At 43.2% G+C, this 1,127,279-nt stretch overlaps 5 protein-coding genes, 1 long non-coding RNA gene, 1 other non-coding gene and 1 pseudogene across 21 annotated transcripts; 2 read left to right on the top strand and 6 right to left on the bottom strand.

Moving 5' to 3' along the window:
* Window positions 1–58,490: 58,490 nt before the first annotated feature.
* LOC122697685 lies at window positions 58,491–78,790 on the bottom strand. Its single transcript, XR_006342149.1, has 3 exons — window positions 78,644–78,790; window positions 65,481–65,524; window positions 58,491–58,589 (listed from the first exon to the last, which is right to left on the bottom strand). It is a non-coding gene; the product is annotated as an uncharacterized LOC122697685 (long non-coding RNA).
* Window positions 78,791–94,318: 15,528 nt separating this feature from the next.
* Window positions 94,319–101,081, top strand: EDN1 (endothelin 1). Its single transcript, XM_043908538.1, has 5 exons — window positions 94,319–94,991; window positions 96,553–96,721; window positions 98,089–98,247; window positions 98,404–98,517; window positions 100,426–101,081. The coding sequence occupies exons 1-5, from the start codon at window positions 94,928–94,930 to the stop codon at window positions 100,526–100,528; spliced, it is 609 nt and encodes a 202-aa protein (XP_043764473.1). The 5' UTR covers window positions 94,319–94,927; the 3' UTR covers window positions 100,529–101,081.
* A 186,480-nt stretch (window positions 101,082–287,561) lies between these two features.
* Window positions 287,562–289,666, bottom strand: LOC122697594 (cdc42 effector protein 1-like). Its single transcript, XM_043908537.1, has one exon. The coding sequence runs from the start codon at window positions 289,259–289,261 to the stop codon at window positions 288,176–288,178; it is 1,086 nt and encodes a 361-aa protein (XP_043764472.1). The 5' UTR covers window positions 289,262–289,666; the 3' UTR covers window positions 287,562–288,175.
* A 151,834-nt stretch (window positions 289,667–441,500) lies between these two features.
* Window positions 441,501–930,277, top strand: PHACTR1 (phosphatase and actin regulator 1). 12 transcript variants are annotated; one of them, XM_043908525.1, is made up of 15 exons: window positions 441,503–442,076; window positions 443,815–443,969; window positions 467,927–468,073; window positions 743,917–744,081; window positions 842,175–842,255; window positions 864,233–864,400; window positions 866,502–866,708; window positions 878,596–878,917; window positions 893,236–893,486; window positions 895,610–895,766; window positions 919,562–919,617; window positions 924,184–924,245; window positions 928,369–928,509; window positions 929,310–929,386; window positions 930,202–930,277. In XM_043908525.1, exons 2-15 carry the CDS (start codon window positions 443,867–443,869, stop codon window positions 930,215–930,217), a joined length of 1,953 nt encoding a protein of 650 aa, XP_043764460.1. In that variant the 5' UTR covers window positions 441,503–442,076; window positions 443,815–443,866; the 3' UTR covers window positions 930,218–930,277. The 12 variants fall into 12 exon arrangements, with proteins under 12 accessions (XP_043764466.1, XP_043764460.1, XP_043764461.1 ...); XM_043908526.1 differs by lacking the exon at window positions 441,503–442,076 and adding an exon at window positions 442,630–442,718; XM_043908527.1 differs by lacking the exon at window positions 441,503–442,076 and adding an exon at window positions 442,832–442,910.
* Window positions 930,278–955,359: 25,082 nt separating this feature from the next.
* Window positions 955,360–979,219, bottom strand: LOC122697592 (TBC1 domain family member 7). 4 transcript variants are annotated; one of them, XM_043908520.1, is made up of 8 exons: window positions 978,705–979,219; window positions 977,024–977,181; window positions 975,692–975,772; window positions 971,229–971,416; window positions 967,411–967,548; window positions 960,077–960,222; window positions 958,383–958,512; window positions 955,360–957,365 (listed from the first exon to the last, which is right to left on the bottom strand). In XM_043908520.1, the coding sequence occupies exons 2-8, from the start codon at window positions 977,133–977,135 to the stop codon at window positions 957,279–957,281; spliced, it is 882 nt and encodes a 293-aa protein (XP_043764455.1). In that variant the 5' UTR covers window positions 977,136–977,181; window positions 978,705–979,219; the 3' UTR covers window positions 955,360–957,278. The 4 variants fall into 4 exon arrangements, with proteins under 4 accessions (XP_043764455.1, XP_043764454.1, XP_043764457.1 ...); XM_043908519.1 differs by having other exon boundaries at window positions 978,730–979,219; XM_043908522.1 differs by lacking the exon at window positions 978,705–979,219 and adding an exon at window positions 978,207–978,687.
* A 5,506-nt stretch (window positions 979,220–984,725) lies between these two features.
* Window positions 984,726–984,832, bottom strand: LOC122697937. Its single transcript, XR_006342258.1, has one exon. It is a non-coding gene; the product is annotated as a U6 spliceosomal RNA (small nuclear RNA).
* Window positions 984,833–999,592: 14,760 nt separating this feature from the next.
* GFOD1 (glucose-fructose oxidoreductase domain containing 1) lies at window positions 999,593–1,100,438 on the bottom strand. The gene is made up of 2 exons (XM_043908518.1): window positions 1,099,468–1,100,438; window positions 999,593–1,007,155 (listed from the first exon to the last, which is right to left on the bottom strand). Exons 1-2 carry the CDS (start codon window positions 1,099,718–1,099,720, stop codon window positions 1,006,236–1,006,238), a joined length of 1,173 nt encoding a protein of 390 aa, XP_043764453.1. The 5' UTR covers window positions 1,099,721–1,100,438; the 3' UTR covers window positions 999,593–1,006,235.
* Window positions 1,100,439–1,109,948: 9,510 nt separating this feature from the next.
* On the bottom strand, window positions 1,109,949–1,110,168 carry LOC122696766 (annotated as a pseudogene).
* Window positions 1,110,169–1,127,279: the final 17,111 nt, after the last annotated feature.

Genomic DNA, 1,127,279 nt, shown 5'->3' with positions numbered 1-1,127,279 from the left:
AGCATAGTCAATAAAGCAGAAGTAGATATTTTTCTGGAACTCTCTTGCTTTTTCGATGATCCAGTGGGTGTTGGCAATCTGATCTCTGGTTCCTCTGCCTTTTCTAAATCCAGCTTGAACATCCGGTGGTTCACGATTCATGTACTGCTGAAGCCTGGCTTGGAGAATTTTGAGCATTACTTTACTAGCGTGTGAGATGAGTGCAATTGTGCGGTAGTTTGAGCATTCTTTGGCATTGCCTTCTTTGGGATTGGAATGAAAACTGACCTTTTCCAGTCCTGTGGCCACTGCTGAGTTTTCCAAATTTGCTGGCATATTGAGTACACAAGTAAAGCTAGTGGAGGTGATGGAATTCCAGTCGAGCTCTTTCAAATCCTAAAAGACGATGTTGTGAAAGTGCTGCACTCAATTCCCACCTTTAACCAAATACTAAACGTTGTGGTATGCTTGGGTGTTCCCTTGAAAATTTCATAATGCCATAACATACCTTAGGCTTATTTTGTACTCTTGACTTTTTAAGATTCATTACATTGTTCACATACCTTTAATATTACTGACTATAATGCTTTCATGTAGCTTTCAAATATTTTGCTAGCATTTGAAATATGTAGCTAAATCAGAAACATTTTCAAAGTTTGTGTCATTATATTTTGAAATAGTCCCACAACTAAAATAGAGGGGAGTAATTTTGAACTGTTTCCTCCAAAGTCGTCTTGTCCTGAGAAGCAAGTCATTCTCAGGTTATCAATGACTTGCAAATAATGATTTGAATAAATTACTTACAAGTAATCCAGAGAGCTGGGAAACTATGTTTGTATGCTTCATGAAAGATCCAGGTTAGTAAAGAAATAGAATGCAAGGATATAACAAATTTCTTTAAATTATTAGCAAAACAGGTGAAAAACATAATACGAAGCAACTTTAGCATCTTGTATGAATCCACTGACACCATCAGAAGTGTCGGAAGTAGCAAAAGCATCAAAATTCATTTGCCTAGTTTTCAAAGACTGGTCCATCTGTTTTATGAATATCTGTTATGAGTTAACAGAAATCAGTTGCCTTAAAGTAGCTCCTTATTCTCCAAACTTTAGGCTACAAGAGTAATTATTTCAGAATGAGACGATCAACTGATAACATTTAATATAAAGATTTTGTTTCTCATTTTTTTCAAAATATAGTCATGATTTTCCTTTCACAGAAATGGTGTAAATAACACTTTTCTTATTAATCTCTGACCTGAATTTTAAATGGTGGGGATTAACAAGGATTAGGGGTTATTATTTTCATTGGAAGACTGTCGAGATGGGTAATATTTCTTTCATGATGCATGCTCAGGGCAAAATATGTACTCTTCTTAACTGCTCTGTTTTTTAATGTTACATTTTAGGATGAAGTTTGAGATCAACTAGAGATCAAGCAACACCAGAAAGGTGACTTTCGTTAGAGTAATTATGTTTCAAAACCATCTATTAATTCAAAACATGGAATATTAAATGTCCCTAAAGCAAGAATCTTTTCCCAAACCGACTCCCCATGACTTTGGAGAATTATGTATTAAATATTCAGTAAAGGTTACTATGTGTGTCTATATATACATACATGTATATCAGTTCAGTTCAGTCCAAATAAATGAGGATCAGCCTCCAAGGAGATTGGACTAACTGGAGAAGTGACATGAACAGGTGCTTTGGCACTTGTGTTGAAAAACTTTATCTTAAAATGTAGCCATTTATACAAAAAGTCTATTTGTACCATCTGCACTCCAGCTCCCCAAAGCATCATTTTGGAGATATTAGAAATACAGTATTCAGACCCAGGTAATAGATATCCATACTCTAAACGCTCATGAACAAGGCATCATGGGAGTATCCTTCCTCACTGGGATTTCTGGACTCCAATCTTGAACAAGATAGAGCCAAATGAGCATATTTCCAGACCACCAGGACCTGGAGGCAGAGCGACCCAGATGGTTCAATATCACAGCCAAGAAGTCACGTTGAGAGAGTCCCAGCAGTAGAAATATAAAGAATAATTGTAATAAATAATAATAATAAAGTTGTCTTTTAATTCAGTAAAGGAGAGTTTTTCCCTAATAGTTCGACTATTAAGGAAATCCTGTGTCTCCGTTAATCTTTGTGTAAAACCAGGATTTTTTGTGTAAAACAAAATTTTGTGTTTTGTGTAAAACAGCCAGGGCTCACAAACTAAAACTTATTTGCATAAAAATCAGGCAGAAATATTAGGAACATATTTATCTTGAAGAGAGACTGCAAAATTAAAAATTCTAGTATTATTCACGCCAGTATTTGAAGGTAGATCAGCCGAGGAGGAAATATGTAACTCCACTTTATTCTGAAGCAAGTTCTGAGAGAGCATGACTTCCAAGGGCTCGGATGCTGGGTACCAGACCTGCTCTGGCAAAGCAGAGAGGCACTTGAGAAGAGCCCAAGACTCTGATCAGTGATCCACCCAAATTCAAACATCAGGGAGAAGGACCAAGCTAATATTTCTCTCAAAGTCATAGACTGAGTTTGACTTATAGTGCAGTTTGGGTCTTTTCTAAGTTAAAAAGTCCACCTGAAATGTTATATTTTTCTTACATGCAAGTTTCCTCATTGCTTCACTTTTATTGTCTGAGAAGTTAGGCCTCTCTTATTCTGTAATGTCTGAGGGTTACATTAGAAATTAAGGATTTGTTACAGGACACTGAAGAATTTTTCTTTTGAGGCACTCAATTGCAGTAGAGGTGGAGACTGCATGTTGGGGAAATGATGGAAGAATGGAAGCTAAAGACCTAGGAAGTTCTAGATTTTATTTGCTCCCACACGCTCAGGTCATACACCTAATTCTGAAACAACATAAGTAATTCAGGTAATTACAATGAAACCTCAAAGGAAATGGAAAGATCTCCTGGTTTAACAGGATATGATAAATTAGTTTTCAAAAGCAGGTAAGTTTTTTTGAGGCTATACACAGTCATGCTCCACTGACACTTTAATGGTATTTTATGAGTAAGTCACAGGCTTCCCGTGTGGCTCAGATGGTAAAGAATCTGCCCACAAGGCAGGAGACCTGGATTTGATCCTTGGGTTGGGAAGATCCCCTGGAGAAGGGAACAGCTACCCACTCCAGTATTCTGGCCAGGAGAATTCCATGGACTGTATAGTCCATGGGGTGGCAAAGAGTCGGATATGGCTGAACGACTTTCACTTTCATGAGTAAGCCACATTATGTATAACACAGTATTTCTAATTTTAACAGTTCCAACAAATACCATATGATGTTATCTCCTTGTTATGTTCTAGAAAATGTCTCAGGGTTACAAAGCTACTTAAGTAGTGACGCTGTGATTTACAGCTAGGTCTGTTCTTTTCCACTATACCATGCTTCTTTCAGTAATGGTTTACAGTAACTGGGTAGAATTGTGTTCATTTCTAGGTGAAAGTCACCTTTAGTATTCATAAGTCATTTCATTTAAATTTCTTACAGAAATGAATATGTCCAGTGCCAGGTATATTTGAATAGATAATGTAGTTTATAAACTTTCTCTATACCCTTTTTCATAATTGATATAATAGGAGCTGGAAGAACACTTAGTGAGGAAATATTTAATTTAAATAGAGGGAGACAAAATGGCAATCTAAAATGAAAATTACAATCAAGCATAAGACATGTAAAGCTTCAAAGTGTATTAGGTTTCAGTTATTAATCATTATTGAGAACACTGTCTTGTTACATATTGCATGATGATAAAATTTAGTGAAAGGAGGAGGAGAGTCAAGTATGGATTCACATTGTTCGGGGTATAGACAAAGTCTGAGCACAACATAGCATAATATTATCAAGTTTCTGAATTTGATCTTTTCAGAAATATTTCCAGAAAGAAATAGAACAATTTTCCATTACTTCTGATAGAGAAGAAAATTACTTAAACATATTATTTCTCCTAGAAGAGGAAGCATCAAATTGTACTATTTTTTTCCAAGGTATAGATTCAAAAATAATGTAAAGAAAGCAAAGCTAGGAATTTAGAAGGAGATGAAAACATTTATAAACTCTTTTTTGCAAAAGCAGTAAGAGCGGAAAAGAAATAACTGATCTATTTATTTAGCAAATGATTCCATACCTCAGGATAAACCAATAGATGTAAATATAGAAAAGTTAACATTTTTTTCCTTCCAATTCTTAATTTTGGTGTCTGCAATACAGAAGTGAATAATTAGATACCTTTTATGTTGTTTGGCTATTGGTGGCTTTTATAAAGATAGAAAGACCAATAGACACTTGTTGGAAGTTGATTTTGAGACATTTTTCATTCATTGTTTTCAGTTAAGTGAAAGAAAATGTGTTTGGTTATTTACCTATGGGTTGCCAAATGTGATCTAAGGAAACCGTGTAGGTGAAAGACAAGAAGGCTTCACATTCCTGAAGGTCAGTCATGGAAAGAAAAGCCAGCTTTGGGATCAGTCAATTAGCCAGGCATGCCTAGTTTTCTTTGCTAATAACAAGGCTTATTTTTGCCCCGTAGGGTCAAATGTTAAGACTGGATTTGATTCAGCAGTTGTATCCATTGATTCATTTGAATTTTTAAATTTAGGAACAGCTTTATACCTCTTACAGTGAGACATTTTCTGTTACTTTGACACTCAGAATCCCTGAAAGTAGTTACCTAGAAGTAGATTAAGATTTCATGCAAAGAGTCTTCTTTTATAGCCAACCTTGTACAATTGCGATCATCATCGACTGAAAGATCCAGTCTTCACTAAGAGTATATGAAATATTCTGATAAAATAACTGGTATCACTTCATAGTCTGAAAGGGTTGCCAACCTTTTGAATTCATCATTTTGGTGACTGAATGTTAAAAACAAATCTTTGAGGAGAAAAATAAAATAATTTTTAAACTTACTTTTTAAAAGATAAATATCAGAGCCAAATAATTAATGAATTATTTTTTTCTTGTTAACGGCCTTGAAGTTAAATGCTTATTAGAATATATTCTTCTTTGTCTTGGGCTCTGTTGGAAATAGTTGTAAGATGTTCAGTACACGGTACATCAATCCTCTTTGATGCTTAAGCAGTCCTGAATACCTTCAGGTCAATGCTCAGAAGGTCCTTTAAACGGAGATAAAGATCAGAACTGACACAGGGACCCCAGGGGCCTATCCTGGAAAATGTTCTGTTTGTTTTGTTTTGTAGCTAAACAAATTCCTATGAACTCTTTGTTGTCATTTTTTTAAATCCTTCAGAAAAAAAAGAAAAAAAGAGGGATTTGGAAGACAAAACAGATTCAGGTGTCAAAACATTTAAAGTTTCTGCTATAGGTAGGCAGAGACATGGATTCTTTAGGTTTTCAGCTGAAATAGATTAAATATTTCATAACAGATTTTCATTATTGTCTCTCAGAGGCAAACCTGTGGTCTTCCCATGCTGTTGCTTTTTATGTTGTTATTTCACTGTCTCTGCAGCAGCTAAAATGCATGCTGAAAATATTTGTGAATGAGTTGAAGATAAATTATTTGTAAAACATGCACTTCTCATTAATTCAGTCCAGGGTTCAGGAACACTTAGATAAGTTGACTGAATTGTGATTAAGTTTTGGTTTAGTTTCTGTTCAAGGTGTATTTCAGTGGCCATAAGATTGTATCCCTACTGTTATTGTAAATCATTTCACAAATTTATGATCATGTAGGGTATGGACAAGAGGGAAGGGATTTGCAAAAAAAGAAAAAAAAAAACAGGTTCATATTCTATACATCACAACGATGTTATTAGCACAGACAGTACTGATGCTCCATAGATTATCCGTTAGTCAAATCAAGACATAAGCTTAATTTTCAGTTCTTATTTTTAAATATTAGATATGCAAACAAGTAGCATATTGCATATGGAAACAATCTTAAGAACAGATTGCCTAAATTGAAATTCCAGGTCATCGACTTACCAGCTAATTGTCAAATTATTTATTTTCCGTGCCTCAAGGTTCTCATCTGCCATCTAGGGCAAAAGCAAATAGCCACCTCACAGGGTTTGGGGCAAGGTTAAAGCAGATAACATGTAAAGCAGTTAATTCCTTATAACAATATCTGAATAAATGTTCTGAATTTTGGAGTTTTACAATGATTTTGAATGCTTTGCTTTAGGACAGACACTGACAGTCACCCGCCCTCACCACATGCAAGACCAGGGTAAGTTCTTTATCTGTGACTTTGTTAAAAACCAGTGACACCCTTTTTAAAATGTTGTGTTATGCTTAAAATGTTTTCTAACATTTTGCTTTGCTGGAAAACCAGACAAAGCTGAAGTATAATGAATAAACCCAGTAGGTGATTTCTAACAGCTTACATGAACTCTTCTGGCTAAAAAGTTAAAAAAGGTGAAATTATTCCTATTCATTTTCAAGGAGAAGAGGGGGCTGTCAGCTGGCCAAAAAGAAAGTGTGTGTGATATTTGCAGGTGATGGAGCGCAATCCCAAAGGGAAGGCACACGTTTCCCTGGGCTTCCCTGTGGTTGCCTTTCTTCTTGGTCGGGTCCAGCCGGAAGAGTGTCCAGTCGGGTCCAGTGTCTTGGTCGGGTCCAGCTGAGTGCTCAGTCGCTTCAGTTGTAACCAACTCTTTGAGACCCTGTGGACCACAGCCCACCAGGCTTCTCTGTTCATAGATGTAAAAAGCAAACTCAAGCTAACTTCTTCACTCTCCTCATTTAGTAAATGAGGAAAATAATGTCCAAAGAGGGGAAAATACATCCTTTAAGAAAAGTACAAACTGGATGTCAGCATGGGCTCTGGAGGCAATGCCTGAGATTATATTCTTCCTCCTTCATCTTCCAGCTTTCTAAACTTGAGAAGGTCATTGAATCTTCTTGTATCTCAGTATTCTAATCTGTAAAATGGGTATAGTAACACCAACCTCAAAAGTCAGTGTGGGGATTAGATGAGATCCCATGTAAGGTGTTTGGTAAAGACCCTACCTAGCCCTAACAAGCATTCCATCAAAGTTACCTCTTTTTATTATTACTATTACATCTATTTGTATTACTGGGGGGTGGTGGAATTAGAAAGAAACCAGAAGACAATGACTGACAATCGAACTTTCCTTCATGCTTTGATGTTTTTACTCTAAACCTCTGAAAAGTTAGCTACATAATAAGGAGAATCTTTATGCTTAGGGTTATTTGGCTTTGTTTCTAATTTGTATGTCTCCCAAGTCAGTATTCAAAGTTCTTGAGAGAATTAGATACATTAAAGTGATGTTTGTAACATTAAATATATAAAAGAATTTGATTATTTAGAGTCAATGTTTGAAAGAATTTAATGTGTTGGATTTTGTTATTTTAACTTGAAAAGCTCAAGGTAACATTTCCAAGTGTGATATAAAAAGGGAAGTTATAAATTTACCGGAAAAAATATAGGACACTATGTTTATGACATTGAGGTAGTAAAAGTCTTTTACGTAACAAAAACTGAAAAGCAAAAAATCATGACGTTTCATAAATTCAGGTTCATCAAAATGCAAAACTTTGGCTCTACACAAAAACATGAAAATGTTTAAAAGACAATTTTTGATTGGAAAAAGGAATTTACATTGTATAACAAAGAGAAGATTCTCATCCAAAACTATATTTGAAATATTTTAAAAATCAGTAAGAGATTCAAAAGATTCAGTAGAAAATGTTCAAAAGGTAAGAATAAGACATGCCAAGTAGAAAAAACACAAACGGCCAACAAATATACTAAAAAAGCATACACTGTCAATAGAAATGAGGAAAATGAAAATTAAAATGAGATTTTTTAAAAAATACTAGGGAAGGACAGTTTAGCAACTAAAAATGCAGCCTACATCCTAGCAACTCCAACTTCTCTGTATCAACCTGGAGAAACGCTTGCCAACGGGACATGAGCTACAAATTTGTGTGCTTTTTTTGTTTTGTTCTTGGTAATGTTGAAAAACTGTAAACAACCCAAAGTCCTTCAGTAAGGAAATGTCTAAATAAAATAATGTCCTTTCCTGGAATACTAAGCTTGAATACAAAGAAAAGCATAAGATAGATGGATAGCTCTCCAAGACATATCTTGAAATAAAAATAACTAGTTGCAGAAAAATTCATTAACAGATATGATTTATGTTAAAAATGCACACAGAGAGACATAAACAAGTGAAGTATAGATTTTTGAATGAAGAAGTCATATCTCTTTAAGTAAAAACACAGAAAAAGGCTGGAATGAGACCGGTTATAACTGAAGAGGAACTGAGAGCTTCAGGCGGGGCGGGGAGGATATTCAGGGAGTGGGTTTTATGGGGCCAGCGAAGAATACACATGTTTTCTACTATAGAAAACTAATATTGGGTTGGTGAAAAGGCTCGTTCATCTTTTCCCATTGGATGGCTCTAGCAGGGTTTTGTTGTCCGTAACTTCATTTGAAAGAATTTTGTTAGATTGTACTGTGACAGCTGTCATATCAGCATGCATTAAAAAATTTTATCAAAATTGATGAATTTTTGTGTAGCTCTTTTAATATTGAAGATGGAAGAAAAAAAATTTTCATCATATTGTACTTTATTATTTCAAGAGAGGTAAAGAAAGAAAAAAGCAACTTAAAGGCAAAAAAAGATTTGTGCGGTGCATAGAGAAGTTTGTCTGTGATTGATTGAATGTGTCAAAAGTGGTTTGTGAAATTTCATGCTGGAGATGTCTCAAAGAATGATGCTTCATAGTTGGGTAGACTAGTTGAAGTTGATGGCACTTAGATAGAGACATTAACTGACAACAATCAATTTTATATCATGCAGGAGATAGCCGACATACTCAAAATATTCAAATCAAGCATTGAAACTCATTTGCACCATCTTTGTTTTGTTAGTCCCTTTGATGTTTGGATTCCACATAAGTGAAAAAAACCTTCTTGACCATATTTCTGCATGCGATTCTCTACTGAAGCATAATGAAGACATTCCATTTTTAAAACAAATTGTGACAGGTGATGAAAAATGGATACTGTGCAATAATGTGGAATGGAACAGATTGTGGGGCAAGCAAAATGAGCCACCACCAAACTCACTAAAGGCTGGTCTTCATCCAAAGAAGGTGATGTGTGTATGGTGAGATTGGAAGGGAGTCCTCTATTATGAGCTCCTTCTGGAAAGTCAAATGATCAGTTCCAACAAGCACTGCTCCCAATTAGACCAACTGAACGTAGCACTTGACAAAAAGCATCTGGAATTAGTCAACAGAAAACACATAATTTTCCACAAGGCTAAGGCAAGACCTCATGTTTCTTCGATGACCAAGCAAAAACTGTTAAAGCTTTGCTGAGAAGTTTTTATTCATCTGCCATACTCACCAGACATTGAAAGTGAAAAGTTAAAGTGTTAGTCATTTAGTCATGTCCGACTCTGTGCGGCCCCATGGACTATAGCCTGCCAGGGCCTTCTGTCCATGGAATTCTCCAGGCAAGAGTACTGGAATGGGTAGCAATTCCCTTCCTCAGGGGATCTTTCCAACCCAGGGATCGAACCCGGGTCTCCTGCATTGCAGGCTGATTCTTTATCGTCTAAGCCACCACATTGTATCTTGAGATTTCCATTTAGTCTGGCCTTTACAAAATTCTCTTAATGGAAAAAGTTTCAGTTCCCTGGAAGATTGTAAAATCACCTGAAACTGTTCTTTGCTCAAAAAGATAAAAAGTTTGGATAAGATGAAATTATGAAGTTGCCTGAAAAATGGCAGAAGGTAGTGAAACAAAATGGTAAATATATAGTTTTAAAAATTTCTTAGTGAAAATGAAAAAATGTGTCTTTTATTTTTACTTTAAAACTGAAGGAAAATGTTGGCCAGTCCAGCACAATGGATTTTAGGCTTTACTCCTAACAGTAGTCACTTGTGCGTAATGCTTTAATGCTTTCAAAATGGAAAATGCATTCATGTAATAAAATGAAAATTAAGATAGAAAACAGGATGGGAGGCTAACCAGCTATGACATGAATTTTCTTTGAGAAGACTAGAAATTAGTTCCATGAAATTTAACATGTAGAAATTCAGTAAGCTTTACATCAACATCAATCTGCATTCAAAATATTGAACATTTGTGAAACAGTAAAAAAAAAACAATGATTGTTAAAATGTATGAACACTTACTGTGTGCCAGGTATTCCGTTATGCACTTTACATTATTGTTTATTTAATCCTTTAATTAGCACCATGAGGCCAACACTCCTCTCCAGTTAAGGAAACTGAGGCTTGGGATGGATAAATATTTGCTCAAGGCCCCAAAAAAGGTAAGCCTGTTCAACCATGTATTTATGTCACCTGTTTTTCACCCATATTTTCTTTCAGCTACCAGGCCATCATTGAGTAAGCTGAAAATATGCATATTAAATTTAAATAAATTCACTTGTTTTCTTGTATACTTTTGCAGTGATTTGCAAACTTGCATCTTCATCTACTGAGGAAAAAAAGAGTCCTTTATTCTTATAAATGATAATTATGAGCATTCAATATTTTAAGAGGGAAAAAATGTGTCTATTTACATTAGGTATTTAATAATCACCTACAGATTTGCTCTAATTGTCAGCTTCTCCCAAATGACTATTGTTTTCTAAATTTCTTAACAAGTAATTATAAACAGGTGTTTTGGTATGAAAAATGAGAGAGATATTCAGTATTTCCTATATTTCATCAACACCACATAGTTTTCATTAATCACAATCTCCATATTTTGATATGGTCTAGTGTTAGGCCACAGGAATTCCATGGCGGCTCAGATGGTAAAGAATCTGCCTACAATGCGGAAGACCTGGGTTCAATCCCTGGGTCAGGAAGATCCCCCTGGAGGAGGGCATGGCAACCCACTCCAGTGTTCTTGCCTGGAGAATCCCATGGACAGCGGAGCCTGGAAGGCTACAGACCATGGGGTCGCAGAGAGTCAGACACGCCTGAGAGACTCAGCACACAGCAAGGTTTGGCCACCCCGGGGTGTCTCCAGTCCATCCTGGAAGCCCCGGCAGATTTTTTTTCTTCTGGATTATTGCGTCTTCTCTGCAGGGTCAGAAATGTGCTTAAATTTATATTCAAATACATGAACATATCTTCGTTTCCATTGGTAGCAAAGGATTTTTTCTTTTTTTTTTTTGTAAATGCTATTTAATATTGAATAGGCTTGAAAGACTGTGTCAAGTAGAGGTGTGTGTTAGTCCCTTAGTCGTGTCTGGCTCTTTGTGACCCCATGGACTACAGCCCGCCAGACTCCTCTGTCCATGGGATTTCCCAGGCAGAAATACTGGAGTGGGTTGCCATTCCCTTCTCCAGGGAATCTTCCTGACCCAGGGATCTAACCCGGGTCTCTAGCATCTTCCGCATTGGTAGGTAAATTCTTAACCACTGACCCACCTGGAAAACCCAGAATGTTCATCACTCAGTCCTGTCCCACTCTTTGTGTCCTCATTGACTGTAACCTGCCAGGCTCTTCTGTCCATGGAATTTCCCAGACAAGATTACTGGAGTGCATAGCCATTTCCTTTTGCAGGAAATCAAGTACAAGTATAAACAACATATGATTTCCTTAGAATATATCAATGCATCGCTTTATAGCAATGAGGGCCTCTGAGTCGGACTCAAGGTCAGAACTGATACTCTGAGAGTGTGGACTACTTATAACTCTGTACGTATGTTTAGCTTGGCTTGCATACTTGATCCAAGCTGTTATTGCAGAGCACTGAGGTAATGCAAAGGAAAAGTATTTGGGGACTTCCAGTAGCTTCTTGAGCCAACAGAAATACACCCAGATGCCGAAGCCCTGACTCCCTCGCTAAAGTCAATACATGAAAATGTGAGCGCCTTCCGGAAGGCCAGTGTGCTAACCCAAGTGTGCAAAGGTGACAGCCTCCGTTTGTCAAGTGCAGATTTGATCCTTCTTGTATCATAAAACGGGCAAGCTAACATCTTGATGACTCACCTTAAAATCCTCCTTTCCCCCTCTTTTGATAATATAATAATGTATTTTGCAGTCCAGATAAAAAAAAGCTGCTTTTTAATTTGCATAAACAGACTGAGATTATGACAAGCCAAGATACAGAAACCTCACGTTTCTTCTCCCAACACTTGATTCTCTAGATATCTGCATCCAATAATTCTGCAGTTTATTCACAGTTCCTAAAATTGGGGGGATTAAACAGCCCCGACACTGGGACCAACGCTCAAGCACTTTCTGTGTTAACAATAGGGAGCAAAGTATCACTCTAGAGCAATTTAAGATGCTGATTAAAGTATGTAATTAGAAATTTTCTGTAGGAACCTGTCATGCAGAGAAGTCAGAGGGAAAACAATCCACAGATAATATAAGTACTTCTTGTTTTCCCGTTTTGTTCTTTATATTTCCCCTTTTATTTAAAGAAAAGGAAAAAATAAGACCAAAGAAAAGGTATATGGAGAAAATAATAGCCAAAGAAAAGGTATATGAAGAATCACACTAAGAAATTACTTCCTCATCCCAAGCTGCAGGGTGTGAAACAAAAATATCAGTTCTCAATGCATCAATCATGAAGCTGGCCGATTATGGCACCTCTAAGAGATCTATTGTTCTTCTTTCGACGAAGAGCAGAGGTTCTTTTTTGAAAAATAATTTTATTTATGTACTTATTTTTTGGCCGTGCCAGGTCTTCATTGCTGAGTGAGCTTTTTCTCTCATTGCGGAGACGGAGGGCTACTCTCTAGTTGCAGTGTGTGGGCTCCCCTTCGCAGTGGCTTCCCTTGTGGAGCGTGGGCTTCAGTAGCTGCAGCTCCCAGGCTTTAGAGCACAGGCTCAGTAGTTGTGGGACATCGGCTTAGTTGCTCCGCAGCATGTGGGATCTTCCTGGACTAGGGATCGAACCTGAGTCTCCTGCATTGGCTGGTGGACTCTCCACCAATGAGCCACCAGGACCTAGAGCAAAAGTTCTGAACATGTGTGAATTTAATATGAAACCAAGAATTTTCATCAGTATCAGTTCAGTCGATCAGTCCTGTCCAACTCTTTGGGACCCCGTGGACTGCAGCATGCCAGGCTTCCCTGTCCTTCACCAACTCCCAGGGCTTGCTCAAACTCATGTCCATTAAGTCGGTAATACCATCCAACCATCTCATCCTCTGTCATCCCCTTCTCCTCCTGCCTTCAGTTTTTCCCAGAATCATGGTCTTTTCCAATGAGTTAGTTCTTTGCATCAGGTGGCCAAAGTATTGGAGTTTCAGCCTCAGTGTCATTCCTTCCAATGAATATTCAGGACTGATTTCCTTTAGGATTAACTGGTGTGATCTCCTTGCAGTTGAAGGGACACTCAAGAGTCTTCTCCAACACCACAATTCAAAAGCATCAGTTCTTCAGCACTCAGCTTTCTTTATAGTCCAACTCTCATATCCATGTATGACTACTGGAAAAACCATAGCTTTGACTAGACAGACCCTTGTTGGCAAAGTAATGTCTCTGCTTTTTAATATGCTATCAAGGTTGGTCATAGCTTATCTTCCAAGGAGCAAGCCTACTTTAATTTCATGGCTGCAGTCACCATCTGCAGTGATTATGGAGCCCCAAAAAATAAAGCACCCTGCCCAGGGATTGAACCTGGGACCCCTGCATTGAGAGCACCGAATTTTAGCTACTGCACCACCAGGGAAGTCCCCATTTCCTCCTTCTTAAAGAAAATGCTTGCCATCACTGCCTCAAAAGAGTCTTGTGAGGAAGGGTCAATGAAGTGCTATATTAGAAGCACCTAATAAAATAAACAGTACAGGTAGATGATGTCATCACTGATATCAGAATTTACTTGTGATAACTAATGACAGTGGAGCACTGTCCTTACTGAAGGGATGAGGAGTCAGTTTAGATAGTTGCCCTCTCGAGTGACTCAGAAAAGCATGGACAGCTCAGTACAGAGGATGGCTAATTTTTTAAAGTTAGGAAGCAAGAGAAACACCAGAGATCAAACTGCAGTGCAATATTATCTATGGAGGAGACTGTGTTGCGGGATGTTTTAAAAGAGAAAATTTATGTATTTAAAAAGGTGATATACTTTCCACCAGAACCTGTAAGAGAATTTTTTTTTTTAATTTTAGGAAAGGAAAACAAAAGAAATGTTGGGTGCACACCAACTTTAGTTTGAATCATTTTGAGACGCAAGAATACTTGAGAGCTGATGAATTCATAAATGTGGAACAACAAAGCTGCCGTTGGTGCTTGTCTTAATGTCCTCTGCAGTATTAATCACAGACATGGTGTACTCAGCAGACCAGCTAAGAGAGAGAGAAGGAAAGGCACATTTAAATGGTATGACTCTGCCATGGGGCAGACTCTGGCTCCAGCCCCTCTCACATTTATTAAATACTCTGTGCAAAAGTCTTGGTTGCAAAGCTGCAGGATGGAGTTCTTAGAGATATGTGCTCTGCAATGATCTTTTTAGATGAGAAGGATACTAAGATAACTAAGTTTTAATCACTTAATTTAATCTTGTCTTTCTTGGGCTGGAATTCAGATTTCCTGATTCCTAATCTTTGTGCCAACTTTGATCATTTTTCACATTTACAAGGTATGATCTTTACTTATTGGACAGTGACTTCAGCTCATTCCTGGACCCTGTCTGACCACCGCCACTCAAAATTATATTACAGCACACACAGCTTATATATGGATATGAATATAATTGAACTGTAATCTTTATAATTTTGTTATATCCCTTGAAATTAGAAATATAAACACTCAGGGTAGAATCTATGCTCATATTTTTCCATGTGAAGTGAATAAGGTTTGAGATACAAATTGCTAGCAAAAACAAATTTTGAAGAATTTGAGATGACTAACTCAATATGGTTTTAGGAGATTCACATTATTGATGTGAATTCATTGATAGATAATCTTCTGGGGATGTGTGAGCGATCTCTCAGAATTTAGAAGGCGGCTGTTGGAATCCTGTCAGATACTTGCCCTTGAGAAGCAGTTATAGATTTAATGGAATTGCCTTTCTTTTTTGCCTGTGAGAGACTACAGGCAGAGTCTTCAGCAAAGACCATACTTTAGGATCTCTCAAAAACTTTGTATTGATAAGGCCCCTGATCCATTTGTGCGCCGATCTGGAATTTTCTAGAATGTTGGCTACATTGTTACACACAATCTCTGTGGTGGCCTGAATGGGAAGGAAATACAAAAGTACAGCTGATTCACTTTGCTGTGAAGCAGAAATGAATGCAACATTGTCAAGCGAATACAGGCCAATAAAAACTTTAAAAAAATCTTAGCTATACAAAGTGGTAGAGATATGCATCTTTGTAACAACATTTGATATAAATATAAAAGTTATCTTTTCTTTATCACCTCCTTCAATCACAGTGTCATCACAGCAAACACAGACTCAGAGGAACATCTCTTCACTCCACGGCTGCAGAGGTGCCCGTGAATCCACTTTGATTCGTATTCATAGCCCTCTGCTAGTGTGCTATCCACTAACAATGCCATTTTGGCAGACCGTGTTTACATTTTAATTTCATTATGACCAGAGTAATGAGGCTATTGATGTTCCCATTTTCTCTTTGAACGGCCTCTTCAATTTGAACTCTGGCCCTTTGGTGCATCAAACTATTATCACAGATGGAATATTTTAACATACATTTTCTGTTTCTATGAGGCAGTTAGAATAGGGGAAAAAAAGTCTCTTCATGCTCATTACACTCCGCCAATAAAAACCAAAACTTTCATAAATGATTATTTAATTGTTCCATATAGTAAATGATTCAGCTGAAAGCAGATATGTATTATTAGTTTATTGCACTGAACTAATTAAAAATTAAAAATCTAAGGACTTCCTTGGTCTCGTAAAGACTCTGAACTTTCACTAAGGGGCCGAGAGTTCAATCCCTGGTTGGGGAACTAAGATTCTGCATGCCATCGGGTGTGGCTATAATAAATAAATAAAAATCTTTCTAGAAAAAAAATATTATTTATTTAAAAATGAAAAGCAGGGGAGGTCTTCAAAATATATTTGTAAAATTTCAGTCTAAAGTTTAATGTATGTGGAGATAGAGATATATACAAAAATATTCTCTATGAATATGTACTTTTAAAGTATGGGATAAGCATAGACCTTTTAGTGTTTAAAAAGAAGGAAATTCTGCCTCTGGATATGACTAAGTAAGAGGTATTGGATTTAGCTACCTGAAGTAATCAACTATCATCCTGGACAGAATATATGAAATAATTGTTTCCGGACGTTGGGCAGTTTACACACGGGTCTGCTGTCCTTCTTGTCATCACTGATCAGTCACTAACTCACATCCAACCTTTTGTGACCCCACGGACTTCAGAATGCCAGGCTCTTCTGTGCTCCACTATCTCCCAGATCTTGCTGAAATTCATGTCCATCGAGTTGGTGATGCCATCCGATCATCTGATCCTCTGTCGTCCCCTTCTCCTCCTCCCTTCAGTCTTTCCCAGCATCAGGTCCTTTTCCAATGAGACAGCTCTTTACATCAGGTGGCCAAAGTATTGGAGCTTCAGCTTCAGCATCAGTCCTTCCGGTGAATGTTCAGTGTTGTTGATTTCCTTTAGGATTGACTGATTTGATCTCCTTGCGGTCCAGGAGACCCTCTCTGCTCTTCCTAGGAGAAGAAAAACACAGGATTGTACACATATCTTATATTCACCTTATCTTTCTGCCTGGTGCGCCTTCCAAACTGTAGTACACGGGAGTTAACCCAGGTTGAGAGCAGAGGTCTTCTGGTTGGAGGAAACAGATGCCAGAGTTGAGGGCTGCTGAGTCATCTGTTAATTCACGAAGAAGGATATCCAGAGAGGAAAGAGCTGCTCGGAAAAGTGGCTTTAGAAATCTGCATGGAGATTTCTGAGAAATTTATGAGATTTATGTCCCTTGCCAGGTACTAAGTTGGGCATGCTCAGAGCAATGTTCCCTGATTACCATCAGAGAAGAGCCACTGAAAAAGCTAAAAGTTGCAGTGGGTGGAATCCTGGAAAAGCGCAATTTTAGTAACTACTAAATGTATTAATAACTCTAGTAGCAAGTCTTAAAAACTCTCAGGAAGCATATCTCTCAACTAAGTTTTCTTATAACAGTAAACTTAGTAAGAGGCTTGTTGTCGTTTAGTCACTAAGTCGTGTCCGACTCTTCTGTGACCCCATGGACTGTAGTTCGCCAGGCTCCTTTGTCCATGGGATTTCCCGGGCAAAAATACTGGAGTGGGTTGCCATTCCCTTCTCTTCCCGACCCAGAGATTGAAACCAGCATCCCCTGTATTGGCAGGCAAATTCTTTACCACTGAGCCACCTGGGAAGCCCCAGATAAGAGGTAAGATATAGAGGAAACACACTTGTGAAGGGGGCCTGTTATTTTATCTACATCAATGTGTTGAAATATCTTCCATTGTAGCCCAATCCATAAAGGAAATAATAAAATTTGTAGGCAAGTTGACATTTAACACCGTTTGATTATTTTTGCCAAAGTCCACACACAGTGTAACTACAGAGCTGGAATGTAGTAGTACCAATGTCAATGATATGATGAGTCTCATATCTTAAACTGCTTTAACAAATTTAAAATGAAAAGATTTAATTTTCAATCTTAAATTTAAATTTTCAAACTTAAATTTCATGCAGCCATGAAATTAAAAGACGCTCCTTGGAAGAAAAGCTATGACCAGCCTAGACAGCATATTAAAAAGCAGAGACATTACTTTGCCAACAAAGTTCTGCCTAGTCAAAGCTATGTTTTTTCCAGTAGTCATGTATGGATGTGAGAGTTGGACCATAAAGAAAGCTGAGCACTGAAGAATTGATGCTTTTGAATTGTGGTGCTGGAGAAGACTCTTGAGAGTCCCTTGAACAGCAAAGAGATCAAACCAGTCAATCCTAAAGGAAGTCAGTCCTGAATATTCATTGGAAGCAATGATGCTGAAGCTGAAGCTCCAATACTTTGGCCACCTGATGTGAAGAACTGACTCATTGAAAAAGACCCTGATGCTAGGAAAGATTGAGGGTAAGAGGAGAAGGGGATGACAGAGGATGAGATGGTTGGATGGCATCACCAAGTTGATGGACATGGGTTTGAGCAAGCTCTGGGAGCTGGTGATGGACAGGGAAGCCCGAGGTGCTGCAGCCCATGGGGTTGCAAAGTGTCGGACACGACTGAGCGACTGAACTGAACTGATAAATAGTATCTTATTATAAAAACACAATAGAGATTATTTTGGCCCTTGCTTTTGTAAAATCATACAGTTTTAGACCAGGGAAATTTATGATGTCAATGTCATTTTCCTTGTTTTATAGATAAGAAAGCCTTAGAGAGGTGTGTTCCAGTCTCATAGCTCTTTAAGATCAGGATCCAGGTCCTTGGGCAACTGAAAACTGACTGAATATGCTCCTGCAACACTTGAACATCATACAAATGACTCTTAAAATGGACAAATCTATCTATTTAAATAAACTGCACCCTTTTCTCTTAAAACAGAACACAGTGCAGTAAAAAATATCATCTATATCCTATTACCCAAATAGAACCACTGGTTTTATTTGAGGATATTATTTTCTAGTATCTGTCCTTGAGTTGCAGAAAGATATTAATATCAATCATATTATATAATAATGTTAGATATTGCATATTAAAACACATATTTTAAAATATATATTAAAAGGCATATAAAATTTCATTTTGTGGTTTTTGCTTGACATTTTATACTTTCACTTTTATTGCTGACAGCTTCATAATCAGAGGCCGCCTAATGAATATAGTGTAATTTACTTATCCCATTTCCTATTTTGTAGACCGAGATTGTTTTCACATTTTGCTTTTATAAATAACTATGAAGTAAACATTCCATGTGAATACCATCATCAATTATCTCTGACAATTTCTACAGGACAAATTTCTGAAGGATGATTACAGGATCAAATAAAATGAATTTTTTTTTAAGTCATTGACTCACATTGTCAAATGGTTTTCCTTTAAAGGATGTGACAATATCACCAATCCCGTGTGAGAAACATTTCACTCAGTTTTATTCTCACTGGGTGTTGTCATTGAAAAATGAATTTCTCATTTAATAGGCAAATATCTTGCAATTGTTCTTTTATTTTTCATTTATTTGCTTGTTATTGAGATAAACATCTTCCCATTTGTTTACCTGATAACTTGTAAGGCTAGATTAACCTAATTTTTCTTTTTTTTAAAGATAAGCTATGGCACTGAAGATGAAAAGGAATGAAGGGCCGAGATGAGGAGAACAGAGGTAGGAATGAGAAGTGACCCCCTGCTAAGGTGAGGATGATCTCAGATGATGTTGTCAGGTACATCAATAGTCAGGTTATGAGAAGAAGTGGAAGCAATAGTCAGAAAACGAGCTCACAGTAAAAGAACCACTTTACATTGGCTCGGTTTTAGATCTTAAGGGGACTTTAATCCTTTGTTAAAGTTTTTACAAACTAAATGCATTAGTTTAAGGAAATTAATCTAGTATTAAAAGGAAATAATAAATAGCATACATAGTAGAACAGCATAAATAGCCTAACAGTCTGCATGATTGGTCTATAGCTGAGCAGGGCAATATGGCAGCCAGTGAAAGTCAAAGTTGCTCAGTCCTGTCTGACTCTTTGTGTCCCTTGGAATTCTCCAGGTCAGAATACTGGAGTGTGTAGCCTTTCCCTTCTCCAGGGGATCTTCCCAACCCAGGGATCAGATCCAGGTCTCCCACATTGCAGGCAGATTCTTTACTAGCTGAGCCACAGGGGAAGCCCATGGTAGCCAGTAGGGCATGTGGTTATTGAACATTTAAAACAAGGCTGGTCTGAACCAAAATATACTGTAAATATAACATATATTTTTATGGCTTTGTACCACCAAGAAGGAATGGAAAATATTGCAATAATTTTTTATGGATTATATGTTGAATGCTAATATTGGGAATATATTAGGTTTTTCTATATTTTAAATATATTATATCATAATATAAATATAATATATTCATAAAGCATGCTATTAACATTAATTTTACCTGTTTCATTTTGCTGTTTTGAATGTGACCTCCAGAAAATTTATAATTGCATATATAGCTAACATTGGCCAGTACCAGTCTAAAGAATCATTATGATCTTAGATTTTAGGACAACCATTATTAAATTGCAGTGCTTTGGCCAGAGATCTAATCGGATATATGATGAGAGAGACAGACAGACACATACAGAGAGAGAGAGACAGGCTGCATCATGTAATTAAATGCAGTAAAGACAGTGGCATTGCAGAAACCAATATGGCCAGCCAGGAGGGCTCTAAAGAGCTTAGGTATTTATTCATATATTCAGATTTTAAAGGACCTACCACAAGAGACAAATAGGAGCATAGTCACTATTGTCAGACTGTTACATAGAAAGAGCTAGAAGAAGGCAAAGGGCTAGCTTGCTCTGCCTAGGTAGGCTAGGAAAGTATGTCCACATGGGAGAGAGAGAAGATAGAATTATGCAGCTCCTACTTGGCTTCTGGACTTCCCTGGAGGCTCAGCAGTAAAGAATCTGCCTGTAATTCAGGAGACGCAGGAGACGTATGTTCAATTCCTGGGTCAGGAAGATCCCCTGGAGAAGGAAATGTCAACTGACTCCAGTATTCTTGCTTGGGAAATCCCATGGACAGAGAAGCCTGGCGGGCTATAGTTCACAGCGTTGCAAAGAGTCTAAGGTGACTGAGCAGGCATGCACTTGACTTCTAATTCTTTTTTATCAAATTGCTAAATTAATTGATGCCGTAGGTAACTGGTTTGTATACTATTCTTTTTAAGCAGTGAAACCCTTATCCCAAATCTGAATGTATATAGAAGTTCCTAGTGGAATCCCCTAGGATCTTCCCTCATAGCTCAGTGGGTAAAGAATCTGCCTGAAAGACAGGAGACCCAGATTCAATTCCTGGATCGGAAAGATCCCTAGAGAAGGAAATGACACCCCACTCCAGTATTCTTGCCTAGAGAATCCCATGGACAGAGGAACCTGGCGGGCTACAGTCCATGGGGTCGCAAGGGTTGGACACGACTTAGTGACTAAACCACCACCACGGCCGCCAGTGGAATTCCCTAGCTATTCTGGGTGACCCAGAGGTTCAGAGCACCATCTAAATAACCATGCATTCACTGTTGTAGAATGGTATACTTCACTGCCATTAAAAACAGGCAGTCAAACTTCAGCTGGGCATTTGATAAGGTCACTTATAATAGTCTTGCAAATAAAGCTGGATTGTGACATTCAGACCCATCAGTAGTGTGTGAAACCACAGATCCCAGGAGTGTGAATTAATAAGATGATGTGAAATGAAGAGGAAGTCTTGTGGAATAGAGCTCTCTTCCTGATCTTTTTTTTGTATGTTAAAAAATGTCAACGACTTCGAGGAAGTAATACCATTCCCATGTGGTCACATGATTCTATATTCATTCCTACACTTGAACTAGTATCCTATATCCTCCGATTTATACTTCTGCTTTTTCTACTTCTTTTTCCTCCAGTAGAACAAGTGACCTCAATGTATTATATTTAGGCATTTAATCCATGTATGTTTATGCCCACATTAAATGAGAACTTTCACTTTTTTGCCCTCAAGAAAGAATCAGCACAACTGTAATCTCCTCATTTCCATCATTACCACAAAAAGGACTCTCGGGGGTAAACGAGGTGCTCTCTGTGAGAACTCCTGCTCCCTGCAGCCCCCGGCCCCGCCCTCCGGGGTGAGCACTCATCCTCCCTGCAGCCCCCGCCCTGCCCTCCGGGGTGAGCACTCCTGCTCTCTGCAGCCCCCGCCCTGCCCTCCGGGGTGAGCACTCCTGCTCCCTGCAGCCCCCGGCCCAGCTCTTGGTATCTCAGCGCTTTGGAACATCTTTGTGTATGCTTAGTCGCTCCGTCACATTTGACTCTTTGCAACCCCTTGGACTATAGCCCACCAGGCTCCTCTGTCCATAGGATTCTCCAGGCAAGAATACCAGAACGGGTAGCCATTCCCTTCTCCAGGGTATCTTCCTGACCCAGGGATCGAACACAGGTCTCCTGCATTGCAGGCAGATTCTTTACGGTCTGAACTACCAGAGAAGCCCCATCTTTGCTTCTCTGTTATTCTTCCTGCTAATGGGAACTGACAGGAGACTGACCTTGGGGTTAGTTGCTTTCACATCAACACAACTTCCTGGTCCAAATCATCTTCCTGGTCCTTCATCTCCTCCTTCTCCTTCACCAATTCACTACCTGCTTCACAGCTCTGAATGGCTTTTTTCTGTTTCTGATGCATTGCCCTGGTGGAGATAGGGGATCAGGGGTGGAAACTGCTTCCCAGGTTCCTGGTGAAAGTCTCTTAGTGTTTTACTTAACTTCAAACTTCTCTGAGTGTCACAATCCACTTATTTCTTTTTTTTTTTTTTTTACAATCCACTTATTTCATTTATTAAGATTTATTTAGCTTAATGTTGTGCTGGTAATTGACAAGAAAAGCAATTATTTCATTTAAAGAAGATTTATTAAGCTCTTATTTTATGCCAGGAATAGAGCTAAGGACAAGGGATAAAAATATATACAGACACATCCCTTGTCCTCGAAAAATGCTGTTTGGAGAGATGGAGCTAGTGAGCAAACCAATTTCAATTCAGGGTCATAGATGCTAGATGCTAGTAGAAGCATATAGGTGATGCTGTGAGTGCTCAAAGAAAGACCTAAATCATCTAGATGTGAGAGTTACACAGGGTAAGTGTTTAGAATAAGTACCAGTGGGCTGTGTGTGTAAAAGGGACATGGGTATTCCAGGCAGAAGTGTCCGTGTGCATGAAGGCAAGAAGACGTGAGGAGGTGAAGCTTTGGGAACTGCTTTCTGTTTGGCAGAAACATGGGGTTGCGAAGAGTCAGAAATGACTGAGTAACTCGCACTTTCACTTTCTATTGTCTTGTTTAGTTTTATTAAAATGGACCCTCTGGAAGATGTTTTTTTAACACTGAGAGGAAAGGGCCAAAGGAGAAAGTTTGAAGATGCAAACTTACTGACAGTTCTAGGTATTGTCCATTTTTAATTCTACCCTCCTCTCATAATTGACTTAGGATATTTCTGGATCACTTCTCCCATTCCTGAATTTTCTGTTTCTTTCCAAACATTTTATGTCAGCAGAGTATGTTGCAGATAAATGCTGGTTGAATATAAGAGTTCGTGCCTATCTGGAATATGCAAATTCATTGAAATATCAAGTTTAAAAACACATTCCAAAGAAGGTGAGTGTATTCTACCACCACTTTTACCAAATATAGCAGATGCCGATCTATCTCCCACGATCCATCATCTACACTGTGAACCTTGAGTTAAATGTCAGACAAGTTATAGTTACTAGGAAAGTACCAGGAAATCAGAGCTCTCTCCTCCTTCAATTTTCTGAAAATGAAGTAATCACAGGTGCATCCCTTCTAATCTATAGTGAATGTAAGTACAGACCGTGCAGTTGTGAACTGTGATCCCCCAAAGACTTGAATTTCTAGATTCCAAAGCAGGGCATATGTGTTTGCACGTCAATTTTACATTGATGTCAGACATCTCTGATTGCAGCACATTTCTGCATTTTGCTGTCCAGCTCCCAAAAAATCTCGTCCAAGAAGATGTCTCCCCCTTGCCCTTGATTTTTGGGGAGGATGGTGTGACACATGAAGCGTTGTCACTGAAGGCCCCACTTTGGCAGCTGGAAATGACCTTATATAGTAGCATCGCTTCACACGCCCTGTGTTGGAAAGATCGGTTTGGAATGTGGTGACTTTGAAGGCTGACAAGCACATTCCAAGGGAGGAGGGATGCTGGGCCAGCTTGAGGAAGGAGGCTGCAGCACCATTACCCATCAAACACGGTCCTTGTTTCAGGCCAGTGAAGAGTAGCAAACGGCAGAGTTTTCACTCATCACGGACACTAGGACCCGGGCTGGGCTCATTGTTCTTTGAAACCTTTGGAATTACAGCCATCACGAATCCTGTGGAGTGAGAGAGCCTCTTCTAGCCTTTCAGTGTGGCCATTTATAGGAACGACACAGGCCCACAGAGTCACTAGGGAGCTATTGCTTCCTTTGCTGAGAATAACAGGAGGAGACAAAAAAGTCCTTCGGAAAATAATTTATCTGGACATCTGCAAGCCAATGAGCAAATGAACTGACATGGGGCTGAGTGATGTGTCCTGAGGACAGAAAACGCCTCTGAAGGTGACCTCTTGTCTAGAAGCTTCACTTACTCATCATTGGGCAAGTGATGTTCAGGGGTTCAGAGAAAATCCTTTCTCTTCATAAATGAGAACGAAGAATAGAGGTGCTGAGAGAGCTCGTTCAGCCAGAAAGTAGGGTGGCCTTGTCATTTTGTACCGTCAGGGACAAGGACACATCCCCGGCTGCTAGACCTCGGGTTTCTCACGGGCGCCCCTGGGTTCCGTCTTCGTCGCCACCTGCTTGCTGCACTGCTCTGCTCACGTGGGTGCTCAAACTTGCTCGCTTCCCTTCTTCCCCTTCTGCGGTCCTCGCCTCCCTCCCCGCCCTGTTCTGTCCTTTCCCCCCCTCCCCGCTCCTTTCCTTCTCTCCCCGGTGCTGTGACCAAGAGAAGTTTGCAGAGCCTCATGCTGGGTGGATTTCGGCAACAGTGTGTCTGATTCTCTTCAGCTTCATGGACTGTAACCCTCCAGATTTCTGTCCAGGGGATCCTCCAGGCAAGAATACTGGAATGGGTTGCCTTGCCCTTCTCCAAGGGCTCTTCCCAAGCCAAAGATCGAACATGCATCTCTTATGTCTCCTGCATTGACAGGCGTGTTCTTTACCACTAGCCCACAAGGAAAGCCCTTCAGCAATAGCCATCCTCCTAAATTTAAGCAACAAAAAAAGTCCCCTGGCCAAAGGAATTTGAGTCCACTTCTGTGCCACTTTGAATACATTTAGTTTCTGCACTTTAGACATGGCAATGATTGTTTATTCAGCATGATCAGCAGTAGATAAACACCAAAGATTGTCCTCATGAAGCTCTGAGGGTGGGAGAGAGAAGCAGTATACAAATGATCAGTCAGTCAACATATATCACATATCACATAATGAATGACAGAAAGAAAAACACAGTATAAGGTGCATAGAGAGTGGCCGGTGGAGACATGGTTGCCTTTGGAACAGACTGGAGCAAGTCTTGTGGAAGCCAAGGGGAAAAGTGGTGTAGGAACTTTGTGGACCGCCAAGTCGATTCTGCCTCTTCAATGCTGACCACACTGACTGTGCATGTCCAGTAAGGCTAAGTCAGTAAAAGGGAGAAGAGTCGCCTTTGGAATTTTCATTCGGTTCCTCTCTAAAAATTTCTATAAAATTGTAGAAAAAGGAATTCTCCAAGACTCGGAGGATTAAATTAGACCCTTGTGCTCATATTCCCAACGCTGCAAGTCCCTGGAGCTAATGTTGTCACACTGAAGGTTGTAACCCATTAGTGGGGCCAGAGGTCAGTTCAGGGGTTGTGTCCAGCACTTCTGTATGCTAACGGTTCTTCATTGAGGGATAATTTGCATGCATTCACATGCATAAAACTCAAGGCAAGGGCAAAGGCAAAGACAGTCAGAGAGAGGTTGGGTGTTGAGAATGGCAGTTCAGCCTGAGCAGAGAGGTTGAGGGGGTGATGGGAAATGAGGTCACAAGGCAGGCAGGAGTGAGCCCTCCTGAAGTCCTGGAGGTCTTCATGAGGACCTAGACTTTCCCTCTGACTCCAATGGAAAGCTAGGAAAAGTTTTTTTAGCAAAGGCAAGTAGGATGTGACCTCCTGCATCACACAGTAGCTAAGTCCTTAGGTCTGAGGCCAGGCCACCCATGTTGAATCACCCCTCTTGCTAGTTGTGTGACAGAGGGTGAGTTACTTTTGTGTGCCTTCTCTGTGACAACTTTTCTGACCCCCTAGGGTTGTTGTGAGGATTCTACAAATCAGTATTTGTCAAGTACCAATTAATTAAATATAATATTAAATAATAAATATATCAAATAATAATATAATTAAATCATTTAAAAGAACTCTTTAAAAGATTTTGCACGGCAGTTTTGACCTACTGCCTAGGTCAGTTAGGCCAGGGGTTTGCAAAAAGTCGGACTTGACTGAAGCAACACAGCATGTGCAGAAAACTAAAATGTTGCATTTCGTTGTTGTTGTTGTTTAGTTTCTTGTTAAGTCAAGTCCAACTCTTTTGTGACCCCAGTTACTGTAGCCCTCCATGCTCCTCTGTCCATGGAATTTTCCAGGCAAGAATACTGGAGTGGGTTGCCATTTCCTTCTCCAGGGCCTCTTTCCTACCCAGGGATCGAAACCATGTCTCCTGAGTCTCCTGCTCTGGCAGGCAGATTCTTTACCGCTGCACCGCCTGGGAAGCCCCTGCATCCAGCTTCACTGTTGTCCAAACCCTTAGTCCAACAGCTGACTGAGAAGCTGTAGCAAGTCATTGACAATTTAAGGCGACTGCACGTGGAAGCGCTCACCTAGGTCTCTGACCTGCACTCATTTCCTCCTGTAATTAACCCAGCAACACCACCTGTTAATAAACCTAGGGGGTTGCCAACACTGATCAAATAAAACCTGAGGAAATTGGATCCTGTGGAAAAATTGTCACATCAAAGTTTCAGAAGCATTAAAAAAGTCTCTTCTGATTCAGCTGACTTCTTATGTAAGACAAATCATCCTTGATGAGCAGACATTGCCAAGCACCTGGTTGGATCGCCCTGTGTGTCGCCTCATTTTGATTGCTGGTTGTGTGGTTTCATTTTAGCCTGAGGTCTTAATGCCCATTAACGATTTCCGCAGCGTGCACATTGAGACATAGTGCACCTGCTGAAGATGGATTTCACCACACCAAAGTGCTAGTCACTAGGTTGTGTCCGACTCTATACGACCCTATGGACTGCAGCCCGCCAGACTCCTTTGTCCATGGGATTCTCTAGGTGAGAATACTGGAGTGGGTTGCCACGCCCTCTTCCAGGGGATCTTTCTGACGAAGGGATCGAACCAGAGTCTCCTCCATTGCAGGCAGATTCTTTATTGCTGAGTCACCAGGGAAGACCCTGAAGCCATTACTTCCCCCCAATAATAATAATAATAACAAAGAATATAGTTTCTTTTGGCTTCTGAAGAAGCAATTGATTCCCTATAAGAAGGAAAGTCCATAATGATTAAATCAATGCTTCATTAATATTAATATTTCAATAGAAGAACAAGACAGTAGCAATTAATTTTTTCTAGTTCTTGATTTAATCATTCCATTAACTCAGATGAGTGCTTTGAATCACCTAATGTCTCCCAATCTCTTGAGCAATTTCCCAGAAAAAGATGATAATGATAATAATGACAACTAACATTTATATCATGCTTGCCAGGGGCCAGCTATTTGTCTAAGCACCTATACATATATATTCTCTCCCTTAATCCTCCTAAATCACTGTAAGAAGTAGGCACATCTATCTCCTTTCTTCAGATGATAAACTGAGGCACAGAGAGGTTAAGTAACTCACTCAAGGTCACATACGGCTAATAAGTCACATACAGCAAAATGCCAGAACTCAGGAGAGGAGATATTGTGAACCCATCGGCCTTCATTTTCTTTTATCATGTTTCATTATTCTTTTAAAATAGAGCATGAAAACATTTCGTTTATACAAAAAGGCTCAGCAACGTCATCAAGGTCTTGCCGGTGAACTTGCTAGCACATAAAGCAGAGCAGAGAGGGACAGGGCGCATCTTCCGTCAGGGCGGGGGGAGGAGGCATGCAGAAAAGAATCACTTACCGTGGAGCACGGGCTTCCCAGGAGGCTCAGTGGTTAAGAACCCACCTGCCAATGTAGGAGACGCAAGAGATGCAGGTTCAGTCCCCGGGAGGAGGAAGCGGCTAGCCACTCCAGGGTTCCTGCCTGGGAAACCCCTTGGATGGAGGAGCCTGGCAGGCTGCAGTCCACGGGGACATGAAGGAATCAGACATGACTTACTGACCAAACAACAAAACCAAAGAGTATGCATCTTATGTGATAGTCAAAGGGCGTTTTGAATTGTTTCATGAAAATGTTTATATTCCTGATTTCATAATTTGCCTCTAGGAATTACTCCTAGGGAAACTATAGGAGGAAATACTGTTTTCATTGCACTGTTATTCATAACCAAAAAATAAAGAAATAGCTTAAATTCTTGGAGTAATAGTTGAGCTAAATAAGCTGTGACATAGTCACGTGATGGAACAATCACAGTCTATGGATACTGTGCCTCCATCATCCCCTTATCCCCTTTGTACCTTCACCATCCTCATTTCTGTTGGAGAAAGTACATTTCTGTAATGCAACAATACATCAGGATTTGGATGTCAAAAACAAACTGTATATATATCATATTTATAAGCTTTATGTATATATGTAAATAAACATGTATTATATATGTACTATATGTATAATATTTAAAGTTCATAAATACTAGAAATATGTGTATATAATATGAAGAAACTGTGCATGTGTGCTCAGTCGCTCAGTCATGTCTGGAATTTTGCACCCCTGGACTATAGTCCACCAGACTCCTCTGTCTGCGGGATTTCCCAGGAAAGAAACTGAAGTGGGTTGCCATTTCCTACTCCAGGGATGAAGAAAATACAACACTCTTATTTTTACCACCCAGGTGAAGCTATAAAACATTACCAATAGCACTGAACCCCACGATGTGGCTCTCCCAAGTGTAACCATAGATGAACACTGTCAGAGTTTTGTGTCTTTATTCTTTTACTTATATTTCCCTCCACACACTATTGTTTAATTTTCCATTTTAAGTTTAAATATCCTGGCACATTGACTATCTTCTTTGATAAAAAGTCCTTTTATTTTCCCTTCTGTATTCGCCTCTCTTCCGATTTCTCTTTCGTGTTTCCTACCCGGGTTTCACCATCAGCCTGCAGAATCACAGAGGCAGGATGATGGTGGGGGTGAGGGGTAGGGGGGGCGGGGGCGGGCAGGAGAGGGGGGCATCGGGTTTGGGTTTCAGTTTTGAGCATTAAAGCTCCAAATCTCAGTGCAGCAGCCAGAAAGCAAGCCGGAGGGCTATCACTTACTTTGCAACATTAAAAACATAGCATGATAGTCTCATGAATGCATCTCTCATTTAGCTGAGGGTTTTGTAGAAATTCTCTCTGCTCATCAATCCCTCCGTCTCTCTACACCTTCCACTGGACGTTTTGCAAGCAAATCTCGGGTGTGGATAGAGTCTATTCTGCTTAACAATAAGCCCCTTTTGCAATTGGAGTCACAAAACCCGCAGTCAGACGTGGAGAAGGCTGTAAACCCTACTTTCCCAGATGGAGAGCAGCCCAAGCAGGGATTTGGTCAGGGCGTTGGGAATGCATTAGGCGAAGTCTGCGACGAGGACAAAAGAGGCGGATGGCTAGTTCCCACTCCATCTCAGTGGGCAAGAGTGTAGCCTTCCAGATTTGTCATTGCCTTGGGGTCTGGCAGGGTCATTAGCGTTATTTCCAGTAAGCAGGGGAAATGAACAGAAAGGAGCATCTCTATCTGGGGTGTGGCTGCCTGCCTTTCTCTTGTGCAAACAGCACCTGGAAAGTGTGACTTTGCTCCCCCACGGGGGAGGGAGAAATCAGGAACTGAGATGTCTGAAAGAATGGAAGTTCTGACATGATGAAAGAATGGGGCTAGAAGAGGAGGTTAAAATGCTGTTCCTGGATTGAGAAAGAGAAGATCCATTTTTCATAAGACCAGCTGCAAAACGTACAATCCTCTGGGTAGGATCCTCCCACCCTGGCGTCCTGGCAGACATAGGGGGGAGGACGTCCAGCACACAGAAGCGGCCAGTGGTCAGACAGCCGAGCGGTAGACTAAGGGGCGTCATCTGCACACCCCCAGGTAGACACAGAGAGCACGTCAGGCTGGCCTTGCCCCACCCTAAGGCTCCTGCCCAGAACAGTGTATTGCAAGTCCCACGTCACTGATTTGCATTACCTACCAATATGTTTATGGATACACTTATGCCACTGTTCTTTTTAAAAAAATATTTATTTATTTTTGGTTGTACTGGGTCTTCTTTGCTGCTTGAGGGCTTTCTCTGGTTGCAGTAAGTGGGGGCTACTCTCTAGTTGTGGGTCCAGGCTTCTTGTGGTGGAGCATGGGCTCTATCTAGGGCAAGTGGATTTGGGTAATTGTGGCTTGCAGGCTTAGTAGTTGTGGCACTCAGGCTTAGTTGCTCCGCGGCATGTGGAATCTTCCCGGACCAAGGATTGAACCCATGTCCCCTGCATTGGCAGGCAGATTTTTATCCACTGGGCCACCAGGGAAGTCCTGTGGATACATTTATGAACAAAGTTTCTAAGGAGCACAATTACACAAGAAATGCAAATGATTGATTTATACAAGTGTGGATTTATTTTAACCATCCCATTTCATGCCCTTCTCTAGCTAGGTGAGAAGGCACAGTGGTCCCACAGAAGGTGATGGCACAGTGGGAAAGCATCTGCCTGCAATGCAGGAGATGTGAGAGACACAGGTTTGATCTCTGGGTTGGGAAGATGACCCTGGGGAAGGAAATGGCAACCCACTCCAGTATTTTTGCCTGGAAAATCCTATGGACAGAGGAGCCTGGTGGGCTATAGCCATGGGGGTCAAAGAGTCAGACCCAGTTGAGCACACACACACACACACACACACACTCCTAGGTGAGTCTAGGCTACCACCATTTTTCTCTCGGTTGTCTCTGACCTTGAGATGCTCACCCGCTGTGGGTGACATGGGTGTGGGTGGAGAGTACTGTTGTAATAAAAATCCAGCTCTGGAACTCGCTCCAGCTCCCCATCAAAACCACTCCATCCTTCCCCTTTCTTGGCAGAGGCTTCCTCCCACCATAGAATCTGACAATGGCAGAGAGCCATTTTCCCCGTGTCTTTTGCAGCTCAGCAGATCAATGGCACCTGATTCTGGCCCAAAGGAACTTGAATGTTTCAGGAAGATATCTTTCTTTTCTTAGTTTCCAAACAGAGATTTCTGCTTGTCCTTTTTTTTTTTTCTTTTTTCTTTCCCTGGGGAAGACATATGATGCCTGGAACTGCAGCCACTGTCTTGTGACCATGTGGGAACAGCCCCAAGATTGTGAAGATGCTGACCCAAAGCCTGGACATTGCCGAACAGCTAAACCAATCTTGAAAATGCCTGTCTCTAGGCTTCTTGTTAGGTTAGAAAGATGAACCTGTCTGAGCCCCTTTTAGTCAGATATTTTATTTCTTGCAGCAGAGAGTATTGACAATAAATCACAACATATTAGCCCATGTAGTAATGAAATGTACAATCCCAACTCTCCTTTATAGACCCCTTGGAGGGCTTCCATTGCAGGTGGAGTGATGTCCAGAGTCCTTCCTGGACCCACCAGGTTCTGCACATCACCCCTCCACCTTTCCAAGGACTCTCAGACTCTGTTCTGTGTTCCCGCCTCACATTTTCCTTTCCTTTCTTGTTTTCTGTCCTGGCCAAATTTATGCCACAGGGCCTTTGCATGCACTGACCATGTCCTGTTCCTTCCTCTGCATACAGCTTTAAGCTTTAAGGCGGCTTCTTCATAACAGCTTTGCTTTATCACCCAATCTAAAGCAGATCTCGCATGCTATGGCTTGTGACACCTCCCTGCTCTGTCCTTGGTGACTGGCTGACTGAGGGGAGGGCCCCTCCATGGGTGTTCCAACTTTCTCCTGGAAGGCAAGGCCTGAGACTGAAACTGCCTTTCCCAGGCTCCTGGGAACTGGGTTCTAAATGTAGTTGAGATTCTGCCTATCAGATATACAGAGGTGGTTTTCCCATGCTGTTGCATGAGCAGAGAGAGGTGGGTGGAGGAGTTATCTGCTGGCAGGGGACCTGCAGAAGGAGATGTGACTCTCACCTTGACAAAGACAGCAGCTCCCCGAATGGACTCGTTTTGCAATGCAGTTTGGGGCACTGATATTGTCATTTTTGCTAGGGGTGGTTTCTTTGTTATTGTTGATTCATCCCTAAGTTGTGTCCCACTCTTTGCAACCCTGTGGACTGTAGCCTACCAGACTCCTCTGTCCATGGGATGTCTTTAGGCCTCTTTAAAATGTGAGCCAGCTATAACATTTTTTAAAATTTATTTTTAACTGGAGGATAATTGCTTTATAATATTGTGTTGGCTTCTGCCATACAGCACAGTGAATCAGCCGTAAGTCTCCTCACGGTGATTTTAATTCTGTATCTGTACGTGGTCTTGTTGCCTGGTACCTCCTGCTCACCTCTGTGCCCCGAATACTCAGCGCCAGGTGCGGCACATGTCTACGGTCAGAGTTCCTTGTTGAGTAGGTAAATAAGTGATTGAAACAGCAGACCTTGCACGGGACTTCCTTGGAGGCCCGGTGCAGGGGTTGGGGATGCGATCCCTGGTCAAGGAGCTAAAATCCCACATGCCTTGTGACCACAAACCAAAACATAAAACAGAAATAATAGTGCAACAAATTCAATAAAGACTGTAAAAATGATCCACATTAAAAAAAAAAATCTTAAACAAAAAACGCAGAAGTTGCCTATAAAGTTACAAGAAAATATAAAGTCCTGAAGTCACATGCTTGATATTTCAAATGCTAGTCATACTTAAAAAGCCAGGAAGCTAACCTTTTTTTTTTTTTCACTCTTTCCATACATCTCACCCTCCCCTCCCCTCTACCCATGTCTGTAAGTCTATTCCCTATGTCTGTGTCTCCATTGTTGCCCTGTAAATAGATTCTTCAGTACCATTTTTCTAGATTCTGTATCTATGCATTAGAGTATGGTATTTATCTTTCTCTTTCTGACTCACTTCACTCTGTATAATAGGTTCTAGGTTCATCCATCTCATTAAAACTGACTCAAATGCATTCCTTTTTATGGCTGAGTAATAGTCCATTGTGTAAATGTACCACAACTTCTTTATCCATTCATCTGTCGGTGGACATCTAAATTGCTTCCATGTTCAAGCTATTGTAAATAGTGCTGCAATGAACAATGGGATACATGTGTCTCTTTCAATTTTGGTTTCCTCAGGGTATATGCCTAGGAGTGGGATTGCTGGGTCATATGGTGGTTTTATTCCTATTTTTTTTTTTTAAGGAATCTCCATACCATCTTCCATAGTGGCTGTATCAATTTACATTCCCACCAACAGTGCAAGAGCGTTCCTTTTCCTGCACACCCTCTCCAGAATTTATTGTTTGTAGACTTTTTGATGAGGACTATTCTGACTGGTGTGTGGCAATATCTCATTGTAGTTTTGATTGGTATTTCTCTAATGCTGAGCAATGTTGAGCATCTTTTCATGTGTTTGTTAGCCATCTGTATGTCTTCTTTGGAGAAATGTCTGTTTAGGTCTTTTTCCCACTTTTTGATTGGGTTGTTTGTCTTTCTGGTATTGAGTTGTATGAGCCACTTGTGTATTTTGGAGATTAATCCTTTGTCAGTTGTTTCCCCTAGGTACCTATTTTACATATGGTAATGTATATGTTTCAATGCTGCTCACTCAGTTCGTCCTACCCTCTCTTTCCTCATTGTGCCCAAAGTCTGTTCTCTATGTCTGTGTCTCTATTCCTGCCCTACAAATAGGTTCGTCAGTACCATTTTTTTAGATTTCTTATATATATGTGTGTGTGTGTGTGTGTCAATATATAAAAACAAATATATATATATATATGCGTCAATATATGATATTTGTTTTTAGCATGCTATTGCAAACAACAAGTGCTGCATGCTCTTTAAGCATCAGTTTTGAAGAGTTTCATAAAGGACTAAAATTAGTGTTATAGTCACATTAATGAATCAGATACCTCTTTTGTCTTATTGGTGTAGGTACTTTATAAAGCATGATCTGTGTCTCATACATGTAAAAATGTATCTTCTAACAGCTACCCAATCTTCTTTAATTGTAGTAGGCTCTCTCTTCCAATGTGGATTTTTCCATCAACTACCAAAAGTAGCAAATGAGTGTATCTATTTTTCTCTTTGCCCTCCCTCCCTGTAGCTGAGCTTGTTCTCCCAGCTTCTCTCTATCTGGTATTTCAACTGAAAGTTCATACTCTGTGAAGTTGTCTATTGTTTGGAACTATTCCTGGGTGACTAACTCCCACAGTGAAAATTATTAGAGAGGAGGGAGTGGGAACCGAGGGGACAGAGGGAAAAGGGGGAGAACCACAGACCTCAGGAAAGTCCTCCAGAAAAGTCATCTCCCCAGGAGACAAGACAAAACAGAGGCTTGTGTTTCTTCACTGTGGCCAAAGGTCCCTACTCAAAGACTGGTGTTAGCTGGAAAACAACATATTTCTACTGAGTTTGCTTGTGTTTAATTCTGTTCTGTTTATTTACCTGTAAGTTACATTAATATATATTGATTTTACTGTTTCAATCTGATACAATTCACAGTACATTTCATCCTACATACAGTAGGCATATATGATGTAGAGATCATTTATACATATCAGTAACGACAGTTGGATTGTGAAGAAAGCAGAGCGATGAAAAATTGATGCTTTTGAACTGTGGTGTTGGAGAAGACTCTTGAGAGTCCCTTGGACTGCAAGGAGATCCAACCAGTCCATCCTAAAGGAGATCAGTCCTGGGTGTTCATTGGAAGGACTGATGCTGAAGTTGAAACTCCAATACTTTGGCCACCTCATGCGAAGAGTTGACTCATTGGAAAAACCCTGATGCTGGGAGGGATTGGGGGCAGGAGGAGGAGGGGACGACAGAGGATGATATAGTTGGATGGCATCACCAACTTGATGGGCATGAGTTTGAGTAAACTCCGGGAGTTGGTGATGGACAGGGAGGCCTGGCGTGCTGCAATTCATGGGGTCGCAAAGAGTTGGACACGACTGAGCGACTGAACTGAACTGAACTGAACGTATTTTCTCTTCTCTCTTTATCAGTTCCTTGATATCTATAACTGTCACTGATGTCCCAAATCTCAATTGACTCTGAAAGAAAGTGTTAGTTGTTCAGTTGTGTCCAACTCTATGTGGCTCCATGGACTGTAGCCCACCAGACTCCTTGGTCCATGGGATTTCCCAGGCAAGAATACTGGAATGGGTTGCCATTCCCTTCTCCAGGGGATCTTCCTGACCCAGGGATCAAACCCCAGTCTCCTCTATTGGCAGGCAGATTCTTTACCGTCTGAGCCACCAGGGAAGCCCCCTGCTGACTCTAGGAGTTTCCATCACACACAGATGATCACATCCTCATTTGATGCCACCAAGAGTTGAGATTCCCCAGTCCCAAGATGTTCTGATGCTCTTCCTTGTGACCCAGAGCCAAGGAACATGCATCCACTCTTGTCCTTCCATTGCACCCACGTTCTTGCACATGACTCCAGACAACACACTGACTCCACCCATCCCTAAGAGTCCGTGCTGTCCGCGGACCTGGGAATCCAGAGGGAGTTCCCCGCAGCCTGGCTGAGGGTGTGACACGCACAGGCTGAGTGCAGGAGGGAAGGGGAGACTCAGACACAAAGACGGGGACACGCAACGAATGCCGCAGGAACCCTGGCCCTGGAGCCCGGGGTGTTTGGGGACTAGGGGAGCAGGAAGGGAGGGGGCGGGGAAGGCTGATGGAGAGGCGCTAACCCAGCTATTCTCCAGCACTGGCAGCTCATGGCAGTCACATCTCTATTACCTAAGCAATGGCTAAACCAAGATTGCCTTCAGGCTCTGGGATTCTTTTCATGTCAAAGTGGTATTTTTTGTGGTATTCAAGTCATGCAAAAGAATATAGGCAACCCGAGTCAGTTTCGTCACAAAACTACAACCTAAACGCTTGCAGGCTTGAGGTTCACATGTCTGTGGGGGCACTTGTATTTCAGTTTCCACTAACGTTTCACAATTAACCTGAAACTCCTTTTACAGAGCACCCAGGCTTTCATGCTAGACATTGAAAGGAAGGCTAAAACTGCAGCTGCCAGGGAGAGGTAACACACTGGTATGAATGCGTTTCAGGCAAAACACAGCTGGTGACAGCTCTGTAGGTGCCAGGGGGCCGGCGGTGGGGTCAGGGAGACACTAAAGCAAATGCCCTGAGCTGAACTTCGCGGAACTTTTCAATGTCTGTGCCCCTTATGTCTATCTATGCAGGGACACGTGAAGATTGTGGACAGGTGTACTCCAAATCCTGTGTTGTCACAAATGAGCAACCGCAGAGCCTTCTAGAAGCAGTTTCCAGAGAGCTATATTGCTACTGGTATGCCAGGAGATCAAGCCAGTCAATCCTAAAGGGAATCAGCCCTGAATCTTCATTGGAAGGGCAGACGCTGAAGCTGAAGTTCCAATACTTTGGCCACCTGATGCGAAGAGTCAACTCATTGGAAAAGACCCTGATGCTGGGAAAGATTGAGGTCAGGAAGAGAAGGGGGTGGCAGAAGACAAGATGGTTGAGTGGCCTCATCGACTCAACGGATGTGAGTTTGAGCAAACTTAGGGAGATGGTGAAGAACAGGGAAGCCTGACGTGCTGCAGTCCATGGGGTCACAAGGAGTCAGACCCAATTTAGGGACTGAACAACAACCATGGCAGCATTTATAGTGTCTTAACTGCGTATAGTGTATTGTACTCAGGTCTGGGGCTACAGCTCTGAGAAAAAGTGAAATTTAAAGCTCACAGACCCTGTCGTCTCCTAAAGGGATGGACAAGAAATCAGGCAGTTACCACGCAATCTGAAAAGTGTGATTGCTATTCCAGTTTAATAGACACTTTCACAGCATGGTGGGGTCTCCTCAAAATTAAAACCAAATTCTTTGTATTTAACGCCTACCTCCCTGGATCTCCCGTCAGTCCAAGAGGCAGGACTCGAGTCCCTCCTGCGGACTCACTGCACTGGCCTGTTGCCAGCAGGCACTTAATAAATAATCGCTAAATATCTGAGCGAGGAAATGACTGGACGCCAGGCGAGAGGCAAGCGTGGAGAGTTAGGGACCGTTAACTTTATTCCTGGGGTCAGGGAGGCTTTGCGGAAGAAGTGGTATTTACGCTGAATCCTCCGGGGAAATGGTGTGGAGCCCGAGAAAGAAACAGCAGCTCCTTTAAAGTCTTGGAGGCAAGATTGCTCAGCGCATCTGGTGAAACCGCAGACTGTGCGCCTGGAGTTCAGAGCGGCTGCTCTGTCCACGGGCGGCTTCAGTGCAAAACAGAAAACGATCTCATCAAGGTGGGTAAGGCCGACCAATTAGAAAAAAGAGACTTTTCTTCCAGCATGATCGAGTCTCTCCACCGTGCACTGCGTCTCCCCCTTGTCCAGGGCCACCTGCCCAGCTGGTCCAGTGGCCTTGGGAGTGGGGAGGAGGATGACCAGAACTGAGCACCTCTATTTAATAAGCGGAAGCGGATTCACAAGCAGAATTTCTGACCCTGTGAGAATTGGAGCTTCATTCTGTGAGCAGTGATGACCTTTTGAAGAAATTGAACTTGGGAATGATGCTCCAACAGAGCTTTATTCAGCAGGCCCTTCTTGAGCTCCTGCTTAAGGAGGAGGCTCACGTTGATAGGGTACCTGTCCTGGTGGAGCCTACAGTTTAGTGGTGAGAAAATAGACTTTGGGGCCAGCAGGAGGGAGGAAGAGCCACTTAAACTCGAGAATGTTCTAACTGACCTGGCGAGGCAGACATGGGGATGTCCGTTTCACACATGAGAAAACAGAAGGAAGGGGGGGTTCAAATAACTTACTCAAGACCACGTGGTTTCAAACTCTTATCTATGTGATCATATATCCCACAGAGAAAAGGCAAAATGCTAATATGTCCTTATATAAAATTAAAATGTGAATATAAGAAAGACAAATCATTAATTGCACACACACCCACCCCACACACACTCACACACACATGTGAAATACAGCCCCACTTTCCAGAAAATGCAGCCTGGAAAATACTGGTCAGAGTATGGCCAGTGGCCTAGCTTTAAACCCTATACAGGCTTATTCATTCGAGTGAATTCTGTTCTGGGTAAAAACATTCCATAATCACAGACCTCACCTCTCAGCTTAGCAGGGCCCCTCGCAAGTGAATGCTATTCATAGGATCCCAGAGCTGTAAAAAGCCAGTCCGAGTGCCAGATTTGGAACTTTCTAATGCAGCTGAGCAGTTTTGTGAATATCAGTTTTCTCTTCTTCTCTGGAAGTTGTCTAGGGGAGGGACTCTGTGTTCCGAAGTTTCATGACCCTGATCCATAAAATGTTCCCCTGGGTTCCAGCTCCATCTTGTCTGTGAGTGTGGGTCCATCTCTCCCTTCTTTGGTCTTCTGTTGGAAGGGAGATTGGAAAGGATCTTAAGTGCATTTCTTCTGTGAACTCAGCGAACCCCAGTTCCTTTGAAAGTTTACCCTAGGATTCATTTTCTCTCTTTATAAAGTATTCATGTCTCTTCTCTGAATTGTTTTGTTTCCAATTTTCTTTCTGGGGAAAAAGAAAAAGTAGGCATATGCATTTTGGGAAACAGAAAAGCCAGCAATGGCAGTTACAACTGATTCTCCTTATTGGTGGTACTCTGTTCTATAGAGTTGCTGTTTGAACATAGAACTGGTGAAGACAGAACCATTGCTCCCAGGAGAAATAAAGGTTGGGTTCCTGTGAGGCTCTGGTCACATTTGCATCAATCAACCAATATCTAGCCTCATTTTATGTGTGTTTTGGGGGTTTTGCTGTTGCTTTCTTTTCTACTTTATTTTAATTTTTTACCTTTTTAATTTATATTGGAGTGTAGGTGATTAGCAATGTTGTACTAGTTTCAGTGTACAACAAAGTGATTCAGTTACACAGGTATCTCAGGTATCTACTCTTTTTCAAATTCTTTCCCCATTTAGGTTGTTATGTCATATTGAGCAGAGCCTGTGCTATGTAGTTGGTCTTTTGTCAGTTATCCATTTTCAGTGAAGCAGTGTGTACATGTCAAAGCTCTGTTTTTTCAAAGAAGGGTGATAGAAGGGATGAGAATCTTCTGATCCACCTCGCCTATTTTACAGTCTGTGTATTTTTGCTGAAATACACTTAATGTCATGTATCACATTGACTCATTAACATTGAATTCACAGCCAGCGATGCTAGAATTCACACCTGAATGTAGCTTATGGAACACACAGATTTTCTCCATAAGGCATTTCATGCAGCTTCTGAGCTTAGGACACTAACCGGCCCTTGGACACTATGTTTGGGGGCCATTTTATTATTATTATTATTTGGCTGTGGTGGGTCTTTGTTATTGCACATGAGCCTTCTCTACTTGTGGCAGCAGGAGCTACTCTCTAGTTGAGGTACATGGGCTTCTCATTGCTGTGGCTTCTCTTGTGGGCTCTTGCAAAGCCCAGGCTTTAGGCACAGGGGCTTCAGTCGTTGTAGCTCACAGGTTCAACAGTTGCAGCTCTTGGGTTCTAGAGCGAAGGCTCAGTAGTTGTGGAGCATGGGCTCAGTTGCTCTGCAGCATGTGGGATCTTCCTGGACCAGGGATCGAACCTGTGTCCCCTGCATTGCAGGTGGAGTTGGGGGCCATTTTAAACAATCACTCCAAAGAGCACAGAAATGCAAAGAATGTGGCCCCAAGGACACAGCAGAGAGGAGACTTTATTAGCATGAGAGCTGAAACAAGAAGCTGGGAACATGCCTGTTGGTAATTCATATGCTTCCTCATCCAGCACGTGTCCATAAATAATCGTGAAAGTGCTGTGAGTACTGATCTGGGGGCGACAAATACATTTCAGCAAGTAGGTGGGTTTGCCTGTGTCTGTCCCTATTAAGTGATGGGGGCCTTTTCCAGACGGTAGGGAAAAGGGTGTAAGGAGGGAACAGGGCATCTTTTGGAGACCCAAGAGACTGTTGAAAATAATTTATGAGAGATATGGTACCTGGACTTCTAGCTCCTAGCCTAAGGTGGAGAAACAGAATTCCTTGCACCTCCGGCAATCTGTCTGCAGACCTCCTAGTATGAAAAATAGCTTGCCTTAAAATGTGAGCATTGTCACCATGTACATATAATTATATTTTAATTAAAAAAATAGATTTATATCTCAACAGTAAGCCATGAGATGATACGGCCCAGAAGCTGCTTTGAACTCTCAGCCATCAGACCCTGGCCCCCCTGCTTGTCCTGAGTTCCTGAGGGAGGTGGGTGAGGGGAACACACTGACCCCGGGTGGGGTGCAAGGGCTTCTGGGAGCCACCTCCTCTGACTGGCACTTTCACTTCAAGGACCAGTGATGCATCAAAACTCCAATTTTGATAAACCAAAAGTGAAATCCATGTTTAACAGGACATGACAAAAATCACTGATTTAAAAAATCTAAAAACTAATGGAAATGTTATATAATGAAATCCACCCAAAACATGTACTGCTGCAATTCCCATACGCTTTTGTTGCTCCAGCTTGACTATTAAAAATGATTTTTTTTCTCCTACTAAAACTAGCCTATAATTTGATTTCTAAATTCTGCCAGGGTCGTGCTCTGAACAGAAGCAAAATGAGAATATTTCAGGGGCTTATTTGGCAACCATTGCAAAAGAAAACACATGGTTATCTGTGGAGTCATAGGTTAAAGCTATAAATTTATTTTATTAAACAGAAAGGGAATGGGTGAAATTTAAAGACACTGTAACCCTGACCCTGGTTTCTTGGACTAATATTCTCATCTGATTTATTCATTTAATTTTTGCTTAGAGACAGCACATACACACCGATGGTAACCCCTTCTTTTTGGTAAGTTTTTATCTCTCACAAAATTCTGATGTATTCAGTGATGAATTTGGACTGAAACAAGTTTTTCCAAAAAATTCATAGACTTAAAACCACAAAGAACACATTAGCATTTGAATTAAAGAAAGAAAGGTTAAAATCCTAACATTTTCTCCAAGAGAGAGCAGTTCTTCACCATTTTTATATAATCTTTCAGAATATAACATCAAATATATTTTTATTTTATTATGTATTTTTAAATATATACAATATATATTTAATATATTGTATATCTTAATATATGCAATGTGTATAATTTTTAGTAACACAATAGCAGTCTCCATTAATACTAGACTAGATCACTCTTCAAGATGTCTGTTCATACTTGTAGCAATTGAGTTCCTTTTTCTCCCCAAACAATAAAATGTCTAATACAAATAAATAAGGGTCGGATGAGTCTCAAATAACGTGACCAGAGTGCTCATAAAATTCGAAGAAGCTGAGTCAGATCTTTTCAAGAGGACAGACACAGCGCTCCTCCAAATTCAGCAAGTGGTGGAATTCAGCAATCTTGTCTTGTCGCTCCTCTGAGCCAAGCAACCTGGTACTGGCAAGCCCGTCCTTCACCTCCTGTTCCTTCCACCAAGGGCTATATCAGTCAAAGAAAAATGCATGACTTTCTTAAGTAAAAGGAAAGTGAGTCTATGAAAATGAAGTTGAGCCTAACTGATCCTGATTCTCTCACTCAGACCGTGAACAGGCCAAAGAAGCTGCCGTAAGATGGGACTTGGCGATGCAGCTTATTGACCATAGCTGTTGTGACTCACGGACAGGCGTGTTTTTCTTTTTTTCATTATCTTATAATGGAAGGTTGTTGGATGCAGCCTTAAAGCAGAATGAGAAAATCAACAGAATGTTCTTGGAATGACTGCTGGCAAACTTTCTTTTATTTGTCTCTGTTCTCATTAGGGGAACGAGAGGGCAGGTCGCTTTCAGAAGGATTAAAATGTCAAAGGTCTTGGTGAAGGGACGTCTACATAAGCCTTTAGAAAGCTGTTATCAGAGGATCAGCTATAATAGAAAACCATCCTCGGGCTAATTCTCGGCCTGGATCCAAAGAAAGCGTGTTACCTTTTTTTCCCTCCCCCACCCCCCCCCCACCGCCTTTTTCCTTTGCAGAGGCCATTTTCCACAAAAGCCTCTCACTTTGCCCCGATGTCTTAACCCATGTTTACAGGATCCAAGTTCTTTTCTCCCCAGCTCTCTCCCTTTCTCTCAGTATCCTCTGGTCTCCAAGCCTAGCCCTTCCTCACTCTGTCCGCTTCCTGCCTTTCTCTCACCTCTTGCTGTCTTTGTTGGGTGTTATCCGGGATTCCCCGTAAAGCCTCCCCAGCCTCCACAGCAACTCACACCTTGAGCAGATGCAGGGCCTCCTCCAAGGGAGAGAGGACGCTGACCTCAGGCCTGGCATAAAGACCATGTGGTCTGCCTGCCTGCTTCCCAGGTGGCTCAGGGGTAAAGGATCCACCTGCCAAGGCAGGAGATGAAAGAGACACAAGTTTGATCCCTGGGTTGGGAAGATCCCCTAGAGGAGGAAATGGCAACCCACTCCAGTATTCTTGCCTGGAGAATCCCATGGACAGAGGAGCCTGGTGAGCTACAGTCCCTGGGGTAGCAAAGAGTCCGACATGACTGAGCAACCGAGCATGCATACATGGTCTCCCTACCTTCTTGGTGCACCACTTTAAAGTTGAACAAAATCCGTGGAATTGCCTGAATTCATGCAGCCAGGCAGTGGCTGAGCCTAGACTAGGACTCAGAATTGCTAATTTTCTATGGCCTCTAATAATGACTGGACACTGGTTATAAAGTCCTTTAGCTGTCCTTTAGTCACCCAGCTGCTCTACTAATTGAAGATAGTTAACCCAGTGGGCAAAACTGCTGCTGTGTTGTCTGGTACCAAAGGAATGAGACTGGGGTGGCACATGTGTTGGCAAGCTGTGCCTTAGGAGGGTCGGATGTCTGCTTTGCACACAGAGCCCCATGATCTACACCCGTGGCCAGAGGCTGTGGTCACTACTCTACAAGGAGCAAGCGGACATCTCACCATCTCAGAGCAGACGTCACTAAGATGCCCTGTTCTCTTCCTCATCACTGCCCTGTGAACCATTGCTCACCAGGAGAGTGAGTAAGATAGAAACTGAGGAAGCCACACAGTGGGTGCATAGATTTGACAGGAATTTACATAACACTATAGAAAAAGAAACCCAGGAAAGGCATCAGCTTTGCTGGGGCTCCCTTCTTCTTCCTCCCAGTTGGGGCCAGAACACGGAGGACCTGGTGTTCCATGGAGCTTTGTGCTCCTCGGGCATCAGTCACAGAGGATGGGAGCCTCCCCAAGTGTTTGTATTTAGAGTAAGAGAGTTGACACTTGGAAATGATGCTGAGTGCACCTTGCTATTCACTTCTTGTGGTTGGAAAAATCCTCCTAATATCAAACATTAGAATAAAGCACCACCTTGTGGTCTGATGCATTTATTAAAGTGGCAAAATCTGAGAGCTGAGACTGGAAATGCTCCCCCAGCTGGCAGCAGAGAGGCCAAGGTCTGAAGGCTGACTCCAGGGTGGCTGATGGGAAGCGGGAGCCCAGAGTGTCTCGGATCAGGTAACAACAGCATCACCTTCCAGGGTGTGAGTTACATGTTTCTGACACTAAAATACGGTGTTATTTACATAGTGTAACCAATTTAATCCCTTCAAAACCACAGGGAAATGGGTCTTAATATTTGAACTTTGTAGGTTGAGGCTGAGGTCACTACGTGATCAAACTGCATTTAGTGCTGAGCTTGGGTTTGAGGTCAAGCCCTTGGACACAAAGTCTCTGCTCTTAAACACTGCTCTGCTCATCCCCAAACTAAGACCAAGGGCAAGGTCTACTTCAGGCTCTCTCTCCTAGGGGGCTGTGGCTCTGGGCTCTAAATCAAAGCAAAAACATCTGAAAAGTGAAAGTCATTCAGTTGGGCCCAACTCTTTGCAACCTCATGGACCATACAGACCATGGAATCCAGGCCAGAATACTGGAGTGGGTAGCCTTTCCCTTCTCCAGGGGATCTTGCCAACCCAGGGATCGAACCCAAGTCTCCCACATTGCAGGCGGATTCCTTACCAGTTGAGCCACGAGGGAAGCCCAAGAATACTGGAGTGAGTAGCCTATACCTTCTCCAGCAGATCTTCCTAACCCAGGAATTGAACCGTATTCTTTACCAGCTGAGCTACCAGGGCAGTCCCTAAAACAGCTGAAATCTTAGCTAAAATTCACTCAGGTGCCTGGAAGTAACCTATTCCCCAAGTTTCTTTGGTAAGGAAGTCCTGCACTCAGAGAGAATCCACTGGTGCCCACCCACTTTCTGAGATGTCCAGAGGGGAGGGATTCTGAGGATGGGGCAGAGAGCAACTGGGGCTTCCCTGCTGGCTCAGCTGGTAAAGAATCTGCCTGCAATGCAGGAGACCCCATTTCGATCCCTGGTTCGGGAAGATCCTCTAGAGACGGGAATGGCTACTCATTCTAGTATTTTTGTCTGGAGAAGGAGCCTGGTGGGCTACAGTCTATGGGGTCACAAAGAGTTGGACACAACTGAGCAGCTAACACCTTCACTTCATGTCAGAGAGCAACTAGCCAGCAACCAGACCCTAAATCATTTCATGAAGAAATAAAACCAGGAAGTGATATTTAACAAATAGGCGCTTGTACCATTAGAGTGCTTACTGTTAGAGTGCTTTCCTGAACCATGATATTTTAGCTTCTTTAAAAAGTAACTATTTTGTCATAGAGTTTGTTTTAAATGGAGGGTTGGAGTGTCTGTCTGACTGGTGTATAAGGTAAGCAGGTAGTAGTAAGAAGGATGAAATACTTTTAGAAAGGAGACCTGACCCTGTCTTGTTCCTGGGATGGTGTGAGTATCCTTGTGCAAGTCACTTCCGCCTCTCGGGACCTCAGTGACCTCATTTGTAGAACAGGGGGATGGACTTGATGAAAAGGTTGATGGTTCTAAGATAGAGCACAACGCAACTGTGGAAAATCTGAGGGAAGAACCTCAGCTTTCTCCATTTCCTTAGAAACTCCGTCCTGCCCTTGTTTCCTTCCTATTCGCAACTGAATCTGCTGCTAATTTTGGTCACACAGTGAGTCGTACAGAGATGTTTGATAACAGTCTCTAATGATGACGATTTGCGGGCATACATGTGTCTCTGTTTTTCCAGAGGAGGTAAATCCCCACAATTAATGACTTCCTAGTCCCTTTCCATCCACCAAAAAGAAATCCAAGCAGTGGTTTCAAAAGTTCTATAAAAAGAGGAAGCACTGACATAGATGGCTTTCCTTGGAAGGCTACTCTGTGACATCAAGGCAGGGCCTGTTGTTTCAAAGCCTCTCCCCTTCTCTTTTCCTTCCCGTGCTCACTCTGGAGGTCTCTTTGGTGAGCCCTTTTTTTAAAAAACGGATCATCTGTGCTAGAGTAGACCCCAGAACAGGGCTGTCCAATGAGCTGTCTGAAATGCTGAAAATGGAATTTGTGCTTTGCAACGTGATAGTCTGTCAACAACCACCAGTTGTAGGTGACTGCTGAGCATTTGAAACGAGGCTTGTAAGCCCATGGACTGATGTTTCTTTTTATTTAATTTTAGCTTATTTAAATCTTAATTTAAGTTGCCACATATGGCTGGTAGTTATCCTATTAATGAGTACAGAGCTATAGTATAATGCAGAACTTTGTTGCAAGACTTCATGGTTTTTCTAGGATGTCAAGGATACATTATAAGAGAGCTATCCTTAATCTTGGCTTTTTAAGCAGCTCTTTAAAAGATGATGATTTGGGGGGGTGGGTGGCGTATACGCTTTTCTGTTATTGGAAACAGGATTTTAAAAATATAATGGGGTATCAGTCTTTGCAAAATCTAGTCTATCTTTGAGATAGTTGGATGACATCACCAACTCAATGGACATGAGTTTGAGCAAGCTCCAGGAGATGGTGAAGGACAGCAAAGACTGGCATGCTACAGTCCATGGAATCGTAAAGAGTTGGACATGATTGAGCAACTGAACAATCATAATCTTTGAGATAACTGAGTTTTTTCTTAATTTTACACTAAATGATAGAAAATGAATCCTGGTTTCAGTCCATGGAAATAGAACTTATTCTTTAGTTTTAAGTAGAAAAAGAAGTATTTTCTCACTCTGTAGATTTTTTTTCCAGTCAATAATTAAACTTCCCCATTCAAAAATTAAATTTGAAAATAATCTTAGAATGTCTTTCAGCTAATGAATATTTTTTTTGTGTCAAACATTGAATGATAAAAATAGGTCCTAGGACTTTCCTGGTGGCACAGGGGATAAAAGTCCACCTGCCAATGCAGAGGACACAGGTTCGATCCCTGAGTCAGGAAGATTTCACATACCATGAAGCAACTAAGAGTGTGCACCACAACTACTGAAGGCTACACACTCTGAGGCCCTTGAGCCCCAACTAATGAGGCTCTGCGCCACAATTGCCGACAGCCACATGCTAGAGTCTGTGCTCCCCAGCAAGAGAAACCTCTGCGATGAGAAGCCTGCACACCGCTCCTAGAGAGTAACCCCTGCTCTCGGAAACCAGAGAAAGCCCATGTGCAGCAGCAAAGACCCAGCCCAGCCAAATAAGCAAATAAATAAGTAAACATAAGCAGTGTGTGCATGACCAAAAAAAGACTACAATGAAATAAAAAAAAAAAAAGATCCTGTCCTTCGAAGTGGGAATTATAGATAGGTGTATTTTTCCCTAAAATATTTGACTGTAGAATAAACAAAACAAACAAACAAAAAAAAACTGGTGAAATTCTCAATGCTTTATTATATAACTCCTATCCTAAATAAGCTCACTTTACATTCCAAGTATGTTTCTAATTAATTAGCCCAGGACTTCTCAACTGGAACAAGCATTGGGCAACATCATATCCATTCATCTCAAAATAAAGGCTTTATCCTCCACCAATACAAAGAGGCTGACAGATAGGTAGCAGTCCTGAGAAAGTGACTCCTGTATTAGAAGACAAGACTAAAAGCATCCTGTAACTAATTTTGATAAATGCACGGAAGCTCTTATGAGAAGGCACGTTGAGGTATTTGAAAATCCGCGGTGACAGCGAGCAAGCAAGAGATTCTGACTGTCACCTGCGTGAAGGAGCGGCACCCTCAGTGTCTTGGCTTATCCCTGCCATGACGATGTTTTTCAAGAGGGGACCAAATGGTGGCCTGCTGCTCTGGGCCGGTCCTCGCTTTATGATGACAACATGCAGACACCGTTACCCTAGGGGACCAGAGTTCTATTTGAAGGACGCTTCCTACACTTTTAACCTTGGTGCATAAAATCGTCCCCACTCCAGAAAGTGACTTAAGACCCCCAGATGACATTCCGTGAGATCAAGCAGCTGTCGTCTACTCAGATACAAATGAATCGAAATCAATTTCAGAACACTGAAATAAGCCAAGGTGCTGCAGAAAAACAAAGGCAGCCCATGCTTCTTCTTTTCTTATTCTCCCATTTATTTATTTAAAAGTTTTAAGACTTATCTATTTGTTTATTTTTGGCTGGGCTGGTCTTCACTGCTGCACATGGACTTTCTCTGGCCGTGGCCAGTGGGGGCGACCCTCTAGTGGTGGCGCTCTGGCTTCTCGTCACCGTGGTTTCTCTTTTTGTGCAGAGCACAGGCTCTAGGCTGTGAGCGCTTCAATAGTAGTGACATACAGGCTTAGTTGCCCCCTCTGGCATGTGGAATCTTCTCGGACCAGGGATCAAACCCATGTCCTTTGCATTGGCAGGTAGATTCTTAACCACTGGACCATGAGGAAGTCCTAAACTAACAATGTATTGGTAGTTTCAGTTAGACAGCAAAGGGGCTCAGCCGTAAATACATGCATCCATTTTTCCCCAAACCCCCTCCCATCTAGGCGGCCACCTAACCTTGAGCAGCGTTCCCTGTGCTGAACAGTAGGGCTTGTTGGTTATCCATTTTAAATATAGCAGTGTGCACATGTCAGCTTCCTGGCAATTTGTCTTTTTAGGGGACTTCGTGTTTGGGAGGATGTAGAAGTTTCACTGGGGTCTGAAGGCATCGTTGCACTATGATGAAACCAGCCCAGATCCTGGCGGGGTCACTTCCCAAGCCCTGAGTCATTGGTCCCCTAGAGGAAGCTGAGGCCCCTTCCAGCCAACGCCCTGTCCGCTCAAGTGCCAGCGGCGGAGGAGGGAATATTTCACACCTCGGACAAGAGCTGCCCACAACTTGGGAGACCGTCAGAGCCACGAGGAAGCTGGTGGACAGCATTTGTCAGAGGGTTACCAAAGAACATGCACAAAGAGCAACCCTTTGGGTTTGCTAAGAGCAACCCCCAGGGTTGGCTAATATAATCCTCAGGCGGCCGAGTGTCCTCGTAGGAGAGGGCACCTCCTCTGAGAACCTGGTTGACGCCCACCGTGGGTAAAGCAGGGACATGTAGCTTTCTTAGGAAGAGATGCTGAGACTCTTTTATTACAATCAGCCTTGATCCGAGGCAATGGCTAGTGTGAACACAGAAGTGATATCGAAGAGGAAAATGAAACATAGCGCCAGCAAGGGTTGCAACAAGGCATTACCTTCAGATCCGCCTGACTAAAGGTTTCCCAATTCCTCAGTGAAGATGAATTAGAACTTACAAGAGAACAATACTCTGTTTCATTTCTTGATTTACATATACAGTGCAGAGACCAGTTGTTTGAAGAAGTGTATGCCTCTGTTGGGCCTGCTGAGTCATCCTCAGTTGATCTTCTAGTAGTTGGTATAAAATTTCAACTTTAAGAAACTTCTTCAGGATCAGTTAGGCTGACTCACGGCAAGACCCACAGCAGCTGAAGAACCCCAGTCGACCATTGCTGTTAAATTCTGGGCACGGAATGGGGCGAGTTAAATAAGGCAGACCTTGTTCAGAATGACACCTCAGTGCTTGCTCTTTTCTTGCTGTGATACACATGACACTCTCCATAGTCATTGTTCATCCCCCTAAACTCATTTAAAAATATACATGGAACTGCTGATCATTCCTGAAAGTTCATGTTCCTCTTCTTCCTCCATTGTAAAATGTCTGAATGCTAGCAGCCATGACCACCTAGAAGAAAAACTGTCTTCCTGCCTTCCAATATCTATTTTCCCCATCATCCGCAAGAAAAGAATCAAGGGCTATAAAGTGTAGTGTGTATATCTTGGAAGTGTCACTAAAGGAGAGGCTGTAGCCTTGTTCTGCCTCCTTTTTTCCTGTATTTCCTGCAGCCTGGAATACAGATATGATGGCTGGTACTGAGTCCTGATGAGAGTACTGGAACATCATGGTAGAAAGTATTGGGGGCCCTGATTACGATGGTCTCATCATTCCAGTCCTGGATTAGCCACATTCACATAAGAGATTATACAAATATTCATCTCATTTAAGTCAATTTTATTCTAACTTTTCAATCACGCTCAGTTGAACCTGATCCCAGTTTCTCCAGGAAAACATTTTTACTCTGAAAAACTGTGGATATAAATATTGAGCAGACGTCTTAGAAAGTCACGCTGGGAGGAGAGATGGCTCAGAAATGGAAGGGGTGCAGGCTCGGTACTTACATAATAGAAATTATTTGCAAGAGTCATAGCTCTACATTTTTCCCTGATGAGACTGCCCAGTGCTCTACGGTTGGTGGAATATCAATATAATTGCTCATCTGTTTTCTTTCTTCAGAAATGAAATGCAGTTCAGAATGGAAACCAGGTCTTTCTTTTCTTAATCATTCCATAGGAGACAATCACATGAGTGACACCTCTTTGAAGACTCAATCCTTGTTTCTACTCTCTTACATTCTCAGCAAAGGTTTATCTTAAGCAATATTTGCAAATTGCTTCAACACATAGGCCTGCTGCAAATTTAAACTCAGTAAAGCAGAGAAGGCAGGGGTGTGGTGGTGGGAATCGTTCTTCGAACAGTCCATTGTATGCCGTGGGCTGCCCCCATCTTTAGTGCTTTCCCATAAAAGGCTTGAGAAAAGGAAGTTAAGCCGCAATCCCATTAGGTAATAGGCTGTGCATTAATATCATTTATCTGGAATGAGGAAGGGAAAGAGTCAGCTTTGAAAGATTTTCCTCAATAGCATATTTCCCTTTGCTATAAAGCTGTCTCTGAAGCATCAGGTGAGACACAGGAGGAAACCTGCAACCTTTCAACTTACACCAAGCACTTTCCCGAGGCGAGCAATCTTTTGGAATTTGGAAAATGTTTCTCAATAGACGGTGCAGTTTGACAGCCAGTGCTCAACAGGCTGATTTCTAACTCAGGGAGCAGAAGTGGACATGACAAACAGTGGTGAGGGGCTTTGACTTAGCCCAGAATCCCTCATACTCTTAAAATTTTTTGAGGTTCCCCCCAAAAAGCTTTTGTTTATGTAGGTTATATTTAAAATATTAGAACTACTACTGAAAATATTTAAAATACTGATTTTTGTTTAAATAGCAATGAAAAACTCAATAGATTAATAAGATAAAATAATTTTAGTAAAATCAAAACTGAAAGAAATGTAAGATATTTGTTTAAAATAACTGATAAACTGTGCAATTTTTAGCAAAAAATAACTGATTTTAATGAAATTAATTATGTTTTCTGAATGGATCTTTTGCCCAAGTGTGATTTTGCCATATAATGAACCGATAATTGGAAATTTTTGCTTCATTGTGTGAATATTTGAGCTTCCAAATATTAACTATACAATGTTTTTTAAAAATCACATTTGTTAATATCACTGAGCTCATTAGAAAAGTCTTTAAGCATCAGGAGGTTATCAGGCTCAAATTTTTATTTTTGGCAGAAATAATGTCTGTCATTTTCCTTGAAGTGGCAAGCTCTCTTTGTTTACTGTCAAGAAAAATTCTGTCAAAAAGATAGTTCAAATAACAATAGTTTGTTGTCAATTGTCTTGGTGGCGCTGTGGTAAAGAATCCACCTGCCAGTGAAGGACACCAAGAGACACAGGTTTGATCTCTGGGTGGGAAGATTCCCCTGGGGAAGGAAATGGCAGCCCACTCCAGTATTCTTGCCTGGGAAATCCCATGGACAGAGGATCCTGGCGGGTTACAGTCCAGGAAGTTGCAAAGAGTTGGACATTACTGAGCGATTGGACACACATGTCTTTCAGAGAAAAACGGTGTTCTATGAAAGAGTAGGCTATTTTAGCTTGCAACTCAAAACTGCATATGTGCTGGAGTATAGTTGTTGAAGTGCTTTATGCATGCTTCCTATTTTATCATGTAGAGTATTGAAAAAGACATCTGGTCAAGGGTCAAGGTTAACTAAGTTAATCATTTTCTTGCTTTATCGAGGACATGAGATAGTCTCCCCATCCCCCCCGCCAACCTTCCTTGTGAGTTCATTGTGACAAAAAAAAATTACAGTGACTACTGATGTAGGCTGGAGCCCTTGCCTCGATTGTTATTAACACTAAGGCAGCGGCTATTATACCTAATTTTGCTTTTGCACAATTAGTGCAAATGTCAACACAATGAAAAAGGCAAGTGACTTCTTAGTATTATTACGAAAATCATTTTCCTCTTCTGGACCAGAACAAGGATCCCAGAGAATCCCTGGGGGAATCAGATTACACTTTAGGAATGGCTATGGGAGGGGTTTCTAGTATTAAATTAAGACCCATTGGCATCACATGGATGAAATTTACAATAATAGGGTCTTTTAACTGTCTTTTCTGCACTGTCTTTCCCATCAGGAACAAATAAACCAGGAGAAAAATGTTACAAATATTTATGATGACTGCTATAATCTAAAACTGATCAATATACAAGAAATATCTTACCAATAATTATTAACGTAAAAAAGTCTCAGAATACCTTTTAAAAAATTTCTATCCCTGAACACACTTCAGAATTTTAGAGGTGACAGTAATGATAATACTATAATGATATAATAATAATAATGAATAAGGACAAAATCTCCTTTGACTATATTTTCAGTAGCTCTTTTCCTAAAGATTTATACTATCAAAAATTTTTATTTATGTACTTATTCTTAATTTTGGCTGTTTTGGGTCTTAGTTGCCTGGCAGCACGTGGGATATTAGATCCCCGACCAGGGATCGAATGCGTGTTCCCTGCAGTGGAAAGCAAATTCTTAATCATTGGACTACCAGGGAAGTCCCCTACATTGTTTTATTTTAACTTGAAAAAAACTCTGCAATGCAGTTGCGCAGGACTTCATATCCCCTTCATTTTGCAGTTCAAGAGTCTAAGAAAATGAGATTCACTCACAGTCACAAAGGAAAAGGGCGGTAGAACCAGAGTTTCCTTCTGTGTGTATGTGTTACGTCACTTCAGTCATGTCTGACTCTTGGCGGCTCTATGGACAGTAGCCCGCCAGGCTCCTCCATCCATGAGATTCTCCAAGCAAGAATATTGGAATAGGTTGCCATGCCCTTCTCCAGGGGATCTTCCTTGCCCAGGGATCAAACCCGCTTCTCTTACATTTCCTGCATCGTCAAGCGGGCTCTTTACCTCTAGTGCCACCTGGGACGCCCGGCCACCAGGGGTTCTTCCTGGTTAACATTTGAAAGCCTTTTCGTTTTTTACCACCCTGAACCACTTGGTCCATCCGGCCTCTGCAGGCATGTTTCACCTCAATAAAAAGAGATGATTCCAATAAACTCAGAGACTGCAGACATCCCTAAGGCAGAGTTTGCTGAATAACTCAAAACCTGCAGGGACAGAAAATCTCCCTTTAGATTTTCCAGTTTCTATTTCTGCTGATAGGCTGAAGTGTATAGAAGGGAAGAAAGTCTCTCAGCCTGGGTTGGATCACTGGCTAAATTTGGAATTCCAGATTAGAGAAACACCCTCAGATGACAGAGCCTTCCATCCCTGGTATCCTGGAGGGACTCATTCTGAAACTACGCATACGTGTTTCCTTCCTCTTTGGAACTGTAGGGGAAACTTAGCCAAGGCATCTGCTGCCCTTGGCCTCTTGTGAGTGATGGGGGATACTATTTGGAGATTTAGGCAGAAAGCGATGAAGGGGAAGAGGATATGGGTGGGGGCCAGTGAAGAGTGGGAGAGAATGAAATGTGAGCCAGTGGTGCAATAAGTAGAAGCAGTTTTAAAACCTCGCATTTGTATTTCCCAGCCTGGTACAGGTAACAGAATCTTCCCTACCTGTCACCAGCGAGCAATTGCCATAACAATGCTGTATTTATGTGACCCATATTTTATCTCCCAAAGGCAGAGGAAGATCCTCAAAGAAACACATAGACCTCCAGTGGTGTGTAGGGACAAAGGACTGCTTTCCCTCCTCTTCTGTGTCATAGGGTCATTTTCTCTTGAAAATATTCATTTCTTTCCCATATCATTTCCATCGTGCTCTACACTCTTTAAATCCTGGCCCTGGATCTAAAAGGAAGGCATGAGGGAAGTGTTTTTGAGTGGAGCCCGCTTGACCCAAGCCAGCTGAGAAGTCCTCTTCCTTCACCTCGTGTCTCAGGGGTCAGAGAGAGATCATAAGAATACACGTTGCTTGGATGCAATCACCTCTTACTGATGAAAAACAGCTTGCCTGGGTGGAAAGCCTTTTTCTCAGACAGTGATTTGCCTAGGAGTTGCAATGACATTGCTCTTTTGTGCCAAGAACATCAATCAGCCCAAAAGTCCCTCTCCCATGAAAGGTAGGTGAGATCCTGGGCGTGCCCACACACGCATTTGTAATCCTTGTGTTTGGTGCTAGTGTAAATGTCAAGGAGGAATACTGGGATCATTCTGCCATTATTTGGTTTTCCTATCTCCCCCACCCTCACCCCTTTTATATAATCTCTTGACTTCCTCCCCACCCATCTCGATTCTGTTGTTTCTCCCTTTACTATTCTCAGTTTAAAAGTGTGAGTTCTTTGTGATGAAAGGTGATATAAAATCTAGGAAGGATGGAGAAGCATCATACAGAAGAAATGAAAGGGCTCTGGACCATGTGCATTTAAAAAAAAACAAAACTTGTCAAAACTGGGGAACTTTTGTGTAGCCATTTTAATATTGAAGATGGAAGGAAAAAAAGCAACATTTTCAGCATATTAGGCTTTATTATTTCAAGAAAGGTAAAAAAGCAACTGGAAAAAAAAAACACGTGTGCACTGTATGAAGAAGGTGCTCTGACTGATCAAACATGTCAAAAATGCTTTGCAAGGTTTTGTAGTGGAGATTTCTCTTTGGACAATTCTCCACAGTTGGGCAGACCAGTTGAAGTCAGCAGAGATCAAATTGAGACACTGAGAACAATCAATGTTATACCATGTGAGAGACAGCCAACATGCTCCAAATATCCCAATCAAGTGTTGAAAAGCATTTGCACTAGTTTGGTTATGTTAATCACTTTGATGTTTGGGTTCCACATAAATTAAGCAAAAAAAAAAAAAAAACAAAAAAAACTTGCTTGACAGTATTTCTACCTGTGATTCTCTGCTCAAATGTAATGAAAACTTTCCATTTTTAAAACAAAATGTGATGGGTGATGAAAAGTGGATATTGCACAATGAAGAGGAATGAAACAGATCATGGGGCAAGCAAAATGAACAACCAACAACCACACCAAAGACTGGTCTTCATCTGAAGAAGGTGATGCTGTGTATATGGTGAGATTGAAAGGAAGTCCTCTACTATGAGCTCCTTCTGAAAAGCCAAATGATCAATTCCAACAAGTACTGCTCCCAGTTAGACCAAATGAGAGCAGCACTCAATGAAAAGCATCCAGAATTAGTCAACAAAAACCGCATAATATTCCATCAGGATAACGCAAGACCACATGCTTCTTTGATGAGCAGGCAAAAACTGTTAGGGCTTGGCCGGGAAGTTCTGATTCATCTGCTGTGTTCACCAGACGTTGCACCTTTGGATTTCCATTTATTTTGGTCTTTACAAAATCATTTTAATGGAAAAAAAATTCAATTCCCTGTATGACTGTAACAGGCATCTAGAACAATTCATTACTCAGAAAGATAAAAACTTGTGGGAAGGTGAAATTATGAAGTTGCCTGGAACGTGGCAAAAGGTGGTGGAACAAAACAGCAAAAATATTGTTCAATAAAGTTCTTGGTGAAAATGAAAAGTACCTTTTAGTTTTACTTAGAAACTGAAGGCCCTTTTTGGTCAACCCAATATTCTCTTAGGGAAGACACTCTTTACCATGAGTACAATGTTGGTAGAAATATGGACATTAAAGGCTGATCTAATGATGTTTCAGACGGAAATAAGGAACTTAGAAACTGGAGGAAAGGCAATCCTTGTTATAAAGTAGCAAAGAACTTGACTGATTTATGTTCTAGAGTTTTGTGTAAGATAGAAATCGTGAGTGATGAAACTGGATATTTAGCTAAGGAACTTTCTAAGCCAAGATGAAGACGTATCTTTCTCTTACTGCTTAGAGTTAAATGCAAGAGAAGAGAGGTGAGTTGAAGGAGTTGTTAACCAAAAAGGAACCAGAGCTTAAAAACTTGGAAAATTCTCAGCTCATTCATTTTGCAAAAAAATGAGGAAGGCATTCTGAAGAGAACACTAAAGGTGTTCTTGTTCATTTGATAAGATTAGTGAGGGTGTAAACCACAAATTTAATGAGCCGTTTCAGTAGAAACCCGGAATAAAGATGGGATTATACCATCAGAAACACAGCCAGCTGGGACTGCATGAAACAGAGGAAGCAAGAGTGACAGAAGACTGTCAGATGTCTGGGATTCTGCAGGACGGGGCAGGGGCTTCCCTGGAAGTCCAGTGGTTAAGACTTGGTTCTTCCAATGCCAGGGCGCGGGTTTGATCCCTGGCGAAGGAAGTAACATTCCACATACCACACGATGTGGCCAAAATATATATATACACACATAAATATTTATATACATATATATATGTATATATACAGGACCAGACAATAGGGCTATCCAGTTGTAAACATAAATTATCCTTCAAGAAAAGGGAAGAATGGTGCCAAAGATGACTCAGAGATCATCAGGATTAGCACCAGAGGCCCAGGGAGCATGCCCTGTTCCTTTTTGTCTTCAAAGGGTGGGGCCGTGTCTTGGTATGAGCAGGCCAGAGTCTCGGGGACAGGGCCACCCCCAAAGGCCATGGGGATGACACTGATGAGCCTACTGCCTCAGCAGGCCTGGAAGGATGAGCATGGAGCCAGAGAAGATTGCTCTTGACATCTACTGTCTAATGGAGTTTAGCCTTGTTAGCTTTTGGACTGGCTTGGGACCCAGCGCCCCTTTCTTCTTTCTGATGTTCTCCTTCTGAAGTGGGAACATCTATCCTATGCCTATCTCACCATTGTATTTGGGGGGCAAACAGTTTGGTTTCACAGGACAGAGGAGCCTGGTGGGCTACAGTCCATGGGGTCACAAAGAGTTGGACATGACTGAGCAAGGCGCGCGCACACACACACACACACGCACGCACACACACACACACACGCACGCACACACATACACACACACATGCACACGGTTCATAACTGGAGGAAATTTGTCTCAGGATGAATCACATCTCAAGTTTCACTCATAACTGATTTAGATAATATTTAGATGAGCCTTTGAACTTTCAACTTTAAAGTTGAGTCTGGCAGGAATTAAGACTTTGGGGCTGTTGGGATGGGGTGGGTGTATTTTGCCTATGAGAACGATGTAAGTGCTGGCAGGCCAGAGGGTGAAGTAGGCTGAACTGTATCTCCTCCAATATCAAGTTACTATGTTGAAGCCCTCATTCCCAGGGTGAGTGGATCTGGAGACAGAGAATATAAGGAGGGAATAAAGGCTAAATGAGCTCATAAGGATGGGATCTCAATCTGACGGGACTGGTGTCCTTATAAGCAGAGGAGGAAACACCAACTGTCTCTCTTTCCCAAACCCTTTCTTCCTGCAAATCCCCCTGTTTCTGGGCCACAGAGGGAAGGCCATGTGGGCACCACTCAAGAAGCTGTTGGCAAGTGAGGAAGGAGAGATCTCACAAGGAACCTAACTGGCTGACACCCTCATCTGGGAACGCCGGCCTGCAAATCTGTGAGAGAATAGGTGTCTGTGGTTTAAGCCGCCTAGTCTGTGGAATTTTGTCACGGCAGCCTGGGCTCAGACTCTCCTCCCCTCCTTTTGATCTCTCTGGCTCACTTCTTAGCCTGCAACCCACAGCTCAGTCTCCACCCCTCATGCAGAGCCACATCACAGCCCAGGCGTGACCTGAGTTATCTGTTTGAATATCCTCATGATCCAAGCAGAGTGGAAACGAGGAGAAGAGTTACAATTCACTGGATGACAGTAGTCGAGAGCAGTTCTGTTACCTGCCTGTCCAGAGATAATTTTAATTTTAGTATATGTCATTAAACTTCAGGAGAGTCACCGGGTGTAGCTTATTTCAGTTAGCCTGTGGAATTTTCTGAAAACCACATGTGTAAGGTTTACGGCTTTCTGTTGCACCAGGTTTTTTAAACCAAAGTTAGCTGCGACAAATCAACTTTATTCACACCATTGCTGTTACTATTTGAAGTCACAGCTAGGTGGTACAGCTAGCATACCTGCACAGGAAAGTGAAAAAGGCACATCTTTTATAACATGGTGATAGATGAATTTTTGGAGCTCAAGTTTAATTCTCTAACTTTAATATTTTTTTAAACAGTGGTGCTACAGTCTTCTTGTTGTTGTAGTTGTTTAGTCTCTAAGCCATGTCTGACTCTTTGCAACCTCATGGACGGTTGCTGGTCAGGCTCCTCTGTCCATGGAACTCTCCAGGCAAGAATACTGGAATGGGTTGCCATTTCCTTCTCCAGGAGATCTTCCTGACCCAGGGATCAAACCCAAGTCTCCTGCACTGCAGAAGGATTCTTTCCTGCTGAACCATCAGGGAAAACCACAGTCATTTTATTATTTAGCACAAATATTAAAAAGGTTAGACATGAATGAGTCAAAGTTAGCCTACGACCTCTTTATCAAACCTTAGTGTTCTTACATATCACCTGAAAGGTTAGTTAAAAGACAGATTCTGACCTGGCGGGTCTTGGATAGAGCCCCAGATCCTGCATTTCTGAGTTTCTATTTCTGCTGCTGCTGCCGATCTAGCAAAGGTTCCGTTTACTGTGTATTAGACTGAATGTTGAGGTGTATGTTCTTTTTTTTCCATGAATAAAATATCACGTGAGCTTGAGTTGGTCTTCTTTTTGGCAGCATATCACACGTCCCCTCTAAGAATGGTTCAAACCTTCTACTTGGAAGAGCTACATTATAGGGATTGTAAAGTGCTTTGCGCTTCAAATGCTTGACATGAACATGAGCTTAATACTGACTGATTGGTTAAGTTCCAGAAAGCAGATTTTCAGAGATATGTAATGAATGTCTCCCCAATGATATATAATGACACATTCCTATTAGGGGCTCTCGAATAATGTGCATTTAGAGACAAGACAGAGTTAATGGCGTGAGAGCCACTGAGAAAGCATGGCTAATCTGAGACCAGCAATACAGCTCTTTTGCAAATTGTCCTTCACCAGAGGTAAGAAATTGGTTTCGGAAACGGTCAGGAAGTTTGTTTCATAAATTTATGACTGGGTGCCTCCTGGAGTGAAGGAGAGGCATTGAAAAGTTTGGCAACAGCTGGTAAAGCCAGAGTCCTTATTTGCAAGATTTGGTAAGCACTTGGGTGTGCTATTGTTTATTTCACTGTGACTTACGACAAGCAAATTCCTATTGCTGATTACGACCATGGCTGATTATGGCCTTCTTGGGACCTTCCTCCATCAGACAGTAGGGACTGCCAGAACCAGGCTTGCCTGTGGGCGAAGCAAGGAAATTACCAGAGGTCAAGGGAAGGCTAAAATTCTTCCATGAAGCAATCTTCTGTACCTTTTCAGAATATGTGTGCCTGTACATACACATATACATGTATGCATGTGTAGAAGGTAAGAGGTTATAATTCATAAAGTAAAATTAAAATTCAAGAGCATTTTTGACATTAAAAAATGTGCTTTACCTTCCCACTCCTACTGAACAAGATTCCTCAGAAGTATACAAGATAAATCAACTTCACAGATGTTGAGTGTTGGAAATACTACTGTGCCACATTTGTTGTCAGCGGCTTAAGTTGGATAAAGGTAGTGCAGGTATTTTTGTATGTTTTGCTTGGTATTCTCTGCTTTTGTTTTCTTTTGTAAATTAGACTTGACCCTGGAATTTTGTCAATATGACTTTTAGTCTTACTGTGTAAATATAAATGATTGTGGCTGATTCTGATGGAATTCTATACTTACGACCGAAACTAACTTTGAGGCAGCCAAGGCAAGAATGAAAAAGGAAAACAGAAGATAGATATTTTCATTTCACACATAATTTGTGTCATTGACAACACTTTTGCTTCATCCAAATCATAAGAGATATACAGCATTCTTTTTGTGTATTGGTACAAAAGATACAGGTGTTTATGGCAGCTGCCAGCAGTGAATACAGCTAAAAGTTTTGCAGGTAGTTGACTTGGAGAAGTATTTTCAGGCTCAGCTCACTTCAACTCTTAGCTCAAATAATCCCAAATTTCTGGGTTTCTTGCCATTATCAATGAATAGAAACTTTCAGCATTGCTAAAAGTTGTCATGTTACATGGAAAACATTTTGGATAAGATTGAGTTTTGAAGAAGTTTCATGTTGTATTACATAGGGAATGCCTGTTCCTGCCTACATCTAAGCAAACTTTTCAACTGTTCATCAGGAACTCATTTAGTCTCCTCTATGTCCAGATTTCATTTTACCATAAAAATACTCTTTTTGACACATCATAAAAATGTTCTTTAAAAGATAACACCCCTTTAAAGGGTTTCTTTCAGAAGATTCCCTCTCTAAGATTTGGAATGAAAGGATGAGGTCAATTACTGCTGTGTTCTATAAGTCCAGTGGTCACTAAGCACGAATTTCCAGTGGCTCCTGGCATATCTGTACATACCAACAGGTTATCCATACCATCATTGCTTATAATATCGTTCAAATGCAGAATGAAATCCAGCAAGTATTTTCTGTTTAACTGGTGTAACATAGATCAAGCCATGTTTCCTGAGACTGAAAGGTTAGCATGAATCTGAGGGCAGATGTCTCTAAAATTACTGCAAATGCAAAATAAAGGGATGCTGGACTGATGAAAGGCACATGCCAGCAAAAAGCCATAGTTAGGGGAGACCTACCCTTGCTGCTATGCCTCTAAAGTTAATTAGAAGGATACTGATAAACTATACGTCACAATACTCACATGTAACTCAAAGGATATTAAAATGAAACAAAGCAAAAGATGTTTCTTTGTTGAGTCATCCTCAACAAAACCTAGTCAACTGACTATCAACAGTCTTTTCACCATTTGATAAAATGAATAGACCAGTGATAAATACCTTTAGTAGGAGCATTGCAGTCTTACATGATGAAAGCAATAAATGACATAGGCCTTTCTGCAGTCAATAAAACAAGTAAAATCAAGAATCACACTATATACGTGGATCACATTCCTTTGATGGATATCTCTCCAAACTCAAGGTGTTGCTGATGAAGTCATACTTGCAACTTCTGTCTTCTGAATTTCCAAAGAGATTATCATATTGTCTAAAATGCATGCACTCTTAGGTGACTGACAGAAATGCATTTTAAATTTACACGTGTTTAAGGATTTTCCTGATAGTTCCCGTGGTTCAGACTTTGCCTTCCATTGCAGGGGGTGCAGGTTCAATCCTTGTTTTGTGAGCTAAGATCTCTCATGCCTTGCTGCCCAAAGACCAAAACATAAAACAGAAGCAATATTGGAACATATTCAACAAAGAGTTTAAAAATTGTCCACATCAAAAAAGTCTTTAAAAATTCATTTGCATGTGTTTAATTGTGTATATATAAGTATGCAACTAAAATATCCTTTCGGCTTTCTGCATTTATGTTAGGCTAGATCAATACACCTGTTAGGTACTGGTTGACTTGGATTCAGTTTGCTTTGTTCTCCATCTCACTTGCTCCTAAGACCTGGTGGTAACATAAATGTTCCTGATATATTGTGTAAATATATGCTGATTCCAGTGGGATCCTATATCTACTACAGAAACCAACTTTGGGGCAGCCAAGGGAAGGATCAAAAAGGAAAACAGGAGAAAGATATTTTCATTTCACACATAATTTGTGCCATTGACAATACTTTTGTTTCACCCAAATCATAAAATAAATTAAAAATTAGGTTCCATTTCTGCCTCTTATCATGTCAACACTCTAAGGTAAAATGTTAAGCATTTTGAGCAAGACTCTAAAGTTTGTTAGCTAGTAAAGGTATTGAAAGAGGGGCTAATTTGATTTGAATTCCAATAGTGGTGAACTTTCCAGAACTTTCTGGTCTTGGTAATTCTACAAGAAGATAAGGTAGCATGCCTAACTTTTAAGTTGTATCAATGTCAGTTGAACTTGAGATTGATAGTCAGGAAGAGAAATGGTGGTGTGGTTTTAAGTTTACCCAAACATAATTTATGTCTTTATTCATGTACGTGTTTATCCAATATTCACCCCACCCCTACCAGAAGCCACACGCTCTGCCAGATATGCAAACACGAATGAACTTGTCCTCTAGGAACCAATAATTTTAAATTTAAGAGATAAAGAAAAATACCCAAATTGTATCCAAGAAGAAAAACAAAGAGGTCACATAAAAAGAAATGAAATCCAGCAAACTACTATATAAGGAAGGGATAAACAACAAGGTGCTATTGATACAGTATTGACTATTGACTGTAGTCAATATCCTGTAGTAAACCACAGTGGAAAAGAATATGAAAAAGAATATATATATAAAAGTAACTGAATCACTTTGCTGTACAGTAGAAGCTAACACAGGGCTTCCCAGGTGGCTCAGTGGTAAAGAATCAGTCTGCAATGCAGGAGACTCAGGAGACACGGGTTCCATCCCTGGGTCAGGAAGATCCCCTGGAGGAGGGCATGGCAACCCACTCCAGTATTCTCGCCTGGAGAATCCCATGGGCGGAGCAGCCTGGTGGGCTACCGTCCATGGGGTCACAGAGAGCTGGACACGACTGAAGTGACTGAGCATGCACGCAGAGGCTAACAGAACCTTGTAAATCAACTCTACTTCAGTAAAATAAATTTACAAAAAAGAAATTAAGTCCCAGTAACCTCAGAATATTTCTTCAAACCCCTAAATGCCGAAGACAATGGAGCAACTTACAGGATTGTGACCAAACTACACTCGGTATGTCGTCACTCTGGTGGGGATCAGAAAATATGCTCCCCCACTTTCTTTGAGAGGAAAAAAAATGCTTCAACTCATACCGTAGGCAACCAAGCACTGAATAACATTGGAACTTGAATTGTGTAAGGAGCAGATTAGCAAGGAATAGTGAAACTAGTGATTTAAGAGCTGAATGCAGCTGTCAGAAAAGAGAAAGAAAAGATACATAACAGAAAAATAATTATTTTTTCCACAAATAATTTGGCAGATCACTCAAATAATGTAGACGCTGTTCTACACAGATTAGAGCAGTAAATTAAACAGACAAAAATCAAATAAAAGTGTGAGCTCTTTCTTCTTAGAGTTTATATTCTAGCAGAAGAATGAGAAAATGAGCAAGATAAAATAAGTGAAAGGCATAATACAAAATAACACCATAGCAACAATTTAGGCACATTACCTGAGATTTTATTAACCCTAATTGGAATATAGATAGAAAAGGATAGATTGGTAGATAGAAAAAAGAAGTGAGCAAGAAGGATAAGTTCTGTATTTTTATGAGACAAGAAAAAATTTTGTTTACTTTCAGGTACTTACACACATGTGAACACACCAAAGGACAGAAAAATTATTTCTTAGATAAAATAGAGGTCAAAGTAAACAGCACTAAATGGGACAAAAGAACAATTTATATTAATAAATAATAATAAAAGTCAGAGTATCCCAAGGCAACCTTTTTCTTCATCTGACTTGGTTTTTGCTCTTGCATCCTTGACTCAGAGAAGGGCCCTACAGCCTCAAAGTCAAAGGCTAAAACCTGGGCATCATTCTTCCCTCTCCTCTCACCCCACACTCCCAATTCATCACTCTCCAAGTTCTGTTTTTCCACCTTCTAAACACATCTCAACCATCTGCTTCCTTCCACGCTCACCACTGCTTTGCTCACGGAGGGGACCACCATTTCTCATCTGACTTTCTACCTCAAGCAGTCTCCAAACTGGTTCCTTTGCCTCTTGTCTTGTTTCCATCAAGTCTGTTCTTCCTGGGGAGATCAAAGTCGTCTTCCAAAGTCATCTTTCTCAACAGGGACATCAAAGTAATCATTCAAAAGTTTTTAAAGTAAAACAATCATTTCAAAAAATGACGATGTCATGCTTAAACATAAAACCCCATTGACATTCCATTGCCCAGACTCCAGAACATCACCCTTTATGGTTTGCTTCTTGATCACCTCTCCAAGCTGTTGTCACTCACCCTCTAGCAGATCTGGGTGAGCTCCCATTCTGAGTGTTCCACTAGAACCTGGAACTTGCCCTGTCAGATCACCTTTCTCATTAGAATAGCCTGCTGGTTTATCTGCAAGCCAAACTAGATTATATTAATAAACCCCAAGAAGCGGTGGACCTTGCCCCGAGGCCAAAGCTCAGCCATGAAGGGTTTTTATTATTAAATAAGAAAAAAGGAAGTAAGAGGGACTTCCCTGATGGCCCAGTGGCTAAGACTTTGAGCTCTCAACGCCGGAGGCCCAGGTTCGATCTTTGTTTGGGGTAACTAGATCCCACATGCTGCAGCTAAAAGAATCCATGTGTCACAACTTAGAGCTGGCGCAGCCAAATACATAAATAAATGCTTAAAAAAAAGAAGACGAAGCAAGAATTTAATCTAAGAATCTTGCAAAGAGAATAATAAAATATGCAAAAGTAGATTAACAGAAGGACTCAGCCATGATTAAAAAAAAATCAGAAAGATGATATTTCTTTGGAAAGGAACATGCAGCACATAAAATGTACACATCTTTGTAAAACACAACCAAGGGGAAAGGCATACACACAACCGAAGTATTTGATATGAGAAAAGATAACAGATATCAAAAACATCTAAGATTTAGAACATCTTTTAAAATGACAAATTTCCTAGATAAACATGTTGACCAAAATAGTCTTAATAATTAAGAAATCTGATAACTCTAATACTATGGAAAAAATGTGAAAAGTTCTCAAAAAATCATGTTTATAAAATGGATATTAAGCTGGACAGCTTTACAGATTTTCACATTTTTCACAGTGCAGATCATTTCTGCACTTAAATTAAAAAACTATCACATTCATCTTATGATGATGAAATGACTGTGCTGAAAAGCTGAATAAATAACTCAAAATTCCTGAAGTGAATACCAACTTCATCTTTGAATACAACTACAGAAATCTTTAAAATGTTAAAAATTACAATCTAAATATAACAGCACCTTAGATGCCCACCCACTGCACCCAAGCCAAATTTATTCTGAATTCAAGAATGACTTAATGAGAGAAATAGGTTAGCATATTACATAAATGTATCTAATGAGGAAAAAAATAGTAAAGCTCAGAAAACCATTTCAAAATCATTCTGGACAAATATTCCCATAAAACAAAAGCACAAGCGTGAGTTATTCAAATTGCTAATGAATATTTGATAGCTAAACAGCAAAGATTTTTCTTATTAAAATCAGCATTAGTACTATGAGGCTGAGCATAGAAATGCTCTGAGCATCAGTTTTGCCTTATGATTGACCAAGATCTGCTGGTGTGTTTTTCTTTGATTTTGAATTTTGAAGCCTGATTAGATAAATACCTGCTTCAGCTGGATTTCTGGCATCCTGAGATCTGGCCCGACCAGAAAATTATTTGATTATGTAAATGATCGTCACATCTAGTCAGAGATGATTCACAGTTAACATTGGGCTAACTCCTATGAGATTCTCATTTGTATGACAAAATGAGCAAATGTCAACCTTTTTTACGGTTTAGTCTAACATAAGAATTGAGAGGAAATGTTTGTTAAATAACTTTAGGGAGGACATCATATCTGTGGAGATAAGCAGAAATTCATGAGTGAACCAGACATTGTTAGCAGGTGTGTGCTAAGGTGTGCTAAAATATCTGCCTATACTATAAAGTATACTACTTTATAGTAAATAAAGTATCTGCCTACTAATACTGGAGAGATAAGCGACACAAGTTCAGTCACTGGGTTGGGAAGATTCCCTGGAGGAGGAAATGGCAATCCACTTCAGTATTCTGGCCTCAAGAAGCCCACGGATAGAGGAGCCTGGTGGGCTAAAGTTCATGCGGTTGCAAAGAGTCAGACACGACTGACGTGACTTAGCACACACGTACATGTGCTAAGGAGGGGATCTGTGCCTAAATTTCTCTCACCCGGGTGCTTAGAAACTAGTGTTTTCCTGCACTCCCCTAAAAAGTTGGTGTGAATTGAAACTGCTTGTCATCGGAACTCAAAATAGGCACCCCTACGTCAAAGAGAGAGTAACAAGGCACGGAGTCCCTCTCCTGGGACACAGTCCCAGGGTGCATGCGGCTGTGACCAGGGAGAGCATCCACCCTCCCCAGGATGCCACAAGGGTGGAGAGGAAACTGCGGATTTTCTCCGCATGAGCTCCATCCTTCACCAAGTGATGCTGGCTGTGGTTTACCTGAGTCTGTGACATGATGATATCCATTCTGCACCAGTGGAGGTCTATAAAAACAATAGATAACAGCATAAGAACAATGGAATTAGACTACAAATTGCTAGTAGTCTTCATAGGATTGTTTGCATTGCTAGTACTCACCTCATGGAATAAAATCATCTTTAAGAACCGTATTGAATTTTTAGTTATTTAACTTTGCGTCAGCTGGGGATATTTCAGGAAAGTATGATGCTTGGGAATTTTTCATCTCTTGTGAGGATGAGTTAACAGCAGAATGTCAACATTACTGCCTTAAATTTCCACAGGGAGGTAACTCTCAAAACTTGTGGCCAACAATAATGTTGATGATTTAAAATGACACAGTGAAGACTAAGAGAGAAGAAGGTAAGAGAAAAATGAGGAGCTAAGCCTCAGTTGATGTTGCTAACATACCTTTAGAAAATGTATTCACAAGAATACTGTAAGAAGATAGTCCTTCATATCTCTGAGTTTTCAAAGGTAAAAATTTTACTCTAAAACTTGTCAAAATGTTTGCTGTGGACTGGTAATCCTTTTCAGGAATTGAAAACGAAGGATTATTCAGATTTGTACAATCTATGAATCCTAGATACAAAATCCACTCTTAGTATGTATATCACTAAGAAATATTTTCCTAAATTCCATTTACTGTCAGCAAAAGTTCACTGAATTTTTTAAATATGCTATTTCTATATCTTGTATCTCAGTCACTGAGACATGTAGAACCCACCGGAAGTCCTTTTAAATTTGACAACATGGTGGATTCCTAGCGAATTAGTTATGTTTCTCTTTTATGTGCTGAATAAGAGATTTGAGGACACAGATAACGAATCTGATGAATGGAAAATCAGTAAAGGTAATTATTATCCTTGATGGGCAAACACGATGAAGGCTATAATTGACTTCGAAATCATGGGCACACACTCTCTTATTCATACCCCTCAGCTGTGTTTGGAAAACTAATTCTACACAGTGTATTTTAACAGAATTACCTACCCAAGAAGAAAGACGACAAGACTCTTCCTATTCTTTAATCAAAGATGAACTTCATGGTGATAAGAGATTTTGGAATGGGCTTCCTATATTTTAAAAAAGTAGGAATGTAACTATTATGTATAAAAAGGCTGCTTGAACCAAGTAAAGTGTCAGTGCTGCAGGTTACAAATAACCAATAACCACACCCACCCGCCCAGTGGGATGTACTAGCCACCAAGTGCTTGTTTGGTGTTCTAATTCTGGGAAAGTAGTTTGTTCGTTGGAGCCTACTCAAGAAATAATCAAACTGGTAAAACTTGAGTGCAAACACTTCTTACATGATTCCTGTTATAAAAAACACTCCTATCACTACACTCCAGAAAAGACTGTAGCAATTTCTTTATAGGCAATAGAAGCTGAGATGCAGAGAGAAAAATCAGAGATTGATTATTCTGTTATCTTGAAAATTGATTACATTCCATTTTCCCATTTTTAGGTTCAAAGCTCTAGGACAAATTTTTGTCAGATGACTTACTTGAATGTAAAGCCTACTAGAAATATAGTAAAAGTGAAAGTGAAAATTTCAAGTATGATTCTGAAAGTATTTCAAAAGCTGTTACTCTAGCCGTGTACACAGCCTAAGTTGGTGCCATTGATTTAGTGAAACTAAGTCACCATCAATCAAATCTCCAAGGCTAGGAGTTAGAGAAAAGGAAACTGACTTTGCTACTGTCAGAGACGAAGGAAAGTTTGGTGGTGCCTATAAGCAGTGACTATTCTTGTATAACTAGCCAGAAAATTTCTCTCCTCTGCCAATTTTGCTGAAAGCGAGCATTTATTTATTATCATCAATGTGCAGTGTGATGCCCACAGGACTAATTTAATGTCTAGCAGGGCTGCGGAATTATCAGCCTTTAAATCATAGTGTCAAATTTTAAATTGACTACTAAAAATGTTAGTGATAAAATTATAATGATAATTTTAAATAAAATCTCAGATTAACTTTGTTTTCCTGCAATTTGTTTGATGTTGATGATATGGCTTGGGTAAATAGCAATTTTTAACATTTGGTTTTCTACAGTCGTCCAAATTGTGTATTCAGTATCCCTCTATTTAATATGGCTCAGTAAATACTAGCTAATGCCTTAGATCATTAAATAGAAATGAGATATGATTCCTGAAGTAGTGGAGGTAACATTATTTGTGTTATCGTTCGGTCGTGTGCGACCCTGCGACCCAGGCTCCTCTGTCTTGGGATTCTCCAGGCAAGAATACTGGAGTGGGAAGTCATTCCCTTCTCCAGCGGATCTTCCTGACAAGGATTGAACCTGGGTCTCCTGCATTGCAGGCAAGTTCTTTACCATCTAAGCCACTGGGAAAGCCCAGCATTATTAACAAATGGCATAAATAAAATGGCAGAAAACCTATGCACCAACTGAAATATTCTCAGAGTCATTGTGTGAGTTCACTGTTGTTGTTCAGTCACTAATTCATGTCTGACTCTTTGCAATCTCATGGTCTGCAGCAGGCCAGGTTTCGCTGTTCTTCACTATCTCTTGGAGTTTGTTCAAACTCAAGAGTTGGAGTTCATTAGCAACTCAAAAATTTTAGCAGCTTAGAGTTTTAAAATAAGATTTAAATAATTAGAAAGATAGTTTGCCAAGAGAACGCACTGGTCATAGAAAATACCCTCTTCCAACAACACAAGAGAAGACTCTACACATGGACATCACCAGATAGTCAACACTGAAATCAGATTGATTATATTCTTTGCAGCCGAAGACGGAGAAGCTCTATACAGTCAGCAAAAACAAGACCGGGAGCTGACTGTGGCTCAGATCACGAACTCCTTATTGCCAAATTCAGACCTAAATTGAAGAAAGTAGGGAAAAACACTAGACCATTCAGGTTTGACCTAAATCAAATCCCTTATGACTATACAGTGGAAGTGAGAAATAGATTTAAGGGACTAGATCTGATAGACAGAGTGCCTGATGAACTATGGACGGAGGTTCATGACATTGTACAGGAGACAGGGATCAAGACCATCCCCATGGAAAAGAAATGCAAAAAGGCAAAACGGTTGCCTGAGGAAGCCTTACAAATAGCTGTGAAAAGAAGAGAAGTGAAAAGCAAAGGAGAAAAGGAAAGATATTCCCATTTGAATGCAGAGTTCCAAAGAATAGCAAGGAGAGATAAGAAAGCCTTCCTCAGCAATCAATGCAAAGAAATAGAGGAAAACAACAGAATGGGAAAGACTAGAGATCTCTTCAAGAAACTTAGAGGTACCAAGGGAACATTTCATGCAAAGATGGGTTCGATAAAGGACAGAAATGGTATGGACCTAACAGAAGTAGAAGATATTAAGAAGAGGTGGCAAGAATACACAGAAGAGCTATACAAAAAAGCTCCTTACGACCCAGATAATCATGATGGTGTGATCACTCACCTAGAGCCAGACATCCTGAAATGTGAAGTCAAGTGGGCCTTAGAAAGCATCACTACGAACAAAGCTAGTGGAGGTGATAGAATTCTAGTTGAGCTATTTCAAATCCTGAAAGATGATGCTGTGAAAGTGCTGCACTCAATATGTCAGCAAATTTGAAAAACTCAACAGTGGCCACAGGATTGGAAAAGATCAGTTTTCATTCCAATCCCAAAGAAAGGTAATGCCAAAGAATGCTCAAACTACCACACAATTGCACTCATCTCACATGCTAGTAAAGTAATGCTCAAAATTCTCCAAGCCAGGCTTCAGCAATACATGAACCGTGAACTTCCAGATGTTCAAGCTGGTTTTAGAAAAGGCAGAGGAACCAGAGATCAAATTGTCAACATCCTCTGGATCATCAAAAAAGCAAGAGAGTTCCAGAAAAACATCTATTTCTGCTATATTGACTATGCCAAAGCCTTTGACTGTGTGGATCACAATAAACTGTGGAAAATTCTGAAGGAGATGGGAATACCAGACCACCTGACCTGCCTCTTGAGAAACCTGTATGCAGGTCAGGAAGCCACAGTTAGAACTGGACATGGACCAACAGACTGGTTCCATATAGGAAAAGGAGTACATCAAGGCTGTATATTGTCACCCTGCTTATTTAACTTATATGCAGAGTACATCATGAGAAACGCTGGGCTGGAAGAAGCAAAAGCTGGAATCAAGATTGCTGTGAGAAATAACAATAACCTCAGAAATGCAGATGACACCACTCTTATGGCAGAAAGTGAAGAGGAAATAAAAAGCCTCTTGATGAAAGTGAAAGAGGAGCGTGAAAAAGTTGGCTTAAAGCTCAACATTCAGAAAACTAAGATCACAGCATCTGGTCCCATCACTTCATGGGAAATAGATGGGGAGACAGTGGAAACAATGTCAGACTTTAATTTTTTGGGCTCCAAAATCACTACAGATGGTGATTGCAGCCATGAAATTAAAAGACACTTACTCCTTGGAAGGAAAGTTACGACCAACCTAGACAGCGTATTAAAAAGCAGAGACATTACTTTGCCAACAAAAGTCCGTCTAGTCAAGGCTATGGTTTTTCCAGTGGTCATGTATGGATATGAGAGTCGGACTGTGAAGAAGGCTGAGCACTAAAGAATTGATACTTTTGAACTGTGGTGTTGGAGAAGACTCTTGAGAGTCCCTTGGACTGCAAGGAGATCCAACCAGTCCATCCTAGAGGAAATCAGTCCTGGGTGTTCTTTGGAAGGACTGATGCTGAAGTTGAAACTCCAATACTTTGGCCACCTCATGTGAAGAGTTGACTCATTTGAAAAGACCCTGATGCTGGGAGGGATTGGGGGCAGGAGGAGAAGGGGATGACAGAGAATGAGATGGCTGGATGGCATCAACTTGATGGACATGAGTTTGAGTAAACTCCGGGAGTTGGTGATGGACAGGGAGGCCTGGCATGCTGCGGTTCATGGGGTCGCAAAGAGTCGGACACGACTGAGTGACTGAATTGAACTGAAATTTAACTACTGAGACCAACTAGCATTGTGAAGAGTAAATGTTTCTTTTTTAAAAAATGCATTTATTTTGCAACATCAGTCTTAATTGCATCATGCAGAATATTTCATGGAGGCTGCATGGATTCTCCAGTTGTGGCTCTCAGAGCCCACGCTCAGTTGCTCTGCTGGATGTGGGATCTTAGTTCCCTGACCAGGGATCGAACCCACATCCCTCACTTTGCAAGACAGATTCTTAACCACTGGACCACTAGGGTAGCCCTGAGTAAATGTTTCTTAATTAAATTTGTCGGCTTAAGAAAGTTCTGGTCACAATTCCAATGGAACTTATTTTGACATTTAAAATATCAAAAGACTAGCTAGACATTAAGTGGGTAAATTGGCTAAGAATTTTTTTAAAAAATTAAAGTGATGGGAAGAAATTGCTCTCACATATAAACTATATTACAAAGTAATATTAAGTAGGATAGTATGATTTTAATGGAAAAAAATAGATCTGAAACAAAATAAACTGTTGGAAATATATTTCAAATCTATGGAAAAGGGATGATATTTGTGGTAAATACCATAGAAAGATTAGCTGTTTGGGGAGAAATAATTAAGAGCCTCCTCTCTCTCATATACCATTGATTGAATCAGACCTTACAATAATGCCTGGCACATAGTAAGTTCCATAAGTATTTATCAAAAACAAAACAAAACAAAACAAAAAACAAAGAATAAGCTATCAAGAAAAGAACCAGAACAACAACTCATGGATGCTCCGTTGTGTCCAACTCTTTGTGACCCCATGGACTGTGGCCCCCCAGGCTACTCTGCCAGTGGAATTTTCCAGGCAAGAATACTGGATCGGGTTGCCCCAGGGGATCTTCCTAACCTAGAGATTGAACCCACATCTCTTGCATCTCCTGCATTGGCAGGTGGATTCTTTACTTCTACACCACCTAAGATAAAGAATCAAACACTTAGAAATAAGGAAAATATAAATTAAATTGGAAATTTCTATACAAAAATGTAAACATTAATATATTTGGTGACATGTTGTCCAACAGCAGAAACAAAATACAAAAGAAACAATAAGCTGGGTAAAACATTTCCTAGAAAATGTGTAAACAAATATATTAAAAGTTCTTAAAAATCAGTAAGAAAACCAGTAACATCTGTTGCTAAATAAGTACATGAGCAGACACATTACAAAAGAAATACGAAATTCTGACTTATAAAGATATTAATTCAAAGTAATAAAAAATTTAAAAATTGATAAAGATTTCCAATCATCTCAACATGTTAGAATACTTTTAAAACACATTTTATGAAAGTTAAAATGCTCCTGGTTAAAAAGGCCTCATAATTAAAATCAAGGGCTTCCCCAATGGTAAAGAATCTGCCTACAATGCAAGGAGACACAGGAGATGCAGCTTTGATCCCCGGGTCTGGAAGATCCCTTAGAGGAGGAAATGGCAAATGACTCCAGTATTCTTGCCTGAAAAATTCCATGGTGACAGGAGCCTGGTGGGCTACAGTCCAAAGGGTCGCAAAGAGGTGGACAGGACTGAACACACACAGCAAGGCAATTCAAATCAACATGCTGTTTGTTTTCCCAGCCCTCTTCCAAGTCCCACTCTTTGAAGGCAAGTACTTAACTCTTTATTTCTTCTCATATTTATGTTCATATCTCTGAGCAATAAGCTTAAATTGCTTTCCCTGTTTTTATTTTTATACCTCAGTTATTGATCTCTGCTGTGACAAATATAATTTCAGCCCTCTTACAATACGCTTTCTTCTCCTCTCCTACCCTTGCAATTATATCACTTTTAAAGTTAAATCATTACATCGTTATGACCATGTAAGTATCATTCCCTGCAAAACCAGGGAATGTTTTATGATTATATGTCTTTTACAGTCGTTTGCCCCCTGATCCCCTGGAATTTCTGATTGCTTTTATTTTTTTATAGCACTAATTGCCTTTATCACATAGCCAAGGATTTTTTTTTTTTTTTTTTTAACTCTTTGTCCTTTCAAAGCAGGCTAGCAAATCCTCACCTGGACTTAAACTACCCTCCTAGTATCCTAGGATTTTCTCCTCCAATCTGGGCTGGTTGCTCTGCAAAGATTTGTTTAAAAGATTGTGTAGAAAAAAAGGGTGTGGTGAGACACTCATATAGTGCTGGTGGAGGGTAAATGGTTACAACCACTCTTGAGAGCAAGTTGTCAATATGTGTCAAGAGCTATAAACAAAGACTTTGACCCCATGTTTTACTTCTAGAAATTTCTCCTAATGAAGCAACCAGAGACATCATACAGAGTTATGCTCTAGGATTCTACTCAGTGATATTTATATGAAATATTGGGGGTGATTTAATTGTCCATTTACTCATGAATTGTTACTAGATTGTGGAGTACTCAGTATTTCTTGAAATTTATTGGTAGAACAGTTTTTGAAATCTACTTTTGGGAAACACCTCAAAGAGAGAAGTGGCTATCTTCACGCATCGAAAACTGAGGATGTAATAAATGGAAACGTAAAAAGAAAACCACATGATTGTCAACCAGCTGGGCCATGTTTCACATATCATCTTCATAAGACCTAGATAGAGCAAGCAAAGTCTGCCCTCAAAACGATTTGGAAATCAAAAGACACAGCATACACGCCGCAAAGTTCCAAGTGTTGAATTACTACAGCTCAGCTACTCACAGGGATAACCCTCTGCGGCATGAGTGCCCCACGTGGGTCCCAGGGGCTTTTTTTATAATGTAATGATGGTGGTGAGGCGTCCAAGCAATGAGGAAGACAGCTGAGAATGAATGGGTATGAGGAGCTTGGTAGGTATGTGAAACTGACAAGGAAGGGGAGAGGTATTAACGGAGAAAGGCTGAAAGTTCACAAGGAGCTGCAAACAATGGCCCCAGATCTAAGGTTCTGGGGAAAGGGTGTGTGGGGAGTGAGGCACCTTGAGAATGACGAGGGAAATTATGTCATCAGGGGAAATCCAGAGGTTTCGGCTGGGATGAGGGAGAGGAGTGTGTATTTGAGGCAACATTTCCAAATTTCTGAAGGTTTCTTGGCTCTCAGAACAAGGCAGAGGGAGGATCAGAGAGGAGGATGTCCTACAGGTTCCTCCGCACGGAATGAAGGGCAGAGACACCAGAAATCTTTTCCTTAATGATCCTGAGGATGAGAAATTCTGGGAGTTGAGGGGGAAAGACACAGGGCTTCCACAGAACCAGGAGGGTGTAACTGACAGCCCCAGGATTACAAAGGAAATTTTGGAATGAACTGTGGAAATGCCTCCACAAACTTTTGTTTCAACTCGCTCAGGTCCACCTGTTTGCTTATCAGGATTTTAAGCATGACTTCATGCACAAATATTTGGGGGAAAGCCCTATGATTTAGTCATTTGAATGAATGCTTTGCAAGAAAATGAAGTGGTGAGGAGGATGGATTTAGAATTATGTGTTTGTTAAAGCAAAAAGCACAGTTGAGAGAGGGTTCAAGATGCACCCAGTAAAGATGGAAGATCCAACATTGGCTCAAGAGAGCTGGGACAGCTGGGTGCTGGCGTGGGAATGTTCCAGGGCAATGTGAAATCTGGGCTGAGTTCTGAGTCAGGGTGGAGCAAGGTATGGATCTGGCTTTCTGGCAGAAAGAATCTTACCCCACTGTTGAGGGAAACATCTGGCAGAAATGGCTATCATTTTGGACTAAACCGAGGGGGCAAGAGTTAAATAGTGAAGGAAGGTAAAACAGGGAACAAAAAGGATTCACCCTTTAGAAGTAGACACACAGAAGTTCCAACTATCCACCTGAGACAGTTTTGGTTCCCCACCCCCAAAGTGTTTATGTTTAACCTGGGCATAATTCAAAGTGGGTGGGGTTGAGGGAGGTGAGCATGTTTACAGATGTTTTCTTATTTCTCTTTGGGTAATTGTAAAGAGTCAGTGTGCACAAGTATCTTTAGAGTAACCATATTCCTGTGCAGGAGACAGTCCTACAACCTTAGAATCATTAGCACTTTTAATGTTTTGTTGGCCCACCTTTTGAGAAATGGTTCCTGTAGATATTAGTGAATGCACTTGAGTCTTCTGACAACCAAGATTCAGAGCAGCTCACACCCTCTTGGACCAGCTGTGACCTCATTCCAGAATCCCCAGCTACTGCACTTGACTTTCTGAATTGGACTTACCAAATAGACGTTTTGGTCAATCTACAGAACTGAGTTTGTCCAGCGTTCCAAAGAAATCATATTCTGCATCATTTATCTACAAACACATCTATCAAAATCAGTGGAAGCAATTTCCTTGTGGGATTAACACAAAAGAAATCTGTTACAAAGGATGTATATTTGCAAATTACTGAAGGAGAACAAAAATACACCCAAGTTCTGTTGGTTACCTCTGCCCTCACCAAGGCTGTGGGCATTCACCTCTTGGACATTGTCCAGCCCACCACTCTGGGTTTGTACACAGACTTCTGTCTTCCTAATACTGGACTTCCATCATCAGCATTCTCACGGAAAAAAAAATATCTTTCACCGCCATAAATCAACTTGACTGTTACTGATGCTTGGGCTGAAGTTACACAAACACCAGGAGATCTTGGAAGAGAGGGTTAAATGGATTACTCTTTATGCTTCTCACATTTCTCTGCTGTGTGTTCCTTTTCCGAACCATTTCTTAGTCTCAGCGTAATCATTTTCTCTATGCTTTCCAGGTCTTTGTTTAAAAAAAAATGTGTTTCTTTGAAATTGTCTTTGTAAACTGAACTTTGCATATGAAACTCTGTTGCCTTGATTTCTAAAGTGAGTGAAAGGAGATGGGATCGTGGCAGTTTAACTCTCCTTAATCTCAGGTGTGAGACTGAACTTTTTCTTTGCAACTCACTGAAACATTTGGTATTATTTTCTTTTAAGAGACAAAATGCCATTTAACAATAGTTCTTATATAACTATTTCACCGGTAACGTCCAAGAATTTCTATTGAGTAAAGAATAAACAGGTACTTGCCTGGTGGTCCAGTGGCTGAGACTCTGAGCTCCTAAAAAGCACGAGGCCCCCAGGTTCAATTCCTGGTCAGGGAGCTTGATCACATGAGGCAACTAAGACCATCACAGCCAAACAAAGAAACAAAAAAAAGATTAAAGAGCAATTTCTAAAGCAACATTGAGCTATATGCAAGCTCTGATAATGGTATGAATAGTCTCATTTTTCTGGTGTCTCAGTTTCTGCTCATCAAAGGTCCAATGAGTCTAGTGAGAAAACCCAGGTACCTGAAGCATGTGATTAGGAGCAGGCTATCATGATAAGGAGTGAGAGACCAACCTGAGCATTAATCCATCCCCCCAAGAGCTGTATAAACTTGAAAAAGCTTCTTAGCCTCCCTGAGTGTCAGTGTGTGTAGTGAGAGATGAGATGCGGACAAGTAGAAGCCAAGTAATGGTCCTGAAGGATAACTACTTTTCTAAAGATGAAGGAAGAGTATATAAGAGGAGATATAATTCGAGGGTCTTGTTTAAATTCAGTGAGCGGGTTGGAGGGAGGGTGGGTAAAGAGAGGATGTTCCAGATATCAGGCGTGGCAATGTCCTCAGATGCGGATGAGGAGAGTGGGGAGGGAAGACGACTTGGGAGTAGGAGGAGATGAAGACAGTAAGAGGTGACTAAGGCAGCCTTCTCTGCCCACGTGTTTCATAGTCTGAATAATGGCCTCTTTTTGGGGAGAATCTGATATCATAGGGCCCTTGATTTCCTAACTGGGAATTTCCTTTGTGAACCACACTCTCAACTTTGCTCCATCGCGATCTCGTTTGTCTGAAGAGACAAGTCTGGCACCCAGGGAACAAGGAGAGAAGACAGGGCTGTACCTCTTAGCCCTGTCACGAAGGTGATGGGGATGTCGAGTCAGTGATGAGCATGGGCTGGACTACTGCAGCAGCTCCAAAGAGGACAGAGCTTTGGAGGAAGCCTCCTGGATGCCGGCAGTGATGGGAGGTCTGCCTGGGCTGTAGGAAGCTTTGGACCAGACCTTGTCCAATGCCAGACAAGGTGCCTGAGCTGATGTGTAATAATTTCTGAATGTGTTATCTGAATGAAAGTAAGAATCTACATGTTAAAGGCTGAATTGTGTCCCCTCCAAATTCACATGCTGAAGCCCTACCTCTCCCCATTCGTCAGAATGGGATGGTATTTATTATGCTTTTTTCTCAACTCTAAACTTTTTATTTTATACTGAGGTATATAGCCGATTAACTATGTTGTGGTAGTTTCAGGTGAATAGCGAAGGATCTCAGCCACACACATCCATTTATCCATGCTCCCCTAAACCCTCCCCAATCCAGGCTGCCACATGACACTGAGTAGACTTCCATGGGCTATGCACTGGGTCCTTGTTGATTATCCATTTTGAATATAGCAGTGTGTATATGAACACACTTCCCAAACTCCCTAACTATCCCTTCCCCCTGGCAACCATAAGTTTGTTCTCTAAGTCTGTGAGTCTCTGTTTTGTAATTAACTTCATTTGTATCATTTCTTTTTAGATTCCACATAAAACGGGCGTTACACGGTATTACTTCTTCTCTGAGACTGAAGCTGTATTTAGAGATAAGGCTTTAAAGAGGTAACTAAAGTACGACAGGATTGTTAGGGTCCTAACCCACCTGATGCAAAGAGACGACTCATTGGAAGAGACCCTGATGCTGGGCGGGATTGAGGGCAGGAGGAGAAGAGGGCAGCAGAGGAGGAGATGGTTGGATGGCATCACTGACTCAATGGACGTGAGTTTGAGCAAACTCAGGGAGACCGCGGAGGACAGGGAAACCTGGCGTGCTGCAGCCCATGGGGTCGCAAAGAGTCGGACACGACTGAGTGGCTGAACAACAACAAAGTCTTAGCCCAGTGACGCATGTCCTGATAAGAGAGGGGACCAGGACGCACAGAGACATCAGGCCTGAGCCCGCAGAGTGATGGCCTGCAGGACGCGGTGAGAAGGCCGCCATCCACAGACCAAGGACAGCAGTCTCTCCTTCAACCACCCTGCAGACGTCTTGGCCTCGGGGTCTCGACTCCAGGACTGCCAGACCACCCATTCCCGTCTTTAACCCAGCCCTCTGCAGCACTTGGTTATGGCAGCCTTGGTAAAATAATACGCCACCCTCCTTATTGAATATCCCTCCAAGTGACTATTATGCCCTGGTTATATTTGCTGTCTGTCCCCATGGTAGCAACTAATTATGTTTAAACATTCTAAATGACTAAGCTAGGTGAGAGTTGAAGAAATGAAGAAATGAAGTTGAAGAAATAGGTCATAGGTGAATGGGGAACAGAAACAAAAGTCTATATGAAAAATGCAACTGAGATGGATATAAACCTGAGGGAACCCTTTCCACCCCTTCCCACCCCTTCCCAGTGACTCGGAAACTGGTCACTGCTTGACAGAAGATTTTCCTAGAAAACTGACTAGTAACAAAAGGGAAGCAGATATCAGACACATCATTTGAGCTCACATTTTCACCTTTGGGACAGGGGGAGATGAGGAGGAGGTGGTGGAATCTGGACCTCGGTTAGGGACGCAAGCAGACTAGAGTCAGGGACAATTCATCATGTGACCGCCTCCTGCCTTTTCATATTGATACGCGCAAAATAATTCAGAACAAATGTCAAGGGCAAAAAGGGAGCTAGTAATTGTTGAGCTGCGCTCTTAGGGGCCTGGGTACCAAAGATAGATTTGAAAGAAAAAGTGAAAGACAGGGAGCTTGCGGAGATGGCAGAAGAGGCAGAGGAGAGTTGTAGAGAATTAAGTCCTGGGCTGGTGTTGGTCCAGTTATTATCATAGGCCCCTGAATTGCTCTCGTTTATTTAATGGGGATCCTGGCATGAAAGACACCCACTGAGACGCTGGGAAACTGCTACGACCTCCTCGTCGGGCAAAAGGCAGGCAGTCCCATTGCTGCGGTAGCAGCTCCGCTGACCTGCAGGGCAAAGCCACAGAAAGTGGTGCTCCTGGGAAGCAATGAGACAGTCCAAAATGTTGATTTCATTTCAACCCAAATCCTAATTTGTTGTGTTTCTCCCCCAGTTGGAATTTAAGGATATGCGTTCAGGGCCTGTATGGTTCATGACTGTATTGCCAGCATCCAGAACACGGCCTGGTCCATAAGAGACGCTGTATAAATATTTCCAGGATATACTAAAGTCATCGGCTCACCTGCTCTTGGCCAGGCGCTGTGTGGGGGGCTTTGCAATCTTCGTCTCACTGACTTCCATCATAACTAAGGAGCTTTTCCCCGGGTCCTTGTGGAAACTGAGCCTCAGAGAGGCTAACTGTCGAAGAAAATAGCCCGTGTGTGTCAGATCTGGGATTCCACTCCGGCTTTCTCCCATCCAAGTACTAACCAGGCCCAACTCTGCTCAACTTCCGAGATCAGACGAGATCGGGCGTGTTCAGGGTGGGATGGCCATAGCCTCCACCCAGGCTTTATATTTTCACTCTCGTATTATCTCTTTACCTTGGGATTAGGGAATAATTCTGGTTCATTGGTGGGAGGACTGGGTTCTGACTACTCAAAACTTTTGGAAGTTGTTCTTCTGGTGCTGGTCTGTATATCCTTAAAGACCCATGATGTAAACTGTATAAGCTACTAGTCAATTTCCTTCCAGATGAAAATGTTTAGTGATATGCCAAGATGCCATGCAACCTTCAGAAACTTCCATCCTGGACTTCCCTGGTGGTACAGTGGATAAGAATCCACCTGCCAATGCAGGGGACCTGGGTTAGATCCTTGATCTGGGAAGATTCCGCATGCCTCAGAGAAACTAAGCCCATGCATTAGGACTACCAAGCCTGTGTGCTGCAACCCCTGAAGCTGGGAAGCCTAGAGCCTGTGTTCCTCAAGAGAAACCAATGCAGTGAGAAGCCCATGATTCACAACGAAGAGAAGCCCCTGCTCACCACAAGAGAAGTAAGTAAGTAAGCAAGTAAGTGTTGGTCGTTCAGGCGTGCCCAACTCTTTGTGACCCCACGGACTGCAGCCCACCAGGCTCCTCTGTCCATGAGATTCTCCAGGCGAGGATACTGGAGTGGGTTGCCATTTCCTTCTCCAGGGGATCTTCCCAACCCGGGGATCGAACCCAGGTCTCCTGCAAGGCAGGCAGATTCTTTACCGACTGAAATACAAGGGAAGCCCATAAGAGAAAAGCCGTAAGAGAAAGCCTGTGTGTAACAACGAAGACTCTGCACAACCAAAATAAATAAATAAATAAATAAATAAAACTTCTGTCCCAAGAGCCCCTGCAGTGGTATCCATGGAGGCCCCCCAAGGCCTCCTGCTTATACGTGGGCCACTGGGCTCCAGGGCCCCGCAGCTGACTGCCTGCTGCTGACATCCCGCTCCCCTCTCTGCACACAGCTTTCCTTAAGAGTCACAGGAGCAGACAGACAGTATAGTCCCAATGAGTCATCAGTGGCCCTGAAGCCACCTCTCACTCAGGAGGCAGGAGAGGGATGGGACAGAGTCTTGGCATGAATCCTTAAAGAGAGAGACTTGGCTTGCTTACACATATTTCTTTTGTTATAAAATCCTGATTAAAATAGACATCTTTCACTTGACACAGGAGATCTACAGTTAGTATTTTTCTCCTCTGCTGTAACCAAAATTCACTTTCCGCCCCACCTTTGGACTTGACCATGAATATGATAACTCATAAAAACAGAAAATTTCCCCCGGTTCCTTCACAGCAAGGTCCAGGGCAAACACCTTCAGGAAGGATAAACAAAGGCTATTTTGGGAAAGCTGTAGGAGGCACTTAAAAGGCAGAGGCCTCGCACCCAAGGTTCCCTTCTTAATTAGCTGGTTAGGGTATAAAGTGAGGACTTGGAGAGCGAGGGGCTTGGCTTGTGTGTTTGGGGGGTGTGTGCACGCGTGTGACCAAGCCTGTACATGCATACAAGAAGAATTCAAACACACAGAGTTTTGCTATTTACACAAAGATGTTGATAGTTTCACAACAATTTCTAGGAGGGAAATTTTTTCTCCAGCTGGCGTGCTCCAACAGGGGAAAGAGAAGGGAACCCTGTGACCGTTTGTGCAGACATTGTGTTAAGAAGTTTATGTGCATCATGAATTCACTTTGTGCTTAAAAATCTGTTTTTCCCAAGTACCTTCTAAAAGTGAGTTACTAAGCAAAGGCTGGGACACAAAGATGAATAAAGTACATTCCTTTACGCCAAGGAATTTACAGTCTAGAAGGTGAGGCAGGAGAACAACTGGTGATTATGATCGGGTGTAATAACTATTACGCAAGAACTCTGTACAGAGTTGTTATGCAGAAGCTCTTAGGAGGGGCACCTCTGCTTAATCTCAGCTGAAGGATGCCAAGCCTTCAACCAGGCAGTCAGAGCAAGCTGGATAAATACGTATGTGGGGGGGTGTGGGGGCGGTGGACTTTTCCAAGACTTCCCTAAGGAGGTGTCATTCACCGTAAGTTTTGAAACACTGGTGCAGAACTGTAGAGACAGCTTCATTGCAGGGAGAGGAGAGAAACACAAGGAAGCTGCTGGAAGCAAGAGAGGGCTTGACAAGTTCAAGGACGCGGCTCAAATATGTAAGGCTGGGAGGCAAGGCCATTTTAAAGACTTCCCATTTATCTTGATGGCTGTGGGAAAGCAACAAAGGCTTGAAATAGAAGAAAAATACAAGATTCATTTTGCATTTCATGAAAATAAATCTCAGCATGCTGAATAAAGGCAGGTGATGAGTTTTGTTTGAGTTTTGATTGTCTGGAATGATAAAGGATGAAGGACTGGGAACCTTGTGACACATGTTGGTTCCTATGATCCCCTGACTATGAGACTGGCTCTCAGCCTAATTTTCTCCCCATGACACTCTTTACTGGAACTTCTAGTAAGTTATAAAATAAGCTCGGTTCACTGTCTTGCAATGCGGTGAGCAGATTATGAAGAAAGTGAGACTGGACACAGGGGACGGGTCACGAGGGTGTTGAGCAAAGAAGGAGTGGCTGTGATTCCAGGAGACAGAATGGATGCAACTGGGGAGGAGTGGGTGGGAGAGACAGAGGCGTCAAAGATGACTTGTGCCTTGCTGGCTCAGGCCCCTAGGAGGATGGTGATAAAACAATAGCTAACATTTATTGAGCGTTAACTATGTGCCAGGTACCATTCTATGTGCTCAACAGATAGGAACTCAGTTCTTATAACAGCCCGGTGATGTAAGTACCACTCTTGTCAGAGGAGGAAATGGAAAATGAAAAGGATAAGTGGCTTGCCCAAGGTCATATAATTAGCAAGAAACAAATTTAGGAATGGTCGGTTTATAGAGGTCCTGAAGACAAAAAAAAAAAAAAAAGGATGGAATTGCCCAGAAATGATCGGTTGGTGAGAAAAGGAAAAAGCCAAGGGCAGGACCCCGGGGAAATTCCAATATTTCAGGAGATGTTGGAGGAAGAGATGCTTGTGAAAGAGATAGAGTTGGATCAGCCCAACAGGTTGAAGATCTCAGAAGACAATAGGGTGAGAGATGCCAAGGGCCCCCGGGTTGGGGTTGCCATCTGCCTTTTCCAGAGGCGGAAATGGAATCGGGGAGGAAGTGGAGCTGGGATTCACTGGAGTCCTAGACATCCTGTGCTTCCTGCAGCTCCACGGCCCCTTGGCCATTCAGGCAGCATCTGGAGGACTGACACGTGGTTCTTATTTTTGGACTCTTGGTTATCTGGAGTGATAAGGAAGGAGGGACTGGAAATTAGTTATGTGTTAAAATTCAGATTATCCCTTTATTATAATGTTGGCTGTTCATTTACTTTCCTCTGCGTGAAATTTTTTACTGGAACACTTAATGACTTTGAAAATGAACTGGTTTGCATTTTATCTCCAAAACTGGCTAGAAAGTATCTAGGAGGAGAAGCAGACCCCAATTTCTCCCCTACATACTCACTGTTGGTGTAGTTAGACTTGACAGCTCACAGCTCACAAAGCTTCTTGGCAATCCTTATTATTTGCAATAATTACCAAGGTAACCTCATGGAATATTTGCTCTGAATTAAAATTCAGCACAGCACATCAAATCTCTGCCTTCTCAGGTCACTGGGTAGCTGGTCAGTCCCTCTCCTTTTCCTGAACTCCGTAAGGTCCAGAAGGTGCTGTGGTCTTCTGGTCTTCCTCCTTGCAACAGCATTGCTGGGGCAACTCCTTGGGGTCCCCAAGGGTCTTTAATTCCTAGCCACTCTCCCTTCAGAGTCTAGTCACAGCCACGTAGACCTTTTATATATGTCACTCACACCACATATTTACTTTTCCTTCAAATTTTATATTAAAAAAAGTCTCTTGTAAAACCCAGTTTGATTACTTGTGTCCTTTATAAAACTAAACACTTGGCTTGCTTTTTGAAAGAATACTGTCTTTCCACCTGAATGTTTCTATTTCTATATTCCCCTTCTTTCTCTGCTTGTATAGCTTTTAGCCAAACATGTCAATTTTTATTTTATCTGTTTACTTGTTTGGCTTAAAGATCTAAAGAGACAGGAATTGTGTATGCGCTTTTTTTTTTTTTTTTTACTCACCAGTGCAAATTCTATTTGCAATTTAAGCTCAGTGCTTTTCAAAGTTAGGGAGTTTGGGATGGACATGTGCACCCTGCTATATTTAAAATGGATAACCAGCAAGTACTGACTGTGTAGCACAGAAAACTCTGCTCAATGTTATGTGCCAGCTTGGATGGGAGGGGAGTTTGGGGGAGAATGGATACATGTCTATGTATGACTGAGTCCCTTCACCGTTCACCTGAAACTGTCACAACATTGTTAATTGGCTATATCCCAATATAAAATAAAAAGTTTTTAAAAATTGCAACATATGGTACCAGAGGCAGAAAAGAGGTACATTCTAGAAACATGGTCCTGTGGTCCCTAGAAATGGACGTGGGAAGGGCAGATTTATTATCCACTCCTGAAGCTACCCAGAGCAGTGCAGTGTCATCGTGAGGGATGGGTCAGTTTGAGTTTAAAGCTAGAGGTCAGTTTAAGCTGAGAACTAGAAGATGAAGTGCCGGGATGGAGGGTGATGAGCTTGTAAACCAAGATATGAGCTAAAATGAGTGCTCTCACTCCTGGGAAGCTGGAAAGATGGGAGGAGGGTTCAGAGAGAGTGAAGTTGGGCTGGTTTAGGGTAAATTTTGGTAAGTCAGGGAGTCTGAGCCCCGATTCCCTCTTATCTTTCATTTTACATCCTCTTGCTCTCATTTCTCAGAAAGATGCCAGTAGGAAAATCTGAACTGAATAGGAAATATGACTGGTGAAATAAAGATGCTGAAGAAGCTTAAATGAAACTGCAAACTACTACTCCTTTCAACAGTGTAAGCAGGGAAATCTTGAACGAGGGCAGATACAAACCATTGGTTTCCAGAAAGTTGACTCCAAAACTTACAGTAAAATTAGGTGTTAACTTCCAAGATTGTTAAAAAGGAAACTGTTCAAGAAGAGTGAGAGGCTAAAAAATATGGCTTAATTAACTATGAGAAATCCAATCTGAAGCCACCCTGATAAAAAAGGAAAAAGACATTTGTATAATAAACCAGGAAGAAGTCTTATTGGAGTTGCTTGTAAAAAAATCTACATAAAAAATGGCAAGAGAGGAATATAACCAAGGACAAATGTAAAGATGGCTTTAGTCTGTCTGTGAAAAATATAATTCTGCAATAAAAGAAAAGAAAAGCTAGCTTCTGCAATGAGTTGAAACTTGCAAAAACACTCAAGCAGAGTAATAAAAGGGTCTGTTAAAACCTGGGTTCTCAGTGAAGATGAGTAGCACCGCTCTGCTTTTGTGACTTTTAATAATATAAAAAACCAATAGAGAACATTTCTTTATCATCTATAATAACTTGGTCTTATTAATAGCATATTTTCATTATTAATATTTTCATACTTTAGAACAGCTTACACATGCAACTATTTTAAACAGTATTTGATGTTTTTAACAGATTTTCATATACAAGAAAATTGAAACCTTGCATTCACTATCATTTCACGTAAGGCTTTTTGTGTTTTACTTATATATAATTGGTTTAGCATCTCTACAACCTGATGTAAAACTTCTATAACAAATTTCATCCTGTATAAAGAAACAATTACAGTCGGTTCAAGTGAAAGAGGTTTTATCCTCTGATCATTTTTTTTTTCTATTTTAGATATCTACAAACCGTGTTTTCTCCATTGCGCTCCGCATAGCTTGAATCCTAAATTTTCAGCAAGAACTGAGATTGCATGTGCTCAGTCTAGGAACCATGCCTTCATGATGATTGCCTCATCCTTCCTTCTTTTTCAAACATCCATGTACACAGTCTTCTGTGTTTCAGGATATTTTTTTTTCTTCTTGACTTTTCAAATTAAAATCTTTGCCATTACTTGTTCTGATATTAAGTGTTTTTCCCTTGTCAGCATCCAGGAACAGAGCTTACATAAAACTATACTTCTGTTTTTCTTTCCTTCTTTTTTACATTTAATCTTGATGATGTCTTGCTTTTTTTTTTTTTTTTTTTCCTATCTGGATCCTTGACTTCAGAAGAATTGACGTGGATCTGTGTATACCTAACTAATTAAACCTGTCCAATTGACATGCTTGTCTCAACTAAGCAGCCTCAGTCAAACGTTCATGTCAGCATCTTGAGATAAGTAGCAGGTGATATTTTCTCATTTTATATTGGGAAAAGGCAGACAGAGACTAAATACTTTGTCTGAGTGAGGGGTTGTTTAATTATTTGGTACTAGTTCCTGATAAGTTATATAAATTACATTTGGACCACGATATCATTGAGTTTCACTTTCTGAAGAATTGGGTGTTCTCATATTTTGGCATTCCAGCTAAATTTTAGATGACATCATTTTCCATCCTTAAATTCTCTTCTTTTCCAGTGTGTTCTTTATTCTTCCGCTCTTACTATAGAGGGTGGTGGTTATTCCAAAGGTGGCTGTTCTTTTCAGATTTAGGGTTTTTTGGAAGGGAAGGAAGTCTTTGAAAAATTACTAAGAATTTATTATTTATTTGTCCTTTCTAGATCATGTCACTAGGGTTTTGAACCCATATCACCTTATCTTTAAGTAAGAAGAATAAAGTAAGTATAGATTTGATGGAAAGAAACTAACAAGTATATTAAGATTAAACTGTCCTAGGTGTTTTCCCGTCCTCCTTTGAAAGTAGGGGGAAAAAAATCCATGTTTTAACTTAGATAAATAGATATTAACCAATCAAAGAGGAGCAGTGGTTGTTTGGCTAGAAATCTACACTATGGGAGCTATACTCTGTGGCCCCATTTTGTGGGATTCAAGTCACCATCAAGTGGCATAATCCTCCTTGGAAAGGGGAGAAGATGGGAGAGAATTGAGAAAAAGGAGGCGGCTCGTGCAGAGACCTGGTCATTAGTCCAAAAAGATAGTTTCTTCCAGATAATGTACAAAAATAGAATGGATGTTGGGGGAGAGCGAACAGCCAGAAAGAAACAATGCTGTAAAAGGCGTTATCTAGCAAATGTTAGCCCTCCCTGACTAGTCTTGAAACAACTTTGGAAGAAAGTCTTTAAACAAGCTACTTTGCAGTTCCCCAAATCTTTTCCACTTTGTAGCAAGACAACATGCTTTACATGGACTTTATCAGTTTCAAGATTCTCTAACTAATGCTCCCTGTTTCCCTCACATCCCAGGAAGGAGGGCTGAGAATGGGGCCAGAGGATTTATGCCTCCTCTTCTTCCTCCTCCCCTTCCTCCTTTTAAAGTGAGTCTTCACAAGGACCAGGAGAGCGGAATTGTGGTTGCCAATGCAGAGAGGGTCTGGAGGATGGATGGATTGAGAGTTTGGGATTAGCAGATGCAAACGGTTATATAGAGAACAGATAGACAACAAGGTCCTACACTACAGCACAGGGAACTATAGTCAACATCCTGTGGTTAAGCCATAGTGGAAAAGAATATGAAAGTTAATATGTATATCCATATGACTTCATCACCATGCTGTATAGCAGAAATTAGTACAATATTGGAAATAACTATACTTCAACAAATTAAATAAGCTATAAGGATATATTGTACAGCACAGGATATATAGCCAATATTTTATAATTTTAAATGAAGTGTAGTCTATAAAAATACGGAATCATTATGTTGTAGTGAAAGTGAAAGTATAAGTCACTCAGTCGTGTCCAACTCTTTGCGACCCCATGGACTGTAGCCCACCAGGCTCCTCCATCCATGGGATTCTCCAGGCAAGAATACTGGAGTGTAATTCCCTTCTCCAAGGGATCTTCCTGACACAGAGATCAAATCCTGGTCTCCTGCATTGCGGCAGTTTCTTCACAGTCTGAGCCACCAAGGAAGCCCACATACCATGTTGTTTGCCTGACGCTAATGTCATATTGCAAATCAACGACAAAAAATAGTCTTCGACACTGCTTTCCCTGGACTCTTACTATAGCCTGAAATTCAGCCAAAAGCAGACATCTCCTAAAAGCTTCCATTTTGTTCCATTTTTCTTTCCCCGATATTTCTCTACAATGAATCAACACAATAAGGTAGCAGCAAACACAATATCATCACCCCACATTCTCTGCTCATTTTTTTTTCCATTTATTTTTATTAGTTGGAGGCTAATTACTTTACAACATTGTAGTGGTTTTTGCCATACATTGACATGAATCAGCCATGGATTTGCATGCGTTCCCCATCCCGATCCCCCCTCCCACCTCCCTCCCCATCCCATCCCTCTGGGTCATTCCAGTGCACCAGCCCCGAGCACTTGTCTCATGCATCCAACCTGGACTGGTGATCTGTTTCACACTTGATAATATACATGTTTTGATGCTGTTCTCTCAGATCATCCCACCCTCACCTTCTCCCACAGAGTCCAAAAGTCTGTTCTATACATCTGTGTCTCTTTTTCTCTCTTACATATAGGGTTATTGTTACCATCTTTCTAAATTCCATATATATGTGTTAGTGTACTGTATTGGTGTTTATCTTTCTGGCTTACTTCATCTTTGCTCTTGTGAGTTGTATGTAGGGAAGAAATGTACTTCAAAGCCTTTTGACTTATTTCACTGTCCTTAGTAAAAACTGTCAGAGAAAGACAATAATCAATAAATATTAAATAATATGAACAAACTAAAGGAATTAAAGAACCTCTTGATGCAAGTGAAAGAGGAGAGTGAAAAAGCTGATGTAAAATTCAACATTCAGAAAACAAAGATCATGGCATCCAGTCCCATCACCTCATGGCAAATAGATGGGGAAACAATGGAAACAGTGAGAGACTTTATTTTCTTGGGCTCCAAAATCACTGCAGATGATGACTGCAGCCATGAAGTTAAAAGACACTTGCTCCTTGGAAGAAAAACTATGACCAACCTAGACAGCATATTAAAAAGCAGAGATATTAACTTTGCCAACCAAGGTCTGTCTAGTCTACAATAGTCATGTATGGATGTGAGAGATGGACTATAAAGAAAGCTGAGCACAGAAAAGTTGATGCTTTTGCACTGTGGTATTGGAGAAGACTCTTGAGAGTCCCTTGGACTGCAAGGAGATCAACCAGTCAATCCTAAAGGAAATCAGCCCTGAATATTCATTGGAAGGACTGATGCTGAAGCTGAAGCTCCAATACTTAGGCCACTTGATGCAGAGAATTGACTCATTTGAAAAGACCCTGATTCTGGGAAAGATTGAGGGCAGTAGGAGAAAGGGACGGCAGAGGATAAGATGGTTGGATGGCATCACCGACTCGATTGACATGAGTTTGAGCAAGCTCTGGGAGTTGGTAATGGACAGGGAAGCCTGGAGTGCTGCAGTCCATGGGGGTCGCAGAGAGTTGGACACGACTGAGTGACTGAGCTGAACTGAGCTGAACTGAATTGAATATGAACAAAAAGTATATGGATGTTTTTTAAACTTCACAGAAAAAAAAAATTTAAAGACATCAATTTCCAGGAAAATTATTCTTGTAACCAGTCCAAAAAGCTTTTTCTTTTTTTTTCCCATCAAAAGAACAAACTAAAGAACTAGAAATGCCAAATCAAACAATCCCTTAGCATTAGATATATTCTGGAACTTGTGAAATTGAATTAGCATTTTAAAATGAATCCAAATGCCCCTTTAAATAAGTAACCTTCTCTTTCCCAATTTTTTTTCCCTATGATGACAGTCAGCACACATGCAGTTCACTGCATACTCATATTTAAGAAAACATATTGTTGGAAGAGAAATTTTCTTCCATCAAAATCCTAGTTTAAAGAGGAAAACTTGAATTACATGTTGGTGGGCAGCTGATGAGAATAATAAAAATAATCCTTATATCAAATCTTTTCTCATGAAAGGAAGGGGATGAAAAGAAAATGCAGGCAGTCAGAGAACATTTCTAAAACTCTTGATGGCTCAGATGGTGAAGAATCTGCCTACAAAGCAGGAGACCCAGGATCCATCCCTGGAGTGGGAAGATTCCCTGGAGAAGGAAATGGCAACTCACTTCAGTATTCTTGCCTGGGAAATCTCATGGACAGAGGAGCCTGAAGGGCTATAGTCCATGGGTTCACAAAGAGTTGGACACGACTGAATGGCTAATAAACTAACACTATAGTGAAGACTTTGCCCTACTGTAAATGACTAAGTCCAAAAAAGGAGATTTGCAAAATGTGGGAATAATTTTAACTCATTCAATATTTTTCTAATACAAATAAAATCCAGACCTTCTAATGGTGACATAGTCCATACACTGAACTGTCAAAATCAGCTGATTCACTAAGAAGGAGTTCTTCATGGTTTCTGTGGCTTTTCTTTTTTGTGCCCCATATGCATCCTGAGGATGTCACAGTGTGAGCCCTTCAGACATTGAACATTATGCTGACGCGTCACTGAGATATTAGAATTACCTGCACACATCACCAGGACAATCTTGCTCTCTTATATCTTCATCAATCGTTCGATCCAATGAAACTGTAAATCCAATAACCAACCCATCTTGCTAACATTCTCTGCCCATTCTTAGACCCTTGGCCACAGCTCCTAATCCCTCTCATCTCTGAAGATCTTTTTGCTATTCTTTAAAACATCCATTTAGCCTCTTTCATTCCATGATTAGCTCTTGAATCATTCTAGGATCACCATATTCCTGCTTCCCTGATAGCTCAATTGGTAAAGAATCCACCTGCAGTGTAAAAGACCCTGGTGACTGAACTGAACTGAGCCTGGAACATACAAACTGCTTAGAATCACTTGTTGGCACCCACGTGGACTTAGTTATCATATGTGCACATGAAATTGAATATTAGAAGCTTCCTAATTTCTGATTTCTAATATGAAAATGAGTTTCAAATGAATCATTTTCTTGCTACTTTCTTAGGGTAGCTTTATAAATTTCAGCAGGATACCAAAGGATTTTTATTACACAGAAGTTGATAACAAGGATGGACCTTTGGCTTATTTTTTGCCGTTTTATATGAGGTGCAAAAGAAACTTTTTTCAAATAGAGACATGGTTGACACATAAGTTTGTGTAAGTTTAAGGGGTATGGTGTGTTGATTTGATACATTTATATGTTGCAAATTATTACCACCATAGTGTTAGCTAGCGCCTTCATTACATCACATAATTACCATTCTATTTTTGTGGTGAAAACATTTGAGATCTACTCTTAGAAACTTTCAGCCATAGAACACAATATTGTTGACTATAATCACCAGGTTACACACTACATCCTCAGATCTTACTCATTTTCTAAGTTTATATCCTTTGACCAACATGACTTCCATTTCCCTCATCCACCTCACCTCCATCTCCTGAAAACCACCATTTTACAAGAAACTTATTTTTCTTTTTTACATTGAGCAGAATCCCCTATGCTATATAGTAGGTCCTTGTTGATTAACCATTTTAAATATAGCAGTGTCTACATGTCACTCCCAAATTCCCTAACCATCCCTTTCCCCCATCCTTCCCACCTGGTAACCAGAAGTTCATTCTCTGGGTCTGTGATGCTGTTTCTGTTTTGTAGATATTACATTTCAAATACCTGTATTACAATATTATATTAGCTTCAGATGTACGGCATAGTGATTTGATACTCTTATGCATTACAAAATGATCACCATGATGAGTCCAATTACCATCTGTCAGCATACAAAGTCATTATCAAAGTTATTATTATCCATATTCCCTGTGCCATACATTAAATCCCCATGGTCTATTGATTCCACAAGTGGAAGTCTGTACCTCTCAATCTCCCTCACCTATTACACTCAGTCCTCTCCTCCCTCCCCTCTGGCAACCACCAGCTTGGTCTCTGTATCCATGAGTCTGTTTTGGTTTTGTTATTTTTGTTGTTGTTTTTAAGATTTCACATGTAAGTAAAATCATATGGCATTTTCTTTATCTGTCTGATTTATTTCAAGGAGCATAATACCCTCTCATACTAGCCATGTTTCCTTTTATGGCTGAGTAGTATTCCATTATATACACGTGGAATTGTATATGTGTATCTATACACCACACCTTTATGCATTCATCTACCGTATCAATGGGCTCTTACGTTCCATGTTTTCAGATGCATAGGATGAAGCTCTCCAGAGCACCATCCAACTTCCTGTGCTAAATACCATTAGATCTTGACAGAAGGAGAAGCTGTTTGTCCATGACTCCTGGAGGTTATAATATGTCACAGGGTAACGCCCGCAGTGCACAGTGCTATGCAAAGTAGGAACTTAAAACAGTCAACAATGCATGACTGAACTGGTGGCCTGGACAGCTTCGACGAGCCCACACAAAACCAGCTCCCTACTTCTCTTGCGCTCTCCCAGCGACCTAAGGGCCGTTTTTTGTTTTTTTTTTTTCTTTGCTGAGCTCAATGCACATTGTCTCACCCCAAATTTACTGGCTTGGCAAAGTTGCAAATTTTATTACGCAAAAGTTGAGAAAGAGCGAAGCTGAGGAGTGCTAAAAACAGTACCCTTTGCTACTGTGTAGCATCTGTATTTGGGGAGCAGGGTATTTTATTTATAGCTATCTATTAATACATTAGCAAAAGATACAGAAAGAAACACACACACAAAATAGCTTTATCAAATAGTTGCCAGTGTTCAAGTGTAACCTTAAAAGCAAGAACAGCAACAGAAAACTATTCTACTGGGGGAGAAAAGCCATCTTGTTGACCTCTTCTCTCCCTTCCCTTCCCTTTCCTCTCTGAGCTGGATTGTGGCTGCAAAGAGCTGGGTTCTGGAGGGCTGGGTGGGAGCCTGGGGCCTGGGGCAGGGAGGTGGGATCTTCCCTTTTATTACTTTGTCCAGTGACTTTACCCTTCTCCTCTCCTCCTCCCTCCCCGGCCAGCCTTCGGGGAGAAGCAGTGGCAGCATCCAGCTTGTAAAACTGGTTTGTTGGGGTGCTTCCTCCCTCCCGCTCTTGCTTCTTGGCAAAATGTTTTGTTGGGCAGCTGCCCTGCAGATAGCTGCCTTCTCTGCACTTGGAAGGGGCTCCCACTTCCTCCTCCAGTAGGCAAGACGGGAGGACAGACACAGCCATTGCCCCAAGATGCACAAAGAAAAATGGAAACACAGACACACACACAGACACACACACACACACATACGTCCATTCTTGTCTGTGTGCATCCCAGAAACTCCAGACTCAAAGAGATGGGGGCTGGATGGGTCTTGGAACCACGGGACCCTCCCGGATCTGAAACCCCGGGCATTGATTTGAACAGAAGGTCAGGGGTGCTGGGAGGGGGGCAGAAGCTGCTGCCTCCGTTTTGTATTTATAATTTAAATAATTCACTGGATGACACAGCTGAGGAGGGGACGGCAGGCTGTGGGAAGGTGTGTGGGCAGGTGCATTTTGCTTCACTTTTCCACCTGATCGCTGGGCGCTGCTGGCACCTGCAGGGGCAACCTCACCAAAGTGGGGGTGGTTAAGAGATGGGCTTCTTTGCCAGAGGGTATTCCAGGCTGGACCCAGAGAGACTGGGAGGGGCTGGGCAGTAGTTTCTGGGGAAAACAGGTAGGTACTAACTGTGGCCAGTGTTTTGTTAAATTTTGCAGGAGGTTAAAAAAAAAAAAAGAATGGGGGTGGGACACATTTCCTGCCGAGACACATTGCCCAGGGCACCTCTGCCTCCTTGGGGGAAGCTTGGATCCTGTGAGTGGGACTTGGGTCTTCTCTGCGCTTCTGGGTCCTGCTGGTGGGAGGAGGTTTGGAAGATGCTGGCCAGAGCTGGCTCCCTGCCAGGTGGCAGCCAGTCTGAGGGAAGCTGGGCCCTCCTTGGCCCCCAGGGCGGGGCAGAGGTCAGCATACAGGGCGGGAGGCAGAGGGCCCAGACAGGGACCCCTGGGTGGAGGCCTCTCCTGGGGGTGGGGGAGGGAGGGTTCCTGACTTTCCCCCATCTTCAGCTCTTCGATGGCTGGTTTAGGGGACAGACCTCCTTATGGATCTGATACTGCTCCTCACTGTCCCCCCAACTGTGACTCCAAGGGGATCCAGGGAGACCAGTGTGCCCAGGTCCACAGCTTAGGTGTGGGGACAAAATTCTGTCCTTGTGATTCTAGAGTAAAGAGGAAGCAGAGAAGGCGGAGGAGGTGGCTCTGTGGAATTCTCCCGAGTATTAGAAATGAATCCAAGTTCGAATCTCCCCAAGGGTGGGTGTGTGGAGGTGGATTTAGAGTGACACACGATGAGGAAATGGAAGAAGCATCTATTTGATGGTGTCCCCAGGAGTGAGACACAGACACATCTTTCTCTGGGGCAGGAAAGATGCTGTAAATTTATCCCAGGGGCCTAACTCAGCAGCACAGAGGACTTTGAGGAAGCCAGGAAATCCTGGGCACCTCAGCTGTCTCACTTGAAAAATGAGGCTAATTGAAAAGGCCAAGTGTCTTGTCTTCATGTTTTGCTTTGCACGGAACAGCAGGTTGTCTCCTCCTCGGATAACTGCCCTGTGGGAACCTCGGGGGCTATGTCATGGTTGCAGAGACAGGAAATCGCTTGGAAAACATAAACACATTATTATTAAATGTGAGGCATTATCTGATCCCTTATTCAATGAGGGCACTTCCTCCTTCCCAACACGACCCCCATGGCATGTCCACCTAACCCTGCACAAGGACACCCCTTGGACATACAAGCAAAAGCCAAAGGAAAACAATGATCCAGAAAAGATGTCCCGATGTAGGGAGTATGTAGACTATTCCGAGGGGCAGGCTGCTTTCTGGGTCAGGCGTCAGCCCTTCCCTTCCTAAGCTCCCTCCTCAGGTGGCTGCCTTTCCTTCTGTTACTAATTTGGAAGCCGAGGCTGTGCCTTTTTGTCCTAAAACATCCGCCCCCGTAGCTCTCCGTCTCCCCCTGGCGTTCCTCTCTGCCTATTTCTTAAGATTGGTGCCTCACCCCCTCCAAGGTGGAGGGGATCCGGGGAAGCGAAGAGGGTGGATACAAAAATAAAAAGTTCACGGGGGTTTCTAATCAGCAATCCTAAAAGGATTGGGTATGTGCCTAAAAGGGTTCTTTTTTTAAAAAAACTTCCTTTCCTTGCCAATCCTTCTCCGATCTTTCCCACTGTGGACGCAAAGAACTCGAGCCCAACAGACTCGAGGGGAGGGGGGTCAGAAGTCAGAGAAAAGTGTATGGATCTATCTGCCAAGATAAACTGACCCCGAGTCGGTGGGGAGGGGAATGGAGGGAGAGAGTCCCCCGGTCTGATCAGCACTAAGGAATCAGAGAGACATAAAAGGCAAGTGAAGCGAACAATAATAATAATAAAAAAAATTCCCCCCGCACACAACAATACAATCTATTTAAACTGGAGCTCATACTTTTCATACCAATGGTATGACTTTGCTGGAGTCCCTCTTCTGATTCTTGAACTCCGGGGCTGGCAGCTTGCAAAGGGGAAGCAGACGGCTGCGCGCCGCACGGGCAGGTTTACCAAAGGTCTCTCTCTAATGGGTATTTTCTTTTTCTTAGCCCTGCCCCTGAATTGTCAGACGGCGTCTGCCTCTGAAGTTAGCAGTGATTTCCTCTAGAGCCCGGCCTTATCTCCGGCTGCACGTTGCCTGGTGGTGACTAATGACACAATAACATTGTCTGGGGGCTGGAATAAAATCGGAGCTGTTTACCCCCACTCTATAGGGGTTCAATATAAAAAGCCGGCCGAGAGCTGTCCGGGTCAGAAGCGCTCCTGCCTCCGCACTGGGACCGGCGCCTCCAGGGTCCGCGCGCCGCCGCCGCCGCGTGCGTACTGGGACCGCTCGCTCTGCCTCTCTGCAGGGAAGAAACTTCTTTTTTTCTCCCCGTTAAACAGCAATCAGGACGAAGTACCATTTTGAGATCCGGAGAACCCGAAGCGCTTGGAAAGAACTGAAGCTGATTTTTTTTTTCCTACCCTTTTTTTTTTTTCCCCTTCGAGTTTAGTTTGCAGGGGGAAAGATTTTGAACCCCTCCTTTAATCGCCCCCCCTCCCAGAATGGATTATTTCCCCATGATTTTCGCTCTGCTGTTTGTGGTTTTCCAAGGAGCTCCAGAAGCAGGTAGGCACGGCGACTTGTAAAATCCTTGAATGCTCCGGTCTTTTTTTTCCACCTTAATGCTTTTCTTGCTTCTGTTTCTCCCACTGAGTTTTATGACTGCCGCTCAGAGATCAAGTGCAGGGGAGTTAGTACTCAGAGCTGCTGAAGTTTTCTGGGGGTGGGGGGGGGTGGAATTCTCCGTGGAAGACCATTGCTCCTCTAGCATTAAAGTGACATGATTATTATTGCCTAGTGTGTTTCTTGGTTTTGAAAAATATGACTTAAAGACAAGATGTAATTCAGCTAAATGTGTGTTTGCAATCTTTCTGTTCATACAGGTAAAAGGACATATAGGTATTTACATCTTATTCAAATACTGTTTTAATAGTGTGTTAATGTGTAGAACATTCATGCTTTTCAACTCGAAGCCAAGGAATTTTATTCAAGTCATTCAAGCAGTGTATGCACACTAAAATCACCTGCAGAACAGTCTGGGGGAAAAAACCCTCCAGGCAGTTTCAGGGCGAAGCAGATGTTTTCTTTAAACTTTGTCATTATTGACTTTGGGTTTCTTTTGGCAGGTTTTTGGCGCTCACAGCAGTGTGAGCTCCATTTCCAGTGTTCTTCACCTGTCCTGGGAGGGGAGCTAGAATAAATCTTGGCTACCGAGGGATTTAGATAGTGTGTGAGCATCTGCCCGTTTCTCTCTTTCTAGGGTCAGTGCACGTTTTTTGTCTTTTCGTGACCCCGATTGAAGAGAAAAGGATGTCAAGGGAATGAAAATCCTGGAATGTGTCTGATCATTTGAAATGTACAAAATTGGGCAGATAAGCTGCAGGGCTAACTTGTCAGTAAGAGGAGGCAAGGCTGCCGTGAGGAAGGGGGAGCTGGTAGATCCCACGCACGCCCTCCTGCTCCCGGGAATCAGAATCCAAAGCCCACAGAACCTTTATCTGGGTTCCGAGAGCGGCTGCTTGGTGCTCCCTTCAGTCCGGGTTTTGCCTATTCAGCTGACTTCTCTGTTTCCAGTCACCTCCCCGAAGCTTTGGATTTCCACCTAAGTTCTGAAGGTGCCACTCTTCTGAGCTACTCCCTGCCTTAACACAAGGTGGGAAGTGGTGGGTACTGAATGGAGGGAAGTGGCTCTGAGTCCAGGGAAAGACAGTATGACTTATTTAGTTGCAGGTTGTTTTGGTCATCAGCCCATTTTAAGCCACAGTAGGCTGCGCTCGGTTCCATGTAGAAGCCAACCTAAATGTCTCATACGCAGTGTTTCTAAGTATTTCCTTGAAGGCTGTGTCCTTCGTGGGGCTGGTAAGTCCTTTTCTAGGTAGCTGTTTCCCCTGCACTTGTTTAATCTCTCTGAAGGCAGATAAACCAGTGGCGACACAGGTGAAGTCATGTTGAGGAGGGGAAAAAAAAAAAAATCATCCTTTCTCCTCTGTGTTCCTTGCTGGAGGCTGGTAGCATGCTTCATCTGCTTTTACCTGCTCTGCTGGGTCTGGCATCCAAGCTGTGGCCCGTGTGCCTCCGGGCCTCGGAGCAGACACCTCCCTCTGACCCGCTGTGTCTCTCTCCGCAGCGGTCCTGGGCACCGAGCTCCGCGAGGGAGCAGAGAGCGGCGGGGAGAAGCCCGCTCCCGTCACGCCCTGGAGGCCCCGCCGGTCGAAGCGCTGCTCCTGCTCCTCCTTGATGGATAAGGAGTGTGTCTACTTCTGCCACCTGGACATCATCTGGGTCAACACTCCAGAGTGAGTCTCTAGAGGGCATCCTTACTCTAGGCTTTCTCCCCTCTGGCTCCACGGGAGACCGGAGCCCTGTTTCTCTGGTTACTGTCTGGCGTGGTCTCTGAAGGTAGCACTGTTGACCACAGGAAAGTGCCTCCGTGGGCAAAACGCCCCTCCAGAGGTGTCACGCATCTCGGGGGTTGGGGGGAACATCTTTGTATCAGGCCTAGGGGTGAATGTTCTCTCATTCCCTGGGTTTAAAGAAGCCACTGCTGAGGTCATCTGTGGGTTAGTCCAACCTGTGCTTCTCATGGGGGCGTAGAGACTTAAGAGGCAGAAGTGATGACAGAGACTTACAGGCTGTCTCCTCAGTTTACTTTTGGAAAAAACTAAGACCCAGATTGTTGAAGTCATTTGCAAGGTTGAGTTTGTGCGGAGTGAGACCTGGAACTTGAGTGTCCCGACTCCTTTGCCCTTGCCCTTTGGAAAAGCCTATTTCAAGACAGCAGGAGGAACGCCTTAATCAGATATCTCTTCTGCCTCCAGAGTGAAGAGAGCAGTTTCTCCCCTTACTCCCTGCAAAGTAATTCATTCACCAGAAAGAGCTGTAAACAAAAACGCACTGATTGTACCTGCAGAGTCCTGTTATAGCGAGGATGACCAAAATCCAAATACAATCAAGTCAAACCAAACAAAAACCACGGCAAGCCTAATATTTAGTAAGGTGATACTACCAAGGGGAGGACTTTACTCCTTGGGTGAGAATCATAATGAACACATTGGAAATTGCTGGAGAACCTTCTGGCAAAGAGTCCTTCTATAGCCACATGATAATCACCAAAATCACCGGAGGTGTGCAGATATGGTATGAACCGCTCTCCAGGCAGTGTGTCTCCTCCAGCCTCCCCGGGGGCCCCTTTTAGCATATCCGCGTATCACTTGAGTTGAAAATCGGTTTTCAAAATCTTGTGAGTCATGGTTTTGCACGGAAGTCCCCTGCCTCCCAAGGGCTGTTAACTAAGTAGAGAGAAAAGGAAGAAAATATGAAACAGATACCAAAGCAGAAATGTCATAGTTTGGGCCACAAAACAAGGCTGCCGTGTCAAGAAGGAACTGAACTGTGTCCAGAGTTGACATGGAATGTCATCGACTTAGAGAAAGTGATTTTCTCCCGGTTGGGTCCACACCCTCAGGGCCATTGATGGGCGCTGTTACCACCTTTGACTCTTTTAAGTTTCACTACCAAATGCTGTTCCCTCCACTGCCCTGAGCCACTTCCCTCCATTCATGCTCTCCTTCTGTCTTAATGGAAGGAGGTTGCCCCCAAAGAATGCAGCCTTTGGAGAGGATTAATTATGCTCATAGCTTTTGTTTCTCTCTTTCCATAATAGGCACATTGTTCCATATGGACTCGGAAGCCCTGCTAGGTCCAAGCGCTCCTTAAAGGACTTCTTTCCTACAAAGGCGACAGTCCACAGGAAGAGATGCCAGTGTGCTAGCCAGACAGACAAGAAATGCTGGAATTTTTGCCAAGCAGGAAAAGAACTCAGGTGAGTAGAAACACCTTTGTTTTTGATCAGCTTTTTGGCCCCCTGACCTTCTTCCTCTTGTGATGCTGTCTTCTTGTTTTGAAGAAAGCAGCAGAGACATTGAGAACAACCAGAGTTCCTGTTGCTGAAATGTCCTCTCTATCTGTATTTTGACAGGGACCAAGACTCCATGGAGAAAGCCTGGAACAACCAAAAGAGAGGAAAAGACCATTCTAAACTCGGAGAGAAGTGTCTTCATCAGCAGCTCGTGGCTGGAAGGAAAACGAGAAGGTAAGAGACTCTTAGGAACATCTGGTCCCCTCCACCTATAAAGAGCCTGCAGTCATTCTTACCTCTGGGAGAAAGGCTTAGAGACAATATAAAGGGAAGGGAGGAAGGGGAGAGCTTTGTGTTCTCTAGATTTAAAAGAGCCAAAGAATCCTTCTCAAAAGTTTTTTTGATGTAATGGAAACTAACAGAAAAATAGCAATAATTTCCAAGTCGGTTCAGAAACAGTGGCTTACATAATGCGGTCTGCTGCCCTTTAGCACACACACCACTCATCCAAACAAAATCTATCTAGGGACACCTCTGTCATTTGGTCACGTCGAGTTTTTGCATCTCTCGGTCAACATATTTACAGCTTTCCCTGAGAAATTAAGAATCATTTCAGGGAAAATTTATTTTTTTAAATCACGTATAATCAAATTCTTCAAAAACATAGCAGTTATTCAGATGGCCAAAGGGAAAATAAAGTCATTAAGTAGGGTTGGTGAGAGTTAGAACATGTTGTTTTTCAGGTTGATTTATTCACTTTTTTAATAGGGAAATGCATTCGGTGGAGACCCAATGTCATTCTCAACAGCTTTCTTATTTTTTAATCAGTCATGAGCAGGGATCTGGATTAGTAATACCACAGGGTTGCTCTGAGGGGGTCTATAGTGATAAACCTTCCACAACCTAAGCATCCTGAAATTCACAAGCTACGGGGGAAGAATCCTGCTTTCAGATCTGTCCTATAGCGTATGATTCCCTCTCATGGTCAGAGGCATTTTTTTCCTAGAAATCCAGTAGCAAGAAATTCTAGGATCCAAGTGTTCTGAGCACAGGCCAGGAGGTCATGAACGACTTCTGAGTTGTTTACTACTGTCTGAGGCCATGCTCAGCGCTTCCCACGTGACCTTGAACTCTCCATGTTTATGAAATCAGGCCACTAGCGCCCCTCCGAGCTTCCCTGGTAGCTCAGCTGGTAAAGAATCCGCCTGCAATTCAGGAGACCGGGTTTCGATTCCTGAGTCAGGAAGACCCCCTGGAGAAGGGATAGGCTTCCTACTCCAGTATTCTTGAGCTTCCCTGCTGGCACAGATGGTAAAGAATCCACCTGCAGTGTGGGAGATCTGGGTTCAGCCCCTGGGTTGGGAAGATCTCTTGGAGGAGGGCATGGCTACCCACTCCAATATTCTTGCCTGGAGAATCCCCATGGACAGAGGAGCCTGGAGGGCTGCAATCCATGGGGTCGCAGAGAGTCGGACACGACTGAGAACAGCACAGTGCTTCTCCAGATGGCAAGATTATGTAAACCACCCTTTCTGAACTAACTTGGAAGTTGTTATTTTTTTCTATTAGTTTCCATTACATCAACTATTGAATCAATGTTACTGTTCTTCCCACCCAAAGAGAATATTAAACCTGCAAAAACGATAATTTTTAATTGCCATAAAACGTTTGCTTTGGGTCCTGCCTGTAGGCCTGATCCTTTTGAATTCCTTTCCCTCTCAATGCCCACTTCAATTCTTTATGTGATTGAGAATTTGAAACCTTTGCTGAGTTTAAGTGTCTCCATACAATCCCACCAGAGTTGGAACAGTGCTTGGAATAGGGCTAAAAAAGAAAAGAAAGTCTCTCTAGTCCACCTTAAAATCGTGCTTTAAGATTTCTTTAATTCCCAGCCCCTGTAGATTTGACCGCATCACCCCCTCTCCTTGCTCACCGAACCCTGCCTCACCCTAGGCATCAGAGGCAGTTTGTTTTCATTTGAGGTTAGTAGAGAAGCACGCGGTCGTGGTTGAGGGTGAAAGTTGAGGATCCAGATTTAGATTTGTTTGTGCCAGATTCTAATTTTAGATGTTTCTTTTGCCCAAGAATAATTTTTTCTAAAAAAAAAAAAAAAAATTTATTTTCTCTTGTCTGGTTTAATAGGTTGGAGGCCATCCGCAACAGCATCAAAACATCTTTTCATGTTGCCAAGCTGAAAGCCCAGCTCTACAGAGATAAGACAGCGACCTACAACCGTGCTCACTGAGGGCGGGATTTGGGGGCCTGTCTGAAGCTCCTCGTCCACGGAGAGCCCTGGGCCTGACTCTGCGCTGCCCACGGGGCTGGGATCGAGGCAAACGCGTCCTGCCTGCTCAGACGGTTTCTTGTTCCAGACTGGCAGGGGACCAGCGCCCTGGACGCAAGCATTCCAGGAAAGGTTAAGGAGTGCCCCCAGCCAGTCTTCATTTGTCTGCATCTGAGCTGACTGTTTTCATCCGTCTCTCCTCCGTGGGGGTGACAATGGGGCCCGCAAAGAAGGCAAAGAGACCCAGTGACCTGCAGATTGGGATTCCTCCTCCGGCCAGAGGCGGAGAGGAGATTCCACTTGTGGGCGGAGTTCCCAAGAGGGTCCGAAGGGACTGTCTGTGTCTCTCTCAGGCGCCTGGCACATTTCAGGGAGAAACTCCAAAGCCCCGAGAAGATTTTTCTAAGGAATGCACAAATTGAAAACACTCGAAGGACAAACACTCGAGTTAAAAAAAAAAAAAAAAAGACTTGTTTTTCTAATTCGTAAAATGCAAAACTGAAAGAAACTGTTACTACTGAAAATCAGAATCTGAGTTTCATGCATAGGAGACTACCTCATCTGTATTGCACTCTGACAAAGCATTTCCCACCTTTAATTATTGCCTCCCCAAACTCTTCCCCCCCAGAAAAAAACCCCATCCTAAATCCTAGCCTCGTGGAAGTCTGTCTAATGCATCAATAGTAGATATAACGTTTTCATGGTCGTCCACTAGCTCTGTTCCCTAAGGAAAAATGAAAAGATCAATTGAATCAAGACTTTCCCTTACTTACCTTGATTTTTGGAAACACAATGGTATAGGGTTGTTGTGGAGAGATATTGAAGGGTAAACATTGGTGATGCTTTAAAGCAGTAAAATTATTTTCCTTTATTGGCTCATGGAAGAGGTTGGATTACATTTTGATGTACTTATATTTTTATAGATATTTATATTCAAACAGTTTATTCCTTATATTTACCATGTTAAATATACGTTTGGGCAGGCCATATTGGTCTATGTATTTTTTTAAATGTATTTCTGAATGAAATTGAAAAAATGCTTTGTTTTGCCTGTCAAGGTAATGACCTTAGAAAATAAATATTTTTTTTCCCCTACTGTACTGATTCCAAATCATTTCTGAAATTTCTGAGAGGTGAGCCACAGTGGTAAGATTCAAAAAATGGAATGATTAAAGATGGTTTCTTGGAAAGGTGACAATCAGGAGAAAAAAAGGATCTTCGCTAACGACAACGAGAATTTGATTTATATCTTAAAAGTTGCTTTTAGATTGCATTTGTGAAGCTGCTCAGTCGTGTCCGACTCTTTGCGACCCCATGGATTGTAGCCTACCAGGCTCCTCCGTCCATGGAATTTTCCAGGCAAGAGTACTGGGTTGCCATTGCGTTTAACTAAACACAAAACAAAAATTCAGCTTTCACACCTCTGTCTTTTCCTGCATAGCCACTCTCTGCTTCCTCGCACCTGCAGACTCTCCAGGGACTTCATCCATTAACTTGGCTTGTCCTGTTAGGATCCAACAGTTTAAGCTGATGGTGTGGTGAGAGGTGCTTTCTCCATGTTAATAAACTAAAGGAAGTGATGCCAAGGCCACCTCCCTGAAGGTACCTAATTACACGCATTCCACACCAGAGTCGCTTTGAGAAAACGGCCCGCTCAGAGCGAGTCAGGGCTCCCAGTGGCTTTTTTATTTGCTCAGATTAAGAAGTTTGTTTATTGAGGAACACCAAGTACTTCTGCTCTTTCCCGGTAGCCCAGCCCTGGACACACGCCCATGGAGGCAGAGATGCCAAATGCTGATTCCAGGCCGCTCCTGCTTCTCGCCCCCTCCCCTCTCTCCACTTTGCCTCGGCTGACCTGCCAGCCCAGTGGGGAGAACAGCTCTGCAGATGCTTGTCCATAGAAGCCCATGAGAGCTTGATCCGCTTCTGAGAATCTTCACCGCTTTTCTCTAACAGGGTCTGAAAGAATGCCCGTGTTGGTGTTTGCTGCCTTAGTCGCTCAGTCGTGTCCAACTCTTTTGCAACCCCATGGGCTGTAGCCTACCTGGCTCCTCTGTCCACGGGATTTCCCAGGCAAGAATAACTGAAGTGGGTTGCCATTTCCTCCTCCCGGGGATCTTTCTGACCCAGAGATCAAACCCGAGTCTCCTGTTTGGAAGGCAGATTCTTTACCACTGAGTCACCTGGGAAGCCTCAAAGAATGCCTGGTTTTTCCTCAAATAGCCGCTCCTGGGGGTTACCATTCTCCAACAGTGACACGTCTGAAGGATGTTCAGTGACAGTCTTCAGGTAGGCAGAGCCAGTGCCCTGGGCAGGGTTTCCAGCTTTCCAGGCATCAGTTTTCATCTTTCACTGTTTTCTTTTTAGGAGACAGTCCAGTGTCTTTGGGAATGGCTCAATGGTAAAGAATCTGCCTGCGATGCAGGAGACATGGGTCTGATCCCTGGGGTGGGAGCATACCCCAGAGAAGGAATGCTCTCCAGGGAACATACCCTGGAGAAAGACAGAAGATCCTAGTGGGCTACAGTCCATGAGGTCACCAGGAGCAGGACACAACTGCTCACGCACGCACGCACCATCGTCTTTGGGGGGATTGCTTATAGAGCTCACTGTATTTAGCACACTGTTTCTCCGTGTGCGGTTCTCAAGAGGATAGTGAAGTTTTGCCCACATTGACAAGGGCCTTGGCCTGAGTTTAGCCCCTGCTTAATCCTGAATAGCTTTTCCATTCCCTGGCATCGTGAATTTCCTCATCTATGAACTGAAGAGGAGGAACTCCTCTAACAGCCGGTAAGAGCAAGCCTGAGATCACGTGAAGAAGTGGAGGTGGTGGGCAATAGTGAGCATCCGAGCTCGGAGGATGGGGATCTAAGATATTTAAGAGGGAGCTGCCATGGGAAGAAGCGACTGAGCAAAAGCAAAACACAGGAAGCAGCAGAGATAAGATTTTCTTTTTCTTTCTTTCTTAAAAAAAATTATTATTCAGACTCTTAAATCCTCTTCCTCCATGCTTCCTGCCTCAGTAACCAGCAAGAAAAGTTTAAAAAAAAAAAAGCATGAAGCAGTGCTCTTAGGGCATGAGAGTCCATAGTAAAATAAACTGGAAGGTTCTTAGTAAGTCAATATTTTTGGAGTATGTAGAGGAAAAGTCAAATATTACTCAAGGGATGAAAACTCATGGCATGGCCGGTCATGATTTTTGCTGTTTTTCCAGTGAAAGCATGCATTCTAGAAGCTCACTTAAGATTTCTCTCTTCACGTTTATTTCTCTCTTCATGGTCAGGAGCAGGCGGAGCTTTGATTTCAGGGCTCTACGGACCAGAGGATCCCGGGTGGGGAGAAGTGGTCTTTGGTGAAGTGAGAGCTGCCTGCTAGCACACTTCACTCTCACTCCAGGGATGGACTTCTTGTGTGATGGAAACCATTGCCCTTTCTCCTGCCTGCATTTCCCTGGGATGCTCGGGGTGTTAGACTGACCAACTAGAGCTTTCACAACCACCAGTGTCATACTAAGCAGGAGTTCTCTCAGGAAAGGAAGAGCAATCTTTGGCTTTACCGGACAAAAAAGCCAAGGCTCAGAGAGGGAAGTGACTTTCCCGAGGTCACACGGCAAGCACCTCTGGAGCCTGAGACCTTGAGCATGGCTGTTTCACTCAGAGATGATTGGAGGTCCATGGAGGCAGAGGCTCAAGCAAACCTTATGAGAGGGTTCTAGGTGGTGAAGCAAAATCACTCTTCATCGAAGCTGTGCCTTCTAGCCTTCCTGGCGAGGGCTGCCAGACCCATTCTTCTTAGTACCCTCTCAGGAGCATCACTGTGCCCAGAAGCCCGCTCACGAACATTTCAGTTGTATGATACTTGTTCACTGCCTCATCTTCATGACTCCCATGCACAGAAGGCAGAAAATCACTGCAATTTACAATGTCTGCCTTCAAATCTGGTGCCATGAGGGCTTCACTGACAACTTCTAGAAGATCCAACACACAGGAAGAGAGTGCAATGGTGATGAATGTGATGGCAGAGGTGGTAGTGTTTCCTCAAGCCCTGGGGGATGATCAGAGAAAGATCTAGGGCTGGTGCCTTTGGATAGTGAGAAGAGAAGGGCCTCAGCTGTGGGGGTCACCAACTGAGGCAAGTGATGTATTCCCAGCCTGACAGGCAGCGTGCTCTGGGAGGCAGCCCTTCAGGACTCTGACATGCCAAGTCTTCTTTCTGCAGCTCATTTTCCTCTTTTATATTCTGAGTCATTCCAAGCCTCCACCCGAAACTGCTGTGGAAGTGTCCAGGGATGAAATTAACAATCATTGGCACAGCAAGGACACTGACCGATTGGAACAGGCCAGGACAGTCATGGGGTGGTTCTATGGCTCCACCAGGTTCCTGGTGGTCTCCAGTTAGGCCAGATGTTAAACCTCCAAGTGTGGAAAAGTCCAGAAGTCTGGGGAAGCCAAAGGGAGCCAGGATGGAATTTCTAGACTTCTTGCTCCATGGCTGTTTACTAGCTATTATGAAAGTAAATATCTCAGCCGTAGCCAAGAAGCTACCTAAATGGAAGCAACCTAAATGTCCATCAATAGATGAATGGATAAAGATCTTGTGGTATGTATGTACAATGGAATAATACCCAGCCATTAAAGAGAATGAAATAATGGGGTGTATAGCAATATGGATGGACCTGGAGATTGTCATATTAAGTGAAGTAAGTCAGACAAAGGCAAATATTATTTACTATCACTTAGACACGGAATCTGAAATAATGATACAAATGAACTTGTTTACCAAACAGGAACAGATCCACAGATGTAGAGAATGAACCAAGGGGGAAAGGTGGGGGGTGGGTGGAGAAGGATAGACTGGGAGTCTGGGATCAACATGTACACATGGCAATATTTAAAATGGATAACCAGGGGACTTTCCTAGTGATTAGAATTCAATGCTTCCAATACAAAGGGCACAGGTTTGGTCCCTGGTCGAGAACTTGCTACATCATCCCTCTGGGTCATCTTTTCACTCTCCATGCCTACCTCTCTCATATACTGATCTCCTCTGGCTGAAGAATTGATGTTTTTGAACTGTGGTGTTGGAGAAGACTCTTGAGAGTTCCTTGGACTGCAAGGAGATCCAACATGTCAATCCTAAAGGAAATCAGTCCTGAATATTCATTGGAAGGACTGATGCTGAAGCTGAAACTCCAATTCTTTGGACACCTGATGAAAAGAACTGACTCATTTGAAAAGATCCTGATGCTGGGAAAGATTGAAGGCCAGAGGAGAAGGGGACGACAGAGGATGAGGTGGTTTTATGGCATCACCTACTCAATGGACATGAGTTTGAGTAAACTCCGGGAGTTGGTGATGGATAGGGAGGCCTGGCGTGCTGCAGTCCATGGAGCCCAGAGTTGGACACGACTGAGCAACTGAACTGAACTGAACTGAAGGTATTCTTGGTCTCCTTGGAGGTTTTTAGCAGGACAATTTGATGGTGGCCTAAACTAAGGTTTGCCTCAGACCAGAACTTACTAGGGTCCTTGATCTACCAGAACTTCTAGCCCCTTATACTGGAAGCATGGAGTTCTAATCACTTCACCACTAGGGAAGTCCACTGGTTATCTATTTTAAATATAGCTACGTGTACATCTTCATCCCAGATTCCCAGTCTATCCTTTCCCCTCCTACCTTTCCCCCTTGGTTCATTCTCTATGTCTGTGGATCTGTTTCTGTTTGGTAAACAAGTTCATTTGTATCATTATTTCAGATTCCACATCTAAGTGATAGTATATGATATTTGTCTTTGTCTGATTTGACAAAAGATTGTCAAGAAGGAGTTGCTTGTAAGATTGGGTCTTGGCCTCTTAGATTAAATTTGGACCCAGAAAAGGTAGCCAGATAATTTCTCATTAAATCTGTGACACTTCAAATGGTGCTTGGTGATGCTCTTAGCAATGATCACAGCCTGTCATGGGCAAACTGGGAAGTATGATCACTCTAAAACAGGAGAAGCCTTGAAGGAGGTTAGAATTTCAGATCCACCTTGGTCTCTTAGAGACGACCTGGACCTTGGCCCTGTTTAAGTAGACTTGATGTCTGTATCTCTTTATCTTCAGACCAGGCAAGGACAGAGAACTTTCACCTTCTCTGGTGCCTCCAACCTTCAGCATAGCTTTTCAGGCATAGTATATCAATGAATTAATAAACGTACAAATGGGTGACAGGGTTCAGTAAGAGAAAGGCAAAGGTAATAATGAGACTTCAGAAGATTTATAACACCCACTTATAGGGATCTCTGGAGAGTATGTGTGGCTAAAATATTCTTTTATTCAGGCTCCACTTTAGTGACAATTGTCCCAGTTTGGGGTGAGTCTTTCTCTTTCTTTGTACTCCAGTTCACCCCAATATTACCACTATAATAACAATCTTCCCCCTGTGCTTCAGTCACAATTGCCATGGATGCACAGCTAGAAAGAACTTAAAAAATAATTTATATTTTCTCCCCATCTCAAAAAATCTCCCATTGCCACTCACTCTCTGCTTCATAGAGTACAAAATATTATCTACTGACAGTGAGTAAGAAGGGCCAGATAGAAAGACAGGTTTGAAAGCAGTATTATAATTTCTGAGTTCTTCATTCTTTATTATAAATATTTTCAAACATAGCCCACATGTGAGAGAAGAGTATAATAAAGCCATCATACACATCATACAGTTTAACAGTTGGCAAACATTTTCTTTTTTAAGAACTGTTTTTTTTTTTTTTTTGGTGGTGCTGGGTCTTTGTTGCTGTGCTCAGGCTTTCTCTAGCTGCAGTGAGCAGGGGCTAATCTTCCTGCAGTGTGTGGGCTTCTCTTTGTGGTGGGTTCTCTGGTTGCAGAGCACGGGCTCTAGGGCTTCAGTAGTTGAAGCATTGAGGTTCAGTAGTTGTGGCTTAGTTGCTCTGCAGCATGTGGTATCTTCCTGGATCAGGGATCAAACCCACATTCCCTCCATTAGCAGGCGAATTCTTAATGACTGGACCACCAGGAAAGTCCCAGTTGTCAAAATTTGACTGATACTGTTTCACCTCTACTAACACTCTGCCTTCCTGGATGACTTTGAAGCAACCCTAAGTATCACTGGAGAAGGCAATGGCACCCCACTCCAGTACTCTTGCCTGGAAAATCCCGTGGACGGAAGAGCCTGTTGGGCTGCAGTCCATGGGGTTGCTGAGTTGGACATGACTGAGTGATTTCATTTTCAGTTTTCATTTTCATGCATTGGAGAAAGAAATGGCAACCCACTCCAGTGTTCTTGCCTGGAGAATCCCAGGGATGGGGGAGCCTAGTAGGCTGCCGTCTATGGGGTTGCATAGAGTTAGACATGACTGAAGCGACTTAGCAGCAGCAGCAAGTATCATTTTTGTCTCATCTGTAGGTATTTCAACGAGGATATAGTGAGTTGAGGGTATAGATATGCTTTGTTCAACCAAGTCAAATGTGAAATAGCCAATTGGGTATGTGGGTCTGGAGCTTAGAGGGAATGAACAATACATGTTCCCAGACCTCAGGGGACCCACCAAGACAAAGGTGGCAAACGTGTAATAGCTAATATTTATGCAGCACGCCAAATACTCTCTTGAGAGGTGTGCAGGCATCAACTCATTTCCTTCTTACTATCACAGAGTGAAGTAGGCACTTTCATTTGCTCTACTTTATGGATGAGGAAACTCAGGGACAGATTAAGTAGTAAGCTGTCCAAGGTCAGGCAGTTAATTAAAAGGCAGAGCTTGGTATGACCCAGATAAACTAGTTCACCAAGCTTTGTGACTAAGGAGAATTCGGCAATAAAGGCTACACTGTGGGATGAACCAGTCCTAGATTGATGGAAAAGTGACAGTGAGGTACTCTTCCTAGGGGAGGAGACAGGAAGTGTGTAGGTTTCTGGGAAAAGACTAGGAGGATGGGCCTTGAGGCCTTACCTAAGTAAGAAAGCACTCAAGAGTTTTATAACTCAATCAAAAGTATGGAAGAGTCTCAATAAAATACTTCATCTATGGAGGACTTGATAAGAAGAGGGTAGCCTAATGTGCTCATATGGTTGATTCATCAGAAAGGTAAGTAAGCAGGTATTTATCTTATCAAGAGGTAATTTATCCTACTAAAATTCGGAAAGGATATTTAATTCAATGATACTAAAAATCTTCCAGCATCATGACCACATTAAGAGAATAAAAATTCTATCTTCCTAAGTGATGTTGATTCTTCTGCTAAATTATCCTGCTAAAATCCAGAAAGGATAAGTAATTCAGTGATATTGAAAATCTTTAAAGAACATAACAACAATAAATGGGACTGCAATATCTTAGTTTCAAGTGACATCAACTGGATTTGAAATTTGGGGATGTGCTTTTAAAAATAAAAATAGATCCACTTGAATACATTTCAAATATATTTGGAAAATGTAACTAGATTTGTGGCTAATAAGATGAAATGATTCCACTAGAAGTCTCTGTACTTAACCAAAAGTGGAATTTATTGTATAGCTCAAGTGTTCTGCTAATTTCGTACTGTTTGTCACATGGTCAAAAATGTCCTTTCACCGATTTGTGAATTCCCACTTAAAGTATGGGTAGGGATTGCTTAACTCCCTGTCAACTTAAGTGTCTTCTTTAGGCTGGAAGAATTTGTACGATACCACTGGCAATCACCTTGTAGAGTATGTTGCTTACTGATTTGTTTCCCCCCATAACCGGTTCAAACCGGTCAATCCTAAAGGAAATCAACCTTGAATATTCATTGGAAAAACTGTTGCTAAACCTGAAGCTCCAATACGTTGGCCACCAGATGCAAAGTGCCAATGCACTGGAAAAGATCCTGATGCTAGGAAAGATTGAAGGCAAAAGGAGAAGGGAATGGTGGAGGATGAGATGACTAGATAGCATCACTGACTCAATGGACATGAATTTGAGCAAAACTCTGAGAGAGACTGGAAGACAGAAGAGCCTTGTACGCCGCAGTCCATGGGGTCACAAAGAGTCGGACACAAATTAGTGATTAAACAACAACAACAATAACCGCTCCTTTTGCTCTGATCAAATGGCCATTGATGGTGCCCCTCAGTTTGGTGAAAGATAACATGCACAAGGAAGTTAAGGAGATAATTCTATGCAGGTTACTGCAATAAGGACACTGTTCATTGAGAGAGAATGTTTCAAGAAAAGGAAGGAGGCTTGCGATTTTATTGAAGCAGGTAAACAAGGAAGCTGTCCTTGAGTCTAATGGGAGTCATGAGAGAGATGGAGATGGTCTTCTCTGAATTGTAGAGAAGGGGTGGAGGGGAATATGAGAGATGCAGGGCCATTTGAGGTTAGCTATTTCTCAGAACCCTGGAGGGGGACTTCTTACGCTTTGGGAACACAGGCTCAGATCAAGTTCAACATTGTTCTCCTTTTGTTCAAGAAGAACAAGCATCATCAGTGAGTAACCAGACAATAATCCTAAACCTTCTGAGTGAAGTGAAGCAAGATCTCAGAAATAGTTTCTCAAGGTGACTTCATGCTGCTACTGTAAAATCAGCTGAACTGTACAAAAGTGATGACAAAGGCCTGTGGTTTTAGAGTCCTGAAGATCAGATTCCTTTAAAAAGAATGGACGCCAGACACACAAAAAGGGAAATATTAATATAACAAATTGTATTAATCAGCCCAGTGGATTCCAGGAGGTCAGTGGAGGAATATCTTCCAGGTATGCAGTACTGCTAAGTGAGTTTCTTGGAACTCTTGAACTGGGATGTTGGTGGTTTTGGTCCTGGCATTTATAGGGCATGCCTGGACCCTTGAATTCCACCAAGTTTGCTGAGTGGTCCAGACAGTGCCTTTTCCAGGGGGAAATCAGACCTGTGAATGGTCTTATATGATGGTCAGTCCTTCCAAGTTCACATCAGGTCATTGGGCTTTTAGTCACAGTGCTTCTGCAAGTTCTAGGGAAACATGCCGTAGGGACTTCGGGTAATGTGCTCTAAGTTCACAGTGACACTGCATTAGGGATCAGAGAGAAAAACTGAAAACATTAGTTTGAAGGCTTATAGTCAGACCTTGAAGGAAATTTGAAGGATCAAAAATCTGATAAGGGTTGACTATTTGGGACGGTAACAGGAGTCAGTTCAATTTACAGTCAGGAACCCAAAGTGATTTTTCCAGAGTTGGGGAGAAGGTCAACTAACTTTCCACCAGACAAGACAGAGTTTGTATCTGCATTAGTTATCCAGTTTGAAAAGAGATCTAAAATATCTCAAAAGCAATGAACAGAGCTAGAATCTGATATCCTGGAAGGTTGTGCTATATAACAAACTGTTTTCCATTAAAACAGAAAATTCCCCTCTACAGTCACCATACTTTTGATGAACGAGAAACTCAAAGAAAGATTATTCTTGAGGGCAAAATCAGCCTAGTCTCATTAAATTTAACATACATATTTAGATAGACATGGCAAGAATGGTAATGTATCAAGTAGGCCATTTTAAGTCGCTTTCTGGACTGTTTTATAGGAATTTCGGATTGGGCTTTTATAAAAGCCTTTTAAAGCTAGGGGGTCAAGTCAAGAACTTGCTACCAGGTTTTGCCTGGAGTAGCTATAAATTTGGGCAAATTCCTCTCTTCTTCAAGTCTCCCCAATATCCTAAGATTCCTGATCAACCATGAAGAGACCTTCTTACTCACCTATGAGGCTGGGAATCTGTAAGCCAGTGTTAGACCTATTTGCCCACGAGGGCCTTGTGAACAATGGTTTCATAAAGCCACCCTTCATTCTTTGAAAGTATCTGGTCATATCTGATTAAATGAGTCAAATAGGGCACTCCAGGTAAGACCTTGGTTGCATACTTTAAGATTTAAATTATGTCACAGTAACAAGAAAGAGACATTTGTGTTGAACCTATGCACGTACATTGTCATAGGAATAAAAATACTTAGCAAGATTTCTCTGAATTCTGGAAGAATCCAGCAGGGAAAATATATCATGTATAAATGTTTCATTTCAGTTTACAAAAGTCTACTCAATTACCATGAGTTATAGAAAGCTTAAGAGGAAAAAGAAAGGCCTTCCCTATATATATTTAAAAAATTGAGTTATCAGAATAACCAAACAAAAAACACAGTCTTTCTTCATCAGTTCATTCAGTGTTATGTAATTCAATCTTATTCTGTTCAGTCTGGAGTTAGCAGTGTCATAATCCAACTGTTGGTTAGTGTCATAATCCAACTGTTTCTCAACTAGAGTCTAGAAATCCTGATTCATTCCACTGGTATGATCTCCAAGTTGTTAAGCAACACCGTTGGAACTCTGGACCCAAAAGCACTTGACATAGCCCTTTTCATGAGTTCATGAGTTCAGTCGCTAAATCATATCCAACTCTTTGCGACCCCATTGACTGCAGCACACCAGGCTCCTCTGGCCTCCACGATCTTCCAGAGTTTGCTCAGACTCATGGTCTTGAAGTCAGTGATGCTATCTAACCACTTCATTCTCTGCCACTCACTTCTCCTTTTGCCTTCCGTCTTTCCCAGCATCAGGGTCTTTTCCAATGTATTGGCTCTTCACATCATGTGGCTAAAGTACTGGAGCTTCAGCATCAGTCCTTCCAATGAATATTCGGGACTGATTTCCTTTAGGATTGACTGGTTTGATCTCCTTGCAATCCAAGGGACTCTCAAGAGCCTTCTCCAGCATCACAATTTGAAAGCATCAGTTCTTCAGTGTTCAGCCTTCTTTATGGTCTAACTCTCACACCCATATAGGACTACTGGAAAAACCATATCTGACTTTATGGACCTTCGTTGGCAAAGTGGAATGACTATGGGATTACAGAGTTTAAAACAAACCAAAAAATTACCTGCATATGACAATAGATAAAATCTCTGTGGTTAACTTATTACTGATTAATTAAATATATATTTTTAAAAATTTTATATTGGAGTACAGTTGATTAACAATGTTGTGTTAGTTTTGGGTATTGAGCAAAGTGATTCAGTTATACATGTATATGTATCTGTTGTTTTTTTTTTCAAATTCTTTCCCCATGTAGATTATTACAGAGCAGAGATCCCTGTGCTATATGTAGGTTGTTGTTGCTTATCTATTTTAAATACAGCAATCTCATACATGTCAGTTCCAAACTCCCCATCTATCACCCCAGTCCTTCCCCGTGGTAACCATAAGTTCCTTCTCTAAGTCTGGGAGTCTGTTTCTGCTTTGTAAATGATTCCATATTTTAGATTCCGCATGTAAGTGATATCATATGATATTTGTCTTTCTCTGACTTACTTCACTTAGTATAAAGATCTCCAGGCTCATCCATGTTGTTGCAAATGGCATCATTTCATTCTTTTTAATGACTAATATTTTATTAATATACCATGTTATTACTTTTTTAAAAATAGTGAAATGTCTAATGATGGTTCATCATAAAAAAAATGCAACTGACAAAGAAATTTTGGTTGTTTAGTGGTATGCAAAACAAAGCAATAACATCAACTTATCCCTGTACTTTTTGTACATGGATATGTTACTAGTGGAGAAGGCAATGGCACCCCACTCCAGTACTCTTGCCTGGAAAATCCCATGGACGGAGGAGCCTGGTAGGCTGCAGTCCATCCGGTCACTACAAGTCAGACGTGACTGAGAGACTTTACTTTCACTTTTCACTTTCACACATTGGAGAAGGAAATGGCAACCCACTCCAGTGTTCTTGCCTGGAGAATCCCAGGGATGGGGGAGCCTGGTGGGCTGCCGTCTATGGGGTCGCACAGGGTTGGACAGACTGAAGTGACTTAGCATGTTACTAGAGCCAGGACAAGGCACTTGAGTCCAGCCCCTTGAAAGCACCCAGAGTCAGCAGTAACAGGCCGCCGCCATTCTGAACCCAAACAAAGCATGATGAGACGGTCTTTCTAGGGAACAAAGTTCTGTAATTATTTGCTAACCTTTACTTAGGAGTGTAAATAAACATTACTCTCTAGCTGTGGACAACCAAAGAAGCCACAAAATGGAAGATAATTCCCAATAAGTTCAAGTGATAAACTTTGTAACATGTGAACATAGAGAGTCTTACAACCTCATGAGGAAGAAAGCTGTGTCAATGCTAGAAGTGAAGACAGTTGCTCGCTTTGAGAGGTGGTCATGACTAGTAGGGGCTTCCCAGGTTGGCGCTAGTGGTAAAGAACCCAATGCCAATGCAGGAGATATAAGAGATGTGCGTTCGATCCCTGGGTTGGGAAAATCCGCTGGAGGAGGGCATGACAACCCACTCTAGTATATGTGCCTGGAGAATCCCATGGACAGAGGAGCCTGACGGCCTACGGTCCATAGGGTCACAAAGAGTTAGACACGACTGAAGCGACTTAGCATGTGTGCTAAGACTGCATGCTAAGAGTGGTAGAGAGCCTGAGGGGCTTGTGATATTCTATTTCTTGCTTTAGGTGTGGAAAACATGTTTGTGTTGACTTTGGGGGAATTCGAGCTGTCCATTATGACATATGCTCTTTTCTGTGTCTTATACTTCAAGAAAGCTTCTCTCTCCCCAAAAGAAGTTTTGTTTTGTTTTTTTTCTCCCCCTTACTTCAGTAAATAAGTGCCAAACAAATATACGCAGAAGGATAGTTTGAAGTGGTGCCAGAATTATAGCGTGCTGCAGGGGCATAGATGCTTTGGTTCTGTCTGGCCATCAGCTGTGCATTTCACATGATGCAACTCATTTCATTGGTCCATGACCTCACTCTCCTTTCTGGAGTAAAGGCCTCCTTAACATTCCCCCCACCCCAAATAAGGTCCCCATCTTGGCTGCCTACAAAAGGCGCCATGAGCACCATTGCTGTGTCTCAGGTTAACTTCCTTGTACATGTTGCCTGGGTTTGTCTGGTCTTGACACCATCCTGAAGATGGTAAAATGAGCCAGGTGATTTCATCTCTCGTGGCACACCTGGAGGACATTGCTTGGGAATGAGCCAGTTTACTGCTCACAGCCTGGGACATTTTTTTCCCACGAGCTAGCTCACGTCCCCCTGTCTCACAAAGAACTTCCTGCCTGGGAAAGGACATATCAGAGAATACAGAGCATTGTAACTAATGGGAAATACGCTTGACATGGGAGATGCTGTCCCCACTCCCTCCTCCCCCACCCACTCCACACTGATGTATCAACTCCGATTTCTTTTTTTTTTTTTTTTAATTTAATTTAATTTTTTTTATTCTTTGAATCAGCCATGGATTTACATGTATTCCCAATCCCGATCCCCCCTCCCACCTCCCTCTCCACCCGATTCCTCTGGGTCTTCCCAGTGCACCAGGCCGGAGCACTTGTCTCATGCATCCCACCTGGGCTGGTGATCTGTTTCACCATAGATAGTATACATGCTGTTCTTCTGAAATATCCCACCCTCACCTTCTCCCACAGAGTTCAAAAGTCTGTTCTGTATTTCTGTGTCTCTTTTTCTGTTTTGCATATAGGGTTATCGTTATCACCTTTCTAAATTCCATATATATGTGTTAGTATGCTGTAATGTTCTTTATCTTTCTGGCTTACTTCACTCTGTATAATGGGCTCCAGCTTCATCCATCTCATTAGGACTGGTTCAAATGAATTCTTTTTAATGGCTGAGTAATATTCCATGGTGTATATGTACCACAGCTTCCTTATCCATTCATCTGCTGATGGGCATCTAGGTTGCTTCCATGTCCTGGCTATTATAAACAGTGCTGCGATGAACATTGGGGTGCACGTGTCTCTTTCAGATCTGGTTTCCTCAGTGTGTATGCCCAGAAGTGGGATTGCTGGGTCATATGGCAGTTCTATTTCCAGTTTTTTAAGAAATCTCCACACTGTTTTCCATAGCGGCTGTACTAGTTTGCATTCCCACCAACAGTGTAAGAGGGTTCCCTGGCACAAAGACAGAAATATAGATCAATGGAACAGAATAGAAAGCCCAGAGATAAATCCACGAACCTATGGACACCTTATCTTTGACAAAGGAGGCAAGGATATACAATGGAAAAAAGACAACCTCTTTAACAAGTGGTGCTGGGAAAACTGGTCAACCACTTGTAAAAGAATGAAACTAGAACACTTTCTAACACCATACACAAAAATAAACTCAAAATGGATTAAAGATCTAAATGTAAGACCAGAAACTATAAAACTCCTAGAGGAGAACATAGGCAAAACACTCTCCGATATAAATCACAGCAAGATCCTCTATGACCCACCTCCCAGAATATTGGAAATAAAAGCAAAAATAAACAAATGGGACCTAATGAAACTTAAAAGCTTTTGCACTACAAAGGAAACTATAAGTAAGGTGAAAAGACAGCCCTCAGATTGGGAGAAAATAATAGCAAATGAAGAAACAGACAAAGGATTAATCTCAAAAATATACAAGCAACTCCTGAAGCTCAATTCCAGAAAAATAAATGACCCAATCAAAAAATGGGCCAAAGAACTAAACAGACATTTCTCCAAAGAAGACATACAGATGGCTAACAAACACATGAAAAGATGCTCAACATCACTCATAATTAGAGAAATGCAAATCAAAACCACAATGAGGTACCATTACATGCCAGTCAGAATGGCTGCTATCCAAAAGTCTACAAGCAATAAATGCTGGAGAGGGTGTGGAGAAAAGGGAACCCTCAACTCCGATTTCTTACTAATGCTTGGTTTTCACTCTAAGCTCTCTTTGTTGGTCACACCCATCAACATGCACATCCAGGAAAAGAAACAGCACCAGGGAAGACTGGCCTGTGCGAGTGCAATTCTTTGGTATCTATCACTGGCTGCCTTGAGCAGCTTGGAGAATGTGACTCCTAGAACTCACCGACAGAAGTAAGCTCCCTAAGAGCGTCTTTCTCTCCACCTGTGACGTGAAACCAGGGGTGAGGATGAGCATCCCTTGGCAGTATGTCTTTGGTCTCGACTTCAAGACCAAACCAAGCATTTGCTTTCTTTTGGTCAATTCCACTGGTCCTTCCACTCGGTCAATTCCACGACTATCTGACCCAGGGCCAGAGGAACTTTGTATCTCTACTATGCTAGACGCAATTGCACACACACACACACACACACTCCTTCTTTCCTCACCCTGTGTCCAATGGGACTTAGAGGAAAATTTATTTCTCTTATCATATTCTGGTTTCTCTTGTCATAAATTAGTAATGTTGCAAAGTCATATCCATCTCTTTTATGACCCCATGGAGTATAGCCTTCCAGGTTCCTCAATAGCTCTGGAGTCATACAATTTGTATTCTTTTGGGTCTGGCTAAATTTTGCTAAGCATAATGTTTTTATGAATTGTCCATGTTAGAAGTGTAATGAGTAGACATTTTTTTACCTTTCTCCCAATCTTAAAGGAAAAACATTCAAAGTTACTAGTTTGAACAGTAGCTTGTAATTAGATCAAGAAAGTTTTCTTCTATTTCTAGTTTCTGGTAGTTTTCTATCATGAGTGGGGGATTTATCTTGCCAAGTGCATTTTCTGCATCTATTGAGATATTTTTTTCTTTATTCTTCTGATTTAGAAAATTACATTGATTTTTAACTTTGCCTTGTGAAATAATCTATCTTGCATATCTGGATAAGACCTACTTGCTGTGGCTTTTACTTGTTAATTATGACTGTCTGCATGTTGTTAGATATTATATACTAATATTTCATCAAGGATTGAATATATTATTTATGTGTACATTATAATAGCTATAACTTTCAAGTTCCTTTTGAAAATACCAATATTTCTTGAGGTCTAGTTATACCGCCTTTCTTTTGACAATAATTTCTTTTTTGCTTTTTTGTTTTCTTGCTTTCTCTCAACTTTAGATTTAATGGCAAATGATGTGCTTTTTAAAAGAGCAAGCTGTTGTTCAGTTGCTAGGTCATGTCTGACTCTTGACGACCCCCTAGACTGATAGACTGCATCAGGCCAGGCTTCCCTGTCCTTCACTGTCTCCCGGAGTTTGCTCAAACTCATGTCCATTGAGTCAGTGATGCCATCCAACCATCTTCTCATCCTCTGTTGCCCGCTTCTCCTCCTGCCCTCAATCTTTCCTAGCATCAGGGTCTTTTCCAGTGAGTCAACACTTCACATCAGGTGGCCAAAGAAAGAGACCAAGACAAACTTATTTCCACTCAGGAAAGGGCATGTCTCATCTTCTGTCAAACTTCTAGCAGAGTGGTTTGGTCAGTAACGATTGCAGTTGGGGTAGATTAGGCTCTGAGTCGCTGGGGTTATGTCCATAAACCACACCCTTCCCAGCATGGCCTTTCTGCAGCCTCCTATTTCGTATGAACACCGGGGTCCCAGAAAGTGTCCCGCAGGCCCCTGTTCAGCCCGCAGACTTCAGGAGTCCCCGGTCCCTCCACAGCAGGAGGGCGTCTCTCTCGGCATTTGTCCCTTACTCCGGAGATGGGCGGCACTGGGTGTGGAGCCGGGTGAGTGGGCATCTCTGCGCGCTTCCGGCCCACCTGGAGGCTCTCACGGGCCTCCTGCACCGGTGCCTTCTCGGCTTCCCTGCCCCGACCCCACAGGCCGACAACGGTGCCCCTTCCCTGGCGTCTGGTCCAGGCTTGGTTCTAGGCTCCTCCCTCAGCCTTCCACGGGCCCCGTGGAGCTGAGCTTCCGGGAGGTTCCTCCCCTCACTCCGACCCTTCTGGCAGTGGGCTGTTCCTGCCTGATTCTCTGTGCAGGTTCTGGAATCTAGATGGATTCGACCGATTTCTTCACACTCCGGCTTTGCCCTCACAGAGGCACATGACCCTCTCTCGCCTTCCTCAGGATTCCAACCCTCTCCCAGCGGGGCTTGGCGCAAGGCCTGAAGGATGGGGCAGTGTTCTCGGTTATTCCACTCTCCCTTCAGGCTTAAGTAGTGGGCATGCCTCATGAGCTTCCATTCACCGTTGGCTTGAATCTTTGAAGACACCCTCGGGGCTTTTTATTCACCTGGGCTTGGAGACTCAGCTTTCTGACTCTTGAGACTGCTCTCTCTACCTTTTAGTCTGGAGGCCGGATTTCCCTACCAGGTTTTCCTTCTGGTTCTCTCCTCCGGTCTTTAAGAGTCTGCCTTGTGTCCTACACCCAAACGGGTGGTGACTGTGGGTAAGGGTACCATGAAAGGCTTTATCTCAGTTCTTATGTCCTAACTCCAGCCTTCAGCAGGCCACTGGGCTGTTCTCAGCAAGGCCCTGGGGTATCTCAGGGGTCCATCCTGTATGGCTCCTACCCTGCTTCCGGCTTCCAACCCAGAGCGCCTTACTGGGCTCGTATCAGCTCTCCTGCCCTGCCTCCAGCCCTTGGCAGCCTCTGCCTTGAACTAGTCAAGCCCCCGTGTATCTCATGTGAGTCCCTCAGGACACTGCCCTGCTCCCAGACTTCTGTGCACGGCCTCATGTGCCTGGGGAAGGCCTGGAGGAAAGAATGAGACGGTGAGACACTCTGTGTGACTAGGGCTCCTTGAGACTCCAGTCCACCACCCCAGCTAACCTCTGGGATCAGAAGTCTCTCGAAAGCTCAGCTGACTTCTCCGCACTCCCTCCTCAGTAGACTCCTCTTTAGGCCAGGGTTTCAGTCAAGGCCACGGGCTTCTCTGTCCTCAAATTCATCTTGTTTAGGTTTTCTTGCTCCATGGTTCTTTCATAGGTTTCTTACAACTACAATTACATAGATTCTCTGGATGTGATTTGCTGTAAAGGTAGAAGCAATAATCTTCTATATTTTCTATCCCAGCAGGAAGCAAATGTCTAAAAATAATATTTAAAAAGTATCTGGCAACTGAAATTCTATACGAACCATTAAAAAAATAAAGCAACTCCCTATTTCTTAATTTCTCTGAAGTGTTTCCCTATTCTGCCATCCAAACCACCTTCTGTTGCCCACCTCTTTGAAATCAGTGGTTCTCAGTTGGGGGTGGCTACCAAGAAAATCAAAAAGAAATGGTAGAGAAAGGAAAAATAGATGTATTATCTCCCTGATCCCAGGAAAACAGTGAGTGTATTTACACACAACACATCCCTGGCCACAGTGACTTGCCATAGTCAGGTTGGTCATAGATGTTGACAGAATGAATGCATGAATGAGTGAATGACTCAGGGGATAAGATTTAGAAGCCAACTGCCATCTGGTAGGTCCCCTCTATAAAGCCTTTCCCCAAGCATTCCAGTGTCTGCATTCCAGTACTTGTTAAAGGACTAAGGCATGTGAAATACATGTCCCAAGAGTTAATACAGTTATATCCTGAATTTTGAAGTTAACTAGGTCAAGTATCTCCTTACTTTGTTTGGGTGTTCTTGCAAAACCATTTCCACATTCATGACTGGCCACTGTGTTGGGCCCTGAGATAATATATTGGCAACTACATGGATGTTAGGGCTTCCTGGGTGGCTCAGTGGTAAAGAATCTGCCTGCTAATGCAAGAGACTCAGGTTTGATCCCTGGGTTGAGAAAATCCCTTGGAGGAGGACATGGCAACCCACTCCTGTATTCTTGCCTGGAGAATCCCCATGGACAGAGAAGCCTGGGGGGATACAGTCTCATGGGGTTGCAAAGAGTCAGACACGATTGAGCGACTGAGCATGCACACACTCGGATTTTGTTTTTAGGGGATCCTTCTCAGTATCTGCTCAACAGAAAAGCAAGTCAGTGAAGCCTTGTTCCTGATCTTGGCTATTCTGAAAGCATCGCCTCAAATGCTGTTTAAATCCTGAAAAGATAAACAACAGATTAGGCATAGTCTAGAGTAATAAATTTAACTCACTTGCTGAAACTCGGTGTTTTTAAAACCAATTACCAGAAGAAGTGTATATTTTCTAAAATCATTCTGGAGACAAGATGCAAGTCTTACCATCAATGTACCCAGACAGAGAAGTATTATGAGTTAGACTTACGTGGGTTGCTGGCTTTTATTTTTGTTATTTTTGCTCTAGTTATCTGATGTAAATATTTGAATGGATGATTTATTATAATGCTTGAGTCCTGAGGCTTTTTCACTGAGGCTTGAATAGTTAGTGGGGAAATGTTTTTCAAATATATTCCAATTCAAACAATTTAAGTAAATCACGTGTGTATGTGTGGGCATGTATATTTGTGTTCTGTGTGTTGTCATATAACTTTCTCACAGAAAGCTCTAGCAGTTTTTGCTTTCCTTTAAAAAGCTGCTCAGACTCATAAATAATGAGAATCTCATGAATGGATGAAATACAATTTATTCATCTTTTCGTGAAGCCTTTTCATTATTGTCCCCTAATTACCCATTTGATTTTTAAAGTAGATGTCCTGGGTGCCTTCTTAAAATTGCTGTAGTTTTAAGAGTTCTGGTGGAGGGGTGGGGATGTGCCATTGCCAGGTGGCCAGCATGGGTGAGTATTTGGAACACACACCTGGTCCCCTGAAACCCACCTTGACATAGGACCCCAGCTGGGTCCATTTGCTCACGGTCCCACTCAAAGTATTCACCCCCAGATATGTTGCATGAATGGGGTCCTCTTAAATGACCCTATAAGTCAAAGAGGGGAAGGACTTCCCAGGGGGCTCAGTGGCAAAGGATCCACTTGCCAATGCTGGAGACCTGGGCTCCATTCCTGGGTCAGGAAGAGCCCCTGGAGAAGGAAATGGCAAGCCACTCCAGTATCCTTGCTTGGAAAATCTCATGGACAGAGGAGCCTGGCAGGCTGCAGTCCATAGGGTCGCAAGAGTTAGACACACCTGAGCGACTAAACCATCAAACCACCACATAAGTCAGAGAGGGGAAAGGCCATCTCAAATAAAAAGGTCAGTCTATGGAAGAAGTGTAAAAAAGTGAAAGGTATTCAGTGCCTAACGACTCCTTTCTCCAGGGCTCAGGGGACAAGATGTGTCCCGGGTGTGATTCACCAGCGTAAAACTTGTTAACTCAGCCTAAGGAGGCCACAGACTGTGTTTGTTATCCTCATAGCGCTTTTTATTCAGCCAAACAGGGCTGCATGATTCTGACTTAGAAAGAGGGAATCTGTAATCTGAAACCCTGGATCTTGTTGATCTTCGTGCACCTACCTTGTCTGAGATCATGGGGCAAGCATGTGCTCTTTATTTCTCATGAGGTCTGGACTCAGGAAGGCCGATCTCGTCAGTGGAGGACAGGGTTCAGATCAGTGTTTCTCCTATTTCCCTCCATGTGGGTCTCTTTTCATGTTCACGCTGGGAAAGGAGACAGAGGTGTGCACCCTTCCAGCTCTGACTGTGTGATCGTCATGAAGATAAGATCAGTAGATACAGGCTGAAGCTGCTGGTGACTAATTGAGACTCCATCTCCTCCTCTGCTCCTTCAGCAAGGATGCAGTGAGGAAACAGAGACAGGGAGCCCCCCACGCCCCCCCACACACAGGCCTAGCAGGTTACCCCACTCTCTGCTCTGGCTGCGGCCCTGCCTTGCGTTTCCAGTTTGCAGTAAGCCCTCGGGGCAAGGCATTAAATTTGGTTTGTCTATCACTTTCCTGGGTGGTCGGCGCCCTGCCAGCTCCCAGTGGGAGATTCAGCTGAGGAGGGACATTGGCAACATCCCAAGGGTGTTAACAGGAGCTCACTCATTAAGCTTTTGTTTCAGCATCCAAGCATCTAATTAGGCTTTTTCTGTTGGAATTAGAAGTGTTTCTTTCTTTTTTTTTTTTTTTATTTGTAAAAGTGGTTTAAGAGAAAGGAACAGGAATGGGGTGATGATATGACAATCTTTAAACATATAGTAGCTTCTGAGACATGCCAGAGAGTCATAAAGACTCCCAGCAGGAAGAATTCCTAGGCAGTCACTGTTAAGACTAAGAAATATGGTGAGATCCTCTTCTCCAGCTATCTTCAAGAACATGATTAAGCATAATTTCTCTGTAATTAGCAAGATAAAGCCAGCCTGGAGGAAGCACACAGGACATTATTTATTCATTCACTCCAGAAAAGTTAATTCAGCACCTGCCAAGAGACAGACAGCATGCAAGGTTATTCTGAGGAATAATGTTAGTTGGAGCCAGCCTTTAACCCTCATATGGCTCATAATCTACTGACCATAGAATTCAATGATTTACTGAGGTTCCAAGGACTGCCCAGGTGGTTCAATAGTAAATAATCCACCTGCCAGTGCAGAAGACATGGGTTCAATTCCTGGATCAGGAAGATGCCCCGGAGAGGGAAATGGCAACCCACTCCAATATTCTTTCCTGGAAAATCCCAAGGACAGAGGAACTTGGTGGGCTACAGTTCATGGGGTTGGACACCTACTGAGCAACTAAACAATTGAGGTTGCTAGATGTTTTTTATTTAGTATAAAAATATCTAGTAATATCAACACACTAAATTTTAAAGCCTGCCATTCTACATAGATCAGGCTAGATGCTAGAGATCCTCTATGCTTCACAGTTTGCTTTTTTAAAGACTGGACTCATAGATGAGCTTGTGGGTTGGTCACAGCTCAGCTGATTGGTTTCTCATGCCAACCTTGTGGCTGCCTTCCATCCTCGGCTCTACACTCACTGAGCTGCTGATGCGGAGGTGGTGGAAGTGAACAGGTGGCAGCTGATCCACAGTAATTACGGGGCACCCTTCACACAAAGCGCTGAAACCAGGTGGAGAGAGGTCATGGGGACTTAGCGAATTAATTCATCCACATTCTGCTCAGTGAAATTAGACAAATTTCCAGGAAAGCGTCCATCCTGGTGTGGGGGTAAGAGAAACATGTCCCAGGTGCTGAATAGCAGAACATGAAGGCAGTAGGCCCCCATCCCTGTTTCCAGTGTCCATGGAACACTGATATTCCCCACCTCACCCCGGGAATGCTGCAGGCGTACGAATTGGCAAAGCAAGAGGAAGGCTCGGAAACCTCCGCACCTGATCCAGGAATGAAGGGAAGAAAAAAGAGAAGAAGAAAGGTGAAGATTTTATTAGTGTCTCAGACAAGAACAATTGACACTAAACTTTTGCACTCCACTTTGAAATCCCAGGTTATTAGTTCACATGCAGTGTACAAAACTCAGAAAAGCATCAACCCATAGGCTCCAGATCTATACAATGTGGTTCATAAAATGATAGCAAGATAAAGACTTCAGTCCATTCGTTTCTATTCCACTGCTGTTTGCTAAGTGATGGGCCTGTGCTCGAAATGATGGGCATGTGGAGCTAGACAGGATTGCCTATTCTTAGGAAGTTTAAGTCCTTTGAAGGATGTTGTCATGAACAAACAGATTCACTGAAAGACTAAAAGAAATATATGTGAAATATAGGTGTGGCAAGATGTAGAATATTTCAACTGGCTGAATTCTTTTTTAGAGAAAACATTTTGTTTGGATGAACTGTTTGGGGCAGGGAGTTAGATTGCAAACATACACTGACAATACCAATGGATGGCTTCTGCTTTGCCTTGAGGGGAGGGTAGATATTTTTAACTGGTGGGGTGCTTTATTTTTCAAACACTGTGGGGGTTTTATAATGTGAGAGCAGAATCTGGGGCAGAGATGGGTATCCTCACACAGTAAGGAGGAAGGAAATCGTAAGTCTATAGGGAGTGGGGGTTCTGGAGGGAGGAGAAGAGAGCTATCCAGAGAGGAACATAAATTCAGTTCAGTTCAATTCAGCCATTCAGTCGTGTCCAACTCTTTGCAACCCCATGGACCGCAGCACACCAGGCTTCCCTGTCCATCACCAACTCCCGGAGTTTACTCAAACTCATGTCCATTGAGTCAGTGATGCCATAAAATGATCTCATCCTCTGTCGGCCCCTTCTCCTCCCGCCTTCAATCTTTCCCAGCAGAACATAATAGTAGGAGAGTGTAATAGTCAATTGATGTTTTCAACATGGCTCCCTGTGGGGTTTGTGAGATAAATAGTCTTCCTCTGCCGGCCTCTCAAAGGAGTCCTCAGTAAAATAGACTCAGGATGATACGGCTTTTGTGTATATTTTTTAAGAATCTGAGAACCCGTGTGACGTTCTGTCTGCTTTGGTGGGAGGCTGGGGTGAGCGTGACAACTGGCATGGACTCCGTCACTGCCAATGGCAAACAACATCAACCATCTGGACAGAGGAAACCGCCTCCTGACCCATCTCCTCTTTTTCACCCTTGCTGTCTCATTTTTCCCCCCACCCTGTAGCCCAAATGATCTAAAACCTGAGTCAGATTGCATTCCGTTAAAAACTCTCCAATAGTATCCACTTCATTTAAAATGAAATCCCTTTTCTCAACCACCCCCATAAGGCCCTACTGGGTGGGTCCCTGGCTTCTTCTCTGAGCCCCGCTCCTGCCACTCCCCTGATTCTTACTCTGATCCATCTGACTTTCTTCTCCTTCTGGCTCGATCGCTTTGAAGCCCTTTTTCATGTCACCCACTTGCGTTCATTGTTTGTTCTCATGGATACTCTTCCTTCAGAAGTCCACCTAACTCATCTTCCCTTTCTTTCACCAAAAATGCCATCTTATTGCTGCCAATATCCCTTCCTTGCTGAGCTTTCCTCCACTCTCCCTCCCCACCCCTGACCTGGCTCCCTTTAATTTGCAGAGTTTATATGTTTGTTTCTTGTCTGCCACCCCCACATTGTTAGAATGTAAATTCACAGGAGCATAGGTTTTACTGGAGTTGTTATATCTCCAAATCCTACAGTAGTCCCTTGATATAAGGTAGATAACCAAAAAATAAATATTGAATGAATGGATGAATGAATGAGTGAATGAATGAGGTTGTACAGGGAGAGACCATAGAATGTGAAGAGAGATTTGAAACAGAGTGAAAACCTAGCCAGCCACTAAGGTTTCCCTTGAGAATTAAAAATTATTGTTTAGTTGTTAGGTCATGTCTTACTCTTTGCGACCCCATGGACTGCAGCCTGCCAGGCTCCTCTGTTCAAGAGATAACCCCTGCAAGAATACTGGGGTGGGTTGTCATTTCCTTCTCCAGGGGATCTTCCTGACCCAGGGATCGAGCCCGCGTCTCCTGTGTCTCTTTCATTGGTAGGCAGATTCTTTACCACTGAGACACCAGGGAATTGTTTTCAAATAACCTTATTCATTCTCTTCTTGGCTTGGAGCAGGTCACATCAGTGATGTGCTTTGTTTGATCTAATGAGCTTTCCTGAGGGAGGCAGGAGGGAGACAGTTGGTCTGGCCACCTCCTTGAGGTGGGATGCAAAGCTGGCCTCTGAACAAGAAATTCCAAGCCAAGGAACCCTGGGTAGGTGGGTGGGGTGAGGAAGAAGTTAGGCAAGTGTGCGCTGTTATCCATCATTCAGCCTGTCTATCCTTCCAAGGCTTGAGACCCAGGTCACTTCCTGTTTCAGATGACAAAGGTCCCTTTAGGCTGGGAGCATAAAGAATAACTGTGAAAATTCAGGGAACAAAGCAGAGAATGAAGAAGAGCTAGAGGAAAGAAAAATAGAAAGTCATGGAGCCAAGAACAGATTTGGAATAAGTACCATATAAACAACCAGCCAGGTGGGATGGGAATGAGGATGTAGAATTTGATCCCATTAGGGACTGCTTCTCTCCTGTCCCTCCTACCATGTGTCACCACCTAGGAGAAGAAACAACAGCAGTTGCTTGGGTTGTTTTCTTGATGGATCAAAGATACTTGGGTTAGAACTTAAATCTCAGAAAATAAGGCACTACAAATGCTATATATGATAATGCTAATCCAGTTGGCCCTTGAACAACACAGAAGTTAGGAACTGACCACTTATAAAGTCCAAAGTATAACTTTTGACTCCCCCAAAACTTAACTACAAACAGTCTACTTTTCTGCTGCTCAAAAGCCTTACCTATAACCTAAACAGTCAATTAACACGTATTTTGTATATTGGGAAAGACTGAGGGCAATTGGAGAAGGGGGCAATAGAGGATGAGATGGTTGGATGGCATCATCGAATTAGTGGACATGAATTTGAACAAACTTTGGGAGACGGTTAAGGACAGGGAAGTCTGGCATGCTGCAGTCCGTGGGGTGGCAAAAGGTCAGACACGGCTGAGCGACTGAACAACAAATGTATTATGTTCTGCATTCCCATGGTAAGAGTGAAAAGAAAATGTTATTAGGAAAATTACAAGGAAGAGGAAATACATTTAGTCAATGCTATAATTTTTCTGGGCTTCCCTGATAGCTCAGTTGGTAAGAATCTGCCTGCAGTGAAGGAGACCCAGGTTTGATCCCTGGGTCGGGAAGATCCCCTGGAGAAGTAAATGGCAAATCACTCCAGTATCCTTTCCTGGAAAATCCCATGGACAGAGGAGTCTGGTGGGTTGCAGTCCATGGTGTCTCAAAGAGTCCAGCGTGACTGAGTGACTAACAGACACACAGATGATTTTTCCAGTAGTCATGTATGGATGTGAGAGTTGGACCATTAAGAAGTCTGAATGCCAAAGAACAGATGCTTTCGAATTACGCTGCGGGAAAAGACTGCTGAGAGTCCCTTGAACTACAAGGAGATCAAATCAGTCAGTCCTAAAGGAAATCAACCCTGAACATTCTTTAGAAGGTGATGCCGAAGTTGAGGCTCCAGTACTTTGGCCACTGATGGTGACTTATTGGAAAATACCCTGATGCTGGGAAAGATTGAGGGCAGGAGGAGAAGGTGGTGACAGAGGATGAGATGGTTGGAGGGCATCACCGACTCAATGGACATGAATTTGAGTAAACTCTGGGAGAGAGTGGAGGACGGAGGAGCCTGGCATGCTGCAGCCCATGGAGTCACAAAGAGTTGGACCACAACTCAGCAACTGAACTACAACCTATTAATACATTAGTACTGCCTTAAACGGTACAAAAATTGTCATGTTATACAAATTCCTAACTCTAGACATTAAAAATGAAAATATGAATAAGAAATTTATATTTTATTACAGGTATGATGATTCCTACATTGATGATGAAGAGCGCCAATCTGACTGCTCTGTGATAGTTCTAGTCTAATAGATGGTGCCAGGTACAGTCTGGAAGTGTGTGCATATATTTTGATAAATTTTAAATTTTTTATAATAGATTTGTACATATTTTATGGTAGTAAATATGAAGTATGCTAGTATCTACATATATTTCATGCATTTATGACATGCCTAGTTTTTTCTTTATTTTTTTAATATTTCAAGTCCATACAATTTGTCTACAAGTTTTTTTTCAAATTGCTGCAAATTTCCAAAAAAGTTGTTCAATATATTTACTGAAAATAAAGTTGAAAATAAAATTAAAAAAATATTGAAAACAAAGTCACGTGTAAGTGGACTCCTGAAGTTCAAACCTGTGTTGTCCAAGGGTCAATTGTAATGTCCACTGATTGCTGAGTGCCTCCACCCACTAAGCTCAGTAGAAGACCATTTCCATATTTTATCCCCACGTTTCACAACAGCATTGTAAGATGGGGATTCCCTCCATTTTATATATGGAAAAAAATCAAGGCGGGAAGCACTAAATGAATCTAGAAGTTTTGTTTCTCGGAAAACTTTCTCCTTGCTATTTTCTTTCTCACAGACGAGAGGGAAGAATGTAGCCTTGAGTAGAGTTGATAGTTACTCTAAGAAGTACTGAATTGAAGGTAAGTAGAAAAGCTCCAAGAATTGGATTCTAATTGTCTTTGACAATGCAGCAGTGGGTGCCAGTGTGCTTCAGTAAACACCTGCAGATTGGAGTCCAGGGAATGAATGAAAATATCCAAGATTAATGAGAGCAGGCAGGGTAGCAGCAGGAGGGGCTCATCTGTTCACCCCACCCCTCCTTACCCAAACCCCTACGTTAGAGGGACAATACTGTGTCAATATGGTGTGAATTATTAAACACAAGCAGATTTATTTTTGGGGGGAAGGAGATTCTGGTGTTAAAACTGCAAAGGGGACTGCAAGAAGCTTTAAAGTAGTTGTTGGGTTAAAAAAAAAAAAAAGATGTTAGAGAACATGTCAAGGGAATCCTAAGGAAGCAAATATCACCACTTTTTCTTTTAAACTTTTGTCTGTAGTAATCATGTCTGGTTTGTAATCACAGACAATGGGTTGAAAGTTATTAATTTATTTTTTTAACTTACGCAGACGAGTTTAATTTAACTTGTTTGTTTATTTGTTTTTATTTTTTGGCCACAACGTAGGACATGTGGGATCTTAGTTCGCCAACCAGGGATCCAACCAGCGTCCCTTGCAGTAGAATTTTGGCATTTTAACCACTGGACCACCAAGGAAGTCCCTAAAACCCACTCTTGATTAGTTGTCATTAAGGTTCCCAGAAATGAGGGGACATATCAATGAAAAACAAAATGATATAAAAAGCTTCATTTTAATTTCCTCCAACCATTCTCCTTGAAAAGACTGCTAAAATTGGCTAAATCTGTAATTTTTATTTTACTTTCCTACTGTGTCTTTTCTCTCCCTTTCCAAATAGGAAAATGGACAGACAGAGGGAGCTCAGATTATTCCAAGGTTTTCTCATAAAGCGATCAAGATTTAGTTGCTCAAAGTTTGGGGGTTTAAAAGCAAAGGCTTCTTCACCAGTTGTGTGTGTGTGTCTGAAGGCTGCTAACCTATCAGGGGACCAACACGAGAAGCTTGCTAATTCGTCCATGAAAAGAGTCGTCAACTAAACAGCTCACCACCCAAGAGCTGCCCTAGGTTTCAGAGCAAAGAACCCAAAACAAACATCAGCAGGGGCCCATGGATTTGGGTCACAGAGATAAAAGGAAAAGACATATACAACGTGGCTGGATTACTTTATCTCCTCTCAGTCTGCAGCTCACGGCGTTGACACTCTGCGGCCAAGAAGCCAATGAAATTCCTGGTTGAGAGGAGTAAATCATTCACTGATACCCCACTTCTTTTAACTTTTTGAATCATTTATTCATCCATTTATTCACTCACAGTGAGCTGACTTCCTGTGTCCCTCTAAGAGTTGGGTCTGAAGAAAGTGAACTAGAGTACAATGCAGTTGCTATTGCTTTGAATATAAAAGAAATGCTTTGATGTAAGTGGCTGGGAAGTCCTTGGCAGGTGAGAATGTATAACCCAGGAACCCAAAACATCAGAGGCCTATGCTTTCACCTGCTTTAGCTCTATCACATGTAGTGGAAACGCCTATTTATTTCTCTGTTTCTCACTCAGCGGTCAGCTCCTTGAGATCTTGTAACCCAGCACCCAGCACAGTTCTTGGCAAACAGTAGGAGCTTAGCAAATATTTGTTGAGTCAACTGAATGAGATTGGGTAGATTCCCATGATGTCAGCCATGAGGTAACTCAGCTCGGCAGCTCCTCTAGAATATTCCAGAAGGCGGGTGCGTACCTTGGGGGCAGGGGCAGACGCTCATTCACCCCACTATCTGGCGCACAGTGTTTGCTTTGGGAATGAGTGGAGGTCTGTATTGCTCTAGGGGTGGATGCCAGATAAACTTTTGGGATAGTCCCACTGCATCCGCAGCTTGGAAGGTCCCCCAGTTCAGCACAGGAATGGCTGATGCCTGGCTGTTGCTGGACATCTTCCCAAGGAAAACAAATGGGGGCCCCTTCAATAGGCTGGGTTTTTAAGCTGCTGTTCTTGTTGTATAGTTGATACATCGTGTCCACCTCTTTTGTGACTCCATGGACTGTAGCTGGCTCCTCTGTCCATGGGATTTTGCAGTCAAGAATACTGGGGAAGCATGCCATTGCCTTCTCCAGGGGATCTGCCTGAACCAGGGATTGAACTCACATCTCCAGCATCGGCAGGAAGACTCTTTACCACTGAGAGCCCCCAGGGAAGCCACTTCTAAGCTGCTCAGTGAGTCAAGGAGGTGGCCAGTTGGGCAGAAGACCAAGTTTGAGGACAGAAATAATATAGCAGAAGGAATGGCTTTACCCACGGCACCTTAGTGCGAGTGTAAGAAAACTACCAGGAAACTCACGTCCTACTGTTGATAACCGCAGAGTAGGAAATGGACGAAACTAATGACAAGATGAAGAAATAAACAGTTTAATGGGAAAAGAGTGGTCCAAGGCTCCTAACTGGACCATGACTTTACCTTGCCTAAGATCATTTGTAAAAATAAATTCAACATGGATTTAAACATGAAAACAGAGTTAAACATGAAAACTAAAAGCATAAAAGGATTATAAGAAAATATAAGAGGAACACTTTGATCTCTTGAAAGGGGAACAATGCAGCAGAAAGGGGAACTATAGATATATATATATATATGACACGTGAGGCTTCCCAGGTGGCACTAGTGATAATCTGCCTGCCCATGCAGGAGACGTAAGAGACATGGGTTCAATCTCTGGTGGTTTGGGAAGATCCCCTGGAGAAGGAAATGGCAACCCACTCCAGTATTTTTGCTTGGAAAATTCCATGGATAAAGAAGCCTGGTGGACTACAGTCCATAGGGTCACAAACAGCTGGACACAGACTTCACATGTCTGCAACATGTGGGATCTTACAGTTCTCCAACAAGGAATCAAACCTGTGCCCCCGCTATTGGAAGCATGGAGTCTCAACCACTAGACTGTCGGGGAAGTCCCAAGGGAAACTATTTTTAAGCACAAAAGCCCAAGTAGAAAATAAACTACCAAAGTTTTATTTCCTTGTTCTAGCCTTCATTTTCATATTTTAAGCACTAACATATATGGCTCTTGAGTTAGAAACTATAAAAACATGTGTTTAATGATTAAAACAAATGAAACCTGCACTTGTCCCATAATATCTTACACCAAAAAAAAAAAAAAAATACAATCCCCTGCACCCCATTAGGTTAACCTTTTCTGTGCTTGCTATTAAATTTCCAACCTACATTCAAAAACATGTATAAACATATATGTGGATGACCACGGAAGACTGAGAAATTCCACAGCACAATTCATCTCTGGTCCTGGGGTTCATGAAGAAATGATTTATAGTCTGAGATACCCCCTTTCCTACTTCTACCAATGTCTGAGAACTTTTGTCTTGAAAGAAATTCCTCCTTTCCCTGGACCTAACGCCTCTCTTCCATTTTACACTTGTTTCTTCTTTCTCACTTAACATAACATCCTCAACTTCTCACAGTGTACTCCAGCTGCCCGTATCCACAGCCCCATGTCCAGTTTGGCACAAATCCACATAATAAGCTTCACCTACATTTGCTGTGCCTGGAGCATCTATTGTGCTTTATACTTCAGATTATTCTGTCTGCCTAGATTTTCATTCTTCCTCTTTTCTACCTAACAAACCCCACTTATTCTTAAAGAACCAATGCAAATGTGATTTCGTGCATTAGCAAGCCTTTCCTAATGCCTCTGTGCAAGGGCATCTCCCTTCCTCACAGTTCCCACAACAGTGGGCCTCACACCCACTGTCTTGCTCATTAACTTTGTGTGGGCTTTAAACCCTGACTCAATCACAGGTGCCTTGAGGGCAGCAACCATGCTTGTGTGTGTGTGTGTGTGTGTATGTGTGTGTGTGTTAGTCGGTCAGTCGTGTCCAATTCTTTGCGACCCCATGGACTGTAGTCTGCCAGGCTCCTCTATCCATGGAATTCTCCAGGCAAGATTACTGGAGTGGGTTGCCATTTCCTTTTCCAAGGGATCTTCCCAAACCAGGGATCAAACTTGGGTCTCTTGCATTTCAGGCAGATTCTTTTACCATCTGAGCCACCAGGGAAGCCCAGAAAGCACGCTTAGTTCTGTCCAATTCAGCTTTGTATCCCCAAAATCTGGCATGGTGCTTGAAATAGAGTAGATGCTTATTTTATGTTGAATGAATGCATGAATGAATGAATGACACTGTGAAAGGTTGCTACATTTCTCTGTTAAATAGTCTCTAATCCCTTGAGGCATAGTATCACTCCCTTCCTTAGCGACTTGGCCTGTGAGAGAAAGAATTCCCACTTAAGACACATTTGTTTTATGTCTCATTTTTCAACTTACATACTGGAACCTGAAGCACAGATCAGATCAATAGGTAACTTTTATGGAGGGTTGTCCTGGGTCAGACACTGTGCCAAGTACAAGTCATCTGTTATCTCAGATTCAATGTTCATAATATCCCTGTTATATAATATATATATATTTATTATTATTATTATTATAATTAGGAGGCCTAAGAGAAGTTCAGTCATTTGCCATGGCTCACAGACCTACCCTGGTGACTCAGATGGTAAAGAGTCTCCCTGCCAATGCAGGAGACCCAAGTTTGATCCCTGGGTCAGGAAGATCCCCCTGGAAAAGGGAATGGCTCCCCACTCCAGTATTCTTGCCTGGAGAATCCCATGGACAGAGGAGCCTGGAGGATAGTCTCAAAGAGTCGGACAAGACTGAGTAGCTAACACTTTTCAGTCTTCACTTTCACAGAACTAATAAATAGAGAAGGATGTAGTCAAGGCTCTATAGATTCCCAAGCCCTTGTTCTGTTCCCTAGAACCTGTTATCTCATGATGGTAGAAATTTGATAAGAACAAGGGGTTCACTTATCAAAGTGAACAGTGTGTGTGTGTTTTTATCAGAGTCCCTCCAGGCTTCTTAAAATACTGCACTCACAATGAAAACACTGGTCCTCTGGGCTTCCAGGGTTTCCTTTAGGTGGACTGATTAACTGAGCGTCTCGAGGCCTGGAGAGAGATCAGAGAAGAAACCGTGAGGCGATGCCAATCCCACCCCAGGTTTCCTGTCCGCAGAGGCGAAAGGCGATCTGTCTTCTTCTGCAGTGGACTGAGGGATTTTGCTTTTTCTCAGCAGTCCAGATTTCCCAGCTGTCCCAGTTTCAGAGGCCAATCTTTTAGTCTTCACTGCTTTCAAAAGTTCCTTACTTGTGTGTTTCTCCCCGTTTTGCTTCTTTGGGCTGGAATGAGGAAAGAGAACTTCCCACTCTTCCCGAAAGAGTCCTTCAGGGCAGAGCCTGGCTGAGGACTCACCTGATCTCACATCCCTGCTGACAAACAAGCAAACAAAGGCGGAGATTTTACTAGCGATCCGTAAGGCAAGAGCGAACAGAGAAGCAGCTGGAAGTCAAGAAATCACTGGAAACTGCTTCTGCACTCAGGCAGCCCTGCTGGCCTTAAACCTGGGGGGAGCTAGAAACAGTCCTTGAAGCTCTTACAAGCAACCACATTTCACCTGCTTAGCACAAGCCAACAGAGATGGTTCCAAACACAGCAGGGAAGAATGAAGGGCTTGTCTCTGGGCCTGGCCTTTATCACATACTCCTCACCCTGGCAGTGTTGTGGGGTCAGTTGTCAGCCGATAAGGGCTTTTCCTTGTCATTGTCCTAGAAGGAAAATTGACCTTTCGACAGGTGAACTGGGGAATCTTCCAGTATTAACTTAATGTTGAATGTTTATTTTCTCTTGTGTAGTTCTGGTTCACGTATTTTTCTCTTTCCGATTAGAATTGATGAGTTGGTGAGGCAGCCCCTAATGAGACCTCTTTCATTCTAGACACTGTTGTATGTAAACTCCGGCTACCCATGCCTGCTATACCAGCCACCTTCACCCAGGTAGCTCCTAGTTTGAGTCAGACAACACCTAGAGATTCATGGACCATTCAAGCTCAAATCAACGTTGCAGAATCACAACATTAATAATAATAATAGTAGCTAATAATAATAATAACAGCTAATAATAATGATAACAGCTAGCATTTATTGATGCTTTCTATGGGCCAAGACTTTTGCTGAATGTTTATATTTTATAATTTGGTTGAAATCTCAAATAGCTTTCAGCACCTCTACTTAATGCAGGAGTGGGCTGAGACTAATGGTGTTAAAAACGTTCCCAAGCCCGTTCTTGCCACCCATTTGAATCACAGAGTCATCCTTCCTCACCTAGTCCTGCTCTTGCAATATAACAGAAGCCTGGAGGCATTGGGTGACGGCCTGGAGCCCCCCAAAAGTTACTCATTGCATCACTTCCTTTGTCAGCTGACCAATTGAAGCCCAAAAGTCTTGGAGACTTAAAGCAGTAAAGGTGTATGTTCAGAATGATGGATCTTACAGTTGACAGAGGCTGAGAAACTTTCTGACTCCTTCAGGAATCAGAGCATTGAGGGAGTTCTTGCAGAATCGTTGATGTGTGGGCAACAGATTTGCAAAGCTGATGACGCCAGACACCCCAATATCTATTCACGGACACTGATATTCACTCAATCATAGAGACAAAAGTCAATAACCAGGGCATCCTAATTTTTCCTCTTACAGTTCTCCCCAACTCTGCCCTCAGCCCTAGTGTCCTAGAAACATTTTTTCCTTTGCTCTCTCAGTTCTGACTCCTTCACATAATAAAGGGAATTTGGTCTCTGTCCGCTTGCATCTGATTTTTGTGATGGAAAATAGGGAAGAGAGAGAGAGAGAAATTGATACAGGAGTTGAGAGAAACCCAAAGGAGGAAGAAAGGGAAGGAGGAGCCAAAAAAGCTAGGGTCAGAGGATGTCATGTTAATGACTTGCAAGTGGGGACTCAAAACGTAAGAGGTTCCTGCACAGCAGGTGTGGAGGGAGCTGGAGAGAAGCAGACAGGAGCTTTAAGAAGGATTTCTGAGGGTCGTGAATTAGACTCCCCTCCCTTAATGTGCCTCCAGGGACACAGTAACAATTGTAATTACTTTTACTTTTATTTTTTTTTGGTGGCCACACAAGGTTTCTCTGAGTAGGGTAGCAGGTCGGGAATAGGCTCTGTGGAGCCGTTTATCAGATGCGTTGCACAATCATTTTACAAGCATTTATTGAACACCTATTTTGTTCCAATGATGCAAAGATAAACAAGGTAAGAGCTTTCCTTTGTTTATAAGACTCTTATAAACAGGTGTCTACCTTCCTGCCAGGAATGATTGCTTGACCTTTGCCCTTACTGGCTGTTTGTCCTGTGGGTCTGCATCTGCACCCAGTTAGAAACAAAACAAAATACACTCAAGGTCTCTGACATGGGAGGGGTAGACCAGCAAGGCCTGAAGTGAATTGAAAGACAACTTAATTCAAAGCTTTTATTTTTACAAATAAGGAAACGGAAGCTCAGAGGAGGAGGTGGCTTGCACTGGGTCCTGGTGCAACAGGACCCCAACAGGCATTAGAAAAACCTCTCCATCTTCATCCTGTCACAGTGAGCCTCTTGGGCATTACGGGGCGGAGCTGGGGACCACTGAATCACCATCATCACATCCCACCAACTGGTGAGCCCGACCCCCCTGTGGGGCCGCTCAGTGGGCAGAATGGCCATCAGGTCAGAGGACAGATGAGGGTGGGGGTGACTTCATCCTCCCCAGTGAGTCCTCGGACTGTGGGTCTCCCAACGCCTGGGCCCTGCGCCGGGAGGGCAGGGACTTTTTCTTCCTCGCTTTCTCTTAGACACCAGGCACCCATCCTGTGAATCAGGCTGCCGTCCTGGAGGCTCTGTGGCGGGCGGCTGACCCTGGACACCCCACCGTGGGCCAGGGTGAATGACTGTGACCCCAGCCTTCCCGCCTCCTCTGCCAGAAACGCAGGCCATGCTGTGAGTCTCCCGTGTGACCTCAAATAAGTCACTCGTCTTCTCTGGCCCTCAGCTTCCCTGTCTCTCAGGAATTACCTCTGTCTGGCCATCACAGACCATATGTTTTCCAAAGTGTGGTCTGTGCCACCCTCAGCCCTGTTCCAGATCAGAACTGCTGGGAACACATTCAAAATATGTGTTCCTAGATCCCCTTTGGTGTACTGATGCTGGGCTGGGCCCAGGAATCTCAACTGTGGACCAGCCCCCTCAAGGTGATATTTTAATGCATTTTGCTCCCTCGGGCTGCTCTCAAGAAGAAAAATGTGTGTTCATTCACTCATTCATCCCACATTAATTATGCATCTGAGTGGCAGGCCCTGGGCTGCATGCCTCAGTTCAGTTCAGTTCAGTCGCTCAGTTGTGCCCGACTCTTTGCGACCCCATGGACTGCAGCACGCCAGGCCTCCCTGTCCATCACCAGCTCCAAGAGTTTACTCAAACTCATGTTCATTGAGTCGGTGATGCCATCCAACCCTCTCATCCTCTGTCGTCCCCTTCTCCTCCTGCCTTCAATCTTTCCCAGCATCAGGGTCTTTTCAAAAGAGTCAGTTCTTCACATCAGGTGGTCAAATGTATTGGAGTTTCAGCTTCAGCATCAGTCCTTCCAATGAATATTCAGGACTGATTTCCTTTAGGATGGACTGGTTGGCTCTCCTTGCAGTCCAAGGGACTCTCAAGAGTCTTCTCCAACACCACAGTTCAAAGTATCAATTCTTGGGCACTCAGCTTTCTTTATAGTCCAACTCTCACATCCACACATGACTACTGGAAAAACCATAGCTTTGACTGGACAGACCTTTGTTGGCAGCCATTGAAATGGATGAACCCCACAAGCAGGGTTGGGGATGGGCACCTGGGGCTGAGGAAGGGGCTGTTGGTGAAGTGGGAGGGGAAGGGGCTCTGGGAAGAGGTGATAGCATCCTCTTTGTGAAGGGGAGTGGTGAAAAGAGAGGCTCAGAAAAGAGCCAGACCATGAAATCTAAGGAGTATGAACTACATCTCGAAGCTACAAGTCCTGGTTTTTTGTTTTTTTTTTTTTAATGTATAGGAGGAACAAATGAGCTTTGCGTTTTATTTCCCTCCCATTTTAACCTAAGAAAGCACACAATCATTTCTACCAGCCTGGTCCCCGCCCCACAGTGAGAATGGTTGGATGCTCTGGAGTGTCACTTCCGTCTCTACTTCTCTTCCAGTAATGAGGAAACCTGGACGCAGGTTCTCCAAACTCCAGCTGAGCATCTGAGTCCCTATCGCCCGTAATTCTACCAGGCAGGGACTTTCAAACTTCTTGCCACTTCTAGTGACTTCTGTCCTGGCTTAGTCAGTAACCATTCCACCAGTTTAACCAGCTACAGTGGGACTGCTCTGGAGGCTCAGAGGTAAAGAATCTGCCTGCCAAGGCAGGAGGTGCTGGAGACGCAGATTCGATCCCTGGGTCAGAAAGATCCCTGGAGTAGAGAATGGCAGCCCACTCCAGTATCCTTGCCTGGACAGAAGAGCTGGTGGGCTACGGTTGATGGGGTCGCAAAGAGTCAGTCATGACTCAGCAACTGAGTGTGAGCACGAATGTCCAGTTGCATCTCATCCATCCTGGGGGGTTCTGTACAGTAGTTTCCACCACACCACAGAGGGCTGGAGTAAGAACATTTCCAAACATACAAAGCCACTACCCTTAAATGCATGCTGTGGACACCACTGGGATGTATTCAGTTATTCAGTCCTTTATTTGGAATCTGGTCACAGAGACATACTTTATCTTCCTGGTCTCCAAAATCACTGTGGATGGTGACTGCACCCATGAAATTAAAAGACGCTTGCTCCTTGGAAGGAAAGTGATGACAAACCTAGACAGAATTTTAGAAAGCAGAGACATCACTTTGCTGACAAAGGTCTATGTAGTCAAAGCTATATTTTTGCCAGTGGTCATGAACGGATGTTAGAGTTGGACCCATAAAGAAGGCTGAGAGCTAAAGAATTGATGCTTTCGAATTGTGGTGCTGGAGAAGACTCTTGAGACTCCATTTGACTGCAAAGAGATCAAACCAGTCGATCCTAAAGGAAATCAACCCTGAATATTCACTGGAAGGATTGATACTGAAGATGAAGCTGAACCTCCAACAGTTTGGCCACCTGATGCTAAGAGCTGACTCATCAGAAAAGCCCCTGATGCTGGGAAAGATTGAGGACAGGAGGAGAAGGGGGCTACAGAGAATGCCATGGCTGGTTAGCATCGCTGGCTTAATGGACATGAGTCTGAGCAAACTCCAGGAGATGGCGAAGGACAGGGAACCCTGGCGTGCTGCAGGCCACGAGGTTGCAAAGAGTTGAACACAACTTAGCGACTGAACAACAACCACTTCTGCAAACACAGCTGTGACAAGCCTGGCATTTTTCCATTTTCAGCCCAGGGCAGATAGAAGCAACAGGTAAAAGCAAGGGGACCCACTTCACAGCACACAGACAGGAAGGAGAGTTCAAAAGGCACAGCCATCTGTTGCCTCCACAGAGGACAGAGACATAAGGTCTCCTACCCAGCCTGAGCCCCGGGGGCACTTCTAGCCAGTGGAGCAAACATTTTCATTGAAACAACCATTTTCATAGTCATCGTGTAAAGACTACTCATGTTTGCCATGTTCTGTTTCATAAGGGAGGGCCAGGTACAGTAGACTTCAGAAAAAGATTCCGTGAAAATGCTTTCACCAAATGCTTAGAAAGGATTCCTTTACCCCTTTTTACACTAAGGGCTAGTGAAGATCACTGGGGCTAACTCAAGGGTCTTTCCTGACGCCTGCAAGACCAGGAAGACACTTCCTCCACCCTGTCCCCTCAGGACCACATTGGGAATGGTTGCATCTCCAGGTTACCTGCCTGGCAGCCCCGGTTTTTAAATCAAGAGACCAGTGAATCCCATACACGTTAGATCAGCAAGAGACTGCTCTGCCCACAGTCAGTAAAGCTTTGTGTAGGTGGGATATTGGTGGACGTGAGATTCTGGCCCCCTCAAGGCTGAGTGAAGCTGGGATTCTTGGTTGACAGCCCCTAAGCTTGAAAAGCATGGCTGGAGCAGGGCTATTAAAAAACAGAAATGCAGGGACTTCCCTCGTGGTCCAGTGGCTAACACTGCACTCCCAGTGCCGGGGGCCTGGGTTTGATCCCTGGTCAGAGAGCTAGATCCCACATTTTGCAACTAAGACCTGGCTCAGCCAAATAAATAAACAGATAGATATTATTTAAAAAAACAAACAAACAACAACAACATCAGAAACTCTCTAGGAGCTATTATTTAGTCCTTGGTTGATACTTCATGCTCCCCACAGACTCTCAAATTCTAGTTTCTTCACAAATCATTCTATACAATATGTAAAATGCTTTAAAGTTTTTTTTTTTTTATTGAAGTTTAGTTGGTTTACAACGTTGTGTTAGTTCGTGGTGTACAGCAAAGAGACTCAGCTATACATACACACACATATATGCTTTCTTTTTCATATCCTTTTCCATTCTGGCTTATTACCAGCATAGGATATTGAATATAGTTCCCTGTGCTATTCAGTAGGACCTTGTTGTTTATTTCTTTTATTTATAGTAGTTTGTATCTGCTAATCTCAAAGTCCTAATGTATTCCACCCCTTCCCCCTTTCTCCTTTACTATGTTTATGAATCTGCTTCTGTTTTGTAAATAAGTTCATTTGTATCACATACAAAATGTTTTTGAATATATTACCTCAGTAAAAAGGCTAAAAATCTCTGCCTTCTTCTTATTTGCATTCTGAAAAAAAAAAAAGCCCAGCCAGGGAAGGGCAAGACTGTGCTTCTGTTAATAGAAGACATGAAAGGGAACCCTCTACACTGCATAACTTGTGCTTTTCCTGAAGTCTCCTTCTGCTAAAAAATTAGCAAAATCCAAAGGGGAAAATAAAAATGTTATTTCTTTTCCTACGTTTACCAGCATTGTTTAAGTCCTTCAATGTTGCTTCTTGCAAATGATTGACTTGCTGAGGTCCAAATTCCGTTGTTGGCTCAAGTCTGGATTTCAGATTTGTTTTGTCCAGTGACACTCCCTGTTTCTTGAGCTTGCCTTTGAATTGAGTCATAGCAGCCCATACAGGAGAAGCACCAGGGCCAGGGGTCGAGAGCCACGCTCAGATCACTTGGCATCTTCAGGCTTTTCTTCCTTCACTCCGCTGACATGACTTCCTCACAGGGTGGCGTGAGGCTAGCGAGAGACCACATGTGAAAACTTTTTTTTTTTTTTAAGCAAGACCCTCTCCAGCACACAGAGCCTTTATTATCTGGGCTTGTAATGAATTGCAAGGAGGATTGTAATGAATCACAGGAGTAGAACCTGCCCTTCCTTTTCTGGAGGACCTAGAATTAAACCACCAACCCAGAAAACTCACAGAGGTTATCTGTGCATCTTTTGGATACCATATCGAGTTCCATGCTTCTTCTTACCACTTGCTGCAAAATTGGCTCCCTGGAGAAACAGGTACAACGATAGAGTCCTTGGATGTATTGCCTTAGACATTCAGCCCTGGGTGTTTGTCAGAAGCAGGTTTAAGGAGAGTGCCAGGAAAGTCCACCTATAGCTGTTTGACACCTGGAAAGCTTTCTAGGTGCACCTATTCTGATTTCGTTGTGATTGCAAAAGGACTGTGAGACACCCAGCTGTTTCCAGTTGGCGATTCCGTGGGCATTGTTGCAATCAGCCCCATTGTGTGGAAACATATGGTTGGTCACGGTTCTTGTCCGTGCAAAATTTCAGTTGCTAACATAATTCTGGCGGAAGAGAGACAACGAGACTGCATGAGTCCGAGATACGAGTTCCACTCTCCTGGCGTTCACCCCCTTGAGTCTCTGGATTTGGGTAGATCTTTCCTTTGTCCTTATTTGTCTTCCTTTCATCTCCTTTGCCAGGCCCCCAGTTGGCTGGTATTTCTGCTGCCTCTCTGTTGTTGACTGGAGCGGAGGATGTGTTTGGCTTTTCACTGCTTGTAACTAATTATTAACTCTGCCGGGTTGGTCATCGCTTTAGGTTAGCAGCGCTGCAGGAGGCTTTGAGATGCTGAGGCTTGATAAGGCCTTCCGAGGCTGCTCTCCTGGGCACTCCCAGGAACCTGAGATGCAGCGTGGCCCTACAGCGAGCCTGACCCATTTTCCTGCAGAGGAAATGTTCTGCTGATGGGCCTGGTAGGGGGGCAGGGAGAGCACCCTGATCTGACACCAGGAACCTCACACAGCCAAAATCCTTGTGGTGACAAGGTTGGGGTTTCACGTAGAGCAGGCCTGTTGGGCGAAAAGCAGCAGCCCGTCCACGTCTGCTGGGATGCCTCCTCCAGGCTGCCCGAGGACACCCTGCCACGTGTTGTACAGTCTGCTCACTGTGGAGAGTTGAGGGAAGGGCAGTTCTGAAGATGCATGCAGAGTCAGGCCGCGGGGACTGTGTACTGGAGTTCCGGTGGGGCAGACGCGACGTGGACCCTGGGAGACAAGGAGAGGGGTTCGGGAGTCAAAGGGGGGAGATGCAGACAAGAACCCCTGACCCCGCTTTGGCCTCTGCACATGGGCAACCCAGGGTGAGATATGTATATATGGGTTGTGTGGAGAATAGATTGGTCCAGAAATGCTTCTCCAGGGGAGAGGCAGAGAGAACTTGAACTAAGGTAACAACAGAGCACGTGGAGACAAGAGAACAGCTGTGGGCAATGCCAGGGAGGTCAGCCTGCTTGACGCTGGGGACTCCAAGCAAGGTCTTGGGACCCATGGCCTCAGCATCACTTGGGAGAGTGTGAGAAAGGTAAATTTGCCAAGCATCCCAGCTCTGCTGACTCAGACTGCATTTTGACATGACCCCGAAGTAATCCATGTGCTCCCTTTGAAATGTCCAAAGCACTGCTTTAAGGCTGCCTGCCTAGCAGGGTGCAATGCGAAATGACTATGTGATGACTTTGACCCTGTGTTCAGACATCACAATGGCTCAGTGGCTAATGGTGAGTGCTTCCTGATGACACGACATCTGTCCAAATGAGCTTGCTATAATGACATGGTCTGTTTTTAAGGTCCTGTCTGCAAGGCGGGAGACCCGGTTTCCATCCCTGGGTCAGGAAGATCCCCTGGAGAAGGGAATGGCTACCTACTTCAGTACTCTTGCCTGGAGAATTCCATGGACAGTCTACAGTCAGGCTATAGTCCATGGGACTGCAAAGAGTTGGACACAACTGCACAACTAACATTTGCTTCTTAATACCCTCTCCTTTTCTCTGTTGGTACAGATTTCTTCAAGAATCCAGAACCATTTTCCCTGACTTTGGGTGTCTACTGAACTGGTCCATTGTACCTTTTGTGCCTAGGCTAATTTTGTCTTTCTTTTTATCTCCTCCATGACACTTTCTTATCTGATCATTTATTCTCTCAGTTCAGTTCAGTCGCTCAGTTGTGTCTGATTCTTTGCGAACCCATGGACTGCAGTACACCAGGTCTCTTTGTCCATCACCAACTCCCAGAGTCCACCCAAACTCATGTCCATCAAGTCGGTGATACCATCCAACCATCTCATCCTCTGTCATCCTCTTCTCCTCCTGCCCCTAATCCCTCCCAGCATCAGGATCTTTTCCAATGAGTCAACTCTGCATGAGGTGGTCAAAGTATTGGAGTTTCAGCTTCAGCATCAGTCCTTCCAATGAACACCCAGGACTGATCTCCTTTAGGATGAACTGGTTGGATCTCCTTGCAGTCCAAGGGACTCTCAAGAATCTTCTCCAATTCAGCTGTGAAGCCATCTGGTCCTGGGCTTTTGTTTGCTGGAAGATTTTTGATGACAGTTTCGATTTCCTTGCTTGTGATGGGTCTGTTAAGATCTTCTATTTCTTCCTGGTTCAGTTTTGGAAAGTTATACTTTTCTAAGAATTTGTCCATTTCATCCAAGTTGTCCATCTTATTGGCATAGAGCTGCTGGTAGTAGTCTCTTATGATCCTTTGTATTTCAGTGTTGTCTGTTGTGATCTCTCCATTTTCATTTCTAATTTTGTTAATTTGGTTTTTCTCTCTTTGTTTCTTAATGAGTCTTGCTAATGGTTTGTCAATTTTGTTTATTTTTTCAAAAAACCAGCTTTTAGCTTTGTTGATTTTTGCTATGGTCTCTTTAGTTTCTTTTGCATTTATTTCTGCCCTGATTTTTAAGATTTCTTTCCTTCTGCTAACTCTGGGGTTCTTCATTTCTTCCTTCTCTAATTGCTTTAGGTGTAGAGTTAGGTTATTTATTTGGTTTTTTTCTTGTTTCTTGATGTAAGCCTGTAATGCTATGAACCTTCCCCTTAGCACTGCTTTTACAGTGTCCCATAGGTTTTGGGTTGTTGTGTTTTCATTTTCATTCATTTCTATACATATTTTGATTTCTTTTTTGATTTCCTCTATGATTTGTTGGTTATTCAGAAGCGTGTTATTTAGCCTCCATATGTTTGAAGTTTTAACAATTTTTTTCCTGTAATTGAGATCTAATCTTACTGCACTGTGGTCAGAAAAGATGACTGGAATGATTTCAATTTTTTTGAATTTTCCAAGACCAGATTTATGGCCCAGGATGTGATCTATTCTGGAGAATGTTCCGTGTGCACTTGAGAAAAAGGTGAAGTTGATTGTTTTGGGGTGAAATGTCCTATAGATATCAATTAGGTCTAGCTGGTCCATTGTGTCATTTAAGGTTTGTGTTTCCTTGTTAATTTTCTGTTTAGTTGATCTATCCATAGTTGTGAGTGGGGTATTAAAGTCTCCCACTATTATTGTGTTACTATTAATTTCCTCTTTCATACTTGTTAGCGTTTGCCGTACATATTGCGGTGCTCCTATGTTGGGTGCATATATATTTATAATTGTTATATCTTCTTCTTTGATTGATCCTTTGATCATTATGTAGTGTCCTTCTTTGTCTCTTTTCACATCCTTTATTTGAAAGTCTATTTTATCTGATATGAGTATTGCGACTCCTGCTTTCTTTTGGTCTCCGTTTGCATGAAATATTTTTTTCCAGCCCTTCACTTTTAGTCTGTATGTGTCTCTTGTTTTGAGGTGGGTCTCTTGTAGACAGCATATATAGGGGTCTTGTTTTTGTATCCATTCAGCCAATCTTTGTCTTTTGGTTGGGGCATTCAACCCATTTACATTTAGGGTAATTATTGATAGGTGTGGTCCCGTTGCCATTTACTTTGTTGTTTTGGGTTCACGTTTATACAACCTTTCTGCATTTCCTGTCTAGAGAAGATCCTTTAGCCCTCAGATTGGGAGAAAATAATAGCAAATGAAGAAACAGACAAAGGATTAATCTCAAAAATATACAAGCAACTCCTGCAGCTCAATTCCAGAAAAATAAATGACCCAATCGAAAAATGGGCCAAAGAACTAAACAGACATTTCTCCAAAGAAGACATACAGATGGCTAACAAACACATGAAAAGATGCTCAACATCACTCGTTATTAGAGAAATGCAAATCAAAACCACAATGAGGTACCATTACACGCCAGTCAGGATGGCTGCTATCCAAAAGTCTACAAGCAATAAATGCTGGAGAGGGTGTGGAGAAAAGGGAACCCTCTTACACTGTTGGTGGGAATGCAAACTAGTACAGCCGCTATGGAAAACAGTGTGGAGATTTCTTAAAAAACTGGAAATACAACTGCCATATGACCCAGCAATCCCACTTCTGGGCATACACACTGAGGAAACCAGATCTGAAAGAGACACGTGCACCCCAATGTTCATCGCAGCACTGTTTATAATAGCCAGGACATGGAAGCAACCTAGATGCCCATCAGCAGATGAATGGATAAGGAAGCTGTGGTACATATACACCATGGAATATTACTCAGCCATTAAAAAGAATTCATTTGAACCAGTCCTAATGAGATGGATGAAGCTGGAGCCCATTATACAGAGTGAAGTAAGCCAGAAAGATAAAGAACATTACAGCATACTAACACATATATATGGAATTTAGAAAGGTGATAACGATAACCCTATATGCAAAACAGAAAAAGAGACACAGAAATACAGAACAGACTTTTGAACTTTGTGGGAGAATGTGAGGGTGGGATATTTCAAAAGAACAGCATGTATATTATCTATGGTGAAACAGATCACCAGCCCAGGTGGGATGCATGAGACAAGTGCTCCGGCCTGGTGCACTGGGAAGACCCAGAGGAATCGGGTGGAGAGGGAGGTGGGAGGGGGGATCGGGATTGGGAATACATGTAAATCCATGGCTGATTCATATCAATGTATGACAAAACCCACTGGAAAAAAAAAAATAAAAAAAAAAAAAAAAAAAAAAGAATCTTCTCCAACACCACAGTTCAAAAGCATCAATTCTTCGGCGCTCAGCTTTCTTCACCGTCCAACTCTCGCATCCATACATAACCACTGGAAAAACCATAGCCTTGACTAGACGGACCTTCATTGGCAAAGTAATGTTTCTGCTTTTTAATATGCTATATAGGTTGGAAAGTTAGGGCTTGTTAATTTAAGTTAAAATGCTGGTGGCAAGTAATACTCAGATATTTTACTCCTTCCAAAAATATTTCCATATTAACAGAACCTTAATTTATAGTCATCAGAGATGAGACCATTTCAAGCATTGAGTTAATGAGGAAAACGTGGAAGCACAGGGGTCTTAAGATGCCCTAACTAGGCAACACCATCTCCTGTTGCTCTTTTACACATACCTTGTGGCCCTGAAATTCTTGATCTGTGGGACTCTGTTCATTCATACTTGGAATGCCATCCCCCGGCTTCGCTGCCGCTTCCGGGCTGAGGTAGCCGCCCTCACCTGTGTGGTCTCCTTGGGCCCTACCTCCGCCCCAGCCCACCAGCACCCTACACTCTCATTGTTGATTTACACGTCCCACCCACACTTGACTCTGTGTCTTTTCATCTTTACACCCTCACAGAATTAATAGAGTGCCTTGGTCATACCAGAGGCACGATAAATATTTGTTAAATGAGTCAATGAAAGAATGTGTGACTGTGGCTGGTCTGGGGTGTTGGATGGGTTCTGGGAGTCGAACAGTAGTGCGTTTAGCAGTTTGGGATCGGAACCCCTGAACGAATGCTCAGGTCAGGAGCTACTTTGTCTTCTGAACGGATTTTGAGTTTCTCCGAATTTCCCTAATGGGACATTCTGGCCAAGTGTAAGCTAAGAATGTTTAACGTTTAATGTCCCCACCTTAACTTTACAGGCAAGCATTGAACGTTACTGCACAGACTTATTTGCAAGAAACTTGAATAACACAGACTGTAAAGTGGGTTTGGTCACTTATTTTCGCTTTTATGGGTGTTTTATTCATAATCACAGAGGTATTTTTACTAGGCTTTTACTTTTTGAGCACTTAGCACCCAAGGAACAATAGACTTGCCCTTACCAGAAGTCCGCTCTGCCACTCTGTTCACTGAGGGATTCCTGGACGTAACTGATGCAATGTCTAACTCCCCTCAAATTCCATGACAATAAAGGAATGTCACAAATACCACAGTGAGAAAATACTTCTGTTGTAGCTTCAGCTTGGAGGACGCATTTCTCCCCACCTTACCTTCAATAATCTTCTTACAAAAGGAGGAAACAAAGACAGATCCTTGGAGACAAAGAGTAATGGCGTCTGGGTGCACATGAATGGACACATGGGTTTTCTTGTTGTCTTTGTCCTCAATGATCCCCTGTTGTTGCAAACAGAGACTATAACTTATCCTGATTGGCAAGTCAGCCTTTTGAATGATCTTTTAATTCTCCTCTACTAATGATCCTCTGAACATAGCCACTGATCCCTTCTCCTTGTCCTTCATCCTCCATAAAAACACCTCTGAAATTTAGTTCTCATTCTTTAAACTCTTAATCCACACACTAGCCATCTCTTTTCATTATTTCAGCTCTCTGTTTTCCCATAACTCTACCTAATGTTAACATTAGGTGTACACAGGGTTACACAAGGGTCTTTTCTAGTCATCATTGCATATGTATCATGTAAGAACATTGAGAGTATCAACACTGAAAATGGATCCGAACTTTCCAAGCCATGAAAACATTGCCTAGCTTACTAGAAATCACCAGCGAGCCACTCATATGCATCAAGGTCATGTTTCTTGCTCACCAGCAGGACTGTAGTGATCCCTTGTGCACCATTGTGGAGAAATGTCCTGAGTTCATGCTCTGATCATTAGAAGTTGATTGACTTGCACACGGTCAAGACCGATGTAATATGAAGATGGAAAGTGACCTGGAAATGGTGCTCGCTGAAAGGAAAGAGGCACAGAAGACCCACTTTGCCTCTTTCACAATGTTTCTTGGCTCTAATCCCAACTTCAATATAACTTAAAAGGCTTCACGGAATATTCTCTGGTGTCTGCTATAGTTTTGCCAATTCCTACAACAATGTTATTTCAGCTGTAACAGAATTTTTGACCAAACGGAATCTGAGATTGACTTGTACAAGGCAAAGTATGCCTGAAAATGATGAATATTTTTCCACATTTCTGTGTTGCATATCTTGAGTTAAAATGCTAGATTCTTAACTTATCATGAACTTGGGCTACCACTGCCATTTAGCAAATGCAGTTGGTCACAGTAGCTTGCAACAGAGACGTGGGTGTCTGGCTATGGTATAATCATGGCAAAGCAACAGTCCCTATTTCATTGCATGAACCATTTATTATGGAATAGCCAAAAAGGAAGAGGAAAGGAGGAAGAAAGGAGAACTGAAGGAAAGAAAGAGAAAGGAAGGAGGAAAGAAATGCTATGACCAAATTTAAAATGCATTAGTCCCACCTTAGTGACAAAGGATTTTTTAAAAAAACATTGTGCCAGAATAGACACAGATGAATTGGGAGTCCTTAATTTCGTTAAAAAAAAACAAAAGCAAAAAATGTAGGGGCAAGCAGCATTTAAAACCCTGTAAGGCAAAGAATATTATTCTGTGCTGTTTCGATTATATTCTTTCCTTTTTTTTTTTTTTTTGGTATGTATGTGTTTTGTTTTTTACTGTCTAGAAGATGACAGCTTATACAGTTCAGTGACATAAATTACCTGAACAGTTCCCTGGAGGAATTCCTGGCCAAAAAAAAGGTCACCTGGCTCCAACATTCCCTGCTTTGCTGCCACAAGAGCCCTGTGTGCCCTCCAGAGCCTGGAGGGTATTATTATTCTTGTTATTGTTGTTTTCACAGCCACAGTCGGTGCAAGAGGTAGAACATATGCTCCCACTGTCTAAGAAGGATCATGGTAGACTGTTACTCCTCTTCAGCACTGCTATTTTGCTTCTAGTATTTGACAACTAGAAATAGGGAAAAGAGACCATCAGTGATGTCTGGGCAATTATGAAATAACGGCTGTCCACGCAGGGCTGGATTTTGTAAGTTCTACCGTGTATCACTTCCCATCCTGAAGATTCTGTCCTGATTGTGTTTATCTTTGCTGTCGTATCTACAATAAGATGTAAACCTAGTTATAAATCGTCTGGCACCTTTTAAAGAGGCACAATCATCTCACTGTCTAGCTTTTGCTGCTATTAAGGGCTGATGCCCAGTTGTGGGAGGTTCTCAGGCAGGCTCTCGCTTATTGAGTCCAAATCAGGGATGTTCAAATGTTTGCAGACAAGGGCTCAGTCAGACCTGCAGACTGCAGATGCCCCCTTTACCTGATCGGAAAGGGGTGGCCCCACCAGTTTCTCCAGGTTTGTGCTAACTGTCTCTTTCATATTTCTCCTGGAGGGCCTAGGTATACATTGAAATGTGTCTAGAGGCTAAGAAATATGGGGAAACTCAACTTTAGGCAGGAGTGAGCCTCACTGATTCAAAATATCTCAGAGCAGAGAACGGGGCAGGCTTGCTCTCCTTTCTCCCTCTCTGAGGTCCACTCATTGCAAAGATGAGTTGGTGTTGTCCAAATGCGTCCATGTGGAATGAATGTGTGCGTGCTCAGTTGTGTCTGACTCTTGATGACCCCATGGACTGTGGCCCGCCAGGGTTCTCTGTCCATGGAGTTTCCCAGGCAAAAATACTGGAGTGGGTTGCCATTTCCTACTCCAGGGCATCTTTCCAACCCAGAGAACAAATCCACATCTCCTGCATCTCCTTCATTAGCACGCGGATTCTCTACCCCTGAGCCACCTGCTTTGGTCCAAAATACCAGACTGAAAATACGCTGAGTGTCAAAAAGAACAGCAAGTTAAAACCATCAGTTTTTCCTACAGGTGGTCACCGAGTCTCTGGTTTCCCATTTGTGTGATTAACACCAGTATCCACAGTAGGATTTTGAACTTGATCCCCATCACCTTCTAAAAAATGCTGTGGGTCAGCTCTAGTTCATAATGGTTACTACTAACCACCCCAAAGGTTCCGGTCTGAATGGTGGAAGCAGCTCCTCCTCACTTTACTTGCATTCAACCTTCTCTCCGCCCTCCAGTGAGGGCCAGAGCAAGCCTGGGAAAGGCTGTCTGCAGTGCGTCCTGACTATCACCTTATACCTCCATCAACTGGTTTCATTTTTACATCACCCCTTCCTCTCTAATTTCTTAACACAGTCTTTCTGTTTTCAATTCACATAATGTGCTTGTCCTGCAGTTCACAAGACAAGCTGGAGGTCTGCCCTTAAGGCTTGCTACAACTTTCCACTCACCTGGAATTCTCTACTTCTTCTTTACTCTCTCTGCGGCTCGCAAGATGCAAACTCCTCATGCAGGAAACCACTCTCGTAAATTAGGCCCCAAGTTTGACTACTTCTCGCTTTCTGTCCCTTGTAAGTTGTTAGTCTATTGAAATGTGAGCCTGAAGATCAGTGCAGTGGTTCTGGACTCTGGCTGAACTCTAGAACCACCTGGGGTATCGTAAAGAAGCACTGGTGCGTGGACCCCATCCTCAGAGATTCTGATACAGTCGGTCGGGGATGGGACCCCGTATCGTTATTTTTCAAAGTGCCTCAGGTGTTTTTTTAACGTGCAGCAAGAATTCATAATTCCCTAGCGAGTCCCATGTCCTCTTGATAGACTTAAGGAAGTGGAATTTCACAAAGTTGAAGTGAGTCGCCTAAAGCAGAGTTCTGGGAGCACTTCTCACTTCGCGGGGGCATCTGTGCCATGTCCGGGTACCTGGGAAGAACCGCTGGCCCAAGGTTACAACGCAGTGAGTGATCAGAGCCAGGAATCGAATCCAAGCGTCTTGATTCCTAACCTCTAGTTTGTTCCACTTCACCTCCCCCAAATGGAGACCTCGTTATTGGCAAGGGCTTTTGAAATCAAAATTGCAGCAATTGCTTTAATCTGAATTTGGGCTCATTAGAACAACCCCACTGACTGGAGACACTAGAAAGAATCTGGGAGAGTGGCATTTACTCTTGAAAATTTTTCTTGTTATGAGTCAATAAGCACGCCCTCCCAGGTCTTTTTCTTCGTCTCCCTCCGCGCCAGCCTGTCCCCACGCCCCCACTGATAAAATCTGTCGGTTGGGTTAATAGTTTTGACTTAAACTTTGTGGCATCACTGTGGGACACGTGCACATTACAATATTAAAAAAAATTTTTTTTAAATTGAGGTATAGTTGCTTTACAATGCAGTGTTAGTTTCTGCCGTATAGCAGAGTCAGCTATGGGTACGTGTATATCCTTTTAGATTTCCTTCCTGTTTAGGTCACCACAGCACATTGAGTTGAATTCCTTGTTCTACACTATAGGTCCTCATTGGTTATCTCTTTCATACATAGTAGTCTATATATGTCAATTCTAGTCTCCCAGACCATCCGCACATTAAAATGCAATAGTTCAAGAAATCGCAAAAGTGAAGAAAAAAATTAGAAAAGTACTAACTGAGAAACTGACATATATTGAAACATCTATTTGAGAAAGGACATTAATGATAATTCACACACAACCTAGTTTAAGACTTCCAGCAACATATGAACTGCCCAACTAAAGTAACTTTGAGACTATCTATAATGGCAACCTGGAATCTACATGAAGGTATTTAAGACTTTGAATATTGGGATGGGGAACACACGTAAATCCATGGCTGATTCATGTCAATGTATGGCAAAAACCACTACAATATTGTAAAGTAATTAGCCTCCAACTAATAAAGATAAATGGAAAAAAGAAGACTTTGAATAAAATGTCTGTTTTCAATAGCCCACAGAAAATCCATCAGGAAGATCACCATTTAGAAGCAAATGTAGGGGACTTGCTCAGACATCCACCATCCAGACGGAAAGTAGCCTGTTTCCCACTGCTTTTTACCATTTTTCTTTTGATGAAATCAAGGCAATTTCTGCATATGTGATGACTTGATTTTTCCCTTTATTTTATCACTTCCATCTGTGCAGTTGTGAAAGTTTTAGCAAGCCGATAAACTAACGTTGGGTCATGCTGATTCTTCAAGCTCTCATTTAGTTAAACTTTTTCATGTGCTTCCATGCGCTCTCTAATCCATATTATCTATATTACCTGCATTCTTTGCAATCATTGACCACTCTCTTTGTGAAACTCTCTTTTCTCTGATCTCTGGACCACCTCACTATTTTGGTTCTCATTCTTTCCTTGTTTATTCCTTTATTCTTTCTTTGTGTTTTTTTTTTTTTTTTGCTTCTCATCTCCTACATGTAGGTATCACACTTGATTTTAATTTTTTTTTTTTCCACACACTCCATCCTAGAATCTGGGGCTTCTCCGGTGGCACAGCAGTAAAGAATCCTCTTGCCAATGCAGGAGATGCAGAAGACCTGGGTTCGATTCCTGGGTTGGGAAGATCCCTTAGAGACGGAAATGGCAACCCGTGCCAGCATTCCTGCCGAGGAACTCCCATAAACAGAGGAGCCTGGCAGGCTGCGGTTCATGGTGTCCCGAAGAGTGGGACGTGACTTAGGGACTAAACAACAATAGCAGTCCTAGCTCATTCACTCATAATTACAACTGTCTTCTCTGAGTGGAATGGCTTTCAAGACTGCCTCTGGCCCTGGCAGCCCTTCTTGAGGCTAATCTCACTTTTCTAATCATCTTTTAAGTGATTCCTGTTGAACGGTCCTCCCATTTCCCAACAGAATTGGTAAACTCTTGCCTAACAAACTAGCTCCGTTTATTAAAATCCTTATGTTGGCAAATGACACTGGTTTTTGTCCCATCACCCAGGCTCAGAACCTTTGAGTCATCTTGCTCCTTATTCTTGCTTGACTTCTGTGACCAATTCATGGCCCGCTGAACATTCATTTTTGTGAAACCTCGCTCTTATGTTCCTTTTAATTCAGTCCCCATTGTGTGACCAAGTTCAGCCCCTTATTATATCCTGCCAGTGCTACTGTTATAGTCTCCTTGCTAAGCCTATTGTCAGCAGACTCTTATCTATTAGTACATTTTAGGCAACACAACTGAGTTATTCTTATACATGGTCGTTGGTGCAGCATTTCTTCAACTAGATTGTATACACAGTAAAACCTTTAACCAAAGGCACACATTTTAGATATTCAATAAATATTTGTTCAGCCATTTATTCATTCATCCAATCCAAAGTTGCCAGCTATTTGATAAGCTCTGCTAGGTTTGGAGTAGAGACTGAATAAAATACGGTCCGTGACCATAAAGGTGCTGTGGATTCCTTATTGAATGAATGAATATAAGGAGGGAAGTGAAATCAGTGGCGAGAGGGCTAATTATATTAGAACAATATTGGGAAAGTATGAGCTTTTGAATCAGGTCCATGTAAAAATCACTTCTTAGCAGCTCCGTGACTGCAGTCAAGGATTTGGACTAACACAAGCATTGGGTCTAGAATACTAATGCTATTAGAGGTCCTCTGAGAAGCAGAAGGCAAAAATAAGACTAGACATGGCAGAGATTTATTGGAGAAAGCACTTGTGAAGGATGAAAAAGAAGGTAGAAGAGTATGTGGGGAGAGCAGTAGTCTGACCCCTGGGAAGCAGAGAAGGAGGAAAGTCTGGTTCAGAAGAGTCTTCAATTCCTGAACTGTGGCAAGGAAGTTTTGGCCAAGCAGTTGGGTGTCTTTGAGCCAAAGTCACTTGTCGGAAGATCCCTGAATCTTGCAGAAATGACATCTGTGCTTCAACATTGGGTAAAAGCAGTTTGCCAGAAGCATGGATCCCAAACATGTGGTCATGAGTCCGGGGGGCAGCAACTGCGGTTGTCATTTCTGTTTTGCTCCCCTCGGCGGGACAGCTGAACAGCACATGGACCCAAAATGCAGTTGACTGAAAATAAAACTCTACTAACTCTTGCTTACATCAAGAGTTGAAAAATGTTTTCTGTAGAGGGGCAGATAGTAAATCTTTCAGGCTTTGTGAGCCATATAATTCTGCCATAGACATTATGTAAATATGTGTGACTATATTCCAATAAAATTTTATTTACACCAAACAGGCTGGAAACCAAACTTTGCCTGTGGGGCTTAGTTTTCTGGCACTTGGTTTACATGAATAAGATGATAGTTTCCTCATATGATGACAAGTTTAGAGATAAGAGGTTACAGGTGATGCTTGTGTTGCACAACATGACCTAACATTTTTCCATTTATTCTCAGCATTTTAAAAGCTAGCAGTGACTTTTCTGTTGTCTATCCGTTACATAAAGGAGACAGTTATTTCCCCCTAATCCTCTAGCATTAATGAACTAATTAGTCAATTAATCATATATTTATTGAGCAGCTATTTCAGGTCAGGCATTATTCTAGGTGATCCTATAGATAATAAAACAAATCTTTGTCCAAATGAAGCTGGCATTTTACTAGGGAGAGACAGACAGTAAACAAGAAAAATAAGTTAAATATATAGTACTTGATGATGGTAAATGCTATAGACAAAATAAAACCAGGAAGAGGGTAGCATGTTCTGGTTGGTGGTAGCAGGGAGCAGTTGCACTTTAAATGGAGTGAAGGACTTAGTGAAGACTCTGAGCTTTCCCCTTGCCCCTGCAAAGGGCACAGGTTCAATCCCCGGACAGAGAACTAAAGATCTCTCATGGTGGTGCACCAGCCCCCTCCCGAAAAAAACAACCTAAATAGAGTGAGTGAGAAAAGGAGCCACTGAGAAGGACATTTGAATAAAGACAAGAAGGTATTTAAAGAGTGAAACATGCAACTAGATTGTGGAAAAATCTTCCAGAGAAGGAATTTATTAAGTGCAAAGTTCTGATGCAAGATCAGTGTGGCTGGATCAGAGCCAAGGGGAAAGGGTGCAACATGAGATCAAGTAGGTAAGGGAGCCAGGTTAGCTGAGACTTCCGAGCTTCGCTGATGACTCTGACTTCTACTCTGAATGAGATGAGAAGCTGTGGAACCACTGTGAGCAGAGGAAGGATGTGGTCTGATTTACAGTGTAACAGACTCATTCTGGGTACTGTGTTGAGACAGCACTCAAGGAGGAGACAGGATGCAAACATGGACACAGTCAGTATCATCAAAGCTATGGTTTTTTCAGTAGTCATGTAAGGATGTGGGAGTTGGACCATAAAGAAGTCTGAGCACCAAAGAATCGATGCTTTTGAAGAGTGGTGCTGGAGAAGACTCTTGAGAGTCCCTTGGACAACAAGATCAAACCAGTTCATCCTAAAGAAAATCAACCCTGAATGTTCATTGGAACGACTCTTGCTAAAGCTGAAGTGCCAATACTTTGGCCACCTGATGTGAAGAGCCGACTCATTGGAAAAGACACTGAAGCTGGGAAAGACTGAACACGAAAGGAGAAAAGGGTGGCAGAGGATGAGCTGGGTAGGTAGCATCACTGACTCGCTGGACATGAATTTGAGCAAACTCTGAGAGACAGTGGAGAACGGAGGAGCCTGGCATGCTACAGTCCATGGGGTTGAAAAGAGGCGGACACAACTTAGCAACTAAACAACAAGGAGGTTTCTAAGCAACAAAAATCGGTGACTTGGAGCAGACAGCAGCAGTGAGGGCAAGGAGAAGCAATAGAGCTACTGAATCTGAAAGTGGATTGGATATGGATGGAGGGTGAAAGAAAGGGAGACAAGGATGACCACATGTGTAGGTGTGTGCACACGGGAAGGCAGAGTTGGCATTTACTTGGGTGGCAGATACGGCTAGGATGCTCCGGACAGATGGAACCTGTTAGGCCGAGGTTCTGACACAAGGATATTGAGCAGGAAGTTGTATACAAAAATCTGGATTTAGACTAGAAGTCTAGACTATCAGTATCAATTTGGTAATCTTCTGCATATGCTTACATATCATTAACTAGAACTTTGTCATACAGTCGGGCTATCCCTAGAGATAATAAGAGAGAAAACAAATGTTTACCTTTTCCATATTCCACGATGAAGGGCAGCAAGAGAGAAAACACTAATGTCTGTTGAGTCAGTCAACTGGCAATGTCTATATTTAATTTCTCTGTAATTCTTTATGTACAAATTGAGGGTAACAGAATCTACTTCATGTGATTATGATGAAAATTACATGAGGTAAGCCACAGAAAGTCCCTGGTTTACATAACATATTCTTTAAATATCTGAGTTCCTTCATTTCACTTTCAGTGGCCTGAGATCTCATGGTAAGTTGTTAACTCAGGCTAAAATACTTATCCTTAGACTTCCTCATTTAGCAAAATGATGACAGTGTTGTTTTTACAATCATTACTATGACAGAAAAGAAGTTTTCTTTTTTTTTTTCCTCTAAAGTCACATATTTTCCACAGCTGGATTGGTCAAGCTGAGTTATTCTCCTTTCTGTCATCTTTCTTCTTGTTTCTGGGGTTTTGTTTTCATTTTTACATTTCAGTTTCTGTACATAAAGATGATCAAAGTATTCACAAATTCTTGGAAATGATTAACCATCCCCAAACAGAGTAAGTCTCCCCCAACCCAAGGCTTCACTGGAGAGAGTTTAGGAAGGATGTTGCAAAGAACAAAGAAGTCCAAGGCCAGGAGCCTGTCTAGTTAAAGTGAAGGTGTGTGTTTGGGCCACTTAATGGAATAACATCAAAGAGAATGCAAGGGCCAACAGAGGAAAGATAACTCCAAAGAAGTTGTCATCCAGGACTGAGAACACTCCTTCCCACTCCCAATTTGGCAGAAAGCAATGTGGTAGCATTCCAGAGTCCTTTCTCACCTCATCAGTTGACTTTTTACTTAAAACTACATTCTTTCTCCAAGACCAAGGACAAGGCAAGACGTGTGTGAGAGTTCATACCTATAGAGGGTGGCCATGAAGTCTTGACTCTTAGATAATATTATTTTATCATTTATGGTAATGTGATGGCAATAAAGCTTTTGGAATATGTTTGTCTGTTTTTCCAGACTTTGTAGTCACCATCTGTATCTGTGTATGCATGTGCTTCCCAGGCACAGTGGTAAAGAACTACCTGCCAATGCAAGACTCTCAGCTGTGACCCTTGTGAAAGATCCCCTGGAGCAGGAGATGGCAACCCACTCCAGTATTCTTGTCTGAGAAATCCCATGGCCAGAGGAGCCTGGCAGACTACAGTCCATGGGGTTGCAAAAGAGTTGGACATTACTGAGTAACTAAACAACAAAGGACAAGGGTGTGTGTGTGCGCATGTGTGATAGTTTGCTTGGGCTGCTGTAACAAAAATGCACGTGAAAAAAAAAATACAAGTGATTAGGGGGCTTCCATTACAAATAGTTGTGAATAGAAGAGAAGCGAAAGGCAAAGGGGAAAAGGAAAGATACACCCATTTGAAAGCAGAGCTCCAAAGAATAGCAAGGTGACATAAGAAAGCCTTCCTCAGCGATCAGTGCAAAGAAATAGAAAAAAACAATAGAATGGGAAAGACTAGAGATCTCTTCAAGAAAATTAGAGATATCACGGGAACATTTCATGCAAAGATGGGCACAATAAAGGACAGAAATGGTATGGACCTAACAGAAGTAGAAGATATTAAGAAGTGACAAGAATACACAGAAGAACTATACAAAAAAGCTCCTTACGACCCAGATAATCATGATGGTGTGATCACTCACCTAGAGCCAGACATCCTGGAATGTGAAGTCAAGTGGGCCTTAGGAAGTATCACTATGAACAAAGCCAGTGGAGGTGATAGAATTCCAGTTGAGCTATTTTAAATCCTGAAAGATGATGTTGTGAAAGTGCTGCACTCAATATGCCAGCAAATTTGGAAAACTCAGCAGTGGCCACAGGACTGGAAAAGGTCAGTTTTCATTCCAATCCCAAAGAAAGGCAATGCCAAAGAATGCTCAAACTACTGTATAATTGTACTCATCTCACACGCTAGTAAAGTAATGCTCAAAAGTCTTCAAGCCAGGCTTCAGCAATACGTGAAGCGTGAACTTTTAGATGTTCAAGCTGGTTTTAGAAAAGGCAGAGGAACCAGAGATCAAATTGCCAACATCCACTGGATCATTGAAAAAGCTAGAGAGTTCCAGAAAAATATCTACTTCTTCTTTATTGACTATGTCAAAGCCTTTGACTGTCTGGATCATAACAAACTATGGAAAATTCTTAAAGAGATGGGAATACCAGACCAGTTGCCTCTTGAGAAATCTGTATGCAGGTCAGAAAGCAACAGTTAGAACTGGACATGGAACAACAGACTGGTTCCAAATCGGGAAAGGAGTACTTCAAGGCTGTATATTGTCACCCCGCTTCTTTAACTTATATGCAGAGTACATCATGAGAAACACTGGGCTGGATGAGTCACAAACGGCAAGCAAGATTGCCAGGAGAAATATCAATAACCTCAGATATGCAGATGACACCACCCTTATGGCAGAAAGCGAAGAACTAAAAAGCCTCTTGATGAAAGTGAAAGAGGGGAGTGAAAAAGTTGGCTTAAAACTCAGCATTCAGAAAACTAAGATCATGGCATCTGGTCCCATCACTTCATGGCAAATAGATGGGGAATCAGTGGAAACAGTGACAGACTTTATTTTGGGGGGCTCCAAAATCACTGCAGATAGAGACTATAGCCATGATATTAAAAGAAGCTTGCTCCTTGGAAGAAAAGTTATGACCAACTTCAGTTCAGTTCAGTTCAGTCGCTCAGTCATGTCCGACTCTTTGCGACCCTATGAATCGCAGCACGCCAGGCCTCCCTGTCCATCACAGACTCCTGGAGTTTACTCAAACTCATGCCCATCGAGTCAGTGATGCCATCCAGCCATCTCATCCTCTGTCGTCCCCTTCTCCTCCTGCCCCCAATCCCTCCAAGCATCAGGGTCTTTTCCAATGACCAACCTAGACAGCATATTAAAAAGCAGAGACATTACTTTGCCAACAAAGGTCTGTCTAGTTAAAGCTATGGTTTTCCCAGTAATCATGTATGGATGTGAGAGTTGGACTATAAAGAAAGCTGAGCACCAAAGAGTTGATGCTTTTGAACTGTGGTGTTGGAGAAGACTCTTGAAAGTCCCTTGGACTGCAAGGAGATCCAACCAGTCCATCCTAAAGGAAATCAGTCCTGAATATTCAAGGGAAGGACTGATGCTGAAGCTGAAACTCCAATACTTTGGCCACCTCATGTGAAGAGTTGACTCATTTGAAAAGACCCTGATGCTGGGAGGGATTGGGGGCAGGCGGAGAAAGGACTGACAGAGGATGAGATGTTTGGATGCCATCACCGACTCAATGGACATGAGTTTGAGTAAACCCTGGGACTTGGCGATGGACAGGGAGGCCTGGCATGCTGCAGTCCATGGGGTCGCAAAGAGTCGGACATGACTTAGCGACTGACCTGAACTGAGCTGATGACAAAAATGTACTTTTTTCCAATCCCGAAGGCTAACATTTAAGATCCAGTTGTCAGCATGACTGGTTTCTTCTGAAACCTCTCTCTCTGGCTTGCAGATGGTGGTCTTCCCCCTTTGTTCTCATATGGTGTTTCCTCTGTGCATCGTCTGTACCCTAGCTCCCACATCTTCTAAAAACACCAATCTTGTTGAGTTAGAGCCTAATTAGTCACATTCTAAGGTACTGAAGTTTAGGGCTTCAATATGAGTCTTGGAGTGACACAATTCAGCCCATAATAACACATCTGTTTGTGTGTATATACACATACATGGGCTTCCCTGGTGGCTCATATGGTAAAGAATCTGCCTGTGATGCAAGAGATAGGGTCTCGATCTCTGGGTCGGGAAGATCCCCTGGACAAGGGAATGGCTACCCTCTCTAGTATTCTTGCCTGGGAAATCCCAGGGACAGAGGAGCCTGGTGGGTGATAGTCCATGGTGTAGCAAAGAGTTAGGCATGACTTCACAACTGAGCATGCATGCAAACACACACACACAAGTATATATATGATTGTTGTTGTTTAGTTGCCAAGTCATGCCTGACTATTTGCAGCCCTATGGACTGTATCCCACCAGGCTTCTCTGTCCATGGGATTTTCCAGGCAAGAATATTGGAGTGGGTAGCCATTCCCTTCTCCAGGGTACCTTCCCAACCAAGGGATCAAACCTTCATTTCTTCCATTAGCAGGTGGATTCTTTACCACTGAGCTGCCAGGGAAGCCCCTGTATGGGATTAAATACATATAGAATAAATCTGTAAAATAAAATATACTCTTTTGTAATTATATTATTATATGTAATATATTCTATTTGTATGGTTATACTTATACACACGATTCTCAGATGCTGTTCAATTTGTGCTTGAAATTTCCTCCTGTCTGTAGAAATCCCAGTTCCCTGACTGCCTGAGGCTAGCTTCCCCATGTAAGTGTAGATCACCTGTTGCTCTGCTCTGCCAGAGGCTGGGTGTTGTCTGGATTAGTTAATCTTTGCGAAACGCTTTGAAGGGCAGGCTACCTTAACCTTCTAACCTCCCTGTGCCTGTGAAGTATGAGGGGAGGTGCTCAGCTCCTGGGGCAACTTCACCTCAGGAGCCTCTCAGAGGAATCTCAAAGCATAAAGGGCTCCTGGATGGGGGATGCAGGGAGCCAGAGGCTCTGTGCTTTTGTTTCCCTAGAGTTCCCTTCACAGCCAGCAGGAAAGGTGACCACAGCAGGGTAGACTTCTGTTTAGGCTGGGGAAGCAAGGGGCCAGCCAAAGACCAGGAAAAGCCCCATGCTTCTGGGTTAAAGATAAACTGAGAAGGTATTTTAAGAGCTAGCTGTTGGTCTAGTGGGAACAATAGATAAGTTAAAGGTCTGGGGATTTAGCCAATTTCATCGCAGAGTAATTTTTTTCTAAAGAAACTATAAATGACATAAAAATTGGCAACAACTGTTCACTTGAAAAGAGATTTTTCAAGAAGGCTTGACTTTTTCCCTTGATATATGGTCAAAATAGGCAGAAGGAGCTTATCTTTCACTATAGCTCTTACTTTTCTCATTGGAGGTGACTTCTCTGCTTGTCAGTTACAGGGTGGCCGATTAAATAAAGACTGCATGTAGGTACTCATTTGTCTAAGTGCATGCTGCTTAAAGCACCAAGCCTAGACCAGCAGATCCAACTCTCCTTTCAGTCTGTGAGAAAGCCAGAGCTTCAGGACCCACCCAGATCTGCCAAATTAGAATCTGTAATACTTTTTTAATGTTTTAACATTTATTTTGGCTGTGCTGGGTCTTTGTTGCTGCTCAAGGCTTTTCTCCGGTTGCAGTGCTCCGGCTTCTTAGTGCAGTGGCTTCTCTTGTTGTGGAGAACCGGCTCTAGGGTGAGTGGGCTTCAGTAGTTGTGGCACACAGGCTTAGTTGCCCAGCAGCCTGCAGGATCTTCCCAGACCAGGGATGGAACCCATGTCCCCCACATTTGCAGGCAGATTCTTAACCACTAGGAACACCCTAGAGTCTGTATTTTAATGAGATCTCCAGTTGATCTCTATTCATAATAAGATCTGAGAAGCAGTGGTCTAAGGCCCTGCCACCCCATTAGTGATTTTTCTGGAAGGTAGAGTCTATATACAAAAGTATGATACTCTATTAGAGATTGTTTTTGTGTAGTACATGTGTTAAGTAGCTGTTGAACAAATAGGTGTGTTTTGATGATTGATAGGTCTAAATTCTTCTTGTTCTTTAGTTTGAACATTTCCAGTTTATTATTTATCTAATTACACTAATTCTATGCTGTGCTATCATGCGTCAGTTACTTGACTCTCTGTGACTCAGTTTTGTCTTCTGTAAAATGGGATTTTAAGTAGTATTTTTCTCATAACACTCTTGTAAGCTTTAAAGAAAGCGAAAGAGTGAATGTGAAGGTCGCTCAGTCGTGTCTGACTCTTTGTGACCCCATGGACTATACAGTCCATGGAATTCTCCAGGCCAGAATACTGGAGTGGGTAGCCTTTCCCTTCTGCAGGGGATCTTCCCAACCCAGGGATGGAACCCAGATCTCCCACACTGTAGGCAGATTCTTTATCAGCTGAGCCACAAGGAAAGCCTGTAAGCTTTAAATGAGTTAATAAATGTGAAACACTCATATTAACACATTGCTCCTGGCATATTTTAAGAACTCAGTGAATGTTAGGGGATTTCCCTGGGGGTCTAGTAGTGAAGTCATTGCTTAGAGGAGCAGGGGATGCAGGTTTGATCTCTGGTTGGGGAGCTAAGATCTCACATGCCGCAGCCAAAAAACCAAAATGTAAAACAGAAGCAACATTGTAACAAATTCAATAGTCTTTAAAAATGGTTCACATCAAAAAAATCTTTAAAAAATGTTAGCTAAAAACACAACAGAGCAGGGCCTCCACAAATACTTTTGTTATTAAACTCTCTCCAGGTAAGATTTGCTATATTTTTCATGAATATATTATTTGGTTTGCATCTGTGTACCACCTTCTCTATTGATCTTTAGTTCTCTTGAAGGGAGAGTAAAAAACCTCTCCTGTCTTCTCATAATGTCATTTATCTAGCACAATGCTTAGCATACAATGAATTCTTTATTGTGGAGTTCTCTATGTTCATGTGCACAACCATTTTGATAGTTAAGCTTGATTTGACTTGCTTGATATGTTCCCAGTGCTGCAATGAATAAAATGGCTATAGTCATATGTTTGTCCATTCCCTCATTTGACAAAGTTTTGCACCTACTCTGTTCCAGATTCTGTCCTAGGTGCTGAAGATACAACAGGAACAACTTGTTTGAAAATCCTTTGAGGTTTTTATTCTAAAGAGAATAAACATTTATTCTAAAGAGAAGCAGAGAAATTCGGTGGTCATGTTGGGAGACTGGGGGATGGGGTGTCAATAGAAGGTTAAGAAGATGGAGGCTATTACAGAATGTTTGCACACTCATGGGCATCCAGACAAGGTGATAAGGAGGGGGGAAGGGTTGGCCTACTCCTTGAGATAACAACATGAGAAGATGGGATCTCATGCTTAAGTGCTGTGGTTGGTCTTTGTCGGCAGCAATGGCAGCTTATCCAGTGGCAGAAAGGAGAGGAAGTAGAACCTAGGGAGGGGCACAGATGCCAGCAGTCGGGCAGAGCGACGGTGGGAGGCCGGGAGTTCCTCTTCTGAGAGCTACTTTTGAAAAACCGAAACAAGAAGCAAAGTAGCTATTTACAATAGCTGGGACGTGAAAGTCACCTAAATGTCCATCACAAAGGAATAGATAAAGAAGATGTGGTACTTAGATATGATGGAATGTTACTCAGCCATAAAAAGGAACAAAACTGGGTCATTTGTCGAGATGCAGATGGACCTGGGGATTGTCGTATAGAGTGAAGGAAGTCAGAAAGAGAAAAAATATATATATTATTAATGCATACGTGTGGCATATAGAAAAATGGTATAGACAATCTTATTAAATAGATCCAGACATAGAGAAGAAACATGGACATCGAGGGGCGAAGGGTGGGCGGTGTGACAGGTTAGGAGGTTGAGATTGATATATATATAATTGAGAGTATGTATAAAATAGTTAACCAGTGAGAACCCACTGTATAGCGCAAGGAACTCTACTCAGAGCTCTGTGGTGACCTCAATGGGAAGAAAATTCGGAACAGAGGGGATATATGGCTACATACAGCTGGTTCACTTTGCTCTATAGTAGACACCAACACAACACTATAAAGTGACTATCTTCCAAGAAAAATTAACTTTAAGAAAGAAGGAAAGTAGGTATCAGCTTAGGGTGATGCATAAGGGAGAGAGAGAGAAGGTTCAGTGGGGAGAAGGTAGGAAAGAGTCAGCAAGCATAGTGGAGAGGAAACGGGGTGTGAGCGTGTAGAATGCCTGCCGGGCAGCAGTGAAATCCAACTGGGAGTTTGTGGTCAGGACTGCCATGTGGGACCAGGCAGCGTCCTAGAGTTTCTTTCTTTGTTTTTCTCTTTCTTATTTTTTTCTGGTCTCTTAGCGACCCAGGTGCAGGTGCAGGTGTGGACTGGGCCAAGAGCTGTGCCCGTGAGGTTGGACTTGTGGTTTGGTACTATGTGCACACAGCCACTGGAAAGACTAGATATGCCAGTTCATTAGGAAACTCACAGACCAAGTTCACTGGATCCGAATTATTCACATTACAGGAAATGATTTACTCTCAAAGAATATGCCGTTTCCTTGGTATTACTCTGTGCACATTAGATTTCTACATTCCTGTTTTCAAAGACGTTTATCTCTGAGGAAGTAACATATTCACATATTTCTTTGCCTATGTCATTTTTAACTCTGCTTAGACCCAGAGTTTAAGCATTTTCATGTTCCCGAAAGCATGGGGACCTTATCTAGTGCATACTGGTACAGTGGGCAGCCCCCACCTGGAAATGTGTTTATTCTGCTGACTCAGTAGTTTGTTGATAAGCCTGAAAGGGTTAAACCAACTATTTCCGGGGCTTGTGGTATCTCCTCTATGTCAGGATTTTGCTTATTTTATGTTCGGAATCGAAACCTTTTGTTTCCCCCATAAGGTTGAGCAAGTCCTTAGAGAGAGATGTGTGTCACCAAAATTTCCTTCTTGTCCCTTTCCTCCACGTTGTCAACTGACATTATTACCCAACTTGCCTGCCTGTCCTTTGCCTGGAAGGGCATTATTCAAAAGAGATCTTGAAAGCCTAGGACACCCACAGGGAGGAAATGAATTAAGTTCATTTGCTAGAAAACCTTTTGCAACCTCCTGTGGCAAGCTCAGGGGTTGCTGTGTGTGCTCCCAAGTCTCCCCGGTGTCTGGGCCACTCTCGGACAATGGAAAGCCGATTGTGTGTCCTGGTCACCAAATCGTCCTTGACGTGCGGGTTGCGCTGTGCTCTCCCACGTCACTAAATTGTCCTTGACATGGGTGGGGGTTGGTTCTGTTGTGCTCACCAACATACACACTGCTGGCTGTGTGCGTCTTACCTCCCACAGGTGCAGAAAGTACCCAGGGGCTTCCCCAGAGCTCTCTATCTTGTACATCTTTGGTTTGATCACAGTCTGTACCCTCTTCACACCTCCCCTCCCTCAAGTCTTTCCTGATAATGCCAGGGTAGGGACATTCTGTTCCGAGATCATTAACCAAGAATGTTACCAGACTGGCCTGAAGAGGTTTTTCTCTGGTGTGGGCACTCCCCCCATTTGTGCAGAGAATTGGAAAATCACGCTCAGTGCCACCCAGGACTGCATTTCCTCACCTGTGCTCCCCACTAGAGAGATGATCCCTTATTTCACCAAATAATGCCCCAGATGAATGGTTATGCAGCATTGGGAAGAGTTTGATGGCTCTGGGATACTTGTCCTTGAATTCATTCTTCCAACTGGTTTAGGGGTCTGGCTTCATGTATCTGGGGACAGTGGCTCTTCTAAAGCACAAAGTCAGAGGAGCGTAACATTTGTGCTCGCCTGCAACCCACTCCAGTGTTCTTGCCTGGAGAATCCCAGGGACGGGGGAGCCTGGTGGGCTGCCGTCTATGGGGTCACACAGAGTCAGACATGACTGAAGTGACTTAGCAGCAGCAGGCTCTGGAGGGAATCTCTGAGAAAACTACAGAATCAAGCATTGATTCACAAGTATTTATCAAGTACCTACAGTGGGCCAGGCACTGCACTAAGGCACATTTGATTGAGTCATTTGATTCTTAAATGTTGCTGCATTTCATAATCTTCTGGGGAACTTAAAAATAATCCTGAGGCTCATGTTACAGCTCATACCAAACTATTCTCTGGGGAAGAGAAACCCAGACATCATAATTTTCTGAAGTTCCCCAGCAGATTCCAGTGTGCTGTCAAGGTGGGAACCAGTGCTTTGACAACGCTCGTCAACTTTAATATGAAAACAAATACTCTGATTGTTAAAAATGCAGATTTTGGTTCAGTAGGTCTGAGGTTGGGGGCTAGGAGTTACATTTTCCCAAAGTTCCCAGGGAATGTCACTGTGCTTGTCTGCAGATCACACTTTGAGTGGCAAGCATTAGGGTTCCTTCAGGTTTTCGCTGACCACCTAACACAGAGTAAACTCTGCCCTATTTCTCTATAATTCTCCAGCACTATATTCTGCTTGCTTACCTCTTAGAATTATCACAGTTCATACTTACTTGTTTCCCTGTTTTCAGAAGGGCCCCTCCCAGTGGTGTAGTGGGGGTACTTCCCAGGTGCCTGCCATTGCAGCAGATGCAAGAGATGTGGGTTCAGTCCCTGGGTTGGGAAGATCCCCTGGAGGAGGACATGGCAACCCACTCCAGTATTCACGAGTGGGAAATCCCATGGACAGAGGAACCTGGCGGGCTACAGTCCCTAGGGCCGCAAAGATTTGGACACGACTGAAACAGCTTAGAACACATGCACGCCGAGTGGTGTAAGTGCCAAGAAACCAGGAACCATGCCTATCTGTTCTATATAAATTAACTCAGCTGGTAGCCCAGTGTTCAGCACAGAGAAGGGAGCTGATGGATGCTTGTTGAATGAATGACGGCAGGGCAGCCTGCCCACTTAGATCCCTTTTTCTATTTCCAGTGGCACAAGAAGCAGAAGTGAGAATTGCCCAGAGTTTTCCATGAGTGCATAGAGTGTATCTATGAGCATGTTTCACTTTGACTGAAGAAGCAGGGTCTCACTTAAGAAAGTCAGATCCTTTCTTAAAAACCGAGCTTGAGTGGAAACACTAGGAAAATCTACTGCATTGCCTAGATCACCTTATTCCGACAAAAGGTTGAATCATCAGTTTGCCAGTATTACCTCTGCAGGTCATTGCAGCTCTTAAGATAGCACCCAGGGTAAATAATCAACAGAGAAATGCCATAAATGTCTCAGAAATTGAGGTGACCTTGGAGCTAGTTCATTACTAACCTGATACCGTATCAGAGGCCTCAGCTCACTGAGGTCGGCAGCATGCTGTCTTTTGCCAAAGCCGAGACTTAGACGGCAAGCATTCCAAGAACCCTGTTGAAACCCTCGTTTTCAGTTTAATTCGTGGAAACACGAAAGGCGGATTGATTTCTCACGGGTGGTGCAGAGGTTAGAGGTAATACTAAAGCTGCGTGTACAGCAGATAAAGGACTCCAGCAGTCCAACTAAAGCCATTTGGTGGGATTAAGAGAAGAGATAGAAAAAGTATCCAGTCTCTCTCTCTCCTTTTCTTTTTCTTGATGGTCTAACACATATGTCTTTTTAATGTATTACTGACCCTTACAATAGAAACGATATGGCTAAAATGCTTATAACAGTAACCCAATCAGAGTAAAGTAATAACACTGTCTACAAAGAGCACAGTTTAACTTCTTCCAACTATTTTCTTAAAGCCCACCAGTTTCTGTTGAGAGCTTCCAAAAGAAATCAGTGGCATCACCATTTGGCATAAACTCTGCTCAAGCCCATGTTTTCAGCATTAGTAATATGTCCTATAATTTGAACCTGAGGCCCTGCAGAGTTACAGAGGGCTGGATAGAGCACTGATGAGTTAAGGCGTAAATATTCCAGTCTCATACCACAAAAATGGGGGGAAATGTGCCAGTTCTATAAGTTAGCTTTAACCAGAGGAATTAAAGACCCCATCACCTAAAAGTTTAGCAAATACTGCAAGGGTACATCCACGGGAGGAGAGGGCTATTATTTTCTCTGTTATCCTTGAGAAAAACCAAGGCAAAGGGGGAGTAGTTGGTTCCCTACAGTCACTGAGCAACCTTGGCTTGGGAAGGTGGGGTAGGGGAAAAGGACCAGAGCATCTCTGATTCCACCCAAGACTGCAGTCTACCCAGCAACGAGGTTTCCCTCTTCCTAGACTCACGGCAATGGACTTACGTATTATGTTTTCCTTAATTTTTCTAATGGGATGTGACAGAATCAGCCGTCTGTTTCAGGCATATATATTCTGACGGTAATGAACTGTTGCATTTGTCCTAAGTGCTTATTTAGTTTTTCATTTTGAAAAATTGGTGATCATCTTTGACCTTCTCCTTGGTGCCGAGAATGCCCATGGGCTATGTGCGCTGAGGAGGGTTAGTGACGCCACCTTTTCCACATTCCACATTTCAGAACAATAAACAGGGATGTGGCCAGAAGGTGTTGGGGGTGATTTAGAGACAGAATGCGGACCATCTATGAATTTGGTGACATTGCTTGAATCAGCAATGTTATTTAATTTGTATGTGTGGAAAAGGAAACTTTTGGTAAAGAGGACTGTCCATCTCTCACTCACATTTCCAAGGTCTGGAAGTCACAATGTCTAAGTCAGTTCAGTTCAGCTGCTCATGTCCAACTCTTTACAACCCCATGGACTGCAGCACACCAGGCTTCCCTGTCCATCACCAGCTCCTGGAACTTGCTTAAACTCATGTCCATCGAGTCAGTGATGCCATCCAGCCCTCTCATCCTCTGTCGTCCCCTTCTCCTCCTGCCTTCAATCTTTTCCAGCATCAGGATCTTTTCCAACGTGTCATTTCTTCGCATCAGGTGGCCAAAGTATTGGGGTTTCAGTTTCAGCATCAATCCTTCCAATGAATATTCAGGACTGATTTCTTTTAGGATGGACTGGTTGGATCTCCTTGTAGTCCAAGGGACTCTTAGGAGTCTCCTCCAACACCACAGTTCAAAAGCATCAATTTTTTAGCACTCAATTTTCTTTATAGTCCAACTCTCACATCCATACATGACTACTGGAAAAACCATAGCCTTGACTAGACAGACCTTTGTTGGCAAAGTAATGTCTCTGCTTTTTAATGTGCTGTCTAGGCTGGTCACAGCTTTTCCTCCAAGGAGCAAGCATCTTTTAATTTCATGGCTACAGTCACCACCTGCAATGATTTTGGAGCCCAAGAAAATAAAGTCTCTCATTGTTTTCATTGTTTCCCCATCTATTTGCCATGAGTGATGCCTGGAGCTGAGCAATTCTATGTGATTAGTGTCTAGGAATCTATACAGCAAAAATGTAAATGGACAAGAGTAGAAGTATGCCAAAGGAAGTTTCTTTATTTGTCCTTCAGCTGTTTGTTTCTGAATCCTAGGAGAAGGGGATGAAAATCATTCCCTGTGGGATCCAGGGTAATCTTTGTATAATCAATGCGTATGATCCAAGATAATCTTTGACGAACAAGAGTTTCATCAGAATACAATGATACAAATGAACTTATTTACAAAACGGACGTAGACTCACAGGCAGAGAAAACAAACACGTGGGTACCGAAGGGGAAAGGTGGTGGGCGTGAGGGGGATGAATTAGGAATTTGGGAGTAACTTATACACACTACTGTATATAAAGTAGATACCCAGCAAGGACCTACTGTATAGCACAGGAAACCGCACTCCATATTTTGTAATAATATGGCGAAAGAATCTGAAAAAGAATATATATGTATGATTGAATCACTTGGCCGTACACCTGAAACCAGCACGTTGTAAATCAACTCTACTTCAATTTTAAAAAAGGATGCCATGTCTCACATTGCTCTGAAACCTGAAGAAGCTGTCTTGAGAGACAGTAACGGTCCTAGCCTCTCAGTGCTGGATACTACATGGATGGTCTCACCTGACATGGGCTATTTAGAGAACAGAGCTAGGGGCCTTGCAAAGAATCGAGAGCTTGATCTTTGGGGAAAATGTTTCTTTCTTGGTTCTAATTTTAAAATAGATCTTCCTTAATTTGAGCCTCTGTCTATATTACTCTAACTTCTACACATTTTATCTTAGTTGTCATCTCTAAAACAATGTATATGATCAGTCCTTCTTCTGGCCATTTCATATCCTTTATGGTTCAATTTGTAAGTTTAAAAATGAAAGACTCTCTAATGAGATGGATGAAACTGGAGCCCATTATACAGAGTGAAGTAAGCCAGAAAGATAAAGAACATTACAGCATACTAACATATATATATGGAATTTAGAAAGATGGTAACAATAACCCTATATGCAAAACAGAAAAAGAGACACAGAAGTACAGAACAGACTGTTGAACTCTGTGGGAAAAGGCGAGGGTGGGATGTTTCGAAAGAACAGCATGTATATTATCTATGGTGAAACAGATCACCAGCCCAGGTGGGATGCATGAGACAAGTGCTCGGGCCTGGTGCACTGGGAAGACCCAGAGGAATCGGGTGGAGAGGGAGGTGGGAGGGGGGATCGGGATGGGGAACACATGTAACTCCATGGCTGATTCATGTCAATGTATGACAAAACCCACTGAAATGTTGTGAAGTAATTAGCCTCCAACTAATAAAGAAAAAAATAAAGATTAGTGAAAAAAAAAAAAGACTCTTTCTCCACAACAATCCTTTGGACACTTGAAAAAGACATTAAGACCTGTCTAACTTAATTTTTTTCTTCGCTTGAAATGTAAATGACTATTTTCTGTATGGTTCTACACTCCTTATTTGGTTGCCCTTCTTGCATTCTTTGATTTATCAGGCAATCAATTGTTCACACAAAACTCTATTTTCTGGGATATACAGAGTGCAGGACTCTTGTTTTCCTTGTACCTTCAATAAAGTAGGTTCATTGTGTATTAATTTCCTTTTTAGCAGCTTTGTTGCACAGTCCTCATCTGCCTTGAGCTGAGTCCACCTTCTGGCTAAGACTGGGGAGATGTCTGTCCAAAGATTCATGATAAGTATCTCCAAATACATATTAAAGTTGCCTTGAGGGAGGGTGGAACTCTACCTAAGAGTAGATGCTGTAGAGAGGCAGATAACTATGAAGAAATATAGAGAGGAACTAGAGCTTGAAAGAGAACCTGGATTGTCTTGTGGGGTAGCAAATGTCCCTTCACTGGAATTTATTCCAATGTTTAGAGGGACTGCCAACTCTTCATGAACTATAATATTTGATTCAATTCTTAGGGTGTGTAACTGTAGTGGCCTCTTTGTCTTTATCCTTCTCCACTTTATTTTTTCAGTTTTTTGGTTTGGTTTCCGACAAGCCCTTCTCTGCACTGCATGGCTCAATAGAGCAAACAGAACTCTGTGCCTGATGGAGCTGTGCATGCATGCTTGATTTTTGCAGAGATTGCACCATTTGCTCGGTTCCAGGCTTCAGATGCATTTAATCCTGCTATTCTTCTAATAGTTTTAGCTCTTACATTTAGGTCTTTGATCCATTTTGTGTTAATTTTTGTTTAGGATGTAAGGTGAGGGTCCAGCTTCATTCTTTTGCGTGCAGACATCCAGCTTTCCCAATACAGGTTATTGAAGAGACAGTCCTTTCTCCATTGAATGGTCTTGGAACCCTTGTCAAAAATCATTTGACCCTGTATTGCAACGTTGATTTCTAGGTTTTCGACTCAATTGCGTTGCTCTAAATGTTTGTCTTTATCCTACTAGCACACTGTTATTAGTACCACTCCAGGATTCTTGCCTGGAAAATCCCATGGACAGAGGAGCCTGGCAGACCACAGTCCACGGGGTCGCAAAACTCGGATAAGATTGAACTAGTACTTTCACTTGCAAATGTTTGTCTTTATATGGGAAGTATGAGATCCCCAACTTCGTTCTTTTTTCAAGATGGTTTTGGTTGGTTATTCAGGGGTTCCTTGAGAGTCCATATGAAGTTTAGGATGAATTTTTCTAAGTCTGCAAAAAAAAAAAAAAAAAAGGTCACAGGGAGTTTGATAGGAATTGCATTGAGTTTGTAGGTCACTTTGGGGAATACTGACATGGTAACAATGCTGTCTTCCAAGCCTTGAACACAGAATGTCATTGATTTATTTTTGTCTTTAATTTCTTTCAGCAATGTTTTGTAGTTTTCAGTGTACAAGTCCTTGCCTCCTTGATTAAGTTTATTCCTATTAATTTATTCTTTTTGATGCTATTGGATATGGAATTATTTACTAATCTTGCTATCGACATCTCATTTTACAGATGAGGATGCTGGGGAAGGGAGATGTTAAGGAAACTGCCCCATTCGTAGTAGTTGTAGCTTGATGCTACTCCCAGACTGTGGAGTCGGGATTTGAACTCCCAGCAGCATGACTCCAGAGTTGTTCTTGAATATCCCACTGCATTATCACTGCAGGAAGTGGACTGCAGGTCCCTCAAGAGCCTTCAGGATGGTTAAAAATTCTAGCTGATTCACAGTGGAAAATCAGGATTTCTATGGTTTCTGACCACTCCTCCCTGTCCTTCCTTCACCCTTCCAAACGACTTCTTTCCAACAGTTCATTATGAAAGGGAGACAAATTGTAAACAACAAACCTTCAGCTTTCAAACTTTAGAAGCCTGATGAAGATTTATAGCCTATTCTCTTTAGAGTGACCCTTTCCTTCCTTTCTTAACTGCAATGTGAATCACTCTTATCTACTTTTGTTTATTTTTTTATTAAAAAAAATTTTTTTTTACTTACTCCGATTTCCCAGAATAATTTCAATAAATGATTAGAAGCTGGTTAGGACAGGCAGCAATAAATTTTTTTAAATTGAACTTTGTAGTAGTGACTTTGGCATTTTCCTTATTATGGATAAGTCTGGATTGTACAAGGATCCCTTTGTATGACTAACCTCAATAAACCAATGGCCCAAACAGAGGCTTCATTTATATCTGGCAAGGTAGCACCAACCTACCTCAGGTGTCCAACAGGTATTAGGTTGATAATCTCTCACAGGATCCCAGGTATAAAAGGCTTGAAAATGCATGTGGAAATACCCCAATGTTTCACCTGATTTTTTAGGGCAGGTTACGAATAACTCAATGAGGAATCCCCAAATGAGAGTGCTAAAAGAAAAAAGCTTGCTCTGTAACACTCTTTATGCAATCAGATGAGGAAAGAATGGAGGGAAAAGGGAGTGGTTTTGCATTCCTTTCTCTCTCTCCATCTATTCAATTAACCACCAAATTGTACTCATTCTTATTCCTAAAAATCAATAAGTCCAAAAAAAAACACAAAAAACAAAAAAACAAAACAATAAGTCCTCTATATACAGATGAGTTCCATTCTGAGGGTGTTCGGAAGTCAAACTTGTTCACGGCTGTTCAGTCACTCAGTCGTGTCCCACTCTCAGCAACCCCATGGACGGCAGCACTCCAGGCTTCCCTGTCCTTCACTAGCTCCTGGAGCTTGCTCAAACTCATGTCCATTGGGTGGATGCTGCCAGCCAATCACTTCCTCCTCTATCACCCCCTTCTCCTGCCCTCAATCTTTCCCAGCATCAGGGTCTTTTCCAAAGAGTTGGCTCTTCTCATCAGGTGGCCACAGTATTGGAGCTTCAGCATCGATCTGTCTATAAATCCCAACAAAGTTCCCAACAAACACAATTGGCTATATTTGACTGTGCTGTAATAGGTTTATAATACTTTGCACACAAATAATACACAGAAAACAAACACAGTAATTAAGGAAGACATTTTAAATCTAACAGTACTGTATCTTGAAAAAGTACACTAGTACCAGCTACATCACAGCTGCTTTTTCCCTTGCTTCTGGACATTCTGGGCTTGAAATAATTACTTACTATATACAACACCATACAGCAAAGGCAGAAACACGTGTAGGGGATGCACACGCTTGACAGTGTACACGCATGAACTTACGTGACCGCTTGACAGTGTACACACATGAACTTATGTGACCGCACCTGAGAATGCACATTTGTATCTTTGACAGTTTGAAACTTGAAGGTTCATATGTAGGGGGCTTACTGTGTCCCACAGGTCCACTCTTGCTCTATCTCCGCGGCTACCATCTCCCTTCATGCTACCATTATCATTTGCCTAAATGACCACTGCAGGCCGCTGACCAGACCCCGTCTTCTAGTCTACCCCCTAGGTAGACTCCTGAAAAAAAAATCCCACCTGAAAAACTTGACTTTGAATCATATCACTTCTCTTTCCCACCCCTCCCTCCACCCTATTTCTTTTTTTCTATTCCTCTAGCTAGACTTTTATGGCATGGCATGGTGTATTCTCTCTGTAGCATTAGCCCTCCTTCTCTTGTATACCAGTCAAGGTCCACTCTGGGAAATGAAAAAACCACTGTAGTTTCAGACAGAAAGAAATTTAATATAGGGAATTGGTCACAGACATGATGGAAGAACTGAGGAAGCAAGCAGAGGAGGTGACACAGCTCAGAGGCTGCCAAGAAAAAGAAATAGTTACCACCCTTATGCCTGGAGGTAACCAAAGGGGAAGATGGTATTCTTTGATCTCAGAAACCAAGCAGATGCTAAAATATGAGCAGACACTGAGAGAGGAGACATCTTGTGAGACCTGAAGCTATGGAGGGGAGACAGCTCTTGCTTGGGAACTTACTGAAAGGAAAAGGAGGTGGGGCAAATACCAAGCTTTTTTCCCCCTTTCCTCGCCATCTGGGGACTGGAATGCAGAGGTAGGAATTTAAGAGATACCTGGAGTAACAGGCAAATTTGGCCTTAGAGTACAAAATGAAGCAGGGCAAAGGCTAACAGAGTTTTGCCAAGAGTACGCGCTGGTCATAGCAAACACCCTCTTCCAACAACACAAGAGAAGACTCTACACATGGACATCATCAGGTGGTCAATACCAAAATCAGATAGATTCTGTTCTTTGCAGCCAAAGATGGAGAAACTCTATACAGTCAGCAAAAACAAGACCAAGAGCTGACTGTGGCTCAGATCTTGAACTCCTTACTGCAAAATTCAGACTTGAAGAAAGTAGGGAAAACCACTAGACCATTCAGGACCTTAATCAAGTCCCTTACAATTACACAGTGGACATGACAAATAGACTCACGAGATTAGATCTGATACACAGAGTTCCTGAAGAACTATGGGTGGAGGTTCATGACATTGTCCAGGAGGCAGGGATCAAGACCATCCCCAAGAAAAACAAATGAAAAAAAGGCAAAATTGTTGTCTGAGGAGGCCTTACAAATAGGTGAGAAAAGAAGAGAAGCTGAAGGCAAAGGAGAAAAGGAAAGAAATACCCATTTGAATGCAGAGTTCCAAAGAATAACAAGGAGAGATAAGAAAGCCTTCCTCAGTGATCACTGCAAGGAAATGGAGGAAAATAATAGAATGGGAAAGACTAGAGATCTCTTCAAGAAAATTAGAGATATCACAGGGACATTTCATGCAAAGATGGGCAATAAAGGACAGAAATGGTATGGACCTAATGGAAGCAGAAGATATTAAGAAGAGGTAGCAAGAATAAACAGAAGAACTGTATAAAAAAGATCTTCATGACCTAGATAACCATGATGGTGTGATCACTCACCTAGAGCCAGACATCCTGGAATGCAATGTCAAGTGGGCCTTAGGAAGCATCACTACAAACAAAGCTAGTGGAAGTGATGGAATTCCAGTTGAGCTACTTCAAATCCTAAAAGATGATGCTACGAAAGTGCTGCATTCAATATGCCATAAAATTTGGAAAACTCAGCAGTGGCCATAGGACTGGAAAAGGTCAGTTTTCATTCTGATCCCAAAGAAAGGCAATGCCAAACAATGCTCTAACTACCACACAATTGCACTCATCTCACATGCTAATAAAGTAATGCTCAAAATTCTCCAGCCAGTCTTCAACAGTATGTAAACTGTGAACTTCCAGATGTTCAAGCTGGTTTTAGAAAAGGCAGAGGAACCAAAGATCAAATTGCTAACATCCGTTGGATCATCGAAAAAGCTAGAGAGTTCTGGAAAAACATCTACTTCTGTTTTATTGACTACGCCAAAGCCTTTGACTGTGTGGATCACAACAAATTGTGGAAAATTTTTCAAAAGATGGGAATACTAGACCACCTGACCTGCCTTTTGACAAATCTGTATGCAGGTCAGAAAGCAACAGTTAGAACTGGACATGGAACAACAGACTGGGAAATTCCAAGTCGGGAATGGAGTACATCAAGGCTATATATTGTCACCCTACTTATTTAACTTATGTGCAGAGTACATCATGAGAAATGCTGGGCTGGATAAAGCACAAGCTGGAATTAAGATTTGCTGGGAGAAATATCAATAACCTCAGATATGCAGATGACTCCACCCTTATGGCAGAAAGCAAAGAAGAACTAAAGAGCCTCTTGATGAAAGAGAAAGAAGAGAGTGAAAAAGTTGGCTTAAAACTCAACATTCAGAAAATTAAGATCATGGCATCTGGTCTCATCACTTCATGTCATATAGATGGGGAAACAGTGGAAATAGTGAGAGACTTTATTTTTGGTGGGGAGGGGGGCTCTAAAATCACTGCAGATGGTGACTGCAGCAATGAAATTAAAAGACGCTTGCTCCTTGGAAGAAAAGCTATGACCAACCTAGACAGCATATTAAAAAGCAGAAACATTACTTTATCGACAAAGGTCCATCTAGTCAAAGCTATGGTTTTTCCAGTAGTCATGTATGGATGTGAGAGTTGGACTATAAAGAAAGCTGAGTGCTGAAGAATTGACGCTTTTGAACTGTGGTATTGGAGAAGACTCTTGAGAGTCCCTTGGACTGCAAGGAGATCAAACTAGTCAATCCTAAAGGAAATCAGTCCTGAATATTCATTGGAAGGACTCATATTGAAGCTGAAAGTTTAATAATTTGGCCACCTGATGTGAAGAACTGACTCCTTGGAAAAGACCGTGATTCTGGGAAAGATTGAAGGTGGGAGGAAAAGGGGACGACAGAGGAAGAGATGGTTGGATGACATCACCAACTCGATGGACATGAGTTTAAGCAAGCTCTGGGAGTTGGCGATGGACAGGGAAGCCTGGCATGCTGCAGTCCATGGGGTTGCAAAGTGTCGGCCACAGCTGAGAGACTGAAGTGAACTGCCTTTGGCTTCCCACCTGGGTTCTTATTGCAGCCACAGGATAAGAGGTGTGGGAGATGTGACTCTGTCTGACACACAGCAAGGCGGAGGAGGGTAGAGAAGTAATCTGTATTTTCAACTAATACCCTCTTTTCAGGATTCAACTTAAATATTGTTTCTCTTGGAATACTCTTCCTGACATTCAGTTACGGCTCTCTCATTAAATGTATTACTTTTTATTATAGGTGCTCACTTAATTAGTGTTTTCTGAGCTAAATATAAGATCTCTAAGAACATCCCAGGTCCCAATAGCATAATGATATTCATAATAAATATCCGTGGAATGAGAAAATGATCTTAGTCATCCCTCCACGGAAGTTGTACCAGTTTATACTCCCCAAAACAATAAAAGTGCTTATTTCTGGACATTTTCACCAGCTTGTGTGTAAGTAAACTAATTGGTCCTTGTAAATAAGAAAGTTGAAAATGGTATGTCAGAGAAGTTTATATTTGCATTCCTTTTATTGTAAATGAAGATAAACATCTTTTCAGCCAACTCATTGGAAAAGACCCTGATGCTGGGAAAGATTGAAGGCAGGAGGAGAAGGTGGCAACAGAAGATGAGATGGTTGGATGGCATCACTGACTCAATGGATGTGAGTTTGAGCAAGCTCCAGGAGGTGGTGAGGGACAGGGAAGCCCAATGTGCTGCAGTCCATGGGGTCACAAAGAGTTGGACATGACCTAGTATCTAAACAACATATGTTTAAGAATCTGCAGTGACTGATTATTTGTATATTTTTGCCAGTTTTTTCATTTAGCTATTGATTTTTGTCATATTCATTTATAGGATTTTTTTTTTCCTAGTTCTGTGGCATGTGGGATTTTAGTTCCCTGACCAGGGATCAAACCCCTGGCCCCTGCATTGGAAGCATAGTCTTAACCACTGGACCATCAAGGAAGTCTATGTTAAGAGAATTAGATCTTTACTTCATGTAAGTTATGAACACTCTTTCTTTCCTTTTTTTTTTTTTTTTTTTTATTTTTTGGTTACACTGCAAAACATGTGGGATCTTAGTTCCCGGACCTGGGATCAAACCCACACACTCCCTGCATTGGACATGAGGAGCCTTAACTACTGGACCTCCAGGGAAGTCCCTGAATTTCTTGATTTAGTGTATTTTGAGACTTTGAGCTTATCATCATTTTACCAGGCAAAACTTTTCAAATTTTGTTGATATTTTCTTTTATGGCTTCTGATTCAATATGGATTTTGATGTGTACTTAGCCCTCTTTGGGCTTCCCTTGTGGCTTAGCTGGTAAAGAATCCGCCCGCAATGTGGGTGACCTGGGTTTGCTCCCTGGGTTGGGAAGATCCCCTGGAGAAGGGAATGGCTACCCACTCCAGTATTCTGGCCTAGAGAATTCCATGGACTGTGTAGTCCATGGGGTCACAAAGAGTCGGACATGACTTAGCAACTTGGGCTTGGCCCCCTTTACTCTAAGGAGTATGTATTTTAAATCTCTTGTTTTCTTTTCCTTTAGTATTTTCTTTCTATTTTTATGTTTAAATCTGTGATAAGCCTGGAATTAATTTTGATATAAGGTAAAAGGCATGGATGAAATGTTACTCTTTTTCCAAATTTCTCTAGTTGCTCCAATATCATTACTTAATAACATGTATTTTTTTCTCATGAATTTAAAATGCTAGTTTTATCACATACTACCAGTAGCTATCTCTGCATTTATATCTAGATTTTCTATTATATTCTATTGATTTGTCTACTGATGCAACAGTTCCATCATGATTTAATAACTACAATATTTTTTCAAGCATTGAAAGAAAACAATAACCAATTTAAATTCAGAAAAAAATTAACATGCAGAAAAAAACTTTCTTCAAAAATGAAGGTGAAATACATAAGTTTTCAGACAGAGTTGCATAATTAGTGAAAAACAGTCTGCACCAAAGGAAAAACTAAAGGACATTAAGCCCAATCCTTCAGACCTAAAAACAAAAAAGGATTCCAGATGGAAACATGAAAATGTTAGAGGAAATAAAGAATAGCAAATGCTGAGGGTACAAAATAACCTTCATCTGGGTGGGAGAAAATGGAGAGGAATTACTAGATTGATGCAATGTTTATATCTTGTTTTGGGTACATACAATTGTCAAAACTTATCAAACAGAATATTCAATATCTATACATATCACTCTATGAAATTATATCCCATTTTAAAAAGATATGAAAGCAAGAGAAGGAACACTTACACTCTTCAAGAGGTGGCATATCATTGGTTTTAAAACTGACCAGGACATTACAAGAAAAGATTATTACAGACCAATCACTCTCAGGAACATGTATGTAATGTTCCTTTAAAAATTTAGTGAAACAAACTCAGTGATATTGTAAAGGATAATATACCATAGCAAGTTGGATTTTCCACCATATTAACACTGAGAAAAATCAATGATTATCATAACACATACAAGAAAAAAGCATCTAACAAAAACTCTAAAAAACAGGAAATAAAAAAGAATTTCCTTAATCTGATAAAAAATGTCTACAGGAAAAAAAGCCTATAGCAGACCTTATACTGAATATTGGAATATTAAACCCTTTCCTCTTGAGATGAAGAATAAAGTGACAGTGTCTTTGTAATCACATGTGAAGTTGTTATATGGTGATTGAGATAAAATAGGCACTCAATAAATATTAGATATTTAGCAATTTTTACAACTCTCTAATTAGAGTCTTTCAGCTAACTCTGTACTGTATCCCTTTTAATTATTATTTTTACTTACTTATGACATTTTATCTATTTGATCTGTTTTTAGTTTTGGTTTTGTTTTTATCTTATTTACAAACTGTCATTACAGTTTTACCTCTGTTACTTAATTTTCTCCCTTTAATTTTTAAATTTACTTTGATCTTTGTTATATTAATGCTTCTATTGTTAGTTGTTACAACGAGAGCCATTCTAAGTGCCTCCAAGTAGCTTTTCTCTCCATAACTATTCACCAACATAAAGGAGAGATATTTTAATTTTCATAATGGGATCCTGTCAACGGTCATTCTTAAATTTTACCTACATGCTTAGTTTAATTTTCTAATGAAGTTTAAAAAAAGTATTGGTGAGTATGTGAAGGAAAATGGAAACTTGTACACTGCTGGTAGGAATTTAAATTGTTTGTAGCAATTATGGAAAACAATGGAGATTCCTCGGAAAGCTAAATATAGAACTATGATATGGTCCAGCAGTCCCTCTTCTGGATATATACCAAAAGGAAATGAAATTAGCATCTGAAAGAGACATCTCCACTCTCATGCCCTCCTGTGCATTGCAGCATTATTCACAATACCCGAGACTGGGAAATAATCTGTGTCCATTCACAGATAAATGGATAAAGAAACTGTGCTGCATTTACACCATGGAATATTATTCAGCCTTCAAAATGGGTATTCTGCCCTCTGCAACAACATGGATGAATCTGGAAGACGTTAGGCTAAATGAAATTAACCAGACACGGAAAGACAAAAGGCTGCATCATCTCATCTGCATGTGCAATCTAAAGAAACTTAATACTTAGAAGCAGAGAGTAGAATGGTAGTTAGCAGAAACTGGGAAGTAGGGGAGATGGAGGAATGTTGATCAGAGGGTAGAAGGTGGCACTTATGTAGGAGGAATAAGTCTAGAGATATCATGTGCAGCCTGGAGATTATAGTTGTTAATATTGCATTGAATGCCGAAAATTTACTGAGAGTAGATCTCAGGTGCTCTAATCACATACAAAAAAGATAACAATGTTAATTACCTTGACAGTTATTTCATTATGCATATGTGTATCAAATCATGTTGTACATCTTAAAAAACATGCAATTTTCATGAATAAAATAAACATTGTCATGTATGCAAAAAAGGCCACATAAGGCAAAACAAACCATTAATCAGTATCCTTACACTCCTCCCTAAGGAAGAGAAGGTTCTGAGGCATGCTCTTTCTCCCCTCAGTTGTTTAGTTATTCAGTCATGTCCAACTCTTTTCAACAGCATGGACTATGGCTTGCCAGGCTCCACTGTCCATGGGATTCTCCAGGCAAGAATACTGGAGTGGGTAGCCATTCCCCTCTCCAGGGGATCTTCCTGACCCAGGAACTGAACCTGCGTCTCCCACACTGCAGGCAGATTCTTTACCATCTGAGCCACCAGGGAAGCCTGATGTATGTCTTAGGTTCAGTGCATCTTAAATACAGAAGAAAAAAGTGTTGCCAACGTTATTTATGTTTCCATTGAGCGTTTCCTTGTACTTGCGACGACTTTATACCACTTTGTTGCCTTTGGAGCTTACTATTTCCTTTAGTGTTCACTCTTTTCTTTCCTTTGATGAACAAGAGTCAATCCTCCCTTATTCACTGTATCTACTTACAAAAGAAAATATCTTCATTTTTCACTTGCTCTTACATCATAGCTTAATGCAGTCTGAAAACCTAGGGTCGCTTTTTTTTAAGGTTCATTTACTTATTTATTTATTGGCTGTGGTGGGTCTTTGTTGCTGCACGCAGTTTTTCTCTGGTTTCGGTGAGTGGGAGGATTCTTTAATTGCAGTGTGTAGGCTTCTCATTGTGGTGGCCTCTCTTATTGCAGAGCACGGGCTCTAGGCTCATGGGCTCCAGTAGGTGCAGAGGGTGAGCTCAGTACTTGTGCACAGGCTTAGTTGCTCCACAGTACGTGGGATCGTCTATGCTGCTGCTGCTGCTGCTAAGTCGCTTCAGTTGTGTCCGACTCCGTGCGACCCCATAGACGGCAGCCCACCAGGCTCCCCCGTCCCTGGGATTCTCCAGGCAAGAACACCGGAGTGGGTTGCCATTTCCGTCTCCAATGCATGAAAGTGAAAAGTGACAGTGAAGTCGCTCAGTCGTGTCTGACTCTTAGCGACCCCATGGACTGCAGCCTACCAGGCTCTTCCATCCATGGGGTTTTCCAGGCAAGAGTACTGGAGTGGGGTGCCAGTGCCTTCTCCGGGGATCTTCCATGACCAGGGATCAAATAGGTGTCCCTTGCATTACAAGGCAGATTCTTAACCACTGGACCACCAGCGAAGCCCCAAGGTCACATTTTGTAATTTTTTTTCCCTTAAGTACATTGGAGATTTCCCCTCACTTCAGATCTTGTGGAGGAGGAAACGGCAACCCACTCCAGTACTCTCGCCTGGAGAATCCCATGGACAGAGGAGCCTGGTGGGCTGCAGTCCATGGGGTCGCACACAGTCAGACACAACTGAAGGGAGTGAATATGCCTGTGCCCTTTTCTGCCAACAAATCTCTATTTAAAAGGCAATTCCAGTTTATACTTGATCACGGGAGATGAAATGGTTATGAGGGTCTTTTAATGAACTGAGTATTACCTAATCCACTGCATGTTAGTATTCTACCTCCATTGTATGGAGATGGTATATGAAAAACTGGACCTGATGGTCAGACTTCTGGAGTTTCAAGTGTAACACTAATGTGATCCGACATGTTTTAAGAGGATCACCGTGGATCTGTGCTGAAAGCTAGGGTAGAAACAAAGAAGCCAGACACAGGGTGTGGCAGGAACCAGAAAAAGATCATGGTGATGTCTACCTGGGTTCCAGCAGGGGACGTGCTGAGACGTGCTGGAATTTAGGATGCATTCTGAAAATAGAGTCCACAGATTTATTAAGGGATTAGCCGTGAGGGAGGTGGAAAGGGTGAGAGAGAAAGCAAATTAAAAATGATTTCAAAGTTTTAGGTTGAGCGACTGGGGAGGTTGGGTTGCTATTTCCTGCCATGTGGAATTGAGCAGGAGGAGCAGCTCTGGGAGGGAATGAGGAGCGTAGGAAGCTTGAGCTGCACACTCAGCGTCTCAGTGAAGACCTCACGTAGAAGGCTGAGTATTGAAGTCTGGAGTTCACATGAGGATCTGGGTTGAAGAGCCATGGTTCTCTGTCATAACACCTGTGATAATCTGCCAGATTTGTGTGCATGTTTGTACCCTTAAGTAAACTGTAAGGTCTTTAAGGCTAGCAAAAGTTTGGAGATGATTTGTTGCCTAGGAAAGAGAATGTAGGACTCCACTTGGCTGACAAAATGCTGGGAAAGTCACTGATTTGCAAAGCAGGTTGTGAGCCTTCAGCATAGCCGGGCAGGCACCCTGATGCAGACCCTTGCCACATGGAGACGGTATTGTGGGGCTGAGACCAGTGGTTTCTGTCTTCACATGTTCAGTTGCCATTTTTTTTTCATGCAAATTCTGCAAAAGGACGCACACGCTTCTGCTCGCTGAGGGAGAGGTTCCAAAATGCAAAGCTGATGTCATCGTGCCTTCTATCCATGCCAGCCAGCTTCTTGCTCTTTCAGGGATTCCCTCCTCCTCCTCCACCAAAAGCTCCTGGGCATTTTGCCCACCAACATTTCCCCTGTGCCTTTAGGGAAGGACCGTGTGAAAGAGGTGGGTCAACACCATGGTCTCCATTCTTCTCTTGTCTTTCAGGACAAGTGTCCTTTCAGATCCAACATTTGGGGTGCTTTCTGTCTCTCTTAAACTCATGGTTATGCCAGACAGACATCAAAGGAGGCTGTTGGGGTTGGGGACAAGATACAGACACATAATGTCCATATAAGACATGGATACAGGCTGTTGAAGCAATGGGCCTTCCTCCTCTCTCTGAGGGGGTCTTCATGAATGTGTTAGAAAGACATAAAGAGTTCTCTCTGTGAAGTATAACCAGCCTTCCGCACATCTGGAAAGCTTCCCCAGCCTGTTTGAAGAAAGCAGCTGGAGGAAGACCAATGTACCCTGGCTCTGCCGCTCTCAGCATCACCGCACGTCGCAGAACCTTGCCTGGAGAAGTGCTGAGTTGGCCGCAGCAGCAGCTGTGGCTTCATTCCATCTGGCTGCTGGAGGTTTGTCCATGACCGGGGCATCCTTCTCTTCATGTGGCCCACCAGGCTGCATTGGACCAAGGATGGGATACCTGAATCATTCCGGGAGCCAGACCTCCAATGGTAATGTCCTTCTCTCTTCCCCTCCCCAGTTTCCTTGTGAAAAGTGAAAGTCACTCAGCCATGTCCGACTCTTTGCGACCCCATGGACTATACAGTCCATGGACTTCTCCAGGCCAGGATACTGGAGTTGGTAGCCTGTGCCTTCTCCTGGGGATCTTCCCAACCCAGGGATCGAACCCAGGTCTCCCACATTGCAGGCGGATTCTTTACCAGCTGAGCCACAAGGGAAGCCCTGCTTTCCTTGTGGGCATGTCCATATTCACCGGCCAAAATCCAGGTCTGAATTTTGTCATCTTCCTGGTCATCAGAGTCACTTTCCTGTCACACAGCAGTTGCTTGCTGGCTCCGTTTACCAATTTGTTCAGGTTAGGGTCGTTTCCCAGGTGTTTAGATAAAATAACCAACATAATTAGGAAATTCCTGTATTTTCACACAAAAAAGCCTTTTTTCAACCATGCCTTCTCCTGGGTGCTTGGTTGCTGAGGTCAGAATTTTAATGGTGTCCACTGTAAGTAGAGACAGTAATGTTGTAGGTGTTCTGTGCTAGAATCGGAAACAGCACAACGCTACTTTCGTCTTCATCCTCAGCACCAGCATTTCATGAAGCTCCAAGTGTGGTGACTCTTATTTTTATTTAAATTTGTATAGAATATAAAAATCCTAGGCATCTAAGTTTCAAACCATCTTAATCCTCTCTTTAACTCTTGTGGCACTGCCTACTTCTCACTTTGGTCAACATAATCCTTTTTCAGAAATGATAAACAAGAAGGGAGCCATTGTAAATTGTAGCAACACGTGAGGGGTTCATCTCATGTTTTCTGCAAGAAGCAGATGTTTATGATCTGTAGTATTGGACCAAGCACAATGACATGTTTAAGTCTTGTCTTGGTCTCTTTCTCTACCATTGGGCAAAATAATAATTCTCTACACGTCTAGTTCTCCAAAAAGCCTATTTTTAATTATTTTAAATGTACTCTGACTTTTATAAAAATCCTCTCTTGGTTTCTTTCAGGACTTGTCCATTTGTCTTAGGGGGGACCCTTGAGAATCACAAGCTTCTGATTTTTATCAGGTTTGAGAATTCACAAGAAAACCAGACAGTAAGAAGTATGGGCTCCTTGTACAATGGAAACTAATACATATTTTTAAGATTTCAATAAAACTCAGAATGTTTTTCCATTGATCCCCTTCAAATTTATTTTAACAAAGTGCATACAGCTTTGTATATTAATTAAAACCTATGCATACTGAGTTAGACTGGAGTCTTGAAAAACCAGCCAGCACCTCGTCTTTCTTTCACACACACACACTGCTCCATGAAAGGACAAGTCTTTGGGAAATTATTAACGCCATTTTCACTCTAAGTAGGGGCTCAGAAAATAAACATACTCAGAACAAAACACAAATGTAAATTGATGGTAATAACAGTTAAATGAAACATTGTAAAGCCAGCATCGTAAATTCTTCAAAGTTTAAAGAACCGTGGAAAACTGAACTCTAATGGAAACTATTAATAGCTCAGATTTCTGTCTTGAATTCATAAATTTTAGGGAATTCATCTACTTGCTGGTATTTCATCCATTCCCTGAAAGTTCACAGCTAATCCACTGAGTTATTATATTTTTTTAAAGATCCATCATTTAAATTTATTTTTTATTAATTAATTTATTTATGGCTGCCTGGGTCTTCATTGCTGCTTGCAGGATTTCTCTAGTTGCAGCAAGTGGGAGTTGCTCTCTAGTTGCAGGGCATGGGCTTCTCATTGTGGAGCACAGGTTCTAGGCGCATGGGCTTTGGTACTTGTGGCCCATGGGCAGCATGTGGAATCTTCCCGGACTGGGGATCAAACATGCATTGGCAGATGTCTCCTACATTGGCAGGCAGATTCTTAACCACTGGACCAGCAGGAAAGTCCCCTAATTTTTAACCTATCAGAGGGAATCTAAAATTGTCCTGTGGAGATTATAAAACCCTATTTTACCTTCCTCAGGGCTTAAGTTTACCTGGATTATTCCAGGTTATAAAACAATACTATTGAAGATACTCTCTGAAATATGCTTACCTCCCACCAACACACACACACACACACAGACACACACACAGACACACACACACACACACACGAAGGTTATGGACTTAAGAGCACATGTATGCACAGGCACCTGTGGGCACACTCAGCATGCAATAGTTCAGGGGCTGGCAGTGGGCGAATTCAGTTCTTCCCCAAACATATTTTGTGCTCTATGCCTCCTCCTTATACTAGAGCCTATTTGTGACTGCTTTAGTTGAAGTGTTGAAAAGAAGAAGAGCATTTTAGGAGTCTGCCCTAATGACGATTAAGATGGATGCTTAATGAGTACAGTTTCTTAGCTCACTCACTCTGCATCGTGAACTTTCCGCAGCTGTCCTTACTTGGCACTGTTTAAAGTCTGTTTTGCCATATTTGTACTGCTGCTGCTGCTGCTGCTAAGTTGCTTCAGCCCTGTCCTACTCTGTGTGACCCCATAGATGGCAGGCCACCAGGCTCCCCCCGTCCCTGGGATTCTCCAGGCAAGAACATTGGAGTGGGTTGCCATTTCCTTCTCCAACGTATGAACGTGAAAAGGGAAAGTAAAGTCACTCAGTCGTGTCTGACTCTTAGCGACCCCATGGACTGCAGCCTACCAGGTTCCTCGGTCCATGGGGTTTCCCAGGCAAGAGTACCGGAGTGGGGTGCCATTGCCTTCTCCATTATCTGGGCTGCCTCCTTTCAATTTACTGGTGTTCTGTATGCTCCATGATGGTTAATATCCTAGGTTTACTGAGGGTATTTTATCATTTATAGTTCCCAATTATTTTAAGAGTTGTATACCATTACAATTTCCATTCTACTGTTGAGAAAACTGAAGATTAGAGAGATCACCCTGGCCTCAATCTCAGGTCTGGTGAATAGTTTGAACTTGGGTCTGTTGGCCCCAAGATACATGCATGCTTCTAACCCCTATGCTAGACTGTCTCCAGAGTTCCAAAATCTAGGCTAGACTAAAGGTGGTATCTGCTTCCATCGTACATTTAAATTAAGAAGGAAAGAGAGAGAAGTTTACAGATTCATTAGCTTTCTCTATTAGTTCTTCAGAAAAACCAGAGTAATTTTTCTCACAGAAAACCCTTATTGAAGAAGTTTCCTAAGTCTGAGGCTGAACCTCAGGCTGATAAATAGCAGCCATAGAACAGAAATCTACAGATTAGTGCCCACTAGCAGGTCACCAGAAGCCCAGGTTCCTTAGAGAACTTTCCTCGGAGGGGTTTCCATGTGCGTTTACCTTTAAAGATGGCCGCCTTCCCCCCGCCCCTTCCTGTTGGTCTCTGGTCTTCAGCTTCTCCCAGGGCTCCCTCACTCCTGGTATTCTCTCTCAGCCACGCTGCCGTGACCCTCACTGCTTTTCTGTTCAGCTCACTGAACTGGACGGGTAACACCCTCATATTTTGTTCCTGGGACACCAAGCTGTTTTGAGTTCTTAGTTTCTCCTTGTTCTCTCAGCAGTCGTCACTGTAGTTCTCATTTTTTTTTTAATGGTCCCTTTCAGTTCTCTAGTCAAGTTCTTTCTCGCACAGAGCAGTCTGAAAGGTAACTGGAGTGTCTCGCCTCACACTGCCTTAACAGCACCCCCTCACGCCGCCCCGCCAACCTCAGTCACCGTGCCTCTCACCCCCTGGGAGCCAGGCCGGGATGGTAGGGACTGGCCTCCATTCTAGGCCAGCTCTGCTTCTGGGCTTCAGCCCTCAACCTCAGTTTGTATCAACCACTGCCATTAGAACGATGTTTTAAAAGAATTCAAACTTTATTAATACTATTTTAAGTGGGAGCTAAAAATTATTTGGTAGGGGCTTCCCTGGTGGCTCAGTGGTAGAGAACCCACCTGCCAATGCAGGAGATGCAGGTTGAATCCCTGGGTCAAGAGGACTACCCACCCCACCACCCCAGTGAAGGAAATGGCAACATAATCCAATATTCTTTCAAGGCCTACAGTCCATGGGGCCACAAAAGAGTCAGACAAGATTTAGTGACTAAACAACAACAAAAAACTATTTGGTACTATTAATAAATAGAGAACAAAACTTATAATAAAGTAGTACCAATAAGAAATAAAAATTACTTTAAGAACATATTTGATTTTAATTTTATTCCTTTAAAATTTATACTTTATAGTCATAATGATGTAGATATAAATGTATAATTTTAAAATAATGAACTGTGCCTATGTAGATGGATTTGTTTAGTACTTTTCGTATAGATAGGAATAAATAGGCCAAAATAGATGCTAGAAATGGGGTCTTTGAGATGAAGAAGAAATAGCAGGATGCTCTTACACAAAAGTTTATTAGGAACATTTAAAAATTGTTGTACAGTGAGTAAAAATGGATTTTTTTTTGTCTTCTCGCCCATGATTTTGTCTTTAGAATGTCTTCTAATTTCAGTGGCATCTCCATTTCATTTTTCCTCTTTAAATTGGAAACGCCAGCCAGGCCAACTTCGTCTCAACCTTGCAATGTCCTGAAATGAAGAGTCAGACATGACTGGGAGACTGAACAGCAACAAAGGCTAAGCACATTACACCTCTGTTCCACACTTTCCGCTGCCTTCCCAGTTCGACGCCCCCAATGGCCATTAAAGCCGTGCGGATTACATCCCACCACTCTCCCTTCCCGCCTCATCAACTACCGTGCTCACCTTCATGGACTCTGCTGCTCCCTCACTGGCCCCTTGCTCTTCACTCATGGCGGGCAGCTCCTCCCTCAGGCTTTCATCGCTGCAGGATTTTCACATCGTCAATGTGCCATGCCCTCCTCCAGGGGGTTATTTAACTATAGTACAATGTAACTATTATAGTTTTATAATATATGGAAAGGGAGGTTTGGTTCACTCAAGGGCTAGGACTTCTTGGAAGGGATCAATACTATTGTTTTGATGCATCATATTTGAGATGAGAACAAAGGATTTCACCAGAAATAATTTGGGCTTTCAGCAAATACAATATTTAACTTGGGAGACCTATGTATTTTTAAAATTCCAAGAAATATATTTAGAAGAATTCTCTTTCAATATATTTGTTTCTTAGAATATTTATTTTAAAAATGCTCAGATCCTCTCCAAGCCTTTTCTACTCAGAGTCCTTACAGAAGATAAGTTCATGGATGCAGACTGGAATTCAAAGGAATGATTTTATTGATTTTCTATTGCCCAAGTAAAGGAACTAGAAGGAAAATACCTGAAGCATCATCAGGACACTAGATTTTTGGAAAAAGTAAATTCTAGAGATGCCATGGGATAACCTAGGAAGCAATGTGACTGGGTGAACCCACTGAAGGAAAAAGACATGTTAGGGAAAGCAGTAGAGAAGAGATGCGGTGTTAGGGTAACATTGACTTCAGAAAGCCGTGAGCATTGGGAACAATTTCATTCCTATGGAATAATCTATCTTTTGGAAGGGGAGAGGACTGAGAGGATGATTTTATCAGAAGTAAAGACCACATGCAGAAATACAATCAGAGTTATTACCAGTCTTCACAGAAAATGTTCATTTTTAAGGGAGCTGACAGCACAGATATTCGCTTCTCTTAGGAATCAAGCTAATTCTGGCCTCAAGGTAATGGAGGAAATAAGAACCCATGGGGCCGATGGTGCCTCTAAGTTATTTCCTCTGCTCTGTTCTTACCACATTTTTTATCAGCGAGGAAGGCCTTCAGGACAGAGGTCGTGCCCCAGTTATCATCTCACAGGACATTCCTGAGGTCACACATTTCCAGGACACAACTGAGATACTGCAAACGGGAGCCAAGCAGTTGCTTTCCTTCTGCCTTAAAGAGGTTTCTGCCAAGCACCTCATCTTTCAGCAGCTCTTATAGAACAAGTATGTCAAGTTCTCAATGCCCTGCTGAGTAACAGGCCTCACTTATTTCTGACTTTTCCCAGGTAGAGACACTAGTTATAGGATACACAGTCTCTTTTGATAGTCTTGTTGGGTTGGCTGAAATTCATCTTTTATGATGTCATGCATGTATTAAATTTCAAAAATGGGATCTTGTCTCTATGATTCTTTTTTTTTCACTCTTCCAACTTCCTTTTTTTTCATTTATTTTTATTAGTTGGAGGCTAATTACTTTACAATATTGTAGTGGGTTTTGTCATACATTGACATGAATCAGCCATGGATTTACATGTACTCCCCATCCCGATCCCCCCTCCCACCTCCCTCTCTACCCGATCCTTCTGGGTTTTCCCAGTGCACCAGGTCCGAGCACTTGTCTCGTGCATCCAACCTGGGCTGGTGATCTGTTTCACCCTAGATAATATATATGTTTCGATGCTGATCTCTCAAAACATCCCACCCTCGCCTTCTCCCACAGAGTCCAAAAGTCTGTTCTGTACATCTGTGTCTCTTTTTCTGTTTTGCATATAGGGTTATCATTACCCTATTTCTAAATTCCATATATATGTGTTAGTATACTGTAATGGTCTTTATCTTTCTGGCTTACTTCACTCTGTATAATAGGCTCCAGTTTCATCCATCTCATTAGAACTGATTCAAATGAATTCTTTTTAATGGCTGAGTAATATTCCATGGTATATATGTTGTCTCTATGATTCTGATGCAAGATGCTTCTACATTCTTTTTTAATCATGAAATATGACTTCTTTTAATGGTCATCAATCAATAATCTTTGTTAGGTTTTTAACTTTGGTATATGGAAAGAGCTCTCTTGTTCATTTGAAGATCCTTGAAATAAAGGGCTATATCTAATGCATCTTTCTTTCCTTACAATGTGGTACTTGCCCATATTAGATGTTCAGTAAAAGCTTCTTAGATAGGTGAATAGCTCAACTGATAGATGAAAGATTGATTTAAAAATTCAGACCTAGTCTCTGTCCCTAAGAACCTTAATATGTAGGTGAGGAAACAATATACAATTTAGTTGAAGCCTTAACATGGGATAATAAATGCCCAGCAGGCGGGACATAGATGATAAGTTCTCATGAACTTCTGAATAGATTTCCTGGTGGAAGTTGGATTTGATCTATGTATTGACAAGTGAGTGGGATTTCAGTAACTGGAGAAGATGTTAGGATCTCCCTCGCTGGGTAGAGATAGGAGTAAAGACCCAGGTATGGAGGTATATCAGATATGTTCTGGGGATAGCAATTAGTTTGTGTGGTACACACAATGAAATCTGTTTAGCAGAGGAAGCAGGCCTAGAATGCCAAAGGAAGAGGTTTCAGTTTTATCCTGTAGACAACATTGAACCTACAGTAATAGAACTAATCCTGTCACCAGATACTTCCAGAATCCAGGGGTGATGTGAGAGACACAAGTTAAGGACAGACATAGAGAGAAGTGCGGTAAGAGTGACGCATGCTCCGATGAATGTGCGAATTCGGGTATAGTGATTGATTCTATGCTGGCTTAGCACGCAAGACAGCTGGCCCAGGCCCTGTCTTCAAGTCGGTGCCCAGAGAGAGCAAAAAAACAATAGGACAATGGCTTCAGGAGGAAGGGCCCCAGACACTCAGCCTCGGGAGCCATCTTCAGGCAATTCATCTCACTTCTAATTGTCCAGTGTTTTCCTATGAGACCAGAAATCCTGCCCGACATGCTGGCCCCTGGACAGCCTCCGGCAGCGCTAATTACCAGTGTTTTCCAAGGTCTCCAAATCTATCCTGAGTCATGTAGAAAAACCTCTAAATTATTTTCAAGGACTTTCAAAACTCACAGGAAAAAGTCATCGAATTCTTTAACACTACACATGTCTCTCCTTCGATCAAAACATATACAAAATAACCGAGATTTCTTTATACTTCAGTGACTGAAAGCCACATGCAGAAATTTTTGCTTCATTTTTACCCCTTTTTAGGGAGTAGCAAAAACCAATAGCAAATTTAGTTTTTGGCTGTGTAGAGAATTATCACAATGTTAAAATATATTTTTCAAATATGGTTTATAAAGGCCCATGCTTTTTCCTAAATCTACACCGATGGTTTTTCAACCTCCAAGTCAGAAGAGACTACTTAAGTTTGGCTGGGTTTGCAGAGGAAGCACCTTGCCCTTCCTAGAAATGTAGCTTGTTTTAAAAATGAACTTCAAGAAAACAAATCGATTCAGAATTTTAATGTGGGGGTGGGGAGCTTGGCTTCAGCTAAGAGAACTTGATATCTTCCCTGTGGAGTTTTTTGGTCTCACAGCTTCATGGAGTAAGAGGGAGTCGTGCATTTGGATAGCAGCCATTCTAGAAAAATCTAATCAGAATAGGATTTGGTGTTAATGACTTTGGTAGTTTAGAGAAATGGAAACTGAGGCTGAAGGAGGTGAGGCGGTTTTTGTATTTCTGGAGAGGTTTGGTACTCATAAGGATGCCTGAAGTTAGGGTCCTCATCCTCACCAGGTAGTTCGGGAGAAATAGCTCCCCTGAACATGCTAACCAGAGTCCCACACCCAGGCCCATACAGGCAACCCCTGTTTGGCCTTGACCTTGTCTAAGCATCAGAGTTATATCGGCATTATCTACCAGCAGGTGGTCCTACCTGACTTTCTTCTTAGCTTGTCAGCATTTCCCCTGCCTGAACCTCAGCTCCCTGTCCTCCGGATAACCTGTGACTGATCACCTTGGATCCCTGCCTTTCTTTCCTGCTCTGACCTCTCGAAAGTGCTGTAGGCCTTTGACTTTGACCACCTGAGTTCCCACACCTGGCTCCTGCTGGCATTAAGCCAGGAGGACATTCCCACCCAGGTGTCCCACTCTCCAGTCCCGACCTTGACTCTGAATTCCTTGCTTCACGGCCATTCTCAGACCCCACACTCCAGTAAGACCTCATTACGGAGGTCTGTGGAGTCACTTCCTTGGGAAGTTTTCATAAGAAAGGCTGAATAAACTTGCTTAGATAGTGCGCGTCTAGCCTTGGCCTCAGAGGCGTCCTTGTAATTCTATGACCCTCACCAACATTGTTGCTGCAAACCACAGGGGCCACGCTGGAAAGAAAGAATTTCTGTGGGTAACAAAAATTTCTGATGATCTCCCCTCAGGTTCAATTTCAGGTCTCCCTCACAGGAGATGTGTCATGTTTGTGTAAATGTAAGTCTTAGAAATACGAAAAGGAATGTAGAATTACAGCGATGTAGACTAAAGCAAGAACCACAAAAATGAAGGACTTCTATTTCTCCTCTAACCACTAAATGTTTCTAGTAAGCAATCTAAATTGGCAGCCCTTATCATTTATTTCACCTTTAGAGAGATTTCTGGAACTGTAAATTGTGCTCGCATGCTGAGTTGCCTCAGTTGTGCCCGACTCGTTGTGACCCTGTGGACCGTAGCCCACTAGGCTCCTCTCTGCCCATGGGATTCTCCCTGCAAGAATCCTGGAGTGGGTTACCATTTCCTCCTCCAGGGGACCCTCCCGACTCAGGAGTCGAACCTGAATCTCTTATGTCTCCTGCATGGCAGGCGGGTTCTTTACCACTGGCGCCACCTGGGAAGCCCTTGTTCAAGGGGTTGGAAACAAGTCAGGCTTTTTTGAATGAAGCCTCCCCTCACACATCTGTGTGCAGATCGTGGTGAAGACTTCTACAGACTGACCTTGGGGCCCAGAAAGGTGTAAGGTCAGAGCATGTCTTGGAAACAGAAAACAAGGTGAATTGATGACAGACATCGAAGAGTCTGGGAGAGACAAGCCCTGGTCAGACTGCTCCCTGTCAAGCCCTGTGGGACTTGCAGGACCCCCAGAGTTGAGGTGAGGCAGGTAATGGGATTAGGCTGAAGGAAGCCCCTTTTCCCCGGTGTGTTGGTTTAGCACACAGGCTGCCGTCTTTTCTGTTAGACATTTTCCATTGTGCCCAGAGAGGGGGAGGGGGGTATTGGTCCCACAAAGAAGGACCCCGAGGCTCAGCCCAGGAGCCACCTCCAGGCAATCCATCTTACTTCCTACTGTCCACTCTTTTCCCACGAGAGCTGACTTGCTACTCGACACCCTGGCCCCCGGACAGCCTACGCTGGGCATTTCCTGCAGCAGCACTGATTCCTGGTGTCTTTACAGGAATCCTGACCCAGAAATGCACCTCAATAGGTAAGAAGTTAAAAAAACACAAACAAACAGGGGAACCAAACGGAGAGATAAAACATTCTTGGGCTCTGAGGAACTCAGAAGCCTGAGGTTGGAGCCCAGTTCACACGTTGGTCAGCCAGTTCTGCTCAGGCTGATAAGTCATTTTGAGAAAAACAAATGAATTCATATCTGATAAACCAGCACATTGATAATACCGAATTCCTTTCGCCTTTCTAAGACGCTGTCTGGCAGGGGGATGGGCAAGTCCTTGCTCTGCCAGGGCTGAGGGAGGTGAGCTTTACTGTAGGTGCGCACAATGGACTATTTCTCGGTTTAGCCAGTCCTACCGGGATTGGACTGGGTAGCTCCCGCTTCCCCCCCAAATAATTTAGACGTGTCCCCATACCTGCTGTGAGAAGGGCAGCTGATAAAATCTGTTTTGAGAAGGTCCATTGTTCCAATCACAAATAAGAACAGCTGAGTGGATCCCAGGAGAGTTTTTATGATTTTTTTTGAAAATGTTTTTGAGGGGATAGTTCCTGGCTGTCCCACCTAAACGGTACTGCCCACACACACATACGTCGACACAAATGTGAAAGAGATTCTCCTCAGAGTCATTCTCAGATACCACACAACCCAGTGACTCCAGAGAAAAACAGGTTGAATACGTTAGAAACCCGGGCTGGATCTGAATTGCTAGCTTTCTAGATTTATAGGGTGACTCCTGAATTCTGCATTCAGACTTAGCATGCCTTATATTTGATAATTATTCTTTTTTTTTTAATCTTTACACACTCTATTTTCTTGTTTTATTGGGTTTTTTGCTTGCGATAGCTCCAAGCCATTTCTCCTGCCCTTCTGCACTTAACTTGTATTATTGCATCATTTCTTTATTGTCAGGTCAAATTACACTTTTATTCTATTCTTCTCGATGTTAAATGGCAGAGCAAAGATGCTTGAGTAATCTAGTGGCTATAAGCATGGCTTATATTAATACAAAGTGGAAAAGCAGCCCAGAAGAGCAATTTCTGATTCTTTCTGAGCAAGTTGAGGATCTTTTTATGCAAAAGATGATATTTAAGTTGGATTTTGAAGGACAAGTAGGAAATAAGCAGGTGACTATTTCCAAATATAGGACTTCCCTGATGGCTCAGAGGTAAAGAATCTGCCTGCCAAGAAGGAGATGAGAGTTCAATCCCTGGGTCAGGAAGATCCCCTGGAGTAGGAAATGGCAGCCCACTCCAGTATTCTTGCCTGGGAAATCCCACGGACAGAGAAGCCTGACGGGCTATAGTTCATGGTGTCCCAAGAGTCAGACACGACTCAGAGGCTAAGCCACCACCACCATTTCCAAATACATATGGCACAGTACTGGCCTGCTTAAATATTCATTCATTCATTCGCAGAAAAACCTGCTTGAGCACTGGGAATATGATTAATAAGATGGACCTGGTTGTGTTCATCGAACAAGGTGATGTAGTTGTTTAAGAACTATAGACAAGTAAAAAAATTATAATCTGACTGATGCGGAAGCTGAAGCTCCAATACTTTGACCACCTGATGCAAAGAACTGACTCATTGGAAAAGACCCTGATTCTGGGAAAGATTTAGGGCAGGAGGAGAAGGGGACGACAGAGGATGAGATAGTTGGATGGCATCACTGACTCGACGGACATGAGTTTGAGCAAGCTGCAGGAGCTGGCGATGGACAGGAAGGCCTGGCGTGCTTCAGTCCATGGGGTCGCAAAGAGTTGGACACGACTGAGCGACTGAACTGACTAAATCTGGCAAAAAGAAGAGGGACAGTGTACTTTAGCAGCACATTCCCTCAATGGTTCAGCGGATAAAGATAAATCCACCTGCAATGCAGGAGAAACAGGAGATGCAAGTTCAATCCCTACGTCAGGAAGATTCCCCGAGGAGGAAACTGCAACACCCTCCAGTATTCCTACCTGGAAAATCCCATGGGCAGAGGAGCCTGGCAGGCTACAGTCCACAGGGTCACAGAGAGTCAGACACGACTGAGCGGCTACGCACAGCACACAACTCAAGTAGAAAGATGAGGAAAATTAGGCCCCCACTTCCATTCTGCCTCCACTTTGGCCCTTCCTCAGCGAAGGGAAGAGTAAGTCTTCTCTTGTTATTTTTTCCACAGCAACAAAGCAAACTGTTTCTTGGAGTCCCTTAGGAGAATTATCAGATATATCAATAGTTTTGATCAAAAGATTCCACATTAAATCTAAATGCACCTTCCGGTTTTGCTCCCGTAAATCCAAATTAAGAGATCTTCCTTAGAGTATGGATTAGATGTTGTTTTCCATCAAGTACGGACCTCGGTGTGTAACTGTCTGTACTTCTCATTTGATGCTCCTGGGTCTCAGACAGTTCTGAGGTCCCAGAGAGCATCCTCCTCATCCACACTGGGATGTAGATGGTACCCCTTTCTCACCTGCAGCCACTGCACCTGAGTCTATGGGGCAGATGCCTCTGGGCCTCCCAGTTTCTCTTAGTTCCAAATAAGAAGTGTCAACTAAGTGACCAACAAGGCCCTTTTCAACCATCTTACATTCAGAATTTCCTTTTTTTTGTTCACTTGCTAGACGAGTCTTTGAGATCAATAGTGCTTTTGTATCATTAGAGGGCAGACTTCCCTTGGAGTAGAAAGTGAAGGAGAGTCTTGAGAAATTAAAATATTTGATATGATGCGTTGGTTCTTCTCTTGGAGGGTGAGCATCAGAGAAGGAGGGAATGGAGGGCAGAAGAGACAATGAAAGAATCAGTCACTCAGCCTAGAGCAAATGTTCACTATTAATTGACTGTTTAGTGTGTAGGGAGATGTGTCAAACTACAGGTCCCACTGGTAGGTCATGAATAAGTTTATTACATGACAAATAGCAGAAAAAAAATAAAACAAAATAGAAAACATTGTGTATTTTGTGTAATAAGAAGACATATCTATTCGTGAAATTTTGCTTTCTATATGTATGGGTAGGGATATGTACTGAATCACAATATGAAATTTATTCCTAGTTGTACATAGAGCTTGAACATTTTGAGAAATATTGACCTAAGGGATCAAATGTTACCTTAAGGGTTAAGTGTTTTTAATATTATACACTGACATGAAAATTATTTTCATACTTATTTAATGTGAAAATTTTATTTAATATAAAATAAATGTAATGTCTGACTGAAGCACAGTAAGACTCATGCAGATAAACCAGAATAATAAGTATTACAGAAGGATTAGGAAATAATCCGTTTCATTCATGGATGCCAATATCTTTTGCCTTGAAATTGGCAGCACTTTCCTCTCTTATAAATCCTTTTTCTTCTCTATTGAAATCCTTCGCAAACTGATTATTGACTTTGAAGTCAGACCTGCATCCGGATCCAAAATCCCCCATTCCCTACATGTAGGACTTTGGGAAAATTCTTCAGCATCCTTCTGCCCAGTTGCCTTGTCTTTAAAATTAGGGCAGTTGGGCTTTGCACATAGAGTTGTTTTCACCATATCAGCTAATGTTGGAAAGTAATTAGCCCAGGCTCTAGGACGTAGTGAGCTCGCAATAAATGATAGCTCTCATGGTTAAAGACAATTAAACAGTATTCCCTTCTTCTTAATTTGGGAAGCTGAAGTCCAGAATCAGCCAAGTGATGGGTGACAAGCCAGCCTCCAGCTCCACCTCTTGGCAGGTGGCATCTTTGTCCTTAGAACCTACGTATTTGGTGAGAATAATAAGTTAGCACAGATAGCAAAGAATAAAATTTGATCTCAACTCACATTCACCTCCTTCTGACTTCTACTCCAATCTGGCTAAGAGGCTGTACCATTTCTGGGCTGTTTTCCAGTTGAAAAACTGAAGAACGTGGTGTCTCTGAGTAGGGTGAGTAAGTTGGCTGCCCCCTTGGGACAGCTCACTGGCTTGAACGGGATTTCTCTTCCCACCTCTGCTTCAGGTCATTATCCTGTAGCATAAAGTGTGTGTACAAGCAGAAGCTTTCAGAGTGTCCCATAATAGAGGAATTCCATACAGGTCACACAGCTGTTTTTTAATAAGGCTCCAAAATCTGGTTATTTCTCAGTATCACCAATTGGAAGTGATAAAATTCATGTGATGCTCATGAAACATGAAACATCTTTTATCCCCCTGAAGGTCATCGTGTGCCCTCTCTTATGGTCAACAATCTTAGGGGACCCCAACTTGGAGCTTTCCCAGAGACCAAGTCCACAGTTCATAGTTTCCACGAGTTAGTGAAGAGATTGATGGTTTGTCTAAAACATATGACAGAATTTTGTACTTTTTGAGTTGTAAGACATTATAGAGATCATTTAGAACAAATCCTTCGTTTTGCAGGTAAAGGATATTAGACTATTTGCTCAGTTTTGTCACCTGTTTAATGCGTGGCTCAGAACCTGAACTCAGACATCCTGTCTCCAGGCCGGGTACATTTCCCACTGCCTTCTAGATTCCCAACAATGGGTCTGAAGCAAAGGCAGTCCTTCCATAGTTCAAGGTCATGGTACGACTATTTGGAGTCGCCTTCACAAAGCAGGCTGGCAAGTTCTCCCTCAGCCCAGCCATAGGACAAACTTTCCAAGGGAGCCCGGAAACTGGGCTTTCTGCCACTCGACATCCCTTATTTCTCTCTAAAGTACAGAAAAGGACTGATTCCTTTTCTGAAGGCATTTGACTACAGGTTTCAAAAGTTAGTGAATATTCATGACTTTTAACTCAGTGATCCCAGGTTGTAGAAATTAATCGTGAAGAAAAACTGGATAAGGGCGAAAAATTTAGCTGCAATGATGGCATGGCGTTGTTTTTATAACAACACGATCCTGGACCTGGGGTACTGTTTAAATAAATGGCAGTATATTTATATATATAAATATTTTTCTAAAATAAATATGCTTGTTTTAGAATGATTAAAATGGTGTTTTAGGAAGAAAGAGAAAAAAACGATAAACCTAGAAAATGTTCTTGATACACTGCTCAGGAAAACTATACAGAATGATTCTAAGTTTGTAATAAAAATCTACATTTATACCTATATTTGCTTAAAATGAAGACAGATTTAATATTCCAATATATCAAAGGTGGGTGGCAAAACGACTGAGCCATTGATGTGTATATATATATATTTTTTTTTTTTTTTTGACCACACCACAAAGCATGCAGGATCTTAGTTCCCCAACCAGGCATCAAACCCACACCCTCTGCAGGGGGTGCACAGTCTTAACCACTGGACTGCTGGGGAAGTCCTTGGGCTGCTGGTACTTTTGTCTTTGGATTTTACTCTACTTTTGAACAATTTGAAAAGGGACGTACATTGCTTTTGTCATGAGACAAAAGTACTATTTAAAGTCTGATTTCTTTCCTCACTGTGCTTCTGAAGTAGTCCCCAAAAGCTGAAGATATAGGATGGCACTCTAGACCTTACAAGGGGGGTGCAATGGTGAGAACAGAGAGCACCATAGTCTGAAGAGTTGTTACATGTAGCGCTTCCAGTCCTTTGGGTTTATTGTAAACTTCATCAAGCACAAGATTTTTTTTTTTAATGTTTTCTTCTAGACTACCTGAAGGCAATAAGTCTCAAACATTCTTAAAATGAAAGCCCAGTTAAACAGGGAAAATCTCCATGACTTACCCTCTCCACTTTCCACCGGTTGTAGCAATTTAGAGAGAAACAAAAGGAAGCACATGGCAGTATAAGAATTGCTGGCAGGATGTAAGAAGTACTTACTGCATGTGAACATCACATGGACTTACATGCATGACTGAAAGTTATAAAGCATGTCAAGTAAACCTAAACTAACCCAGTGTTATTACTTTTATCTTGTTAGTAAGTTGCCCGTGACTTCGAGCAAACGCACAGAAGGCCCATCACACCTGGAGGTGATGCCCTTCAAGTAGAGTTTGGGGCTTACATTTGCTCTCGCACATGGGTGTGGGAGTCATATTTGAACCAGAACACATATGTATCTTAGTTTAGTAACTAGGAAATTATAGCACAAAAATAAACCTCGTGCCAAAATGCATCACTCCACATTACAGGGTTAATCAAATAAATTACATCAAGCTAGGATAATAATATCGCTGGACCAAGAGTAATTTATCACTGAAGAGCAAGATTGATAGGCATTAGAAACTCCAACCAACCAAAACAAAAACGATGAGGCACTGTTGTGAAAGTCACCTTCTCAGAAAGGGCGGAATTTCAGCTAGCAGCATGCCTGCCTGTGTCACAGGGCCTGGGCAGTACTGCCATGAGGCTCTATTTTTTGTGTGAGTGTGGAGTGTGAGGTCAGCATTTTCAGTAAAATCCAGTCATAGGCTATTCTCGGATTATGATTGTGAAGTTTGTATAACTTTTGACCATTAACTTAGCAGATTGGCTCTATGCAAAATGGAAATCCATGGCCTTGTACTGCCGCCCGTTTGTAGCCTGCTTGTAAGAATTCAGGGAAGGCCTCATTTAGAATCGGGGCTTCCCTGGTGGCTCTGCGGTAAAGACTCCGTCTACAATCCAGAAGCCATAGGAGATGCAAATTCAACCCCTGGGTCAGAAATGGCAACCACTCCAATATTCTTGCCTGAGAAATCTCACGGAGAGAGAAACCTGACCCGTTACCATCCATCGGCTCGCAGAAGAGTCGGACATGACTTAGCGACTAAACAACAAAAAATAACATTTAGAATCAGCATTCTGTCTGAGGGCCACCCATGTCCCAGGTTAACCCTTTTGATCACTCTGGGTTTAGGGGATTCTTTTAAAAAAAAATGTTTTTTTTTTTAATGTAGACCATATTTTTTAAAGTCTTCATTCAATTTGTTACAATATTACTTCTGTTTTATGTTTTGGCTTTTTGGCCAAAAAAACATGGGATGTGGAATCTTGGTTCCCTGACCAGGGATCAAACTGGTACCACCTGCATTAGACGGCAAAGTCTTAACCATTGGACCACCAGGGAAATCTCTAGGGAAGCCTTAATATAAACTGAGGAAATGAATAAGAATCTGGTTAACTGGTTTACCCAGGGCCTCTGCCGGGACCAGAGGGTGGATCAAGAGCTTCTGGAATATCCAAAAATCTAGAAAGTTTTTCTCCTTTTTTCTTTTCTTCTTCTTCCTTTTTTTTTTCCCTCTTTCCTGTGTTTCTATCGCCCTTTTCCTGCTCAAGGAAGAGTAGTAACAGAAATAGAAGACAGGTTATGGAGACTATTCCATGCCAATGTTTTAATTTTGTTTTTTCTTCCTGGTGATTTTTCATTTTCTTGGTTTCTTAACAACCATCTCTCATCTCTGAGAAATTAATTTCCTTTTTCAGCTGCTCTGCATCTGTAAGCCAAAGAAGTAAAGGGGGAGTTTTCAAAACAAAGGGAAGATGTTGGAATCTTTCTAATAGCCTCTATCTTCAGGGAATTAGTGATTGTGAGAAAATTCCTAACTAAGCCCAAAAAGAAAAACCTAGGAATCCTAACCAGTAAACAGGCACAGTGATGCCTGGGCCTTCAGAATGTTTGAGAATTAGCTGTGATTTATGCGGTGGGGTGGAGGGTATTAATTCCAACATCTGAAAGAGCTTTGCATGACCCCCTCCCCTTAAAAATGGTTTGGCTTGTCAGATGTCATCTGGCCCTGACAGTTCAGATGGCTCCCTCCAGGGACAGAGGACAGTGGAATGGTAGGAGCGGTCTGGCAGCCTCAGGATCTTATAGGCGCTGAGACTGCAATAGGCTGAGGCTCTAGCTGTGTGGCTGGACCAGTAAGGCTAAATAGGGTACCAGACTTGAGGACGCCCCTGGTCACTCCTGCCTATGCAGGGGCCCCGCAATTTTTTAGGCCATCTGGTTAGCATGAGTCAGGCCTTGGCACCCTTGGACATCGGTGAGGTTTGTCTTCTGGCTCTTGCCTTCCGGCTGTCTTATCTACACCCTTCTGAGCTTCTTAAGTCTTCTTAAATCTTTGTATCCAAACTAGCTTTGGGCTTCTCAGATGGAGCTGGTGGTAAAGAACCCGCCCACCAAAGCAGGAGAGGCAAGAGATATGGGTTCAATCCCTGGGTTGGAGAGATCCCTGGAGGATGGCGTGGCTACCCACTCCAGTCTCCTTGCCGAGAGAATCCCACGGACAGAGGAGCCTTGCGGACTACAGTTCATGGGGTCGCAGAGTTGGACATGACTGAAGCAATTTAGCCCGGAAGCTTGCTTTAGAAAGTGTGCCGATCACTGCCTGACATTTGAGTCTAGACTGAGGCTGACCACTACCTTTCTGAATGGAATTGTCACTTTCATGCTTCCCTCAACTGATACAGAGAAGGTTGTGTCTCCTGGCAGAGAGAGTGCAGTACTTTGGGGACTTGGGCGGGGGGCGGGGGGCGGGTGAATTTTCCAGATTCTCTGAAATCACAGGGCTGCTCCTTCCTCGGATAAGACCCACTGCAGGGGCAATGGTTGAAAGGTGTGAATTCAAGCCGAAAACCATCTATGGCTACTGCCAACTGTCTGCCGGAGGACTTCCAACAAAGAATTCTGATTTTTTTATTCCCCAGGGAAGAAGTTAAGCCAATGCAGAAGTGCCTCTGCCATGTCTTATATTCTCCTGGCTATAAGAAAGTCCTTGGGCAAGTGCCCTAAAAAAGCCACACCTCAGTTTTCCTCATCTATAAAATGGGTGTAATAAAAATGGTACCATCTTTCAGGAGAGTTCCAGGTAAAAGTACTGTACAAAGACATTTAGAAGAGTGCTTGACACATGGAAATCACTCTTGAGCCCCCTCAACTGCTCCTCTCTGAGGCCTGAGGAGCAAAGGATTGGGGCTGAACTTTGGATACTGTCCATAGGTAAGGCTTCTGGTTTTGTCTGTTTATTTATAAATTGAAATGATTACAGTGAAGCACAATGAAGTAATAGCAGGCCATCTTTTCTCACTTCAGGCATTTAGGGACCCCAGGACAGGGGCTTACCTCTAGGAGACCTCCTAGGTCTTACGTGGGTGTCTTGGTTCAGAAGAGAAAGCGTGAACCCAATGCACTTCCTTCCTTCGGCTGCTCTTCTAACACAGTTATTTAACGTCTGGCTTAGTTCACCATGTGCCCTACCTATTAATTTGGGTTTGTGTCCCATGTCGACCAGTGACCCAAGCCAAGAACCAAATTCTCTCTTAGAACACAAAGTGTGTGTGTGTGTGTGTGTGTGTGTGTGTGTGTGCTCAGCTGTGTCTGACTTTTTGCAACCCCATGGACTATAGCCTGCCAGGCTCCTCTGTTCATAGGATTATCTCCACAAGAATACTGAAGTGGATTGCCGTGCCCTCCTCCAGGGGAGCTTCCTGACCCCAAGATTGAAACCATGTCTCTTGTGTCTCCTGCGAAGGCAGGCAGATTCTTTATCCTGAGTCACCAGCGAAGGAAACCCCCAGCATGCAATACTAAAAACAAAAAAAGAAAGAAAAAGAAAGAGAAAAGGAATGAAAAACCTTGAGGATATAATCAATCAGCTAATATAAAGTTAATCCGCAAAATCCTACAAAGGCAACATACATTTCAGTCACAGCTCCATTGGCTGAGGGGTGTCTTAGTCCAGATCACACGTTAATATTACAACTATGTGTTTATGCATCTGTCTTTCCTGCTAGACTCAGTTCCTGGTCATTTCTGGAGTGTGCTGTGTGGCCCCAAAGTCAACGTGGGAACTTCTAGGTATAGTTCATCCTCTTAGCCCATTACCTCACCTCTGGTCACTGGGACTAGTCAGGGATGAGATGATGGTTTAATTCTAGGAATGCACACAGCATTAGGAGAGGCAGGATCACATGGCATCCCAGAAAGAGGCCAGGAATGGTGGTGCCTTCTGGAGCTCAGGACAGCACGGGCCATCCATGGATGTGCACTTGATGTGGATCTCCACTTGATGTCTGACATTGAAGCTCCCATTTTCCTGTCTGTCTCTGTCTTACTCAGGGTGCTCTAACAGAATACCATAGACTGAGTGACTTTTAAGCAACAGGGTTTATTTCTCATAGTCCTAGAGGTTGGGAGGTCCAAGATCAAGGTGTTGGCAGATCCTGGTCTCAGAAGAGTCTGATTCCTGGCTGCTGACTGCCCACTCCTTGTTGCATCCTCACATAGTGGAAAGAATGCTAGCCAGCCCTGTGGCCTCTTCTTAGAAGGGTATTAGTCCCATTCATGGGGGCTCCATCCTCATGATCTAATTACCCCAAAGATCCTACCTCCAAATAGTAATACCATCACAATGGGATTAGGCTTTCGACACATTAATTTTGTTGTTCAGTCCCTGAGTCATGTCCAACTCTTTGCAATCCTGTGGACTGCAACACGCCAGGCTTCCCTGTCCTTCACTATTTCCCGGAGTTTGCTCAAACTCATATGCATTGAGTTGGTGACGTCATCCAACCATCTCAACCTCTGTCACCTTCTTCTCCTCCTGCCCTCAATCTTTCCCAGGATCAGGGTCTTTTCCAATGAACATTCATTTTGGGAGAGACACAAACATTTGATCTGTTGCAGTGTCTCTTTGAGACATCAACTTCCAGTGCTACCAACATCTTTCCACACCCCCTTCCTCCACTCACAGTAGCCAAGTAGGACAGGCGAGGGGCTGTGGAGGGAGAAGGGCTGTCGTGTCTACTCCTAACATCTTGGCGGCACCCCTGAGCATTGCGGGAGCCCTGGGACTCTCTTAGTTCTCACTTGCACCTGAAGAAGATGGAAGTAAATCAACAAACCACTTCCCGACAGGGCCCCAAAGGGACTGTGTCCCATGTGCTTGCTAAATAGCATTAGACGCAGAATTTGCAACACGGTTGTTTTGATTCTCACCCTTGTGACAAGCCATCAGTAGATGTGGCAACGCCTGGGATGTGGAAAGTCATGTTTCTAAAAGGAACCGGCCGATATTCCAAATTCTGTGGCTCTGTCCTACTCTAGCTGTGGCTGCACTCATCTTTCTCATCCACAGTAAATCTCTAAGCCGCCGCACACTGTCCTTGGTGAGAGAAGGACAGAAATGTACACCCCACAGGAAAGGAAACCTCCTAAGGCACAAACCCGAGCTGCCCAGAGTTACCTGGATGGAACACGGTGCTTTTGCTGTTTTATTTCATCTCAGTCCTTGTGATTCAGAGTCAGATGAGGAGAGAAGAAAGCAACAAGCCGTCCACGAGGAAGGAGACCCAAGAGAAAGGAGAGAAGTCATGATCGGGATGGTAAGCAGCTGATACACTACCATATATAAAATCGAGAACTAACAGGAAGTTACCGCATGCCGCAGGGAGCTCAGCCTGGTGCTCTGTGAGTGACCTAGAGGGCTGGGGTGCAGGGGTGGGAGGCAGGCGCAGGAGAGAGGGGATATGTGCACACACAGAGCGATTTCACTTTGTTGCACAGCAGAAATCGTAAAGCAAGAAAAAAAAATCATATACAATTAATGTTAAAAAATAAATGAACAAAAATGAGGGCTAAGATATGCAATACTGTTTTTCCTTGCATGAACTCATATGCATTTATACATTTTTTCAGCAAATGGTTGCGGGTCTGTGTGCCAGGCTTTCTTTTAAGTGCTTGGTACCCTTAAGATATATTAGGCCTTGAACTTCTCAAATGATGGTTTTGTAATTCATTGTCAGCTCTTAGCAGTTTGTCTCAGAGAAGGCAATGGCAACCCACTCCAGTACTCTTCCCTGGAAAATCCCAGGGACGGAGGAGCCTGGTAGGCTGCAGTCCATGGGCTCTCAAAGAGTCAGACACGACTGAGCGACTTCACCTTCACTTTTCACTTTCGTGCATTGGAGAAGGAAATGGCAACCCAACTCCAGTGTTCTTGCCTGGAGAATCCCAGGGGTGGGGGAGCCTGGTGGGCTGCCGTCTATGGGGTCACACAGTCGGACACGGCTGAAGCAACTTAGCAGCAGCAGAAGCAAGTTAAAAAAAAAAAATTACTGTATCTCCTGTTAGAACCTCTGTTCCCTTTGTCCTTAATCCTGTGTCCACAGGCATGGAGAACAGCCATCAGAACAGGAAATCATCCTTAAGTGCAGCACAACCTGGCTGCCTACCTGTCTCTCCTGCGAGAGAATCCCAGTGAGAATCCAGCATCTCAGCACTTGCCCCATGACACTGAAGTCGGCTCTTTCTGAGGGAAACACATTAGTCCACGCAGGCATGAGATCAACTTATTAATCTTTTTACTTCAGGGCCCAGCCCCTTAGCGTGCTTAAGGGATATTAGTTGAAAACAGCTGAAGAATTTCCTCTGATAAAACACAGTAAAAACAAATAATTTTGCTACTTGCCCAATTGATTAAAAAAAAAAATCCTTAAATTGGTAGCCAGGTGTGACTTGCTTTCTATTCCTGTGACCACTGAGAGTAAGTGACGATCTTGGTAACAATGCAGCAGGAAAGATTGACTTTCATGCAACGCCTATGTAGACAATACTGGCAATGAGGTACCGTACCGAAGGGCATGATTATTGTTGTGCCTGAGCCTGTCCTTCGCTTGGTAGGATGAGATTTGAAGCCGGCTGACCAGTCAGAATGACCTGAGAACCCCCAGGGTGTCACACGAGAAGCCTTGAGAGCATCGTGTTATAAACCGGTGGCGAGGGGATCCAGTCTCTGACAGCATTAGGACAACACGGGAAGAGGGGTCTTGAAGCATGAGCAGCACACAGATACCACAACCAAAACTCCTCCCAGTTTGAGAGATTTTCCTTTTTACCCTCCTCAGGCTCCGCTCTTCCTCCTTCAGCTTTCCTGACAAGCTGTCATAAAAATAGTTACGGTTGGAGCAAGATTCCTGTAAGCAAATTGTTAGCCAAGACAATAATACCAATGAAAAAAAGCCTTTCGGGCTGAATCATTGTCCTCAATGCAGCACATTTAAAATGGATCTTATTTCAAGTGATTTAAGACGCAGAGAGGAAGTAAGGTGGGTGCCCGCTAGATAGCATCTTTATCACTGATCCCGCCCACCCCGCCCAGTTTCATCCTGACCCTGGTACCTCCCCATCGCCTTCCTGCTGGGGACCCTCCCATTGTGCATTACTGTATTCTTCTTCTTTTTGTTATTTGGCAACCTCTGTTCTGCTCAGAAGGGCATGCAAAATGACTGCTTGTGGAACTGCTCTCCATTGTTACGGAGACAATAAAAGGATGTCTGATAAGCATCTTACGACAGATTTTTCTCCAGCTGAAGCATGTTGGCAGCACAATTTTCCAGATTTGCATTCTACCTGTGGCTCCACAGAGCTCCTCAAGACTCCTTGCCAAGAGTGAACATTGTCCGTTCATTTCTGGAGGCCACACGCACTTAGTGGCGATACTGTCTTAGAGCTGGCTAATTCTCACACGACTGACTGGTGGCCATAAATCTCTGGTTGCTCAGAAAGACTTTTGAACTATCTCAGTGTTTAAGGGAAATCTATTTGACTGAGAATCACGTGAACAAGTACAATGTTGTCTGTGATTCAAGAAAGGGTGGATTTAAATAAAGGTGTTAGAAATTCAAATTCTTTTCTGCTTTTTTAAGTGATTTTTTTGATGTGAATCTTTTGTTTTTTTAATTGAATTTGCTACAATATTGCTTCTGTTTTATGCTTTGGTTTCTTGGCCACGAGGCATGTGGCATTCTAGCTCCCAGACCAAGGATTGAACCTATACACACTTCATTAGAAGGTGAAGTCTTAAATCACCGGACCTCCAGGGAAGTCCATCAAATTCTTTTCTAAGTGAAAGTGATAGTTGTTCAGCTGTGTCCGACTCTTTGCGATCCCATGGACTATATAGTCCATGGAATTCTCCAGGCCAGAATACTGGAGTGGGTAGCCTTTCCCTTCTCCAGGGGATTGTCCCAACCCAGGATCGAACCCAGGTCTCCCGCATTGCAGGCAGATTCTTTACCAGCTGGGCCACAAGGGAAGCCTCATTCTTTTCTAAAAGTTTGGTTAAAAATGATACTTTGCTTTATGAAATCTTAGAAATGTTTCAGACTCTGGTGTCATAGCTTTTTTTCTTTCACTGGAGATTTTCAAGAGACTCAATGACCATTTTTAAAAACATTCTTGAGGGGTATGTTTATGTGGGTTGGAAACTACACTATATGGCTTTTAAATGCCAACTCTAAGATCAATTTTTCTATTACTTCTTTAAATAAAAGCAACTCCTATTTATTTAACATATAATTAAATTAAATTAATTTCAAGTTACATGTCCATCTGTAGGAATGCTTATTGGCTGAAGCAATACTCTTCTTTTGGACCCTCTACTCAACTGTACTAATTAAGTGTGTATAATGACTTCCCTGGAAGTCCAGTGTTAAGACTCCATCTTCCGATGCAGAAAGTGCAGGTTCGATCCCTGGTAAGGAAGTTAAGATCCCACATGCCTCATGGCCAAAAAGCCAAAACACGAAGCAGAAACAATGTTGTAATAAATTCAATAAAGACTTTAAAAAAGGTCCACATAAAAAAAAATCTTACCAAAAAACCCCATAACTTTATTTTATGTGCGTACAATGTATCAAGTACTATACTAAGCATTTTATTATAGCAGGAAACTAAAGGCATCTCCGATACTGTCAATGAATTGAAATATTATTGACGAAACAAGTCACAGGAAGACAGAAAATTAATTTTCAAATACCAAATTGCTGCCCAAAACTCTTTGCTGGAAATGCGGGGCTTAAGGTCTAGCAGAGAACACCCCAGGATGTGAGGTTGAAGAAAGCTTTCATTATGTAAGTGGGGTTTGAACTGTCCTATTGAAGAAATTTTTGACCTATGTGTTTTCACTGCTTCCATTTAATTATATATTTGTGGTTAATCAAAAATCAGCTTGGAATAGTAAGTCCTTTATTGTTTCCTATGTCTCTCAGAAGGTCACAAAAGTAGATAAAAACATAGAAGACAATCCAGAAGTAGATTTACAGAACAGCTAGACTTCAGAAAAATAAACTTGATGGGGAAAGGACAGACTTGTTTATGGACAACACATATCTCCAAGAATCATAGTAATGTTTCGACATCTTGGTGTAACTCACTCAATTTAAGCTTAAGTATTTTCAACCTAACAGTCACCAAATAAGAAGATACAGCTGGAGGCAAATGAATGCCTTAGAAACTCTAGGTCAGTATCATCAAAGGGATGATGATTGCGACATTTTGGAATTGTTGAGAATAGCCAGTGTGATTCCTTCTAATACCCTGTGAACAATAGAGCAGGCTTTAAGGGATTGGACTGCATTTCTGCATTTTGTAACATTTGGTAAACATAAAGTTCCTCCATTTTCTGTTCACCATATGTGGCGTATTTTCTATTAGCATAAAATTCCAGTGACTCTTAAATAATCCAGATTCAGTGACAGAATGTGACTGACATTCTGTTTAAATCAAATAGATGAGCAAAATTGTACTTAGTCTCTTATTTTGGAAGTAAAATAGCTTCTCTATGATACTTATATACATTTTTGGTACAAGATTTCTTTTTCTTGCAAACATTTTTAATAATAAAAAGTATTGTTTAGAGACCAAATATTATGAACTAGTTTCATGACAGAATAATAGTGTTTGCTTGGCATATTAATTATTTTAAACATTTTATTAGAATTGAAAAGATAAGCTTCCCATTTAATTTGTACTCTAGGTAGTTGAGTTTCAATCACTTTTTTTTTTTTTTTTGTCTTTACATTTTGAAGATGGCAAAAGGAAGGAAAATTAATGCACAAGAAGCATCCAGCTTCACCCACTTGGGGAAAATTTTTAAAGTTTACAATTATTTTGTGGAGCATGTACTCAGCCAGCGCTAAGTCATGTCAGTCATGTCCGACTCTGTGAGACCCCATAGATGGCAGCCCACCAGAGAATCCCTGGGATTCTCCAGGCAAGAATACTGGAGTGGGTTGCCGTTTCCTTCTCCAGCACATGAAAGTGAAAAGTGAAAGTGAAGTCACTCAGTCCTGTCTGACTCTTTTCAACGCCATGGACTGTAGCCTGTACCAGACTCCTCCGTCCATGGGGTTTCCCAGGCAAGAGTACGGGACTGGGTTGCCATTGCCTTCTCCCATGTACTCAGCCTAGTGCTAATTAAATTACTCTTTTCTCTATTAAGAAGTAAGTTTTTTCCAGACCCTCAAAGAGCTTTCCATCTTGCTAAGGAAAGAAGACTCCTACTTGTGACTTAATAAAGCAAATAAAGCTTAAGAAAGCAAAAGATGGAACTTGAGTGATTCGGAATCATAACCGACTGAGGGTAGGAGATACACAAATGGGCATCAGAACCATGGGGGAATGTTCGGGAGAAAGTACCAAAGATGTGATCTTTGAAGTGGATTCCATTCTGGAAAAGCTTGATGGCAACAAACATGGAAAGGGGGCCAATCTGTTCACAGCCAGTGAGAAACAGTCACTTAATCAAGTAAAGAAACAGAAAGCAACATTCAAAGGAAGCAAGCAAACAAAAAACCCTTCCTAACTGGAGTAAAGTGAAGAACAGCAGACACAAGCAGATCAATAGTGGATCAGCGGCTAAGATGAGGCCAGGTGATGGCTTTGACATTTAGACAGAAGAATCTATAGAGATAAGATGGATGCCTGACTCCCATACAATCCTGAAGAAAGCTGGAGAAGCCCCAGCTGGATGAGGCCTTTCACTCCTAGTGTAAGAGGATGTTTTCTTTCAATCCCATTAGAGAAGGAAGTAGGGAGAAAAAATTATCTCATTCTCAGTGGTGTTGTCTTATATTTAACCCAAAATTTCCTTAAACTTGTGGTGACTGCAGTGGATTGTTTGCTAACTTAATTCTAAAAGCTGTAAGGAGTAAGAGAAGCATTCAATCACTAGGAATCCGACAGCTTGCATTTTACTTTGTTTTTAAAAAAAGACCTGTACTTGGGGCTCAAATTTTTCATTCACATATACTTATTCCAGTCAGATAGGGCAGCTGTTCTGTGTAAAAAACAACAGACTCAGTAAGAGGACATTGAATCCCAGCTCCACCTCTTAATATAGATCTTCAAGAAGTTATTTTACTTACCTGTACCTCAGTCTTCTATACAAAATGAAGAAGAAGATGATGGTGGTGGTGGTAAAAATACCTATCTCATAGAATTAAATGTATATCTATAGTATAAAATGCATATTGTGTGTGTGTGTGAGTGTGTATATATATATATATATATATATACACACATATATATACATGAAAGAGAAAGTGAAGTCACTTGATCATGTCCGACTCTGGGACCCCTTGGACTGTAGCCTACCAGGCTCCTCCGCCCATAGGATTTTCCAGGCAAGAGTACTGGAGTGGGTTGCCATTGCCTTCTCCAGGGGATCTTTCTGACCCAGGGATCAAACCCGGGTCTCCCACTTTGCAGGCAGACGCTTTACCATCTGAGCCAACAGGGAAGCCCTGTGTGTATACATATATGTATAGTTTATTGAATGATCCTTTACACAGAAGTGATCAATAGGTATTAGCTGTGATTATTTTATTATAGCAAAAGTGTCCCTTATATTATACCATAATTAAATGTACTAGTGAGTGAAAGTCACTCAGTCATGTCCAATTCTTTGTGACCCCATGGAATACACGGCCATGGAATTCTCCAGGCCAGAATACTGGAGTGGGTAGCTGTTCCCTTCTCCAGGGGATCTTCCCAACCCAGGAATCAGACTGGGGTCTCCTGCATTGCAGGCAAGTTCTTAACCAGCTGAGCTACCAGGCAATCCCTTAATGTACTAACATTTTATTATATCTATAAAGAAAACTATAAGATATTAGATTAAAAAGTTTGAGAACCACATAGTCAAAAATAGGAAGCAATTATAGTTTTTCAAAAAGTTACCTGATGAAAAAAATTTCAGGAAGATTAGTTAGCGTTCTTCTCTTTTTAATTTATTCTCACTGTACACATTTTTACCTGTACAAGCTTACCTATCTCCACGGCTTAATTTATAGTAGGTCTTATGTGCTGACATCTGAAGTTTTATCTCCAAACCTGACCTATTCCTCTAGCTCCAAACCTGTCTATCCAGTGGCCTACTAGGATTTTATTATCCCTTCTGGGAACTCAGGATGAGATGGTTGGATAGCATCACCAACTCAAGGGACATGAACCTGGACAAACTCCGGGCAATAGTGAGGGACAAGGAGGCCCGGTGTGCTGCAGACCATGGGGTCACAAAGAGTCAGACACGACTTAGTGACAATAATGGCGACAGCTGGGAACTCAGGGGCAATGTTTCAAATTCAGCTACTCTCCAATCTGTCACGTTGGTAGAACTCTAATGCCCTGGTTCTTAGAAAGCAATCCCCTATCAGTAACACCAGCATCACCCAAGAACGTATTAGACCTGCAAATTCTTGGCTCTATCCCAGACCAATGAATCAGGAATTTGAGGTTGGGGGGAGAGAAGGATACCTATATGTGTTTTTAAAAGCCCTGCCCGTGAACCTGATGCATGTTAGAGCCTGAGAACTACTGGTCTAATATAAAGGCTTACACTTTGTTCAGTATCTGATCTGTGACTCTCTCCTCCTTCACAGAAAGGACTCAGGTTTTCAAGTAGAAAGAATTATTCTGGTGACTTAAGAAGGGAATGGATGGGAAGGTACAAGACTAACTCTAGAGACACCTACTTAGCAACTAATGAAATATTACCTGGGGCAGGACAGTGGGATGTTTTATAGCTAAAACAAGAGTGGACCAGTTTCTATTCTTTGAAATCCACTGCTATTAGCTCCCTCCTTTAACTAAGTACTGTTAATAAGCTTCAGTATTTTCAGTCAAATTTTTGAAAATTATAATCAAACAGTTGGCATTATAAGTCTTTTAAAAGGATGAGAAGTGGGTCTTACTGGCCAAAGTTAAAATAATTTACCTAGATTTTGTGAATCATGGTGTCCATTTGTGTCCATTAAGAAAAAACTCTTAACCTCTAAAGTTTGTCTAGGAGGGTAGATGGGAAGCTTATTGATATAATTAAGGAAACTGTACCCATAGAACTGTCCTAAATATATCTTAATGTATCTGGAAATAATTTTACATTAAAATCAGTGTGAAAATTAGATCATAAAGTGAAACTAGATTTTTAAAATATTTTTTTCATATTTGTAACTTACAGAACATTATCAAGGCAGTCTGAACACACCTGTTTTCTGACTATTGACCCCTAAAGATGCCATCGTTAGCAAGCCAACTTCCAAATGATTTTCTCTTTGAAACAGAGGGATGACTGGGAGGTTGGGATTAGCAGATGCAAGCTATTATATATAGAATGGAAAACAACATGGTTGGAACTATAGCAGGGAACTATAATCAATATCCTGTGATAAACCATAATTAAAAGGACTACAAAAAAGAATGTATTTATATACGCATAACTGAATCACTTTGCTGCACAGCAGAAATTAACATAATATTGTGAATCAATTGTTCTTCAATAACAATTAAACGTGAAATAAAATAAAAGATTTGAAAAATGAATTTAATATATCTAACATCTGTTTGATAAAAATTCCAAAAATGGAAAAAACAGAAAATGAAGGAAAGAAATAATCTAAGAGGGAAAAGTTGTAATATTATCAGTCTTCACATTAAGTGTATAAACAGGGAAAAAATGCAAAACCAAAATCAGAATAGTATAAATAATAAGACAATCATGGATGTATGCATTCTGCATTTTCAGAAATGCACAGACTTAGGAAGTTTATCTCCCAGGCACTACTGTTGTAATGAGAATAAAGTAGCAAAACGAGAGAAGAATATAAAAAAGAACATGGAGTTGAAGAGAGAAGGGAGCTAAGTCAGTACATGGTAGAGTTACTGGGGGGTAACCACACAGCAAAGAAAACACTAAGGCCAAGTCTGAACATGAGTAGCTGTTCTTCAGAGAAAACCATTTTCAAAATGAAAACATTATACATTTAACAGAGTGATGTAATAAAGAAATTGGGCCATCTCATTCATGTATCAATAATAAAGGTGGTTTACATTTCTTTTTCCAGTAAAAACAAAACAAAAGCTTGACAGAAAGTACAAGAAAAAGCTACATTTTAATAAACTAATTATAATCTAATTATGAAGCGAACAAACACTTGGCATGGTTTGGAAGAATTCACATATGGTGAAAGAAAGAGGTTTCATTTATTCTTGCTCTTGTGATATTTTCTATTTGAGTGACACAGCTTAAAGGCATAGGATGTATTTTATCTTCAGTCATACTAGTTGGTTTTATAGTAAACAATATTTTGCAATACATTGCAAAAGAATATTTTGTAATCAACAGTATTTTCCACTTCTCTGCTGAAATTCTCGATCTTGACTTTTAATCACTTGAACATAGTAAGCCTTACTATTTTAAAGTTTATGTCTCATAACTATTTCTGAACCCCTATGAGTCTATATCTATTGTATGCTGTTTATATTTTGTCTCCTCAACCTCTCCCTCCTTTTCCTCTTCCTTCTTTTCTTCTTCTTAAATCATTTTTTACATCTCCTCTCTTCCTAGTTCCTAAATATCTGTTGATTATTTTGGCACAATAGTATCTTGAGAAGATTCAGTAAGACTGTTTATCTAGAAGCCTCTACTGATATCTGAAGAAAGGAGCTTTTAAAACTTATTGGGTCTCAATGTGTTTTCTGAAACATTGCCCTCACTCTCATTCCGCCAGACAATCATTCTTGGCATTCTCAAAAGTATATGCAGGTCATTTTAACTTTGTATGTGATGGATAAACATCCACACCACAGTAGCCAAAAATAATACCCATTTTGTGCTGGCCTGATGGGTCGTTCAGATTAGGAACAAGTTCAAAGCGACTCTATTCTCTGGAAGGGGACTAGAGTAGGACTTGTGTATTTAAAAGCTTTCTTTTTAAATCAGATATTAATTTACAAAAGTGGCTTCATCTGTGTGAAAGCTTTTAGGCTTGCTAGGAGGTTGTGTAGTACAGAAAGGAAGTTTGCAACTTGACGGAGACACTAGCAATGAATGTCAGTCCCTCATGTTTTTAAATAGATAGCATCAGGGTAGGGATTTTCTTGGTTTAATTTGCAGTTAAAGTGGATGTGTGGTCCCACTTTCTCATCTAATCAAGTGAGGATTCAAAGATGGCAAAAATCCAAAGTGATATTAGCCTAGATATTAGCGATGTTAGCTTACAACTACTGATATCATGCTCTTACAAAAGGAATTGGATGCCTTTTAATAGCTGCGCTAACTACTGCCCATATTGGAAACAATTGAGGCCATCTCTGGACAGACACCTATTACCATGTCTCTTCGGTCAGCCAAGATCCATGAGCATATCCTGTGTTCTTTATCTTTCTTCTCGTGATGGGCTGAATTGTGCCCTGCCCTTGACACCCCTGAAGTCTTAACCCCTAGTTTCTCAGAATGTGACATTATTTGGAATTAGGATTGGTGCAGCTGTAATTAAGTGGAAGTCATATTGGAGTATGCTGCTGCTGCTGCTGCTAAGTCACTTCAGTCATGTCTGACTCTGTGTGACCCCATGGACTGCAGCCTACCAGGCTCCTCCGTCCATGGGATTTTCCAGGCAAGAGTCCTGGAGTGGGGTGCCATTGTCTTCTCCCCATATTGGAGTATAACATGCTCCTAATTCAATATGACTGGTATCGTTGAAAGAAGACAGCCATGTGAAGAAGGAAATATCTAGCCACCAGCCAAGGAAAGCCTGAGGCTAAGGAAGATGGAGGAGGCAAGGAAAGATCCTCCCCTCAGAGCATGACTCGGTTGACACATTAGTTGTAGACTTCAAGCCTCAAGAACTGAGAGAGGGACTTCCCCGGCAGTCAGTGGTTAAGATGTTGCCTTGCAAATGCAGAGGGTGTGTGTTTGATCACTGATCAGGGAGGTAGGATGCCACATGCCTCAAGGCCAAACAACCAAAACATAAAACAGAAACAATATTGTCACAAACTCAATAAAGACTGAAAATGATTGACATTAAAAAAAAAAAAAGTCTTAAAAAAACCCCAAGAACTGTGAGAGAAAAGATTTCCCAATATATGGTAGTTTTTAATGACATCCCCTAGGACATGAATACATGTCTCCTGATCCCCAAATGCAAATAAGCTGGAATATAAAATTTATATCTCCACAAAGTCACCTCAAATGGAGAGAAAAGTAAATTATTTATTCATGATCAGGGAGTATAATCCCAAGAAGCTCATCAGATGTCTGATGTTCTACTTAAGTCTAATGTTTCATCTTTAAACTTCAAGCAATTTTAAATCTACTTTCTAATCCATCTACTCTTTTCCCCAAGTAAACTTTAATTTTTTAGAGCTGTTTTAAGTCCCCAGTCAAATTGAGCAGAGGGCACAGAGATTTCCCATGTGCCTCTTGTCCTCATCACCTACTGTAATAACTTTCCCCATTATCAACCATCCTCACCAGAGTGGTACATTACAGTTCATCATTACATTGATGTGCTGTTATCATCCAAAGTCCAGAGTTTATACACTTGGTGTTGTACAGTCTGTGTTTTTGTTTAGTTGCCAAGTTGTGTCCAACTCCTTGCAACCCTATGGACTGTAACCCACCAGACTCCTCTGTCCATGGGATTTCCCAGGTAAGAATACTGGAGTGGGTTACCATTCCCTTCTCCAGGGGATCTTCCCAACCCAGGGATCAAACCCAGGTCTCCTGCATTGCAGGCAGATTCTTTACCACTGAGCCACCTGGGAAGCCCTGTATATTCTGTGTTGTTTTTTAGTCTCTAAGTCATGTCCAACATTTTTGCGACCCCATGGACTGTAGCTCCCCAGGCTCTTCTGTCCATGGGATTTCCCAGGCAAAAATACCGGAGTGGGTAGCTTGAAAAAGACTCATACCTAGGCTTCATCCCAGGACAGTTTAATCAGCATCCCTAAGAGTGACACCTGAGCACCCAGTAGTTTGCCCAAAGTCATGCAGCAAAGACTGAACTGAAGTCTTTTTGCCTCTTAAACATCTGGACTTTCCTCAGCCACATGGAAAAGATTTCTTTAAAATATAAACAACTGCTTAGTTCTCAAAGATTGCAAAAACTTAAATGAAGATTTAACTTAAAGTGGAAAAGAATTTAGATATGAGGAAATATTTGTTGGTCCATCTGAACATAGACTCCACAGACTGTGTTTTGGAGTACTGGTCATAAGTTCAAAGGGCTGGCATAGACAGTGCTCTGAGAGCTCCTTCAAAGCCATGTGCTGAAAGAATTAATGGAACGTGTAGGGTGACTATCAGAAGGATAGGATTTGGATGGTCTAATAGTTTGGAAACAGTGGACAAAGCCTACAAACTATGTCAGATATTCACATGAGTCAACTTTTTTGGCTTATCATTGCCATTTCCCCTTCTTCTCCTATAGGTATTACCTAACAAACGCATGGGTGACTTCCTTGTATCAATTTCAAGAGCATCAATTTTTGGGGATAAATTACCTAATTTAGTTTCCAAATATATTCTCTCTAGCTGTGTACTCTCAAGTAAGGTACTTCACTTCTCCGTGACTCAGTTCCTTCAACTATAAAATAGGAATAATAACGGTATCCTATCAGTGCTGCCTTCGTCACCCAAAACCCTCATCCCTAAGATCTCCCACAGCTTTTCTGGGTGGGAATGCAGGAGAACTTGGTTGGCAGTTTCAGCTCAGGGTTTCTCTAAGCCAGGGTTTAGGCAACAGTCTTATGATGGCTTGGTCAGGGCTGGAAGATCTACTTCCAAGGTGGTTTGCTCACATGAATCACAAAATGGTGCTTATTGTCGGCAGAAAGCTTCAGCTTTTCTCCACAAAGTGGAGAACTCTGAACTGCTTGAGAGTCCACACGGCTTGCTATCTGACTTCCTCCAAAGAAAACAACCCAAGAGACCAAGGTGGAACTTGCTGTGCATTTTATGATCTAGCCTTAAGGTCATACCCCACCCCTCCTACAGTATTCCATGGATCACACAGACCAACCCTGATTCAGTTTGGAAGGAGACTACTCCCTTCTGTGAGGAAGTAGAGATCATTGGGGACCATTTTGGAGGTAGGTGCTGTAAGCACCTAGTTCATAGGCTTTTTGCAAAGATATATGTGTATCCACGTAGAATAGAGCTCAGACCAACAGCTAAGAAAACACTTAGGTGGAGCATAATATGTTGTGTGTGTGTATACCTCACATTTAGAAAAGAGCTTGTGTGTGTGTGTGCATGCTCAGTTGCTCAGTCATGTCCAACTCTTCCTGACCCATGGACTACAGCCCATCAGGCTCCTCTGTCCATGGGATTTTCCAGGCAAGAATACTGGAGGGGGCTGCCATTTCCTTCTCCAGGGAATCTTCCTAGCCCAGGGATCAAACCTGCATCTCTTGCATCACCTGCACTGGCAGGCAGATTCTTTACCACTACACCACCTGGGAAGTCCACAACAGAGCTTAGACCATAGTAAATGTTATATAACTAAACAGAAATTTCAGGAGTGGCCATTAGTATTATAGTTTAAAAATCACCACTTGCTAAGTTGCTTCAGTTGTGTCCAGCTCTTTGCAACCCTATGGACTGTAGCTCGCCAGGCTCCTCTGTCCATGGGATTCTCCAGGCAAGAATACTAGAGTGGGTTGCTGTGCCCTCCTCAAGGGGACCTTCCCAATCCAGGGATTGACCCCCAGGTCTCTCAGGTCTCCTGCATTGGCAGGCGGGTTCTTTACCACTAGTGCCACCTTAGTTCAATCAGCTCAGTCACTCAGTCGTGTCCGACTCTTTGTGACCCCATGCACTGCAGGATGTCAGGCTTCCCTGTCCATCACCAGGAAAGTTTGGGCACCTGGAGTTCACCCAAACCCATGTCCATTGAGTCAGTGATGCCATCCCACCATCTCATCCTTTGTCGTCCCCTTCTCCTCTGCCGTCAATCTTTCCCAGCATCAGGATCTTTTCAAATGAGTCAGTTCTTCGCATCAGGTGGCCAAAGTATTGGAGTTTCAGCTTCAGCATCAGTCCTTTAAATGAATATTCAGGACTGATTTCCTTTAGGATGGACTAGTTGGATCTCCTTGCAGTCCAAGGGACTCTCAAGAGTCTTGTCCAACACCAAAATTCAAAGGCATCAGTTCTTTGGCACTCAGTTTTCTTTATGGTTCAACTCTCACGTCCATACATGACTGAGAAAACCATAGCTTTGACTAGATGGACCTTTGTTGGCAAAGTAATGTCTCTGCTTTTTAATATGCTGCCTAGGGTAGTCATAGCTTTTCTTCCAATGAGCAAGTGTCTTTTAATTTCATGGCTGCAGTCACCATCTGAGTGATTTGGAAGCCCAAGAAAATAAAGTCTCTCACTGTTTCCATCATTTCCCCATCTATTTGCTATGAAGTGATGGGACAGGATGCCATGATCTTAGTTTTTGTCCCAGTGCCACATGGGAAGCCCAAAAATCACCATAGGTGATTGTAATATGCAGCCAGGTTTGAGTACCATGCTTCTACACCAATAACTAGCTTCATCATGATAATCCACCCCAAAGCCCCAGTTGACAGATTCTCTACCTTGGCTGCATATCTAAGAATCATCTGGAGAACTTTAAAGAATCTAGACCTTCAGGTTACATACTGGGCCAATTCTATCCGAATCTGTGGTTCATGGGACCCAGAGATGAGAATTTCTTTTTTTTAAGCTTCCTAGGCTATATTAATACACAGTCAAGTTAGAGACCCACTTCTTTAATTATTTAACTTGGATTATTATATTCCAATTTTTCCCATTTTATCCATGAGCTGAGCTCCAACAACAGCATTTAGATGCTGGAGACCCAATTTCACTTGTTGAAAACAGAGGGAAGACCTTTGACTCACCCTCATGTGCTGGAAATGCTGCAGATGGGCGGGAACGCGCAGCATGGCGCCAGTTGCTCCCCATCTACACCCTGTGTGTCTGGAGGATTTGAGCCTCCAGCATGTCAGCCAGGCTCCTTTGGCCGGAATTTGCCTTCATGCAAGAGTAGAAACCTCCTAGGCATGTGATTGCCGGGCCAGGAAAATGTCACCCACGGCCAGAGAAAAACCAGCCTGCCACAAATCTAGAGTGAATGGCACATGAAACCAATTTAGCCAAAGTGCCTGGAGAAGGATCAGAAAGCATCGTGAGATGGCCATTCAGGAAACAGTACTTATTCAGATGCACCTGGTAAAGATTCTAGGTATTGTTTGGGCACCGAACATGCCTCAAACTCAAAAGCGCGGGGCTGCCTGCCTGCTCTGTGTGAGTCTGCATCTGTGTGGCCTAGACAATTGCAATTTGGGGGAAGATGAGTAATAGAGGGGGAACGGCAGCCATATTGGGGCCAGAAAAATGCGAGGTAAATGGCAATTTCCGGTGAATGATGCCATCACGCTAGATATAGAAAATCTGTGATGTGCTGGAAAAGTCAACCCTGTTTGCAAATATTTGTGATTGAAAGAAGCTCTTAGCAGACTTTGCTTACTTCTTTTTCTCTGTGCTTAAACCTATGTTTGTTTTAAGTAAAGCTTTATCCATGTGTTTCTGATTCCTTTACACATAACTCATCAGAGTCTTTATTTTTGGGGGAAAAAAAAAACTATTTAATGTCCAAGATGTTTTTGCTTTTTAGCCTTTTAAAGCATTTTTTTTTCTCTCTTTGAAAGGGGCTGAAATCACATGTTTGCCAAGTTGAGAGCCCACTCAGCTTTTGTGAATGCAGGATTTTGACCACTGTTTGGGATTTGAATTTCTTCACATTTGCCAAAAATGTGACTTCCTGCTTGTTTTTAAAACCCAAACCCATTTTGAAATTGAATGTGAGACTCTCAGTGAAACCTGAAGGCAACAGATTTGCCCTTCCATTGATTCTTTTTTCCCCCTATTGTGCAGCTTATTAAAACCTTTATGTTACAATCTTTGTGACTCTGTGGAACAATTTTTATTTGTGTTGCCTGGTAATAAAAGAAAAATATTTTGAGCTTGTGATGGTACCTTTTATCAAGGATCTCAAAACTGACTTGCAAACATGAGCACAAAACTATGACAACATTAGTTTCCATATAACCCATGATGAATACAGCAACTGATTTGTGGAAATAAGAAGAAAGTAAGAACGTAAAAGGAGAATATATGAACTGGAAAGCAAGCCAAATGGGCCATTAGGACTCCGATAACTATTTTCTCATATGTACCTTAAGAAAACTAGTTAGGTGTCTCTGTTTTATAACCTCTCTTTCTTAGAATGAAAGGACAGGGGAACCGATCATATTAATCAGATTGAGCCAAAGCTGTGTTAAAATGATGCAAATCACCTAATAAAAACTAAATAAATTCTAGTCGGTTATTCCAATATATTTATCTACATAATGTTGTATGCTCTGTTACTTGGAATGCTTTCTTTTTCTTTACTAACATTTTAATTATAGACGCTTGATTTAAGTCATCAGAAAGAGGAAGAAATAAAGCGTAAGAAAGTTGTAATGAACTATTGTCAAGGAGCTGGAATAAATATTATTTTCATAGATGCAGTAAACTGGTATCTAATTTCATCCCCAGATGAGTAATTTGGTCAACACTATCTTTTATGTTGATTATTATTTGGTCTTGTGGGACTTTTGTACAGGAAGTGGAAGTCATAATTCTTATCCTTGAAGAACTTACAATTAGGAGAGTTTATAAAATTTTACTAGCAAATAATAAATCACAAAAACAAAAGATTAATCCATAGCAATGACAGATGTTCCCGCCACCCTGTACTTGGGGAGATGACGAGGACTGAATGTCGGCAGAGGCTGAGCAGCCAGATCCAAGACACTCAGGGCACATTGACCTCCACCATGCCGCGGTGAATAACAGGTGTAATTTTTCACACAACAAAGATTCTTTTCTTTAATGACATAATCAAAATCATCCTGTTTTGTACAAGTAGTCCCTAATTTGACATATAAAGAGAAGATCAAATTGAACTTTACAGTGGAGAAAGACATACTTTAATAACTCTTATTGGTAGCTTGGGTGTGTTTTCTATAATAAGGTTCACAGCCACTCTACCTACTTAATAAACCCAGTTGGATCAAAACATTTGTATTATAGGGATCAAGTTTTAAAGTGAATGTTATGAAAAGCACTCCCCATAATGGCTTACTATTTGATAAAAATGCAAGCATATTTTCTTTTTATTTTACCTGTGCAGATATTTTATCTCAGCGCCAGGCTCTTAAGATGCCTGTGATTAATGTAAACTGCAGTTATCTCTTGAAGAATGTATAGCAACTTTTTTTATTAATGAGGAAGAAAAGTTAGACGTTTTAAGGGAAGGTTTTGAGTATTTTCTCTCAGTGGCTAACCTTAATTCAGTTTGTTTCTCAGTCCCCTTTTCCATAAAGTAAGGCTTTCACTTGCCAGGAAGTATATGTGGGAACTTTGAAAAGGAGATTCGGACTCTGTAGTTGTAAGAATCGTTATTCCTGGAGTTCTGCGAGGACATTCTCTACCCAGCTAGACAATAGCTGTACTGGCAGAATCAGTCTGATGTAACTATTTTGGAACTGTGGAGTCTACTGAAGGCTTGGAACTTCCAGAGGAAGACTTGGGTGGTAAATTCTGGTTCAGTTCAGTCAATTTTAGCTCTTAGCATAGCAGCTGCTACCACTTCACAAACACCAGCCCCGCTACAGTCAGCTATGCAGGTAGGTATTCCAGGAGGAGCTAGAATGACGCTTATAGGAGCCATGCATGTGTGTGCTAAGTCGTATCCAGCTTTTTGCAACCCCATGGACTGTAGCCCACCAGGCTCTTGTGTTCACGGGATTTCTCAGGCAAGAAACTGGAGCAGGTTGCCATTTCCCTCTCCAGGGGATCTTCCCAACCTAGGGATCGAACCTGCATCTCCTGCATTGGCAGGTAAATTCTTTACCACTGAGCCACCTGGAAAGCCCAACTGCATGTCTATGATCAAGCTTTATGCCTTGAAGTACCCTGAATATAAAAGACCAGTTTGTAAATGATGATGTTCTTAGAAAACCTGTAATCATCTGTCTAGTTCTTTAAAATGGTTGACGCATTTTTCAATAACTTCATCAAGCTTGATTCTCAGAGCAGCTCAGTAAGGTAGGTATTGTTAATATCTCTATGGTACAGAGTTACTGTCATTTCCCTTCACTTCTTTCTCAACTACTACTGCTACTTGGCTCTGCAATTCTGCCATCATGGACTAATAGTACTTACTTATGATTCTTTTTTGATAGGTTCAGGTTCTTTCTTTGCTTCATGTTTCTGCCTTAGTCGATCTCTACCCATCCCTTGTAAAATTCTATTTTAATTCAGTAGGGAATGTAACAACACATCAGAGCTGACTTTAGCTTGGCTTAAGCCAAGAAGCTCTGGAAATCACACTGAGGATGCTGTCTTCATTGCCAAGTTCACTTATTAAGGAAAAAATGCTTATAGTGTTAGGCATGAAATGTGATTAGAGTCAGTCCTGGCCATGGACAACTTTTACAAAGACAGTGCCTCTGACTCTGGAGGAACTGGAGTCACTTTTCCCTAACAAACGTGCCTACTTAGAGGAGATCTCTTTGCCTCATTTGTGCTAACTCGGTGAAATCTGCCCCTTGCACACACACCCCCATCAAGTTGGTGGTTGTAAAGTGATGTCATGTGTAAAACCTAACACCAGTTTGTTAAAGCAGATTCTGTGGGTAGTAAACATGGCAATTCAGTGTAGATAGGGAGTAAGAATGAACTTTACTTAGAACTTTTTCTGTGAAGTCTTGTGGCCTGTAGACCAGCATCATCAACATCACCTTGGAATTTGTTAAAAATGCAGAATCTCAGGCCCCACTCCAGAACTACTGAACAGAAATCTGAATTTTAACAGCCTCTGGAGATGTGTATGTATGTTAAACTTCAGAAGACTACTGGGAACTTCCATCTATCACACAGTCACATCTGTTATGGTCTATCACATAGTCACATCTGTTATGGTCTATCACACAGTCACATCTTTTATGGGTGCTCTTAAATCATTCTTTTCCAGAGTATATGTTCTTGCCATCTCTTTTATACCAGGAATAAAGTGTCTGTAGAATTTCAGTGACCAAAAATGCACTCCCCCAACCCCACTTTTTTATTATTCAAAAACATAGGTTGAGGACTTCCCTGGTGGTCCAGTGGTTAAGAATCCGCCTCTCAATGCAGAAAACGCTGGTCCAATCCCTGGTTAGGGAACTAAGATCCCACATGACCCTGGGCAACTAAGACTCAACACAGCCAAAAAGAAATAAATAAATGTATTTTTTAAAGTGTAGATTGGTCTGTTACTACTGGATTTATAGTGAATATATTTGAATGCATCCACTTTGAGCACTGGTGGATTTTCACTGAATTATTTGTCCTCTCTGGTTAGATTTGGATTGAAATGTATAACTGAATTTCTAAAATCTTATTGATCCTCAAGTACCATTCCAACTTGTAAAGTCAATTGAATGAAGTATGTGAAAGCATGTCTTTTGGTGCCTATAATATGCAAAAAAAATGGTGTTGTGAATATTTTTTGCTTGTTGAATTTTATATTATAGGTTTTTATGGAAAGGCATTTTATTTTAAATATAGCAGTGTGTATATCAACATTGTCTGTCTGCAATACGGGAGACCTGGGTTCAATCCCTGGGCTGGGAAGATCCCCCAAAGAAGGGATAGGCTACTCACTCCAGTATTCTAGCCTAGAGAATTCCATGGACTGTATAGTCCATGGGTGGAAAAGAGTCGGACAGGACTGAGTGACTTTCACTTTCATCAATATGATATTATTGTTTGTACTTTAGGATCCACATTTAGAGAATGTTGAGGGGATAGAGGGAGGAATATGGACTGTGGCAAGTTTGTCTAATAATCTTTTCTTTAACAATCACTTACAAACGTCTCCTAGGTTCCCACATTGGCCAGGAGGTGAGCATATAAGTGAATAACATGCAGTCTCTCTCTTCGACTTGTAGATGGGCATACGGAGGCAGAGACTTGCACCGCTGGGCCCCAGAGGTACCACTCCAGTTTTGTGAATGGTGCTTCCTAGAGTGAAAGACCACACCTTGGGGGGTGGGCGACCAATAGTAAATCAAGTGACTTAAGGCAAACATGCTTGGATGGCATCCAGACTCAATGGACATGAGTCTGAGCAAACTCCAGGAGATGGTGAAGGACAGGGAAGCCTGGTGTGCTGCAGTTTATGGGGTTGCAAAGTCAGACACGACTTAGCAACTGAACAACAACCACAAGGAAAAAAAAAACCAAGAGCTCAGGTAGCCTGGTAGAAGGGGGTCTAATTCAGAGCAAGTGAAATGTGAGTGTGTGTGTGTATGTGTGTGCACGGTGTGGTTGTATATGGTATATATGTAAGAATGTATGTGATGTCCATGTATGTGAGTGTGATTGGGGTTTGTGTGTGAGTGAAGTGTATAGGTGTGGAATGAGTGGGCATGATATAAATGTGTATGGGTGCATTAGGTGTGCGCATTCCTTGTGTGCCCGGGGCAGGGAGAAGTGACGTTTCTGATGTTGGTAGAACTTTCCAGAGGAAGAGACGCCTGGGCTCTGTTTATTCAATCCCAGCCAGGCTCTCCTCCCGCTCCACTGAAATGACACCTGCCAGGGTCTCAGCGTCTTCACCACCACCACACCTAACCATGGGTTCTTTGTCTTCACCTTATTCATCCTCCTAAACTCCCATCTCAGGAAAGAGCACCCCCTTCACCTAGAAGCTCAGACTGAATCTAGGAATTATTCTAGAACCTTCTTTCTCTCCCACTCTCCATCCACTCCATCTGCGCATCCTACTTATCTGCTTTCCAAACAGCCAGAATCAGAGCACTTCTTACAACCTTCAGCTTTAGTCAAAAGCTCCGTTATCTTTTGCCTTGACTAGTAGAATAGCTTCCTAACTGATTATCCCGCGCTCCCTGCCTTTCTGGAGTTTGTTTTACACTCAGCATCTGGAGTAGTCCTTTAAAACTCTATATTTATGTAATCAGGTGATTTATTTTTCTTAAGATAATCTGATGACTTTCCTTCATGCTCTAATTTCCCATAATGGCCCAAGGCTCCCTAACTATCCTTTGCCCCCACCCTTCCCCCTGGCAACCAGAAGTACATTCTCTAAGTCTCGATCACTCATTATCATTATCAATTTCTCTGTTTCATTCTTGCCCCTTCACTTCTGTAATCCCCCTAATATGTGACTTCAGATTCTACCACTCTCAGGAGCTATTATTCTGAAGCCTTTAGTAACGCAGACATAATACACTTGGTGTACTTGCCACCCTCTCGTCCTCTTTGCCATTTCTGATATTTGACTGTTGGTGGCATCCTTTGTTATGAAGCTCTCTCCTATCTGCAGAAAGTTAATTTTGGTCATTTTTTCTTCCCCTGGTTCTGCATCTTTCCCAATGGGCTCTTTCCATATTTTAAACCTCGGTCTTCAGTTGTTCTGTTTTATGCTTTCTCTCTGGGATCTCAGTCAAACATCCACGGCCTCACAATCCCCAAATCTGTGACCATGTCTGACCATGCTTCTCCCTCCACTATCCCTGCTGGTATCCTGAGCTTACATTGTTTCCAACAGCCTTCCGAATAGTTCCGCGTGGATGTCATACTTCACCACTGTGACCCTGGACGTATTCTGAAACTGACCTCACCGTCTTTGTTCACAATCCTGGCTCCTTTTCTGGACTTGGCGTCCTTTCCTGGACTTGGCGTTTTTGTCACTGGGAAACGTGCTGAACCACAACACTATCTTTAAGTTTTCATTCTTTCTCTCAACTACTATTACTTATACAACCAACTGCATACATCCTTTTTGCAATGCCTCTCATGTCGATCTCCTTTTTTTTCCCATTGCTGACACTTTGGCCAGGCCTTTAATAGCCAATATGGTGTGTTAGCACCCAATAGAGATGAGGGTACAGGCTCTGGAGCTGGGCCACCTATGTTTCAATTCGAGCTCTACTCTTGACTATGTGACTTTGACTAACTCACACCATCTCTCTGCGTCTCCTTTACCTCATCAGTCAGGTAGAGATGTATCTGTCTTACAGACTTGTTAGAGAATTAAATGAGTTGACACATGCAAACACTTAGAATAGTCCTGTCACCTTTACAATGTTATCAGCATTGGGCATTATTTTTATTATCAGCTTTTGCATAGCCCTCTGATTCTTCCATCTGCCTGCCAATTATTCTTTTTTACAGCTTTCCAGTACCTCCTCACCATCTTCCTGAACACTTTAATCATGTTCCTCCTGCTAAGGGTCTATGATGGTTGCTATTTTCTTTCATTTACAAGAAGAAGTGTTCTACTTGTCTTTCAAGATCCTCCACAGCCTGGTGTCACTTTGGGAGGGCAAACTTGATCTGTTCTTTAGCTTCCATTTGAAGCTTAGTATGGGTGACTCAGATGGTAAAGAATCTACCTGCAATGTGGGAGACCCAGGTTCGATCCCTGGGTTGGGAAGATCCCCTGGAGAAGGAAATGCAATCCACTCCAGTACTCTTGCCTGGAGAATCCCATGGACAAAGGAGCCTGGTGGCTACAATCCATGGGGTCGCAAAGAGTCAGACACGACTGAGTGGCTAACACACACACAAGGAGAGATGGGAGGAGTGCAAAAAAAGAGAAGACTGTCTTACTTTCACAGACCCAGTTCACTTTAAGGTCTAGTTTCCAATCCCACCTCTGTGTGACCTGGAACAAGTAACTTATCCTTTCTTCATCTTTAGGAACTGGAGAGTAACAATTCTGTCTAGTGTTATTATTCATATAAAATGAATGCTAGCTACTTCAAGTCCCTATTGGAATGAGTCTGGATGTAAATAAAATACATCAATTAAATGAAGTCTTGTGAATGGAATGTTAAAAATGAGCTTGGAATGTGTGCAAACAAATGGAATATATGCAAAGCACCTGGAAGCTATGCAAGTTTATGGAATGTATGTGAAGAGTAGACATAAATCAGGCTAGTTCATTCCTAACCTTTGCCTTAATTAAAACTGCTACTTCCTTCTGAATGCTCATCTTAACCCTCTCTGTCATTCCATCTATAAAGTCCAACTCTGGTCTTGATATTTGGAGGATGTCTTTTTCCAGCTCAGAGTTCTCTTTCCTTTGAAGGTATCTACAGCTTCTATTGGGAATCTAGGGTTTACTATAAACTGCTCTGTCTTGTTAGTTGAGTTTTTTATGTTTACATGTCCAGTCTACTAGGCTAAACTGTTTGGGCTTCTCAAGCACAAATGTGTCTTCATATTCCTTGAGCATGTAGAACAGAATTTTGCAAATAGCAGCCCAACAGGTTTATGTTTTTAATTTAACTTGCAGTGTGGAAAAGGGACCATTGCCATGCTGACTGTTGTGTTATATGAACACCATGAAGTCATGGGTATCTCTCCTCCTCTGTGTAAACATCACGACCCCTCCTCCAGCCAACTGGGCCCCTTGAGGCCATGTCAAAAATGCACCCGTCAAGCTGTTACCAGCACCATGTTCCTCTGAGTAAGTCTGATGTAGATCAACGTAGAGGATGTGAAATCTGGTTGCTATGTTCACAACTTGCAACTGCTTTCTTTTTGGCAGAAGAACTCAGAGTGGGTGTAGAAGAAAACAAGATCTAGCAAGAGCAAGTCTCACTTGGAATAATACATCAAATATATCTTAAACAATCCCTAGAAACTGCCTGCTTTTTCCTCAACTGGCAAATTTGATTTGAGTTTACATAGATTTTATTAGTTTAAAATGAGATGCATTCAGAGACTTCCCTGGTAGTCCAGTGGCTAAAACTCTGCGCTTCCAACACAGGGGGTGTGGGTTCGATCCCTGGTTGGGGAACTAAGATTCCACATGCTGTGTGGCCTGGCTGAAAAAAAAAAACGACACAGAGAGATGCACTCCTAGAAGAGCCTTAACTTGCCTCATTATTTATTTCCATTTTAATGTGTTATAAGTAATCCTATTATAAGGTGTGGGTGGCCGGCACTAACTCAGGCTTTCTGTCCAAACACATTACAGAAACCCCTTCCTCAACCTGTGCTTCAGTGCTGACAGTCGCGCCCTGGGCCCATCTCAGCGCAGCCCAGCAGGGATAAAGGAGGCCGTTCTTGACATGCTTTGGAGATTTGTTCCATAATGAGATTCTACAGTCATTTCAAAGAGCCCAAGGCCATCTGAGGAAATATTGATGCATATACTAAGGAACTTGAACAGAAAGGCTTCACCCCCTGCTTCCAAGGCCATGTTATTCAGCCTGATCAAGTCGTAGATTCCTGACACCCATGCCTTGATTTTAGCAGACTTATGATCAGTACTGGGCTTCTCCAGTGGTTCAGTGGTAAAGAATCCGCCTTCCAGTGCAGGCAATGTGGACTCGATCTCTGGGTCAGGAAGATCCCCTGGAGAAGGAAATGGCAACCCATTCCAGTATTCTTGTCTGGAGAATTCCAGGGATAGAGGAGTCTAGTGGGCTATAGTCCATGGGAAGGCAGAAGAGTCAGACACAACTGAGCATGCGCGCATAAGATCAGTAAGTGCCTGCTAGTTGGAGAAGCAACAAAAATAACACTGGTGGATCACTAACTCCATAAAAATAGGGTTTATACTAATGCTAGTAACAGCTCCATGTGTGGAACACTCCATGAGCATTTTGTATCTGCTGTCTCATTCTATTTTCATAGCAAATCTACCAGATAGGTGGAAGACCATCAGAGGCTTGGTTAACAGACCTAGTAATTAAATGTCAGGGATCTTATTTTTAAAATTATTTTTTCTTGGAGTATAGTTGCTTTACAATATGTGTTAGTTTCTACAGTCCAGCCACTATGGAAAGCAATATAGAGGTCCCTTAAAGAACTACCATGGGATTCTCTGGGCAAGACTACTGAAGTGGGTTGCCATTCCCTTCTCCAGGGGATCTTGTTGACCCAGGGATCAAACCCAGTTCTCCTGCATTGGCAGGCAGATTCTTTACCATCTGAGCCACCAGGGAAGCCCAGAACTACCATATGACCCAACAATCCCACTCCTGGGCATATACACAGATAAAAGCATAGCTCCAAAAGACACATGTACCCCAGTGTTCAAAGCAACACATTTGCAATAGCCAGGACATGGAAGCAACCTAAATGTCCATCAATAGAAAAATGGATAAAGCAGATGTGGTACATATATACAGTGGAATATTAGTCAAGGATGTTATTTGAACCCAGGTTTCACTAGCTCCAAAGTTTCTTAGGACAAATATTGTATTGCCTAAATGAGGATGTTTCTTGAAATGGTCAATGTTTTGGTAGCTGAGTCTTTGATAACAAATGACTCCATATAATTTCAAGTAATGTGTTTACTTTGAAGAAAATATTTCAGTACTACCTAATAAAACTGAAGAATTTAGACACATGGTGAAATGACTATATAAATCTTTTCAAATTGATGTTTAAATGTTCTGACTTTGTATTGATTACATTTCTATGTCTGTCAGTATCTAGGTGGGGAGGCTACCTCTTGATGTTGGCAGCATTTACGTGGGTGAGTCCTTACATAAAAATTTTGTTGAGCTGTTTGTATATTTAAGATTGGTATGCTATATTTGTAAGTTATACCTCTATAAAGACTTTTAACAATTAAAAGTTAAAATGCCTTAAAATACTCTGACTTCATTGTTATTTGATGAAAGCTTAGATTATTGATTTAAAAACCTTTCTTGTTTTCTAATAGGGATAGAATGCACCTCAAATTTCCCTTAAGCACTGCTTTAGTTGTAATACCTATATTTTGATAACTTGTTTTGTCATGCTCACTCAAATCAAAGTATTTTCTATTTTCTCTTATAAATTCTTCATTGACCCAGTAGCTACCTACTGGTGTTGTTTAACTTTCAAATAATTGGGAATTTTTCTATTTTTAATTTCTAGTTTAATTCCATTGTGTCAAAAAACATATTCAGTATGCCTTCTTTTCCTTTAAATGTGTTTTATAGCTTATAATATGACCTATATTTATGTCCTTGAAAATAATTTACATTCTTCTGTTGTTGGATAGGATGTTCTATAGATGTCAATTAGATTAGATGAGCTGACAATAGCTTTCATTTTAACAGTTCCTGGAAATCTTAAAGTTTTTATTTTAACCGAAAGTTCTGTCTGCTATCATATTTATTTTACTTGAATAACATTCTTTTTAAAAATTTTATTGAAGTATAGTTGATTTACGTTTTGTTAGTTTCAGGTGTAAGCAAAGTGAGTCATATGTGTGTGTGTGTGTATGTGTGTGTGTGTGTGTGTGTGTGTGTACATGCTAAGTTGCTTCTGTCATGTCTGACTCTTTGCGACCCCATGGACTGTAGCCCACCAGACTCCTTTGTCCATGCCATTCTCCAGGTAAGAATATTGGAGTGGGTTGCCATGCCCTCTTCCAGGGGATCTTCTTGATCCAGGGATCGAACCTGTGTCCTTATAGCCCCTGCATTGGCAGGCAGATTCTTTACCACCAGCACCACCTGGGAAACCTATATACATACATACAAATATATATACATTGTTTTTCAGATTCTTTTCCCATATAGGTTATTGAATAGCATTTTTTTTAGCATGTCTTATTACCCAGGTTTGCTGAAAATGAATTCTCTGTTTTTGCTTGCCTAAAAAATCTTCACTTTGCCTTCATTTTTGAAAGACATTTTCACTTGGTAAAGAATTCTAGATTGACAGTTTTTTTTTTTTCCTTTTGAGTATTCAGAGATTTTACTCCACATCTTGGGCTTGCTCTGTTTCTGAAAAGAAGTGTCTGGTGTTTCTCGTCCTGGTTCCTCTGTTTGGAATGCATCTTTTTCTCCAGCTTGCTGCTTGCCTTGGCTTCCAGAAGTTTGCATCTGATGTATTTAGGTATATGTCTATGTATAGGATGCTCAGTGGCTATTTTGGTTAAGGTTCTTTGAGATTCCTGGATTTGTGGTTTGATAACTTTTTGTATGTTTGAAATTTTTTCAGCCATAATTTTCTTAGCCAATGTCCATATTCTGTCTCTTTGAAGGATCTGTTTCTACTTAGATGTCAGGTTGCCTTGAAACTTCAGCTCCCTCAGGACCACAAGGAAATTTCTGATATTATAGTTTATCCAGTATTTTTTTTCCTTCTTATTGTCAGAGCTTTTTCTTATTGTCATTGTTTCCTAGAAGGAAGTGGAATTCTCTTTCTGTGAATAGGAAACTTCAGGTCATGATCTTCTTTGTATAGGAAACTGTCAAAACTGTGAAGAGTTTGAGATTTTACCCTACTTGCAGGTTGACTAAGTAAGTAGTCTGCCTTTGTTTCATGGATGCTGATCGGAGAGCTGAGACTTCTGAGTCAGACAAAGGTTAATTTGCTGCTCCTAGGGTATCACCCTTTTTGTGCTCATTCCCCACACATCAATTCTTTTTTAAATTTTTAAAGAATTATTTGTTTATTGGCTACACTGGGTCTTTGTTGCTGCACACAGGCTTTCTCTAGTTGCAGCAGCTGAGGGCTATTCTCTAGTTGTGGTGTGTGGGCTTCTCATTTCTGTGGCTTCTGGGCACACAGGCTTCAGTAGTTGCTTCAGCGGTTGCAGCACACAGGCTCTGTAGCTATGGAGCATGGGCTTAGTCGCTCCACGGCATGTGTTATCTTCCCAGACCAGGGGTTGAATCAGCATTCCCTGCATTAGCAGGCAGGTTCTTAACCACTGGGCCACCTAAGAAGTCCTCCACACATCAATTCTTACAGGGCAATAAACAGGGCCTGATGACACCTGCACTAGCAGTGGGTTGTGTTTCAGGCCAACCCTGAGCTTAAGAAAACCAAAACTTCTATCACGAGCAGTAAGTATATTTGCCTTTTTTCTGTGGAGGGAAACACTGTTTCTTTCTCTTTCATTGTGCAGATTCTTGAAGAGAGAGTTTAGAATGAAGCCCTCCATTCTCATGTGAGAGTCCTATGGAAAATTGTCTCCCAACAGAGATAGCATCTCATGAGCTCTTCTACTTTTTCAGTCCACATTTTCTAACCAATGGTATCAGTAATTCAGCTGTATATATTGTGTCCCAGGATCTGTTTCCATTCATTTCAATGATATTTATTGTGAATCTTTCCAGTGCCAGGATATGTGCCAAGAGCAGAAGACACTATAGTGAACAGAATAAATATGGTCTGTATTTCTCTCAGCTGATAAATACCATAATTGGATTTTTAACAAGACATACAAAGTCGCAATAGTCCAGACTGCCTGTGATGAGAGAGTTTAGATATTCAGACCATAATACCTGATTGTCTTACATCTTGATCATTACCCCTTTTCTGTGTCCCTGTATGGAATGGTCATACCTATCTGTGAAGTTTTCAAAGGCAAGAACTGTATGTATTATGCTCTACTTTGCTGTAACTTCTCATACACGTTATGACCACATGGGAGACATGAGAATTTCTTTTGTGAATCTGCCTTTAAAGGTATTCTCTCAACCTGACATGTTATTCCATTAGAAAATGATATTAATACTTCATCCTAGTTTTCCATTGCGTGGTAAAACAGCCAAATAATTTTTACCTGGATGTCTGCCACAGCAAAAAGCTTTGAATAATTAGGCATAAACATGCAAATTCTGATATTTTATCCTCAGCCATCTTTACACTTCATAAAATAGATACGGTGCTTCCTTTTTCTGTATGTGGAGGTGAGAGATAACAAAATTGAAGGAAGTTTGGATTTGCAAATTACTTGGACCCACATCTTGAACACTATTTTTTTTGCCACATGTCCTTTACAAAACAGACATTAAATGAAATCTTTTTTCTAAATTGCCAGGAATAGGAATATCATGGCAATTCATTTCTGATAAAACATCACGGGGGTTATCTATTTCCCCCCAAAGAATGACTTTGACTTAGTCAAACCCAGCCAATATGTTTTCTTAGGGTTTTACTCTTGATTTTCATATTCCACAATGCATATGCATGTATATCAATATGCTGAGATAGATAGATATATAGAGACATATAAACTACTTCTTTTATTCATTTGTGCTTAATTTATTTGTCCTGAACAGATGTTTGCGTGCCTGGCTTGTCTTGTCAAGATGCCTTTGTAAGTGCTGCCCTTTGAACCTAGAAATGATGTTTTACCAGCATTCCACCTGGGAAGGGCCAAAGTTCAACTCTCAACTCTATGCTTGCTGCTTGTTTTAATGTGAAACTTGGCACTGAGTGTCTCTCTGTCCCGGTTATTATTCTTGGAATGCAAAAGGTACATGTTTTTGTAATTCTCTGCAGAGCTCCACTATAACTTTTCCAGAATTTAAGTCAGATTTTGCTTCCAGGGCTAGGTTCCAAGGTCTAACATCCATTTTTTTTTTAGCAGCTCACCGACAGATGGGTGCTATTTTTGAAATCCATATAGGCTTTCCTGTCTGCTAGGGTCTATTTAATGGTCGACATTACTACTACAGAAATACACTTACTGCATTTGTTCTTCCCTTGCTGCATAAATGGTCCTGATTCCATCCAAAATCCTGAAGCAGTCCTGGGGCGGAAAGGAAGCGCGTGCTCCCCGTCAAGTGAACTTTAGTCAGCATTTCTGAACTTCCGAAGATTTCGTTTCTACAATCACTGGAACCTCAAGCATTAGGAATTGTGAGAGGATGATGCTTGCAACTACCTGTGAGGCCTGGGAGAAGGAAAGAAAAAATAAAATCTATGCACGTGCTCTATCTACCGCTGCTATGTTCTTGAAAGAGTGTGAGAAGGTTAAGGTTTGGGACATTAAACTGTGTTTTAAAGGGATCCGGAGATCATATCAAAACAGCAGTCTAAGTAAGCTAAAAATCTTTTTTATTTAAAGAACTATTTGGACAATGGAATACTACTCAGCTATTAAAAAAAAAAAAGAGCGCATCTGAGTCAGTCCTAAAGAGGTGGATGAACCTAGAGCCTATTATACGAAGTGAAGTAAGTCAGAAAGAGAAAGACAAGTATTGTACATTAATGCATGTGTATGGAATCTAGAAAGATGGCACCAGTGAACCTATGTGCAGGGCAGCAGTGGAGACGCAGACTTGTGGACCCTGTGGGGGAAGGAGAGAGTGGGACAAATTGTGAGAACAGCATAGAAACATATACAAGACCATATGTAAAATAGAGAGCCAGCGGGAATCTGCTGAACAACACAAGGAGCCCAACCCAGTGCTCTGTGACAACCTCGAGGGGTGGAAAGTGGGAGGGGTATTTAGGAGCGACAGGACTTATGCAAACCTGTGGCTGATTCACGCTGATGTATGGCAGAGGCCAACACAATATTATAGAGCAATTGTCCTCCAATAACTGCATTTTGTTCTAAATGTCTCTGAAAATTAAATGGAGAGTTTTTTAAAAAAAGAACCACCTGGTATACATTTTATAACTCCTTGTTTGGGGAACTGTGAACTCACCTATTTGATATTCACATCTCCTGTAACGCCTCCCACTCAAGAACATAACTTGAATTCACAAAACAAGACAAATGTGTAACCTCCAGCTAAAAATCGATATAACCATGTTCGTGCACTAAACTCAAGAGCACCACTCGGTGACAAGCCCCCCTTCAAGATCTAGATGTTTGTAGTTCATTCTGAAAATTACCGATTTTCTGTTTCTTCTTTATATTAGTGAGCTAGGGCTGCCATAACAAGTACCACCGACTGATTAAACGAAAGATGAATTAAGCAAAAGAAATGTATTTGCATGATCCTGGAAGCTGTAAAGTCCAAGATCAGAGCTGATTTCATTCATTCTGAGAATTTTTGCTTTGGCTTGCAGATGGTTGTCTTTTCTCTTTGTCCATATACGGTTTTTCCTCAGTGAGTGTGTGTGCATGCCTGGGTAACTTTCCTCTTTTTATAAGAACACCAGTCATAATGGATTAGAGCTCACCCTTAGGACCTCATTTAAGTTAATCACCTCTTTAAAGACCTTATTTTCAAATATAATCATGTTCTGAGGTACTAGGCTTTAGGACTTCAATATATAAATTTTAGGTGCTATAATTCAGCCCATAACGTTATTCACAGCAGCTGTGAAGTGGGGAGATTGAACCCATATCTCTTGCATTGGCAAGCAGATTCTTTACCATTGATTGCTTGGGTAAGCAATCAATGCTTACTTGATTGCATAAGCCATACCCAAAGGTAAGAAGATAGCAAATTTATTTTGAGAGTGCATATAAGTATATCAAAAAGCACAAAAGTCTGGTGTAAACATCCTTATATCTCTGAGCAAGTCCTGGATCATCTTGATATAACTGCAGAATTTTATCAAGTTATATCTATTATCAGGGCTTCCTAGGTGGCGCTAGTGGTAAAGAATATGCCTGCCAATGCAGGAGACATAAGAGATGTGGACTTGATCCCTGGGTCAGGAAAATTCCCTGGAGAGGGACAGAGCAACTCACTCCAGTATTGTTGCTTGGAGAATCCCATGGACAGAGGAACCTGGCAGGCTACAGTCCAAGGGGTCGCATAGAGATGGACACAACTGAAGCAACTTAAAATGTACATATATCAATTATCAATTATAACTGACTCTCTGAAGGAAAAAAACCAAAGTGTCCATCATATAGAAGCAGGACTTTCTCAAAGAATGACAGTTGGGAATTTAAGTCCTAACACTATCGCTTGGGACAAGCCACTTAAACGCTTAAACGTTTGTTTTCTCGTTATCTTGAGAGTAAAATTATTTGTGCAATACCAGTGGTAAAAAAGCCATATATGGGTAAGTGCTTCATAAACTAAGTATTTTACAGGGAATAATGTTTTAAATCCAACAAGAAGACATGAAAATATGTATTGCAATTAAATTTAATCTAGATTTACATATTAAAATGATCCAAAAGGAAAATATTAAAGTGTTAAAATGAGGCATAGCCTCAGTTATCTGGAAAACTGGATTTTAATAATAAAAAGTTAAGTCATCAAGGAATTTCCTAAACTAAGGATTCATTGCAATGATCTTCCTCAATATAGCGTGTAATTGCTTATTAAAATGGCCAGATGAGGTCCTCCTAACTAATATTGCCCTATATCCAACTACAAGAGGATAGAAGCCATATGAAGTATCAATAATAGGGGAAAGTGGAAAGAGATATGCTCTATAAACCAAAGGAATTGGATTCTGATTAGAATTTTGTTTCTACCTTGAACTTCATTCTGTCTTTCTGGTTCAGTTTCTCCATATTTAAAAATAAAAGTATAAAACCAGATGGTTTCTGTCATATCTTCTAATAGTAAAATGCATGAAAGACCCTTTTTTAGCTTTTGCTTCTTAGAATGGGGAGATCTAAAAATAGAGATGGTCTCTACTTATAATTTCCATTCTCCCCACCAATACGTGAAGATGAGAGGGTGGGAATGTGAATCAGCAGGAAGCCTGATCTCCACCTACACAGCCATCTGTCTCGTCATGGCAACCTTGATTGTTTGTATCTGAGTGTTAGGTGTCTGCCTGGGTGGGCATTTCCAGGATAACATGCGACTGTCAAATGTAAATCTCATAATGGGTAGGTTGTCATTTTAAGCTGTTACATCCTCCTGAGAGGGGCACCAGACTCCGCCCTACTCTGTCAGGGGCACGCTAATCTCTGACATTCAGAAGAAACCAACCAACCTGAAGTCACAACATGCATATAGAGTGTGTCAAGGAAACATGCCTGTAAATGCTGTCAGTAACAGTAACTCAGTAAGTGTAGGAAGCCCAGTGCCCTCAGCCTTTCTCTTTGTCTGCAGCCCTGAGAAGAAAGGCCTTGTCCTAGGTCTGCAAGTTCCTGTTAATGAAAACAATAAGAATCCACCAGTGTTAAAAATGAATTCTTCAACCCTTCTACCTAAAGCAGTTAGGGATGGGGGATGGCACCAGAAATGGCTCGCAAGCAAGCACTTCCTCAGGCTCTAAGTAATCCAAGGTTGGACCTGGGCAGATAACCTTCACAGAGTTCATGATGGAACAGAGAAAGAACTGTGTGAAGAGCTGATACGGGGGATTCAGGCAAGAGGGCAATGCTTCTGCAGCCCAGCCTGCAGGGATACAGACTTCGAATTCCTAAAGGCAATTTAAATTTAACTTATCAGGAGCACAATTGCTGCTCCCCTCTCCCCCAGTGAAACCAATTCCTATTTTAAGTCACTCAAGTCATATTGGAAGCTCTGGTACCTAACCAGTAACTAGGACTCACTGATTCCATCTTCTAAGCATTTTTAAAAAATCCATTTCATTCTCCTATAAAATCCATTTTATAATCATTGTCCTAGTTACATGTCTCTGTCTGCTTCTCATCTTGCCAACCTCATATTCATCCTTTTCACCATCAACAGGTTATCTCAGTAAAATGCAAATTTAACCAGATCACCCTTCTGCCTAAAGGATTTACATAGCTCTTCAGTTTCTTCAAAGTCTAGGCTCCTCAGAAGAGGCCTAGCCTCCTTTGATATGGCCACTCTACTCTCTTCCTTTTCCCTTCCTATTCCCATCCTCCCATTCTGCTTTAATGTGATATTGATTCTGATCTCTTTATATTTCTTTACATATCGCTTTAACACACTTCATCCTAGAAAAGCAACATAAATGTAAGTTTTATAGCTTAGATGTCATATGATAATTTCATGATTTTTCTGGAACAAGCAAGTTCTGAATAAGTTTACATCGTTAAGTGCCATTTTCCCCCTATCATATCATCATTCACTAAGCTGAGCATTTAGGTTCATTTTACAGTGAAGATAGAACTGTAAAGATTAAAGAAAGTAACAGCCTTTATAAGCCAACGAACTGTTCTCCATGACTATAATCTTTACACCATACCAGGCAAAGTTACAGTGAGATAAATTGATTTACAGAATACAAGTTGAGAAGCAGTTAAATGAGCAATATAATAGTCCCTTGATAAAGCTTGCTTAGTGCAAGGCATTTCTCTCCATAGGTATATGTACAACTAATATTGGGGTGGGATAGGGGAGGTGGTGGAAGGAACATGAGCTACTGTCCATGGTCCTGATACAAAAATACGTACTCTGGTAAGCTTGCGAAGAGTTGTATCAATACTGCTAACTGGCTTTTGAGTGATTTAAATGAATATTGTTATGGGTTGAATTGTGTCCACCCCCCAAAGAGCATATTGAAGTCCTAACCTAGAACCTGTGAACATGACCTCATTTGGAATTAGGGTCTTTGCATATGTAATCAAGTTAAGATAAGCTAATACTGGCTTAACTGATATCATTGAAACAAGAGGAAAATTTGAACACAGACACAGGGAATTTCATGTGACAACAGAATCAGAGATTGTTTAATGCATCTGTAGTTTAACGAACACAAAGGGTCTGCCTCCCACGATTCTGCTCTTTCTGCTTCAGTTCAGGCAGCAGGACAGGGTACCTTTCACTTAAAGGAATGCAATAGACAGCTCCATATTATTCAAAATTAGATTTGTAGGTAATTTATAGAGATTTTTATTTTATGCTTTTCTTTTTCAAATCTTCACTTTTTATGTATTTCTCTGAGCATTAACGGTGTCTCCTTACTATTTTATTACAGAAAGAATGGGAATTATCCCACAAAATGTCTATTTTCCAGGCTTTCTTTTTCACTAGAGGAAAGACTTGTGAAGAAGCAGCCAGGGAGAGAGGGTGGCATGGTGGACAGACCAGGCTTTGCAACTTGACAAGGTTCCTCGTGACTTGGCTTCTTCTGACTCTAGTGAAAACAGGCTGCTTTCTCCCACTGCCGTGGAAAATCCATGGCCAAAGTTATCCTTCTGCTGCTGCTGATTATACGTGTCTCTTTGCTGTTGATGAGAACACAGAAGAATGCCTGCCTTCGCCACCTTTTCATCTGGGGTGTGTGTATGTGACTGGGAGGCGTGTGCTCAATGTTCTGTGCACTGATGTTATCAAGATACCCTATAGGGCAAACTGTTGAAGAGTTTCCTGTTCCTTCAGAACAGAACAGCCAGACTGAGTTTTCAGACAATGCACTCTGGGTCAATGATGCTGACAGGCAGCACGTTAACTCCGGAGGAGTCATTTGCACGATTGGCAACATGACATTTAATTCTTGGGTTGTTTTCATTCTCTTTTCAAGGGACTGATCTTTATCCCATTGTCACCCCCTTGTAGATTTCAAAGCACATTGTCTATGTCATGAAAATGCAGAAGATGTCCCTGGGGTTAACTTTGTGAGATAGATTTTCTGGAGTGAATTTTGGGACTGGCACGTAAGTACAATATGTTTTTTCTTTCTTTCATTCTTTTTTTGGTGTAATTACATTATATAGACAGATTGACTTCACTGGAGTGGCTCTCATGTCACGGCACTGATTTATTAGAATCTGGTACACAGTGAGAACTCCTATAGGATTCATTTATTTTGTTTTGATAATTTGCAAATATCTACATTGAACCCAAGAACTTTATCTCAAGATTAATTTCACTGTCACTAATTGAGATAGGGAGTATCTTGCAGATGCTGATTTTAACTTGTGAGATGTTAGTCCACTAGTTAGGACTTTTCTTCAGGCCTCTGTGAATAAGTGCAATAATTTCTGTTTTCTTGCCAAAAAATAGTTTTCCAGTGAACAAATGACTTATTTGAGAAAATGATCCTCATGGTTCTTCTTTGAGAATGAAGTTACTCTTTTGACATAGGACTATAGCTTTTGGATTAAGCCAAAGGGTCATGACAACTTAAAAGCAGTAATTTTTGTTTTTATCAGTCATCTTTCTAAAACAAAACACCATGACATATTTTTTTCTGCTCAAAAGAACTTTGCATTGTTGACTCAACTATTGAAATGTTTTTGTCACATATGTCTCCCCCGTTTGATCACTCCTGTCTGTGAAAACGAGCAGCAGAATGTACACTATTTCTAGTGTTAGAAAGATGACTCTTCCCAGGGTGAAAACAATTGTGCATAGTGACACAGTTTGAGTTCTGGGATGAGACAGATAATAAAATGAACCTTGCCTATCAGAAAAGTGAAAAACAAACTTAACTTTGTTTGATAATGTTGTTTTAGTCGCTGTCATATCCGACTCTTGTGAGCCCATTGGCTGCAGCCCACTAGGCCCCTCTGTGCGTGGGATTTCCTAGGCAAGAATATTGGAGTGGGTTGCCGTTTCCTTCTCCAGTGGATCTCCCTGACCCAGGGATCAAACCCACATCTCCTGAATCTCCTGCATTGCCAGACAGATTCTTTACCCCTGAACCAGCAGGGAAGCCTTGATAATGATAGAGTTAGCTAATAAGCTTAATGTAGATACCTAGAAGATTCTTATAAAATTTGGATGTAAAATTTTAGCAAGGCATTTGGCAAAATCATGTAATATGCATATGGACAGCTTCACAGTGCCTGCGGCACAACTCATTCATGTTTTATTGTAGTTGTTCAGTCGCCCAGTCAGGTCCGACTCTTTGCAAACCCAAGGACTGCAGCTCACCAGACCTCTCTGTCCCTCACCATCTCCCGAAGTTTGCCCAAGTTCATGGCCAATACGTCCGGGATGCCATTCCGCCATCTCATTTTCTGACGCCCTCTTAGCCGGTCCCATCTATCCTCTATTCAAAGAGGTATAACATTTGTAACAAGGTCCATTTTGGTCCTATCCAGATCTTACCCAGAGCTTTCTTGGAGTTGTTTCTCAGTTCCTGGTGGGATGTTTTAAGGGGACGTTGACCACGTGAGGTGTATTTAGAGAAGAGAAACCGGAAGGGTGAAGTTTTAAGTTAGTTTAGAACACTTAGTTTAGCAGTCAGAACTGGATTTGTCCCATCATTTTCTAGCTGTGTGGAGCTGGATAATTTTTTACCTTATCGGAGTTTTAGTTCCATGATACGTAAAGGCAGAGTAATAATTTACAATGTATATAAAATAATAATAATCTTATGCCCTAAGGTGATTAATAGACTGGTATGAAAATTATCTGGCAGATGGTTGGTTTACGGACTAAATAAGTCCCCTCAAATTCATAAGTTGGAACCCTAACCCTCAATGTGATGGTGTTGGGAGGTGGGACCTTCAGGAGGTAACTGGGTTTATTTATTTTGGCTGTGTTGGGTCTTCATTGCGGTGCATGGACTCTTCTTTGTGATTCACTGGATTTGTCATGTTGCAGAGCATGGGTTCTTAAGTATGAGGGCTCAATAGTTGAGGTGTGCAGGGTTAGCTGTCCGTGGAATCTTGATTCACCAACCAGGGATGAATTCTCAACCACTGGACCACCGGGGAAGTACACCTTTTTGGTAATTGGGTGAGATGAGGTCACGAGTGTGGCACTCTCGTCATGGGATTAGTGCCCTTGTTAAAACAGGAAGAAGGGCTTCCCTGGTGACACAACAGTAAAGAATCTGCCTGCCAATGCAGGAGATTCAGGAGATGTGGGTTTGATCCCTGGGTTGGGAAGATCCCCTGGGGAAGGAAATGGCAACCCACTCCAGTGTTCTTGCCTAAAGAATCCCATGGACGGAGCACCCTAGTGTACATCCGTGGGGTCACAAAAGACTGAAGACAACAGAGCAACTAAACAATAAACAGAAAGAGGAAGACACGTGAGCTCTCTTTCCCCAAGTGCATGCCAAGGAATGGTCACGTGAGGACATGGTAAGAAGGTGACCATCTGTAAGCCAGGAAGAAACTCCTCACTGAGAACTCAGTTTGCTGGTGCCTTGACCTTGGAGGTCTTAAATTCCAGAACTGTGAGGAAATAAAAGTCTGTTGTTCAAACCACCCAGCCTATGGTATTTTTTTTTTTTCACAGCAGCCTGAGCTAAGAGAGTAGGTACCATTATTTTAGAGAATTTGAGTGACTATCTAGAAGGTCCTGGGTGGTAGCTTTGCCTCACTATGAAGAAGGACTTTCTTGTATCAGAGCATCCAAACAAGATAGCAGGAGAGTGAATTCCTTCCAGCTGAAGGATGCAATCTGTATGGTCACCTGGCTGATTTATGTGACCTTGCCACCCACCCTGTATTGGATCCACCTGTGCGGTCTCCTGTAGAGTCAAGGCGTGAGTAAGAAACCTCACAAAAGGGAGGTTCATTTAAAGAAAAGTATCCCTACTTCTGATCTGCTTCATGGGTTTGTAATTCAATCTTCTCAAAAGAATTTGTTCATTAATTTCTAACTTGGCTGTGTTCATTTATTTCAGCCAGTTATACCTGAAAAATTATATCTTTGAACACAATGTTGGTTACTTCCACCAATTCAAATGACTATAGGCTTAAAAAATTGTTCATTCTCTTAAACTTGGAACTCAGAAATCAGTTTTAATTGCTCCAAACCAAACACACACACTGTTTTCCAGTGGGGGGTTGCCATCTCTAAAGGGAATAAAACTGAAATGCAAGAATGCCTCATTTTCTATTTTCAGAGACAAGATGAACCCTCAGCTTACATATATAGTCCCTGAAAAAAAGAGATAAATGACCCTCTATAAAGCACAGAGAGTCTCAGTGGAACACTGGATCTTGGTTATAGCACCGTGAAGGCATGCCAGTATAATTTATTCATCACTAATGATACTTATATGAATTTCATTAATATGAAAAAGTAAATTGCTGGTGTCTCTACATAGATAAACTATATTTTTCGCTGGCTTTTGAAACCCATCCTGGGTGCATAATGAGAACTATCATGAGAATTGAGATTCTGCATATAAAAATTAATGTGCATATATCATCTACTGTTGGCAGCTCATATTACTATTCAGTACATATTAATAAATTAAAGCATGTTTCTAACTAATAGACTGGAAAGAGGCAACACGGTGCTTTTTTAAGGTTCTTTGTCAGCTCTTAAAATGCAATACGAAGGAAGATTCTAAAGCATAGTTGATTCATTTTTGTTGTGCAGTACAAACTAACAGAACCTTGTAAAGCAACTATACGTCCATAAAAATTGATTTAAAAATAAAAAATAAAACATCTCTGAGGCTAGGAGTCATTGCAACCTAAAGGAGAAAATATTTACATTCCTTTCTGGAAGACAAATATGTTAGAATTTGCTAATGGGGATTCATCGAAGATTCTGAATTTCCTCTGTCACGTGTGAGGCAAAGCCATTCATGAGAGTGAGGCAGGAACAGGGGTGCAGGTGACGTGCATAGCGGGGTGAAGGTGTGGCAGGAAATTTGCAGGTTGGGAAAATGAAAATACCAAAGGCCTGTCAATACATAAAATAGCTTCCGTTTTGAATTCCATGTTACCAACCAATGACAGTAGTTACACACACACACAAACACACACGTACACACATACCTCTGTGCTTTCTCAGTTACTTATTAAAATTTATTTTTAAGCGTATTTTATGTATTAAGGATATTGATATTAGCCCCTTGTCATGCCGTTACGCTTTTTACAGTCTACTGTGTGTTTATTGATTTTGTTATGGGTTTTATTTTTCAAATTTTTTCACGATGTCAGATCTCACCCTTCTTTGTGACTTTTCCCATTATTTCTAGGCAAAGAAATTCCTTCCTTTAGAAGAGCATTATAGCTGTCTTTCCTTCAGGTTAGCTTGTCATCATTTCTAAGATGTCCCTAAATTAGAATCCTCCTGTCTACTGTGATGTTCATCACGGTCTTAACTTTTGTCCATGTCTACAACTGAGTATAAGGCAGTTTCTATCTGTGTGACCCAGGGTTGTACACTTGAAGAGTGGGGAAAAGACACGTTGCCCAACATCAAATTAGTAATCAAGTATTTTAAGCTCTTTACTTTTCCTGTAATTGAATATTCAGCTCTCTCATATGGGTTCCTTTATTTTTCAGTTGAGTCAATTGAGTCCAAAATTGGCAAAAAAAAAAAAAAAAGTCAAGCAGTAAATGAAAGGAAAGTACATCCATTGAATGAGTGAAGATTTGTCTATTTTCACCATAGGAGCTGGCTGTTAGATGCCTGGAGCAGAGAGACAAAAACCTTGGGAGAAACTTAGAGATCAAGAGGAAAACTGACCCCCACACCCCCCCAGTCCCAGTGAACATTCCTGGGCTGGAAGGATATTTTGCTCTTAAAATTTGAGAGGCTCTCTAGGGATTTTCCTGGAGCCTGAATAAGGCCCTTGACACATTTCAGTTCAACTAACTAACATGAGCTCTGTCATTTCTGGCTTGGGAAGAGCAAGTCTGCCCTTGGGTGATTCTAAGCAGGATGCTAAAGAAAGAACAGGGCAAGTGAGTACACATCAAGCATGTCAGTGGGATAGGAGCCCTCCCACCAGATTGGGAAGAATCAGGCTTAGGCCTCCCTCTAGTTTAGGGATTCATGAAATAGAAGGTATTTATCAAGCCACTAGTTGGTAGCAGGCATTGTCACAGAAATGGGAACTCTTGCTTGTGTAATTGAGTTTGCCTGAAGTAGACATTCATTCTTCCAAAAGGAAAACTAACTGCTCCATAGTTTGCAGACTGTGGACACCCGAATTTCTTCAGCACTTTATTCACCTTGCCAGAGAGGCAAACACCTACTGTTTCAGAATTCTATTTATCCAACGTCCATCCATTTGTCTGTTCATGTAATAATAATTATCACTGTTACTGTTACTAGCATTTCCCCTGAATCAGCAGGACGACATAGCAACCATTAGTGATAATCTGAGTGTTTCGATGTCACTAGAATTGATTGTTTTTCCTTCTGTGTCCCTCTCTTGGTTCCATCTGTTCTCTGTTCATCCCTTTTGTTTCTTCTCTTTCCGTGTTTTCTCTCTCTCTGTCTCTGTCTGTCTGTCTGTCCCTTTTTCTCTCTCTCACACACACATACACAGAGAGAGAGAAAGAACACACCTCACACCAGCCTTTCAAGCAACTGGGTGCTCTTCACCACATTACGGATAAAGTGCACAACCCCTGCCCTTTCTTTTTGCAGATTTAGCAGCTCTGGGGTGTTCATGGTCTACTGTCACGTACGATTTTCTTTCTTTTGTGAAGTAATTGAAGTGGAGTCATGACTCAACCGTTATTGTGAGGCTGACAGACTTGGAAAATACTAAAACTCCTACCCTCACTGAAGCTGCCTTTCTGGTCTCTTACTCAATTATCCCTCCCATCAGCTGTCGTCCATGCTTGGAGACTCTTTTCCTTACTTAATTCGTTGCGTGATTAGATGTAATGAGGAGCCAACGTGAATCATGGATTGGAAATGAAAAATATAGTCTTCAATCTTCTGAGTAAATTAGTGTAAAGTAAGGAGATTCTTACATTGGAATCTCTGCACGTGAAATACTGGACCAAACCGGACTTGTAGGAAATAAAATGTCTTTGGCCTCCCTGGACTATAATAGATCAGTGTATATGTTGACCCATTTCAAGAGGTTTTCTTTAAATACGAACCTGATTATAAAGGTTGTATGCTTTAGTTTTCCTCTTAATGAAACCCCATTGCTTGTGTGAGTCTCATCATTGCCCTGGACTTGAGTTTTTCATAAAGAAGAAGGTGAAATCTTGAGATGGTGAGCCTTGAGTGTAATTTTAGGGAACAGTTAGCTCTGGAATGGGATTTGAAGGTTTCTGTATGTGGAACCAGAAATCCAAGATTGGAGGTAGCATCTGCTCGGGTTCCATGGGTCTCATCATCCTATCAGGTGTCATTTCCATGGCAATCCGTCAGGAAGCATCAATGCTGTAACTACTGGACCACACAGAATGTTCTCAACTCAGTAACCTTTCCTCTTACAGTGCTGGGTTATAGTCATTGTATATAATGCCAGCTACCTACATGTGACTTTCATCTTGACTTTCATCTCATATTCCCCCTGTTTCTCCCTTTTCTCCTTCCCACATACCATCTCTTCTCACTAAGGAAGGGAGTCCTTCTGGCAAGGGCACCAAGATGTTGGAGTCGCTAATCTGCTTCTTTGATGACAGTGCTTTGATTTTTGCCTCCATATATCTACTTTATTTTCTTGGGCTCCAAAATCACTGCAGATGGTGACTGCAGCCATGAAATTAAAAGACACTTGCTCCTTGGAAGAAAAGCTATGACAAACCTAGACAGCATATTAAAAAAGCAGAGACATTACTTTGCCAACAAAGGTCCATTTAATCACAGCTATGGTTTTTCCAGTAGTCATGTATGGATGGATGTGAGAGTTGGACCATAAAGAAAACTGAGGTGCGAAGAATTAATGCTTTTGAACTGTGGTGTTAGAGAAGGCTCTTGAGAGTCCCTTGGACTGCAAGGAGATCCATCCAGTCCATCCTAAAGAAAATCAGTCCTGAATATTCATTGGAAGGACTGATGCTGAAGCTGAAGCTCCAATACTTTGGCTACCTGATTAAAAGAACTGATTCATTGGAAAAGACCCTGATGTTAGGAAAGATTGAAGGCAGGAGGAGAAGGGGTTGGCAGAGGACGAGATGGTTGGATGGCATCACCGACTCGATGGACATGAGTTTGAGCAAGCTCCAAGAATTGGTGATGGACAGGGAAGCCTGGCATGCTGTAGTCCATGGGGTCACAAAGAGTCAGACATGACTGAACTGAACTGAACCTCTGGGGTCCTTGTCTAGCTCTTACCGTCTTGTAAAAACTCTCTGCACCCTCTGAACAGGCTGGAAATATGATGTTTTCAGTGTCATCATGCAATCTCCTCCCCAGGAACAGTGCTATGCTGTTACCTGGACAGAATGGTGCCAATCTGTGAGCACTGTGTTGTTCTGTGTTAGTCCTGATTCTGCCACACACAACATTCCAGTCCTCCCTGAAGGCTACTCTTATTTTTTTGACCCTGAAAAGGGAGGTTCCTAACTTAACAGCCTCTGAGGAATTCCACCCTGGGACACAGCCCATGACTTCACTCATCAAATTCCTAATTCTCTCCAGGTCCATCCTCATTACTTTTAGTTTAGTTTAGTTTTTGTTTGTTTGTTTGTTTGTTTGTTTTTCCTTGTCCCCAGCCCCACTGAGCAGACCCTGGCTCCACAGGCTGCCTGAGCAGAGTCTGTACTAAGCATCTTGACCTCAGCTACCTGGCAGCCACGTACTGATGTTCAGATCTCTGTGGTCTTTTTTGTGGCTCCTTTGACTGCTCTCAGTAAGCTAGAAAGGCTATTTGTCTTGTCCTGTGGTTCTGAGCAGAAAGAAATTGCTTCTTGATGGTCAGACAGCATGAAGACTTACTCTCCAGGGAAGCATAGGATTTCACTCTAGAGTCTTTTCCTGCTCCCATTTTTTTAAATGCTTCTTCAAAGCCAGATACACAGACTCTTCTATGGAACTTGGTCTGCTAGTTGGGTCTGCAGCAGAACGCTTGCGCTCTTTCTTGCCTGCTGTGGGACAACACTCATGCATTGATCCATATTTTGATAAGATTTAATTCAGTCTACTTTGGAAAGCAATTATGATGGGAATGGATAATTAACCTGTGTTCCATCCTTAGGTAGGGAAGATCCCCTGGAGAAGGGAATGGCAACCCACTCCAGTATTCTTGCCTGGAGAATTACATGGACTGTACAGAGTCACAAAGAGCCAGACAAGATATCTGCATACCCACGTTCACTACTACAACATTATTCACAATAGCCAAGATATGGAAATAACCTAAATAATAAAGAAAACATGAACACACACCCACACAGTGGAATATTATTCAGTAAAAGAAAAGGAATCTTGCCACTTATTTTAAAATGGAGGACACTGCACTCACATGCTCAGTGAAATAAGCCAGAAAGATAAAGACTGGGGGATGGGGACATGGAGTGATACAGGTCAAAGGGCACACATTTCCAGTTATAAGAATAAGTTCTGAGGGTCTAATGTTCAGTATGGTGACTATAGTTAGCAGGATACTGTAAACTTGAAAGTTCTTTTCTTGTTTTTTTTTATTTGTTTTGTTTTTTTGTTTGTTTGTTTTCATTTATTTTTATTAGTTGGAGGCTAATTACTTTACAATATTGTAGTGGGTTTTGTCATACATTGACTTGAATTAGCCATGGATTTACATGTATTCCCCATCCTGATCCCCCCTCCCACCTCCCTCTCTACCCACTCCCTCTGGGTCTTCCCAGTGCACCAGGCCCAAGCATTTGTCTCGTGCATCCAACCTGGGCTGGTGATCTGTTTCACCGTAGATAATATACATGTTTCAAAGCTGTTTTCTTGAAACATCCCACCCTCGCCTTCTCCCACAGAGTCCAAAAGTCTGTTCTGTACATCTGTGTCTCTTTTTCTGTTTTGCGTATAGGGTTATCATTACCATCTTTCTAAATTCCATATATATGTGTTAGTATACTGTAATGGTCTTTATTTTTCTGGCTTACTTCACTCTGTATAATGGGCTCCAGTTTCATCCATCTCATTAGAACTGATTCAAATGAATTCTTTTTAATGGCTGAGTAATATTCCATGGTGTATATGTACCACAGCTTCCTTATCCATTCATCTGCTGATGGGCATCTAGGTTGCTTCCATGTCCTGGCTATTATAAACAGTGCTGCGATGAATATTGGGGTGCATGTGTCTCTTTCAGATCTGGTTTCCTCAGTGTGTATGCCCAGAAGTTGGATTGCTGGGTCATATGGCAGTTCTATTTCCAGTTTTTTAAGAAATCTCCACACTGTTTTTCATAGCGGCTGTACTAGTTTGCATTCCCACCAACAGTGTAAGAGGGTTCCCTATTCTCCACACCCTCTCCAGCATTTATTGCTTGTAGACTTTTGGATAGCAGCCATCCTGACTGGTGTGTAATGGTACCTCATTGTGGTTTTGATTTGCATTTCTCTGATAATGAGTGATGTTGAGCATCTTTTCATGTGTTTGTTAGCCATCTGTATGTCTTCTTTGGAGAAATGTCTGTTTAGTTCTTTGGCCCATTTTTCGATTGGGTCATTTATTTTTCTGGAATTGAGCTTCAAGAGTTGCTTGTATATTTTTGAGATTAATCCTTTGTCTGTTGCTTCGTTTGCTATTATTTTCTCCCAATCTGAGGGCTGTCTTTTCACCTTGCTTATAGTTTCCTTTGTTGTGCAAAAGCTTTTAAGTTTCATTAGGTTCCATTTGTTTATTTTTGCTTTTGTTTCTAATATTCTGGGATGTGGGTCATAGAGGATCCTGCTGTGATTTATGTCAGAGAGTGTTTTGCCTATGTTCTCCTCTAGGAGTTTTATAGTTTCTGGTCTTACATTTAGATCTTTAATCCATTTTGAGCTTATTTTTGTGTATGGTGTTAGAAAGTGTTCTAGTTTCATTCTTTTACAAGTGGTTGACCAGTTTTCCCAGCCCCACTTGTTAAAGAGGTTGTCTTTTTTCCATTGTATATCCTTGCCTTCTTTGTCGAAGATAAGGTGTCCATAGGTTCGTGGATTCATCTCTGGGCTTTCTGTTCTGTTCCATTGATCTATATGTCTGTCTTTGTGCCAGTACCATACTGTCTTGATGACTGTGGCTTTGTAGTATAGTCTGAAGTCAGGCAGGTTGATTCCTCCAGTTCCATTCTTCTTTCTCAAGATTACTTTGGCTATTCGAGGTTTTTTGTATTTCCATACAAATTGTGAAATTCTTTGTTCTAGTTCTGTGAAAAATACCGTTGGTAGCTTGATAGGGATTGCATTGAATCTATAGACTGCTTTGGGTAGAATAGCCATTTTGACAATATTGATTCTTCCAATCCATGAACACGGTATATTTATCCATCTGTTTGTGTCCTCTTTGATTTCTTTCATCAGTGTTTTATAGTTTTCTATGTATAGGTCTTTTGTTTCTTTAGGAAGATATACTCCTAAGTATTTTATTCTTTTTGTTGCAATGGTGAATGGTATTGTTTCCTTAATTTCTCTTTCTGTTTTCTCATTGTTAGTGTATAGGAATGCAAGGGATTTCTGTGTGTTAATTTTATATCCTGCAACTTTACTGTATTCGTTGATTAGCTCTAGTAATTTTCTGGTAGAATCTTTAGGGTTTTCTATGTAGAGGATCATGTCATCTGCAAACAACAAGAGTTTCACTTCTTCTTCTCATATCTGGATTCCTTTTACTTCTTTTTCTGCTCTGATTGCTGTGGCCAAAACTTCCAAAACTATGTTAAATAGTAGTGGTGAGAATGGGCACCCTTGTCTTGTTCCTGATTTTAGGGGAAATGCTTTCAATTTTTCACCATTGAGGGTAATGCTTGCTGTGCGTTTGTCATATATAGCTTTTATTATGTTGAGGTATGTTCCTTCTATTCCTGCTTTCTGAAGAGTTTTAATCATAAATGGATGTTGAATTTTGTCAAAGGCTTTTTCTGCACCTATTGAGATAATCATATGGTTTTTATCTGAAAGTTCTTTTTTTAATATTTACTTTAATATTACTTTAATATTTAATTTAAATTTTAAATTTTAAAAAAAATTTAAATTTTTTAAAAAATTTATTTATTTGGGCTTCCCTGGCAGCTTAGCTGGTAAAGCATCTGCCTACAATGCAGGAGACCCCGTTTTGATTCCTGGGTGGGGAAGGTCCCCTGGAGAAGGGATAGGCTACCCACTCCAGTATTCTCCCCTGAGAATCCCCATGGACAGAGGAGCCTGGAGGCTGCAGTCCATGAAGACACAACAAGTCCACACAACTGAGTGTCTAAGCACAGCACAGCACATTTGCTTTTTTTTTTTTTTTTTTGGTGCACTCGGTTCTTAGTTTCAACATGTGGAATCTAGTTCACTGACCAGGAATGAAACCCTGAAAGTTTCTGAGAGTTGGGACTTCCCTAGTGGTCCAGGGGTTAAGACACTGCACTCCCAATGCAGGGGCCACAGGTTCGATCCCTAGTTGGGGAAGATTCTACATGCTGCAAGGCCAAAAAAGAAAAGGAAAGTTGCTGAGAATAGATCTTAAGCATTCTCATCAAATACACACACACACAAAAAAACTAGGTATGTGAGATGATGGATGTATTAATTATATTGATCTTGGTAATCTTTCCCTAATGTATATCAACTCATCACCTTGTACAATTAAAAGTATGCAATTAGAATTGTCAAACATGTATAAGTAAATAAATAAATGCATTTCCACTGAATGGTCAGTGAGATGAACGATTAATCAATCTCCAATCAATTTGCCACTGCACTCACACGTTAAACAAGAGCATGGGTCCAAATCCAAAGTGATAAATGGTAGTGTATTATACACAGCATTATAGACCTCGCCTGGTGGCTCAGATCGTAAAGAGTTTGCCTGCAATGAGGAGACCTGGATCTGATCCCTGGATCAAGAAGATCCCCTGGAGGAGGAAATGGCAACCCACTCTAGTATTCTTGCCTGAAGAATCCCATGAACAGAGGAACCTGGCAGACTACAGCCCATGGGATCACAAAGAGTCAGACACGACTGAGTGACTAATACACACAAGGGTCTCTAGGGTAGAGTACTGTCAGGAGGACCCGCTGCATTTCCTAATATATGATTTTACTTTTTCCAGTACTGTTGCTTAATCATGGGCTTCCCTGGTGGTTTGGATGGTAAAGAATCTGCCTGCAATGCAGAAAACCCAGGTTCAATCCCTGGGTTGGGACGATCCCCTGGAGAAGGGAATGGCAACCCACCCCTGTATTCTTGCCTGGAGAATCTCATGAAAAGACCATGGGTTCACAAAAAATCATGCTGACATATTCCTGGATACTGTTGGATTTCTTTAATTAATCAGTCTCTGCTCTTGTTTAAGTTTTCCATAGTTTTCTGTGAGTATTTAGAGGACTAGTATCTATGGTTTTCTTTTCCTCAGCTGTGGGTTGGGAAAGTTTTCTTTCCCTAGGAAAGTCCAAGGCCTTGTCTGTCAACCTGGCAGTTCTAGTGAGGTGATCGTTTTGCAAGACAAGGATTAAGGACATTTCATCATTTGTACATAGGCTATGTTCTCATCTGTCATTTCAGTGTAGGAGTCAATGAAGACATCTTAGTCTTAATACACTACAGATAATCTCTCTCTGCTGTGTTTTCCACTTCTAGCTCAGAGCCAAATGTTCCTCACACTGAAAAGAGTGATGCCGGCTTGCTTGTTTTGCCATTTACTTTTTTAATCTATAGTACAATTTTGTAATTCAAATCGTCACCCCAGGACTTGGTACGCCATGTGTGTTTTCTTTCTTCTCAGTCGTAGCTGTGATTACCTTGTCTGTTTCTTTGTATAATATTTTCTGTGAGGGTCTCTGTGTTGAATTTCGTTATTTAGCAATTATGAAAATTCAGGTCTGGCTAGAGTTTAACTTTGCACTCCATGAATAGAAGGTTTGCCAAATAAACATTAAGAGTAAGATAAAGAAATAGTGACTTTACTTAAAGGAAGAATTTTGAAGACACAGCTGTTGTTTGAAAGCAAATAAATCCTGCTAAACTGGTCTGATTTTCTTTCATCAAGAATAAAACTTCTACCTGGAAATATTTTGGTAAATTTGCCTCCATTTCTTTATGTATAGGCTTCCTTGGTAGCTCAGACGGTAAAGCGTCTGCCTACAATGCAGGAGACCTGGGTTCAATCCCTGGGTTGGGAAGATCCCCTGGAGAAGGAAATGGCAACCCACTCCAGTATTCTTACCTGGAAAATCCCATGGACTGAGGAGCCTGGTAGGCTACAGTCCATGGGGTCGCAAATAATCAGACACAAATGAGCGACTTCACTTTCACTTTCCTTCTGTACATGAAAATAATAAAATACATTTTAGGGTTTCTTTATTTTTGTTGTTAGCTTGTTTTTTTACCTTTTTTTTTTTTTTTTTTTTACTTTTTTATTGGCGTATAGTTGCTTTACAAAGTTGTGTTAGTTTCTATTATACAGCAGAGTGAATCAGCTGTGGTTGGTGGTTTAGTTGTCAAGTCGTGTCTCACACTTGCAGCCCCATGGACGGTAGCCCACCAGGTTCCTCTGTCCATGGGATTTCCCAGGCAAGAACACTGACATGGGTTGCCATTTCTTTCTCCAAGGGATCTTCCCAACCCAGGGATGGAAACCACATCTCCTGTTTTGCAGGTGGATTCTTTTCTGCTGAGCCACCAGGGAAACCCAGCTATACATACATGTGTATCTCCTCTTTTTTGGATTTCCTTTCCATTTAGGTCACCATAGAGCACGAAAATGTTTCTCTAATTCATATTTGAACTTATATTGTTTAATTCTCCATCTATCAATGCTAGAATGGAGGATTGCTTGTTCCTTGAAAGCACATGTAATTGTGTAGGCTGTGTGTACACATACATGTGTGTGCACGTGCACGCATGTGTGTGTATGTGCATGTGTGTGTGTGTGTGCTGAAGGAGAGGATTTAGATGGTGGTCATTGAAACTCTGAAAATTTTTGTGAAACATATTAGTTTTTTGGTGCTCAATTTTAGATTCTTTTAGTGACCAAAAGCTAGCCACTTTGAATCCTTTTCACAGTAAAGCAGAATAAATGCACACATATAAAAATGAGTTGAAATAACACATTTACAATCTCTATATAAGCTTAAGCATCTAGAAATGTGTAGATAAACACAGATTTAATACAGCTCAGAAAAAACAATTATAATGTTGTTTGTACTGATTGTCCTCTAAACTTTTTTCTATACGTGTATTCCTATTATACATGCACATATATACCCAAATGTAAACATGTATGTAGAATGTGCACTCTCTCTGTGTGTATATATACACACACTTATATACAGAAAATTCAGATAATTTTATACTAATCTTTTCCCATCCACCTATTTTTATTCAATGTAAATGTTTTCTGATGTAATCATTATTATTTGTAAACATCATTTTAAATGACGAGGCAACATTCTGTCTCACCAAAATACCATTATGTACTGAATTATTTTCTCTTAGATTGCTTTCACTATCGTGTATAACACTATGAAGGACAACTTCACAGGGGTGATTTTTAGAAACTGAAAGTGTTAATATTGTTCTCTCAAATGAGAGCCAAAGATTTCACAAACTTGCAAAATTAGAGAAAAACATGCAAAAACCACATTAAAGTTTCTTGGAAATTTACGTTAATAAGAAAAGAGAATAAAAGAATACGGCTGCTCCTTACTGGGAAGTAAATAACCTTCAAGAATTTACTGTCTTAACTAGACATGCCAAGTTCTTCATGGTACTTTTTCACCCACTTTATCTGTTTCATCTTCAAATTCTTTTTTCCACTTGAATTAACTTCCCAATTCTCTGTGAGCGCCTTAGGCTTACACCATGCTTAAGGTGTGCTGAGAGACCAGAACTTAAGTGCTCAGTGCTACTTTTTAAAGGAGTATTTTCTGTGAGCAATTCAACTAGAGTAGACAAAAATCTCAGGTTGCAGTAAAGTAAAGATGACTTGAAATATAAAATTCAACTTAGTGGAAAGGTATAGTGTTTGCTTTTCCAGTGTGCATGCCAGCTAAATTAGTTTTGCGCTCTGCAGATACAGACACTTCTGTGAACAGAACTGGCCTGGTATTAAATGTTGGCAGCACCAGTCCTGTTGAAAAATGCAAACTTTTAACACATACCTACTGTTAGTCATGGAAACTCAAAAGATAAGAGCAAGTGAAGTTGCTTACACACCATAAGTAATGCTGCAAAACGTTAGCCAAATGCCTTACAGCTAAAACAGTGAAAGTATGTGAATTTGAAATATGTACAGTATTCTCTTTATCTAAAAAAAAGTTATACACAGTCAGCAAAAGAATGGAGCATTCCCTTCAGGCAGGGACAACTGACTGACCAATACAATCCAAGGATCTAAAAATAAGGCTCATTCGGAGCTGTCCCTGACTGATCAGATAGGTTCACTTGGAGGACATCTTCAGTAATAATTTCATCTCTTGTGTGCAAATTCACTATGTAAGATGCTTCAGAAACTAGAAGGACACAGGTGATCCCTGACACTAGATGTTAATTCTTAATAAACTTGCCATAATCTTCTCCGGCTCATGGTCATCATTCTATTTCACGGTTTACAAAGCACTTTCCTAACACTGGTTTCTGTTGTTGCAGGCAAGAAAATTGAGGCTCAAAGAGAGTAAGTGACTTATTCAGGGTCCCACACCTGAAAAAATAGGGACTGTAGATCTCAGATTCCTGCCAACAAACCCCTCTGTGCAGCAGAATTGGAAGGAACTTGAGACATTACCTGGTCCAAAGAATTGCCCTCATGTACATATCATGAAACTGTGCCATTTCCCATAAGAGATGTTCTTTTGGTTTCAATCACGTTTAATGATAAGGAAAGCAATAAGAATTTCTGGAATACCCACAATGGTGCTTTTTATGTGCTATCTCTAACCTTTATGATAACTCTGCAAGGCAGAGATGATTCTTCCCAATTTACAGCTGAAAGTGCGTGGTTCAGAGCAGTTAAATGACTCAATGTAAGTCCCATGGCTAGAAATGGTACACCTGATACTCAAACTGACCGTCCAGAAGCAGCTTTGTCTTTCTCTCTAGGAATAATTGCTCAATATATAAATTTCCCTCAAGGGACAACACATTCACATCACGTACAGAAATTGTTTCCCTGGCTGAAAATGCGAAGATCATTGGCCATCCAAGTTTGATGGCAGATGGAAAGAGAAATCCAAAAGGGAAATGATGGAACTTTACATCTGGTAGGGATTTTGCTTCCTAGTAAAAGAATTGTTCTCCATATGCTGAATGTGTATTTTATAAGGCACTGTAAAATCTTCTTAGGTAAAGTAAATTGGTCTCTCTTGTTTATTATGAAGACCAAATGGATCATTGTGGAAGTTTCCAGGAAATATCACTTCCCAACCAGTCCAATCCTAACTCTTTGCCAAAATCAACTTGCCTCTCACTAAATGGTATCCAGCAAAACTCGAACAACTTTCATCAGAATAAAGCAGATATTTCAAATGACATTTCAAAACCGCCCTTAAAAAATCCTTCTTATGTGCCAAAGAGAAACATGCAGCAGATCTTTAAGGGGAAAGCGTCTTTTGGTGGGGGCGAGGGGGATGGCATTTCCTATGGGACTCTCGGGACACATCCTGCTTGGAACATGCCATGTGATCTGCCAAGGCAGCACTCTCCAGACCAGGGGGGGCTGCGTGAGCAGGAACGTCACACATGGGCAAACCGAGGAGCCCCAGGCGCGGGTCACAGAGCTCTTACAGACATCGAGACTGGGATCCCCCTACTTAGAAATCCCCAGCCATCAGTGACGGGTTAGAGGACCTTCCTTCCTCCGTCTCCAGCTGAACATGAAATAGAAATCTTCAGAAACACACAATGTGGACTGTGACTATGTTGTTTTCCATTATCTTCAGGAACGCATTATCTTTAGGATCTCTTCCATGTGCGTGTACATTTCTGTGAAGGGGAAATAAGCCTTTTCAAAAGTAACCGAAAGGCAGTAAAAGGCCTTCCAGGACTCCAGGTGTACTTCATTACACGTGCTGATTTTGCCACGCACGGCCAAAATTCTTGGGTACAAAAACAGCCACTTTGAATTCCATTTAATGCAAAAGCAAAAGCTTTTGCCAAGGAGCAATTATAGCTGGAATATAGACAATAATAAGCTGCATAACTAACAACAAAAGTTAAACTGTTCTTTCTTATGCATCCTTGCTAGTATTTGTCAGTATTACCATGAAAGACTTAATTTTATAGGTGAAAAAACATTTAATTTCTTTCTTTTTTTAATTCCTTTCTTTATAGTGAAAGGAAATGGTTTTCCACATTTGTGAACTGGTTATAGTTCTACCTTTTAAAATGTTGTTCATATTCTTTGCATGTTTTCCTTGAGTTTTCATTGATATTTCTTATAAAATTTATGTGAACTCTTTATAAAATAATGAAATTCACCACTTATTTATTGAATAACTGAATTTGAAATATGGCTGAATTTTGATTAATTTTTGTACAAAGAGAATTTAAAATTTTTTATATAGTCAGACCTATCAACTGTATCCTTTCTAGTTTTTTTCTATCACCCTAACCTTAGTGAATTTTTTCTGCCTTGCAATTTGCTACATATACACTCATTTTTATAATCATGTATCATTTTAATTGTATGACTAAATAGGTAATAAGATAATTTAATAAGTGACATCTAAGCTGTGTTGTTCATTAGTGTATCCCCAAGACTAGCAATAGTGTCTGGTACGTAGCAGACACTACGTACTGTCAAACTCTTATAGGTTGTATCTTTTGCTTCAACTGACTAAGGAGCTCAGAGGTGAAATTATCAAACCAGAGAATAGAAGTGAGGGAAGACACACAATTGACAGAAAAGCGAGAAGCACCTCTTTCAGGGGAAGTTTTCAATGGAAGCTCCATGTGCAGAAAATACCACCTGCCTTTCATACCTGTCGGTGCAGGCTTGCCCATTGGCCTCCGCCTCAGGAAGGGGACTGCTGAGAACCAAATGATCAAACATGGGTTAAAGAAGGAGAAGCAAAAGAAGTCATGGCCCACTAATAACTCAGAGCATCTTCTCTGAGTATGCGCGCTGTCTATGACAGTAAATAAATACCCTACATGTTTAGTCAGCACCTTAGCGATGAGACAGGCTTCCTGGCTTGTTAAATGCCATTAAAGACTGTAACTTAATATTCAACAATCTTAAGCAGCATAGTTCTAAAACATTTTTAAAAAGAAACTTCATTCTTACATATATTTCGCATCTTTCCATACACTGACAAACAAACCAAAGTGTTCAAAAGCTACACACTGCACTGATTCTTTTGATGCCTATCATTGGATGACGTTCTTTGCATGACTATTGGGGAAGTTAGATTTCCTCTTAGCATTCTGTTTACACAATCAGATGGAGACTCAAGAGATGTCTTCATACTCTATTCTAATATTCGTTACTGTGTTACACTTATTCAACGGAATTGTAGTCATCTCCTAGATTGAATGAACTAGCTACAAAAACCTTTCAAATAAATTCTTCTCACTCCTATAAGTTCATGGCCATGTGTTCCTGAAGTCTCCACATGAAGGGAATGTTTGTCTTTGTCCTAACTTTTTCCTACCCTGTATCATCTTGTTTACTATGTTCTGCTTCCATTTCTCCTATTTCCAAATAATTCAGAGTAGAACTCTTTAGCTATCTCATATTTCTCTCCTTGGATGAGTAGAAAAGCTTTAACATCATAAAACTTTTCTATAAACATCAGGGAAAGGGGAAAACCTTCCTTCTCTAAGCTGCAACTGTTTCATAACCCCTCTTGGACCTGAAGCAGAGCTAACGTACCAGAAAGAGCAGTTTGCTGGTTGCCCTGGCAACCTCCTGACTCATTGACAATTAGCTGCTCCCAAAGTCCTTAGACAGCTGAAGCCCATGTAACTGCTATCAGAATGCTCCCTCTGGCTCATATTTAGTCCCAACGCCCAACTGAAATGCTTTTTCTGAGGGAGATGAGACAACCAGCGACTGCTTGCCTGTACACGAAGAAGCAAGCAGGCATCTCCAAATCGGGATGCCATACCTGGTACAACCGCAATGACTCAGACGACTTGGACTGGGGGACACACACTAGCTAAGATTTAATACACCAGCCAGCAGCACAGCATTCGTATCAGTGACTGAGAGCTCTTCTCTGTCACACCGATTCAGGCAAGTTCATTCTGTTCTCCAGAAACAGTGAGATGACCTGAGACGTTCTTGTTCCATCAGGGTTCACGTTAGGTGTGTAGAGTTTCACAACTGAGATCTGGCCTCCAGCTTCCACAGCTGGTCATTCATAGCAAGAGAGGCATTAATTGATGGACATAATCAGTCAACGGCGTCCCTGGAGGCTCAGATGGCAAAGAATCCACCTGCAATGAAGGATACCTCGGTTTGATTCTTGGGTCGGGAAGTTCCCCTGGAGACGGGGATGGCAACCCACTCCAGTACCCTTGCCTGGAGAATTCCATGGACAGAGGAGCCTGGTGGGCTACGGTCCAGGGGGTCACAAAGAGTCGGGCACGACTGAGTGACCGTGACCCACCATCGGTCAACAGGCATTTTCTAGGTCTCCTGTTTGACTGCCATTCTCAGCTCCGTGGTGGTGGTTGTGAAAGACACACAAGAATTAATTACTAAATACCATTTCAGGTTTCAGGGATGCCGTACTCAAATGATTACCATCAGGAATGTTGAACTGCTGGTAGAGAAGAAGCCTCCAGGCCTGTTTGCATATTGATTTGCATGGAAAGGAAGGATGTTTGAGGAGATTTGCACAAAAAGGCTTGGAGTTAGAGGTGGGGGAAAACTGGTGGCAAGAGCCTGGGGCCTGAGGACTAGGTAAGCCCTTTCTCACAAAAGGAACTGAATGTTATTTATTTATTATTTTAAAAGAAGAGGTACTGAATACAGAAACTGAAAGCGGAGTTGAGAGAAATGGATGCGCTTGTAGAAGTGCTTCAAGGCCTCAGTGACAAAGTAAAAGTTGCTCGGTTGTGTCCGACACTTTGTGGCCCCGTGGACTGTATTTTATGGAATGTTCCAGGCCAGAATACTGGACTGGGTAGCCTTTCCCTTCTCCAGGGGAATCTTCCCAACCCAGGGACGGAACCTAGGTCTCCTGCGTTGTAGGGGAATCCTTTACCAGCTGGGCCATGAGGGAAGCCCCTCAGTGACAAAGGACAGTACATAGTAGGGCAGAAACAGAATGAGGAGGGGGCTTCCCAGGTGGCCCCAGTGGTAAAGAACCCACCCACCAAGGCAGGAGACATAAGAGATGCAGGTTCCATCCCTGGGTCTGGAAGATTCCCTGGAGGAGGGCAGGGCCACCCACTTCAGTATTCTTGCCTGAAGAATCTCATGGACACTAGAGCCTGATGGCCTACAGGCCATGGGCGGGCTATAGTCCATAGGGTCAAAAAGAGCTGGACACGACAGACGCGTCGGAGCGGAGCACTGCACAGCCTGAGGACAGTCCTCCCCTTGTTTACAGGCGGGACATAAGCAACACGGTGCGGTGCCCACAGGCCCACAGCTGGGAGGAGCTCGGGATTTACACCCTGGCGATGGATCCGAATGCAGACGTAGGCGTAGACGTGGCCCAGGCCTGTGTGGACAAACAGAAGCGGTCCCTCGGTGGGTGAGCACAGATGAAAAGCACCACGGGCATCCCAGAAATAACTGGGAGGGGCTTAGGGGCGAGGCGGGGGCAGGCCCCCTTGGGGAAGTCGGTGCGCTGAGCCAGTAAATGCGGCTTGTGACTCAGCCTTACCTTATTTGTAGCCACATGTCGGAGGCTATTTTCCTGACCTGGTTTTTTGGAGCCTCTCTCACATGGATGAAGAGCGAGTTGGTGAGACAGTTCTTAAGGCGATTCAGAGAAACATGCTGGGTAGAAAGAGAGCCCCGTTCAGTCCTGCAAAGGGCAGTGCATTATGTGAACGCCATTTTTCCTCTCCCCCGCCTCATTAGAAGATTTTGGTCACTGAAACAACTGCAGAGGGTTGTAACAGGACTTTGGAGCTGATAAATAGGAGTAGGAGGAAGCATTCTAATGGAGGTTAGGTAACATCGCTGCTGCTGTGGACTCTGCGACCCCCGTGGACTGCAGCCCACCATGCTTCTGTGTCCATGGGATTCTCCAGGCAAGAGTACTGGAGGGGGTTGCCGTTTCCTCCTCCAGGGGATCTTCCCCACCTAGGGATCAAACCCATGTCTTCTGCATAGGCAGGCGGATTCTTTACCACTTCGTCACTTGGGAAGCTCTAATGACATTGGTCAAGTGGAATGTGGCTCCCACATCAAGCCCTGTATTTAACCGGAGGGGACTCTTCCCAGGACCATACCCACTCTGTTTACCGCCTCTCTCTCCTGCTGGCTCAGGAAGGCAGAGGGAAACTGGTTGATGGCTAGGTGAGCAACGGAAGTAACAGTATAGAAGCTCAGTTACTACTGGCCACTCCTAACTATTTAAAAAAAAAAAAAGATTTTTTTTTTTTTTGATGTGCACCATTTTTAGTCTTTATCAAACTTCTTACAGTATTGCTTCTCTTTCATGTTTTGGTTTTTTGGCCGTGTGGCCTATGGGATCTTAGGTCCCCTCCCAGAGGTCAAACCTGCACCTTCTGCATTGGAAGGTGAAGTCTTAACCACTGGACCCCCAGGGAAGTCCCTCGCTTGTAACTACGAACACTGCCATGAAGCGTACTTCTCCCAAGCAAGAGATCATCCAGCGAAGAAAGGTTTCACCTCCTTAATATGCAGTCTTGCGATCCCCACCCTTTTCTGTTATCTGATGCTGGATCCCGAGCCTCCTTGTGTTAATACAATGATCAGAAACCTGAAAAAAAGATCAACAGCTAGTCCTCTCCTGTTTTGCATCCCTTTCTCAAGCTTGAGAATGCTTGGATTGGTGTTCTGCTGGGAGGTTACTTGCTTAGGGAACATTCATCATAAGAAGATGAAAGCCAACACGCAGAAGGGGTTTTCAGAGTGCGTGTCATCTCCCTGCTTCCCTCTATTACCTCCAAAAATAACTATTCATAGTTGCAAGAATATTTCACTAGTGATCTTTTAGGATGAGAAGTCAGCTGTGAAACTGGTGTAATTCATTCTTCTTGGAAATACGATTTGAAAAAAAAAATAGATCTCACTTACAGATAAGATTTCGGAGGAAATATTTTTTGTTTGACCCATTACTAAGAGTACCCATCCAAAGTAAAATTATTTTACATGTTCCACGTGTCAAAAACTGCCCGCCCAACTAGCATGGTGGCTTTCTGGATAGAATAAGACAGCTCCATGCCCTAAGCAAAGATGGATAATTAAGATGGAAAGTAAAATGCACCCAGTCACAATAACGTCCTTTGAGATTATACGGGATGAAAAATATAACTACATGCAACTTAATTGCTCTAAGGTCTAATATTTAAGACTCAGAGTCATGCGTTCCAGCTATTTTGATCCACAGATTTTACCCTCTGTCACCTTTGGGTGAAATCTATTTGTTGCATCATTTCATCAGAAAGCTCTTGAGTAGAAAGGGCTGTCTCCAGGGTGTGTTTTATTTTTAATTCCACGTAGCTACTCTAGATGTTCTATTTCACTGCCTGATCAAGTATAGACTTAGGTAACCAGACATATTTTCTGACATGTCTTGGCAATTGCCCGATGCCTCACCAAAAACTTAGCTCTGAAGAAAAACCAAGTGTAACTTGGTCTCCTTTGGGGGCAGACTCGGTATTGGGAATAGCAGTGGCGTAGCTCCTTGGCATTGAGAACTCTGTGAATAAGAGGGTGGGTGGAGCCTCAGTAGAAATGAAAAATGTCAGAGAACTTCCAAAGTTCTCATGGCACTGCTATTTCTATTAGATTGTGAAGAACCCATTTTCTTTCTCTCTCTCTTTTTTTAAAAATCAATTTGTTGAGAAAGTTAACTCTTTTTTTGTTTATCTCTCTCTCTCTTTTTTTATTGCTAAAAATGGTTCATTCAAATTTGCAAAAATACTGGTTTCTCTGTGAAAGAACATTAGGTTCTAGGCTCAAATGATTTAAACAAATTTTTAGTCAATATAACTGTCTAATGGGGTTTTAGCAAGACAGAAGAGACATGGGACAATTACATGGGCAGAACTATCACAGGTTGGTTTTTCCTAATTACTTTTTATTGGCATATAGTTGATTTCCAATGTTATTTTCTGCTGTAGAGCAAAGTGAATCAGTTATGTAGACACGTATATCCACTCCTTTTTAGATTCTCGTCACATATAGGTTATAACAGGGTATTGAATATTTATACTGATCTGACTTCAAAGGAGAAGGCCTAATATGTGTAGTTCAGATTAATTTTAATAGCTGTAGAAAGCCTCCACCACAGAGTAAGTGGAATAAAAAAAAAAAGAAGAAAGGGGGCTATTATGAACACAGTGGTTCCCAGTCCCACCCCTCAATTCACACACTGCAGCCCTAGGTTAGTATCTCAGGAAGTGTTAGTCAGTCGTGTCCAACTCTTTGTGACCCCAAGGACTGTAGCCCACCAGGCTCCTCCGTCTCTGGGATTCTCCAGGCAAGAATACTAGAGTGGGAAGCCATTCCCTTCTCCAGGGGATCTTCCCGACCCCGGGACTGCACCTGGGTCTCCTGCATGGCAGGCAGATTCTTTACCATCTGAACCACCAGGGAGCCCAGTATCCCAGAATGTGACCATATTAGGAGACAGGATCTTCCCAGAAGAAATTAAGTTAAAATGAGGCTATTGTGGTGGGGGGTGGGGGGGTGCTAATCTAATCCAATACGACTGGTGTTCGTATGGTGAAAGTCACTCAGTCGTGTCTGACTCTTTGTGACCCCATGGACTGTACAGTCCGTGGAATTCTCCAGGCCAGAATACTGGAGTGGGTAGCCTTTCCCTTATCCAGAGGATCTTCCCAACCCAGGGATCAAACCCAGGTCTCCCGCAATGCAGGTGGATTCTTTACCCGCTGAGCCACAAGGGAAGCCCAAGTGTCCTTATAAGAGGAGGAAAATCAGACACGTGACACTTAAAGACAGAGGATGAGAAAAGAGAGAGAGAAGGCCATCGTTTACAAACTGAGGAGAGAGGACTGGGAAGAAGGCAACCCAGCCAGCACCTTGATCTTGGACTTCTAGTCTCCAGGACTGAGAATATACGTTTCTGTTGTTTGAGCCAGTCCATTTGTGGTAATTAGTTACAGCGGATTTAGCAAACTAATACAGAGACCAGAGACGAAAGACATTTAGAGACAGAAAAACTGTGACTCAAACTGTCATGAGGGTCAGGCAGAGGATGGAAAGTTAGGATAAAGATGAGTAGGGCAATATTTGCACACTCAAGACTCTTCTATTTTGCATGATCATAGTCCACACACTTAATCTTTCTGAGCCTCGATTTATTCATCTCTAAGATAGACTGCCAGGTCCTTGGGGCCACCAGTGGGACTTTTCCATCTTTTAAATATACAAATCTAGCCCACAGAAAAAAATTCTAATAAGTAATTAGTGATTCCAGAAAAAGAAAGCAAAGGAGTTCTCCTTCCTGAAGGAGCTTACAGATATTTGGAGGGAGGTTCATGGAATACACACAGAAATACAACCAGGGAGTGAGTAAATAGTGAATATTCAAAAGAATGAGGGCTGTAAAAGTTGCAGAAGGAGAGACCCCTGGACCTGGGGTGGTCATGGAAGGAGGTAAAATCGATTTACTCTTTGAAAGTTGAGTGAAGACTGGATATGCATAAAAGACAGGTACAGGTCAGGAAGATCCCCTAGGGAAGGAAATGGCAACCCACTCCAGTATTCTTGCCTGGAGAATCCCATGGACAGAGGAGCCCGGCAGGCTATAGTCCACGGGGTAACAAGAGTCGGACATGACTTAGCAACTAAACCACCACCATCTCGGATAGGAGCAAAGAGGTAGAAAAGGCAGTATATGTCTTAGGGATAATAAATAACAGTTTGCAAAAGTGGAACCCTTTGTACATTGGAGAAAACACCTTTAGTTGTTCCTGTTGTAGGTTAATTCTTTAGACCCACGAACTCAGTAGATAATAAGGTAATTTGACTAGTTGCTGGAGGCAGAAGGAATTTGTCTTGACTATGAAAATCAGTCAGGGTTACTATGAATTCTATCACAAAGGGTGAATGTTTTACCCAACAGAAGTTCTTTCTACTCTTTCTGACCTAGATGAGGAAACCTCTCTGTTCTCTTCCACCCCCATTGACACTTGGCGTTATTTGGACAAGGACTACACTGCAGGCAACTTTGCTTTCCCTTAGAAGAAAATATCTGCCAAAGCGGACAGAATAAACAATGCTCCAAAAGGAATGCTTTCAGAGCTTCAAAATACCAATTCCATTCTAAGTAGTATTCTAATACCACATCCTTTTAATCTTTTCATCAAAATAAAAATGCAGTGGATTGCCATTTGGCATTGCCCTTAGGCCTATGTAATCCATTCTGTGACAGAATGATCTGGTTTCCAAAGCAAACCATTCAACATCACAGTAATACAAGTCTATGCCCCAACCATCAATGCCGAAGAAGCTGAAGTTAAACAGTCCTATGAATACTTACAAGACCTTCTAGAACTAACACCAACAGAAAGGTGTCCTTTTCATTATAGGGGATTAAAATATAAAAGTAGGAAATCAAGAGTGAAAGTGGAAGTGTTAGTTGCTCAGTCATGTCCAACTTTTTGGGAGTCCATGGACTGCTACCTGCCAGGTGCCCCTGTCCATGGACTTCTTCAGGCAAGAATACTGAAGTGGGTTGCCACGCCTTTCTCCATGGAATCCTCCCTACCTAGGGGTTGAACCTGCATCTCCTGCATTGCAAGCACATTCTTTAACATCTGAGCCATCAGGGAAGCCCATTAAAACCATGGAGGGCTCCAAAACCCTGGCAGCTGGTAAACATTTTACTCTAATTGAAGTAAGAACTGATGGAAATGTTTGAATTTTGAAGATGATGAAAGAGAGCAAGTTGTAGTTTTATTGAGGATGGTGTTTCATGGAAGCACTGCTAATCATTAGCATGTTAACCAATTAGGGGTAGGAAGGGATAGTGAGAATTAAAGTCTAATTATTAACATTTTGCTCCTTATTAGTCATTGGACTAGAGCTTCATGAGAGTGGCTTTCGAAGGAAGCTTTGTTGGAAGAAGCATATAGATCATAGAGGGAAGGAAGAACAGGGAAAAAGGCAAGGAAAAAGACAGCTTCATGACCTAGACCTTGGCTTTATTCTTATGGGGAGTAGGAGGCCAGGGGTGTCATTGGAGTAAGAATCTGATAAGACACAAATTACATTTGCTGAAAATTATTTTAGCAGATATCTTCAGAATGTGTCTCAAAGGGAACAAGTAAATAGGTAGACTATACTCGTGTCTACTACAGATATTTTATATATTCATGTAATATCCAACTTTATCTTAATTTTTTTATATTTCGAGGCTATTCCATTCATCTGTGTTTTTTTCAGATTGTTGCAAATCTCCAAAAAATGTTCTAATATACTTATTGAAAAAAATCCACATGTAAGTGGATTTTTGGACCCATGCAGTTCAAACTCTTGCTGCTCACGCATCAGCAGTATATTTCCTCAACTTTTCATATCCAGACAAGAATCACAAAGATTCCTCTTCTTTCTAAGGGTTTGGTTCCAGTATCAGACCTTCTACGGGATGAAAAGAGGAAGGGGACCAAATTAGATACAGAAGACCTGGGTGGGTCATGTTCTGAGCTTTGTAATTTTGTAGCTTAGGAAAGCTACACACCTTCCACCTCTGTACAAATGAGACTCTACTTGTGAGGCTTACAAGAAAGCTTCCATTCTGGTCTCAGTATTGATACTAAATGATAAATATTATTACTATTATTGCTTTTGCTGTTATTCTTATTATTACATCACTGCTCTGCCATGAGCATGGGCGTGTGATTTTTCTTACCCTTTTCCTAGGCTAAGGTGGAAGGAGGTAGACTCTCAGGCTTGTCTTTGGTTTGGCCTGTTGTAACTTTATGTCAATGTCTTTATGGGAGGCTGAGAAAGGCACAGTTTTATTTTGGTAAAAATGCTTTAAGGTCAACAGTCTTTTGATAAGAGCATTTTTTTGGGAGCACAGTGATTGGTGGTGGACCAAGACCACCATCAACACTACAGTTGGTTGTTCTTTAATTCATAGAACTTGAACTTCATAATAATCAATCATGACAGACTGGGAAAAAAAATATTCAGGCTTCCCATGTGTTTTATGGATTGGGACTGAAATCAGGGAGCTTCCTCGTCAGGGAATCCCATGTGAGTTCTTAGGTTCTTTTTCTTAATGCAATAGTTCAACTTTCCAGTTTCATCATCAAGCCACAGGTCACCCGCATACACCAGCTCTCCTTTGAGATAAGGCATCTACAAGCTGATATTTTTGGCAGAAAACCGCACTCTGGGTCATAGGCCTGGTATCTGTAGGAATCCTGTTGCGGCTCTAGTCCGCTGACCTCACCTCTCCTCTGTGACTGAATCAATGTCCACAGATGAGTTGAGGGCGGCTTGGAGAGAAGTTATGGATGACCTTCCAGTTCCCTCTGGGACTGTGTGACCTATGACAAATCCCAGAAATTCTTCCTGCCTTGGAGACAAGTTCCTCCACATTACTTCCCTCTGACAGGTGCTGTCAGAATCAGAAAGCCCTGGAAGATTCTCAAAACACTGCCTCAAAGTCATAATTATAATTAATAATAGTAATTAACTTTCATCACAGATGAGTCATCTATACATTAGAAATTCAGGGATAATTTGTTTCAAAGTTCTCCCTTAACATTTCCTTACTCAGTCTCATTCATCATAAAAGGTTAAGTTGCATCTTATTTTTTATTATTTTTAATTTTTTTCAGCTTTTTCAAACTGACAAACAAATTTATATATATATTTAATGTGGACAATGTCATGTTTTACTATATGTAGACACTGTGATATGTAGACATCGCAATCAAGCTAACTAACATATCCATCACCTCACATAGTTACCATTTGTGTGTGTGTGTGTGTGGTGTGTGTGGGGGGTGTGTGTGTGTGTGTGGTGTGTGTGGGGTGTGTGTGGGGTGTGTGTGTGTGTGTGTGTGGTGTGTGTGGTGAGAACATTTATGATCGCTCAGCAAATTTCAGGGGCTCCCCAGGTGTCACTAGTGGTAAAGAACCCACTTGCCAATGCAGGAGATATAAGAGATATGGGTTCAGTCCCTGGGTAGGAAAGATCCCCCAGAGAAGGAAATGGCAACCCATTCAAGAATATAATAGAGTATTGTTAATGACAGTCACCATGCTATACCTCAGGTCTCCAGAACTTACTGATTTTGCATAACTACAACTTTTTATTGCATTTTTTGCCCCAAATCTCCCTATTTCCTGCACTCTCCAGGCCCTGGCAGCCACTATCCTAGGTTACATTTTAAAGAAAATATTCTTAGCTTTTGAAGGGGACAGAAAGAAGTTTTCCTATCTTATGTTTAATGCATTTGAATCACTGACACTGGAAAAATGATTTTTTCCCTTAAACTATGAAAAAAGAGGGTAAATATTTTTTAATCTATAATTCTGTAAATACTGATATTTTTGTTTTAAGTTCTTTCAATATTCAGCAGAGCAGTTTCTCTCTGTGAAATATTTCCTTCTTCCCTGTCCAATAATAAAAGGATGGAAAGTTCAAACATTTGACTTTTTCTGTGAAGCAATCGCCCTATGCAGGTAAAAGTTATTTCATCAACTACAACTTTAAGTAGTTTTGTTTCCTCCTGATAAAGTTTTAGGTCTCTGCTCATGACCAAGATACACAACTGTCAATAACCATCTTTTCAGCAGAAGTAGAAGTTAGTTTATCAAACAAAACAAACTGGTCTCCCCACACCCCCCACCATGATGTGTTGCTCAATTATTTCACATTCTTTAGTGTCAAGTAAACACATTAAGTCTGTTGAGATACTGCTGTGGTTATTTATTTTTCAAATTTAATAAGAAGGAGGGGACTGACCTTTCCTCTTAGAACAGGAAAGAAAATTAGACCCGACAGTGATACATTATCAGTTTTTACAAGTATGAAAATATTCGGTAAAGTAAGCAGTTCTTTGGGCACTCAGGTGACCGTCCAAGCTGGTCAGTGAAGTTATAAAACCCAAAGCCTTTTAAGTTTGTTCTGAGTTAATTTTTCATTTACTTGCAGGGTTTCATTTACTTTGGAAGCTTGATAACCATGCATAATTATGTCAGCTTTCTTCCTCATCAAATTCCACTACATTTCCCAAGCCAAAAGGAACATATGATCATTTTCTACTGATGCAGGTAAAAAAAAAAAAGAGTGTGGGGACTTTGAAAACAGGTTTAGCTGAGAAGCGTGCCATGGTAAATTTGCTTCATGAAACTGAGCCAAATAACTTTATCTTCCTGTATTTCCATTTCTCCTACCGTCAAAGGCAACATCAACAGATTCTCTTTCCCGACAGTGTGATGGCCATGAAAATGCATGATTAAAGATAAAGAAGACTACATCTACCTACACACACCAACCACCTCCTTCCCTCAAAATCTGTCGGCAGTGCTGGAGGAATCTTCCGAGTCTTTCCTTTTCCTCTAATCGCAATCTTGAATTTGGTTTATGTAGATACACTCTCATAGCCACGGGCACAATTCTGATGCCCACAGAGCAGTCAGGGGCAACAGATTTTGAGGAATCAGAAACGCAAGATGATTGAGAATGGAAGAAAAATATTTCCAGACTTTGTACAGACATTGCAAATTCTGTGGCAAAGGGAGAAATAGAAAAACAAGGAGGCACATCTCTCCTCTGAGAGCTTAAGAAATGGAGTAATTCTTTATATCAATCCTCAAACACACTCTCTAATTTTCATCTCTGTAGCTGTCTTAGCTTGAATTATAGCTTTGTTTTGTTGTATTTTAAAGGGGCCATTTGTTGGGAAAGGGAATGGTTACTGACTCCCAGGGTTTTAACAAATGTGACACAGGAAGAAATCTGACAAGGGAAACACAATGACTGCATTTTCTGTTTTCTCCTATCACGGTGGTGGTCCCATGATGAGAAGACCCAGCCCTGTTTTCTTTAGGAGCTTCAGCAGAAAATAAGCCGCTCATGAAAAAGGGCTTGGAAAAAAATAATTGGTTTGGAAAAAAGAAGTTTGGTAGAAGAGATAAGTGTGAGATACTGTCTCTAACATTAAAGTTGAAGCCTGTGAAATGAAAATACATATGTACTGAAGTCAGACATTCAGTATGAAGATTTGGACTTTTCAAGGCCCAGATGTTAGATTTCAGTACTGGTCCTATTTACAAAGATGCAATTCAAGTTAGAGGGAGCCCTGGGAGATTTGTGAATCTATCCCTGATATGGATTAATATTCAGAATAAATAAAGAATGCACACAACTCAATAGCAATAAAAAAGTAAGCAACTGGATTAAAAATTGGCAGAATCTGAATAGCTATTTTTCCAAAGAACACATACAAATGGCCAACAGGCACATGAAAAGATGTTCAACATCACTAATTATTAGGGAAATGTAGACCAAAACTACAATGAGATACCACCTCACACTTGTTAAAATGGCTATGATCGAAAAGACAAGAAATAGTAAGTATTAGAGAGGAAGTGGAGAAAAGGAACCCCTAGAACACTGTTGGTGAAACTGTAAATTGGTACAGCTGTTATGGAAAACAGTATTGGAGATGAGTCAGAAAATTTAGAAATACCATATGACCCTGCAATTCTCTTTCTGGGTATTTGTCCAAAGAACTTGAAAACACTAATTTGAAAAGACATGTGCAACCCTATGTTCATTGTAATATTATTAAAAAGAGCCAAGATATAGAAACAACCTAAACACTCATCAATGGATAAAGAAGATATAGTATATATACCAGGAAATATTATTCAACCATAAAAATGATGAAATCCTGCCATTTGCAATGGCATGAATGGATATTGAAGGTATAATGTTTAGTGAAATAAGTCAGGCAGAGAAAGACAAATACCATTATGATTTCACTCGTGTGAAACATAAAGAAGAAACAATATAAAACAAAAGCAAATTCATAGATATAGAGAACAGATTAGTGGTTACCACAAGGGGAGGGTTGAGGGGTGAATAAAATGGGTGAAGGGAGTCAACTGTATTGTGTGGATGGTAACTAGACTTGTGGGAGTGGTTACTTTGTTGTATATACAGATGCTGAATTATAATGCTGTATGCCTGAAACTTGTAAATAGAAAAAATATTGTATAGCCAAATAAACAAACAAATAAAAAAACCTGAGTCCAAATCAGTCCAGATCTGTTATTATTACTTCTAATTTATTTCTATCATTGAAATATTTTCTAGGCATTATTAGCAGCAGAGTGAATCAAGGTAATATTTTGAGGATTACACTTTCATGCTTTTAATTTCTAGATAAATATATTATCTTGTATTAATAAAAATGCTCTCCATAGTCAATAATACTAAGAGTTCTGAAGTTTTTCCTCATTTTTATCTTCCTCTCCAACTTCTTCCTCTTCCCATCACCACCTTGTTAGCAGGTCCCTCAATAATGTCAGATACAAGCAAAGATTTTCTTGCATGAATGAGTAGAAGGCTAGGTTCTCTTTGAGAAGCCATTTGCACATTTTATTCTAATGTTCCGATTTGATTGTGCATTTGTGCTTATGCTCTAGATTTCAAGACTGTAGCTGCTTTCCTTTCCAAGTGAAGTTTTTCTCATTGCAAAAACAGCCTGATGTCCTTTTTAAAGAATTTTAGTAAACAGCTCTGTCCCCTGCTACCAGGAGTAAACAGTTTTCCTTCTCTCTCTTAGTCCGATCATCTGTCAGTCATTGAAAATTACCATATGTTGGAGGTGGACACCAAGAAACAATATCCTAATGTTAGGCCATATGATTCACCTTTTCCTTCGGGGATTTTTTTTTGTTTTCACTTAAAAAAAATTTTTTTTTATTGTTTATTTTTGGCTGTGCTGGGTCTTTGTTGCTGTGCAAGCTTTTCTCTAGTTGCAAAGTGGGGCCTACTCTCTAGCTGTGATGCTGGGGCTTCTCACTGCAGTGGCTTTTCTTGCTGAGGAGCACAGGCTCTGGGCACATAGAGGCATCAGTAGTTGTGGTCCCCAGGCTCTACCGCACAGGCTCAGCCGCTGTGGTTCTCAGGCTCACGTGCTCTGTGGCGTGTGGGATCTTCCTGCACCAAGGATCAAACCCGTGTCTCCTGCATTGGCAGGCGGATTTTTTACCATTGAGTCACCAGGGAAGCCCTGTTTTCACTTTTGGTCTAGGATAAAGCATTTGAGAAATTTTTGATGTGAGGATACATTTTATTGTGGCTAAGACTTATTCTTTCTGGGGATGGTAGAATGCACAAAGATTCACTGGAATGTTTCAGTCAAGCAGCAGTTATACGCATTCCAAGTTTCAAGCCACCAAGGCGTCTGCAGTCTGGAGCCGTCCTGCCTGTTTACTGAGAGACAGCTGTCAGTGGGAAGAGAACTGTTCCAACTCTGAATTCTGTTAGAACAGGGTCTTGTCTCTGATGATGGCTTCTTGGCCTTCCCAGGGAAATCTCCAGTGAGCTGGCTGGGCACCTTCCAGTATGGGATTTGGAAATTAGCAAGGAGGGGATAGCCTCTCAGCCCTCAGTGAAGCATAAATAATCTGGAGAGGAGCAGGAGAAAACAGTAACAGTCCCTGTGTAGTCTTTGTCATGAATTTTGTACATGGCCAGCTTTCCAACAGGTCCTCTGAGATACTGGCCCTAATATAATTCTCCATTATGATTAAACCAGACACCAGTGAAAAACGGAAGGTGTCCCTAGGGAGAGATCTGTTTCTCTCCACCCTGCTCCCTAGCCTCTCTCCTCATGGGACTCCAAGGAGGGGAGTGTGCTGAAGGTACAGATGAAAGAATCTGGATTGGCCATCTTCTCTGAGACCTCAAAGATCTCAATCACACTTCCCTTTCTCTCAGAGGAAAGGGCCTCATACCAAAACTGGACATTCCTCTGTGGCCTTTGGTAACAAGGGACAGAAGCCTAACTCAGTCTGGCTTAATAAAAGAAAAAGAATTTCCTAGAAGTCTAGACATGACTGAACTCTGGATTTGAAAGCTGTCCTCACCAGCGCCCCACCCTGGTCTATGCGTACAGTCACAGACTGGTCCCCAGCAAGCCTGAGTCTACACAGACCTCTGAACTCATGATCTCAGAGAAAGAGATACCATCTCTTTCAAGAGCTCTGGAAGGCTCGAGGAAGGGCTCAGATGAGCTCAGATTGGATCACACGCCCAACAGTCTTTGTGGCCAGCAAGACTGATTGCTTCTGTGGTCAGAACTGAGTCAAGTGTCCAGTTCTAAGGCTAGTGGGTAGTTTGGCAAAGATAGAGACTCGGGGCTACCCTAAATCCCTTGGACTGAAAGGTATCATTAAAGATTTGCGGGGGGGGGGGGGGGCGGTGGTGATTCCCTACGGGGGTACTAAGATACAGAGAGATGGACATTCACTGTACATGGGAGACTCTCATGGGGACTTCACTGAAGGCGACATTAGCTCCTCTAATGAGAAGAAGCTGACAGTCCTAAATGAGGCTGGCATGGGTCATAATGTGAACTGGAGAGAGGAGCTGTGGAGTGGATTTTGAACACACTCAATTTCGAGTAATTTCATCGTACTTTTCCAGTTGGTCTGGTCCTGGATAAGATTGTGAACTCAGGTTCATTGCATTTGGGGGCTCTATCTCTTTTTTCTGTAGTCCTGTTTTCTTTCCCTTTCTACCCACTGTCCACCAAAGCACGTATGCATCCCAAGCCATCCGGCCCTGAGGCTCTGCACCTGAGTAATGACATGAAGAGTCTTCCCCTTTCTCCTTTCCAAAACGTCTACACTATGCTTTAAACTCTAAAGACCTTCAGGAGAACTGATGACTAATATGAACTAATCTGAGCATTATTTGTTACCAGACAAGACACTAATGATGTTTCAAAAAAGATATCCCTTAATCTTGTGGCTTTCAGACTTTGAGGTTTTCATAGACTGGTAAGTGAAAGAGCAGACACTTGAGAGAGGAGAGGGGAGTGGAAGATGTGAGTGATGAAGGGAGTGGAGGGGAGGTGGGGAGAGAAGAGAAAAGAGAAGAGGAAAAAGAGAAGAGAAAAAATAAAGGCTGGTTTAGGGTTTTTAAGCGTTTTATTTTGGTAGGTTAAGAACCCTTAAAAATAGCCACGACACAACTACTATTTAATTCCGTATCACCAAAATTTTACAAAAAGGATATTTTAAGATCAAAAATTGGAAAGGTTTTAGTTTTATATTCAAATAAAATCCTTTAAATTTTAAGTTGCAATTTTTTTTTTGGAAAACTCACTGTAATGGCCTGAATTAATAAGAGCTTATTTAATACTTCATCCCAAAGCAGCCTTTTCTAAAGATTAATGTTTGAGGATCTCAGCTTCCCAGGTGGCTCAGGGGTAAAGAACATACCCTGCCAATGCAGGAGACTCAGAGGACACCAGTTCGATACCCGGATCGGGAAGATCCGCTGGAGAAGAAAATGGCAACCTACTCCAGTATTCTTGCCTGAAAAATCCCACGGACAGGGGAGCCTGGCGGGCTATAGTCCATGGAGTTGCAAAAAGTCTGACGTGACTAAGCACGCATGTGTTACCCCCAAAGACTTTAATGGTGGGAATTTGGGGGCAGCGGTTCATCAGTGGGACAGTTTTAGGGCCAAGCGCACCTTCATACCGCAAAGATAAATCATGTACTTTGGACTTCCCTGGTAGCTTCAGAATCTGCCTGCAGTGCAGGAGACCCAGGTTCGATCCCTGGGTGGGGAAGATCCCCTGGAGAAGGAAATGGCAACCCATTCCAGTATTCTTGCCTGGAAAATCCCACGGACAGAGGAACCTGGCGAGCTACAGGCCATGGGGTCACAGGAGTTGGACACCACTTAGTGACTGAGCCACCGCTGCACTCTGAGAGTGACTCCCGTAGCCATGGCAGGGCTTTCAGAAATCCAGACTCAGCTGGCACTCTGAGAGAAGGATCTGAACCTGAAGGCTGGACGTGTCCACGGATGAGCCCAAGTGGAAAGTGGGCAGTGATGGCCACCGGTGAGAGGAAGCAGTCCAGACCAGCAGATGGAGCCCTGCAGAGGATGCCATTCAGGCAAGGATCCCAGGCTGGCCACCTGGGACCCATTTGTGTGGCTGTGTCTGGGGCTTGAGGCCATGAAAAGGACCTAGATATTTTGGACTTGGCTATTTCCTGTCAGGACCCATGAAGTCTAGGCAAGACCCTACTCTCAGAAACCCTAGGATTATGAGACTGGTTATCAAGATGGGGATTTGATTACCCACCCCCCCCCCTCCACTGCACCCCAGAGAGAAAGTCAGGACTGGAGCTCTAGAAAACAAGGGTTAGGGGAACAGCAGCAGAAGCAAGACAGATGTGACTGGCTTAAATTTCAAACCAGTGGATGGGACTAATTCTGACATGACGATTGGAACATTAGCAGCAAAAGGGAGGTTTTACATTGCAAATGTGTGATTTGGAGGGAAGAAATCTTATGGATATTTTTCCCCCAGTAAAATAACTATTATCTTTAATATTTTCCTGTTACCTGAGATCCACTGCAGTCAAAGAAAACACACACCAAACATCATGTTAGAAAAGGTGTGGTCCCTTGGCCGAGGGGACATTTGTATAAGATGGTGAAATTGTGAGGAATGTAAAAAGGAAAAGAGAAATGAGCTGAAAGCAGAGTGGCAACGCTTTGACAAAGTACTCAAAAAAATCTCAACATTAAGCACAAGCAGAGGGTTTCCCTGGGGGTTCAGTGGGGAGGAATCTGCCTGCCAATGCAGGAGGCACGGGTTTGATCCCTGGTGCGGGAAGATCCCACATGCAACTAAGCCCTCATGCCACCACCACTGACCCTGTGCTCTGGAGTCCGGGATCCACGACTACCGAGTCCACGAACCACAGTGACTCAAGCCTGTGCATGCTAGGCCCAGGCTCTGCAGCAAGAGAAGCCATCACATTGAGAAGCCCTCACCCCCCAACTAGAGAGCCGCCCCCACTCTCCGCAACTAGAGAAAGCCCACGGGAAGTGATGGAGACCCCAGCACAGCCAACACATAAATAAATAATTTTTTTTGTTTTAAAGCACAAGCAGAGGGAGAAATGCAATTGCATATGATAAAACTCCAAACCAGATCAGGTAAATTACGAAGGAGTTTCAGCCTTTGCAGCTAAGTTAACAGATCTGAAATCTCATAGAACCATGGAAACCTGCCGTGTCTACTAAGAGATGTCAAGGATGTTAGGACTAAAACCAAGAGGTAGCTTGAGCCTTTCCAGTAGGATTGCTACAAGTTTTTGAGAGACTTAAGAGACCCAAAGAGAAAACTCAGCCTGAGTGCCAAGGAAAACAAACAATGATCAGGTGGGCGTAACCCCACCGAGAATAAACACAATGCTTGCGCTTACTAGGGAAACCCTAAAACTCTTCAGCACTTTCAGATTGTAGGAAGCTGTACCTCGTGATTACTTCTCAGCGTAAGGCAATTTAGTTAAGTCTTTTCCAAACTGATTAACTTCATCGTGGGCTCAGAAAGTGTGGCCTTACCCACCTTTTTTGTGTTATCTCCAAGAACACAGCAGTGCTCGGGATGTGGGAAATATTTGATGAAAATATTAGGAACAAGTGAAACATCCCTGTGACATTAATAATTAAAATTTCATATCTTGTATGACAAAAACAATACTCAGAGTATGGGCATTACTGGAAATCCATGAAATGAACCCTCTTTGCTGGGTCAGTGTTTACTACAGTCGTGATTGTTTCAGAAAGAAAACTTTATGAAAGGAAATCAAGAGCATTTCTCCAACTCCACAAGTACTGCAATAACAGGAAACGAAACTCCTATTTCTGTCGTTTGCCAGATAAGAGCTGAATAGTAGGTGTTTTTGAAGGCATGTAGCACATACTGTTAGGGACATAAATTATTGTCTATTGCACGGTCTTGACTGAGTGACTTACATTGTTGCTTCTATTTCTGGCAAGGGAGGCAATAATTTGTCATTATTCCAGAAAATGGTAAAAAGTGACAAGTTAACAGACGAGACATTATTGCTAGGAGTGTAGCCATTCAGCCTTGGTCCTGTGGAGACACCTCTCTCTAAGAACATTCTAGAGAGTGAATTGAAACAAAGCAAGGGCCAGCTTACAAGCAGCTGGAGGTCATTTCCAGCAGACACCGAGATACTGCAGTTCGGATGCTCTCAAAGACTAGAAGATAAAAGAGCAGCCAGTAGCCTTCTATGGGATCTTTCCTTTGAACATGCAAGGAGATCCCTTACTGAGTTTAATCCAAGGCATATTTGCTTATCACATATTTCATAGTTCAATTACAAGAGCTAGCTGACCTATTTCAATATACTTCCCCAAACTTTCTCAAGTTGTATTGTAACAGCAAACAGAGAGAGTACATATGTTTCATTTTAAAGTTGATCTTCTTTAGTAGCTTTGAAGAGAGGGGAGAGTGAGGTCAGAAAGCCAGTAGGTCATTTGAAGCACAGAAGTCTCAAAACACATCTTCAAAGCATGTATTGATATTGAAATAAGTATATTGAGGGATTCTTCAGTTTGTAACGTGAAGGTTCTTTTCTGGGGATGGTTTTCATCTTTTTAAACATGACAAGTGACTAGAAGTTTCCTTGTTTGCTAAGACATCACTGATGTCATCCATTGTTGACCAGGCACAGAGAAAAGAATTTTTAATATGTGGTTAGGTCAACAGTTGTGAAATGTTACTGAGACTGAATACCAGAGGGTGAAATTGCTGAATGCATTATTGTTACAAATATTAGGGAACTGCAAAGATGCAAAGTAATGCCCTCAAATCCCCAAACTCAGGTTCAGCCACTGCTAACATTTAGCTCTATTTGCATTTTATGTTTTACCGACATCAGACAACATTTATCCACAATTTTGCATCCTGTTTTTATTCGTCTTAACTTTGTCATAAGCAAGTTCCTATGCTATTAAAATACTATGCAAAGATTGTTTTCACAAATGGATCCATTTTATATGAATATATCACAATTGGCCCATCAAAGTTGTTTGAAGTTTTTTTTTTAAATAAATAATTCTGGGTAAAATGGCCTTGCAAATGTGTCTCTCCTTATTAGACTTATGATAGTCTCAAGATCCTTAGGAGTGAAATTACAAGGTCAAAGAAATAGATTTTTTTTTAGAATTCTTGATACATATTGCCAAACTGTTTAATACAAAGTTGTACCAATTTATACTCCAACAGAAGTTTATGAAAGTAAACAAGAGAATGTACTTAGTTTTCTTTAATTGGAACATTGTCCTATGAAAATTTATACTATGGTAAATACTTTGGCCACCTGATGGGAAGAGCTGACTCATTTGAAAAGACCCTGATGCTGGGAAAGATTGAAGGCAGGAGGAGAAGGGGATGACAGAGGATGAGATGGTTGGATGGCATCCCCAACTCAATGGACATGAGTTTGGGTAAACTCTGAAAGTTGGTGATGGACAGGGAGGCCTGGTGTGTTGTGGTTCATGGGATCGCAAACAGTCGGACAGGACTGAGCAACTGAACTGAACTGAACTGAAAGAGACCATGTGTTAAAGACAAACTATTGAAATATATTTGTAAGACAAAATGGAGAATGACATCTTTACTAATAAATGCTAGGACTTTAAAAATATTCAAATTTATAGCCACAGTAACATTGCAGGCAAGTTTTTAGAGTTCGCTCATTCTTTAAGAATAAAAATAATCCCTTATATTGAACATTTACATAACAGTTTGCAAATACTTTCATAAATGATATTAATCACCATGAACTTTGGAGAATTCTGCAGTATTTGAGCATACAAGAAACCCTGAAATAAAGCCACATTAAAAAAAAAATCACAATTGTTTTGCATTTAGAATTTTTTTCATTAGTTGTAAAATTTGTGTTTCTAAGCAATATCTCGCCTCTAAGTAAAGAATAAATGTGATGGCATGGTTCTTTCACTTTCAAGAAGAAGGTAGGTTTATGAGCTGGGCTGAACAGTATCTGCCTGACCACATGTTTTTGCATCACTTTGAAATCAAATTAGGGAGAGAAATTTGCAGCTCCCTGAGTGTTCATTGGAAGGACTGATGCTGAGGTTGAAACCCCAATCCTTAGGCCACCTGATGCAAAGAGCTGACTCATTTGAAAAGACCCTGATGCTGGGAAAGTTTGAAGGCAGGAGGAGAAGGGGACGACAGAGGATGAGATGGTTGGATGGCATCACCAACTCGACGGAGATGAGTTTGCATAAACTTCCAGAGTTGGTGATGGACAGGGAGGGCTGGCGTGCTGCAGTCCATGGGGTCGCAAAGAGTCGGACACGACTGAGCGGCTGAACTGAGCTGAACTGAACACACTGTACTTGCTCCCACCTCAGAATCTTTCGACTGACGGTTCCCTCAGCCCGGAGCTCCGCCCCTTAAATATCATGGCCCCTCCCTCTGTCCCTGCAGGTCTTTGCCCAAGTCTCACCTGGGCCTCCGTGTTACCTTTTTCTACATAACACCTATTACCATGACCTTTGTGTGGTTTACTTATTACTCGTTTTGGTCTGCTCACAGTAGAGTATAAGCTCCGTCAGCTCAGGGGTCTTGTCTTTATTCGCTGCTGTATGTATCCGCGTTACCTAGAGCACTTGGTATCCAGTAAGTACTTAACTGAAGGGAAAAAGATAGCTGAGTGAATGTGAGGCCAGGAGTTGTCTAACAACGTTTCTGGATAAGGTCTAAAAAAAGACAGTGCTCTTCCAGGGGACCTTGACTTTGATGCCAACCCTGACAAAAGCTCAAATGATACAGCATTGGTCACAGGGCCAGCTAAGGAGACGGAGGAGCCAGGAAAGCGGCATATACTAAACTGTGATCAGACAGAATCTTCAGTGTCAAAAAATCCCACGTTTGTCAGTTACTTGGCATATAACCCTGGGCAGTTGGTCAATATCTCTAGGTTCTAGAGAAGAATCAGATACCTCCTATCTCTAAGGATTGCTGTGATGACAATTCAACATAGCAACACAGACAGCTGTAGTCAGTTAATTGTTAGTCCTTATTATGCAGAAGATACTGAGCTAGACGTTTGATGTACACTATTATGCTTCATTTTCACAGCCACATTAGGAAGGGGGATACACTCTTCTGAATATATACCCTGTGGGTCTCCAAGTCAGTCAGGATGAAAAGTGAAAGTGTTAGCCTCTCAGTCCTGTCTGGCTCTATATGACCCCACGGACTGTAGCCCTCCAGTTCCCCCTATCTGTGGGATTCTCCAGGTAAGAATACTGGAGTGGGTTGCCATTTCCTTCTCCACAGGATCTTCCCGATCCAAGGATCAAACCCACGTCTCCTGCATTGCAGGCAGATTCTTTACCGTCTAAGTCACCAGGGAAGCCCTAAGTCAGGATAATGCTGTGTTCTCCGTACCTCCTCTGGAGATTCATGTTATTGTATCAACATAGCAAGAAGTTGTGCAATAAGGAAGGCTGTTCAACTTTAATTTGACCTTAATCGTGTATTTGAGCTTCATCAAGCCTTACCCAAAAGATGCCTTTATCCTTTGACATTAACACAGAGTGTCACTATGTGAAGATGATGATTCCTGCCAATGCTCTTTAGCAGATACAGAACACATGATTTTATCCATTGAACAGAGGAGGAGGCTGAGGCTCAGAGTTCAGTGACTTACACAAGGTCATGCAGAGAATAAATAGAAGTTCAGGTACCCTAATTCTGGTCAACCTGATTCAGGAGGCTAATCTTATCACCACCTCGCTTCAAGTATTCCCCCATCACCTAACTTGATTATAATCACTGCAAACAGAGATGACAAGACTATAACACAGCAACACTCCAGACTTGTTGAACACTCAAGTAGAAAATAAATTTGAGATAAGTTTGCATTTTGTGAATGAAAAACACACTGGCTACATGAAGTCTGTTTAGCCATGGCTTGGTGTTACCGGCGACTTTTTCTTTCTGACATTTGTGATGTAAGCAGGCAAATGAAAGGAAGGCTATTGTTTAAAACGTAGAAATGACATGCTTAAGGAACAAAGGTTAAAAAAGAGTCAAATTAAAATCAGTAAATTAGAAACACATTGATACGAGTATGAACTCTAAAACTGTTCTCTTTCTGTCAAAAAGAAAACCGGGAAACTTTCAGAACAGAAGATGAGAAAAGAAAAATTGAGCTTCAGACAAATTATAGGTCTCCACTGTTAGTTAACCAGGCGTGAGCCTTGAAGGTAGAAATCCCAGCGAGGCAGGCAACCATCCATGGTCACAAATTGATGTGCCTTGTCTGTTTGGGAGATAAGCTTATTTGGTTTCTGAATCAGCCAGAGATTTCATATTATGTAATTATTTAGGCTATTTTGAAGTCTAACAACATGAGACCATGGGGCTCAAAGATGAACAGAGAGTACTCAGATTTTTGCTATCCTTGAAATTTATATTTCTTTGGAAGTAAAAGAAGAAAAAAAGTCTGTAGCAAACAGAGAAATCATGTTTGAAGCTAATGGTATCTTAATTCTCAATCCCCAAAAATGATTTCCAAAAAGGGATGGGCAAAAGTAATGAAAAATCCCAGAGGAGATGCCTGAGAAGCATCACAATTGTAAAATTGCATTTGGTGTCAAGACAAATTATCTCAACTTAGATAAGTTGTAAACAGTCTCTCCGCTTTTCATCTGGCATAGTGTGTGAGATAAATAGGAGTGGCAGGGGTGACTTCAAGACTGAACTGTGAGTCCATCCAGCTCAGCTTGCTTTGCATAACTGTGCCATTTTAATGCCCCACATTTTAATGTCCTTCCATAGCTGAACCAAAAGAGGAATTGGTAGAAATATTCAAATTGGCATCTTCTTGTGTCCAAACCATGATAAATGTTCCCAGACACTGTCCCATCCCCAGACTGACTTATACGGCTTCTCTTCAGACATTCTGTGTTTACTTTAAAATCTGTTTCTAGTTGTTAAGACACAAGACTTGTCAGTTCTATGTAGGGCTCCGCGGGCACATTTTCATACAGTGACAGAGGGGCACAATAACCCCAGGTTTTTATCAGGGGCAACACTGATTACAAGAAAGAACATGAAATTTTCCTCCTTTGTCCCATGAGTGCAGTGTGTATACGTGTTGGACAAGTCCTGTAAGCAACAGAGGGAGTGAGACCCAGCTGCCTGAAGGGGAGTTCATTGCTGTGTATGGTTCAGAGTTCTTACACACCTCCTTACAATTCAAACTTGCAGTCCTAGAATACTATCAGGAGAAAGGTCTTTATATTCTTAGGGTACATTTTAGATATAATAGAATGTGCATTTCTGACATGTCCCTCTTTCTGAAATAATTAAGGATGTGGTTTTGCCAAAAGTGCCTTTGAAGCAGGCCTTGCAGTCTCAACCTTGGAGGTTTGTAGGATGCCAAAAATCTATGTTGAGTGCAGTGTGTATACATTTTGGACAAGGCAGCAGTATTTATTTTGAAATAAAATGTCTCTAAGCAACCGGGCATTACTAAACATTTTAGAAAAGTCTTTTGGCAGTGGCTGAGGAGAATTTTCCATATATGTGAATAAGCATGTGGAGAGAGTAAGCATAAAACCCATTTCCAACTTCTGACACTTCGTGTGCCTGATCTTACCTTAGAAAGAAGTACCCACGATTGGGCTGCCTGCAGTGACTTGTTCTACACAACATCTTCAGGGAGCAAGCTTTTTTATTTTTAACATGAATTACACATGATGTAAAGTGCAAGAACAATGCTAAAGTTTATCTCTAGGAGGTATATTTCTAAGCCTATTTTTTTTAGGTCATTACCTTCTGGGGAAGTGCCCTGTAGGCTAAACATTTTCTGCTATTTCCCTATATTATTTGGCAAGATGAATATGCCTATTGAGGCCATCTATCAAATCCTGTGGGGCTTCCCAGGTGGCTCAGTGGTAAAGAACCCACCTGCCAATGCAGGAGATGCAGGAGACTCAGTTTTGATTACTGGGTCAGGAAGATTCCCCCAGAGAAGGAAGTGACAACCCAACCCAGTATTCTTGCCTGGAAAATCCCATGGCCAGAGGAGTCTGGGGGGCTGCCGTCTATGGGGTCGCAAAGAGTTGGAGAGAACTGAACGACTGAGCACACATGTACCCATCAAATCCCGTAATGGTGAGGGCAGGGGGGAAAGCAGCCATAGAGCATGAAAACCATGATTTTTATTTATCATTATATTTATTTGCACTAGCATGAGACATTTCTAGGACTTGGTCTCTCTGGTCAACAGGGGAATGGAGATCCGATGATATTGTCTCTCCTTTATGCAGAGTCACGAGGCTACGAAGTAGGGAATTACACTCGATGCTCTGCTCTTGTGAGGGCAGCGCTCAGTCAGCTGGCGTGACCTACCTCTTGGGGTTATCTTCTGATTTGTTCGAGCCTCATAGATTTGATTTATATTTGTAATTTTCTTCCTATCTAACCGTGGACAATTTGAAAATCTTTCTATTTGCACAGGAATTATCTTTTAGTTGAAACTGAGTCTTGACAACATTCTATGTGTTACACCAACCGGAAAGCAATTGCCCAATTAAATATAATTCATGTTTTATGCCTCAGCAAAACTAGGGAGTCTTCTCAATAACTGTATCATTCAATGCTGAAGTCCTTACTAAGCTCAGACCTCCCCCGACACCTTATTGAGAGCTTGATATATTTTAACCCACAGTTTTTCGAGCTCCTCATGTTCTGAGTCCAGGCAAATTCTGATTGTGATTTGTCTCCCCATGTAGGTCTGACTTCAGGGAGTAATTTCACTAAAGATGCCAGCATGAGTATCTCAGGTCTATGACAGACGCATAGACTGCAAATTAACACACTGAAAACTTATGAGTGATATTCTGCCTTGGTTCGTCCAAATCGGCCTGCTGTCACTGCATTAACAAAACCTGATGTCAGAGTCCTCATGGCTGAAAGTCAGGTGGGGTCCCTGGTAGGTGATTTCTCTGGGGCACTCCTGGCCAATCATTTGCCTGGTCTGCTCCCCTAGAGGCAATTTTCAGATATCACCATGTCAGAACTGTTATAAATTCCTACCATCCTCTTTGTATTTTTATTCTAGGGAAGCTAAGAAACCATGTGAGCCAAAGTATTTGAAATTGAAGGTGGATATTGGGGAAATTGAGGTGATCATTTTGCAGAGGGGAGATTGTTTTGGAGGGTTGAGAGCATCGAGTCAGGCAAAGATAGATTCTATATCCGTCTCTTTAAGACTCCCATCATACTATTATTTTATTTATCATTCCTTTTAAAATGCTTAATTTAATTTTTATTTCATTTTAGAGTACAGTGGATTTATAACGTTGCACTATGTGTGTGCTAAGTTGCTTCGATCATGTTCGACTCTTTGTGACCCCATGGACTGTAGCCCGCCAAGCTCCTCTGTCCATGGGACGCTCCAGGCATGAAAACTGAAGAGGGTTGCCATGCCCTCCTCCAGAGGATCTTCCCCACCCAAGGATCGAACCTACATCTCTTACGTCTCCTGTGCTGGTAGGTTCTTTACCACTAGCGCCACCTGGGAAGCCCATGAAGCTGCATTAATTTCAGGGATACAGTGAAGTGATTCTATTTTACAAATACATATGTCCATTCTCTTTCAGATTCTTTCCCCAAATAAGTTATTACAGAATGTTGAGTACGGTTCCCTCTGCTCTACATTAGGTCCTTGTTGATTATTTTATATACAGTGGCATGCATGTTAATCCCAAACTCCCAGTTTATCCTTCGATAGAGTGTCCACCGCATTGCTGGCATGCCAGCGTGAGGGAAGAAGCAAAGTTTCCACAGAGGAATGTTTATCCAGTGATAGCCAAATTTCGGAGGGTGAGGAAAATAACAGTTCCCTATCTATATTAACTTGGATTTGTCTCTACCCTTTATCATTAATCATTGCTCCAAACAAAGTTAATGGAAATGTTATGGCTCGATTTCTGTGAACTAGGGAAGCTTATCAATGGGACTGCCACTTCCTAGCTACTTGTGGAATGTATAATATCTGTGTGAGCTGAGTTCACTCGGGGATGTCATGAATGTTATAAGCTCTGCCTGCCAGGATGATGGACTATTAAAGCATATTCACACACACTTAGGAGAAGGAAAAAAAAAAAGAAAGCTCCTAAAATCCAACTTCTTCCCTGTATTCTGCCATGAACTTTTTGCTCAGGAGGCCTCAGTGGACATTTATAGTTACACACAGTAACGGACATCCATGGAGCTTTATTATATTTTTAAGCCCAAATTGTTTACAGTAGAGTTGTTTTTTTTTTTTTAATTCATTTGTATTTCTTTTTAAAATTTTTCACTGTGGTAGAGTAGCTTTACAATACTGTGTTAGTTTCTGCTGCAAAATAAAGTGAATCAGCAGAGCACGATTCTGCTACATGTGTTCATATCCCCACTCTTTCTTGTACCCCTTCCCACCCACCCAGCCCATCTCACCCATCTAGGTCACCACGGAACTGAGCCCCCTGCACTACACGGCAGCTTCCCAGCAGCTATCTATTTTACACGTGGTAGTGTGTATATATATTGGAGAAGGAAATGGCAACCCACTCCAGTGTTCTTGCCTGGAGAATCCCAGGGACGGGGAGCCTGGTGGGCTGCCATCTATGGGGTCGCACAGAGTCGGACACGGCTGAAGCGACTTAGCAGCAGGAGCAGCAGTGTGTATATACGTCTATCTCAGTCTCCCAACTCATCCCAGCCGCCCTCCCCCTCAAGTATGTCCACAAGACTGTTCTCTATGTCTGTGTCTCTATTCCTGCCCTGCAAATAGGTTCATCTGTACCATTATTCTAGATTCCACCTATATGCGTCTTTGAGATACAGATGGTGACTATTCAAGAAAGGATGAAAGACTATTCATCCTTTTAAGAAAGAATATTATTAGAGGTCATAAATGATGAATTGGAAACAGTGGAAAGTTGCTTTCCTTGGAGAAAATCTAATTGTCTACCTTTAAGTCTACAAGAGGCATTCACATTTCATCATATAGATGTTACAAAGCTGCCTTTTTATGTCCTTTAAAAATAGTTAGTCACTGTTCCTTAAGAACTCTTGATTCCTAGAGCAATGAAATAGGGTCCCATCAAGAACACCAAGTGGGTTACAAAAGACTGTAAAATTCTTGCCCAGTGGGACATAGGAAGCTAGTTATAGGACCACAATTTTTCCAGTTAAAGATGTATTCACCGAGTTCACTTGTTGACTCTGTATTTCAATTAAATTATGCCTTTGAGGAAGAAGAGTGAAGAGCAAATGGTTTAGCAATAGTAGCACCATTACTAAAAAACTACTCAAGAACCAACCTGGCTATTTGTCTTTGCTAAGCTTGGTGCTACTTATCTGAAGATTTATGGCATTGAGAGCCCAGGTAGTGTTTAGTCATTTCACAGGTAACCGCAGAGGCAGGATGAAAAGATTAGGGAGAGGGGAAGGACACCTCAGTAAAGACTGTCACACACCCAGTCTTCCCTAAACCCTCGTGGAGGAATTCCACACTCTAATTTTAAAAGCAACTATGTGACTTCCAGATTGAGTCTCTTAAGTGTACTAAGATAGAGCTTTATGGAGGGATTGTATAATATGAAGCAACTAAATTAATTGAAGTAGCAAGATACACATTTTTTTAGGGCTACAAAATACTGGCTTCATCAACATTTCAAGGCAGATAACAGTCTTCCTTCCCCACCCCTCAAGACTTTATTTCCACATTGTTTACAAAAAGTGCATGTTTTTGTGTAAAATAGAATTAACTTGACTAGATTAGAATTTACTTTGAGAAATGCTCTCCTGATAACTAAGATGCTAAAATATCTTTGATATAAAATTTATTCCTAATAAATTTCTAGGATGCTAAGGAAAGGATGACTTTAGTTTCTCAAGTGATATAAGCCTAGGGCTGGCCTCTCCTCGTAGTTATGTAATCTTAGGGATGGTATTTCAATTCTCTAACCTTAGTTTCTTCATATATACAAATGAGACTAGTGGTTCCTACCATCCAAGGCAGCCATGAGGGCTAAACTGGATAAATTATATAAATTTGTGGTGCCTAGACTAGAGCAGATGTTCAATATTAGTTCCCCCAAACCCATTCAACCCCAACTAGATTTTAAGCCTCTTTGTTACCATGGTAACCAATTTTACCTATTATTAGTGGATTTAATCATCAAAGGATGATTATTTAAGTTACTCATGAAAAATATCAATGTATTTATTACAGCCATCATCAAAGGTGTTAGATTAAATATGCTTTAATAGTATTATTTTCTCAATCATATAATACTTAAGACTTCATTAGATTCTAGTGCGTATCAATTCCATTGGTAAGAAGATTTTATAAAAAGATATGACTTACAAGGAAAAGGAAGATATGATAGGGCTTTCCAATACAAAATCTGCATGATGATTTTACTCTTCAGTCTTTGCATAATTCATAGGCCCTTTTCCCCAACCAGTTCATGAGAGAATATTTAGGAGTGACTTCCTCAGGAAATATAGCTTCACTTTATCATTATCGGGGCTTCCCTGATAGCTTAGTTGGTAAAGAGTCTGCCTGCAATGCAGGAGACACCAGTTTGATTCCTGGGTCAGGAAGATCTGCTGGAGAAGGGATAGGCTACCCACTCCAGTATTCTTGGGCTTCCCTTGTGGCTCAGCTGGTAAAGAATCCACCTCCAATGTGGGAGACCTGGGTTTGATCCCTGGGTTGGGAAGATCCCCTGGAGAAGGGAAAGGCTACTCACTCCAGTATTCTGGCCTGGAGAATTCCACGGACTATATAAAGAGATCATAAAGAGTTGGACATGACTGAGCAACTTTCACTTTTTTTTTTTTTTTTAATCAAAAAAAGCCTTTTTAATCAGGACCCAGAGGCAGGTCTGGGGTGCACGGGAAGGTGGGACCCTCCCCCCTCCCAGTGAGGTCACACCTGACTTTTCTGAGGCTTTTGGGACATGGGGCTGGTGGTGGGAATGTTGCGGAGGCAGCCTTGGGGGCTCTCAGGCAGGAGGGACCCTGCTGGGGGCAACTCCAGGATGAGCTGGGGCCGAGGGTCCCTTTGGGAGAGAAGACAAAGGCACTATGTGGCAGGCTCCCCACCCCCACCCAGCAAGGGCAGCTTTCCCAACACAAAGGCTGCACTGTGAGGCTGGGCCTTCCAGCGGGTGGGGGGCCTGGGGCGGAAGGTGGGCCCAGGGAATGGCTACTGGGTCCAGAGGTCCAGAGGTCCGGTGTGGCAGTGGAGGGAGGCGGAGTGGCCGAGCAGGGACGAGGGGAACACCCAGGTCCCAGAACAAGCCTGGTCTCCCCTGGCCTCCCTCCCATGTCTGTCCAGCAGAGGTGTGGAGGGGTCTGTCATTGGCAAGACCCAGCCGCCAGGGGCTGGGGCTGCACCTGGGCTCCCCGCAGGCGGTGCCCGGAGGCTGGCCAGGGTTCTCAGCCCGTGCCCAGCCAATCACACCTTGACCTCGTCGTCTTCCTCAGCATCAGCAAACTCAAAGGTGTTGGCCTGCACTGTGCTGGGCACGGGGGTCCTGCTGCCTGCCTGGGATGCCCCCCACTCTTCGTCCAGGCTCCCCCAGGAGGCCCGAGCCTGGGACAACGCCCCCACCCCCTCGCCCGGAGCATCCACCTCAGTGTAGTGGCGGCAGCTTTGGCTGCCACCCGAGACAGCTCCCCAGTGCCTGCCGGGGCCCTCACCAGCAGGCACACGGGGGCCCTCTCCCACTGCACTGGCCCTTGCCTCGGCCACTGGGCCCAACCTGGTGGTTACCCCATTGGGGCAGCGTCCACGAGGTGAGGGGCTTGAGGCAGGGGCCGGCGGGTTTGCAACAGAGGCTGGGGGACTTGCAGCAGGAGCCGGGGCTGGGGTCTCCGCGGCAGAGCCTTCTGAGAGGCTCATGGCCCCCAGGAGCTCAGTGAGGAGGGAGGGCCCAAGGTCGAGGTCCAGGCGGAAGGACAGGAGGGAGTCAGAGCGTCGAAGCTCAGGCTCAGCGGGGAAGGAGCTATCACGGTCTCGGTCACGAGGCTTTTCTGGGCGAGGCAGGCGGGAGATGGTGCAGAACCCGGAGTCCACTCCGTAAGCAGAGTGGCCGTCCGTGGAGCTGCCAGGGCTGCGGTCAAAGCTGAGCTTGCCCACCACGAGGCTGTCATAGGCCGCCTGGTTGAGCTGAGGCAGGGAGATGGCATTCTTGATGATGGGGGAGATGGCCGGTGGAGCAGGTGAGGGTGCGGGCGGAGAAGCCATCCTCCGGGGCGGGGCCCCCACCCTCCGCACCAGCTGCAGCTTCTTGGCCAGGAAGCCCCGGGGCGAGCGGTGGGTGGTCCCTGAGCCGCCACCATGGTTGCTGAGGAAGGAGGTGTCACCAAAGACGTCCCCGCCGAGGCCCACATGCATGGTGTGGCGGAAATCCCCAAGTGGGGGGCTGATCATGTCTGCGGTCAGTCGCTTCTTCCCCTGCGAGCTGGACACCCAGCCCACGGGTGAGAGCTTGCCCAGGTTCATGGCCGGGGCTCCTCCGGCCCCCTGGGGGCCCGGCATCGGCTCTGGCTGTTCACAGCTGCTGGTACATGCCCACCGGGGCCTGGGGAGGGCGCTGGGCTAGGTGAAGGGTCCACTTCTCAGCTCCCTCCTTCTTGGTGGGAGAGGGTGGACGGAGGCTGCCCCTCTGTGCTAAGGTGCTGCCCTCACATGCTGAGGCTGTGGGGGTCCATGGCTTGTCTGTCCCGAGGCCTGGCTCTCAGTCCCGTGGAAGGAGCTGCAGATGTTCTGACCAAGGACGTAGATGGCACCAAATGTGCCTCAGACGTGGACAGTCCTTCTCCTGCCCAGGAGTGGAGACCCTGGGCTCGACGACCAGCGGGCCAACGCGCGGTTACCTTCTCTCCGCGCGCCCCGAGAGCCGGGGGTGAAGGGCGGACGCGGCGGCGGCGGCAGCGCGTCCCCGCGCGCCAACTTTCACTTTCTTATCATTATCAATGTATGTTAGGCATGAAACTTATATATATTACATCAGTATTGGTAAATACAGCCCACTCCAGTATTCAATGGTCAACTCCTTCTTTTCACCAACTGTCCTGCTTATAGCTCCTCATTTCAGGATTTGGGGATAAAAGAGACTTTGAATAGCACCCAAATAAGTCTCATAAGATCTCATTTTTTGTGCTCTCATTTGGTTAACTGCTCAGGGTATTGACAGCTTATTAACATGAAATTCAAACAAATTGGAAATTATAATTTCTCATTAACTTGATCAGAAACTAGAAATATGTAGGAAAGAGTGATAAAGGCAAGCACAAAAATTTAGAAGATTGAAACATTACAAATGGAAAGAAATCAGAAGGGTATATGACATCATATTACCCTTAAAAACATTCAAATTATAAATGCAGAGACAGTCAAAAAAGATAAACTATGCTCAAACATAAAATAAAAAGATTGTTATCATTTTGGAGATCAGAATATATGATGCAATAAGATAAAAAAATAACTTTCTCCACAAATGGTGTGAGATCAGTGAAGTACTGTGATTTCCTTAAAATTAAAATAGATCACCATTAAAGCAAATGAACACTCACAGAGAGAATCAAATGTGTCTTCTTCGCACCATCACCAAGGGAAGCTGAACTAACGCTGAAAAATCCTATGTAATAATTCTCTAATTGAGTAAATGGGAAATAATGAAAGTACTTCTGCAGACAGCTTAGAAGATTGTGTGGTGTGGGGACACAGTTGTTGAGTGTTTCGCATTTTCTGACAGTGAAAATAATCCCCTGACAACAAATGATAAACCACATTCAAAATTTCCAACAAGTGTTTCACACAGCCTTCTTAGTGTGGCCACTCAATCATATGTGTGAGTTTTAGCTGCTCCTCCCTTCCTGGCTTTACAGTAAATTCCAAGGCAAGAGTCCTCGCTGGAACCACAGCGGCACGTATTCATAGGTGGTGGTGGTTGTTGTTTTGGCCGTCTTCTCTGAACTCAAAGCATAAATGGATGGATGGATGGATAGATAGATAGCATTTTCCAACACATCTTGTTAAGTGAAAAGTCAGTTTTCAGGATAACACGTAAAGTATAAACCTCATTAAGAAAAAAGAAAATAGAGGAAGGGAGGAAGGAAAAATAAAGAGGGAAGAAAGAAGGGAATAAAATGGTGTGTGTGTGTGTTAAAATGCAGAGAAATTAAAGTGAAAGACTGCAGAGGTTCATAATAAACCATTAATAGTATTACCCCTGGGGAGGGAACCTAGGATGGGGAATGTGTGAGGTCGTCAGGTGGCACAGAGGAAGATTCAAGAAAGCTGGGATCAAGCTTGATCCCAAGTCCACCTGGATATAATTATCACCAAGTCCTTTCAATATTGCTGTTGCTCTTCAATCACTAAGTCTTGTCTGACTCTTTGCAACCCCATGGACTGCAGCATGCTAGGCTCTTCTGTCTTCAGATATTGCCTGGAGTTTGCTCAAATTTAGGTCCATAGAGTTTGTGATGTTATCCAACCATCTCCTCCTCAGCCACCTCTGCCTTTTAATATTGCCTTCCTCCTGACTTTAGAATTTGTCTGTTTTGAGAAATGGCCTTCTCCAACCAACCTCCCCAGCCTAGGGGGAAACTTTCTCTCAATTCAGCTTTGAGCTACTCTTCTAAATGGTCTCCTTGTTTCTGGCTTTGCTTACCCCACTGCAGCCCCCAATCCATACAAATGCCTTGACCATGATTCTTCATTAAAAATCATTTAGTTTTACAATTAGGTATTATATATTGGGTTGGCCAAAAGGTTCATTTGAGTTTTTCTTTAAGATGGTATGGAAAAACCCGAACAAACCTTTTGGCCAACCCAATATTACATATAAATATATAAATTTATATTCTAATGTAGAAAATTCAGGTATCAAATTATCCAAACATCTCCTTCCTGCCCTCCTTCCCATATCACTTCCCTACATTTTCCCTAGACTAAATCTCTAGTTACCCTCTAGTCTCCTAACGCACACAGACACACACACCTCCATACATCTCTTCCTTTGTTATTGCTCGCAAAACCATGATTATATTACGTGTATTACCCTGCAGCTTTGTTTTCCCCCTAAAAATTTGTTCTGGCGAATTTTCCGTTTAGCTATGTAAAGTCTACCTTATCTCGTTTAACTATTGTAAAATATTTTGTAGAAGGAATATACTGTGATTCACTTATCAATAGACATTAAAGCTTTTTATAGTTCTTTGCTATTTTAAAAAATGCTGCAGTGGGAATTCCTTGGTAGTCCAGTATTTAGGACTCCATGCTTTCACTGCATAGGCCCAGGTTCAATCTCTGGTTGGGGAACTAAGATCTCACAAGTGTGTGGCATAGCCAAAAAAATAAATAGATAAAATTTTAAAATAAAAATTTTAAATGCTGCATTTGTGTAGCTGACCTATTTCTGTAGAGTAGACTGCCTAAAAGTAGAATGCTGAGAGAAGAGTATGAATCCTCTCATTTTTGATAGGAGATTCTTGAGAGTCCCTTGGACCTCAAGGAGATCAAACCAGTCAATCCTAAAGGAAATCAACCCTGAATATTCTTTGGAAGGACTGATGCTGAAGCTAAAGCTCCAGTACTTTGGTCACCTGATGCAAAGAGCTGACACTGGAAAAGACCCTGATGCTGGGAAAGATTAAGGGCAGAAGGAGAAGGGGGCAACAGAGGATGAGATGGTTAGATGACAACATGGATTCAACAGACACGAGTTTGATCAAACTCCTAGAGATAGTGAAAGACAGGGAAACCTGGTGTGCTGCAGTCCATGGGGTTGCATAGAGTTGGACATGGCTGAGCGACTGAACAACAATATTATAAAACTTCTTTACCTGTTAGCAATTTCACCAAAACTGCCTGTTTCTGCAACCAATTTTGTTTATATTTTGTGTGTGTGCATGCTAATTCACTTCAGTCATGTGAGACTTTTTGCAACCCTAAGGATTGTAGCCCACTAGGCTCCTTTGCCCATGGGATTCTCCAGACTGGAATGGGTTGCCATGCCCTCTCTAGGGGACCTTCCTGACCCAGGGATGGAACCCACATCTCATGTCTCCTGCACTGGCAGGCATGTTCTTTACCACTAGCACCACCCGAGAAGCCCATTTATCTTTTAAATGCTTTTAATTATGATGGTAAAATATGACATTTATTGTTTTAACTAGTAATTTCAGAGATATTAAACATGCTATATTATTGACGGTATCTCTATTTCCGTATTTGGAAAATACATAATTTTTTTGGTCCATTTTAAGATTCTTTAGGGCTTCCCAGGTGGTTCAGTGGTAGAGAATCTGCCTGCAAATGCAGAAGAGGTAGGTTCGAGCCTTGGTTTGGAAAGGTCCCCTGGAGAAGGAAATGGCAACCCACTCCAGTATTCTTGCCTGGAAAATCCCTTGTGCAGAGGAGCCTTGTGGGCTACAGTTCATGGGGTGGCAAAGAGTCAGACTTAGTAACTAAACAAGACCACGCTAAAAATATTTGCAGGAGTAAAGGAAATTTTCTTATCTCTGTTGTTGCTTTAAAAATAGCATTAAAAAAGATAAAATGAAAGTGCCCAAACATTGCTAATAAAAGACAAAGTAACTAAAAGTTATCTTATATTCAGGGCTTCTCTGGGAGACAAACATTATGTATTGACTTCTAATTTAAATTTGTTCACTTTTTCAAACATGATTTGACTTTATTTAGGTCTTTTTAAATGCCCCTTCCTACATTTTCATGTTTTTGTTTTATATGGTCTCTTGGACATTTCTTGGATATATTACTCAGTCTTCTGGTTTTGTTTTTGCTATTACAAATGGAATTTTTTTCTTCCAAAACATTTTCTAATTAGTCATTTTTGCTGTTTGGGAAAGTTTTTAAGTTTATGTTTTAATATTTAGTCTATTTTTTAATCTTAGATCTTTATTGTTTCTTTCCAAATAGCTTAATGTTTTATGCTTTGTGTTTGAGAGTCCCTGCTTGGCTCCTTTTGAGTTATCAGCAGCTGATTTTGGTGAGGACAGGACGGTGGCAAAAAGTGCATCATGGTTAAAGTGTGCTGAAAAAATAAATGAAGGAAAAATAAATTAAGAAAGGGAAAAGGGGGAAAAAGAATGTTAACTACAAAAATGTGTTGAAGAACCCTATCTTTTCTTGAGGAATAATTCACAAATAAAATTGTATATATTTAAATGTATGGTATGATGATTTGATACATGTACATTGTAAAATGATTACCAAGATCAAAATAATTAACATAGCCATCACCTCAATAGTTAACATCATAAGTTTTTAAAATTTATTTACTTTATTACTTTTTTGTAACACTTTTTTTTGTGTGATGAGAATGCTTAAGATGTAATCTTAACAACTTTCAAGTACCCTACACCATATAATTAACTAGAGTCATTATGAAAAGCAGTATGGTGGTTCCTCAAAAAAAAATTAAAAATTGAACTACCATACGATCTGGCAATCCCCCTGCTGAATATATATCTGAAAGAAGTGAAGTCAGAATCTTGAAGAAATAGCTGCACCCTTATGTTCATTGCAGGATTTTTTGTGCAACTAGATATGGAAACAATCTGTCTTTAATGGATGAGCAGATAAAGAAAATGTAGTATGTATCTATGTATATGTGTGTGTGTGTGTGTGTACAGAGGAATATTATTCAGCCATAAATACACACATGCACACGCACACACACACACACACACACACACACACACAGAGGAACATTATGCAGCCATAAAAAAGAAAACATCTTGCTATTGGTGATTGTATGGATGAATCTGGAGGCCATTTTGCCAAGTGAAGTAAGCCAGGAAGAGAAAGAGTCCTGTCCTTTTGAGAGGTCAAGGTCTCCATCTTCCTGGCTGCAGGGACCATCTCCACTGGTTCAGCATTGAACACGCCATGACTGTTCACCCGCTGCCCAAATGAGGAAGGACCAGGTCGGGGACCAAGTCTCACAGGCCTTGATCACAGCTCTTAGGTGAGCTCTGTGAGGCTGCCTCTCTGGGTCCTTTGACTCAGGCGTTCGCCAAAGCTGCTCCAACTTGTCTAGGAAAGTACATTTTCTTGACACTTTCTATTCTCTATGAATTCCTCAAACTCTCAGGTCTACCAGTGATACTATTTTTTTGTTTCCTAATGCTATTATTGATCTAGTCTCCTTCTATCATCTTTCTGGCTGGTTCATGGATTTGGAGACTGGCAGATAAATAGAAGCTGAATTCAGTTTGCTATCCTGATTATCAGAATGATTTCTTCCAGATGTCAATCTTATTATATCATTTTCCTCCTTAACATGTCTCAGTGTCTTTGGTTTCCAAACGTTAAACTTTTTTATTTTCATTGACCTATCGCCGATTAACAATGTAGTAGTTTCAAGAGAAGATGAAGGGACTCACCCATACATATGCATGTACCCATTCTCCCCCCAGTTCCCCTCTTATCCAGGCTGCCACAACATTGAGCAGAGTTCCATGTGCGGTACAATAAGTCCTTTTTGGTTATCCATTTTAAATATAGCAGTGTGTACATGTTCATCCCAAACTCCCTAACTATCCCTTCCCGCCCTGTCCCACCCCCCCACCCCCCCCCCCACCACCAACTCCGGTAACCATTAATTCATTTCTAAGTCTGTGAGTCTCTTTCTGCTTGGTAAGTAAGTTCATTTGTATCATTTCTTTTTAGATTACACATGTAAGGGATGTCACACAACATTTCTCCTTCTCTGTGTGATGTAACTTTATTCAGTATGACACCCTCTAGGGCCATTCATGTTGTGTCCAGCTTTCCTCATCATCCTTTCCTCAAAACCCAGATCTCATTTCCAAGCTGGAGACACGCTGAACTACTTGTGTTTCTCCAAACACACTCTATGCACCAGTCCTTATTTCTGTTACCCCTTATACTAGTTAGTTTTATCCATTTTATCAGTTAGATTAGAGCTAACAAGTCAACTCTTCCAAGAAGCCTTCCCTGACTTCCAACAGCTTAGATGCCCCCACATCTATTCTTCCACAGTACACTATGCTTATTTCTGTCTGGGCATTTGTCACACTGTGTGGAAATATACTTGCCTTTGTCACACTATATTGGTTTTTACTTACTTTTACCTCTTCCACCTATATTTTATGTGACGGGCAGAGGTCGTAATTTGTTCATCATTCTAAGTTCTCTAATGTAAGGAACTGCAATTTGTTCTTACCTGTATACTTTCTAGAATCCAATACAATGCCTTAAATGTAACTATTGTTAAAAGCAGGAGATTTGGAGAAAGGCAGGGCTTCCCTGGTGGCTCAGATGGTAAAAAGTCTGCCTGCAATGCAGGAGACCTGGGTTCAATTCCCTGGGTTGGGACAATCCTCTGGAGAAGGAAATGCCTACCCACTCCAGTATTCTTGCCTGGGAAATCCCACGGACAGAGGAGCCTGGTGGGCTAGAGTCCATGGGGTCACAAAGAGTCAGACACGACTGAGTGACTAACACTTGGAGTGAGACAGACTTGGATTCAAAGTCTAATCTGTCACTTACTAGTCCTGTGCATGCGGGTTGCATAACTTTTGGAAACCAGGACAATGTGAGTCTGGACTAGGGTGGGGAAATCAATCTCGCCTTCCCACTTCTCCAACCCACAGCTGATGGACAGTCTCCAAGGAGTTGCAACCTCCACGCTGGTACAGGATGGGCCCCTTGCTCTTGCCATCTCCTAACAACATGTCATGTCACTGCCCGCCCTGAGCAGTGAACTCTGCTGTCTTGGCCCTCCCAAGAGACCCCAACCTTCCATGTGTGTGCGCTGAGGTCCCCCAGGGCATTGCCTGCAATGGTGGAACACGGTCCACCCCTGCAGACAGTCACCGCCCTGGATCCAGGGCGAAGACAATGGTCCTCCCACCTTTCCACTCCTCCTCACTCTGAGATGTCACTCCAAGCTCTGCTCCAGGGACCTCGAATGATAACTTCCAAGGAGGTGAACTCAGTGGGTGTTTTTTCAAAAGTCCCCGTGCAAGATACCGACCTGTGCTCAGTATGATTATTTCAAGAAAAGGACAGCTCTCTTTGTTTCCTGTTGTTCATATTTTTCAGAGACACAAACTCTCTTACGTGACGAAAAATATTCCTGAGCTCACCAAGTTCAGAGACAGGATTTAAAATCCTCAGAATTTTGAGCTCATCATGAAGGGAGAAGGAGAAGATTGGGAGGACTGTCATGAACACGTCAGGCTGAATTTTTTTCTAATGCTCTGTGTTTGGAAACAATCAACTGAAGATCTTACAACAGATCTTGAGAGAGAGAGAGATCTCTTACTGAATCTTACAGGTCTCCTACTGAAGATCTTGAGAGAGAGTTGGGTGGTAAAGTAACCATCTCTATTGGGAAAAATCAGACCCGGGGGGCAAGGCACCTCTCTTAAGGCCACTGTGTGGAGCTTGAACAGTAGCCAGTCCCCTATCAGGAGATTCCAGTTGCCTCTGAAATTCCACGAGTAAAACAGGCAGAACACAAAAGAGAAACCCACTGCGGAGAGGAAATGTTTTCCCACAAAAGCAATTTCCTCCAATTTGTATTTCAGCAACAAATTTGTTTCCACTTTCAGATGCCACTATTCAAAAGTGACCTGTTGCCTTTCGACTATAATAGACCCACTCTCATTCTTCAGTGATTTGCTTGTAAATATTTATCAATACAGCCTGGCCCCGCGCCTCCCCCGCCACCCCCCGCCCCGACTGCCTTTATTGCAATGAGCCCCCAGCCCCTGCCGGCATTTCTCGAACCTTGATGACTGTTATGTCTTTCACGCAGAATGGTGTACTTTCTCATGAGGTCTCTAAGGAGCTATGAACATTTACAACTGACCTGTCAGCATGCGTAAATAAAGCACTTTAAATTTTTACAGATCCGTCACCTTTATTATACTTTCTATACTCTTGCATAGGTCCAGAGGATTTGCTTTATCTCAACAAAGGGAAACCTTAGCATTAGTTTAGTTTAACTATCAATATATTACTTAGCACCAGTTGAGTTAAAATCCTGAAACTGTGCTTGCATAGATTCACATATGTTTCTTCCTTAGCTAGAATTTGGTTTATTAAAGTTATAAACAAAGCCTTGATTAATATTTCAGTCTTCCCCACATGGACAACTACAGTTGTCTAAGGCAGCAATTCCAAAACTTTTAGCAGGTGTCAGAAGTCCCTGGGGAACTTGTTAAAACAGGTTGCTGGGCCCTACCTCCAAGTCTCAGATCCAGAAAATCAGGGTTGGAGCCCAGCTACTTGCACTTATAAGGTCCCAGTGATGCTCTTTGTGCTGGTCCAGGAATCTAAAGCCCTGATTTGATTCTTCCATTGGAAGAACCAAGACTATTTCTTTTTAGTTTAGATTTCCAGCCATCGATTGCCACAATCCCGTATTCTGAGCTATTCAGAATAGCTGAATAGCTATTTAGAAAGTTAGAGAGTAAGTTGCCCTCACACGTGGACAATTACACATCTCAAGGTATAGGGGGTCACCAGCAGACACCCTGCCAGTCTTAGTGGGCTCCATCTGTGCTGGGTCTCTCCTTCTTTGGGAAGGCAATGTGAGAACATCCTAAAATGTTCTTTCCTTCCTCCACATCACTACATCTTTCGGCTCCTTTTAACTTCTGCTGCAGGATAGGTTCATCAGGAGGACTCACTTTTCACTCACTCTTACCTCCCACAGCCCCAGGCTCACGTCCATCTTGCCCCAGCTTCAGGTGTGATCTGAATGTATTTTGGGCACACATCTCACTTCACACATGGTCCCGCACTTTTCCAGCTACATGTCTGTCCTTCTCTACGAAACTCAGGATGTTCTAGACACAGCAGTGTCTTGTTTATGTCTATCATCCTACTAAGCTCCATTCAACTACGAAAGAAGGCAACATGGAAGAAATGGAGAAAGAAAGGAAGTTCTGCTCCTAAGAAGTATGGGAAGGATAGGGGGTTGTAGAGGGGATAGTATAGTAGTTGAGTTCCGAAAGCAGCAGAGGCTGCTACCTACTGTGACAACTCAAAAGACTGATCCCTACAGCCACAGTGGAATCAGTCACATGAGTGACTTGACCTTAGGTCAAGCATCAGGATCCAGCCAAACCACAGATGACTAGCATAGTGTGCCTCACCTGTACACTTAGCCTTTTCCTGGCTTTTTGGCACAGATAGTGCTGACATCATAACAATGGCAGGGGGCTCTTTAGGAGGCTTTTATTCAAGGCTAAAGGACTTTGAGATTCAGGAAGGACATAGGATAATATATATGTATATGTATTATACATGTATATTAATAATGTATGTGTATTGCAAATAGAGTCACTTATTTGCTAGCTTTGTGTCAGGCACCATTCTAGAACTAGAAATGCAATGGAATCTGTTGGTTAAATTGAAGACTATGTAACAAATTAAGATAATATATATTTGTCTCTTTTTCATATGTGAATAGTACTAGGCTTTCCTTTAATATAAGAAAAAAATCAAGCTCTTTTCTATTATATAATTTATCTCTAATATCATATAATATATTAATGATGAATGAATTCCTATCATGTGATGTACATTATTTTGCTGCTTCCAAAAATAGTTTAAAAATATTTCCCCCATACAGCCACTTTAGAAGACAGTTGGACAGTATCTCATAAATCTAAACATGGTCATATCATATGATTCAACAATCTTACTCCTAGGTATTTACTCAAATGAACTGAAAACTTATGTTCAAATAAAAACCTGTACACAAATGTCTTTATTCATAATTGCTAAAAATTGGAAATAGTGAAGATGGCATTCAGTAGGCAAATGGAAAAATAAACCATGTTATATCTATATAATGGAATATTATTCAGTGATGAAAATTAATGTTATCAAACCCTGGATAGACACAGTGGAAATTTAAATGCATATTGCTAAGTGAAAAAGTCAGTCTGAAAAGGCTACATACTGCACAATTCCAACTCTATGACATTATGGAAAATAAAAAACTATGGTGATGATATAAAGACACATGGTTGCCAGGCGTTGGTGGGGCAAGAAGGATGAAAAGTTGGAACATGGAGAAAATTTGGGGGGCAGTGAATCTATTCTGTGTCATATTGTAATGGTGGGTATATGTTATTATACATTTGTCAACATAAACACAAAGAGTGACCCTAATGTAAACAGTGAACTTAATAAAAATGTGTCAATATTGTTCATCAGTTATAACAAATGTACCACAATAATGGAAAATGTGAATAATAGGGGGACATGAGTACAGGTGAGAGGGAGGTTATTGAAATTCTATGTTCTTTAAGTTCAATTTTTCTTTAAAATAGCTTTAAACAGTAAAAAATGACACTGGAAAAAGTGTTTCCTTCATTTTATCCCATTACATTCTCAAAACATCTAGCGATCCATCTTTCCCCCCGTTACCAATGCCTTGTCGATATTTCTTTAAGTTGAATTTTTATTGTGTAACTATCTGTTGGCAGAGGACACTGCATTTCCTCTTTCCTAAGTGAAAGGAGATAATATTTAATGTTGATTTCTTGAGGACTTACGAGGAAGTCAATTCTATGAAATAAAAATATTTCTGAGTGAATGAATGCATGACAAATGGAGAGGGGAATAGGTTGGAAATCCACACTAATACTATCATTCTTAGAGAGTTTGGTCTTTATAAATTCAATTTTGGCAGCTAGCCATTAGTGACTTTTGTACTGGTAAACCTTCAGAGATATTCTAACTTCGCTTGTGAAATAAGGATGGGAAAGAAGAACATAATAGAACATTTTTTTCCTTAATACATTTCCACCTGAAAGAATTTTGAAAGTCTGGTCTCAAGATCATTCTGGAAATGGATTTCAAAGATTGCTATTCAGATTTCTGTTTTGTAGTAAACTTCACTTTTATACCATGTCAAATTAAGAGTCTGTTATAGGGAAGCTTCCATAATAGCACATTTTTATAGCACTTTTAATTTGCAAAGGTGCTTTTCATATATCATCTGATTTCATATTAACAACCATCCTGGGAAAACTGTAGGACGGATGTTAACTACTAAATAAATAACCACAATTTCACAAAGTAAGGATACCCACCTAACTGTTCTTCTGGCTTCTGTCTCATGATTTTGTAGATTTGGTTCTTAGAAACCAAACCATGATAGGTGCATTGTCTATTCTTAAAATCATCAAAAATAAATCCTCCAGTTTAAGGTCATCATAATGTTTTTATTTTTTAATGAATGCTTCCATTTTTTTTCTTTTATCTTTGGTAAATAGCAATTCTCCACATGCTCAGTCACTCAGCCATGTCTGACTCTTTGCAGTCCCATGAACTATAGCCCACCAGGCTCCTGTGTCCAAGAAATTTTTCAGGCAACAGTACTGGAGTGGGTCTCCAGGGGATCTTCCTGATCTTCCTGACCCAGGGATCTAACCTGCAGGCAGGCAGGTTCTTTACCACTAACACCACCCTATGCAATTCTGCATAAAAAATGCTTAAATGAAAAAAATTTTTTTTCTCATAAAGTATAACCAGAAATGGAAATAATAATAAATGCAGGTAAAAATAAATACAAAATCAAAAACAGGCATCTCTGAAAACAAAATGTAGACTCTTATAGCAGGCATTGTTTTCCATTATGCTGTCTTCTGTTTTGGACATGAATAGAAATGTGTGGCTTCCTGTGTGTATCCTTGTGTATGTATGTCCTTGTCGGGGGGCCTCTCTGCTTGAGTCAGTGACTCAGGTAAAGATGCAAAGGTAATGTTGTTAATCTGTCCCATAAGACATGGGAGAGACTGCATACCCACAGTTCATTTCTGGAAGCTTTTTTGGACAATACATTGTCCAGTTTGGCTATTATGTAGAATTTCCATTGGAATTACAAAGACAATTGATGCCTATAAAAATGGGGAGACCAAACCAACGAGATCTATTTTTTAAATGGCCTGTCAGTCCTCCCATGTCTTCAGACTTAGTCATTATCCAGAGGAAAATTCGACCTGTCTTTCAGGGTGGGATTTTCTGAGATTACAATTGTTTAGAGTTTGGCTTCAAGCCCAGACTGCACAGAAATGGAGTAGAACCACTCTGATTCCAATCTTGGATATCTGCTGAGGTTTCCGTTTTTCTGCTCTACTTTAGGGAGTGAGCTCATTCTTATACATTTGACCTTTTAGTTCTTAACTGTATCTCCACATCAGAGGTCCATATATTCTTAGTGTAAAATGTCTGTTACTAGGGATTTCATGCTTTGTAGACACCAACCTTTGTTTTTCCTCCTGATGTATTTCATATGGAGAAAAAACAAGATGCTGATCCTTTACTCCCTCTTTCAAGGCATGTTAAATAACGTAAATATTAGAATGCTGCTAACTATACACAGGGCTTCCCAGGTGGCTCAGTGGTAAAGAATTCAGCTGCCAATGCAGGAGACCCAGGTTAGACCCCTAGGTCAGGAAGATTCCCTGCAGAAGGAAATGCCAACCCACTCTCGTATTCTTGCCTGGGAAATCCCATGGACAGAGGAGCCTGGCGGGCTGCAGTCCATAGAGTCCAGCAGTTAGTCCCACTACCATGACTAACATTTTGACTTTTCACAGATGAACCTAGAGATTGTCATGTTGAGTGAAATAAGTCAGAGAAAGACAAACATCATATGATATCACTTACACGTAATACTAAAAATATTGTACAAACGAACCTAACTACAAAACAGAAATAAAGTCACAGACATAGAAAACAAGATTACCGAGGGGGACAGCGAGGAGGGGGGGATAAATTGGGAGACCAGGACTGACATGTACAGACTGTTATAGATAACTAATAACAGTCTACTGCATAGCATAGAGAACTCTACTCAATACTCTGTAACAGCCTGTATGGGAAAAGAATCTAAAAAAGAATGGATACACGTAGAACTGATTCACTGTGCTACATAGCAGAAAATAATACAACATCGCAAATCAACTATACTGCAATAAAAATTAATTTTTTTAAATCTGCTCTGAAAGAAAGAGTAAACTAGTTTCGAAGGATCAAACTTAGATACACAGAAGACCTCTCTTAAAATTAAAATTGGCAAATGTGGGAGTGGGCTCCCTGTCATTGGTAGGAACATGCTACAGTTCTATGTCCACCCAGAGTGGTAGATGGTAAAGGAGTTATACCTTAGTTAGGTTACAATATTGGAGTAGATAGTATCTAAGGCTACTTCCTATTCTGCTATTCTGTGAGCCATAAATAAATAAATAACCACAGGTGTAATTTATTCTGCAGAGAATAAATTAAAGGCAAGATGACAGATTACCCCAGCCTAGGGGTTAAGAAGGCAAGCAAAGCACATGAAACTGGTGTAATTCTGAGTAGCGGCATTTGCCCAGTAAGGTGAGGTTGAGCAGGAAGAATTGAAGAGGAGTGCATTAATGACATTCACTTCTTTTCTGGGAATTGTGTTAAGTATAAAGGAGGAAGTAACACACTGATTGCACAGCTGTGGACTCTTCCCTGCCCTCTGTTTCCTGAAGAGCATGTCCTGTGCTGTCTCTATCATGTCTGACTCTCTTTTGACCCTGCAGACTGTATCCCACCAGGCTTCTCTGTCCATGGGATTCTCCAGTCAAGAACACTGGAGTGAGTTGTCATACCCTCCTCCAGAGGATCTTTCTGACTCAGAGATTGAACCCACGTCTCATGTCTCCTGAATTGGCAGGAGGATTCTTTTCCACTAGAGTCCATATGTTCCTATCTCTGGGCCAGTCTGCATACATGCATGCATGCTCAGTCATGTCTGACTCTTTGTGACCCCGTAGACTATAGCCCACCAGGCTCTTTTGTCCATGGGATTCTCCAGGCAAGAATACTGGAGTGGATTGCCATTTCCTCATCCAGGGAATCTTCCTGATCCAGGGATTGAACCCACATCTCCTTCATCTCCTGCATTTGCAGGCAGATTCTTTACCACATACACACGTGTGGGTTAGCCCATTTCATGGTAATTTGATTTTGGAAACTTCCATAAGAACCCTCTGAAGACACTCTAGGAATACTAGAAGAGACACAGTGGGATAAGAGCCTCTAAACTGTGTCATTATGTGTTCCGTATCTAGGAAATGTTATCAGTCTTCTCTTTCTTCCCCTGAAAGAGGGGAACTATAGGAAGATTTTTGTAAACACTCAGATAAAAGCCCCTCTACGGTCACTTATGTGTTCTTCTCTGTAACGTTAAAGGGAACCAACCTAAGGTTGGTATCTGCAGAGCTGCTGTTGCCAGGGAAACGGAGGGCCTCATCAGAATGCAGCTGCATTAAGATCCTGTGTTCCGCTTATCGGGTCTTTTGATTGGTCTACAACACACATGAGTCTCTTTATATCCAAGAAAGTTATTTTCTTCATACGCATCTATTGCACAAACCTGTTTGTCAGCTGATTGTTTGTCAGATATAGAATACCATATCTGGTTACCTGATTAGAACTTTTTGATGGAAAGAGGGAAAACAATGCTGGAAGAGAACATTCCATCCTTCACAAAGAGCAGGTGGTACTAACAGGTCCTCTCTCCTGAGTGCCTTCCTGTGAGGAGTTCTCCAGACACCTAGAGAGCTTAAATATTTATTTCTGATAGATATGCATTTCATATTCTAAGTGGGCATCAAACTTTTCTATGACTCAGGTAAATTTAACATAGGCTTTACCGCAAGTAGAATTGACATTCCTCTGTCCATGGAAATCTCTAGGCAAGAATACAGGAGTGGGTTGCCATTTCCTTCTCCAGGGGATCTTCCTGACCCAGGGACTGAACCCAGGCCTCCTATACTGTAGGCAGATTCTTTACTGCCAGAGAAGCCTCAGAATTGATATTAAAATTTGATAAATCTTTAGAGCGGGGACCACTCATCTAAATTCCCTGAACTTCAGTTAGTTTGGAAGGTCTTTCTGAAATTCTATCTGTAACTTTGGATTTGTTCTAACCCAAACAAGTTACTTGAGTGATTTCTAAAGAGTATTTGAGCTGATGCATACTAGATTTGGGCTATTTAGAGTTTGATAAAAATCCCAATGAGATATTGCCCCATTTTTCTAATCATGAAACCATGTGTGGAATAATTCAATAACCCAGAAGGCCAACATTTTTCATGAACGTCAGCACCCTTGAAGGAACCATCTTCATCCAATTTTTGTTTTATTGGTGATAAGTAACCCGATTTTCTTATTCATGCCATAAATGATGATATACTGAACAGACCGACATGCTCAGCCAAGAAAAATCTGAAATGTGGAAATTTCCAAAGTGCCTTCTTTAGGAAGGCAAAGAAGATATGGTTTAATTATGAAAGCTCATTTCACATGCACCATTTAGTGTTTTTTATAAAAGATCTTGAAGTTTAGCCCTCCGGAAAGTTTCATGCTCTTTCTCGACTCTGTCATTATGCTTTTTTCTGTACATGATGTTAATATTTCCAGATTTTTTTTACTCTCTGCTTAGCGTTTATCTAAGATACTCTTTTCTTATATTTCACTTTTAAATTAGTCTCCTAAGGGTTCTGATTTTCACTAATTATTTCATTAACTTAGCACTGCATTTCCAAAGGACATTCTGGAACATTTTTCTTTAGGCTTTTCCCTGATAATGTCTTGCTTGAAAGTAGCATGATTTCAAGTGAAACTCATTTTGCTTGAGTTAAGTCTCGGGGGATATTTACCTATTCTCCTGATAGGTAAATTCAAGTTTAGTTCTGTTAAAGTGGCCCAGGTAGCCAAGACTTTCTGGATGTAAGCTCACTGGAATGTTTTTCTCATGTTGCTTATAGCTGGGGCTATTTGCCAGGTCATTCAGCAACTCCAAATTGTTTAAAGCTAGACAATGTGCTTATGCAGTGAACTGTACAATGTAAAGCCCAAACCTAGAAGATTGACACTTCAAACTTGACAGAAACATTCCTTTTGCAGTAAAATAAACAGTTTTCTCTTCTCCTAGATAAGGTGAAGTAATTTTTTTTTTTGATTAATCCATATGGTTTGTCCTCTTGCCTCGGAAACCACTAAAGACAGCAATTTTCCAGTTCCCTTCCTCCAAGTCTTCATTATCAATAAATGCCTGTGATATCAGCTGAGTGTTTAGCCCACACATCCGGCTTGTATCTTAATTGCAATAACTTCTTGTCACAAACAGCCAATGCCATGATGTATGGAAACATTTGATTTTTTTTCTCTCCCCCCATACCTTCAGCCCCCTTTCTCTTCTTTCCCCATCCCAACCCCGGAAAGTCTTGCAACATTCCTGAAATGTTACATAAGACCCCAGAAGTAGATAACATTGTATGTTTCAAGTTTAAAATGCTGTGTTTACGCCTGTAGGAAGAGAAGAATGAAAGAATGTCCCCTTCAGGAATCCTATCTAAAATGACTGGGAGGCAAAGTGCTCCCCTTAGAGTACAAATGATGTGTAAGAATAAATAATAAGCATCCAAATGTCCACTTACAGACAGTGAGGCTGCGACTTCCAAGGTTTCATTTGAGGCAGGGGCAAAGGAAGTGGAATTTTAGATCCAACAGCAGTATGACTGTGCTGAGATTCAGTTTGTTTTGTTTGTTTGTTTTTTGATGTGGACAATTTTTGAAGTTCTTTACTGAATTTGTTAAAATGTTGTTTCTGTTTTATGTTTTGGTTTTTTGGCATGTGGGATCTTAGAACTCCCTGGCCAGGGATCGAACCTACATCCCCTGCATTGGAAGATCAAGTCTTAACCACTGGACCACCAAGGAAGCCCCCAGTCTTCTTTTCCTGGTGTAGAAGGAAAGGATAGAGAACACCAGTCTTGGCTTGGCATGAAAGGCAAGCTAAGTTCTCTCCTTGACGTCTGATCATATCTCTAACGCCTAACTCACAGACATGGAAATAGTGCTTTCAGTCACAGCTGCCCTTCCCATCTGGCACAGTATAGGACTTCTCGACAGCAGGAGTAACTGTGCTGTAACTAGGAAGAGATCATTTAGTTGGAAAATGGAAACACCAAAAAAAGAGGTTTAATGTGTAAACATATTTTCCCAAATTAATATGCTACACAGAAATGTTTCTCCTGGAGCTTCTTGACCTTGCCCTTCCTTTGGCAAGGTCAACCCCCAGCAGAGACACAGCCCCACAGCTGATTCCAACACATTGCAACGGTCTCCAAGGCAACACTGACTCAAGGTCATCTCAGTGCTGCCCAATTTCCAGGAAGCTTCTGGGCGCTCTGACCTTTGTGGTCTGGCGTCAGGATGAAAAGTTTAACCTGAGCACATGTGGACGAGGCTGGTTGGTTCTTACAGACTCTGCATTTTTTTCCTCTAGTGGGTCAGGCTTGTGAACAGGGATTGGCCTCCACTTACAATGTAAATATTTTTGAAAGGTTTGTAGAGTGTAGACATGACCTCTACCCAATGGGCTTACCACCCATCTAGATAAGTAACAACAGGAGGGAAATGCAATGAGCCTCTTCATTCATTTGCTTAGAAGGAGAAATAACTTGGAAAAAATGGGTGAATCAAAGAAGAAAGAACAACCCAAAAAGACTTGGGGTAATTTCTTCCCTCTGTCCCTACTAGCCCTTCTTCTTGCTGTTTTTTTTTTTTTTTTTGGCCATTTTCTGATTATTTTGTAATAGAGTTTTGCCTTGGGTGTGATTGGGAAGTGCTGAACACAACTGAAAGAAAATGTACTGTTTACCAATGAGTCTCCTTGGGGAAATGGCTCCTCTTTATTTTTATTGAAGTATGGCGGGCATGCCAAAAATCTGTACACATTTAATGTATGCATTTCAGTGAGTTTAAGACAAGTATTATTCTTTATTTTAAATATGATCTCAGACACTTCTTCTTGCGTGGGTACTTTTAGTTAATATCATTGATGCCATTTATTCTTATATATGGAGCTTCCCAGGTGGCTCAGTGGTAAAGAATCTGCATGCCAATGCAGAAGATGCAGGTTCAATCCCTGAGTTGGGAAGATTCCCCTGGAGAAGGAAATGGCAACGTACTTTAGTAGTCTTGCCTGGGAAATCCCATGGACAGAGGAGCCTGGTGGCTACAGTCCGTGGGGTCAAAAAAGTGTCAGACGTGACTTAGCAACTAAATAATTCTTACATGTACTCATCAAAAGTTGACAGAACCCTTAACAAGCACCAGACCCTATACTAAGCCCAAGGTAACAGGCAGTTATAATGAAATCTGCAAGCAGAACAAAATTCAAGAGAAGCAACTGACCCACTAGGTGTAATGACCTCAAAGGTATGATCTTGAACAGGAGGTAATCAAAGGCTTCCTTAACATGGTAAGATCATGAATGTCTCTGTACTTCAGTTTCCTTATCTGTAACATGGGGACAAAAATAGCATTTTCTATAGCATCTTATTAATTGTACCCTGGCTTAAAGTAACTGTTTTCTAGATGTGACTCATTATGGGCCCAGTGAGTTCAGGGGGATTGCCCATTTGCTCCTGAGTGGCAAGGACTCCCAGTGCTGAATGGGGTGGGTACCTGATATAGAAATGAAAGGGGAGTTGGGTTTTCTCCACTTATTAGGACTGATTCTCCCCATGGCCTCCAGCACTTGGTAGGGTTGACCAAGATGTGCCAAGTCCTCCCCAGCTGGGCAACATGTGGCTCACCCAATCTCCAGACACTCTAGAAGCTGTGAGAATGTGAACACTCATTTGTCTAGTGTTTTATGTCCAGACAGATCCAAGTGCAAAGAAGGCATCTGTAATTCACACAACTTACCAGTGTCACTTTTACAAACAGGCTCCACTACCCCTTGGCTCCATCTCAAGTTGCCACATCTCGATACAGTGGCTCAGACAAAGGAAGACCCTGAATGTGAATTTTAAGAGTTTGCCATGCAGGTGAACCCAAGAACTCAAGCTTACTAAACTCTTTCAGAGACATTGTCACTAACTTTGTGAAACTTCCACACTAAGACTAAAATTTTTCATTAGATCTAGAAGATCAAGATAAAATGAAGAGGTTTGGGGAGATGGAAGGTGGAGCTGGGAGTGATATATCTTTTCTAAGAGATCTGCAATAAACCTCCACCTATGTGGCATCCAAGTAACAGACATTAGAAAAATTCTAAGAGGAAAATTTACATGTTCAACGTGAAAGACAAAGAGCCCGCATCCAGGAAAACAAGGTGATGTAGGTAAAATAAACATTCAACAATGACAAAAAAAAAAAAAACCCTCATAACTCTTCACAACACCTCATGAAATAGTTCTTAATCCCCATTTTACAGATGAGAAACCTCAGACCTAAAGAGATTAAGCAACTTGCTTGAGATCATCCCAAATCACCTTTCACTGACTCTAAAACCTGAGAACTTAATGCTGTAATACTCTTCGTTGGTGTCCCAGACATTAAAAAAAAAATCTGCCTGCAATGCGGGAGACCCAGTTTCGATCCCTGGGTCAGAAAGATCTTCTGGAGAAGGGAAAGGCTACCCTCTCCAGTATTCTTAAGAATTCCACAAACAGAGGAGCCTGGTGGGCTACAGTCCATGGAGTCGCAAAGAGTTGGACACGACTGAGTGACTAACACTTTCACTCACTCACTCTTTCATGTCAGGGATTTACTTGTTCCAGAGGTACAACTTCCAAAAAGGTGTGGCACCAAAGAGTCCCCAAGGATATGAAGCTTTAACCATAATATAACATTACCTAACATTAAGGAATTTCTTCATCGTCTTCCAGAGCAGGGGCTGGAAAACTACAGCCCATGGTCCAAATCCAGCCTTTGTCTGCCTTTGTAAATAAATTTTTTTCAGAATACACTCATTCCTTTGTGTATTGTCTACGGTTACATTCAGGCTATAATGATGGAGACCATGTGTCCTGCAAAGCTGAAATTATCTACCAATCTACCTTTTACAGATTCATGTAAAAGTGTTAGTGTAAATGAATCTGTCTGCCTTTGTATTATACAAACTCAGTATTTCAAGGTGTTCATAATATTAACCCTGAGACCCACTGCAACTTCTTAAGGTATTACCTAAATCATAAAAGATTCAAGTCTATTTGATGAAGTATTAGCATTAAGTATCTTTCACACTATTCAAATCCACTTTTGGTAAACTTAGTATAATTCTCTTAGCCAAAACATCCCGTTCCCCAAACATCCTGGATAAATAAAATCTTGTGAGAATATTGTACTGTATTGTAATCTATTGTATTCAATGCAATCTCTAGAGTATAGCTCCGTTTGTCACAGTTAAAAGCTGCATACTGGTTGTACACTCAGTAGATTTATTCATAATAAAACATGGTTTACGTTTTAATTTTGCTTTACAATCCCTCATTCATACAACTTCAGTTGCTTGCTATGGTTTTATGATAAGCACTGTATCTCTCCTTCTTAGTTTATTAGATCACTTTTGCATTTTTGTCCATCTGAGTCTACAAGCAATCATGCAAGGAGTAAAAGTCAATTGTTCCTCTCTTTTCTGCACCATCTTTCTTTTTCTACTGATTAATTTCCATCAGCTTACAAACATGCTTTTATTTTCTCTCATCTTAAAACAAACAAAACAAAAACACACAAAGAAATCTTTCTCTTGACTACACTTTCTCTTTACAGCCCTGCTTCTTAATGTCTCCTTAAAGTAAAATGCCTTCAGAACTTTCTTCAATTTCTCTTTTCTGTTCCCTTTAAAATTTTTCAGATCAGGACTTCACCCTCCCAACTGCCACTCCAACTGCTTGCTGGACTAGAATTGTTCTCAAAGGAATAGCAATAACCTTGTCATTAAATCCGTGTTCAACTCTTAGTCCTCACACTCCATGACTTACTAGCAGCAGCATCTGGTGTACTGATACCTGCTCTGTTCTCTTTGACATTCCGTATTCCTTTGGTTTCCATGATGCCACACTCTCCTGAGACCTTTGGTTTTGTCAGCGTTCATTCCTGGGACTCCGCCTGTCACATGGCAGGTGCTACGTAAATCACCGTTTAAATGAAGGAGACTGGGGCATCAAACCTCATCTGCATCACAAAATAAGCTCACACCACTGCTAACAGGATATTATCAAATGTAATTTGACAGCTTGCTAGAAAAATATGTTCATATTAAATCCAAACAATCACATTCCAATGCAAAAATATCAAGTGCTTTTAACAAAATAACCATCCTTCTATATACTATCCATTGAATGATGGCTTTTAAGGTGTTTAAAGAAACCATCAAGTTTTTCAAGGAAACTGGTGACAGTATTTCATTCTACAGAGATTCTACCACAAATCTGGGGGAAAAGAGTTAGAAGTCTGGGTAGGTCACTGATTGAAAAGCACAGCCTGACGTCTTTCTTTCCAACATTGTATTTGACAGAAGTGTTTGAAAGACTCTCGGGAATGTACAGGGGTTAGTACAGGGTTGGAAAGTCATGTTCGTAAAGTCATTTCAGGAAAAACTCATTAGGATTAGGATGACACATTAACCAAGGTGTCATCTCCTCTGGTCAGATAATACATGGCGTGTGTGTCAGAGAAGACTTCTTCCGTACCTTCCCTTCCCTACTCCCTGCTAAGTGGAAGATAAGCTCGTTGTGGATATCCACTAAGACTTTGGAATGGAATGGAGTTTTTTGTTAAAGCATCCTGATAACTTTTGACTGAGTTACACATGATTTAAGAAGCATTTTTATCCTGTCTTTCCCAGATCAAACACTGTGCCTGGTCAATAGAAATCAAGAATCCCAACTAATGAGAACCTACTGTATAGCCCAAGAGACTCTACTCAATACTCTGTGATGACCTGAAGGGGAACAAAATCCAAAAGAGAGGGGATATACACATACGTGTAGCTGATTTATCTTGCTCTACAGTAGAAACTCACAACATTGTTAAGCAGCTGTATGTGTTAGTCCCTCAGTCATGCCTGACTCTTTGCCACCCCATGGACTGTAGCCCGCCAGGCTCCTCTGTCCATAGAATTCTCCAGGCAATACTGGAGTGGGTTTCCATTTCCTTCTCCAGGGGCCATTCCCGACTGAAGGATCGAACCCTGATCTCCTGCCCCACACGCAGATTCTTTACCATCTGAGCCACCAGGGGGGCCCTATACTCCAAAAAAAATTAGTTAAAAAAAATTAAGTTGGTAGCAATTTACTAAATAATTAATTGCACTAGCGATCACAATGTTGTTCAAAAAAAAAAGTCAGGGGGGGGTGGAATTAAGAATCCTGTCTCACTGTTCCGTAAGGCAGCCTTTGAGAACACTGAAAATGATTGTGCTCCACATCTGCACGTTTTATGCGAAGAAAAGCACGTACCCCAAGAACACTGTAAACACTGCCTGAGAATGAAACTGGGATTGTGATGTCCAGCGCTTCCTCTGGGTGGGTGACATGCCACCAAGACAAATGACATTCTAGCCACTCACTTGGCCAAAGTCTAAGATTATTATATTAACCAATTTCCGTCGTGTTCTTTTGCCTTACGGGTTTTAATGACCAGGCGAGATTTCACTGTTTAATATTTAAACGAATGTTTTTATGCTGAGACAATAAGGCACTGTTGAGACTGGAAAGAACTGTTTAATATTCTCCAGTATGGCTGATTGCCATTCCCGCTGGAGTAAATGGCATGAGCTGACTTCTAGAAATGTTCAGAAATTACAGCTCTTTCTTTGGTGACACGTGTGAATGGAATCTCCTTGAGCTGCCGACAGGGCATCCCAGGTGTGTGTGGTCAGCCCCACAGGGCGGGCGCCTCTATTGTTCGGGCTCTCCCAGCAGAACAGTATTTGGTTAACACAGCTCATGTTGGCTAAACAGACTGGCTTGCTTCCATGTGCGGCTGCTTCTCTGCACTGACCCTTATCCATTTACTGACAATGGTCTTTAATGCACTCTTCTTAATTATCCATCATCAAAAGCAGCTGAGCGGGGGCTTCCTTTTTGAGGTTCAGTACCTCTCACTGACAAGATGAGTTTTCGTCAACCATTGAGGTGAGCTTGTTTAGGGTGAAAACAGGTTTCACATAGTGCAGGCCATCTCTCAAAATCCACTCTAACTGGTTTAAATTGGAGTTATATTTTTTCCCCCCTCAATGTTGGGTGTGAAAATTTTGGATCTGACATGAAGCAAGAAAACTAACTTTACAAAATATTCAGGATCTTTTATATGTCTGGAAAAAAAAAGGTGATGGACAACTTCTCAAAAGATCTTTGAATACACCTCTAAGGAGATAGTGTCTCTTTATGAAAATCATCATTATCCAGTGGATTTTTAGGCACAAAACTAACGGACAATGAAGTTGTCAACTCTACTGGGACCCACCGTGTCTTAACTTGTGTGTTCCCTGGAGGAGATGGAGACCAAGATGGAAGCCAGCAATTGGAAAAAGCATCTTAAATTGAACAACTACAGCAACAAGTAAAGGACCAATTAGAATATAAGAAAAATGCTTGGTTGGTTTTTCTGGTTTAAATGCACCTTCTTTAATGAGAATCTAAAATAATTTCAAGTGTGAAACATAAAATCTTTTGAGTATTACCATGTGTATATTGTAAAGCTTCCATAACATACTGTACAAAATATAAGATGATTCCTCCAAACAAAAATCCATAGGATATGCATTAAAGAACACACTTTCTCACTCAGCTCTTTCTGACTTATGATGTTAGTGATGGCTGCCTGGGTCCAGCAAACTGTAAAGTCACCTGGCCACAAGTATATTAGATCAGAAGGATTGTTTGGGGGCATTTTTTTAAAGTATAAATTCTCACACTTGCTCACCTACCCCTCACTTCAGATTGACTTATTAGATCCGGATTGGAGCCCAAAAATACAAATTGCTAATAAAGATGATTCTTTACATCAAGAAAGTGTGAAATATTTCCCTAGGATATGGAATCCCAATATCATGACCTCAACATTTATAGCTTAATATAGTCATAGAGAGTGAAAAAAAAACTGGAAAAGAGTTCAGACATGAAAAGCATATATAATGAATATATATACGATGGGAGAAAAAATAGAGAAAACTAAGTATGACAATATAGTATCAGCAGTGAGTAGTGACTGGAAACAGGATATGAGAATATGAGGGAGAAGACAAAAGGACAAAAACAGAGAAAGAGGGAGACCTGGAAGCTTTGCTTTCTACATCTACTCTGAATTAGGCTTGTATTTGGGTCCAAGATCAAGGTCTCCTGTTCTCATTGCAAGGTCCCCAGCTCAATAGTCCCTGTCTCCTTAGTGTATGTAGAATTAGGCACCTGGAAATGAGTGATGCTTGGAGTTTTTTTGTTTATATATTTCATTCTTAAAGGAAATCACTGAAGAAAATATGTAAAAAGGAATGTTGATGGAATCGCTATTGTTTATTGTGCACCCAGCTCTGTTCCACACGTTGTCCTCAAGGTACATCATTTCTGTGTTGGTCTCCACGCCAACTCTCTGAGAGAGGGTTAATTACAATTTAAGTGATAGGGAAACAGAAATTCAGAGAAACGTCTTACCTAAGGTCATGTTATCTTCAAGTGATAGTTGGGATCTGAACCCTGATATACCTCTCTCACTGACACTGTACGTCAGTGAGAATGGTAAACTGTGGATTATGAGGCAAGAAACTCGTATTTATTTCCTAGTGTTAGTCAATCAGTCTTGTCTGGCTCTTTGCGACCCCATGGATTATAGCTGGCCAAGCTCCTCTGTCCATGGGATTCTCCAGGCAAGAATACTGGAGCGGATAGCCATTCCCTTCTCCAGCGGATCTTCCCAACCCAGGGAATGAACCTGGGTCTCTCACACTGCAGGCAGATTCTTTACTATCTGAGCCACCAGGGAAGCCCATTATTTCCTAGGTTGCCTAATAACTCATTGGATATACTTAAATCATTGTTTAGTTTCTTTGTGTCTTGGTTCCCATAGCTTCAAGTCTGCATGCAAGTTTCCTATTAACTGTTTTTAAATAACCTCTAATGAAGTACCAACTGAAGTAAATGTAGGACTTCTATTTGAGTTCTAAGTTTGGTGCGAAATTGAGAGGAATTCATCAGAAATCTCTCCATTGCTATCAAAATGGGCAGCAGGTATTCACAGGCTAGGGAGCCCATTCAAGTCATCCAAAGCACCACCTGCCCACCTGGGAACCATAGATAATTTATCTAAAAGTTGTCTTTTGACCCTGTCTGATATTTGTCAACTTGCTAAGCTTTGACCAAAGGGATAGAATGGAGCCACTGTCTAAAACAAAGCATTCTGTTTCAATTGGCAAAAGGCAAAATGATTTTCCAGACAGTATTGCCTAGAAGTAACCACTCTTTAATGAGTTGCTGTTTTTATTAAATATTATGTAGAGCTGATTCATCCTTTTGGATTTTAAGAGACACAAACATAACACAATGTTCTTTTTCTATGCAGAAACTGTTAGCAGGCTCCATAACAAGTCCCAAGCGAATCTCTGCAAACCAGTGATATTTGCACAGATTTAAAGAAGTTTGCACAAACCTTTGAAAGAATTAAAAATAAGTGTTTTCAAACCATCACGTCCATCCTAAGAACTGTGCTCCCTGGTGTCGAGGCGTATCCTTTGCAGGAAGGACCAGGGGGACATGGAAAGGAACATGAAATTAATGTTAAGAAAACAGATGTCCGGAGCCTTAGGGACTAGCAATGCAGTTCCTAAACAAGAGAGCTATAAAGTGCAAATGAGTCCAGGAAGGAAATGTGATAATGTGAAGGAGTGATATCTATTGGGTAGGTCCTAGGTCTATAGGGGTTTCATATTTTCAGCAACAACTCAAGGATGGCACCAAGAACATATTTGAGTTCATTAAGTTAATAGATGACCCCAGGCTGACCTGGAGAAAATGAAAATTCAGAATGACTTTATTCAATGTGGGAGAGGAATTTAGTGAAGAATTTGCAGACGTGTTCCAGGCAATGCACACAAACAGAATATCACAGGACAGGAGAAAATCATTTGGAGTTTACAATGAATTCCATACTTCTCTAGGTTAACAGTGCACAGCTGTGGTACTTTTTCCAAAGAACCATGTACAATGCTTAACTATAGAGGAAGGGTATGGTGGCTTCCTTTTTCTTCAGGCAGTAAAGCAAATGGCAGAAGGAGAAAATGGAAGGGAATTACGGAACAGGAGTCAACAAAAGAGGAGAAGATTTGAAATAGGGAGCTTTTCCCAACACCAAAAAATAAATGGTTAAGGATGTAATTACCATCCTCATTATCACCTTCCTTCGGTCTTTAAAAAAACCAGAGAATTGACTCTCCATAGTGTTAGGGGCAGCAGTGGAGGCAGTAGCAGCGGCGAGGGGGTGTCTCCAGGCCTGGCTCTCCTGCATGCTGTGCCTGGGGAAGGCCTGATGGGCAGCTGAGGATCGCAGAGCCTGTCTGCCTTACAGCCAGCCGGACGTCCTGCCACCCCCACAGGACGTCGGCACAGGGCACGCCTCGCCATGAGCAAGTGCTGGCTAGACCCAAGCCCCGAGTCCCCGCGTGTGGGGCAGAGCCCTTCTCTCTGCCAAATGTCTACACAGTATACACAGGACATCGTTGCTGCCGCCACCGTGACTGGTTTACTGTCCCCAAGAGCGTGACGTTCGTGACGTCCTGCCCGCCGGGAGTCCTTTCCCACACCCCAGCTGCCGCTGCCCACACCCAGGAGACCAGGGCAGGTTTGCAAGAGCTGGAGGTGGCAAGGGCGCTGGCCCACCCCCTTGCTGGCACTGACTTTGCCTTGAACAGACCCCACCCCTCCCTTCCCCTCCCCCCACAAGCCTTTAATTGAGAGCCGCTCTCTGTAAGTGTTCGCTTGTGCAAAAGGGAATAGTGCCGTGGAGGTGTGTGTGTGTCCATGGCAATCTGGAGCGAGGTGACTGTCACACGTGTGTGTGTGGGCCGGCCTTGCCTGGCGAGTGAGGCCACCAACCAAAGTCAGTTCCTTCCCACTTGTGTTTCTGGTTTTGTTTTGTTTTTTTTTTTTCTATATATATATTTTTTGTTGGATTCTATTTTATTTTTAATTCTCTCTTCTCCTCCAGACACAATGGCACTGCTTATCTCTGAAATGGTGTGATCGTCTCCTCATTGAGCGGCGGCTGCCACCGCGCTGTGGGTAGTGTGTGACCGTGGCTGTACTGTGTAGTGAAACATAGTTGGCATATCTTTGTTTGAAGTTTGTTGGTGACTCCACCAAACTGGTGTAAAAAAAACTCAAAAAAAAAAACAAAACAAAACCCACACACACAAAAAAAAACAAAACATACAAAACACAAAAAAAACTGCCTATATTTTACTCAGTTTCAAACTTTACTAGTCTATTTTTAATTATAAAACCAGAAAACTGCGTTTTCTTATCCTTTTTTCCTCCCCCCGTTTGTTGGTTTCTTCTTTTTATTTTTAACGTAAAATCTGTGTTGTTGTTTTTGTTTTGTTTTGTTTTGTTTTTGAGTTTTTTTTTTTTCTTTTTTTTTTAACCAGGAGAGGAAGGGCCATGGGGTGAGGCGGGCGCAAGGGGCCATAGGCCACAGACTGAGGCAGACTCCCTGCCCGGCGCTTGGCCCTACCAACCGGCTGCCCCTTCCTGACTTTTTTTTTTAATTTTATAATTGGAGCCCTTGGTGAGGTTACGCGTGCCATGAGAACCCACTCTACACCATGACGCTGGCGCCTCAGTGTTGGCCAAACTCTGGAGTCATTGACTGGTGTGACTTTCATACGGTGAATATGCATTTGGTCTGTGCTGATCATGGAATAAACACATCTCTCTTTTTTAAAAAAAAAAAAAAAAACCAGAGAAGTTCTCCTCCGACTAGGATAAAATTGGACGGCATTATGACTACCAACATAAACGGCGTCTAGGTTCAGAAGATTCTTTCCGGTCTCTGTAGCCTGATGTTACTGTGGACATTAGGAAGGAAAAGTGTCGTCCCTGTTTAAAATTTCCCTGGACCTCCTGCTCTCATCCTGGGTCGGGACAGTTCTCAAGATCACACAGAGGCGGGGTGTGCTGGCTTTCCCTCTCTCCACCCTCATGGACTCTGAAGTTGAAGCACACCCACATTTCTTCCCACTCTATCCCCCAAAATGGAGCTGAGTGAGTTCATTTTTCTACTGCTCCGAAGTAGCTCTGACTTTGCTAGTGTTGATCTTCTCAAATGTAGTTGTTTCTCATACTAAATGGGAATAAAGAAAAGGGGTGCTAAGAAGATGGCTGGGGACGAGAGCCTTGGTTTGGGTTCTGTTTCTGTATCATCTTAAGCGGCACTCAATCACAATGAGACACTGTCTTGCCTGTAGAAATGTAGTGCTACCATCAATTTCTCAGTCTCCCCCTTGCGATCAGTTTGGTACCCTAAAACTAGAAGCTCTGGACCTTCTAGATCTTTTGCATTATCAAAGAAAGAGCCTGGATTAAATAACTGAAGACAAAGAATCTTGAGCTATAAAAGACAAAGAAAGGTCATCTAATCTAACAACTTCATTTTACAAACGAGGAAACTAAGGGCCAGACAGAATAAATGACTAGACCAAAATCACCCTCCCCTAGTTCAGATCAGTTCCCTTGTGGCTCAGCTGTTAAAGAATCTGCCTGCAATGCAGGAGACCTGAGTTTGATCCCTGGGTTGGGAAGATCCCCTGGAGAAGGGAAAGGCTACCCACTCCAGTACTCTGGCCTGGAGAACAGTCCATGGGGTTGCAAAAAAGTTGCACCACTGCGCAACTTTCACTGCACTGCACTTAGAAGATCAGAGCAAGGTCTACAGTCAAGCTTGTGGGCTCCATGCAGGCAGGATATTTGTCTGTTTTTTTCTACCATTATCTCCAGATTTAACACAGTGCCAAGCATACAGTAAGCACACAATACTTACTGAATGACTGATCTATGATTCCTGATACAATTTCTCATGTTCTTCCCACTCAAACACATATTTTAGCTCTCTCAAAAAAAAATAATAATCTGAGGACCAATGTAGCTCACTGCACCCCACCTCAAGCCCTGAAATGACCTAATATTTTATCTTGGAATGTTCCACTGTGTTTTCAAAAATTTCTAGTATGCAGTGATGTGGTTTGACTTAGTTCTGCTTTCACACACAAAAGAAGTATGGCCAAATGAGCCCTTCACAGATGCGCTATTGTGATCACCAGATTCAGCCTTTTATTAATGAAAAAGCATCATCTTACTAAATTTTTGGTGTTTTGATTCTTAGGTTTCGCCGCTGTGAGTGATCAGTCATGTCCAACTCTTTGTAACCCCATGGACTGAGAAGGCCAGGATCTCTGTCCATGGAATTTTTCAGGCAAGAATACTGGTGTGGGTTGCCCTTTCTTCCTCCAGGGAACTTTCCCAACTTAGAGATAGAACCTTAGTTTCTTGCATCCCCTACATCGGCAGGAAGATTCTTTACCACTAACACCACCTGGGAAGCCCTCCCTTTATTATTTATAAAAAGTATTACAATTCCCCAGACTGAGGGAACTATTTTACCTTATCATTTAGTAAAAGGAAGTTTAGAGTACCATAAGCCATAGGCAGGTAAATCTCACTATATGTAAATTCTGATATCAGAAAATCTGTTTTCAAAATAAATACATTGCAGAAGAGGCCAATTCTTTGCAGTAATGACAGAGTCACTGTAAGATTTTTTTAAATTTTGGTCTAGCATGTAAATGTGGTTTAGATTATATGCAACTTTTCAGGAACACGTCTATTGTGCAAGAGTTAACGTTTCTGGGACAACCATGGGATAGGCATAGCAGCCAACTGCAGTGGGATGTTTTAGGAGTTACTCAGGGCAGTGAGTTAGGAGCCAGAGTTCCAAAAGTCCCCTAAAGCATGTGCACTCTTTCAACCTCTGGAGGTCAGGGAAAACCTAAGAACTTCCATACTTAAAACTTGCTCCACATCTAATTAAATCCAAAGATGGAAGATGAATTGGAAACAAGAAAGAACATTTTAACCTCTACTGGGATGTCAAATGTCCTAGTCCTGCCTCACCTTGACTGACACATAACTAATACTGATGCTGACCAGGGAAGTCCCTCACGTTGTGTTTTTCTGTTCATTCATTGGTAAGCACCGGGTTACTTCCATTCTGAGCTAATGTGAATAGCGATACTAAAACATGGGTACACATCTATCTCTTCAAGACCTTGCTTTCAATTATTCTGGATGTACAACCAGAAGTAAGATTACTGGATCCTATGGTAGTTTTATTTTTCATTTTTAAAGAACCACCATATTGTTTTTCATAGTGATTGCACCACTTTACATTTTAGATTCCCACAAAGGTGTAAGTGCTCAAAGGTCAAACTTAATTCTTAAATACTCTAAAATTGATAATATTGTATATGCAGAAACCAAGACACGTGCTGAAGACTCATAGATAATACAAAACCAAATAGGAACATGCCCATGAACCTTCTTGACACAGTCTAATGCCTTATATCATTCTATATACTACATCAAAAGTCCCAAGTAAAGGACACAAGCAGGTGCTATTTTTTGTCTTCACAATGTTTGATTATCTCTGTTAGCGTCTCTGTGATAATTTTAGACAAAGGATTTCTCTACCCCTTGAAAGAATAAATCTCAGTTTCTTCAACTCTGCTTTTGCTTTTTCACAGCACCACTACCTTGCCTTATGCCACAAAAAGGTAGAAGTTGGTATACCAGCCCTTTGGTTGTTATTCATGTCAGCTTATATTCATCCTCCACTATCCATAAATTAACCAAAATCTTGAACTTGGAAATAGAATGATGCCCCACCGACCCAGCATTGGGCAAAAACGTCCTGAATGACTAACACAGTAACCCAGCTAGATGTGTTTGTTAACCCAAGAAACTGTGATCTCTGGGCCAGGCACGTGGGGCCAGAGGAAGAACCAACTCTTGGCTGTATTACTGGATTTTTCCACCAAAGAATTATTGCAGGAAGACAGGTCATAAAGTCAAAGCATATATTACTGAGCAGGGAATACCATCAGAGGCAAAAACAAATACCAGCAGGAAAAAAGGAAAGCCTGGCCCACTGTCCCTCACACGTCTCACCTCAGAGATGTTGGTGGTTGGAAGCTGTTTCAATAGCGATAGCTCAAACTGATGACAATGCTCTCTAGAACTGTCCTTGTGACCCGGTTGTTTCATGTCATAAAACATCCAATGTTTTATGGAAGGTCATTTCCATGGGGAAGGACGTGACTGAATGTCGTGCAAAGCTAATACTTTCCTGAGCTACATGTGCCTCAGATCAGCTTTCAAAGGTTTTGTGCTCTCATTTTCAAGGAGCTTGCTACTAACAACAAAACAACCATTTCTGGTACTGGAGTGCACATACCAACGTTTAAGAAAAGGATGACTTTTATACATAAATGAAGTAGCCAATAGTTAGTGAACAAGTACTGGAACCTGACATATCAAGGCATATTCATTCACATATGAAAGGAGACCTTGAGGAAATGTGTCTGTTCTGAACTTGGCATCGGACAGAAGGCAAAAAAATCTCCCTGAAGAATTCATAACCACATTCTGGCGCATATGTATGTTTGCTACCCAATTTTGCGCTTCCAGCTTAGTCCAAACAATCCTATGTAAGATAAATAAAACATCTGCAATTATACTTACCATAGTAAAACTGACAAACACTAAAGACTAAGTAATAATCTGAAATTTTGTCTAAGAGAAAACACAGTATTGACAAATTAACAATTTGATTAATCAATATCTCATTGGCAGTGATAGAAGCCTAAACAGCTTGAATGGTATCAAAGTGCTATGCAAAAACAGTTATCGATCTAAAGCTGTATACCCAGAAAAACTATCTAATAATGATATTTTTAGGCAAAACTAAAACTGAGCATTTTCCATTAATAATGTTTAATAAAATATCAAGAAAGTGCTAGGCAAGAGTAAGCAATCATATATGGAAGAGAGAAAGGATGAGTAAAGAAATTGATAAAGTATATGAGCAACTTACACAAGCAGTGATCTTACATGAAATAACAATAATAACTTCTAATTTTGTTAAAATACACAAGAAAGAACAAAAATATAATGCAATGAGGGTAAACGGTATATAAGCAAGGAGGGATAGTTTGGGATTACAGAGGACAAGTTTCTGTAATGTTAGGTAACAGGGCAAAGGCAGTGAGTAACTTTACATATCTGTCAGGGTTCTTGAGAAACAGACCCAATAGGATATTTATTATGGGAATTGGCTTACACAATTATAAAAGATGAGAAGTTTCCAAACTGCTGTGTGCAAACTGGAGAACCAGAAGAGTCAGTGGCATAATTCAGTCCAAGTCGAAAGTCCTGGAAACCAAAGAAGCTGATGACATAAGTCTCAGTTTGAGTCTTAAGGCTTGAAAACTAAGGCATGTTCGTGTCCAAGGGCAAAAGAAGATGGAGGCCTCTGCTCCAAGAGAGAGAGCAAATTCACCCTTTCTCTGCGTTGTTGATACATCTGGGCCTTCAGTGAATGGAATGATGCCCACCCACACTTACAAAGGACAAGAGTAAATATTTTAGACTCTATGGCTCATATGTCATCTCTGCCATGTACTATTGTTTGTTGGTTTTTTGTTTTAATTTTTAGCCACATTTTTTATATGCAAAAAACATTTTTACCTCATGGATTATTCAAAACAGGCCATGAATTTGGTCTACAGGCTATAGTATGCCAGGTTCTATTCTAGGCTGAACTTTCTAGAGTGATTCACAGAAACACATTAGAAGAATTACTAAAGAAGCAGGTATCCGAGGAGGGAGGAAGATGTGGGATCTAGGAAACAGGGATTCCAACACATAAGAGAAATGAAAGATATTCCCATCACAGAGGAGGAATATTTTAAGAAGACAGTTTTGCAGCAGACCTGGAGGGCAATCTGTCCAGACTGAAGCAAGAAGAAGAAGGTTCCAAAAGAACAGACTCCAAGAAAAAGATGGAACTGAGAGGCTCAACTGACATACCTGAGTACATGAAAAGGGGTTTTACTCTTTTATTGGGTGTGTTTGGGGATGAATTTGTATTACCTGCATAGATAACCAAAAAGTAAAAAAAAAAAAAACAAAAAAAAAAAAAAACAAAAATGAAATTGCTCAGTCGTGTCCGACTCTTTGCGCCCCCACGGACTGACTATAGCCTACAGGCTTCTCTGTCCATGGGGTTTTCCAGTTAAGAATACTGGAGTGGGTTGCCATTTCCTTCTCCAGGAGATCTTCCTGACCCAGGGATTGAACCCGAGTCTCCCGCATCGTAGGCAGACACTTTACCATCTGAGCCACCAGGGAAGTCCAACTAAAAAGTAAAGCAATAATGAACTCCAGGAAAAATGATCAGATATACAAAAACAAAAGTACAATCATAATACTCTGCATAGTTCAGTTACTGATAAGTAGAAACAGGGCAGAAATTAATATGCTGTGGAAGAAAAGCTATGACAAACCTAAACAGCATACTAAAGGCTGGTTGTTGTTCAGTTGCTCAGTTGTGTCCAACTCTTTGGGACCCCATGGACTGCAGCACTCCAGGCGTCCCTGTCCATCACCATTATCCGGAGCTTTCTCAAACTCATGTCCATTGAGTTGTGATGCCACCCAACCATCTTGTGCTCTATCATTCCTTCTCCTCCTGCCTTCAATTTTTCCCAGCTTCAGGTTGCTTTCTAATGAGTCGGCTCTTCACACCAAGTGGCCAAAGTACTGGAGCTTCAGCTTCAGTATCAGTCCTTCCAATGAATATTCAGGACTGATTTCCTTTAAGATTGACTGGTTTGATCTCTGTGCAGTCCAAAGGACTCTCAAGAGTCTTCTCCAACACCACAGTTCAAAAGCATCAATTCTTCTGCGCTCAGCATTCTTTATGGTCCAACTCTCACATCCATACATGACTATAGGAAAAACCATAGCTTTGATTATGCAGACCTTTGTTGGCAAAGTAAAATAAACAGGTAGGGAAGCATGTAAAAATGTTAAATCTTTATTTCCAGAGGGAAAAAAATGCCCCCAATAAATAATGGATAATCTTAAAAATCGAGAAACCATTGTCTGATTACATTATTTAAAGCAGGGTACTTAATATTAGAAGCAGCTAGTGTTCTGCAATTGAATTTTCCTAACCCCCAGTCCCATATCATCTTCCTTCCAGTAATGGTAAAATGAATCTGGTTTTTGATAAGCTAATAATTAAGAAGGCAGCTGTGTAGCTGGTGGGAAAACTATCCTGATTCTGTGTGCCTGTAGGTTGTCATGTCTGACTCTTTGCCATCTCATGGACTCTAGCCCGCCAGCCTCCTCTGTCCATGGAATTTTCCAGGCAAGAATACATGAAAATAAACCCAAGCAATAAAATATGAATCACAATAAAGTGCGATATAGCTGGAGGATATAGCTTCACTATGGTCAGGAAATGATTAGTTCAGTTCAGTTCAGTCGCTCAGTCATGCACAACTCTTTGCAACCCCATGGACTGCAGCATGCCAGGCTTTCCTGTCTATCACTAACTCCTGGAGTTTACTCAAACTCATGTCCACTGAGTCGGTGATACCATCCAACCATCTCATCCTCTGTCATCCCTTCTCCTCCTGCCTTCAATCTTTTCCAGCATCAGGGTCTTTTCGAATGAGTCAGTTCTCATCAGGTGACCAAAGTACTGGAGTTTCAGCTTCAACATCAGTCCTTCCAGTGAATATTCAGGACTGATTTCCATTAGGATGGACTGGTTGGTTCTCCGCACAGTCCAAGGGAACTTCTCAACAGTCTTCTCCAACACCACAGTTCAAAAGCATCAATTCTTCGGCGCTCAGCTTTCTTTATAGTCCAACTCTCACATCCATACATGACTACTAGAAAAACCATAGCTTTGATTAGACAGACCTTTGTTGGCAAAGTAATGTCTCTGCTTTTTAATATGCTGTCTAGGTTGGTCATAGCTTTTCTTCCAAGAAGCAAGTATCTTTTAATTTCATGGCTGCAGTCACCATCTACAGTGATTTTGGAGCCCCCCAAAATAAAATCTCTCATTGTTTCCATTGTTTCCTCATCTATTTGCCGTGAAGTGATGGGACTGGATGCCATGATCGTAGTTTTCTGAATGTTTAGTTTTAAGCCAACTTTTTCACTCTCCTTTTTCACTCTCCTCTTTCACTTTCATCAAGAGGCTCTTTAGTTCTTCTTCAGTTTCTGCCATAAGGGTGGTGTCATCTGCATATCTGAGGTTATTGATATTTCTCCCAGCAATCTTGATTCTAGCTTGTGCTTCATCCAGTCCAGCATTTCACATGATGTACTCTGCATATAAGTTAAATAAGCAGGATGACAATATACAGCCTTGACGTACTTCTTTCCTGATTTGGAACCAGCCTGTTGTTCCATGTCCAGTTCTAGCTGTTGTTTCTTGACCTGCATACAGATTTCTCAGGGGGGAATGATATTTGCTACTAAAATCACAATAGCTAATATTTTATTGAAAGTGGATGCCTGAAATATACATCAGTGAATAGTATTCTTTCATATATCAGTTCCTTTCAGTTTTTTCACTTTTGTCTATATCCATCATATGCCTTGATACCCTGCATATCTAACATATCTAGGAATTCTAGCCCAACTAGAAACCCTCCACCTCAAATTTTACACATTTTAATAAATGCTATCAGCTTGTGTAGGGTGTTCAGTTCAGTTCAGTCACTCAGTTGTGTCCGACTCTTTGTGACCCCATGAACCATAGGACGCCAGGCCTCCCTGTCCATCACCAACTCCTGGAGTTTACCCAAACCCATGTCCATTGTGTCAGTGATGCCATCCAACCGTCTCATCCTCTGTTGTCCCCTTCTCCTGCCCTCAATCTTTCCCAGCATCAGGGTCTTTTCAAATGAGTGAGCTCTGCTCATCAGGTGGTCAAAGTATTGGAGTTTCAGCTTCAACATCAGTCCCTCCAATGAACACCCAGGACTGATCTCCTTTAGGATGGACTGGTTGGATCTCCTTGCAGTCCAAGGGATTCTCAAGAGTCTTCTCCAATACCACAATTCAAAAACACCAATTCTTTGGTGCTCAGCTTTCTTTATAGTCCAACTCTCACATCCATACACGACTACTGGAAAAACCATTGCCTTGACTAGATGGACCTTTGTTGGCAAAGTAATGTCTCTGCTTTTTAATATGCTATCTAGGTTGGTCATAACTTTCCTTCCAAGGAGCAAGCGTCTTTTAATTTCATGGCTGTAATCACCTTCTGCAGTGATTTTGGAGTAGGGTGAAGAGCTATCAAATTGAGCTGCTGGTTGAAAACTACAATCTTTCAACTCTCACTAGCCCACCATTTCTTTAATATATATTCTTACTGGCTCATTTCATAAGGGATTTAGAGTGCAAGTTTGCATTGAAAGCATAGGGCACATCCCTGTGAAGTCTGTAATACAGTGGACAAAGCCACTAAGAATCTCCCTGAGGTAGAAAAGACATTAAATGACGTTTATTCCCTGAGTTCTCAGCTGGAGAGAAAGAACAAAACAACCTGTTCATTGCCCTCTATAGAAATTCGGATCTAATCTAGGCCTGAATATTAATCATGTTTTTACAGGAAGAGCAATGCCAGGAAGCTTTTCTAGCTGGAAAAAAATAAAAAAAGGAGAATGAAAATAAAGCAGTGCCCTTCACAAATCTGAGAGTTCTGAAAATGACTCATCAAGCAATCATGTCAGGAATGCCTGGCTCTTACCAGATGTCTGGTTTGGGTGTCAGATCAGATTCTTGAGATCCAGGTTGTAGGATGGAGCCTCTCCTTTAGTAGTCCAGACCTGAACTTAAACTTTTTGAGATCCAAGTCAGTGGAGGTGGAGGTTGGGGTGTTCCAGAGACGCAAGTGTACTGCTGTTCTCTCAGACGTTACTTGACTTGTGGAAGGAGAACATGTGTTTCAACACTCTCTTCAGCACCCCAGAACAGTGGAAGCTACTATCATACTGGGTATCACATGTTCCTGGGAAGACATATATGTGTGGGTGATAATTCAATTCATGCACATATATGCACTTACATGTGACATGCTATCTTATCTCCTTGTCTACTATCTTTTGATTTCAACTAATCACATGCTATCCTATGATTCTTTATATTTAAAGTGCAACACATTTTAATTTTTATATTATTTTCCTTTTTTCATTTATTCTCTTATCTAGTGAAGCCAGCTGTAACCTTATGCAAGCTGGGACCATGCCTTTTAGTCAGTAATTTCCACAGCATCTAGATTGAATTGGAATTCAAAAACATTCTGAATTTCAAATGAACAAAAGCCCATGTGATATTCTTCTTATAAAGGGCTATCATGAGCTCAAGAAAAATCAAGATGCAGCATTTTCCACAGGCTCATCTGGTTCTTATTGGAAACAAATGACAAAAAATTTGTTGGATGAGCAATGCAATTGTTGGTCTGTCTGTGGGTCTTCATGAACGCATGTTTCTTCCTGGGGCATAAACACTGATGATGCCTTCTTCTGGTTTTCTCTTCCTATTGAATGTCAAAAGTAAAATTACTTTAAAACTCTAAAATATAAGTCCATCAAACAAAACATTGGTTTTGGGAGTCCACTCTGTCCATGGACTATTTTTCAGAAGTGGATACGTGTTATAAAATAAAAAAACAGAACATCATAACACCAAATCTAGAAATCACAGGGGTGTGTTAATGACTTTTTTAAAAACGGGTATCCATTCTACATAACACTGAGCAGAGTTCCCTGTGCTATACAGTAGATCCTTGTCGGTTATCTGTTTTAAATACAGCAGTGTGTATGTACATGTAAGCATGCATGTTTAGCCACTTCAGTCATGTCCAACTCTCTGCGACCCCATGGACCATGGCCTGCCAGGCTCCTCTGTCCATGGGATTCTCCAGGCAAGAATACTGCAGTGGGTTGCCATTTGCTTCTCCAAATCTTTGTATGGCTAAGTACCTCTGCTGTCCATCTGAAATTATCACAACATTGTTAACTGGCTATGCGTGAATATAAAATAAAAAGTTTAAAAAGGGTATCTTATCAATTTAACTATTCTAGACACAAGAATCATGACCCTAATTAATCAGGTAGACACTACTGAGTTTAACAATACCTTACAGCAGTGTTTCCCAAACACACCAGTTTCTGGCAAGAAGTCAGTAAGTGTTCAATGAAAACAATAGTTCAATGAAAACAATGATTACATTTGGGAAATGGTGTCTACTGTATCACTCACTTTAATAACTCCCAATGCATGTAACCATAGCAATGATTCTGAGAAGTCTTTCTGTTAAGAAATCTGCTTGGCTTTAACTCAATGTTTTCCAAACTGATTTGCCTGAAGACCACTGCCCTCTTTTATTTTTAACGATTTATCAACATTTCAAATAACACTAGTGTTCCAAGGAACACAACATAGAAAAATTCCCTGAGAAGTTTTTTGTTTTTTTTTTTAACTCAGTTCTTTTTAAGGACAATGAAAGGATTCGTTGAGAAAAATCACACTTGCTTTCTGTCATGAGAACTACATGCAGCTGACTCTACATAGGTGCATTGTATTACGGTTGTGCCATTTTGTGCTCAGTCATGTCCAACTCTTTGTGGTTCTGTGGACTACAGCTTGCCAGGGTCCTCCGTCAGTGGAATTTTCCAGGCAAGAATATTGGAGTGGGTTACCATTTCCTCCTCCAGGGGATCTTCCCAACCCAGGGATCAAGCCTGCATCTGTTACATTCCCTGAATTGGCAGGCAGATTCTTTACCACTAGCACCACCTTGTATCATGGCTAACCTAACCTCTCCTTTCTAAGAAGTGCCTTATAATCAGTGGGGCATGGAAAGAGTAATCTATCCTATCTTTATCTTTTCTTCTCTATTCTATTCACTGGTCTTGTCCATCCTTTTTGGGGTGGAGTATATGTTTCTTGTTTCTCATCCCATGTCAGTAAATGTAGAAAAATTATTAACCATTGGTAACTACACAAATAACTTGTTGCTGAATTTGTTAGTCCTCACGATTTTGTATTTTCTCTGAAACATCCATATTCTGCGATGTCTGAGAGAAAGCGAGAAATGGAAAGATATTCTCCTTGCTCTCTTGATAATATATTTTCCTTTATCTTCCTGAATATTCTATAATGATTAATGGCACATGTCTGCAACATTTTGCCTCAACTAGCTTCATTGCCTCAACCCATAAGCAAATACAATCTCTTCTATACTAATCAGACGGACTCTCTAGGCTCTCTGTTTGATAGCATTGTTCTTTATTCTATTCTCAACCAAAGTCTTAAGAAAGGTTACATTTGCTTATTCTGCTTGCACCCCAATTTGCCCTTCAAACAGCTGAGATCTAAAATGACATTGTTCTCCAACCCACTCCATTAGCTCTGTCCTAAGAACGCCAGTGACCATGTCTCTGTTATTATCTCAATCTTTCCACTGTAGTTGGCCTATTGTCAGGGCTTTCATGAACTTTCCACTCTCACAGTTTTAGTTACACCACACCTGCTTGGTGATTCTCATTCTTGGACACTTTGTGAGATTCTCTGTGCCCAACCAACCCCATCCTTTAGCTTCCTGGTGTCCGTTCTTGCTCACTCCTCCCACTCTGTGTTTTTTTGTTGTTGTTTTTCCTAGAAAAATCACTCCATTCTCTAATACTTAGCCTTCACTTATTAACTGACCATTTGCATTTGCCTATCTCCACCAGGAGCATCTCGCCTGTATATCAGGCTCACATGATAAAATGTTTTATCTGGATGCTCCACACAACATTACACTCAACACATTCACAAAGTAGTTTTGTAAATTAACATTTATTGGAGTATAGTTGCTTCACAATGCTGTGTTAGTTTCTGCTTCCAATGAAATGAATGAGTTATCCTTGCCCCTACATCCTCTGCCTTTTGGACTGCCTTCCCATTCAGGTTGCCATGGGGTTTTAAGTAGACTTTCCTGTGCTATATCATATGTTTTCGTAGTTATCTATTTTACACATAGTACTATACCTGTGCTATACCATATGTTCTGAAAGGTATCTATTTTATCCATAGGATCAGTCAATGAATATGCGTCAATCCCTGTCTTCCAACTCCTCCCATTCCCCCTTTCACTCATTCCTCCACCTCGCAAAGATTTAGTCTTCCAAACATCATCTTTAGTCAGTTGGTGCCAACATTATAATCTCTGTCATTCTCCAAAGAAATCTGTGCTCCACCTACATGCGCTCAGCCTCTTCTTTCCCTCACTTGCAACAACCAAGAGTGACTTGACCCTTTCATGTCCATTACATTACTTCATGGACGAGTCTCTGAATTCCCGGCCTCACTCATTCAAGTTTATTGACCACACAGCTTCTAAACGAATCTATCTAAAACACAAATCAGGTCAAGTCATTTTTTTTTTGCTTAACACTCACCAGCCAAAATCCAAAGGGAGGCGATAGTCTCAGAACCAGTCCTCTTTCAGGTGGTTTGTAAATTCCTCACTTTTTCAAAGATTTATCTATGTGAGGCTGGAATTTTTTCATACACTTCAAAAAATCAACATAATCCAGCAGATGGAATGCAGAAACATCTATGAGAACCCAGCTGTGTTCTCCTAAGCCAGAGAAAAGGCCTGCAAAAATGCCACTGTTCTTAGCGAGTTTGATTCTTGTTTCGAAACGTACAGTTGTTTCTCATAAAAATAGGTTATCTGTGTTGACATATAATACATTTATTGTTTTTCTTAAGTGAATGGGTGAATATTTTAGATGCCTGAGTTGTCATTTCTAATAGAAGATACAGACTGAAGTACCCTGTATAAGCTAAAGTTCTTTGGGACCCACAATCAGTTTTAACCGTGTAAAGTGGTCCTGAGACCAGAAACTTTGTAAACTTTCCATCTAAAGGTTATAGGGCTATCTCCTTACCACGCAGATGTTCACTCACCTATTTAATACATTTATTCATTCATGATTTATTTTAAAAAGCATAGTGTTACATCTGATCTACATCTGACCCAATCAATTCTGGAGCCACCTCCTTGAGAAAGGATCCCTCAAATTCTAGTCAGTATTAGGTTATTTCTTCTCTGTGCTCCAAATTGTGCTGGACTAACTTGTTATGTTTATCTCTTCAAAAGGATTGTCAACTCCTGAAAAATATACTGTATTTTATTCACTTTTGTAACCTCAGTCCCTTAGCTCAGTGCTTCAAGATAACTGGTAATTGTTCACAAATCGATGGTAAGTCTATGACTGATTTTTAAGAAACTTTCACTTTCTGCGTCTGGTTTTCTTCCCATTGCCCCCAAAGTTGAATCAGTCTTCACTTCTCCTAAGTGATGATCACGGATCATCCATCTCATGTACTTATTCACCCAATCATCCATTAAAACAAACACTGAGAGCTCACTGCATCTCAGGCATTGGACTAGATACAGTTTTCAAAGATGAAACAAAACATACATGTTCTCTTCCCATTTGGAGAAACGTTTCTATAAAGAAAACTCTGTTGTACTGAAAAAGACTGAAAAAAATATGCAGAGAAATGTATACTTGTAAATATACATGTGTGTCCCTAGGGGAAAAGAACAGAGGTCAGAGGGGTTTAGGAGGGGACAAATCTTTTTTTGATAGGTTGGATAATCAGAGAAGGAGTCCCTTCAAGTATGGTATTTAAGCTGAAACTGAAAAAATGAAAAGAAAAGTGCGGTATGTAGACCTTGAGTTAGTAAAAACATGCTAAGTCGCTCTAGTCGTGTCTGACTCTTTGGCAACCCCATGGACTGTAGCCCACCAGGCTCCTCTGTCCATGGGACTCTCCAAGCAAGAATACTGGAGTGGGTTGCCATTTCCTTCTCCAGAGGATCTTCCTGACCCAGGGACTGAACCCACATCTCCTATGTCTCCTGCATTGGTAGGTGGGTTCTTTACCACTAGCACCACCTGGGAAACCCTTGAGTTAGTGAGGACCTTGCCATATTTGAGCAGCTGAAAGATGATGATTCATGCGGCTGAAGTAGCATGAGCAAGGGCCAAGATGGTCTGACTTAAAGTTGAAGAGGGGGCAGATGCCAAATCATGCAGGACTGTATGAGTAAAGTCATCAACACGTATCATCCAAACAGGGACACTTTGGAATGAAAGTGAATGGTCTTTATAAAAACATAGTCAACTAATATGAACAGAATTGTGTTTGGAAAACCAAGACAGATGATCACCCTATATATAAGTCATTTTAAGGTGATAAGGGTTACCTAGGTGTCTCAGTGGGTAAAGAATTTGCCTGCAATGGGGAGACGCAGGAAACACAGTTTCAATCCCTGGGTTAGGAAGATCCCCTGGAAGGGGGCATGGCAACCCATTCTATTATTCTTGTCTGGAGAATCCCATGGACAGAGGAGCATAGCTGGCTATAGTCCAGAGGGTCACAAAGAATCAGACATGGCTGAAGGGACTGAGCACAAAAGTTGATAAGGTTTTACAAGTAAAATAGGAAGTTATTCAAGGATTTTTGAGATCACTTTGGTTGCTACCTGGAAAACAGAAAATGAGAGAGTCAAATTAAAAATAAGAATACTATTGAGGAAGCTCTTGCAGCATTCTGGATAAGTAAGAATTCAATAATTTGGGGATATTACATGTGAAATTCCTATGAGACATCCAAGTGGAGATAGATGAAAGTTGGCCTTTGTATATACAAAGTCAGACTCAGAAAAAAAAAAAGGCCAACAATATTTAAATGGCAGGCATCAGCACGTAGATGGCACAGAAGTAAAATAAGATTCAAATTATTCCCTCCTGTCTCTTCTATAAAAAAAGCTGATATAATTCTTCCCTGCCCTAATTCCATATTTGTTATATAAAAGGGGTTAGAAATTGGCTTCCATCTTTAAATTTTGAAAGTTTTGCTATCTTCTATTCTAGGATAACTTCAAAGACTGATTATATTGCATCTTTTGGAAAACTGAATTTTCAGCATTTCTGGATAGAACTTGTACCATAGAGTTGTGATATTCCTCGGGTTTGAGACTAGATTACTTCTGAAAATTGAATCATTTTCTAAGTAAATGAGTGAGATCAGTTAATATTTAATATTTAATCCCATGTTGAAACTAAAGTTTAGGAATCTGATTGGTGAAGCATCAAGCTCTGATGTTTTGTTTTGTTTTTTAACATTTGGATTTCGTATACCAAGTTTTCTTGAATAGGTGAATCCTGAGTTATGTTTTTAAAACTGATGTAGTTCTTTTCTCTAAGTCACCATCACTTCATTAGTTATGGGTGGGTCTCTTTCCACTTTTAGACTTAAAGCTAAAACTGAAGTGCTTAGGTCATTAATCTTTGTACTTTCAAGTTCGTGTAAGAACTCATGCTTGTGGAATTCTCTAACTGAATTGGTGATTTCAAAAATTTTGAAGAACATTCTACCAAATCTCCTGAAATCTTATTATTCTTCTGACTAGTACGTGTAACACACAAATTAAAAAAAATAGCCATGGTTTGCTAATAGAATTTAGTCTTGATCTATTTTTACTGTTAAATGGGGATAGAAGGCATGTGTGATTGAAAAAACATGCCTGATTACATATTTTTACTCACTAGTTTCAAGAAGTTACTAGACCTGGAGCTCTTAAAATAATAGTATATTACTCAATTTTTCGTCTATCTCAAAGATTTTAATAAGAAGAAAAATGTCATGATTCTCATTAAGTAAGTAGATTATGTATATTATATATGTATGTGTATATATAGGCATGTATGTGTATAGGTAGATGTGGACACAATATATATGTATGTAGCATATCCATATATACTACATGTGCATATGTATATACACATGTGTATATGTGTTCATGTGTATACGTAAGTGAATATGTAGATATAAGTGTGGATCGTTATCAACATTATGCTAATAAATCATTATCAACATTATGTTGTTGGTGTTGGTTTCAGGCTCCCTCTATTTACATGACTAACCTTGGCTGAGATCTTTACCCCTTTTAAAATTATTAAGTGCTATTTTTTAAAATAAATATCACTCATTACTTTCTGTTATAAATACTGTATTTTTTTTAAACAAGTGAACTTTATTCATTTGGCTGTGTTGGGTCTTCTTCATGATGCTCCTCTAATTGTTACCTTACAACATATGGAATCTTAGTTCCCCAACCAGGGATTGAACCTGCATCCCCTGGAATGCAAGGCAGATTCTTAACCACTGGACCTCCAGGGAAGCCCCTAAAATTATTAAGTTCTTTTTGAAAACAAGCTTGTGTGTGCTGCTCTCCTTTCCCATGGGAATGGCCATCCCAGTCCTCAGGAGACATGAAAGTATTTCTCTAATCCTCATGAGCACTTGTTCAAGATGCAACTTTTACCAACAAGCACTTTCATGGGCAACTCATGGGGAAAATTACTCTGGGTGATACACTCCCTGCCCTCCAATGCAGACCCCCAGATTAAGACATACATTATGTAACTGCTTGCAGAGACTCTGCTTGGGTGGCAGAAGTACTGTGATATTTGGATGAATGAATCTTAGGGGACTGGCCAGACAGAGAAGGAGAAATGTCACATGACATCCCTTATATGTGGAATCTAAAAAGAAATGATACAAATGAACTTACAAAACAGAAAGAGACTCACAGACTTAGAAAACAAACTTATGGTTGCCGGGGGAAAGGGAACCATAGTTTGGGAAGGTCATGTACACCCTGCAATATGTAAAACAGATAACCAACAAAGACCTTTCGCATAGCACATGGAACTTTGCTCAGTGTTATGTGTCAGCCTGCCTAGGAGAGGGGATTGGAGGAGAATGGATACATGTTTACGGGTGGCTGAGTCCTTGCTCTGTTCACTTGAAACTACCACAACATTGTTAGACATGGCTTAGTTAAGCCATGTCTGACTCTCTGTGACCCCGTGGACTGTAGCCCACCAGGCTCCTCTGTCCGTGGGATTCTCCAGGCAGGAACACTGGAGTGGGTTGTGGTTTTCTTCTCCACTCCAATACAAAATAAAAATTTTAAGTTTGGCAAAAAATATCTTAGAGGGCTGGCATGAGAATGGGTTTCATTCCTAAGACAAAATGTCCGGTTATTTTTTTAATCTCCTCTGCTCACACCCCTCTCTTCCTCCTTTCTCTGCTGCCTCTTTCTTTCCTTTCTCTCTCTTCATCTAATGCCCGTTACCGCCCAGAGTCTGCCCTCCCAGGAGGCTGTGCACCTCAGGGCATGCGTGACTTTTGGGGACTGAGCCCCACTGACACCCCTCACAGTTGGCGGCCCAGCCTCCCTGGTGCTGCAGCTCTGGGAGACCCAGCACCCTGGCAACAGGGGCTGCCCCGAGCTCTGATTGATGAGCCAGAACACTCAGATTCAATCTGACAGGCGGCTTCAGTGATCTGAAGGAATTCACAGGAGCGCTTTGCTCCTCCTGGGTGAGTCCAAGTGCTCTCTGCTGCTGCCAGTCTCTCGTCCTTCACTCCTTGCCCAGGGGCAGGCTGGAGATGCTAACCCACCCTCTTTAGACAAAAACAGGGCTGCTGCTTTGCCTCAGATACTAAGAGAAAAAGGATCTGAAAATGTCTTAAAATTTCCCCATCTTTATATCACCGTTCAGTTAACTGCCCCTCACTGTCCCCCAAAAAATAAAGTAAGGAGGAAGAGGAGAAGGAGAACAAAAAAATAGCTCTGTAATCTCCCTAAGGTCACAAAATACTGCATATTCTATAATGAGATGTGGCAGTGAGGAACACAGGCTCTTAGGTCCTCCTGGATATTCAGGGTTGGTTTGTAATGCTGGGCTTCCCTGCTGGCTCAGATAGTAAAGAATCTGCCTGCAACATGGAAGACCTGGGTTCAATCCCTGGCTTGGGAAGGTCCCCTGGTGGAGGGCATGACAATCCCACTCTGGTATTCTTGCCTGGAAAATCCCCATGAACAGAGGAGCCTGGTAGGCTACAGTCCATGGGGTCACAAAGACTCAGACACAGCTGAGCGATTAAGTTCAGCACAGGAGAAACTGATTCAACAGAGAAAGAATGAAACTTTATCCATGTTCACATTCATTTAGTGTAAAATTTGTGCAGGATCTTAGGCTGAGAAATTGAGGTGCATCCTTTCTTCAAGACAAACCTATGTTGTGCTTCCTTCTCCAGGACCCTGTGGAGTAAGTCATTTCTGAGCATATTTGCCTCATATAGGTGACTTAATCTAGTAAGTCATTGAGTGAACAAGGAATTGAACTTTTTAGAAGTAAATTTCATGCTTGATATGTTTCTTGGTAAGAACTGCTGCTAAACAAACAAACAAAAAAAACACAGTTGACACCAAACTCTTGAAAATTTCTGAAATATGTATATGCAAGATTTTGATGGTGTAGGTAAGGTTATTCAAGTGTAACTTACACCGTATACCACAAACTTCTAAGATGTCTATTAAGTAAAAATGACAAAATTACCTCAGATTTTTAAAAATGAAGTCAAGAGAATTTAAATTAATTACCTAAACTATACTTTGAGTCAAATATTTTATCTTCATGGCAATTCTCACTCTATTGCTATTAAACTAAGAGCTGGCAAATCAACTGTCAATTTGATTTTTTAAAAAAACAGAAATATCCATCCATTTTCATTTCTCACCAGCAGTAAATGCACACACTTCTGTATTTTAAATGGGTAACCAATTTGGACCTACTGTATAGCACAGGGACATCTGCTCATTGTGGCAGCCTGGATGGGGAGGAGTTTGGGGGAGAATGGATACGTGTATTCCTATAGCTGAGACCTTTTGCTGTCCAGCTGAAACTATCAAACAATGTTACTTGGCTACACTCAAGTACAAAATAAAAGTTGAAAATGTAAAACACAACTTCCATTAAATGTTTAAAAACAGCAGCAGAAGAGTTGGTGGTATTAAGAAGCTTGAAGACCCCTCCCATTTTTAGGTACATGTCTGGGCATTTTGAAGTGTACTCATTTCCCAGGCAACCTAGAGCATAATATTTTCTTGCTCTGGGTCCTAGAATGGCTTTGAGTTTGCACTATGCCAGCATATAGCACCCTAGCAAGGCTGATTTTCAGTGACTCACAGGTTCAGACTCATAGGCAAGAATTTTAGAGCCATCGCCCAGGCCTGAATCAGCCAAGACTAAATCCAGTCCATCACTCGGCAGTAATATTTGTTTTTTCTTGTTCTGAGTGTTGTTCAAAGAAACACAAAGCCCTGGGGAGCTGGGTACAATTTGTTAGCCTGCAAATAGCAATTGCATTAATGAAACCATATAGAACAGACTTAGTCGCCATGAAATTACAAGAGCTATTTTTGACTTCTACATTTATTTGAAGTGACCAAGAGAATCAAGTGAGTCACCATTATTATCTATTGTTCTTAAAGAAAAAATTGGTACTATCTAAAGCCTTTCAGATAAAAGATGATACACCAGAATATTCATAATCCTTCCATTGTCCCCAGTTTCAGTTATCTAATTCCGAGTCTGTTTATGACTGCCCTTTGGATTAAGCCCAAATTTGTGGTCATTGGCAGGAATTATCTCAAAGAACATCTGTCTTATGAATCTCCATCTAATTTTTTGCACTTGCTTGGGGTGATTCTAATCTTAGCACTGATAAATCATCACTTATTCTATAATTACCATTTGGGGAGCAATAAATGTTGAACATTTGGAGACATTCCCTTTCTTCTTCAAAATCTCAGAATTAAAATTTACGCATATGTTTTGAGGTCCAACTACTATTTTTTTCCCCAAATTCTAACATCTGTAGAGATTGCCATCTCACGCTTTGACTTTCTAAGAAAGATCTTGCCCCCAAGGGGATGAAACCTCTCAGAAGACAGGTGGCGGAGCAGCTTCTTTGTGCTGACTGCTCCTCACCTTGGAAGGTAACACGGTCTCTATTTCTGCAGGGAAATGATGTTAACAAGGCCCACCTATGATTTTCAGAGTGTTTGCCTTTGCCTTCAGAAAGATTGTAAAAGGAAGAAAGAGAGAGGGGAAGAAGGGAGAGAAGAAGGAAAGAAGGAAGAAAGAAACTCTCTTTGTGTTTTTTCCCTACCCCTCGGAAAGAATTACTGAGGGCAGAGACATTGATAAAACATGCCACAGCTTGTAAACAGTGGAAAGTTTCTGTTTTTGTATGTGTTGAGTTGGTCAGTGTTGTGGGAAAACCAGATAATGCTTCTTCCCCACCTACCTTAGGAGAAACACCCTGCTGAGGTTAGCTTTTCTCAGAAGGCCTGGGTCTGCCTCTGAACTTCAGTCATCCATCTTGGGGAACTGCGATGATGCTCTGGCTGATCATAAGGGTGGTTAGAAACGACTCTTGCAAGGTACTTGGTTATTATTGACCTTTATAGGTCAGGATCACAGCTATGCAAATGGTTCTTTAACAACCATGACATCAATGAAGTATTTCTGATGGTTGAAGTAAGAGATTTTTAATTATGAGCCTTTTTGGAACAATGTATTTGCATGAAAACTCATTGAGCTTATCCAGACAAAATTTGCCTACAGGATGGAATCCATCTTCCTTGAATTGGGGCAAAATGGATTTCTCATAAGAAGTCTATGTAAAAAGTTCCATTGCCAATTATGAATAAGGAAAGAAGCCATACTTAAAATGAATTTTGGTTGTTTTTGCAAGCAGGTAACTTACTAAAGCAAGTATCTTGGGAATTCTGTGCAAGACATAGCTCAAGAGATACTGATGGAATGAAACACTTTGACATCTGAGGAAACTGTGTGTTGGTAGCCTCATTTAAGTCTATCAATATTCAATTGTGACCTCCCTTAGCACTTCATATATGTCATTTGGAATTTATCTCTTTGGATTTGTGTCCAGGTCATGCATGTGCTTATGCCCTAACTTTTTTTTCCAGACAGTGATCTCCATGTTGGCTGTACACAGACCTAAATTACTTTCCCTTACTCATTACTACTCTAGGAGTAATAGCACATACTTTTGGTAAATGAATTTTTAATGAGTATAAATAAATCCTGTTTTAAGAATGTTTCCTTTTTTTCTAAATAGAAAGACACATGTCTACACATTGACAATTGCAGATGAACCCTTAGGACTGGGAATGCCCTTGTTCCTATTTCTGAATTCAATGATATTTAAATTTTACGGAAAATTTTCTATCATAGGTTTTCAAAAAATTTCATAAAGAGGGACAGACAAAAAAAGTGAGACAGGCTGACTTCTTAAAACATTTTGGTATTTCTCTCATATCTGGCTTTCATTTCCTGTTGATGCTTGCTTTCTTTTCAAAGAGAAGAGCCAATCACTTCTCATCTTTCAAAAAAAATCTTAAAAATCCTATCAAAAGTATTATGTATAGTTTATTATGAATCAATAGTTAATTGAGACTGCAAATCTGAGATCTCTCCAGGGATACTCTGAAAACTTTCGTTTCTTTGTTGAATTGGTCTCTATACTTACCAAGCATAGTGAAATTGCCAAAAGAAAAGTGATGTCATATAACCCAATGGATACAATGAAAACCTAAAATTTCTTTCTACTTCATAGCTCTCAAGGAGAATTGCCCTCAAGATGCTGAAAGCACAATTCCCTTTGATCCTAAGATTTTTCAGGTCTGTTGCATCCAACAGTTTGACAGAATTTTTGCCCTGTTCAGACAGACACCAAGTTAAAAAAAAAAAAGCCCAAGTACCTTTTTGATCTAACTTTAAAAAGCATTGTCAATACCAAAAACACGGCACTGTAGACTGTGGGATGTTTATTATGCTAGAAGGAGTCTTCTGTGCTGTATTGTTTGTGTGGTATGAGGAGACATTGTACGCCTGCTCTCCCTCTGGGACCCTCATGAAAAGGAGGTATTTTGCCTCCCTGCCTATGCCCGTAAATGAATTCTGCAAAGTAAATACAATATATAAAGCCAAGCCTGGCTCCAAAGTTATGTTATGTACCTCCCTTTGGCCATAGAGGAAGTTACTCATGCTTATCAGAGGACCAAATTTGGTGTGCCATTATTAGGTGGCAGGCAATATGGTAACAAGACTCCATGAAGTGGATTTTACCAACAGGATGTGCCAAGACACGGTGTCCCAGCCTACTGGCTGCTGGGAAAGTGTTCTTTACCTGGTCCGTAAGGCAGGGGGAACTTCTAATAGCACAAAGAGAAGTCAGATCCTTTGAGAACTAGCATCAGATCACTAGCTCATGTAGGTGACACCGTTAGATACATCAATTTTAAAATGTTTTGAAACAGACTCACAAGCTTAGAGAATGAACTTGCAGTTGCCTGGGGGGCAGGGAGAAGAGGGCGAAGGTTAGTTTGGGGGAGTTTGGGATGGACATGTACACCCTGCTATATTTAAAATGGATAACCAATGAAGTGCTACTGTGTAGCACAGGGAACTCTGCTCAATATTATGTGGCAGCCTGGATAGGAGGGAAGTTTGCGGGAGAATGGATAGATGTTTATGTATGGCTGAGTCCCTTTGCTGTCCACCTAAAACTAGTACAATATAGTTATTGTAATATATCACAATTTATCACCTAACACTAACACCCTATTCTTAAGTATCACAACATTGTTAATTGGCTATGCTCCAAAATAAAAAGTTTAAGAAATAAATGAATAAAAATGGGTTCTTGCCTCCATGGCACTGATATTTGGAGAACTGGCATTTATTTCTCCATCTAAATCAATCATGAATGACTTGCCTCCCGTGAGGAAACCAAATACATATTCAGGAATGTAGCCACTGGACATAACCATGACCGCGTTACAAGCTAGACAATGAGAAAGGACAATGAAGAAGGAAAGTCAAGCTGAAATTGTATTGCTTCATGACGAAAGCATCCCATGTATTTCCTGTTCCTAACTCATAGCCTCTTCCCCCCACGTGCATAAGTTTTGTCTGACTCTTTCCTATTTCTCCAGAATTCTTCAGAATATTTTTGTCTGATGACTGTCGTCAGTGCAGTTGCATTGTTGGGTTAAATAAAATTGCTTTGAAGCCATGAACACCTGGACTCAAATCCTGACTCTGCTGTTTGTGAGCTGTGTGGCTTCAGACAAGAGTTTTCTGAGTCTTGTTTACTTCATAGAAGCAGTTAATGAAAGATTTTATAAGATAGCATCAGAAATCCAGAATAACTTCAGAGAAACTGAGGGTATGAAAGCATATCATTATTCTAAGATATATCTTGAGCAAATCAACACATTGAAAATACTCGTGCTAATTTTTTTAAGATAAAGGATTAAAATGGAAGTATTTTGTTAATTACCATCCTAAGGTTTTTAGCACTTACTATGTATAATGCATAAGAAAAATAAAGATTTGATTTTTATCTAAAGACGTCGAATGATCCTTAATACTTATGTGAAAATATTGGTCAGATATCACTGATTCTAATTTGAAATTTAGAAATAGAAATAATTAATATTTTTGTTGCTCCTCTATGAGGTTAATCCACATACAACATTACATTAGTCTCAAGTGCACAACATAATGATATTTATATATTTTGTGAAATCATCCCCATGGTAAATTTAATTAACATCCATCACCACACATCGTTACTAAAGCTTTTTTTTTTCTTGTGATGAAACCTTTTAAGATCTGCTCTCTTAGCAATTTTCAACTGTTTTGTACAACACCATATTCTCAACTATAGTCCCCATGCTGTACCTTACATCCATGACTTATTTTAGAAATAATTTAGAATTTTAGGTATTAAAAAAAATCAAACATAAGCCTCTATGAAAACATAAATGAGAGTCTTACAAGCTCCTCTTCTCTTTATTTCTCTCTAAGGAAATCTTTCTTGGAAACTTAAACACTTCTGTCAACATTGGTCTGATACCCATCATGTATTGTATCTGTTAAAAATTTAACTTACAATGTTAGCTCAATCTCAGTGGATTGAGATGGTATAAAAGTGGGCTTCACAAGTGGTGCAAAGGTAAGAATCCGCCTGCCAATGCAGAAGACACAAGGGACATGGGTTCCATCCCTGTGTGGGAAGGATCCCCTAGAAAATGAAATGGCACCCCACTCCAGTATTCTTACTTGGAAAATCCCATGGACAGAGGAGTCTGGCGGGCTACAGCCTATGGGGTCACAAAGAGTCGGACTCTAGTGAGCATGAGTGTGTACGTGCACACGCACACACACGTCAATACCAAATAAAGTCGGAGCAGAATTGCCCAGTAGTGGTGTCAAATTTCTAAAGAGCTAGAGGTTTAAAATGAGTATTTCAAGGGGTAGCATTAATGTTTTTCCTTCTTATTACTGATTTGAGAAACTAAGGGCCAAAAAATTAAAATTTACAAACCTGTTCACTAGAAAAAGGAACCACACTATGGAAAGAATCAGTTATGATTCTGGTCAGTGTCCATCTCTGCTCACCCTGTAAGGACTGATATAAATTTACATTGTAACAAAGGGCTTCCCAGCTGGCCTAGTGCTAAAGAACCCAGCTGCCAATGCAAGAGATGTTAAAAGGCATGGGTTCAGTCCCTGGGTCGGGAAGATCCCCTGGAGGAGGAAATGGTGACCCACTCCAGTATTTTTGCCTGGAGAATCCCACGGACAGAGGAGCCTGCTGGTTACGATCCATGGGGTCACAAAGAGTCCGACACAACTGAAGTGATTTAGCACACACTATAACAAATGAAAACAACCCATGCTACCCTAAGTACTATGGGAATCTAGTTCGCTTCCTTTGGTGATTTAAACACATATCTGGGTCTGAACACGTACATTTTTGAAATGGCAATTTGTCAACTTTGTTGTTGCTATATGGCATTTGTGAGGTAGGATTCAGGCTTGTCTTTAAAAAAAAAAAAAAACTTCTTAAAACTGTACAGCCTTTCTCAGAAGTCGCCCCTCCGCTATTTACAAGTGCCATGGTTACGGTCCTGCTAGACTGATGATATTCACATGCAGGAAACAATGCAAGGAAAACAGGATTTGCACGGCTCCGACTGCACTGGCCCAAGAATTCCAGGAAGTGATTGTACTTTATGAAACCGTCTGTGCTCCGCGAGATTGTCTATAGCTTTTAAGGTCAAGTCCTATCACACAGAGTTTGCAAGGCCCTTTGTAACAACGCCGAGTGTTTATGAAGCTGAGTACAGGCTGTATTGTTTACCAGGCCCTCCAGTTAGAGGTGCGATATCCCGGTCTGCTCAGGACGGCACCGGGGATCCATCACAAGCCCTTCTCGGACACGGGCTTGGGCTCGGTTCAAAGAGTCCCTGACAACAGGGACCACGCGACAGGCCAGCGCGTGGAGAAAGTCACGAAGCCCACAGCCTCCCGATGGGAGAGACGGGCCGAGGGTGGAAGATAAATGTGGGCAGCGGTCTGAGTTGATGTTATAAGATGTGCCGTGCTTCCTGATACAGCCGAGCAGTCTCCTTGGAGGGAGAAAGGTGCTGGGCTACGCTAGTGCCGATTCCCAGAGTGCGGAAAGGAGCGGGCGACAACAATGGGATTTACTTCTTCGTGAGAGAGCTGGGAGGCAGCCAGGCATTCCAGGGCCTCGCTCTGGAATTCTTTGATTTCTCCGCAGCGAATAGGGATTCCTGGTGCCGCTGGGCTCAGGGCTGCCGGAGGGGACAGAGGACGCCCAAGCTGCTCAGCACACCCAGGCAGAGGCAGCCGTGTGGCTGGTCGCCCTCAGTCTGCAACCCCACCATGTCTCATTGCAGCCGCCAGACTACAGGACTGACCAGACCGCCTCTAGCTCCCTCTCGGTGAAGGATGCTGAAGCCGGTTGAACGCGTGGTAATCCATATCCCCGCCCCCCCCCTCCCCCGCCGTTGTTAAGGATGCTGTAGCCATCGCATTGTCTGGACTGCATCCTTTCAACTAGGAGCACCCACTGCTCTCCAGGCTAAGTGAACTTTCTGGAGCTGGTCACATGTTGTGCACCAATGTCATGGCACCTTAAGGGGAAAGGTGATGGCAATGATGTTCTTACACACAAGGACTGAATGAACCTCGGTGGGTGACTGTTTCTGTCAAACCAATCAGTATAAATGCAATGAAGCCTGAGTGTTCGCTGAGTCGCTGAGTTTTGTCTGTCTCTGCAACTCCCATGGACTGCAGCCCGCCAGGCTCCTCTGTCTATGGGATTTTCCAGGCAAGAATACTGGAGTGGGCTGCCATTTCCTCCTCCGAGGATCTTCTAGACCCAGGGATCCAAACCTGCATGTCCTGCATGTCCTGCTTTGGCAGGAGGGTTCATGACCCCTAAGCCACCTGGGAAGCCAGTTTATAAGGCCTCAAAGTGTGTACGTTAAGTGACTTGCCACAGGGCTTGTTTCATCCAGGGTAGAAAAATAAATGGACCGCACTGAGGCACTTCTCATCCAGCCCCACGTTATGGATGGTGATACTCGTTTTAGATATCTGCTTTCCCAATGGAGAGTTGTACTTTGTTGAATACATTTTACTTCATTTTTAAATAGGCATCTTGAGATTCATCTTTACATAAATGAGTATGCTTTGGGCAAAAATCACACACAGCTATCTTTAAGTCTTTTGGTAAAACTTACTTTTTTCAAGTAGTTCCTAGAGGGTCATTATCAGATGTAGTGGTGAAAGCATAACTGCTTCATAAGTGGTGGCTAATTACTGGTGGAAACACTCAAAACTAAATAAAAATGACAAGTGGCACTCATCAGGTAAGAATATAATAGGAAACACAAGACCAGAAGTCTTGAGATCTTCATTCTGGTTTTGGTTCTGGCACGAATCACTAGGGAATTTCACCTCTGCTGTTTACAGACACTGGGATAAGCATTCCCTGGACTGAAAAACCTTTGTTCTTTCATCTGCAAGTGGGGGAACTTTGAATATATGGCCTCTAAGGGCTTTTGCGTCTTTAAAGATAAACTCTGCAACATGTGGCTTCTAGAAGAGAAGGTTCTATAAAGAGGGAGCTTGAAGGCTTCCTAGAGGAAGTAGAAAAAGGCACAGATGAGAAAAGAACTGAGGGATACAAATTTGAAGATTCATCCTGCCACAGGAAGAGAAATAGTGACTTACACTTGCTTAGCACTTTTTAAAAAGTGCTTCCACATTCATTAAATCCTCAGAAAAATACCGGGACTGATATTATGATGTTCATTTCCCAAATAAGGAAACTGAGGCTTGCTGAAGGTACAGAGCATGAAGGCTTAAGTATTAAAACAAACTTTAAAAGGACAAAATAACCAATCAAGCTCTTGGGCTCTAAGAATGTGACTCCTTGAAGAGCCTGAATGCAAGGGTAGCGGTGCCTAGTGGGGAAGAAAACCTTCAGTTTGCTCCATTTTCGGTGGCAAAAATGCAAAAGATCACTGGCCCTTTGTAGAAACATTTTCTGCTTTTAACTGTGTAATTTTATTTTTCGCTCTGTTAAGATATGCATACTTAAAAGAGGAAGGAAACTATGGAGCGATTTATTTGGGGGTGGTGATCTTATTTATTTTGATTAAGACAAACATATACATCAGAAATTATAAAAGCCATGTTCTGTGCCCTAAATGTTCTAAACACATTGTCAGATCATGTAAATAAAATGTCAGATAATTGCTCTATTTATTCAGTATTTATGCAGTTAACAAAAGTTATGCATTATATAAGCTAATACAAAATATATGGAGGGCAAAGAAGTTTTTACAAGGGAAAGTAGAGTCTACAATTCTTACATTAGAAAAGAGGAAAAGGATTTTATTTTATTTTTTAAAAAAGAAGGCTTAAAATTAAATGAGTTCACTATCCCTTCTTAGAAATTAGAAAAGAAACAACAGAGTAAACCCAAAGAAAGGAGAAAAACAAAAAAACAAAATAAATACAGAAACAGAACAGAAGGTAAAATTTCATATAACTATTCAAAAAGATAAAAGTTGTTTAAATAGACACACTTATCAAGAAACATAAGAAGAGAATATGCAAACAGACAGCATTAAAAGGGGTATATAAATACTCTTCCCACAGACATGTAAAAAGAAATAAGAAAATATTATGAACAACTTTAGGCCAATAAGTTTATAAATTGATGAAATATATAAATTTCTAAGAAACATAATGTATAAAAATGACTCAAGATGAAATAGAAATTCCCTACAAATTAAAAAATGTAATTAAATCTGCACAAAAGAAATAACATGCAAGATTATTTTACTTGTGAATTCTACCAAAAATTTCTCACACAAACTTTTCTAGGGAATAGAAAAAGATGGAATAATTCCCAAAATATTTCACAAGACTACACAGCCTCAATATAAAATTTAGCTAAGGGCAAAATAAAATAGGAAAATTACACGTCAGAACTGTTGTAATTCACCACATTACTAAGTGAAAGGAGACAAACCACATAATTATACCCATGATAGCAAAATGATATCCAGTAAAATTCAATAACCATTCATGATAAAACTTTTGGCAAAGTAAAAATAGAATGTTTTCAACTTGATAAAGAAGATCTATAAACCTCTAGAGCAAACATCATTCAAAATAGTATAAGCTTGGAAATATTTTTTTTTTAATCATGAACAAGACAAGAACGAGAAGTATTGTCACATTTTTTCCACATTGTAATGGAAGTCCCAATCATCAGAGTAAAATGAAAACAAATAAATATTTCAAGAATTTCAAAGACAGGAGCCAATCTCTCATTAGAGAAACCCCAAATATCAAAAGATGCATTATTTACATTTATTCTAAAAATTAGCAACAAATCAATTGACAAACAAAATCCATTGCATTTCTAGATATTGAAAAAGTTTGGGTACAAAATCTGATTTAAAATGTCTCTTGTGAAAGCAACAAAGTGTATAAAGTGCATAAACACATGGGAATAAATCTAACAAAAGTTATACAAGGCATGCATAATTAGAACGCTTTTTAAGTTCATTAAAGAACTAGACTAATGGAAAGATACACTATGTTCTTGGATAAGAAGAGTCATATCATAAAGTTGTCAATTCTACTCACGTAGATCTAAGCGGTGAATAGAATACCAATTTCAAAATGTTTTTCATGAAATTTGGCAAGCTGATTTCAAAATTCAGACAAAAGAATAAAAAGGTAATGGATAGCCAATATACTCCAAAGAAAACAAAGTAAGAAGAAGGAACTTGTCTTATTAGATGTCAAGACTTATTTCACTATATTAATTGACATGATACTAATCATGGGGTTAATGTGATACTGCACATTAATTGATAAATAGACAAAAGGATAGAACTGAGAATTCAGAAATACAGCCACTTAGATTTGGGCACTTGATTTATGACAGAGATTGTATTTGAAATAAATGAGGAAAAGATGAACTGTTCAATAACTGCTACATTCAAATTTTATAAACTAAAATTCACTCCCTCTTTACACTATACACAAAACTCAAATTGAATGAGGAATAAGTAAACAAATGTGGGAGTCAGAACTATGCAATTCCAAGAAAAGACTGTAGGAGTTATCTAGAAACGAAACTTCAAATGCACAAACTCTAAAGAAAAAGCTTGAAGAATTTAGTAACTTTAAAATTAAGAACTTTTCTTTGTCAAATGAGCCCACCAAAAAGAGTGAAATAATTAGATACGGAGTGAGGAAAGATAATTACCTTACGTATAATTTATAAAAATAAACTGTGCATATTAATAGCTAAAATTATTGCTTATCACTATACCAAATCTGATATTTAAGAACTCCAATCAATTAATAAGAAAAAGAGAAACAATCCAGTAGAAAAATAGACAAAAGACCCAAAAAGGAATTACAAAGAAAAGGAAACACATAAAGCTTATAATAATAAATGGGAGGATGCTCAGTTTCTTTAGTAATCACTGAAATAAGAAGATAAGATCACAATGCATCAGATTGGTTGGAAAATGCAGAAATCGCATGTTAAAAGAGGATGTTGAGCAATGAGAACTATCATCCACATCCGGTCGGAATTTAAATGTGTACCACTGCTTTGGGAAACACTTTGGAATTGCCTAGAAATTTGAATACTTGTGGTTTATAACTCTGCAATTCCATTTCTAGGTGGAATTCTAGTTCGGAGACTCATGCACACATGCACCAGAAGACAAGTTCCCATAAACATATCAGGGCTCTTTGCAGTAGTCCCAAACTAGGAAAAAAAACAACTGTGTCGATCCCAACTAGGATGAATAAAGCAGAATGGACAAATTCAATTGTCTGTCAAAAGCAGAGTAAATAAATCTATGTAATGTAACACTACAAAGAGCAAAAATAGGGAGCTACAGACACAGCATTATTGTGGATAAATTCTTAAAACATAATTTTGAGCAAAAGGATTAAATTCTAGGAAAATATAATAGCTAATTTATATAACCACCCCCCCCCCCAAAGTAAAATCAAACTATAGTTTGCGTAGGAATGGCGCAGGGGTAAAGAATCCATCTGCCAATGCAGGAGACACAGGTTTGACCCCTGGTTGGGAAGATTCTCTGTTAAAGGAAATGGCAACCCACTCCAGTATTCTTGCCTGGGAAATCCCATGGACAGAGGAGCCTGGTGGGCTACAGTCCAGGGGGTCACAAAGAGTCAGACACAGCTAGGGACTATGAACATAATGCAGGCAAAACTATGAAGAGAAGCAGTGGATTCAGGATGAAATGTTGAAGAAGCCATTGCTGAGGTCTCTGTAGAAAGATTTAAGCTATAGGTTATGTTCTATTTCTAAAGCTGAGTGGTAGGTAGGCAGAAATTCATTTTATCGTCTATCCTCTATCGTACAGATGTATTTGAGACACTTCTGTGTTTATGAGATGCTATTCGCAATAAAAGTAAGTAAATCTGTGCTTACTTCAGCTTGTTCATGTCCAAAGACTCCCCAGATACCTTATTCTTTGCCACTGGACCATTTTGGTAGGAAATGGTTAAAAGCCCTGTCTTAAAGTTAACCAACGCAAATGATGAGTTTTAAGTTTTGGTATGATGGGATGATACAGACTGACAGAGGCCATTGCCTGCCCAGGGAGGCCCTGGGGGTAAGAGGACAGAAATTGAGTGGGCGCCATTGTTGACACGCTTCTCATGGTTGGTAATTTCTCCAAGTCCTGTCCCTGCCTGCAAAATTGCCACAGGTTGGAAATTCCACAACAGTCACCACTTCCCTGGTGACATTAGTTGTTCATGTAAATTCTGAATAATGGAAGGCTGGATTTTAATCACAAAATAGAAGGAAATGGAAAACAAAGGCAGCCTGGGAAGGGGAAGGCAAGTGCTGGGGTTTCTCCCGAACGTCTTCCCTTACACATGTGTTGACATTCTCCTCGGTTAAGTATTTGCAAAGCACATCATATTTCAGTTTTTCCCCGTAAAAAGAACAGTTTGTTCCCATACTAGGAAGAATGACAGTGTTTTCTTTCCTCGTGACATGAAAGTACCAGCTGACACCAAACAAGTGAGATTTTGTTTAGGGATGCATGCATATGTGTAAAACTATAACACGAAGCTGGAAATAATTAACAGGAAAGCGGAGAGCACAGTTGTCTCTGACAAGGGGATGGGGGAAGACATGATCACTGAGATATACTGGGTGAAGGGGGTAGTTTTCAAATACTGGTGGTATTTTATTTCATGCTATAGTTGGTAGGTACATGGCCACTCCTTTTGTCATTCTTTAAACTGTACCTAAAGCTTTTATACCCCTTTTGTACGTGTTGTATATTTCACATGTGCTCAGTCATGTCTGACTAACTGCAACCCCATGGACTGAGTCCTCTGTCTATGGAATTCTCCAGGCAAGAATGCTGGAGTGGGTTGCCACTTCCTCCTCCCAGGGATCTTCCCGACCCAGGGATCGTACCTGCATCTGTTGCATCTCCTGCGTTAGCATTAGCAGGTGGATTCTTTATCACCAGCACCACCACAATGCAGCTTCAATCCATTTATGTTACCTGAAGTTCTACCTAGATACACAGAAAAGCAGAGAGGATCCTCCAATTTCAGAGGACCCCTCTCCCCCAAAATAATAGCAGGTACCAGAATCAAGCAGGCCAGTGTGTGAGAATTTTTTTTTAATGTACACCTGTCCATTTCTTCAGATTTCGGCCTTTCTGCATACACATGTTTCAGGAGAGATGTTTTAAATGCTTTCCCCCGACCTGGACAAATGACATGCCTTGGCTGTGATGCCATGAGTTCGGTGAAAAGGGAAAGGAATACTAGCAGAGGAGGAGCCACCAAGTTGGCTACCAACTGGCCTGCAAGAACCAACTTGAGAAAGATTCCAAAAGCAGCCTGTCAGCAAATGTAAACCAGCACGTCACCTAAATAGACACCTGAAAGTAGGTGACTGTCCCACTCGGCCGGCTAGAGCCTCAGCCATGTCTTCTGTCCCAGAATTACTGGTAGTGGCACCCCCTTTTGCTCTCAGGAGTGTCCCAGTTTGGCAATAAAATATATGGTCACTCTATACATAAAGGAAAAGATGTCATGGTGCTGTGAGAGTGGAAGGGCTCATCCAGAAAGACATTGTGAAATGGAAGACTCGGGGGCTGAGATGAATGAAGGGAAATATTAAACCCTCAGAGACAGACAGACAGAAACAGATGAAGGAGGAGGAGAAGAAGGAGGAAAAGAAGGAGGAAGGGGAAGGAGGAGAAGTAAACAAGGAGGAGGAGGAGAATGATTTGTGTTCGTTTAGATCAAAAAAAGAAATATAATGTGGGTAGCAATTATTTCCTTGACCGATTTTTCTTCTGTGTTGAGCTTCTAAAGTATGTTCCTGGGATTGCTTTCACCTCAGTTCCCTTCTCATCCTATATGAGTAAAAGAAAGAGACTTGGGAACCGGATTATCAGGGTTGATTTGGACATTAAGAGGGGTTCATGTTGAGCCCTCCCGTCTTATCTATGGAGAAGAGGTTGGAAGCTTCCTTTCTCATCACAGACCTTAGGGCTTGCAATTCTTGCTATTTCCCAACACGCATTCTTGTGGCTTTGTTAGTTAATGGAATGCTATAATTCATGAGCCTTCCTCCTTTGACACTTTCAACTGAACTTGTCAACATTCTCCAATTTTATTAACAAAAGAAAACTATTTTTAGGTGTGATGACCACAGAAGGCAAAACCCAGACCATCCCCAGCATGTTGCAATTCTGCAAAGTGGTCCCGAGAGGCTCTTTCTCCTATGTGGTCTCAGCTCTGAAGTCATTGTTTTGTAAACCTTGTCCTAGGAGGACCAAGTGACAAAGCTTTTGTTTATCTTTTTCTTTCAAAAATCTCAATTTGCATATGACCATGTAGTAAATAATAGCTTATAGAAAAATAGGGAAAGGACAGAGAGATAAAACAGAGGAAGAAGGATCACACAGAAACTGGAAAACTACAAGTTATTAAGGTGGTTGTTTTATTTTTCTTCTTGCATCTTTTCTTTCCAAACAGTGCCTGAATTGGAGTGGGTAAGATCTGACTGGGATCCACAGGCACAGTATCTTCGTGGGTCTGTGGATGAGGAGGTGAGGAATGGGACCAGGTAGGAAACGCTTGGGGAAAAAATGGGATTCAAATGATCTGGTTTCAGTGTTGCTCAGGCAAACCCAACCTTGGGTATATCTCAGCCTCCTAGGAGAAGCATGAATGGGGGAGTCACTACGAGAGAAGCAGCCTAACTTCACTCAAGATAATAAATAGGAAGAAATGTCCAGTTTCCCAACTTTGGAATCAAACAGTCCTAGGTGAGAAAAAAAAAATGGTATTTGCTAATTTATTCATGGGAGTCAAAATGAATAACTGCAATGAAATTATGGTTTGGCTATAAAAGGGAGAATTTATTTACTGGCTCCAGGTATTTTAAACTCTGGGCATAGGAGGATCACTCAAATATTCCAAAATTCTGCTTTATATCCAAGAAACATCTTTGGCAGCAAAAAGACTCATACCACCCAAGTTCAAGCAAATTCTTGCCAACTCTAATGACTCTGTAAACATTATCAATGACGTCTTCATTTTTCTTGGTTTTAAGGCTGTCATTTTTCTTCACAGGGAATTCAGTTCTTCCTTTTAATCCCAGCTCAGAAAGAGATGGGAGTCATGAAGTCATATATTAGGCTACCCCTGGCTATTTCATGACAAAGAATATTTACCAGTATTCAAACTTATGAACATCAAGGAGAAAAACAGAGAAACCTACAAGAATTTCTCCCTTTCACACAGACTCCAATAAATGTCATAGTAATTATTAATAACTTGGGAAGTAGAAACTTTTCAGTAAGGTGAAAGGTAATGACAGAGTCTAACTTGGATCAGGGAAGAGAAGTCGACAATCTGTGTTTTACAGCATGGATGTCCACCATATACATACTTGTTCAATCTTTATTAAGGCAGAATGCCAAGTGTCTATCTTTTCCAATTCCTTTTCTAAATGATGGGTGAAGTTGGCTCGCTCCCAGAATGGAAAAGGCGGTGATGGTGACTTTCCTCTGAAGAAACTAGCTGAGCCTTTTAGCAGACAGGCCAAAGAGAAGTCACCCAGAAAGAAGGCTTCCACGCATTGGGACTGGGTTTTCTCTTTAATATTCAAGCTTATTTGCTTCTCTAGACAACAGTCACTGTTTTCCATTTTTAAAGTATATGCACTTGGGAGGACTATTCGTTTTAAGTGTTGTTGACATCTGGATTAATTTTGAAGTGGTGTCTTGGTAGAAATGAATATATAGTCTGCTGAGAGCAAGGGTGACTTTTTCAGAAGAGTAGACAGCTACTGATGAGTATGAGATGTGGAGGAGGAAGAGAGACGGCAAAGACATCAGGAGATAGAAAATGACAGAAGAGAAGTGGGAAGAGGACAACATGAAGATTAATTTCACTGATCTAAAACTTGGATCTGATATATGATCTATTAGTACTGTGTATAAAATAGATAATTAATCAGAACCTATTGTACAGCTCAAGGAACCCTACTCAGCATTCTGTGATGACCTAAATGGGAAGGAAATCCAAAAAAGAGGGGATATATGTGTACACCCAACCAACACTTTGCTGCACTGTAGAAGCTAACACAACATTGTAAAGCAATTGTACACCCATAAGTACTAATTTTTAAAATAAATAAATAAATAAATTTGATCTGAACTGGCTCTGGCCATTCTTGGAATTAGCTCATGCAAGGCCGCACAATACCCATTCATCTGACAAACCTGTATTAAACACCTATTATGTTCCAAGCACTCAACTGTAACCTAGGGATCCAAAATTGAACAAGACAATACGGATGGCCTTTAACACAAATGATACCCCAGAGGAAATTACATCAAGATTGAGCTTTGAGGAGTAAATGGGATTCACCAGAGCAGCAGTAGTGAGCAGCCAAATATGGTTATTTGTGGTCAGTCCAATCCAACCGATGCTCAAGTGCTGCTTGCAGCTGTTTCACTCTTCCTCAGAGGAACGCCTTGCTTTTGGTCTCGGGGAGCCTTCACCCCTGCGCCATGACTATTGATTGTCAGGAGATGACCTAGTCTGCTTTTTCTGAAGAAAGAAAGGCCATCATTCAGGAAATCCTTCAGTTTCTGTCTATTACTATCAATTCCTTCCCACTTCCACCCTGTCACGTTGTCTTATATAAAAAGGTATTAATCTCTCCAAAGCTTTCTGTAAATCACTGAGACTTGGACCCTTCATACCTCATCTGGAACATATGATAGACACTATTTTCTCCTGTGTCTACGTCATCCTCCCGCACCCTAGTTTAGCATGAAAGAAGTTCAGCTCTTCTCCCTCTTAGAAAGCAAACACACACACACACATTTTAAAAGCAAGTCCAGTCTGATGTTCCTCTCAGTTCAGTTCAGTCGCCCAGTCGTGTCCAACTCTTTGCGACCCCATGGACTGCAGCCTCTACTTATTCTTAATCTGATTTATTAAGCTCCTCACTGATGAGTCAATGAACTCTTCTCAAAATGCAATCATCTCTTCCCTCTTGCAATGCTCTCTCTTCTAAAGTATTAATTCCTTACCAGTTCTCTTCTCCATCTAAATATTCCTTCTAGATATATGATCATTCTTTGTCCCTTTGAAAGTTTATAGACTCCGGAGTTCAGCTCTTGACTTGTTTCTAATTCCATTAGCTTTCCAAGTAATTTTATTTACTTTTAGGATTTATTGTCTCTGAATTCCCATGCCCAAGCAACAGAAAGCTGTTAGATCTTTTTTTTTTTCCAGTTTTTATTGAATTTGTTACAATATTGCTTCTGCTTTATGTTTTGATTTTTTGGGCCTGGAGGCATGTGTGATCTTAGCTCCCTGACCAGGAATCAAACCTTTGTCCCTGCATTGAAAGTGAAGTCTTATCCCCTGGACCACCAGTGAAGTCCCTGTTAGATCTTCCTTCTTGGTATTTATCAATTCTAACCTCTCAACCTCCAACTTATCATCACGATTCGGTGTATGCCAGCCTTGTTTCTCACCTGAGTTAGAATGAAAACCTCTTAATGCATCTCTTTGTCTCTATTCTGATGACCCTCTAATTCTACTTCCACACTTTGCCAGAGTGATCTTTCTAAGTGATAAATCTTATTTTGTTCCCCTTAAATGTTCTCCTTGTCACACAGAAAATCCTTTGAGATCTGTCGCAATCTATTTTTCTAATGTCTCTTCCCCTTCTTTATCTTCCAAAAACTTGGTGAAGTTTTTCAACTATGCCATGATTTTCACACCTCATGCCTTTGCTTCTGCTTAAAATTGAACCTAGAATATCTGTCTTGAATTTCTCAACCTGGAAAAATTATACTTACTCTGCAAAATACAAAAAAAAAAAAAAAAAATTACATCCTCTCTAAAACATTTCCTGATATTCCTCCGGATTCTCACCCTATAAAAACTCACCTCCAGACAAGTTAATTACAGTTCCTTCTCTGCAATACTTAACTCATTCCACTACCTACAGCCCTTACCAGAATGTTTCATGGTCATATGATGGCTGTGTTCCTCCTGGGAAATTAAGGTCCTAACCCTGCATGGCATGCATAGTTCATGCCACAACTTGGAAAACAATGACCTAGAACTCTTAAAGCCAGTGAGCCGTCCTCTGTACCATGTAGTAAGAATTGTTATCATCCTGCAGGAAGGGAAGGAAAGAAATCTGCTAAACCCTGGCAGTCCCCGTCTGCACCACCATGGCCCTGTGAACAATTGCTTTCACCATTGCTTCACCACAGAATCCACACAGCTGATGCCTTTGTTTTCTAAAAGCTGCCCTGGGAATTGCAGCAGGAAAAAACAGCATCTCTTTTACCACATGATAGGCACCATTCCTGAAGGAGACTTCTTCACAGTGTCCGTCTTACTATCATTCTCAAAGCTGGATAAACAGAATATCTTTAGGGCTGTCCCATAAACTGAAACATTTTAAAAAGGGCCCCAGTTACCTGAGTGGTTGGCTTCCTGAGAGGTGATTTATTGTGGTATACAGAATAATAATGAATTTATTGTGCTTCATGGACTTGTTCAATCAAAAGATCTTTCTGAAGATCAATCCAAATATGAAGGTTCTTATGAGATCTAAAGAACTTTCTCTTTTCTAAAATGGAAATTGAAATGAAGATATAGCTACAAACCCAGGGAGATCTATTTTGCTCTAATTGCAGGCATTGGAAAACCCAGCTGAGCATTTACTATGTGTCAGTTAAGAAAAATATAGTAAGACACGTGCCTGTGCAAATAACACTGTTTATAAAGAATTTAAATTTCCTGGATAAATTCTGGATAAAATTCTTTTAAGCGCTTGTTATATAATATAGTCTGGAAGCTGTAGCTTTCATGGAAAAAGAATGTGATGCACACAAAAAGGTACCAGCTCAACTTGAAAAATTACCCTGTCCTTTGGGGGAGATGGTGAAATGAAGGATGTGAAAAAGTTGGAAGGAGCTTAGGTCTCTCATCAGAGTTCCTCTCTAACTGCTTATGCGACTTAAGAGGAAGACAGCCACCTGACGCTTCATATTCTCCAGTGAAGTAGGGTAAAAAACATCTGCCCCACAAAGAGACTGCGGATTAAGTATGGTAAGTGAAACAGTAGTTGCTTTGGTTCTCAGGAGAAGCCACCCCACTATGAGGTCAAGGTATTTGCACCGCTACTGTGTTATTCATTCATTCAGCAAACAGTGATTGAATACTTACTATGAGGGGAGCACTATTCTAAGGGTGAGGGTGAGCAGAGAGCACAGAGAAAAAAATGTCTTCCTTTTAAGAGCTGACATTTAATGGCAGGGAGAGAAAAGCAAGCAAACAAACAAAAGAAAGAAGTAAAGGGTATATTAGAAGATGAAAAGGCAGTAGGCTAGTAGTGGAAATAAATAAAACCAGGAAGAAAGTCGGGTTAGAGTTGGATTCCTGTTTCGAAGATGATGCTCAGAGAAGACCTCACGGAGGGAGTGGCATTTGGAAAAATGCTTGAGAAGGTCAAAGAGATGAGGTGTGAACATGAGGATACTTGGAGGAAGAACATCCAGGCAGAGGGCTCACGTTGTGAAGGACATGAGGTGGGAGCACAGCTGTGCATTCAAGGAACAGCAAAAGGCCAGGGAGGCCGGCAGGCAGAAGAAGGTCATGGAGTTAGCAGGAAGCCAACGCACAGAGTCTTGTAACCAACCCATTGGAAGGATCTGTTTCTTTGAGGGTGAGGGGAGGGACTGGGGAACTTCAAGCAGAAGAGGAACATGATCAGACTTCCATCTTAAAGGTATCCCTCTGGCTGTTGTTGAGGACAGATTTTTGAAGGCATGCCCCTATAGAGGGGCTTCCCTCATAGCTCAGTCAGTAGAGAATCTGCCCTTGTAGAAGCATTCAGAACCAATGGTGGCAGTAATGTACCAAGGGTCATCTCCTGGTTTGGATGGTTATATTATGGTTACATAGGAGAATGTATTGTTTGTAGAAAAGATACACTAAATTATCCTAGGGTTATCGGGCATGAGGTCAGCAACAGATTCTCAAATAGCACCAGGGAACAAAAGTCTTTGCAATGCATTTGTGACTTTCCTATAGGTTTGCAGTTATTATTTAAAAGGTGCAATATTGCAGGTAGTGCCCTAAGCAGGTAGCAATGGAGACAGCGAGAGGTGGTCGGACTCTGAGTACATTATGTAGGGAGTGCCCACAGGATTTCCTACTGGCATGAATTTGGGTGGTGAGAGAAAGAAAGGAGTCAAAGTTAAGAGCGTGGCTTTTGCTGTGGCAAACCGAAGAATGTACTGGCAATTATAATTCGACTGGTATGATACTTGTGGGGAACTTAAGGCAAATAATGTAACATGAGCTCTTCTTCTGCATTAGAATACGTATTTCCAAATGGTATACAAAAAAGAGAATTTTTAAAGGCTTTCATTGAAGGATATAATAAAAAATTTTCATTTTATATTACTTTAAAAAGCTCACTTGATCCTGACAAAATAGCTATGAGATGAAATGTTTTATGAGAAAGGAACAATCAATATGGTATTATTACCTAGGTTTTACAAATGAAGAAACCAATGCCTGGAGAAATTGCCATGCAGCTAAGTTCAGGTCCTTACAATTTCTTCTCCAGAGAAATTTCTTTCATAAACACTGCCTCTTTGACCACATTAAGCCCCAGCCATGGTACTTTCATAATAAGAGTAGGGATTTTATATAGAAAGACTCTTGAGTTTTAACAACAAATAAACCACTCATCTAATAGATTGCTATAATCAGCTTGCAATGCAAGAGACCTGGGATCGATTCCAGGGTTGGGAAGATTCCCTGGAGGAGGAAATGGCAACCCACTCCTGTATTCTTGCTTGGAAAATTCCATGGACAGAAGAACCTGGTGGGTTACAATCCATGGGATCACAAAGAGTCGTATACAACTAAGCAACTAACACTGCCTGACACAATGTATTACCAGGCTTCTTTCTCCTTAAATCCTACTTCCCCATCCGTGAAGCCAGAAATAGTTTTTAACCTGCTACTTTCACTGTCCCTTATGTGTTAAAGCTAAAATGTGATGGCTGACCAAAAATGCAAATGCTGTTTTAACATGTTTCCAGAAAACATCACTTCTCATCCTAAAGGGTGTGAGATAAATAGATTGGAGCTCAGTTTTTTTCCTCCTTTTCAACTGTCTCTACTTGCTGTTCTAGAATGTTTTCAAAGGCAGCAAGTTATGCTAGAAGAGAAAGTTTATAACAATTTGTATTTCCTCAGCTGTGGGGCAAAGAAAACCTCAAATGTCGGTTTTATAGTCTTGTCTACTCTCAGGGGAATTTAAGTATGCGGCACTTTGGCTGAGATAGGAAAGAAACAGCTCAGAGGTGGGGACTGCTGCTTAAAATGTTCCTTTGTTTAATTTTTTTCCTGTTATTGTATATGGAACTTTGAAACCATCCTGACTTTCCATTCCAAAGGCACACGCCAGTACAGGTGCCAACCGGGGCGACTGCCTAGATGAGGAGCATTCCTGATTGCTGATTTTTATGGGGCTCCTAGTGAAAGCAGAGGGGGGTTTCCTGAAGATTACATTATGAGGTTAAGATATCTGCCTGGTTAGGGTAAGCTGGAAGCCTTTGTCACCTTGGGTAAAAAGGGATCTGGTAAGAAAATTCAACAAGGAAGATTCCCAAGCTCAGTGCAAACAAGCATAAAACAGGGTCCCATTAACCCAAGAATTGAGTGGAAATTCAAGGGCTAGGGATTCTACACTCAGTCTGTGTTCACTTGCTTGGGGAGCTGGGGAAAGTATCTTTAAACTCCCTCTGTCTCCATATCTTCATCTATTGAGTTGGGTATGCCATGGGGACAGGTATTATATAAACACATAGATCTCATCATTCTTGACAATTAAATGCCTTGTTTAGCCAACAGGGCACTCTTTTGTGTAGGGTAGGGCATAAATCAGAGTCCTCGGTCTCACTCCAAACTGTCAAAGATATTCTGAAAAGGTGCTATCTTTAGCTTTTGATGCATTCCCAGCCACAGCTCAGAACCAGGGGTATTTCTTCAATGGCAGAGTTGAAAAAAAACCTGTTTTCTTTTTCCTTTTTAAAACATTATTTATTTACCTATTTAACTGCATCGGATCTTAGTTGCAGCATGCTGGATCTTAGTTCCCCCAATCAGGAATTGAACCCCTGCATTGGGAATGTGGAGTCTTAGCCACTGGACCACCAGGGAAATCCCTATTTTTCTTTTTGATAAGTCACTCTGAAATGATAAACTTATGGGTCTGCTGGGCTGGCCTTTTCTACTATGTTGAACAGCAAATCCGAGCATTAACTTGAAAGATTTATTTCTCTTACTCTCCCTTAAATCAACTTCCCTCCCAAGCGTGCACACACATACACACACACACCACCTCCTCACACTGGTTATTTGCCTGACGGATACAATAATTTGAGGGATGCCAGAGTATAGGCTGCTATGCTGTCAATATATTTCTGCTGCCACATGTATGCATTCCTAAACTTCTCTCCTGTTTTGACATTGAAACCTGTTGTTTAAGTGGAAAGGAGAGGCAAACATACTCCACTGTTGCCAATGGTATCAGATTAGTGTTAATGTACGGGCATTGGGTTTGAACCCCAGCTCTGCCGCTCATGAGAGAAGTGACATCTCTCAGTCCCAATGTTACCTTCTGTAAATTGGTGACAGTCACAGCACAAACCTCACGGGACTGCGGTTAAGTGCTGCAGCGTGCTTAAAACATTGCCTGACGCGTAATAAGCACACAGTAAACAACCCGGTTATTATTGGCTAGCCAGTCTCCAGCTGGAGCCAAAAGAAATGATACAGAGGAAGGTAAACCATGATGGTGAAGAGAGACAGAACAAATCATTGTTTGCCCTAACCATTTGTGAGTGTTTAATTTTTATTCTACTCCTGCTGACGGTAAATGTTAAGGGCTTTACAAGAGCTGCCTTACCGCAGACAAAGACCATGCTAATCATTCTGTTGCTAATGACTGGAGTGACCTCTAGTGGCATCGAATTTTCCATACTGGGGGAAAAAAAAACAAATTTAAGGCCACTACTAGCACCATCTTACTATTTTGCTTGTAAACTCAAAATTCAGAAGTTCACTAAACGGGAAAAATGTAGAGTTTAGTTGACTCGACTGATTGATTACTGGAGACTTCATTGGTTTTGTTGTTGTTCAATCGCCAAGTCGTATCCGACTCTGCTTGTGACCCCCAGGACTGTAGCCTGCCAGGCTTCTCTGTCCATGGGATTCTCCAGGCAAGCATATTGGAGCAGGTCGCCATTCCCTATTCCTGGGGATCTGCCCAACCCAGGTATCGGACCCGTGTCTCTTGCCCCTCAGGTGGATCCTTTATCACTGAGCCATCTGGGAAGCCCAATAGGAACTTAACCTCCTGATGATTTCAGTAATTCCTTATGAATACCAACACACTCTCACTTCTGACTGGGTTTCTGTCTGTTACTACTGAGCCATGGGACTCATTCACTCACATTTAATTAAAGTGGTTTGAGTGTCAGACTTTGCTGAACAGAAAGGGACATGGCAAGATGAAGGACAGCGAGGTCCCTGCCCTCCGGGAGCCTCTTATTCGGTTGGGAACTTGGGGAGGGACAAATGTACTAAAAAAAATTACTAAAGTAGATGTGAGTACAAAGCATTTCCACCATTTGATGCTTTCTGGCTTTATAGATAAACTTTCCTTTTCCAATAGCAGAAGAAACAGACCCTCTTACACTAAAGCAGAATAACACATGTGTATCTGTTAAGATACAAAAGAATTCTCTCTCATGGGCTGGAAGATATTAGCCAAGAGTAGATCCCAGTATTTAAAGAAAAAAGTACTCTCCTATGCTTAAAAAAAAATCAATGTTAAAGCAAATTGCAGACTTCAAAATCATCTAAAGCAGTCATTTAAGATTCGCTTTGTTTAATTCAGCAGCCGTATCTCACTCATTTTCTGGGTAATTCGACTCTCAAACTTACTGCTTTCTAGAAAGCAAGGCATTAAATAAGCAAGTAAAATGATAATTTTTATTCCTTTACATAAATTTTCATATAACTAAGTTCACAAGTCAGAAAAATATTTTGTCAGATCCCATTTTATCTTGTAGAAGATTGGCAATGTAAGACTAAAGAAGTAAGATTCCCAAAGAGAATGTTAGCACTCTGATACAACATCCATCCTTTGATCATTTTTATTTCATGACTATATGAAACTAAAGAATACATGTAGCTTCCCATGCAAAGTATAATTATCTCTTGTTTTTCTTCTCATGAAGACTTTTAACGGTGTCTAGTTGACAAGCTAATGACCTTACCACAAAGAACTATTTATACTTGGCAGAAATTTAAAAATTCCTCAAGCCTAATTCAATCTAAAAGGCTCAAAATCAATTCACAAAACTTTAAATTTCTTTTTATAACAACTTTCTTTGGTAATAGTATGTAGAGGAATCACTATAAATACAATGTCTCTGGAATTTTCCTGAAACATTGGGTTCCATCATTGAGAATTTTGTTTCTTTTTAGGGTTTATATTTAGCATCATTTATGTCCATTCTTGTTCTTGGAGTACAGAATGGACCATTAGAAGCCAATTATGAGCATATAAAATAAGACGGGACAATTTACAAAGAAATATTGCAAAAACGATCTGTAGGTAAAAACACAAGTTGAAAACTAGAATGTTAGCTGCTTCTGCAGAGTCTGATTTCTCATTGTCAAATTTTATTGATTCAATTTTTATTTAACATTTAAAATTCTATTGACAATCTAATCATCTTTCACAGGCAATTAATATTCTTAGCCATCGTTGAGTGGTGATTTGCACACAGTTGAACAGGTTATATTTTTTTAAGCATTTGTACTAAGCATTGGGCTGACATATAGTTTTTCCTATATTGCTATTAATTATTTAAATATTACCACTTAAAACAACTAAAAGAGATTAATTCGCAACACAGATTTAAAGACAACCTCTCATGAGAGACAGAAGCTAAGATACTACAGTTCAGTTCAGTTCAGTCGTTCTCTCATGTCCGACTCTTTGCGACCCCATGGACTGCAGCACACTAGGCCTCCCTGTTTATCAGCAACTCCCAGAGTTTACCCAAACTCACGTCCATTGAGTCGGTGATGCCATCCAACCATCTCATCCTCTGTCATCCCCTTCTCCTCCTGTCTTCTATCTTTCACAGCATCAGGGTCTTTTTCAATGAGTCGGTTCTTCGCATCAGGTGGCCAAAGTATTGGAGCTTCAGTTTCAGCATCCGTCCTTCCAATGAATATTCAGGACTGATTTTCTTTAGGATGGACTGGTTGGATCTCCTTGCAATCCAAGTGACTCTCCGGAGTCTTCAGCACCACAATTCCAAAGCATCAATTCTTTGGTGCTCAGCTTTCTTTATAGTCCAACTCTCACATGACCACTGGAAAAACCATAGCCTTGACTAGACAGACCTTTGTTGACAAAGTAATGTCTCTGCTTTTTAGTATGTTGTCTAGGTTGGTCATAGCTTTTCTTCCAAGGAGCAAGCCTCTTTTAATTTCATGGATATCTAATTTTGACCCCAGAGAAATAATGAAACTGAATGTGGCCTTCATTAGGGTTAGTCTTTCGGGTGTATAATTCTGCCCTATGTAGTGTGACCCCTGGAGAAGGGAATGGCTACCCACTCCAGTATTCTTGCCTGGAGAATTCCATGGACAGAGGAGCCTTGTGGGCTACAGTCCATGGGGTCGCAAAGAGTGGGACATGACTCAGTGACTAACACGTAACATACTAACACTTACATACACACATTTAGTGTGAAGGTGAGTAGATGAAGCTTCAGGAAGCTTCAGAAAATATTGGGAGAGACAACAATTATAGTTATGCCTTTGAAACTTGCAAGCAAGCTTATTCTTTCATACCATTCAGTTTCATCCGTACCCATTTGCATCATCTACCTTTGAAAACCATGAAGAGGTTTGAGCGTCTCTGTCCTTTGGCTAATTGTTTATCTCAGCAGTTTGCTGCCACCTAGTGTCCAGTAAAAACTGTCTTCTATTCAATCAGGTTTGGTGACCAAAGGGCAAACTGGACACTACTTACCAGAGGGGCACCTCGCAAAAACCAACACGCATGGGTCACATGATAATGATTCCCACAGGCATGCTGAGTTGTTTCAGTCTTGTCTGACCCTTTGTGAACCCATAACTGTTGCCCGCCAGGCTCCTCTTCCATGGGATTTCCCAGGCAAGTATACTGGAGGGGGTTGCAGTTTTCCTCCTCCAGGGGATCTTCCCAATCCACGGATTGAACCTGCGTCTCTCATATCTTCAGCATTGGCAGGTGGGTTCTTTACCACTAGTGCTGTCTGGGGTGACCCAATAATGCCATCATTTAATATTCAACTCTCATTAATACATATCTCACAATAGGAATTGAGGGGTGGAGGAGGGGGACAGTTCCATTTTCAAATTAACTTAGAAAACCACCTTACACATTTTCAATCATCCGAGTTTCAAAGCTTTTGAAGTTAATTATGAGAATTCTCATAGCCTCAGCCCTACCACATGAGTTTAATTAACAGAATTACAAAAGATCTGGTAGAATTTCAGAGGGATTTGCTTTTTTTCATGAGGTCTTCCATTTTTAGGGATCCTTTTGAATATGAGTTCCCGGAAGAAGGGCACTTTCTCTTTCTTTTGTCTACGAAATTGTAGACTTCCTCCACTTCAATCTTCCATTTACATCCAGCTACAATTATTCCTTCAGAAAGTCTAGTTGTTCCTAGGATATGACAAATCGCATTTAACATCCACTTTCTTTCTGAGCCTGATCCACTTATAGCTGTTCTGAAGAATAGATTTCATTTTGGGAAGAGAACACAGGGCTGTTACGTAACATCTGATTGATGGGAGTTAAAGTGGGCAGAAGTTCTCAAAATCTGAAGACGAAGTGTTTGAAGGGGAAGGAATGTATTATCAGTAAAAAAAAAAAAAAAAAAAAAAGGTGGGAGGACAGAATTGCCTGCTCTGACTAAGGATGGGTTGGAAGCACCAGCCTCTACTGTAGATCCCAAGAGCCGAGACCAGTGTCCTTGAGAACCTTGGCCATGCTGATGGGCAGTGCTGACCTTCTCAGAATATGTGAAAGCCCCTCATCAGAAGTCCTCTTCAGCAATCCATCTAGTCACAAGCAAAGACGTGTTTGTCATATGCCACACTCGACTGAAATATCACAATATTAGAACTCACAAAAGAAGGGCCTCAGCAACTCAGAGCCAAGAACAAGCTAAGGCAACAGGAAAGAGAAAAAAAATTCAGCCTCACTGTGTTGGTCATACTAACACCTCTCTCCCTTTTCCTCTGGCCCTTTCGTCTCTCCTGCTGCTGCTGCTGCTTAATCATTTCAGTCATATCTGACTCTTTGCAAGCACATGGACAGTAGCCACCAGGCTCCTCTGTCCATGGGGATTCTCCAGGCTAGAATATTGGAGTGGGTTGCCATTTCCTTCTCCAGGGGGCTTCCCCAACCCAGGGATCACACCCTGGCCTTCTGCATGGCAGGCAGATTCTTTATCACTGAGCCACCAGGGAAGCCCCCTCTCTCCTGATTCTGTCACAGTCCGTATACATATCCATTTATACACAGATACAGAAATAAATACACATATTTACTTCTCCTCTTTATTTTCTGCAAGAAATCCATGCACCACTGGTTTAGGCAATGGACAAAGGAGCGTCTTGTGACTCCACCAAGAAGAGAATGCATTCCAACACATCTTCTCCATCAGAGCCCTCATCAATTTATCCTCGCAGTGTGTGTCCAGTGGCCAAGCTGTTAATCGTCCTCATATCAACAGGATAGACACACAGCAGAACGCTTCTTCCCTAAAAACAGAATTCAAATACAGGTTGATCTGGTAATGGAGGTTATCTCTGAAGAGTGAAGGGGAAAAGTGAGGGACACTTTATTATTTAAAAAAAAAAAAAAGAAATATATGTCCCAGAATCATTCTACTGGTAGCAGAACCACTGAATTATTTTTAAACCTACAGTTATACATTTTATTTCTATTCATTAAATTTCCCAGTTGACTGCCCATCTTCTTCATCCACTTCCTACATGGATATAGACTTAAAATGCTGGAGTGTAGCACAGATGATCTGTGAACTGAACAAACATAAAATTTATATTTATTTTTATGATTTTGAATATTTTCATTTAACCGCCTCACCAAGTTTCACTCCTAGGAAAGGGAAGGATCATTAAGTACTGGGCTAGCTGCAGCAAGACTGGATTTTGGATGAAGAATTTATTCTGATCTACTGGCTCTTTTGTGTCCCTAGGTATCTGATGACATTCTCAATAAGGATAGCTTGATAAACGTATGATGTGAAAAGTGAAAGTCATTCAGTTGTGTCTAACTCTTTCTGACACCATGGACTGTAACCTGGCAGGCTCCTCTGTCTGTGGAATTCTCCAGGCCAGAATACTGGAGTTGGTAGCTGTTCCCTTCTTCAGGGGATCTTCCCAACCCAGGGATTGAACCCGGGTCTCCCGCATTGCAGGCAGATTCTTTACCATCTGAGCCACCAGGCAAGCCCAAGAAAACTGGAGTGGGTAGCCTATCCCTTCTCCAGGAGATCTTCCCGACCTAGGGATAGAACCAGGGTTTCCTGCATTCCAGGCAGATTCTTTAAATACTTAAATGATAGACAATAATGTAAATATATATTACAGAGGTACTAAAGCCAGGAACAATAATCTTGATTTAAATACTAAGCAAAGAAAAACACTTTGGGTGAGAAAGTCATCCCGAAATACAGTTTTCTGGGGCAGAACTTGAGTTACCAGTTGCTGATATTCATGATAAGCCTGATGACAATGAAATATCTATTTATGTTTAAAACGTGTAGATATTGACACCTGCAGTATTACACGAAGGAGCCGGAGAATTTTTTGGCACATTGGTCCGTCAGCATAACAGAAAATATACACCAGTTGTGTTGGTGACTCTATTGATGTGCCCCCCGTAGGATGTTAAGAACAATCCTTTCTGTAAAAGGATGGAAAACAAAAGCCTTGAGCAGTGAAAGACTGCACATTCCAAGAACGTTAGCTCATTTCCTGCCACAGCGCATAATGAAAGGACACACAGACAGTGTGTGGTGTTGTGTTTTATCTGTAAAAAATTAAAATAAAATAAAAGAGAAAAGCATCACATGTCTTCTGGTATCCGGATATAAAATGCCCTGAGTTAAATGGTAACTTTGAGCACCTTTGAAAAGATGATCAATATTGTATGCTATTTTAAACAACAAAAACTTTTTCTTCGTACCTCCGGCAAGCTTATATTTTAATGAAACGGGCTCAAAATAGCACAATGTATGCTTCTAGGTTCTGATCATTAAAATTCTTCATTTGTAGACTGCTAGTCACAAATAATCAACTTGAGGAAATAAACCAAACTAGATGACATTCTTGTTTTCTAGCCATTTCTGAGTTTGTGTGTGTGTGTGTTTTTAAATTTCCGTCCCTACGTGCTCAAGCAAAGATAGCCTAAACAAAGAAAATCCAGCCCTTTGCCCAATATTTTCAATCCAACCCTGCATAAATCAAACTAAAAGTGACTTTCTTCATTGTTTCACTGGAAAGGACTTAGTGACATATCTAAATCTCCCCCAGAGAAGAGAAATGGTATTGTCCAGAAAGACAAATTATAAATGTGTATGTCAAAGTTTACCATAGGGAAACAACAGGAAGTATCTATGAAGCTGTTTACAACTTGTCAAGTTGACTAATATAAGACTACATAAGTGACTTATCTTGACAATAGTTTAAACTCTGGAATTTCCTTCCACTGTAGTAAATGTTATGTTGCCCTTGAACCAGGGAAATAGCATGGTGTGCAGTGGGAAAGACACATGCTTTGCAGACAGACAAACTGACGTGTGTATCCCCAAACAGCCACTTAACAGCTGGGTAGCCTTGGTAATTTCTTTTTTTAATTTTTATTTTACTCTGAAGGAGGAAATGCAACCCACTCCAGTATTCTTGCCTGGAAAATCCCCTGGAAGGAAGAGCCTGGCAGGCTACATTCCATGGGGTCGCAAAGAGTCAGACATGATTTAGCAAATGAGCACACATACACATAGCTGATTAACTACGTTGTATTATTAATAGCTTCAGGTGTATAGCAAGGCGATTCAGTTATACAAATAGATATAGCCATCCTTTTTCAAATTCTTTTCCCAGTTAGGTTATTATAGCATATTGAATCTGAACTTCTTAATTGTAAAATGGATATGAGAATCTCTACCTAGCATTACTGCATGGGAATCTAGAGGTGATTTGTAAGAAGTTCTGAGACTACATCTTTAACCATTACTGAGAGTGTTATGAGAGTACAGAAGATAGAATAGGAGCAGAAGGTTTTGCTGAAAACACAAGTAGAAAACGACTGGGCATTATGATGAATCAAATACTTCAAGAGCAAAATGCTTCTTTAAAATCCAGCTGGCACAATGAGGCCGGGAAACTGTGTGGCTGAGACTTTGTGAAGGTAGACACTGTCCTAAACCAGAGTTATGCTGCTGTAGCCCATCACATCTCAGGTACATTTCCAAATGGCCCTGGTGGAGTGTGCGTGTGTGCGTGTGTGTGTGTGTGTGTGTGAGTCATATAGGCACTGTAGAAAGCAGAGCTCATGGGGACAAAGTCAGTCTGCAAGAATCATGCTTAAAATCACCCTTGTGAACTAAAGTGCAGTCTTGGCAAATGCAAATTTGCATCACCCACTGGGCATATCCCAACTTGGCACATTTAGAATTTCATCTATTATTCAATCTACATGAGGTACTTGTTTTTTCAAACTTTAAACTTTTCATTTTGTGTTGGGATATAGCCAACTGACATTGCTGTGGTAATTTCAGGCGAACAGCGAAGGGACTCAGCCATACATACACATGTATCCATTCCCCCCCAAACCTCCCTCCCATCCAAGCTGCCACATAACATTGGGCAGAGTTTCATGCACTATATGGTAGGTCCTTGTTGGTTATTCATTTTAAATACAGCAGTGTGTACATGTCCATCCCAAACTCCCTAACAATACCATAAGGTACTTTTTTTTCACGGCTTATCCCATAAGGTACTTTTACTTGGACGTTGTTTGGCTACTTTATTGAGTTAAGAGACTCATTATTCAGCAAGAATATAAAGTTAGTGACTGCTGTTTTATTGACACTATTGCCATTGATGCAAAAGTGTTGTTACCTTTTAAGCAAGCGCAAACGTTAGGTGCCTCTCCACATGCTTTGGCAGAGTCGGTGTGTTGGTAAGATTCGGTGCTGAGTCCTGCAGGCCTCAGCACACGCGCTGCGCACATCAGGCTCCTGGGTTAGTCTAAGTACATCAACACGTAGTTGTGCAGCGATAAGTCAAAAATTTTAAATCCACCGGATGAGGTTTGCTACTGGGAGTGTAAGTTGATTTACTTTCCTAAACATCTATTAAATATCTTTTCATGCAAGTCACTGCATAAACATCATTAAATTTTTCAGTTGTATCACCCAAAACCCTAAAAATCTACAAAAAACATATTTTATTTTACCTCAAAAAACATTTCCACTAGTTAAAAAGACAACATGCAAAGTTTCAAAGCTTCAAGGAAGGAAAAAATATTTTAAAGCCTACCAATCTGCAATGATTTGATTACAAATGAATCTTAGATAGGCAAATTTTTAAATAGAATTTAAAAAGCATTACCATGAAAGAAAAAACTGATAAATTGGGCTATTTATTAAAATTGAAAATATTTTATTACTTGACTCCATTAAGAAAATAAATAGACACACCACAGACTGAGGGAAAAGGGTTGTAAAACACATCTGGCTAAGGAACACATACAAAATATATTTAAAAATAACTACATGCTACATATACACCATGGAATATTACTCAGCCATTAAAAAGAATTCATTTGAATCAGTTCTAATGAGATAGATGAAACTGGAGCCCATTATACAGAGTGAAGTAAGCCAGAAAGATAAAGACCAATACAGTATACTAACGCATATATATGGAATTTGGAAAGATGGTAATGATAACCCTATATGCAAAACAGAAAAAGAGGCACAGATGTACAGAACAGAATTTTGGACTCTGTGGGAGAAGGCGAGGGTGGGATGTTTCGAGAGAACAGCATCGAAACATGTATATTATCTAGGGTGAAACAGATCAACCAGCCCAGGCTGGATGCATGAGACAAGTGCTCGGGCCTGGTGCACTGGCAAGACCCAGAGGAATCGGGTGGAGAGGGAGGTGGGAGGGGGGATCGGGAAGGGGAATACTTGTAAATCCATGGCTGATTCATGTCAATGTATGGCAAAAACCACTACAATATTGTAAAGTAATTAGCCTCCAACTAACAAAAATAAATGAAAAATAAATAAATAAATAAAATAAAAATGCAATGAATATTGTTAAAAGTTTTTAATAGACATCTCTTCCAAGAAGATATACAAGTAGACAATATGCACATGAAAAAATTGCCATCATCATTAGCCATCAGTAGGATGTAGTTTAGAATCAGTAGAGTATCACTTCACACTCATTAGAAGAGCTAAAATTAAACTCCGGTAACACGAGGTGCTGGCAAGGTTGTGGAGCCTCTGGACTGCTCATCAAGTGCTGATGGAGCATTTAATAAATGGTACTTTGAAAAAGAGCAACTCCTATCCTATGTATTTACATAAGAGAAATGATAACTATGCCTAGATAAAGACTGACTTATAGAAGAATAATCAGAGCAGTTTTATTCATAAAAGCCAAAAACTGAAAACAACCCAAGTGCTCCTTAACAAGGAAATGGATACACAGACTGTGGCACATCCATGCAATAGGACAGTAATCAGGAACAAAAGGAAAAGAACTGCTGACGCACACAACAGCCTGGATGAATCTCAGCGTCTTACTGGAAGGGAGAAGCCGGGCAGACATGACCACGGGTGCTGTGTCTCCATGGATAAGAGGTTCATACTCAGACGTAACTGTTCAGTGGCTCTAGAAACGAGCTAGTGCTGCAGAGGACAGGTGAACTTGCACAGAAAGGATCGAAAAAGCCAGAGAGTTCCAGAAAAACATCTATTTCTGCTTTATTGACTACACCAAAGTCTTTGAGTAGATCACAATAAACTGTGGAAAAGTCTGAAACAGATGGAAATATCAGACCACCTGACCTACCTCTTAAGAAATCTGTATGCAGGTCAGGAAGCAACAGTTAGAAATGGACATGGAACAACAGACTGGTTCCCAAAAGGGAAAGGGGTATGTCAAGGCTGTACATTGTCACCCTGCTTATTTAACTTATATGCAGAGTACATCATGAGAAACGCTGGGCTGGAGGAAGCACAAGCTGGAATCAAGATTGCCGGGAGAAATATTAATAACCTCAGATATGCAGATGACACCACCCTTACGCCAGAAAGTGAAGAAGAACTAAAGAGCCTCTTGATGAAAGTGAAAGAGGAGAGTGAAGAAGCTGGCTTAAAGCTCAACATTCAGAAAACTGAGATCATGGCATCTGGTCCCATCACCTCATGGGAAATAGATGGGGAAACAGCGGAAACCGTGGCTGACTTTATTTTGGAGGGCTCCAAAATCACTGCAGATGGTGGCTGCAGCCGTGAAATTAAAAGATGCTTACTCCTTGGAAGGAAAGTTATGACCAACCTAGACAGCATATTAAAAAACAGAAACATTACTTTGCCAACAAAGGTCTGTCAAGGCTATGGTTTTCCCAGTAGTCATGTATGGATGCGAAAGTTGGACTATAAAGAAAGCTAAGCACTGAAGAATTGATGCTTTTGAACTGTGGTGTTGGAGAAGACTCTTGAGAGTCCCTTGGACTGCAAGGAGATCCAACCAGTCCATCCTAAAGGAAATCAGTCTTGAGTGTTCATTGGAAGGACTGATGTTGAGGCCAAACCTCCTATACTTTGGCCACCTGATGCAAAGAGCTGACTCATTTGAAAAGACCCTGATGCTAGGAAAGGTTCAGGGCAGGAAGAGAAGGGGACAACAGAGGATGAGATGGCTGGATGGCATCACCAACTCAATGGACATGAGTTTGGGTGAACTCTGGGAGTTGGTGATGGACAGGGAGGCCTGGCGTGCTGCAGTCCATAGAGTTGCAAAGAGTCGGACATGACTGAGGGACTGAACTGAACTGAATTGACAGAAAGAAAAACTCCATGGAGTTGAAAATTCTCTATATCTTGTTTCAGATGAGTGGTAACAAGGGTGTACACAATGCAAAACCTCAGGGACCAAGAGGGTTCCACTTCTGGTAACAGCCAAGTTGCTCCCACCAGACCATTCCACACACAGACAGTTACTATCAACTCTGAACAAAACCTAGAAAGCAACTACCTAAGGCATGAGAGAGCAATTAAGTTGGACAGATATTGGAAGCTGGGTGACACGTAGACAAAGGAAACAAAACTGGGTAAATGTCATTATGAAGCAGTGCGCCATACGTGAACAGAGTCCTTCCCATCTTTTCTTGGTGATCTGTGTTTTATCAGCATGAGCGCATGTTAAAAGGGTCCAGCAGTGTGCCCCATCTTTCAGCTGCATTTGGGCACATGATGACAGAGAATACTGGTCAGAAGGTTAGTGTTCTACTTCTGTCATTAATTAGTTGTGTGACTGTAAGTGACCCCTAAAAGTTGCTCAACACTCAGCTTCTTCTTTACAACATGAATAGTTTAAGTAAAGAACTGCTCCTTCAAATCCCCTTTGTGGCTAACAGTTGTTGTCATCACTGGGCTCTTTTGAAAAGGATAATAATCCTGTATTTCTAAGAATTCTCTCATGATGCAAGATGTACCCAGCTTGAGATGATCTCTTTAGCCAAAGTCTAGGATCAAGTTTCAGTTGCCCCCATATGAACTTAGCGGACTTGAACATTTTCAAGTAAGCATCACAAAGTCTTCACAAGTGTTCTTTTTTTTTTAAAAAAAAAGGAGAACTGACATTGGCAAGCAGGTGGGTTTTAAAAGATATGAAAACCCGCAAAGGAAAGGTAATGTGCTGCCATTAAGCTCGTGCAGATCTGACATCATGTAGGGGGAAAGGGAAAAAACCACCCACAATAAAATGTTATGCCTCTCCCTGTTTTCAATTTCCTCCCACGCATCCACTGCTTCTGTTGAAACTTGTTATTGCTAAAGTACTTTTCTATCATGAAAAGAGCTACAGTTCTAAAAGAGACGATTGGCACCCAAATTCAGCTTTGGTCTTAGAAGCAAGTAAATTGTGTTTGGTAATTGCTTTCCTGGGCATTTAACGCGGTAACTGTCATCAGTGTGCCCAGGAGTGCAGCGCTTTCTATTAATCAAAAATAAAGTAACAAATATTACACTAATTTTTCAGTATTTCTTTTTCAAGACCAACAGCGAGATTATATCAAGTCATGATGGTAGAAAAAAAAGCAAAGATCAAGACACTGGTAAAAAGGGTCAAACATTCAATTGCTAATTAAAACATACAAGTAACTATTAAAAGGCTCTCAACACAATATTGTGAAGCAATTATCCTTCAGTTAAAAAATAAATAAAGGCTTTTAAAAAGCCTCTCATTTCCTAAGTCAAGGTGCAGAAAGTTGTTTTCAGAGTAAATCTAAACGTTAACCTAAATCTCCATTTTTAAAATATAAAACCTATTTTAGACTAATTTTCTGATTAAGTAGAGATGAACTGATGATCAGTTACTTAATCTTTTGGAAATTAACTATCAGTGTGGCTCTGACCTAAATATTCCCCCCTTTCTTTCTAACTCTCCATAGGTACAAATAACACCAAAGCAGTATCTATTTTAGGAAATGCTAAAATCTGTTTATTTTATAATTAATACACCAGGCCGGTTTTTTCTGAAGCTTTTGTCTGAGCACCCAGTATCCCTGACTTATAGTCTTTTTTTAGGTAAGAATTCTATCAGTTCATAAATATAATTCAGAAACTATATTTATGTGAGGCCTGAAAAAGACAGTGGTTTCCAAACTCTGCTCCTAGAAGCCCTTTACATCTTAAACAGATACAGCAAGGGCCTAAGCCAGTTTAAGCAAACAGTCCAACTTACTCTGTTTCTTTTAAAAAAATAAAAGGAATGGAAAGCATGGGTTTAATCCAACTCCCACATTTTAAAGTCAAGAAAATTGAAGCCCAAAGACGCACAATCACCTTTTATAAGGTAGTTCAGCTAGAGGACTTAGAAAGGTGACAATGATTTAACCAATAAATATGAGAGAAATAGAAACACAGAGAGAAGTAGGGAAGGGATGGAGGAAACAGCCAGAGAGAAAGTGAGCTGGAAACAGTATCCCACATTGCACATCAGTTTTCTCAGTTACCTCGTGTTCATTTCACCCCCATGAAGTGTCTTCTGTCGGTTTCGTCCTTTGCCTGTTTATTCCCACCCCCTTGTTTAGCCTCATCTGCTCACGCTGGGTCTAGTTCCAGCTTCCCATTGTCCTCCCGGGATTCAGTCCCTGGACCAGTAGCTCAACACTACCTGAGACCTTGCTAGAGATGCAGGTTCTCAGGCCCTACCCCAGACCTACTGAATCCAACACTCAGGAGCTCGGGCCCAGGAATGTTTTAACAGCCCTACTGGGGATTCTGATGCATCTTACCATATGAGAACCTCAGTCTCAGAATAAACTCCAAACTCTTTGTACAGGTATTCAATCGTTTCCAACCTTCCTTCCCGCTTATCTCCTATTGCTTCCTAACCCACATCCCGCATAAGCTGCACTATCACTTTGACCCAAGAGATAACTGAAGTTTTCCTATTTCAGGCTTTTCCTCATTCTGTTCCATTAGCTAGAAGTCTCTTTTGTTCTCTATCACCTTATTTTGAAAACCTACCAATTTTCAGAGGCAATCTCAACTTCTCTTTCAAGGGTACCAACTATTAGGTATAAAATAAGGATAAAATTAGGATTAGGATAAAATAAGGATCAGGTATAAAATAAGGATATATTGTACCACACACAGGGAATACAGCCAACATTTTCTCATAATAATAAATGGAGAATAACTTTTCAAAATTGTGAATCATTATTTGTGTACCTGTAACATATAAAATTGGAAGGAAAGTTATGACCAAACTAGATAGCATATTAAAAAGCAGAGACATTACTTTGCCAACAAAGGTCCATCTAGTCAAGTCTATGGTTTTTCCAGTGGTCATGTATGGATGTGAGAGTTGGACTGTGAAGAAAGCCGAAAAATTGATGCTTTTGAACTGTGGTGTTGGAGAAGACTCTTGAGAGTCCCTTGGACTGCGAGGAGATCCAACCAGTCCATCCTAAAGGAGATCAGTTCTGGGTGTTCACCGGAAGGACTGATGCTGAAGCTGAAACTCCTATACTTTGGCCACCTCACGCGAAGAGTTGACTCATTGGAAAAGATCCTAATGCTGGGAGGGATTGAGGGTAGGAGGAGAAGGGGACGACAGAGGATGAGATGGCTGGATGACATCACCGACCCAATGGACATGAGTTTGAGTAATCTCCAGGAGTTGGTGATGGACAGGGAGGCCTGGCGTGCTGCAATTCATGGGGTCGCAAAGAGTTGGACACGACTGAGTGACTGAACTGAACTGAACTGAACAGAACATATAAAACGGGCTTCCCTGGTGGCTCAGTGGTAGAGAATCTGCCTACAATGCAGGAGACGCAGGTTAGATCCCTGGATCGGGGAGACCCCCTGGAGAAGGAAATGATAACCCACTCCAGTATTCTTGCCTGGGAAATCCCATGGACAGAGGAGCCTGGCGGGCTACAGTCCACGGGGTCTCAAATGAGTCAGACAAGGTTTAGTGACTAAATAACAGCAACAATTTATATAATCTTGTTCAGCAAATATACTTCAGTTTTTAAAAAAGTACCTTACAGTATCCACATGGTGATGTAACTTCTCTTTATTCTAAATACCTACAACACTCTCCCCCACTCTCTTTGCTTTACTGAATCCTCACTAATTTTAATTCTTTCTGTATATGTCTTATGGTGGCTTCTCAATGCTTTCAGCCCTCAAGGTCAAAGGTTTTGTTTGTTTTATCATTCTGTCCCTCACAGTGCTTTTCACAGTGCATATATCCAGTAAATTCTTGATAAATAAAAGAATGAAGACTTCTTCAGGCCAAGAACCATATTCTCCCTGGCATCGAGCACAAAGCATTGCTCCGAACAGGTACTTAATGTGTTTATCAGTTAAGTGAAAACCCAAGAATAGCAGTTTGCTTCAAAGATCTGGTTCTGATTGTGGTAACCCTCAGCTTTGTGTCCTCTCTACATCTGTATTTTACAGGCAAAGCACTAATCACTGAGAAGTTAAAAAATCGAAATTCTAGACCAGCCATTAGCAAGTGTATGACTTTATCTCAGTCGCATATCTGGATTTTAATCTCCTTAGTTTTAAACTGACATCTTTAGACAAGATGTATTTTAAAGCTATTCTGCTCTTTAAACTCTATAATTTAATAAATTAGCATAACTGCAATGAAAAGAACATCTCATCAACAGATACTGAGAACCACTGCTTGCTTAAGCATTCTGCTAGGGCACTAGAAAAAAATGTCAGTAGAGGTTCAGCTCTGTCATTTACTAGCTTTCTGTGTTAATCAAGCTCCTTAACTGGTCTGGAACTTCAATTTTTTTTATGTAAAAAATCAGGAGATTTTGTTATGTGTCCTTTATTGTGAAAGAGCATCTCCTCTTCCATTCATTTTCCTATGGTATCACATTGCCTTACACGATAGACTTTAGGGCAGTCTTAGCTAAAACTCTCTTAGAAAGAGAAACACTATATGATATCACTTACATGTGGAATCTAAAAAATAAAACAAATGAATTCATACAGCAAAACAGAGATTCACAAATATGCCTTCTATCATTTCCCAAGGATCTGCAGTAAAGAAAACCTTTAAATATATTTTCTCAGGATTTTTGGATAAACCTGTGGGCTGAATGTCAAAAGGAACACACTTAGAAGGTTCCACATAGTTAATCATAGTGATTTTAGAATAGTGCTATGTGGACAAAGGTAACTAGGAGCTTGCATCACTGTGCATGATGACACCTGTACTTGTTTACAAAAAGGGTTAAGATTTTTTATTGGGAAACACAACATTCATAAGGAAAATACATACAGCCAAAGAATGCTTTGCACTCCAGTCTAGTTTAATAGCCTGAATAGCATCTATTTTGGAAACTCTGGAAACCATCTTCATATCTCTGGCCTAGATGAACTTCCAAGGCTGGACACTGGTAGACCTCCCACACTTTGTAACTTTCTTTGAACCACCAGTGAGGTCATTGGCCACAACTCAGAGGATTGAGCCAGAGGGACATTGCCTAGATTGACTGAATATTTAATTGAGTTTCCTCTACTCCAAATGGACTTCCCAAGTGGCTCAGTGGTAAAGAATCCACCTGGCCAATGCAGGAGATGCAGTTCGATTCTTGGGTCATGAAGATCCCCTGGAGAAGGAAATGGCAACCTGTTCCCATATTCTTACCTGGAAAATCCCATGGACAGAGGAGCCTGGTGGGCTGGAGTCCATGGCATCACAAGGAGTCGGACACAACTGAGGGCATGTGAGCACATGCGTGCATACTCAACCCACACATACACACACACACTATTCAAAACAGTAATGAATGTATGTTTTGTTTTCTTTATTATCTTATACCTCCTAGGAATTATAACTTCCTTATACCTTCAAGGAATTATCACAACAAACTCCTGTATTACTACCTCCTAAGTCAAAATAGAGAAGATTTTAAAACCCTGGAAAGCCCCTTCATACCACTTTCCAATCACTGTCCACTTTCTCCTCTACAAAGGAAACCGTCATCCTGGGTTTTACTGCAATCACTTTCCTGGTTTTTCATTATAGCTTAACCATCTAAGTATGCATTACAAGTTTTTTTTGTTATTTTATTTAAGTACAATCATCAGTATGTGTTATTTTGTGTCTGAATTCTTTGACTCAATGTCACATTTTCATTGCAATGGCTGTCAATTATAAAAAATACCATTATCTATCCATCCCACTGTTGATTAACATGAGTATTTTTTACTTTTTTCAGTTTTAAAAAAATATGTGTTTTGAATAGACAGAAAGTTTGAAAAATAATGAAACTCTGGATAGGCCAAAAACCTCACATCAAAATCATTCTTTCCAAATGCCTGGGTTTCTCAGAAAACTAATGCCATATGTTTTGGTGTTAAAAAATGAAAAAATAGTAGTCCCAAAAATGGTGGTTAAAACACTCTGGATTTGGATCAACTTTCCCAGCCCCACTTCCCATCTATCTTAACTCTGTCTCAAGTGACCAGACAAGCTGAGGCAATGACACACGGAGGTTGTTGGGTGATGGGAGACGGAAGAGTGAAAGCAGAGAAGGTGAGACTCAGGATCCATGAAAATCAAGAGTGAGTTGATCTGGGGTCAGCACAGCACACAGGCAGTGGGGTTACCCTCCTCGACCCTCTTCTTTACGTCCCCCATCTGCCACTTCTTCTTACCCAGAGGGTGTGTGTGTGGTGTGTGTGTGTGTGTGTTAAAGATAGGGAAGCATTAAGGCTTTGATAACTATGACAGTGAGAACGTCTCACTCTCTCCTTACTAGAGTGATAGGCAAGCTGTCACTTAGGCGGTGCCTGGAACCTATGTGGGAAAGAAAAGCACCCCCATACCTTCCAAAGATGGCCTATTTCTGAGCACATGGGAAGGAAAAGGCATATGTTGTAGGCATGAGGACATTAATTTATGCCATTGACTAAGCATAATTTTTTTAAACAGGAATCTGTCTAACCACTTTTCCACATTCTCATCTAATAAATACAGGTTCTATTATATTTCTGCTTATCCACATTTTAATAAGTTAAAAAATATTAAGCAAAATTGAAGAATAGAAAGGGTGAGGGAAACCCCTGGGTGAAGACAGCTTTCAATTAAGAGGAAAGAATAAGAAAGGCATGGATAGTCCATTTGTTTGCAATCTTTTGCTGGGATCTTGGATATAGTCACTAGATAATGTGAACAAAGGAAATATTACACGTGGATATTTTTAAATTTTCAACATTTCCTCATAAAATCGTAAGACACTTCTTGAAAAGCCCCTTCTTAGAGATAGTTATTATATATTCAATTGTTTTCATAAAATGTTCTTTTTTCTTCGTAATTAAAGAAACAGTTTTGTTAGATTAAAAACAGGTAGGTTTGCAAATACAATTTTTATCTGCATTTTTATAGTGCTGTTTAACAAGCAAGACTTTTATTTTTATGCATCAATATTTACTTAATTCTCTTTAGTCATTTATCACTGCTTTATAAAGATGCATGCGTGCATGCTGTCACTCAGTCATGTTCAACTCTTTGTGACCCAATGGACTGTAGCCTGCCAGGTTCCCTTGACCAGGTTCCCTTGACCTTGACATGACCATGATTTCCCAGACAAGAACACTGGAATGGATTGCCATTTCCTATTCCGGAGGATCTTCCTGACCCAGGGATTGAATCTGTGTCTCCTGCATTGCAGGTGAATTCTTTAGCACTAAACCACTTGGGTAGCCCTTATTAAGATGATCAGAATATATTTTTTTCCTTCTTTCTGATAAAACTTGTATTTATTCCTAAAGGCAAGGAGGGAGTATTTTTATCTGTTATGTTCTTCATATTCACTAGATTTTTTTTTTCATTTTTCTTGACCTAGTACTTTTGGATTTTGCCTTAAATTTCAACTAAATCTAACTCTGGGCCACTATTACATTAGATTTTTTGAATACCTGCAATGCACGCTGACCTTTGAGATAAGGGTATGGGCCCAACCACTTATGCACAAGAAAGCAGAGATGACGTCTTTCCTTCAGGTCACGTGCCTCATTAGTGACAGAACTGGGAGCTCTAGAGTTAGTGCCTGGGCTCCTGACAGACTTCTAGTCAACGCACCTTCTCCTCTGCCTGAAATTCTCCGGCCATTTCCTCTAGTAAATGAATGGATGTGGCATTTGTTTCACTTGTTTTCCTTTTTCCATATTTATAAGTATCTTCCACTCCTGGGTGAGAAGATCATGTATGTCCTCACAGCACTCACACATTAACGTTCACAGCAGCATGGTCTATTCTAATAACCAGAAAGTGGAAACAATCCAACTGCCCATCAGTTGGTGAATGGATAAATTGTTTTTAAAATGTGGCATATTCATACAATGGAATACTATTCAGCAATAAAAAGAAATGAGGTACTGGCACATGCTACCACAAGGATGAACCTCGAAAATATTACACTAAGTATTAATAGAAGAAGTCAGGCACAGAATAATTCCAGGTATATGAAATGTCTAGAAGAGTCAAATTTATAGATATAAAAAGCAGAATCATGGGTGTACAGAGCTAGGGGAGATGGGCAGGAAGGCCTGCAGTGATGGCTAAGGGGCCTGTGATGTCTTTTTTGGAGTGACGACAATGTTTCACAATTGACTGTGGCGATGGCTATAGAATGCTTTAAATACACTAACAGACAATGAACTGTGCACTATAAATGTGTGAATGGTATGGAATTTGAATTATATTTCAATAAAGCTGTTACAATATGCCTTTGTTGGTATTCATTTTAAAGAAAACTTAGACTTATTTCATCAACACTATGTATTTCATCAACATTAAAAAGAGATGAAATATCCATCAGCAATCATAGACATAAAATAATAACTGAAAAATAATAACAGATGGCTGAGAACTACAAGAAATTTCATATATTTTGCTTTCCTGTGCTTTACCTTATTGATTAGGTTCTCACTGTAAGAAATTAGGTTCTCACTGTGCTAAGAAATCATTTGAATGTCCATTTACCACTCTGTGACAGGCTCACTCAGTCTGCAAATATTATGGATCATCTACCTCTTGCCAGAAATTGTGCTGGATGCTGGAGGAAGAATGATTTAAAGAGAAAAAAAAAAAAATAGAAAGTCTGCTCAGGGAGCTCCCAGCAAAGATTCCAATTTTTTAGAAGAAACCAAAGAAGTTAGCATTTGTTGAACACATTCAATGTGCCAGACACCACAGAAAGCACTGCACATAGGTTTAAAGTTGTACTAATGGCCAATTGAAAATCCATTTCTCATGCTACAGATAATATTGTTTGGCTATGAAAATAACTGAAGTCATTAAATCGCTCAGTTGATGTCTATTTATTTCATAAATGAAGTCACTCATTGTTTTATTCATGTCTGTACCTCAGGAACCTATGCGTGAATAATAATAAGAATATCATTCATGATAAAATTGTGTTGAGCTCTCAAAAGTGGTTAATGATGTAGTGATATGATGGTCTTATGGTTGTCATTCATTAAAATCCAAAGAGAGGTTGAACAGTTATCTTACTGATTCTTTTAATCTCCAGTTCAAGAGAGCAGAGAAAGGAAAACTGTTTGCGAAGGCAACATGTGGAGAGTTACAAGCATACTTTGTAAGCCTGGATAAGGCCAATGCGATTTACTGCCTATCATGAATATTGTCGTCTGATGATTTTTTCTAACAATTTGCAAAACTAACCTCTGCTTTCTGCTTTATTTCACATGCCTTCCAAGGCTCCATTGGGCCCAAGGTTTGCTTTATTCATTTGTGCTTGAGCTTGAAAAGTGAGTTTCTCATTATTACACATGCCTTTGGTACATGGCATATGAAGGCAGAAGAAAGCTTGGCCGGTGACAACACTTGCCCTGGGTGCAGTCAGGTGGATAATACTTACCCTTCTAAGTGTGGCCTTTCTTCTGAGCACAAAGTGCTTTACAAATATTATCTGACCGAGTTCAGAACCCCAGCAGGGGGACAGGAGATGGGGGCTGGTAGTAAACTATTTCACATGTAAGGAAGTCAAACAAAAAGAGGCTTTCCAACTGAGATGTAAGAACATTTTAACCTTTATCTACTCGAGACAAATGGTCCAAGAAATAATTTGAGAATGGGCTTGCCTTTTGCATCCCGACAATAGCAACACAGCCTGCAGACTCTGGGAGGATTCAACTTAAATTGCAGCCAGCCAGCCTGCACGGATCCTGGCATTACAAATGCACCTCGCACAACGAGGTGCCTGATAGTAATTCTTGGGCCCAGTGAACTCTCAGCAAATGAATGTTGAATTGATTTTGGAAAATGTGGAAGTGATTCTACAGCATAAATATACACCATTCTCTATAAGCATGCTGTATAAGACAATCTGTAATAGTTGCCATCATGACCATAATAGGAAGATGTTAGCAGCTTGAGGTCAATTGCAATGGATTTGGATTGCACCTACCCAAAGAAGGATCCAGAAATTTACATACATACACATTTATGAAAATTAAATATATCACATTTAATGCAATCAAACAATAATGAACAAAAAGTCCCAATCAACTAGGGTTTGAATTAAAGAATTCCTAATTTTTAAGCAACTTCTAAATTGACCTCTATGTGTGGACATTTTTACTATGTTGTTCTTTAGAATGATAAGAAATCAAGAAATAATGTGACTTTTACCCTGGGAAGGTTAAGGCTCCAGCTAACAGCTTATTTTCATTTGATAAAGCTGAGAATCTGGCTCTGACTCTAGCACTCACTAATTGAATCACTCTGTGCCTCAGTTTCCTCATTTGCAATTGGCAACACTAGGTTATTGGGTTATTACAAAGACAAAATAAATTGATAGTATAAAGCAGGCATAACAGTATCCAGTACAGCCCATGCTATACAAATGCTAGTTATCTCTGTTATTATGTTATTACTATTCTTTCATTCATGTGGCAGTTCTTACAGTCCAACAGTAAAATATACACTAAGCAAGTAATTACTATAAAAGTGTGATGAGTCTCAAGATGGGGAATTATAGGAGGGTCCTTGTTCTTGAATAAGCACCAGCACCTTCCCCAGCTAGTAAATACAGTTTTCCTTCCTTATTACGATGTAGCAGAGTATGGGGGTTCAGGACTTATGAAAGACCCTGGAGGGGATATTCCATGCTTAAATTCCAGGCAAACAATTTTGATTCATGGGAAATGGAGGGAAAATTCTGAGTCTAAGAGGGAGAAAATTATCTTCCAACTCTGTTCCCTTAGAACAGAGGGACTGAAATGAAAAGAACGACAAAACCCAAGAGAGCAATTGCAGCAAAATTTCCCTCCAAAACGAAGGGGAAAGTTATCAGCAGTAGTGGAACCAGTGATGGCAGAGAAACAAGAAACACAAGGACCACAACATTGGGTTATTACAAAGACTAAACAGTTGATAATATAAAGTAGGCATAACAGTGCCCAGCAGAGCCCATGCTTTATAAATACTAGTCATCTCTGTTATTATTATTGGTACTGCTATTATTTCATCCAGGTAGCTGAGGGTGGCCATCAGTGACCATCAGGCATCAACTTTCTTGAGAAAAGGAAGTTTCAGGGCTCAGGGTGGACACCTTGGGCAGGATCCAACAACCCAACAGGGTCTTGAGTTGACACCTATGGCACAGGTGCCGTTTTTGTCGTTGGCAACAAGAGCGTAAGAAGTGAGGGGGCGGGAGGATGGCAGCTGTGTCCCGTCTCACTCTTCACGAACCGGGCAAGTCTTAGGGTAGGTCATCAGAGCACTGCGTTTGAGCGGTTTTCATTGCTCTGAGGAGTCCCAGGTCAGTGGGAGTCATGAGAGAGGGGAGGAGAAGACTTGTGAAGAGTAAAAGGGGCAGTATTTTGTTACAATAATGGTGGCACTATTTTTTGCCCCAGATCACTGTTGTCAGAAAAGGATTTATTTGTTCACTTTCCAAAGGATAAGATTTTTAGTACTTTTAAAACCCAAATATAAAATCCACGCATAATGACAAAATAATGTTTTATTGTTCTAATCCTATGGTATCAACAAGAAAAAGAAAACCCCAAGGTTAACTACAATAGCTTCTTGTAGGCTTCTAAGTGATACTGTATACTGCTTATTTAACTTACATGCAGAGTACATCATGAGAAATGCTGGGCTGGATGAAGCACAAGCTGGAATCAAGATTGCCAGGAGAAATATCAATAACCTCAGCTATGCAGATGACACCACCCTTATGGCAGAAAGTGAAGAGAAACTGAAGAGCCTCTTGATGAAGGTGAAAGAGGAGAGTGAAAAAGCTGACTTAAAATTCAACATTCAAAAAACTAAGATCATGGCATCTGGTCCTATTACTTCATGGCAAATACAAAGGGAAACAGTAGAAACAGTGATAGACTTTATTTTCTTGGACTCCAAAATCACTGCAGATGGTGACTACCGCCATGAAATTAAAAGACGCTTGCTCCTTGGAAGAAAAGCTATGACAAACCTAGACAGTGTATTAAAAAGCAGAGACATTACTTTGCCAACAAAGGTCTGTCTAGTCAAAGCTATAGTTTTTCCAGTAGTCATGTATGGATGTAAGAGTTGGACCATAAAGAAGGCTGAGTGCCGAAGAATTGGTGCTTTTGAACTATGGTGTTGGAGAAGACTCTTGAGAATCCCTTGGACTGCCCAGAGATCAAACCAGTCAATCATAAAGGAAATCAATCCTGAATATTCATTGGAAGGACTGATGCTGAAGTTGAAGCTCCAATACTTTGGCCACCTGATGCAAAGATTTAACTCATTGGACAAGACCCTGATGCTGGTAAAGATTGAAGGCAAGAGAAGAAGGAGATGACAGAGGATGAGATTGTTGGATGACATCACCAGCTCAGTGGACATGAGTTTGAGCAAGCTCTGGGAGATGGTGAAGGATGGGGAAGCCAGAAGTGCTACAGTCCATGGGGCCTCAGAGAGTTGGACACAACTGAGCAACTAAACAACGTGATACTGAGACTGTAAATATTTTTTTTAATATACTTTATGTGATAAAAGTCTAAGTAGTCTGATTTTTATTTGTTTTGGTTGTCATGATTATTTCAAATATGTTAGCAACAACCAGTTTCAGTCAAGGGAACACTCAAGGTATAAATTATAAATTAATATATGCCTGTCTCTTACACCTGTTACTACAGATAAGGCAGCACAGGTTTTATGTATCTTAAAACTATAATTTCTTTTAAATGCCTGAGGATGTGATTTCATTTTTTCATTTTTCTATAACTTATTGGTAAAGTTATTTTTACAAGGATCAAGGTGTTTCAACACCTTTTTCTCTTGAGTCATGCTTACCAGGGACATGTACTGAGGATTGGCTTTAGAGAAACTCATGAGTCCAGTTACCCAATCTGTTTCCTAGAATCCCCCATCCCACCTCCCATCTTCTCTCCAGTCTTCCAGAGAGAATTGTATCTGTACCACCTACCTGATTTAACCCATCCAAGTCTGCTTTAGAAATAACTACTGAAATTGATGTATTAATTCCAACCTCCTTTTATCTGAATGTATGTCCCCATAAAGTGACAGCTGAATTTTAACCTAACAATGCCTGAGCTTCTCATGTGTGGGTACCTTCAATCCTATGAGCACATTTGCTCTGCCAGAGTATGCAGTCTTGGGATAAAATATGGTACATCTTCTTGAATGTAATTATGAATTTGTATTCATATTTAAAACAAGCATGGCTTTATAAATTGAGATTGCAAAGAAACTGAGAACTGTAAAGACAAAACACAAATCTGAAAAGAAATCTTTATAATTGTGGTAGGGTGTCTAAGCTGAAGCCCCCAAAAGGTCTTATTCTTCTGTTATTTGATATCACGTCCCTCTGCAATCATATAGGCATCTGTAGAGGTATTTAAGCCACACTGTCTCCAGCTAAAGCGATGAAATCCTAATGAGCAATTTCAGTATCTTCCAGCTGGAGAGAGAAAAAAAATTAGCAAGGGAATGATGACTCTTAGGTAACAGAAAGAAGTTGAAGTTCCAACATTTACTAACGGTGAGACTTTGGGCAAGTCACTTAACCTTTCCGGATAAATTTTCATATCTGTGGATTGGAAATGAAGACTTCCAGTTTAGCATTCTTCACAAGTACTGGTGGAGCTGAACTATATCTGTGAAATATTATGAATTACAAAATGCTCCTTAAATGCTTAGTTACGCCTGCTTCTGCTTTTTTACTCAACTATTGCTTCTTTGGAAATGTTTTCCGACCTTCTCTGAAACCTGGGATGTTGTCCTTCTGTCCCTTCTGGCTGTCCTGTCTGGCTGCTAACAGGCAACTGGTCTCCTGTTCTGGTCGGGGGCACATCTGGACATCTGATCTCTAAACTGAGAACTGCCTAGGATAGAGTGTCAGAATTTGATTACCTAATTATCTGTGTTGTGTATTAAGATTTTACAGAGACCTAGAAAAAAGCAGTGTCCATTTTGAAGAATCTGTGCATGACTTTTGCTCATGTCCCCCTCTACCTGCAGGCCCTGTAGGAGCTTGCAGGGGATACAGAACTGGTTCTAGTAATGCCTGCTGCAGAAATGGAAGTAGCTCAATAAATCTCATTTCTTTCTTTAGGACTCAGATACATCTATCTTTGGCTTATTTGCCATCTGTGCTGGTGAATCTTTTGAGGGAGAGACAGATATACAGCTCTAGATTTGAGGCTCTCAATTAGCTATTTATAAAAACAGAAAAATGTCTTCATCTGAACTTGGAATTCCTGGTAGTGGGTTTGGATATAGGGCCTGCCACTTCCCATGGTGAAAGGCATGTACATACAGAGAAGGGTCACACAGGGTCTGCCAGTCCTAAAAGATAAACCCAGTGCCATGGTTTGATAGGAACGATTTTCCTTTCAATTGCTACTTCTTTCTCATTGGTGTGTGGCCACTTGAGAACTTCAGTCAACCCTAGAGAGAGATGCCGATGACAATCTTGTCTCTGAATGTGTTAGTTGCTTAGTCGTGTCCAACCCTTTGCAACCCCATGGACTGTAGTCTGCCAGGCTCCTCTGTCTACAGAATTCTACAGGCAAGATTACTGGAGTGGGTTGCCATTTTCTTCTCCAGAATGTCTATGAATAAATACATTATTAAAAGATTTTAAAAAGAGATGCAAAATGCATGACCATTTTAAAGCTCCAAGAAGAGTACCTCTCAGGAAAGGCTACATTAGGCACCAGAAATTGAGTGTGCCTTCCTAGAGATTCTTCCAAATAATACAATCTGATCTATTCTGCTTAAGTTTCAGAGCACATCGGGCGTCTAATCTCACTTCTCCTGCTAATTGTTCAACTGGTAGACGGAGCCAGGCTCCTGCCCAGATGGCGTTCATGGAGGCTTTGGCTGGGGTGGGAAAGGCGGATGAACATCCTAAAGGAATGGGAGCAATCCCAGATCTAATCTTTCTGTAGCTTTGAGCAAGTTTGTTCAAATTCCATAAACTTACTTTCAGTTGTAGGACACATTGCTCTTATTTTTTTTCTCTTGTCCTTTGAGAGATTATTTTCTTTCACAGTATTTTATGATTACACAGATAATGCATGCTCATTTCTAGAGAACACAGACAGATATACAGAGGCTAATTAACAAAACCATTGTGAACATTTTAAAACATTCCTTTCACGGCTTTTAGCAATGCATATGTATGCATGTTCCCTCATAGCTCAGTCGGTAAAGAATCCATCTGTAATGTAGGAGACCCATGTTCAATTCCTGGGATAGGAAGAGAAGGAGGAGGAGGCATCCTCCCTGGAGGAGGCCCATCCAGGCCTCCTCCCTGGAGGAGGAAATGGCAACCCACTCCAGTATTCTTGCCTGGAGAATCTCCATGGACAGAGGAGCCTGGCTGGCTGCAGTTCATGGGGTCGCAAGAGTCGTACATGACTTAGTGACTATACGACCACGACATGCATGTGTTTAAAAACCAAAATCATAATATACCAAATCATTGAACATTTGCATTTCTGCTTTAAACTACCCATTTACCCAAATTTTAAAACAACTATTCATCTTTTTTTCTCTCTGATTTGAAAACTTAACTTATATATTAAAGAAAGTAACACCTTATAAATGTGGCAATGTTGAGACTGGCTTATTCTTACTCTTTAAATTCATTAATTTTTTAAGTAGAGGTAACCATAATTGTTTTGAATGATAAAAGAGAACATGTCACTGTGGAAAAAATCAGCAAATATCAATAAATATAAAGAAGAAAGGTTGAAGAAGAAAAGCTCACATTAACTTACACCCTGAGATAACCACTAATAATACCTGGCTTGTATCTTTCCTAATATATGTATCTATATGTGCGTGTGTGTGTGTGTGTGTGTGTGTGCGTGCACACGTGCACACGCGCTCTCAGTCATGCCCGACTCTTTGCAACCCTATGAACTATAGCCCACCAGGCTCTTCTCCATGGGATTCTTCAGACAAGAATACTGGAGTGGGTTGCCATTTTCTACTTCAGGTGATCTTTCCCACCCAGGGATCAAACCTCCATCTCTTGCATTGGCAGGCTGATTCTTTACTTCTGAGTCCCCTGGGAAGCTCCATATTTAATTATATTTACCCCCCAAATTATTGTCCATTACTTTCATTTTTGACTTAGCCATGTCCTACTACGTTAAATCTATGGCTTCAAAGCTCCACATAATTTGATTCTGAATTTTATTTTCCCTCTAATTTGAGAGACTTAACAAGGCATTAAAACCATTTACCCTTCTGACATGTTTCCCCACTGCTTTCTTTCTGTTTTAGTCTTTTACCAAATGGACTGTTCCTGTCTCTCTTTCTCTTGTACTTTATATTGCTCATTTGTGTTTTCTTAGTGATCATATTTTTTTAAATTTATTTTTCTCTACACTGTAAAGTCAACACTGAAAAGGAAAAAAATCTTTCAATTATTCCTGTGTGAGATGAAAAATATGAGAGTTACCTCCTCCTATCCTTGATATAATCTGGAATTTTAGACCCAGCTTTACTTTTATGCAATTGTTATTCAATATGTTATTTAATTATTAATGTTTTAATAGTATATAGTTCCCCTGTTAGGAACTTCTGACATTTTTTATTACATTGTATGCACATACTTCTGTAAAGTGAGAGGTATCTCTAAGATTCGATAGTTCAGTGCATGCGGACATTGCCATTTCTTGTTTCTTGCACATTTTCCAATTGTCTATGTTGATTTCTCACTCAGCTGGCTAGGCTGACAGAGACAAGTGTGTCTTTCATCACCTTTGTGCATAAAATACCAGAAGGGGTCTGCATTGTTTATCATCGGTACGTGGTGAGTTCTTCTCATCTGCAGGCTCCAGCATTCTGGAAAATGTTCTTTTCTTTGATCATCGCTTTGGGCTTAGCAGCAGCAGCCTCTCCCATGAAAATTCAGTCCTCCATCCGTGTGAGCTCCTGATTATGCTTTGTCTTGCTCCCCTTTCCCTTTTCCTCCTCCCTTCCATTTTTATCTCTATACTTCCAGGAATAGTCTTAATATCTAATTTCAGGAAAAAATCTTGAGTTTCTCTTCCAGCTGAGAAAGCTTATTTTTTCCACATCCTATCTACTATTTATTGTAGACATCATGGTTTTTATTAAACACTTGTGTTTTACATCTCTATATATACCACTCCGATTTTAGAACTTCATGACTACTTATTTTGGATTCGCAATGCAAATTATCTTGAAGCTCACAAAGCACAGTAGGAACCATTGAACTTTTTCCCTTCTGCCTCCTGAGGCGAGTCTGTTTCAGAGGGAAGCATTTGGTTTGATTCTTCAAAGCTGTTCCCTGTATTAGGTTGAAGCATTTAAAATTGCTAGGATCCTGCCATTTAAAAAAAAAAAAAAGATTTATTTATTTGACACTGCCAGGTCTTTATTATTTGACATTTATTTGATTGTGCACATGTGAACACTTAACTGCAGCATGTGGAATCCAGTTCTCTGACCAGGGACCTAACCCAGGCCTCTTGCATTGGGAGCTCCGGAGTCTCAGCCACTGGACCACCAATGAAGACCCTGATTCTAACCATTTTGAAATTTATGAACATGGCAGTTTTATATGGCTTAACCTAAAATAAATGTTTTATCTTTGCCAAGATATGTGATATACAAATTGTCCAGAAGCACCTTATTGCTGACCATACGAGTTATAGTCAGGTCAACATGAAGATGGGCTTGTGAGAGATATGTTATATGTCCTTGTTAATAATTATTTGGGTTCCGGTAAACAGGGAGAGTAAGTAATGTTCTTAGAATAAATTTACACTGTTGGTTGAGCTGTCCTGAGTACTGGCTGGGGGGCGGGGGTGCAAAATGTGCACACCACAACAGCTCCAGCCGTCAGTTTTGCCCATATCATCTCTCCATGTGTTATGGATAGATACTACACAGTAGAAAACCCTGCATCTCCTTGCTGCTGCTGCTAAGTCGCTTCAGTCGTGTCCGACTCTGTGCAACCCCATAGACAGCAGCCCACCAGGCTCCCCCATCCCTGGGATTCTCCAGGCAAGAACACTGGAGTGGGTTGCCATTTCCTTCTCCAGGGCATGAAAGTGAAAAGTGAAAGTGAAGTCGCTCAGTTGTGTCTGACTCTGCGACCCCATGGACTGCAGCCTACCAGGCTCCTCCGTCCATGGGATTTTCCAGGCAAGAGTACTGGAGTGGGGTGCCATTGCCTTCTCCCTGCATCTCCTTAGGAGTGTTTAATTGCCTTTTTTGTTTTCAATAATCATGGCAGACAAAACCAATGATTAGTGTGTTCTTTGCTACTCCATATGGTTTCCAGATATGGCAATAAAATAATAGAAGATGCCCAGTTAAATTTGAATAAAGAACACATAATATTGCAATATTACTATGTCCTGTGTAAATTTGGAACTGCCTTATACTAAAAAACCATTCATTGTTTATCTGAAATTCAGCTTTAATTGTGTCTCCTATATTTTATCTGCCAGACCTACTGCTCATCCCAACAACAGCTCTAAGCTTTTCTCAAAGAGGCAGTCAGGAGCTGCCCCATGAGTTGATGATGTCCATTTGACATCTTACAATGGCGCTTAACTGGTGGGATGCAAATCCTGCCAAATAGATCGTGCTTGTCTCCATTCCTTGCTTCTCTGAGTTTTTTGGAGGCTAGCCAGTGTTTGTCAGGATCGTGTCTACTCACACCTGGGAACACTGCCCTTTTATGGGAGGAGTGGTGTGGATCACTCTTGATAACTCTCATCAATCTGGGTCTATTTCACCACCTCTCACATAAACTCTTCAGATCTTATACCAAACCCATAGTTCCCAGTGGCCATGCATGTTCCTATTAATTATTTAAAGGGGCTCAGGAAGGAGACCAGTAGATGACTGATACAGTCATTTCGCCACCTAACCTGGATAGTCAGGATAATTTGCTTGATGGGAAACAAAATGAATTCTTGCATACGGTCAAATGGGCAAGTTCATGTTCCCCTGTGAACTTTAATAATCATAGAAACCCAATTGTGATACTGATCCATAAGATGGTTAATCGTTTTATGAATGGATTGTCCTTTGGGTTGTAAAAGCACAGAGTTTTTACAAAGGGTAATCTTGAAAGGAATTGCTTCTTGCTGCCAAGTTTGAGTGTGAGGGAATGTGCAGACAGTAAGATTTGCTAAGTGAGTATTGTGAAATAAGATGCTTTAGAGAAACACAGATGAAACCTTGGGAACTTCATGTTAAGATAATTTCTTATGTCAACACTCTGACATCAAAATTCAAATGAGATAACCCTGAGGATAAAAATCAGTCATTTAAATTTCAATATACGTTAGGTGCAGACAAATCCTGTTTGATTTCATTGCTATGAGGTACCTAGAATAGTCAAATTCACAGAGTCAGAAAAATACACTGGTAGGGGCCAGGGGCCAGCGGTGAGGGGAGAGGGAATGGGGACTTAGTGTTTAATGGGGACAGAGCTTCAGTCTAGGAAAGTCAAAAAGTGGGGCGATGGATAAGGATGAGAGTTTTAAATATACTCACAGCAACGTGAGTGTACTTAGCACCACTAAACTGTACAATTAAGTATGATTAAAATAGCATGTTTTATATGATGTGACTTTTACCACAATAAAAATTTTTTTTAAAAAAATCAAATCATTTAGGCTCATATGACCTCTTTCCTTCTCTTCCTTTATCTCTTCCTCTCCATGAATGGCAGATGACAGAAGAACATTGTGTATAAAGAGCGTTCAATTGAATTTCATTATTATGATAATCACATGCATGTCAATAACACATGTTTTACTCTTGTTTTAAAACATACAGATTACAAGTATAGTATTCCTTTGGAGAATTCAATTTGTTTCCCCAATTGTTATGGCTACACTTCATGCTAGAAAAATAAGAATTTCAATAGAAAAGTAAGATTTTCAGTAAATACAAAGGCCTATTGACCAAGTCTATGATATGATATCTTAAATACAACATGAAATTTCCAATTGGATAATTTTCAGGTAAACAAGTATGCTGTTAACAATATCCTACTGTTCTTGCAGTATAAGGTTACTTTTCTTTTCTGGTATAGAAATAGCTTTGATTATTTTATATGTAATTCATATTCAAAGTAAAAATTAAAAGGTATAAAAAGGTATAAAGAAAACGTAGAAAAGTTACATTTAATCCTAACATTATGAAGTACATTTTACCATTATGTTGGCATATCCTTCTGGGCTTCTGTTTATAGTTAGACATGTAAACATGAACTTTATATATGAACACAAAAGTACAGTGAGAATAACTGACTTTATGTTAGGTGCAGTGTGCTTCAGAACTTTATCTGAATTTCTTTCTAACTCTAAAAGCCATTCAAAAGGTAAGTACTGTTATTATTTCCAATTTAGAAATGAAGAAAATTTGAAAACAACAACAACAACAAAAAATACTCAGCTTTCCCAAAGCCAAATGCTAAGAGGTGGCAAAGTCAGCATGTGAAATGAGGTAGCCTGACTCCAAGTCTGTAGCACATTAGGTGCTATTAAAGATTAGCATTGGTCACCTAGTGAAAAATCATAAGTATCTTTCCATATTAACACATGTAAAAATGCATACATCCCTTTTATGGCTGCATAGTATTCCATTAGCTGTTATAACCGATCTCTTCACAGAGATGGAGTTTAGTTTGGTTTTTCCTCTCATCATTTTTTACTTCTGAATCCTCTGAAGAAGACCCTTGCAATATATCTCTATTAAATTTTCTGATTACTTATTTAGGATAAATTCCTAACAATAGAATTTGGGCGTTTGATTTTTGATATACATTACTAAAGTGTACTTCCTAAAGATAGAACCAATCTATGTTCCTGCAAACAGTTCTTGAGAATAACTTTTCTCTACACTTGCTCCACTTTACAAAAATGATCCCTAAAGCCTTGTATTTCAAGACACTTTGAAAGAAAAAATCTTTTACATCAGTGAGTCATCACTAGAATCTGCAAAAAGCCCAACTACTTTAAAGACTTTGATATTTTGTGTGTGGAGTGCTGCTTTCATACTTTTCCAGGGTCCAACTGTCCAACCGTGGCCAGTAGGCGGTGCTCACACACAGATTAGAAAGATCTCTGTGGTCACATTCACTCTAACGCACTTGGCACCATTCATATATCATCTTCAATTCCTGAACAACACATCATGGGCTGCTTGCTCAAACTTAGGTCATAGTTTGCTCAATAATCTCTGAAATTCAGGTTCACTGTTATTCTTCTTATATTAGCTTCTTGAAGGGAGTAATGTTAGCAATATCCAAATACCACTCTGAAGACGAGGTCCATATACACTGGTAAAAGTTCCCTAGGACCCATTCAGGTGAGTTTTCAAGCATCTGATCTTAAACAGGTATGCTCCAACCTTAGCCTCCCACCTCTTTATCTGTATTTCTTGTTTATAAGGAGTGGCTTATGCCAAAACACCATTTAACATCTTTTCTTTTCCATATTTCTCTTTGTAAAAACTATCACTCATATCTTATTCAAAAGGTGACTGAAATACTTGTCACTGCAGGCCTGAGGCAGGTGAAAGCTTCTCCTTTCTACCTGTGTTTAATATAAGAACATTTCTGACTCCTCTATAGTCTGGTTGCTGACACTTTGAAAAACAGAATTCAACTGGGAAAGACTGAAAAATGTGACTATACAAAATTTAAACGTTTGAATATCCAAGATATCAGAAAAATTTTTGAGAAAAATATTTACAACAAATATGATTTACCCAGAGTGATGTTAAGTGATAAAGAGCTGGTATGTGTCTATTAAAAATATTAAAATTACCCAGAGTGATGTTAAGTGATAAAGAGCTGGTATGTGTCTATTAAAAATATTAAAAGAAAAAGAAAAAAGGACATGGAACTTGAGCAGAATTTATAGAAGCACAACCTAGGAAAGAAAAGAATTTGAAAAAGAATACATATATGTATGTACATAAATATTTGAATTCCTTTGCTGTACACCTAAAACTAACAAAACATTGTAAATCAACTATGTGCTATGCTAAGTCGCTCAGTCGTGTCCAACTCTTTGCAACCCTTTGGACTGTAGCCCGCCAGTCTCCTCTGTCCATGGGATTCCCCAGGCAAGAATACTGGAGTGGGTAGCCATTCCCTTCTCCAGGGGATCTTCCCAACCCAGGGATCAAACCTGCAATTCTAAAGTCTCCTGCATTGGCAGGCAGGCTCTTTTACTACTAGCACCACCTGGGAAGCTCAAATCAGCCATACTTCAATTTAAAAACAAAACAGTGCACTTACCATTGGGATCTCCAGGCTCAGTTTTGCACTTCCAGTCATCTGATCGTCACTTTGATTCTGCCACTTAACTAGTTGATGACCCTTTGACAAGTCATATAATTTCTCTGGATTTCAATGTCTTCCTTTGAAACATGAGGTCATTAATCATTCTCCACAGCTACTTCCATCTTCCATCTCTAACCACCAGGATTCTAGACAAGGTCCTAGTATTTCAAGATTTTGTCCCCTTTAGGTTGTGTCTGGGGGCATGGGTCTCAGAATAGGATAGTTCTCTACAAGAGGACATTAATCACAGAAGTGCATATAAAGTATCATTGTCAGAATAGCACAATCTGGAAGCCAGCGCTCATGAGGACTGATAGAACAAGCTTGTAGTAATTAACCTGGGAAATGGAAGATTGAGTGGATACGCTATAATGAGCTTCAAAACTTTGACCATCTGTCATGTTGGAAGGGGGCTTCCCTGGTGGCTCAGCAGTAAAGAATATGCTTGCAATGTAGGAGTCACGGGTTCGATCCCTGGGTCAGGAAGATCCCCTGGAGGACGGCACAGCAACCCACTCCAGTATCTGTGCCTGAGAAATCCCATGGACAGAGGAGCTTGGCAGGCTAGACTCCATGAGGCCACAAAGAGTTGGACATGTCTTAGCAACTGAACAACAGCGACATGTTGAAAGAGTGAGCAGATTAGTTGCTCCAGAGGGTAATATTAGGATAAAACAAGGAATATTACTGGAAGGAAAAATGAATTGCTATAATGTACATTTGTTCATTTTATGAAATCATCTTTTTTTAATATTAATTTATTTTAACTGGAGGCTAATTACTTTACACTATTGTGGTGGTTTTCGCCATACATTGACATGAATCAGCCACAGGTGTACATGTGTCCCCCATCCTGAAACCCCCTCCCAACTCCCTCCCCATCCCATCTTTCTGGGCACCGGCTTTGAGTGCCCTGTTTCGTGCATCAAACTTGGACTGGTCATTTATTTCACATATGGTAATATACATGTTTCAATGCTATTCTCTCAAATCATCCCACTCTCGCCTTCTCCCACAGAGTCCAAAATTCTGTTCTTTATGTCTCTTTTGCTTTCTCACATGTAGGGTCATCATTACCATCTTTCTAAATTCCATATATATGCATTAATATACTGTATTGGTGTTTTTCTTTCTGACTTACTTCACCCTGTATAATAGGCTCCAGTTTCATCCACCTCATTAGAACTGATTCAAATGTGCTCTTTTTAATAGCTGAGTAATACTCCATTGTGTATACGCACCACAACTTTCTTATCCATTCATCTGCCGATGGACATCTAGGTTGCTTCCATGTCCTAGCTATTGTAAAAAGTGCTGTGATGAACACTGGGGTACATAAGTCTCTTTCAATTCTGGTTTCCTCAGTGTGTAGGCCCAGCAGCGGGATTGCTGGGTCGTATGGCAGTTCTATTTTCAGTTTTTTACAGAATCTCCACACTGTTCTTCATAGTGACTATAATAGTTTGCATTCCCACCAATAGCATAAGAGGGTTCCCTTTTCTCCACAACCTTTCCAGCATTTATTGTTTGTAGACTTTTTGACAGCAGCCATTCTGACCGGTGTGAGATGGTGAAACCATCTGCTTTTAGCTGAAGGGAGCTCCCATCACTGCAGGTGTTCAAGCCAAAGTCAGATCATCACCTAATAGTGATGTTCTATAAAGGATTCGCAGGGTTTCCCAGGTGGTGCTAAGTGATAAGGAATCCACCTGCCAATGCAGGAAACGCAAGAGACAAGGGTTCAATCTCTGGGTCGGGAAGATCCCCTGGAGAAAGAAATGGCAACCCATTCCAGTATTCATGCCTGAAGACTCCCATGGGCAGAGGAGCCTGGAGGGCTACCGTCCATAGAGTCAACTGAAGTGACTTAGTATGAACACATAAAGGATTCTTACAGTGGGTCGTGAATTTTTCTGGAGGGACTGTAAAAATCCCTTCCAGCTCTGCAGCGCTCTGATTCTACAGAAACCCTGCAGGAACTCAGCAGATACTTGAAAACTTACATAATAGAAAAATTCACAGTTTCTAAAGCCAAAATGGCCTATGAATAGCCGTCTTTATCACAAATTTAAATACCAAAATTAAAAAAGAATAAAACTTCACTTTTTTTGGTTTTCTCTATAAATGAAAAGACCGCCTCCCAGACTCTGAAGTACTGAGTGCCTTCCCCATCCTCCCCTGGTTCAACATAATAAAAATAAAAAGATATAACAGCTTGAAGAAAAGAGGTGTATCTTTTTGCTCTGAAAATTGAATTAACAAGGTCTTGCTAGGGCTGGAGGGGAAAGAGGCCATGAATAAGGAAATTAGACTATAAATAGGAACTATAGAATACAAAGAACCATGTTTATTACTTTGTGAGAGTTGGTCCATAAAGAAGGCTGAGTGCCAAAGAATTATTGCTTTCAAACTGTGGTGCTAGAGAAGACTCTTGAGAGTCCCTTGGACTGCAAGAAGATCAAACCTAAAGGAAATCAATTCTGAATATTCATTAGAAGGACTAACGCTGAAGCTGAAGCTCCAATACTTTGGCCACTTGATGCCAAGAGCCAACTCACTGGAAAAGACCCTGATGCTTGGAAAGATTGAAGGCAAAAACAGATGGGGGTGGCAGAGAATGAGGTGGTTAGATAGCATCACTGACTCAATGGGCATGAATTCAATCAAACTCAGGGGGATAGTGGAGGACAGAGGAGCCTGGTGTGCTACAGTCCATGGGGTCACAAAGAGTCAGACACGACTTAGCAACTGAATAACAAAGCCCATATATATTCATTAGCATCAAACATGTTATCCACTGCACATAGTACTAGAAAGCAGCAAAAATTTTAAATATGTATTGTTTTCAAACATGCCTGTAGCTGTAACAAGCACACACATGCACTCTGTTTACTCGGTGTGAGGGATATGTTATTTCACTTTTGGTCTCTACTCTTTTCACTTGAGCATTACACTCAGATTGCATAAGAACCATTTTTCAGGACTATTTGAGAAGCAGTTCTACTTTGCACTATGAATTCAAAAAGTTCTCTAGCAGTGCATGCGAGGGTGGTGAGATTCGTGCAACAAGACCACAGATGGATGGACTGGAGTTCATCTTCTCTTCTTCCTTCAATCCACTCTCTGGTAAAGGTGTTAATGAACACCGGAATTACCATATGCTTGCTACAGCCAGAAGAAACACAAAAAAAGAAAAAGAACCAACATAGCCTGCTCCCGAAAATCCTAGTGTTTGCTAGGCCCTAAAGACAACCCAATAGAAAATATGTAATTGATGGTTGTTGCTGTTCAGTTGCTCAGTCATGGACAACTCTTTACAACCCCATGGACTGCAGCATGCCAGGCTTCCCTGTCCTTCACTATCTACTGGAGTTTGAATAGATATCAATTATTAAGTCAAAAACAAAAAATGATGTGAGTATATGCAAAGTGGATCAACCTCACCAACAATGAAAAATAAAGTTTAAAACAATGAGATACCAATTTTGTCCTCTAGGTTGAAAAACATTTAAAAGACTGAAAATATTCCGTGTCAGCAATAGTGTGGGGAAATGGGCACTCATAAAATGCTGGTGGATAGAGAAACTGATTTAACCTTGTAGAGGACAGTTTTGTCTGCATGTAATAGGAACACCCAGTAACAATGGATTCGAGAAAAAGTGTGTATGTTTAAAACATAAAAACCGTCTAGGAAGATGGAAGCTGTTGGCTTCACTGCTGTTAAATTCCAGAGGATGATATAAAAACATTTATAAAAATCAGAGGACTTCCCTGGTGGCACAGGAGATAAGAATCTGGCTGCCAATGCAGGGGACACGGGTTCGATCCCTGATCCGGGAAGATCCCACATGCCGCATGGCAACCAAGTCTATGTACCACAACTACTGGGCCAGTGCTCTAGAGTCTGTGGCCACAACTACTGACCCCACCCACCCCAACTACTGAAGCCGTGCACCCTAGAGTCTGCTCCACAGCAAGTGAGGTCACCCCAATGAGAAGCCCTAAAACCACAAGGAACAGTAGCCCCCACGTGCCACAATTAGAGAAAGCCCGAGCAAAGCAGCGAAGACCCAGCACAGCCTAAATAAATAAATAAAAGTTTAAAAAATCAGAGGAAAAGTATTACGGAAGAATATAATAATCTACATTTTTGCTCAAGAATTAAACTGAGAGACAGGCATTTTTTAGGCAGTATAGAATCCACCTACAAAGCAGGAGAACCAGATTTCATCCCTGGGTTGGCAAGATCCCCTGGAAAAGGAAATGGCTATCCACTCCAGTATTTCTTGCCTGGAGAATTCCATGGACAGAGGAGCCTGGCAGGCTACAGTCCATGCGGTCGCAAGAGTTGGACATGACTGAGCAGCTAACTTTCATAAGGGGGCAGTGGACCTATAGGACTTTGCTAAAAGCAATTACTCCAAAGTGAAATTCACACAATCAGAAGATGAATCAAAATAAAGTTTCTCAGAAAGAGAGACAACTATTAGAGTTATGGGTGTAGAACAGAATCCAGATGTTAAAACTATTAGCTAAATAACTATAATAAAATGGATGTCAGAATGTGATTGGAAGGAGGGAGAAAAAAAATGATACATTTCTCCACCTTTCACAGGAAAAAGCTATAAAATTTTTTTTTCAAAAATGGATGTAACCCAAAAACATGATTACTATCTCTGATATTTTTCATAACTAGTTTTTCATAAAATAAACCTATATAATTGAGCTAATATAAAAACAACTGATATTTATGAATCACTATATTCTAGGAACCATTAAACATGTTTTATTTATATTATCTCTTTTTATCCTGATAACATCATATGATTTTGGGACTATAAGTACTGTTTTACAGATCAGGAATCTGAGACACAGAAATATTATGCAACTTGCCCAAGTTCCTATAGAAAGTTAAGTACTAGATCGTGGATTGTTGTTTAGTCAATAAGTTATGTCCAACTCTTTTTCTACCCCATGGACTATATCCCACCAGGCTCCTCTGTCCATGGGATTTCCCAGGCAAGAATATTGCAATGGGTTGTGAAATCAGAGTTTATAGAATTGATTCCATAAACTTTGACTTCAGTTTGTTTCACCCCTATTATAATTCAACTTGAAACGTTCTCATACTAAAGAGTATACATACCATAATCTCATTTTTATAAAAGTTATTTTTTTATTTGGCTATGTTTTAAACTGTGTATATACACATAGAAAAATGTTCAGGAATGCTACTCACCTAATATTAGAGAAGGTACTCCAGACAGTCAAATTTGGAGTGATAGCTTGCTCTCTGCTCTGTGATGATCGATATTGTTTGAACATATGTAGTTAGTAAGGTTATAACATTAATAAAATATTCTTTTCAAGTATCTCCTAATTAAAAAAAAAAACATGCTTCTCTTGCACCAATACTAGGAATTTTAAAACAGCTATTTAAAGTACTAGACAACTATTTAAAACAGCTATTTAAAGAAAGATTGAAGGTAGGAGAAGAAGGAGACGACAAAGTGTGAGATGTTTGGAGAGCATCACCAACTCAATGGACATAAGTTTGAGCAAGCTCCGGCATGCTGCAGTCCATGGGGTCGCAAAGAGTCGGACATGACTGAGTGACTGAACTGAACTTATTTAAAGTATTACTGCTGACTATTAGGATGACTATTATCAAGAAGACAAGAGACAACAGGTCCTTGTCGAGGACGTGATCAAACAGACACCCCTAAACATTACTGGTGGGGATGTAAGTTGGCCCAACCACTATGGAAAACAATGTTCCTCAAAAAATAAAAATAGATCTACTATACTATTCAGCAATTTCACTTCTGGGCCTATATATATATACACACAAAGCAAATGGAAACAGGATTTTGATGAGATATATACACAACTGTTTATCACAATATTATTCACAATAGGCAAAATATGAAACAACACAAATCTATCAGTGAATCAATGGATAAAAAAAGATGAGGAATGTATATACAATGGAATATCATTCAGCCTTGAGAAAGGAAGATATTCTCCCATTTGCCACATCACAGATTAAGCTTGTGCACATTATGCTAAATAAGATAATTCAGATAGAGAAAGACAAGTACTGTATGATATCACTTACATGTGGAATATCAAGAAGTTAAACCTGTGAAAAACAGAGAGTCACATGGTGGTGACTAGGGGATGGTGAGTGGAGGGAGACAGTAGTAAAAGTGATGGTATTAGGGGTACAAGCTTTTAATGTGTGGTTGATTAAGCCTTAGAGGTCTAATGCACAGTCTAATGAATACAAATAATAATATTGTACTATAATTATGTAATATGATAAATATTGCTACATCAGTAATTATTATAATATATAAATATCAAAGTAATATGTGTTCAGCTTAAATTTACCCAATGTTATACTTCAAGTTCATTCAATAAAGTACTAGCAGTAAGACATTAATAGGTAAAATTATTTTGTAAAAATAGTTTGTAATACAACGTGAAAAATGCATTTAAATATGTAAAATTTAACAGGGTGTGTGTGTGTGTGTACAGTCACACCGACATAGAAGTATGTTTTCCAATATATTAGTAGTTGTATGTGAAAATAAGGATTTTAGGTAATTTTTACATTATTGTTTTCATTGCTGGTCAAATTATTAATGATAAGCATGTTATTAATTTAACTACATTGGGGGAAAAATTAAAAAATTAAAATTTGGGGATTGTAGAAGCAAAGGATACAATTTTTTGTGTGTCCCTCAGACTGATTTCCTGATTTCTCTGTTCTCAATGTGTGGGTGTTTCGTTTTTTTCCTCTATTTTTTCCTCTCTACTGCTGATTGCTTAAAACCTCACTCTTGATTACCCACCTTGAGATTTAAGACAGCAGGAGCCTTTGAGTATTGAGTCATTTTGCCTGGGAAAGGGAAAAATGCTCCAGGGCAAGGTGAAGGACAAGAAAGGAACTGATTATACTTTTGACCTGTTGCTGCTCAGTTGGTTGAATTTGACCAGTTGTGGCAAGAATGCCCTGGTAGGCTGCTCTGCTTAAGGAACACCTTGCTCTCACTTCTTTTTAGACGGACTTAGCCCCTTATTACTTGATCTGTGGTTTGTGAAACAGCAGCCTAATTCTTACCTGAGGCTTATTAGAAATGCAGAGGTATGGGCCCCGCTTCAGACCTGCTGTTATAAAGATCTCAGGTGATTTTTAGATGCATTAAAGCTTGAGAATCACTGACCTGGAGAATGCAATGTTCCTGATTCTCTCTGCTGATTGATCAAATGTGAAACCACATGGAGGTTAGAGAATCATAGAAGGTTAAATGGAAAAGATCCCACATTCCAGAGGAGAAATGAGGGGCTGAGAAGGAGGTGACTTATAGCAAGAACTAATCCAAACTCCTTGCTGCAAACCGTGCCCTGGACAAATCCATGCTCCAGAACATACCAAGTTCCAATCAGAGACGCAAACAGCCAGCTCTAGTTAGGATGTCTAAAGACTGTAATATTTACATGAGAAATCAGAAACTAAAGACCACCTTACCTGAAGTTCTGTGTTACCGCTTCAGAGTGGGGATTTCCAAGAAGTGCCAGGCACATTTAAAAATAACAATAAGTATTTATAAATACATGAATCCTAGGTTTTTAACCCAATAGAGAATAAATTTCAGGATCTTAAAGCTGAAAGAATATTGAGACAGAATGTGACAGATCAGCCCAAGGCAGATGCTAATTAAAGGTAAATCCAGAATTTACGTGAAGTCTTTTGATTCCTGTTCACCATTCTTCTTCCTTTCTGACCTGATCTTGCTTTTCTATTTGATTTTCTTTTATCTTCTCCTCTACCTCTACCTCTAGCTGAAGTTCCAGTATTTTAGCCTGATGAAGAGTAGACTCATTGGAAAAGACCCTGATGCTGGGAAAGACTGAGGTCAGGAGGAGAAGGGGATGACAGAGGACGAGATGGCTGGAAGGACATGAGTTTGAGCAAGCTTCGGGAGATAGTGGTAGACAGGGCAGCCTGGCATGCTGCAGTCCATGGGGTCGCAGAGAGTCAGACATGACTGAGCAACTGAACTGAACTGATTGTCCAAGATATATTGTATAGGAAAAGAAGATTTTTTTAAAAAAAGCATGTAAAATATTCCATCTCTATTTTAAAAATGTATATATGTATATGCAAACTAATTTTTGGTAAATAAATAATGTTAGGCACTTTATGAAATGTCTATCATTCTTTCACACATGAAAAAAATAAGTCCTAAAGTGATTACATAATTTTTCTAAGACCACACAGCATCAGTTCAGTTCAGTTGCTCAGTCGTGTCCGATTCTTTGCGACCCCATGATCGCAGCACTCCAGGCCTCCCTGTCTATCACAAACTCCTGGAGTTTACTCAAACTCATGTCCATTGAGTCTAGTTGGAATCAAACTCAGGTATGACTAATTCCATACTGTTAACCTTTATGTGATGTGATATGCGTGTGTGTGTATATATATAGAAAAAAAAAAAGCCATTACTCTGAAATACCAGATTATAAGATTTTTTATTTTCTAAGTTATGCATGTCTATAATGTTTGCATTTTTAAATAAGAGCTCATACTTTCAGAAAAAAATACTGGAATATTTCTAGTACAAAGCACAGTTTATTGCAAGCATTGTAGTTAACTTGAGAGAAATAAATAAAAGTAGTTTAAGAAAGAAATTTGATCATCAAACATCTTCAGTTCAGTTCAGTTCAGTCACTCAGTCGTGTCTGACTCTTTGCGACCCCATGGACTGCAGCACGCCAGGCGTCCCTGTCCATCACCAGCTCCTGGAGTTTACTCAAACTCATATCCATTGAGTTGGTGAAGCCATCCAATCATTTCATCCTCTGTTGTCCCCTTCTCCTCCTGCCTTCAATCTTTCCCAGCATCAGGGACTTTTCAAATGAGTCAGTTCTTCGCGTCAGGTGGCCAAAGTATTAGAGCTCCAGCTTCAGCATCCGTCCTTCCAATGAATATTAATGACTGATTTCCTTTAGGATGGACTGGTTGGATCTCCTTGCAGTCCAAGGGACTCTCAAGAGTCTTCTCCAACACCACAGTTCAAAAGCATCAATTCTTCAGCACTCAGCTTTATTTATAACCCAACTCTCACATCCATACATGACTACTGGTAAAAAGCATAGCCTTGACTGGACGGACCTTTATTGGCAAAGTAATGTTTCTGCTTTTTAGTATGCTGTCTAGGTTGGTCATAACTTTTCTTCCAAAGAGCAAGCGTCCTTTAATTTTATGGCTGCAGTCACCATCTGCAGTGATTTTGGAGCCCAAAAAGTCTGTCACTGTTTCCAGTTTAAGAAAGAAATTTGATCATCAAATCTTAATTCACCATAATACCATGATCCTGCCCTAACCAGTATTAATATTATGATGCATATCCCCTATCTTTTTCTATGCTAACTTATAAGAAAATTACACATAGGTTGGTAACTCTGAATGTGCTGGCAATAGAATATCCTATTGTGTGATATGCCATAAATTACTTCATCCTTCTCCATGGCTGGATATTTAGGTTGTTTTCAGTTTTCTCCATCCTAATGAACACTATGACCTTCAAACAGTAAAATTCATTAAGTTTTAATCTGAGTTAATTTAACTTTCATATTGAAGATCTCAAGATTGAAATCACTGCTGTAGAATTCCTAATTATACATAGATATGTACCTCCAACAGAATATTCACTTGAGAAATAAAAAATTCATCAAAGCTATTTATTTAGATATTTACACAAAATGGTTATATTACTCATTTTCTAACAACTTTTATCTGAAATGCTTCATGTGCTTGACACCCAGAATAATTTAGTGGGGTGGAAATTGCTTTGAATCACAAAGATCAGCTGTCAATTCTTTTTGTTGGCATTGAAGCAAGAATTCAAAAATGGTCTGTAACTAGGATATAGGGAAAAGGCCTTAACGTTCTTTTATTCTTAAATCCCCATCTAATTAACAATAAAAAATAAAATTGACTTGAATTAGTAGAGTGCACTAAAAATAAGCATATTATTATTAAAGGCCACTGCCGAAAATAGTGACATGCTTTGTCAGTGTGAGAATTTGAATGTCTTTAATGAGAAAAATGGAACTACAGAACATTGAGCCAAGGATGGGATTCTACCAAATTTTCCCAGAAATAAGGCTTATAATGTTTATTTAGAAAAGCATGGATCTCCAAAGCTGTACCTGCAAAGTACAACTTGCCTGATTACACAGGTATGAATACTGTACATCTCTATGGAAATATTAACTGCTTCTTCTTCTCACCTTCACAACGGTTCTGAGGTGAGTGTAGAGTTGGTATTTATAACTCCATTTAACAAATGAAGACCTGACCTCTAAAGAGATGAACTCACCCAAAAGGATGATGCTAAATGCCACCCAGACATGTTCTATCTAAAGACATGATTCTTCATGGAATGTGGGTTCTGATTTTTTTTTTTTTGTCTAGAAAGCAGAATATTCATTACACAGATTAACTTTAAAATTAAAGGGCTCATGTGAATTTCTAACTACTTCAAAATGATGTAAGCAGTCAAGAAGTCCTTAAGAGACATTTAAATGTGAATTTTAAATCTAAGGTGGGTGAAACTCTAAAGTCTGCCTTTGTGGAGAGGGGGTGGGATGCACAAGAAAAGGCATGAAGGAGTTTTCTATGGGGGGTGGGTATTCTAGAAGGTTAGAAGAATGGATTGCTGTTCAGTTGCTCAGTTGTGTCCAACTCTTTGCAACCCCATGGACTGTAGCACATCAGGCTTCCCTGTCCTTCACCATCTCCCGCAGCTTGCTCAAGCTCCATGTCCATTGATTCGGTGATGCCATCCAACCATCTCATCCTCTGTCATCCCCTTCTGCCTTCAATCTTTCGCAGCATCAGAGTCTTTTCCAGTGAGTCAGCTTTTCACAGCAGGTGACCAAAGTATTGGAGCTTCAGCATCAGTCCTTCCAATGAATATTCACGACTGATTTCCTTTAGGATGGACTGGTTGGATCTCCTTGCAATCCAAGGGACTCTCAAGAGTCTTCTCCAACACCACAGTTGAAAAGCATCAATTCTTTGGTATTCAGCCTTCTTTATCATCCAACTCTCACATCCATACATGAATACTGGAAAAATCATAGCTTTGATTATATGGACCTTTGTTGGCAAAATAATGTCTCTGTTTTTTAATATGCTAAGTTTGTCACAGCTTTTCTTCCAAGGATCCATTTTTCAGAATAATGGATGGGTGATAAAGTGAATATAGTAATGGTTAACGGTAGAGTCTTGATGCCTATCAGCATTTGTTGCAAAATTCTTTCAATTTTTTCAAAAAGTTGAAATGTTCAAAAATGTTCTACTTGTTATAAAACTAAAGTGTTGTGTCAAAAAAAGTAAATTCTTTTCAATGGAGTTTTAACGTAATTTATGTTAGAAGCTCATGTCTAAGTGTACAAATAGCCTATATCTACTTGAGAAACAATCTGAAAGACTGCACATAAAAATTATATTCTAGAGAGACAACCCTAAAGCAAATCAACCCTGAATATTCATTGGAAGGACTGATAGTGACGCTGAAGATCCAATATTTTTGCCACCTGATGCGAAGAGCTGACTCATTGGCAAAGACCCTGATGCTGGGAAGGATGGAAGGCAGGAGAAGGGGACGACAGAGGATGAGATGGTGGGATGACATCACTGACTCAATGGACATGAGTTTGAGTAAACTCTGGGAGATAACAAAGGACAGGGAAGGCTGGTGTGCTGCAGTCCGCAGGGTCACAACTGAACACTTAGCAACTGAACAACAAAGAGAGGCATTTGAAGCTTTATTGTATTTATTGGAAAAATGTTGGTTTGTCCAAATTGTACTCTAACCTTACTAAAATGAAAGCTGAGGTTCGTTCTCTGGAAATTTGACAAGTATGTCTTGTGTTTGGGATAACTAAATATTAATGAATTTCATTACTACCCTTGTTGTCAGCAACTGAATAGACATTTCTAAAATATTTTATTTTCAAATAATTACAGAAATTTAATTTCTCTTTCATTCTCTTTTCAAATGATCTCATTATTCTTAGGACCATCAGAGAAGGATGCAAAGGAAAAATATTCCCTCTAGTAGTTTCCTACGTCTGGGATAGCCCTCCAATCAAGTGTGTTTGCATTGCTTTTTTTCTGGTGCAATGCAGAAAAAACAACTTCCTCTTCCAAGGCAACAAGCTCCAGTGACAGACAGCTGCCAGTGTTGGCTGAGTTAGCTTGCTTTGGCTTCCTCCATTCCACCTGTCTTTGATTTCACAATTCATGCAGAGAAGACAGAACCAAACAAAAAATATCTTTAAATAGTCCAGGTGTAACTCTCAAAGGAAACTGTGTGGAACAATCTCTTTAAAATACTAGGAACAATCTTTTTTAAAATGACCTTGATTATGCTGTACTTTTGATTCTTTAAAAACAATGGTTTGAAGAGGGACGTGTGTTTTTTCATTTTGGTTCTATCAGACACATACATGTACTCAGGGAGAAGTATCATGGCCAATGTATGTATATATCAGATGTGACTCCTGGGTTCAGCAATACCAGCCCCCTGTGGGAGATATCACAGTTCCTTTCATTACCAGAATATATTTTGAACAGATAAATGTCACAAGAAGAGCCCTGATAATGTTCTAAGACAGCTCAAAGGGAAAGCTCACACATCCAGCTGAGGAGATCAAGAAAGGTTTTGATAAGGAAGTGATGTTAGTCTTGAGCACTGACGAGCCTTTTCTCCCTAAACACTCTATAGAATGCATTCCTGACACAGACCCTCGCTCAGGGGAGGAGCAGGAGCGCTGAATGTAGTTTGGTTTAGAGTGCATGATAGAACAATATAATAATATATTGAAGAATCCCTTAGAAACCAGAGGAAGATTTCATTTTGTTGCTGTTTTTGTTTTCTGCTTTTTCTCTCTCTCTTTTTCATTTGGTGGCAATAGAGAACCACAGTGTTTTTGAGAAGATTATTCTGACAGCAATGTATATGTAATGTTGGGAAGATGGATTGACAGGAGATGCTGCTTTAATATCTAAGCCAAGGAGAAAAAAGGACCTAAAGTCTCATGATGTCTATGAGAGTAGGAGGGAGGAAAGTGTTTTGAGGGCTATTACAAAAGTGGGAGAAAATAACCTGGCAAGTGATTGTATTGACAGACACATTGAAAGAAGGCAGGAGCTTGAGTAATCATGAGGCCAGTAAAAATGGTCATGAAAACAGAGGAGCCAAGAGGGAGCTAGACAACAGATGAATGGGTAAAGATGTAGTGCCTGCATGCTCAGTCGTGTCCAACTCTTTGCGACCTCACGGACTGTAGCCCACCAGGCTCCTCTGTCCATGGTGTTTCCCAGGCAAGAATACTGGAGTGGGTTGCCATTTCCTATTCCAGGGGATCCTCCTGACCCAGGGGTCGAACCTGCGTCTCCTTCATCTCCTGCATTGGCAGGTGGGCTTGTTTACCACTGCGCCACCTGGGAAGCCCCCAAAGAAAGAAAAATAATATATACATATATAGGTAGAGATATATATGTATGTATAATTGAGTCACTTTCCTGTACAACGGTAATTAACACAACATGTTAATTCAACTATATTTCACCTAAAAGTATATTTAAAAAAAAAAAGGAAGTTAGAAACTGGTTTTGTATGAGTTTGAGGTCGAAATTTTGACATATTCAAATTTAGGACCCCCAGATAAGGATATCAGACTGAAAAACAGAGGTGTTGTGTGAAAGGCCAGCGATAGGACTCTGGGAGTCACCTGCCTGGAACAAGGTGACAACAAAAGCCTTGGGAGTCGACTTGCCCTGGAGGAGGAAAGTGGAAAAGCAAGCGGAGATAGGACAGAATGGAGTTGGATAACTCCAGATAAATAACTGCTTATTTTTTCATTTATATTCCATATTCCCCAACAGATTTTACAAATGTAATTTACTGGAGGATGTTTTTGTAGCAAAGCAGGGCTTTCCTCCGCAATATATTGCTTTTTTCTGTCCTCATATGCTCACTGTTTATTCTTCACCTAGTAGGTCAGCTAACTTCAAGCTAATTGAAGTGGATTGGCCACAGAGAATTCTGGGGTAGGTCTGAATTTTGAATAAATATCTGTGACAATTCAGACACAAAATCTTACACAAGTAGAGCAAGCAGTGTGTTAGGAGCTTGGGGAATCCTGAACTTTAAGGAACCTCCAGTTTAATGAAGAAATTTTCAGTCATGCAGGAGAGAAAGGTGTAAAAGTAGAATGTAAGGTGTTTTGTGGCCTTTATTTAGCTGGTTATTTTCTGAGTTACCTTCCATGTCTTCCAACAGATTTTACAAATGTAAATGCTGAAGGATGCTTCTGAAGCAAAACAGTCCTTCCTCTGCAACATATTGGGTTTTTTCCTTCTTCATATGTTCGTCATTTATGGATTCTATAAATGAGTTGCAAGGTCTCATTACTTAGATAACGATTGTACATTTTTCCTCTAATGAGTTTGGTGGTGATGCAAAGGGAGGGGAAAAGCAGAAGCTTGCAGGTTTATCGGGGTCGGAGAAAATGTCATTTTTAATGATGTGGAGAAGATAACCTGATGACTCAGGAGAAAGGGTCCCCCACAGAGAAGAGGAAATGGACAAGTCAGGTGAGCATAACTAAACGGACAAGGTCCAAGAGTAGGTGCAAGGGGATGGGGCTGGATACCCACATCTTAGCTTTGCTTTTCCTTCTGAAGAGGAGGAGGAAAACGTGGAAGGTAATTTGAGGGTGAAGGAAGAAAGTTGATGTAGCCAACACTGGATAAGCAATTGGTAACATTACTGGACCTCAAAGATAAAGAATCTTTTAACATGCAAGTAAAAAATGTTAAGAGAAAAAGAATCAGACTGGTCTCAAACCTTACTACAGTGTTAGAATAGGAGTTCTGCCCTATAGTCCTCCAAAGAAAAAAAGTATGACCCAAGAATTACAGACCCTGCCAAGCTGTCTTTCTGTATAAAGACAAGTATTTTGGAACATGCTATGAAGTTGGGGATTCTAGCCCCCATCATATTGCATAAAATGCAGTCAGAAGCTATTGCAAAAGAGAATGAAACATGCATTTGAAAAAACAATGAACATGTAAGTGGACATCCCTCCCTCTTTGTTACCCCTGATACATGCAGAGTTAAACTGAAGTCTGTTTCCTGGCCCAGAAAACTATATGTGAAAAAAATTATTTCTTTGGGGAAAATAAGAGCTCCAAACTGATTTTTAAGTGAAAATTTGTAGGGAAAAAAAAATCTATTCTGAGGTTAGCAATTGCCTTGACTGTAAAACTAGAATTAGCTTGTATTATTATTGAGTTAATGTGTAATTGATATGTATTACTTCCAATTCTAATCTTACTTTAGTAAGGAAATGAATAATTACAACTGAAAAGTTTGATTTAAATAATAGCATGTTGGAATTTGTCTTTAAAAATTTTTTTTAAGCTGCCTAGTTCCATCTATATTTGGGGAAACCCCTACCAGATAAGCTAAGAGGCAAAGTAAATGCGAAAAACGGGCAATGTTTGTTTTGCCAGGTTCCCTTGGCAGAAAACTTGTCACATACCCAAAGCTTGAACCATCAAAGGCACCCACTCAAGCAGGAGTGAGGCGCTAAAGATGAAAAGACGCCCACACAGGGCACCTCTGGTGGTGGCAGCAGGGACCACAGTGGCGAACGTGCAGAGGGGCACCAATAGCAGTGCTGGGCCAGCAGGTACCCAACCTGTGGCATAGATTGCTTTATTGGTGATGATAGCCACGTCCTTATCTGAACCAACTGCAGTGCCTTATCTGACTCAACTGCAGTGAGACTTCAGCTCCCAGTTCCGGCCTTTTACCCAGACAGCTTTTACCCCCACATAGCATCGGAGGAAAAACCCAGAGTTCAAGTATCATACCAGTCCACTTACCATAACGTTTCAGTTGCATCTCCCATTATTCTTACGTTCCACAGACTAAATGGCTTGTTACCTACCTTCTTCCTTTCAAGCCCCCTGATATTCCTTGCTTGGAATAAGATTTCCCTTCCTCTCCAATGACTTCTGCTTTTGGAAAACTTCTCCTTAACAGAACCAAGCCAGGGGAGCTGATGGCCTCAGGGTCCATGGGCTGTGAGAGGACTGCATGGGTTACCTGGAGAGAATCTCATTTTGTACTTTTGATGGGTGGTGGCTCCTTGCTTATTCCAAGGTTTTGAGTCACTGACACCATCCAGAGAGTAAGCAGGGCTGGCTTATGGCCTGAAGTGAGCAAGCTTGTTCCCTACCTAGTAATGACTGGTAGGGACAGCCTTCCATCTAAGAGTGTGAATCTCTTCCTAGGGCACTGTGCTACCGTTTTTCTCTCTCCTTTCACAGTAATTCCCCCTCTAAATTGCCTGCCCTAGATAAGAACCCAGTACTTCACTGGCTGATACATGACCACTGCTGGAATAAGCAAAGGAGTCAGTGAGTTTTGTTGTTGGTTGTTTTTTATTTAACTATGTTTGTAACACTTTGTTTTATTATAAACAAAATAGGACCCATTAGATGGTGCTCCAAGAGCCCGTTTTTACTAGCCAGACCTCTTGCTCTCTTTCCTCAGGCCCCTACTTAAATGTCAGGTCCTCCTAGAGTTTTTCCTGACCTCTCTCCTGCCCATCTCCCATCCCTGCTACCTTCAATGTCCCCCTTGTGTTCAGTTGAGCCACTCAGTCGTGTCTGACTCATTGTGACCCCATAGACTACAGCACGCCAGGCTTCCCTGTCCATCGCCAACTCCCAGAGCTTCCTCAAACTCATGTCCATCCAGTCGGTGATGCCATCCAACCATCTCATCCTCTGTCATCCCTTTCCTCCTGCTTTCAACCTGTGGTACCCCCTCACTTGTGTTTCTCTTAAGCAATTACACTTACAGTCAGGTGTAGCAAATGTAAATGATGCGTTCCTGAAACTGTGGGTAATTATTAGTCAAATCCATTTCACCTGAGTAATCAAGGTCATTTTTTTTTAAGCTCGCATGCCCTTCAAATGGCATGTTTTCCTCAAGTGTTTTCTAAGAACTTGGAGTCAGCTGCACCTAGTTTAGGCTGAGCCTGTTCAGACTGGATAGGATCACAGACTCTCCAACCAGGCACATGTGAAGGTCAGGTTTTCTCCATCAGAGGGCCGAAAACTCCACCCTAAGAACGCGGAGAGGTCCGTGGTCCAATTATGCCTGCATGGAACTAGGATGACCACACCTTTTTGCCATCACGCTTCCTCATGCTCCCCACGTTCCCCAAGCTGTCCACATCTGAGACTGCCCTGCTCCTTTATTATTCATAAATACCCTCAGCCCCTTACCTTCCACAAAGTGGATTGGAGGAATGTTCTCCTAAGTAATGAGAATGAGGTAAGTAATAAGCTAAGTCTTCTAGCTTAGCTGCCTTAGGAATCAAGCTCTTTGTTGTAAGCCTCGGGGTCTCAGCGTTTTGTCTTGCTGTGGGTCAGGCAGAAAGAGACTGTTCCAGTGAAATAATTCTTTTCTGTCTTTCCTATTCTTTCCTACATCTTGATTTACCCAAGAAAACTAAAAGTTAGAGATACTGAGTAAGTTGGTCTTTCAACAATCAGTAGCGGAGAGCATGCTCCTTTAGGCACTGTGCTTGGTAGTACAAAGACGAAAGTAACAGAATCTGACCTCAGGGAACTCAAAGCCTAGTGGAGGAGAGACATAAACGGCCCAAGGCCTTACTGTCAGTTTAAGTAGAGGGGAGAAAACAAGTTATGGGAACCCCAGAAATCTCGTGGGGCTTCCCAGGTGGCGCTAGTGGTAAAGAACTTGCCTGCCAATGCAGGAGACATAAGAGGCTCTGATTCTGGGTTCGGAAGAGCCTCTGGAGGACAGCATAGCTACCTACTGCAGCATTCTTGCCTGGAGAATCCCATGGAGAGGGGAGCCTGGTGGGCTACAGTCCACAGGGTAGCACAGAATCAGACACGACTGAAGTGACTTAGCAGGTACGCATGCAAGAGATCCTGTCACCTACCACAGTGGATGTGAGCAGCAGCGAGGGTGAAATTGTGTAGACTTCCCAAGGAGGTAGGACTTGAAGCCTCTCCTAAAGGATGAGGAGAATAAGGAAGAAAACCTTGCAGGCAGATGAATAGGGTGAGCAAACACGGAAAAGCAAGGCGTGGTCTGTGAGTTCAGAAACCACCAGTGCCATTTCAGTATGGAATACAGAAGCAGATGCTGGAGGGAGCATGGGGCTGGATGCAGTGTGGCACCTGTTCCACCTTAGGGAGTTCTAGATTCATCTGCAGGTCCTGGAAACCCAGCAAAAGGCTCTGAGGTGTGGAAGGACACAGTCGGCTTAATATTTTGGATAGATCACCCCGCTGGCTTTGCAAAAGATGAATTTGCGAGGGGAAAAATGCCCAAGACTGGCAAAGTGATTGTGGGGCTGGTACGATATTCCCTGCCAGAGTGTATCTGTCTTAGGATAGGACTGGTCAGGTGACAGAAGATGTGATAGTGTGAGAAATGGTTATAAAGTGAAAAACTGATCGGGTTAAGAGATTTATTTTCTGTGGGAGACTTAGAGGGATGGAGCAGTAAAAGGAGGCTCCCTCGTTTTGTTGCCTAGGAGATACTGTCAACCTAGGGAAAATACAGGGTGCCAAAGAAGATAATGTCAGTGTGGGACCTGTTGAGTTTAACTTTAATGGAGCCAATACCTGCGGTGGAGCTCAAGTGCACTGAGAGTTAAATGCCTGAAGGTTCTGTGCTGGGCTGATCTGGGTCCCGTCGGCACCTCAAAGTTGGTTGTGCTCCTGAGAATTGGGGCATTATATTAGATGATGAGAGGAAAACACTGGGCAGAAGTAGAACGAGGGTGCACCAATTGTAATGGGTGGGGAAGCAAACAAAGGCTATATACAGGACCTCCGGGGCTTCCCCAGTGGCTCAGTGGTAAAGAATCCATCTGCAATGTAGGACATGTGGGTTCGATCCCTAGGTCAGGAAGATCCCCTGGAGAAGGAAATGGCAAGCCCTTCCAGTGTTCTTGCCTGGAAAATTCCATGGACAGAGGAGCCTGGAGGGCTACAGTCCATGGGGTCACGAAAGTCAGTCAGACATGACTTTGAGACTGAACACCAAAAACATACAGGACTCCCAGGTAAAACATTCAGAAATGTATGAGGTTTAAAATGAGGGAGTATATGATATAGCCTATCAGAAGAATGGAAACCGTTCACTGAACGTGACAATGCGTCCATGTGTGGGGAAGAAAGCTAGAAGCAAACCTTCAGAAAACTGAGCAGTGCATGTAATGGGTAAAGTCAGCGCTTCCAAGGAGCTGGGCTGGTGGGGGTGGAGAGCACGTGGATAATAGAGCAGGACCAGAAGTCTTGGGAGCGGATGTAAAACCAGCTTTGCAGAGTTGGCAATATCCTGTCTGCCAACCGCCTGCAGCCCCATCAGAGCCATTGTGTGATCCCTGACCTTCACCTTCCCTCAGATAATGAGGCCCGGCCAGTAGCAGGTGTTCTTAAGATGGATCAAGCTGGAATGGTTGATGTGGGTGGTTAAGCAAGTGCCTCACAAGGTTGATTAAAATACATCGGCCAGCCATGTGTCCACTCTAAGTTTGCTGCAGTCAGCATTGCTATAAAGCAGATCACTGGGCCAGTGGCTTTTGGTTCTCTACTAAGACATCTCCCATAGACAGTTTTCCATGAAACCCAGGCCATATAAAAAGGCTTTTAGGTTTATATCCTGGTCTCTGCATATCCTGCTGTGTTTAATGGCTCTCTGCCTATCGAAGAGCATGACCCAAGAATTACAGACCCACCCGTGCTGTCTTTCCTGTATAAGGACAACAAATATTTTGGAACTTGCAAAGAAGTCAGATTATGGTCCCAGATATACCATATAAACATGAATTAAGAAGCTAGAGTAAAAGGGAGGAGAGAGAAGTGTGTTTGACAAGCAATTAACAGAAGCGAACATCCCTTTTTCTACCAATATTACACTTAAGATACATTCGGGCGCCTCATACTCCTGTACTTTTTCTTCACTTTCCTATTTTGAGAGGGATTTACAGATGCTCTCACACCAACTGATGTTTGACAGTAAGAGTCATATTCTCAACTTCTGTCCCTCTTTTTCTGAGCAGCATTCAAAATAAACATTTGGATCTCCAGCAAAAAAGGCAGGGAAGGATACTAAGTGATAGGCTAGTAGATGCCAGTCACAGGAGACCGATATATTTTTTTTTTTAATTGCAGATTTGCAGTACATTAGTTGGGACTATTAATCTATTGACCATGAAACCCAGAATTTTAAAATCCTGAAACAAGGTGAAGACAATATTTGAGGAATTTGGTGATTAAAAAAATTGTTTTCCCTTCTCGGATGCCAGGACAGTGTAGGGTGAACTCTTAAGGACTGTGTGGGACAGGTCAGCCAGGACCCCTCTTGCTATCTTTCTGGGAGTCATGACAAAATTACAAAGCACAGGCAGCTTCTCAGTGTTTTGCTTCTATGTTGAAATTTATGTTATTTGCATTTATTTATTTTTCCTGGCCACATACAGCATGTAGGGATCTTAGTTCCCTGATCAGGGGTCAAGCACATGCCCCCTGCATGGGAAGCATGGAAGCTTAACCCCTGCACCACCAGGGAAGTCCCAAACTTTATTCTCCTGATGCTCAGCACACCCCCTGGCTTCAGGACAGCATTCTTCGATTTCTCCACCTGGTTTGTAGACTTATTCTCCTTTGTCAGGAATTAATCAGATCTCAAACTGAGCAAGGGGCAACTCTAAATGGACATCACATGCCACTTGGTTAAGAAATGCAGAAAAATTTATATGTGAAATGAATGTCTCCAGGGAGAGAAAAAAAAAGTTTTCAAAATTTGTTTTTTTCCCCCACTTTCTTGGCTCAGGTCCTTGTGGGTTAAGAAGGAGAAGAAATATAAACCCCTCCGGTTTTCTTTGCTGGTGCAGCAAAGAGCAGCATGGTGCCCAGCGGGGTCTTCTGGCACAACAAGATCAAGCTGTATAGAGACTCAGAGCAATCCCACCACCAGTGAGGGTGCTCCAGGCAGCAATTAAACCATGATCATTCCCCCCCGACACACACACACACACACACACACACACACACACACACACACACACACACACACACACACACACACACACACACACACACCCACCCTAACACACACACACACCCTAACACACACACCCTAACACACACACCCTAACTCACACACACACACACACACACCCTAACTTCCACCCCAATCCCTGCTGTCTTCCAACTGTGGGAAGCCCAGATCAGATGACTAAGGGTGCCAGGAGGCCATGCCAACCCACAGTGCCAGCAGTGACAGGACCTTGGCCCCCCAGTGTCCAGTCTAGGAAAGAGGGGGAGGTCTCTGCTCAATGGTGAATTCAGGCACTGGGTCCAAGGGGTGGTTTAAAAGAGGCTGGAAACACAGTGTGCAGAAGAATGAACAAGGCAAATAGAGTGGAGCATTGTCCTCCACCAAGGTTTAAGAGGACTGTGACTTTCCCTTCAACTGTGAAACGTGGATGCATAGCCCTGTCTTGAAGGCCTTCTTCCCTTCCTGGCACACAAGCGTAAGAGGGCAGCCGGAGTGCTGGAAGGTGATGGGTGTTGAGTGTCCCATCAGAGGAAGCAGCAATAGTCGTAGCAGCAACCCTAGGAAAACACCCCCAAAATGGAGTGGAAGTGTGAAAGAGTTAAGTCAAGCCATAAATTCCACTTCTATGGGGATTTTAGTGAGAACGACTTGAGTGGAATATAAGGCAGGGAAAAGAATAGGAGTGGGGATTAGGATGAGATATGATGGGCAATAAGAAGAAAAGGGCTGTGAATGGTGAACACTTATAATTTTTAAAAATTTATTTTGGCTGTGTGGGGTCTTCATTGATGCATGGACTTCTTTCTCTAGTTGCGGCAAGCAGGGGCTACTCTCTAGTGGCGATGTGCAGGCTTCTCATCGTGATGGTTTCTCTTGTTGTGGAGCACAGGGTCCAGGCTTCCAGACTTCAGTGGTTGTGGCTTCCAGGCTCTAGAGCACAGGTTCAATAGTTGTGGTGTTTGGGCTTAGCTGCTCTGTGGCATGTGGGAATCTTTCCAAATAAGGAATTGAACCTGTGTCTCCTGCATTGGCAAGCAGACTCTTCAGCACTGAGCCACCAGGGAAGCCCTGAACATTCTTTAAATATGAGAAAATGTAGTACTCTGGAGATAAATTGAAAAAAATCAAGAAATACTGAGTTGCCCAAAAAGTTCATTCAAGTTTTTCCGTAAGAGCTGACAGAAAAACCCAAACGAATTTTGTGGCCAATCCAATACCTAGTGAAGAATGTGAGGTGAAAGAGAGCTGAGGTAATAGGACAAAAGAGGAGAAGCTGAAACCAAGGGGAGGAAGAAGGAGAAATGCAAGAAAGGTGGTATTCATGGAAGAAGAGCAAGAGTGGGAACGTGTCAGCTGCAACTTGGTACTTGCCAAGGGTATTTGCCAGGTTTTCCCGGTAGCTCAGATGGTAAAAAATCTGCTGGGAGACTCCAGTTTGATCCCTGAGTCAGGAACATCCCCTGGAGAAGGGAATGGCAACCAGCTCCAGTATTCTGGCCTGGAGAATTCCAAGGACAGACCATGGGGTCACAAAGAGTTGGACATGACTGAGCGGCTTTCACTTTCACGAAGGCACCTGCCATTTCCCTCTACAAGGATTAAATCATGAGTTTCTGCAGTTGCTGACCTTCAACATCCCCTGAAGAGAGTTCAGGGTGGATGGAGAGCAGAAATGAGGCACTCTGGGCTTTGGAAAAACTTGAAGGACAGGTCTTCATGTAATTAGACATTATCAGGAGCTGATTTTATGAGTACAATTCTTATATCTCCTTATCTCTAGAAAAGCACTAAATTCCTTCATGGTGACGTCTGTTCCTCAGGACAAGCAGAAAACTTCTGCAAAAATATGTGCTTGATTGCATGTATTCCCCCTTCACCAAAACCAGATATTATTAACCTCCCCCCACTACCTCCTTGGAGCAGTTTCTCAGAGCGATTCTGAAATGCTGTCTCCCAGGATACGGTCTTCATTTTTGCCCCAAATAAAGCCTAAATCTTATGCTGTGCACTTTTTTTTTAAGTTGACAAAAGAAATACAGAGGACAACTTTGAGTAGAAAGTCCCTGATTTATGCTAGTCAAATCTCATGAACATGATTAATGAATTAATGATGGAGAATAGTTAGCTAATTGTAACTTTACCTTAAAAAAAAACTTAAAAAATAACTTAAAGTCCAGCAATAACTGGCAGAAAAGAAGAGCTAAAGGATGAAGTTGCTAGAGAACCCAGTACCTCTTCAGATTCCACAGCTCTCTGGTGTCACACCTTTCTGTGTGTGTGAGTGTGAGTGTGAGTGTGAGTTCAGTCGCTTCTTACTCTTTGCAACCCCATGGACTGTAGCCCACCAGGCTCCTCCGTCCATGGGCTTCTCCGGACAGGAACACTGGAGTGGGTTGCCATTTCCTCCTCCAGGGGATCTTCACAAAGCAGGGATTGAACCGAGTCTTGTCTGCCTCTGGCATTGGCCGGCAGACCCTTTACCGCTGCACTACCTGGGAAGCCTTGTCACACCTTTCTGCTGCTGCTGCTAAGTCGCTTCAGTCGTGTCTGACTCTGTGCGACCCCATAGACGGCAGCCCACCAGGCTCCACCCTCCCTGGGATTCTCCAGGCAAGAACACTGGAGTGGGTTGTCATTTCCTTCTCCAATGCATGAAAGTGAAAAGTGAAAGTGAAGTCTCTCAGTCGTGTCCGACTGGACCCCATGGACCGCAGCCTACCATGCTCCTCCGTCCATGGGATTTTCCAGGCAAGAGTACTGGAGTGGGTTGCCATTGCCTTCTCCCACACCTTTCTACTCAGGGTGTAATAGGGGCGATGCAGGCAGGAGCTGCCGCTCCGCCACTGGTTGGTACCACAGGGGGCCCCTCCCCCTCCCCCAAGCAAGCGACAGTTAGTAAGCAACGGTCAACCAGCGACCCTTAACGGTCCTGCTCAGCCATTGGTTGGTGCACAGTGGGCCCCTCCCCCACTCTTGTATATAAAAGGAGCCCGAATTCTGACAGAGAGAAGGTTTTTGAGAAGCTAGTCTGTCATCTTTTCGACCTGCTAGCTTTCTGATTATAAAATTGTTATTCCTTGTTCCAACAACTCGAGATTTGCTGGTCTGTTGTGTGGTAAGCAGAACAAGCTTGGGCTTGGTAACAGTGACCTGAATGTCATCCAGCTGTTCAAGTCTACCACTGTTGATCTGTTTCTATTAGTCAACTGTTAATGTACTTAAAACAGATTTAATTCTTGTCCTAAAAGCAAATGAGGCCAATATATAGCCCATTTGGAAATTTTCTCTCCACAGCTTCTGAAAACTTTTTTTAAGTTAAGCTGACTTACTTTAACTTAAAGATGTGCTCCTCTGGTGACATAATTTCATAGAACTGCAGCTCCACCTGTGTTTTAAACTTCCTTCCAACCCAGATCTAGTCCTCAGTCTCAGAGAATAAAAGGAAGGAAAGGGAGAAACAGGAAGAAATGCTTCTGTCTTACCTATCACAATTCCAATACATGTCTGTAGAGAGCATTTCTAGAGATCAGGGAATGGCTTGGGGAAGATAGTGCAGTATTCTAGGAAACAGATGGCCTTCCCAGATGGCTCAGTGTGTAAAGAATCTGCCTGCAATGCAGGAGATGCAGGTTCAATCCGTGGGGTCAGGAGGATCATGGCAACCCACTCCTGTATTCTTCCCAGGAATCCCCATGGGCAGTGGAGCCTGGCAGGCTACAGTCCATAGAGTCGCAAAGAGTCATACACGACTGAAGCAACTGAGCGAAAAAGGAAATAGATGACGGTCTGTTTTAGGGTGGAGAATGGAGCAGAGAGAAATTGAAAACTTGAGAAATACTTAGGGGATAAGGACTAGTTTGCTTTAGATGAGAAGGAAGAAACAAAAGACTTATGGCTTGAGCAAACCGATGAGTATGGTACTTGTTACGGACCAGGGTACAAGGAGAAGGAAGTTGTTTACGCAGTGGGATGATTAATTTTATTCTATACCAAGCAGGACCCCGTGGGGCTCCTGGACACAAAAACCTTTCTGTGTCTCCCATTTCTTGATTATGGGAAATAGGCTTCAGCCTCCATGATCTTTCCTGAGTTCCAACCAGAAGGTTCAAACAGCTGCTAACTAGGGAAGGGAGAGGATGTGGAGAATAGGGAGGAGCAGTCAAAAGAAACAGTAGAGCAGACTTGGGGCAGTGCCCTGGTTCCCCCTCAAGGAATACAATAACAATCTCTTAGAGTTGTTTTGTAGATACTGAAACCCCCTCCAGGTGGGAGAAGTTAACTGTATGCTGCCCCACAAGAAGGTAGACCCCAGACCAGTAGGATGGTTGGTGATCCTGACTTCCACTTACCTCACCACCAGCCAGTCAGAATAATGTCCACGAGCTGATCATGTCCTCTTTAAAACATTACTATAGAGCTCCTCACAACTCCCTCCAGATTGGGACACACAGTTTTGAAGGCATAGCTTCCCTTGTAGCTCAGTCGGTAAAGAATCTGCCTGCAATGCAGGAAATCTGGGTTCGATTTCTGGGTCAGGAAGATCCTCTGGAGAAGGAAATGGCAACCCACACCAATATTCTTACCTGGAGAAGTCCATGGACAGAGGAGCCCAGCAGGCTACAGTCCATGGAGTCACAAGAGTCAGACATGACTTAGTGACCAAACCACCACCAGCCAGCTGTGGCCCCCTTTGCCTGACAAAGTAATAAAGCTGTTCTTTTCTACTTTACACAAAATTCTGTCTCTGAGATTTAATTTGGTGTCAGTGTACAGAGGCCAGATTCAGCTTCATTCTGAATATTTTGAATGTGAAGGGCCTGAAAGATGCCCCAAGGGGTCTATCCAGTTGGAAATTGGATATACATACATCTGAGGCTCAAGAAGCAGGTCATTGCTGGAAATACAGAATTTGGAGTAAGCAGAATCTAGGTGGCAATGAAAGATGCGAGACTGTATACAAGCTCCTGTGCTCCCTTCAGCAGCACATATACTAAAATTGTGTACAAACTCCTATAGGGACCTCGGGAATCCATAAAGTTAGAAGAGGAAAGGGCTATGAGAGACTCCAGCATTTAAGGGGCTGATAGAAAAAGGATCTCAGAACACTAAAAAGGTGCAGTAACAGTGTTATTTGCTCAGTAGTGTCCAACTCTTTGCAACCCCATGGACTGTAGCCCACCAGGCTCTTCTGTCCATGGATTTCTCCAGGCAAGAATACTGGAGTGGGTTGCCATTTCATTCCCCAGGCATCTTACCGACCCAGGGATCAAACCTGGTGGGTCTCTTGCATTGCAGACGGATTCTTTACCATCTAAACCACCAGGAAGTCCACAATAATCCCTAACACTGTCTAAATTACTGTTTATATTCGTTACTGTTGTTTAGTCACCAAGTCCAGTGGCTACTACTACAAGCTTCTGCTACAAGGGGTACAGGTTTGATCCCTGGTCAAGGAACTAAGATCCCACCTGCTACATGGCATGGCCAAAAAAGCAGGAAGGGGTAGAGAGAGAGAGAGAGGAGAAGAGGTGTTATCAAAAATGAGTATTTCTAAATGTTCTCAACTTAGTCATTTTTTGCCTTAATGAGACAGTTTTGGTGGAATGATAGACTGTAGTAGGATGAAGAGTGAATGAGAGAAAGAAATGGGGAAAGCAAACACAGACATGGTAAAGAGAGAAGTATGTCTAGAAAGAGTTAAGTAGGTTTAAATGCTGGTGGAAAGTGGTAAGCAGAAAGGGTTAAAGATATAGGAAAGAGACTGCCAGTGACCAAGTCTTGAAAATGTGAGTATTAGAGTAAATCATGATAGAAATAGTAAACCATTTTTTTAAAGTAAAATCCATAAGTCCACATGGATAGAAAATAGAGTGAGAAAATAGGCAATTTTCTATGGAATAGAAATAACAGGATGCTAAAATTCATGAGTCAAATATGGATGAAGAACAGGGTATTAGCCTGGTCTCAAGTTGTCTCCCCACAGATAACTTATAAATTACAAAGGGACAAGTAACACCTATACAGTGGAGAAATATGGCAGATACCACTTTAGCCAAGTTAATATTACCAATATTGGTAATCATGGACCTCCTGATAAACTGATTTCAAATAATATGGAAATAACTGATGAATTCAAATTAAAGGACATTCTAAAAACTGATGCTTATTTTACAAAACTGTCAAACTCAAGAAAGATAAAAATGAGTGAGGAAGTGTTCCAGGTTAAGGAGACTAAAGAGGTATGACAACTAAATGTGAAAGTCATCTGAGATTGGGTCCTAGAACAGGAAAAGAATCTAGCTATAAAGGATATTAGGGAAACTGATGGAATGTGAATACGGGTCATGGATTAAATAATGGTGTTGTTTTCAGCGTTAGACTTCATGATTTGGACCATCAAACTGTGGTTAAGTCAGAGAATGTCTGAGGAAATATACCCTGCAATATTTAGGAGAAAAGAAGTATGGTATTGCTCCAGTGTATCTGAAATGATTCCTCATAAATTGAGATTCCTTATGAAAAGAGAGAGAGGAGCAGATGGGGCAAAATGTAAACAGTTGCATTCTGTTCCTACCACATTTCTGTAAATTTGAAAGTAAATCAGAAGAGAAGGTAAAGCAGAGGCATGATTGACAGATTGAGGTCACTGAGGAGATGAAAGGGAATAGGATTGAGAGTATGCAAAGAGAAGAGCCTAGATTAGAGGAGGGGTACTTCATCCACTGTAAAAGGAGGGAACAGGGAAAAGATGGGTTCTGACATCCATTTTTCTGTGTCGGTTGAGTGGAAGAAGGAAAGGGTTGGATTTTATAATCTTATTAGGGAATAAATGTTTATATTACTCTCTTCCACTTTTGAAAATTGAAAGAAGGAGCAAGCATGATGAGCCTGGAGCAGAGGGACCAATACTTAGCAGAGGGTTTTCATGACTCTTTGGGTGTACAAAGGAAGATTTGAGTCTATGTAAGCCCATGGCACAAGCCCACTCTTGTGTACATGGGACAGAGGTTGGTGGGGAGGAGAGAACAAATAATGCCAGAGAACCTCATTCTCCCTGTAACTGAAGAGAGAGAGGTTCAGAAGGTAGTAAGACACTAACTTACCATCAGTCAGCGCCCAAGCTAGGATGCCAGTCCAGATTGCCACTTAAGACATTTTCATAGAAAGAGCCTTTCAGTGATTTTTAAACCAAGACATAAAATGTGATCTACCTGCAAATTGTTCATGTATCTATTTGCCTTAGTCATTGCTCAAGTCTAAAACCTATTTGCAGAAAGATGAAATTTTACAACAAATACTGAAACGTTCAAGTTATAAACCCATCACTGTAAGTACAGAACAGCATTACTTATGTGATAATCTACTAAAATGCCCCAAAGAGACCAGTAGCCAGGATAGATGTGATACACTTTCACTGAAAAGTGTGTTTTTCTTCCTTCTTATGGCTCAAAATTTTCACCATTACTTCTCTTCAGCTTGTTAGAGCAAAGCTTTGATCAATAGCAAGATGCACTATAAAGATTTAAAAATAAACACAAATTTGGCCTCCAGAGGTATCTTTTATCTTTATAATGGTGGTAGTGGTTTAGTTGCTAAGTCATGTCTGACTCTTGCGATCCCATGGACTGTAGCCTGCCGGACTCCTCTGTCCGTGGGATTCTCCAGGCAAGAATACTGCAGTGGGTTGCCATTTCCTTCTCTAGGGGATCTTCCCAACCCAAGGATCGAACCCAGATCTCTCCCACATTGCAGGCAAATTCTTTACTATCTGACCCACCAGGGAAGACTTAAAATGTCTGAAAAATTAGATCAGAATGGTTGCATCTCTCATTACCTTGCCCTCCAGGGAAACTTTTCATTCCTTTTTTTGTTTGCTTGCTTAAATGGCTGCAAAGATTGTTTAGGCTTCAGATGGGGAGGTAAGAAGGGGAGAGTGCTTCATAAGCCCCAGAGGGAAGAAGGCTACATCTCCTCTCTTGGAAGCTCTAGTTTATTGTATGATGCTACAACTGTGAACATCTTTCTTTCTTTCTGTTAAAGGTTAACCAGCTTAAAAAACAAATATGCTGTTTCACAGTCATCTGTAAATAACTACTGCATCACTGCAGCAAAGCTATTTTCCTTTTTGTATGTATTCTTCTTCTTGCTATAAGATTTTTTCCCATATAGTTCTAATAACAAATTTATCATCAATGTTTTTCTAGTTTATCTGATTATATAAGTTATATTAGGTCAGCAGAATCTGGGAATCTTGTCTTGGGTGGCAGTCCATGAGTCCCTTTTATTTCCAATCCTCTGAGGAAACTACCCTAAAAGTTTGACAAGTGACCCCACACAGCTGAACCTTGGTTCCCCAGAGATTGTGTAGAGCCTGGCTGCAGAGGAGGAGGCATCTTTATACCATTGTGTTCAGTGCTGATGGAGAGATGGAAAAGAAAGGTTCAAACCACAGGAAAACTTGCACCATGATGACAGGAGCTTTAGCCAAACATTGGGACCAAGCATAAATCGCACACAAAACAGACAAGATAATGCATCAGACATGCTATAACCATGCTATCAGACATGTATTTGGATTGATGACCATTGTAAGTGAATGACACTTGAAAGCCTACCATATATCTTAAAGGCAATTCTTAATACAGGCCATCTAAAAGACAAATATGCAGCAAATACTGTGATGCTTTCTTTACTCATTCATTCTATAGACAGTGTTATGGCTAAGATCTTGAATTAGAAGTTGAGACTAAAGAAAAGAATGAAACACTCCTTATCACAAAAAGCCCACAGTTTAGGACAAAATACTTGCTAACGTCACCATCAGCAGCATCTTCATCATCACTGTAGTAGAGTCTATGTATAACAGAAACATGGACGATTATTATGTGGGGGATCAGAGATGGAAACACAGCAGGAGGTTAACTCAGTCTTTAAGAATCGTAAGAGTATATAGGGATGAAAGAGATTTATTTGAGGAGAGAAGAGTACTCTGGGCAGAAGAAAAAAAACACATACAAAGGTGGGCAGGCAGGAAAAAACAACATGGCTGTAGAAACCAGAGATATTGCTCTGACTACAAGGGTGATGTTTGTGGAGATGCAATGACATAGGAAAACTCTGAAAGGAAATAATCCAGAGGTCCTGCGTGCCATACTAGCAAGTGTGAACTGCATCCTGAAGAAAGAAGGACTCACCAAAGATCACTGTTCCTAAGCAAAGCCCAAATCTTTGTTTTGAAGGTTTCAGATGACTTCTTAATTGGGGGCTGTTTAAAGACAGAAGACTCTGAAAGGAAGCACATTTTGAATGACCTAGGTTTACATTCACAAGCTGCATATGAAAAGACAGATTGACCCAACACAGATGACCTGTTACTAAACTGGTGCATGCAAAATATTTTACTCAACCACTTACTGGAATGCTTAGAACTTTGCTTCTTCTCTTCCTCAAGATTTTTGGTATAATCACCCTTTCCTGGATTTTTTTAAAACAATTTTTCTTTTTTTTCTGTTGATGTGTCAGTTGTCATTTTCCCTAATAGTCTCTTTCAAGATCAAATCCAAGTGGTCCCTCTGTAGAGACCTAGGGGTAGTTTTCTAGGAGGTTGCCCATAGACATTCATGTAGTTTGAATCAATGCCAGTGAAACCAGTGTAAAAACTAATATCAGGTTTTGCAAGACACCTAGGCGAAAAGGAGAGACTGACATATTTCAGTTGTGCATGAATGTTTTGTACTTTCTATGGTAGTGACATCAGTTTAATGCTTAAGGTTTGGGTTTGTTTCAGGGTTCATAATTCTTTGACAAAGAGACTTTGTCTGATTATTGTTTTCTTGTCATCCAAAGGATTATACTAGTTTCTACTTAGAAAGCTGTTAGTAATAACAATTTCTACTCTCTTTGCAAAGCATCTTCTATGTGAATTATGTACACCCACTATTGGCAAACCTTTAGCTCCCCCAAAAGTCTTTATATTGAATTTGATTTCATATTCTTGAATTTTTTTTAAATGTATTCAAATAATCATTGTTTCTCAACCTTTTGGATGAAAATATTTCTTCACCATGATGAGGAAAGCCTATTCTAAGTTTGAAAAACATTTGCAATGGCCCTCAGGAATGAGAATACACAGAAAATTTCAGAAGAAGACCATGTGGCTACAACATCTGGTACATTTGAGAAGTGAGGCTGGAGCAGAAGGTGGCTTTATTAACCATTGTGAGAAAGGAGTGACAGACACACCCTGCAGATTGGATACATATTAGTGATGGATTTCAAGCGAGTGAATGGCCTGCTGTTTGAATTTTAAGAATTTATGTTGAGGGAGAGATGCCTTAGTTCCCAGAGACCATTAGAAACCTGTTCAAATGACTGAAGCAAAAAAGATGTGGCATTGGGAACATAAAGTATAAAAGAGATAATTCAGGAATTTAGGATTCCTCTCAACTTTCTGGATGAGATTCCCTGGATGATGATGTGCCCTTTACAAAAAGAATACAGGAGAGAGAATAGCTTGGGAATACATAATGATAACCGCTAAAATTTATTCAGTGCTTATTCACTACTCATTGTGACAACCTCTTTGTATTATGCCAAAGGTGAGTTCTATTTTGGACATGATGAGTTTGAGAGGTCTGTGACTTTTCAGGAAAACATCCTGACTAGCAGCACCAGGAGGACATATGAGTCTATAGCTTAAGAGAGCTAGTTGGTTTGGAGATCAAAATTTGAGTCATGAAGATAAAAACAGCTAATATTTATTATTTGCCACATGCCTGGTACTGTTCTAAGCACTTCCTGTGTATTGCCCACTTAATTCTCACAACATTCAAATGAGGTTGAAGCTATTAATATCATTAATTCTTTTCATAAGAAAGTAAAAAGAGGTTAAATAAGAAATATTATTTGACTTGCCCAAAGTCACAGAACTAATAAGTGGCCAAGCCAAAATCTGACTCAGGGACCACAATCATGACTCTTAAAATTTGAAATGGAAGACCCAAGGAGAGTTGCTAAAATTGAGAACCCTGAACCACACTTGGGTTCCTTTGAAAGTTGATTCACTTTTTTGCATTTCAATCACATAGTAATGTTCTACAACCCAGGGAGCAAATGTTATCTCCTATATGGAATTCAGGTTAAAAAAGTCTCCCTTGCATGGTTTTAGGCAAGTAACTTTATCTCTCTGAGCTTCATTTTTTTTTCAACCTGTCAAGTCTGACCTGTAAACCACCCAAGAAGGATTTTTCTGAGAATGAAATGAAATGGATTTATTTGACAGTGGAGCACAGAGTGATCATGCAATTTTAGTCTATCATACATATAATATGATAGAATGTATGTCTATCATACATTTAACTATCTTCCATCTGCAATAATAGCCTATTCACTTCTAAAGTAAATAAATTCACTCCTATTCACCCTCACAAAATACGAGGGAACAGAGAGGGTGCAGGGTTGATATTACAGAATTGGCTCCCTTTAGGTCTTTGCAAAATTAAACTATTCAGGTGAGAAAAACAATAATGCTTGTATCTACCCTATTACAAGAATTGGAGTGAGCAGGTAATTATGCCTATGTTCTAAGTTAAAGAGAATTATAGGATAATATAATTTCTCAAGCCAGTATTCTGTGTCCTTAAGCTGATATAATGATTCCTTTAAAATATTGCACCAGATATTAAACCATCTGGAGCTATTTTGCATTCCCAGTATTATTGCTGTCACTCAATTTTTAGAACCTTGTACTTTCTGACTTTACAGATTCTCTCAGCTTTTAAGTGCAATTTTATTGTACCTTGAAAATAAATTTTTCCCTAGATGCACAACTCTTGATAGTTTTTATTGAATGTTTAAGCTCCTTAAGCACAGAGAGAGTGTTCTTAAAACTCTTTCATACCATCCAAAGGTACCCAGGGTAATTTGAAGGATTTAACAAGCAGTTCCTAACAAAAAATTGCAGACATTCTCTAAAGCATTTTATAAAGAATCAGGTCACTTTTGAGATTATCACTATAATCAAAGCATGATTTGGGCATTTGGAAAAATCGTATTCTGATTAGTGAGCAATGCATTCTGAGATAAAGAACTCCCAAACTTTTGAAATCTTTTTGCACAGTTGGAGCTAGCCTGCCAATGGATAAGCTATATGCTTGACAGAACTTGCAGAACTATTTAAAAATACATGGCTTAAGTCTTTCTCCATTCTCAGAATTGAGTATGATCCATCTGATTAAATTATAACCCAAGAGAAGTAGTACTTTCAAAATCAGTCAATACTTCCTTCTCCCCCAACTTGATTTCCAAGGCAGAGGCATAAAATTCGCATCATACTCTATAATTTAGGTATTAATCTTTGACTCATCCTTGACATTCTACTTACACCTACACAAAATCTTTCAGTCTTGCAAAATGCCATCATTTCAAGGTTTAGCAAATTGAGGCATACAGCTCTTTACCAGTAAGAGAAAAATACCCCTCCTCCTGATTTCTTACTCCCTCCCTGTCTCCCAAACTACTTTAACATTAACAAGTTTTTATTCTGTCTCTAGTAACTTTTAAAAAGTGTGTAAGTTTTCCAAGTCAACTCTTGCAAGAGCCTGATAAGAACTCAAAGATTTCTTAAAGAATATGCCATCTTTTATGTCATCAGTGATACCTTCCAGAAATTACCTGCACACCACCTGCTGCAGAGCAACTAAGGCTTCTATTAATAATACATTCCTAGCATTACATCTCATCATTTTTAAAAATCCTATTATATTTGATTGAATTTAGATTTTTGCTTCCCTTTAAGACTTCTTAGCATGAATGTGCTTTGCCCTAGTTAGATGTTAGAACCACCTGGGGAGTTTTAAACTACTAATACCTGGGCCTCACCCCAGAACAAATCAGAATCTCTAGGGGAGAAGTCTGAGCTTCAGTATATTTTTAAGTTAAGGGGTTTCTTTTAGTGTGCAGCCAGGGTTTAAACTACTGTTTGTGCAATTTAGGGAATATCGGGGTTAGGTTTGTCCAGATCTGCCCAATTATCTTCTTAGAATGATCCACAATCTGTGCAATGGCAGGATCTTGGTCAACTAACTTAGAAACAGGATTTTAAACTTTACATGCATGGATCTCATATGTGAATCAAAATGCAGATTCTGATGCAGTCGGTCTGGGGTGGGGCCTGATTCTACATTTCCAACAAGTGCTAGGGGATGTAAGGCCTGGGCTGTGAAACACTTCATGTCCTAAGTGAACCCCTTGTTCTCACTGCTTCATCTTCCAAAGATGCTGAGTAAGAATCTATATCTACAGCTGTGACCTCTCCCTTTAAAACCAAATTTCTTATTTCTGTTTTAAATGCCTACTCTTGAATTTCATATTTAAATTTCAAAGTGATTCCAACTGAATTCCACTGTCCTAAGTCAAGTCCTCATCACAGTTTGCCTGGACTTTGTCAGCTGCCTCTTAGCAGGATTCCCTGCCTCTGGTCTAGAGAATGAAGCCAGAATAGGAGACCCTTCAGGGTGTAGTTCCTGCTTACCTCTCTTTGTCCTTCTCTACTGAGACCTGAACCTGTTCTCTGGAGGAGTCTCTCTCCCTCTTATTCTTCCTGAAATTCGCTAGGCTCATCCTTGTTCCCAGGCCCTTCTCAGGCTTCCCCTTCTGCCTTACGACCCTTTTCTCTTTTTCTCTCCACTTAACTCCTGCTCAGTTGTTAACTTAGGTCAAACATCACCTGCTCTTAAACACTCTCTAAAGCCCAAGGTGAGCTTCCCTTGTGGTTCAGGTGGTAAAGAATCTGCCTGCATTGTAGGAGACCTGGGTTCAATTCCTGGGTCAAGAAGGATCCCCTGGGGAACAGAGTGGCAACCCATTCCAGTATTCTTGCTGGAGAACTCCATCAACAGAGGAGCCTGGTGGGCTACAATTCATGGGGTCACAAAAGTATTCATGTCAGGAGAACTCCATAAACAGAGGAGCCTGGCTGGGCTACAATCCCTCTGTTTGTAAAGAGTCGGACATAGCTGAGTGACTCTGAGAGAGAAAGGCCAAGGTTAGTTGGTCAAATTTCCTCTTCCATGTCTCTGCTAAATCCCTTTAAATTTTGAATTGCTGTTATTGTTTTAGGAAACTTTTTTAATGGACCTAGAGCCCCCTACCAACCTCTGCACTAAGAAAAGAACTCTCTAGTTAGTTAAGCACAAATCCTTGAATCAACTACAGAAATTGTAAAATGAAAGGGTAACATTAAATGGTGGCTAATGTTGCCCCCTTTGACTCAAAGAATTCAGTTTTTGTTTGCTTCATTCAATAAACATTTGTTTAAACTTGAATTGATTGCTTAGCTGCCCTAGAGAGCAACAGAGTTAAGAGATGTCAGTTTAGCAAATAGAAAAAATAAATACTTATGCATTAGGATGAATTCTAATGCACAAATGGTGAGGGTTTTTTTATTAAGTAATATAGTTGCTTGTCTCTGTAGTCTTCATTCCACAATTAGCCACAGATAAAAGTGCCATGCTTATCATCATAAAAGCAACTCAAGATCTGTCCAAAAAAGGTGAGGTGGATTCAAGAGTATTTTTAGTGTATCATGCTTTCCATGGCGTTTCAGCCATCACAGTTTGAACAAAGCCCAATTTCCAAGCTAAATTCTATAAGTGGAAATCGGAGGCTATGGTTAAGTGAACAGAAATAGAATTGACAACCTAAATGCGTCAACATTCATGAAAAGTGACATCAGCAGGTTTGCTGTGTAATTGCTTTCTTTTTTTTAAAAGGTGAGTAGGTGTTTAAAACTTTCCAATGTTTAGGACGTATTCTCTTCAGCTTATTTTTCTTCATGTAATTTTTTAAAGAGGGAAGTTTTTTGCAAGGATTAAAAGATCTGTTGGCACCAACAAATGTAAAATCATGTGCATGGCTAAAATAGGGGAACAAAGAAAGGCTATAGTCATCTCCCAAGAAATATAATTTGGGAGTTATTATAATAATCCCAGGTAATTAGAAGTGGCCTCTGCACCTTGGATCCGGGTGTGACTCTACAGAGCTGATTGCCACAGCACATCATCATTGCTTGGTTCTATGTGAACTATTAGATGACAGTCTCCTTACTGATGACTAAAGGGCTTCTGAATGAATTTTTTAAAAAGGACAGAAGGATAAAGTTTTCGACAACAAAATGATGAAAACTTTCCTAGGTAATTCTCCTCTATCATTCTGCATAAGGTTGTTGATGATCTCATCTTCAAAATGAATTCTGTTGTTATTGCTCAGTCAGTACATCATGTCCAACTTTTTGCGACCCTATGGACGGCAGCATACCAGGCTTCCCTGTCCTTCACTATCTCCGAGTTTACTCAAACTCATGTCCATTGAGTTGGTGATGCCATCTCACCATCTCATTCCTTGTTGCTCGCTTCTCCTCCTGCCTTCAATGTTTCCCAGCATCGGGGTCTTTTCCAATGAGTCAGCTCTTCGCATCAGGTGTCACCTTAAACGAATATGAGAGCCCAGAAAAGAATATGTAGATTATTCTGTCAAAACATGTACCCCCTACTGATGAACAGCAGTCAGTGAAATTCCTCCTAAAGCAAAGTTAATCCCTCCATTCTGTTTGCCCCCAAAGTTCCCATGTACCTGTCTGTACCACAGAACAATCATATTAATCACGTTTTTGAGTCAGTTCACTTCAATAGGCTATGAATTCTTTGAATGCAATGATCTTATTTTTAATCATTTCTCAAGGTAACTCACCAATGCTTGATGCTTTCACAGACCTAAAGTGGTTCAATATCAGCAATTTCATATTGTTTAACCTAATAATGGTTCAATGTTTAATGAGTGAACACTCAATAGATTACTTCACATTAACATCCCATTTAAGAGTGCTGGAATTTTTAAAAGGAAAGCCAGCATTTATTCCGTGAATTTCATGTTTTACAATGTGTGTGTGTGTGTGTGTGTGTTAGTTGCTCAGTCATGTCTGACTCTTTGTGACACATGAACTGTAGCCTGCCAGGTTCTTCTGCCCATGGGATACTCCAGGCAAGAATACTGGAGTGAGTAGCCATTCCCTTTTCCAAGGGATCTTCCTGACCCAGGGATTGATCCTGGGTCTCCTACATTGCAGGCAGATTCTTTACCTGGCCTGAGCCAACCAGAGAAGCCCTATTTTATGTATATCACAATTGATATTTAATTTAAAAAGAACATCACCAAGAAGGCACTATCTATTGTTCTGATCTTTGAAGTTGGCACAAACACAGATAAGCAAGTAAGCAAGATAGGAAATAACCTAAATCAAGCACGATCTGAAGGCAATAATATAATACTGGGCATGGCACCCAAATGTCCATGGGCTCTGTGACTTATTAGCTCAAACAAGTCAGTTTAGTTCTCTAGAGTTTGAGTCTGCTCCCTTCTGTAAAATTAAGTAATAATCTTGCCTCTGATTTCTGGGTGTTGCTGTCGTGAAACTCATATGTGATGATTTTTAAACTGAAAAATGCTATTGTCAGGTTGGAAGATGAGTAAGATCTGACAAAGGGTTTCTATACCAGGAGAGTCTATCTGTTAATAAACAAGGGAAACTTACGGTAGACCATTGAAGAAGATCTAGTGGACACTGCTTCCCTCTCTTAGCTGACTGGCTATACAGGCAAGTCTACCTTAAATTTGTCTTGGTTTCATCACTTAATAACTTATTTATTGTGTGACTGTAGGCAAGTTGGAAAAAACGCTGATGGTGGGAAAGATTGAAGGCAGGAGGAGTAGGGGACGACAGAGGACTAGATGGCTGGATGGCATCACTGACTCGATGGATGTGAATTTGAGCAAACTCTAGGAGATGGTGAAGGACAGGGAGGCTTGGCATGCTGCCATCCATGGGGTTGCAAAGAGTTGGACACAACTGAGTGACTGAGCAACAACAAAAAAGGCAAGTTACCTAATCTCTTTGCACCTTGGGTTTCTCATCTGCGAAGTGGGAATAAGAATCAAGGGGTGAGAAGAAGGTGGATCATGGAACTGGAAACAGTTCATCTTGCTGTCAACATACTTATCACTAGAAACACAGCATCTTAAGTACTCTATGGCAGTGGTTCTCAACAGCCCCAAATGAAGATCTTGTTAAAACGGAGGTTCTGAAACAGTTGCTCTAGAGTGGAGGCCAAGATTCTACACTTCCCGGAGGCCCAGGTACTGCTGATGCTGCTCATGTAAAGACACATTTTGAGGAGCAAGACTCACTGTTATGTCCCCACTTCTAAATATTTTGGTTCCACTTTACCAAACAAAAGAGTCAGAAAGCTCTAATCAGACCCCAGTTCTATTGACTTTAGCTCTGGAAATACTACACTTTTAAAGCAATATGATACTTGAGACTTAGAGATTAAATAGTTTAGCCTCTCCATCTGCAAGTGAGGGAAAGGGCAGCCTGGAGCTGATAAGCACCACATCTGACATCACAGAGCAGCCGATCTGGTATCAATAAATGAGGGTCCCACAGAGCCTTAATCCAACTCCCCACTAAGCAAGCATCCTAATTGAGGAAACATGGGAGGCAGAGGGACAATGATGGCCTTAGAGAGCAGCCAATAGGGGCCTCATGCTTCATTCTGATCCAGAATGTGCCTCTGAACCTTCCCCAAGGAATAGAAGTGAATGACTCATCCGTATTTGGTCCATATCTTAGACTCTAAGCAAGATTGTATGCAAAACATCCCAGGCCATTTCCACCTAAAAATGTTTTGTTTTATTTTGTTTTTGTCTCTTGGAAATTTTAAAACACTCAGCCAAGATTCAGCCTGCCTTTACTTGACCTTTGCATCTTTGAATCCCAGGCTTTGGGTTCTCGCTCTTTAGAGGAACAAGCCCTTCAGGAGAGAAAAGCCCTGGAGTCCTCCTTGAAGAGCAGGCAGTAATGATGACAGTCAGCCCCCTGCTCTATGAGACAGTCGACACAGGGGGGCTCTTCCTCCATCCCCATGACTAACCACTCCAGCTTCCTGAGAATGTGTTAGAAATGTTCCCAGAACTGCGCTGCTGCCCACTGGGTGCGTTTTGGCTCCGTCTCACCACATATGTTATCTTCATGGTAGCTGCTCCCAAAAAAGGGTTGTAACTCAAGGGAATCTCTTCACAGATTCACGTCTGGCTTTCAAACAAGGAGCTCTTAAACCTGTCAAATCAGGCAAGCAGACGGTGTCTCTATTTTGGGGCACATTTCCCCTCTGGGTTTGTAAAGGTTTCCTCTGGGAGGCGTCTTCCCTTTTAGACTCATGGGCTTGATTGCTTGCATGTTGGAAAGCAACTCTGAGTCTGGAAAAGAGCCTTTTTCAAGGTATACAGTTTAGTGAAGTTCAGGATGAATTCACAGGGGGAGGAGGCAGCAGAAGGTGGGGGAGGTGCACAATACATGGCTTAATGTACACAGCATGTAGCATTAGCTGAACACTACTGGTGGTTGCCATAGGAATGAGAAGACTTTTGATTTTAAACCATGGTTCCTCTGGAGCCACGTTAAAAAATGTGACTGGATTCTTGCTGTTCACCACTACCAGCTTTTTAAATCAGAGCTCTTTTAAAAATGCAACCCAAATATTTACTCTGCCAAAGAAGGTTACAGTAACCTGGAAAAAAAAATGTCACTTTCAAGGCCCAAACAACTAAAGAACATGGACTTCTCCATTATCTCGGGCCCCACAACTTCCAAACCAGGGAAACACAATGTAGTTTTGATATTTTCTTCTCCAAAAGGGATTTGTGAAATACATAAAAGAGTGTAACTCAACCAAGTTAATTATCATTAAACTGTGGTGGGAGAATATTTAAAAACCAAATAATTGGTTTAAAACCAGTGAGTCTTGAAACCATTTTAGAGATTGTTTATAACATGGTGCTCCCCCATCCCTGCCACTTAAGTTTCCTCCACCAGTTAGCCCTCTAATCCTTTTCTTTGCTAATTCAAAGTTCTGACACAAGGTACCAACCTGCAAACTCGGCTTTCAACACTGCACCAAGTTTAAGTATCTACTCCTCCCTTCCCCCTACCTCCAATGAGACACTGTATTGTACTGTTCATCTAAATCAAAAAACTGTGGAGACATTAAATACATTAAAAGTTGACCTGGAGAAAATCATAATTGAGAAAGATAGATGCACCCCAACGTTCATTTCGGCACTGTTTACAACAGCCAGGACATGGAAGCAACCTAAATGTCCATCAACAGAGGAATGGATAAAGAAGATGTTGCACATATATACAATGAAAGATTACTCAACCCTAAAAAAGAACAAAATAATGCCATTTGCAGCACCATGGATGGAACTAGAGATTGTCACAGTGAGTGAAGTCAGTCAGGCACAGAAAGACAAATATCACCTGATATTACTCAGATGTAGGACGTAAATAAAAAGGTTACAAATGAACTTATTTACACAACAGAAACGGACTCTCAGACAGAAAACAAACCTGGTTACCAGGGGATACAGTGGGGGAGACAAATTGCAAGATTGGGATTGATACTGGGCGCTCAGTCATCTGTTGTGTCCGACTCTTTGTGATACTTTGGACTTCAGCCCACCAAGCTCCTCTGTCCATGGGAATTTCCTGGGAAGAATACAGGAGTGGGTTGCCATTTGCTCCTCCAAGCAATCATCCTGACCCAGGGATCAAGCTCATGTCTTCTGTGTCTCCTGCATTGCAGGCAGATTCTTTACTGCTGAGCCACCAGGGAAGCCCAATATACATACAACTATATATAAAATAGTTAACTAATAGGAATCTACTGTATAATACAGGGAACTCTATTCAATACTCTGTAATGACCTGTATGGGAAAATCATCTTTTTAAAAAGGTCGCTATATGTATCATGGTCCTCTTTGCTATACAGCAGAAACTAACACAACATTGTAAATCAACTATACCCCAATAATTTTTTTTAAGTTGAGCTTCTTACATAAAGCTTCCCAACTGGCATACCATGTTGGACCCCTGATACTGCCTCTGGACATACCTGCTCATTTATGAACATGATCATTTCAGTATACACCTTAATATGAAAAAAAGCTGGGAGAATTTAAGTTCAGCTAACTTGTAATCTCCTTGGAGTTGGTCTAGTCTACTATTGTACCCCCAGCGACTCAAGCAATGCCTGGCATGTAGTGAATGATTAATAATTATCTGCTAATAAAACAGTTGTGAATAAACACAGAGTGACTGAATGCTTGGATCAGACAATATCTGTGACCCATTCCTAGAAGAATAGAAATGTTTGTTGGGCTCTGCAGTACCTAGTGGACAAAGTGTCTGATCTGTGCCCGGCATCCACACTTCATTTGGCTGAGGAAAGTGAACGTGAGCTTATGAAAACCAGTAGACAAAATTATATCCTAGTTTGTAATTCCTGCTGCAAATTTCTCTAAGGAAAGCAGAGGGGTAAAAAGAATAATAAATGCCCTTTGGGGAAAGCTGTCTTGACATGGGTCTTCAAGGCTCCCTGCTTTGCATGATTGTCCAGAAAAAGAACACACTTTAAAGAGCTCACCAAGAGCCATCAGCTCTCTGTGAGGGAAAATAATTATAATAACTAATACTCTGGGGGTGGGGGATATGTACTATTTTCAACATTAAACCATTTTAGACATTAATCCTAATAACTAATAGGGTGGGTGAGAAGCATAGGGCTCTGAGGAAGAACACAATCAAAGAGGGCAGTGAAGTGGGTGGAGACACTGGCCAATTGCTAAACCTGGATGCCAGTTCTATAACAGGCCGCCTTGGTAAGCCAGTAGGCTGGGCTTCAGTTTTCCCAGACCATGCACTCTTTTAATTTATTTGAGAGCAACGCTAATTGTATTTTCACTGTAGTATCTTATATGTTTTTATTTGTGATTTAAGAAATGTGAAGAGAAAATACACAGACACGCATAATGGCTAGTAGTGTCTCATTCCTTGATCTAGGGCTAACCACTCTCAAACTGTTTGCTAACATCACTTAGTGTAGTTAATTGTCACATACTCTTTTAAATAAATTTATTTATTGGTGATTTATTGATGAAAAACTAATAGCTCAGTTAATCTTCACGTATACACAAGTATAATGCAAGTTGGAAATCTAGACAAAATACCATGGGATTTCATAGGATCAGGAGCTTACTTGCAATCAAAACAATGGAGGTAATATTTCAACCGATATGTGCGACAGATGCAGTCGGGGTGGAGTATCTTACTCCTACAACTCCTTGCATTTGTAAGCTGTTAAACACATTTAAAAATAATACCTAACCTAAATACTTCTTGTGTGTTAGGTGCTATGTTGTCTACATAGATTATCTCCTTTGATTCTTATTTTTATTCCAGGTTCTACAGAGCTGGAACCTGAGGACTAAAGAGGTTAGCTTGCTGCTTGGAAGCAGCAAAACCTGGATTTCCAAGCCAATCCTTTTAGCGCTTTCACTGCATCATCTCCTGTATAACATTTCTTTGGGGTTTATTATTGCAGCAATGAGTGTTGTGAAGCTGAATACGACGTCCCCCCATTTATTGTTAACGCCTGTGAAAAATTATAACTCGGTGAATACCAATCAGGTCCTCTTTGTTTCAGAAGCAAGCCCCCACCCACCATCACCCTCTTCTATGAGCATCACGGAGCGGGTGAGTTTCTGTTGTCCTCAGTTCACTAGGAGCAGCAGTGAATGCTGACTTGGAAACCTGATACCTAAAATATGATGCTCCTCAGCGCCTTCAGGTGATACAGATACTAAAGAATTTTAACTCCGAAATTAACCCAGAGACTGTATCATGAATAATAATATTTTTATGCAAAGCTATACGTCAAATACCCTATGCATAAGGAAAACATTTAGTATTCATATTTAAGCACATAGACCTGGCTGTAGAATTTGTCAGCGTATTCAAGACCTGAAAGGAATGAAATGGTTACCAAATTTCCTCTGACTACAACTGGTTTTTTGACCTTCACATTTGGGAACAGGACAAAGGTAGTTCAAAGTCACCACCAAGCCTGAATTGATTTTGATCGTTTTCTTCTATATAGCTCTAGCTCTATCCTTGTGTCCATCTCTGTCTCTTTCTGATCTCTACATCTACTTCTACACTTATCTCTCTAATGTATCTATTGTCAGACTTCACTGTGCACAGTAATGTGGGATTGTAAAAATGATCTCACAAAGGCCTAAAAATAACTTATACTCTTTTGATACAATTCACTGCCTGAGGGTTCCCACTGCTATAGCCAATCCTATTTTCCTAATGTGCTCTGGAAATTCAGGGGTCATATCTTCTGTGTAAGGTCTAGAAGACCTATGGCCCTCAGAAATCATTCTTTCTTTCTTGAACATTTTTAGGATATTTTTTAGGTTGTGATATACCCAGGGGAGGAAGGTGGCTGGACCTTGTTTTTGTTTTTGTTAGTTATTTCTTCTAGGATAATACCATGTGACTCCTATAGAAAATTCAGAGTTCAAACATATATAAAGAGGGAAGTATTTAGAGATGCTGCTACCAGGACTTTGAAGCTCGCTCTGGGCAATCTTATTATATATATAAATACACAGTTTTGTATTGATGGCATCCTACTATACCCAATGACTTTCCAGCTTACTGTTTCATTGGATAATTTATCAAGGAGATACTTCCTGTCAAAAAATAAAATTTATTTCAGTTTATAATAGGCACTTGGTAAGACGCAGGTTCAATCCCTGAGTGAGGAAGACCCTCTGGAGAAGGAAATGGCAACCCACTCCAATATCCTTGCCTGGGAAATCCCATGGACAGTGAACCTGGTGAGTTGCAGTCCATGGGGTCAGACAGAGTCAGACATGACTTAGCGACTAAACAACAGCAGCAATCTGGATTTTTAGGAGGACTAGGAAAATGCAGTTGAACTTGTGATTAATTTTTTCAGCTCCCTCCAGGAAAGCTGAAACAAATTGCACAAATACACACACATAAAGAATTGAGGGCAATGTGATTTTCTCACCAGTGGGAATGAAGTCAAATATTATTATACATCATCACAGTTGAGCTTTTTTAAAAAGGAGCTGCCACTGTCAACACATTTCTCCATCATTAGTTGGCCATTTTCCCATCTTCATATTTAGGGATTTTGAGAATTACACTCAGCAGAGAGTTCCTTGAGAACCCCTCATCCCGCAACTCAGCATTTCTTCATTTTCCTATTTCCAGATCAGTTAGATAAACACTGAGATAGAGACATAATTTATGAGTATTCTTTCTGCCAAACCAAGAAATGTCCACATTATAAGCAAGGTCAGCTTACTAGAATCCAGTTGGCAGAGGGAAGGATGACATTTTGAACTCTTATTCTTCACTCAGTGAATTGACCCTTCTATAAAGTGTTGAAAGAGGGGAAAGGACATTTTCAGAAGAGGGCAGCTAGTAGAACCAAACGCCCCTTCGCTCCTCTTGGCTCCGGCCGTCACCACGTTGGCCAGTGTGGGCTCACTTCTAGTGTCTCTCTCCTGAATGCAGTTTCAGAAACAGAACCTTGCAGGATTTTGTTTTGAAGAATTTTCCTGCTGGCCAAGGATGGGCCAAAGGGGAAACTCCTTTCACCTAATGTTCTTGAAATAGGATTTTAGAGTCTGCCTCTGGTCCTTTAAGGCAGTTTCAAGCCCTGGTCCAAATTGGGATATTTACGGATTTAATGTTCCTTTTTTCCAGCCGAATACCTGGCATCTTATACATAAGTAATCCCTCAAAACCTAACTACATGAAATAAACATGACTACATGACTATATGAAATAAAATTAGGCTCCTCCTCCCTGTAAGACTACATATTCTACCTTGGTTTGCTTTTCCAACCCTCCCAGTTTTCTTTAGCTTTCCAACTATCATCAAAACCTTATCACAAGAAAAGATTTTAATTTATACTAAAGTATCAATAAAAGTAATTGATGATGGCTGAAAGTGCTTCCTTCCCCAGAGAGATCTGAATAAAAATAAAGCCCCAGACAAAGTGTTTGCAGTACCCCTACCATCTAATGACAAGCTTTATTGAGGAGAGAAGGAAAGATTTCTTTTGAGTGTTGGATGAGGAGATGAGAGTGACTTGCCAAGCAGAGGGAGAACACTGCTATTGAACATATTATTCTCAGGTCAACTATCTGCAAGATAAGTGAATATATTATTTCCTACATATATTTAGTGAGCGTGTACTTCAGTACTAAAAAAGTACTTCAGACACTTTAGTTGTGTCCGACTCTTTTGTGACCTCATGGACTGTAGCCCGCCAGGCTCCTCTGTCCATGGGATTCTTCAGGAAAGAATCTTGGAGTGTGTTGCCGTTTCCTCCTCCAGGGAATCTTCCTGACCCAGAAATTGGACACCCCCTGCCCCCACCGTCTCCTGTGTCTCCTTCCTCTAGGCAACCCACTCCAGGATTCTTGCCTGAAGAATCCCATGGACAGAGGAGCCAGGTGGGCAACAGGCCGTGGGTTGCAGGAGTCAGCCAGGACTGAAGCGACTAAACACGCGTCCTTTGTTTAGTGAGCCAGTCCTTAACCAAAGATCTTCAGACTAGCACCCCCAAGTGTGGATGTCTCCACACTTTGAGAGCTTCTAGTATTTTTAAAGTTAGTTGGGTCTGTTGGGAAAAGAGAAACTTCCCCAAGATTTCATGCAGGTAGCAAGCAGAATTTCGTGCAGTCCAACACAAAAACAGAGTCTTCTAGAGATCTCTGGAATATGGTAAAGCAATTAAACAAGAATGAAAAATTGTAAAATTGTCAACAATACAAACTTCTTTATCTCTTAGCAAACAGAGTAAACCCAGACCGACACTGATGGACGTTATTTGGATGATATGAAAGGAGCAAACTGTCTAACTGCAAATCATGTGAACTTCTCTCCTAGATTGTTTGGGTCTTATGCTATCCAACCATGTAAATAAGTACACCTCAAAGATAAACTGATACCAGCTGATACCTTTACTGATCAGACTCCATCTTGAAATACGCCTCCATTTTTAATCAAACACTTCTTCCTTTTGTGTATAGAACACACCCACACCTATTCTTACCACCTACTCAATAGAAAAATACAAACATCTCTGCCAAATCAGTATTTTGAATAACATTAGATTGTTTATTTCAGCCTTACAGTGCTAAAATTTCATACTGCAGTGCCATCAGTATAAAAGATGTAACTCTGGCTTTTTATTTTTTAATTTTTTTGGCCTCACCAAGCAACATATGGGATCTTAGCTCCCCGAAGAGGGATCTAACCCCTGCTGCTAGCATTAAAAGCGTGTTTGTTTTCTTAACCACTGGACCACCAGGGTAGTCCCAACTCTAGTTTTTTTTTTTGCAATAATTTTTTATCTCTAGCTCACCAAGATTTGTTAGTATTGTCTGAGTTAACTTCTAGAGCTGACATCTCAAGGATGTTTTGGGTTGAATCATTCAGTGCTACATAAGAGCTATTCTGAATACTTGCTCTAACCTTGCCTTCTTCTCTGTCTGGTTCTATTATGTCTCAGAACAATGGGCCATTATAAGTGCTGCTTTTGAGTAGATGAAAGCTATAAAACAGACCTGAGCTGATCGGATTTTGACATTGACTTTTGAACATTACAATACTTCCCCACCTTTAAAAATAATGCCTTGCACAGCTATTCTTACACGTGATCTACAGCTATGCTCCCCAGAGAGTAAAATCATTTTTTGAAAATCTATTTCAGAACCTGGTCATGGCATGTTAGAGAACTCAGTCGTTCTCTAGTAAAGCTAGTAAAATGAAGTCCCTTTTGCAAGTGAATAATCAATCATCCCTTCCCAAATACATTTGTTAAGTCAAAATTTTCAGTTTTCTTAAAGCATGGTCTTTTCACACTGTATGTCCATTTTGTAAGATTCAAATTCCCTTTCTTGGTCAATTATCTAGAAACGACTGATTCCAAACCCATCCTCCAACCCCTGGGGTTTAACTCTATTTTTCAAATTTCCAGTTTATCATCTCCTTTTCAATCACATATTCATTTGTGCTCACCAGCAGTGGATTGTGCACACACACACATACTCTCTTTCACCTCTGAGTCATCACAATTCCAGTAGACTCACAATAGAGTTCAGAACCTGTCGCCCACATCTCACTGGGAGCTAAGGAGCCATAAGACTGCTTTCTCCTCTCGTAAATGTCAAGTGTCCAGCATGCCTCCACTGGGGGCTGAACAGAAATATAACCTTAGAGAAATCAGTCTTTAGGTCTGGGCAAAGCTCCGAGAATTCTGAGTCCATAGTCTGCTTTCTCTGTAAGGGTGTATGATTGGTGGTTTCAGCTTCCTCTCTCATCAGGCTTAACTCTACAGCACCAGGTTGGTGTCTGACTTGCTCTCATTGGGTGGGAAAACCCTTTAGACAGACCGAAGGAGATGTTCAGATTTGTCTTAGGAGTAGCCCACAGAGCTGTGGGTATGGGAGAAGGGATTCTGGTGGTCTTCCTCCAAAGGTTTCTTTTTTTGTTTGTTTTAAATTTGTGGAAATATCCATTTATTAAACCTGAAGTAACTTCTTAAATGCAGCTTCTCTCTTCTCAATCCAATATGCACATACCACACCACACTTATTACTAATTCTGCTTGTCAACAAAGGGTACAAGAGGGTCATGGAAAACCCACTAGAGATCTTGTATTTGAATATCATTATGGCTTTGATAAGCAGATCTCAAAGTGTTGTGCCTAAAAATCCTTACTGAGGTTTGATAGGGAGGATGTATCACCAGAATAAGCTCAGGTATCAAAACAAAGTTTCTTTTTGCTGTTAGGTTTATTTTGTTACATTCAGACAGAGAAGATTACATTTAGGCAAGCTGACATGCATCGGGAAATCTGACCAAACAATCAGAGGTAGAAGAGGAAGAAAGGCCAGGAAAGAGGGAGGGGATGAAATCAAGCCGTTCACTTTGTATTTTACCCCAGAAAACAGCTCGCAATTATAATTACCCACCTTGTTCTGCAGCTCAGAATAAAAGTGACGTTGCACCAAACCCTACCCAAGCAGCTTGTCCTGATTAGAAAGTACTCCACACCTTGGAGAACCAAGGAGACACGAGCGAGCGCAATTTTAAATGCAAATTAAACTGAGGGGGTAGCAGAGAGAACACATAAAAGACAGTAAAACAAAACCTTTCAGTTTTCTTAAATTAGCAGTCTAATGTGTTCTAAAGAGCAGCTCCCCTCAGATCTCCTCTTAGGGGTTGCATTTCATCACAATATAAAACGGGCAGATCCGTCACTTGCCTCTGCTCGGTGCTCTTGAATTGAGATTGAAGGGAAAATTAGAAGCTGTTCATTTGGGCTTCTGGGCTCAGCAGCGTCACACAGCTTCGTCTCATGCTCAGCCGTGTCCTGTCGAAAGGGGCCAACAAGTGCTGGTGAGTATCTGCTAACTTCAAGATTCTTCCTTTCATTTATCTTTTGGGGTTTCACTGGCCTTTTGGAGGGGGGGGGGAAATCTCCCAAAAGATTTACGTTACAATGCAGCTTGCAAAACCTAGGAAATTTCAGACAGCTTTTCAAGCCTCTTGCAGTGACTGATTCACAGAAGGAAGAGAGAGTTATTTTCAGCCTAGATGCTGGTGACTGATCCGTGTATTAATTATAACAGGGGAATGTTTAACAGATGCCAGCTAAGATGGCCTGTCCCCACCACCCTCAGCCAGCATTAGGGTAAGGACTGGTACCCCGACAACTTTTCTACCATATTAACTGTTTAATCGTGTATTCCTGTTGTAATTGCAAATAAAACTGGAGCTTGAAGCACTAAAAATAATTAAACCAAAACCATTTTTTAAAATGACAGTTCTCTGCCTGAGGATGAGTGGCAGCGGCCGGGGGTGGGGATGGGGGTGGAGATGGGGCGGGAGATATGGGGTATTGGACCCGCGTGATGGTGACATGTAGATTTTGATGGTGATGGTTTTCTGCCAAAGTTTTACACGGGAAGCTGGTCATTTTCTTCCTTCGCAGTGGAGGATACAAAGAGGCTGGGGCTGGCGTCACCTTCCGTTGCTAAGGTAACATGCTCTGGCCATTTTATCTGATATAGAAGTCCAGCAGACGGGTATACCTTATTCATCGCCGATCTAATCAAACAATCAAAATTGTTTACTTTCACCGGGAATATTTAGTGAGATCAAAGACACTCTGACTGAAATTGCTCTTACTGCCGGCAGTTAACCCTTGATTTTTTTTTTCTCTTTTTTGCAGTAAGTATGATTTGCTGTTGGGGTAGCTTTTGGATATTTTTTAAAGTTTCCTTCTACCAGACTTGGCTTTTTAAAATATGCACTGTTAGAAAGAAAAACGAATTAGATTATCCTTCTGAGTTTGATTTTAATTACTTGGTCTTGTTACTTCTTTCCAAAAACATCCTGCAGAAATAGATACTACATTTGTGCAAGTATCTGAGAAAGGCTACATATGCTAGAAAGAACCTAACAGGCTGGTTTTTTGGTTTTTTTTTTTAATGAAATATATTAGCTTCCCGACGGGCATGATAATATTATGGGGATCATTGCAATTCGAAATAATTGCTGATTCTCGGCAAACCATATTTCTTTCTCACAAGCAGCCTGTGTCAGAGGCAAGCAGGTGATGGTCCTTGGCACTTTATAAAATGTGCTGGAGGAAATTACTACAAGGAAGGAATGCGAGGCATTTTTACAGCAAACATGTCAGCATGTGTCATACATGCAAGGCATCTGTAAGTGGAGGCTCTGATTCCCAGGTTAGTGCTCACTGCTCAAGGGGGATTGGAACTCCCTGGATCAATTGAGGATCAATGCTCAGAACAGCTGTCATTTATCAGACCTTTTGAAAACAGCATGAAAATTTAAAAGCTTATTTTCCAGTTAATACATAGCAAAGAAAGACTGGTATGTTATCTCTCTTTAACCTGGATCACCTGTATTTTCTGAGTAGAATATATCACTTTTAACAAATGTTGGTGAAATGCTTCATTTTCTCATACAATAGGAAAGCTCTGTTGACAGATGGACTTAAAACTGGAAATGTCAGTCAAATAATGGCATATTTAATGGGATATTTCTTATCCCCAAATCATATTTGACAGTCTAAAGTATTGTGGTTTTTTTTTTTTCTCTCCCATAGGCAATACAAGTGACTATTTTGCCTTAAAACTCTTGTTTCGGGAACATCAAGCATGGATTATCCCAAAATGGATTATTTTCTGGATGTGGAGTCTGCTCCCAGACTCTTGGATGTTGAGTCGGCTCAGAGATTCTTCTACAGCCAAGGAGCTCAAGGTAATTAAAGACAGAGAGGAAACTCCTCTCATTTGCATGTTGGTTTTATATTAACAATGCCCTGTGGACGTAGCAGTATAAGCTATGCTTTGGGAGTTCAGCAACTGGGATTTCCCAGTTGGTAACCCCTACCGAGCTGTTTCTGGCATGGAGACAGGCATACAGCAAAATGAATTAACCTAAACTTCTTGATTTAGTTCAAAAGCAACCTACCCAGCTTTTGTACAAATGCCCCTTGGAAAGCTATGTTAGAAAATGATGCCCCCACCTCGTTGCAACCAAAGTGTAAGTTTGAAAGACTTCAAGGATGCTTTTAGCCCCAGGAAAAGGTGGAGTTTTCAGCCTCTGAACTGGAGAAGATCCAGGGCACCCTGACCTCTCTGTCTGAAATCCAGTTGGATGAGAGGCTCTGGAGAGAGGCTTTGAACTCCTACAAACAGCAGCCTTATCTATTTTAGATGAATTCAGTTACAGACTCAAGGAATCAGCAGTGTCCTTGGGGAGCACAAAGGAACACGCCTGTTGTGAAGTGTGGCTGATGTATACATTTAAATTATAGATTTTAAGATGGTCAATTAGGCTCCAGTTTGCTTGTTCCTCTGTTCCAGGGTGCACTTAGAATGTTGTGCGTGCACACTGAAGTACAGAATGAGGCTGGGGCATTACATGGGCTCTCCCGACAGGCAGGAGAGGCTTTTAAAGCCTATTTTCCCTTTTCCGTGGAATATTTAAGGTAGTCAGGAAACCTGAGCATGGGTATAATCCCAAATGGTACAAGTAACACAGCAAGAAAGGCAATGTCCCTGTTTTTAAATAGAGAAGTAGTTGAATTCTTGGAACTCACGAGGGAGAACTAAAAAGGATAGATGCTGTTTTGAGAAAGCTGGCATCTTTCACTGTTACGTGGTAATGGGCACTTCACACAGGGCCCTGATGGACTTCTGCCTTGCCCAGTTGTCTCTTCTTATTTGGTTTTACCTGGCTCTCATGCCAAATTCTGATGGCAACTTCAGTGGCTTGCAAGCCTCCTCCTCCTCCGCTTCCATTTCCTGGATAGGATCCAGTCTTAAAGGCAACAGAGACTGGTAATTATCTGGTTGATTGGCTTGGGTCAGTACAGTACATCAGCAACAGCTAATCCTCCTCCTCCCTGTGGGTGTGTGTAGTCAGCATCACTCCTCTCAGCCACTGAGAGAGACAGGAGAATGTTACTGAGTTAGCAGAAGCCTGAGACACCAGCCAGATCCTCCAGCGCCTTCTGGGTCTAGAAGTAAGAAGCTGCTAGGAGCAGATGGAGACGGAGGCCAGAAGAAACAGGGGAGCTGAGGCAGGTCCCCGGTTCTGTGTAGTCACTTTGCTGCATCTGTCCACTCCATTTGAACAGGAGAATAATGCTGGTGCCTGGGGGTCGTGCACCTGAGCTGCATCCCTGTTACCAGGGCAGAGAAAGGGAGCGAATCACAGATACTAAAGATGCCCATTTTGCCTTGCAGGAGACCCGGCTTAAGCCTTTAAGAGCCGTGGGCTCCAGGCAGTCAGGGTGTGGGAGGCTCAGAGGGCTCCAGGCAGCCTGGCGGTTGTCAGCAGATGGAGCCGGGGGTGGAGTGGTCAGAACTGTCGCCTTCAGTGACTGTGGTTTAGACACCAGAGCTGGAAAGGCTGGATCGTGCATGGGAGGTGGTGGCGTAAGCTGCCTCAGCCCCCTGACAGGACATTCATTTGGGGATAATCAGAATGACGTTCTAATGAAGGAGTCGTGGATCTGTAGTAAGAGTGGGGGCTCCCTAAACAACAGCCAGGTGGATTTTTCATAAACCCCCTGACTTCTTGAATCAGAAATCCGAGTATAAGACCTAGGGGTTTGCATTTTAAGTAACAGGTCCAATGATGATTACCCAGATAGCCCACTATTCTGAGGGCTAGCATTTAAGAACCAGTCCATTCTGTCTGATTTCTCTCCTTCCACCCCAGGATGGGGCCACTTTCCTCACCATTAGAGGCAGGATGACACAATGGTTACAACCAGACCCTGACTGCCTAGGTTCAAACCCTGGGTCTGCCACAGGCAACCTGGGAAAACTAACCTCTTTGCCTTTCAATGTCCTCCTCTGAAAAATGGAAACAGGGTTGGTGTTCAGCCCTCCAGTCTTGCACAGTGCCCAATTCATGAGTTGCTAAGAGCACTAATGAGGTAAGATTTGAAAATGCTTTCAACCGCCACATGGGAAACACCATACATGAGGAAAGCAATAAAATATCTTTGCAAAAGGCTGTCCCTTCTCTGAGATTTGAAAGGAAGCCACTGCCTTACAAACAAAAGTGCTACCTGATAAGAGTGAACCTCCTATTATTTTTTAGCACACACACACACAAAGTTAATTTTAAGTAAATTTTGAAGCACGGTGATTATTTTCTTGTCACATCAGAAGCTAACTTGGGACAAAACTGAAAAACAGGGAGTACCAAGAGAAACTTCTATCCTTCCTTTCACTTTAAGACTGAGAACCCCTCTCCCACCAACAGCTTCCCCAGAGCCCCGTCGCCTCGGGCTAGTCGCCCCCAGGTCTCCTGGCTGGGAGTGCCTTGCTAACACTATGAATTGTCAGTGCATTTTCCCAGCTCGCTCACAGCAGCTTCCTTCCACTCAGCACAGACACCACCTCCCCTGGATCACAAGGCCCTCAGCCCGAAAAAGGGACTCCAGTGAATGGGCAGAGGGCTGAGGACCATGGCTTACACCCTTCCCTTTCTGAACCAAATGCACAGGTGGTAGAATCGATGTCTAAAAAGCCAATGGCAAGGCCCCCAGGACCAGGGAAAGGAGGGCAGGACAGTGGCTGACTTGAGAAAGGCGTGTGAAGCAATTGGGGCTTTGTGCTGCTACATCACAACACACAGCAGCTTTCTCCACAGCCAGCCCAGCCCAGCCCAGCCCCAGGGGGATGTTAGTGAGGTCGAGTAGCCCCCACTGGATACCCACTTCTCTAAAGAAGGCCCACATGGAAATATCGTGTTAAGTGCCTGGAATGTGGATGACCTAGGATTTGGCTGGCTAAACTGATGTATGATTATTGCCTTTTACTGGGTTGTCCATTCTTGAGACAATGCAGACTTGTCAATAGACTGATCAAGGACAGGTGTAAGTACTTTAAAGGGGAAAGCAAGAAAATAATTTTATTTTCCACACATTACTATCCTTGCATCAGTTTAGGTACAAATTCATAAACTTTGGAGGAAACAGCCCTCCTATATTAATTACATGCAGAATGGTTATCCAAAGCAACAATGAGAATTGCAATGTTTGTGACCCCATCATGGTGGTTTTTCACTTTCTCTTGGAAAGTGGCCAAAAGCCTGTCCCTAGGTAGAGAATATTTTGAGCTACTAAAAAAGCAAGAGGAATCCAAAAAGATAAGAAAAAGAAAAAAGTAATCTAAGATCTGTCCTGGGACAGATTCTGCTGAAATTCCCAGAGAGTTTTTAAAAAGTCAGTCCTCTGCTCTGCTGAATAAAGCAGGCTTGTTATTTCCCTCCAATCTCCATTTTCCCTTGGTTTGATCTCGAAGTAGAGAAGATGAGCCTGCTTCTCCTGAGGGATTCTGCTATAGAAAGCATGCTGTGTTAACAAGGAGCAGAAAAAAAGTCCAGAGTCATCCTGTTCATCTCCTGCCAGTGAAGGATGCCCTCCCAGTTCACCTGTGATGCTTCTTCAACAGTAAATACTGCTCACACAGGGAGTCCTGCAAAAGTCCCCATTAACGCAAAAGGAGAATTGTGGAGGCTGAAGATGCACGTGATATAAAGACCAGTCACGTCTTGACATCACATAACTTGCGATCACCCATCTTTCATGTTTCTGACAATGATCTCCCACACACTCAGCTTCAGAGCCATAATTTTTTATATAAGCTGGGAGGGAAATCATAAAAATCACAAAATTGGCATCACAGGATTTTAGGTTGAAATGAACACTATAGTTCAGTGATTTTTCTCTACCCTCTCCCTAAACCAAGTAATCCAGAATTGGTAAGGGCTTGACTCAGGTCCCAGTGCTACATTTTACACAAGCTGCTGGGTTATTCTGGTGGACCCTGAAGGTTGAGAACTAGTGTTATGATGCATTAATAACTCAGCTCAGCTCCAGACTAGCAGCCTCTGTATCATCAGGGAACTTGTTAAGAATGCCAGAATCTCAGACTTCCTAGACCTAGAGAATTGGAATCTAAAGTTAACAAGATGGTGAGGCAATTTATGCTGAAGTTTGAGAGGCAATGATTGAACCTAGAGCACATTAGAAACACCTGGTAAGCTTCTGTGGCCTCAAGTCTGGAGTCCTGGGACGAAAACAGTTAAGTCAGAATTCTTGGTGTGAGTCCCACACTTGGGAATCTATCAAATTATGCTGGGTGATTCAAATGTGCAACCAGGGCTATGAACTTCTGACCTCTCATTTCACAGGAAAGGAGGTTTTAGCACAATCATGCAGCTATTCTTGCCTGAGTTTCTTTATCTATGTCTTTCCCTTTAAAGAAATCCAAACCATTGGAAAGGTGCAAGTGGACTTTTTTTTTTTTTCTAAAGACTTGACTACGCATCAGTGCTGCATTCTGTATATTCATTGTATCTATTAATCTTCAAAGAAATTTAGCAAAAGTGGAGTTATAATGCTCAATTCACAGATTAGAAAGACTGTATATTTAAATCCCCTGGAGAAGGGAATGGCTACCCACTCCAGTATCCTCGCCTGGAGAATCCCAAGGACAGAGGAGCCTGGGGGGCTACAGTCCATGGGGTCGAAAAGAGTTGGACACGACTGAGTAACTAACGCTTTGACTTTCATACATTTAAATAATCACAGTCAGAAGCTGAATTCAAGGATATCTGACTCCAACCACCCCACAGGCAGTAAACATAACATTTGTGACCAAATGACACTTCTGAAGGTGGTGAAGCTCAGAGTAGTTCTGCCACATGCCCAGCTTCTCATCCTGAGAAGGTGGGGGAGACTAAAGATCTGGATGGAGCAGTGGCTCTCTTCTTACCACGCCAGTCACGCCCTCTCTACTGTGTTCAGCTTCTTTCCTCCAAGACCATCAGTATCTTTGGGTGTTTAAACGATACTCAAAAGGGAAAACACATTAAAAGGCAGCCGTTTGTCTAATGTTACTAGACGATCAAATTTATGACTCCTGCTCACAATTTCCCCCTCTTTTATCGTTTTAAATCACTCTTGGCGCGGGAGCCAGGTGCTGTAGTCCTTGTTACTTCACTCTAAGGCGTCTTTTCTGTCGTCTACATTGTCTACATTGTCTTCTTCGACAAAGGGAAATGCCAGTTTTGACAACTGATGAATGCCCCGGTGAGCAGCTAAGTCAGAAACTCATCTAAAACCCCCTCTCTCCACCATTTCCCCCTCCCCATCTCCCACCCCAACTAGCTTCCAGCTCCTCTTTTCTCCACCCTGTGAAATCTGCCAGAACAGCTGGTTTTTCAGTCTTTGGTGGTTTAGTCACTCAGTCGTGTCCGACTCTTTGCGACCCCATGGACTGTAGCCCGCCAGGCTCCTCTTCCATGGGATTCTCCAGGCAAGGAAACTGAAGTGGGTTGCCATTCCCTTCTCCAGGGGATCTTCCCAACCCAGGGATTAAACCCAGGTCCCCTGCATTACAAGTGGGTTCTTTACCAACTGAGCTATGAGGGAAGTCTTTTTCAGTCTTTAGCTTTGAGTTTAATGTACTGTAAACCTAAAGTCTAAACCCCTGGGACTTCTTTACATGGCCCCAAGAGACAAAAGACATTGGGTTGCACTCACTTGTTTGCAAATTGTTAACAACAGTCACCTGCACAGAATGTGTTCATGCTATTTTCTTTTCTTTCCTTTTTTTTTTTTTTTTTTGGTGGGGTATTAGTTCCCTGACCCAGGATTGAATAAGCACCCTTAGCAGAGAAAGCACAGAGTCCTAACCACTGGAAAGCCAGGGAGTTCCCCAGGGCCTTCTACTGTCTTTCCTGATGTTTATGACCCAGCTCCAATGTCGCCGCCTCTGTGAGGTCTTGCCTGACTTTTCCAGGACTTTCTCCATAATAACCCGATCAGCTTGTATTCTAGCCACTAGCATATTATATTATTCTGCTTCCACCCCTTACTGGATGCACGAGTTCATGTAGATGGCTTTACTTCTCTACGCCTCGGGATCCTAATCAAAATGCATATAATACTAGATCCACATTCATAGGGGTTTCTGAGAATGAAGGAGGTGTGCTTATGAAGTGCTTGGTACATTGTTATTATTGATTAGTTACTGAAGCTCTTGTTTTGTTATTTGGTGCCTGTTTGCCTACATAGATGGTGGTGATCTTAAATACCATATTCTGGGTGCCTAGTACCATCCTTGATATACAGTAGAAGTATTAAGATTTACTAAAGGTCTCTGTGGAACTAAAGGAATGAAAATGCTTAAATCTGCATTACAAAGAGAAACTTGGGATTCAAGGAAAGGACTTTTGACAATTCATGATAGAGAAAATAAAAACTCCCTAAGACCTTTAAAGAATTTAAATCTTTAGTTGGAAATAGAGACTCTGCTTAAGGCTGAGGGGAGGGACAGGCAAAATTAATTTGCAAATACATAGAGATGCAGGAAATGGAAGAAAGTCATCAACTCTGATATACCTTCTATAAACCTGGTAAAAAAAAAAAAAAAGCAAAAAGAAAATACAGCAGGAGGGAATTGGTGCACTATTGGAAAGAATTAACCTTTTAAAATAGATTTCCAGGGGTTCCTGAATAGTACCCTTCTAAGAAGGACTTTTTAATATACAATAGTCTGTGAAGGCTGAGTTTTTATTCTGCCTAAAAGTAGAATTCTGGAAGGCTTGAGCCCCTCAACATTTACTCTGATGAACTTACTTGAGATCAAGTCAAAGGCTGCGCTGAACACATTCCAGAAACTAGCTCTGGGCTGACCTTTAGTTGAGATTCCTTTCTCCGTCCTTCTTCAGACCTTTACTACCTAGGCAAGTCCTAACACTTTGGGACTGATTAATCCTCAAACTGGCTACCCTTCATACTCCTGGAAGGTGGCTGTGGATGCCCACCTAAGCCCTACACGGGAGCCACACACCGGAGGACCACTCACTGAAAGCCTGGCCATGTTTCTAGAGGTCTTGTTTGGCGGGTGCCAGGTTATCTTCCTGCTCCATGATTGTCCCCTAAAACTTTAATATTGTGGTCTTACACAAAGCTCATAATTTGCTCTTTAAGGACTGAGGCAAAAACAGTGATTCTAAAGCAACTGTGTCCTCGTGTGGGGGCACAGTTGCCAACTAGATTGTAATCTTTTCCATTCACCCATCTTCTCAGAGTTCTGCTAGGACCAGCACAGCAAAACTGGCTGCATCTTTTCTGTGTCTTCATGGTGATGTCCTTAACCAAGTAGTTAACATGTCATCAGACTGCTTTTCAGACCCTTGTCTCTGAGAGGTGCTTCAGGTGACACTTTTCTTATGTAGTTTCCAGCCTTGTTTTTGTGATGCTGAAGTCATCGCCCTCAATAAATACTCACTTTGGGGGATTTTTCTGGTTGTTTTTTTTTCTCTCTGTAGCTCTAGCCAGGAAGCAGCCCGCTGTGCTTCACTCATGGATGACAAGCTAGCTACCAAGCCTTCCCTCTTAACCTCCCACACACTCCATTTTAGACCTCTAATTGCTCACATTCAGGCTCTCCAAACCTGTGTTTAATGCAGGGAACATTGTGAAGAAGAGGGTGAAGGCAGATCAAGAGGGAAGATGTTGTGGAGATAGCCAGCCTGCCAATTCTGTGCATGTGTAGATGACCATGAAGCCCAACCTTCCGTTTCTGGAGTGTGCCCTTGAACAGGACGTTTCTCTGCACACAAGGTCACCTTCTCGGTGCCGTCCATTTACATGCACATGGCTTTCCATCGCTTTCTGTGCCTTTGCCCCCAGCAAGCACCTGCTTTGTCACATACGTGACTCAGGGCTCATAAGTAGGGCATAAGGACAAGAGGCAAGAGAGAAAAGATGGGAGGATGAGACACAGAGAGGGAGAAAATCATACGAAAATACAGTAAAATAACTGCTCGATTAATAACGCCTGCTTTCACATACAGCATACAGAGAATGGACTAAAGACGCAGCCCACACACAGGCAGCATCAGTTATGACCCAATTAGCATAAACAATTCACAGGTGCTTGGAAAAAATTCTCACTCCTCACTGCTCAAACAAATCTGTTCCTAAAAACTTTCAGTACCGCCCTCTCTAACTGACCTGGCAGAAGCAAGGACAGAGAGCCTAATGCATCAAAATCAGCTCATGGACAATACCACTTTTAATATTTTTGAGAATATTTTAATAAACAATTAGACCCACATAATTATACATGGATAGGGGAGCCTGGTGGGCTACAGTCCATGGTGTCACAAATAGTCCAACACGTCTGAGCAACTACTACTACTGCGGGATGAATATTGGTATTAAATCGGACCTGTGAAATGTTAGGACTGATCAGAGAGATTATCTTAGAGATCTCTGTACCTTTTCTCAATCATAAAAGCAAAATGTGCTCAGGCGCTCAGTCGTGTCCAACTCTTTGCGACCCCATGGACTGTAGTCTATCAGGCTCCTCTGTCCATGGGATTCTCCAGGCAAGAATACTAGAATGGGTTACCATTTCCTTCTCTGGGGAATCTTCCCACAGGAAGATCAAACCCATGTCTCTTGCATCTCCTGCATTGGCAGGTGTGTTCTTTGCCACCAGCACCACCTGGGAAAACCAAGAGCAAAGCAAGGCTAAAATATTAAGGTGTTTGGGGGAAATGGAAAGGAAAATCAACCCTACACATCTATTTTAATTTTTTATTTTACTTTCAGTTTCAAGCACATTCATATTTTTACAAAATTACAGTTATGGCATATGCAAAATTGGAGGTATGACTGAAATCTTTCCCAGGGCTGGAGAAGAATGTCATAATATGTTAGGGCTTGGGTTTTGGAATAACACAGATCTGAGTTCAGACTGTGATTTTCACTTTTCAGCTTATAATATTAGGCAAGTTATTTACTCTTTTTCCCTCATTTTCCCCTTTTGAATGCAAATGATAATTCTCAACGCAAAGGGTTCTTTGAGGGTTTAAATGAAGCAAAGTGTTTCCCAAACTATGGTCCAATATGCTTTTAAGGTAATACTTGAACTTTTTTATAACAATTCATTTTGTTGTGTTTTAGAAAAGATGTAAGTTGAAAATTATTTAATTGAAATATAGAAATATGTAACCAGACTTCATATTTATGGGCTACTGCTTAGAATAAAGGGCTTCCCAGGTGTCTCAGCAATAAAGAATTTGCCTGCACTGCCAGAGATAGAGGAGGTGCATGTTCGATTCCTGAGTCGGGAAGATCCCCTGGAGGAGGGCATGGCAACCCACTCCAGTGTTCTTGCCTGAAAATCCCATGGACAGGGGAGCCTAGTGGGTTACAGTCCATGGGGTCTCTAAAAGTCAAACATTACTGAAGTCACTGAGCATGGCACGGCTTAGAACAAAAGGGGGAAAAAATGAGTGAAGTCCACTGAAGGAAAAACATTTAGTAAATAATAGTGTAGATGACACTTAGAGTTTGCAAAATCCGTACAAGTGACATAAAAATGACTAACATTTGGAAACCCTCAACAAATAAATATAAAACACTAAGCAAAATGTCAAGTACCTAATATGCATTTAACAAATATTAGCTCTTATGTTAATTATCTTTTCGTCTTGTCAAGCCTCAGAGGAAAGTGGCAGGGCCTCAAGCTCCCCAAGAAAAACCTTCACCCTGTGCCATCTCTGATCTTCTCTACCACCATTTATTCCTAATTCAAATTTTCAAGCCCTTGGCAAGGTGAAGGTGAAGTAAAAGAAGTGAAAGTATTAGTCGCTCAGTTGTGTCTAGCTCTTTGCCGCACCGAGGACTGTAGCCCACCAGGCTCCTCTATCCATATAATTATCCAGACAAGAAGACTGGAGTGAGTAGCTATTCCCTTCTCCAGGGGATAGTCCTGACCCAGGGTCTCCTGCATTGCGGGCAATTTCTTTACCACATGAGCCAGCAGGGAAGCCCCCGTGGCAGGGTGGAACAGTCTTAAAACACAAGAACAAGAAAAGCAACAAAACTTCAGTTTTTAAATTAAGTCGCTAACAAATCCCAAAGGAATCCTCTTTATGATTTTACTACTGAGAACTGTTTTCCTGTAAACTCTCTTAAAACATTGTCTAGAGGGATGAGATGGGGAGGAAGGTGGGAAGGGGTTTCTGGATGGGGGACACATGTACACCCGTGGCTGATTAATGTCAAATTATGGCAAAACCCACCACAGTATTGTAAAAAGTAATTAGCCTCCAATTAAAAAAAACAACAACAAAACACTGGCTAAACTGTACTGATTTCCTCTGAGTTTACAGCAAACTCTAGTTTATCCAAATGTGGCTTCCAAGAGGTGATTTGAATGAATCAGCTTTAGGGAGGCTGAAATACACAAAGGGTGTTGACTGTATGGTGACAAATGGAAACCAAACTTTTCATGGTGAGCACGCTAGAGTATAAAGAAGTGAAAATATAATATTGCACCCACAAAACTTATATAATGTTATGAACCAATGTCACCTCAATTTAAAAAATGAGTCAGCATTTACTTAAGAATAAGGAAATAGATTTGAAAGAATCTACTTCAAATCATATTTCTCTTTATTCTTTTGTTTCCTTAAGAAAACATGGTAATGTGAAGAAAGTGACATCAGAAAGTCCTGGAAGCTAATTCGATTCCAACTAGTAAACAGCCATGTGGCTGGTCATTCAAGTAACTGGACCTCTATAAGCCTTTGTTTCCCCATTTGCAAGATATCAACCATGTTTGCAATATTATTAGTATGAGTATAAAATGATGTAAATTTAGATAACAGATTCTCAGTGAATACTTGTTTAAGGAATAATTTGCCACAATAAGGAATGAGCACTAGTTGAATAACTGTTCTGTGCCTTCAAGAAGCTCAAGGATGATACAGTACAATAAAAAACACCTTTATAGAAGCAAAATAAAGGGTCTAAAAGGGAAGAGAAAATATCAAGAGAATTGTTTTTGGAAGAGTTTGTACCTAAACTTCTTGCTTCAGTCAGCACAATAGCGGTGCATTCCTTGCACAAAAAGCCAGCAGGGATAGGTCTTTCTGTAAGCAATTCAGTATGACTGGATCAGAAGATGCAAGGTGAAGGTGATACCTGAGAGTGGAAAACAGAGTAGAGTTCAAAGGAAGAGACCTTAAACAACAGATTCAGAAATTTAGCATCTCTTCTATAGGAAGCACAGAACATTTGAACGAGTTCTAGAGCTCAAAGAGCTTCCAGATGCCAAACCTTGTTACATATCAGAAGCAAATTCTACAGCCCTTGCCCAGGTATACAGATCAGAATTTTTGAGAGTCAAGTGAGATGAGTTTTCCTATTTTAAGGGGTGGTTTTGCAGCTCTCAGATGCTTTTAATACAAACAGTATGAGGTATAGAATTTGACTAGTCTAATTCTTTACTTTCATAAATAAGGAAAATTGAGCCTAGAGAGGTAAATGAATGAAATGCAATAAAAATTTGATTATATTTATCCAAAATTCACTGTTTTTGGAACACTAACTATAGGCTGGGGATTCAAACTCTGTTGACACATCCCCTGGCCTCACGTAGTTAGCTATCTAATACAGAGGCAGATAAAGCAATGATTTCAGTCCCGAAAGATAAATGCTAGGAGAATCTGCACACTGGGAGTTTTGTTAGCACAGATGAGGGTATCCAAATGAGAGGGCTGTGTGTGTGTGTGTGCGTGTGTGTGCACACGCGTGCACACACACATGGGGAGAAAGATGTGATTCTAGGTTAGTGTCCAAGAAAAGATAAAAACAGATCTGACAACGGATCTCCTCTGCATTAGATATCCTAAGGGATTCAGTATCAGGTTTGGAATTCCTAAGCATGCAAAGGCAGATTAACTATCATCCTCACTGGATGGATAATGAAGCTGTTCACTGAGAAAGAAGAAAAGGGAAGAGTGTAAAGATGGAGATGGAGGGATTTCCTAGTAGTTCTATAAAGTTTGGAAAACCAAAACATTTTATGTACCTAGGTAATACCTAAAATAATTTCACTAACATGTTTTACAACTGCTTCGGAGTATGTAGTTCCTTTGTGCCTTTAATTTTCCTTTCATATTATTTGAAGGATTGGGAGGTTATTTAAAGGAAACATTTATTTTCTAAATTAGAAGTTTTCCCTGTAAATACAATATTTTCTCCCTAGTACTTAAAATTAATAGTCCATCTGAAATATTTACATGAACCAAATATCTGAAGTTAGCAATATTATTCAAATTCAGGCTTGTGTTTTTATAAGAAGAAAATTCCGGGTTAACACTTACGAGAGCATCTAAAGAAAACAAGTTTTTTTAAAAAATGTCTCAATGTAGCTCAATCATTTTAGAGAAATATAGGCTGTCACAGAATGTTGCAAAGGAAGAAAAGATTCAGCTATAGTTAGTTAAAAATAGACCTTATTTTCTTTTGAACCTACACAGTAAGATCTTCTGTTCCATTTAGTTGATTATGCATTATTTGGTGACTAAATTTGATAGGTCACAAGTGGAGAAAAAATTACTTGGCTTAGTCCAGTTTAATCCTTGTCTTTGGAAAGCAAGATCCCACTTCACGCATCATCCTGGACAGCTGATTTTTTACATCGGCCCCATATCCTATGCTTTCTCAGTAATCTGGACACACGTGTACCCAGAAGTTACAAGAGGAAATGACAGTGAAAAGCAGACCCACATTTTCAGTGCCAGGGGCTTGGTATTTATGGTCTCAGTTAGTCCTGGAATGGGAAATTTGTGACATACTTGTTATCCCCATGTTACCGGTGAAGTAACCCATGTTTCCAATCATCAAGTCACTTCCTAAACCCACACAGCTGTTAGGAATGGAGCTAGAATTGTAATCCTGAGCCTTGTGACTCTTCCTACCACATGCTGCAGGATACTGGTGTCTATGGCAGCAGTAGGGAAGACTTCCAGGAGCAGTGGTACAAGGATGCAAAGATGCTCATGGATTTCAAATGGTAGAACGCATCAGGGTTACAAGATACCAATGTGGCAATAGAGTCATTCTGTGTACCTAGGTCTTAGATTCAGTTTCTTAAAGTGAATTTTTACCTTATTTACTTGGGAAATTGTCACAACGGGATGGTGAGATCCTCTGACCTTTAGGTTGCATTGCAGGGGTGGGTGGAGGAGAGGAAGAAAATCTGCCTAAGTCCCCCATGTGCTAAGTCACTTCGGTCGTGTCCAACCGTTTGCGACCCCATGGACTGTAGCCCTCCGGGCTCCTCTGTCCATGGGATTTCCCAGGCAAGAATACTAAAGTGGGGTGCCATTCACTTCTCCAGGGGATCTTCCCCACCCAGGGATCGAAACTACACCTCTTAGGTCTCCCACATTGGCAGGCGGATTCTTTACCATACAGCCACCGGGGGAGCCTGCCTAAGTCCCCACGGGAGCTACTTATTATTAGAACGCATTTTCCCTCTCACTACCAAGGTGCGTGCATGCTAAGTCGCTTCAGCCATGTCTGACTCTTTGCCACCATATGGACTGTAGCCCGCAGCATATAATAATTACAGAAAAGTTAGGTGAACAACAAAACACATACCAAAAACTCAATTAGCCCATCATCTATTAGTAAAAATAAGTCCTCTTTATAACCTGTATAAGATTGAATGTTCTTACACTCTTTTTATATACATGGGCACACCCACTCATGCACACACATATTTTTTTCAACCTAACTCAAGCTCCTTGAATAGATTACCTTTAATTTTCTCTATCTTAATTTCAAATAAGTAAACAATTTATGTCTTGGGGTAGTTGGTTCTAACCAACTTAGGAAATAATCAGGAAATGATTTGGGGGAATAAAAGAGGAAAAGGTCAACCAATCACACATTGTTTTTGCCCAAAGGGTGACTTTGCCAGCTGGCTTGATGTTACTGGATCTGTTCTGCTACTATTTACTATACAGAGTCTCTGACTAATACCCTATGATTTGATTGCTATCATCGGCCCATCTGTAGACACAACAGAATGCAAATTAAATAATTACTGAATCTGTACTGAGCAGGCCTTCTTAGACACATACATTTAGGAATTTTTGTGTTTTCCCTTCTCCACACCACCACAATATGCTTTTGTTCTTATTATAGCCAGATAAAGCACTTCATTGCATTCGAATAGCAAGTGCCATTTAATAGTGTAGTTCCTATAGTAACAGAACATTAGAACCAGCAGTAACTTGATTCAACTGGCCCATTTTATAGATAATGAAACTGAGGGTCAGAGAAGAAAAGCAAACATTTGTTTATTAAATACCTACCATGTACTAGAAGCTACATGTGTTTATTTCATTCAAAATCACATAACTATGAGTTAGATATGACTGCCCCCACTTTATTAGAAACTAAATCTCAGTAGAATTACCAACTCCAAAAAGGCAGAGTGGAGGTTTAAACGTGATTACTGACTCACTTTCCCCTGCAACAGCCAGCCCTTCTGGAAAAAAGGTGATTTATCTAAAACAGACAGCAAGATGGTGGCACATCTGGGGCTGGGACGTGGTCTGCTACTGTCTAGTCTGACGCCTGTACGTCTACATCCTGTCACTGTACGTGGGGCTCCAGTGGAATTCAGTCCCATTGTCTTTGCCCCTAAGATCACTTTGCAAGTGACCAAGTGCAGTAGCTTGCCACACAGAGGTATGTGCAAGTATATGTCACCCTCTTATTCGTTGAACATGAATTAGAAATATTAGAATCTTTAGATCTCAAATTATGTCATTAATTACAGCAACTACTGAAAACTGACCATGTAGGAAATATAAATAAGTGGAAGTAAAATAAAAATAGATAAGGTTTAACATGACCTGTGCTATTAATTAAATAAGATGGGGAAAGTGACTTGTATGTCTTAATCAGGCACGTTCAACAACAGAAAGCTGTTTAGGTTTATGTCCGACTCAATTCAACATACCAGGCCTGAAACACATTTTCCTCTTTGCATCTAGCATGTTTTAGCAGCCAGCCCCCAGCCACCCTGCACAGTATCTACTTTAAGAAACTGAGAGGAAAGGAAGCAATGAACATTTGTTGCCCGCCTACCATTTGTCAGGCTCTGTGTTCGGTGTTTTACATTTGTTATATAATGTTTTATCCTCCGAAGGCCCAGTGAGAGAGTTTATTTCTAGTTTACATATAAGGAAACTAAAGCTTGGAGAGCTCACTAACTTTTCCCCAAGATCTAATAAGCATTAAGCTTGGGAATTATGCCAAAGTTTAATTTCACAGTGACAGCTTTACTTGGAGATGGCTAGGAATAATAGTTTTAATATAATGAATGTTTATTGGGAATTTCTTTTGCTAAAGACTTACATAGATTACATGTTTAAATCCTCATAGCAACCCTAAGATGTAGGTACTATGTCAGGCCCATCTTACAGATGTAGAGGGGACAAGTGACTTACATGAAATCATTCAACTATTAAGTATGGAACTGGGGTATAAACCTCAAAGCCTGTGTAGCTAGTTAATTTTTATTTCATATTGTCTGGAAGGAAAATAGCATCCACATTATTTACACATTCATACAAATTACGAAGTGCCATAGGTAGAGATAGAGTGGAAAATGCCACATTCTCACATTGGTGCTAGATTTGGGATGGAAGTAAAAAAATTTCAGCCATAAAAGATGGGCAGAGTTTAGACAGGCAATGATTGAAGAAAAGGAAAAGAAAGGCTTTCCAGTGGAAAAGTTTGTACTGTCATTTGATACTATTTTCCTAATTTTTGTTTGAATCTTCTGTCTTCAGTTCAGTTCAGTTGCTCGGTCGTATCCAACTCTTTGCGACCCCATGAATCGCAGCACGCCAGGCCTCCCTGTCCATCACCAACTCCCGGAGCTTACTCAAACTCATGCCCATCGAGTCGGTGATGCCACTTCTGTCTTACAACTTGCCAATTATTCCATCAAACTGGTTAAGGTTTGGGTTTTCTGGTAGCCACAGATGGTATCAAAGCATTCATGAATGATGCTGTCAGTCCATTGAGAACCCATGTGCATTACTTACCTAGTGCTGCGTATCAAGTTACCCCAAAATGTAGTGGCTTAAAACAGCAAACATTTATTATCTCATAGTTTCTGTAGGTCAGAAACTCAGGAATGTCTTAGTTGGGTTGCTGTGGCTCAGAGTCTGAGGCAGCTCAGAGTCAGGATGCTGGTCAGGGCTGCGGTCATCATCAGTCCCAGGGTTTCTCTGGGGCTTTGAAGATGGCTCATGCAGATGGCACTTGTCAGGAGGCGTCAGCTTCTTGCCGCATGAGCCTCTTCCCTGGCTTTTTGGGTGTCCCTGTAACATCGCACCTGGCTCCTCCCAAGACTCCAAAGGCAGAAGCTGCCATGTATTTTCTGAGACACCATCGCTTCCACCATATTTTAATGGTCACAGACACCAGCACTGATTGAGTGTGGGAGGGCATGGATGTGAATGCCAAGCGTTGGGGATCCCTAGGAGCCATCTGGAGGCTGGCTATCACCACATACAAGTGTTCAGGGAACCAGAAAATCCTCCAAAACACAGAGGACGTGGTTGCTATACTCGAACAGTTTTTATTAGTATATCCTATATCTTTCAAGTAGTTTTAAAACAAGGCACAATTTTATATAAACCAAAACATTAGTCCTTCCAGGGGAGAAACCCCTATGCAATGTCATGGTAGCTATTCAGTAGGATTAAATAGTATCGTATTCGTCTTTATCCAGATATCAGAGCTAGGTACTGAAGCCCTAAAGGAGGGGTCAGAACAAAGTCACTGTGAGACCCGTATGGCTGTAGGGAACAGGGCTGGTCTGAATGCCCGGACATGGAGCCATCTCTTTGGGGAGCCACCACCTTTGGGCTATGGCCGCACAAGCTGTGCCCTTCACAGTTCCATAATTCTACTTATGTGGACTGTGATGAGAATGGTGAAACCCTGCTGGAAGCTCATGACACTGAACACCAAGGAGACAGAATGCTGGGAAGCAGTGGGAAAAACTAGGCACCCATACCCTCTCCTTTGTGGGCCCCACAAAATTGGCCACATAGAAAAAGGAATAAATAGCAGAACTGTGCAGAATGGACAGCTCTTTTAATTACAAGTTTAAGTGGAGAGCTCTAAGATGTGCCAATAACAACTCCTCAGATTCTTGGTTATCTAGCAAAGCATACATATGCATAGAAAAGAAAAAAAACATCTCAGCAGCTACATACTAAATTTAGTTTCAATAAAAAGCACAAAAGCCTTTTTGGTACACTTGTGTTAAGCCTATTTAAAACCTATGCAAGTTACTGCTGCAGTCTTGTGGCTTGATATTGTAGTTAATAACATTCATCTTCATTATTGGCATTTTGCATTTTCTACATAAACGATTTTCAGTACCATCACTCAGTGACATCACACTGATTTTAACTGGGTTTAATTGCAAGGTGTAAAGGTTCTTGTATATCTAACTCGTGTTAGATATGCAAAATAGTATAACATGTATACTTAATCTATGCAGCCCCGATTCTTTAATCTGTTTGACAATACTATGCTAGAATAAATTTTTTAACAGAAATTCAAACACCTCTAGCATAAATGTAGAATCGATTACCCTTAAGATCATTATTGTATTTATCTGCAGCCTGTGGGAATGGCTGACATGATAATTTTTCAGAAAGATTAAAGTAATGATGGGACGTCATCTCTAAGCCTTGGAAACTTTTGCAAACAGAAGGAAGGAAACATATTTTTACTAGTACTTTTAAACTTTTATTGGAAATAATGTAAAACTTATGGAAAATTTGCAAAAATAAATCAGTACAAAGAATTTTTATGTACCTTTTATGCAGATTCACCTGTTGACCTCATTTGATTAGCATTTGCTGTCCTGTCTCTAAAGTCCCTAACCTATCTATCTGTCTGTTGATAGATGGATCAATTGCTCTATCCAGAGAGGAGTGCAAAAGTATATATGTAAAAAGAAATTTTTTCCTTGTGATGAGAACTCTCAGACTTGACTTCTTAACAACTTTCATATATGAGATATAGCAATGTTAATTATATTTCTCATGTTGTATATTACATCCCTAGTACTTTTTATCTTATGACTTGAAATGTGTACCTTCTGACTACCTCCATTCAATTCCCTCTCCCACTCCCACTGCTGGTAACCACAAATCTGATCTCTTTTTCTATGAGCTCATTTGTTTATTTGTGAAATGTAATTAATCTACAACACTGATGGAGAAGGAAATGGCAACCCACTCCAGTACTCTTGCCTGGAAAATCCCCTGGACAGAGGAGCCTGGTAGGTTACAGTCCATAGGGTCACAAAGAGTCAGACATGACTGAGTGACTTCTCTTTCACAACACTGTTAGTTCCTGGCATATAGCATAGTGATTCCACATTTCAAAGTGGTTACCACTGATAAGTCTATTCACAGTATGTCACCATGCAAAGGTATTACACAGTTACTGACTGTTTTCCCCACAATGTACGTTTCTTACTCTGACTCACTTATTTTGTGACTGGAAGTTTGTACCTCTTAATCTCCTCACCCATCTCTCTCACCCCCCATCCCTTTCTAGAAGCAGCCACGTCTCTGTTCTAGAATCCACATCTCCACTTCCATTTTCTTAAGTTTGTTCATTTGTTCTGCTTTTTAGATTCCACATATAAGTGAGATCACATGGTATCTATCTTTCTTCGTCCCTGCCAGAGTCCATCCAAGTTGTCACAAATGGGAAGAGCTCATTCTTTTTCGTGACTGAGTGGTAGTCCACTAAATATATATACCACATTTTCTCTATCCATTCATCCATTGATGGGCACCCAGATTGTTGCCATATTCTTGACATGGTAAACAATGCTGCAGTAAACATAGGGTTGGACATATCTCCTCAAATCCATGTTTTTGTCTTCTTCAGACAAATACCCAGGAGTAAAATTGCTGTGTTATATGGTGGTTCTATTTACAGTTTTCTGAGGAACCTTCACACCGTTTTCCACATCCTCTCCTAAAACTTGCTATTTGTTGTCTCCCCAGCAAAAACCACTGTGTCAGGCATGAAGTGATATCCCACTGTGATTTGGACTTGCACTGTCATAATGATTGGTGATACTAAGCATCTTTTCATGGGCCTATTGGCCATTTATATGACTTTGGAAAAATATCTATTTACATCTTCTGCTTATGTTTTAATTGAATTGATTATTTTTTATGTTGAAATGTATGAGCTTTTTGTATATTTGGGAGCATTATCAGATATATCATTTGCAAATGTCTTTTCCCATTCAGTAGCCTGCCTTTTCATTTTGTTGATAGTTTCCTTCACTGTGCAAAAGCTTTTTGGTTTGGTGCCATCCCATTTGTTTATTTCTGCTTTCATTCCCTTGCCTGAGGAGACATATCCAAAAAAATATTGCTAAGACTGATGTCAGAGGCCATACTTCCTATGTTTTATTCTGGGAGTTTTATGGTTTCAGGTCTTAGATTTAAGCCTTTAACCCGTCTTGAGTTTATTATTGTAGATAGTATGAGAAAGTAGTCCAGTTTGATTGTTTTGCAGGTAGCTCTCCAGTTTTCCCAGCAGCACTGCTTAAAAAGGCTGGCTTTCCCCCCTTGTATATTCTTGCCTCTTTTGTCATAGATTAATTGACTGTATAAGTGTGGGTCTATTTCTGGGCACTCTATTCTGTTCCATTGACCTATGTGTCTCTGTTTCTGTGCCTGACGACCCTTGCATTTTTATAGCTGAGGTGACAGTGAAATGCCCAGCGGCACTCATTGAAGTAGTGATAGGACTGGGAGCAATATCCACCACCCCTAATCCACACCCCAGGGCTCTTTCCCTGACATTAGTCAGTCAGATATTTATGACAGGAGGTCACATTTGTGAAAGGATTCCCAGAGAATGAAAACTGTGGAAACACTGGAACAAGCCTTCATACAGGATAAGAGAGAGATACATGAGCTGAGATTTACTTTATAAGGGAGTTGTTAAAAAGGATTTCCTCCCACAAAAGATGGGAGGAAATAAAAGAGGCAAAGTGAAAAATGATAATGGGAAAACATAGATGAGACAAAGAAGACAGCAAATTTTGGAAGACAAATAATGGAAGATAATAGTCAGAAATGAAAATGTCATAAAATAATTCAAGAACATGCACATGTGGACAGATGTAGTATTTTAATGTTCCTTTTGTAAAAAGTATCTAGAATTATTTCAATAATACTGGTCCATATGATAGAGATAATATAAAAGCACAGTTAAACTCTTTTAAAGAAAAGTAAACTTAAGATAGTAGCAATATTACATTCCTCATCCTCTGAAACATTGAATGAATAAGAAGCAGAAATTCAAAGATGTACTTCTCTATGTCAAGAACCATTATTAAGTAATATCAAAGAAACAGAGAAAGCTAAGACTAGGTATTCCTTCAGATGACTTTATTGTTTTTTGATAAAGGCAAGGCTGATGAATGAAAAGACGAGAGGGTGGGGAATCCCAAACTTTTTGAACAATCAAACAGCACTGCATTAGGGATTTCCCTGGTGGTCCAGTGATTAAGATTCAGGGCTTCCACTGCAAGGGTCACAGGTTCCATCCCTGGTTAAGGAACTAAGGCCCCTCCCATGCCATGCAGCGCAGGCAAAATAATAATAATAATAATAGCACTGCATTCATTCAAAGAGAGGTATGGGTTGGGAAGTTCCCCTGGAGTAGGAAATGGCAGCCCACTCCAGTATTCTTGCCTGGAGAATTTCATGGGCTGAGGAGCCTGGCGGGCTACAGTCCATGGGGTCACAAAGAATCAGACGCAACTGAAGCAACTATGCATGCATGCATAGTTTATACAGTGCATAGTTTACATAGTGTATTTCCTTACTTTTGTACTTCTTTAAGAGCTTGAACCTAAATGTTATGATCACAATATTGGTTTGCAGCCTGGTTAGTCATCTAAAAGCATTAACCTTCATTGTTCATTTCATGAGCCAAACACCCCTGTTGTGCCTCCTGGGATGGGAGGCATCCATTTATAGTCTATGTTTAACAGAGACAAATGGTACATAATAAGGAGACAAATATCATAGAAAAATGAATTTAAAATGTGGATAGTCTATACACACACACACACACACATACACACTTAGCAAATCAATATACTGGTTAAAGAACAGGATTTGAAATCAGGTAGAAATAGATTTTGTCCCCATTTCAGCCACTCATTGACCCATTAGTTGTATAACTCTCCTTTACTCTTTGCTTCCCTCTTCTTTCCTTCTTCCCTCCTTCCCTTTTCCTCTCTCCTTTCTTCTTTTTTTTTTCCTCTCTTCTTTTATTAAAAAATATCTATTGAGCATTTACTCTGTACTGGATTCATGCCAAAGACTAGTGAGCCAGTCATCTCACATTCCTGAGGGAGAACATGGAAAGCTTATTGGGAAGAAATTTGTGGTGTACAACACAAGGAAAGGTGCAGATGCAGAAATGAGTCAGACATGTGGGGACAACTCTGAACAGACTGGGACGGAAACAATGGGAGATGAGGTAGGAAAGACAGATGGGAATCAGGTTGTAAAGGGCCCTGAAAGCCAGGATAAGTAATTTAAAATTAAATGCTGGGAACTGGCTATGAGAAATTCAGTGATTAGGAAGGTAGTCCTTCCTACCTACAGGGAGGCCAAAGGAAAGGATTATTTCAAGAAGGATATATTACTCAAGAAAGAAATGGACCTAACTATTGTAAGGCTATTGATGACCTTTAAAGTAACTGTGACTGAGTGGTGGGGATAAAAAGCAGAGGTAAGGATACAAGGAGGGGAATAGGAGTGAAAAATGGAGGCTCTGGGGCCAAGAGTTCCGTGGGAAGGTTAAATAGAGAGAAAAAATAAATACATAAATAAATAAATAGACTGGGAGAGAAATTGTATGGTGGAGACTGAAGAAGCATCAAGGAGAGGGCAGATGAAGAGTTACTACCTATGTGTGAAGTAAGAGACCAATGTGAAGAGACTGAAGAGTCTAGGCTGGGCGCAAGGATACAGGATGAGAGTTGGAGCCGACAGCTGAAGTGGAGAGGGAAGTTTTGCAGAGCTGAAGCAGCACTTCATCCTCTGAGACTGAAGGTCATGACTTGACACTGAGATTTCCTTTGTAGCAGGAAGGGAATGAAGGTAACATTTATCTGTGTACTCCAGGTGGGCTCCTGTTAGAAAGAAATGTGGCAACATCTGGCCACAAAAGACCAAGTGACTGAAGCTGCCAGAAGACAAACATCAAAGAGTTGAGCCCATCAATAGGTTCAGTAGGAGCATCAAAACCATTCTGACTCACACTCCAGAAATCTTTCTAGCTGTTCCTACTGTATAACATGGGAAGGCTGCAGTGCAGACATTCAAAGAAATGTGAGGTGCCCTTGATCTTCAGCCTGTCCTTCAGAAACAACGATACAGAGTTACAGAGACTACAGGTCCAATGCAAAGACCACTATGCATGCTGTAAATCACCAAATAAAAACTTGAAAGTGAAAATGAGAGGGTACTTCCATAGAGATAAACATATCCTAAAAATCAGTAGTGCTAAGAAAGCCACTGGGGGACTTCACTGGCAAGCCAGTGGTTAAGACTTTGCCTACCAAGGTACCAGGGTGCAGATTTGATCCCTGGTGGGAGAGCTAAGATCCCAAATTCCTGGCAGTCAAAAAGCCAAAACATAAAACAGAAGCAATATTATAACAAATTCAATGAAGACTTTAAAAATGGTCCACATCAAAAAAAAAGAAAAGCCACTCAATTCTTGGTGAATATACCTAGTCTTCCATGGTGGCTCAGATGGTAAAGAATTCAACTGCAATGTGGGTGACCTGGTTTGGATCCCTGGGTTGGGAAGACCCGGTGGAGGAGGGCATGGCAACCCCCTCCAGTATCCTTGCCTGGAGAATCCCACTGACAGAGGAGCCTGGCGGGCTGCAGTCCATGGGGTCGCAAAGAGTTGGACACCGCTGAGTGCCTAAGCACATACTAGTCTACATTCAAAATAGCAAATCTAGAAACTTTACAGGCAACCTACCCCTAAAGTTGTACTTGCTTCCACATCTGGTTCCATCTCTATTTGAGCTCCAGAGTTGGGGAAGATGGTGCGCAGGGGGTACTCCCGCGTATCCTGTTCTCTCCCCTGACAAGCTGGGACTAGGCTTGCACCCCAGGACTGATAATGGCATGCAAAGGAAGCTGAAGCTGGGCTGTCTGGTTGGGCATCCTTGGACCAGACAGTCCTGGGGGTTAAGGAGACCCGCGTGCGCACTTGAGAAGCTGGGGTAAGTGCATTTGGCGGGAGAGGACACAGTGCTGACTGGGCATCTTTGGAGTCCTCCCTTTCGCATTCGCCTCTCTGGGCCAAGAGCTGCACAGGAGGCGGGGTGGCCGTCCCGCCCGCAGCACAGACCCGCTGGCCCTGGGGCTGGGAGAGGAGCTGGGGGTGAGGGGAGGTGGGGGCGAGCGCCAGCCAGGGAGAGCCTGATCTCTGCTCCAGTCCACAAATCCTTAACGGGTTTTCTTTCTCTCCCTTCACCCTTTTCTCTCCTTTGCTCTCTTTCTTTCACTCTCCCTCCTTTTTTTTTTTCTTTTTTTCCTTTTCCCCTCTCTTCCCCCCTCCCTCCCCGTCCCCTTTCCCTCCCTCTCCCATCCCCCTCCCCCCTCCCCCCTTCCCTGTGTGCGAGCCTCTTCCTTTCCCCCCCCCTCCCCTTTTCCGCCTCTCTCCCTCTCTCTCTCCATCTCCTTCTCCCTCTCAGCTCGCCGGGCGACCCTGCTCCTGCCTCCCACCTTAATGGCGGCATCTTCGGAGGACGATATAGACCGGCGGCCCATCAGAAGAGTCCGCTCCAAGAGCGACACGCCGTACCTCGCCGAGGCCAGGATCTCCTTTAACCTGGGGGCAGGTGAGGACGGAGCGCGTGCCCCGCTCTCTCCCCCACCCGGCTTCCTTCCCTCCTCCCCGGCTGGCTCAGCCCCCAGCCCCTCCTTTGGCACCCCACCCCCCGCCCCCATCCCGCCCCACTTCCTCCCCAGCTGGTCCCCGGCGCGCACTGGCTCTCTTTGTGTGCCGGGTGAGGAGGGTGTGTGTTCGGGGGGGGGCTGGTTTGCGGAGGTGGGGGAGGGTAGCGCGTGGAGCCCTGCATCCATCGGGGAATCGCACGCCGGGCTTTCCCCTGCCTTGAAGAGAAGAAAGTGCTGTCACCGTTAACAATGATCGTAGGCGTAGCCAGGAGCTCGGGTCAGCGTGCCTGAGCGCCGCTGGCTGTGGGCGGAGGGGGCTGGCAAGGCTCCGCTGGTGTGGTTTGCTGGTGGAGCTGCTACCGCCGGGTGGAACTTGTTGGTGACATTCAGACTCTGGTGATTCTGCCGGGTTGATACCTCTGCTGCGGCTTTGGAGTGAGGAGAGAGGAGGGGGTGGGGCTTAACAGCTGGGAACCGGACCCAGCAGTTGGCAAGCAACCGTCGTGATGATAGTAATAAGATGGGCTGTAGGATACACATGGGGTGATGGGAAGCTGTCAGTGAGACTGGTACCCAAGGTGGCCCAGATGGGGTTAAGTGACAAGGTAACTGAGGTGGAGGAGGGAGGGAAAGAAGCAGGAGGGCGGAGAAGAGAGGCGGATACGGGAAGGATGGGACGGGAGAGGAAGGGAGGAAGGAAGAAAGGAGCCACAGAAAGGACTGAGGGATTCAGGCAGTCAAACGGTTCCCACTGAGACCTGTCAGGGTTACCTGAAAGGACGCACCAGTGTCCGCTGTCCCCACTGACGCTGCTGTTGCTCCAGATTCAGGGGCAGGCCGCCCCCACCCCTTCCTGTTCCTAGTACAGGGTCCCTGTCACCAGGAGGAAGTTGTTCACCACTAACTTTTCTAGAAGACTGCTAAGTTCTCCCCCTCCCCCGCCCCCCAAGCTGTGTCTCTTCCTTTCTAGAATTCCTTACTACTCTAGCAACTCCACTGCAAAAAGAGTGAGGGCATTTTCCTCAAAATCCTCCTTCAAAAGAACTTTAAGAAGAGGATCCCATTTTCTTTAGGAAATAAACCCTTGAAAATGGAACTGAATCAAAGTATGTGTGTGTGTGTGCATGCTCAAGGAAAGAGAAACTTCAAATAATGACTTTTACTCACTACTGAGAAGTCTGAATGAAGCAGAAAGCTCTGCATAGAGAAAGGAGATGTGTTGGCTAAGGAACCATATCCTATGACTGGTGGGATGGTAACAGAGTATGCCGAAGTAGCCAACTTCTTTGGAGTGTAATTTTTCCTATTTTGGTGATTTGGGTTTTTTTTTTTAACCCTTTGTTTTCTTGTCACATCTGGAATGTTTGCCTCTGGATTTGTGACTGGGGGGAAGAAGACTTTATTGGAGGAAGCTTTGATAGCTTTTGTGGCATGCAGTAGTAGGCTGTAGTCTCTTTTTGGAACTATTAATCCTTCACTTGTATGTTCTAGATTCACAATATGACTGTGAGGGTTCTTGGAAAGGACTGAGAAGAGTTCCTTTTAGGATCAAGGTTGTTTCCAACCCAGAGATATTAAGGATCACTCTTTTTTTTTTTTTTACCAAACTCCAGTATATTCCCTTAACGTCTTTGGCTTAGCAGAGAAGGAAAGGGGCTAAGGAGACACTTAATAAAGGTTGTTCACCTATTACTGGTGCTTTTACAACAAAACAAAATAAAGCATGAAAAAAGAGTTTCAAGTTTCTGTTAGTGCTGGGTTAGGCTGAACCATTCTGCCACCAGATTCAAGCCAGTGACTTGCAGTCTTTTATTCTGGTTAAATTGCTCTGGAGGCCAATGAAAAGATTGGACTTTTCAGAGAGAACTCGACTCCTTTTCATCTGGAAATAAACAGGCCAAACAAGCTCCCAGTCCCTTCCAAATGTCCTTTAGAAAATACCCTTAAAAGCACAGTGTCAAGAAAGACAACAGTAAGAAAGAAATGTGCTGGGAAGGATGTTCCTCAATGAGGGAGGGCGGTCCCTGAGGGCTGTGTTCTTTGGTTGGGGAGCTGTCCTCTTGGTGGTGCTGAAGCTGAGGGCTGTGTCACAGAGGCGTGACGGAGAGCTGGAGAGCTGGAGGGGGGTGTGGGGGGGTGGGGAGGGGTGCTTAGTCCCTCGGTGATGGAATCCCAGGGAAAGAGCTCACTGACTGGCCTCAGAAAACTTTTCTGTCCCTGCCCACCTACATGTGCCGCCTGTTTACTACGCCTCCCGCCTACTGCTCCACTGCTCCGATCGGGAGGTTTTGCTCTAATTTTGTGGTGGTTGCTCATTCCCAGGGCTTTGTTTTCCAGTTGGTTTTGGGTTGCTTTCCTGACACAGGAAGATCTACTCTCAGATGCGCCTTTACCCCGCCTTTAAAAGTAATTGTAACCCCTGGCTTAAAAAGCAAACAGCCTTGTTTATCTCCTTGAGCAGCAAGTTGTAATTAAACTATTAGTGTCGTTATCAGCACTGCTGAACAGAAAGCCTGCACACTTTGGATAAATTACATAATCTGGGCACAGAGAGAATTTTGTCTCTTAACAACAATTTATAAACGATTAAGCAAGGAAGCTTTCATCTGCCTTTCTTCCTGCTCCTCTCCTACCCGTAGTCACTTACTCTTTATTCTTTCCAGAGAAATTCTTTATTGGTTTAAACTATTTGTCTTTAGGATTCACCTTCTTATACCTACTCATTCTACAATCATTCAAGGAAATAAATATACACATATTCATTTTACTTGGATATCATGAAATCATTTGGGGACCAACTCCCTTAAAACTAATGTGTACACCTGCCAGATAAAGTAGACTGGGGCATTTTAAATACTGATTAAATTCTTAAGCATTCCTTCAACTACACCTTGTCCTTGATGGTACTTAATAATATCATTTCAGAAATAACTTCACAGCATGAGTGAAAGATATAATCCCTCACCTATAGTCCCAAGTCAGTCAAAGAATAGCACCAAAATGTGGGTCTTTCAGCACTTTATGAAGATGCTGATTTCAAGATTCAGCCTAAATTGAGAGTGTAGAGAACAAAAAATTTTTCTAAACCATGACTTTTTTGTCTAGAAGAGCCCTTTTGTAGGTTTTAACTTCTATTTAGCATTTAGTATATTACACAAACCTTGATAGATGCCTGTTTGCTGAAGATAGTGTGTTAGAGAGAATTAAGCCAATGTATTTGCTGAAAGTAACACAGACACATCAGACCTCATTTAAAACCCTGGAAGAAGTTTTTTCCTGAGAAATTAAAATGTGTTAAAAGGACATCATGTAACAGAAGAGTATGTTCACACTATTAGTAGCAAGTATTTCTAACTGTGTTCTCACTCAGTAATGAACATTACTGACATTTAACTTGTAAGAACTTGCTCTGCCTTTTGAGGTCATTGATTCACTGCACTGAAATGAATACAATGTAGAGTTACAGCTCATCTGGCAAATATTTTCCTATGGGTCAGTTTATTCTATCTGTATTTATTTATCTCTGTATTAACAATATATAAAAGAATGTTTGATACATAGAATATACTGAAATGGAAAGGTTCTCCATAATTACACACCAAAATGAATGAAAATGTTATGATAAAAGATTTAAGCACATCTAAAATTTCTTTCAAGGATGTCAAAAGAAGGAAAGCTAGTCATCCTGATGATTTAAGATTGTTTAAAACCCAAAGCCAGTATTTTGCACTATTTAGGAAAATAAGTACTTCTCTAATCATAAGTACGTTTAACCTCTGTTGACATTGCAGAATTGCTTTGTATGTATGGAGGAGATTTTAAATTAATCTCACGGTCAACCTCAGAATGCTTATCCTCTTTGGAAGGCTGAGATCTGTTCTAATTTCTGATGTTAGGAACTAAGGCCAGGGACAGTCGTTTTTGACTTCCATTGGTCTCCTCCACTCTTTCAGGCTTGGAAGAAAACTGCAATCAAACTTAGCTTGCTCTGACTACCTACAGGAGGGGATGGGTCAGTATGTTACAGTTTAAGCTGAGATCCCTTTCCCCTACTTTTCTTGAGGAGGAAGAACCTTTATCCCTTAGCTGAATTACAAATGTCCATGATATTGAGAAGTGGCATCCCAGAATGTGCTATTATCCTTTAGCCATGAGGAATGTCTCTAGGCAAAATTGTGAATATTGCCATGCTGAACCAAGATTATTTCACCAGTCTAAAAGTCTTGGTAGACATCCCTTTCAAGCTTTCCCTGCAGAATGCCAATGTATGTATCCCTCACATTATTTCTCTTACTGATTCCAAGTTGAAGGCAGATCATATGGGCCTGACTTTTATTGGGTAGGCCCAAAATCTCCTTTATAATATTGCTTCTAGCATTCATTAGGGTCTTCCCTGGTGGGTCAGATGGTAAAGAATTCGCCTGCAATGAAGGAGACCAGGGTTTAATCCCTGGATTAGGGAGATCCCCTGAGGAAGGTAATGAGTACCTACTCCAGTATTCTTGCCTGAAGAATTCCATGGACAGAGGAGCCCGGTCTGCAGTCCATGCGGTTGCAGAGTCGGACATAACTGAATGACTAACACTTACTTCACTTCACAGCCAGAATCCAAGTGACTAACCATATAACTGACCAGTAGCCTCGATTGTGGGGCTTTCTGAGTGTCTGCCCTCTTTCTGTGTCACTGGAGAAACTAGCTAACCTGGTAATCTCACCATGCCATGCATTAAGGTGGTACTAATGAAGACCACTCCAGGTAACATAAATAAAATACACAAAGCACAGAAAAGTGAGTAATTAATGCCAAGAGGAAATGGGAAGCTCTTTGCCGTAAATATTTAACTTGGCTGCTTACCAAGTAATTGTTTCAACAGCAATTCATACATTTATGAGATAACTCAAATACAGAATATGAGTTGCATGGTTAAATTGTCTTAGGATCTTTTGATCTGGGCATTGTTAAAAAAAATTTTTTTAACATCTTAGTATTGTATTTGCTATTAGCACTGAATGCTAAGTTTCTTGTTTGGTTTGTCTGTATATGTCCATTTATTTAAATTTCATGGAGGGTGATGGAGTTGTGTTTTATATGAAAAATTAGAATCAAGAGACAGAAGAACTTGATTCTACTGCCTCTCTTCCTCTAAAACTGTAGGCAAGTTATTTAACCTTTCTGAGTTTGACTCACTCAACTCTAGACTTAAATCTAGACTAGACTAGACTTAAAGCTAGACTTCTTGGACCACAAGGAGATTAAGCCAGTCAATCTTAAAGGAAATCAGTCCTAAATATTCATTGGAAGGACTGATGCTGAAGCTGAAATTCCAATGCTTTGGCCACCTGATGTGAAGAACCGACTCATTGGAAAAGACCCTGATGCTGGGAAAGATTGAAGGCAGGAGGAGAAGGGGATGACAGAGGATAAGATGGTTGGATGGCATCACTGACTCGATGGACATGAGTTTGAGCAAGCTCCAGGAGTTGGTGATGGACAGGGAGGCCTGGCGTGCTGCAGTCCGTGGGGTTGCAAAGAGTTGGACGCTACTGAGCAACTGAACTGAACTGAGACTTAAATCTCAAAAGTTCCATCCTATCTAAAAAATTTGTGTGTACTTCTGTCTGTGCTAATGAATACATACTATGCCACTGATTTTATGTATAGTCTTATTTATAGTGTGAAACATATGGTGGTAGTGGTTTAGTCACTAAGTCCTGTCTGACTCTTTGCAACCCCCTGGACTGTAGCCCACCAGACTCCTCTGTCCATGGTATTTTCCCAACAAGAATACTGGAGCAGGTTACTATTTCCTTCTCCAGGGTATAAAACACACAGAGCACAATTTTCAATATGAATTAAAACCTTTGATCAAAGCTAAGTTATTAAAATAAGTTTAACTAAAAGAATAATATATATTATAAAAATTCAAAATAATTTTTTGGTAATAACTAAGAATTGCTAGAAGGCATATTTACATGCACCATATTAATCAAATATTTTTTATTTGAATATCCAGGGATTAGAATCCTTAACAGAACTGATGCTCTATGAATATTTGTTGTATGATTGAATATAGAATTAGAGAAATCTTAGCAATAAATAGACAGTCAGGAAACTAAATATTAACCCAGTTCCCAGTTGGCATATTAAGTCTTGTAGCCTGTTCTTTTGTAATTAAAATGAAATGAGTATACCTATAAGATCTGTATTTTCCCTTTATCCTTTTAAATTACCAGGGAAAGGAGATATATATGCAGACTAGCTAAATGACAGGAGTCAGTCAAGGTGAAATGTTCCCTTTTGGAATTCCTAACTTCTCAGAATTGTTATAAAACTTGACCATGAACTATGAAGAACTTTGTTTTGTTTTTCTTCACAGGTATATAAACTGACAGGAGCAAATAAACTATTGGTCAGAATAAGTGCACAGATAGATTTTCATACATACCTTTTCATATTGACTAAAGATATTTTAAAGTTACTTACGAAATTATTCTTTGATATATGCAACTTCAATTCATCATCATTATTTATTGTACAAGCAAAACAACTGAAATTCAAGTTGGGAGAGATGATAAGTTATAGAGCTATTTTTCCTCTTTGACTTAATAAGGCGAAAAAGGAGACATATATTATAGCCAGTGGAAGAGGGCCTGAAGGAACAAATAATAGATATCAGTTTTTCCTTGTTGCATGATACAAGAAAAATTCTAGAATTTTTTTTTAATTCTAGAATTTTTATATTTTGTTTCATAACTCTCCCCATCCACTTTAGTCAATGATAAGGTGAATATGATTGGTGGGGGGTGTGGCCATTTTGACATTTTAATTGCTTTAGTTTATAAGTCTTTTATATAATGAAGGATGGTTAAAATAAAAGATAAAATCAATTTTATAGCCTTTCGAATGATGATGGATTCTTTCCCATGACTTTCTACTCAAGTTATCAAAGGACACCAGGAATAATCTCATGCTAGTGGTTATTTATTATGATGGCAAGTCTTGTGTGAAAGCCTGTAGGTTTCCTATTGATCTTTTCACATTTGTATACCTTCTACTTACAATACAGTAACATAATCTTTGAATACTAAATACATGGGCTGTAATTGTAGACTTGAGGATTCAGTATATAGTTGACCTTTTGTATCCACGGTTCTGCATCTGATGGATTCAACCAATCATGGATGTGGAGGGCTGACTAGAGTAGGTCATTTCATGTAAAGGATTTGAGTATCTGTAGGTTTTAGTATCCACAGGGGTTCCTGGAGCCAATCCTTCCAGGAGCCAATCCTTCCAGGAGCCTGATCATGGTGATGCATTTTACTCTTGAAATTATACTTAATTTTGTCGATATTATTACTTGCCATTTATAGACATAGAGGGGCTTCTCAGTGGCACTAGTTGTAAAGAATCTGCCTGCCAATGCAAAAGATGCAGGAGAAGCAGGTTCAATCCCTGGGTTGCTAAGATCCCCTGGCAACACATTTCAGTATTCTTGCCTGAAAAATCCTATGGACAGAGGAGCCTAGTGGGCTATAGTCCATGGGGTCACAAAAGAGGTGGACGGGACTGAGCAACTGAGCACACACACAGAGACAGACAGAGCTCTTTATTTCTGAATGTTTATCAGTCAGAGGACAAGAAGTTGGTTTAAGACGCCATCATGGCTTAATTAAAAATATAAAAGAAATTTTACTATGTTTGAATTTATCCCTTATTCCATCTGGACCCTATTTTAGAGGTGGCGGGGGAGGATGGAGGAAGGTGAGATGAAATAATATATAGTATTCATTCACTTGACAAATATTAATTTAGAAGATAATATTTTAGATCCTTGGGATACATTATTGATTAAAACAGACACTTCTTATCCTCATGAATTTTAACTTCTAAAAGTGAGTTATGGACAATAAACAGTACAATAGGTAAGTACATTGTCTAGTATTTCATAGGTTAACTGATAAGACAAAAATAAATATAGCAAAATAGGACTGTTAGGCACATGGGAGCAAAGAAAGGGATGGATTGCAGGATAGGCAGCATTGAGAAGAGGAAATGCGAGCAAAGTTCTCCGAAGAGGAACATGAGCCGTGTGAATATGGGGTAGAAGACAAGGCAGAGAGCGCGGAGCGAGAGCCAGTGTCAAAGCCCTAAATCGAGTGTGTTTAGGACCTGGCAAGGGGCCCAGTGTGGCTGCAGAGGAGTGAATCACGCGGTCGGGAGGGAACCCTTGGGGACCAGATTACAGAGGGTCCTGCGGGCCACTGCCCTCTCTTGCTGAAACGTGGTACGAGGCAGGGATTTGAGCACAAGAGTAACATGATCTGAAGCAGATTTTAGAAGGCTCCCTGGGGCTGCTGTGTTAAGGATAGCCTACAGTGGGCCAAGGAGGACGCAGGGAGCTGGTTTGGAAGCTCTGCGGCAATCCAGAGATGGTGCTGTCTCAGCAGCGTGGCACAGCAGAAGCAGTGAGAAATAGTCAGATTCTGTATGTATTTGAAAGTATAGCCTATAGGCTTCCGTGGTGTATTGAATGTGGGCTGTGAGAGGAGAGGAGCAAAGAGTACCTCAAGGTTTGGCTTGAGCAACCAGAAGGATAGAAGGACCATTTAGGGGCATGGCTGCGGCGGGTGGGGAGTGATCGAGAATTCAGAGACAGACTTGGCAAGTGTGAGATGTCAACCAGACATCCAAGTGGAGGTATCCAATAAGCAGTTATACAAGCCTAAGGTTCAAATAAGGTCCAGTCCAGAAATAAATAATTGAGTTGTCAACGTACATAGAGTCCTTGTAGAAGACTTTATCAGCATTTGCTCACTTGTTTTTTTATAATAACCCTATGAGATTGGCATGATTATTGCTCTTCTTATTTTATCCATGTGGGAACTAAGTCACTAAGAGCTTAAATAACTTAGCAAAGGTAATGAAGCTAATAAGGGGGATAAGAGGAAGAATGGGAATTCAGATCATGTTTTATATGGCATCAAAATCTATATTTTTAATGGCCATGATTTATTATAAGAGAGCAATCTTATGTTATCAGCTTTGCTTTGAGGTTCCATTGAAAGCTGAACATGGCTAAGGGAAAGAAAGAAGTAGAACTAGGCATGCATCCTAGCTCAGCATTTTAAAAAATGTTTGGCTGGGATTCACTATAAGAAGTGTACTTCATATCACCTCACATACATATCAAAAGTTGGAATAAAATGTTCCTCAAAGAAAGAAAGTGAAAGTCACTCAGTCATGTCCTACTCTTTTCGACCCCATGGGCTGTAGCCTGCCAAGCTCCTCTGTCCATGGAATTCTCCAGGCCAGAATAGTGGAGTGGGTAGCTATTCCCTTCTCCAGGGGATCTTCCCAACCCAAGGATTGATACCAGATCTCCTGCATTGGCAGGTGGATTCTTAACTCTCTGAGCCATCAGGGAAGCTCCAAAATGTTCCTCAAAGTAACTTGTAAGTCCCATATGTCTTCTGATGTTTTATGTTTCATCCCTTCCCATGCCTTTTTATTCTAACTTACTATTGTTATGAAAATGCTCCTTTTAATCCATCTAAATGATTGTATAATATAACCTTCAGTTTAAAAAAATTCCTTGATTGATTGTTTTCCAGGAGTGATCTCTGAACTCAGAAAAAGCTTTTGCAAGGAAATCCTACCTTATTACTTCCACTATCCCCCTAAGAGTATGGGCAATTCATTCTCTTACCTGGAGGTGACTCAAGGTATATAAGAAAACTCCCAAGGTCAGAACCAACTTAGCTATTGGACATTGTAGACACAGATACATTTAGAGGCCCTGGAAAATGTTTTAATTTCTTTTAAACTCAGAAGAGGAACATAAATTTAATCCAGGCTGTTCTATATATGTCTTTATACCAACACATATAAACATTTTATAATATTTATTAAAATATAGTTTAAAAAATTTTTGTGGTGAAAGGAGTCTACAAAGACAAACATACTTTTGTTAGTCACTCAACTGTGTCCAGCACTTTGTGACTTTGTGGAAGCATGCCAGGCTTCCCTGTTCTTCACCGTTTCCTGGAGTTTCTCAAACTCGTGTCTAGGAACGACGAAAGTCACAATGGAGCTCTGCAAAGGTGGAGAGGGAAGCAGTGAGAAAAAAATTATTTTTTGATGCAAAGTAGCGGCTCTGGGGATATATTCTGGAACTAGACTTTCGGGACTCAAATCCTTACTTTATCACTTACTAGTTGTGTGGCCTTGGGCAAAACATTTAACCTCACCCTGACTCAATTTTCTCACCTGTAAAGTGGGACTAATAATGGTGACTATGTTGGAGGTTTGTTTTAAAGAGTATTTAACTTATTAAATGTGGAAGAACAGAGTAATTCCTGCCATATAGTGATTATTCACTGCACAAAGTGAAGAATGAACTCTTTTATTCCATATGTTTCTCTGTTCTGCCTCACCTGTGTTCTATTCTTCTAAAATACTACCAAAACAAAAAAAAAAAAGGATGCCTCTCTAGGTACCACATTGTACAAGACCAGATGCCCCCTTAGGTACCACATCGTAGAAGACCAGATGAGATACAGATTCAGAAAGTCTCACATAAGGAACAGATTTTCCTAACTAAATTTTAGTCCCATTCCATCCTTCTTGCTTACACTACAGAATGAATGGGACTTGCCCCAGATTAGAAAAAATGTCACCCTCAAACTCTGAAAGTTAAGGAAATTTACGTTAAGAATAGTCTATCCTCTGAGTAGAATCGAATGGATCATTTTTGAAATGTATTTTACAAACGACCACATGGAAATGGCCACCTGAGGAAAAACCTACTGGACTTTCCAAGAATCCTCTGAACTTAGAGGAGATGTTGTGCGGGAAAGAGAAAAAAGAAGAGCAGAGAAAGATATACATGGGAAAAAAGGAGTGAGACAGAGAGGGAGAGAGAGAAAACAAAACTACTCAGTTTGAAAAAGCCACCATGTAGGTCAGTGGAGTACATAAAAAATCATAGAATCTTGACTTTTGAGAGTCAAGAGGAATACCTTCTCATCTCTGAGTAACTAACACAAGGGTGTTGTGATGGGTTTGAAGATTTGCTTGTTTCAGTATCTGTCTGGTACTTATGAGCAGAATCGTCAAGACCTATAAGACGGGGGTAACACTCTCTAATTTTCATTGTTACTTTGAGGACCAAATGTGAAAATGCCTTGCCAGTAGCTCTGTGCTATAAAAAGGCAAGAAACAGATGAAGTCTGGGTGAATGGGACAGTTTAAATGTCTAGCTCTAGCACAGGAATAGAAAGGCGAGAAATAGACTAATTCTAATCTAAAATGCTGCCTCTGTCATGGCCAAATATTCAACCACTACAGCCTAGTGGTCTCAAAGGACTGAATACACATCCACCTGTTTATAAACTTGGGCTATGTTCATCCTCCACTGTCAATCTCATTATTGTATGAAATGTGGTCCCCCTAGGATATGATTATCCATCCATAAGAAACGAAGTACTTGAATTTTTACAAGCGTTTGTGAATTGCAGGAGTTTTTCACTTCTTAGTGTTCAGTTCAGTCGCTCAGTCATTTCTGACTCTTTGTGACCCCATGAGCTGCAGCACGCCAGGCCTCCCTGTCCATCACCAACTCCCAGAGTTTACTCAAACTCATGTCCATCGAGTCGGTGATGCCATCCAGCCATCTCATCCTCTGTCCTCCCCTTCTCCTCCCGCCTTCAATCTTTCCCAGCATCAGGGTCTTGGAGGAGGTCGCCATTAACCCCACCATAGAGCTGCCAGAACTTACACAGGACTGGGAAATAGACTCTTGGAGGGTACAACAAGCCTTGTGCACCAGGACCCAGGAGAAAGGAACAGTGACCCCACAGAAGGCTGTGTGGGTGTCCAGGAGTCTCCGACGAGGCCATGGGTCGGTGGTGGCCTGCTGCAGGGTTGGGGGCATGGACTGTAGCAATACATGCATGGGATCTTTTGAGGGAGGTCACCCTTATCTTCATTACCTCAACCATAGTTTGGCCCCAGGTAAATAGTAGGGAGGGAACACAGCTCCACCCATCAACAGAAAATTGGATTAAAGTTTTACAGAGCATGGCCCTGCCCATCAGAACAATACCCAGTATCCCCATCCGTCAGTCTGTCCCATCAGGAAGCTTTCAAAAGCCTCTTATCCTTCTCCATCAGAGGGCAGACAGACTGAAAACTACAATCACAGAAAACTGCCTTGTCTAACTCAATGAAACTATGAGCCATGCCGTGTAGGGCCACCCAAGACGGATGTGTCGTGGTGGAGAGTTCTGACGAAATGTGGTCCACTGGAGAAGGGAATAGCAAACCACTTCAGTATTCCTGCCTTGAGAACCCCATGAACAGTGTGAAAAGGCAAAAAGATAGGACACTGAAAGATGAACTCCCGGTTGGTAGGTGCCCAATATGCTACTGGAGATCAGTGGAGAAATAACTCCAGAAAGAATGAAGAGATGGAGCCAAAGCAAAAACAACACCCAGTTGTGGATGTGACTGGTGATAGAAGCACGGCCTAATGCTGTAATGTTAGAAATGTTAGGTCCATGAATCAAGGCAAATTGGAAGTGATCAAATAGGAGATGGCAAGAGTGAACATCGACATTTTAGGAATCAGTGAACTAAAATGGACTGGAATGGGTGAATTTAACTCAGATGATCATTATATCTACTACTGTGAGCAAGAATCCCTTAGAGAAATGGAGTAGCCATCACAGTCAACGAAAGATTCTGAAATGCAGTACGTCTTCGTGTAGTTCAAGGCTAACTTCAACTTTCTACTTGACCACAGTCCTAGAGAAGGTACTTCTCATATTCAAGCTACAAGTAACTGTATTGCACACTAGCTGTACTAGCCAATGCCAGGCGGAGTATTCAGCAGACTCAGCCTTCAGCAGTTGTTCAGTTTTGAAGTCATGTCTGACTCTTTGTGACCTCATGGTCTGTAGCCCACCAGTCTTCTCTGTTTATGGGATTTTCCAGGCCAGAATAATGGAGTGGGTTGCTATTCCTTCCTCCAAGGGATCTTCCTGATCCAGGGATCAAACTCATGCCTTCTGCGTGGCAGGGGGTTCCTTTACCACTCAGCCACTCAGCAAGCCCCAGCCTTCAGCCGACTCTCAGTCAAATAGCTCTTCTTTCACAATCTCCTCTCCCCTCTTCACCTTCTCACTCTTCTCCCAACTAAATGTCCTACTTATGCATTTTGGCCTTAAAAAACAGAACCAGAGGTTTCAAGGCAGAACCCTCATTTCAGAGAGAGAGGGTAAATGTCCCCAGCATATCTGTGGAAGTCTAGGGCAATTCATTACCTCCCACTCCAACCATACAATTACAGTTTGCACAGCTGTGGAGCCAGCTGCCCTGCATTCACTGCAGACCTCACATCACACTGCTTTCTAGCAACATCCTTGCTATATCTGGTCATGACGCTGACAGTAATCAGCTAAGAAGCAAGTTTTCAATAGGAAAAGTGACTTCTACCAGCAGTTTTGGCATACGGCTCAGAGCTGCCCTACATATGAGGAAACTTCTCAAACTGTTCTGAAAACAATTTCTCCAAGTTCAGTGTGTTCGATGGAAACAGAACGGGCAGAAACAAAATTAGGAGTGACAAGGCTTTTTTTATTCGTTTTTATCTTCAACTTCTGCAGCTCGGAGGCTCTGTCTAAGCTATGGATTTTATTCATATAGAAGCAAAGTTTTTCAGCTCACATCTGGGTCTGGAGCTATGATGGGTAATGCAGAGCACACCAAATTTTGGCTAATCATAGATTTCCCTTTATATGTAATTTATGATACCACATGACTTTCATGAGTGTATTTTACTGTCTTTTGACATGAAAGATACTTAGCTAATAGAATTTAAGCAAATTAAATGCTTGATACATTATTACAGTTCTATAAAACTTCACAGTGACTCAACCTTTTCTTCAAGTTGCAAAATAGTTTTCTTTTATCTGTTCGTGTAAGTAGTTCATTCTAAATATGCAGGAATAAATCATGCGTGTGGATTCTGATGTTTTAACCAAAGATGGTCCTTATTACCCATGTGCCACTCAGTTCTCACTACAAAACCCTCCCTATTTTATGAGGCAAACGTGAGACAGCCTGGTCAACAGTCATTGTAATTAATGCTTGGTTTGTTTAGTTAATTCAAAAATTCTTCTTTGTTTTTCAGTTTATTCATATGCTTGAATCTGTAGTTCAGATTACATTCCTTTCAGGTATCTTAAGAACACATATATTTTTCAAAATAGAAAAGATGCTCTTATTTTTCTCGTTCCCAGGTCTGAGCCAAACCATGTCACCACTTGTCTCATGAATGGCGAAACCACATAAATGGAAGTGTGTGTTAAGTCTCAGACCAACTAGAACCATCCATAAAAATAATACCAGGTCAAGCCAAAGTAAGCTCAAATCAGCCTTAAACTCACTTCATTGGCCTCTCAGTTACAGCTCATATAATATGATCTGTATGAACAATTTCTGCTGTAAAGTTACCTCGTAAAGAAATGTGTCATCTACGGAGTCCTTTCATAAACCCAATTACAGGAACAATTCAGCAGAGTTATAGCTGCTAGGATCTGCATTCTCTCTCCTCCTTGATTCCACTTATTAAAGACACTGAAGTGGAAATATTGAAGTGGAAAGAAACAATGACTGAATTTAGCCAACACAGGAAAGGCTAGTATAATCACTCAACCAGGCATTCTATTAGTTCTCTCTTAGCGCCGAGTCGTCAACTTCATTTATCATAGGTGATTTGTCTAAAGAAAATCTTTAAGCAGGCACTTTGTACACAAATATGAATACATTTTCAATGTATCACTGACTTATTTGCAAAAATTGTGCATGATTCGTTCAAAAGTATTAGTTGGCTATTTTATTTAAATTCAACCATCATAGTTCTTTGATAGCTAAGATACTTGGTGGCAAGGCCCAGAGAGTGAAAAAAAATAATACAGTGCATAAAAATATATCATTAATCAATAATAGATAAAAATATATTGTTGGGGGGGGAAAGTCCAATTGTGAAAGATGTGATTCTTTTTAGCTTCATGTGTGTGTGCTCAGGTGCTCAGTCGTGTCCGACTCTTTGAGGCCCCATGGACTGCAGCCTACCAGGCTTCTCTGTCCATGGGATTCTCCAGGCAGGAATACTGGAGTTACCCAGAATACTCGGTTGCCATTTCCTTCTCCAGGGTATCTTCCTGACCTAGGGATAAATCCCATGTCTCCTGCAGTACCTGCATTGGCAGGCGTATACTTTACCACTGAGCCACCTGGGAAGCCCTTTAACTTTATACCAAGGCTCAAACCAGTAAGGATTCATGTTAACTTTATTATGTCAGACAAGTTCAAGTGGTGATACTGGTTTTGAGAAGAAATCACATATAATAAAGGTTAGAAAGGGGTCAAGTAAAGAAACAGATGTAATGTTCAAATGAAAAGTTTCCTGCAGCCACGATGCATCATTCAGAACTGGGGAAAAATGAGAAGCATGTTATGGTTGCTTTTGAAAAGTGAACGTGTTAGTCGCCCCACTGTGTCTGACTCTCTGCGACCCCATGGACGGTAGCCCACCAGGCTCCTCTTCCCTGGGATTCGAATCAAATACGTAGTTCATTCACTGCAACCGGGCAAAAACACTCAGCACTGTTGTATATCAAAGGTGGTATAATTCTCTTTCCAGTTGCTGGTTTTTAGTGAACTTTGTTTTCTGCCAATCTCTAGAAACCTCAACTCTGGTCCAATAACAGCAGTGAATCTTGAGTGCATGCTAGTGTCTTTTTAAAATTATAACTCCTTTCATCTCTCTTATGCTTGCTTTTTCGTGCAAAAGGAAAAACGATTGTGTTATTTATATGAGTTCATGAAAACATACTTTTTTTTCCCCCGTGAAGCCCCAGTTTCCATAAATCTGTTGCTGGGGTTCATTATCTTCTTCCCCTGAGAAAAACAGTTTCAAGCCTTAGATTCATGTAATTTCTCCCTTGCTCACCCATTATATTCCTCGCTCTGTCTAGTGTTAGAATAAAATGTGTCCCTGGGATGAAGGTCTAGAGGCCACATAGTTAGGAGAAGATGAAGAAATATGGTGGCAAGGAAAAGGCAGAGCTCTGATCTTCCTAGGGATAAATCTCCCCGAGGGCCTACAGATTTGTAACACATCATCAAACATAGAAGGAGAAAAATGTCTGAGGAGTATTGGTTCCTATGGGAATCTCTGGTCAGGTAAGAGGTCAAGACCCTTCTGACAGCTCTGGAAACACTGTGTAGAGGAATAACCATGGACTTGTGTCAGACAGACATGGGTATGAATTCGGACTCTGTTGGGCAATTTTAGGGCAAATTTATTATGTTTATGAACTTTAGCTCTTTGCAACCCCATGAGCTGTAGCCTGCTAGGCTCTCCTGTCCATGGGACCTCCCAGGCAAGAATGCTGGAGTGGTTTGCTATTTCCACCTATACAACAGGAATACTGATTTCTCAGAATGACTGAGAAATTATATGAAAACTCCGTGAAAGGGAGATTAAAGCAAAGTGCCTGGCACAGTAGGTACTCAGGAAATACCTTTCAAACATTTCAAGCAAGAAACACTCTCAGTTTAATTTATTAACATAAAATCTCTGTTGTATCACAGTGATAAATATTTTATTAGATTTACAAAGCCCCCTTCTCAAACCTGGACAAAATTTTAGAAAAAGAAGGGATGGTTTATTATGGTTTATTATAACTTATTTCATTAAATAGCAATATGACAAACATTCATCGCAAGCTCAATATAGATTGAACAGTTTCATCAACGTCTCAGTCCATCTGTAGGAACATTGACATCCACCGGACTCCAGGCTTCCTAAGAGGAGGAACTGTGTCTCCCTTATTTGCACCTGAATCCTTGCTGTTTAGATTGGGCTCAGTTTAGAGATTGTTTGTTTTAATTAATGTATGTTGATGGTGGGAAAATTATGTCCCAGAGAGCTCTGTGGTCCCCAGAAAGTGAAAAAAGACAGAGAAACAGAAATTCATCAAAATCTAGACGTTTAAACGTAGTAGCTTAATTCCAGGGGTGAGTTGGGGCCAGCTCACATTGGGTCATGAGATCCAACTAGGGCACACCCTTCTCAACTCCATGTTCAGTGACATCATATCTATAGTTTGAAATCAACCTTGGAGGGAGTATTGGAAATCAGCACGCATTACCACAAATTACTAAGGACATTAGTAAAGAAAAAATTCTCTCTAAGGAACTTTCTTTGGAAAGCTAGTTGTTAAACATTTACACCACTGCTAAGCAAGCACACCACTGTTCAATTCACAGATTTGAGCCTAATATTTGATAGGCACACTGTAAGTACCATCTAAGTATAATATATAAGTGGTTGATGCATGTTTTATTAAATGCTAAAAACATCAAAGGAAAAGTATCAGGCTGGTTTTGCTTGATCAGTTTAATCTGACAACTTAACATTCAAATATTTATTTACTTCAGTGGCTCTAGGAACATGTTGATAGGTGAAATTACTATATTATTGCTTTACTGTTATTTTAATATAGAAAAATCGATATGGCTAAGATGAGGGCTACAGATATGTCTACTGAAAATATGCTTTCATCTTTAAAATAGATATATTTATGATACAATTTAACAGTTTTTCATAGAAAATATTTTATCACCTTGTCATTTGGATACTTATGAAGAAAAAAGTGAATTTCTTTTTGCAGTCAACTTAATAGTAAAATCAAGTGGTCAGCAATGCAGCATTTTCACAGTTACTATAATACATTAACTAGATTTGGAGTCTAATCTCAATCAAATTAGTAGTGAATCAGTTATAATGTCCTCTTACTAGCCCTGCCAACTGGAAAGGTGCATCTTGAAGCAAGAGGCAGCAGCTATTTGGAATTCTCCCTGCCTTTCTGTCCTTAGCAATTTCTAAACTCCAACAAAAAAATTTTTTTAAGTCATCACATGCAGGCTTTCCAAAGAGACACTTTTAAAATTGCATTTTGGTTTCTGCAGCTCACATGTATTTTTCAAGCAGTGGAGAGAAAGCATTTTTATTGTTTTTGGAATAGTTGTTAATGGATAGTAAATGCAGATGTAAATGAAATGAGCCTCCCAGAGGAGCACCTGTCTTGTGGTAGGGATTTGAGAAACCCCTTTACACTCTTCTTTTTATAATGTGATTCAATGACAATCATAAAGGAATATGCATACATACACTAAGAAACCAAATCAGAAACTTGGAATCTATGCATCAAGGCAGTATATGGTAATATATGAGAACATTTGCTCTCTTGGTGTGTTTTAAGGCTCTCTGGGTCATTTCTGAGCATTGTGATCTGTAAAAGAAAATGTATAAAGGGATTTGGAATGAGAGGTCATTGATTAGGAAAGTGGCCAAAGGATGGAAGAGTCCAAGAAAAATGATAAGACAAACTTAAAAGGCATTAAGAAATCCTATTTGAATTACTTTAACATATTCTAGCTGAATACATAAATCAAGCAGAAAATGTTAGTGTTATGTGGACAAAAATTATCATATAACGGGCTTAGCATTTTTCTTTGATATAAAGAGGGAGACCTGGTGGGTTTGAACAATACATACATCAAGTGGGAACTGTAATTACCTGATTTTGACAAATTTTATGTGACTTGGTACAACAGAGTTTCTTTCTACAGGGACAAATCACTTATAATGCTATCAGACCCCTTTTAGGGAACGGATCCTGGGAAGAACAATTATCACCATCAAACCCTTTTGGGGAAAAGATCCTGAGAGGAGATAGGATTTTTCCATGTTTAAGATCTTGGTAGGATGAATTTGTATGGATGGCCAAAAACTTTCTTTTCGCCTTCTCCTTGAGAAAGCCATGAGTTCCCATCTTGGTCTTGGTTGGCGTCATTGGCTTAGATCCTAGGCTGTGGAATGGGACTCCCTGAGTGTTCCTCCCGTTCTCGCCCTCACTAAGAATGGGACCATGAGTTAGTTGGGGCTTCCCTGGTGGCTCAGATGGTAAAGAATCTGCCTGCAATACAGGAGACTGGGGTTTAATTCCTGGGTTGGGAAGATCCCTGGAGAAGGGAATGGCTACCCACTCCAGTATTCTTGCCTGGAAAATTCCATGGACAGAGAGGAGCCTGGCGGGCTACAGTCCTTGGGGTCATATAGAGTTGGACACAACTGAACAACTAATACTTGAGTTAGTTGCTGAACCCATCTATGGCTTTTCAGTAAATCAGAGGTGATAATAATAGCATCAATTTTTACAGTGGTGATGATTAGATAAGGCAATAGGAGTGAAGTTCTGAAAGAGTTTCTGATACCTAGTAAGCCTTTAGCAAATGTTCACTGGTGTTATTAGTAGGGACTGCAGGCCCAGTCAGCCTAGGATGCAAATAAGCTGTGCACCTGCTAGGAGAGACTCAGCATCTGCTGGGAGAGGCACACAGAGCCAGCTGGCTCAGCTGGGAGATCCCTCTGAGCTACTGCTTTTGCTCTGCTCCCTGTTATGCGCAGATCTGCTTAGAGGCTCAGAGGAAAACCTCACCCCCTGGTTTGAGTCTCTCGGCTAAGGCAACCTGCCCCAAGCCATTGCTCAGGCCGTGACTAAGCAGATTCAAGCCTCTTTTAGGTAACTGAAGCAATTTATGGGGCTAAGTATTTAACTCAGTAGGCAGGTAAAAAAAAGTGATATACCAGTGTTTAGTCACTTATAATTCTAACTGCTTGAGATGATTATGCAATTTGAAATGCCAGAAGACGTGGGAAGCAGGGTATGAGTCACGGACGGCTTGGTCCTCTTGCCCTTCCATTTGGACAGCCTCCGTGGTGTGTCCTCCCGCTGTGGAGACTCTTAAACTTGGCTTCACAATTATCCCAGAGGGCTGATAGTGGAGCCAGTGTTCCAGGTGTTAATACAGCTATTTTCCCCCCATCTCTGGTTAGCATCCCCCACACCCGGGCCCTGGGCTGAACACTCGGAGCAAGATAGGTAGGAACAAACCCCTAGCTCTTAGGAGCTCAAGCCTGCTGGGGTAGAGGAGTAGTAAACAGATGGTTTCAATGCAAAGGGCAGTGTCATAGTCTAGACACAGTGAAGATCAGCCCTGCCTGGGAGAGTTGGGGAACCCTCACTGAGGAGATCACTTGGGCTGATCCTCGGAGAAGGAGGAGGATTTTTGATGGATGAAACCTCGCATGGAGGCATCTGGGGAAAGGTTTCAGGAACTGAAGAGCTTCTAATCAGAGCAGTCCATCTCTACAAAGCGCATTTGCTTTTTAGGTTCCATCCTTAAATGACGGTATATGATTTGCAGTATTGAAAGGGGTATCTCTGCCATTACAGAGAACAGACTAGAGAGAAGACAGCTGTGGGAGGAGACTGGGATGTAACAAGTGCCCTGACGGTCAGCAGGAATAGGGATCTCAGCCGGCAGAGCCTTGGGACCCAGTTGGGGGGCTCACGGAGAAGGTGGTGCTTGAGTAGGGCTCAAGAGCGGTATTCCCCAGGAAGGCAGAGGAAAGAATGAGTGTGGAGACATGAAGGCAAATTGTGTGCTCACACCACAAACAGCAAGAAAACAGATGGGACCGGAGCACACTGTGTGAGCAGGAAATTGCTGAGGGGAACCTGGTCAAAGAATGCCGTGCTCCCCGTGATACTCAACTGCAGTGAGGACGATGGGCTGGCAAAGGTGAATACTGGAGGCTGGGAGGTACTTAGTTTATCTTAAAAGTTTGGCAGAACATGATAGAGGCCTGAGCTGAGGCAGTAATAGCAGGGATGGAACACTGATGGACAACCAAGATATTTTACAGGGTAGAATAGCCAGGACTTAGTAACCAGTTTACGACGGAACTGTAGGAAGAGGAATGGAGAGCCTTTTAAGTTTCTCCCTTGACCTACTAAGTTCTGTTCACCAGTTCAGGGAACAGATGTTGGGCAGACACTCGTGGGACAGACTCAGGGGCTTTTGCAAACCTGAGGGGAGGGGGTAGGGTGCCTGTGTAGCACCCTAGTGGATGATTCCTTAAGAAGTGAATACACTGATCAGGAGCTAGAGAGAAGTGTTCATCTTTACTAAAGTCATAGGTGGGAAAGAGCTTCCAGCTCAAAGATGCTTATTCAGTGTCTCCTCGGTGATTGCGTTGTACCACAATCTGGGTACCCTCACCATTCTGGACTGAATAGTCACTGGGAGGACTGATACTGAAGCTGAAACTCCAATACTTTGGCCACCTAATGCAAAGAGCTGACTTACTGGAAAAGACCCCGATGCTGGGAAAGATTGAAGGCAGGAGAAGAAAGGGATGCAGAGGGCAAGGTGGTTGAATAGCATCACCAACTCAATGCACATGAATTTGAGCAAAGTCTGGGAGATGGTGAAGGACAGGGAAGCCTGGTGTGCTGCAGTCCTTGGGGTCACAAAGAGTTAGACATGACTGGGCGACTGAACAAGAAGTCCATTGTATTAGTTTTGATGTGCAATGTGATGATTTGCTACATGTACTTATTGTGAAATGATCAGCACCATAAGTTTAGTTACATCCATCACCAGCCTTTTCTGTATTTACCTGGCAGAACATACCTTTTCTGTATGACCTGGCAGAACATTAGGGAGCGTTATGCTAGGGAAACTGCGGTGAGAGACAGAAGAGACTTGGCAATACACCCCGAAGGAACATCTATTTTCAAAGGGGTGCAGAGAGAACAGGAGCCAGACTAGCATCTGAGGAGGACCGTAGGACTGAGGCAGAGGGGCATCAAGAGGAAGCCAGGGGAGAGAGGATTTTCTAGGGAAATACAATGACCAACAGGTTCACATGCAGCAGCAGAGTGACCCAGGGAGGACTGACTGGTTCTTTCCTTTGCTGCCTTTATCAGAGGTTGTTGACCAAGAGGCAAAAACCCAGTTACTGTAACAGTGAACAGGGTAAAAATCTGGAGTCAAGTCACTGATTCGTCATTCAAGGGTGTTAGCCGAGAAAGAAAAGTGAGAACAAGTACCCTCGCTTGCTAGAGTGGGGTGAACGTCAGAGAGGTTTGGTTTCATTTTCCATTTATGCTCAGAAGTGTAGCTAATCTGATTTCCCTGGTTAGGTTACAAGCTCCCCAAAGAAGCAACTGTGTTCCCACAGCGCAGAGCATAGTCCAGATGCTAATTCAGGATATGCAGGTTCACATGCTGATTTTTGTCACAGAATTATTCAAACAACATTAATTATGTGTGCATCAATTTCAAATCTAATTTCTGAATACATTTACAAATATGCGTATAAACACATTTCATTAGGGGAGAAAGCAGATTTAGTGAAGTTAATCTAACAACAATGAACCTATTAAAAGTATTGTGATTCAATAGATATATTCTTTCTCTTCTTTTATCTGGATTTACTTGAAAGTGTAACAAGTATTTTGTGCCCAGTTTTCTCTGCTCACTGGCCTTTCTTCTACATTCATCTGTTAAGTAACATTTTCTCTACCATGGTACTTGGACCATATGTTCTCCTTCTGTAGTGTTTTGACTTATTTTCAGTGGAGTAAATGGTGCTTGGGGGTGGTCTCACCATTCTCAAATACCAAGCAAATATACTAATTAGACTTACGCGTGAAATCAACTCTTCCTGGGTAACAATTTGTTGATCAAAAATAGCACCCTACCTTCACTCTTAAATTAAAAGGTACACATATAGGTTTATATTGGGTAAAGCAGGCCCCCCTCAAAAATTTTAAAGTTCTGTGTGTACTCGGATGTGCCGTTTAAGCTCAGAAAAGTGTTAGAGCTGATTACAGATCATAGCAAATGGACTCTGTTTTCAAGTCCCATTTTTAATTTAAACTTGTACCAAACCTAGTAGGATTTCCAGACATTTATATAAAGATACAATATGGACGTGATAAAAAAAAAAAAAAATATGGACGTGATAAGAAAGAGACCTTTGAGTAAGAAAATCTGCCCTGGGCTTCCCTAATAGCTCGGTAAAGAATCCGCCTGCAATGTGGGAGACCTGGGTTTGATCCCTGGGTTGGGAAGATGCCCTGGAGAAGGGAAAGGCTACCCACTCCAGTATTGTGGCCTGGAGAATTCCATGGGCTGTATAGTCCATGGGGTCACAAAGAGTCGGACACGACTGGGCAACTTTCACTTCACTTCACTTCACTTCAAAGTAGTAAAAAGAGCTTTAAAATCTGGTGAACTGATTGAATACAGCGGAAGCCTCTCGGAAGCCTCTAGTTAGTAGATTTTGAAAGTACATAGTCTTTCCTGTGTGGTGGTCTCTGTTTACATTTTCCTGAAATGAAGCTAGGGTTAGGCATCAAAAGGTGCTTAAATCTGCAAATGAAAAGACTGGTTATCTCAGCCAAATTCTGTTTTGTGCTAAGATTTCTTAATGGTGTTTTGTATCTGGGAGTTGACCCTTGTATATGTGTTTGTATGCTCTGCGTCAGCTAATACTTGAGTGCTGTGAAAAGTGGTTCTACTTTCCCCAATTAACTTCTGGTTAACATAACTTGGGCCATTTAGGCTCATTTCAATCACTAGTGTATTTTTCAGACTTACACAATTTTGTCACCTTTTTAGAGGGATGGAAAATACAGTTTTATTAATTCTGTGTTGTTCTTTAGTCAGCATGTCATGTCCGACATTTTTGCAACCCCATAGACTGTAGGCCTCCAGGCTTTTCTGCGTAGGGGGTTTCCCAGGCAAGAATACTGGAGTGGATGGCCATTTCCTTCTCCAGAAGATCTTTCCAACCCAGGAATTAATTCTACTACCTAGTTGAAATCAGATACTTGAAAAACAGCACATTTCAAACTAGCCCTAAGAACCATGTGCAGTAGAACCAGAAGGCTGTCAGTTAAACTATCTCAATTCTAATATAAAACCTCAGATTTCACAGATCTCATAATATCTGAGCTGTGAATATTTGCTTCAGACATCAACTTGACATTTTAAAAAATCTTTAGACCACATGGACTTTTCACTTTGCCAGAATATCTACTTCTCATACAATACTTAAAAATAGCAAACTTTAACTAAAACATCCAATTTTATCCCATCCTGAGAGTCAGATATCTTTTTGTTTGGGGGGTTCATTTTTCTTCTTTCCATTTCTAAGCTAGAATATACTTGTCATTCATTTTGCATTGATTGGATAATTGCATGCTAAACACAAAAACCATTTTCCTCTTAGAATTTTTGCTCAAGACTTTCATTACTCTGGGAAATTAAAGAGTATAGATAGAAGTAAAGGACAAGAGAAAGCAGTGGTGGGTAAAAAGAAAAAGATTCAACTGGAAGGTGAGAGAATTAGTAAAATTTAATATTTGAGACAGCATCATTTCTTCCAAATGAGGTTGGATATATATTTTTGTACTGGAAATAGTCTGTCTTATATTTACCTATATATTTGGTATTATTAGCTACCTTTTATGTAACATTCATGATGAATGTCAGCATAACCCCCTATACTTTACAAAGCACTTTCAGATCTTATTCTATTTTATTCTATCATATTATCTACTGTTAAGTAAACTCCTGGACACCCCGGGGCATGTCTGTAGTTCCCTGACACTTCACAGAGATTTGAATATAATCAAAACAATAATTCTTTGAGTTGTTAGGTATCTATGGCATATTGAAATGTAACATCTCACCTGCAGACACAGACTTATAGTCAGTTTTAGTGGAGGCTGCTAGAAAGAGGTGCTGGCCTTGACATCAAATTCAAAGTCATTTCCCAGTGAAGGCAATGTTGCTAAGTTCCCGAGTCACTGTTAGAGTCTGTCTACACCTGAAGGACCCATAACTTTCTCCAAGTCTACAAGGAGACTTTCCCCTTAGGGCATGCTGAAGGGATGAGAGTGCCAGGCAAGAGCCTCTAAGGTTCTCACTAGCCCAGGTAGCCTGTTAAAAAGACGAACAAGAGAGAATTTCCTGGCAGTCCAGTCGTTAGGACTCCATGCTGGTATGGCCAAAAAAAAAACAAACAAACAATGAGCAAGAGAAGTGTTCAGGGATTTTATTCAGTGTCCTCTCTCTCCCGGACAAACCTAGTCTCTTAAACTTTATAAAACATTAATTACCCAGGAACCCATATATCACATCTTCTTCAACTTTTCAAAAACCAGTTTCCTCATGTTTGTAACCCTAGGATAAATCAGTGTTCTGCTCCCAAAAAACACCCCTAATGAAATTGATGCTTCCTATTTTGAAAAGTTACAATAAATGCCTTCGTTTTCAAAACTTAAAAAAAAAATTTAGTTTTATGTAATTTTTAAAGGTTACTTTCCATTTATAGTTATCACAAAATATTGGCTAATCCCTGTGTTGTACAGTGTATCCCTAAGCCTGTTTTACATCCAGTAGTTTATACCTCCTACTACCCCTCCTTTATATTGTTCCCCAACCCCCACTGGTAACCACTGTTTTTTTCTCTGTATCAGTGGGTCTGCTTCTTTTTTATTATATGCACTAGTTTGCTGTTTTCTTTAGATTCCACATATAAGTGATGTGTGCTTAGTCACTCAGTCTTGTCTGGCTCTTTGCAACACTATGGACTGTGGCCCGCCAGGCTCCTCTGTCCATGGGGATTCTCCAGGCAGAATACTAGAGTGGGTTGCCATGCCCTCCTCCAGGGGACCTTCCCGATCCAGGGATCAAAGCCAGGTCTCCTGCAATGTAGGCGGATCCTTTACCATCTGAGCCGCCAGGGAAGCCCCAAATAAGTGATATCATACAGTATTTCTTTTTCTCTGTCTGATTTATGTTACTTCCAGGTCTGTCCCTGTTGCTATGACAGAATTTTGTTCCTTTTTTTACAATTAATATTCCATTATATGTGTGTGTGTACACACACACACACACACACACCATACCTTCTTTATTCATCCTTTGATGGATATTTAGGTTGTTTCCTTATCTTGTAATTGTAAATAATGCTGCTGTGAACATTGGAATGCACAAAATCTTTCCAAATTTGTGGTCTTGTTTTAAATTAAAAAAAAAATTTATTTAGAGGAAGTTGGTGTTGGCCATCTGTTGCCACATAGCTAACTAGTAATGTAGCAAGTACAATATGAGGGCATAAATCTATTTCTGTTCAGTGAATTCATTAATCATGGGTGATTAATGTGACTGCATGGTACCTAATGTGACTTCATAGTACCACTCACAGCATAAATTTGCCTTATGATAATATAGGCTAGTTCTGGGATATGTTGCTTTTTTGTGATTGCCAAATGACAAATTAAAATAAAATTCAATGTGTGGGGTTTTTTTTAATCTTTTGTGGTGGAGAAAATATGCAGATTCGTGTGAGATGCAAAGCGGGATGGAATGTACATATGGGAGTTCAGGAGCAGGTGGTTTTCTTTTGCTCTTACTCTAGCAAATTTTTTAGAAGCTTGGTATTTTAAGATCTCAGAGTCTAAGATTTTCTCCTGCCAATGGTTTTGACTAGAATATACTGTATCACCAGGCTGACCTATCTCCAGATCTGATAGAGGACAAGAGATTTTCAACTGTTTTAGTAGATTCTTGGAACAAGAAACCATTCATCAATTTTTATGTTAAATCAATTAAAAATAAATGATTAAAAATAATTACTTCAACAGTTATTTATTGCATGTTCAGTCTATGCCAGGCGTTATTCTAGAAGGTAGAAAGACATTCATATTCTCTGTTCTAATGGCTCTTAAAATCTTAAAGGTCACCTTAGTCAAAACACTCAAGTGATGTATGCAAATGGTTTTTTAAAAGGGCTGTTGCCTAAAGATCTTTTTCTTTAAAATGCGTATGCAGTATTTTCACCAAAAAAGAGTATTTTCCTCCAAATTTGGCTATAAATGTTTACTTTTTTTTGGCTATACATATCCCCATCAACAGAAGACAGTATTGGTTATATAGCCAACACTGTCTTTATTTTCCTTTTCCTGTTTGCTTATAGATTGAAGGGAAAAGTGAGAATTCCTTCTGTTGTCTTAACAAATGCCTCATTACCATTTACATATTTCAGTTAGTCCGAAATAAGAAAACAGTCTTTCTACTTGAGCTGAAAAAGCTTACTCTGGAAAACCTGAATCACGGCTTTCAGCAGCCTCTGATAAAGCAGGTGCTGGACCTTGTCCACCTGACCCTCCCAGCGGTCCTGGCATGTACACACCCCCATCCTGCAAAGACTTGCACTCGGCTTTGAAAAGCATCAAACGGCAGTTGTCACTGGGCAGGTGTCCGCTCCGGTTCTAGGGAAAATCAGAGATGCTTTGTGTATATTAAAATCAGTTCTTTTACTCCATTTTCACACAGTGTGAATAAAATCCTGCCCCAACTATTAAATAGAGTTATTTTAACAAGGTGGACATATTATTTTTAAGTTTGTTTTTATTTTCATGAATCATTCACACTGTCTTCACCAACTTAAGAGTATAAGAAATGTCAAGCACTAGTTCTGTCATCAAATTGGTCTTTATCTCCTTCTTCCTGCTCACTCATAGATTAAGGCAATAAGATGCTGGACTGTAGAATAATATCAAAGATGCCTAGATTCTTTAGGACAGGAAGAAAACCAGGAAGGGTCATTTACATGATACAGCCTTTTGGAAAATATCACCTTTATTGGAAAATAAAATTATGACCCATGCTCTTTCCACAAAATAGCCAATGGGCTCCCAAAGTAATAATTTTCATTTTAATAGAAACACTCACTTTTAAATATAGAAATATTCAGGCTCCCCTGCCACCACTGTAAAGATATTTATAAGATTTGTATTCAGTATCCATTGACCAGTGGAAATGATGAAGAACTGAGTAATACTCAAAACATTTTTGTACTTCATTCAAAACAGTGGTATTTGCACACATCTGAGGAATAATAGCAAGGATGTCTCTCAGATTTATTCAGACTAAAGTTAATGACAGACACATGGATGGGACGGCTGTCTGTCATAACTCTGTATTCCCACTGGGAGGAGTATTGAAGGTGTAAAGGGGTTTCTCCAGGTTGAGTAATATATGGATCATTTTAAAAGAAAAAATGTTCCTGGATCCCTGAAACTGGCTTAAATTATTTTTGTTATGTACACGTGCAACATAACACCGTGTTAAATCTGTACATAATGCAAACCTGGTTATAAACTCCTTACACTCAGAGCCCTTGTCTAACCATAAAATCAAAAGAAATTAATAATCAAGTAGAGGTTACAAAATCAATTAAAAGCAAATTAACAAAGCTAATTTAATGTGGCAGAACATGTTGTTAGGCTGAAATCAAATTACCACTCGAAATGTGAATATGATATCAACTCTTATGGCAATGGGAATTTTGATTTCAGCGTGCCTAGGTATTGTAAGTGCCAGGTGATATTTTTCTGATATAACAAAGTAAAACCTCCATTTCTCTTTTGGATTTACTTGGTGCACATTAGCCATTGGTTTATTGGGTTCATCTCAAAGTCCTGTTTAGTATTACTTGTTCCTGTTGCAACAGTATATTATTTTTTAGACTATCACCTGAGTGAAAGTGTGACAGTGAAAATATTATCATTCAGTCATGTCTGACTCTTTGTGATCTCATGGACTGTAGCCCGCCAGGCTCCTCTGTCTATGGGATTTTCCAGGCAAGGATACTAGAGTAGGTTGTCATTTCCTTCTCCAGGGGATCTTCCCAACTCAGGGATCAAATCGGTCTCCTGTATTGCAGGCAGATTCTTTACTGTCTGAGCCACCATGAAATCAAACCAGTTCCTGCAGAAAATTTGCAGAATCTTAAAAACATGTCCAAGAGCTCCCTAATTCCCATTCCCCATGAGCACAGACACCTGACTGAAACCAGTAACCTAGAAGATAGTGTTAAAAATACAAAATTCCACTGAGTAAGTTTGAAAATCTAATTGGCTTTATTCAACAATTTGTGAGTTAGTCACATCCCATCTAGCAAACAAAGGGAGATCTAAAAAGCTGTTTAAAAATGGAGACTTTTATTGGCACAAAGGGGCAGGGAAAGAGTAGATTCCCTCATCTTTCTTAGGGGGACAAGAAGGGGGTCTATCAGGAAGATTACCTCACTAGTGCAGACCAGAAAATTCAAGATTGTCTGGTTAAAGCTTCCATTTCTGGGAGAAGTTGAAATTGCAGTTAGATTAGGTGTTAAGTCTTGGTTTGCTGACGTGGGGCTTAGCAGAAGTGATTCCATTTGGGGCCTGTTTTTTTTTTTTTTTTGAACCTGTACTGTGTGAAAGGGTAGTCTCTGTAAAAATAGCATAAACGTTTGAAATTCAGTGTCATATTATAAAGCATCTAAATGCAATTTGACTTTTCCACATAGTATATTGTAGGTTCACTACTAACCCATGTTGCTCCTTTGCGTAAATTAGAACTGGATGCCCCTCTCAGCCGACGGACGCACCCTCAGGCAGGGCCTTAGCCCCAGGGCCCAGGCAGGGTTTCACCGGGATCTGCCCCCTGGCTCCCTGCCTTCACGCTTCAGGAACCTGCACAACTGTACACGGCAGACCCAGTATGTTAAAACCTAAGGAAGCCAGAATCCTGTTCTTATTTTCCAAAGAAAGAAATCCTGACTCTCAGATTGACTCATCAGCTAAGCTAAACCCTCTTAGTAATGTTGTATTTACTTCAGTCAATTAAAGCAAATGCCCTGGGAGATAATCCATGCAGTTTCCCTCAGGAAATTATTCCTGGTAACCTTATCTAGTGTCCCAGGTGGGGCTAGTGTTAAAGAACCCACCAGCTGATGCAGGAGATGCCAGAGACATGGGTTCAGTCCTTGGGTCTGGGAGATCCCCCGAAGAAGGGCATGGCAACCCACTCCAGTATTCTTGCCTGGAGAATCCCATGGATAGAGAAGCCTGGTGGGCTACAGTCCATGGTGTCTTGAAGAGTCTGACGTGACGGAAGCAACTGAGCACGCACACAACCTCATCTTAAATAAAACACACCTCTAACCATGATTTTCATTTCCACTAATTACCCTAATTTCGTTGCATTCTTCCCAGTTTTTTCCCCTTTGATATAATTGACCAAGAAGTCCAACCCTAATTTTAAGTCCCCCACACCTTCATGGTTGCTTTTTATTTATTGAAGAGACTATTTCCTTGCTATCTGTTATCCTATGATTTATAAGAAATATATATTCAGCCATTCAGATGGCCAAAATATATTTCTCATATATATATATATTTAGTCTTTGTTCAGGATTTCTGGTTCATAGCTGCTAAAACCCTTGAAATTTCCTATGATAAAAGCTATAAAGATATTTTTTATTATATTGTTATGTTAATTAGGTGACCTCTGGAAAGTCTTTATTTAACCTAAGGGTGGGGGCTGGTTGCATTTAGAGGGTTGGAACTTTCCGTTCCATTTCTGGGAAGGGGAGAAGGGTTGGAGATGGATTGAATCCATCAGTGACCAGTAATTTAGTCAATCAAGCCTATGCAATGAAGCCTCTATAAAAACTCAAAAGGATAACCCCTTTGGTTTTTGTGGCTGCTGTCCTCTATGCTAGCCCACCTATTTCTCTCACAAGTATCCTATGCTAACAAACTCACTCTGCCTATCAAAAAACAACAAAAAAAATGTTCAAAAGGAGAGAGGTCGGAGAGCTTCCGGGTTGGAGGAGATTGGGGAGGATGGAGATTTGGGAAGACTGGCAAACTCAGATGGAGCTTGGGAGCTCCATACCCTTTCCCACATACCTTGCCCATTAGTCTCTCCCATCTGAATGTTCATCTGCATCCTTTATCACGTCCTTTTTTTATTTTATAATTTTACTTGGTTATTTTTGGCTGTGCGGGGTCTTTGTTGCTGTGAGGGCTGTTCTCTAGTTGCAGAGAGTGGGGGCTGCTCTTTGTTGGAGCGCGTACTCTTCTCATCCCAATAGCTTCTCTTGTTGCAGAGCACAGGCTGTAGGGCACACGGGCTTCAGCAGCCGTGGTGCATGAGCTCAGTCGCTCCGAGCATGTGTGATCTTCCTGGATCAGGGATCGAACGCATGTCTCCTGCATTGGCAGGCAGATTCTTTACCCCTGAGCCACCAGGAAAGCCCTATCACATCCTTTTGTAATAAACTGGTAATCCAGTAAGTAAAATACTTCTAAGTTCTGTGACCCTCTCTAGCAAATTAATTGAACCCAAAGAAGGGGTTGTTGAACTCCAATCTATAGCCAGTCAGTCTGACACAACAGGTGACAGCCTGGCCTTGCAACTCCCTCTGAAGTTGGTGGGACGCAGGGGAGGAGGGACCGTCTTGTAAGTCCGAGCCCTTAGCTCATGGGATCTGATATTCCTCCACTGGAGTAAATTGTAGGACACCCAGCTGGTGTCCGAGCATCACTTGTTGGTGTGGGGGAATCCCCTTCTACACATTGTGATTTACTATATAATAGGGTCTAGAAACAAATGTTTCTACTGTCTTCTATGATAGTGTTTCCCAGAAGCAATACAGGTATTTATATTTTTCTCTCATTTGCTCTCTCTATATATATATACATATATATATATATATATATATATATATATATATGTATACACACACACGTGTGTGTGTGTGTGCTCAATTAGTGCAGTCATGTCCAACTCTTTGCAGCCCCGTGGACCATAGCCCACTAGGCTCTTCTGTCTATGGAATTCTCCAGGCAAGAATACTGGAGTGGGTTGCCATTCCCTTCTCCAGGGGATCTTCCTGGCTCAGGGATTGAACCCATGTCTCCTGCATTGGCAAGTGAGTTCTTTTCAACTTAGCCACCTGGGACACTGCATTTCAAACAAGAACACTTCATGGAGAATTATGTAATACTGTTATCTTGACTGTCACTCACTGAGCTTTAAAGAGAGATTTACAATTCAGTTCTCAATGTGCAAGCCCACTTGTGTTCCCACCCTCCTCCGGCCTAGAGAAGAGGGAAAAGAGAAATGTATAAAAAAACTATGGCAGAGAACCCTCCAAGGACACTGGGAGGTAGAAATCAGGAAGTTTAGGAAGATTAAGGATTTCAAGAAGCTGACTGTAAAAGTATTTTTTAAATATTAAAAATAAATAAAACCTTTTTGTTATGTTATTTAAATATTCAAAATATTTAATAGACATATTCCTAATAAGAGCCCAGTATCTAGAAGATAGAGCAGTGGAAGCATTCCATTTTGAATGGGGGAGGGGTGATGGGGAGAGAGAGGAGAGAGAGAGAGAAACCATTTCATTTTGTGTGTGTGTGTGTGTGTGTGTGTCTGTGTGTGTGTGTGCGCACATACTTAAATATCCTGCAGTGGCAGCTTTATTTATGAGCATCAGGGCCTGATATACACAAACAGATAATTGCTGTTATGTGATTGTGAGTTTATATAGTAAATCCTCTCTTCTCTGAGCTTCAGACCCAGCTGAATTATGTGGACTCAATTTTACTTAGTGGATTATAGCCATTTATCACAGGGCAAATCTTTCAGATCCCTGCAAAAGCATAGAGCACTAGGAGCTGCCTTCTACCTTTGACCAGAGTCAAAGCCTTGACTATGTCCCGAATACTTTCAATTGCATGCATAGTGACCTGCTTGGGTCAAGCAAATAAACAACCACACACTCCTGCACACTCAAGGCAGGTACTTTTATATTGCTGCCATCCTGGAGTTTGCATGCATTTGTTGAAGCTATCTTAAAGACATCTAAACACATCTAAGCAAAAGTTTTGGAAAGGGATCCCCAAAACTCTAAAAAGATACATGAATTTAAAATGGATAAATTCTGAGATACTGGAGTGCAAACTGACTCCATCTCATAGGTTTCTGGTCAACCTGGGATTTGGCAGTCACGCGCCTCTTCTTGGTCCAATTCTTTAGATCTGGAGGTTTGAAACATGGCACCAAACATGAACTCCTGCACAGGGTACTGTCTAAGGCTGCTTTCCCCAGCAGGGCAGGGAAGCAACTGATGTCCTCAGAAAGCACATTAGATGTGGCAAGTACCATGACTGACCCCTCCACTGAAGTGTCAAACCATAGGATGACTGTATTCATAAGTACGAAACACAATCAGCCTGTGTGTCTAGTCCAGTTTCTAAGACTGTTTCTAGTGTTTGCATATAGATTTGTGATACCTATTTGAGTATATGGCTAAGGTTTTTCCTAAAAATATTGACAGGCACAAATTTTTTCCACCTGAGTCTGTAAATCTAGCATATTTTACTTTTCTTGAACTGTGATGCATGTAGGATAATTACAGGAAAAGCAGTAATAACAATTTACTAGAACTGAGAGGAGATGTGTGTAGCCTTTAGGGAATGTTCCATAAGGCTGGAGAGTGGCCAGCAGTAGAATTTACAAAGAGAAGTATTATTAATTAGACAGGCAGAGTATCAGAAAACAGAAAATAATGATTCTGGATGGCACCCTGATGATAGGAAATGAGGGGCTATGTAGCTATCCAAAAGAAAAATTATTCAATAGACATTGTAATTATCTTAGTGTCTATTCTTTTATGAGATGTATAACCAGCTGGAAGCTCAATTGGGAGATAGAGAGGGAAAAATAAATAAATATTTATGCTCAACTTGTTTCATTTTTGGAGTCAAGTCATAGTAAATATTTGCAAAAAATCAGCTCTGAATGTTTCATATGAACTGTGGCTCCCCTGTACTTACTGTAGCCATGTTTTAAAGTGTTTGCATCTCAGTTGTGTCCAACTCTTTGTGATCCCATTGACTATAGCCAGCCAGGCTCCTCTGTCTATGGGATTTTCCAGACAGGAATGCTGGAGTGGGTTGCCATTTCCTTCTCCAAAGGATCTTCCCAACCCAGGGATCAAATCCTGCACTACAGACGGATTCTTTAGTATCTGAGCCACCAGGGGAAGTCGTTATGTTTTAGGTGAAGTAGATGAAACACAGAGTGTACATGAGTTGTGAGGATGTCTGAGCTGTGGACTGAAAAGCAAAGGCTGTTAAAGCCTGTTGCTTTGCTTGTATATTATTACTTTTTAATGTCAGGAAGCCTGGTGTCAGCTCACGATATTGCCTTATTCTCTCTTTGCATCCATTGCTCTGGTGGGTTGCACCAAATGCAGATTTTTTCGTGTTGTGCACCCTGGCAGGTAATTAGGAAGACACTGATCAGAGTGTGTGTGGATCAACTGCCTCACATTTACAGAGATCAAATCCACCTCTTGATTTGTGTAGGTTCAAAGTACGAGAATTATATGTAGTAACAATAATTTTTCAGTGTGCTTCAGTTCAATCAGTCCCTCAGTCATGTCCAACTCTTTGCGACCCCATGGACTGCAGCACGCCAGGCTTCCCTGCTCATCACCAACTCCCGGAGCTTGCTCAAACTCATGTCCATCGAGTCAGTGAGGGCATCCAACCATCTTATCCTCTGTCGTCCCCTTCTCTTCTTGCCTTCAATCTTTCCCAGCATCTGGTTCTTTTCCAACAAGTTGGTTCTGCACATCTGGTGGCCAGGTATTGAGCTTCAGCTTCAGCATCAGTCCTTCCAATGAATATTCAGGACTGATTTCCTTTAGGATGGTTTGGTCTCCTTGCAGTCCAAGGGATTCTCAAGGGTCTTCTCCAACACCACAGTTCAAAAGCATCAATTCTTCGACACTCAGCTTTCTTTATGGTCTGACTCTCACATCCATACATGACCACTGGAAAAACCATAGCTTTGACTAGACAGACCTTTGTCGAAAAAGTAATGTCTCTGCTTTTTAATATACTGTCTTGCTTGGTAATAGCTTTTCTTCCAAGGAGCAAGCATCTTTTAATTTCATGGCTGCCGTTGTTAAAGACAAACTTATTTGCTCTCTTTGTGCTCCAAAAGTGAAAACGTGAGATAACAAAGTCACAGAATGGGAGTGGGCTTTGATTATGTTCTTAGGACAGTGCTTTATCTTTACACTTACCTTGTGGTTCAGTGTAATACACACATATTTATAGAGCTTCTTGCTTTGATAAGCAAATCCGTGATGGATTTCAAAATTGCATTTTTTATCCTCAAGGAGCTTTTGATCAAATCATGGAGAAAGGCAATCATAAAAACACAGTTGTCATCGCAATGAACATTTATTGCATGCTAAGTGCTTTACATGTATTTCTAACTGTATACAAACATATTATAAATTACTATCTCATTTTTCACAAAGGAAGAAATTAAAGCGTCAACAGAATTAAATGACAAGCCCAAAAGCCAGACATAGGACTCAAATTCAGGTTATCTGACTTTTAGTCCACCTTTTTCTACTATATCATGTTAAATAAATAAAATAATAATAAATAGCAGTTGTATGAATAATTACCCTAGAGAATCAGAGAAAGGAAAAAATCAATACAAGAGATCAGTTAGTCTTGTATTTGCTTGATGTTTTAGAGGACACAAACACACACACAAGGCTATATATACACATATTTATATACATATACATGATATATACATATATATGCACACACACATATATACACAGACACATATATACACACACATAAATGACACATACATATACCCATCATCATGATGTAAACATACACACATATTTATAAAGAAAAAGACAAAACAAAAGTTCCTCCTAGAATTTATGTTCAAAGAAGAAATATTGTACATACCCATGAAAAAAAAATGTATTTTAACCAGACCTGATACAGAGACAAGTACTGAACCTCACCAACTATAACTGAATATGTTGCCATTAAATAGCAGAAGGCTGCAGGATCCACCCCCTCCTTTTGTCTCAACTGCTATTCCATAGAGAGGTGTTAAGCAGCATAATACATATGTGTGTCTATTAGACTGACATATAAGGGTAGTTTTTTCTGTGTTTTGCTCAGGAAGAAAACCTTTGATCACAGTTATGTCTTATTCCTGGCTTTCTTGAAGCAACATACAGTAGCAGGACAGGGTTGGCCAGATCACTGCACCCCTGCTGGGCTGGTCTCCGTATGCAACAGAAAAATGAGGGGGGAGATTCAGGTTTCTTCCCTTGTCTTTGAAGCAACATCACATTTAATATTCAGCCAAGATTCTATGGCATTGCGGAACACACTTGGAAGTTTTTCAGGATCTGGATGTCAAGAGAAAAAGTCCTTAAAGCAGACCTGATCTCCCAGGTCTTAATACACTTTTTTTCCCAGAGTAAATTGTTTTTACATTTGCCAATATGGTTTTATTCATTTATATTATGTTTTATATGCATATATGTATAGGTATACCTGGAGAAGGAAATGGCAAGCCACTCCAGTAATTCTTGCCTGGAAAATTCCATGGACAGAGGAGCCTGGTGGGCCCCAGTCCATAGGGATGCAAAGAGTTGGACACAACTGAGTACCTATGTTTACATAACATTATACCATTTTCGTTTATGTTTTTACCCACTAATCATTCCTCATGGCTTTATTTATTGACTCATTCATCCAGCAAATATCCTTTGAGTTTCTATTCTGTGCAGGGTAGTGGGGGTATATATCACTGATTGTACTCATTCTATTGCTGATGTCCATTCTCACATTCCTGAGAGTAGTTCTTTCTTAAAACAGCCCTTCAAAAGTCAAGGGCTTGTATTGTGCTCTTAACAGCATAGTAGTTTTGAGATTTTAAAACTACTAGTTGAAGGGCAATTAAAACCTTTGCTTTTTAATGCAATTTTCCCCTTTACCTGTGGGAACTCAAAATATTAATATATCAACATGGTGGTGAGAGAGACTGCATATTCTTCCAATAAATAGGACCTTTGTCATAATGTTCTGAGCACATGGCGTTTAGTGTCTTAACACAAGCTTCTATCATAAAGGAATGTGACTGATCTTCTTAACGCTACCCTTAAGCTGATGGTCATCCAAAACCAAGAACTTCTATTTTGCGTGTGTGTGTGTGTGTATGTGTGTGTTTGCCAGCATTATAAATATAGCTTTCCAAGGTGTCTCTTTTTGTTCTACAAATATACTTTATTAATATCTTTAATTGAAGTATAGTTGATATACAATATTATATAAGTTACAGGTTAAAGTGACTCTTGAATAATAAAATAATTCTTAATATAAATTCGGTGTTTGTTAATTATTAATTTCAAAGCATCAAATATAAGGCTTGAAACAGTCCAGAGTGTGAGTTTGCAACAAGATCCGGTCTAAGGTTCGGAAATCAGTATTCAAGTAGGGAGAATACCGGTGGCTTAGCAGTGAAGAATCCACCTACAGTGCAGGAGACATGGGTTCAATCCCTGGGTCGGGAAGATCCCCTAGAGGAGGACATGGCAACCCACTCCAGTACTCTTGCCTGGGAAATCCCATGGACAGAGGAGCCTGGTGGGCTGCAGTCCATGGGGTCGCAAAGAGTCGGACACGACTTAGCGACTGAGCACAAACAAGAGTAAAAAGAGGGGAAAAAACTGAACTCCCTGATTCTGGAAAGTGTCCATTGTTAGTGGCTGTGCACGTGTGCTTCGGGTGTGTTGGGACCAGTATCAGCTGTCAGACTCCCTTGCCACGGTATGTGGAATACTGAAGTGTCCTGGAAGTCACTGGTCTGGAAATTGCTATTCTGAAGCTGAGTTCAAAGTGACAGCCGATTCCTGAGCAGAAGAGCATGCCTGTCGGTGCCCACCGTCATCAGTCTTGATAAAAGTAGTCATTTTGTTTGTTTTTTCCTCCTACTTTAGAAGCACTTAGCTAAGCCCCAGTGACAGAAGAATGCACACTCGAAATGATGGCCATGTATAAAAATATTCCATCTGTGAAATTACATGTTTTGAAACTGTCAAGTTAAATCACCCATGGCAGGGAGTTTAGGGAAACAGAGGGTGGGATAGACACTATGCCCTAACTTTACAACTGCAGGAAAATTACAAGTTTTATATAAATTCAGAAAAGTTAGGAAATCAGCTGTTAAGGTATGAGTGAAGTACCACTACCAAGGAAAATATTTCCATTATGACACGGTTGGATGGCATCACCGACTCAATGGACATGAGTTTGAGCCAGCTCCGGGAGCTGGTGATGGACAGGGAAGCCTGGCATGCTGCAGCCCATGGGGACGCAAAGAGTCAACATGACTGATTGAACTGAATTGAACTGAACCATTGAAAATCAGGATGATTTTTCAATTTACTGAAAAAGAGATAATTTGACGGAGAGTCCTTATCGATCATTACAATAGAAGGGAGCTTAGAGATCACTCCTTCATTTTACAGCCGAGGAGAATGTGGTATGAGAAAACACAAGGTTGAATCAAGGGTTTGTTCCTGACTGGGTGCTTAGTTGCTAAGTTGTGTCCGATTTTTTGTGACCCCACGGACTGGACGCTACCACGCTCCTCTGTCCATGGGATTTTCCAGGCAAGAATACCGGAGTAGGTTGCCATTTCCTCCTCCAGGGGATCTTGCCAACCCAGAAATCGAACCTGCATCTCCTGCATTGGCAGGCAGATTCTTTACCACTGAGCCATTTGGGAAGCCGTGAATCAAGGGTTCAGCCAACTTTAGATGCAAGACTGGAAAATTTGTCAGTTTCACTCTACTAATGACCTTGACTTTTTAAGTTAGAACTTGTTACTATTATTATTATTATAGTTTAGAATTCAGGTATGAGATTAAAAGCAGTTGTAAAGTGTGAGAATTTTGAATTTTTACTTCGATTCAGTGCAGTTAAACTTTGTAGAAAGACTTTTTTTTGGTTGCACAGTGCAGCATGCGGGATCTTTAGTTCCCTAAAACCCATGCCCCGTGTAGGTGAAGTGCTGAGTCTTAACCACTGGACTGCCAGGGAAGTCCCAAAAAAGACTTCCTTTGAAAAAGACACCAGTATTCTCCCATGACTTGAATGTGAAAAGCAAAAAGGTCTTAGGTGGAACGAATCTTAAATATCTAAGACAAAGATGGAAAAGATATAATATTTCCTGAGTAAATAGTTTCCCAGAATCCCGAAACAAAGAACAGAGATGTATTTGGGGAGTTTATTCCAGCTTGCTTTTACACAAAAGTTTAGAAGGCAGGGATCAAAAGCTCAGTTTATTTGTGATTTATCACTAGGCCAGCAGATGCTGCTCAGACTCAATGGCCCGTCAGGCTGGAGTCAGATGCTAAATCACAGCAGGAACAAGGCTGGGTTGTTGTCCCTTTTGAGGGTCCCAGGGCTTTCATCAATTGCAGTTCTGTACCCAGAGTGACTTTTCTAGACCAGAACCTCAGGATGAGTAAGGGAGCAAACTTCAGAGCCCACAACTGCCACCTCTGCCCTGGCCTGGCCTGGGATTTCAAGAGGGCATCTGGGTCCATTAACAGCAGATGAGACAAAACAAATGAGAGAAACTCCACACTGTTAGAGCGAAGTCTTACCTTCCCACCTTCCCTACTATATCCACGGGTGTAAGTACCGGTGATTCTTTTTAAAATTTGCACCATTTAGCAAGATGTGGACTTTGCAGGAATGAAGCTCCTTCTTGTTTTCAGAAGAAAAATCTAGAAAGGATGGGCAAGAGAGGACTATTACCTTATCAGAGGTACTGTTAGGGATTTTGTGTGTGTGTGTGTGTGCACGCGCATGTGCTCAGTCGTGTCCGACTCTGCGATCGCATGGACTGCAGCCCACCAGGCTCCTCTGTCCATGGGATTCTCCAAGTAAGAATACTGGAGTGGGTTGCCATTTCCCTCTCCAGGGATCCTTCCAACCCAGAGGTCAAACTGGCTTCTCCTGTGTCTCCTGCAATTGGCAGGCGAATTCTTTACCACTGAGCCACCTGGGAGGCCCCTCAATGACCTGGCAATGATGTGTGGAATTTCATATTTTTAGTGAGAACTTCATGGTCAAAGGAGAGGAAGAAAATATAATGAGTGAAGGAATTCCATCAAGTCACTAAGGATATATCAGTCTCTGATTATTTATGAAATTTTACTTCATGTGGATACACTGTTCTGATTTTGACATGGAATAAGATACCAATATTAATCCTGTACTTATTATTCTTACCTATCAAAATACTAACAAAGTGAGGAATTGGGTAACTTATCAGGGAATATAAATGAATGTGGCAGAGGACAGCAACCAAGGTCTTGTCAGGCACCCATTGTGTTGATAATATTCTAGCACTCATTTATAAGAACACCGAAAATATTTAAACCTTCCTTCAGTCTTTCAGGAGCTAATAATTTTGGAGACAGATAAGACATATGAGAAAAGAGTAAAGTAACAATGGTGAGGTAGAATTTGATTAAATACTGCATCGAGGGCATAGGAAAAAATGCAAAAACACATCTTCAGGGACAAGAGGGGCAACATGAGTTGGCCTTTGGAAAAAGATAGAAACTGAAGAGTTTTTTTTTTTTTTTTTTTACTAAATATTTCTTTTTTCCACTTTTTCCCTCTGAGAACAAGAAAATTCACCTACATGATCACAATGCAATTATCAAAATCCAGAAAATATAACATTGATACTATACTCTTTATCTAATCTATACTGAAAATTCAAATGTGGTCAGTTATCCCAATACTGTTATTTATAGCTATATATTTTTTGTTGTTGTTTAGCATTCAATCCAGAATCAGATATTTTTAGTTTTCTTGTCTCTGTAGTCTCCTTTAATCTGAAGGTTTTTTTTCCTGCTTTTCCTTGCTTTTCTTGATTTTAGTATTTTTGATGCATACAGAGCAATTATTTTCATACAGCTCTTTGGATTTTTAGAAATATTGCAATCAAACTTTATTCTTAATCCTCACAAAATGAGTAATGTAATTTTCAAATCATTTTATTTTCCACATTCAATTATACACCCTCGAATGCTGGGCCTGCCTTAGAGCTAAGTATTTTTCGCTGGCAAGAGCATCTCTGCTTTCTTTAGTAAGAACAGAGCAGATGTTCAGATTTTAAAGGCCATGTGGATAGTTAAATCTCATACTTTATATGGTTTGTTTTTGTAAGGGGTCAGACTTATTGAGTTATGATTTATATACAGTAAAGTTCACAATTTCAAGTGTACAAGTGAGTATCTGGAGTAGAAATGAAGTCGGGAACTGAATGGCTGTGTCACTTTTTTATCTGTTGATGTTCTCTGGATGATACAAACAATCATTCCTTGGTTCTTCTTTAATACTCACAGTCCCCAATTCCTCTGTTCTCATTTCCTCCTGAGTCACCTGGGTAAACATTTTTGCCTTCACAGCTCCTAGATTTTGCTTTTGCTGAGACCACCAAGACCTTCCATCTTATTAAGTCTAAATAAAGTTCAGCACCTCCCTCTAGTTTTTCTAGACCTGTCAGCACTGTCTGAGACAGTGAGACACTAGGACAGCACCTCCCTCCGCCTCCCCACCTTCCACTGGCCAACTCTCCCCAAGTGTCTGGTCTGCAGGACAGTCTCTTCTGGTTTCCCTCCAAAGCCACTGATGACTTAATCCCATTTTCCTTTCATGGTCCTTGTCCCGTCCCGGACCCTCTCATGTGGAAGGTGCATGCACTGTGACCTTCGCAGATGCAGGAGAGTTGAGTGGTTGAATGCACTGGCCGGTGGGATGTGCTGGGGAAAGTTCCTGCCTCTTTTTATCACTTCTAAAAAGAAGATAATAACATGCCAAGGTCATAATCTTTTCAGAAGATTAAATAAAGCCAAAAGTTGTTGTGTAGAACAACTAGCATAATGTCACACACAAAATAAGCAGCGTTCCGTAATCACTGTTTCAGTGGGTGTCTGTTTTGAAGACCTCTGTGTCCAGCTTCTGCTCTGGGTGTACTGATGACCAAGAGCAAAAAAATTGCTCCTCTCCTGGGAGTTACACCACAGTGGGAAAAGCATAATATGCTCCATATTGTGCCGGTGGTGGTAAGTGTCACGAAAAGATAAACAAATAAAGGAACAGATAAAGCAAGAGGTATAGAAAGGAATGGGATAGACGTACATATAACTGGTTCACTATATTGTGTAAAACAGAAACCAGTGTAACATGGTGAGTCAGCTATCCTGCAACAAAAATTTAAAAAAAACACAATGCACTTTTCTACTAAAGTAAATATTCCTCCTGCTGAAAAACAAAAAAGAAGAAAGGAACTAATGGGGTAAAAATGGGTAACATTTAATGAAGGGGTGGGGTCAAAGAAGGCCTCTCTGATAATGTGACATTTGAACAGAGATCCAAAGGAGGTGTTAATATACATGTGTGAATGTATATATGCACAGAGGTGGACATATATATAAACGTGTATATTTACACATTTAACTACAAGTATGAATATTTTTGCATCAGAGGTTAAGGTTAGAAATAAAAGAATGAAGAGTTCTGCCATCATCCTGAAAAAATTTAAATCCACGGAATCATTTTTATTACTAAGAAAACTTAAATACAGCGCTGGAGGCATTTATGCCCATATATTTCAAGCTATATCTATGGTTGTGAAAATGTCAATGTTTTTGTGTCTTAGAAATTAGTCTCTTGTAATCATACTGTTCCGATTTCTGTTTAGTATCCTGAATGTCTAACTCAAGCAAGGATTCTTTTGGACTCTGAGGCTTTTTAGACTTCATTAAGATGGCATTCAAGAATTAGGGATGTTAAATAGAGCTGTGTGTTCACGAAGCTTGATATTCCTACTTTATTTGTATCTCAAAGAAAAGCTTTTTTTTTCCCAAGGAGTAATCAAAGGAATTCTGAAGCTTTTCTATCTTGACACCTACATGTCTCTATTTTTGGCAAGCTCCCTCCTAGTCAAAGATGTTGCTTAGATTTTAGATTTTTCTTGCTCCTAGACAAATTTGTGAGATTTGTCATTTTATCTTTAAACTTGTATTTCTACCCTGAGGTCATGATCAAAGTCATTATCAACTAACTCTTGCCCATATTAAAAATAAATAAATAAAAGGACAATTATTAGGTATCATTCACATGAGGTGCTTCATTCTTTGTCGTGCTGTTTCTTAAGTTCTCTGATAAGAGATTATTAATCAGTATTTTATGAGTGTTTTATAGTCAAAATTGAACATATGTCAAGTTGGCAACTCTTACGTGAGAGTTGGCATCCTTTCCCACCAATACTGACTCTAGAGTTTTGTTGAGTTAAAAAATCTTATAACTTCAAGGTTTTGCCTATAATTATTCCATTATTCAGATTTGTTTCTTGTTTTTTTTTCCAGTCATTGGTATTTTTTTAAGAAAGCTATTTTGTAAGGGACAAGGCTTACCTCAATGACATACTGCAAGATTTTGGTTCTTGTATCTTTTTCTCTATCCTTTTTGTGTAACAAGTGAACACAAGGCAAATTCAATATAATGTCATTTGTATGCTTCAAAATTTTTTTAAAAATGCAAAATCACAGGGGAAATAAAGTTTTTATGAACTTTTGGGCTGGAATATACCTAGTGCTCCAGACTCTGATTGTATCATGTAGGAATCCAAACCCAGAAGGTGGATGGCTTCTCAAAGTTAGTGGTATACGACATAAGGGATTTCCAGGGGGCGCTAGTGGTAAAGGACCCAGCTGCAAATGCAGGAGACACATGGGTTCGATCCCTGGGTCAGGAAGCTCCTCTGGAGTAGGAAATGGCAACCCACTCCAGTATTCTTGCCTGAGAATTCCATGGACAGAGGATCCTGGAGGGCTGCAATCCACGGGGTTGCAAAGAATCGGACACTACTGGACGTAGCGCGCACATGCGCGCGCGCACGCACACAGACACTCACACAACTAACTTTAACTTTATAGTTAAATTAAAAGCCACATCAGAATCCAGGATCTGTGATTACCAACTTAGTGGTGTTTCAACCGTAATACTCTATTTTCCAAAGGCAAAGGAAAACTAAATGAATAGTGTAAATGAGCTTTTCTAAGGTACACTCACATTTCCGTATTCTCTAATGAAGCATCAAATTTCCTATACAGTCAATATCATTTTCCCAAAGCTTCCTCCCAAACTAACCTATGGCTGTTAGTAATTCGAGTAAGGATAGAATGTGTGAATTCATGTGAACTAGAAATAAACTTAATCCAAAAAGTATTTTCTGTGCACCAACAAAATGGCTGGGTCCTGTCCTAAGTCCTGGAGATACAAAGAGATATAAGATGGAAAGGGCACAATTCGAAGTTGAGAGCCTTGGTCTTGAATCCTGGTTCAGCCACTTAGCAGCTGTGTGATCTTAGAAAATTAACTTAACCTCTCTGAACCTCACTCCACTTAGCCTACTTGTGAGGGCAAAGTGGAACCTGACACTTTGTAAAATGCCTAGTTCCCTTCACGCATGGTAGGCCCTCAAACATGAGACACCACTCTCCTTTAATTCAGAAATCAACCAGTCTGGTAGGAGAGACCGCACTATGAAGAGATGTCAGTGATATTATACAATCTGATAAAACCCTACAGTGAGTTACTGCAGAAGTGCTGAGCGCGTCCTTGCTTCATCCTGAAATGAAGTGTCAGGGAACTCAGAGGAGGATTTAAACAGGAAGGCATTTTCCAGGCAGACAGGGTCAGGGAGGAAATTCCAAATCAGGAGAATTGTCCGTGAAGGTCACAAGCCTGAGTGTGCTAGGCATAGAGCAGTGCTGTTCTGTAGATATGAGTGACATTTTAAATTTTCTAGAAGCCACATTTTAAGAAAGCAAAAGGAACACTGGAAATTAATTTTGATGCTGTATTTTATGTAGATATATATCTACAGTAGCATCATGTCAACATGTCATCAGTGTAAAAGTTTAGAGTGCTATTTCACATTGTTTTCCCCACACTAAGCTTTTGAAATCAGTGTGTGTTTCCCGCTTACAGCACCTCTCATTTTACACTCGTATGTGGCTGGTGGCTACTGTACTGGACACTTGAGTAATTGAGTGTGGGTGTGAAGGAGATGGATGGTGGGTGAGAAAGAGAGGAAGGATAAGAGAGGAAGGCGAGAACCATGGGCTTAACATGTTTAAGCAGAAGAATTATGTAACTAGACCTGTAATTTACAAAGGTCACTGTGCAGGAGGCTTGTGAAGGAAGGACCATCCCTTAGGAGCCTGTCACAAAAGCTCTAGGTAGACTTTTGCTTCTCAAACTTTCACAAGCACACAGATAACCTGAAGATCTTGTTTAAATGCAGATTCTAACTTTCTAGGTCTGAGGTGGGGCCTGAGATTCTGCATTTCTAACAAGCTCCTACTAGATATGAATATCACTGTCTGTTGAAACTCCTCTTTTGTGTAGCAAGGATCAAGAATACAATGTAGACAATAATGTAAAGGATTATTTTACTTAGAGAGAACAGAGAAACCCTAGTTAATAGTCAAGATGTAGGGACATGGCTGGTGGTCCAGTGGTTAAGATTTAGCCTTCCAATGTGGGGGTGTGGGTTCAATTCCTGGTTGGGGAGCTAGGATCCCATATGCCTCCTGGCCAAAAAACCAAAACATGAAACAGAAGCAATGTTGTAACAAATTCAACAAAGACGTTAAAAAATGGTCACATTAAAAAAAAAAAAAAAACCTTAAAAAAAATAGTCAAAATGTAAACAAATGACACTAGTACTTTATAGCCCAGAAAAAACTACTTAGCACTGATCCATTCCCAGGTAACTAGCTGTGTCAGTTAGGGATGCTAATGACAACTGTTATCTTGCATTTCAATTTTCTTAACCTTTCCAGGAAACATTAATTCATGTTAAATGGATAAAGACATTTTGAGCATAAACGGCCTGTAATTTCATACTCTTAGGGCAGGACAATTTGATTCACAAATGAATTGGAAATCACAGGACTATAACAAAATTGCCCATATAAAAGTGGGAAATGTGATTAGTAGGTCCTCATATTTGATATGGGTGATGAGGGGGAAGGTAGCAAGATAACTTGTCAATTTTTTGCTGTGTCCCTATAGATTAAATAATACGGAAGGCCAGTTGATCAGTATGGAGAGCTACATCATGATTTTTGAAGTTTATTTTATATATTTTTATTCCTCCATTTTAAAAAGGGCAAACTAAATTACCCCATTATGTTGATTTTTTTTTTCAGTAAAAGAATTTTCTTCAGGGAAAATTTTTGATAGAAAGCTTGTCTTCTCTTAGCCAGAACTTTTATTTTAGAAAAATGAATCTTCACATTTATCAAGAAGCATAAATTATTGCTTTCAAAATTCACTAAAGATTTCCAAATGCTTCTTGGCCATTCTGTAAACTTAACTCAATAAAGAATTAATATTTTAAATTAGAAGAATTCCAATATATGGGACTTCCCTGGTGGTCTAGCGGCTAAGACTCTGTGCTCCCAATGCAGGGGGCCAGGGTTCAATCCCTGGTCAGGGAACTTGATCCCATATGCTGCAGCTAAGGCCGGGAACAGCCAAATAAATAAATAAAATAAATTAAAAAAAAAATTAAAAAAAAAATAAAATAAAATAAAATTTCAAAAAAAAAAAAAGAATTCCAATATATATACCCAATATATATTCCCAAGATTCCTTGGGAATCTAAAGATTTAAGATGTACAGTTTACTTAAACTTTGTGAGGCTTCAGTGGGTGTTTTTTGAATAAGGCAAACGAGAGGATCAAGGAGAGCTGCCGTAGATACTGGATGCAAGTGATACAGTGAAGTAGATGAGGCTGAAGTTTCTACTTGAGAAACATACCTTGCTATTGTAATTTCCAGATTCTTTTCACTCTAAAATTGTTCCATCCTGGTCAGGTAACCAAGATCCCACATGCCAACTGCTTAGTCAAAACAAAGTTACTGAATATTGGAAAGTAATTGGAAATATTGGCATTCTCGGCTTGGGTCACCCTCCAGATTGTTGGTGGTGGTGTTTAGTTGCTAAGTCAGGTCTGACTCCGGGAGATAGTGAAGGACAGGGAAGCCTGGTGTGCTGCAGTCCGTGGGGTCGCAAAGAGTTGGACATAACTGAGAAACTGAAGATGCCTGACTCTTTGTGACCCCGTGGATGGTAGACTGCCAAGCTCCTCTGTCCATGGGGTTTCCCAGGCAAGAATACTGGAGTGGGTTGCCGTTTCCTTTTCCAGGGGATCTTCCTGACCCAGGGATCAAACCCTCATCCCTTGCATCGGCAGGTGGGTTCTTTACCACTGAGCCACCAGGGAAGCATATCACTCCTTAACTCTAAAGTAAATAAAGCATTATATCCCAAAGGACCAACTTAAAGCCAGTGCTGAGGTGATCACGCTGACTGTCTACATCTCAAAGCTTTTCATAAAGATTGCATATCCTGCTATCTAACTAATGGAGTGGAGACTCGTCCTGTACACTCTGGGTGGTCACCTAAGAGATCAGAGTGTCACTAAGGAAGATGCTTTTAACGCTGCGCTAGTTTTCAAAGGATACTTTCTATTGTAATTTTTGATACCCGATTAGCAAATGTATCATGCACAGTGTTTAGAACAAATTCACGTGGTCTCAAAATGTCAGCAGTTTATGACCCTTTCCTGAATCTGTAGAGTGGCAGTCTTTGGTCTCTTTGTTCTTTTATTCTGGTTGGTTCCTCTTTCCAAAAAAACTTCTGCCAGTCCCACTCAGGAAAATATTCAAATTCTTTCTGCTCTAAAATTGTACTCTTTTCTTTCCTTTGTGAAGATCTCCAGGTAGCAACTTGGAGCATTTCACTGATTTAAGATTATGTCAAATTGTGTGAAAAGGCTGAGTGACACCTTCTAAATGTCATATTCTACCATAGTTACTTCGGGAAAAACAATATCCATTTTTAAATTTGACCTTTCTTGGGAACATGTTTGGTACATGTGATTCACTTCATTAAGTCAATTGCATAAAAGATCTATAAAAGGATCTTCATCAGTGCAGTATTTCATCATAATGTGTGGAAAGCATGTTGTCCAAATGTTGGAGTGTGATGAAAGCTGAGGCCAAGCATTAAGCTGGAGTTATACTAAAGATGACACTCATCTGAAAAGAATTCACCTTCACATCTTTTCATGTAATGTCTTATATGATACCACCAAAATCAAAATATAGATGTAAATGGGACGATTGTCAGCTTTCAAAGCTAGAACCAGTTACTGGACATACAAAATATTAGATTTTTTCATAACTTTTTTCTGGGTGAAAAATAACTGTGTTGTCTTCATGCTGTATAAAAAAAAGTGGAAGTGTTAGTCCCTCAATTGTGTCCAACTCTTTGTGACCCTGTGGACTGTAGCCTACCAGGCTCCTCTGTCCATGGAATTCTCCAGGGAAGAATGCTGGAGTGGTCCCCTTCTTCAGGGACCTTCCCAACCCAGGGATTGAACCCCAGTCTCCCACATTGCAGGCAGATTTCCTACCGTCTGAAGCCACCAGGAAAGCCCATAATAAAAAAGGCATTTCATAATCCTACGTGCCCTAATCCTTCTGTGGAATTCCACAGGAAGTGAAAAAACCTAACTGTATTTCTTCTGGGAGTGGGAAAGAGACCCATAAAGAAGGCACCTACATCATGTAACTCAGATTCATTACTAGAAATCAACATGTTACAAATTTCTGATGTGTCAATTCGGCTTCTTGATGGTCCTGGCCAGGCTGTACCACTGTGTAGTTAGACTTTATGGCCATCTAGTGTCAATGATTTTGTACTCAGGTTAACCTGATGTTAATGTGATCTTGAAAATAATAAAGGAAAGGGGGTTTTGATAGAATTGCTTGCAGGCAGACTTTTATTCAAGTGGCCATTTACAGTCAAAGGCATTGAAGAAAGGTAGCTGAAGATGATTCTAGTAGTAACAGTAATAATAATTCAGAGCTCATTATGTTCTAATGCTATAGGGCATGGTATACTATTTTGCAGTTGACCAAAATTTTCCACATACAATATTTCCTTTACTATTTCCATCAACACTGTGTGCAAGTTTTAAAATATTCTCATTTCCATTTAATCTATGAAAACCTTGATCCCAAAATAAATAAACAATAGACATATCCCTAGAACCCAGGGTCTTCTGACCTCCAACCCTATATTCCTTCCATTACTCCATGGAGAAGGAAGAAAGAATCAGTGAGAAAGAAAAATTTTTAACTCCTTAAATTTACCATCTCCAGGCTGGTCGTTTATTCTTTTCTTTGTTTGGAATGAGTTTTAAGGGATATAATTTCCTGGCATCAATTTTTTAAATCCAGAGATCATCATTCAATGTGTGCAAGAGAAAAACCTCATAGCCTGGACATCTCAGCAAAAAGCTACAACCTAAGAGGGATGTTGTTGTTCAGCCACTAAGTTGTGTCTGACTCTTTGCAACCCCATGGCTTCCCTGTCCAGTGGCTAATTCGTGCAGGGAGACTGACTGGACGCTTTTGGTATTTTGTGCTAACATTTCTTCGGTTCAAGATGAACAAATTGATTTTATGTCTCATTGTATGCTGTTTTTTTTCCCTCTTCATGTCAACAGAGTGACTCCTAATTTTAATATTGTAACTCATTAGGGCAGTCATAACAACAGGTGCTTTTTGATCTAGAAAATACTGAGTTAAAGCTTAAAAGTCAATTAGAGTAGTTCATTTCCTCGGGTGCCTTCCACCACAATTCAGTTTTGAGTGTATTCGTTTTAAAAAATAAGGTGAAACTACTGGGAAGATAACATACAGTAATTATATATTGGGATTCGTTAGGGCCTTTGAATATTGTATTCAAGATACTGAAGCTAACAACAAGTGTGATGGTGTGACTTAATAAGTGTAAAGGTGTGACTTAATACTTTATATTGGTAAAGTAATTTGGAGAAGGATTTTGAGTATATTAATATAGTCTGATAATAGTTTAGAGGGGAGAATGTACAGAAACCCAAAAAGATGGGTACAAATGAAACACGGGAAAACACAATCTAATTTGGTGATAAAACTCAGTTGTGCATGTCACATTAGTGAGAAGGTCAGCAGGGCCAAGGGACTGATGGTCTAGTCTGCAGGGTTGGAGCCGATGCCCTCTTGGACTAGATGGTGACAGATTTCACCTTCCCAAGTGTGTATGGGAATGTGGGCAAAGGAGAATGAGTTCAGCCACAAAAGTACTTACAAGGGTTCACACATGAGAAAAAAAACAAAAGAGAACAGGGTATCCACACTGCTTGGCTGTGCCAGGGCACGGATGGCAGAAGGGGGAGGAATTAATAGCAAAAAAGGAGCTAAGAAGTCTGTAGAAGTTTAAGGAGGAAGCATTTAGCAGAATCCTGGAATTTTAAAACTGTAAGGCATCTTAGAGGTCATCTGGAGATTCAGTTGGAATTAATGAGGCTAAATTAAGCTGGGGAAATGAGAAAAAAAAGCAAGAAAAATCTCCTGTGAATGAGACTATTTAATAAAACTTTATTGTCCCTGATAGCTCAGTTGATAAAGAATCTGCCTACAATGCAGGAGACCCTGGGTCGGGAAGATCCGCTAGAGAAGGGATAGGCTACCCACTGCAGTATTTTGGGGCTTCCCTTGTGGCTCAGCTGGTAAAGAAACCACCTGCAATACACGAGATCTGGGTTCGATCCCCGGGTTGGGAAGATCCCCTAGAGAAGGGAAAAGCTACCCTCTCCAGTATTCTGGCCTGGAGAATTGCATGGACTGTATAGTCCACGGGGTCGCAGAGTCAGACAAAACAGAGCGACTCTCACTTATTGAGCAGAGTAGAAAGTCTGCCTCACTTCTTTCCTAATATCCTAGAATACTAGACTAGAAGATTCTTTTGCAACACTTAAGCGAGTATCTGTACTTATATAAATCAAGAACTAGCTTCCAAGAAGTGACTTCATAAACTGTCAATCCAGTCTTTTGATATTCTAGCTTAGTTGATTCACCATATTGGTAGCCTCACTGGATTCAACTTGATGGAACTGGGTAGAGACAATAGCATTTCTAGGTTCCGGTATGACTTTAACCTCAAGCAACCCTTTGGATATATACAACCCTTAAAATCATGGGAAAATTGAGTTATGCATTATTTTATGTAATTATGGTAAAATGTATATAGCCAGTTAATGGAATTCCCTGGTGGCTCAGAGGTAAAGAATCCACCTGCCAATGAAGGAGACGTGGGTTCGATGCCTGGGTCTGGAAGATCCTCTAGAGAAGGGAATGGCAACCCACCCTGATATTCTTGCCTGCAAAATCCCATGGACAGAAGAAGTCTGGTGGGCTACAGTCCATGGGGTCTCAAAAGAGTCAGACACGACTGAGTGACTAAACAACAAATACAATGCCAACATTGATGAGTAGATACAAACTTCTACCCCTACTCTTCTATTTCCAGCCAACTGATTTATTGAAAAACATAAATATTTTCAGTGCTCATTAGTTTATAGTGCTCATTAGTTTGTAGTCCTCATTAGCAATTTATGATAATATAAATGAAAAAAAAGCAGTCTTAGGAACAAAAAGCACACACAAATTTAATCATTTTTATGTGCTAGAAAATGGAATATATAACTAGGCCAAAATAGAAGCTGAACAAGAAGCAAAAAAATTTTTAAAGAGATGTACCCACAAGCATCAAAAAAGGAGCAATAGTAGAGATGACCTGCCTGATTCAGATGATTCCAGGAAATTTGGAAAACATTTACTTTGTTTCGCTCAATCTACAATGCCATTAGCTGTAGGATGATCCATTATTTTATGTGCACCAAAAAAGAAAGGGAAAAAACCAATTAAACCATGACACAAAGCTTCTTAATCAGCTCAATTATAAGATGCATCTTACTTTCTCAAGTGTTAAAATGTTTTTTTTTTTAAACTGCATATAGTAAAATCAATGAAATATGAGATCTTATGTTTGACCACACAGGAATTGACTACCTCTCTAAACTTGATGACCTTCCCAGTGAGAAGCCCCATCACGCAAGAGATTTTTCATCTCTTTATTCCAGAGGAGAAATTTTTTAAGTGACCACAAATTTCCCACCTACCCCCCCCAACCCCCCACGCCTTTCTCAAAAAGAAAATCAGTTAAATCCATTCTCTGCTCTTGAATGATAAGAGTGACAAAATAAAAAGTGTGTGAAGATATCTTATATATGTGGCTTTTTTTAGGGAGGTAGAGACATTCCATAATGTTATAAAGATGACACACATGTTAAAATATCAGGCTGTCCTTTCAAAGCTTCTGTATTAGATGGTGAACAGTTGACAAGCTGCATTGTCTTATCTGTGCTCCATTGAGCTTCTTGGGTCCCATTATTTGATGACGGAACTCTGGTGCCTGGAGCTAGGAGTGGAGTCTCAGAGCTGGGAGGGGTGCGGTGGGATTTATAGGGCTGGCCTGTTTTTCCCATGTCTCCCCTTCCTCCCTTATACCTGCACTACTAACTCTGACCAGGCCCAAATATTATCCTAATTTACACAATTACTGCTTAAACATTGGACAGTAACAACAATCACTACATCATATGCTATACACAGTATCACCCCTCTTATCCTCAACTGATGTATGGAAAAAGAATTTTTCTTTTTGGTTACTCATGGATTGTTTGGGTTTTTTTTTTTATTATTATTAACATTTTAGGGTAAATTTGAGGGTAAATCTATTAAGCTATCTTGTTAAGTCAGAAAATTTTATCTTAAGAAAATGACTCATCTGTGCTCTTGAAATTATGACATTTGGAATTCATCAATTAACACATTATAGGGAAGTTATTTAACAGTGCTTTTGGGGGTGTCAAACTTCAACTTCTTTTCTGAGTAAATCTCTGCTTTGGTGATCTGATCTGCTTCAGGTCACAGGGCCTCACAATTTCACTTTTCTGAAAGCATGAAATGCTTGTGTCGCTTGAAATTCGGGCTCGCGTTCTCTCAAACAGCCCTCAGCAGTGCGCCGTGGTCCCCCCCCACTCGTAGCTTAGTTCCCGGGTTCTGCCCCACGGTGCCATTCTCTGAGAGACACCCGTGACTGACTGTCAACGTGAATGGCCTCTTCTTTGCTTCTCTCTAATCACCGACGCGATGGACGTGAGTTTGAGTAAGCTCCAGGACTTGGTGATGGACAGGGAAGCCTGGCGTGCTGCAGTCCATGGGGTCGCCAAGAGTCAGACACAACTGAGCGACTGAACTGAACTGAAGATTAGCAGCATTTTTTGACTTACAGTTCCACTTCTTGGCTTTGTAATGCTGTGTTCCTCTCCATCTCCTGCTTCCCAAATCCCAGTTTCCCAGTCTCCTATCCACCACCCTCCCCCCCACCTCCTAAATACATCTGAAAGTGAAGTCGCTCAGTCGTGTCCAACTCTTTGCGACCCCATGGAGTGTAGACTGCCAGGCTCCGCTGTCCATGGAATTCTTCATGGGATTCTAAATACATCTCCAGGTTGTTTATTTGGCCCTATTCTCCCTGTATATTTTCTTTATTAGCAATTTTGTCCAGTCTCAAGGCTCTGGAACCTGCCCCCCAAATATATATCTTTTGAGTTCCTGGTCTTCATTTTATAAGCTACGTGGAGCTCAGTCATCTCCATCTGTATGCCCAGGTCAGCCGTCCTCTCTATCGTAGACGCTCCTGTTCTAGTCTCACAAGAGCTCCATTGTCTTGCTGTCGTTCAGATGTTACATCCAGAAGGAACTCTTAATGCCCCTTTTTTCTTTGATGCCACACATTGTATCATTAGCCAGTCAGGTAGGAGATGCTCTATCATGTCTCTGATACCCCTTCCCTTTTTCCTTCAGTCTCCAGCTCCTAGTTCAAGCCCCCGTCCCCTCGATTAGGGTGTAAGCACCTCTCTTTCTCCCTTTAATCTCTCTTACAAGCTCTTTCTAGAACCCACCATATATAAAGAATGGCTCTTTCTTCCTTGATAAGAAATGGGAGATGGCCGTCCCATGCTCAAAAACCTTCAGTGGGCCCTCAGAGCATTCAATGCCTTCTACTTTTTTTTAAGATTTATTTTTAAAAAGTATTTATTTGGCTGTGCTGGGTCTTAGCTGCGGCATGCGAGATCCTTAGTTGCAGCATATGGAATCTCTAGTTGGGGCATGTGGGGATTTTTACTTGGGGCAGGAATCTTCAGTTCCCTGACAGGGATCAAACCTGGGCCCCCTGCTTTGGGAGCTTGGAGTCTTAGCCACTGGACCACCAGGGAAGTCCCAATGCCTTTAGCCTTCTGACCTCAACTGTCTGTATCTACTATGCCCCACACCGGCTAATGCAGACAACTCGCCATTCCTCAAGTATTTTCCACCTGAGCCATCACTGTGCTTCGGCTTACACTGTGGTCCCCTGAGTGTCGTGTCAGGACCAGCAGCTCCAGCAGCCCCTGAGAACCTGTTACAGACGCAGATTCTCAGGCTGACCTCACACTTGCTGGATCAGAAACTCTGAGGATAAGGTCCAGCCACCTGTGCTTTAATAAGCACTCCAGGTGATTCTGATGCCTGCTAACGTTTTTAAACATGAAATGCTGTTTCCTCCTCTCCCGACTAAAATTTTCTGTCTTTCGAAAAATGGCTGAAATATGAACTCTTCTATGAAGTTGTCTCTGATTCCCTGCTCTCACAACCACCTCTTGTGTCTTTATTGTATCATTTTCCACACCTTTCCTTGTTCCTCAGTCATATGCACATGTTTGATCTCCTCTGGCAGAGTCTAAGCTCAAGGATAGAGAGCTTGTGTGTGCCTGTGTGTGTCTGTGTGTGTGTTTTCTACTTTGCCTTGCCTAGTTATTTTGTCATTTGTTTTCTATTTTTTAAAAATAGAATTGAAAGCAATGAATAAACCTTTTCTAATTAGTGAATGATATAATTCATCAGAATCTGGAAGGTTATCAGGAGAAATGAAATACCACTTAAAATTTGGCAGGGTAGCTTTAATTTTCTAATAAAATAAATCCACTCTTTAGTCTCACATGCTTATTCGATTAAGAGAGGCCTGTCTGATACTGTGGTATTGACTTCAGACCATTTGGACTGTTTGATCTCTGCGGAAAAAATTCCACTGCACAGCTGGATCAGAGGCCAGAAGTTGTATTTTCAGAATGTGCCTTATTCCACACGAAGTCCACAACTACTGCTGCTATTTTCATAATTGTTTTATCCAGAGGGGTGTCTGGAGACAGAAAATTTCCCTGACAGGCATGAAATTTAAATGTTAAAGCTAATACATCTAAATTAATCCAACTGTCTACATTTGTGATTCAAACTCTTACTATTCCATTTTGTACAGTTAATATTTATTGATTCACTTAAAGTACTATTCACTTATAAGGCTGAGTCACTATGTGCCTGCACGTTTAATATAAACTAATACAGGCCCGGTTTTCTCAGTTGGGGAGAAGAATTGGGGGGATAGAAAAACAAAAGGCAGAAGGTCGTAGGACCTAGTGGTGTCACACAGGTGATGATAACCACTCCATAATTTCAAATGAAGCCATAAGCTGCTGGAAATTTTGCTTTGATTTGTTTCTTTGTTCGAGATTGACAGGGCTGTTAAAGTAGTGGCAAATTTGCTTTTTTAACGATTGATCAAAAAGAATTCAAGATAATGAGTTCTAAATTAGAAAAGTCACAGAGTGTGTACTCTATATCCAGCACTTCAGAAATGGAGCTTTAATTTTTAAAAGCCCCGAGAAAGGGGGTACAGATCACCATCTAGCAAATGAAGATGCCCGAGCAGTGGGAGGTCAAGGCCCTCGTTCGGGTTCTGCAGCCTGCACGGATGAAACTCACCCACCCTTCAACATAAACCTCCTGTGACCCCCTTAAAACATTAGCTCCAGTGGTGCTCAGCCTTCTTGTGTTTGCAGCCCTTTTGAATTCTAGACATGCTGGCAGTTCACTTAAAGAAATTCAAAGACTGAGAATGGCTTCCTAGGTGGCACTAGTGGTAAAGAACGCACCTGCCAATGCAGGAGACGTAATCGACGTGGGTTCAATCCCTGGGTCGGGAAGACCCCCTGGAGGAAGGCATAACAACCCTCTCCAGTATTCTGGCCTGAAGAATCCCACGGACAGAGGAGCCTGGTGGGCTACGTTCTGTGGGGTCATACAGAGTCGGACACGACGGAAGTGACTCAGCACACCCACACAGACTCAGAACAGCTCAGGTCAACACTCACCACAGTGCGAACTTGTCCCCAGTAGGCAGTGGCTGAGTGTTTATGCAAGCATCCTCAGCTCTCCTTTTATCCATGGGTTACGCCCCTCTGGGTCCCGTGGGTACTGAACAGAGCTGCACTCTTAGATCCAAGACGCTAATCTCAGCACTCCAATGAGAGCAGTTTTCTGAGACGCAGCTTGAAGTTGACTGCACTCTCCTCCTGTCCACTTTTTATGGATCCTCAAAGCTCAGAACTGGTCCTCAACACTGAGGACCCCTGGAAGACATCACCTCACATCTTCTGAATGTTTGTATAATGGAATATAGACATATGGTCTGTTAAATAGCAGAAATGTAGCTAATGGAATGTTTTAGTGAAGTTGCTCAGTCGTGTCCGACTCTTTGCGACCCCATGGACTGTAGCCTACCAGGCTCCTCCCTCCATGGGATTCTCCAGGCAACAATACTGGTGTGGGTTGCCATTTCCTTCTCCAGGGGATCTTCCTAACTCAGGGATCGAACCCGGGTCTCCTGCATTGCAGGCAAACGCTTTAACCTCTGAGCCACCAGGGAAGCCCATAGAATATTTTAAATGATGCTAATTGGATTTTTATAAGTCTTTTTAAAAATATGACTTGTGGGGACTTTCCTTATGGTCCAGTGGTAAGACTTTGTGCTGCCAATGCAGGGACCACAGGTTTGCTTCTTGGTTGGAGAACTAAGATCCCACATGCTGTGCAGCCTGCCAAAAGGACTTTTTTAATGGCATGTGTTGTGTGTGTATATATGTGCATGTGTGTATATATATATATATATACATACGTATATACACACACACCATATTTTAATACTAGAAATTATTTTCATAGAGTGTTATTTAGTCAACAAAACCTGTAAGTCAGGTCTGCATTATACATTTAAACAAGTAATAACTATAAATTCAATCTTTAGGATGATTCAAATACTTCCCACACATCAAATTCCCTGAGCAACATGACTGTCCTTAAAAAACATAGCCAGTGGGACATATTTTCAGAACTGTGAATTTGTTTGCATGATAACTGCAATTACAAATCTGGAGTTTTTAATCTAGCAATCAGATGACAAGTTGAGTAATTACCATTCCCTGCTTAACTATTTTTATGATGATTTTTTTTTCAAAGCAGCTGTTGTGGTTAAAAACACAAAGATTCTTGTTTTTTTCCTCCTGTGTTACAGTATTTTGGCAAACAAATCTCTTTTTTCTCAAAACATGAAGAGTCTGATTCTGAAAGATGATGTAGCACATGTGTGCTCTCATAGATTTTCCAAAGCTTAATTATCCTGTAGAGATGGGCTTTTTAAAAAATTTCGTACAGAGTGGGTACCCAATGAATGGCTCATGAATGGATGAGTGAATTTTAATATTTGGATTATTTAAACATATCTTTCTAAAACTGATTGTGTACGTGTGATAGCAACTAGAAAAGAAAAATCAGAATATTTATTGATGCCAGTTTCTTTTCTTCTCCCAGGCTGATAACGTGAAAGAGGTAGAACAGTGTTTTCTCTGGAGAATTTCAAACCAAGAAAGATACTGGTGTGCATTGGAGAGCTTGATTCTCCATGTTAATTATTGTGTCAATCCAAGGAAACACAGGGAGCTGAGAAAAGATGGATACTGTGTAGCCAGATGCCACTGATCGGTGTGACTTCAGATATTTTACTTTGTCAGCAGACTGGCTTGAACAGAGGCATGTGAAATCCTTAAAAAGAACAGGCAAAAACTCTGATCAAAAAATCTCATACCAACACCGTCTTCCTCAGGAATCTGTCTTAAATTATCCGTCCTTTATAAAGCCTTCACTAATGATCCACAGGTGTTAGCCTATTGTTTCCATTCATCCCTGTATCTTGTATTTTATCTCTTCTTGTACTTGTTACTCTGATTCCCCAAATATTTATGTGAAGTGTTAGTTGCTCAGTTGTGTCTGACTCTTTTCGACCCCATGGACTGGAGTCTGCCAGACTCCTCTGTCCATTGCCATGCCCTTCTACAGGGAATCTCCCCGACTCAGGGATAGAATCCAGGTCTCTCACATTGCAGGCAGATCTTTACCAGCTGAGCCACCAGGGAATGTTCTGCCAGTAGCCTTGTGATAAGCTCTAATGGGTGAGACCATGTTTGAAGTGTCCACATGTTTGAACATCCACTGTGTTGGGCATAATTTGGATGCCCAGTGGAGTTTGTTGAATTGTTCTGGGAAGGGTAAATATGGTAGATATTTACACTTCAGCCTCAGTTATTTTAAGGAGATTTATAGTCTACAAGCATAATCTTCAGTGACTGAATTTTCCATTGAGGCTGTGGAATTGTTTCCATAATTTTAGTAGGTTTGGTTTGGTTTTAATTTATATACCAGGTCATACAGAAAGCAGGGGTCTCAATACAGAGCTCTACCTTTCCTATCTGTAGGAAATTTTTCTTACTTTCTCTGAGACGTCTCAAAGTGGAGCTCAGTACCGAGTCCTAAGCCAGCTAATGAATCCAAAGATCTATGACAAGCAGCTGACTCCTCCATTATATCTTTGTGTTTTAAAAAAAAGTATTTTGTTACCCACATATTTCCAAACATGACATTAAAATGATTCATTGTAACTATGTGTGCAGAAACCTGTTTTTAGACAAGTAATTGCTGTATGACACAATTCTTTGTCAGTCTCTTAAATCTTAGTATTCTTATTCAGTCTTTGGGCACATTTAAACTACCCTTGCAGCTTTTAAATGTTGATGGAGAATACATTTTTGTAGCATTTCAGGAGGGCTGTTCACCAATATACATCACAACCAATTTGCACTCTCTTTAATCTAGTAATTCTATTCATAAAAATTTATCCTGATGTGATAAAGACATAGCTACACAAGTTTCATGGAATTGGGATTATTAAAATTAGAGACCATGATATATACAATAAGAGTGGTTAACTGATACGATGGAAAACAGGGAGGATATTTTAAATGACATAGAAAGATTTTCATGAGGTATAGTGAAAGTGAAAGTCACTCAGTCTTGTCCGACTCTGTGACCCCATGGGTTATACAGTCCATGGAATTCTCCAGGCCAGAATACTGGAGTGGGTAGCCTTTCCCTACTCCAGGGGATCTTCCCAACCCAGGGATCGAACCCAGGTCTCCCGTATTACAGGCAGATTCTTTACCAGCTGAGCCACAAGGCAAGCCCAAGAATACTGGAGTGGGTAGCCTATCTCTTCTCCAGTGGAATTGAACCAACCCAGGAATTGAACCCAGGAATTGAATCATGGTCTTCTGCATTGGAGGTGGATTCTTTACCAACTGAGCTATCATTAGGTATGATGGGCTAAAACATGAGGCTGCAGAACTACATGAGCACAACCTCTTTTTTAGAAAATAATGTGTAGACAGAAAAAGGGGAGAGGATGTCTGTCTGTGTTGTTGTCACATCTCTAGGTGATAGAATGGCAATTTCTGCTGTCTTAGTTGTCTGTATTTTCTAACTTTCCACAATGAACAGGGATTGCTTTAGCAATAAGGAAAATAAAAGCTTTCATTGATAATTAGATTCTTTCACATGAAAAGAAGGAAAGCTCCCTCCCTGTGCAGGAACAATAAATATTCCACACCCAGGCAGGCACCACTCCCCAATCTCAGCAGTTTGCCCTGAGTAACCTTGATGAAACCCCAATTTTTCTCCACACATTACTCCTGGCAGCCGTTGTCCATTAATCCAGGTTGGCATGAGACATAAAACATGTGTGTTAACCCTACTCAAAACAAAACAAAACTGTTCCCAAGAACTGAGATTTATCTTCTTTACATTCCATTTTTTATACAATGGAACATTTTAATTTCTCCATTTGTAAAAACTTCTCTTTACTTCCAGGGAAGTAATCAGGAAACAGGAAACAAATCAGTAACAAACCAGAAAACAAATCAGATGGTAGATATGAGGACAGATGTCTTTCTGGGAGGAAAAAAAAAAATGCTTTTAATAAGCTTTATACCTCAATTGTTCTTATAAGATCAGATACAGGTGGAAAGGCCTATGGATTAGAACTTTTCCTCCATCCTCACAAAATAATGAAGTTTATCAAACATTGTCTTTCATGGCTAGCCAACAGTATGATTTGATTATTCTTCTGACTAATGGTAAGAATATTTTAAAATAATTCTTATCTTCTTGGTATTCAAGTCCAAGACCACACCCATGGAAAGAAAATGGTCTGGGGACCTAATACTAAAAGATGAAAATGTGGAATAAATGAACTGGATTTACTTAAAACCTGGATCTAGACAGCCTGCTTCCATTGCCTGACCAGTCATATTTGCTTCTCAAGAATTCTTCGAAGTCTTACGTAGATTCAGTGGACTAATCAAATGAAATCCATCTGGGTTAAAAATGAAATGTTTCCTCAGATTATTTCTCTCTTTGTAAGGTGCACATATTTCAAATTCTGGGCATTTTTTAACTCATTTTTCCTCATTGATATTTAATTTTTTTTTTAAAGGCCAAACTTCTGCCTAATTTATGACAATTTAATCTTATCACTGCAACTGCATAGTTTTTCCCCAAAATAATTCATATTGCTCTTCCCAAAGGCCTGACACCTGGGGATATGGACTTTGTGCTCAATCAGTCAGCGTATCTGACTCTTTGCAAGTCCGTGGACTGTAGCCCGCCAGGCTCCTCTGTATGCGATTTCTTAGGCAAGAGTGCTGGAGTGGGTTGCCTTTTCCCTCTCCAGGGAATCTTCCCAACCCAGGGATCGAACTGGGTCTCCTGTGTTGCAAGCAAATTCTTTACCGTCTTAGCCACCAGGGAAGCCCCCAATATTGGAAGAATATCACATAATTTATTTCTGACTTCTCATGCCTGTCTGAACCAAATCATCTCTGGTTTGGGGCTCTGGACTAAATACGCCCCACACTGCCCTCCATTCTCTTCCTGTCATCCTACCCTATACCGATCACTTCCTCTGATGAGCCCTGGTCTGGTTCTGACTTTATCAGGTGGTGGTGGTGTTCAGTTGCTCAGTCATGTCCAACTCTTTGCGACCCCATGGACTGCAGTGAGCCAGGCTTCCCTGTCCTTCACTCTCTGCCCAAACTTGCTCAAATTCATGTCCATTGAGTCGGTGATGCCATCCAACCATCCCATCCTTGCCCCTTCTCCTGCCCTCAGTCTCTGCCAGCATCAGTGTCTTTTCCAACGAGTTGGCTCTTCACATCAGGTGGCCAAAGTATTGGAACTTCAGCTTCAGCATCAGTCCTTCTAATGAATATTCAGTGTTGATTTCCTTTAGGATTGACTGGTTTGATCTCCTTGCTGTCCAAGGGACTCTCAAGAGTCTTCTCCAACACCACAGCTTAAAAACATCAGTTATTCGGTGCTCAACCTTCTTTATGGTCCAACTCTCACATCCACATGTGGCTACTGGAAAAACCATAGCTTTGACTATATGAACCTTTGTTGGCAAAGTAAAGGGACTCTATTGGGTCCCCTTGTTTAAATGACTCATTAGCCTGTCTCTTTCTGCCTACTTAGCAGTACCCTTTCTGAAGGCAGGCACCATCTTTTATGTTTTTCTTTATGTCTCCATGGCAGCCAGTTCAGGACTTAACTCATAGAAGGAGTTCATTAAGGACATACTGAGTCAGAAAATGCCATAACTGTAAGGAAGCATAGAGATCCATAACCCTTCCATTTTTTTCTGAAAGAGAAAACTGGTCTACAGTGTGTGAAGGGAGCAGGTGAGCAATCACTAATTTTTTTTGTTAACAAACATTGATTAATTTTTATTTTTCACATATGCACACAAGATAAAAATAACCATTTCAAAATATACAATTCAGTAGCATTTAGTACACTCACAATGCTATGCAAACACCACCTTTATCTAGTTCCAGAACATTTTCGTGGCCCTAAGAGAAAACCCTGTGCCCCTTAAGCAGTCCCCCCAACCCTTCAACAACCACTATTCTGCTTCCTGTCTCTATGGCTTTGCCTGTTCTGGACATCTCATATAAATGGAATCATGCAATATGTGACCCTTTGTGTCTGGCTTCTTTCATTTAGTATAATGTTTTCAAGCTTCATCCACAGGGTATCAGTGCTTCATCCCTTTGTATGGCTAACGTGCTATCATTTTTGAGCACTAACAATGCGCTAGATGCTGTGCCAGCCACTTTCCATATGCAATCTTATGGCATCCTTGTAACAGCCCTGCAATGTGGGAGACCAGGGTTTGATCCCCAGGTCAGGAAGATCCCTTGGAGAAGGGAATGGCTACCCACTCCAGTATCCTTGCCTGGAGAATCCCATGGACAGAGAAACTTGGTGGGCTACCATCCATGAGTCAAGAGTCATACATAACAGAGCAACTAACACTGTAACAGCCCTGAAATGTAGGTACTGTTATCCCTGTTTTACAGTCTGGAAGCTAAAGTTCAAAGAAGTCTTGTCCAGCCCACGTTTATAAAGTGAGCAAACCAGTCAACCAGGTCTAGGACCCCAGTTCCTGACCCCAAGCACAGCGACCCTTCATTGCCCCAAGCTGTCTCTCTTGCCAGCTCCTACATGTCTGCAGCTTGTCCAACCCCGCTGTCTGTGGGATCCTTTCCTCCCATCCACGTCTGTCTCTCCATTACCTGCTGACATGAGTAATACAGCCTGGCATTATAAAGTAGGCTAAACAGATCCTTGTAGTTTTGTAGTTTTGCTTGTTTGAAATCACATGCATTAGGTCTCACTACAGATCCTGATAAGATTACAGAAATTCTCGTAGCACTCCAGTGCTGTGTAATTGGAGTTTCATCCAGTTGAAGCCTGAAGCAGTTTTCCATCATCACCTGGCGATCAACAGAGAAGAATGCCTCTTCACGGTCTCCTTAAACTATTGGAAAGGGAGTGCTGTAAATATGCTTGAGCTTCACAAAGGCCACTGTATCTGAGGTGGATTTTAATCATTAATTCATTAGGCTGATTTATTTCTCTAATTGGTTGTGAAGCTTTGTCAACTAGGAAATAGTAAAAATAATTGCATGTATTTAAAAAATGTAAAACTTGGTGGAGTTTGGGTATTAACAGTGCACAGAGAGATGAAAACAGACAGGAGGGCCCTGGTTCTTTTTTTTTTAATAAATGGCTAAATAGTTGTAAATTGCACTTCAGTGAAACTTGTTTTTATTTTTTATAGACGTGTGCTGTCTGTATTTGTTCTGGGACATGGGTTCCAAACACAAGTTCTGAGAGTTGAAGGGTGGCATTCTTAACCTTGGGGTCATGAACCAGATTCATGTTTGTTTTTCTTCTTCCCACTATAGAGTTCCTCTACTAATAACTATACAAAGTTACAGTAGGGGTAGCTGTGGGTACCAGTCTGAACAGGAGATCTCTAGAACTTACACATCTTATTTGTCTTGTGTAACTGATGTTTTGCATCCTTATTCTGGAAATGGGGCTGAATTCAGAGCTATTGGATTTGGTTTTTTGGTACAATTCAGGCTTTGACTAGTTTTGTGTGAACTTAGTCAAGTCCCTTCCCCCTCAGTTTCCCAACCTATAAAATGACCACCATGGGCTTCCCAAGTGGCGCTGTGGTAAAGAATCTGCCTGCCCATGCAGGAGGTACAGGAGACCTGGGTTTGATCCCTGGGTCAGGAAGATCCCCTGAGAAGAAAATGGCAACCCACTCCAGTATTCTTGCCTGGGAAATCCCATGGACAGTGGAGCCTGGCAGGCTACAGTTCATGGGGACTCAAAGAGATGGACACAACTGAGCTCTTCAAGATCCTTTTTGACTCTGTCATTTTATGTATTGCCTCCCAGAGGAAGCTGTCACCCACCAGATGGTCTACAAATGGTGAAAAAAAAGCCATCCTGTGCAGAATTAGTCAAACTCTTGAAAGGTGTCCCTTGAGACAAATATACTTTCATTGTTCCACTTCTGAGCATACTAATCCCCCTCCATTAGTGATTCTGCATTGCCATGGCTGCTTTATGTAACCCAGAGCCCAAATCCTTGGTCCTTTGTGAGATACCCTCCATTAAGTTTGTCTCAAAACACAACACACTTAACATGCATTGAGCATGGTTGCAAATTCCTCTGTGACAAAATGAAAAGATTAATTTTGAGCTTCAGTACTTTGTGTTTATCCGTCGTGGTACCAACTGTCATTGTAATGATACAGTCTCCCATGCAGACAATTAAAAATCATGCTCAAGGAATCTGTTCTAATTGCCTTGCTTTGAATTATAATTCAACACAGACACATCACCCATGCAACAGGAGGGCCACCACGCTTTGTTTGCAATGTCAGAAAAATTTTAACAACCTACAGACGCTGTTTTTTCTCTCCAAAGCCTCTCAAGGGAAATTTGAAGAGTAGCTTTCCTTAGTGACCAGAATTTCTTTTTTCTCTATTCATATGTCCCAGGGTTGCCTCTCCCCTCATGCTATCCAAGATTCCCTTCTCAACTGAGAACTGTTTTGTTGTTGTGGTTGCTTAGTCACTCAGTCGTGTCCGACTCCTTGCGACCCCATGGACTATAGCCCACCAGGCTCCTCTGTCCATGGGATTTCCCAGCAAGAATACTGGAGTGGGTTACTATTGCCATCTCCAGGGGATCTTCCTGACCCGTGGCTTGAATCTGCGTCTCCTGCATTGGCAGGCAAATTCTTTACCACTATGACACCAGGAACACCCAATGAAAACTGTGTGTACATTTCGGAATTTTCTCCACTTGGATCTTCCTACACCTTGAGAGAACTTACCTGTTCTGATCATTCTCTCTAAAGCCAGGTTACTGCTACTAAACAGCGAATGTGACAAATGAATCTGTTCCCAGATTTAGTGAAATTGCTCTTAACTCCTTGTGGTTTAGAAAAGAAAGAAGATAATTATGTCCTTTTTGCTGAGTGTTGGTTAGCAGTTGTGTGGGAAGAAGGAGGCAGAGATGCAGAAACAATCTACTCAACTTCACCTTCTCCCAAATTAAGTCGAATTCCAGAAACTTCAGCTCACATCCCAAACAGGATACCAGTCTTTAGGGGAAGTAATAAATGAGAAATTCCTTTAATTGTCCTTCATTTACTTATTTTTCTTCTTTTGTCTTTTTGTCTCTTTTGTCCCTTTGTCTCTCTTCTGGCCAAGCCTACTTCTATTACCTAACAGTATGCAGAGCCTTTCCACAAGAAATTAAAGGTTTCCATGAGCAAAGTTAGTTCCCTTCTCTTTGTGCGTGTCAGTTGTTATGAGCCAGTGCTCAACGTCCAAGGGGAAGAATCTCTCCAGTGTGGTGAGGACAAAAGAAAGTTGAGTGAGCACATCTCTCCACCCCTGAGGGTGGGCCATATTGGGAATGTAGACAACCTAAATATTATTATATTCTAGAACCTTCCACCAATGCTACCTTAAGTGGCTCCATATCAATGCAGAATTGCTACTAAATGGTTTCTAATTTAGAGATTCATGAACATTGGCATTTACATGAAGAAGCTGTCAACTTCTTAATATACTTGATAGCACTTGCTATATTCAAAAGAGAGATGAAACACTTACTGTCTTATGAGAGATGTCTCATCAGACCATTCTTTTCGAGGAACGGATGTCATCTCTTAAACATTTTATCCCTCTCTTAGTCTGATGTTCTCTCTAAGGTAAATTCAGTCATTCTCTTTAGTCTTCTAGACTTATGTAATTAAACTCTGTGGGTGTGTGCCTTGGGTTTCCTGTCAAGGAGAGATACAGCCTGATTAGGCTCGCTCCCCAGGGGAGAGTGATTATTCTGAGACAGGACACATTTGTTCTTGGGTCCTTGCATTATATTGCATCATGATTTAGAGACATCTCTCTGTGTGTCATTGTCCAGGGAAATCATGTCTGACAGCTTTTTTTCTAGCCTCACAACTCTATTGTACAATTTTTCAGAAGCAATAAACCTGTTTTTGTCTTTATAGATCGCAATAGCCACAGCCCCCAAGGAGGCTTTGATTTATTGTTGTTGTTGCTGATTTTAAAAATCATCCCAATCCTGTTAACAAACTAGGGTAGTCAGAAGGATATGTTACCAAAGTGTCAAAGGGATTCAGGCGTTCCCACTGGGTTTAGCCATGAGAAAATACAAAAGCAAAAACCACAGTGACTCAGAAGATACTCATAATTTATATTGAAGAAGGAAGAGAAAGAAGAAGTGAGACAAGCACATGTGTGTGTGTGTTCTTGTATGTATGTATGTGTGTATGCCTAAAATATGGTGGTAATGTGATTTCCCTTATCAACAGAGAAGTACAAGTTTAGTCATAACTTGTGTAGTGGTCTAAAGATGATGATTTTTCATACACCATTAGTGCCTTTTGGTATTTTCTGTTTTCTTGGGATTTTCAAAGTGCCAGAACTTTCAGTTATTTAGAGACTAATTATCCAGATGATGGATTACTTGCTTTCAGTTGCTGCCTAAACTTGCAGGAGCTCATTTCTTGGGTAACCACTCTACACATTGTCAGTACTTGTTTCAGAGATGGGAAAGAAAGCAAACAATGAGAACCTAAATATTTGAGGGGATGGGGTAGGGATGAGTATTTCCTGTGAGGGTAAATTACCTGTTACAGCTCCCTAACCTTTTGGTACACAGGACCAAGTGTTCACTCTGTCAAGATGTCATCAGCAAACAAGTATTCTTAATGTTTCCAAAGACAATAAAAATCTGTTTCAGAACAGAGTCATTTTATACAATATCCCTCTAATCCTCACATGTATGCTTTTCCTTTCCTCCATTCCTTTCTCTACCTCCACTTCAATCTTTGAGTACCACACCCTTACAGAAGGGTTGCTTGCCAGATTTCCAAAGGAACAGCTTCCCCTTTGGCAGGGGAAAATAGAAATTAATTTGAGATCAAAGATCTACAAAGTGAAAGTGAAAGTTGCTCAGTCATGTCCAACTGACTATACAGTCCATGGAATTCTCCAGGCCAGAATACTGGAATGGGTAGCCTTTCCCATCTACAGGGGATCTTCCCAACCCAGGGACCAAACCCAGGTCTCCCACATTGCGGATGGATTCTTTACCAGCTGAGCCACAAGGGAAGCCCAAGAATACTGGGGTGGGTAGCCTATCCCTTCTCTGGGGGATCTTCCCTACCCAGGAATTGAATCAGGGTCTCCTGCTATGCAGGCAGATTCTTTACCAACTGAGCTTTGAGGGAAGCCCATTCAAAGATCTAAACACTTTAATATTTGAATTCTTTATTTTTTTAAACTTAAAAATATATTCTTATGTACTTATTCCAATTAAGAATAGAAAATGAAATGCTACAATATGAGAACTACCTGTATAAACTATTAAAAAAATGATTATCATCACCAAAAACCAAGAAGCTCAACTCAGAAAAGAAAAATAGATATGCCTCTGTTCCCCAGGATAGGCTTCTCATCTGCAACAGCCCTGGCCCACAGCTTTGACTTCAACTAATGTTCAGCGTGTGGATAATAGACCAGACCAAACATTCTAATAGAATAGAGACTATTTCAAGGTTTAAGTGAGAAAAAGATATGTTTGCTTTGTTTTATTATCTCTGAGGAGGTAGATGAGCATGAGTCTACAGAGAAAGTTTGCAAGAGCGATTATGGGGTGGGGAGGGGAATGCCTTTTGAGGTCACCCTCAAGTCCTCTGTCAAGTCCTCCTTTAACAATAACATTTCGGTCACAGATAGGAGTGGCTTAGCAGCAAGTAAACTTCATGGTGACTTGGCAGTGGATTTACTGAACAATATTGTGATAATGGGCATCTCTGTGTCCCATCAGATAGGCTTGTATCTGGTCACCTTATCAGTTCAGTTCAGTTCTGTCTTTCAGTCATGTCTGACTGTTTGTGACCCCATGGACTGCAGCATGTCAGGCCTCCCTATCCATCACCAACTCCCAGGATTTACCCAAACTTGTGTCCATTGAGCCGGTGATGCCATCCAACCATTTCATCCTCTGTCCTCCCCTTCTCTTCCCACCTTCAGTCTTGTCCAGCATCAGGGTCTTCTCCAATGAGTCAGTTCTTCACATCAGGTGACCAAAGTATTGGAGTTTCAGCTTCAGCATCAGTCCTTCCAATGAACACTTAGGTCTGATCTGTAGGATGGACAGGTTGGATCTCCTTGCAGTCCAAGGGCTTCTCAAGAGTCTTCTCCAACACCATAGTTCAAAAGCATCAATTCTTCGGTGCTCAGCTTTCTTTATAGTCCAACTCTCACATTCATACATGACTCCTGGAAAAACCATAGTCTTGACTAGACAGGCCTTTGTTGGCAAAGTAGTGTCTCTGCTTTTTAATATGCTGTCTAGGTTGGTCATAACTTTCCTTCCAAGGAATAAGCATCTTAATTTCATGGCTACAGTCACCATCTGCAGTGATTTTGGAGCCCAGAAAAATAAAGTCTGCCACAGTTTCCACTGTTTCCCCATCACCCAAGTGATGGGACCGGATGCCATGATCTTAGTTTTCTGAATGTTGAGCTTTAAGCCAACTTTTTCACTATCCTCTTTCACTTTCAAGAGGCTCTTTAGTTCTTCACTTTCTGCCATAAGGGTGGTGTCATCTGCATATCTGAGGTTATTGATGTTTCTCCCGGCAATCTTGATTCCAGCTTGTGCTTCCTCCAGTCCAGTGTTTCTAATGATGTACTCTGCATGTAAGTTAAATAAGCAGGGTGACAATATACAGCCTTGACGTACTCCTTTTCCTATTTGGAACCAGTCTGTTGTTCCATGTCCAGTTCTAACTGTTGCTTCCTGACCTGCATCCAGATCACCTTATATCTGATCACAATTAGGACACTACCTAACTGTACTGGTTCTGTCATCTACTGTCTTTGATATGACCTTGGGCAAGTTACATATGTTCTCTATGCTTAGATTGTTCATTCTGCAAAATGGAAGGAATAATGTCACTTTTTCATAAGATTTGGGGGAGGAATAAATAAGTTCATACATTTAAAGTGCTTAGAAGAGTTGATGACACATGCAAAGCACTTAACTTGGTCCTTTAAGTGAACTTAATTAAAATTAGCAAGTTGTGTGCTTGCTTAGTTGTATCTGACTCTGTCACCCCATGGACTGTAGCCTGCCAGGCTCCTTTGTCCATGGGATTTTTCCAGTAAGAATACTGGAATGGGTTGCCATTTTCTTCTCCAGGTGATCTTCCCAGCCCTGGGGTCAAATTCATGTCTCCTCTGTCTCCTGCATTGGCAGGTGAACTTTTACCACTGAGCCACCTGGGAATCCCAAAATCAGCACAGTGAAGCCAAGAAGTTAATTTTGAAAGCATCCATTCCTTAAGTCAGTGATAAGTTTAAAAATAATAAAATATAAGAAATGTTCCACTAGTTCAAATACCAATAAGAGGCATGGAAGTTTTTGAGTAACGTGGGGGGAAAAAAAATGAGTTAACTGTATTTTGTTGGTTACTGTGGGCACTGTGAGTGCACCTCTGGATTTGGACGAATCTGTCCTGCTGGATTTTGAAAGATTGGAGATCTGTGTGGATATACTGGAAGCAGGGTGACCCACTTTCATTTGCAGATCACAGTGTTGTATTGACTTACAGTAATTGAGTTTTATAAAATCTCTTTCTCAGCTGAAACTTCAAGGTTCATTCTCTATTTTGGTTCTGGCAAGGCTTTTGACTGCTATTATAATACATCAAAATCGTTTCCTACCACTTTAGAAGCTTTTACTTAATGTTCATTCATCATATCTGTTTTCTTTCCTTATTTTGCAAATACAAGCTAATTCATTACCTACTGGGGTCATTTGCTGCTTCATTGGGGCGTGACTATTCATTTGATGCATTCTTGAAATACCTTTGTCAGATTTTCTTTCCAAGGAAAAGGAAGTGAAAAGCTAACCTGCCAAACATCACTGAAGCAAAAGTTATTCATTTTTCCTTCCAAGGAAAGGAAAATTCTGTTGCCTGCCTGGTATCCCTAATGGGATTATACATTTGCATACTATTAAAGGAGAAAGAAACCATACAAAATACTTTTCATTCTCAGTCTACTTCTCTGGAAGAAGAAGGTGTATGGATAGAATTCAGAAAGTTTGGCAGGGTAGTGAAAGCAGATGTGGAGACTGGACAGGAAATAGAGAACGCTGTTCTGTTTCCTGGCTCTACTTTCACTTCACACTTCATCCCTTCTTGGTCATGTAATAAAGGAGTCTACTAACATACTTGAGTTTTGATATTTCAGAGTATTAGCATTAATATACATGCTATTTCCATGTGTATTTCAATAAATCACATACTGTAGTGATTATGAATGCACGAGTTTGGGAACCAGGGTACCGGGGCTTGAATCTGGGCTCCATTCCCACTTACTACCTCTGTGACCTCAGCTGGTGACTTTCACGTATTTGGCTAGAAAAATGGAAAATTGATCAGATTTAGTAACATCCCCAATGTATTCTCTGCATCAACCTACAGGACAAGCTAAATCGCTTCAGTCGTGTCAACTCTTTGCAACTCTGTGGACGGTAGCCTGCCAGGCTTCATGTCCATGGGATTTCCCAGGGAAGAATCCTAGAGTGGGTTGCCGTGCCCTTTTCCAGGAGATCTTCCTGACCTGGGGATCGAACCCACGTCTCTTATGTCTCCTGCATTGACAGCCATGTTCTTTACCACTAGCACCACCTGGGAAGCCCCACTTATAGGAAAGATGGACCCAGTTGTAGCCGGTTTGCTCTTTGTTATTTATTCTCTCTGTCACTCAAGAAGAAAATATATAGGAATTTTAAATGACTGTGATATAGGATATCATTAAATCTTCTCTAATTTATTTATTAAGTACATAAGTTATAAACTTCATTACGTTAATATTACTAATCAAAATCACTTGCAATACATCTTAAACATACTATGCTAGAGAACTTCCAGGTTTGCACAATTCTCAGTGTTCATAAATCAATATGAAGGAAATAATGACTCAGTTAAGGAAAATTAATCTTGAAACAAAGGTCAAGTGGGAATTTCTCCTGGGACTTTTCATTGAAATGAGCTCACTCTGATGCAATAAATAGCTTTCTCCATGACATCCTAACATAAGTATCAAGAAGTTCCATTGGACTAATTATTTTAACAGCCTTAAAAATGGCATGCTCTGGAATCTAAAATAACAAAACAAAACCAACCTCATAGATACAGAGAACAGATTGGTGGTTACCAGTGGTAGGGATGGGAGGTGGGTGAAGGTAGTCAAAAGGTATAACCTTCCAGTTATGAATAAATATGGCCTGGGAATATAATGTCCATCATGGTGACTATAGTTCACAATACTGGATTGTATGTTTCAAAGTTGCTAAGAATGTAGGTCTTACAAATTCTCATTACAAGAAAAATATTGTAACTATGTGTAGTGATGGAGGTTAACTAGACTTACTGAGGTGATCATTTCACTGTATATGTAAATATATAAGTGCTGTGCTGAGTCACTAAGTCATGAGTCATTAAGTCTTTTGCAATCCCCATGGGATTTCCCAGGAAAGAATACTGAAGTGGATTGCCATCTCCCTCTCTAGGGGATGGAACTCTCGTCCCCTGCATTGGCAGGCAGACTCTTTACCACTGAGCCAACAGGGAAGCCCAATAATATTCTAATAAGCACCCATTTAAAGGCAGTTCTGTGGGACACCTACATTTCATCACTTGTCATCTGCCTTAACTCTTTATGGTCATAAAACTGATGGCAACTAAGCTATCAGTTATGTGGGAAACTGCCACATCTTGAAATAATGTTATAGGCTAAAATTCCTACCTTTTTTCTTGAAAAACTTTTCCTATCTTTTGATTAATCACTTTAGAAAGTACTGTCCAAATAGCTGCTGTAACTTTACTGCATAAACATGAAAGCAAACTCAGTCACTTGTATTTAATGTAGTGCAAAGGTTCTTAGATATTTTGGGGTTACAGACTCTCACGAAATTCATGAAAGCTATAGATCCCCTTCCCAAGAACAACGCACCAAGATTCTTAACATTAAATTTTATTTGTGATTTCGTAGATCCTCCTAGAGCCTACACAAAGGCCCTCTAACTCAAAGATACCATTTGTTCTAACTTAGCTCTGACTATTTAAGATATGTGCACAGAAATGAGAGCATCCATATGGAAAATCTTGCTCTTGGAATTAATTAGAAATGACCGCATGTCAGTGTCAATAGTCAGACAGTAAAGGTATTTTCATTCACATGAAAGGCAATATAAATACTTTCAAAGATGAAGATCCGATTTACTAGAATTAACAGAACCTGATTTTTATGACTGAAATAATCCTGAACCTGCCAAAATACAGTATTTTCATGGAAGCAAAAGCCAGCTTAAAACTGTCCACCCTTCCTGAGAAGACTAGCCCTCAGCAAGCATACCAATGATATAAAAGAGGCAGAAGTGGATTTTAATATAACCTTCCATCCACACTGTATCAAAGTAAAAAGAAGATCTCTATTTTCTGTCTTCTGTGAGGGAGTAGGTCTTGCAATAAATAGAATAGTTAGGATCTATTATGATATAATAATCAGACGTTTTTGGTACTCCTTAGTCATTTTGGTTTCAATTGTTTAATGTCTCTTTTCCAGCAGAAAACTTAATTTTGGAATGTGCTTGTCAGGTTAATCAGAGCTAGAATTATCTTTACAAAGAAGTAACCAGCCGTGGGCTTCAGTTACTTCTTATCCAATCCCAGTTGACTGAGTGGGTAGGCAATAGAGTTGTCATTCTGTGATTTTGCTACATATGATGCCAGTGAGTCCCAAAGATTTATTTATAGAACATCATGAAATTTTCAGCTTAAAGTAGAACATTATGTTTCTCTATTCTCCTACTAATTAGGATTTGCCACTGAGTTTTTGCAGTTACCTACTCATGTGTTATTAGAACTGATATTGTACATTTTCTGTAGCATATTAGTATGTATTCAGCACAAAACCATTGCACTTGAGAAAACCTAGAGACTGAAGTAAATTTAGATTGTATAAAAAGATGTAAGATTATGGGGATGTGTTCTTTTTATAAGAAAATAGCCAGGAGAAGTAGATAATCATGGGTACTCTATGCTGGAGTTCCTGTTCATTTTCATTTCTTTTATTTGTAACCATTGGTATCTTAGTATTACCTTAAATCTACATTTGAGAACTTTGTAAAGAGTAATATTCTTACAAAAGGAGAAGTAAATACATGAGAATTCAACTGTAGCTATCTCTGGAAAAGTAGGATTATGGGTGATTTCTATTTCCCAGTGCTCCTTTATCTTTGTTTTCCAATTTTACTGTAATGGAAATACATTGCTTTTGTAATGAGCAAAAGAGCAACAAAAGAAACTTCATTTGGGGGATAAAATAATGCTGTATTGTAAAAGGTGCAAGTCCTTTTAAAAAGCAATTTGTAATAGAGGCAAGACCTACATGGCAGCCCTTAGGTAGGGGGAGTCGTTACAGGGGCCAGGCAAGACAATGCCTGATTTAAAGGAGCATGAGATGGGCTTCTGAAAAAAAAAAAAGGAAAAACACAAATTTAGGGGTTGGAGAAAAAGCTCTTCTGGTGGTGTCTTTCTTGGAGTGGAAAGAACTATTTACATGCAGTTGAATCTTGGCCTAATATAGCTTTGAGAGACTCTTAGCAGGTTTAATAGAATTTGGGACTGCATTATAGCTTTAAGAATAAGACCAAGGAGTTTTGTGCTTGATTTAGGAGGTAATGAGAATTAGTTTGGAAGTGTTTGAGTAGATGGGTGATAATATTAGTGCTATACTTTAGAAAAATTAATCTGCAAGCCTGGGTTAATGGTTTGGGGAATGAAGTAATAGAAGAATGAGTTTAAGGTGTAGAGACTCCTTACAATGGCCCAGAAGAGATCTTGATTTGGGCTCTAGTTTTATGAGTGGTTTGGGTGAGATGAGTAAAAGATTATAAAAGAAAATTAAAGGTGTCTTAAATTCATTCAATCTAAGACACACCATTTATTTTTTTCAGAACTGACAGAATCTAAAAACTGGAAATAAACTAAAAACTCTAAGTTTGATACATACCTGACCTGGTTTCCTAGAGTCTTACTCTATTCTCTTTGTAGATTGCCCTCAAAATAGAATTCACTGGTCTTAGAAAAAGGTATTGATTGTAAGATATTTGCTTCTTTAAATTTCTGTTTTGGGGGATAAACATATTTAAAGCTGACATTGATCATTTCTATATTGAATATGTAAATAATAATAATGAATTGACGGAGAAACAGAGATAGAGACACACAAAGAGAAAGGACAAAAAGTAAAAAACGAAAAGCATGGATTTTAAACCACCAAATATTATCCCCTAGCAGCAGTATATACTAACTGATCACTCAATTCTTCTAAGACATAAACAGCAGTTTAAAAAGTTTAAATTTCTCAAACCTAATCTTGTGAAGATATAAAAGAACTGTTATATACGAGTTTTCTCCAGAGAAAGAAAATAAAGTTGAAATGTTTCTCCATATATTCTGATTAAAAATCTATTACACTGCACATAGTAGGTGCTCAGCAAATATCCACTGAATAACTCGATAAATGAGCAAATAAAGTTATAGTGCCTTTTTTAAAACTATGTGAACACTTAGGAATACAATCTTTGCAATTTATAAACATGAAGTTTGTTAGGGAGTAGAGAGTGACATGGTACCAAAATGAGGAGAATCATCCAGAAGGAAGTTCACATACATATTTACATGGCTTGCACTTTGGTGATCAAGAGCAAGGGATGAGATCCTTCAAATAGGAGGAAGTTTTGTCTGTCATCTCAAAACTAACTTTATATCCATAATTGGGTACAGAGACATAGATCAGATGTCTGCCTATTGTTTAAATTCACATTGGATGCTACAGATGTAGTTTGAAGTGTTTCTCATCTCTTAGAGTCTGAAATTATTCTATGTTCTATCATACCCTTTGACATAAGATTGGCAACCACCATATGATTTAAAACCATCAGTGTTTAATGCTCTCACGGTAATTATACATAATCCTCTTAGCAAACTGGAAAACTAGAAGAAATAGGTACATTCCTAGAAATATGCAGCCCACCAAGACTGAATCATGAAGAAATAAAAAATCTGAACAGACCATTAATGAATGAGGAGATAGAGACTGAATCAGTAATTTAAAACTTCCCAACAAAGAAAAGCCCAGAACTCACTCACCTGTGAGCTCTCAGTTGAGTCGCTCAGTCGTGTCCGATTCTTTGTGACCCCCGGACGGCAGCACACCAGGCTTCCCTGTCAGTCACCAACTCCTGGAGCTTGCTCAAACTCATGTTCATCAGTGAATTCTACCATACATTTAGAGAAGCATGAATACTAATCCTTTTCAAATGCTTCCAGAAAGTTGAAGAGAATACTCAAAATTCATTTTATTGACCAACAAAATTCTCTTGTTTTCAGGCACACAGAAGTACCAGAAATAGACTCAGGGATGTAGAAAGATAGGCAGATCTCTGACTATGCTAAATGCTGATCTCTGACTATGCTAAATGCTAAAGTACTCTCTCTCTCCAAGCAAATGTATTTGACTTCTTTTCAATCACAAAAGATCAAGGTCTTGGAACATATAAGGTGTTTATATGTAAATGGTCTTTCTGAGATTTTCTTTAAGTAACTTGCAGCTTTATAATATCAACTTCCGTATAGTGTAATCCAAATGAAAAATTCCAAATTAGCAATGAGCCTGTATATGGTGAGAAAGAGAGATTATGAGGAGATGTAGTCTTTGTTCTGGAATCACTTAATTGTATGTCCTTGAAGAAGTTGTCTATGTATAAGGATCAATGTCTTTTCATCTGTTAAGTGACTTGAGATCTCTTCTACCTTGAAAATGCTGCCATAAAGTAACCCTCCACATGCTCTTTGGCTTTTTGCTTCCTTTCATGTGTGTTAAAGCTGGGCACATCTAAGATGCCTTTTGATATACCAGATAATCCCTATTCTAGGAACCTCTCTTACTTGAATAACAACATCTCAATGTGTCTTCTTCTCTCCATCTTCACCATTATCATCACGTTTGAAAATACCGTCCATCTCCTCTGAATTATTTCCTGATCTCCTGCCTCTCCTCTTGCACACACACGCACGCAGAGAGACAACTTCATACACAATCTATTCACTATGTGGTAACTAGAGTGAGCACTTTTATGTAAAGATCCTCTAATGGCCTCTTGCTAACTTGAGATAAGGTCCCAGCCCCTTAGTCTGCCTAAAAGATCCTGCACAACCGGCTCCCTGCCTCCCTCTCCTCCTGCTCTGCTGCCCTTTTTCACCTGCCTGGTTGCTCTGGGTTTTTTTTTGTTTTTTTTTCCTCAAACACACTGCGCTCATATTCAGCTTAGGGCTTTTTCAAGAATGGCTTCCTCTATCTGGAATAATCTTCCCCGAACACCACATGTCTGGGTCCCTCTTATGTCTCAGGTCATAGTCTGAGTTCTGCTCACTCTCCTCAAAGAGCCTTTCTTAGTCCCCACATCCTGGCTGTATCCTCTAGTCACTGTCCACTTGCTCATCTGGCTTTAGTTCCGCCACAGCATTAGCATCATATTTTTGTATGTGTCTACTTGCTTACCTCTTTTATTCCCATCTACCCAGAAATGAAGTGTTTGCTTATTTTTTTTTCCATTGATGTATGACTGAAACAGTGCCTAGCACATAGTAGTTGCTCTATTAGCATTTTTTAAACACTTGAGAGAATTAAATATGTTCCCTTTGGCTGAATTAATTTAGATTAGTCAACTCTGGGAACTGATTGGTGTAGTAGAACCATAGATACTAGAGAAACATCTCAACCTTCTTCTCTGAAGAGGCCTGACCTAGTGATATCTGGTTCTATAAATTGAACTCTCTGCAGATTGGGCAGAGTTACGTGGGTTTAAAATCATGGAGAGATGGGATCGTGTTAACCCAGAAGTTAAAATAGAGGGCATAAGGTGTCTTAATGTAGCTTACACCTTTAGATCACATATAGCTATCTGCAAATTAGGGACTTCCCAGGGGGCTCAGTAGTAAAGAATCCACTTGCCAATCGAGGAGACAGAAGAGGTGTGGGTTCCATCTCTGGGTCAGGAAGATCCCCTGGAGAAGGAAATGGCTACCCACTCTAGTATTCTTGCCTGGGAAACCCCATGGACAGAGGGGCCTGGCGGGCTACAGTCCATGGGGTCTCAAGAGTTGGACATGACTGAGCGTCAGCACATACACAAACATCTCAAATTAAGCACCCAGGAATAGACCAGATGCAAAAGGTATCTGATTCAGACAGAGAATCCACACAGATATTTTAAAAATATTGTCAGTACACTCTTAAATCCAGGTAACGAGAATAATGGATGGAAACAAAAACATTAGTAATTCAAGCTAAAACATAATGCTAACATAGTTCATAGTTTATCCTTCCTTTACGAATATGATGGTCAGAGCCATGAGGAAATGAGATTATAAAATCGGGAGTCAAAATAAATGGTTCTCTTAATATTGTTTTCAGAATGAGTCAGAACAATTAAGGGGCCAGCGGCACAATGGATACCACATAAGAGGACAGAATGAGTCAGAACCTTATAGTCATAAAGTTTTCCACTTGCAGGCAAGTAGATTGAATCAAGCTCCTGGCAGTGACTGGTTTCTAATCAGTTGCTAGGACAACTTAGATCATCCTAGTACAGAATGATGGGCTCTCAGCAGAGGAAGCATCTCCATTTCTTCAAATACTTGCTTACCAAAGATCTTGATCCTTAGAAAGGTGAAATGGTTCGCTGTTGCCTCATTACCAGCTAGCAACCAAGGGGATTCAGAAACAGGGAGTGGTGAGTTAGGGGGAAAAGCTCTGTGGATGACATGAAGCTTGGGTCTAGAGGACATGTGAAGAGCTGGGGGTTGGGGGGTTGTAAGTGAGCAAACTCGGTGGAGAGAATCTGTGGGCAGAGGAGAGCTTGATTGGAGTGGGTGCTGGAAGGAGGAGTATACCTGTTAGAGGAGTGAGAGGTCAGGCTGGGTAGAGCAGGTCAGGCCAAATGATGAAGGCGTGTCTTTTCGACCCATCGAAGGAATGTGCTCACCAAAGGAAAATGAGACCCTTCTGGAGATGCTGATGTCAGACCAAGAGGCTTGAGACTCTGGGGACAGGAAGTATAAGGTAGAGGAGGTCTGAGCTGCTACCTTATCTTACCCTCTATCTAGGAGGTGACTATTTCAGCCTGCCAAGCCTCAAGGAAGGTCAACTGGAGGAAACATTCTTTTTAAACCTTCATTGGCTTTCATTTTGCTTACTTGTTTTTTACTGGAGTTTAGTTGCTTTATAATGTTGGGTGAGCTTCTGCTGTACAGTAAAGTAAATCAGTTACATGTACACATACATCCCCTCTCTGTCACCGCGGAGCACTGGGTCTCCTCAGTTATCTGTTTCATACACAGGAGTGCATATATGTCAGTCCCAGCCTCTCAATTCACCTAACCCCCGTCTGCCCTCCTTGGTTCCTTGGTGTCCACACATGTGTTATCTATGTCTGTGTCCCTGTTTCTGCTTTGCAGATAGGTTCACTTGTACCATTTTTCTAGATTCCACATATATGTGTCCATATGCAGAAGATGAGATAACATCTCTGACTCAATGGACATGAGTTTGAGCAAACTGCGGGAGATAGTCAAGGACGGGGAAGCCCAGCGTGCTGCAGTTCACGGGGTTGCAAAGAGTCAAACGACCTAGCGACTGAACAACGACAACGTACAATATTTGCTTTTCTCTTTTTCACTTACCTCACTCTGTGTGACACTCTCTAGGTCTACCCATGTCTCTGCAAATGGCACCGTTTCGTTCCATTTTATGTTTAAGTAATGTTCAGTTTGCACAGTGGTAAAGAATTCTCCTGCCAATGCAGGAGATGCAAGAGACTTGAGTTAGATCCCTGGGTCGGGAAGCTCCCCTGGAGGAGGAAATGGAAACCCATTCCAATATTCTTGCCTGGAAAATTCCATGGACAGAGGAGCCTGATGGGCTACAGTCCAGACAACGACTGAGCACGCACACAAACAATACATAATATTCTATCGTATATGTGTATATATATATGTATATACATCACATCTTCTTTATGCTTTCCTCTGTTGATGGACATTTATGTGGCATGTGGCTTCCATGTCCTGGCTATTGTACAAATAGTGCTGCAATGAACATTGGAATGCTATTTACATATTTTTGAACAGACCTTATGTTCTTATCATTCAAAATTCAAAAGTTTCAAAAGGCTATGAAGGTGAAAAAAATCTCTTCCAGGCAACTAATGATATAAAAATTTTATGGCTCCCCACTTTAAAGATACATGATGGGGGAGAGACTGAATATTTAAAATGCACTGTGTTTTGTATAGTGGTTTATTCTTTTCCATGGGCTTCCCTGGTTCAGACAGTAAGGAATCTGCCTGCAGTGCAGGAGACCTGGGTTCATCCCTGGGTCAGGGAAGGTCCCCTGGAGGAGGGACTGGCTACCTACTCCCGTGTTCTTGCCTAGAGAATTCCATGGACATGGTGGGCTATAGTCCATGGGGTTGCAAAGAGTCAGACATGACCAGGTGACTGACACTTTCACTTTACTTTTTTATTGTTTAACATAGTTTCATGTTATTATATTAATACCCTGTAAGGCAGACAGGAAAAACATTATTTATATTCTACTGAATGATTCTATTCATATCTTACTTTTCTCCATTGACCAGACAATTTATCCAGATACTTCTGGCAGCATAGTTTGGTGAATTTTAAAAAGCAAAGTCAAAAACTTTTTTCTTTTGAGTCCCAGTTCTCTGGATCTTATCTATTTCTCTGTCCCTTTATTGGAACCCAATAATATTAGCTCAATGTGCAATATTTTAGGCTAAATAGAAGAGTAGAAAGTCTCCAACAATATTTAGAGAACTGAAAGGTAAGGAAGTATCCTTGAATACTAAACAAGCAATCATTTTTGCAAATTTTCCAGAGCAAATGCCATAAAGAATGATCAAAAGAAGTTCTGTGTGTGTCAGAAAAGGACTCATTTACCGTCCATGTCCATTCCTAGAAACTATAGTTGAAACACTTTCTGTGTAATATTGCTAGAGTCTAAATTACATTCTTGTTAAGTCACCATCTTTTAGTTACAAGGAAGAAATAGATGTTCTAAGAAAGCAAGTACTTCCTCAGTAGTTCACTTATAATTTAACATTTTTAAAGTTATTTCAAATATTAACTGCATTTACAAGTTTTACTCCAAGGAGCAAGGAATTTCTTGAAGGCATTATCTCATCAGTCCTACTAGTTCTAATGGAACAGATATTTTAAAATCCTTTTCATTTTACTTATGAAGAATAAAAGTAAGAGAGACCCCTTACCTGACTTAGCACATTTTGATCAAAATAAAAAAGACAAACAAATCACACAAATCTCTTTCTCTCTGTGAATTATAACCCTAGCTCAGTATAGCTGAGTAGCCCTAGGAAAGTTATTTAACATCCCCAAATGTTAGTTTTCTCTCTCTAAAATTATGAATAAGCCATCTTCCCAGAATTATTGGAAGTACTGTGAAGCTATATATGTGAAAGTAACAAACCAGTGACTGGTATTAATAGATGTCGGTCTTAGTTACCTGGAGCTGCATAACAATATTATCTCAAACTTAGTGGCTTAGAACAACACACAGGGAGGGGATATATGTGTAATATAACTTCATATGCACTGAGAAGCCAAAAGAATTCATGTGACTATTTTATCAAAATATCTGCTCTATTGCAGTGGTCTGCAACCAAACCCATAATGTCTCTGAGGTATGTATGCCTGTTCCCAATGCCAGTGTAATCTAGCCATCCTGTCTCACCTGAAGGGGGAGGGAAAAATGCAGAAATACTTGTAAAATTCACAGTCCAAAGGCATGAGCTCACTAAAGACTGAGTCCCCATCATAGGCCTGCAGAATGCCTCCCCTCCCCTACAACTCACCACCACCTCACTAAAGGCCTATTTACTATCTAGTCAAATCAAACTGAATACATAAAACCAAACCAAATCAAACTAAAACAAACAAAATGAAATCAGTCAACTTAAATAAAAAATTAAATCCAATCCAATCCAATCAATCCCAGCAACCCCAATCCAATCAAGCCAATTCATGGTATTCTACAATAGAAACTAACACAACATTATAAAGCAATTGTACTCCAATTTTAAAAAAGAAATAAATAAAAATTAACAACATTTTAAAAAGAAAAAGTTCAAGTTAAGCTGTAACACAACTCTTGGTGATCTCATGGACTGCAGCATGCCAGGCTTCCCTGTCCATCACCAACTCCCGGAGCTTGCTCAAACTCATGTCCATGAGTTGGTGATACCATCCAACCATCTCATCTTCCGTCATCCCCTTCTCCTCCTGCCTTCAATCTTTCCCAACATCAGGGTCTTTTCTAAGGAGACAGTTCTTTGCTTCAGGTGGCCAAAGTAACACAGCTTTTAGTGTCAATTAAAAATCAACAAGGACCTACTGTATAGCACAGGGAACTCTACTCAATATTCTGTAATAACCTGTATGAGAAAAGAATCTGAAAAAGAGTTGGTGTATGCATATGTATAATTGAGTGGTTTGGCAACCCACTCCAGCGTTCTTGCCTGGAGAATCCTATGGATGAGGAGCCTAGTGGGCCACAGTTCATAGGGTTGCACAGAGTCAGACATGACTAAATCACTTTGCTGTACATCTGAGACTAACACAGCATTTTAAATCAATGATACTCCCATAAAAAATAAAACTGAATTTAAAAAGCTCCACACACTTATTACCTCACAGTTTCTGTAGTCAGGAGTCCAGGCCTGGCTTAGCTGGGTCCTCTGCTGCAGAGTTTTACAAAGCTGCAATCACATGTTGGCCAAGGCCACAGTCTCATCTGAAGGCTTGACTGTGGAAGGATCCACTTCCAAGCTCATGTGGTTGTTAGCAGAGCTCAGTTCCTTGTAGTCGTACGACTGAAAGGCTCGGATCTTTACTAGCTATTGACGGAAAGATCCTCAGTTCCTAGTTCCTAGAGGGCACCCCCAGACTTTATCGAACCAGCAAGGGTGAGAATCTCCCTATGTTTCCCAATCATAGAAATGACATCCCATCACCTCAGCTATATTCTATTGAGGAAGAACAGGTCACAGTTCCCGTCCACACTCAAGGGGAAGGGATCACACAAGGGTATGAAAACAAGAAGGCATGAATCGGGGGACCACTTTGGGTTTGCCTATCACCGTGTGCGATACCCAGTTCCTCCTTGCCTATCTTAGCATTTCTTCCTTTTTTTGATTCTGAGGTGAGAAGACCATGACTTCTGGCTACTCATCAAAATCTTCTTTGTCTAAGTAACTAGATAGTACTTTAGAATTTCATAGAAATAAGATGGAACGAGGCAACCTGCAATGGAAAATATTAAAATCAGTGTTTTCTAACAAGTGAAATTGTATTTGGTAAAATTAATAGTCAAGTAAAATTTCATAAAACAAAAGGCTTTTTGTTTTCTCCTGTTTGTTTATGCTTTTGATGCCATTTTGCTGGAGTGTGTTCAGAAAATAATTGCAAGTCTAAATCAATGAGTACAAAAGCACTCATGAAACACAGGCACTAGAAAAATAATTCCACTAAACAGCCTAGAAACGCCTGTGGATTTAATTCTCCTAAATGTGGTTAAAAATAACCACAAACCCCAGCATGAGGCAGAATGGCATCAGTGCAGGGATTAGCAATCCTGGGTGGTTTGGCCGTGTTTGGTGTAGCCTACCTGCATCTCCGGTCTTTGCAGTCTCTGGGCACTAGAGTCATCCAAAGATGGTAGGGATTTTAATAATTATGAGGCTGTTGCTGCTGATGATGATGACAGTGATGGCTAACATTTACTGTGTATTTATCACATGCCAGTTATTCTGAATTGCTTTGTGTATGCAACTTAATACAACCCTGTAAGAAAGGAACTATCATTAACCCTATTTCACAAATGCAGAAACGGGACCTTAGAGAGATTAAGATCACGTGACAAGCAAGTGCCAGGGCCTGAATTCTAACCACAGAAAAGACCAGTCTCAGAACCTCAGAACTGGCTGTGAAAAACCAAGAGCTTTAAGATACAATCAAGAAGATTGAAGGTGGGTCCAAATATTGTCTTCAAAATGTTATAGGACTGTCTTGTTGAAAGTGGATAAGAGTTGTACCTGTGGCCGAGGAATGATGTCAGCCCTTGCTCTGACTCTCACCCTATCCTGGCTGCCGAGAATGTGTGCCCTGGCATCAGCAAGCTGGTACTCCTTCTGTCAGAGTCTGCCAGTAGGGAATGGGCCAGGACCACGTCCCAAGTCCTTAGTGGGATTCAGTAAGAGTCAGCAAGCAGAATATCTGGGGCCCTTTTTGGCCCCTCTCAAAACTTAATGAATAAAGAAAGCTGAGTGCTGAAGAACTGATGCTTTTGAACTGTGGTGTTGGAGAAGATTCTTGAGAGTCCCTTGGACTGCAAGGAGATCCAACCAGTCCATTCTAAAGGAAATCAGCCCTGAATTCATTGGAAGGACTGATGCTGAAGCTGAAACTCCAGTACTTTGGCTGCCTGATGCAAAGAACTGACTCATTTGAAAAGACCCTGATGCTGGGAAAGATTGAAGGCGGGAGGAGAAGGGGAGGGCAGAGGACGAGATGGTTGGATGGCATCACCGATTTGATGGACTTGAGTCTGAGTAAGCTCCGGGAGTTGGTAACAGACAGGGAAGCTGGCATGCTGCAGTCCATGGGGTCGCAAAGAGTCGGACGCAACTGAGCGACTGAGCTCAACTGACTGAATACTTCATGGGTCCTGTGGGCCCCTCTGCCTTTCCCAGTGGCCCAGAGGGTGTGTACTCAGGTGACACTTAAACCCGGCTTCAGCCTCCCAACCTGATTCCAAAGTCAGGTAAAGTTGACAAAAGCCTGCCAGGCTCCACCAACCTTGGGGTGTCCCAGGCAAGAACTCTGGAGTGGGTCACCATTTCCTACTCCAGGGGATCCTCCCGACCCAGGGATCACATCCTCACCTCTTGTGTCTCCTGCATTGGCAGGTGGGTTCCCTCCCACTGAGCCACCAGGAAAACCCCATCACATGATGCAAGTCTCAGTAAACTGAAATGAAAGAAGGAAGACCAGCTGGCAATATCCCAGGTGGTTTACCTCAGTCAGATGTGGTGAGGGTAGGCTGTGCAAAAGGAAACATTAAAGGTCTTTGGCAAGAATGGAGGTACAGTTCAACTACCGAGCAAGAACAAGGGATCATTACCTGAGACTTTTGTTACCAGAGTTTACTCCCAGCCCCAAAGTAGAGGAGTTATGTGTATATATTGATGAGAAATCACGCACGCAGTTTCTATGTGGGTGTCCTGTAGGAGATTTCAAGGAGATCCAGTTCTGGCTCACTAACTTAAAACATTATTTTTAAACACTTGTATTTCTGTTCTTTTTGTTGTTAATTCCTTCATGAATGCATGGTATAGACCTTTATAGAAATTGATCTAAAAATGCAGAATAACTGATTTTAGTCAAGTCGATATTTTGGCATGTCTAGTCTGTTTTCTTTAAACACTGGCTGTTCATTCCATGCACTTGCTCCATCACGCTCACCCTCTAAGCCTAACAGAGAAGAAGCTTTTGTGCATGAGAAAGGGGCCAGGGAAGCTTATGTCCAGGGACTGCCTTGCAGAAGCAGACTTTCAGACAGCTGAACATGCAAAGAGACCTCCGCACTGCTGCTTGGGCCTGCTTCCTCAGCCACAGAGAGAAACAATAGTGTATCAACAGCAAGGGAACTTTCTGGACTCCCTTAGAATGCAGAGTTGAGAGAAATCCTCTATATTAATGAGTCATATGGGCTTCCCAGGTGGCGCTAGTGGTAAAGAATCTGCCTGCCAATGCAGGAGACGTAAGTGATATGGGTTCAATCCCTGCGTCAGGAAGATCCCTTGGAGAAGGGCATGGCATCCCACTTCAGTATTCTTTCCTGGAGAACCACATGGAAAGAGGAGCCTGGCTGGTTATGGCTCCTAGGGTCGCAAGGAGTTGGACATGACTAATGCAACTTAGCACATACACACAGACAATGAGTAATATAGGCATGGGTTTTCTATACCCATGCTTATATTTTCTATATCACTATTTCCGCCAAAAAATAAAATACAGAAGTCTGTACCCTCCACTCACAAGTTTATGTATCTTCAAAGGCAGTGACCATTTCTTTTTGCCTTAAAAAAAAATTTTCCAGAGGTGTTATCTATGCTATGAAAAGAGCATTGTGCATGCAGGAAGCATTTAATAAATGCTGTTGCATTGAGTTGGTAAGGAAATAATGCTGCAGGCTGTACAGCTGAACTTACTGAGTGGATGGCATGGTCCTTCTCTCAGCCATCCTCAGACAAGCCCTTCAACAGGTGACACTGTAGACGACCGTGCCCTGGCTTCACTGGAGTGAATTATACGAGAAATGCGATGAGAACTAACTCTGTTGTTTTACTGTCTGTTACCTAGTGGGCTCTATGGTAAGCTCTTAAATGTAGTTACGTCATTTAATCCTTACAACACGTCTTTGAGGTGTGAGAGAAGGAAACTGAGATGTGGAGAAGTTAAGTGACACAGTCAAGGTCAGACATTTCATGTGTTGTCAGATGAGGCACCAACCCCACTTTGCACTAGGCTGGTGTGTTACTTCCTTGTTGCTGCTCTCCTTTGCCGCCCAGTATCATCCTACTGAAGATCAAGAACGCACCCCTGCAATATTTTCTTAGAGTGATAGGAGAGGCTACTTACTTTGAACTTGCCAACTTCTAGGGGACTATCATTAAGATTAACAGAGGCTAGACTTCACAGTTTCACACCTCTGCCCGCTTTCCTTACAAGCAGAGCGTGATACATATGAGAGCGTCAGATATCAAGATTCTCTTTTTTGTTATATGATTGGGCTAATAAGATTAATTTTGATCTGCTGATGACTAGATTAAAATCAAATTTCCATCATGCTTGGGAAGACGTGTCAACCAAGTGGAATGATTTAGCATTTCGTTGTTTACTGTAGCTATCCAACTTCCCAAAAGGGAGGCTCAAAGTGATGGTTTTAAAAATAAGTACTATATTTAAAGAATTAAATGGAAATGGCCAAGAAGGAGTCCTGTAAACATCTCAATTTTATACCAAAATTCATTTTGGGAATTTTCTGGCTGTACCTGGTGGATCTCTGTGGGAGTCATTAGACTCTGACAGTGTTCTTTTCCCTGATATTAGCACTTAATTAAGCAGCTTATTTCAGTTGCCTGAGGGCTTCTTAGATCTTTATTTTAAAAATAAAAAAGTTCTCTTTAGAATCTCTTACTATTTCCTGGTGGCTCAGTAGGTAAAGAATCTGCTTGCAATGCAGGAGATGCAGACTCGATCCCTGGGTCGGGAAGATCCCCTGGAGAAGGAAAGGGCAACCCACTCCAGTATTCTTGCCTGGGAAATCCCACAGAGGAGCCTAGCAGGCCACAGCCCATGAGGTCGCAAGACTCAGACACAAGTTAGCGACTAAACCACACCACCATTATTATCTTGACAGTCTACTTCATATTTCTGGCATCTAAGCAATCATGAGTGGTTATTTTTATGCTACTAGAAAAAAGAAGTTTCATTCTATGATAAGCATGCGTGTAGGCTGTGTGCTCACTCAATCGTGTCTGACAAGTCTTTTTCTACCCTTTAACAAGAGAGATCTGCAAATAAAATAAACAAAAACACATGTAAAATAACAGCAAGAAAAACTATATTTGATGAGGAAAAATGCTGTTTGTTCAGTGTTCTACCCTTAAATGTAATTGTGTAATTGAAAAATTTCTGAAAACAAGCAGATGATCAATTTTCTTTATTCAGGTTTAGTTAATTATTTAAAACATAATGTCATGACATATGAACATCTCACTTCTTAGTATATAATACTGCACAAAACAGGCTTCAGCTTTGCACATGTTGTTGAGGAAAGTAGATTATAAGAAGTGTGTCACATTTTCTTGGAAGGACAATGTTGCAAGTAGGGGGCTATTTGAGGCTAACAGTGGTTCATTCTCATAAATTAATGATGATCTGTTAAATGGAAGGGATCTTCTTTTAAATCTTTGAGATAATTTTAAATAGTAAAACACATTTTAATAAGTGCATTTAAACAGTAAAGGTATTTCTCTGAATTTTTCAAAAGTCAACATTAATGTACTGTACTTATTGACAGTTTAAGGAACTTCAGTGTACCATAGGGCTTCCCTGGTGGCTCAGACCGTAAAGAATCTGCTGGCAATGTAGACCTGGGTTCAATACCTGGGTTAGGAAGATCCCCTGGAGAAGGAGATGACTACTCACTCCAGTATTCCGGCCTGGAGAATTCCATGGACAGAGGAGCCTGGCAGAGGCTGCAGTTCATGGGGTTTCAAAGAGTCAGACATGACTGAGAAACTTTCACTTTCACAGTGTACCATAAGGTGTACAACTTGCAAGGAGTTATATATATTTTCTGGGTTACAATTTGACATATCTTCTCCTCTTCACATGCTATCTCAAATAAACATTTTCAGGGGCTTTTGTCACTGAAATGTAGAAAGAGTTTAAGGTGATGTTTTGATGGTCCACAAAGCTTGAAGTTGTAGCTGGTGACACCCTTTCTTTTGTTAAAAATCTCCTATAGCAAAAAGAATGTTCAAAACTTTCCTGTTACTTGCTAAGAGCAATAATTAGTTTGAGTCAATCTTTGAAGACATTAAAATAAAACTCAGTTCTGTAGCTCTTCTTAGGAATTTTAGCTCTGGGAATTTGGACAGCACATTTTGATTTTGCTAGTCTTTGGTTCATCTTCTTTTCACTGCTCCTATTCCAATGACAATTTTATGGATGCCTAGAAGAAAAGAGGGAGCACAAACGCAAAGCCACAGAATTTGGTGAAGATGCTGTAAGGTGGGGAGGTATCAGGTGGTGAAAACAGGGGAAGGAGGATGGAGGACAGCAGTTACTTATACACACACGTATATACTCACATACAGCGGGATTTATTTAGAAATACCTACATCTCTTGAAGCCTGAGGAGTTGCTGGGAAGATGGTTAATGAAGACCTGACATTGAGTGGAGGAGGTAATGTAGGTAACAGGTCCCATACTGGGTATGACACCTGTAAGACAACCAATAAGCAAAGTTCCCTTTGTCCTTCATTAAGAGGGAAAATTGACATTTATATTTGTATAAAATATTATATGGTCATAAAACCCTTTCTTTCTTTGAATAAGTATATTGTAGTAGAAATTAAACATATTTCAAAGTCAAAGAGATGTATGTCTGAAATTCAGTTCTGTCCTCACTAACTGTATGACCCTGTGCAAAGTTGTTGGTGTCTCTGAATCCCAGATTCCTTGTATGTAAAATGACATTAAAAATCTGACTATAAAAATCAACTCTGTATCTATGAGGATTAGTGATCATATGATCATATAGGTAAATGCATAGGTCTTGGTTCACATACTGCTAAAAGCTATCTTGAAGGATTTTGAACATAACCTTGCTAGCATGTGAAATGAGTGCAATTTTATGGCAGTATGAACATTCTTTGGCATTCCCCTTCTTTGAGACTGAATGAAAACTGATCTTTTCCAGTCCCGTGGCCACTGCTGACATTTTGAGTGCAGCACTTTAACAGCATCATCTTTTAGGATTTTAAATAGCTCAGCTGAATTCTATCACCTCCACTAGCTTTGTTTGTCGTAACGCTTCCTAAGACCCGCTTGACTTCCCACTCCAGGATATCTGGCTCTAGGTGAATGACCACACCATCATGGTTATCCGGGTCATTGAGAACTCTTTCGTAGAGTTCTTCTGTGTACTCTTGCCACCTCTTCTTAATCTCTTTTGCTTCTGTTAGGTCCTTAACGTTTCTGTCCTTTATAGTGCCCATCCTTGCATGAAATGTTCCTTTGGTATCTCCAATTTTCTTAAAGAGATTGCTAGTCTTTCTCATTCTATTGTCTTCCTTTATTTCTTTGCATTGTTCATTTAAGAAGACCTTCTTATCTCTCCTTGCTATACTCTAGAACTCTGTATTCAGTTGGGTGTATCTTTTCCTTTCTTCCTTAACTTTTCATTCTTCTTTCCTCAGCTATTTGTAAAACCTCCTCAATCACTTTGCCTTCTTTCTTTTCTTTTTCTTGGGGATGGTACAGTGTTATGAACCTCCATCCATAGTTCTTCAGGCACTCTGTCTACCAGATCTAATCTCTTGAACCTATTCGTCACCTCCACTGTATAATCATCAGGGATCTGACTTAGATCATACCCAAATGGCCTATTGGTTTTCCCTGATTTCTTCAATTTAAGCCTGAATTTTGCAATAAGGAGCTGATGACTGAGTCACAGTCAGCTCCAGGTCTTGTTTTTACTGACTGTATAGAGCTTCTCCTTCTTTGGCTGCAAAGAACATAATCAGTCTGATTCTGCTATTGACCATCTGGTGATGTGCATGTGTAGAGCTGTCTCTTGGGTTGTTGGCAAAGGGTGTTTGCTATGACCAGCGTGTTCTCTTGACAAAACTCTGCCAGCCTTTGCCCTGCTTCATTCTGTGCTCCAGGGCAAAACCTCCCTGTTATTCCAGGTATCTCTTGACATCCTACTTTTGCATTCCAATCACCTGTTTATGAAAAGGACTTTTTTTTTTTTTTGGTGTTAGTTCTAAAAGATGTTGTAGGTCTTCATAGAACTGATCAACTTTAGCTTCTTTGGTGTCAGTGGTTGGGGCATAGGCTTGGATTACTGTGATGTTGAATGTTTTGCTTTGGAAAGGAACCAAGATCATTCTGTTGTTTTTGAAGTTGCACTCAAGTACTGCATTTCCAATTCCTTCATTGACTGTGAAGGCTACTCCATTTCTTCTAGGGGATTCTTGTCCACAGTAGTAGATATAATGGTCACCTGAATTAAATTTGCCCATCCCTGTCCCGTTCACTGCTTCCTAAAATGTTGATGTTCAATTTTACCATCTGCTTGACCACATCCAATTTACCTCGATACACAGACCTAACATTCTAGGTTAGGAGTATTGTTCTTTATAGCATTGGACTTACTTTCACCACTGGACACACCCACAGCTGAATGTTGTTTCTGCTTTGGCCCAGCTGCTTCATCATTTCTGGAGCAGATAATGAAGGACAGGGAGCCCCGGTGGGCTACAGTCCATGAGGTTGCCAAGAGATTGACACACCAACAAAAACAACAGGTCTTAGGGCACTTGAGGACGCTCCAGACGTCGTTCTAAACGCTGAGGATGGAGGTGAAGCGTATAGACCAGCCCCTTCCTCTTAGTTTATATATGATAAGCAGGTTCAACAAATGATAGAATTTATTAATATGTGCAAAACCCTAATGTAGAGCGATATGTGATACTATATATCAGCCTTCTGGAGCCTGAAATGGTTCAATAAATACTTGAGGAAAGAAGTCAATGTGAAAGAGAGGGGAAAAACAGCAGCAGAAGGTACTCCTGGAAAAATCTGGGGAGAAGTGGCTTGAGGAGGGCATTGGGACCACAGTTAAGGCATTGGAGGGGAAACGGTTAGCCCTCTATTGGTGGAAACAAGTAACTACACTCAAGACTTGAGCTCCCCTTGCCAGGCCACCACAAATGGTTACAGCAAAGGGGACACCTGCTTTGTCTCAGTTCTCTCCTGGGATAAGATCTTTAAGAAAAAACATTAAATAAAGCCATAATGTTGTATGTGTGTGTGTGTGTGTGTGTGTGTGTGTGTGCGCGCATATTTACATATACATGCATCTGGAAGTCTTTCTAAAAACTGTGGGGTTTTTTTTCTCCAGAGACTTTTTTTCTTTTTAGTTTTACTTTACAACATTGTATTTGTTTTGCCATACATTGACTTGAATCCGCCATGGGTGTACATGTGTTCCCCATCCTGAACCTCTCTCCCAACTCCCTCCCCATCCCATCCCTCTGGGTCATCCCAGCACACCAGCCCGAGCATCCTGAATCATGCATCCAACCTGGACTGGCGATTCATTTCACATATGATAATTTACATGTTTCAATGCCATTCTCCCAAATCATCCACCCTCGCCCTCTCCCACAGAGTCCAAAAGACTGTTCAATACATCTGAGTCTCTCTTGCTGTCTCGCATACAGGGTTATCGTTACCATCTTTCTAAATTCCATATATATGTGTTAGTATACTGTGTTGGTGTTTCTCTTTCTGGCTTACTTCACTCTGTATAATGGGCTCCAGTTTCATCCACCTCATTAGAACTGATTCAAATGAATTCTTTTTAATGGCTGAGTAATATTCCATGGTGTATATGTACCACAGCTTCCTTATCCATTCATCTGCTGATGGACATCTAGGTTGCTTCCATGTCCTGGCTATTATAAACAGTGCTGCGATGAACATTGGGGTGCACGTGTCTCTTTCAGATCTGGTTTCCTCGGTGTGTATGCCCAGCAGTGGGATTGCTGGGTCATAGGCAGTTCTATTTCCAGAGTTTTAAGGAGTCTCCACACAAAAGAGGTAGGGACGGAGATCCGTCCCAGGAAGGGAGTCTTTAAAAAGAGAGAAGTTTGCAAGCACCAGGAAACACTCTCTCCGGCGGGTTGGTGGCGAGCCTTGGAATCTCAGAGGGCAAAATAACCCAGAGGAAAAGTAAATAAATAATTAAAACCCACAGATTAGGTGCCTAACAGCAACTCCCAGTGGAGCAGCCGCCCAGATGCTCGCATCCCCCACTAGCAAGCAGGGGAGGGACAGGGAGGCGGGCTGCATTGCTTGGGGTAAGGGCTGGGCCTGAATGCCCTGAGGGCAATCTGAGGGAACTAGCTTGAGATAGCAACCCAGACTGTGGGATAGCTACCCCGGGATCACACGAATAGCCCTAACCTAAGACACCGCCAGGCAGGCTCACAGAACAAGGACTCAGCAGAGCTAGCCGGCTGTGGACCGCCCCATCCCCCGCCGGAGACAGGCGGGTGAGGGCAGCCAGAGCCGGAAGGGGGCAATCCCGGCCCGAGAGGCATCCTATACCAAACTGAAAACTGTGGTTTTTTATTTACAGTTTGATTATGTGCTTGATGTGTTTATACATCTTTGCATGATCTCTATGAGGGAAAGTGCAGAAATGCCCCCAAGTTACTTTAGTCTCCTTTCTTCTTGACCAGCTCGCATGCTGCATAGGTGTTCCCATCATATATGCCCTCGATCTTTTCTAAGTCCTTCCCCTCTCTCTCCTTTGCCGTTGAGTCTCTGCTGCCAGGTGCTTGCTCATCCTTTTGCAGGGGAAATGGAGTGGAGTACAAAGCTATCACTGTGAAAAATCCCCCTTAATGCTGAGCATCACTTCTGTGGCTCTGTAGCATCAAATGGCAGTATTGTCATCCACAGCCCAGCAGCTATTTCACCTCGGGAATTAGTATTTCTATTCAGCATGGAGAAGGTCTAATGTGCTGAGATTATTATCATATATATGGCTTTTGTGTACTGTTTACAAAAAAAAATAAATAAATAAAATGCTTCTGAAAGGAAGATAACCCCTGAGGTTAATGCATCTGTTTAGCATGCTCTCCACATGCCTGAATACTAGATCTTTGCAACTTACTGAGTTCTTTCTGTTGGCTCTGATATGGAATTGTTCACATGCATCCTGCAATAAACGTTATCTTATTCCTTTTAAAAGGCCATTTGTTTGACCAGAAGGCAGAGTTCCCTTAGTCTGCAAGAGTCACTTTGACTTCTTTAAGAGAGCACTTGTATTGTCCTTAAAATTTCATCTAACAAAGTGAGCAATTAATTTGTGAGCAGACCTCATGTGTCTGTGGAAAGTCTGTCTCTCTCTTTTCTACTGTATTCCAAAATCAAGCCGACAAGGTGAAGAGTTTAAATGTAACTTGTTAGCAGATAGCAGAAGGGAGAACTATGGAAAGGAGAGGACCGAAGCCCATGGTGAAGCTATTTTTTACAAAACAAAACTGAGGCCTACACTGTGGAATGAAGACTTTTATACAGAAGGATGAATTTAGCCCCATGTTGCTATTTGAGTATTGTCCAGTGTGTGTGCTGTACTGCCTGGCACACAGTAAGAGCTTAATTAATGCATGCCAAGGGAATGGACTGATAAATGTTCACAGCTGAGATGGAGATCTTAAATGGTTACGATCTTAAATGCGGAAATGTATTCTTAAATGTTATGGAAATGGAAAATTTTCATTTGGTGCCAGAAGATACCCCTCTTGGGATTATATTGCAAATATTCTTCAAAAACAGTGATAGTTGGGAATTCCCTGACAGTCTAGTGGTTAGGACTTGGTGTTTACACAGCTGTGGCCTGGGTTCCATGCTGATGGGAGAACTAAGATCCCTCACTAACTGCCAAAAATTAAAAAAAAAAAAAAAGAGTGCTAAGGACTCTGTTCTCTAATAAGCCCAATTTCCTTTCACATTGAAAGGATCCAGAATTTTGGACTCTGTGGGAGAAGGCGAGGGTGGGATGTTTCGAGAGAACAGCATCGAAACATGTATATTATCTAGGGTGAAACAGATCACCAGCCCAGGCTGGATGCATGAGACAAGTGCTCGGGCCTGGTGCACTGGGAAGACCCAGAGGAATCAGGTGGAGAGGGAGGTGGGAGGGGGGATCGGGATGGGGAATACATGTAACTCCATGGCTGATTCATGTCAATGTATGACAAAAACCACTACAATATTGTAAAGTAATTAGCCTCCAACTAATAAAAATAAATGGAAAAAAAAAAAAAAAGAGAGGATCCCTGTTGCTAGGTAAACGAACCTAATGGGAGGATGCTCTTTCTCTAACAAAGCCTTGGGTAGACCTTGGGTCCAGGATTCAGAACTGCGAGGTGTGCACTGATGCTTACTGATGAAAATCAAATGTCCAGTGAAGGGGGTGTGGCAGGAACTGTGGGCCCCTTACTGGACTTCTCTGTTATGCCTTTGCTTGTTAACTTTTGAAATGATATTCTTGAAAGATAAACTGAAGCCTCTAAAAAATTTTAAGAGTTTTTTTTTTTTTGAGCAAAACTTAATTTGAATTGGGAAGTGCCAAACCAAAAAGTGGTTAGGCCACTTTGTGACCGGAGGTAGGGGCAAGACTTTTATAGAAAAGAGGCGGAAGCAAAGCAAGGAAGTATTTGATTGGCTACAGCTTTAGCATTTGCATTGTTTGAGAAAGCCTGGTTGGCTGTTTGTGATTGGTCGTCCTTTGGTTTCCAATTCTTAACCTCGATGCATTTTGGGCTTAGGTTTCATTTGTTTAGATAGGCTGCTAAGGTATGAGAAGCACCTCACGCAGATGGCCTCCTTCTTTAATTAATTTAACAATGCTAATGCCAGTATTCTTGTCTGGAGAATCCCATGGACAGAGGAGCCTGGCAGGCAAACATGATTGAGCATACAACCCTGCAGAAATTTTGGAAATACAGAAAAGTATAATGCCATCGCCTTAACCTAATAATGCATGCCTCTTTTCACTTATTGCTCTTTGGCCTTTTTCCCACAGCCTTAGAGAATTTTTGATAATTCCTGTTATAGTTTATATACCACTCAGCATCTTGCTTTCTTTTTTTAAGATAATGTTCCATCATAAGCATTTTATGTTGCTTCGTAATCTGCACAGTTGTAGATAATTCTGGTATAATCACGTTAAGTGATGTCATTTTTAACTTCAGCTATATACATGTATATGTGTATATATTAGATAAAGAGCTATGAAAAAATAATAGCCCCTCAACTGTTTGGAAATCAAACATTCAGCAACCTCATCTATGACAAATTGATGAGTCAAAAATCAAGAAGAGAATAAAGAGCTTTTAATAGCCAAACTCGATGACACAAAGTTCATGTGTCTTAGTCATATTAGGTACTTCTCAGTACTCCATCATGATATATTACTTTTATTTTATGTACAGTTCTAACATACTTGGTTATTGGTATTAGTGTTAGTATTAATATTGATATTGATAATGACCAGAGTTTACTCGCCTGGCAAGAAAGAAACAGTAAAATGATGAAAACAAGCATAAAACCTCAATGAGAACATCAATCTGAGAGCATGTAGTATAAGAGAAAAAATTATGAAGTCATCCCAAGATGTTTCAGTGGCAGATTATCACGGTAAGACACTGGTTTTAAGGCACTACTTTATTTTCAGGATGTGTATTCTGTTTTCAAAGGCAGGGAAACAGCTAATATATTTGGAGACATTTTCTTCTAAAATGATTTTAAATAACTGAAGTGAGGTTTTAAAGGAACAAAGTTACATTCTTCAATATTCCTCTATGACAACATTTATCTGAGGTTTTGAAAATAGTGTTCACTATTTTCTATACATTATCTTTTATTTGAACTTTGATATATCTCCTCATCCTAATGGGGTTAGGAGAACACTTCCCGGGAACAACAGCTAATTGCTGGGTGATGCTATTATATATACATTATATACAAAAGGAAGAAAAGTACAATAAATTATCCTTAATAATTATTATCCTTGAAGCAGTATACCTGTATTTTCATTAAGCCACTGATCACTTTAAGCTGGGCTTCCCTCGTGGCTCAGCTGGTAAAGAATCCGCCTGCAATGCAGGACACCTGGGTTCAATCCTTGGGGTGGGAAGATCGCCTGGAGAAGGGAAAGGCTACCCACTCCAGTATTCTGGCCTGGAGAATTCCATGGACTGCATAGTCCACGGGGTCACAAACAGCAGACTCGACTGGGCGACTTTCACTTTCAACTTTAAGCTAAACGAATAGCTCATATTGATTATAAACATGGTAGAGTTACCCACTCACTCAGATATCAGGCTTGTGTGTTCACATGTTTATCTATAACTGTGATCACTCACTGATGAAGATAATGCTGTGTCCATTTTCTGTGTGTGATCTTATATGTACATATGTGTTTTAAATGCATAAGATTTTGTTGTTGTTCAGTCACTAAGTCATGTCCAACTTGTTGTGACCCCATGGGCTGCAGCACACCAGGCTTCCCTGTCCTTCACCATCTCCCACTGTTTGCTCAGATTCATGTCCATTGAGTCAGTGATGCTATCTAACTGCCTCATATAAAATTTTGAAAGTGAAAGTCGCTCAGTCATGTCCGACTCTTTGCGACCCCATGGACTGTATACTCCATGGAATTCTTCAGGCCAGAAAACTGGAGTGGGTAGCTGTTCCCTGCTCCAGCGGGTCTTCCCAACTCAGGAATTGAACCGAGGTCTCCTGCATTGCCGGTGGATTCTTCACCAGCTGAGCTGCTACACAAATACACATAAGGGCAATAGTCTCATTTTTCTTTTCTTCTACCATCTCCTTTCCCCAGGCTAGTTCAGGCTCCATTGGACTGAATCAAGGTGTCAATTCATTTCCATTAAAAATGTAATGCAACTGGTAGAGACATTGATTTGGAAATTTAATAGCAGTTCATTTAGAAAAGAGAGTGATGGTGGAGTTTAATAAAAGGTCTCTTAAGACAATTGGTTTGCCACATGCCTGAGGATTATCTCACTTTAAATGACATTTAATAGCTTTCTTTTCCACATCCTTATAAACATTTCAGTGTAACTGATCACTCTGAAAACCAGACCTGTGAAGTTCAGCAGAAATGAGGAAAATAGCTAGATTTCTGCTTCCAAACTTATTTTCAAATGGCTTTCTGCTTGCTATCAGAGAACATTTATATGAACTCTCCTGAGAAAGACATCCACCTCAATTTAAAGGAAGCAAAAAAAAAAAAAAAAAAAGTTTTATAAGGAAAGTGCTATAAGATTCTGAATTAATAGCTAAAGGAAAAATCAAAAGACATTCACTAAAACCACTAAAATGCCAAGGAAATGGAGGTTTTTCTGTGGTTTTTTTTTTTTTTTTGGTATGTCTCAAAGCACATTTAATCTGACCACCCCCCAATTATCAGTGACTGTTCTGGCTAGGATTTCCAAGACCGGGAATATGCTTCTTTGCTACAACTCACATCACTTTGCAGATGGTGCCTACAATGTTCAGTTCAGTTCAGTCACTCAGCCGTGTCCGACTCTTTGCGACCCCATGGACTGCAGCACACCAGGCCTCCCTGTCCATCACCAACTCCCGGAGTTTACCCAAACTCATGTCCATTGAGTTGATGATGCCATCCAACCATCTCATCCTCTGTCGTCCTCTTCTCCTCCCACCTTCAATCTTTCCCGGCATCAGGGTCTTTTCCAATGAGTCAGCTCTTCAAAGCAGATGGCCAAAGTATTGGAGTTTCAGCATCAGCATCAGTCCTTCCAGTGAACACTCAGGACTGATCTCCTTAAGGATGGACTGGTTGGATCTCCTTGCAGCCCAAGGGACTCTCAAGAGTCTTCTCCAACACCACAGTTCAAAAGCATCAATTTTTCAGTGCTCAGCTTTCTTTATAGTCCAACTCTCACATCTATAAATGACCACTGGAAAAACCATAGCCTTGGCAAGACAGGCATTTGATGGCAAAGTAATGTCTCTGCTTTTTAATATGCTGTCTAGTTGGTCATAACTTTCCTTCCAAGGAGTAAGCGTCTTTTAATTTCATGGCTGCAATCACCATCTGCAGTGATTTTGGAGCCCCCAAAAATAAAGTCTGCCACTGTTTCCACTGTTTCCCCATCTATTTGCCATGAAGTGATGGGACCGGATGCTATGATCTTAGTTTTCTGAATACTGAGCTTTAAGCCAACTTTTTCACCCTCCTCTTTCACTTTCAATAAGAGGCTCTTTAGTTCTTCTTCACTTTCTGCCATCAGGGTGGTGTCATCTGCATCTGAGGTTATTGATATTTCTCCTGGCAATCTTGATTCTAGCTTGTGCTTCCTTCAGCCCAGCGTTTCTCATGATGTACTCTGCATGTAAGTTATCCTACAATGTAATCCTCTGTAAAGTGAGGTGGATGCTGCTTCTTCCAGCAGGAAGTCCCAGGTGTGGCAGAGGAGACCACTGAGTTAGACGCTACAGTTGCTCCAGCTTGTGGGCAACAACAGACACTCCCTGGGAGTGTGTGAGAGGATGAACCAGTTAGGAGGGCCCCGCCCCATTGTTGGTGGTTCTGGAAGACAACAACAAACCCCTGTAGATTTAGGTTTAGCTGTGGTGAGGTCCCATGTAGGTGATGTAGTCAACCAGACCAACAGGCACCTTTCTGTAAGGGCACAGGCCCCTACCTGCCAGGAAGAGGAGGTGTCCTGAGATTAGGGTGGGGGGGGGGGGTGTTGAAGATAATGACAGATGGTCTGTGATCCCCTGTGGAGAAGGGGCTGCAGGCAAAACCCAGTGGAGATATGGATTATAGATGAGATCTGAAGAGAAAGAATATAGGAGAGTCTGTTCAGTTCAGTTCAGTCGCTCAGTTGTGTCTGACTCTATGACCCCACTGACTGCACCACTCCAGGCTTGCCTGTCCATCACCAACTCCCAGAGTTTGTTCAAACTCATGTCCATCGAGTCAGTGATGCCATTCAACCATCTCCTCCTCTGTTGTCCCCTTCTCCTCCCACCTTCAATCTTTCCCAGCATCAGGGTCTTTTCCAAGGAGTCAGTTCTTTGCATCAGGTGGCCAAAGTATTAGAGCTTCAGCTTCAGCATCAGTCCTTCCAATGAATATTCAGGGCTGATTTCCTTTAGGATTGGCTGGTTTGATCTCCTTGCTGTCCAAGGGAGAGTCAGTGGGTTCCTAGGAATAACAGGGTGAAGCTTAAGTGGCCAGAGGCTCCATGTGAGAAGGAAGGGTAAGAGCTGGGGGATTCTGAATTGCTGCTGTTGATGTGTTTCCATGGCTGCACTGGAGCTGGTGCGGCCTGGGACAGGTCAGATTTCACCAGCTCTGACACCAACACTGTGTTCATAAATGTTATAGTCTGTGCAACATTTAATGATTTTCTGAAACTCTAGAAATCATTGACTCTTCAATGTGAAATGTACCCAAGAGATGACTAAGTATATCACCTTGCTTCAGCAGAACTGGATGTAAAGCATCCCGCATAAAAGGGTTGTAACCTGTGTCCTAAAATCTCTAGGCAGGAAATCCCTGGCGTCTATAAGAAACCTTTCTCTCTTATTACAACCTGAATAGCCAGCAATCTAGTCTTGCTTCCAGCCTGAATACAGCATTTCTCCTTGCAATGCAGTTTATCCAAAGAGCATAACTTAAGCACCTGCTAAATGTAGAGAAACAAGGCATTGTAGAGCATACAGGATCAGATAAGAAATAACACCAGCATCACTAAGTGTAGTCTGTTGCAGAATGGGCAAGACTCTCTGTCCTTGCAGACGTTATTAATTAACCACTAACTTTGTTTTTTCCCACTCGTGGGCAGTTTCAGAATCCCCAACACAACGTCTAGGCAGGCAAGAGATGTTGATCAATTTGCCATAGGAGATAAGATCTACTTGTTAACTGCTACTGCGAGTCACCAGTAATGACTCATGATGACTTCTTTTTTTATATTTACCTAGTTTTCTCGGGGTCTTAGTTGCAGCCTACAGAATCTTTGATCTTCATTGCTGCATGTGGGATCTTTAGATGAGGCATGTGAAGTCTTAGTTGTGGCATGTGGGAATCTAATTCCCCAACCAGGAATCAAACCCCAGGCCCCTTGCATTGGTCGGGTGGAGTCATAGCCACTGAACCATCAGGGAAGTCCCTGTGATGACTTTTTTTTAATGCTAAGTTGAGATTCATTTTAAATAAGAGAGTGTTTAAGTAAGACTTTTCAGAATGAACATGTCTGTCATTGGACAGATGTTTGGTACATGAACATTCGTGCTTGGGATGACATCAGGAACCAAAGCATATAGGACATGTATATGGAACGAGGTGCATTGACATCTCCATAAGACTGGGTGTATATAAAGATATGTTATTGTTCTTTAGTCGTTAAGTCATGTCCAACTTCTTGTGAACCCGGGGACTATAGCCCTTCCTCTGTCCATGGGATTTCCCAGGCAAGAATACTGTAGAGGTTTGCTATTTCCTTCTCCAATATAAAGATATAGAAGAAACCCAAAAGTAACTTAGAGTCATGCCATGGAAGACCTTTAGTGTCTTAGGAGATTTAACTTTTTTCCTGAAATAATGGAAGTGTTTTGAGGGAAAATAACAACATATCACTTTAATCAATTCATTTAAAATAGGACCATAAATATCAGAATAACCCATTTCTCCAAAGAGCAACCAAATGCAAGGATCCTCCAAAATTTACTTAAAGTTTTGCCATGGAAGAGTATATGCTTCTTTTTCTTAATTTCATTTCTGCAGATGTAGGGTAGTAGGTCAGGCTAGTAGGATGTATTTTGGGTTGACCTGTTTGTCTCAGAGGATATTTGTACCTTGTTATCATTTTCCTTGTTTCTATCAAATCATGACAGAGTGCTTTGTTGTGTACCTATGGAAGTGTCACTCTGATGGATGGCATCTGTCCAAGGGCTTCCTGAATACCTATTTTTTTAAGTTTGGCTCGGAATCTGAAAGTGACATGAGAACAGTGGTGAGATGAGAATGAAGATACAAGTTACACATTTATCACTTTGGCTACGTCCTGGCAGAATGGTTTACGGTAAATTCTTGATTTCTTTGAATTCCAGAGCCTTACAGACCAGCACTTTGTAAAGCTTGGAATGAATAGTCACAATCAAAAGCTGCTAAACTGGATTAAGAGCGTGACTAAAGGTAATATATATTCTTAATGATGAGGGTTTGATGCCAAGCTATTAGTGGAAAAGCTCAGCTAATCTGAGTTCAACTACTGCCCTATCTTCTTGGACCCCCAGGGGAGTATAACTGTTCAGTATTTTCAACTCATTGAGTCCCCATCTACTTAGGTTTAATTCAAAAGTTCACGCATTCCTGAATTATCTTAAAAAGAAACCTGTACAACCAAATGCAAGTCTTCCTTTCTGATTGACCAGATATGCAAGAGATGTTCCTGTGATTATGAAGAATCCCATCTCCTGCTGGATTTTTATTGTAATGACCCCAGCTTCCACCTGCTCTGGCTGTTTGCCTCAACCAGTTCACGGGAGCATCTAGGAAAGAGCAGGGCACGTGGCTGGACAAGCTCTCAGCAGAATGCTGTGTTTATGTGAGAAATAAGCCACAAGGGCCCTGAGCAGTCTCATCTTCACTAGTAACCAGAGAACTTGCTCTCCTAAGCAGTGGGGCCACAGGAAAGGGCCGGTGGGAGCAACGAAACCTCACAGTCCTTCTCAGCCTATGAAAATCGAGCCGTTTTCATTCTCTGATGAAACTGAGAATTAGTCTGTTTGAGGAATATTGTTTTTCAGACAGACCTAGGCAGCCAACTGAGAAAAGTATGTTTCTGAAACACAGAACCTGAGAACAGTCTCCTATTCTTAATAAGTAGATCTGTGTGTGAGGAAGATGAAATGCTGATTTTATTCAAAAAATGTATTTCTTTGCTGTTAGCTATTTCTTGCCTATAGGGCCACTGTTAGTTGGGAATTTATTGCTTAGACAAAAATTAGGTCAAATGTTATCATAAGAGAAAGAACTGTAAATTACACTTAAAGCGCTTAGAGCCAGATTAATGTAGTTGCGCATGTGCACATGTGTGAGCATGTACACACACACACACACACACACAGTTACACGCCGGCATTCTCCTAGGGAAGAGTAGCACTCAGCTGGTGATTTAAAAAACAAATCATACTGAATCAGCTAACGATATGAGATTGTAGTTCGGGGGTTTTAATATTGTTAAGCCTAGGCTGTATCATCGCCCTGCTTTAGCTAAAGTCTTTGGAAACAATATAAGGGGTTTGTAGTCACAAGTTATGGGTTTAAGTCGTGAATTCACCATTTATTCTCTGTAATCTTGGTCAGGTCATTTCAGTCATTCAACAGATGAGTATTGAGTGCTTCTTCCATGCCAGCTGCTGTTCTAGGCATTTGAGAGTCAACGATGAAAAGATATAGGCTGTTCTCAATACATATACAGTAGAGCGAAGAAGCAGATACACAATTACCCTGCTATATGGGAGTTAAAATAACAGAGGTTATAGAATTTGGCATGGAAGGCACATAGTGAGCTTGGGAAGCCTGGGAGGAGTTTCTAAAGGGGCCTTGGAAGGCAACATTAATATTGACAAATTCTCCCACAGTCTGCATGTCACTGTTATCATTACAGGCTTAGAAATTCTCTCTGGTCAGGGTCCCTATTCCCATCAGAGTCTGGGAAACCAATACCTGCTGTTTGTGCTCTGAGAAGGCTGAAAATACCTGCTGTTTGTACTCTGAGAAGGCTGAAGTATGTAAATCACAAAAATTATATGTTAATTTACACATAAAGCAGTAACTGCCTAGAGAATTGGATAATCACACCTGACACCTGAATTTCTTATCTGTCAGCATAACAATAATAATAATGACAATACAGTCCCACTATACAAGTATGTGATTAGGTTGGAAATCCAAGTCTAGCTATCAAGATATCTAATATTCATTGAGTGTTTAAACCAGTTACTGACATAAGTGCTTGTTGTGCATCCTTTTTTAAAAAAAATTTTGGCCACAGTGCGAGGTATGTGGGATCTTAGTTCCCTGACCAGGGATCGAACCCATACCCCTTACACTGGAAGCACACCATCTTAACCACAGGACTGACAGGGAAGTCCTAGACGTGCATCCTTTTATCCAGTGTCTTTATGTAGTTCGTTCTTTTCCTCTGTGTTAAAATGCAGGTATTATTTTGCCAATTTTATAAAAGAGGGAACCAAGGCTTAGAAAATTTAAATGATTTGTTCAAGATCACACAACAAATCAACGTCACAGACAACTTTTTGGGCTGGCTACTCTAAAACCCATGGTGTTAGATACAAAGTGTACAGTGTCCCACGAAATAATAAAAACATGTCTGCAAGAACTTTATTAACTGCAAACACCTTTACAAGAATGACTTAATAGGATGTGGCAAGAAACAGGGAAAGCTAAGGAAAATAATTGCTGGTTTTAGACACTGCTCTCACAAGTTAGGTGGCTCAGACTGTGAAAGCATCTGCTTACAAGGCAGAAGACCCAGGTTTGATCCCTGGGTCCGGAAGATCCCCTGGAGAAGGAAATGGCAACCCACTCCAGTACTCTTGCCTGGAAAATCCCATGGACCGAGGAGCCTGGTAGGCTACAGTCCATGGGGTCGCAAAGAGTCAGACATGACTGATCAACTTCACTTTACTTCACTCACAAGTTATTGGCTATTATTTTTTTTTTGACTCTTGCACCTACTTTTTTGTCTATGGAAATATATAGCACTTGAGATATAGCCATGAAAACACTGTCTCACGCCTGCTTTACATCAGTGAATAGTATCTACAGCCAATATATGTATTATATATGGTGAAACTACACTGTTCATGTTGGAGAAAGAAATGGCAACCCACTCGAGTATTCTTGCCTGGAGAATCCCATGGACAGAAGAGCCTGGCAGGCTACAGTCCATGGGGTCCCAAAGAGTCAGACACGACTGAATACACACGCACACACACTGTTTACATAGTGATCTAGAGCTTCTCCTTCCTGATACATATTGATGAGGCATTGCCATGGCTTGTATGTTTCAAGTATGCTTTATGGATTCAGTAGTAGTGTTGTACTAAATGGTGTCTAAATCCAATGCTACAGTGGGTTTTATGTAGGCATAAGTCCAGGGGCAGTGAGACGATAGCAATCTAGGGTTTACAGCAGCAGCAAACACACTTTAAGAACCGTATGTGCAGAGTTCATTCTTAGGGAGCAGGGCTTTGAATCAGAGCATCACCCGAGGAGCCTGCGTGTTCCACGAATGCTGACTGAGCTCTCCACTTGGTTATGAATGGTGCCCCATCAACTATTTCTCTGTACCTTTGCCCAGAACCAATGTGTTCACCATTATTAACTAACACAGAGTCTAATACATGAGGACAACAGATGGTAATTCTGGACAGGCCCTTTTAAAAGTTCCTGGTATTATTAAACCCAGCTTTGAGAGCTAGGAGGTATCAGCAATCACTAAGGCACCACTGAATTTTCTATAAAAATTATTGACTGTGGGTCAAGAATGGTATCTTAAGTGCACCATTCTCCCAAGGTTATGATATAAGGATTGCCTGACAATCACAAGATCAGTTGTTGGTGTATTACATAAACGATACCAGTTTTGTTGGACAAGGAAGGTAGCATTATAAAGTACATTTACAGTTCCAGGTCACTCACAAAAAGAGTTGCCCTGTGCATGTGGCCCACAGAAGCCCACCACAGGGGGCCATGCCTCTCTTCCCCAAACAGCACGCATACTTTTGACATGCTGGTGACTGAAAACTACCTCCTCAATTTATTAGAAATGAATTTTCAAAACATCAACATTTTTGATCGTGTAAAGTCAAAGCCACGGTTTTTCCAGTAGTCATGCACAGATGTGAGAGTTGGACCATAAAGAAGACTGAACGCCGAAGGATTGATGCTTTCGAATTTTGGTGCTGGAGAAGACTCTTGAGAGTCCCTTGGACAGCAAGGAGATCAAACTCATCAAAACAAAAGGAAATTAACCCTGAATATTCATTGGAAGGACTGATGCTGAAGCTGAAGCTCCAATACTTTGGCTACCTGATGCGAAGAGCTGATTCATTTGATAAGACCCTGATGCTGGGAAAGATTGAAGGCAGGAGAAGAGGAAGACAGAGGGTGAGATGGTTGGATGGCATCACTGACTCAATGGACATGAGTTTGAGCAAACTCCGGGAGATGGTGAAGGACATGGAAGTCTGGCGTGCTATAGTCCATGGGGTCGCAAAGAGTCAGACATGACTGAGCGACTGAAAAACAACAAGGAGTTTAAAAATAAAGTTGGTGGGCACAGTCTGTCTCACATTGAACTTCTTGAGCCTCAGGTACCTGCCCATTGAGTAAATGTTGCGGCTCTGACTTCTTGAGAGACGGGTTCCTCATGCAGAGGCTGAAAAACCGTCACCGAGCTCTCCTGTGCAGGAGAGGAGATGCAGCGTGCTTTGTGACCTGCTGATCGGGATCTCATTTGGACTGCTCACGGCTCCTGTTAAACCAAAAGAGGAAAACAATGATAATAAGACCAACTCCCAGTCTTCCTGAGCCTAGAACAGCTGATGCACAAACCTCAAGTTGAAAGAAGCATTTTAGCCACTTGTAGTGAAATATGCATGGAGATGAAATGGAAAAGCGGAGAAGGTGAGCAAGCACTTTACCCAGTGAGTTCCCATCACCGCACTGTTCTAGACTAATGAGCTATTTTGCTGTGAAAGGAATTAGAGTACTGAAAGCGCATAGGGGATCTGTGCTGGATGCAAAGGACATACATACAGCTGTCCTCTTTGGTTTATTAAGCCAGTTATAAAAGTGCAATTTACACAAGCTTTCCTTCCCAGTTGTTTTCTTTAGCTTGTCTTTAAACCCACAATTAACCATCCTCTTCAACGTACACATAATAAGTATGAGAACTAACATCATCTTTCCTGGCAAGCCAGAATTCAAATGCACATTTTGACCAGAGCCAAAAACTGGCCCTATACCATAATAGCTAACTTTGCTTAAATCAATTTGAAATAAATATGTAATGCTACTGCTGCTATTAAGTCACTTCAGTCGTGTCCAACTCTGTGCGACCCCATAGATGGCAGCCCACCAGGCTCCCCCGTCCCTGGGATTCTCCGGGCAAGAACACTAGAATGGGTTGCCATTTCCTTCTCCAATGCATGAAAGTGAAAAGTGAAAGTGAAGTCACTCAGTCATGTCCACTGTTAGCGACCCCATGGACTGCAGCCTACCAGGCTCCTCTGTCCATGGGATTTTCCAGGCAAGAGTACTGGAGTGGGTTGCCATTGCTTTATGTGCATACAAATACACATTTGTAAATATATATGAATGTATATATAATTATACTTCACATAAATGCTACACATATATATATACATAGTACTTTACATGTTCATATCAATACTAATGTATAATAGACACTAGTATATAAGTTATATTGTATGCAACTGAAACAACTCTTGCGGTGGACAGAAGAATGACCTTTGCTTCTAAAGTCATGGGTTCCACCCTAGCGCTACCCCTTATCAGCTGTGTCCCTGATCAAATCATTCAGCTCTAAGAACCCCATTTTTTTTTTATCATTAAATGGAGACTCCCAATAATCCATAAAAGGGCATTATGTACTCTAAAGTTTTAGCACTGTCAGCATCATTTACTAACAACTAGTATAGATAGGGACTTCCCTGGTGGCTCAGACGGTAAAGCGTCTGCCTACAATGCAGGAGACCCGGGTTCAGTCCCTGGGTCGGGAAGATCTCCTGGAGAAGGAAATGGCAACCCACCCCAGTATTCTTGCCTGGAAAATCCCATGGACGGAGGAGCCTGGTAGTCTACAGTCCATGGGGTCACAAAGAGACGGACACGACTGAGCGACTTCACTTCACCTCAGTGTAGATAGAGAGTGATGAATGTGGAACCTATACCGTATGGGTTACCCAGCAAGGGCTTGCATTCAAAGCACTTAGATGCCAACACTATTGCACTGGCTTTTAGGAAAAGGAGTTTTATTGCAAGGTCGCCTTGCAAGGAGATAGGCGGCAGGGTTCAAGTCTGTCTTTTGGATCTGGAATTCAGTCAACTGTTTATGAGTTAGGGAGGACAGGCTGGTATGCAGAAATGTGGGGCAAGTTTTGAATGGAGGGCTTTAAACTTGGCCAATGAGGTATGGGATGGTGGATTTCAGCCCTGGATCTTCTGGATAATAGACCCTAGCTTCTGAAAGGGTTCGGGGTCATGCTCCAGTTTTCCTGGTTCCGTGGGCAGGAACTGTGGATTCTGAGTGTTACTTGAAGCTTCCCTCCTCTGGCCATACCCTGCTTACCACTTGCAGTTTGGGCTCTGCTGTATCTGCAAGACAACTGGACATCCTGTTCTCCACAGAGGAGGACAAGCCTGAGCTGGTCTGGAGGCCACACGTGGGTCCGTCAGCCCAGGGCTGGCACACAGATCGGTGCGCCAAACAACAGACACCTGCTGCTTACAGTTCTGGAGGCTTTTCAGGCTGAAAGGCTCCCATCCCAGGAGACCCCTCAGCCCAGGAGACTAGGACGGTTGGTCACACTAACAGAAGCTTGCCAGTGACCTGGGGGAGGGCGGGAAGAAGGGAGGCTAACAATGACTGATCTCACCATTATACCAGTATTGCTGCTGTGGACTGGTGAAGCCCTTTGACGATGGTGTCATGGCAGCAGGACAATATCCTTCAGTACCAGTGAACTGATTCGACAAATACCAGCAGGGTCATGCCTGCTGCCTTCCGACTGGACTCCAGGGTGACACTATTGTTGAAATACCATGCAGTTGTTTACTGGGTCCACGTGTGAATAGACAGTCCCTCTTCTCCAGGTTTTTCTCACTTTCAGTCCCCTGGTTTTTGACTCTCTCTAATGGGCACCTTTGCACGCTGTTCCTTCAGGCAGTTGTTGCTCGGTAGTCTTAGCTGTTGTAAAGCGCCATTGTGAAAGCAGAGTCCTCGTTCTTTGATGTTCAGTACAATTAACATATCATAGTTTGCAAAGATATAAAATTCAAGTTTTTGACTCCTTGATTTCCCAGAGTGTTTCCACTTTCAGAGAGCTTGTTAAATTGTCCCCACAAATAGTCTTGGTCCTGTTAGATTGCGGGAAGCAACTTTTGATGTGGGAAGTTTGCCATTTTGTTTTCCTGCAGCTATTAAACCTTATGATCCTGTTCCCTAAGGAATGCAAAGGACCCAGTAATGAAGTTCAGAGGGAGAACTTGAACTCTGGGCCCTTCCTTCCATCCTTTAGTTTTTGCCCCTTCTCTCCTCTGCCGTCACCCTGAGAAAGGCACTCTCAGGAAAATTGAGGCAGGGCGGGTGGGGGGCTCTGAGTTATTCTCGTTCCGATTGAATGAAGGAGATACACAGCTCTTTCAATTCTGCTTTGTGTCATCTGTGAATAGGCACTGTACCCAGCAAGTTTCAGCCTAAACAGCAGTTTGGGGGAAGAAACCTTGTAATAAATACACCAGGAGTGTGTACTCTTGCTATGCCTGAGTAATTCAAGCTGAGGGTGGGGTTTGTGACCGCAGACTTCAAAGCTTTTCACTTCTTATCTAGAACAAATGGTGTATCAGGCCAGCAGATTTCATGTGTTGTAAAACCTGAGCTATTCCTAGGAAGGAAAGAAATTAGAAAAATATTTTGCTTGCATTTCAGTGTTCACTCATGGGCTATTTTAACCTCTTCCACTCTCCCTCACTCTCATCCTCCGTGAAGGACTGGTTCCCTGCAGATCTGAAGTTCTCTCATCAGTCCCTTTCTCCCCAGGAGGGAATGGAAAAGTTTCAAGAATTCTCCCCCTACAGCCAGGACTGCTATTCTTTCTTGCTGAAAGAATTGCTGCCTAAAAGTCTCAGCCTGTTCAGCCTTCGCACCTCCCACACACCTGCCACGTTTCTGCAGGTTGAGCTGGGGTAATTGAAAAGGCACATTCAGAATGTTCCATTTGTGTTCACAAAGGTTAAGGAGCCCCCACAGGGCACCTAACTTCCCTCTGCAAATAAAATATTCTGCAAGTTGCCTTGCTGAGAAGAGACTCTGTGCTTTGGTGACAGAAACGAGCCACCAACAATAGTTGGAGGCGTTTTCTGCCGCCTTGTATGCTCAGGAGCCAAGTGGTCGTGGGTACCAAACTAGTCTTTCTGCTTTTCATTGCTGTTGAGCTAAAATAGAGCTTCCAGAGGAAACATGTGGTCCCTCATGTGTTCCTGGGCTTCAGTCCCACTTTGCAGAAGGCTATTGTTCCTCCTCTCCCCATCACCCCCACCACTGCCTGTTGTGTTCAATGAATCTTGAGTGTAGCTAATGGTTAGGAACTGGTAGCAGAGAGAGAGAGAGAGAGAACATAGGAGACAGATATAGAGATATCGGGGAAAAGAGAGAGGAACACGGGAGGAGATACAGAGAGAGAGAGAGAAGAGAAACATGGAGATACAGAGAGGGAAAACACTGAAAGAGAAAGATACACAGAGAGAGAACGAAAAAGGGGTGGAGACAGAGAGACAGGAAAAATAAAGATACAGAGAGTGATAAGGAGAAAGAAAAAGATACAGAAATAGAAAGAGAAAAATATAAGAGAGAGAAGAAAGGAGAGAGAGTGAGACCTAGACACAAATGTCCTGTCTTCTGGGGGTGACGGATGACCTCTGCGGGGACAGGCCTTCTGGGCAGGGTAGACAGGATATAATCTGGAAGGAGGTACTGAACTTGATTTATGTAACAGGCTGGAGGATCACAGAATATAAGGAGTAGGTAATCTAGTTTGATCCCTGGGCCGGGAAGATCCCTGGGAGAGAATTCTATAGGGGGAGAGTTCTTGAAATGGCAACCTACTTGAGTATTCTTGCCTGGAGAATCTCATGGACAGAGGAGCCTGGTGGGCTATAGTCCAAGGGGTCTGTGAAGACAAAGAGATGGACACATCTTAAACAACAATAATCTAGTTTAACCACCAGCCTTTATATGTGAAATGAGAGGAGAATCTAGGAATGATTTCATGGCTTGTCTGGACTCACATATTACCAACAGTGCAATTGCAAGGCTACTAAGCTGCTTCAGGGACTGGTGGAAAAACAATCAGACCCCCAGGAGTGGGGAGTTTGCAGCATGTTTGGTCCAGGGATCCCTCTGACCATCAGGCTGGACATTTGTACTGGTGGCCCTCTGGTCTTGTCTGGAGGACAAGATCCAAAAGTAGGTCACATATCCTATGTGCAACTCTCTGATCATATAGGCATGCTCTACCCCATATGTCTGCTGGGGTCTATGGTGCTGGCTTCTTCCAGGGGCCGGGGGAAAGCCAAATCTCCCCAGGCTCATTGCAAACTGGAAATAACGATACCTAACTGGTCAGCTCTTCCGAGGATTAAGTGAAAAGTCATTTAGCAGATACTTACGGAGCCTTCCATTTCGCCGTGCTCTCTTCTAAGTGCTTGTTGTTGCTCTTCAGTCACTAAGTTGTGTCAGGATCTTGGCAATCCCATGACTGCAGCACACCAGCCTCCGCTGTCCTTCACTGTCCCCGGAGTTTGCTCAAACTCACGTCCACTGAGTCAGTGATGCCATCCAACCATCTCATCCTCTGCCACCCCCTTCTCCTTTTTTGCCTTCAATCCTTTCCAGCACCAGGGTCTTTTCCAATGAGTCAGTTCTTCACATCAGGGGGCCAAAGTATTGAAGCTTCAGCTTCAGCATCAGTCCTTCCAAAGAATATTCAGGGTTGATTTCCTTTAGGATTGGCTAATTTGATCTCCTTGTTGTCCAAGGGACTCTCAAGAGTCTTCTCCAGCACCACAGTTCGAAAGCATTGATTCTAAGTGCCCAGCGTGCATTAAGTCACTTATCCTCACGGGCACGGTAATGATTCCAGCTCAGTCATTGTCCCCACTTCAGAGATGAGGACACTGAGGTACAAAGAAGGCAACTGACCAGTACCAAAGGTTAATTACTGTGTCGTTGAACAAGCTACTAGAAAATGGAGGAATTAGAATTTTAACCGCAGCAAGATCCCTCAAGATGCCCAGTCAGTTATCTCAGCCCCTTTCCAATGCCTGGCCCAGAGGAGTTCCTCACAAAACTTGAATTCATGGTCATTATCAACAGTAAGAGTTTTGGAGTCTTAGTGACCTGCGTTGCAACAAGGGAAAAACAGAGCTATAGGTTGTTTTGTTGTTTTTTTTTTCCCACTCCTTTTGTTTCTTGCTTGATTTAGCTAGATTATTGGAGGAATTAAAGAAGAAGGAGGAGAAAAACTGGTCCATGATTCACGTGGAATTGAAGGCAGGGCAGAGTCTGTATGCCAGGCCCTCTTGTTTTCAGACTAACATTTCCTCACAGCCCACAGCAGCTAATGCTCCCATCTCAGATGACAGATTTGGTGGGAATAAGTTTATATGCTGACCATGTGCAAGAGAGCACCCCTGGAACATTTCCTCATCTCTATAATTCCTCAAAGAAGGATAACCATCTTTATTTTTCTGGTTTTTCATGCTGCTATCAGAATCTACATTCTGAAGTTGTATTCTGTATGAAAAGACATTTCTGGAGATGGCAATAGAGAGGTAGAGGAGAGGAGCCATGAAACACTGAGGGAGTGGGGGCAGTCTATAGTCAACAAGACATGTGGGTGAAGACGTTCTCACCAGCTTTCACTAAAAGAGCACCAGGGCAGACAATGGATGCACGGAATAGAAATACAGCTTGAAAGAGAGAGAAAGAAACAGGGGAGGAAAAAGAGGAGAAAGCTATCACGTTCTTTCTTACCATCCTAAAAATAGCAAAAAGCACATGTCCTGGTCTTTCCCCGGAGGACCATACGGAGAGTTAGAAACGGTGGGTGGAAACGTAAGGGCAGTGTGAGACGTGCCCGGGATCCAGCCCCCAGGCAGGCAGTCCATTCATTTAGAACAGTGAGAAATGAGTGTCTCCCAGTGGTCCCACACTGAAGGCCAGGAACCTCAATCCTACCCACAGACTATCTAGAACCTCTCTAAAGTGAAAGTAGCCTAGAATGTGCCTCCTATTAAAATCCAGGTCTTGAGTAACACGTGCCATGAATTCATGATATATTCATAGCAAGGGTCCAGCCTACTCTCTTCTTCGTGCAAGCCGCTTCCCAGTGCCACCCACATCCCCTTCAGATCCACATCCACCTCCTTCAGATCTGAAGCCGTGACTGTGGCTCAGCTGTCATCCCTCTGAGGCAGCAGAGAGACTCACACCTGTGATCTAGTCCTGGTCTGGAGCTGACAGCGCTTCCCCGGGGCATTCAGAATGAGGAGCAAATTTACTGTGACCTTCGGGTCCTTCTCTTATCTGTCTCCACCGAATTTCCCAGCGGGCTTCCCTTGTGACTCAGCTGGTAAAGAATCTGCCCACGTTGTGGGAGACCCGGTTCAATCCCTGGGTTGGGAAGATCCCCTGAAAAAGGGAAAGGCTACTCACTCCAGTATTTTGGCCTGAAGAATTCCATGGACTGTATAGTCCTGGAGAATTCCATGGATTGTATAGTCCATGGGATCGCAAAGAGTCGGACGCTACTGAGCAACTTTCACTACTACTACTACTACTGATTTCCCAGCCCTATTTCCCAACCCTGCACCATATGCCTAATATTCCAGGCCAGTCTCATATTCTCAGGACCTCTACCTAATGACCTAGTCCTGTTTCCCACCCCCTACACCTTTACCTTATCTCCTCCCCCTAATGTCCCAGCCCCATCTCAAGCCCTTGTACCTCTCCCTGGCGGTCCAGCGCTATTTCCGTCCTTTGCACATTTCTCTGATAATCCAGCCCTATTTGAAGCCCCCTGCACCTCTGCCCCAGAGCCCAGCCCACCTCCCACTGCTGTTCCTCTCTCTTCTTGTTTAGCCCCATCTCCTCCTCTTGTACCACAGTGATGGTCCTACCACAATTCCACTGGTTGGTCCTAACTCCCATCCCCTGAAACTCTACGTGAGTTTCAGCCCTATGCCTTCCTGACAACTAAACTGGACTCTTTGCTGTATAGCAAACCCGTTCTCCTTCCTGCCAACTATGGTGCCTTTGTTAATAATGTTTACTCTGTTAAAATGCCCTTCATACCTTCCGTTCTTGAAATTTTACCACGTGCATGAGTTCTTTTGGATCAAAATTTCCCCTTTCACCTTCTTTATCTCTGGCTCTTCTTACTTACTCGCTTGGAGGATTTAGTACCTTCTATTTTTATAATTTTATGCATTCTTGTATCTCTTCCACACATACACAAGACTGGGAAGGGGAACATCGCACAGTGCTGCAAATTCATTTAACAAAAAGTCCTCTGTGCCAAGGATTGTCCTAAGGGCTGGGGCTATAAGATGACTAAGACATGGCCATATATGACCTTATTTTATCGTCTGATAATTTATATGCCCCTGGAGCATACTGGCCAAGTGCCAGTAACAGACCCTCAGGACATTTTGTTGGATAGAATGAAAGGGGAAAGCAAATTAGCTGGCTGAATGATCACCGTAGCTGAAGAAAGGCTCAGCAAAAACCGACGCGTCCCATGCATCGCAGCATCCCTAATTGGCTCAAAGAAAACATACGCATTTTCTTCAATAAGATGTCAGAGACTCTGGCAGCATGTGTAGGTGTAATAACACATTGCTCTATCAATTCAAAGAGACTCGTTGACACACTGCTTTCAGAGAAATGTGTATCTTGTTTGGAATGCTCTGCGCTTTCTTTTCCCCCCCTTTTATTCAGCATGTTGCCGTTCAGCCTGATTCAATTCATCTAAATGGAAGATTCGTTAATGTATGATTACATGTTTCATCAATGGGGTTTTATCAATCCCCTTTTTGGAGAGGGACTTGGTAGAATGATTTTTATTAGAAAATGTCAGCCTCTGAAAAGTTTAAAGTGATCATCTTCCAGAAAACACACTGGAGCCTGATTCCTTGGGAATTTTACTTGGAGGGTCTACAGCAGGTACATCCGTAATTCACACACACACACACACACACACACACGCATGCTTCTCTTTCTCCTTCTTTGCATGGGGAAGCACAAGGCCTCCCCTTCTGCGTACATCAAAGCTTCAGAACCCCATCCTCATAACACCTACAACCTCCTAACACACACATTCCCTTCCATCTGAAAGTAAAGAGCAACACCTGTTCATTTCATGATGGGAGAGTTGGAAGGTGGCTTTTATCAGCTTCTAAAGATCTTTATTGAAGTGATTTTCTTTACCAATTCATTATCAAACCCATTGCTAATATCTGTACCTGAGGAAAAGGAGTTCTTAGATACAGGAAATAAAATTACCATCTTAGGAATAGAACTGTAATTATCATCCATAAGGAATGAACTTAGGTTTGTGAAGAGGTCCCAAAAGTCATGGGAGACTGTCAGTAAATATGTGGTTGAAATGCAGAGACCCACACTGAATCAATCCAGACAGGAGTCAAAGACATATGACAGCCACTGCCAAAGTTGAAGCCTGACAAAGAAGAAAGGCTTCCTAACAGAGGGTGGGAAGCCAGACTCAAGCAAAAGGGGACAGATGAAGAACTGGTCAGCATTCACTCAGTTCCAGGAGCCAATGCACCTCTGCACATGAGTCTATAGATCTGACACCACCTGACTCTGGTATTTACATGTCTTAGGCCTCCCCCAGCAAAATGCTTTAAACTCTTCACTGTGTTTAAGTGTCCTAACTGCCTTACAAATTTTGTTTTTGCCATTGATTTGTTCTTAAAAAAAAACACCCAAAACAAACAAACAAAAAGGTAAAAAAAAAAAAAAAAAAATCTCGCATTGCCTTTGGTGTATAAGTCCCGTTTCATCCATAAGATCCCCTCTTTGTCATTGCATTTATTGTGGAGCTAATTAGGTCATTTCATCTGTAGAATTCCCCACATGCTAGATTTAGTTCATTTCAGCCCCATCGTATCATTTAACATGTTGCTTTGTTCCCCACATTTCCTGTAAACAGGCTCGATTAGATTTAGGCTCAGTCCTTTGCCTAAGAGTACTTCATGGGTAGTCATAGAATACTTCCTTGTCCCGCTTCTAGTGATGTTAAGATTGATTAATCAGCTCAGGTATTGTCAGCCTGATGTTGACAGGTATTATTAGGTATTGTCGTCCATTCTGAAGTTATTCATCAAACTTACATCTAAATATTTTAACAACCATTAATGATTCTTGTTCCCTCATCAAACATTTGGTTACCCCAAAATATAATTTCAGGATGTATGAAAAGCAGGTGATATGGTTCATTATTTTTCATTTTTTATTTATGAAAGTGAAAGTTGCTCGGTCATGTCTGACTCTTTGCAACCCCATGGAATAGTCCATGGAATTCTCCAGGCCAGAATACTGGAGTGGGTAGCCATTCCCTTCTCCAGGGGATCTTCCCAACCCAGGGATCGAACCCAGGTCTCCCGCAATGCAGGCAGATTCTTTACCAGCTAAGCCACCAGGAAAGCCCAAGAATACTGGTGTGGGTAGCCTATCCCTTCTCCAGCAGATCTTCCCGACCCAGGAATCAAACCAGGGTCCCCTGCATTGCAGGTGGATTCTTCACCAGCTGAGCTACTAGGGAAGTAGTCAGAATAATGAGCTGGTGACCAGTGAGTTTTTGTACCGCTATGATCACATGGGTTTTAACATACCAAGCGTGTTTTAGTTCACTGTTGCCATCGTTCCTTTTGAGGCTCAAACTGTGTCATGTTTAGCCGGTGGTAGGAAGCCCTTCAAGTTAGCTCCTGTGCTTTTTGAATTGGCTCCAGTAGTCTGATAGCATCCTTGCTTTCTGGCACAATAAGATGTTCATAGCTCGCTTTGTAGATTTCCCATCTTGTGCCCAGTGTCATCCATCTCTCCAAGGAGCCCTCACCCAGTTTTAAGTGGGAAGTGGTTTTAAAAACCGCAGTCTAGATGCTAGGGGTACTTGTTACTACTGGATCTTCATTGCTTCTAAGCTTTATCATTGTACAGAGCTAGGAGATACATAAGGGCATTGTGGGTACATTATTAATAAGAGAAAACTTATCTGTTGAAGGTGCTCACTGTAGCATTAATATGAATGATATATGGATTTGTTTTAAAGATCCTAAATCTTTTAAAAAGTAGAGGGATAAAAAAATGTTTGGAAAATATTGTTGTAAGTGAATTATGGGCATGCTTTTTATACTATTTATTCTACTTTTACTGGATGTTTGAACATCTCCATGATAAAAAGTTTTGAAAAGAGGTTATATCACACACACGCATACACACCCACACCCCTACCTTTTCACTTTTCTTTCTGATTTCGTGTCCATAGAGCAGCATCTTAGTTACTCAGTTCTCCCAGGATCTTGATACAAGGAAAAAAGTAGGGGGACACAAGATGTGAGTATTTTAATCCTTACAAAGAAGAAGCCCCTATTATATATACATCAGTGAATTGTGAACCTGGTTTGCTTCCATCCTGTGACTTTCTTAGTTCAACATCTTTCCCTGATGCTCTGAAGATGTCTCAAGTTCTTTATCAACAAGTTCTTCTTGTTCTTCACTGTAGTTCTTTAGATGTGTTGGATCCAAGTATTGGGTTGGCCAAAAAGTCCGTTTGGGTTTTCCCGTGACAGCTGATGGAAAAATCCCGATACACCCACCTCGAGGTGGGCAGGCCCACAACTTTGCATCTTCAGCGCTGGCACTCCCATGACTGTGCAGTTCTTCTAAGTCAGTTTTTCTCTTTAATTCTAAATACGCTTCTTAACGTCAGGCTAGTTTAGGTCAGAGATGAGAAAGTCATTCATATTTATTTGGTATGCATTATATCACTGTGGGCTTCCCAGGTGCTGCTAGCGGTAAAGAATCTGCCTGCCAAGAAGGAAACATAGGAGACGCAGGTTCGATCCCTGGGTGATTAATATCCCCTGGAGGAGGGCATGGCAGCCCACTCCAGTATTCTTGCCTGGAGAATCCCATGGACAGGGGAGCCTGGCATGTTACAGTTCATGGGCCACAAAGGGTCAGACACGACTTAACGACCAAGCGCACGTATCGCTCTGCTGGGCCCCAGGTGTGCACACATAAACACAACACAGCCCCTGTTCCAAGAGAGTGCATTTTAGGGGAAGGAAAGGCAAGCAAACCAACAGATGCACACAGAGTATTTAAGTAGCTTGGAAGTTAGTGGAAGAGAAAAAAGTTTCCATGTTAAGTACAAACACAGCATTAGATGCTCCTGTAAAGAGTTTTGGAAACATAAAGGAAGACCAGTTAATTCTGAGGGAGCGCAGAATAGAAGCCTAGAGAAGAAGTAGTATGTGAAATGAGCCTTAAACATGGGTGGGAATTCCCCAGTCAGCGAAAGGGAGTGGAATCAAGGGAAGAGGAGGGGATTATTTAGGGAGAGGGAAGTGAGGACGCATAGGCAGAGAGTAAGAACAGACAAAGAAAGGAAGAGACGCGGTTTTCTGTTTCGTTTGTAACAACAGATGCCTGTGACTCTCAGTCCCCCAGGCCAAATCCAGCCCCCACCTGGTGTTGTAAATAACGTGGATGGGAACACGGCCACTCCAGTTTGTTTGTACTGTGATGACAGAGTTGAGTATTTGCATCAGAGACCTTCTGGTGTGCAAAGCCTAAAATGTTTACTATCTGGTCCTTTACAGAAATAGTTTCCCCACCTCTTTTCCAGGATAGTATTTCTCCAACTTAATGTACATATAAATCACTTGGGTTGTCTTTTGTTGTTCACTTGCTAAGTCGTGTCCAACTCTACAATGCCACGGACTGCAGCTTGCCAGGATTCCCTGTCTGTCCTTCACTATCTCCCAGAGTTTGTGCAAATTCATGTCCATTGAGTCAGTGATGCTATCTAACCATCTCGTCCTCTGCCACCCTCTTCCTTTTGCCTTCTGTCTTTCCCAGCATCCGGGTCTTTTCCAATGAGAGAAGCCCAAATCACTTGGCAATCTTGTCTAAATGCAGATTCTGATGCAATAGCACTAAGCGGACCTAAAACTCTGAATTTCTAAGAAGCTTCCAGATGACACCAACATCTCTAGACAATTGGAGACACTCTGAGTAGCAAAGGTCTAGAGAGACTCCGGATTCACAGGGCTTGTTCTTCTGGAAGCACAGTCCATCAGAAAGCATCTGAGAGTTGAGGCTATGGACAGAGCTGGCCTCGTTTCTGGATACAACCTGACTCACTCCAGTTCACTGAGATGCAAAGCCCTGCTTCAGTAACTACAGTTTACACTATGAGAACAGTTTTAGAAAGTAATGGTCATTAATCATGTCTTTCTTCATGCTGAAAACAAAGCAACACTGGAGGACCCTGTGCCTGCATACATTCTTTCCACCTCTGTTCCTTTTTGGCTAAAGATCTCCTCATTTGTGGGTTACATAAGCCCCCACCCCACAGATGCACTTCATCCCCAGTGGACCACCCACCTACATCCCTCTCTTAGCTGCAATAATATGGTGCCCAAACATGTCCCCAAATGTAGTATCAAAGTAAAAGGATCTCTTGTAAAACAGGAGAAAAGCGAATCCAGTGGGTCTCTACTGTGAACCATAACAAGCAGAATAACAATGCTTCTATCCACCTGTGCTGTGCTTAGTCGCTCAGCTGTGTCCGACTCTCTGCGATCCCGTGGACTGCAGCCCACCAGGCTCCCCTGTCCATGGGGATTCTCCAGGCATGCCCCTTTCCAAAGTCGTTATAAACATCGCACTAAAATAAGAACATTTACTCGAATGATTCAAGTTACTCCTTACTTATTTCAGCTTGCTGTTCTGATGGTTGAAGTTGGGAACAACCCCTACCCTCCTCTTGTTTTAAAATAGAGCATTAGAACTAACTCAGATTTGGCAAATATTAACTCTGAAAGAAAAATTTAAATCATCTGGCATTCAAATGTGTTTATTCCTGGCAGAGAGCTTCCTATTTTTTCATCAAAAAAAAAGAAAGAAAGAAAGAAAAAAAGACTTAAGTAAAGAACCAAGCTTAAAAGGCACTTTGGACATCAATAGCTCTCAGAAGAATAGCGTTAAGATGATTTAACACTAAATGACTCAGAAGCATAAGGACTGAATTCCCACAAACGTTTACACATGGACTTTATACTTAGTGTGTTCAGTAGAGTGCATGTTACAATTTATCTGGAAAAATTATTTATCCCTCGTCGAGACTCCAAATGGTTCTTGGTTCTCCAAGAGCCCTGGGCCAAGAGCCAAGAGTGAGAGTCCCCACTCTGTCACTAATTCAGTTATGTCTGGAAAGTCACCTCAATACCCGCACCATGACTGCTGAGGCCGCTTCTAGCTCTAAGAGCAGAGTTCAGTGGATTTACCCAAGATCACCCAGAGCCACACAGAGCCAAGAGTCAAACTCAGCCTTCTGATCTCAAGTCAAGGGCTTTTTTCAGTGTTCTGTGCTGCCCCAACAAATAGAAGCCATGCATTTATCACCTTGCGCTTGACTGGTCAGTAATGGGAGTGGCCGGGTCCAACTTGACCCTTAAGTGCAGACCCTAGTGTTGTCCAGTTGAGCTTCTGTTTTATGGGCTAACACTGGAAATCACCATTATAGAGACTTACAAAAGTCCTCTGCTATTTACCATGGGCTTCCCAGGTGGTGCTAGTGGTAAGGAACTCACCTGCCAATGCAGGTTAGATAAGAGACTCAGGTTCAGTCCCTAGACTGGGAAGATCCCCTGGAGGAGGGCATGGCAACCCATTCCAGTATTCTTGCCTGGAGAATCCTATGGACAGAGGAGCCTAGTAGGCTGTAGTCCAAAGGGTCGCACAGAGTCAGATACGACTGAAATGACTTAGCATGCACTGCTATTTACCAGGGGCTTATAGAGATAATTCAACCCCTGTATCTAAGAAATAGAGGGGAAATTGAAATTATTTCCAGGGTCATGGAGCACTGGACCAGAAAGCCAGAACAAGAAAGTAAGTCTCCCATCCTTGGGGAACTTACCACCTTGCAGGGACGGGATTCGAGCTAACTTACACGTGGAATACTGTGTATAACCCAGGGCTGAGTGGGGAGCCAACAAGTACAAGTGCAGTTGGAATTCGGCCTGGTAATGTGGTTGCCCGGGGGACGTTAGAGGAGACCCCTGAGAACTGAATCACGTCTGAAATATTTAAACCACAAGTGTACTTACTGCTCAGCTTCATTTCACAGTCTTCTCTCCCTTTTAACTTCCCTAGGTCCTGAAAGTATTATATATCATCCTTTAGAACCATTGTCTAAAGCAGGAGGTGGTGGTTAAAGAGGTGTGAGACAGATTCAGACGCACTCTTTTCCATGGACTCGTTCGGAATTTATGGCTGCGTGCAATCAGTCTTTCGTCCACTTGAAATTTCACCTCTGCCTCTTCTTGTGTCAACAGCATTGAGATGACATGAGTAGCAGCAGGGGGTTGTCATTAATAATAATCTGGAGACGCCATGCCGTGGTTCACAGTTTCAATATTTTAGTACAGTTCTTGCTTGCAGTCATGTTTTTCGCGCAGGTTAACTTTACTCAAGGGCAGAGAGGATTACAGAGGTGTAGCTGGAGGCCATAGAGAGTGTCGTCATCTGGAGTGATTGTCTGAATGAGAAACTTGAACTATGGATCAGAAGCAAGGCCGTGGCAGTGGGCAGGTGGGACAGGAGAGACCTGGAGAGGGTTAAGTTCTCTGGGGAGAGAGTCCGGGTCTCTTTTGTCCAGTTGAATGTGGAAATTGAGCAGGAGGGTGAAGTTGAGAGGAGTGTCCTTGTCCAGGGCTACTCAGTACACTTAAACGTAAGCCATGCAAGGAAGCCTCTGAGTCAAGTGATGGGGAGGCTCCTTTCTGCATCCTCCCTTCACTTTTCCCAGGTGCCTAGAACCCCCTGGATTCCTCCAGAAGCTTCTAATTCTTTCCTTCCTCCTGACTTCCTTCAAGTCTGACCTATGACCCTGCCCTCAGGACCTCTGTGTCAGAGACAGACGTGTGCAGGGTTGGCTCAACCACAGTGATATTGAGAACCAGAAATCACTGAGCACTAAGCATTTTACACTTATCATCATCACCAGGTCCTCACAGGAACTCTCTGAAGCAGATACTATTATTGTCCCCAATTTTCAGACGATAAACCAAGCGACACAGAGGTAAATAAGCATCAGGATTAGAACCCACAATCCCCATGTTACTATCCCACTTCATCCATGAATAGTGGGTGATAATTCTGGTCCTCTGCATCAATTCTTCTGTTCTTATACTTCTCTCCATTTTCACAGTATTAACAGTTAGAAGACTGCCCCAGGTGGAACTAGTGGTAAAGAGCCCACCTGCCAATGCAGGAGATGGAAGAGCTGCTGGTACGACCCCTGGGTCAGGAAGACCCCTTGGAGGAAGGCATGGCAACCCACTTCTTGCCTGGGAAATCCCATAGACGGAGGAGCCTAGAGGGCCACAGTCCATGGGGCTGCAAAGAGTTGAACACAATTAAGCAACTAAACACACACACAAGCATATATTTATTGATTTGAATGAATCAATATTGAAAAGATATTCATTGAGGCCACATTATTCCCTAAATACCATGCTAGTCTGGGATGCAAACACTGACCATGCACTCTGTGCCAGACTAACCCCGTGGTTCTGTGCATTCACTGAGTTAACCTGATCGCAGCCCTTTGAGGAAGGACTGCTCGCATCGGCTCTAGGTTATAGGTGAAGAAATGGAACCCAGAGATCGTGTGGCCCCTCAGGGACAGATCTGGGGTTCAAGCCCCGAGACTGTCTGTGGAGTTCGCGTTTTCCCGCATCATGCTCTGTCTTGACGGGTCTGCTCACAGTTACTGTGAGGAAATTTAGGCGCGATCAAGAAGTGATAAAATTGATTCCCCTTTTTGTGGCCTACATGAGTGGAGAAAGTATCATTGAGGAGAGGAGGGAAGATGAGGCAAGATGTGAACAAGCAAAATGTGAAGGGCAAAGTGTGTCAGACACGGAAGTCACGGCAAGAAAACATGACCGGTGAAAGAGAAATAGATTTATTGATTAGGAAGGTCGGAGATTTCATATTGAGAAGAGTGGGTCATCTGTGTTTCAATAGGGAATTAGGAGCCTTTATTTGTCAGCTAGGAAATGTGGTCTTTTCCATGAGGATTTTTTTTTTAAAAAAAGAAAAGACAAGACATAGAGAAGGCCGTGATCTAGGGGCTATGAAGCCTCCGTTTCTCCCTCTGTAAAAGACAGCCGTTTAAAATGCCTTGTGAGTGGTATGAGCCAGTGTGTGTAATGCAAATTGCCCAGCCCGTGCCTGGAATAGTGTTGCCTTTGCAATAGACGGTGCTTACTCGTCTGCCTGTGGTCACGGGCCAAGCTGTGTAGGAAGGACCTGGCATCAGGGGATTGCACGAAAGGGTGGAGGGTGAAGCAGAGGGCGCTGGGGACGCTTACTGACACTGAACATAGAGAGAGGACGGTGGTCTCTGCTGGGTGACTCCTCAGTGACCAGCCGGGCTGGCACTCGTAGAAGAGGCAGAGAAATCAGGAGAGAGAGCGAGCGAGCCCGGTCTTGGGCAGAGTTGACTTGGTCCCAGACAAGCGGTACCTGCAGTGATGGTGAGGACAGCCGAGAGGCAGTGGGAGGCGGGGAAGGAGGGAATGACGTGGCCCTGGCTCACGGTCATCTGGACAGACGTCATCGGTCCCTGCTCCACCTCCCGGATCCCCTTCCCCTGGAGATGCCCACGGCTCCTTTATCACTGGTGCCTCAGCTCAAATGTGAAATCCTAAGAGGAGCCCTCCCCGACCTGAAGCAGGGAGAGCAGTCCCTTCTCTCTCCACCCCGTCACCCGATTTACTCAGCTCAGGACTCTCATCGGCTGCCATGAGTCTGTTCACTTGTTCACAGTCTGCTGCCCCCAGGAGGGGGTGAGCTCCATGCAGCAGGCTCAGTCCTGTCCCCACTGCATCCAGGGCCTAGAGAGGAATCTGGGATGCAACGAGACTCAGGATTCCTAGTAAATAGTATTCAGTTCAGTTCAGTCACTTAGTCGTGTCCAATCTTTCAACCCAATGAGCTACAGCACCTCCCTGTCCATCACCAACTCCCGGAGCTTACTCAAATTAATGTCCATTGAGTCGGTGATGCCATCCAACCATCTCATCCTCTGTCATCCCCTTCTTCTCCTGCCTTCAATCTTTCCCAGCATCAGGGTCTTTTCAGATGAGTCAGTTCTTCGCATCCGGTGGCCACAGTATTGGAGTTTCAGCTTCAGCATCAGTCCTTCCAATGAATATTCAGAACTGATTTCCTTTAGGATGGACTGGTTGGATCTCCTTGCAGTCCAAGGGACTTAAGAGTCTTCCCCAACACCACAGTTCAAAAGCATCAATTCTTCGGCACTCAGCTTTCTTTATAGTCCAACTATCACACTGATACATGACTACTGGAAAAACCATAGCTTTGACTAGACAGACCTTTGTTTGCAAAGTAATGTCTCTACCTTTTAATATGCTGTCTAGGTTGGCCATAGCTTTTCTTCCAAGGAGCAAGCTTCTTTTAATTTCATGGCTGCAGTCACCATCTGCAGTGATTTTGGAGCCCCAGAATATAAAATCTGCCACTGTTTCCACTGTTTCCCCATCTATTTGCCATGAAGTGATGGGACCAGATGCCATGATCTTAGTTTTCTGAATGTTGAGTTTTAAGCCAACTTCTTCACTCTCCTCTTTCACTTTCATCAAGAGGCTCTTTAGTTCTTCTTTGCTTTCTGCCATAAGGGTGGTGTCATCTGCATATCTAAGGTTATTGATATTTCTCCTGGCATTCTTGATTCCAGCTTGTGCTTCATCCAGCCCAGCGTTTCTCATGATGTACTCTGCATATAAGTTTAACAAGCAGGGTGACAATATACAACCTTGACGTACTCCTTTCCCGATTTGGAACCAATCTGTTGTTCCATGTCCAGTTCTAACTGTTGCTTTCTGACCTGCATACAGATTTCTCAGGAGGCAGGTCAGGTGGTCTGGTACTCCCAACTCTTAAAGAATTTTCCACAGTTTGTTGTGATCCACACAGTCAAAGGCTGTGGCATAGTCAATAAAGCAGAATTAGATGTTTTTCTGGAACGCTTTTGCTTTTTTGATGATCTAACGGATGTTGGCAATTTGATCTCTGGTTCCTCTGTTTTTTCTAAATCCAGCTTGAACATCTGGAAGTTCACTGTTCACATACTGTTGAAGCCTGTCTTGGAGAATTTTGAGCATTACTTTGCTGGTGTGTGAGATGAATTCAATTGTATAATTGTGAGTGTAACTGTATAATTGTGAGTGTAAATAGTATTAAACAAAGGTCCGTATAGTGAAAGCTCTGGTTTTTCCAGTATTCATGTATGGATGTGAGAGTTGGACCATAAAGAAGGCTGAGTGCTGAAGAATTGATGCTTTTGAACTGTGGTGTTGGAGAAGATCTTGAGAGTCCTTTGGACCACAAGGAAATCAAACCAGTCAATCCTAAAGGAAATCAATCCTGAATATTCATTGGAAGGACTGATGCTGAAACTGAAGCTCCAACATTTTAGCCACCTGATGCAAAGAACCAACTCATTGGAAAAGACCCTGATGCTGGGAAAGATTGAAGGCAGGAGGAGAAGGGGATGACAGAGGATGAGATGGTTAGATGGCATCACCAACTCAATGGACATGAGTTTGAGTAAGCTCCGGGAGATGGTGAAGGACAGGGAAGCCTGGTGTGCTGCAGTCCTTGGGGTCACAAAAACTCAGACACAACTGAGTGACTGAACAACAACAAAATCAAACATGTGAGTAAATGAGTACATGTAACTACAGTGTTGGGTGTAGGCAGAGGGTGAAGAGAGGGAATAGCAGATGGTTACAATCCAATCCCTTGGAAATATCCGTGATGCAGGAGGCAGGGATGAGGTCAGAACAGAGTCAAAGATCAGAGAGGGAGGAAAAGAAGCAAGATACAGAAGCGTCCTGCAGACCAAAGACCCAGTATGTTCCCCCTCTCCACCAAACAGATGCAAAATTGAACATGGTCAAATGCCACAGAGATGTCACGGGAAATGAATTGTAAGAAGGAGGCATTTCCTGGGGACTGGGGCTCCACTGACTGGTGCATACACACCTGAGTCGGGGGGAAACAAGGTGAGATGAAGGGAGGCAGGTCCTGCTACCTGCCCATCCCTGGGAATCCTTGAATGGGAAACAGGGTTGAAAAGATAGATAGTAGCTTTGTGGGAGAAAAATGTAACAGAAAGCAGAAGTTGCTAGACAGGAAAGAATTAGGCATCAAAAGGGACAGACTGAAGATGCTTAAGAGAAAGGGACAGCAATAAGAAGAGGATGTCTCCCCACGGGGGAGGCAGACAGGCTGAGCAGGTCCGTGAAACTGACTGCCAAAACCCACGTCATGACCTGTTTATGACTCGTGGAGACTGGCCTTGTTACCATAGTGTCAGACCTCTGAAAAGAAATATGAAAATACCTAAAAGCAAATGCTAACCACTGCCTTTGCTGTATGGTAAGTGACATTTTCACCTGCTTAAAGTCAATTTAGGGGGGAAATAGGGCCTCAGAAACAGAGTGAGAAAACAATTTGAGAAAGAAGAAAGTAGTCAAAATAAAGAAAGGAAAGAGAAGTACCAGGACTCTTGCCAGCATTTCCTGGTGGAAGCAAGCTCCTTATGCTCCCGGAGCTGTGGCCATCCATTCTGGAAAACAGGATGGTTTTCGTCTCTTATCTTCCTTGAAAGGTTTTTACATAGGTTCAGTGGAAAAATAATATGCCGTAAGGCACTGTCAGGCCCTTAGCGTTATGTTCTAAGTGGATGAGAGCTAGTGCAGGAAAGCTTAGAAGCGATTTCTTATCCCAGATGTACCAGGACAGCTTTGAGAGTGCCCTCTGAGAGGTGACTAATGGCTCCCCGGCAGCCTCCTGCGAAGAAAGCACAGTTTGGAGGCGGCGCTGGACCAGCGGGAGCCTTGATGACTCCTGCGGGAGGCTGCTGCCCCCAGGGGCAGGGATCCAGCTCTGCCAGCCGCGGGGTCCTCCCAGGTTACCCAGGTGATGAGTTACGGAGATGGAGCCTGACCAAGGACACCCATGCCAGCCTCTGCCTGACGGAGAGCCAGATCAGGAGCTTGCATTCTCAGATAAACCCAAACAAGAATGTCAGGCTTTTTTTTTTTTTTTTTTTTTTTAAGTGCAGAATCTTTGGGGAAAAAAAAAGTGCATAACAGAGGAAAAAAGTGCCCCAAACTCCCGGCCCCCAGGGGTTTGAGTTCTCAGAGTTCCCTGCTCTGGAGGGTGGTCCATTCCTTGCTGCCTCTCCCCACCTGCAAGAACAGCACTGGCTCGGGCTGATGACGCTGGGGCGTTAGGCCCGGTGGGTTATGGCATCTTGATGGCGAGCCTGTCCCACTCTCTCTCTGCTTTCGTATCTGCTCCTTGTCCCTTCGCTTTTCCCCTAAATCTCATCTTTATCTCTTCAACTGTACCTGTCCTTTGGCCCCGTCATGCCCTGTCTTGTAAGGTCACCGTCTCTCTCCGTTTTCAGCTGCACATGTTCTCATAGGTGATCGTGAGCATTTCAAGGCAGGGACCTATGCCAGACGTCTCTACCTTCCAGGACCTGGCACCGTGCTATGCCCAGGCAGACAGAAATCTTTATGGATTTTATTTCCATTTCCGTTTCTTTTTATACATTTGTGAATTAGCACAACGTTCATTAAAGGGATCATATGCACACAGAGATGAGCCTCATGACTCATTCTAGAAAGTTACAGAATTAGAGTGTTGAATTCTTGGAAATCCGTATACCCCAAAATGGCACCAATGTATCATTCATTCATTCATTCAACGTCACTGAGTACCTCTTACCTCCAGGGACTTTGCACACATTACACAGGAACAGACACACACACACACACCCCGCACATGCACAGATCTCTGTTCTCTAGTAACTAGGTTTTATTTTTTACAAAAAGACTCTGCTGTGCTGTGCTTAGTCACTTCAGTCATGTCTGACTCTTTGCAACCCCGTGGACTGTAGCCCACCAGGCTCCTCTGTCCATAGAGATTCTCCAGGCAAGAATACTGGAGTGGGTTGCCATGCCTTCCTCCAGGGGATCTTCCCAACCCAGGGATCGAACCCAGGTCTCCCGCATTGTAGGTGGATTCTTTCCCAGCTGAGCTAGCAGGGAAGCCCAAGAAAAGACTAATCGTACATAATTAATTACAGGATGATTTGACATATTCTAATAAAAGTGGTGGATAAAGGAGTCACTGAAAGCATTGATCCTGAGGGATGAATAGGAGCATCCTTCAACTCACATGGGGACAGTGCGAATCTGCGGTGACCGCTGATGTCACAGATGGGCAGAGGGGACCACACATCCCTGTGGAGTGCAGGGAGGTTCCTTGGAATCTCCTCGCATCAGGACCACATTGCCCTGTGCTCAAGAGACGCTTTCATCCTGCTCTCAAGTAGCCTATTTCATCTGGTGCTATTTGGGGGAGTATGTTGGGGATGATTGCCTTCAAGCTGTCCAAATCCCTCACTGCCTCTCAGAATGCTGAAGAATTATGATCCTGGGTGTTTTGTGTAGGCAGTTTGACCCATTTGATGGGAAATGCCTCTTTGCCTTTGATCAGAGAATTCCTGTTATCTGGGAAATTGGTTTCCTGGTAAGCTGGGAGGGGAGTGTTTGGGGCTTTGCCTTTTTGTTCAGTTGAAGGTTTAAGATTGTATCTGGCTTTATAAACGGCCAGGATGTGTTTTCCTTCTCTCTTTGCCGCTCCTCCTATGGGGTTTGTTTCGTGAATCATTTCCCCAGGGTTTTCCTGTGGTTTAATCGTTCCTCCCTTCCCAGTTTGGGAAATCAAGCCATCTCCTCGGTTTCCCAAGCTCATGTCCACCTGTCCCTCTCCTCTTGGACTTCTGGGCTTTTTGACTGTGCACCCACAGGAAGAAGGAAGAGACTTCTGTGCCAGAATGCCCAGGGCCTGCAGACAGTGAAGCTGCTGAGTCCTTAGAACTGTGCACTGCAGTTAGATACTGTGTTCTTCCTTGCCCCAAGTCTTACGGTTAATCCAAAACCCACCAGCAAAGCTCAGCACTCAGGCCCTCTCTCCTTCACTACATCACTGACTCTTATCATCCAGTACTTCCCAAACTTCTGATGTTACCTTTCTAGTCGAAAGAGCAGCAATGCTCCAGCACTGAAAACGTGACATTAGTACGTGCCAGGCGTTAATACTAGGTGCCAGAGAGACAGAGATGGCTGTTACCATACTCCTAATCTCAAGAAATCTCTCAATTAACAGAAAAGTTTTGAACAGAAATCCAAATTTTAATCAACTATATCTAGGTTAGTACATTATAATTAATCGCAAAGTTTAAAAACCCAAAGCTATCAAAAAAGGAGTTTTCTTTAATTCAGCCCTTTGACCCCTTTTGAAGGCTGTGAATTGAGTAATTTGTGTATCATGAAAGAAACGTGTGTTTTTAATTATATTTTCACTCTAGGAAATAAACCCTTTAGCCATCTAGAAAATGCACTCCTCCAGAATGACTTTATGTTAGTCAGTTTGGCTGCAGTAACAAACAATTCCAAGATCTCCGTGGCTTGAAACAATTATTTCTCACTCATGCTACGTGTGGGCTGTTTATAAGCGGTAGCCCTGTTCCCTGGGTCTTCTGGTTGCAGAGCCCATGGTGAAGGTATCTAGGCTTTGCTGCTCTTTTGAGAGAGAAAAAGTAGGAGGACTAGCAGAAACATGCAATGCCTCTTGAAGTTCCTCCATGAGGTGTGCGCCATAATCACATTTCATTCTCCAAGGCAGGTCGCAACATCAAGGTCAAAATCCATGGGGTGGGAATGTGCTCTTCCCACCCGCAAGGGGACGAGAAGGAGGAAAGGAAGGTTTACTGAACTTCCAGGCCTTCAGTAAGCCTATTTTGCTGGTTGGATGAGGCTACACCTGTATTTCTGAGAATGTCTATCTCAGGGATATACAGTGACTTTGCTGTTATCTTTCAACAAACTTGGATTTGATTTGTCAGCTGTAGAAAACGGCTGCTTTTAGGGTCTCCTGTTCGCCCTACCTTTCCAGATTCTCCATAGGAACGGCTACCAGGATAATATGAACAACAGAATGGCTTCAAAGTTAGTAAGTAGAGAGGTATGTCATAAACTGGTCTGCTGATCCCTGGGCAGGTTGTGGTTATGTCAAGATGGCCCTCGGAGCCCTTCATCATTATGTACATGATTTTTAACTGTTTTGGGGTCCCCCTCATCCCTCCTCCTTGTTATCTGCCGTGCCCGGGGCCTCTGCAGCCTGTGTGATGACAACACCTGTAGCTTTCAACCCAGTGTCAGCCTCTCTTTTCCAGCCTCAGGCTGATCAGAGAAACCCTTCCATCTTCTCCAGCCTTGAAGACAAAATAGCTGAGGTCCTCTCTACACAGGCAGCTGACTTGAGGCTAAAACCCCTTTGTGAATCAGGTCACAAGGCCCTCCAAATTCCTCAAAGCAGCCCCCTTGCTCCAGGCAGAGAAGATTCAAGAACCCACCTTCCTAGTTACTTGAGGCCAACTGTGCCCTCTGCCCAGCTTGGAGCAAGGGAGGGAAGACCAGACAGAAAGGTGGTACATGGGACAACTAGCTCATGCTGGTGGCAGTTTGCCTGGGAACACGTCTCCCACTCACCTGACTTGCAGAATTTCCACCGAAAAACCCCCTAGTTTTCACTTTTTAAATGTTATCGCCATCTTGTGGCTACTTTCAACATTGCAGATTACAGGTACTTTTTAAGCCTCTAATATCTCAGACATTTGCACAGAAAAACAAGCCGATAAAAGTAAAGAGTCAGAAAGCCTATGATTATTATTGAAGTTATTGTTTAATATGCTTTAAACCTCAGCAGTCAGGTTTGCATGACCAGGTTTAAAAAGATATCAAAATTCTGTAAACTCTAGCTGACCTCAGCCCAGCCACGCTGTCAATTTTACAGAACAAGTCTTGCTATGTGACAAGTCATTTAACATTCTCACATTAGATTTGTGGGCTGAGAAACAGAATGGAATATACCTGATATACATAAATTACATAAGAGATAAATGCCCAACACAGAAAAAATCCAAAACCTGAAAGAAAATTAAAATCATAGTTAATCCCATCACACAGAGATAGCTATCTCAATCAGCATTTTAATATAGATCTCCCATATTTTTATGCATATATGCTACGATAGAATCATAACATGCATGCTGTTTTTATACTCCTTTTTAAAAATTATTAATGCAAAAAAAAATTATTAATGCCTCTTTCTTGCTCGCTACAATAGCTAGAGCCTAGAACAACATTTGACACAGAATACGGTCTCAAAAGTAGTTGCTAAATAAGTGAAAATGAATAAACAATTTGCATAATTGCCTTTAATACCTGTGTAACCTTCCACTGTGGGGCTACCCTCTACTTATTTAATCTACTCTCATCTGATAATGTTTCTGTTTATTTTTATTACGAATACAATTATAATCAGCAAGGGCAGTGGAGTTTTGAGTTTTACTCAATGGTGATAAAAGGGCCCTTCAGCCAACCAGCCTCCATCACGGTGGTGACTGTTTCCTCTTTAAAATACAAGTTCGGGAGAGTCTGTTCATGCAGCTCTCCCCATCAACATGAGAGCATCTTCTTCGGAACTTTAATCCTTGATTTTCAAGTCTCAGAATGCCTGGGTCCCAGTCCCCAGAGATGGTGATTTAATTGGTCTCAGGTGAATCTTACTCGTATATGTTCCAAAACTCTAAGGTAATTCTAATGTGCAGCCAGGGTGGAGAAAAACTCTACTTTAAATGGAGTTACCTACAGAGTTTATGTCAGGGAGACCTCAGGAGAGGGGAGACAGCCTAACAAAAAGAAGCCCTCAGTCAGTGTGTGTCTGAAGATGAACCCAGACCACCTGGCGTGATGTTGTTATTCCTCAGAGACAATGCAGCAAGTTCTACATCCTCATGTTAATTGGAGACGCTCAGAGGTATTTAAGGGAATTAACAGAATATTAATAATGCAAGTTGAGTAAATATGTATTAGATAACCTCCAATACCACAATGATTTCACGTGCAGCAGTCATAACCCTTGTGTACGTAAAGATATAGACTGCATCTCTCCACTGTAATGTAGTAAACCCATCTGCAGACATTATCCTTGTAACTCGACATGAGTATTAACACAGGCTGCAGTCTCAAGGCAGAGGAAATTACCTGGAAACTGCACGTGGCACAAATGTTGCAATTGATTTAGAACCATCTGTAGATTTATGAGGAAGTTTCTCCCCTCTGATTCCTTAGAAATACGGACCACATATTCCTTGCACAATTTTCTTGGCCTGATTAGTATCTGTTCTTATTTTACATGTACCAGACTTCTGAGCATCCCTTTCTGAACTGAGCAGGCCCAGGTCACCTACCCCACCCCCACTCCACCCAAGGTCCAATTAACACTTCACAGGGGCCCAAAATGCCAGACCCCCTGGGACAAAACGAGATAAAGGCATTGGATGTAGTCTGTACTCCCTGGGAGACTGTAGTTAAAAATAAAAGCAAACAGTGGAGAAACATTCTTCAGTGCCGAAAACAGTTCTGACCATATTTCTCTAGGGAATAACAGTCTCGTTTTTTAAAACTCCAGCAAACTGACAGCGCCTTATATGTTTTTGTTCCTACACAGTTGGTTTTCATCTCTGCAGTTCTTTCTTGTCTTTTAAGTAGCACTCTTGTGTTTTGGGGGAGTGATGGGAAGATCACTCTAGAGAATTGGAAAGGTCAGTTTTGAGCCTGTCTCCTATGGGCTAAGGGTGGCATTCAAAGGGAAGTGGCAGAAAGTTCTATTGATGCCTTCTTGATGCTGAACTGTAAGGCCCCACTATGCCTTCCTGAGCAGTGTGCTGTCACAGTGAATTCCACCTGAATCAAGTCACCTGGATCAGCAGCAGATGTGGAAAAGCTGGATTCAGATACAAGTCCTCAAATCAAGATGATCACGTATATTCTTCTTAAAGGAGCCATTTCTGAGAGTGGCATCTAACTGAACTGAAAGATAAATGAAAGTCTTGCCAGCCATGGTTTCTCTGTCCCTTTGCTACACAGTGGACTCAGAAAACATTTCACAACCTCTCCTTCGACTCCTTTCTTCTAGAAGATTTGCATTAAACATGCCCAGTCCCTCTATGCTAAAATATAAACCCCCCTTCAATCACCCATCCTCTTATTACTAATGCCACGAGCTATCAGCCTCACTACCCCTACCCAAGACAGACAGACACACACATACACACACACACACACACACGCTCACACTTTACCTAATTTTTTGTGCCCACCTTCCCCCTTATATCCTTCATCACTTACACCCTTCATCAGCTACATCCTCAGTCTGGCTTCGGGCTTTATCATTCTTCTAAGTCCTCTCCACCCAAATGACCCTTTATGTCCTTGTTCCAAAATGTAGCAGACCCTGTGGTGTCTTTACTATCTGACTTTCCGGTGCATCAAGCTCTGTGAACCCCTCTCCCCTTGACACAGCATTTTGCTGAACTTCAGGCCACCACATTCTCTGGGGATCTTCCTTCCCACTTCCCTGGTCACTCCGGGGTCCTCTGTTGCCCCCTGTGCCTCCGTATGCCCCCTGCATTGTGTGACTCCTCACTGCCTGGCCCTCCACTCCTCTCTTCTCCCTGCAGGGTCTCTGCCTGGGGGCTCCATCCACCCCCACACCTCCAAATACCAGCTGGGAGCTGATGTCTCTCAAACTCTCCTTCAGCCTTCATCATCTTCCTATGCCCCACAGCCATGTATCTGCTGGACCCCCACGATCTCAGCAGGTCCCAAACTCGGCATGCCCACTCACTTCTACATCCCCTGTGTCTGTCAGTGGGTGACCCCAAGAGCCCACTTGCCAAACTAGAACCCTGGCAATCATTCTTGAGGACAAAACCACCCTGTCCTGTCAAGCCTACCTCCTAAATGTCTCAGACACAACTCCTCTCTTCCTTTTAGCTCCTATCTTAGTCCATTCATCCCTCTATAATAGAATACCAAGGTTGGATGGCTTATAAGACAACAGAAATTTATTTCTCACAGCTTTGGAGGGTGGGAACTTCAAGATCAAGGTGCTGGCAGAGTCCTTATCTGGTGGAAGTCTGCTCCCGGGCCTCAGGATGGCCGTCTCTTCAGTACAGCTTCACATGATGGAAGGGATGAGGACGCTATCTGGGGGCTTATTTGTGTGCGCGTGCTAAGTCGCTTCAGTCATGTCCGACTCTGTGACCCCATGGACTGTAGCCCTCCAGGCTCCTCTGTCCATGGGACTCTCCAGGCAAGAATACTGGAGCGGGTTGCCGTTTCCTTCTCCAGGGGATCTACCCAACCCAGGGACCGAACCTGCGTTTCTTCCGTCTCCTGCTGGGGATGCAGGCACTTGCCTTTCTGTGTTTCATCTCAGGCCTTTTGCATTTGCTGTTCCTGGACCTGAAGCACCTCCTCCAGCAGAGCTCCCCCATCCATCCTACAGCTTTGCCTACTTGCAGTCTATCTGTCCTCACCTGCGGCCTCCCCAGTGAAACCTCCCCTCCTCCCCAAGGCTGTGATCTTCACCGGCTGTGTTCACCCTGAGCACGTATGCGCCATTCTATCACATCATGTATCACACGGGGCTGAAGTGGCCTCTTTTTCTCTGTCTTCTTCCTTCAAGAAGACTGTAAATTCCATAGAGTCTTTTTTTTAAAATTTCATTCATTTGACTTTTGAATATTTATTGTTATTTATTTATTTCTTTGGCTGTGTTGGGTCTTCGTTACAGCATGTGGGATCTAGTTCCCTGACCAGGGATCAAACCCGGCCCCCGCCCTGTACTGGGAGTACAGAGTCTTAACCACTGGACCGCCAGAGAAGTTCCAAGGTAGAGTCTTAATCTCATTCATCACACAAAGTCTATCCCCTGCCTGATATACAGTAAATGATGGATAAATATCATACAAATAAATGCAGCATGATTTTACTTTCATAGTACTGGCACGGTATGAGGAATCCTGATGGAAACGATCACTTTCAAACATAAAAATAAAAGTACCCCAGAAGAAAGATGACAAATCAGTCCTTCTCCTGTTACCCTAGTTAATGTCATTTTTCATCATGTCTGTATGCCATTAACTGCTAAAATAGCCAAACGAGTGTTTCATTTAATCTGCCCAAGTGAATGAGATTGTAATTAAAGGTGTTTCTCAATGCAGATACTTGCAACTAGTCATAAAATTCTGACACTACAGTTATTAAGCAACCGAGTGGGGAAGGAGGCAGGCTAGTGTTTCTTGGGGATAAAGGTATGTCTGACTGCGCCCTCTTCTGGATAGACTGAGAATAGCTTAAGTGTGGAAAAGACTTCAAAAGGAATGATTGATGATGGGGCTTTCCAGGTGACTCAGTGGTGAAGAACCCGCCTGCAAAGCAGGAGACACGTGTTCACTCCCTGGGTCAGGAAGATCCTCTGTAGAAGGAAATAGCAACCCACTCCAGTATTCTTGCCTGGAAAATCGCATGGACAGAGGAGCCTGGAGGGCTACCGTCCATGGGGTCACAAGAGTCAGACATGACTGAGCGACTGAAAACAACAAAGGAATGGCTAGGACCCACCAGAAAGCATGGTTCTAGGTTTGCATCAACTCTGACCTTCTGATGAGATGAGTGGCTGAAAACTGGGGGAGGAAAGTGTGCAATGTCACCCTTAGTCAGAAGACCTCGCTGTCCTGTGGCATCCGGCAAGCTCGTTGTGCAGGAAGCCCCCTCCGTGGTCTGCACCCTAGAGATCTGCCTTCTGTCCCCAGCGGAGAGGTGTGGGCTTCCAGGGGGCCCTACACAGCCCTAGTCCCTGGGCACATAGTCCTCGCCCTCTCATCACAGTGGCCTCTGCCTTGGCAGCTGAAAAATCAAGTGGGGGACCTCTCCTTAGCTGGCCCTCTTAGAGGACTGGTTGCCCGATCTAGCAACTATCTGGCAAATATTTGATCTGGCCACCACATCTCTGACAGACTCAGCGGTACCACCTTCTGGTCACCTGATGCTGCCTGGCTTCAAGTTTTCAACCCACTTGATTTTTTTCTCTTCAAGTTCACTACTAGTCTCTTAAATTGCTTGAACCTTTGAAAATGTGTTGTCTTAATCCCTTCCCTATTCTTTGCTTTTAGTTCATTTTTTTTACTTTAAAAAAAAATATTTATTTATTTGGCTGTGCCAGTTCTTTGTTCTCATGTGAACTCTGAGTTGAGGCATGTGGCATCTAGTTCCCTGACCAGGGATTGAACCCAGACCCCTGCATTGTGAGTGAAGCCTTAGCTGCTGGACCACCAGGGAAGTCCTCGTTTCACTTTCTATTAACTGTTTTGGGGCCCTCCTTTCCCCTCATTCTTTATTCCTTCCATTTTTTTGTTTGTTTGTTTCTGATCACTTTATCTAGCGACTTATTATTTTAGCCTTATTTTGACTTCTCATCTTTTCACTTACGAGGCTTTCGGGCTTTAGATTTCCTGGTCACTTACATTATTGGCCCTTTTATACGATCTTTACTTATTTTACTATTTTATCGATTTTTTTTTTCAATTGAAGGCCAGTTTTTAATGTTTGACTCCAATAATGGAATCTTCTTCACCTTGTTCTTACTTTATCTACTTATCATTAATCATTCCTAACTCTTGGGTGTGTTTTTCATTGTGATTCAACATTTTACTTGCCAACTTGACCTGTAAGTCTGCTTTATTTTGTTTTTCTTACACTGTTCAGACAAGCATTACCTTTTATTTTTATTTACTTATATATTCATATCTTTCTGTTGTTGTTTTTGCCCACACCACAGGGCACGCAGGGTCTTAGTTCCCTGAGCAGGGGTCAAACCTGTACTTCTCACAGTGAAAGCATGGAGTCTTAACCACTAGACTGCCAAGGAAGCCCCTGCTTTTATTTTTAAACTATTATTTTTTCCTCTTACTTTACAAAGAGCAATACAAGAGACGTGCTGATTAAGGCGACCATCGGAAGGCTGCCTGCTTTGTGCTTGGAGGCAGAGTAAGCAGAGTGCTCGCCCTCCCCCAGGCAGAGGGAAGGGCAGCAGAAGCCCAGGCCAGGGTATCACCTTCACTTAGTTTTTTGCGTGAATGAGGACAGGAAGGATGTTGAGTCAGGAGTGAGGCAACGAAGGGGCTCTCGGAAACCCCGACACTCTGAGTTGGGATGCTAACTAATGAAGGCTCTGTTTTCTGTTTATAAGAGAAGTTTTGGGCTTCCCTTGTGGCTCAGCTGGTAAAGAATCTGCCTGCAATGTGGGAGACCTGGGTTCGATCCCTGGGTCGGGAAGATCCCCTGGAGAAGGGAAAGGCTGCCCACTCCAGTATTCTGGCCTGGAGAATTCCATGGACTGTGTAGTCCATGGGGTCGCAAAGCGTCAGACACAACTGAGCGACGTTCACTTTCACTTTGCAATAATATCTACACATTAGGACCAAGAACATGATTATAGGTAATTTCGGTTTAGAGAGCTGCACCCTGTCTTCATAGGAAGTGAAGAAAGTTGAGGAACCTGAGGACAAGTTTGGTCACTCAGTCACGTCTGGCTCTTTGTACCTCATGGACTGTAGCCCGCAGGGCTGTTTGTGCGGTTTTTCAGGCAAGAGCCCTGGAGTGGGTTGCCCTTTCGCTCTCCAGGGCTAAGGACAAGAGGCTCCTCTTATAATCTTCCCCCAGAGATGGTAATATGTTCAAAGAGAGCGGGGAGGTGAGCCAAAGCCAAGGAAGGGAGAATGAAGGGTTGAAGGGAGGGAAAAAATAAAGATGAAGTTTCAGGAATTTTTATATCAAGCTTCTTATTGTGCAGCCTGAGAGAGGAAAAAGACTGTCAGCCCCTCAGATAGACCTAGTCCCTAGAAACTAAACTCCAGTGTCTAGGCTGGAAGGAAGTGCTTTTCAACAAGTGGGGAGGGGGACATGAATGGAATTCCCTCCAGGGGACATTTGGCAATGTCTGGGGACATTTTTGGTGGTGGGAGAAGCCAGAGACGCTGTTAAATCCCCTATACTTCACAGGACAGTCCCCACACACAGTGAAAATCACCCCACCCCAAATGCCAGTAGATCCGAGGCTGAGAAACTGCACAAAAGGCAGTTTAACCAACAATCTTCCTCCCGTCTTGCAGGACTTGTACTCACTCCCATTTGATGACTTCCCACCCCCCCCCACCCCTCCAAGCCCCAGCTAGTGAACACAGCTGATAGACTCCATCAATCAGCCATATCCCGAATGTCCCAGTTCTCTACATATTATTCTCTACAGATTACACAACAATTCTCTACAGTTCTCTACATAATAATTCTCTACAGATTATTTCTCCACGTGCCTGCCTAGGCCAAGGAGCTTAGACCCCAACTTACTCTGCCCACCCAGCGTCAGCTTCTTCCTCTTGAGATGTACGTAGTCCAATCAATCTATTCTCACTGAGAAGGCATTTCTGGCCTGGGGAACACAGAGCCGTCTCACTACACAGAATGGACCCTCTGTGCCTTGACGAGAGCCCAGTAAACCCACTGCCCATCTCAGCGGGTCTCTCCCCAGCAGCCCCAGCCCTGGAGCACCCCGAGCTTCCTAAGGACCATGGCTCCGTTCTCCCAGACCGGGTAGGTCTTCTGTGACTACTTTCTTCCACCAGCTCTGAAGAGCCCCAGCTTCTATGCACTCAGTTCATAGGTTTGAGGCAAAGTTGGCTGGAGGACCGTGGACAAAAGGAAGCAGAGATCCTAGTGGGAGGAGATGGAGGCTGGAGTGAAGTACATGGGCTCTGGAGCTAGAACACCTGCCATCCATGCCCAGCTCTTGGGCACATTCCTTTACCCGTCTGTGCCTCGGGGTCCTTATATGTAAAGTGGAGACTTCTTGCATGGTCGCCGTGAGGCTCCAGTGAGACAGGACCAGGCAGAACCTAGAACAGGGCAGTCGCCACCACGGCCTGGAGAGGTGAGTCAAGGGGGAGGATGTGCCAGTAGCCGAGAGGTGAGCGTTCTTGTCGCCAGTACCTCCCTTAGGTAGTGTCGTTACGAATGGCTCAGCACCACGAAAGGTTACCCCTCTCCAAGGTCAAGTGCAAAGCTAAGGGTTTCACTTCCTTACAAGGGCAATGGGACTGGACTCGTCCTTGCTTCCTGTCGATTCTGATCCTCTTTGCTATTTAAGGACAAGGACACTGTGTACACTAAGCTTCCCAATGCCTTTTTCCAAAGCACCGTCTCCCTTGGCCCCAGGGGAGCACGTGGCTTCCCGCTTCTAACTTAGCACATTGTTCTCCTGAACCACAAATGAAAATTCTAATTATTTGATGAATGGGGAGAAATTCGGCCATCCCCAAGTTCATATAAAACAAAAGAGCTTTAGAATCTTTGGCCACTGTGATATTTCTTTCACCAGCTGTGTTTTAGAATATGTGAAAAGCCTGGAGTAAATGAAGAGAGATTTCAGCCTATTAGCATTCCTAAACAGTTCTAAATAGGTCAAGAATTCAGTTGTCATATCTATGGATTTTTGTTTTCTTCTCATTTCCTGATGATACTGCATGTTTTCATAATTTAACATCTTTTGAAGGAGGTAACTGCCTTCAAACTTTTTAGAATAGAATCTTGCTTTCAACCTTCAGATAGCCATTTTTAGAAAGGAAAGTTTGTTGATTAATAGAATACCTACATTTATTTTAGGACTGAGGAGATAATCAAGCTATTCTTTTTTTATATTCTCAACACGTAATACGGCATCTGCAACAAAGAAGACATTTCATTTATGTTTGTTGAATGAATAAAACATATACAGGAATCAGCAAGTCAAGAAGAAAAGCCATAGCTTGGGTTTTATTTTGCTGGTGCTGTACATTTTTAGCTAGCTTCTTTTAAAGAAACTGCCCATCAGTGTAGTTTTGCTGGCATGAGAATCACATTGAACATCAAACTTTCTATCTTCATTTTTCTGACACCTCTTTGACCCAGGGAAGGATAAATAGCTCATTACCTATAGGGTGAACCAATTATCTACCTGAGGTCACCGACCAGCTCTCTGTCGAGCATAATCAGAATACCATCCAAGCTGCATGATGTACTATTACATAAAGGACATGGTCTGGCTTCTGAGAAAAGGGTATCCCAACTCAGGCTCTGTTCCTTCTTAACCCCCTGAGCCTCATTTACTTATTATAAATGGAAGCAGTTGGGATTTTGTGAAGATAATGTATGGAAAGTGCCTGGTACATGGTGAGCCCTCAGCCCATGTCCTTTATTAGACCGTGATCCCAGTAACCTCCGGAGAAACAGCAGGAATGTCACAGGGAAGCAGATTGGATAGTAGGGAGCCTTTCCACCCATTAGCTAATTCAATGTGTCTCAACCCTTGGCTAAATGTTAACATCACTTAGTGAACTGTTGAAAAATTCTGATGCCTGGCATTCACCCCCAGGGAGCCTGGAGTAAATGAGTACAATGGATCTATGTGCCTAAAGTTTCCCCAGGGGATTCTAATGACCATTCAGGACTAATAACTACAGAACTAACAGGTGATCAAGACCTAATGTCCTCACACTCTGGTAAGTCAGAGGTTTGGTGGTAAACAAAAACCGTTTAAGCACAGTTTCGTGGTGAGATCCATTTGCACGTAGTGTGTTGAATATCCTTTAAGTAAGATCTTCAATGATGATTTTAGAGCCAGAGTCAGCATTCCTGTGTTCATTCAAACACATAATTCATTGAATCTACGTGCTAGGAACTGTGCTATTCTTCTGGGATCCAGAACTCAGTCTGACACAATCTTTGGCTCACGTGGCTTCCAGTCTAGCAGAGAAAGCCAAGGACAGTGACAGCTGTGAGTGACGTGTCCCCACATCAGTGAGCGCTGGAGAAGGACTACCGACCCAGAATTAGGGAAGGGGAGGGTCCGGTATCACATCCAGAGGTAATGATAGGGCTGAACGGGAGTCACCTGAACGGGGAAGAGAGGTCCAGAGACAGGATGTCTGTGGCACAGGTGGGAAGGAGAGTTGGTTGTTTTCATATCACAACCACCAATTAATATTGCTTTGTTTTAAAGTTTTTCATGTAATTCTGTGGACACCTGTTGTACATTTGGGATAGTTGTAGGAAAATAAGGGTTTAGAAAATCACTATACATCAAACATCCCATTAACTCAATTTCCTAGGAATTATGTGTGGCAATATCCTGCATAATGTTTTTAAAAGTTGAACAAATGATTCCTAATATTGTTTCTGGGGCTTCCCAGGTGGCTTAGATGGTAAAGAATCCGCCTGCAATGCAGCAGACCCAGGTTCAATCCGTAGATCAGGAAGATCCCCTGGAGAAGGGAATGGCAACCCACTCCAGTATTCTTGTCTGGGAGATCCCATGGACAGAGGAGCCTGGAGGGTTACAGTCCATGGGGTCATAAGAGTTGGACACGACTGAGTGACTAACACTCTTATACACTCTTATTATACTCTATAGTTTCTAACTTTCGAAGTCCTAGAACACAGGTAGAGTGACTTTGCAAACTTTTTTTTGTTCTTACTCTATTCCCATACTTCTGTTTATCTGATAGACAAATGAAGACAGCTTTTATGTGCCTGGAATTCATTGATTGTATATGACACTTCTGTGGCAGTTGTGTCAGGGGAAAGGTCAGTTGTGTTCTGAGTATAAAATCAACTCCGAAATAGTTGGCCTATTGACAGCTCTGATTTTAACCATTTAGTCAGAATGATTTAAAAAATATATATTACTTCCTGTGCTCAGTGGTATTTGACCATAAATTATTGAACTTAGGAATTGGGAAGGACATCAAAGCATTGCAGAATTGATACTCAACTTAAAATCCACATAAATTCTGTTTCCAAGTTCTCTTTTCCTTTTACCATATAGTTAGGTTACTCAGAGGTCCTTTTTACTCCCTCCTGTGTTTAACGATGCTTTCAGATCTGTAAATTAGAAGTGTTATTGGTAATAAACTAAGGTCTTTCCTTCCCTCAGATAATCTGTATGTTCTAGCTTTGAGAGCTGAAAAGCACAATTCAGTGCAGGGTATATAAGTATCCAGTATGCTTTCCATTGAAATTCAAACTAAGCTGTAAAAAATAGGAGAATTTGTTGGCTCAGGAGATAGTAATAGTTCAGGCAAAGATGAATGCAGGCCCTCAGTTGATATCATTAAGACTCTGTCTGGGTCACTTCATCTCTCAGTTTCCTTTATTCCCCTAGTGATTTATGTCGACACAGAGGGAGATTTGCTGTTGTGTTAGTCGCTCAATCCTGTCCGACTCTTTGCAACCCCAGGGACTATAGCCCTCCAGGCTCCTCTGTCCATGGGATTTCCCAGGCAAGAACACTGGAGTGGGTTGTCGTCTCCTTCTCTGGGGGATCTGCCAGACTCTCAGATGGAAGCTGGGCCTCCCGGCATTGCAGGTGGATTCTTCTCCCCTGCCTGAGCCACCAGGGAATCCTGGTCCAAAGCCCCAGGATAAATACAGTTCATGGTCTCTGAAAGAGAAACTCTCTCCAGAAAACTTCCAAGTCCCAAAAAGAAGCCTGAATGGCCCTGATTAGGTCATGTGCCTACTCTGGACCAATCATAGTGTCTAGGGAAATTAGGTTTTCAGACTTATCCTTGGCTCCACCACTGTGGTAAAATAGAACCCTTGATGGACCCACCCACCAGAACCACAATGAAGAGTAGTTCCCTTGAGAAATGACTTGAAGAAAGACAAGTTAACAGATGACCATTACTGGTAACCATGGTATTAAAATGTTTCTCTTGTTCTGCCTCCAAAATGTTAATATTTCCACTAAATAAAAAACAAAAATCCAATAAAAAAATTTCCTACACTTAGTGGGACTTCTTCCCTTTTGAAAATCCTTTCAGCTACTGACACATTTGTTTTCAGTAACAATAGGCTTTTTCTATAACATGACAAACTCTTTGGTTATTTATTTAATGAGAAAATTCTTAATAGTTCATAGAACTAATATATCAGAAAAAAACAAGAATTACAGTGTTATAAATTAAAAATAAATAAACCAAACCTAATTACCTGTGGGAAGGAAAGAGATAAAGTTGAAACTTATAAGCAGTTTTATTTTTGTGCTCTTCATTATATAAAACTTCTATGAAAGGTTGTTAATGTATTTGTATTTCTGTATTCCCTGGTGGCTCAGAAAGTAAAGAATCTGCCAGCAATACAGGAGACCTAGGTTCAATCCCTGGGTCAGGAAGATCCTCTGGAGTAGGAAATGGCAACCCACTCCAGTATTCTTGCCTGGAGTATTCCATGGACAGGAGCCTTGTGGGCTACAGTCCATGGGGTTGAAAAGAGTTGGACACGACTGAGCAACTAACACATAGTTATTGGAGTTTAAAAATCATTCATGTAAAAAAATAAATAAAAAATAAAAATCATTCATGTCTAACATGATAGAACTACCTTGGAAAAGTCAAATTTGGTTCAAGTATAGGCTTCAGCTTTGAGGATCCACAAATTTTGTTTTCCCCCAATACATTCAAGCGTTATCAGTATCTCCAAATCTGGGTAATACCAAACTCATAGAAGAAACCTGAGAATCTTCTTGAAACCCTGATTCATGTATATATCCACGTTGATCAAGTCCTCCTAATTCTGTCTTCTTAATACCTGCCCCCACCCACTCCCCCCCACCAACAGTTTCATCCTCTCTTTTTTGCCTCTGCTGTATACAGACTCTCATAATCTCTAATCCAGACTATGGTTCTACTTTTCTGATATGCTGACTCAGCCCTTCTTCCTTATTAAACCTATTCTTCACACTGAAGTAGATAAGTCAATATCCACATTCAAAATGTCAATCTGAAATGAACTTCTAGCCTGGGACACTGGTACAGAGCTAAGTGAGTCCTCAATTAATATTTGAAATGGTACTGCTGTTTGCAGTGGGCCTTCAAAGAGAAAGCATAGTCAGTGATTTCCTCGGAGGAAATTTCTAGGAGAAGCCAGATTTTAATTTCAGTGTCACTCGGAGGGCATGAAACATTAGCAAGACCTACTCCCAGGATAATCTTGATGGTTAGTGGTGTCAGTCTAGACCAGTTTGATGCATCTCTATCCTCTTTGTGGATCGATTGGATCATTAAGCCATCTAGTTAGGGAACCTTCTTTAACTCTCAATTTCTCCTTTTCTTAATTCTGTTTTTTTTTTAAGGTTCACATCTACTATATCCCTTCTGCTGGTGTATTCTTCTTTAGAAATGGTAATGGAACCAGTTGGACACTATTTTTCCAATTTTAGCCTTAAAAGATCATTTTTAAGGAGATTAGACTATAGATGGGTGATAGACGCTAGACAGAGAGTAACCTTTAAAATGTATGTGGTGGTGGTGGTTTAGTCACTAAGTCACGTCCAACTCTTGCGATCTCACGGACTATAGCCTGCCAGACTCCTCTGTCTCTGGGATTCTCCAGGCAAGAATACTGGAGCAGGTTTCCTTCTCCAGCGGATCTTCCCAACCAAGAATTCCAACCTGGGTCTCTTGCATTGCAAGCAGATTCTTTACTGACTGAGCTACATGTAAAATATATACATCTGATTCCATTCTTCATGTATGGATTTTACCTAGTTAACTAGTTGACCCAGTGAAACCTTTCTGTTATACAACTTAAAATAGTGTCTGGACTTTGTTGCATAAGTATTTTTTAATGGTGGTATGATGGAGAAGCAAGTACAAAGAACTGCAAATCACTACATGATAGAATATATTTATGAGTGACACACAGAACCTTACAGAAACTGGGAAACAGGTGAAAAGAACTTAACACTTCACATACCTGCCAAAGTCACAAGCTATCCTAATACATCCTCATAGTAACTTCCTGAGATAAGCCTTGATGTACAGAGTCACTCAGTCATTCTGACTCTTTGTGACCCCACGAACTGTAGCCCACCAGGCTCCTCTGTCTACGGAATTCTCCAGGCAAGAATACTGGAGTGGGCTGCCATGCCCTCCTCCAGGGAATCTTCCCAACCGAGGGATCAAACCCAGGCATTGCAGGCAGATTCTTTACCAGCTGAACTACCAGGGAAGCCCTTAAATAAGCCTTAACATCCTGTCACTTCCATACGTTTCTGTTGAGTGATTGCCTGGAATTCGAGATGGGCATCTCTCTTGCTGGTTGGACTGTGGTCAGACTCATAGGTGGTGGCATAAAGGAGTCATGTGTTCCTAGAAGTCAGTAGGTGTGAAGTAAACACCAAGTGCCACCATCTGGCTGGTGCACGCTTGGTGATCTGGCAGATTCAGATTCTTGAGAGATGTTTCTCTAACATGGTGGTATATTACTAGATTGACTAGAGAATTGGAAGACGCAATCAGTGTTCTGTTCAATAATGCAACAAACTTCATTCAGAAAGCCAGTTTCTTTGTCCTGAGCTTAATTTGAAGGACTTTGCCTAATTTGCAGGTAAAATGAATTTTCAGGCACATCACGTTTCAAGCAGCCATAGGCATCTTTAAGAGGATACTTTCCAACTAGTGTGAGTCAAATTTCCTCTGGGGCTTTATTTAGGTAATAGGAATTTGTTCTTATGTGGTTGTAATAATATAAAGAAGCTTAATTTGGGACTGGATAAGGTTTAGCTGCTGCAATAAAACTGGAGTTTATAAAAAGAGGAAAAATGATCAATTAGCTTCATACTACCATTATGGTCCAGCATCTCAAATTCACCATTATCATTTTATCCATTTCATACTGCTGCAGAAAAAAATAAAAGCAGCATAAAATAATGTAATACAAGAAATCTTGCATAGTAATGGATCTTTCACAACCATTATAAAGTCTTTGGAAACTTCATGGTATAAATTTGTCTTATTTCTCAAAATATACAGGTGAACTCATAACATTTGAATGCATTCAGGCTATTAATTGAAAATAAAAACTGTAACCACGATCTTGATGCTATTTTGAAATCAAGTTAGGAAAGTGAAAACTTTCTTTTCATTTCCGTCTTCAAGAATCAGTAGACCACACCCCAGTAAACATGAAATGTCCTTTGAAAAAATCAATATCTTAAATGTTAAAGTATGTTACAAACCTTTCTGGATTGGCACCATATATTTAGTAAATATCCTGGTAAAAACAAGTACTGATATCTTTAATATTCAGTAATTAGTATCAAGCATCTCAGGCGAATGGTATGGACAGATCTGGGTCCCAACAATTTCATTTATGGGTTTATTATCTTTGAGATATAGACAACTCGAGTAATGGCACAACCATGCCATGTTTTAATCGTTATATCAAAAAACAAAAAGACAGCAAGTGTGCTCATCCACTTGGTACTTGAGTAATTTTTACAAAATTTCCAGCTTAGCCTAAATGTCTCAGTTATCAGATATTCACTCCCTGTCTCAAGAGGCAGCTGATTCTCCCTTTGAGCAGGTGACATTCAGGATATTCTTCTTTATATTGATCCACTGTCTGTCTCATGGTATCTTCCATGCATCGACCAAGCTTCACACGCAGGACCAGGTAGAATGAGCCCAAATCCTTCTCTATAAGACAACACTTCAGATACTCCAAGAGAGTTATCAAGTCCTCGACCATCTCTTCTTTAGACCAAAGTCTTTCTTTACCAAAAATAGAATTGAACATCTTATAGAGACTGCCTATAAATGAAGCAGTGAGCTGAGTTCTGGCATAAAGATTGGGGGCTGTATTTAACAGTGTATAGTTTAGTGAAGGACATAATGCATGATTAAAATGAATTAAAAATATGATAAGTGCAACTGCAGAGATTAAAAACAGGATGCTGTGTGGTAGTAAGATGGAGGAGATGACGCTTCCTGGGGGAGACAAGCAAGGCACCAGCAAGGAGATGAGTGTGAATGAGTCTTGAAAGGCAGATAAGAATCGGGCAGGTGACTATGGGCTGGAGATTGGCTGGGAAAAGAGTCTGACTGCCTTTCCACATGGCTTCCCAGGTGGTGCTCATTGTAAAGAACCTGACTGCCAATGCAGGAGACACAAGAGACATGGATTCGATCCCTGGGTTGGGAAGATCTCCTGGAGAAGGTCATGGCAACCCACTCCAGTGTTCTTGCCTAGTAATCCTATGGAGAGAGGAGCCTGGAGGGCTGCGGTCCACGTGGTCACAAAGAGTTGGACGTGACTGAAGCAACTTAGCACACACGCCTCTCCACATAGAGGGTGCACAGGCAAATGCAGTCGCAGGTTGGGGCAGGCGGTGGGGTTAAGGATAGTGATTTCATGCAGCTGCAAGTCCACACCTGAGTGGTAGGAAAGGGAGGAAGGAGATGGTTCACGATGCAAAGGAAGCAGCGTCTCCAAGGCCCTGATAGGTTTGCTTGACAATGTGAGAATCTCTTATCTTTCAAGTCAGAAAGAGCCGCTGAATGACTTTTAGCAGAAAAATGACACTGTCAGACTTTCAGTTTTGTAAAATGTGACAGATGGTTGTGTAGAGAGAAGGGATGGAGGGCTGGGAGAAAAGCAGGAGGATCTGTATACAGCAGTACCCGGGCAATGGGGATGGAGAGGGATAAGCTTTTACCCAGCTTATCACACAGGTAAAATCCTGGGGACCCAGCACTTACTGGATGTCAGTAAAATGCATCTTTCAGAAAGATTTTCATTTCTTAGACTGCAGCCGTTTCAACCGCTCCACGTCATACTGTTTCCCATCTCCTCACCACTTCAGTTACTGTCTTGATATTGATGCAACCTCATGACCCTTCTACCATAACTTGATTGCACCCTGTTCTCCCTCACAGAGTAATGATCCCGAAATGATAGCAGTGTCACTATTTATATCATGGTGTCAACTTAAATGGCAATTAAGTCACATTTCCAGGCTATTAGGAACTATTGTCATGTTAGCTGTGGCTTCCGGTATCTGCAAATGCTGAGTTGCGAGTGATGGAATTATATGCAGGCACAATTAGTTTTAAATTTACTTTTGTAATCATGTTAATTGAACGTGGAAGTGGATTGAAAAATATGAAGGGCATGGCACTGAGCCTGATGCAGTATCTTCAGAATCAGTAGACTGAAGAAATTAGTATCACCAGTAACTGAAATGAACCTTGCTCACCTGTAATAGTGCAATGTAGATACAATAACCATGCATTGCCTCCAAGCTCAGTGACTGTTTAGTGCATTTGCCATGCAGAGTCTTCATGAGAGTCACTTTGAAAATGGACCAATGCCCAAAGCAAGAGGAGGGAATCTTGGTTGTCCTGCTGAGACTTGGGGGCATTCCCTCAGACATCACCAGTGAATACTTGAAATTTCCCCAGGAGTTAGGCTCGGTAGCATTTAAGCTCACCACTCACATGTGCCCACCGCTAGGACCCCCATGATGCCCCCCACTTCTAACGAAACAAACAACCGTTTGTGATCCCTCCCAGTCCTTCATCCTGAGATGCCAGTTGTCTTCAGCGTCCATCCAGCCCTGCCCTGGCAAGCTGTGCTGCCCTTACGCTGGTCAGGGCAGTGAGTTCTGTCGAATGGAGCTGCTTAATCTCACTTGGCCTGCGTCCTTAGCATGTGCCCATCTGCTCTTCAGTTCTGCGTGCATTAGAGCCCGGTCCAGCCTTTGTACCGAGCACTTGGGAGCCCAGGCCAGCTAAGAGGACAGATTCTCTTCTGCACGTCTTCCTAGACCAGCTCGAGGTCTACAATACAGATGTAACACGTACGCCAGAGAGCGGGTAAGGAAAAACGTTCTGAATAAAATGCTTGCAATACTGAATCATCTGCTAGAGGGCAATATATGTTAAATAATAATGCAGCTATTTTTCTGGGAAATGACACAAATTTGTTTTTATTTTGTTTTTTGGTTTTTTGGTTGGTGGGTTGGTTTGATTTTAGTTCAAATGCAAGGTCCAGAGCCTCTGAGATGGTCAAATAGGTTGTTGTTTAAAAAACAGAATCCACAAAGCCCATCGGGATCCCAGCTGAAAAACAGCAGCCTTTGGTGTTTTGCTATTTCTCAAAGGGTTTAGAGTGGACACCTTTATTACTGTTTTCGTCCGTTTTGCGAACGTGTTCACATAGTAACCTCAACAGGATTCAAGGCAGCTCACCTTCTCCACCCCCAACTGTGAAATGCTCACCTCAAAGCTCTATTAATGCAACGACCTCAACACCAACAGATGAGAGAGGAAGGTCAAAGGAAAGCATACCATGAGGACAAAGAGACATTTTTAAAAGTCTCATCTTTCCCCAACAAGCGTTTAACCTCAAGAGTTGACAAGGGCAGGCTTTTAGGGGACCTCATTTCTAAAACTAATCAGAGGGTCCCTGTGAGTGATTTTATTTCATTATATGTGGTACATACACAGATTGTGTTATCCAAAGAGAGAATCTGTTGTTTGGTTGAAAAGGTTTTTTCAGCCGTAATTTTTGTTGTTGTTGTTCTTGTTCAGTCGCTAAATTGTGTCTGACTCTTTGTAACCCCATGGACTGCAGCACGCCAGGCTCCTCTGTCCTGCGCTCTCTCTCAGAGTTTGCTCAAATTCATGTCCATTGAGTTGGTGATGCCATCCAACCATCTCATCCTCTGTGCCCCTCTTCTCCTTCTGTCCTCAATCTTTCGCAGCATCTGGGTCTTTTCCAGTGAGTCAGTTCTTCACATCAAGTGGCCAAGGTATTGGAGTTTCAGTTTTAGCCTTAGCCCTTCCAATGAATGGGCTTCCCTGGTGGCTCAGATGGTAAAGCGTCTGCCTGCAATGTGGGAGACCCGGGTTCGATCCCTGGGTCGGGAAGATCCCCTGGAGAAGGGAATGGCAACCCACTACAGTAATCTTGCCTGAAAAATTCCATGGACTGAGGAGCCTGGTAGGCTACAGTCCATGGGGTGGCAAAGAGCCGGACACGACTGAGTGACTTCACTTCACTTCTGATGAGTATTCAGGGTTGATTTCCTTTAGGATTGAATGGTTTTATCTCCTTTCAATCCGAGGAACTCTGAAGAGTCCTCTCCGGCACCACAGTTGAAAAGCATCAATTCTTTGGCACTCAGCCTTCTTTATGATCCAACTCTCACATCCATACATGACTAGTAGAAAAACCATAGGTTTGACTGTACAGACCTTTGTTAGTAAAATGATGTCTCTTCTTTTTAGTATGCTGTCTGGACTTGTCATAGCTTTCCTTCCAAGGCGCAAGCATCTTTTAATTTCATGGCTGCAGTGATTTTGGAGCGCAAGCAAAAGTGGTAATTTCTATGTGTGTCTATAATATTAGGAAATGCCCATATAAGAAAGAAAATGCTAGGGAAGATGACCAGGTCATCTTGGCCACACCTTCAACCTCCCCCATCCCAATAGCTGGCTTTCTCTAATAGATAGTTTCTGTTTAGTCATTGTGTGTCAAGAAACGACAGTTTTTTTTTTTTTTTTAATGGCATTTAGAGTCATCATAAATATGTTTCATAGGATGAATCCATCCTACTTCAAAAGGCTTCATATCTATCTACCCAGTCTCTGGGAAGCACAGTTTATCACATTAGGTTAAGTACTGAACGTCCTACAGAAAAACCCAATGCAGACATATGACCAAAACATAAAAATCAGATGGCCCCGTCTCATAAAAGCACAGAAGATGATTTCCTAGCTGTCAATGAAAAGAGATCATATGAAATACAGAACAGCCCTAGATCCAGAGATTTGTCAGATGATTTATGTACGCCTCAAGGCTGCCAGGCAAATTGACCATGAATTCTCACTGTATCCCAAGGGCACATAAAATGTCAAAAACTGCATGCAAATTTTAGTGCTCAAAGTCCGAAGACCCTCTCGTTAGAAATCCAAGAGCCATATGCCAGTTAGGCACCAGGCAGCTTAGAACTTGGTGCGATTGATCAAATGCATCTAGGGCCGCATCTCCTCAGGAAATGTCTGAGCCATCAGACAGTTCTCAGATCATGCCAGGGGCCCAACTGACTCCAGATTCAGCCTGCATGTCCTCAAGTCCAAGGAAATTCCTAAGGGGTGGAATTATCTTTCCGGCGTCCTTGTTAAACTCCACCTCTGCAGGAGCAGAATGCTTCGCCTGCTTCTCCGAGGGCCTTCTCAGTGTCAGAGGGGCTCTCAGGGGCTCAGGCCCCAAGGGATCTGAGTGACGTTCAGAGTCCAGAGACACCGCGACCTGTGAGCCTGTGGTGTGTTCCCAGTGAAGCAAAGGCAGCCACATGCCAGCATTCCTTAATACCATTTCACTCTTAGCAAGCGGGAGGTGTTCACGGAGGTGACAGGTTTACATCTTACACATTGTGGCCCTCTCGGGAATGCTGTTCCTGAGAACATCCTGAACTTCCAAGCCAGCTCTGAAAATGAGCCGGTTCTGTTAAGTGGTCTGAGTTATCTTATCACAGCCTTCTTCCTTGGCTTCTCCTAGTTCTCCTCCCTCCGCTCGGACCAGTCCTCGGTCTTCTTTGGCTCTGCCTCATCCTTGAATGTTGGGAAAATTAAGGATTCCATTCTTGCTCTTTCTTACCTTTGAGACTCTCCATGTCTTGGATGGTTTCACGTCATCCACTGTATATGTGTTCAAGACATCTGCCTGAGTTCCAGATTCCTGTCCCAATCAGCTGTTTGATTTTTCCACCTGGTAGTCCCACAAGCGCCTGAAAAGCAGCAACTGCAAATGTGACTTCACCATCTTTACTGCCAAAAAGTGTTCTTCCTTGGTCTCAGTTAGGGCCACCATCCACTCAGTTGCTCCACTGGTGGATTCTAGTCATGAGACAAAAAACCTCAGGGAGAAAAGCTTGATATAAAAATTATTAAACTAGGGTAGAGGTGGTGGTAGTTTAGTCGCTCAGTCGTGTCTGACTCTTGTGACCCCATGGACTGTAGCCCACCAGGCTCCTCTGTCCATGGGATTCTCCAGGTACGAATACTGGAGTGAGTTGCCATTCCCTTCTCTAGCGGATCTTCCCAACCCAGGGACTGAACCTGCGTCTGCTGCATTGCAGGCAGTCTTCTGAGCAATTATAAAATGTAAAGAGGACTCTAAACGCAGCCTAAGGCTGGGGCGGGTGGGGTGGGGCGGGTGGAGTATGCACAGAAGGGCACATTTGGAAGTAGGTCTTCCTCCCTAGGTTGGGTTTCAGATCTCACTGGAGAAGGTGCAGTTGCAGCCCACTGGTTTGATGGAGAAGTTGACCAGATGTCCATGGCAGAGCTTGTTGACAGTCACTGGGCAGCAGGAATCCACCCTCTGGGGTGCGGGGGAGCCCTGTCTGGTGGCAGGTCACAGAGAGTCAGGACACCATGATGAGCATGAGACCTGGGGCGTGGTCATGCGTGCATAGGGAGGGCCACGGAGATATGGTACCAGATCAAGCCAGGGACTGCATGTCGTGGGTGTGCATCTGGGGCAGGGAGCCATTGCATGTCCCCATACGTCTGTGCCACGGCTCGACCCTGTGACAAGAGGAAGAAAAGGCACAGCTCAATGTGCCACGTCAGGAAGAGAAGCTTCCTTCTTCCTGCAGCGTCGATCATGCACCCCCCACTCACATGCTAAAGGGGCAGTGCAGACAGAGGCCAGTTCCTTCTGCCGTGGCCGGTACTGGAGGTGAATCTGGAGCAGAGAGGCGATGCATGGATGGCTGGATGGCTGGAATGCATGGATGGCTGGAATGGTTGCCCAAACTGGACTCCCCCCTCCCACTCACTCCTTCATATTCAGGTGGTACATCTTGCTAGCTGCTTAGAAGGTAAAAGTCTCCAGGATAAAATCCATCCTCTTTCTTACCCCCGACACCTCCACCTGGATTGATCCTCTCCTCACCATACATGGACCTTGGTCATGGCCTTGTGACTGGTGTCCCTGCCACTGGTACATCCCGACTCCAGTCCCGTCAGCACACAGATACCAGGTGTCTTCCTAAAATCACAAAAGCATCCTTTCGCTCTTGCTTCCAAACCTCTGGTGCCTAATTGGCTGATAGAAAGTGAAGTGGAAGTCGCTGAGTCATGTCCAACTCTTTGCAAGCCCATGGACTATACAGCCCATGGAATTCTCCAGGCCAGAATACTGGAGTGGGTAGCCTTTTCCTTCTCCAGGGGATCTTCCCAACCCAGGGATCGAACTCAGATCTCCTGCACTGCAGGCAGATTCTTTACCAGCTGAGCCACAAGGGAAGCCCAAGAATACTGGAGTGGGTAGCCTATCCCTTCTCCAGCGAATTGGCTGATGCCAAATGTTAAAAACAGGAAAAAATGCTGGGGCGCAGATATGAAGATTTGCTGTACTTTTCACTCAGTTTCCTAAAGCCGTTCTAAAAGAAACAGTCCAATATCTTTAAAAAAACTACCTCTGTGCCCTGTTGCTGAAAAGCATCTCAGGAACATGTTTGAAATCAGTGATTTCCAGAAGATGGCTGCTCTCTACCAATCCTGGACTTCTGATTGCAACATTTCCCAGTCTCGAGCCAACCCTGGGCCCCCACAATCCGAATCAGCTCTGGCCCATCTATCCTGCTACTGTTGGTCCTGAATTCAGTGGGTTTTGTACACAGACAGACTTCCTGGGTTCATCTCAACTCCGAAGTCAAGGGGAGACTCTGTCAACAACCAAGAACTGAATGGTGGGTCTCCCCTCCAGTTCCAGGGCTTGTCCCCACATGTGTGTTCCTAAACATTTACTCCACCCCTGAAGTTGCCTAGCTGGTTAATATACATCGGTCCAATACATTGCACGCTTAAAGCTTTGTTTTAATCTTCATTTAAAAAATCGGAACCTAAGGCTAGCATATACTTGAACTCTTGAACTTTAAATGTTAATAAAATAGTATTACCCCCTCCCCCCCAAAAAAACTACCCCTGTGGCCCTCCTTTGCCAAATTCCTTCTCTTGTCATCAGGTCATCCCCCACCTTCATGTCATGCAGCCTCACGTTTCTGCTCTCATCAGACTGAGTTTTCCACACCAAGCCCTGAAATTCCCCAGCTCTCCTTCAAAACAGGGCACCACCTCTGTGTGGATTTCCTCTCCTGCTTCCTTCCGCTGGAAAATTTCTACTCATCCTTCTAAGTTCCAGCTCAGATGTCAATTCTCAGAAAAACCTTTCCAGACAACCAGGGCCATCCAGTTGTTTATTTCCCTATGCTCTCCTTTTATTTCTTCACAGGCAGTCTTTTAAACTACCCATTTACGTGTCAGCCTTTGTCATCTGTTTCCAAACCAGAGGGCAGGGATTGTTTCTTATTCAGCTCTTTATCTCCGGCACCTATTACAGTGACTGGGGCAGAGTGACCACTCAAGAAATGTTTGTAGAATGATGAATGGGGAATGAATAGACGATGAGAAGAGTGTCGAGAGTCTGTGTGACAAGTTCATTGCCCTGTCTGTGCAGTTGGGAGAGCAATATCATTTAGGGAGTCAGGATATGTATCTTATGGGGGAAATAACAGGTCCAAATAAAAGTGCTAGGCATTCCTTAATAAAAGTATAATGTTGACAGTCAGTCAGTTTATAATTATTAACTCAAAATGATTAATAACTCATAAATCTCAGGAGACTTGGATACATCTGCTCCTGGGCTCTTGAGTAGAATAAATTGTCAAAGTGATAAAGTGACTCATGGTTTTTACTTTCAGCATATCAGCTTTAGAGGCTGTGGTGACACTTCACCCAAGGTGTGGTTTTAGTTCTATTACCTTTTTCAGTTTAGGTGGGAAATGGGCACAGAGTGTACAATTGTGATTTTAATTCTAACTTCCACTAATAATAAGTAAAGGTGCCAGTGATTTACAATAGCCAAGACATGGATGCAACCTAAGTGTCAATCAATAGATGAACAGATAAAGAAGATGTGGTGTATATGTGTATGTGTGTGTACATATATATATATGGGGTATATATATATATATATATATATATGTACGTATATATATATGTGTATATACATATATATATACACAATGAGTATTACTCAGCCATAAAAAGAGTAAAATATTGCCATTTGCAGCAACATGTATGGACCTAGAGATTATCATACTAAGTGAAGTAAGTCAGACAGGGAGACAAATATTATATAATATCACTCATATGTGGAATCTAAAAAATATGTAGTACCAATGAACTTATTTACAGAACAGAAACATATGCACCGACATAGAAAACAAGCTTAAGGTTTCCAAAGGGTAAGGGGCAGGGGAGGGATACATTGGGAGTATGGGATTAACAGATACACACTACCATATACAAAATGGATAAACAGCAAGGATTACTATATAGCATAGGAGCTATATCAATATCTTGTAATAACCTATAAAGGAAAGTGATTTTACAAAAAGAATATAGATATATACATATGTATATATGTATGGGGCTTCCCAGGTGGTGCTAGTGATAAAGAACCCGCCTGCCAATGCAAGAGATGTAAGAGATGTGGGTTCCATCCCTGGGTCAGGAATATCCCCTGGAGGAGGGTGTGGCAACCCGCTCCAGTATTCTTGCCTGGAGAGTATGACTGAATCCCTTTGCTGTAACCTGAAACTAGCATAACACTGAAAATAAACTATACTTCAATTTACAAAAACGTGTGCCAGGGACTTGGTACTGTACATGGATTCCCTCCCTCAATCCTCACATTGGTTTCATCAGCCCCTTATCCATGACCAGGGATAGTTCTTCAGGTAGCATGCCAGTATATTATTTCAGATCAGCCTCCCTTTGAGTGAGAATGCTCATAAGTGCTCTTGAGTTAACTTGTCTCCCGGAGATGGGTGGCAGGACTGGAGTTTTTCTCATCCCAGAACCCAGCTTCAGACCTACAACCTTTCAGGTCGACCCTAAGGAGGGGCTGAGCCATGGCAGACTCATCCGTGCTTGCTGTGAACTTGCTGCCTTTGGTCGACTCCAAGGACGGAGCCACAGATGAAAGACAGTTGCCTTTCATTTCAACACCGACCCTCACCCACTGAGCCAGTGTTCAGGAACCCAGAACTCAGGGACGCGGAGGTGACTGGCAATCCAGGCATCACTATTCTGATGGCAGCACTAAAAATAGAACTCAATTTTGTGCTTGATGGGGGAAGCAAAAATAACTACAAAAACATGATCTTGCCTTGTAGGGCATGAAGCTTAGCATCACCCATTGTGATAGGATCAGTTATAAGACAAGAATAGCACATCTATCTGCTCAGAGCTTTCATCCTACATTCTCGCTGTGTGGCCTGTTACCCCTGGCCAAACGATAGCACTGCACAGTGGACCAAATTTATAAGTCAGTCCAGGAAAATCACTTCTACTAGAAACCACAGAGTGGTTTCCACCAGACAGCACTTGTTCAGGTCTCAGTGGGAAGGCTGTCTTTTTCACACAGCCAAGAATCTCCTCCTCTCCTCATCTAGGAATTGTCAGACAGCACTAAGGAAACACAGGATTGATGTTTGAAAATGCCCCATCAGTCCTTCTGAACAGCCCAGAATGACTTCTCACGCCGCAGCCATTGTCATCACGCTCACAAATCCGTAACTTTAAATTGCAAACACAATTTGTTTTATACATAATTACACCTCCATTTAGTGAAAGGAGTTGAGCTGAGATTTTGGCAGCGCTTTTATAATTGTGTTTGTTGACATTGCTCTGCTATTGTACATAAAATTAGCCGTGTTTTATGAGAGCTGTCACAGCTTATCTATTATTACTTCACTAGCATAGAGAGGGTGTCTGACTGTACTTTAAGATTTTATTAATTTTATGTGATGTCTTTCTGAGCATAAGACAACATGTTACAATGTCATCAGTGAGCAGGCTCTCTAAATCTTGACTGGCCAGTGCCTAAAACATATTGGTTGTTCAATTGCTAAGTCATGTCCAACTCTTTGCGACCCCGTGGACTGCAGCACACCAGGCTTCCCTGTCCTTCACTATCTCCCAGAGTTTGCTCAAACTCATGTCCATTGAGGCGGTGATGCCATCCAACCATCTCGTTGCACCCTTTTTTTCTGCCCTCAGTCTTTCCCAGCATCAGGGTCTTTTCAATTGAGTTGCATCAGGTGGCCAAGTATTGGAGCTTCAGCTTTAGCATCACTCCTTCCAATGAATATTCAGGGTTGATTTCCTACTGGACATGTTATTAAATCTAAGGAGGGAAGAATTATGTTTTCAAGTCTGAGGAACCTGAAGATAGTATCCCTAATACTAATTGTTAGCAGTTTGGGGTAAGTGTTTTCTCCTTAAAGCAGAGAACCTCCTTAATACTCTGTGTCTCCTTGGGTTTGACATTGAGTTTGGCATTTTGAGTTTGGCACTAACTAATCCATTTTACAGAAGAAGCTTAGAGAAATGAAGGAACTTGTCCAAGGTCCAAACCAGGACTAAGCATGGGCAGATGAGGTGCCTAGGGTGCAAAATTTAAGGAGGCACCAGTTCTCAGGTTTATGTCAGTTGCCATCAGAGAGTGAGCTCCTCCTTAAATTTTACACCCCAGATGTCTTAAATAAGAGGCACCTCTTTAATTTATTAATTCAGTCTTGAAAGATATAATCACCAAATACAAATTATGGTTTCTGTTTTCTTGGAAGTATTTTAGAATATATAAAAGATTTGTCCTTCAGGTTAAATTGACCGATAATGTAGATTATTGAAGCTATATGTTCTAGATTATGTGTATGTATATAAACATATATACACACATATTTTTATGGATATGGGTTTGGATAGATACAGACAAATGTCCATATGAGTATACACACATATATGCCAACATGTGTATATTCATACTTAGGTTATTTAAGCCATATACAAATAAAAATATAAGTTTTATTATTGGTTTTATTGTGTGTTTCTATAAACAACCACACTCAACTTGTTAAATTTCTCATTAACACTGATTTGCCAAGCTTTTGACAATGCACTAATTTCCATGAATTCTTAATGAGATACAAAGTGAAATGAAAATTCTTAAATTATAGTAAGTCATCATGTTTAGCAGTTGCTTACACTCATTTGGACCCATCGTTAAAATGCAAAAGTGCTTTTTATTATGTATTTATATTACAAGCTGATGATCACAATGGAAATAGACATTTTCAAGCCATTTCTTTCTTGCATTACCCTTCAATACGTACCATTTATGATGGAAGTCATCTGTGAGAAGCTCATTATGCCAGCATGGGTTGTTTCTCTGGGTTTTATTCTCTTTCAGATCCATCATCTAAGTTGCTTATTTATCTTGGCATATGCCTTTCGAGCAGTAGCTACTAATACAGATGCACAGCAGATGTCATTTGTATTTTATATACAGTCAAATATCTCATAGGAAATTTGTGATGCAAATTTCAAACACAGATAGCTCCCAACAACTTTATCACCTTTTAATTGAGGGCTCAACTAACCCATTGATATACCACAGTTAAATTGTGATATCAGCTATAGGTTGAAAGTGAAATTTTTCTCTTTTTCCTACAGATGATAAATATATTTGAGTAAACACAAGAGTCTATTAATTAATCAGTAAGCAGTGAGAGTGTATTGATTGCTCATGACTGTGGAAGGCAGGATACAGAAGCTGGTATGATATAGTAGCTACTCTAGAAGAATATCAATGTAAATAAGAAGAAATGATGCTCATTACTATGTTATACTCTGTTGGGATAAGTAAACAGTTTCTAGTTTTTTGGACCCTGTTGGTCATCTCATGAATGCTATAAGCATTCTTCTGAGTACCACATATACATCCACAGAAAGTTTAATAAAATGTTATCTATAAGTTATGAACTCCTGTTCTAAGAGAAAAATTCCTACCCCATAGAAGATTTTGATTCTGAAGATTACATTAGATAATGTACATAAAAATTCTAGCCCATGGAGTAGAATTTAGCATATATGCAATAAATATTGGTATATTCTCCTTATTCTCCTTAAAATTTTAAATTCATATTTTATTTCAAAAGTCCTAGATTTGGCTGACGACTATTCCCACTAGAAAAACACATGAAAATAGCATCCTGTCTTGCAACTGCATATAAACTGCTGAAGTCTAGACTTGAAATCCAAAGGTTAAAAAAAAAAATGACCTATTTCTCCACTTTCCAGTAAAAAGTCTCCCATTTCTCTGCCACCCAGAGCAGAAATATATAATCCATTTCTAGGAGACACTCTCTTGTCTCTATCTTCAAAGTCATCCTAAGAAACCTTACCTTCCTCCTAGCCAGTGTCACCTGTCTCTTTTTCCATTCTTCACTAACACCTTTGAAAAGACCATCTCTATCGCTTCCTCCACCTTCTTCCCTTAAGTTCACGTCATCCCCTCTGCAATGTGGCTTCTTACTTCATTCCTGAAGCATCTTTGGTGGGGTCCTCATGAATTTCTAAATACTACCTCTCTGACCTCATGCTGCTAGGACTCTGCAGCTGTTAACCCTAGCAGCCTAACTTATTCTAGAATTATAGTTGCCCTGGGCTTCCCTGGTGGCTTAGATGGTGAGGAATCCGTCTGCAATGCAGGAGACCAGAGTTCAATCCCTGGGTTGGGAAGATTCCTTGGAGAAGGGAATGGCTATCCACTCCAGTATTCTTATATGGAGAATCCCATTGACAGAGGAGCCTCGTGGGCTGTAGTCCATGCGGTTGTGAAGAGTTGGACATGGCTGAGCGACTAACACTTTCACTTAAAAAATTTTTTTTTTCCTAGCCTTTTTAGTTATTTTAAGTGGAGACTAATTACTTTACAACATTGTGGTGATTTTTGCCATTCATTGACATGAAGCAGCCACAGGTGTACATGTGTCCTGTTGTCCTAAACACCTGTCCCACCTCCCTCCCCATCCCACCCCTCTGGCTCGTCCCAGTGCACCAGCTTTGAGTTCACTTTGATATCTTTCATCCTTCTGTTCTCTCTCCTGGATCTTCTCTGCCATTTTGGATCCACTTCCTCCCCAACTTTGTCTCTTTTCTTTTCTTCTAGTCCTTTATTCATGTTTCCAAGATGTTGTCTTGGATCATCCTCTCTCTTCATTGTATACTCTCCCTGGTGAATCTCATTTATTCCCATTGCTCCAGTTCTGCCCCCTGAACTGATGACTTCCAAATCTATGCCCTGACCCTCTCCTGATTTCCAGATCGGTATCTGCATTTGAATTTACTACAGGTACCTCAAACTTTATACTCCTCCAGACCCAGAGGAGGAGTCCTTGCCTGCCCCCAATCCATGCCCCGCCCTGCTTCCTGCCCTGTCCTGCATCCATCAAGCCTTCTGGATTAGATGACTTAGACTCACCCTAGACTCATATTCTTTATCACCAAAGAAATTTGCTTATCAAATCCTGAAGATTCTTCCTTTTCAGCATTTCCGGCTTAGGTTGCTTCTCCATCACAACCTGCTTTGGGCCGTCATTCCTCTTATCAGGATTTGTAGAGTGGCTTCTCTACTCTCTGTTCACAAATCCATATCACAAGTACCCAGCAGGCACTGCACTCACTTGGAGCTGATCGCGAGCTCACAGTGCTTAGAGACAAAAGACAAACCTTCTCTTAACACTCTGGTCCCACGAGGCTTTCTAACCTAGGAAGTCACCAACCTCCTCTATGCCTCGATACTGTTGTTTCACTGCTCTTTCTTTTGCAAATTTTGCAAGCCCTATTAAATCTACTCATTTTAAGATGCAGCTCAGATACCACCATCCCTGTGAAAATTTATTTTATTTTTCCCACCCCCAAATCCAATAATCAGAGTTTTGCTAATGCTGCTGGCAAAGTCTATATATATATGTGTATACACACACACACACACACACACACACACACACACACACAGTCATTATCTACAGTTGTTAAGGTTGTTCACTGAGCAAGGACACCTGGCCAAGAGGGCAAGGGTCTAAAATCCAGTCGCCTGGCAGGAGGGAACATCCATTTTTCTAATTCACGTAAAGGTGCGATATAGGCTAGTGTTGACCCAGCGCCAAACAGGGACTTTTGTTTAGTGCTCTGCAATACGTCTGCCCCTTTAGACTGTGAGTTCTTCAGAACTAGGTCTTGAGACTTCGACTTTTTATCCTCAATGCGTAGTCCAATCTCTTGCATAGATTTTTAAAGACTGTCAATTCTGTAAGATTAATAATAACCATAACAAAAATACTATCAACATTTAAAAATTTCTTATTTATATGGCTGTGCTGGGTCTTAGTTGTGGCATTCAGGATCTTTAGTTATAACATGCGAATTCTTAGTTGCAGCATGTGGAATCTTTAGTTGTGGCGTGTGGGATCTAGTTCCCTGACCAGGAATTGAACCTGGGCCCCCTGCACTGGTAGCACGTAGTCTTAGTCACTGGACCACCAGGGAAGTCCCACTCATCAGCATTTTAAATCCCTTCTTCTGTTGTAGGAACAACTCTAAATGTTTTTGCTTTGATAATCTCACTTAGTTAACACACTCCTTAGTATGATGAAGGTATTCTTCAAACTAATCTCATTTCTTGGTATGAAGAAGGTTGTTATTACTTCCATTATAGAGACCATAAATCTGGGACTCAAAGAAGTTCAGTTTTTGCTTAGTCACACCACCAGGATTTGAATCCAGGCCTGCTTCTAGACCTGGTCCCTGAAACGCCACAGTGGATAGAATAGGTGCATGCATTTATATCGTATCATGGATGCACCATTTTGTGCTCAGTCGTGCCCAGCTCTTTGCGACCCCATGGACTGCAGCCTGCCAGGCTCCTCTGTCCATGGGATTTCCCAGGCAAGAATACTGGAGTGGGTTGCCATTTCCTCCTCCAGGGGATCTTCCTGACCTGGGGATCAAACCCGTATCTCTTGCATCTCCTGCATTGGCAGGTGGGTTCTTTACCACTAGCATCACCTTCTATCACAGCTTAGCAGGTACACACCAAATGCCCTGATGACAAAGCCTCAAAGCCTGATAACTCAGGACCATTGGAGAATGTAAAGTGTGTTTGTGGAGAGCAGTGTGATGAAAGGCAAACCCAGCAACATCCAGAAGCCCACCTGTAAGAAGGCAGATGTAACCTTTCTGCACAGCCCCTGCCGTCTCCAGGGAACAAGATCCTGGCAGGTTAGCAAACCTCCCGGTTAAGAGGGCGAGACCTCCGAGGCTGCCTGCAGGCGTCTCTTGCTCTGTCCCTGCCTCGAGCATCATTTCTCTCTCACCAGCCATGAACCTCAGCAGGGTTCTTGGCTCTCATTTGAGTGCTGGCCACGTGCAGGCTCTGTGGACGCTTCGGAGCCCCTCTGTCAGGCTTAGATGAGGAGCGACCGCAGATCATTGATCATTGCTGGGGGAATGGCTCCCTGCCCACACACCCCACCATTTCACCCAGGATTCTTTAATATGTTGAGCAAGAGAAAGACAGATGCCTCCTGAGAGGAAGGCCGGCTGGTGGGTGAGTGATCATCTTCAGGTGACCACGGGGGAAGGACAAGATCTCTTTCCAAAGCCGTTTTCTCTCCGTGTGTTGAAAACCACAGTTAGTGCTCCTGCCAGGCAGCAGAGAAGAGCACTGAAAATGCCTGGTTCTTTTACCTTCCGTCCTGCAACCTACCCCCAAAACTGGCTTGAAATTAGCCCCCAGGATTCTAAAATGATGGAGAACTATGACATTACAGGGATTTGGTTTTCTTTTTTCTTCAGAATCCTGGCTTAATTTCCCTCAAAGCCAGCTCCATCCCTGAAGGATTACTTCCTGCTCGGAGACCCTGGAGCATTCGTGTCCGTACCACCCATCTGAAGCACTGCAGTTGTGCCCATCCATTCATTCATGTAACAAACGCTGACGGTGTCCCCTGTGCCAGGCAGTGGGATAGGAGCCAGGAGAGAGACACAGTAAAACTGTCCACATCCTCCAGGGAGAGCCCCGCCCAGTGGGCGAGGTGGATGGGTAGAAAGACTGCTTCCATAGAGGGTGATGGACCCTGTAACAAGGAGAGGCAGAGGGGCTGGAAGAGGGCGGAGTTGATGTGTCTTCCCAGCCTGAGGCAGGGTGCAGAACAGCTGCCCAAAGGAAGGTGCCGTGAGGCTTGCAGGAACAGAGGGGGCATCAGGGAATTTCAGGTGGAAGCGCTTTAAATCACGAAGTCTGATTATGGAAGAAGTAGAGTGGTTATTTTTTTAAAGATCTCCAGGAGAGTCCAATGTGTAGCAAAGTGTGAGAAGCACTGCTCTGGAGACCCGCCCTAAACCATGCAGACTGGCTTCATCTGGGAGGTTATGCCCACCCACTCACTCGCCACTCATGTCCCGCCCAGAGCAGCTGGCAGCCAGTGAATGAATGACTAGCCCAGGGGGACAAAGGGCTGGCCCCTGGGCCTAAAAGTGGGACCAACTCTGCGGAGCAACCCATGCTTCAGAGCTTCCTGGGTCGTGGGTCAGGATGGCACTGCCCTCTGGCTGAGGTCATAGCCTCGCATTTAACCCTGTCCCTGCCCTATCCTGCCCCTCAGTCACTCAGATGTGTCTGACTCTTTGTGACCCCCATGGACTGTAGCCCACCAGGCTCCTCTGTCCATGAACTGGAGTGGCTTGTCACTCCCTTCTCCAGGGGATCTTCCCAACCCAGGGATCAAACCCAGGTCACCCACATTGCAGGCAGGTTCGTTACCGTCTGAACCACCAGGGAAGCCCCTGATCACTGTCTTCCTCCTGAGAGCATTCACCTAGCAAGTTGCCCATGCCTGAGACTCCCCTGGGGCTCTGCTTTGGGGTCCCTGACTCCTGATCCTCCAGTCCTTCCAACTGTCCACTATGACACTCAGTGTGCATTTACTGGCAGTGAGGGTGGTATTGATAAAATTTCCCAGCCAGAGGATGTATGGACCCCAAATATTATCTGCAAAGGATGCCCTGTCCCTGTATTAGAAGGATGTGGAGGACAGGGGCTTTATCCGAGAAAGGCTGAGGCGACACAGTGACTCTCTGGGGTGAGACAGGCACGTCTGAAGGACCAGTGACTCATGTCACCCCACATGAACACCTGCCAAGCACACCTCTTTGGAGGACTGTTTATTCACAGCCAGAGCCTTCTTCAACTCCTTCACTACATCGTCTTAGTTTAGGAAAACACATCGAGGATCCCCAGATGATATTTTTGAATAGTTTCTGACGGATCGGCCTCTACTGAGATTGCTCCTTCATTCAAGCTTGTCAGAAGTAATCATTTTAATTTTCTGGAAATGCCTTCGTGACACTTCTTGGCTGAGTGATCATTGTTTTAAAATGTTGATGCAAAGGACAATGCTGTTTGAGTCACCAGCCTGGCTCTTGCCTCCCTTTAAAATTTTTTTTTTTGGGGGGCACAGCTTTTTGCTTTTTAAATAAAATATTTTATCTCCAAAATGCTGCAAGTATAAAAGATTTTCTAATCAATGCGTGAAACTCCAAACACTCCCTTCAAATGGAGCTTCTTTGTGTGTCTGGAGGGCTTCTTTAGGACTGTAGGAAAAGAAAGAGAGCTGACGATCGGGCCTCAGTTACTCAAGTATTTGGTAATCGTTGTCTTTGCTTGGATTCTTATAGCAGCTTTTGTATATCAGGATTGCCAGCTACATCTGTCCTTCAACATTTATTTTTCCTTCAAACAAGTCCTCTAGGTTGTAAGTCACTGCAGAGGAGACACAGGAGATTCAATCTGGGACTCTGATGGGAAGGAGTGGAAACAAATACCAATTTAAGGCCAGTTCTAGATATTAGATGGAGAATGCGATGGCAACCCACTCCAGTACTCTTGCCTGGAAAATCCCATGGATGGAGGAGCCTGGTAGGCTGCAGTCCATGGGGTTGCTAAGAGTCAGACACGACTGAGCGACTTCACTTTCCCTTTTCACGTTCATGCATTGGAGAAGGAAATGGCAACCCACTCCAATGTTCTTGCCTGGAGAATCCCAGGGACTGGGGAGCCTGGTGGGCTGCCATCTATGGGGTCGCACAGAGTTGGACATGACTGAAGCGACTTAGCAGCAGCAGCTAGGTATTAGAAAGGATGTATCAGTATCATGACTCTAAAAGTTTAAGCTGAATCTTAAATCTGGACAAATGCAAAAGACAACCATGAATGCCATTGTATTAGTTAAGGTAAAGGCTAAGCTGCTATAACACAGAGGTCCCAAAACACAGTGGCTTAAGCAAGATGGAAATCTGTTTTTAACAAATCAACCCTGAATATTCATTGGAAGGACTGGTGCTAAAGCTGAAGCTCAAATACTTTGGCCACCTGATGGGAGGAGCCAACTCACTGGAAAAGACCCTGATGCTGGGAAAGATTGAGGGCAAGAGGAGAAGGGTGCAACAGAGGATGGGATGGTTGAATGGCATCTCTGACTCAATGAACATGAGTTTGAGCAAACCGAGGGAGATAGTGAAGCACAGGGAAGCCTGGCGTGCTGCAGTCCATGGGGTCGCAAAGAGTTGGACACGACTTAGCGAATGAACAGCAACATGGTAACATAGAATGGAGTGGTCCAGGGCTGGTGGAGTGACTCTGCCGTCTTCAACCTGTGGCTTCCAGAATTGTTCTAGCCACTGTCACTTTTCAGACAGCGGGGCAGAAGAAAGGAAGTTCGGAGAAGCACTTTTCTCTTTAGAGAAGATAACCCCAAAGCCACACACATTACCTTGACTCATCCCTCTTTTGGCCTGAATTTAGTCTCATGGTCAAACCTAGCTACATGGAAGGTTAGCAAACTTAGTTTTGAGCACAATGGCTGTATGTCCTACTAAACTCAGGGGATTCTCTTAAAGAAAGAGCTCAAAAGTGCCTGCCATAGCAAGTTAGTATAAATGTCCGGAGACCCCAAATAAATCCAGGAGAAGACTGGAAGTGGAATCTAAATCAACACACACTATAGAACTATGCTCATTGTAAACACCGAGAACATGCTTAAAGGCTGGATTGATGGGTGAATGAGTAAAGGCATGAATGAGATGGAAACGCTCCTGTGAGCATCCAGAGACTCCTGTTAAATAGGGGTGATATTCACAGAGTAGAATCCCACACAGACGGATTCGCATAAGCAGCAAGACTTTGGATGTGCATCCTCGCATGCCCTGGTATACTTCCTGCCAAGCGCGGGCCAGCAGAGGTGGGCAGGGGTGTGCCGAGGACAGAGAGGAGAGGGCTGCTCACTCATCTCGATGGTGATCGCAGCCTCTCATCACTGGGAGATTCAGTGAGCTGGGACCCAGGCCACTACCCTGGCATTCAGACATCACTCAGACAATAGGCATCTTCCCCTCCCGGCATCCCTTTCTCTGGTCCCCAGACCAGCTGTATCAACATCCTCTGCAAACTTTGAGAAAAACCAATCCCAGGCCTGACCCCTAGAACTACTGAATCATGAATTCTGGGGATGGGGGCCCAGAAATCTGTGCTAAGTGTGCCTCCAGAAAATTCTGGTTCATGTTCAAGTCTGAGGACAAAAACAGAGATTGACATAGAAATACCAACTTAATTTTGTTCCTTTCACTTGTTCAGGAAGGATATTAAAAGGAAAAAAAAAAAAAACACCTTACTATTTAGATTCACCTTCACTTCACAAAATGAATGACATATTAACATTTTAAAAATAGAAAGGGCATAATCTCAGAATGAAAAAAATTATTTTCCACAAAGGACTGTTTTTCTTAAAGGTCTATAAAGATTGTTGAGGAGCCAGCACAAGCCAGTGTCTGGAACTCCTGAGTCAAATCAGAAAGAGCCAACAAATGAAGTTGGTGTCAGGATGTTCCATACCTGATTACACCTCAGGATAACTTCTCTCCCCCTGATCAAGGCTCACACCTTAATATCTTCATGTTCTCACAAGGTCCAGACTTTTCCCTTCTGGAGAACATGGATGAAGCAAGGGTAGGACTGAAGCTGAATCCAGCCTCTGTACCCAGACAGCAAATTAAATCTCGGGGACAGAGTTTGGGATAAAGTATTGATAGAAAAGAATAACTTTATTGCTCTGCAAGACAAAGACAGCAACAGCCAGTTAATGCCATCAGAACTGTATGTCCCCACCTGGAGAGGTGTAGCGAGGAGTTTTAGAGGGGTTGTTCAGAGACAAAGATGTGATGAGCTCGTGGACATTCTTCTGATTGGCTGATGGTGAGGTAATCAGGAGTCAGCCTCATCAACCTTCCGGTTCCAACTGTTCTGGGATTTATGTGCTGTGCGCAGATAAGGTCAACTTCACCCACCTGATGGGGGTTTCTGTAAAACAGCTCAAAGGTATTGTTCTGTGTATCCCTTGGGGGAGGGAGGCAGGCTCCTGCCCCAAGGCTGCACTATTGTTTCTGGACTGTTCCTCCCTCGTCTCTGCATCCCCTCCCTTTCCATATCAGTTCAGTTCAGTCACTCAGTTGTGTATGACTCTTTGTGACCCCATGGACTGCAGCACACCAGGCTTCCCTGTCCATCACCAACTCCCAGAGCTTGCTGAAGCTCATGTCCATCAAGTCGGTGATGCCATCCAACCATCTCATCCTCTGTCATCCCCTTCTCCTCCCGCCTTCAATCTTTCCCATCATCAGGGTCTTTTCCAATGAGTCGGTTCTTCACATCAGGTGGCCAAGGTATTGCAGCTTCAGCTTCAGCATCAGTCCTTCCAATGAGCACCCAGGACTGATCTCCTTTAGAATGGACTGGTTGGATCACCTTGCAATCCAACGGACTCTCAAGAGTCTTCTCCAACACCACAGTTCAAAAGTGTAAATTCTTTGGCGCTCCTAATTAACAACTGCTAATTGAACTTGCTCAGTGCAGCTCAGGAAGGTAAGGGAGGCTGGATGAAACCTACTTCCTGTAATCAAGACATGTGGGTACAGAAAGGTTTTGTGCCCAGGAGCCACACAGGGTCCTGCTCCGTTTGAGGATCAATAGTGCCAAACCTTGAGTGGATCCTTCAACTAGAGTTGCATTCCCTGGAAACCATGGACTCCTCAAGAGAGCTCCTACATAAACTACATTAGCCCACACCTACTGGGGCCCCAGATGCAGCTGAGCAATTCTTTACTCAGCGTTAAAGGAGACTTTAATGTTAAAGGAGACTTTAGAAGTCAGAGAGGACTTTTACTCTTTGATCTTCTATAAAAAGTGAAAATATGGGTTGGTGTGTATATTGGTTTCCACAAACTAGGTGGCTTAAAACCACAGAAATTTATTCTCATAGATCTGGAGGCTTGAAGTTCAAAATCAAGGTGCCAGCAAGGCCTTGCTCTCTGACTGAAGAATTTAAGGATGAAAATTTTCTTGCCTCTTCTAGCTGCTGGTGGCAGATTGCAACCCTTGGTGTTCCTTGGCTTGTAGATGGATCACTGCAGTCTCTGACTCCATGATCACATGGCCTTCTCCCTGTAGGTCTCGAGTTATCTTTCCGTTGTACATGCCTGTTTTGGCTTTCTTCTCTTCCCTTTAGGACACCAGTCAGATTGGATTAGGACCCACTCTAATGATTTCATTTTAACTTGATTATATCTGTAGTTACATGGTTTCCTATAGTTAATGGTTTCCTGCTGGTCACCTTGTGTGTGTCTGGACTGCTCTTTGCGGGACCTGCAAGATGTACAAAACCCATCCGTACCTCACCAGGTTACCTACCCTGCTTATCCCCCAGTTTCCTTACCTGTGGCAGCTTCCTCACAGGGTTGCTACAGGGATTAAATGAGGCAAGAGTCACTGTGTGGACCACAGCAAAGACTCAGTAGATGTTACCTGTGACTTAATCCAATGTGTGACCAAAATGCACCCACGGTTTAGAGAACAAATAATAACCAAAAGCACTGTGTGCTATCTACTGATCTTATAGAAGTTCCGACAAAGACAAAGGAGCATCTCAGATACTGGTTCCTCATCTGATTGATGGCATGTATGTGTCTGCATGTGAATGTGTAGACGTGGTGACTGTGTGTGTGTCTGGTTTGGGAGTAGTTTGATGGAGGAGCAGTAATCTGGAGGGTGAAATCTTTCTTGGGATGGAAAAAGATCGTAGGACCCTGTCTTCCTCCATTTGCTTGCACCTAACCATGGGGTCCCTGCAAAGCTGCAAGAATGAACTCAGCTCTGTGCTGGGCCCTGCACTTGTGGGGTCTGCCAGCCTGTGTGCCTTGGTGAGAGGCAATGGTCTTCTGGACATCTCTTAGAATTATGCCCTGACCCGAAAGATCACCCTGTGGTTGAGATAAGTCTCCTTATTTTGTCTGAGAAAATTATTCCTAGACCCTAAATTCCTGACCTTAGGAAGAGAAAGGGATGACAAAGGATGAGATGGTTTAATGGCATCACCGCGTCAATGGGCATGAGTTTGAGCAAACTCTGGGAGGTAGTGAAGGAAAGGAAGCTTGGCACCCTGAAGTCCATGGGATCGCAGAGTCTGTCATGACTTCGCAACTGAACAGCAAAGTCTGACCACCTGCTCAAACTCCCTGTTCCTTGAGAGCCATTGGTCAAAGCAACTGCCTTGTGATTTCAGACTCGGGGTTTTAGAAAACAGGACAAAGAGACTGCGGTGTTGTTCCTTAAAGAGATATGCATATTTGCAGCCAAAAACAAAAGTGTTGACTTAGAACTAAAACAAAACCAGAAAAATAATCCAGACCTCTTATATGTGTTTAGGATTTGAGGAAGAATCTCACTTCTTTGACTTCAAAATAGCCTGAAAGAATTTCCCACAGCCAGATTCCCTTTATTCAGAGTTCAAGAAGTAGATCTGGAACTACTGGAGTGACCTATCCACTTCTATTTCTATGGCTATCATAATTATTATAATATTAATTGATTAATCTAGCCCAAGGCACTCGAGTGTCTGCACACAAAATTAGAATGTAATTGCAACAATAAAGAGATCAAATGAGGTAATTAAAACATAAAAGATGACAAATGCTAATTCAAGAAGTCTTTTGTATGTATTGAAATGTGTGCTCCTTGTTTATGAGGCCTTGTTTGGAGATTCCTAAGGAGAGAGTTCACAGCAGAATATATTCTGTGATCTACTTACACAAAGGCAGCAAATAAATGTACCCACACGAGGGTAGATTGCAATACAATCGCAGGTCCAAGCATACCTTCCAGAGTGTTGTTTAAATGCCTCTTTTTAGAAGATGTTACACGAACTGATATTAATGCCATGTTGACACCTCCCTGAAAGTGTCAAACTTGCAGAAATAGCATCTGCAGGACACGTAGCAGTAAGACAGGCAAATGGAAGCCAGTCAACACTCGACTTCTTTGAGGCTTAGCTATGTTACTTGCATTCATGGAGCTCTAAAGAAGGGGGACGAAAGACAGTCTGGGCAGGTCTTGAGTTCCCCAAGTGAAACCCAGTTGGTTTCACTTTACAGGGCACCTGGAAGGCAGGGGTGACTTTGTACCTTGGACCCAATTTTAATCCAATTTCTCTTCTTACTGACGATAAAGAAACAGTCTACGGATGGGTTCCATCAAAGCCTACATGTTCGCAACTTTCTAAAACTTCAGATTTCTATTCTTTATCATTTTAGTAACAGTCCCAGGCCCTGATCTTGTTTTATCAAATAACCTATTCAATCTCTGCAGTCTCTTACTCCTGCAGAGCCAGGAATGACATGAGATAGATGAGGACCTCACTGATCTGACCAAGTTCAGATCTTCCCTCTACCCAGCTCTCTCTGGGGGTTAGACCCGCTGCGCCGGTCACAGGGGACATGGACCTGTGTGCCCACTGGAAGTATCCCCAGTGCCATGGTCACGGGGCCAGCTCCCACCACCCTGCTACCATCATGAAGGTACTTGGAGATAATGTAGTCATTCACTTATTCAACACTCAACACAGACTTGTTGAATGACTTTTATGTCAGAAAACCAAAGAAGTCCCTGGTCTCAGGAAACTTATGTTCCAGTGGAGGGAGACAGAGTAAACAGATACACAAAGAAGTGTATCATGTAGTGTCAGATGGCGATAAGTGTCAGGAAGGAGAAGAAATCCAGGGGAGGGTCTAAGGAGTGACTGGGGAAGGGGTGTGTTTTTATTAGAGTGTGGTCTGGAAAAAGCTCCCCAACGGGTGCTGAATAGAGATCTGAAAAATTTGCATGAATGAGGCTGCCTTTAATATGCCTTAAGTAGACTAATGAATTCAAATCTTATGGGAATGAGATGCTAAAGATAAAACAGAATCCTTTCTTGGTGGTTCTGGGAAAACAACACTAAGAGCTAGTTTGTATTAAGTACCTTACAAAGATTAACTCATTTAATCCTCACAGCAGCCTTGTGAGGTAGAAATGACTATCACCCTCCTCCTAGAGATGAGGTTAGTAACTCACCCAGGGTTACACAGTTAGTGGATCATGAAGTTGGGTTTCAACTCCAGGCCCCCTGAGGTTTTGAGGGGTTTATTTTTTGGAATAGCTGAATTGAGTTTATAATTGATATACAATAAACTGCACATATTTGAAGCATACAACTTGAGAATCTTTAGCATATGTGTATATTCACAAAACCATCATATGGTCAAGATAATGAACGTATGTCTCACTCCCCTAAGTTTCCTCATGCGTTCTCTTAACCACCCCCTCATCCACCCCTCTCCACACTCCCATTTCCAAGTAACCTGATTGCTGACATTATAGATTAGCTTGCATTTTCTACAGTCTTGTACAAATGGAATCATACAGTATGAACTGTTTTTTGTCTAGCTTCTTTCACTCAGCGTAATTAGTTTGGGATTCGTCCACATCGCAGGTCTGGACAGTTCTCTGTTCTTGCTGAGTAGTGTTTTGTTGTATTGGATACACCCCAATTTGTCTCTCCATTCACCTGTTAATGGACTTGTGTGTGTGCGTGTGTATGTGTGTGTGTGCTCAGTCGTGTCCGACTCTTTGTGACCCTACGGACCATAGTCTGCCAGGCTCCTCTGTCCATGGGATTCTCCAGGCAAGAATACTGGAGTGGGTTGCCATGCTCTCCTCCAGGGGATCTTCCCGACCCAGGGATGGAACCCACGTCTCTTATGTTTCCTGCCTTGGCAGATGGGTTCTTTCTCACTAGCCCAAGTGAGAAGCCCAAGTAGATTGCCATCACTCCCCATTTGACATCACTCCTCATTTTCAAGGAGCCTTTCTGCGCAGGTATATTGGGAAGGTCTCCTGGATTTCAAGAATGAGAAATATGTGGTTCATCTTGGAGTATCTGTCCGTAGGGGACAACTCCAGCTGCTCAGCCTGGGGCCCATCTGTGTCCTGCGTCAGCATCTCAGAGCTGTGTGCAACCCGAGAAAGCATGGAAGAAAACCACAGCCCAGGGAGCGAGAGGCGGGGTGGCCTGAGTTGGCGTCCTGACATTGGGTGCAGAACTTTTTCTTCTACCTCAAACTGCTGCTTGTTCCTTGTTCAAGTTTTATATCAGCAAAGTGCTGGATGAAAAGAGTGTGGTTGCTTTTCCCATTTTATTAAAATTAGACAATTAGGCAATATTGCCCCTGAAAGTTTACTATACAATTTGTGATCAAAGTGCAGATGCTGAAGTCCTCAGGACACAGAGTAACACCTCGCAAGCTAGGTAAATGCTACAGAAAAGGAAACACTTTGTTGGGAAAGAAACTGTTTAAGAGAGACAAATAAATGATTCATTTCCCCTCTGCTGTTGGTTTAAGTTTATAATTACCCGCACTTTAAAAATAAAGCCTGAAAAGCATGGCTGTCTCTGCCACATGATGGCATAAGCCCACCCCTCTGCATCAACTCAAGTCTCACATTTAACAACTGCTGTTTTAGGCTTGGACTAATTAAGGAGTGATTCTTGGTACATGCACTCCTACCACAAGTAAGTAACTCGTGGTGTGGGATGGAACTGTTCGGGCTTCATGAAACTGCCTTTTTCATCTTTCGGTGATAAAAGATGAATTTCTCCTACAGAATGCGTTTGTAAGAGGCTTGCATTCTGACTTCTGGAAGCCTCAATATGTGTGTTTTGTGTGTGTGCGCACTAAGTCGCTTCAGTCGTGTCTGACTCTGTGTGACCCCGTGGACTGTAGCCCGCCAGGCTCCTCTGTCCATGGGATTCTCCAGGCAAGAATACTGGGGTGGGATGCTGTGCCCTCCTCCGGGGGAATTTCCCGACCCAGGGATCGAACCTGCATCTCTTGCATTAGCAGGCGGGTTCTTGACCACTACCGCCGCCTGGGAACACCCGACTTTTCTTTAGTAACAATGTAAATAACAGAGTAATAGGCTGGAAGCGTTTCTATTTCGGATGATGAAATATTCAGTAGAGATAAAATTGCTTTAGAGATGGCTGATCGGAACTCAGTTTAGAATTCATGATGCACTTCCGACCTTAAACAGAAGGAGCAGTGAGTTCTCAGAGACCTGGATGCCACTTCTCTCTCATCACTTCCTCTCTCTGCTTGATACGTGTGATATACAATTGAACTCTTGGTATATAAGGTTGCAATCAAGATACCTTAGGTATCTGGCCACCAAACCCGTTCCTTTCCTCATCCTTTCATTTCCCCAGTCATCCTTCTTTTGATCCTTGACAACGTTTCCATACACCCACCTTCCCGGAGTTAACTGCCGGTTCGATTTTTTTTTTCCTTTCCTGTCTCTTTAAGTCAGAAACTTCCTGAGGTTCCTAAGAGCTGGCTGCCTCCACAGACGTCCAGGTCTCCCAGCAAGTCTCCATGGCAGTGAGATTTGCAAGTGAATCCCCCCAGATCTGAGAAAACAGCAGCAGTTGTCTGATCAATCTCTGACTTCCAGCCATCTACCAGGGCACCAGGGGGTTTCAAGAGAGCCAATGAACCAAAGTCCGAGGATTGAAAAACCCAATCAACTGATACTGGCAGCTCCAGAAAGCAGGAAGTCCCCAAACTGAACAAAATATAAAACCAATACTAAATCCGACTAACAAACACACAAACAGCAATTAAATTATTTATGATTCCAATGCCTACCTCGCAGATTTCCCAAGCGCTCTGCTCACACACGTATCCTCCTCTGCTCTCTGCCTCCCCAAAGGCTGTGCTATCTCAGCCTGAGCAACAGACTTCTCAAGAGTCAGGCTCTGAAATACACATGCTACACATGTCCTGGGGCAGGAAGATCCACTGGAGAAGGAAATGGCAACCCATTCCAGTATTCTTACCTGGAGAATCCCATGGACAGAGGAACCTAGAGGGCTATAGTCCATGGGGTAACAAGAATCAGACATGACTTAGCGACTAAACCACCATCATACTAAATCTTTTAAATATACCTCCCTATTTAAAGTTATCATAACCATATTATAGATTACACCTACTTCCACTTACAAATGATGAAACTCTTAGAGTTTAAGGAACTAGTTTAGGTCATACATGCCTGGTACTAAAAGAGACATACCAACTCCAGTGCCCAAGGGCCTGTCAACAAAGCTTGACTGAAAAAAAAGTAGCTTGTGGGCCAGCAGAGAGGAGAGATACCCACAGAAATCTTCCTGACCCCTTGCGACGTAAGCATGTATATTCCAATGCCCTATTGCATTTCCATCAGAGCATTTCACCACGGGTGAATTTTCCCTGCCAACCCGATTCAATCTTTGTAGAATTCTGATAGTATTCACTAAAAAATTATGTGTTCCTCAGTAAGTTCAGTTTGGTTCAGTCACTCAGTCATGTCTGACTCTTTGTGACCCCATGGACTGCAGCACACCAGGCTTCCCTGTCCATCACCAACTCCCAGAACTTGCTGAAGCTCATATCCATCAAGTCGGTGACGCCATCCAACCATCTCATCCTCTGTCATCCCCTTCTCCTCCCAACTTCAATCTTTCCCAGCATCAGGGTCTTTTCTGATGAGTCAGTTCTTCACATCAGGTGGCCAAAGTATTAGAGTTTCAGCTTCAGCATCAGTCCTTCCAATGAATATGCAGAACTGATTTTCTTTAGGATGGACTGGTTGGATCTCCTTGCAGTCCAAGGGACTCTCAAGAGTCTTCTCCAACACCACAGTTCAAAAGCATCAATTCTTTGGTGCTCAGCTTTCTTTAGTCCAACTCTCACATCCACACATGACTACTGGAAAAACCATAGCTATGACTAGTGGAACTTTGTTGGTAAAGTAATGTCTCTGCTTTTTAATATGCTGTCTAGGTTGGTCATAGATTTTCTTCCAAGGAGCAAGCATCTTTTAATTTCATTGCTGCAGTCACCATCTGCAGTGATTTCTGAGCCCAAGAAAATAAAGTCTGTCACAGTTTCCATTGTTTCCCCATCTATTTGCCATGAAGTGATGGGACCAGATGCCATGATCTTAGTTTTCTGAATGTTGAGTTTTAAGCCAGCTTTTTCACTCTCCTCTTTCACTTTCATCAAGAGGCTCTTTAGTTCTTCTTCACTTTCTGCCACAAGGGTGGTGTCATCTGCATATCTGAGGCTATTGATATTTCTCCCAGCAATCTTGATTCCAGCTTGTGCTTCATCCAGCCCAGCGTGTCTCATGATGTACTCTGCATATAAGTTAAATAAGCAGGGTGACAATAGACAGCCTTGACGTACTCCTTTCCCAATTTGGTCTGTTGTTCCATGTCCAGTTCTAACTATTGCTTCTTGACCTGCATACAGATTTCTCCTGAGGCAGGTAAGGTGGCAGTAAGTTACACACAGAATTTTTATATGAGTTCCCAGTTCTACTCTGAAGTAGAGACCCAAAAGAATGGAAAATAAGTGTTCAAACAAAAACTTGTATAAGAAAGTTCAATAACAGCATTATTCACAGCAGCCAAATTCTGGAAATGCTTCAGATAGTCATCAACTGATGAATGGATAAACAAAACCTAGTATAGCCATAAATGGAATATTACTCAGCCATAAAAAGAAAAAAATACTAATACAAGCTGCAACATGGGTGAACCTTGAAAACTTTATGCTAAGGGAAAGAAGCCAGATACAAATGGCCACATAGTGTATGATTCTGTTTATGTGGAATGTCCAGAGTAGAGAAGTCCATAAAGACAAAATGTAGATCAGTGCTTGCCAGGGACTGGGTTGGGTGGGGGGAGGAATGAGGAATGGGTGATTATTGGGTACAGGGTTTCCTTTATAGTTGACTAAACTATTTCAGTAGTACTGAAATAGAGGTCATAGTAGCAAAACTTTGCAAATGTACTAAAAGGCACTGAATTATACACCTTCAAGTGGTTAAAATGCTAAGTTTGATGTTATTTTTACCCCAGTTTCTTTAAAAAAGATTTGGAGCTGAGGTAGGATGCTCCATGAGACATTTTTTAGGTGTTCGTGGGTACATGTGATACCTTCATTCTCTGTCCTAGAAGGTTTTAGAAATATCGAATGGAAGAGGTCTGTCCTGCTCTTCCGTGACCATGACCTTCACGTTTTCATTTGCTTTGGTGCCTAGTGATGTAAACAGTCAAATAACTGCTCCATTGGTGGTTGAATCTGTCAACATGCGGTGAATTATAGAGATTGTAAAACATCGGGGGATTTGTAAGATTTGAATGGCACATGTAAGTTTCTTTTCTATTTGAGATTATATTCAGGAGCATATGATATTGTAAATCTGTAGACGTTCTATGCATCTGGCCTTGGAATTTTCTTGCTGGTGCTGGAAAGATAGAAAAATGACTGATAAAAGCTGATTGTTCTCCATATTTAGATCCTAGGTCATTTTATGGATTATTAACTTTGCCAAACTGCATGTGGGATTAATTGGAAACAATTGCAGTGTTCTCACTACATTGCACCACTTCCTTTCGTTAATTAAGGGACATTACCCTCTGTTCTACAGATGACAAAGGGGACAGGTCTCCTTTTATTACCAGACTGCAGCCACAGAAAGGCAGACATCACAGTGTCTAGGAATTAAGGTAGCGGCAGAGAGCAGAAATCCCAGTGTAGTGGCTTTAAGAACACAGGCTGATGCCAATTTCTGGGCTCTTTGATACACTCAGTTCTAAGCATCTAGTTCAATCTGCCCAATTACAGTTTTACCTATTTGCTCAGTGACAAAAGCAGGCTGCCTGGAAATGGAAAACATACTAAAGAGGATTAAACAGAAATGGAGTTAATTAAGAAAATTATTTTTTTAATTAAAAAATAAAGTAGACAATGTATGACAAAACCCACTGAAATGTTGTGAAGTAATTAGCCTCCAACTAATAAAAAAATTAAAAAAAAAAAAATAAAGTAGAAATAAGATAATGACATCTATAAACATGAGCTTTTAAAAACTATATGAACTGACAATAACTCCCGTATTTTGAATTTCTAAGTGTTGGGGTGTGTGTATGTATGCATGTATATGTAGCTGTGTGCTTCAACAGACCATATCTGTCTCCCTAAGATTATAGTTCTGTCCGTTTACTGTAAGGATGGGACTTCCCTGGAGGTCCACTGGTTAAGACTTCGCCTTCTAACACAGGGAGTGCCCGTTCCATCCCTGGTTGGGGAACTAAGATCCCACCTACCTGACAGCCAAAACTCTGTAACATAAGATGGAAGCAATATTGCAGCAAATTCAATAAAGATTTTAAAAAAGGATTATGATAAGGGCAATATCAATTCACCACGCATTTATTAAACATGTACTTTGTAAGCCAGATAGAGTGGGAGGACAGAGGAAAATTCTGGGAGTGGATTTCAAAGCAATATTGAAGACTCCCTGGTGGACGTTGGGTTGAGATTTTTTTCTAGTCCGTCAGTCATTTCCACACTCACTCTGGTTTCTGGACGTTCACTTAAGCAGTTGACCCTGCCTACATCACTCCCCTTTTCTGCCCACCTTCTATCTGGCTAATTCCCACCTTTCCTTCAGTCCCCATATAAAACCACTTCCTCCAGGAAGCCCTCCCTAACCATTCCCTCAAACTAAGTCCTATCACTAAGCACAGCTTTCTATTTCCCCTCACATAGCTCTTAGCACACGCTATTGTTGTTGCATGTTGCATGTTTATAGTCTGCCCTTCAGGCAAAACTATAAGCTTCATAGCAGCAGAGATTATGGGGGGAAAAAAACACATGGAAAAACAAAATGTTTACTTTTGAATGAATGATGAATTAATGATTTGGGAGAAAATAAAAATCAGAAGTAGTGTGACTGTTCATGTTTGTATGTCCAGAGGCTGGCACAGAGTAAGCTGTTAATAGCTGTTTGGTTTTTTTTTAAATAGCTATTTGTTGAATGATGAAATGAATACTCAGGTTAGTGAATGAACAATGAAGCTATAATGTTTCCAATCTTTTTGAGCCTTAATTTTCTCCTCTGTTGGCTTGTTGTAGGTACTTGAGGAGCCCTTCCACATCACTAAAGGAAAAGCTGAGTTGAATGGCCCAACAGACTTAGATAGATGGTTCTGCATCCTTAGTCAACACAGGCTTCCTGCTCCAGAATATCTGGCCTTTCGCACATGATGATGACTCAGACAGTCAAACACGTTGAGGGCAAAGTGATGGCTGATTGTGATTGAGCCAGATGAAGCAGCTAAGACTGACTGGATTTTTTGAAACAATTCCTCATGATTGTGACATTAGCATGAAGGCTCACAAATACAGATTATGGGTTGAAGGAGACTTGTCTAAACAGAAGGAAGCGTGATTAAAGAAAAGGGGGGTATATTCCAGCCAGCTATGATGCCTTGGAAGCAAAACCCATCATAATGATTGAAACAGAGTTGGTGGTGGTGATAAGGGTGATGGCAAACAATGTCTGAGATGTGTCTGCTCTGTGCCAGTCATGATGCTACTTGATGTGAACTGCTTCATTTACCCTGATAATAATCCTATGACCTGTGCATTGTATTTATCACTTTTTTAGACATGTGGATTTGTTAGGGTCACAGGCTGAAGTAGTAGGGTCGATTTAAACCCTGGTTCTCCTCAGCTCCCCAGGTCTGATCTTTAAACCCCATTTATGGTGCCCTAGGTGACTTAGCAGCAGGAGAAAGTAACAGAGGCGAGGATCCTCTTCCAGTTGGTTTGTTGTTTTTGTTTGGCTGGACCACAAGTCTTGTAGGATCTTGGTTCCCTGACCAGGGATCGAACTCATGCCCCATGCAGTGGAACAGTGGAGACTTGACTGCAGGACTGCTGGGGAAGTCCTCCAATTGGGTTTTGTTGTGTTTCATCTACATTTCATTGACATAGATCAGCAGTTGAGCAAGGGCTCAGATGAGTGGTTTTGGCTCCAAGTCTCTCTTGGGGTTGCAGACAGACAGTGACATGGGGGTAGGGGGTGGTGTCTGGGAACCCTCTCTGTGGTCTCTCCACATGGACCAGGTCAGGCTGCCTCGTGAACATGGCAGCCCCAATGCAGTCAGCTGCTTACCTGCCAACTTCAAGAGCAAGGATTCCAGCTAATAATTTGCCTTTTATGACCTAACCTCTGGGGTCCCACAGAATGACTTCTGCTGCACGGGCTACATGCATGTTCCAAGCCCACCCAGGTTCGGAGGCAGAGGAATTTGATCCTACCTCTTGACAGGGCAGTGGCGAGGCTCTAAACAAGTATGGGGGATGGGAGACACACTTGGGTCCATCTTTGGGGAAAACATCTGCAGCATGGAGGATTGGGGGGCCGGGGGCGGGGCTATAAGTGGGAAGACACGCACACGCGGTCTTTACCCTTTGCTGGAGGTTTCATTTAACTTCCATCAAGGAACTTTAGCAAAGTGGGCATTGGAGTCTTCTTTACACTCTGGGCATGAAGAATGGAGGCTCTACTCACCTGGCCAGGCCATTCTGCACCTGCTGTACCCCAGGCCAGCTGACAGACGCTAACAAAGTCACCCCAGAGTCCCCCTCCCCGGTTTATTACTATTAGCATATCATGCAGGAAGAGCCGAGGCCAATTAACTTGCCTGCAGTGAGCAGGGGGCAGAACCAGAATTCAGTCCCAGGGCTGGTCTCCACTGCATTCTCAGCCTTTGAAAACCTCACTCACCTGCCCCATTATTAAGGCCATTTGTTTTGTTGCCTCTCCCCTCTTGTGTCTTTCTTGGACACAGGTCATCACGTAACTTCCACATGGTGCTTTGGAGAGAAATAAAGGCTATGTATCTCATAGAAAGAAAAGGAAACCGCCTTCTCCTCTGGGAAACTGCCTTTTTCTCTTATTCTCCCAGAACAGAGCTGTCATGGGGACACTATGCTGAACTGGCCAAAGAGCAATTTGAATGATGGCTTCTGAGATCGGCAGTCGCCATGGCTTGGCAGAGAGTGGGGTATTAGCTACTCCGTTATATAGATGACGCCTGAGGCCTGAGCTCTTCTTCCTGTCAGGCTCTGTCTTCCTTCTGGGAAGCTCTGTGTGAAGCAGCCCCCTTTGCCGTGAACAAGCATCCTTTGACCTGCTCCCTCTCTTATTTATGGCATCGCAGGCCTTCCAAGGGAGCAGAAACAGTCTGGCCTAAGTTTAGCAACCTGAGGAGCTTAATGTGGCTTTGGCAAGAAGACCTCGATACAAAGAGTCTTAGTTGGCGGGCCAAGAATAGCAAGGGACAAAATAAACTCACTTTAAAAAATAATAAAGGGAAAAAGAGAGAGAAAGAGAAGAGGTGGGGAGGAAGAAAAAAATTAAGACAGGAAGAAGGGAGGAAGACAGAGGTCATAAAAGCCAGTAAGGTCACCATCTTCACATGTGCCAACAGCAAATTACGTAGAAAGAAAGTGTGGTGAGATAGCGGAAGAGGGGTTCACAGGGGCACTGTGGTGAGCTGAGCTCCCTAATGGCATCGCCAATGCTTCACTGGTATCACGTGATATCTAATAATATGTGATACTAAGAATAAGCCCAGTCCATCAGTTGACACTATCACTCTGCGTCAGGGTGATCATAGACACGACCTCCTGCAATAACCCACAGTATCCTCATCCCCCTTTTACAGATGAGGAAACTGAGGCTCTCCGGGGCAAGTACTTTGCGAAACAGTGTTAGCCCTGCTCTGAGCAGCGTCTTGGTAAATCCACCAGGTTGTGTGACCAAGGGCTGGTCCCTGGGGGGCACAGAAAGCACTTCCAGACTTGAGTCAAAGCAAGAGAGTTAAATTTTCCCATCTCAGCGTCTCTTCTAGCCCCAGCAGGCCTCCCAGGGCAACCCCTCCTCCAAGCCTGAGACTGTCCCGGACTACAGAGCCTCCAGAAACCATCTCAGTAAGAGTTTTTCTGTTGACACTAAGGCCATTATGCTGTGTCTGTGGGTGGAAATATGTATTTATTATTCGAAGCCTTAAGTGTGTTTTCCCTTCATTTCATTTTAAATGAGAATTTATTAGTCCCTAAGTACATGCCGTTTATTTAGCGGTGTGTTGGTAACAAAGTGGAGAAAGCAATGAATAAATCTGAGCAACTGACAACCCAGCAGGAAAACAGCTTGTACATCAAGCCAGAAGCCAGTGAGCAGAGTCCCTGGGCACCCACGGGCAAGCCGCTCTGGTCCCTCCAATTGAAAAAAAAAAAAAGGGTTTATTTTTTAGAGCAGTTTTGGCTCACAGCAAGATCAAGCAGGAAGTACAGAGAATTCCCATATCCCCCTGCCCACCCCACACACAGCCTCCCCCACCATTAGCATCAAGAACCACAGCGCGGCACGTGTTACAACTGATGAATCTACACTGACACAGTTCTACAATGTCAACACATCTCTGTCACCAAAGTCGCTACGTTACATAAAGTTTCATCCTGGGCGCTGTCCACGCTATGGGTTGGGGCAAATGCGTAATGACCTACATTATCGCATTACATGGAGCAGTCTCACTGCCCGAGAAATCTCCCCGTGCTCCACTTACCCATCCCCCCTGCCCTCCCAGCTGCTGGCAACCACTGATCTTTTTACTGTCATCATTGTTGTGCCTTTCCCAGAAAGCCATACAGCTGGAATCGGGCCATATGGAGCCTTTCGGACTGACTGCTTTCACTGAGTCATGGACATTCAAGGTTCTTCCCTGTCTTTTTGTGGCTTCACGACTCGTTCTTTTTTAGCCCAGAACACTACTCCATTACCTGGATGTGCCACAGTTTATTCATTCACCTCCCAAAGGACATCTTGGTGGCTTTCAAGTGCTGGAAATTATGAATAAAATTACTCTAAGCGTCCATGTGCAGGTTTTTGTGCGGATTTGGTTTCAGTCCATTTGGGTAAATGCCTCGGAGTGTAATTGCTGGGTCGTAAGGCAAGAGTATGTTTAGCTTTGAAAGCAGCCTCCAAAGTCTCTTCCAAAGTGTCTGCGCCACTTTGCAGTCCCAGCAGCAATGAATGAGAGTTCTGGTGGCTCCACGTCTTTAGCAGCATTTGACTCAACATTCAGAAAACTAAGATCATGGCATCCGGTCCCATCACTTCATGGCAAATAGATGGGGAAACAATGGAAACAGTGACAGACTTTATTTTCTTGGGCTCAAAAATCACTGTAGATGGTGACTGCAGCCATGAAATTAAAAGACGCTTACTCCTTGGAAGGAAAGTTATGACCAACCTAGACAGCATATTAAAAAGCAGAGACATTACTTTGCCAACCAAGGTCCATCTAGTCAAGGCTATGGTTTTTCCAGTGGTCATGTATGGATGTGAGAGTTGGACTATAAAGAAAGCTGAGTGCCAAAGAATTGATGCTTTTGAACTGTGGTGTTGGAGAAGACTCTTGAGAGTCCCTTGGACAGAGAAGAGATCCAACCAGTCCATCCTAAAGGAGATCAGTCCTGAATATTCATTGAAATGCATGCATGCTGAGTCGCTTCAGTCATGTCCTACTCTGTGTGACCGTATGCACAGCAGCCCACCAGGCTCCTCCGTCCACAGGATTCTCCAGGCAAGAATACTGGAGTGGGTTGCCATTTCCTTCTTCAATTCATTGGAAGGACTGATGCTAAAGCTGAAACTCCAATACTTTGGCCACCTGATGTGAAGAACTGACTCATTGGAAAAGACCCTGATGATGGGAAAGATGGAAGGCAGGAGGAGAAGGGGACGACAGAGGATGAGATGGTTGGATGGCATCACCAACGTGATGGACATGAGTTCGAGTAAACTCCAGGAGTTGGTGATGGACAGGGAGGCCTGGCGTGTGGCAGTCCATGGGGTCACAAAGAGTCAGACATGACTGAGTGACTGAACTGAACTGAACTGAAGGCAGGAGTATGTTTAGCTTTGAAAGCAGCCACCAAACTCTCTTCCAAAGTGTCTGCGCCACTTTGCAGTCCCAGCAGCAATGAACGAGGGTTCCAGTGCTTCCCTGTCCTCAGCAGCCTCTGGTGTCCATCCCTCTACTTTTTAAAGCACAACTTTATTTAATTGTGTGGAAACCATTAGAGAGCCATGCATAAAGCCAAAAATGACTCTCTGAGCAACAAAACTAAATGTCACATCCTGTGATATCGATGGGGCAGTGTTTCTTATGCTCTTCCTCAAAGCCACCATACTCTTATTCTGCACAAAACACAGGTGTTCTGTTTTCCCAACCTGCTAAGAACTGAAAGCTTTAAAGAGATGGAGACTGAAACTGTAAAACCAAAGACACAGACATTAGCCTGTTGACAAAGGAGTTAATAAACAAGTATGTAATCTTGCATTCTTTAGAGGCATACCTGTGTATCTACTTGTCATAACCAGAGTTTATAAGAATGACCTTAAAACACCTGTTGAATGAAATGGCATTCAAGATACCACAGCTATTAAAAAATTGAGGCTCAGTTCCAGTTGTACCAAGCAGTTAGACAATCAGAAGAAAGAGAACTGGAAAGAAAAGGGTGTTGGAATTCCTCAGGCATTTTTTGAGATCTGGTTATGTCCCAAGGTGAACTCAAAAGTAAATGGTATGTGGTTCCCCTTCTTGGGGAAATCCTTTTCTAGCATATCATATAGTTATAACTGAACATGATAAATGTTATAGCACATCTATTTATAAAAGTGGCATGAGAACATAGATGAGTTGGCTGTTAAGCTTACAAGAGCAAGAAAAGCTGCAATTGGGGCTTCCCTGGTGGTTCAGTGGTTAAGGCTCTACACTTCCACCACAGTGGACCCAGATTTAACCCCTGGTCAAGGAACTAAGATCTTACATGTCTGTAAAGCACTCCCCCCCCCAAAAAAGCCACAGTAAATATTGGAACTAGGCTGGAAGGATTTTGCTGTTTGGTAAGGGGTGGGTATTTTAAGGAAGGACATTCCAGGCAGAGGGAGCATACTTTAAACAAAGGCATGGAGTCATGGAGATGATGGCATAGTCAAGAATGTAAAATCAAATATTGGGTAGCCAGGAGATGCGCCAGAAAGTTCCCCAAAGGCCAGCTGATGATTGCCTAGTATGTAAGGACAAGGAGTATGGATTTTATTCAAAAGATAACAGGTTGCTATTAAAAGCTTTAAGTTGAGAAATCCCATGATTAACTTCTGCTTTCAATGCATGCTCATGCTGAAGGCAGGAGAGAATATGAACGTGAATGGGTGGAAAGTGGAGGCAGGGACACCAGGCAGAGATCCCCAGACTCGAGAAGAGGTAACAGGTAGGCTTGTTATGACTGAGTGATCTGTTTGGGGTGCTGAGAGGAGAGGGCAGAAAGAGGGGGTACACAGAAAGTGTAGTCAAGCATGGTTCTGAGTAATCTGGGTAAATGGGACAAACCAAGAAAGGAACTTTTTATAAACCTGAGATTTATTTTTTTTAATCTTCATGATCCTCTGGTGGCATGAAAGAAGCTGAATCTTTAATACTACTTCAGTTTCAAGCTTATTTGATATTTTCTTGCTCCACCCAAGAGAACACCACTTGAATTATGCCATAAAGCTAGAACCAAATGAATGCAGTTCATTTTTTCTAAAAGTTCCAAGTAGGAACAGACAAATGTGTACTCAGAGAACAAATTTCAAGCCAAAATGACTGAATATAGTCTGAAGTTTGGCCATCTAATGTGGCTACCACTGACTCTTTGTGGCTATTGAACATTTGAGATGTAGATACTACTCTTAATTGAGATGTGATGTGAGTGTAAAATACGTACAATTCATATCAGAGTTCAGAGACTTAGTCTGAAGAAAAGAACATAAATGTTCTGTTAATAATTCTATAATATTACATGTTGAAATAATATTTTTAATATATTGGATTTGAAGTAGGAGGTGGAATGAGCCCCTCAGCTGGACAGCTGGTGTTTGTCAAGCTGATAATATTACCAAAATCAGTTTCACTGGTTTTTTCTTTTTCTTTTTAAATGCAATAACTAGAAAATTTTAAATTGCATATGTGGCTCACGTTGTTTTCCTGTTGGATGACACTGGTCTAGGAAGTTTGAGTTTTGTGGTGTCAGTGCTGAAGGAGTGTATGGAGACCAGGTATTTATTTTGCATTATTGCTTTTCTTCTTCACCACCTGATGTTTTCTAATATTTTACTATGTAGCCTGATTCTCATTAATAAACAAGTAGTTACCATAGCAACGGCCACAACACTCTGTATTTACCACACCTGGAGGGAGAGATATAAACAGACATCAATCTGTCATTCATGGTTAAACAGTTATGTTTTTTTAATGTATATCTGGGTCTTCCTTTGCAAAACCGCTCTGAGTGTAGGAAAATTGACTTCTAATTTCCATCTATGTCACTGGCTTTCTTTGGGTCTGGATAAGAAGAAGAATAATTACCCCATGCCCACTTCAGAGGGGAATGTGGGTAGTTACAGAGAACTTTGCAAACTATTCTTAGGGCAGGAGCATGCTCAGTCATGTCCGACTCTTTGCGACCCCGTGAACTGTAGCCCACCAGGCTCCTTTGTCCATGGGATTTTCCAGGCAAGAATACTGGAGTGAGTGGGTTGCCATTTCCTTCTCCAGGGGATCTTCCCAACCCAGGGATCAAACCTGCACCTCCTGTGTCTCCTGCCTTGGCAGGTGGATTCTTTTACCACTGCGCCCCCTGGGAAAGCCCCATTCTTAGGGCACAGTATCTAATATCACATAGTTTAGTATAGCCTTGGTATCAACTATTAATACACTGTTACAGTCAGGCAAGAAGGGAAGGGGAGGTTCCTTTGGCTGATAGGAGTGAGGAAATGCAAAAGGGAGAAAAGAGGTCAGACCAAGAAAAACCAAAAGAAGGTGGCTGATGTTAGCATTTGTTCCCTAGACTTTGACAGTCTTTTTGGAGTATTTCCCATCTTCAGCAACAAGTCTCCACTGGCTGGGAGGAGAATAGGAACCCAGAACCACCACTGTATACAGCTCATCTAGCTTTGACAAGGAAAAAGCAAATAGGTTGGTGTATTTATTAATTTTTTTATGTTGATCCTTTGGTGACTCAGATGATAAAGAATCTGTGTGCAAGGCAGGAGACCCAGGTTTGATCGGGTTGGGAAGCTCCGTTGGAAAAGGGCGTGGCATCCCACTCCAGTATGCTTGCCTGGAAAATCCCATGGACAGAGGAGCCTGGCAGGCTATAGTCCATAGGGTTGCAAAGACTCGGACATGACTGAGCAATGAACACTTGTAGTGTTATGCTCATTTATGCCCCCCAAGTTTCTCAAAGATCTCTCATTCCTGGGTCAATTCTGTCTTAACATACTTGCCACTGAATACACATCACCTGAACAGAGATGCCTAGGCTAAGAAAGGGAAATTAGGACTGATTTTTATTACCTTCACCTAGGACAGTGCTGGCTCCAAATATTTATATAGATTGGCTTTAAGAATTTCCACGTGCTTGATAGTAGCGGCTGGGGGTTTGGCCATGAAGTGGTGTTTGCACGTCAAGCATGCAGTTTTCAGTTGGATGTCATGCTTCTCTGAGGTGACTGGAAGAGGGATGTTGATGGTCAGGGCAGGGTTTTGGCTAAAGACCTCTCCACTCAATCTACCCTTTGAGATTTCAAGGAACTTAGATATTGTGGCTAAAGTAATAAACATTCTAGGTTTTGGATTTCATTTGCACAGGTGTCATTAAATCTATGTGAGGCTGTTCAACTAATGATGAGCTCTGTCATTTGCAAATCCATTCACTGATTCATCTAATCTACAAACCACCACCCTAAATGAAAATCAAGGATACTGCTACACCTACATCTCGAGATGTTACATTTTGAGAAATCCCCTAACTCAGCATTGACATTCAGAAGGTCCTAAACCTGGAGAAGGAAATAGCAACCCATTCCAGGATTCTTGCCTGGCTAATCCCATGGATAGAAGAGCCTGGTGGGCTACAGTCCAGGGGGTCACAAGGAGTTGAACAAAACTGAAGTGACTTAGCACGCACACTGCCCAAGAAAATTCAAACCTCAGGGGAAATAAAAAATACACTGCGGAAATGCAGTGGCTCTGCTGAAGTTGCAAGAAAGGGTGATCGTCTTTGTTTGGTGTTTTGAGTGTCTTGCCCTCCGCTCCAAGGAAGGGAGAGGTAGGTCGTGGGGGGTAGGGAGGAGTGTGGTTTTCTGATCACAACTCAAATGGCACCATTTGAATTATATAATGGAGCCGCTGGGAGTCAGGTGACAGGCTCACTGAGTAATTCCCTGCAGAAGGAGACAAACTGCATGTTAAAAAGCTCAACAAATACTCTGAAAAAAAGAAAAAAACAAAAAAAGCAGAGCCCAGGCTGTGAGTTCCAGACTTCCAAGCTGCAGCTTCCTCTGAATTCTCTCTGAGCTGAAACAGCTGGGCGAGCTGGCAGAGTCCCAGGACTCCCGAGGCTGCGGAGAGCCAAAGCCAAGTGCAGGTCCCGGGGGTCCGGTCTGGATCACCGGGTTACTTTCTGTTTCATTTCTAAACGTGCCCTGTTTCTGAAACTGGTGGCTCCCCATGTCAAGGGAAACGCAGGACTCCTTGGAGACGCCAGCCAGGCTTTTAAGAACCGGGGCTTTGCGAAGGTAAGAAGCTATCTGCGACCCACAGGCTGGGGGCTGCCTCCTGGGAGCCGTCTGGGTGCGAGCAGGGAACATTCCCCAGGGGAGTCTGCCAACTTGTTCTGGGATCTGAAGGAGGCTGGAGAAACTGTCCGTGAGGGGTTATTTTAAGGTTAGGAAAGGGATGAAGAGGGACCCTTCCCGCCTGGATGGGTGGCCACCCGGTCTTTGGTGAGTTAGATTCATCCCAACTCCTGTCTGATCTTTTTCCCTGCCCCAGTTCCATCCCATGGAGGAGTTGGTCTGCCTGTCTGGGAGCTGGCATGAGCTGGCCTTGGGCTGGGAAGAAAGGAGAAGGGGCTGCCTGGCACCGAAAGGCTGTCTGGGCGTGTGTAGCATGTGTATTTCAGAGCCTGACTCTTGAGAAGTCTGTTGCTCAGGCTGAGATAGCACAGCCTTTGGGGAGGCAGAGAGCAGAGGAGGATACATGTGTGAGCAGAGCGCTTGGGAAATCTGCGAGGTAGGCATTGGAATCATAAATAATTTAATTGCTGTTTGTGTGTTTGTTAGTCGGATTTAGTATTGGTTTCATATTTTGTTCAGTTTGGGGACTTCCTGCTTTCTGGAGCTGCCAGTATCAGTTGATTGGGTTTTTCAATCCTCGGACTTTGGTTCATTGGCTCTCTTGAAACCCCCTGGTGCCCTGGTAGATGGCTGGAAGTCAGAGATTGATCAGACAACTGCTGCTGTTTTCTCAGATCTGGGGGGATTCACTTGCAAATCTCACTGCCATGGAGACTTGCTGGGAGACCTGGACGTCTGTGGAGGCAGCCAGCTCTTAGGAACCTCAGGAAGTTTCTGACTTAAAGAGACAGGAAAGGAAAAAAAAAATCGAACCGGCAGTTAATTCCGGGAAGGTGGGTGTACGGAAACGTTGTCAAGGATCAAAAAGAAGGATGACTGGGGAAATGAAAGGATGAGGAAAGGAACAGGCTTGGTGGGATCCCAGTTTGGGCTGTGGCATTTGGAGGTTTGCAGTATAAAGATAAAAATCAATAAGCAAGCTGGTAACAGCTCACTTGGCATGAATAAGAAATGCTACAATAGATCTTCTTTCTGCCCGCCCCCTCCCGCCCCCTACCCCTCCACTGACTTCTAGAGAATCTGAGAAATAGGCAGGGTGTGAATTTGGAAGAGTTCATCACTAATTGCTATTTTGTTTGACCACAGGAGGTGCACTAAACAAAATATGGGAATGTCAAAACCAAAGGGAAAGTGTGCTTAGAATAATGCCTACAGAGATGTTATCAAGTTTCTGCTGTCCTTCCCCAATTCCCCATCCTACTCCCAGTTTGGGGCAGATTATATGATTTGAATGTATCGTATAAAAACTCCTTAGACTGATACAGTTATCACTGCAAAAGGATATTCAGGTACTAGAATAAAAATGATCTTGAGTCAGTGGTTTCTTTTTTAAATTTATTTTTAATTGGAGGATAATTACTTTACAATATTGTGTTAGTTTCTGCCATACATAAACATGAACCAGCCATAGGTATACATATGTCCCCTCCCTCTTGAACCCCAACCTCCTCCAACCCCATCCCACCCTTCTAAGTTGCCACTGAGCACTGGATTTGAGCTCCCTGCATCATACAGCAAATTCCCACTGACTATTTTACATATGGTAATGTATGTGTTTCAATGCTCCTCTCTCAGTTCATCCCACAGTCTCCTTCCCGAGTCAGTGATTCTTAAGTCTTTGAGATTATGTACCATATTTGGGAATTGAAAAGACTTAGTTGATGATAAATTTTATGAAGAGGTTTCTAATTAAAGCCCACATTTGAAATATGATCGATAGCATAATATTATAAATATTCACAATTGAGGAAAACAACTTATGGAGCCCCTTTTGCAAACCATGGCAGTCCCTCAGACTTAAATAATTAATGTCAGCACACTGAGTTCTTTTTTATCAAGATTTCTGTTGGTTGAAACTTGCTGGAAATCTGCATTTCTGCACTTCAATAATATAATGAGGGTGGAAATTGCTAAGGATGACCTCCAGACACTGCAAGAGCCGTCAGCGCCATCCAAATCACAGAAGAGAACACCATGCTCTGAATAGTTTCTGTTTTGAGTGCTTTTTTCTTCTTCTCTAATTCTTTAAAATTTGGTAATCTGCCTAAATTGTAGTGCCCACTTTTTCACAGGCTAGAATCTGCCTGCCAAGCCAGAGACTCAAGTTCAGTCCCTGGGTCGGGAAGATGCCCTGGAGAAGGAAATGGCAACCCACTCCAGTATTCTTGTCTGAGAAATCCCATGGATAGAGGAGCCTGGTGGGCTATAGTCCATGGGATCACAAAGAGTCAGACATGACTGACTAAACAGCAAACAACATTTTCCACACCAAGAACCAGGGCCTGTGGTCTTACAAAGGACTTTTGTAAGAAAGTGCTTTCAGCATAAGGGACAGTTTGGAAAATGCAGTTCAGATGCCAAGTTGCAGCTCAGATGTCCACTTCTGGGGTAGTTCAATAGTTTATGGGACAGCTGGTCAGAAGATGTAAAATTGGGAAGCTCTTGGAAATCTCGTCCTCAAAGAAATATAGATGCTTTGGTTAAAAGAATAAGACTTTTGTGTTCAGATTGACGGGTCTCATTCCAGTCTTGTCACCTGTTCAGTGAGTGAGCCTGGGCAAGTTTCTTGACTTTTCTAAGGTTTAGTTTCTTCCTCTGTATAATGGAATAGTGAAGTACTTTCCTGGGAGTTTGTATGGGAGTAAATAAAATAATATGTGAATAGAGTAGCACCTGATATAGTTTCTGTGTTACTAAGAAACAGAATTTCCTTCTTAATAATGCAGAAGAAAATCACTTTAGATAATCCATAGCTAATGAATAACCGGTAACCATTCCATTTGTCTGCTAGGGCTTCTGTAACAAAATACCACTAGCTGGGATGGCTTAAACAACAGAAATTTACTTTCTTGCAGCCCTGGAGGCTGGAAGTCCAACATCTAGATGTTGGCAGAGTTGTTTTTTCCTGAGACCTGTCTTCTTGGCTTGAAAATCGTCACTGTGTCCTCACATAGCCGTTCCTCTCTGTGAACACCCATGTGTCTTTTCCTCTTCTTATCAGGAAAGTGAAAGTGAAGTTGCTCAGTCATGTCCGACTCTTTGTGACCCTATGGGCTGTAGTCAACCAGGCTCCTCTGTCCATGGGATTTTCTAGGCAAGAATACTGGAGTGGGTTGCCATTTCCTTCTCCAGGGGATCTTCCCGACCCAGGAATCGAACCCGGGTCTCCCGCATTGCAGGCAGATGCTTTACTGTCTGAGCCATCTGGGAAGCCCCCCGTCCTACTGGATTTTGACCCCACCCATATGACTTGATTGATTGACTGATTCAGGTCTTCGTGGCAGATCGAGGGATCTTCATTAAGGACACAGCCTTAGTTGCCCCGAGGCATATAGGATCTTAGTTCCCTGACCAAGGATTGAACCCGTGTACCCGGCATTAGCATGTGGATTTTAAACTACTGGCCCACCAGGGAAGACCTCTCACCTCATTTAGTTTGGTTTTTTTTTCTTTTTCCCCCATTTAGTTTTGATTATCTCCTTCTAGGCCCTGTCTCCAAATACAGCCACATTCTGAGGTACATATTAACTTGGGGAGAACATAATTCATCCCCATAACACCTATCAATTAAAAGGTATATTCTTGTTCTAGGAATTTGTCAGGTTTATAAAACCTTTCCTTTCCTTTCCTCTCAAAAGGAAAATGATGTCTTAATTGCCATAGGGGGACCATGCCTTGGAAGACAGCCTGGTAGGCCAGGGCCAAGAGTCAAGAGAAGTTGGCCCTCCTGGCATATTTCAGCTAAGAGGAGAACGAGGACCTTGCATTTTTCACTTCCACCTGGGTGTTCTGTAAAGAACTAGCGGATTGTTGGTGTCAGGGCTACATGTCCACAGTGAAAGCTGTTCTTGGAGGATGAATTTGACATTTTTGGGGGTTGGAAGCTCCTCTGAGGTCAAAAGTATTATGGCATTTCATGGGCTGAGCATCCCACTTCCTTTCAATGTTCTGTCTCCTTAAGGAAATCAAAGATTGACCCTGCCACCCGGGTTTCTACTGTGCCCAGCTGGTCATGTATACTTTTCACTATTTCCCTAGTCAGCCTCCAACTTTCCCAGTTCCCATTCAGTAGGAACCATGATATTCCGTGACATGGTTGCCTGAAGTGTGCACACATGTACACACACACACACGTTTATTTATTCTACAAACAGAACTTGTGAGTAGAGAGGAAGATGATTTGTAAGTGCTATGTACGCATTACTTCCTTTCTGAATTTCAGATCCTTGATTTCAGAGAAAGCGATATGGAGCCCAGCTCATGGCTGAGATATCCACACAAATATGGGAACTGAGGGGAACTGATGCCTTCTCTGAATTCACAGGCCTGAAAAGGCTTGAAGGAGAAAGTCAGGGAAGAGCAGGTGATTCTCAGATGTACACAGATGAGGGTGGGCGTGCCCCCTCCTACCTCACCCTCTCCCCATTTGCAAACTGCCCCTTTAGCTGCCATTTTTTCCAGCTCACACTGTAAACAAATGTCATTTTTGTGGTCTCTTTAGATTCATGCTCTACACTTTCTGTTGTTGTTGCTTTTTGTTGGGGATCTTGCTATTTAAAATAGTCCCCACGTGTAGTACGGAAGTGTGTCTAGTGTTCCTAAGTGCAGGAGGGCTGTGACATGCTTTGTGGAGACAGTATGTGTTTACATATGCCTTGTTCAGCTGTGTTATGGTGGTGTTGGCCACAAGTTCAAGGTTAATGGATCAACAATATAGATGGCGCTAGTGGTAAAGAGCCTGCCTGTCACTGCAGGAGACACATAAGGGACATCCATTCTATCCCTGGGTCAGGAAGATTCCCTGGAGGAGGAAATGGCAACCCACTCTAGTGTTCTTGCCTGGAGAATCCCACGGACAGAGGTGCCTGCAGTGCTATGGTCCATAGGGTCGCGAAGAGTCCTTTAAACAGAAACACACCTAAGACAAGGAATAAATGAGCAGTTGATGAGAACATTGGAACCAGAGCCTCTCAGGAACCTAACCCTATACTCCCCTAGGAAGAGCAGTTCAGTGTTTCACTAACCCAGTATGCACAGTGACTTCACAGGTCTACTGTACGTATCAGTAGGACACTGGGAATCACTTTTCCACAGAGATGCAAACTGGTGTTGGAAGAGAGGACAACATTGCCTGAGGCTATGTAGTAGCGGGCACAAAACCAGCTCACTAGACTGGAATGCCATAGTGTGGTGAGTATTGTGGTTGTTCAGTCGCTAAGTTGTGTCCGACTCTTTGTGACCCCGTGGATGGCAGCATACCAGGCTTCCCTATCTTTCACTATCTCTGGAACAGCAGTTCAACTGGGATTAAGGATCAGGCTTGGAAACAGACATGCCAGTTATGTTTGAAGCACTCACTATATTCCAGATATTGTTAAGAGGATCTAGCTAAATGATCTCATTGAATCCTCACAACAGCCTTGTAAGACAGGGATTATTATGCCCATTTAACAGATAAGGACAGTGAGGCTCAAAGAAGGAAAGTAACTTGCCCAAGGACACCCTGCTTATAAAAAACACAACAGAGGTTTCAGACCCAGGCAGAGTGACCCTGGAGGTTGTAATTACAGAGACAAGTTTTGTAGTTTAAGATCTTGGAGAAAGAGCTCCATTAATGTTAATAGTACCCTATCTTGTTCTCTAGTTTCTTCTTTTTAATTTTAATTTTCCCAATATCCCATCTTTACACTGTGTGTTTTCCTGCTTTACATGTTTTCTTTTTTCAAATTCTTTTCTCCCCCAAGAATGCTCTTCTTCTTTCCTAGCTTTTAGGTTTCTTTCTTTCTTTTAATGTTGTGAGGGGGTAAACTTATTTAGTAGCTGCAGAAATTGGACACTTTATATTATATTGTGCTGTTTAATTTTAGAAGTTTGAACATTTCAAGTTTTCCTAGAATGTAATATATGTTATTTAAGAATTATTCTCTGAATATTACTTAGCCATAAAAAATAATCAAATCTTGCCATCTGTAACAACATGGATAGATCTAGAGGGTATTATGCTGAGTGAAATGTCAGACAGACAAAGACAAATATTCCATGGTTTCACTTATATGTAGAATCTAAAAAATAAATGAACAGACACAGCAAAACAGAAACAGATTCCTAGATACAGAGAACAAACTGGCGGTTGCCAGAGCAGTGGGGCAATGAGTGGAATAGGTGAGGAAGATGAAAATGTACAAACTTTCAATTATAAAATAAATGCTTCACAGGGCATGTAGTCAATGATATTGTCATAACATTGCATGGTGACAGATGGTATCTAGACTTACCCTGGTGGTTATTTTGCAATGTATAAAAATATTGAATCACTATGTCGAATGTTTGAAGCTAATATAATATTGTAAGTCAATTGTACTTCAATTTAAAAAAGAAGAATTATTCTTCTAATCACTCTTTTCATTTCACACTAATAGTGTTATGGTTTATTTACAGATGTTCTCATTAATAGAGGAAACATAATTATGCTGTTTGTGTATTAGATTTGGATAACCTGACATAAAATGACATACTCCTTGTTTTGCATTTCATCTTGGATATCAGTTACCTTTGAACATTTTTGAAGATATGAAGTCTCTTATTAAGTTTCCCAAATCTGTATCACCGAGACTCATTTGCCTATGTCCTTGAGATATTAAGAAATTATACACTTCCCATAACACTTAGGTACTAAGGATTATTTCCACAGGACTTCTAGTAGTACTGTGCCTGGAGATAAAATAGTTTCCAAAAACAGAATGTTTGTTTTAAAAAGTGCCAGAGCTGTTTATTATGTTAAACAAACAAACAAACATATTAACAACATCTAACAGGGAAAAAAACTCCTGTCAGAATTTTCGGGCTCCGTCTCTCTTTCTAAAATGCACCCTTAGATATCCAGAAAGTGGTCATTCTCTCTGGCCACACGGAAGATGCCCCCCAGGGCTGTGAACTCCGTCAAAACATTTCTGCTCATAGAGTTCAAAGGCTGGAGGTTGTAAGAAGAGATAGCTTGAATCTCTGTAGGTAAGTGGGAAAGAGTTCACCTACAAAGGAGCTGCTATTCTTTGAAATAACTCAAGTCTGAAACCCTTCCTTTGTAAATTAGAAACAAACCTCTTGAACTGTTCTGAAACCCAGAGAGAGAGAGAGTGGCAATACTTCTGGTGAACTGTACTACATACTCAGTCAACTGTGACACTCAGGTGAACAAATTCTGTGTTTGTATTGAGATCTGGTAATTTTGGAACAAAGGCAGAGACCAGGAAACCTTCAGGAATCTCGGTCCTGTTCTTAAACTGCCAGGGCATGAAAGGGAGCTGGGGGAAAATGAAGCCATGTTTGATTACACGAACACTTGAAACCATCCTTCAAATATTCTGGATGGAATGAAGTCCAAAGTGTTTTGCCAAACCCCAGGGAAATTAGCTCCATATGTTTCTGATTTATTTATAGTTTAATCATCAAAATATTGCTTTGCAGGGACTGGTTATTTCCAAGAAACCTTTTATGAGCCATTTTAAAACATTATCTTGAAAACAGGAAGCCCTGTTTTGCCAAGAGCTAGCAGATGCCTGAGCAGAGATTCTGGATTTGGTGATGGGGGCAGAGCCTGAGCTTGCAAATCTGGCAGAACTGACTCCATATTGCCTTTGTGGAGTCTGTGCTGTGTGGTGTCTCCACTCACTAGAAATAAAGAAATCCTTCAGGGGTGATAACCCGTGGGGAAAGGGGAAGGTGACAATAGGCATCCATGATTTCCGCTCAAACTCATTCTCTTTCACGCCCTTATCACCATATTTCATCTGTATGTTAGTCACTCAGTCATGTCCGACTCTTTGAAACCCCAGAGACTGTAGTCCACCAGGCTCCTATGTCCATGGGATTCTCCAGGCACGAATACTGGAGTGGATTGCCATTCCCTTCTCCAGGGGATCTTCCTGACCCAGGAATCCAACCTGGGTCTCCTATGTTGCAGGCAGATTCTTTACTGTCTGAGCCGCCAAGGAAGTCCATTTGCTAAATGATAATTCAGGAGGTAACTTCTCTACCAAAATTATGTTAGGATCTTAGTCCTTACAAACCGAACGTTGAATTTCTTAGAAAACAGCAACTTCAAATGAGCCATTGTATGTATTAATAGGAAAACTTTTTTCCTCTTTATTTTGGAGTTTTTAAAAAAATAAACTAAAATTCTCAAGAATTTAAAAAAAAAAGCCTCCTAGAGGGGCTTTACGTAATGTTTATGCTGGTTTTTTTTTTTTCTCTCATTGCTCTTCCTCAGTGGCTTTTTAAAGTAAGTTTCCTGATCGGTTTAACGTGGGAAATTGTTAGAAATGAAGATTCTCTGAGCCCACCTCATACTGACTTCTCCCAGTGGTTCTCAGACTACCCACAAGTCAGCGTCACTGAGGGTCTCAGTGATTTCCCGCTGAGCTCTGCCCCTAGAGTCTCTGATTCAGTCGGTCTGGGTGTGTGACCTGAGAACTTATATTTCTTACAAGTGCCCGGTTGATGCTGCTGGTCTTGGGACCCCACTTGGAGAACCACTGCACTCCTCCCAGTTCTCACCACTGGCTAGCCATTGAGTGGAAGTTCAGTTCAGTTCAGTCACTCAGTCGTGTCCGACTCTTTGCTACCCCGTGGACTGCAGCACGCCAGGCTCCCCGGCCATCATCAACTCCCGGAGTTTACTCAAACTCATGTCCATCGAGTTGGTGATGCCATCCAACCTCTGTCATCCTCTGTCATCCCCTTCTCCTCCCGCCTTCAATCTTTCCCAGCATCAGGCTCTTTTCCAATGGGTCAGCTCTTCACATCAGGTGGCCAAAGTACTGGAGTTTCAGCTTCAGCATCAGTCCTTCCAATGAACACCCAGGACTGATCTCCTTTAGGATGGACTGGTTGGATCTCCTTGCAGTCCAAGGGACTCTCAAGAGTCTTCTCCAGCACCACAGTTCAAAAGCATCAATTCTTCTGTGCTCAGCTTTGTTTATTGTCCAACTCTCACATCCATACATGACTACTGGAAAAACCATAGCTTTGACTGGATGGACATTTGTCTGCAAAGTAATGTCTCTGCTTTTCAATATGCTGTCTAGGTTTGTCCTAGCTTTTCTTCCAAGGTGCAAGCATCTTTTAATTTCATGGTTGCAGTCACTATCTGCAGTGATTTTGGAGCCTAAGAGCACTGAGTGGAAAGGAGGGATTAAATCAGAGGTGAAAGTGGAGCCCATTCCAGGTGCATCCAGTAATGGTTACTTGAGGATATGTTTCAAGGCCTTAACAAGGATACTACCTATGTAAATTCTTGTAGACCATTGTTCATGGCTGAAGAAATGAGGTAGTTTATGTAATTGGCCTCCACAAGATTTAGTTTATAAAACAGGAGTACCACCAAACCAACGTATATAGAATACCTACAGTTTTCAGAGATTTTCATGGATTAGACTGTCTTCAGGCTTTAAAATGATATGTAAGTAGGAACTAAACGCATCTGGTGACATGAGCTTTTTCTGTCATTAAAATGTAAGAGAACTTTCATTGCATAGTTAAATGCAATTGGTTAAAGTATATTGAGCGTATCATGGGGAAAACATCTTCGGTGAGAATTGTGTAATTGAGACTGATTGACTATACTGATCTTCAGGCAAATCAAGAAGCTGGGTTCAGTGAAGGCATTTCAGCAGAGAGGTGTGCTACTGTGATGAGCTGACAATATGAAGAACTCATAGAACCTCCTTGATAGAAGGGGTTCTTGATCTTCCAAATACATTAGAATCACCTGGGAATCTTGCTGATAGCCAATGCTGATTGGGCAGGTCTAGAGCAGGGCTCGAGGTACTGCATTTCTAACAGTCTTCCAGGAGATGCTAATACTGGAGAAGCAAGGTTCTAGAATAGTGGTTCACGACCAAGGGAAGCCTTTGAAAAATTCTAAATCAGACGTGCTGGCTAGGACTCGGGCATAGGTGTTTTTAAAGCACCCTAGGTGATTCAGATGTGTAGCCAGCATTGAGATGCTCTGACCTGGAAAAGCGGAGTTCCTATTTCTAGGCCACCTCTCTCAAAGTCAGATGCCTTGCTGGAGTCTTTGGTGAGTATCAGACTGTGGTGAATTCATACTTGACTTCTCTAATAAGAGCCTGAAGTGCCTATTTCTATGTTGCTGATAAAAGAAAGAGCTAAATGCTTTAGATTCCTGTTGTGTTGACTGCAGACAGAGTTAGCATCTAGCTCTGAAAATTTAGCAACAGGTCTTGTATTCTCTCCCCCACAGAGGTTCTCCATATTTGCTGTCTTTTCTTCCACACAGTTTTGTTGTTTTTTTTTTTTTTATTTAAATTTTTTTTAACTTCCCTACTTCCTCTTATAAGTGAGCTACAGTTATAACTGATATAAACTAGGGGTACAACCAGCATTGATACACCAACGAAAATGCTTGAGTACTTAGATATATATTTGAGAACTCAGAACGCTGCACACACACACACACACACACACACACAGAAAATTTTGCTTTAAAGATGTCAAGAGCAGATGTTACTATCCACTTGTCTCCCAGCATAAAATAAACATAATCTGACTTCTGTGGAACATCTGATTCTGGTTATAACTGCACCCCAATGGACCTTCTTGGATGAGTCACTTTCAAAGTGCTCCCATAAGTAGCTGAATGTGCTATCTGTGGCTGGGTAATTAAATTCTGTATACTTCAACTTTAGAGACTGCTTGCCAAATACAATTATTTCAGTTGTAGCCTAGTTGATGCTGAACTTTCTCTTCCTCACAGTAATTAGTCAACAGGTGCTGTTACTTCTGAAGTTCTCTCCTCATTTCTGATTTAAAAAAAAAAAAACAAACTATGGCAAGGTAGAAATGGATGTATCCTTGTTTATTGCAGTAGATGGATACAGAAGCAATTTGCCCAATAACTGTATCAAGCTACTTAAATGTTAAACCCCAAAGAAGGGAACCTAAGTGCCCAGCCTGTTTTAGAAGTTAAATTAATCCACCCCAAAGCCATTCTTCTCCCACCTCAGTTTTTTGGCTAGCAGTATTATAAAGCATGACAGGCTTGTAAAGCATGCAGATTTTGGATGCCATATAAATGTTGCCCTTTTTATGCTGTGAGTAGTTCATGGGCATGAATCTAAGAATGAAGGAAACAATGATCACTGCACAACTTGTCTTCTCCGCCGTATCTCCATGAAGTGAAGCTGCATGGTGACAATCAGTAGAAGGGGCGGGAACAGAAAGGAGGTGGCTGGGACAGGCATGAAGAGATGCTTCACATTCTCCCATGCCACGCATCCGCTGACCTGAGCCCCCATGCCCTCCACCCTGGCCCTCGAACCTGTGTGCTCCACTGCTCCACTCGTGTCCGACTTTCTGTGACCCCATGGACTGTAGCCCGCCAGGCTCCTCTGTCTATGGGATTCTCCAGGCAAGAGTCCTGGAGGGGGTTGCCATTCCCTCCTCCAGGCGCTCTTCCCTTGGAGTTAACTCAATGCACTCGTGTTCCCGGGTGAGCAGCACTTACTGGCTAGTGCTGGAGAAAGTATTTTGGGATCCCTTTTGTTACTGACTAGGGTTCTCGGCTTCCTCAATCAATAGAAATTGATCAGGAGAGATCCAGAACAAATAACAGCTTCCCTTGCTTGCTTGCTCCGGGGAGGGAGGGCAACCTCATTCCTTACCTGCTTTTGTGTGGCTTTTCAGAAGTGGCAGTTGGGTTTTTGGTCTCTTTGTATCTTTTTGTCCATAATTCCAGCCAACTGCCCATGCCCGCAGTGATTTTTCAGTCCCTTAAAGTTTCTTGCTATTTTGTTGCTCCCGGAAGTACTGCATCCGAGGGTCTCGGGTACCAGCCTGTCTGACTTTCACTTGTTTCTTTTCTGATTTCATGAATTTCCAAGAGCATTTCCAGTGCTCACCTGCAGCTCCTGGTAGCCTGGGGCCCAAAACTCGTCTCTTGGCCTCTTTACACACCACACTGTACCTGTGTTCCTGTCAGTACTTAGATTTCAGAGTCTGTCACAGACGCAGAGTGGCCACCCTGTGATTTATGACACACCCTACGGTCCTGGTGAGACACTTCTGCCCAACTTCATCCCCAAGAGTCTGACTCCCCTGGTGACAACTTTAGCCACCCGTCAGAAACAACACACCAGACCACCTAGAAGCCTGGGGTGAAGAAGTGAAGTGAAGTCGTTCACTCGTGTCCGACTCTTCACGACCCTATGGACTTTAGCTCGCCAGGCTTCTCCATCCGTGGAATTCTCCAGGCAAGAATCCTGGAGTGGGTTGCCATTTCTTTCTCCAGGGGATCTTCCCGACCCAGGGATCGAACCTGGGTCTCCCACACTGCAGGCAGACTCTTTACCATCTGAGCCACCAGGGAAGCCTGGGGTAAACAAAATGGAAAGGATCTGGCACTCAGATCACTGAAGACACCCAGGTAGTATGGAGGGAAGGGAAAGGGGGCTGGAAGCCAGCCTCCATAGACTAGGGGAGCCAGTTCCCAGCCCACCTGCCAAACTGCCCCAGGCTTTGGGTCCATTTATATGCATCTCTATAACAGTGGGTCTTCTCACCACTGAGACTGGAGGTTTGGAGTGGGGGTTGAGGAGGAGAAGCGGAGCATTTAAATTTGTACATCCTTAAAAATCATGATTTGAAAGTGTACCCTTTAAATTTCAGTTCCCTGTAATACTAGAAGTTCTGACCAATAAAACCCAGTTCCCTTCAGGGAAACTATTTAGGTAGACCCTGTTTTCATTTTTGAGAAAAGAAAAGCTGATGTGGAATTTTGATGTGATGGTCAGTAAGCTCATGAGTGTCTATTTGTTAAAATTTTGAATATTCTTGAAGCAAGGGCGAACTGCATTTGGAATCCATCTGAGGAAATATAGATTGTGATTGTGTAGGGCAGGGTGAGAACAAGGAGTGATGGTACATGGGCACTTGTTTGCTTTTTAGGATGTTGAAAATGTTAAAAAAATTTGATTGTGGTGATGGTTGTATGACTGTAAATACAAAAATTCACTGAATTGTATGCTTAAAATGCATGGATTTTAGGGTATATAAATTATGTCTCAATAAAGCTGTTAAAAAGCCATCTTACAAACCCTGCTAAGAAGATTTGATGCTTTCCCAGGTGAGGTGGAAAGGTATTGATGGTGTAGATTCGTGCACCACCTGCCTTTTAGCAAGCTCCCTGCAGGATTATACACACCACTGCTGTGCAAGATGGGGTGAGGTTAGGAAAATTGGCCTCTGCCGAGCGTCTGCTGGGCGATAAACGCTGCACAGACCCTTTAGACACATCACCTCATTTAAACCTCATGGCAACCTACTGGTACCTTTACTCTAGCTAGATGATTTATTGCTGTTGCCATAGAGATGTAATTCTATCAGATCTGAAATGCAGACAACCACTGCTTTACCTCTGAGACAGTTATGGCTCAGAGAGGGGAAATAACTTGCCCCAAAGCACACAGACATAAGTGGCAGAGCCAGGATCAGAACGCAAGGGATGTCTGTTTGATCCGAGGCTTTGCTCTTTCTATCCCACCCTGCTGCCCTGAGGTCGGGACAGTTAGGACGCTTGGGGTGGAAGCACCTGGTAGACTGGTCAGCATTAATACTTTCACACACCCATTGGATTCGTTTCTTGTTGCTGTTATAACAGATCACCACAGATTTAGTGGCTTAAAGAAACACAAATTTATACTTTTCTAGTTCTGGAGATCAGAAGACCAAAATCAGTCTCAATGGGTTAAAGTTAGACTTGGTTCCTTCTAGAGCCTCTTTGGGAGAATCCAGCCCCTTGCATTTTCCACCTTCTGGAGACCAGTGTTCTTGGCCCCTGGTTCTTTCTTTGCGATGGGATCCCTGCAACTTCTGCTTGTCATCACATCGCCTGCCTCTCCGACTTCACCCTCTTGCTTCCCTCTTATAAGGATGCTTGTGATTCCATTGCCTATCTGGATAACCCAGGATAATCTCCAACTCAAGAGCCCTAGTCCCTTCTATGTGTAAGGTAACACATTCACAGACTGGGGGACTAGAACGTGAATTTAGTTGGGAGGGGCATTATTCTGCCTATCATACTCCCATTCTAGAAGCCTATGTTTGAAAGGAGTCTTGGAATAAATGTAACCTTCCATATTTTGACCTTGAACATAAAAGCTGCTCTTTATTCATAACAACCAAAATCAAGACTTGAATCAAATAGTACTAATTGTATGTCTCCAATTTGTCTCTTGAAACTTCAGAGGAATAAAATAAATAATAGACTTGATGAGGTGCCATTAGGAATATTACTTTCCTTTGAAGCTGTATTATTAGTCGATAAATTGCAGTATTACTTTAATATGTCAAGCCCTCAGAGAGATCTCACTTTAAAGGAATGTGGATATTTGGACAAATAAGAACAAACGCACATGTAGGATAGTGTTTATCTTGCTCATAAACTTTTTTGAGGCATGCTTTCTCTTCTACAGTGTCATTTAGGATGACTATGTGCTTCATAAGGCACTTTTTTAAAAAGTCAGGGTCTTGTTTTTTAAAGGTTTTGTGTATCTATGTTGCTCTAGCTTTTACTTCCTATAGCAACATCTGAAATTGTCAAAGTCAAGGACCAAGTTACAACAGAAGATAAAGAGCAAAACCTTCCCCCCATTGACCAAGAGCAGAGTATAGAAAAGGGGGTTTATCTATTACTCAGGGGTCCAGGGCTTGGAGGGGTTGTTCTCCCGAAGGTGGGAAATCTTACCGTATTTTCAAAGTACATTCAAAATATTGAATGGCAGGAATTTGGGAGTTGAAAAGGATAGGGCTGTTCCCTTAGCTCTTAGGAAGATTTTCCTGTATATTCTCATCTCTCTTTGACTAATAATGATGCCTTTCTCTATAACTCCTGTCATCTTCACAGAATATATCATCTTCTTAATTTTTTTATTCTCTTATAGTCAGCATATCACCATGGACTTTTTCTACTCTTCAGTTCAAATCCCATGATAGACTTCTGCTAAAAGTAGTATTTTGGTTCCAAACTGTCCTGAATCCTTAGCCAGGTTTAAGCCTCACTCTCTGATAGAATCCTGGGGAACTCAAGGTATTTGCCATTTGCCATTGACTGCTTAGGTGACCTTGGGGTCAGTCTGTCTGGATCTCACTTTTGGTTTTTTTTCTTTTTAATGAAAGCCAAACCTATCAGGGTAGTCTAATAGGATGTGAGATGCCTTTCAGTTCTAGTATCTCAGAAGCGCAGAACATTTAGTTGTTACGGCAGCCATGGGTTAGATATTGGTTTGGGGTTTCCAAGAAGTTGATCCAGAGATAAGATTTTGAGTACCAGTAGTTTGAGAGGCACACTCAGGAAATACTGGCAGAGGTGTGGGGAAATAAGACAGAAAAGACAAGGAAGGCAATGAAAGGTATTATCAAGCCAGTTACTGCCATATACAATACACCTTCACGTTATTCCAGTTGAGAGGTGTGGCACCTGTGTATTCATGGACTCCGTCTCCATCATCGGTTTGAGGTCTTGTCTCTGTAGCACTTCTTGCTCCTTTTCTCCTTTATTCAGAAAAAAAAGTCCTCTGTGTGCAGTTGCTGGCATTCCCAGTTCCCAGAAAGCTTTCTTATTATGGAAATTTGAATAGGATATGGGTGGGGTGCTGACTCCGTCACAATGGGTGTGAGAGGTGTGGCATAGCATGGGAAAGAAATAGTCGACTGGGAGAAGAGAAAGCAGTGGTCTGATATTCTGGTTCCTTTTAAACTTGCCATGAAGTTTTCAGAGATTCCAGACCATTGTTCTGTAATGCTTAGCAGTGTGTGCCTGCTATGTCCTTCATGGTGGGCATGGGGCAAGAGAATAAATTTGGAGCTAAACGTTAAAGAGGGCTTCCCAGATGGCACAGTGGTAAAGAATCCACCTGCCAATACAGGAGATGCAAGAGACGCCAGTTCCATCCCTGGGTCAGGAAGATCCCCTGGAGAAGGAAGTAGCAACCTGCTCTAATATTCTTGCTTGGAAAATTCCATGGACAGAGGAGCCTGGTGGGCTACAGTCCCTGGGGTCACAGAGAGTCAGAAACATTAAAGAACAGCTCATCAAAATACTACCCAGAGTGAAAAAGGGTGTGTGTTAGTAAATTGTGAATGCTTTAATATTATTTACATAGAAAATCTGCGATGACATTTCCTCTCCTACCCATTTTTAAGGAAAACACATAAAAGTGTTATAATACTGTGACAATGTAACTAACAAGGAACTCATCTTTACTTACTTAGTATCGAAGGTTCAGTTTGACCAAGAGCCTTCCCTTCTGTATTGTGGCTCTTTCCTTTTGTGTGAAGCCAGTGCTTTGTGTAAAATGGGCCAGTTGGTTCTAGTATCATCCGTTGCTTCCTAAAGAGCTGCAGCATTCAGATATGCTCTTAGAAATATGTGGAATGGGAGGAATAGGATAATTCAATTCATTCTTCCCCTTCTGAACTTTATTTCTGAGAACCTGACTTGCCAACATCTATGAAATATAGAGGAGGCTTAGCAATCAATCACGAGGGGAGGAGGTGATAGAAGAGGGAGGCTGGCCAAGCATCCCTAAGTTTCAGTCATTTTGTATTGCAGCAAAGAGAGCAGGATTGCTGACTGTTAGATTTCCTTCGAGAGGCAGTATGCGAGCGGCATATTGAGTATTCTGATAAAGCCAAGGATAGGTGTAACCCTTTAAGGAAATAGTCAATCTGGTTAAAAAGTGAAACTCCTTGGGTGAATATTAGATAAGATTTGACTTACATGAAATTTAGAATCTTAGAATAAGAATAGACCTTCTAGAGCACCTAATTCAAACCTCTCATTTGACTCAAGAAGAAACCAAGACCTTGAAAGTTCATTCATTGTCAGGATTACAGAGCTTATGGACCCAAGTGTTCTGAAGGACTAATGTTGCAGCTGCAATACTGTGGCCACCTGATGCGAAGAGCCAACTCATTGGAAAAGACCCTGATGCTGGGAAAGATTGAGGGCAGGAAGAGAAGGGGGTGACAGAGGATGAGATGGTTGGAGCATCGCTGACTTGATGGACATGAGTTTGAGCAAACTCTGGGAGGTGGTGATGGACAGGGAAGCCTGGTGTGCTGCAGTCCATGGGGTCGCAAAGAATTGGATACAGCTTAGTGACTGAGGACAACAAAACTCTGATGCCTCCTCCAGTGTTCTTTCTACTCTACCACATGCCTCTCTCTCCTCCTCCTCCCCCCTTCTCTCTCTTACACACACACACACACACACACACACGAAGTTCATTCAAACAACAAAACACTTAACTTGAAAGGACAACTATCTAGGATTTATTTCTTTGACCTTATCCCCACATTTAATAGCTTCGCACCCACACCCCAGGAAAGTTACAAAGTTGCCCTTGGCTTTACGGTGATAAACATAAAATATTGAAATCTCCAGTCAAATAAGGTCTGCAAGGATTTGTGCTGTGGAATCTGTTTAACCCTGAGAACAAGATAATTGACGGCTACGTGAAGACAGAAGTTGAAGCAGCACGCCGCTAATATCGATAAAGGGGCTGTTTTCACCGAAACCGTCTTTTCTAGCCCTTGTCTCTGTTTGATCTCCGCTGTATACCATACAACATTTAGTTTAAAAAAAAGCAATATTCTATCCTGCTTCTCTTTCCCTGACCCGCTTCATTATCATTGTCTTCAACATCTTTGAACCTCAGTCTCCCTGTGTCTGAATGATACCTCTTGTTTTGAAGGGGTCTTTCTTAGAAAAAAGTGCAAAAATGTTTGACTTGAGAAATGGAGGAGATGCTACATCCCTGTGAACACATTGCGGGGTCCCTTCCCAGGGCCGCGAAAGGGGCCTGTGCCTAATTTAATCGTATCATCACCTTCAGGATATATCTGCCCATATGTCCCAGTATCCTCCAAGATGGTCCCTTCTATCCCAGGAAACCTGCCCACATCCTGCCTTACTGGTTGACGCCAGCAGCCCTGGCTGGTCCCCTGCCTGGCATCCACTCATGGGTCCTTCTCCCACTGGCTGCCTGAGTAAGCCTTCAAAATCTAAATCAAATCATGTCACACTCTCCTGTGAAGTTCCCCTGACTCCCCAGCATCTTAAAAACAAGCCCCAATTCCTTAAAGGCACCAAGGCCCTCCGAAGGAGCCAGCCCTTGTGGTACTGACCCAGGTTCTTAGATAACAGAAATTGATAAGAAAGAGATCAAAATGAGGCATTCAGGCAAGGCTTTATTGAGACTTACGCTGCCAAACCAGGGGAAAAAAAGCCAACAATAGTTTCCCTCGCTTGCTCCCTGAGAGGGGGGCGAGCTGGTCCCTTAAATGGGGTGACGGTAGAGGTGGAGGGGTGGTTTAGTCGATCTGCGCACCCCCTCAGTGGTGCTGTGTCGGGGATCACGCACAGGACCCTGCTTTTGCTCCCCAAACCCCAGAAGTGGCAGTTGGATTTTTGGTCTTTTTGTATCTTGGCGTTCATAATGTGCCCCAACTGCACATGCATGCAGTAATTTTTAGTCCCTTGTAGGTTCCTTGCATTCGGTTGCTGGAGGAGGTGTTTGTGCAGAGGCAAGCCCCGCAGCAAAGGGTCCCAGGCCCCAGCCCGTCTCACGTGCCCCTCCGGGACTTTCTCCTGCAGCTGCCTCTCCACACTCCAGCCATCCGCAGTGGCCGCTCTGCCTGAAGCAGGTCAGGCTCTCTTGCCTCCGAGCCTGCCGGGTTCTGCAGCTTCTCCTCCATGCCTGCCCGTCCTGTTCCCACATCACCTGCTGCTGGGGGCTCTCCAGGACCTCCCCCCCCCCCCGAGTAGAGGTGGCCCCTCCTGCCCTCACCTTTACACACCCGGGTCTTCACTCTGGGACACCTGAGTGCTCCCATGAGCTTCGCCATCGCGCCCCCTGCAAACTCGAGTTAAGCTGAAGGAGAGAATGGCCTGGAGACACCTCACCTGAACAGCGAGACAGATGGCCATCTCCCTCCCCGCCTCCAGCCCGGCCATGGAGCTCCTTATTCCTGGGGGACCAGGGTCTGCCATGACCAGGGATGCTGTATTTCTCTTTCTGCAGGCGGGCTAAGACGGGGACTGACTCTTTTTCTTTTTTTTTCTACTTGAGAAATTCTCCTTGCCCCTGAGTTTCTCCCTTTGCGTTGATTCCTTCTAATCACTCTGATAATCATCAAATGTGTTTCTGGATCCAGTAAGTGCCTCTCTCTCAAGGTGGCGATGCTGCGCTAGGCACAAACTAAGAACCCAGAGCAGCTCGCAGGATCTTACCTCCGGGAGCTCATAGTGCACATGTGTTTAATAGAGACGTCATCAGGTCCAGGGGCCCTTCTGAGCTCTGCTCCACAGCCGGATCCTCGGACGTGGGGAGAGACTCTGCCCACCCGCCTGCCCAGAGGCCGGCAGTGGGCCCAGCCTGCCTACACCTACACGCGTTCCTGGCTTGCGCTGTTTTGTGCTGACTTAAGTTGAGCAGCGTCGTGAGCCTCACACAAGGCATTGTTGTTTGAAGAAACATTCCTTTTCTATGTTTGTGTGTGCAGGAGACCCAAAACGGCCAGTTGTCCTTTCAAGTAAATGACCCCCACCAGAAAAGCCCACGCAACCCGTGTTGGAGTGTATATTCTGGCAGTTCTGTAAGACACGCCGAATCTCTCCAAGACAAAATCAAAGGGTGAAAGTTTGCCCAGCCTATATAGCAAATCCTTGCTGAATAACACAGCTGATCTGGAAATGGCTGACTTCAGACTTGTTTCTCCTTCCAAGGAGGACTTTCCAAGTGGTTCTGTTTGCCCAGGAGCAAAATGATTTTCACAGTGAGCTTGATGTCTTAGCCATGAGTGGAGAGATAGAAGTGTTCAGTGGAATGCTGGTAAAATGGTAACATAATTATGGTATCCTCCTTAAATGATGGAGAGTTGTTCTGTGTCACAGCAGAAGGAAGATGGGAGAAGTCCTTGTTGTAACAGAGTTTCTTATTAAAAAACGCTGGGGACTCTACAAGCTTACAGAAAAAAAAAAAAAAAACCATAAATTGTGTGTGTGTGTGCACACGCATGTGAGATAAATACTAGAAGGGTCCATCATTTTTCCTCTTCCACTCTTTTTGCTCTGTCACGTTCTTCCCCTCAGGGGCCTTACGGTGAGCAGGCTGAGAGGACTGTTCATCAGCTCCTCCATCTCACCCTCCCCCCAACCCCAGTACCCCTGAAGGCAGAGCCAGGTACTGACCATAGCCGTGTGCTAACTCGGACTGCCAGGAGATCCAACCAGTCCATCCTAAAGGAAATCAGTCCTGAATATTCACTGGAAGGACTGATGCTGTAGCTGAAACTCTAATACTTTGGTCACCTGATGCAAAGAACTGACTCATTGGAAAAGAGCCTGATGCTGGGAAAGATTGAAGGCAGGAGGAGAAGGGGATGACAGAAGATGAGATGATTGGATGGCATCACCGACTCAATGGACATGAGTTTGAATAAGGAAGTTGGTGATGGACAGGGAGGCCTGGCGTGCTACAGTCTGTGGGGTCACTAAGAGTCGGACATTACTGAGTGACTGAGCTGAACTGAACTGGTAGAAAGGGATATGCTTGTGCCTGGTGACCTCTCTGCTTTTGCTCACACTTTGCTCCGCACTTAGAATCCCCTTGTCCTCCTTCCCATGCTGCCAGCCCAGGTCTAAGTGTGACCTTCCCGGGGGTTATGTACTGATCCTCCAAGCCAGAGGCTTTTCCCTCTAGTAACAGTCAGTTCGGAGCTTTCTTACAATGCTAATTAATCACAGTCATTCTTTGCACCGTGGTTATTCTGCTGGTTGCTTTATCATTTTAATATTGGACAGTCTGGAAGAGAATGAGCCCTCCTGGGTTCTGCCACCAGAGAGCATGATGCCGTGCCTGGCCTGTATTTAGTTGTGTCCTAGAGACGTTAGACTGAGCGTGTAGTTAGGCATCAGGGGCTGAAACTGTGGTGAGGGACTTGCCATTTCTGAGTCCTAAACAGAATGTCTTCTAGGTGTGCTGGTGGCAGGGGGGGATGGGATGAAATGAACAGATTGAAAAAAAAAAAAAATACCCACTGAATGTCTATGGGTGGTGGTGGTGGTTTAGTGGCTAGGTCGTGTCCAACTCCTGAGACCCCCACAAGCTGAAGCCCACCAGGGCCCTCTGTCCGTGGGATTTCCCAGGCAAGAATACTGTAGTGGATGAAAACTGCCTGTTATTTTTTAACTTTTTATTTTCTACTGGGGTGTAGCTGATTAACAGTGTTGTGATAGTTTCAGATGAACAGCGAAAGGACTCAGTCATTCATATACATGTATCCATTCTCCCCCAAACTCCCCTCCCATCCAGGCTGCCATATAACATTAAGCAAAGTTCCCTGTGCTATACAGGAGGTCCATGTTGGTTATCTGTTTTAAATATACCAGAGTGTGCATCGCCATCCCCAAATCCCTAACTATCCTTTCCACCCATCCTTCCCCCGCAGCAACCATAAGTTCATTCTCTAAGTCTGTGAGTCTCTTTCTGTGAAAACTGTCTATTTGAGACTCCCATCTCCTAAGTCTTACATAAATTCTTTTCAATGTTTCCTAGAGACACAGAGGCAGACCAAAGATAAAGGTGGCCAGGAGATCATCTTACTGCCATTTATATGCTTTAAAATAGTTTTCCTTAGTCTTATTTTAATTTTTCAGAAATTCCCATGTAGGACTGAATCTGCCTACACAGTTTCTTTAAAATTAAACTTGCACATCAGTATTCATAGCTCCACCTACTCCTCCTCCCGTTTTTTTGAGCTGTGTGCAGGTTATACAGATGTCTGGGGACATGCTTCCATTCTGTTTGACGGAAACCTGGCCAACCTCCCCTGAGGTTACTGGTGGGAATGCTTACCCAACAGGGTTACACATCGGGAGTCCGTAGCCACAACCTGCAACAGTGGGGCCCGCATAAGAGCTCCATGTAGAAAATAGTGTTAATATTTGGCATTTTCCATTCCTAATTTTGGAATTGCCAGGAGCTCTGTGATTTTTCAGAGCAGGTTTTGTGACTCTGTATAAAGTACTCATAAAAAAAGTAACCTGAATGAAGATTCTAAAGACAATACCATCAAGGCTACTGCCCGCCTCAGGCTCCCTTGCAAAGCAGACGAAGATGAGTTGTTCAGCCATGCCTTTATTATTGTTGCATGACTTGGCTCTTCCCTTGAAGAGGAGGAAAACTTCTAGACTAAAAGAAATGGCTTATGTGTCCCTTCTTTCTCCTGATAGAGTCTAAGCCATCTGAGAAAAACTCATCTTGGAAAGATTTGTCTTTTGGTTACGTAGGAAAAATTCTGCGAAGCATCTCCAGGCATAGGTGCTTCTCTTCACATACTATTTAACTTCTAGACATTGTGCTCCCAATTAAAGGGTTAGGAGTTCTCCAGTTCAGAATCTTACTGTTGGATAACTGTCTTGACCCAAGTTCATTTCCAGTCCACCCTCGGGAATTTCATGACCAGTGAACTGATTGAACCAGAAAGTTCCTGAACTACAGAAGGAGGGAACTTCAGAGTACAAACCACATGTAAATGGATGGTTATAGCAAGTAGCTTTATCATGGGCATCACCTTGTCTTGACATATATTTATATACATTTTTTTTTTTTTTTTTAGTTCTTTGTGTTTTACTCCCAGGGCCTTGTCCAGGTCAGGACAATTTGGCAGTTATTTGACCCCCGTCAAATTGTTGGCATCCCTGGAATTCATGTTCCTACATCTAATTGGCCTCTCCTCTCTTTCCAAATCTCAATAAGCCTCTTTCCTTGATTGTCTTTGAAATGAGGTTAAATGATAGCATATTGACTTGAAATTGAGCTAACTGAAAAGGCACATTTCATCTAAGTGGCAGGTCCAAACATCCCTTTTCTTATTTTTTTTCTTTTTCAAATTAAAATATAGTTGATTTACAATGTTGTGTTCGTTTCAAGTATACAGAAAAGTGATTCAGTTATACATACACATATATCTATTGCTTACAGATTCTTTTCTCTTGTAGGTTATTGCAAAATAGTGAGTATAGTTCCCTGTGCTATATCGTAGGTCTTTGTTGGTTATCTATTTTATATATTGTGTGTCTAGGTTTATCCCAGTACCCTTATTCTTAAGCCTTTTCCTTGTGCATCTTCCCCTGAATAATATGGCCTCTTCTTGCTATATATTGCTGCTCTTGCAAACCACACACCTTATATTCTTCTTCCTGGAACAAGTAGATTTCATTCCCCAACACAACTTTTTCCAACCACTGCTTAAATCTATTTTTAGTTCTTTCCTCTGAGGCATGAATGATGACTTTTCTACGGCCTGTCAGTTATTTATTCATTTCAAAGATTAACTTATCTAGGTTCCTTTTTTAGGTTTGGTTTCAAGGGAGAGTTTACCTGCATAAAAAAAAGAAAACAAACTAGAATTGTAATCAACCAGTTTGGGCCCAAACTCCAGATTTTACCCCTGTTAGAGCCTTTATTTTTCCTTCTGTCCAGTGGCTCAACTCATGACCCTCAGAAGACGTTCTTCCTTCCTCACTGCAGCAGATTAAGGGTATATTCCCAGTAACCATGTAAGTGAAGATCTTATATTCAGTGTAAAGGAGGGGTTTCAAATTTCTTCTTTGATCATTAAAGTTAGGACCCCTAAGGATGTATGTGTGTGTGTGTGCTCACTCAGTTGTGTCCAACTCTTTGTGACCCCATGGACTATAGCCCACCAGGCTCCTCTGTCAATGGGATTTCACAGGTGAGAACACTGAGTGTGTTGCCATTTCCTCCTCCAGGGATCTTCTCGACCCAGGAATTGAACCCGTGTCTCCCACCTCTCCTGCATTGCAGGTGGATTTCTGACCCCATGAGCCACTGGGGAAACATGAAGACCAATTTCTTGACTTTACAGCTGAGAAAAATGGTGTCCCAAGATCCCACAACCAGAAGACAGTTGCTAGTGAAGCTGAGAACAGAACTCATGCCCCCGAATTTCTGGTCCATTGGGTTTTTTCCTAAACAATATTCCAAGTTTGAGGTTTCAAATAAATACAAATTTATTTAATGCTCACAGCAAGGGACCATCTTAGGCACTGAGTAGAGAAAAAGCCTGGTTTCTGCTCTGAAAAAAATCATGAACAAATAGGGGAAACAAATATGTCACCAGCTAACTAACACAAGGCAGGGTGAAGGAAGTGCTAAATAAGGGCAACATCTGCGTGTAGTCTTCCTAACCCAAGGAGGCGATGGTATGTCAATGCAGTCTTGATGTTTTGAAAAGTTTGGATACATGGAGAAGAAGGGGACAGTGGGTTCATCCCAGGCAGAAGAAATTACAAAAGTAAAAGCAGAGACTTGAAAGTGCATGGTGTGAACTGGCCTCCTACCTTGCAGGCAGATTCTTTACCCTCTGAGCTACCAGGGAAGCCCATGGTAGAGACTAGTGTTACATAGAACCTAGAATTTCTAAGGAAATGTGTCTAAATTTTAGATTAAAAACATGAACAGTTTGGAGCCATAACGTCAAGAGCTTTGGCCCTTTAGATAAATGGACAGGCATTTTGGATACTGAAAGAGGCTGGGGTATGAGATAATTTAATACCTAAAAATTTGGTCTAGGTTAGATTGAAATGGCCAAAGGGTGTGGATAGTGGTAATAGGAGGGCAAATGTTAGGAACGTGCCATGTCAGAATAGAATGTAAATTCAGAGTTCTAACCTTAGAAACATGTCATTGCTCACTTCTAATCTGTCTTCCCAGTGTTCCAAAAAAGTATCTTTCAATATGCTATTCACCTCCATAGAGATATGCAAGCACATTTAGAAACTAATTTTAGCTAATATTCTATAAATGAAGGGTATAACCTGGTTAGTGTCTATGAATGACAAAATCAAAAGTAGTGATCATATTGAAAGTTAATATGCAACATTTAATCTCTTTCTAAAGACCATCAGGAAAAGACGCTTACTGAGATTTGGGAAGATTAAAGAGACCAATAGATGTAGGAAAGTGGATTCCAGGGATGCAAACAATTTTGTCGTTGTTCAGTTGTTAAGGCGTGTCTGACTTTTTGCAGCCCCATGGATTGCAGCACACCAAGCAGCCCCGTCCTTCACTGTCTCCCAGAGTTTGCTCAAACTCATGTGCATGGAGTCAGGGATTCCATCCAAACATCTCATCCTATGTCGCTGCCCTCAGTCTTCCCCACAATCAGGATCTCTTCCAATGAGTCTGTTCTTCACATCAGGTGGCCAAAGATGGGGTTCAAGTAACTGCCAAGTCACTTTGAGCTGAACAACATGATGCCAGCATGTTAGAAACCCATGGAAGATCGAGGTGGGGAAGCAGGATTAGTCTTACCTGTGAGGGTGAGACTTAAGGAGAGCTTCACAGGGGAGGTGGTATTTGGACAGTTCTTGAGTCACTCTCATTTGAGAGGACCTAGCAGGACCATCGGAGAAGGCAATGGCAACTCACTCCAGCACTCTTGCCTGGAAAATCCCATGGATAGAGGAGCCTGGTAGGCTGCAGTCCATGGGGTTGCGAAGAGTCAGACACGACTGAGTGACTTCACTTTCACTTTTCACTTTCATGCATTGGAGAAGTAAATGGCAACCCACTCCAGTGTTCTTGCCTGGAGAATCCCAGGGACGGGGGAGCCTGGTGGGCTGCCGTCTATGGGGTTGCACAGTCGGACATGACTGAAGCGACTTAGCAGCAGCAGGACCATATCTTTCAGAGGGAGTGCTAAATGGGGCTGTTTTGGAGGGGTTGATTTTTCCTACTTCTTTATTTAAGACTATTCTTTACAATATTCTTTACAAGGGCTTCCCCAGTGGTTCAGGAGTAAAGAATCTGCCTGTGAGTCAGGAGCTGTAGGAGATGCAGGTTCGATCCCTGGGTTGGGAGGGTCCCCTGGCAGATGGCACAGCAACCCACTCCAGTATTCTTGCCTGGAGAATCCCATGGACAGAGGAGCCTGGTGGGCTGTAGTCCACAGAGTCGGAAAGAGTTGGACATGACTGAAGCAGCTTAACATGTACATACACATCCTTTACATATTTTCTATAATAGAATGTACTGTTTTCACATTCAGAAAAAAAAAAGATTTGTATATATGATTTTTAAAGAAATGTGGTTTGGAATATTGGATCACAGTCAGTGATCTGTTGTAACTGGGTTAAGGATCCAGACTCCTAAAGGTTTGGATTTTATTCTATAGGGAAATAAGAAATGAGAAAGTCCTTTTTAAGAAGAGCAAATTATCAAATGAAACCCCATGGACTGTAGCCTGCCAGGCGCCTCCATCCATTGGATTTTCCAGGCAAGAATACTAGAGTGGGTTGCCATTTGCTTCTCCAGAGGATCTTCCTGACCCAGGGATTGAATCAGGGTCTCCTGCATTACAGGCAGACTCCTTAACGTCTGAGCCACCAGGGAAGTAAAGTGAAACAAATGGAGAGCGTTTCATAACAGTATTTGATTCAACTTCAAGATGTGTTATATCCACGTATGATATAGATCAGAGAAGAAAAGAGCATTGCGGACCAGAATGTGAGTGATGGGCTTTATGGAAAGTCAAGGAATCAGAGCTCATCTTGAAAAGATTCGTAATGTTTAGACAGAGGAAAAAAACAGGGGAGAGGACATTTTAGGCTGAGGCAAAGTGTGAGCAAAAAAGCAAAGTGATGAGGACAAATGTTTCTGTTTGGAAATAATGAGATCTGGGCTACATAGGTGAACTCATGGCAGATTAAAACAGCTTCTAGTTCCAGAAGGGAGGGTTTAGACTTGATTTGGTAAGCCAAGGGAGATTTTAGAGCAGGAGAAGGATGGGATAAAAATAGTCCTTGAACAAATAAGGCTCATTCGGCAGCAGCGTTCCGGGAGAAGGGGTTGGAGAAGCACAGATAATCTCCACGCGGGTGATGACAGTGGCAGCAGTAGGAACGGAGCAGCAGAGATGGCATGTTTTGAAGTTAAAAATCAATTGAATGGGTGGAGACTGGCTAGAGGTTGAAGGCGAGTGGAGGGCTCACGGCGCTATCGCTGGAGCACAGAACACTAGAGTCCTGACGATTGCTAGAAACCGCCAGGGTCCCAGTCACGCGAAGAGGGCAACACCCATCCCCAGCATGTGGGCGTGAACGTCCTGGATGTTTTCAGCAATTGTGCTGGATCAGATCAGCCACTCTTTCTCCTGCTGAGGCCCTTTGGTGGCCCAGGGTGGGTTTATAAAAGGGTCACTTAGCCTATGACCGTGGCAAAGTGCAAACCTATCTGATAACAGGGCATATCTCCAAGTCTAGCTTTTTTCTTTTTTTGAATATTTATTTGTCTGCACCAGATCTTAGTTGTGGCACCTGGGATCTCATGTCCATGAGACAGTTGTGGAAAACTACCGCCAAGATAGGTTTCCCTGGTGGCTCAGTGGTAAAGAATCCACCTGCGAAGCAGGAGACATGGCTCAATCACTGGGTTGGTAAGATCCCCTTGAGAAGGTCATGGCACCCCACTCTAGTATTCTTGCCTGGAAAGCCCCATGGACAGAGAAGCCTGGCAGGCTACAGCCCACAGAGCTGCAAAGACCCAGACACAACTTAGCACTAAACAAACACCACCACTAAGATACAAAATAATATCTACAAAGTATTAAGCATCCCTCTAATTCCTTGATCTTACCTCCCCACTGTACAGAGTACATTTTCCCTTTTTATATAAGAAGTCTAAAAAAATTGATGAGAGGTTACATGATTTGACCAGCATTAGGACAGCAAATGTATAGTGGGGAAAAAGATCTAAGTTGGTCAAGACAATCATGTTGGAAATTTTGGGGACCAGAGATGCATCAGTTAATCAGTCTGTCTTGCCTTCTTTTCCTGTGAAATAAAAGAGCCTACCCATCTCACAGGGTTTTGCGAGGATCACAGAGATAATGGATGTGAAAGCAGGGTTCAAATTCAAGACGCCATCAGTCTGACTAGTATGGAAAGCTCCCATATACATGTTTGAACTTCCCCCAGCCCACTAAGGAATATCGATCCCCTAGGACGATGTGCTTGTGGCTCAACCTGCTGCTGTAGTAAGGACTTAAAAAGGAAATTCCTGTTTTTAATCACTTAGTGTGAATATTTAATATGGCATCACAATAGTTTTGTGTCTATACATAATTCGCAACCAGCATATGAGTCACTACATGAGGTGACTGGCAGGTGGACAAGCCATTCTTTCCTTCATTTTCCAAACATCACTGCTCTTCCAGGCGTCCAGGCCCTGCAGACATAAAGAAGCACAATATGTAATTATTCTCCACAGAGTCTCCAAGCCTACAAGGGCAGAGGGAGAGAGAACCGCATATCACAGAGCCAATTGACAGCTGAGGCATGAAGAAGATGCTGTGGGGGCACAGAGGGACGAATGAATCACTATCTACCTGGGCAGGAAAGTCTCAGCTGGGAGATGACCTCTGAGCTTCAGGTCATGCCAGTGTCTGTGAGAACAGCTAGATGGAATATTAGGGCTGTGGGTTGTTTACAGTGATAGAATTCCTGGTTCCTGACTCGGGTCCTCCATCCTAGGAGGAGGATATCCTAGGTTATCATCCTAGGATAATCCCCTCAGTCCCCTACCCCATGACGCCTTCTTTGGAGCATTTTTACTGATGTTTTCTAAGACCTCATTAGGTAACTGGGACTGGAGGGGTAACAGCTATCTGAGTGGGAAGCCCTGGACTAGACCAGAATCCATGAGGCCCTGGACGTCTGTTTTTTCTTTTTGGTATATTTTCCAATCCTTGGACTCCATCCCACCATATGCCTGGCATGTGAGGTTGACCAGATGCCCCAAGGAGCTCAATGCTCCCATTTATGGGTGGGTGGTGATCCCTGTGGCTTGTCCCTTGTTCCAGGAGTGCAGCCTATCCAGCAGATCACCTCCCCTGGCCAGCTATTTCTTTTGTGACTCAGGTGAGACCAGTGCTTACATGCTGATTTGGAGTGACTCCAATAGTTTCTAAGACAAGGACCCTACACGCTCTAGGGATGGCCATGGTTTGCAAGACAGTAGTGTGTGTCTCCACACGACTGTCCCACATGGGAAAATTGTCCACTTACAGAGCTGACCAGTCAGTCAGCGCCCAGTAATTACAACAGCTCTTTCCATTATGAGAAAAATACTTGCCCAACAGAATACTTTCTGAAGAAGCCAAGAATCTATAAAAGTAATCTTCTGCCATTTGTCTGATCTCATTATGAATATTCTGTTTGGCTCTTTGGTTTATTCTCTGACACAGTCCTATTTGTACATCTTTTTCTTCCTCTAAAAAACAAACAAAAAAACAACTATAACTAAAGAACTCAAACTACTTCATCAGCATTCTGTTGCCATATGGAGCTGGCTGGCCTCAGAGGAATAATCCGAGACTTGGATGACAAGGCGTATTATCAAAAGTGGCCAGCACTCTAGGGTGAGCCTGAGAAGGAAATGAACTTAGTTTAATTAGATTAAACTATCATATTGGAGCCAAGGGAAGGGAGTCACAAGAACAATATTTTCTACACACACTTCATTAAAAGCTTGCTCAGGATCTCAGATAATAAAAACATCAAGTATTGACACTAACATGATAAACTTTGCAAATTTCACAGCAGAATGTATGGTCTTTCTCATGAACACACATGTTCCTGTGTGTGTGTGTGTTACTATCATTAAAGGTCTTTTGACCCTAATTACTACTGTTATTTTTTACCATCCAAAATCTGCGGACAACACATGCATTTTTATTTACCATATTCAAAGTGTAAGCTCAAGAAAAATACATGTTCTAGATTAATAAAGGACAAGGCTTTTCTCCCCTCTTTCTCCCTCTTCCAATTCCCTGCGCCAGCCTCTCAATGATAGATAGGGAAAGACTAATCAGAGTGCCTTCCTCTTGTACCGTAAGCAACTCAAAACTGAAGCATCCTGGTATTTTTAAGAAGTTGAAGATCTGGAAAGATGTTAATTAAATTGCCAAAAACCTTCTTGCCTCATTTCAGTGCACTACATAACCAGGTAGCCAGAAGATATATATATATAGTGCCTGAGTGCTATTCTTGGGTTTTAATACAGTTTCAGTTATTTCATTTCAGCAATGTTTCAAACAGTGAGGAAGACAACTAGTTGAAGACCCCATCAGAACAAGCAGGTGCCACATACGTTTCCAAGTGTCTCCAGTCCTCCGGATGCTCAGATCCATCTGTTATCTGTGTTGGAAATAGTCTACCTTGTGCTGCAAGAGACAAGTTGTAGGAAATGTTTATGTAGCTATTAAGCTGACCTAAATCACAGCCATTCATTCGTTCATTCACTCATTCGCCCATCCCATATTTACCGAGCTCCTGCTTACCAAGTGCCAGAACCACGCTGGAACCTGGGAGAGAAGAGCAGAGCAAAGGGACTGGGTAATAAACAGTGGTCCTTGCCTGAGAGATGCTTACTGACCAGCGAGGGAGACGAGATGTAGAGAGTTAACTAGAACTTCTTGCAGCACAGTTGGCCGCGCTGATGGTCCGCTGGGATGCCTGACCTGGCTGTAGCCCTCGATGCTGAGGACTGGAGTCTCAACGCCCAGTTCAGGGACACGAAAAGTGTCCTTGCCTTGCGTGAAGCAATGAGTTGAGACCCTGCTGAAGGGAAGGCTCCTCAAGGGTCCGGCCTCACTTAAACTGGGAAATGGGGAAACAAAGACAGGAAAACTCTGCCTGTAAGGGCAGGGAGGTAGTGAGACTTAAGTTCTGGGGATGTGCGTGGAGGCAGGAAGGACCCTGGGAGCAATTCAGACGGCAAGCCTGTGTCACTCTTTATGTGGGATTCAATTATATCCTGCTGATAGGGTTCGGGAAACCCAGCACCAAAAATGAACATAACTTTTTTCCCCTGGACTCTTGGAATCACTGAGATACTGATAGAAGCAAATGAAAAATCACTCTGTAGGGAATGAAAACCCATTCTGTTGAGTATAAACTCACAAAGACAAGTTCCAAATCACATGAAGAAAGAGACCACAATAGGGAAAACCAGCAGATGCAGCAAAGGCAGAGATAGAAATAAGAGAGAAATCTAAAGGTTCTTATAAAATATAGATGCTTACAATAAGAAAATTAAATAATAGAAGCCATCGTGAAAGAAGAGACCCCTATGCAAAACAAGCAAACAAAAGACAGACTAGAAAAGGAAACAAAACATCTAGAAGTGAATGATCAATATAGTCATTGACATTAAGCGCTGAGTGTTTGGATAAAACAGCAGAGTGGACACAGCCAGAGAGAGAATTAAAAACTGAAGGATCTGAGGAAATCACTCAGAAGGAAGCCCAGAGGAATAAGAAAAATACGATATTAAGAGAGATGGAAAATAACAATAATATCTAACTGTTGTTAAGTCCTTACTGTTTACCAGGCTCAGTTCATATTGCTTCTCTTCCCTGGTAACTCAGCTGGTAAAGAATCTGCCTGCAATGCGGGAGACCTTGGTTCAATCCCTGGGTTGGAAAGATTCCCCTGGAGAAGGGAACGGATACCCACTCCAGTGTTCCAGCCTGGAGAATTCCATGGACTGTTCCATGGGGTTGCAAAGAGTTGGACATGACTGAGTGACTTTAATCTTTCTATCTCTTTTAATTCATTCAAGCTTCATAATGACCCTCTGTGGTAGGTACTATTACTAGCTCCGATTTTACAGATGAGAAAACTCATGCAAAGTTAAGAGATGGAAATTGGGAGAGAGGAGGGAACCAGGCATCTTCTTCCCAAAGAACTGTTCCAAAGCCCCATTTCTCCATACTCACCTGGGATGAGCATGGGATCTACCTGCACTTTCCCCTTTTGGCTTACTGGGAAGCAGTAGCCAGTGCAGTGATGCATTATTTAACACCCCTTCCCATCCCTCTTTGCCTTACTCTTCCCTTTTCTTACTCTTAGAACCCTGGCTTTGTATCTTTGAGATAAACCATTAGCATTTAATTGATGTCTACCATAGTAGGTCATTAATAAAAAATATTATAGTGAATTAAGAGAGTATTGTAAACACACTATTTAAAAACATGGAGGTAAATACCATAAGGGATAATTCTCCCCCAAAATTTCCCTGGTGGTTCAGATGGTAAAGAATCCATCTGTAATGTGGGAGACCTGGGTTTGATCCCTGGGTTGGGAAGATCACCTGGAGAAGAAAACGGCTACCCACTCCAGTATTTTGGCCTGGAGAATTCCATGGACAGAGGAGTCTGGCAGGCTACAGTCCATGGGGTTGCAAAGAGTTGGACATGACTAAGCGACTTTCACTTTCACTTTCAAAAGTTGAAAATTGTTATTTCCAGGGAAATGAGATGACTGCATTTAGCACCATTAAAAATGTAAGCTATTTACATGCATTTCTTGGATAATTATAATTCAATTATACAAGATTGATGTTGAACTAAAGATGTTTTCAGACAAACCCTGAGTGTACTATTCATAGACCTTTGCGAAATGAACTAATCACATATTATTCAGAAAGAAAAGTTGAACCAAGGAAGAAAGAATGAAATTCAAGAAGCAGATGTGAAATTGACAAGTATGTTTGTAAAAACGAAAATGCTGGAATGTTTGAATGTGTTTTAAAGAAGGGGGATTATAAACAAGGTGAAAGCAAGGCTTTAATAACATAGAAGATGGAGAGGGGTGATCAGATTCAAGCCTTTGGATATTTTTTCAGTTTGTTGTTGTTGTTTAGTTGCTAAGTTCTGTCCTACTCTTTTTGGACTGAGGCCCACCAAGTGTCTCTGTCCAGGGGATTTCCCAGGCAAGAATACTGGAGTGGGTTGCCACTTCCTACTCCAGGAAATCTTCCAGGGATGGAACTCGCATCTCCTGTGTCTCCTGCATTGCAGGCAGATTCTTTACTACTGAGCCATCTGGATGTATTGGCCTGATATATATAATGGCCTGATAGGTAAAACCAGAATACATTAAATATTTAATGGTTACTATAAAGAAAATAGAAATAAAGCACACAACTTCCAAACCAAAGAAAGGGAGAAGAAGAATAAAGAAAAATCTATCAATCAGAGACCAAGAAGTACAAAGACAAGTAGAAAGCCCAAACAATATGAATTTTAAAGAGAACACTGGTGATAGTTGTATAACCTCATCATAGGAAAGAATTTCTTTAAAACTCCAAAAACAGAAAAAAACATAAACAACTGATCATAATGGACAAAAATATGAGCAAGCAATTTGCAGAAGAAATCTGAATACATAGCAGGTAATCAGGATATAGTGATTAAATCACAACCAGCGTGCTGAAAAACAAATGGAAAGATCAGTAATACCAAGTGACAATGATGTGGAAATGGAAGCTCTCATATACTGTTGGTGAGATGGTAATTGGTACAATCATCCTGAGAGTTACCTGTTAATATCTAGTTAAGGATGTGCATGTCCTATGACACAGCTATTCCAGTTATAGTTATATTTCTTAGAGAAACTTGCACAAAAGCACAAAAGAGAACTTTATCAGGATGCCCACTGGAGAATTGTTTGTAATTGCCAAAAGCTTAGATACCAGCTACATAATCTTTCACAAGGGATTCATAAATAAACTATAACCTTAACATTGGAATACCAGCAGGAAATATGAATGGACAAGATGTACATGAATACACAAGCAACGATCCTAAAACATAATGCTGAGTTAAATATAGAATACTACAAAATGATTCTTAAAACGAGATAACCCCTTATGGACCCTGGAAACCCATAAATCGGTATTGCAAAATACTTGCAAATGTATGGTAAAAGTATAAAAAATAGATGGGATACACAAACATCAATTTCAGGGTAGAAATTGCCTCTGGGAAAGAGAAGTGGGGAGGAAGATTGATGGTCCTTGCAATATCTCTAATTGTTATCCCTTTATATTCTTTTTAAAGCACTAAGGCACCTAGGATGGAATGTTAACATTTTGAAACCTGAATGATGCACACGTGGACAGTATAGTATCCACTATCTTTTTCTGTACCTTTGAAATACATTATGAGTAAGAACTTATATTTATAGGATGTTACAGGGAGAATTCAATCGGCAGTAGGTTCCGAGGAAGCACTGAGCAATGAGCAGGTAGTTCTGTCTGGCAGAGGGCTGAGCGCTGCTAGTGCTGTGATGCAGAGAATGAGAAAGAGGCTCCTGGGAGGGGGAGGGCAAGGTCCAGGAGCAGAAGGAGACAGCATGGTACTGTGGGAACTGTGAGTGCCCTGGAGTAACTGACCACGAAGTGGCAGGAGACACACAAGGTGATAGAAGATGTGGCTACAGATCAGACCTGTCTTAGCTGTCAGCTGAGATTTGATATCTTAGAAAGCTTAAATGTTCACTGAAAGCTCTTACTTCTATATCAAGAACACAATCGATTCTTTTTGTTTTTTTCCTCCTCAAGACACTCTTCTGGTTGTTGCAATTTAACATCTATTAGAGTAAGAGAACCACATTTTTGGAATGACCTTAGCAATCATCTACTAGTCCAATCCTTTCATTTTATCCACCAAAGAATGTATTGATCTCTTGGAGGACAAACCACTCTGAAAGTTTTCATCTTTGCAACCCAAGTTGACTCAGTTGGCTTTTTGGAAGAACTGATTCCTAGGGCAGATTTAGGAAAGAATCTGGGGAAAGGCTGTGTCTAGAGAAGTTGTTCATTGGTAGAAGATTTCATGAAAGTAATACTGTGATATATATAGATGCATGCTTAATGCTGTTATTCAGTTGCTAAGTCATGTTCGACTCTTTGTGACCCCATAGACTGCAGCACACCAGGCTTCCCAGTCCTTCACTATGTCCCAGAGTTTGCTCAAACTCATATCCATTGAGTTGGTGATGCTATCTAACCATCTCATCCTCTGTCACCCCCTTTTCCTGCCCTCAGTCTTTCCCAGCATCAGGGTGTTTTCCAATGAGTCAGCTCCTCGCATCAGGTGGCCAAAGTATTGGAGCTTCAACATCAGTCCTTCCAATGAATATTCAGGGTTGATTTCCTTTAGGATTGGCTGGTTTGATCTCCTTGCAGTCCAAGGGACTCTCAAGAGTCTTCTCCAGCACCACAGTTCAAATGCATCAGTTTTTCAGCCTTCAGCTTTCTTTATGGTCCAACTCTCTCATCCATACATGACTACTGGAAAAACCATAGCTTTGACAATACAGACCTTTGTCTGCAAAGTGATGTCTCTGCTTTTTAATATACTGTCTAGGCTGCATGCTTAATAAATTATTTTGATAGGTTCTTAATTATGAAAATTAATAAAAGAAGTCTCTTTAATTCATTTGCTAAAGAATGAGGTGGGAAACCATCTCATTCTACTCCCAACTTCAGGTTTTTGTTTTTTTTTTATCATAGATGAGAGAATTAAGACAAAAAATGTAAGCCTTGGTCACTCTATATGGAATATGAAGATCGTAGATCACATAGAGGATTCCAGTTCAGGTCACTGGGAGGAACAGGGGACCTGGGAAGGAGCCGCAGTTTGCATGAGTTGGCAACAAGAATGGCTTGAGTTCAGGCTATTGAATTTCAGAATGTGACTGTACACTCCAATGATTCATACCCCTTCCCCAGCACTACAGCTTACAATAGCTCAGATAAACATCATCAGGTCTTTCTCAAGGATTCTCTGTAATGTTCTGAAATATGATTTCTGCCATAAAAGGACAATCTCTTCCTTTTCTTGATTCAGACTCCGTCTCTCAAGAAAAATTTGGCAGTCTAGTGAAATCCATTAAATAGGAAGTCCTCGCTTTAGGGAAGTGCATCCTTGTTTCTGGTCTTCTCTCGTCTCACTTTGGTCTGAAGTCTTTGTTTTCTAATCCTTCATGTCATGCTTGAGCCATAGGTAAATCAGAATGTCCGTGCAGAATTCCTCTAATTTATAAAACTACAATCACAGAAGCCGTGGTCCAGGGGACGCTTGTTCAGTTGCTCCGTTGAGTCCAACTCCTTGCGACCCCACGGACTACAGCACACCAGGCTTCTCTGTTATTCACTATCTCTCGGAGTTTTCTCAAACTCAGTGATCCCATCCAACCATCTCATCCTCTATCATCTCCTTATCTTGTCTTCAACCTTTCCCAGCATCAGGGTCTTTTCCAGGTGACCCTGACAGGTGATTAATGTGGAGAGTAGCGTGAATCTTGGTTTGAGATGAAGATTTTATTGACTCATTCCTTCTTTGCTCCAACAGTTAGTGATCTCAGCAATCTGGGCTGTCTCTTCAAGTTATCAAACTTACGCTTGTATTTATAACTAACATCCAAAACTATACATTTGTGGATAATGGACCCATTCCTTCCTGGGTTACCAATCTCCTCTTTTATACAGGTCTGAGATAAGGTCATTTCGGCGAACACAGCAGCACACTGCTCATCGTTAGCAAACCAACACAGTCTCAGGTAAAGGCAAAATTGCTCACTGCTTTAGTTAGCTATCCAGTTTCTGTCTTGGCTTAGCAGAATGCCCCCACTCACTACAAAGCATTCTATACATTTCCATTAATTCTCCTTGTTAGCTGCCAGTATTTATTTGCAGGGGGAAAAAAGCTCAGCTCTCTTTTGATTTTGATATTACTTGTGGAAATATCTGAATGTCTCCTAATTTACATATTCTCAAAACTTGAGGGAAAATTTAAGCAGAAAGTATTTCCTATGAGCCTTGTGTGTTTCATGTATAGCTCTCATTCTTAAAAACACAGTGAGACAAATCACAAAGCCCATCTTTGATGGAAAGGGTCCCTAAGACTGAAGCTATGTCTGGTATTGGTTCACCACATGCAGCTGTCAAAGACTAAGCTAAAAAAAAAAAGACCGAAGCTAAGCTTAGTGTTGCCAGTACTTGCCTTGGGTGTTCACTCTAAATGAATGACGGGCAATAGTTCCCAAACTGTGTGCACAATGTTCTGAAGAACACAGGTTGACTTACTACGCACCATTTTAAACAAAATTATCAGATGCTAATATATGAATATGCTAATGTGCTCTGTATGACAAGCTCAGGAATATATTAGCAGGAAAGCTGTATGATTGAAGTTTGTAATTCATATGCATTAGATACCTTTGAGCTTTTCTGAGAATTTTAGAACATCAAGCAGGCTATAGAGCCATGTCTGTACCATTCTCCTGCATGCAAAGCAAGAGTGTTTTATTTTTAAGGTAAAGTTGAGATCAGGATTTAGAAGAGCAGAAAGGCTTCTTTGCCTTTAAGGAATTGACAGATTTGGGGGGTAAGGGGGGACAAGCCTGAGAAGGCTTGTTTTCTTCTTTTTAAAAAATATCTATTTATTTGCTGCACCGGGTCTTAGTTGCAGCATGGGGGATCTTTGATCTTTTGGTTGTGGCATGCGAACTCAAGTGGTAAAGAATCCACCTGCCAACGCAAGAGATGCAGACAGGAGACGTGGGTTTGATCCCTGGGGCGGGAAGATCCCCTGGAGAAGGGCATGGAAACCCACTCCAATATTCTTGCCTGGAGAATTTCAGTGGACAGCCTGGAGGGCTACAGTCCACAGGGTCGCAGAGTCAGGCACGGCTGAGCGGCTGGACGCAGCACACAGCATGTGAACTCTTAGTCATGGCCTGTGGGGTCTAGTTCCCTGACCAGGAATCGAACCCGGGCCTCCCTGCGTGGGGAGTGCAGAGACTTAGCCACTGAACCACCAGAGAAGTCCCTGTCATTGTTTTCTTGAAATCAAGGGAACATAACTTGGGGGCTCCAGGGCTCCCCTGACATATTGTCAATTTTGGAAAAGGAAGAGAAAGGAAGTGTGGGGAAAAAAAAGGGAATTCATGGACTTAAAAATTTTTCAAAATTTATTTTAGTTTCTATTCATTAGATTTGGTAAAATATAAAAATATACTGACAATATTTATAGATTTTGAATATCTCCTTCATTTTTTTGGTCATAACTCACATGTTTTCTAAACACTGATCATTTTTGTCAAGGTTTGATAATTCTGTTTTTTTCACCTGTGGGGTTTCAAAGGGAAAAAGGCATGATTTTACATGGTCTTAAAATAAATTACTTACAGATTGGGAAATGAAAGAATGTTCATTTCAGTAATTTTTTTTTTTTAATCCATAAAATGGAAAGACAGATTTACTTCCTTTGTAAATTGGTAGATCCTAGTAAATGTGACAGGTTTGCCCTTCATCTTTAAGCAGTCCTCCAGGAATTTCTTCCAAGGTTGGCTTGGAAAGATATTTTTACCTTCAGTATAGCCTCCTTCCTGTGTGCAAATTTCTGGACAGTAGCATGAAATCGTGATGCGTGACTGGCCTCTGGATGGGGAGATCTGCCTTCATTTCAGCTCTGGGCTCTTCCTTGTCCATATCTGACAGCTTTGGGACACTTCTTTCATCTCTCTGCCTTCTTCCTTGTTGGGTGGTGGTCAGAACACCTCAACTCTGAGAATTATCATCAGGACTCAATGCTAAATTTTTAGTTAAAAACACATAACATATATAATTTATGTGACATATCATTTTCATAGATGATATTTCATATATTTGTGTGCTCAGTTGTTCAGTCACGTCCAACGCTTGGCGACCCCCTGGACTGTATAGCCCACCAGGCTCCTCTGTCCATGGAATTTTTCAGCCAAGAATACTGGAGTTTATTATCAGGTAAATACATTCTACAAATAAATGCATACATGTAAACATTTAATATACCCATTAGGAAAAAGCCCAGCAGAGTTTCTTAAACACACTGGAAGCTCACCAAATGATATGTCCCTCTCTGCCTCCCTGCCCGCAATGGACTGTCTTCCCTGGCAAAATAATCATTGAGACGCTGAGCGAATGGGTTTCAAAGCATATCTTTGTCTATATATACTATTCTATTCTTAAGTCCCAATGCTGTGCTGGGCTGAGCTTAGTCGCTTAGCCGTGTCCCACTCTTTGCAACCCTACGGACTGTAGCCCTCCAGGCTCCTCTGTCCGCAGGGATTCTCCAGGCAAGAATGCTGGTGTGGGTTGCCATGCCCTCCTCCAGTAAGTCCCAATAGCACACTCTAATATGATCCTCTCTTTAGACTCTTCTTAGTTTTTAAATTTCCTCTTCCGTTCCTGTAAATAAATTCCCTCTTACCTGTAAGATGGCAACAAACTGCTGTTATTATACAATAAATTGTATGGATAAAATATGCATCACAAAGGAAAACGCTCTATTGACATAAAATGTATAAAAATTAAATAGAATTCTTCTTCAGCAGGCTTCTCTATTATATATATTTAAAAAAACTGTTTTGGAACTCCTGAGATACCATGATCCTGGCGCACTGGGAAGATGAGAGTGCAAACTGGCTTATTAGAAGCAAAGATGTTCCTTTGATCATTCACTTCACTAGTCTTAGTGCGTATTGTAATGCTTCCCTCAGTGAATTAGGCCATCTTCTTTTCCGTGGGAGAAGTAATTTGCATGTCACACAGTTATACACCGCGATACCCACTTAGAAGCTCCCCATCGCTGGCCACTCACAGCTACCCCCGCACACTCAGTGATGTTTCATGTATCACTGAAGTTCTCCCGCTGGGATACAGGGCCAACCTGCATTTCTTGCCCGTGGAATGTTATCCTGTTACCTTGTTCCTGCACCTGCTCTGGGCAAACACAACTGTGACTCTGTCCCAATGGCCAATTATCATTAAGCTGATCGTGAGCTTTTGTTAAACAGCCCGGAGGGGCTCACTACACTGTTAATACCATCCTGCCCTAAAAGGATAACAGTGAGTATCAGCTGCCGTCTGTTTTCAAGATTGAAAGGGCACGCTGTGCCAGTAGAGATGATAGATAAGATTCTGTGCTTCCTATTTTTACCCCTGTCCTCTTTACCACCAGCAGCTAAGCTCTGCATGGCAGGCAAGGTTTCTGTGTCCTATGCCCTCAGTCTCTTAACCTTCCTTGGTTGGGTTTCACGATGCCATATGCTTCTGTCCTAAAATAGTATTGAGGGTCCTCTGAAGAAAAACTGCCTAGCAGTTCTCTGCGTGTCGGTGGGATGGTTGGAGGAGGAGAGGTGCGCTTGGCCATTAAACATACTTTGGATCTGATTTCCACTTGGCAGAATGCTAATTGCAAACCCGGGGAATTTACTTAATTGTATTGCGCTTCTGTTTCCTGAAGCATAAAATGGAAATAATAGTTCCATCTTATGGAGTTGGTGTGATGATTAAATAAGGTGATCTATAATATATAAGTGCATCCCCACACAGCTACACACACATTTGTCATTGATGTATTAGTCTTGATAGGCTAGATTAATCTTCACTAAAAATAAAAAAAAAAATTCCAAGATTTCAGTGGCTTAAAGCAACACAAGTTCATTTCACGAACTACATGGCCCTGGTGTGTCAGCAGGTGGGTTTGCCTCGCTCCAGAACCCAAAGGGAAGCAGCAGCCACCAGCTTGAGCTTCAGTTTATCACACAGTGATCAGAATTGGTCACCTGGTTCCACCCCCTCCAGGGGATCTAGATGTACATACTGCAGCTCTACCACATACCTGAAGATGGGAGATCAGAAATATTTGGAGAACAATATTGATGCTTACAATATTTGTCTCACAAAAATGAGACAGTGTTATGGTCAGTTCTCTGAATGTTAGTTTTCTTATTAACAGTGCATCGTGGAAATCCTTCCAAGTCAACTTGTTTAAATACAACTCATTACTTTGTGGCATTGTGCTATATACACACTATAATTTAGGCAGTCATTTCTTTATTGCTGGACTTTATTTTATTTCATTGAAATATAAACACACCCATGTTATATTTATAATGTCTTTATTCTCTAGGGCTTTTATTACTATAAATTAAATACCCAGAAATATCTAAATCTGCCAGAATTCACCTGGTTCAGAAAGGAAATCATAAGGATATGTGTGAAGTGAAAGTGAAAGTGAAGTTGCTCAGTCGTGTCCGACTCTTTGCAACCCCACGGACTGCAGCCTACCAGGCTTCTCCGTCCATGGGATTTTCCAGGCAAGAGTACTGGAGTGGGTTGCCATTTCCTTCTCCAAAGGATATGTGTATAAGGCTATAAATCTCAATTTAAATGGGATTTGTCTTTTATATTTTGTCCTACCTCCTTTCAAAGACAATGGGCTGCTTTTCTGGGTGCCTGATGTCCTCTGCTAGCGAACAGAAGTTGTTTTGTGGAGTTTGCTCAGCGTTCAAATGTTCTTTTGATGAATTTGTAGGGGTGAAAGTGGTCTCCCCGTCCTACTCCTCCGCCATCTTAGCTTCTCCCCGGGATTTGTCATTTGAGGCGAAATGTAAAGAAACTAAATAGTTTGAAACAATAGACCTCTCATTTACTAATCTTTAATGACCCACACCTCTGCCAAATCTATCCTCTCTTTTACCATGGATATAAGCAGGAATATTCAATCCCAAATTTTGAAATTTATACCAAGAGCCTTCCTTGACCATTGGCAATAGAGATTTTAAAGATGCTTGACATAGACAAGACTTCGCAGAAAATTTCCTGCCTTCTTTAATCACAGTCACAAAAATTCTATTCATGGGCCACAAAGCACGGCCTGTTACGGAGATTCTGTTATTTGGTCAAAAGAACTGGAGCACTCCAGCCCTCTTCCCATTCATGGTAACGCAGGAAAAGAAACATTCCAAAATAACACTTCTATCAAGAAACCACAGGAATGTGCTCAGATGGTTCCCCCTCAGTCACCTCTTTCTCTACCTGTTTGGTGTAACTGCTTCCAATCTCCCCTTCCCATCACATTGTTATCTGCTACGTGTTTTTACAATTTGCACAGAACAAACCCTTAGTAAGCATAATTATTGCAACCCTAAAAGTAAAATTGCTTTCTAGTCAAAGTTTTAGGAGGAAGAAAAAAGCAAATTCTTAGCTAAAATTAAAACAAAAAACACAAAAACACACCAAAAAACTGCTCACATCATTCCGATGTCTCAACTATATTTTTAAGAACTTTAGTTCTAAAAACAGCTGTGAAATTGTTTCTTCAAACCTACTGTCCAATGACCACCCTCTGGCTCTTCTACCAAAAACCTGTCAGGTTGGATTAAGAAATAATAAGATAAAAGCTTGGGCCAAAAGAACTTTTGCTATGGGTTCTAAAACACAGTTTGAAGGAAAACATGCGGGAGAAAGGCTTTCTATTAGGAGAATCAAGGCTTGCCAATTGTGCAGCTGGTTTCTAACCTTTATCTGCAGGAGTGACATTCAAAATATTTAATAACTAGAGTTGCAAGAGTCAAAAAGGCCTATTAGAACAGATGCCAGCCGTAAACAATCCATACAGCTGTGCCATGCACAAGAGCTGCATGTGAGCTCTGCTGATACATGACTGAATTGCCTACAGAATTTTCACAGCCTCCACAGCAAGCTCTGATCATGTCTTCTTGCTCAGAATATAAATGCTTTATGCTAAATATAAGAAAGCCTGGAAGCTGTATCCCTCTCTTAAATGACACATTCCATTTCATGCTTCCATTCCAGCATCTGCCAAAATAAAAACAAAACATAAGAACAAAAACAACATAACACGCAAATGCAGAAGTAGTGCAGCATGATTCTGTGTTCGTGAACCATTTGGAAATAATTTTTAATGCCGTTCTTAAATGTGTACTTTGTAGATTAGCGTACCATTCTGGCTTTGACATAGTACACATTTAGATCAAACAGAAAAAATAGATGCCGTTCTGTGAGAAACATAATAGAGGCTCTTCTTACATGTGAGTTAATAATTAGGGAGTGTATTAGGTTTCTAGGGCCGCTGTAGCAAATTGCCAGAAAGTTAGTGGCTTACAACAGACATCTATCCTGTTGCTGTTTCTGGGAAAAGAGTTCTGTCTCACCTCTGTGTATCTTTTATAAGGACACTTGCCATTGGATTCAGGATTCACCCAGGTAATTCACAAAGATATCCTTAGCATGAGATCCTTAACTTAATTACATCTGCAAAGAACCTTTTTTCTAAATAACATCATATTCACTGTTTCCAGGAACTTGACATGGACATATCTTCTGGGGGCCACCATTCAACCCACTATAGGGAAGATAGGAACAATAAAGGAGATAGAAGCAGGAAGAAAATTTAACAAATAGGTTGAGTTTAAATCAAAGGAAAAAAAATGAGGAAGAAAACATTTTTTTAACCTTTTCTTACATCAAATATGTGTAGGACTATTTCTCTTAAGTACACCTCTCTTTGAATGGTTCTACCACTTTGCCTTGTATCAACATTACTATTTTGTATTTCAATTCTCTTTTTGTGTAAGAGTTAAAGCACTATATGAGTTTGGGTAAACTCCGGGAGTTGGTGATGGACAGGGAGGCCTGGTGTGCTGCAATTCATGGGGTCGCAAAGAGTCGGACACGACTGAGCGACTGAACTGAACTGAACTGAAGCACTATATGAGCATTTCCAAATTTCTACCCTTAACTTTGATTCTGACTCCCTTTGAGCCTAAGAGCTGTTAAGTGTTCTAAGTAGGATGGAGCACAGACAAGCAGAAAGTGGAACAAAATCTCAGCTCCAAGTGATGGCGTGGAATTTCAATGTCCACAGTTGCCTTCATATCATCATCCTGGTGATGTCTTCTGGAAAGCTCAGTTTTCAGCCCCTGCCTTGCTGGGTGTAACTCTCCCACCAGGCTAATGACCATCCCCGCCCCGACCATGAACTCCTTCCAGCCTCTGAGCCTGTTTTCTCCTCACTGCCACAACCTCTCCCACCCCCTCTCTGCCCCCAGCTGCTGCAAGTCAACTTTCCCAGGGAAATTCTCCCTCGTCAGCTCCATCTCTGCCACGTTCATCACTGCAGAACTCCCCCTACACACGGCTCCCACTCGGGTAGCAAATGCATACATCTCCGTGGCTGCTCTGAATTACAAGTTCACACACGTGTTTTCAGCTGCCTGTGTTTTGAGAGCATCCTCTCTTCTCTCAGGGCTTCCCAGGTGGCTCAGATGGTAAAGAATCTGGATGCAGGAGATCCAGGTTCGACCCCTGGTGTCAGGAAGATCCCTGGAGAGGGGAATGGCAACGCACTCCAGTATTCTTCCCTGGAGAATCCCATGGATAGAGGAGCCCGGTGGGCTACAGTCCATGGGGTCGCAAAGAGTCGGACAGGACTGAGCGACTGACGCTTTCACTTTTCTTTCTCTTCTATTTTAAGCCCTGCAAGGTCAAGGGTGCTGTCTGCTGCTCTCTTCAGAACCAAAGCGTGTCCCCCACTGGTAGGCAGTTCCCAGGCTGGTGCTCCTCAAACGTTACAATGCCCCCGAATCACCTCGCGGTCCTGTTCAAATGCAGATTCTGGGGTACAGTGTGACAGGCTGCGTTTCTTCTTTCCCATTTAGATCATCTGGGTGAACATCTCACTCAAGCTGCACTGGCTCTGTGTTGAGATACCCTGATGTAACTGATAGAAATCCCTTCAGGGGTTCCGTCTGTCCTCTTCAAAGGGGGAAAAAGATAAAATCCCACAATACTATCTATTTTTCCAAGAATGCCGTAGTATGATCATTTTCTCTCATTGTCAATGCAGGGAGATGATTATCAAAGGCAGCAATAGAGCTGAGCCGTAGTAATTACAAGGATGATATTAAACACAGGTTTGTCTTAAGGGATGAGACAAACACAGACTCTGTATAAGACGTGTTCTGGCATCGAAAGCTGTAGGGATATTAGAGTAATGGGTGTCAGAAGGCGGCTTCACGGAGGTGGCATTCAGGGCACAGAGCAGGATCAAGAAAAATGCCAGATGGGTGTGCACACCTGTTCTGCTGTCTGCCGGGGGTCAGAGGAAAGGGGGTGCTGGCAGACACCAGACTCAGCATCTTCTTCCAGCCAGCACTGAGGTATATTCCATCCCAGGCCCCTCTCCACCCGCCTTCTCTTATAACAATAAACGACTGTGTATCTCAGCTTCTAAATTCAGCCTGAGACACGAACATTCATGCATCTTCTAAGAGGAGTGCGTGCTCAGTCGTTTCAGTCCTGTCCAACTCCTTGCGAGCCCACCAGGCTCCTCTGTCCATGGGATTCTCCAGGCAAGAATACTAGAGTGGGTTGCCATGCCCTCCTCCAGGGGATCTTCCCTACCCAGGTATCGAACCCGCGTTTCCTGCATCTCCCCTGCATTACAGGCAGATTCTTAACCTGCCGAGCCATCTGGGAAGCCCCTTCTAAGAAGAGTAGGGTCCTACAGAACTTTCAGCACAGATGAACGTGTTCTACCACTGCTCGTCCAATCCAGTAGCCACCATGTGCATGGACTGTTGGGCGCCTGAAGTGTGGCCAGTGCAACTGAGGCACCGAAAATGAATCTCATTTCGTTTTCATTTATTTAAGTGTAAATAGCCATGTGCAGCTAGTGGATACCATTATTGGCCAGCAGAGTTAGAAGCTCAAACTCAGGGTAGACTGCTTAGGAAAAGGAACCACTGAAGAAGGGAACAGCTCTCTGAGGTCCACCCGAGGCCTCTATGCACTAAACCTGAATAAAGAGCCCCCACAACTGCAGAGCATCGCCTTGAGACTAAGCTGGAGGTCATGTCAGTATTCTCTCTACTACAATGCACTGATAACTTGGTCAATTAAGGTAGAGACACTTGAGCTCTTGGGTCTGGTTACATGTTCAGTGAGCAAATCAAAGACTGCTGTGGGCTTCACTGTTTTAATAAGACCACGTAGAGTTTGTGCAGCTCTGTTATTCTGATCCGTGGGCAGAGAGTAAGGTGGAAAAGGCTCGCAATTTTCAAAATTTATTTTTTAAAAAAGTTGTGTTTTCTGCTCAGAAGGTACTTAAGAGGTGACACAGTTTGGGAAAGGGCTCGAGTATTTGAAAAAGAGAATAACAAATAGTGACCCATAACGCAATGCAATTAATTCCTTCATACACTCCTCCAGCAAAGCAAACGGCTCCTTGGCCACCTCTGTGCATATCTAGTCATGTCAGTCCTGTCCGACTCTTTGCAACCCCATGGACCATAGCCTGCCAGGTTCCTCTGTCCATGGGATTCTCCAGTCAAGAATACTGGAGGGTGTTGCCTTGCTCTCCTCCACGGGATCTTCCCAACCCAGGGATCAAACCTGTATCTCTTGTCTCCTACATTGGCAGGTGGGTTTTGTTTTTTTTTGTTTTTTGTTTTTGTTTTTTTGGTTTTTTACCACTAGCGCCACCTGGGAAGGGCTTCCCTCGGAGCTCAGTGGGTAAAGAATCTGCCTGCAGTGCAGGAGACCTGGGTTCAATCCTTGGGTTGGAAAGATCTCCTGGAGAAGGAAAATGGCAACCCACTCCAGTATCTTTGCCTGGAAAATCCCATGGACAGAGGAGCCTGGTAGGCTACACTCCATGGGGTTGCAAAGAGTCAGGCATGACTGAGCGATGAACACTTTCAGCCTTCAGTCTTTCAGCCACCTGAGAAGCCCTTGGCCACCTCTAAAATAAGGCTTACAGTCAGCCAGGGACCAAGTGATGTGAATATGACAGGAAAAGAAACTAGGATTTACCTGTAGCTGATTTGACTGGTAATCCAGGTGAGAAGGGAGGGGTCCCTGAAAGCCCCAGTGGGCACTAAGGGAGACTGGATTGTGATATAATTAAAGAGAACAGAACTCCAACTGAGGATTCCCTGACATCTCCTTCTAGAGCAGACCATGGCGGTTGGACACCTGGTGTTCCTAAGTACAGAATGCAAATGAAGCTCGGAATATGCTGACTTGGACAGACGCTTTGCATGTGAGGAGTAGTATGAATGAGTGGGAGATCTGGTGTGATCAGAAGTATATTATAGTGCAGTAATTTAATATCCCCAGTGGGTGGTGGACCCTATTGCCCATGAGGTGAGCTGTATGTGTAGAGAATTTGCTCAATGACCTGTCTTTTGCAGTGGTGTAAGACAACAGGGTGGGGCTTCCCCGGTGGCCCAGTGGTAAAGAATCCACCTGCAATTCAGGAGGCACATGGGTTCAATCCCTGCCTGGGTCGGGGAAGATCCCTTGGAGGAGGGCATGGCAGCCCACTCCAGTTTTCTTGCCGGGAGAATCCCATGGACAGAGGAGCCTGGTGAGTTACAGTCTATAGGGCCACAAAGAGTCGGACATGAATGAAGTGACGGAGCACGCGCGCAAGACACAGGGTATTATGAAATTCACTTTGGAGAAGTTCTTGGAAACAACGGGTGGTGACAGCGCATCCTTTAGCTGATACTGTTTTCACTGGCCAGAAAAGAGGACAAGGGCTCACAGGGAATGGGGCATGGAGGGAATAACAAGCTTGGGGTCAGACACACCTGGCTGTAAAAACATTTGCCCACTTAGGCTTTGTATGGAGATCACCTGGGAGCTTGTTAAAAGTTCAGATTCCTTGTCATTTCACTGAGCTACTAAACCAAGATCTCTCTGCTGGGGGCCAAAAAGGCTCTTTTTAAAACAAACACCCAAGGTGACTGTGCTGTGAGGCTTCTCAGCGTTAGCTCTGTAAAAGGTGAGGTAGGATTCAGGAGTCAGGATTATGGTATAGATATAGTGTCATTTAAACAACAACAACAACAAACGGTTAGATCAAACTAAGGCTGGATAAACTTGTAGCTGTTACTATTCTTAAGCCATGGATTTGCCTTCTTGAAGATACCGCTCTTTTCTTTAGAGATCTCAGGTTGATGTCATTTGCCTTACTGAGCCTTATTAACTGTGCTAACTCAGCTGGCGAAGTTTCACCCAAATTATCTAGGATCCCAAAGTTGCAAGTTGTTGTTTCTGAGGATTGATAAAAGCAACATTTTCTGTTCCCTTTCAACTCTTTAAGTTTTCATGACATGGGTGTAAGGCCCTCTTCAGGTCGGGGAATTTCTATTGAACGTGAAAACATCAGTTCTGTTGTAACAGGTTGTCGACTCCAGTGAAAAGTCAAAGGCTTGCGGGGGGCGGATCCGCCCGAGAATGGTAACGTGTTCTGGCCCCAGAGAGGAGCATGCACCCCCGAGGGCCCCTAACACAGCGGCCTTCGCTGTGGCCCATCTTGCTTTCAACCGGCAGCAAGAGGCTGGAGGAAACGGGGGCGGGGGAGGCTGGCGTTCTGCCCTGCAGTCCGAGAGAGGGAAGGTAGCTGCAACGCCCGGCAGGCTCCAGCGGCTGGTGCTGAGACGCGCGGAGGGGTGGGGCTGCCCCGCGAGGATGCGCGCGTGAGGCCCCGAGGGAGGCGGGGGCGCAGCATCCCAGGTGGGACTGGGGAGTGCTTTCCGGAAACCCTCCTCCGGCCTCGGGATCCCGATTGGCTCGGGCGGGGAGGTCGGCAAGGTCAAGACCCCCTCGGCGCCTTCTTCGGATCCGCCCGCCGCGGTCGAGCGGCTGTCGAGACGCGGGTTGCGGGGCGTGGCGGGGGCATGCTGGCCAGGCGGCGGGGCGCTAGGGGCAGCGCGCGGGGGCCGGAGCAGCGCCCGGCCCGGGGCGCCCGGGGGCCGGATGGCGGAGCCCACGCGCGCCGCGGAGCCGGGGAGGTTTGCGCTCCGCTCGGCGCGCTGCAGGGAGGGCGAGGTGCCAGGCGCGAGCGCCCAGAGACCCAGAAGGAGAGCTTTTTATTTGCTGAGGATGAAGCCCCTGAAGGAGCCCGCCCCCAGCAACAACAGCAACGTGTCCTTTGTGATCCATTGTCAACTGGGCAAGGAGATCAAACACATTTGCAGCAACTGCAGTCGTGGGGAGGACGCCCGGGACGGTGAGTGTCGGGGCGCGTCGGGGCGGCGGCGAACGCGGGAGGGGAGGAGGTGGCCCTGCCGGTCCCAGCTTGGGGGCGCCGCGGGCGGCTCTACCCAGAGAACTGCGGGGACATCCGCCTTCTAACCGGGCGTGACGCCAGCCCAGCCGGCACTTTGCGGAGCGCTGCCCAGAGCCAAACCCGGACCGCATCCGTGCTTAGACCATTGATGGAAATGCTCCCCCCAAACGAGGGGTTTGAAACAGTTAAAGAGGCAACTCTGGGATTTTTCTCTTGGGAAGGTGGGGCTTTAGAGGGTTCATCAGGGGCAACATGATTAGCTTTAAAGAGACGATTCCACCTGCTTTCCTAGCTTTCTGGGCTTCTCAGCTGTTCTCCCACCCTTGCGTTATGATAGGATGTGAGCTCTACTGGGCTGCGTTACAGATGTGGGCGTCGGGTGGGTTGACTCTGGAGAGGTGGTTTGGCCTCGGCCCCAGAGCCTTGCGCCTTGGAGACTTGTGGAGTTGTGGAATGATGTCCGTTCGGAGTAAAACATGGCCGTGGTTTTTGGAGTGCCGTTGCTGGACCCTCCTGGAATGATGCCTAGTGGCCAAATGTGGGAGGTGGGGGAGAGACGGCAGCGGCTTCCTCCAGGTGAGCTAAAGAGCGCCCCCCAAACCGATCAGAGCGCGGCGGTTGAAAGGGTACCGGGCCTCAGCGACTCTGGGCAGACGGAGCCAAGCAGCAGGGAGAGCCCTGCGCCGGCAGAAAGCTCTGCAGTTGTGGGCGCGCCTCTGTAACGGTCCAGCCTCCCCCAGGCAGTTGGAAGCAGCTCACAGAGCTGGCTCGGGAGGGCCTCTGAAGGTCTGGAAAAAGTTTCAGGCAGCGGGTTTTGCAGGGAAAGCATTAGCTATTGGCCAGGCTGAAGCTCATCGTCTGGCTTGACGCTGCACACACCTGCTTGGGCAGGCAGATTTCTGCTACCAGCCCCAGGCGGGGTTCACTTGTTCCCTTCGGAAGAGCACTTATTACTTAGGGCTTTCTCTGGTTCCTTGCTGGCCTCTGAAGTGCAGCGTAATGAAGTGACTAGCTTGGCTAATGTCTTTTCAAAATTAAGAGTCCTGCTAGCGTAATTATACTTCTCTTTGATTAAACTGCAAGAGAGGCTGTGAGGGGGATGGCGTTAGGCATCCGGCAGGCACACACCACTCGAAGCAGCACCCCTGGTAGGTCTGGGGGAGGAAACCCACACACCGACATGCGCGTGGTCCTGTGGTTACTCTCTAAGCTGACGGCACCTATGGGATATATAAATGGATTAGTGAGATGATCTAAAGCCGGTCTTTTACTGTCTACTATAATAGAGCATGAGATGCAGGCTAAAATATTTATTAAATGAGTCATTCTGTTGACGGAATTGCTTCCCAGATGGGCTGCTTCCACAACCTTGGGGAATTGATTTAAATTAGGATCCCTGAATGTTACTGCAGTAAAGACGGGTCTATACCCCCACTCAGGGATGTGGGTTCATGTATATAATTATGAACACGATGCTTCTGCTTACAATACGCGTCATCTCCACAACCTCAAACGCTCCAGAATGTGTTACGGAGCCGTCTTTGTGGGTGTTCACACATCACCTGATGGGACTAAAGCCTTTCCTTTCAAAGGATTCTTGTGTAGGGGGAACCTCATGTGGGGGTGCTTAATTTTTGCCAAGTTCTCCCCCGGCTAATCCTGCCTTGCAGAGTGTGCTGCGCTCTTTAGTCACTGAGAAAAAATGAGGTCAGGAGCTTCACCCTTCTCCTTTTACTGCCGGAGCCCAAAGCAGCACTGCCCACTGTGAATGGAAAGGAAGTTCAGATAAATTTCACTTTCCGAGGAGACTGACCTTGAATCGTACGTCGTCATGAGTGGAGATTCTGCGAGTGAAGTTCTCCAGCAGCTGTTTTTCCATTTGAGTCATCTATTTCTGCATGCCAGGAAGAGCCAGCTATTTTAAAGGAAGTGTGTAGTAAAGATTGTAGTAAGGCCAACAGATTTGGTAGGACTTGACTGAGGAGGACATTTCTTATGGTGGGGTGTGCCTGTGTTGTGTCCAGCACCCTAAATGTGTTAGGTTTCTCCTTCAGCACCACGGAGGCCATTTAGTAGCCACCAAGGAAAGTTCTGGTCTAACTGGAAAGTCCTTAGCTGAAATTTTACACAGGGAGAATTTTATAGAGGTATTGCCCACTGAGACTCAATCTTAATTTCCTCATATACAGGATATATTTAAACATTTTTGTAACTCAGTCTAAAGACAATCTATAAAACTATTTGGCTGATAGAGAATAAACTTTAAAAGAAAAAAGATCCCTGGCTCAGTGAACATATATAAGAAGTGAAATTGCATTTCAGCACTTGCCCTTTTACTTAAGTATTTTTTTTTTTTAAAGTTCCTGGTATCCACTAACTAGAACTAAAGATGTTTGGCTGACTCTATTTTTAAGTATAAAATGATTTTAAAAATTGTAGAATGTAGTTCACCTTTAATGGCCCAAGGTAGTTTGTGTTCCTTTCATTTTTGCTGTTTTGGTTCAATACTGAAGCCATTTTTCAGATGCAGAAACAAGCTACTATAGTACTTTGGTGTAAAGGCCACAAGTAGGTGAATGGTAGAAAAAATTAGAATCTTTGTCTGTCTTTGAAACGAGTGCTTTCCACTGTGCCTTCAAGTTGATTATTTTTTTTATGACACCTATACTGAATGTAGGAAATTAAGTACTGTGATGTATATGTGCCTGTGATATATACATGTACAGTCCCGATAAGCCAGATTTATTAAGATAGTGAACTGAAAGGAATTGTACAATTTCCTAGCATATTTAATTTTACCTGCTTTTCCTACTTAGAGAGGCTGTCATTAGTAGGAATAGAGGGGGGAGAAGTTTTTAGATGAGTAGATTATAAGTTATGTATGTTGTAAAGCTCCAAGAGACATAGCTACATTATCACTGAACTTTTATTGGAAGTCAGTGGGAGAATTTGATTTTATAAATAGGTAAAAACTCTGGGGGGAAATCTAGGCTCTATGCTGTATATAATTTCATACATGTTTTCTTTTCTCCTTTGAATTCTTTTTGAGTCTATTAGTGAGGAATTATAGAATTATGCCATTAATTACTGTGTATTAAGATATAATTTCAATAGAAATGACACATTCTGAAAAGTTTTAAAGAATATCTTGAAACTTCTATCTTATAGTGGCCTATTTACAAAGCAATCAAATGATAAATAGATTTAGAAACAAGACATTGATTGTAACTGCTACTCAGTACCTTTTACATGTAATGGATCAATATTTCAAGGTTGTTTTCACTTCACTAAATATGATTTCTATTCTTCAAATATTCATATATAAAATCACTAATCCAGTGACTTACTAGATGCATTTCCAAACTTTATCTTCAGGATGAGAAATATTTAACATGTCTTCTGATGGATTCCAATGTGAACTTTTAGAACAAAAACAATTTGTTGTAATACTTCTATATTACTCTGACTGTAAGTTTCATTCCGTAAGACAGCCTTTTAGAAAGTAGTGCCTTATGAGTTTCTGTGGGTCAAATGCTTCCTTTTGCAGATGAGGAAACTGAGGTGCATAAAGATGAGGTGAGCAGTCCCCCGAGATCTAACCATTTGGTGTTGGGGCTGCTAACAGTACCTGTCCCTTGATGAAGCAAGAAATTTCTAATAGTGGTCCAGAGCTGACTCCTGGAACCTCACTGCCTGTTTTCAAATAACAGCTCCTCCCCTTGCCTGCTGGGTGACTTTAGGATACCATGATACTATCTACTGCATGGAGTTGTGAGGATTAAATGAGATAATTGGTACGAAGCACTTAGCATGGTGCCTGGTGAGAGAAGGTGCTGGAGAAATATTAGCTGTGATTACTATCATCTGTATTGTTACCTCCAAGTTCAACTTTGTCTTGGATTTTTCCTCCTGCTATTGTGCGTTCCTTGGTCTCTTCTGTAATCAAACATCCCTGGATTGGGTCCAAGATGAAAGCACCAATTCTACTCTGTATTTAACGGTGAAAACGTATCTTTCTAATAAAAGCAAGGAAAAGTGAGATGGGAGAAGAGCCCCTTCAGCATTGTGCACTTCAAAATTAATCTGCTGTGGTGGTTTTAGAGTTTTAAAAATCATGACCCACTCGTTCTAGATGAAAGGGCTCATGCATATGTCTAAATTTACAATGAATAAGCACTTTTTGTTCAGTAGACCAATCAAAAAAAAGGCAAGGTGAGATCTTGAAGAGGAAACATGAACAGCTGGATGAAGTAGTTACTGGAGAATTCTATCAACATGGGCCCTAAGGACGCTCAGAGACAAAGGGAGAGCTATGGAAGGCATGGCCTGAAGCAAGGGGTAGAGATGGGAATCCGCCTCCTTAAAGTCGGGAGGGCCTGGGAAAGGCTCTAACTTGGGCAGGGTATATAAAGGCTGGAACCCTGAAAAGAAAGGCATGCGCTGAGACAGTAGTGAAGAGAAGTGAAGGACTTAGTGGGGTGTTAGGAGGGAGTGTACAAAGCAGGGAAATTCTAACAAAGTGGGCTGTTAAAATTCTGTTAAAGTATCATATACAGTCATCCTTCAGTATCTGCAAGAGATTGGTTTCAGGTACCCTCCATGGGCACCACAATCCAGGGATGCTCAAGTACCTTGTATAAAATGGCCTAGTGCAATAAATGCAATCTGCTTTCCATACCTGTGCGTTTTGCATCTGCGATACAGAGGGTGGACTGAATTCCTCCAACTGAGCTATTGATTGATTCTCTTAAACGTTTGTTATAAAATTAGCAGCGTATGTGTGCTGAAAGTGATGGACCCTTTCAGATACCAATAGGTACAATAACCAGCTATTGCCTTTGGATCTTAGAGCAACAGGAAAATAAACAGCTAAGTTGGAGGAAGCCATTAACTGTGTGAGTAAGGCAGGAGGGCTTCCTGGAGGAGGTGATATTTGGACAAGAACCTAATGGAGGCATTTTCTCAGGTAAAGAAGGAAGGGCATGTCAGTGAGGAAAACAATGTGCAAATGATTTAAACTGCAAAACAGCACAGTCTATTCCAGTATTCTTGCCTGAAGAATCCCATGGACAGAGGAGCCTGCCAGGCTACAGTCCATAGGGTTACATAGGGTTGGACATGACTGATGTGACTTAGCACACATGCATAACTTGCTCAGAAAAGGGGAGAGGTTCAGCAGATAGAATTAGTGGAATGTGGGGAAAATGACATGAGGTAGTCCAGAAACATATGTTGGGACAATTCTTCATTTTTTCCCACTGATATATTTGTGCAGCGTTTTTATGTGCCAGGTTAAGCATTGGGAACATAAAAGTCAATGGGACAGTATGGTCTTTGTGCTCAAAGACCTTATAATATACAGGGAGATAGGTAGACAGACAGATGCACAGAAGTTTTAAAAAGTGTATGAGAAGGTCAGGTGTTGTTTTGGAGGCAGAAAGTAGAGAGTGTCAGGCCTGGCTTGGGCAAGAGAGAAATCAGGAAGATTTTGGTACAATTTACGAAGGAGTTCAGATTTCATCCAGGGAGCACTGTAAAAATATTTATTAATAAACAGAAGTCTCAGTGAAATAGAGTTGGGAGACCGAACTGGGGAGTTCTCACGCCCTGGGAGGACAGTGGAGCCCAACAGGAAGAAGACAGACTCTTCTCTCCTGGCGAGGATTCAGCCAGTGAAAAGCCACGGACTCTTTGTTGGCTAAGTCCTCCCAGCTTCCTTTTCCCTTTTGTAAAAGTGGCCCCCTTTCTGGGACTTTCACGGGTTGTAGACTTCCAGTTGCATTTCTCTGCTGATCCTGAATGAATCCATCTTTTTGCTGGAGAAGTTCCCAGCAGTCTATTTGTTTTAGGTCAGCAACACCGAAGGCAGTAGAGGGATTTTTAAGCAGAGGTAGCATGATGGAGCTACCTTTTTAAAAACTATTACTATGAAAAATTGCACACATACAAATGTAGACTGAAGAAGATAATGATCTCTCTAGTTTCCTCGCATATTCCCCCAGTCCTGTATTATATTGAAGCAAATTTGTATATGTTTTATGATGGTGTTGCTGGCAGAGCTTAAGAAGGGCCCTGAGTCTGACACTCATAACCAAGAACAGCCACTTGAGGACCTTGAGCAGCAAGTGTCAAAAGACCAAGACTCTGCTATTCTGGTGTACGCATACAAAGGCCCAGTAACAGTTTCAAGCACCAGCAATTCAGTTTGCCTTATCTTCAGCGTGACTTTGAACTTGTAAGTAGTTTTGCTAATTTCTCCTTCTGCTCTAATATCTTTCTGACTCACTGACATCTATAAATATTCACTCAGTTTAGGAGAAGATATTTTTAAAATATTTGTAAAATCTATAGCTTAAAATAGACCCATATGTCTGAAGGAGATAGAAAAGATCAATAGGTAAAATATGACTTTATTGAGAGGGCAAGGATCGGAACCTATTTGCTAGTCCCCAACATTCATTTTTGTAGTTGATACAACTGGTAAGAATGTTTTAGACATGAATAGGTGTTTAGAGTTTTAAGACATGGCAGAGAGGGGGCATGATGATTTCATTTTTGTGTAGGTCATGAAACAGGGATTCAGTTTCATTCTTTTGCATGTAGCTGTTCAGTTTTCCATTTATTGAAGAGAGTGCCTTTTCCTCCTCGTATACTGTTGGTTCTTTTGTCATGAATTAACTGCCCAAATATGCATGGGTTTATTTCTTGGCTGTCTCTTCTGTTCCACTGATCTATGTGTCTGTTTTTGTGACAGTACTATACTGTTCTGATTACTGTAGCTTTGTAATACAGTTTAAATCAGGAAGTGTGCCTTTAATTTTGCTCCTTTTTTGCAAGATTGCTTTGGCTGTTTGGGGTCTTTTGTGGTTCCATACATGTTTCAGGATTTTTTTTTTCATTTCTGTGAAAAATGTCACTGGAGTTTTAGTTGCTTTATTGAGAGATAATTCACACACCATAAAATTCACCCATTTAAAGTGTACAATTTGATGGCTTTTAGTATATCCACAAGGTGGTAATCTGTCACCACAGTCAATGTTAAGACATTTTCGTTGTCGCCAAGAGAAAGCCCACTCTCCTTAGCCAGTCTCTCCAATCATTTTGTCTCCCCTAGCCCTAGGCTACTATTAATCTGTTTTTGTTTCTGTAGCCTTCCTTATTCTGGACATTTCGTATGAATGGAATTGGGCAATATGTAGTTCTTTGGCTGACTTCTTTCACTTAGCATGACATTTTCATGGCTCATCCATGCTGGAACATGCATAAGCCCTTCATTCCTTTTTATCACTGAATCATTGTATGGATATGACACGTTTTGCTTATTCACCAGTCAGTGGATGGTGGTGATTTGTGTTCTCTCCATTTTTTGGCTGTTACGAATAATACTACTTTGAACATTTACATGTAAGTGTGGGTGTACATGTCTGTTTTCCTTTCTTCTGAGTATATCCCTAAGAATAGACCTGTTGGATCATACATTAACAGCTTATTTAGCCAATTGAGGAACTGCCCGTTTCTTTTTCAAAGTGACTGCACTGTTGTACATTCCCAACATCAGCGAAGATAAAGTCCTATTCCACTACATCTTTCCAATGGTGGTGGTTATCTGTGTTTTGGATTATAGTCACAGTGGAGGGTTATTAAGAGAGGAAGTGAGATTTGGTGGTCAAGAAGAGTGTTGATTCAGTAAGCTTAAAGCCAGTAAGTTGAGAAAACCTAGACACTGAAATACATTATGTTACACTGTAAAATTTGCACATGTTATTTCCTTGCAATCATCAGGACATTTTAGGGTTGGAAAGCCTGTTGTGACCATCTTAGGGAGGAGGAAACAGCATCAGGGGTCGTGTCTTCCTCCACGTCACCTACTGATGCTGCTACATTTGGGCTAGCCCTCCGCTTCCACCTCTGCAGCCATGGTTGGCTGCTTCTGAGATGTGAACTTCCAAGAGGAGACTGGGCTTCCCTGGTGGCTGAGGGTAGAGAGCCCGCCTGCCGATGCAGGAGACGCGGGTTCAATCCCTGGGTCGGGAAGATCCCCTGCAGAAGGGAATAGCAACCCGCTCCAGTATTCTTGCCTGGGAAATCCCATGGACAGAGGAGCCTGGTGGGCCACAGTCCATGGGGTCGCAATGAGCCAGGCACGACTGAGTGACTAAGACACACACACACTTGAGGCTACATGTTTTGGAAAGTGGAGTTTCACTTCTTAAAGTGATTAATGAAATATGAAAATGATTGCTTCTGGAAAATTCAGGAAGAAAGGAACACGGAAAACAAACTCAATTCATTTAAAAGCAAAAGAGGAAATTATATGTGTTTTTGGATGATAGTCACCCTGGAGGATTATTGAGAGAGAATTACATCAACCCTCTGCCTGCTCTTGAGTCACCTCTGTCCTGAATTTCTTCCACCTGTGAGATTTATTTCTCTTCCCTGAAGATGCTGAGTTGCCTGAAACCCAACTACATCAGGGATTGGTAAACTGTGGTCTGTGAGCCCTCTGTTTTCATAGCAGAGAAGGGGTTCTTTTTTTTTTTTTCTTTTTTACAATTACAACAGTTGACAGAAATCAAAAGAAAGACTATTCCATGATGTAGGACACTTACACTAAATGCAGATGTCAGTGTCCATAAATAAAATTTTGTTGGAGCTCATCCATGCGGGATTGTGCATGTACTGTCCACAGTAGCTTTTGTCACACAGCTGCTGGGTCGAGGAGCTGCAGCAGAGATCTGCAGACCCTCAAATACTTATTCTGGCTTTTATCAGAAGAATGTTGCCGACGCCTGCTACATCACCGTTCCTGTCGTTAGGAAGTACGGCTATTGACTGTCTTAACATCACATCTAATTTTAGGATTGAAAGGGACTCAATCGCTTGTCTATCTCATTCACCAGAACTGCAGTTTTACTCTTTTCAAAAGGCTGCGTGGTGTCCTAGTGTAGGCAGAGGGACAGGTTTGAAATGAAAATCAACCTAAAAAGAAACAACTCATCCGAATTGGGTTTGTGGAGTATCTTTGCGCTCCCCACCCCCACCGTGACCTTTATGTGGGCTTCAGGCAAGCACATGTGACACAGGGGATGTATTTCTAATCCCCACCTAACAGCAAACTGTCTTGACGCTGTTATTGTTTCGGTGTGAACTTTAGAACAATCGCCTCTGCTATTTTGGCACAGGGAGACTTGCCTCCACGGTAATTATTTTGTAACCCACAAAAGTAATTATAAAATCAAGTAATTAGCTTCTAAACAAGCTGTAACCCCAGCGATGACTCTTGGGAGAGGGACCAAGCTCCGCTCTTTAGTTCTCAATTTTAGGACTGCCACCTTCTGCCTCTCTTGCCCCTTTGCCTCAGTTTTTGTGTTAGGTCAAGTTCAGTAGCAGCCTTAAGTGATGCACCAGCTGCTCTTGAAGCGGCTTTCTTAAACAGTAGTATCGCTCCAAGGTTATGAGCAGAAAGACAGAGGAGCAAGCAAGCAAAGGGAACGGTGAAGCCTGGTTTAATTCTTCCTGTGATAGAAATCCACTTTTCAAAGGGTGTTACAGCCTACCACACTCCATACCTGGTTTGGGCTGGGATTTTTGGGAGTTGCTCTGTAGTGAGACCTCCAGATTCTGAAGGTGTTCTCAGTAAGAGTTGGCACCAGGATGTCCTGGCACAGAGCGAGGAATGCAATCTGCCACATAGTTAATGACCATCCGTCACTGACAGGCCGGCCCCAGAGCAGAATCGGGGGTTATTTCTTGAGAGACTTAAGTCTGTTTATGGGCAAGTGTTTGTCTGCCATATGCAGCAGATACTGGGGTTAATGTTTATATGTTTGGAAACTTACTCGTCTGATGAACTGGACTACTCCCCCACGGTGAAAGGCTGTTTCTAGCAGTTGATCTTGGCTATGGGTGCTATGATGGATTTGCTACATATTCAAGACTCGGCCTTTCCAAATCTCAGTGACTCACTGATCCATGAGTCCCTTCCCGAGCTCACTAAAGAAGCCAAACAGTCCCCAGACAGAAGCTTATCATCCCCCAGATGAACACACAGTGAACCTTTCTGCTGGCCCAGAGCCCTATTGTTTTCGTATCCACATTGAAGAGTACGCTACAATTTCCAGTTAGCCATGGTATGAATTATTCATGCCCTAGAAGCAGCCTGTGGTCAGAACGCCACCCCCTGAAGTAAAACGGAAGACAAAGGAACAGGTTTTCATATTTGCAGCTGACAGCGCCCTTTGCAGTGGGAGCAGACGTAATGAGCTGCGGGACCCCTCCCATCCTTCTTCCCTGTCTTTGAGGCAGAATCATGAACATGAATGCAGCTGTCTTGTGGTCAGACGATAGATGTAACCTGGGTTACTGGCGAGTGTTGCAGTCATTGGGCTGGGTGCCTAGGTCAGTTTTTCAACGTTTTCCAAGAACACAGAAGAGGGAATACATAGTAAAAGGAGCATCTGTGTTCAAGAGCTAAAAGACCACAGACATAAGGACGAGAGTTACCTTTTGGAAGAAGAAACTTGTGAGTATCTTAGAAGACCCTCATGTATAAACCAGATAAAAGGGGAGATGGCTCTGGTTTGGGCGGGGCTACCCTCACAGAGTGCCCTAGAGTCCTAAAGCTTTCCAGTTGACTCATTTTTTTTTAAAGATTTTTTTTTATAGCGACCATTTTTAAAGTCTTTATTGAATTTGTTACAGTATTGCTTCTGTTTTATGCTTTGGTTTTTTGACCTAGAGGCGTGTGGGATCTTAGCTCCCCAACCAGGGATGGAACCCACACCCCCTGCATTGAAAGGCAAACTCTCTCAACCACTGGATCACCAGGGAATCTCCAAGCTTTCCCGTTTAAAAGTTGTTCTCTGCTCTGCTCCATTTAGATGAGACACAGTGTACAGTGATTATTGCATTTTTAGAATATAAACATCAACTCATAACTGGGGACATTATATATCCCCAATTTGTATCTTATAAAGATGATGAAAAAAAAAAAAAGATGATGAAACATCTAATAGAGCAACTTCTGACATAAATAAGGTATAACCAAATAAGGTATTGGTTTTTGTGTGTGTGTGTATGTGTATGGTCCACCCTAAGGTAGTGTCAATTTGGGGGAAAATGTATATATTGGGTGAAGATTTGCATGGCATCATGTATAAATGGGTTCCAATAGAAAATCTTTAGCTTCAGATTCTTTCAAGAGGAATGTTGAATCTCATGTCAACATTAATAGTCACCTCTGTAAAAAAAAAAGACAACTGCTCAAAATGAAATTAGATCAGATGTACAGTCCTTTTTGCTTCGTCTCTAACAGACAGCCCCAATACTTTGGCCCCCTGATGCGAAGAACTGACTCATTTGAAAAGACTCTGATGCTGGGAAAGATTGAAGGTGGGAGGAGAAGGGGAGGACAAAGGATGAGAGGGTTGGGTGGCATCACTGACTCAATGGACATGAGTTTGAGTAGACTCCGGGAGTTGGTGATGGACAGGGAGGCCTGGCGTGCTGCAGACCATGGGGTCACAAAGAGTTGGACATGACTGAGCCACTAAACTGAACTAACAGGAGGCTCAGTGGTAAAGAATCTTCCTGCCAATGCAGGAGGCTCAGGAGACACGGGTTTGATTCCTAGGTTGGGAAGATCCCCTGGAGGAGGAAATGGCATCTCATTCCAGTATTCTTGCCTGAAAAATCCTATAGACAGAGGAGCCTGGCAGGCCACAGTTCATGGAGTCGCAAAGAGTTGGACATGACTGAGCACATAATTGTCTCTAACACTGTTGATGGAACCTTGTTGAAATTCACCATTAGATTTATAAGCATGAGTTGAGGACCAAATAGGAATGACACTTAGCATTTAAACCATAAGTAGATGGGTCAGTGTGTGTGACTCGCTCAAAGTACATAATTCACCATGAATGAAATGACATAAAGTAACTTTGAAAATATCATAGCCATAAATTATTGTGAGATTTAACTGGAAGTGTTTCCACTATGCTTTTAGAAAGCAAACATGGCTTATTTTTATTGCAGAATCCTAAGAGTGCAATTCCTGGCAGTGTTTACCAGACAGCAGGAATTAGCAGCCTCCAGGGGAGGGTTAGGAAAACAAAGCACCCTCTGGGAACCCAGCTCCTAAGTCCTGGTGCCAGTAGCCTCGATACAAACTGGCCTCAAACACATTCAGTTTTGGCCTCGGTTTCCCTCCTTGCGAAAGCGGGGAAAGGAGAGGCAGATCATGCTTGTTTTTCCAGAGGATCTCAAGAGTCTTCAGAAGGCTTTTGGAAATTTTTTAAGACTAGAAAACACGGCTGGGGGAGGGGGCGGGGGCGGTGTTGTGCTTTTCATTCTGTGGTGCCAGCTTCCACATTCAGAAGGGATGAAGGGCCTGAGTCTGTCTTTTCTCCTTGTATTCTCCTCTCCGAGGTCCGCGGTGATGGTTGGTGGAAGGATGCGGAGCCAGGCAGGCTGTGGAGCTTGCGGGACTGGGAGAACCTCTGTCACGTTCTCTCAAGGTGAAAGAGCGGAGGGCTTCCCTGAGCTCCGTGAACAGATGACTCTGCCATCTGCTGCTGGCTGTGCGTGGCCTCCCCCCACACCCAGCCGAGCCCTCTGCACACTTGCAGGTCACAGAGCAGTGCGCTTTCAGAAGAAGCAGGCTTCTGAAGGTTAGGCCAGAGACCCCAGAGTCTTGCCCACCGCTGGTCCCTCAAAAGACCGAGGCTGCCCCATCAAGCCAGAGGGGTGGGCCAAGGCCCGGAGGGAGAAAGCTGCTTGAGAATTCAGTCCTCTGCTGTCCCGCTGAATCCGTAGGTATCACAGACTTTTAAGTGCACAAATATGCCTGTGACTTGAGGATGAAAGCGGTCAGAGTGGAGATGATGGACTAGTCAGGAAGTAGATGGGTTAATCAGGGTGCTCGGTACCTCCGCCTTGGCTCTTAATTTACTCCCTTTCCTTCCTTACGGACATGCAGGGTCCCATTTTATTCACTTCTCCCTGACACACACAAATTTAAATTAGCTGTATCGTTTGTGAGAAAATAATACATTTTCTGCCTGGCGTACACACATACCGAGGTCTGTCCTTTTTTGACGGTAATAAGGCAGAAAAGACAAGATCTCCCTTGCTATTTGGAAATTATGGTCCATCCAGAGTCTAGGGTCTGTGCCCTTCCCACAGAGACCTGCAGAGCCACTGAACTTCCTGCCAAAGACCTCTGCCCATAAAGGAGGCTGCCTCACGCGCCTCTGCTACTGAACTTCCCAAAGCAGCTCTGATTACAGCGTGAGACACTTTAGCACTCAAGTCCTGACCTTCAGTGTTGGGAATTGTTGTCAGTTTTAATGAGATGTTTTCCAGAATGTGTTCCACAGAACACATGCTCCATGGGATGGTAATAGATGGTATGTAAAAAATTTCAAGATCAAGCTAATTTGGAAAAAAACTGATCTGAACAAAGTTAAGTAGATTGTTTTAATCTCTGAGCCTTGGTGTGCCCATGTGCTTAGAGAAACTTCAAGAAGAGTGTTTATACTTTTTTTACCCAGATTGATTTCATCGTACACATTTACACATTGTTTTTTTTTTTCCTTGGGGGGTAGGGAGCATCACAGGTGATGAATGCCCTAGAGAAGAATTCATGTGTGGCTTCAGAATTTTCCCATAGAAATGCTACATTGATGGATTGCTTCCCTCTTGTGCAAGATACAGAATCCTACAGAACAATGAGTTTCGGTCATGAATTTTTCTTTCTGACCGGAAGCTACTGGCACTAAGCTTCATGGTAACTGCAAAGAAATACTTTCACTTTTGCTGAACACGAATTATTCAGTGATTTTTTGACTAAAAGAGCTATGAATGCAAGTTATTATACCTTCGTTTCAGTCAGCCCAGCAGTTAGGTACTTTTTCAGTTTCCCAAGTTAGGCTATAAGATTGAACCGTACGGCAGGGCTGGGGCTTCTAGAGATCTGGGTCTCCATATGTGGAACATTTCAGGGCCATGTTTCTCAGCCTTATGATTATTGACATTTTGGACAGGATATGCCCTTGTTGGGGGTGGGGAGTGGTATTCTGTACACTGTAGAATATTTAGCAGCTTTCCTGACCTCTGTTCTGGCTTCCCAGGTGGCTCAGTGGTAAAGAATCCGCCTGCCAAGCAGGAGGCATGGGTTCAATCCCTGGGTCAGAAAGTTCCCCTGGAGAAGGAAATGGCAACCCACTCCAGTACTCTTACCTGGAGAATTCCATGGACAGAGGAGCCTGGCGGGCTACAGTTCATGGGTTGCAAAGAATCGGACGTGACTGATCACACACACTGGCCTCTGTCCACTAAGCACCCGTAGCGTCTATTACTAATATCATAAGATGCACCTGGGATCTTTAACTCAGTGTGGTAGGAGGACATACAAGAGGATGACTGCCTTTGGAAGAACGGTGTGTTAGAGTTCCTGAGAGCAAGCAGCATGCCATGTACCATGCTGGGTGTCCCTGGGGAACTACAGGGAGGGTCAGGAGGCAGGACTCAGGAGATACTGTAGTCCAGAGCCTTTATTGTGGTTTTTGCTGGAAAAGAACGGGCGAATCAAGGTAGGTGAGTTTGAGCGAGTTTAGGATTGGTTCCTTTGAATGATTGTGACTGGCTCATGGTTATAACAGTGGTCTCTAGTTGTTCAGTACCTGGCCCTGGGGTGACTGAGGGCAGAGGAAATAGTCACTTGGTGTGTGAGAGTTAGATCCAGGAGAGGGTTGGGGGGGTAAGCTTTTGATTACTGGGTTTGCCTCGGAAAGGTGCTCTGGCAGGCGAGTTGCTGACTATCTCTAGGAATCAGCTCATTCTGGGAGGGGGAGTGTCTCCATCCCCAGGAGGTCAGAGCATCATCAAATACAGAAAATATTTTTTTTTAATTTTTATTTATTTACTTATTTATTTTTTTGTCATACATTGATATGAATCAACCATAGATTTACACGTATTCCCCATCCCGATCCCCCCTCCCACCTCCCTCTCCACCCGATTCCTCTGGGTCTTCCCAGTGCACCAGGCCCGAGCACTTGTCTCATGCAACACCCACCTCCCACTCACTTGTGACAACCGAAAATGTCTCCAGATAGGGCCAAATGTCTGCCCCCCTCACCGGGGGAGGGGGCAAAGTTGCTCCTGGGTTAAGAGTCGCTGATTAAGGGGACTTCTCTGGGGGTCCAGTGGTTTAGATGTAGCCTTCCAATAATTCAGGGAGCCCAGTTTTGATCCCCGTTCAGGGACCTAGGACCCTACATGCCTAAGAGGCAAAAAAAGAGAAAAAAATAGAAGCAATATTGTAACAAATTCAATAGAGACTTTATTTATTTTTTTTAATAGAGACTTTAAAAATGATCCACATGTAAAAAATCTTAATAAAAAGGAATCACAGATGAAGGGCTAGGGTGAGAGGTGCCAGCCCTGAGTGGGGTCACCAAAGCTCCAGATCAGTGTGGACTCAAGCCCAGGAGGGGCATCTGTGTGAAGGGGGCTGCGGTGGATTGGCAGAAGTCAGGAAGGCAGAAATCCTAAGTGGGAGGATTCAGAGAGCAGGAATAAGGAGGGGAAGGAAGCGTGAGTGTATGCGTTGCTAGATAATAGCAACAATGACATCTCAGTCACTTGCTGTATGCCAAGCCTAGCACCAGTGATGGGAAATGTGGGCTTAATCTTCTCAAGAGCCCCACGAGTTAAGTACTGTTTATCTCAGTTCGGCAGAAAAGAAAACAGCCTCCAAGGGATTAAGCAACAGGCTGGTCTCACTGGTAGTGAGTGGTGGGGTTAGGATTTGAAATCAGGTCTCTTTTTATTACAAGGTAGTTAAGACATATTTAACAAATGACAGGCAGAAGTGTCTGGACTTACACAGATGTTCTGTGCAGAATGATGGTAGATTCTTCAGCAGAGGGGTGATCATGTGGAAAGGGTATGTTGGTTTGTCTCCTGGCATCAGCTCTGCAGCAGGCATGAGCAAATGGGTTGCAGGTGGGGTGGGGTGGTGCTGAATGGGATTGAACAACAGAGTTGTGATGATCTGTACTTGGCCAAGGGTAGTGGCCGTAGGACTGGAGCAGAAAGGGGCGTCAGAGATGTTTCTTGACAGTCACAAATAAAGGCTGAAGGGATAAAGAAGAGAAAGTTACTCCACAGTGTCTAACACAAAAGCCTAGAAAACCCGTGCTCCCTTCCCATTGCCTTCTCTGCAACGGGAAGGGCATTGGGTGTAATAGAAAGTCAGGCTGGGCTCTTAGGAACAGGGTAGAATATGGGCTCACTTAAAGATTTTGGTTCATTTCGTTCATTTCCATGGTTTCCTTGGTGGCTCAGATGGTAAAGGATATGCCGGCAATGCAGGAGCCCCGGGTTTGATCCCTGGGTCGGGAAGATCCCCTGGAGGAGGACATGGCAACCCACTCCAGTATTCTTGTCTGGAGAATTCCATGAACAGAGGAGCCTGGCAGGCTGCAATCCACAGGGTCGCAAAGAGTTGGACACGACTGAGCGACTCACACTTTCACTTCTTCGTGCCTCATTTTTAGTTTTCGTAGTAGTGCATGCTTCTGTCACACTGAGTGTGATCTGGGCTCTGCTCTCTTCACTTTCCATATATCAGCTCATTCCCCATGGTGACCTCTGAACGCAGTCCCCATTTTCCATGGGAGGAAACTGAGGCTTACAAAGATTCAATATCTTGCCACAAATATGGCAAATATGTGCCAGAGTCACCAGGTACTCAGCTTTGCAGCTTCTGGAGTGCATTACTGATGCTCAGCTGCTAGGCCTTTTGGCATCACTATCCCCTCTCATCACTGGGTACACTTGTGTACTTCTTGGTTTTCTCACCTGTGACCTGCAGAGGCTAAGCTTATACATCCTGTTTATCTCTTTCACACCGTGTCTGAATGATAGTTCTACTTATTAGGCAAATCAGACCTAATTCTGTTGTTTATTGTAACAGAGACCTTCTTCTTTAAAAGAAATGGGTTTTCAAATGTCTTCCTTTTGAGACCTTGGTTGGCCCAGTAAGAGAGCCCCTCTCCTTGAAGTCCCAGGGCCCAGAGCCTTGTCCACAGGAAGCCACTCTGCTGTCTCTGAACCTCTTTCCCCTCACCTGCAAGCTCCTTGAGGGCAAGATGCTGTTTTATATGTTTTTGTATTCCTGGCACATAATGTGTTCTCAGTAAAATATCAATAATTTTGTTTTGTTTTTGCTTTTTAATGACTTCAGGCCGAGGAAATTAGATTTCGTAAGTTGCATTTGGCATAACATTACCATGATTCGAGTAAACTCTTTTCCTGAAGAAAAGCATAGCGTGAGCCTTCAGGATGGCCACAAAAACAGATGCAGGAGATCGTATCGAGAGGAAAGGAAGCTTCTTTCCTAGGAAGTAGAAAGCAGAGGGTTTCCACGCCTCAGAGTACGAGCACGGGCGTTGGGTTGATGTGAAGAGTTTAGGTGGCGTTGGCAAACTTTTCCCATAAAGGGCCAGGCAGTAAACGCTTTAGGCTTTCATCATACGACCTCTGTTGCAACCCCTCGCCTCTGCTGAGGTAGCCCCAGAGCAGCCATAGGCGATATATAAGCGAAAAGTCGCCTTTTATTGACAAAGACAGGCAGCAAGCTGGACTTAAACCAAGGGTTATGGTTTTCCAGCCCCTGGTGGAGACTCTCGAGTGTGACTGGGCCCAGTTCCCAGCTGGGCCGCTTCCTGAGGGTCTTCTGCAGATTGAGCCTCAGTTTCTGCTTCTCTGAAATGGTGACTCTGATAGCATCCACTGCTTAGGACTGGAGGGAGGGTCAAATGAGATAGTATAAATAAAGCATTTGGCACTGGTCCTAGAACACAGTAAATAAGCACTCAATACGTGGTGGCCATTACTGCAATTATTACAGTATCCTTTATATCCTCCCGGTTTTTTCTTCTTGCTCTGCATTGTATGAAGTGAATTCATGCTTGCGAGTGCTATAGTCAGATGTTTATTTGCAGCCCTCTCTTTCTGTAGACTTCTGGAGTTTAAATAATAATAATAATAATGGTATCTGTAGTTTCTACCTACAATGATTGTTGTAAGTACAGACTTCACGTGCAGTGATAATTTACAGTGTCTGGGATGTGGCACTCAATATGTTGTAGCTAATAGGAAGAAAAGAAGTTGAAAATGTAAAGTTTTAAAATAAAATTTTAAATTAAAAGAAGGAAAAAATATAAAATAACTCATTAATTACTTAGGAATCATGCTGAATCTCAAATAGGAATTCTGGTGGGGGGGAGATCTTAGCATTCAGCATACATAAATGACTTCGTTTTTTTTTTTTACATTTGGAATCAATTAATTGCTTGGCTCTGTTAATCAATGATTTCCTAAAGTGGAATCCATTGTTCATAAACTAGGAACTTTAAAACGAGTCAAGGCGTTTGCATTTCCAGACAATCTGTTTATGTTATAGCCAAAACAAGATAAGTCACAGCAAGTGAAGTGGCTGTCGGCTCGGCCTGCAGCACAGTCTGTTTTACATGTTGGGGGCACTCCCGGTGAACAGTCATGGATGTGCTGGGCCCGTAACCCAGCAGTAACACGTACAAGAGGTGAAGGCAGAGCTTGCTGACAGGCCTGGCGTCTTCTGAGTCGTGTATTCTGAATTATAGGGAACAGGGCTTCTCCACCTTGGCACCGTTGACACTTTGGGCCACATAACTCTTCATCATGGGAGGTTGTCCTGTGCGTTGGAGGGTGTTTAGCAGCATCTTGGCCTCTACACATTGGATGCCAGTAACACCCCCCACCCCACCCCAGTTGTCACAACCTGAATGTTCCCAGATATTACCAGTGTTTTCCCACACCTCCCCTCCCCCCTGCCCCCAACTGAGAGCCACAAGTGTACACTGATGGGTAAACAGCACCTGGAGACATCAAAGTCAACATGCCTAGGCAATAATGACTTATTCCTATACAAGCCTGATTTCTCAGCATAGTCTGAATTTCAGCTATTCTCACGTCAGCAAAGTATGTTAAATTTGGAAATACGGTGACGGTCCCTATAGATGTTTGTCTTATTTGGACCTTAAAGTTGGACTGGGGCTTCCCAGGTGGCACTTAGTAGTAAGGAATCAGCCTGGCAATGCAGAAGAAACAAGAGCCTTGAGTTTGATCCCTGGATCAGGACAATCCCTGGAGTAGGAAGTGGCAATTATTCCAGTATTACCTGGAAAATTCCATGGACAGAGGAGCCTGGAGGGCTCCAGTCCACGGGGCCGCAGAGAGTCTAATGGGGCCACAAAGAGTCAGACACGACTGAGCACACACAAAGTTTGAATATGTTTATTGTCTCCCCTGTTCACATTCAGTCTTCTGCTTAGGCAAATCCATGCACTTCATACATAGAATGTTACTGTATCCTAGAGTGATAGAAGTCCACCGTTAGTTTAATTGCAACAGATTTCATTTAGACCTTTAAAGAAGCAGAGCAGTACGATGTTTTGATCTCCACCCCCCCCCCCCCGCCCCCAAGTTGGTGCTAGCTTTTAAGGTAAAGCCTTAAAGCTAAGGTAAAGGTTTAGTCCCCTCATGTGTGGCTGGGAGGGGATGGTCTTTTGGAGTGTGTGAGAAAAGGATTGTTTTACATGTCTACCAAGATACCGTTCTAGGTAATTTCTGGCACGTTGGTTATATCACCTGAAGCAGGTTCATTTATTTTTAGGGTACATACCATGTGTTGACATTACTCATGTCTTTAAAATAAGTTTCAAAAACTACCAGCTTTCTTTTTAACTCACCATTGCCCAAGCAAAGGTAGCAAGAAAAATGAAATCACTGTTTGCACTTCTTAATCTTACACCAAGTTCTACATGATTATGAGGTTGTTTAACCTGTGATAAGATGTTATGGGGGATATTGAGAAAGGTGTCAGTTTTAAGATTGTGGCTTGAAAATATTTATGATAGAACATGTATATAGTTTTCTGTACTGCTATTCTGAGACCTATGGAATAGTCTACTAGTTTAGTGAAATACCAGATTTCAGCATCAGGTTAAGAGGAATTCAGGAATACATTATTTTTACCTAATACTGTACAATAATTACCCATGAATTTTATTTTTCTGACATTATATAGCTTGGGAATAATTTTGTCAAATTTTTCCTGGCCTAGTCTATGTTTGTGCTGTGCTGAGTCGTTTCAGTCATGTCCAACTCTTTGCGACCCCATGGACTGCAGCCCCTAGCCTCCTCTGTCCATGGGATTCTCCAGGCAAGAATGCTGGAATGGGTTGCCATGCCCTCCTCCAGGGGATCTTCCTGATCCAGGGATCAAACTCACATTTCTTGTGTCCCCTGTCTTGGCAGGCATGTTCTTTACTACTAGCACCGCCTATATTTACCACTTCTTAAAGAGATACATTCTGCACTGAACATTGTTGGTCAAGCTCAGAACCAGACAGAAAAATCCTGTATATGGTATTGGTTCAATCTCTCAGAAGTTTTGAAGCTTAATTCATACAAATCTGACTTTAATTCTGCTTCAACCTGTGGGGTTTGAATTGTTGAGAAAATAACTTTCTTGGTGCTATAAAGATAGAGCTTACTTGCCTGCCTCATGTCCAACAGAACACCCCAAAGTGCTATTTTATTAATAGTTTGTTTTTTAATAAAATTGTGTGTACCTTATACTGAATATGAGAGCAAAAATGGTCCCAAGAAATGTTTCTGCTGACATTTCTGCATGATCCTATCTTCAAGAAAACTTGAAAATTGTTTTCTCCATGTCTTGTCTAAGTCATTAGATGACCCTGTGTGTTTTACAGTATTGCAAGTATGTCTGAAGAGCAGAGAGTTCTCTTCATCTAATTCACAAAGCTGCAGAGAGTGCTGATTTTTGATAAATGTTGGTGAATTGAACTCACAAAAGGCGGTTTGATGGCGAAACCAATTTTTGTTAAAGTCCTTAAAATAGAATTTTTCCCCCTCCAAACCACTTCCCCTCATATTTTATCTTACAAGTTCAGTTATTGCTGAGAAAAAGCTAAAAATAAACAGCTGTTTTTTTACCCCAAGTGGGTATGTAGCTGAGTTCTCCTGATAATATTTTTTAAAAATCCTGTTATTGGCTTTGGGGTTGCGCTTGTGAGTATCTTGAGTGTTACAGAGAGGATTTCTTTGTGAGACTTAAATATCCTGTGTCTTCTCCACTTGCAAATAAGTATTCTTTTCACCTGGCTTGTCCTCCTGAGTTGACTTTCTCAGATCCATTCAATTCTGTAACTGCATCAAATTTTTAAATAAGCATAAAAGGGAACAGTTACATTTGCATTTGAGCCAGTATGAATGGCAAAAACATTTACTTTTCTGGGGAGCAAAGAGACAGGAAGAAATGAAGAAATTACCCTCAATGTTTCTTGAAGGATAGTTCAACAAAGAGCAAATAATGTTAGAAGGCCTGTGAAAATATTAACTTCATGGTGTCAAATTTCTTTAGGCTTAGTGGATCTACCCCAGGTCTCAGGCAATTCCTGTTTACATACACATCCCTATAGCCTTCAGAGGATGTATGGAGTGCTTGCTTTGAGACTTGCATAACAATTAGAGTATATTTGAATTACTCTTTGCTTTTGTGGTCAACTTAGCGCTAAGATTAAAAACTCACATTATTTTCCCCAAGAAAAAAATTCATTTTAACTATGTCTTATTAACCAGCCAGTGTGTTTTTTTCTTTTTTATTAGTCTATAAAGACTGTACTTCCATTTTTCAGTAGAAAACTTTTTTAGAAAAATCAAACTATACCACATAAAATATTTGGCAATTTATTTTCCACTGAACAAGAAACTATGGCAATTTTCATGTTGATAGTTAGAGATGTCCATCGTTGTATTTAATGGCCACACAGTTGTATGGTCAATGATTGTCCCTTAATTTAGTTAATCCCTCCTGGTTGGACCATTTGAGTTACCGTGTTTTTAATGCTGTTGAGTTGCAAATGGAGAAATGGGGTTTAGCTTGTGATGTCACCCTTCAAAAATGTAGGAAACTCAATCCAGGTCAGCAAATCTCTTATTTATATTTGGCCTATGGGACCAACTTTTGTGAAAAGCAGTGACTGAGTTGAAACAAAGTCTCAGTTCAGAAAGATTTGAGAGAACACTTACAACTAAACAACCCTTCTAAGAGACATGAAGACCTCTCTTCTTTCAATTGCTGAAAATGTGAGAATTCTCCGTGTCATTTCTTTCCGACGTTTAAGAAGTGGGCGGTTGTCTACACCACAGCCCCACCTCCAGCTATGGCTCTGCCTACAAGTAAATAAAGAATGAGTCTCAACCACAGTTGTTTTTCCTGACTCTGAAAATTTCAGGAAACACTCTGGTTTGGGTATATATAATATTTCCTATCTTATCTTTTCCTGAGAAACATTCATTCATTTGTGCACTCAAAAATATTCATTGATCATTTCCTATGTGTCATAAATGGTCCCTGCTCTCAATCTAGCATGGGAAAGTGAAAGTGAAAATGTTAGTTGCTCAGTCGTGTCAGACTCTTTGCAACCTCAGGAATTGTAGCCTGCCAGGCTCCTCTGTCCATGGGATTCTCCAGGCAAGAATACTGGAATGGGTAGCTGTTCCCTTCTCCAGGGGATTTTTCCAGATCCAGGGATTGAACCCGGGTCTCCTGGATTCTAGTATGGACAGGTCAGTTATGATGCTTCTGGCTGCAATATAAGGGAAGACCCTAGACATCTTGGCCTTAAACAGTTAGATCATTTATTGTCTAACATCATAAATCCTTAAGTGAGGCAGGCTCAAGCCCGATTCCATTGCCCTGAGATTCTCTCTTCTGCCATCTTTTGTTTCACGACTCCATTCCCAGGCTGGTTGTGAGATGGTTATAACCGTTGAGGCCTTACATTCTGACCCCACCATGATCAGAGGTAGAAACAGGACCGCCTCCTGGTGCCTTTCTCTAAGAGCAAAGAAGCCGTTCTTAGAAGCCTGACCACCTGTATAGGCACCCCTTACATAGCTCAATGCCAGATATGGGTGGGCTACCCACCCTTTAATAACTGATCAGAGATCCACCCACTAATGCTAGGAATGGGGCCAGCCTCCAAGAAGCTTGTGATCTTGTGGAAAAGGAATAGACAGGTGAGCTCGATGATCTGGGTTCTGTTAGGAGGGAAGATGGGCAGGAAGGGGTGCAACTTTCTCTGTTAAGGGGAAACTGGCATTCAGAAGTGCAGCAGGTAACCATCCAGGCAGAGGGAGTGGCCTGTGCAAAGGCCTTGATGCAGAAATGATGTGCTTCTTGTGTTTAAAGAAAACAAAAGATGAGCAGGATTGGAGCCAGTAGTGAACCGGGCGGACGGTCCGTCTGAGCTCGTGTGAAGACACTGGGGCCTTGTCCTGAGAGCAGGATGACTCACTGGGGGTTAGAGCAGAGCTGTGTCATGCTTTAATTGATGTTTATGAGAGCTTCTCGGGCTGCTGTGTGAAGGACCTCTGATGGTGATGGGTGGGAATTGGAATGCAGAAACTGGTGATGTGGAAAATGGGCTGACCTGAGGGGAGAGGTGGGGAGAGTTGAGACATAATTTAAGAGGTAGTTTTGACCTGTTTTGGTGATGAATTAGATCTGGGGGAGGTGAGGGAATCATTGGTGTCAAGGCTGACTCATGGATTTCTCCCTGAGCAGGTAGGTGACTGGCATTGCCATTACTAAAGAGTGATCAGACCAAGGATAAAAATAATTCCCCTTAATTAAAGGCCTATGAAATATTGTTTGGAGAGGAAGAGGAGTAACAATAAGAGGGGAGGTTCAGGAGCCATTCACGACCTTTTATTTGTGTAAAATAATTGAGTTTTCCCAATAACCCAGTGAAGTAGATGCCGTTATCCCCATTTTACAGATGTGGTAACTGAGACCTGGAGAAGTAACTTGGCCAGAGTTACACAGCTAGTACGTGTGGTGTCTGTTAGAAGAGCCTTCTCAGATGCAATATAAATTTAGAGACATTCAGCTTATCAGTGCTAATTAAAGCCGTGAGAGTAAGTGACATTGTCTAGGGAGAGCTGAGCCCTGGGAAATCTCATGAAAATAAAAAAACCGGAGAGGCACAAAAGTACAATAGAAGAGAGGGGAAAGAGGGGAGAGGGGAAGAACATCTTCCTATAGTTTGGCTTTTTATTTTTTATTCATTTATTTATTTTTGGCCACACTGAGTGGTATGTAGGATCATAGTTCCCTGACCAGGGATTGAACCTGTCCTCCTGCATTGGGAGCATGGAGTCTTAGCCAATGGACTGCCAGGGAAGTCCCTAGCTTGGCTTTTGAAAATGAATATTAGTGTTAAAAATCATTAAAGGATGTGGCTCCTTTACAAACTAAGAAACAGGTTATAAAAGGTTCTAAAATTCCACCAGAGAGTGTGTGGAATGAGAACGTATATGTTAGCACCTGATGTTCTGCCACTTAACACTATAGTTTGTATGAACATCAGCAAGCTATTCTTTGTATTGGGATTAGATTCAGCTGCATAAAACACATAAACTCAATAGTAGTGACTAAACAAGATCGGGTCTTACTTATCTCTTACAGAAAAGTGCAGAGGCAGTCAGTTCAAAGCTACTATGTATGATGGGTCTGCAAAGATTTTAAGGACCATGGTGCCACCTAGCTTACTGCTCCTTCATTACTATGAGGTGGTGGCCTTTGTCTTCATAGTGGCTACCAAGTTCCAGTCATCACATCTCTGCTTCATGAAACCGGATGAAGAGAAAAATGGACCAAAGAAATGGCACATCCCTTCCCTTCAAGCAGATTTCCCAGAAGTTGCTCGCAACACTTTAGCTTATAGCTCAAGTCAAAGCTTGATAATGTAGCCACACCTATCCTCAGAGGAGCCTAGGAGCCAGTCTTCAGCTGGGCAAAACCCCAAGAAGCTTTCACTAAGGAGGAAGGGAAACCAGGCAGCCAGCCATCTCTGCCACTGTCAATTTGCTCTTTTGTGAAATGGCGATAAAATATTCACTTTACCTCTTGTTGGTTTGCTGTAGGGATCAAATAGTGTGATAAAAGGCAAGTGCTTAATAAATGATAAAACATTGTTCAAATTGTTGCTGCGAGAATGACCATTAACTCCTCTTGCACACAGTAGATTTTTGTATTTTGGATGAGAAAATCTTGAAACCACTTACGATTTTCCACTGCTTTGTTAGTTTCAGAAGCAGGAAGTGCGAATTTTTCTACACATCTCGCATTTCAATGGCAAAGCTTTCCTTTGCTTTCAGAATCAATTTTAGACTATCCAAGACTGATATTTGATTAGCTCTGCAGCAAAATGTCTCATCAGTATTGTCTGGTACCTGCTGGACTCAAGCACTGTCCAAGGAATGCTTAGATATTCTGTTCAAGAATGCTGTCTGATAAATCGGGAGAGTGATCGGTGGGGACAGCAGTTCGTGTCGTTAATCTGCCTGGTCCTCACTATTCAGACTTATTTGTAATATAACGAGGATTCCACCCGAGGTGCCTCATGCATTTAAGGGAATGGCTCTATCATTCGGAAACTAGTTGCCATGATCATATAAGAAACTGAATGTAAAGATAGCAGGGCATTTTAGATACCATAGCTTATTGTACCCGGAGATTCAGGTACAGATAAAAGCAAGTAAGTCCTTTTTCCTATCTAGGGTGGTCAGAAATTATCTGTGAGTGTTGATATGCTTTTTACATTTTGAGTTTGAGTCCAGAAACAGATAATATTTCATCTTCTCGTTCCTTATACCCCCATCCCACCACTTGAGTTGTATAATGCATGTGTAACAAATGCTTGCTGAGTTAATGCATCGTAACTTCACATGCTCACGGGCCTTGGAACTTCTTCGGGTGCCAGAAGGGACAGACAGGAGAGAGGCCTGAGCTTGGTCTATATCTTATGACATGCCTTTGTTCCTTTCCTGGACCTGATACTTTATCCTTTAATGCCTAGACAACTTTGAAAGGGGAGAGAGACTAGCACAGAGTTAATTTAGCGATGATAAGTTTTATTATATAACCTCAAAGGCAAACTGAAAAGATGCTTATCAATTAAAATCACTTATTGCAATAAAGTGGGGGTGGGGGAGGGAATGGTTGACATACTCTATGCCAAAATTCTAATGATTCAACTTCAAGAACTTGAGGCTTCCCACTTAGACCTGGTACTGTCCAGTTAGTTTCCTTGTTCTGGATCAGGAGTCCTGTTTGATAGTTATTAACTCTGCTTTCTGCTACCCTCCAGCTAAGACCTAGCAGCACTCCACCTTTCCTTATTTTCAGGTGAGATTGAAATGGAGCCAAGAGTGAATTCAGAGAGTAACAGACCAAATCATTCAAGATCATTCAAACCCCTAGGCTTGAAGTTAAGAAATATGTAGTGAACACACAGTAAGTGCCAGTTATTATTCTAGAGTTTAATATGTTAAACTCATTATATGTGTTAATGTAATGATTGTATAACCAGAGAGGCAGGTATTATCCCCATTTTGCAATGAAGGAAATGTAATTCTGAGAGGTTAATTAACTTGCCCATTGTCCCAAAGCTAACTGACGTCTGGCACTTAAACTGTGGTTTCAGAGTCCAAATTCTAAGGCTCTGAGGTCAATATATGTAGTCATATGAAAAAATAATAAGAATTTAAAAATAAACTAAATTAAATGTGAATTCTGACCTTATGGGGGAAAATGAACTAATGGCTTTATCCTGCTGAGATCTCTTTAAAAATGGAATGTCTTTCTTGGAGAAGAATAATAAAAGGTCCCCAAAGAAATTACTGAGAGGAGAAACAAAATAGGACATTTACCTCTAAAAAAGAGACTAATGGCACTTAATGTTTGTGTTCTGAAGCAAGTGAAACTAAGAATTCCCTCTGAAAGTCTCAAAAAATATATATAAGCAAAATTTCTTACTTTCTGAGTCACGGTCAAGGCCCAAGTTAGAGCTATTGATGGAATTACACCCAGGGAAAGGGAATGAAAGCATATTTTAGCAAGGAACCAACATTCTTGCTAAAATGTTTTTTCCAGAGGTACTATTTAGATTTCACACAGTCCCTACACAAATGACAAACGGCACTGAGGAGCTGGCCCGTGAACTAACGGGAGGTAGAGAAGGAAACTAACATTATCAGAGGAAGAAGATGGGAAATCTGAGCTTAAGAGGAAGTAGACTCGAGAAATGGTCCTTTTCAGTGGAATGTGAGGTTTCCTCAGGCTGTCATCCTATATTCGGTAATAACTGAGTGACTATTATGAGATGGTAGAATGAGCTCTGGGGAGGAGACATGTCGAGAAGTGTGTGCACCTTGACAGTATTAACGGAGGAAAAGACTGCCTGAAAATAGATGAACCAACAGCCTGCAGCGCCTGGCCTTGAGCATTCTCAAGCCATCCAGTAGACAAGAGATGTGCATGACAGTTGACCGTCTCTAGACTCAGAAGCCCTGGACCACTGTAATTCCTCTGAGTTGGTGCATTCTGGGCAAGTCAGTTGACCCCTCGATGTCTTAACTTCCTGCAACCGTAAAAGGGGACAGAAAGACACTGCCTTGGCATTTTGCAAATTTTGTTCTCGTGAACATTAGTCTCTGATGAGACTGAAATCATTATCCACAGGGAAACACCAAGCAACTATATTTGTGATTAAATTAAGCTTGAGAAATAAAGGATTAAAAGGTTTGTCGTGGACCTTCTTAGGTCTCAGAAAGGCTAAATTGTGATATTTGAGAAAATAGTATGTTAATCATCATTGTAGGGAAACAAAGTTAGGAAATTTGATGCCCTACCTGCATAAAGGGGAGGTTTTGAAAATCTAAGGAGATGATAGAGGTAAAAAGCACTTGGAAAGAATAAAGCAGTCCATGAACATTAGGCATCTTGGGCTTCCCAGAGGGCGCTGGTAGTAAAACCAATACAATGTTGTACAGTAAAATTAAAAAAAAAAAAAAAAAAAGCTGCCTGCCAGTGGAGGAGATGTAAGAGACATGGGTTTGATCCCTGGGTTAGGAAGATCCCCTGGAGGATGGCATGGCAACCCACTCTAGGATTCTTGCCTGGAGATTCCCATGGACAGAGGAGCCTGGCAGCTCTGGTCTATAGGGTCAGAAAGAATCAGACATGACTGAGCATGCGTGCAAAAAATTCTAGTGATTTGAGGATTTGGGGGCTGGCTGATGGTGCTGAAGCATGACTTAGGTTTCTATACTAGGGATGGTCCTCCTTAGCCAGCCTCCTGAAGGCTTTAGATAGATTTAACTGGGGAGATGGGAGTAGGAGTCTAGGCTTCTGTAGGAATTCCCGTGTCTAGTCTGTTTCTCCACGTGTGAGTCTCAGAACCCTGGCATCAGAATTCCCTGGACTGCTGATTGTGCATTCACATTCTGGTTCGTCAGCTTTCAGATGCAAACCAGTGATTTAAAAAATTTCACTGGTACTTACTTCAGTAGATTCTTACATCAGCCTGGAGTGTTTCAGCATAGTTCAGAGCCGCCAAAACTCCAAAAAAAAAAAAAAATAATCTAATTCCTTAAGGGACATCCTAGGGTGAAGAGGTAAGGAATTGTACCCTAGAGGAACCCTCATTGGCCAGGTAGTCTGCCTGACTTTTAAGTACTACAACGAGGGCTTTTAAGTACATACCTATTAATCCTTGCAAGTCAGTATTGTCCTTGTTTTATAGGAGAGCGAGCTGGTGATCACACAGTTAATTTGTTAGAACTCTTGTGGTTGCAAGTGAAAGTGAACCAAACCCACCCTGGATTAAGTGAAAAGGATAATTCATTGGTTCATATAATTCATTGGTCTGGGTTTAGAATGATTTCAGGCATGGCTGGATTCAGGGCCCCAAATGATTCAGGGGCTAACCTGAGCAATACCTCCCTCAACCTTTTATTTTCTTCTCCATTGGCTCAATTCTCAGGCAGGCTCTTCCTTCGAGATGGCAGAAAGATTACCAGCAACTCCATGCTATAGGGCAAGAGTTGACATGGTCCCAAAGGCTGGCTGCCTGTTTGGGTAAATAAGTCTTTGAAACACAGCCGTGTCCATTTGTGTACATTTGTTTGAGGCTGCTTTCATGTTGCAGCAGCAGAATTGAGTATTTGCAGCAGAAGTGAATGGCCCATATTGGAGCTTCCCAGGTGGCGCAGTGGTAAAGAACCCGCCTGCCAGTGCAGGAGACACAGAAGATGCAGGTTCAGCCCTTGGGTTAGGAAGATCCCTTGGAGGAGGGCGTGGCAACCCACTCCAGTATTCTTGCCTGGAGAATCCCATGGACAGAGAGAGGACCCTGGCGGGCTGGAGTCTCTGGGGTCACAAGGAGTTGTAACAGACTGAGCAACTGAACGTAGATAGTTATGATTTGGCTTTACAGAAAGAGTTTGCTGACCCCTGCAGGAGAAACCAGGTTTCGTTGAGGTCTAATTTGAAGCTGTGAGAGGCATTATGTACTTACTCAAGAGCATGGGACCCAAGGATCTGAGGTTTTAGGATGAGCACAGAATTTACATTATTTAGATTGTCACTTTGGATTAACAAAAGACTTGAGAGTTCATTTACGATTTAAATACAAAGGTTCCATTCCCAGCACAATTTGTAGATTAAAGGAACAATAGAATGCGTTATAAATTTTTGTAGTTGTTACATTCTTTGGTGGTTGAAGGTTAGATTCCTGGGAGATGAAACAGGAACTTTGTTTTGACTATCTCAGGAAGAATTTTGTGAATAACATCTACTATCTCAATGAATAGAAACACCTCTATAAATTTAAATTCCCCTCCTGTCTAGTGTGTTAGCAATGTTCTTTGTCCATTGACTGTCTGTGGTCCTGGAATGTGAATATCCTCTCAGCACAGAACTCTGAAAATAGAAAGTATTCAACTTAATAGAATTGTTTTCTTCCAAAGCATGTGAATTACCATTGCGCCCTAGAAATTTTTTTTTAATATTTAACCAAATCTGAGAGAAGGTTTTAAAATTTATGGCCCCTGCTTTGACCAGGTTTAGGGCCTAATAGGCAATCCCAGTTGAGAGCGCACGCCTATCAATAGCCCCAACAAAATCTATAATTTAGTCTCATTGCCTGGCGGGGCTCACTTCCTCATCCCTGAAGAATGAGTACGGGTAGGAGAGTGGGAGGAGAATGCAGTGTTCTGATTGGCTGGCGCTGGGTCACGTGCCCACCTCTGGTCTCGGGAGTGAGATCGCAGTTTCCTGAGTTGCCAGGACTGGAAGTGGAGGAGAGGTGATTGTCCCGAGGAAAATCAGGAAACACAGGCCTCCTGCCCAGACGCCAAAAAGAACCCTTATCTTACAGCTAGTAGGCAGTAGATTCCAGATCTGAACCCACATCCTCCTGGTTTAAAAACTGAGATTCTTGCCACCATACACCGTGTATAGCCCTTTCTAAGTGAAGCAGATCTGAGCCTGTTTCAGGCCACACTGGCACCTGCTGAGCTCCGAATTGTAACCTGGGTCACGGGGGCTTCATGGAGAACATCCTGCTGGTTCTGCGTGTCCTAGTGACTTTGGGTGGGTATCCTCCAGGGCATGTTTGCTTATATTATATGCATGTGCATTTTATATGTGTGTATGTTTTATGACATTTTAGGATAAGACCAATGACACCACTTTTCTTTTGCTCAGTCCAGTCGCTCAGTCGTGTCCGACTTTTTGTGACCCAGTGGACTGCAGCACGCCAGGCTTCCCTGTCCATCACCAACTCCCGAAGCTTGCTCAAACTCATGTCAGTCGAGTCAGTGATGCCATCCAGCCATCTCATCCTCTGTTGTCCCCTTCTCCTGCCTTCGATTTTCCCAGTGTCAGGGTCTTTCCCCATGAGTCTGTTGTTCGGGATCAGGTGACCAAAGTTTTGAAGTTTCAGCCTCAGCATCAGTCCTTCCAATAAATATTCAGGACTGATTTCCTTTAGAATTGACTGGTTTGATGTTGCAGTCCAAGGGACTAAAGCATCAATTCTTCGGCACTCAGCTTTCTTTATGGTCCAACTCTCACTCTTCACGACTACTGGAAAAACCATAGCATTGACTCGACGGACCTTTGTTGGCAAAGTAATGTCTCTGCTTTTTAATATGCTTCTAGATTAACTTACACTGGCATCTGTTTTGTAGCCTTTTCAAAAAGAAGCTTGTTTTCTCCCTCATCACTGAAGCCCTATTACATTAGTCACTAACATAGAGATTTGAAGAGCCAGATTCTCATAGTGTGGGAAGGTATACTTGAAAACAGACAAATCTTCATTTAAAGCCTGGCTTTCTCTTTGCTGAGAATTGCATCTTCCTATTCATCCGTTTCTCAATTTCCCCACCTGTAAAGTGGAGATTGAATAATAACAGTAGCTTGTAAGATTAATGTGAGGATTATGTAAGGTATTATGTATTGAGTCCTTAGGTTAAGTGCCTGGCTGACTTTGTGTCTAAAAAGTGGTCAGTGTTATAATACTATCATCACCATCATCGTCATGGTCGTCATTCACATCAATACATACAGAAGCATCTCCTGATTAAAATCTCTTCCTGTTGCAAGGAACTCATATCCTGTTCAGAGTCTGCAGAGTTCATGTTAGTCATATAACTGCTTATACAATGACCTCTAAAGTTCAGAACCAGTAGACCTACCCTCTTTTCATCTTCAAAAGTACATCTTAGGGCCTAGGATTTAAGGGATATTCTCTTATTCCTCTTGGATTTCAACTACTGCTTCAAGAGCAGATTAACACAAACATGGCTTGGGCCATCTTTGGTCCCACGGGATCCATGAATTCCCCTCTCTCCTCCCGATGTTGTCATAGCGTCCTGGTGTGCCTTTGCCAAGGTGCCAGTAAAGGGTGGCTGTTCAGAGTGCTGAAGACAGTGGCAAGCCTGGGAAAGCCCTTTAAGACCAGCTCCTGCCAGTGGGTGGGACTGGCCCCTGCCAGGCAGAAATCTCTGGAGCCAGAAAAGAGGAAGTTGGCCAGTGCCTGCTGGCTCAGTGGTAAAGAATTCACCTCCCAAGCTAGAGAAATAGGTTCGAACTCTGGGTCGAAGGAAGTGGCAACCCACTCCAGTATTCTGGCCTGGGAAATTCCATGAACAAAGGAGCCTGGCGGGCTGCAGTCCATGGGGTCACACGGAGTTGGACACGGTTTAGCGACAGACTTTCACTTTTTGGTTTTTTCATTGGCCTGGGTACATGCAGCCTAATTGATTTTTTCTACCTGCTTCCAGACCTCAGGACTGTAAGGCGCACCCCTTATTGGTTCTTCCCCTGGGAAGAATACCCTTCCTGTAACAGGATTATTGATTAGCTGCTTTCTAAATATAAACACTTTTCTGTCCCTCCGGAGGCACAGTGGCTGAGCGGTGTGTGATGGTTGCATCTGGACTGGGGGTGAAGTTTGTGGGCATATGGCTGGCTTTTTCTTTGGGGAGTCCCAGGTAGAGAAGGCAGCCACCTGTGTTAAGTAGCCAAGGGGCTCCAGAGCTCCGTCCCCTCCTCACTGGAGCCTGCCTCACTCAGATTAACCAGCCTTTGGATTAAGACAGAGAAAGCCTTTGTTCAGTGAAGCTGTGTTCATCCCTAGTAGCTCAGCGGGTTAAGAATCTGCCTGCAATGCAGGAGACCCCAGTTCGATTCCTGGGTCAGGAAGATCCCCTGGAGAAGGAAATGGTCTACCCAGTCCAGTATTCATGGGCTTCCCTGGTGGCTCAGATGGTAAAGAATACACCCGCAATGCAGGAGACCTGGGTTCAATCCCAGGGTTGGGAAGATCCCTGGAAGAAGGGCATGGCAACCCACTCTGGTATTCTTGCCTGGAGAATCCCCATGGACAGAGGAGCCAGGAGGGCTACAGTCCATGGTGTCACAAAGAGTCAGACATGACTGAGTGACTAAGCACACAGCATATGCCTGAATCAGTGCCCATACCTTAATTCTAATATTGGATCCATCTTTGACTTGCTGGTGAGGGGTGAGGAAGGGGCAGGTGGTACATAGAGGGTGGAAGAATATGTAAGGACAGTGAAGGTCAAGGGAAGGCTAGAAAGAGAAGAGGTGTGAATGCCACAGATCCTTGTCCTCAGCGATGTTAATACCAGCGTGTTTTCAGGAATCACATTTGTGTTTGCACTGAACCCTTTAGGAGCTCCATGGGCAATGTGGCAGTTCTGCTTTGCCTCCCAGCCCTTACAGGCTCCTGTGTGACCCCTAAACCAGGCGACCTTTTCTGAGCAACGGAGCCTCCATTCACCTTCATGGCCACCCCCTCTAATGCCCAGTCCTCCCATTCAGCACCTCCTGGAACTAGGCAGTGGGTCCTGATTTTTAGGATAAATATGCATCACTCTTTTGTTTTTTTAAACACACCTGGTAGTTAACACAGATCAGTCGTAGGTTGGACAGAAACGCTTCAGAGAGATCTGGCCTCTAAAGGAGACTGTGCTGTGACAGTTTTGGAGTGAAAAAGGGAAACCACAGCCCTCTTATGCCTGATGCTTCATAACCATTCTCCATGTCCCTGTGATAAGGTGTCTCTTAGAACTGAAATTGCATTTTTAAAAGGGGAGAGCAATAGTCGTTGAGCACTTCCTAAATGGCCAGGGACCTGTGTGACTTTGTTTTGCATCTGTAAGCAAAGGTCTTGCTGCCTGAGGCAGAAAGGTGGCAGTTTTGTGCCCTGGGCAGCTCAGTGTACCTGACTGACAGCTCTCCACCCCCATCCTGGGCTCCCTTTCCTAGACTGGCGAGATGTCATGAAAACAGAACCCCTTGCAATCTTTTGGAAGGGAAAGCAAATGTTCCCAGATCCTGCTACATAAGCATTCTCTTCTGGGGTTCGCTTTGGGTTGAGAAGCAAGAGTCCAACCTGGGAGCCTCTCAAGTTGTTCAGAAATCCCAAGAGCACTTGGCACGTGGAGAGATCTAGAGTGGAGGCCCCAGATGTCCTGGCCCTTCTGCCTCGCCCGTTGACTAGACATCAGACAACACAGATGCTGTGGCTCCCTTCTGTCCAGACTTCTCAGGGGGACCCTGAGTGACTAGCACATTCTAGGCCAGCAGGACACCAAAGCTGGTGCTTTCTTTGGATAAGCCTTTTGAAAGCTGAGCCACCATGCGAAAAAACCATCGTAGGGGAATGCCAGCTGAAGAGCCCTCTGCTGTGCCCCACCCCCTGCAGGCTCTAAGAGCCCATGGGGAGCAGCCTGCCACCCCAGGGGGCCAGGGGCAGGGCTGGGAGGGTGTTGGGGTGGGGAGTGTGCCTCCAGAGCACACACAGACACAGCTACTTGGGTTCTTGGTGATTAACAACTTATTGAGGTATTAATGCCTCTTTTGTTACCCTGAACGTTTTTTGACCAGACTGTATCGATATTCATTTACATAACAAATCACCAGCCGCAGGTATTAGCTTCTGCAAAAATCCCCTGGTCAATAATGTGGTAAAATCATGCATCCATCTGGTGCTTTGTCTCCTGCTTTGCTAAAGAGAATGAAAAGCCGCCTCCTCCCAGACAGGCCCCAATCCCAGTCATGTCCTGAAAGGGAGCCCAGATCACCTGGTCTGTTAGGAGGGCATCTTTGATAGATGCGCGGGGAAGACCCCAGAGATCCAGGCCTCCCCTCCTCCCTCAGCTCTCTGAACGAGCTCAGCTGCCCAGCTTCCCACCTTAGGGGATCAGCATTCTCAGTTCTGGCTGTTGACATTCGAGCTGATTTGTGTCTCAGTGAGCACTTTCTCCAGACAGCTGTCTCCTCTCTCAGCAGCAAGAGGAAGCCACCTTTGAGGGCAGCGGGCTTGGGCGAAGCAGCCTTTCCTTGATGTGTTTCAAAAGAAGGCTGTTTTCATAAACAGAGCTTTCCTCTCCTACTCAGCTCCATCCTGTTCGCTCCTGTCCCTGGGGTTGGTTGGACAGAGGCCACTGTATTCTGAGCCGTGTTCTGTTTTCTTGTTTTTCTTCCTCCTCAAACTGTGTTCAGAGTTGGTCTCTTTCTTCACTTTCAAGCCTTCCAAGGTCACTGTCTAGGGGCAAAACAGGTTGAGAGCTAGCCCCTTCCATCAGATGAACAGGGGGGGAAGAAGTCGTGTGATGATTAGAACATAAACAGTTAAAATAATTCATCTGTTCAAAAAATCTAGCCTTAAGGACTAAACATCTTGGATTTAATAATATACTTCATAAGGGTTCATTTAACGATGGAGTTATAATTAGGCCTTTATAACGTTTTGTCAGCTCTTTTCTACTCTAAATTTTTCAAAGGCACTTCTAATTTCTTATAATTATTTTAGCATGGTAATTTCAGAATAATTTTTATTCATTTCTGAAAGTTGTGATTGTGAAAGAGCTTTTGGGTCCTCGCAATGCATTTTTCTGGGTCGAGTAGGGATGATGATTTTCATACCTCTCAAGATGGTGTGAATGAGTGGGGTCAGATGCCCTCATTCATTTACTGACCGAACAGACCATTAGGAAGCACCAACTATGAGAGTGGACTCCATGGCAATCCTGAATAACTCTTATCTGGGGTTTTTGTGGGTTTTTTTTTTTTTTTTTTTTGGCTTCAGTATATACCCTCTCCCTTTAATCCTTAGCAGAAGATGATTTAAGTTGGCTGAACTCATAGAGGCCTCAACCTGGATGTTTTAGTTTTAAAAAAACCTTTTTTTTTTGTTTATTTATCTTTGGCTGTGCTGGGTCTTAGTTGCTGTGCGGGCTTTTCTCTAGTTGAGGGGTGCGGGCTTCTCTTTGCAGTGTCTTCTCTTGTCTCAGAGCACAGGCTCTGGGCTTGTGGGCTTTCGTAATTCTGGTATGTGGGCTTAGTAGTTGCAGCTCCCAAGCTCTAGAGTGCAAGCTCAATAATTGTGGTACATTGGCTTAGTTGCTCTGAGGCATGTGGGATCTTCCCGAACCAGGGGTTGAACCCTTGTCTCCTGCTTCACAGTTGGATTCTTTACTTCTGAGCCACCAGGAAAGCCCCTGGATGCTTTAAATTTTTTACCTTTGTGTCTTAGACTGTTTGGAGACTCAAAAGATGGGAACTCCTCCAGCCAAATGCAGATACTCAAATAGACATGAAATTTTGCATATAATTTCTAGTGGTTTGATTTCCCTCTCCCCAAGTCTGTTGGGTTTAGGCAGTGTTTCATTTGGGCTGCAGCGTCTGTTTAGAGAAGTACTAGAAGATCATTCTGGGCCAGAACTCAGATGGAGATTCCTGAAGGGCAAAGCAAGAAACCAGAACTTTCTACTGTAAGTTACGGGGAGCCATTGGAAATTTCTGAGAGAAGTAATCTAGCAACAGTTTAACATGTAAGTTTGAAGACAGGAGACTAGATAAGGAAGGTAGGTGCAACATCTGGACAAGTTGAGATTATCAGCTAAGGGAAGAAGTTTTTCAAAGGTGGTGGCCACAAAAGAGAAAGTGATCTTGTGGGAGTGAGATCACCAGACTGTCTTGAGTTGGTTTCCATCCTGGACTCAAACCCTCCTTGGTGTGGCTTCCCACAGTTGTCACTATGTGCCTCTTCCCAGCTGTTGAGCATTGTTGAGGGGGCGTCCGGATGGTTCTAGTGATAAAGAACCCGTCTGCAGTGCAGGAGACATGAGACAAGGGTTCAATCTCTGGGTCAGGAAGGTCCCGTGGAAGAGGATATGGCAACCCACTCCAGTATTCTTGCCTGAAAAATCCCATGGACAAGAAGCCTGGTGGGCTGCAGTCCATGGGGTCGCAAAGAGTCGGACACGATAGAAGCGACTTAGCATGCTCAACTCAAGCAGCTGGTACCCTTTAAAGAGAATAATTAACAAAATCAGTATTGCTCCAGAGGCTGTTTACTTGCTCCATTTGGCTTCTATTTCCTCATTGCAGTTGTTTTTTTTTTTTTAAGAACCAGTCTGCTCAACCTCTCTGTAACCCAGACTTACTTAAAGAAGTCTCCTCCATCTTTATCTTTGTCTCTTCAGTCTCCAATAATCCACTTTATCCATTGCTGCCAGATTCATCTTCCTGAGGCTCACATCTGATCCGTGCCATTTGTGATCAGAGACCTCGGTTCAGATGTTCGTCACTCAGAGTAAAGTCTTTGATGACTAATTTCTGTAAGTACTTTTGATCCCACCTCTTCTCCTCCCTAAGACCCCTGTGTCACAGACTTCCCAGTCTCATCCCTGCATCTTCAGTCTCTTGCTCTCCACTGGCTCTTGCTGCTCAGCCTAGTAATGTGATCCTGTCTTCCCACCCCTTCCTGACAAACTTCCTTCAGTAGTTCTCCGTGAGCTTAAGAAATAGAATCCAACTCCCTAAAGAAGAAAAAAAAAATAGACTTCATTATTTGGCTTCAAAGCCCTTGTCCTTGAGCAACCATCCTTTCCTGCTTCTTTCCTTTCTGGTCAGAGTCCATTAAAACACGCAAAGTCTACATTATCTCCCTGGTCACGGGAAGCGAAAACCTCATTCTTGCTTTCTTGTCCTCCGCCATGTGGATCTAGAAAATTACCACGATGTGTTGACTCTCTGTCTGCCGAATCGCATCTTTTCTCCGTGTCCCGTCTGTCACTACCCTCCAGATGTGTTCGGTAGCCTCCTTTGTTACTCTCCCCGATGCCTGTCTTTTCACACTCCAGTTCAAGATGCCGTGGCTGTTGCTGTGATATTTCTCGGAAACAAATCTGATATTGTGTCCTGGTCTTATGTCTTCTCAATCAGACTAGTTAAAACTGAGTCCCTCCCGCACCTAGACACTCTTGATATCATTTACTTGTCATATTTACCTTTTCTTTTCTCCCTCAAGCATCTGTCTCCTAACCTACTGTACGGTTTACTTACTTTGACTGTGTGTTGCCTGCTCTCCACCCTACCCCCCAGCGGAAGCTCCGTCAGTTGGTATTTTTAATCTCCTGTTTACTGACATAGCCCGAGTGTCTGGTACACAGTGAGCAGTCCGAAAGTATTCGTTGAGTGTAATAATGTCAATTCCCATTTTCAGATTCTCATCCATCTCCCTCTGCAAATAGGGTCAAACCCAAACACCCAGTTTTCCGAAGGCCTGCAGAGTCTGGCTCCAGACCCATCCCCCGCCTCTCACCACTGACTCCCCATCTCACCCAGTGTAGCTGACCCCGCTGGTTCCCTGGGTTTCTTGTAGCTCCCAGGCATGCCGTATTCTTTCAGCCCTCTCTGTTCCTTTTGGGTCTCTTTCTCCTTCCAGGGATCCACTACTCCTCTTCCCCATGTCAGGAGAACGGTTCCTTCTCTAAAATCCAGCCCCAAATGGCACACCCTGGGGTCTTCTCCAGCAGTGAAGAAGAGTCCGCCCCTCTGTCCTCTTTGCCTCCGTTGAATTTGGCAGTTTCCCCCTGACAGCGGAATTTTCCACACTGATGCCACTGTCCCCTCCTCTAGAGTCTGCCCAACCATGTCCAGTTCTTCGGTGTATCTGCTCCAGGAAAGATCAGTGTCTGATTCAGTATTAAGTGGTCACGTAAGACAGTGATGGAAGAGAGGGGCTCCCCATGCACTGAACCCTATAATCAAAGGGTTAACTGCTTTCACCATGCAGCATGTTCAGATTGTTGGCTGCTCACCACCGTCCCCCAAATTCATGCCCCCACAGTGTCCCCTGATTCCAGCAATGGAGGGGGCCATTCCACTGACGTGATCCATGGGGCCTCAGGAATGATCTGCCTCCTCCCCTCACCCACCCAGTCAGTCCTGGGTCCTGTTGACTTGGCTTCCCAGACGTCTCTAAAATTCACCTGCTTTCTTTCAGTCTTGACACAACCTTCACCAGCCTGCCATCATCGGTCACTGTCACGCTGCCTGGCACATGGTTGAGGTCCCATATATAGGTCTGTTTTTTTTTTCATTTATTTAAATTGGAGGATAATTGCTTTACAGTGTTGTATTGGTTTCTTCCATACATCAGCAGGAATCAGCCATAGGCATACATATGTCCCCTTTGAGCTCCCTGCATCATATAGCAAATTCCCACTGGGTATCTACTTCACCCATGGCAGTGTATATGTTTCAATGCTGTTCTGTCTCTTTCTGTTGAATAATTGAATCTCCTGAGTTCAAACCATGATGGCTGACAGCAGGTAGAACGTCAGGCTGTGAGACCGAGCTTCAGAGATCAACCTGTGTTGCGAAGTCCAGGTTTTTCTGAAGGATGATGTTAGAGGCCCAGCAGAGTAGTTCTGTGTTGGCCTCAGCTCTAGATGTAACTGGACTTTCTGGAAAGGTAGATCTCTCCCGCCTGCCTTGATTTTGCCAATGAGGTTACTTTCTCTGATTATTCCTGTCATAAAAATTCAAGTCAGGGTCTCTTTACCTCCCTGAGATCTATAGCTGCTCAAGTACATTGGAAGAGAGTTTTGTCCCAAGTGATAAAAGGAGTCAGAGTGATTGCGGCCCTTAAGAAAGGGTCCCTGAGGCATTATGAGTTTGAAGGTCTTCATGTCCTCAAATGTCAAGTTGTTGGGATGAGTCTAGACGGTACCTAGTATCACTCTCAACTCTCAATTTCTAAGAATTTTTTATTAAAGCAAAGCACCAGGAACAAAAAGACTTAGAGGAATTAAAGCAATTATAAGATCTACTGAAGTGTGGTTCTGAAAACAGTCAGTTGGATTTTTAAGGGGGAGCCACTCATTCAGTAGAGTCTAGTGCTTCTGCCCGTCTGGGTGAAGCATCATCCTAGGAAGGAGCGTCGTGGGTGGTGGAAATGTTGGCATTGGAATGGACGGTTGGTAAATGTTTTCTCCCTCTTTCCTCAGCAGACGGTGTTACAGTGATAGCATCTGCCAGGTCTTGCTTGAGAAAGTGCTGGACCAGTAGTTACACTGACTTACTTGACTCTTCTCACGCCCCATCCTCGCCTTGTTGGGAGTCTCTGTGTCAGGAGGGCTCTGTTCCTCCTCGTCCTCCTTCTCAAGCCTAGGTTAAGGTTGGCCAAATCCGTTTTGGGTGCTCCAGATCCCCTAGGGTTTGACTGACTGTCACCAGCCTTTAGAACACGTTGGTATGACTTCCATTCCAAAAGGCAAAAAGAGAAACGGAAGTTCGGTCATGTGGTTTCTGTTATCTGTAACCATGGAGAACGTTGGCCATCTGTGAGGCTCCCATTTTAACACTTTTCTTTCTCCTTTTTCCATCTCCTCCTCGGGAAAACAAGCTGAGGAAGTGGAGAGGCTGGCGGCCATGCGTTCTGACTCCCTCGTCCCAGGCACCCACACCCCACCCATCCGGAGGAGAAGTAAGTTTGCCAACCTAGGAAGGATCTTCAAGCCTTGGAAATGGAGGAAGAAGAAAAGTGAAAAGTTCAAACACACGTCTGCAGGTAAGATTATTTGTTTACCTTGATTTTTCGTTGGGCGTCTGTTGACTTCAACTCGGTACATTTGTTAGTAGAATTTAATTACAATTGGCTGCCTGAACCAAAGGAAAGAAAAAAATCAAGCCTTGGAATTGCTCTCGTGTGGAATAATTCTTCAGTGTGATTGAAAATGGCTTTTAGAGCCTATGTGTTTTCACGAGTCTTGGGTATTTTGTTGTTGCTTTTCAGTTTATACAACCACCACTTTGATTTGATCTATAAATACCTGAACTTACAGCTCCACCTTGCCCATAGTTAAATGCTTTCATTCCAGCATTGACAATCCATTTCTTATTTTTCGTCCTTATTTTCCCTTCTCCGGTAAAAAATCAACACAGAGCAGAAAGTAAGTTGTGTATGGTCGTTGGCAGATAGGAATAGGTTTTTTCATGGAGGAAGAATCTTGAATAAGTGAAACATCATTGTAAAATGACAAAGATAACTCTCTAGTTCATAGCCTAGTCAACAGCAAAGGAATCTGGGTAAAGTCAGCAGGGCTGGGGTCTGACGAGCACAGACTCTGGAGTCAGATGACCTAGCTTCAAGTACAGCTCTGAAACTTGTTAGTTGCATGACCTTGGTTGATTGAACCTTGTACCCCAGTTTTCTCATTTGTGAGATGGGGTGAGAATGGTATCTTACATGACAAAGTATTAAGTAGGATGTTCATGGTGGCACTTCATGTGAATTTTTTTTTAATAAGAGTCTTATAGAGAGAAGTGTGTAGGGAAAGAAATGCTAAGAGTTCTGATTTCACTGTGTTGGGTTTGAGATGAGATGATGAAGGAGCCATGCAGATTCATTCTCTTTGTTTCATTCTGATTTTGATACCTAAGGACACAGGTTATCCAGGGCTACTCTGGGGCTTTTAGTTGCTTCTAACCCCGTGTCCTGTTCTCCCTCCTCCTCAGAATCATCACCTTCTCTCTTTCCTGGTCCTCTACCCCCTGCGGCTCACTCCCAAAGTGTGAAATAGGCAATCTGCTTCTCATACCTTCTCTACAGAGCTGAGAGTTTTCATGCTGGTTGCTTTGAGGAATGAAAGAGAAAAACAGAGATAGGAAGGTTGCCAAGTCTCGAAATCTGTACCAGTTTTCATGTAGCCATCCCCAGTTGGTGCTTTCTGTTTCTGAGATGGGAGCCTCAATGTCCTGTCGCCATCATTTGTTCATTCCTTCCTGAGATTAGGATGAACCTGTGAATTTCATGAATCTCTAAATTGTCACCCCGCTGACAGTCTCTTCACCTGAATGCGTTCTTCCTGGCTTTTGATCATTATATGGGCTTGTTAAGGTGTCATAAAGCGTGTAGGTCATTTACATACTTCTGAACACTCGTGAGAGTTTTTCATGCAAGCAAAACTCTAAAGGGATGACTCTTCTATATCCCCCCAGAGTGAAACAGAAAAGGGCACTTACAGCCTTGCCTTGGAGAAGAGAAATCTAAATGAAATATATTCTCAGGCAAAGTGAGGGGTCAGAGGTGAACAGGAAGAAACAGGGAATGTTCTGGAAACACTGGAAAAAAATAATAAAGATTCCACAAGTTCCTTTGTGGTCCTCCTGACTGTGCTATGAAAATAGCTTATAATGAAACAATCCCATGTAATACATTTAAATAATTGCCATGTATCAGCATGAACTCCTGAACGGTGCTGTAGTGGACGCATTTCCTCTGGACATTCATGAGCTTGCCTTGGTCCATTTGGCAAGACCGTAGGGCGAAGCTCCGATGTTTCTTGTGCAAAAAGGCACCTGAACCTTAGTGCTGACTTCTTTAAGGTGTCAGAGAACTCGTCCTTTGATGGATGCAGATCCAGTGGCATCAGACTACTCATGAACCATTAAAGTCTGAAAATTTTTTCATTTAAAACTTTAGAGAGGAAGAATTAAGACCTGAGATAGGCAAAGTTGCAACTTTAATCTTTCTTAGTGTTAACTGTTCTTAGCAAGTTATTACGACTTCAGTGGCCAAACTGGTTAATTTGGCAAATGAATGTAATATTTCCATGTGTTTTATTTATTTTTTAAAAATATATTTATTTTATTTTATTATTTGGCTGTGCCAAGTTTTGGTCATGGCACATGGGACCTTCTATCTTCACTGCAGTCTGTGGGATCTTAGTTGTGGCATGTGAGAGCTAGTTTCCTGACCAGGGATCGACCCCTGCCCCCCTGAATTGGGAGTGTGGAGTCTTAGCCACTGAATGAAGTCCCTGTGTGGCTTTCTTTAAAGGACAATCAGCTCCTGAATTAGAGAAAATAGGAGATAGGCTATGGGCTCTATAAACCATGATAAATGGATGGGTTATATGCTGTAACAAGCTAATCTGGTTTTTTAGTTTAAGTCAGTGGTGTGGACTCTAGTATGTTTTGTTCTTAACTGGATTCAGAAATAATATTCCTGGCTTTTGTAAATAAAGAGAGACTTCCTGTGCTAGTTCTTAGCTTCACAGAGAAAAAAAATTGACAACTGAAAGATGTTTAACATGATAAATTGTGTGTACGATCAAATAGTACTTTGAAGTACAAACTTTGTGTGGCTAAGCGTCAAGTATTAAATATACAAGAGGATTGACTGATTGTGGGAATGTTCATTGGTTGACCAGTTTTAACTGTTATGCATTTATTTGTCGTGTGTATGTGTGTGTATATATGTGTATGTAACGTATTTTCATATGTACAATTTCCACAATTTTAAATATATAGAATAAGCCCAGATATTACATTTATATTATGTATTTGCATTTAAACTTGTGTGCTTTCTTGATTACACAAAAGGACATTAATACAATGCATACTTGGCCTGTTATTATTGCCACGGTGAGTTACAGTTCTAATTTGCCAGAATTAGCTATACAGTAGTTTCACTGTAACTCAAGTTACAGAATGCATGTGTCTGTGTATACAGCATTTTCAAAGGTGCATCCAGAAATCTTGCTTTGTAAGTTGTATTAGCAATAAGAGAACCACAATGGAAAATGATGATCTCAACATTTTCCTCAGTTTTGGCATCAACAGTTACATGAGTTTATCAGAGACTGCTTTCCACGTTCCATGCTGCTCAGACATCTTTGTATTCCAAGCTGAAGGCTGGTGTCCTTAAAAGGTCTTCGGCGCTGAACTTTGGATGGTGGTGAAAGGCCAACAGGACAAGGAGCTTCTCTCAGAAGCATCTGGCGTTACACGATGGGAGGAGTACAACAGGAACGGATAGAACACCAAATAACGGGTCCTCATGGAGATGACCTTGACATGCCTTTCGGCCTGCCCTCAGAGGCCCTGCCCAGGTCCTGTGAAGCGCTGAGCCCGCCACGTCCAGCTTCTGTGGAATCAGCAGCAGGTGTCTGCCACACCCCACACCTGCCCCAGGAGCAGAGACAGATGACAGCATCCCGTCTGAAATCGAGAGGGCCTCCCCCAAATAGTCAACCACGGCCATCTTCTCCAGATCCCTTGGAAATGAGGACTATATTTATAGAAAAGCAGAACTGGCAGGAATAAACTGTGAAGATGCCATCGAATTACGCTTTTGTTTCCTCTTGACAGAAAATCATAAGCTGCAGGAGTTGGCCCTGGAAATCTACCATGTGCCAAATTTCTCTTTGTGCTTCTAAAGCTTTCCTGCATCCCTAGGGCTTGAACAACAATAAAAAAAAAGTAATAATAAAAAACCTTTTCCCGAGTGCCGTCCACATACTGAAACTGGCCGTGGAGTGTGACCATGAGCGGAAACCAGACTTGTGGGTTTGGCATGCATGGTGTTGCTGGAAGAGGGAGACATGAAATGACAAGAGGAAAGGTGAAGACCACACCTGTGACAGGACAGGGAAGGGAAGGTGCTCAAAAGAATGGTGGAGGGGGAAGTTTGAGGGAGCAAGGAGACTTTCCTGAGAAAGAGAAATTTGAGCTGGGGTCCGAGGGAGTAGGAATTTAGAAAATTAGCATTCCGGGTAGCATAAATGACATGTGCAAAGGTCCTGCGGTGACAAAGCAGGAGTGAGCAAGCTAGGAAAGCAGTGACTAGAGAATGGAAGGCAAGGCATATGGGATGGACTGAGGCTGGAATGGTTATCAGGGACTGGAGCCTCGCTCGTCTTGTATCCTGTAGAACAAATTAGACAAGGGTGGGTGTGGCTGCAGGAAGACCAGTTAGGAGGTTGCTGTGCCGGTGATAGTGGCTTGGACTAATATTTGTTGATAGAAATGGGTGGATTTAGGAGCTGTCATAAGAAACCAGTGTCAGGAATTAGCAACAGATCAGTTGGTGGAAGAAGAGAGAAGTGTCACATTTGACACTCTAATGTTGATCTAGGGTATATGGTGTGGCCTTAAAAATGAGTCCTTTGGGAGAGTGACAGGTTTGGAGGAGCGGAGGCGGGCAGGGAAGTGCAGGAGAAATGGTTCTAATTTTAGGTCTCTGTTCGAGTCGGCTTTGTGATACCCAATATTGTCATTGAATATATGGAAGGCAGAGGAGAGGTCTGCTCTGGATTTGTAACTTTGGGATTGTGTGTTGATTAGAGCAATGACCGTGCGTGAGCTTGGTGAGGGAGTGAGTAGGGAAAAGAAAGAAAACTGGGCCGAAGGCTGTCTTGTAGACACAGGAAGAATGTCATCGCTACGACTGGACAGAGCGGCCTGAACCTATGAAGGAGGAAGAAAGATGTAGGAGGAAAACCAGAAGGCTGTGGAGACAGGAGCCAGGAGACGAGGAACGTTTCAAGGCGTGGGGAATGATGACCTGTATTCATTGCCATGAAGAAGTCAAGTGAAAGAAGTACAGAAAAAATGCCCATCGACGTCAGTGATTCTGGTCGTCTCGAGTTCAGATGAACTTAGCAAGAGGTGGGTTCTTTGGGAGTAGGTGCCAAATGAGTGTGGAGTGAGAATTTAGCAGGAAATGGGGAAGAATAAATTCTCAAAATGTCTGGCTGTCAAGTGGAGAAGAGAGACAAGATCAGAATGGATGGTGGCGGACACGCATGTGTCTTCAGGGGCTTGTGTGTGTGCATTTTGCTTGGGAGGGACTGTGTGTGCGCCTTCTAATTTGTTGCTGGCGTTTTATGATGAAAAGGACAGAAGCAGGAGGAGCCAATGTGAGGAATCCAGTAGAAGGAGTTAGAAAATATGAGACCAGGAGGGTGAGAGGGCTGAGATGACAGGGGTAGTTGGGATATAGAGCCCCGATGGGAGAGTTAGCATCCGCAAAGGGCTAAACAGCCGCCTCCGGTGAAGCGAGGGAATCGAGGGCCTGGTTTCCTGGTCAGGTAGGAAGTTGGAAGTGACCCTGAGTCTTCCTAGGTGATAAGATCATCTCCTACCAGGGAGGAGACGAGGAAGACATGCAGAGTTAGGCCCACTTCAGGTCGACTGTGATGAGTCTGCATGGCTGGCTGAACACAGCTATGGATAAAGCAGATAGCTGGGTCTGTCCATGGCTGGAGTTTTGCCAGATGGATAAAAGGGCAAGATAGACAAAGGGGATTATTTATGTCAGTTTCCTGCAGCTGCTGTAATAAATCACTGCAAATTTGGAGGCTGAGAAGAGCAAAAAGTTCTTCTCTCATAATTCTGGAGTCCAGAAGTCCAAAATCAAGGTGTTGACAGGGTTGGTTCTTCCTGGAAGCTTTGAGGGAGAATTGCCCCACGCCTCTCATAGCTTCTGGTGGCTACTGGGCAGCCCTAAGTGTTTCCTGGCTTGTAGCTGCCCAACTTGAATCTCAGTCTTCACATGGTCCTCATCCCACCTGGTCTCTCTATCTCAAATCTCAGTGTCCTTTCTCTTAGGAGGACACCAGACATTGCATGAAGAATCCATTCCATATCCAGGATTGTTGTTGTTCACTCGCTCCGTCGTGTCCAACTCTTTGCGACCCTGTGGACTGCAGCACACCAGGCTTCCCTGTCCATCACCAACTCCCAGAGCTTGCTCAAACTAATGTCCATTGAGTCGGTGATGCCATCCAACCATTTCATCCTCTGTCATTCTCTTTTTCCTCCTGCCCTCGATCTTTCCCAGCATCAGGGTCTTTTCCAATGAATCAGCTCTTCACATCAGCTGGCCAAATTGTTGGATCTTCAGCATCAGTCCTTCCAATGAGTATTCGGGGTTGGTTTCCTTTAGTATTGATTGGTTTGATCTCCTTGCAGTCCAAGGGACTGTCAGGGGTCTTCTCCAACATCACAGTTCAAAAGCATTGACTCTAGCCACAAAGTTAAAAGATGCTTGTTGCTTGGAAGAAAAGCTATAACAAACCTAGACAGCATATTAAAAAGCAGAAACATCACTTTGCCAACAAAGGTTCACATAGTCAAAGCTGTGGTTTTTCCTGTAGTCACGTACGGATGTGCGAGTTTGACCATAAAAAGGCTGAGCGCCGAAGAACTGATGCTTTCGACTGTCCAAGACAGATGACCGCATCCCGAGATCTTTAACTTATTACATGTGCAAAGACCATATTTCCCAGTAAGGTTCCATTGATGAAGGTTAGGTCTTGAACATCTTTTGAGGGGATACAGTTCACCCCATTGTGCTCCTGGAATTTACATTGGATAGGAAAGGAGAGGTCCAGTGGGTTGAGAGGAATTAAAAAAAAAAAAAATCAATCTTGAAAACACTGATGAGTGAAGAAAGCAAGTAATAGAAGGATGTACAGAGTAAGATACATTATAGTCTTTACTGGCAATATATATGCCCTGAAAACTGAATGGGAATGGGAAGGATTCCTGATAACTTCAACAGTAACTGTAACATTTTATTTCTTTTAAAAAACACAAGGCAAAAAGGTCCACTATTAATGTGTATCCTGGGTGGTGGGTTCATGAATGTTATTCTCTACACTTTTCTGTATATTTGAAATTTGTGTAATTTAAACAAAAATAATTCTAATAAAAAAGAGACTTTAAGTTCCAAAGAAGTCAAAGAATTTTTAGATGGTCAGTGGGATCAGTTGCCAGAAGGAAGCCGGAAGGACAGGAGCTCGTGGGTTCAGAACCGCGTTATTGAGCTTGTGATTTTCAAAGTGGTGCAGTTATGGAGACAAAATGAAGACTGAAACTTTGAAAGTGGGTGGCTGAGGTGGAGGAATAGGTAAGGAAGTTATTTAGAATGTGAGAAATGATCCCATCTGCTAATAAACAAACACCTAGTATCTCTCTTATCGCAAAATCTTGTGCCGATTTAATTTCCTATTTTCAATCAAGTAATGAAAGAAACTGTCCTTTGATTCTAGTGTTCAACTAATCACTCATTGATATGTTCTTGGAACGATTCTGTTTCTTTTTCTCCAGTTGAGATGATTCAGTCCATAATAATTTCAGGCTAATAAAGTACTGCAATTTAATTCATAGAAAATCAAAGGTTGCTTTTTACACGTCATGGACTGTAGCCCGCCAGGCTCCTCTGTCCATGGGATTCTCCAGGCAAGAATACTGGAGTGGGTGGCCATTTCCTTCTTCAGGTGATCTTCCCAACCCAGGGATTGAACCCACGTCTCTTAGGTTTCTTGGCAGACGGGTTTTTTCACTACTAGCGCCACCTTACTTACTCCAGCCCCACCCAACTGCCAGCAGTGATGAAGGGCCAGGCCTGAAATGTGTTGGGAGCTCCGTTCAGGTTAATAACAGGGTCCAAGAACCGTCTGCATGATTTGCCCAGGGTTTTTCTGTACAGCATGACATGAATACACCTGTGGGTAGGGGATGCTTAGGGACTCACCTGAGCATGGAGCTCCAGCCTTCTCATTAGGTCCTCGGACTGATTGCCCTTCAGCTGTAGGTTTTGCTTTTCTTAAACCACCCCTCCCCAGAGCAGGAGCCGACCCTGAAGCCTGGCTTGTACCTACTTAGGCTACTTTATAGCTGCCCCCTTCCCTCAGGACTAGACTCTGCTTCCTTTATTTCTTCCTGGATGACTCAATGGACATGATTTTCGGTAAACTCTGGGACTTGGTGATGGGCAGGGAGGCCTGGCGTGCTGTAGTCCATGGGCTCGCAAAGAGCCGGACATGACTGAGCAACTGAACTGAACTGATTCATGCAGTTCGTATCTTTAGCAACCACTAGCTTCAAGGAATCCCTTCCTGGGTAGCCCCTGTCTCTAGAATTGTTCCTCTTCAAATCAAACTGCTTAGACAGTGAAGACAGTCTAAACTGGATTCTGCCTTTGGACCTGGTGTGTTGGCTTCCTGGCTCTGCAGGGAGAGTCTGTCACTGATATCCAGGACAGTTGGCCCCCCTGCTAGCCCCACGTTGCTGATTCCTCTCTATTAGGGATCCCTAGCATGCTGTGTGATTAAGGGAAAGTGTTAGTTGCTCAGTCATGTCCGACTCTTCTGCAACCCTGTAGACTGTCCATGGGCTCCCCTGTCCGTGGGCTTCTCTAGGCAAGAATACTGCATTGGGTCACCATTCCCTTCTCCAGAGGAGCTTCCCAACCCAGGGATCGAACCCCAGTCTCCTGAGTTGCAGGCAGATTCTTTACCATCTCAGCGTCCAGGGAAGACCTAGGTCACCTGCAATTCCTGGAAGAGAGAACGAAACCCTAAACTTTTCTTCCAGGCTTATCATGACATCCTTTTCTGGTGTAGAACTGCAAATCCCTTTCGTAAGTGGAATCATTGCCTCAGATCCAGCACAAGACTGGCTGTGCTAACTAGGAAGACCCTCTGGATCATCACTGGCACTCTTGAGTTGGAAGTTTCTTTTCATTCAGGCCAAGAGCTGAAACCAATAGATTGAAAACATCAGTGATAGACATGTGTGAATAGACATGTGTGTGCTTGGAAGAGAGCTGGTTTAGGACTCTGTGCCCTAAATTTAATGTTCTCTTGGAGCCGCTCTTTCCCAGCTGACAAGGTGATAGACTTCTGTAAACCATAGCAAGTTCAGAATGATACCAGCTTGGCATGTTGCACCTACGTATATGTACCAAGCACTGCCACTGTCCCTAAAAAAGGCAACAGTGAGGACAGACATGTCCCCCGTCTCCCAAAGGTTATGGTCTTAAGGGAAAACCAAGTGATGAAGCCAATAGTTACAACAAAGCATTGGGTTGGCCGAAAACTCTGTTCAGGTTTTTCCATAAAATGCTATGGGAGAATCCAAGTGAACTTTTTGGCCAGCCCAGTAAAAGTGATGGGAGGCACACGAGGGTTCCAGGAACTCAAAGGAGACAAAGCCAACTGTTCTCTTAACTTACCAGGAAAGGTTTCCTAGAGCAATGGGCATTTAACTATGGAGTTAGGCAATGGGGGTGAGGGAATCTTCTCTCCCAGTGGAAGGAACAGAGTGGAAGGAGGCCTGGAAAAGAGGACAGGAGAGATGGGCTGTCCACAGCTTGCAGAGAAGTGGTGGTTAGGGAAGGATTGTTGGCTGAGAGCCGCTCAGAGGAGTGAGAGATGAGGAAGAAAAAGTGGGCAAGAGTCTGAGGTTCTCATGAGAACGTCCTGGAGTTCTCATCAGGCTTTTTCCTGATCTATTATCCTAAGGAAGCTATCGGAAGACCTGCCTTTTTGAAAGCTCATTCTCTATATGATGGGGAAAGTTTGCAGATGTACCCAGTGTTGTTAAAGTAGCTTCTTCTATATGTTTGTGTTTTTAATGAGAGAAGATATGCTTGTGGGAGAATTAAGATACCTCATTGCTGTCACAGCCAAAGGAATATGAAGTGTCTCTGGTTCTGGTAACAAGGAAACTGGTTAGCAGGTGGTTGATTATACTGTGGGCGAGAAATGAAGATAACCTAGACAGTTGCTGGAGATATTTAGGAGGCAGAATCAGCAGGACTTGATTACACTTGGATGTGGAGAGTAAGGGAAGAGTAAAGGGCATGCTCTGGTTTCTCTCTTGAGCAGTGACATGCCAGTCAGATGGGTGGAGGTACCACTTACTACATCAGGTTTATCGGGAAAATTGAGCATTTATTTGGAGGCATGCTGGAAGGATATGAAATATAGATGGAAGATACTGAATACAGAGGACTGGAATCAAGAGAGGTCTGGGTGGAAATGCTGATCTGCAAGTTGTGGGACCTGGATATTTGTTGAAGCCATGGGATGAAAAGTCCAAAGGAGAGTGTCACATGGGAAGCAAAGAGGGGCTTTCGGAGCCCCCTGAGGCCCCCTGACCTGTAAGTTATGAACACAGGCAGAGGAGTCTATGGAGAAGGTAGACAAGGCCCGCTAGAGTTAGGAGGAAAACCAGGAGGGGTCGTTGGGTTCCTTGTCCAGATTTCAAGAAAGGAAGAAGGTCTGGTCTGCCAGGTCCTGACGAGATAGTCAGGACTGAAAAGTGCCTGTTGTATTCAGTGACAACTCATCACTGGTGTCTTTGGGGAGAACAGTTTCAGGGAAGCCATATGGCTTGGAGTTTAGAAAGCATATGCTTAAGGTATGAATGAGCGTTGAGAAAGCAGACTTCTTTTAAGGAGTTTGGCTAGAAGGAAGAAGGAGAAATACAGAGTCATCACCAAAAGGGGTATGAGCTTAAGGGAAGCGTTTTTTGAGATTGATTGGATTGTGTCAAGATGCAAAGTTCGCCTTCACATGGCTTTAGCATTCCAAGGGAAACAGAAACATCAGGGCAGTGGCTGTGGAGGCAGATTAAGTGTATCTCCACACATTTTTCAGTGATGACAAGTCTCATGACTAGGAAAAACAAACATGCAAATAATCAGAGCACTACTGAGCATCTGATTTTAATAAGAAATCATCAAGTTGCGTAGTTCTCAGCACCTGGCTGGATCACAGTTCTCCTTGTAGGATTGGAAAATTCAGTTTCTCAACAACAAAAAAAGGCTGAGCATGGACAGGTACAGAATCTTCTTTCCTGCATATCCATCAGGGCCCACAGAGGGAACGTCTAGGGGTTAGAAGGCAAAGTAGACTTAGTGGTCCTATTTTTAAAGGACAACTCTAGGAGGGACAGGCTAACGGTTGTGAAAATCAGCCCCCACCTGGAGTGGAGACTGTTTAGAACTCATTGTTTCCTGTTGAAGTGAACTTTATGCAGTGCTCTTGCTTACATGTCAAGACTGTGAAGTCCTTGATGATGGCAATCATGACTGCCTTTGCCCCTCTGACCTCCAGCATTAGGTAGAGCACCTGGCATACTGGGTACCCAAGTGCAGTGGCTGGCCAGCTGTATCGTTGAGGTCCTCTATTAGTCTGAAAGTGGAGAGGTGAGGGCAGCGATTGAAGCATGAGCCAGAAGGTTCCAGCCTTGGAAGAACTTTCATGATTGCTTTTCAGTTTATCAGAGTTCATAGGTCAGGTTATCTGGGCAGTACTGTTGCTTGGGTTATCTGTTGCTTGGAATGAAATACCCCAAAACTTAGTGGCTTAAAGCAACACACTCAGTTGTATTATGTCCTGTGACTGGGCTCAGCTGGATGATTCTTCAGCCGGTCTCCCTCAGGGCCTCTCCCGTGTTTGCAGACAGATGGGACTGGAGGCTCTCGGGACCTCTCTCCTTCTCTGGGTCCTCTCAGTGCCATTCCATGAGGTCTCTTCCTGTGGTTTGTCCAGCAGGATGACTCAGGGCCCCCAAGAAGGCAAAAGTAAAAGCTGCCAGGCCAGTTAAGACTCTCGTCCAGAGTTGGCCCAGTACCCCCTTTGCAGGGTTCTGTTGCTTAAGAACAAGTCCCTGGAGCAGCCCAGACTCTTTGTTGGAGCAGACCAAACAAGAATGTGAGTACCAGGAGCATGGTTCGTGGGGTGCTGTTTTTGGAAGCCAGCCACCTCCATTGTCAAGGTGTAAGAAAACCGCAAGTGCTACTTACTCCCTTCTTTCCATGTAGAGTGTGCTTTAGCGGTTTTGCTGATAACAGCGGCAGTTGTTATAATCTATTGGGTTTTCTATGAATGTGAATATGAATGCCCTTTTCTATGCCATATTACTTTACTCTCACAACAGACCTACATGCTGTTATTAGGCCGGTTTGGCAGGTGTAGAAACGGATGCTTAAAGCAGCTAGATACTTTTTAGTTAGAAATGGCAGAGTAGGAACTTAAGCCTGGCATCTTGTCACTTATGTTGCATTTTGGATCCATGCATATGGGAGCTCATAACTTAGATGCTAAAACATATCATTCGTTTGCACTAAAGTGATGTTACAGGATCCTTTCCTTTTCCTACTTATCTCTAGAAAGCTGAAATGTGAAGGCAGAGAATCTCATCAATGAACATGGACACTGGAAATCGTGATTTCTTTCTTGAATGCCCTTAGAGGCAGGGGTTAACAGCTTATCCATCCTTGTATCACACAGTGTCATGTACATGGCAGATGGTTTGTTTATTTACTGAATAAGAAAGAATAAACTGAACTGGCTCCAAGCAAATACCATCCAAAACCATCGCATTTCCGTTTGCCCTGGAACATGGCGTCTTTCTGCTATATGGCACATAGAAACAGAAGATGCCTGGACTAGGTAAGCAGCCATTGACAGCACAGGCTCTGGAGCAAGTGCTTGATTTAGGGCTGGACATCTGCAGAACTGATTCTGAAAGGACACAAGCTTTACCGCATTTGTGATAAGGTGTCTGCCTGGCCACTGACTTCCAAGGGAATCAATCAGGAGTTCCCTGTGACGAGGTGGTGTGAACCAGTGGTTAAGGCACAGAGCCTGTAGCCTCTCTGCTCAGGTATCTCAGCAAAGTACTTTGTAGTCTCTGACCTCGGTTCCCTTAGCTAAAATAGGAATAAAACCAACACTTCATAAAGCCGTGAAGATTGAAAAAGGAGTTGTGGAAGCTCTTAGGATAAAACCTTGAACATAGTATTTTGTAAGTTTTATCTGCCATCATTTTTTTTTCCTAGAAGTGCTTTAGAAAGCAAAGAAACATCCGAGAGTCATGAAATACTTATTTCACAGTTTCAGTTTTTGAACGGTGTGTGTATCAGACAACAGTTGTGATGAGCTCCTCTTAGATGTGTGTGTGTGTGTTCAGTTGTGTCTGACCCTTTGTGACCCCATGGATTGTAACCTGCCAGGCTCCTCTGTCCATGAGATTTCCCAGGCAAGAATACTGGAGTGGGTTGCCATTTCCTTCTCCAGGATATCTTCCCCACCTAGTGATCGAACCCACGTCTCCTGCATTGGCAGGAGGATTCTTTACCACTGAACCACCAGGGAATGTTTATCTGGGTCCTGGGTGTAAGAGTATGCGTTTAGACACCTTGTACAGTTCCACACAGCTGAAGTTTACCCCACGTTTTCCTAGGTGCCCACAAGGTAATTCACTACAGTATTTCCTCTTCTCTGTGAATTTACAGTTAAGTGAACACACACAATGGCCCCCGAGGAAGTGCTTCATCCGGTTTCTCCTTTGCTACATCACAGGCAGAAATATTGATTATAATGAGGTACTCTTAGGGAAAAAACAATGAAGGTGTAATCTCCTGGAAATCAGATCTCTGTGGCAAGTCCAGACGCTCAAAAGTAGACAAAGGCAAAGGCAGGATAACCAACCGTGTACTTTATTTTCCAAACCTGGACATCTTTGGCAGTAAAATGAGATGTCATTACTCCTTCAGACAGGACAACAAGCATGAAGCGGGTCTGTGCCAGGCAAGGTGGGGAGCATGGCGACTCTATGCAAAACCACCTGGACAGAAGCTACAGGCCCTGAGACCAGTTCTGCCGTGCAAACAGAGCAGACGTGCCAGTTAACTTGCCAGGGAGAGTGGAAGGGGCCATTGGGACTGAAACTCCCAAGAACATTCAAATGGCCCTCATTGTCTGCCAGTTCTGTTGAATTCATCAGTGGTCACTGAGTCTCTCTGCATCTTTGCAGAGTTCAGTGTCTTTGTTTGCAGCCCTCACACTGTGTCCTTTTTCTTCAGCACTTCTGCTGAATGTCTTCATTGGAAATTTTGTCCCAGGGCCAGTTTCTTCCACTAATCACGGATTCTCTTGTCCTTCAGCGCCTCTTCCCACAGTTCTTGACTGTGCCTGTCATCAGCTCCTGGGCCAGCAGGCACAAGGACGCTTTTCCCACCTCCAGTCCCTGCTGCAGCCTCTCGAAGGACCAGACAGTGTGCTCCACTGGCCCTGAGCACTTCCCCTCTGTGCTCAGAACATTCTTTCTTTATTCCCCTTCCTCAGCTCTGTTCCCTCCTCATCCTTCCCCTCCCCTTTCCTCTGGAAGTTCTCATTTGTCCCCTCTGAAGCTCCGATGCCTCCTAAGTTCAATTACATTCTCAGACACTTGCTGGCTCCATGGACTCAGATCTCCATTGGCAGGTCCAGCCTCCACCCTGATGAGGCCAGCCCTCAGCTGGACCATCCCACTTTTATTCCCAAATAAGTGTATGGGCACCAGATGCCTCATTCCTGCCCTAACAGACTTCCAGTCCAGAAGTACCTTGACTATGAGATGAATCACCATTCAGTTTGGGGACACTTTGAATCCAGCCGGTATGTTAGTTCCTTATCCGTTCCCATTACAATGTGCATCTCCTCTCTGCACCGTCGCTTTAATACATGCCTCGTTTCATCATGCTTTGCTTTATTGTGCATTGAGGATGATGCATTTTCTGCAGATTGAAGGTTTGTGGTAGCCCTGCATCGAGCAAGTCTTATCGGCGCCATTTTTCCAAATTGCACTTGCTCATTTTGTATCTCTGTGTCTCCCTTTGCTCCTTTGTGCAGTATTTCAAACTTTTTTTATCTGTTATAGTGATCAGGAATCTTCGATGTTCTGCTATAGCTTGCTGAAGACTCAGATGATAGCATTTTATTAGCAATAAAATATCTTTAAGGTGTGTAGGTTGTTTCCTAGACAGAATGCTAAATTGGACTTAATAGACCACAGTATAGTGTAAACATAACTTTTATATGCACTTGGAAACCAAAAAAATTCATGTGGCTTGCTTTACTGTGATATTCCCTTGATTGCGGTGGTCTGGAACCAAACCCACAATGTCTCTGAGGTCTGCCTGTGGATATTCATCTTCTGTGTTTCCCCAGAGTTCTTTGACCTTTCCCCTTGGACTTTTATGCACTGTAAACATAGTAGTAATGTACTAGCTCTAGCAATAACAGGGGTAGCAGAGAATAGCTGAGTGCCCACTGCATGGCAGATACTCACCGAGCTGTGATACAGCTTTTACAGCCTCAGCGGTTACTCCTAATACCTGTTTGAGCAGTTTCTGAGCAGTTACTGCTAATATCTGTTTTATAGATAAAGATAGTATGAGGCCCTGGGTCACTTGGCTGGTTAATGGTAAATCTCTAAAGGGTGTTGGAGAAGAATCTTGAGAGTCCCTTGGACTGCAAGGAGCTCCAACCAGTCTATCCTAAAGGATATCAGTCCTGAATATTCATTGGAAGGACTGATGCTGAAGCTGAAATTCCAATCCCTTGGCCACCTGATGTAAAGAACTGACTCATTTGAAAAGACCCTGATGCTGGGAAAGATTGAAGGCAGGAGGAGAGGGGGACGGCAGAGGATGAGATGGTTGGATGGCATCACCGACTCGATGGACATGAGTTTGAGCAAGCTCCAGGAGTTGGTGATGAACAGGGAAGCCTGGCATGCTGCAGTCCCTGGGGTTGCAAAGAGTTGGACACGACTGAGCGACTGAACTGAACTGAAAGGGTTTGAATGCAAGTCCATCTGATACCAAAGTCATCTAGGCCTTCTTTTCTCAGAAATATCATTGTTACATGTGACTTGAAGCAGAAAGAGTGAAAAGATTGAGATGTGTATATATCTACGTGGACATATTAAACACATTTGAATTCAGGAAGCAGGACCCTCCCTTTTCTTTTGTTAAGAAAACAAAATAATATGGGAAGGAAGACTTGGTGATTCAGTGATTAATGCTGGCATTTCTAAGCAGAGAATGATACTTAAACGATATATATTAACTTGTCTCAAAAGAAAATAACTTCTTATGTGTTGGTTGATTTGTACTGGTGTTGGTTTTCCTTGTACAGTTAGAGGAAATAGAGGAATGACATTAGGCAGTGAATCAGTTATGATTTGGGGCTTGTTTGACTAAAACAAATTTCAAATAACCTTAATAGGAAAATAGATGGTGAGCCCACACATGAATCGTTTCTGAAGGTCAGTTTTTAAGGTCTTTCTTCTCTCTGTTAGCCCAGGGGTGAGGTGGGGTGGGGGCACTGCATGAATATAACACGTGTTAACTATTCATGAAATCCTGTGAATGAAAGGAAGCAGTGTGTACCAGGAACCTGCCTTGAGTCTGACCTGGGGAAGGAGGCGGTGGGTGATAACCTCAGATGCCACATAGGACTTCCCTGTCTGGTCCCGGCGAGTTATTAGTCAGCAGCGCTCTGAGAGGTCTTTGTGGAGTAGCAGTCAGAGAAGAGAGCCGATGATGTTCAGATACAGATGTCCTTTCAGCAGAGAAGAAGACTATTGTAACGTTTCGTCTATTTTTGTCCTCCAGTTAACCCAGTGTGAGCTTCTAAAGAGAATGAATGTCCCTTGTGTGGTTGGAGAACCTCGCTGTGTCCTTGGAAAGGCCGCTCTGTTTGTTACACAGTCTGGGGTTTGTAGTGCCTGGCTTCTTGGGAGCCGTGAGAGGCTCTGCAATTGTAGGAAGCTGCCTGCTACCCCTGCACCTGGTCGTCAGGGGCGCCCGTGTGAAGGGTCTTTGAATGCTTCCCAGCCTCCAGGAAGGGCTTGTTTAATGCAGTAGTTTGAACAGCATGCTAATTACATTTCCAGGTGTTTCTGTGAAGATTCTATGAAGCGATTATGAACTGGCATTTTACAACATCATTTTACAATAATGTATTCCTGAGTGGCAGGAAAAAAAAATTATACAGTTTCTCCACCATGGCACAAAACTCTTATTTCATGCATGGACAACTGGAAAGATTTATTAACAGAAAATTTGCCATTACGGTGAGGATCCTGCTTGCCTGCTGCATGAATGAAACGTCACATGATAGATTTGGGTCAGGTCAGTATTTACAGAGGGGCTCGTGATAACGGACCTTGCTGGTGGTTCTGTAAAGATCAGTGGGCTCTTGTGTGTTGAATGCTAATGGAAGAGATATAAATATCTCTAAAAAGAGTCAACTTATGGTATTATCACAAAGTGTCTCCCCATGTAAGGTAATTAGTGTCATAATTTTTGTATCTAGACTGTAAATAAGAAAGCTTGAGAGTTTTTTTTTAATAAAAATTTCCATTAAAGTTTGAAAATAGAAAATTCACCCTGTATCCTACATGCTTATCAATTATGTTCATTTACATATATATCTGCTCACATTCATTCAAAGTAACTTCACAAAGATGAAATCAAAATATAAATGTTACCGAACTCAATTTCATGTGCCCAACACACAGTGAGGCCAGACAAACCGAAACGTAAGATTTTGGAGCCCAGAAAGGTTTATTTCAGGGCCATTCAAGGAGAATGGGTGGCTCATGCCCCCCAAACCTCACACTCTTTTAGGGTTTCAGCAAAGCATTTTTAAAGGCTAGGTGAGGGAGGGATGTGGTTGGTTGTTCCAAACTTCTTGGTGTGGGAATCGTTTGTTGTCCCCATAGGTTCTGTAAACCTCCAATAGGACAAATGTCATTCTCTGTGCTGCAACATTTTATCTCTATATGGATGGAAAAAAAATGTTATGTGTATTTCAGGCAACATTCTTGAAGCAAAAACAATAGAATGCAAAGGTTACAGAAAAAAATCTAATATGGAGTTAATTTTTATCTCACTCTCCTTTTAATTTTTAAACTTAATGTTGGGTCATCGTAGAACTCTTGCTCATAGCTATGTTACCTTCCTAATGACTGTAAAACATTTCCCTGGGTGTGTGCTGTTACAAATAACCCCGCCACTGACATCTGTTTGTGTTGCACTTCTTTTTTTTTTTTTTTGCTTTTTTTTTTTTTGCATTTCTTTATTTTGTACTTTTTTCTTTAGGATAGAGAATTGGTTCTGGGGCACAATGTGTTGTGGGTAAATATTTTTTGTATCTTGCATTCCAGAAAGGTTGTAATGTGGTGTGGAGGGTCATGACTTTGCCCTGAGCAGGGCTGGAATATAAGGATGTGTAGGGGTGTTAAGTTCTAAGTGTGGTCAGGGAGAAATCAGGCAAGGAAGAGTAGGCTAGGGTGTGTATCTAGGATGTTCCAGCATGGGACAGTGTGTCCAGAGTGGCCCTTGGGTAAGCTGTTGTGATCTTTGGCCTCTGTTTGGACCAGTTTCTTTTATGGTTAATTTTAAACTCCTGGTGTGAATGTCGCACTCCACTTGTAGTTGGGTGTCTTCCCATCAGAATGATGGAACTTTGGTGAGAATCTAGTGAGAGCCGGTTAGAAGATATCTAGATATTACCAGTATAAACAGCAAAAACCATGATAGACACATTATTTACAAATGGTCTCCGATAATGGGATTAATAAGAAAAAAATGCTCCATGAAATAGTTGGATATTTTGTAATAGTTCTTTATTTAAGGTGAGTTGTATGAAAATTGGAATTCCTTCAGCCAGTCACAGAAGTCTTTACCAAGGAAGATGTGATACAGATTTGGAACCACAAGCAACTGGGTGTTACTAGATCTTTAATTTTTGAGCAAGAACATGAGGGAGGTGGCTTCGGAGGAACCAGAACACAGGCTCCTTTGTGTTATAATAGGGATTCCAGACTTTATCCTGTAGGCAATGGGTCACCGTTAAAGGGTTTAATCAGAGTTTTAAACACAGTTCGTATTTTCAACTTAACAAACTAGGCGAAGGAAATAACTCGCAAATCAAAGAAAAATATAAATGTCCCATAAATATGAAAGCATATCACTCTCACTCATAATTAAAGAGACACAAATTGAAATGAGTGAGATACTACCATTTTTCACTTATAATTTTGGCAAAGAGAAGAAATTGATCACCGCAGTGGGTCAGCTGGTGCGAGAGAGCATGAAACAGACACTCCCATGCACTGTTGGTGAAAGGATGAATCCGTGCAAGCTTTTTAGAGGACAGTTTGGCAAAAGTAATCAACATTTTAAACGCACTTACCCTTGACCTTACAATTCATCATCCTAACAGAGGATGGTGAAGCAAGGAAGAACATTCCAGGCAGAAGATGCTGCAGAGTTACAGATCTGAGGAGGGGCAGGCACAGAAGGAATTGTGCTTTTCCAAGGGTGTAACCCACGTGTGCTTGCCGTAAGATGGATGTGCAAAGTTGTTCGTTACAGATTGTTTATAATATCAGAAAACCGGAAATAAGACAAAAGCCTTCAGTGGAGGGCTGGTTATATAAATCATGGTCTTTTTACAAAAAGTGCCAGTGAACCACACACACACACAAAACAGATCTCTGAAGAGGTATGAAGGGAACCTTAGGATGTACAGTTGAGTACAAAAGCCACGTGAGATGCAAACAATAGGTGTGTTATCTTATTCATGATTATTTTGTTCTTTTACTTCTACATTTTTGTCTTGCATGCAATGCTAAGTTGTTTCATTGTGTCTGACTCTTTGCAACTCTATGGACTGTAGGCCATCAGAGCCTCTGTCCATGGGATTTCCCAGGCAAGACTACTGAAAGTGGGTTGCCATCTCCTCCAGGGGATCTTCCCGACCCAGGGATCGAACCTGTGTCTCCTACTTCCCCTGCATTGGCAGGCAGGTTCTTTACCACTAACGTCACCTGGGAGGCCCCTACATATCATCTTAATTTTATTTCTAAGATTTAAAATTATACATATTTAAGGTGTATGACATGATTCGCATGTAACGAGGTGATTATTTCAATCAGGCTAGTTAACTTATCTCACATAGTTACTGTTTTTTTGTCTGTGTGATGAGAGTGCCAAAAATTTACTCTGAGCGAATTTCCAATATTCGATACGGTATTGTTAAGGGATAGACTATATGTAGGCATGTTGGTTTCTGAATAAAAATTTTTTCTGCCAGAAATATGGAAGAAGCAGAAGTGTAATGGACTTTGGGGAATAGAACTGGGTATTGTGGTTAGATGAAGGAGGCAAGCTTGGCATTTCGTTGTACTCATTTTTTTTGCATTTGATTGATTGCTACAGGTGTGATACTTTTACAGAAAATAATTACAAAGGATATATTTCTACCAAATTTCTACCAAATCCTACATTGACAGGTGGATTCTTTTATCTCTGAGCCCCTGGGAACCCATAGATACCATTCCTGCTCCTGCTAAGTTGATTCAGTCGTGTCTGACTCTATGCGACCCCATGGACAGCAGCCCACCAGGCTCCTCTGGCCACAGGATTCTCTAGGCAAGAATACTGAAGTGGGTTGCCATTTCCTTCTCCAATAGATACCATTGATTGTTACCAAATTGAAAGTCTTTTTGTTCAGTCCCTAAACAGTTTTATTTGTTAAGAGATTGAGGTCATTTCTGGCCTCTGTTCCAACAAGTGCCTCTTTTTCAGACGCAGAATTTGTTCAGCTTTCATCTGCTCCAGTGAGGCCACTACATAAGGTGGGAAACCCCTCCTTCCTCTTTATCAACCCTGGTTTTGCTCTGTGAAAGGGAAATCCACAGAGTTATTCTCTCCACACGTGCTGTGAGTCCCCAGCAACAGATGGGCTAGGACACATGCACATCTGTCTTCTATCATCTCAAGCTGCAGGCTCACAGCCTCAGCTTCCTGGCTGCCCCGTAGCTTTATAAACTCAAGGTCATATGCCAAAGGGTCTTTCTGTTCTCTGACTGCCTACTTCAAGCTTAGAAAACAAAATAATGTAAGTTAAGCTAGGTCCAGGGCCAGCAAGATGAGAAAAATACATCTTAAGAGTTTCACTCTTTTCAAAATTGTGTCACAGAAATCACAGAAGTATCTGATCAGGTATACCTTCTTAGCAACAGAGTATTTGATAAAACAAGGATGGGGGCATTTTTCTTTTTGATTGTCCAGTGCTACTCAATGGCTCAGGCTTCCCTGATAGCTCAGTTGGTAAAGAATCCGCCTGCAATACAGGAGGCCCCAGTTCGATTCCTGAGTCAGGAAGATCTGCTGGAGAAGGGGTAGGCTACCTACTCCAGTATTCTTGGGCTTCCCTTGTGGCTCAGCTGGTAAGCAATCTGCCTGCAATGTGGGAGACCTGGGTTCGGTCCCTGGGTTGGGAAGATCCCCTGGAGAAGGGAAAGGCTACCCACTCTAGTAATCTGGCCTGGAGAATTCCTTGGACTGTATAGTCCATGGGGTCACAAAGAGTCGGACACGACTGAGCGACTTTCACTCAATGGCTCAGGGTGCCCCATCATTGAGTAGCTAAGGTTTCTCCTGCAAATTCCTTTGTTCAACAGATACTTACCTAAGATCTTCTAAATGCCAGGCATAGAAAATTGAGAGTTAAATAAGACAAAATCTGCCCACGCTGAACACACCCTGATGGAAGAAAGAGAATTGGCAACCAGTAATTCCAAGGCTGCCAGATTAGTGATCATGAGATATATACAGTGTCTGGAAGCACAAAAGAAGTAGTTCCCTGACTGTCTTAATTTAGTTCCAGTTGAGAATTACTGCTTGGGGAAATGACCAAAAGTTTGCATTGGGAAATACTTGGGTTATTTCAGCCCTTTACCTCTGTGTGCATATATACAGCAAACACTTATGTAGCATCTAAAAATGTAAGCACTGATAGCTACATGAAAAGAATATGATAGAGAACAGCTCATTGGGGTGTTCACTCTTCTAGGCACTCAACATCTGGTCTTGTGTTTGTTTTGTGAGCATTTATTTTGTACTTAATGTTAAGTGCTGACTTGAACAGAAAGATGGAAAAATCTGGTTCCTACCCCTAGAGACTCAGGCCTGGCCCCACTGGTATAGGAGGAGAAATTATAATGAACACAGAGGAGCCAAGAAGACAGATTCTTCAAGGACTTGGGAACTGGTGTTGAAGTTCTATAAGAGAGAAGAGATTTTCCAGATACAGAAAGAAATGCTGCAAAGTTGTGGAGAGGCAGGTCCAAAAGAAACCATAAAAGAAACTTCAGTGTCCCAAGGGCAGATTAGGTGGAATGCTTGGCGAGGTCAGGGGAGAATGCTGTTACTTTCAACTCCCACCAAAGTGTCTGTGATTCCTAGATGAACTTCAGTGAGTATTTCATCTGCCAGCTACTATTCTAGATGTGGTTTGTGCATTTTCTTGTTTAGTTCTTGATGTAGCCCCACAAGGTATTGCATCCTCATTTTGCATTTGTGGAAAGTGAAGCAGGAGGAAGTTGAACATCTTGCTGATGTCACGTCTCTGTGAGTATGGGGCCAAGATCGAGCTGGCTCTTCGCCTTCCAGAGCCTGAAAACTTAACTGTAGCAGTGCAGCCACAGTCCTCCAACAATGGCTAGACTTTGGACAGAGGGAATGAGGGGAGAGAATATTCCAAATGGAGCTAATGGGATTAAACAGAGGCACTGCAGTGGAAAATCAGAAGTGCATTCTGGAAGTTTGATTTAGTTGGAGCATGGGCTCATAATAGACAGGCGCTGGGACGTAGCTAAGGTTAGATTGTGGAAAAGAGTCAAGACTGCAGAGCTGAGCTTTTATTCCCTTGCAGACTTTTGAGCAAGGAGGTGACAGAATCACAGCTGACCTTTGAGTGACTCACTGGCAGTTACAGATACAACCAATCAGGGTAGTAGAGAGCCTGGTGAGGGCTGACCAGTTAGTAACAGGCTAGTCAAGAGATAATTGGAGCCTGCCTGGGGTGGTGGCACCAGGAGGTAAAGGGAGAGGAGGGATTTGAGAGACACGGAGGAGGTAGAAATGACAGGACTTGGGAGACAGGATGTGGGGGTGAGGGAGAAGGAGCGCTCAGAGGTGGCACTTGAAGCTTTGACCCTGGTGACTCATGACTGATGCTGTGTTGTTTTTTGTTTTGTTTTGTTAACAGGAATGGGTAAGAGTTCAGTTTAGGAAATGAGAGAAGGGGCATTCTGGTTTGTTTGTTTGTTTTGTTAACAATTACTTTTTTATTTAAAAAAAAAATTATTTATTTGGCTGCACTGGGTCGTAGTTGCTGCATGTGGGATCTAGTTCCCTGACCAGGGATCAAGTCTGGGTCCCCTGCTTTGGGAACACGGAGTCTAAGCCACGGACCACCACGGAAGTCCCTGGGCGTTCTGTTTTTGACAGACCCCTTGAGGCGGAGACGACCTGGAAGGCCCCCGTCACACAAGGAAGGAGGGGCCGTCTCCGGGGACTGTTCGGAGCCCAGGCTGGGTTCTCTTGTGTCTTGAAAGAAAATACAGTCTTAATTGCATGAGGCAGTGGTGTGTGTTTACTAGGGCTCCCACAACAAAGTGAGTTTAAATGACAGAATTACGGTCCTGGAGTTCTAGAGGTTGGAAGACCGAGATCAAGGTATCAACTCAACCAACAAGAAGGTCGGTTCCTTCTGAGGTTTTGAAAGAGGCTCTGGCCCATTGCCTCTCTTCTAGTCCTGGTGGCTTGCTGGCAACCTTTGTCATTCCTTGGCTTACAGATACATCACCCTGTTCTCTGCTTCATCCTCACATGATGCTCTCCCTCTGTGTGTGCATGCGTGTGTGTGCGTGTGTGTGTGTGTGTGTGCAAATTTCCTCTATTTACAAGGACTCTGGGTAGATGAGATTAGAGGCCCATCCTACCTCCAGCATGTCCTCATCCTAATCTAATTCGTTACATCTTTAATGGACTCATTTCCAAATAATGTCACATTCTGAGATACTGAGTTAGGACTTCAACATGTGAATTGGGGGTGGGGGGAATAACAATTAAACCCACGCCAGCAGTGCATGAGATGAAGGCCTTCTTGCCCTCAAAGGATAACCAGGTTTCTCTTCTTCTGGAGGTCTGTGACCAAGTTATTATTGGCTTGAATTTTTTTATTTTTGGCTATGTCAATCACAGCTGAGATCTCGTGGTGACTCCTTACTGGGCTTGCAAATATTTTTATTCAGCAGAAGAATGTTAGTTATTCCCATGAACCAGCATCCTCCTGGTTTCTCAGCTCTAAAGCCCTTCTAAGCAGTGACAGTCCTTCCAAGTCCTTCTCCAGGAAAAGTAGTTCATCGTAAGGAGCACAAGACTAATAGTTGCAGTATTCTCACTTGGGAATAAAGTGCTCCAGAGAAAGGGCGGGTGAGAACCACAGCCCCAACTGGGAGGACTTGGGGTGTTCAGTTGTAAAGAGAGCCCCATAGTCAGTCCCAGTGGGAAGTGATTTCTGCCCATTTTGTTCTGCTTTGGGCATCAAACTTTGTCAACAAAATCACGTGTAGCTTTTAACTCAGATTTTTTTTCTCCTTGGAAAATGAATTATATCACCTTGTTAGAAAAAAATCCTCCAGAAAGTTTTTAAGGTACCTGGTTTTCCCAAGTTCACCCTCATCCTCATAAGGCTTATAGGCTGCTGTGCCCAAGCAGGATCAGAGGGAAAACACATTTGGATCAGCATACATGGTGGTCTTTCCTCGTGAAACGCCGGCCCAAGGAGACCTGGGCTGTGCGCTGTATGTCCAATGGCCGTAAGCTTGGGCATCTCAGATGGATGGACACTCATGAATGAATCTCAAAGGGCTCTGCCCTGGGTGTTTATAATTCCAATCCAGTCCTACCTTAAATGACTCTTTGGTGGTTTTCCATTTTTCTGTTGGTATATTTACATTTACTCTCCATTTATATGATTTGCCAGAGCTTGAGGCTGATAGCTTAAACCTTTCCCTTCACTTCCAATTTTCATTACCCTTCCAATCTCTATAGCCCTGAAAATGAGCTTTTCTGAGCTCCTCATTAATTTTTCACTCCTCTCCCTGCAGGAGATGCACAGATACCCAGCACTAGGGTTGCAAGCCAGCGACTGCTTGGCAAGTTACATCTGCACCCAGCAATAGGTTTTAGCAACATACCTCAAGAGACTTTTGACAAGTGAAATGCCCCGGACCTGGTTGCACTCTAATTATGGGGTTCCTATTAGTCCTTGGGAAAGTTGCACTATATCCCAGTATTACGGTGTGCACTAATTTGCTCTTTTTTAAAACATTGATTGTTAAGGGTAACAGTGCTGAATGGATAGCCAACAAGGACCTAGTGTGTATAGCACAGGGAACTCTGCTTAATGTTATATGGCAGCTTGGATGGAAGGGGAGCTTAGAGGAAAATGGACACATGTGTATGTATAGCTGAGTCTCTTCACTGTTCATGTGAAACTGTCACAATATTGTCAATCAGCTATAACCCAATACAAAATAAAAAGTTAAAAAAAGAGTAGCAATGCCCTATATTAGCAGGGTCACTGATCTAACTGTTAATAACTGTGTGACCACAGACAAATGACTTCACCTCTCTGAACCTTATCTCTCTACCTTCAACATATGAGGCTTAGATTGGACCACATCCAGGCATCTGTTGCATCTAAGCCTTCTCCCATTTTGACAGCAGCTGGGCATTCTTCTCTCTGAGTATAAAGAAAATCATTTCACCAGTTTCTCTCCCTGTCACCATTACTCTAGCCAAGAACAGAATCTATGTGTTGGAAGGCCAAAATATTCTCTGGCATCCAGCTTAATGTAAGAAACGTGCCCCATCCTGTTAGAACAGCTCCATCGCCAGCTGTCTTGACGTTGCACAGAGAATCCTGACCTTCCCTGCCCTCCTCCCCACTGGAGCCCACACAGCCTTCACTCCTGATTTAGAAGACTGAACACTTTTCTTTAGGGGCCTTTTTAAAAGGTAGATAAAATGCTAGAATTTAAGGTTCTGTGGGACAAGAGTGGGCAGAGACCTCTGTAATAAGCCTACAGTCTTAGTGAGCACGAACTTGCTACACTGGCAAAATTAACCTTATCGGAAATTTTACCAACTGTCTTTGTTGGAACTGGGCTGTGTCCAGGGTCCAAACGGATAAGCCTTTCAGATTGCTAAACTAAATCTAGTGCTCATGGTTTCTTTCTGCAAAGTCTTCTAGAATGAGATAACCTTCTGAATATATAGGTAGTCCTCTAAGAACTAATAATTCAATTGCTCAGTGAATGAAATAGGATAAATGCTTTTTTTCCCCACTGTTTTCATCACCGTGCACTGCCTATATCTGATGTCTAGAAGTAATTATCTTGGGAATAAACCTTTGATCAGGAGCCAGAAATGCTGTCTGAAAATGAAATTCCCGTACATTGTCCTTGAGGACAATAAACAATGTGTCACAAGAGAGAAAACATCAAAAGGAAACCTGGTAGAAAGAGGATAAGGAAGTATTAGGGATTGGGTAGCTCAGTAATGTTAGAACTGTCTCCACTTAAATTTTATGTCCTCTTAGGTTAGAACTTTTTGTGAAAGAAAGAAGTTTTTAATGGCTTGCTTCCCGGACTAATAGAAAACCAGAGGAGTTTTCAAGCTGAGCTAAAAATGAGAATATTTTTAGAAAAATACAGCAAGCACTGGGAGTACAGACAATTTGTTACATCAACATTAAATCAGAATGTGTTGAATAGCAATGGATTATTTCTCCCCCCGAGGAGAGGGTAGGATAGCGTGCAGTATTTAAAATAGCTGGGTGAGAAAGTCCTGAGTGTCCCTCTTTTCATGTACCCCAAAAGTGTTGAAAATTAAAAATATATATATAGCAGTAATTATTCTGAGTGAAGCTCTGCCAGTATTTGATGCCCTTGGTGTATCCCCATTTTCCTTCCTGAATTAGATTTTTTTTCCTGGATGAAAGAGTTCATAAAGTGAAGGGTTCAGAATAGATGGTCCCTGAGGCCCCTGCCAGCCCTCATGTTCTTTGGTTTTAAATCAGCACATACGGAAAAAACATGTCAAATTTTATTAAGTTTTCTGTTGCGGTCAAATATAGTAACAGCAGAAATGGTGAAGAGAGTATTTACCCGTTCTGTTAGCAAATCTCTCTCCTGCACAACGCCCTCCCCAGCCACCGTTTGAGGCTATAGTTGCTTGAAAAGGCTGTTTGGTGTTATCTGAAGACTTCTGTAAATAAGCCGAAAAGAAGTGTTGTTTGGCCCTGTAAATGCTACAGCAGGTAGCTTCCCTTACAGGGATTTCAGGGAAATGATAACACCTGCTGGCCTGCTTGTACTTGCAGTTCTTTTCCTAGAGTAACTAACAATTCATGAAGAATTGCAGGTAAGATCATTCTTACCACCTATTCTTTTGAGCCACAGCAGATGTTATTTAAAAAGAACACTTATGAGCCAAGAAAGAGTAGTTTTCGGTCCAGGCACAGACTTTTGGGGATACCGCTGATGGCCCTCTGTCATGCACTCCACATCATTCTGCCTCTTGCCCCTGTTTGTCATAAGGTCACCCTCCTTTCCCTTCCTCCCTTCCTCTTCACCTGCCGCCCTCTCCACATTTTCCTTCTCCTCCACCAGTCACCAATGGCTCTCAGAAAGCATCAGTTTGCTTTATGTCAACACGCTGGAGATGTTGGACTATTGAAAATTGTATCTTTAGAGTATACAGTTTTTAATAGTATCTTTAGAGTCCTGAGGAGGAAGAATGTTAACCAGCAATTTTGTGCTTGGGTAAACTAGTGAAATTAAAATATTTTGAGCAATAAAAATCTAAAAGAGTTTACCACAAACAGATAATCCCAAAAGAAATTAAAAAAATATATAATCTAGGAAAAAGAAAGTAAAAGAATAGAAGGTTGGAAGCCATAATGATCAAATAAATTGGTAAAACTTTTCAGTGCCTGTTGTTTATAAAATAATAAAAATTATTAACCATTGGAGGGTTAATTAGATAAAGGCAGAACTAGTATATTAGATTGTTGTTGTTGTTCAGTCACTAAGTTGTGTTTGACTCTTCGCAAACCCATGGACTGCAGCACGCTGGGCTTCCCTGTCCTTCACTGTCTCCTGGAGTTTGCTCAGATTCATGTCCATTGAGTCGGTGATGTTATCTCATCCTCTGCTGCCCCATTCTCTTTGTGCCTTCAGTCTTTCCCAGCAACAGGGTTATTTCCAATGAGTCGGTTCTTTGGCCACCTGATGCAAAGTATTGGAGCTTCAGCTTCAGGATTAGTCCTTCCAGTGTTCGGGTTTGACTTCCATATGGACGTGAGAGTTGGACTATAAAGAAAGCTGAGCGCTGAAGAATTGATGCTTTTGAACTGTGGTGTTGGAGAAGACCCTTGAGAGTCCCTTGGACTGCAAGGAGATCCAACCAGTCCATCCTAAAGGAGATCAGTCCTGGGTGTTCATTGGAAGGACTGATGTTGAAGCTGAAACTCCAATACTTTGGCCACCTCATACGAAGAGCTGACTCATTTGAAAAGACCCTGTTGCTGGGAAAGATTTGAGGGCAGGAGGAGAAGGGATCGACAGAGGATGAGATGGTTGGATGGCATCACCGACTCAAATGGACATGGGTTTGGGTGTACTCCAGGAGTTGGTAATGGACAGGGAGGCCTGGCGTGCTGCGGTTCATGGGGTCGCAAAGAGTCGGACACGACTGAGCAACTGAACTGACTGAGGTTTGAATGGTTTCATCTCCTTGCAGTCCAAAGGACTCTCAAGAGTCTTCTCCAACACCACAGTTTGAAAACATCCATTCTTTGGCACTCAGCCTTCTTTATGGCCCAGCTCTCACATCTGTACATGACTACTGGAAAAACCATAGCTTTTGACTCTATGGATCTTTGTCGGCAAAGTGATGCCTCTGCGTTTTAATACACTGTCTAGGTTTATCATAGCTTTCCTTCCAAGGAGCAAGTGTCTTTTAATTTCATGGCTAATGTCACCATCAGCAGTGATTTTGGAGCCCAAGAAAATAAAATCTGTCTACTATATCTTGTATATTAGATAACAATATATAAAGCAGAAAGATAAGACCTGAGTAAAGATGTCTAACCTCACTGTATTATTTGGAAGGCGAGGATAAGGATTTATTTTGAACTTTCAAAGCCAAGTAAGCATATTAAGTATTCAAGGCTAACCACTAAAAGAGTAGAAGTGGATACATAGCTTAAACTAGGTTAGAGGGAAAAGGAAAAAGAAAAGAAACCATGTGGTCTAAAAGAAGGTTATAAAGAAGGAAAAAAGAAAAATGATGATCATTAGTACATATAAGAGTAGAAATAAGCTCAAATAGCAGTGGTTACAGTAAACATTAACAGTCTATATATACTAGTTAAAACATTGGGGTTGCTAAAAAGTATATAACAAAATCAAGATATAAGTTCTTTATGAAACATACCTCAAACATAAGGATATGGAATAGTTTAGAATAAAAGGACATGAAAAAGATACACCATCAGTTATTTTTTAAAAAAGAATGTTTACATACACTAATGTCAGGCAAAAATATTTTAAGTCAAGAAACATGTATAAAGTTGGATCATTATGTATTGATGGAAGGCACTGCTCATTAGGAAGATATAACAATTCAAAATATGTAGTACTTTGGCCACCTCATTTGAAGAGCTGACTCATTGGAAAAGACCCTGATGCTGGGACGGATTGGGGGCAGGAGGAGAAGGGGACGACAGAGGATGAGATGGTTGGATGGCATCACCGACTCAATGGACATGGGTTTGAGTAAACTCCGGGAGTTGGTGATGGACAGGGAGGCCTGGTGTGCTGCGATTCATGGGGTCGCAAAGAGTCGGACATGACTGAGCAACTGAACTGAACCTCATAGTCACAAAATATATACAGCATAAGTTGGTCAAAGATAAATGAATAAACTTATTAATATATATCAGTAATTGACAGTTTAGGCCAACAAAAAGAAGGATGTAGAAAACAAAAACACACTATTAACAAGCTCTAAGATGGCCAAAGCCCATCTTAAGTTTAGAAATTTAAAATTAATATATTTCATGGATTATTTTATGGATTAGATATTTTATGAGTTATATTTTTTGGATTAAATAAAATTTTATTTTATAGATGAAATAATAAATTATACTCGATTAAATATTTGTGTTAGTTGCTCAGTTGTGTCCGACTCTGCAACCCCATGGACTGTAGCCCGCCAGGCTCCTCTGTCCATGAGATTTCCCAGGCAAGAATACTGGAGTGGGTAACCATATTCCCTTCTCCAGGGGATCTTCCCGACTGAGGGATTGAACCCAGGTCTCCTGTATTGCAGGCAGATTCTTTACCATCTGAACCACTGGGAAAGTCCAGATATTTAGAATTGACTGAAAATATATTGCATGTTAGATATATGTGAAACATCACTAAAGCAGTAAAAGGAAATATATAACCTTAATTGCAAACTTTAGAAAAGAAGAAAAGTTGAAAAGAGCCAAAGTTAGTGAATCGGAAAACAGTGAAACAGTAGAAAGATCTATAAAACCTAAAAACAAAAGACCTCTGAAATAGATAAAAATCTAACAAAAGTAAATTATATAAAAATAAAGACACAAATTTTAAAAAATATCAAAAATTAAAAGAGTATAACTGCAGAGTTTTTTATTCAGAAGAAAAAACTGAACTATTTTATACCAAAAATTTAAAACCTAAATTAAAGAGACTTCCTAGAAGATAATATATGTTACCAAAATGGAAATAGTAGAAATAGAAGAAATAGTAGAAAGAAAATCTGAATAAACTATCAAAATAACCAGTATCCAAATTAAATCATTAGTTTAAAAATCATCCTTTTCTAAAACTTTTTTTATTGAGGTATAGTTTACGTACAGTAAATTTCACCCTTTTTCATGTATAGTTCAGTGAGTTTTGTTAATTATGTATAGAAATATAAGCCCCATCACAATTAAGACATAGAGCAGCTTTATTGCTGTTAAAAACTTTCCTCCTGCCCTTTTTTAGACAACTTTTTCTCCCACCCCAGGCCCAGTAATGGTTGATTTGTTTTCTGTCCTCATAGTTTTGTCCTTTCCAGAATGTTACATAAATAGAATCAGAAAGTTTGTAGCTTTTTCAAAATGCATTCAGGTTCATTTCTGTTGTGCTGTGTACCAGTAATTTGTTTCTTTTTTCTTATGAACAGTATTCCATTACATGGTTTTGCCACACTTTATTCACTGAACCAATTGGAGGGCTTTTGAGTTGTTTTTCTAGTTTTTGGCAATTATATATGAGCATGTTTTTATTTCACCTGGGTAAATCACTGGGTGTGAGGTTGCTGGATCATATGCTAAGGGTGTGTTTAGTTTTATATGATGCTGCCACGCTGTTTTCTAGAGGGGCTGTGCCATTTTGCCTTCGCATTAGCAAAGTCATGAGTTCTAGTTGCTTTGCATTGTCAGTAACACTTGGTATCGTCCATTCTTTTGTTAGTCGCTCAGTCGTGTCCAACTCTTTGCGACCCCATGGACTGCAGCCCCTCCAGGCTCCTCTGTCCATGGAATTCTCCTGGGCAAGAATACTGGCAGCCATTGCCTTCTCCAGGGGATCTTCCAAATCCAGGGATCAAACCCGTCTCCTGCATACAGGCAGATTCTTTACCGGCTGAACCTCCAGGGAAGGCCTTCTCTTGCTTAAGGCATTCTAATAGATATGAATGACATCTCACTGTGGTTTAAATTTGCATTTCCCTGATTAATGATGTTAAGCATCTTCTTATTTACTTACCATTTTTATATCTTTGTTCAAATCTTTTAACTCTTTGTGCTCTTTGTTTTTCTATTACTCAATTTTCAGATAGCTTTATATATTGTGGCTAGAAATTACATGCAGTAGTTTGGGGAGAGTGAATACATGTATGTGTGTGACTGAGTCCTTTTGCCGTTCACCTGAAACTGTCACAATATTGTTTGTTAATTGGCTAGACCCCAATACAAAACTGAAAATTTTAAAAAAGTTAGATTACAGTAAACTTCTTTTGACTGCTGAGGATACAGAATGATTTGTTCTGTAAAGATTTTTTTTTATGTAGGCCATTTTTAAAGTCTTTATTGAATTTGTTACAATTAAAAGGTTATATACAGTAGTTTATAGTTAACTTTCTTTAAAATATAGAAAGGATCTTCAGACCTAGATGGTTATTTGGATAAATTCTACCAAACTCACAAGGAACAACTGCAAATTATTCTAGAACACAGAAAGAAGAGAAAGCCACCAATCATTTCATGGTATAATCACAAACATAGCTAAGAATACATTGTAAGAAAGGAAAATTTGTAGATCACCTTTACTTGCAAACTAAATAAATTTACTTTATTTGGAATAAATATTACCAGATGAAAGTTTGGGATAAATATTACCAAACTAAATCCAGTGATTGAGGGAAAAAATCACATCCTAGAGTTTATCTATCCCAGGATGGGTTAACATTACATACATTGGTTAACATGTATTAATGTAATTTGTCATATGACCATATTAAAAAGAAAATCTTATAATTATCTCAAAAGAAGAAGCAAAACATTTGATGAAATTTAATATCTATTCATGATATTAAAGATAGAAAAAAGGTAGCATGTTACAAATAAAAGCTGACGTCTTTAACCTGGTAAACTGCACCTACAAACACACCATGCTAATGGTGAAACGCTGAAGCATTTTTTTACGATAATAGCTAAAAGGGAAGACTGCTCACTCTCTGCCTCTGTTTAACCTAGCCTAGGGGTCCTACCTAGAGAAATGAGATGACGATTTCTACAGAGACTCTGTGTGCAAGAGAATCTATAGAGAACTCAGAACTCATTGGAAGATTTGGCAAGATTGCTGAATATAAGGTTAATACTTGTGTGTATTTAATAGAGGTCATATAATATCGCTATGTAATCAATAGAGGTCATGTATACCAGCTAAAAGCAGTAAGAAAATACAATGATAATTTTTAAAAAGACTCTATTCTTTGCAGGGCTCAGAACCACTAGGAGGTGTGATTTTGGTTTCTATAGTTGATTCTCTATTTCACCGTTAAAGGACCTGAATCTTCTGATTTTACAAATAACCTGTTTCCAGGTTCTGTCCTCTGTATGTGGATATATTGACTCCTTTCATTTTATTCCCAAACCTTTATAAAGTAATTACTATGTTACTTATGACTTCCCTGGTGGCTCAGATGGTAAAGCGTCTGCTACAATGTGGGAGACCTGGATTTGATCCCTGGGTTGGGAAGGTCCCCTGGAGAAGGAAATGGCAACCCACTCCAGTACTCTTTCCTGGAAAATCCTATGGACAGAGGAGCCTGGTAGGCTACCGTCCACAGGGTCGCAAAGAGTCGGATACAGCTGAGCGACTTCACTTTCACTTTCACTATGTCACTTACTTTTATCTAGCACCTATTTAACAAGTTCGCTTTTTTAGATCTAGAAAAATTCCTCTCTACGCCTGTTCTCCAGAGCCTTCTAAACATGGATCAGACAGTCATTGTTGTGACCCTACTTTCTGTGTATAACAGTTTTTCCTCCCAAACTTTGCCCGCCTTTGATTCTGAGCCTTTTGGATATCATAATATTGTCCCTGCAGTAATCCTGAAAAAGCCCTCTAAGCTCAACTTAACTTTTAAATGACCCCCTTGTCTGCAGGAGGACAGAGGACACAACACAATACATAATAAACTGTTTCCTCATGTGCTCTCAGAGCCAGGGCAGTGTGACACCATTCAGCTCTGCATCGTTTGAGCCTAACAGAGAGTCTTGTGAAAACACGGTGCCAATTATATTTTTAAGCGGATTATACAGAACTTCAGAGGACCAGGAGACAGAGTGATTTATTTTAGGTTCTCCACAAGCAGGAGGAAGGTGCTGCTTTATCCCTTCTATCTGTTTTACCTTTGCTGTCACTGTTCAATCATAAAGTGGCCTCCAGTAGGTCCTCCACTGAAATTTACCAGGGCTGGATAAGAGTGTAAATGCAGCTGCCCTCCCCTTGACCCTGAGTTTGACTCATTCTCTTCCTACCTAAGGCCCATCCCCCCAACCATAAGGAGCCTTTGAGGCACATGTGTGGACACCCACATACCTGTTCCAGATCCCTCTTCTAGAAGATCTTGGCCATCTGGACAAGGAAATAAATGCTCCCAAGTACCCAATATCCAGAGTTTGGTTTAAATGGTGATGCAGGGTTCAGGTGGACATACTCCCTTGGCCCAGACAGCTTACCTGGGAGGAGCAGAGTTGGTCTTCTTGGGCACCAGGCTTAGGCCAGGCTTCCTCTGCTTCCTGCAACAAGCATATATCAACTTGTTTGCTGAAGAATTCTGACTCAATGTACTGACATCTTTTTAGATATAATCATAACATGTAAGAACTTGAAGAGACATTCTTATCCCAACTTTTCATTAACTGAGGAAACCAAGGCCAGAGAAATGAACTGACTTGCCAGGAGTCATATAATAGGTCAGCATTAAACATGTCTTAGAAAACCAGGTCTTCCTCCAGAGACCATATGGTGTATTTCTCATTCCTGTCCTTCTAGCTCTGTGTTCTGTGCATGTCACTATAGTTTCTGAATGCTTTCCAAATAGTTTTGCTTTTAGCAAAAACTATGTTGCTAGTGAATAAAATGTATTTATTGTAACCACAGTGGAAGGAACTCATGTGGGAAGGGCAGAGGAAAATGCACGCATGTGCTCTGCAGTATCTATATAATTTAAGTTTCTCCTAATTGTGAAATAATAAATTCCCATGTAATGAATGGGATATGTCTTTTAGAATCAGAAGTGGGCACCAGTGGGCTATCAGATGGGTTGAAATGCCAGAAACCAAGTCATACAGTGGAAGGAAATAGCTTTGCATTGTTGACTTCTTTTAAAATCCATCTTATCCCTTCAAAGAGTAACATCCCCCATGGATCCTTTACTGGATCCAACTTGGCATCATAGACCAGCCATTGATCATTCTTGAAAGCTATAGCTGTGGTTCACGGAGTGTATTTTTTAGCCAAGTGAGAAGAGAAGGAGGAACATAGCTTGAATCTCTTTTCATTTTATATTGATTGTTCTTTCAACAGATATTTATTGACTAATTCGGGATATGCTAGGTCCTGTGTTAGGAACTAGGAATATAGAGGTAAACAAGGCAGATATAGTCCCTGCTCTTAAGTAGCTTCCAGTCTGTTGGGGAGAATTATATGAGACCTTCGAGAGGGTAGGCAGGTGTGTGGAAAAAACGGAACTGAGATCTAGGAATCCCCTGGCGGAGCAGGAAACAAAAAGGAGCTCTGTGTCTTTGAGTCTGTGTCTATTTTGCAAATTAGTTGATTTGTATTACTTTTTTAGATTCCACTTATTAGTGATATCAGATATTTGCCTTTCTCCACCTGACTTACTTCATTTAGTATGATAATCTTTATGTCCATTCTTGTTGCAGAGATGGCATATTTCACTCTTTTTTATGGCTGAGTAGTATTCCAGTGTGTGTGTGTGTGTGTGTGTGTGTGTGTGTGTGTGTGTGTGTACACATGCAGTAGAATATTACTTTCTCCATTCATCTGTTCATGGCCATTTAGATTACTTCCATGTCTTGTGATTACCAAAGGGGAAAGGGGAGGAAGAAGGATAAATTAGGATTATGGAATTAATAGATACACACCACAATATAAAATAAACAACAAACATTTACTGTAATAAATACACATACAAATAAATACAGATGTGCTATTTACTGCATAGCACATGGGAAACTAGTATCTTTAACAGCCTGTAGTGGAAAAGAATCTGGAGCTGTATACCTAAAACTAACACAGGATTGTAAAACAACTGTAGTTTAATAAAATCGTAGAGAGAGAAAGACAAGGAATGACTGAATGAACAAGTGAGCTCTGCCGGTTAGCAAACCACGGCGGAGATGCCGGATGCTTTGTCGCTGAATATGGCAGTTTTCATCTTCATTGAAAAAATAGTGAACTACAGCCTGAAGACTCACATGAGAAGTGATGTTTCCATATTTAAAAGGTTTTAGAAATAGACATCTAGAGGAGATTATGGAATAGTCTCTTATTTTAAAGCTTCTCAGCTTTAAAATAGACCCATTAGCCTAAGATGGTTTAGCCAGGATCTTGCTTGTATCTCTGAGTGATAAACTTGGGGAACCCCTCAGGGTTTGTCCTAGCTTGATGTACCTTTTTATGATTGACAGTGCTTGGTGATATTGAGCAATATATATCTACTTTGTTATTTAGAAACTGGTGGTACAGTACTGAAAAATGTGAGATTTTTGTGGAACTCTGGGTGAGATATATTAATAAGTAAATCAAAAGCAGCTCACTTTTATTACACTTACTTCATAGTATATTCATATGAATTATAAAGAGGAGGTATTTTCTGAGCCTGCCATGTGGTCTTATGTTTATATATTTTTTGCAACAGTTTCAGAAAATGTTTAGTATCTAGATATATTTAGCCAGAAGAATATCAAATGTATCCAAGTCCATAAATAGACAGTGAAGCTAAAAGTTATGTGAACAAATTGTCTTTCTGGTTATTAGAAATGGTCAATACCCGATTGTTACAATCATTCATTCACCTTATGCCAACGGCTCAGATGGTAAAGAATCTGCCTGCAGTGTGGGATACCCAGCATAGATCCCTGGGTTGGGATGATACCCTGGAGAAGGAACTGGCAACCCACTTCAGCATTCTTGCCTGGAGAATCCCATGGACAGAGGAGCCTGGTGGCTAGAGTCCAAGGGGTCACAAAGAGTCAGACCTGACTGAGACACACACACACACACACACACACACCCCCGTTATTGTCCTTCTAGCCCAAGGGGTCACAAAGAGTCACACACACACACACACACACACACACACACACCCGTTATTAAGTCACACACACACACACACACACACACACACACCCGTTATTGTCCTTCTAGCCCAAGGGGTCACAAAGAGTCAGACCTGACTGAGCCACACACACACACACACACACACACACACACACACACACACACACACCCGTTATTGTCCTTCTAGCCCAAGGGGTCACAAAGAGTCACACACACACACACACCCCCGTTATTGTCCTTCTAGCCAGCATAGCACACCAAGCACTATGACAGGAAAATCACAGTTATGTACATGTTTTAGGTCAGTTTAGTTATTAGCAGTTAAACCCTCAATGCTAATTTGTCCAACTTAGTGGAAATAAGACATTAAACTAACAGACTGAAAACAGGGGTCTCTATGCCTCAAATTAATTCAGTTGTGGCTAAAATGTGTTCCAGTCTGTAACACTGACTGTGTTCCAGTCAGTATCCTGACTGTAGTCTGTAACAGTCAGGTTCTTCTGTTAATGTTACATTGATGAATAGCACTTCTGTGAGGCAAGGACAAACCATGTACTGAAAACCAGAATGGAAATTAAAACGCTCCAGTAAATAGGCTTGGGGGCAAGGCGGAATCTAATTTTGAAGAGCCATTCTTGCAGCAGGGTCTGCTGTTTCTATTTGAGATTAAAGTTAGCTGAGCAAGCTTTTAATTTAAAAATTAAAACATATTGACTGCATCATACTTTTTCCCATGATTGTATTTTTTAAATGGTGGTTTAGAGTGGTTTAGAGAAGGGATCAGGATGAGGTAAGGAGCCCAGAAAAAAAGGCTAAAGATAAGAGAGATGAAGCACCAAGCTGTTATGTGTATTGGAGAATACAAATCAACTGCAAAGTTTTGACAGATGAGCGTATAAAATGATATGCATCTGATGATAATTATGTACCACAGAGCATTGTTTCATCCCTTGTCTCTTCTTCGTGTGGACTGAATATTGTGTCCCTCCAAATTCATATGTTGAAGTCCTGAAATAAGCAAATAAAGAACAGAACGTATTTCACCGTGAGTGGTTTAAGTTATGTGTCAGTGGTAATCCTCATACCATCCTTGACACTCTGGCTCAGTTTGGGTGATGCTCTGATAAGTCTACAGGATGTAAGTAAAACAGGCATGGGCTCTGCCTCCTTTGGGTTTTGGTTTATTTTAGTCATTGAATAAACAGGAGATCCTAGGTATAGGGTCTTCAGAATACCCTGACTTTGTGGCATTCGTATGCAAACATAGACTAAAAAATAAATAAATATACCTACCCCCAAAGGGGAAGGTCATCCAAAGATTTCCGTGCGTGGAGGATGCAGGTGAAGAGTAGAGGAAAAGATCCCACCTTGAACTTGACTTGGAAATGTGCATGATACTAAACATTAACAGTTCAAATGCATTGTATTGAAGCTTTCTGTTAGATCAAAGACTTAAAACGTAACTGGATGACTTATCAAGAAGAATTAGGTTTTATCTATTGGCGTATCTTCTTTCGTGTCTATGTGTTAAGTCATGTAAGTACAAGAAATCGAGTGGGTAGGAGGAATGACAGATTTTGAAACTCAAAAGGTGTATAGAAGGGCAAACTCTTCTGATTGTGTCCTTTCTTTGAACCGTGTGCCTTCTAACAGCCAGGGTCTGAAATAATCACAGAGGCGGGTGACATCCTTTTCCTTTGTGCTCTCTCTGTTTTAAAACTCATCCCCACAAATGATGTGAACGTTAGAGTTTTTTTATGCCACTCCACAGTCAGCCAGTGGGTTAGGCTACCTCCAGAGTGTTTCTGACCCACACTTTTATTTTCCTCTCTTTCTACCAACATTCTTTTCTAAATAGAAATCAATTGATAAGTTAAAGAAATAAATATAACCATGTCTTTTCCATTCCTATTCTGGCTGGAGATTAATGTGTCAGATCCTTTGAGTACACGCGTTATTAGAAATCGTTAGACAGCCCTTAGAAAGCAGAGCCTGAGGAGGGAAGGCTGCTCACGTATGTATCATCATTTTTACTCTTTAACATTGGCAAACCCTGTTTTAGGAAGTTTCTTGGGAAAGCAAACCACATGATGACACCGTGGGTATAAATTAATGTAAGTAATTAGACTTGTGAGGTTGGGGGCATTGTAAAAAAAAAAAAAAAGATGAACACTGCATGGAAAAGAACAGTTACAAAGATATGAGGACATGTCAAAACCGAGAGAATTGAAGCTTGTACAGTTCAGTCATTTTTACTTGTTTCTAAAATATTCTGATCTGGGGTATAAGTCAGTGTTGTAACAGATTTTTTTTTATCAAGTGTAGATTTTCTGTTACTTTTAGGGAAGGGCTCCAGACGTAGAGGTGCCAGGAAACATAACAAGGAGATTGGATCTCTTCTGTGAATAGTTTCAAGAGGCATGTAGTTTCTCCCTGATGTCATGTGTGACCTCTGGAATAGTGAAAAGACCCTTTCTTGCATTTGTGCGCCAAAGGAAAAAACAGGGATGGCAGATAAAGGCAGGATAGCAGAAGTTTTAGATGCATAGGGAAGAACTAATGTGATATTGTGCAGTAGAAAAGACAGCCTCTGTGTTGTCATTAGCATTCATACTTGGAAACTGTGTTTCCTATCAATGCAAATTTAGACAAGTGAGGCATACACACTGTTTCTCCAGAACAAAGGTATTAACTCCTTGCAGTCCGCAAGGTTGCAGATAGGGTCAGTGTGAGTTCCCCTGAGCTCTGCTGGGAATTTAGCCAAGGAATGCTGTTTCTAAATCTCCAAATGTTCTACTGGATTTCTTTTTATGTTTTCCATAGAGAATGGAAAGCATTGTACCTGTTACAGATGGATTTGTTTCTAAGAAAATTGTATCCAGGGTGATGGGAATTAATAAGTACAATGCTCTCACATTGTCAATCTATAAATCTGGTTGATTTCAGCTCCTATTTATTTGAAGGTCATGTTCACTTTTATCTAGTTCCAATGGCTGCTTCCTAGGCCAACCACTGTGTTCTCTGTCTGAAATTTCACAATAACCTCCTATGGTCTATTTCTGCGTACACTTTGGCACTCAATAGTCAGGTCCATACAGTCAAAGCTGTGATTTTGTTCAGTAGTCACATACAGATGTGAGAGTTAGACGATAAAGAAGGCTGAGTGCTGAAGAATTGATACTTTCAGATTGTGGTGTTGGAGAAGACTCTTGAGAGCCCCTCGGATGGCGCGGAGACCAAACCAGTCAACCCGGAAGGAAATCAAGCCTGAATATTCCTTAGAAAGACTGACCCTGAAGGTGAAGCTCCAGTACTTGGGTCACCTGATGCAAAGAGCCAGCTCACTGGAAAAGACTCATGCTAGGAATGATTGAGGGCAGGAGGAGAAGGGGCTGACAGAGGATAAGATGGTTGGCTGGCATCACCAACTCAATGGACATGAGTTTGCGCAAACTCTGGGAGACGGTGAAGGACAGAAGTGCCCGACATGCTGCAGCTCATGGGGTCCTCAAAGAATGGGACAAGACTTAGTGACTGAACAACAACACTGCCTTCTAACTTACAGTGATGATACAGAAGTAAAAATATGGTCAGATTCCCTCTTTAATACCTCTTGGTAGCTTCTGATACACTTACAGAGACCCGAGTCCTTGGTGTGGCCAGAAGGCCCTGCCCGAGCTCGGCATGCCTGCAGGCCCCCTGCACCCCTTCACTGGATCTCTGCAGCCACGCAGCCTACTCTTGGCTTCTCTGCCATCCCCTCGGCACACATCGTCCTGGCCTTCATCCGAGTGAGCTCTCAGGTATCCCTTTAGTCTTGTCTCATCTGCTTGCTCAGATACCCTCCAGCTTACATCAGGCTCCCCTGTCACAACTCTTCATCGTACCTTTTTGTTTCGAGGGCACTTTTTCAGTTCACTGCCATGTCGCCCCTTCTGATGACCTAACAGCTGTCACCCCCAGTGGACTACAAGCTATAGGCCCTCTGTCTCTTCAGTCCTAGATGTTCCTGGCATGTAATAGGTGCCCAATGATAGTTGTTGAATGAATCATGACTGATGAATAGAAACATCCCCACAGAAGTGACCTAGACTCCCGGGGTTCTCCCTGGACCCTTTGGAGCTGCTGGTGATGGAACAAGTCCCGTTCCCATGATGCTGTGTCTGAGGGATAGTCATGAGAGTTCCCACTTCTCATTAAAAATCACTCCTGATAGAGATAATCTGTTTCTATATTACGTGCGAGCCCTTTTACGTTCTGCCTCTGAAGAGTGTTTAAAGATTTCTAAATAGGCATGCAAGATAACTTACCTGCTAAAATCCGAACATAGGTATATTGACCCAGTAAAATGGCATGAGCTTGGAGTGTTTCAACAAAAGCTATTCATGCGTAAACACATTTTTCAGCTTTTACTTTATCATGATAGTTTTTGTGTTTTTTTTTTAATTAGGAAAAGAAAGAAAACAGACATTTGAAAATTATCACCTGCCCCAGTGAAAGTCTCCTGTAATTTCTCAATCTTACGGAAGATGGTAAATTAGGAAGGGTGGCTGATTTAATGTCACAACCAGGGTCAGTTTTACTCTATATAATAACCAACTGTATTTAAACAATTGTGCTATAAAATCCTGATGATGAGGGAATAGAAATAACATTAATAAAAGGAAGCTACGCTAATGCAGGGTTTCCCATACGGAGCTTGTGGTAAAGAATCTGCCTGCCAATGCAGGAGACATAAGAGACGCAGGTTCCATCCCTGGGTCGGGAAGATCCCCTGGAGGAGGACATGGCAACCCACTCCAGTATTCTTGCCTGGAGAATCCCGTGCACAGAGGAGCCTGGCAAGCTGCAGTTCACAGGTTGCAAAGAGCTTGACACGACAAGCGTCTTAGCACACACGCACGCACACACTAATGGAGGAGGCTGAGACCACTGGTAGTACCACTACACTCAAGGCCACTCACCAGCAGAATATTTCGTTTTCCTGGATTAAGCAAGGTTGTGAAAATTTCAGACTGTTTCTGTTCTGAATCTTTTTTCCACCTGTCTCATTTAATACAAGTAATTGAGCCTAGATACCATGTTTAACCTCTGAACAGTCACATTAGAAATCTCAGGATCTTGGAACAAAATGTGTTTCTAGGATTTGCAAAAAAGAACTACTAGCCTCAATAAAAGACCTGGCCAGTGGTTTAATTCCCAGCCCCGAAACCTGACAGATTGTCTGCTTATGGTAGATAAGTCACAAAACTATGGAGACACACTATTCTGTAAAGTGCTGGAGAGAAAATTCTTTTTTCAGTTCTACCTACTCACCTTCAACACTCTATGCCCCTGTGCCCTATCCCCATATGTATGCCCTGTGTATTTATTCACTGATTCCTCTTCTACTCTCCAGTGGCACTCTTAATATTCCTTTTTCTCAGCTTCTGAAATCCTCCATAGTGAACTAGCTAGCTGGTTGGTATTTTAACGTAATTGTTCTTCTACACTGTGTGATTATCACCTGGAGGAAACCCTCTGTAGATTGATCTCATCAATTGTCGGGCACTTCCTATGCAGCTATGTACTGTAAGGAAGGACTCTGCAGAAGACAACATGCTTGAGCACTGTTTACACCTCCCCAGTTACTTACTAAGGCTCAGGTCACTGGGATAAAGAAAAGGGTAGGTGAAGAGATGTCTCCCAGACTGCGGTTGCAATGGTTCTAGCTTGTTTAACCCAGTTCCTCTCAAACTTTAGTGTACATCTGAATCTTTTGAAGATCTTGTTAAAACACATGTTTCTGAGCTTCATCACCCCCCAACCCACTAAAGGTCCTGACTCAGTAAATACTACCTAGGGCCCATATATGGTCATGTTTAAAAGCTTTCAGATGCTGATGCTGCTGGTGATCTGATCACACTTTGAGTAGAGCTGGTTTAGTTTGGCCAACAGCAGGAGCAGCCGACACATAATTATCCTCTCTCCATTCTTTTTGCTATCTTTGCAATCCATTTGTGTTAGGAAGAGGAATAGCTGAGAAAACTTAGGAGAACCTCCAGTTATGTAACTCACAGAGTTGTGTGCTCAGAATATGGTGGGCATGGAATTTTAAACAGTGTATTGAGTAGTGATGAGTTTGTCAGTGGCTCAGATGGCAAAGAATCTGCCTGTCATGCAGGAGGCCCGGGTTCGATCCCCAAGTTGGAAAGAGCCTCTGGAGAAGGATATGGCAGACCCGCTCCAGTTTTCTTTCCTGGAGAATCCACATGGACAGAGGAGCCTCGTGGGCTGTAGTCCATGGGGTCACAAAAAGTCAGACATGACTGAGCAACTTATACGTTCACTTTGACTTTGTTGAGTAACAGTGGTATTTCCTGGCCATCTCTAGGAAACTCCATTGTATATCCAGATGCAGAAAGTATGTTGCCAGAATATGAGTAGGTGGGAAAGCACAAGATATCTCTGAAGAGATTAAAAAAAAATGAAGTTTAACTTTTGCCATTAGAATGCCAATCACAAACTCCATGGTAAGGCTCAATGATGATGCTTAAAATCAACGAAGAAAAAAAAAATCAGCGAAGAGTTCTCAGCCCACTGGAGGCCCACCCTATCCTTGAAGGATCTTCCTTGGGTAAAGTCAGATGCTTAGAATGCTCAGTTTTCTTGGGGAGGTGGGCCCCTGCTGCCCATGGGTTAATACCACCATGTTTCAGAGCGGCTCTGCTTGATGTCCACTCCCTTGATACCCCAGAGAGCCTTTGCAGAGGCTTTCTGCACCAGCTAGAGGATGCTTGTCAAACTTGGGCTAGCTGGGAAAACATTGGTATTGCTCACTGACCCAGACCTGCACCTCTGCAATTAGACTCGCACTTTCCTTTGTTTTCCCTGGGGGTGAAACAGTTGCCAAGTCTTTAACAAGCAGCCTCTAACAAGCCCCATGCAAGGAGCTATTGATTGGGCTGGAGGAAAAAGCAAGTACAATTAAGCCTCAAACTAATCATCAGAATTCAACATTGACTGAATTGTTCCAGTGATTCGTTAAAACTGCTCTCCTTGGCTTGGAATATGGGAGTTTCTGGGTTTGGTGGTGAGGGTCATCTGCAGTGTGAAAAACCATGGTTCAGCAATTTGGAATATTTTCTTATTCTCAAAGGATCAAAAGTGGAATGAATAAAAATTGTAATCTCTGCAGTAGGTTTTGTAATTAGAACGGAAGAGCAGGGAGAATTTTAGTATTTAACAGCATAGCCTATTCATTCACCATATTTACATGAAGAAGTATGTGTATTTTCTTTTTCTTTTTTCTTTTTTTTGGCTTGAGAACATTGCAAAGCAACCAAAGCTGCTGCCACATCCGTTGTAGATGTCTGGATAGATTGAGTGCAACCTTGAGTTTGTACAGAATTGGGTTGGAGGGGAAAAAATAACGTCTCCATATGTATATTTGCATTTAGCAGCAAAAACCTATTTCGAAAAATTCATACAACATCCTGATGTAATAGCAGTGTATACTACCCAGAGAATTTAATTGATGTTTCATTATATATGACTCATAAGCAAACGGTGCCTTTTAAAGTAATCTCTAAAGTGACAGATGGACGGACACCCACTGCCTGGTTTTTGGCCAGTCAACCTCTATCCAAGAAGGATACTCGCTAAAGGAGCTCATGACCTTACCTTCACTGCAGAGTAAGCCAGTCCACACTGTGCTATATTATGTCTTCATGGAGCGGTCAGTCTGCCCAGGCTCAAAGGTAGCTGGAATTCATTTCGTGATACCATCAAAACAAAAAAAAAGCATAAATTTCTACTTAACTCTGCCTATTAAGGTTTATCACACATATGGCTTGGAAACATTCTATGTAAATTATTTTGCCCTGTTGGGAAAAAGTGCCATGCTGTTAATTTTATTACTTTTCTGGCAAACGTATTAGTGTTAAACAGTAGACCTAATTGGAGGCATATTATAATTTAGATGTGACCACTGTGAACCCGAGATCTATACCAGCTTTAGATAGAGGTGGTGTCTGAATTCTTTTCCAAAGAAAAACTGGAGGGATGCAAGCACAACCCTAGCAGTGGCTGGTTAATTGTTGCGAGAACTTACAAATACTTTTCACTAAGTTGAAAGGGTGATTATATGACTTCAATAATAAATCATGGTAGAAATAGCAAGTGATACAATTTATAGGACTACTGTTATTTCCCTGACACCCCCAGGACCTATAGTAGCTTCCTAAGACGGATTTTTCTTATTCCAAACCAACTGAACTTTTTTAAGCTGTAAAAAATGTTAATATGGGGTGGAAATGCTTCTTTGCTTTGAACTTTTAATTTTGAACTAATTTTAGGCTTCCAGAAAAGTGGCAAAAATAGCACACACAGAAGTTCCTTATATCTTATCCTTGCTTTACTTAATGTTGGCATCTTATATAGCCATGGGGCTTCCCTGGTGGCTAAGACAGTAAAGAATCTGCCCGCAGTATGGGAGACCCAGGTTCAATCTCTGGGTCAGGAAGATCCCCAGAGAAGGGAATGACTTACCCACTCCATGGACAGAGCAGCCTGGCAGGCTACAATCCACAGGGTCACAGAGAGTTAGACATGACTGAGAGAATAACACTTTCACTCACTTTCTATATAACCATAGTACGTAATCAGGGAGAGGATATTAACATTGGTGTCATTAATCAAGCTACAGTTTATTGAAATTCACGTACTTCTCCATTAATTTGATTTTCTTTTCTGGATTCTGTCTAGGCCATTAAGTTGAATTAAGTTGACATTTCTTTTAGTCTCCTGTAATCTATAACACTTCATTTGTCTTTCTCATGAAAATGTATCTTAAAGCAGATTTTTTTGTGTATTTAGTGGGAAGATCATGTGTGTTTTCTTTCGATGGTGGGTATGATCATTGAATAGGAAACACTTGAACTTCTGTTTTGCTTGAACAGAAATATTCCAGAGGCCTTTCCAAAATGTTAATGATTTGATAACTTAGTTTTATTCAATAAACTTTACTAATTCAGATTAATTTTTTAAAAACCCACTAAGGTTTGGCTAAAAATAAAGATTGAACTTTAATTTTAAAATATATTCAAGATAGATTGGGTTTTATTTCACTAGTTTTAGAAAGCTCTAAATTGATATAAATTTTTCATTCTAATTGTTGTCTAGGAGATCTTTTTATTACAGGAAAGGCCAATTTATAATTAGCATAAGTGTTATTTGTATGTAATAGATTATTTCAGCTTCAAAAAATAATTTTTTTTGTTAAATATTCTCCCTTAGAAGTATCTTATGTTTTTTAATTATAAAAAAGTAAAAAAGTGTTGGCTAACCAAAGATAAACCACAACAGAATCTTGCCCATATTCTACAAATTTCAAATTAGTGATTCAAATTAATAGGTTTTTCTTGTATGAGAAGCTTAAAGTTGTTACTAAAATACAATTTTGGAGAGCAGTTGAACCATTCATAAACTCACCTGTTCCTCTTAGTCTAGCCCGTCTGCTCCCACCGCAGTCACATGCATACATGAGGGTTATGAACATAGTCCAGTGGGTAAACTTGGAGGAATTCTGGATATTGCACCTCTTCCAGTAAACAGCTGTTGAACGGAGATACACACACACACCCCAGTTCCACAGACATTGTTTTATTCTTCCATTCTGTTTGAACTATTCTGATACCAACTGGTTGTACTCCAATTCAGGTCTGAATTAACCCCCCAAAGTTACCTCTGACCCCACAAATTAAGGGCACAGTCCACCCAGTTGGCCTGACTTCAGACGCCAGCAGCAAGTGGGACCCGCCACCTGTGCTTTTGACTGACTGCCTACAAATCCAGGGGTTCCCCTGTGTAGTTCAGTAATTTGCTTGAAGGAGTCACAGAACTCAGGAAAGCACTTGTGACCACGGTTCTATGAGGATTAGGTCTTCCCGGGTGGTGCACTGGTGAAGAATCCACCTGCCTATGCAGGAGACACAGGAGACATGTGTTTGATCCCTGCGTCGGGAAGATCCCCTGGAGTAGGAAATGGCAACCCACTCCCATATGCTTGCCTAGGAAATCCCGTGAGCAGAGGAGCCTGGCAGGCTACAGTCTATAGGATTGCACAGTGTCGGGCACGACTGGGCGGCTGAGCACCCAGGCGCAGATGCTGATCTTCATTCACTCAGTCGTGTCTGACTCTTTGCAACCCCATGGACTGCAGCACGCCAGGCTGCCCTGTCCTTCACTGTCTCAAACTCATGTCCACTGAGTCGGTGATGCCATCTAACCATCGTATGCTCTGTCGTCCCCGTCTCCTCCTGACTTCAGTCTTTCCCAGCATCAAGCTCTTTTCCAGTGAGTCAGCTGTTCGCATCAGGTGGCCAGAGGACTGGAGCTTCAGCTTCAGCATCAGTCCTTCCAGTGACAGTCAGGGCTGATTTCCTTCAGGAGGGACTGGTTGGGTCCCTTTGCTATCATTGCTCCCCCCTCTGTCTTGTCTCTGCATCCTCTCTTCCCTGATAACAGCTGTTTGAACCTGCTCTTTGGAACTCCAGGAAGGTCGTGGAGGCTGAAATCTGTTCCCTGCAGACAAGAAACGGGGGACACAGAAAGGCTTCCATGCCCAGGAGCCCCACAGGGTCCTGCTCACACAATGACAATACCACTAAATATTCTTGCATACATTCTTATCGTTTTTCTCTGCATTTTAAACAGTACTGGAGCTTAATTTATGTTTTTTTTTAATAGTTTGGTAATTACCCCAAGTACTTAATGTTGATGCTGTTGCAAATCATGTTTTTGAAACTTCATTTCCCAACTGTTTATTTTTAGTATATAGAAATTCAAATAATTTCTACATGCTGACTTTGTCCTTAGGATATTCTAAATATACAATCATATTACCTGCAAATAAGGTTTATTTCTTCCTTTCCAGTCTGTACTCCTTTTAGTTTTTTGCCCTCTGTTGTACTGGCTACCTAGGATATTTTGAAGCACATTTTATAATACAGTACAGTGTTAAATAGAAATAGTGACAGTGGACATGCTTGTCTGTTTCTTATCTTAGAGGAGATATGTTTAGTCTTTAACTGTGATGTTAGCTGTAAGTTATTCCTAAGTGCCCTTTGTTAGGGAAGTTTCCTTCTATCCATAATTCTGTGTAAGCTTTTTTAAAAAATCATAAATAGATGTTGCTTCTTGTCACCTTTTTTTTTTCATCTTTTGAGATAAATTATTTGATTTTTCTTCTTTGTTCTGTTAATATGATAGATTGCAGTTTAAAGGCTTCTGAATGTTAGAGCAGCCTCACATTTCCTAGGATAAATACCACTTGGTCATGCTGTATTGTACTGTTTAGATACTTCTGGACTTATTAAGGATCTTCATGTTTATGTCTATGTTCCTAAGAGATGTTAGCCTGTAATTTTACTGAAATGTCTTTGTTTGCTTTTATTATCAGGGTCGAGCTGATCTTGTAAAATGAGTTGAGAAAAGGTTTCCTTCTCTATTTTATAAATTTTTAAATTGCTATTAATTTCCTTTTTAAATGTCTTAGAGAATTCAGCAGTAAAGCTATTTGGACCAGAGTTTTCTTTGTGGGAAAGATTTCAGTTTCAAATTCAATCTTTAGTAGATATAGGTCTGTTTGCATTTTTTCCTTTCTTCTTATATGTTATGACTGGTCTTTCAAGCAGTTTATCTGTTTCATGTAAGTTGTTGAATTTATTGGCCTAAAGTTGTTCACAATATTTTCTGGGTATTCTTTTAATGTCTATAGTATCTGTGATGATGTCCCTTAGTTTTTCTTTCATCCCTGATATTGATAATTTATAAAATTCTCTTTTATTCTTAATCAGTTTTACTAGAAACATCAATTTTACCAGTCTATTAAAAGAATCATATTTTAGTTTTGATTTTTTTCTGTTGTTCATTTTTTTCCTTGCTGATTTCCAGTCTTTATTATTTCCTTTCCTCTACTTTTTCAGTTCAGTTTTGCTTCCCAGTTCCTTTAAAATGTGAAGTTTATGTCATTGATTTTTTTTCTATAATTTAAGTTTTTTAAGCTTTATTCTTTTCCCTTTAAGCACTGTGTCAGCTGCTTCCCACAAGGTTGATAGGCTATATTTTCATCATTATCCAGTTTCTAATGTTTTCTGGTTTTCCTTATGATTTTTTTCTTGGGCCTATCAGTTATATATATTGGTATTAATTTTGTGTAAAAACTAAAATATTTTTGGTTTTGACTGAAAATTTAGTTTCATTATAATCACAGAACACTTTCTATTAGGAGTTTAGCTGATTTACATTTTTTGAGACTTGCTTTATACTCCCATATATAGAATACCTTGGAGAATGTTTCACATATCCTTGAAAAGAATGTGCATTTTGCAGTCTGGGGTAGAACATCTTATAAATGACAGGTCAAGCTGGTTGATAGTGTTGTTCAGATTTTGCTTGTTTTGTAAATCTACTATTCTAGCAAATAAGGCCATCGGAATTTTGAAATTTTCAAAAAAATTATGAATTTGTCTATCATAGTGTCAACTCTTGATGAATGTAGTTTGGAACTCCGCAGTTGAGGATTGTTAAATATGCCGACTTCAAAAGTTGACTCATATTGTAATGTAATGGTGTTCTTTATATCTGACACTCTTCCTCGTCATGGATGTTATTTTGTCTGATGCAGTGTAGCCGTTCCAGCTTCCTACTGTTTGTGTCTGAATAATATATCTTTCTTTCATTTTTTTACTTTTGGCCAGTCTTTGTCTTTATATTTAAAGTGTGTTTTGTCTGTACTTGACGGCATATAGTGGGCCTCTGCCTCTTAATTAGCATGTTATTTTAGTGGAATTATCATTATGGTTGGGTTTAATCCACCACTCTTGCTGCTTATTTCCCATCTGTTCTCTGTCACATTTTTCTGCCTTTTTTTGGATTGAGTTTGTTTCTAACATTAATTTTGCTGACTAGCTATATTCCCTTGTTTTATTATTTTTGAATGCTCCGGGATTTAGTATACTTACAGACTACCTTTATGCCACTTTATGTGTAATGTAAGAACCTTAAAACAGTAAATTGTCATTTCTGTCCTCAATCCTCTTGCTATTGTTGAAGTACATTTTATTCGTACATAGGTTATAAACCCCACAGTATATTTTTATTACTTTTTCATAGGTATTTACCTTTTAAACAATTTAAAACTGAGAACAAGGAGTCTTTTCCATTTTGCTACTCTGTTGTTTTGTGTAAACCTAAATTTTTATCTGATATTAATTTCCTTCATCCTGAAGAACTTCCTTTAATATGTTCTATAGTAGAGGCCTGAGCACAATGAATTCATACAACTTTTACTTATCTGAGAATTTATTTTACCTTCAGTTCTGTAGGATATTTTCTCTGGGTATAGAATTATAGGTGTTGAACTTATTTTTTTCTTTTCTTTAATTTAAAGGTATTGTTCTGTTGTCTAAATCTAGATTGCATTGTTTCTGGTGAGAAGTTAAGAGGTTATTCTTATTTTTGTTTGCCTGTATGTGATAGATCTCCTTAGTTGGCTACATTTAAAGGACTTTATCCTGATAATTAATTTTCAATAATTTGATTGTGATGTATATTAGTGTTAGTTTATTTTATCCTGCTTGGGCTGTTGAGTTTTTTAATGTTTCATAGTTTTTAAAATCATTTGAAAGAATTTAACCTTATTCTTATAAAAATTGTCTGTGCCTTCTCCTTTCTTTTTGTCTTTTGGAATTCATATGTATACTAGGACATTTCAAATTGCTCCATAGGACTTCTAAGCTCTGTTCAATTTTTTAAAAATCGCTTTTCTTTTTTTCAGTTTGGATAATTTCTATTTCTGTGTCTTGAAGTTAACTGATATTTTCTTCTGCGTTTGTTTAATCTTCTCTTAAAACCACTCAGTGAAACTTTTCATTCAGATATAGTACTTTTAACTTACAAGTTTTTATTGGTTCTTTTTTAGATCTTAAGTTTTCTTTTCTCAGTTCCTTTTATGTTCATACTTACTTTTCAGTTCTTGGTGTAAATAAAAGAGTTGTTTTAAGTTTGTGCACATGTGGTCAGTCACTTCAGTCATGTCTGACTCTTTATGACCCTGTGGACTGTAGCCCACCAGGCTCCTCTATCCATGGGATTCTCCAGGCAGGAATACTGGAGGGGGTTGCTATGGCCTCCTCTGGGGGAATCTTCCCAACCCAGGAATCGAACCTGTGTCTTTCATGTCTCCTGCATTGACAGGTGGCTTCTTTACAAGTGGTATCACCTGGGTACTTGTCTGTAAATCCCATTATCTCCGTTATTTCTAGGTCTGTGTCTGTGGATTGATTTTTCTCCTGGCCTTACTTTACATTTTCCCACTTTTTCTTTTGCCCAGTAATTTTTGATTGAATACTGAGCATTGTGTTATCACATTGTGGACTCTGGATTTTGTTTTACTCCATTACAGAGTGTTGAATTTTGTTCTAGCTTGCAGTCATTTGCACAGTGTTTCCATAGCTTGTTTTCACAGTTTGTTTTGGATGATTCTGGGGTGTTTTTTTCCCCTCCAGGGCTACTTTAGCCCTTCTACCACAGCATTCTGGAGTATATACAGAATGCAGCTAGTGTTCAATGAATTTTCCCTTTTCTTAATGATCAGAATTTAAATGAATCTGTTTTTCCAGTAATTTTTCTTTCCCCAGAAATTGGGAGTTTGCTCAAAGTTTGGAATAACAGCTAAAAACTCAAGAGAATTTTTGCATGTCTACTCTGTAGCTCTTTCATCTCTGGTACTCTAATTCCATATTCCAGCTGCCTCAATTTCTGTCTCTTAAACTCAACAGGACCGCTGAGCAATACTTGATACCACATCTCAGTACCACATGTGTAAAATGCTTCCAGACAGGAAGCTGGGGAGATCACAGGGCTCATCTCATTGGGATTTTTTTCCCTTTTCTCATAGATCCCAGTCAGTGTGTTTTAACTATCTGAAACATTTATTTTATAAATTCTGTGCAGATTTCCGGTTTTTTACTGTCAAAGGTCAAGTTAGATTTCTCTGTCTTGTCTAAAAGCTGAAACTCTGCCCTTTCTGCAGAGTTTTGTATCCTATTTTTTTCTCTCTCTCTATTTTTAAATATTTTCCATGCTTTTCAGAAATTCTCTTTTGAATGGCTGGAGAACAGTTTTTCTAGTGGCTATACCATTATTTACATAAGAATCCCCCATAATTTACATAAGAACATTGGCCCCAATTGTAGTACATTAATATTAATGCACATTTTAAAAAATTATTTCCATAAGATAAAATGAAATTATGTCAGAAGAAGTAGATATTTGCATGGTTCTTTGCACAGATTATGAAATTGCCATCCAGAAAGGTTATTTTAGCTTAAACCCAGCACCCCTATATGAGATTGTGCATATCACCATGACCTTGTTAGTGCTGGATATTAAAATGTTTTTTTAAAAAATCTTCAATTTAAGTAAAAATTGATATCTTTTTATTGAAAAGTCATTCATCTGGACATTCATTATTATTGCTATGCTTGAATTTGCATAATACCTATTGGCCATTTATTAATTTAAATCCCATCAAGTTAAATTCTCTACATGTTTTAAAGTATCAAATAGTGGAGAAGGTCTTACAATGAAAACAGCCACTCTCTGCATATTCAGTTATATGCTTCTCCTTTGCTGAAATGTTAAAAAACATTTAAAATCAGGAAAAAGACAAGGATGCCCACCGTTCAGGCTTCTATTTCATCATTGTGCCAGCGGCCTCAGTCACTGTAGTAAGAATGTTATATTAAAATTATGAGGATAAGAAGGCTGCAAACTGCTGTTGTTAGCAGATTATATGATAGTTTAGGTAAGCACACACACAGACACAAAGTTTCTAGGCTAATTACTAGAAATTATAAAAGTTTTGAGCAAGAGAAGCTGTAAGTAACCTGGTTTCAGCTAGATAAAAAGCAATTTAAAACTCCGTTAATTTTAGAAAAACAAAAATATTAAGAAAATCCAAAATGGAAATAAAAAGATCTACAAAAAACATTTCACTCACAGCCACACACAGCACAAATGTCTGATCCTGAAGGTCGCTGAGTCCAGGCAGAGGTTGCTGGTACCACCAGGCTCAGCTTTCGTGCCTTCTGGTTCCATTAAAGTGAAACTGTTGGTCACTCAGTCATGTCTGACTCTTTGCAACCCCATGAGTAGCCCTCCAGGCTCTCCTCTGTCCATGGGATTCTCCAGACAAGAATACCGGAGTGGGTTGCCATTCCCTTTGCCAGGAGGTCTTTGGGACCCAGGAGTCAAACCTGGGTCTCCTGCATTGCGGGCAGATTCCTTACCATCTAAGCCACCAGGAAGGCCCCAATATTCCATCAGCAGAGTCTTCCTAATGGGCTTCAGTTTCTCTTCCCTCTTCCAGGACCTGTTCTAGCTACTCTTCTGGATTAGCTCAAGAACAGGAAAGACTACAGTTCTTCCCAAAACCTCTTGCTCCCTTGAGACACCTCGGAGCGGCCTCTGGAGTGGGGGAAGCATCTGGTCTGTGTTCATCCCTCAAGCTCCTGGTATTGATATGCACACAGGAGCAATTGCTTGGTCTTTCCGGACTCGGGTGCTCCTTTCTGACTTGATCTGGAGCATCTACTTAAATCCCTTGCCCCTGGGAAATGATACCCTATTAGAGGATGGGAGAATCAGGATACTATAAGTATTAAAATGTATTATAAACATTAAGCTTGCTAAGAGTATGGTCCATGGGGTTGTGAAGAGTCAGACACAACTGATGCGACTTCACACACATGCAAGAGACTAGATCTTAGTTGTTCCCAGGTGGCACTAGTGGTAAAGAACCTGCCTGCCAATGCCGGAGACATAAGAGACCTGGGTTTGACCCCTGGGTTGGGAAGATCCCCTGGAGGAGGGCATGACAACCCACTCCAGTATTCTTGCCTGGAGAATCCCATGGACAGAGGAGCCTGGTGGGCTACAGTCCATGACTCTACTAAGTCACTAGTAGACACAACTTAGTGACTAAACAACAACCTCAAGGAGAAATGAAATGATGTGACTCAGTAGTGTTGTTAGCTGAGGCTACAAGGGCAGTCATATTGCAGTCTAACTAATCAAATCTCTATGTTGTTACTTGTACAGAGTTTTATGTCAGCTATATTTCAATAAAAATTGACATTTGTACAGTATTTGGAAAACTGAATACTAAAGTGTTAAGAAACAAACATATACATATTTATATATACATGCACACACAACAAGAAGACATTCTGTTACATGATAAATTTCAGAATCAGTAATCAACAGGTTTATTTTTTAAATTTATTTTTGGCTCTGCTGGGTCTTTACTGCTGCGTTGGACTTTCTCTAGTTGCAGCGAGTGGCGGTTACTCTCCAGCAGTTGTGCATGGGCTCAGCTGCCCTGCCGCATGTAGAAGCTCCCTAGGCCAGGGATCGATCCCCTATCTCCTGCATTGGTGGGTAGATTCCCAACCAGTGGACCATCAGGGACGTCCAATTGACAGATTTAAAATTAGAATCTAACTTCTCTAGCTCTTCTCCACTGAGGCATTTTTGCCCCCAGGGGGCACTTGGCAATGCCTGGAGACACCATTAGCTGTCACAGTTCAGAGGGTGGTGCGGGAGGGGTTGGTGCATCTAGCATCCGATGGGTAGAGGCCAGGAATCTTGCTAAACATCCTACAGCACAAGCCCTTGACAAGCAGTGATATTCCTCAAAATATCAGTAGTGCTGAGGTTGAGAAACACTGCTGTAATTCAGTTCCTCCAAAAGTTACAAATCTAAACCATCATCACTATAATAACAGTGAGCGTGTATTAAGCACTTACTATATCCCAGACACGTGCTAAGTAAATCCTGTATATATTCTCATGGAACTTCTGCAGCTAGTCCTGTGAGGAAGATGCAATTCTCATATGTTTTACATATGAGAAAACTGAAGCTTAAAGAAGTTTAAAAACTTTTGTAAGATTACCCAATGACTAAAAGATACAGTTGAAATTCAAACTGATGAGTCTAACGCCATGGCCAGAACTTCTAACAAGGCTTGCTTGCCTCCTGGGTTAGGGCCAATGTGGGATTCTAATGTAGGCTTGCTCCTCGGTCAGTCCTTGTAGTTAAATGTTCTCATGACATGGGACAGGTTTACCCAGAGTTGTTCTTTTTATGCTGCCAGAGTTCTGTTTGGTTGAAGATCTCATTGTCCTAAATCTTGACTTAACTTACAGTGACCCCTTTAAGGCCACAAGGCTGGTTAAAGGAGGGATTGAGAAAGTTCCTCCACCCCATCGCACATGCCCAAGCATCCATCCTTATGGCACTTGATTCCATCACCACAAAGGAATGTCTTCTGAAACTTTTCCTCCTTTCCCCTTCCACCCGTTTCTTAGTTTGGGATAACCTGAAAGCAGAGCCTGAGGCAGGGGTTTTGGGTGCAGGTGTTCTATTTGGGAGAGGAGCTCAGGAATGAGGCGAAGTCAGGGAGGAAGAAAAGCCAATATTAAGGCATGTTACTGGGTTGCCAAAGAGTACATCAAGGCTGTATATTGTCACCCTGCTTATTTAACTTATATGCAGAGTACATCATGAGAAACACAACTGGGTGAAGCACAAGCTGGAATCAAGATTGCCAGGAGAAATATCAATGACCTCAGATAGGCAGATGACACCACCCTTATGGCAGAAAGCAAAGAAGAACTAAAGAGCCTCTTGATGAAAGTGAAAGAGGAGAGTGAAGAAGTTGGCTTAAAACTCAACATTCAGAAAACTAACATCATGGCATCCAGTCCCATTACTTCATGGCAAATAGATGGGGAAACAGTGGAAACAGTGGCAGACTTTATTTTTTGGGGCTCCAAAATCACTGCAGATGGTAACTGCAGCCATGAAATTAAAAGATGCTTGCTCCTTGGAAGAAAAGCTATGACCATCCTAGACAGCATATTAAAAAGCAGAGACATTACTTTGCCAACAAAGGTCCATCTAGTCAAAGCTATGGTTTTTCCAGTAGTCATGTATGGATGTGAGAGTTGGACTATAAAGAAAGCTGAGTGTTGAAGAATTGATGCTTTTGAACTGTGGTGTTGGAGAAGACTCTTGAGAGTCCCTTGGACTGCAAGGAGATCAAACCAGTCCATCCTGAAGGAAATCAGTCCTGAATATTCATTGGAAGGACTGATGCTGAAGTTGAAAATCCAATACTTTGGCCACCTGATGAGAAGAACTGACTCATTGGAAAAGACCCTGATGCTGGGAAAGATTGAAGGCAGGAGGAGAAGAGGATGACAGAGGATGCGATGGTTGGATGGCATCACCGACCCAATGGACATGAGTTTGAGTAAACTCCAGGAGTTGGTGAAGGACAGGGAGGCCTGGCGTGCTGCAGTCCCTGGGGTTGCAAAGAGTCGGGCACGACTGAGTGACTGCCCTGAACTGGGAGCTCCTGTCCCCATCGCTTCAGGTCCACCCATTTCAGGCTGCACTTGCACTTGGGCTGAACATAAATGGCTTGGGACAGAGAGTGCGGTGATGCAGATGAGTGTGTACCCTTGAGAAGGGATTGTTTTGGTGACATTGGGCCCAAGTTCACATGGAACTGTACTCCGCAGGTACAGTTGAATTCAGAATTGGGCCCAAGGCTATGAATCCATTTCCTCTGAAAGGCTCACCAAGCGCAGTGACAGAGCAGCAGAGGCACAGTAATTTCTCCACTAAGTCCTGATTATTCTTCTGCTTCCAATGAATAGAAAAAGGCCTGCTGATGTACCATGGAGTTCTCAGGGTATGTGATCAGAAGGGTCCCTGTGTGGTTGGTGTACTGTAGGCACACTTTCTTCTGGATACATCTCTTCTTTTTCTTTCAAAATGCTGCTGCAATTATCCGGTTTTTCTGAAAAAGTTCTGGACAAATCCAACAAACAAGAGGCAATCATTAAGATTCCATTTCCTCATGGCTGCTCTTGAGGATAGTACTTAACTCGACTGAAATTGGAGGGATGTGCTTTAAATTAATACAGTCTTACAAACCCAGCATGCTGTGAAGTCTGAAAGCCATATTCAGAATGACAGATGCAACCTGGTTATGTCCTGAGACAGGCTGGGTGAGAGGCATTACATAGTACAATTTTGGAATGAGACAGAAGGAAGCAGAAACCTGCTTGAGTGTACCTTGTATTTTCTTTAAAAACCAGTGACCAACATTTATTGAGCACTCACCGTGCATTAAGTCTTTTAAGGCCACCTTGAGAGAGTATGGTAGTAAGTTAGAAAATGCATATTCAGGGAGCATAGAGGCACTTGGGCTGGGGGAGAGCCATGTGAGGGTCTCCTGTGGAGCTGACAAGATTCTATTTCTTATTTCCAAGTGGGGGTTACAGCTTTTCATAATATGCAATACTTTCATGCTGTATGTACCTTTTACTAAAGTGCATGACCTTTTGCAGTTGAAAGAAGGTTAAAATATTAAACATTTGTTTAATGACTAGATACAAAAATTATAGCTTCTGGGGAGGAGAGAATAATAGTAAGAAACATGTAAGGCTTCTGTTTGCATTATCTCACTTCACCCTTGGAACACCCTATGAAGTAGGTGACACTATTATATATTATACCTGTTGTCCGGTAAGAAAACCAAGGCACACAAAGATCAAATCACTTGTCCCAAGACACACTGCTGTTACTGAAGACAGCTCATGTGCCCAAAGTGCAGTGAGGTCAAACAGAGACAGGGTTTGGAGCAGAGAAAGGTTTACTGCAGGACCAAGCAAGAAGAGCAGGTAGCTTGTGTTCAAAATACCCCCAAACTCACCGAAGGGTTTCAGCAACACCTTTTACAAAAGCCAGGTGTGTGTGTCGGGGGAGGGGGGTGTGCGGGTCACAGGGTCTGTGATCAGCTCATGCACAATTCTCTAACTGATGGTGAGGTAACAGGGAAGTGTCACAGGGGTTAACATTATCAGTCCTTAGGTGCCGGCAGGTCTGGGGACTTGTGATCATCAGGTAGTTCATTTCTTCCATTTGGTGGTGGTTTTAGCGTCTGTGAAACAACTCAGCAACGTGTGCATCAGGTCCTGTTATCCCGGTACTTCAGAGAGGATATGAGGCGGGTGTCTGTACCAGGAAGGTCCCATAGGGTCCTGCTCGGTTACACTGGTATGGGTAGCTGGTATGCTTGTTACTTAGACACGACGCTTTCACTTTTTAAAGGTCAGAGCTGGCCGGTTGAAGCGAGGTGCTCAGCAGCGTCTTGGCGTGAGTCAGCCTGTGTGGCTCAGTCCCTCACTGATGGAGCCTTGAGCTTCACTGTGACAAGAGCAAAGGGCCCCAGTGCCCCATGGAAGCGGTTGGTCACCATGTTCTTTCAGAGCAGCTGACATTTTTCTGCAGAAACCAGCCACCCCTCTCCATCTCTTGGGCTTCCTTTAAATTAAAAGTCACCTTTAAATTTCCTTTAAATTAAAAGTTAATTGTAGTTGCAAAGACAAGAGACCCCCTTAATCTAGTTTCTCTAGACTTGACCCCCTTCCAGAGCAGGGTGCCATATTGAATGGGTTCTGTCTTGTGTCAAGTCTGATCAGTTTTTTCAAATGATCTCTTCTTTCATACTGATGTCAACTGGCTGTGTTTGTGAAATGGGTATCTGAATAATCTCAGATGACTCTTAATAAAGGGCAGTTTAAATATCAAATTAAAATACATCCTTAGCTCTTAAAGGGCTAAAATGTGAATGCCAGTTGCATCTGACATGCTTGATGCAATCAAGCAAGCTTGTATTTGGCATCTGTTTGGTGACTAGTTAGTGTGTAAGTTTAACAAAAATGTGGTCTTGAGTCGGGAAGATGGGGTATGTGTGAATGTGCAAATGTATTTGAAATCCTCCCGGGGTGGTTTTAAATTTGACATATAACATAATTTTCAGTAATTCACCTTGTAATCTTAGCCCATGCACATCACAGCGCTTCTCGATTGTTTTCATCAGTGATTCTAGCACTCTAATCCTTCCATCACCCTTTGTGTATTGTAATCATTTTTAGCTACTTTCTTTTTCCTCACCTTTTCTCCTCACCCTTTTAACAGCTCACACAGAACCTTGCACCTGGTAAGCACTCAACAGATGTCTCAGATAAATTAATGCACACCAGAGCCTCTCCACTCAATGCTTGATTTTTTTATGAGCGGGAGGAGAATTTTAAATATTGATGTTGTATGTAGAATCTCATATTACCCTCTTAAACCAGGATGCAGCCATCTAGGACCATGCAGCTGGTCCTAGAAGCTAGACGGAATCAAATTCAATATTTAGTCAGTTTCCACCTATGAATCAGAACTTCAGAGAAGTATTTTAAACTTTTCTAACATGGAAAAGAAAAATGAACTGAAGATATTGATAGATTGTTCTGTCCATTTTTATTTCCCGGAAGCACCTAGGCTTCCTGAATGTGAATGAAGAGTTACATGTTCTCCATCAGTTACACTCAAGCACTGTGGCTCCTTTCCATTCTTCTAGAAGGCCAGAACTGAGGCATTTGGCCTCATGGAAGCAAGACCCAAGAAGCCACTTGGCTGGGTTTTTTACCCCGGTCCTGGTGGGTTTTTGTACTTCTCCAGGAGGTCATTTCTCGGATGCATGCCCCAGCAGAGCGCATTTTCAGAGAGAACAGAGGTACAGAGCAAAGAACCCAGGCACTGGAGCTGGAACCACCAGGGTTGCCCCTCTGGCCAGCCACATCCTAGACTCACTCAGTTGTCACCTTTCCTGCAGCGCTGAGCCTTAGATGCCCCGTCCGTAAAGTGGGAGCTAGAGCACTTACATGGTGGTCGTGCGGGTACCTGTGAACATCTGGCACAAGCAGAGCTTTCTAGGTGGCTGAGCAGTGAAGACTCCGCCTGCCAGTGCAGGAGACATGAGAGACGCAGGCTCGACCCCTGGGTGGGGAAGATCCCCTGGAGAAGGAAATGGCAACCCACTCCGGTATTCTTGGCTGGAAAATCCCGTGGACAGAGGAGCCTGGCGGGCTACAGCCAATAGGGTCGCAGAGAGGCAGACATGACTAAGCATGCACACACACACAACATAAATAGGCTCTGAACAAATTCTCCCCTGATTGAAGCGTTGATAAGAAACTTCCTTTCCCTGTTTTCCCTTTTCAGGCTTTCTCTTTGTTCTTTGTTCTGACTCACTAGGAACAGAATGAGGTGCTTCTTTTCAACATCCCTTATTCTCCCCCAGCTTATTATCCATATAGGAGAAGACAGCAGATGGGGCCTTGTGCATGGGAGGAAGAACGTCTCTTGTAAAAGGCCAGTGACCTGCAGTGTGTCTGTGATAACCTGACGGGATTAGGTTAAGCTTGGGATACTGGTTGGAAAACACTGGTTGACTTTGGAAATGACTTGAGCTTTTTCAGCGGATGAGCAGTTTCACGATCATCCGTCACTTTTCTCCTGACACTGGAAGGCTCCAGGAGAGTCCTGCCTATATTATGCTAATGTGAATGGCCCTCAAATCAGAGGAAGTTAATGCTGTCTGATGCGCACGATGGCTTCTCTGGTCTCCTGGATCGAGGCAGTAGCAACAGCTTGGAGCACATGGTTGGCTGCGTTCTTGTCTCTGCTTCCCACAGAGAAGTCTCAGATGACTTCATGTGCTAGAGTTTTAGCGCCTGTGACCTCAAATACCACACCCTGAGCTACAGGAACACTTCCAGCAGAACTGACATTTCCCTGAAAAGCTGATCTGTGTTTTTCATTTCCCCTCTCACGATTGCCCGTGTCATCTCAGGAACCTAGACTCAGAGAGAGAAACCCCAAGTGGGAAAGTGTGCCGAAGGATCTTTCTTGTACGGAGGCGCCCAAGTCAAACCCCACCTCCGTTTGATGAGGAGGTTGCCTGGTGACAATGTACACGGTCAGCAGCTAACGCCGACTTGGGGCCAAGGGCACATGACCCGTCTCTAATCCTAGCTTCTGTCTAGTATTGGTTCTTTCTCCCATTCCCCGTGGGGGAACCATTTGCCCCTGGCAGCGCCTCGGGGCTGTACAGATCTTTTATGAATTTTTCCCACGTGTAAAGGATAAATGCAGAAATAGAATAAAGGGCTCCTCTCCCCGTCTACAGTCTAGTGCTTTCAAAGAACCTCTTCCTCCCTCCCTCTATTCTGTCCTCCTTTCCTAAAAGGAAATTCATCCATTTATACAAACTAGGGAAGCGGAAGACCCAGCAAAGGTGAGTGATGAGGTGTCCCCATTGGGGCAAGCTACACCCACGCCGCTGAGAAACAGATGCTTCTTCTTTTGGGGTTTCACAGGAAAATGCTGACGCGAAGTGCGTTCAGCGCAGAGTCAGGACTGTCTAACTGTTGAAGATCCTTGCTGGCTGGCTTTTATCCTCATGGGGTACGGGTGTGTAAGAGGGGGTGGGAGGGTGGTGTGGCCTCCTTCTTCACACAGAATCAGAACTGTCTAACATTGAAGATCCTTGCTGGCTGGCTTCCGTCCTCATGGGGTAGGGACATGGGAGGGTGGCGTGGCCTTCCTGCGTGCGTCTCTCATTTAACCCTGTAGGACGTGGATGGCCATGGTGGCCCAGGACGTGCTGCCCGTCCTGTCTCCCTGCCTCCATCCAGTCATTTATGGGCCAATCAGGGCTGAAGGAAACATAAGACACATTCTGTCAGGACTGATGTAGCCCTTGTTATCCACGTGAAAGTCTGCGTTTGCTGCTTTGGGAGAAAACTCACCCAGCATTGTGGCCTATGAGATCATCCCATTTCTTCCCCTTTTTATTGTTCACATTAGTAACCAGTGGTTGAGAGCCAGCCTTCCAAGTGATAAAGAGTAAGTCATGCTCCCCAGACTAAAGGGCGGATCGTTGTGGGGTGTTCAGAGAGGTGTGCAGTGGACGGCAGCACGGGGCAGAACCAGAGAAGGTACAGAGGAGCTGGGGAGCGCTGAGTGGGCGAGGATGGGGCTAACTCAGGTCTGGGGGAGTCTGCCCAAAGAAAGTTTACTCACGCTGGATGTTTCCCAGGTGAGGGAGGCCGTGCCAACAAAGAAGATCCTTGTGCTCAGAGAGAATGACTGGCTTGGGGGTGGAGGGCCAAGAGGAAGACCTGGCAGGGGAGACAGGAGAGAGTGGTGGTTAGAGCCCAGACTCCAGAGCTGGACGGCCCGGGCTCGGCTCCCAGCTCTGTCACTTCACCGCTGGGTGACCTTCGGGAAGTGACTTAACCTCTCTGTGATTGTTTCCCCATCAGTGAGACGAACATAGTGGTGCCTCCTTCAGAGAGTTGTTGTAGAGTCAGCGCTCTAAGGTATCATGGATCTTACTTGATTGATCGTATGATATGTAGTAATGATAATTTTATGTGATGCACATACAGTATGTGCTGTGCTTAGTCGTTCAGTCGTGTCGGCCTCTTTACGACCCCAGGGGCTGTAGCCCACGGGCTCCTCTGTCCACGGGGATTCTCCAGGCAAGAATACTGGAGTGGGTTGCCATGCCCTCCTCACGTATAGTGTAACAGTTTGTAACTATCACTTCAGGTTCCATGGCATAGAGCCTAATATGCCAGTCTGATGCATGCCGATTTATTCTGTAAGCAGTGAGGAGACTCAAAAGGGGCTCGAGGTGTATTTTCTGTGGTCTGACATGGTTTTTAAAAAATAATTCTGGCAGCAGTATGAGGTGAGAATGGGTGAGACTGGGAGCAGGAAGACACATCAGATGTCTCTTTCTGTCAAGACAGGGTGAGAAAAGGATGGTAATCAGAGCTGCCTGGAACGGGGCTGTGGATAAAGTGATGGAGATCATAGGAACAAGATTCCAGTGAGCAGATGAGGGAAGCGGATGGAGGGGAACTTAGTGGATTCAGATTTATATCCAGCAGCATGGAGTTCAAGGCAACTCTGGGCTTTAAATGTGTATATTTACATACCTGCATTGGAGAAGGATATGGCAACCCACTCCAGTCTTTTTGCCTGGAAAATCCCATGGATGGAGAAGCCTGGTGGGCCCCAGTCCATGGGGTCACAAAGAGCCGGACACGATTGAGTGACTAACAGACACGCACACGCCTATATGTGTGTGTATGTGCATCTGTGTGTGTATGCTCAGTCACTTAACTTGTGTCTGACTCTGAGCCCCCATGAACTGTAGCCCGCCAGGCTCCTCTATCCATGGGAACCTCAGGCAAGAATACTGAGGTTGCCGTGCCCTCCTTCAGGGGATCGTCCCAACTCAGGGATTGGGATTGATCTCGAGTCCCTTACATCTACCTACCTTGGCAGGTGGGTTCTTACCACTGGCGCAACCTGGGAAGCCCATGGGCATCTATGAATGTGTCTACATTTGTGTCTGTGTATATACGTATCCATATGCAGAGTCGGTGTAGTAAGAAAAGGTACAGGCAGTGTTATGACCTGCTTGTGGGTCTGTGGTGTGATCATGTGTTTGCCTCAGTGTGATAGAGGAGCAGTGTTCCAGAGCCCTGGGGGGCCATCCCTCTTCCTTAAGAACTCATCTCCCGTCAAAATGTTTGTCAGCATTTTCTAAATAGTAAAGAAAAGGAAAAAATCCAGTGACAATTAAAATGATGCCTCAAAAATCACTTTGAAGAGTTTCAGTGCATAAGGACTTGTTTTTTGCATTTCAGTGCCTTGTGTTTTTATGCATTACTTTTAATTAGAGTTGCATGACCTGTGACTGATTTAACCCCCAAATACATATTCCAGTTCCGTCTCTAATTAGACTAATGAAGAGAAGGTGTGATGAGCTTCCTCCACACCTGATCTAAAAAGGAGTTTATGATTGTCAGAAGAAAGCAGGCAAGCTTTAAAAACTTGTGCACTCATGTCTATCAACATAGCGCTTACAGGTTAAGACATCCTGGCAGTGTTCAACTATTGCTCTACTCAAGTATGGGGCTTTTACTCCAGAGATGTGCTAACTTGTTTATCGACCTGGTAGGAATTTTGGTGACACTTGTTGAAGACAGGGAGTGCATAGATGGGGCTACATGGTACTAATTTCTCCACTTTAAAATGCTTTTAAAATGTCTTATTTTTTCTTTGGTTTCTAAGGAGAATTACACTGAGAGGAATCAGAACATGCTGTTAGGAACCATTCTTAAGAGAGAATGGCATGATTTAAAGCCACTGGAGAAGACCGTTTATCCTTTCAGCCTAATGATGTCCCCACCAGGCTGAGCGACTCCATCAGTGAAGGTCATGCCTTGAGCCCTTTTGAAAATGAACCTGTGAGTTACACAGTGCTCCAGAAGTATTCATTAGACGACAGCAGTTTGCTTTGGTTTGTTTCATTTGTTTAGTGAACAAACTCCTTTAGAAGTTTGGAACAAACTCCTTTAGAGGTGTGACGTTTAGGCCTCTCAAGAAACAACTCATGGGATGAACATTGAAAAAGTGTCATAAAGATAAAGAACTTAGCAAACTGCCCAAGGATAGTGGTTCCCAGATCTTGGAAGGAGAAAAAAAGGACCTAAAAAGGTGAAAGAATAAGTAGGTTTGATAACTTAATTTCACCTAAAGCCAGCTCAGCCTCTCCCCAGCCCCTGGGTGTGGATAATGATTTAGAAGAGAGCTTTACTGCCTTTTTCTTGAGTGGCCAGATTACAGCTGAGCTCCCAAAGGATCAGATTTAGTAGTGGGAACATTCTAAAGATGTTGGGAGAATCCAAATCTGCATATTCTCATGATTGGAAGAATAGCAAGCCCTGGAGGGGGCTGTCACCAGAAAATAAATGAAGGACAAGGAGAGAGAAGCTTAATAGCTTGTGCCTCTCTCTCCCCAGGTGCAAGGCAGGAAACATTTAGGCGCTTATAATGGGTGCATGTCTCTTAAAATGAGAACTGGAAGGCCACTTAAATTTAAATCCTACAGCCAGCTTTGGTGGTAGACATCACATTGGCCGACTCTGTCCTTGCTGGTTTGAGGAGGGTTGGACCTAGGTGGGGTGTTTTGTTGTTTATCACTGAAGTTTTGACAAGAGTTCCAGCATCCCTAGCCATTCCTCTAAAACAGATAAAAGAATATCAAGTTGAAATCCAGAAAACAGTTATGAATGACATCTATATGTGTTGCTAGAAATGCTGGCCCTTGTCACATCCCTTTCGTTACTCGCATCCCACGCTGGGTAGATGTCACTTTGTATTCAGGCCATCACAGTGACTTGTGGTCAGGGACTGGGGGCTCAGACAGCCCTGAGGGGGGCGGTGTTGTAAGTTGCTGATTTGCCAATGAAGGCAGTACTTAAAGGTCAGACAACCCAAGTCTCAAAGGGGCAAGAGAGCTTGTTGTCTGAAGTTCAAGAAGGGGAGCAGGTCTTCCCATCTTCAGATAACCCAAGGAAATGCCCCAGGATTTAAAAAGCTGAGCAGGGTTTTCATCAAAGGATCTAGGGGTGTTGAGCCACAAAGAGCTCATTGGTGAGCATCTATGAGTTCTCCCTCTCCCCAAGTTTTAACCAGACGCATACCACTGGGACCTGGAGGTGTGGGTGCCTGGGCCGGGCTTCATCTCCAGCCGACTTGGAAGAACCAGAGCATGGCGCCCCATGCCATGAAATGCCCTGACCAGTAGTTTTCCCTGGGGTTCAGTTCATTAAAGGCAGTTGTAGCACCTGTTTCCATGTATTTTCTTAAATTAATGAAATAGTTGTGTGTTCTCTATGAAATGAAACCCCTTGAGGACATTCAAGCACACGTCCATGCTAGTCCAGCGTCCAGGCTGTTTATGACTCAGTCTCGGTCAGTTTGTTGTCACTGGGACCCCGCTTACCTGTGTGCATCGTGGCCACTAATGCAGTTCAGTTTTTAGTCAAATACTGGCTCATGTCTATCTAGAGAGGCCTTTTGATTAAAGACAGGATCTTATATTTGGCTGCTGCAGCTGCTGTAACATAGTGTCACACACTGGGTGGCTTGGACAGAAATTTATTTTCTCACAGTTCCAGAGCCTGAGAGTCTGAGACCCGGGTACCAGCATGGTTGGGTTCTGATGAGGGCTCTCTTCCTGACTTGCAGACGGCCACCTTCTCAATGTGTCCTTACGTGGTGGAGAGAGAGCGACAAAGTTCCTGGTACCTCTTTTTGTAAGGACATTAACCCCATCGTGGGGACCATCCCGGCCCTCACGACCTCATCTAATCCTCATTACCTCCCAGAGGCCCACCTCCAAACACCATCACATTGATGAACTTGCGGAGGGATGGAGGGGATACAAATACTTGTCCATGTCAAGACCCAGATCTTGAAGTACAGCTTAAGGGCCTTCAGGTAATATGGTGGACTGAATCCATGACTTTGTCATCACGCCCTCTTGAAACACCAGTAAGTGATATTAAAGGGCAATAGACACATGAAGCTACTAGGACAAAGAAAATAATGGAGAGCAGAATAATAGAAATACAATTCAACAAAACTTTCAAAGCTGAAAAGCAGATGAATGGATTGAACAGACCAGAGAAAGGTGAAAACAAACTCTTCACCGTTTGGGAGCCATGGGCCAGAAAATTCATGCTGCAGAACCCCAGAAATTTTCAGGAGCCAGAGGCTTCAGGCATCTCTGAAGACAGGGGGGTGCAGGTGGGGCTGGAAAAGGTGGATTCTTTAAAAGATCATGTAAGAAGCAGTTAGATCTCTGGATCCCCTTGTTCACCCCATGCAGAGAAGCAACAGCTCCCTGCTTCAAATCCTGGCAAAAGAAATGGAGCTCAGCCATTGTGGAGCTTGAACCAACGTGGTTATGGCCACGTGGGCCATGCCTACTGGGGTAGTGGGGCTCTGTGATGAATAGCATGTGACTGCTTGCGAACCTGTGATGAGCCCCATCTTTTCACCCACCCCTGTCCTGGGCTAGGCATACCAGCAGCCAAGGCTTGTGTTTTCCAAGGAGACTAGAGGACTCTTAACTGGGGAATGTGTTCAGGCCTTGGGAAAGCTCCCAGATATGGACAGTCTGGGATCCTCCACTAAACCGAGGGGTCTCCACCTGAAGCCCCTCACCTGATCCTCACCTCACTGTGAACCATTCAGAACAGTGACCCCGGGCACGTGTGACCCCAGCCCATGGAGCACTTGAGATGTGGGTAGTAAGACTGAGGAGCTGGGCTTGTGTTTGTGTTTGACTTTAATGAACTTGGGCTTCCCTTGTGGCTCGGCTGGTAAAGAATCTGCCTGCAATGTGGGAGACCTGGGTTCGACCCCTGGGTTGGGAAGAGGCCCTGGAGAAGGGATAGGCTACCCACTCTGGTATCCTGGCCTGGAGAATTCAGAATTCCATGGACTGTATAGAACATGGGGTTGCAAAGAGTCAGACACGACTGAGCGACTTTCACTTCACTTCACTTTGTGAACTTAAATAGTCACAGGGGATGGGTAGGGTCTACCATAATGGACAGCATGAGCAAGGAAAACTGAGATTTTGACTTTGTTTGTCTAAAAGTTCTGCCCTCAGTTTTTACTGAAGCAGTGGTATTAGGTTTTATACCCACCAGACAATTCCTGAGGAACTTACTTTCTGCCAAACACTTACTGTGTAGGTCACTGATCTTATTCTAACTCCTTATGTTCAAACCCTGGCCCCCACAGCTGGATTTCTATATTTTTGCATCAGTGCAACATCGTCCATGAGTAAGTAATCCTGCATCTGGATTGCCAATTCCATGTGTTAATATTTATGTGGGTATAGGTTTGGGCTTCGTCTTAAACACAAAAAATGGCACAATTCCTTCCAAATCTTGTTCCTATAAGTAGGTACTAAAATTAAGGGCACTAGGGCAATTTGATTATCAATCTATTGTGGCTTCATTTGTAACAAGAATGGAGTTAACAACTGTCCACAAGTTTGATGTTTCCAAATTCACCTGCTCGCTAACATTTACTTGTAACCCCAACATCAGTGCTTGCGACACTTTTGCAGTCATCTGCAGACATCTGCAGAGCAGTGAAGAATTTGAGCTCGCTAACAAAGTGCACCTTCCTTGCTGAGACAAAACAAGGCAATCATCTGCCATCTTGTTCCGGTTCTTACATGGTAGCTAAGTGCCTTTCTGCAGGCTGCCTAGTGCCATATTTTTTTGTCTTTTCAGGCTTTTTGTTGGTGGTGTCTCTGCTTAAAATGATGCCCACACGCAGTGTTGAAGCGCTGTCTGCTGTTTCTTAGTGTAGGAAGTTTGTGCTGTGCCTTATGGAGGAGATGCGAGTGTTTGATAAGCTTTTGTTCAGACGTGAGTCATACTGCTGTTGGCAGAGTTGAAGGTTAATGAGTCAACAACATGAAATAAGTATGTGAGGTGATAGATGTGTTAATTAATGTGATGGAGCAATCTTTTCACTATGTGTACAGGTATCAACCACTTTGTACACTTTAAACATCTTAAAATTTTATTTGTCAGTTATACCTCCATAAAACTGGGGAAGAAAAAAAAAAAAAACAAAAACAGAAACACGTGTGAAACAAAATTATGTGTTGATCCCTTGACAGAAATACTGTGACCAGAGGCTTGAAGGAACCTAACCCTGTGTTTCCCCTGGGAGAAATGGTTGAGTGTTCGTTAATCCAGTATTCTTACCAGTGTTAGAGAACATAGCAAATCATGGGCCTTGACTGTAATTACTTCCTGCTGTCTTTGTAGTTTTAGGTACTTTTAGGCGTAATCTTCTTGAACATTCTTAGGTACTTGCTCTGCTCTGATTTTTATTTGTATTCGTAGTAACTAGTAACCTTAGTGGCAGTCTTTCTGTTATGATTATCTTCATACCTTGATTTTATCTTGTTTTCAAGGCCGGCAGCTTTTGGAGGTGTTCCAGTTTACCTTGCAGTTTTCTTAAAAGAAATTTATTCTTGATTTTTGCTGTGCTGGGTCTTCGTCGCTGTGTGTGGGTCTCTTAGGTTGCAGCGCACGGGAGCTGCCTCTTGTTGCGGCGCCCGGCTTCTCGTTGCAGGGGCTTCTCTCGCTGTGGAGCACTGGCTGGGGGCAGGCGGACTTCAGTATTTGTGTGCACGGGCCTCATAGCATGTGAATCTTCCCAGACCAGGGATTGAACCCATGTCCTCTGCATTGGCAGGTGGATTCCTCATGACCGGACCACCAGGGAAATCCACCTTTCAGTCGTTTTAAATGTTACTGTCAATGGAAGAAACCCACTGAAAAATAATTTATAATGGCTAGTCCTATGGATTCATAGGACTATCTCCATCCAACAAAGGGGGAAATATATCATTCCTAAAAGTTCATTAAAATTTGAGTCTGTGGTTAAGGATTTAAATGAGAAAAATCCCAATATTTAGAGGCATAGTTCTTGTATTTTAAAAAATACTACATTGAACGTAGTCCAGGTTAAATAAATGCTTTTTGTGTGAAGATATTTCCACGTGGAAAATGTCCAGATTCTGCGTCTGTGTCTGGTTAATGTCTAATATGAATTTAATAATATTTAAGAAACATTTTTCTTATTCAAGTAAGACTTCCTTCTCAAGATTCATATCACCATATAACCATGCAGGAAGAAAAAAAGACACAAAAGGAGCGTAATGCTATGACTGAGTTAGTTCTGTTTATATGTGTATGTGAATTAGAAATTATCTCAATCTACTAAATGGTAAAGATATATAATTGTGTTTATGTTTAAGTAATAATAAATATCAATGTATTCTGAATCTAGTAAGTACCAGATCAGTGTTTTGGGCAGGGTAGGGGAGGTTAAAAAAAAAAGGGAGAGAATGAAAGAAGGAATGAAACTACTCAATTCTTCAAATGAGCAGGAAAGAAAATAACCACAGATGCCTGTAAAAGACTACTTGCTAATTTTAAGTGTGCTACATGCTGGTTAGACTTCAAGATAAGAGAATGGGTGACTGGTTTATACCGAGAGTCTGAGGCCTGGTTCCCAGTGAAGATTGGAATGACCTTGAATAAGCCTTTTAGCCCTAGAACAAAAATGTATAACCCACCGCAGTATCTAAGCTAAATGTTCAGCATGTGTCCAATATCTACCTGCTCATTAAACATCAGAGTCATGTTGTGTGACACACGTCATCATTTCTGATCTACCAACCAGGAAACTGAGGCTCAGAGAGGCCCAGTAACTTGTCTAGGGTCACACAGCTAGTCAACAGTGGAAATGGAGTTTGAGGTCAGGTCTGTTGGACTCCAAAACCTGTATTCCTTACCAAATTTTAAAACTTTATGCATCAACCTGTATTTCCGGATTTGAGTTTGAATTGTTGGAGATAAGCGTCAATATTCTTATTTGCCTTTTCTCTCTGTAGTAGGTGCTGAAGTATAAATTGATGTGTATATTTTTTAATGTTTTATACAGTGCAAACAACGACACTATTTCTAAAGAATCATATAGAAGTTGAGTATAGAAGTGAATCGTCTGACCAGAGTTTTTAAATTTTGGCAGCTATTGACTACCTGCAGAAATTTTAACTGTTAACCGTTGGGAAATCCTTCTTCCTTTTGCATTTCTTCCACCTGACTCCTTGATAGAAGGCCAATATGAAATGCATATCTGGCTGTTTTGAGGGAATAAGACTCAAGGAATGAAAATGCAAAGTAAGAGAGGTTTGTGTATGACATGCATCTGATCTTCCTGACGTTGATTCTCCATGTGACTGAAAGTATCATAGAGTTCAGCTTTTGGTTTTAATTACTGACGTTGAGCACATACATCACTGGAATCTCTTTCTGCTTCTGTCTCTTAGAAGATTAGAATAGAAAGTCCTTGAGTTCTCATCCATTCTTAAAAATATTTGATTCCCTAGCTCTTTGTTATTTGCCATATATTCATACAACTTGACCCATTCCAGTACTCTTGCCTGGAAAATCCCATGGACAGGGGAGCCTGGTAGGCTACAGTCCATGGGGTCGCGAAGAGTCGGACACGACTGAGCGACTTCACTTTCATTTTTCACTTTCATGCATTGGAGAAGGAAATGGCAACCCACTCCAGTATTCTTGCCTGGAGAATCCCAGGGACGGGGGAGCCTGGTGGGCTGCCGTCTACGGGTTTGTGCAGAGTCGGACATGACTGAAGCGACTTAGCAGCAGCATACAACTTGAAAATACATAACTAGTTTATAACCTATAGAAAAAATTGAAAGTAACGTATGTGTATGAAGATATAAATGTAGATGTACCTCTGATGTATTGTGTATGGATGATTCGTTATGCTTGAAGGCCATGGTTTGGGGTTTTTGTTTTGGTTTTTTTTTCCTGTGTTAGACTTTGTCCCATCTTTGTGTTGCATGGCTTATACAAATTATGGCTTATTTGGAGCCAGTTTTGCATTCTTTTGTGTTTGACCAAAGAAGATATTCCTCAGAATCAGACACCAGTGGGGACCCCCCCCCCCAAAGTGTCTTCTTACTCTCTAAATGGTAGATGGCTTTAGTGACAGCTCCCAGAAATTTTAATACCCACTGGCCTTTAGGAATCTAGATTTAAACAAACTAGGCTTGATAAGCATGATACTGTAGAATTAGAACGGTGTCCTGGCTTTGTCACTTTGAAAGTGTAATGTGTATTTTCTGAACGTCAGAAACGCATATTAAGGTTGTTGAAGTGCTTAGAAAACAATAATATCAGTATGCCTTTATTACATTGTTAGTTTCTTTGGTATTTTTAGCCAAGCACAGGCCCACAGCATTATCAAGCTGTATACATAACCCTGTCTCCCTGTGATTTATGTCAGTTGACATCATTATGGAAATAATATAACACTTCGTTAAGCATTAGGAAATTAGGTGTTCTGTATTAGTCATTTTACCAAGAGTCTCTCTCTTCGATGCCTTTAATTTAAAAAATCAATTTCTCTTTGAAATATGTGCTTTCCCATTTCTCCTCAGAGTACAGTAAACCTAATTTTATACTTTTGGGATGCTTCAGGGTCCTTATTAAAACATTTCTTACTATGCATGCCCTGAATAATGATGCTCACAGGGGCTGTTAAAGGGTGTAGAACCATTTAGTCTTTTTTTGCTTTAAAATCCCTTCCCCCATCTCCATTTCTCAATGATGCTACTTCTCTCCGGCTGCTTCTGGCTTTCTGATTTATGTTTCTATGGTCTAGAAAACCAGACTACCAAGCCCATTCAGATTGTAACTAAAATTAAACTGAACTAGCTGGGAGTGGGAGCTTGGGGAGCCCTCAAAATGATTTAACTGCGTGAGTTTTAATGCATGGATTTGTGCCATCCATTCTGCTGGCTGCATTGCTTTTTTGGCTTCTTGCTAGCTGGAAAGTTGACTTCGATTTAGATTTGTGAATGCTGTGGTGACTTAAAACTCTAGCAACTATTTCAAAGTAATACCTGGATTCTTAAGGGGAAGACAATTCGTTGAATCTGTTTCAAATCATTAGTAAAAGTGAAAGTTCTCTAAGTTAAAATACATCAATGTAAAGAAAAAAGTGTTACCTGAGTTTCAGATTCATACTCATTTAATTGGCTCACCTGCTGTTCCAGTGGTTTCTTGAAACTGGGAAGGAATTGACAGATATGGAAGACTTAGCTTCAGCTCACAACCTCAAAGCCTTTTTCTTCTTGCATATTTTTGCTGAGCAACCATGAACCCAGTATAAATTTTGCAATTCCATTGAGGCAAGTTAAAATTTTAGCTGAACCTTCTCATAAACTGGCAACATGAGATTTGAGAATAATTTAATGATCTCATTAGGAAATTCATCCAACCTGTGATTTTAGATAGGTGCATTTGAAAATAACCTTTTAGGTGTATTCTAAATGACCAAAGCTGGTGTGCTCTAAGCTAGTCCTATAAAATTCCCACCTCAAATTTGTAAGCTGAGACTTAGATTTTTTTTAACCCTTTTTTACTCTTCAAATCAGTTTCTTATTTTGGAGGTCTTGGTAGGAGAGTGCGACTCTGAATTTTCTCTGTATCTGAATAAATCAGTTGTAGGCTAATGCTCAGTGGCGCAAATGCGAAAGAATCTGCCTGCAGTGCGGGAAACCCAGGTTCAATTTCTAGGCCGGGAAGATCCCCTAGAGAAATAAATAGCAACCCACTCCAGTATCTTTGCCTGGAGAATTCCATGGTCAGAGGATCCTGGCAGGCTACAGTCCAGGGGGTTGCAAAGTCTAACACAACTTAGTGATGAAAACACTTTCACTTTCTCTCAGACTAATACTTATAGGTGATGGTTGTTCAGCCCCTAAGTTGTGTCCAATTCGTGGACTGCAGCATAGGAGTCTTCCCTGTCATTTACTATCTTCCAGAGTTTGCTCAGACTCACGTCCATTCAGTCGCTAATGCCATCCAGCCATCTCATCCTCTGTTGCCCCCCTACTCCTCCTACCCGCAGTCTTTCCCAGCATCAGGGTCTTTTCCAGTAAGTTGGCTCTTAGCATCAGATGGTCAAAGTATTGGAGCTTCAGCGTCAGTCCTTCCAGTGAATATTCAGGGTTGATTTCCTTTAGGATTGACTGGAGTGGGTAGCCATTCCCTTCTCCAGGGGAGCTTTCTGACCCAGGGTTTGAAGCCAGGCTTCTTTTAACATCTGAGCCACCAGGGAAGCCCATTCATAGGTAGATACATACAAGTTTTGAAGGTGTAATTTTCTTATTTGGAAAGTTAAAGTGCTTTTCTCTCAGCTGTGCAAATTAGGAAATGAGGGTAACTTTATCATGAATATTTAAGAAGGTAAAAATTCTGCTTTGATTATGATTGACATAGGAAATCCTTAAGGTATTATTCAAACAATAGTTACACAACCCTTACATGAAATAGAGGACCTCTGGGAAATAGAGTAATACTAGTTCTTACATACAACTTCAAAATACCTAAAATTTGTTACTGCCCACTTTCCAACGGCTTTGCTTTTCCCCTCTCACTTCTTTGAATGTATTTCACCAGCTTCATCACTGTGTCTGTCTCTAAGGCTCAGTCATTGTCCTTTTGTGGTTTCTCATCCAATTTCATTTCCCTGGCAAGCCCGTTCTCTCCCTTGATTTTATATTGAGACTTGTTTGGTTGTCTGTTTGCTTCAGATTTCTTGTCAATTCTCCAGTTTGCATATGTTTGATTTGACCATAAGACATTTTCATTGGGATATCCTAACTCATTCAAAAGATGAACCTATCTCACTCCCAGCCCAAAGTCAGACCCCTTCCTTACCTCCCCATCAGGATTGGGGCATCAGTTGAGTTCAGTGCAGGAAGGGATTTGATATAAGAAATTGAGCACTTACATCACTTGGAGAATGAAAAGGTAATGGAAAGTTATCTGAATATAGTTATATAGGAACAGACCTGTTGATTCAAACTCATGATTGCATTCCCAAGCAAAAATACTCGGGGGTGGGGGGGGGGGGCGGACAACAACTTAGCAAAAGTGGAAGAAACAGGAGACTCTTAGTGCCTTAGAATAGAGTTCAAAGATGAAACTGAGAAAAGAACTCAGCTACTAAAACTGGGGTTCCAAAATCAGAATACTTGGGCAGAGCAGGGTTAGCCACGATTCTCAAGACCAGGTTAGATGTCTTATTCTCCACTTTGTTTCCAATGCCTGCCTGTATGCCTGGAGCATAGGATTGGCTAAAATAAAAACATACCAAGAAAAATTACTGGAAAAAAAGATGAATGAAATCCACAGATAAAATACTCAAAAATTGCTCATTCACTTGAAGCGGAGCAGACAGTTGAGGTTTGGTTGTCCTTCCTGTTGTATAGAATCCTGTGAAGTCTCTGGGCCCAGAAGGCCAAGCAGAGCCTGCCTTATGGTTGGGGTGAATCTTCCATTGAGATTGAGCACATTCAGTGAGATGTATTTCACCTTGCATTTCTCCAAAAATGACATTAGTCACAAGCTGTGTAGATGCTACATTTAATTCCTATAACTCTCAATTAAGTCAAGAACAAGGTTTATTTTAAAATCCTGTCAGTTAATATTTCCATTTCAAAAGCCTATTCAAATTTTTGTGGAATTTTAACTTCATTTAATTTGGTAACATGTAGCATTCTGCTTTTAAAATGATAATTAAAATAGTTTAAAAGCTTCCTCAGCTTGTTAGATCTGTTGTGTAGACCTGTTTTTTTTTGTTTTTTTTTTAAGGGATTCATTTCAATTATGTGACTGAACCTCAAATACAAACATACAACCTTCCCATGTTCTTTTAATAATATTGGAAGGAGCTTTTAAAAAGCCAGAAGTTTAGAAAAAGAAGCTTTTAAGTTTCATTAGGTCCCATTTGTTTAGTTTTGCTTTTATTTCCAATATTCTGGGAGGTGGGTCATAGAGGATCTTGCTGTGATTTATGTCGGAGAGTGTTTTGCCTATGTTCTCCTCTAGGAGTTTTATAGTTTCTGGTCTTACATTTAGATCTTTAATCCATTTTGAGTTTATTTTTGTGTATGGTGTTAGAAAGTGTTCTAGTTTCATTCTTTTACAAGTGGTTGACCAGTTTTCCCAGCACCACTTGTTAAAGAGGTTATCTTTTTTCCATTGTATATCCTTGCCTCCTTTGTCAAAGATAAGGTGTCCATAGGTTCGTGGATTTATCTCTGGGCTTTCTATTCTGTTCCATTGATCTATATTTCTGTCTTTGTGCCAGTACCATACTGTCTTGATGACTGTGGCTTTGTAGTAGAGTCTGAAGTCAGGCAGGTTGATTCCTCCAGTTCCATTCTTCTTTCTCAAGATTACTTTGGCTATGCCCACTCTCACCACTACTATTCAACATAGTGTTGGAAGTTTTGGCCACAGCAGTCAGAGCAGAAAAAGAAATAAAAGGAATCCAGATAGGAAAAGAAGAAGTGAAACTCTCACTGTTTGCAGATGACATGATCCTCTACATAGAAAACCCTAAAGACTCTTCCAGAAAATTACTAGAGCTAATCAATGAATATAGTAAAGTTGCAGGATATAAAATTAACACACAGAAATCCCTTGCATTCCTATATACTAACAATGAAAAAAGCAGAAAGAGAAATTAAGGAAACAATACCATTCACCATTGCAACAAAAAGAATAAAATACTTAGGAGTATATCTACCTAAAGAAACAAAAGACCTATACATAGAAAACTATAAAACACTGATGAAAGAAATCAAAGAGGACACAAACAGATGGAGAAACATACCGTGTTCATGGATTGGAAGAATCAGTATTGTCAAAATGGCTATTCTACCCAAAGCAGTCTATAGATTCAATGCAATCCCTATCAAGCTACCAATGGTATTTTTCACAGAACTAGAACAAATAATTTCACAATTTGTATGGAAATACAAAAAACCTCGAATAGCCAAAGTTAAAAGCTTTTGCACTACAAAGGAAACTATAAGTAAGGTGAAAATACAGCCCTCAGATTGGGAGAAAATAATAGCAAATGAAGAAACAGACAAAGGATTAATCTCAAAAATATACAAGCAACTCCTGAAGCTCAATTCCAGAAAAATAAATGACCCAATCAAAAAATGCGCCAAAGAACTAAACAGACATTTCTCCAAAGAAGACATACAGATGGCTAACAAACACATGAAAAGATGCTCAACATCACTCATTATTAGAGAAATGCAAATCAAAACCACAATGAGGTACCATTACATACCAGTCAGGATGGCTGCTATCCAAAAGTCTACAAGCAATCAATGCTGGAGAGGGTGTGGAGAAAAGGGACCCCTCTTACACTGTTGGTGGGAATGCAAACTAGTACAGCCACTATGGAGAACAGTGTGGAGATTCCTTAAAAAACTGGAAATAGAACTGCCATATGACCCAGCAATCCCACTTCTGGGCATACACACTGAGGAAACCAGATCTGAAAGAGACACGTGCACCCCAATGTTCATCGCAGCACTGTTTATAATAGCCAGGACATGGAAGCAACCTAGATGCCCATCAGCAGATGAATGGATAAGGAAGCTGTGGTACATATACACCATGGAATATTACTCAGCCATTAAAAAGAATTCATTTGAATCAGTTCTAATGAGATGGATGAAATTGGAGCCCATTATACAGAGTGAAGTAAGCCAGAAAGATAAAGAACATTACAGCATACTAACACATATATATGGAATTTAGAAAGATGGTAATGATAACCCTATATGCAAAACAGAAAAAGAGATACAGAAGTACAGAACAGACTTTTGAACTCTGTGGGAGAAGGTGAGGGTGGGATGTTTCAAAAGAACAGCATGTATACTATTTACGGTGAAACAGATCACCAGCCCAGGTGGGATGCATGAGACAAGTGCTCGGGCCTGGTGCACTGGGAAGACCCAGAGGGACTGGGTGGAGAGGGAGGTGGGAGGGGGGATCGGGATGGGGAATATGTGTAAATCTATGGCTGATTCATATCAATGTATGACAAAACCCACTGAAATGTTGTGAAGTAATTAGCCTCCAACTAATAAAAAAAAATTTTTTTTAATAAAATAAAATAGAAAAAGAAGCTTAAACTCAGATGTCATTCAAAATTGGAGTTTCTTGAAATTCCCTAATCTCCTTTCTTCTAATATCCTTTCCAAGAACCCCTATAAGTAAAATAGTACACTAGACTCCCTTTTAAGAAAAGAAATTCAATATAAGATAGATACCCGACAAAGTCCTACTATGTATCACAGAGAACTATACTCAATATTTTGTAATAATCTATGAGGGAAAAGAATCTAAAGAAATAGATATGGATAGATGTGTAACTGAATCATTTTGCTGTACCTCTGAAGCTAACACAGCAGTGTAAATCAACTATACTTCGATTAGAAACTAGAAAATAAAAGAAATTCAAATGGCCCCTCATCACATGCATCAGTTTCTTCTATTAAAGTAGAGGTTCATGTGGGTAACCCTCTGAAAAGAACCTCTCTGAATCATTAACCCAGAGGAGGTTACAACCACTTGGTGGGAGAACTGGTTGAGATCTTTGCTCTTGTTCTGATTAACGAGCGGGCCTTCCTGGCTCAGGTCATCACAGAGCTGACTTCTGCCTCCCTGTCTGATCCTGGCCAGAGTCGCACCTGGCTCACCTACCATGTGACTCGTCCTTCCTCTGAACGCACGGCATCCCCTGCTGTCTCTCCCCTGAGCTCGAAAACTCTGCCCAGAGACCTGAGCCCTCGTCTACACTGCACGTTCTGCAAACACTAAGGCCTCCCACTACCCTCCACATCCCACATGTAGCAATATGTAACAGGTGTCCATGACATCATGGTTGATGATACAGTAATGGCAATTACAATTTATTTTATTAAAAGGGAATCACTGTCTTTGGGAAGCACTACAGAAAATTAGCAGTTGAGGCTGCCAAGGTAATCAGTGGACAATCTTTGGCACTCTGGATGTGAAATCTTTGCAAAGTCTGAAAGTATGAGATGTTAGATTTTGGCTTGGTTTTGTCCTGCTCTCTTTTTTTATTTTTTTCTTAATTTATTTTTAATTGAGGAATAATTGTTTTTCAATATTATGTTGGTTTCTGCCATCATCAACATGAATCAGCCATAGGTATACATATGTCCCCTCATTCTTGAACCTCCCTCCCACCTCCCACCCTATCCCAACCCTCTACGTCATCACAGAGTCCCGGTTTGAGTTCCCTGAGCCTTTTTTTTTTTTTTTTGAAGTATAGTTGATTTACAATGTTGTATTAGTTTCAGCTGTGTAGCAAAATGATTCCATTATGTGTATATTCTTTTATGTATATTAAAATACTCCTTTTCAGATTCTTTTCCAGTATAGGTTATTTCAAAATATTGAGTATAGTTCCCTGTGCTATATAGTAGATCCTTGTTCATTATCTATTTTATATATAGTAGTATGTCTGTGTTAATCCCAAATTCCTAATTTATCCCTCCCCTTCCAGTTTTCCCCTTTGGTAACCATAAGTTTCTTTTCTGTGTCTGTAAATCTGTTTCTGTTTTGTAAATAAGTTCATTTGTATTATCTTTTTAGATTCTACATGTAAGTGATGTCACGTGGTATTTGTCTTTCTCTTTCTGACTTAATATGATACTTCTAGTTCCATGTTGCTACAAATGACGTTATTTCATTCTTTTTTATGGCTGGTCAGTATTCTATTGTGTATTTGTACTACATTTTCTTTATCTGTTCATCTGTTGATGGACATTTAGGTTGCTTCCATGTCTTGGCTATTGTAAACATTGCTGCAGTGACATTGGGGTACATGTGTCTGCACCCCAGTGTATCTGCTCTGTTTTTCTTTAGTAAGTAGAGAAGACAAAAAGTAATTTTTCAAGGTGTACCAAGGAATCAAGTTAATGGAATGTGCCTACCGTCTGAAGCTAGTCCAGTGCCTTAACTACAAAGATACTCAGTTTTTGGTGACTGAATAAATGAATAACCGTGTGAACTAGATTTGAGCACAAGCCGTCTGAATTCAGAGGTGCTACATACCGTGGTACTTTCAAAATTGTCTCACTGGTAGGTTTAAATCGTTGGGATTAAGTCGTCCAAATACCTTTCCCCCTCCTCTTATTTGTCCAAAATAAAAATAAAATAAGTCTGGTTTCTGTACTTGGTAATTCCTGTGGTTTGACTTCTACGCTGTTGTACTGTACTGGGGTTATATTGCACAGGTGGTCCGTGCAGGTGGGGACTGGGACTGCGGGAGTCTGTTGCTATTGTTACTCACCTGGACACGGAGGCCAGTCTCTCTAGAAACCTGAAAGGGAGAGAGCAGGCTCCAGGTGGTGGGAGAGGAAAACATGTCTCTTGGATTCTCCTGTGAAGCATCAGAGGCTGCTTGGACCCCTTGGGATTGAAGAGGTGATGTGTCTCCCACCTGCTAATGAAAAGAAGAGGAGGGAGTTTTGTCCTTCTTGGGGCCTGAGCATTAAAGATGGAACCATGTCTCTTGAAGGCAGTGTGGACCAATAACCATGGCCACAGAGAAAGCTGGACATTGGTTACAGGCAGTGAGACAGATGTGAGTCCTTACCACTGCAATGGAGGAACCCAGTGCGACCTGAGCTCCGCTTCATGCAGACAGAAGGCGCGAGGCCTTTAAACCCTGGGTGTGCTGAAGGAAAGCTGCTGCAGCTGGCCCGCGCTGTGAGCAGGCCGTTGTTCACAGGCTGTTACTGACATTTGGCTCCCAGCCTCCCGCAGAGCCTCAGAGACAGGGGTTCTGTCGTTTCTCATGCTTAGGCTTTGAAGGACTGGCTTCCACACCCCTGAGAAAGACGCTCCTGGGTTGTAGAAGGCACATGTACATCTGTGTCTGTCTCAAAGGGACAGAGAAAGGACCTACTCCTGTCAGTTTTCTAAAGTAAGTACCCTGAGAAAAGGGAGCCAGGAGCCTGTGTTGGGTTTTGCCTGGAGCAAGCAGTCCCTTCTTTCGGCAGCATTGAGCTTCAGGCAGGCACTTCAGGGGACTAGAGTCATCACCCCAGGGACACAGCCTTGAGGTGTGTGGAAACTGTGTTTCTTCAAGTCTCCTAGTGTAGGGGAGTGACAAAAGCATTTGTGTTGAAAATAGAGTTCTTCCAGGCCAAGATGGGGCTTCCCTGGAGGATCTGACAGTGAAGAATTCACCTGCAATGAGGGGTACCCAGTTCGATCGCTGGGTTGGGAAGATCCCCTGGGTAGGAAATGACAACCCACCCCAGTATTCTTGCCTGGGAAATCCCATGGACAGAGGAGCCTGGTGGGCTACAGTCCACAGGGGTTGCAAGAAGTTGGACACGACAGAGTGACTAATACCACACACAGGCCAAGGTGGAGGCCAGGTCAGCAAGAGGTTCAGAGAAAACCTCTAGACTTAGACTTGAGTTTGGTCATGAGAGAGTCTTCGTCACCACTTTGGGCCAACCACAAGGAGAAAATGGGTGGACGTGAGAAGGATTGGTCTGGCATTCCCTTCCAGTGGTTATCTGGGAGCCTCCAATTGTATTTAATGAGGAACGTGTCATTTCCTTCTACTGACAGCAAGAATTGAAGTGACTTGTGATGAAGCAGACTATTTCTGTCTGAGATTTTCTTCTTTGTAAGGTGAAACTCTAGCTTTTGAGCAACTTAGGATTTCAGGTTTCTACATCTGAGGTTATGTCGATTGTCATGTATCATAAGCTTCTTTAGATCAAGGATCAAAGGCGTGAAAGTAACATTGGAGCCCTGAGGTGCATTTTTTTTTATGGGAAAGCCACAGTTTTGTACTTAGTTTTGAAAGAAATGATGTCGAGGTTTCTTTTGCTGATTGTCTTTTTTTTTTTTTTGCCACAGTGCTTGAAGATTTGTTCTTCTTTTTTCAACTGACAGGAAAACTCTGTAAAGTTCCTTTTCTTGGGTCTTCTAGAGTGGGGTTAGCAAACTATGACCCACAGGGCAAATCTATCTCCAGTCCTGTGTTTGTAAATAGAGTTTTGTTGGAACATAGCCACCTTATTCGTTTGTATACTGTGTAGAACTGCTGTGACAAAGTTGAGTATTATAGTATTATAGTTTCCATAAAGACAGTGGCTCTGTCGCCCTTTACAGAAAAAGCTTGTCAATACCTGTTTTACATAGTCACAGATTCTTTTTTTCATTATAAATATATTCTCCATCTGTTTGAAGCATAGAGTTGAAAACCATACAGAATCTATACTTGCTACCTTGGATGCAATTGTATTTCCTCCTAATTTTCACTTGAGGAACTCAGGTTGAGAGGACAGCATTGTTTCAAGCCCCATAGAAGTTTCAAAGAAAGAGAATAAGTGCATACCAAGTAGCCAGGTTTCCTCATAAACTAGAAATGTTGACTCTGTATAAAGACTTTCATCACACACAGTGGAGAGATATAAGAATTTGCAGTGAAGTTACTGTCCTTCATGAATTGTGAAGAAATTTCTGAATAAGTTTCTATTTTGAAAATAAAAATGACAGTAACACAAAACCTTTATCTCTTTCTCTGAAAAATATAACCTTCCTTCTTAACTTATTCATTCTTTCCATAAAATGTATCCTTACTTTTCTCTATAAATCAAGTCTTATAATCCCAGGGGGTCAAAGGAGGCCTTTAGCTTGTAATATTATTTCTGTGCCCTGAGGTGAATAAATGGCAACGTTTAAAAGCATTTAAGCTCATAGCCAGATATTAGATAACTAGATTCTTATAATTTTCCTGCCCCTGAGTTTTGACCTCTTCAAACTAAGCTCATCTCCTCACACCCATTCGGATGGCTATTTTTAAAAAAGCAAAAATCGTGGTGATGTGGAAAAATTGGAGCCCTGTGCCCTTTTGGTAGGGATGTAAAATGGTGCAGTAACTCTGGAAAACAGTATGGTGGTTCCTAAAAATATTAAACAGAACTACCACATACATGGTTCAGCCATTCCACTTCTGGGTATGCACCCGCAAGAACAAAAGCGAGATCTCAAAGGATATTTGCACACACATGTTCATGGCAGGGTTATTCACCGTAGCCAAGAGGTGGAAGCAACCCCCAGGGCCCGTCAACAGATGAATGGATAAACAAAATGCACTGTATATACAAATAAAACGGAATATTTATTCAGCTGTAAGAAAGAAGTCCTGTCAGATGCTACAACATGGATGGACCTTGCTAAGTGAAACAAGCCGGTCACAAAGAAAAGACAAATTGTCTGATTTCATGTATACGAGGCACGCGGAGTAGTCGGATTCGCAGATAGAGAAAGGAAAATGGTGGTTGCCAAGGGTTGTGCAACAGGGAGAAGAAAGGGGAGTTACTGTTCAATGGGCACAGAGCTTCCATTCCACCAGGTGAAAATATTGGTTACACAGCCACGTGCATATACTTAATACTACAGAGCTGTTCCCTTGAAAGTGGTTATGATGGTTGATTTTATGTAAAGTGTATGTTACCACAATTTAAACAAGGCTAAGCTGATGGAGTCCCTGAGCTAAGAGTTCTGACAACGTGTGACAAAGTCCAGACTGTTTCTATTCCAGCTCTGTCTTCGAGCTTTCAGGGCAGTTAATTTATCGCGTTAGCTGTGTCCGGTGACAGGATGTTTTAATAGGTAAAGAAATCAAATCAAGCTGACTGATCTGTTTTTAGGACTCATTCCTATAATATTGTATAGACACAACCTTGGGCAAGATTTTCTATTAACTTGCTGACGAGGCCAGGGAAACCACATTGTGGGTTTGTGAGGAAGAAAGAAAAGGGGTTGATGATTTACTTGGCCTGTGAGCACGGTTGAGGTCAGCTGGATTCCAGGCAGGACCGCGGGGATCAAACACTTCATCCGCTCACTCGCTCAAGCTGAGATGGTACTGCGCATGTGCATGCTGAGTCGTTTCAGTTGTGTCCAGCTCTTTGCAACCCTATGGACTGTAGCCCGCCAGGCTCCTCTGTCCATGGGATTCTCCAGGCAAAAAATACTGGAACCCTCCTCCAGGGGATCTTCCTGACCCAGGGATCGATTCAGCATCTCTTATGTCTCCTACTTTGGCAGACAGGTTCTTCACCACTAGTGCCACCTGGGAAGCCCGAGATGGTACTAAGGATCATTAAATCTGAATTCTAAGGGACTTCCCTGGTGGTCCAGGGGCTAAGACTCTGCACTTCTAATGCAGGGGGCCGGGGTTGGATCCCTGGTCAGGGAACTAGATCCCTCATGTCGCAACTAAGAGTTCGCATGCCATGACTAAAGACCCTGCGTGCTGCAGCTGAGACCTGGTGCAGCCAATAAATAAAATAAAAATAAAAAATAAATTGCTGCCCTGGCCCAGACATTTCCTCAAATCAGCACATCATTGAGAGTCAATCCCTAGAAATGAGAAACTGCTAGACAGTTTTATGGGAAAAAAAGATCCATGCATGATGTCATAAAGAATCAGTGCCAAGCAAAGAAGGACATTGAATTCTGCTATTTTCATTGGTGAATTAAAGGTTGCACGTTTGTCAGCTTTCATTCTGCATATAACAGTTACTTCACAAGGAGTGCAAAAATACCCATCAGAAACAAAACTCAGAAGTTGCAACCACAAAAGATGAATGGAGAAGGCTGAGCATTCATTGAAGGGAGCACTGTGCTGCTTGTCACATCTCGCTGCCTTGTCTTCACGGGGGGGGGCGGGGGGGGGGGGGGGCTAATGGCATCTGTAAGAACAAGCAGAGCCTCAGGGAAAGCTCTGAATAGCCCCGTGCTTCTGGACCTTTCTTCTTCGTTGCATTTATTTTGAGATTTCTTCTTTTGGCAGTGTTTATGTTTTTCAATTTTCCCAGTTGCTGCCTGGGTAAATGTTTGATTCACACACCTGCTATTCAGATATTCTGGGATTTTTTTTTGGGGGGGGGCGGGGGGGTGGAATAGAATCTAGGTACTGAAGGTTGATTTGTTTTTCCCCCCTTCTAATACAGGTGAAAAATTCTCTTCCCCTGTTTGAATGTCATGGCTATTTGGCCATATTGTTTTTATCATTTGCTGGGAAAAGGATAGCCAAACCCAGTTTGTTTCTGGGTGAAGCATCTTACCTTGCAAGAGGAGAAGATTGAAATGGAAATGAAAAAGTATGTTTGGTGTACAGAATAGGAAGGGAGAGTCCTAAGTTACTTGGGCTTTCTCTTAGATTTGCAGGGTTTTGTTGTTTAATACATGTGATTATTATGCATTTGTTCTTCATGAGCATTTCTGTTTTGCTTTGGTATAAAAGTCTTTATGTAACTCAGTTTTTCAAGGACATAGCAAATCTGCACATTTCTTACCTGTATAGTTCTCTCCATCAGAAATGACCAATGGGAAGTAACTAAGTGATGCTGACTTTCCTAAATATGAACATCGTTTATCATACTGATATCAAAGAAATGATAACTTTTTGTGCAGCCCTGTATTTCCTTTGGCTGGTTTAACTTTTTCCTAAAGTTCAACGGGATCCTAAAAACAATCATACTTTACTGAGTTTTATGTGCAAGACAGGATGCTTTGTCTTCTTTTGTGAAACCTCATTTGGTGACAATTAAATCACAGCTAAGCTTTAATAAGATGATTTGAGAAATGATCTTACAGGCGACAAAATTTTGGCCAGAAATGAGCAAATGTTACATCTTTTGTTCTTTTGTGTATGCACTGTAGCCTATCTGTACACAGTTGTCTATTTATGGATAGTCTGGATAAGTTGACAGGCGTATTCCTGGCTTTGAGAGCCTTAGATGGGCAGTACAATAATACCACACTTCAGCTTTCACACACTGGAATCATGCAGCTTGGGTTCAAGTACAGTTTTGCACCTTGGGCAAGTTGCTTAACTTCTTCTTTATCTGCAAAATAGTGATGATAGTGCGAAGTCTCTAGAGTTGTTGTGAGACTTACAATAAAGTACTACATGGAAATGAGTAGTTCCTAATATTATACAGTGTGAGTGTTAACATGGCAATGGAAAGGAGAAATTGAGTCTTCATAAAAATATCCCTTTCAGGCAAAATATTCGTCTGAGTAGACATTTGACGTAACTATACATAGTAGTTTCAAAATTTTTGTTCAAAAATGATCAGTTGACTTTAGTTCTGACTAGATAATAAGAACAAATAAAAGCCCTCAATCTAACACTGTCCTCTTTCTCTGTCTTAGAAAGTATTAGAGAAGGAAGATTTTAAAGTCTAAACATCTCAACACTGCCTTCTAGAAACTTCATTTGCATCAGAGTTGATCAGACCATGAGTGGAAAAACAAGCAGTGAAGCAGGCAAACCTATTTCTATTAACTTGGCACCACACAGCCCTTTGAACAAGTGCCCTCCTATCTTTTAGGTAACAGGTGGTTGCTGGGGGTATTAAACTGTTCTGGGCAGAGTTTCACATTTCCTTCTTCAGTGCTTTGGGCAGTACTCTTCAATCATAAAGCGATCAATAATAATTAGGTGTCTGGAATGAAATGCAGTGTAGCATTATGCTCTCTACATCTGGAAGAGAAACTCACTTAACTAGCTCTAAATCAATGAATTTTCTTTTTATTCTTGGGAGGGCAGGGGAAGTGTTAGAGGTAGCAGAGAACCCGATGGAAATGTGAATTGTAGCTTTGTACCCAATCAAAAAAATAAGATGTTGGAACATACTTCCCTCGGAGTAATAGAAACAAACCCTAAAGCATCAAACCTTTATTTCTAACATAAATACTTTCATTCCACTGCATTCTCGATCACTGTTGGGCCACCTGTTCCACACTTAATGAAAAAGGTCTCTTAAAGTAGGCAATCTGTAGGTGAAAGGATGAAGTGAAGGTTGTAAACAGAGCTTAACATACATTATTTTTCAGGTCTTAGTTTTATTAAATCATGCTCTACCAATGTGCCCATAAGAAGGGACCAATAAATGGAGAAAGAATTATTTCTGCTGTGTCTTATAAATCTCAGAAGACAAAACTGATGGTTATTCTGTTACAATGTGGTCTGAACTTTTCCTCTGTAAATTGGGTTAGAGAGAGAGAGAGCAGGAAATCTGCAAATTGTAACAAACTTCCCTTAGTGCCCTCCCCAGAGCTTTGAGCCTGTGCCTTGCAACACTCCCCTAAATTGCTTCTTACATGTTGCTTCCAGGATGGACCTCAAGAATAGTCTACCCTATTTTCAAAAATCTGAATTCTTAGTTCTGCAAAACTACTCACCTCTAAAACTTTCTGTCCGCTTTCTTCCCCCCAAAACTTAAGGTCTCTCTCCTGCTGTCCAGATACTGGAAGACATTAGAGCAATCATTCTGTGTTGATATCTGAACTATTTAAAGAAATGACCAGGAAAGAACTTGTGGCTTTTATTGTCTTACAATCACTTTTTCTTTCGTTATCAGGAGCAAGTCTGCTGGCCAGCTGTATAATTGCATTATATGGTAGCTAGGGTTTTTATTCCACTTCAGAGACTATTGAATCAGTAAAAAGAGAAGCAGAGTTAGTAAGAAGGTCCTTTGAATGTTTTTGCTTTGGAAAATAAAACATACATTGAGAAAATTCATTAAACCTCAATGTATAGTTTAACAGATGGTTTTAAAGCGAACATCATATAACTGCTGCCAAGTCTATATATATGTATATATATAGAGAGAGAGAGACAGACAGACAGACAGCATCTGGGAATCCCTTAATGTGCCTTCTGATTGCAGTTTCCCTCCCCATCAAAGGTGGTCACTATCCTGATTCTGTATTTCGTCATGTCCTTTCTTTGTAGTTTTAAGGTTTAGAGACATACATCTCTAAACCATACATTTAGTTTTTCCAGTGTTTGAACTTTATATAAATGGAATCACAGTATGTGTGTGCATTTGTCTTGCTCTTTCAACTCAGCATTACTTGTAAGATTCATTCATTTTTGTGTGTTTACTTTTTATCTTGAGAATTTTCAAACTTGAGAGAATTATATAATGATATCATTGTACAATTGTGTAGTTATATAGCCATCACCTAAGAGTTACTAAGATATGGCCATATTTATGTTTTTTTTTTTAATAAAAATAAATGACAGGCACCTCTAATCATTCATCTTTAAAAACTCAGGAAAATGTCCTGTATCACTCCAAGGCCATTATCATAGGTAGCAAAACTAACAGTAATTCCCTAATATCATCTAGAACTTCCCTGGTGGCTCCGATGGTAAAGAATCTGCCTGTAATGCGGGAGACGTGGGTTCACTACCTGGGTTGGGAAGATCCCCTGGAGGAGGGCATGGCAACCCCCTCCAGTATCCTTGCCTGGAGAATCCCATGGACAGAGGAGCTGGTGGGCTAAGATCCACGGGGTCGCAAAGAGTCAGACATGACTGAGTGACTAAGCACACATAATATCATCTCATACTCACATTTTCCCAACTGACTCCCCCGAACACTTTCACAGCTAATTTGTTCAAACCAGGATCCAAATCAAGATCCATGAGAAACGTGCTGTTAACAACACAGCTGACAGCTTAAAAACAAGTCTGATCCTTTTTCTCCTACATTTCATCGGTAGATAAAGCTCTGGTGGGCCTGGCTGCAGGCACTTCTTGCACAGTAAGAGGAAAATAAATCGCCTCGTCTATGCTAATGACGTGTCCAACTTTCATGCTTCTTGACTCGAGAGGAAATTATACTGTCTGCATTACTGTCAGAAAACCAGTTATGTCCAAACCCAAGCTCTTATTTTGGACAGATCAAGGCCATGTCTAGTCTTTACTTATTTGGGGGATGGATAGTGGACTGCCCATCCAGCGAGACCACTGGAATACAGATGTCTCCCAACTAAAATTCCTACTGGGACTGCAGGAGGACAAACAGATATCCGGATGGCTGGTCACTCTGCTCCATTCGGATTTTTCTGGTTGGTCATGCCTTGCTCATTTAATATGGCAGGACTTCGGGTTTTCAGTTCTGTTTGATGCCAACTTTGACCAGAAAGGTCTTCGTGAAAGATTTTGGCCCCTCTGTGTCCCAGCTGTGTTGGAGGAGCTGACCTCCCTGGCTCCTTTTTTACAACATGCGCTTCCTGCAACCTGGCATCTATTTTATTTTTTTTCAATATTTTTTTATTTGGCTGCATTGGGTCCCAGCTGTGGCACGAAAGACCTTTGTTACCTCGTGGGTGACCCTTCACTGTGGTTGTGGCACGCAGGCTTACTTGCCTCCTGGCGTGTGGGGTCTTAGCTCCCTGCATGCACGCTCAGTTGTGTCTGACTCTTTGTGACCCCGTGGACTGTACCCGTCCAGGCTCCTCTGTCTATGAGATTATCCCGGCAAGAATACTGGAGGGGGTTGCCATTTCCTCCTCTAGGGGATCTTCCTGACCCAGGGATCGCACCTTTACCACTAAGCCACCTGGGAAACCCCTTCGTTTCCTGACCAGGGATCAAACCCACATCTGCTGCATTGGAAGGTGGATTCTTACCCATTGGACCACCAGGAAAGTCCCAGCCTGGCATTTAGACCAGTGTTTCCCAAAAGATTTTCCTCAGAATAAAAGTCCCCGTGGTCCTCTATGAAAGCATTATATTGTCAAATGAATTTGAGAGAAACACTGGGTTAAACTGGTTTCTTTAGGTCCTCTCCTGCTAATGAATACTATGGTTCTCTAGTGGCACATGGCATTTCCCAAAATTACTGTCCTCAAACCCTTTCCACGGAGCATCTCTGGGAGTTACTATTCTGCAGAACAGACTGTGGGAAGTGCTGATCTAGATGGTTTGGATGTAATCACAAGCAACAGTAAATAAACAATCTCATCTCCTGCATCATGGGCTGTGAAGAGTTTATCTACGCTAGCTACCAGTGTTGGCCAAGTACAGTGGCTGGGTTGCCGTACTGGAAATGAGGAACTTGATTCATGTACTCATTCCACTTGCACCATCGCTGAAGTTCATACTGTAACAAAGGGGAAAAATATGGAGCTATGCTTATATGACGAAGACACTGAAATGTTAGCTTCTGCCCTTTAGGAGGAATTTCCACATGCTTTAAATTTTTAGAGGGAAAAGCGTTTTCAACAGTGTCTCTGTTTTGTTTTGTTTTTAGTTTTATTGAAGTGTAATTGATTTACAATGTTCTGTTAATTTCTGCTGTATAACAAAGTGATTCATTTATATATATATAAATGTGTATATATATATACACACACACACATTCTTTTTCATGTTCTTTTCCTCTATGGTTTATCACAGGGTATTGAATATACTTCCCTGTGCTATACAGTAAGACCTTGTTGTTCAATCTCTGATTTTGAGGATCATTTGGTGTTAATTACGAAATATTTTAAAAGATGTTTTTCCTCTTGAATTCGATTCAGTAAGCTTTTCTTTGGATAATCAATGGAAAAACCTTCTTGCCTAGTGACTCTACACTTAGCAGAATGTTTAGATATGCATAGGACTCCTGAAATCATCTGAGTTGGTTAAAAATTTGGTGCTTACACAGATTGCTTCTAGATTAACAGAACTTCTTGAGTGTGTTTATCATACCATTCTGTCTAAAACTAAGCATTTAGAATTGAATTTTTTTTTACTTCTCTCTTCAACACGGCGTTTAGATTGACATTTGTGTTCAGTCGTACCCAACTCCTTGCGACCCCATGGACTGTAGCCTACCACACTCCTATTACCATGGAATTTTTCAGGCAAGAATACTGGAGTGGATTGCCATTTCCTACTCCACTTAGATCAACAGTGTTGTTGTTTTTCTCATTTATTTTCTTATGAAATAAGAGATAACTGGCATTGGCTCTCTAATCTTTGGAAATGGAAGACCTCTGGGTTTATTCTGTTCCTCCACATCTTTGCTTTTCTTTCTCCTCTTATATATTGTTTGTATACACTTAACTTGGAAAGAGAGTCTCTTCATCTTAAAGAAGATGGAAATAATGTAAATGTGGGTTGACAGTTTCATGTTGGGTTTTTCTAGGCTGTAGTTGTTGCATCATATTAATAATACTTTTTATGATGTCATACGGGAAGTAGAGGTAGATTCCAGGTTCCGGAGGCTCATTCCATTTGTTACTTATAGATCTCTAGCCTAAATTCACTTTCACTGGAGTTGTCAAATTTTAAAGGGATAAAAGCTACAGATTTTACTGGGTTAACCAAAAAGTTCAGTCAGGTTTCCCCACACCATCTTACGGAAAAACCCAAATGACTTTTTGGCCAACCCAGTACTTGCAGGCTGGCTATTTTAACCACTGAAGGCATAAGGCTCCACAGTAAGCTACTGTAGATTTCATCATTTATCAATTGTTTTTTCCCCTTCAAACTTTTATCCCATACAGAGTGTAATTTAAGGCAGTTGCACAGAGATTTTAACATAGATAGATTATCCTAGAGAAATATACAAATAGCTCCCTGCCCTGGTACTCTGAGAAGAAGCAGATGACTAAAAAAGAATTGATATTGCTTTTTTCCCCATTTCCTCATTTTATGAAATATAAGAGTTTCTTTCTTCCATCAGTACTGGAGCACATCAAAAATACCCTCTGCCCAGTAAGTCTAGTGATACATACTAGAAAAATTCTTACGCCTGTTCATATGGGTGCCTGAACAGGTATAATCACACTGGCAATGTTTATAGGCCCAAAAGGTGAAGCAACTTAAACTTCCTTCAGTTTCAGATGGTGAAATAAGTTCTGCCACTTCAGTTCAGTCACTAAGTCATGTTCAGCTCTTTGCAACCCCATGGACTGCAGCACGCCCGGCCTCCCTGTCCTTCACCAATTCCCAGAGCTTGCTCAAACTCATGTCCATCAAGTCGGTGATGCCATCCAACCATCTCATCCTCTGTCGTCCCCTTCTCCTCCTGCCTTCAATCTTTCCTCTTTTCTGGTTCTTTTCCAATGAGTCAGTTCTTTGCATTAGGTGGCCAAAGTATTGAAAGTTTCAGCTTCACCATCAGTCCTTCCAATGAATATCCAGTACTGATTTCCTTTAAGATGGACTGGTTGGATCTCCTTGCAGTCCACGGGATTCTCAAGAGTCTTCTCCAACACCACAGTTCAAAAGCATCAATTCTTTGTTGCTCAGCTTTCTTTATAGTCCAACTCTCACATCCATACATGACTACTGGAAAAACCATAGCTTTGACTAGACAGACCTTTGTTGGCAAAGTAATGTCTCTGCTTTTTAGTGTGCTGTCTAGGTTGGTCACAGCTTTTCTTCAAAGGAGCAAGCGTCTTTTAATTTCATGGCTGCAATCACCATCTGCAGTGATTTTGGAGCCCAAAAAATAGAGTCTGTCACTGTTTCCCCATTTATTTGCCACGAAGTGATGGGACCAAATGCCATGATTGTACTTTTCTGAATGTTGAGTTTTAAGCCAACTTTTTCACTCTCCTCTTTCACTTTCATCAAGAGGCTCTTTGGTTCCTCTTTGCTTTCTGTCATAAAGGTGGTGTCATCTGCATGTCTGAGTTTATTGGTGTTTCTCCCGGCAGTCTTGATTCCAGCTTGTGCTTCATTCAGCCCAGAGTTTCTCATGGTGTACTCTGCATATAAGTTAAATAAGCAGGGTGACAATATACAGCCTTGACATACTCCTTTCCCGATTGGGAACCAGTCTGTTGTCCCAGTTCTAGTTCTAACTGTTGCTTCCTGACCTGCATACAGATTTCTCAGGAGGCAGGTAAGGTGGTCTGGTATTCCCATCTCTTAAAGAATTTTCCACAGTTTGTTGTGATCCACACAGTCAAAGGCTTTGGCATAGTCAATAAAGCAGAAATAGATGTGTTTTTTTGGAACCTTCTTGCTTTTTCAATGATCCAATGGATGTTGGCAATTTGATCTCTGGTTCCTCTGCCTTTTCTAAAACCAGCTTGAACATCTGGAAGTTCACAGTTCACGTGCTGTTGAAGCCTGGCTTGGAGAATTTTGAGCATTACTTTGCTCGCGTGTGAGATGAATGCAATTGTGCGGTAATTTGAGCATTCTTTGGCATTGCCTGTCTTTGGGATTGGAATGAAAACTGACCTTTTCCAGTCCTGTGGCCACTGCTGAGTTTTCCAAATTTGCTGGCATATTGAGTGCAGCACTTTCACAGCATCATCTTTTAGGATTTGAAATAACTTAACTGGAATTCCATCACCTCCACTGGCTTCATTGATAGTGATGCATCCTAAGGCCCACTTGACTTCACATTCCAGGATATCTGGCTCTAGGTTAGTGATCACACCATTGTGATTATATGGGTCTTGAAGAGCTTTTTTGTATAGTTCTTCTGTGTATTCTTGCCACCTCTTCTTAATATCTTCTGCTTCTTTTAGGTCCATATCATTTCTGTCCTTTATTGTGCCCATCTTTGTGTGAAACGTTCCCTTGGTATCTCTAATTTTCTTGAAGAGACTCTAGACTTTCCCATTCTATTGTTTCCCTCTATTTCTTTGCCTTGATCACTGAGAATGGCTTTCTTATCTCCTCTTTCTATTCTTTGGAACTCTGCATTCAAATGGGAATATCTTTCCTTTTCTCCTTTGCCTTTCACTTCTCTTCTATTCACAGCTATTTGTAAGGCCTCCTCAGACAACTGTTTTGCCTTTTTGCATTTCTTTTCCTTGGGGATGATCTTGATCCCTGCCTCCTGTACAATGTCACGAACCTACGAACCTCCTTCCGTAGTTCTTCAGGCACTCTATCAGGTCTAATCCCTTGAATCTATTTGTCACTTCCACTGTGTAAGCGTAAGGAATTTGATTTAGGTCATACCTGAATGGTCTAGTGGTTTTCCCTACTTTCTTCAATTTAAGTCTGAATTTGGCACTTAGATCCATGTAATGGTAGGCGGTACTCAAAAAGAATGAGGTGTTTTCTGTATGTACCAACGGGAAGATTTCCAAAACATATTCATAAATGAGAGGAGAAAAGAAGAGTTGTGGAATAATGTGAGCAGAATGAGCCCATTTGTGGTTTTAATAACTGTATTTATATAGTGTGGGAGTGTGTGGCAAAGGAGGAAAGAGAGAAGAACATTATCAAAGAAGGCCAGTAGTGAAGGTTGATGAGTTGGGTGTTTGGAAGGAAGGACAATGAAAAAGAAGATTGTTTTCTATTTTTTAAGTTATTTACTGTTAAAATGCTTCATCTATTTCCATAAATTAAAAAAAAGCATGCATGTGTGCACATGCAGAAAATAAAAAGAGAATGTTCTAGCTATTTTTAACAAATTTATCCAGCCCAGGCATTCACTAAGCAAGAACAAGCCCTTCCAAGTTGCCAGTTTTAATTCTTTGATGTCAAAGAAGGATAGGATTCCTTGGCTTAGCACAAATCCGAATGTATAGGGAAACTGAAAAAATTAATTAGAGGGAGGTGATGGGGAACTGGCTTTTGGTAAACATGGCATAGACTGCAGTACTGGCTGAAAAAAAGTTTACAAAAGTGATTAAAACTGCTGTCATTCCGTTACCAGAGGTGGTCTCTGGGCTTTGATGGAATTTACTGTTGAGAGTCCTTCTTTCACCAGGCTTCCTATTTTTAAAGCTTTCACTCAATTGTAAACAGACTTCTGAGCAATAGAATGGAACATAAAGCTGTGGGGAAAAAAAACCTTAGTTTTTACCTTTGTTTACAAACCAGTGCAAGCATAGGTATGTTTTTCAATGTAGGTTTTCTTATTATTCAGGTATGGTGGAGCCAACAGATCAAGAGACGGCTGCCATTGAAAAGAGTTTGTTGTCCTCACAGCTTGCAAGAGAAAGGGCATGCCAGGCCATGGAGGGCCAAAGCAGGTTGTTCAGGAGACAGAAAGAATGGGAGAAAAACGTGGGCAAGAGCCTTTTTTCCGTGGTTTCCCCAAGATGCAATGGGCAGGACAGGGTAAATGGGCTTACCTGGCTGGTTTGAATCATTGTAGTGGACTCTGGGACTTAAGGAGTGTCTCCAATTGTCTGGTACCTGGCCCTGTGGTGATTAGGGCAGAGGAACAGTGGCGTATTTTCTGTAAGAACTCTGGAAGAAGGTGGTTGAGGGTGGGGCTCTGGATTGGTCGGTTTGCATAGGAAAGGCAGACTTCCTGGGAGGGGCCGACTCTAGGATCAGCGTGGCCCCAAGATGTCAACAAATCAAAAAACTGGAAAATAAAAAGACATGATCAATAGATGTTGATAAAGATGCGAGAATAACTATGCTTTTCAAGGTTTCCTGGGTGACTTTTACACTAATATTTTGTTTAATGACAAGCTTAGAGAGCCTTCCTTAGATGGACCAACCTTTTAATATGTTTTGGGGGCTGTATTGGGTACAGTAATTGAGAAGTCCTTCCCTCACTCATTTCAGGCAAGAAAGAGGGGATATGTGAAGCTTTTAAAAGGTGTTTGGATCTACTCTGCTATTTCTTTGTTGGTCTATAAAAGCCAATCGGTCATTTCCCCCCTTTTCCTCTTTAGGCTGTTTCATATGTTGGTGTGGAATTTTAGACTGGATGTCGCTGCTTTAGTGTTTGCGCATTTGCTTGTTTATGCAACTTTATTTTGGTGTTTCAGCTGCCAAGGACTCTCTTGAAAGCCTTTTACAGTGTTTTACTGCATTACTGCAGCCAGAAATTTAGTTCTTTTCTGACGATCCAAGGAATTGCATTGTTGCTACCTAACCTGTATGTTCATTTTGGTGGGGGAAGTCGGCGTCCTGCTTTTTCTTTTTTGGTTCTCTTGTGTTAGAGATTAAAAGAATTGTTTTTAGAAATTCACCTTTATACGCCCAGGCTCCTGCTCGGTTGCTCAATCGTATCTGACTCTGTGGACTGTGGTCCTCCAGCCTCCTCTGTCCATGAGATTTCCTGCAAGAATACTGGAGTGGATTGCCATTTCCTCCTCCAGGGAATCTTCCCAACCCAGGGATCAAACCCGCATCTCCTGTGTCACAGGTAGATTCTTTACCACTGAGCCGCCGGGGAGGCCCCTTCACCTTTATATCTTTAGATATCTTCACCGTATATCTTTAGATATATGCTGTATATCTAATCCTTGTATTTTAATGCTGCCCTCTCATTTACTGTGGCCTAAAGTTTAGTTTAATCATCTGCTTAGATTTACTATTTTTGTTTTTAACTGATGTTTTTGCTCTTGTGATCACTATTTTTTTTTTTTTTCATTTCTTAACGACTCCACGTTTGTCTTCAGCATCCTTGTGTAGCTGCCTTCATCTTCTGCCCAGACTTCTGCAATCATCCAGTAACTGGCCTCCCTCCAGTCTGCCCTCCATGCTGAAGTGGACATTGGTCTGTCAGATAACTCAAACGCGCTCCGTTTCTTCACATTTCCCTTAGAAGAACATGGTCAGGAAGGCCCCGCGTGGCCCAGCGCCCCCTGCCCCTCTGACTGTGTCTCAAACCATCATCTTCCAACTGGTGTCGGCTGGGCGGTCATACTGGCTTCCTCTCTGCCTGTCCACAGCACCCTAATCCCCCCAGCTTGCTCTGTCTGGGGTGTTTTCCACTTCCTCCCTGACTGTCCTGAGCCAAGGTAACATACATTGAGCTTTCAGACCCAACTTGGGGGTCTCTTCCTCGGAAAAGCCTTCTCGAATTCCCCAGTTGTTGCTGTTTTTCAGACACTCAGTCATGTCCGACTCTTTTGCAGCACCGTGGACTGTAGCCCTCCAGGCTCCTCCATCGATGGGATTCTCCAGGCAAGAATACTGGAGTGGGTTGCCATTTCCTTCTCCAGGGGATCTTCCCAACTCAGGGATTGAACCCGAGTCTCCTGCATTGGCAGGCAGGTCCTTTACCGCTGAGCCGCCAGGGAAACCCCAGCTCCCCCTTGGAGGAGGTTATTTAGCGTATGCTCTGGTGGAAGCATGTCTTGTTTTGAGGCACATCTCAATTTGCAATCACGGATGAGGTGACGTCTCATTTGATGACTGAATCGCACCTTAGCCTGTGATCTCTGGGAGGGAGGGGCTGTCCCTCTGGTTACCATCGTCCCCTGATGGAGTCCCTTGCATTGTGGGCAGCTGGTCCTCAGCTGCTGGCTGAGTGTGGAGAGACAGCTGAGGTCCGGATGACAGCGGTTGGCCTGAGAGTGTCCATATTCTGCTGGTGCTGAAGCTCCCGGATCTCCGTGTCCAGGGCTCTGCCCGCCTGCCTGCAGACCCTTCCTCTCCGTCTGTGGCTCTGGTTCCCCCCCTTTACTCCACAGTTTTGAAAAGCCGCTAGAAACTTGTTTTGTTGAAGGGAAATCTGTTCATGCACATGGGTCAGGACAGGATGACTCTTCTTTATTCCTCTGGAAGATCACTAATAAACTTTTACCTTGAAATCCTGACTTCATCTTGCCTATTCAGTCTTTCCTACTGTGCTGCTGAGCAAATGTTTTTTAAAATCAGGCAGAACTTTCTGAGCTAATGGCACACACTTCTCTTCCCCTGCTCCGGGTATCCCCCTTCTGCACGAGAGCACCTTCTGCCCTCTTCCCACCGTATCTTGTCTTTTGGTTCAGGACATAAAACTCCTTCACCTCCCAAAGCGAACACCGCTCCATAGTTTCCCCACTCACCTCTAACCCTTGTCCTTCCATACAGCCTTCCCGCCCTCACTTCTGGGGGCTATAGATTTATATATATCCATCTTCTTATTAATATGTTCTCAGTAAGCTGTCTGCCAGGGTTAACCTTTATTTTTCCTTCTCATACCACTGAATTAATTGTAATCTAAGGGAGGGCGTTAGAATACATTTTTAAAGTAATAAGTTTCAAAATGGATAATCAGGGATTTTCAGTCCTGATATGCTTGAGAATAACCCAGAGAGCTTTTTATTGTCATATAGTTGTCGGGTCCCAGGCTGGCAGCAGGGAAGGCATCACTGTCTTTCCAGACTGGCAGAGTGACTTGGTGAAGATTGGACAGCTAGTGGGTAACAGAGTTCAATCACAATTCTTGTTTCCTTGGTTTCTTTCTAGTTCTTACTCATATATATTTTTTTGCATTAAATTCTGTTGAGAGTTGTGTGTGTTTAATTCATCTGTATCTAAATTTATCTGCATAAAATTGTTTTCTTATTTTATAACCAGTATTTCCCACCACCCCCCCATGACTGTGTAACCAAAGCATGCAAAGAATCTCAAGCTGACCAAAGGAACCACAGCGGCGTCTCACCTCCTCCTCTCCGTGTTTTCTGGATGTCAGTGCTGGAATAGCTTTGTTTCCTCTACAGCCTCCGCCAATCCCCCCGTCCTGCCTGGAGCCGCGGGCCTGCCCTGGGTGCCGCCCCTCCCTTCCCCACTCAGGGCTCGGTTCCCACTTGACTTGCCCTCCATCACACCACTGATCCGAGGAAATGTCCCCTCTTCCCTCCCCCAGCCCCCACCTGCCTGAGCGGTTGGCTCGGGTGAGGGGCTGGGTCCTCATAGAGGGGCGTTTGGGAACTGAACTGTTCCTTCATTCCTTGCTGGGAGCCGAGAGAGGTGGGCGGGTGTCCCACGGAGGTCTCCCCCCGCCCCCTCAGTCTGTCCTCGGGAACCTGGGTCCCAATCCAGGGAGCTTTAGAAGAGGTGTTTTTGTGCCATTTTTTAATAGTTGAGAAGCAACTAAATCCTCAGTAAGACAATAAGACATGATCCGTATGAACTAGGTAATTAAAAGAGGAATCCCTTTTGGGGAATCCCTTTCTGAGGAAAGGTCACACTCTGGAAGATGCCATGTGGTCTGAGTTAAACCAAGGATGGAGACAGCCTTTCTTGGCTGGAGGTTGGAGAAGAGTCCTAGGTCCTCTTCCCAGGGTGGTTCTGATCGGTGGTGGAGCTGCTCTGTGGTACAGTTTCCTCAACCATATATTGCAGTTAAATAAAGTGAAATAAAAATGCCTGCATCATAGGTAATTTGATTGTCTTGAAGGTGAAATCATCAGATTATGATGCTGATCATAGTAGCCCTCCAGTGGTATCATTAGTTTACATTAGTCAAGTATGATTTACAGGAGCTTTCCCATACGTTATATTTTAGCACATCTTAAAATATGCTTTTTTAAAAATTGTCTTTATTACTGACTCACACCTGCTTCTCTGTGTTTGACTTGCAGCCCTGGAAAGGAAAATATCCATGAGGCAAAGCAGAGAGGAGCTGATAAAACGAGGGGTCTTGAAGGAAATCTATGATAAAGGTAAGGGGACCACTCCAGGCTCCACAGGCCAGAAAGAAGCCATGCTTGGAATCTGTGTGTGTATTTCTCAGAGTAGGATTCCATTCTCTGCATTGCTTTATCAGAGTTTGAATCTGTAAAACTCCAGACAGTTCTGGAGAGATCAGAGAATGGAGCTGACAGCGCTGAAGTGATAGGTATTGTCGCGAAGGTGAACCCTCCCTTTTTCTCAGCTTTGGAATCAAACCATAGGATGCTAAGAAAAGTGATGGGGCCCCAGGAATGGTGTCAGTACTGGTGGTGAGCCTGTTGGTATCTGAACACACACAGCTGGGGTGAATTTAATTGCTTCAGTTCTTTTAGGCACTAGGGAGTCCCAAGACAAGTGTTAAAAATCCACAAGCATCTAGAATATCCCGAACAGCTTTTTTTGGGCAGTCCATCTCCCAGCAGTAGGAGAATCAAGGTGGAGAAAATAATAAAATATAAATGTACACATAAGAGATTTCAAATGATACTATTACAATGATTACAAATGCTCTGTGAATGTGTCCACAAGTGTTCGCCAGTGATTTATCACATGTCTTTTGCTGGTTGAACTACTGCCTTTAAATACAAAGGTACACAGTGGTTTATACCGCGTGTTAACTAGTCATCACTGGCCCCCCACCAACCCTTCTCCTTCCTCTCCACCCTTCCCCTCATCACCCTTCACTTAAAGCTTCATGAGAAGTGTTGTTTAGTCTCTACGCTGCGCTTAGTCACTCAGTCGTGTCTGACTCTTTGCGACCCCATGGACTGATGCCCACCCGGTCCCTCTGTTGGATTTCCTAGGCAAGAATACTGGAGCAGGTTGCTGTTTCCTTCTCCCGGGTATCCTCCCGACCCAGGAATCAAACCTGCATCCCCTTGCATTGGCAAGTAGATTCTTTACCTCTGAGCCACCAGGGACTTCCTTTATGAGAGATGACAAACTCGTTCCAGCTTTGTCATAGTCGTCAATACTCTGGTCTTACTGTTTCGCACCAGCGTTGTTTGTTGGGCCAGATTATTAAATCACATACTCTCCTTTAAAGATCCACCCTAATCATCAAAGTGACCTTGTAATTCTGACAGTCCACCACATTTTCATAGGTCTTCTGCATGCCGAGTTTGTGTCCTGACACCAAAAGGCAGGTGTGTCTCTAACCTGGGTGCTTCTCTCTGATTCTGCTGTCGTCAGCGAGTTGGTCCTTATTCCTGTGGTACAACTCACCTCACTCACTCCTGTCGTGGAGCATCCTGATGGCGCTTTTAAAGTATTTTTAGAACACTTTGCCACTCTGAAATGCCGCAAGTCGTAAGGGCCTTGTGTGTAATAATAAGATCTCCTAGGCAACAATTAGAGTAAAAAATCTGTGTCAATTTAGAGTGTTCTAAAACTAATGAAATAAAACCCAGTCTATTTTTAACACATTTTAAAGTTCAATCTTTATTTTTAGCCAAATCTTAAGGGTTTTTAAAAATGAATCTGAGCTAGTAAAGTTTTTTGAATAAAACTAAGTTTTCATGTATCATGAATGTATTGGAAAGGTCTCTGGAATATTTTTGGTCAGGCAAACCAGAAGTTCAAGTGTACCCTATTCAACAATCATACCCACAGCCCCAAACACACACATGATCTTCCCATATATATTTCACTAAATACACAAACAATCTGCACCACCACTCACTGGTAGGGTGTGAAGTTGTATTATTTCAAGTTTCCTGGATTAGTTGGTGCCTCAGATGATAAAGAATCTGCCTGCAGTGCAGAAGACCCAGGTACAGTCCCTGGGTCGGGAAGATCCCTGGCATAGGATGTGGTAACCCACTCTAGTATATTTGCCTGGATAATTCCATGGACAGAGGAGCCCCACAGGCTACCGTCGATGGGGTAGCAAAGAGTTGGACTTGAGTGAGTGACTAATTCTTCATTAATTATCATAGCCTTCTGGCACCTCCTGGGTGAGCCATGCTAGCCTTCTACTTCTGAGAAAGCCATGCCAAGAGACAGTTTCTTTGGCCGATTAGGCTCTCCAGAAAAAAAGAAAATAAGAATCCATAATTTTGTCACTTTTATACAATGTCTTACTTTCTGTTGTTGTTGAGTCGCTCAGTTGTATCCACCTCTTTGCAACCCCGTGGATTGCAGCACGCCAGCCTTCCCTGTCCTTCACTATCTCCAGGAGTTTGCTTAAATTCATGTCCGTTGAGTCGGTGAGCTGTCTAACTATCTCATACTCTGTCGCCCTCGGTGTTTTGCCCTCAGTCTTTCCCAACATAGGGGTCTTTTCCAGTGAATTGCCTCTTTGCATCAGGTGACTAAAGTATTGGAGCTTCAGCATCAGTCCTTCCAATGAATATTCAGGGTTGGTTTCCTTTAGGATGGACTGGTTTGATCTCCTTGCAGTCCAAGGGACTCTCGAGAGTCTTCTCCAGTACCACAATTTGAAAGCATCAATTCTTCAGCACACAGACTTCTTTAAGGTCCCCCAAACCCACCCTTTTGTTGACCTTAACTTTCCCTCTTTCATCTCAAACTCCTTTCTCCACATTCCTTCCCCAGTGGAGATGGGAAGTGTCTGACCACAGGTATGGTATTCCATAGTCAGCATCCAAGGGCCATTACTGTCAGCACTAAAGCCTGTTCAATCCAGTTCAGTAGTCCCTGCCCTCCCTGGGAAGGGGAGGGATCTTTGAACTGGATCCCTCTTCCTGCCACCTTTATGTCTCTCACTGGAAAACTTCAGGAATCCTCTGAAGAAGAGAATACATTTTATTATAGTCTTTGTAATTTCCATTATGCTTAATAACTGCTGCTGCTGCTGCTGCTGCTGCTAAGGTGCTTCAGTGGTGTCCTACCCTGTGTGACCCCATAGACGGCAGCCCACCAGGCTCCCCCGTCCCTGGGATTCTCCAGGCAAGAACACTGGAGTGGGTTGCCATTTCCTTCTCCAATGCATGAAAGTGAAAAGTGAAAGTGAAGTCGCTCAGTCGTGTCTGACTCCTAGTGACCCCATGGACTGCAGCCTACCAGGCTCCTCCATCCATGGGATTTTCCAGGCAAGAGTACTGGAGTGGGGCGCCATTGCCTTCTCCAGCTTAATAACTGACTTAGGGTAAATATTGCCTGAATAACTTCCTGACTTAAGGAAGCCGTAGACCATTCGAGAAGACCCTGATGCTGGGAAAGATGGAATGAGGGAAGAGAAGGGGACAACAGAGGATGAGATGGTTGGATGACATCACTGACTCAATGGACATGAGTTTGAGTAAACTCCGGGAGTTGGTGATGGACAAGGAGGCCTGGCGTGCTGCAGTCCATGGGGTCGCAAAGAGTTGGACACAACTGAGCATCTGAACAGAACTGAGGCCATTAGAGCAAAAGGCCCACTTTATAGAGGAAAAAATAGGGGGGTGCATTGAGTCTGGGGGCTGCCAGCCCACACTAGGAACTACACCAGAATTAGGAGCTGGGTCCTGTTTGAGGTCATCTCATGGCATGCGTTCAGTCACTAACTGTGGAGAAAAGGACTGGTCTGGCCCCCACCTGTCACCACAACTTCCAGTTTTATTTTTGTCTTTGAGCTTATCAGTGTCTGCTTTTTTCCATTCCGTGGTTGACTGGCCTTCCTCACTGGCACGTAAATTCCAGGAAAACATGGACCTCATAGGCTTGCTGCCAGACCCCCTGAGCCTCAGATAGAAAGGCTTGAGATAGATGTACTCACCAAAATACTTACTGTTTGGATGATGGGAAGGGGAGAAGTAAAAATGCAAAGTAAATTGTATTTACTTTGGATTTTTCTGATGAAAGTGTTCATTTTTTTAATCACTGTAGATATTAATCATATGACCTTATATTCTGTTTGATCAGCTGTTAGGAACGTGAGTCCTGAAATTATTGCTTGGATTCAGTTCTAGTTCCACTTTGCAAGAGCGGTGCAACTTTAGTCAACTTGCTGAACATCTCTGGTGCTTCTGTTTCTGTATTTGAAAGTGTGGATGATAATATAATGTGAATGACATGAGATCACATATCTGCATTAGATTGCCAAAGCCGCCGTAACAAAATACCAGAGGCTGGGTGACGTAAACAACAGAAATGCGATTCCCCGTGGTTTTGGAGGCTGGGAGTCCAGGATCCAGGTGTCAGCAGGGTTGGTTTCTGGTGTGGCTGCCTCTCAGCTTGCAGATGGCTGCCGGCTCCCTGTGACCTCACGTGGCCTTTCTTCCATGCGTGCACAATCCTGGTGTCTCTTCCTCTTTTCACAAGAAAATCAGTCCTGTTGGATCAAGGCCCACCCTTCAACCTCATTTAACCTCATTACTTCCTTAAAAGCCTCATCTCCAAGTACAGTCACATTGGGAGCTTTGGGTTTCACATGTAAATGTGGACCTTTGGCAGGGCCGGACACAATTCCCTCTGTGACAACGTGCAGACTGCACTAGTGGCTGTCATTCCATAAAATCCTTGAGAAATTGTTAACATACCTTTATTGGTAATAATCTCATCGTCATCATCCTCTGTATTTTTTGAAACCCTTGACATGCCTTTTCCTAGCTCAGGCCCCCGTCAGTCTAATGAAGGGACATCGTCGTCCCCTTTCAGCTTCAGGAATCTTCAGCCCCCCTCACGACTGTCTTACCATGTGGGTAGCCGGAACCCAGTCCCTCGATGTCTGATTTCATCGCCTTCTCTTCCCTCCCCTCTCGCCCTCTTAGGCTCTAAACACATCGCTTGCTTGTCATCATTCTTCCCTTTCCTACAGCATCACTCAGCGGCTGTGTCTGAGAGCCTCGGGAGTAGAACAAACAAACTTTGATTGCCACAACCTGAGCGAACAGCAAGGGGCCAAGAGCCTCTCATCCTTTGCCAAGCTGTTTGTTTCAGAGATGGATTTCATAGATTTTCAGCCGTCCTTCCTCATCGCCTGGCTGGTCAGTCCTCGTTTTGTACCGCCTCCTGTGTTAGCACCTGAGTCGGGTCATCTGGCAGCAAAATGCTGTCACCAGAGAGGTGCCGTCCCCGGCAGCTGCCCAGTGGTTTGTAGTGACTGTGTCAGCCCGTCTGCCGGGGCCGGCCTGGGTCCACTTTGCAGTTACACTGTTTTGGATATGATACTGCTAATGCAGAAAGCAGTTTATCTTTAGTAGGTGAGCTGTTCTCTTCCAAGTCTTTGTTATTGATTTTGCTTAATAACGCCTTGCTTGTTTGTAGAAAGTGTAAAGATAAACTGTAGGGTTGTGAGATGTGCACCTGTTTGGGCAGAGGGAACTCAGAATTAGTGAGGTTTTATTATGGCTTCCCTGGTGGCTCAGACGGTTAAGAATCTGCCTGCAGTGCAGGACACCCAGGTCGATCCCTGGGTCAGGAAAATCTCCTGGAAAAGGGAATAGCAATCCAGTCCAGTATTCTTGCCTGGAGAATTTCATGGATAGAGGAGCCTAGCAGGCTACAGCCCATGGGGTCGCAAAGAGCTGGACACGACTGAGCAACTAACACTTTGGATTATTCTGACAGTTCTCCTAGAAATTCCTTATCTTATTCTTGTTGGTTTAGTTGCTAAATCGTGTCTGACTATTGCGACCCCATGGACTGTAGCCCATCAGGCTCCTCTGTCCATAGGATTTTCCAGGCAAGAATATTGGAGTATTCTTTTTATACTGCATATATAATTCTGGAGTATATTTTTCTTAGTAGGTTAAAATCCCAAACTGGTCACTAAGTCAGGCAAAACGAGAGCTTGGACTGAAGAGCAGAGATTTTCTCAATATCTGTAGAAACTAGCTCAGGAATCCTTCATTTAATGGAATGCAGGTGTGACGAGCAGGAGCTACTGGATGGCTCATATTTTTTATTGGTTTCCCTATCGAATCATGTAAGTATAGAGTTCAGAAGAAAGTTTAGATCAACCACTTTTCTGATTTTTAAAGTTTTATCTCTGGATTTATCAAGGCCATATAAAAATGCAGCAAACTTTGAAAACTATGAAGAAAATTTTAAATTGTTTAATCGTGATGGAGTAGGAACATAAAATTTTAAATGCTTCCCCCCCCCCCACCATTTTCCACATTTCTCACAATATGGATATAGCAATTTTGTGAAAAGCACAAATGTAAACATTACAGTGGACCATCATCAGTCTGAAGAATAAAAATGTGAAACCAATTAATGATGGAAAATAAGCTGTCTACAAAGTGATAAGATTATTTTTAATTATTCAACAATTTCATCATCTGTTTTTTTGAATGAGAACTTAAGGGTTCTCCTAGGCTCCTAGAATGTTCATTCATTCAGCAAATTGGTACTGACTCCCCACTCTGGGCCAGGTGGTCAGGTGTCAAGCTATAGTGATAACCAAAAGAGTAAAACCCTCACCTTCTCAGTTTACATCCTACCAAAGGAGACAGGAAATAATTAAATAAGCATGTGATGTACTGTCAAGGAGTGATGAATACTATGAAGGCGAACAAAGCAGTAGTTTAAGGAGATAAACTCGGTGGGGGCATGATTTTATATAAACGCAATCATGGAGGCCCGCTGGAGGAGGTGATATTTTACACGGAGACCTAAATGCAGTGAAACGGGAGCATTGGTCCTACTACTACTTCTCAACAACGTGTAACCTAATTCTTGAGCCCTTAAGTTGTCTTGGTATGTACATTAAAGCCTCTGGGCTGCATTTGCTTCTCTCTTAGTTCTCTGTAAATCCAAACACGTCACCCCCTACTCAGGGAAGTTCCAGGTTTCTCCAGCCGCCTCCAAAACCCTCTGCGATCTGCCCTCTAGCCCCTAAGTTTGCTTCAGTTCCTTGGCAGTACCTCCTCATAACTTCCTGTTGTGACATCTCACTTGCTTTCCAGTCCCTGACATTGGCATTGAGTGCACTGTCTTCCTAGAACCTTCTTCCCCAAGACATCCGTCCACGTGGTTCACTGCTCTTTTAATTCTTTGCTCAGATGCCTTGGAAGCTCTGCATTTTAAATTGTCACCTCCTCCCATAGGTCCATAGTCCCCTGACCCTGCTTCACTGTGTTCTTTCTTTCTCTCTTCTTTTCCTTCTGTCTGTTATCACCGGCAGTCTATAAATTACACATATATTGTGTTAGCCTTTTTTTCCTCATCGGTCTCTCCTCACTGAAATGTGAGCTCCACCAGGCAGGACAGGATCTCTTGTCTGATTTGTTCATGGACCTTATAGGCATCCTGCTGCCTGAGGTAGTGCTGGGACATAGTCGATGCTCAGTATATGTTTATTGAAAAGAACAACAAATGCCAGCCTGAGACTGTCTGTATGTATATGTGACTTGGTCTGTTCACCTGTGTTGGCAAAATCCTGAACACTAGTGCTCTGATCCCCCTTGTTATTCATTGGAAGGACTGATGTTGAAGTTGAAACTCCAATACCTTGGCCACCTGATGTGAAGAACTGACTCATTGGGAAAGACCCTGATGCTGGGAAAGATGGAAGGCGGGAGGAGAAGGGGTTGACAAAGAATGAGATGGTTGGCTGGCACCACTGACTCGATGGACATGAGTTTGAGTAAACTCCAGGAGTTGGTGATGGACAGGGAGGCCTGGCGTGCTGCGATTCACGGGGTCGCAAAGAGTCGGACACGACTGAACTGAACTGAACTGATGATACATGAAACTTTTATTTGTCAATTATTTAAATAGGAAACATTATCTTGGGTGTATATTCATGTATAGAAAGAAAGTGTTAGTCGCTCAGTCGTATCTGATTATCTGATTCTTTGTGACCTTGGGATTCTCTAGGCAAGAATACTGCTTTGGGTTGCCATTACCTCCTCCAGGGGATCTTCCTGACCCAGGGATCCAACTGAAGTCTCCTGTGTTGCAGGCTGATTCTTTATCACCTGAGCTACCAGGGAAGCTGCTATTATATTCATGTTTATGGATGTCAAATACTCCACATACAAATAGTGCCTTCTAAGTGTTATGGAGAAGAATATCCTGAAAACAGTGAGCTGTTTGGCCGTTGGTAAAATAGTGCTGATTCTTCTCAGACTTAGTAAGGATCTCATGAGGTCGCCTGGCCTGGCCTCTGTTGTTTTTCTAACGTGGAGATGAAGCAGCTGCGGCCCAGTGAGGTTACAGCCTTGCCTAAGGGCTCACAGCCAGTGTGGACTCTGAAAAACTTTACTAAGACCTCCTGTCCTTCGTTTGGAATTTATGTTGTTGTTGTTATTTAGTCACTAAGTCATGTCCAACTCTTTGCAACCCGATGGACTGTAGCCCACCAGGTTCCTCTGTCTCTGGGATTTCCCAAGCAAGAATTCTGGAGTGGGTCACCATTTCCTTCTCCAGGAGACCTTCCCAACCCCACAGATCAAACCTCCATCTCCTGCATTGGCAGGTGGATTCTTTACCACTGAGGCACTTGGGAAGCACTTGGAATTTATAGGAACACACACAAAACTTTGTCATATATTACCTATTGGTTATCAGAGGATATTGATAAATCCTGCTGCTAGTGGTTATTGGAAATGATCTCTACAAATGAGCATGATGGTGTATACAAAGAACATTCAGGGTAACAGTGGCAAATGTTCTGTATTTTTCAACACTGGGTTTTCTGATGAAACCTCAGTTCTATCACAGTCCTGTCACGTGCTTTGTAATGGATGAGTGTATTTCACTCACACAGTGATTGTATCACTGATCAGGAGGGGAGGAGAGGAAAAGAAAACCCTCTCTCTCTCCACGAAATGACATGCTCTCGCCCCCGTATATTACATGCATCCAATCCCCAGACAGGAGCAAGGAGCTGGGATGTGCGGCTGCGTTCAGGGATGGAGTTGAGGCCAATGCAGTTCCCTGGTCACTAGGCCACTGCTCGCCACAGTCACACCAAGACCTGGGGGAGGAGATCCATAATCCCACCAGCGCAGAAAGAAGGGAGGGTGGGGGTGGGATGGGGTGTAGGGGGAGTAGTGACCGTGTGCCAGTGAGAGTCTTCCCTTTCCCCTGTGTGCTGGGAATTAGCGATAACATTTCACGACAAATAATAAAGTGCATTGAGGTGTGCTTTTTTTTCCTTCATCGAGTCGGAGCAGCATTTTGGAAGGTGTTATTTTTAATTATCAACACAAACAGAACCTCCTTGAAATGGATGACTCTTTTATGCGGAGTCTATATTTTCCCCCCACTCTCAGACATTGATGACAAAAAAGCCTGGTATTTAAATGAAAAGGTCGTCGTCTTTTAAAAATAAAAATAACGATTCTCTCCTGTATCAGAGGAGACGAATTCGTCGACTTGAGCCTTTTAAGTCTCGTTGTTTATCTGGCGTCCCAGGTGCATAGACTTTTAAAGCCATGAAGTTTATGGGAAGTAGTGCTTTTCACAGCCTTTCCCAGGCACTGTTATTTTGTCACATTTTTAGCTCTTTCTGATGTCTCACCTAGAAATGGCATCTTCTGGAAGCTGTGATTTGGAGTAATGCTGTGAAAATGAAAAGAATGTTTACTTTGGCCTCAGTGACATAAAATCGTTGATGTGGCACCTTGGCACCTAATGCAGTGGATCGCCCTAGTGGGGTAAATGGAAAGCAGATTAAATGATAAAGAATGAAGAGAAATTGTGCTCTGGATTCTCTTTCAGATATCACTGTTCTTTCGGGAAATCACTATCTCGAGTAAAAAAAATTAATGAAGTAGTTTTTATTATAGCTGTGAGCAGACGTTCCCCAGCAAGTGGGTTCATCTCTTGTGTGTCTGTTAAATGAATGCTTGTTATGTTGCAGGCATCGTTCTGGATGCCACGAATACCAGGAGGGGCCAGTGGGCTCCCCTGACTAATAGAACTTACAGTCCTGGAATGAGTTCAGGTGCTTGGAGGTTGTGATGAGGAAAGTGTGCAGGGTGTTTCGGGAGTGGGGTGTCTTGGACGCATTATCCACCCAGGCCTGGAGACTCAGGGGTAGCATCTTGGAAGGCATGGTGTCTTAGAGGAAACCTGAAGGATGGTGAGGATTATGGTGGAGAAGTTGGGATGGGTTGGGGGGATGTTCTAAGTAGGAGGACCCACACATGGGGAGGCGTGGGATGGGGATAACGCAAGAGAGAGCATGTCTGTATGATCGGGGGAGTCGGGGCAGAGCTTACAGGCAGGAGAATGATGTTAGCTGCTTGTTCTTTGTCCAGAGAGCAGTGAGGAGCTCTGGAAGGGTTTTCTGCATGATCGGATTTGCAGCGTCATCACTGTGCCTACAGCGGAGAAGGACTTGGAGGGAGACCAAGGCATGAGTCGGGGAGTCCAGCTAGTGGACTGTGGCTGGGATTCAGATGACGTGATAGCAGGTGGGCAGCAGTGAGGGTCGTAGGAGTGGGAGAGGGGAGGGGAGAGACTGGAGAATTATAGGAGATGGAGTCAGGAGGGCCTGTGACTGCTTATGTTTGGGCAGTGAAGGGGAGAGAGAAGGCATGGCTGACACTCAGGACTCTGGCTTGGAGTCTTGGTGGACACGTACGAAGGACAGTTGCCTGTCTCCTAAGCTAGGAAGGTAAGAGAAGCAAGTATAGAGAATGGAATATCACGATGGTTTGACCGCTAAGGGAGATATCCAGGTGTCTAAGCAGAGTTTCACTGTATGGATTTGAAACTCAAGAGGGAGAGCTGGGTTGGATATTGCAGGTTTGGGACTGTCTGTGGATACATGGTCATGAAGACATGTGGATTGATGGTATTTCTCAGAGAAGATGGAGCATGAGAAAGTAAGCGTCTCTGATAGAAAACCCCTCGGTACTCCAGCACTGAATGATCTGGAAGTTAAAACAAAATGATCTGGGAATAAGAAAGCACTCAAGAACTAAGAAGTGGACGGAGAAATAGGAAGTAAGCCAGAAATGTGTAGCATTATGGCAACCAGGAGACAGTGGTTTAAGTCAGGGAGAAAAATGATTCCACAGCATCGATTACAGACGCATCACGTAAGATAAGGCATGTACTTTTGATTATTTTTATGCTGTTAATCATAGGCTCTTTCGTTCCCTGTGAAGCCACTGTGCAGTCATCAGGGTGTAAGTTAAAGTGGTTCTTAAACCATAAGTTTCTTACGGTTTCAGAAAACAAAAAACTAAATTCAAGGAGGCTAAACTAGTAAGAAAATTTAGGCCAAAGATGATCCTGTCTTTTATCCTCTGAAGTATCCCACATGCCTTTTGAGCAATGCTTGGCATTTTATCAATGCTCATTTAATATTTATTGCATAAATGAGTGAGTGAGTGAGTGAATGAATCTCACATCATAAAATCCAGCGGTGGGGCAGCTTCAGGACTGGTTAGTTCAATAACTCAATAACCTGGCAAAAGGATGCCATCCTCAGGCTCTAACCCCTCATGGTGAAAACGTGGCCGCAGTAGTTCCAGCATTACCTGCAGACAGAACATCCAGAGGGGAGAGGCAAGCCTCTTTCCCTTCTTGGTGTTGCTTTCTAAGAGTGAGAAAACCTTGCCCCAAGGTTTTCCAGAATTACCCTCATTTCTCATTGACCAGAATTCTTAAGAGATAACTACTTACCTTTTCCCCTAATTTTGACAGATGTTTCCATAAGTCAGTGGGTCATAAGTACAGTCAGCTCCCAAGAGCTGCCACCTAGTATATGTTATCCTTGGAAGACCCACCACAATACCGCCCTTCCAACTGCCTGTCCTAGACCCCACCGATGAAACCAGGGCAGGGCAGGGTACCCTGGGCGTGACGAGCATCCCTGCCAACTTCTGATGCCCGATCACATCACAGCCGCTGACCTGCACTGACATTTGTAATGAGGAGACAGGTCACACTCTGGAAGGTAACAGCTAAGAGAAGGGACGCTAGTCACCATTAGAAAAACTTTCCTGACTTCATACTTTTGCCTAGGGCTCATGTAGAGTTAGGCAAGTTGGTGGGGCACTGACGCCTTAAGTGAGGGTGTTAGTCGCTCAGTCGTGTCTGACTCTTTGCCATCCTATAGACGGTTGCCCACCAGGCAATTCATGGAATTCTCCAGACAACAGTACTGGAGTGGGCAGCCACTCCCTTCTCTAGGGGATCTTCCCGACCCAGGGATCAAATCCAGGTCTCCTGCATTGCAGGTGTACTGAAGCCTTAAGCCCCACATAAATATCTGTAAAACAACCACATTCTTCCCGGAGCCCTAAGCGCTGGTCCCAGCTCCCTTCGTCTTCTGTCTGTGGAAGGTACAGGGCAGATTCTTATCTCCCTGGACTCTGTTTTCTGCTTGAATGAACAGCCAGGATCCTAGTTGGCTCCAGCCAGCAAAGCCATGCTTGCCTTTCATCCTCTCTTATTGCTCCCAGCCTCCAGCCTGCTTGCTTGAAGACAGCCTGTTACCAGGCAGCTGGTCCTCCTGGAGCCTCTGGGACCACCCCCGGATGCGTACTCTTCAACTCCACTCTGCCCTTGCTTGTCCTCTCTGAGGGTTGCTGGGGGATCAGGGGACATAATCCAGTTTGGGCTTTACGGCCATTTCTGCCCAGAGAAAGTGCTCAGTAAATGTCAGCGAGGGTCTCCACCAGACGTGTGACCTGGACTGCTCCTCTGCTGTTCTTTGATGCCTGTCTCCCTTTCCCGGTTCCCCTTTACCCAAGTCTAGACTCTCTGCTTCCCCCCAGAAGAGCTGAGATTCTATCAGGAGGCTTCAGGACCCCTCCACAGGCCACGCCCACTTCTGGAGTTGTGTCTTGCGGCTGTCTGGGTCCCACCATCCACATGTGCCCCAGAGACATCTTTCTTCCCTGTGCCCCCTCCTTCTTACCACTGCAGCTTCTTTAAAGCAAATATTATCCACTGAACTGACCATTTGTTGTGATGTGGACCAAGTTAGCAAAGCCATATGAATCTCCCTGTTCCAGAAATGGGTTCATTTTTGCATATTTATTAGGCCCATTATTGTGAGTTTTAAGTCTATTTTGAGCGGAGCTGTCCAGTAGAATTTTCAGCAATAACAGGAACGTTCCATCATCTTCACCAGCCAACATTGCAGCCATCAGCCCTGTGTGGTTCTCGAGCACTTCAGATGTGGTTAGGCTGACTGAGGAACTGCGTTTTAAGTTTTGTTTAGTTTTAACTAACTTAAACTATAACCATATGTTGGAGAGCAGCTCAGTTAGAGAAACAGAACTGCTTAAATTTTGCAATGACCAGTCCCTATGACTTTCCTTCTCCTACTCTAGCCATTAAAGATTTTTTTTTTTAAATCTTGGATTCTCTATTAACTGTGAAGGGCCCACTGCACAGCGATATATGATTCTGTGAGAGTTCACTCTTGTGTAATTGCATAGGCGAGAAACTGTGTCATCCATTCATTTTATATTCAGTCTCTGCCCCAGTTGCATTTTTGATATCAGAATGCCCAGGAATAGCAAGATGGTAAATCCTCTTTCTGCTGCAGACCTTGGAGTCAAGAGTCATTATCTGGACATAATGGTCAGAACCATCATACCTCATCTGGATAGATGATGTAAGAAGCAATGGGCTCGGGTATAAAGACTGCTGAGGAGGCATAACTGTACTCAGGCAGATGAAGGAAACACCTCTGGGAGACAGGCACCACGGTGTGATACGAGGAGGTGTTTGCAATGAGAAAGCCACCAAGAATCCATGTGAGCTGTGGTTTGCTGACCGTGCGGTCCAGTGAAAAGCAGAAAATGCTGATAAATCCATCAGGGAACAGCTACAGGGAAGTGCAACTGAAACAAGCTATGCACTTGTTTTAGCCAGTCCACTTTTGTGATAGGAAGTCACTGCAGCTCACACACTTCAGGGTTTTCGGCAAAGTCCTCTATACAAGACGGGAAATATTAGCATCAAAATAGGGTATTAAGTCCAGAACAATAGCAGCTATTTTTTTAAAAAAAGTAAGGTGATTCTCCAAGCAGGAAAACATGTACCATTCCATTCTGTGTTTAAAGTCATCCAATCTCAGTATCAATTACAGTTAGATTCTGAGATTGAAATCAGTTACATTCTGAGATTGAAATCCGTCTTGTGTAGGTTTTCAAGCTATTAGGGTCGAAAGGATTCTGTGAGTTACCGAGATGCCTGTGTCAGACACAGAGAAACCTCATGCCTCTTGCACATTTGTTCTTCTGTATAAACTAGTCTGAAGAATCCAAAGACTTCTGGATAGAAGTGAAACAAATAGACATGAAAGATAAACTAGAAGAGTCTCTGACATGTGGATTCTGAAAATATAGGTGTAGTGATCCTACAAAGTCCTGCAATGTCTGCCCACAATTCTGGTGGCACATAGATACTTTTAGACACACAATCACACGCTGACAATGACTTTTCTTCACGGGAAAAGAAAAGGTACCAGACATTAGAGACACTCATACACACTGTAGTTTTAGTTTTTTGTGAATAAGACTCTCAGTTTGTCTTTTTCAATGCCCGAGATTCAGAAACATTAAGTATTGTTAGTAAGTCTGCAGTGTTAATAGAAATGTCTTGCTTTCAATGTATGTTTAAAATTCTACATGATGATAATCTGTAGCACTGTTTAGTTTAATGACTTCAACTCCTTGAATTCAAGCAAACTCCAATGACCAGGGAGCCATTTCCAACTCAGATTGAGAGCTTTTCATCTTTCAGTGAAATCCTTAGAGCTGCGGTTGATAGGCGCATCATTTGGCTGACCATGAGAGCTTTGAGGACCGTGGCTTTGAGGACCGTGATTTAGAAGATTACTGGGATTAACAGAAGCTTTTCAAAGCTGTCTGTATTGTTGTGGAAATGACACCTATGTGGGTTACTTAGAGTGGCTGTGCCCCCTTAGTGGGTGAACTTTTTTTCCTACTGTAATGGAAAAAGGGTATCAAGGTCAAGAAAGAAAGAAAAAAGACATCAGATGAAGTCTTTGTTTCATATCTCCCCATCACCAGTGACACTTGTTGGGAAAACACCTTCAGTTCTATGGGGTCCGCATCAGCCACTCAGCGGAGATGCCCTTTTTGGTCAAAGGACATGTATTGAAAGCTACAACAGCAGCTCTGTCTCAAAGGGAAAAAAATTCTTCTTCCATGTCTTTACAAAGATGATTATTTGCCTTAACATAGGTGGCTGCACTTTTTGCTCTAATTATAGCTGTTGGCGATTGCCAGTAAATTAAAACACATTTGAATTTTCATAGGTCCACATGTGTGAATTCTACACATTGCATTACCGACGGGGATGCAGCGTAGCTAAAACTTCCTAACATTTTCAGTCTAAAATTCTCACCGGGTGCTTCACTTACATAATCATTTTTCCTCCTAGCGGAAGCATCAATGTAACCATGATTTCATGATGTTCATTGTTCTTCTCTCCTGCAAGTCTTTTATTCAGAATTTGCATCCTAGCAATACAGTAACAGTGGAGAAAAGGTAAACAGTTGGGCTCAGAGAAAATAGCTATTCAAGAAACCTGGGGAGTAGGGAAGGGGTTTTCCCCTCCAACAAAAATTATTAGGTTTTCATTTAACTGAACAAAGCAGCATGCCAGTGTTTGTTATATTTTTTGTACATGTAAGCATCTCCATTTGGAAAAAAAAAAAAAATTAATGACCATTAAGCTCTACTCATATCATGCCAAGTTCACCTTAGAACTTTGCCAACGTGCCTGCATATTTCCTCCTGAGGGCATTGTAATCTACCTATGCCTCTTGTTCTCCGCTCCTGCTTTGCACTTGACATTGTTTCAAGCACATGGTTAGGAGTTCAGCACCACCCACAGAGTCATTTCAACTTGCATTTCTTTCGTTCCCAGCCAGGCTGTGCGTTTCACAAGTGGCACCTGGAACTTAATTTTTATTTATTTATACAAATACTCTGCATACTTGGAATAGCCATTCTTTTATTAGCTATGTTTGGTTCATATTTCCCCATCATGCTGGTTTCTCACCCTTATACTGGTTGTACAGTGTTTTATTTTGCAAATTAAAAGCCTAAAAATTTATGAGTAAGTTAACACTATTTTGGCTTCCTCCTTATGCACCCTAAATAAATAAATATGTCTGTGAGTATATATGTGTCAGTCATCCTAAAACCAGAGGGTATCTTAAAGCAAAACAAACAATAATTACAAAACAAAGTTTTTTGGAATATTGTCGCATTGGTGACATCCGGTTATAGGTAGATGTCATTCCTAAATAAACTGACTTAGAACAAAAAATACATTTTTAAATACATCTTTCAAGCCGACTCTCTGGAACACAGCTTTTATATATTGGGTTAGCCACAGAGTTCACCCCAGTTTCTCGTACCATCTTATGGGAAAACCCGAATGAACCTTTTGACCAACCAGTAGGTTGTACTCTCAGAACATTAAGAAAACGGTTATGCAAGACAAGAGGTGAATCTCCACCTGTTCCGAACACACACCCGCTCCCTTCCTCCACCTCTTATTTTCCTTCTTCTGTTTCTCAGGGCTTAACTTCTCACGCTTGCTGCTTTTCCTCCTCCCTCGCCCCAGCTCGCTTACACCGATTCCTCCCTGTCTGCATTTCTGCACCCATCTTGCCTCACTCCTTCCCCGGGACGTGCCTGCTGCCTCCTTAGCATCTAGCACAATGCCTTGCCTGTGGCTGGAGGGGCAAGGCAGAACGTGGTTCAGCTCCAGGCCTTCGGAGGCAGCCGCCCTCACAGTGGTTTCCCCAGGTACCCTACGGAGCTCATAGCAGATCCGTTAGTGAGGCTTGGTGGGTGTGATCCCGCGTTGTTAACAACAGGGTCTCAGTAAGTGTGTGTCAGTGGAATGAATTCATTCATTCCCTCTCACCTCTCCCCTCACTCTCCTTAACTTGGTGTAAGCCTGACTTACCAGCGTCTTCATTTCTTGTGCCCCACAAGGAAGAGAAGGCAGTGGCTGGCACCGTGCCCACGGCCAGGTCTCCATCTCAATTGTTGCTCAGTACGTCTCATCATGGGCCGTGCCTTTGACGTGCACTCACTCCTGCCTTCTTTCCTCTGCGCCTCTGTGACCGGATGCGCCCACGTTGGGCATGTCTGCACCTGGCTCGTCTTTACTTTTCTCCCCCACCCTGGTGCTCTCTCCAGGCCCACTGCCCTTCGTGACAAGTTTGTAACCCATGCTTAGACCACACAGCCTCCCTCCTTCTCTTTGAGATTTAAGCCAACCGCCTCTGTTCCGTGTTAGCCCCGTGAATGACGCTTCCCACCCTACACCTCATCATGAAAAGGCACTGTGCTGTTCTGGGTTCTCTTGCTTGTCCAGTTCCTTACCTCCAGTCCAGTAGTTCTCAAAGTGTGGAACCCTGACCAGCAAAAGCAGCTTTGGCATCACCCAAGAATTTATTAGACACGCGTATTCTCAGTTCCATGCCAGACCTCCTGGGTCAGAGACTCTGGGAGTAAGGCCCTGTCATCTGTGTTTTAACTGCCCTCCAGGAAATTGTGATGCCCGTGAAAGTTTGAGAACCACTGTCTTAAACCTGTCTGGTCTCCTTCTGCCTTCTCCCTTCCTCCTTTACATACTTTACTAGGAAATAAAGTGTGGAAATGTCCTAATGCCTGGAGGTGATTGTACCATTTTGAAAACCATTGTTGCAGATAATTTTAGACGATCGTGTAGAACATCAAAATGATTTCCAATACTCAATGAACCTTTGCTCATTCATAGTAACAAGAGACTGTGCAATGAAAGATCAGAAAGAGACATTCAGGAAGCAATTCCATTTACCATTGCATCAAAAAGAGTAAAATTCCTAAGAGACTGATGATCTTGATAGATGAAAGTAGAAATATTCCGTAAGACTCATTTTATTCAGGAGAGTTAAATGCTTCCTGGGAGCGACAACAGTTTTTTCTATTGATGCTTATTTTTAAAATGCTAGTAATGTGCTGACAACAGAACTGGTAAATAGTAAAAAGACATGGAGAGCCTAAACAGTCTTCAGAGATACAAGCTATTATATTTAGGGTAGATAGATGACAGGGTCCTACTGTATAATAGCACAGGGAACTATACTGAGTATTCTGTGCTAAACCATAATGGAAAAGAATATGAAAAAAGAATGTGTGTGTATATATACCTGTGTATGTGTATATATATACGTGTATGTGTGTGTGTATATATATATACACACATCCGTGTGTGTGTATGTATGCATATGTGTGTATATATATTATATATAATAACTGAATCACTTTACAGTAGAAATTAATACAGCATTGTGACTCAACTATACATCAATAAATTAGTCTTTAGATGAATCAAACTTGAAGTTACTAAGCTTTTGGAATTCTCAGCTAATTCCTCATAGCTTGATGATGAGTACATGGAGTTCATTACATTCATGATTCTACTTTTGTGTACATGTGAAAACATCATAAGAATTTAAAAAATAACAGTTACTTTAACAGCGGCATCTTTTTAATCCCCATGTTATATGAATCCAAATCAAGTTTCATTTTTGTCATTATCTTAGTCATAAGTGATATCAATAATGCATGTGTACTTATTGCATGGTTTTAATTTATTTCTACCAGATATGTGCATATATATGTAGGTAAGTAGGTATGTAGGTAGATAAAACATGGTTATCAATGTTGATATTGAAGAAATGACCAAAAGCCCAGAAATCTGTGTGGTCTGTACATTGCTGCTGTGTAAATTGACAAACCCTATAGAAAAACAATTTCACAATATCCAGGTCTGTGTCAGTAGACCTTAAAATATTAATACACATAAATGTCTTTATTGGACTCTCTTCTAAAGGGGGAGAATTCTAATGGCAGAGAAGATTTTATACAGCAAGGTAATCAGCAGAGATTTGTTTTCATAATAGCATAAAACATTGGAAACCCCTTTGTGACCAACCACAGAGAGATAAATATAATCATTAAGATGGTAACTATGCAAATTATAATGCTTATAAAATTTTTTAAAAAACAAGACAAAATAAAATTTGATACATACAACTATGTATGCAAAATAACTTTTCTGTTAGGGTAGAAATATGATTCATGTCATACTACTTCTTTCTAATTTCGTTTTTTAATGAGATGTGTATTTAGAAGTTGCAGTTGTGGAATTCACCAAATTGTTTCCTCTCCCAAATGATTCGGGCCTTTGTGATTTACCAAAGGTACTTATTAATCCATAGGGAGCTAAATTTTCTGAGAGTTAGTATGTCCCAAGAGGAGTGAGTAATACTGCTTCTCTGTAACCACCAAAACCCCTAATGCTACTGCTCTTCCATCTTTTCTTCCCACTAATGTTGCGTCTACAGTTCTTAGACATAAGGAGCTAAAATATATAGCAGTCATTCCAGCACATCTTTGCCCCAAAGCAGCAAAACATGGCAACAACCCAGAAACCCCTCCTTCTCTGGCCGTTGTAAGCCAGTACTTTTACTATACTGGGAACATCCAAGATCAGAATGGTTTCCCAGAGATGCAGTAAGCCTGACGGCAATTCCATCATTATTCCACCGGTGGGGAACCTGAAGCAGAGCTGCTTCCCATGTTGTCAGTGTGAACACGCCAAAGTAAAGGCCCCGGGACTCTCTGTCATGGGATGGTGCTGCGTTAACGCTCACAACCGCGGCTCTTCCCATCCTGGGCACTCTCAGTTCAACTGACTGTTTCCCATAGCCTTGGCCTGGCAGTCTGCTCTTCTCTTAGGAATGAGAAGTCATAGCCGTATTGTTAATCATGATTATAGTGACTACTGCTTCCATTGGAGACATGTAAAAAGGCCACGTGAGGGGCTTTCCTGGCCGTCTAGGAGGTAAGACTCTGCACTTCCACTGCAGGGGGCGTGGGTTCCATCCCTGGTTGGGGAACTAACATCACACATGCTAAGCAGCATGACCAACAACAAACAAAAACCCAATTAAAAAAAAATTTTTTAAAGGCCAAGTGAAAAGAAAGAAAAAATAAACCCACAGTCTTCAAAAATTAGTGCTTTAAATTGTCTGCTTCAAGTGACTTTTTGGTGTCCATTATATTTTTTTTTCTATGTGTATAAAATTTCAGGTCAAATATCATATGTCCTTGAACCATATGCTACCTAAAGCCTGTCAGTTTATAAATTGCTCTGTTGAGCATGCGTTTCATCAAACCAGTTCTAAATGAGGAGGAAAGGGGGTGGATAGAGGAATCTTTTGCTGCCGTATCATCATTGTGTATAAAATTAAAGCCTTGGGAGGAACACAGCAAAAGGAAAGGCTTATTTATCCATGATTAACCATGGAGTCATTTCACTGTTGTATTTCTTCAAGTAAATCATCTATCTTCTCGTTGTAAGACAGGTAATTGCTTTGCTGGTTTCTGTGTTTCTGCCCAAACATAACTTAGAGCCTTTCATCTGGATATTTATTCATCTGGCTGGAACAGCTTTCAGTCCTCTTTAAAAATTAATTTGACTTTAATGTCTAGCTATCTAGGACTCCCCTGGGCTAGGAGGAAATCACACCCAGGGAGTTTTGATTTGACAAATGGCCGTTGTGTAGGAGCCTTTGATCCTCCACCGTGGTGTTAACTGGCTGCTCCTTGTCTTGCTGAGCTTTGACAAGATCAAAGTGGTACCCTGCCCGGCAGGATCACTGGTGGGACCAGGAGAATCCTGGCACCTCCCAGCGTCTCTGGGCCGCTGGAGCCCAGAGCCCCCTAAACGTGTGTCTACTTGGAGAGATTGGGTGTGGGCAGAGGGGCCGAGAAGACAGGGTGAGTCTTTCCTAGGGCCGTGATGTTCCAGGTCCCCATGCTTGTTGAGTGCTTGAAGCCTTTTGCTCCCCGAAGTAGGAATTCCTGACCTCGTTTTCCATCTCTGGGTCCTGCTCAGTGTTTCCAGGTTTTCAAAAATTATGAGCAAAATTTGATTTTCATTTTTATTAAAAAAAACAAATATAAAACATGGTAGATGATGATTTTTTTTAACATTTTTAAAATGTTAAAAATTTTGTAAATGTTTTTAAATTTTAAAAGATTAAAATATAGTTGATTAACAATATTGTGTTAAGTTTCAGATATATAGCACAGTGATTCAGTTATACATATATATGTGTGTGTATATATTTTTTTTTCAGATTTTTTTCCCTTATAGTTTACTACAAAAATATAGTTCCTGTGCTATACTGTAGGTTCTTGTTTGTTATTTATATATTTTATATATAGTAGAATGTATCTGTTAATACTAACCTCCTAATGTATCCCTCCTTACTCCCTTTCCCCTTTGGTAATGATAAGTTTGCATTCTATGTCTGTGAGTGTCTGTTTTGTAAACAAGGTCATTCGTATCTTTTTCTTTTTAATTCCACATAAGCAATATCATATGATACTTGTCTTTCCCGGTCTGGCTTGCTGCACTCAGTATGATGATTTCTAGGTTCATCCATGTTACTGTGTATGGCATTCCTTCATTCTTTTTTATGGCTGAGTAATATTCCATATGGGCTTCACTGGTGGTTCAGACAGTAAAGAATCTGCCTGTAATGCAGGAGATCTGGGTTTGATCCCTGGATTGGGAAGATCCCCTGGAGAAGGGAATGGTTACCCACTCTAGTATTCTGGCCTGGAAAATTCCATGGACAGAGGAGTCTGGCAGGCAACAGTTCATGGGGTTGCAAAGAGTCAGACATGACTGAGTGACTTTTCACTTTCACAATATTCCATATATATGTGTATATATATATATATATATATATGTATGTATGTATGTATTTACATACACACACATACATACACACATAGCCCATTTTTTTTACCCATTCATCTATTGATGATTAGAAAGATGGAGAGAAAACAGGCACATTACTGAAGATCATTGGAAATAGTTTCCCTGGTGTTTCGATGCCTTAAAAGCAAAATAACGAGTGCAGACTTTATGTTCTGGTCTTGATGAAGATTGTTCAAAAGTGTCTAGACTCAGGTAGCAGGCTGTAAGTGTCACTCTTTCCTGCAAAGCAGGCACGTCTAACTCTGCGGTCTCCTTCTCACTCCAACAGACGGGGAGCTCTCCATATCGAATGAAGATGACTCCCTGGAAAACGGGCAGTCCCTGAGCTCCAGCCAGCTGTCTCTGCCCGCCCTGTCTGAAATGGAGCCAGTCCCGATGCCCAGGGATCCCTGCTCATACGAGGTGCTCCAACCTGCCGACATCATGGATGGGACAGGTAATGCCCCCGATAGACGTAGAACTGGTCCCCAGCCTGCGGTGTGGTGGGCCTTCAGCCTGGATGAACTTGAGCTTCTGTTTTGAACCACCCTGAACATAAGGATCTCTTGGAAACGAGGATGGAAATGACCAGTTTAGTATTGGGTTGATCATAAAAGTTCCTTTGGGTTTTTCCGTAAAACGTTACAGAAAACTTGAACAAGCTTTTCAGCCAACCCAGTACATGCTGAGTATAAAAATATGGAGGAAATATCCATGTATTTTTCTACAATCTTTAAAAACACTTTTAAGACCTTAATCTCTTTAAAGAAGATAGGTCTTGTCTTGTAATATAGATGATTTAAAACATCATCATTTTGTTTTCTAACACTTGTTTCTGCTAACGCTGAGCCCCATGCTTCTGTCGGATGTCTGTCTAAGTCACCTGGTCACAAAGCCCTGGTATGCCTTTGAATCCTCACCCCAATATAACAGTTAACTGTTACATCACTTTAGCAAACTGTACCAATTTACCGTATAAAATCGATGTGTCGATTGTTGTATCCTGCTGACAGATGATTTGCGATGCCATCTGACCGTCACTCCCTCTTTGGTCCAGAGCCCTCCGAGTGGCCAATATTCAGTCCCTCAGAAGGACTGCAGAGTGGTCCTCTTTAGCCAGATGGTGGCGCGCTCCCGAGAGCCAATAGGGAGAGGTCCTTGCTATCAGGAGACGAACCCCCGGGGAGGGATCTCTGGGAATATCTGGAGCCTGGGGAGGGAGGCTGTGTCCTTCCTCTCTCTACACCGTGTGCAGAGTCTGCACCATGGGGCTCAGGCGGGAGGCGGGAGTGCTGGCGGTTCAGAGTCAGTGCCCTGCTTCACTCTGGGACCCTGTGAGCTGCTGCTCCATCAACGAGTCCAGCGCTGGTAACACCGGTGTCCCTTGAGCCAGGGGAGAATCTGGTTCTCCTGCAGATGATGTGCAAGGCTTTGATGCTGCCGGGAACACTGCTGCCCGGATTGGGGAGGAAGGAGGAGGCAGGGGAGGACTCTCGTACAGGCTTTCTTACTGGAGCAGTGATGGTGAGGGGGGAAATATGCATCTGAGTTGCATTTCCCTCCCAACCTCCCCCACTCCCAGCTGGAGAAATTGTTCCAACTAAAGCAGTAAATTGAGATTTCTCTCCAGTCTTCCTTCTGACTTGGGGGTCAGACAGATTTGATTTGTTGTACTGAGATCTGTCACCCTTGGGAAGTCGTAGAGTCTCCTTCAGTCTTAGGCCAGGTCGCCAGTCTGAAGGGAGAGCTTCTGCTACCACCCAGGACCGCTCTGAACTGCAGCTGGTCTAGGTCCTGCCCCCCACCCCCAGGGGGAGAGGGAGAGGCAGGCCTGAAGCAATGAGGAATGGGCAGAGTCCAAACGAGAAAACCATGCTTCTGGCAAGGGTAGGAGAGAGGAGCAGAGAAAACAAAAAGGATGTTAATTTGGAGCGTCCTTCACCTTGTCCAGGTGTATGGGAGCCAATAGGAGCCAGTGCCCCTGAAACTGTAGAGCGCCCCCTGAACACGATGCCCAGCTTGGACGGCCCCGAACCTGGAGGAGCAGCCACCCCAGGATGTGGGGGTCGCCCGCCCAGTGTCCGCTCCCAGGCTGTCCTCAGACCCGGGAGCAAAGGGCAAACACACCCAAAGGAGATGCTGGCATCGGCGGTGGTCTGGTTCAGAGGGGCTCCTAGTCCTTGATCCGTTACACCTGCCCATGTGTCGGCTGTCGCCATGGTCCCGTGAGTCACATGTTGGCGCGCCCATGGAATGTGTACTGTAAACGCCCGGGTTGAAGGGATGACGCTGTGGATGGTTTGAGGAAGCGTCCTCTTCCTTTTTCTTCCTCCTGCTCCTTGCGGTCCTCTCCGTCTCCTGTCTCTGCCTCCCCGCTGTGTCCCCCACCTCAGCCCCGGCTTGCCTGGCTCTCCGGGTCCTCTCTCGGACGCCCCGCCGTACGTGAGCCCTGAGCCGCGGGTGCCCGGCTGCGTCGCTGCCTGTCCTGTCCCCGTTCTGCCGCCAGCCCCCCGCACTGCGTGTTTAATGTCGTGTGTGACCTGTCGTTGTCCCCCCAGTGTCCGAAGAGAGTCCCTCTGCCAGTGAGTCTGCAGCCCTCCTGTCCCAAGATCCTTCAGCCAAACCAGTCCTGTTCCTGCCCCCCAAAAAACCTGCTGCTTCCCCCGGAGACCACGAGGACACCCCCGTGAAGCAGCTCTCTCTCCTCAAGCAGCCCCCCGCCCTGCCTCCCAAACCCACTGCCAGGATTGGCAACCACTTACCAGGTGAGTCAGCACGTCATCGGGGGGCCCCACCGCCCTGCCTTCCCTTCACGGGATCCCTTCTTGCTTCTTACCTGAGCACCTTTGGCGAGGTCGCCCTGTGGGACACGTGGGTGTTTCTGTGTGTGTCTTGGTACACGCCGTTGTGACCTGGGTTTGTGTGTGTGTGTTCAGAGGCATGCGGTATACACTGCCAGCCACGTGCTGAGAGCCTCCAGTCGTGTGCACCTGTAAGTATGTACGTTGGCATTGATGTGGCTAAGTCAAAAGTTTGCCCGCCTAGGTGGGTTAGATTCACTGTCCAAATCTTTGTAGAGAGAGAGGAGCACCTCTTCTCCTCATCATGAGTTTGCTAAAGCGTTCAATATTTTGTCTTTAAACACTTGATTTGAAGCCCAGTGTATTTCTTCTTTTACAGTGTATACCTGTGCTGTTCTCTTTGGGGAAGGAAAAAAAAAAGCAAAGATAGTAATTTGCAAAATATTGTGGAAAATACTTTTAAGAGGAATGTTGCCCTAAAATGACTGCTTTTTAATTGAAGTGTGGTTGATTTATGATACTGTTATAAATCGGGTGTATGGCAAAATGATTCAGTTATATATATTTTTTCAGATTATCAGTGGGATTAACAGATACAAACTACAGAAAATAGATAAGCTTGATAAGCATCACGGATTTACTGTATAGCACAGGGGACTGTGTTCAATATTTTGTAATAACCTGAAATGACTTTAAAATTCATTGTTCAATGTTAGTTAACAAGTGCACCTACAGTTATTAAATTGGGCATTTAGTGGAATTGCACTTCGCTGTACATTAGCACGTGAATTGGGTACCACTTTGTGATTTAAAGTTGTGGTATAATCAGAGGTTCAAGATTTCAGAGGGATGTTTCTCCAACCTTGATGATAATCCCACGTGATGCTGATTGACTTCCTTTTTATAATATATTTGCTATTTTTATAAATAGTCTCTAATTGATCTCTATACATTTTCACAAGTTGGAATGAGGGTGCAAGAATATCCATTTATTTTGTCATTAAAAAACTGGGGTTCAAGAAGAGAAGTGACTTTTCCAGAACTGGTGGGAATTCTGCAGTAAAGCCAAAATTAGACCCTGTGTTTCCCAATTCCTAAATCAATCACTGTTGTTTCCATGGTCGCAGGATATCTCTCCCATGATGCAGAGGCTTATTAGATTACAATTCAAATAGAAGTTTGTGTCAAGCTCCTCTATCAAAGTGCATATCCGTCCAAGTCAGTGTTTGTGGTTCAAAAGAGCAAGTTTCCAATTAAACTGTTCAACACAGAAGTAACACTTGAGTGTTCCCAAATTTAAATGCAGAGAAAACCACAAAGGAAAAGAGCCTTCTTAAGCCTCCCTGTAAACATAACCACTGTCTATCATTTATCTAACAAAAAACGTCAAATACTAGTTTACTTTTTCTTTGCCCTCACTGATGTCTTATGAACTGGTCCTCAGGCTACTAAAATACTCCACAAAGTGATTTTGTTAGCTACATTGTAAGTGAAAGAAAGTGAAGTCACTCAGTCGAGTCTGACTCTTTGTGACTCCCTGGATTGTAGCCTATCAGGCTCCTCCGTCCATGGGGTTTTCCAGGCAAGAGTACTGGAGTTGGTTGCCATTAATTAAATGAGGAAGCCTTTTAAGGGGTTTCTATCTTCCTTATTATAAAAACTCAATATCTCAACAATGTGCATATATTTTTATAAGCATTTCTGAGTTTTTCCTCACTAATTCCTGGTATGAGAATTGCTCATTCTGATTCTAGAAATAAATTATGTACTTTTAAGGTCCATGTACATTTTGAGACTGAGATGCCAAATTTCCCTTGAGAAAGCTTAAATATTGAAAAAAAAAAAAACACCTATATTTAGTACATATTTATTCAGCACACCTAACTGTTGGCAGAATACTGTGCTAGGTACCAAAGCTAGGTATCAAAATATGACAGTTCAGTATATATGTATTTGATATATATACAATTATGAATATATACTCATTAACTTTCCAGAAGTAGAATGCCAGAATAACTATTGTTGGTGTAAACCGACAAAAAGGCTCCTGAAGAGCATGAAACTCGAGCCCACCCTTAAGGCATGAAGGACTTAAAGAGAATGAGGAAAGGCTTGGAGGTAGCCCTGCTTCGGGCCAGTGACAAGGAGGCGGAGCTGGGATGGGGGGCCATCTTGGGCTCTGTTGAGAGAGGGTTTTCTAGGCCTGCCTAACATGGGAGCATTTAGATTTTATTCCCAAGGCAGTGGGGAGCCTTTGGAAGTTTTTGAGCTGGGGAGTGAGTGATGGGGTGAAAACTAGACTTTAAAATACATTCCTGGGTCCTTGTGTAAAATGAACCAGAAGAAGAGAAGGTTGACAGCCGAACTGAGAAGCCAGGGAAGCCACCTGTGTGCCTCATTCTCCAGAAGTACTAGTTAAATCGAGCAATGTGAGGCAGAGAGACACTTTCAGAGGCCGCTCCAGTTGTTGAAACAGAAGCTGAAATGATCAACTGATGGCAGTGGGAAGAGACAGAATGGATGAGTAAATAAGACATTTTAAAAGAAGAATTAGCAGGGACTCCCCCGGTGGTCCCGTCGTTGGGACTTTGCCTTCCAGTGCATAGGGTGGGAGTTCGATCCCTGGTCGGGGAACTAAGATCCCGCATGCCTCGTGGCCAAAAAAACCAAAACATGAAAAACAGAAGTCATATTGTAACAAATACAGTAAAGACTTTAAACATGGCCCACACCAGAAGTCTTTAAAAAAAAATCAAAATAAAAGAAGAATTGACAGTATTTTTTTTTTAAAAAAAAAAAACACTGCCCTGTAATTTATTTACCTAATTAAGAACTTCAGCCACAGCCTGGCGTTTACAGAATTCTCTTGCTCTGTTAGCCTTGTCTCTCTGGCTCCCCTTGTTCTTTCCCCAAGAGAGTGAATTTTACCCATTATCTGTACATCTCACTTCCATAGAGCTTGGGCGAAATGGATAAAAAAAATATATATATGTGAAAGCTGATGATCTCTTACCGTATTGTACCTGGTAGCCACTTAAATATGATGACAACGAGATAGGCACAGATGTGTACAGGGTGCAAGTGTGGTGCTTCCCCTTAGGGATTAAACTCGATTGAACTTGCTTCGTTTTTGTAAGTGAACCATCGTCACAATCTGCATCACCATGAGGCAGCCACGTTAACCCTGTTCTGTTACTAATTACTCGAGAGACATCTGGGCCATGTCAGAAGGAATTAATAAACTGAGAATTCTAGCAGAACTCTAAATTGAGACTTGGGAGTTTTAGCATGTTCTCGGTGTCTGTGGTTCTGTGGACATTTTTAAAAGGAAACAGACAACAGTTTGAAAGACACCATGCGTGATTAATAGAAAGTGACAGTGGTTAATGGCCCGGTGGATGCTGGAGGAAGCATGAACCTGGACTTGGACTACAGCTAGGTACATGCAGGGAAAGATATGCAGAAATATCTCTGCTTTGGCATTTGCTTCCATTTAATCCAGAAAACCATAATTAACTTGGAGATTGTCTCATGCATTTTCTCAGTTCTTCAACCAGTAGATAAAAGCCTGCTTGCTCCCCTAAACTATCTTTCTTCTTCTCGTTGTCATCTTCATCCAACTTATCTCCAACATCAGCATGCGTGCAGCGGATATAATATAGGATTAGGAGTTCCTGGGCATTAACTTCCTTTCCATTCTGGAAGGACAGTACCCAGCAGAGCTCGTTGCATAACCAATATGATCTGAGATGAATAATTTTCAAAAGGTATTCTTCTTTAGAAGGATGGCTGACCCCAGAAGAAAAGGGTTGTAGAAGCAAAAAATATTGTCTACTACTTTTCTGAGTCTTTATCAATCACCTCTCCAGCCATCCTGGCTCCAGAAATAAAATATTAAACATTGCATGAATAATCTATTCCTTCTGCATAAGGTACCTGTGATTAGGTACCCCACAGGAGCCACTGGAATGAAGGATAATCAATTTATGTGATAGCTGAACTTCACAGTCTGACAATCACACTTAGGTGATAATGGCAGGTGCCATTTTTGGAAAAATTTACAGTACTAGTATCTTTATTCTTTGTTTTTCATAGAGGAGGAAAAGGAAATTCAGAGAAGTTAAATAACTTAGTCATGGTGAAATATCTAGATAGACTCTATCCATTTCATTTTATTCCAGAGTCCTCACTTGTCACCATTAGTTTACGCTATCTCCACTAAGATACCTATTCTTTAAATTTGTGATAATGAAATCATTAGTTTTCTTCAGGTTTTGTTTGTCTGGGTTGGCTTTTTTGGCTCCTTGCTTTTTAATCTACTTAAGAAATTAGAAAATCTGCTTTTTTTGTATAACTCAAAGGCAAAAAAAAATTAATCCGCCCTTTGAAAATAAATAACTTTTTTAAGGTAGTTGACTATTAAGAGAAAAAGTAGTCAAGTTGGGTTTCAAAGCACATGCTAGAAAGAGACAGTCTGAGGATCAAGAATGGGGCTCACGTGACCACCGTTGGAAACATACAATTCAGCAAAGAAAGGAACTCTTGCTGATCCTCAAAAACAAGTCCTTCTGCTAATGTGACTTTGTAGCACTGTCTTTAGAGCCTGAAATACAGGGAAACTTAACTGTATTACCAGAACTGGTTGATTGCTAGTTTCAAAGTTAAGAAGTATTTGCAACTGCAAATTTCCCTGCCAGACAGCATCTGTGGCCTGTGGCATTTTTTCAGCCCCAGCAGGTGTCTAATGAGAATCCTCTCTGCAGAGCTTGTCAAGGTAAAACCAGTATTTCTATTTAGCGCCTGTCTCTCTAGTTTTGAGGCGTGTCCACAGTGGGTTGTTGTACAGTCACATTCTCATCTGTCAGTTCACGGTGTGGCTCTGTCGCTGTCTGATCCTCTGGCCCCATTTCTCCCCGAGAATATCCCACCCACCCTCCTTGTTCTCCTCTTTCAGCTTCCTCTCCATCTCTCCCAGATCAGCCACCTCCTTTCATCTCTGTCCCCGCCTTCCTTCCTGGCTTTCTACTCAGAAAGTGCAAGAAAACTGATGATTAGAGCATCGGACCCTGAACCTCAGCTGTGCTTTTAAACAGAAAAAAAAAATGGGTAGTAACTCAGAAACCTCCTAAAGAAGTTTAGGGTTCACAGTCTCTGGATAACTGATACTTTGAAGAAATGGGGAATTTACCTGAATTTAATCTTTATACCCATTTCTCCCTAGTATTCTGGTCCTGATTGTCGTTTCTCAAAATACAGAAATTCTTTTCTTAGTGAATCTGTCTGTTGATGAAACATGTTTAAAAGGATGCTTTCTGCTCTGACCTCTGTGATCAAGGCTAAGATTGCAGCAAAGTACCTTTTGTTTTTTGGTAGTGTTGTTAGGGTGCAGATATAATTCACTTGGCACTTTGCTTTTTGTGGTGAAAACATATAAAATTTACCACCTTAACCATTTAAAAATGTACAGTCAATAATATAATCATATTGCACAATGGATTTCCAGGACTTTTTCATCTTGCAAAACTGACATTCTGCCTATTAAACAATCTCCCCTTTATCACTCCTTAACCCTGGTAACCACCTTTTTACTCCTTGTTTCTATGAATTTCACTACTCTGTTAGTTGCTCAGTTATGTCTGATTCTTTGCAACCCCATGGACTGTCGCCTGCTAGACTCTTCTGTCCGTGGAATTCTCCAGGCAAGAATACTGGAGTGGGTTGCCATCTCCTTCTCCAGGGGATCTTCCTCACCCAGGGGTCGAACCTGGGTCTCCTGCCTTGCAGGCAAATTCTCTACCATCTGAGCTACCAGGGAAGCCCGATTTGTCTTTCTGTGGCTGGCTTTTTTCATTGAGCGTGTTATCCTCAAGGTTCATCCACATTGTGGCTCGCATGGATTTCCTTCCTTTGTTAAGTCTGAGTGGTGCTTATGTTTTGTGTGTTTTTTGGACTATGAGCAAAGTACTCTTCCAACCTTAACACAGTTTATAAAAAGTGTTCTCTTATCAGCTCTCAGAGTTGTAGATGGTTGTAAGCTACAGAAAATGTTTAATCTGAAGATGTATAAACATGTTTCTGAAGAAATTCAAATAGTAAGAGATCAAATCCTTTTGAAAGAATCAGGAAAATCATGGTAGAGAAGGATGTATTTAAGACAGGCCTTAAAGATGAGCAAGACAAGTAGGGATTGCAGGGGAGGTTGCCAGGAAGTAGGAAGCAGGGTTCAGAGAGGCTCATGCATTCAAGGCATAGCATGTTCATGACATGGCTTTGCATGTTCATGGCATGGCTTAGCATGTTCATGGCATGGCAAGTGGCTCAGCTTGGCAGGAATGTGCGATTCTCCTAGGGAAATCAAGAACGATCAGGCCAGCAGTGGGTTGAAAGGAAACTGGAGAACCTTGAAAGCTGTGGTGAGGGAGGTAACTGTTTGGAGGAGGAAGTGGACATCTTTTGTGGGCCTTTAGCTACAATTGCTTGGTTTCATCCAAGCCTGTCTCCCTGACGTTGCTTGGATAAAATGGATGCTGCTGCTGTTGAATGGATTTACAAGTGGATGGATGAATGTAACTGAGGCTATCCAGTGTCTCCCTGAAATGCAGAAGGCACCAAGTTGCTGCCCCTGACTCTTCCTCTTGGACATTGTTTAACTGTCCCAGGAGCAAGTTTCCCTTAGGAGTGGGGATTTGGTCTGCTGTGTTCCCTGAGGGTCCTTGGCTATTGCCCGTCAGCAGCAGGACAGAGAGCCCCATTGCAGAGGTGTTAAAAGAGGAGCTTGATGATCGTTTGCCCAAGAGTTCGTAACAGGTTGTTTTATTTTCTTCTTTAGGAGAATCTGTGCACATTGTTCTCCATCTCTGAGTGCTGCTGAAAATGAAATGTAATTCTCATGCCTTCTGTAGTATTTAAAGGAAATGTGATAACCTAGGTAGAAAAGCCACCCCTCATAAGAGTAGCAGTTAAACGTGAGAGTCATCCATTGGGCAAACTCATGGTCCAGCCTTAGGTGTCAGCAAGTACGCTGGGAATCGCATGGGGAAACGGGGATGCTCGGCAGATGGTTTAGACCAGCCACCACCATCACTGTAAATGCAAGAAATCTGAGCATGTCCTCCCAACAGTGAGTAAATATCGTGCATCAGGTGGGTGGAGAGTTAGAGATGAACTGTGGCCATCCCCATCTTTCCGTCATAAAACATGGATCTAGCTTGAACTTCTTAGTTCAACCATGAATGTACTACCTCTTTTTTTCCATGTTTCAAGCAGTGTTTATTTTTTCCTTTATTAAAAATTTTTCTATAATGGAAACTTCCAAACATATACATGGGTAGATTATTATGGTTAACCTCTATGTACCCCTTGGTTAGACCAGTCTTGTTTCATCCTGAACCCTCTGGTGGTCCTCTCCCATAGGATTATTTTGAATCAAACCTCAGATATCTTATCCTCCATCCATAAATATATATTTTTTTAATGGGAGTATAATTCACAATGTTATGTTAGTTTCTGATGTATAGTGTGTAATCAGTTGCTCAGTCATGTCCAACTCTTTGAGATCCCATGGACTGAAGCCCACCAGGCTCCTCTGTACATGGGATTTCCCAGGCAAGAATACTCAAGTGGGTTGCCATTCCCCTCTCTAGAGGATCTTCCTGCCCCAAGGATCGAACCTGTGTCTCCTGCATTGGCTGCGGATTCTTTACCATCTGAGCTATCAGGGAATGGGGTTAGTTTCTGCTATGCTACTTCTTAATAGAGAGATACTCTATGTAGTATTTTGTTGTCTATGATCTAAATTTACTGCTTTTGAACCTCACAGAGAGAACCCCTGGTTCCGGGGTTCTGAGACCAGACCAGCGTGTGTGTGTTTGCTTCCAGGACTTTGAGATTTTGATTTGACTCCCTCCTAGCCTTTGCCTGGATGGTCACAAACAGCAGTCCTCCCTGGGGGGCACGTCCAATGCGGGCTCCTTTCTGCTGCCCACCTCCGGACCCTCTCACCTTCCTTCACATCTGTCATGTGGAAAGCTCGGGTTCAGCCACCCCGATATTGATATCGCTTTCCCGGCCTCTCGTTGCCTGGTCTCCCTGGGAGCAATAGCCCAAGTCAGCATTGGTGAAAAAGTAAACCAGAGGATGAGTTTTTATCCATAAGTTATCATTTCTAACAAAATACTGATCCTAGGAACAAATGTGTGTTCTCACGATTATATCTGCAGTTCTGACTCTCTGAGAGCACTTTGCTGATAATGAATAACGTGTAATTTGACTTTTACAAGATTGAGTATGGTTGCAGGAGAGCTGAGGTGCCCAAGTGACCCAGTTGGCTGGTGAACAGCCCCTCCACGGCCCAGTGTCACCAGCATCTCAGCAAGGCCACCGGGGAGATGACAGGGAGGATCCACTTAATAACAAAATTGTCTCTTTGCCAAGTGCCTCTGAGACAAAGTCGGGGGCTGGGGATGCCTATGTGATCATGGCCCTTCTTTTAGGATTTTGGCAGGTTCTGGACTTAGTCCTCATCACGTCAGGCGTCCACTGTGGTGTCTGTGTGCTAGGCTGGTTCAGGATACCTAGGCAGGCTGATGGCATTGAAACCTAATCACTTGTTACTCTTCGGTCCCTCTCACCATGAGGGGTCAGTCAACACATTTTTGCCTTTCCAGGCATTTGACCAAAAAAGGGCCAGCCTACCTTACAGTCCCTAAGGTGGCCTGAAGGGATTAGTGGAGCCATCCTTGCAGCCCAAGGAATCTGATTCCATAGTTTGTGATGTTGTTCAGTTCCTCAGTCACGTCTGACCGTTTGCAACCCCATGGACTGCAGCACGCCAGGCCTCCCTGTCCCTCCCTATCTCCTGGTGTTTGCTCAAACTCATGTTCATTGAGTTGTTAACTGTGTCATCCAACCATCTCATCCTCTGTTGCCCCCTTGTCCTCCTCCCCTCAATCTTTCCCAGCATCAGGATCTTTTCCAGTGAGTCAGTTCTTCACATCAGGTGGCCAAAGTATTGGAGCTTCAGCATCAGTCCTTCCAATGAATATTCAGGACTGATTTCTTTTAGGACTGACTGGTTTGATCTCCTTGCAGTCCAAGGGACTCTCAAGAGTCTTCTCCAGCACCACAATTCAAAAGTATCAGTTCTTCGGTCCTCTGCCTTCTGGTTTGTGGTACTGGCCTCTGAACTGTCCTTATAAACTTAAGTGTGCTTCTTGTAAACTCTTCATGTTTTTGAATGGATGCCTTTATTCATGAAAGGAGATCAGAGATTCTGACTCACTGGAACCAGGTGGCAAATGCCTGAGAAATTCTTACATCACTTTGGTTCATTAGGATGCTGAGTGCTACTATCATTGATGACACTGTCTGATAACAGCAGCAGTTACAAATGCCTCTATCTGTAGGTGCTACAGCTGGTGTTAACTGAAGAGGGGAGGGGAGAGGCTGGGGGTGGATCCATTTAGCCCAGACTCGTTCTGTGCGTAGACTGCAGTGCTCTGACGCCAGGTTCCACTACAGAAGTCATCTGGGGTTTTCATTTTCTTGTCTGAAGTCATAAGCCAGAGCTATGTCAGGTTTGGAAATACAGCCCTCTTGGGTTTTATAGCTCTGTGACATAACTGGGGTTTATTTTTCGTGTTCTCTGGAACTGGTTTTTGCTCTTTCCACTCCATCAGCAGAGACAGATTTATGAATGTACTGAGTCTCGATCAGTCTGGCTGCAGAAGACCCATCCATTTCTAAGTCAGCAAGCAGAGAGCTTTGCCTATACCTCATTTATCGTTACCGATGCAGGAGGTCATGTGTGTCCTCCCATCACCCATAAATATCATGCATCAGAGAGATGCAAGATGTCGTGTTCAGGGAGATGCTGTCAAAGTAAATGAAGCATTTTTAATCCCTGGATTTTTAGATATAAAAGTGCCTGGGTCCCAAGAAGCGTAAATATATTTCTTAGCTAATTAATAGCAGAGCACTTCCCTGGTGGCTCAGATGGTAGAGAATCCTCCTGCAGTGCAGGAGACCAGGGTTTGATCCCCGGGTCAGGAAGATCCCCTGGAGGAGGGCATGGCAACCCACTCCAGTCCTATGGACAGTGGAACCTGGCGGGCTACAGTCTATGGGGTCAAAAAGAGTCAGACATGACTGAGCAACTATCCCCACCCCCCCACCCCCAACACACACACATACAGTTAATAGCAGAGCATCAGGTTTTCTAACTCCTGGTTCTGCATCCTCTCCACGGGGGCTCAGTACTAATGCAGGGCTGTGCGTGTTGGAATGGCGCAGTGGAGCCTGGAGAACCTTGCCATTTTCCCTTCCCACGGGGCCATGTTGCAGGCATGGAAAACTTCTCGGGTGGTGCCTTGGAAACCTCTGTGCTCTGTTAGCTGATTCACTGTCACCAGCTTTTTTCACCCACTTATTTACAGTGAATGTCAGGGAAGTCACTTATAGTGGTGATGGACAGGGAAGCCTGGCGTGCTGCAGTCCATGGAGTCTCAGAGTCAGACACGACTGAGCAACTGAACTGAACTACTTATGATGAAACACCACGCACTCTGTTGCTTTCTCAGCTTCTATCTTCTGCCTCCGAGGTTAGGAAGGATCAGGCCAGGTGGACTCTCACAGGGGCAGCCAGAGTCCTATTCGTGATAGGACTCAGATATATGTCATGCTTTGCAGTTTACAAAGCATGTCCACATTATCTTGTCTGACCCTCACAACAAGCCATGGGAGAAGCCTAGCATATATTATTCTTTTTTTCAGAATGAATTAAGACAGCATTTGTTACCTATCATGGCAACCCACTCCAGTATCCTTGCGTGGAAAATTCCATGGACAGAGGAGCCTGGTGGGCTACAGTCCATGGGGTTGCAGAGTCGGACATGACTAAGCAAGCAAGCAGATGTTACCTATCAAGGACTACACTGGGTGTATTTTATGCTCAAGTCCGCTGCTAACTTGTTTGGGGATTTTGTAAAATTCTTAAAAAGTGTCCTTTGGAGGAATTGATTACACAGAGCTGCCCCTTCCTCAGGGATGACTCAAACCCAGACCTCAGGGTGGGTTTCAGCCCTCTCATCCCCTCACATGGAGATGGTGTAGATGTGAATCTATTTACTCCTCGCAACGGACCTAGAGGGTGGACAGTACTCCCTTTCTATGGATGGGAAAACTGAGGCTCAGGGGATGTCGTAGCAGAACAGCAGGGCTTCTTGGTCATGCTCTGTGACCCTGAATGCTGTAAAGCGTGGGATAAGATGCGGGAATTAAGGTCAGTGGCATTACAGTCACCTCTGGAGGGACATGCTCCTAGTGGGCTTGAATTCAGCCTGGCTTCTAATCCCATGCCTATTAGAGAGTGCCAGCCAAGAGGCTGTTTTCCCATTACAGTGGCAAAATTGTCGGCATTGTGCATATCCTAAAAAAGACCTCTTTGAAGATCCTTGGGTTTCCATACGCAGAAGAGCACGTCCCCCCTTCCTGCTGGTGAGCCTCAGTCCGACAGCAGGGTGGCACACACCCCCAGCACCTGGGCCCCAGCGTGGCACACGCCCCCAGCACCTGGGCCCCAGCGTGGCACACGCCCCCAGCACCTGGGCCCCAGCGTGGCACACGTCCCCAGCACCTGGGTCCCAGCGTGCTTCGAGCAGTAAGGGAGAGCTGGCTGTTGAGTGCCACTCACACGGATCGCTGAGAAGCACTCACCCGCCGGTTCTTCAGGTGGTGCGTTTCGTCTCAGGGCCCCATCCCAAGGGCCACGGGCCCAGGTGGGCACCCGTGGTGTTCTATGTTTTTCCTGACGCCCCTGAACTCACGTCTGCCTCTCGCCTTCCTTCCGCTGCAGATCCTGGCGCCCCCGTGAAATTGCCTTGCCTGCCAGTGAAGCTGTCGCCTCCGCTACCTCCAAAGAAAGTCATGATCTGCATGCCTGTGGGGGGGCCAGAGCTCTCCCTGGCGTCCTACGCCGCCCAGAAGAGTGGCCCGCAGGGGGGCGCCCAGCACCTCCACACCGTCCTGCCCTCCCAGATCCAGCACCAGCTGCAGTACGGCAGCCTGGGCCAGCACCTCCCCTCCGCCACCGGCTCCCTCCCCCTGCACCCCTCGGGCTGCAGGATGATCGAGGAGCTGAACAAAACGCTGGCCATGACCATGCAGAGGCTGGAAAGGTGAGGGAGGGGGCGGGAGAGGGCGCGAGGGGAGGGCTTGTCCGGGGTGGCCAAGTGGGGTTGGGGCATCTGACCACGACCAAGGGGTGGGAAGACCAGCGCAAGGGCTGGCACTCCTGCCAGCGTGGGACAAGGGGGAGAGTGGTGGGGGAGGGCGGCTTGAAAGCGAAATCAGACCAAAATCTGAATGTCAAGAGACGTTTGGAGGAAAAAAACATCTTGCCAGTTGCCAGACTAGAACAATCACATTTATCAAGAGGTAGTGCGTATATATATGTGTGAGTGTGTGTATATGGGGGTGAGTGGATAGATGAATGGACGCATGGATGGATGGGTAGTACATATTGTGCTTCTGTAGGCATTAACATTTTTTGGAAATGTATACACATCACTATTAATATGGTAACCCCAAGGGCAGAGAGATGGGAGAAAATCTTTTGACATTTCGTCTCTTTCTGTACTGCTTAATTTTTGATTTTGTGTATATTACTTTTATGATGTGAAAAGCAATGCAGATGTAGAATAAGAAAAGCTGATCACAGCTAGAGCAGTGCTAGAAAAGCAAAGAAATGGGAAGAGCTACACATTGTTCTCACTGATAGAGGAAGCGGCAGATGAAGTCCGATTTAAGAGCTTGAGCCTTGAATAAGTACCTACAACCTGCGAAGTCTCCTCTTTCATCAGATTTTGCCTCCAGGGGGAATCCAAGGACAGGCCTGTAGTAGCAGCCCTAACCCCCGCCACCCAGGGAGAGCAGTTCTGAATCGCTCATGTATGTGTTCAAATACCACCTCGCTTGTGCCCAAGAGGTGGCTGTTTCCCAGTGTGATTCCAAGGTGTGTTGCTTGACTTTGTGCTGTGGCGTGACCAGAAGGTAGAGTTGCAGCCTCGCGTGGGGCATGTCTGGGCTGGGGTCCCGGGTGCCTGCCCCACGCTAGACAGCTGGGTCCTGCCGACGGGGCTGCAACTGAGCCTCAGTCTCGAGAGCCCGGCCAGCCGCCAGGCAGAGATGGACACAGTTGGGAGCTGCCCTGGTACCTTGGACGGTAAAGAATCTGCCTACAGTGCAGGAGAGCCCCGTTCAGTCCCTGGGTCAGGAAGATCCCCAGGGGATGGGAATGACAACCCACTCCGGTATTCTTGCCTGGAGAATTCCCTGGACAGAGGAGCCCGGGGAGCAACAGTCCATGGGGTCTCAAAGAGTCAGACACGACTGAGCGACTTTTAACTTTTCAGTTTTTCCTGCCTCTCGGTGGCTTTTTCCCTCCCTCTGTCTCAGCCAAGTAGTCTATGTTTGGGATATTAATGACTCCAAGGGAAGTTGTTATCACTGAGAATTCTAACTGGATTAGTTCACATTAATATCACCCCTCACTGTGGGGGGTGGGGAATTATTTGGCCCATTGCCAGTATTTTCAACTACTGTTCTTATTTTTTTTTAATGAATGTGTCTCATATTTTTAAAGTACTTATTTATTTGGCTGCACCGGGTCTTTGTTGCAGCCTGCAGGATCTTTAGTTTCGACAAGTGGAATCTAGCTGCTTGACCAAGGATCAAACCCGGGCCCCCTGCGTTGGGAGTGTGGAGTCTTAGCCACTAGACCACCAGGAGTTCCCTCAACAACTACTATTATTGTTAATGAGGGCAATAATAATGTAAAATTTGGATGGCATTTTTCAGTCTATTACATACTTTATTATCATTTTAATCCTCACACCACTTAGGGAGACTAAGTCAGCAAAGAACCTAAGGAAGGCTGGGTTCCCCCATACCAGCTGCTCAAGAGAGTAGTTCACAAACTCAGTGCCCTTGTGCAGAAATTGTACAGAAATTGACCCCAAACTTGTAGATACTTTCATAGCAATTTGGCAACTGCGTTCCTAAAGAAGACTAGTGATCAGTAGTTGAGAGTTCAGGTGTAGGGGGTACAGGTTCGATCCCACATGCCTTGGGGTCAAAAAACTGAAAAATATAAAACAGAAGCACTACTGTAACAAATTCAGTAAAGAATTTAAAATTGGTCCACGTCAAAAAATTAAAAAAAAAAAAACAGACTACTAGCAATGAATGCAATTTCTTCACATCTCCTGTAACCCCCAAGAACATTTTTGTATCTCTTCCGGAAATATCTGACCATCTGAAAAAGATGCTCACCCAGCATACTAGTAGGATGTCACTAGGTACATTTCAACTTAAAGCATGCCATTTAGAAAGTTTCCATGAAAAGTACTAACCAATAAGTTATGAGTTATTCCTGATTTCCCTGTGTCTTTGTAGAATATTTCAGTCAAGTGTAGACCAATGAATAGGTCTGTTGGACCTACACTGGGTCAAGTTCTTTATTGAAATGAATCAGAGAGCAAGTGGGGAAGGAGGGAGATACTGGGATTTTGCAGGTGGGTGAGATCAGAGGAAGGACGGATTCCAGGATAACTCTCCAGAAGGTCTGATTACTGCAGAGTTCTTTCTTCTTCTTATAATTCCCTTGTTCCAGTCTTATTTCTCATCTTCCTTTCCTATGAGAGACTTTTAAATCTTTGAAGATAGCTAATATTCCCTTTATCTAGTGATTTATCTCTTTCAAGTTAATACTTTCGTCAATCATGTATTGAGGTGGTTTCTAGACCCTTTTCTATCTTATTCCTGTTCTCCCAAAATTACTCTAAATCTGTTTTGATTTGTATGAATGTTCTTAACCATTACCCTAACCTATGTCTGATAACACTGAAGTCTCTAGTTAGTTATAAGCGCTTTGTTGTTGCTCAGTCACTATGTAGTATCCAAAGCTTTGTGACTCCTTGGACTGAGCATGCCAGGCTTACCCTGTTCTCCAATATCTCCCAGAGTCTGCCCAAACTCATATCCATTGAGTTGGTGATACTGTCTAATCATCTTACCCTCTGTCACCTTTTTCTCCTCCTGCCCTCAATCATTCCCAGCATCGGGGTCTTTTCCAGTGAGTCAGCTCTTTGCATCAGGTGGCCAAAGTATTGCAGCTTCAGCATCAGTTCTTCCAAAGAATATTTAGGGTTGATCTTTAGGATGGACTGGTTGGATCTCCTTGCAGTCCAAGGGACTCTCAAGAGTCTTCTGCAACACCACAGTTCAAAAGCATCAATTCTTCAACGCTCAGCTTTCTTTATGGTCCAACAGCTACTACTACTGGAGAAGCCATAGCTTTGACTATACTGATCTTTGTAAGGAAAGCGATATGGAGCTGGCTCTCTCGATTTGGGAGAGGGGTGCAGGAGGAGGGAACTGGAGACCATCTTCTGTGTTCATCAAAGTCACTGGGCAGCTTGGCCAGGCTGGAGGTGGTCCCTGCATCATGGCTAAGTACATGGGCTCTAGAATCTAACTGCCAAGGTTGCAGTCTCAGAGATCACACTTCTTTTTGCCCTTGATTCCACATCTTTCGAACAGGGTTAATAATAACACCACCAACCTCAATAGGGTTGTTCGTGAGGAACAAATGACAATCAGTCCACCTCAGCCGTCTTATTATATGGCATGCAGTAAATGTCTGTAAATAAATGATAGTGAAAGTTAAGCAAAATTCTACCACACACAAAATCGACCTTGAGTGCCCCTAGAAGGCATAGTGCAAATTGATCCAATCTTGTTGGAAATTTTGGGTTGGTTTCCCAGCATTAGATCATCTTCGTTTATTTTCTCTTCACTGATGAGTCACATCGTTTTTGAAGGTGACTCCACAGGGTGGCCCCAGGGCCTCCTTCTGCAGCAGCGTGGCTGCACCTCTTCTGTCCTGGCCCTCTTTCTTCGACAGTGACTGAGGCTTGAGCCTGGCCAGGAGCTCACTGTCAGCTGCTTTTCCTCTCCCCAAGGAAAGAGCTTGAGCGCATCCCAGAGGAGCTGGGGAGTCTGGAGGTGTGTGTGGTACGGGAGCCCCTGCTCCCATGCTGCTGCCCACCCGTGTTCCCCCCTGCCTTGGCAAGGATGGAGAGATGCTGCTGGGGCATGTGGTGCACCGGCCCAGTGAGTCAGGGACGGGAGACCGTCACCACGCCCAGCTCTGCTCGGGGCTCCCCATCCTGCCCCGGGGCCAGGAGCCGCTGAGCATCCAGACCCCAGTGACCAGGGTGCTGCAGGAGGTGGGAGGGAGCCTGACCTCTGGGTGTCTTCCCCTCCCTCCTCCACCTCCAGTGTTCCTGGAGCTCCTCACCCTCAGAACCGTCAGAGCCCGCTGCTGGCCTGCTGGTGATTCAGCCCTGCCCTGAGTGTGGCTTGGAGCCTGCTGGGAGCACACCCTGGGTGGTCAGTACTTGCACGGGCGCAGGAGGTGGGGAGCATCCTGGGGAGCAGGGTAGGGGGTCCGCTGGTAGGTGGGCTTCTCTGGAGAGCTGCATTGAAACTGACATCTAAGAGACGGAAAGAACCGGGGGGCGGGGGAGAGGGGAAAAGGAATGAGAGGATATTCTAGGCGGATTAAAGCAAGGAGTGATAACTCCAAACTGGGCGATGATATTTTTAATAAGAAAAGGCAGGAAGTTGACAGTTATGCGCCAGGTTTTTAGAGAACCATAGGGAATGAGGGACATGACAGAGATTGTCATCTGACATAAGGAGAACCTAGGAACCTTTGGAGAGAACACAGGAGATCTTTTAAAAAGATCAGGCTGGCCACTGTCCCAAGTGGTTTACTCATGTGCTTCATAAAGAAAAACCCTACAGGTGAGATCATCTGCTGATGGCCTGCTCAACTCTTTAATTCCATGTCATGAAATTAACCCTTATGTGAATATTTTTAGAAATAATGGTTTTCCCAGAGGAGTTGTATATCTGTGTTAATATAGATAGTCCAGACCAACAATGGCCGACCAGACTCAGAAAGGCTTCCAGAACCATCTTGAACTCTTATTAATGAGGACAATAATAATGTAAAATTATTACTCAGTAAAATACTAAGTACTACATACATTAGCTAGGGATTATATTACTACCTGTCCAGATTATTGAAAAAGGGACAATTTCAACATTGGACAGAAGAAATTGAAATCAGTAACCCCCCCCCAAAAAAAATCCCTTCAATCTTTATTAGTTCTATTATTCTATCATTATCTACAGACCTTCAAAGATCACAGTTCATTTATAATCTTAGTATAAAAACATTTCAAGGTGAAAATTTTCTTTATGTGGCCTCCAGGGTCATGGGAAATTCCAAAGAATAACTCTTGTCTGTGAACTAGATGGGCCCTTGGATTTCTTTTAGCTTTATCAGTCTGACATAATTACTGCACTGATTTCTGTCAGTGTTTCCACCTGCAAGTCGGAGTGTTCATGTGATGATCGGCAGATATGCCTGGGTACCAAGCAAAAATGAACCTCTGAATACCTGTGTTATCTGATTTGTGAAGTGGCGTTTATTTGAAGAAGTTTGCTATTTTGTTCCTCATTTAACAAATGGCATATATTTTCAAATGAAATATGTTTCCAGGGAAAGCATCTCTTTCTTATACTGATGACCATCTCTTCAAAATCTTCTACAGTTCTGGTGAGGCATTTGTCTCTGACCCTTTGAGGCCAGAGTTATCAATCTCTTACTTTAGGCCAGTACTTCAGTTTTACAGCATAGATTTATCATCTGTAAGTGGCTGCATGTAGATAATGTTTTGCAGTGTAATTGCTATTTTAAGGGGTAGGATGAGATTTCAGAGCAAGGTAATGTCACTTAGAGCAAGACAGATCCTTTCCTGCAAGGCTGGTGAGCCAACTGGTCAGAGGAAGGTTAAAATGAGACTAGATGATTCATTAACATCTTTCGAAGTCTTAAAGGGATTAAAAAAAGGAAGTATATTTTTCGGAAGAGAATCTGCCACTGAATTTTCCTATGCGTGCATCAGGATACCCTTGCCCGATGACAAGTATCGATTCTTTGATCTTCTTGGAAACCATTTATCCAGAAAGATTGTGCAGGCCAAAGATATTGAAAAGGCTAAAGGAAGTGTTTCAATAAACTAATGGATAATATCCATAATGATTGGTTTATGATAAATTGCTGAGCTTTAAGTACATCCCTTGCTGAAACAGCAACTACCAATATTGATGTTTAAGAGTCATTATTCTCTGATCTTGCAGCAGCCTGTGAGTTTGGTAGAAGGATTTCTCCATTTATGTGATGAGGAACCAAAAAAGCAAGATGCTGTACTAATGAGTGGCTCAGCTGGGACCCAAACGTGGTCCTCACTCCAGGTCCTGTCCTCCTGGCCCCACATCCAGACAAGCATGATCTGGGACATTTCTGACGTCTAGGGGACAAAGTCATGTGGAAGAACCACGCTTTGGTTCCTCCGTGAGAAATGGAGAATGCTCTCGGTCAGACTCTGGGTGTCATATGGTTTTATTCACCACGTCCTGACCCCAGACACCATCTCAGAAATGTGGGCCATTGATCCCTAGAAGGACAGAAAAAGGGATGTGAATGCGTTCATTTGCATTCACTAGCACCACTGGAAAAAAAGACTGAAAACACATCCTCCACTCAGGAAAGCTCAGTCCCCTGCTCTATATATAGAATGGCTTCGTTTCCTGCTGACTAAAGGCCGACAGAAAAACACATCTCCCAGTGTTGAGTTTCTTATCTTAGGAGACTGTGAGAAGCAACACAGTGTGTGCCTACTTTCCTCCAGGGAAGCTGATTAACTCTTTTCTAGGGTGTCAGTGGTTGCTTCTGTCATTTTCCAGCCTCAAGCACTGCGATCTGTAGCATAATTTCTCACATGTTTTTTAGGCTCCTACTGAAACGTCCTACTGAAAACTCTCTCTGAAAACTCTCTTTATGACTCTGTGCAGTCTGAATGACAAAAGCCATTCCTGTTGAAGTTTAATGTCATTTTCAGCATCCTGTTGGAGGGGAATAAATTTTCTCTGTCCTTTCAGGAGGTTAATGTCATCGTCTTTTTTTTTTTTTCCTTTTGCATTTTAACAATGGTTGCATATGAAATCAGATGCCAGAAAGCAATATCCCTTTATGACACATTTTTCTTTAAAAAATAGTGTTGAAATGATTCCCAGGTATTTTTAGGGAAGATGAAGGATTTAAAATAGTCAGTGATTTTTAATTTCAAAACCTGCCCCTGATTTCCTAGGAGAGTATCAAAGGTGCTTGATAATGGGTAATCCCATGTCCAGGATTATTCACAGTGCTCTATACAAATCTCCCTATTATCATGTGATGGAGATAGAGTGATGGTTATAAAGCTCCCTTGAAAGGGGGCCAACTGTGTAATGACCCTGGTTGTCACAAATGTCTTGGCATGCACTTCTTGATGAATTATTAAAAATAAGCTGCCTCTCCCTCACCCAGTCATGAACAGGAAAGGTAAAACAGTCTCAGCTTTCAAAGTCTGTGGATTTCTTAGAAACATGTGACTGTTTAAATGATAGGAAAAGTGGTGAGGGGGGATGGGGGCCTGATGGGCTCCCATCGTGTTCTTTGTCTTTTTTTAATTTAGCTGCACCAGCTCTTAGTTGTGGCACACGAGGTCTTCAATCTTCGTTGCAGCATGTGAGATCTTTACTTGCATCACGAGAACTCTTAGTTGTGGCTTGTGGGATTTAGTTCCCTGACCAGGGATCGAACTCAGGACCCCTGCATTGGGAGTGTGAAGTTTTAGCCACTGGACCATCAGAGAAGCTCCCTGTGTTCTCAATTTACGTGTCTCCTGTTTGGCTTGTTGTTGTTCAGTCACTAAATCATATCTGACTCTTTGCGACCCCATGGACTGTAGCCCACCAGGCTCCTATGTCTGTGGGATTTCCCAGGCAAGAATATTTACTGGAGTGGGTTGCCGTTTCCTTCTCCAGGGGATCTTCCCAACCCAGGGATCGAACCTGCATCTCCTGCATTTGCAGGCAGATTCTTTACCACTGAGCCGCCAGGGAAGCCCCCTACTTCTTCTAGTAGAGTCCACATGGAGAGTTGAATTTTCCAAAAAGAAGACTGGCTAAGTGTTGTTTTTGATGGAGACAGCACCAAGGGGAGAAGAAACAGCTTTGGACTTCCCGGACGGGTCATGGGGACAGAGTGAAGGCGAAGAGAGTTTGAAATGCGTGCTTTTTACTGACTTAGGACTGCCATTTTACTCTCAAGCTTCCTGAATCCTATTTTCGTGTGTCTCTTGTGAATAGCAGGCCTCCTATTTTAGGTAAACTTCTGTTTGTTCCTTCTGGCTTATTCAGTTGTTTCATGAAGGAAAGTATTCAGGCACTTCCATCCTCTGGGGAGAAAGTGAGGACACAACAAAGTTGACATCCTCCCAAACTTCCCTTTCACTGGAGGAGGCAGGGGATACGCCAGTGAATGTGTTAGATGCTGTGTACCTACATCTGTACACTGGGGGAGGTACGAAGCAGGGGAGTGAGCATCACCTACAATGGTGATGCCCTTCTGTCCTCAGGGAGCTGCGTCCTCACTGCGGCAACAAGAAACCCATTGCATCTCTGCTTCTTACTCTTAACACATCTCAGGAAAGTTACGTCGTTTGGAGCCATCGAGATGAGGGAACAGAATCTCTTTTTTTCCCCCTGGAGAATAATTTAGGCCTTTTTTGTTGTTAGTATAAATTCATTGTAGAATGTCACATACGAAGAAACCTTCTAACCCAACTAGCTCACCGTACAAAGCAGCCTGACTCTGGACGATCTTACTGAAGGGGCCTGATTGCCAATGAGCGTAGAGCTGGAAAAACTGTGGTGACCATAAGCTCTCTGTTAGACCGTCTATGCTCACATCGTCCCGGGTACCCTGGCCTTCTTCCTTGCCCAGATCTCTGTGCCTTATCTCTTTGGGTTATCTTCTTAAGAATCCTAGTTCGCTATATCCACATCTTTAATTCTCTGTTCATAGGACACTTTCTCTACACTGGAAGACTATCTAAGGGTCGAGGATGATTATTTTAATGAATTAAATGATGGGAACTGTATTATGACTACTCTGATTCCTAGAGACTTCAAATATTTGACTGACTTTTCCATCAGTTCCTAAAATGTGGACAAGAAACAAGGCTAGGATATGAAGAGAATGATAATCAGCCTCTTGTCTTTGAAAGGCTTGCAGTCACTGGGGGCAGGGAGTAAATGCTTAGATATGTGATTATAATATAACCCAACAGGTGCTAGAAAAGAGATGGGAACAGAGGCTGTGGCCACACAGAGGAGGGGCTGGTCTCCTCTGAAAAACCAGGAAAGGCTGTTCAAAAGAAATGGCATCAAGGCTGTCCCTGAGGTTGGGTGGGCTGCTGCACCCAAACCCCGAGGGGCTAGTTCTGAGGTGGAGTGATGCAGGAGAGCTCACAGTTCAGTTCAGTTCAGTGCAGTCTGACCAAACCAAGTTATCATAAATCACTTCCATTATAGGCAATTTATTTAGTTGATGATTCTTTTAGAGAAAATAAGTATACTGCACACATTTTAAAAGTGTTTTTCACTTACCTTTGCATTAGCACTTAAAATATGCATTTCTATTTCAAAATGAGATCCATGTGACTTCTGAGCACACTCAGTGCTTAATCCCCAAAGAATGTTGACCTGAGTGGTCTAGAATAGATCTGCTTACGTGAGTCAGCTTTGCCTCAGGGACAATGACAGGTACTCTGGAAGGTGTGGTGACTTTCAGGCTGCTGGAGTGTCATTTTGTAGCTCACCCATCTGGGCCACATAACAAGCCTAGCTGCTTCCCTCAGATGGGTTCAGAGCACCTGTGTTAACAGGGTAACTGGTTTGGGACCACAGCGGGAGCAGAGATAATGCAATCAGCAGAACTGTCACGATGTCAGATGGTTGGTACCGCCCCCAGAGTGCCAGCCTGATACACAGCAGGTCAAGGGATTCTGGGCAGTTCACCCTTCAGCGAATACGGCAGATTCCTGAGCACTAATACCCAGGCTGCGTTAGAGGAGACTCACGTGGTACAACTCTGAGGATGTAGCAGGTAGCAGAGCCGTCTGCGTACGCTAGACCCAGGGATCGAACCCGGGTCTCCTGCATTGCAGGAGATTCTTTACCGTCTGAGCCACCAGGGAAGCCCTATACTCTAGGTCAGTAGTTCCCAAATGGGCAGCTTTGCCCCCCCCAGAGGACATTGGACAATGTCTGATGATGCTCGGGGTTGTCACCACCAGAGGAGATGACACTAGCATCCGGTGGGTAGAGACCAAGATTGCTGCTAAACATCTTACAATACATAGGACAACCCCCACCACAAAGAAGGACCCAGTCCAACCATGCCAAGGTTGAGAGACTCTGGTTGAGGCCAACACAATTGATCAAAATGTTATATATATATATATATATATATATATATATATGCACACATCATTGGTGGTACCTTAATGGAGTTTAAGACGAGCTTTTTAAAAGTCTTAATTGTTGTTATTGTTTTTCTTCAGTCATTATGCCACATCCAACTCTCTGCGACCCCATGGACTTTAGCTCACCAGGCTCCTCTGTCCTCTACTATCTCCCAGAGTTTGCTCAAATTCACGTCGATTGAGTTGGCAATGTTATCTAACCACCTCATCCTCTGCCGTCCCCTTCTCCTTTTGTCGTCAATCTTTCCCAGCATCACTGTCTTTTCCAGTGAGTCGGCTCTTCGCATCAGGTGGCCAAAGTATTGGAACTTCAGCATCGGTTCAGTCACTCAGTCATGTCCAACTCTTTGCGACCCCATGGTTTGTAGCATGCCAGGCTTCTCTGTCCATCACCAACTCCCAGAGCTTGTTCAAACTCATGTCCATCGAGTCAGTGATGCCATCCAACCGTCTCATCCTCTGTTGTCCCCTTCTCCTCCTGTCTTCAATCTTTCCAAGCATCAGGGTCTTTTCCAATGAGTCAGTTCTTTGCATCAGGTGGCCAACGTATTGGAATTTCAGCTTTCCTTTATGATTGACTGGTCTGATCTCCTTGCTGTCCAAGGAACTCTCAAGAGTCTTCTCCAGCACCAGTTTGAAAGCACCAATTCTTGGGCACTCAGCCTTCTTTATGGTTCAACTCTCACATCCATAGCTTTGACTAGTCGGACTTTTGTCAGCAAAGCAATGTCTCTGCTTTTTAATACACTGTCTAGGTTTGTCATAGCTTTCCTTCCAAGGAGAAGCCTCTTCTGATTTCATGGCTGCAGTCACTGTCCCAGTGAGTTTGGAGCCCAAGAAAATAAAATCTGTCACTGCTTCCAGTTTTTCCCCTTCTATCTGCCGTGACGTGATGGGACCAGATGCCATGATCTTAGTTTTTCTCATGTTGAGTTTTGAGCCAGCTTTCTCACTCTCTTCCTTAACCTTCATCAAGAGGCTCTTTAGTTCCTCTTCACTTTCTGCCATTAGGGTGGTATCATCTGCATATCCGAGGTTATTGATATTTCTCCGGGCAGTCTTGATTCTAGCTTCTGATTCATCCAGCCTGGCATTTCACATGATGTACCTACTCTGTTGCCCTCCACTCTTCCCCAGTAACATATTGGAAACCTTCCAACTGGGGGTTGGTGGGGGGAGCTCATCTTCCAGTGTCATATCTTTTTGCCTGATCATACTGTTCGTGGAGTTCTCTCAGCAAGAACACTGGAATGGTTTGCTATTCCCTCCTCCAGTGGTCCACATTTTGTGAGAACTCTCCACTATGACCTGTCCATCTTAGGTGGCCCTGCATGGCATGTCTTATAGCTTCATTGAATTAAGCAAGTCCCTTCACCATGTCAAGACTGTGATCCTTGGAGGGGAAATGCTCCTTGGCAGCAGTGGGATTCAAACCTATGCCCCCAAACAACCTGGTGCCTTAATCCACTGCCTTAGATCACTAGACCATGGTACCCAGTGGCATGTAAAGTTTTAATAGGTGCATATTTATTTTAACATAAGTTGTAAAGACATAATTAACATAAAACTAGTGATTACAAAGATATTCTTTGTATGCCTTATTATATGTACATCTTTTATATGTGGCCTTAGGATGAGGCTAAATTAATATTTAAGGTTTTTTTCTGTGTTGACTTAAAATACAAACTAAATAATAGTTTAAGTGGACTTCAAATATGGCTCACACAAAAAAGCTAAGAGGTGAGGGATGATCAGCTCGGTTCAGTTTCTCAGTCGTGTCTGACGCTTTGTGACCCCATAGACGGCAGCACGCCAGGCTTCCCTGTCCATCACCAACTCTAGAGCCTGCTCAAGCTCATGTCCATTGAGTCAGTGATGCCATCCAACCATCTCATCCTCTGTCATCCCCTTATGATAGAGGTTAGAAATATTCATTTGGATCAGGGTTCAGGAAACTTTTTCTGTAAAGAACTGAACAGTTGTGACTTCCCTGGTGATCCAGGGGTTGAGACTTCACGCTTCCAGTGCAGGGGGCATGGGTTTGATTCCTGGTTGGGGAACTAAGATCTCACATGCTCACAACCATGGCGGGGTAGGGGGAGAAAATGGATAGTGAATATTTGAGGCTCTGTTACAGCTTCTCAACACTGCCATTCTGGTGCAAAGATCACCGTGACAGTAGGTAAACACTCGAGTCCTTTCCCCATCCTGACCATTCTAAACCCAGTGTCTAAGATGTATCCTTTAAACTCAATGCCCTGTGACCTCACTGTGACCGGAGAGGGGACACTATTACTTACCCTGGTTAGTAACATCTAAAACATTTACAGAATCACGATGCCTGTTTGGTACACATGTTGTTGACAAAACATGATGTTTCCACCACCTTGCATGCGTATGTGTGCGTGGTTAGTAGGGTTGTGTTTAACCAAAATACACAATCTTACAAGTATCACAATTGAGTGTTTGGATACAGCATATTGAAACAGAGCAAGTTCAAATTCCAACTGGCTCCTTGACCACCTGTGCCCTCATGGGCTTATTAATTACCATCTCAGAGCCTCTATTTCCTGCATATTAAAATGAGGATAACTGACACCTCTCCTGCAGGGCTGTTATTAACAATGTCATGAGATACTGGAGGTGGAAGTTTGCAGCACAGTGGGCGACACATTCAATAAATGTTCACTTTTTGCTTTTCTACCTCAGTTCTTCCACATATTTGACTCGGGTATTAAGCCGTTACTAAAAGTGCCAGTCAGGTCAGGGGCATGTATAGCTCTGTAGTACACTAAAAATACTCCCTGAAAATTAAAGACTGATCTCTTCACTAATACTTTTGAGTATGACTCATCAACCATTTTAAATGCACCTAAATGTCAGGGATTCCAGCCCAGCAGACAGTCAGCACTGACCGAGTGCCCATTTACTGTCAGCCACGGTGCCAGGCACCCGCTGCAGACGTGAAAAGGGCATGGCCCCTGCCTCTGGAGGTATCTAGCACTTGGCTGGGGAGGGGCAACTCCTCCCCAGATAGTAAGCAAACGGATGTTCCCAGTTTTCAAAATTGTGGAATCTCCCAAGAACCTGAGCAAGGTGTTGCCCAAGACACGTATTGAAAGGTAAACAGAAATGATCAAGGTGAAGGTTAGATGAGAGCACACCCCAGGCCAGGAGTGTGCGGGGCGTTGTTGCACGTGAACGAGGTGAGTTGTGTGGGGACAGAGGTGGTGGGACAAGGCTGGGGCAGACGACACGAGGTATTGCACGTCAGGCGGTGTTTAAACTGTTGCTTCCAAGCTAATGGTTTTCCCTCTCCTCTGGCAGTGAGACCTTTTATTTAGAACAGGTCTTCTAAGTGACCACACCATTCCAGAAGGTTTTCCCCTTCCTGCCCTTGGCCATCAGAGATGGAGGCAAGATGTATTAAGAGGCTACACTTCAGTTGATTTAGTTCTTTGCTATGAATTTTATAGCTTGCAGTGTGGATTTTTGACAGCTTTTCTGTGTGTATCACTTTTGGAGCACTGGTTTTGTAGACCAGGAAGACACTTGGGGTTCTAACAGATGAGATAGCTACATCTGAGTTTCCAAAAGCTGTCCTGGAGAATAGATTGATAGGGACAATGTCTAGAAACCACTTGGAGGGCTCTTTCTAAAAATAACAAGTGTGGGGCTCCTTTGAGGCCCTGCCAGGGGGACACACATGCACCAGACATGCTAAAAAGATAGGATTTATGCAGTTTCATCCAAGAAAACTGAGGCTCAGAAAAGTTAACAGTCTGCCCGCTGTCAGAAGAGAGCAGATGATGCTGCCACCACCAGGTCACTCTGCTGTCCCAGGACGTTGAGCTGTAGGTGAGAAATGGGAAAAGGTCTGCCCCGCAGACCTTTCGTTTCTGAGCGCAGGACAGCCAGGTTGCTAAAAGGTCCCGTGCGTTTATATGACACCTTAGGCGGAATGAATGTCCTCTTTTCTTTTTAAACAGCTCAGAGCAGCGGGTCCCCTGTTCTACTTCTTACCACAGCTCTGGTTTGCACTCGGGAGACAGTGTCACAAAAGCAGGACCTCTGGGCCTTCCGGAAATCAGACAAGTGCCAACGGTTGTGATTGAATGTGATGACAATAAAGAAAATGTGCCTCATGAATCAGACTACGAAGACTCTTCTTGCCTGTACACAAGAGAAGAGGAGGAGGAGGAGGAAGAGGATGAGGATGACGACAGTTCATTGTATACCAGTAGGTACTTCTAAACTCTTGGGCCGCGGTGGGTGCGGGGGGCGTGGCAGGTGCGAGGGGCGTGGCAGGTGCGAGGGGCGTGGCTGGGGCGAGGGGGCGTGGTTGGCGCAAGGAGATGCCCGCCTCTGTGGATTCAAATCCGAGGTCCAGTGTTATTATTTCTTCATTAGTAAAATGAAAGGGTAACGGTCTTCTGAACAACATCAGAGCGCTAGAAACTGCAGCATCATGCTGCCATCTCTTACCTCTTTAGATGTTCTTTCTTTCTCTGATTGCCTCCTGTGGGATGCCATGTGCGGTTCTGTGCTTAGTCGCTCAGTCGTGTCGGACTCTTGCAACCTCATGGACTGCAGGCCGCCAGGCTTCTCTGTCCATGGGGATTCTCCAGGCAAGAATACTGGAGTGGGTTGCCATGCACTCCTCCAGGGGATCTTTCCAACCCAGAAATAGAACCCAGGCCTTCCGCATTGCAGGCGGATTCTTTGCCATCTGAGCCACCAGGGAAACCCCCATCCAAAAAAAAGGGGGGAGGGGCGTGAAGAGAAGGAAGCACTTTAAAATTCAATTCTAGTCTACAGAATACACTAAAATACTAACTGTTGTATATGGAACAAATTCATTTTTAAGCATACGTCAACCACTTCAGAAGGCCTGAATTTAAATTTCTTCTTTAAGGCCTTTCATGAAGAAAGCAAAGTTCAAAACCTGTCATTCTGGTTACAAAAAATGAATGTTTCAATTGAACAAATATTGACTGATATTTTATCAACCTTTAATGCATGAACTTAAATAATAGCAAACTTTTACTGTGTGCCTGACAATAGGCTAAGGTTTCATTCTTATCTACATCTCACAACCCCCAGGGGCGTAAATTCCTGCCCCATTTTACAGGCTGGTGGTGGGGGAGGGCGGCAGTAGCGGACGGAAATGAAGCAGCCAAGAGCCTGCCCAGAGCTTCACATCTGCTAAGAGGCAGCGCTGAGAGCTGAAGCTGCCTGGGCCTTACTCCAAAGCCCATGTTCTAAAACCAGCAGCAGCAGGAGACAAGCATTTACTATGCAAAATCCAAAGGGATCCCTCGAACTTGGTGCTTCCCAGGCCCTTCCTCTTTCCTCTCATACTGGGCTTCAGGTAGCAAACTAAACTTGAGCACTGGAAACTGTCCTGCTATTGAGGAGAGAACCATGGAGGGGCAGCCAAAGGCCCATGTTGTCCAGCCTCTGCCCATCACTTCCTGCCCAGAAGATGGAGCATTTTGTACCAGGGTTTCCCAACCTCGGCACTTGTGACGTCTTGGGCCAGATGACTGATTGTCATGGCAGCTGCCCTGTGCATCATAAGATGTTAAATAGCCTCTACCCATTGGATGCCAGTAGCAGCCTCCCCACCAGACCCCAGTTTGACAACCAGTCGCTCCTAGACTTTGCCAAATGTCTCTAGACTTTGCCAAATGTCCCCTGAGCGAGGGTATGCAAAAATCACTCCTGATTGAGAATCATGGATTCTTTCCAGATGGAAGGTGCTCAGAACCTCCTATGTTGAAAAACAGTGCCCAAATATTGCCTTTGCATGAGCTTGTTCTCCCTCCCACCCGGCGCTGACCCCACGTTGCCCGGCTTTACTTCGCTCTGCACCCCCAGCCCCTCTGTAGCAGATCTCTCGTGTCTCCTGGGATTCCCTGGCTTATCACACGTCCCCTCTGAGCCTTCATACAGGCAGGAGCGCTGCAGCCAGCTGCCTGTTGGTCTCATTTATCCTGCACGGGCCAGCCCCTCCTCCTCCGTCCTTTGCATTCTGTTTTGTGCTCCACAGTCTGTCCTGCCCTGCTTTGTGATGTTCCCACCAGGTGGCGAGTTCCTAGGGAGCAGAGATCCAGTCCCAGGTTGCCCGTGTGCTCCTCACGTGCCCAGCACACTGAGAGGCAGACAGGACATGCTGATGGCAGAAACTGTATGAAAGTGACATACAGTCATTTTCCGCCTTTGACTGAGGTCTTGACCACTCTCAGGTGTTGGGCTATTACATCGTCTCCCTGTCTTCGCCCTGCGGTCCACAGCTGACCCTGGGGGAGCCCGGACCCCAGGTTGGCGATGACTTATTAACTCACCTCTCCCCTCCTGCAGGCTCCCTGGCCATGAAGGTGTGCAGGAAGGACTCCTTAGCCATCAAGCTCAGCAACAGGCCCTCCAAGCGAGAGCTGGAAGAAAAGAACATCCTTCCCCGGCAGACGGATGAGGAGCGACTGGAGCTTCGACAGCAGATCGGCAGCAAGCTCACCAGGTAGCTTGGCGGCTCCCTGGACTGTTTGGGGTGTACTCGGAGTCCCATTCTCTCTGAAAGGCCTATGGCCATGTTTTTGCGGTCCTCATGGAGTGAGCAAGATGTAAAACATGATTTTATCCTGATGGTCTTAATAGCATGAAAATATACTGTGGCACTCTAAGAATAATCCCAAGTTGGGAGAAGGGAGCAGAAACAAGTAAAATGATGTCCAGTGCTAAGGCTGCTGTTCTTTAGTCACTCAGTCATGTGTGCCTCTTGGCAACCCTGTGGACTGCTGACCGCCAGGCTTGCCAGTCCTCCACTGTCTCCCAGCGCTTGCTCAAACTCATGTCCATCGAGTCGGTGATGCCATCCAACCATCTCATCCCCCGTCGTCCCCTTCTCCTCCTGCCCTCAGTCTTTCCCAGCATCACGGTCTTTTCCAGTGAGTTGGCTCTTCACATCAGATAACCATAGCACTGGAGCTTCAGCATCAGTCCTTCCAATGAATATTCAGGATTGATTTCCTTTGGTTTGATCTCCTTGCAGTTGAAGGGATTCTCAAGAGTCTTCTCCAGCACCACAATTCAAAAGCATCAATTCTTTGGCACTCAGCGTTCTTTATGGTCCAACTCTCACATCTGTATGTGAGTTTCTACCTAAAAATGCAAAAATAGTGTTCTTCTAAAAATGTTTTCTCATTGATGCTATTGGGCAGACTCTCCTAAACCTCAGTTATCTGAATGCTTTGATAATGAATATTTCAACCAACTGTTATTTGAGAGGTGTGGGCTGCCCTTCAGACATGAACACAGTCAGCTGGGTGTGGGTTGCTCTGCCTTATATATACAGACACGGGCCAGGTGCAGAGAGCCAGGGGGCCAGCATGGCTGCCCACTGAGGTATGTGGTAGATAAAATAGAGCTAGCACTTAAGTTTATTTTACATCATTCTTTTGAGTCAATCATGTCTGTATTATACATCATGCAGTAGTACTTAGACATAACTTATAGATAAAGAAATGGCAGATGTAGGGCTGCGTGTTTAAAAATTAAGTTGAGTTCTCTGAAAGCTTCAAATCCGCAGGTCTGAGGGTTCCATCTCATAGCCACATGAGCAGGTCTTTTTTGTCTCCAGGAACCTCTAGTCAGTGGAAATGTAGAGATCTCAGGGCACTTTTCCCTGCTCCATAGCGCCCCCAACTGCAAGATGCCACTGCTTTCTCTCTGGGTCTGTGTGCTTCAACCTCAACCCCAGAGGTGGTCAGCCTGCGTGATCTTGACTATCCAGTCCACCGTTAGTTCCCTTCATTTACCAAGCTTTCTACTCCCCTAAGATTAGTAGTCAACCCATATAGTTCCATTTTATTTCTTTGAAATCCATCTTACCCACCTCCACACACACACACACACACACACACACAAATCATAATTTAAAAAATCAGACATGGAGCCATGTTTCTTTGTGTTTATAGTGAGGGTGACCTCTTGATCAGCCAGGGACAGCTGATCTGGCCCTGCTTCACTTCCCAGCTTGGAGCATTGATTGGTTGAAGAAGTAGACCTCCCCTCCTCCGCCACCTAGAAGGTGGTTCTCGGGCCCACTGGAATGGGATTTTGAGGGACCAAATAGAAGTCTGATGCTTGAAGGAGTCATTCTTTTGCTTCTGAAACATCCTTTAAAAAAAGTAAATCATTCCATAAGTCACCAAGACTACTTATTTTTAAAACTTTTTTATTATGGTACAAGTCACTTAGTATATAACATACTGTTTTAACCATATTTAACTGGCGCTAAGTACATTCACATTGTTGTACAACTCTCTTCATCATCCAGCTCCTGAATTTTTCACCCTCCTAAACTGAAACTCTGACCCCCTTAAAAACTAACTCCCCATTCTCCCCTACCCCCTTCCCCCTGGCGTCTACCAGTGTGCTTTCTGACTCAGTGAATCTGACTATTCTAGGTAACTCGTATAACGACTGCTGATTTTAATAGAGAGGAGCTAAGACTCTGAAACAGGATCTGGTCATAGTCACTCAGGGCCTCCTCTGGGGAGCAGCCAGCTTTTCAGACCCAGCTGCCTGGTGCTCCCCAACTGAGATCCCTTCCTCAGTCCCCTCCAGCCCCTCTGCAAGCTTTGGATCATATGGGGGAGAAAAAGCCTGGGAAGGAAAATAAAATGGGAGGTGCCTTGCAGTATACATAGGCACGAAATTAACCTCAAGAATAAATGAAGATTTGAGCAATCTGCCTCTCTGACACTTGTTCCCCTAAAACTTCTCTACACCCTTAAAATATCACTGTCCCACTCAGGGGTGAACTGTCAACATTTTTTTTTTTTGCAATCATGTTTGACCAGGATATTTTCAGCATCCTCCGAGCTGGGGCAGATATAGCCCCCTCTTAAAACGGAAAACATCCCTTTGGGGAAGCCTTGGAAACCTTGCTTGGGTTTGGAAAGGATGTTTCTCCCTGTGATGTGCTTTTCCTAGACCAGAGTAGCTGGTGATTCAGACCACTCCCCTGTGCTTCTTCCCAGTGATCAAAGGAGATACTGACTTTATTTCAGCCACTGGGAATATTCGCTTTCTAGAGCTACCATTACAAAGTACCACTAGCTGAGTGGCTTACCCATCAAAAATGTATGGTCTCACCATCTGGAGCCTGCATGTCTGAAATCAAGGTGTCAGCAGGGTTGGTTCCTTCTAAAGGCCGTGGGGGAGAATCTGTTCCAGGCCCCTTCCTGGCTTCTGGTGGTTTGTGGACAGTCTTTCGCCTTCCTTGGCTTGTAGATGTATCATCCTGATCTCTGCCTTCATCGTCCATCAGCATTCTCCCTTGCTGTGTGTGTCTGTCCACATTTCACCTTTTTAGAAGAAAACCAGTCATCTTAGATTCAGACCCAACCCTCGTCAACTTGTTTTAGCTTGATTACCTCTAAAAAGACCCTGTCTCCAAATAAGCTCACACTGTGAGGTATTGGAGATTAGGACTTGGACCTCAGCGCTGTGTTTTAATTGTATCTATCTGGCTGCATTGGGTCTCAGCTGCAGCATGCAGGATCTTCATTGCCTCGTGCTGGATCCTTCCTTGCAGCACACAGACTGTCCAGCTGCAGCTTGCGGTCTCTGGTTGTGGTGTGTGGGCTCGGTAGTTCAGCAGTTGCAGCTTATGGGCTCCAGAGCGCTTGGGCCCGGAAGTTGTAGCCTGTGGACTTAATTGCTACACAGAATGTGGGATCTTAGTTCCCCGACCAGGGGTTGAATCTGAGTCCCCTGCACAACAAGCTGGAATCTTAGCCACTGGACTACCAGGGAAGTCCCAGGACCTCAGCATTTGTATTTTGGGGAAATGCAATTCAAACCATACCACTTGGGGAAGCATAAAAGAAGCCAAAAACTCAAGTGCATGCCCGGGGCCAGGTAGGTATTGAACATAAGGAAAGCAAGCAGTCCTGATATTATCAGGGTGTGCTGGAAACTGGGGTGAGATGAAAAGTTCACCCTTTATCAAAAGGGGTCACCACTCTTCAGCTTCAGCCCCTGGTTGTGGTGGAGAAATGAGGAATCATTTATCTGATATTATGAAAAAACATCTGAATTTTTTTTTAATGAAAATTTCAAATTTTTTACATTGTTACAGACCAAGAAGAATATAATTATGGATTAAATTTAGCCCCAGGATTGTGTCTCAGCCTGTGCCCCTGGATTTAATCTCTGACCTGGAAATCATAGTTTTTCCTGTCTACAGGATAGTCCTAAATGCTATGGGCACGCACTATACACTTTGATGACATGAGACTGAGTTCTTCAGTGTGTGATAAATGTGGACGTGTGTGTATCTGTCTGTGGTTCAGTCACTCAGTCATGTCCAATTCTTGGCGACCCCACGGACTGCAGCATTCCAGGCCTCCCTGTCCTTATCTGTGTCCTAGAGTTTGTTCACACTCATGTCCATAGAGTCAGTGATGCCATCCAACCATCTCATCCTCTGCTGTCCCCTTCTCCTCCTGCATTCAATCTTTCCAAGCATCAGAGTCTTTTCCAGTGAGTTAGCTCTTCGAATCAGGTGGCCAATCTATTGGAGCTTCAGCATCAGTCCTTTCAATGAAGATTTAGGACTAATTTCTTTTAGGATGGGCTTCCCTCATAGCTCAGTGGTAAAGAATCCACCTGCAATGCAGGAGACCCTGGTTCGATTCCTGGGTTGGGAAGATTCCCTGGAGAAGGGAAAGGCTACCCACTCCAGTATTCTTGGGCTTCCCTTGTGGCTCAGCTGGTAAAGAATCTGCCTGCAATGCGGGAGACCTGGGTTTGATCCTTGGGTTGGAAAGATCCCCTGGAGAAGGGAGAGGCTACCTACTCCAGTATTCTGGCCTGGAGAATTTCATGGACTGTGTAGTCCTTGGGGTCGCAAAGAGTCAGACACAACTGAGTGACTTTCACTCACTTCCTTTAGGATGGACTGGTTGGATCTCCTTGCATTCCAAGGGACTCTCAAGAGTCTTCTGCAGCACCACAGTTCAAAAGCATCAATTCTTTGGTGCTCAGCCTTCTTTATGGTCCAAATCTGGCATCCATACATGACTACTGGAAAAAGCCATAGCTTTGACTAGATGGAACTTTGTCAGTAAAGTGATGTCTCTGCTTTTTAATGGGCTTCCCTGATAGCTCAGTTGGTAAAGAATCCGCCTGCAATGCAGGAGACCCTGGTTCGTCGGAAGGATCCGCTGGAGAAGGTATAGGCTACCCACTCCAGTATTCTTGGACTTCCCTTGTGGCTCAGCTGGGTAAAGAATCTGCCTACAATGTGGGAGACCTGGGTTCAATCCCTGGGTTAGGAAGATCCCCTGGAGAAGGGAAAGGCTACTCACTCCGGTATCCCAGCCTGGAGAGTTCCATGGACTATATGGTCCACGGGGTTGCAAAGAGTCGACACAACTGAGTGACTTTCACTTTCACTGCTTTTTAATATGCTGTCTAGGTTTGTCATAGCTTTTATTCCAAGGAGCAAGTGTCTTTTAATTTCATGGCTGCAGTCACTGTCCACAGTGATTTTTGAGCCCAAGAAAATAGTCTGTCTCTGTTTCCATTTTTTACCCATCTATTTGCCTTGAAGTGATAGGACTGGATGCCATGATCTTAGTTTTTTGAATGTTGAGTTTTAAACCAGTTTTTTTTCACTCTCCTCTTTCACCCTCATCGAGAGGCTCTTTAGTTCCTCTTCCTTTCTGCCATTAGGGTGGTGTCATCTGCATATCTTAGGTTATTGATACTTCTCCGAGTAATCTTGATTCCAGCTTGTGCTTTATCCAGCCCGGCATTTCACATGATGTACTCTGCATGTAAGTTAAATAAGCAGGGTGACAATATACAGCCTTGACATACTCCTTTCCCAATTTTGAACTAGTTCATTGTTTCAAATCTGTAGCAACTGGGAATTAGCATCTTCTAGGATCCCAATTAATTTTTGAATGGAGTTTTGGGGATTAATCATTAAAGAAATATACTGTATCCCTATAAAGAATTTTTGACCCAGTTCCCTCTCTTTCAGGAATTTGGTAGGTTAGTTTTCAGAATATTTGTCATTGACTATGAAAGAATACATTAAGATGAATGAAGAAACTGGTTGAAATAGCTGTAGCTGCTTTTTTTCCTTAATGTGTATGAGTCTGAGAATCAGAAGGATTTAAGGGTAAAGTACTGGTCATTGTTGATAGTTTGAAACTGTACCTAAGGCCTGAGATCCAGTACCATGCATCATGGGGCATCAGATGTAGGAGCCCCCTCTGAAAATTACCAGAATTCTCCCTCTTGCCTCCTCCTTGATACTTATCATTGTCATCTCTCTCTCTCTCCTTCTCTTTTTTTTCAATATTTCCTTTTTTAAAATTTATTTATTTTGCTGCCCCTGGTCTTAGTTGCAGCATGCAGAATCTTTGATCTTCTTTGCAGAATCTTTAGTTGTGGCATGTGGGATCTGGTTCCCAGCGCAGGGATTGAACCCAGGCCTGCTGCATTGGGAGCACGGAGTCTTAGCCACTGGACCACCAGTGAAGTCCTTGCCCTCTCTTAAAGAGCTGTTGTCTTTACAGTGACAGGGGTGTGGGGAATGAGATAGGGGAGGTGGGGGAATGATACCCTCATCATTCCCATGAAACCTAATGTGTTATTTTCTCTTATGTAGAATTTAATATGCTAGAAAGAGAGAGTATTCTAAATCTGTATTTTATGCTCCTAAGTAGTTCACACTACAGGCAGAATATAAAATAATATATACAGAGGATTATGTGCGGCTTTAAATCGTCATATAATGTTCAAGGGAGAAACTTGAAATCCATTTTTCATGCTCGTAGCACAGGCAATAAAAGCAGTATTAAATCCTGCCTCTGACTGGAGCTTGCATACTGTTTGCGGTTTGAGAAAATCAGCATTAGGAGTCTGAACACACCAGAGCCTAGTTCCAAGGTGGCAAATGTCATCTCCCCCAGATCTAAGGGCTGATGCCAAGTGTGAGCTGGTACCTTCCCAGGCCAGGTAATTTCTGCTGCTGCAAAAAAACACTTTCTAAAAATAGGGATAACAATCAAAGGCTCTGGGAATTCAGTTCAACTTCGGCTGACTTGAGGGTGCCCTGGACACATGTCCCTGTGAATCACTTGAAAGAAAGAGGGGAGGAAAACAGACTTGAGTGAAGTTTTGAAGGAGCTTCCTCATGCACCTGGCTTTGCAGCCTTGCAGCAGCAGTTGCATCCTCCTCTTCACCACTTGGCCTGGGATGAGGGATGGAGTGGAGAGGGGACCACAGGGGAGTGGGAAGAGGGCATGGATATCTGCTCGCCTTCATATCCGCAGCTCGTGGGTGGGAATGGCTCAGGTCGGTGGGCTTTTTCTGTGGATTCTGAGCCCTCTTGTAAACAAAACTGAAATTAGATACCAGCCACCAAGCCGCAACTGAGTGATTGGAATAAGCTAGATCCGGGCAAAATATGATGGGAAAGGAGTTATTGAATCCTGCAGTATTTGCATAACAAACTCGTGGAATCTTCGAGCAGCTCACCTGCTTTCAGATCATTTGACACCTCCCATTAACTCACTGTGCAAAATAGAAAATCTTCTCTAAAAGCCCTTCAGAAAGGCTGACATCTGAAAGGTGCTGGGTTGAGTCAAGGCTACAGCACAACCTGACAGTGGAATATTGAGGGAAGCCACACATTGGTTTTACATTTGTTTCAATGAAAGGTTCAAACACTATCCTGAGGAAGATTTAAGTGAGGTGTGTTGGGAGGAGGTGGAATAAAACCTCAGGACCACATGGGTAGAGGTTGTGGCACTGAGGTGTGAGCCACACCCGTCATGAAAAGTGAAAGTCACTCTGTCGTGTCTCTTTGCAACCCCATAGGCTATATAGTCCATGGACTTCTGCAGGCCAGAATCCTGGAGTGGGTAGCCACTCCCGCTGCCAGGGGATCTTCCCAACCCAGGGATCAAACCCAGGTCTCCCGCATTGCAGGCGGATTCTGTACCAGCTGAGCCACCAGGGAAGCCCCACCTATCATAGATATTGCCAGCTTGGGTCCTTGAATTCTGTAATCAGTAGAAGCTGATTAAGAGGCCAGATGAGAGGTTTAGGCAAGGCTTTACTGGGACTCACGCTGCAGCCCACGGGAGCAAAAACAAGTCACAGGTGCCAAAGTGGGGGCCGAGCTGGTTCCTTAAAGGGGATGAGGGTAGGGGCAGGTGGGTGGGTTGGACGAGAGGAGTGGTTTAGGTGGTCTGCTTACCCTCTTGGTGGTGCTGTGTGCAGGGATCGTGCCCAGAAACCTGCTTGGGCTCCCAGCACCTCAGAGATGGAGCTGGATTTGTGGTCCTTTTGCATCTTGTTCATAATTGCCCCAACTGAGCATGCGTGCAGTTACTTTTAGTCCCTGATAGTTTCTTTGTATGCTTTGCATGCCGGAGGAGATGTCTGTCCAGGTGTAAGCACAAGCGCTCGGGTAGAGGGTCGCAGGTCTCAGCCGATCTCACGGGGACCCACAGCTGTTGAGCGTGTCTCAGAGCCTTGCAGAGACATCTGCAGCCTTGCCCTCTTGTCTCAGCCTCCAGCTGTTAAGAAATGCAGTGAAGACTGAGTCCTTGCCATCCTGTTGCCAGAGATGAGCCCTGACAGTGTGCGTGTGTGCCTGTGTGTGTGTGTGTGTGTGTGTGTGTGTGTGTGTGTGTGTGTAGGGGAGGAGTCAGTTTGCAAGCTCCACACTGGATGTCAAGGAACAAAGCCACGTCTGCCGGGCCATTCCAGTGCTCTGCACTCAGGACTTGCAGCTGCCCTGGTCACCTGTGCAGTTTCCAGTGATACAAAGAGTGTGTAGGACCAAGGAGCTGCTTTGTGTCCAGCAGAAATAGAATCCAAGTCAGTGTTTAAAACTTGCAAAGGTTGTTTTTTTGTTTAAAGTGACCGTCATTGGAGGATGGGGAGTTGTAGGTTTTTCTGTTTGTTTGGGGTTTTTTTGGTGGGGGCTGGTGGGGGAGGGTTGGCCACAGCATGCAGCATGTAGGATCTTAGTTCCCCGACCAGGGGTTGAACCTGTATTGGAAGCTCAGAGTCTTAACCACTGGACCACCAGGGAAGTCCCTGGTTGTTTTTTTTTAATACATTTTTTAAATGGCTGATTATTCTAGTGGCTTTTCAAATTCAGGGCATAGAAGGGCAGGAAGAGTAGAACTATATTCAACTACAGACTCAGTGGAGACTGGGTAAGTCCTGAGTAAGCTGCTTTGTTGTTCTACAGTTGTTCAGTCGTGTCTGACTCACTGCATCCCCATGAACTGCAGCATGCCAGGCTTCTCTGTCCTTCATTACTTCCCTGAGTTTGTTCAAACTCATGTCCATTGAGTCAGTGATGCCATCCAACCATCTCATCTTCTGTCATCCCCTTCTCCTCTTCCCCTCAATTTTCCCCAGCATCAGATGGCCGAAGGGTTGGAGCTTCAGCTTCAGCATCAGTCCTTCCAATGAACATTCAGGGTTGATTTCCTTTAGGAGTGACTGGTTTGATCTCCTTGCAGTCCAAAGGACTCTCAAGAGTCTTCAACACCACAGTTCAAAAGCATCAATTCTTCGACACTCAGCCTTCTTTATGATCCAACTATCACATCCATACATGACTACTGGAAAAACCATAGCTTTGTCTATAGTATGGACCTTTGTCAGCAAAGTGATGTCTCTGCTTTTTAATACGCTGTCTAGGTTTGTCATAGCTATTCTTCCTAGGAGCAAGAGTCTTTTAATTTCGTGGCTGCAGTCACCATCCGCATTGATTTTGAAACCCAAGAAAATGAAATCTGACACTGTTTCCACAGTTTCTCCATCTATTTGCCATGAAGTGATAAGACTGGGTGCCATGATCTTAGTTTTTTGAATGTTGAGTTTTAAAGCAGCTTTTTTCACTTTCCTCTTTCACCTTTATCAAGAGGCTCTTTAGTTCCTCTTCACTTTTTGCCATTAAAGTGGTGTCATTTGCATTTTGTTGATATTTCAAATAGGCTGCTTACAGCCACATTTTAAGAGGTTTCTCTTAACCCGAAAGAGTTAGGTAAAGGAAGTGCTTTTAGTTCTCCACGGATTTTCCTCCTGCTCGTGACTGGGGTCATCTGCAATCATGATTCTTGTTTGTTGTTCATCTTAGCCAATGTCAGAAAGAAAGACCCTGTTTCTCAGAATATTTGGCTAAGAAAGAGATCTGTGTGTTTAGAGACGACCCCTCAGGGTGATGGTCCTGACATAACATCGTCTAAGACTTTGGAGGCTTTGCTGTTGAGAAAATACTGTCCCAGCTGCACTTCATCTGACCACTTTCTCCACAGCCCTGCCGGGTGGCTGCAGTCAGAACTGTGTTTTTGTAGGTGAGGAAACTGACCTTAGAGATAGTGAGCAGCTAAGAGAAACACACCTTCCAAATCCAGAACTTTCTATTTTAAGCCAACATGCTGAGAACATTTAGTTTGGTTTCGTTTTCGTGTAGCGGTGGGTGCCTGTGATTGGGTGGGGATTGTGTGGGAGGGTGGAGTCCTGAACCAGTGGCTCAGGCTTATGGGAGCAAACGTGCTCACGGGGGAGATAAGCCATGGAAGGCAGAAGGAATAGGAGATGTTCTTCCATCTTGGATTGAACTGGGCTTTGTCTTGCATTTCAGTAGCACTGTCCATAATAAGTGGGCTTCCTTGGTGGCTCAGACGGTAGAGAATCTGCCTGCCAACGCAGCAGACCCAGGTTCAATCCCTGGGTCAGGATGATCCCCTGGAGAAGGAAATGGCTGCCCACTCCAGGATTCTTGGGGCTTCCCTGAAATGAGTAGGAAGGTCTGAAACACTTGACATCAAGGTTTGGCTCTCAAGACGCTGGTACCTGATGCAGCGTGAGAAGCAATGTGTGTGGTTCCCACAGTGTGGCCCCTGGCTCACCAGCATCACCTGGTAAAATGCAGGTTTTCAGGGTCCGCCCAGACTCTGAACCAGAGGGTGGGGCCCAGAAATCTGCTTTTTAACAAGCATGATTCTGGTGCACACTGCAGTCTGGGAAGCAATGGTGCAGTAGAGAGCAATCAAAGCCTGTGAAGCCGGGCCTGAGGGGGCAGCTCCATCCATCTTTTAACTAGTCGGGTTCCTGGCGAGCCTAGTTTCTCTGCCTGTAAGACTGACTTTCCACTCACCGTCATCTAGGGGTACTAGATGAGTAATTCTCCACACTGTGGCAGATAATGAACACTAGTCCCTTCTCTCTCATTGTAAAGTTGAATGCCATTTTATGCTAGACTTATCATTCAGAATAAGTAATACTGGCTGCCCTAACAGACAAATCCTGAATTCCAGTGGTTTAAGCCATTAACAGTGTATGTTTCACTGGAGTCAAGCCTCACATGGGTCAGGTAGCTTCTATCCATATATTCATCACGTGCTTCTAGAATCCATGGCTCCAGCATCTCCATAGCCAGGGAAGAAGGCATCGTCAGTATACCTGACTAGTCACTTCCCCTAGTCCAATAAGCAGAACAAAGCTCGTTTTTTTTCCCACAATGGGTTTTGTACCTGTATCACAAGGAGGCTGTTTGTGAGTTTCTTCACTCCTTTCACAGCTGCATTTTCTGGATGTGAAGAAATACAGAATTAGAGCACTTTAGGGCTGCAGCGGACAGTCACATATCACCACCTCTATCATCCTTAATTTTACAGTTAAGGAAACTGAGATCAGAAGAAATGAAGCTGCTAGCCAAGTTCACATGGTTATCTGGTTCTACTGGGATCTGAAACCAAGACCTTTGACCCCAGCCAGTGCTAAAATTAATACCGTCAGGAAGAGGAGAAATGAATTCACTTCTCACTGGAAGGAACAAGCCAGTTATTTGTTGGAAAGTATAACAAGTCATAGGCCTTTGCTGATTTTCTCAGTTCCTGTCTGAAAGAGAAATGACTCAAAAGTTTTGGATTAAATATTTAAGAAACTTCTTCAGAAATCAAAAAGCCCATGAGTAAGGAATCCTTGAATTCTCTCCCAGGTAGTTTCTTTCACGGGCATTGTTTCCTGGTCTGTCCTAGGTCGCTAAAGGAACATTTAAATAAAGTGCCCATATGAGAGAGAGGTCCCTGTCTTCATAGTTACTCACAGTTGGGAAAGTCTCATTAATAACTTTGAAGACCGAACAGGCACTTGAGAAAACTCTCTATCTGATGCCTTAGTTTGGGGTTGGTCTACTCTAGCGATTCTGTCATTCAGATGATAAATGAAGCTCTAGTCATTTATACTTAAGAAGATTTATTTGTTCTTTGCTTCAGTGGTGAAGTTGGCATTTCTGGTCTCCAGAATAATTTCCATGGTGTGTAGCCCTCTTTCTCACTCATCCACCAAATCTGGTCACAGGTTTGGCTGTCAGTGACTTTTCTGCAGCTCTCCTATTAGCACCAGCACGTAGTCTTGAATATTTAAATAGCAGGACTGGATTACAACTGAGATGTTTGCAGTACACTAGTTTTTCATGGATCCCCGCACCATCTTTGTTTACTGGCAAAAAAAAAAAAAAAAACCCTAACTCTCATGCAAAATGCTAATAAAAGTAATTCATTTTATCATTATATCCATTTCCCTCTTCTTGGTTTAGAATGTAAAGATTTTTTATAATAGCCTTGAAAATTGCATATATGCTAACTAAATAGTAATTTTTGACAGAATATAAACAGGAAAAATCACCATCCAAAGACCCAAACCCTGGAAAATCGCTTTTCCCTCTGATTCCGAAGGCAATTCCTTTGAAATATGAGTGAGTGTGCTTCTATTTTAGGAAGTGTGATCATGAAAATTTTATGTTCTAGGCCCACTGAACCATTAAAACAGTAGTTCTTCAAAACGGGCAGCCTTGTTAGGGCCTTTGGGAAAAAAAAGTGGGCAGACAGATAAACACTGGGTGCTGACAGGTAATCAGGGTGTTGAAAAGAATTTTGCCCACGGTAAATGCAACCCTCCTTTGGACGGTTGTGATTTTCCTTGTGTTGTTGTTTAGTCTCTAAGTCGTGTCTGACTCTTTTTGACCCCCATGGACTGTAGCCCACCAGGCTGTTCTCTGTTCGTGGGATTTCCCAGGCAAGAGTACTAGAGGGAGTTACCATTTCATTCTCCAGGGGTCTTCCTGGGCCAGGGATCAGAGCCGTGTCTCCTGCCTTGGCAGGTGGATTCTTTACCACTGAGCCATGGGGGATACTTACCTTCATGTTGTAACTTACTAGGCTCCCTCTTGAAAGATGCTGAGACAGGGGCATTAAAATGAGACCCTGCAGAGCTGCCCTCCCCAAATTTGGTTGGACCAATGAGTCTGCCATCTGCACATTCCACCCCGCACAGCCCAGGCGATGTCCCATCCGAGGGAAGCCCTCGGCACGCCCTCTTGAGTGACCTGGGAGGTACTTTGTTGAGATTCGTGGAAGCTGAGTGAGGTCAAGTGAGTACCTTCCACCTGGAGCCTGCCGTGTCCTTGGATCATCACTCCATCTCATTTCTCTGTCACGTGGCGCTCTCTCTTCACAGTTTTCAACCACATGTAGCCATTTGGGGCCACAACCTGTGAAATCTGATTCTCACCCCACAGTCAACAGCATCACTCAGAATGCTCAGGTGTTTTCCATGAAGGAGCTGTAAATTCATACAACCTTGTCCAAGTCTGAAGCACCGTGAAAGTGAAAGTTGCTCAGTTGTGTCCGACTCTTTGCGACCCCATGGACTATACAGTCCATGGAGTTCTCCAGGCCAGAATAGTGGAGTGGGTAGCTGTTCCCTTCCCCCAGGGGATCTGCCCAACCCAGGGATCAAACCCAGGTCTCCTGCATTGCAGGCGGATTCTTTACCCAGCTGAGCCTCAAGGGAAACCCCTGAAGCATCATATTATGCTAGAAATTACACCAGGGATGCAGTCTGTTCTTTTAAATTCTACTTCCTACTGGAACAAGTAGAAAAGCTACTTCCAGGACACCCGGGTGGGATCGAAAGCAGTGCCGCTCTGCTGGTGGTTAGCGTGGAAGGGGCTGGCCCCACAGACAGGGGCCAGAGGGAATCGTTTTATAGCAGAAGATGGGCATTGTCTGCAAGAAAGGAAGGTCACATGCCCTGCCAGGCCAGCTTAGTTTGGACATCAGTATCAACAGCAGTGATGAGTGTCTTCTTGTTTTCGCTGTTGTCGCTAAACTCCAAGCCCCACAGGAGGAGCTGGGGGCTAGTGAGAGGGATAGCAAATGAAAGTCAGCTGGGAGCACAGACTCCCAGGGCGCCAGCCCGGCCTCACCCATCACCAGCCTCAGGACAGGTGACAGGTGGTACCTGAACCAAGCGTCACGCAGGTATGAAGGGATATTGTGGCCGCGGTCCCAGCAAATTTCAGAACCGTGGATGTGTGGGATGTGTGTAAACACACTTACTGCCTGAAGAAAAGACATCTGTATTCTACACGCGCACACACAGACACACAGTGTCAGGAATGTCCGTCTTCTGGAGAAGGGTGCTGAGAAGGGAACAATGCTCAGCTCTGGTTGAGCGTCTCTGTCTCCTTCCATCTGCTTCTCCGGGGCCGCCGGTCTGGCTGGGAAGGATGGCTTTCAGGGCTCTGAGCGACCGGGTGTTTCTGTCCGCCGTATATAGGATTCTTCTTCCAGACAAGCCCAGAAAGTACAGCTAGCTCTCTTTAAAGACATGCTGGTCAGGCTGCTGGCCACGGTCAGGCTCTGCTGGGAGGAGGAGATCACGCCTCCCTGCGGGGAAGGGTCTCCGTCAGCCGGTTCCCTCGGGATGGACGTGGAAGCCTCTTTGGCGCCCCAGGAGCTGGTTTTGCTGGCACTTCCGGTGACGGACCTGCGGCCATGGGCAGGTGCTGGTGGGTTCTGTCCAGGTTTCCCCCGGGTGCCTGCTGGCTGGTGCTGCTGTGATCTGGGGATTTCCCTCTGCTCTCACACGTCCGGGTGCACGTGAAGAGAGTGACAGTGCATGTGTGGGTGATGTGTGTGTATGCTGAATATCTGATGTGGACGGAACGCAAGGAAATAAAAAACAGGAAATATGTATGTGTGTGTAACACACACACACACGAGCGAGAGAAAAGGATAGGCCTGCTGTCCCCCAGGCTGGGAGCGGAGGATCCTGTGGTCGACATGTGCTGTGAATTCATGGTCTTTTTCTGGGAACGTACTGGATGGGATATAGTCTCTTCTTAAAAGTGATCTATCTCCCAATTCACTGTGTAGATTAGGCCAAGAAATGAGTAAAAGCGTTGATATTCACTTCCCTGTATGGTCAAGGTCAAGTCTGTTGAAGCAACCATATCACGCTCCGCTGTCACATTCTCTTCCCTCTTTGCCTTTCGCATTTGGTAGCTCCTTTCCTAGAAATATGAGCCCATTCCATGATTAGAACTTGGGCTTCCCAAGCGGTGCAGTGGTAAAGAACCCGGCTGCCAGTGCCGGAGACGGGAGACGGGTTCAATCCCTGGGTCGGGAAGATCCCCTGGAGGAGGAAATGGCAACCTACTCCAGTATTCTTGCCTGGAAAGTCCCATGGACAGAGGGAGGAGCCTGGTGGGCTACAGTCCATGGGGTTGCAACGAGTTGAACACAACTGAACGACTGAACATGCATACCTATGATTAGAACTCCGTCTTTCCTGATTCTTTCTGAATTAGCAAATAGATTTCCAAAAGTGCAGAAAGGCAAATCCAAAGTGGTTAGACATTCCTGAAATCTACCACGCTGCTGGGAGGAAAAAGACAGAGTTGGGGAGCATCTTTTTGTTACATCATCTCTCTCTCTCTAAATATATATATATATGATGGATCTAAAAAGATAGATGTGGAAGTTGTATGTATTTTGTGAAATATTATCAAGCCTTAGAGAAAGCACTTACAATTTATTAAGAATACCTACATTCTTTACCAGTCTTTTGTTCCACAGAGCTATTGGTTTAAAATGAAGTATATATTAAAATTGTAGAGTCACAGAACAGCAAACAGTATGGAAATGAGACTTTTAACACAGGGGGAATTACAGAAGACTTGGCAGAATCAGTGACCAAAATCCCCTCCACTTGAACGTCTGAGATTCCCTGGGGAGTTTTTATGTTTCCATCTCCAGGTTTCTAAACAGCATGAAATCTCATCTGAACTCAAGTTGTGATTTTTTTTTCCAAAAACAGGAACTCAGAAGGGGCCCTGAGAGGCAGCTGTAGGAAAATAGCCGTGGTCCTGGAGAAGGAAGAGGAGAGAGGGGCTCGGGGGTGCTTGGCACCTGCCTCTCAGCTTCTGTGTCAGCCAGGCCCTTCAGCCTCCCCCCGCTGGAGGTGCTGATGGCCCCCAGATGACGGGGGGCCTCGGGGGGGAGCAGGAAAAGAGTGTGAGCTGCACAGACCCCGGTGGGTCCTGGAGTCACGCAGGTGTCTCATCAGAGCAGGCACGAGCCCAGGCGTCCTGGGCCGATCTCCAGCTTTGCATCCGTCACCTCGCTTTGGAGAGTAACCAAGCGTTGTGTATGTTGTATATTGAGGCCCACCAAAGCAGAGCATTGGGGGAATCCGGACCCACAGTATTTCGTGAATGAATGAGTGGATGAAGAAGTCTGTATTCTTATGTCATGTCTGTCTTGTCTAGCATGGGACCCTTCTGAGTGGGGGCTTCTTTGCCCCTTCGAGGTTATACTCTCATGACACAGTCCAGCTGGTGAGTGGGGTACGTGGTCCCACCTCCCAAAACTTCAGCCCTGGGCTGCAGGGGACAAGATGGGCATAAATGGAAGAATCACAAGCACCAGGATACAGCAGGAGACGCAAGACTGTTGTCACACGCCGTGGAAGCACCTTAACCAAACGGCTGGTGAACAGAGGAAGTGACATTTGAGGTTTAAGCTGCAGTCGTGGGGATTACTGTCAGTTAGCCAGACAAAGAGGAAGAGAAAGAACGTTCAGACATAAGGAAAGGCGTGCAAATCTGGAAGGAGCCAAGAGGAGGTGGTTATGTCTAAAGGACAGGACAGGGGAGATTCTCCGCAAGTGGCCAGATCACAAAGAATTTTATGGGACGTAGCGTGTTCTGAGTCCTTCCTTCAGACTCCAGGAAGACATGCATAGCTTTCACGCAGGGAGTGGGCTGATCAGATTTACCCCTCACAAAGACCATTCTCGATAGGCTGGCGGCATGAGATGGATGCTGGTGGCCTGCTTTCCGGAGGGGCCAGTGGTGGGATGGGATGAGAGATGGTTTGGGCTTGGTGCTTGTGCTGTGCTTGGGGCTTGGTGCTGTGGCGGGAAGGGGGATTTTATTGGTGGACAAAACAATTTATCCAGCTGGCAAAACTACCTGCCCAGAAGAGGAAGATAAATTAATTCTTTGGGGACCCGTTACTTTTGACGGCCTGTAGGAATCTAAAATGGCAATTGAAAAGGTGATCTGGAGCTCAGAAACATGGTTAGGGATGTAGAACCTGGAGTCACTGGCACGTGGGTGCTAACTGAAGTCGTGAGTGTTGAGGACATCATCCAGGGAGCGTGTATGGGCAGATCTGGGTTTAATAATGACTAAATGAGCACCTATTATGTTCTCAGTCTTCACCTAGGAACTGGGGACAGAGTGGTGACCAGAGCTCAGACAGAAATGTCCCAACCCACATGGCACTGACAAGTTCTAGAGAAAGATTCCGAGAGACATAGATTCCAAGGGGACAGGATTCAGGGCTTCTCCCCTGCCCCTGGCCCCACCACGCCTGCCTCCACTTGTCCTGTGTCCCACCTCAGGCCTCTGTTGGGGAATCCCCCTCTTCTTCCTGCCTCAGGAAAGAGGGCCCTGATATCTGTCCTTCTCCACAAGCACCTCTGCCCTTTTCTCTTTCTATCCGTCTGAAAAGGCAGCTGCCTCCCTCCGCGGCTGAGATGCAGCAAAGAAACCACAGTAAATTCAGCCTTTTTTTTTTTTCCCTGAAATGCAGATACAGTTTTAGAAATCCGGGCTTTAAAATCAGGGCCCTCAAAACAATAAGCGGCTGTAAAGACCAATGAAAGCTGTGACCTTGCCGTTCCAAAGCCTGTGGAAAACTCATTAGCTCTGGGAGGCAGAACAAACCCTTGCTGGTGTCGAGTCAGACCGGCCAAACCTCCGAGGCCCATGTCACTTCTCTGGGGATGCTGTCATGCTGCTCTGCATATATTAAAGCATCTCGCCACTGCTTGCTGGCAGTCTCCTCCTTCCAAGGCCAACACCGAATGCCATTTGCTTGGGGATGGGTGTGTGTATTTCACAGAAAAATGTCAGTTTGTGTGCTCTTCTCTTGTGATTGGAGATAAAGATGGAATTGTTCAGACTGATAAAAATAATAATATCCATTCTTACATTTTGAAGGAAAATAGAAGGCTCATCCATGGCAATGGATGGCAAGTGACATTTAAATGGGAATCAGTGATTTTTCAAGTGGGCTTCTCTTGTGGCTCAGCTGGTAAAGAATCTGCCTGCAATACGAGAGACCTGGGTTTGATCCCTGGGTTGGGAAGATCCCCCGGAGAAGGGAACAGCTACCCACTCCAGTATTCTGGCCTGGAGTAGTCCATGGACTGTATAGTCCATGGGGTTGCAAGGAGTCAGACACGACTGAGTCACTTTCACTTTCACTTTCTTTGAGTGATTTTTCAGTTCACAATAAGTGGAGATTTCTAAGCCATGGCCCATGGTAAAGAGGAAATCATTTGAGGTGTGGAAACAGTGTCACTGCTCAGAGATGTTGTATAAACCAGGGTCACCTATATAATAGCAGAGCCGGTTAAACAGATCACTGAAAAGGATGTTAAAGTTTTACTTTTGGATAATTCATTTTGTATAAAAGTTTAACTCCCCAAATGGGAGTTTTTCTGTGTCGTCTAGCATATGAAGGGTCATGTCTCGATATCAGGAAGAATTTTAATGTTAGTCTAAAATCAGATAAAATTGCTTGAATCTACTGTCAAGGTGAGGATAGTGTAAGTGATTCAGTGCATTCAGAGGGCATCTCTACTTTTATTCTTGAAATTAGCTCCTCGGGATTATTCATAAAATTGACCTCTTCATTAGCACAGTAATTGTGCTCTGCCACTAACTGACACTTCTACACAAGGTTGGTCTTAAGAGGAACCAAGCAGATGGGTGCTTCACTTGGTAAAGATGATGGGCCCCCCGGGGGACTCCCCTAAAATTCTGATGATGAATTCTGAAGCTAGAACTTTATCCCTTTGTTTTGTGAGTTTGGCTCTGTTCAAAGACAAACCCTTCAAGAAAAAGTAATATTTTAAACTACTGTAAGTCATCTTTATTATAGTCCAACTTGAAAGAGTAAGTAAAAGCTGTCAATTGGCAGTGCCCTTTTTAATTCTGATACCAAACGTACAAACCTGCATACAACACACTCCTTCCTACATCCTGCTGTCAAAGTGAAGAGCTGTCCCTCCTCCATCTGAATGATAAGGTCTTTTCTGCCCCTGAAACCCCAGCCCTTCCTGCTTTCTCAGGACTCCTGCACTGTCCACAGAGCCTTCTCCCTCCTTCAGTATTTAACTTCTCACCATCACCACCACTACCTCTTAACCTGGATTCTTTCCATTAAACACAGGCAGTCTCTTGTCACTAAAAACGATGAAACCTCATCTGAGCCTCCTTCACCTCCCGCGCTCTGGTCCCGTCAAAGTCGGCTTCGTGGCAGAGCCCTCCTTACCTCTTGGGTCCGTTTCCTCACCTCTCTTCTCACCCACTGCAGCCTGGCTTCCGTCCCCACTGCCCCGGAAGGAGCTCCGGGTGAGCTTGCTCGTCAGCTCCCTGGTGCTCCACCCCGAGGGCAGACCCTTCAGACCCCGTCTGACCTCTGAGCGCGCCAGCCGCTTCGCTGGCCCTGCCCGTCTCCTTCCTCCGCTTCCGTGGTGCCACATTTCCAGTTTGCACCCTGCCTCCGTGCCCTGCCCCTCCTCAAACTCCGGCAGGTTTGTCTTCCTTCATCTGAGCATTAAATTATCGGGATTCTGTAAGGCTTCATCCCAGGTCCTCTCCTCTTCCCATACTATGCTCTCTCCATTCCCCTGGCTTCAGAGTATCTATTTTGCAGACTAGCCAGAAACTTCTGGCGCAGGCCTGACCCTCTCCTCTCCACCAAGCTCAGTAGACCCAGCTGCCTACTGGACACGTCCGCTGTGACGCTGCACAGTCGTTCTGACTCACCGGGTCTGAACTCAGACTCATGGCCCCCTTCCACCCTTCCCCCCATCCTCAAACGCCCCGGTTCCCTTCCAGTGTTCCCCACCTTCTCAGCGAATGGCATAACCATCCATCGAGCTGTGTAAGATACGGAACTTGAGAGCTATTCGATACACTTCCTGCTTCCCCAGTGTGCACAGACGCTGTGTCTCCGTGGTCTGTCAATGTGACTCCTAAAGAGCTTGCACGTCCACCTCCATGGCCTAGCTCAGGCGCCCATCATCCAATACCGGGCGTGCAGTGGCCTCCGGGGCTCCTGCTCAGACTGCCTCTTGCATCTCCCAGCCCATCCTCTGTACAGCAAACAGTGTCATCTGTTGTAACTCTGAAACGTTCATTTGTTCATCCCCTCACCCAGCCCGGGCACGGAATGCCACTCTCTGTGCCTCGGTTTCCCGCTTTGTACAACGGAAATGCTGGTAGTGCTGTGTCAAGGGGCTGACCTGAAGATTAAAGGAATTAGTATGCGTGCTTCTTAGAGCGTGCCTGTACATTTTAGGCGTTAAGTCAGCATTAGCTTATTCAGTTACTCCTCTTGTTTGCAGAGAGAGAAACATAGAGTTGAATGGGTCTGTTACCTTGTCCAGGTGGATTCAGGGCGGAGCCAGGAGTAGAACCCTGGTCTCTAACTCCTGAGCTGTTTAGCACTTTGTCATTAAGCCACAATATCATTCTCCTACCAAATCACATTTTCAAAGTCAAAACAACTAATTATAGCACATGCCCTTTGGGAGGACTTAGCTGCATTTTATAGCTGTGATTAGCTTGGATATTATTCTCAGACCCTTTCAAGAGAAATGAAACATAAATAGAGGGGCTCATTTGAAATCATGTGTATTTAACGATAAGGCTGCCTAGTTAATAGCAGAATTTTCTCTGATTAGAGTTCAGTCGCTCATTGTTTCGTCCCCTCCAAACAAGATACATAAGAAAAGCAAAAACAGAAAGGCCAGCAAAGAACCAGGCGAGGCATCTGGTCGTGGGATCCATGGGCTGCTTAGCACAAGCCAGTGAGCGAACCTTCTGCAGACACTTCTGGGCATAAGATTCTAAAACACTGACGCCCCACTTTTAAGATGCAAGCTCCATCTTTAATCTGGAAGGGCTTCTTCAAAACATACTATCCCCAAACCCTAGCTTCATGTGAAACCTTGGTTTTCCAAAATGGTCCCACAAAGGTGGCTGTGCAGCCCTACAAAAGAAACTAGTATTTGAGGGAAAAATAAATGGAGAAGTGAGGGAGAGCCTCTAAGAAGCTCATTCTAAGTGAACTCAGGAGTTACATGCCAGACCTATGACACTGACTTGCTCACTTGTGTAACCTCAGCTTCCCTCCTGTAGTGGGAGAATGCTGTTTTAGAAAGGATGGGAAGACTGTTGAGTCCAAATTTAGAACCTTGAGGATTGTAAATTTCCAGATACCCAGCTGACCCTTATCAATGCGGATAAATAATACCTTCATGGGATGTTTTAGAAAATAAAGAATAGATGCGAAAATGTTCTTATAAACTTGAGAACACTTTGGGATTACCATTTCCAGCAGTCTCCAAGGTGCTCCCAAGCACCTTAAAGACAGATATCCAATCCAAACTTCTTTCTCTGGCTTTGAGGCCCACTCCCTATGAGTAGCCTATATGGCGATGATATTGGAGCATCATAGCATCAGCTGTCAGTGAGCACTGGATTTAAAATAGTTAAACTTGGCGACTCCATGGACTTTATTTTCACTCTGGGTCTCTCTCAGTGTCCATGATGTAAGTGAAAATGTTAGTCGCTCAGTCATGTCTGACTCTTTGCAACCCCATCGACCATAGCCCGCCAGGCTCCTCTGTCCCTGGAATTCTCCAGGCAAGAATACTGGAGTGGGTTGCCATGCCCTTCTCCAGGGGTTCTTCCCCACCTAGGGATTGAACCTAGGGCTCCTACATTGCAGGTGGATTCTTTACAGTCTGAGCCACCAGGGAAGCCCCCATGAGGCAAACATCTTGCCAGCTCGAGACGCCGGTTGCTGACGTCTGGGGAGGGACTATGACCTCTGCTGCTAGAACAGCGCCGTTTTCTGCTGGAAGGACTCGGAGGGCCTCAGACTCCTTCCCCAGTGTTCTCACCTCACACATACCTCATCCCACTGAGGGAAGCAGAAAACTGAATAATTAATTGCAGGATTGTTAAATAGTTTCCAGGAGTCTCAAAAATACCAACATATCTGTGATGCTGAAGCCCATTGTGTGATATTTCCTGGAACTTCATCTGGACGTGTAGTCCTCCTCTTTTTTTTTTTTTTTAATTTTCAGGCAGTCGGCGTTATAATTCAACATCTGCATATACTGCAGAGCGATCACCACAAGTCTAGTGACCATCTGTCACAGTATAGTTGGCCACCTTCACCCATTCTACCCACCCCCAGTCCCCTTCCCCCGGTAACCATTATTCTGATCTCCGTATCTGTTTGTTTTTGGTTTTATTGTGTTTGTTCATTTGTTTGGGAGTCTTTTAGATTCCACATAGGCGTGAAATCATACAGTATTTGTCTATGTGTGACTTATTTCACTTAGAATAATACCTTCATGTTGTCACGAGTGGCAAGGTGTCATACGTTCTATGGTTGAATAATATTCCATTGTGTGTATGTACCACATCTTCTTTATCCAGTCATCCATCAGCGGTCACTGACATTGTTTCCATATCTTAGCTGCCGTAAATAATAGTGCAATGAACACAGGGGTGCAGATATCTTTTTGAGTTAGCGTTTTCATGTTCTTTAGACAAATACCCATGAGTGGAATATCTGGGTCGTATGGTAGTTCCATTCTTAACTTTTTGAGGAACCTCCATAGCATTTTGCATGATGGCTGCCCCCGTTTACATTCCCACCAACAGTGGGCCCCCATCCCTTTCCCCCACATGGTTGCCAGCATTTGTTTTATGTGGTCTCTTGGATGATGGCCATTCGGACGTGTTTGCAGTGATCTCTCATTGTGGTTTTGATTTGGCTTTCCCTGGTAATTCCTCATGTTGAGCGTCTATTCATGTACCTGCTGACCATCCATATGTCTTCTTCAAAAAATGTCTGTGCAGCTCCTCTGCTCATTTTTTAATCAGGTTGTTTGGTTTTATTGGTTGTTGATGTGTATTAGATCTATATATATTTTGGATTTTAACCCCCTATCGGGTATATGATCTGCAGCTATCTTCTCCCACGCAGTAGGTTGCCCTTTTGTTCTGATGATGATTTCCTTGGCTGTGCAGAAGCTTTCTAGGATGATGTAGCCCCACTTGTTTTTGCTTTCGTGTCCCTCGCCTTTGGAGTCAGATCCACTAAAGCATCTCTAAGAACACGTAGTGTCTCCTCTTTGGTGTCCTTCCCAGTCTCTGTCCTACATGGTACCCGCCTGTTGCCCGACCCCGCCCCCTGCTGTTGCATCATAGCCAGTTCACATCCTGGCTGTGATGCTTCACTTGCTCTGGCTAAATTACATGCCAGCACCAAGTGTCATCCCTGTTCCTCTTCATTTGTCATCCCGTGTCTAATGAGGCTCTGGTGGCAATGGGTGGGGACCAGAAGAGCAGCTATTGTTCTCTGCAGACAGACTTGCTCTCTCCCGACTCCCCGGGGCCTTGAGCCTCTTTGTACTTTGAGTCTGCACAGACATGGCAAGAGGCAGGCTCTAGCCTCAGGGTCAGGGGAGAGAGGCAGAGGCCATGATCTCAAAGTTAGGAGGCCCCAGCGAAAGAATGAGACTTCTGTGATGAGAGTTCATGGGCCTGGAGGCCGGGGGAGCAGGGCAGGGGAGGGGCCGCCGGAGGGAGGAGGGTCAGCTCCACGTGACATCACGTCGAGTGGCTTTCCTGGGCTTGAAATTGAGGAACTGAGGAGGCGTTGGTGGTGAGCGTCAGTCTCTGAGAGCGCAGGATGGAACAGGCACCCCAGCCTCTGACTCTGCCTCCCGTATCTGCGACGGCTGGGGAGATTAATGACCCAGGGAGGCTATGACATGGTCCAAAAACTTTTCCTGGATTTTTTCCGCAGGCGACTGAGCCAGAGGCCGACTGCGGAGGAGCTGGAGCAGAGGAACATTTTGAAACGTAAGTGACGGAGCCCGTGGCAAACGCTGAGGTTTCATGATCGCTTTGGTTATGGTATATCACAGCAAGCCGCTGGGCTTCTCCTGTGTGCTTGTGTGGAAAGGATTGAGACCCTCTCTGATCCTGGAGGCTACACCCCTGTGTGTTAGACCACCCGAGACAGCCTCCCCGCCGAGAAAGCAGCTTCGAATCCACTTGGTTCGTGAGGAGCTCAGGGTCTCCAAGAAAGAACCTGCCCTTGAGTGGGCTGCAGAGTCAGAGGGGCTGGAAAGTTCAGGCAAGATAACTTCTTGTTAAATGAGAGCTGGGGTTGCCTTTAAAGCCAAACTGGCTTAAAAACTGCAAATACGATACTGACGGCTAAAATAGGGCAGATAGCCGTTTGAAAACTAGAACCAGAGGACGTGACTTTCCTGCTGCAGCTGGCTGCTGCTGATAAAATCCCCCCTCCCTCTGAGCATTCAGTTGATAGTCTAAGAAAGCATTTTCCAGTGGAAATCCTTTCTGGCCTCCTCTTGGGCCTCCCACAGCCAGCTGCTGGAGTAGCTGCTGAAGCTCTCTTTCCAGAAAGTCTGGCTGACACTCTTATCTGCGGACAGAAAAAAATGAACGAGCCTCTTGTTTGGTTTAGGACACAGAGATAATTTGAGTATGTAGAGAAAATCCATGTGGTGCTTAAAATATTTGTTTTAAAAATGCTAAAAGAAATCACCTCACGGACACCAACCAGCATTCCTCAATTTGGTGGTGGGGGGGGGGCACTGGAGATATTCAATAATTGAAAAATAAAACCTCTCTGCTTCATCGCAGGATACTCTTATCAACACTGCCCTCTAGATGGTCAACAGATGTTTCTAGTTTAATTCAGGCCCTTTGTCCCCACACACCCATCCCTTTCTCTCTCCAGAAAAGAGAAATACATGCTATGCAGTTTTACATAGCAAACACACACACACCACACAGAGAGTCATGTGAGGCCTCTGCATGAGTGACTGGGTATTTCCACCACAACCAAACAACAATGTTCTTGATTTTACTTTTCTCGCCTTCCTCATTGTGGTCGTGTGGCTGGCTGTTGAGTTTCCCCTGGGAAGGCTGTGTTCTTGGGGGGGCGGGGGGGGGCTGTGGCCCAGAGCACCCCCACCTGCGTGCTCTGTACCTGCACCCACATCCTGCCCCTTGCTCTAGGCTGTGGCCACTCCCTCACCTCTTGGGGGTGGTACCTTCAGCCTTGACCTTCCTCAGTCCTCAGGGCTCCAAATCGACTCCCCAGATCTCTGGGAGGTTGTATATATGATTATTCTTCCTAACCCAGGGATGCCTTTCAACAGTATCTCCGAAGTTTACTTTGAGCTGAAACAGATTGAGAACTCTTTCAGATGGCTTCCCTGATTAGGGAAACCTTTGGCTTCTGTGTCTCCCTTTCTGTCCCAACTTGATACCTGACCCATTAAAAAATTGTCCACATCAGAGGGAAGAACAAACAGGTGGCCGTTGATTTCTAACGCAGAAATCCGGTGAGCGTGCTTCCTCCTTCCTCTGCCCCGCCACCCGCTCTTGTGGCTCACACGCATCCGTGGTCTGAGGACTCTGTGCTCTGATGGGTTACTCTGTACCTGGGGCCCTAACCTGACTCTTACTTGGGAAGAAGCCGAACCCTTCTGGGGACTTGTTCGGTTTCAGAAGATGAGTGCTTCTGTCGGTGGGGGCAGAGGTTTTGGAAAGAGAAGGCAGGGAGTCCCCAGCTCACCTGGCTCCCGAGAGGCACCAGCTCCTGTGTCTCGTCTGCCCAGATCCCCGAGAGACGACAGGCGGGCCCTCGAGTTGCTTTCTTCTCACCCTCCAGAAAGATGCTGGGGTCGTAGAGGTGGTTGCTTGTGTCGAATAAGTCTGTGGGCTCAGGTTCGGGGGAGCAAAGGGCCGCCCAGCTGCTCCCGTGGTTCCCTTTCGTTCTGTGGCCTCTTCCGTCATGTCCTGTTTGAACAGCTGCAAATTGAGGGACCACTTGACCAAGTTCAAACAAGGTCATCATTTTGCAGTTTCAAAACTTTTTGGACAGGAGCTATTTTTCCTGTTGGTTCTTTGTTTTCTCCCATGTTCTGAAACTTTGTTTTCTGAAATAGGTGTGTTTTTTTTCTTCTCTCTCTTTAAAAATCTATTGTGATTGTTAAACAAGACATGTTTTGTGGCATCAGAAGATACCCTCAAATGATGTAGTCTGAGAATTATCATCTGGGCTTTAAGTCACGGGAGGTAGCATGTCTCTAAGGTTACGGGAGGGTGGGCAGCCTGGGCTGGGGGTGCTGGAGCTTTGAGAGCCCCCGCCTTCCCGGCCCTGGGGGTGGTACCTGCTCCACTGGGCAGCCAATGAGACATCAGGCCCGTCTGAGCGCACAATGAGCTGTCTCGTGGTGGCAGCAGTGATGACCTCGAGGGCTTTTCCTGGTCTCCCTTTCTCCACTTGCCTAATGGGGTTGTGTTGGTACCCACTGCCTGAGAATTCATGACCCTGACTTTGTAAATGGCTTTGAACTAAAGGTCTAGATTCCATTGGTGATAGGTCGGGGCCCCCACCCATCAGAGGGACCTCAGGAACACATGTAGGAGATGAGAGGGCAGGGTGCTGACTCTCATGGCCCAGCAGGGGGCCTGTAGGATGAGAAGGCCCCCAAGTGGAGTCCGAGGCAAGTAACCAGTAATGAGGAGGGCTGGCCCCCAAGCAAAATCGGATTGGGAAGAGGCAGTGTGTTTGAGCAAGAAAAAGAGCTGGACTGTGTGTCTAAAGTATTAGCCATGGAGTGTGCAGCCCGCCCCTCAGTTCCCTTGGGCCTTTCTGTCAATTTCCAAGCCAAAGAGCAGGAGCCTAGGCAATCTCTTGGGCCTCTGCTGGCTCTAATACGCTGTGAGTCTGTCCATTTTTAACCCAGTGCCCACGAGCTGCCTCCTGGGCGCTCACCATCCACTCTAGACCTTTCCGTCTGGCCTCCTTCCCATCTGCAAATGCAGCTGTCGGCACGAGGTGGGGGGCACCCTTCTTCTGGGTCTAACTGGGAGATCTCGGAGAGACTTGTTCATCCAAAGGTGGTAACAGCTGACTAGATGAATGGGTGTTTAGTCCCAAAGAAATTCACATTTTTCAAATGAACTCTGGAAGGGGAGGGAGGACCTTTCAGTTCAAAGGAAGGCACTCTCCTGTGGGGTTTGGGACCTCGGAGACCCCTGGGGACCTCAGCCAAGGGCTGGATGTGGGCGTTTCTGTGCTGCCCTGTCCACGATCCTGATCCTCACAGGCAGTCAGAGTGGCCACACCGTGTCCCTGGGGGGTGGCGCGAGGGCCTGAGTCGTGCTCTGACTCATCCTTGTTCTTCTGGCGGGAGGCGTTGCCACTTGCAGTGTGAGTTGGCTGAGGTTGCGGTTGCTGGCAAGGAGGGGCAGGGGGACCCCACTTCTAGGCACGAGGGGGCCGCACTTGTAAAGATCTGGGCTCTACTGAGACCACGGACTGTCACGTGCGTCCTGATATGATAAGTCAGTGGAGTTATGGAAACATCATTTACGTCAGTGGTTTCACATGGGCCCTCTTGATGCAGACGGTGCCGAAGTCAAGTCACCGTGGTGGCCTCTCTCTGAAGGCATCCTCGATTCAGTAGACAAGACACAGGGGCATTGGGACCAGGCTGACGTTCATGGTTTTCCTTGAGTCAGACAGTACTGGGCTGCGATCCGGGCTTCCATCCCAAGGCCTGGGAGGAAAGTGAGGTACCCACGTCATCCAGTTACTTAGATGTGCCCACATTCTCTGTCTGCCACGTCTCTGCTCCTTTCCCCAGACCCTCTTACCTACACACACCTGATGCTAAGTCACCCCCCATATTGTGCTGAGAATGTTTAAGCTCTAAAGTTTGCTCTAAGACGCTCCTTAAAAGTCGAAATGCAGGCCATTGTACCTCACACTGTGGCCTCCCACATGCTCTGTGGACTTCTTGGAAGATTCAAAGAATTAATGGAATCAGGGCTTGCAAAAGGTGAGCGTTCTGCAGATCCAGCCTCTGCATTTGTCATTAGCCGTACCTCGTGTTGTTTCTGTGGGGGTCTGGCCTCTGTTCCTTCCAGGCAGGACACCGGGTGCCCCGGACCACCTCACAATGAGACCCCTTAGGTCACTGTGAGGCCTGAGGCAGAGCTGAGCGAGGCCCAGGTCTTGTCCAGAGAAGGGCACCTCCCCCCTCAGAGGACGCGCCTGTCACTGTGAGCAGCACCCGCTCTCTCAGGACCCACCTCCTTGCCACGTGGCCCCACCTCCTGATCCAGCATCTCTGCCTGCAGACCCGGAAGGAACCCCATGTGACATGAAGAAAGCGAAGTAAGGTCGGCCCACTCACCCCCCGTTTGAAACAGTGCAGGCAGCTTGGAGAGGGTCCCCACGAGTAGAAGGGTGGCTGCGGTCCGGAGGGGAGCTCTCCTCCTGAGACTGTGAGCTGCTGGGCCTAGAACCTGCGGAGGTTCAGAGGGTGCATCCTTGTGAGACGCTGCGACCAAAACCTAAAGCTCCTACGTTTCTTTCAGCTCGGAATGAACAAGAGGAACAAGAGGAGAAGAGAGAGATCAAGAGGAGGTTAACTCGAAAGGTGAGAGGGTTCTCTGTGCCAACGGGGCTGGGATAGGAGGCCGCCCGCCCCTTGGGTTGCCTGGCCTGTTGGAGGTGACATCAGTGGTTCCATTCCTCAGGTGTCAGGACACATGGCTCTCTAGACTCTCCAGGGGCCAGTGGTCATGCAGCTTCACGACCTTCAGTCCTGTTGGCTGCTGACGTTCTATGTTGCTTGGTTTTGTGACAGTGGCTTACCCCTCCAAGCAACTTGATATCAGGTGTATTATATTTGCAGTTACAGTAAATATTCTGTGGCTAAAAATTCACTGTAATCCCATCTCTCAATAGGAAATTCACTGTCAACATCAGTAGCTCAAAATGTATAAGTTGTTTGCTATGACCCTGGAAAGTGCGAGTTTTCCTTGTCTCCCCTGATACTGCTCCTGAACTACTACCCAAGAACTATTATGCTAAATCCAATTAATTAGGAAAATGTCAACTATATTGATAAACTAATGGAGATGTTTGAAAAGCACTTAGATGATTTATATATTTTTAAATTAAAAAACCCCCAAAATAGATGGCTTGGCAATGCAATGTAGACCCACGCAGATCTAATTTGGAGTGACCTCTTTGATAAGAAGCTCTTTATCTGAGGCTGTTCTTGGGGGACATTGAGAGAAAGATACTTAAAGCTTAAAGATAGTTAAGAGGCACATCAAAATTAATTTTTAAAGTTTTTATTAATGGATTTTTCTCCATGGACGTATAATGCAGAGGAGGAAATTCACAGATCCTGAAATACCATACCAGTTACTAAGGTGATTTGTTTCTCAACGCTTTCTCACCCTTAGAGCATCCCAAACATCTGGTGACAAGGCAAAAGCCATCCCAGTTAAAAGGAGTAAGATAAGCAAGGGCCTGAGAGCCAGTGACGGGCTGGTGTCCCCTGGTGGGAAACCACAACAAGACCTCAGGACCCTCACCCCAGTCCAGGTCTGGTTCTTACATCCTTAATGGACGAAGGGCACCCCGTTTCCTGAGACTGAGCAGTGAAGGAGACCAGGGGAGATGCATTAGTGGTCCCTTGAAATGATGATGATATCAAAAGGAGACTGGTAATGACTCCTTGTTTCTGATACAGAAAGGTCTAGACATTCAGAAACAAATGTTTAATCAGATTCTTGTAATGTTCATGGGAGTAGATTGCTGGTACCCCCCACCCCCAATTCTCCTAAACTTGAGGGTTCCGTGCTAAAAGCTAGTAATACGGAAAGATTTGGACATGAAATTAATTTTCTCCTTTAAAAAAAAAAAAGTATATGATCTTGCAGGGAAAACCTGAGTAACTGCATAATTGGCAGGAAGCGGTGAGAGAAGAGAGTTTCCTCCCACACTCATCTCCCCTGAGAGGGGTCCCCAAATACCCACAGTTCTTGCAGGTCTTCAAGATAAATGCCTCTTCCTCCTCCCAGTTACCTCTCTCCCCTTCTCCCAGGAAAAGTGCCTTGTAATTTCAGTATCTGCCATCCCCTGGGACTGGCTCGGGGAATTATAGATAATGAGCTTGAGGGAAGGGATAGGCTGTTCTTATAAGGGAGAGACTGGAAGCAGCTTGCACATCTGGCTTCTGTGAACAGAGGTGTGGGGCCTGGCAGCTGCTAGGGCAGCTGTGCCACCTCCTGGCCCTGGACACGTTCTGCTCCTCAGGAGCCTTTATCACACCAAGACCAGATGTCAGAGGTGTGGGGTGGGGGGTGCTTTCCCGTACCTTCCCTCAGCCCCAGGACTGCCTCCATATCCTTCTGTCAAGACCTTGTGAGAAAGAGAAAACACAGTAGCGAATGCTGTTGGCCACAGACCAGGCATTCTCTTCAGCCAAACTGAGACGAACCTGAAGCATATAATTTTTTATCTTTCAGTAGATGCCTGTTTCCCACTTCCAAAAAATTGCTAGCTAGCTTGATGGATGGATGAGAAGAAGGGAGGGAGGCTGGCAGGGAAGAAATTTACCTGGGTCAGGTTGTATTAATAGTGGAATTTGGGTCTTGACATGTACCCTTTTGTTGAGCGTTTGCAAGTGATCCTTTTGCTGCTGCAGATAAAAACATAACGCTGCCAACGTCTACAGAGATTCTTTCCTTAGCACCCAGGCAGGTAACTTGGGTTCACTTTACCTGGAAGGTGAGAGCCGGTCGTGAGCCAAAGGCACCTCTCCTGAGCCCACATGGCTAGGCCTGTGAGCCCTCACTCATGACGGAATCCCAGTGGTTTTTAAAAGATTCTCCCAGCAGGAAAACCCGGGGCCCTCCTGGCTCACTTGTAGCACCTGGGCCCACTTCCTCATTCCCGTCCGATTCAGGCATGAAAAAGAGAGTGCCTTACCTTCAGAGCCAATCTCAACATTTCTGTTCACTCCAGACTCTACCATAGACAGGCTATACGCAAAATCCTGACCACGATTTCCGGAAATTTAAATTAGAAATTCCATGCTCTGTCTGCCACCCCAGGGTAAACCTCAGTCAGAAACACACACTGGGGCTCTGAGTGGGAGTCCTTGTCATGACGGTGTTATGATCGATGTCTTGCCTGTATTATAATGAGGCACTCAATTGGCTCAGAATGTAAAGAATCCGCCTGCCAGTACAGCAGACCCGAGTTCCATCTCTAGGTTGGGGAGATCCCCTGGAGGAGGGCATGGCTACCCACTCCAGTATTCTCGCATGTAGAATCCCATGGTCAGAGGAGCCTGGTGGGCTACAGTCCATGGGTTGCAGAGAATCGGACATGACTGAGCGTATTATGGAAAATGTCTGTCTCTGTTACAATGACACTGTGAAGCTCCCTGCACTCATTTCTGAGTCAGGAGAGACCCCCATTTTTGCTGACAGCAAACCCTGACCATCAAGCCCAGGAAACCTCTGGTTTCCTGCAAGAGGCCACCGCTGACACCAAAAATGCCTGGGAAACCCAGGACAGAGGGGGAGCTGCACAGTGTCTAGAGTGGGGACCAGTCACACCCAGCATGCCTGTGATCCCTGGGTCTCTGCTCCCTTGGCCGAGGGGTGACAGCAGGCTGCCTGGGTCCTGTCTGGGGCCTGGCGCGCGCTGTCCCCATTCTGCTCAGGGCCGGCCAGGCAGCCATCTATTTATGTTCTTCCACTGTAGGCCCGTTGGCAGCAAGCTGGAACATTCTGGCACTGGCCTAAGGTGTATTGTAGCTGCGTAAGAGAGAGTCAGAACAGCCAGAGGTGGTTGGATTTGCTTGCATGTGTTTGTTTTATAGGCCTTTGTGCTAAGATTCTATTTGACTGCATCTTCTATTAATAGAATTAAATACAGTCTAGGGCTTAGAGAAAAATTGCTTTTAAATAACATTGGTTAAACATGAATTGACAGCATCCTAGAGAGCAACTGTGTTGCTCCAGAAGAAACAAACCTAGTGACAAAATGATGATAGAAACGTCAGCCTCGAGTTGTGAAAGTACCAAGGGAGCGTGCTAGCGGGTGACACGGGAGATAGTGAAATGACTCGCTTGCTTCATTCCTTCACCGCAAACTTCTCTCGAGAGCCTGTCCCGTCTTCCTCAGCATCAATGTAGCCTCACTCTGCCTTTGTGGATGCACCTTTCATCTGAGCTAGTGAGGGGCAGGGTCTCCGTGATCGCATAAATCAACATACGTCTAATTCCTGCACACCCCCAAGTCTGCACATACTTTTTTTGTGTCTAAAATACAAAGATTACAAACCCATCTTGCAGAGAGCACTAAATTTGACACACAGAGGTCAGTTCATGAATCCAGAATAATACAAACCTGTTGTATAAGGTTTCTGTTCCCCTGTTGGGAAAGGCAGATACACGTGGGAAGACCCATCACACCCACGCAGAAAGACACACTCCAGTGTTGTTCAGCAGCCTGGCTGCTTGTCTGGAGAGTCCTGGAGGCAGCTCACGAGACAGTCAGCTCCTTCACAGAGACCTAGAGAAGTCCCAGGTCCCGGAGTCAGGAGTCCTGGGTCCCCCAGGCCCTGCCCCTCCCTGGTGTGTGATGCGTCAGCTGTGCCTCTCCACCTCATGTTCTCACCTGTAAATTCACGGGTGGACCAAGTGATCTAAAACATGGCTGGTTGACCGCATCCGTCTCTCTCTCTCCCGCAGCTCAGCCAGAGGCCCACAGTGGAGGAGCTTCGGGAACGGAAGATCCTTATCCGCTTCAGCGACTACGTGGAGGTGGCCGACGCTCAGGACTATGACCGCAGGGCCGACAAGCCCTGGACCCGCCTCACCGCTGCCGACAAAGTGAGAGGGGTGGGGAGGGCCGCCCGGGCCTCACGGCCGGGCACTGGGTCTCTAGCCCACTGCTGGGAGCCTGCACGGAGCCCAGGAGCAGAGCCAGGGTGCTTAGGTGGACACTGGAGGCTGAGGGCCTGGCAGGCAGGCTCCGGGAAAGGGCTGCACTCCTTCCCTTAGTTTGGTTGGGGAATCTGGCCCACCAGCTCTGGAAAGATCCATCCTGGGGTGTCACTGTGCATTCTGAGCTTAGATCCACCGCAGGAAGACCAGGGGCTGACCTTTCAATATGCACCAGGGACCCAGGATGTGGGCCAGCTGGACGGGCCCTCTCGCTAGCTGCCTGGATGAACAGCTCTGGGCAGAACCCCAAATCGAACTGTTTGCATCTTAGATTTGGGGGGAGGGGATTCTTTGTAGGTTCTAAAGGGCTTCCCTGGTGGCTCAGATGGTAAAGAATCTGCCTGTGATGCAGGAGACCAGGGTTCGATCCCTGAGTCGGGAAGATCTCCTAGAGAAGGGAATGGTTGCCCATTCCAGTTTTCTTACCTGGAAAATCCCATGGACAGAGGAGCCTGGTGGGCTACAGTCCACAGGGGTGTAAAGAGTTGGACACAACCGAGTGACTAACACTTCCACTTTCTAAAGGGTATCTCAGGGTGACTGTGTTTCTCCCAGTGGAAAGAATCCACTTTACGCACCTGTCTGACTTTGTCGAAGAGGAAAACTATGTTTTCAGGAATAAAATAGAAGGTGAGCTGCTGTCTGCTTCCTCCACACAAACACACACGGGCTTCTCTTTCTTCCAGGCTGCCATTCGGAAGGAGCTCAACGAATTTAAAAGCACTGAAATGGAAGTTCACGAATTGAGTAGACATTTAACAAGGTTAGTGTCAAGAGGTTTCTTTTTCCTTCTTTCCCCCTTCAAATTATATTTACCCCTAAACTGAACGATCCTCGCTGCTTCTGGAGGACAAGTGCTGTGCGGTGGTGGGTGTGGTAAGGGGGGAAGATCCACATGGATGGGTCCATAGGTTCCACCGTGGTTACTGAAAGTAGAGGGGAGTGTGTCAGAGGTCTGGACTGAATGCAGCCTTCTCAGAGCCCGTAAACTAAAGATCTGCTGAGTGCCGGGCCACGATGGGGTGGGTATTTATGAAAACATAAGCTGAGGAGGAAAGGTCATTGCTGATTACAGCAGAGACCAAACCGGGGCAGGGTACCAGATCCACGTGGCACTTCTGTGTGGGAGTCACGCCTGTGGTCCTTTTCCCAGACAGTCCTGTGTGCTGCTGCTTGGCGAAACTGAAGCAGACCGAGATTGGAGGGACGTACACGAGGTCACAGGGCTGGTTAGCAACAGGCCATCGACTCCCTTCTGCCTCTCTCCTTGGCAGAACATTGGGAGAAACAGTGCCTGACTCGGGGATGGAAGCTTGGGGTCCCCGCCTTGCTGCTGAGTCCTTACCTGGGCTGCGGCCCCCCTGGGGAGCTCCAGACTAAACTTCTCCAAAACCATGGGTGCACTTGATGGGCCTCAAGTTCTCCAGGGGTCCTGTGGAGATTTATTTGCCTTTGGTTGGAGATTTAAGCCTCCCTGTGGCTGTCACAAACAAGGACAGAGGCTGGAGAGCTTAGCTTTGTCAGGCCCGACACCGTGGGCAGCTGCTGGGTCTTGACTGAGTTGTTTTGTGTTCCTAGGTTTCACCGACCTTAACAGTCGAATTCCTCTTGAGTGCTATGCTGTCTTCAAAACATAAATTTATAAGAACCATAAGTGCTGGTATTTATTCACTTCCCCATTATGATGTAAATCTTCTGAACTGCCTTTTTTTTAAAAGAAGAAAAAGAAAAGGAAACACAGTCAGGATTCTGTTTGCAAAAACACGATGATTACAGCTCTGTGGTCAGAGCTGCCGGCGCCACCGCGGATAAGGGACCATGCCCCGTTCCAGGGCACCGAAGACCTGCCCGCACTCGGCGCGGCCATGGGCCTCAGGCCAGCAGGTACCGTGTTCGCTGAGGCTCCCGCGAGCCTGTGCCGCCAAAGTGTCTGTCACGAGTCCAGAGAATGCCAAGCCGGTGGATCTGTCGTGGGACGACTATGCAGAAGCAGGCGGTCCAGGGGTGGCGCCCGATCAGGAGGCTGCTGAAGGAGTCCACACCACCCACGCAGTGAACTAAGGGGAGAGCCCTTCCCTGGGGGAGCCTGTGGTCGCCGGGCTGTCCTCAGAGTGCGTGCGCTCCAGGTGCAGAGGCGGGTACGAGTGCCCGTCCTGTCCCCTCTGGCCGAGCCGGCTGCCCTCCAGGAAGCTCTGGTGTTGCAGGGGAAGGCTGTCGTTAGACAAGCCTGGAGTCATGGGGGATCTTACACATGCCAGCAGCCTCTGCTGTCTTGGTGGCATCATGCGTGTGAGCGTACAGTCTCTGTGGAGGGCACCCAGGCTGGGGTGACCAACCGCGTGGCTGATGTTCATTCTCTCTGCGTTGTACCCCAGGGCTGGGGACAGGGTGGCCAGGCCCTTAACGGCCTCTGAGTCGAGGACCAGGCCAGGATCCATTCCTGAAGGGCTGGCTTCCCCCAGCGGCGTCCTCCACAGCAACCCAAGGCCCTTCCAGGCTGGCGTGCCTGGAGGTGTTGGGGCAGAAGCCCCAGCATTGGGGTAGACACCGGCCCCGCCCGCCGGGAGGTACCTGCTTCTCCAGGGAGCATCCCTCGTCTCCGTCTGGAGGCTGGTGAGGGTGACTGAGGTGGGATCTCTGTCCGTCCTTCTCACCTGTGATCACAGGAGAGTGGTGGGGGCCACTCCAGACCCTGACTGCTCTCCGCAGGGGGCCGCCTGAGCTGCTTCTGGTTTCCTTCCCCTGGGGCCGTGGCCGCAAAGCTCCACCTGGCCTTCTGGCGATCACCATGGGTGATCTTGGTCGTTCCACCAGCTCTCCCGGTGATGGCTCATGCCCCACCACACAGGCCCAGGCTTTAGGGTGATGCCAGCTTGGCCTTCACACACACAAAAAAAAGAGGTAACCAGTCCCCACCCCAAGCTGCGTGGGATCACGTTACCCTGGGGCTGCCCCGCCATCACCACGGGTGAGGGTGGGCTCCTCCTCCACTGGCGCTCATGGCTCCCCGGGGCAGCATCACCCTGCACCTGGCGGGGAGCTCGGGCAGTGTTCCAGGCGTTGCCCGCCGGCCGGTGCCAAGCTGGCGCACACTTTCCTCACAGCGCCTGGCGCCCAGCCCTGGTAAAACGCATCACCCCCTTCCTTTCTCTCTTTGAATGTTGAATCCCGATAGTTAACCGCCGTGGGTGGAGGTGTTGTTCAGGGAAAACGTGGCCAGGATTTTAGCGTGGCTGTAAACACTGTCTTCCCGAAACTTACTGACATTTGAATGTGCAGATGGTATGATGAAGGATGCGGGGCTCTTCTGTGCAACTCCTCTGCGTGGGCATGTGTTCCCGGCCGAGGTGCCCACCTTGGCTGGGGTCTGAACCTGGGCTTCTAGTGGCGTGATGGTCAGCCTCCGCCTGGCCCAGGAGCGAGTCCTAAGGGACCTCGTTCCACTGCCTGGACGCCTACCACACAGGCCAGGGGCTTCTCTGTGGGCCTGGGTTCCAGGCCTTTCAGATTCTTGGGAACATGATGCCTCAAGTTCCTTGCAGCCCGCCTGCCAGGGGTCCTGGGTTCCCACCCAAAGTGCCCCATTGTTGCAGCCACTTTGCACATGGAAGAAACTGAACGCAGTTTCTGCTTCTCCTGCAGAGTAGCTTTTTCCGGAAGTAACTCCCTGCAACTTGAAGGGTGCCCCTCCCGTGTCACTGCCCCCGAGCTGGGCTCTCCCAAGCCCATTGGAAGCGGCTCAGCAACCTCTGTAGGTCACAGGGTGGACCTCTGATGTCTTTCCTTTCTTGAAATCTTGAGGTGTTTACAGAAATCTATCCAAATTTCCTTTTTGCCACATTGTTAAAACACCTGAAAAGTATTTCTTTCCAAAATGACAATTTGATATGAGAGGGGTGGAAAAAAGGTAGGCTGGCTGGTTTACAGAGCACCTTTTTTTCTGAAAAAGCTACAATTGGAGCTTTTTGTCATTTGCATTAGCACAAGAACAACCTGAGATTTCTCAAATCAAAACGTTTCCCTCTGATCAAACACTGCCCGAGGTCCCCACCCCATCCAGGACTGAGGAGACTGCCATGGGCCTACCTGCTCCTTGGAAATCGCTGACCTATTCCTCCCCAAAGGCCCTCAAAGCTCTGTAAAACTTTAGCCTTTATGTCAGATTAGAGAAACCAAACGATGTGACGGTGGATGTGATGAAAACCTCCGAGCTTATTTTTCTCCTGCCTATGAACGTGTATTTATACTTGCCGAATGAAAACCGTGATGTGCGCTTCGGTGAATGGAATTTCAGGCTCCCCCTGTGCACAGTCAGTGGGCGAAGGTCACCTTCAACGACTTTTTCTTCCCATTTGTCTCTTGATCCCCCAAATGGTTGCTTTTCTCTGGTTGCTTCCCGGGTGTCTGTACATAGTTTGTCTTTGTACCGGAGCGCGCTCCCGTGTTCTGCTTTAACAGACGACGGCTGTATGAGGAAGACAATGTAAATAGAATACAAATTAAACTGGAGCTCTATGGCCTAGGTTTTGTACAGACAGAAACTGCATGGTATTTAAATTATTGTTTGTCTCTGATGATGTATGCAGTTTCTTTAAAAACAAACCAAAAAAAAAAGTCTTAAAAAAAAAAAAACATTTCCTTGACTCCTGTGTGTTTTTATCGACAACCAGCAGGAGCCACCAAAAATTCTTAGATTGGTTGGGGGGAGTGGTAGGTCAGCTCATCAGCAGAAGAACAAGCTATGAAGACACAGAACCACCTGATGTAGCTGGTATCGCTGGGGAAGGGAAGGACTGCTGCACATACATGAATGGACTTTCTAGGTAAGTTCTAGCATACAAAGTTTTTTTTTTTTTTTTCCTTCTAAATGTCTCAATATCTAAATGTATTTCCAGTTTTCTGTCCTTTAGTAATCTGGGAATGATATAAATTACTGTCCCCGAGCAAAAGCCCCAGATGACTTTGCTCTTGGGAGTACATATGTCTGTCTCCTTTCTTGAGCAACCTGAGTGTTTATCCTGTAAAAGCCGAGATCTTTTTATCACGTAACCTTTTGGTACCAGGGTGTCTTTCTGGAGGTTTTAGGGGAAGCACAAAGGGCTGCAGGGCTTGCTGGCTGCGTTTTAGGTGGGGACACTACCGAAGACGCCCTTGGTCTGCTCACAGGAGGGTGGCTTGGGGAAGGCGACCTGGCACGGTGCCGACCGCCTGGGACCACCTGGGTGTCCTTCCCTAGTGCAGATGCCACTGCCTGCAAGGTCTGGGCGGGGCCTGCTGATGCCGCTGGTCCAGGCATCGCATTTCTGAGCAGCAGGGGCGAGGGAGCCAGCTTCCCTTTGCCTGGGAGCCTCCATCCTCAGCGGGTCAGGGGACCAGGTGCACTGCTCGTTTCTTTGCTGAGCATCAGTGGCAAACCCTGCCGGAGGTCAGCGTGATCGTGGCTGGCAAGCCCTCACCTGTGTGGGAAGAGGAATGCCAAGGCCCCGGCAGACAGCGGTGCTGAGTGGTCTACAGAAAGGACTGCAGGCTAAGAGCTTCTCTCTCATTCTGCTGTCTTCCTCACTCCAGGATTCTCTGACCTTAACAAGTCAGAACTTGGTTGTAGTTACCTAGGGGAGAGAAAGGACTAGAGTAAGAAAAGCTCCAACAGGCTTGGGCCTGTAGGACAGACGGAAAAGGGCCATCATCCTAAGAGAAAGCCCTTTACGAAGTAAAGAAGGTCATGGCTACACATTCTCAGCAGGTACAGGGCCTGCTGTGTCCACCCTCTGGTCATCATAGGACAGAAACTATGGCCCCGCCATGCCATCGAACTGGACAATTTTGGCCGAGTCACTTAATTTCTCTGGGCCTCAATGTCCTCATGTGGAAAGTGGGGACACTGAACCTTAGGGGTCTTGTAGTGTCCTTAAGGACATCAGCTATCTAAGATTCAGGTTACCTGAAGTTTTAGAACGCTTAGTCCTTAGGGGACCAGTGAGCTCTGGGTAAGTCCTACTGGGGAAGGCTCTTGGGGAACAGCTTGGATGCCCCCCCTGCCTGGAGCTGGGCTCCTGGGGGGCTGCTTGGCACTGGGACCTGTGCTCTCAGGTGTCTTCGTGGGGGCTCGTCCTAAAGCTGCTCTCAACCATATTACACCGTCCCACCTCCCCCTTCCTCTGGGCCAAGGACCCTGGAGGGGCCTTGGAGCTTTGAGCCATGATGCTTAAGATACAGTCCACTGTCCCCTACAGCACCCCAAGTTCAAGGGCACCTCAGTGATGAGGGTACTTACCCCTGATTATTCATCCACAGGACAAGTGTGACACTGGGAATGCTCCCTGGCTGGCTCCCCAGGCCTCAGTGCTGTCCCAACTTCAGATGACTCCATATGTACAGTTAAAACCCAGGTCCCCCTGCCCCGAGCTTCTGACCCAGGTGCCCAAGTGTCACAAAGCAGCAGTGTGGGTCAAACTGATACCCTGGGTGCAAATCCTGGCTCTTCCAGCCCTTACCAGCTGAGCAACTTCAGAGAAGTTCCTTAATCTCACTGTGCCTCAGCTTTCTCATCTGTAAAATGGGAATGATGGCACCTATTTTATAAGCCTGATAGGATTAAATAAACTGGGTAAAGTGCTCAGCACAGTGTCTGACATAAGAGTTAGGCCTTACTAAATGTTAGCTCTTGAGGACTTGGCCAAATGGTGGAGTAGGAAGACCCTGACCACCTCCCACAGGCACACCAAAAATTTCAGCTCTTTACAGAGCCACTATTGATGAGAAAGATTGGAATCTAGAGGAAAAGATCTTCTACAACTAAAAATATAAAGAAGCACAAGATGGTTAGGAGGGACAGAGTCTGGTTTAGTCAAGACCCACATCCCAGCGGCCCTTCCCAGGTGGTTCAGTGATGAAGCATCCACCTGCCGAGCAGGAAACGTGGGTTCAATCCCTGAGTTGGGAAGACCCCCTGGAGAAGGAAACAGCAGACCACACCAGTATTCCTACCTGTGAAATCCCACAGATAGAGGAGCCTGGCAGGCTCCAGAAAAGGTGGATAACTCTGATACAGGAAGTAGAAATGAAACTCACAGTGCTGGAGAAGATTGTCCAGGTGTGTCGGGCGTAACTGTCGCCTGGAATAATCCACAAGATGTCACTGAAATGACGGAATTTGGGGCCAGCCAAAATAAAAATCGCTGGCCACAGCCATTAGCTTCTGCTAACCAGTCAGTAATAAGCTAACATTTCCATGATAGAACTCACAGAAGGGGAGTGGAGGGGGGTGCAGAGAACATATTTGAAGACATAATAACTAAAAACTTTCCTAACCTGGAAAGGAAACAGGCCTCTTACCTTCAAAAAGCATAAAGAGTTACAAACAGGACCAAACCAAAGAGGATCATATCAAGATATGTTGTAATTAAACAGCAAAAATTAAAGAGAAAGAGAATATTAAAAGGAGGGGAAAGTGATGAAAGGGGAAAAAAATCTATAAACAAGAATGCTCTACCCAGCAAGGCTTATTATTCAGATTTGATGGAGAGATTAAAAGTTACACAGAAAAGCAAAAGATAAGAGGTCAGCACCACCATACCAACCTTACCAGAAATGTTAAAGGACTTCTCTAAGCGAAAAAGAAAAAACCATACCTAAAAACATGAAAATCAAGAAAGGAAAAACTCACTGGTAAAGGCAGTTACTTATGGTAAAAGTAGTGAAACAACCACATATAAAACCAGAAGGAAGATTAAAAGAAGTGTACTAAAATCATCTATATTTGCAATAAGTAGTTAAGGGAACACAAAAGTTGTAAAATATGATGCCAAAAAACAGCAAATGTGGGAGAGGGGAGTAAAAATGCTGGGTTGTTAAAATGTATTTGAAATTAAGAGATCAGCAACTTAATTACATACATATAGATTGCTATATATAAACCACATGGTAACCACAAACCAAAACTCTATAACAGATACACACACAAGAGAAAGGAATCCAAACATAGCTCTAAAGATAATCATCAAATCACAAGGGGAAAGAAGGAACAAAAAAAGAACTACAAAAATGCCTCAAAATGATTAAAAGAATGGCAATAAATACAATACATACCTACCCAAAGTCAGTAGAAGGAAAGAAATCATAAAAATCAGAGCAGAAATAAATGAAATAGGAAAAAAATGGCAAAAACCAATGAAACTAAAAGCTGGTTCTTTGAAAAGATTAAACTGATAAACCTTTAGCCAGACTCATCAAGAAAAAAATGGACAACCTGGAAGAAATGGACAAATTCTTAGACTGAACTAAGAAGAAATAGAAATTATAAATAGACCAATCAGAAGTAATGAAATTGAAACTGCAATTAAAAATCTTCCAACAAACAAATGTCCAGGACCAGACAGCTTCACAGGCGAATTCTATCAAACATTTAGAGAAGAGCTAACACCTAACCTTCTGAAACACTTCCAAAAATCTGCAGAGGAAGGAACATGCCCAAGCTCATTTTACAAGGCCACCATCACTGTAACACCAAAACCAGACAGAGATACCACACAGAAAATTACAGACCAGTATCACTGAAGAACATTGACAAGAACATGCTCAACAAAATACTAGTCAACAGAATCCAGCAACATATTAAAGTTGATCATATAGCATGATCAAGTGAGATTTATCCCAAGGATGCAAGGATTCTTCAATATATGCAAATCAATGTGATACACCATATTAATAAGTTAAAGAATAAAAACCATATGATCATCTCAATAGATGCAGAAAAACCTATTGACAAGATTCAACACCCATTTATGATTAAAAAAAAAAAACTCAGAAAGTGGGCATAGGAGGAACCTAGCTCAACATAATAAAGGCCATGTATGACGAACCCACAGCAAGCATCATTCTCAATGGTGAAAAACTGAAAGCATTTCCTCTAAGATGAGGAATAAGGTAAGGATGTCTACTCACCACTGTTACTCAACATAGTTTTGGAAGTTCTAGACACAGGAGTCAGAGAAGAAAAAGAAAAGGAGTACAAACTGGAAAAGAAGTAAACTGTCACTGTTTGCAGATGACGTACTGTGCATAGAAAATCCTAAATATGCCACCAGAAAACTACTAGAGGTAATCAATGAATTTGGTAAAGTTGCAGGATACAAAATTAATGCACAGAAATCTCATGCATTTCTATACACTAACAATGAAAGATGAGAGAGAGATATTAAGGAAACAATCCCATTTACCACTGCAACAAAAAGAATAAAATACCTTGGAATAAACCTACCTAAAGAGGCAAAAGACCTGTACTCAGAAAACTATAAAACATGGATAAATCAAAGATGGCACAAGGGGATGGAGAAATATACCATGTTGTTGGATTGGAAGAATCAATATTGTGAAAATGAATATACTACCCAAAGTAATCTACGGATTCAATGCAATTCCTATCAAATTACAAATGACATTCTTCACAGAATTAGAACAAAAATGTTTACAATTTGCACAGAAACACAAAAGACCCTGAATAGCTACAGTAATCTGGAGTAACCAGGCACCCCCAACTTCAAACTATACTACAAAGGTATAGTAGTCAAGACAGTATGATATTGGCACAAAAACAGTACTACCACAATACCCAGCAGTCCCACTTCTGGGCATATACCCTGAGAAAATCATTATTCAAAAGGACACATGTACCCCAATATTAACTGCTGCACTTTTACAATAGCCAGGACACAGAAACAACCTAGATGTCCAACAACAGATAAATGGATAAAGAAGATGTGATACAAATATACAATGGAATATTACTCAGCCACTAAGAGAAATGAAATAGGGTCATTTGTAGAGATATGGATGGAGCCAGTCTGTCATACAGAGTGAAGTAAGTCAAAGAGAATAACAAACATTGCATAGTAATGCATATATGTGGAATCTAGTAAAATTGTACAGATGAACCGATTTCCAAGGCAGGAATACCGATGCAGACATAGAGAACAATGTGAACAGGAGGGGAAAGGGAGAGTGGGAGAAATTGGGAGATTAGGATTGACACATATACACGACCATGTGTCAGATAGTGGGAACCTGCTATAAAGCACAGGAAGCCCAGCCCGGTGCTCTGTGATGACCTACGTGGGTGGGATGGGGTGAGGGGTGGGAGGGACGTCCAAGAAGGAGGGCATATATGTATACATACAGCTGATTCACTTCATTGTTCAGCAGAAACCAAAACATTGTAGAGCAATTATATTCCAATAAAAATTTTTTAGAAGAAAATAAGGAAACACTGACCTCAAATGACACATTAAAACAGGTAAGACTTTACAGATGCCATCCAAAGGCAGCAGAATCCACATTCTTTTCAAATGCACATGGACCATTTTCCAGGATAGATGACATGCTTGGCCACAAGATAAGTTTCGATAACTTTAAGAAAAATGAAATTAATACCAAGCATTTTTTCTGACTACAATGCTATGAAATAAGAAATCAACTACAACAAAAAAAAAGCAAAAAAACACAAATATGTGGAGTCTAAAACAATATGCTACTGAATAGTGGATCACTGAAAAAAATCAAAGAAATAAAATTACTGAGACAAATCAAAACATAAATATAGCAATCCAAAATCTATGGGATACAGCAAAGGCAGTTATAAGACAGACGTTTATAGTGATTGAGATCTACCTCAAGAAACAAAAATCTCAAACAACCTAGCCTTACACACAAAGGAACTAGAAAAAGAACAACCAAAACGAAAAGCTAGTAGAAGGGGAAAAAATCAAAGACCAGAACAGAAATAAAGAGAGACTAAAGACAACAGACAAGACCAGTGAAACAAACAGCTGGTTCTTTGAAAAGATAAAATGGCTAAACCTTTAGCCAAACTTATACAATCGGAAATGAAAAAGGAGAAGTTACAACCCATATGACAAAAATGCAAATACTCGTAAGAAATTACTACAAACAACTACATGACAATAAAACAACCTAGAAGAAATGGACAAATTCCTAGAAATACACACTCTAATAATGAACAAGAAATAGAAAATATGAACAGAACAATTATTAGAAATGACATTGAGTAATAAACTCCCAGTAAACAAAAGTCCAGGACCAGATAACTCTACAAATATCTAGAGAAAAATTAACACCTATCCTTCTCAAATTTTCCAAAATATTGCAGAGGAAAAAATGCTTCTGAACTCATTCTATTAAGCCAGCATCATCCCAATACAAAAGCCAGAAATATCACACACAAAAAAGAAAAGTACAGGCCAATATCACTGATGAACACAGATGCAAAAAATCCTGAACAAAATATTAGCAAACTGAATTAAATAACACACTAAAAGGATCAGACATCATGATCAAGTGGGATTTACAGGAACCCCAAAAATGCAGGAATGGTTCAACATCCTAAAATCAATTAGAAAACCAAATAACAATCACATCATCACCTCAATAGATGACCCTATAACCAATCAGGAAACTATTCATTCTAAAATCAAGTAACTGAATAAAAATCATATGATCATCTCAATAGATGCATAAAATATACCACTTATTTTTTCATCATTCATTTATGATTAAAAACTCTCAAAGTATGTATAAAGGGAACACACCTCAACATAATAAAGGATATATATGACAAATCCACAGCTGACATCATACTCAACAGTAAAAAGCTGAAAGCATTTCCTCTAAGATCAGGAATAAGACAAGGATGCCCACTCTGACTATTTTTATTCAACACAGTATTGAAAGTCCTAGCCAAGCAATCAGACAAGAATGATAAAAGAAACCCAAATCAGAAAGGAAGCAGTAAAATGATATCCTATCATCTGTTTTGCAGATGATAAGATACTATACTTAGAAAATACTAAAGATGCCACCAAAAAAAAAAAAAATGACAACTCATCAATGAATTCAGTAAAGCTACAGGGTACAAGATTAATATACAGAAATCTTCTGAATTTATATACACTAACAACAAACTATCAAAGAAAAATTAAGACAACAATCTGATCTACCATTGCATCAAAAAGAATAAAATACCTAGTAATAAACTGATCTAAGGAAGTAAAAGACATGTACTTGGAAAATCATAAAACACTGAAAAAGGAAACTGGAGACACAAACATATGGAAAGATCCACTGTGTTCATGGACTGGAAGTACGTGGTTAAAACAATCAAAGTACCCAAGGTAATCTACAGATCAAATACAAGTACTATCAAAATACCAAAGGCATTTTTCACAGAACTGGAAAAAAAAAATCTAAAATTTGAATGGAAATATGAAAGACCCTGAATAATCCAAGAAATCTTGAGAAAGAACAACAGAGCTAGAGGTTTCACACTCCCTGATCTCAGGATATACTACAAAAAGCTACAGTAATCAAAACAGCATGGGACGGACACAAAACCAGACACAAAAAAGAGCCCAGAAATAAACCCATGCACTACGGTCAGTCTATGACCAAAGAGGCAAGAATACACAGCAGGGAAAAGACAGTCTTTTCAATCAGCGCTGCTGGGAAAACAGGATGGCCACATGTTAAAGAATGAAATGAAAACATTTTCTCATACTATATCCAAAAATAAACTCAGAATCGATTAAAAAACCTAAGACCAGAAACCATAAAACTAGAAGAAAACATAGGTACGACACTCTTTAATATAAAATGGGCAATTTTTTTTTTTTTTTTTTTGGATCTATCTCCTAAGGCAAAGGAAACAAAAGCAAACATAAACAATTGGGACCCAATTAAGCTTAAAAAGCTTTTACACAACAAAGGAAACCACTGACAAAGCAAAAAGGCAACCTAAGGAAGGAATGGGAGAGGATGCTTGCAAATGATATGACTGGTACAGGGGTAATATCCAAAATATGTAAACAGTTCATACAGTTCAATATCAATGAAACAACCTGATTAAAAGATGAGCCAACAACCTGAATAGGCATTTTTCTAAATAAGACATACAAATGGCCAACAGGCACAAGAAAAGATGCTCAGCACTGCTAATCCTCAGAGAAAAGCAAATCAAAAACACAATGAGATATCACCTCACACATGTCAGAATCAGTTCAGTTCAGTTGCTCAGTCATGTCCAACTTTTTGCGACCCCATGAACCGCAGCACGCCAGGCCTCCCTGTCCATCACCAACTCCCAGAGTCCACCCAAACCTATGTCCATCGAGTCGATGATGCCATCCAACCATCTCATCCTCTGTCACCCCCTTCTCTTCCTGCCCTCAATCTTTCCCAGCATCAGGGTCTTTTCAAATGAGTCAGCTCTTCCATCAGGTGGCCAAAGTATTTGGAGTTTCAGCTTCAACATCAGTCCTTCCAATGAACACCCAGAAATGATCTCCTTTAGGATGGACTGGTTGGATCTGAATGGCTATCATGAAAAAGACCACAAATAACAAACGCTGGCAAGCATGTAGAGGAAAGGGAACCCTAGTACATGGTTGGTGGGAATTTAAATTGGTGCAGCCACTGTGGAAAAATGTCAGTTTTTTGTGTTGTGGTACGGAGGTTCTTCAAAAAACTGAAAATGTAACTACCATATGATCCAGCAATTCCACTCCTGGGTGGGGAATTATATGAAATAATTGAAATTATTATATGATTGAAATTGAATAATATTAATTGATATTATCATACAGTTATCCTATAAAATAATTAAAATTATCATATAGGAAATTATATGAAATAATTATATGAAGAAAATGAAAATGCTAATTTGAAAAGATCCATGTACCCCAATCAATGTTCACAGCAGCATTAACAATAGCAAAGATATGAAAGCAACGTGAATATCCATCAACAGATGAATGGATAAAGATGATATAATATGTAAATATATATGTATGTGTGTATATATATGTATATTTTTACATACATGTGTATGTGTATATATATATTTTATATATTATATATATGTGTGTATACATATATAATAGAGTACTACTTAGCTATAAAAAAGAGTGAAGTTTTGCCATCTGTAACAACATGGATGGATGGACCTAAAGGGTAATATGAAATAAGAGACAAATATTATATGTTATGACTTAATGTAAAATCTTAAATATATATATATATATATATAACAAAACACAAACAGGCTCAGATAAAGACTATAAAGAGTCTTTAGATTTTTAAATTTCAAACTTGACTATCTTATACTTAGCAACTGTGGTTCATGACTTCCTTACAGAATAATGTAAAATTTGTAACACTGAGCAAACCTACCAGGAAGTAATTATCTGTAGTTTCCCATTAGATCTTTTAATTCTTTAATTGAAGGATAACTGCTTTACAGGTACACCCATGTCCCCTGCCGCCCATCTCCCTCCCCACCCCACCTGTCGCAGAGCCCGTTTGAGTTCCCCGAGTCACACAGAAAAGTCTCGTTGGTTATCTGCTTTACACATGGTTTTATAGATTTCTATGTTACTCTCTCCACACGTCCCCCCCTTCTCCCTCCCCTCCTCCCACCTTATCCATAGGTCTGTCCTCTGTTTCTCCACTGCTGCCCTGAAAATAAATTCATCAGTGCCATCTCTCAGATTCCACATATGTGTGTCAGAGTACGATATTTATATTTCTCTTCCTGACTTACTTCACTCTGTATAATGGGTTCTCGTTTCGTCTACCTCATTAGAACAGATTCAAATGTGTTCCTTTTTATGGCTGAGTAGTATTCCATCGTTTATATGTACCACAGCTTCTTTATATATTCATCTGTTGATGGACATCTCGGTTGCTTCCATGTTCTAGCTATTGTAAACAGTGCTGCAGTGAACACTGGGGTACATGTGTCCTTTTCAATTTTGGTTTCCTCAGGGTATAAGCCCAGGAGTGGGATTGCTGTGTCATATGGTGGTTTTATTCCTAGCTTTTTAAGGAGTCTCCATACCGTCTTCCATAGTGGCTGTATCAGTTTACATTCCCACCAGCAGGGTAAGAATGTTCCCTTTTCTCCACACCCTCTCCAGCATCTATTGTTTGTAGACTTTTTGATGATGGCCATTCTGACTGGTGTGAGGTGGGATCTCACTGTAGTTTTGATTTGCATTTCTCTGATAATGAGGGATGTTGAGCATCTCTTCATGTGCTTGTTAGCCATCTGTATGTCTTCCCTGGAGAAATGTCTCTTCAGGTCCCTTTCCCACTTTTTGTCTGCTTTTCTGGTATTGAGTTGTATAAGCTGCTTTTATGATTTGGAAATGAATCCTTTGTCAGTTGTTTCCCTATTATTTTCTCCCATCCTGAGGGTTGTCTTTTCACCTTGTTTGTAGTTTCCTTTGCTGTGCAAAAGCTTTTAAGTTTAATTTGGTCCCACTTGTTTATTTTTATTTCCATTACTCTAGGAGGTGGGTCATAGAAGATCTTGCTTTATGTCATCGAGTGCTCTGCCTGTATTCTAAGAGTTTAATAGTTTCTGGTCTTACATTTAGGTCTTTAATCCATTTCACCTTTTTGTATGGCATTATGAGTGATCTAATTTCATTCTTCTGCATTGTAAATGTCCAGTTTTCCCAGCACCACTTATTGAAGAAGCTGTCTTTGTCCCGTTGTATATTCTTGCCTCCTTTGTCAAAAATAAGGTACCCATAGGTGCATGGGTTTATCTCTGGGTTCTCTATCTTGTTCCACTGGTCTATATATCTGTTTCTGTGCCAGTACCATATTGTCTTGATGACTGTAGCTTTGTAGTATAGTCTGAAGTCAGGAGGGTTGATTGTCTACCAAGTTTTACCATCTCTACTTTTCAAAAGTATTAATTCCAATGTGCTTACACTTACATTCTACTTTTCCAGTAAGCTTTCTTACGTGAACAGTTTCTTAGACTTTAATGTTTTCATCTTATATAATCTTCCAATGAATTGAAATTCCATAAAAAACTTCAAGGGGCTTCCCAGGTGACACCAGTGGTAAAGACACTGGTAGACGTTTCTGCCAAGGCAAGTAGATGTAAGAGACCCAGGTTTGATTTCTGGGTTGGGAAGGTCCCCCGGAAGAGGCAGAGCAACTTACTCCAGTATACTCGCCTGGAGAATGCCATCATGGACAGAGGGGCCTGGCAGGCTATAGTCCATAGGGTTGCCCAGAGTCAGACAGGACTGAAGCAACTTAGTACAGAGCACCAAAAAGCTTTAAATGCTAGCTCTGATGCTTGACATGGGGCTTCCCTTGTGGCTCAGCTGGTAAAGAATCCACCTGCAAGTTGGGAAGATCCCCTGGAGAAGGGAAAGGCTACTCCACTCCAGACTTCTGGCCTGGAGAATTCCATGGACTGTATAGTCCATGGGGTCGCAGAGAGTTGGACACAACCGAGTGACTTTCACTTCACTGCTTGAAACATCTGTCTCACAAACACGTCTAATCCCTTTGTCCCAGACTACTGTTTTCCTACTTTCTAAACCCCACCCCTCTGCCCCAGGCCACTCCCTCCTGTCTTCCTTCCTTTCTCAGCATTACCTTCCAGCGGACCGTGAACACCTGCTGACTAGCTCCAGAAGCTATTCCACTGCTCTGTGATTAAGGTCCTCACCTGCCTGGGCGTGCAATCAGTCTGCAGTCCTGCCGCCAGTCCCCTGGCCAAACACGAGCGTCTGGGCACCACTCTCCTGTCTGACGTCTGCAGGGGCCCGCTGTCAGAGCAATAAAGTCCTGATCTCCAGCCCGCCATCCTCGGAGTCAGCATGGCCAGTTTTCCTGCTGAGGGGTCCGGGAGCCAACCCCCATGGGGTGCGTGACTCAGGAGCCCTTTGAAGGGGGTGTTGATGTGGCTGGGCTGTGGTGACCACCTCAGGGACGGAAGCTTCCCTGAATGGAGTCCAAGAGAGGTCCCACTTTGGTGACTGTGGAACCATAATGCGAAGCCAGACGACTCACGAGTAAGCACCATCAACGGAACAACAACAAGCTGTGCACAACTCGTGCCCTGTGGTAACACGTTTCCAACTCCAACTGTCTGGGCGCTTGATTCCTGATTGCTGCCGCCTCCCACAGCTCGCAAACACACTTACTACGCTCCTGGCTCCACCACACTGCACAATTTTCATGCACGATTTTGTGTGTTATTATCTTATTGGGATATAACTCCTTTACAACACTATGTTAGTTTCTGCTATACAACAACGTGGATCAGCCATATGTACGCGTATATCCCCTCCCTCCCACACCCCCCATCCCTCCCCTCTAGGTCGTCACAGAGCGCCGAGCTCAGCTCCCTGTTCACGCATGATTTTCTAGAATCCTCACAATGCCGCGCGGCTTCCAAAGCTGAGTGTGTTTGACTCGAAAGCATCACCCGCCTTCCCTACTGGGGGCCAATGCACACTCCACTTCGCCTCCACTTGGCCGAGTTCACAATTCCTCAGCTTCTGTCCGATCATCCCAGTTCCCTGACGCAGGTGATATATCACAGACCAGGAAAGATACCCACCGGCCTCCCAGCCTCCAGGTGGGGAGACAGTTTCCTTCACCCAGTCCCTCCCCGCTCCTGAGCACTGCCTGTCTGCGTGCCCAGCAGTGGGGACCTCCCCCGGTGAGACAGCCAGCCAGTGTTCATGACCTCCTGCAAGGGAACTAACATCGAACAAGGCCCCGGCACAGCACGGGCCCACCTGGAGCTGCAGGGAAGGCAGGACGAGATCAGAGTTCCGCCTGCTCCACAGAGGAAGAACACACCAGACCCTTAAGTCACTCCTGGGTGGGCAGCCAGGCCCTCTCCTGTGTGCCAGTCTTGATTTTAAAGAAAACGGTTCAGCTCTTTATGTGCCATCGATCAAAAAATGCTCTCATTTCACAATAGGAAGCCATGCTCATCACTCGTGGGGCAACACCACAGGTTAACGCCAAGGTACCTTGTTACATGAACTGAATCCCGTTTGCAGAGAAAGGGAGGGTAAACCCCAAACGCAGAATTTTATCGACTCTTCTCCCAGGCTGTGACAACCAGCTAAGACGCGTGCTGCTCTGAGCTGGACTTCCACACGCCGTTTCTTTTCTCCAAATAGACTTTGCATCTCATGATCTCAGAGGTTCTGTTTCCCACGTGGTGATACCATGTTGTTGCTAAATTAAAAAAACAGCAAAGACCAAATGAGAGGAGGGAGGGAGAAAACTCCCTTCTGTTTAAACTACCAGCCTGCAGCGGGATGGTCGTCACTGACACCTCGTCCAGCAGGCATCTCACCAGTCCCTAAGAGGGTACATCCTTACAAGGCCTGTGATTCAGCAGTCTCCACCCAGGAGAGGGCAAGCCCATCTCTTCAGCTACACAAATAAAAATGTTTTACACATGAGCTAATTATCTCAGAAACTCCCCGCACAACACAAAGAGGATAAAAAAGCCTTGGGGGCTCGCCTCGTTCACACACTACATGCTTGCCTTGATGCTGGGTGGCAGGGACACTGTTCCAAGTCAGCATTTACATGCTTCCTGTCACCTCTACCAGCTCCTGCCTCACCTCTCTGCTCCAAACCCTCCCAGCCAGGGCAACAGAGGAAAAAGCCCCTCACATCACAGTTTAAACGTCTTGGGTCTTCCTCAGCTCTCTCCCCCAAACCTGGCTATCATAGCCCCATGCCAGGCAGAACTCACCCCCGTGGTGTCCCTCCTTTCATCAGAAAATACATGCAACACCACACTCACGTCTGAGCTGCTTCTGAAGAAGTGACTTGGGGCTAGGGTTGGGGGAGGAAGTAGCCGTGTGTCCCAGACCTTCCTGTCCTGCTTGCCTTCTATCCCCATGTGCACATAGCCCTATCCCCTTTAAACTTCTAGTTACAATTATATTTTTTTAAAAAGGGGCGGCGGATTTTAAGTACATACCATGCTGGTTACCTTTGTCATCCCAGAACAAGGGAACTGACCGGTGAGTACTGTGTCCACCCAGACAGTCCTTATTTCAATCGTATCAAATTAAAAAATCTAGGAACAGGCCACAGTGAGGAAATGCAGGCATTTTCAGACCATCTAGCAGCTGGTCAGAGGAGTGGACCCCCCGCCCAGGGCCCCGCAATGAGCGGCTCCCCCCTGAGCACTCCCAGTTGGGCCTCTGCCCTCCACGTTGGGAGATAAGACGCCTCTTGACAGTTTCAGTTCACCGTCAGGACCCGGTCTGTGCCCTCCCGGGACCAGCTGGCCCCAGTGAGAGGACACGGAGCAGGTACTGAACTAGGGAACTGGGATGGGGAAGACAGAGTGCCGGCTTCAGGTTTGAAAGATGTTGAGAGAAATCACAGCAAGGAGGGGCTCTGATTTGGATGAAAGCGGTGTGGACGGCTGTGCTGTGGCTGAAAACACCTCCCTGCAGGCTCCAGGCAGCAGGAGAGAGAATGCACACTGACTGCTGACCTCCCAGCCCATCCAGCTGCTCCAAGCAAAGAGCCTGGGTGCAGTCATCTGGGTTTCAACAGCAAAGCAGGGGGGGCGTGGAGATGCTGCCGGGCCACCTCGCAGCCTCAGCTCAGAGCTCACGAGCTGGCAGAGGAAGGCTTGAGGCAGGCTTCTCAAGGCCCAGCTGAAAGCTACTTCTGCTGTCTTCCTTCCTGTGAACAAAAGCAGACTCGCGCTGATGCCGCTCGGGCCCCGTGTCCAAGTCTTTCCGGTTCCAGCAGCCACGGTGCTCTGCTGCCCTCGGGGTACCTCTAATGGGAGCACTGAAAGGGGCATCAGTGCCTGTCCCCGAGCTTGACCCTCCACGGCCCCTTGCTGCTCACACCAGCATCAGCCAGATAGTCTTTGCATCATCCCTGAGCCCCATTCTACCCCAACACCAGCAGAATGAGCTCCGCACCTCGCACCAAGTTGGACTCTCTAATCCGTCATCCCCATTTTACAGGGACTGAGGTTGAAGAACAGGATCAAACCACTAGGAAATGGCAAAGTTAAGCTGAGCACCCCGGGCTTCTGACCCTCAAGCCAGTTCCCTTGCCTCTACATGACTAGGGAATCCCATGAAGGGTGCTCAGAAGGATGACAGCTGTAGACACAGATTTAAATGCATGTCTGCCCTGCGAAGGGCTTCCCATGTGGCGCTAGTGGTAAAGAAACCTGCCTGCCGATGCAGGAGACATGAGAGACGTGGGCTTGATCTCTGGGTCGCGAAGATCCCCTAGAGGAGAGCATGGCAACCCACTCCAGTATTTTTGTCTGGAGAATACCCATGGACAGAGGAGCCTGGTGGGCTACAGTCCATGGGGTCACAAGGGGTTGAACATGACGGAAGCAACTAACTTAGCGCTGCTCTGCTAAACTGCACCTGCTCTGGTGGGGTCAGTTAACATTGGGTTCAGCGGCCTTCACACAGTAAGAAACCCGCCAAAGAGTCATTGAAACAACTGGTTTGTTTGTTTGGTTTTTAACATAAAGGAAGTCTGAAGTAAAGTAGGAAAGAGCTTGTGGCATCAGAGATGTGGCACAGCTCTTTTTGTTTGCACCATCATCCTCACCCTGTGACATCCATCCTTGAGGTTACCTCATGTTCCAAGATAGCTGCTGGAGTGCCAGTCATTATGTATGTATTCCAGGCAGAAGTAAAAGAAACGGTAACCTGCCAGCTGAGTAAATCCTCTTTAAGTAAAAACCTTTTCTGTAAACCCTAACTAATGACTTTGCCTTCTATCTTATTGTGTATTCCTCTCTGCCCAAGAGACTGGGAAATAAAGTGTTATTAATACACTCCTGCCTCAAATAAAATTAAGGTTTGGTTAGTAAGGAAGGGGAGGATGGACATGGTTGGTTGGCTGCCACAGAGCTATTCTTGGTACGGATTTGTGGTAAGGTTAGAGGGAAACCACTTCTGACCCAGTAAGGAGAGGCAACGATTCACAGAGGAAATCTGCATCTCAGTACTGAGATTCGGGTTTTGATGAATTAATGATATTGAGGTTTTGGTCAAGTGCTTTATAAACCTTTAGTGATATCCCCATCACCTAGAAATGAAGTCAGACTAAAACGATAAAACGGCCCAGGCAGGTAGCACGTCTGTGGTTTCTTTCTTCGGCAAGCAGGGTTAGGCCTCGGACTAGCTGCAACCTGAAATCTACATTCCCTGGGGTCCTTACTACTCAAACTCTGGTCCCCAAGGACCGGTATCATCATGGAGCATGTTAGAAGCACAGGACTCGGGCCCCACCCCAGAGCTGCTAAAGCAGAATCGGGACTTTAACAGGGGCCCCAGGGGATCCCCGCGCACATTAAAGTTTAAGAAGCCACATTCAAACACATGACTTAAAGATCTTGCAATGGGCCCTCTGATCCCCTAGAACACTTCCCAGGAAGCATCGCCTCTAAGATGCTGAGTGTTCAGTGAGACTGTAAGTCACAGTGTCACCTCTCTCCAACGAGAGCTCACGTTTTAACTATTAATGCTCGTGACGCAGTAACACCTATCATTTACTAAGTACTTACTGTGCCAGACACTAGGCGAGGGTCCTTCTGCACTTACTACTCTGAACAGTTCTGTAAGGTGGCCGCTGTCACTATGATGTTACACGGGAGGAGACCGCCCCATGGTACCCACCCTGAAGGCACCAAAGGGTTGTTAAGAGGACAGGCAGGGGCAGTGTTTAGGAGGAGGGAGAAGCTTGGATGGGTGATGCATGCTCTAGGCAGAGATGGAGCCAGGTTGCCTGGGATCTTTCTAAAATCTGCTTGGCTACTAGTGGTGACCTCACATAACCCCGCCGGCACCACCCGGAACCTCATTTTTCCTTATCTGTGTATCAGGGACGGGAGTTGACCAGATGACTGGCAGGCTTTCCTCCAGTTGACATTCCTGAAGTCTAAGCATGCTCCCACCACCCTGATCCTGAAGTCAGTCAGCCTTAGCAGCCACCAACCCTGACTTTACCCAGGTTCATCCAAGGGCTGCCAGGTCTGGCCGGAGCCCAACTGGGTCCAGAGACCCAGATGCTGGGCGCCCCAGGGAAACACATACCTCCTCCTGAGCAATCAGAGGCAAACAAACAGAGCTGCTGCCAGCCACTCACACACCCCCACACCCCCCGACTGGACCCAGGTGCAGGGGAAGGAGGCGGGCAAAGCCGACTTCCTGTAGACCTCTAGAATTAGACTTGATAGGAGATCTTCCCAAGGAAACACCTGGCCATGCCAGACATTACTTGCCAAAGCTGCCCGTGGGGTTGCCAACACTCTGCCCACCTCATCTGAGAGGGTGGACCATGCCACCCTCAGACTGGTTGGCAGAACCCAGCAGTGAGCAGTGAAGAAGACCGCTTGGGGACTCAGCTTACAGTGGAAGGCGCCTGCACCCTCCTGGCACCTCTGAAGAGCAGAGCCTGGTCAGCAGACTTGCCAAGGAGTGTCTCCCCATCACAGCGGCCCCCGAGCAGTGTCCGTCACTCACAAGCCCTGCACTGCTATGGACACCCGAGGCTCCTGGTGGCCATAAGCCTGTCTCCATGGTGACGGAGGACTGATTCACAGCCAGCACCAGACTCAAGACAGAGACAGCCCCTTTCCCAGGGATGTATGAATTGGGGCCAAGATCCTGTCTCCCAGGCTGGACGGCACCACACACTTAGGACCGCAGGGGGAGGCATCTTCCACCAGAGTAATCTCAACTCTGCGGAGTGAGAACTGAGCACACACATAGCGAGTGTGTGCTGGAGTCCCATTCCAGGTCCCTGCCCCAGCCCCAGCAGGTTCTGGGCCTCACCCCTGTGCCTTGTAATCAAGTCCCCTTAAGTGAGCTAGCTCCAGAACCAAGATTCTATCACTTGTCACCAGAGGTGTCAGGCATTCGTATATTCACCTGGTCACTCAGGGGAAGGCCAGGCAGGCTGAGATGTGCTTGACACCAAAGGAAAAGAAAAGAATAAGACACAATCTGTACCTTCTGGGGGCTCACGAGCTAGTGTGAGATATGTGGTGGTGGTTTAGCCGCTCAGTCTTGTCCGACGCTTGTGACCCCATAAACTGTATGTAGCCCACCAGGCTCCTCTGTCCATGAGACTCTCCTGGCAAGAATACTGGAATGGGTTGCCATTGCCATCTCCAGGGCATCTTCCTCACCCAGGGATTGAACCCAGGTCTCCTGCAGGCAGTCTCCTGCATTGCAGACGTATTCTTTACCAACTGAGCCACCAGGGAAGCCAAGTGTGGGATATAAACAGGTTATAATAAATCAATGTATTAAATGTGCTGAAAAGGACACAGCGTACCATGGAAGGAAACGAGCCTGGAGCAGAAGCCAAGGGGCAGAGAGCCAGGAGGGCTTCCTGGAGGAGGTGATGCTTGAGCTGGATCACAGAAATGGGAGGCGGTAGCCCTGCAGTGGGGAGAGTGTGTTCCTGACCACGAGGACAGCAGCACGTCCTGCTGCTGCTGCTGGGGACTCGGGGGAGGGGACACAGCATGGTTTCAGGGAGAAAACACCCATGCGGAACTCTACTAGCTAAAGCAGATGTGTAAAAAAGGGGACACAGCCCTTTTGCAAGCAACAAGCCAGCTTTTCAGAGAGAAACCACATGGAGCAGAATCCAAGTTCAAGACCAAACCAGAGACTTCTGAACAAGCATGCATGAAATACTACAGAAGCTTAGAGGCAGGAAAGGACACCTGCAGCCAGGACACGGACGAGGGGACGCTTTTCAGAGCGGGCAGAGTGGAGACAGGCCTGGAAGCACAGAGCCGATGCAGACGGAAGCGGAACCTGAGCCATGCTCTCATAAACCAGACTGTTCAAAATGTCAAAAAGCTCTGTGCTGCTTCAAGTGCTTTCACATTAAACTCCTCTGATGCTCACAGGCAAGGTGAGGACTTAAGCCATTCTAGTACTTTCCTGCTTGGTGATGGGGAAACAGACACAGACTGAGTGGTCTCCTTGGGTCACAGAACTGATGAGTTGGGGCAGAGGTTCAGAGCCTCCCCAACACCCATCCCTGCCAAGGCTCCTTCGTTACCTCTTCTACGAATAAGAGGAGGGAAGGAAGAACCACGCATCGCAGAGTAACTTCCCTTGGGACCTTCTGGGAGAACCCAGGCCACCTCCACCCTGTGCGGCAACTCAGGAGTGAGAGGGCCTCAAGACGGAGAAGGCAAAACATGTACTGTTCAATGTCTGTCCTCCCTGTGGGCTTACGAGCTCCAGTGGAGCAGATACGGCTTCCTCAGCAATTAGGCTGGACCACTAACTGGGACGGAGAAGGCAATGGCACCCCACTCCAGGACTCTTGCCTGGAAAATCCCATGGACGGAGGAGCCTGGTAGGCTGCAGTTCATGGGGTCGCGAAGAGTCAGACATGACTGAGCGACTTCACTTTCACTTTTCACTTTTCTGCATTGGAGAAGGAAATGGCAACCCACTCCAGTGTTCTTGCCTGGAGAATCCCAGGGATGGGGTCGCACAGAGTCGGACACGACTGAAGTGACTTAGCAGCAGCAGTAGCACTAACTGGGAAGGTGCTTGTATTGGGGCCATAACTGGGAGGGTGCACAAATGGACTTCATGATCAAATGAGAATAAAGAGAACGAGTGAACCACACAGAACGCAAGGGGGAGAGATGGAAGGTGAGGATGCAGTCTTCTGACAGTGGGAAGCAAACCACCCAAAACTCTCCTCCTCGTGGCCACCCTCACAAGCCTCACGGCATTAAATCCAAGGGTGGCGGGTGGGGGGAAGGGGGTAAGGCAGAGGCTCTAACATTTCCAGCAACATCTGGCTGCTCCTTGTTAACACTTCAGGGAAAGAAGGGCGATGGGAGAGATGACCAAAGAGAGTCCAAAAGGGAGGTCAGAGGTCAGCGTGAGCTCCAGCAGGCCCGAGCATGTGTGTATAAGTTCCTGGTAAACACCCAAGTGATCCCTACGTGTTAGGGGTGATTTTGAGGTCTGAACACTGATATTCTACTAGGGAGTTCTGTTTGGTCAGGACAAGCTTCTCGAAGGATTTTTTTCCATGTCCTCTAGAACATATTTTCCACCCACCCTATCCCAGGTGGCGGCCCCGCAATAACGCCAGCTCCCAGGAGTGAGGAATTGTCACCTCACCTAGTGACGAACTGTCCACTCACTCGGCAACCTCCAGAAGGAGAGGCTGGCAGGCCAGAGAGGAAAGGGAGGGTCTGCTGAGGAAGGCGGAGAGGCGGCCCCACCCTGGCCTGAAGGCCTCCAGGACAGTGCCTCCCCTCTGCCCTCGCCCACCCCCTCCTCCTCCATCTGGCCTCCCGCCAGGAGCCACAGGCAGTTTCACTTGGCACCAGTTCTAAAGCAGAAACAGGGCTTTGTTCCATCCACCGGAGGGAAGGCCACCAGGTCCTGCTACAAAAACACCCTCTTCCCTGTCAAGGCAGAAAAAAGGGCCTTTTGGCCCTTCTAGTTCTAGAACACCCAGCTGATGACAAAACTACTTCTCCTCTGGGACCTGTGGCAGGCCGTCCACACCCCCGCCCCTCCCTGAGGCCGCCTCCCTGCTCCTGCCCAGACCTCTCGGGGCCCACCCACCTGCAGAGGCTGCCACTTAGGACCTAGTCCCGGGCACGTAGGCTCCGTCGTTACCCTCCCATCTGCACGGACATCCTTCCACGTCCCACACTTTTGGGGGGGGGGGTGGGGACCAAACCACAGTCCCGGGGGACCTGCTGATCACATGACCAGGCCGGTCAGAGTCGAGGGCACTCAGCCACTCAAGACCAGGCCAGTGTCTCACACCCGGAGCGAAAGAGGACGCAGGCCTCAGAGGTCTTTCCACACACCGTGTGATTTAAGGGTTGACGACAGTTTGCAGGCAAACTTTCTGTTAACAAAACAAAACAAAAAAAAGCCCTTCATTCTCATGAACCCTGACCTCACTTCCCGAAGTGGCCTCAGACACACACACACACACACACACACACACACACACACACACACAAGCCCACGAAGGTGCCATCTGTCAGTTCCACTTGTCATCAGGCAAAAGCCACACACGCCCACCCCAGCGGTCCCTCCTCTCAGACCTGGAGAGCACCCCCAGGCGTTCAGGCGACACTGTGGGAGGGACTCAGCAGGAACTTGGTGTAATGACGTTAAATCTCAGTTTTCCAAGGCAGGGGGAGAACCCCACACAGTCACAAGCGAAACCCCTGGTTTCTGCACGATCTCGACAAAACATCTTGAAAAAAGGGAACACAGGGATATTTTCAATGGGTGTTTTCATTGGGAGCTGTGCTTCTCACAGGACACAGTGGGCAGAAATATTTTCAAAATACTGAGCTCTCAGCAATATAAAATTCTGATATTAAAAGGAAATTGGATCCTCACCGATTCTGTGTCCCCCCAGTCAGCCTTAAACCCTGCTGTTTCCAGAGGGAGCTGTTTTGCTTTCTAATAAGGAAAACTGTTGATAATCTGATTGACTCAAAAAACAAACTAAAACAAACCCCACGGCCCGAAACGACACCCTATATAGCAGGCAAGGCTTTACCAAACAGGGTTGGACAGAATATACTTGCATTTAATTTCGACCCCTTAGCAGTAGGGCCATTGTCTTCCCTTTCCACTCGTTGAGACCCTGACCAGAATTTTCAGAGGAGCCCTGGCCCCTGGAGCCCCCTCCTCCCCAGGAGCCCCAGGCACCCCCCCGCCTTCCCCGCCACGCCCCTGCTCTGTGGGGCCTGCGCCCCCTTCTCCCAGCGCTGTGGTGGGAGGCAGGAGCACTTACCTCGACCACCCTCCTGTGGGGAGACCGCTCCTCCTCCTTTCTGGAGCTGGGACTCACTAACATCACTTGACTTTATTTATAACTTTTATTCTACCAAAAAGTTGTACAAACTTATATGGTTCGTAATGGTACATGGCTCATGAATGAGGCGGAAGTTAAACGTCTATGACTTTTCCGTGGATTTCACTCAAGCCCCACGTTCACTCACTGGACAGCAGACGACAGCGGCGGGAACTCCTCCTCACGCACTTTTGCTCACATCCCCTACTGGAGTCAAAGTTCTTCAGGGGCGGAGGTGATCGCTGGATAAATGTAAAGTGTTAGCTGTAAACAGAGTTTGCTTTAAGAAGTTTTCTTATGAGCGTTTTTACAAAATTAAATACTCTTGAGACTCACAGACTTAAAAAACGAACTTATGGTTGCCAGGGGAGTAAGGATGGAGAAGGGATCGGTATGGCACTTGGGATGGACATGTACACACCGCTATATGTGAAATGGATGAGCAACAAGGACCTAGTGTAGAACACAGGGAACTCTGCTCAGCGTTACAGGCAGCCTGGAGGAGAGGGGTTGCGGGGAGTGGATACACATACATGTATGCCTGAGTCCCTCTGCTGCTCACCTGAAATGATCACAACATGATGTGAACTGGCTAAACCCCAACACAAGATAAAAAGTTCAAGAGAAAAAAAACTTAAATACTCTTGGATATGTTACTGTCACAAGCACCACCCGGTTTCAACAACCCTGTGGTGTGCTCTGGACACGTCAGGCAGGGACCCAACTCTCAGAGTGACGGCTCCATAGTTTCATCATCTCCTCCTTGTGGGAGTGGAGAACCCAACTCACCACTCGGGCTCCTGCAGGTCTGGCAGCTGAATGAGTCAGTCTCAGACAAAGGGCCCCAACTCACTGGCCCGGCTCAAAGCCTGCAACTGTCCAACCAACAAGTTACCATCCGGGGACACCATGGCTGCGGGGGAGGCGTTAAGCTATTAACCTGAACCTGCCCTTTCCACCATGCTTGTGGGGGTGGCAGAGTCCTCTCTGACGCCCACCCAGCTATGTACCTGAACCTGCCCTTTCCGCCGTGCCTACTGGGGAGGCAGAGTCCTTTCTGATGCCCACCCTGCATCTAATGACCCATCAGGAAAAAGCGTGGTTCCAGCAAAGCATCAACAAGTCCTCTCTCAGCAGGTAAATTTAGACACGCTTATATTCAGTAACATTTCATTCCAACTGGCACAAAGAGGGGAAAAAAAACATAAGAAAGCCTTTATTTATAAACCAATCTAGCAAAAGTATCAGAAAGCAGATTTAGATTTCAAAAGATTTAGGAAGTTAGCCTAGATTTCAACAGGTACTACCATCAACAGCAAAAGTTGTCAACAAACGGAAGTTGTTCTTCGTTCCAGAAATGGACCTTAGAAAGTAACTAGCTTGGTGCTAATTAAAGCATGGCAGGGCAGGGCTGGTTACACACAGCTCCCTGAAGCACCCACCCACCCTGACTCAACTGCTTTACGAGCTGGGAGCTATTTCCAACAACCCTTTTAAAGTACTATTCAGAACAAGAAGGTCCTATTGCATAGCACTATCTTCAATATCGTATGATAAACCATAAAGGAAAAGATTATGAAACCATAAAATAAAAGATTACGAGAAAGAATATATATGTATATACAACCGAATCGCTTTGCTATACAGCAGAAATTAACACAACACTGTAAATCGACTACACTTCCATAAACGTTTTTCTAAATGCTATTCAGAGTATACCCTGTATTTCTGTGTAACCAGAAGATGCTGTTCCACAACACAGTGACTTCACGGTGACATTATCTTAAGCAATTTTACTGGAAAAACAATTACACTTCGAACACCAAAGCAAGAACCCCATCATCAGTTGAGTAGGTCACGTCCCAAGGGGAAAGAAAAAAATGTGCCGAGCAGGCCTGGCAGACTGCCCGCAGCGTCAGGAACGTTCAGGCGGAGTGCACCGGGGTCCCGCAGTGCTTGTGCCACAGGTCGATGGCCTTGCTCACGATCGCGTCCGAGCTGTCCTGGGGGATCTGTGAACAAGCAGACCAGGCTCTGAAAGGCACGATTCCGACTTCAGCCTCTCCCTCATTCACTGGGGCATAAAATTCGTGTCCACTGGAGTCCTGGCTGCTTTTCAGAAAGTAACCGCGTGGGCGGCTGCTGCCAGACGTGTGTCACGTGCCACCCAAGGCCACAGTGCGGAGTGTGGTGTCACCCCACCTGGGCTCGAATCCTGCACTGCCCACTCCCTGCGGAGCCCTGGGCAGGCTACCTAAGCTCCCTGGGTCCAGATCCCCAGCTCTGAAATGGGGCGAATGATAGTCCCAGTTCCCAGGGCTCTTTACAGGGTTACAGGAGGTAATTCACAAAAAAGTATTTAGCAGGGGCCCTGGCAGTGTGCGCCACTATTTATTACAACGGAGAGGGCTCTTTGATCCAGCACACATTCACTGAGCCCTTCTACCGGGCCACTATTCAACTGTTCACACTGACAGATTAAAATAGATCTGGGGTCCAGTGAAATTCAGTCAAGCCTAAGTCTATTTTGACCTCTTCTTGCCTGGTTAAGGGTATTCTTAAGATACAAAGATAGGGAAAAACAGATTCATTCAGACCTTTTTCAACATGCTCAAGTTTACACTTCAGCACATTAACAAATTCAACTGGGACTCCACCAGACATAGGAACAGAAATGAAAGGGCTTTATTAGCAAAATCCCCGAGAACATTCCTTTTCCACTAACAGGGATTGCTCACCCTAAAGCGACAGATCTCACCTCCTCCTTTCCTTATGGCCTCTGAGTGGTCACTCTGGTCCCAGGTACACACACTCATGGAGACAGACCTGCTGCTCAGACCAGTGACCCCCAAAGGATGTGGATTATAATACACAGACCAAGGTGAAACTTATACCGGGAAAAATCATTTCTTATAAGGTAGAAATATACTGTACTGTCTCTGAAATAATTTAATGCCATAGAAAAATCTGGCTTGGTAAACTGAATTCCTTCCTAGATTCAAAGTTCAAGTGAAACAACGCACACTTACGTTTTCCAGAAACTTCGTTATCTTCTCTGCACTGTTCAGCGCCATTACTTTTATTTTAAAGGTTAAGAGAATTTCCACAGCTACAAAAACTAGTATCTTACAGGATCCACTTACAACTTTATCCCAAATCCTATGAAAGAAAGATGTAACCAAATTACAAGTCTGAAGTTGATGTTTATACCTAAACATCTCAAGTTTCAAAAATTAAATCAAATTACATTTTCTTTCTTTTTTTTTTTTTTTTAAAACAATGGACCTCCAGGGAAGCCCCCATAGCATCTTTTTAATTTTATTCAGTTTGGCTACAGTGGGTCTTTGTTGCTTTGTACTGGCTTTCTTTAGTTGTGGAGATCAGGGGTTACTCTTTATTGTAGGGAGTGGCCTTCTCATTGTGGTAGCTTCTCGTTGTGGAGCACAGGCTCTAGGTGCGTGTGCTTCAGTAGCTGCAACACATGGGCTCAGCAGTTGTGGCTCGTAGGCTTAGATCCACAGCATGTGGAAACTTCCCGGACCAGGAATCAAACCTGTGTCCCTTGCACTGGCAGGCAGATTCTTATCCACTGTGCCACCAGGGAAGTTCCTACATTTTCTTTTATGTACCATCATCCCTCAGTATCCCCGGGGAAGTGGATCATGGGCTCACTTGCTGTGGATACCACGATCCATGGAGGCTCAAGTCCCTTATATAAAGTGAGGTGGTGCAGTCGGCCCCCTGTATCCACAGATTCCACAACCAGGGATTCGACCAGCCACAAGTGTAAACACAGCCCAGGATCTGGGATCGGCTGACTCCATAGATGTGTAACTGTGGAGACAGACAGCTGACTGCATGAGCTTCAGAGAAGAGCTATGAGGACATCATCCTCCAGGAAGACGTCCTCCAATTAATATCTCAAAATTGATATTTTAGGGCAGGAAGGTCCTAAAAACGAAAGCTTCAAGTTTACTAACATTCTGTAATGCTAAAATAACCAATACATACTAAGGAACAAGGACAAAAGGGGGAATGAAATACGAAATTCAATTTCATTTTCCAGTAAATTCCTTAATTAAGGAGCTAGTTATTAAATATATTTTAAATTAAATATACTCTAAAATCATTATTCTGATAACTCCAATAGCTCTTACAGTCAGTATCATCCTCAACATGCTTACTAAGCATTGTCCTGTAATACTCTCTGTGTATTGCCTTTTTCCTCAAGTGTTAAGTCCTAGAGGGAGCAGGACGGGACTCCAAAATACCCGTCACACATCTGAAATTGATGGAAGAGCCGAGTGCGAGTCTCCAGTCATCTTCAGCCAGTTTAATGATGTCATAAGAGGTCTAAGAAATAAACATTTTTCTCCAGGATCCACTCCATTTCTGGAAAAGTCCACATCCATATATACCCCTGGAGTCTACTTTAGATGTGAATATTCAACAGCATCGAACACATTGAGGGCCTTCAATTTCTCTAGCTGTATATCCTAACATTTTTAATACTTATTTTAATACTCAATAGTTCTAATTGTATATATAATAAGCAGAATCACCAGTTGCTGTGTCAGCTGCTGGAGAAGTTAGTATCAAATGACTGCATGGTTCTAAAACAAATTTATATTCTGAGATGATCATGTTAAAAAAGACAAAACAACAACAAAAACGGGATTTTTCTGACTCTGAGCCTTCAGTCATATTTGAAAGAAACACTTGCCTCTGTAAGCTGGACTCGGGCAAGCACCCGGCGAAGCACTTCTTGAACCACAGCTCGTAGGGAAGTGTGGACACTGCGCAGCAGGCCTTCAGGTGACTCAGCAGTCGGCCATCTTCCAGATTCAAGTATTGTTCAAAAGCCTTTGGCTAATGATTGAAAGGGAAGAGGTTACTCACTTCCTATAACTTAACGTTACCATATTTTACAGGCTGTGATGAAAAAGTGTACGTGCTGAAAGCAAGAAGCGCTAGGAAACTAAGCTTCAGACCCATTCAAGCCACTGGTGATGCTGCAGTCTCCCAGGTCAGCACTAACCAGAGTAGCCAACTATCCAGGACAGGGCGGTTTTTCTGGGGCAGTCTCCGGCTAAATGGAACAGTTAAGTCACGCTGGTTACTCCTAACTGCGGTAAGCAGATTCAACAACCAAGACAAAAGTCCAGAGCAAAATTCAGTTGATCTGGGGAGCCAAGAAAGGTCCATGTGCTGGCTACTCCAGGGCAGGAGATTATAGGTTCACAGAGAGGAGAAGGCTAAGACCAAAGACACAGGGCGGGACTAAGGTGCAGAGAGGGAACTAGGGACAGAGGAGATGAACACGGCCCAGCAGTCCCCGGTCACACCCGCGCTGACCCCATGGAGCACACTGCACTTGGCAGGGAGGGTCAGACAACAGGCGCGTCCGGAGGAGGAGCGCTGGCCCCACCAAGACGTGCATGAGAACTCCAGGGAGACAGGAAGAACACAGCGGAACAAAGCTCCGGGGACATTACTTTGCCCACAAAGGTCCGTCTGGTCAAGGCTATGGTTTTTCCAGTGGTCAGGTATGGATATGAGAGTTGGACTATAAAGAAAGCTGAGCACCGAAAAACTGATGCTTTTGAACTGTGGTGTTGTAGAAGACTCAAGAGTCCCTTGGACTACAAGGAGATCCAACCAGTCCATCCTAGAGGAAATCAGTCCTGAATATTCATTAGAAAGACTGATGCTGAAGCCGAAACTCCAATACTTTGGCCACCTGATGTGAAGAACTGACTCACTAGAAAAGACCCTGATGCTGGGAAAGATTGAAGGCAGGAGGAGAAGGGAACGAGAGAAGATGAGATGGTTGGATGGCATCACCGACTCAATGGACATGGGTTTGGGTGAACTTCGGGGAGTTGGTGATGGACAGGGAGGCCTGGCATGCTGCGATTCATGGGGTCGCAAAGAGTCGGACAAGACTGAGCAACTCAACTGAAACTAAAGGATACACACACAAAGCTATTCACCTGTAACACTGTGTAACAGCAAAAGACTGGAGACAGCCTAAATAGCCAACACTAAAGGAAGGGCTGAATAAACTAGGATGGAGTGGTATGCAGCCATGAACAGGAATAAGGAATGTCTCTATATACTGCTCATGGCATAAGAAACCCCAGCATATATCAGGTTAAAAAAAAAAAGGCAGGGTGAAGAAAATGTGTATCAGATGCTAGTGCTAAATCTAACAGGGTGAGTATAAATACATATCCATGTGTGCTTTTTTCTTTTAGTGGAAGATGACATTTATACTGACTGAAATTTTGAGGACATAGCAAATGGTAGATGTGATAATTTTATTTTTGTGTGTATGCTAAGTTGCTTCAGTTGTGTCTGACTCCTCGTGTCCCCATGGACTGTAGCCCAGCAGGCTCCTCTGTCCATGGGATTCTCCAGGCAAGAACACTGGAGTGGGTTGCCATGCCCTCCCCCTCCAGGGGATCTTCCCAACCCAGGGACTGAACTCATGTTTCTCACGTATTGGCAGGCGGGTTCTTTATCACTAGCGCCACCTGTGAAGCAGCTGATTTTATACTTTACTGTAAAACTTTTAGGTTATTTCCAATATTTCCATGACCTTCAATTCTTACTTTAAGAAAATAAAGTGGCGTTCCCCGGTTGCTCAGTGGTAAAGAATTCACTTGCTAAAGCGGGGGACATGGTTCAATCCCTGGTCTGGGAAGATTCCACATGCCGCTGGGCAACTAAGCCCGTGCATCATGACGATGGAACCAGCTTGCTGCAACTACTGAAGCCCATGCACCCTAGAGCCCATGCTCTGCAACGAGAGAAGCCGCCACAATGAGAAGCCTGCACGCCACAGCAAAGAGCAGCCCCCGCTTACTGCAGCTAGTGAAAGCCTGCGTGCAGTAACAAGACCCAGCGCAGCCATAAATGAATAAATCTTTAAAAAAAAAAAAAAGAAAAGAAAAGAAAAGAAAGCACACCTCAACAAAAGGCAAAATCTGACAAAAGAGATTTAACCGACCTGAGAAGAATTTATACTAAACTTAGAAAGAGGCTGCTAATAGTGTTGATTGAGAGGGGAAAAAAAAAACCCTCTCTTTAGGACAGGTTTTAAAAATCGTGTCAATGGCGAGGAACAAAACTCCCTTTAATGACTGAACACAGTTAGGACTGAGATGGCTTAAAGACAGTCTGATCTGAAGAGAGATTAGCAGAGGCCTCCCACGTCACACCACTGAAGCTGGCCTCCACTTTCCCTGGTAATCAGGGGTCTCATCAAAAAGAACTTCCTGAAGCTTGACGGAGAGGAAAGCTCTCCTCTCTTATAAATCAGAACACCACAACATAAAGGCATCATCGCCAGAAATATTCTTTTGATGTCAAGTCTATCACTGTGCATCACATGCACCTTTCCCTAGGATTATGAAACAACCTATGCTTTGCGATAACAAACTTGGTAAAAACCATGAAAATTTGAAAAGATGAGACAAGATTATAGAAACTCTGACAAAAAACTGGCAGAAGAGATCTAGTATACAACAACAAAAAAAATTTTTTAAGCTAGATTTAACAAGGTTTAACTAAAGAATTTTTTTAAAAACCTGACTTGAAGCATTTAAGTTGCGACTTCCATGATGGTCTAGCAGCTAAGACTCTGTACTTTCAATGCAGGGGGCCAGGGTTCAATCCCTGGTCAGGGAACTAGAATCACACATGCCACAACCAACACCTGGCACAAATAATTTTTTTAAAAAGAAATGAAAGAAAATTTATGTATAGAAACAATGCAATAACATTAACAAACCAAGGAGGAAAAGCGTATCACCACCTAAATAAGGACAGAAAAAAAAAAAAATGGTATGAAAATATCTCCTAAAAAGCTCTGAAATAACCCATAACCCCGCAACTAAAGACCCTGCACATCCAAATAAATACATTTTTAAAAATATCAGAAGTTTTTTTAAGTCACTTGACGGCTACATGAAACAGCAACACAAAGGAAATGTACCTTTTTTTATATTAATATGTTCTGAACTTTTAAAAAGAACTTTTGCAACTATAAAAAAAACTATATCCTAGACACAATAATATACCTGTGAAAAATCCTTTTTTGCTGATGATGAAATGAAGGTTTATGTGACATAAGGACACTGAGTATCTTGCTGGTTCTAAAACTCTTCTCTTCACACATTATTGACTGGAGATATTATCAATACCTCTTTTCTTACACAAATGTTAGTGACCTATGACATGTCAATACTTTTTTAGAGAGTGATACAGAACTGTGGTGTTGGGGGAAGACTCTTGAGAGTCCCGTGGACTGCAAGGAGATCAAACCAGTCAATCCTAAAGGAAATTGATCCTGAATATTCATTGGAAGGTCCAATACTTTGGCAATCTGATGTGAAGAGTCAACTCATTGGAAAAGACTCTGATGCTGGGAAAGATTGAAGGCAGGAGGAGAAGGGGACGACAGGGGATGAGATGGTTGGATGGCATCACCGACTCGATGGACATGGGTTTGAGTAAACTCCGGGAGATGGTGAAGGACAGGGAAGCCTGGAGTGCTGCAGTTCATGGGATCAAAAACAGTCAGACACGACTGAGCAACTGAACTGAGTAACATCACTGTGCAAAGCTGTCAGAGCTTACCCAGAGCAGGGCGGGGAAGAGGGCAGTGGGGCGCCTGCTGGCTGCAGCCGCGTTACAGCTCACCACAAGAGGAACGGAGTCATGTCTGCAGCTCATACCAGTCACGAAGATTCAGTCCCCCACCAACTAAGGGGCTAAAATTTAAAATGTTCAAAGATTTTTAAAAGCTAGAAGCTTTCTAAAAAAAATCCTTGGAGTTGGAAAGGCCATTCTAAATGAGATACAAAAAAAAAAAAATACTGATAAAACCAATAGTATCAAACCTTCATATCTTTATACAACAGGAAGAAATATTTTCAGAGAAAATATCTAACTTACATAAATATCCAGCATATAGCAATAATCCTTACCCAAAAAGGAAAGATGCAAACGAAACAGAAAGGTAGACAAATATGACCAATAAACACACTCCCAAAGCTGCTTGCTGCTGCTACTGCTGCTAAGTCGCTTCAGTCGTGTCCGACTCTGTGCGACCCCATAGATGGCAGCCCACCAGGCTCCCCCGTCCCTGGGATTCTCCAGGCAAGAACACTGGAGTGGGTTGCCATTTCCTTCTCCAATGCATGAAAGTGAAAAGGGAAAGTTAAGTCGCTCAGTCGTGTCCGACTCATAGCGACCCCATGGACTGCAGCCCACCAGGCTCCTCCGTCCAAAATTAAGGCAATGGAAGTTAAAACTGGCTGCCATTTCACTATCAGATCGGCAAAATTTTTTAAGAGATAGATACTATCAAGTATTGGCAATGGGGTGGAAAACAGGAAATCTCAAACTGGTGGGGCAAGCAAAATTGGTACAACTTCTGGGTGAGTAACCTGGTAGCTAACACATTTAAATATGTCTGTTGCATTAGAGCATTTAACGCATAGGTAACCCACCCACCCACACAGGAACACGTCACGTACACAGAGAGGGTGGTCATCATGGAGCCACTACACTCAGTTAGGGCAAATTCTTTTTTTTTTTTTTAGGGCAAATTCTTAACAAGAAGGACTACGAGAATTTGTTCAGTTCAGTTGCTCAGTTGTGTCCGACTCTTTGCCACCCCGTGAGAATTTTGTAAGTGGTTCTGCATGAGTGACTCTCAATCCTAGCCTTATTTCAGAATCACTGAGTTTTAAAAAAAAAAATTAGAATTCTGAGTCCCCACCCCCGGAGATCCTGATTTCGTTGCTCTGGTCATTGTTAAAGAGCTATCAGGTGGTAGTAACAGGAAGTCGGGGTTGAAAACTAACCATGTGTAGTGACGTGGAAAAACTTCAATACATGAAGTTTTAAAAAGAATCATAGGGCCGTATGAACAGTATAATAGTTATATTTTTAAAGATTATATATATAAAAATATGTATAAGACATATTCACACACACACACACACACAAGTGTCCATGGGTATGCACTCACACCCCCATCCACTCTAATGCACATGAAATGATTTAGACAAGGAACTTCTCTGATGGTTCAGTGGCTAAGAATCCACCCGCCAACACAGGGAACACAGGTTCAATCCCTGGTCCTGGAAGAGTCCACATGCCACACAGCAGCCAAGCCCATGACAAAACCGCTGAGCCAGCGCTCTGGGGCCCAAGTGCCACGACCACGGAAGCCCATGCTCCACAGCAACAGAAGCCGCCACGATGAGACATCCCAGCACCGCATCTAGACAGGAGCCTCTGCTCGCCAAAACTAGAGAAAGCTCAGCAACGAAGACCTAGCACAGCCCAAAGATATATTTAAAAAAATAGTCCAGACGGACACACACCAAGCTGGTGACAATGCTCACATCTTAGAAAGTGGGGGACGGGGAAGCGTGGGCAGGTCGACAACAACGTGGATTCATCTGGATTGCTGAATACTCCCAGAATGTATCTGCTACTTGTGTTATTAAAAATAATGAACTTTTTAAACAATCCATCAATATGCGATTGCGTTCACTCCAATATTAACAAAGACTGATGAAACCATGGTACAAGTTTGGACCTCCTCACTGAATTAAGCAGCTAACATTCCATTCACATATGCTCCAATGCCATGCTTTAGTAAGCAAAGTTAAGTTTTAAAATTCTAAGAATCAAACTTTACCTAAGGGCAACACATAAAAAGCACTCCTGTTAGGGCTCGGGGAGGCTGAGAGCTGAGGAGTCTGGCCCGCCACAGGGGTAGAGTGGGGCTCCCCAGGGCTCAGCCAACCTGCACCACACACCTGACCCCGCACCCTATATTGTGGTTACTGCTTTCAGCAGAATTTCCAAATGAGACAGTTCAATGACTCAAGGAAAAGAAGACTCGTTTTTATAACATGAGAGAAATGGGAGGGGGGGGGGGAGCTGAGGAGAGAGAATGGCAAAGGACCCGATACGACGATGACCCAAGTGCTGGTTCTCCCGATTCCCAGCGTGGCAGACCACCGGCTACCCAGCTTGTGTCCACTCCCCACTCCTTCCTCAGGAACAGAGTCCATGTTCCAATGTGAGATCACAGCGTGCCCGGCTCAAAACCAACCAACCACATTCCCCAGGCTCCACTGCGAACCGGGGCCACCTGGGGCCACCCTCCTCACTAACAGTCACGCAGAACGGAAGCCTGTAAAGGACAGGCTGGTCCAGCTTGGCACTTCTCCTGCCCTCCCTTCCCTTCCCGCCCAGAGCACGGATGTCAGGGCGCTCTCTCCAGCACCATCACGTGATCACGAGAGGACAGTCGCCCCTAGGAGTGTTGGAGCAGGACAGGGGCCTGGGTCCCTGCCCATACCGTGGGGGTGGCCCCAGCCCTGGGCTGCCTTGCCCCTGGACTTCTGCTCACATGAGAGAAGACAGTAAAGCTTCTATGACTTGGGCTTCCCATTACATACAGCCAAACTGAAACCTTAGTACTCGGCGATAGTTCTAGATCAGATAAAGAATACCATAGAGCAGGGGTGGGCAAGCTACAGCGTGCAGTGGCCATATCCACCCATGATCATGCATTTATGTATTACTATTTTGTGTGACAACAGTGTGTGTGTGTGTATACGCTCGGTTGCTCAGTCGTGTCTGATTCTGTGACCCCAGGGGACTGTAACCCACCAGGCTCCTCTGTCCATGGGATTTTCCAGGGAAAACTACTGAGGTGGGTTGACCACTTCCTTCTCCAGGGGATCTTGCCAAGCCAGAGATGGAACCCGAGTCTCTTGCATCTCCTGCACCGGCAGGTGGATTCTTTATCACTGTGTGCCCAGAAAGCTGTGTGACTGCAGTAGACGCAGAGAGGCCACCTGGCCCAACAAGCTGCAGGCACTCACCACCTGGCCTCTTCCTGCTGACCCCCACCAGAGGGTCCGCTCCTAACTGTAGCACCACCAGGAGGTAAAGGCATTTCCTGAGGACTCCCACCACCACTGCTCATCCCCAGCCCACAACAGCCATAATGTCACCCCTCACCAGCTGGGGCAGAGTGTCCCGGTACTTGCTACTCAGCTGGTTCACGAAGCATCGCGTGATCCAGTAACAGTCGACGCTATCTTCCACCATCTCTTCCATGGCCTTCGCAATGGCAAGAAACACTTCATCTTCTGGTTCCTGAAACATTAATAATAACTCTCAAGGAGGAGGCAGAAGAGAAAAACACAGGATTCTTTAATAAAAATGAAGCCTTACTCTCTAAATTCTGAAGGAGCCAAAATAAGTCAAAGTAGGACCAAAAGCACCCAGTCCATCACTAAAAAGACAACAGAGGGAGATGAAGAGAGTAACCAGGGAATCTGAGGCAGTGTTGCTTCTGAACACTCAGGCTTCAGGCTGAACATTCACGGATTTCCCAGCTTCTAACATTAAACCCAAAGAGTCAACATAAACCTGAAGCAAAGGACCAACTCTCCACCCAAAAGTATTCTCAGTGCTGAAGAAGAATTCCTTTCAAACAGATGTGATAAAACAGCACAAATAATAATTAGAGACAATTATTATCAATATGGTAATTTGCAAAAATAACCCCAAAAGGACTAATAAGCATTTTCTTTGTTTCAAAGCATTCATACAGATCTTTAAATTTTTGTTCTAAACTGCCCTAGAATCAGAATTTTAGGAATCAGAAGAATGGCATTTCTCAAACCTTGTGTCAACACTCAGAACATGAAAGTAAACCTTCAAGTAAATTTCAAAAGAAGTCCCATAAAAACTGGAATCCACTTGAAAAATCTGTTTTCAATCACTGCATCTTATACCAAAAGCTTTACGTTTTCATCTAGGATTTAAGAGCTAAAGGATTTTAACATTGAAAAAGTTTCTTTCTACTCCTCTAAGAAGTCCCAAGTTAAATCAAAATTCCTATTTTAATAGAAGAATTGCATTTTAGGCCTCCTTTCCACTTGTTAACTTTCCACAACATGTCAAGAGCAGCAGAAAAGGCTCCTTTCATGGACTCCTGCCTGGCCCCGGGCTCTATGCCGGGTGCTCCCGAATCCAGCAGCTCAATGCTGCTCCCAGCTACTCTGAGATGCACCTGAGAGGACCAGAGCCCTTCAGCCGAAGTCAGCTTCTACGTTCCCAGCCACGGGTATAGCAGAGCTACACAGTCTTACTGAAAGATAAGAAAAACACAGCTGACTGGGGCTTGGAGGCCAAGGAGACACAAGCCCAAAATGAACACTTGGGACAGCGCGTCTGCCCCAGGCCACGGTAGAGGTGTCTGGACCTCACGGCTGGACAAACTGGAAACACTTAGACCTCAAGCTAATAGGTAATCTAACCTAACTTCATACATAGTTCAGGAACTTGTGCAGTACCATCAATGAACTGCATTTTGCCAATGAGAAATTAAAGAAGTTCAAGGGTTCCAACTTTTTCCTGGGATGTTTCTCTCTTGATAAACTTTATAAAAGTGAACAACCTAAGATCTGTCCATGGGACCCACAGCAACCTCAAAAAGTTAAAGAAAAAGGGACTTCCCCGGTGGTCCAGTGGCTAAGACTCCTTGCTTCCGATGCAAGGGGCCCAGATTCGATCCTACGTGCCACAACCAAGTCTCAGCAGAGCCAAATAAATAAAAATAAATGTTTTAAAAAGAGAGAAAGAACAAGTCAAAGCTTCACACTGCTGTTAGCAGGTTGCAATCTACAACCACCATCAAAAAAATATAGAATAGCACAGTTTGCAGACAAATCTCTATTCAGAACAATTCACTCTGTTTTAGCCAAAAGTTAAAATGCCTATGTGAACTGCAGCCAAAACCCAAGAGCTGTAGTCATCACTTTGCCTGCCCTCCTCCACTTCCCCCTTCTCTTCCCTTTATAAACAATAAGCAATCCTAGTAACTACAGCGAGCAGTCTGTCAAAGATCAAGCCTACAAGGGAGTCTGGAGCCTGTGAAGCTGAGGCCAAGAGGCAGTCAATGACCACAAGGCCTCTGGGGCCAAAGATGTGGCTATGTTGGTTACAGACAGAGGAATGAGCAAAGAAATAAATACAAATAAGAGGTTTCCATTAGCTTCATTGTAACTGACAAAGAAGGAAGCTGCAAGTACACAAAGGGTGAGAGCGAGAATGAACTTGTGACTCCTGGCAGGATTAGCATTAACTAGCATTAATTAGCACCAGCGGTTTTAACACAGTGATGAGCACATGTGAGCGTACCCTCCCCAGCGCTGCCTGCGGAGGGAGCCTACCTGCAGACACACACCAAGGACAACGAGCACATCTAGCCGCCTGTTCTCGGCTTCTAACGACAATTTTCAAAAATTAAAATAAAAAGATAAAAGGTCGATTCCAGGCTTGGGGTCGGAAAAGTACAAGATGAACCTGGAGTATCTTTTTGTTCCAGAAAGTAAGGAAGTGCTCAAAACGATGGGAACTAGTCCAGACGACACAAAAGTCAGCCTAAAGGGGCTCCCAGTAGCCAAATCTGGGACAACTTTAACATCAAAATAGTGGCAGTAATGACGTATAGGCCACTGAATCAAAGAGACATCTATAAATTCATACTGATAAAAGAGAAGGGAAAATTATTCCTTATCAAAAAGCCATTTAATAAATGCAGAAGGAATGAAGGAGTCAGAAGGTCACCATTTGGCAATCAGCAGACTGAAAACTATTTAAGGACTGATATTTACACAGCCTCCAAGTACCTCTGCAACAAGTTACTAATTAATTACAAAGAGAAAAAAGCAACCATGCAGGAGAAACCTGCCAGAAATCACCGTAACCAAGTGATCAAAGCAGCAAAAGCAGTAAGTATCACAACTTCTGTGGTTTTCCTTACAAAAATTCACAACTAGACTTCAATCATGAGGAAATAAATGAGAAACCCAACTGAGAAACACTACTGGCCAGTACTCTTCAAAACTGTCAAGGTCGTGAAAGACAAAGACTGAGGGACTGATCCAGACTAAAGGCAGCTAAGAGTAAGTGCGATGCAAGATCCCAGATTGGATCTTGGACCAGAAAAAGGACACTGGTGTGACAGTTGGCAAAATTTCCGAAACAGCTATAGACTACTTCATCGCACTGTATGAATGTCAGCTTTCTGGTTTTGATAAATAACCAGAGTACAACTGAGACCTAACATTTGAGGATGCTAGGTGAAGGTAAATGGGAACACTACTCTTTATGTAAGTTTTCTCTACATCTAAAATGATCTCAAAATGAAGAGTTCAAACATAAAGGAAATTTTTTAAAAATCATCAACAAATGATAAAACTAATGGCTGAAAGTTTGATAAGTTCTGAACCAAAATTTTTATTGTTTATGATAAACAGCATCATTGGGACAACTGGTCAAGTGGAAATGGAGTGAAGATTAGATGTTAGTACTGTATAGATGTCAACTTCTCAGTGTTGATGACAGAACCATGGTCACTAAGGGAAGCGTTCTCATCTTTAGCAAGCATATACTGCAAGAATCTGAAATAATGGGATGCCATATTTACATCTTATTCTCAAATACTTTGGGGGAAAAAACAGGTATACACATACAGGAAAAATGACAAAGCAAATGTGGCAAAATGTTAATGACTAGGGAACTGTGATAAAGGTTAAATGGGAATTCTTGGTAGTAATCTTGCAACTTTCCTGTAACTTTGAAATCACTTCTTCAAAATAAAATCTTAAAAAATTAGGGAGACTGGGTCAGATTGTACAGGGCTATGCTTTTTTTCTACAAAGAAGAGCCACTGAAAGGTTCTAAGGCAAAACATGATGCGATCGAAGGCTGGCCAACAGAGCAGTCGAGAGTTGAGCCAAGGGTCAAACAAAAACACCACTGACCAGTGGAAATGAAGGACTTCGAGGCAGTTTCCCAGACTCCAGCCGGTGCATGTAGAGATAGACTTCAATCTGAGGGGTGGCATCACTGATAAAGCGGATGACTTCCAAGGCGTGAAGGACATCAGAGTACTGCTCCTTGCGATACATCATCACCTGGGCATGGGACTCATGGTGCGGAGGCAAGATGCCTATAGAGACCCAGGATCGGGGAGGGGGAATAAAGATAGTAAAATACTGAGGCACCAATCTGAACCCCTCCTCTATGAAAGAATCCTGTGAGATGCTGCCTACCACAATTAGAGTAGAACTCACAAGTATTTAGTTACTATACACATTGCTTTAGAAATTTACTCTATAAATTTTAAATATCAATACAATCACTATTTGGATGGCAACTGCATCACTGATATCAATGAGAAATGAAATGACACATCAATTCAGCTCAGTTGCTCAGTTGAGTCCGACTCTATGTGACCCCATGGACTGGAGTATGCCAGGCTTCTCTGTCCATCACCAACTCCCAGAGCTTACTCAAACTCATGTCCATCAAGTTGGTGAGGCCATCCAACCATCTCATCCTCTGTCATTCCCTTCTCCTCCTGCCTTCAAATCTTTCCCAGCAACAGGGTCTGTTCCAATCAGTCAGTTCTTTGCATCAGGTGGCCAAAGTACTGGAGTTTCAGCTTCAGCATCAGTCCTTCCAATGAACATTCAGGACTGATTTCCTCTAGGATGGACTGGTTGGATCTCTTGCAATCCAAGGGACTCTCAAGAGTCTTCTCCAACACCACAGTTCAAAAAGCACCAATTCTTCAGTGCTCAGCTTTCTTTATAGTCCAACTCTCACATCCATACATGACTACTGGAAAAACCACAGCTTTGATTACATGGACCTTTGTTGGCAAAGTAATGTCTCTGATTCTCAATATGCTGTCTAGGTTGGTCATAACTTTTCTTCCAAGGAGCAAGCGTCTTTTAATTTCATGGCTGCAATCACCATCTGCAGTGATTTTGGAGCCCCCAAAGATAAACTCTGTTTCCATCGTTTCCCCATCTACTTGCCATGAAGTGATGAGACCAGATGCCATGATCTTACTTTTCTGAATGTTGAGCTTTAAGCCAACTTTTTCACTCTCCTCTTTCACTTTCATCAAGAGGCTCTTTAGTTCTTCTTCACTTTCTGCCATAAGGGTGGTGTCATCTGCATATCTGAGGTTATTGAAATTTCTCCCGGTAATCTTGGTTCCAGCTTGTGCTTCTTCCAGCCCAGCGTTTCTCATGATATACTCTGCATATAAGTTAAATAAGCAGGGTGATAATATACAGCCTTGACGTACTCCTTTCCCGATTTGGAACCAGCCTGTTGTTCCATGTCCAGTTCTAACTGTTGCTTCCTGATCTGCATACAAATTTCTCAAGAGGCAGGTAAGGTGGTCTAGTATTCCCATCTCTTAAAGAATTTTCCACAGTTTGTTGTGATCCACACAGTCAAAGGCTTTGGCATAGTCAATAAAGCAGAAGGAGATGTTTTTCTGGAACTCTCTTGCTTTTTCGATGATCCAGCAGATGTTGGCAATTTGATCTCTGGTTCCTCTGCCTTTTCTAAATCCAGCTTGAACATCTGGAAGTTCATGGTTCACATACTGTTGAAGCCTGGCTTGGAGAATTTTGAGCATTACTTTACTCGCGTGTGAGATGAGTGCAACTGTGTGGTAATTTGAACATTCTTTGGCACTGCCTTTCTTTGGGATTGGAATGAAAACTGACCTTTTCCAGTCCTATGGCCACTGCCGAGTTTTCCAAATTTGATAACATATTAAGTGCAGCACTTTCACAGCATCATCTTTTAGGATTTGAAATAGCTCAACTGGAATTCCATCACCTCCATTAGCTTTGTTCATAGTGATGCTTCCTAGGGCCCACTTGACTTCACATTCCAGGATGTCTGGCTCTAGGTGAGTGATCACACCATCATGGTAATATGGGTCATGAAGATCTTTTTTGTATAGTTCTTGTGTGTATTCTGGCCACCTCTTATATCTTCTGCTTCTTTTAGGTTCATACCATTTCTGTCCTTTATTGTGTCCATCTTTGCATGAAACGACATCATAAAGTCTTTGAATAAATATGCCACATAAATTCAAGATAAATCATTACTGTCATTAGTATGATTTAATTCAAGGTTATGGTTGTCATCCTGGGGCCAACCCTTAGCTCCTAGAAGCCTATCTCCAGTTTCTGTGCATGTCCGATAATAGGCCCCCCTCCACCCACAGTTCATATGTTGAAGCTCTAACCCAATGGGATCGTATTTGGAGACAGGGCCTTTAGGATATGGTTAAGGTTAAAGGGGGTCACAAGGTGAGGCCCTAATCCAATAGGGCTGCTGCCCTTATAGGAAAATGAAGAACACAGGAATGAGCATGCTCTCTGTCAAAAAAGCAGAGACATTACATTGCCAACAAAGGTCCGTCCAGTCGAAGCTATGGTTTTTCCAGCAGTCATGTACAGATGTGAGAGTTTGACTATACAGAAAGCTGAGCACTGAAGAACTGATGCTTTTGAACTGTGGTGTTGGAGAAGACTCTTGAGAGTCCCTTGGACTGCAAGGAGATCAAACCAGTCCATCCTAAAGGAAATCAGTCCTGAATATTCATTGGAAGGACTGATGCTGAAGCTGAAGCTCCAATGCTTTGGTCACCTGATGCAAAGAGCTGACTCACTGGAAAAGAGCCTGATGCTGGCAAAGATTGAGGGCAGGAGAAGGGGATGACAGAGGATGAGATGGTTGAATGGCATCACCAACTCAATGGACATGAGTTTGAATAAACTCTGGGAGTTGGTGATGGACAGGGAGGCCTGGCGTGCTGTGGTCCATGGGGTCACGAAAAGTCAGACACGGCTGAGCTACTGAACTGAAGTGAACCTAATAGAGCAAGCCAGGATAAAAGAGGTGATGAGCAGCCCGACAGGCCTTAGTACTCAGTTGCAAAGTATTACTGTCCATCTCACACAAATCCACATGGATTACTGGTTAATAAGACACACAGTTTTCCAGTGGAAATAAACACTACAGGCACTACCACCTAAAAGGCACCCTTAGAAGGCATTTATTTCGCTGGACACTGGAAACACTAAGATTTAAAAAATGCTCTGGGGAAAATTGAGATCTTTTTTACAAATTCTCTGTATTTTAACTGCACGCTGACCTATTAGAAATGTAAGTGTACCAAGACTGCCAAGATACACACCAGAAAAGGCACTGTGTGGTGCCCTCCAGCATGGCAGGCATTCCCCCTCACTGCCTCCTCATTACATAATCAGACTTGGTTCTAAGGATTTTCCAAGTCCTGAAAATACGGTACACTGTGGAAAGAAAACAAGGTCTATAATCTAGCCTAACTTCAAAAGGCTTCTACAAACCTGAGCTCTGCCATTTACAGGCCACAAGGCCTCAGGAAAATTATTTAGCCTCAGTCTTTTCCCCCCACCCGTAAAACTGGGATATTGATACTTACCTCACAAGGGAATTCCAGGATTCTTTTTTTTGTTGTTGTTGAAGAAAGAAAAGGAGGGTGGTAATGGATGCATAGTTTTGCTGTTAACAGGCTCAGTGATAACAGGAAAAAAAGATCCTTGGCTCAGAAGGGATGCTGCCATTCACTTCAGGTACCTAATACACTTTTTCTCTCACAGAAACCCAGTAAGGTCCTTTTCCCTTCTCCCTCGGCTGTCCTCACTGGAAGTTATTTATTTGTGCTTCAAAAGAAGTAAACACTCAAAGCAGACACTTCCTTTTTTGACTCTGATACCACTCATTAGGAAGTTATACCTCTGTAGCTGGAGTCACAGAATAACAGATCAAGAGCTCAACCCTAGGAGTTAATTAACTCAATATTCTCATTTACAGATTTTAAAAAAAAAAAGAGGCCTAGTGGGGTCTTCAAGGTGACCCAGTTGACAGTAAAGCTCAGACCAGTTCTCCTTTCTCCCGACTCAATACTCTTCCCATAACTTGTTTCAGGGAAATAAGTCTGCCTCAATGTCCTTTCTAACACTCCTCAATCAGGTGTCCCCAACCTGCCGGCTGTGGACCCATACCTCCTATCAGATCAGTGGCAGCATCCAATTAGAAATAAAGTGCACAATAAAAGTAATGTACTTGAATCATCCAGAAGTCAGCCTCCCTACCCCACTCTGTGGAAAAAAACTGTCACCTGTGAAACCAGTCCCTGGCGCCAAAAAGGCTGGGAACTGCTGCCTGATGCTCTCAAGAGTGACACTCGGGGCTCTGTGCTGAAGTCACCTTCTTCCAGGGTTTCCAAAGTGAGTGGGGATTCAGGCTCTGAGGTTAGTGTCCAGTAAACGTCCTAAAATAATCCTTTTTCTGACTGATAAGATACCAATGACCCCATCAATTCGACATTTTTGAAGATAAAAGATCCAACTCTTGGGAATCATACCGAGGAGCACCTTCCAGACCAACGCACGGTACATGGATGGGAGAGGGAACCTCTGACTGAAAGTACAAAGTTTCTCGATATCTGGAGGAAGAAAAAAAAAAAATTAGATGCTTCTCATGCTGGTCACAATATGTAAAAACGCATTTTATCTTTTAAAACTGAAATTAGAGTAAGACGTCTCTTCGGAGGAAGGCTGCTGCACAGTCAGCAAATCCAGAAAAGGCGACACGAGACTGATTTCCAGCCCAGGTGTTCCAGCTATTCAAAAACAATCAGTGGTTTCACAGCGCAGGAGATGTATTTTGCATATTTATTACTACATTCACCATAACATCAGCAGTATTTACTATTTATAGAACTTGTTTCATTTATTCACACCGCAAGCTTGTTGGGTAATTATTTTTTTTAAAGATGCAGAAACTGAAGCTCAGAGCAGATTAAGTGACTGGACTGAGTTAACATTGCTGGCAAGGAGCACCGTCAGCCTGCAAACTCCCACATTCACCAATAAACCACATTCAACCATCTTGGACCTCAATTCCCCTAATTGTCAAGTGAGAATACTTAAAAAGCACAGACTGATTAGTGAGGATCAAAGATCAGGTGGGAAATGTTTTTAAAACTTTAAAAGCGCTCTATGCATTTAAACTACTATTTTTAACTATGGTTCAGTTTATGCTACTTTAACTAGACACATTAAAGACCTTACTATGATTGGCTTAGAAGAAATAAAATGTTAATCCATCATGCAGTCTCAGTATTTCCATAAAAGAAAATTAAGGCAAGAGTTGCTATACATTTACCCAGAAACTAGGATAACACTTCTAAAAATTAATATCTGGGTCTAGTAAGAGAAAAAAATATTACTAACTTAAGAGACCTTTAAAAAAGGTCTGGCTCTGCCTCAGTGAAGTATAAACTTGAAAAATCCTTAGCTTCTCCCAAAATATACCATTCTGCTATCATTCTATCACTAAAATATATATATACACACACATGTGTGTATATATATACAGCAGGTAATGTACCTTTGGAAATTTTTTTTTGTAACTTTTTAAGTCTTTACTGAATTTGGTACAATATTGCTTGTTTTTTTTTTTAAACATTTTGGTTTTTTGGCCACAAGGCACGTGGAATCCTAACCCCCCCAACCACGGATCAAACCCACACCCAGTGCATTGGAAGGCAAAATCTTAAGCACTGGACTACCACGCAAGCCACCGGGGAAGCCGACAAAGGGCGAGGGACTTAAGTCCTTGGACATCTATTGAGTTAAAACTTCAGAATATCTGTGATGGCTGAGAACCAATAGGTTTAACTTATAAAACTCACCTAGACGGTCATCTTTTAGGAGAATTTCTAATGATTTCTTCTCTTCAACTCCTCGAAACCCCACTTTTTCATAATATACTGAACGAAAGTTTCTCTGGGAGTCCTCAGTCATGTTTCATTCTTGGAGAGGCAGAATAGGGAGTGAAAAAAAAGTGAGCCTAGAAACAAAAAACAAGAATTAAGAAAACTTCCATGATTTTCTACAACTCTTCCATGAATCTGATACACATTGATAAATGGTCTGTCCTTGCATAGGACTCAATATTAAACCTTCCTGTTTACACAACCCTAATACTACCTCACCTATGCACCTTGGCCCAAAACCAAGATATAAAACAGAATCCCAAAAAAAAAAAAAAAACAGAATCCCCTGAGCTGCTCAAATAGATGGCACAAGGTTCATGCCTTAGCATTCCTACATAACTTAGGAGAGAACCTAGCACAATGGTATATTCTGCAGCCATTAAACATGCTCAAAGAAAAAAGTGAAATAGGAAGACAGACAAAATGTCACACAAAGTGTATTACCAAATACACATGATTGTTTTTGTTTTAAAAATAGTATGTATTTTAAAAAATTAAACTATTCTGAAATGTTAACAGTGGTTATCTTTAGGCAGCAGGATTCCAGATGATTTTAATTTTCTTTGGCTTAGCCGTGTTTTCTAATGTGGGTGTTTTGTAAAACAAGAAACTAAGTTATGAAAAGAGAAAAAAAAAAAAAAAAAAAACACGAAAAACCTAAGTTCCTCACTTATTTTTCCGTTAAACACAATTCTATCAAATCTAATTGTCAAAATTCAAAACCCACAACAGATTAAGCATTAAATTATAAACCAGAAGAGGGGCAGGAACGTAGCCTAATTGACAAGCGATTCCACAGAGTTGGAGATAAAATAACTTAAAATCTGACATTAGAACTCAAGAAGTCCTGGGGTCTCCAGGTTCTTCCACAATAACCTTCAGTAGATTGAAGTCATCAAGAAATGGTCAAATTAGGTTTATGTTTTAAGAACAGAGTGGATGTAACACAGTTTCCAAAATGTGTAGCACTGCACGACCCAAATGCTTAAAGCACTGGGGCAAAGAATATAACCCTAGGGTTTTAGAAATTTTGAGATGTGACCAGGGGAGCGTTGAATTGCTAGACAGCCAAGTTCTTCCTTATTGACAAGATACCCACCGAGCCGACTGGGGCACAGTAAAAAACAGAATTTGTTTAAAATTGGGCTTCCCATGAGGCGCTAGCGGTTATTTAAAAAAAAAAAACCTGCCTGCCAATGCTGATGTAAGAGATGCAGCTTCGATCCCTGGGTCGGGAAGCTCCCCTGCAGAAGGAAACAGCAACCCACTCCAGTGTTCTTGCCTGGAGAATCCCCTGGCAGGAGACAGGGTCGCACAAAATCGGACACGGCTGAAGCAACTTGGCGTGCACGCAAACTGTGGAAGTCTAAAGGGCTCTGAGCTTTAAGACCAAATGAATGTTTTTTAAGAGCAGAATTCCAAAGCATTAAAACACTACACGAGGTGGGATTTATTTAAAAGCAACATCCAAACAGCTGCAAGGCGATCCGGTGCCTGTCGGTTTAAGGACCCCCATCCTCCGACTGCAATGCAACAGCGAACGCATCCTCCGGGGAGAAATAATTTTTAAGTTTCCTTCCCGCCCAGGAGCGCCCACCTGACAGGAGATGAAAGACACACACCCTAGGCCAAGACTGCGGGTCCCACTCTCCCTAACACGCTTCACCTCTAGAAGTGGAAAACCACACCCCGGTTGAGACTTAAGAGGTCCGGGGAGGCCGCGGAACCCAAGCCCCGCACGCTGACTGGCCGGCAGGTAAGCGGGCGACCTGAGGGGAACAGCCCCGATCGGCCGGGCGGAGGGAGACGGCAGGCACTCCCGCGTCCGGGAGACAAAACCCCCAACCTGCGTCGCCGGGCGTCAAGTCACGTCACTTCGACGTCAGGGGGCGGTGCGGAGAGCGCGCGTGCGCCGAGAGCCCGCCGCCGCTCCGGACGTGACGTCACATGTCGTCAGCGGGAGGTGCCGAGAGCGCCGCCATCGCTCCAACGGCGCTTTGGGACGGTAGGCTGCGCCTCAGACGCGGGAAAGAGCAGGTGCAAGTACGACTAGTAGCTCAAGCCCCTCGCCCGCTACACCGTTCCCCGCACCCCCTGCTCCCCCGACTCATCTCTAGTCCGGAAAATCTCGCGTCTGCCTTCCTCCCTCTGTGCCGGTTGGTGCGTGCCGGGAATGCTTCTTTCCAACCCTGCCCTGGAGGTGATCGCAGAGCCCCAGGATGTGCTTCTTAATCTGTCTGCAGCGGCAGTTGCAACCTGCCTTGTCGTCACCGCCTTCTCCCTGTATGTGGAAATAAAATGACCCGCCAAATAAGACGTGCGAAGCAGCTTCCTGAGAATTTGCTGTACAAGAGAGTCGTCCCCACTGGCGCGTCTATTTTGGCAGAAACTCAAAAACAGGAGGGAAAAGGTTGATAGTGGGAAAAGGGGAAGGCTCCAAGTGTGCCCTCGTCGGAGGCTGTAGGCACGGGGGAGCTACAAGTAGATGAGAAGCCGGGCCTCCTGTGTGATCCCCGTTAGTCATGTCTGGCTTTCCCTGGTTAGTCCTAAACTGAAAGCAAAGATAAAGATTAGGGAAGCTGTAAGTTATTAATCAAGCCCAGGTCAGTTGTTAACAGTAGTTAGTCTTAAGCTTCCTGGGTTGTAAAGAAAGCTATTAGTCAGGCTGACTTCCTAGGCTTGTAGATAAGGGGCTAGTTTTTTAGGCTTTTATATATGGTGGACCATGGTCTGTATATTGCCTCTCAGATAAAACACTGTAAAAATGAATTATGTGAAAAATGAAGTTTAAAAAAACAAGGTAAACTCCAACATTTTAGACTCCGCAGACAAAATTACTCTTTAATATAGCTATTAAAAGTTCATGAACACTTTCTCTGCTTACCTGTCACAGGCCAGCACTGGTTTCCTGGACACCCCTCTGAGCAGACCCACTCAGTGGGTTTTTAAACCATTTTGGTTTGAGAGGAGCTGTCACTGAGCCAGGTTTGTTTTGCCCAATACATAGCAAGCCAAACGCTGAGACACCTAGGTTTCAGCAGGGAGAGGGAGCACCAGTCTCAAACTGCTTCCCTGAAGGCAAGAGGCTTGGGGTGCCTGCGGGCTAAAAGATAAAGAGGCCAGGTGGACTGAGGCGTGGGGAACGTAGGGAAAGGTGATTGGGAAAAGGTGTGGGATGGTCATTCTGACCAGGTGTAACTAACCTATAGGCCTTTGCACGTTCAAAAGATCACAGGGCAGACACTCACACATGCCCTGTTGGAGGGTTGGTGGTCCAATCCAGTCTTAACCAGCTCAACTTGAAGTAGACACAGCTGACTCCAGGTTCCTGCAAAACAACTCGGGCAAACATCATACTGTTACAAGTCAGTGTGCCCGACAATACACAGTGAGGCCAGACAACACGGAAATCTTAGTGTTTGAAGCAGAGAAAGGTTTTTTGCAGGGCCATGCAAAGAGACAGGTGGCTCATACCTTAAAAAGCGCTTTTAGAGGGAAGGTAAGGGAGGGACGTGGCTCATTTTTTAAAACTTCTTGGTGTGGGATCCTTCGTTCCTGCAGTTGTCCATGTAGGTCAGGTCACGCTGTTGCTGTAAACCTCTAGCAGTTAGGTAACAAAAGTTATCCTGTCCTACAGTTTTTTATCTAAAGGTATAACACTTTTAAAGATAACAAGACCCGTAAGCAGAGCAACATCATTACCCTGCGTTTTACTTGTTCAAGGTCCCAAGGCTCCACTTTCGCCCTCTGAAGGCCAGGTCCTGGCTAAGAGGAGGGGGTCCCTGCATGGTTGTGTACCCTTCCTGAGAGCACTTGTCCAGCACCCAGTCTGGGTCCTCCTGCCAGTCCCCAAGCCTAGCTAAAGAGGCAGCTTTCAGCTGATGGCACCCCCATAACTAGGTCCCCAGGCCCTGCCCAGCCGTCATCCCTGAGGGAGCTAGATTCCCAGCACCCAGCCAACCCTCAGACTCCTCAGGACCCCTAAAGAGGGGGCCTGGTCCCATGGACTGAGACTGAGGGTGACCCCTGCCTCGAGGACCACCACGATGCTGCCGGTTGGCAGAGTGGGACCTCTAACAGCCACACACTGGCAGTCTGGCGCATGCACTAAGGGCTGCCTGCCAGCCCGGCCCTGATAGGTCATCATTTGGGCCACGTGATGCTCGGAGGATACATGGGCCTTAAAACGACCTTGAAAAGTGAAGACAGGTGAAACAGATTTGACCCATGGTTTCAGTCCACCTAAAGAGGAGTTAGTTCCATTAAGGGAGCTGCTTCCCCAAGAGCCCAAATCTGTATGGAGCAGAGCAGACAGGGACCAAACTCTATAGGTGGTTTGGTCGCTAAGCCGTGTCTGACTCTGCGACCCCATGGACTGTAGCCTGCCAGGCTCCCCTGTCCATGGGATTCTCTAGGCAAGAATACTGGAGTGGGTTGCCATTCCCTTCTCCAGGTAATCTTCCTGACCCAGGAATCAAACCCAGATCTCCTGCATTGCGGGAAGCTTCTTCACTGACTGAGCTAGGAGGGAAGATTAAAGATTAGAAGCTCTAGAGGGCATCTTAGAAATCAACAATGCAAAAGTCAGTCGTTAGGGGTCAGCCAGCTTGTCATGTAAGGGCTACACAGAACTTTAAAGAAGCCTGTGATGACTGAATGCAAACATTGATGCTCCACCCTCCACCGTTACCATCTTTAGTTCTTCAGCTCTGGGGTCCTAAGCCTTGCTTAGGCAGTCCTTCTTCACATTAGCAAGTAGAAGGAGCTTTGCTCCTTCAAGTCTTAACTTTCAAGAATTCCATGTACTTCATCTGAACCTTGGACCTGTCACTAACTTTTACAATCTTCTTTTTCTTACCTTTAAAATAGAGCTGACAGTGGTGATGACATCACAGAGGTATTGGAAGGATGAAATGAGAAGGTGTGTAAGATGCTTGGCAGGGTGCCTGGGAATCATCTGCTATTAGCTAAATGGTGACAGAACCTGGTAGCCTTGAACGGTCATTCACTGTGCTATTGCAGATAAGTGGAATATATGGGTTTCCCAGGTGGCTCTAGTGGTAAAGAATCCACCTGTCGAGGCAGGAGCTGCAGGAGATGCCGGTTCATTCCCTAAGTCGGGAAGATCCCCTAGAATAGGAAATGGAAACCCACTCCAGTCTTCCTGCTTGGAAAATTTCGTGGACACAGGAGACTGGCGGGCTACTGTCCATGGGGCCTCAGTCAGACATGACTGAACGACTGACCATCCACACGTACACAGAACTAAGTCACTTGGAGGCTACTCTTACCTGGCAGCCAGAGTGACCCTTTAAAAACAACCCTTTTCTGCTCACTATCCTGTGCTAGTCCCCATTTGGCTCAGAGCAGAGACCAGTCTTCTCCGCATCTGCCTCCTCTTACCCTGTCAAATACTGGGGACCCTACTGTGTTAGGACCTTCTCTAGTTCCTTCTCCCTGCCCCAAATGCTATGTCCCCAGAGAGCCACGCAGCCTGTTCCCTGACCTCAATTTTGATCAAACGTCCCCTCCAAAGCTCTATGCCAACCACCGTACCCAAAATGGCAAACCCATTACCAGAATCTCAAGCTCCCCACACTCACCTCCACTCTTCCTTTCTTGCGCCGCACTGATCTTAATCTTCACAGGCAATACAGTAAGATTTTGCAGGATTGGAAGAAAAATTTTAAAAGTCACAGGTGCACTTCGTTTGAATGGATCCCTTGCCAGCCTCACCCCTTACTGCCTTGTAACCTGACTGCCCTCTGGTGGTTAATAATTCTTACTAAAATGATGAAAATGATTGCACAAAACAATCCAGCTTCAAGATCAAAAGGGACTCAGAGGTCAGCCTGTTCCATTCAACGTGATGGGCCTGAGAGTTAAGACTTCAGGGTATGAAAGCAGCAGAAAGTGTTCAGGAATGGCGTCGCATCATTTTAAATTCACCTGTGGTAGGGTAGTAATTATCAGTTACCGTCAACCTCAGCCACCTGCCCCGCTTTTTTTAAGAGCTAAGGCAATGGAGACCCAGTGAGGTTATAGCTGTGAGACAACTGTCTTCATTTTAAGCAGTAACCAAAATTAACATAGTAAAAGAAAAGTCCATTAAAGTATGATTGGGGAACATGTGAATTCAGGTAATTGACATATCAAATCACATCTCCAAAACATCTGAAGAGGGACAAATCTGGATGGTTCTGGGGGCTGATTTTCGCCTTCATTTTGACTATTAGGTGGAGAATTTGTTCAGCAGGTCTGAGTTAGCTAATCACATAGGCAGACACCAGCTAAAGGGCCCAGAGGCTCCCCTATCTGACCAGGGAGCTCCCCTTAGTGTCAGAGCAGATCTGTGCTTCACCCCAACCCCATCACTATAAATATGTGAGAAATTAAGGGCACTGCTCCCCACCCCCACCCTGCTTGATTGCAATCTTGGCCACAGTGCCTGTTCACCCTCTAAGCCTCACCTAAGCTGTGGAATAGAATTGCATAGACTGCACTATTTTCTACTTGTAAAATTTTCCTTTAATAAAGTCTACTTTCCGCTCACTGGTGGCTCAGACAGTAAAGAATCCACCTGCCAATGCGGGAGACCCGAGTTCAATCCCTGGGTCAGGAAGATCCCCTGGAGTAGGAAATGGCAACCCACCCCAGTATTCTTGCCTGGAGAATTCCATGGACAGAGGAGACTGGTGGCTACAGTCCAGGGGGTCGCAAAGAGTCGGACATGACTGAGCGGCTAACACACACACAAAGCCTACTTTATTGTTTTTATTCTTTTTTTGCCTACCTTATTCTTGCATCATGTGGCACTGGCGGTGTGGTTTCATGACCCTTTGTTGGGATATATAACTGTATACAGAACTGTCCTGTTAGAGGGAGGGGATATTACTTTACCTGTCAAAACTGGGAGCATATTATTACATAGATGTGATTATAGACTTCCAATACTGTCCTGGTATATGGAAACCCCTGGTCAGAGGTCAGATATTGCTATGGGTTTATTTAACAAATTCAGTTCAGTTGCTCAGTCGTGTCCAACTCTTTGCAACCCCATGAACCGCAGAACGCCAGGCCTCCCTGTCCAACACCAACTCCCAGAGTCCACCCAAACCCGTGTCCATCGAGTCAGTAATGCCATCCAACCATGTCATCCTCTGTCATCCCCTTCTCCTCCTGCCCTTAATCTTTCCCAGCATCAGGGTATTTTCTTTTTTTTTTTTTTTTTTTAATTTTTTTATTAGTTGGAGGCTAATTACTTCACAACATTTCAGTGGGTTTTGTCATACATTGATATGAATCAGCCATAGATTTACACTTATTCCCCATCCCGATCCCCCCTCCCACCTCCCTCTCCACCCGATTCCTCTGGGTCTTCCCAGTGTACCAGGCCCGAGCACTTGTCTCATGCATCCCACCTGGGCTGGTGATCTGTTTCACCATAGATAGTATACATGCTGTTCTTTTGAAACATCCCACCCTCACCTTCTCCCACAGAGTTCAAAAGTCTGTTCTGTATTTCTGTGTCTCTTTTTCTGTTTTGCATATAGGGTTATCGTTACCATCTTTCTAAATTCCATATATATGTGTTAGTATGCTGTAATGTTCTTTATCTAAAAATATGGAACGCTTCACGAATTTGCGTGTCATCCTTGCGCAGGGACCATGCTAATCTTCTCTGTATCGTTCCAATTTTAGTATATGTGCTGCCGAAGTGAGCACAGCATCAGGGTATTTTCAAATGAGTCAGCTCTTTGCATCAAGTGGCCAAATTGTTGGAGTTTCAGCTTCAACATCTGTCCTACCAATGAACACCCAGGACTGATCTCCCTTAGGATGGACTGGTTGTATCTCCTTGCAGTTCAAGGGACTCTCAAGAGTCTTCTCCAACACCACAGTTCAAAAGCATCAGTTCTTTGGTGCTCAGCTTTCTTTACAGTCCAACTCTGACATCCATACATGACCACTGGAAAAACCATAGCCTTGACTAGTCAGACCTTTGTTGGCAAAGTAATGTCTCTGCTTTTTAAGATGCTATCTAGGTTGCTCATAACTTTCCTTCCAAGGAGTAAGCATCTTTTAATTTCATGGCTGCAATCACCGTCTGCAGTGATTTTGGAGCCTAGAAAAATAAAGTCAGCCACTGTTTCCCCATCTATTTGCCATGAAGTGATGGGACCAGATGCCATGGTCTTAGTTTTCTGAATATTGAGTTTTAAGCCAACTTTTTCACTCTCCTCTTTAACAAGTAATGAATCCATTACCACTGGTAATTATTTGGCCTTTGCCCTCTTTTATATTTTGCATGAATCTTTGGCCCTTTTGTGTCAAGATGACACATAAAGTCAGATTTTCTTTTTCTTTATGTTTCAGTAGGTTGGTAGGTTGTATATTTCTAGGAATTCATTTCTTCTACATTGTCCAATTTGTTGCCATGTAATTGTTCATAATATTCTCTTTCATTTCTGCTTTTATAATATTCATGTCTTCTGTCTTTTACTGTTAGTCTAGCTAAAGTTTGACAGTTTTCTTTATCTTAAAAAAATAGATCTTAGTTTTATTGATCTTTTCTACTGTTTTTCTGATCTCTATTTCATTTATTTCTATTCTTATCTCTATTATTATATCCTTTCTGTGTTAACTTTGGATTTGGTCTGGTTTTTCAGTGTTTTTTTTTTTTTTCTTGCTAGTCCCTTAGGTATAGAACTAGGTTGTTTATTTAAGATCTTTCTTTTTCTCAGTGTAGAGCTTCGTCAGTGTAAACTTCTTTATTGAACTACTTTTGCTGAATCGCATAGGTTTTGGTATGCTGTTTTTATCTTCATGTGTTTCAAGATATTTCTTGATTTCCCTTTTGAGTTCTTAGACTCATTGATTATTAAGGAGTGTGTTGTTTAATTTCTATATAACTGTGCTTTTTTTTTCATCTGTTTTCCTCTTGTTATTGATTTCTAGTTTCATACCATTGTGGTCAGAAAAGATGGTGGCTGGGAGATAAATCTGTCCTTCTGGTTCTGTGTCTTGGTTGGAGGCAAAGGGCCCAAAATTATTTTTAATCTTATCACTTTCTTGATTAAGTCTCCAAATTTCAACAAAAAGTTTTGTGAGAAAAATAGTTTAAGAAGAAATTTACCCAAGTGACAAGGCATTTGCTAAGGGCGGCCTGAGTCGCGTGGAAGAAAGGCCATAGCACTTGAGCACTGTGGCTGCAGTGATGGGTGAAGACACCGTGGCGGGAAGGACATTTGAGCTGAGAAGTATTTTTGTAGAAATGAGGGTATTTTTGACAAAACAAACAGTACCCACTAACCACAAAGGAAATGACAGTGTGTCTGTGAAGAATGGGAGCTGGCTTGATGTTGAGGCAGTCCCAGCGCAGTTTGGAAAAGAATTTCCAGATACAGAGCATTTCAGAAGGGAGTGAGTTTATTGAGAACAAAGAGCAGAGATCACATGGGCACTGTGAGCACAGTGAGACGACCTCCCGACAGACCAGGGAGAGTCGACACTTTTCGTGGGTTAATAGCCAAGTTTTAAAGCCTCAAGACAAAGAAAATTCCTGCTGGAAGTTTGGCGTTAGGTGATTGATTGGTTGGGGTGCTATAGAATGTTTACGGGAGTGGGCATCTTTCCCTAGTTGTGGGTTAGGAAGTTTGTAATGATCAGGCATTTTTGGCAACAGGTACAAAGGGTCAGCTTCAGAAGTCAGCGTCAGAGGTGACCTTGGTTCTGAGCTCCGCACCTGTGGCCTCAGGGGGCAGGACTCAACACCTGGGTAGCTGTGTGGGTGTCACCAGAGATACGGCTTGAGAGCAGGAAGGGTCAGATGGAGAAGGTCCAAGAGCTGGGACCAAGTGTGGCCGGTGGAGCGGTGACCAGATCAGAAAGACTTGGTAACCGTGGGTGTCAGAGACCTGGAAAGGGAGAGGCTTGGAGGCAGGAGGGCCTCTATCTGGAGGTGCAGAGCAGCTGAGAGGATCGGAGAGGTCACAGCTAACCTGGGGCTTGAGAGTGAACCTGGGGCATGGGGCATGCCCCATGATACGTGGGGCATGAAAAATCAAAATGAGGGAGTCAGCAAGGAGCAGGTTGGCGAACTGGTCACATTTGCTTGCAAATCAGCAGAGCTTGAGGCAACAACAAGTCTGCATTTTATGGAAAGTCCGGAAGCAGTTATAGACTCTATGTGTGCGTGCTAAGTCGCTTCTGTCTTGTCCAGCTCTTTGCAACCCCGAGGACTGTAGCCCGCCAGGCTCCTCTGTCCATGGGATTCTCCAGGCAAGAATACTGGAGTGGGTTGCATGCCATATGAAAATGCAAAGTTATAAGGTTAAAGGCACCATGAAGAACAAACTCTAGGACATTCAATCAAATCCTACACAAGGTACAAAAAGACAACTTCCCCCAACTTGGGGTGAGGTGTTGCCAGTCTTCTGCAGCTAAAACTCTGCTCGGCGCAATTCTCACTGGAAACAGCAGAGGGCAGCAAGAGCAGGCAGTTGGGATGCTTTTAACTCTGAGGTGAGCGGAACTTCATGCCTAAGCAGCTGTTGGGATTCTGCTGGGTTTCCACCAAGATCTGGCTTTCCAGGGGCTGGGGGAAGGCAAGATGGACCCCCGCTTGTCAGGTAGACCACAGATCTATCTTCGTGCCGATGGAAAGGCTGAGCAAGGCAACAAAGACCTCTTTACTCCTTCAAGTAAGAAGAATCATAGCTAAATGCATTGAGTGCCTCATGTTCTGAGAGCTGTATGCATCTTATGTCCAATAACTAGTATCTTTATTATTACCTTCCATATTTTATAGGAAATAAACTCAAGTGGATGCAACTTGTAAATGGTTGCTATCTGGCTCTAGAGTCTGCACACTTAACCTACGTTGTGTTACCCTCTCTGTGAAGTTGTACTGTTGTGTGTGTGTGTGTGTGTGTGTTTGCTCTTTGGAGCATAGTTTTTGTCAGCTGTTTAGATTTAGGGTAAAGGGAGGAACTTGCAGGTGTTTTTGATCTTTCTTATTAAAACCCTGTAAGGCAGTAACAAGATTGCTGGACCAGAGTTACTTTAAGCGTGGTCCTCTGACTAATGCTGGTCCACGGGCTGTGTGTGATGGTCTGCAACCCAGTAAGTACAGAAATTCAGAGCACAGCCTCAGACACTGACACCAGTTTGAGAGAGTCATTTTACGCCTGTTGAATCTAATAATAAAAATTAAGGGCTTGTATTTGTATGTCTTTTTATTTCATTTTCATTTTTAAATTTTTATTACATATTTCATATTTTTATTTCATTTTCTAGTAACTCATATTTATTGCATTTGAGAAGACGTAAGTCCACAACAGATAGGAATTAAAAAAAAAAAAAAACTGGTTCTTTGCCACAAGACTGCATAAGGAGCACTACAGTGGAGTCCATACCACAGGCATAAGAGTCTGTAGGGTTTTAGATCTGTTCCTTTTACCGGGGAAATGAACACACAGCACAAGGATTAAAAACAGGGAGGAGTTTTTTCGGTAAATGCTCCAACCGCTCCCCTGATGGTCATGATTAAAATATAATGAAGGAGGAGGAGGTAGAAGTAGAGGAGGGAGGAGAATAATGAAGATGGAGAGAAGGGGGAAGGAAAAAGCTTAATAAGACTTTTATTATTAAGTCTTAGTAAGGAACAGGATCCTCCCCACTTCTGATAATGACCCAGGAAAAACACAAAATTATAAAGGAAACAGATGGCGTGTGGAATCTTTTTGTTCAACACCTGCCCTTAGGTATTGCCGAAGCATCTTTCACACATTTGATACAGCAAAATATCCAGACATCCATGAAATAACCAGGTTTCACACTGATTTATTCCTAGTCATCTATCATGAAAAATACTTGATTTTCAGGTGAAAGAAGAGCCCTTGGCCTCTTTCAAGCTTCAGCATCAAAATGTTGCTGTCTAGGAATGTGGGAGAGAATTCTAGGAGAAGTGGCATTTCTCAGAGGAAAACAAAAATAGAGACAAAAAAGAGCTTGTTAAGGCAGAGGTAACATTTTTAACTGGGGCCATGGAATGTGTTAGAGGAAAAGAGGAAGAAAATGCAATGTTCTTTGTTCACTGGCAGACGTTTTCCTTAAGGAAATCAAGGGGGGAAATGCTCAGCTCTGCCTTGACTCGGGAGCACCTGTCGGGCCTTGCAGAGAGACGCCCATCCATGTCATATGATTTGCAAGAAGTGAGAGTCAGCAGTGACTTGGAGGTTTGAGCCTGAGCAGCTGCAGGGGAAGAGGGCAGGTAGAGGCTTGGGAGGAGAACCTGGACACTGGTCAATTTGGGACCTAGTGATTCGGAGACGTCTCTCAGACATCCAAGCGGAAATGTCACGTAGATGATTGAGCACAAGTCTGGAGATGTCAGTTAAGCTCCTCTCAGCTCCAAATCCACTTTTCAGTGCCTGCTCTGTGATAACAGAGCCGAACCCTGTAAACATTTGCATTTTGCCCTCTGGCATGATACTGGGTGTTCTCAGCAGAGCGCGCTGGCAGGACGCTGCAGCAGCACAAAAGGGTTTCTCCTCCTGATTTTGGTGAGCACCTCTGAACGGGCGCTTGCACTGTGCGCGGCACCGGCAGAGCTCAGCTCCCGCAGCGGATGACAGCAACGCCAGCGCCTGGGGCAGCGAGCGGCACCGGACACCCCTCACGGATGGCTTCCTCCAGGGCCGTGGGCAGCTCTGCCGCTGTTGACATAGTACTGCTGATACACTGGTACCGCCTGGCAACCATTTCCCCATCTTCCCTCAGCCTCCTAATCTCATCACTCACTGTCAGGGGTGGAGGGTGAGAGGCAGAGAGAAAAAACTTCTCCTGTTTCCTGGGAAGAAGAAAGTGAGCATACCAAAATAAAAAAGTAAATAAGCAACTGACTCAGGAAACACTTTCTCCATCCTGGCTCACTCTGTTGTTGTTGTTTTTTTTTAACAGGAGTCTTTACGTCAGCATGGTGGGGTGGACGAACCCCATGAAGATTCATCGCAGGCTGGTTATTGTACAATTTGTGCAGAGTCAGGGGAAAGAAGTGGGGGTTGGGAGGAGTCGAGAGGTACGGTGAGCAGCTGAGGAGAAGTGAAAAGAATCAGATGTCCGTGAACATGGGGGCACTGGGCTGAACCTGCAAGGGGGCTGCCTCCAGATGGACTTCTGAGTGCCCTCTGGAACACTGTAGGGCAAAGAAAGAATGCAAATCACCACACTGCTTCCTTTTTGGCGTCTGTTTGTCTGAGTAACAGGTTCCTTTAGACTTGACTCATATTTGTAAATACTACAAAAATACAAAATTGGCCAGCTTATAATCTGGAGATGGTTCATCCTGGAGGAAGTAAAATCAAAACATTAATATTAGCAATACTATGCTGAAGAGCAGTTCCAACCTTTTAAAAGCTCTTAGAATCTAAGATGATTTTTGGGGGGAGGCTGGGAAAGACTTTAAGAGATTATCAACTAGCTCTCTGACTTGAAGAAAGGAAGGAATTTTGAATCTAGTTTGAGAGATGAGAGAACTGAACCCTAGGAAGACGAGAGGATTTAATTTTACTGAAGTCCAGCAGCAAGTGAGGTGGAGCAGGGCTTAGAAATCCAAGTGTCCCCTTCTGGCAATGCTCTGTCTTACCTCCTGTTGCCTCTGGCTGATGAGTGATCACGATGAATTACGAGGAATAAATTCCTTCTGTGCTGGGAGGAGGGCGTGGGGAATAAACAGGTGGTCACCCACAAGGCTGCTGAAATCTACAAGGAGAACAGCAGGAATGGTTCTTGAGCCCCAGCTGTCCATTAGAATCACTCAAAGAGCTGTGATTGGGTCCTCTGGCAGGTGAGTTAAATCAGAACCTCGGGGTGATGGGGTAGGGTGTTGGGAGGGGGGGGTGATTCTAAGATGCAGCCAGGGCTGAGACTCACTGTCTAGAACCGTGATTCTTAATGGGGATAATGGAAAACAAAGAGTCAGCAAGGGCTGCGATGCAGTGAGCATGCCCCACCCTGGCCTGGAGGGCTTGCTGGGCTCAGGCCCAGTGTTTGCAGATTCTGGGGCAGGACCAGGGAGTTGCGTTTCTAAAAGCTCCCCTCCCACCCTGTGATGCTGCTGAGTCAGGGAATAAACTTTGAGAACCACTGCCCTACAGGTAACTTTGCAAACTCTCCCCAGCCTGAGAGAGTCTGTTGTACCCCCTAGAGTGCGCTCAGGGAGCACAGGACAGGGACAGGGTAGTTCTGACTTAAAATCCCAGCTAAAGTGATCACAGAGCTCCCATCGTAGTAGGTATCATCTCTCAGGAGGCCTGCAGGCAAACGCTGCCAACTATCAACCTAGAACATACAAAGCAGATTCGCATGCCGGTTACATTACTTTTCTTAGGTGAAAATCAAGTCTCTTGAAACTCATCCTAGAACTAGTTAATTTTCAGGAGATAGTTCTAAAATGGCTAGAAATGGTCTATTATCAGGCATGCAGACAAGCCAGCAACCAGGAGCAAGGGCTTTATATCTCAAAAACCCCAGCTTACCAGGAGACTATCTTTTGACCTCCATGGGGCTTGCCCTGACTCTTTTACTTTACCTTATAGGGTAATAGCCAGGACCTCCGTCACAAAACGAGGTCTGAGAACCATCTGATCTCAGAGGAAAGGCAACAGTGAAGTGAAAACACCATGGGTGGGGCCAACCTTCCAGCCAGGCCACTGTGGCTCCGTGGATTCTGTCTTGAAGATGATCTATGCCCGGACCAGGCAAGGCCACAGTGGCCCATAGAAAGGACCTGTGAGATGGTAAAAGCCTGATAAAGGGGGCACATGGAACAGAGTTCATGAACGGATGTACAGACCGTCCTGGGGGGGGTCGGTGGGGGAGTCAATGTGATGCCCAATGAGACCTTCCAGGAAGCAGGTGTTAGTAATGACGTAAGGAGTCGAAAATTAAAAAGCATCTCCAATGAACTTACAAGTTCAGGGCCGTGCCTCACCAAACCAAAGCCTCCTTCTCCAAAATGTTGAAATGCTGGTGTCTGCAGCGACTTGGTCAGGCCCTCCAGAAAGGGGCAGAACAGTGGGAGAACCCTCCTCTTCGCTAGAGTCCCCTCACAGGCAGGACCTACTGATGAGGCTGGGTCAAACTCCCAGAGCCAGGCCACTTGAATGTGGGAAGGAGGCATGGAGGCTTTTACGATAAAAATGGGAGTTTAAGTGATCCCTTCACAGGGAGAGACAAGAATTTGGTGCTTCAGTGACTCCTCCAGGTGACTAAAATAATTATGTGCCTTGGTACCTTGAATCTGTATGTAGCCAAGGCAACACTTCCCATAGACTTGATGTCACACCGATGGACAGAGCCTCTGCGAGAACCTGCCTGGGGTGACAGGTCCATGAGGCTGTGCTCCAGACCAGCTCTTGTTCCCTCTGATCTGAACTGCTCCAGCATCCATGGATCAATGGGAGTACCTTAAACCCTGCAGATCCCCCACATGGTGCTGAATTTCAGGACATGTAAAACTAAGATCATGGCATCCAGTCCCATCACTTCATGGCAAATAGATGGGGAAACAATGGAAACAGTGGCTGACTTTATTTTTCTGGGCTCCAAAATCACTGCAGATGGTGACTGTAGCCATGAAATTAAAAGATGCTTGCTCCTTGGAAGAAGAGCTATGACCAACCTAGATAACATATTTAAAAGCAGAGACATTAATTTGCCAACAAACGTCCATCTAGTCAAGGCTATGGTTTTCGCAGTGGTCATGGATGAATGTGAGAGTTGGACTATAAAGAAAGCTGGGTACCAAAGAACTGATGCTTTTGAACTGTGGTGCTGGAGAAGACTCTTGAGAGTCCCTTGGACTGCAAGGAGATCCAACCAGTCCACCCTAAAGGAAATCAGTCCCGAATATTCATTGGAAGGACTGATACTGAAGCTGAAACTCCAATCCTTCGGCCACCTGATGTGAAGGACCAACTCATTGGAAAAGACCCTGATGCTGGGAAAGATTGAAGGCGGGAGAAGGGGATGACAGAGGATGAGATGGTTGGATGGCATCACTGACTCGATGGACATGAGTTTGAGCAAGCTCCAGGAGTTGGTGATGGACAGGGAGGCCTGGCGTGCTGCTGGACGGGGATCGCAAAGAGTCGAACATGACTGAGTGACTCTACTGAACTTGAACTTATATGAACAGGCTCCTTGTGAAAAGGCTTTTTCCAAACCCTTTAGCTGGGTGAAGGATGTCAAAACGCCACTGAAAAAAAAATATGAGGAAGCATTAGCGTAGACTCTGGGGGTTGTTTGCGACCAGGCTTGAATTGTTTCACAAGCCCTGGCCTAATTTCCGCAAAGCTTTCAACACAGAGGATGAAAGGCATTCCAGAGCTGAAAAGGATTCAGTCCCCACCAGAGCCTGGACTGTCCGCGGCAATGCCAGCTGTCTGCTGACTTCTGACAGGCTTAGGAAAGAAACTTTCATCCACTTACACTCTGGTAACAGCCACCTGTGGAAAAGGGAGCTTTTGCTTCTGAAAAGAAATAGGAACAAGAGGGCTCTGGATGGCAGCAAAGAGGCAAAAAAGAGGAGGTGTTTGCAAGATGTTGAGCTGGCTGACCTGAGGGGAGATAAGGGAGGCATTGCGGAGCTAAGTCTCCATTACCTGGAAAGCTTAGCATTGTTTTATATTGTGGTTAAATATACATGCCCTGCCCAGTCACTCAGGCATGTCTGACTCTTTGTGACCCCATGGACCCCAGGTTCCTCTCTCCATGAGATTTTTTTCAGGCAAGAATACTGAAGCGGGTAGCCATTTCTTCCTCCACACAACCTTCCCGACCCAGGGATTGAAGCCATGTCTCTTGCATTGGCAGGTGGACACTTTACCACTGAGCCACCAGGGAAGCCCTGGTAAAACACAAAATTTACCATCTTAACCATCTTTAAGTGGGTGGGTCAGTGATTTCTCAGAAATTTGCATGATTACGTAACCATCACCATCTGTCTTCAGAGCCTTAAATTTTTTTAGTTAGAATTTTTCATGTAGATTTTTTCGACAAAGCCATGAAAAAGAATGAAGTCAATGATACAGGCTAGTGTGGAAAAAAGGCTAAAAATACATTAAGAAAAAAAGAACAAGATGCCGCCGTGTGTACGGCACATATATTGGTGTATGTTTAGGGATAATTTCAGGGAAAGGGATAAATTGTAAGTGGTTGTTGTTTAGTCGCAAAGTCCTGACTGACTGTTTTGTGACCCCATGAACTGTAGCCCACCAGGCTCCTCTGTCCATGGGATTCTCCAGACAAGAATACTGGAGTGGGTTGCCATTCCCTTCTCCAGGGGATCCTCCTGATCCAGCGATGGAACCCACGTCTCCTGCATTGGCAGGCAGATTCGTTACCGCTGAGCCACTGGGGAAGCCCTGTGAATGGGGGTTACCTCTAAAAAGTGGAATGAGGGCCTGGGGTGAAGCGGATTTTAACTTTGATTGTATAATACCTCCTTGGACAGAGTGGGCTGTTTAACAGATGCCTGTGTCATCCACATTTAAAAAAATTTCCAGCTACCTCTCCTGCCCCCAGGTCAGTTCAGGTGGTTTTCGGTGCAGGGCACCCTTCTGGTTCTGGTGCTCTGCTTTGTTTGGGAAACAGGGCTTTGGAGCAATAACTTCCTAAAGACAAGGGTTTGGACACCCAGAAGGGGTCTTCAGATTTCAGAGTATCTCTTTTCAATTAATTGTGTATTGTTTAAATCATATTCAATAACCATGGAAAAAAATTTTTTTTTTTTTTTGCCTGTTAGCTATTGCTTTTATTTTAATTTCTTTTAAACATTTTACCCTTATAATTATAAAACATCATTTTATTCTGCTATATGTCCCTTGTGAGGGCAATAAAAGTTTGAATTCCTTAGAAGTAGGACAAGCTGAAGCAGTATAAACATTTCATAAACATTTACATTCTGGAAAAATTTTATAGTTGAGAGTAAGGGTCATGCCAAAGCTATTTCTGCCACACTCAAGGGTTCTCAATGTCTTCATGTCTCGCATATCTTTGGCAATCTGGTGAAGCCGATGGATCCCTTTTTGGGATAATGTGTTTAACCCCCGGAATGTTTTTGAATGTATAAAATAAGGTACCTATGCCTACAAAGTAACAAATTACGTTGTCATAGTTATCCCCCCAATTTTTAAAACTTTTGTGATAGGCCAATGTATGGGCTTTTTATTGAAGTATTATTAATAAATAAAAAGATCTGGTGATAGTCTAATGATTTTCATAATTTTAGAGAAGTGATGAGTATACATGGTATTTCAAGATATCTGCAAAATCCAGTGATGAGATCTGAAGATATATGTGATTGTTAGTGGGGGTAAAGTCACAGACACTGCTCATCCAACTGGAATTTGATGCCACAATTGAAGAAGATGCTAAGTTTCAGTTAGAGTTAGTGAAGATGAAGATGCATTTTGTTGATTTGGTTTGGGATTTTTTTCTCCCTATCCAAGTTCAAAGCCTCTGGCCCAACTGAAGGATGAAGGGACAGTTCGGTGGATAGGGAGAGAGTCCAGTTAGGGAATGAGAGCAGGCTGGGAAGGGCTGAGATGCCACCGGAGGAAGGAAAGGTATCAGCCTTTGCCTGGATGTCCCCGTCAGCATCATGAGACCCAGGCCAGATCCAAAGACTGAGGTGGGGCTCAAGACAGCAGAGGCCAAGGCTGGATGCAGCTGACGACTGTCAGTCCTGCTGGACCAAGCCTGCTCCCGTGGGAGACTGTCTTCAGAAAAGCTCTAGCAGGAGAGGAGAAAGCAGGTTGTAGCGATGGCCTGGCGGGGAGGGCCTCTGAAAGGTGAAGAAGGATGATAGATTCTGTGTGTGCAGGAAAAAAAAAGAAAAAGGCTCTCTGGAAGATTCCTGAATGTGTCAAAGGACAGGGTGAAACGGCAGCTGGTGAATCCTTCAAAACTTCAGGTTTGAGGCGGGGGGTGTGGGGATGGCAAACAGGAAAAGCAACATGAGCGGAGGAAGGGATGCAGGGTGCACTTGGGGACTGGTGCGCACTTAACGCAGAGGCTGGTATGGAAATTGTTCCAGCAAATGCCGGCTGTTGGATCGCCGTGCACGGCTCCAGAAGTGAGTCAGCCGGACGCTGCCAAGTTCTGTAAGAATTCCGCCCTCGTGCTTTCTCATCCGCCGTCCTCCTCCTCCAAGCTGTTCTCAGAGCACGGACCAGGGCTGTCAGCCACAGAGCAACCGTGCTTCAGATATCTCACGTACCCTTTACTTATCTCCAGAACTTTCTTTATCTCAAATGTGTGCCTCTGACCTTTCCCCAGTTCTTCCCTCTTCCTCTCTTTTTACCCTTGGCGTCAGTACCCACTCCTGCTTCTGCCCTGTGTCCCCCTGCTGCCCAGCCAATCCCATAACCCCAGTTCCTCCTCTGTTTTCCCCATCCCTCCCCACCCACTTGCTTCCTCAGTGATCCAGGCTTCTGAGCATCTCACAGCTGATGCAGAGCTGCTTGTCCCAGGATGGCTTCCTCCTGCTTCACGGCAGAACCTGAGTGCCAAGGCAGATCCCTGAGTTCGGCACCACTAAGGGGACCTGTACTCCAGGCTCACCTGTTAGCCCCCGCATCCCCAGCAAGCCGCCTCAGAAGGTCTGGAAAGACCGCAGGGCCTCTGGCCTTGCTTCCCTGCCTGTGGTTTCACCAGCTACTATGCCTGCATGGTCTCTGGTTTTGAAGAGTCTGGCGTGAGTTACCACTCCCCAGGCAGCTTCGAACAGCTTTGGTCTGGCTTCTGCCTGATTTAGACCCCTCAGGGCACTCTAAAAGGGAGGTAGTGACTTTGGGGGGCAAACTGCCAGACTGGGGACTCCCTGGGGCCTCGTGGGCTTGTGGACGTCATCTCCACATCCACTGCAGCTGCTCACAGCCCTCTTAGGTTCCTCCTCCCCGGGGCGTTCTTCTTCCACGGCGCTGACGGCCAGTGATGAATGGGTCAGAGACAATGGGACTTCCGAACGTGTACACCCCAGACGGTAATTCTGGGATTGAGCCCCATCCATGTCCACACCATCAATCAAGAAAGGAATGAATCTGTAACTGCCCGAGAAGTCGCTCCTAAAGTTAGTCCTTCATCCTCCCTTGTGGCTAAAAGGGAGCGTCTGGTTGGACCCCAGGTGATCACCATTTGTGTAACTGTAGGAGAGAAAGGTGCTCCCTTCATTGGGGGCGGGGGGGTATTTCTGGAGGAAATCCAACCACCAGCTTAGATGTGAGTTCCTCCTGCAGAGCTGTGCTTGGACCACAGCAAACCTGCAAAGGCTGTCCTAGTGCAAGTCATCTCTAAGGAATTCACCAGCAGCTGGAGACTCAGAGAGAGGATTCAAAAGGAAACCTGAACTTGAAAGAATAAGGCAAATTCTGAATGTTTTGCATCAGCTTCTTTGTCGAAGTTTTGGTTTAAGTAAGCTGTCACGCTGTCTTAATCGGTCATGACATGGCTCAAACTCTACAAGGTGGTGTCTGGTTCCATTTCTATTCTCTGCACTTCCTGGCCAACCTTCCAGCAGGGGGCACTGCTACTGACCAGTGCGTGTAGGCACTGGCTGGGAATGTCTAGGCAGAGGGATTTTTTCTGCTTAGGCAAGATTAAGCTAAGTGTGGGTTGATAAAGGGCTTCCCGGGAGGCACTAGTGGTAAAGAACACACCTGCCAATGCAGGAGACGTGAGACATGTGGGTTCGATCCCTGAGTCCGGAAGATCCTCTGGAGGAGGGCATGGCAACCCACTCCAGTATTCTTGCCTGGAGAATCCCCATGGACAGAGGAGCCTGGAGGGCTATAGTCCATAGGGTTGCACAGAGTTGGACACAACTGAAGTGACTTAGCACGCACACAGTTTGATAAAACAGGAGCATACAACTTAGAGTGAAGTGGAATTGTTATTTTTTCATTTCTATACAACCTTCTGCATGCTTTGTAGATGTGTATTTTGTTCTCATAACGATTGTAACAGTCATTTTGTGTTTCAGGTTGTATCACATAAACTTGTCACAACAGATACTAAAAATACAAAAGATAAAAGAAGCAGAAGGTAAAAACAGAAAATGGTTCTATGTATGTGTATGTGTGTGTGTGTGTGTGTGTGTGTGTGTGTGTGTGTGGTGGGGTAGCAGAGGGGGGAAATCGACAGGCACAGGGGGACACAGAGTTCTCTTTGTTTGATCCATCAACTACAACCTGAATGACTTGCAATGTAATTGCAACTATTCTTTTTAAACCACAGTCCAGAGACTATGAAAGCACTGTGATCACATCCTGTTATTGAGCAGGACACAGCATAATCCCGTTTCTGTAACAAGAAATAAGCTTATATTGAGAGAAACCAGCATTGCAAAGAAATTCCAAACCTGTGAAGGAACAACTTGCTCCTGGATTGAAAACGCACGTCAATGCTCAGGAGTATGTAGAGTCTTTCACCAGGGGCTGGTTCCCAGGCCATGTGGCTAGAAGAAACTCAGAGAACTGGACCCCATGCACAGTATTTTACAGTTGGGCACATGGCACTTGCAGCTTTGACAAAGCAGTCTGTCTCACGGCCTTCTCCAGAACCGACCTCAGATTTACTACACTGTTGTAAGTATGAGAGGTTACATGTGTATGTCAGGACCCATGTGAACACAGGCATTTGTGGCTCCTTTTTGTCTTAATGGATGGGCTGTGTTCTGAATGCATTAATATGACGACCTGCTCATGAAGAAATGAACAATGAGATTTCAGCTTGTGTATTTCTCTTCCTAATTCCTGTTTTAACGTGATGGGAAAGTGTGGACCAGAAGAATTACCTGTGTGTTCTCTAAGACAGTAGAGGGTGGAAAGGCCAGCCTATCCATGAGAGACCTCATCCACACAAATCTCAGATTCGGCTGATCTCAGTCCATGATGGTGGCCCTCAAATGCTGCTAAGAACAAAGCAAAGATGCTCTTGTAAAGAGTCAGTGGAGCCTATTTGAACGTGTCTTATAGAGCTTGGTGGGAGGTGTTAGGTTAAGATCTTGGTATAACAGAATCCTAAGTCTAAGGTCTCTATTGTCATCTCATTTGCCTGGTTTGGGCTTTCTCACTCACACACACGTGCACACACACACACTCCAAGTGGCCTTAGGCAGGTTATTTCCCTTCCATGTCCACATTTTCAATATTAGAGCTAGGATTTGAGCCAGATGTTCTAAAGTTCCTCCAGTTCTAACTTTAAATACATCTACCATCAAAGAAGCAGAAGCAGATTCCACTGGTCGGTCTCATGGATGCTGACACCAGAACAGATTCCCCTCCGCACTAGATACACACCCACCCCCCAGATGCACCATCATCATTCCCACCCCCATCCTTGCTTCATATCCCACAATTCACCAGGTACGTAGCTCATCAGCTAGAGTATTCGGGTCTAATAAACAAAAAGCAGCTGAAATTACATCTTCTCTTCAATCTTTATTTGCTACTTCCATTCCTTTATCCTGCCAATGTCAACTGGGGAGGACAGCAGGAGGCCACATTTGAAGTGGCACATGCCAGTTGGCGGGGTGATGGTAAGCCGTGGCCCCCTGAGCATCACAGACGTAACACGGGCATCAGGCCCGGAGTACAGACTGTTCAACCCAAGGGCCCGGGAGGGAAGGCCACCACCCACAGCAGTTCAGCTTGTAAAACACGAAGAACGGTTGCATTCATTGTCTTTTCTTTTTTTTTTGCTTTTTGCTTTAATAATAAAAAAAGAAAACCCAAACCTTCTATAATTTATAAGCTATGTTTTGCTATCTACATTATATATAAAATATAGACTCTGTTTACTTTATAACACACATTTTTTCCCCTTGATAAATAACTCTTTAAAATATCTAGTTTACATGCCTTGACTTTTCATAGATAAGTTTTTTTATACATATACATACATATATATACTCATGTCTGTAAAACACAATAAATACATACTCAACACTGACAACCAAACAGATGCAATTTTGGTTAAAAAATAAAACACAGTAAAAGCACCAGGCGACAAACAGAAAGCCATCATCACGAGAAACTCCTGCCTCCCCTGGGCAAGGCACAGGGCCAGAATACTAAACACGGCTGGACGCCGGACAGAGAAAAGGGCAGCAAAGGAAGAGGGTAGGTCGCCAGCTTGGGTTTTGTTTCCCAGCCGCGGACGAGAATCACCAAGCAGTCATCGAGTTTATGGGGAGAAACCACAGGGCTCCGCCAACAACAACATAGCCCTTGTGATGGCTGCGGGAGGACAGCAGAGACCTGGACGGGGAAGGACGGCGGGCACCAGGGTTGCTCTGGGGGCCCTGTTCACACCACCCCGGCAAGCTTGGCTGCCCCGCCCAGCATGGAACCCCTGCACGTGACATGGTCTTGTTACCCCTCTATTCACTCTTGCTGTGGACAGACAAGGGCAACGGACTCCAGAGTATTCAGTAGTGCAGTGATGTAGGAGCCTGACAGACAGCCAGATGCTCGGGTGGCCCTCGCAAGGCCTCCAGCAAACAGGAACCGTGATGAAGCAGGGAAAAAGTCAGCAGGCCACCGCCTTCTGCTGCTCAAACTGGTGTGGTCACTCAGGTCCGCGGCGCTTACTGACCTCACCTCCGAACTCTGATGACACCGCTGAGCCCAGCGCCTCGGAGAGCAGCACTGAAGGTTTTCGGTCCTCTTGGGAGGAGTCCTGAAGGCCAGTTCAGGGCCGTCCCCTCAAACCCGGGACACTGCCCTGGGCTGCGGCAGGCTGGGCGGGCGCCTGGGGGGCTGCAGACAAGCACAGCTCTTATCTCATTACCTGTCTCGCTGTCCCCAAAAGGGAACTGAAGTGCGGGGCTCTGAGAGTTGATTTAAAAACAAAAAACAAAACTCTCCAGGGTCGTGGCCTCTGCCCGTGAACTGCAGGCTTTGGAAGCCTGCAAATGGAGAGACGGTGGTGGACCAGGAGTCCTAAGCTGGTCAAGGCCTATTCTGGACCCAGGGGGCGGGGCCTAGGAGAGATGGCCTCCGGGAATCTCAGAGGTGAGCATCTGAACGTGTGCTCCCCATCCTCGCCAAACACAGTACAAATTATAGACCACTGTTCACACTACAGTCACAATGGGAAATGCTAAACAGTTAGTTTTCTGACTACATTAGAGACATAATTGATTTTTTTTTAAGTGAATTCGGCTGTAACAGCTCAGGGACCACAGTCAGCTGCAGTCCCAGCTCTCACTGCGACTCTTCTCCCAACTCGCCCTGGGATCTCGGACAAGTCATGTCACCGCTGCGGGCCTCCCCCTCCCCATCTGAGAGCTCTGAGATGCTGTGGGAGGCAGCATGGGGCTCTGAGTCAGAAAACTGGGGTTTCAGTCCTGGCTGAGAAGTGGCATGTTCAGTTCCTTTATTTTTACATTACTTAGCCTCTTGGGGTGCTAGAGAAGACTCTCGGGAGTCCCTTGGACAGCAAGGAGATCAGTCAGTCAATCCTAAAGGAAATCTACCCCGAATATTCATTGGAAGGACTGGTGCTGAAGCTCCAACACTGTGGCCCCTGATGTGAAGAGTTGACTCATTAGAAAAGACCCTAATGCTGGGAAAGATTGAGGGCAGGAGGAGAAGGGGGTGACAGAGGACAAAATGATTGGATGGCATCATCGACTCAACAGACATGAGTTTGAGCCAACTCAGGGAGACAGCTAAGCACAGGGATGCCTGGTGTGCTGCAGTCCATGAGGTTGCAAAGAGTTGGACACGACTCAGCAACTGAACATCGACAGCGACAACCTCTTGGGGTTGTAAGAGGAACTATTGAATATATTGGCTCTGAATTCCCTTCAGTCGCAGCTGGAGTTACTTTCTCCTCAGGGTACCCTTACCAATGCTGAATTTCCCCCATTCTGCCATACCCACTAGGATGAAAGCGATGCAATTAGAAACCACATCTTTGACCACAGGTCCATTTCAACAGCTGCGGCTATGAGACAAGATTAAGAATTAAGAGAGTCTAAAGGTACAAATGCCACGCACAGCTAACATCCGAGTCAGATGCACAGTCAACGCCCCACTCCCTGAGAAGAGACATTTTCCTATGTTATTAGGACCAGCAAGAGCACAACCCCGTAATAATCAGCCAACAACGTCTTAAAAATCCCCAGCTCTGCGGTTGGCTGCATCGCCTGCCATCAGAATCAACTTAGGAAGTTGATTTTAAAAGAAGCTGAGTGATATTTCCAGTTTGGAAAAGGAAGAAAAATAGACTCTTCTATTTGCAGCTCTACAAGGAAACTTCTGGCAGAACAGCAACTGTGACACCTGGCTCCACGGGGAGGTGTTGACAGCCACAGCGGGGAGCCCCACGCAGGGCACAGCGGACTCGAATCACTGTGGCCCCGCAGACCCCGACAGGGTTCAACAAGGAGCGCTCTCCTGCCTGGCAAAGAACGGCAGAGGCGCACACCTTCCTTCGTGGGAGGCCTTGAGGTTTGGAGGAGAAGGAAGGTTTTTGGATTCAGGTGACTCCCCCTTGTACTTCATAGTTTTGTGACCCTGGGCAAGTGACTCATCCGCTCAGCCTCAATTTTCTCATGTGTAAAATGGGACTAACGATACCCAATATTATAGGGTGGTTTTATGGATTAAGTAAGAGAATGTCCTTGGCTCAGCTGGCAAAGAATCCACCTGCAATGCAGGTGACCCCGGTTCAATCCCTGGGCCAGGAAGATCCCCTGGAGGAGAGAACGGCAACCCACTCCAGCATTCTTGCTTGGAAAATCCCATGGACAGAGGAGCCTGGTGGGCTACAGTCTACAGGGTTGCAAATGTTAGATATGACTGAGCAACTAAACCACCACACTTCAAATACCCTAAACGCAGCAGATGATCAGGAAATGTGGGCACAGAGAGGACTGAGATGGCTCTCTGCAGAGGGAAAAAGGGCCTGGGAGAACTTCCGCTTCAGCTGGAGTCGGCCAAGACTGCCCTCAGGGGCCCAAGGTGGGCTGAGGTTGCCCTGTGGTCCCTGCCACACCTCTCCCAGGGGGGTGAGGAGGAGTCATAGAGGGAGCTGACAGGGATCAACAACTCTCCAGGAGAAAACTCAGAGAACCCAAACCTTCCAAATAAGCACAGAGCATTCCCAAACACTTGTGGGCACCAGGTGAGCACCCCTTACACCCTCTCTCAGAATCTGGAACATCTGCTGAGGCTACCAGTGTCATGAGCCAAACATCCAGTTATCAGAGTCCCCCCCCCCCCAAAAATAATGAAGGGGATAAACCAGGCAAGTGGGGACTAACTATGATGACCCTGAAATGGAGCCTGTATTATGCTGGACCCTTGAAACACAGTCAACAAGGCAGAGAGAGAGAGGGGGGCTGGATGACTCCAGAAGCTTCATCTAAGCTCCAATCCAGCCAAGAGTACCCAGTCCCCTGAGGGTACTACTAAGGGTGCTGGGCTGGGACAAAGTCCTAGAGAATGCTGTTGAGAGCTGGAGATTTCAACTTTGTATTGTGGCTCCTAATAACGTCTTTGCAAGTGACAGGACTGGGGCCAAAGAAGCACTAACAAAGCCATTTACTGTAGCTTTTCTATTAACAAAATGAACCATCTAGGCCTTTTCTTCCACCTGTTCCTGCATCTACCTATCACATGCATTTCAGTAGATAAAATTTGAGTACACCTACTAAAATATTTTTCATGCTTCTTTTTAAGAATATAGATTCTTCCATATACCCCCGCCTCAAATGAGAATTTTTGTTTTAGACACTAAGTATTCATCACAGAGTTCAGAGATCTTTGGGGGGAAAAGAACTTCCAAGTATTTAAAGTACAGAAACAAGATTGAACCCTCAGGAACAGCCCCACTTAGATTATAAATGACTTAGAAAAACAAGACCCATAGGGTCACTAGTTTCCTTTTCTTCCTCAATCACAACCCTTTGGGACAACTAGAAAAAAAAAAAAATCTTTCCACTCAGTTTCTACAAAAGCTATAAATCCAAAGAGGAATTTAGGAGAATCTGAACCCCAAAGGTCCATGGCATGGCCTTCCACTCAAACTCTCACTGAAAGACTTCCATGCTAGCAAACCTCTAGTTTTGAGCTGTTAGCTACAAAAGCTGGCATGCTGATTCTGTCAACCGAGCAGGAACCAATCATATGATGGAGAGTTGTAGCCGGCTAACCTTCCCACGTGGCAGGAAAGCCCAGGAAGCAGGGAAATTCTTCCTAGGAAGATGATTCCTACTCCTCTGTGCTAGAAAATACCAATATTCCGGGGTGTTTGGACATGGCGTCATTGCACCCAGGGTCAGCCTGGGATGCAGAGCGTATGAGGATGGAGTAGCCACTGATCAGACAGTTAGTGCATTTTGAGACTTTGCCTGCTCAGAGCCTGGGGTCCACTCTCAGCCCTTAAACTCCCTTCCAGGCCCACTGTGGCCCATCTGAAAAGACTCCAAATGTTACTTGTCTGCTGACGACAACAGCTGGGTTTCGGTGAACAGACTCTGTAGACTTGCAAGTAACCGCCTCAACAGCCAACCTCAACAAATATCCTATGTGTGGAGAATTAAGAAAAGGAAGCAATAGGATAAGTCCTCATTTTCAAAATGTATTTGACTTGAGCTTTCTTTCAAGACCAGGTCTGAATTCCTAAGAGGGATTTTAGTGAAAATGATGGTAGACAGCATTTATAAATGTGTGTGTGTCTGTCTGTCTCTGGTGGTTCCCTCTGGCTCTGCCTGCTCCAAGCCTGCAGTCTGCCATCTCCAATAAAAGTAAGCAGAGGGCGTTAAGATAAGAGGGAGAGGAGACCAGGGGAGGGAGAAGATGTTTTTTCCTACATTAGCTTGCTCAAGCCTATGCAAGCTATACACCTCAGAGGGTTCTAAAACCCCATTTAGAAATACTGAAAATAATGTTCCTTGTTTTCCTTTTGTTTTAATACCTAGTCACAATTTTTCACTTTTTTGATGCATGAGAGCAAAGGTCCAAACTAAGGAAAAGAGCCTTGACATTTTTCTCCCCCAAAGGGAAGAAGATTATATCTGCATGAACCTGAAGGCTTCCCTTTTAAAATCCACAAAGCTGGGGACTCTCCTGGGAGCCCTTCCCCAGCTTGCCAGGAGAGACGGGTGCAGGGCTGGCTCACTTTCCCTTCTGCTGGGGACTTGCCCCTGCGAGCCTGGGGCTCACGGCTGCCCCCAGAGCCTGGACAAAAGCCCAGGAGCCTGTGGTCAGACCCACACCTCGGTCCTGCTGTCTCCTCCGTCCTGTGAAAGGACCATGTCAACACTGCACCGGAAACAGTTACAAGGTGGCTCCTTGTGGGCTTTTAATCCTGACACATGCAAAGGGAAATCTGCTTCTCCCCCTTGTCTATTTCCGGTGCCCTTGCCCTCACCTTTTGGCTCCAGGGAACGCAATTCTCTGCTGGCCCTTCCTGGCACTCCTTGACCTCGCCTCAGGCCAGGAAAAGGGCAATAAGTCAATTAGGAAGACATCTCCTCCCTCCAGCTTCCGCGGCCCAGCCTTCAAGAAAGCTGCGTACTTTGCTACCAAGTACTTTATCCCCCACAGACCCTGTAAGTGGCTTCCTGGAATCTGAACTTTCTCTTTAGCCACCGATACCTGCCTCTCCCCAGACCAAGGGGCTGGCGTGGCCACCTAACCATGCGCCTTCTCCTGCCCGCTGAGCTCGCCTGTTGGATTCAGGGGCCTTGATTGCGCAGGGGCCTTTGGCTTGCAAAGGAGGCCAAGACGACGTGGGGGAGGTGGAGGGGGGAGGGTGGGAGTCCGCCCGCGATGAATGTGGTGCAGAGGCCAGCCAGCCCTCCCGGCTGCTCACAGTTGAAGGGCAGCGGGAGGCAGCCCCCCAACACAGTCTCGATTGGGGCCCCTCATCCGGGTAGGGGCTCGGCCTCCCGGACCCCATTCCCACACACTGCCCCTTTCCACTTCCCGGCCCCCAGACTCCTCGAGACCACCTCTCCCTTCCCCCCACCCCCACCCTCTGGCTGGAGGCCTGGGTCACGCCGGGTCCCCAGTCCGGGTCGCCCCCGTCCCGGTCCCCCCAGTCTGGGCTAGCAGTACAGAGACACCCTGCTGCGCCGCATGGCCTCGCTGATCAGGTAGGCGGGGCTCAGCTCGGGCTCCTCGGTCATCACCGCGATGTTCTGCCACTCGCCCGTCTGGCTGGACCGCTTGATGGTGTCCACCACGCACAGGGCGTACAGGCAGTCGTCGAAGGTGGCGGCCATGGTGAGCGGCCGGCCGTCCCACGTGCGCCGATCGTCCTGGTCCTGGAAGGCCTGGCGCACGGCCTGCATCATCTTGATGGTGCCACGCAGGTAGGGCGACGGGATGTCGCTGAAGGCCTTCTCGGGCAGCAGGGAGTTGCTGACCGGCGTGGCGTCCTGCACCAGCAGCTCCTGCTCCGGGGCGCTGTTGCGCTGGCCGTACAGGTCCGTGCCCACGGCCAGGAGGCGCCCGGCCGAGCCCACCACGGTCACGTCCTGCTTGAACTCGCCGGGCACGTTGAAGTTGAGGGTGACAGTGCAGCACACGCCGCCCTCCAGCACCATCTGGAAGGTGCAGAAGTCGTCGCTGGTGATCTGGCGGATGCCCTTGATGTGGTCGGTCTGCTTCACGAAGGTCTTGAGCAGCCCGTGGACCTTGACGGCTTTCTGGCCGGTGAGGAAGGTCAGCAGGTCGATGATGTAGGTGCCCACCGAGTGCAGCCCGCCGCCGCCCATCAGGTCGTCGCAGCTCCAGTTGTACTTCTTGCCCAGCAGGCTGCCGCCATGCACCTGCACCTCGCACACCAGCAGCTCGCCCACGTAGCCCTCCTCGATGAGCTGCTTCATGCGCACGAAGGCCGGCAGGAAGCGCAGCACGTTGCCCATGACGCTCATGAGCTTCGGGTAGTAGTGGGCGGCCGACATCATGCGGAAGGCGTCCAGCGGCGTGGCCGCGCGGTCGCAGATGACGTTCTTGCCGATGCCTACGGGTGGAGGACAAATAGCACATCAGGGCGCTGGCACCGAGAGGCAGACAGGGGCGCTGTGGGCCCCAGGTTCCCGTTTATGAACCAGGAAGCGAATGCAACTACTCTTTTTTTTTTTTTTTTTTTTTGGCAGTTTCTATTGTGTGTGTGTGTGTGTGCACTTAATCGCTCAGTCTGACTCTTTGCTACCCCATGGACTGTAGCCCACCAGGCTCCTCTGTCCATGGAATTCTCCCGGCAAATATACTGGAGTGGGTTGCCATGCCCTCCTCCAGGAGAATCTTCCTGACCCAGGGATCGAGCCCAGGTCTCCCGCATTGCAGGCGGATTCTTTACCATCTGGGCCACCAGGGAAGCCCAAGAATACTGGAGTGGGTAGCCTCTCCCTTCTCCAGGGGAATCTTCCCCACCCAGGAATCCAACTGGGGTCTCCTGCATTGCAGGCAGATTCTTTACCAGCTGAGCTACTATTATCCTTTTTTTAAATTTTATCTTTTTAAATTTTTATTATTTTTAATTGGAGGATAGTTGCTTTACAACAGTTGTGTTGCTTTCTGCCAAACATCAACATGAATCAGCCATAGGTATACATATGTCCCCTCCCTCTTGAACCCCCCTCCCCCCTCCCACCCCACCCCACCCCTCTAGCTTGTCAGAGAGCACTGGGGTTGACCTCACTGTATGACTAGCTACTCTTATTACAATTTTAAAACATCTTATTACACCTTTTGTGCAAAAATAACATGTTCTATATATTTCAGTATTTAAACATTCAAGTCGAATTACTTTAGTATGCAACTATCATGGTGATTTAAATATTAAGATTTATTTTCATACATTTAACTAGCCTATATTTTACAAATATTTTTAAATGCCAATATCAGGTGTTTCACTTAATATTTTATTTATATTAACCTGTAACATTTCATATATAGTTTTATTTGTAAAATTAAAATATTTAAATATAAAATGTTCTATTAAAGTAAACAATACGGGTTTTACATATAAAATATATTTTGTCAAAAGTTATCTTACATGTGAAATGTTTTACATATCTTTATTTGTAAAATATAATTTTTATTAAAAATATGTGTAGCAAAGAGAATAGTATTTTTATCTGGACAGAACTGGAATAAAGCTGAAATCATGGCCAATGTGAGTCTGATTAAGTATGAGGAAGAACTTCTTAATCGCATACTTCAGAAGTCTAGGCTTTTACCTGTCTCCCCTACAACCACCAACAAAGGATTATGTTTTGTGTATTTTCTTTTTTATTTTGCATTATGGGTTAGGGCTGGCAGCAGTCACAGATGTGTTTGTTTAATATTTTCCAGTTCCTTATGAGAAGAGCAGATATTCCTTATATCTGAGACACGGGCAGTGACTCAGCCCTCATCTTGTCTGGTTGGGGGTGGACTGGGGGTGTTGGCGCCTCTGGCGATGGAGTTGAGACCAAACAAGACTTATGCTTATAGTGACTTAGCGTGCATGCACCATGACTATACTGGGTACCTAAGTTCCAGGGAGATGGACGCCCTTTAGGAAACTAAGCTGTTCTGGGTCAAGAGAAAACAAAGCATCAAAGGCTAGGAGAGTGACAGGGAGAAGAGGGTTTACTCCAAGATAAAGTCAAGGGTCAGGAAAGAAAAACTCAGCTGAACCTGGAGAAACAGTCATCTGGGATTCAAAAAAATAAAGTAATAATTTAAAAAATTATACAGATTTAATAGCAAGCCAGATTGGGGAGCTTCTGAGCCCAGGCACCTTGCCTCCTATGAGGTCTCTGCTGTGCAGTCATGTTCTGCACATAGACCCCCCCTATAAAGCACTCCAGCCACAGACGAGGGACAGGCCACAAGGGAGATGGTGCAATGGGACCCATACCCATCACGGTTGTCTTGACTACAGGAACCTGACGTGACAAAATCCATGAACACTGCCCCCCTTCTGAGCTACGAGGGTCCTGTGGAAGACCTACGACTGTGAGTGTCTATCTGGTGGAGATGCCTGGGCAAGGCTGTAGGCATGTGGGGCTCTCATTTTCCCATTGGAAGAGCAAGCAGAGCAATGGAAGTGCCCAGCACAGATTGGAGAAAACAAATACAATCGGTGGCTGTCACTTTCCAAGTGTACATCAAATTCTGGCCCGATTGAAAGGCCTGGAGCCCACACACTAACCCCATCTCCTGACCTCCTCTACATTGGCAGAGTTGGGCTGGCTTTCCTGATGACTGTGAATGAGCAGTAAGAAGCTTCTTGAACTCTGAGCAACCAGGTGAAGACTGAGGCTCCAGCAGAGAGATAAAGAAACACTGGGTTGTGTTACCAAAAGTCCTGTGCACTTGTGTGACATCGTGTTCTGATAATATGACCCTATCAGCATTGGACTCCTGCTGGTGGGAGCAGATTTCTATGTAAACAGATTAGTAGGCCACCGCAGGTACAGGTGACAAAAGGTTGCCAAAATCTGCCTCACACCTGTTGGGTACAGGCTGTGGCCACTCCTACACCCTACCTCATGGTCTGCAAAACCAGGATCCCCGGTGGCCATCTTCTCAGCTACCGGTCATATTAATGACACATGAAACAAGAAGTTTACCTCATTTTTCTACTCTAACAACTATAAGATAAAATAGTAAAAGAAAAAATAAATTGAGAAAAATAATCCACTCCCCTCCACATACCCGAAGCAATCAACTCATGGGTAATTCTTTGAAGCTTTGTAGATGAAAAGATACTGATGAAAGCTATTGACTCCCTTTCCAGAAAAATGCATGCATGGGTCTCCCAAGATCCTGAGATACAGGCATCTCTTCCTTTGGGCTATTTAAGCATGTTGTGGTCCTACAAGAGACAGCAGGTTCCTCAAGGATCAAGGTTGGGCCTTCTAATTTCTTAGGTCTCCATGATGCCCACAGCATTTTAGCGGCATGTGTGTGTGTGTGCCAGAAACCAGTGAGCATTGCTGCCTGGCCCCATGTCTCTGCCCACCGTCCTTTTCAATGTCCGCAGTTTACAGATGGGTCTTGGCAATGTCTTAACACACAGTACTGTATCTTCAAAAATCAAGAGAGACTTCTAGGAATCTGTCATAAAGAAATCCTCTAAAATGCGATCACAGCTTCTTGCCCAAAGATGCCTCTCACTGCATTATTTATTAAAGTGAAAAGCTAACAACAGTGCAAGTGCCCAATGATAGAAGAATGTATAAGTAGGCTGTAATAGAGCCGCATAATGGAAGATTGTGCAACCACTGAAAGTGATGCTCATAAAGACTTTTTAGTGACAAGCAAGATGATTATGAGGTCATGTTAAGTGAAAGGGCTCTATTCATAGACATACTATGATCTCAACTCTCTCTTAAAAGGACAAAAAAGAGAATACCTCAGAATGTTTACAGTGGTTAATTAATTAATACAATCAAGACAGATTTTTATTTTCATTACCATTTTCTAAGTTTCTATCTTTATAGTCAGAGAAACACTGGGGTTTTTTTAGGGCCAAAGGAGTCATAAAGACTTCATGTGATGGCAGAAGGGCCCTTCAAAGCCAAAGTACCAGAGCTCTCGGACCTGCCCCCGTATACCCAGGGAGCTGGGTACCCAGGGTGGGTGGGGAAGCCCCACCCACCCTGAACTTGTGATGCTGCTGAGGCTCAGGTTCTGTTGCCACTCTTCCCGTGCATTTTCCCAAGACTTCATGATTCTGGTGATGGCTATGTACTCTCCCCATAAGATCAATTCACAAAACTATACCCACATCCGTAGCTCATGGATGGCCCCCATCCATGGATAGGTATCTCCATCCTAAATTATAAGATAACTCCTGTGCTGTGCTTAGTCGCCCAGTCGTGTCTGACTCTGTGATCCCACGGTCTGTAGCCCACCAGGCTCTTCTGCCCATGGAATTCTCCAGGCAAGAATACTGGAGTGGGCTGCCATGTTCTCCTCCAGGGGATCTTTCCCACCCAGGGATTGAACCCAGACCTCCTGCATTGCAGGTGGATTCTTTACCATCTGAGCCACCAGGGAAGCCCAAGAATACTGGAGTGGATAGCCTAGTCCCTTCTCCAGGGGATCTTCCTGACCCAGGGATCGAACCTGTGTTTCAGGCGGATTTGTTACCAGCTAAGCTACCCAGGAAGCCCTGTGGAAGCCCTTATAACGTACTGGTTCTTTTTATCGGACTACAGTCGCTTTACAGTGCTATGTGATTTCTGTCGTACAAAGTGCATCAGCTATATGTATACATATATCCCCTCTTTTCTGGATTAATGTATTGTTAAAAAAAAAAGTAAGATAATGCTTCCAACTTCAAGGGAACCCCTAACTCAGAGCTAGCAGACCCCTCACATATCTATAAAGCACAGTTTATTTTCTCTCTTTTACACAATCTTTCCTCAACCCTACTTCTTGGTGGGGCTTCTAAAAAGTCCACTCTGGGACCCCTCCCTCAAGGTCCTTAGGTTTTCTTGGCTTTCTTTCCTTCCCCATCAAAGTCTGCCCTTCCAAAATGCCCAGAACCTGAAACTCCAATGTCCTTAGCAGTTTAACAAGAATCGAGGACATAGGCTGAAGGAATAGCATTCTCACCGAGAATAGCATTCTCACAGTCATCAGATTCTGTGTGTGTGTGTGTGTGTGTGTGTGTGTGTGTGTGTGTGTGTGTGTGTGTGTGTGTGTGTGTGTGTGTGTGTGTGTGTGTGTGTGTGTGTGTGTGTGTGTGTGCATCCGTGTGGCACAGAGCATCCCCCTCACCCCCAGAATCATGTGCCATGTGAAGGGAGCTTGTGTCATCTCCACAGCCCACAGTCTGGTGTGTCAGATGCCGCTGAGTGTGTGTAGGGATTTTTCCCAAAGAAAGCAGACAGGTCCCTGCCTTCCAAATCACCCTTGTCAGCCTAGGCTTTGGGTCTGGTTCTCCAGAAATAACTATAGGTCTCTGGGGTCTTCTTGATTTTCATGTCTTAGCACATCGCCTTTCTCACCACTCCCAGAGAAAGTGCTAGAATAGGCTCTTGAGAAAAAAGCCTTCCCCATTTTGTGTTAGAAAGGAAATAATAAGTAGAGGCACCTCCCTAAGCCCGAGGCTCTGACCTTCCTTTGCTGGGAGAGTAAGTAGATTCTCCCAGGGAGACAGGAACTGAGGAGGTCAGGGAGAGGCAGACGGGCTGCGTGCCCTTTTGGCTGCCCACCCCCAAGGCAGCCACGGCTGATTCCTAACAGGGAAAATCACCCGCCGGGTCTCCGCTCTGTAAACCTCAAGAGGACAGCCTGCGTCCTGTCACCCCTGGGTACACAGATTTACCAGAAGGACGGCAGGGCTGGCCCCACAGCCCTGCATCCACACATCTCTCAGAGCACCCCCCCACACACACACACACTCCCTTTAGGTTTGGGGTTCCTATTGTCTTGTGGCAAGATGTGTCCTTCTAAGGCAAAACATCCAGAACTTTAGGGCCTCAAACAATCTTAGAAAAAATGATGCAGCAGACAGAGGCCCAGCGGTGGGGAGAGGGAATGAAGACTCTGTTTACTGGAGACAGAGTTTCAGTTTAAGAAAGTGGAAAATTTGAGAGATAATAATGGTGAGAGTTGCACAATAATGTGAATGTACTTAGCGCCACTGAACTGCACAGTTTAAATATGGTTAAAATAATATGTTTTATACTGACCTTTACCACAACAAAAACAAACATAAAAAAAAGAAAAATTATTCAGCAGAGAATCAAACAAAGGGACTTGAAACACATGGACCTGATTCCACTCCGAATAAACAGGCAGTGTGAAATGGACCGGGGGGAATCCCAAGTGCCCAAGGAAACTCACTGTGCACTTGGCCAAACCCCAGACATTTCCCCAGCAGCTGAAGAGTTTCAACCCTGAATACTCATCGGAAGGACTGATGCTGAAGTTGAAGCTCCAATACTTTGGCCATCTGATGCAAAGAGCTGACTCAGTGGAAAAGACTCTGGGAAAGACTGAGGGCAGGAGGAGAAGGGGGCGACAGAGGATGAGATGGTTGGATGGCATCACCGACTCGATGGACATGAGTTTGAGCGAGCTCCAGGAGATGGTGTAGGATGGGAAGCCTGGCATGCTGCAGTCCATGAGGTCACAGATAAAAATTGGACACAATTGACCAACAACAACAGGGGTGCTCACAGGGATGCAGAGGAACAACGGGAGCTTTCTCAACACTCATGACTGTAGCAGTCGGTGGTCACCCCACTGCTCCCTCCAGAAACACCAGGGCCCCACGCTCAGCCCACTCCACACGGGGCCCTGTGACTACACCAAAAGCGGCTGTCTCAGAACCTCCCTGTATTTGTCAGGGGGTACAATGCAACTCTGGTGGGTGACAGAAAACACGTGGAGACCGGCCTGGATGTTCTGGGGAAGTCTTCCTAAGCCACGTCCACAAAGACCATCTGCCCCTTTGCATGAGGACAAAGAACTTAAGTTGGGTCTTTTGGAAGTCTTCGGATTGGAACCAACTTACTTTATCAAGTTCAAGGACCCCTTGTCAACAAATAAAGCGAGAGCTCCCAGTGCTTAAGGTGGAGGGAGTAATGCCTTCTCACCCAAGTCAAGGAGCTAAAGCTGGGGAGAAAATGAGATGATGGTAAATTTCTGGAAGATGAAGGTACCATGTGCAAGGCAGTACGCCTGCTCTGTTAGGAGCTTTTACAGGAAATCATTGCGGGAGTTTTACCGCCATCCTGAAGTCCTTCGTGGGGAGACAGAGAGTTTTTCTGCCGAGTGCATGCTGTGTGCGTGCATGCTAAGTCACTTCAGTCACGCTGACTCTTTGCAACCCTGTGGACTGTAACCGGCCAGTCTCCCCTGCTCATGGGATTCTCCAGGCAAGAATACAGGAGTGGGTTGCCGTGCGTGGCCTCCTCCGAGGGATCTTCCAGAATCAGGGACCGAACCCGAGTCTCCTGAGCTTCCTGCATTGCATGGAATCCAGAGGTGGATTCCTTACCACGAGCGCCACCTGGGAAGCCCCCTGGTGTGCTGTGTAACTGATCCTAAAACATCCGCGCCCTGGGAGGATCAGTGCCGCAGGGAAGGAGTCTCCAACCAAAGGACCCTAAAGGAGATAGAGTTCAGGCAGCTGCGTCCTCACGCCCTCCAAGCCCAGCGTCTCCACTCCATGGCTGAGAACCCACCTGTCTCTCTTTCCAGAGACTACAGCTTTTATGCGAGCTGATACTCCATCCCAGGGCGCCCCACCCCCAGAGTGGGGTAAGGGGCTCCCCACTGACACTTCTGGGGAAAGACACAGGCTTTCTTCTGTCCACAGAGCGGCGGTGCTCTCCTGCCCTGGATCAGGTAGGTTATCCCTGGATGCCCAGAGAATGGCTGCCACCGGGCCACTGAGAGCCCTTCTTTAGCACAATCAGCCTGGAACTTCAAAACATCCCTCTCTCCCAGCACACATCCAACCACACACTCCCTTATCTGATCTGATCTTGGAGGCCAGTGCTCCTTTCCCACCAGTTCTTCCTGGTGATTCCACTTCTGTTGACAGTCCCTCATCTTCTGAAAGCCAGAGTGGAAGCCGGTCCTACAGGCTCGCAGAGCCCCCACGAGAAGTCCCATCGGATACAGCTTCCTGGTTCTCTGTCCCCTTCACACAAGATAAGAAAGGGCTTTCCCTGCATTTCCAGTGGGGAACTCATTTTCTTCCTTTATATTCCATTCCTTCAATATTTCTGTGCTAGGCACCAAAAAAAAAAAAAAAAAAAGAGTAAGAAAGATGAAAAGGAGCTCACAGTTTAGTAGAAGAAACCAACCAGGAAATGAGTGATTATGGGATCTAATAGATTATAGGGTCTAATAGAGGGATGAACAATGAAAGCAGAAGGAGGGGCTGGCTGCCCAACTGACTTGTGTATGTCGCAAAGCTCTGCTGGAGAGGTGACATCTGGGCAGGGTTCTGAAGCATGTGTAAGAGTTTGCCTGTCTGTTCAGCAGCTTTGGGTCTCATTTAGAAAATGGTCTAAAATAAGGGTGTGTTTTTTTTTAAATTCTTTGTTTTGAGATGCAATTTGAATTAAACAAGATTTGCACTGTTAAAAAAATAAATAAAACAAGATGTTTAACCTGGGTCTGAGAAACCACAAAAATTGGACTACTTACAAAAAATTGTGTGTATCCTGACATTAAATTTTCTAAGAGGGTCAGTGGCATCTTAAAAGAGTCTCTTATTCAAAGGAAACTCTTTTAAGATGCCACTGACCCTCTTACTCAGAAAATCAAGCAGAGCTAACATTTAGAGTGAAGAAAAAAGTTTTTAAAGACCAAGATAAATCTCTGGTTTCAACAGAACTAGGTATCTGAACAAACAGGGCTGCTTGAAATCCTACCTTGTACCCAGACACAGGGCATTTGGTCAAGTTCACCCTCTAACTGTGACCGTCCACTTAGTCCAGCTCAGTCGCTTCCTTCCTTATTCCCGTCCCACGGCCATATCTCCTTTCCCAAGACACACACACACACACACACACACACACACGTTTTCTTTCCACTGAGAATGCGCATCAGCAGAAATGACCTATCTAAACCCCACTCTGCCCTCTGGGCCTGCCTCCGTATAAACTGGGAGCAGAACCCCCTTGGAGAGGTTAAATCCTTCATCTTCAATCCCTATGACAGTTCCTGACAAACAACTTCCCGACTCACAGCCCTAATCTGATGTGTTCTCAATACTCCTGACATAATTTAAAATAGCAACCACCACCATTCACGGAACACTGGCTCTGTGCCAGAAGAGGCTGCATATTTTACACACCCTTCCTTTTTTTCTCATGGACGCAACCCCACGAGGCAGAAACGAACACTGTCCCCGTCTCACGGACGCGGAGACCGAGCCTCTGCAAGGGGAAGCTACTTGCCCGCCGCGCCGCAACTCAAAGGCGAGGACAGCTGGGATCTGATCCCAGACACGTGCTCCCATTCTGGCTGGCCCCACGTGCCCGTGCACAGAGGGGCAATGCCCAGGGCACCACAGGGGGGCTCCCAGGAGGTGGTGCAACTGGCCACGGCGAGCACCAGAAACTGGGAAACAGTGGTGGGGGTGCCCATTGCCCAGCTGGGTGACGATGCAAGGCCTCCCACAGCAACTTCTAATTTCAAACCTGAGATGGAAATGGGTCAGGGTGATGCGTCTTCAGCTCCTTTTGTCAAGGATACTGTCAGTGGGCTCTGGAAGAGTCAGGGGAAGCCAAGGAAAGGAGGTCAGTGTGGGTGAATATGGATGGAACTTGATACAGAACTGAATTAGACGTTCAAGTGCTGTTCTGTATATAACCTGCCCCGGCAGACCAGCCCACATTCCACCAACCTCTTATGGACTTCCCCACTACTCTGGCTTGTCGTCAGTCTTCCTCTTGCACAGAAACCCCTGTCAGGGGTTAGATTTTCTCAGACGGTTTCACATACAATGATATATTCTAATTATAGCTTCTATAACACCCACAACTGGGACAGTGCTCCTGACACACTTCTAATTTGGGGTTTCCTTACTGGTCCCCGGTAGCTCAGCTGTTAACGAATCTGCCTGCAATGCAGAAGACCCCTGTTTGATTCCTGGGTTGGAAAGACATACTGGAGAAGGGACTAGGCTACCCACTCTAGTATTCTTGGGCTTCCCTGCTGGCTCAGATGGTAAAGAATCCACTTGCAGTGTAGGAGACCTGGGTTCGATCCCTGGGTTGGGAAGATCCCCTGGAGAAGGGAACAGCTAGCCGTTTCAGTATTCTGGCCTGGAGAATTCCATGGACTGTATAGTCCATGGGGTCACAAAGAGTCGCACATGACTGACCGACCTTCACTTTCATTGGTCAGTTGCACACATCTCTTCCCAGGTGGTGCAGTGGTAAAGAATCAGCCCGCGAATGCAGGAGACTCCGGAGATGGGGATTCAATCCTTAGGTTGGGAAGATCCCTTGGAGAAGGAAATGGCAGCCCACTCCAGTATTGTTGCCTGGAAAATCCCATGAACAGAGGAGCCTGGTGGGCTACAGTCCATGGGGTCACAAAGAGTCAGACACGATCAAGGGACTGAGCACAAACATGTATACCAACACTGTGGCTAATACAGGCTGAGGAGATAATCTTGGGAAGTTTCTAGCCAGCTCCTTCTAGCTCCTCCCAGCCTGGACATCCCCAGGAGAGAAAAGAAAAGCTCACCACTTCTAGCCCAAGGGGACCAAGAGGAGAGGTTTAGAAACAGCAGGGAGGTAGGTGGGAGCCAGAGACCTTCAAGGCTAGAGGCAAGCTTCCCAACCTCCCTGCCTAGAGGTGGCACATGTAGACACCCAAGTGAGGGGGGCAGGGAGGTGGTAAGAGGGTCCCTGGGGGGACAGAGGTCTGGGGCTGGATGCAGTGACTGCAATGGTCAGGACTTGAAGACAAAGGGAAACGGCCAGGACCACGGGTCCTGCCCTGTTGGTCCCAAAGGGCCAAATGAAACGTACTACATGCCAGTGGTTGTTATCCTGGGAGTGGCGTGTACCACCACCACCATCACACAGGTGGACGAGCCGGGAGTCAGCGGCGCCATCTGGATCCAGGGAACACAGCCAGTTACCTAAGCCTCACTTTCGCCATAGAAGCAGTCACATTCCATGGTTAGCGGCGGGCAAAGGGCCGAGTGCTGAGCTACTGGGCCACCAGACTCACATAAAGAGACCACGGTACTTAAAAAGAAAATATAAGTGATCAGGTTGGGTGAGATGACCAGATTCACTATCATTCTACTTCCTACCTCCCTCCCTAAAGATGGGGTTTAGAATGGTGATCCGGATAGCTGCAGAAAAATAAAGAAATCTGTACTTCCTCTTCTTAATTATAGTGGGAGTTCTCTTCACACACCCAAAAGGGTGGGACACTCCTGTTAGCCCCCAAAGCCACCTTCGCCGAGTCCCCGACAAAACCTCAGTCCCTAATTGTCGACAGCAAGTCAACACTCTTCAGAGAAACACTGTCCTCACTGAACATGTAATATGAATGGAAGACAAGACTTTAAACTAGGCAATTTCTCAAAGAAAAAAAAAGTAGCAAACGCTTTACATCCAAGAGGGGTTATGCTTCAGTGAAGGGATCATAGGTATATTCACCCAGCAGATGTTTTTTTATTTTAAAAAAAAACAGTATACTTCACACTATTTTAAAGATAGAAAGATCCAGAAACACTGGATTTCTTCCCCCAGAGCCTCCTGCACACCAACAAGCACTTGGAGCTGAACAGTGGTTGTGCATGTCCATAGACCACAGTCCCCACCAATCCCTACAGCTTGGCTGCATTAGCTTTCTACTGCTGCCCTAAAAACGACCACACACGTGGCAGCTCAATGCAGCACCCATTTACTGTCTTACAGTTTTCTAGATCAGAAGCCCAGGCGGGCGCAGCTGGGTCTCTGTTTAGGGTTTCACAAGCCTGCTCCTGGAAAGAACAGGCTTCCCAGCTCATCAGATCGTCTGCCAAATTCAGCTCCTTGGGGCTGCATGCCTGAGGTCGCTGCTGCTTTCCTTGCAGCCTCTAGAGGCACCATCTTCAGGCCAGTAACAGTATCACGTGGAAGGAAATTCTTCCCACGCTTGGAATCTCTCTGGCTTCCCCTTCGGCCACCAGCTAGAGGGAACTCTGTCCTTAAAGGACTCATGTGATGAGATTAGGTCCACCCAGATCGGGGCAAAGGTCATACTCAAATGACTCCATCCCAGTTCCTTCATTTGCCTGCGAGCCCGAGAAAGACCCAAAAAGAGAAAGATTCTCAAGTATTTTCCAAGCAAAGGGCTTCAGACACATGCCAACATTCCTTCCAGACCTCCTTTTGCATTTACGCTCTTGCAGTAGTTTTTACTCCATCAAATAGGACTCGATGAGCTACTCTAGGCTTTTTACAATCTATTATTAGTCTCCTCATTACCACGGGGATTGTGTCCTCAATTCAGGGCTCCCTGTGGATGGCGGTAACAGGAACAGCGCCAGGACGGTGGCAGCCGTGGCCTCTGGGGGGGCCAGAAAGAGCACAAAGAAGGGAAGGACAGCTGAAACTGCCAGGAACCCACCAGGTGCTCAGGCTTCCCGTCCGCTCAGTCAAGCATCACACGGGCATCTTTATGCCCATTCGTCCAGAACAGAGGACCGAGGCTGAGAGGGATCGCCCAAGACCACAGACAGGCGCAGGTCGGCCTGCAAATTCAGTTCTGTGATCCCAAGGCTCTATGTCTTCTATTTCCATGTAGGGACTTGCTCCTGACGGGACAGTGGGAGCAGCATTAAACCTCAGAGCACCAGGTGGGTTGAGAAAAGCAGCCCAAGCCCTCTGGGTCCAGCCAGAGCCCAGCACAGAGCTGAGACGCCATCAGGGAAGGCAACGGGGGGATGGCAGAAGCCAGTTACTGCTTGGAGGGGACGAGCTGGAGACCAAGAAGGGCTGGAGGCTCCTCGGGGGAGGACCACAGCCACTGTCGCCCTGGACAGGGGGATACACCTGGGCAGTGTCAGTGACAAACTGGCACTCACCAAGAGCATTGCCAATGACTGAACAACAAAGGCATTTGCCGTCTGCCTCTACGGAGACTGAACCCCATGCTGCTATAGCTGTTGACCTTCAACAAGCCCCGAGGGAGTTCAGAGTGGAGTGAGGCACTCTCTGCTCCAGGGAATCTGGTGGGACAGGTCTTTAGATGGTTGGATGTTATGATCTCAATCCTCGCATCTCCTCATATCTAGAGAAGCACTAAATCCCTTCATGGTGACATCAGATCTTCATGACTAACAGAAACCCTTTTGTAAAATGACTGCTTCATGGCATTGAACTCCCCCTTCTCCAAAACCTTATACATTGACTTCCCCCCACTGCCGCTTTGGAGCAGTCTCTCAGAGCTATCTGAGATGCTGTCTCCCGGGCTGCAGTCTCATTGTGTCCCAAATAAAACTTAACTCACAACTCTCAAGTTGTACTTTTTTTTTTTTTTTAGTCGACAGCAGTGAACTCGCGGAGCAACTGAAGGAATATGATCAGGAGGAGAGAGGCTGAGCCACGTGGTGACTGGGTTCCCACACTGAACAAAGGAATTCCTCCAGGGCCCCGGCCTTCTGCATGCAGGCACCTGACATCTTGGCAGAAGGAATTGGGCAGCAATAGTCTTGCCACACACTTCAGCCCTAAGAAACAGAGGCAGCAGCCAAACCACCACACTCCTGCCCTGCTGTGTAGCACAGGAACACGATCCTTGAAGGATCACATGGGCATCTTTATCCCCATTCGTCCAGAACAGAGGACCGAGGCTGAGAGGGATCACCCAAGACCATAGACCGTGTGAAGGAGTGGGGCCACACTCCTGCCCTGCTGTGTAGCACAGGAACACGATCCTTGAAGGAATAAATATGTCCAGAGATAAGCAATAAATAGAGCCATAAAGCTGTCAAGGAAAGGAAAGCAGCCCAACACTCTGAAACAATGGATCTCACCCCTTGGCCAGAAGCAGAGGGACGTCAGCTGTAGGACCATCTTTAATTCAAAAGCTCCTGTTGCTGCTGATGGGACCAGACATTGATAAGAAACCCCTCCCACAGTCAGAAGGCAACCCAGAGCCAAGGCTGAGTACTAGCAGGTCGGCACAGTCATTAACAAACCACTTCCCAAAGCACTTTCCAGGTCTTAGACCAAGTCTGTGACAGGGGTGGGGAGGGTGGGGATGATTAAAACAGAGAAGTAACCTGGAATGAACTAGGGTGTTTGTGTGCGTTTAGGGTGGAGTGGTACAGATTTGTGACATCCAGGGGCCGTCCTGCACCCGCATCAGCCTGCCCCACGTGGGAATTTTCCACCTTGGGCATCTTGGCGGGAAGCAGAGCATCTTCCCATTATGGAAGCCAAGCTGGGGGTTGTTTCCCAGCAGCCTTTGCAGCAAAAGCACAGGCACACTTGGGTTTGGCCAGCCAGGGATACTACCTGGCCCTGGTACCCAAAGAAGCTGAAGTGTGAGAGCCCAGGCCAGCAGGAGGGGTAGCAACCCCAACTACCAAGGGCTGCAGTGACAGTGATGCCCTACAGCCCAGGACCCGCATCATCGCAAGCAACCAGGTCCATCCACATTGGTGGGGTCCCTCTGTGTCACCTGGCCTGATTCCAGCTGCCAAAGTCTGTCTTTGTTCTTCTTGTCTCCCCGGGCTCCTGAACATTTCTGTGATGCATTAATGTCCTTTCGAAAAATTCCATTCTGATAAAATCAGCCAGGCAGTTTCTGAGGCTGGCAGTTAACATGCCTCTCTAGTACAACAGGTTTACAAGCTTTCTGGACTTCTGAGATTGATTTCAGCACAGAGGAAGCACTGAGAGTCTATAAACAAAGCAGCCCAAGATCCCACGTGATTTATTGGAGCAGGAAGTGGAATGGGGGTCGGGGGATGCAGATTGAAGTTCAGATTCTGCCATTTGGAACGGTGTGACCCAAGCCATCTGACACTGAGAGAGCTCAGTTCCCTTATTATGAAATTGAAATAATAACGCCTTCTTCACAAGGCTGCCTTGAGGGTGAAACGACAGAAAGGTACTATCCTGACACATGAAAAGTGCTCATAAATGTCAGTTGAATTTAATAACGCATCCAAATAAAAGCTGCCTGTGTCAGCTCTGAGAGCAACAAAAATTTGAAGAGATGGGGGTGGGCAGGGAGGCAAGTACAGGGCAGCAAAGGGGGCGGGTAAGGTGCCAAGACTTGAAGTCAAAATGGGTCCCAAGTCTGGCTTTGCTCCTGATGCCATGTGCAAACCATCTTGAAATGGGGCTGATATCTGGCCCCGTTGAAGGCAGAAGGAGAAGAGGGTGACAGACGACGAGATGGTTGGATGGCATCACCAATTCAATGGACATGAACTTGGGCAAACTCCGGGAGATGGTGAGGGACAGGGAGGCCTGGCATGCTGCAGTCCATGGGGTCATAAAGAGTCAGACACAACTTGGTGACTTAACAACCATCTGGCCCTTCCAGTTTGATAGGACTGATGAGAATACGAAATGAATAGTACTTAGGAAAGTCTGCAGGCAGAAATAAGCCTAGTTCAAGAATGAAGTTACTGCTGAGATGCAGTAGAAAAGTGTACCCCAAAAAAACAAATCTGTTGCATCTTTCTCTGCCTGGAATCCCGGGGCTGGGTGCTGGGCGCTCTGGTGAATGAAAACAAAGTGCAGAGCCGACAGGCACCGGCTGGGGTGCTGATTCACTTGGCGCTGGGCACACCCACCCCTGGCATTACTGTGTGTGAGGCCCAGGGAGGCAAGGCCCGGCAAATGGAAAGGCAAAGCCAGAGTGAGACATTTGGCTGAGCACCTCATCAGCTGCTCCTGTAAATAACTGAAGCTCAGCCAGGGACCAGGCTGCGGATCAGAACCCCTCTTTCCCGAGAACCACCCCTCACCCTTGATTGCCGCTGATGTTTGCACACATCTGTGCTCCCATCTAGGATGGGGGTCTTGTCCACAGAGCTCAGAACCTTAGAAATGGGCAAGACTTGGAGAGGGTGAGGGTGGCAGTGGAAAGTTTACAACGCCCCTAATTGGGCACAGAGATCCAGGCCACCCTGGAGCAACCCAGACACCAGCCACATCCTCCCTGCCCCAGCCTTTTCTCTTAAAGAGACAGTGTTAGATTTTTCACCTCTGGACCAGTCAACAACCCCCTGCACTGAGCCCATGAAGGTTTCAGCAGGTTTAGCCAACCGTGGCTGAAAGGCCCAGGTGCTGGCTAGGGTGAGTCTTAGAGCTTTGGAGGTCTTGTTGTTTTGTTTTGGCAACAACTTGTAAACAATGCAGACTCTTTTAAAAGCAACAACCTAGTTGGCAGCAACTTCCAGAAAACTGGGTGCATCTGGGTCTGGGTCTGCCTGAGCAACGCTAGTTGAAAGTCTGAGAAGCTAGAAGGTTTGTGGGCTGCCTGGTGATGTCAGGTGGAAGCAACCCCATTTTACAGAAGAGAGAGTGGGTTGAGTCAAGTCTTAATACTTTCTCTTCCAGGTAACACTGTGAGACCCTGAAGGAGGCGGGGATACAGGCGGATGGGTGATAAAGGCTCTGAAGGCTCTCCACACATCCTGAGGATGCTCCTGCAGGGAAGGGACTCTCACTGACCCCCAGAGAAGGCTCTGCAGGGTGCAGCTCTGGAATAAGCCTGGGCTGGGGCTCCTGAGCCCCTGGCCACTCAGCAGACTTGCACCGGACTGTGGGGGGATGCCCAGATGCGAAGACACAGCAGAAGCCCTAAAGATGTTCCCGGTGCAGACAGAGAACAGAGATAGACCCAGGCTTGGTTCGCTCCGTTTTACAGTGGGGCAGGGTGTCGTTAAGGCCCCTAGCGAGCAGACAGCTGCCGGTCGTTCCCTCCCCTCCTCCAAGTCAACTCTCAGCCACCTCATCCTGAGAAAAGCTTGTCATGCTTGATCACACTGAAGTCTGCTTGTCCACCCCAGGAAGAAGGATTATAGAAACAACTGCACGTTCTGATTGAAAGGATTACGAGGCAGAAAGCACCTGGCCAAGTGCAGCCGCTCGTCAATTCCTCCAACACCCGGGAGACTCCCTGTCATCACCACGTCACAAACCGCAAAGCCAGGCCCTCAGGAGTCCATGCCCAAATTCATACCCTAGTAAGTGGTCGAGCCCGGATTCAAACCCACATGTTCTGGTTCCCTCCGCGTGCCTGTGACTCATCTTGAAAAAGTACATGGCATGGGATATCACCTCACACCAGTCAGAATGGCCATCACCAAAAAGTCTACCAACAGTAAATGCTGGGAGAGGATGCAGAGAAAAGGGAACCCTCTTGCACTGTTGATGGGAATGTAAATTGATACAGCCACTGTGCAAGACAGCATGGAGATTCCTTAAAACCTAGGAATAAAACTATCATATGACTCAACAATCTCATTACTTACAGGGCATATACCTTGTATAATAGAAAAAGACACATGTACCCCAATGTTCATTGCAGCACTATTTACAATAGCTAGGACATGGAAGCAACTTAGATGTCCATCGACAGATGAATAGATAAAGAAGCTGTGGTACATACATAAAAGACAATATTACTCAGCCATAAAAAGGAGTGCAGTTGAGTCAGTGCTGATGAGGTGGATGAACCTAGAGCTTAGGATACAGAGTGAAGTAAGTCAGAAAGTGAAAAACAAATATCATGTATTAGCACATACACATGGAATTTAGAAAGATGGTACTGAAGAACCTATTTGCAGGGCATCAGAGGAGACACAGACATAGAGAATCAGACTTGTGGACCTGGGGCGGGGCGGGGGTGGGAGAGAGGAGAGGGTGGGGCAAATGGAGAGAGTAGCATAGAAACATGTACACTACCATATATAAAATAACCCGTGGGAATTGGCTGTATGCCTCGGGGAACTCACACTGAGGCTCTATGACTACCTAGAGGGGTGGGATGGGGTGGGAGGTGGGAGGGAGTTTCAAGAGGGAGGGGACATACACATACCTATAGCTGATTCATGTTGATGTATGGCAGAAACCAACACAATATTGTAAACCAACTTTTCCTTCAATTTAAAATAAATATATAAAAAATATTTTAAAATTCATAAACCAAAAAAAAAAAGGAAAAAGAAAAGTACATTATAATTCTAACGCCAACTTCATAGGCAGTAAAATGTGACTGCCAAGGAATCCAGTTGTCGTCATGGATTTTCATGTAATTATTCATTTAACCCATGACCACTTACTGAGGGCTTTCCTGAGGAGGCAATGGGAGGAGGTGCCCAGGCTCTACCTGGTCTTGTAGTTTCCATGAGAGTTTCTGTGTTTTAGAACCAAAGTTCCCAGCGTGAATGTCTCGGTACCCAAGGTATCCAGGGGTCCCAGACTGAACTTTCAGGGGAACAGCAGTGTATTTTTAATTTTTGAGGAAAACGTAAGAACGGTACTTGACATCTGTTGGACGCTGCGGGAGCTACTCCGCAGAAAGTTCACAGTTTCAATCCTGAATTACACTATCTGCCTTTCGATGGCACCCCATCTCTGTGAAGCGTGGCTTTCAGCAGTCGCCGTGATAAAAGCCAAACAATCAAAAATACCAGGCAAAACTCAAGGCAGGATGGGAAACGAGGGTGTGGTGTTCCAGCAGACTCTGTGCTTTGAGAAGCTGTGTGGTACCTGATGCCCTTGTACCGCACTGTAACTGATTCTGATCATTTAAGTAAGCAAAGTCAAGTCGCTCAGTTGTGTCCGACTTTGTGTGACCCCGTGGACTGTAGCCTACCAGGCTCCTCTGTGCATGGGATTTTCCAGGTAAGAGTACTGGAGTGGTTTGCCATTTCCTTCTCCAGGGGATCTTCCCGACCCAGGGATCGAACCCAGGTCTCCAGCACTGCAGACAGACGCTTTACCATCTGAGCCACCAGGAAGCCCATTTAAGAATGAAGTGGAAATATTTTTATTCCTTCAATTCAGGTGCTGTTTTTTCAAGTATCTGGGACAAATCTGCCTTATTATTTGGACTTACTAAATGGAATTGCCAGATCTAGGAGCACCATGAAACAACTACTGAGACATTAAGGGCACCATGAATGGAGAATGTTGGGGAACTTTTGTTCTAGAGCGTTCTGTATAGTCCCTCCTCAACCCATGATTAGAAGTTCTCTGCTATATTCAAAATGGAAAGCCAATAAGGACCTACTGGATAGCACATGGAACTCTGCTCAGCATCATGCGGCAGCCTGGATGGGAGGGGGGTTTGGGGGAGAATGGAGACACGCACATGTACGGCTGAGTCCCTCTGCTGCTCACCTGAGACCACCACTACATTATTAACCGGCTATACCCCAATGCAAAATAAAAAGTTTAAAGTTTGAAAAAGAAAAAAAGAAGTTCTTTAAAGGCAGAAGCCATCTTATCAATACTTTGGTTTCCCCTTGGCATAGAAGTGGCTTGCTGTAGATACTTTTTAGTACCTGATCCTCATAAAAGTTTGAATCTGAAGAATCTGGACCTGACCTGAAGAAGCCCTTAAAGATCCACAGAGGTCCAGCGAAGCATGAGTGAAATGGGGGCTACAGACACTTCAAACTGGTCCCACCAGCTGGGGCGGGCAGAGTCATGCATGGCACCTTCTTGATCTTAGAGAATATATACAATTTTTTGAACTCTCTAATGCAGAGTAATACAATCAACTGCCTCTTAAGGGTTTTGAAGACACATGAAGATATAAACTTTAGGTATAAATCACTTTAAACTTCTGAGATTAAGCTGAATCTATTAGCACATTAATGATCTAGATCATTTTTTTTCCCCAGTCTCCAAAGGCAAACCCACATCTCCAGGAAGGAGGGGCTCTCGGCACAGAGGGAAGGGTCAGAGGTGATGGGCAGCAGCAGAGTTCATGTTCCAGCGCCTGGGTGTCTCCCAGCTGGAAGTCTCTAGCAGGAGTTGCTTCTGTATCTGCTGACCAGGACAGCACAGATAAACTGGTTGCCTAGCAACAGCTGCAGCCGTTTCATGGGTGGGGGTGGGGGGAGAGCAGAGGAGGGGTGGGCCCACAGTGAGGCTGACATTCTCATCTCAGACCCGCGCCAGCATCTCCAGAGAGGCCCAGCAGGAGAGGACCCACCCAGGCACTCGCTCCCACAGGACTCTGGTGCTAACTAACTGTGGATGACATCAGCATTCACAGTTAGTGAATGCTAAAAATGCCCCCTTGGAGCACACAGAACTATCTTTAAATGGTCTTTAAAACTTGGACTGCAAGGAGATCAGACCAGTCAACCCAAAAGGAAATTAACCCTGAATATTCATTACAAGGACAGATGTTGAGGCTGAAGCTCCAATATTTTGGCCACCTGATGTGAAGAGCTGACTCACTGGAAAAGACCCTGATGCAGGGAAAGACTGGGGGCAGGAGAAGAAGGGGATGACAGAGAATGAAGATGGTTGGATGGCATCATCGACTCAATGGACACGAGTTTGTGCAAACACCAGGAAATAATGAAGAACAGGGAAGCCTGGCATGCTGCGGTCCACAGGGTCACAAAGAGCTGGACACAACTTAGCGACTGAACAACAACAACAAAACTGGCCAGTGATAATGGTGGGGACCTTCTGTTAAGACCGATCACTCTGCAACAAGGAAGGGTGGCTAAGTCCTGCTTGGCACTAGAGACAGGAAGATAGCGGGATGGGGCCCAGAGAAGTCTCCAATCACGCATTCCTACCAGGCTGGAAAAGGAAATAACAGAATTTTTCTTTCCTTTGTGTGTATTAAGGTTGAACAGTCATCAAGGGGGTTCTGAGTAGAGCTTGTGAACTGTCCTGTTAGCTCATTGAATAGTTGAGTGACTTTTGAAAGCAGGTCAATTTCCATTGGGGGTGAGTGGGTGAGCAAAGAGAGAGAAGATTGTATTAAGTAGAGTCATATACATGAGGGGCAGGGAAAGAACCATGTCTAAAACAAGAGCCACTCAGCCTCTTCAAAAGCTTAAAGCCTGAAGAATGGTCTCTATGAAATTAAAGCACTCATAGAGCAGAATGATAATAAATAACAAATATAACAATAAACAATAATATGCAAAAATAAAGTCACAAACTGTTTCCCTTCTTAGTCATGTCTGCTCTGTCTGTGCAGCTGACGTCTCCTTTAGATTTTTTTCATGCCCCATTTCCATCAAACAGCAGTTTATAAGACTCTACTCATCAGTTACCTGAGGGTAGTGAGTTTGTGCAATTATCCTTTAATTTTTTCAAACAAGAGCTTTGTGTTTATGGACCTCTGTCCTCCTTTTATTTCCAGGCCCTAAAAGGTCATTACGTTGATGTCCCAGGGAGCCTCCATCTCACCCCAATGCCCACTTTTAAGCTCAGACAAACAAACCTGCACTGTGTTTGTGCTGGACACACAGCCATGAATCAGCAGTTCCAGGGCCACTGTCTGGACACCTGACTTGCAGTGGCCCCGGATGGACTGCAGAGGAGCTTCGTTCTCCCTGGGGGACACGGGGCTGTCCCCTGCCGCCCAGAGCCAGCAGAAGCATCATTCACCTGGCAGAACCCGCTCTTGGGGGCCATCACGCACTCCCCACCAGTGTGCCCACTCCACAAAGGCCTTCTCACCAAACACCTTCTCCTGCTGCTCTGCCCAATGGCCTTAACAGGCAGCGTCCCCTTTCGCACACACCTTGCCCCCAGGGGTGAGTAGTCAGTGTCTGTGGGTATGAGGCGGGGGACAGGGGTGGGTGGAGACTTCATGTGAATCCTGTTCCCAGACCCCAGCTCCCAGCCCCTGTGCGTTTCCTCATCCACAAAGTGAGGGAAGGGGCTTCAGCCCTGCTTCTGGGGAACACTAGCTCCATGGGGTGTTCATGACCGAGCTGAGCAAGAGAAAAGGATTCTAGGGGCAAGAAGTGCTTGTTAAAAACGCGAAACAGTTTCAATCCTGTGTTCCATCCTCACCTCCAGCCTAGAGCTCACTGCCCACTGTCCTAGCAGAGGTTCAATGTGCCAGTCACCACTCCTCATCCCGTGTGCCACTGTGTGGTTCTGTTTTGATGGTTTTTAAAATATTAAGCATCCTGTTACCCAGGCACTGCACACAATAAAGAGAAGTTGCAATCACCCTCTCCATCAGCAAAAGGTTTTCCTAATTCAGTACTTCTATGAGCCATTAATGTTTGCGTGGACATTGGTCAGTGCACTTTGCCCCAGGTTCTCTCAGGTAATTGACTCATTTCAAGCTGGGGAGGGGGTGAGTAGGTAAAGTGGTGAGTGCATTAGTCGCTCAGTCGTGTCTGACTCTTTGTGATCCCGTGGACTGTAGTCTGCCAGGCTCCTCTGTCCATGGGATTCTCCAGGCCAGAATACTGGAGTGGGTTGCCATTTCCTTCTCCAGGAGATCTTCCCGACCCAGGGATCGAACCTGGGTTTCCTGCATGGCAAGAAGATTCTTACCATCTGAGTCACCAACAGGAATAAAGAAGTCAGACAGCTCTTCAGGCAAGAAAAGAAGCAACACGGGCTTTCTGTGCCCACACTCCCTGGCTCAGCATCCTTGTGGAAAGGCCCCCATGGACCAGTTCTGTGCAGCCCTGCCAGAACACAGCTGCATCACAGCTCTCCATCCAGGGGGGAATGGGGCTCCCCCAAAACACCATCTCCTCCCTCTCTCGTTTCTCTGGAATCTAATGACACCAAAACTTACCAAAGCATTTCTTTTTAATAATAAGCACCCACTTGTGCTGCTTGAATTTCAAATTTTTTAAAAAAATTGATTCAAAACAACCTTGTGTGTTGTGGGCATCATTACTTATTCAATTAATTTGGACTCTACAAAACAGTACGTGAATTTCCTTGGCCAGTTTCTTAAAGGAATAATATATAGGTATTTTGCTAGCTGGCTAACTGATAAACATGTAACCTATTTTTAAAAGACTTACTTTATCATTAAACATGATCTTTTTCACAATTTTTATGTAAATTTTGTATTTCACATAAAAACGAGAAAGCTCTTCACACAGGATATGGAAAGTTATACAAAAAGGACAAGATGCAGAAAAACGTGCCTGGTATAAAAAGTATCTGTATAAAATACTGTATAAAATGTATCTGTGCAGAAAGACATAGATAACTGTGTTTTGCTTGTATTTAAGTAAAATATCTCTGGAAGGGAACCCTGACCAGTAACACTGGGGGCCTGTGGGCAGCAAATGGGAGGGCAGCTTCTCAGAGTGTTTGCTTTTGTTCTCCTTGAGTTTTAAACCCAGTGAGTGCATCACAAATTTTAAGATGACTAAATAAAATTACAATTTTTGTATGAAAAAGAAAAAAAAAAAAACTCTTTCAATATCCTTTGGATGGAGGTGGGGGCCTAAGCTCCAGAAGGAGGGGTCAGGAGAGATTCGACCGGGACTCACCCAGCAGTTGGCACATCCAGCCATGGCCTTGGGCATGGCCCTCTGCCAAGAGGCACTGGGGCACGCGATAAGGAACCTATAAACCACTTGATAAAACTCACATATCATGGCCTGGCCTCTGATAGAGGAATCTTGTTTTTCCTTCCCTGTAATAGAAGAGATTCAGGAGTTATCCAGAAATTCAGATAGGGTGGAGTTACAGGCTCAGGCGTTGGGCAGGTGCCAGGCCTGCCCTTTGGTGGCTGTGCAAACTCAGATAAGAGCATCAGCCTCCCAGGAGTTTAGCTTCCGCATCAGTAAATTGCAGACAGTAATACCCCGAGGAGCAAATAGAGATAAGTCGTGGAAAGTGCCCAGCTGCCAGTCTTCACTCATGAATGAGTGACAAAGAGCCCAGAAGCAACCACCACGGGGGGAGCCTTCCTGAGCTCCCTAGGCTGTGTTCCCCCCAAAAAGAAACTTCCTGGGTGTAAATACCAGCCAACGCCACTCCCAGCTGAGCGAGTCCACAGTCATTAACAGGGGAAGCTGGGGACCTTCCCTGGGGTGGGCCCACTCTGGCTTGCATTATCCCCGGAATCTGGGGCATGGGGGAGGGTGGGACAATTCCAGGCCGAGCTTGGGGTTCATTTATTCCAGAAAAATCTGACTCTGGGACTAAATGTGCCAGCTGCTGACCCTAGGGTGACTAAAGGTGGGCAGAGGGGAACACAGGAAGGTTATCCTAGGGTGTCACCATCGCCTGCCCTCTTCAAATGTGCAGAAGTGGATTTAGAATTCGGGAGCCTGGGGAACAGCATTTATATGTCTCGTACGTTTTTCACAACCACAGACGGACATACCTATGAAACTCCCCAACATGCAAACCAAGCTGAGGAATGGTATCAGTCCCTGTTCTAGGCAGTTCACTAGAAATTCTCCAAATGATTATAGGCATCTTTTATCGAGCACCCACTGTTTTCTGACCACGGTAAAGATGTTTATCTTTTCCCTGCAAAGTTAGGTGACGGCCTCCATTTTACAGATGAGGAAGTGGAGGCTCAGAGACAGTCTATTTCACCTGTGACCGATGTCAACCCCGGGCTGAGTGGCCACCTGCTTTTAAATGCGCCTCTCAAAGTGAGTGCCATGCTGAGTGTCTGCAGGGTGACCAGGAGCATGGTCTCTTACAGGACGCGGAGACTTTCCCAGGAGTTAGTACCAAAGATGCTGTGTCTCCTGTGGTGATAGGTTGAAAGTCAACATCTGAATCCCCAGCATCTATGAACGTTCCCTTATAGGATGGCAAAAGGGACTTGACAGACAGTACAAAGGTAAGGATCCAGAGATGGGAGACTAGCTTGGATTATCCCGGTGGGCCTGATGTCATCACAGGGTCCTTGTCAGGAGGAGATGGTAGGAGACATGTCACAGAATCAAGAGGTTGGAGGGACGTGAGAAAGTCATTACCAAGGAATACGACCAAGGCAGCATGTAGAAGCTAGAAAAAAGGATTCTCCCTGAAGCTTCTAGAAGGAACGCAGCCCTGCCGGCACTTTGAATTCAGACGTCTCACTTCCGAGAGTAAGCCCGTGTTGTTTTAAGTCCCTGGCACTCTTCGTTACTGCAGCCATAGGAAGCAAACGCCTGATGTCTCATGTCAGAGGGAGGGAGAGTTACCTCCCAGAAGGAGGGGAAACGCTCTGGATAGGCAGTGATCACAGGTGTGCGGTGATCCACTGGGAGACCCCATCTTCAGAGCACAGGCAGGCCCGCTGAGAAAAGCGCTTAGGCAAGGACCAGGGCACCTGCAACCATCACGGCACCAGCGCAGGGCATTGACCAGGAAGAATTCTTCAGGGGAGAACCCAGCAGCGACTGGGGACCGTGGGCCCCGCAGAAGCTGGCCTCGAAGGGAAAGAGGGGTGTCTGGCTTTAGGCCTCTCTGCTCTCCATCGGAAGTTAGGCAGCCTGTTGTGAGAAATTCACCCGCCCTGCCACGGCCTGCTTTCACTTCCTCACTTCCCAGGGCCTCCATCATCTCGGGGCAGCCCCTGCCATAGCCCGCAGGCTGGGAAGCAGAACGGATCATAAAACCCAGAGGGGACCCGGGAGAGACTGGGGGCCTTGACAGCATCTGACAGGGCAAATGTTCGCCTCCATCCGCCACGTCAGAAGCCACAAGGCAGAACAGGAGAACAGGTGGGGACAGGAAACACACTTGGCCAAAGAACAACTCATGAGCAGTCATGAGTGGGTGCAGGCTCCCGCAGGGGACGTGTCAGGACACACTGGCCCGTGTGCCTCTCCCTGGAGCATTTTGACGTGACCTTTTGTGGGGGGAGGTGGGGTGTGAACATTTTTATATTAAGTCTATTTTATATTAAAATAAACACAGACATGTGGAAACAAATACAAATTTTGTATTAATTTTTAGAAGAAGAAATGTCTTCCTAGAAGCCACGTCCCCAGATGCTCCCTCTGTCTCCTTAAGGATGCATTCTCTTTTCTTAAACATTTCAGAAGAAAGTCCGAGAAGCTGGGTTTAGGAAAACCTGCCAGCACTAGAGTCTTCACAGCTGTGTTTGACTCCTGGCATAGGCAGCCACTAGCTTTATCATGCTAGCTACTGTATGGTTATAAATTATGTGATATAATATTTATTATACATATAATACATAGTATACATATCATATATAATATGCATTTATAATATGTACAGTATATATGACACATATAATATGTAATATGTATTATATATAATATACATTATGTATATGTAGTGCTTATATACACATATATATAAACATACATACATACATATATCTATATAAAACATTAGCCCTCCTCAGCTTCTCAGTTAATGGGAACTTCTCACTTTCCTGCCAGCCAGGGTTCAGATGAGCCAGCGCCCCAGAACAAGAACCATCAAGGGGCATTCAGGGACTCAGTCTTTTTAAAAAATCTCTCCATTGACAAAAAAGCTGCAGACATCAGTCGACTCTGCTCATTCTCTTTATTTCTTCTAGTGCAAAGCATGAGCCAGTGAGTAATAATGCCAGGCATTTGAAAGAAAAGGGCTGCACAGGCACTTCGGAAAGCAGGCAGATTTTTTAAGAATGTAAAACATACATCAATCCTAAAGCCCAGCAACTCCATTCCCAGGAATGCACCGAAGAGAAAGCCATCTAGCAACACAAAAGACCTGAACATGAACGTTCATAGCGATTTACAAAAGCCCTCAAACTGGAAACGACTCAGTGTCCATTAGCGGCTGAATAGATAAAGAAATTGTGGTACACCCATAAAATGGAATCCACTCAGCAAGAAAAACAAATGGGTTCCTGAGACATGGAGCAAGTTGGAGAAATGTCAGACACACTAGGCTGAGTGGAAGAAGCTAGATGGAAAAGGGTCCACACTCTATGACTATTTATCTGAGACTGTTCAATGGTCAAAGTAAGCTGTCATGACAGAAAGCACAGCAATGGGGACCAGGCTGGGGCTGGAATATGGACTCCAAGGTCACTTGAAGCTTTCCGGAGTAATGGAGATACTCTATATTCTGAGACTGGGGTGGTGTTACATAGGCACATACATTTATTAAAACTCAAACTACACAATTAAGATGAATGAATTTTATTGTATGTAAAGCATACATCCATTAAGTAGAGAGAGAGACAGAAAGGGACAAAGAGAGGGATGTGTGTGTGATGTCTTCGGCATTTTCCCTGTTGGGTAGGCCAAGGTATCATTTCTCTTTCTTCTAAAATCCTCTACACAGTAAATCAGGCAATCACTAAGAAGCTGAGTTTCACCCTAAAGGCATTATTATCTATGATATCGTGAGAATGCAGATTTTCATGCAGAGGAGAGACCTCTGGTCTCCTGATCTACTGCAGAGAGAATGAAGACTTGATAAAAAGTGGAGGCTCTAGAATAGACACAGCACAAGCTAGGACACGGAAGTGGGCACAATGCTGGGGCCAATATTTTGCCAGTACACAGCCAATTAGGGGTGGAAAAAAATTTAAACATGTATTTATCAGTTGGCTTCCCAAGTAGTATGGTGGTAAAGAATCCACCTACCAATGCAGGAGACACAGGAGACAAGGGTTTGATCTCTGAGTCAGAAAGATCCCCAGGCAACCCACTCCAGTATTCTTGCCTGGATAATTCCCTGGACAGAGGAGCCTGGTGGGCTACAGTCCATGGGGTCTCAAAGAGTCGGACATGACTGAGCACAGAGTCATGCAAATTTAGTCTCTGCCTTGAGATTTCTGAGTATCTCCCCATCACCCAGGACCCTTTTCCACCTTCCAAAGGTCCAGAAAGTAGAAGGCTTGGCAGCTCCACAGCCAAATTCCAAGGTGGCTTCTATGCTGATGGACTGGTGCCTGATGGGGAAATATTTTAATGGCTCCCCCACAGGAATGGTATGAGTCAGGAGTAATCTACCAACATACATTGATTAAAAGCACACACATTTGGTCAGAATGGAGTGCAGCCAATGGAAAAACACAAAAGCAGGATTTTTTTTTTCAGCCACATGCCATACTCTTAAGGGACTTTTCCACTTGTGAGCCCTGCTTTGACCCTAAATGCAGACTTGTGTCTTACTCCCAGATCAATATTTTAATTTTTACTTTTTGGGATCTTAGCTCCCTGAACAGGGATCGAACCTACCTTCCCTGCACTAGAAGACAGATTCTTAACCACTGAACCACCAGGGAAATCCCTTCTAGACCAATATTTTAAATGATGAGAAAAGGGAAGAAACTTGTAAGAACAGAGAGAAAATCACATTTGGTAACTGGAGGCCAGGGATGAGAAGTGGGAACACTACGAGGCCCTGAGCAAGAAACTCTTTCCCAGGGCAGGGGGACTCTAACTCTCCATCCTAATAAGTAAAGTGAGATAAGCGACAGCCTTCTGTATCACCCCCTCGAACAATTAGTCTCTGCTGCTCAAGTATGGGGGGAGGGGTAGGAAACAATGGTTGTGTGTCCAGTATCTTCAGCAGGGATTATTCTCAACAGGTGCTTGGAGAGCCAACATCGAACACTTGTGCAGACCCATGGACCTACTGCCAGAGGAAATAATTCTGTTTCAAATTTCTTTATCTGCAATGAAGCAGGAGGGTTCTGATTCCATTTAGTGAGGATTATTTGACTGGAGATGTTAGACTTCCCTGGTGGCTCAGTGGTAAAGAATCCGCCTGCCAATGCAGGAGATGCAGGTTTGATCCCTGGGTAGGGAAGATCCCCTGGAGAAGAAAATGGTAACCCACTCCAGTATTCTTGCCCGGGAAATTCCCACGGACTGAGGAGCCTGGTAGGCTACAGTCCATGGCTCACAAAGAATCGGATACAACTAAGTGACTAAACAACAACAATCTGACTGTAGATGTTAGCTTTTGTATAAGGTCAGAGCCTCACTGTGCCTGAAATAGATAGACTTAAATCCTCAATTCTAGAAAAAGAGAAAAGGGGAGCCCTTAGAGAATGAAGGAGACTTGAAAGATATGATTGCCAGGCTTAAGGGGAGGACTTGTTTGAATACTGATTTGAAAAGGCCAGCCATGAGGAGACGTTCTAGAGAAAATCAAAGAAATGTGAATCTGGGTTGTGTAGTGAATGAGAATGAGTGATTCTTGTTATTTATTATTGGTCCAATAGTGGCCTGGTGGCTAACTGGAAAGTGAGGGAAGGAGGGAACTAACAGATGCTAACTTAGGTATTTATAGGTAGAATGTCATATCAGAATTTTGGACGCTGCTGCTGCTGCTGCTAAGTCGCGTCATTTGTGTCTGACTCTGCAACCCCACAGACAGTAGCCCACCAGGCTCCCCCGTCCCTGAGATGCTCCAGGCCAGAACACTGGAGTGGAGTGTTTCCTTCTCCAATGCATAAAAGTGAAAAGTGAAAGTGAAGTCGCTCAGTCGTGTCCGACTCTTAGCAACCCCATGGACTGCAGCCTACCAGGCTCCTCCGTCCATGGGATTTTCCAGGCAAGAGTACTGGAGTGGAGTGCCATTGCCTTCTCTCATTTTGTATGCCACTTAAATATTTAAAATTTTACAGAAAAATGAATGATCTGAAAATTAAATTAGGAAAACAAATCTTAATAACAGCATCAAAAAGGAAAAATACTTAGAAATACTTTTAAGAAATGTAAAACTTGTACTCTAAAAACTCGGCGGGGAGGGGGAGGGAAACTGAAAGAAATGAGAAGTGACTTACCTAATTGGAAAGATATCCTATGTTCATGGATCAGAAGACCTAATATCACTAAGATGCAATACTACCCAAACTGATCTACAGGTTCAACACAATTTGTATCAAAATCTCCCTCGTTTTTTTTTTTTTACAAATTTATAAGCTGATCCTAAAGCTCATATGAAAATACACCCAGAAGAGCAAAAACAATCTTAAAAGAAAAAAAAAGTTGGAAGACATACACTGATTTTAAACTTAAGACTACAGTAATGACGATGGCATGGTACTGTCATGAGGACAGACAAATAGATCAATGAAATGGAATTGAGAATTCAGAAATAAACCCTCACATTTATGGTTAACTGGTTTCCAACGATGGTGCCAAAACCATTCAATGGGGAAAGAACAGTCTTTTCAACAAGTGATGTTGAAACTAGATATACTCATGCAAAAGAATGAAGTTGGACCTTTACCTCATGCAAAAATTAACTCAAAATGAACCAAATCCCTAAGGACAAAAGCTAAAACTAACCCTTGTGTTAGCAGGATATGACCATGGCATCCAAATTCCATGGAGTTAAACCTCCGTTCTGCCACTTCCTTGTTATGGCCAAGTAGATGGCTTAATTTGGCTGAGTTTCAATGAAGATACAGTCAACCTCACGGGGTTGTTACAAAAGCTATATTAGGCAACACTTCAGTTCAGTTCAGTCGCCCAGTCACGTCCGATTCTTTGTGACCCCATGAACTGTAGCACACCAGGCCTCCCTGTCCATCACCAGCTCCCGGAGTCCACCCAAACCCATGTCCATTGAGTCGATGATGCCATCCAACCATCTCATCCTCTGTTGTCCCCTTCTCCTCCTGCCCTCAATCGTTCCCAGCATCAGGGTCTTTTCCAATGAGTCAGCTCTTTGCATCAGGTGGCCAAAGTATTGGATTTTCAACTTCAAAATCAGTCCTACCAATGAACACCCATGACTGATCTCCTTTAGGATGGACTGGTTGGATCTCCTTGCAGTCCAAGGGACTCTCAAGAGTCTTCTCCAACACCACAGTTCAAAAGCATCAATTCTTCAGTGCTCAGCTTTCTTTATAGTCCAACTCTCACATCCATACATGACCACTGGAAAAACCATAGGCTTGACTAGATGAACCTTTGTTGACAAAGTAATATCTCTGCTTTTTAATATGCTGTCTAGGTTGGTCATAACTTTTCTTCCAAGGAGTAAGCATCTTAATTTCATGGCAACACTGGCATCTCCCAAAACATGAACTCAGGCCATGTGAGTTCACTGTCAGCCATGTGCTTGGTACAAGAACAAGTAAGCTACCAAATGTACGTGTGGACTTGGGTGCAAAATGTAAAAGGCCACTTCAAGATTTAAAAAAGAAATTCCAATTTACAAAACTTGGTTTGAATTCTCCACAATGGATAATTTTGATGGAATCTGTAGTGTAAAACAGTTTGTTTCAAAGGGCCCAAGAATAGCATCCTGGAGTCTTCTGAGCCAAATTCTACCTGAAGACATTGCCTGTGGAGCAACCAGCACTTAAAATTTTGAATCTGGATGCTTTAACATGAGGTACCTCATCCCAGTGAACCATAAGCCCCACCACTCCTTAATGTATGTGTGTGTGCATGCTCAGTTGTGTCTGACTCTTTGCAACCCCATGGACTGTAGCCCACCAGGCTCCTCTGTCCATGGGATTTCCCAGGCAAGAATACCGGAGTGGGTTGCCATTTCCTTCTCCAGGGAATATTCCCGACCCAGGGATCGAACCCATATCTCTTGCGTCTCCGCACTGGCAGGCATATTCTTTACCACTGTGCCACTGGGAAGCCCTCCTTTATTGCATAACCTCAGGCATATCTCACTTGTTTACATCACTGTCTGGTCCTTCAAGGTGATTAAATTTCTACACTCTATCTCAAATGCAGAGAAATTTTTGTTGACTGTCCAACTTTCTTCTTACAAGTGTCTGGAGAGCCTCTTTTTTTTTTTTAAAGACTTTTAAAGTTTTGGAAGACTTTAAAGTTCTTTTTAATACTTTCAATAACTTAAAAAATATGTTTCTAAAATATTTTAAAAGATAACATAGACCAGCCCTGTCCCAATGGAAGTATCACAAAAGTTATAAGTGCAAGCCACTTGTGGAATTTTAAATTTTCTAATAGTCTCTTTACCAGCTAAGCCACCAGGGAAGCCTTAAATTTTCTAATAGTCTCATGAAAAAAGTTAAAAAGAAACATGTTTTATATTCTTCTTCCAAATGAAGTGTCTGGAATCCAGTGCGTATTTTACATTTATAGTACATCTTCATTTGGAATGGCTTCATTTCAAGTGCTCAGCAGCCACACATGGTCAGTGGCTTGCGAATTGGATGGCACAGATACAGAAAACCAATCACAGACCATGCACTGTGAGACCTTAAAGGAAGAAGTGGGGTTATACAGGAAAAGAACATCAACATTAGAAACTATTTAAGTGGCAGATTCTGGGGCTTTGGTGGTCACGGTGGTGACAAGGATCATGTTGAAGTTTGAGATGGAGTGAAACTGAGATCATATGATTCCAGTGCACAGGGGAAGAGAGGATATTCAGAGCTTCCTCTTCTGCTATGGTTTCTACTTCCATCCTCCCTACTCCATGAATTCGCTTCCCAGGTGACCCAGTGGTAAGAAAAAATCCACCTGCTAATTCAGGGTTCAATCCCTGGGTTGGGAAGATCCCCTGGAGAAGGAAATGGCAACCCACTCCAGTATTCTTGCCTGGGAAATCCCATGGACAGAGGAGCCTGGTGGGCTACAGTCCAGGGGGTCACTGAAGAGTCAGACATGACTTAGTAACTAAACGAACAACAACTCCATGCATGCCGGGGGTGGGACAGGACAGGGTAGAAAGAAAAGCAAAGAAGAGTAGGTGGGGCTGAGCGACCACCACTCCTATTATTCATCCTTGCCTCAAGCTCAGGGCCCCACTCAGCAGTGGCCTGAACTCCCGGCGGGTGAGGCTCTTCCTACTGATCCTGACCCCTCCTCCCCAGCTTCTGAGGCACCTTCTCCAGCTCCAAAAACAGGCCTTCTGCCTCTGCTCCTCAAGGAATATTCTGTTCTCCCAACTGTGATATTTTGGGTCTTTTTGGCAGGAGGTGGGCTGGACAGGGGCGGAAATAACTCACGAATGTTCTCTGAACAAGGAATCAGGAAAGTACAGACATCTGGCCTCAGGATTTCGCTGGCTCCAGGGACATCACGGTAAAGCCACTAACACTAATTGCTTTCACGTCTGCTCCCATTTCTAGTGGAAACAAAACGCCTCCCCGGCTAATGGAAAACAAAACGTCTGCTTGCTGTTTGTTTACCACATTATGTAAGAGTTCTCACTCCCACCACCTTGAAACCCTTTACAAGCATCTTGCACAAAGCCAGCAGGAGCCCCCCCCACGCACAGAGCAGACCCCCACATTCCTGCTGGGACTGCAGCACTCCCTCATCCCAGACTAAACCAATGCAGGGGATCAGGGGAGGCAGCAAGGAGACCGAGACAGATGGAAAAGGGAAGGAATCCTACTTCTTTTTGATTCACACTTCCAGGAATATTTCTGATCCCCTTATTTGACATAAAGTGCCAAGATCTGAACCTCACCTTCTGAATTCAGACTTCTGACTGGCAAAGAAGGGAAAAATACACATCCATCTGAAATTGGGGTTTAAGAAAATGGACTCTCAACCCATTGGACCTAACACAATTGCCCTTTAAAATGACATGTGGTGGTTCACTAGGAAGTATTCTTCGACTACTGTGTTCTAGCTGGGTTGCCTGGGTTTACGCCTGTGGTAGGACTTATTACCCAACATGCTCTATCTCCCCACTGACCACTGGCAGGACTGTATCTTACACACCCCTCTATCTCCAGCCCCAAGCAGGGGTCTCAGCAAAGCCTGTGTGCAGTGCTTAGTTGTGTCCAACTCTTTGTGACCCCATGGACTGTAGCCTGCCAGGCTCCTCTGTTGCCAAGAATAAAAACTATTTCCCAGTATCCCTTGCAGTAAATTGGAATTTGGCCATGTGACTAAGTTCCAGCCAATAGGATGTGAGTAAAGTGTAAATTTCCCATGGTACAATTCTCCACCTCCCCTCTTCCTGTGTGAATACTGACAGAGGTGAGGCCATCTTGGGCCACGAAGCCAAGGACAACTCCCCAGGGATGATGGCGCAACAAGACAGAGGCTCCTGGATCCTAGACAGTGTGGAATATCAGACCTCTTTCAGAGGGGCTGCTGTGAAGAACAAACTGTTATTTTGGAACTGGGTTATGGTAGCTAAAATTACATGCTTAGATTTGTTGAAGGAAAGAAAGGACACTACCCCTAAAACAGAGAACCCCACTGTAATGGTTATTTCGTGTGTCAGCCTGACTGGGCCACAGGGCACCCAGACATGAGGTCAAACTTTATTCTGGGGTATCTGGGAGGATGTTTCTGGATGAGATTAACCTCTGAACTGGTAGACTGGGCAAAGTAGATTGTCCTCCCCAATGTAGGTAGGCCTCATCTAATGAGCTGAAGACCTCAGTCTGAATGCTGAGTAAGGGGGACCTCCTCCTGCCTGACTCTCTGAGCTGAGACCTCAGTCTTTCCCTGCCTTTGGACTCAAATATCAGCTCTTCTTGAGTCTCAAGCCTATTGGCTTTCAGACTAGAACTTACACTGGACTTGGACTGGAACTACATCACTGGCTCGGCCGGGTTTCCAGCTTACTGACTGCAGCTTTGGGACTCAGCCTCTGTAATTGTGTGACCTAATCTCCTGTGAGCCATCTCTTTTTTAACTCTTGGCAACCATGGGTCCAGGTGAAAGTTTATGGTTCTGTTACTAGAGAAGGAGAGAACTGACTTGGGGGAGGGGAGGGATAACCAGGGGTCTGTGCTACACCTATAATATTTGCTGAGACCCATGGGCTGAGACAGTGTGTTTATCTCCAGAAGTTGGAGATAAAAGTGGTGTGTAATAAGTGATCCTGTCAATGGTCAATGGAGAAACAGACAAGGCATTGTCTAATTACACCATACTATGAGATATAGATAGACAGATATAGACACAGATATAAATCTATCTCCAATCAGTTCTGATTCTCCAGAGAACCCTCATACAGCCACTATTTGGCTCTCATTCTGAGAAGCCAGCCTCTGGCTCTTCCTACCTCTCTTACTGCTGCAGAATCCCACATCCCTGACAAGATTACAGGCTCCTGGGATGCAGAGATACATCTTTTCCCCTCACTTACTTTTGTCTCCACCTCCCTCTATACGCTGCTTACTCCAGGCTGGACACAGAGCAGCACTTCTTGGCCAGACTGACTTAAACACCTGAATAAAGGATCATATTAAAAACAAAGCCGTTTGTCTCCTCTCTTTGGAGTGTCTTTGCAACACCCTGTTGCAATGGCTGAGAATACTGTCCAAGATGGCCAAGTTCAGATGGCTTATCTTAGCATCAAAACCTTCTCAAAGCAGAGGTTGGGTTTTGTATAAATACCTTCAGTGTGGCCATGAGGCTCTAAGAAGCAAAAGGAAAACTGGAGGGACATTAATTTGGAGGAAAATTAAGATGAAACCAACGGGGTTCAGGGGATAAGCTATTGCAACAGGATTTAGTCAGATGGCTTTTCCTGAGTCACTGAGCTGCACCAGGAGAGAACTGCGGACACAAACCCTTTGTCTAACGTGGCTGGTGATGAAATAGACAGGGTGACTCTGACTCAACGCCCTCCCTCCTCACACCCTCCCAACCGACTCTCCAAGATTGCCCAACCAGAGAGCAGAAGTTCACAGAAGCGCTCTTCTTGGGTCAGCTCCCAAAGGATGGAGTGCTTGGCTTTGCTCCCAGATAAACTGTGATCCAGCTAAGGTATGCGAGAAGCGTGCCCTTCGCTACCTGATACCGCAGAAGAGAGAGCCGCCAAGCGCCCCTCAGGAGCGTTTGTCTCCAGGTAGAGAATGTTTGTGAACTGACAGTTTCGCTCTCCAGCTGAGGAAATAGCTGCCGGGTCAGAACACAATTGAACATGACCTTAGGCCCCAGCTAGGCAGGTGGAGGTTAACTGCCTCTCCTCCTCGGGCTGGAGGCAGGCAGGGCCCATCATCTGCTTGTGCCTAATTACATTTTCTGCACAATACAGCAAGCGCCTTATCTCGGGCAGCGAGGCCAGCTTCCTCTGATTTCTCCCTCTGGTTTGAAGCAGAAGTTTGATAAGGGGCACATTTCGCTTACAGGAAAAAAAAAAAGAAAAGAAAAGAAAACCACTGTTAATTGTGACGAGACGGTATTTTGTCTACCTTCCAATAAAGGTTTATATTTGTCCGTGAGAGTCTGCCCATGTGAACTTGGCAGGGAGAAAAGAGAAGGCGGCCACGAGAAGGAGCTTAGGTGAGTAACTTAGGACCTGAGGGAAAGTAAGACAGTGGGTCAGAATGAAATCCTGCCACAAGCAAACGAAAGATTTCATCAACCGGAGAGGCCAGCACAGACCTTGAGCTCTTCACCTTCAGCGTCTTTAGTGTCCGCCTTGGTTGGGCTGAGACATTTGCTTACTGAAATGTTCACTTATCTGGGGATGACTTTATTGCCTTTTGCCTTCAATCTTTCCCAGCATCAGGGGCTTTTCTAAAGCCTTTTGGAGCAATGACACATATTTATTAATTTGTTTTTGTCAACAACCCAGAAAAACCCGAAGAGGACAATGAAACTCTGAGTCCCATCAAACATCCATCACTAAGTTACGTGACGGCTATCTAGTAGTATTTTTATGTAGGAAGAGGGGTAGATTTATAGGTAAGAAATAGCCTAAGAGTGAGTTTACCCATCCAGCAGCTTTAGTAAAGAGGATTCTAGTACTGGAACTCAACAGATAAGAAAGAAACTGAAATGAAACAGAATCTGCTGAGTTCCTGAAAAGATTCCCGTTTTGAGCCTGGCAGGATCCTGAAGGCAGCATGGGCGTCCAAGGCCAACTGAGGCAAATGATGTCAGAAAGGCAGGTGTGTGGTTAGTCACCCAGTCATGTCCAACTCTTTGTGACCCTTTGGACTACAGTCTGCCAGGATCCTCTATCCAAGGAATTCTCCACGCAACAATGCTGGAGTGAGCTGGGATCTTTCTGACCCAGGGATCGAAACTGTGCCTCCTGCACTGGCGGGAGGATCCTTTACCCACTGAGCCATCAGGGGCTTCTTCAGAATGGCAAGTAACTCAGGGAAATAAAATCCCAGGGCCTGAGAGGTCTGAACTCTTTTCCCTGACATTCTGGAGACACCCCTTCAGTCAAGATAAGGGAGATGTGCTCTGGATTCAGTTGCCCAGGGCTAGGCTCTAACACCCAAGGTGGTTCATTCACCACCATTGCATCCGACTGGTGATATCAGATATAAGGTATTTTTAACATTCGCCCCCTCCCCACCTCTTGTTACTCTTATCCCAGTGGTGTCAGTCCTTGTCAGTCCTTGGGTGAGAGAACCAGCCTTTGGATGAACAATCAATGAGAACATGTCTGCTTTCCACTCCCCTCATCTTAGCCCCCTTCTGGGCTCACACAGTCCAGAGCCCCGCAACATCTGAGTACCTCTGCCTCCTTTCTTTGAAGCATGAAAGTTGCAACAGAGAAGCGGTGAAGAGGGCTCCTCCGAGCAAGGCCACCACCAAACCCGCATTTGGGTGGATTAGCTGACCTCTGAAGAAGGGATCATGTACGCAGTGCTGGTAAATTTTGACAGTAACACGGAAGGAGGAGAGGAGGGCACTGGTCACCAAGGATGCTGGCAGGAGGAAAGTGGGGAACAGTGTGAAAGCTCAGGATTCATGTCAGGGGGCTCCTAGGAGAGACCGACGGAGATCTCAACAGTCTAGATGAAAAAGGAGAGAAAGAGTGAAGGAGGAAGAGGAGGGTGGGAAGAAAAGACACATCTGGCTGCCCTGACACTGACAACCAAAACCTTACCTACCACCTGACCCCACCCCTCGCCCTCTGTCTGGACAACTAAGTGCCCATCTTTATTAGAAACACCTTGACTTGAAGGTGACAGCGGAAATGCTTTCAAAGTAACCAGGGCCTCGCGCCTTACAGCTCAGGCTCTCACCAGGCAGAGCTAGGGCCCTCCCAACAGCCAAGCTCAGGGGTAGCTGTCTCAGCCACTGGCCTTGCCTCCCAGCCCTGCCAGAGGAACAAGGAGCAACAGATGGAAGGTTCCAGACAAAGGGACAGCTAGGACCAGAGAAGCCAGCTGTGAGAACAGCAGCTCCGGGCCGGCCTCTGGCCGTCGGCCCACCTCGTCCGCTCTCAGTTCTTCCTTGCTTACCTCGGCGGCCTCTGCTCAGATGCAGGGACAGAGGGTCCCCTGGGGACCTCCTGCTGCGCAGAAAGGTCAGCAGATGGCCCCACGGACAAAGGCCTGTCCTCCTAGCCTGCGAGAGGAACCATGCTTGTGGGTGAAAGAGCATCTCGGCATTTTCTTCTCCCAACAAATTAAAGCAAGACTTCCCCCCGACCACCTCTGGTCAGAGAGCTGGGCTAAGCCTTTGTTTCCGAGGCTGCACAGAGATGCTCGGCACACGGACTTTGGAACCAGGATGTCCAGCTCTGGCTCTGCCACGTTCTCAGGTTCTTCGTGTCCTTGTTCTCTCCTCTGTAAAATGGGGCGAATACTCGTAGCTACCTTAGAGCTAATGCAGGGATTAGAGGAGAAGGTCCTCAAGGAGTGCCGAGCACAGTTCCTGGACCCAGGAAGGACCACAAGGACCACTTCTACCATTAATATCACTGAGCCCATAATGCACGTTAGGGGCCAAACTGTGTCCCTGGAAATTCAGATGCTGATGTCCTCACCCCCAGGACCTCAGAATGTGACTGCACTTGGAGACAGGGTCTTTCAAGAGGTAATTAGTCATGAGGTTGGGCCCTAACCCAGTATGAGTGGCGTCCTTAAAAGATGGAGGGATTAGGACAAAGAGGTGTAAAGAAGGAAGTCCATATGAAGACACAGGGAGAAGGTGGCTGTCTACAAGCCAAGGGCAGAGGCCTCAGAAGAAACCAACCATGCTAACATCTTGACCTCAGATTTACAGCCTCCAGACCGTGAGGAAATAAATGTTGCTGAAGCAACTCCATCTGTCATGGCAACCCTGGCAAACTAAGACACACAAAGGTTGACTATTATTTTAGCAGAACTGATGTTCAGCCAGTGTGAATCCACGTGGAAGCAGAACCACCATTGCATCCGACTGGTGATATCAGATATAAGGTATTTTTAACATTCGCCCCCTCCCCACCTCTTGTTACTCTTATCCCAGTGGTGTCAGTCCTTGTCAGTCCTTGGGTGAGAGAACCAGCCTTTGGATGAACAATCAATGAGAACATGTCTGCTTTCCACTCCCCTCATCTTAGCCCCCTTCTGGGCTCACACAGTCCAGAGCCCCGCAACATCTGAGTACCTCTGCCTCCTTTCTTTGAAGCATGAAAGTTGCAACAGAGAAGCGGTGAAGAGGGCTCCTCCGAGCAAGGCCACCACCAAACCCGCATCTGAGAAGCCCTTGGGATCCTGTCTGCCTTGGAGAGTGCAGCATCTGAGGGATGTGACACGGTTGCTATGACGACAAGCATGCTGTTTGCTCAGTACCGGTCAGTCCTCGAGGCGGTCTCAGTGGCATCCACTGTATGCACAAGAAGCCCAGGGAAATCTGAACTGGGCAAGAAGTTGTACTAGAGCACCGAGTGCACCCAGGCTGATGGCCCCCCAACCCCAGGCTCTGTCATCACGTTAGCCTTGGCAATCACATCCCCCAAAACTCTGCCCCCCAAGACTATGTTCTGCTGTTTCCTGGCACACTCTCTCTCTCTCTCGTAGGTTTCTGGCCAGTGGTTTGGTGGAGCATTTGCCCATGGTACCCTGACCCTTTCACACTCCCTCGGGCAGCTGGAGAAGGGAACAGGGGTAAACTTTCAGGCTCACAAATCCTCCTGGGACAGGCGGCGGGGGCCTAGGTCACCGCTTGCCGGGGACTGTTTAGCTGTCAGTGGTCTCCACTCTCTCCTGCCACCAAGGTACACGGGCCCGGCCAGCGTCGGCCAGGACAATGAAGAGTAACAAGCATGCATTCGTCAGCCAAGGATAACCAAAAGAAGAGGTCTGGTCCAAGAATAACTATCAAAATCTCTTCTAATGGAAGGTACCCACGGAGGCATTGAGTCCAGAAGCGCTGGGAGCTCCCACATGGCTGGAATTCAGCTCTTTACTCTCATTATCCAAAGTAAGCCAAGGGTGAGGCGACCTGAAAAGAATGCCTGAGCATTCTTTGGCCAAACTGGGGGTGGGAAGGAAAACACTTCTCTGAAGCGTGCAACTAACTGTCCCCTCCCACCAAGCCACACCAGCTCCCACTGCCCAGCCCGTCCGACAGCCTGCGCTCCCCTCAAACAAGACGTGGGTGAACCAACCCACTGCAGAAGCGAACAACCTGGTGGATCAGCCCCCAAGACTCTGCTGAGCAAACCAGGCTCAATCTCAGAGTTCAGTTTGGCTCTGTCTTTGGAACACATTACTGAGAAGTGCCTTTGGGAGTTATGCAGCACAAAGATGCTCACTGCAAAGAGGCCAGTAGGAAAGGTATAAGAGGGACTTCCTTGGTGGCCCAGTGGCTAAGACTCCATGTTCCCAATGCAGGGGGCCAGGGTTCAATCCCTGGTCAGGAAACGAGATCTTACATGCCACAACTACTACCCAGTGCAGCCAAGTAAGTATTTTTTAAAAATTAAAAAAAAGAAAAGAAAAGGCATGAGATGGATCAGCCCCTAAAACATCCCAGAAATCAGGTTCTGGGGTCTACAGGTGATGTTTTCCTCGGCTTAACAGTTGCCAAAGCAAACTACAATTGTTCTACAAACAGAGAAGGACTTGTTAATACCAGTCCCAATACTTGTTTAATACCACTGGACTTGTTAATACCAGTCCGATGCAACTTATGTCTACCATAGAAGCCTTCCACCTAAGAGAAGGCTTCTCTGTCCCCTGGTCAGGCTAACTGGCACTAAACCGTTTCTAAGCAAGCCCTGGTATGCCAGGGGCTCTGGGGAGACCAGCAGAGAAAGACAAAGCGCAGCCCTATTCACTAGCATCTTGCCCTGTGGCCAGGGAGAAGGCATGTGCATATTTGGGAATGACTGGAGATGGCAGTGCGGTCACACGGGACGGAGGCCCAGATCGCGTGACACCGGCATCAGTGCTTAAGAATTTGGAGAGCGCCCGAGTCAGCCAGCCCCGCCGCCCATCCACCCAGCTAAACACAGCTCGCCAGCAGAGACTGGACAGGCCGACCAGCTGAGCTGCTGCTCTGAAATGGGGTGGGAGGGGCGTTTGGCAGCCCAGGGTGGTCACGGCTGTCTCTGCCCGGACACCCTACCCAGCACGGTGTCGGGAAGCATCGCCACTCGCCCCGTGCATGACCTCAGGCCCTTCTCACAGGATCCCCGGGGCCTCCACAACCCCCGCTGTCCGTGGAGACGGACAGACAGCATCCACGTCACTGGGGGTCGTGGAAAGGGCCTGGCACGCAGGAAGCGCCTGATACACACGTCAGCCGTCAAGCCCACGGGCCTGGACTTGTAAGGGTGCCCCTCAGCTGATGCCAGCCATCAGGATACTCAGACTGAGGCGGGAGACAGATTCACTAAGAGCAAGGGATTTTAATTTTAAATAAGACAAGGGAGGGGGGTTATTTATGCAACAGAAACAGACCCACAGACATAGAAAACCAAGTCAAGAAGATAAACCAGGGTTACTGGAGGGGAAAGGGAGTCGGGGAGGGATAAACTGGGAGCTTGGGATTCACAGATACACACTGCTAGGTATCAAATAAACAAGCATCTACTGCATAGCACAGGGAACTGTATTCAGCCTCTTATAATAACCTACAATGGGAAAGAATAAATATATACACATGTATAACTGAATCACTTTCTGTACACCCGAAACTAACGTAATATTGTAAATTAACTACATCCCAATTAAAAAAAAAAAAAAGGCAAGAGAGGGAGAGGCCCTAGCCTGCCATGAATATGGTGTTCGTCAGAAAAGGCTGCAACTCAGAGGGTCGGCCATTGTCACCCCAGCTCGCGTGGCTGGAAGCAGAAGGCCACCTGCTGTGCCCGCGGGTGGCCAGCGGCTGCACTGTCCCAGCAGGGAACAGACTCGGCCTTGAAGGGACAGGGCAGCGGGATGATGTCCCAGGAACCCAGCGGCAGGGAAGAAGCCCACCTATCTACTACAATGACTCACTCTTCACGGCCTGGATTCAGGTCGCTCCCCAGCATGTGGCCCTTCTTGGGAAGGACACTTAAAATATGCTTCAGAGGCTGGACCCAGACACCCTCCCTTTCTCATGTTCTCTTAAGAGTTGATCCTCTGCCCCTCTTCCACTCTTCCCAGACCTTGAACACACGTGTCTCCTCACGAGATCGCTCTAGCACATGCCTGCTCACAGGCAACGTGACCTTTCTTTGCAGCCTGTCCGCCCTGCCCTTCCACCCACTGAGACCCTTCATCCCTGACATCCCCTCCACGGGAGGGTGTTGTCTCAACAGACATGAAGGCAGCATGGTTAAGTCAGCCCATCCCCTCCACCCACCTTGTCTTGGCCACCCAACCTCAGAACACAACACAAAGCTCTCAGCACCTGGATGCCACCAGGGGTGGTCCGGCCCCACAGGTGGCTGCAGACCTGGGACACCTTCCCATCCTCATCTTCCCTCAAGGTGGGGCATCTGTCCACGTCTGGGACCACAATGGAGTGGGGAGGATGTGGCTTTAAGTAACAGACCAGAACCTGTGTGGTTTGGCTTCAATATCTGGGCAAGTTGACTGATTACATGGCTCACTTCCCCAGCAGGCAAAGATCTGTTCTGGACCATGGAAAGGGCTAAATGAGATGATGAATGCAAAGCATGCAATTTAGCATTTGGCACATGAAGGCCACATACCTACCCCATCGTTAGCATCGTTATCTGTATGTTTATTAGGATCAATGGTCAGTTTTTATATTCATTCATTCAACAAACATTGACTGTATGTTTCTAGCATCAACCATGTGCCAGGCACACATGGTCCCATCATTCCTTCTGGAACTTAGGGTCTAGTTGGGGAGTCAGTGGAGAAGCAAGTAAACAGAGAGAGAGAGCATTTCAGGTCGTGGAAGGTCTGGGAAGTAATCAAACGCAGTTTGTGACAGAGAATAATGAGAGGGGACATATTGTCAATGGTGAGACCAGAGAAGCCCTCGCTGAAGTGACATTTAAGCCAAAATCTTAAGGATGAGAAAACGTGAGAGAGGAGGGACAGCACACAGGATGGTCCTGGGGTGTGTGGAAGTGTGGCGGGTCCAAAACATGACAGGAGGTCAATCTGACCAGTAAGTCATCACAGAGGAAAGTGTCCCTAAGTGAAGGGGAAGAGCGGGCAGCAGACAGAGCTGTCGGCCACAGAAGGAGGTTTGATTCTGATCCGAAGGGTGATGGGAAGGCCCTGAAAGGTTTTAATAGCTGTATTATACTTTCTTCAATTATTCACAGCAAACATTTCTATCTATCCATTATTGAATACTCCACATGTGCCAGGCTTTGCAGTAAGAGTTTTACGTGCATTATCTAAGCAACATGGCAATGTGGGTATGAGGGGACAGAAAGGTGGACAGACTGGAGATGTCCATGAGAGTCAAGAGCAATTAGGCTTCGCTGGGAGAATGAATGGGGCCCAGGGGAGAAACCAGCTCAGACACGGCTTTTGCAGTAGTTCTCCAACTACTTACATGATCGTAACTATCATCTCCACGACTGTCATTTAACCAAAGGACAAGATTAACTCAATTAGTCAACTTATTTATAAAGTACCAACTATGAACATGACGCTTTGAAGGACAATGTGTTCAATGAGAATCATGTGCTAGGTTACCCTGCTCTCTAGCGTACTCTAGGACTCCATGCTGGGTATTCCCACTGCCAGTGGCTGAGACTAGAAATAGTTTCCAAACAACCTGAAAACTTCCCAGTAGTCCAACTGATTTAAGGCAGCTCCAAGAGCAAGTCTGACCAAGGTCCACGTAGTCAAAGCTATGGTTTTTCCAACAGTCATGTATGGATGTGAGAGTTGGAGCAGAAAGAAGGCTGAGCACCAAAGAACTGATGCTTTGGAATTGTAGTGCTAGAGAAGACTCTTGAGAGTCCCTTGGGCTGCAAGGAGATCAAACCAATCAATTCTAAAGGAAATCAACCCCTGAATATTCATTGGAAGGACTGATGCCGAAGCTCCAATACTTTGGTCAACTGATGAAAAGACCCAGTTCATTGGAAAAGGCCCTGATGCTGTGAAAGAGTGAAGGCAAAAGAAGAAGCGGGCAGCAGAGGACGAGATGGTTAGATAGCATCACTGACTCAGTGGACGTGAATTTGAGCAAACTCTGGGAGATAGTGAAGTACAGGGGAGCCTGGCATGTTGCAGTTCATGGGGTCGCAAAGAGTTGGACATGATTTAAGATTTAATGACTGATCAACAACAACAACCAAGAACAAAGCCAGGAGACAAATCTAGAGGCACCAGTGCTGTTACCAAGGCAGCGATGCCACTGGTACAGACGGCGTTACTCAGCCTGGAAGGGTTCTTATGGCGTCAACCAGCCCGTCAAAGACCCGGGACAAGGTCAGCTCAAAACAGCAACAAAGCCATCAGCCTTGGGACAGCTTCTCATAAATGCAGCAGGTAAAGAAATCCTGGGACATGGAGTTCTTTCCAGCACAGCTTGAATAATGCCATCCGTCACCACATCATTGTTGAAACAATAACACGTGTCTGGTCTGGGAGCCTGCTGGGAGATGATTAAGTTGAAAGAGTATAATCTACCCTCAGTGGAGAGCACACACACTCATTTTAGTAAGGATGCATTTGGGAAGATGTGGACCACACTTGTCAATGTACAGGTGAATTTCACAACAATACGCAGCAGGCACAATGAGGAAATGAAAAAAGGGGGAGAGGAGAAAGGGACTTTCTACAAATGCCTTGGGTCCCCCATCCTCTCAAGCCTGGGAGGACGATCTGACTTGCAGGCAAGGAGAGAGAAAAGCATCAATCAGGCTTACCTGATCTGGCTGAAGATCAGGACTTTGGGTGACCTAGACTAAGGCTGTCATTTTTAGAAGCCAGCCACTCACCTACTCTAAAATCTACACCAAAGCCACTGCAGGAGACAGGCAAGACTATAAATAAGAAAACAGGGAAATGGACAGAAAAAAAAAAAAAATGAAGGCTGGAACTGCAGGAAACTGTCACTTATTGGGTGGGTAATTGTCCCTGTCTCATTAATTTCTCTTCTGAGATGCAGAAGTCCAATCCAGACACAGTGTCTGATTGACACAAAGTTGATCAAATTAGCTCTTTCTGTGGAATAGGCAGCCATGTGGATGATTCCCCTAGCACAGAAGAAATTTTATTTTTTTTTTATTCCTTGTCTTCAGTTTGCTCATCCTTCCTTTAACAGAATAAGCCAAGTCAGGCAGCCCCTGACATCTTGAAAATTATTAATGTGGATGCCCTAAAAAGTGGCACAGAGAAGTCTGCCTGAATTCAAAGCCACACCAGCACTTGAAGGACTCCCTCTCCTAAAGCCCACAGTACTGATTTCATCAGTCGCCACTGCTTCTTGTTTCTTATTCAACGCTTCCGTGGAATCATAAGATGTTAAGGCCGAAAGGCATCTTAGAAACCAAGCTGTCCAAGACTCCTATTCAAGATGAAGGAGCAGACCCGGCAAGGATGGTGCTCGAAAGGCACACATCTGGCAGAGCCGGAAGGAACAGCAAGGTCTCCTGAGCCCCGTTCTACGACATCTTCCTGAACACCGGGAACTGTTTCTCAGCCCTTTCTACTAAGCTCATCAATAATGCAGAGCCCTAGGAGGAAGCCCAACAGGTGCTGAAGCTAAATGGGGCATTCAAAATGCTTCCCGACGATTGTCTGTTGTGTGTTTCTGGGCCGGACTGTATAGTTACAGAGCTCTGGCAGGTGGTTCCTGGTTTTGTGGGGTGTTTTCTTAAGTTCCCACCCAGGAGAAGGCTTGGCGTGGAGGGAAACAGACAGATGGCTCAGACCCAAGCCTGGGCATTTTTCAACAATCATAAAGACAAAAATTCTTAGCCCAGTGCCTGGCACACAGGGAGTGCTCCATAAGGAATATATATAACATCTTATTGTGAGTAAATAAAGTGTGGTACACTGTAGGATGGATACTTTAAACTTTCTTTTCCCTCCCCATATTGGTGCAGTCACATGCCTAAGAAAATCCAAGGAAGAGAAAACTAGACAATCACCCTTCAGCAGGAGACAGTCTATGCACCTGTGTTTTCAGAGATGCCCCATCTATCTCCTCCTACCTCCCCCAGCCCTGTATTTGACAGGTGCACAAAAGGCTGTCCACCCACAAGCTCTGTTCCTTCTACCTGTACTGCTGCCTTATCCGTCTTTGTTAGCCTTCCCTCTGAGAGGCAGATTTAAAAAAAAATCATTCCACAATTCAGTCGGCATTTTTAGCATCTAACACATTTGTGCCTTCACTGAGATGAAAGTCACAGGTGGGACTATTTAGGTTACTGGGTCAGAAGCCCTTCCTGTCTGCAGAGGGTCTCCAGCGAGAGTCCAGAGGGTCTGCTGGGTAAGTATAGCCTTTCTCCAGGGCTGTCAATCAGACAGACATAGCAACCTGCGGTGAGACAATCAATGACAGGTTTCTTCCTCTGGGAAATACCAGGGGGCAAAATCTGAAATTATAAGCTACACTTTCCTTGAGGAGAAATGGGCTTCCCTGGTGGTTCAGATGGTAAAGAGGCCGCCTGCAATGTGGGAGATCTGGGTTCAATGCCTGGGTTGGGAAGATCCCCCTGGAGAAGGGAATGACTACCTACTCCAGTATTCTTGCCCAAGGAAGAAAAGCACAAATCAATAGGCTTTCAGAAAACTAGAGATTGGCTGGGACCCTCCTCCATTGCCTTTGCACATACATACAGGAACATACGCATGTGCACACACACAGACCTACTCACCAATATGCCAATCACACACCCCCAAACATACACACAAGCACACAGCTGAACACACAATGCATAGACACACATGCACACAGACACACAAGCACATAGTCTCCACTTTTGCTAATCACGCCCTCCTGCAGTTAAGGCTGCGATCCAGTCCTTAGGTTCCAATGACAACAAAAAGAACAGTAAGTTCATCTTTATGGTTTGTGATGCTGTGAAAACCCCAGGTGGAACCAGAGGCCCATGGAACTCATGTCACCTGGTGAGATGCTCTGAAGAGTAAAAGCAGAGAATGGCATAGCTGGAAGGGACCAAAGAGACCGCCCCCCAACACAGAGGAGGGTGCTGAGGTTTAACAAGTGATGCTCAGTGTCCCCAAGATACAACACAGAGTCCCCGTGTCCTCCCCAGCTCCAACCCCAGAAGCCACCCAATAAACCCCTCCTTCATCCTCTCACTTCCCTACTTGCTCAGAACTTAGTTTAAATGCCTCCCTTGCACAGAAGCTAACGCTCCCCAGAAAGCAGCGACGCATCCAGTTCTACACGCGACCTTTCACAAGGAAGTCACGCGCTGCTCCAGGTGGATGCGAACACAGAAGGAGAAAAGAAAGCCACTTTCCTTTCGATTCAGATCATTTCCATCTCAGTAGGAAGCAGGTGTTCACCCAGATACCAGTGGGCTGGTTCCTTTGTTTAAACAAAAGCCTTTCCTGAAAGCTACAGGGAACCAGAGGCCAAGGGTTCTTAGCAAGAATTTTCTTCTTGGTGAAAACAGGAGGTGCTCTGGTGGGAAGACCGTACCCTGATTTGACAGTTCCGGACAGTCAGCTCGCAGGGCGAACTGTGTGAATGGGTGTGACTGGAGATGTTACCCAAGGAACCAGTTTACATACAGCTTGCTTTAACTGGTTATTTCCCCGACATCTAATGCCGTTTTAAATATAGATTCTCTAAGATGAAGCACATGTATGGGAACAAATGTGATTCTCCCAAAAAAGTGGTGTCTGCGGGGCCACCACTCCCCTCACAGCGCGTTTGCGGAAAGCAGTGTTGAAAATGTATAGAAGGAAATACAAAGAAGAACTGTGATCCTTTTTTTAGTCCCTACGTCATGCCCGACTCTTTTGCAGCCCCATGGACTGTAGCCCACCAGGCTCCTCTGTCCATGGGATTTTCCAGGCAAGGATACTGGAGCGGGTTGCCATTTCTTAGGTCGGGGATCTTCCCGGCCCAGGGATCAAATCTGGGTCTCCTGCATTGCAGGTGGATTCTTTACCACCGAGCCACTGGGAAATTGGGATCACCTCTGATTAATGCAGAGAGCATCAGAAAAATGTCTTCCTTTTATATATCTGCATCACTTTGAAGTTTTACAAAGTTTTTCTGTTTTAAGTGTTTTGGAGTTAACCATCCAACCCAGGGAACTATCTGTGAGTACATCCATATGAAGACTATAATATTAATAACAAGAGTAATAATGATAATGTAGCAGCTCTAAAACTTAAAAAACTTACCACAGGCCAAGCAGCATTCTTAGGACTTGATGCTTATTAACACATTCAATCCTCTTCATTACGCTCTGAGTTACATACTACCATTGTCACCATTTTACAGATGGGAAAACAGGTTCGAAAGCTTAAGTCACTTGCCAAAAGCCCCAAAACTCATGAGACAGAGCCAAGATTTAAATGCAGGCGGTTGGGTATCAGGGGCCAGGCCCTTGGCCATGACTCTAAGGCCCATGTTCTACCAGACCTGAGCTAAGATGGGATTCAGAAGAGCAGAAAATGGCTCAAAAGCCCATCTAACCCACTTCTGGGTATATAGTCAAAATTATGGAAAACCAGATCTTGAAGAGGTATTCACACACTGACATTCACCGCAGCATTATTCACAATAGCCAAGAGGTACAAGCAACCTGTTGCTCTTCAGGAGAAGGAAATGGCAACCCACTCCAGTATTCTTGCCTGGAGAATCCCATGGACAGAGGAGCCTGGTGGGCTGTGGTCTATAGGGTCGCAAAGAGTCGGACACGACTAAAGTGACTTGTACAGACTGACTTCACACATATAAGCAAGCTACATACCCATCAACAGGCGAATGGATAAAAATAACGTGATATACACACATACACACACTGAGATATTATTTAGTCTGAAAAAGAGAAGGAATTCTGACACATGCTACAGCATGAGTTGTCCTCACGAAGGCACCTGGAGGGCATCATGCTAAGTGAAGTAAGTCTGTCACAAAAGCACAAATGCTATATAACTCCACTTACGTGAGGTGCTTAAGTAGGCAAAACCAGAGAAAAAGTAGACTGGTAGTTGCCAGGGGCTGGAGAGAGAGGGAAATGGAGAGCTATTGTTTACTAGAGGCAGAGCTTTAGTTTAATAACCTAGACAGCATATTAAAAAACAAAGACATTACTTGGCCAACAAAGGTCTGTCTAGTCAAGGCTATGGTTTTTCTAGCAGTCATGTATGGATGTGAGAGTTGGACTATAAAGAAAGCTGAGCACCAAAGAATTGATACGTTTGAACTGTGGTGTTGGAGAAGACTCTATCCAACCAGTCCGTTCTAAAGGAAATCAGTCCTGAATAGTCATTGGAAGGACCGATGCTGAAGCTGAAACTCCAATACTTTGGCCACCTGATGTGAAGAACTGACTCATTTGAAAAGACCCTGATGCTGGGAAAGACTGAGGGCAGGAAGAGAAGGGGATGACAGAGGATGAGATGGTTGGATGGCATCACCAACTCGATGGACATGAATTTGAGAAAGCTGTGGGAGTTGGCAATGGACAGGGAAGCCTGGCGTGCTGCAGTCCATGGGGTCGCAAAGAGTCAGACACAACTGAGCGACTGAACGGAACTGAGCTTTAGTTTTACAAGATGAAAGAGTTCTGGAGATGGTTGGTGGTAATGGTTGTACAACATTATGACTGTAGCAAATACCACTGAACAGTACCCTTAAACCGGTTAAGACGGTAACTTTTACATTATGCATATTTTACCACAATTTTAAAACATCTGGGGAAAAAAGTTAAAATGGATAAAAACCCATCTGAATATTGTGAGCCTGTGGGGTTGCTCCGAGAGAGAAACTAGGCTGCAGTCCTCCTTTGGGTCTGAAAGCTTGCAGATTTCCACGCCATGCATCCTCCTGACCAGCACACACGACCTGAGCATACCCGCCCTGGGCCCTGCCATGTGGCTCTTCTAGAAATTAAAATAAAAAAGACCTCCATGTTCACCACGTCGTCCCGGCAAAGAGGAAGAAGGTCTGGGCCGCCGCACTCACACAGCTGTGGGCACAGGCACCAAGTTTTAGAGGTGCCCTCTGATGAGGGGGGCAGCTGAGTCAGGCTGAGGCTGGCCCCCAGCCCTCTCCTGCCCACCTGCTTCCTACGTGAGGGTTCCGTACCGAGAAGGCCGCACACAAGGCAAGCCTCGGGCCCAGCCTGCCTTGCTCCTACGAGACAGGAGATACGAGCACTAGAAAGCCACAGAAATGACCACAGATGGGGCTCAGGGTCCCACAGACCCCAGGTCCCTCGTCTCCAGCTCCTACTGTGTCCTCTGCGTGACAGGTGGCATGGAAACTCCAACTAGGGGCAAGACACAGACCCGCCAGCTCCCAGGAAAATGACTGCCCCCTCTCCTCCAGCCTCCTGAAGCAGCCAAGGGTTGCGAGGGCACCGTCTGCCCCTTAGAGCGCGGGAAGCTGCATACTGCACCCCCCCAGCCGATGCTGAATGAGCATTCAGCTCATGTCCTGCAGGCACGCAAGGCGACAGGTCACAGCGAGAGCCAGAGCAGGCAGGAGAGCGCCCCCAAATTCCCGGGGGAACGGGCACAGCAGAGCCCGGGGGAGGGACCACTCCCCACCTGACAAGCCGGACGGGACTGGAAGTAAGCTCGAGAGGGGTGCCCAGAGCCCTCCGCCAAAGGCAGCAAGTTCTCCGGATCCTTCTCCTGCTCTGGGGACGGCAGCCAAGTCTGCTGGGGAGAGAACGCGGCTCTGGGGCCCGGGGCTGGGGTTTAAGTTCTACCATTTCTTCTTATTCCCTGGGTCTCAGAGGGACCCATCTCTGAGTTGGTTATTTACCATCTCTGGGCCTCAGATTTCTCCCCTACAAAGCAGGACGAGAATATTTACTTTGTGTGGTTGTCGTGATGAGCAGACCCTGGGAAAGCAAGGTTTGAAACTACAAGCAAGCTGGAAATGGCCCTGACATCGTGTGATGTGGGAACCCACAGAACACACTCACAACAGCAGGGGCTCACAGTGCCCGGAGTTTCTCCAGTTTGCCTGCATCATCTTGACATTACACTCTGCAGGGGATGCCCAGGACCCAGGCCGTGGGTCTCCCACAACCTCAAGCCTTGGAAGAGAAAACGGGCCTGGGAAGTATGAGGAGGAGGCTTTGGCCATCAGAAAACCCAACAAGTACAAAAATCCAAATTACAAACTGCAAGGCTCAAGGGAGAGAACAGACCACAGTGAACTGAGAAGAGTTAAAAACACGATTTTTAAAAGTACTGTTTCTTCAGAAAGAGACAGACTTAGAGAATGAACTTGTGGTTGCGGGGGAAAAAATAGGGGAAGGGACAGGTAGGGAGTTTGGGATGGACATTGACACACGGCTATATTTAAAAGGGATAACCAACAGGACCTACTGTTGCAGCACGTGGAAGTCTGCTCAGGGGTAGGTGGCAGCCTGGATGGGAGGGGAGTTTGGGGGAGAATGGAGACATGTACGTGGATGGCTCAGTCCCTTCTCTGCTCACCTGAAACTATCACAACACTGTTAAAGGGATATACTCCAACACACACACACAAAGTACTGTTTCTTAGCAAACTCCTCTGATGTCCTTGGGACACTCAACTGACACACGTGTGAGCTACTTGCATTTCACAGATGTCACCATCACGCTCGATAATAAAGGCAGGCAGGTGCCACCCCGTGCTGGGCCAGGAGCCCTTGGACCACGCACCTTGGGGATGCTGGGGGCCTTGATGGGCACCTCTGGACACCAGACGAGCCTCAGGACGCTGCGGCCCCCATACCTGGGAAGGGACCATAACACTTGGAGCTCAGCTCTGCCCCAAGAGAACAGTGACTGGTCCCTGATGGAAAGCCGATGACAGCTTCCAGCCGGGCCGAGCACAGAGGCCTGGGAGCTCACGAACCTACAGCAGCATGATCGACATTTAGACACACAGGGCTGGGATCCCAGGGCACCAAACAGGTGGGAAACCCAGGTGGAAACAGGCTGTCCTTGCTCCCAGCCATGTTTAAGCGCTGAACTCCCCTTTTCTTCTTAGTGTTGGAAGAAGGCAACCAGCCCACCCTGTGTCTGTAGACGGCTGGTCCCTTCCCCAGCTCTCGAGCCCGGCTGAACGTCCTGGCTCTGGTTTTAGTGACTCTTGGGACAGAAGGCGAGCCCCGGTCCGGGGTGACGCTCATCGCTGAGCGGTGTGAAAACCGGGGGCTGGGGAGGAAGTGGGGAGCATGCGAAAGCAGATGGGGAGGAGGTGCCGCAGGAACCCACGGCCAGTGGTGGAAACGCAAACTTGACGTTGTCATGTTCCTGTCACCTTCTGACCTCCGGCACCCAGCGAGACAGCGCCCGCTTCTTTCCCCCGCCTTTCACACCCAGTATGTGGGAGACCACTTCAAGGAAAACAAAAAAAAGGCTCAAGTGTTTAAATCAGGAAGCTGATGAACCAGCAGAGTTCTCTCTCTACGTCCAACAGAAGCACCGAGAACCTTCTCTGAGGGAAGCCCCAGGCCTCCTCCCAGGGCAGGGAAAGGGGCCCTGCTCTCCATTACCTGCACTGTCTATCCGTGCCTCCTGCAACAGCTCTGAGCTGAAAGGGTCCCTGCTGTCCACCATCAGGAGCAGAGGACTCTCTGATTATTCACTTAATACACAAGGTCCGCCAGGGACCACGTCTCTGCTTTTTCCCTGACCTGGCTCACACACACCACGTGAAGACATCCATCTTCTCGATCATTCCAAACATGGAAACAAACATCCTAATGAGCACCGGCGTCCCTGATGGAGTCACTCGGGTACTGCTGATACAAAAAGCTTGGCAAGCAATGTAGTCAAGTGCTGCCCTGGGCCCCTAACTCAGACACTGGGCTTCTTAGAAACAGCTCTCTGCCCAGAACTTTCCGGAAGAACCAGGCCCGAGCACAACACCACAGTGCGTCATGAAATGGACTGAGTGGGTTGGTAAAGACTGGGATGCCGGCTCGCTAGAAACCCAGACAAGATCCTAAGAACATGAGCACAGACGTGACCCTACAAAGAAGTGCTCGCAGGCGCCTCACAAACGAAACACGGAGAAAAGACCCAGGAGGGACTGAGGCGGAGGGAGGGTCTGTTCACTCCAGGAAAGAAACAAAAGCAGCGGCATCTCGGTGCAGAACAAGAGGCCCTGGCGGGCCACAGCCCACCTCCCAGTCACTGGCCTCGGCCGGGAAGTGACAAAAAGGCTGCAGGGAAAAGCCGATCCCTGCATGGTATGCGCTGCGCTCCCAAAGGGCTGCAAAGCCCCGACACGGAAGGGCGGCTGCATTCGGGAGCTGGTCCCTTCGCATGACATCAACCAAGACATTCAACTAGCTTGTTGATGTTTCAAAAACTGCCCGAAGGCCTCTATGATGCAAAGGAGGAAGGTTTCAGACACTACAAGGGATAAAGTCCATGGTCCTAGCAAGCAGAAAGATGGGTGTTTCCTGCTGGCCAAGATCTTGGAGTCACTCAGGTACAGCTGATACAAAAAGCTTGGCGAGAAATGTAATCAGGGGCTGCCCTGGGCCCCTAACTCAGACACTGGGCTTCTTAAAAACAGCTCTCTTCCCAGAACTTTCTGAAGAACCAGACCCGAGCACAACACAATAGTATGTCATGAAATGGACTGAGTGGGTTGATGCAGAGCATCTTTCTTCAAAGAGCAGGACAGAAAAGAGTTATCCTGTGTATTAAGTTCATCACCTTCCAGGATGGCTACGAACTCCATCACCACCACCTTCTCCTCTCCAAAGAGGACCCCTGCCTCCCATCAGAACATCCACCCTAAGGAGTCTCGATTTCCAACTTTTTCAAAAAGTTACTTCCAGTCATTGCGCTAAAACCTTTTATGTGCTTAACTGTTTAATATTTACAACCTGACTGACACGCTTAAGGAAGCTGAAGCTTAAAGAGGTTAAGATGTTCGCCTCATATTTGGCTTTCTGGAGACTGATGCCGGTCAAATACATCATAGGATAGGTTTTTCAGCAGTCATCGCAATGCCGAGGCAGAGAAGAGGGAAGAGAATAAAAAACTGGAAATAAAAGAAGAACATGGGTTTCGGTGATTTCAAATGGAGCTGGTGCGCCTGCAAGTCTGAGAAAGTCAGACTACAGAAGTAAAGCCGCCCTGTGCACACCTAATCCAGGGGGCTCCGGCGCTCAACCCTCCCCAGTGACCGCTGCCAGCTTAGAGGACGCCTGCCTGTCTCAAATAAGTGCAAGACCTGTCATTCTGAGCCTTCCTCTATGGATTCGAAAAATGTCACATCGGCATCTCAAGAGTTCTCTTGGCAAGCAGAACGGCTGAGCTAGTGATACAAGTTGTCCTTTACTGAGCTCCGACGATATGCTGGGCGCTGGGCTGCGTTATCTCTTTTTATCTTCCTAGGAGCCATGTATATTAGATAATGTTAGCCCCACTTCATAGGCAAGGAAACAAAGCTGCTTAACTCAGAAACTTCTCTACGGTCTTACTTGAGCCATGGTTCTCAGCAAGGTTACCCACGACAGGGAGAAGGAGAATACTTAAAAAAAAAAAAAAAAAAAAAATCTGTGCCTGTGTTCCATGCCCATTTATAATCTAGGATGTACCCTGGGCATCCAGAGTTTTAAGAGCTCCCCAGGCAATTCTAACACTCAATCAAGACTGAGAACCATAGCACCAGGGCAAGTAAATGGAGGAGGAAGGATTCAAACCCCATTCTCTCTGATTCTAGAGTCTGTTTTCCTGTAGGACCGTCCACAGTGAAAGAGTCTGTCACTCAGTCATGTCTGACTCTTTGTGACCCCATGGACTGTAGCCCATCAGGCTCTTCTGTCCATGTAATTATCTAGGCAAGAATACTAGTGTGGATAGCCATTCCCTTCTCCAGGGGATCTTCCTGACCCAGGGATGGAACCCGGGTCTCCTACACTGCAGATTCTTTACCATCTGAACCACCAGGGAAGCCCCATGGTAAAATGAAGACCATCATGTGTAACAATAGTAATTGTCACAAGAAACCTAAACAAGACCGACTCTTCCCATCCAGGCTGCCCAGGTCTCCCATCCAGGTTCAGGCCTTCCAACTGAAGGATTAATATGAGTTCTCTGTGAACTGTGCCTCCCTCCTAGACTGGAATCAATGAGTCTTCAGACATCTGCTCCCAGAGCTGTCCCTGGGCAGCTTTCCTCATTTCTAGAAAACCAAGAGCTCAGACTTCTTCCCATTCCTGGACTGGCTTGGTCTCCTGGAAGCAATTCTACCAACAAATGTTTTCAAAAATCAAAACCAGATCTGTTTCCTATTAAATCATAGAACAGCTTTCTATGTCAACAGTCCTTGGGTTATTACCCAAACAACTCTACTTCGTTTTTTAAAAATGCAAAGCCCTTTAAATCCTTTCAAATAAGCGCTTATGTCATCTTCTAACAAAGCTTCAGTTTTGCCAAACCGGTCCCAGCATACATCTGTCCTGTTCTCAAAACAGTCTCTCCTCTTTTCTCCTCTCTACAGATCTTCTCCACGTGACAGACACTCTTCTGGATTTTCAGATGGACAGGAATAAAAAGAATGGGGTTTGGCCTGATACACTGATGACTGCATCAGCTATTCAGAAAGTAATCAGACCATCACAGGGAAGTCCTTCCACGAGCCACGACGGCCAATGTTAATATTATTTCATTGCATGGTAAGCATTTAGTGTTAAGCCCTCCTCCTCCAGAGTGAGGGCAGCAATGTGCCCACAGTGGTGCCCTCAATGTTGAAGAGAAGCACGTTTGATGTCAACTCCTTGGAGGCGGAGGTGAGGTGGGGATGTAGCCCAGACCAGTACTGCCCATTCCTGGGTTCATATGCTGGGCCCTGTTCACGGGGAACCAGCCAAGCCCAAGGTGTCATGGACTCCACAAAGCTGAGAAGCCAGGAGGTTTAGCTCACCAACTATTGTGGGTTTTCACCCCCTGTGACCTCAGGCAAGCCACCTAAGACCCAAAGCCCATGTCTCCTTAAGCACTCCGAGACCCCCTCCAGCCTTGCCGGTCCGGGGGCACCAGCGTGGGTGTCCGCTCTCCTCCCATGTCCACCCGACCTGCCTGTTGCCACCACATCCTACAGGCTTTGACCTCCTGTTTCTGAACCAGTGGAACTTCTAGAGAAAAGCTTCCTGGAAAATAGCAAATCTGAGGTCACGGTAAATGATGGGTGTCTTTCAAATGAGATTCAGCCCTCATCACAGACACACATGTATCCAAGGACAGAGGGGCGAATGTTTAAATTCAGAGTTCTCTTCAATTTCATACTTTAGGCAAAGACTATCTTTGAATCTTCCCAGCTCCACTATAGAAAGCAATCTCTAATTACTGAGTGAGGCCCTCCCCCAAAGGTCACTAAGTTAATAACACAAACAACAGTCTCCCGAGAACAGCCCGTTTATCTCACCAGTAACATGCTGACATCCTGTCTTCTGCACACGGTGAGGAGCCTAAACATGGCAGAGAAGCCGTTCAGCCTCTGGCAGAAGGCAGAATGGAGGGAGGCTGGGGAGGGAAGCAGGATTCTGGTGGAGGCGACAGCCGGCAGCCATCCAAGCTCTTGTCACTCCATCTCCGTAAAGGGCCAGATCTCCTGAGGTTCGTGGAGCACCACTTCCTATATTCACATGTGAATATCGAGGAGCTAATATGCGTCTCAATGAGATCTCAAGACTGCCTGGACACAACCTCCTGTCTGATCACTATGGTAATGCTCTGCACTTGTACCCGGTCCTGAACTTGAGAGGGCCAAGCTCCAAACCCACCCGCCCCACCAGAATACCATAGAATTCCAATGACTTAGGAAAACAAAACTCTCCTTCGACATTTTTCTCAAAGGCAAAGACAAGCAGATCAAGTCCTCTGGTGGTGCCTGGGTTCGATCCTCTCAAAACCACAGTCTGAGGCGGACAGACGATTCCTCTGCCTACAGAGCCAGCAGGAATGACCGCTGGGCCTGCCATCTGTTATCCCTCACAAGCTTGCTTTCAAAAGAAAGGTAACATTTCTCCCTTATTCTGGCAGAATCAAGAGATGCACTCAGTGGGAAACACTCTAATGCTGCAGCCCAGAGGATGCACCAATGTAATAACGGCGCATCTCATCTTTAAGAGACCAGTAGCCTTAGGCCACACATAACACAGTGCGTCTGGCTGAGTCGCACAGTCCACATATCCATCCTTGTCCATCCTAAGCCTCTTGGGCTGGACACCACAGTGAGGTCCAATCTCTTAACACAGCACCACTCCAGGGACCCAGGCAAGTATGGCGGCTTTATTCAAAGAAATGCACAGGGTTCACATTTACCAGGAGATCAAAACTGAGACCACCCACGCTGGACAGAAGTCTCCTGACGTGATTCTGCTGAGAATGTGTAACCTGAATTTAACAACAAGGAGACCCAGTCAAACCCCACATGAGAGACATTCTTTTTAAAGATGAAGAAACCAGATTTTTCTAAAACGTCATATCACAAAAGACCAAGAAAGGCTTGACCATGTTTCTGACATTGGCTAAAGAGACATAACTACTAAATGCAGTGCCTGACCCTCAGCTGGACCCAGTTTAGAGGGGGAGACGTGACCAGACCCACTGGCAGAACTGGAATATGGGAGGTAGATGAAAGAAAGCATTGTATCAACGATTAAAGTCACCAAAGGTGATCCATGTATGGTGGTTACAGAAGAGAACACCCCAGTTCTTAGGAAATACATACTGAGATATTTAGGAAGTTAGGGCCATGATGTATGCAACTTACCCTCAAATGATTGAAAAGGAAAAAAGAGGTGCAGGCGTGTGTGTAGACAAAGAGCACAAGCAAGAACACACAACTGATAAATGTTAACAGCAGATGAATTTGGGTGAAGATCAGTGGTGTTCTTTGCACTATTTCTTATTCCTGTAACTCTTCTGTAAGCTTGAAATTAATTCTAAATACAAAGTTAGGGAAATGATCCTGAGGGCCTGAACTGGAGCAGCACTGGCAGCAATGAAGCATAGAGGGAGTAAAATCTGGGGTGACTGGTAGGATATGGGGCGATAAGGCAGAGAGATACCTAGGGTGACTTCCAAGTCTCAAGAGTGTGAGTCTGAGGGGCTTGTAGTGACGAAGGATTGATGCTTTTGAACTGTGGTGTTGGAGAAGACTCTTGAGAGTCCCTTGGACTGCAAGGAGATCCAACCAGTCCATCCTAAAGGAAATCAGTCCTGAATATTCATTGGAAGGACTGATGTTGAAGCTGAAACTCCAGTACTTTGGCCACCCGATGTGAAGAACTGACTCTTTTGAAAAGACCCTGATGCTGGGAAAGATTGAAGGTGGGAGAAGGGGACAACAGAGGATAAGATGGTTGGATGGCATCACTGACTCAATGGACATGAGTCTGGGTAAACTCTGGGGGCTGGTGATGGACAGGGAGGCCTGGCATGCTGCGGTCCATGGGATCAGAAAGAGTCGGACACGACTGAGCGACTGAACTGAACTGAACAGAAGCAGGGAAGGAAGCTGGCCAGGCAGGACAGAGGAGATGGCTCTGAATAAAGGTCTGGTTTTAAGAGTTCCTTCAACAACTTCTTTCTTAACAACTTTTCTAATTGGCCACATGTGACTCTGGCTACACGCCTTCCAATATAGAGGAACGCGTTCACACACACAGATATTTTCCATTAATTGATACTTTTGCTTTGCAAGTGCCCAATCATTGTGCTCAGGTCAAGGTAGGGGCTGCATGGCTGCTCCCTCCCTCAGCCCAAAGGGAAGCCCTAGAAGGCAGAGGAGAAGACTGGTCTCCCTGAAGCCCGTGGCCCACCCCATCAGGCATGACACAGCCAGTTCTCTGCTTGAAGGAGATGCTCAGTAAAAGCACTGGCCAGCGGTTTCCCTTCTTCTTTGTCATTTTAGCCCCAAGGAAAGGGTGTTCTTATTGGTCTTCTGCCAAAGAGGGATCTTGTGAACAATTCTGAAAAGAAAACGAAAGTTTCCAAGTGCCATGGCAACACTTAGACTTTCTCACCAAAGCCACGGGGAGTAGAAGGTCTGCCTACTCCTCGCATGTTATTTGCGGCAGCCTTTTGCAGGATTCAGGGCCTTGCAGCAGCTCTAGAAGGATAAGGAGAAACACACTGAGGCCACATGTAGGTAAAGTCAGCATCTCACCCCACTGAACTGTCAGGGGATTTACAGGCTCTCAGAACAGCCTCTGATGGCCATGCCTCTAGTAACCGCCCTCCAGGGGCTGGAGGCCTGGAGTCCCTCCTGAGACAGCTCTGTGCCTGCGGCGGCTGACTTCCAACTCTGCCTCTAGAGACGGAGCCAAAAGGGCTTTGGACACGGGGGCTGGTTTTAAATGCTGGAACATGAAACGTGGTAGAGTCATCTTCTGCCCTTAGAGAGCCAAATACCCAACAACCCGGGCAACCCAGGCCGCCTGCAAGCAGAAAACACAGACGCTTAGACAAACAAATCTGTGATTTGGGTTCCCATGGCCCGTGAAAGATGTGATAGCCAAACACAAGAGGTCATACTCTCCTCCACTTACGGTTCTTGCCACAAAGGGTGTAAGACGTGACCTCCCCAGAAGAGAACTCTATTCTTGACAGAATGCTTTCCTACATCATTCAGGAAAAGCCATGTGGTTTCTATTCAAAGTTCACGTAAACAGTCTAAATATGTTAAGGTTAAGACCTTGCATTTCCTCTCCAATGATCATTCCCCCATCCATAAATTTTTTCTCACTTATATCAGACGAACTGGCTTTCCTGACTTGGCTCTAGAGAATCTATAACCTTATTTGATAAAGAATCTTGCTGCCAGAGTTGCCCTGATGAGCAGGCATGCCAGCCACATTGTTTCAGAAAATTCCCTCTTTATTCTGGAAAGTCAAGCTGATCTTTTACACCTGGACTACGAGTGCTCTGGCCTCTCCAGGGTCAGGGCGACAACCAGATTCTCCGTGCGGCTGGTGGGGACATCAGCGCTAAGGAGGCAATGTTCAGTGATTTTAAGTTACTTAAAATTCCTCTTAGGGCAAGCAGAGGAACCTGGAACCCAGATGCCATGGGTTAGCACTCGGGGCAACACTGCCGTGTGAGGCTGGCCTTCACTTGCTTTCAGTCACTTTAAAGTCCATGAGGGCAGGACTCCTCAAGGCCACCCCCAGGCTTGGAAGGAGATGAACTAGTAGGAAGATCCCGCAGAGCTCAGCATATAGTTATACCCACAGCGGCGGCAAAAGAGTACTAAGCAAAACCAACAAAAAGCAAGGCATGTGGAGTGACGTCTGGGGGATCCCAGGCTCAAGCCTCCGAGAGGCGTCTCCCAGTGGAGCCACACGGGACGCAATTGACCCCTCCAGCAGCCCACTGTGACCACAGGCAGGAAAACCCAGCAGAGACTCGGTGTCCAGGGTTTTATTGGAGACCGGTCACATAGGTACCCTCTGCCTGGCACATGCCAATATCCCAGACTCCCAGGAGACAAGCTGGTGTTCAGTATAAACTACACTGTTTGCACAAACAGGCAGTGGGCCCTGATTACTTCTTAGGGAAGGTTTTATTTCAGATCAGGGAACTGCTGACCAGTCAAGCTCCCAGATGCCGGCCAAGGGTCAGTCTCCCGACCCGGCCCTTCTCAGAGGAGCAGACTCAGGCCTGTGCAGCAAGTAAACCAAGACTCGGCCCAAGGGACGTGCATCCCAGACTCGGCAACCCAGGAGCCTCCTTATTAAGGTTCCCACCCGCCCTGATGTCCGTGTGGTTCACACCTGCAGGCCGGCTGCTTCCACACACAGGCCTTGCTCTCCATCAGCTGTGATGGTCATTCTCTGTGCAGCCTTGGCAGCTCTGGCCAGAGTCCTTGATAGACATCACAAAATTTCTCAGAACCAGAAGGGCCCTGAAAGAACACTGGTTCATTCCCCTCAGGATACAGATGAGGAAAGGGACCCTTAGGGAGGGTAAGTGCCCAGAATAAGCCTGCCTCTGAAAGCCTGTCTTCTGGCAGACTCTCCTGGCCTCTGACACTGAGCAGGCCCTGATCCATGGCCCTCATCCACGACCCACAGGCCGAAGAGACGAGAAACAGATGAGCAACGTGGAGGGCTGGGCCCAGGGAGCGGCCCAGCTGTGTGACGGGGCCTGGGGAGGTCTGGGAGGGCTGCCTAGCTGTTCAGTCCTGGTAAACATGGGGCCCGAAGCTCATTGAGCCCAGTGCGTCCCCATCCACATGAGGCTCACCTGCAGATATCCTGAGATTTCATCAGCAGAGTCCTCCAAGCAGTTATCAGGCAGGCGCTGGCTCCAAGGGCTCCTCGGCTTGAGGCCAGGAGCTTGGGAGTCAAGGGCAGCCAAAGGCCAAGCAGCGTCCCTTGGTCCCAAGCAAAGGGACTGTCATCCCAAAGCAGCTGAAATGCATATCAGCAACGGGACAGACACCACCAGACTGGAGCAGTGAGGACCAAGGTCAGAGGGTGGTCCCCCAAGGTCACTGATAATCACCCCAGATCAAATCCACCTGGAGGGGGGGCACCTATGTGTCGTGTTTTCTTAAAACCCCAATTCTTCATTCTCACTCACAGAAGAGACGCAGATACATGGGAATGTGAGGAAGACTAAAGAGACCCTAGCTCTGCCTGGCTACTCTCTTAAATCGAGGAGGTAATAGAAAGGCAGGTTTGGGCTTCCCTGGTGGCTGAGTGGTAAAGAATCTGCCTGAGATGCAGGAGACGTGAGTTAGATTCCTGGGTCAGGACGATCCCCTGGAGAAGGAAATGGCAACCCACTCCAGCATCCTTGCCTGGGAAATCCCATGGACCAAGAAGCCTGGTGGGTTACAGTTCATGGAGTCAAAAAAAGAGTCTGACACAACTGAGTGACTAAACAACAACAAAGGCAGGTTCGGGTGGTGGTAGCTGCTTTCTAATGTGCAGACTAGGAAACAGGAAAAGCAACAGTAAAAAAAAAGCAGCTCTGATGGGAAATGAGACAGAGAGCCCCCTAGGGCCCCGGCTGGAATCCTTCCCAAGGCTGAGCCATGGCTCCTCCATCTGGGGCTCCACAGATACCGTATCCCCGAATCACAGTTCTCCCACCCCAGCCCTGTTAGATCTGCTCCTGGAGCTGGTTTCTGGGACCTGCAAGAAACACAGGCTTAAGGAATGCAGGTAGCAATGGCTGAGCAAACTCCGCTCCTTCACTACGATAAAGGACGGCTGTGGGAATGGTCCAGATGAGAGGCGTCTGGAGACCCAGGGGCAGGGACGGCCGGGCCTGTCAGATGAGACATCCGCCCTCAGCACCTCCCCGGGCCTGGTCCTCAGCTCGGGGCACTGAAGCCAGGCTGAAGACAGACTGCATTGCTTCGGAGTTTTCAGACCTGACCACACAGTTAACCAACCCTCTGCATTGTCTGTAAAATGTCTGACTGTACAGGCCCACCAGCCCTTTCCCAAAATCTGTGGTCCCAGATTCCCAGATTTCAAAAAGATAATATAATGTGTCTGCTGGAAGTTACATGCCACTCCCACGCTTTCCTGCAGCGAAACATGCAAATATGCACATGATGTGAGAAAATAAATGAACTGCTTCACACTCATTCAGCTCAGGTACTGTAATCAAATAAGTTTACACCAACCGAAGAAAATATTCGATTTCTGGAGTTGAGTTTTTTTTTCCCCCCAGAATTGAGGATTAGGGACCGTAGTCCTGTATCCACTCATCAGCTCTCTTGGTGGATAACCCGGTTAATCCGGGCACAGCGCTCTGCAGAAGGCCTGCACCCACCTGACTACCTTGCCCTGTCTCTCACTGGCTGCAAGCTCCTTAAAACCCAGAGATAGCATCTCAGTCATGTTTTATCCACCTTAGCGCACAGCAAAGTGTTCTGTGCGCAGCAAGGCTTGAATAAATGTTTGTTAAGTGAATAAACCTAGTTTCAACGACAGTTTCTTTCAGTATTCAAAACACAATGAATCCTTGCAAATTCCCCAGAGGGGACAATTACTTCGTCATCTGAAGATGTGAGAACCTAGAAATTCAGGTGCTAACATCTGTAACGCTTTCAATTCACCCTTTTGAAAACATCTTCAATAACACAAAAGGCTTGCAACTTCAAAACAAGCAAGTGAATAGCAGAGGTAATAGCAGAAGCAACTTATATTTAGTGAGAGCTAAATGTGCCAAGTCTTGTTTAAAGAACCTCACGTGTATTAACTTACCTGATCCATCAACCATTTTTTTTTAAGTTGCCCAATTTACTAAAAGGAAGCAAATCAGTAGCTTGCTCAGGAACACACAGCTACCAGGCGGCAGCTGTCAATCGCAAGCCATCAAATCCTAATACACACACCCCCATGGCCTCGCCTGTTAGGTGGGCACAAAACCCCTTCTGCCCCTCTTATGGGCTGACCTGCGTCCCCTCCCCCACAAAGGATTCAGTCCCGACCCCCGTACCCGTGAAGGCGACTTTATTCGGAAGGGAGGTCTTCATAGACCATCGGGCTAAAAAGGGGTAACTGAGTGGAGCCCGAGTCCAACATGACTGGTGTCCTGATCAGAAGGGGGACACTCAGACACAGACTCACATGCAGGGAGAACACTGCTGAACATGAACACAGAGATGGGTGGATGCTCGCCAAGCCAAGGAATGACAAAGATGGCCAGCAACCCACCAGAAGCTGGGGGACAGAGCTGGAATGGGGGCTCCCCGGGGCCCTTGGAAGCAACCGGCCCTGCCAGCACCTTTGATCTCAGCCTTCCAGGCTCTAAGGCCTGTGAGAAAATTAAATTCTGTTGTTTACGCCGCCCAGCTGAGCCTTGGTCGGGCAGGTCCGGGGAGCTAATAGAAGCCCATCAAGCTAATAAAACGAGGCTGGAGCCAGCAAGGCTGACGTCTCGTTCTCAGAGACTGTCCTGCAGTTAGTTACTGACACCACGATGCACGCATGTTGGACCAGAGAGTGACAGATACAGGATGTTCGTGGGGCTTCTTGTTCATGGGCATGTCCCTAAATCCCACGTCCTGGCCTTTCGGTGACTACTTCTTCTGAAATCAAACCAAGAGAAGATATTTCCGTGCTACCTAGTCGCTCCCCAGAATGAGCAATAGCACACCCACCCCCTCACCCATGCCCACCCCGTCCATGAGCACATGGAGTTGTACACAGCCACCCACCCCCCGCCACAAAGCAGCGCTTCCCTGCCCACTGCCTAAGACACTGCCTCACTCTCCACCTCCCACAGAGCATGGCCTGTGGTGATTCAGAGGTGACAAGTGACAGTTGGGGACGGATGCCGACACCTCCCGGCCCCTCTGCCCGACAGAGACAGAGGTGGCCCCCACCTGGGACTCCAGAGCAGAGTTGGGGAAGGGGGAGATGGGGGGACCCCAGGACCTGGCTTCGTCCTCTGGTTGACACTCCCACCTGCTACCCCGACACACGAAACCTCAAGCAGAGTATGTGTGCACTGGGGTGAGATTTTATACCATCTGATACTGCAGCTCCCAGTGGAGTTTAGGGTTTAGTCATCTGAGGCTCCCTGATGGGAATCTCTGGGCATATGCACCCATCACACTGGGGTCCTGCACATACACGCGTGCGCACGCGCGAGCACATACACACACACACACACACACACACACACACACACACAGACACTCCCCACCAAGCCCCTGCCCCACCAGCATCCTTAGGGATTCCGGAAGCTTGGCAGTGAGCATGTACACCCCAAGATGGTGGTCAGGTTTCTGACTCCATCCTGTCTGAGTTTTACGCTAAGAGTTGGTTCTCTCAGAGGTCCCTATCGCTACATCACCATGGTAATTCCAGACGCCCATCAGGCTTTTGTTTCCTGTGGCCCCAGCTCACAGAAGCTGTGGAGGATCATCCCAGGCAGGAAGGCGGCCACAGGTAGGGAAAACAACCTTGTCTCTGGTCTGAAAATGGTTGTAAAAACGCCGGAGATGATAACACAGGTTATTTGTCAAGAGAAAACCCTCATGATACTGCACCACAGATTGACAGGGAAACTTCTGAAACTGTAGACAAAGGGGTCTCCTTCAGCCCCAACAGGACAAACCAGAGGTCCCACTAACTGCCCGTCAGCAGGGCCCTGCCTGGGCCACCTCGCATCCTGCGGGAACCAGGGAAGCCCGTGCAGAAACGTCCCAGCCGCGGTCAGCGCAGCCAGCCACACAAGGCACCACATTAGACCAGAAGAGCCCAGGAGGTCACACTGCCCGTGGCCTTTCTGCACAGCTGCGTCTGGCCACCCGCCTGCTGGAAGCTGCTCTCATGGGGAAGGGACCCTGACTCCCCCAAGCAGCCTCACCTGCTCCCCCAGACGGTCATCGTGTAACATCTGCCTCGTCAGCCCTCTGCGGACATTTCCACACAGACGCCATGGGACTCTCGGGCTTAGTGGCTCCTCGGCATGTGGGATCTTCCCAGACTAGGGATCAAACCCATGTGCCCTGCACTGGCACATTGGTCAGTCTAGACAAAGCTATGTTTTTTCCAGTAGTCACATGTGGATGTGAGAGTTGGACCATAAAGAAGGCTGAGCGCCAAAGAACTGATGCTTTTGACCTGTGGTGTTGGAGAAGACTCTTGAGAGTCCCTTGGACTGCAAGGAGATCGAACCAGACAATCCTAAAGGAAATCAGTCCTGAATATTCACTGGAAGGACTGATGCTGAAGCTCCAATACTTAGGCCACCTGATGTGAAGAGCCAACTCATTGGAAAAGACCCTGATGCTGGGAAAGACTGAAGGCAGGAGGAGAAGAGGACGACAGAGGATGAGATGGTTGGCTGGCATCACTGACTCAATGGACATGACTTTGAGCAAGCTCTAGGAGATGGTGAAGGACACGGAAGCGTGGCGTGCAGCAGTCCCTGGGGTCACAAAGAGTCCGACACGACTGAGCAACTGAATACCAACTGCATTGGCAGGCAGATTCTTGACCACTGAACCACCAGGGAAGTCCCAAGGGTCTCCACTTTTAACAAGTCCCTCGTCCACCCCCAACAGATCCACAAAAACACTCAGAGAAACTGATGCCAAAAAAAAAAAAAGTCACAAGCTCAGGGAATGCTGGAGCTGGGACTAGAGCCTGGATGACGTCACACTTGATACTTCCCTTATGCCAGGAGCATTATTGATTATTGATGGACAGCAGGTATTTCCCACTGTCAGCAACCATCTGTAACAAATGCCTACAGCTGGCTGTGATTCAAAGTCAGCAAGACATCCTCAATGAAGTTCTAAACTGGACTCTATAACCTGTGTTCTTTGGAATTGGCTGTCGCTAGAAAAGTGAGCTCGGAGCTTCCGTGGGCCCTCTCCTCGGTGTTCCTACACCATTCGCTCCGCCTCCTTCAGCGGCAGCCTTCAGTCCAAAGCAAGGAGCGTTTTCTATCCAGGCACCAGCAGGGGCTCCAGATGAGATTCCTGCAGCTCAGACTGAGGGGAGTGGTTCAAATGGGGAGGTGGTTTCTCTCCTTCCCAGCAGCCTACCCCGTGCTGGAAGCCGAGAGATGGCACACTCTTGGAGGACAGGGACCCCACTCCCTTGCTTCCAACAGATTCAAACCAAACCTTTGTTGAGTCGTCGCTGAGCTCAACCTCAGCAGTTCCAGTGAGCCTCCCCAGAGGCCACAGATGACCAGTGCTGAATGAAGAGTTTTTGGAAAGAAAATGGGAATTCGATCAGTCCTGGGAATTGTACCAGAATCTGCCTTAGGTTTCGTTTCCCACCTCTCTGGATGGGGGACACTGATGCCGCCCGCATCTACAGGTTCCAGGGACGTCAGGGGTACACCAGGAGTCACAAATTCCATGGGGCACAGTGAGTCCCCATGAAACGTCTCATGCTTGAAGCTGAGAGGCAGCTCAGAAGAGCCGTGTCAGGGGCCAAAGGGCAAGTTCAAATTTTGTCTCTGAGCTTCTGTCTTGTTCTTTTTTTTCTGTCCTGTTTTTGTATGTGGTAGTTTTGGTGGTTTAATCACTCAGTCGTGTCCAACTCTTGTGACCCCATGGACTGTAGCCCACCAGGCTCCTCTGTCCACGGGATTTCCCAGGTAAGAATATTGGAGTGGGTTGCCATTTCCTTCTCCAAGGGATCTTCCCAACCCAGGAATCGAACCTGGGTCTCCTGCATTGCCGGCAGACTCTTAACCGACTGAGCTATGAGGGAAGCCCTTTGTTTTTGTATCATGTCTATTTTCCATCTCCCAACTTGGCTCTTTGGAAGCAGGGGCTCCATCTCATCACACTCTGAGTCTCCTTTGCAGCCCTGGCTGGGTGGTTTGTGCGTACATGGCAGGGCTCCATCAACGCTGTTCCTGTGATGATGACAACAGGCAGCACCCCACCCTGCCCCGCAGGCTGGCATCTCTTTGTGTCACTAAGCCAGAGCCGCCGGGGAGGGGGAAGGACGCCCCGATTCCGAGGGGGCGGGAAGCACCTGCCCTCACAGGCGCGGCCCTGCACAGACCCTCGCCACGAGGTCGTGGGAAGCGCCCTGGGTCTCCTGAGTCAGCTGCCACAGCTGCGATCCCTCCAGAGCAGCCTCGACCCAGGGCTGCCTCCCCCTCTTGTTTTTCCATCCCATCAGCTCACACCTTCCACCCTCTGGGGCAGGGCGGGCCACTCTGCCCTCTAACTGCCAGCCGTCCTTCGGCAGTTGCTTCCTGTTGGCTGAATCTGTGAGGGCGTGCGGCTCTCTCCCGCCGTATCTGGTATGCATGGGGTGCACGCTCTCCTTCACCACATGTTCCCTCTCTGACTTTAGAGAGAAACCCATTGCTCCACCGCGCCCCAGAATCGGCTATTCTCAGAACACACGGGAGCCGGGCTCAGTCTCCACCAAGACAGCCAGAGAGCGGAGGACCGGTCTTCCCAGCTCCAGGAGTGACGGTCACCCAGGACGCCTCTTGTACCATCGGTGCATCCGTGTGTACCAATGAGTCACCAAAATTCTGGGACACAGCGGGGCCACCTTCAGCCTGTCAGGCCTGAAGCTTAAAGCCCCAACAGCAGATCCAGGTGCCGACTCTGCCGATTCCTAGCTGTGTAACATCGGGCAAGTGACTTAACCCCTCTGTTTCTCCAACTATAAAGGAAAACCGTCACTTCCTCAGAAGGCAGTGTTAAGAATTAAGTGAGATGCCTGGCACACGACAAACGTACTTTTAACAAAAAGGGCTCCATTTCTGTGCAATGGCTTCTGACATCACTCACCTTCACTGCTCTCGTTGGACCCGTTTAAAACTCCTCTCATTATCTACACCCTGGTGGCCCAGATGGTAAAGAATCTGCGTGCAATGGGGGAGACCCAGGTTCAATCCATGGGTCGGGAAGATCCCCTGGAGGAGGGCATGGCAACCCACTCCAGTATTCTTGCCTGGAGAATTCCTTGGACAGAGGAGCCTGGTGGGCAATAGTCCATGGGACTGCAAAGAGTTGGACATGACTGAGCGACTAATACTTAACATCACTTATACAGAGAGTCTCTGTATAAATAGTCTCTTAAGGACCATTTAAAAATGCAAACATTATTTATATTATTTACCAGCAAGGAAATAAGATAAAAGCTCTTAGGGGCCTGGGCCATTTACAATAATTCCAATTGGGTGGCTGGTTATTTTGTTCCCAGTTTTTGAATGTCTTGAGTTAAGGCTCTTCCTAGAATTTCTATACTGATGGTGGTTCAGACAGTAAAGAATCTGCCTACAATGCAGAGGACCTGGGTTCAATCCCTGAGTCAGCAAGATCCCCTGGAGGAGAAAATGGCAATCCACTCCAGGATTCTTGCCTGGGAAATCCCACGGACAGAGGAGCCTGGCAGGCTATGGTCCAAGGGGTCACAGAGAGTCAGACAAGACTGAGCGACCAGCACTTAAAATTTATATCCCTCTTTGTACCGCTCCCATTGGAGCCAAAATGAATTGGCAGAGCATCTCAGCTCACTTCTGGGCTCAACACTAAGCAACAGGCTAGAGCTTCTCACCCAGCTCACCTTCAGTCGGGTCAACTGTGAGGCCCTGCTTGAGAGAAAATGGATTTCTGCGAAGTAAAACAAAGCTGACATATGTATCCTGCCAAACACCAACTCAGTCAAGGTTGGTTCTTATTACCAGAACTTTTTAGAGAGTGAGGATCAAGTCACCCTTCCCCTATCCTTTCCTGGGTCCCCTAATCTTTTCCATCAGAGCCCTCAGGTCAGTGGAGTAATGGATGTTTTCCAATTCTAACTGCTAGAATTTAAACAAAATCTGTCCACCAAACCTCAAATGTCATCACCAGCTTTGCAAACTACACACGACAACAACAAAAGAACCCAGTCTGATGGTTAACCTCTGCCTCCCAGTTCCCACTGGCCTCTTCCTTTGGGCTATTACACCTGCCTGGGGAGAAGAAAGTCAAGAAAGCAAGCAATGAAAGAAAAGCACCTTGTGTTCAGGTCGCAAATGCCACCATGTCAGTGAAGATGGGCTAAGATTTCATTAAGCAGAAAGTGTCTCTCTTTTCAAATCAGCAAGTCACACAGGTGAGCAATCAAGCAACTGAAAGGGAAGAAGGGAAAGGTCTCTTAAGGACCATTTAAAAATGCAAAGCATGTTATCTGTAACACCGCCCTGGGCACTTAATTAACCGTGTGCCCCCATCAAGCCAGGCTCTCCTGACCACCAGACTCCAGAAAGCTGCAGGTGGCCAGCCTGAGGGGGCGGGTGTCCTGGGGGTGCGGTGATCGTGGGGACTCACTGCCACAGAGCTAGTGAGAGGCAGGGGCAGGGCAGTCCCCCAGATCTGGGCTGTCCACCACCGGAGCCACCAGCTACATGAGAAGACTCTCATTTCAATTAATTAAAATGGAATAAAATGTAAAATTCAGTTCCTCATTTGCGCTGGCCGCGTCTCATGTGCTCAAAAGCCACATAGGGCCGGCGTCTGCTGCATCGGACAGCACATAATGTTTCCATCAGCACGGAAATTCTACTGGACGGCATCCCTTCAGGTCACAAGCCTCCACAAGTTCTTTCCATTCCACCCGGGTTTCCGTCTCACTTTTCCTGCAGGTGTGCCTCTATCGAGCGCTGTAAAACTGGGTCAGTGGGACAGACCAGCTTTTCTTCTTAATCAAACAGCAGAGAATAGAAAATATCATGTCAATATCATGTGCCAGTGTCATAAGGAGAAGCGTCATGGGATAAAACTTTTTCAATTTGATTCCACTTTATTGAGACACACGAACACATGCATGTTCCCTGTATCGATATATTTATAGTTATATATCTAAGGGGACGACAGAGGACGAGATAGTTGGATGGCATCACCAACTCGATGGACATGAGTTTGAGCAAGATCCGGGAGATGGTGAAGGACAGGGAAGCCTGGCGTGTTGCAGTCCATGGGGTCACAAAGAGTCAGACACAACTGAGCAACTGAACAACATAGTTATGTATCTACTTGGCCATGATGTACAACATATTTCTTCCTGCAGTCAGGGTCAGAAAAACTTAGACCCTCTACACCAGAGCGTGCTCCTGGCCTGTAGATATTCTATATGTGTGTGCCTTTGCCCCCGTTCACCTTCCCCTTTTCCAGGATGACTCAAATCACGAGGGAGTGAGGCCGAGCATCGGCTCCATAGCATCACACGTGGGTTTTCCTGCACATCTGGTTTCTCCTGTCTGCTCTTCCCTGTTAATTCATTACCCTTGGGCACAGAGCCAGGCAACTGAAAGGACCGAGACACTTGTCTGGGCTCCAGGACCCACACATGGGCAGAGGCAGAGGGGAGGCTGGGCAGACAGACCCACAGCCAAGCTGACGCTGATTCTGTGGCTTGTGAAGTCTGGCTATGCTATATCTATAGCTGAACAGAGTAAAGATGAAGAAATGCCCAGAAATCACCCTTGCTGCCTTGGACCACACACTCCTCCTGCTCCAGCTGTTAGTTCTACTGTCCCCAGAGGCCAGAAGAAACTGGAATACCCTTTCCCTCATTGGACTCTCTCACGGGTGCCTCAGATGTTAGAGAATCTGCCCACAATGTAGGAGACGTGGGTTCAATACCTGGGTTGGGAAGATCCCCTGCAGAATGGAATGGCAACCCACTCCAGTATTTTGGCCTGGAGAATTCCATGGACAGAGGAGCCTGGAGGGCTACAGTCCATGGGGTCAACAAGAGTCAGACACAACTGGGTGACTTTCACTTTCCCTTACTAGGGTGGAAAACTTTATGCATCAACTTGGCTAGGAAACGATACCCAGTTATTTGAACAAACATTATTCTACATGTTTCTGAGAAGGTATTTTTTAGATGAGATCAACATTTAAATTCGCAGACTCTGAGTAAAGCACATTATTCTCCATAATGTGGGTGGGCCTTGTCTAATCAGTTGAAGACCTTTACTAGAAAAAGATTGAGCTCCCTTTATTTTTTTGTTGTTGTTGTTGAGCTCCCTTTAAAAAGAGGGAATTCTGCCAGCAGATAGCCTTCAGACTTGACCTGAAACACTGGCTCTTCTCTGGGTCTCCAGCCTGCTCTCGTGCCCTGCAGGTTTCAGACTCGCCAGTGTCCACAACTGCATAAGATTTCTTAAAATCAATCTCTCATTCATATATATACACACATACATAAATATATACACACATACAGTTGACCCTTGATCATTACAGGTTCGAATTATGTGGGTCCACTCACATGCAGTTTTTTTTTTCTTTCTTCCCAATAGTAAAAACTACAGTAACACACAATCCACTGTTGGTTGAATCCATGCAGATAAAACTATAGATACAGTGGAACTGTGGATATGGAGGGCTGACTATAAGTTATATGCAGATTTTTTGACTGTGGAAAGGTGGTACCCTTAAACCCCATGATGTTTAAGCGGCAACTACACATATACACACACACACACACATCCTACTGTTTGCTTCTCTAGAGAAACAAGTTTCTCAGGCTAACATACTCATATTCTACCCCAAGAAAGCCTCCTCATGGTTCAAGGCATTCTCTCAAATGCCACTTCCTCTGTGCAGCAACCCCCTATTTCTTCTGCCAAAGTGATTGCTGCTTCTTTGCTCATTTCTGTAGTCTATTCCTTGTGCCACATTTTTGCAAACATAATTCTTGTGCCTTGTATCATGATTAAGATTTGGGTTCTAAATCTTGTTATTCAAAGTTTGGTCCATGACCTGGCAGCATCAACATCCTCTGGAAACTTGTTAGAAATGCAGAATCCCAGGCTTCCCTGCTGGTCCACTGGATGAGAATACGCCGGCTAATGCAGGGGACATGGGTTCAATTTCTGATCCAGAAAGACTCCACATGCCGAGAGGCAACTAAGAACATGACTGAGCCAGTGCTCTTGCTTTTGAACTGTGGTGTTGGAGGAGACACTTGAGAGTCCCTTGGACTGCAAGGAGATCCAACCAGTCCATCCTAAAGGAGATCAGTCCTGGGTGTTCATTGGAAGGACTGATGTTGAAGCCGAAGCTCCAATACTTTGGCCACCTGATGTGAAGAACTGACTCATTTCAAAGACCCTGATGGTGGGAAAGACTGAAGGCAGGAGGAGGAGGGGATGACAGAGGATGAGATGGCTGGATGGCATCACCGACTCAACGGACATGAGTTTGAGTAAACTCCGGAGTTGACCTGGTGTGCTGCAGTCCATGGGGTCGCAAAGAGTCGGACACGAATGAGCGACTGAACTGAACTGAGCCAGTGCTCTAAAGCCTACAAGTCACAAATCCTGAAGCCTACAAGCCTAGAGCCTGTGCTCTGCAACAAGAGGAGCCACCCCAATGAGAAGCCTGCAATGAAAAGTAGCCCCCACTCGCAGCAACTAGAGAAAGCCCGTGCACAGCAATGAAGATCCAGCACAGCCAAAAAGAAATATAAACAAATTTGAAAAGTTGAAAAAAAAAAAAAGAAAAGAAATGCATAATCCCCATCCCAGACCTAGGGAACTGGAATCTGAAAGTCTGAAAAGATACTCAGGTGGTTCATATCACATTAAAGTTTGAGAAGCACTGTTTTTGAACAAAGCTCCTGAACTCCAAGGAGCCTGTGAATATACCAACACTCAGTTGCCACCCTCAGAGATTCTGATGTGATTGGTCTGGGATGCAGGCTGGATTTATCAGGATGCTGAAAATCTTCCCAGGGGTTCTAACTGTGTAGCTAAGCTTGAGAACCATCGTAAATGAACCCCTCATTTTATAAGAGAAATTGAGACCAGTGAAGAGAAGGTCAAGCTACAAAGTGAGTTAATATTGGACCCCACCAAAGTTTCCCGTCTCCCTAAAAATGTTAAGGAGAGAGGAAAAAAATCCACAGGCACTCTCAGCAGATTTCAAACGAAACCTGGGTCATCCAACACACGGCCGACACAAGACACTGTCATGACACCAAGCATCTTCCTCTATAAAGCGAACCAGTAAGAACAGGTTCTATGAACACAAAGAACCACTCAGTCTAGGCTGGATCTGAGGAACCCTTCCCATTTTTAATGACTGTCAAACACTGAAGCCAGGTATAAAATTAGTGCTGGGAAAGACAGGAGCCACCCTGGGCTAGGGTGACCCAAAAACGTCCTGCATAGACACAGATCCCACCTCTACTGGTGCCTTGATCTCCTCCTGGCCCCTGGTTCTTTGCTTATATAATTCCTGTGGAAGGCACAAGCTGATATTATTGTGATGCTTAGTGTTACCATGGCACGGATTTTTCATCTGAAGATAGGAGATAACAGGGAGAAAAGATGGGAGGAATAAACATAGTTCTTTTCCTTTCAAACCCTCTCTGCGTTTAACTTTACACCAACAGGTGAAGCCCACTAATTCCCCTACCGGGGTTATGATCAGTTACACCAGGTTTTCCACCCGGTTACTCCCATCATATGCTTTATGTTTTAGGAAGGGTGACTACCTTGCAGCAGGCACCCAACCTGGGCGGACACTCGCGTGAAAAGTGGCTGCATCCAGACAACTGCTCACGTGTGACAGGGGGACGTTCTCTGTCACCGCCTCCTATAAGCTGTCCCCCGCACAAGTTCTGACCTGGAGTGAATATGTCTTTGGAGAAGAGACATGAATCTGCTTGATGGAGTGAATATGTCTTTGATCTGTTGCTGACAATGCAGTTCTTCTTCTTGCACAAAACTACATCTTTCCTTAGTGCCGTGGAGGACGATCTGCTTAATGAGGCACCTGCAGGCAAAGCTAACCCCAAACGCCCACTGTGTCAATAAATTTGCACTCAGACATTATACCAAACACCACTGCATTACTAGCTTGACAGCTGGTAGTGGCAGCCATCCCTACAGAATGAGCTCTCAGCAGCGGTATTAAGGGAAAAAAAATAAACTACACCATCAATAGCACAAGGCCTGTGGGCAGGCAGACACGCACACGTGCACACACACAAACTTACGCAAATAGCCTTCCCTCCGAGCCACACCAATCAGGCCACTTTGCCCCCCAGAACACATTTCCTCCCTTGCAGATAAAGGGGAAACTTTATCTTCCTGATATAAAAGAGAGCTGTGTTTGTCTAACAGATTACAAAACAACAACAGGTCCGGGTAACCAACCACATGACCGCAGTAGGAATAAAACAGCACTTAAAAATATCTACCAAACCCAGATCACTTCCACCAGGAAGTCACTGGGCTGCCCTGGTAGCTCAGATGGTAAAGAATCTGCCTGCAATGCAGGAGACCCGGGTTCAACCCCTGAGTCAGGAAGAGCCCCTGGAGAAGGAAATGGCAACCCACTCCGATATTCTTGCCTGAAGAATCCCATGGACAGAGGAGCCTGGCAGGCTACAGTCCATGGGGTGGCAAAGAGTTGGACATGACTGAGCGACTAACACATATATAGGTCACTTTGTCCGGTCAGTGACAAGCTTTTGAAGTGAGCTGTTAGAACAGAAGTGTTCCAGGTGGGAACTTTATAAACTGACTTCGGCGTCTGCATTTCACCATGAAGGTAATGAAAGGTCTAGAGAGGTGACGTCACTTGCCCAAGGTCACAGCTAATTAGTTGTGCTGTCAGGATAAGAATCACCTGTCCAGGCCCCCAGGCCAACACCCTCTGGTTGCTCACGTCTCCAGCCACAGCCCAGGAAGGGGTTCCCGCAGACCCTACACCAGCTCAGGTTTGCCTAAAGGCACGACTTCCACAAAGAAAAGGGGATGTGAAAACTGGAAATATGTCCACCGCACCAACTCTCTGTTTCTCTGGAAGGCTAAAGCCAACAGGAGCTTCACTTCCCACCCCAGGGCCAGGTCAGCAGGAAGAGGAAAACAACAGGGCTGCCCCAGCTCTTTCCTGCAGTGTTTGGGCTTTGGCGGCATAAGGTTAGAATTACAAATAAATCACCCTACAACCAAGAGCCTGTGGCTTCCCCCCGGATTCAGAGTCATTCCCGATTACCTTCCCGAACACCAGCAGAGCTCCCAGGCCCTCAAGCATCCACTTCCACCTCCTGGAAGACCATCTCTCCCCTTCGGGCAATGCTGGACTAGTTTTTACACTTCACAAACGTCTGCACATGCCTGGGGGCAACTGTCCCAGATTTTAAGGATCACGGAATATGAGAACCAGAGAGTCACTTCAGCCAAACATCTTCGCCATGTTACGGTCTCTTTCCTCTGGCGTGGGAACAAAACCAATGTATTTTTTTCTACTAAGACCATTGAAAAACTGAAAATTTACGGAAGAAATAAAAATCCACAATCCCGTGGGCCCATAATAACCATCATTAGCATTTTGGCTGATTACCTACCAGGCTTTAATTTTCTGGGCCAGTGTGTTTTTTAAGCAAGGCTATCATCATCATATACAATTATTTTCATATCCTTTTTCTTTACCTATAGTTGTATCATAAAAATTCCCCATGCTGCTATAGTCTTCCCATACATAATGCCAATGGCTATTTAGTATTTAATCAACTATATTTACCTAACTGCTCCCCTACTGTGGGACATTTACGTTTGTTCCTAGAGTTTCATAACACAAATAAGGCTTCACTGAACCCTATTGTATGTGCAGGTTTTTTCAGAGTTATTATTTGAAGTTATTTCCTTCGGAGAGCTTACCAGAAGTCAACCTCCCATTTTTTTCATTGTTGGAGAAACACAGGCCTGGAGTGATTAAATAAGGTAAAACGAACAGACTCTAGGGACCCCGGTTCCGTCCTGACTCAGCTGTCAACGATTAGCTGTGAGAACAGCAACCAGCCACTCAACTCCTCTGAGACTCAGTTTCCCTTGGGTGTTAGGGGATCGGTCCCTCCAAGCCTATCAGTGTCTCTGGCCACCAGTCCACACAGCCTCCCACGAGACACCAAATCACCCACCTGTCTCCCTTCTGTTTCTCTGCTTTTCCCATCAGCTGCTCGGGAGAATGACCTGGTCTATGCCCATCGTGAGATCAGAATTGTTTAAGCAGGCAGGGGCCTTGCAGTCCAAGCCTAGGCCTTGCAAACTGTGGCAGCTGCAGCGGCTGTTTCTCCCTCCGCCCCCGAGTCCTTGGTGATGAATCCAGGTCAGCCGTGGACTCTGACAGCCCTCGCTTCATACCTGAGCATGCTGACCGGAGGGCACTGTGTCGACGGTAAACACACACAGGCCTGCACTTGGGGGCTTCCCAGAATTCTGCCGTGCGGGGGATGGAGCTGGCCTGAGGCTCCTATCAGACTTCTTGAGGACAGCAGAGGCCACCGTGCCTGCGACCCCTGGTCACACCCCCAGGGGATCCATGCAGGTGCAAACATGGCCCTCAGCCCAGAGCATGCAGAACCAACAGAGGACCACTTCCCTCCTGTTTGCATCTTGTCTACACCGGAGTTTGTACTTATTTCTGTCCTCTTTAAACAATGAAAAATAGCCAGGAGAGAAGGGAAGACGATGAGACCACCTTTTCTCAGTCTCTCAACATCCTGCTTAACACCTGCAGTTCCCCAGCTATTGTCCCCGCAGTGACGGAATCAGATGACGTGCGCTCCAATTTGGTCACTGTCTCCCCCTTTTCATCCTTCGTCTGTGAAAGCCCTATGGCCTCTGTACATATGGCGTGTGGATTTTGCAGCATATTGTGTTGGTAGACACGCCAGCTTTGGAGTCAGGCGCTCCCACGCTGAATTGCGATTCCACTTCTTCTCTGCTGGGTGAAACCTGACAAAACAGCCTGTTTCACGGACTCGAAGACACTGCTGCAAAGACGGATGGTGACTTCACTTATTACCAAGAAAGAAAAGCTGCTGCCTATTAAACTACGACCTGTCATCAATTATAAGTCAGGTCCCTATTTTAGATGATAAGTGTGGGGAAAAAAATGTGTCCTGGGTAAGTCAACGATGCATGATACTCAAGGTCTCTCCAGTTCAACTTCTCACTTGTGAGACGGAGACGTTATATCCCCAACCAGGAAGCCTGGTTGTAAGGTGGGAATGAAGTGATACTTGTGCCAGACCCTGGACCTGGTACAAAGTACTTGAGAACATGTCAGCTCCTCATATGTAACTTTGTTCTGTATTTTTCAAGTCTCCTGCAAATCTGTTATCATACTTTCATAGTTTAAAAAAACACAAACCATTTTAAATTTCAAAAAAGAAAATGTAAGTTCCTCTTCTCATTCCAAAAGGGGTGGGTTGGTTCTAGATAAGTTAGACGTTCTTTTCAGAACAGTGAGCGTACCTTACACGTCTTCGACCTCTTCTCAACGCCCTCCATGACCTAGATCAAGGCCGTACACATTCTAGGCATCCAATAGATGGATAGCGAATACAGCGTAAACTAGTTTGAAAGCTGATGTATACCCACATGGGGCACCCCTGTGGGGGGGGGTGTGGCCGCTGCAAGTTCCCTGGCTCCCCCAGGACCTGTCAGTATCGAGCGCATCTCTCAGTATCATCCTGGGTCATGGGGGCTGGAAAGGAGAAAAGCAGATGCCCAGTGCATATCCCCCATGGAATTGCACGCGGGCAGGCTGTGGATGGCAGCCCACTGCACCGGGGTCAGCACTTGTGGCTACATCGCAGGTCCACAGACAAGCGCGGCACTTGTGGTACCTCGGCCTCCAGGGGAAAGCTGGGCTGCCTCTGCGGCCTGGATGCGAACGGCTGGGTGTATGAAGTCAGACAGGCCATGTCCCCAGGGGGCTCTCAACCTGTCCCCAGACCTCTCCGAGATGTGCCGTGTAAACAAACGTCCCACGTGGGTGATGCTGGAAGGAGAACTGTTCAGACAAACTGAACCATGTGGCACTGGGGGTTTTTTCCCCCCAAAATGTTTACCGCTGCTCTTTTCTCCTCTAGTGCCTCTGGAAAAGGGCAGGGAAAGAATCTCCTGTGCTACCACCCACTTTTGATTATTCATAGGTAGGAGAAGAGAGGCACTGCCAACGACAAATTTAAATGACAAGTCATCTGAAATCCTGACGCTGCCCTTGACTTGAGTCAAGAGACATCACAAAGCCACCCACTGCTGCCTCCAAGCTCCAATTAGTTGGAATTTCACAGTCCGGGTTCCCTAAGGAACGCTCACACAGATGGGTATTGCTTTCACAAAGTTAATGGGACTCGAAAGGGGAAAAAAGCAATAAAAGTTACCGAAATAGCAATTACCTACTCGTGGAGGCCTATCTGCTCGAGCGCTTGTATAGCCTTCACCCTCGGATGGAGGTAGGACAGAGGGAGCAGAGAGAGGAATCGAGTCAGAAACCACGTCCCCACCAGAGCTGCAGAGTGGAGCCTGCAGAGGGGGACGGCAGGATGCTCCCCGACCCGGTCCTAGGCCGGCCCGCAGGGTTCTCGCAGGGCTCTCACGAGATCGAGGGGCATCAATCCTGCCCCTCCCCCAACCCCTAGATGCAGACTCCGAAGGCCCTTTGCTTCTCTGTGCTTTGGGCTCTTCATTGGCCAAAGGCGAGAAAAACCTCAGAGGGTTGCTAAGAGGCCTAAGGAAGCGTCTCCTGCTAGGGGAACCTGCATTCCTGCCCTGGTTCACTCAGCCTCCTCCACCCAAAGTCTGCGCGAGGACCCCCAAGGCAGGGAGTTACGGCGCTTACCTCTGGCTGCCCATTTCTGACCTCTAAAGAGGATTTTAGGAGACCTACCCCAGTACTTCTTATTAATAACAGAGTCCTTACTAATAAACATAGGAGGTGGTACCTACACATCATTAAACATCCACTAATCACTAGCACCCCATTCCCGAGAGAAAAGGAAACACACCCAAAAGTCTGGATTTCTCAAAAATCCCTGTTCAGATCAGGCATAAATGACTGCTTTGCTCATGGCCAAATTTCCCAGTCCAAAAGAAGTTTCTACAATGATGGAAATGTTCTACACTGCACTGTCCAATACGGTAGCCTCCAGCCAGCCACGTGTGGCCTTTGGGCACTTGAAATGTGGCTATGGCAATTGAGGACCCAGATTCTTTATTTTATTTAGTTTTAATATATGCAAACTTAAACAGCCACGAATGCTTAGTGATTATAGTATTGCAAAGATCTAGAGAGTGCCTGAGAAGGCAATGGCACCCCACTCCAGTACTCTTGCCTGGAAAATCCCATGGATGGAGGAGCCTGGTAGGCTGCAGTCCATGGGGTCGCTAAGAGTCAGACACGACTGAGCAACTTCATTTTCACTTTTCACTTTCTTTCATTGGAGAAGGAAATGGCAACCCACTCCAGTGTTCTTGCCTGAAGAATCTCAGGGACAGGGGAGCCTGGTGGGCTGCCGTCTATGGGGTCGCACAGAGTCGGACACGACTGAAGCAACTTAGCAGCAGCAGCAGCAGAGAGTGCCTGGTATACAGTTAGTCGCTCAGTCATGTCTGACTCTCTGCAACTCCATAGACTTAGCCCATCAAGCTCTGGGATTCTCCAGGCAAGAATACTGGAGCCAGTAGCCATTCCCTTCTCTAGAGGATCTTCCCAACCCAGAGATCAAACCTGGGCCTTCTGCATTGCAGGCTGATTCTTTGCCATCTGAAGCCACCAGGGAAGCCCCACCTGATATACAGCTGGTGCTCAATAAAGACTGGCTCAAGGGAAGAATGAATGGACACTAATGCACCATCCTAAATCCTGATTAAGCAGGATTCCTATGTTTTTTGAGCACCAACTTTAAACAAATCCCATTTAAGTCTACGACCTCCTGAGTTAGGTATGTTTATCATCTCTGTTTTACAGATAAAGAAACAGAGGGTCAGAAAAGTGCAGGAACCCAAGCCATGTAAAGTGTGGTAGAGCCAAGACTCAACCCCACACAGGAGGACAGGCAGCCTCTCAAAAAACTAGTCAACTTTTCCACTGATGACAAAAGCATTCTGATACTTCACTTTAATTTCTACAGGATGACACCAGATTCAGTGATTTTTTTGGAAACTTGGAAAAGGAAAGAATTTTTCCTTTTGAAACAGAGCAATGAATACACAGTGTTTCACATTTGGAGATCTTTTAAGAGCCTAGCTAGACAGTGCACCCACCGAGCAAGGACCTCCTGGGTCCCCGGTCAAGAATTAACAGCACATCCCACCACTGGGGCTGCTCCATAAAATCAACTCCCAACGACAGCCGACTCCTCTGCAATTGCCTCCTGGTCATTATATAGGTCATCAAAGAAAGTTCTCGCCTCCTAAGGCTGACAGGCATGTCCACCTCTCATGCACGGAAGTGTCCTTCTCCAAGGAGATCACTCATCCCTTCTCACCCACTGACTCACAGCCCCAGGCCTGCCTCGCCCCTTGGGCCATAAAGAAAGAAAGTGAAGTTGCTCAGTCATGTCCAACTCTTTTGCAGCCCTATGGACAGTAACCTACCAGGCTCCTCTGTCCATGGGATTTTCCAGGCAAGAACACTGGAGTGGGTTGCCATTTCCTTCTCCAGGGGATTGTCCCGACCCAGGGACTGAACCCGGGTCTCCTGCATTATAGGCAGATGCTTTACTATCTGAGCCATAGGGGAAGCTCTTAACCATAAGGGGCAGAAAGAACACTGACATCTATACACTACCCACCATGTGTGGTGTGACACACAGCTAGTGCAAAGCTGCTGTATAGTGCAGGGATCTCAGCCTGGTGCTCCGTGATGACCGACATGGGCAGGAAGGGAGGGTCAAGAGGGAAGGGATAGATGTGTGCATACAGCTGATTCACATGGTTGGACAGCAGAAAACTAACACAACATTGTAACAGCAATTATACACCAACTAAAATAAAAACTAAAGCAATTTAGAGCTATTAGAAAAAGTGAAGCAGACAGACATCACCATCCGACACAGGCACAGAACCAGAAGATGCGCTCAGCCAGCTCCGTCTTCTCCTCTGCTGACCCTCCTCTCCCTCACGGCAAGGCCCAGCCCCGCTCCATCACATAGACAGTCCCATCACACTGGGAGCATCCCATCTGTCCTCACAAGGTTTCCTGCTGCTTCACACCCCTTAAGGGAGCTGTTTGGGCCCCTGTCAACGAGGCCTTTCCCAATGCCCCCCCAAGCTGCCTCCCCCAGAGCTGTGTCATCCATGACTGTCATCATTCGGGTTCCGAGGGCAAGAGGCAAGTGGCACTTACCGCTGTTGGTGGGAGGGGGAGACTTGCTGACTATATACATATACATATATATATATATATATTTAATTCTAGATAAGAAAATTTTTAAAATTCTGGACATTTTTAAACCACTCTTTCTCCAAGGCAGTCAGTTCACAGGAAACAATTTTTCCCACAGTGCTGCTACAGAGCCAAGCAGTTCCTTGAAGAGGATTTTACATCACAGAGCCTTCTACAACTTCCTTTCAGTTATTTACATCAGACGGTAACGAATCTGCCTGCAACGCAGGAGGCCCGGTTCGATCCCTGGGTCAGAAAGATCCCCTGGAGGAGGGCATGGCAACCCACTCTAGTATCCTTGCCTGGGAAATCCCGTGGACAGAGAAGCCTGGCGGGCTACAGTCCTTGGGGTCGCAAAGACTCAGACACGACTGAGCAACTGACACCTTCTTCTTGGTCCTGAATAAGCCCCAACTCCTCCAAAGGTTCTTGCAGAGCATCCCACCCCGGGGAATAACCCGCAGTTCTCAGCTCTCAGGCAGCTTCCACGAGCTGCAAGGCCACCTCTTCGGGCGCCCAGGCTGCCCAAGGGGAAGGGCCCTGGGGACCAGTGTGGTCTGTTCTCACCGCCCCCCTGCATTTGATCTCTAACCTCAAACTCAAGCTCCTCCCTCTGCCAGACAAAAGCTCATCAGTGAACTGGGGCCAGCGCTTCTAGAAGACAGCAGGACTTCATCTCCGATGAGAGGAAGCCCCTCCCAAGTCTCACTCTGTAGCATCTCCCATTCCACCCACACCGCACTTTCTACGACGAGAATCCTCTTCAAACACTTCCTCTGCTTTTCCCCTTTCTTCTAGCACCCTTTATAGACTGGCACAGGCAAGCTACCCAGGTGGCCAGCCCTTAATCCGGCGCTGATATTTTGGTGTTACTCAACGGCCTGAAGCAAACACTTCCTGCTGCGGCAGGGTAACGATTCATTCTGTACTTAATCACATACTTCGTTGCATTTCTGTGTCCTTGCGTACGCTTATCTTCTCTCAAGAACAAAGATTGTATCTTACTATCTAGAGTATTGCTCACCACAGCTACAGTCATTCAAAGGCACTTACTAAACAGAAATGGGGCGGGGGGGAGGACTCTCTCTCCAGATGCTGCAAAAAATAAATGATTGAAAGGTCCTGGGTATCTCTCAAAAAAAAAAAAAAAAAATCTTCAAAATGGGAAAGGTCATCAAAGGATCTTTAGAGTACCATCAAGGCCCCGGGCAACTCAGGAGCCCTCGTCGTCAGCATCTGCTCACATGATTGTCTCGCTGTTTTAAATAATGAACCATTTCAATGAATATTTGGCAAAGCTTATATCACTTGGGTTGGAGAACTGGTTCAGCTGTATCTAGTTTCAAAATCAAAAATAAAGAGTAGTATTAAAAAAACCCCAAAACCTACCCCTAAGGTAACAACAAAATCGTAAAACCATTGCTTCCACCTCAATAATAAGATGACAAACAACCCACTTTAAAAATGGTCAAGAGTTGTAATTAGCCTCCAACTAATAAAAATAAATGAAAAAAAAAAGAAAGAAAGAAAAATGGTCAAGAGATCTGAATAGACATTTCACCAAAGAAGATATATGACTGACTAATAAGCACATGAAAAGGTGCCGGACATTATTAGTCATTAGGAAAATGCAAATCAAAATCATGAGATACCATTATGCACTAACTATAACAGCTGCAAGTGGAAAGACTGAGAATATCAAGTATTGGTGATGATGTACGGAAATTAGATTTCTCCCACATAGCTGGTAAGAATATAAAATAGTGCAGCTGCTTTGGAAAATACTTTGGCAGTTTCTTAAGTTAAATATACATACTATGCATGCATGCTTAGTCACTCAGTGGTGTCTGACTCTTTGAGACCCCATGGACTGCAGCCCTTCAGGTTCCTCTGTCCATGGGATTTCCCAGGCAAGAATACCGGAGCGGGTTGCCATTCCCTTCTCCAGGGCATATTCCTGACCCAGCAGTGGAACCCAGGTCTCCTGCATTGCAGGCAGATTCTTTACTGTCTGAGCCACCAGGTAACCCATCAATTTCACTCCTAGATATCTATTCAAAAGAAATGGAAACATGGGTCTATGAAAGACTTGTATGCAAATGTTCATCGCAACATTATTTATAATAGCTAAAAACTAGAAACAATACAAATACCCATCAAATGGTGAATGGATAAAACAAAATGTGTTCTACGTACATAATAAAATATCATTTGGCAATTAGAAAAAACAATGAACTCTTGATACATGCAACAGAATGATGAATATCAAAAACATGTAAGGGGAAAGAAGCCAGGCTTAAAAGACTACATTTGTATGATTCCATTTATGTGAAATTCCTAGGAAAGGCAAACTGTTAGCAGATCAGCGGCTGCCTGGTGCTAGGGGTGGGAAAGGGGGATTGGCCAAACACAAGCATGAGGAAATGTGGGGGGATGTTGGAAGTGTTTGAAGCTTTTTGTGGTGATAGCTTCACAAGCACATACATTTACTAAAAAATCACAAAATCACTTACAACAGTGAATTTATGATTAAATATAAAGCATGTCTCAGTAAAGCTGTTTTGTGTGTGTGTGTGTGTTTTTAAGTAATGCTAAAGCTGCAAACCAACTTAATTTGGGGCTTGAAAACTGGATAGTTTCAGTTTATGGATATTAAAGCTAACTAAGAGAGCATCTCAGTACCCTAAGGACTATTCTAGTCGGAAATTGGAAATTTAAAAAACAATTCGTATCATTTTCATACTCACTAACAATTCTCAGGGAAAGTCTAGAGACTTCCCTGGTGGTCCAGTGGCTAAGATTCCACACTCCCAATGCAGGGAACCCTGGGTTTGATCTCTGGGTGGGGAACTGGATCCTGCATGATGCAGCTAAGACCTAGTGCAGCCAAATAAATAAACTTTTTTTTTTAAGGTCTAAACCCCAAGGCATCCCAGACTTGCCCAAACCTGAGAGACCAGTTCCCCCACAGCCCTGCTGACAGGTGTAGAGCTGTCAGGGTGAGGGGTCCATGAGACTCCCAGCGGGGAGTGCGGGAAAGTCTTTTCCCAGCCTTACCTTTGGCTTGAGCCTGAAACACAAAGGAACTCCCCCGAACCCACCCAAGGTCTTCCAGCTTCGGAGCAAGGCTCAGTGAGTGCGTGTGTGAGTCTCTTCAGTTGCGTCTGACTCTTTGTGACCCTATGGACTGTAGCCCGCCAGCCTCCTCTGTCCCTGGGATTCTCCAGGCAAGAATACTGGAGTGGGTTGCCATGCCCTCTTCCAGGGGATCTTCACGACCCAGGGATCAAACCTGCATCTTTTATGTCTCCTGCACTGACAAACCGGTTCTTTACCACTAGCGTCACCTGGGAAGCCCCTGGGGGCCCACACCTATCAGCTGAGTCCCCCGGAGCGGCTTCTCCTAGTCTTTCTAGACCCACAGTCCTGGCCAGGTCTGCCAGGCGTCTCCTTACCCAGCTCCCCTGGCCAGGTGGCCTTGGTCCAGCCGAAATGTGTACTTGTCAGGATTCTCCAGAGAAACAGGATCAATAGAATATGGATAAATAGAGAGAGAGGTTTAATTTTAAGGAATTGGCTCATGCCATGAAGAGGACTGGCAAGTTCTAAAATTTACAGGACAGGCCAGCAGGCTGGAAACTGGGGAAGAGCTGATGTTGCCATTTCCAGTAGGAAAGCAGTCTGAAAGCAGAAATCCTCCTTCCTCAGGGGCCTCAGTCTTTTCCTGACTCCTGACTCCTTCGAGGCCTTAAGCTAATACTTGAACTCAAAGGGTCTCTGCCTCCTGGTGGTCCTCTGCTGATACACACCATGCAAGAGGTGTTCTGTGAAGACCTGCAAACCTACAGATGACCATAAAACTCCATGGAGATGGTCATGTTTATCTATTCTCCCATTACCTACTTAAAACCCATGTGCATCCTAAATTTAGTCATAATGACAAGGTTGGCATCATTTGATCCCCATTATATTTTTCTCTCTACTGTTTTACCATGGTCATTGCAACAGCACCAAAATGCCAAATGTGTAATTTCACAAAGTAGATAAAGAACCTCCATCATCAAGAAACGTCCACAGCTGTAAAATCTTGAACCAAGTCTGTGTTCTTATAATCAGCACCTGTGTGGAGTGTGGACCAGCTCGGAATGACCACTCGTAATCCCTCCACCTCTGCTCTTCTGCAGACTGGTCCCCCAGCATTTTGTGATGTAGCCCCCACGTTGTGAGAGAACCTCCAAAAAGACTGGGTCAGGAGAAAGCATCAGGCAGAACACCTGGGGGCGGGGAGGACTGCCCTTTTCAGGCAGCGAGACAAGTAATTTTTCTATTTGGGAGCTGCATGTGGACAGTGTTCCACCCACCACAGGGGCGCAGGAGGCAGAGGCGGCTGCTTGAAAGAGAGATGCTTGATAAAAGGTGACGTACAGAGAAGAGCAGAACACAAAATGGTAAAATTCCAGGAGTTCATGGGTTCCGGGTACCTACGGAGACCCAGCAACATCCCTGCCCCGAGCCCCATGAGGTGCCCTGCATCCTTCCCACAAGTGATGCTAAATCTTCCCGGGAGGACGGTGAGCACCATTAGCACTTTCGAGACCACATATCTGTGAAGCCAGGACTGGATTTTCAGCACAGACACCATCGGAAGCCTAGTTTACACACATTCCCTTTTTAAAATAAGGAAACTTCAAACTCTACTTTCTGAATCTAGCAGGAAGGAGTCATCTCATCAGAAAATGAGGGGGAAAGTATCTCCAGAAATACCACTTGGGACTGTCTAAATTACTGACCACACTGGGGAGAAGTAGAACCAACATTTACTGAGCTGATGCAGACAAAGGGGGATGGGGGGAGGCAGTGAGCATGGACTAAGTTTTTATCTTGCCTCCCTCATTTAAACTGTCACACCAACTCTATGAGATAGTATCTTTAACTCCATTTTATTGATGAAAAAACTGAGGCTCCCAAAGGATGTTACCTCTGCCAAAGCCACACAGTTGTAACCTGCCAACCTTTCCCAACATTGGTTACTTTTATGTATCACCACATCTTAAATCATAAGGCTCTTTGATGGATCAGGATTTCCTTGAATCAAAATAGAGAACTAATTGCCTATTTCTTTCTCAGTGAAACCTGTAAAACACGCTATTTACTTTCACTTTTTTTTTTTGGTTCTTTCCCAGTTTCAGGTATCAAAATGTCCAACTTCTTCATTTGGCTTCTCCCCACTCCAAAATAAACTTCTGCAGAATTGTACGTTTGCAAAGCCAGATACCATCAACAATCATTCACCTGAGCCTAATTTCAGTTAGATGAAATGAGGCTGGTGATGCTTGACTTTTCCTAACAGTAAATAGAGTCATTTCTTTCATTTACATAAAGCCCCAGAGCTTTCTCCACTCTACACCAAATCAATAGACCGAAATAATTTCTCTCTGTGCTCAGGGGCAGACACTCAGAGAAAAATGCAATTGCCTTTACTACAGTCTTCAGACAGGAATAGATGGAGAACAGACCTTGAAGGAAGAACAGGAAATGCAGGGTTTGCTGGAGTTTCAGAACGGTTACTATCAACTCCAAGTACACCGTGTGGTTATCTGCAGCCACATCTCTGCTCGTGTGGCAACAGTGACCGAGGGGGACTGCTTCCTCCCTGCTCTCTCAGGCCTGTCCCTGCAGCCCTCCTCAACCTTGAGCAATTTGCTGACACTGTGAAGTAGGGCAGAAAAGGACACAGTGCTCCCAGTCTGCAGCTAATGATGCCAAACAAGTTGGGGCAAGAGCAGAGTGGAGCAAGGTCAAGGCTCAACAAAACCCTACAGCCATATTTAAAGCACCATTCACCCCAGGGGGTGACCTCCCCAAGGGAGCCTGCACTATTTTCTCTAAAAATCAGGGCAGGGACCATGAGAACAGATGTTGTCTTGCAACACGTAAAGGCAACAGGTATTTTAGCACAGTTCCCCTGCCAGCTTAACAACTCATGGTGGGGGGCGCCTTGTTTTCCCAAAGGCAGACAACCGTCACACCTCTGTGTCTGGCTGCTACAGCATCCGTGCCGCCTGAGAGCTGGATGGAAATTCTGCATCTCGGGTCCCACCCTGGAATCTGCATTGTGACAAGATCCCCAACCACAAATTAATGTTTGCGAGGTACCAGGGTACGGCACACCGGACAAAAATGTTCTGTATTCACTGACACATCCTGTTGATAAGCAGAGCATTCATTCATTCGATGAAAGGCATTCATTTGGCAATCAAGAAATATTTATAGCGTGCCTATGACGTGACTCAGTGCCTGGCACCGTTTAGGGGAGATAAGGCAACCCGGTGAGTCAAGCAGACAAAGGCCCTACCACCTCGAAGAACTTACATTCTAATTGCGGAGACAAATATCAAATAGAAGAATAAGCAAACACACAAAAGAGATTTTCGCCACCTTTGATAAAGAATCCATGTATTCATCCTTTGAGCACACTGGCCTGCGAGCAAAATGCCGTATGCACGAGGTTATTCGTTACAAATCTGTAAAAGCAAAAGGTAGGACACAACCTAATCGTTGAGTCATAGGGAACTGCTTAAATAAATTCTGGTTTATCCATACAGTGAAACACCATGCAGCCAAAAAGAGGAAGAACAGGACTTTTACCTTCTGAGTTTTTCATATACACCTGCATGCTCAGTTGCTCAGTCCTATCCTACTCTTTGGGACTCCATGGACTGTAGCCCACTAGGCTCCTCTGTCCATGGAATTTTCCAGGCAAGAGTACTGGAGTGGGGTGCCCTTTCCTCCTCCAGGGGATCTTGCCCACCCAGGGATGGAACTGGTGTCTCCTACATTGGCAGGTGGATTCTTTACCACTGAGCCACCTGGGAAGTCTAGTATAAACTTTCAAAATCTTCAAAAGGGACATAAAAACTTATAACCATGATTCCCACCAGTTGAATCACAGGGGACACTTCCTCCTCATTGTGTACTATTTTGAATGTGTTAGAGCTTTTGAAATTTGTACCATCTGAATATATAACCTACTTAAAATAACTGAATTAAATCTACTTTTTACTCAGATGCTTTAATGTGAGTTCAAGAAAAGATGGAGGTACACGGTGCTGAGACTCGGGGAGCGGGATTTGGGTCAAGATTGAGGAAGGGGCAGGATTTCAGGAGGAGCTACCACTGGGGCTGAACCTGGAAGGGTGAAACAGGCATCCATCACACACACATGAAGCAGAAGGGAGTTCCTGACACAGGCGTGGACACAGGAACAAAAGAGGGTCTTTCCAGGAAACACCTGCAGTTTGATTTAGCTGCAGGGCGTGGGATTCCAGAACCACCAGCAGGACATGAGGCTGGACAGAGGCGAGGTCTTGCCTGCTGTGCCAAGAAGTTGGGGCTTTTCCTAGAAGTGATGAAAGCAGGGAGCAGTAACAGGAGCAGGTTTGCAACTCTTTGAGGTAATTCCAGCAGCAGCGTGGAAGGTGGACAGAGGCAGGGGTGGAGGTGGGCAGACTGGAGCCTAATTCTGATGAGATAAGGGCCTAGTTCCTTCTACGGGGGAAGCAATGACGTAGATGAGGGAACAGACGTGAGAACAGTGGGGAGTTGGTATCAACCAGATTTAGGAACTGATTCCATCAGAGGGGTAGACACACATAAAGGATAACGCCAACCATCTCACCTAGGCTGCCACTCCACTCTCTAGGAAGAAAGTGAGGCAAAGGAGCAAATTTAGGGGATGGGAGAGGAAGGAATGACTTTTTTCGGGGAGGTGGGGGAAGCACAGTGGTAGGTTCACATCTCTAGCTGTATGTCCTTGAGAAATTCGACTCCAGCCTCAACTGTGAAATAGGGCAAATAGTCATCCTAGAGGATTATTTAAGTCATGAAATGAAACATGTCATAGACCGCACCTACCCCATTGCACATAGTAGGCATGTGACAAGAGGCAGCCCCAGACTCTCTAGAAATTATACATTGTAGAAAAATGTCTCCAACAGAGAAATGCTAAGGTAGGGATTTCAGGCCAGTTTTTGGAAATCAGTGGAGGATGCTGTGGCTCAGCCGATTGCAAGCTCTGTGTCTCCATCCTGGCCACCGCCCCTCACCTCTGACCAGTGAGGATGGAGGGCACAGATCTCTTGCCACTGCTGGGCAAGCAACTCCAAGAAGGACAAGAGGAGGAGGCCAGGACCAACCAAGCTTGGCTTGTTTCAATTCCAGGCAAACACTAATATCTACAAACCCTCAATGGCCAGACCGGCCCCATAACTGTTCGGGGTTTTTCACTTCCTGTGCTGCCTGCGTTCAACCTCCAACTATGACAGCACCCGAGATGGCCAACCCACCGGGCACGCGCAGGTACAATGGGAGGAAGAGTCAAGTCTAGCGATTTTCTAGTAAAGATGAAGCCTCGCATGAGCCCAAGTCCAACCATCTCTAAATCCAGAGCCTCCCCATGGCCTACAATCAAAAGCAGGTGGTCTGATTACCTGTGAAATCAGGAATTTTAAATAATTTAAACGGCCAAGACTTACCATGAAAATATGAACAAACCCCTATTCCTTAGGCATGATTAAACCAAGTCTATTTATTTCGCCTCTGACACTTCGTTCTGAAAAGGTAACCCATCTCTGTCTTGTCAAGGAAAAAAAAATCACAGGGATCTTTAAAAATAAGACCAGAAGAAGTATCCAGAAATGTATCATTTGTGCCACTTCTCTCAAAGCCAGAAAACCGGAACACCCCTGTTCCCCAAACGGCCGTCCTCTAGGAGCCACGCTCTGCAGTTGCTCTGTGGGCCTGATCTTCAGGGCTGGGCTGCCATAGGGTGGGAGGGCAGGGGGACGGTGTCACAATAAGGTCTTTCTGATGTGATCAGTCATAAGCCCTTGAGCAGAGACGGGGCTCAAGACGGATCTGTTTTATATGCATTGCCCTTACAGATTTAAGCTATAAGACAGTTATCATCTATTGAATACGCACAGCTCCATCGTGAGCACAGAGGCTAGCTACCCAACATATATATTAGATCAAACAGAAAAGAAATATTGGCCAGAACCCAATGACATTCCATTCAAAACCAAAGAAACCAGGCAACAAGGGTTAGAAGCTTAATAAAATCTACGTGAAAACTGACAGCCGTGGACAGCCTCCTTAGATATCCTATCAGATGTCCCATCTGAGTCAACAACAGAATGGCCTGATAAAAGTGGTTTTCTAGGAAGAGTATGTTCTACATCTGATCATAGTTCTGGAAAGACAGAATTAAAATATATTACATGTCACCAACCCTAAATCCATGCCTGTTTTTAAAAATAAAACATTCTTTCCAAGATTGCATAAATTCCTGTTGGTCTCTGGGTGCTGCCTCGGCTCCTTCCCAGGGCTGCTCCTCCAACTCTTCCCTAACGTGGTGTCCTGAACCCTAAGCTGTGTCTCTTTCCTGGCCAACAAAAATTCCAACTTTCAAGGGTGGGCAATGACATTTTCTCAGGACCTAAGGAGCGAGCACAGAGTCAGACACGACTGAACAACAACAAAGGAGTGAGCAACAATTCAGGTTCGTATAAGAACTGCTGATAGACAACAAAACGTGCACTTCTTCCTCTGGGCATGGCAGGGACTCTGATACTCTGCTCGGAGATGGTCCAGTCTGCCTGGATTAGGTTGGGAAAACCGGCAGTGATGGCTGTTAAGCTCATCCCCAACCTGCCTGTCACCAGGCCCGGGAACTACTCTTGCCAGGAATTAAGGAGGGACCATTATGGCAACCCACTCCAGCAATATTGCCTGGAAAATCCCATGGATGGAGGAGCCTGGTAGACTACAGTCTATGGGGTCGCAAAGAGTCAGACAGGACTGAGGGACTTCACTTTCACTTTCTTTCATTGCATGTTTCCACGTGACACTGGCAACCTCTGGAACTACTGCATTCATCCCCAAATTACTAAGCCGTTACTGTTGAGTCCCTAAGTCCTGTCCGACTCTTTTGCCATCCTGATGCGATGAACTGACTGACTAGAAAAGACCCTGATGCTGGGAAAGATTGAAGGCAGGAGAAGAAGGGGACAAGAGAGGATGAGATGGTTGGATGGCATCACCGACTGGATGGATGTGAGTTTGAGCAAGCTCGGGGAGTTGGTGATGGACAGGGAGGCCTGGCGTGCTGCAGTCCATGGGGTCGCAAAGAGACGGACACGACTGAGCGACTGAACTGAACTGACTGCATCCTACCAGGTTCCTCTGTCCAAAGGATTTTCCAGGCAAGAATACTGGAGTGGGGTGCCATTTCCTCCTCCATCGAACCCAAGTCTCCTGCATAGGCAGGTGGATTCCCTACCACTGAGCCACCTGGGAAGCCCTAAACCCTAAGATCCTACTCCAAAACTGCGCGGAAGTCAGTTATTGGGCAGCAGCACCTGAAAGTTAAGTCTTTCTGGTTTTATCAAGTAACTCCCAGACGTCCTAAAAGATACGCGCCCCACCCCCATCCCACCACTCCCACCATCCTAGCAAAGAGGAAATAATTCTCTGATTGTCACATCTCTAATCTCCCTCTAAACTAACAACGCTGCAGAAAGAAAGAAACTATCCTAGCAGGGCTCCACAGCTGCTGACAGTCAGGTAATCTATTGCCCGCAGGAAAACCCGAGACACGTGTGCGGCCCTTTATTCAGGCGTTCCTGGGCGCGCACCCGCCTCTCGCAGGCGCGCACGCACACACATACATTCGGGCGCTACACACACAGCTGGCGACTTAGTTTTGTCTTCCTGCGAGCGGCTCATCCCCAGTCCTAAGCATTTCCTCCGCCTGATCGCCTTCCCCGGAACCCGCGCCTCCTCCAGCCTCCGCGCCGCGCACGTGGGAAAGCGCGCCCGAGTGGTGCCAGAAGGGAGGAGGGAAGCGTAGGTGTGGGGAAGGCCAGGGATGACGGAGGCGAAAGCTCCGAGTGGGATGTGGGATCTCGGGACCCCGGGGGCGCCGTAGGTGCCATGTAAGCTTCCGGGATGAAGAGGGGGCGAGGGGGAGAAAAGCAGCGGGGGAGGGAAGGCGAGAAGGGGCTGGAGGGAGGTGGGGAGGGGTCGCTCACCCAGAGTCTTGACGGCGATCTGCCTGGTGAGGGGCGGCGGAAGGTTGATGCACACCAAGTCCACGTCTTGATGCAGCAGCACTTCGTCAATGCGGCTGGTGTAGAAGGGGACGCTCATCTCCTTGGCCAGCTCCTCCGCTTCCTCCTGCGTGCGGCCCCACAGCGCCTTCACCGCAAAGCCCTCGTCTTTCAGCAGCGGGATGATGACACGGGCCGTGAGGCTAGTGCCGAACACGCCTACCCCGGGAAGCATGGCTGCTCCGATCCGCCTGGTTCGGCGTTAGCTCGGGATCTCCGCTCGAACACGCGCGCGCACACCACACACACACACACACACACACCCCTCTAGACAGTCTGGCACCCGGCTCGCCGCGGTGCGCCAGCCACCGTGCACCGGGCAGGGCGCCCGGGTGCCCAAGAACGCACCGAGCTGCGTCTCAGCACGGTGACCGCTGCAGGGTCCGCCACGCGAGGCTCCCGTCCTTCCCGGAGGCGGCGGCAGGGACCCCGCCGGGGTGCCCGAGGCCCCGAAGCCCCGCGGAACCCGGGCTCAGGCGGCTCCCCAGCGGCAGCGCGGGCCGGCTGCGTGCGCCCCGCCGAGGCCGCTCCATGGCCGGCTCATCCCCGCGCGCCCGCGCCGCCGCAACCGGGACCGGCTCTCTCCCCCGCGCGCGTCGTTTACCGCAGCCGGAGAGTCGCACGCAGAAGCCTCGACCGGACCGGCCAGGCTGCGGGCGGGTGGGGGTTCCAATCCTCGCCGCCCGCTGCTCCAAAGGAAATAGCCACCGGGAGGCCGGTTAAGGAGGAGGCTCGGAGGGCGCAGGGCGCGGATGCGGAACGGCAGAGCGGCGGCGGCCACGACCCGGCGCCAGCCTTCTCATGCTGCTGCCATGTTCGCTCGCCGGGCGGCCGGGGCCGGGCTCCGGGCTCCCGGCTCCCGCGGGCGCGAGGGCGGAGTTGGTGAGTTTGGCTGTCAGCGGCCGGCGGAGGCGGGGCCCTGGGGGTGCCTGCCCCGCCCCCGCCGCAGCGCCGCTCGCCATTGGCCGCCGCGCGCCGCCCCCGCCCCCGCGCCCCCGGGGCCCCTGGTGCGCGCTGCGCCCAGGCCGGCACCCGCGCGGCTCCTCCCCGGCCCCGCCTCGCTCGCCGCCAGCCTCGCTCATCTCCCCTTTCTTCGCCCTCCGCCACCTCCTTCATCCGATCCTCGCCTCTTCCCAAACCCCGCCCCGAACAAGCCAAAATAAGTGTATCGAGGCAGGGCGCGCCCCATCAGGCTAGTCGTAGGTGCCTTGGAAGAGAGCAGAGGGCGCCAGGGCCCCCGGGGGAGGCCAGGGGAGGCGGCCAGGTGTGAGCAGAGAGTCATTACCACCTCCGCTCCGGGAACCACGCTGGACAAGCTCTCCTCGCATTCTCCCTTAATCCCCACACCAACCATAAGGTTATAGGGAAACCCATAAAACCGATGAGTCCTGAGAAGAATCAGGGACTCGCGCAAGGTTGCACAACAGGTAAACCACAGGCCTGGGGTTGGAATCCCGGCTCCGGAGCTTGGGCGGCGAGCCGGGGGCGTTCTCCTCTCCAAGAGGGCCTCCGATCGTGCGCCACCCTCTCCGGGCCGCGCAAGCAAGGTCCAGCCACCTGCCTCCCAGACAGTCTCGTCTTAATAAGTTCTGCTTCCCCGGGGGGCCGGCGGCCCGCCGTGGAGAAAGGGGTCCCTGAAACGGCTGCGGCACGTGTGTGTCGCGTCTGGGTTTGGAGACGAGGGGGTCCCTCGGCCAGAGGCCTCGCCAGCCTCTCGCCTCGCGCTTTGGCTCCTTCGCCATCAGTTTCCGGGCCCTCCACTCGCTTCTCCCCCCACCTCAACCTTAGCTGCCTCCCCGAACCCTCGTGGAATAGCCGTGGCGGGCAGGCCGAGGCTGGCCCCGCGCCCCAGGAGCGGTGGGGACCCTGCGCGCGTATGGTTTCCTGCCCTATCCTCGACACCCCTCACGCAGCCTGCCTGGCTCGTAGTAAGTGCTCCATAAACATTTGGTAAATGAATGAATGAATGCTCACTGAATGCCCGCTTTGCGCCCACCTGGTGCTGGGAGGGTTGACTCAAGCTGAAAGGCATGGGACCTGGCCTCTAGTTCAAAGTCTCTGGAAAGGTCGGGCATCCTGTCAACTTCGTCTTCAGCACTCAACGTGGCACAAGGTCCGCCTGAACGCATGAGTGAAAAGCATAATACTCGGAAGCTTTAAAAACAGCTTGTAACAACTGGCAATGAGGCCGGGCGCCACGGAGAGAGCTAGATACCAAAAAAAAAAAAAAAAAAGCTTGTAACAATGCAGGGAGGAGGCTGACCTCAGGGCATTAGAAGAAATGCACGCAGGACTCAGGGCTTGGGCGGCTGAGAAGAAAGCGATGTGGCCATCGATACTGTCAGGCTTCTTGAGAGCAGGTTTTCCAAGAACTGAGGTGGGAATGCCCACAGCGGGCAGGGGAACAGGCACTGAGGTTAGACAGGAGGCAGAGTGAGTGACCTGGCAGCTCAGTACCCAGAGGCCAGGCCACTCATCAAAGATGGCACCGCTCACAGGGAGCCCGGACGCAGGGCTTGGCATTGCGGCTGGAAACAACGGAAGCACCCCGGGTTGGCGCCTGGCTGTGCTATTAACTAGCTCCGAAGCAAATGACTTCACCTCTCTGGGCCAGATTCATCTGTAAAATGGGAGTAATCATGCTATAGACAGCTAAGGATTTGGGAGGATTATATGAGCTAGTTTTATAAAGTCCTTAGAATTTTGCCTGGCACATAATAAGCGCTACATAAATATTAAATGAATGTGGAGAGAGTGGGTCTTTTATCAACATCATTCCTTGATGTGATGTGAGAGATGCTAGTACATGAGCAGCAACATCTAGCCAATAAAAAAGAGTTGTGATTCTGTTCTTTTAAACGGAAGTCTCTCCCTAGCTGCCGTGTGAATAAAAATAAACCTTCCATCTACATGATATGAAAAGAAAATGATCACATTTGATTCTCATAAGAAACGTGTAAAATAAACACGACCCCCATTTCACAGAAGATAAAACTGAATCCTGGCAGCAACTCAAGCTGACGGTCTAAAACAGAAGGCTTCGTTTCCAACCCACCTCCCAAACTATTGCTCCTTCAATTATCCTCATCCCGACAAATGGCACTGCCAGCCCACCAGTTGGCCAAAAGCCTTGGAACCATCAGGACTCCTCTCTTATACTCTCTACAGCCAAGCATCAGCATATTCTGTCTGCCCTTCTTGCAAGCACTTCTTCCAGAGTCTGACCACACCTCTGTCATCGAGGGGAACCCGATTCCTCCTCCTCATCACTACCTAGACCATGCCATCTGCCTCCTCAATGCTCTACCTGCTTCCACTCTCGCTCCTCATAGCCTCTATGCTCCACTCAGCAGCCAGAGTGATCTTTTAAAAGATGAATCAAATAGTATCCCACCAGGCTTGACATCTCCCAAGGCCTCAGGATGGGCTGAAAAGCTCTACCTGACTCATCCTCCCCTCGCCCCCATCTCGTCTGTCTCCTCCCAGTTTCTGCCCAACACCCTACACCCTAGCACACTAGCTGCCTCACCACGCACTCCAAAGACAGCCTGTCCTCTGCCCCGAAGCCTCTGAACTCACCGTTCGTCTGCCTACTCACACCACCCCCCCACTCCCCCACATATCCGTGTGGCCTACTCACTGACTTTACCCAGGCCTCTGCTCAGATCTCCCCTCCTCAGTCGCCTTGCCTTACCGTCCTGTCTAAGGTGACCTCTGTCACCTTTCATCCCTTTGTCTGGCTGTATTTTACTTTATAGCTCCTCTCACCACCTTGCATTGTATTAGATCCCTGTTTATCTGTTTATCATCCATTTGTCTCAATAGACTATTAAACTCACTGAGATTAGAAGCTTGTGTGTTTTGTTCATTGCTGAATCCCCCAGTGCCTAAAATTTGTATCTGACCCCTGCTGGACCATGCGTATTTGTCGGACAAATGTTGACACATGGTTCTTCTAATACCCATGTACTATGATGAGGATTGTGTAAGTTCGTATTTATAAACCCTTTAGAACTGTGCCAAGTGCCATGTGCGAGAATGGTTCAGGCCCCGGAGAAGTAAGGCCGAGGACCATGATGCTCCCGCCCCTGGTGGCCTGTTGATTGGGAACATGAATCACAGGGAAATACAGCCCCCAGGGCCGGGGTAGGGGCCTGCAGAGGATAACTTGGGAGCACAGAAGGGCTTTGAAATCAGATTGGGAAGCCTTGGAAGACTTACAGATAGGGGAGTGGGCTGGACCCAGGCTTTGAAAGACTTGCTGGAGTTAGCTAGAAGAAAGAGGGGAGGAGATTCCAGACAGAGGGAGGTGGAAAACAAGCTATTTGGGAGGGTGTGTGGAGGAGGCCAAGAAGTGATGGGGACCCATTGAAAAACTTTAAGCAGCCAGTACTCAGTCAGATTGCATTGGAGATCCGTTGCTTGAGGCTCTGTGGTGGAGGGTAGATGGTACTCATCATAGCCCCGCAAGGAGACCACTGCAGTCATCAGAGAGTGAAGGAAGGAGATTGAATGAAGGCAGCAGGTGCCTGTGGTAAAACCGGGCACTTTGTGCCATTGCTGCTTAGTCGCTAAGTCGCTTCTGACTCTCTGTGACCCCATGGACTGCGGCCCGCCTGGCTCCTCTGTCCATGGGATTTCCCAGGCAAGAATACTGCAGTAGGTTGCCGTTTCCTTAGGGAATGAAATCTCCGGGGCCTCCTTGCTAACTGGATGCGGAAGTAAGTGAGAAGCAGTTGGGGCAACTTCCTGTCCTGGGAGAGTGGAGAAGCTGGGCGGACGTTTGTTTCTCACCAGCTCGGCAGGTCTTGCTTGATCAGTACTGAGCTGGGAGGGTCACACATCGATTCTGAGCTTCTGATAACACAGACCTTTGACCTTTGAACCACCATGCTTATACCCATGATACCCTCCAAAACATCTTCTGGCTCTTCCATATCTGCTTGCAAAACACTCTCTCACCTCGATCCTGAATCCCAATACAACCTGACATTTTAAAATAGTTCTGAAAATAGGGCTAGAGTTTTCTTTCCCCTCAATCCATGGATTAACTGCCAACCTCTACTGTTTGCATTTGGGTGAAGATTTGAGGCCCATTTTAATTTCAGATAATTGTCATGTGACTCCAAACAGAGCATCCTAAACCTTCTTTTAGAAATAAAAATAGAAAGGATTTATTCTTTATTCACAGCCCTCGCATGATTATGAAATGGAATTTTTCTCATATTAGTTTAGTTTTAACGATAATTTTAAATAGTTTTCATTATAAAAGTCACAAACATTACAGAAATTTCAGAAAACAATATGACTTCCACCTTAATCTCTCTGCCCTTACATAGCTCCTGTAAATAATTTGGTTTATTTACTTCCACAATTTTGGAAATATCTTGATGACAAAGAGAAAGTCTTGCTATCTAAATCTGTTTATTTCTCTGATACAAAGTAGAAACAGGCTTTGGTTATTTTTAGCTGAGTTATCCATAAATACTCAATATCCTTATGAATCTTAGTATTTGTGGAATGAAATCCTTTTGCACTTTGTGGAAATAGAGCTTTGCCAAGTTGAAAAACTAGTATAGTTATGACTGCCAACAATTCTAGAGCAATTCTAAACAGTTCTAATATGTATCATGCCCAAAGTTATGCCCAAAATTATTTTCATTAGTAAACTCTTTTAAAATGCCTATTCATCATTATACTTTCAGTTCAGGGGAGGGAGAACTGTGGCTGTTTTAAATATTTATTTTTATTCATTTGGCTGTGCCAGGTCTTAGCTGCGGCATGTGAGATCTAGTGCCCTGACCGGGGATCAAATCCAGGCCTCCTGCTTTGGAAGCAGAGAATCTGAGCCACTGGACCACCAGGAAGTCCTATTGCTACTGTTAATAGCTACCGTTTATTGGGTGTTTGTTATATATGAGGCATAAACTAAGCGTGCTGTATGCATTTACTCCTCAAGGCTTTATCAGATAAGTAAAATTATCCCCATTATTACAAATAAAGAAACCGCTACATAAAAAAGTAATTTGTCTGAGTGTGGTCATAAAGGCAAGCATTTGACTAAAACCCCCTGATTCTAAAATCATGGCGTTGGAACCTCTAAGCCTGGGTGGACTGTAACTACGGTTAAATACAACAGTCTCTATTTTGCCCCAACAATGGGGCCCTTGGGCCTCTAGAAAAGATGGCGATGTCTTTCTTCCGTTCCCCTGAAAGACAGCCAGTGACCCCTGGAGAAGGGCTTCGTTAGCGCTGCCATCCAGGCCAGGAGAGAGGTGCCCGGTGGCCCTGCTGCTCCTGGGGAGCAGGGCAGGGACAGGACTGTCCACCCCAGGATGCCCACAGTCCCCTCCTAACAGGACTGACTCTCCCCCTCTTCTTTAAAAAATAATTTGTTTATTTATTTATGTTTCTCTTTGGCCGTGCTGGGTCTTCATTGCTGCCAGGGCTTTTCTCTCGTTGCGGCAGGCAGGGGCTCCCTGTTAGCCGAGCAGCACTTAGCTCAACTACTTAGCAACTAACAATAGCACCAGGAAAGCCCAAACTTCCCCCTCTTGACACCTCTGATCTGTAAAGTAATCAGAGAAAGAAAAGAAAGGCCTTGCTCAGTTGCATTCGACTCTTTGCGGCCCCATGGACTGCAGCCCACCAGCATCCTCTGTCCATGGGATTTCCCAGGCAAGAATACTGGAGTGGGGTGCCATTTCCTCCTCCAGGGGATTTTCCTGAACTAGGGATCAAACCCGCATTTCCTATGTCTCCTGAATTGCAGGTGAATTCTTTACCACCGAGCCTTTGGGGAAGCCTGCTTTCCAACACTGCTATGCTTAATTCCATCCATCCACGTATACAGTCTTCTGGAGTTTGCTTTTTTGACCACAACGTGACGTACACAGTCTTCTGGAGTTTGCTTTCTTGACCATAACGTGACTCTCCTGCCTGGAATATAAGCTCTTTGGGTCCAGGGCTCTTGTTGGTCTCATCTATTGCTATATTTTCATGACGTAAAACAGTACTTGGTACCTTACTGATACATAAGAAATTTTTGTTGAGTGAATAGATTAACCACATAGATAGTAAAATGTTCTTATATCATATAGTGGCATGGAAAAAATAATTATAGCACAATGTTATGTTTAAAAGCCAAAACAATATTGCATACATAGTAGCACTGCAAATATATATATTTTTTCATCTTCACTGGGGTAAAATATACATAAAATTTTCCATTTCCATCATTAAGTATACAATTCAATGGAATTAAATACTTTCAGATTGTTGTGCATTCAACTACATATTTTTAAGAAGACATCACCTATGAAGTGAAAAGAAATCTGCTACTTTCTACTGTCTATTTTAAATGTAAGAAAAAAAGGAAAATACAAAGAAAAGAAAAACATGTAAACATTTCAATGACCTAACAGGTCTGACCACATGCTCAGAAATTTCTTTCACCTCCAGGTTCAACTCTGAGTAAATGAACTCATTGAGGGAAGAAGCCTAAAAAGTGAGTGAAAGTGACTAAATGTGTCTAATTAGTTACAAGTGCTCTGAAATACCAAAAAGCATAGTTGACTCAATTAGGTGATTAAACAACAGATTTCTTACTTTTGTCTCTCACCACGGCAAGAGAAGCTCAGGTACCCCTTAAAGCACCACCAACCAATCTATGTCTCTTGGAGGGTGGAAATGGCTTTCAAGTAATGCCCAGGGGCCTAGGCATCACAAGGTTAAGGGGGAAATATAGAACTTTTCTTCTTGATCTGTAAAAACCCTCAGGGCCCTTTGCTTCTTCACACCTGTAATTTCTCTGGAATAATGCCCTTCTGTGTAACTTTCTGCTCTCTCGGTCAACATGAGAAAGCATGGGGGGCAGGTGGTGTAATTGCTCAGTAAATAAACAGAAAGAATGCAGGTTGCTTTTATCCGGACAAATCAATAAGTTCATAGGAAAACTATTTATCATCCCAAATCATTAACACACTGCTTACATATGCAGATTAGCACAGCAGAAAAATAACCCTTGTAACAGCTTGGCAGAAAGTAAATACTATTGGGAAAAGGATGATGTAGCCCTTGCAACTCAAATTTTAGGAAGAGTTTCTGGTTTAAAGGGTTAGCACATAAAACAATATATGCTCCATTTTAAAGAAGTCTCTCCTATTTATTTATTTATTTATTTTAATTTTTACTTTTTGTTTGCATCATGCAACATGTGGGATCTTTAGTTCCCTGACCAGGGATCGAACTCAAGCCCCCTGTTTTGGAAGTCTGGAGTCTTAACCACTCGAGCACCAGGGACATCAGTCTCTCTCCTATTTATTAATCAAAGAAAGTGAAAATTGCTCAGTGGTGTCTGACCCTTTGCAACCCCATGGACTGTATGTAGCCTGCCAGGCTCCTCTGTCCATGGAATTCTCCAGGCAATTCTACTGGAGTGGGGAAGCCCAAGAATACTGGACTGGGTAACCCATCCTTTCTCCAGGATATCTTCCCAACCCAGGAATTGAACCTGCAGTACAGGCAGATTCTTTACCAGCTGGACTACAGGCAACATGGAGAAGGAAGTGGCAACCCACTCCAGTATACTTGCAGGAAAATCTCATGTAGCCTGGTGGGCTACAGTCCATGGGGTCACAAAGAATTGAATACAACTTAGCGACTGAGCACAGAACCCCAAAACCAAGCCCTTGAACTATACATATCTGGGCAGAGATTCCATAATGTAGACTCTGGCCCTGTAGTTATATGGTCTGAAGGGCTGGGAGACCCAGGCTTGTTCTTGGGTAGAGAGACACAGGGACAAAGTGTGGCCTGGGACAATTATGGCAGAAAGGACATTCATGCAACTCAAGCACAATGGGAGTAGAGAGAAACCAAGGTCATTCACTCACCCAAGGATGACAACAGAATTATTTAATATCTAGTATATCATAGGCACAAACCAATCCTCTTGTTTTGGAAATCACAAGAAAGCTGGGGTAGCAATACTCATATCAGACAAAATAAACTTTAAAATAAAGACTATTACAAGAGACGAGGAAGGACACTACATAATAATCTAGGGATCAACCCAAGAATACCATTAAAATGTATATGAATGTGAAAGTGTTACTTGTTCAGTCGTGTCTGATTCTTTGCGACCCCATGGACTATCGCCCACCAGGCTCCTCTGACCATGGAATTCTCCAGGTAAGAATATTGGAGAGTGTTGCCATTTCCTTCTCTGGGGGATCTTCCCCTCCTAGGACTCAAACCCAGGTCTCCTGCACCACAGGTGAATTCTTCACCATCTAAGCCACCAGAGAAGCCACTAGGGAACCATATATATGTGGGTGGTCCTCAGGTCCCAGTTCACCTTGTATGGACGGAATTTCCTCTTTTCTTGGGAGCCACATATGTTAATTTCAAATACCCTGTGACAATACCCAGGATTGTTAACCAAATTCTGGCTCCTTTATGAAATGAGACCTGTATTCACGGAAGTCATGGTATGCTCCAGGACTCAGAGGGGCATCAGTGTTACCAGGACCCGCCTCTGCAGGATTCGTCAACCAGTGACCGCTGAGCACCTAGACTGGAGGCAAGGGCCTGCCCAGAGGTGGCATTACCCTGTCACTCAAGAGGCTCCAGAAGTAGAGGCTCCAGTTTCATTGTTAATGAGTTGGCGTTCACCTGCTCAGGATTTCTTCCTTCTGTGGATAACTCTTATTTTCAGTTATTTTCCACTTGCAAAGGACTCTGCCTGGGCTGAGTGCCGAGCAGGTAACCTGCCTCTTCTTGCTTGCACTGCAGAAACATAAATGAGGTCGCATTTTTGTTGCATGTTGTAAAGAGAACTGGTAGAATAGTTCAGAGGAGCTGCTGAAGCCTCTTAGGACCTGTCCAACCCTGGGGAGAAACCACACACTAGAATGGAGACAGATACGCATCAAACAGAAACCCCAGTGTTTATTTAGGACTCTCAGTAGCGATGTGAGTGTGGAACTTTTTCTTATTATGGCTGCGCTGGGTCTTCGTTGTTGTGCACAAGGGTTTTCTCTACTCGTGGAGAGTGGGGGCTACTGTCTAGTTGCGGCGGGCCAGCTTCTCATTTTGGTGGTTTCTCTTGTTTCGGAGCACAAGCTCCAGGCGTTCAGGCTTCAGTACTTGCAACTCATGGGTTTAGTAGTTGTGGTACACAGGCTTAGTTGCTCCGAGGCATGTGGGATGTTCCCAGACCAGGGATCGAACCCATATCCCTTGCACTGCAACATGGGTTCTCTCTCTCTCTTTTTTTAACTATTTCAAAAGTACAAAAAAGTTCAGCAAGAAAATGTACACGACCCAATTTTTTCTCATGGTAAAATGTGGAGAGGGGACACATGGAAGGAGCTGATTCCTCTGGAGAACACAACCATTGTTCATACTCGTCCCAAGGCTTCGAACATGATGATACGATTTCCTCGTATTCACCACTCCACTATTGTTCTGTTGCCCACGAGTTGCCATCTCCACACATTCATCTATCACAAGATTCATAAAGGGGTCAAGTCCCCACAATATCCCTTGGACATGTCTGCCACCATTTAATTTCAATGATAACGTCTTGTCCATAAATTTCTTCGTCTTGGGAGGGTAAGCTTTGCTCGTGATGTCTACCCGGCAAGCTCAAAGAAGCCTCCAAATGGAATTCAAGTCGTCCCTCCGAAAGGCAGACTCTTAACCACTGGCCCACCAGGGAAGCCTAAGCATGGGACTTTGATGGCAACATCCAAGAGGGCAACTTGAACGTCATACTTTGGAAATAGAGGCTCAGGTAGAGCCCTAGGGAATGGAAAGAGGAGGTAAGAGATTTCTAAAGCCAGCTATCCCATGGACAAGTGGGCAGCAGGGTGACAAGTTTAAGAAGCCTGCTCTTATGGCCTCTAATTCTCAGATCAGCTTCCCAACCCAAAGCTCTGTGACACGCAGAGGCAAAGAGCGGCCCTATCTTACCAGCCAGAGGGTCAGAAAGAGGGGACGAGACGGAGAAGAACCTGCAGTCATTCTCCACCTGTCACCGGCAGCGAGGCTGCACTGACGCCTCCTTCCCTGAAAAGTGAGGCTTGTGTTAGTGACTAAGGTCCCACCCTACTTTGCATAGTTTTCATTGTCTTGTACCCATTCATTCCAAGAGCCTGTCAATACTTGTCAGGTACTGCCCTGGGCCGTTTGAGAAGTACTTGTGCCATAGGGGAAAAGAGGAGAAACTGAAAAGTAACTGGTCCAATAGAATTTTTTTTTTTTAATGCCCACACAAATAAGTAGACCAGTCCAAGTCTGGATCTAGAAGGATCTAGAAGGCAGAGGTTGCCTTTTCTTTTATTCCCTGTGACTCCCTTTAACCATAGCGTGGTCTTTATGATACCTGTGGGTAGGTTTTGTAAAGTAGAACACTCTTTGAAAACTGACTCCAAAACTCAGTAACCACATTTTTCTCTGAGAACAATATTATATCCATTGCATGAAACCCTAATACCCAAATATGCCCATACTGGATGCCATGCCAATCCCATTAACATTCCTAATATGCTAAAGACCCTGGAGCTTTGAAAAGGAAACTTGGGTGGTTCGTTTTAATCCTTCAAGAACTCAAATAAACTAACACAACATTGTAAATCAACCATACTTCAATAAAATAATTTTTTTCTAAAATAATTCAAACAGTTCTAAGCAAGAGCATGTAGCTCACCAGTAAGCAAATTGAAATACACAAGAAACATCTTTATCTTTTGCAGACTTGAAAATTTTCTGTTCCTATGCTTGAGTTCCAACCCCATGTCAAAATCGTTTCAAGATTCAGAAAGCTATATTATACTAGAAAAGAGCTGAGTTCACTTTAAATGAAACATTTTTCCTTTTTTCTTTTTAGCTAATAGAGACATGGAAATTTTTAGTGAATTATAAGAAAACTGTGGTTTATCTGTAAAGAGACCTATGGGAATCTTTATCTACTCTATAGTCAGAAGACCAACTGATTATTTTCATTCTAACCTAAACTGTTATACTGATATCCATTCTAGGTATTCCAAATGATTCAAATATACAAGTTATGTACTTTATAGTGGAGTTCAGTTCAGTTCAGTCACTCAGTCACGTTTGACTCTTTGCGACCCCATAGACTACAGCACGCCAGCCTTCCCTGTCCTTCACCAACTCCCAGCACCTGCTCAAACTCATAGCCATCAAGTCAGTGATGCCATCCATCCATTTCATACTCTGTCATTCCCTTCTCCTCCTGCCCTCAATATTTCCCAGCATCAGGGTCTTTTCCAATGAGTCAACTCTTCGCATCAGGTGGCCGAAGTATTGGAGTTTCAGCTTCAGCATCAGTCCTTCCAATGAACACCCAGGACTGATCTCCTTTAGGATGGACTGGTTGGATCTCCTACAGTCCAAGGGACTCTCAAGAGTCTTCTCCAACACCACAGTTCAAAAGCATCAATTCTTCAGTGCTCAACTTTCTTTATAATCCAACTCTCACATCCATACATTACTACTGGAAAAACCATAGTTTTGACTAGACAGACCTTTGTCGGTAAAGGAATGTCTCTGCTTTTTAATATGCTGTCTAGGTTGGTCATAGCTTTTCTTCCAAGGAGTAAGCGTCTTTTAATTTCATGGCTACAGCCACCATCTGCAGTGATTTTGGAGCCCCCCAAAATAAAGTCTCTCACTGTTTCCATTGTTTCCCCATCTATTTGTCATGAAGTGATGGGACTGGATGCCATGATATTAATTTTTTGAATGTTGAGTTTTAAGCCAGCTTTTTCACTCTCCTCTTTCACTTTCATCAAGAGGCTCTTTATTTACTTATAATGGAGACTACCTTCTAATTAGGTAAAGCAATGTGAATAAGATTTGGGGGGAAATAATATATTTCCTTAGATTTAGATCGTGTTCCTAAAATATTAAAACTTATGAGATTTAGAATGCATTTTTTACTTAAAAAAAAACTTATTTATTAAAAAGTTCATTAGTCAAAAGTGGGTAGTACATTACACCAAAGTGTTCTTGTCTATGCAACACGGGCCAGGTCGATAGTAGAATGTTACCAGCACCCTAGGAAGGCCCCTCTAACCCTCTCTATTGCTATCACCACTCCCCACCCCTCAAAGCTAACCACAGTTCACCTCTAACAAAGATTAGTTTTGCTAGCTTTAAAATTTTTTATATAAATGGAATAATATAACGTGTATTTTCTTGTATGACTTCCTTTATTGAATATGTTGTCTTGAAGAGTCACCTAGGGTGTTATGCAAAGCTGTAGTTCTTTCATTTGATTGCTGTGTAATATTCCATTAAATGACTATAAAACAATTTATCTGCTCACACTACTATTCATGGATATTTGGGTCTGCTTATAATTTGGAGTTGTTAGAAATTGTCATCTGAACACTCTGGTACATGTCTTTTTAATGCATATCCTGCAGGGATTTCTGTTAGGTAGACACCTAAGAATAAATCGCTGGGTCATAGGTTATACGAATGTTCAATTTTGTGAAATAATGCCAAATAGTTTTATGAAGTGGTTGTGAAGTTTCATTTATTCTTGGCAGTCATGCTTTTTCTATTTCTGGCAACAGAAAGTAGAGTGGGTAGGATTTTTAATGTCTTACAGGTTTCTTGGAACAAAACATCTTTTTAAATATAAACACTATTTGAATGAATCAAGTTTAAAGTAATTAAGGGTTCAGAGATCAAATTTATTTCTACATTACAAATATTTTTTTAAAGAAGTGTAAAAGTGCTTGGGGCAAAATACATTTGGGATTTCCCTGTTGCCAAAATATCTGAAAAGTAGTTCCAGCTGCTCGCTCAAAATCATCCACAGCTGGGCTGGTCCGCTTCTGACCTGATATTGACCTGGGGTTTTCAATAAAATGGGCTTCCCCTAATGCTCAGCGGGTAAAGAACCTACCTGCAAGGCAGGAGACACAGAAGACATGGGTTCCATCTCTCTGTTGGGAAGATCCCCTGGAGTTCAGTTCAGTTCAGTTCAGTTGCTCAGTCGTGTCCGACTTTTTGCAACCCCATGAACGACAGCACACCAGGCCTCGCTGTCCATCACCAACTCCCGGAGTTTACCCAAACTCATGTCCATTGAGTCGATGATGCCATCCAACCATCTCATCCTCTGTTGTCCCCTTCTCCTTCTGCCTTCAATCTTTCCCAGCATCAGGGTCTTTCCCAATGACTCAGCTCTTCGCATCAGGTGGCCTAAGTATTGGAGTTTCAGTTTCAACATCAGTCCTACCAATGAATATTCAGGACTGATTTCCTTTAGGATGGACTGGTTGGATCTCCTTGCAGTCCAAGGGACTCTCAAGAGTCTTCTCCAACACCACAGTTCAAAAGCATCGATTCTTTGGCACTCAGCTTTCTTTATAATCCAGTTCTCACATCCATACATGACTACTGGAAAAACCATAGCCTTGACTAGACAGACCTTTGTTGACAAAGTAATGTCTCTGCTTTTTAATATGCTGTCTAGGTTGGTCATAACTTTCCTCCCAAGGAGTAAGCGTCTTTTAATTTCCTGGCTACAGTCACCATCTGAAGTGATTTTGGAGCCCCCAAAAATAAAGTCTGACACTGTTTCCACTGTTTCCCCCATCTATTTGTCATGAAGTGATGGGATCGGATGCCATGATCTTAGTTTTCTGAATGTTGAGCTTTAAGCCAACTTTTTCACTCTTCTCTTTCACTTTCCTCAAGAGGCTCTTTACTTCTTCACTTTCTGCCATAAGGGTGGTGTCATCTGCATATCTGAGGTTATTGATATTTCTCCCAGCAATCTTGATTCCAGCTTGTGCTTCCTTCAGCCCAGTGTTTCTCATGATGTATTCTGCATATAAGTTAAATAAGCAGGGTGACAATATACAGCCTTGACATACTCCTTTTCCTATTTGGAACCAGTCTGTTGTTCCATGTCCAGTTCTAACTGTTGTTTCCTGACCTGCGTACAGGTTTCTCAAGAGGTAAGTCAGGTGGTCTGGGATCCCCATCTCTTTAGGAATTTTCCAGTTTGTGGTGATCCACACAGTCAAAGGCTTTGGCATAGTCAATAAGGCAGAAATAGATGTTTTTCTGGAACTCTCTTGCTTTTTCAATGATCCAGCAGATGTTGGCAATTTGATCTCTGGTTCCTCTGCCTTTTCTAAAACCAGTTTGAACATCTGGAAGTTCACAGTTCACATATTGCTAAAGCCTGGCTTGGAGAATTGTGAGCATTACTTTACTAGTGTGTGAGATGAGTGCAATTGTACGGTAGTTTGAGCATTCTTTGGCATTGTCTTTCTTTGGGATTGGAATGAAAACTGACCTTTTCCAGTCCTGTGGCCACTGCTGAGTTTTCCAAATTTGCTGTTATATTGAGTGCAGCACTTTCATGGCATCATCTTTTAGGATTTGAAATGGCTCAACTGGAATTCCATCACCTCCACTAGCTTTGTTCGTAGTGATGCTTCCTAAGGCCCACTTGACTTCACATTCCAGGATGTCTGGCTCTAGGTGAGTGATAACAGCATCGTGATTATCTGGGTCATGAAGATCTTTTTTGTATAGTTCTTCTGTGTATTCTTGCTGCCGCTTCTTAATATCTTCTGCTTCTGTTAGTAGGAAGTAGGAATAGGAAATGGCAACCCACTCCAGTATCCTTGCCTGGAAAATCCCATAAACAAACAAAATCAAGAGATACTAGGATCCCCGTACAAAACCAATATCACACCCAAGAACTTAAGCAAATAAGCAAGCATTTTCAATACAGCCATAGCCCCACCAAGAATTGGGGCAGACTTGAAGTTTAAAAAAAAAAAAAGTCTCTGAGTTTGAAAATTTTCTTCTGCCTGATACGGAAGACAGGCAGAAACAGACAAATGAAGTTGGAAACTGAAGAAGTTTCTCCAAGGACACTACAAGGCCCACTGGGCTGTCCCCTGCCAACTTGATTATTCAGAGTAGAGCTGTCTTTCTTCCCAGGGCTTTTGGAATTCACTCTCTGGCAGGACTGTAAGAGAATGGACGCGCCAGCGCCCCCTAGGTTCCGTAAGCAACTTCTTGCCAAGATCAGCAAGGTCAAGGGTGCTGCTAACCGGCCTACACTGCCAGAACAGTCCTTGCCACAGACCTTCATAGTGCTGAGTGCCTGGTTTGACCCCACCAAAGCAATTATCCAAACCACAATGATAAACATCACTAGGTGCCCAAGTGGAGGCTACAGACGTTTCCACTTCTTAAAATCCAACTTATTTTTCAAGATTCATCTCACATCTCACCCTTGAAGCCACCCCCAGGTGTCCCGAGCCAGCCTTATGGCCCATTGTTTAAGAGCCTTTGCGAGGATGTAAACTCAGTATAGGTCAGTACAGTATAGCACCCTTGACCTCTACCCACTAGATCCAGTAAGCACATCTCTTTCCTCCAGGCATGACAAGCAAAAATGTCTCCAGATTTTTCTCCTTAAGGGACAAAATACTGTGGTTGAGAGTCCTTGGTCTGTATGAATATGTGGTCACCATAACATAACCCTCAGCAACACAAAGTCAGGAGCATAGCATGCCTTTTTTGCATTCTCCCAACTAATAACCCAGTTCTGGAGAAACAGCAATTGCCCCCCAAAATATTCATTGAAATGAATTAATCTGTCATCATTGCCACCATACATCTTTCAGAGTAACTCTTATTTGTCCTTCCCATCTGACCTCAAGTGTCTCCTTTTTACAGATGCTTTCCCCAAATCCAGATTTGCAAGGTTCTCTTTACTTTCGGTGAGGAAGTATTGCTATCTATAATCTTCTAATTAGTTCCTCCAGCACCCTAGAAGACCAGGCTGTTGGCCCGGTATTTCCATTACGGATACTAAGGCTCAGAGAGCTGATTTGGCATATTCAAGGTCACACAGCCAGTATGTGACAGATTTGGCAATGGGCCAGTCAGGTGACGGTGGGCCAGTCCCCTAGAGGGTCAGGACTATGGGTGCTGAGCAGAGCATCAAGGGGGCTGGCATTTGGGGCAGAGCACTCATCACAGAGTGCTTTTTTTGAAAAGACCCTGATTCTGGGAAAAGTTGAAGGCAGGAGGAGAAGGGGACGACAGGGGATGAGATGGCTGGATGGCTTCACCAACTCAATGGACAACTCCAGGAGTTGGTGATGGACAGGGAGGCCTGGCGTGCTGCAGTCCATGGCATCGCAAAGAGTCGGACACAACTGAGTGACTGAAATGAACTGAACTCATCACAGAAGAAAACTGGAATTTAAGGAGGGGAGTCGGTCAGAAACCAGGACCAATATGGTGTGAATACAAGACTGCATGGGGAGGGGTACCCCCAAGAACACACTCCACACCAGCCTACAGCACCTGACTAACCCAGGATGAAGGGTTACGTTCCATGGTTAAGCCAGCTGGTGAATCTGAGGATGTTAATAGATGTCTGGCCTTGGTCCAGGTTTGAGGAATACTGTGCTGCAGGTGAGGAAAGGAGTCCGGATGCAGTGGGTTACCCATCATATGCACCCAAGTGTGTTGGATTCCTAGTGTGCTGGGTTCACTATCCTCTCCTGGGGGGAGACGTCAGTCATTCATTTAGTCACTGATGTCGGTAATCAACACCTACTGTTGTGCTGGGCCGGTGAAGGGCACAGAAGATGGGAAGGTAAGCACAACAGAAGTAGTCCTTATCTCTCAATGCTAATCTAATAATTACACACATAAATGTTTAATTACAAACAGTGACAGGTGTTAGGGAGGAAAGGTGTTGTGTGCCATGATAGCATATAACAGAAGGATATCACCTAATCTAAGGACTGGGGATGATTTCCCCGAGAAGATGATAATTGAGCTGAGAGCTGAAAAATGAATAAAAAGTAATTATGTTTGTGTGTGTTGAGGTGGTAGATGGCTCCAGGCTGAAGAAATAGCAGGGCAGAGTCTCTGAGGCAGAACCATGGAACAGTGAGGTTGAAGAATGCAAGGCGCAGAACACAGCAGAGCCCTTTGTGTGTGTTTTTTTTTTGGTGGGGGGGGGGTAGTTAAAATGACTAGAATCAAAGGAAACAAGGCTAATGTTCCATTCAGTGTTCTTGATGGTGAAAGGTTCTCTTCCCAAGAGGACAAAAATAACACGCTACTTCAAAGAGAGAGGTAGGCAGACTTTGCAGGCAGGGCTTCCCTCAATGACAGGATCTTGGTGGGGTTGTTAGTCCAGAGTTTGACCTGAGAATGTCAAGCAATTCAGTTTCTTTCATTTTATTCAGCCAATCAGATTCCGGGGATTGACTCACATTGACCAAAGTCATGGAAAACAGATGTATAAATCAAAATGCCTATATATAATTTCGTCAGTAATGCAACTGCCTGGAGAATTGAAATATTCATGTCTATTGGTCAATGTACTCCCTTTCCTATAAAGTGGTCCACAGAGGAAGGCTTAACGAGTGAGGAGGAATTGGAACAAACCCTACTGTCAAATAATCCAGCTGACCATTCAATGCACCATATTCTATTAAGAGATGAGCATATAGTCTAAGCCCCAAATGAGAACACAGGGCTTAACAAAGAACTCTAATTCAGTTTTTGTTCTATTAAAGCCTTCAACTGATTGGATGAGGCCTGTCCACATTATGGAGGGCAATCTGCTTTACTCCGAGTCTGCAGACTTAAATATTATTCGTGTCTAGAAAAATACATTCACAGGAACATCTGGAATAATATCTGACCAAACTGCTGAGTACAGTGGCTGTTATGAGCTGAACTGTGTCCTCCATCCTCCACCTTCCAAATTATGTTGAAACTCTAACCCCCAACATAACTGTATTTGGAGATAGGGACTGTAGGAGGTAATTAAGGTTAAATTATGGGTGGAGCCTGGATCAATAGGATTGCAGCCCTTATGAAGTGCACACAGTGGAGGTCACGTGAGCACAAAGGAAGACGGTTGCTGCCTGCAAGCCAAGAAAAGAGGCCTCAGAATCAAACGTGTGTTGCTGGCACCTTGATCTTGGACTCAGCCTCCACAACTGTGAGAAGAAACTTTCGCTGTTTAAGCCACTCTGGTATTTTCTTACAGTAGCCTTAGCAGACTAATACAGTGACCCATCTAAACTGACACAAAAAATTAATCATCATGCAAGCATTTATATTAATTGGAGTTTACTTTAAAATACTTAAAAAACAATTTTTTTTTAATTTAAAAAATAATCCAGGGAGGATAGATGAAATATGATTGGCAAAATGTTGATAACTGTTGAAACTAGGTGCTGGAGAAGTGGAATTTCATTACATTATTATCTGAAATTTTCTATCATGAGCCACTTAAAAAGAAATATTCAGGAGGCTACCGTGTCCCAACCCAATAATGACTGGAAGAATTCACACACCCTCTTTATTCTTTGGAAGATGAATGTTTTAATAATGAAATTCTTTAAGTACTTTTGTCCAGCTCTAAGCTGTACCTTCCTTTTTCCTATTCAGCCAGCAAGTTCTCATTAAGATATGACTCAAGGACATGGAGTTCATTAAAATGATCATCATATCACATGGTGGGTAGAACACTGTCAAAAAAAATTCTCTGTCTCCAGCAGAGCATGTCATTCAGGGCTTCCTGCAACTGAAAAAGCCCAGTAGCTGAAGAAGGTTTTTGAGATTTGCCTTCTAAAGATCTAGATAATGTACCACATTATCATGTAAATCCCTGTTACAAAATTTGAAATGTATTCAGTATTGTTGTTATGCTTCTGTAGTTCTCACACTTTGGAAAAGTTTAGAATAAAGTGAAGTGAAGTGAAAGTCGCTCAGTCGCATCCAGCTCTTTGTGACCCCACGGACTATACAGCCCATGGAATTCTCCAGGCCAGAATACTGGAGTGGGTAGCCTTTCCCTTCTCCAGGGGATCTTCCCAACCTAGGATTCTAACCCAGCTCTCCTGCATTGCTGGCAGATTCTTTACCAGCTGAGCCACATACTTCCTACTAAAATTGTATATAATGCAAATATTTGCATCCAGCTTCCTCTGACTACATTTCTGTTTCAGCTAAGGAATGCTAAGTGGTTTCATCTGTTAAAAAAAAAAAAAAAAGCCAGAACAAAGTATTTAGGATCTTTGATCTTTTTTTTTTTTTTTTGAAGAATAACAGGAGTCTTTTCACCTAATAATAAATATACTTTAAGAATAGGCATTTTCAGAAACCTCATACTGTATATTGGAATCTGCAAACAAAAAAATATTTTTTTCAGTATAGGCAGAATTAGGTCAGAGAACCTGTTGAAGTGGACAGAAAGGAAGAAATTCCCATCTGTTCTGTTCCCCAACAATTCATCAATGGGGTCCAAGTGTTGCAGGAAGGGGGACCCCTTCCAGGGCCCGAAACTGGGCTCTTGTCTAACACTCGGAAATGAATTGTCCGAGGAGACACATGCTGACAAAGCAAGAGATTTTATTGGGAAAGGGCACCCGGGTGGAGAGCAGTAGGTAAGGGAACCCAGGAGAACTGCTCTGCCGCATGGCTCGCAGTCTTGGGTTTTATGGTGATGGGATTAGTTTCCGGGTGGTCTTTGGCCAATCATTCTAATTCAGAGTCTTTCCTGGTGGCGCACGCATCGCTCAGCCAAGATGGATGCTAGCAAGAGGGATTCTGGGAAGTGGACGGACAGGTAGTGTCTCCTCTCGATCTTTCCCGAACTCTTCCGGCTGGTGGTGGCCTATTAGTTCCGTATTCCTTATCAGGATCTCCTGCCATAAAACAACTCATGCAAATGGTTACTATGGTGCCTGGCCAGGGTGGGCGGTTTCAATCAGTGTGCTTCCCCTAACACAAAGCAGGCTTAAGGGACGGGACTCAGCAAAATGGTTTCTAAGTGAAAGTGGAAATCATGTTTTTGGGAAAGTTGTTTGGTGGGAAATCTGGACTGATAACCAGAGCCTTTTCAACCGGGTGCCCTGATGTGATGTTTCAATCCCGAATTCCAGACCTCTGACTGTCCTTATCTATTCTGAGAGGTGTGGGCTGGGCGAGGCAAAAGTCAAGCTTCCCCTGAGATGTCGCAGGGTCCCAGGTGAGTCTACCTGGGCTGGGAGGTAGACTCAGGGGTGTGGGAGTGTGGAGGGGTGTGGGCACCCTGGGTCTCCCAGGCCTGACCAGAGAAGCCCAAACATTGTAGACTCACCAGGCTGCGTGACAAGCGAGGAGATGGGACACCAGTGCCTGCAGGTGTCTCTGCCAACTGAATAAACAAAAACAAAACCCTCTGCAAAGGAGGAGTGGGTCAGTCTGACAGCATCAACAAATATCCAAGTCCGGGCAGAGAAACACCCATCACTGCAGGGCAACCAAGTCAAAGGCACATACGAGCGTGTTTGCCAGAAAAAAGAGGACAACGGGAGAGGGAAGCAGAGCCTGGAGACGGAGAAATGTGGGCCCTTCAACGGCTGGTACACGAGCCCTCAGGACACAGATGCCAGGAGAGCCTCAGAAATAGCCTTTGGGTCGCCGCCAGGGGAGCGTTTGCGTCAGGGCGGCAGGGCCGGCTGTGAGCTCTGGAGTTTGCCGAGCCTCAGGCAAAGCCACAAGCAGCGGCAAGGTCACAGGGGAGCCGTGCAGGCTCTGCTGACGCTGAGCTAGTAGGATTTTCCAGAAACTACCGCGAGCAAGGAGCACCGGGCATATTACATGGGGATGGTCCAGACCCAGAGTCGGGGGATAACCTCAGATGAAGTAACAGCGATTATCATTCTGCACTTTTGTACCAGAAATGCCTGGGGACCAAGAAAGGACCACTCTGAGGAAGAGGGGGAAGGATCTATCAGCTAGTTCAGTTCAGTTGCTGAGTTGTATCAGACTCTGCGACCCCATGGTCTGCAGCATGCCAGGCTTCCCTGTCCATCACCAACTGCTGGAGTTTACTCAAACTCATGTCCATTGAGTCGGTGATGCCATCCAACCCTCTCATCCTCTGTCGTCCCCTCCTCCTCCTCCCTTCAATCCTACCCAGCACCAGGGTCTATCTGCTAAGCAGCATCCAAAATCAGCACTGGTTGGTAGAGACGGGCCCTGAGAAGAGGAAGTGCAAAATCCAGTGTCATGTGACCACCTGAGGCTCCCACAGGGTCTCAGGGTTCCACTGGGCTGGACCCTTGGGGAACCAGCAGTGGTCCCTGTAGCCTGCTCTGTTCCAGCCTGACTGCACCCTCTCTCTCCTGATGGCCAAATATTCCATGTCTTTTCTGGGTCTTTTCCTTCCTAGTCACTCAGGTTTCCAGACACATCCTCAGTCTCAGCCGAGGAGAGCTGCCCTTGGGCTCCTGAAGAATATGGCTCCTCGAAAACCAGAAAAAGTACCACAGGAGTGCGCGCACACACACACACACACACACACACACACACACACACCACCATACCCCTTACAGATTCCTTCCATAACCATCACCCTGCCTTTCTCTTGTCTTCCTTAGATATAACTCATGTCCGACTCTTTGCAACCCCATGGACTATAGCCAACCAGGCTTCTCTGTCCATGGGATTCTCCAGGCAAGAATACTGGAGTGTGTTGCCAGCCCTCCTCCAGGGGATCTTCCCAACATGGGGATGGAACCCACATCTCGTAGGTCTCCTGCATAGGCAGGTGGGTTCTTTATCATTAGGGCCTCCTAGGAAGACCTGGATAAAACTATGCCCCCCCCCCGCAAAAAAAAACTATGTTCCCACAAGTACTGGATGGGGAACAAATACTCATTTTTCTCTGGAGAAACACTCCTAGAAAAATGGTAACCCATGAACCAGAGCAAAGACCCACATAGAACAGAGGGAATTTTCTACCACCATGTGGTGAGACTACCTCATATTTGTATAGTGCTTTCAAGTTTACAAAACCTTTCCCATCGAGTGAGGCAATTATTGTGAATCCCATGCTCTGAACTCAAAACTTGAACTTGAGGAGTTTAAGTGGTTATTTCAAAGTCACCCACTTACTCAGTGACAGAACTGGAATTCAAACCTCATGATTTAATTCCAAACAAAATCCTTTCTCTAATAAGGTAATAAAAATAGTTCCCAATTACTGAGCACTTACTCTGTGCTGTGCCCTATCCTATGTGCCATACTCACTTACATTTAGTTAGCTCTCATGAAAACCCTATAAGACAATGCTATTATTACACCCATTTTTAGGAATGAGGAAAACTGAGGCACACGGAGTTGCATCATTGCCCAAGGTCATACACCATACCACACTATCCTATAGCTACCTACAATTTTCCTATTCCTACTGTCCTGCAAATCACAAACTTGGGCTAGGAAACAAAGTAATCAGCAGATAATGACCCAAATAGGAAGTATGGGAAAGGCAGAGCAGACGGGGTGCACAGCCGAAAGTTCAGCCCACAAGCAGTCCGTTGCTACAGGTGTTAGCTACTGACCCTGGGTACACAGACGACACCAACTTATTTTAAGCTTAAGGGAGAGAAGGTTTACTGACATTATCAGCCAGGACCTGGCAGGAAACAGATGGCACAACCCAGAGAGTTCAGCTGAAAAGAATGTAATGGAGGGACTATTTACAGAAGGGCAGGCAGGATGAAAGGAAGCAGCATGGGGCGATGAGGCCCCGGAAACAACAAATGCCGGAAGCGGTCACCACCTCTAGGACTGGCGGGCTGATGATGGAGGGACCAGGTCAACAGAAGGCAGGGAGCGCTGGGGCGGGGAGGGGGCTGCGGCCACCCATGGGACCGCCCGGTCCCTTCCATCTCCTGCTGGTGCCTCCCCTTAGCAGACAACTCGGAAAGCCCCGAGACAGAGGGGCCTCGGTGAGGCTGCCCTGTAGATGCCCCCGACCTCATGGCAGAGGAGGGCAGAAGACGAAGAGGCGGGGGACGCAGGTGCGGAGCGTCAGCCAGTGACCCACTCGTCTCGTCCTGACCCCGCCCACTCGTCTCATCCGGGCCCCGCCCACTCCTCTTCTGGCCCACCCACTCGCCTCTTCCTGGTCCCGCCCATTCTCTTCTTGCCCCGCCCACCCCGGGACTGTTGACTGTCTCTCGGTTAATCTCTCACCTGTTTAAGTGGACCAAATATTAAAGGGAACATCACCGTCTCCTGTGTTTCTTCTCCGGGGGACAGGCCCGCGAGGTTCATTCAGCAGAGTCTTCCAGCCTTGCTTCCCTTAACAAAGGAGCTTTCTTCCCCGTCTCCCCCACCTTCTCAAGGATGAGCGAAGCAGCATTTAAGAGCTGTTTTTCTTCTCTGCTCCTGTCTCTTAACCCTTGGCGTCTCTCTCACTTTTATTTTTTTAATTTAATTCAAGAGAAAGGAAGCAACAGAAACCAGATCAATTTCCAGACTGGCTCTGTTTACATCGTCGTGGGACAGCAGGCCCCTGGTTGTCTCTGTGGACAGAGGTGACGGGGCGAGGCACACGTGCCTGCTAAGGATTTTTGCTGAGGAAGGAGGGGAGGGAGGAGAAGGTGGGAGGGTCACGAAGCTCAAGGTGTTACCCAGGAAAGAGGAGAGAAAACACTTTCTCCTGATAACCAGGAAAACAGAGAAACAAGCTTCGAAGCAGAAAGTAACCTCCAAGGCCTGAATACAAAATACCCACTTTAGAGTGAGTGTTTGGGGCCAGACCCTAAGGCCCTCCCAGTACCTGACCCAGCTGTTGTGAAGACTTCAGAATCTCAAAGCTTGAGTGACAACTGCTTTGAAACCTTTGTGTGGTGATGGGAAAGGGCAGGTTGGAAGGGGAGTTTTTGTTTTGTACCTCTTATTTTGGTGATGAAGATGGATTTTATTTAAATTGTGGAAAAGGTTTTCTTACCCCTGTTAGATTTTCCCAGGGCACCTGGAAGATCAGAAACCTGATGAGTTTGACAAGAGCTTCTCTCCAGTGGAGGATGAGATTGCAATATTTAAGGAGCATTTCAGAATTAAATGGGGTAACAAGATAGAGGGGTGAGGAAAGGCTGCCTTAGATCTTACCTTATTGCCACTGTCTGGGATTATGGTTATAGCCTCTTAACTGGACCTCCAGCCACTGACCTTTCCTCTCCTCTGCCTACTCCATGAACCCATTTTTCACGTTGTCCCATTGGATCTGCCTACAGTGCAAATCTTGGGCTTCCCCAGTGGTGGCTCAGCGGTAAAGAATCAGCCAGCAATGCAGGAAATGGAGGAGTCATGAGTTCCATCCCTGGGTCAGGAAGATCCCCTGGAGGAGAGCATGGCAACCCACTCCACTATTCTTGTCTGGATAGTGGGTAGAGGAGCCTGATGGGCTACATACCATGGGGTCGCAAAGAGTCTAAAGCAACTGAGCACACACACACAATGGGAATCTGCTTATGTCATTTTATTGGTTAAAATGCTCCTTTATCTCCTTATTTCACACTGAATGAAATAACGTTTAGTGTGATAAAAATCATTGAATACTCACCACACGCAAGGCAGTGTTCTAAGCACTTTCTGTTATGTTATTTAACTTACCTCTCAGGAAATGCTGTTCCAGCCCCACTGTATAGGTGAGCTAATCAAACACTGGTATGTGTAATACACTACCACATACCCAGTGGTTTAAACTACACAAATTCATTACCCTCCCTTCTAGAGGACAGAAGTCCAAAATCAGTTTTAAAATCAAAACATCAGGAGCAGAGTGTTTTTTCCAGAGGTGCTGCTTTTTCTCGCCTCTTTGGCCTTGTAGAGGCTGCCGGTGTTCCTGGCCTCCTGGCCTTATCGCTTGACCAATGTTTCCATCATCACCTTTCCTTCTCTCTTTTCTGACTTCCTGCTCCCCCTTCTAAGGACCCTTGTGATTACATTGGGCACTCCTGGATAATCCGGGATAATCTCCCGTCTCAAGATCCTTAACTTAAGCACATCTGCAAAGTCCCTTTTGCCGGGTAAGATAACATAGTCACAGGACAAGGATATAAAGTAGGGATGTCTTTAGGGAGCCGCGATTCCGCCTACACCTCTCAGGCTCCTATGTCAAGAAGCAGTGGAACCAAGGTTTGAATTCAGGCTCTGCAAGCCCTCGAAGAAGTTATTCCTCCCTCCCAGCGTATTGTTTCATGTTTAACCTAGAACATCTGTCTTGTATGCCCTAGCCCCTCATGTGGCTCATTGCCACTTAACTTGGGACCCAGTTCATGGTGACCTCTATTGGAAAGGCTTTTTGCCTACTTTTCTACCCCTGGACCCTCAGCTGGACTAGATGTCCCTCTCCTCTGTTCCCACATACCGGAGCTCACTACTAAACTATCACTTGTAACTCTGATGGGAGCTGGCTTCTGCGGAGCACATGGAGGTCAGGCAAACCTGTTGGTTGGTTGGTTGATTGGCAGTGAACCCATCTTGAATCTTGCCTCCTCCACATCCTCCAACTTTCTATTTCTGATATCTGTAGCCAACAATGATAGGAGGTGAAACTTGTTTTCCTCCTTCTAGTTTATATATGAATTAAAACCAGCACCACCTTAAACTGTCAGACATTTATACCTTTATGCATTTATACCATTTATGCTTTTATGCATTATGCTGTAGCTCAGTAGCCCTTTGGGAAGTTAACTCATCAATTGCTAATGGCAGAACGTCAGAGAAGGATAAATAGAAAAATACGGACAAATCAACCCAGACTCTTCATCTGAACCATTCTCTTAATTCTTGAAATTCCATAGAACTTTCTCATTTGGCTCATATGCCATCCACCTGTGGTTCAGTTGGTGAAGCATGTAGGGGGAGGGTGGCCTTGAACAACTCAGGCATGCAGCAGTCTCTAAAAATGGGTTTTTCATGAGGATGAATAAAGAGAAAGATACATGGGGGGGTGGGGAGGTGCAGGAATTTGAGGAGTTTCACATCCTGTGCAATAAAAGGAATTATCCATCCACCAGCCACTGAGGTTTTAGAGAAGTTAAGTAGCTGTCCCGAGGATGCAAAGTGATGACCAATCCTGGATTCAAAGCCAGGTTGTCTGTGAATCAGAAGTTGGTTGGTTTTTCTCTGAATTGTGTTAGCATCATCTTTGAGGGCCACAGTCACTTACTTGAAACCTCAAGGGACTAAGAAGCTTTGAATTTAGAAGTTTTGAGATTTTAGAAGCTTAGATACATTAATACTTCTGCAGCAAAACATATTAATATTTTCACAAAATGGGTCTAGAAGCCTCAGATTAGCCTTTCATCATCAGGCATGGTTGTACCACTAAATTGGGATTTTCAGAGTTTTGGGGGATTTGGGAGTTGCAGATAAAGGATTGTAGAGCGGAGCATCAAAGGAAATAAATGTATGTACATAATAACAAACGTTTGTTGAACAGTGAATATTTGCCACACATTCTGCAAAGCTCTGGGCATGCATAACTCTCACAGAAACCTTGCAAGGTAAGTATTATTACTATCTGCATGCTCAAAATCAGAGAACAGGCATGGGTGGGCTAAGTAATCTTCCTAAAATCACTTTAGTCCATCCATCCATTCATTCAGTCTCCATTTTAATTAACAACTTACAGTTAAATTTTTCGAGAATAACCTTCTCTTATTGAATAGTGAAATATTTCTGGAATGACTGGCTGGACACTGGGCTTTGATCTGAAAGTCCATGTTTTGTAACTTTAAATTTGTGTTCACTTTGTATTATCTGTCTTGCTTTAGTAGCAACCAATTCACACAAAACAGGTAGGTCTCCCCCTTTGAACATGGTTACAGGTTTTGGGACTTCCC

This window comes from Cervus elaphus, chromosome 7 (genome assembly GCF_910594005.1).
Source record: "Cervus elaphus chromosome 7, mCerEla1.1, whole genome shotgun sequence".
Taxonomy (NCBI): domain Eukaryota; kingdom Metazoa; phylum Chordata; class Mammalia; order Artiodactyla; family Cervidae; genus Cervus; species Cervus elaphus.
Note: the sequence above shows the minus strand (reverse complement) of the source record. Positions and strands in the feature narration are given on the sequence as shown.

What these genes read in the sequence shown, in the direction of transcription:
- EDN1 (XM_043908538.1), top strand. Translation starts at nt 94,928, where the DNA reads ATGGATTATTTCCCCATGATTTTCGCTCTGCTGTTTGTGGTTTTCCAA. An exon ending in CCAAGGAGCTCCAGAAGCAG is followed by an intron (nt 94,992 to 96,552) that starts GTAGGCACGGCG and finishes CTCTCTCCGCAG; the next exon opens with CGGTCCTGGGCACCGAGCTC. An exon ending in ATCTGGGTCAACACTCCAGA is followed by an intron (nt 96,722 to 98,088) that starts GTGAGTCTCTAG and finishes TTTCCATAATAG; the next exon opens with GCACATTGTTCCATATGGAC.
- LOC122697594 (XM_043908537.1), bottom strand. Translation starts at nt 289,261, where the DNA reads ATGCCGGGCCCCCAGGGGGCCGGAGGAGCCCCGGCCATGAACCTGGGC.
- PHACTR1 (XM_043908523.1), top strand. Translation starts at nt 703,390, where the DNA reads ATGGCGGAGCCCACGCGCGCCGCGGAGCCGGGGAGGTTTGCGCTCCGC. An exon ending in CGACAGTTCATTGTATACCA is followed by an intron (nt 893,487 to 895,609) that starts GTAGGTACTTCT and finishes CCCCTCCTGCAG; the next exon opens with GCTCCCTGGCCATGAAGGTG. An exon ending in ATCGGCAGCAAGCTCACCAG is followed by an intron (nt 895,767 to 919,561) that starts GTAGCTTGGCGG and finishes TTTTTTCCGCAG; the next exon opens with GCGACTGAGCCAGAGGCCGA.
- LOC122697592 (XM_043908520.1), bottom strand. Translation starts at nt 977,135, where the DNA reads ATGACTGAGGACTCCCAGAGAAACTTTCGTTCAGTATATTATGAAAAA. An exon ending in GGTCTGGAAGGTGCTCCTCG is followed by an intron (nt 971,417 to 975,691) that starts GTATGATTCCCA and finishes GGGTCTCTATAG; the next exon opens with GCATCTTGCCTCCGCACCAT. An exon ending in GGGACACTCTGCCCCAGCTG is followed by an intron (nt 960,223 to 967,410) that starts GTGAGGGGTGAC and finishes TTCAATCATTAG; the next exon opens with CCAAAGGCTTTTGAACAATA.
- GFOD1 (XM_043908518.1), bottom strand. Translation starts at nt 1,099,720, where the DNA reads ATGCTTCCCGGGGTAGGCGTGTTCGGCACTAGCCTCACGGCCCGTGTC. An exon ending in GATCGCCGTCAAGACTCTGG is followed by an intron (nt 1,007,156 to 1,099,467) that starts GTGAGCGACCCC and finishes CTCCACCCGTAG; the next exon opens with GCATCGGCAAGAACGTCATC.